At 43.0% G+C, this 1,145,342-nt stretch overlaps 11 protein-coding genes across 20 annotated transcripts in view; 4 read left to right on the top strand and 7 right to left on the bottom strand.

The window, feature by feature from the left end:
- Positions 1-63,694: 63,694 nt before the first annotated feature.
- On the top strand, positions 63,695-114,832 carry NAB1 (NGFI-A binding protein 1). Of its 4 annotated transcripts, none has more exons than XM_063116252.1 (8): positions 63,695-63,766; positions 75,313-75,597; positions 93,472-93,605; positions 94,398-94,449; positions 104,138-104,254; positions 108,095-108,236; positions 109,232-109,381; positions 111,806-114,832. In XM_063116252.1, exons 2-8 carry the CDS (start codon positions 75,328-75,330, stop codon positions 111,895-111,897), a joined length of 957 nt encoding a protein of 318 aa, XP_062972322.1. In that variant the 5' UTR covers positions 63,695-63,766; positions 75,313-75,327; the 3' UTR covers positions 111,898-114,832. The 4 variants fall into 4 exon arrangements, with proteins under 4 accessions (XP_062972322.1, XP_062972320.1, XP_062972319.1 ...); XM_063116250.1 differs by having other exon boundaries at positions 75,313-76,146; positions 111,809-114,832; XM_063116249.1 differs by having other exon boundaries at positions 75,313-76,146.
- A 65,528-nt stretch (positions 114,833-180,360) lies between these two features.
- LOC134391896 (lymphocyte-specific protein 1-like) lies at positions 180,361-188,439 on the bottom strand. The gene is given in 2 exon segments (XM_063115820.1): positions 180,361-183,002; positions 188,320-188,439. Coding segments are annotated over 2 exon segments (1,026 nt in total). The 3' UTR covers positions 180,361-182,096.
- A 48,162-nt stretch (positions 188,440-236,601) lies between these two features.
- Positions 236,602-314,900, top strand: GLS (glutaminase). Of its 2 annotated transcripts, XM_063116247.1 has the most exons (18): positions 236,608-237,028; positions 249,643-249,739; positions 250,329-250,450; positions 252,317-252,446; positions 253,120-253,199; positions 256,689-256,852; positions 262,230-262,288; positions 272,720-272,752; positions 273,362-273,420; positions 275,400-275,466; positions 276,745-276,795; positions 278,340-278,516; positions 279,418-279,549; positions 280,526-280,618; positions 304,002-304,063; positions 309,579-309,655; positions 309,744-309,807; positions 314,356-314,900. In XM_063116247.1, the coding sequence occupies exons 1-18, from the start codon at positions 236,658-236,660 to the stop codon at positions 314,510-314,512; spliced, it is 1,995 nt and encodes a 664-aa protein (XP_062972317.1). In that variant the 5' UTR covers positions 236,608-236,657; the 3' UTR covers positions 314,513-314,900. The 2 variants fall into 2 exon arrangements, with proteins under 2 accessions (XP_062972318.1, XP_062972317.1); XM_063116248.1 differs by lacking the exons at positions 304,002-304,063; positions 309,579-309,655; positions 309,744-309,807; positions 314,356-314,900 and adding an exon at positions 281,885-282,928 and having other exon boundaries at positions 236,602-237,028.
- A 2,504-nt stretch (positions 314,901-317,404) lies between these two features.
- On the bottom strand, positions 317,405-682,456 carry STAT1 (signal transducer and activator of transcription 1). 2 transcript variants are annotated; one of them, XM_063116245.1, is made up of 24 exons: positions 682,451-682,456; positions 356,456-356,584; positions 354,559-354,703; positions 352,650-352,748; positions 351,717-351,806; positions 350,637-350,715; positions 348,880-348,971; positions 345,986-346,137; positions 344,864-345,022; positions 344,111-344,203; positions 342,874-342,933; positions 341,720-341,749; positions 341,527-341,617; positions 339,402-339,440; positions 338,460-338,543; positions 336,947-337,045; positions 335,808-335,943; positions 334,536-334,585; positions 329,084-329,178; positions 326,941-327,080; positions 325,117-325,302; positions 323,443-323,515; positions 321,226-321,322; positions 317,405-320,079 (listed from the first exon to the last, which is right to left on the bottom strand). In XM_063116245.1, the coding sequence occupies exons 2-24, from the start codon at positions 356,581-356,583 to the stop codon at positions 320,056-320,058; spliced, it is 2,241 nt and encodes a 746-aa protein (XP_062972315.1). In that variant the 5' UTR covers position 356,584; positions 682,451-682,456; the 3' UTR covers positions 317,405-320,055. The 2 variants fall into 2 exon arrangements, with proteins under 2 accessions (XP_062972315.1, XP_062972314.1); XM_063116244.1 differs by lacking the exon at positions 682,451-682,456 and adding an exon at positions 363,214-363,294.
- Positions 374,181-419,530, bottom strand: STAT4 (signal transducer and activator of transcription 4). Its single transcript, XM_063116246.1, has 23 exons — positions 419,403-419,530; positions 417,202-417,346; positions 410,493-410,591; positions 407,063-407,155; positions 406,293-406,371; positions 403,916-404,001; positions 402,051-402,202; positions 399,954-400,112; positions 399,647-399,739; positions 398,559-398,618; positions 395,829-395,846; positions 395,637-395,730; positions 393,101-393,145; positions 389,730-389,813; positions 387,354-387,452; positions 385,026-385,161; positions 384,055-384,104; positions 381,126-381,220; positions 379,982-380,118; positions 379,043-379,234; positions 377,091-377,157; positions 375,648-375,756; positions 374,181-374,236 (listed from the first exon to the last, which is right to left on the bottom strand). Exons 1-23 carry the CDS (start codon positions 419,528-419,530, stop codon positions 374,210-374,212), a joined length of 2,247 nt encoding a protein of 748 aa, XP_062972316.1. The 3' UTR covers positions 374,181-374,209.
- MYO1B (myosin IB) lies at positions 454,145-589,758 on the top strand. Of its 3 annotated transcripts, XM_063116241.1 has the most exons (31): positions 454,145-454,297; positions 476,186-476,329; positions 488,642-488,757; positions 511,523-511,617; positions 515,310-515,414; positions 519,622-519,668; positions 525,831-525,894; positions 537,052-537,150; positions 537,350-537,453; positions 538,562-538,709; positions 540,133-540,251; positions 541,875-541,961; positions 542,203-542,268; positions 547,990-548,094; positions 550,400-550,462; positions 552,608-552,808; positions 553,233-553,459; positions 555,452-555,652; positions 556,503-556,596; positions 557,563-557,712; positions 559,564-559,632; positions 561,699-561,785; positions 562,101-562,187; positions 566,725-566,811; positions 570,825-570,899; positions 573,002-573,136; positions 574,769-574,875; positions 578,738-578,870; positions 580,198-580,350; positions 580,685-580,812; positions 588,025-589,758. In XM_063116241.1, the coding sequence occupies exons 2-31, from the start codon at positions 476,195-476,197 to the stop codon at positions 588,146-588,148; spliced, it is 3,411 nt and encodes a 1,136-aa protein (XP_062972311.1). In that variant the 5' UTR covers positions 454,145-454,297; positions 476,186-476,194; the 3' UTR covers positions 588,149-589,758. The 3 variants fall into 3 exon arrangements, with proteins under 3 accessions (XP_062972311.1, XP_062972312.1, XP_062972313.1); XM_063116242.1 differs by lacking the exon at positions 562,101-562,187; XM_063116243.1 differs by lacking the exons at positions 562,101-562,187; positions 566,725-566,811.
- CAVIN2 (caveolae associated protein 2) lies at positions 507,309-798,737 on the bottom strand. 2 transcript variants are annotated; one of them, XR_010025030.1, is made up of 3 exons: positions 798,243-798,737; positions 767,320-769,350; positions 507,309-507,320 (listed from the first exon to the last, which is right to left on the bottom strand). XR_010025030.1 is itself a non-coding variant. In XM_063116254.1 (2 exons), the coding sequence occupies exons 1-2, from the start codon at positions 798,735-798,737 to the stop codon at positions 768,562-768,564; spliced, it is 1,284 nt and encodes a 427-aa protein (XP_062972324.1). In that variant the 3' UTR covers positions 764,646-768,561. The 2 variants fall into 2 exon arrangements, 1 of the variants encoding a protein (XP_062972324.1); XM_063116254.1 differs by lacking the exon at positions 507,309-507,320 and having other exon boundaries at positions 764,646-769,350.
- LOC134393535 (testis-specific serine/threonine-protein kinase 6-like) lies at positions 607,912-608,769 on the bottom strand. Its single transcript, XM_063118576.1, has one exon. It carries the CDS (start codon positions 608,767-608,769, stop codon positions 607,912-607,914), a length of 858 nt encoding a protein of 285 aa, XP_062974646.1.
- LOC134393534 (testis-specific serine/threonine-protein kinase 6-like) lies at positions 671,567-672,400 on the bottom strand. The gene has a single exon (XM_063118575.1). The coding sequence runs from the start codon at positions 672,398-672,400 to the stop codon at positions 671,567-671,569; it is 834 nt and encodes a 277-aa protein (XP_062974645.1).
- On the top strand, positions 681,987-694,431 carry NABP1 (nucleic acid binding protein 1). Of its 2 annotated transcripts, none has more exons than XM_063116256.1 (6): positions 681,987-682,107; positions 682,528-682,666; positions 688,144-688,215; positions 691,058-691,133; positions 691,554-691,617; positions 693,909-694,431. In XM_063116256.1, exons 1-6 carry the CDS (start codon positions 682,017-682,019, stop codon positions 694,097-694,099), a joined length of 633 nt encoding a protein of 210 aa, XP_062972326.1. In that variant the 5' UTR covers positions 681,987-682,016; the 3' UTR covers positions 694,100-694,431. The 2 variants fall into 2 exon arrangements, with proteins under 2 accessions (XP_062972326.1, XP_062972325.1); XM_063116255.1 differs by having other exon boundaries at positions 691,548-691,617.
- A 140,510-nt stretch (positions 798,738-939,247) lies between the features above and the next one.
- Positions 939,248-1,145,342, bottom strand: part of TMEFF2 (transmembrane protein with EGF like and two follistatin like domains 2) — a 260,772-nt gene continuing 54,677 nt past the window's right edge. The window contains exons 5-10 of the mRNA XM_063118296.1: positions 1,047,477-1,047,573; positions 999,351-999,499; positions 992,437-992,496; positions 949,239-949,362; positions 945,940-946,098; positions 939,248-939,585 (exon numbers count right to left, since the gene is read on the bottom strand). Of these exons, the coding sequence (XP_062974366.1) occupies positions 939,489-939,585; positions 945,940-946,098; positions 949,239-949,362; positions 992,437-992,496; positions 999,351-999,499; positions 1,047,477-1,047,573 (686 nt within the window). The 3' untranslated portion in view covers positions 939,248-939,488. The remainder of the gene's footprint in view (positions 939,586-945,939; positions 946,099-949,238; positions 949,363-992,436; positions 992,497-999,350; positions 999,500-1,047,476; positions 1,047,574-1,145,342) is intronic.

Below are 1,145,342 nucleotides of genomic sequence, written 5' to 3'. Positions count from 1 at the left end.
GAGGGCGCCAGAGTGAGTTATGCTTTCACTTTTTGTTTGCTGTGCGAAGTACAAACCTGAATGTCTCTCCTCTTCATAACCAGGTGAGGGCGATAAAGAGCTTTTTGCTAAGTGTGCAGATAAAACACACAGAACAATTCCAATTGACATATTCCTGTGAGCGAATACATGTATAATTCCTATATTTTATTTTGAAATTTTACAACATAGAAATAAATAAACAAATGTTTAAAACACTAATACATTTAAAACTTTTTCTTTTGGGGGGGGGGTTGTATCAGAAAGCTCCGACAAGGTGAGTCATGTAGTCATGTCCATGGTATAATACATGTACAATTGAAATAAATAATATGGCCTCTCCAGAGACAGTTGGTAGCAGGAGGGAGGGGGCTCTCAGCTGGAGCTGGACCCAGGCACGGTGGAGAGGTGCCTGGCTGCTGCTTCCTCCCTCACTGGTGGCCTCTGCAGTTACAGGTGACAGCAGGAGGGAGGGAGCTCTCAGCTGGAGCTGGACCCAGGCACGGTGGAGAGGTGCCTGGCTGCTGCTTCCTCCCTCACTGGTGGCCTCTGCAGAGACAGGTGACAGCAGGAGGGAGGGGGCTCTCAGCTGGAGCTGGACCCAGGCACGGTGGAGAGGTGCCTGGCTGCTGCTTCCTCTCTCTCTGGTGTTCTCAACTTTTGAGAACAGAGGACTTACATTTTATTTTTTAGCAGTGAGAGACAGGAGTACAGTCGAAGGCTTCTTTCGAAACTCTTCCCCTATTTCTTGCTTGCTTTAAACAGAGTGACCACCCTTAAAGTACTATGTACACCTCTGGTCAAAACATCTTTTTAAAAAAACGTATTTTAAAGCTGGAGATGTAGAAAAGAGAAACCAAAATGACCAGGAAACTCAAATACGTCAGCTATGAAGAAACGTTACAAGTTTGTGGCTTTTTAGAGTAGGAAAAAAGAAAAGTAAGTGTGGGGTGTGAACGAGGCCTATAAAATTATGCATGGTGTGGAGAATGTGGGTAGAAATAAGCTTTCTCCCTCTTTCAACAATAGAACCGAAGTTATTCCATGAAGCTGAACGCTGGGAAATTCAGGATAGACAAAAGGAAGAACTTCTCCACATGGTTAAACTATGGAATTTGCTGCTACAAAACATAACTACATCCACCAAACTGGATAGCTTTAAAAGGGAATTGGCTCCTAGTCTGACCATATGAAAAGGAGGACAGGGCTCCTGTATCTTTAACAGTTGTATTGAAAAGGACATTTCAGCAGGTGTCATTTGTATATATGGGGAACCTGGTGAAATTTCCTCTTCATCACAACTGTTAAAGTTGCAGGTGCCCTGCCCTCTTTTAAATCTGGTCACTCTAGTATAGCTCTTGCAGCTTTAACTGCTGTGATGAAGAGGGAATTTCACCAGGTTCTCCATATATACAAATGACACCTGCTGAAATTCCCTTTTCTATGCAACTGTTAAAGATACAGGAGCCCTGTCCTCCTTTCCATATGGTCACACTATTCTAGTCCCCACTTGGCCATGGAAACCCACTGGGTGACTTTGGGCCAGTCACAGACTCTCAGCCCAACCCACCTCACAGGGTTGTTGTTGTGAGGATAAAATGGAGAGGAGGAGGATTATATACACTATCTTGGTTCCTTAGAGGAAAAAAGGTGGGATATAAATGCAATAATAATAATAATAATAATAATAATAATAATAAGAAGAAGAAGAAGAAGAAGAAGAAGAAGAAGAAGAAGAAGAAAAAGAAAAAGAAAAAGAAAAAGAAAAAGAAAAAGAAAAAGAAGAAGAAAAAGAAAAAGAAAAAGAAAAAGAAAAAGAAAAAGAAAAAGAAAAAGAAAAAGAAAAAGAAAAAGAAAAAGAAAAAGAAAAAGAAAAAGAAGAAGAAGAAGTCATGATAACTATAGGAGGCCTTCAGGTATGCCTCTGAATGCCAGTTTTGGTTCAAGAGTGGAAGATGGCTGTTCCATACACATCCTGCTTGTGGGCTTCCCAAGAAGCACCTGGTTAGCCACTGTGGGAACTAATAAGCCACTGCTCAACTAATAGGCCTTTAGTCTGATCTGGCTGGGCTCTTCTTATGTTCTTAATGGGAGCCATTGACCACGTGCCAAGCTATCCCACATCTCCACATTGCCCAACCTGAGTTCCGCACTCTGGAGTGTGACGTTAAAGTGAGATGAAACAAAGGGACTGACTTTTTCACAGAAAAAAAGATGGCACTTTTCCTCTCTCCCAACAGTCTATACTTGATCATTTTAAGACCCAAGCATAGGTAAACATAGGAAGCTGTCTTATGCTGAGAGCATCATTGCGGTTTCCCACCATCACTTCTCCACCCCCGCTCCTGTCCCACATTACTTCCTCTTTCTTCTCGGAGAAGAAAGAGGAAGTAAACAAAGACCACACGGCCCATTCAGGGGCCATTTTTATCGCTTTGCTTTTCCTGCACCCAGGAGGACACAGAGGCACATTCCATTTCCAAAAAAAAATTGGATTAAAAGGGCTCCATTTTGTAACGGAAAAAAGGTAACCATGAGTGGGCAGTAGGACGTGTGCGATGAAACGCTCGTCTGATGAACCCCTAAGTCAGACCATTGGGCTATCTAGCCCAGTATTGTTAACACTGTCCAATGGCTCTGCAGGAGTTCAGGCAGGGATTTTCCCAGCCCTACTTGGAGATGCTCAGAATTGAACTTGGGACCGTCTGCATGCAAAGTACATGCTCTATCACTGTGCTACAGCCCCTCACAGCTACGAGTGAAGTATTCTGGGTTAAAATGAAGTGACTCAGGCCATAGCTAGACCTAAGGTTTATCCCTGGATCATCCAGGGGTCAAACCTGTTCATTGAGGTGACACACAGGGGATCCAGTGCTCAGGCAGGGGCGAACCCTGGATGATCCCAAGATAAACCTTAGGTCTAGCAGTGGCCTTACTTTGGGGATGAACTCAACTCAGTACATTTCCCCCACCCCCACCCCCCATTTCAAATAAATGTCTTCCATGTATGATTTGCTTTTTAACCAACCCATATTGTCTATTTTTAGTTTTTGAAAGCTAGTAATAAGAGATAACAAAGCAGTTTAAAGTGCTTCGTAGCCTCCCGGTGACTAAGGACTTCCCCCCGGACTTTTCCATTCCTTTTTACGTCAGTCCTCGTTATATTTGTTTTGTGAGCTACAGGGTATTTTATCCTTGGCTAGAACGAAAGTGGATGCGGGTTTGTTAGATCTACAGCAGTTCCCTTTCTCTGGGTTGGCAGGTGGGTGTTGGATTGTGTGTGTCATTCGTAGGAGGTGAACGTCAAAGGAAGTGGGCTTGACTTTTTGAGGAGTTTCGTAATCCAGGTACTTAATGTTTAGTTCCCTGAAAAAGAAAGAGGAAAGGACAACTACAGAGACCTGTTTTTAGCTTGCCCTGTGTGATGAACATGGCATAGAAATCAGCATGCACTTAATCAGCTTCATTGTTTTGTTTTGTTTTTCTGTTTGTAATTTACCTGCAACTAAGGGCTACTATGCATCTCTTCAAACAATCTTCCAGATTTTGTGGGGAGGGTGGATTCTGTCTCAGATTGATTCTAACAATACCTCTCTCAAAATATGGGAGTCGGTGTTACATATAAACCATTCATATTTAATATAAAAGAATGCCATGGGGTATGTGTTTGTGTGTGTTGTGCACATGCATATATATAAAATGGCATCCTTTTATATGTTTTATATTGAAGATTAAACTAAAAATTAGGTAAAGTTGTTTCAGAATATGTTTTTCATTTCTCGCTGAGAAACACATTAGTGGGAAATATTTTGCTGATCAAATAATGAGAGCCTTTTCTTTTTTCCTGGAGAAAAGGGTGATTTACAAGAAAATAGGCAGCGATGCTTACTATTATAGTACTTTGATGCTATACTTTATGCTTTGCTTGACATTAATAGATAGTGGGATGTAACCTCTTCTGTTGTTAGAAAATAGAAATACTTACTATAAACTACTATAATACTTAAGATGGGCTTGTACTACACTTTCGTTGTAAAAGCTTGGAGTAGAATAATAAGAGGTTATTTGAAAGCTTAGTAAGATTATATATATTTGTAATGGTTAGGCAAATAGTCTGTGAGTGCAACCCAGGAAGCACTGTGCCAATGTTGCTTCTGTTCATGCTAGTGGAATTTATCTAGGTATGTAGCTTGGTGGATTGCAACAGCTAATTTCTTCAGATTGATTGATTGATATCCTGCCTTTGTCACTCAAGGCGGTCTTTTCTATACCTTTTATTTTGTTAGCTCTTGATGGTTTATTCCATTTGATTGCTCGAGACTTGGTCCAACACTGTATTTGAAAACTCCCACACAAAGATACATCATTTTGGCCACCTGAAAATTAGAGCTCCATCACACCAGCGGTTTAACACACTTTCGCCACGTCTGGTATCTGGTTTTGCAGCACGGGACTCACATGACATCATCCCTGTCCTGCACTCATCTCACCTCTTTTCCTCCGTTTTGTGTATTATTTTGGTGCGGGGAAAGACTGAATTATTTTCCCCAAGCGGATTTAATGCGCCCTTAAGCCTCCGTGTATTGCTGTCCTCTCACTTTTTCCTTTGTTGGGTGTGTGTGCTTTGAATGGAGTCTTGCTGACGAAAGGGGAGGGTGGGGCGGTTCTCCAGCACATCATGTTGAATGAATGATTTGTGCTTAGTCAGTTGAATGGACTTTTTACTGCTCCAACCCCACCCTCACTGCCCACAGAAATGGAGCCCAGCCAATGAAACGTTAAATCAGTAAATCGCTAGACAACAAAGCCAGAGCGAGGCAGGCGAAGGACTCCACGCCCATCAGAGTACCACAACCAACAAACTGGAAGCGAAAGGAGAAGGGGCGGGGTGGGGTGGAAGAGCAAACAAGTGAAAGGGAGGTTTCATGGTGCAGCGCAATACCACAAACCCATGTGAAAGGGATCATTACCTTGATGCGCTTATGAAACAGAGGTAAAAAACATGGAGGCAAACCACGGGAGAAAAATAGGTGTGATGGGGGCCTTAAACTCTGGGAGTTGCTTCACACAACTGCTGTGCTCACTTTGTTTTCCTCTTCAGTCTGTGACAGCTCCCTGCTAATGTGAAGTGGCCCAGTGTCCTACTTGCCAAAAGCTGCCTGTTGCGCATGACATCACTTCTGCTTCTGGTAAATGCGTCAGGGGTCCATTCACATGTGATGGTGGCCTCATGTGAACACTTCCTGGAACATGTGTGACCGCTGGATTTGCAACTGAGTTGTGCTTGCATGGTGGTGAATTGGAGCTCCTTCAGACGCGGGGAAATCCCGTTCCCTTACTGGGGCTCTGCTTCCTGCTTCTCTTCCACATTTGAAATTAGCTGTAATTACACGAGGAAGAGAACAGCAACCATGTGGCTTGTACAGCTCAATGCCGTTGAATGGGACAGCTGCCTCTAGTGGGCATTTTATAGCACAACTTTGCCTGCACACGGCAGGAAAACTCAACAAATATCGATATATCCTAGAGAGTCGGGTTTTCTGAGGTTTATTTTTTACCACTAAAACTGGAAAATGGAGTGGGAGATGCACAGGAGGCTGACAGTATCAACAAAATGACCCGTGAACATCCGTGAGTGTCCAGTCACAAGAGTGCTATAAAACGCTCTTTTAAAGAAGCCTGTGAACTATTGGCTCCATGTGGACAGGATGTAATCCAGGCACTGAGTTTTCCACAGTACTGGCAACTCTAAAAAGTGCTGCCATCATCAGTGGGCTAATATATTTGACACTCCTGCCTGCCCATCCTCCATTTAAAATGGCCGCTGATGCAATGCCAAAAAAGAGGAAATGCATCACCACGAAAGAGGGTGCCAATTTGCATAACATTTGCATATGCAAATATATCTATATCTATATTTGTACAAATTTAGAATTAATAACTATAGTTTAAATCCAAATATAATACATCTCCCCAGAGTGGACAAATCTGAATTTATTTATTTATTTATTTCATTTCATTTCATTTCTATACCACCCAATCGCCAAAGCTCTCTGGGCAGTTTGCACAAATTAAAATCATACGGTACAGTGTAAAATATAAAATATGGAAGCTTAAAACCACAATATAAAACCATATAAAAGTACAACCAGAATAAAACTGAGCAGCAATGCTAAGGTTTAAAATACAGATTTAAAACAGCAGAGCTAATAGACCAGGATGGTAAAATGCTAAAATACTGAGAGAATAAAAAGGTCTTCACCTGGTGCCGGAAGGAGTACAACATAGGTACCAGGCAAACCCCTCTAGGGAGCTCATTCCACAGCCGGGGGGCCACAGCAGAAAAGGCCCTCTTCCTAGTAGCCTCCAGCCTCACTTCCTTTCTCAGGGACTCACAGAGAAGGACCTCTGAAGATGATTTTAGGGTCCAGGCAGGTACATATGGTAGGAGGCCATCCTCCAGATAACTTAGCCCCAAGCCGTTTAGAGCTCTGAATATTAATACCAACACTTTGAATCAGGCCTGGACATGGACTGGCAGCCAATGCAGCTGGAAAAGTATTGGCATAATGTGGACTCATTGGATCACTCTTTTCTGCACCTTTTCTATCTCTACAATACAATAGCCTTTTTGAGTGCGGTGAACAGAACTATACACTGTATTCCAATTGTGGTCGCACCACAGATTTGTATGAAGGCATTATTATACTAGCAGTTTTATTTTCAGTTCATTTTCTAATTATGAATAACATGGATATTTCCTTTTTCACAATGGTCAACATTTTCATCAGGCTGTCTATCATAATCCAAAGATCTCTTTTCCAGTCAGTCACCACCTGCTCAGACCCCATCAGCATTTATGGGCATTTTTTTTTTGCTCCACGTCCATGATTTTAACTTACATTGAACCACATTTACCATTTTAATGCCCATTACTTCAGTTGGGAGCAATCCTTTTGGAGTTCTTCACTATCCCCCCTTTTTTTGTTTCTGCCATCCTAAATAATTTGGTGTCATCACCAAACTTGGCCTGCTCACTACTCACCCATAACCAGATGATTTATGAAAAAGTTAAAAAGCAAAAGTCCCAATACAATTCCTTGCGGTGTGGTGGGAACATTGCAAGAACTGTCTATTTATTCCTACTCTTCATTTTGTATTCCTTAACCGCTTAACAAACCATAAAAGAACCTCTCTTGTTAACTAATGACTGCTAGGTTTGCTCAGAAGTCTGGTGAAGGACTGTGTCAAAAGCCTTTTGATGTACAAGTAAACAATGTATACCAGAACACCCCTGACCACATGTTTAATGACACTATCAAAGAACTCTAAAAGGTTAGTGAGCCTGAATATACCTTTGCGGAATCCATGTTGATTTTTCTTCAGTAGAACAGTGACCAATCAAACTCTGTAATAATAAAAGAGGATGTTTGTCTGTCTGTTTGCGCTGTAGCTGCTAGACCATGAAACCTACGGCTTCTCTACATGAGTGATTCTTGCACACTCATGATTGGTCATTCACGGACGTTTGCAGGTCCTTTACACGGACACTTTCAACCTCCAGAACATCTCTTGCACTTTCCTCCAGTAATCGTGCTTTAAAGAAGATCAGAGATCATTCTTGTGGGATATCATGGGGAAAGTTTTCAATTACAAATCACAAGGTCGCCATTGGTCGCAGTCTAAAGCAGCCCATAGCGAATGCGGAAAGACTCAAGAAAAAAAGAAGCCTGGTAAAGATATAGGTTTTTCCTTAATGTAGAGACATCCGTAGACCTCTGAAACCTGGCATGTACACAAAGGGAGAGCCTGGGGGTTCAGACCTTGGAGTTATTTGTTTCTGAAATGCATAAATTAATTTAAATATCATCCGAAACCCATGCAGCTTTTCTGCGTACAGAATCTGGATGGCCATCAATCAGGACAAGAGTAGAGCATGCTCAGTTAAAATATTTTAAACAAATTGCCACATTGCCAAATGAATGTCTTCCAGCTATGTGCTACCAGGAAATGAACAAAAATTGTTATTGGATGGCAATACTCCAAAAGCTCCTGCATAGCAATTGCTTTCCTGAGCTGAAGCCCGTCCTTGATATGGATAAGAAGCAACTAAGGGATTGGCTATTTTGGATAGATTCTAGGAAGGATCTGCAACTAATTAAAAACTTTAAATTTTCCTGGTGGTTCCCTCTTTTGAAAACAGAACATTTCAGAGTCAGCTATTTGTCCAAACCGAGGTCACTTTCCCTAAAAAAATGCTTTTATTGAACTGAGATTCCAAGTGATGCCAACTGCAGTTTTTGATGGATGCTACCACAAGGTGCCATTTGAATACAGACTATGCATCTGTGGCCAACATCAAGCGGAAGACATTGTTCACTATGTGTTAATTTGCCCTCTGTACAGGGACCAAAAAAAGAGATTCCTGAAACCCTTAACACATAGATATAGGAATGCCCTAGCAGAAAGTTATTTTTCTTCAGAGTGATACCAACAGTTATGTGGCCACATAAAGTCAGTGGCTTTGTTTGCACTGTCAGAAAAAAAGATAAGGAAGAGAGAACTAGACAAAATTATCATAAACTGCCATGGAGATTCAGACTGCTGAGTGAAAGCTGAGTTTTAGTTATGGTAAATTTCAAGTTATCTGTGTATTTTCAAGGTATTTGTATTACTGTATATATGTATGGATGCTTTCTTTTGATGTATTTGTCATGGCCTTTGGCTAGTACAATCGATTTCTGTGCTAAACCGGTGTTTGTTGGCAGTAATGGATTGGATGAGGGCGAACAAATTGAAGCTTAATCCAGATAAGACAGAGGTGCTCCTGGTCAGTCGAAAGGCAGATCAGGGAATAGGGATTCAGCTTGTGTTGGATGGGGTTACACTCCCCCTGAAGACACAGGTCCGCAGCTTGGGTGTACTTCTGGATTCAGCCCTGAGCCTGGATGCCCAGGTTTCGGCGGTGGCCAGGAGTGCATTTGCACAGTTAAAGCTAGTGCGCCAGCTGCGCCCGTTCCGAGAGATGTCGGACCTGGCCACTGTGATACATGCCTTAGTTACATCCCGATTGGATAACTGTAACGCGCTCTACGTGGGGCTGCCTTTGAAGAGTGTTCGGAAACTCCAGCTGGTTCAAAGAGCTGCAGCCAGGTTGTTGACCGGGGCTGGTTACAGGGAGCACACAACTCCCCTGTTAAAACAGCTCCACTGGCTTCCAGTCTGTTTCCGGGCACAATTCAAAGTGCTGGTTATGACCTATAAAACTCTATATGGCTCGGGTCCAGGTTATTTGAAAGAACGTATTCTTCCTTATGACCATGCCTGTGCTTTAAGATCTTCTGGAGAAGCCCTTCTTTCAGTCCCACCATCTTCACAGGTGCGCTTGGTGGGAACATGGGAGAGGGAACATGGGAGAGGGAACTTGGAGGACAGCTGCTCCGGTGCTCTGGAACTCTCTTCCCGGGGAAGCTAGGCTGGCTCCCTCCTTGATGGGCTTTCGGAAGCAGGTTAAAACTTTTTTGTTCCAGCAGGCCTTTGGAAAATAATCTGGCCCTCCATCTATGTTAATGTCTTATAATTTTGTTGTGTATTTTAAACATTTATTGTTTTGTTCCCCCCCATGTATGTTAAACTTTGTAAGGCCGCCTTGAGGCCCAGCATTGGGCAAAAGGCGGGATACAAATAATAATAATAATAATAATAATAATAATAATAATAATAATAATAATAATAATAATATCAACTTTGGATTGAAAATTTAAATATGTCTGTGTTTGAAGCCTGCAGCACTAACTTTGGTCACTATGGGGCAGTCTTGCCTAACCAGCACATTGCTTTGCAGTTGATACAATGTGAAGCCAGGAGGGAGATGATAGTTGCTATACCACCATTTGCAGGACCAGCATCAAGGAAAGACATGGTCAGGCACGTGCTGAGGGCCCACATCTCAGCAGGGCCCCACTGTCAACCACCCCCTTCCTCACTAGTGCAGCCTACTTGTCCACCTGCCTCTTGCTTGCTTTGCTCAACAATAGTTGAGGTGAGAAGGAGGAACAGTAGATGCTATGGACTAGGGTGACCATATGAAAAGGAGGACAGGGCTCCTGTATCTTTAATAGTTGCATAGAAAAGGGAATTTCAGCAGGCGTCATTTGTATATATGGGGAACCTGGTGAAGTTCCCTCTTCATCACCACAGCAGTTAAAGCTGCAGGAGCGATACTAGAGTGACCAGGTTTAAAAGAGGGCAGGGCACCTGCAGCTTTAACTGTTGTGATGAAGAGGAAATTTCACCAGGTTCTCCATATATACAAATAACACCTGCTGAAATTCCCTTTTCTATGCAACTGTTAAAGTTACAGGAGCCCTGTCCTCCTTTTCATATGGTCACCCTACTATGGACTGTTTGCTCACTGGCTGTCCACCTATCAAGCAAGCATTGTGAACCGCCCAGAGAGCTTCGGCTATTGGGCGGTATAGAAATGAAATAAATAAATAAATAAGCAAGTGATGAGGAAGAGGATGAGGAGCAATAGCAGCTGGTGACAAAGGTGGTGAGAAGGTAGAATTGCCAAGGGAGGGGTTTCATTGTGGGTGTCTTACCCAAGGGGTGTGAAAAACCTGGAGTCGCCACTGTGTACAAGTCCAAGTGCAGTTGATGAAGTGGTGTAGAGAGAGCAGGTCAGCAACTCACCCCTACAGCAATCCAATATAATTTTGCTGGATCCTGTTGCCAGGGTCCCTGAGAGCATGTTTTTGGTGCTTTATAATGTTTCCAACTTCCTGTTGTAAATATAAAGCAGTACTACTGGAACAGGGGGTCAGGATCTTGAATCTACTTTAATTATAAGAGGGTGAGTTTCTCATTCAGCAGAAGCATTATGTAGCCTTGGGACGCCAGGCAGCTATGACAGACTGTCAGTGACTTGGTGTGAAAGCCTCCAGGGCAGCTCCAGATCTGTCAGAAACAATTCCCTGGGAACTTGTTTATCGCATCCCAAAAATAATACGCATATATATCACAGATTCACATCTGCTTCCAACAGGAGAGGAAGGTACACGGAAAGGCAAGGGTTTCTTAATTAGCAATTTGGGCAATAGAGATCAGTCCAAACAGATACTTCGAGGACAATGGCTGAAAATTGTTTAAAGGAGTATTCTATTGAATCAAATAACCTGTTGTTCTGTGGTGTTGTGGGGTCAAGGCTTGCAGTGGTGCTGGGCCAGCACTTTTTTTATTAGCAGGGACGCTGGCATCATCTGCTCCCCCCAAATCCCCCCTTGGAATTCCCCCCTCGGAATTCCCTCTGAGCTTAGCTACAATCCTTACAGCAGCTGAGGAGAAATGAATTTCCCCAGCAACTGTATGTTCTTTCCTGTTGTAATGTATTTTGGGCTGGCTTGGTCTTGAATGGGCATTACAAAAGACCTGCTCCAAGCAGATGAAGACTCCTAGGACTGGTTTGTTGATATGGATCAAGACAGCTGACTGCCATTTTGGACTCTCCTTGGGGGCGTGGCCATGAGGACTGTCATGGTGAGCACCTGCATTTCAAAATTGACCATGACACCATTGCTGTAGCTGACTCTAAATTCTGCAATGTATCATTGTTCGTGATTGTGATGGGGAATATAAAAGCTTGCCTTACCTATCAGAGAGGGAGGCGAAATTTGTCACTGGAAGAGTCTTCCTCAGAGGAAGAGTGGGAGGCCCCAGAAACACAGGGCACCCCACACCAGGGACTGCCACCAAACCCACTGGAGCCTTCTTGCATATTGAAGCAGCGATTTCCACCCGGCTGCATCAGAGGAGATTATAAACAGTAAAGCTCCCTCCACCAGGTCAGGCTCCTCCTTTCCCAGAATGAGGCCCCAAGACAATTTTTTTTGCCTGAGGTGGAGGACAAGATCGCCTTCACCCACCACCATTCCATCTACAATAGTCGAAGGGCCTGGCAGTTCAATCTTACACTGGTGATATGAGAGCATCATCCACCTCACCTGAGGGACAGCAGACTAGCTTAGAGGGTGCAGGACAGGCTGTGTGGAGCACACAACTCTGTCCTCCATCACAGACGAATAGCGAGGAGGCTGCCACTACTGCTTTCTCCGCACCACCAAGGATCTGCTGCCTGAGGCAACTGCCTCATAAGAACATAAGAAGTGCCATGGGTCCATGTAGTCCATGTAGACCAAGGGTCCATCTAGTCTAGCACTCTGTTCACACAGTGGCCAACCAGCCATCGGCCAGGGATGAACAAGCAGGACATTCTGCAACAGCACCCTCCCACCCATGTTCCCCAGCAACTGGTGCACACAGGCTTACTGCCTTGGATACTGGAGGCAGCATGTAACCATCAGGGCTAGTAGCCATGGATAGCCTTTGCCTTCAGGAATTTATCCAACCCCCTTTTAAAGCCATCCAAATTGGTGGCCATCACCACATCCTGTGGTAGTGAGTTCCATCATTTAACTATGCACTGTGTGAAGAAGTGCTTCCTTTTATTGTCCTGGACCTTCCACCAGTCAGCTTCATGGGATGACCTCGGGTTCTAGTATTTTGAGAGAGGGAGAAAAATGTCTCCCTATCCACATTCTCCACATCATGCATAATTTTGTACACCTCTATCATGTCTCCCCTTAGCCTCCTTTTTTCCAAGCTAAACAATCTCAGTTGATGTAACCTTCCCTCGTAGGGGAGTTCCAGCCCCTTAATCATTTTAGTTGCCCTTTTCTGCATTTCCCCCCAGCTCTATAATATCCTTTTTGAGGTGTGGTGACCAGAACTGTACACAGTAATCTATGTGGTTGCACCATATAAGGGCAGTATGATACTGGCAGTTTTATTCTCAATTCCTTTTCTTATAATGCCTAACATGAAGTTTGCCTTCTTTACTGCGGCCGCACACTGGGTGGACATTTTCATCAAGCTGTCCAGCACAATCCCAAGATCTCTTTCTTGTTCAGTCACCGCCAGCTCAGATCCCATTAGGTTATACTTGAAGTTGTTTTTTTTTGCCCCAACATGCATAACCTTACACTTGCTTACATTGAACCGCATCTGCCATTTGGAGGCCCAGTCTCCCAGCTTGGAGAGATCCCTTTGGAGCTCTTCACAATCCTTTTGTGTTTTAACAACCTTAAATAATTTGGTGTCGTTGGCAAACTTGGCCACTTCACTGCTCGCTCCTAATTCCAGAGCGTTTATGAACGAGTTGAAAAGAATTGGTCCCAATACCGATCCCTGTGGGACCCCACTATTTACTTCCTTCCATCTGGAGAATTGACCATTTATTCCTACTCTCTGCTTTCTGTTCTTTAACCAGTTACTGTTCCATAAGAGCACCTCTCCTCTTATTCCACGTCTACTAAGTTTATTCAGGAGTCTTTGGTGGGGGACTTTATCAGAAGCCTTTTGGAAGTCCAAGTAAACAATGTCCACCAGATCACCCCCGTCTACATGTTTGTTGACACTCTCAAAGAATTCTAGAAGATTAGTGAGACAGGACTTGCCTTTCCAGAAGCCTTGTTGATTCTACTTCTGCAGGACCTGCCCTTCTATATGCTTACCAATTTTGTCTTTAATAATGCTTGCAACCAATTTACCTGGAACAAATGCAAATGCTAGAAGCCTCTGTGCCGAAATGGGAGAATTGGAGTGCTTGGTTTCAAAGGAGAACCTGGACATAGTTGGCATTACAGAAGCCTGGTGGAATGGAGAGAACCAGTGGGATACGGTCATCCCTGGATACAAACTTTACAGGAAGGACAGGGAAGGGCCATGGACCACGACAACTGACACCACCCCAGCACTGTCTACTATGCTATCTAGATGGCACGTGATATCCGCAACTTTCGCACCAGGCAGGCAATTTACCATGCGGTCTATACACACGTCACAAACCCAGCTGTCTCTGTGTCTAATGATCAAATCTCCCACTACCACAAGCCCCCTTCCCCCCCGGAGGCACATCCTCGGTGCGAGAGGATATTTGCACGTCTCCTGAGGAATGGGTCCCTTCTAAGGGATCATTTCCCTCTTCCTCAGAGTGACGCCCTCCTTCCTCAAGACCCTCATTCTCCGTGACTGCAGAGGAGCTGTCACCAAAGGAGTGAGACATCGCTGTTAGGTCCCTGACCAAAAGCAGGGCTAGAACTGTCTCTGTAGTCGCCATTCCACCTGCCACTATATGATCAATTATGTAACTTTGTTTAACTTTGAGAACTGGTACCTGGATTTGCTTCCTTTCCTCTACCTTCCCAATTACTGTTTCCTTTTTATCATATCTATTAGATTATAAGCCTTGCCACCAAGGACTGTTTTGTTTTTTTAAATAGCTGTAGAGCACTTTAAAATGTTAGGTGCTTTAGAAATGATGATATTATTATTATTATTATTATTATTATTATTATTATTATTATTATTAGACACTTACAGCCCCTCTGCCTAACCCATTCATTTCCCACAAGCGGAGAAGTTTTCTGTTGTTGTTTTTAATTGCAAGAAGCTGTCAATCATGCAATCCTTGATTGAATTCTGTATCTACATGCTGAAATAAGGGAGATTCAGGATGGCTGTACAATGTGGATGTGGGTGTTAAACTAGACACTGTGTTAATTACCAAGTGTACAATTATCCCACTTGTTTTCATTTATTTGAAAATAAGTGAGTGGGTGTGGGAGAGCTGATATGGATCAAGACTAAAATGTCTCTCTCTGTGTGTGTGTGTGTGTAGTTTAAATATTTCCACAGAACCACTTCCTTCCCAAAATACACCCCACCTCCATGCACAAGGTTTGGAAAAAAAAGCTTTCAATGGCACCATTTTATGTGAATCACCCAGTTTACATGATCACTGCTACCCAACATGGCTTGTTTAAGCTACAGTAAGCCATGGCATGTGCTGGGCAGTTTTTGAATATTGAAGCTGGGGTTGTCATGCCTAGGGTGACCATATGAAAAGGAGGACAGGGCTCCTGTGTCTTTAACAGTTGTATTGAAAAGGGAATTTCAGCAGGTGTCATTTGTATATATGGAGAACCTGGTGAAATTCCTTTTTCATCACCACAGTTAAAGTGCAGGAGTTCTACTAGAGTGACGAGATTTAAAACAGGGCAAGGCACCTGCAGATTTAACTGTTGTGATGAAGAGGGAATTTCACCAGGTTCTCCATATATTCAAATAATACCTGCTGAAATTCCCTTTTCAATACAACTGTTAAAGATACAGGAGCCCTGTCCTCCTTTTCATATGGCCACCCTAGTCATGCCCACCATGGCTTAAATAAGCCATGGTGGGCTATTTGTGCAAACCAGCCCTGTGTGTGTTTCTTGAACTTGTAGATAAGTTAATAATTGCAGCTGGGTGTCTTTGCCAATCATCCTTTCAAGGGAGCTTTGATGAAATGAAATCCAGAATGTGCAGAAACATTCAGAGGATCCAAAAAGTATGTTTGATTTTTATCATCTGTATCACTTCTTCCTTCCCCACTTCCCTCACCTTTTAAGGAAGCATCTGACAGACAAAGCTAAATCTACATTGCCTGCTGGAGGGATTTACCTTGTTTGTGAAAAATATTTGTCTTCTTTCAACATGTCTGCTTTTATCTCTGCATCACACTTCTAGATCTGCATTTGTATAAAGCATAAATGCTTATTATTGTCATGCCAATGTCTGTGGCATCTGTTCATAATTTATGGAGGGAGAAAGCCTGCACTTGGAAATTCAGATCACTGCATTTCAAAATGTCCTATATTTATTAGAATTATAGTTTAGCCCTAACGTGTTCAGGCACCTTAACGATTAAGCTCTGTGCGATCAAAAGTTGTCAGGCTTCTTGAGATGAAAGGAGGCTGGTTTTTTGTGCTTACGAGTTGCCAATAATGACTTTCTATTATTTTGATACAATCGTTTATAATTATCGCTGGTGTTGTTGGTTCATCAAGATCCATTTTGGTGGGGAAGCCACAAGGCAGCCATGGTAACAATGTCACAAACTGTAGAAACGCATGGCAGGAATAATGAAAAGCCACGGACATGTTGGTAGGCAGCAAGGAATTCTCTTGCTACCTATATTTGCGACTATTCCAGGATGTTAAGGGCTAACATTTTTTCGGTCTCCTGTTTGACTGGACTAATGGGTAGCCATTCTCAGTTGCTTTCCATAGCCTTCAACCCAAACTCTAGAGTATTGTTTAGCTTCTCCCTTTAACTGCTTGACTTGGCCTTGCTGTTTGTGCCATCCGGGATGTTTTATTATGTGTAGAAGGGTCATAATTACCTGGCAGGGCACTTGCTTTGCAGGCAAAAATTTTCCAATTTAATCCCTGGCACATCTAAGCCAGGTTGTGAAAGACTCCTGCCTGAAACCCTGGAGAGCCCTTGCCAATTCCTGTAGATCAAGGGTGTTGAACTTCTTTCAGCCCATTGGCTAAATGTAATGTCAGATAAGCTCTGGGTGTGGGTGGGGACATTCCAATGATGGGTGGGGCTGAAGGAAAAAGGAGGCAGGGCCAAAACCACTGGCATATGTTAGCTTAAAGCTCTTACTGGCCCCATTCAGACAACACGCTAAACCATGCTGCTTAACCACAAAATGGAATTTTGCGGTTAAGCAGCATGGTTCAGCGTGTTGTCTGAAGAGGGCCACTGTCAGTAACCGAGCCTTAGGAGAGGCATTTTTGCCTTTTAGAATGGGGGAAAACTGTGTGTGTGCGTGCACACACACACACACACACACACACACACACACACATTACCACTGAATGGAAAGTGGTTGGAGGAAACAAGGTGGGGCCAAGGTGGGGCCAGGCATGGTCCACTGGGGCCCCCCAGAGGGCTGGATTGCCGCCCCACTTGGGCCAGATTCTGCACCCCTGATGTAGATAACGTGGAGCAAGATGAACCAATGGTCTGACTTGGAGCTCCACGCCCTCATCTTGACGATGTCAGTCTGCAGCGCCACCTCGCACCGCCGCATTGATGCCCCTTCTGACTGTCTATAGTGGAAGGAGCGCAGTTGCAGGCTTTCCAGGAGGCATTGTCGCCTCCATGCCTGCCCACCCAAGCATAGATGCGGCAGTTCCGAGACGCCGGGGAGCATCTGCGCCCCCTCTTCCACAGTTAGAGTTTGTTTGTTTTTAAATTGTTTAGTTCTTCCTCCCCCAAAGGGGAGGGGACAAGGGAGGGAGGAACGGGGTGCTCCCTTCCTCACAGGATAACCAATCCCCTCTTTAATTCTTTTCCTTCTTTTTTTTTTTACAAGGGTCCCCAGAGGCGCAGAGCTTTGCTGCAAGCTAGGGTGACCATATGAAAAGGAGGACTGGGCTCCTGTATCTTTAACAGTTGCATAGAAAAGGGAATTTCAGCAGGTGTCATTTGTATATATGGGGAACCTGGTGAAATTCCTTCTTCATTACCACAGTTAAAGCTGCAGGTGCCCTGCCCTCTTTTAAATCTGGTCACTCTAGTATAGCTCCTGCAGCTTTAACTGCTGTGATGAAGAGGGAATCTCACCAGGTTCTCCATATATACAAATGACACCCACTGAAATTCCCTTTTCTATGCAACTGTTAAAGATACAGGAGCCATATGGTCACCCTAGGGAAAGGATGCTTTGTATTTTGAGACAGTGGGTGGATTATTTGCTTGTCATGAATGGCAGGTCTGTCGCTTTATTATTTCAAATGCAGGGCTGGCCCTACCATTAGGTAAAGTGAGGCAGCGGACTGAAACTGCAGGTGCTAGGGGTCAGGGAGTGGCAGCAAGATGAGGGAGGACAGAACTGTGTAGCCACTGAGGCAGAAGCTAGCCTGCTGCCCTCAGGTGAAGAACATTGTTGCCAGTTGCTGAAGTAAGGCCTTAGCTAGACCCACCTGAAAGTCCAGGGCAGAGGAGGGGAGACCTCATGTAGGCATTAACGTGAGATGTCACCTCCATTTACACGTAAGGCGCGATGACCTCGGAAGAGAGGTGTCGCGCCTGCAATTTTTTAATTTTTAAACGAAGAGGATCACACAAACGCTCGTGCGCAGAGGTAGGTTTTTTTTTAAAAAAATAATGTCATTTCCCCGTTCCCCCCACCCTACCTCCGATGGGTGCAGTGCTCCTGAGGCGCGCTGCGCCCCGTGCGTGGCTCCCAACTCTGCGTGAGTAATCGCGCGGAGCCGGCTCAAGCCGCAGCAACGGGCCACACCTTCCGCGGTCCTGGGCTCAGCCTTGGACTGCGGAAAAAGCGGGCCCGAAGTGTAGGGCTGTATCCCGGGCCCTGTGCATCATCTGTATGCACAGGGACAATCCCGGGGTTCGCCCCAGGATAAAGGCTGGCCTAGCTGAGGCCTAAGATTCAACTGCTGGCTGGATTGTCTTCTGTACTGGGGGAGGGGGCAGCCATCTTGTCCTTTGCCTCAGGCAGCAGAATGTCTCCCCCCCCCCCCACCTTGCAATTATGAATCACAGAACCACAACTTGAGATAACTCATTACCACATCCAAAAAATAGAAGGGAGGCCTGGGGATGTGACAGTGACATGTCTCAATTTAGCAAGCATCTGCAAAGGGAAGAATAAATCAAACCCATCATCAAAAGTACAAAAATATTTTGCATTTCTAGCTTCCACACCAGGAACTCTATGTGGGAATCAACTTTTGATACTCTTCCCACCCTCTTCCTGTTACAAAAATAGGAAGATACAGAACTGAATCTGGAAATAAGATGCTTATTAAAATGGAAATTTATTTAAAATAAAGCACATAAGGAAGAAGAGAATAGATATTGTATGTATGATATATTTAGTTCTTAAGCATCTTACTTTTTTAAAGCCTCAGTCAAGAGACTGAGGACCGAAAGAGGTAATTGTCCATGATACCTCACTCATAAGTGACTTTATTTCTATGAAATTTTAAGTAGCAATCAAATGAGGAGACGCAGGAGAGACACACCAGACAAGAGAGCAAATCAGCAAAGAAAAGAGTTTGGTAGTAAACCAAAGTCTGTGTTGTTGATTAGACAAGCTAATTATTTCAGTTTAGTCTGTAAATGAATGCAGAATACGCCAGTTGAGAGGCAAGCTGTCAAAAACAAATTTGAATAGTTGTCAAGGCTAAGATAAACAACTAAGGCTGCATTTTAATAAATATCCACTTTTCTTCAGAACTAAGTGCAACACAACTTGTGCCCACTACCTTTTCATCATTTCTGTGGTCATTCCTCTCTCTCTCTGTGTATGTGTGTGTGTGTAAGAAAGAGAGAGAGAAAGTGAGAGTGACATCCAGGTCTGCATTGAATGGAATACTGAAAATCTGTGCTCAGAGACCATTACCTAGAAGGTGAAAATGGTGTTCTGCTAGTTAAAGTTAGATCTGCCTTTGAAGGTATGTAGTAGTGATATTGTTGCTTAAATCTACATTATCCTTCAGATTACATTTTTGTAGTGTGTGCATGTGTGTGTGTGTGTGTGTGTGCGCACATAGAGTAGTAATTTTTATTTTATATATTTTGGGTGAAAGTGATTAATATTGCCATGGCATTCTCCACAGTACTTGAAGGCAGGAAACTAACTTAGGGAGACCAGGACAGTCTACAAGCTCCATCACAACTTGGAAGAAACGCTAGCTAACGCTGGCTACCGTTGCTTCTCCATGGACACTCAAAGCTCCTTCCGATGAGTGTTTTACTGCACGCTCATTACTGGGCACTCATGGATTGCTCACATGACATTGTCTGCCTCTCGCATCGCAACCCCGCCCCCCAGAAAAAGTCCAGTTGCTGCTCTCTCCTACTGGACTGAATGGGCCTATTACTTTCTGTTTTCAGGAAACGACATTGAAGCGACGTCAAAGCGACGGGAGCTGCGCGTTTTGACCTAGAAGTGATGGGGCTTTCAGTTCCTAGTTTTAAACAGGAAGTAAACAAGGTGCACGGGGGCCATTCAGTCCCTCATTGTGAACACGCTGCTTCTCCCACACATAGCAGGAGAGAGCAGCAACTTCAGTTTAAAAAATATTTTGGAGTTTTTCTGGTTTTTCTTGTGGTACAAGGAAGACCCGAAGGGACAAAATGCATGCAGGAGGCAGACGACGTCATGTGAGCTACCTCCGAGGAATCCGTGAGTGCCCAGTAATGAGCATGCAATAAAATGCTTGTCGGATGGAGCTTTACATGACACACAGGGGGGATCCGCACGTCGTACCCAGAGCGCTTCTATGCGACCCCAGTGCACCCCGAAAACGATAGTCTAACTTGCCTGTAAAAGAAACGAGGAAGAAACGTCCTTGCGCCACCCACCTCCCTCCTCGCCAGCCGGCAAGGAGAGCTCGGTGAAAGAAGGCGGGGTGGAGAGCTTCTTCCGCTCTCCACCCCGCTTTCTTCCGCTGAGCTCTCCTCGCCGGTCAGTGAGGAGGGAGGTGGGTGGCGCCGGCAGTGCTGGCGCTGGCAAGGACGTTTCTTCCTTGTTTCTTTTACAGGCAAGTTAGACTATCGTTTTCGGGGTGCACTGGGGTCGCATAGAAGCGCTCTGGGTACGACGTGCGGATCCCCCCACAGTTCTTTCCTCCAACCCCTTGCTGCCACCTCCCACAGGCTAGTACCTTGCTTTGGCTAATGGTAGGGCTGGCCCTGGACTTACCTCATGGATTGCCACCATGACATGGTGTCTTTATATCACCATTGAAGGTCCTGTGTGGGTGCTGAGGCTGTTGTGAACATCATCATGGGATAGTCTCAGTGGTCTCTGAGGTAAGCAGATGGCAGTGTTTCCCATGTGGAGGCTTTTTCAAACAGTTTCAGTGTGGGAGTTATGTGTAGGTTAGTAATTCCTTGAAGATAAAATGGTTTCTTCATTATCAAATGAACTGAAAAGGCGGTAACCGATATATATTGTAAAATCAACCAATATTATAAGGGAAGAAATAAAACTGTGGATGCATAACATACTCTTTGGCAGAGATTCTGATTCTCTGGTTCATATATGGAACTTTCCTGTTCTCTACTAGAACGTTCCACTTTTCCAACAGCGACATCCATGAACTGTTTGCCTTCTATTCCATGGTGAGAACAAGAATCCTCTATCAATGTCGAGATCTGGCTCATGCACATGACAAATATATAGTCACATGTGAAATGTCTCCTTTTTGTAAAGAACAACCCACTCATCCCAGTAATATTTTTTACTATGTTAACTTCTAGAAAAAATGTTATAGTTCTGAATCAGGCCTGTGTATGGCCAGCAGCGCATTAGTGCTGCGAGCCTTCAAATCCCACATTTGCACTCCTTCAAGTTATCCCCACGACAAGGAGAGCAAATGCAGGTTTTCAAACCTCACCAGGAGGAGGAGGGGCCTCCACTGCCAACCCATGCACCCCATTCCTCTCCCCACCATTTCCTCCCACCTCCTCGTTCCCAGGCAGGCTCTGGGACGGAACAAGCGCTGCAGGGTGTCCCCCCAATTTTTTAAAAACCCATCCCCCTTTCCCCTCCGATATCCGGCCATGACAACCAATCAGAGGCTACCATTGGCTGGGACATGCCTCCACTGCAAATCTGGAGCAAGGCGGCAGATGGCAAATGAGTGTCGTTGCCTTGCTCACAACAAAAAGTCGTGGTAAGTTGCCAACTTTTAAAATTCAGAGCTTCGGGGGAATGCCCTGGGATGGATCCGTGTTGGTGGCTGTGTCATATAAATGACCTAGCACTACTGCAGATCCATCTTGGTGTTTTCCCCTCATCAAGACAAGCCCCAGGAATACAGAGTACTCTTTAGTTCAATAAAATCAGGACCAAGATGGCTTTAAAATAAACAAGTTCAAAAGCTCATTTATAATGTGCAAATTGCCAGTGGTTCTTACTATGGAAACGAAAACTCTAATTTCTCCCTGAGAGGCAAGATAGGGCTATCATTTATTATTTCTTTCCAATTTTGCAGTTCCGTGCTGCAGTTGTCCTTTAAAACTGTACTATATTGTGACTCTAAGGTCAAAAATGGAATGTCCTGGGAGTTTTAAAAAAAGTTCTCCTATTGGTTTCTGTATGTTTCCAATTTAATATTTTATTTGTGCCCATTCAGTCTCCTACTTAGCCATTATCCTGTTGTTGTTTTTCTAAAATCTGCCAAAGTGCATTGCTGGCAGGTGATGTAGTACCATATATATGAGTAAATATGCAAATGAATGCATTGCTGTTAATATGGTTGATGTCATGATGCCTAGTAGAGACACTGGACTTTGTTGTAAGGTATGTTACATTGTTGTAAAGCTCCATCACACAGGGGTGGGGGTGTAAACACACTCCCTACCGTGGCTTCTCCACCTGTGCTTTTGTTCCTCAGTTACTTCCTCTTTCAAAAGAGGAAATACACAAGGAACACGAGGCCCATTGAGTCCACTGTTCTAATGGCGCTGCTTCTCCTGCACACAGCAGGAGAGAGCAGCAATTCCGTGTTTAAAAATACATCGGACTTAACCAGGGTTTTTTTTGTCACAAAAGGAAGGCCAGAAGGGGCGGAAGGCACGCGGGAAGCAGATGACATCATGTGAGGGACCTAAGAAAACTCTGTGAGTGCCCAGTAACGAGTGTGCAATAAAACGCTTGTTGGATGGAACTCTTAGGCTGTTTAAGGTTATACAAAAAGCCAAAGTAGCCACATTGAGAAATATTCCAAAATACATATTAGTGCATTACCTTTATTAGGGCAACCCAAAGCTCACAAAACAGTGTGGTTGCTTTTGAGTTCTTCAGAATTCTTCATCAGGCTAGATGGTAAACTAAAGGGAGTGGGAGAAATAATCAGGGTTATGTTAAAGCCCTGGAGACTGCATGCAGTCACAGTCTTAAGATGACATTTGGGAAGAGGTTATAGACATTCAAGTTAGGGTCTGCTAGATGCAGTGATGGTTACTCCTACGACTATCCCTGGCACTGCTGGGATGGAACAAACAAAGGTTTATTACCCACCCCCCTATTTTAAAAATATAAAATCCAGGCCCCCTTCTATATGACAACAGGATTGCTCTTCATTAAATATAAAGGCGAATTTTCATAGATTTGAATCTACACGACAAGCATCACATTGCAGCATTAACAGCGAGCGAGGGAAAGGAACGAGCGACAGAAAGGAATGAGCTGGAACGAGTGGGAGAAAGGAACGAGAGGGGAAAGGAATGAGTGAGAGAAAGGAACGAGAGGGGAAAAGAAAGAGTGGGAGAAAGGAACGAACTGGGGAAAGGAACGAGTGGGAGAAAGGAACGAGGCAGCACAGGAGGATACGAGAGGAGGGGAGCAGAGCATTGAAAACAACACGTCTCCTGCCTCTGGCTGTCCGTTTCCCCTGTTTGTTTTCATATTTAATATAAGCTCCGGAGAAACATAGAATTAAAAAATGAAAGGGCACGAAGGAACAAGGGAGCCAGAGGAGGATGTGATAGGTGGGAAGGTGAGAGCTCGGCCAATCACTTTGTTCTGCCCTGGAAGATACGCACACATGTCAAAAGGTGATTTAATTCTCCCGACGACACATCAGTTTGTGGTGCATATTCAAATGTTGCTCAAAAGTCGTGTTAAATCGCAACTGTAAATATATACATTATCGGGTTAAAAACACAGTGCTGCTGCGAATGGACGGCAGTGTCATGTGTCTTAAAATGCAAATCTGCACATTTACTTTGGTGTAAAGAGCCTGTGTAGATGTGCCCCAGCTTAGTTGGAAGCAGCATACTGAATGTGGCCTCAAAGCCTTGCTATGATGCCTGATCACTACGCCAGACCCGGGCAGGATCTACACTACTGCTTATAACGGTTTATAAGGGTTATGACAACTGTTCAGGCCCAGGACACATTACATATACTGTTTTCATAACTTTTTAAAAGTGTTATATCCTGCTTGGTGTTGATCGGCCCCTGGAGAGTGATGCTGAAGCAATGCTGGATCCAGGTTTGGGAGGGCCGTTGGGCAAGACACCCTCCCTCCATGGGCCCTCTCCCTCAGTCATTCTACCTTCGCATCGCCAATGTCGCCAGCTGCTATTGCTCCTTGTCCTCCTCTTCCTCATCACTTGCTTGACAGGCAGAGAGCCTGTGAACAAGTGGGCCGTGGCATCTTCTGCTCCACCTTCTCACCATCACTGTTGTCTGGGCCAGAGCAAGGGGCAGGTGAACAAGCAGGTTGCCATGGTGAAGAGGAGGAACAACTCCAGGATTCTTATTATTTTTGCCAGTGGGCCCCTGCTGGGGTGTGGACCTTCAGCAAGTGCCTGACCATGCCTACCCTTGATGCCCACATTGAGCTGAAGAACAGCTCTGTCTCATATAACTTACTTCATTATGTATGTATTCCTTAATTTATCTTTTGTGCAAATGCTTATTAAAGAGCAAGATGCAGATTTGTGTGGTTTTGATAAAAATCACATATGTAGCACTATTTCTAGGTGTATCTCTATCCTCCTCCAAAGGGAGCTGTAATGTAGATAGGGAACAATACTTGGTGGTCCTAAATCAGCAGGATTCTTGGAAAGTAACCCTGTCCCCTGTCAAACACCTGACCAAAAAAAGGAACATAATAAAATCATGGCAACTTGTTCAACAGATGGACTGAGGGCCTAGATATTACTTTAAATATCTGACTAGCAGTTCCAATCCTCCCCCCATTTTTCATCTAGAATAAATGCAGGGGGCAATTCAGATTGGGGCCTTGCGTGGGGTGAGCGGTGGGGGGCTTTTAAGTTCCAGATTGGGGGCCCTGTTCCTACTCTAGAGTAAAAATGAACAAAAGATGTAGCTGCTAGATGCACCTTTAAGTAATGCCAATTTTGGCCCTGAGTAATGGAACAGTAGGAGCAAGTGGGGGTGGGGTTGCCCCTTAGTTTGTGGGGGCTGAGCAGAACTTAATTTGGGCAAGTGTTCACTAGGATCCATCAACTGTTAAAACCTGGTTGCCAGGGCTCAGCTATGATTTGTGCGAAATATTTGAGCATATACAGGGTGCCTTTCCCTCACCACTGAATAACCGTACAACCAGCCTATTTCCTTTATCTGAGGTTATCAGGAAGGTCTTCCAAATCAAAGGTCAGGCTTTAGCTTGGGCATATCTCTTTTCAAAATGAAAACCTGGCCCTGAGATCTGCTAACTAGATCTGTTCTTTCCTGTAAATCCAGTATGGCTGTCTTGTCTCCCTCTGGACTCCCAGTCCTTCGTATTTGTTAATATAGTTCAATAACTGTTCAAGCAGTCTTCCTTAGGGCAAGATCATTATGTGGCATATGTACAGGGGAAAGGAACGTTTTAGAGGCAAAGACCGCAATGATGTCTAATCTAATATCTGATCTTTCTCAACAGTTCAGACTGTGCATGTAGTTTGGCTTTCTAATCATGCATTACATTGTCATGTGGTTTCTGCAGCATACCAGGCCTTCACCAACATGGAGCATGTACATATTTTAAAGCTGGGCTGAAGATTTCACTGCTGCCGTGTGTGTGTGCGTGTGTGCGTGTGCGCGCGCGTGCTGGGTTTGCCCCCCACCAAAAGATAGAGCAATAGGCTAATTTACATGTATAGATGCAGATTTAGACATAATTATTATAATTTAAATAGAAATACAGTACATCTCACCATAGTGTGGAAGACCTGTGTGGCTTACCTGTTCAGTTTGCTGTCCAGGTGCTAACTACAGTATTGACGGCCCTCCATTCTTATGGTCCTTTATCTTTAAATTGTAACTGGATAGGACATGCTTTCATATAGAGAGAACACCTTAAAATAGAGAACAGTCCTCTATAAAAGAGGATAAATGGCCAATGTTTGTATACACACACACACACACACACACACACACACACTCCAAACAAATTCAAACTCAGTTTTATTTTCACGATCTTCACTTGGTTGTTTCTGTGAATTTTGTGGGGTTTCTCTCAGCATGTGCTTAGTGGCTTTCTGTAAATAGAATTGCCATATTCAAGCACTCCAACTCCGGGAAAATCATTTACACATCATGCAAATTAAATGCAAACTTTATGGAAATTGGATCCATGACATTACCATACTTCATTTGTAAAATTGCAAACAGGGTCTTCATTTCTGCTCATGCAATTTACTGGAGGCTGCAAACGAAAGGGAAATGTAATCTGACAATTTTTACCCGAAAGCAGGGGGTGGCCAACTTGGAGCCCTCCAGATGTTTTGCCTTGCAACTCCAATCAGCCCTCACCATTGCCTAGGCTGGCTAGGGGCCTTGCTAGACCTACCACATAATCTGGTCAGGAGTAGGGGCGATGGCGCACTACAGCTAGCGTGCGCCGTCGCCCTTTTCCAGACGTAACATGCAACGGGGTAAGGGAAAGCCCCGTCGCGTCCAGCATTTTTTTTTTACACTTAAAGGGCCATGTGCGCAGGAGCGCACCGCCGTAGGGTTTTTTTAAAAAAAGGGTTCCCCGCCCCCCCGCCCCTGATTTCCCCCCAATGCCTGATGCCCTCCCTGCCCACTCGCTTACCTGTCCTCCCCCTGCTCTCCATGCCCGTCCCCCCTCGTCATGTCCGTCCCCCGTCCGCCATGCCCGTCTCCGCTCACCAGGCCCTGTCCCCATCCTTCTTCCCCCCCTCGTCCCCGATGCCTGCGCTGTGCCCAGTCCGTGGCTTCTCCCAGCTACTCGTGAGTAAACAAGCAGCCGGGTAAAGCCATGGACCCTGCTAGACTTTCCGCAGCCCCGGCCTCAGCCCAGGGCTGCGTAAAAGCCAGGCCATAACCGCATCTGGTTATCCCGGGTTAAGGGAGGACTTAGCCCGGCCTGACCCCGGGATCCCCTGTGCATCATCTGGATGCACGGGAGGGAGACCGGGCCTCACACCAGGCTAACGCCTCGTCTAGCAACGGCCTAGGACTGATAGGAGTTGTAGGCCAAAACAACTGCACAGCCCCAGGCTGCTCACTCCTGCTAAAGGCTCATCTACACCATAGGCTTTAAACCAGTTTACTCACCATTCACTCTCCCCAAGGAACACTGGGAATTGCGGTTTTCTGAGGATGGGTCTAGGAATCCCTAACAGAATTTTGAACACCTCATCAAACAACACATCCTGGTATTCTTTAGGTAAATTCATGGCTTACTTCACTCAGCTGTCATCGCTTCCTCTCAAAGAACAATGGGGAACTGAAATAAAACTGCTCTTTGGGGCTTCCCACATCAGTCCTACTTTTGTCACTGAAACATAGTCCCTGTCATCCCTGAGGTACTGGCAGCCACATGCATATATTGAGCTTGCCCTGAAAAATGTGAAACATGAATCACCTCCTACCCCCAGTTTGGATGGAAACCACTGAGAGGCAGTGTGATATCTAGCCTTCTAACTATCTAAATTAAAATGTGTGATTGGCACAGTTGTGTTAAAACAAAGCTAAATGGTCCCTGACTAGCATGTCTACACAAAGGGTTTGCCCCGGAGTGGCTTTGCAGTAGCGGCACATCATGACGCAGCCGCCATTTCGAAGCGATCCGGGGGCAAACCCTGGAAACTCAGCTCCAAACAAGTCGGACAGTCAGGGCCGGGGCTACCATTAGGCCAACTAGGCAGCCGCCTAGGGCACAGACCTCAGAGGGCCACAGTACCGTCCTTTAAGGGTCACAATTTTATACAAATTAGCTGTTTTAAGGAAAAACATAATAAAAGGAAAATATAATAGTTCAGAAACTCTTCTTGAACAGCTGAATCAAAGTTGGCAATTTTGTGTTTGTGTGTGTGTGTGTGCAAGCAGCTTGCCTTGCCTAGGGTGCAAAATAGTCTGGCACTGGCCCTGCGGACACTTACCCTGACTTTTTGGGATAAAAAGCCCATGACACCCCCTGATTGGTTGCCATGGGGTGGGGGAGGAGGGGAACTGGGCTATTCCTCCCCCCTTTTAATTTTTTTTATTATCTGTACCTCTGCAGCTGCGCAGATACAGATAATTTATTTATTTATTTATTACATTTTTATACCACCCAATAGCTGAAGCTCTCTGGGCGGTTCACAAAAATTAAAACCATAATAAAACAACCATAATAAAATAAAAAGAAATGGGGAGGGGAGGAACAGGCAGCCAGAAGGAGGAGAGGAGAGGTGGTTCTCCCCGAGTCCCTGCCCACTCTCCTTACGTCCTCCCTCTTGCTGCCCATTCCTCCCCCATTTATTTTTATTTTTATTATCTGTATCTGCACAGCTGCGCAGATACAGAAAATAAAAATTTAAAAAATGGGAGGAACAGCCCCATTCCTCTCCTCCCCCCCCTTTTTTTGTTTTTTTAAACTTTTAAACACTGTGAACCTTTTCTCTTGTGTTCCTTCCCATGCAGATGTCGGGAAGGAACACAAATGCGGGCACAAGGCACCTTGTGGCGCCAAAGTGCCACCGTAAAGACTGAGGCTAGTATGTTACATTGCTTGTGAGCAGACCTTGACTGCATATGGGATTTTTCATTTTCTCATATTGGTTTCATTTATGCATCAGACAAGATTGCACATAACAACATAACAACTTAGTGTAGGCTGCCATTTACCTGGTTCGTAGGATCAAAATAAACAGTGGGCTGTTTGATCATGTTGAGTCTGGGAAACCGAGGTAGCCCTGACCAATAGATGCCATTTGGTCCTTCCTTGGATGGCGCCCTGTGGATGGCCATTTGTGTCCCACTCACACCTCCCTTTGACTCTCTGGGAAACTAGTTACACATCACGGAATGCTTTTGCAAATAAAATAAATAAATAAAATACAATCTAAAAACAAAATAAAATAATAAATATTCTGGAATGATTCTGTTCTGCATCTGTCTCTGACTCTAAGCTGAGTAGTAGTCAGAATGTGAGCCTGCTGGAACAGCATCCACCATTGTACACCCCCCCCCCAGGAGTGAGGCTGTTTGATCTTTATTCCTCCTTCATTCTGTCTGTAATTATCAGAGCATCATCTTTTATAAACGGAATAAAAGAAGATTTATTACAAAGCTACTGCAAAGCTGGATTTCTTCTCAAGCAAAGAGTAGGAGTAATGTTGGCGTTTGCAAGGTTCCCATCATCGTTTGTTTGGCTGTCTTCCAGTCGAAGCTGGAAGAAATGCTGAATTTCATTTTCCGCTATGGTACTTCTTTGGATGTCCTTTGGCATTTGATGGTTTGCAACATACGGAGTCTTCATTTACCCCTTCTGTAGTTTAGTTGCAATGTGTGCAGCTGGTACTATTGGCCAGAGGTGGGCAGAAGGTAGATCTGGAGATGTTTAGGGCTTCAATTCCCAGAAGCCCCTGCCAGCCTGGCCAATGATCAGGAATGCTGGAAGTTGAAGTCCCAAATATCTGGAAATCTACTTTCTGCCCCCCCCCCCCCCGGTACATGCTGAGATTGGAATACCACTACTTCTTTGTGTTTGTGCCAATGGTAGAGGTAGTGTCACAAAGTGGTACTATCCCACTTTCCCAATTATCCTGCATTCCCCACCACCACACTACAACACCAACACACACACACACACACACACACACACACTTGTTGGCAATACCACTGAATACCCTGCCTGCCTTCTTTAGAATCTCCTCTTCCTACAAAGTACATAATTGGTAGTCTAATCTTGGATTTAAGAACTCATGGGTCTACCATAGAAAACAAGAAATTCTCTGCAGGTGAGTGAGTTGTTGGAATATGGATATGCAGTAAGTTAGCAGGGGAAGGGCAGATCACTTTGAGCATCATCAGACAAGCATTTTATCACATGCTTGCTACTGCCCACTTACAGATATTCGTACATCTTTAAGTCGACGATGTCCACCTCCCATGTGCCTCCCACTCCTTCCACTTGCTTTTCCATCGCAAAATAGACCCCTTTGAATCCGTCTTTCTTTCTTTTTTAATGGAATGTGACTCCATTTTCCTGCTGTGTGCAGGAAAAGCGGCATGACAAAAACAGCCCCTGAATGGGTCATGTGGTCCTTGCTGCTTCCTCTTTCTCTCCCCAGGTAAAGACATTGTCACTATTGTGGGACAGCAGCAGGAGCCATAGCGACGGTAGGGAAATGCAAAAATCCACCCATCTGATGACGCTCTGAATCTCTCCTCTGGCATGCTGCTTGGTTTCTATGCTGGCCATGTGGAAAGAGACTTCTCCTCCATAGCCAGCAAGGAAACACAGGCTACTAGCCTCTTAGCCAGCTTTTTTTTTTCAGGCTAGTAACTTTTGTAGGCTTATTTACAAGGCTGGGCTATTTTTGTAAATATGCTACAGCTGCCTACTTTAATAACTATATTTTATAGTTGTTGTCTAGCCAAGATTTAATGGAATTTTCACAAGTGAGGCTTACACTGATAATTTGAATTTGAGGATTGGCTGGAAAACCTGCATTGACTAGAATATACATTTGATTTTGAAATGCCTCCAAATAAAATGAAGTCTAAGGGCACAATCCTATCCGTGTTTAGACCCCCACCCTCGCAAAAGACATACAAGTCCCAGCTTTCCCCAGCCAGCATAGCCCTAAGTAAATGTAACTGCATCAGCACAATCTTATGCTTATTCTTCCACTTCCTCTAGTAGGAATATAGGAATCTGCCATACCGAGTCAAACTATGGATCCCTCTAACTAACTGACTAACAGTGGCTTTCCAGCATTTCAGGCAATAATTTTTCCAGCCTCACCTGGAGATATTGGGGATTGAACTTGGGACCTTCTGCATGCAATAGTGGCTCCACTAATGAGCCACAGCCGCTATTGTTAAAATTTAGGTTGTGTACCCCTTGAAACAAGGGTGGTTTTTATGGGTCTGTTCAGACAACATACTAAGCCATGGTTAGGCCGCTAACCCTTTTGCAGCAAATGGTTAGTGAGCATGTTTAAACTGTGGTTATGTAACCACCATGGTTAGGAATAGTTCACACAAGATGCTAAACCATTATGTTTAGCTCATAATGCTTAACCACAGTGGCTTAGTGTGTCATCTGAACCAGGGTCAATGTTTGTTTGCTACCCTATAAATCACCATGGACGTTGATGGCTGTACAATATCTACCAATAAATCTTCTTAGTTTAAAACTTGCCACAAAGGTTATAAAGTTATGGGGCAGTATATAAATGTAAATCATCATCATCTCATATTAACATAATTTGCCAGTGGTGGCTTTGCAGTGAGAAAACTTCTTAGTGTCATTTGTGAAATGTCCATCATTAGTTACAGTAGGTCGCTTTCTGTATCCTACCTTCTGTGCTGAATGTTTCTGCTAATGTTATCAGTATGTCTATTAAGTTATCAGTATTTAGACAATGTGTTCAGTGCTATTTAAATGCTAATTGTGCAATCCAGTGCAAGTTTAATGAGGAGTTAATCTCACTGGGTTCAATAGGGCTTACTCCCAGGAAAGTGTGTTTAGAGTGGCAGTCTACTCCCATTTACCTAAGAGTATGTCTCAATGATCTCAATTGGACCTACTTCTGAGTAGGCATGTATAAGATTGCACTGTTGCTGTTCCAAGCATATAGGCCAGTATTAGTACATGGATATAACTACCGGTACATTGTTGGTTATGGGAGAGAAAGATAGCACTGAGAGATAGCAGCTTGTCTTAGACTGGCCTTTTGATGCCCTACAGATGTTTTGGACTAAAACTCCTAGCATTCCTGACCATTGGCCATGCTGCCAGGGGCTGATGGGTGTTGATGTCCACTACATTTAGAGGGTTACTGGCTGAGGAAGGCTGAGTTCATAACAGAGATCCTGTTTGAATGAGGGAATTTCCAATTTACAGTTCATTTGCTTAACCACTACATCACACTTGTACTTTCATATTCCTTGAGAAAACACAATGCTGATTGTCCACCCCTGCTTCCACCCACTCTCAGCTTCTTGGCAGTGAAATCACGTTTAGACAATTCACAATCCTGTCATGCCAATGTTTCATAAACCATTTTATTTAATACTTAGTGCTTGAATCCTGAAGAAGGGAATTGTGGAGCTTAACGACGGATGCTTTTTCCTCTTAAAAACTGTAGCATCCTGCACTGAACTTGGAGTGTTTCCACCAGGTGAGGCTGGTGCACCAACCACCAACCACAGCCCAGATAGAGAATACTTGGCTCCAGTTATCCATGGACTGGTAACCTCCAGTTTATGTGTTAAACATGGATTTGGGGAACCTCACTTCCAGGTTTACTGGTATGGAGAGGTTAACTGAGCTTGTGGACCTGACCTGGATGAAAAAGCTGAAAGTTAGAAAAGAGAAACACTCTCTCAGGATCTGGGGGGCGGGATCTGTGATTTTCATTGGGTGTAACCATTGGTTTAGGACATGGTCCATCCACAGAGTGAAATGACTATTATCAAGTAAATATTGCAAAATCCTGATGGCCTCAGCCGCTGTTCCACTGTTGGATAGGCCTGCTCAGCCGGGTATATTTACGGTTTATAAATCCACTGGAGTATTTTTGTCTTTTTTTTACTTTTTGGAACACAGTGCAGGCCAGTGACAGCTGCATCTGTCTGCAAAATAATGTCTCTTGACATGGCAATAGACTAGATAGTTATATCTGTGTTAAGGATTCCTTTGGCTACTGGACAATTTATTGTCTGTACATTTTATGATGCATACCTGTATGAACACTTGTTTTAAATTGCAATGGCCATTGGCTTGGCGCAAATAAAATTTGATTTGATTTGATGGTGGCAAAAAGCCTGAAGGTCAGGCCAGGCAAAAGTTGCTGCTGGTGGATCAACCATCTGTGGAGCTCAACCTGTTCTAGACGGGTTGCCCTCCCTTGAAAGATCAGGTTTGCAGTGGGGCGGGGATCTACACTACTGCTTTTAAAGTGCTTTGAAAACGTTTTGAAACCTGTATATGCAGTGTGTCCTGGGCCCCAACAGTTGTCAAAACTGTTATAAAGTGCTTTAAAGCAGTAGTGTAGATCCCCCCCCTGCTAGGGAGTGCTCAACAATCCAGGCTTTGTCACTGGAAGCCTAAGTGGACTCCTTGGCTTGAAGTACTTCCACCAGGTGAGGCCGGTGCACCAACCACCAACCACAGCCCAGATGGAAAATACTTAGCTAAGGTAATCCATGTGCTGAAAACCTCCAAATTAGATTAATGTATCGTATTGCCTAAGGGGCATCTGGAGTTTTGTGCAGGGGAGGAGGCATCCGTATCATCTTGGGCAATTGAGTCTTGCTTTGCTACTAGTCAGAAGTGCTGCTTGGACTGGACCTTAGGGCCCATTCCCCCCCAAATGACCACCACCCACAGGGCAGCAGATGATGGAGCAATGGCAAACAAGCTTGACCTCACCACACTGCCTACCACAGCGCGCGCGCGCACACACACCAAAGTATGGTCACAAGGGTAGGGATTCAGGCTGATTTTGCATATGCTATTTTTGTAATTTTTAAAATATGTTATCCCTGTCTGCAACAAAATGGCGCTCGTTTCTAAGTAAATGTGTTTAGCATCAGGGCAACTGAAGCAAACTCCATGTTATTCCTGTTTTCATGGTGAAGCCATGATTTCAGTGAGTTTAAAGTGCGAAACTGCACATGCTCAGAGTGGGGCCACTGTAAGACCATTGGGCAACATCCTATTGTGTGCATGTGCCAGTGGGAGCAACTGCTCTCATAATAGGGCTTTCCCAATTCTAAAAATAACCTGAAGTAAGCGGAAACACCTATTTCTGGAATGGGGCAGGTCAACAGAGCTCACAGGTCTGCTAGCCTGACCTGATCTGGAATCGAGCATTTCCACTCATTTCTTGGGTTATTTTTAGAACTGCAAAAGCCCATGAGGCAAATGGTTGTTCCCGCTGGCACAAAAGAAACAGTGGGAGACCAGTTGCATAATGGGATATTGCTCATTAAGTCCAGGGTCTAAAATTACCTAGCTGTACCCCTGCTGTGACTCCAACCTCAGCTTTGTTGCTGGGCAACAGGGACACTGCTGGATCTGTTGGCTGTGGGGTTCCTGAACCAGGCTGAGACTTTCAGCTGGCACCTTGGAGCCTGGGTCAGAGGACTCCCATTGTATCATTCCTTATTTTTCAAGGCATAAAACTGGCTTTCATGCTGCACTCTTAAACACACTTACTAGAGCTTAAGCCCCATTGAGCTCAGCAGGACTAATTTGGGGCTAAACCACCAGAGATGTGGTGAGTTGCTTAGACTGCTAGAGTCGGACCAAAAAAAGTTATTGGGGAAACTGGGGAGAAACCAATAAGGCAGCTATTTGCTGGAAGGTCTTGTATTAGATGTCATGTCATCATAATAATGTTTTCATCGGCTTTGACAAGCTGCGTTTCCAGAGTCCATCTTTTCTGAACACACAACTATTTATGAGAGTCCACCTTGGTGAGTGTAGATGGATCAGGCATGAACTATGTTGTTAAATAATGGCTGATATTTCTATGATACATTTCTAAAGTATGTCTGATTGTGTAACAGGCAGGATGAATCATCGGAAATCTATCTAAAGCTAGATGAAGAGATAAGTATGATCTTTAGCATGAGAAAGTCGAGATTTTGCAAATGGCCCAATCTGTTCAGTATAATAGGTTTGCACAAATTCTTTTATCAGCTATTTGCATGCACTGTCACATTCAGTAGTTGTTTCCAGAATGAAGCTTGCCTGAAGTGTAATTCTTCTTAGTCCAATATATATATATATATATATATATATATATATATATATATATATATTTCCAATGGGCATTCTGTGGGTGGAAGACGTGAAGATCATGAGCAAAGAGGAAGCTGTTGAATCCCTGTGTGGAGCTAGCTGTGTGGTAAATAGCAGTCATTTTAGTCACAAAAGAGATAATCATGATCAACTGGAGTTAGAACAAACACATATAGAAATATAATGTAGGTTTCATCAACCTCTATTTTTTAGATAGAATCCAAGTTTTTATTAAAATCTTTTAGAGACAGCAGCGCATCCATATTACAAAAACGACCTTCAACAGTAAAAGCAGCTGGAGTGTTCATCTTTGCCTAAGTCTTCCTGTGCACAATCTATATTGCGTATAGGAATCTATATTGCAAGTGGACAAGAATTGTCATGACCCCACTGGAGGAATCCTTCTCCTCAGAAGAGCTACAGCTCCCTGAACAGTCGTCATCAGAGCACGAGATGCCTGGGCCTTCGAGGGAGATGGCTACAGGTCCATCCCTGAGAGGTAGAGGGGACTCTGCCTCTGAGACAGGGGCTGACCAAGCTCCTGAACCCTGGGAGTGTCGTTACTCAAGCAACAGGTGAGTAGGGCTCCTGTGAGAAGGAGTGCTCACTTGCAAGGAAGGACTCCTCAGGAGAAAGTGACTCATGACAAGAGAGCTGCAACGTACTGCAGCTGAGCCCTGGGTGGGGCAGCAGGCTTTGGTGTTAAATGTTTTCAGTGTTTGACTAGGCAGTGTTGGAAACAACACCATTCTTCCAGCTCTAGTGTTTTCTACCTTGCCTCTTGGACCTTGTCCTGTGACTGATGCTCCGTGCTACTGAACCTTGGACTCCTTCTTGACTCCCTGCGTTTTGACTCCTGCCTGCTATCTTGACCACTTACGCCCAGCCTGAACCCCATTGGGCTGAAACCTTTGAGCTTGAACATTTGCTGGCTTTTGTAATCATATCTCTGAGACTGAAAGAGTCCTGCACTGGTAAAATGCTCCTCCCCTCTTTGGCTATAATCATGTGTTAATTTAGGGTGACCATATGAAAGGGAGGACAGGGCTCCTGTATCTTTAACAGTTGCATAGAAAAGGAAATTTCAGCAGGTGTCATTTGTATATATAGGGAACCTGGTGAAATTCCCTCTTCATCACAACAGTTAAAGCTGATGGTGCCCTGCCCTCTTTTAAATCTGGTCACTCTAGTATAGCTCCTGCACTTTAACTGTTGTGATGAAGAGGAAATTTCACCAGGTTCTCCATATATACAAATGACACCTGCTGAAATTCCCTTTTCTATGCAACTGTTAAAGATACAGGAGCCCTGTCCTCCTTTTCAGGTGGTCACCCTAGTTAATTAACTTCTTGGTTAGTCCTGCACTCTCAGCCTGCTGCAGTGAAGGCAGGGCAGTGTATTGCAAACTCACTTATCACTTATGAACTTTGGTTATCATCAGTCACAATGGTGGTAAAAAATGGTTTCTGTTGGCTGAGCTGATCAGGGCTGGTGGCCACACCAAGCATCCTTGGGCAGAGAAGTGGCATTGGTGATGCCTGCTTGCCAGCACCTGATGGCCAAGAAGAAAGAACGCAGTGAGTCTTGAAAAAAAACACCCTGGAGGGTTTGTTTGTGAATGCTAGCTAAAAGAGGGACGTCTGAGTGCTGAAGTTTATTGTTCCTGAAGAAGGAGATATTCATTCTCCAAAATGCATAATTTGAGCTGTATATAGCAATGAGGAGAATTGTTTCACCAGACATGTTCCTTTTTCTTCTTCTTGCCAGGTTGGTTTCCCTACAATGAACCATGTTCCTCAGGCATGGAGGAGAAAACAATATAGCAGCCAGTGGCCACTGGGAAGAATTATATTTCCACTGCGATGACAACCTATATTGCAGCAATGGAAAAATGTTTAATTGTATGTGTGTTTTTAAAACTGCCTAGAGGCCACTGAGTACAAAATTGCCAAAAAGTTGTGATTGATTTAAGGTAAGAAAGGGAAGTGTTGGGGACCCACACTGGAGGGGGAAAGGCATGGAGCCTCTGTAGGAGGCGGCCTATCATTGGAGCTCTACCAAGGTCCTTCTTAAACCTGTAGCTGGTGCTGATGTTTCCATTGACTGAGCATGGAACGTTTGTGAGCATTCCATCCATTGAGGGAAATTATTTATTTATATTTATATTTAAATTGTCAGTCATGGTTCACTTCACTGCAGCTTTGTCCATTTTTATCAATATTGTGTGTGTGTATGTATGTGTATGTATGTATGTGTATATATATATATATATATATTTCAAACCCATAACACTGAACATGAAAATAAATTAAACCAAAGTTCTATGGAGAAGACATATACATTGGTCTAAAAATTCGCAGAGTAGGCCCTAGCCAGCAGAGCCAATGGCGAGAGTTAATGGGAGTTGTAGGCCAAAACATCTGGAGGGCCACATGTTGCCCATCCCTGACCTACAGTGTAACCTTAGGCATGTCTACTCAGAAGTACATCCCACTGAGTTCAATGGGATCTATAGCCAGGTAAGTGGGTATACCAATTGCAGTCTTCAGACTAATTTCAAAAGCTTCTGTGAGTAATCAGCTTAGATCTCTTGCAACAGTGATCTGTCCCTCTCCAAGCAGCCTGCTGCAGAGAAGAGGAGGGGAGAGAAATGGTGTGTGTGTGTGTGTGTGTGTGTGTGTGTGTGTGTGTGTGTGTAAAAGAGAATTTGGCTAGCCCTTCTCACTTGTGGTTTTCTCCCCTCCTACTGAAAGCATGCAGCCCCCAGCAGATTATCCTTGAAGAAATACAACCCTCAAAAAAAGAAAAAAAGGGGGTCTCCCCGCCCCAGGTGTATAGGATTGTAGCCTCAGTCACCCACATAGTTGACTGAATGTAAGGAGTTTGCGCAAGCTGGTCACCCCCCAGATTTTATTTTATTTGGGGGGCAACATATGGATTGCTACTGTTATAAGTAAAATAGCCTATAATAGTCTAAAGCAGTGTCAAGCAACCTTTTTGGGTGCACAGGCACATTTGGCATTTTGAAAAACTGTCCTGGGCATGGCTACAAAATGGTTACACTGCAGGTGAAAGCATTGGCTGGTAACCACCTTCCATATTCATTTCCTAAGAAAGTCTCTGAGCCTCACATGTGCCCCAGAGGCATTCATGGGACATGAAATGGGAGCAGCTAAAGGCACTTATTATAGCATGCCTTAAGTCCTTTCCAATGTTAATTAAGTTTTCTGTTTGCAGACACTGACTTTTGTATATCACTCCCTGTTGATCACAGGCAAAGAACTTGTCCCTTGAAAATCCTCTCTGAAGTGTGCCAGTGTCCATTTCTGTTCCCACAAAGTAAAGGAAGCTTAAACTGCTGATTCCTTCTTATTATGTTTTTCTTTTCATTTCATTTTTTATAGCAAAATAAAGGAAGCAATAAAGCAAGAAATATGTAATTAAAGGGACAGGAGCCTAGAAAAGTCTAAACAGCACCTTTCCTGAACAGGCTGTTCTGTTTCTCTGGGATTTTTGGCTCACATGGGTAGTGACACCCATCAAACATAGTGTGTTCTGGGCAAGTTTCTTATATCAGGACCATGGACAGTTCCCAGTGAGTCTTGCTGTCTGAGTTACAGAGAGATGCTGTCTCAACAAATTGCTGAGGTCATCCGAAGCCTTATGTATGCTTCCAAGAGCTGCACTGCAGTAATTAGGCATAATTAGGGGTCATGACATGAGCTAGTACATGCAGTTGCGTGTTAACATTTTGAAAGGGCTACAAATCAAGTTGGGGAGGGGGAGGAAGCAGAGATCAACATAAAAATTATTGGACTGCAATGAATGGATTCTCCATTTTTTTAAAAAAAATGAACAAAATAAGGCAATTCTAGAAAAAAGGGCTAGTGTGGAAGCAACTAATGGGGTCCAGGAACTGTTAGGCATTAAGGCACTAATGGTTGGCATTGAGCAAGCTGCTCAGATCCTAGAGAAGGACAAAGCAGGAAGATTGATCTAGGAAGGTAAAGGATGAAAAAAGATGGGGTAAAAATCATGGAAAGCACTACATTTAGGCCAGGGCTGGAAGAGGATGTGGGTCAGAGGTATGAAAGGATGAGAAACTGCCTCAGGGAAAAGTATGAGATGGCTAGGGACACTGGGGAAAAGTCCAGGAAAAGCATAAATAGGTATAAAACCAGAAGCCACAGAGGTGAGGGAGGTTATAGTTCACCTATTTCAAATAACCAGCCACATATTTGGTTTTAGGCCTTTAGTTACCAAGTGCTATAGAGTCAAAGTGAACAAAAAATGCTCCCACACACATATATGGGGTGACTGAAAAGCTATTAACAAAATATCAGTAGGACTCCACGAATTTTCCAATGACTCAACCCTGGGCAATTTGGAGGATGGATCACAGAAATAGATCATTTTTGCCCTGACGCGTCTCTCATACATTTCTTTTGCCTATAGACAAAATGGCCACCATAAAAAGAAAGAAACAGACAATCTCATTAACTTTACATCCTGGTACCCAGGTGCAGTCATTTTGGTGCTGACGTTGATAATTATTAACTGGGAATCTGAACACCCACCCATGTTATGTGATGAAGAATCAGCTACTATATTGTAAACTGGAGTGGTGACAGAATTTGAAATGAGTTCAACTTAGGGAGCTAGATAGATTACTTAGTCACACAGATATGCGGCTTGCACTTTTCCCCCACACACTTCTCTTTTTACAGTGTTAATAGCTATATAGCATTGGATACAGTATAACAGCAGCATGCTATACCGTATGTTATTATATACTTTACTGTAGGGCCAAAGTAAGGCCTAACTCAAGGGCATCCTTAACATAATGGTTATTCTAGCCCTGCTAAAAATGCCCACCATTTAGAAATAGGGTCTATTGATTTCTAAATCCACTAGCAGCCATCCTCTTGGTTTTTTAAAATGGTCTTTGTTTATCACTGAAATGCTTTGTGTGATATTTTCCTCATGAGATTTTTAACAGTGACCATTTGGGCCTTTCTCTTCCTATCCAGTCACCAATGTAAATCTAACAATTAACTATTGGTAAATATAGTAACATGACACATAGCGTTCTCTGTAACACCCCCTCAAGGGTTAGATTGTGGTGTTTGGGCATGAGCTGAAGCTATTTGGAGACAGTCGTACAAAAGCTGGGGAAATACTGAATGTATCTGGTTGATATGCCATGTCAACAGACCCACATTCTACAGCATCACACTCTAGATCACTGGAATGCCAGGTCATGTGGAATCATTCTGATATCCGGCTAAATTGGTTGAATGTAGAATTTAACTTTAGGAATGAAAGTTAATTGGGAAAAACAAATTAATAACACTGACTCAGGTCATGCAAATCTGTTTATTTCTATGCATCATGTATACATTTGATTATATATGTAACTTATACTTCGCTCAAACAGGAATTTAAGTGAAAAGCAGTGCCAGAGCATAAATTTTCTGGGCCCTCTACAAACTTGTAACACACATCCCTTCCCCTCACACTTCATGAAAGGCCTCATGCCAGGCCCAGAGATATTGCAGCCCCACAAGACCATCTACTATCAGCTGCCCTGTGGAAAGGATTCCAGGAGGGAATCTACACGTTGTACTGAAGGCGCTTGCGTGCGCCTCCAGTGCGTCCTCAAAACGATGGTGGAGACGGAGAAAGAAGAGACGGAGGAAGAGGCAGAGGCGGAGGCGGCTGGGGAACCGGCCGCGTCCTTGCCGCCATCGCCTCCCCGTTGGCCTCCTGCTGCTGGGGTAAGAGCCACCCAGGTTGGAGAGCTCGGCGGAAGCGGAAGCGGAAGCCGAGCTCTCTGACCCAGGTGGCTCTTACCCCGGCAGCAGGAAGCCGCTGCCGCCTCCTCCACCGCCTCTTCTTTCCTCCGTCTCTTCTTTCTCCGTCTACACCATCGTTTTGAGGACGCACTGGAGGCGCACGCAAGCGCCTTCAGTACGACGTGTAGATTCCCTCCAGGAGAGAGGAAGGTAGATGAGGGTAACACTAGCCACCTTCTCCTTTTGCAGCTGGACTCTCCCAGCCTGAGGGCCATCTTCCCCCAACTTCCCTGAGGAAAGCATCCTGGATGATGATGATGTTGATGTTAATTTTCATTTTGATTTTGATTTTACTATGTTTATGATATTTGTAAGCAGCCTTGGTAAGAGTTGTATCCTGAAAGGTGGCGTATAAATCATTGGAATAAATAAATAAGTATAGCTTAGGTTCTCTCCAGAACATTCCAGTAGCATATTAAATATAAGATGTGGATGATTATGGCCCTTTCTACACCTAAAGATTATCCCAGGAAAATGGAGGGATCGTCCCTGCCTGTTCCCAGGATCCCCTGTGTGTCATTTGGATGCACAGGGATGATCCCGGGGGAAAGGCAAGTGTAGAAACGGCCTATATCAGATGCTATTTTACTCCCATTAATATTTGTTTCATTTGAACCCCGTTCTACCTTCAAAGAGCAGTGCAAATGGGATTGTCTCATTTTATCTTCACAGCTACCTTCTGAGGTTGGCTTGGCAGAGAGCTTCATGGCTGAGGGAGCATTCAGACTCAGGTCTAACTCAGGTTTATGGACCACCCTGTCTCTCTCAGCTGCTGGTGAATCTCCCAGTATTACAAAAGAATCTCTTCTATGGAAATTTTCTTTCTGGACTAAAATATGGAGATCACTGGATAATAAAGATGAACACAAAGCTCACCTACTTATCTTTTCCGAATTAGCTTCCACAAAACCACTTTTACCTCAGTGGCAAAAATCCTTCCTGCCTGCTATCTCCCCTCCAGTTGTGGCTATTTCTGATGCTTCAGGGGGTGGAAGATTCCTTTATCCAGTTTCATCCTTAAGAAATGACATTGGCTGATAGAATAATAGCCTAACTCCTCTGCAGTTTAATTATCATAACAAATATATGCCAAACGAACATAAGATAGATAACTTTTACAAACCTATTAAAACTTGCAAAAGAGAAAAACAAACAAAAGACTTCAGTTTACCTTTTTAGCCTTAGAAACAGGCAATATAAAGTGCTTTAATATTGTAATTTTAAAGTATATTAAGGAATGCAGTCTGAATAAATCCATGCATATTAGAATACCTGTCAATTTTTTATTGATTTTTTTTTTTTGGCGGGTGGGTGCGTGGGGGGCTTGGCTGAATCTAAAGGCACACATCCATTCAATACCAAAATTTGATCATTGTTGGGGGCGGGGGCGGAATCCAAAGTATTATTGATTCAAATTCCAATCTTACACAAACACAAAATATTCATCTACATAATTACAGTTGTGATTTCCACTTTTCTTCACAATGCCATGGGAAAGACACAGAAAAAATTGATGTGCAGCTAGAATAGTGTTATTCAAACCATAACCCTGCTTGAAAGTATTTGACTAGTTATTTTCATTTGGTGGGGGGGGGAGGAAAGGGGGGGGGAAACAAAACAAAAGGGCCAGCATAATTTAAAAAACAATGACACTTTGTAAGACTGAGTAAAGCACTCTGGTTTAGTCAATGCCTCTCCTTTTCTAATGCCTCTCTGCTATATCATTTCGCCCACCCGGTATAACCTCAAAGCTGTTTCTTGGGTAACCTTTGTTCTTTTTGCCATGAATTTGCTGAATAAGCCCATTTGGCCCCTGCAAGTCTTTGCTAATATGTGTGTGTGTGGGGGGGGGGGAAGGTTGCATTCCTATTATCCTCTAATTATTGGTGTATGGATTTTTAGCTTGTAGCTTCTCATCTTTTCAGTTTGGAATTCTTTAAACAATCTATGAATATGACCCTCACGAGTCTGGTGAATGTTTGAAATTCATCATTATTTTTAATTAATAATAATTCATTTATTATTGCATGATAATAATTATGGTTTTTTTGTGTGAATATAGCACTAACCAACAGGTGAATGCATGATAGAGAAGCCAGAATATAATGATAAGCTTTGTATCTGAACAGCCAGCAAAACAAAGCAAAACAACCAATTTGGCATGTCTCCTTTCTTGGATTACCAGTTTAATATTTATGGTCATTTTTCATTTGTTATAACCAGAAGTCTTCCGAAGCAAGCTTCGCTTTATTTTAATTCTTATGTAAGCACAATTTTCAGTTGACAAAGGTGAGCTCTAACGCCCACTTTTCTGCCAAGTCTCTCATTTTTATGTTGTGATTTCATCCTCGCACCTTCATTAAGGGCTTTTAGGAGGCTCTTTATATGATCAGGGATGCTACATTTGAATATAAATGTAAAACATAACATTAAAATAACCTGTAGAATGGAAGGAAAGGTATTTAATTAAATTAATTTCTGTTAGGGATTTTAGAATGTGAATAACATGCATCATCATGCTGTAAGCGAGAAAGCAAAATCCCTCACCTGTTTTACTAAAGAAAATTATTTTTTAATTTAATAAAAATAATAAAACCTTCCTGCTGGAGCATAATTACAAGCCCATGGGAAGAAAAAGAAGAAGATAATGATTAAAACCCTAAGTATTCTCATTTGAAACATGGCATAGTGGAAGTGGTATTTGCCCAGTTTAGAATGGTAACCAAAAGCAGTCATTTCTGGCACTGAGAATTCCAGCTCATTTTGTCTTTTCGTGTGTGGGGTGGTGGGTGGGGGACAAGGACTAATTCCTTTCCCATCCACTTTTAATTGCCAACACTACGAGATTTATTTATTATTACATTTCTATGCTGCCCAATAGCCGGAGCTCTCTGGGCGGTTCACAAAAATTAAAAACATTCAAAGTATAAAACAACAGTATAAAACCATAATATAAAATACAATATAAAAGCTCAACCAGATAAAAACAGCATCAATGCAAAATTACAAAATTAAAACACCAAGTTAAAAATTATTTATAGACTGTTAAAATGCTGGGAGAATAAAAAGGTCTTCACCTGGCGTCTAAAAGCATATAATGTAGGTGTCAAGCGAACCTCCTTAGGGAGCTCATTCCACAGCCGGGGTGCCACAGCAGAGAAGGCCCTCCTCCTGGTAGCCACCTGCCTCACTTCCTTTGGCAGGGGCTCGCAGAGAAGGACCCCTGAGGATGACCTTGGGGTCTGAGCAGGTACATATGGGAGGAGGTGTTCCTTCAGATAACCTGGCCCCAAGCCGTTTAGGGCTTTAAATGTTAATACCAGCACTTTGAATCGGGCCGGACCTGGACTGGCAGCCAATGAACTTGTAGGAGGACTGGCGTGATAAGATCTCGCCAGCCAGTCCCTGTTAGTAGGCGGGCTGCCCTGTTTTGTACTACTTGAAGTTTCCGGACCGTTTTCAAAGGCAGCCCCACCTATAACGCATTGCAGTAATCCAAACGAGAGGTTATCAGAGCATGGATAACTGTAGCTAAGCTATCTCTGTCCAGATAAGGGCGCAGCTGGTATATCAGCCTAAGCGATAAAAGGTACTCTTTTCCACTGAGTTCACCTGTGCCTCAAGATACAGTTCTGGATCCAAGAGCACCCCCAAACTATGGACCCGATCCTTTAAGGAGAGTGCAACCACATCCAGGACAGGGCAAACATCACCTCGCTGGACAGATGAACCACCCGCTAACAGTACCTCTGTCTTGTCTGGATTGAGTTTCAGTTTATTAGCCCTCATCCAGTCCATTACCGTGCCCAGGCATTGGTTCAGAACAGCCACTGCCTCACCTGGGTTTGATGAAAAGGAAAGGTAGAGCTGGGTATCATCTGCATATTGATGACACCTCAGTCCACATATCCGGATAACCTCCCCCAGCGGCTTCATGTATATGTTAAACAGCATAGGGGATAAGATAGAGCCCTGTGGAACCCCATGGCTTAGGTGCCACGGTACAGAGCAATAATCCCCCAGCACCACCTTCTGGAATCGGCCATCCAAGTAGGAGCGGAACCACTGCAACGCAGTACCTCCAACTCCCAGCTCAGACAACCTATCCAGAAGGATACCATGGTCGATGGTATCGAAAGCTGCTGAGAAGTCCAGGAGAACCAACAGAGACTGCAGTTCCTTTGACTCATTTTTAGAAAAGAGCTTTCCACACAATTGTGCAGCAGCATCCCTACTTTTTACACATTGTCTTTAAATAGTGGCAATCTAAGAGCGTAATCAGACAGCGCGGGTGGGGGTGGGGAAACGTGTTTCCTTACCATCGCTTTTCTTCCCACTTCTGCCCCATGATACTTCCTCTTTTTTTCACACAGGAAAGAAAGAGGAAGTAAACAATGACCATGTGGCCCATTCAGTGGGCGTTTCTATCGCGCTGCTTTTCCTGCACTCACCAGGAAATGGTGGCATGTTTCTCTTCCAAACAAACGAAATAAATAACGGATTTACCGGGGTAGTTGTTGCGGAAAGACCAGAAGGAGGTGGATGGCAGTGTCAAAAGGACCCGCAAAAAACTGAGTGGCCAGTAACAAGCATGCAATAAAACACTCATCTGATGATGCTCTAAATGTGACACAAATACTTTCCCTTCCCCCTCTTTCTCTCTCTGCACGTGCTTTGTTAATCTTGAACAAATAGACATTCTGCCTTTGATCCAAGGCTACCAGTCGGTACACAAATGTAACACCTCTTGGGATCATGGAAGGACTGTTTCCACTTTAGCAGAAGAGTGTTGTGGGGGAACAGTGAAGGGCCATCAAAAACCTGTGTGTTCTGAGCCTGGGCTGAGATGTAAATCAAAAAGTCTTTAGAACAGCTCTATTGCCCAGAAAGACTGAATTCGCATATAAACCCCAATAATAGAGAAGGTTACATACACTGATCATATCACTAGTTTAATCTGAAGATACATCTACCGTTCAGAAAGTTTTAACATTCACTCGAATATGAGCTTGCTTTTCTCCAGTCAATCTATTCGTTCATTTTACTCTGGAGTAATTTACCACAATCTTTTTATCTCTCAGTTCCTCATGGTGTATTTAGATCTTTTAAGTCTACATAAGCATTATTTATCAAGCCCATTTGGTTCAGATAGTCATCTATCACCAAAAAAACACCCAAACACTTTATATTGGTAGAAAGAAAGCCTTTTGAATTGTTACAAAAGTTCTGAAATTAACTGGTGATTTAAAAAAAAAATTAAACCAAAATGCCACTTTGAAAAAGAAAGATAAACCCAGGAGAAAATATGGAAGCACACTCCCTTCCACTCAAAAGTAAGTCCCACAGAGTTCAATGGGAGTCTGTATAGGATTGTAGCCAAAGTCGATTTCCCTTTAGCTTGGAGTTGTACTTTATATGAATTCTGCCCTTCTTCAGAAGTGGGCATACTGCGCTTGCTGTCTTGGCTGGAATCAGATAGGCACAGGTGGTGTTGCCAGCTGTAAACCGGAGGAGGCACTTCCTGATAATGACCACTGCCTACACTGAAAATGTTGCCAAGGGAGAAGACGATGGAATGTGAGATGCCTTGTCCTTACTTAGAAAAGGGGCCTAGAATATATTGAATATCTCTACAACTCCTTGAAGAAGTCTAGGTCCTTGACATGTGTTAGAGACTGGTAGAGACAAAACCACACTTAAGGGGGGGGAAGTATTGAAATGTACTTCTTATAGCATAAAATGGGAGTCCCATTTTAGATAAGTATAGATCCTTTACACTGTAATCCATATTTGCTTATCTGTGATAAGCCCCATTGAACTCTACTTACCTCTGAGTAGATACACATTGGATTGCATTATTAGGCTACAATCCTATGCATGCTTAATTGGGAGGGAAGCTCCATGGAACTCAGTATGCTTTCTCTCTGAGTGAACCTGCATAGGAGTAAGGTGCATGTTGGTGTAAAACGTACATTCTCAGGACTTCTGAAATACAACATCACTCACACTCCTGACCTTAAAATCTAAATTGGAAGTAAATGTTGCTGATATTAGTGGGATTTACTTCCAAGTCAAACAACTTGTCCAGGATCAGTTTGTATGAGAGAGCATAAATATGCAATTGAAAATGGTCACAGTATATTGAGGTACCTCTTACTAGGTATGGCACACTGGAGTTGAAAAAACAAAAAAAGCAAATGCTATTTTGAGCTGCATTAATAGAAGTATAGCTTCCAAATTGCGTGAGGTACTGGTTCCCCTCTATTCGGCCCTGGTTAGGCCTCATCTAGAGTATTACGTCCAGTTCTGGGCACCACACTTCAAGAAGGATGCAGACAAGCTAGAGCTTGTTCAGAGGAGGGCAACGAGGATGATCAGGGGTCTGGAAACAAAGCCCTATGAAGAGAGACTGAAAGAACTGGGCATGTTTAGCCTGGGTAAGAGAAGATTGAGGGGAGACATGATAGCACTCTTCAAATACTTAAAAATATTTGAAGAGTGGAGGAGGGCCAGGATCTCTTCTTGACCATTCAAGAGTGCAGGACACGGAATAACAGGCTGAAGTTACAGGAAGCCAGGTTCCGGCTCGACATCAGGAAAAAACTTCCTGACTGTTAGAGCAGTACGACCATGGAATCAGTTACCTAGGGTGGTCATGGGCTCTCCCACACTAGAGGCCTTCAAAAGGCAGCTGGACAACCATCTGTCAGGTATGCTTTAGGGTGGATTCCTGCATTGAGCAGGGGGTTGGACTTGATGGCCTTATAGGCCCCTTCCAACTCTGCTATTCTATGATTCTATGAATTCAATTTTGGAGCACGTCTTAGAGGCTGTATTCCAGTGGTGGGCAGCACCAAAGGCAAAAGGGGTAGAGCCAAAGGCAAAAGGGATGTGGCCAAAATACAAATAGTATCAGCATATTGTAACTTAAAGCTCCTACTGTCAGTAAGTCAGTCTTAGGAGAAGCTTTGCACTTTTTTAGGATGTGGGGGTGGGGGTGAGGCACAAAAGCTGGAAAACTACCAAATGATAGGAAAGAAAGGGGACAGGGGAAGGGGTTAGGTTGTTTGAGAAATCCTGGAGGGCCAACTTGGGACCCCAGAAGGGCAGATTTGGCCCCCAGGCCTGAGGTTCCCCACTCATGGTGTAATGCAGCACAGCCATTTTGTTTTTCTATACGGGGTTGTGGTAAAAAATCATTGTCAAAGTTACTGCACATTATAATCATGAAGTGTTGGAAGGATTTCTGAGGGACTGTCTCAGCATTCCATGTGGAGGCATATAGCTTGTTTTGTCTTCCCAACGGTGTTTCTTATCCAGTGGCTTTAAGGAGTTAACAGGCACTGTATGCTCAGCATGCACACACAATACAGAGGCATGCAGGGGTCTCTAATCTTTAAGCCAGTATGCGCTGCTCTCCCACACACCGAGGGAGAGAAAAATTAAAAGATTAACATTACAAACTTAAAAGTCTCCTCAGGGTACTGAAGAGATCTAAGTGACTGGATGCTAAGCCAAACTCCCACATCTTAGGGCTCAGAGCCACACTTGCTGTCGGTCAAAGCAATTTCTCTCTCCTCCTCCTCTGTTTCCACCTCCAGTACTATTTATTTATTTATTTATTTATTTATTTAACAGATCAAGGAATTCAAGAAAATAAAATATTTTCAGCACCAAGAAGGATATTCAGCAATTCAAACAAATTAGATTACTATAATGGGCTTATCAGTGGGGCTGCCCTTGAAGACAGTCTGGAAGCTTCACTTGGGCCAGATCTACACCAAGCAGGATATAGCGCTATGAAAGCGGTATGAAAGCAGTATATGGTATGTGTCATGGGCCCAGTTGTCAGTGCACTTCAATACCACTATAAAGCAGTAGTGTGGCTCCTGCCTCTTATATACTACTTTCATAATGCTATATCCTGCTTGGTGTAGATCTGGCCTTGGTCCAGAATGTGGCTATGAGGGTTCAAATAAGAGCTAGCCATGTGATCTTATTACATTGATTCTTCATCAACTTCACTGCTTACCTGTTTGCTTCCATGCTCAGTTTAAGACACTGGCTTTGGCCTTTAAAAACCTAAACAGCCAGGGGCTTGAATGCATTAGGATCCATCTCCCCAGCCTGTGCAAGCAAGATCTCCATTCTATTTTGGAGGTTCTCATTTGGGTCCTGTTGCAATGTAGGATTACAGTGGGTGACTACCTGGAAGAGGGCCTTTTCAGCTATGGTAGCTAGAATATGGAAATGCTTCCTGAGAAACACTCTGGTCTGGTTTGGATGACACAACAGCCCATAGTGGGTTAATTAACCCTTGGGGCACCCTGGCCAGGGCTTGCATATTTATAATGGCAGATTGCACATGCCGTCATTATGAATATGCAAGACCTGGTCAGTAGTTGCCATGGTTAAGGAACCCTGCATAACCCACGGTTTGTTTAGGAATGTATTTATTTATTTATTACATTTTTATATCACCTAATAGCCAAAGCTCTCTGGATGGCTGTTTAACCCTCAAATAACCCACGCAGCCCAGGTTTGGATGACACAAGCCAAGGCAACCACTGGCTGGGGCTTGCACATTTATGGCAGCCAGCACGTGCCACAGCACCGTCCGTGCAGGTAAATTAACCCACAATGGACTGTCACATCATGCAAACTGACCCACAGCTAGCTGCATTACTGCCAGCTTTCAGCAGGGCAGTGAATATGGTATTATTTAAGCAGGCTTCTCCAGAATTATTTCTAGAATTTTTGCAGCTGTTTTTATAAGATTGCTCTGCCAATCTGCTGTTTGAGCTTTGTTTTAGATAAGATGTAACATGTATTTTGTAGAACGGTGTTTTAATGATACTGTAAGCTGCTTTGTATACCTTGGTAAAAATAGGTGGGATAGAAATTAATCAGCACATAAAAAGGGGGGGGGAAGATAGTTTGTGCACAATTTTCCACTCTTGAAAACATTCCATTCCATTCCTGGCTTTTCTCATCACATGGTGGTTCATTTAGCACTCCTCTTTGCCATTTCTCATTTGTTACTCTCACAGCCTCCTTGATCTCCTATTTTCGTGCAAGAGTTGCTCAGGAGAGCTGTGAAGAGGTGGTGGTGGGTCACAGCCGCAGCACGTTGGCAGAACTGTGTGGGTGGGAAGGAGGGCTTGCCACATTCCGCTTTGTGCAAATCCATCCCTCATGCCATAAACATTAAATTAGCATCTTTGCCTCATTTAAAACCTGGTTTGGGCATCTTTCTCTGCAGGACTTTACAGAGCCCTTTCTGAAAACGGTCATTGAATCCAGATGTGACGGAGGACAGAAGAGCTCCCATACCTTGCAAGATAGTGCAAAAGAGGGGATTTTGGCAGGTGCAGCCTATTACCCGAAAGACTGTCTTCCTCTATATAGATGTGTCAGATCAGCAAAAGGTAGATGGTCAAATGTTTGAATTTCTAGGAGCCCCTATCAGCATGGCCAATGGTTGGGAATGCTGGAAGCTAAAGTCCAAAACATCTGGAATTTACTTTCTGCCCACCCCGGTGTTAGACCACTGCAATCTTCAGGAGTGTTCTTGTTATCTGTGGCATATCCTGCAGAGCACCGTCTGGTGGCAACAGGATACTGTGGTGGCACCCACTCTCTAGAATGATCTTCCCTCCACAGCAGGCACCGATGATCATGTGCTGTTGATATTGATTAAAAACTGTAGCTTGGGGCTCCTGTTGAAATTTTCTCCTTAAAGTTGCAGCAGTATTGTCCTCCTTTGCATCTGAAAGGTTGGCCAGGAAGTCAGAGGCTGTAAACCTATATACACCAGTTGCTGGGGAACATGGGTGGGAGGATGCTGTTTCACCCGTGTGCTGCTTGTGGGTTCCTGGTTGACAGCTGGCTGGTCACTGTGTGAACAGTGTGCTGGACTAGCTGGACCCTTGGTCTCATCCAGCATGGCTCTTCTTATGTTCATACCAGCACCTGACAGAGCCTGAGGGCAAGTCACATGAACTCATTCTTTGCATAATTGCATATCCTAACTGGTTAGGAAGCAAAATGGTTATACCAACCTCCACCAATGAAGTGAGTGGACCGGAATCAATTACCTCATGGTGTAGCCAGTAGTAATGTGTATATGACTTGGACTGCTGTGCAATGAAGTCCTATTATTATTATTATTATTATTATTATTATTATTATTATTTATTAAAACATTTGTATCCCGCCCTATATCACTGGGATCTCACGATGGCATACAGATAAAATCATTTTGGTCACATGTGACCACCTGTTTCAGTTATTAGGTTGTAGAATATAAGAAGAGCCTTGCTGGATCAGATCAGGGGTCCATCTAGTCCATCATTCTGTTCACACAAAAGCACCCTCTAACCATGTTCCCCAGCAACGGGAATACATAGGCATATTGTCTTTGATACTTGAGGTAGCACATAGCAATCTGGATGATGATGATGTATTAATATCACACCTTTTCCCAAGTACTGGGACTCTAGGCAGTTTACAAGATTAAAACATGTACAGTTAAAACATAGAAATATAAATGTACAGAAGTTAAAATAGACTTAAACCCACAGTAAAATTAAAAACATTTAAACAAATTTTAAAACAGTAACAAATAAAAATAAAATCCAATTCATTAACACAGGTCCAGAGTATTTCCAAAAGCCTGCCAGAACAAAACGGTTTTTGCCTGCCTCCGAAAGTGTAACACAGAGGGAGCCAGTCTAGCCTCCATGGGAAGGGCGTTCCAGAGCCTTGGAGCAGCCATCAGGCATGCCTGTGATGTTGGTGGGACTGAGAGAAAGGCCTCCCCAGAAAATCTCAGAGCATGGGGCAGGCTCATATGGGAGAATACAGTCTTTCAGATAACCTGGACCCAAGCTGTAGTAGCCAATGATAACCTTAGAAACCAGGACTGATGCTCAGGATCTCTTCATAAAACTCCACAAACAACCCCCTCCAAATTCTATAACCAGAATACCTCATGCTGGGTAAAGTAATTTTATACATACATTTGAACGAATGTTGCAATATAGTGTTGGGGCCCAGAGGCATTTGGGAATAATGAAGATGGCAGCAGGCTGCAGCTGCTTTGCTGAGCATTGGACCGATCACCATTTTTTAAAAAATTGATTTTTAAAAATAACACTTTTAGAAGGGGATGACAGCATCAGGGCCCATGAACCCCAGCATTTGCCCCATTATGCCAGGTACTGACACTGGGCCTGCAAGCCACCAGTCATATATTATGGCTTGCGAGATGCTTGCCAGAATCGCTGGTTTTGCAACTGCAGGCCCAAACCTGCACATGTTTACCAGGAAGTAAACCCCACTGAGTTAGGTTATTATCAACAGCAGCATAGCCTGGGTGCTATTATAAAAATGCTAAATTGAGAATATAACATGCATATGCAAAGAATCATCAGCCTTCACTATTCAAAACAGTTTGGAGTGTTTCCTTCACAGGCGTCAGGAGCATCTTTGGGAAATATGGTTAAACATACACTTTTGAAGTAATAACTCTGTTTGCGTTGTGACCTTAACTAGCAGTGGTAAGCCTGCAGAACTAAACAGACTGTACTGAGGGGGTGAGGCACCGTATACTTCTTTAGTGCCATATCCTCCTCCTCCTTTCTCCTCCTCCTCATCTGGTGGCTGTCAAAGACACCAAGGAGCAAGTCGTGGGAGATGTGCTTCAAAACTCTCCACAGGGAGCTACACCAGCTGTTGTGTTGGCAGCCTTGGAACTGCCTCTGGATCTTTCTTGCAGACTTTGCCTTCCTCGTAGCTACTTGCTGTTGATTTTCTTTTAATGTCAAGGATCTTGTGCGCAGTGAATCACCCGAAACTCGTCTATTTGTCTGTTTTTCATGTTTAGCTCCCCTCACTTGTCTCAAGGTAAGAATGATTTCAAACAAACGCTGTGTACAAAACAGTTGCAAAACCACACGCCAAACGCTGCATACTGCCATTCTTCTTTTTAAAAATTAAATAGTTCACTGCCATTTTCAATTTACTGCTAAACACACACACACTCACACACACACACACACACAAGCATTGTTGTAAGGTGCAGATGTGGCCTACATATTTTGTAAATTAAAAGGAAAAATAAACAAAATTCAAATGCAAACAGAATAAGAGAAGAGGCAATTCAGAATGTACTAGAATATGAATTTATAGTTCAATTCATTCGATTTTGTTTAAAAGTATGATGACTCATTCATATTCTCATAAATGGCGTAAAATCCTTAAAAAAGCATTGTGGCCTGGATTCAGGAGCTGCATTCCGCAAGAGGAGGGGTTCCGCCTGCAGAAGGTCCCTTTGCCTGATTTTTGGGGAACACCCCCACAATACACCCATTCAGCAGTCTCCTGACTCCCTGCATAGTGTTTTCAGTGTGGGGGGGGCTGCCATGGGAAGGAGGGGGCAGTGAAGTCCACTTCCTTCAGTTCAGTTGATTCAGCAGAAGTCTGAATCCAACCCTTTCTCTATTTTGCTTGTAGTTTGATAACTAACTTGGTATTATTATTATAGTTATTTTAAACTTCTATATCTAATCTTTCCTCAGTAGAACTCAATGCAGCTAGCAATGATAAATTTAGAATAATTATAATATAACAATAAAACAATAAGATGAGATTTTCCATTTACAAGTGGCCACCATTTTTGCTGTTATTTACATATTTTCTATTAAACGATAGCTTGGTTCGTGAGCTGAATGTTTATCAGTTCTGACTGCAACTGGCATTGTGTGAACCATGTTAAACGTGTTAATATCTGCCCAGTAGGCCTTGGATTTAGACAATTCCACCAAATGTGTGCAAATGAATGAGTTTCTCCAAATGTCTCCAACATTTCCAGGCAGAAACTCACCCACCCCCTAACAATGATTACAATCCTCATCCCCTCTTTTAGCAAACTCAAGTGATTGAGAGGCTCATCAGACGAGCGTTTTACAGCATGCTTGTTACTAGGCACTCATGGATTTTCGCAGGTCCTTTTCACGATGCCATCTGCCTTCTGCACGTCTCCTGCTCCTGGTCATTTTCCCGTTTAAAAAAAGGACCCCAGAAGTTCCCATGTTTCCTCCTACAGCGAAATATGCCGCCATTTCCTGCTATGTGCAGGGAAAGCAGCATGATAAAAACGGCCACTTCAATGGTCTTTCTTTACTTCCTCTTTCTTCAGAGTGTGAAGGAAGCGAAAGCTAATGGTCCCTATTGTGGGACAGTAGCACGAGACAAATAGACAGGAGGGAAATGCGTGTCCCCCCCCGCCCCCAAATGAAGCCACTGAGAAACAAGTGAGGCAACAGCTTGCTCAGAAAAATTATAAAAGTATACAAAAGTACAAACTCCTCAAAAGTAGACTACCTCCCACTGCCTCCCAAACCATCCAATGAGCACGGAGCAATGCACTATGGCCTCCAGAATCATGGAATGCTGTTGAGTGTCTGATGGAAAACAACACGGGAAACCCAGAGAGAGGTGGAGGAGAAGAGATGGGATTTGGCCTCTTCCAGTTGATATTAACCCCTTGAGTACCTTTCAGCTTCTAGGAGAAAGGCATAACTGGCTGGCACTTTTGTAATATAATTTCATTTGGTGACAGTGTAACTGCTGCAGGCCTGAATGACTTTGGAAGTACTAGGTAAGTATTGTACACCCTCTTGCATGGAAGAACCCCTCTGCCCACAATTTCGAATTTCCATATCCCTTTTTGATTCAAAGTAGATTCATTCAGGGTAGAACTGGCTCAGTCATAAAGAGGCAAACTAGACAACATCCTGGAAAGTCAAAATCCTAGGGGCAATGAACATGCAATATTGTTTTGCTGCTCAGCATAAGCCACAAGCAGGGGAGATAATATTTTAATTCACCTAGGAACTTCCTACCCCCACCCCCACAAAACCTTGGCTGGTCCTGATGGGGCCGTGCAATGTTCACCCATTAGGAAATAACTTAATATAACTGTTTGAAAATCTTATGGTTATGGTTTGGTCCAGGACTTTTTCCAGCGTAAATATCTATATCCCAGCTCTCTGTTTGGGTGCCCCTATGATCCCTGGATGGTACATATTAAATTTGCATGTACTGAGGATGAAAGGTCCATGGATTCTAATGATATTTTACAGATTTAATTACCATTGCTGTACTGCCTGAGGGTATGTGGGGAAAACTGAGTGGGAGGAAAGAAGGCAGCCCTGTGAACATTCTTGTGGCTTTGTAGGGATGCATATTACCACATTTTCTCATGGGAACCAAACGCTGTTTCAGGGAGAATGCGGCTTTCAACTCCAAGGCCACTTGTTTGGTACCCTGAAAATAACACTAATGCATATCCCAGGGATGCAGAACCTCAGGGCCGGGGGGGGGGGGGGGAATCCGGCCCACTTGCAGTCTTAATCTGGCCCTCCAGGGATCTCCAGGTGGCAACACCCCTTCCCCGACCAATGTTTATTGGGTAGTTTCCAGGCTTTTCTGCAAACCCCCCCCCTTCTAAAAGGTTTAAATGCCTCTTCTAAGGCTTAGTTACAGGTAGTTAGGGTTTCACCTAAAATATCCTTGTATTTTTTGGAATTATGCATCATATGAGAGGAGAGAATGACAGGGATGCTTTTAAAGGAACTAAAATGTCTGTGCTGGCCCATGAGGGGGAAAAAATCCAAAATCCAGAGTTTATTAGGAACAACCAAAATCCTACAAAGGTATGCAAGCTTTCTAGTTCTCCAGAACTCTTCGTCAGTCAAGGTAGTACAAAAAAGCAGTGGATAGCAAGGGGAAATAGTAACATCCAGAACTTTGGCGAGCTGTTATGGCCATAAAGTTCATGAGAGGTTTTTTTTTGTATCTGACTGGCACCTCTAGGGCCTTGGATTGGCAATGTTCAGACAAAATGGCCACAAGTGCTCTGGCAATAATGCCAATAGAATTCATGCATTTTAAAGAATTAGCTCTTGTGAGTCAAGAGTCAGGATGGAAAAGAGCAGAAAAGCACAAGTGATGGGATGGAAAGTTGCATGAGGCCTCACACAAAAGGCACTCCAGATTTTGAATATATTCTCTAAAGCCAGGTGAAGATCAGTAATAGACCAGAGAAGGGGGTGGGAGCACTACCAAGAAGGAGAACCTCAAAAGGTGCCCAAAATGGTGGGTTTTATTAAGAAAGCACTACAATTGACAGTAGCACCTAACACTTTTTTAATGTAACCACACTTTAGAAATGGCAACTGCCCCTTTTAAGTCAGTCTCTTAAATGAGAAGCTCACTTGTTTGTTGTTTATTCGTTCAGTCGTTTCCGACTCTTCGTGACTTCATGGACCAGTCCACGCCAGAGCTTTCTGTCAGCCGTTGCCACCCCTAGCTCCCCCAAGGTCAAGTCTGTCACCTCCAGAATATCATCTATCCATCTTGCCCTTGGTCGGCCCCTCTTCCTTTTGCCTTCCACTTTCCCTAGCATCAGCCTCTTCTCCAGGGTATCCTGTCTTCTCATTATGTGGCCAAAGTACTTCAGTTTTGCCTTTCATACCATTCCCTCAAGTGAGCAGTCTGGCTTTGTTTCCTGGAGTATGGACTGGTTTGATCTTCTTGCAGTCCAAGGCACTCTCAGCATTTTCCTCCAACACCACAGTTCAAAAGCATCTATCTTCCTTCGCTCAGCTTTCCTTATGGTCCAGCTCTCGCAGCCATAGGTTACTACGGGGAATACCATTGCTTTAACTATGTGGACCTTTGTTGTCAGTGTGGTGTCTCTGCTCTTAACTATTTTATCAAGATTTGTCATTGCTCTCCTCCCAAGAAGTAAACGTCTTCTGATTTCCTGGCTGCAGTCAGCGTCTGCAGTAATCTTTGCGCCCAGAAATACAAAGTCTGTCACTGCCTCCACGTTTTCTCCCTCTATTTGCCACTGGCTCTCCCCATAAACAAAGGACCTCTTTCTTCAGGAGCCAAAGAAAAAGCTATTGCCTCTAATGAAGAATAATTGCACTTTAAATTGAATTAATCACAACCATAAATTGGAGTCCTTTAAAGAATAAAATACCCCATTTTCTTCAGCAACGTTTGAAGTTCACCGCCTTGGGTTTTTTATCAGTAATTGATACCAAGAAAATTGCAAATTCATTCTAGTAAAAGGAACACCTCTACAGGGCAAGGTTGGTTCTCAATGATTCACATTAAGTTCTATGGGACAAAATACCTGGGCTAAAACTGTAAGGCAGTACTGGGAAGAGCAAAGCCTGCTTCCACCAATGAACTGAGGTCACCAAGGAAAGGGGGCACATTTAGTCATTGCATCAGCTGAATATATTACTTTATTTGAGCCTTGTGTGGCGCAGAGCGGTAAAGCAGCAGTTTCTGCAGCTGAAACTTTCCCCACGGCCTGAGTTTGATCCCAGCGGAAGCTGGTTTCAGGCAGCCGGCTTGGGTCGACTCAACCTTCCATCCTCCCGAGGTCAGTAAAATGAGTACCCAGTTAGCTGGGGGAAAGGTAATAACGGCCGGGGAAGGCAACGGCAAACCACCCCGCTATAAGGCCTGCCAAGAAAACGTCAGTGAAAGCTGGCGTCCCTCCAAGAGTCAGTAATGACTCAGTGGTTGCACGAGAGGTTCCTTTCCTTTCCTTTCTCCTATATAAATGAATGGGTACCACTCATTCATATGAAAAAAAAGCAGCTGTTGCACTTGGAAACATAGCTGCAAATAAAACAAAAGCTGCCCCTTGGTCATGTGGCCTAGTCCAAAGTAATTCTGTATGCAGAGTACTGAGACACATTGGACAGTCTTGGGTCCTTACAATATACAGTCCCCCTGCCCTCAATCATAATGATGAGCATTTCCCTAAATTTAAATAACTATTAGTATGGGAGATCATGCACCAGTTATAAGGTCAGTAAAACCCAGTACACATTGGTCTCCATTATATTTTCTCTCTTCATTTTTTATTGGAAAATATATAATTTAGAAATACAGGTGCAAAAATTAATAACAACATTCACATAAACCATCCAAAGATATCCAGTTCATGTTAATACAATCAGATCGCTATAAACAGAGAAAAGGAATGTAGCCATGGAATTTTATCATTCCAAATCATTATAAATGGCACACATTTTTTGACAAAGTTATCATGGCTCTTGCTCCTATATAATACATTGGCTTCATAATCACTGCCAGACTCCATATTCTATAAAAACCAATTGGACTGAGGTGGGAGAGAGAGCATATTTCTTTTCCAATAGTTTCATAGATGATTAATGACCATGTCCATATCATTCTTGTCCGCACAGCCTTTAAAGTAATTGAATAAAACTCTTGAAAAGGATCCATTGTACATTTATACCTCGTGATCTGTATGAGATCAAATCGTACAAAGCACTCATTTTTTATTTTCTCCCATTTCCAAAACATGGGCAGATAATGGCCAAGTAGTTAATCACGTGAGATACTGGTTCCTCTCTATTCGGCCCTGGTTAGGCCTCATCTAGAGTATTGCGTCCAGTTCTGGGCTCCACAATTCAAGAAGGACGCAGACAAGCTGGAGCGTGTTCAGAGGAGGGCAACCAGGATGATCAGGGGTCTGGAAACAAAGCCCTATAAAGAGAGACTGAAAGAACTGGGCATATTTAGCCTGGAGAAGAGAAGATTGAGGGGAGACATGATAGCACTCTTCAAATACTTGAAAGGTTGTCACACAGAGGAGGGCCAGGATCTCTTCTCGATCCTCCCAGAGTGCAGGACACGGAATAATGGACTCAAGTTAAAGGAAGCCAGATTCCAGCTGGACATCAGGAAAAACTTCCTGACTGTTAGAGCAGTGCGACAATGGAATCAGTTACCTAGGGAGGTTGTGGGCTCTCCCACACTAGAGGCCTTCAAGAGGCAGCTGGACTACCATCTGTCAGGGATGCTTTCGGGTGGATTCCTGCATTGAGCAGGGGGTTGGACTCGATGGCCTTGTAGGCCCCTTCCAACTCTGCTATTCTATGATTCTATGATTCATAACACCAGCAATAATCATGAGACAAAATCTAAATCTAAATGATAATCTAAATAATAAATGTATATAATTATAAGATATAATTATAAAATATAAATGTAAATTATACATTATTTAACTAAGGGAAGTTAAGTACCATTGATGCAATGTCTCTTCTTTTGGGTTATTAACAGTTTATTTGAAACAACCCCATTTTCCAATACAATATAAGCAAAAATTCCCCCCTTCCTTCTTCATATTGTCTGGTATTTAAAGAGTAAATATTTCATGTATATAAGTAAAATCATTAAGCCAAAAAAAAAAAAAAAGAATAAACAAATAGTTGTAATGTCTTTTAAAGATTCTTTTTTTTGCATTGATCACGATTAATTTCACCCCCACATATATTTGCCTAAGCATTGCCATACTTCTTGTAGTGATGTTCTGAAATCTCTTTCCCATCTTTTCTGATAACACCACATTTAATATTAATATCTGAGAGTGTTTTATACATTTGAACTACCAGTTCATTAGTGGTTGGTGAAAATAATAAATTCTCCACCTGTGCTCTCTAATTGGGCCATGTTTCCAATAATAACACGTCTGCTTTTAGGGTGCTGGCAGGGGGAATCTAGGTCAAGGGAATCATGGCCTGTACCACATGGCCAAATGTTGTCGTAATTTCTCCTTTGATAAAATCTTTCAAAAGGAAACATTCAAATAGTAGTTGATGCATTTTAACCTTTGTATTATTTTTATTTGTACCTCGCTTCAAGCGCTTACTGAGTGGAGGGGCGATCCAAAAATATCCTAAATAAATACATATATTTCTTTTCCCAAAATGATATATTCCTTAAAATATCTTAATTAGCCATCTGTTTATTATAGCAACAGGATATATAAGAAGTATACCCAGAGCTAATTTAAACTTGCATTTGGCTCATATAGTAGTATAAACCACTTAGACAGAGGGTGCTTTCGAGATTTTTTTTAAACTCCTTTTATCCTCTCGGGCAAAACATTTGTTATGCCATTTTATGGTCACACATTTCAGGAGAACCAACACTTGGGATTTCCTCTTCCCCTCAAAAATACTGTGCCATTTCCCTTGTTTTACACATTTGTTGGTTTAAAACTTGACTTCTGACACCATGTTACGCAGCCTTTTCCAACCTGATGCCCTCCAGGTGTGTTGGACTATAAATACCATCACCCCCAGACAGCAGGCCTATTGGCATGCAGGTTGTGGATGATGGGAGTTGTGGTCCAAGCCATCTGGAGGGTCCCAGGTTTGGGAAGGCTCTCTGTGATCAATTTGTGTCAAGCCTGTTTAACCCAACTTTAGATAACATGTCAAATCTTTCTTACTCCAGCGGGGTTCTCTAGGTACTTGAACAAGAACCTACAGAATTGGATGCTGGTTGCAATATGACTGGTTATTTTAATTTTGGATTTTTAGATTGATTTAAAACAACAACTATGTGACTTACATTCGTTTTTGTCTTTGAAAGAAAAACAGATTATAAATGTTAGACAATATTCTGGTAAATATTGCATTTATTCTTCATTGGTATAGAGAGGATTAGAACTATAGCTTGGTAGAGCACATGTTTTACATACAGTAGATCCCTGATTCAATCCCCATAGCTGTAGTTAGATATAACTAGCCTTTTAACTCTGTACTTTGGACTACTCTCTCATGGTTTCAAATCGTCCTGACTATAAAGCTATTGTTTAGGGAAGTTTGCCACCTAGTGACTGAAGACAGCACTGCAGATCTAAAACACCCAGACATAGGGGGATTCCACACGTCGTACTGAGGGCGCTTCCATGCGCCCCTAGTGCGAACCCAAAGCGATCATGTAGCTTGCCTGGAAGAGACGAGGAAGAGGCATCCTTGCCACCGCCGCCACCCACCTACCTCTTCACCGGCCGGGTCAGAGAGCTCGGCGGAAGTTCTCCACCCCGCCTTCTTTGGCCGAGCTCTCCGACCCGGCCGGCGAGGAGGTAGGTGGGTGGCGGCAGCAGCAAGGACGCCTCTTCCTCGTCTCTTCGAACAGGCAAGTTACACGATCGCTTTGGGGGCTCACTGGGGGCGCATGGAAAGCGCCCTCAGTATGACATGTGGAATCCCCCCTAGTTAAATGAATTAAAAGTAATTGATTGATTTAAAACAAACAAACAAACAAAACAAATACCCCTGATGTGCACAATCCTAGGGTGCCCTTAGTATACATGCCAAGTTTCAGGTATCTAGGGTTCATGGTCTTGGAGCTATGGTGCTGACAGACAAACATTCTCTTTTATTATTTTATAGCTCTAAATATACATATTATTGTCTTTCCTGCCCACTTCATGCATCTGATGAAGTAGATTGTTGCCTTCAAAATTTCGTTTTGAACCAGTGAACCAAAAACCAGTTAACAGGCCACAAAACCCAATTCCTGGATGTGATTTCAATTCAACTTACTACTAAGTGAGTGAATTTTGAAGTAGAGTAGAAACCATTTTATGCAAGGACAGCTTCAGTCATCCCTATGTGCCCTTATCCGGGAGTCAGTGCCACTGGGACTTAGTTCTGAATTTTGGAACTTCCTAGGCTTGAGCTCCACATTGGCAGAGCAGTGGTTTTTGAATTACTCTGTTACAGTATATGCTACACATTTACTCAGAAGTAAGCTACACAGAGTTCAGTAGGACTTACTTCTAGGTAAGTGTGTATATGATTGCAACCTTAAGTCTCAATGAGATCAGCTCAAATCATTTGATTTAAAATATTAATATATTTATTTAGCTGATCAGTAAAATACATCTGGTTCTTTTATTCCTTGAAGAGGCTGGATGTGTTTTAAAACAAACTTCTTATGAAGGCACTAATGCACAATATACACAAGAGCTCACATTGCTTATTCAGAACAACAGATACATTCCCTAACATCTTTTCTAATAGAGATCTATTAGACTATTTAATTAATCTGGATAGCATTCCCTCTCAAACAAAACAAAACAAAACAAAAAAAAAGGGAAAAAGGGGGCATTTTCCAGGTATGTTTTCTTTCTCTGTTTCCATAAAAGAATTTTAATTGGAGGGTGATGAATTTTTGGGCCACAGGAAAATAGTGGACTGTTGAAAGAGGCAAAATTAGATTGCAGAGGAAGAAGAGATGGCAAGGCAATTAAAAGAAGAAAATGGAATAGGAAAAAGAATGAATGAAAAATATTAATAAGAAAATATGCAAAATCATTGAAGCTAACAAGAAGATGAATAAAGGAAAGTCTTCAGAGATTTGCTGTCTTTGGTATGGTTTTAGTACTGTGCAACGACCCAAAGCGTGGCTAAATCCTATGTGCACTTACTTAGGAGTAAATAAAGAAGGTAAAGGGAGAATGATAGAGGTGCACAAATATGCATGGTGTGGAGAATGTTGATAGGGAGATTTTTTCTCCCTCTCTCATAATACTAGAATCTGGAGTCATTCCATAAAGCTGACTGGAGGGATGTTCAGGACAGATAAAAGGAAGTATTTCTCCAATGGAATTTGCTACAAGATGTAGTGATTCCTAGAGAAGGCTGTCAATGGCTAATAGTGCTGATGGCTATGTGCTGCCTCCAGTATCAGAGGCTGTAAGCCCATATACACCAGTTGCTGGGGAACAAGGGCAGGAGGGTGTTGCACCCATGTCCTGTTTGTGAGTTCCTGGTCAACAGCTTGTTGGCCACTGTGTGGAGTACTGGACTAGATGGACCCTTGGTCTAATCCAGCATGGTTCTACTTATGTACCGCTGAACATAGTTCAGTCAATATATTAATAGGATCAGGCTGCATATTGAATACATCCAAGCTGGTGCCGTCCAGATTTTTGGACTACAATTCCCAGCATTCGGTGCCATTGGCCTTGTTCGCTGGGGCTGATGAGAGCTGGAATCCAAAACATCTGGCAGGAACCAGCTTGGGAAAGGGCTGTTAACCATACCTCTGAAATGCCAGAAAGCGTTCAAGAGATAAACAAGTGGAGAGAAACACATAAGAAACCCTCAGGCCGCAATCCTTTGCCCACCGACCTGGGAGTAAGCCTCATTCAAATCAACGAGACTTACTTCCAAGTAGGCACTCATAGGCCTGCGCCCACTAGCAGAGGAATAACAGCAGCGCAGAGAAGCGTCAATCGACAACTCACTTCCAAAGTCCCGAATCAACCTTCAACGAAGTCCGACTGGGAGGAAGGGGACTGTGCGCGTTCGGGGCGCAGAACAGCTTTCCAAAAAGTCCCGTCCCCCCCGCTCCAAAAAAAGAAAAGACAAATCTGTCTTTTGACAAAGGGACTGGGGGGGGGGGGCATCCAATCTCGGTCGTACTATTTAGCGCAGACCCATCGAAGCGAATGGGGGCTTACGTTAGACTAACATTAGCTACCACACCTTTATTTGTAGCACGCCGTTCTGCGTCCCGGGGTGACAAGGAAGGAAAACCTTCCCAAAGCCGGGCTCCTTTGGGGACTCTTCTCAAAACAGTTGACTTCCTAGGAAGGGGGGGGGTAGTAGTAGTAGTAGTGGGGGACGGGGACGGGAACAACTGCTCCTCCTCCTCCTCCTCTGTCCAGGCCAGTCCCCGCAGTTGCAGCAGCAACCTCCGCGAGCGCTCCCTCGCTCTTTGTTCCCCCTTTCTCTTTTCCCCGGCCCCGCTGCTTCCCGAGGTAGGCTGCTGCTGTTGCCGCCGCCGGGCACTCCCTTTCATGCTGCTGCGCGCTATTCCAGGCGGCCGCGGCCGCCGAGCTGGGAGCCGCCGCCTCCGCGCTGCCCACGCCAGGATCTGCGTCACGCGGCCGCGTGTGGGAGGGAGGAGCAGGAACGCGGGGCAAGAGCGAGCAAGAGCGGAATCTCCCCATGTGACGGCGCGGGAGGGGGGCTCTGGATGTGCGGGCAGAGGAGGAGGAGGAGGAGGAGGAGGGAAGGAGGCGGCGGCGGCGGCGGCGGCAGGGAAGGAAGAGGCGGCAGAGGCTGTTACCGCCGCCGCTCCCTCCCTGCAGCCTTGCAACAGCAGCCGCCGCCAGTGCCGGGTTTGGGGGCCGCTGGGCAGAGCGGAGCCTGGGGGGCGGAATCCAGCTCGCCCACTGATGGGAAGGGAGAGGGCTGGCCGCAGGCGAGGGGGACACTGGCCATAACTTCTGGGCAACATCCGTACCCGGCGGCGACGACGGAAGGATCGGGGCAAACAGCGGCAGCGGCGGCGGCGTCCTGCGGAGAAGTAAGTAGGGATCCTCGTGGCCGGCGATCGCGCGTGGATAAGCCAAAGTTGCCGCCGCCGCCACCGCTGCTTTGCATGCTCGACTCCGAAAGCGCGTAAGCATGGCACCGTGCAAAAAAGTAAATAAACGCATCCTTGTTTTTATTTTATTCTTTTAAATGGGGGCGAGCCGGCATCCTTTTGTGGATCGCGCGCCCTCCACGCTTGCAAACATTTTCGGTTTACGCGCCTTTGTGAGGCTGTGATCCTGGACACGCTGACCTAGCTAGAAGTAAGGGCTGTTATAGGTGGGGGTGGGGTGGGGAGAAGAGATGTTTTACTTCGTAATAAACGTGCATGGGATTAGGCTTAAAAGTTCGCATCCGTGTCCTAACCTCACGAAACCGATTTGTGTGTGATCCTAAAACTGTTTAACCGGTTTTTATTTGTGCGCGCTTGATGTAAATGGGATTACTCCGGAGTAAGCAGTTTGAGAATCGTAGTTCAACTCCCTTAAAGAAAGGTTTCTCTTCCTTTAGCAAAACTCCTTGTACCACAGTAGACCTATATCGGATTAACGGAGCAATCATAGACGTCCCTACTCGGAAGTAAACTTCATTCGGTTCAATGAGGGCTTACTCCCAGGCAATGTGCATAGGATTGTAACCTGGCCTGGAATAAACTGTGTTTAGGATTTTAAACCTCCGGCAGTACCTTTTACTTATACGTCGGTAACTTGCATGCCTGATTCTAACACCATAAAACGTAAGCCTCGTGTTAAGAAAACACGTGTGAATTTGGCTAATGGGGTATTGTAAATAGAGGTGAATGATAGCCTCCAACGCAGTACACGTATAATATACACGCCACTCTTCAGCCTTGCTCGTGTTCAGACGTTTGGAAACTAATAACAATAATGGATTGAATAATTGGAAAAACTCTATATAGACTTACCTGGGAGTAAGTCCCATTGTAAGTTACTTCTGAGTAGACCTGTCTATACGATTGCACTGTAAAGGGGGAGGGGGGAAAGGAGGAGATGGAGTTTGGAAAGGGTCCCTCTTCCCTTCCCCGCAGGGTGTTTTCATAGCTGCTGCTGTGCAGTTTGTTTCTGCTGCTGTAGATTGCCGGAAGGAGAGGGCGGATTCGTATGTGTGTGGGTGGTGTGTGGACGATTCCCAGAGAAATCCAGTGCAAAAAAAGGGTGAGGGCGTAGGAGGAAAGTAATGAAACATCCTTGTATTGTCTCCGCTAAAAGTTGGAGCGGGGGCGGTGGGGGGGAGAGAGGGAGATAAGAGTACAATCCAAACACTACAATGGGTGGGAATTTTACTATGTTTTCTCTAACGTTGTTTACAGCTTGATACGTTCGTGGTTTTGAACTTTTTAAATGCTGGGAAGCTTAATTTTCTTATACATTATTTTGGCACAGATATGGTTGGCTTTGTGTTGCTCTTAGACACTCATCCTCCCAACAGCCTATCCTTTGGTAAACACTTTTTAAATTCATTTATAAAATAGCTTTTCTTAATTTGGCTCTCTGCAGCTTAACATACAAGCATATGCTCGTGTGTGTGTGCGCGCGCGTGCGTGGGTGGTGGTAATACATCATGTGTTCTTGCCCAGACACACCCTAATTGAAAACCAAAGCAGGCTTCATATTTTTGAATGGGAGGATTTGAATTCTCCCTGCCCTTCCTTGCATATGCACTCTCCCCCAAATGTTGGATGCACACTAAGATTTTAAAGTGTATATGATTTTATTTTACTGTATTTTGCAAGTGACAAAATATGTTAATATAGTGATTTATTTATTTATTTATTTATTGCATTTTTATACCGCCCAAAAGCTGAAGCTATCTGGATTCTTTACCAGCTTAGAGCCCTGTGTCTAATACTTTTGGAAGTTGGTGAAAGGCTAACACCACAGTGCTGTCCATGTCTACTCAGAAGTAAGCTCCATTGAGTTCAGTAGGACTTACTCTCAGGTATGCATGCAGCCAAACTCCCTTTTCTGTTTCCTCCCCCATCTCTGGGTTTATGTATCATCTAGCCAGATGAAGAGTTCTGAAGAACCTGAAAGCTTGCACAGTCTTTTGTGGCATTTTGGTTGGTCCTAGTAAAGGTATTGCCGAACAGTGAATTTTGAATCTCCCCCTCAGATTTTGGATTTCCCCCCTCATAGATCGTGGCTATCTTTGGTTTTTTTAAATTTCTCTTCGTATACAACGATAATTCACCCAACGTTAAAAAAAAATCTTGAAGAGTTATTACCCATATTGTGTTACCAAAATATACTGTTTAAAAAGTTGGTGGATTGTCATTGCAGACCATGATGAATGATGGAGCATCTCTAGTAAATCATCAGGAGATCTTAAATGCCATTTCTCCCAAGAATTAATTGCATAGTTTGAAAGAAGCTTTTATCATTCTGCTATATAGTTTGCCAGCCTGAAATAAACCAGTTCTAAATTGATGGTTATTTGGGGGCAAACCGAAATCTTTCTTGATAGAGAAAGTGAAATGAAATAGTATATTTTTAGCACCCTGTTTCTAAATTTGGAAATAGCTCTCATAGATTTTAGAAATTCTTCAGAAGCACACTGATGATTTATTTGATATAATTTCTGCTACAGTAGCTGGGGAATGATAACTGAGCAAAATGATTTTAGCATCCATATATATTACACCATTTGTTGGTGCTTTTATTTAGTATTTAAATAGCCATCTATTTATAATCTTCAACACTGGAATACTAGTCTGCAGCAAGAAAGAAAATATGCAATCAAGTGTTGGGGGAAATATGGTGAATGTGTTAGCTGTATAATAGTGTGATATGATGCATGTTTACTCAGAGGTAAATCCCATTGTATTCAGTGGGGCTTATTCCCAGGTAAATGTACATAGCATTGCAGCCATAGTCTTATTTAATTAGATTAAAGAAATCTTCTGTACAAACTAAAATGCTCAGGAAAGTTTTTGGGAATGCGGTCTTCGTAGAAGGTGATAGTTGGTTCTGGGCAGAAGTTTAGACAGAAGTGGCAGTGAGGAAAATATTAGACTTTGCCACCTCCACCACAGTATGTATTGTGCTCTTTCTAGGCAGCCTTCTGTACGTGTAAAATCTCACTGACACTAGATTCCCATGGGCTGCTGTAGCATAGCAGCTTTCATTATTAGAGCTGTGGATTTGCTTCTCTTTTTTGTGGTGGAACCAGGAAGCAATTACTGACATCTGAAACCTAAAGAAGCCTTGAAATCGTAATACACCAGCTCTAAATTAACTTTCTGTTACATGTATGACCTGAAGACCTGCACAAACGGAGTTCCTACTCTTTGGTCATGTTTGCTTATTTGTTTTCCTTCCATGCAACTTGACTTTCACTAAATATGTGTGCTGAGTACTTCGCTGCATGGAAAAGGAAAGAAAGAGAACTTGGCCAAAGTAAAATGGAAGTAGAGGATTAGTAAGTCAACTGACATCTGTACAAACATGGAAAAATTATATATAAAACAGTTCTCCGTCCTCCTTCCTCCATTTCTTCTCTTCTTTCCCCCTCACTAGATATTCATATTACAGATGAATTGAAGGAAAAGCTGATTCAAGTTTCATGAGAAAACACCCAAGTGATGCAAAAGTTTTGCAGCTAAAATTTGCTAAGGGCCAGTTTTTCATTTCACCTTGACTGTGGGGTCGGGGGCAGTGAGGGCTTTTAAAAGTGACAGTTTGAGTCTTTGCTATTTCCTTTCTACGCAGCATGCCCATAGATTGGTTGCAAAATCTTGAATGCTCAGAATTTCATTCGGTACCTCTTTAGGCACACATATTTGTTCATAGTTTCGTAGGCCACCATGACAGCCTTGGGAATAACTGATTAATGCATATTCATCCCACCCTTGCAGCCCACGCCAAGAGTTCTTCTGTATACTACTTCGCCCACATCAACAACATCGCATCAAAAACGCCTCCTCCCTGTAACCTTCACACAAACCTTGCAAGAATCTTCAATCCCCTTCCTCTGCAGTGGGTAGAGATGGATCCTTTTTGCATTGTTCATCTTAAGATGTTGATTTGGATAAGGTTACTGGGAAGATCTCTGGTGCACGTCTCGTTTTGTAATTAAGCCACAAGTGATTGTACCACTTATTCCTTTATAGCTTTCTTAGGGTGCAATCTTATACCCATTTACATGGGAGTAAGCCCTAGTGGACTCAATGAGGCTTATGTGCAAGTAGTCATGTCTAGGATTGCACAGTGAGGATGTTACTGGAGCACATCACATATATTATCTTGTCGTATTTTTTTACAACAGCCTTAAAGGGTAGGTTAGAACAAATGGCTTAAGTAACAACCGAATAATTACAGGCTGTTATAGTTAAGTATACAAAGCTCTGTTGGTGGTGTGATGAAAGTGATAACATTTCTGTGGCACCCCCACCCCCCAAAAATTATTTTAAATTCTTAGACATCGATTTTAAATTTTCATTTTATATAAAGCATTTATACCCACCTCAGGCTGCCACCTCCCAGACTAACTAAAGTAAAACACAATATAAATAAATTAGGGGGCAGCCCTATGCATGTTTCAACAGAAAAAAAATGTCTACAACTCCCCAACATGCCCCAGCCAGCATGGGGAGCTGTAGGCATTTTTTTCATGTCGAAATATGCATAGGATTGCACATTTAGTTATATAAAACAGCATAAAACAAAAGCATGAAAAGAAGATACATAGTCAAGAAAAATGGTCCATAAAAAGGGGGTCTAAATGGTGCCTGCTATATTTCCCTCTACCTAGAGAAATCTACGAAAATGTATGGGTATCAGTTTTCTTTCTGTCATCGGTTCTGGTTTTAAGCCCTCCAAACAGTTTTTCAGCTTGTTGGAGGAGTTTTAGATGGTTTTGAGTGTGTAGTACTTGAAAGGGGATCTCAGAATCCCCCTCCATGTTACTTGTGGGAAGGGGTGAAGTATGTTCAAAGGAGCAGCAGGATTGCACTTTTAGCCATGCCCTTGGCGGTGTGGGGCAGCCATGCATGCATTCGCCTAGACATGTGAGATGGAGAAGGTTTTGCATGTAGGCTTCTGCGTTTGGGAGGCTGCGCTAGATTATGGAAAACAGCACAATCCCAGGAAGCCTTTGCAGCTGGATGTCTACACCTAAAGGCTTTCCTGCTTCAGATGAGACTGGGAGGAGCTGCATAAAATGGGGGCCAGAGGGAAATGGCTAAAGGCCGTTCAAACTCTATTGAACTTGCTTTGCCCCTTGGGCTTGAATAGGCCCATTCACACATGCATGTAAATTTCTTGACTTTTCAAGTCCTCCCTCCTGTAGGTCCAAGGTGGCATGGTAAACAGGTCTACCTTTTGAGTGGCTGGATGTGAGTGGACCTTCATGTATAAGTTGCAGCTTAATATGGCTGCTTGATCATGTGAATCTGGCATTTTTCCATGCTGTTCCCTCTTCTACCCTCCTTACACCTCCGTTTTTTGTTGTTTCTCCTATTTTCTTCCCTCTCGGTCATCTTCTCCCAGTTTTATGGGAAATCTTCTTGGTGTTTGTTATGACTGGAAGACCAGTGGTTGACTGTGTGTGTGTGTGTGTGTGTAGGGGGAGTGTACACAAGATAAAAAGGAACAGGGTGATATAAAATGAAACCCAAAATAATCTAGGAGTGTGTGATATAGACCTGTTAATGTTCCTCGGTGTCACATTTTGTCTGGGCACATGCCGGCATATGAACATCTCAATTCTGCCCTAATCAGAAGTATGTCTTAGTGATTACAACTTGGCTTGCCTCCAAATAAGTATTCTTAAGATGGCAGACATAGTGCAATTGCATGCAGGTTTACTCTTGAGTTCAGTGAGACTTACTCCCAAGTCAGTGCACATAGGATAGTGGCTCTAAGTTGAAAAGTGAAGCACAAAGAGGAATATGATGGGCTGTAGGCTCATTCCTTGGTGCATTGAGAGTTTCATTTTCTCTGAGGATCAAGACAGACATTACTTTAAATCTAGCAGCTATGTCTTTTCATTGTAAAATAGGTGCAAGTAGCAATCCAGACTTAAACACCCCCTACACCTTGCGCTGGGGTCCTGATTTAAATCAGGCCACCTGTGCCTACTCCAGGGTAAAACCAAAAAAGACGTAGCTGCTACATACAGATTTAAAGTAATGTTTGTTTTGGCCCTGAGAGAGCCGCTGATACTGGTTTGGTTCCCATGATGACTTCAGTCCTGGCATGGCACTGCCTGAAATCTCTGGAATCCCTACTCCAGTGGCTAGCTGTGTACCTTCCTGGCGGAAGGGCCTTTTTGTCAAGTGCAGCTGGTGAATCAAGGAGGCCAGCCGGCAGCAATGGGAAATGAAGCAAATGGTTGCTTAAGGTTGTTTTGAATAAGAAAAATGGCCCTTTAGTCTTTCTGACTATTGAAAATTAAAGGGGGCATATTTTTTTTTTATTATTATTATTATTATTATTATTATTATATTTATTTATTTGTATCCCGCCTTTTGCCCAATGCTGGGCCTCAAGGCGGCCTTACAAAGTTTAAAATATACAAGGGGGGGAACAAAACCATAAACATTTAAAATACACAACAAAATTATAAGACATTAACATAGATGGAGGGCCAGATTATTTTCCAAAGGCCTGCTGGAACAAAAAAGTTTTAGCCTGCTTCCGAAAGCCCATCAAGGAGGGAGCCAGCCTAGCTTCCCCAGGAAGAGAGTTCCAGAGCACCGGAGCAGCCACCGAGAAGGCCCTCTCCCATGTTCCCACCAAGCGAGCCTGTGAAGAAGGTGGGACTGAAAGAAGGGCTTCTCCAGAAGATCTCAAAGCATGGGCAGGCTCATAAGGGAGAATACGTTCTTTCAAATAACCTGGACCCGAACCATATAGGCTTCATAGGTCATAACCAGCACTTTGAATTGTGCCCGGAAACAGACTGGAAGCCAGTGGAGCTGTTTTAACAGGGGAGTTGTGTGCTCCCTGTAACCAGCCCCAGTCAACAATCTGGCTGCAGCTCTTTGAACCAGCTGGAGTTTCTGAACACTCTTCAAAGGCAGCCCCACGTAGAGCGCGTTACAGTAATCCAATCGGGATGTAACTAAGGCATGTGTCACCGTGGCCAGGTCCGACATCTCTAGGAACGGGCGCAGCTGGCGCACTAGCTTTAACTGTGCAAATGAAGTCCTGGCCACCGCCGAAACCTGGGCATCCAGGCTCAGGGCGGAATCCAGAAGTACACCCAAGCTGCGGACCTGCATCTTCAGGGGGAGTGTAACCCCATCCAACACAAGCTGAATCCCTATATATAACTTTTGTTGTTGTTGTTGTTGTTGTTGTTTCCAACATTGAGTTGGAACCATTGTTGAGGGGAAGTCTATTTTTTTTTTAAAAAAAATTGAACATTTGTGAACCTCCATTCTGCCCAAATAGCAGCACTACAGCACAGGCTTATGAACTGGTTCAAGTTTAGCACAACAATAACTTGGGCCATGATCCTACACTGACTTACCTCTGAGCAAGCTCCTCTGAACTCACTGGGGCTTGCATATGAGTAAGCATGTATACAATTGTGCGGTTGAGGACTTTTAAAGTTCCATTGACTTCAGCAGGAACGTTGAGGACATATTTAAGTTTCTCCCACTGCAATACATTTTATTTAAAATACACATGTTCTGCCTTTTATATACTTCAGACAGCTTACAAAAATGAAAAATGTAATAAGCACATCAAGCAAAAACAATAGCATTCATTATAGTGGCAGTAGCAAAAACAAACAAGCAATATTTTGGAATATCCAAGAGCTTTCTAAACACAGCCGCCTGCCTAAGTGCCTTTCCAGATAGGATTTGCACTTTCCCCTCAAGGCTAAGTGAGAGTTATGTACGTCATTACACAACTCTAGGATTACAGATGGGAAGGCCCATAGTACTCCTGCTGTAGTTGTGTTTACCCCATATGAAGAGGATTTGGGGCTCTGAGTCAGATTCAAATGAGAAGAGAATGGGTAGGGTTCACACTGCGAAAGGCACACTATGGCCTTAGCTAGACGTAAGGTTTATCCTGGGATCTTCCCGGGGTCATCCCTCTTCATGTAAATGACACGCAGGATATCCCGGGAGCAGGCAGGGACGACCCCGGGATAAACCTTAGGTCTAGCTAAGGCCTATGAGTTAAATAGGATTTAAAAGTGCTTAATTTGAGCCACATTATGCCTTTCTACCCTGATCCATAGTTGATAGCAAATCCCATCACTAGGGCAGCCTCACGGCCTGATCCTGTCTGTGTTTTTTCAACAGTAGGTTGAGAAGTAAGGGTGCAATCCTATGCATATTTGGACAGAAAAAGTCCTACAACTCTCAGCATGCTCAGCCATCATTTTAGGACTTGTAGGACCCTAAGTGAAGGGTCCCCACCCTTTTTGGACCTGTGGGCGCATTTTGGAATTTGCAATGCTGCTGGGGGCACCACCATAAAATGCCCAATCAGTGGGTTGCTACTTTGGCATCCACCCTTTGCATCTATGGATCTTAGGCTGCATCTTATTCAGCAAAAACGTTTGCTTTGTGCCTGTTTGACACTGCAATGTCTCTTTAATAAGAGATGTCTAATTCAACTAATTGCTGGCAGTGCAATATAGCTAATGAATCTTTTAAACCTATGTTTTGGCATTGTCCGGTAGCTGCTTCTTTTTGCAGGGAGGTTATTATACAGAAAATTTGTGTACTGGAACAGTAACAGTAATATTCATTGATGTATGCACTTTTAAAAATAATTTACCTGCTTCATGGACATTAATAAATAGTCACTGTAAATGGATTCTCTGCATCTGTTTGACAGCAAAAATGCTAATGTTACAACATTGGAAGGATAAACGCTCACCTCCCATAATGCAGTGGATTGAGGACTTTACAGTACTATAAGTATTTGTAATTGTGGCATATAGACGTCACCTTCAAATGGATACTTATTTGGAAATTTGGTCCACTTAATTACTAGGAAGATGTATGCATTCCATAAATAAGTTTAAATATTTTTTTGGGGGTGCTGGCGGGCGCCATATTGGTGACCAGTAGGCACCAGTTGGGGACTCCTGCCCTTAGTTGTGTTTTAATTGAACCGAATGTCTCTACAAAGCTAAACTTTGCACTCATTTCATCGTACAGCTTAAGTGGTCTGTGTTGGATGCTTTCCTAACAAAAAGGCAGGAATAGGAGTTGAGAGGCAATGGGCTCATCTACACCAAGCAGGATATTCCACTATGAAAGCGGTGTATAAAAGGCAGGAGCCACACTACTGCTTTATAGTGATATTGAAGTGTACTGACAACTGGTGGGGCCCATGACACATCTACACCAAGCAGGATATAACACTATGAAAGTGGTATGAAAGCAGTATATGGTATGTGTCAATGGGCCCCAACAGTTGTAAGTGCACTTCAGTACCGCTATAAAGTAGCAGTGTGGCTCTTGCCTTTTATATGCCGCTTTCATACCACTTTCATAGTGGAATATCTGCTTGGTGTAGATGAGCACAATGTGCATTTTCTCCCTTGCACTGTGGAGCTTGGTTCTATTTGACTTCCTTTGTAGCCAGAGAGAGGTTGATGATATTGTTCATCGTGTTTTGCATTGTTCCTTGTATCGGAGAGCCGTGAAACAGTTTCCTTTTTGAACAACAGGCAGAAAATCTGTTAATTATTGGGTGATAAGGATAAATATATGTCATTGAAGTTTTTTGTGTTTGGCCTAGCAGACCAATGGATTAAATATACCTTTATTACCAAAAAATGGGGTTTGCTACTTCTCAACTTGATTATGACAGTATGTTTATGATGACTAGTGGTTTTTAACAAATACATTTGACTGATTGACTTTGTTTAACTAGCTTAAAGAGGCATCCTTATATTAAAAGTTTTCAGGTTTAACTGTTTAACTTATATCCCGTGCTTTTCTCGGTATATTGTTTGTTAATTTAAAAGTGTTTGTGTGTGCATGGATTAGCCACTGCCTTCATCTTGTTGTAATTTTAAATTTTGAAATGATGAGTGAAATAAAACTTTGGTATTTTAGTAAGCATGTATGCGAAGGGGTTCAAAAAGCAAGGGGCACACATGCCCCCCTCCACATGAATAAATACACTGGTGGGGTAGGGTTGTGGGCCTGCATGTGCTAATCCCACCCATTGCCTCCATGTTCGCTCGACAAATTGACGTTCAGAAGAGTTCACTATGCCTACAGATTCCATGAGTGCAGGTGAAACAGACCCTGATTATCAACTATTACAAAGGATCTCATTTACGCAGCAGTTGAAACTGCTTAATATTTATTATGCTGGGAGAAACTGGACAGAAAAAGTTGGCATTATCCTTGAACTTTTTTTAAAAACATATTTTGTAGAATTTATAAAATTTGAGTAGAGGATCCATTGAAATGTTTAATCTATAATTTTTTTCTTGGTCTCTGGAAGTCAACAATCTTTACAAAGGTCCACGAGTGGAAGAGACGTTGCAGCTTACTCTGATCTGTGTGTGAATGTGGCAGGGCATAAGACCTTATGTGTGAGATGGTACAACACAGCTGTCATTTCTGGTCAGAGAGTGCTTGAGTATTTAAATAAGGGGTTTCAAAAAGTTTTATACAGACGGTAGATCTTTAGAGAGGTGGAAGGGATATTTGTAAATCAGTGAGGACCCTCTCCCGTTCTTGTCATGACATTTCATGTGGTTATTGTTGTTAAATGCTGTTAAATGCCTGGGAGAAGAGAAAGGTCTTCACCTGGCGCTGAAAAGATAACAATGTTGGTGCCAGGCGAGCATTGTCGGGGAGATCATTCCATAATTGGGGGGCCACCACTGAAAAGGCCCTCTCCCTTGTTGCCATCCTCCGAGCTTCCGCCAAAGTAGGCATTCGGAGGAGGACCTTAGATGTTGAGCGCAGTGTATGGGTAGGTTCATGTCGGGAGAGGCGTTCGGTCAGGTATTGTGGTCCCAAGCTGTGTAAGGCTTTATAGGTTAAAACCAGCACCTTGAATTGGGCTCGGAAATGTATAGGCTGCCAATGCAAGCAGGCCAGAATCGGTGTTACATGTTCAAACCTTCTGGTTCCAGTTATCAATCTGGCCGCTGCATTTTGCACAAGCTGCAGCTTCTGAACCGTCTTCAGAGGCTGCCCTGCATAGAGGGCATTGCAGTAATCTTATTTGGATAGCCTCAACAGAATATCTGCATGCATTAATTATTGTTATCTATGACTTCAAAAGCATTCTTAATGAGCAACCTTTATCTCGTTCTTTTCACAACTGCTTTGTGAAGTGGGGCTACTATATATATAGCACTTTATAAAATGCGTAACTAAGATAGTAAATTGCCCAATACCACCTAGTGAGCAGATAGCTTAGCATGGCGTGAACCATTTGCTTCCCATAATGAACACATCTGTTCATCAGCCAGCTCTGTCCAAACCAAACGAAATTAGGACAGTGCAAAATTGGGGATGTTTGGAAACACATCTGGAATTAGTATTCATTTTGCTCTTCCTTTGTTTGTTTTTTGCAGGGTGTTCGATCCACAATGGCAACAGCATTGCCCAGAACCCTTGGAGAGCTGCAGCTTTATCGAATACTGCAGAAAGCCAACCTCTTATTCTACTTCGATGCCTTCATTCAGCAGGGAGGGGATGACGTCCAGCAGTTGTGTGAGGCAGGCGAAGAGGAGTTCCTTGAAATCATGGCCCTTGTTGGCATGGCTAGCAAACCTCTTCACGTCCGAAGACTGCAGAAGGCTTTGAGAGACTGGGTCACGAATCCAGGCCTTTTTAACCAGCCTCTTACTTCCTTACCGGTCAGTAGCATTCCAATATATAAGTTACCGGAAGGGTCTCCTGCTTGGTTGGGAATATCATGCAATAGTTACGAGAGGAATAGTAATACACGGGAGCCTCACTTGAAGATTCCAAAATGTGCCGCCACCACGTGTGTTCAAAGTGTGGGTGCCGGCAAGTCCGACGGGGTGGGAAGCTTACCGCTGCAGAGCGGCAGTGAACAGAGACTATGGCAAGGACACCACACTACAGAGAGTGAACACAGCCTTTCCCCAGCTGACGTTGGCTCTCCAGCCTCACCAAAGGAAAACACGGAAACCTTGGATGCAGCAGCTGCTCTGTCGGTTACCGAGTGCGTTGAGCGCATGGTTCCCACCCTTCCCAAAAGTGACTTGAATGAAGTGAAAGAACTGCTGAAAATCAATAAGAAACTGGCCAAGATGGTTGGCCACATCTTTGAGATGGCTGACGAGGACCCTCACAAAGAGGAGGAGATTAGGAAGTACAGCGCAATATATGGCAGGTTTGACTCCAAAAGAAAAGATGGCAAGCATCTCACCCTCCATGAGGTAAAATGATGAGAGCAAAAATGGGTTTTCTCAGCACTTTTTCAATCTCCTTCTCAGAGCTTTATCCACAGAGATCACTATTTTGTTAGGGGAAGGTTGATAGTGCCAGTCTCGTAAGAATTCCTAAGAGAGGGAGGCCTTTTGTCAGATTATTTGCACATATACATTTTTTAAATGCAGGTAGTTTAACAAGTGTTAGACTCTTAGCATGCCAGTCGTCAGGTTTTTCTTCTTCTTCTTCTGGAGAACAGGTTGCCTAAATAAAATGGCACTTGAAATGACATTGTTAAGCCACTGTTGTGCAAGGTTCTTGAGTCTGGTGTCTAACTAAAATTTCATTCTCTAGACCAATGGTCTTCAATTGGTCCAGACCCCAGACCCACCTTGGACTCTCAACCTGCAATATGGGACTCACTTTCACAATTTCACAATAGCCCAACATGGCAGCAACAGCTTTGCCATGACCCCACTAGTTGAAGACCACTGCTCTAGATGAGACTTTTTTGGACCTCTCCTTTTCTTCCTGTACCTTTCACATGATCTATTTGGTAGACCACTGCTACCATTTTGTTGTTGTTGAATGTCATCAATGTGTTGATTCTGCTTTACAATTGGCCTGTTTTGTTAATCTAGACCAGAGGAAATATTTGTACATGAACAAACACCAAAATTAATCTTGATCACCCTCCAAACAGAGAACTGTAGCATCCCAGTGGACTCTGTATTGAATGCTCAGTCTGTAATTTCTCTTAAGGAGTATTATTATTGCTGTTATTGTTTATTACCATTCAGCAGTGTCTCTTTATGAAAATGCATATATCTGTGCTTTGTATTGTAGCTTAACCTGATGGGTTGTCATATATGAGTAGCAGCACACCCGCCTCTTCTGCTTTGATTCAGCAACCCATGGTGTTTAATCCAGTGGCTAATCCATGGTTTATTGTTGGGTTAACCACTGGGCTGTTTAGTTCCTAAATAACTCAGTGGTCTGAGTTCGCATATAACGCTCCACAACCTACAAAGCAGCCAAACACGGCTTGTGGAGTAAAAGCAGAAGAGGTGGGTTGTCGTTACATCTAAACAGCCACTCAGGAAAGGCCATTTCTGGTTGGTTCCTGTTGAAGGACAGGGCTACAGTTGGATACATGTACAAGTAAAGGCTATATAGGCAAATTCTGGACCAGAATATACTTATTTGACAATAGCTGCAACATTTTATTCATCTGGAAAATGCAAGGGAAAAGATGGGGAATTGCAATCCACCCGAGTTAAGTATACTTTTAACTCTATCAAAAACAGTGGTCTTGAGCATGTTTAATCATGTGTTGGATTGTGCTCCAGGATGGCTGTAAACTGGCATACATTGGTGAATGTAAAGCTGACACTCTGATTGGGTTTGGATGACACATTAAGCTATGATGGTTTAGTTTTCTGAATTAACCATGATGGCATATTATGTCGTCTATATACTGTTTTTACCAACCACAATGGGTTATTTAGCCAAAATAAGCCACCCTGGTAAGCCACAATCTGCAGTGAGGTTTATTTAAGCCATCATAGCTTACCATGTTGTATGGCATGCCAGAGTGGTTTAAGCACATCACCTGCGGAGTCACCAGGCAAGAGCATTCAGAACTGCCACTCTGCTCCTTTCAGGCAATCTCTGTTTTCAAGATCTGCCTAGCAATAGATTGTGCTCTCTGCCGTCTTACCCTCATCCCTCCCTCAGCGGTGCAGTCTGCAAACTCCCAAAGAGTCAAACCCCTATATTTCCCCTGGATAGGCAGAGTTTTAGTTCTGCCTCTAGCGGCCTTCCCACAATGGGAACCTGTGTATGAATTTTGTCCTAGTCCTGCAAACTTTCAAGAGTTTAGAGCCGCCATCCCCTTTTGAGTGTGGAGGCATAGCAGCACAGGGTTTTCATTATGCATGGGGTGCATCCTCTTTTGAGTGCAGAGGCACAGCAGCACAGGGCCACCTGTGTATGAAATTTGGCTCCAGTCCTGTAAACTTTCAGCCGTTTAGAGCTGCCACCCCCCTCTTTTGGGTGCAAAATGCCTTAGTAGATTCAAAGCAGTTTTAAGAAAGCCCAGTTTTAAGCAAGTCAAGTAAGCCGCTTCGCATGCCAATAAACAGCTTCCTTTTGTTTCTGCGTTGCTTGTTTGCTGCTGGCGACAGGGAAAGGCTTGGACACTGGGGATGTGGGATAGGAATAAGAAGGGGAAAGGGAAGGGGAGTAAATGGTTCGTTTCAGTTCATTTTTCTGCGAAAAAGCAAAGTCAGGGTGAGGTTGACAACGATAAGGCAGAGACGGGACACAAGAAAATGCCCTCTCACACGTAGCCGACCAGTTAGAGAAAGAAATGTGACGTGGCTTCAGTGCGAAGGTCAGCGGAATATGGCATCCAGTGCAAAGCAAGCTGGGATACCATCCTAGCCGAGCAAGAGGACTCTAGAGGGAGGGTGTGTGGGGGGGGGGAATAAACCATGCTGCATAGCTCAATTGTTCAATCGTGTGAGGGATCACAGCAGCTTATTTTCTAAATAAGCTACTGTGAGTAGCTTAGAAACCACCATGGCTTAAGGTGATGTGTGAACCTGCTCTCTACCTTCTTGAGGAACAGTTTTCCAGGCAGTTTTAAAACTTCGCTTGAAAAATGCGTTTTCAGAGGCCGTTATGCTACACGACTAATATAAACTTATCACACAAATGCTTGTTGGTATGCTATATTCAAAAATAATAATAATGAGCACTGTTTTACCTTGAGATAATGGTATACTGACTATACAGTAGTCACACTATACTCTGAAATTTTGTCCCGGATCTTGCAAACCTCTAAGTGTTTATTTGCGCCACTCCCATTTTGGTTCACATGGGTTTTTCGCTCCTCTGGGTGTAGTAACACAAGGTTTTTGATGGTGCATCAGATGCATCCCGATCTGAAGAAGCTGTGTGTGAAGATTTGTCTTGATCCAGCAAACTTCCAAGGGCTTATTTGTGTCACCCTCTTTTTGGTGTTCCTGGGTTTTTCACCCATCTGTGCCATTGTGCAGGGTTTTGATAGAGCATTGGGTGCTTCCCCACTAGGGAAAGCTGTGTATGAGGTTTGTCTCAATTCTGCAAACTTGCAATGGTTTGCTGCTGCCACCTGCTGGGTGGGAGGACTGTAGAAGGAGTGGCGGTGAGGGCAAGGAAAATAAACTACACACTGTAGCTTATTTGCCTGATCTTGTGGGGGATACAGTAGCCTATAAACTACTGTGAGTAGCTTTTAAGCTATCATGGCTTAAAGTGACATGCGAACCTGGCCGTAGACTACTGTCTATTTTGTCAGATGCTGAAGTGGATTGACTGGGAGCACACAGTTTCTTGGGTTGTAAAAGGAATTGTCTTGCTGGAATCTCCATCTGGCAAAGATTAAAGAAGTAAACCAAGTTTTAAAATGAGAATGGAATCCTTTGAAATCTTGGTCCATGCTATTACATTTTTGTATCCTGTTCCATTCTTCTGCCTAAATGGACTTATTTAGAATATCCGGTTTGAGGTCCTTGATGGAATGACCGTGAGGGTTAAAGTGTTTACTTGTGGGTTTGTTGGTAATCCAGTTCTTTATGGTAGATCTAGGGTTCAACTGAATTGTCTAGTTGACTGCCTTTTATTTGGTCATAGTCATGTATTTCACGAAGCCAAGAATGTAGGTGACTGCTTACCTTTTAAAAATAAATAAATCATGATGATACAATTTGGTAGAAAGGGCAGGAGTGAAATCAGCCTTCTTCCACTGGCCACACGCCTTAACTATAGGCACCTCCAAACTGGTGCGCATACTGCTATTAGTGGAAAAGGGCACTGGCTAGCATAGCGTAGGTGAAAAACCAGTTAAAGCTGAAGTGGATTAAGCTTGAATAATAGGCTTGCTGCCTACTTAGCACAATCACCTTTAAAAACTGATTCTTAACAAAATATTTGCTGGTAGTCTGCTTCTATTTCTGTTTTATTTCTTTTTTTTTTTAAAGTGCCAATTGTAGGTTTGCCCTGATATTCCAAGATAAAAGCCAAAGAGAAAAACTGTTCAGTGTACCATTCACATGCATAAAAACCTTAACTACCGTCAATTAAATTCTAATTAATTATTGTATTAAAAAAAGTTTCACACTAATAGTTAACCAATCTATGTTTATAATTAGCATAAGTATCAAACCTGTTCATCATCTTTTGTTGGTATTCTAACAAAGTTGCTGCTGTAATCCTATATTCAGTTACCTGGGAGTTAATCTCGCTGAATTCAGTGGAACTTCTGAGTAGACCTGTATATTATTATTATTATTATTATTATTATTATTATTATTATTATTATTATTATTATCCGCTCTCTGGGCGGTTTACAAAAGGATTGCACTGTTAAAACACCTGGCTGTCTTTGGACAATATTTGACTGATCATTGGATAGGCAACCTGCTAGCCTCCAGATGTTTTAAACTGCCAACTAGCATGATCTCTTACCATTGGCCATGGTGGCTGGTACTGATGGGAGCTGTAGTTGAAAGCATCTGGAGGGTACCAGGTTGCCTATTCCTAGACTGGTCAATTGACTAGTTAAATGGCCAACCCTAGTCAAACTGGTGCTGGACAGTGATGACACCTGCACAGAGATAACATTTATAGAGTTGCATGTGTAGGAATATAAAATGTTGTAGATTTCATTGCTAGGACCTTGTAAGAGTGTTCCCAGTGTTAAGTAAAGGCCATAAATGGCTCTTTGGCTTTTAGTAGGATCTACATGTTGGTTGGCTGTCTAAAGGCTATACATGGGTCTTCCACCCAGGCGTTCTCTCAGGGCATCATCACTCCTAATGATGGGCTGTAGCTGAATTATGGTTTGCTGCAGTAAGATGGTCACTCAATATCAACTGCCTTGTATTCCTCTAACGTGTACTATTTTGGCATGAAGCTTTAAAGCTTAGTAAGTTGCACGTATTATGTGGACTTTTTCTGTCTTTCTAAAAAGCAAGATCTCCATCTCCTCCTGACCCCCGTTTCTATTCTATCTTCAAAAATTGCTAGTAGCTGCTCATTTACTTCTAAGCACCCTAGTTGCGCCCTCATGTTATCCTGGGCTGTGAACATCACAGTAGTTCTGTTTCTTCCTATGCTGCTAAGGTAAAGATGAGACCATGTGGGAGGAGCACTTGCACAATGTTGTGTCTTGGCCTCCCCTCCCTCTGTCCACTGGCAGTGTCATTCTGATGTTGGCTTAGAAGGTCCTACAGTATGGGTGGTCGTACAGTATGGGGTCTCCCATGTGGCCTGGGCCATCTCACATTACCCCAGTGGTGTGGGAGTGAGCTGTGGTTACTGTGCCACTCAGATAGCATGTATACCAAGCCTTTGATGTCCTACAACAGCCTTCTTCAGCCTGGTACCCTCCAGGGAATTTTGCAATATAACTCACATCATCCATAACCATTGGCCATGCTGGCTGGGGCTGATAGGTGCTGTTCAAAACATTTGTTGGGGACCAGGCTGCTCTTGAAGAAATTGCTCCAATTCTTTTGCTGGAGAAGTGTGGACTGAATCCAAGCTTATGGAACTAACCATATTGCCCAGTATAGAGGGGCAAACTACACGTTGGCTCAGTTCAGACAACACTTTTCTCTACACGGTGGGAAAACTCCACTCATCGGTTGAGTTTTTAGGGGATACTCTCCACACAACATGTTCTAACTCCACCATGGGCTCCCGTGGAGTTGAGTAAAAGGAAATGTGGCGTTTGATTGACAGTTCCTCCACCCGCTCTTCTCCCCCAGTCCTCCTGATGGTATCCCATTAGCCATTGCTGCAAAACTCAGCAACAATCCTCGCGTCTCTCCTAGAGCGGCACTTGCTCCTTTCACCGCTCTTGCCAGGGAACTCTGTAGCAGTGGGAAAAGTCCATTCAATGCAGCGGAAAACTCCACAGAACCCTCCACAAAACACATGACACAATGTTTGTGCAGGAACTCTCCTATGTATAGCTTGGATATTCAGCGTGTAGTGTTTTTTAAAAAACCACCCTCCACCGTGGGGTGGAGTTTTCCCTCCAAACAAGACATTTCTCTACAGTGGTATAAAAAGTCCACCATGGAGTTCGAAAACCACCGTTGAGAAAAGTGTTGAGAAATAGCTGTTGTGTTGCTTTCTTCTTCAAGAGTAAATGTGCACAGCCCTAATTCAGATCGGGACTAGTATGTACTGGGAGGGTAGGGTTAAACTTCCCTACCCCAGTCATTTGCTTCCTGAAATTTTCCTCATGAAAAAGAAAAAAAAAAGTTCCTTGATTTCCCCCCTCCCTTCTCCTGGGACAGATCACTTGGGCTTGGGAGCAATGGAGGCTGAGGGCTACTTTTGCTCCTGACCTCCTTGGTCTCTGGATCTGGCTTTGGCAATTGATGTTGACTCTTAGACTTCTATATCTTTTTCATGTATAGACCCTAACTCATTCCGTAGAGAGCTTTTTTGAAATGTTTTATTTGATGTTTTGCATTCCAAATGACATGATTTCCTAAAAATAAAATTAATTTTATCAACAGTACTCTAAACTGCCTCTGCATTTGAACCTTGTACACCTACCTACACACTTTAAACACTCTGCAATGTTATATACGCTACTGGTAAATTGTTTTTTTGTTTTTGTAGGATATTACAAAGTAATCTCCTAGGAGAAATTAAGGCAGCTCCACATACCTGGAAGACAAAAATAAGACTGTTTAAAAGCCTGTTTGGCATGGTGGCAAGCAATTACTCTCCTTGCCCCATTTCATATCTTGTGAATTTTAACAGGGAACATCTGAACATGCAAAAGCTGCCAGGTTGAGCACCCCCCCCCCCCAAACGAGTAGATCAGAGCCTTCTGAATCCATTTTGTATGTTTTAAGATTGCGATGGAAAATGTGAGAAACAAAAAGAAAAGAAATATCAATAACATAATTGTTTTTAATGGAATGTTTTCTAGTGTGTTTAAAGAGCTGAGGCAACTTGGGGGAAGAAATCTGGGTACGTGAATTCCATTAGCAACATGGGAGAAAGAATTTACATAGTTTATGGACACTATATATATAAATTATGACTCTTTGGGTTTTTGTTTTTTTTAAGCATGGTTGGTATTCTGTATTCCTAGGGCTGCATGTACCCCTCACCCGATTCTGTGTGTCCCTCAGCCTAATTCCAAATGACGTTTGGCTCCAGTCCTGCCCACTATTGGCTTTGGGATCCAGGGGTAAGGGGTGACCTGTAATTTATAGACCTTTCAATTGTTCTGGAAAACAGTTTGTGATATGTGAATGTGCAATCACTATACAGGAAAACAGCTTCCAGTCTTCCCTTATTTCTTCCAACCCCACCGTCTTCCTTGTATAAACATATTATTATTATTATTATTATTATTATTATTATTATTATTATTATTATTATATATTTATTTATTTATTTATATAGTACCATCAATGTACATGGTGCTGTACAGAGTAAAACAGTAAATAGCAAGATCCTGCCACATAGGCTTACATTCTAATAAAATCATAATAAAACAATAAGGAGAGGAAGAGAATGCAAACAGGCACAGGGTAGGGTAAACAGGCACTGGATAGGGTAAAACTAACAGTATAAAGTCAGAACAAAATCAAGTTTTAAAAGCTTTAGGAAAAAGAAAAGTTTTTAGCTGAGCTTTAAAAGCTGCGGTTGAACTTGTAGTTCTCAAATGTTCTGGAAGAGCGTTCCAGGCATAAGGGGCAGCAGAAGAAAATGGACGAAGCCAAGCAAGGGAAGTAGAGACCCTTGGGCAGGCGAGAAACATGGCATCAGAGGAGCGAAGAGCACGAGCGGGGCAATAGTGTGAGATGAGAGAGGAGAGATAGGAAGGAGCTAGACCGTGAAAAGCTTTGTAGGTCAACAGGAGAAGTTTATATTGGATTCTGAAGTGAACTGGAAGCCAATGAAGAGATTTCAGAAGTGGAGTAACATGGTCAGAGCAGCGAGCCAAGAAGATGATCTTAGCAGCAGAGTGGTGAACAGAAACCAACGGACTGATGTGAGAAGAAGGAAGGCCAGTGAGAAGAAGGTTGCAGTAGTCCAACCGAGAAATAACCAATGCATGAACAAGCGTCTTGGCAGAAGAGACAGACAAAAATGATCGAATCCTGGCAATATTATACAGGAAAAAACGACAGGATTTAGCTACTGCCTCAATATGAGGAATAAAGGAGAGCGAGGAATCAAATATAAAGCCAAGACTACGAGCTTCCTTGACTGGAGTAAGTGTAACATCATTGACAGTAAGAAAGAATGAGAGATGAGGAGAAAGTTTAGGAGGAAAAACAAGCAATTCAGTCTTTGCCATATTAAGTTTCAAACGACGATGAAGCAACCAAGCTGAGATATCTGAAAGATATGCCGAGATACGATCGTGAACATCAGGAGAAAGATCCGGAGAAGAAAGATATAATTGTGTATCATCGGCATACAGATGATATTGGAGGCCATGAGATTGAATAAGATTACCCAAGGGCAACATGTATAAAGAAAACAACAGCGGACCAAGCACCGAGCCTTGCGGAACCCCTACAGAAAGGGGAAAAGAAGAAGACGAGCTGCCATTAGCCAACACGCTGAAAGAGCGACCCGCTAGATAGGAGGCAAACCAGTTATAGACAGAGCCACAAAATCCAAGGTCATGAAGGGAATCTAAAAGAAGATCATGATCAACCGTGTCAAAGGCTGCAGTTAGATCAAGGAGAATAAGAACGGAATAATGGCCTTTAGACTTGGCAGTAAGAAGATAATTGGAAATCTTAGTAAGGGCTGTTTCAGTGGAATGCAAAGGACGGAATCCAGATTGAAAAGGATCCAGAGCAGAGTTACTAGAAAGAAAATCAAAATCCTCAGTTTATTAATCCTCAGTTTATTAAACATATGCTTATCCTCAACTGGGGTTAGCTCCCAGGTGCTAAAAACGTTAAATGTGTTTTCTTGGCTTAATTGATGAACATATAGATACCGTTGAGTTGATAGCCTTAAATTTTGGCCATTTGACTGCTGAGAAAAATCTGACTCAGTCTGAATATGGTAGTTGTGTGTGTGGGGAGTGGTTCTGAAGAAATTGGGTGCCACAAATCCTGTCAATTACTATAAAAATATATTTAGAGTAGGATATGACACACACCTTCCATATTTTATATTAATAATCTATTAAACGTTTAATAGCAAAAAATATTGCACTAAATACCTTTGAGAACAAAACAAAGTGAGATTTGAATTTCTTGTTACCTATGTAACAAGGCTATGTAAAGGGGCCTTAATAGTTTAAAGAACACAGTTCATTCTATTCTATTCTATTCTATTCTATTCTATTCTGACAAACCAATTCTTTGTTTATTTAAAGGATTTATACTTGGCTCTTAAGCTATAAAGGCTTCCAAAATAGCTTACAGTTCAATAAAAACTAGACCGTCCCTACATTCAAGCTTACAATCTAAAAAGATATGATGTAAAAGGGGAAAGGAAGGGAAAAAGAAAGAAAGAGAACTCAAGCACTACTTCTTAATGTTACAAGGTTCTTATAATGACCAGATCAAATGAAACTGTAATGTAACTGGATGGTATTGGGTCATATTAGAGATATTTTTTAAATATGTTAACTCATATATAAATCTATTATTATTATTATTATTATTATTATTATTATTATTATTATATCATAACCGACTGGGATGGAAACAGCTCAGTATGGGGAGGAGCCACTCTCAATTATGAAAACAGGTCAACTATAAATGAAAATGTGCTCATCTTTTCTCATCAAGTTAGAAAGGTTTTTTTTTTGTCATTTATGATAGCACTCAATGAAGAAATAAATCACAGTTCTTATTTTAAGTTTCATAAAAACCAAAACACCTGTTTTAATATTGGAGCATGGAATGACAGCTGGGGTGCTGGTGGGAATTTGTGTGGTTGACAGTTGGAAGAGGGATTGGGTAGAAGGAATTGGCTGGGAGGGAATGGGTTTAGGAGATTACTAGTCCATCCAAGACAGTTTATTAAACATACGTTTTCATTGTTCCTCAGATAAACACATTTTTCTGTAGTTAGCCCTGTAATTGTCAGTGAAACCCATGCTTAAAGCAATCTGAAAACCTACCCCCAATACCTCCATCGTGCTGTTTGCACAATAAGACTATGACAAGATTAGTAAGGTGTCTGTGCCAAAATCATTTTATTACGTCCACTGTTCACCTGAGATTTTTTTTTATCATGCTCCATCTCTGTAGGAGAAATTTACTTTTGCCTTCTGCTAGTATGAACAGCCATTTTATTCAGTCCTGTCAGCCATCTGATCCACTGTCGGCAATGCTCATGTATAAAACTGTTTCTTTTTGGCAGAGGTGAGGATCCCCCATAATCCTTGGGTACAGATTTCTTCCCTGCCCAGTGAACATCAGTTGCTGTTTTCTCAGAGTTCAAACAGGGATTTGACGTTGATGCTAGACGCCTATTTCTCCCTTCAGCTAGTGCCTTGATTGCCGTGGGTGTGTTATGGGTGAAATGGCTGCATCAGTGCTCTAGACATCTGATAAGAGGGTGCTGCTAACATTACAGTTTATATAGGGCATGTGCTCTCTTTTCCACCTTTTAAAAGGGTTATATTTTGTTTTCGGGTGACTGATTTTGCTCTATAGCGTAAGCACTCATATAGCCCATGTGAAGTAGAGAATGCAAAAGAAGGTAGCAATGGGCTTCCATCTACAAAGAACCCAACCCTTTTATAGGATATGTGTTTATATATACATTCTACCAGCCTGACCATCATTGCTCTCAAATGTATTTCCTAACCCTGCTATCTGAAAGTCCTTAAGCGAAGATGCAGGGGATCACATTCTGTCTTTTGTATAGGTTTGTTCGTGGATACTATCTTATTCGTGCTTGCTGGCAAGAAATGCTCTAATATGGAAATGATTTTCTGCTTGGTCCACATTTTTTATAAGTCATCCCAGCATTTCCAGTAAAAAATCATTTCTTTTATCAGCCAGCTGTGGGATAGAGGTTTGTTGGTGAAATCAGTGGAAATTTAGTTCTCATATTTTATTTGGGGGCAAATCCCCCCTGGCCGAATTATGGCATTGTTCACTGTTACTTGATCTAATTTGTTTGCCACAGTGATTAGATTATTTTTGCTTTTACAGCGTTGTATGTCTCTAAGCTGATAGCAGTGATTTCCATCTCTACTCTTGGTTTAGAGGCTCCAGTCAATGTAGCGGAGTTGTACATTCTTTGCATTTTAAAAAAATTAAGTGGATGCACTTACCTTGAATAAATGAGAAACAACCACATACATTATTCTGTAATAAGATCTAATGTCAATGATCCTTAAGTAGTCTAAGCATTTTAGCCATGTATTAGAGTTTAGTGGCTCTTAATAGATTGAATCCAATCTGTGTGATTGGTCCAACCAGGAAAGGGTATGTGGAATGGACAGTATTTGAAAACATTTACAGGTCATTCCAATTATAATGCTGCATGCTAATTTTTACAGCTGATTGTGATCAGGGCAATTATACCCTGCACTCAAGAATAAATTAAATCTGAATTCTCTGTGGTGTATATGGTTTGCATAATTCCATATTGCTAACTATGGAGGTGTGATTGCGAGCTATGGAGGGCAGAAGGCCTCCCCTTTGGAAAAAATCCCACTCAATTTGACTTATTTTCTAGTTTCTGAGAATTTTCCAGGCACTGTTCACTTACCTGTCAAGCTTTTTTCCACAGTTGTAAGGACTAGAAACTTGATTTATTTGAGGAAAACTAGCATGGTACAGTGGTTAAAGAGCTAGACATCCTGCCCGTCCATGAAGTTCATGCAGCGACTTTGAGCAAGCAGCTCTTTTGAGCTTCGTGTTTATGCTGTCTTGGGCTCCTTGGATGGGGAAGGCAGAATACCAATATGATAATTATCACATTATGCACTTGTGCAGTGGTATGATGGGACACTCAGATCCTTAGATATAGATAACTGGTAACCGTCACAGATGACTGCCTGATCCAGAACATGTTCATTTGGAAGTCAGTCCCATAGATTTAAATGGAGTTTTTTCTAAGTACATTTGCTTAAGATTGCAATGAAGCATATGTTGAAATGTGATTGAGCTGACTAGGCAGGAGTTTTGCTTTATGATTTTATATAAATTCATTCATTCTGAAGTAGAGATGTGAAGGCTCGGAAAAGACCCCAGAAAAATTCAGGAAAAAAACAGTCCCTCCCTCCCCATTTTTTCCCCAAAGCCTTTTTTGTCCCCCCCCCCCAAAAAAAAATTAGAAAAGTTGAAAAAAAATGAAGAAAAATGGATTATGGGATGTTTTATTTTAGCATGATAAATAAAATGTTTAAGACAAGGTGTTCAGATATTTACTTCTCCAAATGATTTCTATAAGCTATGTACAGTATCAGATTATTACAATTTCTGTGCACCAAGGACAAGCAAGTCCTAGGTTGAAAACTGAGACTACAACTCTCAACTGCAAGAGCAAGATGTATTTCTGCCTCCAGGGGGGCACTGCCATTGAAACAGAGACTGAAACTGATAATGATAGCTATAGTTAAGAAAATAAATCGGATTAAATTTCATGCATATTCATTGAATCTTGGTCGCTCCCTCCCTTTCTCTCAGTTCTTTTTATGGGAATGGGTGCTTTATGTCTGCTTGACACTTTGGAAGACTAGCGGAGGCATAAATAATTTTCTTTGTTACTAATGTTGATGTTTTCTTCTGTTTGTTTTTAATTATGTTTTACCTGCTTATAAACTGGCAAAACCAAAGAGGTTTCTTACAGTTCAGGTGTTACTTACAGTTCAGGAGCTTGTAGCTCCATTTTAAAAAGTAAATTCAATTTGTAATAATTGTTTGAATACACTGTACTTTTAATATTTATTTATTTATTTATTTATTACATTTATATACCACCCTATAGCCGAAGCTCTCTGGGCGGTTTACAAAAGTTAAAAACAGTGAACATTAAAAACAAACATACAAAAATTTAAAACCATTAAAGGCATAAAAACAACAATATCCATTTAAAACAACTATTCTGGGGTCAGTTAAAAACTCAGCATATGTTTTAACTGCCTGGGAGAAGAGAAAAGTCTTGACCTGGCGCCAAAAAGATAACAATGTTGACGCCAGGCAAGCCTTGTTGGGGAGATCATTCCATAATTGGGGGGGCACCACTGAAAAGGCCCTCTCCCTTGTTGCCATCCTCCAAGCTTCCCTCGGAATAAGCACTCGGATGAGGAGGACCTTAGATGTTGAGCGTAGTGTATGGGTAGGTTCATGTCGGGAGAGGCATTCTGTCAGGTATTGTGGTCCCAAGCCGTGTAAGGCTTTTTAGGTTAAAACCAGCACCTTGAATTGGGCTTCTTTTATTTATTTATTTTATTTATTACATTTATATACCACCCCACAGCTGAAGCTCTCTGGGCAGTTTACAACAGTTAAAAATGACAAACATTAAAAAGTATACAAATTTTTAAAAAAACACCAGAAACATAAAAACAACAGTATCCATTTAAAAACAACAATTCTGGGGTTAACGAACTTAACGTTGTTAAATGCTGTTAAAATGCCTGGGAGAAGAGAAAAGTCTTGACCTGGTGCCAAAAAGATAACAATGTTCTGGATTCAGAAAACACGCCAACCTATGGTTCAAAAAACAACCCATGGTTCAACAACAACCCACACTCAGTCACTGAGTGTGGGTTAGCATGTTGTGCAAACTCAATCAATTTGTCGGCATGCAAAAAGTACACATTGTGCAGCTGTAGTTGGCCATAGCTATCTGTTTACGGACGCGCAATTTCACTTCATGCAATTCAGTGTTTCAGCAATTCAAGCACAGATGAGTCGGGCTCTCCATTCTTGTTCTCTTTCCCACAGAACTAGAATACGTTTCATTAGGTTGTTTAAAGACAGGGCATTCTGTCTTTGTACAGCGCTATTAATTGCCCGTTCTTTCGGTTGGCTCCATGCCCAGAAGCTGCTTAGCACAGTGCTAACTTCAGGCTATGTGAAGCCACCCTGCCCCAAAGGCAGTAGTCTTACTGAAATTCTGCAACTCTTCTGCCTGAGAAGGTCCATTTGGTGAAATTCCGCGATAATGTAGGGATGAGCTGAAATTCCCTGAGAAACGTTGCTTGTTTTATGAGAACTCATTTGGCTTCCCTCGAAATTCCTTGGATGTTTTGCCTGGACGGAAAATCCCAAATTTGCTTTAAATTATCCTAGGTGAAATTTTGATGGCAACTCTAGCTAATCCTAATTCTCTCATGGATGAGGGTGAGTAACATCTGACAAATGTGGAACATGTTATGGATCAGAGCTGGCAGGTTCATTGTAGATCTCAGGCCACTGAAAAGGCAACAAAGATACTGTTTTTTTCAGTGCTTTAACCACAGACTAGTGTTTAGATTAGACGCAGGGGTCCCCAACCCCCAGGCCACGGACCGGAACCGGTCCATGGCCTGTTAGGAACCGGGCCGTACAAGTGAGCTGCTTTCACCCTCCACCTCCACCTCAGCATACCTGGGTGCGGGGTGCTATCTCGCCTGCCCAGCCGAAGTGAAGCCAGCATGCTGGGTTGGGTTGGGGCGGCTTCGGAACGACGCGCCTGGCCGGAAGCCGCTCTGGGAGAGCGACTTCCGGGTGCGCCATTCTGAAGCCGCCCGCTCACCCCAGTGTCCTGGCTTCGCTTCAGCTGGGTGCCCACCCGGGGGGGCGTTGAGGGGTTTTTTTTCCCCCACGGACCAGAGGGGGTGTTTGAGGGGATGGTTTTGGGCTTCCTAAAACCATCCCCTCAAACCACCACCACCCGGTCTGTGGAAAAATTGTCTTCCACGAAACTGGTCCCTGGTGCCAAAAAGGTTGGGGACCGCTGGATTAGAGAGTGGATTTTTAAACTGCTGCTCCCCCCCACCCTTCACACACTCTTTTCTCCTTATTGTGGATATTGTCATAAGGCACCCTTCTGCAAAACTGTGCCCTCTGGACGTTTTGGACTACAACTTTCAGCATTCCTGATCATCAGCCATGCTGCCTGGGACTGATGGGAGTTGTAGTCCAAAATATCTGGAAGGCATGAGCTAGGGAGAGGCTGTCTTCACATATATTTAATATTTATTATATTAGCTTAGATCTAAAAAAACAGTGGAAGAAGAAAATATATTAGCATTATTCTGTGAACTTTTGCACTAGTGCAGCGGTTCTAAACCTGTGGGTCGGGACCCCTTTGGGGGTCAAATGACCCTTTCACAGGGGTCGCCTAAGACCATCGGAAAACACATATTTCCGATGGTCTTAGGAAACTGTATTGACTGAACTATGTCATGTATCATCTTTTGTATTATTAAAGTTATTGTTATGTATTATTTTCATTAGCAAACCATCCCATGACAATGGATCGTGTAGAGAAGAACGAAAATAATTTTATGGTTGGGGGTCACCACAACATGAGGAACTGTATTAAAGGGTCGCGGCATTAGGAAGGTTGAGAACCACTGCACTAGTGGAAGACTTTTCATATCACAATGTATTGGAAGTTGGATTAAAAGTATGAAAAAAAAAAAGGTGAATAAGGAAGACCCAGGCCATAGTATATAAATCCTAGAGGCCCGTACAAAGCCTTGAGAGCTTGTGCAAACAGAAGAACTTCTCTGGGTTTGGGGCACTTTTCTCACACAACAACACTCGTCTGCTAGGTCAGAAATCACCAGTTTAAATTAGCTAAAGGAAAAGTTAAAATATCTGATTTTTGTACAACGCTGCATGACTTTATTTCATAAACAAATCAGGGACATACAAAAGTGTTTCCTCAGATTGTGAGAAAGAGACCAAAGGCGCAATCCTATGCATATTTAGACAGGAAAACATCCTATCATTCATGGCTGGCTGGGGAAAGATGGGGGTTGTAGGACTTATTTGTCTAAACATGCATACGGTTGTGCTCTAAATATAATTTGCAATTTTGAAAAACCATAAAAAATATCTCCAAGCGGGCAGTGGATTCCACCCATATTTTTGTCTGTAAAATAAAGGGGGAAATATGTAAACTGTATTACAGCTAGATTTAAATTTGGTGTAATTTTCATTTCTTTTTTCTCCTTTTTTTCGTTCTTTTTGTTTGTTTGGCAAATCAATATGATCTTGTTTATTTATTTTTTATAAAAGGATAGGCCCTTTTGTAAGTGGGAGAGGATTTCTGCTAGCAGAAGAGTATCTTTGTATCCAACCATAGTAATATGTAGACCTGTTGTAAAGACAGCTAGATGTTAGATCGGACGTATTTTCTGATTCCCAATTGCTTGACACTAGCAACAACAAATAGGCCTTTTCTAAATTATGCTACAGATTAGGAATTCCAGCTGTAGATTTGAACTTGTACATGCAGGAGAGAATTGGCTCCATCCCCCAACCATTCTTTTGCACCTAGCTCTGGTTATGGTTCTAGTAAGACACAAAGTAGGCCTCAGAAGCTTAAAGTCTGTCTACCAATGCTTTACCTCATCCATAACTCATGTTAAAGTCATTCATTCATTTCATTTATTGCATTTTTATACCGCCCAATAGCCGAAGCTCTCTGGGCGGTTTACAAAAATTAAAAACTACAACAATATTTAACAATGTACAAATCAACAATATCACAATAATATTCAAAATATACTAAATACGCATGTAGAGCAAAACAAACCAGGTAAGGGGAAAAAAAGCCTTCAGCTCCAGCCTTGCTTTAATGTCTCCAGGTGGGGGGGGGGGGAGGGGAGCAGGCGGAATAGCTCACCCTTGATGGTCCAGCTTCTAAACAAAACCATCTGCCTCTGATCCATAACTATTTTTGTTATATTTACTTGCTTCAAAGGGAATCTAGATTATTTTCAATAAAGAAAAATGAAGGCACTTAATGGTATTTTAAAACCTGATGGATTTTTGTACATTACATAAATGTAGTGAATGTATTAAAGCAGGGGTGGGCAATTTCAGGGATCCTCCAGAAATTTTGGCCGGCAACTCCCACCTTTGGCTATTCTAGCTAGGGCTGATAGGACTTTGTAGCCCAAAACATCTGGGGGCCTCAAATTGCCCACTCTTAGAAGATAGGGACAATGGCCGGCTTGAAGAAATTCCTCCAGATTTCTGTATGTGTTTCTAATGTTTTTCTACAGTCCAACACATTTTTACAGATGATGGGATATTGTTTTCCCCAGGATTGATATGACTAAGGCAGTGAAACTTTCCTTGTGTTCTGTTTTCTAGCTCACAGTTAATGAAGCAGCTGCTCAACTGTGTGTAAAGGATAATGCACTGTTGACCCGGAGGGATGAGCTCTTTGCGCTGGCACGGCAAATCTCTCGAGAAGTTACATACAAATATACTTACCGGACCACCAAGTAAGCTACATTTTTTCGCAACGTGCTAGCGTTAATGGGTTTTATTGGGAAGTATTAAAAATCTGCTTTCATTCTTGTTGCAGTGCAGTCAGGATTTGAGTCTCACAGCCCTGGTTTGTACACATGACTAACTGTAGGTGTGGTGGGGAGGTGTGAAAGTGTGCACATTCCCACTACACCTGTGATACAATCATGTGTAGGCATGTGTCACACAATCACCCACCATTTTTTGAGGGGAAAGGATTACACAATGTGTCTGTGCATACAGCTGCATCTCACATTATGTGTAAGTGTATTGAGGGAATGGGCATATTTGTGCTTCCCAACCACTGTTTAAAAATAATCTTTGCAGAAAGCTGTACTTTTCAAAGATCTGCTGATATCCATACAGTAAAATCGCAAGATAAAATCTCCCCTCTGAGGTGCTAGTTTTTTTTTTATAGGGAGTTTTTATATGGAGAAACATTGAAACATGTAAACTCTACTTCTGCTGATTCTGTAGTTTAGTTGTAACACAATTGTTTGTGAAACTATCCTAAAACCAATACTTAGACCAGTTAAATTTGCTAAGGGCACATGTTTAGGCAGAAAAATGTCCTACAACTCCCATCTTTCCCTAGCCAGTATTCTATGGTGGCTGGGGAATGCTGGGAGTTGTAGTACTTTTTTTCTGCCTAAACAAGCATAGGATTGCGCCCTAAATCTTTCTTTCATGGGGAAGGAGTATTCCAAAGATTTTTTCTGAAGATAGTGTATACTATCTAGTAAAAAAAATGTGTTTTCATCTCCTAGGTCTAAATGTGGAGAAAGGGATGAACTGTCACCAAAGAGAATTAAGATAGAGGTACTGTACTTTAACTTGTTCTGTTCAGTTGTAATTACTAGAACTGAGTTGCATAAGGGAAAATAAAACCTATGAAGTCTTCATTAGACTGGGAATGGATATGTTCTGCCCCGTTCCCCAACTAAGAAACCCTTAAAATGCAATGCATTCTGAATTAAATACGATTCAGTTTTCCTATGGCTCTGTAGATGCCAATTAGAATAGAGGTTCATTGGAACAAGGCAGGGAACCTTGTGGAGTCACCTGATGAGAGAAGAAAACTAGAACAGTAATCAAGATGAAATAGATATAATATGATTACAACAACACCCCTGCAAATCTTATGTCAAAAAATATAAGTGGCTTGAAACTTTTGTTTGACTATTTTGATAATATTCATGTGGAACTTTCCTTTCCATTCAATAACGTGTTCACACCAAGCCATTTGCACACACAGAACTCCTATCTTTATTGACATGGCTGAAAAAGATATTGCAGATGGGGGAGTGCTTCTGCCCAAAACCTTGCTAGACTGGGGTGGATACTCTCAAGATAAAGAACGGTCATATTAATTTTCTGAGTAGATCAAATCCAAGTCTTTTTTCCACACAAGACTTGGAGAGAAAATATCGATTTGAATTTAAATATTTCTCTTTGAAATATTGGGTTCTTTCTGTTGCAGAGGTGGGAAACAACTAAATCCACAGATGTTGGTGGATTACTGCTCCCATCAGCCCCAGCCAGCATAGCCAATGATGAGAGATGTTGGGAAGTAGAGTCCAATAACATCTGGAAGACTGCACATTCCCCATCCCTCTTTAATTGGAAACACTTAGTTAGGAATAAAATTGATCTGGTGGGTATAGAATCTGATATGTTTATCACAAGGATCCTCATAGAATCATAGAATAGCAGAGTTGGAAGGGGCCTACAAGCCCATCGAGTCCAACCCCTTGCTCAATGCTTCTGTCGCAGTAAAGGAAATGGAGTGTCATGTGAAGTAAACATTATTCCAATGTAGTTTCCTGATCTTTCAGCTGTTATAAGTTACCATCCTCTGCATTTTTGTTTGAGGAGTCTGACTCAGCAACATCATGTGCCAGCAGGTAATGCTAAGCCAAGAATCCTGCCTTAATAAGACAGGATCTGTATGAGCACCATGTAAGTGCATGCGGACTATTTGCTCTGGCTTTGCTCCTTCCTTCATACCAATGGGGAAAGTAATCAGAAAGCCACAATAAACCATTGCTTTTTTATTGATCCTGTTCAGAAGACACACTAGGCCATTGTGATTAAGCCTTTTGAACTAAACATTATGGCTTAGCGTGTCATGCAAACCATGACTTAGCGTGTTGTTTGAACCATTCCTATCCATTGTGGCTACATAACCATGGTTTAAACACACTCACTAACCATTTGCTGCCTAACCATGGCTTAGTCTGTTGTCTGAACAGACTCATAATGTGGGACCTGGTAACTGGTTAATTGCTTCCAAACAAGCCAGGATTTGTAAGCCATCTTTTAAGTACACTTTAATTAAATAGGATTTTATGGCTTAGCGTTACACACAACCAGTGGTGGTCTGAGCAGAGGTCTTGTCCTGTGATCAAGTGGCCTAAACATAAATGTCTTTGTTTTTTTGTGTTTCATTGTTAACAAACCTTCCTACTCGTAGGAAACAATTCTCAAAGAGTAACGCTTTCCAGGCCCTACCTCTCGGTCTAATGTACCAAGTTATTGCCATTAGGAAACAATTTCCAGATAGTCAGAAGACAGTTTTCTGTCTCAGCTACAGAGCTAATGACTACATGCAGCAAACTTGTGGAGATTTCTTCAGTATTTCATTTTAAAATAGAACAGGTTTTTATTATGTTTTAAAAAATCGGAGTGGCATACAAAGAAAGTGTTGCTTAAGATGAGTAGTAGAAATTTCCTTGGGTCTCAGAAATCTCATAGAACTTTCAGATTGGAAGGGACAGAGTGCATCAGTTAGACAAATCAGCTATCTAACAATAAGAGATCCTATACCTAAAGTATTCCTGACAGATACTGTCCTGTCTAGATGCTTTGCTTAATTTTCAAAGAAATGTATGTCACATGGTTGGAAGTGCTACTCTCCAACAACAACACCCCCAAAAAACCCAAAACCAGACTAAAGCTCTTCTTAGCTTCATGGAATGCATTGCACAATTCTTTGGCTTCAAGTTGTAGTTGGGACACTCTTTCTAATATTTAATTCAAATCTGTATCCCTGGAGTTTTCCTTCTCCATTCTTTAGACAATTACAAGCGGTCAGCATATCAGTTCTGCAAATGCATAGGAGATTCTTTTCTTCTGCTTTTCACCCAGTTGGAATCTTTTACAGTTGTAGGATATAATAAATAAAGTCTCTCCACTTCACAGGAATTTCCTCCTTATAAATATTTTAAAGTGTGCTGAAAGTTGTTTCGAACAACTGTACGCTGCACTAAAGTAAAATGATTCTTTCATGATTGATGACATAGTTTTGACTAGTAATGCAGGTTGCAGGCTTTAGCTTCACCATCACTTTTACTTGGTTAGGGAATTAGATATCCATTGCAGCTGGGTGGCGCAGAACGGTAAAGCAGCAGTTTCTGCAGCCGAAACTCTCCCCACGTCCTGAGTTCAATTCCAGCGGAAGCTGTTTCAGGCAGCCGGCTTAGGTCGACTCAGCCTTCCATCTTCCCGAGGTCGGTAAAATGAGTACCCAGTTAGCTGGGGGAAAGGTAATAACGGCTGGGGAAGGCAACGGCAAACCACCCCGCTATAAGGCCTGCCAAGAAAACGTCAGCGAAAGCTGGCATCCCTCCAAGAGTCAGTAATGACTCAGTGCTTGCACTAGAGGTTCCTTTCCTTTTCCTGCAGCTGGGCAGCAGTTAATTTTGCTTTGGTGCTGGGCTTCCTTTGCCACCTACAATTCCAGTTACAGTAGCATTTTAGGAAACTGCTTATTTTGAACACAATTTGGTTTGTTTGTTTGTTTGTTTGTTTTGTAACTCAACCTGGGAACCTTCTGATGGAAAGGATATAAATTCCTTGAATAAACAAATGGTTTTTTCCCCTTAAGGGATGGCATGTTTTTAATTTGATTAGTTTGTTGACAGTGGATATTTCCCTCCCATTGGACTAAAAACAGAAAGGCAAAGTGAAGAAAAAAAATTAAAGTGCAACTTAGATATTTCTATCAAGGCCAATGGGAATTTCCAGGGTATTTTGAAAGTTCTGTTGCTTTTTTACACTTATATTAAGGGGGATAATTGTTGTGACCCAGTCCACTAAAAGTGTTAAGTTACAAAATACCAAACACCTGTGTATTCCAAATATCTGTGTATTTAAAATAAAATATCTAGGTGTCCAAAATTGCCACTTTTCTAAAAGTCACGAATATGTTTCCAGTATTCCTTGTTTGCATTTGCTATGGTAACATATATCAAATTCTGACAGTTCCACAAGTATATTGCCCCAATTTATATTTGCTGGATGCATTTTGACTTCTTGGTGCTTTTCAGCAGCTTATAATTATTTATGTAAGTTGAAATAGATCCAAATAGATGCCCTTCTCAGTTATTCAGGCTCCTAGTGGCTGGCAGCTGGCCACATTGGATAATTCAAATGTTCTTCTCTTCCCTCTGTAGTTCCTGTACCAATCTACAAGAGGAAATTGAATGTTCTTAATACTTGGATATTTTGAATAAATGGGTGCTATATGTATATGTTAGATACTCTTATCTTGAAAATCTTTTCGGGACTACCCTTTGGGAGGGGCCATAGTTTAGTGGCCAAGCATTTGGTTCGTGCGTGGATTTAATCCTTGTCAAATCAAATTAAAACGGTCTCGAAAAAACCTTTGCCTGGCTTTCCAGAGACCCTTTGCCAGTTAATGATCTAATGCAGTATAAGGCAGGTTATTATGATCATTGATTGTAACATCAGTGGATATAACGTAGAGTATTCAGAGTGCTTCCAGAGGGGCTTAGCTGCTAGTGCTATCAATCAAATTGCCATTGGGCAGCTGTTCTGGGGGTGGGATGGGGGGATGGAAGACAGTGTCTGTCCATCCCCCGCCTAAAATTCTATAAATGAGGCAGGATGATTGTATAATAAAAACTAACCTGGGAGTACTCTCATTAAAAGGGATAAAGAATGCAGCACCATTTAGGTTGAGCTGTGCACATGCCCACTAAGGAATAAACAAGGAGGAGGAAGAAATTTCTGTTGGAGGATAGGTGGAAAGGTGATGGTTGCATCCCACCTTGCTCTGCCCACATATGTGGAACATAGATGGTGCAGTAATAAAAAAGAGAATAACTAGATGCATTCTCTGCAGTATGGAAGGTACATTGCAATGTCACTTTTTATCTTTTTAAAGGGAAAACAATGACCTGCACACACAAGAAGGCGTCTGTCCTGAAGCACCTTGAATGAGTTAGTCACACATAGGTGCCCATGTCTCTATAACTCTGTTGATAGATTTTCAAGGTTAGCTACTTCTAGAAAGAAAATGTTTTCTTTTTTAAAGATGGGTTTTCTTTTGTCTTGCCTATCTGCTAAACAGTATAATAGAACTTTTACCCATCTTTGCTTGATAGTTTATTTCTGTCCTGGGTAAATAGGGAGGGAAACACGGGGGAAGCTACATAATAGGCCAAAAGAGGTGCAGAAGCTGATAGGGTTCAGGCAACACAATAACCAGTGGTGGTCGACAGTTGGCTATTTAACCCACCATGGGTTATTGTGTTGTGTGGAGGGAGGTTTTTTTAACCAATGGTTGGTTATTTGACCAAAATAACTAATGCAAATAACCAACGCTGTGCAGAGTTGGCTATTTGAACCACTATTGGTTATTGTGTTGTGTGGAGGGTACTGTTGGTCATTTCGGCAGCCACAGATTTGTTAGATCAATGTTCTTTTCACCCAAGGACGAGATCCAAACAGCCTTAAGCACGACTCCACCCTCTGTCGCTGGAATGGCAGCCCAACAGATTCGTAAGGCAAGAGCAGTCAAAGCGGTGGCTGCCGCTCTAATCCAGCTGGCAGCGTAGATTTTCAGCAGCAGTGGCTGATGGGATAATAATGGGAGGACTGAGTGGGGAGAGAGGATGGGGGATGAGTGAGTCAACTCAGCTTGGACTAATAGTCAACTCAATGCTGATCCTAATCCCCACCATGGTTGATTATTATCATGTTGTGTTGGAAGTATCTCCTAGACAACTGTTGAGTTGATTATCACCTCACCATTGACTATTGTGTTGTCTGAACGCAGCCAGAAGAAGCTTGCAGGGTCTACATCTGCCTTTCTGATCCTGGTGGTGTCAGTGGGTAAAATAAAAATGTGTTTGTTTAGAACAAAGCATTTCAATCCGGTAACTTAGGAGACATCTGCCTGACTGGTTCTGTTTTTCCAAACAGGACTAGGAACATATATTCCATTCTCTGGCAGGTATTTCTAAAATGTTTAAATTCTGGAAGTGCCTAAAGCATGAGTAAATGACTATAGGTAAACCTTGGCTTCTTAGCCCTCATCATTTCTTACATTAACAATTCATTTATTTAAGAAAAGACTGAAGCACGGGATTGTCACTAGTTGATTTCCCTGCTCCAACACATCAGCCCTTTACTGTTCCACATCAGTGGGTGTAAAACACTACCATTTTGATCTTTTCAGGCATTTAACACCTCTTTTTCACAGATGGAAATGATTGCCTTAGGCATAATGTGAAATGATTTTTTCAGTTAAATAAGAGGGAGGGTGGTTTTTTTCTTCCATGTCAAAATTGAGGTGCCTGAGCAGAATTGTGTGGGCAAACCTACAGGCCGCCTGGTTCCAGCTAGCCTCTGTAGGAGCAGTGAGTTTTGCATCAGCGATACAAAAGGGCGGTGGTGGAGGGGATCACACATTGCGTCCAATTACCTGTGAAAAAGCTTTTTGCTTCCCTCATGTGACCTCTCCCTTTTGTTGCTGGAGTGGGTGGTTTGAACTGTGGGAGGAATGCATGCAGGGAGAGGAGGGGGTGGAAATCCCGTCAAATGACAAGCTATGGGAGTAGAGTGGGTGGGCGAAGGAATGCAGTGAACTAGCGCTGGACTTGGATTTGAGAGTAATTATTAATGCACCACTGTGAGGTCCCTGAACGCATTTCAAGCCAAAAGAACAAGAACAACCCGGCAATGTCACAGACAAAAGTGGTCACCCTCCCTCTAAGCAGCTGCTTTGTTCCGTGGTTGACTGTGCACGTGGTCCGAGTGTCTCCTCTTTCCACCCACCCCCCACCCCCCGCCTCTGAGCTGGTGGCTCCCACATCACACGAAGCTGCGAGAGCTCTTGTGGTGGAGGCTGTGAGAAAGCCGAACAAGTCATTGGTGGTTTCGTGAGGCCTCTTGCTCTCCGTCGGCGTTACGAACTTGCACAGGAGCTGCGTGTAAAGAGGTTTCCTTCCCAAATATAGTGCTGACAGCCAAGAGGAAGACGCGCGTGAGTGCGTGGGTGCGGGGAACTTTGCCGCCTTGCCCGCCTGTGGACTAGCAGTACAAAGGTATCACGGAAATGAATGGCAGCCTAACAGAGGTGGAGGGAAGTCTGAGGCAGAGCGCAGAGCTTGAAAGGCTCAGTGGGAGTAAGAGACGTTCAGGGGAAATTGAAGGGTGGGGGGAAGGGCTCGGCATTAATGTCAGCACTAGGTAGGGTGGGGGAAAGGGAGAAAAGGAAAAAGAGGGTCTGTGCTCGCCCACACCACCGCCAAGCAGGGTTGAAAAGAGAGACTGTGGGATTTCTTTCTCTCCCCGAAGATCAAAGGAACAGAAGCAGCGCAATCTGGTGTTCGTGTAGGAGCCGTGTTGGTGGAGGGGAAGAAAAGCGCCTGTGGGACTGGGAACATCTGCTCTAAGAAAGCGCTTTAAGAACAGCCAAGTTGGAGAGAAACGCAGCATGCGTGTGTTTAGAGAGCAGGCCGCGAGTAGCAATGGGGCGAAAGGGACGTTTGGTTAGCAAAAGCTCTATATCCCCTGCTATCCTGTGTGGTGTAGCGGGTAGAGTGTTGCATTGGGACTCGGGGGACCCGGGTTCCCATCTGTACTCAGCCATGAAACTCACTGGGCGACTTTGGACCAGTCATTGGGTTCGGACGATCATGCAAGGTGAAGAAGCCACTGTGGCTTCTCCCCCTGCACGTGGTGTGTGCATGGCCGTCATATGCATAATCCCCCGCAAGGCAGTGCAGGTTGGCGTGTTCTCCGTCCCCCAGCAAGGGGAGCAGTGGGGTTGGCTTTGTACCCGCCTCACAACACACAGTGTGCACTACAGATTGCGGGGTGCGTACAAAGCCAGCCCTGCTGCGCCATGTGCTGGGTTTGGACACACCTCTGCATCGCGGGGGTTTATGCAAATAGAGACAGTGGGGGCTGGAAGAGAAGCCATGATGGATTCTCCTTCCTGTGCTATCGTCTGAATAGAAATGTTGACTCTCAGCTTAACCTACCTCACAGGGTTGTTGTGAGGAGTAAATGGAGGAGGAGGAGGAGAATCATGTATGCCGCCTTGGGCTCCTCTCTCTCTCTCTCTCTCTCTCTCACACACACACACACACACACACACACACACACACAGAGACAGAGAGAGAGAGAGACAGAGAGAGAGAGAGAAGGTGAAGGCATGTCTAATAGTTGCTATTCATAGTTAGACCTGCAGCAGTTGTATTCCTGGGTGATAAACTAAGGTGTTTGGTTCATGGCTCCAAGATGGGATAGACCCAGAGGGAAGGAACATATGACCATTATGCTACATGACATCCCTCAGCTTTTCCCCCCAATCAATGTAGCAGAATCCATTTGTCTTCCAAACACTTCTACCTTTGTAGGCTTCATAAGGGCTGGAGGCCAGAGAGAGCTTTATATTGATTAGATGTAGCTTGCAGGATGCTCATACTTTTCCATAATGGTTTGTTCGACAAGAGCAGTTTTTCATATGTTTTTTATTTTGTTTTTTGCTTGCACAACTGGCTGCTGCTTGGACAGTTTAATGGAAATTTACCTGTCTTTCCCTCAGGTCCCATTTCGCCGCATTGCCTATTCTGCACCCTTTCTTGAAGCTGCTTTGCATCCCAGCTTTCCGTCCATTAGGCTCCCTAACTCTTGTGATCTCTTCCCAGTAATCCCACCCATAGGAGTTTTAATCACATCCCAACTGACTTAATTTCCTTCCCTCGCAAAAGGTGGAGTGCGCATAGCATGATAGCTTTGTTCCCAGCTGGGAACGTTCTGTATCTTAATATCATCTGTACCAATCTTGGGTACAGCTTTGCCAACAGAAGCTCAATACTACATTACTAGACTGGATGATGCAATCAGCATAGCTGCACTTGAGACTCACTTTTGATTTTAATTTGAAGGTGCAGATAAATGCAAACACATTAAGGCCCCCTTCAGAAGACACCTTAAACCATGGCTTTAACCATGGTGGTTAAGCTAGAAAGCCAGGCCGTGTTCAGAAGACACTTTAAAGCATGACTTTAACCACAGTGACTGCAAAAAGCTTTATTGACCGTTGTTAAAACCATGGTTTAAGGTGTCTTCTGAACACAGCCTGGCTTTCTGGTGTAACCACTGTGGTTAAAGCTGTGGTTTAAAGTGTCGTCTGAACAGGGCCTATAGCTGTGTGAGGGCCTTTTGTTGCAAAGGCCCTTCTTTTAAGCTTCAGGAGGTCAGATCAGTTCAGTTCGATTTTGTTTATTGTTCCTGCTTTTCATGCTTCCTTGTAGTGTTTAGCCCCCCTTTCTCCTGTGTTGTGTAGCGTATACATAGATTTGTATCCCTCCCTCCCTCCCTCCCTCCCAAGAACCATAGGGCAACATACACGGGGATCGTCCTATTTGATTTTACCTTTGCAACAATCCTCAGATACTGACTAGGAGGAGAGGTTCTATGATTCATAATCTGAGCTTCATGGCTGGGTGGGCATTTGGACTACTACTACACCACATTGGCTTTCCTGAAAATAGTTCTTATACCATTTGTATGTTGACTGGACAAATCTAAATTGAGGCTTCTTGAATTGACCTTATCCTAATCAGTATTTTCCAGACAGAGGTACTATTTTCCTGTTGCAAATATGGATGTCATAAGCCCGAGTATAATCACTTCAGTCCAGTTTGCTTTCCTTAACAGTTTGAAGCCGCTTTTTGGAGGCTTCGTTAGCCCTCAGAAATGGCTTTTTGGTGATATTTGTTTGCCATGCAGAGAATAATTTGTTGTTGTTGTTGTCCCTGTGGTATTCTGTACTGTGGCCTTTGATTTTGTTGTACTTTTTTGTGCTTCTACCACAATATCAAAACACAATATCTGTTTTTTAGAAATTGTTCAGTGATGAGGATATGTCTGTCATGTCATTCTGAATGTCTTAACTTGCAAAAGGCAAACCTTATGAATATTCAACATTGAAATTGCTACCAAAAATAGTATGGTTGAGCTAGAACCACCTGCACATGCAATTTTTTTTGTCTTAAAAACACCTACCCTTGCTCTACAACTACTTAATTTCAGAACCTGATCTCTTGAAGAACTATCTCCTTCTGCCACCCCTGAGCCCATTAGCCGTGATGATGATTTTAGGCTTGATAAAAAATATTTTCAACCTTACAGATTCAATAGTCCTGATACAGTAATAGCTTCTTTTCTTCCTCTTGCATGTTCACAGGATGGCTTTCCTGATTTCCAAGATGCAGTCCACAGTTTTTATCAGCAGGATTCAGTGAAAATACAGCAGGCATTGTCAAAAGGGAAGTGTGAAGACCTGGCTGCCCTTGGTTTACAGGTAAGTTACAACTGTAGACTTCGTCATATTAGAGCGTATTCCACTTCTTTCTTTACAGAACTTTCTGTCCCAGTTCTACAGTTTAAGAGATCTTTGTGACTTGGAAGTGATGGTATCACTTTTAATGTAGGTGTATGACTCATGAAATGATTATTACTTTAAAAAGGGGGGGATTGTAGCTTTCCCTTTACTCATACTAGACAAATGGAGACTAACCATGCAGAATAAAATATGCAGCGACTGGAGCAAGGGGAATCTTTCGATGCCAGCTGTCTCTTGTAGCATTACATTTGGAGGATAAGGAGGAAAGAGAAAAGCAGGTATTGGAGTTGTGAGTTTGGTAATGTAAAGCAAAGCAAGTTTTCCTTTTTTGTTCTTTCAATCACTGAGCCAATACAGAATTTGGCAATTTGTTGGTGTTGAGTAAATGATGACTGTGAAGTACAATTTTAAGTTGTATGTAAATAACACCGAAGCTTGAATATCAGCTTCATTAAACGTCAGACTTGGACATTTTCTTTCGCAATAGTTTGTGGCAATATTTGTTGTTTAATTGCATCCAAGCCTTCAGAAACGACTCCGTTAACATTTAGTTTCACATTTACTGCCTTTTAGCATGTCATGAAATCAACAGTGGTCCAGAATTCTGCCCACCTGCCAGCCAGCCACTTTCCATGATGAATGTTGCATTACCCTTCTCTAGCTCCAAGCTGGAGAAGGAGGCTGGGGCTTGTCATTTAGGTGCTCCGCAGACAAGGCACTGAGAGAACCTCTGCAGAACCAGCTGAAGGGAAAGGCTGGAGTTTTATTTGGCAGATACCTTGGCCACTCAGTGCCAAAAAAAAAGCCCTTGATCCTCCTGCCGCAGATCCAGATTCGCAGCCGGAGTGGGAGAAGGCGTTTGGTTTTCCATGCAGTTGCGTTAGGCTTTGGAAGCTCTCCAAAGCCCAAGTAGCAGAGGGGACCCCAACTGCCCCTACACTGGGACATGCCTGACCTTGTCAGGCAAAGGCTATCAATGGCTACTAGCCCTGACGGTTGTGTGCTATCTCCAGTATTCGAGGCAGCAAGCCTGTGTGCACTAGTTGTTGGGGAATACGGGTGGGAGGGTGCTGTTGCACCATGTCCTGCTTTGTAGGTCCCTGGTCGACAGCTGGTTGGCCACTGTGTGAGCAGAGTGCCGGACTAGATGAACCCTTTGTCTGATCTAGCATGGTGCTTCTTATGTTCTTGTCTGGAGGCACAATGTAAGGTCAGGGACCAATGCTCTAGTCCTGTGCAATGGGGTTTACTCCCAGATAAGCATACATAGGAATCCTATGTGCATTTACCTTGGAGTAAGCCCATTTAATATAGTGGGGCTTTATGTCTGAGTATACGTGCATAGAATTGCATTGAAGGGAAGGGCAAGAATTTTGGCTTGGCTACCAAAACTGCTGGAAATGGGACTGTAGCAGCTTTTCTATATTGAATCAAGGGCGGCCCTGTAAAAGACCAGATACTTTTTCTTATGTGAACATATGAAGCTGTCCTATACAGTGGAGGCTGGTGGCTCCAATGTCAGTGGGGCAGTGAATCTGCTCCGGGTTTCAGTCAAAACCCTAAAGGAACTATTCAAGGGGCAGATGGCATGTGTAAAATTGACGTCAGGGAATAATGCTGTCTTTCGGAAGTTGACACATATGCATTATGTGAATCCCAAACTAAATATGTTTGATTAGTTAGGTGCTCTGTGAAGCCCTGTAGGGGCAAAGAGTGGGATGTAAACATGTGAAATAAATTAGTAGACTACATGTGCTCAGAAAAGGTATAATTTTGGAATGCATTTTTTGTGCGGAACAAGGATGTTTCTTTCTGCCTGCAATTTGGGAGGTCATCTTGACCTAGTGTGGGTGTTCCCTCTTAGGCAATGTTGTTGCAGCTTTACCTTCATGCAGTGTAGGCGACTGGGGATCTTTACTCCGAGAGAGGGGGTGGTTGTTCACCCAGTAGAACAAATAAGCTCTGTGGAAGCTCACTTTACAGCATGTGTTTAAAACTCTTCTGTAGCTGCCCTTACTAGTGCTGTGTTCTGCCCTTTGTCACTGTCCTATATAAAGTGGACAGAATCTTGGAGAAATGAAGACAGATACACATGTTGGAATAGGATAGTAATATAACAATAGTATTTAAATAATTGTAAGTGTTCAAATATTTAAGTGTAAGGCTTTTGTAAATCCTTACAGCACCTCTGTACAGTAGAACAATAGATAGCTAGATAGATAGATATCACCTTATATATGGTACTGCTTCTGAAACATGTTGTCAAGAGAGAGAGATGAACTCAACATTTTGTCACAGGTGCAATGCTGGGGGTCATTCCACACATTGCGCAAGACAAAAGTGGGCCAATTTATAGGGTCAGCCAGTCCTGACTTCCAGACAAGTATGCCTATGGGCCTGTTCAGACAACACACTAAGTCATGGTTAGGCCACTAACCCTTTTGCAGCAAATAGTTAGTGAGCTTGTTTAAATCATGGTTATGTAGGCACCATGGTTACGAATGGTTCATACGACATGCTAAGCCATCATGTTTAGCTCAGAATGCTTAACCACCATGACTTAGCATGTCGTCTGAACAGTGTAGATATGATGTAGGTTTTTGCAAACATGTTTGTCACTTTCATAGTTTATAGTTTTAAGTGTGAATTTAATTCTATACACAGGGTTGAGCAGCAAAAGAATTCACTATTGGTGCCTAGGAATGGGAAAGGTTTTGTTTCAGTCTTGTGTAACGCAAGAGCCTAAATATTTGGTGTTTAGATGGTCCTCAGGAACTGGAAAAGTTTTCTCAGTCCCAACAGTGTATTTGTCTTCTATCAGATCTTCTATATGCCTCATTCAAACTGACAAAAATTGGACTTTTGCCCACTTTACTTTCCTGAATTATGATCTGTCACTGTAATTAAAAATACTACATTCAGAATCACATTCAGAGTTTAAAATTCTCTTGGCATTGATAATTTATACTGTCCCGTAGCAGGTTGTTATGCTGTTTTAATTATCTTTTTCTTTTGTAGTGTACAAGACCTTGTTCATTTTTCTAGGCAAATTTTGCAGGGTATTATTCCTCGCAAATATACTGTCAACCCACACTTTTCAGAATAGCAGATTGTCGACGGGATTTTTTGTTTTAATTTTTTTTTAAAATCTTGGATAGTGCTGTTTCCAAAAATAAAGCTTGAGTGAAATGTTGGCATAATTTTTCTGGGGTATTTTTGGGGGTGGGGCGAGCACATGTTATTGTTTCTCGTGAAATATTTGTGTGCATGTACTTACATTTCAAAGGGTTTTAATTCAGACAAAGCTCTGTTGCTTTAGGAATAGTATAGATGGTACTATTAATGTATAGTAAGACTGCCCCCCCTTTTTTTTAATAACTTCTCTCTTGGTGTTTGTAACTTGTTTTTTATTCAGTGAGCAGCCCTGATTATTTTTGTTCTAGGGCAAGCCATAACAATTAAAAATAAATATTTATTGCATCTAGACATGTTATCATTTTCTAATGCAGATGTCTACATTGATCAAGACAATTTGAGACTAGTTAAACATGCCCATTCTTAATTTTTGCTGACTCCTTCATTTCTTTTTCGTTTGGAGATCACCAGTAGAGTTTCATCTACACTGTTAGTTGTCAGCTTTCGCCTTCTATGATTTGGTCTTCTGTAGTTGTAACATGCCTTGCCAGGACCATGCCATTTCTGTGTTCTGTACTGTTTTTAGCATGGGGTTGGTGCAAAATAATTGCATGTAGTAGAAATAATAGCATAGGGCTAAATCTGTGTTTGGTTTAATTTCAGCCTGAAAGGATGATGGCCAAGCAGATGGAGTTCCTTTGCAACCAAGCTGGTTTGGAGAGACGCCTTTCCACAGGTCTTTACAGGCAAAACTCAGAAGAACACAGTCCCAATGGCTTGACGTCGGATCATGGTGATGGCCAAGGTACAGTAGTTTCCAGGCATGTGTTTGTCATCACACATCTATTCTGTAGATGTTACTATTTGTGAAGATGCAGTAATGGCCCTTGCTAAATCATAACAAAATGAAATTTTCAGTGGCAATGGATTTCTTAGAGGGAGAATATCACAGGGACAAAAGAGAGGTGGTTTGTAGCCCATGTAGGTATTGCACTATCAGGAATGGCTTTTGAATCAGGTGGCTGTCACAGGTGTGGCATGAAATCAATCAAGCTTACAAATCACATGAGGTACTGGTTTCCCTCTATTTGGCACTGGTTAGTCCTCATCTTGAGTACTGCGTCCAGTTCTGGGAACCACACTTCAAGGAGGATGCAGACAAGCTGAAGGGGGTTCAGAGGAGGGCAACGAGGATAATCAGGGGTCTGGAAACAAAACCCTATGAGGAGAGACAGAAAGAACTGGGCATGTTTAGCCTTGAGAAGAGAAGACTGAGGGGAGACATGATAGCATTCTTCAAGTAATTAAAAGGTTGTCACACAGAGGAGAGCCAGGATCTCTTCTTGATCACTCCAGAGTGCAGGACATGGACTAATGGGCTCAAGTGACAGGAAGCCGCAGCTGGAAATCAGGAAAAACTTCCTGACAGTTAGAGCAACATGACAATGGAACCAATGACCTAGGGAGGTCGAGGGCTCTCCCACACTATAGGCCTCCAAGATGCAGCTGGACAGCCATCTGTCGGGTATGATTTAAGGTGGATTCCTGCATTGAGCAGGGGGTTGGACTCGATGGCCTTAAAGTCCCCTTGCAACTCTATGTTTCCAAGCCACCCATGCCAGAATGGTGAAAGCCTTCTACAGTATCCTTAGAAATGTGGGAGGAAACAGAGGAGCAGTGTTTCCTGTGCTTTTGAGATACTGTCTAAATGCCTCTTTTCCACATACAAGAATTATGTCTATTTTAACACGAACGTGGGTTGTAGCACCGAATAAATATCTGTGGTAATATATCTTTTAGGTGAAAGGCCCTTAAATCTACGCATGTCAGGTCTACCAAACAGGCACATGCCACACATTTCATTGGACGGAGAGCCTCACATAGTGAAGCCCCTCTGCAGTGATTTGAGCCGACTATACGCCAGCGCCGAGGCAAAGTCGCAACCTTCGGGTAAGGCTGTTTCCTTCATGTGATAACTGTGATCTAACCTGCTGAATTTCTGTTGGAGAGACGCCCACAAAAGGAAGCTGTGCGTGTGTGTGACACTAGCATCGTCAGCCCCAGCAGAGGTGTGAGCCATGTGTGAGAAGTATCTGTGGGTTTCCCGTGGGTAGCTAGTTGGCCACTGTGCGAACACAATGCTGGATTAGATGGACCCTTAGTATGACCCAGCATGGCTTTTCTCATGTTCTTATCCGTGTCATGCAGCCTGCCAAGAGGACCCAGACTTCTATAACTACTGTGATTGTAGAGAAGCATTTCAAAGCCTTAAATCAGGGGTTGGGCAACTTGGACCCCTCCAGAAGTTTTGGTCTTACCAATTCCATCAGCCCTGGCCAGTATGGCCAAACATTTGGAGGGTGACGAATTGCCCACCTCTGCCTTAAATCTAAGGAACTTTTGTGCAACGAATTGCAAGCAAATATTTTATGTGAATGTATTAATCTGTGTGCTTTGAATACCTGGTTGGCTACTGTAACTTCAGATCTTATGAGGCAGCCTTGTTAGATTGTTCTGTATAGGTGTTTTGCTAATCTACAGAAATTGTTCAGCTTATGTGGTTACATTCCCACGTCTGCAAAAAAATAATAATGAAAATGGATCCACTTAGTGCAACAAACCAGCCGTTTTTAAAACGTTAGGTCCTTTGTTCCCCTCTAGCTTATGTGGGTATGATCAAATGACGTTTAACTGTGAAAAGCCTGATGTAGCGGAGTGAATGATTTTTAAGCCCTGTTCAGACGTAACATAGGAAAGGGTGGTTAGGCTAAACGTGGGGAAGGGTGGTTAGCATTAATCACGGCAAGTGCTCCACAGCACATGCACTAACCACTCTGCCTAACTGCCCTCCACCCTAGCCACCCTTTTTGAATGCATGTAGTTTCTCAATGCGCTGCTGCAGGGTGTGGGACTAGCTGCTCTTCTGTAATTGCTTGGAGAACTATGGGGAGGTGTATTCGTACCTTTCAGCCATCATGTGGGCAGGCAGGGATGTTTCCAGTTTATGTAGCGGCCGCAGGTGTTTTTGTGCCTGGGAGCATGGAGTGCTCAGGGTCACTGTGCTGATTAGTGGCGTGAGATCAAAAACATCTTTGTTTCCAGCTAGGGATGTCACTACTGTTCAACAGGGTGGGGATGGAATCCTATGGACTCTTCCCCGCCCCCCCCCTGCCCCCCGGTCGGCCTGCTGGACATGGATCTGCAAACCCTCGCTGCTGCCCTCACCCCTGGATGGCTTGCCAAGTGCCCAGGGAGCACTGCGCAGCTTCCTGTTTCCTTAGCTAGCCACCATTATGTGTAAAAATGGTGTTCATTATTCTGCATAAAAGTTCTTTATGCAAGATTCTTCACGCCTCTAATGGCAGCTCTATGGTAGCAGTCAGCTAACCACGGGGGCCTGACGGACAACACGTTAAACCATGGTTGGGTCCATTAATGCTTTTGTAGAGTGTGGATAGTGTTTTAAATTTGTAATTTTGCATTGCTGCTGTTTTTATCTGGTTGAGCTTCTATATTGTATTTTATATTATGGTTTTATACTGTTGTTTTATACTTTGAATGTTTTTAATTTTTGTGAACCGCCCAGAGAGCTCCGGCTATTGGGCGGTATAGAAATGTAATTAATAAATAAATAAAAATAAATAGTTAAATCATGGTTATGTAGCCACTGTGGTTGGGGAAAACATCCTACTAAGAACACTGTTAATCCATCATGGTTAGCGCAAAACACTTAACCATCATGGCTTAGCGTCTTGTCTGAACAGGCCTTTAATGGGGAAGCACAGGAGTTCTACTTCTGAGGCCTGTTTTTTTGTAATTTAGTTCAAATGGTGTCTTCAGGTTCACTGAGGGGCAGGTACAGTTGGACCTATTGCACAAGGATTAGTGCTGAGAAACTATACTACTTGTGACCTGGGTTGTGCCTTGCACAAAATGAGGCAAGCTAAAATTCCTGCAGTTCCAGGGTCTACAGTCGATACCTTAAAATTTAAATTATTCTAATCATTTTAAAGGGCTGAGTCATGCCCCTTGGTCCTTATCAGGCTGGAAGTCGGCTTGCGAAATACAATGTCCCCGTTACCAATAGTGTGCCATAGCCCTCAGGACTGCAGAGTATGTGCAAGATAAACAGTTGTTTAGCTGTGGCTCTCTGTTTTATGATACACGTCCAACTCATTAGTGATCCAGATATCTGCTCTGTCTCCTGTATAATATTCCCAACGTAGTGCCTCTACTGAGTTGATTGCTTTTCAGTACTACAATTATGTACAAATAGGTTTTCATAGGCTGTTTATCGGCTACAATTGCCGGTAAAGATGTCTGTCATTTTTGGCTCAATATGTTCCTAAAAATAACTTGTGTTTTTTGTTGCAGAAGGCCTTGGTATCTTGAAAGATTTTCCTCATTCGGCTTTCAATAGCCTCGAAAGGAAGGTTATAAAGACAGAGCCAGAAGATACAAGATAGCCATGCTGCTTTTGAAAAGGGTATTTTATTTAAGAAGAAAGCTTCGAACGAGAAACAAAACCAGCCTTAATAACCAGTGTTGCCTCATTGAAATAAGCGATTTCATAGCCAAAGCCTAAGAACTGCGACAGTCGTATTGGGGAAGTGACATACAAAAAAAACCTTGTTGAAAACCGAAACTGTAATGAGAAGTGGGTGCAAACATTATGAAAAAGTGACTTCATAATATGGGAAAGGTTCACAAACTAATACTGTGGGCCACTGTTATTTAAGAATGTATTATGTATTTGTATAATAACTTAAAAGTAAAGAAAAACCGTAGGTGTCAGAATGTGTGTTAAGTCGAGTAGATGTGGCTGCCATTATTTTTACTTGAAATTTCAACATCTACTTTAAATGTAGACAATGATAGTTATGACTCTGATTTTTTTTTTATAATCCTTGGTTTGGGGCAGGGGCACAGAAAAAAGTGTGGTGAGAACCCAAGCGTAACTCTAACAGCAGGTTTGCAATGTTTATTTTTTAGAAGCAAAAAATAAGCAATTACACAAAATGTTATAGGGATATAGCATTTGAACGAGCTGACTGTATTATAACAGGCATTTTAATGCCTTTCGATGTAACATCATTCTCAAAGATTTCATGAACATATATCTATAATGTATTTATTTACATTGTAATGTCTGCTATTTAGGGATTGGTGGGAGAGGAAGAAACATGTTTTTGTTTCGTACTATATATACAGGAAAAATAAATCTCTGCATCATAAGGAACTTGATTCACTAGACGTTCTGATTAAGACTGCCAGAGCAGTCTCTGCTCAAATGCTGGTGACGTTGTGGAACTTTCCTTAGATTCGTCTTTCATTGTTTAAGTTGGAATGCATCAGATAGCAGAAGAGGTGGAAAAGCAATTCAAGAAATTTATGCGTTCAACCAATAAGATGGCGTTGAAAAGAGAAATGGGAGGATGAAAATGGTACTGGTAGATATGTAGGGAGCAGCAGCGTTACCATCCCACTTGACTTCATTCGTATACCATATACTGCATTGAGTATACTGATACACTTCCTTTTTGTATGTATGGACAACTGTACTCATTATTTTATAGAGGATTTCTTTTGTGTGGATGATTAAGGGAGCCCCATTTTGTCTATAATATGATGCCTGGCTTGCAAGAAACATCTTGGTACATACCGTTGGGATATTTCATGGTGGTGTCTGCATGTTATGCATAATATCATTGTGACATGTGGATTTGCCTAACAGTCCCCCCTCTCCTTTGCGTTCCTTAGGATCGTGTAGTTGCACTTCTGAAGTTAAATAGGGTTTCAGCACCTTAAGCTCTGCCTTCCCCAACCTGGTGCCGTCCAAATGTATGGGACTACAATTCCCATCATCTCTAGCCAGCATTGGGGGCAGGGGATTGCTCTTCATAGCTGAAGATTTTGCTCTGTGTAATAGTGAGTACGGAGTCATTCCATACACCATATTGAAAATGTCAGTGTAGCGTGAAGTAACACGTTCAACTCGTCAGCCTGAGTTCCTTGTAAATTGTGTTGAATAAGTGTATCACTTGATTTGTGGAGCAAAGCTTTATAGTAGAAACACCAGCGCATATGTTTTTAATTAAAACATCTTTTAATTAGTGCATATGTTTTTAATTTAATACATCTTTTTTTAAAGGAAAAGAGGAAAAGTCTTGTTTGTTGAATTGCATTGATGAAGAAATTGTATTCAAAGGAGTAGAATCTGCAACTTAGTGGAGCAAAACAAAGTGATGAATGTTTAGTTTAAATGGTTCATTTTATTGTTTTGTGAACTACTGATGTAAGCGTGATTCCTTTGTTCCCAAAGGTGGCAAGCAGCACTGCTTGATATCTGAGCAGTTTCACGAAATAGGACAGTAGTTTCAGGACACATCACTATCCATAGGACGTAACGTCTTGTTTTATAAAGGCCAATGTAATGTAGTGTAAATGTTAAATCTGTAGTACAGATCTATTTTTTTATTTTCAGTTGTAATTGACCTGACTCAGCCATGTTGTAAGTACTGAGGTACTAGGTGTTTTTTTTTACAGTCCAGCAAACCATTTCAGCCCCAATAAGTAGGCTTTTTAAAATTTTATTTTTAAACTAGCCTTTTTTATTTCTGTCAAAGTAGGCCGAAGCAGCTAAAGACACTCTTACATCTCTTGCCTACTAGATGCACACCATTGTAGAAGTAAGAGTGGATTCACACTTGCAGAAGGGCAAGTAATACAGGGCTCACACCCAAGTGTACCTCCACCTCAAAAAGCACACACAGTACCCCTCCCTCAAAATCTCCCTACACGTGAAAAGTTCATCTCTCAGGTATAAGTCTTCTCTAGCCTTGTAGCCTGGAGTGCTCCCCAATGTATCTACCTTTACACAGGCAGAGAGATTTTGATGTTGAGGATACATAGAAAGCCTCTTCCCCCACTGTCCTTTGTCCTTCTGCCATGCACAACTATGTTGGACTTTATCACACACCCTCCTGTATAGGCACTAAATCAGCCTTCACCAGCCTGGCACCTTTCATATCTGCTGGACGAAAATTCCCCTTTGGGCCCTAGTCAGCATAGCCAATGCTGAGGCATCATGGGAGTTGTAGTCCAACATTATCTAGAATGCACAAGGTTGGGGAAGGGTGCATTTCAGAGAAACAGATCTTGCTTAACTTGCAGCAACTTAGATAGGCTTCTTCTAGAACGCTAATAACCGAGAGAGTTACTGATCGTTGGCCATATGTTCAAACGTCTCTTGTCTACGGCTTTTGGGGAGGCGGTATTAAGGAAGACTGGCTGTTAGCTGCAGCAGGGTTATTTTGACCAAAGTGTGATACTTTGTCTGCATTCGTATTCTTGTTTGTCTGCATTTGTGTACCTTGTTGGTTACAAAATAAAAGTCACATTGGCAAAGTTTTTTTTCCTCGTTTTACTTTAAAATGAAGAGGAAAAAGAGAATTCTTTGATAGCTGTCATAGAATGCGCAGACTTGTCACTAAGCAAGGCTAGCTTCATTTCATCTAGTAATCCTGTTTTGAATGCCACTTTATGGGGGCTGTTCAGATTGGGGGTTCACATTGAAAAATTAGCTATTCACCAGTGAGGCATGGGTTCCCATATCAAAAACCATATATTTTCCCCAATGTTCTCTGTGTTATTTCTGAAAAGGGAATAATTTTCTAATGGCCCTCACCCAGCAAAAATAGGGAGAAAACCTGATTCTGTAAAATATTAGATTCATAGATTAAACTGAGATTTCAACACATAACTGACAGAAATGCTTATATGTAATTATAGGTACTGAATATTTCCAAATATCTAAAATCCACTTTATTTTTCTATGTATATACCCCTCCCCCCTCTCCACATCTAGAAAGATAGAAAACCTTTATAGGGTTCAGAAGACTGCTCCTTCCCCTTTAAGCACCCCACTCCTAACTCCATGATTGTAGAAGCATCCCAATCCAAGACTAAACAGAAACCTAATTCAGCCCCTGTTGACTCAGAGGGGAGAAAATTAAACTGAATGGGACATAGAATCTACTTCACCACAACACTAGCACTTTGGGTAACTAACTATGAGGCCTGCATGGCAGCCTACCAACAGTTTTTTTTGGGGGGGGGGGGAGGGGAAGTGGCAAATCTCTTCAACTGCTTCCAGAGGATATGAAATACTTTTCAGGCTGAAGCTCATAGGCTTGTCAGCCAGCATATCACAGCTCACCGCATTGCTGACTGCGGTTCCAAGGCCATGGCAGCTGCCATGCCACAGCCTTCTATGCTGCCATGCCTGGCTTCTTATGGCAGGACTTCACCAGGAAGCCAGCTCAAGAATGGTGTGCCATCCGTTCAATGGCAAAAGCCTCTTCAGTGCATCTATAGATGAGACTTCGGTGGACCATGTCCATAAAAATGGAAACATTGGTCTAAAAAATGGGAATGGGATCCGAATCCTCTTTTGTGAACAGTCCACATCAAGACTGGTAACAATAATGGTCCATTCAAAACCAAAGCAATACATTCAAACTGACCCTCCATGCTGAGCTTTTCCACCTCCACCTCCTTTGGTCCAGGTGATCCTTTCAGGGTAAGTACCACCAGTGGAACCTTTCACAGGGTTCCAATCTCTCTCTCTCTCTCTCTCTCTCTCTCTCTCTCTCTCTCTCTCTCTCTCTCTCTCTCTCTCTCTCTCTCTCTCTCTCTCTCTCTCTCTCAGACCCTTTCTTTCTGCCTGGGAATCCATCACCATAACTCATGGGTACTTTCCATCATTACTTGGGGCTACTCCATTGAGTTTCAGCTGACCTCTCCCATAGGCATCTTCCAATCCACTCATCCTACTCCAGTTCTGACATAAAATTGTCATGCTTTTAAGTAAGTATGCCATAGAAAGAATCACCCCGGGTCAAAGGCTCACCAGTTTCTTGTCCAAGACTTCACAATCCCAAAAAAGAACAGAGTTCTTGAGCTTATGCTTGATCTACAGGATGTCAGTCACTACATCCACCTGAGGAACTTCCAAATGACTATCCTTTCATCCATCTTTCCTGGTTCTGGTTCACTACGATAAACCTTCGCAATGCCTACTGTCTATTCACCATGCCTCATTTTGTTTTCTCAGGTTAGACCGAGGCAACAAACTTTTCTAGTTCAAGGTCCTCCTGTTCAGGTTATCCATGGTACCGAGGGTCTTTACAAAGTGCATGGCAGTAGTGACAGCTCACCTGATAATGAAGAGGATCATTGTCTTTTCATACGTAGACTGGCTCTTTGCAGCTCCCTCATCCCACTGGCTCTGGGCCAAGTTCTCCATAGCCATGTCACTTCTGGAATCTGGTGGCTTACAAGTGAACAAGGACAAGTGGCCCATATGTGTGAGCAACAGAGACCACGAAGAAGGAGATTAGGTTGCTTACTTGTAACTGTAGTTCTTCGAGTGGACATCTGTGAACCCATCCTCCTCTCTGCTTCAGTGCCTCACCTTTTATTCCTACGTTGTGGCGGACTTGGAACTGAGAGGTTGTTGGGTTCCATGCCCAGAGCGTGCGCAGAGAGGTGGGTGGAGCTCCTGCTTAAACTCTGTTCAGCTCTAGAATGTTCTGCATGACTGTTGTGTGCAGACACATAAATCATATTACAGTGTACTCACAGATGAGTTCTTTGGAAGAACCACAGTTAGAGGTAAGCAACCTGTCCATACTTCACATTGGGACTTATTTTTCTGTAACCATGCCTAGGATTGCACTGCAATTTTGTTACATAGGCCATAATCTTTTTGAGTAACAAGGAAGTATTCTAACATTCCCATCACACACACACAGGCACACATTTCCAACAGGAATCCTAATTCTAGCCTGAGGTAATGAAAACTTTTATAAAATATTAGATTAGTATAATTGAAACTGTTGGCCCTCTGGCACAGATATAATTGTGTTTTTAATAGTAATTGCTTGGTTTAGATCACACTCTCATCTAGCATATTTATAATTACTGATAAAAGGTTCATTAAAATCCAGGAAACCAGATTCATAAAAATAGCAGTATCCTTAAGAACCTGTACAGATACTATCGGAACTAGGGGATGTAACGCTATCTCTGCAACGTCTCAAGGATCATGTTTGTAGAAAATGGAAACACACACACACCACAATCTGATTTCAATTGCATTAGAACATTCTAATTCTTTTTAAAAACAAACAATTATATAAAGAAATATAATATACATAATAAACAAATACAACATTCATGCACACACACACACACACACACACACACCTCCCCAAGTATCAACATTATCTAACAAAATTCCATTCAGGACAGCTAGTTAGTATGATAAGTCAAGTGATAAAGCAAAATAATTATATACACTATAGACAAAGGGTGACAAATTATACATCTTGATCAGATTTTAACAAGGAAAAATGTTTACATCTGACAGCGTCCAAATTGTTTCTATCCCTATTAAACTCAATAAAAGGGCACCAGACATTAGAGAAAGAGTCAGTCTTTTGAGTCTCTAAAAATCAGTGATGGGGACTATGTGTCCCTCCAGATGTTATAGAACTGCAATTCCAATCATCCTTTACAATTGTCTATGCTGGCTAGAGCTGGTGGGAGTTGCAGTCCAACAACATCTGAGGGCTGCAGGTTCCCCATCCCTGATTTAAATGAACATACTCTTGTTAATTTAGTCATCTTCACAACCTTCCAAGTTTTATGCAAGGGAAAAAAGAATTAAGAACATAAGAACAGCCCTGCTGGATCAGACCAACGTTCCATCTAGTCCAACTCTGTTCACACAGTGGCCAACCAGCTATTGACACAAACCCAAAAGCAGGACAAGAGTGGACCAGCACCCTTCCACCCATGTTCCCCAGCAACTGGTGTATTTAAGCTTACTGCCTCTGATACTGGAGGTAGCATATCCATCAGAACTAATGACCTAGCCATCAGGACTAACAGCCATTGATAGCCTTTTCCTCCAGGAATTTATCCAACCCACCTTTTTAAAGCCGTCCAAATTGGTGGCCATCTACATCTTGTGGTAGTGAGTTCATAGTTTAGCTATGCTCTGCATGAAGAAGTACTTCCTTTTATTCGTCCTGAATCTCCCACCAATCAGCTTCATGGGATGACCCTGGGTTCTAGTATTTTGAGAATGGGAGAAAAATGTCTTCCTATTTACATTCTCCATACCATGCATAATTTTGTACACCTCTGTCATGTCTCCCCTTAATCGTCTTTTTCCCAAGCTAAACAATCCCAGCTTCTGTAATCTTCCCTCATAGGGGAGATGCTCCAGCCCTTTGATAATTTCAGTTGCCCTTTTCTGATTCTTCTCAACACATTAAAAGAGGTTTTTGACGTTCACTCAGCCTTCTTGACTTCCAAATAAACTGGAATTATTCTTACACAAGCTTTCTTTACAGGTGCCTTAAATTGGGTCCTCCTTTCTCCCTCTTCTGCTCCTCTCTGAGTATGTATCTCCTCCTGAACTTACACTTCTCTTGGGTTCCTGAGTAAACTGGTTTCTCTGCTCCCTTTCTTCAGCCACCCTTCCTCAGTGGTTCCTGTTCCTTAGCTTCTTCCTCTTCAGGGATCACTACCCATTCAGCTTTCCAGCCTTTGTGACACAGGAACTGCCATGAAGGTATCGTCAGAAAACCCAGGCCATGTGGAAGAAGCTTAGTTGACACCGCAGTGTCTTCCCTAACCCAGCCTGGAAACTGGAGCCCCCTAGCCATCTGTTTCTTTCAGATGAAGTGGGCTTCTGACATTGCCTCCACACTATGGGAAGGAGCCATGCGGCAGTATCTCCCACACTTCGAAAAGTTATGTGAGAAGTGACCCTCCTGCCTCCTCAGAGTGACTTTGGGACAGAATATGGTGGTTCTTCTGCATATTTAGAATGTCTACATGCTTGAAGTAGCGTATTATTTTTTCATTCTGGGGAATGGCTTCTTGACAACTACCCGGTGGGAAAGATCCCAGTAGAGAAAGGCAGCCAGGGAGGTGAAGACCATCTCAGAGCCTGCTCCAGCTGGATCTTTTGCTGTCCCCACAGGGCCATTACCAAATGCTTTGTGAGAGGGATCCCAGGTGAGAGGGAGGGAGGCAAGCAGGCAAGTGAAGATCACCTCAGGCCCCTGCTCCAGATGGACTGTCTCCACAGGGCTTTCTAGCATCAACTTTTCTTTTTATTAGAACGTGCATGGCCCACTGTTTACGAAACAAGACTGCATAGGGATCTTTTAATGCTTATGACAAAATAATTAATCTGTAATAAATGACCCTGAGGTCAAAGTCTGAGTTCAATGTTCTTTAGAAGAATCCCAGCAACTAGCAGGAATGTCCACCATTTTGCAAATAGTTCATTAAATTGCAGAATATAGGCATTCCCCAGAGCTATGTGGACACACACACACATACACACACACACACAATGAACATTGACCTTCTGTTGTCTTACGAACCTACTAGTTCTGAAAATTATGGTGAGGAATTGTTGCACTAGCACCCATTAAGTTCTGATGTGCTCCCCACCCCCATTAAAGGTGTTTTTTTTTAAAAAAAAAATAGTGTATCAATCTACACTGGAAAAGCCCTATTTGTTTTTGGATGACTTAATTGATGTATGCTCATCTATTTCAAATTTAGCACAACAGCTATAATGTATTCTGTTTTGTTGACTAGATGCTTCCTGAAATTAGGGGAAAACCAGAGACATATTAGATCATTTTGTGCTCTGTGAAAGGGCTGCAAAACTAATTTGCTGCAGTGAATCGATGGGAAAAGTATAAATCCCCCATGAACACCTACTCACTGCACCTGAAAAACGAATATATATGGAAGGCACGGCATACCTGAGAATATGGGCATCATGACCCACAAAGCATTTAAGATTTTCATTTAATCTGGCCAGATCTGTTCTTCTGAAGGGGCAAGGGAGATACGCACACGTAACCAGCCTTCTAGGCCATTGGTAATGTGTACTTGCATGGTAATGCTCTCTATTGAACTAGTGACTAAGAACCAGAAGTCACCAGTTCAATTCATCACAGCCTTATCGTTAGGTGACCCATTGCAACCCACTGTCTCTCGTCTTCAGCCTGCAATCTGCGATATAGGAAAATCATAATAGGGGCTTAATACTTAGAGCACTTGTGTATGGATTGCTGAGGTAATTAATGTATGTGAAAAGATTCCAACACTAAAAAGCACAATAAAAGGAGTATTAGTTTGAAAATTTCCATTTCTCTGCAATCCAGATGGGCTACACATTCAAACCAATCAACTCAGCTAAACTCAAGAATCGTGTGTCTTTACTTATTCAGTCACTCCTAAGTGGTGCTAATTGAATTATGCTTGCTGTCTTAAATACCTTTATTTCTTAGCCTATTATGTCTTTAAAATGCATGTAATTTAATTTTTCCTTATTTCTGGGATACTAGAATGGCTTCATTCTCTTTTAGAAAATGAGAGATAATTGCCTAAGAGGTGGGTGGGAATGAATCCAAATAAATTCAGTTATTCATTTTCCGTCCCCACTCTTTCTCTTCCAAAGCCATCATTTTAAAAAGTAAATGGTCTGCTTTCTGAAATATAATGGGGAAAACTCTTAAACTGTTCGCATACCACATCCAGAATACAGGGAACTCTTTCTTTCTTAAGATTTTGTAGTAATTTCGAAGACCTGTTTGGAATACACATACACACACCATTTCCCCAACAAATGAGTTTTAGGCCATTTGAATCAAGCGGAATTAGGATGTGCATCACATTTAACACATTTTTTAAACCCTGCAGTGACTCATTTATGTGCCATTAAAAGTTTACACTTCATACATTTTGAGTTCAGCTGCTTCAAAAGTGCTGTGTTACACACCCACGGGGATCCGAGGCAGGCAGGCCTGTTCTTGTATTACTTTTTGTGTTCACTGACTGATAGGGTCACTCAGGAACAAGCGCGTAGGACGAGGCTGAGTGGTGCGCATGTGGGTGGAATCTCATTGCTCCCCACAGTCGTTTTGGACAGACATTCGCAAGGCACACAAATGGCTGCTAAATGCAGGGAAGGTCTGTGGATAAAGTGGTGGGTTGTTTTGTTTTTTAAGGATGGAGGAGGCACAGGACTTTTTGCTTACAAGAACAGATTTGAAAGACATCGTCTTGAGCATGAATTGATATACCCTGTTGGTTTAACTGTTTAGTACAGATGTTAGGATGTATAATAAAGCTCCTTTTTTTCTTTTTAAAAAGAAGACACAATTGGAGCTAGATCTGGGGCTAGATTCTCCCCAACAGTTCCAGGAGGCAGCTAAAACAGGAGGTGAGGGCAGCTGCTGCAATACAAGACAGGGCTAGTGGGCCGCATTTGATTGGTCAATTGCTGCTGCTCAAGCCTGGACTAGCTTGAGTTTGAATCATATTTTGAATCATATTTTATCTAGCATGCCTTGGTGCTTCTGACAGGGCAATCATCTTTGGATAGGCAGGGCTCCTGCAGATTTAACTTGTGATGAAGAGGGAATTTCACCAGGTGCTGCATGCAGAAAAAAGACATCTGCTGAAATTCCCTTTTCTATACAACTGTTAAAGATACAGGAGCCCCGTCCTCCTTTCCATAGGGTCACCCTACTTTTGGCAGCAGGGGCATTGGTAGGCCTAGGTGTTCCCGGAGTCCTGGGTGTATTCCAAGAGCACTGAGTGACCATTGATGCCAACAGAAGATGCATTTCTTAGCTTAATTGCCATACAGAGGGTGATTTTCAAGGAAGATTGCAGTGGGGGAGGAAATGGTTAACCCTACCCTCCCCACATGATGGAACACACACACACACACACACACACACAGAGAGAGAGAGAGAGAGAGAGAGAGAGAGAGAGAGAGAGAGAGCAATTAAATTTAGAAAAAAGAACTTCCATTCAGTGGCAGCACCAGAAAAAAAATTCAGGTGGGGGGCACAGAAGGGGCAAAGCATATTTCTAGGTGCGTGGGCTGTATCCCACATGTTCAGACCTCTGAAAGAAAAATAACAGTATATCTTACACTAAAACTGACATCCTAACCATATATTCTGAAATAAATCATATATTGATTATTATTATTATTTATTTATTTATTTATTTATATAGCACCATCAATGTACATGGTGCTGTACAGAGTAAAACAGTAAATAGCAAGACCCTGCCACATAGGCTTACATTCTAATAAAATCATAATAAAACAATAAGGAGGGGAAGAGAATGCAAACAGGCACAGGGTAGGGTAAACAGGCACTGTGTAGGGCAAAACTAACAGTATAAAGTCAGAACAAAATCAAGTTTTAAAAGCTTTAGGAAAAAGAAAAGTTTTTAGCTGAGCTTTAAAAGCTGTGGTTGAACTTGTAGTTCTCAAATGTTCTGGAAGAGCGTTCCAGGCATAAGGGGCAGCAGAAGAAAATGGATGAAGCCGAGCAAGGGAAGTAGAGACCGTTGGGCAGGCGAGAAACATGGCATCAGAGGAGCGAAGAGCACGAGCGGGGCAATAGTGTGAGATGAGAGAGGAGAGATAGGTTGATTAGTTTAGTGTGTTTTTAATAAAGCATATATTAGCCAAATTCAAATTAATATAAGGAAAAATGCTTCCAAACAAGGTACACAAGCATTTCCTTGACGTTCAGATGAAAAAGACAGAATACTTTGTTTAGAAAACAATTACTTTTGAACCAGTGCAGGCAGAACCAGGAAGGTAGGCTCTTAGGCCTTAGCTAGACCTAAGGTTTATCCCAGGATCGTCCCGGGGTCATCCCTGTTCATGTAAATGACACACAGGATATCCTGAGAGCAGGCAGGGACGACCCCCGGGATAAACCTTAGGTCTAGCTAAGGCCTCAATGTAAGGAAAGTAAGAGCAAACTGAGACACCTGGGCCCTGTACACCTAGGTAACCCAATGCAAGTGAACTAGTAGTCTAAAGATCCAAAAGATGAAGTTTTGGAAGATGAATATAGGTGTTTTTTATTGCAATCCATTGCCTTTGTAATATGGAATAAAAGAAAAAAGAGGAATTGAATATGATGGGATTAATTTATGAGTAAACATTCATAGACTTGCACTGTGAGTGAATTCTCCCCACCCCCCATTCCTGTCCTAATTCTCTGAGGAGAAAAAAAAGGAAGATAAGGAGAAGGTAAAGATTAATTCTTTCCTCCCCCTCTAACTCTACTGTCCTGAGGGGGGAAAAAGGAAGAGATCCATGGAATAAGCAGATTAATTCTTCCAAGGGTATTCTTGCTGCTCTGGCTGCTGGTGTTGGAGTATAGTTTTGAGGACTGCCAATAATAAGTTTAGGCATCAGGGGTTGTAAGTGTGATGCAGTTATGAGTGCCCCCCACCCCAAACCTCAGTTACCTAACCCTAATTGGTGGGGTGGAAAGTGGTCAGAGAAAAAGTGGCCTGGTTCAGACAACACGCTAAACCATGCTGCTTAACCACAAAATAGTTAAGGGAATGCATGCATTCCCTTAACCATTTTGTGGTTAAGCAGCATGGTTCAGCGTGTTAAATGAACCAGGCCAATGTGGTGACAACTAAAAAAAATCATGGTAAAACAACACCATGAAAAACTCAGTTTGGGGGGTAAAAGTCCAATGTGGCTGTGAGTTGACGGCTGAGTCATATAAACAACGCAGCCCCAATGCACAGTCATGATGGGGTAAATAGGCCGTATAAACATCCCCCAGACTTCATTTCCTCTGAGTGGTCTACATTCCATACAGCTAATCAAAAAGTAAGGAAAGCTGGTCACAAAACAAATCTTGAAAACCAGAAAGAGAGCAATATGCACAAATGTATATCCACATTAGAAATATGCAAAGGCGAATAATAAGCAACCAGCAAACAATGCAATCCGTCCTTCAAAATGTAAGCAGGCACACCATCTGAATAAATAGGAGACAGAAAGGCCAGATGCACAAAGAATTCTCATCACTGGACTCATTGCCAAATCGGAAATGGAGCAAGCTTGTTAAATGGCTCGTGTCCATTAGCTCATTCCGTTGATCTCAGTAGTCTTATGCCAGCTAGACAATAGGTGAAGATAGATGTTACATTTCTAGAGTGAGGGCAGCTGGAAACAACCTTACTGAATTTAGTTCCAACAATACCCTTTTCTCTCTAGGCTTGCGTTCTGGAAACAAACCCACACAGTTCTGCAAATTGGAAGCAATGATGTCACCAAGATCTCTCTCTCTCTCTCTCTCTCTCTCTCTCTCTCTCTCTCTCTCTCTCTCTCTCTCTCACACACACACACACACACACACACACACACACACACACACCCAAGACAGCTTTGCAAAACTTTTTTTTAAAGTTTCCTTTTTCTTTTTTTTCTTCCACTCTTTTCATTTATTACATTTCTATATCATGCAAAGCTCTGTGGGCAGTTTAGCCTTAAAAATACAATATTGTACACAATATATTCTAAAAAATATAAAACATGGGGTACATAAATACAATGCATCATGTTAAAATGTTTACAAACATATAAACAGACAGCACACACATGTTTACGTATCTAACAATTTTATCAATCAACAATAAGAAATCCAGGATCCGAATTTTTAAAAAAGTTATCATACACTGCCAAATGCCTGACAGTAGAGGAAAATGTTAACCTGGCGGCTAAAATATAACAGCACCAAGCAAGCCTTGCTGAAAGATCATTCCATAATTGGGGTGGGGGGCACCACCAAGAAGGCCCTCTCCCTTATTCCCACCTTCTGAAATTCTCTCAGAAGAGGCATCTGAAGAAGGGCATTTGATGATGAACATAGTATACAGGTAGGTTCATGCCAAGAGATGCGGCATGTCAGGTATTGTGGTCCCGAGTCTTTAATTCATAAGGTGATGAAAGGCTAAACAGATTAATGTTCATATAGTGTATTTTTTTAAAAAAAAAACACACACCCCCAAAAAAAAGTCTGTGTGAAGCATGTACAAATAGAGGGAGAGACTAGGGCCATAGCTAGACCTAAGGTTTATCCCTGGATCATCCAGGGGTCAATCCTGTTCATCTAGGTGACACACAGGGGATCCAGTGCTCAGGCAGGGGCGAACCCTGGATGATCCCAGGATAAACCTTAGGTCTAGCTGTGGCCTAGCTCTGGTGCTGGTGAGAAGATCTTTTATTTTTTATTTTTCTTGTTAAAAAAGTTTTTTTAAAAAATCACGGATAGCCCAACGTTTCAGATGGTGACAATCCTTCTTCAGGGGCTGTTTAGAAAGGCTGGCTGATAAGCGTCCACAGTGAAGTCTTCTTCCACGAAACTGTGCTGGCGGGTTCTTTCGAGGGAGTTGCCTCTCCAAGCTGGCCAGAGAAGCGAGGCTGACAGCTGACTGCGAGTATATGTATACATTATAGATAGGTTCACATGTGCACATGCACATTCATTATTTGAGGATGCAGTATGTTTTACTTCATATTAATTTCCTTAGCATATATCAGCCCACACACATTTTTGAACAAACTCTTTTTCTTTTCTTTCTTTTTTCTTTTTCTTTTTTTTTGCTTCTCGCCTGATTAGGCAGCAACTGTGAGCCATGACATGCTGCATGTTTTGACAGTTACTGACAGGCCTCTGATGCTGTCAGGAATGCCTGAGAGCCCAGAAGTGCAGAATCTCCCTGCAGTGTTCTTGTATGATCATAAAATAGTTATAAACTAAAAAAACATGTGTCAGGTATAACATATTTTTTTTCCTATTGCGGTGGCGGAGAAGATATACATCTTGCTTGAATTGTAAAATACATGAGTAAAAAGTTTCAGTTGTCACTGAAGCTGTTACCTCAACTTTTAAAAAATATGCCTAGGGAATAGGGAGCCAAAGGAAAATTATAGAAAGTTTTTAATTTGCATGTGAGTAGGGATGTATGTGTGTGTGTGTGTGTGTGTGTGTGTGTGTGTGTGTGTGTGTGTGTGTGTGTGTGTGTGTGCTTACGGGAGGGGAGGTGCTTTATCCCCTGTGCTTATGGTTGCCAACTCCCCTCTCTGACAGAGTTTCTGTGCCTTTAACAGCAGTGTGATAAGCAGAAACCCAGCAAATGAAGCTAATTCCTACACACAGAAGCAGTGGTAGAAAAAAAAATGTTGAACTGCTGGATTGGTGTCTCTCAGGCAGTTGCTAAATGCACAGGAGCCCTGTCAGAAAAAAAGTTGGTAACCCTTCCTGTGCTTAAGCAGCACCAGCTCCCTGTTAGCTGGATGATAAGTCCCAGTGTTGCATGCAGTTGACCTTTACCCTCTCAAAAAACAGTACAGGGGCTCAGGCAGTGCTGACCCTAAGCAGAAATTTTTACTGCCATCAAAAACCAGCAAATGGCTAGTTATCGATTTTTAAAATTATTTTATTTTTACAGCCAGGGTGGGGGAAAGGCTCTTGTGGGATTTTCTGCCTCAGGTGCCAAAATAACTCGGTTGGGCTTGGCTGGGAGAGGGAAGGCACTAAAGTGAAAATGGACGCGTTAAGATGGAGGAAGCAGCAGGAGGAAGGATTTGAATTGGCAATTAAAAACACCCGCTGGAGACAAGAAACACCCCTTTCTTTAGTAAGCAATTCCGCCCCTTGAAAACACACCCACAGAACACCGGATTCAAAACGAGGGATGAAAGTACATGTTGCAGTCTGAGCGATGTGCTTTCGCATGACTGGAAGAACCGTAGTTTCTGCGCACCAAAATATTGCACTTCTTTTGGCTAAGAAAGCAGGATGCATGGGAGTACTTCACAATAAAAGCATATTATAAGATGGAAAACTTCAGAGTCCTTTGCACACAATTCGCAGTGACTGCACAGTATAATGCTAGTGTGATGAAGCTCTCCGTTTGCTGCTCTGCCTGAGGCAGCAAAATGTCTTGTGCTAGCCCTGAGAGGCTACAGCCTGGTCCCCAAACTCTGAAGGAGCCAGTTCTGCAACGTGACTTCTTCTTCTTCTTCTTCTTCTTCTTCTTCTTCTTCTTCTTCTTATTATTATTATTATTATTATTATTATTAATTTATATAGCACCATCAATGTACATGGTGCTGTACAGAGTAAAACAGTAAATAGCAAGACCCTGCCGCATAGGCTCGTGGCCCCACACCCCCACTTTAAAACACAACAGACACCTTTAAACTAACCAGTATGCTGTATTAATGACATCTTAATTAATCAACCCAGCTCTGAATGCTTTGGTGCCGTGAACTGGTTCTGCTGCCTTTCCTTCAACACACAGGCAATCTCATGTTAAGAGCACTTAATTCCATATAATGGAAGACTCCAGCTCAACAGGTAGCAGAAACCTAAGTGAAGTGACAATATGCTAGAAAAAAGCTGCAAACCAAGTGCAAACCTTTTAAATTAACACCAAAGATTAGAGCAACAAAGGACTACAACAGGTGGGTCTCCCTTCTGGCTCCCTTTCCACCTCCCTCTCATTAGTGCTCAGTGTAAAGAGAGAAATTTTACACAGAAAACAAGAATCCTAAAGTTAAGGCATTACATTTTAGCACCATACCCACAGTCCTAATAAGCACTGCATAATGATGAATTCAACTGGCATTGTATTTTTTCAAATGCACGTGTGTAATTGAAACTGCCTTTGATTACAATGAAACACCCATCGGTGCATGGTTGCACTCATTCATAGGTTTTAAAGGCCCTCCCTGATCAATATTTTACACAATGCCCTGAATCAGTGCTGGATCAGGGCACTGTGGGAAATTTAAAATGGCATCAGTGCCATTTGCGGGGGTGGTTGCCCAGCTATTGGAAGAGCACCGCCACCACCAAGTAAATCTGCTATGCCAATGCATACTCTGGTGAAGTCCTCCTCAAGCCTAGAGCTAACCTGGGACCTATTATTATTATTATTATTATTATTATTATTATTATTATTATTTACATTTATATACCGCCCCATAGCTGAAGCTCTCTGGGTGGTTTACAAAAGTTAAAAACAGCAAACTTTAAAAAGAAATGTACAAAATTTTAAACCACAAAAAACATAAAATACAAACAAAACCAGACAATATCCATTTAAAAATAACTATTCTGGGGTCAGTTAAAAAACTCAGCATATGCTGTTAAATGCTGTTAAATGTCTGGGAGAAGAGAAAAGTCTTGACCTGGCACTGAAAAGAAAACAATGTTGGTGCCAGGCGAGCCTCGTCGGGGAGATTATTCCATAATTGAGGAGCCACCACTGAAAAGGCCCTCTCCCTTGTTGCAATTCTTTAAATCTAAACCTTGGCCACATAGTGAAATCCTCAAAGCACGATTCAAAGCTCTTGTACAGGACATTTTACTGCCTGAGATGAACAGCACACAGGGCATCCCCTTCCCCAAGTCAAGGTGCATAATCTGAAGTTAACCAAGTTAAAGGCCTAAACAGCTTGGGATCTGACTTAAAAGGACTGACTTAAGAACTACTTCCATCCATTCCTTCCCACACACTCTGGGCATTATCAAGAGACATCTTGACAAAAATGATGTTGATTGCTAGAAATAGGGAAAGTGGTACAGTTTTAAAATATTATATGGTGTTTTTGTTTTTTGCTAGCCACCTTGAGTTCCTTTTTTGGGGAAATAAGGCAGGATGCATGTTTTTAAAATAAAATAATAAACAAGTTCTGAGGCAGAAGTTCTTTTAGCCATCTCTCCTTATTTGTGGCAGTAAAATACAACAACAACAAATTAAATAGCAAACAATCTGCTGCCTGAGATGACCACCCTATTCTCCTAGGAGTAGGGCTGGGCCTGGATAGTAGCCAGGCCACCGTTATCTACATCATGTTAACATTCAATTTAAACTACTTGCAGTGGGGCTAGTTTTAAAGACTACTCAGAAACTACAGTTGGTTCAGAATATGTTTTTTTTTAGCAAGCCTGTCTTGGAATTTAGGACTCGGTAACAATACAGACCTAAAAGAGTTGTAGAGAACCACCACCGCCATTAGAAATGTCACTTAAAGCCCAATCACATCTAGGTCAAAACGCGCGGCTCCCGGCCTTCACTTCTCTGTCTTCGCTCCGATGTTGCTTCATGAAAACAGAAAGTAATAGGCCCATTTAGTCTGGCAGGAGAGAGCAGCAACCGGACTTTCTCTGGGGGATTTTGTGGTGCAACAAAGGCCAGAAGGGGTGGAAGACGCGCGAGAGGCAGGCGACGTCATGTGAGCAATCCGTGAGTACCCAGTAACGAGCGTGCAGTGAAACGCTCATCGGATGGAGCTTTTAGTCTAATAAAAATTACTTTCTCTTTCTTCACAACGTTGCTTAGGTGCCTACTTGGAGCAGGTCAGGAAGGAATCTCAACATTCCTTTTGAATTTCGCCTCAGACAGAATTGGGTAGCCAGCCACTGCCTGAGGACGTTTCTCTTGCCTTTACTCAAGCCACTGAAAAACAGGTCAGATATTTTTAAAACAGCAATAATTTTGAATGATGCTTGAGCTTTTGGCAAGTCCCCAAGAAAAGGAGACAGTAGAACATCCGATAACATCTGTGGCCCTATTAAATATACCTTACGTCTCATCTGGCCTTTGGCAATCTTCTGTACTGCCCTCGGCCTTGAATTTTTATTGTGGTTTCCTGCTTTAGCCTGATGTATTTCTCAGAAATAGGTTATGTAATAAATAAATATCTTTGAGCAATCATTTTTACTGTCCTAAATGACAACCAGGATTAAATTGTATAACCATAATTTCCCCTTCTAAACTGTTTACTGTCTGCACCACACCCAGCCCATCACTATCAATGCTAATTGATTTTTAATCAATGTTCTGACTTGATGAAAAGCTCTGCCCTCTTTTGTATCTGGTCACTCTCGTATAGCTCCTGCAGCTTTAATTGTTGTTATGATAAGGGAATTTCACCAGGTGCTGCAGGCATACAAATGACACCTGCTGAAATTCTCTTTTCTATGCAACTGTTAAAGATACAGGAGCCCTGTCCTCCTTTCCATATGGTCACCTTAGAATCAATACTTTGAGAAGTGTTACAGTTTTATTTGAAAACTCTTTCCCATATCTACTGCCTAGCGTTGTTGCACTTTTGGCATGACCTGAATTAAAAAGAAAACCCAATCAAAACCCAGTCAGTCCTTCCAAAACAGGCAACTACTGAAGTGTAGAACCCTCCACTCTTGAAGTTGAAGAGAAAGGGACACTGTGAATATAAGAAAGAGGCAATATTTAGAGGGAATGTTTATTAAACGGATCATTTGTATAGAAACGTGCCCCACAGTAGCTCTGTGCTGTATCACTAAATTGAAAGCAAGGTCTTGGGACTACTAGTGCTAGTTGTGGTTGTGCAACAGTCATTCTTTTGGACTGTTCCCACCAGCACTGGTTCCAGATCTGACATTTGCACTAGTGAAGTATGGAGATAGCCAGAGCCCTCCTGTGACGGGCAGGTGCCGTCCAACTGTGCAGATCTGCATTCCTGGCATCCCCAAAAAGAACACTTTCTAGCGAGCAAGCAGCACTGGACATAGTGGGATTTACTTCTGAGTAAACACGCACAAGATTGCTTTCATCTTTCACTTTCTACAGAGCATTTGCGGTGTCCCAGTCTCTTTAACTGGTGTTTTGTTTCCTGCACTCGTTGCCCTATCACGCATATTCCCCCCCATCATGTCTATTTGTATCTCAGTTTTACTTGTTCTCACATTTGACTGAATGCCTCCTCCGCTATTTGAAGTTGCTTAATGAATACTTCGATATACAGCTCTTTGAGGCATTGATGAATAACAATCCCCAGAAATGAAATACTAGCATGCCTAATGGGTGAATGCTACAAAAGTCAACAGAATAGTCATCCCTCCGCTGTGGAAGAACTTTGTCTTGCTTACACGCCTTCTCCAACATAACTGGACGTATCTTCTTAATGGTAGTAGAACCAAATGAAACTTGCAGTGGGCTGATTTGTTACGTGCATTCCTGTGGCACTAAAGTTATCGGCAGGGCTTTGTTAAGTGATAAAGATCCAGTTAGTTTATTTTTCCACCATGCACACACATAAATACACCCCCCAAATATTTCTTCGTGCTGGAGGGTGCGGTGAAGGAAAAGAAGGAGAAATCAGAGAATAAGTTAAGCCAGTATGTGCCATCATGTTTTCCCCAGTGTTTCCTCATCTTGCACTGCCTCCAACTACAAGCCTGAACACATTGGAATGCTCACAGTGGTAAATTAACAAGTATATATATGATTTAATGACTGTAAGACTTCCTGCGAAAACTGGAAATGTTAAAATAAATGGACAGAAGATTCTCACTGAAGGCCAAATCTGCTTTTCTTTTAAAAGTCAAGTAGTTCCGTTCCTGGTAGTGGTATTTCTACTAGCAGAAAACAAAGCTGGATTTAGTTCAGTGGAGAAAAGGGATGAACATGTTTTACTTTTATGATTTCTTGTTCCCTGAAAGATAAAGGGTCATCACATGGGGGGAAATTGCATTTCCTTACCATTGCTTCGCCACCCCCGCTTTTGTCCCTCATTACTTCCTCTTTCTCCCCGGAAGGGAAAGAGGAAGTAAACAAAGACCATGTGGCCCATTCAGGGGTGTTTTTATCATGCCGCTTTTCCTGCACACAGCAGGAGATTGTGGCACATTCTGATTTTTTTTTAAAAAAAATCTGATTAAAAGGGGTCTATTTTGTGATGGAAAAATGAGCAGAAGGAGCAGGAGGCATGTTGGAGGCAGACGTTGTCTAAGGGACACATCCATAAGTGGGCAGTAGCGAGTGTGTGATAAAACGCTCGTCGATGAACCTCAGTGTGGACATTTCATTATTGCTACTCTGTGCAATGACAAAATAAGCTACATTAGGACCTGAGCTAGCAAATGCAGGTTGCAATCTTATGGACACTTACCTGGGAGTAAGTACTATTGTATGTAATGAAACTCACTTCTGAGTAGATGTGTCAGAGGGCTAATCTACACCTGTAACCCTTTCACAACAAAAGAGGGATGCTTCTGAATTTTCCTGCTTCCCTGATGGGCGCTCATGCGGCACATGCAACTGATCTTTCCCGCAACTACAGGAGTGCCGTTGCGGGAACACTTGTGCCCCATTATGTGCTTGCGCATGTGTATTGGTAGAAGTGGGCGGGGCTAGGCAGATGAGTACATGGCGCTGGATTTTTTTTTAATGAGGGATGCGCACCAGCGCAGATACACAGCAACACATGGGGGGATAGGAACTCTGACAAATATGCATTCCTGCACAGAGATATGTTTGTTTTTAAAAAAACCTCGATGGTGAAACACACCGATACCCATGCATACACCCCTCACAGTTGATTGGCTGTTTGCTGAGCCCGGAATTTGTGGTGAACAGGAACGACAAATGAACACCACAGATGTTCTTTGCAATGGAAGCGAGGGAGCTGGAAAAACCATGAGAAAAAACAGTCAGGGATATTCCAGTAAAACTGAGAAGTGAAGCTGCGATCACCACAGGAGCAGGTGAACATCATGTGCCCCGTTAATGATGACTACGATACAATCTTGCATTGACTGTGTTGGACTGGGAGTCCGGAGATCTGGGTTCTAGTCCCCATTCAGCCGTGGAAACCCACTGGGTGACTTTGGGCCAGTCACAGACTCTCAGCCCAACCTACCTCACAGGGTGGTTGTTGTGAGGATAAAATGGAGAAGAGGAGAATTATGTACGCCACCTTGGGTTTCTTGGAGAAAAAAAGGTGGGATATAAATGTAATGAATAAATAAATATTTTTTTAATGTTCTGTCTACATTGAACTAGGGCGGCAAAAAGCAGGTGTGTCTAATCTTTCTTTCAAGGTTCTACAGGTTGTTTGGGTACTAACTACAAAAACGATCTTCCTTCAATTAGCTTTAAAGTATGTTTCTTTTTCAATTTAAACTTCGATGTCATTTGGGCTAGGTAAAAATCAGTAGAACACAGCTTTATTTTGAGCACTTAGCACTAAAAATACTGTAAACACAAGAAGCACTATAAAAAAATAATGATAAAATAAAGCCTTAACCTCTAAGAGGTCTGCTGGATACCTTTTTTTATTTATATCTTTTCTTTTTTCTTTTTACAGATAAAAATAATAGTTATTCTGAAATAAAGAATGCTTACCAAAAGATAGGAACTGCTACAAAACAAAACAAACATATTGTAAGTAAAACAGGCTTAGTTCTGCTGTGTACAGAACTCAGAATGTGCCTTTTTGAACTTTGGCTTGTGCAAACTGTAGCACAGTGCCTGAGAGATCAAGGTGTTGAGTAATGTCGTTCTCGACGGACATCACACCTGCACCAGGCGCCATAAATCCTCTGCGTGGCCTTGCAAAACTGACTACTGGGGCGGAAGGACACTCCTCGCCCAGGGCACAATTTATCCTACAGCCGCCCCAGCATTTTTAGTCTAGTCCTGGAAAGTGTTACCAAGGAACAAGAAGTCATGCTTTGAACCATATCTGCCACTGGTCATTCACCCCTTTTCGTTGGCTGCTCTGTAACACGTGAGTTTAAGAACATCTGCTCCTTCCTTTTACAAACCGAATTCTTAAAAGGCACTAGAACCTTGGATTTATTTATTTATTTTTTTAAAAAACAGTCTTAATCTGACCATTTTCCCCTACAGTAGCAGTTTAATAAATAGTTTTAATCTAATGCTTAAATGTATCTCTCTATATACAAACACATGATTTGACCAGGGCAGGGGAGAGAAAAGGCTATGATACTCCTCAGGTGATTCAGAGCATCATCAGAAGAGGGGAAATCATGTTTCCTTACCTTCACTTTCCTCCCTGCTTCTGTCCCACGATACTTCCTCTTTCTTCACACAGGGGAAGAAAGAGGACGTAAACAATAACCACTTGTCCCATTCAGTGGGCGTTTTTATCAGCTATTCCTGCATGCAGCAGGAAATGGCAGAGCATTTCGTTTCAAACAAAAATCAGATTTACCTGGGTCTATTTTGTGATGGAATGGAGGCCAGAAGGAGCGGGAGACGGGTGGAAGGCAGACAGCGTCATCAAAAGGACACGTGAAAAACCGTGAGAGCGATAAAACGCTTGTCTGATGACGCTTTCAGTTTGGTCCAACAGTCGCCTATCATAGTAACTCAGCCAATTGTATTCTTGCTTCTGCTTATACTTCTACAGGTTTCTGACTGCTGTCTTTGTATATCTACATATACGTTTTTACATTATACTCCCCCCCCCCCCGCACATAGTGTACATGAAGCATAATGAATAATCTACAGGGCCGACCTTAACGAGAAAACAACAGAACACCTCTTGTCACTCACTTAAAAACCACTCACGTGTATCGAGTGTCACCCTGGACAACGACACTTTCCTCTCACAATTTAAGTAGCTCTTGGATCATCTTTCCACAAAAAAAGAAGAAAACTATAAGGCATGTGTGTGTTTAAATACCAAAGGGCCCCTAGTTGACTTGAATGCTATTAACTACACTATATTCTGTTAGACGCCAGGTGAAGACCTTTTTATTCTCCCAGTATTTTAACAGTCTATAAATTAATTTTAACTTTGCTGTTTTAATTTTGTATTTTAAATTTGTATTTTTGCATTGCTGCTGTTTTTGTCTTGGTTGTGCTTTTATATTGTATTTTATGTTATGGTTTTATACTGTTGTTTTATACTTTGAATGGTCTTAATTTTGTGAACCGCCCAGAGAGCTTTGGCTATTGGGTGGTATAGAAATGAAATAAATAAACAAACAAACAAACAAACAAACAAACTAATATACTACGTATAGATAGCCTATAAACCTCCATGATGTTTACCAATATCTGCATAAAAAGGGATGTAATTCACCATATCCATAAAGGACAGGGCACAAAGCAATAGAAATAAAATAGATGGTTGGGAAGTTGTGTGTGGGTTAGGTGAAAGCCTGTAGCTCAGTGGCAGAGCTCCTGTTTTGCATGCGGAAGGTCCCAGGTTCAATCCCAGGCGTCTCCAGGTAGAGCTGGAAAAGATCTAGTGTTTGAAATACTGCCAGTCAATGCAGACGGTACTCAGACAGATGGACCAATGGCCTGACTCAGTATAAGGCAGTTTATTCAATCTGGGGAGGAGGGTAAGCCCAAGGGTGCAACAGTGGCGCAAGCAGTTCAGGGAGGTTGGGAGCACTAATTCCTCAGAGCCCGTCTAGACTGGAGAGGAGTTCCATCAGATGGGAAAGCCTGCATTGGTGAGGGAGTGCTGGTTGAACTAGATAATGTATTTATCCACCCACAGTGCAATGTTTGCAGTTCCCATATATTCCGGCTGAAGCCTGGCCTCCCTTCTTGGCTGTGAAGCAATTAATCGCAAAGAACACAAACAAAGCTGTTGTGCAAGGGCTCGAGCAGGCTTGTGGATTTCAAGGCGCATTTGTGAGGCATTCTCGCTGCAAACCTCTGCTCCCACACGCCTCTTGGCACTGTTGCAAAGCCTCCCACACGCCCACCCACCCATGCTCACAGCCATGCGGCCACCCACGCACATATGTCATGTGTTTGTTCCATCTCCTGTGGAAAGCAGCTCTGGCGATGGGAAACGGTGAATCGTAAGTACACACAAGCATGCCTCAGGAAGCAACACGTATCTACCATTGCTGAGAGAAGAAATATATTTGAACCTCTTTAATGGATGTGAGCAGTAGGAGCACTAACAATGACAGCTTCACTTCAAGTATTTAGGGCAGACTGCGAAGAAGAGGGAAATGGGAAGGCAGTGCTGTTGAGTTTGTCAATTTATAAGCAGGGTTGTTGTTGTTGTTTGTTTGTTTTTTGGTGGGGATGGTGGGGGGGGGGCGTGCATTAAAAGCTTATAAACCTGTGTAGGGCAAATAGCCTCTCCCAGTCAGATTGCTATGCTAGTTCCTTAGAATTCTGTTTAAGCTAAAGAGGGAGAAAGATGTAGAGAGAGATAAATTGAGAGGTGGAGGTGGAGCAGTGGAGGCTGGTGGCTCTGGTGTCAGTGGGGCAGTAAATCCACTCCAGGTATCTGTTGTTGTTGTTGTTATTATTATTATTGCATTTATATCCCACCTTTTTTCCTCCAAGGAACCCAAGGCGGCATACATAATCCTCCTTCTCTCCATTTTATCCTCACAACAACAACCCTGTGAGGTAGGTTGGGCTGAGAGTCTGTCACTGGCCCAAAATCACCCAGTGAGCTTCCATGGCCGAGTGGGGACTAGAACCCGGATCTCCTGACTCCCAGTCCAGTCCAACACTTTAGCCACTACACTGGCTCTCAGTTAGAACTCTAGAGGAGATATCTAAGGTGTGGAAGCACCTTGGACATCTCATTTAGAGTTCTGATTGGTTTTGACTGAAAACCAGAGTGGATTCCCCACCTCACTGACATAGGAGCCACAGGCCTGCACTGGAAGGATGAAAAATACACAATTGCTTCATCTATAAGTAATGCACAGGGCTGGATTTAAACTCGTTGTGGCCCTAACATGAGTGAGGCTCTTCCCTCTTCAACAAATAATAATAAAAAATTAAATCCAAAATATGGGATATACAATGAAATGGAATTTGATAGTAATTTAATATAGGTATTAAAAATGCAAGTTATATGTGTGCACATTCTTTATTTAGGAGTTTGTCAAATACATAACACTATTCCTCCTCCTTAAGAGGTGCTCTCCAGTACACCTCCCATAATCCCCAGAAGGGCGGCAATTGCCAAGGTTTACGGGAGTTGTTGTCCAAAATGTTTGAAGGCACCAGCTGACCTAACCCAGGTCTACATTAATAGGGACTGGCTCTCTAGGGTTTCAGACTTTTCCAACTCTACCTGGAGATGCCAGGGGTGGACCTGGTGTCTTCTGCATGCAAAGCATGAGCTGGAACACTGATTTGCAGTCCTTTTTTATAACATTTCCAGTACTTCAAAGGCAGTACGGTGGAACAAAATTAATGGGTGTGTGTACAGGATCAGTTGCAGCCAGATTTTATTGTCCAGACCATTTAAGGTGTTAAAGGTCAAAAAGTCCTCTTTGAATTTCGTGTTGCCATATTGCCTGGTTGGTTGGCTTTTGCCTGGATTCTAACCATGCCATCTAGTTCCTGTATGCACTGTAAATTAACTGGACCAGCTTTCATTTAAACAAACAAACAAAATAAGTCTCTAGCCCTTACAGAACCAGTGACATGAGGCAAGATGTACAGGCACTATTCTGCCCATTTGTGAGAAGCTGGTCTGCTACTGCCTTTAAGTGTTTTTAACCAATGAGTGGTTGACATTTGTGGAGAGTAATGATGCACATAGAAATTTATTAAAGTACAGAGTGACACACCCATTGCCTGGAGAGGAACTGACTGGTTAATTTTTAATCCATTTTATTTTTGCTTGGTAGAGAAGTGAATACAACCTATAGGAAATAATTGTGAAGATCAGAATGTTAGTGTAGCTGTGATTTAGAAGTAGTGCATATTCCCTGGGGCGGCGGCGGGGGGGCGGGGAGGGGACAGGGAGAAGAAAACTGTTTTATGAAAGTTTATGCTCTTTCTAACTTGGGTTTTTATTTCATGCAAGAAAAAATCATTATGGGTTATGTCAGCCCTGAAAAGTACCCCAGCGTTGTTACATCCATAGTTTTGGGAGTAGGGGGTTGTGTATGACAAGCCTGCAATATAGTCTAGTATTATTACCAGTGTCATGGCATGTTGTTGTTTTTCATAGGGAGAGTTGGTGGTTGTGAAACTAATTTAGCCCCATGGGGGGGATGATTCATTGCTTTCCCACTTATGGAGGTGGGGGGAATAAGAGGACACTTGTGGCTGGCTGGATTTTGTTCACAAAAATAGTCTGAAGGGAAAGTGTTAATCATACATACCCCAGTGTTGCTGCTACAATCCACTTTGCAGTCCCACCCCATCTGCATTTCACTAAAAACAACAGAAATCTGAAACAACCTCAGGTATTTTGTTTAATAGTTGTTGAACATTTCTACACCAGGGAAAATCCCGTAACTTTACCACAACTTTCTGCTTCTATTTTCATCCCATGATCACAATGTGATCTCTTTACACAGACTTCCTGACCCCCCCTCTCATTTTCCCCCTTTAACCAGGAGTTTAATATGTTTCATTTATATATCCACAAGATGGCACTATAGTCCGCCTCTTCTTATATCGCAATTTCCTCTTTACATGCTGAAACAGAAACAGGGTCTTTTTCTTACTAGTTGTTTACAGTTTCAAATTAAACCACGGAAATCCTTCTAAAGTAGGGTGACCATATGAAAAGGAGGACAGAACTCCTGTATCTTTAACAGTTGTATTGAAAAGGGAATTTCAGCAGGTGTCATTTGTATATATGGAAAACCTGGTGAAATTTCCTCTTCATCACAACAGTTAAAGCTGCAGGTGTCCTGCCCTCTTTTAAATCTGGTCACTCTAGTATAGCTCCTGCAGCTTTAACTGTTGTGAGGAAGGGGGAATTTCACCAGGTTCTCCATATATACAAATGACACCTGCTGAAATTCCCTTTTCAATACAACTGTTAAAGATACAGGAGCCCTGTCCTCCTTTTCATATGGTCACCCTATTCTAAAGTGGCACTGGAGGTTTACAGAGTCATGTAATGGACTAGGAAACTTCCATGAGTGGCCAGTCACAGGCATACTACAAATAGCTCATTTAAAGAAGCCTGTTAAATAATGCTTTAAAATGCTGCAGTAGAAGCTATTCATTAGCACTACCATCACCCTACACTATCTGGTCACTTTCTGTTGATGGCTAGTTTGTGATTTTCCAGCCAAACATACTCTCCTCACACACACCTTTTTTGTCAGTCTCCAAATTAGTCCACCCCTTCAGATGCCTATGGTAAGCCTATAGTAGTCAACCCCCCTTTTTCCAGCTCCCTGCACTTCACTCTCGATCCCAAGCACTCCAAATCTACATCCCCACTCTTTCCCTCTCCTTTCTGATCCCAGATCCAATTTCCCCTCTTCCCCAGTTGCTCCAACCTCCCAGTCCTAAAGAGCAGTAAACAGGGAAGAATAACAATTTATGTTCTCAAAGAGCTAGGGCAACATTTGCACAAAATTTAGTAATTAACAACAGAAACATACGTATGTATACTCAGAAATTCCATCATGCTTAATGGGCCATATTCCCAAGTAAATATGCATGTGATTTTCTAAATTCTTCTACCCATGTACATGGGAATAAACCCCATTGAACTCAACAGGTGTCATTTGTATATATGGAGAACCTGGTGAAATTTCCTCTTCATCTCACCAGTTAAAGCTGCAGGTGCCCTGCCCTCTTTTAAATCTGGTCACAGTATAGCTTCAGTATAGCTCCTGCAGCTTTAACTGGTGTGATGAAGAGGAAATTTCACCAGGTTCTCCATATATTCAAATGACACCTGCTGAATTTCCCTTTTCTATGTAACTGTTAAAGATACAGGAGCCCTGTCCTCCTTTTCATATGCTCACCCTAGTTAAAAGGGAAACTGAATTCTCAGGAAGCACCCGCGCTTGCAAGACTCAAGGAAAGATGTACAATTTGGCCATTCTATGGCAGGATTGCCAACTGACCATATATAAATGGCCTGGCCTGCTCTTGTGCCCTCAGCAGTAGCCCGTTGGGCACTGCAGGAAGGACAGCACACGTGGAGGTTGACAGCATTTACTTCCTAATGTATGCACAGCAAGCCACTGTTAAAGGCACACTTACGGTAACTCAAGCTACAGCGTCTGCCACTTCTGCTTTTCTCATAGTGGAGAGGCTGGGATTCATCATTGCTAAATAGTAGAACATTAACAGCCAGTGAATTAAAGGTACAATGCTGTTGTTATTTATGTGTGGCTCATATTCTATTTGCTTTTGTGGGAGTCATGCAGAAGGTCAGGGACATGTTAAGCCAAGTCTAATCCAAACCCACTTAAAAAGGACATATGTCTGTTATGCATCCCCCCCACCTGCACCTCTGAATCTAAAAAGAAGAATGGAATATGGCCACTGCTTCTATGCTTTCTTACTGCAAGAATTCATCGTTTTAATCAGCAGCGGTAGTCTCGCTAATTATACCGTGCCCAATTGATATACAGTATATGATAGAAATTCAAGCCTCATTGATTCCAATGAGGTTTTAAAATAATAACCGTCCCACTCCACTCCAGCAGAATCTTTCCTGTGACGCATCGCCCGGTTCCCTGCCTAAGCAAAAGCAGCTTGTGTTTTTATTGGCAACAGGGCCTGTGACAATGCTTCTTCTTCTTCTTCTTCTTCTTCTTCTTCTTCTTCTTCTTCTTCTTCTTCTTCTTCTTTTTCTAGTAGCATTCTTTCAAATATGCAGAGATGGAACCCATGGCCAAAGGTGGATGGAAGGGCGCGAGGGCTTTATGCTGTATCAGAGACTGCAGCCCCCAAAATACCAGACCTCCTAAGTCATGATTTCTCCTTTGGGGATTTATTTGCAGAAAGCATGCGCCCACGTGAAGGCACCCACGGGCTTGCTTCTGTCGAATTGCATCCCATCCCATCCCACTCAGCGACCGGAGGCTTCTCTTGGAGAGGATTCCACTCTGCATTCTCGCCAAGCCAATCGCATTTTCAGTTTTCCTTGGGGTGGAAACATGCCTGCTGCTTCCCCTTCTCTCTTATGTTAAGAAAATGGTGCTCTGAGTTGCAGGGAGTTTTACAACAGGGGGAACCTGGTGCCCCAATACTACAACTCCGATAATCCTGGACCACTGGCCATGTTGAATGGGGCTGATGAGAGCAGTAGTCCAAAACATCTAGGGGGTATCTATATGACACTGCTTTGCCTACTGGTTCTCCTGAAACGCTGCAGCATCACTGCTGTGAAGCAGCATCAATAAAGTTGCATGGCAGGAGCCACTGCAGGCTATCCAGCCAAGGGAAATCGCAGCGCCATCATCAGACAGCAAATACCGAGGGACCAAAAACCTTTCTGGCAACTCTGCATAACTTTGAAAGCTTGTAACAGCACCTCTGCACTGCTACAGTTAATTGAATTTATGTGTTATACATCATAACTGCCCTTACTTTCATTCCCCAGACTTTACTATCACTGTGGCGGCCATTATTAGGCTTGTCAAAACCCGCCCCTTGCCCTGCATGCCCACACCTACCTTGCACTGGGATCCCCCCCTAACTACACCCACTCCGTTAATCAGAACTGAAGCCATCACTAACAGCTGAACAAACAGCAATAGGGTCATCATTGCAATGTAAAAAGTCACGGTAAAATGACACATCGAAAAAGCATCGCTTCGTGGGGAATAGCATGATGTGGCTATGAGTTGGCGGCTTCATCATATAGACAATAGGACACAACTGCACAGCCACAATGGGGTATACAGAGTGTATAGACAAGCCCCAGGGCAGCCTTCCCTAACATGGCCCCTGTCTATACAACAATGGGATTGCTCCTCATTAAATATAACCCCAAATTTTCCTTGATTCAAATGTAGGTAAAGAGCGTCACACTGCAGCAGCAACAGCGATTTAGTTCCTGAATTTTGTTTTAGAGTGCAGTTATAAATGTGCACATGCGCAAATATGCATATACGATGGTACGATGCTACAGAGGAGAGACAATGGAAGCTATAAATTTTATATGTGGAGCTCTGCAGATTTATATAACACACAAACCAGGAGCGGGGGGCGGGGAGGAATGAGGCAGCAGAATCAGAGAATTCAAACTACAAATGGCACGCGAACAAACGAGGCAGTCAATAGGTGGGAAATCGGCCAATCATGTTGTCCTACCCTCAAAGCCCCGCCCACATGTAAAAATGTGATTTAACTCCCCCAAAGTCACATAACCATAACGTGGTGCAAACTTGGAAATGATCAAAAAGTCACAGTAAATCTCAAATGCAAATATGCGCATTATCGTGTTAAAAACCTGGCGCTATGGCAAATGGACGGCTGCGTCATGTGTATAGGCAGAATATAGGCAATTAGGTCATGGTAAACAAGCCATACAGACAAGCCCCTGGTGTCCTCCATATGTTGCTGGACTTCAATTCCCATCAGCCCTAGCAGGCATGGGCAATGGTCAGGAATGCTGTGAATAGTAGTCCAAAACATCTGGAGCGCCCCAGGCTGGGGAAGGCTAATATAGAAGACACCAGGTTGCCTACCCCCTTTTTTTTCTTTTCTTTTGTAAAGCCACTACTAGGACTATGATGGGTACACCCATCACACTGGGAAATTCACTAAGGGTGTAATTATCGGGGTAATTGCTTACCCAAAAATATATAGCAGAGTGCAAATAGCAGCAGCGTAAAGTCTGGAAATGGTTTCAGCTTGAATTTAGGAACAAAAAGAAGCACTCACGGTCTTTGGTCAGTAAGAAGCTTTACTGACACTAAATAAATTACTTACAGAATAAATGTTCATATATACAGTCCTTTCACCAACAGTACAGCAACACAACGTAGCAGTATAACCTAGCAGTAAGTTCCAGCAGTAAGTTCCAGCAGTAAGAACCAGCAGTAAGTACCAGCAGTAAGAAGCCATACAACATGGACTTCTTAAATACACTTTTCTCCTTGGCTCAATTAACCAATAGTCTCTTCATCTTGTACATCTCGTACCGCACGTAGGCCAGGGAAGAATCTGCTTCATACTGGACTTCTCCTGGCAGAGACAATCTGGCCAAGGACATCTTTTTAACTCTTTAGAGTCCTTTTCCTTCTGTGGGTAAAAACCTAACCCCAACACCCTTTCATTTTTAACTACAGAAAAAATACAATTTACATTTCATTACATTTCACCTGTAAGAAATCAACTTTACATATTTACAACAATCCCAACATTGTGTACATTTCTCTGTGTGTTACATTTCCCAGAGACTTATTTATATGTAAGCTTTTCTTTTCTTCTTCTTCCAAGCACTGTTGAAAAACTAGGTGCTTTGGGGCGTTGAACTACTTTGCAATCTTCCAACTTGCAAACTTTCAGCAATTTTAAAACTCTCTGCTTCTGGCTTTTTAGGTAATTTCCTTTGGAAACTTTTCTACCTCTACACCAAGGTAACACCTAACTTTCCCCAGAGACTTCAGTTTCAACCCTTCCTGCAGCTTTGGGCTGAGTTTTCTTGAATGTGGTCTTGGGAACTCCCTGCCACCAGTAGACGAACCACTAGCTCCACAATCATGTACCCTTTTGCTTGCCCCTTTGCATACAGACACGTGTGTTTGAAAACACCCCCTTTCAGTTTTCGCTGCCTGAAAACACTTTTCTTGCTCTTGTTCAGACAATTTCAACACACCACTGTAACACTCGGGTTCAGACTTCACACAACAAACACTGAATTCATCTGAATACTTTAAAGGTGGAATTCCTTTGTTTTTCTTTGTGAACGACGAGGTACACTGGAAATTTCTTCCTCCCTTTCATTTCCCTCCTCCCTTCCACTTTTGGGAGTGGAAACACTTTTCTCAGAGATGTGAGGGCTCTGAGAAGTTAACCCCTGAGTTACTGTTTTTTCCTGGTTGTTCACGGTTTCTAACAGAACTTGGGAACCTTGAATCCTGTCCCAACCTGCCTCCTGAAAAGTAGCAGACCTAGAAACAACCACCTTCCCATGACTTAGGGAAAAACGCCAAGATTTGGATTGCATGCCAGAATAACCCACAAAACGTAATTTCACAGACTTGGCTTCACCTTTAGACCTTTTGGACTTTGGGATATGCACGTATGCCCAAGACCCCCATGTTCTCAAGTGAGACAAATCTGGCTTTGAACCAAAAAGTAAACAGTAAGGCGAACTGCCTGTAACCCTGCTCCAGGTTCTATTACACAGATAGTTTGCGGTTAAAAATGCTTCTCCCCACAAATCTTGCTCAGCGTTTGCATCAGCCATGAGAGAATCTTTCTTCATTTGAAGTACTCCAATTCTTCTCTCAATTGACCCATTTTGAAAAGGAGTTTGAGGGTCTATTAACCTGTGTGTGATTCCTTTTTTCTTAAACCACTCACAGAACCCTCCAGAAACAAACTCACCCCCACGGTCCGACTGCACAGAAATAATGGGCTTGTTAAAGAACTTTTCCGCCCAAGTTTTCCAATCCCTAAAAGTTTCAAAAGCTTCTGATTTTCGCTTCAGTAAATAACACCAACTAAAGCGTGTGTAATCATCCAGAATTACAAGCACGTAACTGGATCCCCCTTGTGTAGGCGTGAATGGCCCTACCAAGTCAATAAACACCAGTTCAAAAGACTTTTGTGACACCCTGTCACTTTTCCTGCAGATGTTCTGCACCCGGGATTTGGTCTGATGACAGATTGAACAATCCAAGAAATTTTTACAGTTTCGCAAGCTTAACCCTGTACACACTTGAGGCATGTGACTTAACACTTTAAAACTTGCATGACCTAAACGCCTGTGCAACTCATGAACACAATTTTTATGGTCTGGCACGTTACCAGTTTGTGCCACCCTTTCTTTACCTGCACCCATGTAGAACAGTCCATTTTTAACATGTCCCAGTGCCACATTTTGTCCATCCTTAATCACTTGGCACTCATCCTTCTGAAACGTAACAACGTATCCTTCAGACGTTAGAGCGCTGACAGAAAGGAGACAAAAATCTAAATCTGGAACATACAGAACCTGTTCACACTCCTTTTGCAGACATGGAACGTAGCAACAGCCAATTCCTTCCACCCTCGACGTTCGTCCATCTGCAAGCGTGATTGACTTCACCTTGCTTGGTTCCAACTTCCGAAACGCCTCTGGATTATTAGAAATTGTTCTGGACGACGCAGAATCAATCAGCCAAACCTCTTGGGCCTCGTTACACCTCACTGTGGCTGAGACAAATGCATTCGAGCATTCCTTCTCCTCTTCAGCCTGTGTAACTCCCTTCTTCCTTTTTTTACAGAAGCGTTTGATATGACCCGGCTGTTTACAAAAATAACACTTTCTTATTGCAACTGCGGCTCTCTCCACACTGTCGCCTTGGAAACTCTTATCTTTCTGCATTCTTTCTCCGCTGCCAAGGGCTGACTGCTTAACCCTTTCCTGGCAGTTTTCCTCCTTCCTGGAAAGACGCCGTTTCTCTTTTTGGAGCAAACGACCCGTCAAATAATGAAGAGTGAGTTCATCAGTCTTCATACTTTCCAGACTGGTTGTCAGAACGTCCCAGCTTTGAGGCAACGACCCCAAAATTAGGTAGCACTTATGCTCTTCCGTAAAAACGATTCCGACCTCCTGCAACTGGACAAATAGAGATCTCACCTGTTGGAGATGATTTGCCAAACTTCCAGCCTCCTCCAACTTTAACCGATACAGCTCTCTGGTGAGGCTCAGCCGTGTGCTTGCCGACGCACGCACATAAATCTGTCTCAGCGCATTCCAGCTGTCTCTTGCCGTCTCATCTCTGGTGATATGGACAATTTGCGAGTCCTCCATACTCAAGACAATGTTTGATTTGGCCCTTTCATTCTGCTCTTCCCACACTTGTGCTTCTTGAGCAGTCTGACCAGCCGGCCTCGGGACACTCACGACGTTCCAACATTTGTCCCGCTTCAAAAACATTTCCATCTTGAATGACCACGTTAAGTAATTTCTCTCATTCAGCCATTCCACCGGAATACTGGATGCCATCTGAACCTGGGCCATCCTCACCGGCTGGGCTGGAGCGCGACTCACACTGGATACAGACCCGTCTGAGCTCGATGAACTGCCTGAGCTCGACTCCGTCTTTCCCTCCAGCGTTCCTTTGCTCTCAAGCTTTCCAGCAACCAAAAATTATGCCTTCCAGACTTTCTCTGGGCGCATAACCTATCGGGGTAATTGCTTACCCAAAAATATATAGCAGAGTGCAAATAGCAGCAGCGTAAAGTCTGGAAATGGTTTCAGCTTGAATTTAGGAACAAAAAGAAGCACTCACGGTCTTTGGTCAGTAAGAAGCTTTACTGACACTAAATAAATTACTTACAGAATAAATGTTCATATATACAGTCCTTTCACCAACAGTACAGCAACACAACGTAGCAGTATAACCTAGCAGTAAGTTCCAGCAGTAAGTTCCAGCAGTAAGAAGCCATACAACATGGACTTCTTAAATACACTTTTCTCCTTGGCTCAATTAACCAATAGTCTCTTCATCTTGTACATCTCGTACCGCACGTAGGCCAGGGAAGAATCTGCTTCATACTGGACTTCTCCTGGCAGAGACAATCTGGCCAAGGACATCTTTTTAACTCTTTAGAGTCCTTTTCCTTCTGTGGGTAAAAACCTAACCCCAACAGTAATCCTATGCATGTTTACACAGCAAAAAAAAAAAAAAGGCCAACAATTCTCAGCATTCCCCAGCCAGCATGCCCTCAATATTTATTTATTTATTTATTTATTTATTTATTTTATTACATTTATATACCGCCCCATAGCTGAAGCTGACGCTCTCTGGGCAGTTTACAAAAGTTAAAAACAATGAACATTAAAAACAGATATACAAACATTTTAAACCATCAAAAGCATAAAAACACTATCGATTTAAAAACAATATCGATTTAAAACAAATCGATTCTCTATTCTGGAGCCCACCTGGTCCACCACATGGTATTAATGACATCATTGTTGAAAGAAATATGTAATTGTGTACATGTGTGTACATGCATTTGATATTTTGTTACCCTGTTTCTCTTACAAATCAAGTGGGCTTACAATATATTCAAAACCTAACACACACTACTTTCAAAAAAGAATGTTAAAATCACTCATATTGTACAAACTCATATTGTACAAACAGTTGCCACATATTGACTCAGATCTGGTTTACGGTGGGAAAGCAACACACTGCTCTGACGAATACCATGGTGAGTGATACCTTAGTCATATCTAGATCAACTAACGTAATCTGGTCTGCTGGGGTCACCTTCGAAGTGTCCAAAATTCCAACCGGTTCAAAATGTGGCTGCTAGGGTGTTGACTTGTGCAGGGACGCATTTAACAAGAGAGCTTTGGCTATTGGGTGGTATAAAAATGCAATAAATAAATAAATAACAACAACAACAAAAAAAACACAAAAAGTGCAGCGATTTAATCTGCTTCCACTTGATTTCCAGACCCAACTTAAATACTGTTTTTGACCTTTAAAACTCTAATGGTCTGGACCCAGGATAACTTAAGGGCTGCCTGTTCCCCTATGAACCTGCCTGTGAGCTTAAGGTGAGCTTAAGATGCCACATAACAGGAGGAGATTGCATGCGCTGACAGGAGTCCACCTGATCTATGGGGGTGGGGTGCAGGGTGTTTTTTAAAGCAAATTTTCCAACTGCACAAATGCCCTGTCACACACACACTTGCCCAAGCCAAACACATTATTTCTCTTTCACGACTAGACGGATTATCACCAACACTAGTAGCACCTTAAACTTAAAGGCAGATTGACAGGGCCATACGGATACCCAGGAAGAACGACCGACCAAGAGAAATACACCACTGGTGGTCACCTACAGCCCACAATTGAAACCACTGCAACAGATCATCAGTGAACTCCAACCAATCATCAACACAGACACTTCTCTCTCACAAGCCTTGGGAGGCAGACCTGTCCTGGCCTACAGACAACCTCCTAACCTGAAGCAGATGCTAACCAGCAGTAATACACAGGACAGAGACACAGAGAGAGGGACCAGACCATGCAATAGACCCAAGTGCCAACTCTACCCCTACATCTATTTACGCAACACTGTCACCGGACCCAACAACATCAGTCACACCATCAAGGATTCTTTCACCAGCAACATTATATAGTTTGTGTTACAAGCCATCCCTGACTTTGTCTTATTATTTTCACCACTTTTTTCAACTGCACATTATCAGATTTCCAACTGTACATTTTCCCCCAACTGCACATTTTGTGTCCAACTACACACTAAAAAAACAACCCTGGTGGGGTCGAGGAATCTCCTTGCAAAGGCTCAGGTAGGTTGCCCAGCTGCTAATCCAGCCCTGCTCAGTTTCTTCAGTCATGGAGCCTCTAAGAAATGCATCCAAGTGTTCCCAATTTGGAGACCAGTGGGAGATTCACCATCCCTTCCTGCTAGAGCCAAAGGAGGCCTTTCCATCAGGAGTGTCTATTTTTGGTTGTTTTTATTGATTTGCCTAACACTTATTATTTTAAATATGATTCAGTGGCAGTGTGGATAACTCCAGCTGGTGCCTCTTATTTTTATTTCATAAATGATGTCATAAGCTACATCTATGCTGTGTAATGGTAAGGCACTTAGCAAACATAGATGTGGCGAGGGGACGGGGGAGGGTGTTTTGGGATGCATGTGAGGAACCGATTTGGACTTATCACAGACCTGACTGGTGAAAGCAAGCAAGGTGGATATTTTCCCAAATGCATCCTTAAGTGGTTAGGGTGCAGATGACTTTCAATCCATTGTGGTGTAGTGGCTAAGGTGTTGGACTGGGAGTTGGGAGATCCAGGTTCTAGTCTCCACTTGGCCATGGAAACCCACTGGGTGACTTTGGGCCAGTCACAGACTCTCAGTTCAACCTACCTCACAGGGTTGTTGTTGTGAGGATAACATGGAGAGGAGGAGGATTATGTATGCCATCTTGGGTCCCTTGGAGGAAAAAAGGCGGCATATAAATGTAATAAATAAAATAAATAAAATCCAAAGCTGTGTGACTCCTCGGAATATCAAATGTTAGTATTGATAGTCCTGCTCCCGCAGTTATTTTTCCTATCTTCAACACCCATCTGCAAAAGGATGATTATTTTTATTTGTTTATTACATTTATAACCTCCCTTTCCTCCAAGGAGTCCAAGGTTGCTTGCGTGATCTTCCTCCTCTCCATTTTATCCTTACAACAACCCTGTGAGGTAGATTAGGCTGAGAGTCAGTGAGAGTCACCCAGTGAAGTGACAGAGTGAAGACATGGCAGAGTGAAGACCTGAATCCGGGTCTCCTCAGTCCTAATCCAACGCTATAACCAACTATACCACACTGGCTCTCCATTGCAGAATAGAGAGTTTAGTCTGGAGATTCGGGAACTCTGGGATGCTCGGGGGATCGTGACCCATTATATGAGGGGTGGCCTTCCAGATGTTTTTGGATTGCACCTTCCATCAACCATAGCCAGCATAGCCATTGGTGAGGGATTCTGGGAATTGCAGTCCAACAACATCTGGAGGGCCACAAATTGCCCTCGTTATATTTTTGACAGGTGTATGCTTAACAGGCCCATGTTTTTACAGACCCTCCAGGGGAACCCATTCAAAGATCCATTTATTTCCTTAGACTTCATTACAAAAACACCACACAGGGAACAGCAGCCAATTGAATGTCCCCATAGTGTATTTCGCAGCGAACAGATGGCAAAATAAGTGCCTTTAGCGGCACACTAGAGTCTCTGAGCCTAGTCGCTTGAGTTGGCTTTCACTAGCAAGCATTGTACTTATTTTAGAGGGAAAAGGATAGGATGTAAATGTTTTCAGTCTTCTAGCAAATCTATTTCAAGTTCACCTTTATATATCTGGAGTGTGTGTGTGTTCTATTGTTGTTACCTCTTCTGAATCTTTGGGAATGGGTGGAGTGATCTTCCATAGATGTCATTGAAATATCCTAGGAAATATCAGTTAAATGTTGAGACAGTGGTACGATACTCCTCTCATTATTTCCCAAGGAGACTGCAAAAGTTCCATCTAACAAATGAGTGTTTTACTGCACGTGTTTTGCTACACGGATTGCTCACATGACGTCGTCTGCCTCTCTCGCGTCTTCCGCCCCTTCTGGCCTTCCTTGCGCCACAAAACCCCCCAGAAAAAGTCTGGTTGCTGCTCTCTCCTGCCAGACGGAATGGGCCTGATTACTTCCTGTTTTCAGGAAGCGAAGTCAGAGCGACGGGAGCCGCTCATTTCTACCTAGGATGTGATGGGGCTTTGAAGGGGAATTTTCCTGCTAAAGCAACATAGCTATAGTGCTGAGTCCTATGGCAGGTTCCTTGATAGGGTGACATCCGTGAGTAGAACAATGCGACTTGAGGAGTGTGGGGAACTCAGCATCAGCACCAGCTCCAGATTTGGGGGGTCGGGGAGGGCTCAGCAAAGTTCCCTCTGGTGGTCCGCCTCCAGTGGGGTATTGGAGCCAAGGCTTAAAAGGTCAACACACCAAACCTTTTGATGCTCCTGTCCCCCAGCTTTTACTGATCTCTCTGGGTGTAGTAGCAATCCTCACTGTAGCTTCAGGACTGCCTCACGGGGAGGTGAGTCATGTGTCCTGCTGGAGGAAACCTGCTCCTCACTCCAAGGAACCTCCCATGTCAGGTGATCTGGGGAAGCCTGGGCGTTCGGAGGTGAGGACCATGAGTCCGTCCCCACAGGAGGAAGGGAGGCTATATAAGCCTTCACTTTCAGAGTTGCCATGGTTGGAACATTGTCTTATCTTCAGCTCTGGTGTTATGCATTCTTGACCTTGTCATGTGTTTGAGCTACTGAACTCTGGAGTCCTGCCTGACTCTGTTTGATTACCCTCCCATGTTTTGACCTTGGCTGCAATAATGCTGTGCTTTGACCGTTGCCTGTACCTTGACCACTCCTGGCTTAGACTAATTCCATACTGGGCTGAAACTTTGTGCTTGACCATTGGCTTGCTTATTTGACTTGCCTATTGGATTCAGCCCTGTATTGGCCTAGCATAGAGTCTGACCCAGCTAGAGCAGGACAGTTTGTTCCAGCCCCAGTACAAAGATGGGGAGCTCCCACACGAATGTCTCCTCCTGAGAAATTGGGTGGCTCAGCTGACGACTGATGTTACTGAATCACAGGTCCAGTTGGTCCAGCTACCTGCATCTCGGTCTCCCTGCCAAAGTGTCCTGTGAGACCCCCAAGAAGTCTGATGGTACATCTGACCAGTTCCTGTCTTTCTTTGCCAAGAATGTTCCATCCATACATGTGCCCAGAGGACTTCCTTAATGACTGGGCAGTTTTCCTTATCAGCCTTCTCCTGGGATCTGATGTCAAATGGGTTGCTTCATATCTGTTACAGTTCTAGTTACATCCTGACAGACTTTGCTGAATTTACAGCTCAGATGCAGCTGTTCTATGAAGACCCCAGAAAGTTGATATTGTACTGCTCTAGATGGAGTCAGGCTCTATGCTAGGCAAATGTAGGGACAAATCCAATAGGCAAGTTAAGTAAACAGGCAAATGGTCAAGCATAAGGGTTTCAGTCCAGTAAGGGAATCCATCTAAGGCAGGCATGGTCAAGATATCAGCAGCCAGTATGACCCATTCACTTTTCAAAAGACTGCTCCTGGCGGAGAGGAAAACGTCTAGAACTGGATTGTTAATAGACACCAAGAGAAGAGCCTTCAGTGTGGTGACCCCCTCTCTATGGAATTCCCTACCTTTGGAGGCAGGTGCCAACATTGTATTGCTTTAAGCGCCTCCAGAAAATGTTGTTGTTCCAAGAAGCTTTCCCTGAATGACTGGTTGCGGTTTTATCTGAACCTTGTTCTTTTAAAAATGTAATTTTTAATGGTATTTTTATTCTGTTTTTATTCTTTTATTCTATTAGTTCACCATGTGAAACCTTCAGATAGGGAGCAGGATATAAATAGTGCAAATAAATAAATAATAAATAAAAAATTAGACCTAAGAATGGATGAACAGGACTGCAGGAACTCAGATGAGAGAGATCAAGAAATGAAGAATGTAAACACATTGTATTTGTCACTGAAAGGCAACATAGCTTTTGAAATATATCATCATGAAGGTTAGAAAGCACAAGTGTAGATGTATTGTAAACTTGATTTTCTTACTGAGAGAGCTTTGATATTTAAGAAGCTCTCCTCCAAGGAGATACAATCAATGAGAAAACATTACATGTGCTTATCACATCGTTAATCTTTAAGGAATAGTACATGATGTCAGTCTAGAAGATTGTACAGTAATGGAACGCTCAGAGCTAAGTGAATGTGTGTTGTGTTATAGGGCAGAAGGTGTAATGCAAGGGTGTGGAGCCTCTTTCAGCCTGAGGGACAAATTCAATTTTGGAGAAGGGCGGGGTGGGGTGGAGCGGGGGTGCATTCCAGTGGTGGGCACTGCCAAAGGCAAAAGGGATGGTACCCAAATACAAAAATGCCATCACAGTTTAGCTTAAAGCTCTTAGTGCCAGTAGGCATTCCACCTTTTTAAAATGAGAAAATCTGCACAAAAGCAGGGAAACTACCAACTGGTGGTTTGGGATAAGGGGGTGGAGTTAGGGTGACCATATGAAAAGGAGGAAAAGGGCTCCTGTGTCTTTAACGGTTGTATAGAAATGGGAATTTCACCAGGTGACATTTGTATGCATGCAGCACCTGGTGAAATTCCCTCTTCATCACAGCAGTTCAAGCTGCGGGAGCCCTGCCTAGTGTGACCAGATACAAAAGAGGGCAGGGCTCCCGCAGCTTGAACTGTTGTGATGAAGAGGGAATTTCACCAGGTGCTGCATGCATATAGATGACACCTTTGAAATTCCCTTTTCTATGCAACTGTTAAAGATGCAGGAGCCCTGTCCTCCTTTCCATATGGTCACCCTAGGTGGAGTAGAAGTAAAATCTACCCCACCCTCTTACACATCTTAGAGGGCTGGATTTGGTCCATGAGCCTGAGGTTCAACACCCCTGGAGTAATGGACAGACCTCCTTGCCACCATTTCTGCTTGGTCTTGTGAATGTGCCTCTACAGAAGGACTGCACAACTTGTGACCCACCAAGCTGAACGCAGCATGCCAGTCATGAATTGTGGCCTTCCAAAGGCCTGGAGCTCCTTCTCCCTTCATTTTTCTTTGCAACTGCAGGTAATCATCAAAACAGAGCTCTGTCAAGACTCTGGTGGGTTACCACCATCCTGGCTGGTTGGCCTCATTCTGTTTGGTGGGTCACATGTTGCCCAGTCAATTGTGGCTGCAATGGCCATTGGGTGTGGTGAAAACGGAATTTCAGCAGGTGTCATTTGTATGTATGCAGCACCTGGTGAAATATTCTCTTCATCACAACAGTTAAAGCTGCAGGAGCCTTGCCCTCTTTTGATCCAGTCACTGGGACAGGGCTCCTGCAGCTTTAACTGTTGTGACAAAGAAGGAATTTCACTAGGTCCTGCATACATACAAATGACACCTGCTGAAATGTCCTTTTCTATCCAACTGTTAAAGATACAGGAGCCCTGTCCTCCTTTCCATATGGTCACCCTATGGGTGAGCTTACCCGATCAACATGTAATCCACCCCTAGGCCCTGCTCTTCAAGCAACAAACTTCAAACTCAGAAACTCTCACAAAAGCATTTATTATTATTATTATTATTATTATTATTATTATTATTATTATTATTATTATTATTTAGATGAGAGTAGACTCACTCCTCAGGAGTCACGCACCAGTTTGCCTCAGCTCCCTGGCCTGCACTGAGAGGGGAAAAAGAGAGTCCAGGCCAGACCTCCAGAAAAGAAAGGTTGCAGACTACTTAAAGGTAAATACACACATACATATCATTATCACTTCAACCCTGCAGTGTTAGCAGCAGCATTGTACTCTTATTAAGTTCTGTATGGTGACAGAAAATGAGAACTGAAAACGTCTAGGTGAGTATCTACTAAACATGGTGATTCTAAGCATGTTTACTCACAAGAAGAATATTCCATAGAGTTTAATGGAGCTTAATTCCACGTATATCTGTTAGAAGGAATATGTCACCTCACACATCAAATAAGAATAATTTAGCTTCTGTTTAGTTGGCAAAACCCTAATTTTGTAAACTGCTCAAAGAGCTTCGGCTATTGGGCGGTATAGAAATGCAATAAATAAATAAATAATAAGTTCTTTAGGTTGGTATGTGTATTTCTGATTTTTCTGATATGCCTTTGGTGTTTTTTGTTTTTGCTTAATGGCACCCTTGATGATTTCTTTTTCTTTCTTTCTTTCTTTTTTGCAACATCTGGAATACAAATTGGTGCTTCCCACTGGAATGACTTGCTTTGATTTAGGTGGGGAAAAGGGTAGAGAATTTGCTGTCTGGGCTGTTTATGCTTCCAAAATGCGGTCACCAAGACCGCTTCACAATGTAAAGCAAACGAATGCAAAACATCAGACATGTATGTTCTAGCCTACTGGGTTTAGATCAGAGGCTGATCAGATGACTCACAGAAATACGTGGAAGTAGATAAAAAGAAACAGCACACTTTTGAAGACCGTGTTTGCATTAGGCAGAGAGTGGGGGATTTTTTTTTATTATTATTATTTTTGACAACCGTTCTGCACATGAGTCAGAGAGGAGGTTTGTGTGGGTGGATATATGTGGGCGGATGCATCTGTGGGTGTCAGAGTGAGACAGACGCAGATAGATGGCTGTAATTAAGTAGTTAGTGAAATGACTATAATAGTCAAATGAATTTAAAGGCACAGGTTTCAAATGGAGCACTTTTTAAAAGCTCATTTTTAAAGAAATCGCCAGGCATTTATTTAACATACTCTTGCGAGGCATCAAAAGGCAGTGATTCTACATCTACGTTTAGAACTGAATGGAAACCTCTTATAGACTTCGTGCAGGATCTAGAAAACAATTATTTGTTTACCTGTGGATTCAACGAATAAGAAGAAAAATGTAAGACTGTAACTATAGAGCAAGTGAAAATATGGTTACTTATTTTTGCAGTAGAGAAAATTGGAAGTCCATCTTAATTTTGTATGTTTACTTTGTGTGTGTGTTTTAGTCTTCTTTTGTATTGTTATGTTTGTTAGTTTGTTGTGAAAATAATATAAATTAAACAACAGTGGGGGAAAGAGGCAGTGATACTATTTGCATGAAAAGTCTGGCTGCTGATTGCACCAATCAACCTGATCTTAGGGAGACCATATTATTTATTTATTTATTTATTTATTATTTATTTATTATTTATTACATTTCTATACCGCCCAATAGGCGGAGCTATTGAAAAGGAGGACAGTGCTCCTGTATACAACTATTTGTTATTTGTATTGAAAAGGAAATTTCAGCAGGCGTTATGGAGAACCTAGTGAAATTCCCTCTTCATCAACACAGTTAAAGCTGCAGGTGCCCTGCCCTCTTTTAAAATAGACACTCTAGTAGAGCTCCTGCACCTTTAACTGTTATGAAGAAGAGGGAATTTCACCAGGTTCTCCATATACACAAAATACACCTGCTGAATTTCCCTTTTCTATGCAACTGTTAAAGATACAGGAGCCCTGTCCTCCTTTTCACATGGTCACCCTAATTTACCTGTCCCCCCCCTCCCAAAAGGCACATTGTGATCACTTTGGGCCTGGTTCTTTGGCAATGTTTTCCTTCAGCCACATGAACCTGCTAGATGCTTATGGGGGAGGGGGAAAACTCAAGGAAAAGGAGGTATATGGTTGTGGCGAGGTGATTTCTTAAAATTTTATTTTTCTTGTTTGTTTGCACAAACTAACCAAAGTTTAAATCCCACTGATTTCAGCAGGAGAGTTAGGGTGTTTCCAGATAAGGTTTTTATAATGCCATCACCCTGCCTCATCCACGGAAGTTTATGCATTGTCCAGGTGTCATCTTCTGCTCATAACCCTCTTATGTTTTCCACTACTTATTCTGTCTTTTTCCTTACGGTAGAAAATCTATTGGGTGGAGGGAAGGCAGAGTTGCTGCAGAATGCCTTCAGCCCTCCATCTGGAAGCACCCTTTAAGCAATCTCTGCTTTGTTGATCCCTGGTCAACAGCTGGTTGGCCACTGTATGAACAGAGTGCTGAACTAGATGGACCCTCGGTCTGATCCTGCAGGGAACTTCTTATGTTCTTTCTTGCTGAAAACAGTGGAACTCAAAAGGGCTTTGGCTTATGGTCACACACACACCCCTCATTCATTCATCCATCCATTCATTCATATCCCATCTCCTTATGTTCCAGGGGGTTCTTAAAAATGAAATAAGGACAAGTTAAGAAACAACCAGGAACAATAAAACATCAAAAACTGGCAACAAAGAAATAACATACAATAAATACAACTTGAAGTGCATGGATTTTTTAAGAATCAGAATTATTCCTGAGAGAGGTATGGTTTGCAGCAGACTGTTCAGACTAGAGCTAGGAGAGAGGAGAAGAAACCTCCCCATTTATAGAAATAGTTTCTTTGATAAGGATATTACATTGCATTATTAATTTGACACATACGAAACTGTGAAGGAAAACTGTGCCTTACTCTGTAACAACTAAAGGCATGGGAATAGATTTTACTTCTACCACACAGTCCAACCCCAAGGTCCTCACTGCAGAATCACAGGTAGGAGTTGCATGCATGATTTTACAAGCTTTTACAAGCTTTGCCTGGTTCACCAGCTACGGCCTCTCCTGGACAGGGACAGCTTGGCCACGGTGGTACAGGCATTAATAACCTCAAGTTTAGATGAGTGCAATGCACTTTATGTGGGGCTGCTGCCCTTACAGCTGCTCCAGAAGCTGGAGTTAGTGCAGAACACTGCAGCTCGGCTGTTGTCCGGAGCTGTCCCTTTCCAGCATGTAACTCCTTTGCTGACGGAACTGCACTGGCTGCCTATTCGTTACTGGGCCAGGTTTAAGGTTCTTGTACTAGCGTACAAATCCCTAATCAACTTGGGACCAGGATACCTGAGAGAGCGCCTTCTCCCCTATCAACCTGCGGTCATCCGAGGGCATGTTCCTGGTTGTTCCACAAAGAACCATCCTCTGATTGGAGTCCAACAGGGGAAGAGCCTTCAGTGTGGTGGCCCCCCGCCTATGGAATTCCCTGCCTCTGGAGGTCAGGCAGGCACCAACTTTGTATTCCTTTCAGCGCCTCCTGAAAACGTCATTATTCCAGGAAGCCTTTCCTTAATGACCAGCCACAGTTTATTTTGTGCTTTGTCTCCATTAAAACTGTACTTTAATGTGTTTTTATTCTGTTTTTATTCTGTTTTATTTTGTCCACCGCTCCAAAATTCTGAACGGGGAGCGGTATATAAATATTGTAAATAAAATAAAATAAATGATGCATCTTTCCCATCAATATTTCCCTGTGGTTCCTCCTGGCTGATATGTATTCCCTTCTCCCTATAAAGCTGCTCATTCAGTGACTTCAATGCGAACAACTTATTACAACTCCCTTGTTTGAACAGACCTGTCCTTTTTAGAGAATCTGGAAATAATACCTGAGATTACTCACTTTAAAAGGATGTGGTACCCGTGCCAGTTTCCGCTGCCGTGCCCAAGTGACGCAGAAAAGATCTTATTGTATTCTCTTGATTTTCTTGGGTCACAGCTAAAGATGTAAAAAGGTTGAAGGATTCTTTTTTCAGGTTACTTTGGGGGGTGGGGCATGTTTATATTCTGAGTGTTCAGCAATAATATGGACATCTCCTGCTATTCATTCTCCTCTTTCTCTCCCTCTCTCTCTCTCTCTCTCTCTCTCTCTCTCTCTCTCTCTCTCACACACACACACACACACACACACACACACATGTGTTGGTAAAGAACAGCAGGGGAACTAGTATATTTAAGAGTATATCTAGGGTGACCATTTGAAAAGGAGGACAGGGCTCCTGTATCTTTAACAGTTGTTTATAAAAGTCATCAAGAACATATAATTAACAGACTGAGCAATTTATCCATAGAATAACTAATTTCTCTGTATGGTTTAGTAGAATGCAATAATTTTTCTGTCCTTGGGAATATATTGAATGTTCAGTTTTCATTAAAAAAAAGTCTCTAGTACTCTTACTTATAGAAATATAATGGAAAATATGCTCTCTCCAAAAAGGGTATACAAATATAAAGTTATTGTGAAATATTAAAATATTTTAGATATACTAGGGTGACCATATGGAAAGTAGGACAGGGCTCCTGTATCTTTAACAGTTGTGATGAAGTTGTGATGAAGAAGGAATTTCAACAGGTATCATTTGTATGCATGCAGCACTTGGTGAAATTCCCTCTTTGTCACAACAGTTAAAGCTACAGAAGCCCTGTCCCTGTGACCGGATACAAAAGAGGTCAGGACTCCTGCAGCTTTAACTGTTGTGACGAAGAGGGAATTTCACCAAGTGTTGCATGCATACAAATGATAACTGTTGAAATTCCCTCTTCATCACAACTTCATCACAACTGTTAAAGATACAGGAGCCCTGTCCTACTAGAAGATTTTTATTTTAAAAAAATGCTGCAAAGTTGTTCAAGGGAGGGGTAGGGTGTGGTTGTGATGTCAGAGCCATGAGCCAAACAGCTCTATGCAAAGGCAGATTTTGCAGTAGACTGTCCGAACCAGTTTTCCCAGAGTTCAAGCTTGGGCAAGATAAGGTACATCTGACAATAACCTGGTAAAGTGAACTTCCTTCCACAGCACAGTAACTGCTCTTTTTAACCTACACTTGGATATACTAAAGACAGAAAGTTTGTGTAATTCCACCCTCTAATGGACAGGATCAGAACTGCTGAACTACATAGGACTATTGAGGTTTCCTATTCTACAAGTGGGAACTGCAATGAAATGTTGCAGTGTATCATCACCACATAGCAGGAATAATTATTTGGGGCTCGAGCCAGCCAGCCATGCGCTATAAGCTGAAAGGAGCTGAAACAAAACATTCTGTCACCACCCTGTCTCATTTCATTCCCCCCCCCACAACTGATATTCCATGGTTACTCAGCATGCCCTCCTAACACTGAGTTGTTGTTTTTTGTTTTTGTGGGTGAGTGGGTGAAGGTTCTTACGCAGGACTTTGTTTTTCAAGATTTTTTTGTACTTCTGCAAACACTACAGCTTTCCCCTGAGCATACTAATACTCAAGTGCCCCTTTTCAGTAGCAATCCTGTTGGCACACACCATCTGAGTTCAGAATTAGAAGAAGTGATGTTCAATGTCCCCATTAGCATGAGAAGGTGCAGTGTGTATTATTTATTTATTTATTTATTTATTTATTACATTTCTATACCGCCCAATAGCCGAAGCTCTCTGGGCGGTTCACAAAAATTAAAATCATAGTAATTTAAAAAGGATTATAAAAAGGATGAAGCTGTAGATAACCAGAACTGGTTGTGATATATAGAGCTCCATCACAACAGCGATTTAGTGCACTCTCGCCATGCCTGGAGTGTGGATTTGCAGCACATGACGCTGTGCCTGTCCTGCTGACACCCTGCCTCTTCCCCCAACCTTTTCTGTCTTTTCCTAGAACACCTAAAGTCTGGATTATTTCCCCTAAGCACGTTTAATGCGCCCTTAAGCCTCTGTGTAGTGCTGCACTCACATTTTCCTTTGTTGGGGGCATGTGCTGTGATGGAAGCCTTGCTATTGGCTTGAATGGACTGCATCAGGTCCTGGCAGGGAAAAGCGATCTCTCCTAGCAGCCAGCTCCAAGCCTCAATAGAAAAACCCCAACCTTGCATCCCAGGCTTTAAAGCATTTTTTTAAAACAAACAATGCCTGAATCTCTGCAGAGACAGGATTGTACTCTCTCAAGGCCCCCAAAGTGCCAGACTAAAGGATTGTTCCATTTTTGCTGGGCAGAAAGGCGGTCTGGTTGAAGTACTCAGCTGACAGGACCTGTTTGTATATTCTTGTTCAAAAAAGTGGGGGAAGGAGCAACCAATGAACTGGAGGGAGAAATAGAAGGGACGGGGTAGAGCGGAAGAGCAAACGAGCAGCATGGGACTGTAACAAAGCGGAGGGAAAGCAGTGGGGGGAATTATGTGTGATGGAGCTCAATATGTGTAAATAACCATTTTCATTTTGGAACTAATTGCCCAGGAGAAATCTTTCTAAAAATGCCTTCCAGAAGAAAAACACACATTCTTCATTCAGTATTACCTACCAAATTCTACTCAGAAACATGGAAACTGGCATATGTAAGGGGAGCAAGAGTCAGATATCTGCCTGTGTGCATGATGGGGGTTAGAGGATCAAATTAACATTGGGAAATTCCAGGTTCAAACTCCCATTCAACCATGAACCTCCCTGGGTGCCCTTTTGCCAATCAATTTCATAGGTTTGTTTTTGAGGGTAAAATAGGGGTGGGTACGTGGGTTATAGATCCCTTTGAGGAAGGGCAGAATATAAACAAAGTATATATGTTTCACTTCTGTGTTTGTGTCAAACCATAAGGCATGACTACAATTGAGGGAAATATAGAAGGAACAACGTTTCTGTGAAACTGAGTGTGTGGGTTTGTACGGAGAGTTTTGAGCTTTTTAATGCCTATGTGGCACACCCTACCATGGGGACGTCATACGTCTAAGTGCACCCATTTTCAATCGCAGTGCTCTGACATCATACAAAAGAAACCAGCTGCTGTTAAGAACATAAGAAGGGCAGTGCTGGATTAGACTAAAATTTAGTCCCTACTGTGCCCAACCAGTTGTCCAATGGAAAGCCCACCACATGGGCATAAGTACAGTCAGGGCCGGTCCTACCATAGAGGCCACTCAGGCAGACGCCTAGAGCGCAGCACTCACGCGCGTTGGCTGTGAGCCAGCCCCACCCAAGGATTCAGCTGGGCCTGGGCAGGCGAGATGGCGCCCCGTGCCCGCCCAGCCGAAGCAAAGCCAGGGACGCTGGGGTGGGGCGGCTCCATGTTCGGACTTCCGGAACGCGCCCAGAAGAGAGAGAGAGTGAATGTATGGGTGAATGGGGTGCATGGAGTCTTTGAGTGAATGCATGTGTTCATGTGTGTGTTTGTTTGGAGTGAGTGATGCTGAGTGTGTGTGTGTGCGCGTGGGTGTGAGTTGGGGGGGATGATTTGGAGGTGATATTCCTATTAAATAATGCAGTTTAGACCCATGGACGTTCCTTTCCAATTTGTTTGCTATAATTGACATGACGTATTTCTTGCACTTTAAAATAAGTTTAGCAGTTTCAAGTTTTGTGCCTCTTTTTTTTTCCAGGAAACATATGTTCTTAAAAATCAAAGTTGGCATTTTTTGGGGTGTGTGTGTGAAAGTAGCTCACCTTGCCTAGGGCGCAAAATAGTCTGGCACCGGCCCTGAGTACAACAGCACCCTTGCTGTTTGTGTTCCCTAGCAACTGGTACTAAGAGGCCTATTGCTTCTGATACTGGAGATAATATATACCCAAAACACATAAGAGCTGCAGTCGTGTAATCCATGTATGGAATCTGTGTGATTTTTTGAACTTTTTTTTGCAGTTGGTTTTGCCACCCTGCCAGTTTATTTACTTAAGTAATGTTTATTTATTGGCAGACTTGAAAGAATATGCATTTGAGGAAGTCTGAAATGAACTGACTAAACGGGAAAAGAGATATAACCGGAATCCTGTCACAATTAATAATATTAGTCTGTCGTTATATCTTATTGCCAAGGTTTTACAAGAAGCAATTATTGTCTTATCTTGCCTTGTTTTGCCTTGTGTTGTCATCTTTATAATTTTGCATACTTGAATTGTTCTATTTGAGAGTGTTATATAAAATAGAGGTCATTATTTTGACTCTGGATATCATCACTGTTTGATTGTATTGTTAAAGTTGTTGCGCAGTTGTGTGCCTGTTGGCATTCCTGTTATTTGATAATATATACCTGCCATGATTAGTAGTTATTAATGGCCTCGTCTTCCACAAATGTCTCTAATCACCTTTTAAAGCCGTCCATGTTGGTGGCCATCACAGTTGTTCTGCCAATACTCCTCAAAAGGAAGATGTTCTCTTTCCAAATATCCAAATCACCACAGCTGTTTAACATATACATTAAGCTGCTGGAGGAGGTTATCCGGAGATGTGGACTGAGGTGTCACCAATATGCGGATGGTACCCAGTTCTACCTTTCCTTTTCATCAAACCCAGGTGAGGCAGTGGCTGTTCTGAACCAGTGCCTGGGCACGGTAATGGACTGGATGAGGGCTAACAAACTGAGACTCAATCCAGACAAGACGGTGGTACTGTTAGCGGGTGGTTCATCTGTCCGGCGAGGTGATGTTTGCCTTGTCCTGGACGGGGTTGCACTCTCCCTAAAGGATCGGGTCCGTAGTTTGGGGGTGCTCTTGGATCCAAAACTGTCACTTGAGGCACAGGTGAACTCAGTGGCAAAGAGCACCTTTTATCAGCTCAGGCTGATTTACCAACTACGCCCTTATCAGGACAGAGATAGTCTAGCTACAGTTATCCATGCTCTGATAACCTCTCGTTTGGATTACTGCAATGCGTTATATGTGGGGCTGCCTTTGAAAATGGTCCGGAAACTTCAGCTGGTACAAAACAAGGCAGCCCGCCTACTAACAGGGACTGGCTGACGAGATCACATTACGCCAGTCCTTCTACAACTTCATTGGCTGCCAGTTCAGGTCCGGGCCGATTCAAAGTGCTGGTATTAACATTCAAAGCCCTAAACAGTTTGGGGCCAGGTTATTTGAAGGAACGCCTCCTCCATATGTGCCTGCCCGGACCTTAAGATCATCCACAGGGGTCCTTCTCTGCGAGCCCCTGCCGAAGGAAGTGAGGCAGGGGGCTACTAGGAGGAGGGCTTTCTCCGCTGTGGCACCCCGGCTGTGGAATGAGCTCCCCAGAGAGGTCCGCCTGGCGCCTACACTGTACTCCTTTCGTCGCCAGCTGAAGACCTTTTTATTCTCTCAGTATTTTAACACCTAAATTTTAACTTAAATTAAAATTTTACTGTTCTAGCTCTGTATTTTAATCTTATATCAATTTTTGCTGCATGGTTTTATTCTGGTTGTGCTTTTTCTACTGTATTTTGTATTTGTGTTTTTAGGCTGTTGGTTGTTTTATTATGGTTTTCATTTTTGTGAACCACCCAGAGAGCTTCGGCTATGGGGCGGTATAAACATGTAATAAAGAAATAAATAGAAATAAATACATTCTACCCACCCTGGCACACGGCATTGCTCCTGTGTAATATATTCTCCCTTCTCCTCAGAACTGCCATTTCTTTCACTGGCCAAAGGCACAGAAAAGCAAGATACAGGAGCTGTGTCTTAGGTCAGCAGTCCCCAACATTTTTGGTACCAGGGACCAGTTTCGTGGAAGACAATTTTTCCATGAACCGGGGGGTGGGGTGGTTTGAGGGGATGGTTTGAGGGGATGGTTTTGGGAAGCACCCACCCACCCCACTCCAGTGTCCTGGCTTCGCTTCAGCTGGGTGGGCGTGTCGTATGAGCTCGCCAGAGAGGTTTGCTTGGCGCCTACACTGTACTCCTTTCGTTGCCAGCTGAAGACCTTTTTATTTTCTCAGTATTTTAACAACTAATTTAACTTAAATTTGAACTCTGCTGTTTTAATTTCATATTTTAAGCTATATCAATTTTTGCTGTATGGTTTTATCCTGGTCGTGCTTTTTATATTGTATTTTATATTTGTGTTTTTAAATTGTTGGTTGTTTTATTATGCTCTTCGTGGTTTTAATTTTTGTGAACCGCCCAGAGAGCTTCGGCTATTGGGCGGTATAGAAATGAAATGAAATAATGTATTTATTTATTTATTTATTACATTTTTATACCGCCCAATAGCCGAAGCTCTCTGGGCGGTTCACAAAAATTAAAACCACAATAAAACAACCAACAGGTTAAAAGCACAATTACAAAATACAGTATAAAAAGCACAACCAAGATAGATAAATAAATAAATAAATAAATAAATAAATAAAAGCTTTGCCTCTTGTAATTTAATGTCACTCGATTTCTCACTAGAAAGCAATTCTAGCTAAAATGTTGTGGATGTAAATAGCCACCCCTCTCTCTCCTGCACCCCCCTCAAGTTAACTTTCATCTGAAATTCCTTCAGATTGAATTGATCAACAGCACTTATTTTAGAACTGACTTTAAAAAAAATGTGGAACAATCTGAATAATTGTAGGTGTTTATCTTTGGGTCAATATGGATGATCAGTTATTAAGTGGAAATTTACTACAGTGTTAATCTTTAGTAAGCCAGACATTAGGGTGTTTCCAGATGATAATTTTGTGACACATTTTACCACACATCATTTGGCCAGATGATACAGATAACTGAGGGTGCTTCCAGATGAGGCTTCCTTATTTACGGAATGCTATGAGGGGTCTAGATGATGTTGACTTCCACTCATAAACCTTCTATGTTTTCCCATCACTTCTTCCATCTTTTCTCTTCCTGCAGATAATTTGTTAAGAAAGAAAATATGGAATAGCTGCATAATGACTTTCCATTGGTAGCATTAGGACTAGAGTCCTCTGTCTAGAAGCACCCAAGATACCCTACAGTAATAGAACTTACTGGGCATCTGTATGGAGTCAATGTCACATTTGCATGACAACTTTAAACTAGGAATCTTGCTTTAATAAACCGTGATGTGAATGAGCAGTGTGTTAATGCACACAGCTACTTCATGTCTCCCTTTGAAAGAGCATGTAAACAAACAAACAAAGCTTCAATGTGTTTGTGTGTGTGTGTGTGTGTGTGTGTGTGTGTGTGTGTGTGTTTGTATGTGTGTGTGTATTTGCAGGCATGGACGCTAGAGATAGGGGGCTGCGTGCAGACTTGGTCATGCTTAGAGTTGGTATCTTGAAATCAACGGGACTGACATTGTTAATGACTAATGTAAATCCTATTGACTTCAATGCATCTACTCTGGGGTCTCCAACACGGTATTAACGAGCCCACAAATGCCTCTCTTGGGGCCTACCAGGCTCCTGCCCCCATCTGATTTTTATTGTTCCTAACGATTTAAAATAATAATAATTAGGAGGCTGTCATGCTGCAGAGTGACATGCTGCCCTTCAGCATAATCTTCATTTGGGTTCAAAAGAGTAATTTTGTGATTTGGATCTCGGTCCCCACCTCTGCCTTGTACTTAGATTCCTGGGCAAGTGATTCATTTTAGTCTCACCAGTCTGGCTATGCAAAAAAGGCCAAAAAAAGAAAGAAAAAAGAATGAAATATTGACAATGGTTTGGCAGTGACCAGAAAATATGCATCAGGGATAGTTGGAACATATGATTGATTGATTAATTAAATAATAATAATAATAATGACAACAACAACAACAGTCTGGATAGTGTTTTAATTTATTTCTCCCTGCACTTCAAGAAGCTATTTCCAAAGGAATCAACTGCTGCTGCAAAACACCCCATCTCTTCCCCCTTCTTTGCTCTGACACATAATTCTAATTTGCTCCTCTACGGTGATTCTCAGTCATAACCACCCACGTCCTCTTGTATGCAAACAGTCCTACTCACAGCTCTCGCCCTTTCCTGGTCACACTGAATCATCCTTCCTGAGTGCCCGTCCATGCAGCTGTTTTCTACTTTACTATAGCTTTAAAAAAAAAAAAAACGCCCCGTAGAATAGGATTGAATTAAAACAAGGAAAATGCCCCCTCTCTTCCACACAGTGATTAAAACTAAAAACACTGCCAGGTTAAAAGAAACAGAAGTGTGTGTGTGGGGGGGAGTCTTTCTCTTGGGCTTTTAACAGCAGGCTAGCATGTAGAAATGCAGAAGGTCACTTTTCCTCCGCTTGCCATAGAGATGTAGGTGGATTCGGTCCCATTTGAAACTCACTTCCTTGGAGAGTTGTTGACTTCTAGCTCACTGTGGATCTAGATGGTTGCTCTGAGAGACTCATCAAGTACGTCAGAAGGCCAACAGACTTTGTACCCTATCTCCATCAATGCTGTTAAAGAGTAAAGAGCTTGTTGGAGGAGAAATCACACCTGAAACATTGGAGAGGGTTAAGCCCCCTGCCCTTCCTAAGTAGCAATAAATAATCCAGGGGACAGGAACCTTTTTCAGTCAAGGGTGCATTGTTTTGTGACAAACCTCCTGGAGGGCACATGGCAGAGGTGGGCAGGGCCAAAGCAAAAAGTGTGTGAGGTGAATGCTAAAGGAGGGTGGGTGCATCCCACACACTCTCTCTTGTGCATATATTTTACACAAATCACGGCTGGCTCAAGACATTTTGCTGCCTGAGGTGAAGAACAAGATGGCATCCCCTTCCAGTCTGTGTACATAGACTGTACTGGTAGTTGAATCTTTCTTCAGCATTGGTGATGGGACAGTGTCCTCCACTGCACCTGATGACAGCAGGCTAGGTTAGGGGGCACAGGGTAGGCTGTATGGCGCACTACTCTCTCCTCAGCGACCTCCCAGGATATGCTGCCTGAAGCAACTGCCTCACTCTGCCTAAGCGTAGAGCCTTTGCCCTCTCTCTCTCTCTCTCTCTCTCTCTCATACACATCCACACATCACACACACACTGGTTGGAGAGGCCTCATGGCCAGAGGTTTACCGACTCTGCCATATGTGGCCATTGTAAAAAGAAGACAACTGTGGAAAAAAAGCAGAACAGCTCTATAGGGGAGCTACGGTAATGATCCCATCTGGCTCTTGTTTTCCACAACCTCTCAAACACTACATTCATCACTGGCTCTCCTCTAGGTACCTCCCACCATCTGACATTAGGCCAGAGGAGAAAGGGCCTTCTCAGCCATGGCACCCTCTTTATGGAATTACCTCTCCAGAAAGGCTTACTTGGCTCCATCTGTAATGCCTTTTGATATCTGGCCAAGTTTCTTTCAATTGTCCATACTTTCCAGCAGCAAATGTGAATGAGATGTATCGGTTTTATTCAGTCCGGTGAGTTTTTTTTTATGCTCTATTTGTTTTTTTGCCATTCTGCTTTGTGGTTATTTGAGTGTCAGTTTTTGTTGTTGTTGTTGGGCCTTTGAAAAACTATTATATTTTACTCTGCCCTGACAATTTTACTAAAGGGTGGCTTTAAAATTACTCTAAATAAATGGCACTTTTGAGCAGAGCCAGGTGCTGTTGAACAGTTCATCTGTGTTAGTCCTCTGATTGCACTCATAAGCCCCCTTTTTCAGTAAATAACCTGGCTATGGACAGAGAGGAATCTCCCCCTGTTTTCTCAAGAGGCTTCCACCTGTCTGTCTCTTTTCACTGCTTTATTTTCCCAGCAACATCTTAATAGCTGCTGAATGCATCCCTGCACTAGGATGGTGCTTTGAAAGATGATTTATTTTGAAATGATAATTAGATAATAGATCCTTTTAGAGGTTTGCTGATATGCATTGACTGACATCTTTCAGCATTGTTTCAGAAACCATTTCCAGAAGCTGATAGCTAATTATAGCTGGGCATTGCAAGAAGCAAAAGGGCCCGTGAAGATTCCTCAGGACTTAATTTTTGCATGATCCCTGCTAGCTAGAAAAGAGCAGTAAGAAATGTAGATTATGTGGATGGCATTGGGTGGGTAGGGAGGGAAAAGATGCAGATGTTTCCAGGTAATATTACTTTATAGGCTGTAAGATTCCTTGTAGGCCCAGGAAAGTGCAGGGTAGCAGTCTAAGCAGAATACTTGAGGCATGGTAGTTTGTGAGTGCTTTACATGACATCGTCATCCTCCAGGGCCTCTCTTGTTCTTTGCAGCTAGCAGTGGGGCTTTTGTCTAATGAAAAAAGTCTGGTATATCCTAGGGTGACCATAAGAAAAGGAGGACAGGGCTCCTGTATCTTTAACAGTTGTATTGAAAAGGGAATTTCAGCAGGTGTCATTTGTACATATGGGGAACCGGTGAAATTTCCTCTTCATCTCAAGAGTTAAAGCTGCAGGTGCCCTGCCCTCTTTTAAATCTGGTCACTCTAGTATAGCTCCTGCACTTTAACTGTTGTGATGAAGAGGGAATTTCACCAGTTTCTCCATATATACAAATGACACCTGCTGAAATTCCCTTTTCTATGCAACTGTTAAAGATACAGGAGCCCTGTCCTCCTTTCATATGGTCACCCTAGTATATCCTGAATGGCACGGATGTGGAAGGAAAGGCACCGTAAACTAATGGTGAAAGAGGAGGAAAACTGCACTGCTCAAACGAATAAAGAAAAATTACTGTGCTCTATGCGTTTCGGAAAAGAAGTCTCCTTCTTCAGGAGCTGTTTTTTGTTCTTTTGAAATTCCTTAACTACAAGAATGACAATATTTTCTTCTTTTTAGATGCTTGTATATGCTGTATTTTGAGCATTTATAACTTATTGAGCATTTATAGATACTCAAAAAGCAGCATATATAAGCATCTAAAAAGAAGAAGATATTGTTGTTCTTGTAGTTAAGGAATTTCAAAAGAACTAAAAACAGCTCCCGAAGAAGGAGACTTCTCCGAAAAGCTTAATAATTTTTCTCTCTTCCTTTGAGCATCAGAGTTTGCCTCCTCCTTCGTCATTATATCCTGAATGGCGGCATGAAACAGTCATGTAGTTGCACAATTCCACTATACCACAGCACTTCTCGTTGTGTAATGAAACATATAGAAAGGTAAAGAAAGAAAACCCCTGTTTAAAAAAAATATGTGTAAAGGAGTCGATCTTAATCCTGCAAAGATTCTGGAAGCAAAAGTCTTGGTAAAGTGGCAGGTTAAAAGGCTCATGTAGAAAAGTATTTATTATAACAGTACCAGGATTTTTCATGACTGTCTGACCAGGTTTAACTAGTGGAGGCAAGCGGAGGGGGAGAGATTATAGGGTGGCCATATGACTTTGTTTACAGAGGACCATTCTTTATTTGAAGAGCTGCCTGTCCAAGTCCAATTTAAAAATAAAGGAACATAAGGAGGGATAGGGCTTGAAGTTTCCTGTCAACAGCACTGGCACAAGCAAGTACACAGTTCACCTGGTCAGTCTTTCCCACTATGAAATTGTATTTCTATTTAAATTACAATAAATATTTCTAAATATGCATTTACATATATGAGTTTGACATTTTATGCAATTCTGTGACCTCTTTTTTGATTCATTTCCTCTTGTTTTGCAATGTATAAGTGGCCACCCTACCAGACCTGTTCCAGATTCTATTATTATTATTATTATTACATTTATATCCTGCCTTTTTTCCTCCAAGGAACTGAAGTCGGCATACATAATCCTCCTCCTTCTCTCCATTTTATCCTCACAACAACAATCCTGTGAGGTGGGTTGGGCTGAGAGTCTTTGACTGGCCCAAAGTCACCCAGTGGGTTTCCATGGCCGAGTAGGGACTAGAACCAAGATCTCCTGACTCCCAGTCCAACACTTTAGCCACTACACCACAATGGTTAATACAGCACTATTATGATCAAATGGCTAGGAAAACCCATGGACTCTTCCCCCTGCCCCGCCACAATGATACTTTTGTTTGATTTGAAACAAAGAAATTTGTAGCTTTGGCATGTACAGCTGGTACATATAGGCCCATTTCATTGCTGATAACACTAGTAATTTCTTGTGTAGAACCTGTGAGGCAGCCAAAGATGTTTAAAATTCATTTTTCGAATTGATATCGATATTTGCAAATACACATTTTATCAGCAGCTGCCATTGTTACAACACATTAACAATGAACCATAAACAGGCAGAAGAACACAAGAAATATTCATATTTAAATTTTTAAAAAGAACATGGAGTGGACATTTGAACACAACACAGGCCACAATTTTACCATCAGGCCACGATGCCTGGTTGTTAAACTGCTTTTGGTGTGGGAAGTCACAACTTGTTCAGAGCTCAGTTATAGAATCAAAAGATGCCAGTGTAATGAAGCTCCAAAATTATGTTTATACTTTCCCTGATCTTTCAAGGCTCAGAAGACTGCAATAGTAAAGGTAACAAACCAGTGGAGGCTGGTGGCTCTGATTTTGGTGGGGCTGTGAATCTCTTCTGGGTTTCAGGCAGAACCAGCCAGAATTCTAAAGGTGCTATCCAAGGTACTGAACCCATTTTGAGAGTGAGGTTCAGCACGGGGAAGAAAGAGGAAGCAAGCAACGACCGTGTGGCCCATTCAGTGGGTGTTTTTATCTCACACCTTCTCCTGCACACAGCAGGAAATTGCGGCAGGTCTTGTTTGTTTATTTATTTATTTATTTATTTATTTATTACATTTATATACCGCCCCACAGCCGAAGCTCTCTGGGCGGTTTACAACAATTAAAAATAGTAAACATTAAAAGTATACAAAAATTAAAAAAACATAAAAACAACAGTATAAAAACAACAGTATCCATTTTAAAACAACAATTCTGGGGTCCATTAAAAACAAACTTAACGTTGTTAAAATGCCTGGGAGAAGAGAAAAAGCCTTGTTATAGCCAAAAAACAAACAAACCAGATTTTCTGTGTCTTATTTTGTGACAGAAAAAAGAGCAAAAGGAGCAGGAGGGACCTTTTGTCAAAATGTCCTATGAAGAACCATGAGTGGCCAGTCGTGAGCGTGCGATAAAACACTCGCCTGAAGAAGGGTCATATATCAGAAAGTTTGTCAGGGCAAAGGTGTCTGCAGTACTATGCTCTCTCGAACGAGGCAAAAGTGGTGAGATTCTCAGTCCATTGAACAAGTTGAAGGGAATAACCCTGCTTTTTCACCCCTGTAGTATGAGTTTCTTAGCAAGAGCTCGGATAGTTCACTACCACTGGTCAATGGATAATTTACACACCGTGGGGCTAATTTGCATGGACATCTTTGAACTGTAATGAAGAATCCAAGATAAAATTATTGTGCCAAAATAATGTCTATCCAGAAGGGAGCCACCATAAATGTTTCATGTGCTAATTGAAACAGAGCATCGCACCACCCAGTAAGAATTATTTAAACATTCACACCTGTTGTCAAGGTCTGGCTTTAAAGGATGGTCATGTACTTTTGCCTGAAAAGTCTACAGATGTATTTATGTAGACTGGTTTGCAAACTTACTAAAGGAACCTGCCAACAATATTTTTGTTGCTTTTCAAAATCAAGGAAAACGGCAAATTACATTGGTAGAGTTTTGTATTTTTGGAAACTGTACAACTTTTATTTGTGCCACCCAGTTGCTCACCAATTGGCTGCATTGTAATATAGGTTAGCATTTAGTATATTTGGTATAGTTGATATTTCCTGGAGGTGCTTAAACACAGATGATTTCTTTAGGTGCATATTATTCTGAATTTTAGTCAGCAGAAACAAGAATGCTGATGAGGAGCCAGAATACTGAGGGTGCTGGGGTCCAAAAAAGTGTAGGCCCTAACATAGATAATAACTCTGAACCACTGAGCCAGAAACCCCTGTTAGGTGACTTCTTGAGGAACTGCTGTTCTTATTTATTTATTTATTACATTTATATCCTGCTTTTTCCACGTCTTGCAAGGAATCCAAGGTGACTTATAAGGTCCTCCTCTCCATTCTATCCTCACAACAACCCTGTGAGGTAGGTTAGGCTGAGAGTCAGTGATTAGCCCAAAGTGTCCTACTGAGCTTCATGGCCAACTGAGGGCCTTGAGTTCCCCTGCATCCCCCAAAAAACCTATCTGGAGTTAATAGAGTAGTAATGGCACATAAGGCTCCAGGCAAAAAGACTGTCACTTTAAGGATCTGGACTCCTCAAGGAAGGGGTGGAGCCTAATAACCACAGGGGCTGATGGGAGTATAAAAGTTCCAGCTGGGTTGCTCCAACTTGTTGGAGCACTTGGAATGTTGTCTGGGAATTGTTCTGGGTGCTGCAGAGATCACCGTTGGGCTTGCTTGTGATTCTTATTCCACATCTGTTTTTTTGTATCTGGTTTAAGCTTGGATGTTGCCCTGCCTATCAAGTAGATTACCCCTACCGGGGGGACGGGGACTGACCATTTGTTTGGCAAGCTCAGCCAAACACTCCTGTGGGATTAAACCTGTTAAGACAGGACCGTGCCAATTCTTAATACAGAGTTTTAATTTGGATTTCCAATTGTTGGATATAGTCATTCTTGCACTTCTGGTCACTTTTGCTTTTAGTCTGAAGAGGGTTTGTTTTGTTTCTTGCCATACACAACAACAATTGGTCACTCTAAGGGCAACGTTACCTTTTAAAACTGCTATGGAAAACACCAGCATTGCACCAGCGTTCCCTGCAGGAGATAAATAAAGCAGGGGTGCAGAACTCAAGACCAGGGACCAAACCCAGCGCTCCAGGGGCCTCAATCTGGCTCTCTGGGATTCCCCAGAAGGCTATGCACCCTTTCCCCTAGCCCTACCACCAATCATTTGGTGGTTTTCTGGCTTTTGTATCAATTCCCCCCCCCATTCCTAAGGCTTAGGGCATGTCTAGATGAGGGCTTATCCCGGGGATCGCCCCAGGATCATCCCTGTGTATCCACATGACGCACAGGGGATCCGAGGGGCAGGGAGGGATGATCCCTCACTTTCCCCAGGATAACCGGAACGGCTTTAATCCCAACTTTTCAGCGGTCTTGGGATTGTTCCGAGCACCGCAGGACGTGTGGGCAGCTGTCCTGGTTTCGTTCTGGCTCCTCGTGAGTAAACACAAGAAGCTGGGAACCAGCCAGGAGCTCCTCAGGAGCTTCGTGCCCATCGGGGGTGGGAGGGGGGAGCAGGATCTCTTTTTAAAACAACAACAACGCCCTACCTGTATTGCTGGAGCACTCGTGCGCTCATTTTCAATAATCATCATCATCATCATCATCATCATCCAAAATGGCAGACGTGGCATCCTCTTCCTCCTGCGTGTGGACTGAGGGGGAGGATCTCGCAATCACCATATTGTGAGATCCTCCCCCTTCGCTCCCTAGGTCTAGACGTGCCCCTAGTCACCAGCAGTAAGGGTGTTAAGTAAAATACACTGGTGTGTTTGTTTGTTTTTGACTCCATCCCATTTTTTACATTCTTGGAATGCAGCCCCCAAGAGTTTATCTGAAATGGAATTCAGCCCTCGGGATGAAAGAGGTTCTGCACTTCCAATGCAAAGTGATGCAAGTTATAGGAAGCCAGATTCTGGCAGGACATCAGGAAAAACTTCCTGACTGTTAGAGCAGTATGACAATGGAACCAGTGACCTAGGGAGGTTGTGGGCTCTCCGACATTAGAGGCATTCAAGAGGCAGCTGGACAACCATCTGTCAGGTATGCTTCAAGGTGGATTCCTGCACTGAGCAGGGGGTTGGACTTGATGGCCTTATAGGCCCCTTCCAACTCTACTATTCTATGATTCTATGATGTTCCTGCAGATGCATCTTTAAACACCCATCTGTTTGTGTCATGTTTCCAAGTTGCTGCACATGTATTATTTCCATGTTTTTGTGTTTGCTGCACAAAGATGTTTCCAATAGCAATCGTAATGGGTCGTTCAATGGTATCCATAACGAAACTGATCAACAAGTGCCCATAATTGGACCACTTGATAATGCAACAAATGGGGTCTGCAGCAAAATGTTAGTGTGTGTGGAGTGCCCCCCTGTTCAGGGTGCCATCCAGCCGTGCTTTTCCCAGGATACTCCATTCCGTTCCCCCTTCTGGTTTTCTATTTTATTTTCCCCAACAGTGTTTTGGGAAACCGCTGGAAATAAACACATGTAAATGAGTTAATCTTAATCCCACAGAGAATCCAGAAGCAGAAGCCTCAGTAAAATGGTAGGTTAAAAAGCCTCATGTAGAAAAACTCAGAGCATTTGTGAGCAAGTAGGCGGTGGCATCTGTTGCTCGTCCTTCTCACCACCACTGTTGTCTGGCCACAGTGAGATGAAAAAAGGGAGAAAAAAATTCTCAGGATACTGAACTTTTTATTTGTAGGTTGAAGAACCCGACGCGTTTCGGCCGACATCTTTTCAAGGCCTTCTTCGGGGTGTGTGTGTGTAGGAAGATGTCTGAAAAAAATCTTATCAACAGAATGTCTTTCTCAGATTGTTAATAGATTGTTTCTCCCTTTTTTCACCTGATTTGGGTGCCTTTCTCCCCCTGTTTTTGATTTTGGCTGCAGTGAGAGGCAGGTGACCAAGCCAGTTGCAACGGCGAAGAGGAGGAGCCACTCCAAGAGGCCCTTGCCAATGGGGCCCTGCTGGAGTGTGGGTCCTCAGCAGGTGCCCAACCGTACCTACCTTTGATGCTGGCTCTGTCTGCAACCTTGGGGGTCTCCCCAATCCTGGTGACCCTTTCCACTTGTGCAGGGATAGTGCTCTTTTGCTACATAAGGATCAGCACTTGGAGAATGAGTTTGCTGTTGGTAAAGGTTAATATTTTATCTGTCTGTGTATGCCTTTGTTTGGAGGTCTGTTAACTCCTGTAATTCATGTCCTGTAAATAGGAACGGGCTGTTCTCACATCATCCGCAATCTTGTTATCCCACCACCTACCACGATCCTTCAAACCTCTTGGGAAATCACTGGAGCGACTCCAACGATAGGCCGGTTTTTCATGTGCGGAGGCATGTTGCTGAAAAATTAAAATGAACAGGGCCCCCTCACACTCACGCCCACACCTTGTAATAATTCTCGGCAGAGTATATGAGGAGAAATCGCAGAGAAAATAACCCCAAAATTGTACATTGGTCTTCCAACCCGTTGCCATTTGAAATCTTGAAAAATCTACCGATTTTTGAATGAAGGATTCCCAGTAATACCCCAGCTGGGGTTTTTCGCTAATTGTTGAAGATTTTTTTTTTTTTTTACCTCATAAACAGTATATGAAATTCACTTTTGTCAAGTCAAATTGTTCTTCTTGAATGATTTCCTTGTCAGGTATTCATTAAAAAAGGTTTCCATCAAACTGATAGTCACTAATATAATGAAAACATCTCCTGTGGATTGCAGATATTGGGTTGCTTGACTTATCATATGATAGTAAATCTAGTAGCCTGGTTCTAACCGCTTGTAAAAGTCACGTGTGTGGCTAGAGTAAGATCACAGTGCATTGGACTTAAACAAATAGGAGAGGCCATAGCTCAGAGTGATAGAGCACATGGGGGGGATCTACACTACTGCTTTAAACCACTTTGAAAACGTTTTGAAAACTGTATATGAAGTGTGTCCTGGGCCCCAACAGTTGTCACTACTGTTATAAAGCGTTTTAAAGCACTTTAAAGCAGTAGTGTAGATCCTGCCATGCTTAGCTTGCAGAAGGTCCCAGGTTCAAAAACGCCTGCCTGCCCTGAAACCCTGGAGAGCTGCTGTCGGTCAGTGCCAGCAATACTGGGCTAGGTGGATCAAGGGTCTGACTTAGGATAATGCAGTTCCGTATGTTCTAAGTGCTTAAACAGGGAAAAAAGCACCACCGTACAATGTGCTGGTAGAAGGCCTCAGGTTTAATCCTTCACGGCTTCTCTGCAAGAAGCACAGGAGGATCTGGAGATAGGTGTTTGAGATCTTGGAGAGGTGCTACCAAATAAGAATAGACAATACTGGACTTAAGGATGAAGCTTCACATGATCCTTCTGCAAGCAAATTGCTCAGAATGTCCATGGGCCGAACATCAGACCAGCAGCTCTTTACCGCCATTTGTTTCTCAGTGGCTGGTATTCCGAGTAGCCATTCCTAGGGGCATTTGGTTTGCCACTGGGAGAAATAGGGTGCTGAACTAGACGGGCCTTTGATCTGACACAGTGGAGCATTTCTTATGTTAAGAAGTGTGCCGCAATACCACTGTACACCAGTGTGTGGCATCTGTGAACAACATACCTCATTCACATGACTAGGGTGACAGTATCTTTAACAGTTGCATAGAAAAGGGAATTTCAGCAGGTGTAATTTGTATATATGGAGAACCTGGTGAAATTCCCTCTTCATCACCACAGTTAAAGCTACAGGAGCTATACTAGAGTGACCAGATTAAAAAGAGGGCAGCTTTAACTGTGGTGATAAGGCCAGGTTCTCCATATATACAAATGAATCCTGCTGAAATTCCCTTCTTAATACAACTGTTAAAGATACAGGAGCCCTGTCCTCCTTTTCATAGGGTCACCCTGCACATGACACAATGACTGGTATTAGCGGTTAGTTGTTCGCATTTGGGGTAATACACACAAGGTTGTTGTTGCTACAACTAGTGGTGGGTGGCTAAACATGAACAATTTCTGGTTAAGGGCTCCTTTAAATTAAAAAGGTTGGAGGCTGCTTATTGGTGAACTGTTCATCACCATCCACCTTAATCCATGTTTGAGGCTATATGGTGAAAAGTTTCTTTCTTGGAATGGCAGACTACTCCAAGTAAGAACATGAGAAGAACCCTTCTGGTTCAGGCCAAAGGTATTCATGATGGCTCTGATTCTGAAAGTAGTATACAGCCATCATGATTGGTAGCCGGAAGATCACCATGCAAAGGCAGTCGCCCCACCCCCACATAGATTGATTTAAAGCAGTCACTTATGATCAGGATCTGGAGAGGGGTCTCACTAGGACAACGGTGCAGGGGAAAAGGGCTACCCCCATTTACTGTATAATGTGGTCATAATCCTGATCACCCCTATCCATAGCTGGTATTTTAAAAGTAAAAACAAAACATATTAAATCCATATATGCATTTAACGTGTTGTCTGGATTGGCCTTGATGGTACAAGAACAGGTTTTGTGTAGTGGCTGCCTTCCTGCACCCTACAGATCCACTTCCTGTGGCAGTATCCAAGCACCAGCGAGACCCACCACTTGCACAACAGAGATTTAACGCTTTACACAGGAATTGAAAATGAGCAGAAACACTTGTTTCTGGAACGGGGCAGACCAATGGAGTTTTAATAAAGGAGTTCTGCTGACCTATCCCGATCCAGAAACTAGCGTTTTCACTCATTTTCAGTCTTGCTTTATGAAGCACTATGAGCTGCTCATGACTGGCCACTCATGGACGTTTGTGTGTCCATTACACCATGATGTCAATGTCCAGGATGTCTCCCGTACTATCCTCTGGAAATCTCACTTTAAAAAACCTCCCAGAGATAATGTGGTGATATCTGAGAAATAGCAAGCTCTTCCAATGTGTAAACTTGGTGTTCCGCTATAGGTACGCCACTAGATGGCACTGTCTCATTAAAGTGAATTGAAGTGAATGGCGGAAAAAGAGAGAGGAAGTATTCAATACAAGCCACGTGGCCACCTGTGTAATGGCACTGATTGTAATCCCAGAAAGAAAACAAAAGCAGAAAGCCATGGTAAAGTAGCAGAATTTTTTTTAAAATGTAGAGAATACTTGATACTTTCTCTTTTACCAACCTGCCTGGTCACTGAAGTCATGTTCCTGGTGGTTCCACATGGATCTATGGTCTGATTGGCGTCCATCAGGAAAAGAGCCTTCAGTGTGGTGGCCCCCTTCCTATGGAATTCCCTGCCTTTGGAGGTCAGGCAGGAGTCAACTTTGTACTGCTCTCAGTGCCTCCTGAAAACGTTGTTGTTCCAGGAAGCTTTCCCTGAATGACCAGCCGCATTTTTATCTGAACCTTGTTCTTTTAAAAATGTAATTTTAATGGTGTTTTTATTCTTTTATTCTATTTGTTCATGGCTCCAAAATCTTCAGATAGGGAGCGGTATATGAATATTGTAAATAAAATAAATAAATCCCCATTACGCAAGTAATGATAAACCAACTGTTTGTGCAGTGTCCTTGGTCTTGGGTAGAACCCCCTTACTAGCATTTCTTCAACTTCATATTCATCTGGAACAACTGAAGTCCAAAGAACAGGATTTCTTCTAAAGTCATGGGGAGGAACTACACTAGAGTTCCATTCACTGTGCTGGTGTTTCCCCCCCAAAATGCAATTGTTACTTTGCGGGCACACCCAGGTAAGTGCCACACACAAATTCATGGTGTTCTCATTCTCTGCAGCTCCCAGTGGAATAACTGCTGCTAGAATCATAGAACAGTAGAGTTGGAAGGGGCCTATAAGGCCATCGAGTCCAACCCCCGCTCAATGGACTAAATGACATTTGAGAGAGAGGAGGAGCAAAATGGAGCTGTGCCATGTACATAGCCTGACTATGTATCCCACTAGGCAGCTGCCAGAGGTTTCAGGCAGAAATCTTCATCACTTTTTATTTATTTATAAATAAAATAAATAAATAATAAATAAATAAATAATCACTTTTTCTTTTTGTATCATTGTGAGCATAACCTGCCTTGAACACATGAGAATCAGAATTGGAAGGACCTTAAGGTCCTCTGTTGAAGCAGGAAATCCATGCCTAGAGCATCTCTGATAGGCAGCCATCCAGCCTTTGCTTGGGATCCTCTAATTCTCTAATGTAGGAGTTGTATTTTTTAATTGAGGCAGATATCATGTGCTCATCATTCCCTACTCATGTTTGTTTACAGATTCTTTAGACAACAGCATGCCTCTCCAGTTTCGCTTCTATGTCTAACCAGTACTTTCGGCAAGTTTTTTTAGAGCAGGGAAAATGCAGTATTTAATTGTGAAAGCAAAAGAAAGTGCAATTTCCTCTTGTGTATTTACACTATTATGCTACACCACAGTGCCACCTAGGGGTTATATAGGGGAAAAGCTGAAAAGGAAAAGCTCCTCAGATAGTGCTCGGATTTCAATTCTGCCATGAAACCAAAAGTACAAACAGCAGATTAACAGTCTCATGTAGAAAAGCTTAGAGAGTCCACCACCTTCCAAGGCAGTCTGTCTCACTACTGACTAGCTCATAACACCATGAAGTTCTTTCTAATATTTAGCTGAAATCCTTTTTCTTATAATTTGAACTCATTTGTAATTTTCTTGCAGTTTGAACTCATTTGGGTCCTAGCCTCAGGGGCAAGTCTCTAGTTGAATGATGTGCCACCCATGTGTTTGTATTTTCTGTTTATATGACAGATTATGTATCTTGTACATTATCACTTTTCCATTTTATAAATGACAAAGTACTGGTTTGGGGTTTTTGTTTTTGTTTTTAACTTATTTTTTGCTAAACATCCAGATTTTTGTTCTTGCTTTTGATCTGGGTTTGTGTTAACTTTATATAAATATGTTATATTTGTATTGATCTTTACTATGCTTTATTAAATGTTTGTGTTGATAACTGTATACAAATAAACACACATCTAATCCAAATGACATAGGAACAGAAATCACTGTGGTCTTTTTGAATGCCTGCTTGAAGAATTAAATAAATATTGTTTGCTCTTCTCATCTTCAAGTGTTTGCTCAAACACTGTTTGAATTAATCTCTGGTGATTTTCTGTAGTTCTCTACTGCCATGTAGTGGGGGGATAATGAAACTCCTGTCTACTTGGTTTTCACACAATAAACTGTTGTACTCTTTTCTTATACAGAATTTGCACTAAAGAGGCATATTAATGGAGGGGTAGGCAATCTGGAACCTCCACATAGTTTGGACTACAACTCCCATCAGCCCCAGCCAGCATGGTCAGTGGTCATGGGATTATGGGAGCTGTAGTCCAAAACATCTGGACAGTGCTGGGTTGCCTATCCCTATATTTAGGGTGACCTTATGAAAAGGAGGACAGGGCTCCTCTAACTTTAACAGTTGTATTGAAAAGGGAATTTCAGCAGGTGTCATTGGTATGCATGCAGCACCTGGTGAAATTTATTTATTTATTTATTTATTTATATATATATTTATTACACTTCTATACCACCCAATAGCCGGAGCTCTCTCTTCATCACAACTGTTCATTACAACAGTTAAAGCTGCAGGAGTCCTGCCCTCTTTTGTATCAGGTCGCTCTAATGTATCTCCTGCAGCTTTAATTGTTGTGATGAAGAGGGAATTTCACCAGGTGCTGCATGCTTACAAATGACACCTGCTGAAATTCCTTTTTCACTACTGAGTGTTGCCATCCTGAGGGAGTTTGTAGTGACTGTGGGGACATCAGCATTGTAACCTTTCTCTGTAATTTTGTGCTCTGTTGTTAGTTTTTGATTTAATAAAAATTAGCCCATTGGTATGTTCATTGTCTCTGAATCCTACAGGAACCGTTGCTTTTTGCCAACACACATCCTTGAAGTCCAGCAGAATTGGAGACACGTCGACATTTTGCAGATCACTCTGGACCTTCACACTAGGAAAGAATGCAAAATATATTGACATATGGCTGTGTTTAAAGAGCATACTGAGCTTTAATAGAAACACTCTCTTCTAATCTTAAACTGATTTATTAGTTCACCAAGATTGCACATAGAAATTGCATTTAAATTCAAACCAGTACCTACATGAAATGTCCCCATCCAGTTGTTTTTTTTTTTTTTCTGTTTCTCAGAATTTTTATTAAATGCTTACAAAACAATTCCAGGTCACACAGAAACCTAACGGATGAAAGCAAAAGAAAAGTGAAAGAAAATAGGAAAATATCTAGGCTCTCGAGATGCAAAATTCCAAACTTAGGAGAACAGAAGTAGGCTATAGTGGCCAATTTTATTTTTGTTTAGAGGAAGGCAAATAATATTTGTAGTTGGCAGGCTAAGAGGAGCATTGATATATTGCAATGCATGGGTCAAGTCACATGAGACCAACTACTCCATGCAAGTATTAGCAGCCATTTTTTGAAAGGTTTCCTTCGAGACCCAATATTGCTGGCCTCTGGGAGCTGACCTTTATCCCAACTGGTAATTTTTCCAGAAACACCACCATGCCCTCTTCAAGGTAGGAATGGTTCAAGACAGAGACCTCTTGGTCTCCCAGGTGCACCCTCAGGCTCAGGCCTGCTTCCTGTTTCCACTCTCAATCCCATACCTCAGAGGACAATTTCAAAGGAAATACCTCCAAGTCCTAGTAGAGCTCAGCTTAAACCTTTATGTTTAATGGGAAGAGAACTATACGTCTGAATACAGAAAAGAAGCTTCAGGATTTGTATTCCTGAACTAGCCATGACAGGAGAAATCAAGGAAAGCCAGAATTAGCAATACATTGCGGATCAGGCAGGCACTTTTGGATTGGCAGGAGAGATTTCCTGAAGTGCTTCTTGGCCATGTGATGATCACCCTGACTGAAACAGTGCAAGGGAAGACTCATCACATACTTCTTAAGGAGCACCTCCATGACAGCATTAGCCACAAGGTAGAAACTTTTCATACCTTGACTGGATAACCTTTTTTATCCAGATGGGAACACTGGGTGGGTTTCAAGTTGAATGGACAATGTGACGGCTATCCTGAATGTATGGTTGCATACAGTTTCCCACTTATTTAATCTTTAAAAGTTCAGAACGGTGATAGGAGATGAAGTGTGTCCCCACAATAAAAATCAAACAACAAAACCCCCACCTAATAATTGAGGCACTGGCATGCATTGCCATTTTGAGGGCTCAGATGGCAGAAGACTCTTTAGAATCAGCTATGGACAGCTAGGTTTTCCTACCACCCATCTCACCTTAATCTTTCTTTTCACATTTGTTTTGTTGTTGTTTTTGGCTCACAACTCAAAGGAAGGTAAGGAATACTAAAGGTTCCTTCCTAGTTATTGATAAAGTATAGATAGAGAAAGGCCCGACCACCACCCCCAGCCAAGCCCAGGGGCCAAGCCCAGGAAACAAAGACGCAGAACAGCAAACAAGCCAACCTCCCGAACACAACAAAAAGCCAATCCAAAGTGGCTGGTTAGTTGGTTGGTTTAAAATGTCAACTGGTGATTAACATTCTAAACCAACCACTTTAAATTGGCTCCCCGCCACGCTGGGGAAATCAACCCGCCCGCTGCTCTGCGTCTCCACCCCCCGGACCCAGCCCCCCGGCCCGGCCAGGAGAAACAGTCAAGCCCCTCTCCATCCATGTGTTGATGTTGTGTTGAAATGAATGTCAACTTGGAGAGATGCTCCCATCTGGGAAGAAAACTGTAGCTGGCTTTAAAGCAGGTTGCCGATTTGAGCAAGGAAGGGAAGACATCCGTTGAATATAGTTCTCTTTTAGCAGAGGAAACAACAGCGTTGCACAGAAGTATTATCTCGGGTGTTCCGATGAGGACCAAGTCAAGCTGTGTGTTTGATGCCTAAGCAGGCTATTTTTCCGTTGCCCCATCTTCTATCAACACCTTTTTGTATTGGCCATGTCCAGTTGCCACATACTTGTACTTCTTGCCAGGAAGCCTGACCTTAGCATTTCCATCTGTACTTGGGCTCTCTTTCTGCTCCCAAATGCTTCTCTTGTTCACAATGTCTCCAGCCACAATGTCCTTACAAGGTGTTGTCTTCACAGGGGATTGGGCCACTTCTCCGGTCTCCCAGAGGCTTTTCGTGCTGGCCACTGCTGCACTATTGGTAGGAAGGTCAATGGAAAGCTGACGCACTGGTTTGGGGCCCTTGCTGGAACTCTCAATGGCATGAGTGTACTGCTCAAGTTTGTCATCAATCTTTGAAACTGGAAGAGGCGGCTGGCTCTTTTTCACACTATTACTTTTCTGTACGGCGCGGTTGAAAGATTCAGTTCTGTCGATGATCTTTATTGTAGGACTTAAAGGCGGCTGGCCATCCTCCTCCTGGCTGGAAGTGCTTGGGGTTCTCTGCCGTTTTGCTGGTTCTCCTTCCTCCTCATTCCATCTTCTTTTTTCCTCCTGCTTTTCTTGCTCTTCTTCATGCTTATTGTCCTCTGCAAAATCCTGGGGCTCTTCTTGAACGTCTTGATTTTCCTCTCCGACATCCACAGCTTCACTAAGCTTTGGCTGCTCCTCCTCCAGCTTTGCTTCAGGCTGATCTTCTGAGACGGAGACAGAAACAAACCTGGGGAAGTTTGAAGGCACGGGTGCAAAGTGGATGAAGGTGGGAGACTCCCGCTACAGGTGGACCTGCTCCAGCTTGGCTGTGGCTTCTGTCAGATTGCTGTCTTCTTCCCCATAGGAATGCACTTCAGCTGTGGACCCCTCTTGAGCTTCCAGGTACACCGAAAGCCTAGTAGAGCTGCCATACAACTGTGTTTTCAAATGTCCCCATCCAGTTGTACTCACCACTCACTGCAATGGGAGATCAAGGCCATTCATAGAGACTTTGTTCCAGAGATTGTGGGGTCTCAATGTGTGCTCCTTTCCAATGTCCTGGGAACCTGACTGGGACTATTGCAATGCCTATTTTATATACATGTTTCCAGTTATTGATTCACCCCACAGATGCTTTCTATTATTGCCCTGCCCTTTAAGTTAGAAATGGTCTTAGTGCTGATTGTGCAAGGCCTCTGGGTGAACTGGCCACAACCTTGCTACTTCCACAGAATATTGCAACTGCCACTAGGCAGTCTGTAAGGTAGGGTGACCATATGGAAAGGAGGACAGGGCTCCTGTATCTTTCACAGTTGTACAGAAAAGATAATTTCAGCAGGTGTCATTTGTATGCATGCAGCACCTGGTGAAATTCCCTCTTCTTCGCAATAGTTAAAGCTGCAGGAGCCCTGCCCTTTTTTGTACTTGGTCAAATGACACCTGCTGAAATTCCCTTTTCTATACAACTATTAAAGATGCAGGAGCCCTCTTCATTCAGTTTCCAAAAAAGCTTATGGCAGGAAATCTGGTACCACCAATATTCCATGGCTCACAGCTTTGCTGGAACCCAGCTTTGCTGGAACCCATCAACACTGGAACTCATTCAACTAAAATGTGATGATGATGATGATGATGATGATGATGATGATGATGATATTTATATCCCGGCTTTTCCCAATATTGGGACTCAAGGCAGCTTTACAAATGAAAACATATACAGTTAAAACATGAATATACAAAAATTAAAAATATAATTAAACATGCTGCAATAGTAAAACATTTAAAATACAAACAATAATTTTAAACAAATCCAGTGCATAAAAAGCACATAAGCAGAGGTCCAAAGGCCTGCCACAACAAAAGAGTTTTCGCCTGCCTCCGGAAGCAGAGCAAGGAGGGAGCCAGTCTAGCTTCCCTGGGAAGGGGGTTCCAGAGCCCTGGGGCAGCCATTGAGAAGGCATACAAGGTGTACATAAAATGTGATGCATACAATAGATGCATAAACTGCGATACATAAAATGTGATATACAACATCTCATAGTGTGCAGCTATTTTTCACTGTGTATCTACACAACTACACAGCTTTGAACAACCACACATTTTATTTTTAATTTCCTGCACACTTGCAAAGGTGCTCATCCAGTTGCCAGTCTTAAAAAGAAGCTAAAAATGACATCATGACCGCCCTACTTTCTGGTGGAAATGCAGAATCCAATTATTATTTTGAGGAGTTTAGTGGTGTACAACGCCTTCTTGTGTCTAGACTTCCAGTTGGGCCTGTTGTATATAGTGGTTAGATATGCTTCTTCTTCCTGGGGCCAAATATCTGTTTGAGAATGTACAAACTGAAAAGCTAGCAGATAAGCCTCTGGCAAGAGCCAGAGTAGCTGGGATGGAATTATCTACACCGGCTTACCGCCAGACATTCTTGAAGTCATTGGACTATGTCCAGGATACAGGTGGGGTTACTATGGGCATAATAATATATATGAATCCCTGAGGCTCTCCTGGGCTGGTGGTGGTGGATCTCAATGCAGGCCGATCTGGAAATGTGCTGCATTTCAGGCCATCACATCAATTACCATATTTTGAGATCCTGTAAGGACGTATGTTAATAATCTTACTCTGTAGTGCTCTGCTTTCTTTTGCTTTGTTAATTTGCTCTTGTTTAAGAATATCTTTAGCCTTCACCCATTATGAGCGCCATCAGATGGAGGGAAATCACGCTTCCCCCCCGCCCCCGTCGCTTCCTTGCCCGTTTTCGTTGCCCGTTACTTCTTCTTTTGATATGCACGAGGCCCATTCAGTCGGCAGGAGATAGTGGCAACTTCCATGTTTTTAAAAATATCGGACTTTCTGAGGGGGTTTTTGTCACACAAGGGAGGCTACAAGGGGCGGGAGGCACACGGGAGGCAGATGACGTCATGCGAGGGACCTGTGAAAATCTGAAGACTGCCCAGCAACGAGTGTGCAATAAAACACCCATCTGATGGAGCTCTATGTGTTTTATCATATTCTAAAATCCTAGAAAGAGCCATTGCCTCTTGGCAACACACCTATATCCTCCTCCTTCTCCTGTTTTGCCTCCTCTTTTTGTGCATTTTTTGCTGCTTTTATCTACCTTTTTAAATGTTATTGTTTGACTCTATATTTGATTTAAGCTATATTCAATTTTTTTTTATTGAATGGCAGTGTATAAAGTCTTTAAATATATGAATATTGTTGCAGCTGGGTTTAATTTGACCTGTGGCTCATGGAGGTTCAATCCCAGAACCTGCTTTCAAAGTGAAGGCTCAATCTGGGAATATATAAAGTCATGAAAAGGCCATCCCATAGGAAGTGCACGTAGGATTTTTTATTTTATTTTTTGAATTTCTTCCCAGTCTTTGTAGGTCACTGTAGCCTTTCGCATGTCTAAGGGGGAAGTTCTTTACCCTTTTCATCAAAAATTGAATTTTAATCCCAGATTATCTATTTACTACTGTAGAATATAGAAACATGTTATGAGAGAACACTAGGCGGATTAATTAAAGGTCAAAGCAGGACACTAGTAGAAAATCTCAGCTTTCCCCTTCTCTCTGTTTCTGTCTCTCTTTGGATTAAACTAGAAGTTACACAGCAAACACGTGTAATGATTCCTATGAATCGATTGGAGAAATGATAGAGTGGGAGCAGGCCTAATCCATTACCCTCTAGCCACAAGTCAAAAAGAAGCTGAGGTGGTATTTCTAAGACGGAAAACAGTCAGAGGGGAAAGGGTAACCACCTCCTCTATGCTGTTTCAAATTTGCAGCCTTCTGAGGTTGATTTTCATTTAAAAAACAAAACAAAAACATTATCAAACAGGTTCTTATCTTGTAGGTGAGTGCATTAAATTTTCTTCATGGATCAGTATGGCAGAAGCTACAAACTTTCATTCTGTTGTTTTGGTGGTTGTCCTAATTGAGTTTTGACTGTTCTGTGAGTGTGTAAGAAGAGTTTCCTAATTCCTGCCTTGTGGAGTGTGAAGTATCTTTCCTCAATCCAATTAATGAGCTTTTCTACACAAGGCTGTTAATTGGCTGTATCTACTTTCAGTTTCGTCACAGAATTGCAATCCGAGCACTACACAAGGCGTATTTCCTTTCCTGTTTTTCCACTACATAACCTCTAGATGGCACTGTGGTATAGCAGAATAGCACAAATAAACAAGAGGAAATTGTGCTTTCTTTTGTTTTTACAATTAAGTGCCACATTTCCCCTGCTCTAAAAAACCTCGCTGAAGGTGCTAGTTAGACGCAGAAGTGAAACTGGAAGGTGACAACATCATCTAAGGAACCTGTAAACAACAGTGAGTAGGGAATAATGAGCACACAATAAATGCCTCATGTAGAAAAGCCCAATGTCTCAGGATGTATGAGCTCTGAGTTTAAATTCTCTTCTTTTGAATGAGGAACAGAGACTGTAGTCAGCTTCTTCAATTAGTTGTTACAGTCCTGGATTTCATTGTGCCAGACGCAATTTCACAAAGAGATTGGGCCATACCTTATCCCTCTCAGATTGCATTTCCTCCATCCCAGACAAAATCAAAGAGATTCCCAATTGGAACTTACTATGGGCTGGGCTAGCTCTAGGTTTGATAGCACCCTGGGCAAAGTGTCCTCTCCTCTGTGGGCTTCTCTGGCTGTGGTTGTAGCAGTCCCAATAGTCTAGTCACCTTTTAATTTCCCATGAAGCCCAGACTGATGCTAGATCAGGTAGGGTGACCATATTTGGGGAAACCAAAAAGGAGGACAACATGGCCGCCCTCAAGGAGGCGTGCCCACCCCATCATGCCCAGCCCCTGAGGGGGCGTACCCATACTGACATAACCACCCCAAGGGGGCGTGGCCTTGGTGACATGTCTGATTCTACAGTTCACAATTAAGACAAACCTGTTCTACATAATAAGTTGATGTTAAAATCACTGAAATAAAGAACACATATCTAAAGTTAACATGTATTTTTAGTTGCTGTACACATTTCTTTGTGGTAGTTCTTTTTGCTGCCTTCATACAATGTAAATTGAACACACACACACACCATATCCATCTGTCCATCCACACAGAAGCAAACATCCTGTGTACCCATTATATGTCCATGCTTGTATACACACACACACACACACACACACACACACACACAAACCTTCCTCCCTTCTCTTCAGTACAAGAACATGAAAAGCTACACTCACTCTATTTCAAGATCCATCTAAACTCCTCCTCTCTGGATCACCCACAAACCTCTCGTTTTTCTTTCTTTATTTATTTATTACATTTATATACCACCCCATAGCTGAAGCTCTCTGGGCGGTTTACAAAAGTTAAAAACAATGAACATTAAAAACAGATATACAAAATTTAAAAGCATCAAAAGTATAAAAACAACAATATCCATTTAAAAACAACTGTTCCCAGGCACAGCACATGACCCTTCCCAATACCCGCCGTTGCTCCCTGCTGGTTTCCCACTGGAACCTTTAGCCCCCTCACAGAAGCTTTACTTTAATAAAGACTGGGGTGGGTGGGCTTAAAACAGCTTACAAACCTCGTGCCGTATATTACAAATGCCAATAGAACATTACGACTAAAACATAAGACAACTTAAACATTACAAAATCCACAAGCTTCAATCCCAGTAAAAATCCCAAACCATCATACATCATTCAGGCCCAGAAAAACCCACAAGTACTAAAACAATACCATCTAAAAAGCTTCTTTACTTTACATGTTAAGATCCCACCTTTCCATAAGTGTAGCTAAGGACATTAAAACCACAATAATATTTTCAGGATGATTTTGGCTGATTGTGGCAGGCAAAGCAAAAACTACCTTTCCCTCTCCCCCCCATGTCCTCCTTTTCCTCCTCCCTTCCCCCCCCACTCCTTCCCCCCCCCCCCAAGAAGCACCCGGTTTACCCATGTAGTCAGGTGTGGGACCAGGTGCTGCACTGGGGTGCTGCAGGTGGGTGGGTGGCTGCTCCGGCTGCTGCTCCTCCTCCTTTGAGCTGCCATGGCTGGCCAACCATCCTCCTTCTTGGAGCGCACATGTGCCCCACGCTTCTCCCAATGCTCACAAGCCCTTTCAATTTGTGCGAGGCGGGGAGGGAGCATGCGTGCATCTTCTATGTCTCCAGGAAGTGCTCAGATCAGCTACGTCAATGGCGTAGCACCTGTGCCGATGGCGTAGCACGAACGCCACTTGCATAGCAGCCACGCAAACGGTGTAGCACTTACGCCAATGGCGTAGCTGATCTGAGGTTCTCCAGAAGACACAGAAGACGTGCGTATCCTCCATGCACCCCCGGTAAATTGGGGGCCAGCCTCAGTTGCCCTGGAGATCCCCGCCTGTGGCATACTTAAGCAAGAATACTGATCCTGTGAGCAGAGGTTGGCCAGGATGTCTCCGATATATCGCCGCTGCATGCCTGCTCTTAACTGAAGCCATTAAGCTTACCTACGGGCAACACATAGAAGTCACAGCCTCGCACTCCATGAAAGCTCTGTTAGAAACCCACGGACCAAAGTGGATGACCAACTCCCGACTTGTCAAATACCGAGCACTGCTGTGTGAGAACCCTAACGTGCGAGTGAATGACTGCGTAGCCCTGAATCCTGCAACTCTGATGCCCTTGCCTGAGCCAGTTATACATGATTGCCAAGAAATAATGGACACCGTCCATTCTAGCAGACCCGATCTAAAAGACAGTCCCGTACCTGGCAGCGTCGTCCTTTTCACTGATGGAAGCAGTTTTGTCCAGCACGGTGTCAGGAAGGCGGGTTTCACCGTAGTGACAGAAGATGACGTCCTAATCGCTGAAGCTCTTCCACCTGGCACGTCTGCTCAGAAAGCTGAACTCTTAGCCTTAATCGCTGCCCTCGAATGGGGGAGAGAAAAGAAAATCACGGTCTATACAGATTCAAAATATGCATTTCTCACTCTCCAAGTACATGGAGCACTGTACCGAGAACGAGGGTTCCTCACAGCCGAAGGAAGAGAAATCGCACATTCACAAGAGATCCAGAGGCTCTTACAAGCTGTATGGCTGCCAGAGAAAGTTGCGGTGATTCACTGCAGAGCACACACCGGGAAATCTAACCCAATTGCTCGAGGGAACCAGAGGGCGGATCAGGCTGCCAAAGACGCCGCCAACCAGCCAGTACAAGAAGCAAGCCACGCCCTCTTGATTTCCCTGCCACCTCTCGTCATGGCGCCTCCGTATAACCAAGAAGAAGAGAAAGAAGCTGAAAAACATAGATACAGGAAAGAAAAAGGCTTCTACATTTTGCCAGACGGCCGAGTTTGGGTGCCAGAACGTCTTGCCAGAACCGCTGTGTACCATATGCACAGACAATGTCACCTAGGCAAAGAAGCCCTCCGGCATCTGATCGAAAAGACTATGTATATAGACAAGTTAGCCACCCATTGCATGGAAGCTTCCAAAAGATGTGTCACCTGCGCACGAAATAACCCAAAGAAAGGACCTGTGCCTCTCCCAGGCCAGATACTCCGAGGCAGCCGGCCCTTCCAAGTTATGCAAATCGACTTCACCCACATGCCACCAGCTGGAGGCTTCAAGGTCGCCCTGGTAGCCGTATGCACGTTCTCGGGATGGGTAGAAGCATGGCCAGTCAGATCAGAAGGGACAAGAGAAGTAGCAAAACACCTGATCCAAGACCTCATCCCTCGCTATGGCCTGCCCCAGCAGCTGAACTCTGACAATGGGCCAGCTTTCCAAGCAGAGCTCACCGAAAAACTCAGCAAAGCGCTTCATATAGACTGGAAGTTACACTGTGCTTGGAGACCGCAGAGCAGCAGGGCAGTAGAAAGAGCTAACCAGACCCTGAAACTACACCTTCGCAAAATGTGCGCAGAAACACACTCTAAATGGACTCAGATGCTCCCTGTTGCCTTGCTCCACATGAGGTGCACCCCCCGAAGTAACGGACTGACCCCATATGAACTAGTCTATGCCAGGCCTCCACCGCTGCCAGCTACAGTCGAAACCTTGCCACTTCGTGGCGAGATCAACCTTAATCGGATCCTGAAAGAACTGAATCAGGCAGTGCTAGAAATGAGCCAGCATACTGAACAGACTCCCTTAGGAATAGTTACCCCCGTTCATGGCTTCAAGCCCGTGGATGAAGTCTGGGTAAAAAGTTACAAAGAAAGCCTGTTAGGGAAGACGTGGGACGGGCCATACACTATTATACTGACTACGCCTACTGCTTTAAAGGTCCAAGGGAATTCCAGTTGGATTCATTGAAGCCGAGCCAAATTAGCCGCACCCGAGAGATGGCAGGCCACGAAAGGCACGGGTCTAAAGCTCACCCTGAGGAAACAGTCCTCACCGCTGGACGCGATGGGAGAAGACTCCTCGGGACTGGCAACCGAGGGAGCGAAATAACTGGGGGCGCTGCATCCCCTCTCAACCTGGAAAAAAGAGGTGGACACCGCCCGAGGCATGTTCTGCCTTTTCTGCTGTTCCTGCTGACCCTGAGCATATCATCCCAGAAGTCAAAACTTGATCTCTGTTCCTCTTGTATACAAACAGTGAAGCTGCATAACCAGATCAAGCAGACTATTATATATCAAAGTAAATTGCAGTGTACAGAGACCAAAACGTCTTGCACTTTCCGTAATGTTTCCTTCTCAGTATGTTCTCAGAATAACAAAGCCACATGTTTTGATCCCAGAGAAAATCCTGTTAAATGGCATCTAGAAGTCAGAGATGCTAACAAGCAGGGCACACTATTACAGAAAATACCACTTAGAACCCCAAATGCTCCAGCCTCTGTGATCATAGATCCTTGTAAGGTCTCTCACTGACCAGATCAGTGTGGAAGTATCAGCTGGGAGAAGACATACATGCATGAAGACAAATATATATGTCCCTCCACAGACCCGATGCGGTCTACCATCCCCAAACAAGCCAATTGCGATAACAGTTGTCCTTATTGGAACTGTGTATGGTGGGCCACTTATTCAACAACACCCCCCCTTGGTAAAATCCACGTCTCTTTAACCAAAGTACCAGTCCTCAGTAACTGCAAAGCACAACAGTGCAACTTAGTGAATTTTACCGTTTTTAACCCACAACAGTTTATAACCACTTTTGGGAACCAATTCGGGCTCCGCATTCATGGAAGAGGGGCAGACCCCCTGGAGCGGATTTACCTGAAACTCACTCAGTTTGTAGAAACAGGCCACACCATACAAGAGCACTTCTTCCAAGATTTTTGGAAAGAAGTCAAACAGCCTTTTGAAGTACCAGAGATAGCGCGCAACCTTTTTGTCACCTTCGCAGAAACTATCGCTGTGTCTCTGAATGTATCTAATTGTTATGTATGTGGAGGAACAAACCTAGGAGACCAATGGCCCTGGGAAGCCCAAGAATACAATGTCAGCCAGCCCTATAATGAGACCACTGACCCCAATCCCCATAGCCAGTGGATGCTGAAAGATACCCTAATTGGAAGGTGGTGCATCCAAAGAGTATCTTCCAGGGCTCCCAAGATCGGGGAAACCCCGTGTCAGACCATTACCACGCTGAACCAAACTGCCTTGTCCTATTGGCCAAATCAAACCGTCATACCTCCTAATCGCCTATGGCCAAGCACACTTCAGGCCAGATTAAATGCCATCCAAAATAGTGCCTGGCCAGCCCCCAGAGGATTATATTGGATATGTGGGAAATATGCATATTCCGAACTACCTGAACCCTGGGAAGGCACTTGTACAATAGGGGAGATCAGACCCTTTTTCTTCTTGATCCCTTTAACTGATGGGGTCCGCCTAGGTCATACAGCTTATGATCGAAAGCACAAAGATCTGACCAACATAAAAATTGATGATTGGATGGATGAAGATTGGCCCCCTGAGCGAATAATCCAATACTACGGACCTGCCATTTGGGCACAAGATGGCATGTTCGGTTACAGGACACCAATATACATGTTAAACCGTATTATCCGTTTGCAAGCAGTATTGGAACTAATTACCAATGAGACTGCACGCGCGCTGAATGTTTTATCCAAAACCCAGACCCAGCTTAGAAACGCAGTATATCAGAACCGCTTGGCTTTAGATTATTTACTCGCCACGGAAGGAGGCGTTTGTGGGCAATTTAATCTTAGTAATTGTTGTTTGCAAATAGATGACAACAAGAAAGTCATCGAAGACATCACGAACCGAATGGTTAAGTTAGCCCATGTTCCAGTCCAGACGTGGAAAGGGTTTGAATGGGCTGAAGGCTTAGGCTCGTGGTTCAATTGGTTTGGTGGACTAAAAGGGATGATCAGTATTGTTGTTATAGGAATTTTGTTATGCTTGCTGTTACCCTGTCTTATGCCGATGATTATACAAAGTTTGAAGAACATGATAGAACAAATTGCAGATAAACGTACTGCAGTGCACCTAATGGCCTTGCAAGATTATAGGCCAGTCCCTGTCAATGATGACACTCTGTAATAATGATGACACTCTGTACCTTCGCTAAGAGTGTATCAAAGGGGGGAATGTGAGGGAACTGGCTACCATTTCCGGTTTTGACTTTACCTCGGAGCCCGCGTTCTCTGCGCATGCCTGAGTTCCGGAGCGGACATTCCTGTCGAACAGGTTTGAACAGGTTTTGCCATGCTGCCAAGATGCGCGCGCAATTCCTTTGTGTAAGGTGTGTGTGCGCGCGCGGTCCCTTTGTATGAGGGGCGTGTAGCCCCTCCTCCCAGTCCCTGGGGCAGCAGCTCACGGACCCATCCCGTGCTGTTGTCTCGCTAGTGAATAAAGCTATCTGTTTGGACCAGAACTTTGGTGTGGCCTCCAGTTTTTCCGTAACAGAAACACAAGAGCAATTACAAAGATTAGAACTTAATGGAAGTAGCAATGTAGTTTGCAATGAAACATTAATTCTGATATTCTACAAAAAACGTATACAGAGTTGGGGTAATCCTATATGTGTTTACATGAAAATGCCTCATGATTTCTTACTTAGCATATATGAAATTGAAGACTTTTAATGCAAAGGAACACAACAACATCACACTGATTAGAACATGGACCCAAAACATTTTGGACCCGTGGGCACACTTGGGAATGTGAGAAACTGCTCTGGGTGCCACCACAAAACTAGATGTGGCTAGTCACAAAATGGCTGCCATGGAGGCCTAGCTAGTCAAGAGGGAGCTAAAGAGGGAGGCGGAAGAGCAAGGCTAGAGGCCAGAAAGGCAGATAAAGAAGACGGTCCTAACATTTTTCAAGATTTTCCTTAAAAATAATAGTTTTGAAGGGGCTGGGAGGGCACAGCTTCACATAAAATTATTCAAATAGTCTTTTATCAAAAGGTTTACACCTTCACCTTCACACAGCCGTTCTTTTCTGAGGCGTCTAAAACAACCAAAAACAACTCTTTTTTCTTTTGACCAGTAAAAACCAGCATGCCTTGGGTTGCACTGCAGTTCCACTGTCAAAACAACTCTGCCTGGCCTGTGCCCCATAGGTCCCAAAGTACACTTTCCAATTCTATATCACAAAACACACACAGCTGTAGCCCTTGTGTTGGCCCTAAGAAAAATTCCAACACCCATATTCATGTTATACTTTTATTAGCGTTATGAAAATTTAATGATGGGGTCTTTGGGTTAAATAGGAATGTTGATTTCTGAAGTGGACTATTCCAAGGAAGCACATGTGCAAATCTAGCTTGAATGAAAAGCAAACGCATGTGCAAGAGTGAAAGGCTCAACATGGATGAAAGGCCAAAGCAAGAGTAGTGCCACTGAACAGCAATAGTGCCCATGGTTACGACGTTGCTAAGGTCATTGTGACATATCCTCCACTGCTTCATGAGCCAGGAGGGCAGAGTTGCTCAGTGTGAGAAGAGGCTGAATGCTTTTGGACCACAGTTGGTTGGCTAATCGGTTTTCGGTATATTAACAGAGAGAAAGAGTGTGAGACATGTAAGTGGAATTTCTTAGCAGCTTCTGCATTCTTGTCTGATCATTGTTCACCATGCTCCCTAGTGGGCTCCTTCTCTGGTGGGGTTGTCTTTGAAAGACCCAGATATTCAGAGAAAAACTCACATACCTCCCCCCCCCCATCTCATTGAGCAGGGATGGGGAAGATCAGAAATTTATTCTTTGAATATTTCTGACCACCCTCCTCCCTATGTAAAACATCTCAGGGTAGGGTACAATTTAATCAAAATAATTTGACATCAAGTCACTGGGCTCCTGTAAATGAGTGATTTATAGCACCCTCATGAATGGCCACTCACGGATGTTCGTGGCTCATGTTGACGCTGCCATGAGCCACCTGAAAGTCTCCTTTTCTCAGTCTTTACATTAAAAAATAAGCCTCAAATAACCCAACTCTTCTAAAATATGTTGGGATTTGTCAGCATTTCCTGCCATGTGCAGGTGAAGCTGCGCTACAAAAGAACCACTAGAGGGTGCTGTCCCATTCTAGGGTGGCCATATGACAGGAAAAACCCAGCTTTGTTAGGATTTTTGGTAACAAATCTGGGAAGTGGGGAGGGGGGATTATGAAATTTGAAGAAAAATCCAGATTTTTTCCATCCTCCCCACCCAAAGGGCAGCTCTACTTTAATGGGAATTAAGCCACAGCAAAATCCCACAATCCAATAGAGCATCAGCCACAGTAAGCCCCAAACTCAGTTTAGTCCTGCAGATCAGGAGACTTCAGCAAGCCCCGTTCCTCATGTTCTCCTCACTCTCTTCCAGAGAGCACTCCGAGCTCCACAATGCAGAAAAGGGCACTCAAGAGCGATTGTATCAGCGGCCTAAAGCACTTCCCCATTCTACAGCACGACAAGGGACTCAACAGAATTGCCAGCTCTAGTTACTGAAAAATGCCCCAATTCATTCAGGAATTGCTCGGATTCCATAAGTCTTCACTGGTAGACCATTTTAATAGGTCTCCAAGTCCTGAGTTGGGCCAGTGACAACCTGGGACAGCTTGATGGTTGTCATGAAAGACATGATGTCCCAATTTGGTCCTATTAAGGCATAGATGTTGAAATCTCCTGTAACCAGAATCACATCCAGCATCACATCTTAGACCACCTCAGCCAGGGAATCCACTGGGCAGCAGGGTGGGCAGTACACTCACGGTATGCCCAAGTATAGGTGTTTGCCTCGTGTTACCTTGGGGGACCTGGCCTCAGTGCCCAAGGATCTAGTCCTCCTTCCCCTTCCACCGCTGGTGGGGATTCCCTCAATCCTCATCTCTGCACCTCTTGGTGTTCAGAGTCTGAAGGTCTGTGCTTCTCCAGGCCCAAGTGGAGCCTCCATGTAGGAGATTTGCAAAGGGAAGTTTAGAGCTGGTAGCCAATCATCCTGATAGGGATAAAATCAAATATCAGCTCTCTAGCACAGCTAAGCCTATTATGTTTAACACAGTCAAATTTGCCAGGAAAACTTCCCAACTTAGGCAAGCCTATAAGGTTAATGCTTTTGTCGAAGGCCTTCACTTCTTGTGTATGATCTAGGCATTGTATATGTTTGATTTGTTTGGTGGTAAATTTCCTTATTGATCACAATTTGTAATTGGCATAAGAAACATGATTTGGAATGGGCAAATGCCAGGCAAGCCATTGGTTTGGGCATCAGTTATTTTGTGATGGATTCAATCTGGATGGCCGCCCCTCCCTCTAATACTTTCCCCTCCACCCTGCCAGCAAATTCAGGCCTCCCCTTGAGCCGGAACTGGAGTCCAGCCTCCTTCGCTTGGCTCTGCAAACCATCATATCCATGGATGTGGCCAGCAGTGATCCCAGCGACCAGGTAAGTTCATGTTGAGCTCATCAGCACTGTGGCAAATGCTCCTACTTCAGAGCCTGTGGTACTTGATTCCTTACTTGAATCTCTGAGCCAGTTTCTGCTTTTGGGGCGCAGCAGGCAAAACTTTGTGCCCAGAAAAGGCAGGAAGGGGCAGGAGGGGGGCAAAGAGTTATTGTTCGTAAGCTCCATCTTATAGTCCAGAATCCACAGGACCACTTCTAGTACAAAAGTCTCTGTTCGACAGGCAGAGCAACATAGCTTTGTGTCACCTGCATGCAAAAAGGCCTTGTTAAGGAGAGACTCCAGCAAACAGTGTGGCTTTCTCTTTACTTCCAGGCAGCATACAGGAGCTCTGCGGCAGCCCTAGAAGCAATGCTGAAATCCTTGCTAGAGGAGGACCCAACAACGCCACATCTCTTCCGAATCTTAGATGTAAGTACATTGAAGCAATGTTGGCAAAGACATTTTGGTGCTGGAGGTGAAGGACAAGATGGATTAATAAGATGAATATCTGTAGACTGAGGATCAAATTATTTGGGGGTGCACAACTGCCAGTAGCATGTCATCAAGACTGTGGAAGATGTTCGCCCAGCACAATGTTTCTGAGGTGTTGCTTCCCCTTACAGCATGTCCACTTTTGGTTCGAGTCAAAGGATGTGAAGGAGAGAGCCGGGGCCACCAGGAACAGTGCTTCCATCCTTCGCTTTGCTACCACAATGGCGGACTTTGACGTAAGTAGCCCACAGATGCTGACAACCTGCTTTGGCTCGAAAGGGCTGCAGAGTTCTGGGCTTGGAAAGCACAAAACCTAGAGAAGTGGGCCAAAATTCCCATTGCTCTTTCCCTTTGCTGTGAGGAGCGCATTGGGGTTCCTTATAGCAAAGTGCCATCGTTCTGAGCTTCCTCATTCAGCTTGTTTTGTGAGGGAGTTGCTCTTCTGGCAGTATACAAATCGATGGAGATTAAAATCCCACTTTCTCTCCTTCCCCCTAGAACACCTGTGAGCTCCCACAGCTGGGCCGCTATATAGCAGACCTCTCCATTTTCATTAATGACCCCCAAAACGTCATCGGTCGCCAGGCCAGGGAGGGCGTGTTCTGCCTGTATGAACTACTGGTCCACCAGAAAGGTAAGTTAGCGACAGCAGCTACTTGCTGGAACATAATGTGCTCTACCAAATGCCTTGGTTTCACATACCAAGAGAAACTGAAGAGCAACTTCTTATTTATTTTATTTTATTTATTTATTTATTACATTTTTATATGTAATAAATATATAAAAAAATTGTGAAACGCTCTCTGTGGCGTTACAATTCAAGTTCTCTGTCAGCTTCTCACTGTTTTAATTCTCTATCTCTTTGTTTTAATTTTTCCCTTTCTAGCTCCAAGTATTGAGGAGACATTTCTACAGGCACTTGCCTCAGAGGATTTACCTCAGTTTCAACTGCAGCATGAACTCTGTAATATTCTATAAGAGCCCATTTCATTTCATCAACTGACTTTCCTTCAATTGGCAAATTTAAACGTTTACATCCGTCTGACAGGGCATCTTTCTTCAAAGCTAAGATATACATTGTTATCAGACAGAGACTTAACCTTAATAAATAAAATGGTACTGGGAGTTTTCAATTGAGGTCAGGATGATTAAAGATCAATTAATTTTTCAAATCCCTCAAGATATAAGATTGCTGGTGAGAGATAGAGACCCAAAAACTTATCAAGATGCAGCTTCCCTGGCTGATCAATTTTCCTTAAATTGGGGCTGTCATATGACCAGCAAGCCTACTAAAGAAAATAATATTAAACCAGGGTATAAACCTAATGGGGGTAAAAAAGAAGCTGATGTAAATAAAAATCAGTTGCCAACAGAAAAGGCGGGAAACACCACCAAACCTCTGTTTGGAAAAACAGACCTCACATGCCATCATTGTGGGTTGGTGGGGCATATTAGACCACAATGTCCCAGGCTGAGAGAAGAGAAAGAGAAAAGTACCTCAGTAAGGAAAGTGGATATAAATAAAGATGCTAAACATCCCCAAAGTTGTTACACATTAGTGTGGGGAGAAATGAAAGAATCAGATCAATCTTTGTGGGAAGATGTTTTAATAAATGGAAGAAAGCATAAAGCTATTCTAGATACTGGAGCTCGTTTATCTCTGATTAGAGCAGACCTTGTGAGGAGTGAGGAGATTATTCCTCACAGAAAAATTAACATCAAACCTGTGACAGGGCCCATAATTGAAATTCCTGTAGCCGAGATGGAAGTTACATGGAGGGGAGTCACAGGGAAATGTATTTTAGGTGTTAATTCCTGTCAGGAAGAACCTCTAATCCTAGGTACTGATATCATGGGGTTAGAAGGTAGAAAAGTGTTTGTTATTACACGCTCACAAGCAGCAGTGGAGGGCTTGTCAGACAGACAGGCGAGCGAGTGCATTGGTGCACTCCTGCGCACATGGCCCCTTTAAGTTTTTTTTAAAATGGAGGACGTGACGGGGCTTTCCCTTACCCCGTTGCGTCTTACGTGTAGAAAAGGGCGACGGCCCACACTAGCTGCAGTGCGGCCTCGCTCCTTCTCCTCTCCGGATTAACAGATAGGTCTAGCAAGGCCCTGAAACTCTTACCAACCTGGAGTGTCAACACTCTTCCACAAGGCTTATGCTGTGCGGAGATTTTAACGCTAGAGTTGGGGCTGGTTTGAAACAAGTAGAGGGTACTAATTTTGGACCAGATGTCCAAGTTACACCTGCTGATCGGGTCTCCCAAGATACGAGTATAAATAAGTCAGGACTAAGGCTTCTAGAGACTCTCTCTTTGCATCCATTGCAGCGGAGCTGCAGCTTCACAGCCACCTTGGGGCTTTCCCATGTAGCTGAACATTGGAAAAGGTGGGGACTTAACCCGACTTTTTCAATGGGAGCAACATCCCCACAGCTTTTCCACCATCTGACATCATTCTAGGGCCAATCCCTGGTAGAAGGCAACCGGCGATTGGTCACCTTCCACCAGGAAGAGGGTGGGAGCATCTCCAGGACCCGGATGGCTGTCAGAAACCCTACACTCCCTCCTGGGCATTGCAATTACCCGATGCCACCCCAGGAGACGGAAACTGTGGGGTTTTGGAGGGAGGAGGCACCAACCCAGCACCGTGAACACAGCCCCTGCAACAGAGCTTGTTATCAGGTGGGGAGTACGATGGCCATGTGTCCCGCTTAACAGACAGCCCTCTATTTGAAGGTGTCCTCTGTTTGAAGGACTGAGCAGGCCAAGTCCAGCTTAAAGGTAAAGACCATAAGAAGGGAGAGTGCCATTTTCAAAGGCAGCCCATCATATAACACATTACAGTAATCCAGACAAGAGGTTATCAGAGCATGGATAACGGTAGCTACACTATCTCTGTCCAGATAAGGGCACAATTGGTATATCAGCCTAAGCTGATAAAAGGTGCTCTTTGCCACTGAGTTCACCTGTGCCTCAAGTGACAGTTCTGGATCTAAGAGCACCCCCAAACTACGAACCCGATCCTTTAGGGGGAGTGCAACCCCCTCCAGAACAGGGTGAACGTCACCTAGCCAGACAGGCGAACCACCTGCTAACAGTACCTCTGTCTTGTCTGGATTGGGTCTCAGATTGTTGGCCTTCATCCAGTCCTCATACACAACTGTAATTCTTACCCTACGAAACTCACTTCCATTCATGATTACTCAGAAGTGCAAGAGTTTTCAGGTATGCAATGTGCAGCTCAATTCTAAAATTTAAAGGTATTTAAACTTGTAATACCCAACTTGAAATACAGTAATCTGGGAATGAGTCCCATTGAACTCAGTGGGGCTTCTTTCTGAGTAGGCATATATAGGATTGCACTGCAAGGGTTGGATCCAGATCCAGATTTATGCTGGATAAGAACATATGAAGTGCCATGCTGGATTGGAACAAGGGTCTATCTAGTCCAGCACTCTGTTCACACAGTGTCCAACCAGCTGTCGACCAGAAACCCACATGCAGGACATGGTGCAATAGCACCCTCCCAACCCCGTTCCCCAGCATAGGTTTACTGCCTCAGATACTGGAGGTAGGACATAGCCATCAGGGCTACTAGCCATTGAGAGCCTTCTCCTCCAGGAATTTATCCACCCCCTTTTAAAGCCATCCAAATTGGTGGCCATCACTACATCTAGTGGTAGTGAATTCCATAGTTTAACTATGCACTGTGTGAAGAATCAACTGCACTAGTAGAAATGGATTTCCCTGTCCCCTCCTTCCCATGGTAGCCCCTCCAGCTCCCCAAAAATGCTACACAGAGAGTTAAGTCACCCTACTAAATCAGATGAATTAGGTCAGCTGTGGTGGGGGGATCCCTCAAAAACAGGTGGAGAGACTTCCTGCAAGCTGAGCCCTTCCTCTTGCGGAAGGTCCTTTGCTCTCGCAGAAGGCAGATCCTGGATCTAACCCTAACTGTCTTTAAATCGCTCTTATCACCTGTCACTGATTGGAGATAAGAAGGGGGCTTCCCTGTTTACTGCTGAAGAAGGCCTTCTTTCTTTGGTCTTCCTGAAGTCTTCTGTTCTACGATCTTTCCCCACAGCTACTGGCAAGCATTAGATGCAGCCCCACAGGCCATGGGTTGTGCACCCCTGGATTTGACGTTTGCAGCGAAATAGTGCAATCCTAGGTATGTTTACCAAGAAGTGTGTCCTGAGTGCAATGGGGCTTGCTATCAAATAATAGGCCTAAGCCTGGAATCTTGTGCATAGGAGCAAATCTCTAAACACAGCAGGACTTGCTTCCGAGTAAACATACATAGGATTGCACCGCAAAAAGACTCAATCTCAGCGTGTACTGGGGATGGACAAATCTCTCAGTTGTGCTTTCTCCTGCATTCGAATTCTTTAGACCTCGAGTTCTTTCCATCCGGAATATGAAGAAATTTGCGAATTTGGGTGAATTCTTATCAAAAACGAACTGAGATGAAATCTCACCCACCTATACCGGCCAAATTAAATAGATACAGCTTTTCCAAGCATGGAGCATACAGCAGATGATGTTATTTATTTATTTATTTATTTATTTATTGCATTTTTATACCCTCCAATAGCCGAAGCTCCCTGGGCGGTTCACAAAAGATGAGGAGCTTCTCAGGGGGGAAAAAAAGAGGTGGCAAACCTTAACTCAGTACTAACATGGTTGAATCCATGGGGATATAAACCCAGACGTTTAAAAGTATAGCACTCAAAATCCCAGGCCTGGAGGGATGAATTTGACAGTTTCAGTTTCTCCCATGTACACATTTTTCATATAAAATTCTTCCCATCCCGAATACAAAGGAATATGCAAATGTTGATAAATTCTTATCAAAAATAGTCTGAAGCAAAATTCTTACTCATCCCTAATGTGTAGACAGTCAATACACTGTACATCCTAATCAAAATCTGTAAGGGATTAAGGGCTCAATCCTATGTCGATAGTCAGCAGCCTTTGAAATCGGAGGCTTCTGAGTATCTTAGGGGCACTGTAGGAAATTAAATGGATGGCTGGATCCAGCTGTCTAGTGGTGCTGAGAGTGCCAGACCACCAAAACAAATGAACAAACGGGGGTGGAGCAGGGCAGGCACCAGCAGTGGGCCAATCCAGGGCACTGGGACCTTGTCAGCTGCCCAGGGATGCCAGGTACTGATGCCAGCCCTTGCCATTGAGTATGTTTCCTTGGTTTCAATGTGGAAAGTAATTTGCCTTCATCAGCCTTCCCCAACCCTCCAGGTGTGTTGGATCCCAGCCAGCATGGGAAATGTTGGAATTGCAGTCCACAACTGGATGTCACCAGGTTGGGGAAGGTTTGCCTAAGGAATCCTGTGTTTCCCTACCAGTCATGTGCTTGCTAGTTTTAGCATTATTTTTCCTTGTTATTATTATTATTATTTATTTATTTATTTATTTATTTATTTATATAGCACCATCAATGTACATGGTGCTGTACAGATAAGTATATTTAAATGCCATGTAAGCTCTGATTTTCTTTAAAATACATTCAAGTGTACCCTTCAATTGCCTACTGTGTTGCAGCATTTTTAATCACTGTCTAGTACATGTTTCCACTGTGGTCCACATGGACCAGACTGATATGACATCGAGGGCTTGTCTATATGGCTCGTTTATCCCGACCTAACTGCACATATTCACGTTTTAGGTTACATGACGCAGTCATCCATTTGCCGCAGCGCTGGGTTTTAACTGCGATAATGCACATCTTCGCATTCATGATTTACCGCGACTTTTTGATCACATCAGAGTTTGCACTGCATTATGGTTATGTGCCTTTGGGGAAGTTAAATCGGATTTTGACATGTGGGTGGAGCTTTCAAGGTAGGATAACGTGATTGGCTGATTTCCCACCAATCGGCTGCCTCATTTGTTCACGACAATTATAGTTTGAAGTCTCTCTGCGGAACTCTGCAGAGAAAGCTTCATATATATAATATATATTGCATTTCTGTACTACCCAATATGTGAAGCTCTCTGGGCGGTTCACAAAAAGAAAGAGGGAGAAATGGACAACCAGATGAGGGGACATGTTCTGCTGCCTCGTTCCTTTCCCTCTGTAGCCTCGTTCCTTTCCCCCCTGCTCCTGGTTTGTGTGTTATATGAACCTGCAGAACTCCGCAGATAAGGTTTATAGCTTCATTTGCTTCTACTCTTTCTCATCGTATATAGCATAATGCGATAACGTGCACATGCACATTAATAACTCACTATAAAAAAAAATTCAGGAAATAAATTGGTGTTGCTGCTGCAGTGTGACGCTCTTTGCCTACATTCAAAACAACGAAAAATCAGGTTAAAATTAAATGAGAAGCAATCTTGCTGTCTTATAAACGGGGGCCTAGATAAAATTGGGGGTTCTTTTCATGAGAGGATTTAATTTAAAAGCCTTCTAGGATCTGGAAGAACTGGACAATGGCAGCTCTTCTTCTTCTTCTTTTGGTTTAAGTTCAGTTGACTCATAAGGAAAAGAAATAAAATGTTTTCAAATTATTGGACGTAGATAGTGGTATGTCTCCTGCTAATTTGACACACACACTCTCAGAATTCCCTGTTCTCCGAGTTTAGTACTTGGGGGTGGGGGTTGGATGTTACCAGCAACAATATATTCTTTCTTATTGTAATGCAAAGTATTTGGGGCTGGCTTGTTTTCAAATAAGTAATTAAGACCCCATCAGCTTTACAAAAGACCTGTTCATGGTGATGAAAACTGCTAGAATTGGTTTGTTGATATGGATCAACACAGCTGTCTGCATTTTGGAAATCTCCTTGAGGACTCTAGCTATGGAGACTGTCATGATGAGTGCCTGCACATCAAAATCTACATAGTCCATGCTTTAATAGTTTTTTATTATTATTATTTTGTATGTAATGTTTTGGCTGGAGTGGATACAATGCATTCTCAGATCATTGGCAGTATAATCTTTCCAACAGTGCCACAGTCATGTATCGGTGTATTTTGGTAAGCAGAGTTCAAGAATGCGTTGAGGATTCTGTACCTCTGACGTCCTTTAAGTGGCCTTGTTTTCTTGTCACTGTTCTGATTTTAGACTGCAACTCTCACGGTGGAGAATGGTAGGCTGAGAGCGTACACTGAATGTTTCTATATATGGCAACTGCTGAAACATGCAGTTCTTCAATGAGATTCTATTTTTTCCCCCTGAGGGAAAATGTATGAAGCAAATACATCAGCATATATATAGATATATCTTTGACAGCCCACGAAATCTTGCAAATCCGTCTGCAGGGCTTTCATTTTATAATCTCTGTTAACATGCCCATATCCAACGTGATGGGATTCCTTCCATTATTTTGCAAATGGAAAAAAGAGTAAAACTGTGGTGCTTTGAGAACTGCAAAGGTGGCTCTAGGGAGTTTAGCAAGGTGTTCACTGAATGCTTTAAAGCACTTCTGAGGAGCATGTGGCCTTCAGGTTATTATTGTACTGGAGCGCCCATCATCCCTCACCACTAGTTATGCTGGCTGAGGCTGAAAGAAGCATCAGTTCTTACCTGGAGTGCCACACATTCTCCATCACTGCTTTAATGCAATCTCCAGCTTTTTCAGAGCAGGGATGGGCCTTTAATCCTAACTGTCAGCATGGAGTTCAGTCCTCCTTTCTCTGACCTGATTTATTATTATTATTATTATTATTATTATTATTATTATTATTATTATTTATTTATTTATATAGCACCATCTATGTACATGGTGCTGTACAGCGTAAAACAGTAAATAGCAAGACCCTGCCGCATAGGCTTACATTCTATTAAAATCATAGTAGAGCGATAAGGAGGGGAAGAGAATGCAAACAGGCACTGGGTAGGGTAAACAGGCACAGGGTAGGGTAAAACTAACAGTATAACAGTATAAAGTCCAAACAGCATCAAGTTTTAAAAGCTTTAGGAAAAAGAAAAGTTTTTAGCTGAGCTTTAAAAGCTGCAATTGAACTTGTGGATCTCAGATGTTCTGGAAGAGCGTTCCAGGCGTAAGGGGCAGCAGAAGAAAATGGACGAAGCCGAGCAAGGGAAGTAGAGACCCTTGGGCAGGCGAGAAGCATGGCATCAGAGGAGCGAAGAGCACGAGCGGGGCAATGGTGTGAGATGAGAGAGGAGAGATAGGAAGGAGCTAGACCGTGAAAAGCTTTGTAGGTCAACAGGAGAAGTTTATATTGGATTCTGAAGTGAATTGGAAGCCAATGAAGAGATTTCAGAAGTGGAGTAACATGGTCAGAGCGGCGAGCCAAGAAGATGAACTTAGCGACAGAGTGGTGGACAGAAACCAACGGACTGATGTGAGAAGAAGGAAGGCCAGAGAGAAGAAGGTTGCAGTAGTCCAACTGAGAAATAACCAGTGCATGAACAAGCATTTTGGCAGAAGAGACAGACAAAAATGATCGAATCCTGGCAATATTATACAGGAAAAAACGACAGGATTTAGCTACTGCCTCAATATGAGGAATAAAGGAGAGCGAGGAATCAAATATAAAGCCAAGACTACGAGCTTCCTTGACCGGAGTAAGCATAACATCATTGACAGTAAGAGAGAATGAGAGATGAGGAGAAGGTTTAGGAGGAAAAACAAGTAGTTCAGTCTTTGCCATATTAAGTTTCAAACGACGATGAAGCAGCCAAGCTGAGATATCTGAAAGACATGCCGAGATACAGTCGTGAACATCAGGAGAAAGTTCCGGAGATGAGAGATATAATTGAGTATCATCGGCATACAGATGATATTGGAGGCCATGAGATTGAATAAGCTTACCCAAGGGCAACATGTATAAAGAAAACAGTAACGGGCCAAGCACCGAGCCTTGCGGAACCCCTACTGAAAGGGGAAAGGAGGAAGACGAGCTGCCATTAGCCAACACGCTGAAAGAGCGACCCGCTAGATAGGAGGCAAACCAGTTATAGACAGAGCCACAAAGTCCAAGGTCATGAAGGGAATCTAAGAGAAGATCATGATCAACCGTGTCAAAGGCTGCAGTTAGATCAAGGAGAATAAGAACGGAATAAAGGCCTTTAGCCTTGGCAGTAAGGAGATCATTGGTGATCTTAGTAAGGGCTGTTTCAGTGGAATGCAAAGGATGGAATCCAGATTGAAAAGGATCCAGAGCAGAGTTACTAGAAAGAAAGTCAAGACAACGAGAGTAGACCACAAGCTCCAGGATCTTTGAAACAAAAGGCAACAAGGAGACAGGTCGATAGTTAGACAGAGATAGCCTATCAAGAGTAGGTTTCTTGAGAATGGGAGAGACTGTAGCATGTTTAAAAGCAGAAGGAAATGAACCAGAGGACAGAGAAAAATTAATAATATGAAGCAAGGAAGGGAGGATAGCGGGAATAAGATTTATAAAGACGCGAGAAGGAATCGGATCACGAGAACAAGTGGAGGGCTTCAAAGAGTACAGTACTGTAGACAGTTCATCAGCTGAGACAGAAGGAAACGTGGAGAAATTTGCAGGAGGAACTGACAGATGAGGAACAGGAACTGGAAGAGGAGCAGAGCTGGCCAGATCAGAGCGAATAGTTTGGATTTTAGCATTGAAAAAAGAGGCAAAGCTATTAGCAGACAGAGAGGCAGGGAGAGACGGTGGATTAGGCTTCAGAAGAGAATTGAAGGACGCAAAGAGCCGCTGAGGATGCCTAGCATTTGACTGGATCAACGTTGAGTAGTACTGCTGTTTGGCCAGTGAAATGGCAGAAGAGAAAGAGGAGAGTACAAATTTGTAATGGACAAAGTCCGCCCAGTCCCTAGTCTTACGCCAAAGGCGTTCAGCTGCCCGGGAACAAGAGCGAAGGTAGCGGAGGAAGGAGGTGAGCCACGGTTGGGGTTGAGAAGGGCGAACTATCCGAGTTGTAGATGGAGCAAGATTATCAAGAGTTGAAGATAAGGTGGAATTAAAGGAGGAGACAGCTAAGTCCACGGAGACAGCCGAAAAGACAGAAGGAAGAGAGGAGGCTAGAGACTGAGAAAAAGCCTCATAATTGATAGATTGCAAGTCATGACAAGAGCGAGAAGCGGGACGTGAAGGAGGAGGATTGTGAGTAATATTGAAAGAAACTAGATGATGGTCTGACAAAGGAAAGTCAGCAGTAGAAAAGTCCAAAACAGAGCAATTCCGAGTGAGAACAAGATCTAGACAGTGTCCAAGGGAATGTGTGGGTATATCAGACCAAAGCTTAAGATTATAAGAGGAAGATAAGGAGCGAAATCGTAGAGCTGCAGCATCTTGAGGGTCATCCACATGGATATTGAAGTCACCCAAGATAAGAGTAGGACAGTTATCAGAGAGGAAAAAGGACAGCCACGAATCAAAATCAGAGAGGAATTTTGAGGATGAGCCTGGGGGGCGGTACAAAACTGCAATCCGCAGTCGCAACGGAGCGAAAAGCCTCACCACATGTGCCTCAAAGGAGGAGAAACAATGTGATGGTGGAATGGAAAGAGGCTGGAACTGGCACAAACTCGATAATAAAAGACCCACACCACCACCCGACCCTCTGGGCGACTAGTGTGAGAGAAAGAGAGTCCTCCAAGAGAGAGGGCAGCCGAGATGGCGGTATCATGGGCAGGGAGCCAGGTTTCGGTAAGAGCAAGGAGGTGGAGAGACTTCGAAATAAACAAGTCCTGAATGACAGGGGCCTTAGAAGCAACAGAGCGACAGTTCCATAAGGAACACGAAAAAGGCAGCTGAGAAGAGGGGAGACACCGAATAGGAACTAAGTTGGGAGAGATGAAATTGGAACGAGCCATAAGGACAGATATGAGGAGAAAGGAATTAAGAGAAGAAATGAGGAGAGAGATAGCAAGTGGGCAGAGAAGTAAAACAAGCGCAGGACAGGATTAACCAGAACTAGCCCGGCCAAGACCAGTAGCAGGCATGCAAGCAAGAAGGCAGGCACAGAGAAAAGCAGACAGATAGGATATGTAAAAGCAGTCACATCGCCAAATAGTAACCCAACACTGCAGGAGATCATGTCCTGAAGCAAAAGTAGCGAAGACCGGTCCGCGGCTGGGGTTCTTCCTCCGAGGTAACAAATCATGATGATTCACACATCATGGAAGCAATTCCTCTATGCCCCATTCCTGGTTTGTTTCGTGAAGTGCAAACCCAGAAATGCTGGGTAAATTTATGAGTCAAACAACCCAGAGTTAACCCAACAACAAAACATGGGCAATTGTTAGGTTAACTCTGGGTTGTTTAACCCATAAACAACCCAGAGTTTCCAGGTTTACATGTCATGAAGTAACTAAGAAAAGGGGGCATTGTTAAAAGCAGAAATAATGTGTGTGGCTTGTTCACTCTGCTCATCCCCACAATTCCTGGATTAAACAACCAAAGAATTATCATTGTGATGTGCAAAATTGGCCCTCTATCTCTCCCTTACCTGACAAGTTTGCAACTGTGTTATGGGCTGCCCATCGAGACCAATGGTCCAAAGCAGCCCTGTCCAACCCTGGGTCCCCAAATGTTGTTGGACTGCAACTCTCATAATCCCTAATCATTGGCCATGGTATCTGGAGATGATGGGAGTTGTAGTCCAACAACACCTAGGGTCCCAACATTGGGAAAGGCTGCTCTAAAGATTATTCCAGCCCAGTTTGATGGATCCTTGGGGTTTAATTTTATATATGATTGTGTGTGATCTTGGGGCTATCTATACGCAGGGAAAGTCCCACAGTGGCTGCAGATCTGCACTGCATCAGTTAGACAATGCAGGCGCAGCTTTGCAGCCACCACAGGGCTTTCTTGCGAAGCTACGGATTGAAAAAGTCATCTGATGTCACTTGGGCCAATTTGGGAGCAGTGCCTGGTGGAAGACAACTGGCGATTGGTTGCCTTCCACCAGGAAGAGGGCGGGGGCATCTCCGGTACCAAGATGGCCACCCAGAAACCCCACACGCCCTCCTCAGCATCAGGGTTACACGACATCACCCTGGGTGAGGGAAACTGTGGGATTTCGGAGCCAACCTGCCACCGTGAAGACAGCCCCCTTGTTTAGTCCTTGATTTGCTAGACATGGGCTCATTTTCTTTTGGATATCTGTAAATTGTTAAATCTCCATATTGACCAAGGCCATGCTGAATATTCTCCCATTTTGATTTTTGGGTCAAAAACAGTGCTTTCAGGCAGATTGAGCAATCATCCCCCTACCAAGAAAAACCTGCACACTCTATATTATGAAAAATTTCACTTTTCAAAACTTGTTTATTGCCATTGTGTCCCGAGTCAGTTGCTGCTTCAGTGCCATTTTCTCATTCTTATTCCTGCCTCTTCTTCTATCCTGTTTATTCGTATGTGTAATCCCAGACAACTGGGATCATGTTGTGAACCGGATCACATCACAAGTAACATGCCCCATCACAAGTCTGACTACGCACTAATGTCACTCAGGGCAAACCCAACCAGTTCAGAAAGGAAGCAGTGTTTCTTGAGCATGAATACATTTGATCCTTTCTGAAGCATTCGCCCCCAAATTGCCAAAGGTGCACCTCTCAACATCACTGAAAACGCTTGTGATAAGCAATCCCCCCTATCAGCTCACTATTGATAGTATTTTAAGCTTCATAAGTAACTTTGATTTTAAAGTGTGTGTGTGTATGTGTTCAAAGTACTTCCCAGCCAATGGTCTTCATTTTGCATTTCACTTTGCTGTTTCTCTGTGATGAACAATTGGCTTGGGGTATAAACAGTCAGGTGTGGAAGGCTGTGTTGGACAAGTTCTCACAGTAGACTGGATTTTGCAGATGTAACTGTATTAGCAGCTGACTCATGCACTGTGTTCTGCCTCTCAACAAAACCAGACAGTGTTCTACAGGAATGCAGAGGAGTCAAGGGAAAGACGCAGAGCATTTACTGGCTCCTGGCAAAAGTAATCATTTGGAGTTCTGTTCTTTAGTCTAGTGACTCATGTATATTATGTGAAGCCCAGAGCTTTTTAACAATGAGAAATAACTTTTGTTTGCTGCGCCATTTATGTGGCAGGGAGTGACGTGGTTCTCTTTCTGATGCCAAATGAACAGATGTTCTGCAAAAGAAGTGCAAGGTCAGGGTAGGGAATAAAATATTACTAGATATTGATAATAGTGCACATGATATTCTCAAGCAAGGAGCCATGACAAGAAAAAGTTCTGTTCTGTTCATGTGTCTTCTAACAGTGGCAGCCTACACATGCCTACTCAGAAGTGAGACCCATGCACTTCAATGGAGCTTACTCCCAGGTAAGTTCAATAGAGCTTACTCCCAGGTATCATCTAATCTGACCCAGATAAGTGGGTATACGTTTGCTGTCTAACTATCTCTCATTGGCCCAGATTAGATGATACCTCTCCCTGATCCGGTTCATGCATTTGGAGGGGAGGGAAGTAAGAGCCCACATGACCAGTCCTGCCTCCATCACCCCCAGACCTCCATACTGGGTAGTAATATTCTAATATCACACACACACACACACACACACACACACACACACACACACAAACCAAATCCTGTCTGCCTAGGCCCAGATCACATGGGCAATTACCAGATTTTATCTAGGAAATAAATTGTGTGAAATCAACCTACATGCACTGCATTATACACCCTTAGGCTGTATTAAAATGCTACAGACATCCATGGACCTCTGGGGACATCTTTGATGTAACAGTTACAGCCGATTGAGTCCATGATCCAGGCCAGGGCAGGATCTACACTACTGCTTTAAAATGGTTTATAACAGTAAGGACAACTGTTGGGGCCCAGGACACACTACATATACAATTTTCAAACCGTTTTCAAAGTGTCATACCCTGATTGGTGTAGATCTGGCCCAGGATTTCCAAATGCTCTGGGTTAATCACAGTCGGGATTTATACTGGAGTATAAATGGTATGACAAGGAGGTTGATTGTGTCTAATGGAAGCAAGGGGCTTCAGAATAAAACTCTACAATTATTAAACTTAATCTGAATCTAGAGTCTCATTTCCAAGAATTTATTTATTTATTTATTACATTTTTATACCGCCCAATAGCCGAAGCTCTCTGGGCGGTTCACAAAAATCTCAAGCGTCTGAGCACAAAAAGTGACAAGGCAGGTGTGCTCTTGTTCCCCTCTATGGCTTTGGACTTGGTTCAAAGGAGGTGGCCCTCCATGAGGCAGGGTGAATCCCCTACATCAGGCAGCAGATTGGAGAAGCCCATGGATCATGTGTAATCACCACCACCTCAGAAAGCACCAGTGAGTGAGTCAGGGCGCTCCAGAGAGCTGTACTGGCTGCTCTCCCACTCCAGAGAGTTTACCAGGCTCAAATGCCTCACTCTGAGCGTTCCTTCCTCAGAACAAGGCATTGTGGGCAAGGTGGTCCTGGAGACAGCCTGATGGGTAATCTATATGTTGTCTCACTTTTTCCTTTCAGGATTTTATATTCAACACAGTGAAGTACTCTGAAATACAGTGACCAGAAGCAAGGGAGGACTTTGTTCCTATACCTTTAAGTGATGTGCAGGGGGAAAAAGGAATTTCAACTGAAGCAGACATTCCTACCCTCTGCATGAACAAACTGTACCTGCCAAAATTTCCTCCCGTAAGTAGGAGCTACGTCTCCTTTGCTAGCTGCTTAATATTACATAGAGCATTTCTACACGAGGCTTTTATTGTACACTCATGATGGTCACTCATGGAAGTTTGCTGGTACTTTACATGACATCATCAGACTCCAGAGTGTCTCTTGTACATTTCGAGCCATTTTCTCACTTTTAAAAAGATCAGAGATAAAGCGATAAGGAAGGTTAATGCGAGATATTGGCATTGTGAAATGATGGCATTGCACTATAATTCAGCCACTGCACTGCATTGTGTAATAAACCACAACAGTGCCAAGAAAGGAAGTTTTCAATTCAATTCAAATCATGTGTCTGTTGTGTAAATAAACCCAATCATAATTCCGGAAAGAAAACAGAAACAGAAAGCGGGATTTCAGCCTCATCTGATGAACCTCATTATGTCCTACATTCTTTCATCACACCCACTAACTCTGCCTTTTCAACTGAATTTTTTCTTCTCACTGATCTTAGCCACCAGCATTTTTTTTCCAGGTTCAGAGTTATCTCTTCATTGAGTTTTCCTGATCAGTATTACTGACAATTGCAAAATAACAAGTATAAGCTTGGAAGAACTGAGCTGTTAAATCAAAGTAGAGCTTCGCGCAAGAGCTCAGTTCCTCTGAAAGTTAATCGCTGTAATAAGATAAGCAATGCAAACTTAGTAAAAAAAAAATGCCATAAAATACTTCATTCTTAAAACATCACATGTCTGTATGTTTGTTTTTAAGTTGTTTTTCTAGCCTTGATTAATCACAGTACTTAAATTCCTGTGCTACTTATAATATTGGCTGTAATTTCAGTTTTGGTCAGAGTGTGTTAATTTCTAGGATGGAGTGAGGGGAGACCTTAACTATACCTCTTTTCAATTTTTCAAATTTTAAGTGTGGAGTAATGGTTAAAGTGTCAGAGAAGGGTTGGGAAAACCTAGACCCAGGCCTTAACTAGACCTACCTGTTAGTCCGCGACAGAGGGGTGAAGATCTCGCGATGGTTTTATCGCGAGAACCCTCTCAGTTAACACGCAGCACGCGACAACCTCAGACGGAGAGGCGGCGCGCCCGCCATTTTTTCTTTTTATCTTAAAGAGGCAGCAGCGCATGAACGCTCATGCGCAAAAGGTAAGGATTTTTTTTAAAAAAAATAATTTAATTTCCCCGCCCCCCACTACCACACCCCCAATGCGCGCAGTGCTCCTGAGGAGCTCTGTGCCCCATGCGCAGGTCCCGGCTCCTCACGAAGAAGCACAAGGAGCTGGGACAAACTGCGGCACCCAGCCACACATTCCGCGGTCTTGGGGGAGGGCGAGATCCCGGGGCAAGGGAGGGATCATCCTTCCCTGATCCTGGGATCCCCTGTGGATGCACAGGGATGATCCTGGGGATCACCCCGAGATTTTGCCCGGTCTAGCTATGACCCAATTTAACATTCCCCCTTAAGCTGGTCAGTAACTCTCAGCCTAATCTACCTCACAGGGTTGTTGTGAAAATAAAATAGTTTGTATGGAGCTTTTAGCTCCTTGGATATCAAAGCAGGAAATCAAAGTAATCAATAAAATATTTCCATCTAAGACAGAGATATTGAATTATTTCAGCCCAAGGGCTGAATTCAATTCCAGTGAAGCTCTGGGTGGGTGAGTGGGGGTCTGAGGCCAAATGCAAACTATGGCAGGAACAAAATACAAACAAATATCAGCATAAAAAATTGAGGCATTTCAAACTTTTAGAATGAGGGGGAAATTGCAAAAGCTGGGAAAACACTAAACAGTTGGCAGTTGGGGGGAAGGGTGGAGCCAGGAAAGGGGGCGTGACCATCTGGGCAACCCCCAAGGGCCGGATTTGGCCCCCGGGGGAGGGTAGATTTGGCTTTTGCACCTCTGATCTAATATTTGGTTGCATGGGAATGGCAAAATTTGTGACCATTTCTCTCCAGTGAGTACTTTAGTATAGGTAGAGGGTGTGGTTGTCTGTGCTGTGTATCTGAGAAAGAAATACATTTTGTATGTTTTCCATGTCACATATTTGCTGTATGCCACACTTGGTAGATTTCAGAGCCGCTTCACATTTTATGAGACCACCCCAGGAATATCAGTGTGGTGATAAACATACGAAGTGTGAAAGGAAACTGTGGGTCTCCAGACATTTTCCAGGGCCACACCTATCGCAGGCAGCACCCTGGTTTGTATTTCTGAGAAGGCCTCCTGCTCTTCCTCTTTGAGAATATGAAACAAGAGAAAGAGGGAGGGCACAAGATGAAAAGGTGATTTTCTTGTCTTGCTTCCCTTTCTTGACCTGGGCAAACCTGTAGATGGTCAGGAGCAATTGGCAAACAATGGAAGACAATTTCCCCTGAGGTAGTTGCCAACCTCTAGGGCATACCTTAAGAGAAATCCAGGCATGGCTTTGAGCTCTTGCTGATTTATTTTCAGACAAAGGCAAGGGTGGAACCAAGTAATCTTCAAACATAAATATTAGCAAAAGTTTTATTAAAGTGCCAAGGTGCCTACGCGTCTGGTTATACATATGGTTTTAAAGTTTTTCTAATTAGATATTATAATTTTTTAAGGTACAGATATTTGTAAAATGCCTCTAATTGTAAATATTATGACACAAAGGACTTCTTTGTTTTTTAGATAAAGCCCTGAGGAAGAACGCAACTGCGTTCGAAACACATAGGCACCTTGGCACTTTAATAAACTTTTGCTAATATTTATGTTTGAAGATTACTTGGTTCCACCCTTAAGAGCAGAGACACCACGCTGACAACAAAGGTCCGCATAGTTAAAGCAATGGTATTCCCCGTAGTAACCTATGGCTGTGATGCGAGAGCTGGACCATAAGGAAAGCTGAGCGAAGGAAGATAGATGCTTTCGAACTGTGGTGTTGGAGGAAAATTCTGAGAGTGCCTTGGACTGCAAGAAGATCAAACCAGTCCATACTCCAGGAAATAAAGCCAGACTGCTCACTTGAGGGAATGGTATTAAAGGCAAAACTGAAATACTTTGGCCACATAATGAGAAGACAGGATACCCTAGAGAAGAGGCTGATGCTAGGGAAAGTGGAAGGCAAAAGGAAGAGGGGCCGACCAAGGGCAAGATGGATGGATGATATTCTGGAGGTGACAGACTTGACCTTGGGGGAGCTAGGGGTGGCAACGGCCGACAGAAAGCTCTGGCGTGGGCTGGTCCATGAAGTCACGAAGAGTCGGAAACGACTGAACGAATAAACAACAACAAACCCTTGCCTTTGGCTATTTTTTACTCCCCCACGGGGTTTTCCTTGCTTTTGCACTCAATTAATTTTCAGCAGCAGATTTCAGCATGTGCTTAACTCCTTCCCATTGAAGTCAATGGGACTTAAATAGCTTTCTCAACCTGGATGGTGTCCTCTGAAAGTAAGCCTTTCTAATCACTTTCTTTCACCGTTAGGATGAGTCACTTATATTCCTCATTGCCAAGTAGCGCTTGATATGCTTGCTTCATTGTCCTCCTCCTCAATGAGCTGTCTTCCAAATTATTTCTATATTGACATACGTTATTTATTTATTTAAAGTATTTTTATCCCACTCCTCAGGCCAAAAGGCTTCTGGAACAGCTCACAGACAATGGGGGGGGAAATCGCATTTCCTTACCTTTCACATGGAGGGAAATCACGTTTGCTTACCATCGCTTCACCGCCCGCACGTTTGTCCCTCATTACTTCCTCTTTCAAAAGAGGAAGTAAACAACGTGTATGTGGCCCATTCAGTGGGCTGTTTTGAACCCGCTGCTTCTCCAGCACACAGCAGGGGATAGCGTCAAGTTCCATCTCAAAATTTTTTGACTTACCGGGGTGATTTTTTGTCGTGCGAAGACGGCTAGAAGGGGTGGGCGGCACACGGGAGGCAGACAACGTCATGAGAGGGACCCGTGAAAATCTCTGAGTGCCCAGCAATGAGCATGCAATAAAATGCTCGTCTGATGACTCCCAATAAGTTAAATTGCAATCTAAAATTGACATGATGACACGCAAGAAAAAAAGGATCCGGAGTAATGGGTGGGGGGGAATGAAGTAACCTTTCAGCAGGGTTGGTAGAATGGCCCTGCTTCCCCTCTGACCTCCCTCTGTTTACAGCCTGCTGGAATGGCTGTTGGTGGTGACAGCTGAGGTAAGAGGAGACTTCATGAAGGCTCTCACTTGCCTCTCCATAAATTGTTATCACATATGAGGGACTGAATGACCAGCAGTTTGTCGCTTGGTTCTCAATCTCCATCAAATAGGCAAATATAATAAAACAATGTAAAAATCTAAAACAGATTATAACAGCCACAGAATAAAACCAACAGCAGAGTCCAGGAAGGTTTTAAAAATCACACACACACACACACCACACACACACACACAAAGCTAAAATATAAGATTCTGAAGTATAATCTGTATGTGTGTGTGTTTACATTAGTCTCTGTCTTTCTGTCTCCCTCACAGACAGGCAGACACACACACAGGGTCAATTAGATCATAGATGGTGAGAGTATTAATTTTCTTCTCCTCACATGATCTTTCTGGTTCAGTTGTCAACAGCTGCTGGCTGCACTCTTGACACGACTTCCTTTCTCCCTGACGTATCTCTGTAGAGCGGATACGCTTGCTTCGGGCTTTGGCTCATGTTGGTCTTATCAAGCTACCGCTATGCCATTTATCAAGAAAACGTGTTTTGACACGTGACTGCATTGATTGTTTCAAAGTGTGAGCTTGGGTGTAGAAGGACACCAAGGGAGAGCATCTGTTTTCTACGGCTGTGCCAGCCAGAATGAGTTCTGCCGAGCGCTTGCAAATATATGCCTGGCTCAGTCGCAGAGCGATATGTGAGCTATATGACCTATGGAGCTGTCACTTGGAACCAATTTGCAAGCATCGCAGTGCATGACTTTGCTCGCGCAACGCAGCCGATGGTGCCCTTTCTATATCTCTAACATGGTGTTCCATTTATGGGTTACACCTGATGTCACCTATATATCACAAAGTGTCATTCACTTCGCTGGTAGAGGTTACATCTTCAGAAGAGAGTCTCAGCTCTTTTTTCTTTTCTTTTTTAATACTTAAGTGGCTTAGTTTTAAATAAGTAAGTAAATAAATAAACCTGCCCTGTGTAACAAAACCAAAACATATATTTTATCATATTTTATATTATTTTATGTATTTCCCACTCTTGAGGCAAATATGGTCTCCAAAAACTGCTAACATAATTTTTATTTTTATTTATTAGTGCATTTATATCTCACTTTTTTTCTTCCAAGGAACCCAAGGTGGCATACATAATCCTCCTCCTCTCCATGTTATCCTCACAACAACAACCCTGTGAGGTAGGTTGGGCTGAGAGTCTGTGACTGGCCCAAAGTCACCCAGTGGGTTTCCATGGCCAAGTGGGGACTAGAACCTGGATCTCCAGACTCCCAGTCCAACACTTTAGCCACTACACCACACCATTTAAAAATAATGAACAGGCCCTGTCCTCAAGCTTACAAGCGAAAAAGATAAGACACAGAAGGGCCGGGGGAGGAAAATAGAGGAGAGAGATCCATTTGACAACCCCAGAACAAAAGCAATGAGTTGCAAGCAGGCATTTATATTCTTTTGGGGGCCGGGGTGGTCTCCCCTCATGGCTGAGCTGCTATAGCGGCTGACCCAGAGATCTTTGGTCCAATAGGTCAGTGGCTTTCAACATTTCATATCTTAAGTCCTATCAATTACTCTTTCAGAGAAGCTGGATCTCACCATGCTAGAAACAAAATGGGCACTTTTTTTTGAGAAGGACATTTATATGTTTACAGGCATTCTATTATTATAATTATTGTTTACGATAAGTTTTAAGGACACAGACATTGCAGTAGTATTATTGGGAAAAAATGTTATGGCTGTGACTAAAACACAAACAAACTAAAGTAATAATTCCATTAGTAGATAAAAGTTGTTTTAAATCGATACTGTTTTTAAATTGATATTGTTTTTATGCTTTTGATGGTTTAAAATTTTTGTATATCTGTTTTTAATGTTCATTGTTTTTAATTTTTGTAAACCACCCAGAGAGCTTTGGCTATGGGGCGGTATATAAACGTAATAAAATAAATAAATAAATAAAAGGTTATTACTAGCAGGCCAAAAGGTCACCGATGGTAAATCCATGGCAGGTAGAATCGGCAGGAGACAACATGTCACACTTACATGAAGAAGGAGGGAGAGCAAATTCTTAGTAATTGTTATGAAAACCCAGCATCCCAACTAGACTATTTCTGCATCCCCCTCCAAAATCCACCCCCAAATGCACATTTTTGTACTGTAGCTGATGGGGAAATGCACATTTTTGGCCTGTGTTTTTTAATTTTACATATTTACGACTAAATTTGTGTAAAATTCCTAAAAGTAAAAAAGCTAGTCTGCAAGTATGCGGAATCCAGGCAACTCAGGAAAAGTCGTTCCACTGTGGAATCTGTGGGTCACTTGATTCCATTGCGGGCTTCTCTCACTCCTTAGTACAGCCTTCCTCAACCTGGGGCGCTCCAGATGTGTTGGACTGCATCTCCCAGAATGCCCCAGCCAGCTGGCTGGGGCATTCTGGGAGTTGTAGTCCAACACATCTGGAGCGCCCCAGGTTGAGGAAGGCTGCCTTAGTACATGAACCACTGGTTGAGAACCACTGCGCTAGCTGACAGCAAAAGCCAGAGTGTGCTTCCCTTTCTTTTCTGCAGTCCCAGGTTAATTGGCAATTGGATCCAAGTGATCTGTTTGGCTGGGAGAAGGGAAAGCAAGATACCTGCAGCTGCTCTTACTCAGGCTGATGGATGGGGCCAGGCTGATTTTCCTGCTTGTTGGAAAGTTTTCTCGCTGGGAGCCAGGGGACACAGTCTCCCAGTGGTCCTTGGTCCCTTGGCTGGCCAGAGTGAGCTTCCCTTCTGCTCGGCAAGAGACTGGGCAACAGGCGGTCAGAGTTGAGCAGTTAAAAACATGGAGATACCATATTTAAGTAACACATATAGCTGTGTTTGAATGGTTTCCTGAGTTCTGGATTAAGTCCAAGCCAGTCAAAGTGGGCCCACGTCAGATCAGAGAGAGAGAGAAGGGGGGACTGTCTTGTTTCATATGTTGGTCACTTTTTGAATGTCCTGTTGCTCAAAATAGTGAAGCTGTTCTTTTTTATATGAAAGAAGGTGAGTATTCCAGTTCATTGCTATGTAGAAATTCCAAACCCTGTTATCCTGCCCAACATAAAGAGCAGAGGGGTCATGTGGGAGAGGGATCATTGCAGCATACATATTGTATCACATTTTGGCTGAAGGCTTTGAATAGGTCCAGCTGTCAGCATGAGAGCACCATTTGTGTCCTCTGGCCAGTGCCAGTGCACTGGGTTTGAGACCTTTAAAGCCAGTCCTACCCACAAAGGATTGGACAGTAAACAAGATTAAAATCTGAACACTTGTATTCTTTTGTTAATTAGACTGATAGTCTTTTAATACTGATCCCTGGGCTGCAATTTTAAATTGGTTGCTAAATGATTTCTATTTTGCAGGAAAAGAAAATCTGAAGGTATTGTTTTTATGAATGTTAATAAATTGTGTAGTAGGATGAATGGGATTATACTGAATACACCATAAACATGTAGAATAAATGTGTTCCTCAATATATTAACGGTATCACACTCATCTCAATCATTTTAAAAATGACATTGTTGAGTCTTGTTCATTCAAGATATACTATTTAGTGCTTGACTCCCAAGTCTCTCTTAGATTCTGATTCGTTACATTTCCTTTCAAATAAGCCTTGTATAGGCTGTTAGTTTACCATTATTATATCCTTTGTTTATAGCTATTGCTCTTTAGTTGGAGATAAGACCTGAAGTTAAGTAGCTGCAAATCCTAACTGGAATAAGCAGGTTGACTTCATAAATGAAGCTTGCACACAATCTGTAAGTGTTCAATTACCTTGAAGGGTGAATACTGAAGAACATTGGGTAATGGAGGAACAGAGAAACCTGCTTCATCTTGCTAAATTCAAGGTTCAGGGCTCCCAAACAAGTGGTGATGGTATTATTATTATTATTATTATTATTATTATTATTATTATTGATTGTATTATTACATTTCCTTGTGTTAAAAAATCAAGATGATTGTTTGCTACTAACGATTCAGTAAACTTTAAGTTCTGTTTGTAATTGCCAGAATGACCCTCTCTCTTTCTCTTTCTCAGTCTCTCGCTCTCTGAGATTTTCTACATATGGCTTGCACTACACCCTCCCTTTAGGTAGTTTACACTTATTGACTTGGTTCGCGTGTAGTGAGAAGCTGCCATGAGTGAATAAGGTCCTGGCTTGCATAAATGAACCAAGCTGTGATAAAAATTTCTGAAACTCGTGAACTTCACTAATGCTTCTTGCTCAAAATGGCAGCAGCTGCCGTCAAATTCCTCTGCTGGTACTGCTGCCTCCATGCTAAATGGCTCCTTCCTGGGACTCATGAGAGGAGGGAAGAGCCATTTACACATGGTTGGCAGGCAGTGGCAACAGGAATCTCCATTGCCACCACCGGCCAACCCCTCGCGCTCTTCTTCCAAGGACAGCGTGAGGCGTTGGTGGACAATGGGGTTCTCCTTCTGCCCCCACCTGCCAACCCATCAGTCTCCTTGCGAGGAGAGCACGAGGGGTTGGTGGAGTGCCGTGCTGCTCGCTAACCTCTCACACAATCCTTGCAAGGGAACTTCTGTGGCCACCACCTGCCAACCCCTTGAGCTGTCCTTGCTGATCCTGGTGGTTTGCCACTGAAAGACAGAGGCCTTATATCGGACAAGCAGAGGAGTCAGGAGGCTGAAAGAGGCAGGTAAAGGGAGGATGAAAAAAAGCCTATTCTATATTATTCTCTTTAGAACAAGGGGGAGTACATGGTAAAGGATATTTATTTATTTATTTATTTATTTATTTATTTATTTATTACATTTTTATACCGCCCAATAGCCGAAGCTCTCTGGGCGGTTCACAAAAATTAAAACCACAATAAAACAACCAACAGGTTAAAAGTTGTGAGCCAACTTACCTGGGAGTAAGGGCCATTGAGTACAATGGGACTTTCTTCTTACTAAACTTGCATAGGAATATGGACCTGGTTCGCACAATATAGCCTGCTGTGGCTTACTTTACCTGTCACATCATGCCGGGTGACTATGTGTACTAGGCTTGCCAAGGCTTGTCATGTTGTGCGAACCCAGATGTCAGGGGTTGTCTAAAGGTCAGTCAAGGGTTGTCTACCACTCATCCCACCCACCCACCACCACCACTTCGGTTCATGTGTCACAATAAGCTACGGCAGCTTGTCGTGTCATGACAGCTCCCACCGATAAATTAAGCCATGGTGGGCTGTTGTGGTGCAAACAGGCCTTTGCTGTACATGAAATAGGGAGAAAGGGATCAAAATTTAACAACAAATAAATGAGAGTATTATGCTTTAAATTGTGTGCGTAGAAATTGTGTTGAATATATGTGTTCTCTGTGTGGTCCTACATCCTATACCTACATACCTGAGAGTAAACCCCATTGAACTCATAGGGACTTAACTTTTGTGTAGACATGTATAGGATTGAGCACTAAACTCGAGGGTATTAGCCCAAATCAATTTGGTTTGGCTAAGATGTATGTTTTTTAAAAAACATTCTTTCTGATTAAATTGAATTAAGTTATACTATTTTAAGTACTAACCTAAGGATGGAGTGTTAGGAAGCACATCCATGTATATACTACATCAAACCATTGACAAATGGCTTGGGACCAAGTTAACTGAAGGACTGCCTTAGTGCACCAATCCTGCCCACACTCTGTGGTCATTGGCTGAGCCCCTTCTTGTTTGCCTGCCTTTGAGAACAATCAAAATAGTACGTGCAAAGGATAGGAATTTTTCAGTGGTGGCACCACCTCTATGGATCTTTTTACCAGGTGGAGTACATCAGGCTGCGATCCTTCCAAAGAGCCCTAAAGACACTTGTATTCTCAATGGCTTTTCCTAAGAGTTTTATGGGGCTGTGTAATGGAAATTGTTTTAGTGCATCATTGATATTCAATATTAGCCTAGCTTATGCCCCATTCATTTTAGTGGGTCTGCTCTAAGTAGTATTATCACTGGATACAGCCCAATGTTTGTATTGTATTGGCCGGGTTTCATTTATTAGTTATTAAGTTGTTAATTCGATTTTAATTGTGCATTACCTATGATTGTTGCAAGCCACCTTTAGATGGTTTTCTTCTGTCCTGTCTGTCCTTTAAGTATCCTTAAATACACAATAAATCAATAAGCTTTAGACAGGGTGACCATATGAAAAGGAGGACAGGGATCTTGTATCTTTAACAGTTCCACAGAAAAGGGAATTTCAGCAGGTGTCGTTTGTATGCATGCAGCACTTGGTGAAATTCCCTCTTCATCACAACGGTTAAAGCTGCAGGATCCCTTCCCGCTTTTGTATCTGGTCAATAGGGCAGGGGTTCTGCAGCTTTAACTGTTGTGATGAAGAGGGAATTTCACCAGGCACTGCATGCATGCATACAAAAGACACCTGCCGAAATCCCCCTTTCTATGCAACTGTTAAAGATACAGGAGCCCTATCCTCCTTTTCATATGGTCACCCTACTTTAGATTTTGAAGTAAATCTCTCTCTCTCTCTCTCTCTCTCTCTCTCTCTCTCTCTCTCTCTCTCTCTCTCTCTCTCTCTGTCCCTCCCCCTCTGGCTGTGGTATGTTTACACACATTTATAGCATGTGCTCTTTTGCTGCACAGAACACTCATAGTGCCTCTGTAATGAATAATTACGTGGCATTGTCAATTATTAATCTGGACAGGCCTGACTATTTCTCCGTCCTATGACTAGGTTAATGTCATAAACATTCAGTCATCACCAGAAATTCTTATGCTTAGGAATAGTTTGAAAGATCACAATCTTGTTTAAACACTGAATGACCTTAGGAGGTAATCAAACACTGTGAGATGATGCAGGAAACATGTCGTCCAAAACTAGAAATATGAGATAAAATGTCCCCTATAGAGATGAAACAAATGTATTTCAGTGCATTTATAAGTCGTGGATTGTTGATAGTTTGTATTTTATCCTAACTTCCTAAACAAAAATAGCTGCCAGAAGAAAAACCAAGCTACATGCTCGTAGTTCAAGAATTGTTAAATGGAATTGTTGTATTGGTTTGTGTACATTTCCTTCTGTGTTGCTATATCACACATTTTATGATCCCACAATTAGAAGACCATTGCTGAATACATGGGATGATGAATTCAAGCATAAAGGGCCAGAGTTAGTCCGTGTCCTCTGTCGGCCGACCTTACCATGGGGCTCTTGCTGCTACATATTACTGCCTCAGACTGTCAGACCAATGAACCATTAAATGCAGTATTATCTGCTCTGACAAGTAGCAGTTCTGTATGGTTTCAAGCACAGGTCTTTCCCAGTACTACTTCTCTCCACTAAATCCTGGCCCTGCTTTTCCCATAAAACTGGAACATTCATATCAGGCAATCAACTACCTCCCCTCAGGGTCAAAGCACTACCTCTTGAATAACTCTGCTATGTTCTACCATATTATGTTATACACCTTGAAAGACTAGCTCCTTACCATATGTAATATTACTCACTGGCATCCAGAAGTAAATGTTAAAATCTTATGCCTACAAGACTCAACTTTCAAGCAACCTGTGTTTTAAAATACTTTTCTAAAGCATTTCTACATGAAGCATTTATTGTGCGCTAATCATCTCCTACTTTTGGTTGTTTATAAGATGTCATGACCCTCCAGTTTTACTTCCGTTTTTATACAGTACTTTTGGCAAGGGAAAATGCAGTATTATTTGTGAAAGTGAAAGAAAATGCTTTTTCCACTTATGTTATTGCTCTATTCCATAGTGCAACTTAGAGGTTATGTAGCTGAAAAGCAGGAAAGGAAATACTCTTTGTGGAGTGTTTGGATCTCGATTCTGTGATGAACCCAAAAGCAGATGCAATGAATTGGCAGCCTTGTGTAGAAAAGTCCAGAATTGTAATTAGTATATATTGAGTTGCCTCACATTCACCCTTTTCTAATGTGAGGTAATTCAATATATGCTAATTACAATTAAAAAAAAACCTTTTTGCATGCCCTGATGTTTGAAGACTTCACTTGGCTTTGGGAATAGCAACACTTTCCATTACTGGGAAGAGAGAAAAGCAGTGTAATGGCCAAACTAAGAGCAAGCTTTCCATATGGCTATGTGTGTGCACGCTGCTTCCAAGCACTGAGAAATTTCAGGGTTTCCACTTTCCAGCACATCCTCAGGGTTCAGTTTGTTACTGAAGGAGGTCACTGGAAATGTGTGGTGTTTCTGTCACATGTATACAGGCTGAGCTTAAGCGGAGGAGCCAAGCGTTAACACTCCCAGCAGATCCTGCTCCCCATCAGCTGTCTAGGGCAACCCAGTGTACCATAGGATCTCCTGCAGAGAGCAAAGTTGGCTCTCTTGGTTGATTCACAAGACATGAAGGTGCATGCTGCCAGATTTGCCCAATGACCACCATCTTGTCATCATGTCCAAACCCAGTGAGGGAGGGTGGCTGGCTGGCTGGGGTGGTTAACAAACTACCCAGCAACCCCAAAACAGGCCAGGCATTCTGGGAGGTTTGTTAACTACCCCAGCCACCCAGCTTCGTCAAGTTCATATAAAATAACAAGCCACGCTTGGCAAGGGTAATTAGGTGGTAAGCAACCAGCATATGTGGGGGTGGTTAACAAGCCATCATGGCTTATTAATCACCCTTTTGTCATGTGAACACTGTCTCCTTCTCAGTTCCAGCCCTAGCACACACAGACCTGGTTCACATAATCACTTTGGCCCACCATGACATGCCACATTGGTAATCCCAGCCCCTGCTGCCACGGCTTCTTGTTATGTCCAAACCCAGTGTGGGTGGGTTATTGGGGGAATTGTCAAGCCACCCAGAACCCATGGGCTTTTTAAGGGTTGTGTGTGGCTTGTCAACCACTCCAACAGCCCACCTGTTAAAGAATCTTGGTTTCTTCCAGACTCTGATGTCATATGTACTAAGAAGGGTATGAGCTAAGGCCTGAAAACCCGCTGGGCTGTGTTTGTGCATCTGTTTTGTTCACCCTTCTATTATTAATGTTTTAATATAAAGTTTTGTTGGAATTCATGATGCTTCTTGTGAATATAACACTCTTCGGCATTAGTGCTGTCAAATTCCCAGGATTTTCTGCTACTCGGTGTATGCTTCTAAATGTAGTGAAATTCTAGCAACCAAGCTTATGCATGCACACAAGGAAATGCACAGTTGTGTTTTAGCGGTCCATGCTACATTCACACATTACGAATTGCATACCACTGTGTAGTTCCAAATTTTCCTTTTAAAAGCCCCAGCTTTAACCTTGCATTTCTCTTAGCGGATAGGAACTGCCCCAGATCAAGCTCTGAATTATTATCATGTGGGGACAGGAAAAGCATTTTTCTTCAAGCTAGATTGGCTAGTCATTGTGTTTTGCCTGACTCCCTAGTGCTGTTTGAGAAGTTGAATCTAGTTGCTCTGTAGCATATTTCCCTCTATTTCTGATGTTTGGTGTAAGTGCTATTGCTTATGTAGCCGAAACAGGACCATACATATACAAGAAGGAGGCATCAGCATGGCTTGCAAGAAAAAGGGGTTTGCAAAGCCCAAAAATCTTTTACAGAAAAAAGCAGTAGGAGGGGGAGACACCCCCCCCAAAATGGCCCAAAAAACAGCAGACACAGAATGCTTATTGGCTATTATGAGGGGTGGTGGGGGAGAGAGAGAGAAACCCAGGGGTGGGAATGGAATAGTATATTATGAAGAACATGGCTATCTGTCTGTCTGGAACATTGAAAATAATCACTCCACTGCAACATTTTATTGCAGGTCCTACTTGTATGTATGGTTCTTCATTGTACTGAGGAGTTAGACCCAATGGCCTTTTAATTCTTTGAAACTCTGTGTTTCTCTGTTTGTAAAATTACAGATTTTCACCTGCTCACATGCATAGTAGTGTATTAGTAATTACTTGCATTTTCGGCAGAGTTCATGTCCTTCACCTTCCTCTGTGACAGTCTGCAATCAGGTGTTGTTGTTTTTTTTAATAAAAGGGGTTATTTCTTATCAGATTTGGAGGCTACACAGGAACCTTCATCATCCTGCAACTATTTTTGTTTGTTCTCTAGGCAAACTACCTAGTTCCCCCACAAGCTGAGAACTTCAGTTAACTGCGGCCAGCACAATCAGCTGGTGGAAATAGAGAGGTAATATCCCAAATCCACCACACATTTCCTTTGCAGTAAGCAAACACCCACGGGCCAGTTGTAATTAGCTGGATCACTGCCATGGGTGTGAAAACATTGATAAGAGAGGGCAGGAAAATGGGCAGAAAGAAATGAAGGTGAATGTATTTACCAACCAAATGGAAACAGGACAGAAAACTATGCCAACAGAGTGCCCATAAAAACCAGTACATCGAAGAGCAGTGTCAGATGAAGTATCAAATATAGATTACAATATAAAAACCAGACAACAAATAGATGGCAATATAGAAATCAGTATTGTGAGTGTCAATAGCTGTAGCAGAGATCCAGATTCAAATCCCTCCTTAGCTATGAAATTCACTGGATGACATTTGGTCAGGCGCACTATCTCAGCCTAACTTCCTTTACATTATGGGGAGGAACAACCATATATGCCACCTCGAGCTCCTCGGAGAAAAGGTGTGGGTATATTTATATCTATCTATATTTATAGATATACATATGCAATAAATGGACAAATAAATAATATTTTTAGCATCGAAATAGCTTGCCATTTCCCTGAGTTAGGCTATCTTTAGCTCAGCTGCACCAAAAAGAACCTTTAGGAGAGTGAAAAGGAAGTTAAGGTGAGGGTTGTTATTTTCAGTATTTATGCAGCTGCCCTCCAATACATTGAAATGCAATGTAACACAAAATTATTATTTACAATATACCTTCTGACCTCGTCATTCTATGCCTCATTCAGCTGAGGTTATTCTATATATGCCAACACACCCACGTATTCATCTCCTCTGACTAATTTTTGCACTTGATTGTAAGTAAGTAGATTATGAATCTTCTGCTAACTAAATGTTATGATGACATGGCAGCAGGAGCAAAATTAAGGCAAGGGGAGAGAGTTTTGAAAGGAGGCGGCGAAAATTTACCTGGAAGGCTTTGTCCACGTATGCAGCTTGTTCCAGTTTAGCTGCCTCTCTAAACTAATGTTAGCTGACCAGGTGCAATCTCCTTGTATATATATACTTACATCGGTCTAGGAGTACTGTATATCTGTGTAGGTCAAGCTGATAAGATAAAATTATCGACGTTAAACAAGAACTTTCCAAATGAATGGACTGTGTGACTGCCACATGCGCAAATCTTACACCATCACTGTTCTATACTTTCTCAAAGAGAACTCATTGGATAGGATGTAGTTGGGATTAACAGGGTGGGTTTTGTTTTTTGTCCATATCTGTTGCTGATGGAAGTTACTATTTTTGGAGTCTTGCAATAACTGAGTAAGCGCAATTAAGTTGCTTTCAAGAATTGCGGTTTCTTCCCATGTAGGATTAGGCTATTCTGTGCTTTTAGCAGCAACTGTGTTATATATTTTAGTACTCTCTAGTCTAGATGTTTTATTGCTTGTTTTGTTAGTTTTTATTGATTTCTGCTGTTTTATCATTGTATATTTTTGATTATATGGGACTTTATTGTGTATGCTGCCTGAAAGGTGGCCTAGAAATATTTTAAATAAATAGAAATAAATGAGATAGGCATACTGGTTTTAACATCGGGCGGGCTGACTGTGACGCCAAGGCTGCTGATAGACAGTTCCATCTGGGACATTCACACCAGTCAGATGACATCAGAGGTCCAATTAGGTTAATATAAAACTCCCAGGTATGCACCTTCCCCTAAATCTGGAGAATGATGGGAGTTGTAGGCCTTTTTTCCTGTCTCAACATGTATAAGATTGTGCCCTTAGTGTCTGAAAATAATTTTGTATGGGAAACATTGAGCTGCAGTTTTCTTCACTGAAGTATATAATATGCTCGTTTTTATCACACTAGGTCCCTTCGTCCCTCCCTTCATGTATTATATTTCCATCTGGCTATCAGATTACTGTTATCCAAATTTTTGACTTTTACATGTTTTCTGGCTTAAAATTACCATAGTTACTGTTCATACTTCTGTTCTTTCTCCTCTGAGGAATCTGTTGAATAGGAATGATTCCCATAAGAGCTGGAATGTCTCTGGTAAATAATTGTAATTGGTGCCAGAGTAAAATACGTATTATTTTCAGTGTGCAGAGTTAAAAACAACTTTTCGTGTTGAAGTTATGTGCCCAGAGGGTCTACTGTCTATATGCATATTGATAAGCTGTGTTGACGATGGCAGGTAGATTTGCTGATTTGCCTCCTAGAAATAAGGATTAATGTCACAGTTTCTTAGCTAGGAACTGTGATGCAGCCACCCAAACTGCTTAAAATAGCAAAATAAAAATTTCCATGTCACTTTCAAGATAATCCTTCATTTCTGCTGCTTATCTAATATCTTTTCTGCAGATCTGATGAGCGGATTTATAGGTTTACTCAAACTGTTATTGGTGGATGTGCCTGAACTGGAAAGACCTATACCATGTTCTTTCCAGATCGATTTTCCACCAAGCGATTAATGAAGTTTCCCTTGCACAGCCTAAATGAAAATCCAACCATGAACTAAGGATAATTCATAGTGGGATGGGTTTATTGTTTAGAAACTATAGTATAGAGAATTGTGATATGAATATAAAGATGCTTGACCCTTATTAACTCATGTGGGTTTCCACACAAACCAGGAATTTAAACCTTGTTTGGCACAACTGAAACAGTCCGATTACTAGAAGATTATGAAAATTCCAGTTTATTACAAAATGGGGGAAATTGTTTGGTCAAGCCAATCCCATACTAGGCAGAGAGCTGAAATATGGCATAGATATAGTCCAATACACCAGGGTGTGCCGAGACATTTTGCTCCCTGTGGTGAAGGAGAAGATACTTCTCCTGCCATTCCATGTACAGAAGTTGACCACACTGTCAATTGAATCTAATTTCAACACTGGTGTGTAGCAGCATCTCCACTCCACCCAAGGGCATCAGGCTGTCTAAGAGGGCTCAGAGCAGGTCATGTGGCACACAAAACTCTTGTCTTCCAAAACCTCACTGCCCCCCCCCCAACTGCATCCACCACCTGAGGCAGCTGACTCACTCTGCCTAATGGTAGAGCTGGCTCTGCAAGACACTCTGATTACTAGAAAACTTTAAAAAGGGGATATTTTTACATTCAGCAGGTATGGCTCAAGACATAAAATTTCCTCCATAACAGAGGGGATCAGCAGTCCAGTGCAGAGTAAGCAAAACCACACGTAGGACAGAATTTTGGACTGCTGGTGTTCTGTCTGCCCTTGAATCAGCTGGAGTATGTTTCCAGTAGCAACCAGGAAAGTCACATGTGTCTATGCTTGCAAATTGAGATGGCTATCTCTAAAAGATATAGAAGCTATGCTTGCTGAAATTACTATTTATTTATTTATTTATTTATTACATTTTATACTGCCCAATAGCCGAAGCTCCCTGGACGGTTCACAAAAATTAAAACCATGAGGAACATGATAAAACAACCAATAATCTAAAAACCCAAATACAAAATACAACATAAAAATAATAACATAACAAAAAAATGTGTGCAGGTAACAGGGCTGCTTGCATGGCATAGGGGCAAATCATGGGTTAATTAAAAACAAACCATGGGTTAACCAGTGGGTTGTTTAGCCTCTAAACAATCCATTGTTCTGGGTTTACGTGTCATGCTGACAACCTCCGATCGCACTAATCAGAGGTTGTTTACAGAAACCGGAAGCAGCTTGCAGGTGGCACCCATCTCTGCGAACCATGAGTTAAATAATCTATGATTTACCTCCATGGTGAACTGGGCCAACATTGGATGACGTTGTTGGATGTTCCAGTTAAATGTTGAGCAGTTACAGTTCTTATTGCTTACAATAAATAGGTCTCACCAGCTTCTTCCAATGCTCTCCTGTCTAACATATGCTTGCTTTTTGTGAGGATTGGATTATACCAGGTCACTGGATTGTTTCTAGGAAGAACAGGAATAGTTTTGTTAAGTTTTCTGTCACATAAGCAATGCAACTGCCTCTCAAAATGGGAGCCACTGTTCCCCCTGTTTTTTAAAGAACATTTCTCAGCTGCAAAAACTGGTCCCCATCACCTTCCAAGTATTTTTTCATTTGTAAAACATAAAGGTGTAAGCTAGAGCCAAAGAAAACTGGGATTAGAGAAGCCTCATACAAATTGTCCTGGTTTGCAATACATGAGGTGCAGCCGTTAAAAAATGGATGGCATGAATTTCTGCTCAATTAGTACCCAGGCTAGAACTTTGAAAAATATGTTGTGTGGTGGAAAATCTCAGCCCTCTTCCAAAATAGTTACGGACCTCAAGTGAGGCAAAGGATTGGTGTTTCCATGCTTCCTTGCTATCCCAGTGGCCTCAGAACGTGGCCTGGTGCAGTTTAGGGAACTCCACAATTCCATCCATCTCTTCTGAATTTCAGAAGAGCTGAATGGAATAATTTCACTCCGTCTAATTTTGTTTCCTAGCAGAACCATGTGATTTTGCCTAGCGCTAATTTGGAAGTGCTCTAAACTAGTAAAGGTCTGAAGAAGGCTTCAGAACTCGGGGCTTTTCCATTTAGAAAAGTTATGACAGGGGGGAACATGGTAATCGTATACTAACATAAAGATTCATTTTGCTCCACAAATGGTAGATCATTATATCAATTCCAATGTCTGTCATGTCTAGCCCTGCTCCCCCTGGGTTGGAAGAAAGTGTTTCCGGTGATCAATCAGAATCAGACTCTGAAGTATAGGAGTTGGCGTCAGAAACAGGCCAGCCTGTACCAGTGTGGGGGAGAAAGCTCTCACGGGCTCTTCACCAACTGGTGGTGAACTCTCTCCAGAGCTTATCTCGTCAAGGGCAAATATACACAGTCAGTGGGAAGCCAACATTCTTTCAAAGGAGAGAGCACGGATTGGCTGGCCAATCCTAGAGTATGTCATAAACTAAAACGAGCAGAGCTAAAGGAAGGCGAGAGAAAGTCAGCCCGGCTCGCATCACGTCAGAAGCTGCCTCAGAACTAGTCTCTCTGAGGTTAATGCGTATTGGGAAAAAGCTTTCCATTCTTCTTGAAAAGACAATTGTCTTGCTTAGTTTGAATAGTTTTGCGTAGGGGAAAGATCCTAGAGATTAGACTCACTTCAGGTGGGAAGAGATGTTTATTGCTTGAATACAGCTTTGTAGGTTACTTAGCAGGCCTCGTTATTGTTTTCCCAAGAAGGCAGGAGGTTCAGAGAAACAGGACAATGTCTCGCTATAAGTCTAGAGTTCATTCTATTGTTTAAAATTAATTTATGTTGTTATTCCGTTTCTAAGCTCATCTTCTAGCACCACTTCCTCTTTTCTCTTTCTTGTTCCCGAACACCTATTGTACTTCCAGGTTCAAGGACTTGGGTTTTTAGATTGTTGGATGTTTTATTGTGTTCTTAATGGTTTTAATTTTTGTGAACTGCCCAGAGAGCTTTGGCTATTGGGCGGTATAAAAATGTAATAAATAAATAAATAAGGACTATGAGTTTGGGCTGTTGCCTACTGCTCCCCGTTTTGTATATTATTATTATTATTATTATTATTATTATTATTATTATTATTATTATTTCTTACCCGCCTCTCCATTTGATTGAGGCAGGAACAACAGTAAATATAAAATACATAAAACTGAATTAAGAACATAATATACATTGTAAAAACATCCTAAAATTCCCCTGGATTCTAACATTTCTCCTTGATCAATCCTATTCTGCGCTGACCATGAGGGAAGCCCACCCCAAGACCAGTAGCAGTGACCACGATACCTCTCTCTGTTCTTCTGTGGGGCTGTTGACCTATTTATTCCAAAGGGCTAATCTGCTTAGCGTGTTTGAGACGGCGAGGATCACCCGGAGTGCAGAGCTAATCAGCGCCCCTGGATACGAACACTGCCTACTAGCAAGGCGGAGCCAAAGATATTTTTTGCTACTTTTACCAGGGCTTCTTTTTGTACCAAAAAGACAGGGGGGGGGGGAAGTTCCGTTCTTGTGTCAGTGTTTGTGTCAGTGTGTTTGTGTGTGCCTTTTGCAACCTGCTTTGTCAAGTAAAGTTTGCTTCATGGACTCAGTCAGCCATTCTTGCTAACAAGAAGGAGATGAGAAGAGGGAGGGACAATGAGTCTTGCCGCAGTGCTGTCTAGTAGGGCTAGCCTATCTGGCAAAATGGTGGGGGTGCCAGGGGGAGTGGGCCAAAAAAATGCTAGTTGGCCCATGCAGGCGCAGGGTTACAGGTTCATGAAGCAGAATTCCTGATCGGCTCAGGTGTGCCTGGGTGTGTGTAGCAGGCCTTCCCACCTTTCTCAGTGCTGGGTTAAACAGGATTTAATCCCGTGACTCCTTTGCACGTAAAAAGTGAATTCTTCCACCTGTCTAGGGCTCCTTCTGCAGCCCTGTACTCCAGGCATCTTTGGCCAGCGGTTGAGGCCATGGGTGAGGGGAAGACAAACGCCCCATGGAGTGACTGATGTCTGTCTACTCCTGTGGCTGAATGGTTAAGGAACTGCTATGTGGAGCTTGCTGTGAGTCCCAGGAGATCTCTCTCTCCCTCTCTCTCCCTCTCTCTCCCCCCCCCCCAACATGGCTTCGTTTTTCCAGGCATGCAAAAGGAGACTGCTGCCCTTCACTTGGCTGCTTGGCAGAAGAATAATTTCCTTCCCAGATGGGTCTTGAATTTTGTCCCAGTAGAGTGTGTGTGTTCTCTGCATGCATCCTGCCAAGGTAGTTACGTGCTTGTGAAGCAGTGGTTGTGAGGAGCATAAGAATATTCAGATGCCTTCCTTTAGGGAGTCTGGAAGTAGCAAAGCCATTGCTGCTGACCATGCCTCTAGGGTTGTATTTTGAGTGTGGGTGCTGCGGCATTGTCATGTGTATGTATGGGGGGGGGGGCAATGCAAGGGGTATACTGGGTTCCCATCATTCTAAGTTCATTGGCTTCCTCTTTGTGGGTAGTATGTAGACAATGAGCTCCATCAGACAAGCGCTTCATTGAACACTCGTTACTGGGCACTCATGGATTTTTGCAGGTCCCTCTCACGACGTCATCTGCCTCCTGCGCACCTCTTGCCCCTTCTAGCCTTCTTTGTGTGACAAAAACATCCCAGTAAGTCCATCTTATTTTTAAAGATGGAAGTTGCTGCTATCTCCTGCTGTGTACAGGAGGAGCAGTGTGATCAAAATGGCCCACTGAATGGGCCACTTGCACATTTTTTACTTCCTCTTTCAAAACAGGAAGTAATGAGCAACAAACACATGGGCAGAGACACAACGGTAAGCAATTGCGATTTCCCCCTGTCCGATAATGCTCATTGTCACACCAGCAGTTTGTTCATTGGCTCATTATATGTGGGCATAATCACTGGCACAGTTCATGATTAGTGGGCACTGGTGATCTTTCCAGGAATCCTAGGGGCAAGTTTGTCATTTCCCCCCTATTCTCCTGAGCTGAGCACACATTGGATATGATACTGTTCTGCTAGTATAGTAGTGTATCTCCATTCCTGGTGTAATATGAGTATAGGATTGCTCTGTAAAGCTCTGTAAATTAGTTAGAAAATGAGTTTATCATTAGGTATAGTTGAATCAAGTGCCCAAGAGCCAAGTATTTTCAAGAGACTAGAATCTGTGACTAGCAAAAAGGAGCAAGTTCAATAAGGACATAAATGATCATGTTAAGTTAAACATTGATGAACCTCATGCAATGTTGTGATTTGCATTAAAGTGGCATTCACGGTAGGAGTACAAAGTATACATAAATTGTGTTCAATGGACTGGGACATATGCCTCTTCCGCCATGACTGAATGTGGTTCCTGAGTGCTGTGAGTCAGTGTAGGGTTTGTACAGTGCAAATTGCTTCCTCTTACATCTCAGTAGCAGATGATGCAGAATGCCCTTTATTATACTAGGCTAATGTTTTATTTTCAAAGTATTAAATGCACAGAGCATTGTACTGACAGCACAGTATACAAAGAACATTACACCATTGATATCAGTATAGATAATAATTATTCTATGGCTTTCAACCTTTTCCTGGCAGGGCTCCTGTATCTTTAGCAGCTTCAACTGAGGAGGTAAATCTCAAGCAGTCCCCTGACATGGCGGTCCAATTGGGAAATGCTTCTCCTGTTGAATTTCTTCATGTTACCCTGATGTTTAATGGCACAGGAGTCCATCATGATCATGATACACCCTCCAAAATCTCAAAACTAGAAAGGAGTTACTGAAAAGAATAAAATATTCTGGTGTATTTGTGTGTTAGTAAATCCTGTTTTTTTTTAAAAGGCTTTAAGTTTTCAAGCTTTAAAAAAATCATTATGTACAGCCGCTAGCATTGAAGCAAGGTAGAAATAATAAATATTATTATTAATGTGCTGAGGATCTTGCCAATGGCTGAAATTCACAAAAGATTACTTCCTTGATCCTTTAAATTATGTGCTTCTGCCTGATTAGGGAAAAATGCATCCTCTTCTGCACCTACTGTTACACATCTATGCACATGTTCACAATCAGCAGACTGTGTGTGTCATATTCATCTGGAAGCAAGTGTGTGATATGCTCAGTTTTCACAGTGGGCCAGGCCATAAGAAATGTAATCATAGCCCTCTCTGGCTGTGCCTGACAGCCAAGCAACCTATTACAAAGATGTAATTGACACTGCAATCAAATATATGTCTAGTCAGAAGTAAGTTATATTGACTTCAATAGGGCTTACTCCTGGAAAAGTAGCCATGGATGCTGCCTTTGTGCAATTCAGTTAACCAGTTAGTTTTAGAGAGTTTCAGTAAACTCAGATAATGTTGCCTGATGGCTAATTCATGTGATTTTGTATAGTAGGTTAAAACTGTATTTGAAACAGAAATAAATACTAATTTGCAGACAAGTATAGGGATTTTAACAAGAGAAGCTCTTCATGGGCTCAAAGTGAAGCCTGTAGCCCTTTAGGATTGTGATTTTGTATATGTTTTAAAGTTTATGGTCTTTATGAGCATCATCACACAGTGTTTTGTCCCTCATTACTTCCTCTTTTAAAAGAGGAAGTAAACAACATGCAGTGGGCCGTTTTGATCACGCTGCTTCTCCTGCACACAGCAGGGGATAGTGGCAAGTTCCGTCTCAAAAAATAAGTCGGACTTACTGGGGTGTTTTTTGTTGTTGTGCAGAGAAGGCTAAAAGGGGCAGGAGGCAGATGACGTTATGAGAGGGACCCGTGAAAATTCGTGAGTGCCCAGTAACGAGTGTGCAATAAAACTCTCCTCTGATGGAGCTCCCAATCTATAATTGGCTTGATTATCTATAAATAACCTAACTTTTTTGCTTTATTAACCACTAATATTTTACACAAGTCTGGGCATTCCAGAGATTTCAACCCCAATATATTAACTCTTGAGTTATAAATTACTGCCAGTATGTGGTTTACTGTATCGTTTGAGGTTTCTTCTTCTTCCCAGAAGGTGGCAGCACATTTGGTATGTCATGAAAGTAAATTGTATCCATGGTAACTATAGCGTGACATTACAGCTGTTCCTTCGATTTCTAACACATTTGAAATGAATCAGGAATAGAAAGTGCTACATATGTAATATGTGCTCAAATTAACACTTCCAAGGAACACTTAACTGTTTCTGTTACCACATTTTCTTAAAAGGTGATAAGTGGTCATTTTATTGCTGCTGGGCTTATTGTTTTCATTTTTGTTTTGTTTTGCCCTTTTTACAAAGGGAACAAAAGGGTACTCATTTTACAAAGGGTACTCATTCTGCCTCCCGTTTTCGAGGCAGAAAAAAGTAATATGCATCCTCCCTGCTAATTTTAGTGATGCTCTTGTCGTCTGTTACCTCATTTCAGTAACTCAGTCAAAATTCATGGATCTTGTTCAAACTTTAGGAAAGAGAGAGGAGTCTTTGCATTGCAACCATGAGAAAGGAGAATGTAAAAAATGTCTGGGCCTGTAAGATGAAGGGAGCGGCGGGAAGCAGGCACAATGACGCTAAGCTTTCAGTGGGACGTCTGGGATAAAACCAGTGTTCATATATCTAATCCAATTCTACAGGCGAATCGTATAGCTACGTGCCCTCCTGAGCGTCCGCCTGCCCGTACCCATCTGTCCTACTGACTTGTCCTTGTTTGGGCCTCTGGGCAAGCTGTTGGTCGTTTTCTCTTAGCACTCTCCCTCCTCTTGCACTCTTTTTGAGGGGAGATGTTCTGACTTATCTAGCCTAGTCTTGAAAGTGTACACTTTTACTAGGGGTGGGTGGGGGAAAGTGATGTCTAGCGTGATGTCTTCTACTGTTACTTTCTACTGTTAGTTTTACCCTACCCTGTGCCTGCTTACCCTACCCTGTACCTGTTTGCATTCTCTTCCCCTCCTTATTGTTTTACTATGATTTTATTAGATTGTAAGCCTATGCGGCAGGGTCTTGCTATTTACTGTTTTACTCTGTACAGCACCATGTACACTGATGGTGCTATATAAATAAATAATAATAGTGTATATCCACCCCCTACCCCCACAAAGTCTTAAAAAGGTTCACATATTACTGTGGTGAAAACTTTCAGAAGCTTCTGCCGCCAGATCTTCTTTGAAGTGCCACAACACAGCTCCTCTCCACTTTTTTTTTTTTTGCGTTTGATATGTCCCGGACTAACATGGCTACCTCTCTGGGACTAGCCTCGAGGGTGTATGCATTGTTTGTGGGGCGAGGGGAATCATCAGTTTTAGGGTCCACTATTGTGTGTAGAGCTCTGTTGTAGAAAGTAAAGGATTATTGAGGCAATCCATGGCTTCAGGGACTGACTACAGGCAGCCGAGGCTGGATTAGCCCCGGTTCTTTCCTCCTAAATTCCATTCTCCCTCATCACCGTCTGTCTCTTCGTCACAAAATGCTCTTTTCTCCCAGACTGAAGTGGTCAGCTAGGAATCCTATTATATATTCACTGACCTCAGGACTCCTATTGTGTTGCAAGTTTGATAACTTATAATTGTGCATATACATTTTAATCAAGAAGTTGCATTTGAAAAGACTCTCGCGGCTGGAAGAAGCGGCGGCGGCGGCGAGTCTGGGCGACGGCTTCGCCTCCTCCCCGCCGTGCCTCCCTTTGGCTCTGCAGGCCCAGCTCCAAGTGCGCCACATCTTCTACTCTTCTGAAAGGGGGCGGGACGAGGCAGAGGAGAGTTTCAATTGACGTGCGGGATAGACCAACCACCTCCGAAAGCGCTTGACGGTTACGGCAGCCGCCGCCCAATGGGGTGGGCTCGGAGGCGGAGCCCGTTGGGTGTGAGCAAAGCGCGGTCGGTTGGTGGCGGCTGAGGCACTTTCCTCCTTTCCCCTCAGGAGCAGCGGCGAAAGAAGGCGCAGAAAGGCGAGCGTGAAGAGGTCGAGCGGCGCAGAATGATGCGGCTCCGGAGTCCCGCGTTGTTGAGGGATCTGCTGCGGCTCAGCCAGACTGGCGGGACGACCTTTAGCGGCGCCGGCTTGGGCTGTTGCCGTCGCCTGGCGCTGAGGTGGCTCCATCCCGCTTTGCCCCCTGTTGCCGGCTGCCGCCCGCCGGGATGGTTAATGGCAGGCGGCGGCGGCCGCTCCTTATGTACCCGCTCAGAGGGAAACCTGGAGGAGCCGGGCAAGGGTCCCCCACAGCAGCAAAAGAAGCAGCAGCAGGAGGCGGCGGCGGCGGCGCCATCCACGGAAGCCCCCGCCTCGGCCGCCGGCGATAACAGCCACAGCTCAGGCCCAGACGTAGAGGCAGGCGGCATAGGGGAAAAGTGAGTGGCGGCGGCAATGAGGGAATGGAATCGGGGTGTGGGTGTGGGGTGGCCGAGGAAGGCCACGCGGAGAGAGTGAGGGGGGGAAGAGGAAGGATGCTCCGGGCTGGTAGGCGCATGCCTGCCTGCCTGCCTTCGGCCTGTTCGCTTCCTTCCCTCGCACCCTCGACATGTGACAGGACGCCGTGTTGTATGCCAAGATGGGACAACTCCCGGCTTCGGCTCTTCTAGCCACCCTAAAGAGGCGTGGGAAGGACAAAGTGGAGTTGGAGTTGGGGTTGCTTCCACCTGCAGCCCGCCAAGTGGCTTGGGAGGGAGAGGCAGAAACTGGGGCTTCTCATCCGGTCACCGTCCTCCTCTTCACGTGTAAATTTCCCCTGGAGATTGGAATCTCTTGTTCTGTATGGTCAAATTAAAGGAGTTGGGGATTTCCTGGCCCTACCTCTGGATTCGGTGCTAGGGGAAGGTTTTCGGAAATCATAAAAGAAAGGGGGGGGTAATAGGATGGTGCCTCTGAGCATGTGCTTTTTTCACGACTGAGTAATTCCAGTCAGCCCTTGCACATCTGGTACTCATAAGCAGTGGGTATCCAGCTCAGAGAGTGTAGTTGGCCTCTCATTATCTTTGAGCTCTTGTATCTTTCATTTTAAAAATTGAAATTGTATCTTGTATCTTTCATTTTAAAAATTGTTCATGTAAGAAATGCCTTATTTTTGGAATATGCTGATGAAGGCTAGTTGTGGTTTCAATGCTTCTTTGCAACAGTCGTAAGATGACTGACAGTGCAATCCTGGGCATGCTTCTGCAGAAGTCCTGCTATGTTCAGTGTGGCTTACCCTGTAGTAATTGTGACTACTTAAAGAAGAGTGAGTTACCATCTTCCCTTTTAGGTATATGCGTATAGCATAAGGAGATAAACTGTTCTGTTGGGTGTCTTGATCTAGCGAATGTATAGTACGGTGGGTGATCTCTTGCATGTGGTATAGGCAAATCTCTTCAGATTTGGGCATGCAGTGATTAGCTGTATCTTTGTACAGAGTGAGAGAGAGGATGAATTCAGGAAATTTGTCCCTGAAATGCCACATTGGTTGCTGTGTCATCCTTTAGCCTTCTTGAATGAGTTTTCCTGTCTCCTGCTTGTTCCTAGCATCAAGAACTGAACATTGCATATATCATGAGCTGAAACATCTATTTTTAACAACAAAATAATGCATTGGAGTATTGGATGTAGCTTTTGAAGAATCTTCCAGTTGAGTTAGTCATTCTTTAGCTGTTGTGCTGTACTAGCAAAAGAGACAAGCAGAGAGGTATCTTAGAATGAACTGGGTTGTTGTTGTTGTTACTGTTATTGTTATTATTATATTTATTTATATCCGCCCTGAGATCCTAGTGATATAGGGCGGGATACAAATGTTTTAAATAAATAATAAATATTCCGCCTTTTGCCCAATACTGGGCCTCAAGCCAGCCTTACAGAATTTAAAACATATAAGACTTTAAAGTACCACAGAAGTTTTTGTTTTTCTCCCTAGGATAGCACCATGATAAATCACTGCTTTTTTTATAGTAAGGATAATATTGCTGCATGAAGAAATATGTATGTAAATTACTGGTCTCTTTGTATTAAACATGATGCAGATTTACTGTCTCTCATGGAGAAGTTAAGGGGGAAACTGAAACCAGTGACAACTGATGACAGTGGATAATAGTTCTATCTTGATTGTTTTCTCAAGGGTGTACAGTTTCCTGTTAAATTAAGTAAAATAGTTTAATTTTCAGTGCTAGTTTAGTTAACTGTATGATTGCTGACATGAGTAGGCATTACTAGAGGTCACCTTTAAAGCTTAGTCCAAGACAGTTTACAAATGCATCCATGAGCAATATCACCTTCCAGAAAGCAGCTATGTTCTAAGTTGCTTTACTGCAAGTAATGATAGAAATTGCATAGCATGCAGATTAATCTGCTTTGAGAATTTAATGGGGTAAAGAGTTAATGGAAAGGTGAGGCAAAAATTATTTAAATTTCATCTCCCATGTCCAGAAAATATGAATTGGTTTCTGGAGCAAATAAGGGTTAAATAATGACTTCTGTCGATAGGATGCAAAACCAGATCTCTTGGTGCTTATTTTAATTTAGTACTGCAGTGCTCTTAGTCTGTGCATTTTGCATACATTTGCATTATTGCCTAAAATGAATAGAAGCTAAGGATTCTCTTGGCTGAATAAATTTAAAGTAACAAGAACTCTTTTTTTTTGCCAGTTCTCCTAAGGAGTGTAATAAACTATATTATTGTTTATAATAGGAGCAGAACATATTAAAGTGGTCTGCTATCTTTAGAAGATGGTACTGTTGAACTTATTAAACTGTTCAGTTTAATTTGGAAAAGTTTGTGGAAAGTTCAAGTCAAAGGCTTACTCGCTCTGAGGCCCACACTTAGTTATGATACACAGTTGTATGAATCTTTCTCCCAACTTTGCTTTTAAACCAAAAGCAGCCTTGGGAAGCTGTTGAGTTTGAGCGGAGGAATGATGGGAGGGAAGCCCTTCCTTACTTTCCCCCCTCCCTTTCCCCCTTTTCTTTGTGTGGTTAGTTTGTTGTTGTTTTGGTTTTATGATTATAACCCCCCATTTGTTAGATACAAATCTAATAAATAAAATTTTGTCTTTTCTGTCACCTCACTTGTTGCTAAAACCAACAAACATTCTGCTAAGATACCTGTCTTCACAGCTAGAAAGAATTATGTGGAGTAATGTCTAGTTAATTGCATGACTTAATCTCCTATATTTTTTTATTTGATGTGAGAGAGACTAATATAAATACTTTAGTATGGGATTGTTTTCTACTTGCAGTTGTAATTAGGTAACTTGCTTTTCATTACAGTGCCTGTTGCAATTTTTAGAGTGTGTATGGCAACTCTAAGGGTTGGTCCTTGACTTTTAGGATAATGTTTTAGGCCTTACTTCTTGTTGGGCTTGAATATCTATGCCTATGTATATTGAGAGTTCTTGTGGCCAACAGCTAGATTCAGAGCTTTAAGGAATCTTGTAATAGCTCAACTTGCAGTCTTAACATAGCTGTAGATTTTACACATGAAGCACTCTTGCAAGGACCTGTCCAACTATCTGTAGTGATGTGGCTTTTCTAGAAAATTTTGGATTAGAAAACGTTGCTATGCAAATTAGGTTAATTTGCACAGGGTAACTTCCATCAGAACATTTTTACTTTGCATTGGAAATTTTTATGATGTGCTAGATCAGCCTTCCCCAACCCGTGCCCTTCACATGTTTTGGACTACGATGCCCAGTATTTCTGACTATTGGCCATGCTGACTAATGGGAGTTGGTCCAGCACATCTGGAGGGCGCCAGTTTGGGGAAAGCTGCCCAAGGGAGTGCTCTAATTTGCATGGTTATTTTACTTGTATTTAGTAAACAACAAAGCTAGAAAATAGTGCCACCTACTATTTTTTTCTACCAATAGGTTATAAGTATTTGACCTGAACTATTTGAGAAAAAAATTAAGCACACTTACATGTGATTTAAATGTTAAATTATGTTGAACTTTATATTAGAATACTTACTTATGTTTAGGTGCCAGTTACGTCCTTTTTCAAGCAGACATTTCATTTCTAGTCTGGCGCTCTGGTTATTAAGGTGACTCTTTTTTTTTAAAAAAAAAATAGAATATAAACCACCTCAAAGTATCTGTCAGTTGGGCAGTATGTAAATAAATAATTGCATTGTAAAAAATTGAAGAAAAGAGCATGTGCTTCCTTTACATAGTTTAAATTTCAGTGGGGGTGGGGGAGAACAAAAGTACTGAAAATGATTCACACTAATAAATATTAGCAACCCAAAGAACTGTGCATGATATACTGATAATTATTCATCTATAACTCTGAAACTGCCAAGTTTGCCCTATACTTTATTTGCAATTGGCATCCATTTATTACTGCTAATGAATTCAAGTAATGGGAAATTTTCTGTGGAAAAATAAAGCACCAGAACATTTTCTGCCCCAATCACAGGCTCTTAAACATTTGAGTGTAGACATTCTGCTTCCTCAAGGCAACATATTTCATAGCTATACATAAATTACAATTGGGAAATACCTCCTACTGTAACTTTGATTCCCTGCATTATTATACTTTATTTATTTATTTATTTATTACATTTCTATACCGCCCAATAGCCGGAGCTTTCTGGGCGGTTCACAAAAATACAAATGTTTCTTGTCAGCAATAGGGTGAAAAAGTACTTTCCTTGACATTTTTGAGATCCTGTTAAATCTGTTAGAATCCCTCTCCCCACAACTAAAACATCTTTGCTGTTCTCCCATTTTATACTTGTGTTACTTGGGTGTAATGTCTGCTCCCTCATCCGAGTAATTGATGAAGCTGTTGAGCACCGCAAAACCTAGCACTAATCTTAGTGGAATGCTGCTGGATACTTCTTTGAATAAGATGCTCATTCATGTATTACTGCCCTTTGCATGCAGAACTGCAAAATGGTCCATGGTCAAATGTTTCTCAAGGTAGTGTGTGTGTGTGTGTGTGTGTGTGTGTGTATGTGTGTTTAAAAAATATATGTGGATGTGGAACTAGGTCAAAGTCTTGCTGAGGACTAAGTAGCTGTAGCAACTGCATTGCTCATCTGTTAAACCTGTTGCTTCATCTAAGATGGAAACCATGTTGACTGCCACAACATTTCTTTATTCTGGCTTCTGTGACTCCATTTTTTCTGGATGTTTGAGGTTGAGCAGCTTCATAACTCTCATAGCCCTTTGAGTATTGGAAGTAGAGCTAACAGTATTGTAATTCAGACCTATTATGGTTAATCTTTAGGTGTTGCTCAAACTAGGAACACCATGTATTTAGATTGAAGTGTTTATGTGTAAGGACAAAACTTTAATATATTAAGGTAGAAACAAAATTACATCTTATACAATAAAAATGGTTCCTATGAACCTTTTGTAGCGGGAGGAGGAGAACCTTAGATGACTTTAAAGGGGGATTAAACAAATTCATGGAGGATAAGGCTATCAATGGGTACTCGTCATGATGGCTGTACACTACCTTCAGGATCAGAGGCAGCATGCCTCATAATACCAGTTCTGTGGGGAAACAGCAAGAAGCAGAAGAAACGCAGCAAGCTGTGTTTTTTCCCTGAGCCCAAGACTTCTAGAAAAAAAATGAATTTGTTTTTTTTCTTCAAAGCTTTCTGAAAAGTTTCCAGTGCTCTAAATTCATTGGGATCTGATCTGGCATACTTGTTTGCCTATATAGTAAACAACATCATAGTATACCGTGTTAATTTTGCATACTATGTATAAATATCTTAGAAGTATTTCCTATAGCTAGTATTTGAACTGAGATATTTGATTAGGAAAACATAATGCCATCCAGATGTTTTGGACTGCAACTCTTATTATATCCGACCATTGGTCAAGTTGGCTGGGGCTGATGTGAGTAGTCCAACACATTGCTAGGGCACCAGGTTGGGGGAAGGCTGGTCTAACCACTATACTTCACACCCATATCAGCATAAGGAAAAATTCTGCAAACCTGGCAACCCTCTAGAACAGTATGGGATATAGGATGGAGGGCTGTAGTAAGTAGGAAGGATCAGCAAAAAATTGGGTGCCCCACCTTCTGTTAGCACAAAACAGCCATTGGACACAACCCAATATCATTACACCTAAATAACCAAATCTATCTCTGTGTATGGTACAGTACAAAGAGTTTGCAGTTTTAAAATGTAACTTTATTTTTTTTAGTTTTAAAATGTAACTTTATTTTTTTTATTTTCTATATCGCCCAATAGCTGAAGATTGACAAAAATTAAAACCATACTTAAAAGTACAACCACAATAAAATTGAGCAACAATGCAAATATTTAAAATATAGACTTAAAACAGCAGAGCTAAAAGGCCAGGATGCTAAAATACCGGGAAAATAAAAAGCTCTTTACCTTACTCTGAAAGGAGTACAGTGTAGGTGCCTGGCAAACCTCTCTAGGGAAGTCATTACATAGGTGAGGTGCCACAGCAGAAAAGACCTTCTTCCTGGTAGCCACTTGTCTCACGTCCTTTGATAGGGACTTACGGATAAGTTATAAAATTGTTATCTGTTACCAAATAAGCTGAAAGTGTAGCTAGAAATGCTTTACATATTCAGCCTATAGGCAAAAAATGGCAGCAAATCATGGGTTAATTAACTAACCTATGATTAGTTCTAAGGTTAGCTTTGTGTTATTTAATCCATGACTAACCCTTCATGTCAGGGTTTGCATATCATGCAGCAGCCTATGAACAGAGGTTGATTATGCAAAGCAGAAGTGGTTCACATGAGGCATATAACCTGGCAAACCATAGGTTAATTAACCCAGGATTTGCTGCTATTAAGTGCATACTGGGTCATCGGCTCTTTCCAGCGGTAGGGAACCTGCCACCGGGGAGCTGGATCTTGTGCTGTGCTGAAATTCATCTGCCCCTCAGGAGAGCTTTGAAAGAGCATATTGGGCTGGCTGCATATGCCCAGATCATACCTTCAGAGCTCTCCTGGGACAGGAGGCTGCTTAATTGGAGGGATGCCTTTGAAAGTGCAAAATGGGTCATTTGTTAACCAGAGCCCAATCAATACTTTCAAAGCTTTCCTCAGGTGGAAGAGGTGCCTTTTACTTTTGTATGGCCATTTATTTATTTATTTATTCTGTGGGTCAATGGCCCCTGATAGAAAAAAGTTGCCTCATCCTGCTTTATACCATCCATTTACACTGAGGAACTTTATAATGTCCTGTTAAACTTCTGAAAAACAAGCAGTCCTTTTGATCAGATGGACGTTTTCCCATATCTTAAATGCATCTTTTCACTTAGATAATGAGAGTAACAGCATTCCTAATCCCATACTTAGAGATACAGTATAAAAAGAGAGTGAAGGTTGCCCTGGGTTATCTAGTAGTGCATATGGATTTAAAGAAATATGGAACCACTTCAATAGTTTAGTGTTGCTGAAGATTCATAACAAAGGGAGTACTATTTTTCTGTTCTAGCAATAAAACAATAGGAAGGCTTTGTAATCCTTATCTTTACCCCAGGACTGTCCTTGTGGGAGGTGATCTGGGTTGGGAAAGCTTCCAGAAAATTTCTCACTGCTATATTTTTCTGTGAGAAACATTTTTTAAAAAGATACTGCTTCATAGTAACCTCACAGAGAGTTTTGAATAATAATAACAACAACAACAACAACAACTACTACTACTTGGGAACAAATCCCATGGAACTCAATGTGGTGTATTTCTGTATAGACATGTATAGGATTCCTTTGTTAATCTTCAGTGCAATCTCCCCCTTAAAAGCTAATCTGGTATGTAAAGTGTATACTATCAAGTTGTAAGGTGTAGACAATCTCTTTTCTCTCGAGGGCTGCATGTAGTGGTGGGTTGGGTACCACATGCCAGCAGTGCGAATGGTCAGAACACGCACCCATAAACATATCCAAACACATATATCCTTCTGTTTCTTCTTGCTTGTTCTCTTAATCAGGATATTGTGGGGAGGTAAGAGTTAAACGTCCCTTCCCTAGGGAGGGAAGGCTTTCCTCTTCCTGTTTGGAGTGAAGAGGTGGCTGCTCTACCCACCTTACTTCAGCATTTCATCTTGAGAATAAGATTCTTTAGGAAGAAACCCTGGAGGGTTCAGCAGGCTAGAATAGCAGAATATTCTCCAGCACTCCATACTCTTGATTCCCCCCCCACTCAAGAATAATATTCTTGGGAGGCAAAAAAGTTGTTTTAGGCCCCCAGGGGAAGTAAGGTATAGGGAAAAATGTACAGAAAGAGGAATTTGGGGGTAGCTGGGGAACCGATGGACCTCCAGAGAAAATCCTGAGGGCCTCATGTGGCCTGCATATTGTCCACTTGTGGCTTAAAATAGTTACACATACTCTAATGAAAATAATTTCCAAGTAAAGATTTGAATTTGCTTTGATACCATTAAAACCATTTAAAGCACTTTAAACCACAATATACTTATTTTAAAGCTTCATAGGCTACTTTTTAGGATAAACCCCCTCCCAAGGTGGCTTCCAAATAAAACTGATTATTAAGGAAAACAATCAATAACACAAGCATAAAACCATCTAGCCCTATAAAAATAGTAAAATCCAATAAATAATTACAGCTAAATGCATCATAAATCCAGTAAACCAATAAATTCAGAAGAAAGCTGTGGGAAACAAATGAGTTTACAGCTCCTTTTAAAGTCCTGTAGTGATGGGGCTCGATGTAGTCCAATTTGCACAACATTCCACAGAACTTGGGCCACCCTGTAAATACTCTCTCCCTTGTGCCTACCAACCCGGCTCTTGCAGGTGGGCATGTAAGTAGGGCTATAGAGGTAGATTTAAAAGTGCATGCAGATTGATATGGGTGAAGGTGTTCTTTCAGATAGCAAGGTCCCAAAACATTTAAGGCTTTAAAAGTCAGTAGCAGTACTTTAAATTGGGTTGGGAAAGCTGCAGGAATATGCCCTGGAGCAAGGGTAGGCAATCTTTTCAAGCCCTCGGGCACTGTTGTCATGCTTTTTGGCCATGAGGGCATATTTGTCTTGTGGTCATTTGGCCCCGCACATATTTCTTTTCAGAATACTGTATTTGCTACCCCCTTCCCCTTTGCTGGGATTCTGTCTTTTCTAGCCCCCCTTTCTCCTCCAGATTTCTTTTTACCTCACTCTCCCTGAATTTACTTTCTTCTTCTTTTTCTCTACCATTTCTGCTGCATATCACTGTTTTCCTTCCTGCCACTACTTCTGCCATCTTCTCTGGATTTCCCTACCTCCTGATTTCCTCCTTCCACCTCCCTTTCTGCCACTCACTGCTTTTGCTGCTCCTCCTGCCCCCTGCTCTGCTCAGCTGCTGCTTCTGCTGTTTTCACCAACCTGCTTGCTTGCTCAGCTGCTTGCCTGTTCTCTTGACTGTTGCTTCTGTTGCAAACGCCCACCTGCTGTTGCTTGTAGGGGTAAGGAACTGGTTTTGGTGGGTGCTGTCAGGGGTCTTGGCGGGTGAATACAGTGCCCATGGGTGGTGTGTTTCTGATTCCTGCCCTGGAAACTTCAGTAAACCATCTGGATTCATCAGCCTCATGGGGTAGACCATCAAATTCAATCCAAGGTTACAGGTAGTTTGAAGATGAAACTTCATCAAATGATGGTCTGGCTGTGATAATGGAGTCGCTATTGGCTCCCCCATCCAGAGATCACCTGCCTTAGTCCAGTATACAAAGACAAACCCAAAATGAGTTCTGTCGCATGTATTTGGGCCAGATATAATTTGAGACAAGACTGTAGTTAACATATTGGCCATGAAAACTTGAGTCTTAAGGACCTCACTACCATGCTTAGTACCATCTCCATCACCCCAGGCAGCAGGTGTGGGGATAGTACAGCATTAGAATACAAATTCTGTCTCGGGTTCCAGACACCTAAAAACTGTCTTATTGTTGGACAGTGTACCTCACCAGGGAGATAGAATTGTTATATATCAGTCACTGTTGTTGAGTCTGGTGCTCAGTCAGGGAGAGGTGTATTCCTTCCCCTTCATCCAACCAGGTCTTGGTGACACAGGCTGTTAGTGTGGCTGTTCTGTAATCCAGTCAGAGGTGATAGCTCCTCTTCCATTAGCTGACCTGGCATTAATTAACAGGAAAGATTACTAAGGCTGGGGCGGGGGTGGTGGACCAGAAGGGGAAACATCACATAGATGTCTCAGTTACCTTCCCTCTAACCAGTGTCATCAACTATCTCTATTGTAACACCTCTGCCCTTCACCACACATGTAGCACCCCCTTCCTTCCTTGTAAACACACAACAGATTGTACTTAGCCCAAAGACCCCTCAATCCGAGCCCCAACCCAAGTATTTCTTAATATCCTTCCAAAAATGACTAACCCCTCACAGTGGCTTCTGGTACTAGCAGCAGCAGTTCAGGGAAGCCCTGGGAAATAATGTAATGGCGTCCGTCTGAACTCCAGGGGCAGGGAATTCCAAAGAAAAAGGGCCACCACTCTAAAGGCTCTTTTCCTGGTGGTCTTTTCAACATGAACTTCAGCTTCTCTACGTAGGCTCATGACTTCGTCTCAGTGCCAGAAGGCTCATGCCTTAATTCAACTGCATTTAGCTATTGGAAACAGTTCTGAGATATTTCTATACCATGTAAATTAACATAGCATGCTCCTGTTTTGTTACTTTGTTTACTAAACTAAGACAAATATATTAAATAGGATCTGAATGGGTTCTAGGGCAGTGGGGAAGGTCATCAACCTGTCAATTTTGCTAATGGTAAACTGAGGCTCAGAACTTGTTTCAGATTCACTTGTACCAGGTGTTTGAGAGCCAACACTGTGTTTGCTATGCCACAGTGCTGTCATGTGTTCTGCCTTAAAATTAGCGTGTCTATATATTTTTCAGATATAAACTTTGCAAGAATAAACACTCACTTCCACGTAGTAGAGATAACTGTCCGCTTTGTATCTTAGCTCTTTTTGGCATATGCTGAATATGTGTTTTTCTAAGTGTTTAATGATGCTAAAACACTGCTCTTAGGTTGAACAAACATTACATAACATTATTGACCTGGTGAATAGCGGGAGAAAAAGCTTGAACCGCAGTTTAAACTGATAAGCTTTATCCAAGAATAGTCCATTTAAAGTATTTTCTGTATATAAATTGAATGTTTGCCATGTTTGCTTCATCAGCTGGTTCAATGTCATGGCTAAATATTGGGCTAGTCTGCTTGATTTAACTGCAAGAGGTGTGGATGATACACATGTGAATGATACACAACCTATAAAGTATCACTAAATTGAACTAAAGCATAATGTTTGGAATTTTGAATACTAGATTTGTAACCTTAAAAGTATGCTTTATGCATATTTTTTCAATTGGTGCATGCTCTGTGGAATGTAAAACTTGCAATAAAGCAGATTAATGCGTTACACTTTTTTATAATGTGTCTTATCCATGAGAGAACATTTTCCCTTGAATTATACATTCTTACACCATTTCAGTGACTGAATATTTTATGTCAATTTATTGGGAAGATTGTGGAAACCAATTCGTAAAGAAATGGAATTGCCTGTAAACATCTAGCATGAATGTTAACACTCTTTTGCAGAAAGATATTTAAAGCTTTTAAAAATACCTTAATTTTTTTTTGCAGAAGATACTTAAATCATTAAAATACTTGAGAAGCTCTTTATTGAATTAAAGTATACAGAAAAATAATAAGCCTGTTCTCTGAGGTAAGGATTCAAGGGTGATCATGCACTAGCAATGCTTGCTTCATGTCAATAGCACTTGTTGGTACAAAGGGAAACTTGGTAGCAATGGCAAAATAAGTTTTTCCCCCTTTAAAACAAGGCACAAGGGGGAGTGCACACTTGTTTTCAAGCAAAACTGCATTCCTGGGAAGCTCCCAGGAGCATGATTTTGCTTGAAAACCAGGCTTGTACTCCCCTAACACCTTGTTCTAAATGGAAAAAAACCACTCTTCTGCCACGCCCAAATTTCTTGTTGCATGAGCAAGCACAGTTGATGTTGAACCAGCATTGGTTTACACTAGAGACTATTGGATCTTTCCCAGAGTCTTTAACTCTGTTCTTTCTTCACTTGGGAAATATCTCTGAAGACTGAGAACAGTTCCATACTTGGTTTTAAGGTGTGCAGTTTCATAGTAAAATATTAAGAGAAGCTGTTATCAGGCTGAGGGAGGGGAAAACTTTGCATAATACTTAGCTTTATTTTGTAATTATCTGGCAAGGTACTACAGAAGTACTGGATGCTGTTAGGTTGATGAAGAATGGAATTGAAAAAGAAACACAGCAATGGAAACTTTTGACCCTCCAGATATTAGATAACTCTCATTAGACCGAGTGAGAAGGGCCAGTTATCAGGACTGATGGGAGTTGTGGCCCAACAACATCTGAAGGGCCACAGGTTTGCTACTCCTAATGCAGCAGACGTTGCTTTTGATATCAATAAAACACTGAAATCCTAGCTTGATATGATAAATTAATACAAAATTGTCCATTTGTATTAGGGGTGTTGTACATCTTTGAGGGCTGAATTCTATTTTGGAGACCCTGTTGGGGGGCTGCATTCCAGTGGTAGATATGGATGATGGCAAAATGGGGTGGGGTGAAATACTAGAATATTTTATCTTAAAGCTCTTATTTGCTTGTATGTAAGCCTTAAGAGAGGCATTTCAACCTTTGAGAGTTGGGAAAAACTGCACAAAATCCAGGAAACCATGAAATGATCAGTGGCCTGGTGAGGGTGTGTGACCATCTGGGGAACTCCAGGTAGGATGGATTTGGCCCATGGACTTAAGGTTCTGCACTCCTGAATTCCATCTTTATAAGAGAAGAAATTCAGTTACTTAAATAGTGGTCAAATATGCTTAAGGCTTACTTTGAAACAAATCCCATTGAACTTCATTTGATTTAATTCTGACTTGGGGTGTGCAGCTTGCACTTTAATTATTTCATTGGTAAACTGTTAAGAGGATGACCTAGGACTTAATTTTAATTTCTCAATTTTTCTCATATCTTGTTTCTTCTTAGTAAGATAAAGCAAGGTCTCTTACCTAGTTTGGAGGATTTGCTGTTCTATACTATTGCAGAAGGCCAGGAAAAAATACCAGTTCATAAGTTCATCACGGTAAGCTTTTTTTGGTTTTGAATATCTTAGCTGAACATTTTTCTTTTGGTACTTTTGAAAAGGAATGAATATCATAAACGTTCTAATAATCAATTGATGGGAACGTTATTAAAGATGAACATACCAGATGTTTTAAGTTTCGATAAATGGCTGTACATAATATAATGGGGCTGTCTGCACGACATGACAGCCCACCATAGATTATTTAACTCATGGTGAGGCTGTGATGTGTGCAGCCACCCCTGCTTGGAGGTTGTCGTGTCTTGCAATCCCAGCGAAAGTTGTTTAACCCTCACAAAACCCATGCTTGTTGGGTTTGCACAACATGACAATTCCTGGGTGGGTTTGCATATGCAACCTGCCATCCATGGGTGCAGCGGGTCATCTAAACCTGGACATTCTGCTTGTTTATGTTGTAAAACCAAGAGTACATTGATGTATATTTTCTAAACATGGTTATGAATAGGCACTGAAAAACAGCTGCTCTGAAAATGAATTTAAGAGCAGATGGTGCTTGGAACTAGTTGCATGTTATCTGAATCAATGTTCAGAAGAAAAAAATATTTGTGATATTTTTTTTATTTTACAGGCTCTAAAATCTACAGGTTTACGTACATCTGATCCAAGACTGAAAGAATGCATGGATATGCTAAGATTAACGCTTCAGACAACATCAGATGGTGTCATGCTAGATAAAGATCTCTTTAAAAAGTAAACAGCTCTTTATTGAACTGAAACAATGTCTTAAAATTTGCTGCATCATCCAAATGATTGATAGAGAGTACTTTTGCTGTCAGTATAGCAGATAAGAGAGCATGCTTATGATCATTCATTGAGGAATAGATAGATTTTTAAAATATTGGTAGCACAGTGTTGTCATATATAGATAGATAAAACATTGGTAGCACAGTGTTCTCTCTCTCTCTCTCTCTCTCACACACACACACACACACACACACTCACTCTCTCTCTCACACACACACACACACACACACACACACGTGCACAGTGTTGTCTATATTACTTAGCATTATATTAGATCACTGTTGGGGTGCAACTAGATGTTAATTGCTTGATTGCAATTAAGGTATCAAGTTTTTAAAATTTAAATAGCTGCTGGAGTGGGGGACTGATCAGCAATGGGACTTCTGAACTGGTTTTACCCCCCCCCCCCGGAAAAAAGTTGCTGGTCTTCCTGGAAGAGAAGCATGATTATGAATTAATAACTATAAATATTTAGACTCTGGGCATATAATGCAGAAACACTGTTCTGCTTAGTTATTACTAGCTTTTTGGGAAAGTTCTAGGCATTTATGTCTTTAAGTGATTTTGCTTAGGGTGTTTACATTTGTGTATAGAGCCAAACAGAAATCCTTCAATTTCACAATTGTTTCTGTAAGCAGTTATAAAATACATGTCTATGAAAGGCTTATGGGCTGCATGTCTATAAGCTTTGGATTATGCTATTGAATTGTAAACATACTTGCCTTAATTATTATAGCAACCATTTATAGGCATGTTTTTTCAGGAAATAGTAAGTTGGGAACTACATTTTACAAGTCCTATTTTCTGATTACTTAAAACATAAAGCAGTATACAGATCTTATTCTGAATAGCTTTTTTTCCAGACTTTTAGAGTGTCTGGTTCTTCTGATTTATCAAATCTTGTATAAAATAATACTTTGCCATTACATAATATACTTTAATGTATAGGTGACTTTTAAATAGTTAATTGGCAGTGGCTCAGTTCAGACAACACATTGGTCAACACGGTGTGAAAACTCCACTCAATGGTTGAGTTTTAAGGACGTATTCCCCACACAACATGTTCTAACTCCACTGTTGCGTGACTGTGGCCTACCATGGAGTTGAGTAATGATTGGCTGTTCTTTCACTCTCTCACCTCCCCTGGTCCTCCTGATAGTAGCCCATCAGCCATTGCTGCAATAAATAAATAAATAAATATCCCGGTGACTCTCCTAGAGCGGTACTCACTCCTTTCGTCACTCTTGCCAGGGACCTCTGTAGCCAGTGGGAAGATCAACTCAATGCAACGGAAAACTCCACAGAGCTCTCTAAACAACACGCAACACAACGGTTGTGCAGGAACTCTCCTCTGCAAAGCGTGGATATTCAGCATGGAGTGCTTTTCCAAAAAAACTCCACCATGGTGGTGTAAAAACTCCACTGTGGAGTTCTAAAGCACTGTTGAGAAATGTGTTGTCTGAACTGAGCCAGTTAGTTACTCCTTTTCTGTTTTTCATCATGTCTGATAGTTACACTTGAGGAGTATTATGCACATTAGAATTCATCCGAGAGTTGCAGCTTCTTATAATATCACAGGAACATAACCTTGGCACTTCTCCAGACATCTTAACATGGTATTTGAACAGAATAAAAAGTAAAGTTAAGCATAGCACTAAAGATAAAACGTCATTATCTAAAGTGATCAAATCAGTACGTAATATTTATATTGTAGAACCCACTTTTAATATCTCTAATGTGATACTCAATATATTGAGTGATAATGTACATACTTTGCATGTTCACTCACGTAACAATTTTTTTCATTCACAGATGTGTTCAAAGCAATATTGTTTTACTTACTCAGGCTTTCAGGCGAAAGTTTGTCATTCCGGATTTTATGTCATTTGCCTCTCACATTGATGAGTTGTATGAAAATGCTAAAAAGCAATCTGGAGGAAACGTAAGCATTCTAATGAAAGAATTTTTATGTTTTGTATATTTGCATAGCATAAGAACCACACTTTAATTATAGTTTTCTTTTGCACTGAAATGTTGGTTCCTTTTTTACTTTTTCATGACTATGACTCATTCTGTTGCCCATGTTCAGAAAGCATAAGAGCTTTGCTGAATCAGAGTGGTGACAAAAAATGCAGCATTTTCTTTCTCTTCAGATTGGACTGTTAAAAACCAAACTACCAAAAATCATTGAAATACTTAATTTCAGAATTTTATGGGGAGAAATAAAAGGTTCCTAACTATCAGTATTGTATTAAACATTATAAATATTTGTGGTGATCCCTTTGATTAATTAAACTACTGTATTTGATAAGATGCTGAATATTTGAAATTAAAGCATAAGAGGGAAAAATTGGTGCAGCAGAATGTGATCCAGATGAATATTTATATGCAGGGTTTTTTAATTGATGGATTTGCTGTTTTGGGGCCCATGATAAACCTATTCATACAACAAGTAGCTCTCCTCAAAAGGCAGTATGATTGATCCTCTACTATGTTTAGGACTGAAGAGCCTTTTATCTATCTACACTTTTTTAAATGACTGTACTTCTCCTGTAAGTCATTTGTAGCCTGGCAGTATAATCTTAAATTGACATTATTGTTTTTGTTTTGACTAGGTTGCTGACTATATTCCACAACTGGCTAAGTTCAGTCCTGACTTGTGGGCAGTGTCTGTTTGCACAGTCGATGGACAGAGGTATTATATTGTATCTTAAATATCTGAACTGTTCAAATAATGTCAGCTATAGTGATAGAAGCAGAAAGCTAAATTTCAGGAAACAAATTTACTTCAAGTCAATTCTGTAAAATCCCTAATGTGTGTTCTTTATGGCGCTAGTTGGAAGACTTGCTTTTTTATTATATGTTTGTTTATTTATGATGTTTATATACCGCTGAATATAATAGCTCCAAAGGGATCTCCAAGCTGGGAGAGTGGGCATCCAAATGGCAGATGCGGTTCAATGTAAGCAAGTGTAAGGTGATGCATGTTGGGGCAAGAAACCACAACTTCAAGTATAACCTGATGAGATCTGAGCTGGTGGTGACCGAACAAGAAAGAGATCTTGGGGTTGTGGTGGACAGCTTGATGAAAATGTCAACCCAGCTGTAAAGAAGGCAAACTCCATGTTAGGCATTATATGAAAAGGAATTGAGAATAAAACTGCCAGTATCATACTGCCTTTATATAATTCTATGGTGAGACCACACTTACAATACTGTGTACAGTTCTGGTCACCACATCTAAAAAAAGAGACTATAGAGCTGGAAAAAGGGCAGAAAAGGGCAACTAAAATGATTAAGGGGCTGGAGCATCTTCCCTATGAGGGAAGGTTACAACAGCTGGGATTGTTTAGCTTGGAAAAATGGAGGCTATGGGGAAACATGATAGAGGTGTACAAAATTATGCATGGTATGGATAATGTGGAAAGAGAGATCTTTTTCTCCCTCTCTCAAAATACTAAACCCGGGGTCATCCCATGAAGCTGATTGGTGGGAGATTCAGGACAAATAAAAGGAAGTATTTCTTCACACAGTGCATAGTTAAATTATGGAACTCACTACCACTAGATGTAGTGCTGGCTTGGGGGAACCCTAGGGTTTGTGGGAAAGGATTCCTTCCTGCTCAGTAGAAGTGGTGTGGTAAATATAGGAGATTTCATAGGGGCTTTGGGGCTCTTCCCCCAGGAGGGGGCAGGGGAAATCACAAAAGAGCCCAATGAAGACTGAGCATTGTCAGTGGCTGCAGAGTGGCTGCACATTGCTAACTGCCGTAACCATCTGGCATTCATAGGGTATAAATAACCCTTGGAAATTACCTTAACCAAACTGCTTATGTCTAGTAGCAGATAGCCAATTTTCTTCAAAGCTAAAGTAGACATATGGCAGTATGCTAGATTTATTGTATCTTGCAGTATATTGTGCTGCTGTAATTATGTTTATTAACAGTCCAGTTGAAGATTGTATGGATTGGGAAGTGCTTGTGACTGAAGGTGCTTGCTGCTAGTAATGCAGGAAAACATGGCAATATGCCAGTTTTGCAGGTAGATATGCAGGAATGAATTATATAGTTGGGGAATAAAACATGCAATAGTTCACTAAGGTGTGATCTTTGGCTATTAAATAATGAGAGATTTGCCATTTGACTTCAGTGGGCTGTGGCTTGTGCTCCTGATGCTGCTTATGTAAATCAATCAATCTCTGTGTGTGTGTGTGTGTGTGTGTGTGTGCGCGCGCGCCATGTTGGTGTGTTTGTTTTGGTTTCTTTGCCTGTGCTCACAATGGAAACTTTTATTCAAGTACCTCACTGGAAACAAAAAGAGAAGATGTCTGTGGGTTCCCAGCCTTTTTGCTTAGATCAGATAAACAAACAATGAAAATATTTATTATCGAAAATAGAGTCTTGATGCTTTTTAAGCATAACACTTTCCTCTGAGGATGTGGAAAGAATAAATAAAATCAGAGTTTACAATAGAGTTTATCTGAACTCTATCTAGTTTTGGTTTCATTTTCATGCTTTTGGTTTACAATAGCTGCATCAAATCCCTTATTTAAAAAACAAAAAACCAAGTATGGGGCACACAGCACTGCTCAAAGGGGACTGTGCAGGAAGCCCCAAATAGCTGTTTTTCTGTTTTTAAGGCTCCATGGAATTGTTCCAGATTTGGAGCCACCCCAGAGAATCATGTTCAGGGAAGCTTCCCAGCCTTGGGAACTGTGTTCCCTGAGCTACTCTGTAAAGACACAGTGCTCTGATGTGACTGAACAAAAGCTCAGCTGGCTTCCTTTATACAACCTCATCCTATGCAGATGTTACACTTAATTGTGTTTTCCTTTATCTCATGGGTTAAGCATTTCATTGAATATCTAAACCACAATTAAGGATTGGCTGCAAACTAGAATGTGAAGCCATTGGCTGGATTGGATGTAACAGCCATATCATGCTTAAGCTCTTTGGTCCATGCCTTGGCCTTGCATGCGTCTGTCTTCAATCACTAACTTGTTCTGGCAAGCCATAGATTGCCCTTATATTTGAACCAGTAAGCTGTTTTGCACTTGCACTCCAAGCCTGAACTAGTAACTATGGACAGTAAGCGACAGTATTTTGTTGTAAGGAAGAAAGAGAATTGAAGCATACAGAGTGGGGAGAAAGTGCTTGAACCTGAGGTTGGACATCCCATGTTTTCATGTTATGTGAATCAACCACTTCTTTGAAGTGGGTTTACATAGTATGGCTGGCATTAAGTATTGTGTCGGCACTGACCAAAGCATGGTTAAGATGGTGTTTCCACCTCTCCACTTGCAAAGTGATAAGCAGGTCTCCTTTCAGTGGCAGAGTCTACATAAGCTAAACCATGTTTTCACTCTACTTTGGGATCTTAATCAGAGGTCAGGCAGATAACCATGGTTAAACATTGACCTGATTCGCACAACATGGGCTCTAATTTGTATATTCAACCCCAGGTCAGGAGTTGTCGTGTTGTGTGAACCCGGCGAGCTTGGGTTACATCAGGGTTAAACAAGTGTTCTAGGGTTATAGTCTATTCCAGGGCTATGCAAGTGTTGTTTAACACTCACATAACCCACTCTCTCTGGGTTTGCACAACATGACAACCCCTGAGTATGGGTTGGATATGCAAAATCACAGCCGGATGCACCATTGCCTCATTGTGGGTTAAATAACTCATGTTAGGCTGTTGTGTTGTGTGAACTGGTCCATTATGTCTACATTGGGCCCACATGTATAAGGCCTCCCAAGTGCTTATAGGAATACAGCTAATAAAATAATTATGCTCTTTGTGGGCTTTGCCTCTCCCTATGTGAACCTAGTGGTTCATGTTAAAATAGTTTGCTTGTAACAAATAATGTCTTAGAGATCGTATGTAACCATTGTTTGTGCTGCAATATTAGTGGAGCAGTTCTCTTTGAAAATCTGTGCTGTTGACTATTTTAACTGGGGATTTTTGCAGAGTTTTTTTTTAATAGCTAAACTTTACTGTCCACAAAACTTTGGTTACTAATAGAATAATACAAATGAAAAAACACTGTTCTGTTCTGATGGAACTGCGTAATAATAATAATAATAATGAGGAGTCCCTTTCCAAAGTCCCTGCACCAGGACTTGCCTGTCTGTTTCGCAAAACAAATGTGACAATGTGGAATGAGTAATATACTATTTGTCTTACAGGCATTCTATTGGAGATACCAAAGTCCCATTTTGTCTTCAATCCTGTGTAAAGCCTTTGAAATATGCTATTGCTGTTAATGACCTTGGCACTGAATATGTACACAGATACGTTGGTAAAGAACCTAGTGGACTAAGATTCAATAAATTGTTCCTCAATGAAGATGGTAAGTTATTTATGTAATTGCCACTTCACAATGTTTTATCTCGTGAAACAGTACAGTGAGAGGGGTGGAAGAAGATGGAGTGGGTGAGAGGGAGGAAAGAATGAACTAGAGTGCTTCTCTCCTTCTGTCTTTTCTGCCCATGAAATTTCATAGGATTTTACTTGGTTTAAAATGTTTTGCTGCTGTTATATGACTAAAACAAATATCATTTCAAGGTTTAAGAGGAAGGAGTTAAGAGGATGTAGATATTTGTATGTGCCTGCCAGAGAGCTCAGGTAGCAGGTTGATTGTATCAAAAACTGAAGGCATACCGATACTAGCTATTTTCCTGGGGAAAGTTGGTGCCATTTATATTATCCCTTGGGTGTATTCCATGTCTAGGTTTGGTAGTGGGAAAACTAGCTTCTCTCTTGAAGAACATTACTTCTTTGTGTGGTCGTAAAATACATTGTGGGAACAGTGGACTGGCTGGGAATCTGTTAGTAGCTGCATAGCTAGTGGATCAGTGAGCAAGCACCTCTGCTTGAAACAAAACATCTCCACCCAAATGGATAATCTCATGAGTGAATGTCTTAGCATGGTGCTTCTATAATTCTGCTGCTGCAATTTGTGCTTGCAAGGAATAACAGCAGAATATTTAAGGACAAGGAGAAGCAAAGGGTAATAATCCAACATATTTCTGTAGTCAGTGTGACTGCACCCTAAAGCTCGCCCAGACACCAGTGGGTTTCATTGGCACTAGTCATGCCTATGCCTGCAATCGTCTATTTCTCATGGGGATATTTGCGGAAGTTATCAGAATTTATCACAATTTTCTATGGTCCATTAAATCCATGTATTTCAAATCCATACTCAATATTAGTAGAGTGTGTATTGTAAATATTATATAAAGATAAACACACATTGACCCAGTTCATGTGATCAAAACAAACTTCTGTGGCTTGTTTAAATTGGCAGCTCATGCAGGGCACCATTAGCCTAATTACCTGTTCGCATGTGATCTGTCATATCATCTGAACACTGATGCCGTGGCTTGTTTGAGGGGGGAACAAATAACCCAAGAGGTTTATTTCCCCTTCAAACAAGCCATGCTGCCTGGATTCAGACAACATGACAATCCATGCCCAGATGGGTAATTAGGCTACTGGTGTCCAGCACACACTGCTAATTTAAATAAGCCACCATGGCTTGTTTGATTGTGCAAACCGACCGACACCCCCCCCCCCTCCAGGGAACTACTTTAAATGCTTCACATTTGTTGTAAATGTAAGACTTTCGGACGGTTCACACGATCACGGAGGGGGAAGTGAGCCACGGTGGCTTATTTCTTCCACCTCATGTGCTTGGGGGTGGGGATTTGCATAATTACCCTGGCTGCCGCAGCTTGCCATGTCATGCAAAGGTAGTGAGGGCGGCTTGTTGCCTTAGTTAACAAGACAAGCCAGAACCCTAAAACAGCCCATGGGTTCTGGGTGGCTTGTTAAGCAAGGCAACAGCCCGCCCTCCCTGGGTTTGCATGACACAGCAAGCCACACCCGTGGGAGTAATTATGCAAATCCCATACAAATGCAAATCCACACAACTGGTACACATAAGCCACCATGGTCTGTGCTTCCTGAGTTTATATAGCATCTATGGGCACTAATAAAATGAATTTAAAACTCAAGAAGCAGCTAAACCAGTTAATTTTACTATGTGAATAAATATGTTAACAGTAATTTTAAATCAAATGTATTTTAAGTCCCTAGCATTTCGTTTCAGGTAAACAGGAAATCTATTCCACAGTGGACATATCACGCGGTCTTCAAATGCCATCTCTTAATTCTCATTCTATTAAAAATTAATTCAGTATCATAGCAACTGAGAGGTGTCTTTGCTTACTAGACAAAAACTACTGGGAATATGCACATTTTCACCTACGAAACTCAGCATTTTGTTTAGATGTAGACGAGTGATCAGAACACAATTCAATTTTACTTTTCAACAAAATATTTAGTGAGAAAGAAAATGTACAAAAGTTCACAAAAATATATAAACTTTAAACTTCGAGAAGGGTAATTTATTCATAAACAAGAGCTGAACTCTGTCAAATGATGATCAAAAAGCAGCGGCCTCACCTTCCACTTTTATTATAGGAAACCTGCTCACACTTTAATGTGGCATTGCTGGCAAGAGAATTAGAAGTCAGGTTTATTACAGTTAACTTAGGCCCTTCTGGCTTGGATCCAGAACAGTGAAAGCAGAACTCCGCTAGTGCAAAGTGCCCCTGCCCAATCATCCCCCTTGCTACATCCCATGCCATCCTGGAGGTTCCCCTGTTCTCAGGAGCCCTTTTTCAGGGGGGTGCACTGAGGAGGAGGAGGAGAGTTATGTTGTGGAGTTCTACTTACCCTACTCTAGATCCAGGTCTTCGGGGATTAACACACCGCATTTTGGCACAAGTCACATAATGGATTTCACTTGTTCACAACAAATACTCTCCCAATTTTTTTCCAACAACGTATCATAAACAATCATGATACTCAAACTGGTCAGGCACAGATGTGGCTACTAGCAGTTTTCTAGTAGCCACAATCCTCGGAATTGCTATCATCCATGCCCCTAAAGGCCCAATGTATTCATTACATTTGGTGATGTGAAAAAATGAAGCTGAGTCTTGTTGGAACTACTCAAGAGTTGCATTGAATGTACCAACCCAAGGAACAGAGGAAGATCCCTACTTCATTTAATCCCCTTAAATAAAACAGTTTTGACAACAGCTACAAGTACATCAGCGGTATATTGTAACAGCTGATTCTTGTAAAGACCATATACCAAGCAATATAAGAATTATGAAAAGTGGTCAGAATACTTAAGACGCACGGGAGAGCGTATATGCTCAAATGTATCATGCATACATTGGTAGCACCATATACACAATTCGCACTAATGTTAAGTTACCAATGATATTAATTTCTATAAGTGAGTAGGTTCACAAACAGTGCTTCTCATTATCCTGTCATCATAAATTATGATAGTCTGAGATGTAATTTAAAACTACTTTTTGGTTGAGGCATTACAAGCATAAGCAACTTTGTGCATTTGTACATGTATTTAGCCTTGAGTTACAGGCCATTAACTTCTTGATGGTGGTCACTAAGTTCTTAATATATAAAATCTAGGATACTGTAACATGCATGGCAAGATTCCAAGTGTGAAAGTGTTTGCAATCTGTTCCAAAGGCAAGATGCATCCACTGTTGTGTCTAAAAAATGCTGCTACATATCAGCTCAATATTTCATTAATAGAGTGCATGTACTTTCTTAGATTGCCCTAAATGTAGTCTACTAGTATTCCTATACCACAATGTCATATCAGTATTTTGGAGGACCAGTCCTAAAATGCAGAAAATAGCTGAGGTAATTTCTTTTCATCGTAGAGACTTCTTTTAAATTAACACTTGTTCAAGGAATTTGAAACATTTTCTGTTTCCTGTTTTCCTCATTGCACAAATGTTGACAGCATCTTGTATTGGATACCTAGATAACACTAGGTTCTGTACTTGTTACGATTTTTCTAGTTCAGTGGCAACTCTTTTTCTTTATGTAGAATTCATAGCCAAAAGTATGGATGGATGTAGAATTCATAGCCAAAGCATGGATGGTGTCTGATCAATGGAACAAAATTAGTTAGGATACCTGGCAGAAGTGATGCATATTTTTAATTTAGGTCACATTTTTATTTTACATGTATTGTCTATTTTAAAAAGTACTAAAAATAGTAAATTTGTGTATTAGTTGTGCTTCCTTTTTATTGTGCAATTGCCCTGCCTCCTTCATGGCATTTTACTAGGTCGTTCAGATGACATCATCGTCCATTTGTAACTCTCCTGTGTTTTCCCTATGGTTTTTTCATATTTTTTCTTACCACAGAAAATCCACTAAGGAGGGAAAGATGGAATAGCTGCCAATGTTTTTTGATTGGTAATGCTAGGAGTTGTCTGCGTGGAAGCACCTGAGACCTTCTCAATTATGTAATACTCTCCCCAAACATATTTGTCTGGTCCTTACATTGATATCTTTTAGATGCCCAGTAGGGGTTGATTTATTTTCTTCTGCTTTTCGTGAAACCTGATTTTAGATCTATTTTATCTTTTGTAGTTAAACTGCTGTCATTCCTAGCATCTAGCTTTAACTGTTGTAACTTGTGAACTGAGTGTTTTGATCCTGTTTAAATTGTATAAGCTACACTCGGATGGGGAGGGAGCTTGTGTGGAAGATAAGGTAGAAATCTCTTAAATAAATGTTCAGTCTGCAAATACTTCCTAGCCATTGATTTGAGATGCTGTAATATCACAGAGGTCCACAGGTCAGATCTGTCAAATTCTCTAGCTTCAGCTTTTAAATTGGCATATACAAATCTTAAGCTTGCCTGCTTGCAATTCAACTGGGGAGGTCAGAGGTGATGGAGGAGCAGACTGTTAGGGAATGCTGTTACTTTGGCATTTAAGAGTCAAAACAGCTACCATGTAAAGGAGTGATTGCACTCAATGTGCGTGTTTTCCTTTTAAAACAGCAGTTGTAGAGAGGCCCAGTTAAGCTTTAGGGCTGCAGTACTTGGAGAGTGGGTTAATCCTTCTCCCTCACCCTGTGATCCCAATCAACACCCACCTGTCCTGAAACTGATATTCACCCCATGAGGAAACCTTCCCAGCTGGATTGAATATTTTCTCCATCTGAAGGGGGGAGGGCAAAGAAATGTTACCTGGGCTAGAGTATTTAAAACAAGGGAGAAAGGTAAACTCCAGCACCTCATAATCCTAATTCTGGGCAAGAGCTGCCATGGCTACTATATTTAAAGCAGGGGAGGGTAGCCCACGGGCCACATGCTGCCCCCATTCCTGCCTGTCCCCAAGTTTTGTTTAAAAATAAATTAACATTTCCCCCCACAATGACTGTGGAGTGCCCAAATGGTCAAATTTAGCTTGCAAACAAAGTTTTTTAGTACTTGATGGTAGGAGATGGCAGCACCATCCCATGCAGAGGTGTCTATGGGAAGAAAATGGTTCCCAGTCCTCACACAGTTGCCCAAACCTGATTTAATGGATAAAACACAGGTAAAATGCAGTCATACATTTAACATTGCCTGCTTTGGCTTTATGTTGGGAGGAAATTGGAGACAGTTCCCAGTCAGGAGTATAAAATGTGAAGAAAAGTGGTACTCTAGAATGCAGGAACTTGATGACAAAGGGGTGGCATGTAGTGCCCATCAGTTGTTTAAGTGAACGATGAGAAGGATAGCGGTAATGTAAAATATGAGTGGGTGACCTTTACTCCGGTTTTCTAAATTTCGTTTGGGAAGTCACTGCATGTGATTGAATACATTTCTTATTTTGCAGACAAACCTCACAATCCTATGGTAAATGCTGGAGCAATTGTGATCACTTCCTTAATCAAGGTAAAGTGTTTACCCTTAGTTTTTGTGATAATTGCACTATGAATAGTTTTTGTGGAAAGCTGTGTTGTGTATTTTTAGATTCTATACGGACATGGAAACCCCATGTCCTGAAGTTCAGCTCACAGTTCAGAGAAGCATGTGGTCAGACTGTTGCACCTGCAAAACAATTTGAATCCAAAGGGGCATGTGTGCCCCTGAAACTATTTTTAGTGTTAGTTTTTCGGAAGCTCCCCATTCCCCCCCTTCTAAAAGGAGTTTGGGGATGTAATGCAAGAGAATTTTTAAGGGGAAGTGCTGCTGGTGTTTTTCTAGTACTCTGTTCTATGTCCCTGTCCGCCTCTTTGAGTTTATTGCTTGAAAAGCACTTGTATACAGTCCTGAACTACTGTTTGAAACCACGAGGGTTAAAGAAGGGTTCTTTCTCTGATATACATGCCTCTCTAGTTTATGGCCTGAAATACTAGACAGTGAGAGGAATATTTTATAAACATAATATGTTCTACTTGAGATTTTGTGTTCTGTGAAGCATGCAACTCATTTTAAAGTTTCTATATATGAACCTGTGTATCAGTTTTAATATGCAATTAAAAGTGTTTCCTAAACCTTATTCTGAGCATTTTGTTGCAGTTAATCTCCTGTAAAGAATTTAAAACAAAAATGGTTTTAGTGTAGACCACTATAGAGAATGCTTTATACTTCAGTTTATAGTTTCATGAGGTGCAAAGCCAAATTTCTTGGTATTTCTTTAATATTAAACATTCTCACATTTTACCAATTCAAGAATGTCTTCTTCTTTAGATAAATGTATTTGTAAAATGGTTGGATTAGTAACTTAATGATTGTAGTGGTTTAAATCATTTTTTCTGCATAAACTTGTATGTACGTGTTGAATGAAATGAATTTACAACTATTTAACATACTTTTAAATTTCATCACTAATATATCTTAATTACTCATTCAGTGTAATGAAATCTCTACTATGAGAATTAAAACCTAATCTTGCAGTTACCATTCTCTAGAATTAAGTGACTTCTAATGAACGTTTCACTCTTCCATAGTTTTGAAATGGAAGGTTTTAAAAATGGACAACTTATGTAGTTGATTGCATATTAACATCCATTAATTTGTTCCCAGACTTTTTATTATGAAAGACTATTTTAGTCTTGGCTCATGATTTTCTGCTTTTCTTTATATTTAAGAAAGTATAAAAATATCCTGCTTTAAACATTTATCTTTAATAGCTATAGGTGAAGGAAAATGGCCTTAAGTATGACAGGTAAATTTATTCATGTTTAATTTTTTCTGTAGGTTTAAACAACTTAAAAATTCCTTTTGACAATGAGTTTTAAAATAAGTGGCAGACACTTCATCAAATTATTGCGTGTAATTCTTGTTATAGCACAGTCTGTTACACAGTAATCTCAGGTATGATCCAAAGATCACACTTACTTGGAAATACATTCCATTTAAATTAGTAGAATTCCAAGTAAATGTGTTTTTATTGGGGTGAAAAAATCTAAGAGGGCCAGTGTAGGTTTCAGGCCATTGTAATATACTGCAGCTTTAGTTTTTATTGCATGCAGTTATGGTATTACAACAATAAAATTATAACAAACTTTCTAGCCAATACTGGATTGCGTTGAAACTTTGCATGTAGTTATCTGCATGTCCAGCAGGCATAAATCACCATATTGCATCATTATTTGTTTAAAGTGATTGTAAGACATTTCATGTGGTACATCTACTGAAAAGCTCTTTCATGAAAATCAAGTGTGTGATTATGAAGATTCAAGGATCTGCACATTGAACTATTTATACTTTGGTAAAATCTTACTAGATTAAAACTGTCATTCCCCTGAGTTAATTGAAGATCATACTTAGTAACATTCATAAATGCAGCTTAGTCATTTGTTTACTTGAAAATAAGTCTCACTGTCATCAATGGGGGACCTAAGTAATTACGAATAGAATTGTAGCAGCCTTGCAAATAACTTCACAGAACATACTAGCCCATGTTTGTAAGAAATACTCTTGAAGATGACATACATTATTGAGAATCTAGTAGTTAAGCAACTTAAGGTGCAATCCTATTCATGTTTAGACAGAAAAAGGCCTTCAGCATCCAGTCTGGCCTACAACTCCCCAAATTGACCTACAACTCCCATCAATGCTGGCTGGGGCATGCTGGAAATTTTCTTCTAAACAGGCATAGAATTGCGCCCTTAAATGGCTATCTTACTGCATGTTAAGTGTATAGATGTAATAGAACCAGTAGTTCTAGCTTGGTTAACATACCTTCTTTTTTCTATTTTATTATGTCTTAGTTTTCTAAACCAACTGACATTTGAAACCAATAAAATGCAGCATAGTGCATGTCCGAAATTGGCCAGGACAATATGGAGATGCTGCAAAGTCTTTTTCAAGTTATATAAGCCCCTTGGGTATGAGTAGTTAAATTATATCTGTCGTTCTGACTGATTATTAAATTTATGGTCCATGGCACACTAGTTAGAAATTGAAGCCGTAATGAAAATGAGAAGGAAAGTAATTTTCTAGATGGGAGTTGAGCCCACAACTACTGGAGGGCCACAGGGTTCCCACCCTGCTTTTCTAGATCAAGTAATGGTAAATAGTTAAATAAAATTAAAGTTGCCACTTAAGGCTGAACTAGAAATTAGTTTAATAGTGGGGTTAGGGTTGTTGTTTTTAAAATAGTACTAGGCAATGCATGGGGGGGAGGTGTTCCAAATTGGGACTGCAGCATGTGGAAAGGAAGATTTAATCTTTCCCTCCCAAGACATCATCCCTATGAAAATCCCCTGTGCTGCAGTTAGTGTTTGGCGGGGTGGGTGGGTTCAAGGTTCCTTTGCATCAGTGGAATATCTTTGGCTGCATTCAGATGTCATGATAGCCCATGATGGGTTAATAAGCTACTTACTGTAGCTAATTTTTAAAATAGCCCATGATCCCCTGCCATGTGAGCAGGCTAACAAGCTGCTATGAGTAGTTTATTAAGCTACTGTGTGTAATTTATTTAGTAGTTTATTATTTAGTAGTTTATTTAGTAGTTTATTAGTAGTTTATTAAGCTACTGTGTGTACAGTAATACTATTACTGTATTATACACAGTAATAGTGTAATTTGACTCTCTCCTGCCTCTGTCTTGCTGAAGTCCTCCCACACGAGCAGTGGCACTGTTTCACCTCTGAAACAGTGGAAGTTTGCAGGATTGGGACAAAACTTCATACCCCCCACCTCCTAGAAGGCGTCTGATCCACCATCAGACCCCTACGCATTTATTCCAGAGGAGCAAAAATCCCAGAAACCCCCCAAACGGGGAGATGTCTAAAAAAAAACTTGGGGGTTTGCAGGATCAGGACTAAACATCATATTCTGCCTCCTCTACTAAGGATGCATCTGATACACTATGAAAATTCAGCACTAGTTGTGAAAGCAACGAAAATCCCAGATGTTTCAAAAAGCATTACGTGCCTATAAGACCTTGGGGGTTGTAGGATCGGGACAAAACCTCATAGATCTAGTTTGGCTTACAGATGCAGCTGTATTGAGTGTGTGGGGTAATGACATTATTGGGCGTGTTGCTGGCCACTATTGAATACAGTGCTTGCCTAGATGGATCTTCAATTTGAACTAGGAAAGGAGTTCTTACCATCTTAGTGCCTAGGGATTCTTTGTCATGTCCACATTTTCAATTGCTTATCAATCAGTGTGCTATTATATTATTTATTTATTTCTATAATGCCCCATAGCTGAAGCTCTCTGGGCAGTTTACAACAATTCATACAAATTCAAAATATAGGGATTTTGCATTGTGGCAGCCATATGGAGAGTTGCTTGAAAAGTGCTCCCGTATCATATAGTAACTGCTGCACTGATAGCCTTAATGAATGAGAGTTACTTTTAATGTGGACTTACTAGATAATAGTGTCTTGACTGACCCAGTGACACAGAACAGAGCTAGTGCACTACATTACAGAAAAATGGTTTTAATTCACAAGTGGCCTTCACATTACAGCTGTAGATAAACAAAAATTGATGGTCCAGATAGGAAAAACAAGTAAGAGTAGTGATCCTTGGTGCAACAAATCTTAAGAACTACTGCACAGTGAGAATACAAAATTGTGATAACCATGGAGACTGGAGTATCCAGTCTTAGCCAATTGTGGATGTTCTCTTTCATCTATTTTCTAGTGTACACCAACAAAATATTATGGGATGAATTGGGTATTACAGTTCTGGCTCTGAGATTTATACATATAAATTAGGAAATAGAATGTAGACTTGGAATTTCTTTTGTTATTTGTACCTACTATCTTTGTTCCTCCTTTCCTTTTAAACATTAATGCTGAGAAGCCAGCATATCACTCCATTAATTTCAAAATTACTAATAATCAAAATATTAGCTGCACAATAAACATAAAGGTTATAAAGAATCAGACAGTTTGAAAAAAATGTATAAACAAGATCGCCTATTCCTGATACCCCATGATCCAATCCATTTATTGACAAGTTTTCTTAAGTTCTAACAAATGGTTTGCCCCTTAAAGATAACCTAAAACCTATGTACTCCCAAACTATAGCCAATAGATACTTTTGTCTTAATTTCTATCTTAATATTTAGCCTATTTTCTATCTGCATGTACTTTGTAATCTCTAGATTTACAGCTTGAACTAACATTAGCTTTAAATACAGTTAATAAAAACATAGTAATTGGAGGTAAGACTAATATTTAGTCTTAATATTTAGCCTATTTTCTATCTGCATGTACTTTGTAATCTCTAGATTTACAGCTTGAACTAACATTAGCTTTAAATACAGTTAATAAAAACATAGCAATTGGAGGTAAGCAACAATTGTTAGCAATTTGCCCTTCAGAAAATACTGCTTTTCAGTATTGAAATATTTGTGTTATTGCTGGTACTGGTCATTTATTCAGTTATTGTTTGATAATTTTTGCAGTGTCCAGTGCAACCCAGAATGAGTTTCCAAAAAAGACTAGACTGGTTTTGAGTTAGTTCTAAGATATGCTGAAAGGTCCTTCTTGTTATTATTTGTATTGAGGCTGTGGAAGTCTTGATAACTGTTTTTATATATTTTATTTATTTGTGACATTTATATGCCACTGAATATAATAATCTCTCAGTGGTTCACAATAAATATGAATATTCAGTATTAATAACACAACATTAAGACACAGCATTAGAGTGCTTCTACCGACAGTAAAAAATTAAGGGAGCAGTAAAATGGAATGGCATAATTCATTTACTTACAACCCAGGGAAAGCCTGGGTGAATAAGTATGTTTTTGAAGTCACATTTTCTGCCTCCTGAAATGCATGAGGGAGGGTTTTCCAGAGGATGCCGCCAAAGAGAAGGCCCACCATCAAGATGCTTCATGGCGACATTCTGTTCACTTTGGAATGACCAGAAGGCCTCCTCTCCTGATCTTAAAGGTCACCTGGGTATGTATAAGGGAAGGCAGTCTGCTAGGTATCTGGTCCCAAGTTGTTTAGGGCTCTGTATGATATAACATTACCTTTTTTGTAGCTCGGTAGCTATTAGACAGCTAGTGCAGTTCTTTTAACACAGGCGTTAAGTGAGCATAGCTAGGTGTCCCAGTGAGCACCCTAACTTGCTGCATTCTGCACTAGCTGCAGCTTCTGAACCATACAAAAGGGCAGCCCCACATAGAGCACATTGTGGTAGTCTGATTGTGAGGTTACCAGTGCATGGATCACCGTGGCTATATAGAACAGGTAATGAAAAAATATGGTGGAAGAAAAAAGTTTCCTATGCTGTATGTGGAGCTGCTCTTTTGTGTGGCTTAGAATTTAGAGGAAAGGCTTGGAAATTCAGTTATGTTCCTGGCTTGGTCTGTATCACCATCTGTATTGGATAGTATAGTTAAGACATTGTGAAAGAACTGAAGAATTCCAATGATGTTTTGGGGTGTGGGTGAGGAACCATGCATGCATGGGTTCCTAAACATTATTGAAAGCTGTGAAAAAATGCAAAATTTTTCAATATTCTGAATACTATTGTATACAATGGTTAAATATACCATTTCCCCTTATTACCAATATTTATTAGTGAAACTTATATTAACTATAGATTATAGGCAATAAATATTGGTGTTTATACTATTGTTCATGCTGCTCTATTGTCTTCAAGTGCAGCTCTCCCCCCCCTCCCGGAAATAAGCCATTCTTTTATATAGGGGGGGGGGAATGGAGTGTTTGCATGCTCCTAGTGACCAAAGTGATTGGGGTAAGGGACTACAGGCTGTGTGCCAGATTGTAGGTAATTTGCTTGGTCCCATGGAATTTATTGCATTGACTCTCCTTGGATTTAATTTATTAGTCATACTATAATGTGCTGAAAATCAGCAGTTTTGTATGTGCATGTGTCAATATCATTATAGATGTGCGATAGAACAACTCTGCTCTTTATGCCCTAAAGGTGTGCACTCTCTTGTTCTGTGTTTTAATGGTTTACTCAATTCAGTAATCCTGCAAATAAATGGTTATATGTACAGAAACCAATGATACTTGATTTCTTTAAACACAGATCACCTTCCCCCATGTTTCTATTCACTCACGCCTGATAACTTTTCTCAGTTCTTCAACTTATGATTTCTGTCTGAAATGTTATGAGTAGACCCATAATGGAACTTGATTTAGTCATGATTTATGTGTCCCATTGATTTCATTGGGTCTACTCTAAATCTTGATCAAACTCTTAATCCAGTTATTAGATAATGCAGTCTGCTGTGTTTGAAGGTTTTTAATGTAACAATCGCAAATTGAGTTAAAATTCTAATTCTCAACTCATCAACAGGCAAAATACTGTTTTAATTGGTTCTGAAGCATCTTCATGTTTAGACACTGTTTTAAATGGTCCAATCAAGCCCTGATCATGGGTTGCCTTATGTATACTGAAATTTCTCTTTTACATCACTGTTTGGGAAAGCTCCATTCATACAGTGATGATTTTCTGGATGACTCATTTCCTGACATAAAATGATGGGTTAGTTCCTGTGCATACAGACTCCACAGGTCTCCAGTATACATATAGAGCCTGGATCAGGGTCCTAATTTAAAATACTAGTGGGTAAGGGTGCTCTATTTGATCATAATATAACTAAATTGCTAAATAATGACTCTTCAGAAATGTGTTGGTTGGTTAATATATAACTGGAAAACTGACACAAACTTGTAAAATACAATTCAAACAGCAATATTAAGAACAGAATTATGTTTTTCATACTTACATGCCTAGTGACCTATTAACGCAAACAATCTTTAAAACATATTCCATAAGTTGCTGAGATCCAATTGCATGCTGATGAAATGTTAGTATAAATAAAAGGAGATCCTGTCCTCTTATTAAATATTGATATTATATATCTCTTTCAGAAATGTGCATGAGTGATGTGCCTATCATTAGATTGTCTCTGTCTTAAAGTACTTTGTGTTCATAGACATGCATTTGTATATACACAATAGTGTGCATATACACATAAATATACATGCAAGCATGCACACTGTAAGTGTATATATGTATATATTATGTTTGTGAAGTTATGTATTGCATGGTACATCTGCCGACAGATGAACTGGTCGTAAAATTTCAAAGGTAAAACTTGAGATATTCCACAAACTGGAAAGTTAGACCCAAGCGAAAAGAAAATTTGTAGAGAACAAGGATTGCCTTGTGCTCCACCTTCAAATGGAGCAATATTGCTGTAGGGCAAACAAATCTCTACAATATTTGGTGCCTTGTTTGTTCTTGTTGCCTTAACTTTACTTTATTTTAATTTATTTTTTAAAAAGGGAAAAGCATCATACTGACAAAGATGTAGTGGCTAAGTTTATGCATTAAGACTGCCATTGGAAAGAAGGGTTCAGGCACTACAAGCTAAATCCATGTTTAGGATTTTTCTTTTAAAAGAGACTCATCAACATCTTTATCAATGTACTTAAAATGGTTTCTAAAAGTGTTGTGGGGAAAAGGGTTCTTCTTGTAGAACCTAAAGGCAAGAAAACTCTGGATTTGATAAAAGCTGAAATAAGTTTGCTTTGATTATATGCTCAGACTGTTGTTTTGTATGTTTATTCTGCTAACAGTACCAAACCTGTGAAAGCTTTTTTTCGGTGGGGAAAGGACCAAACATTTCTCTACTCTTGCATTAAGCATCTTTCTCCTTCTGCCTGAAATGTGGGGGAGAAACGCAAAACTTGTTTCAGTTTAACTGTCTTAACCATACAACAATGATCAGTACAGAATCCCATAACTAATGCTGACCCACTTTCCCAAAGCAACATTCACTGTGCATTTAAAAGGTTTTTGTGGTTTAAATGTTGTTACATATTTTACAGCATTAGGATCTATGGAATATTTTGACAACTGCAACAGTTCAATGAAGTTGGTAATTTCTTCTTTTAATTATTTTTCATTGAACAGATTTGGAGTTACACTTTTTTAAAAGCTTGTTTTTCTAATAACTTTCAACACAATGCTTAACCCTTTTAGCATATTTCTTAAATAGTCATTGACTCTTTGGGTATCAGCATTTTGATTTTATTGGTGCTTAACATTGACACAACAGTGTGGTATTCTTTCAGCTGGTGATCATACGTGTATGACTGCACATCACTAGATGAGCTGGTGCGTGTGGCTTCAACAGATTATCTGCAACACCCTAATCCACTTGTAGAATGAGAAATGAGGCTGGCTTTATGCATTTCATTGAATAGAACGCTGGTATATACAGGCTTCAATTTTTTTCTCTTCCCCCTTATTCTAAACGTAGTGCAAGTAATGTTTCTTGGATGGTTTTTGAAGCAGTCTTTTAGATGACAGCTAAATAAAACATTAACCAGATGTTTCTGTGGCGTTAACCGAAGCTTATTAATTTGGAAGAATCTGTTTTTTAAATGGTAATGGAAAGAAATGCCTCTTTGAAAATGTCTGGTAGCTAAGTCTTTGGACACAGATAAAGTTGCCAGATGATCTTATTAGAAACAAGAGTGTACCTTGTACCACGCCACTGTAACCATATAAAAAGCAGAGAATCTGCCTTATTTAAAGTACCCTACCTCCTTAGCACTTTATAGCTATGTTTCCATAGTATTATGTACTTCTGAAATTTTGATCTGGTGACCATGGTTATTCCTGCAAATAAGAGGCTACGTATGGAAAGAATTACACATCAGTTAAGATTTGGCATTTTGTTAAAGGAAATATCCTTTTCAATATCTATGTGTCCCAAATATCTGTAACAAGATTTTGATTGTGTGTCCAAAACCCAGAGTAGTGTAAAGAGAGTTCTGCAATAGGGCTCTTACCCTTTTGGTTTAAAAGCTCTTTCTCCCTGTATAGCTTAAACAGATTAACTGCTTGGTTTAGCATACCTAGTCATGCTCACATACACACACACACGTATGACTCTAGATTTTGTACATTTGCTGTAGGATATATCAGTATAACACATTGCAGTAGGAGTTTGCAGAGTTGCCTTTATACAGTCCCTTGAGATTCAAAAGCAGGGGCTGATGCTGAACTAGAGCTGTGTCAGGGGTGTGTGCGTGAGGTGGGGGGGGGAGCATAAGCATTGTGCCCAGTTCCATAAGTTCCACTGATTCCAAACTGGATATTTGTCAGTTCATAAAATCCTACATTTTAAGGAATCTGTTGAATTAGCTGTGAACAGTATCTTTGCTACCCTAGTTTTTGTTACACATTAATGGCTTAGATACAAAGATGCTCATGGGTGCATATAAGATTTCTCAGGTATATATCAGGGCTTCCCTGGTTGCTCTGTATTATGCTGTGTTGGAGTCATTTCCTGGGTTTTGAGAATAGCTTTTTCAAGTGGCAGGAAAGATGTACAATAAGTGAAAGCTCCCAGCAGGGCTCTTTGATCCTAGCCAAATCTTTTTCATTCAGTTGTCTTTTTAGTAATGGTAACACTCTTCTACCCAGTTATTTAAATGCTACCCCACAAAATAATTAGCAATACCATTGAATATAGTACTATCAAGCAAAATGTAAAATACAGCCTCAGACTGCAAGATTGGAAAGTTAAAGTACCACTGATTACAATAAATTGCAAGTGAATTTCCTAGGCACTAAATTGTAATTGAGTAGAGAGCATTTAAAATAAAGCTAGCCTTATTTAATGTTCAATTCTGTTTCCTGCACGTTGGTAACTTTTAAATTGACATATTCTGTAGCATTCCTTAAAGTTTTAATAAAACAACTTAGAAACCTATCTTTAGATATATAGACTAATAAAACAATAGTTTAATATTAAATAGTAATATTTAAGTAGCTATAGACTAAAGTGAACTAGAATTAAAGCTTTTCTTGTTATAACAAAATTTGTAAATATGTCTTGTTTCCTTTCAGCAAGGAGCAAACAACGCTGAGAAATTTGACTATGTAAGTGAGCATTACAATATTTAAAAAGTATTTCCTGTACTTTATGTTTGAAAGTACAGAGTAAGATTTTTTTTGCTGTATTCCACATTCTGTCCTTCACTTCTGATTGTCAACTGGGATTCAAAATCTGTTGGCCTAGTGTGGGCTTGAATACTTAAGCACTGCTAGGTGCATGGTGCAACTTAAAGGTTCGGTCCATACTTAATGCTAAATCATAGTTCAGCACTATGGAGTGAGCCTCAGGCAAGGAGAAAATCAGAAGCATCTTCTTTCCAGTTTAAACTAACAACAGTCTTTCACTACACCTGACCTGTCACTATGCCTGACCTGTGTTTTCTTTTTAAAACTATGTTTTTTTTTAAAAAAAAAAACAAGTCAGGATCATAAAGCACAGTTTGATCTTGCTTATTGGTTTAAAGTGACCGTAGTTCCTGGTTCAGACATAATGAACTACACACTAGAAGTGAATGCTTCCGGTCTCTTCCTCATCTGTGCTTGCTCCCATAGCCTCAAACTATGATTTAGCATCGCATCCAAACCCACACAGTGACTTGTGTTATGGGATCCTTTATTCCACATTTTGAAAACGTTGTGATGTTCCTTTAACAGGTGATGCAGTTCATGAATACTATGGCTGGAAATGAGTATGTTGGGTTCAGTAATGCAACGTAAGTATGTTTTTCAGTTTAAATGTTCATTATTTCTAACTATGTCATGATGAACTAAATAATACTGGGTTCATACCAGTGGGCTTCAGATTTTGATTAATTAGACAAACCAATAACTTATGATTGTCAACTCCTCTCTACTCTGACTACTGTGGCATGCCCAGAGAATGTAGGAAAGGGAGTTGTGTTTGCCCTTGTGCTGGGCTTTTGTAGAAGTTTCAAGCAGCATCTTCCTGGTGCTGCCCTATCCAAAACCCCAACGAGAGAGAAATCACCCCACCCCAGCTATCCTTAAGAGGAAAGAGAGGCTTGTTTCTTTCTGTATAGGGTTTGGAGGAAGCAGCAACAGCTCTTGTTTTCTGCAAAAGTCAAACTCGCAGCATAGAAGGCAACCCTTGTATTCTCCCCCTTTTCTGTGGAGGGAAAGTGAGGTGGTTTTCCTCCTATGAGGAGTTGGGCTTCTGAAGACCACACCACCACTTGATGAAGTCTCCTGCAATAACTGAACAGGCAGGGAAAGTGGCTACCGCTTCTTTCCTTTGTGGCGTAGGTTTTGCAGGCGGCAGCAATGAAGGCTGTTGGTGCTTTTTCTCATAGCTAAAAGTGCCAGAGAAGAGCAAACAACTTTACTTTTATCCCCAGGGAATAGAGAGGGGGTTTACTGCAAGAAGGTCTTGTGGTGGAAGCACAACAGATCCCACTAGATAGGGGAAGGAAACTTGCCTCTAGCAAGGAGACAAGCGGGTTTGTGGAATCCTGGGTTAACCATGCACAAAAGATTCCCCAGAAGAAACATTCTAGAATTTCATTACTTTAGCAACTTAATTGTAGTCAGCAGAAGTCAACCTAATTTAAAAGACCTCACAATCCTTTAAAAGACATTTTGGCATTGAAGCACCTCCTATGGAAAGGGAATCTTATTGCTGTGAAGCAGCCACTAAGAAAGTGAGTGCCTGGCTGCCTTTTGCAGTCAGAAATTGGCTCATGGAATTATTTGGACTGGCTCAGGGAAGAGACTCTTGGGTATGCTGTGACTGAACAGTTAGTAACTTTGTAAGTGGATGGGGACAAACAGCACCTTGGATGCTGTTCCAAAGCAATGTTAAGCCAGTACAAACTCTAGAGCACTTCTATAATTTGCTTCCAGTGATGGCTTGTCAGGAAGCAGCCTCTGCTGTGTCCTCTGCCAGTTAAAGTCTGGCCTAGTTTCAAATTCTGAGGTAATTCTAGCATATCACACCATCTGCCAGTCCACATATGCAGTCTAGAAATGATTGTTGTAACAAAATTTAGAATTGTGTGTTGCAACTGTGAAATTTTGAGCGAGAGCATGATGGAAGTATTTTTTACCCTGACCTTTATTTGCCATGGCTGGAATCCAGAGTTGTGGTCACAGACACTTTAAACTTGGGCTGCAAACCTATACCTACTTACCTGGATTAAGCCCCATTGAACTCTTGAGTACAGGATTACACTGTCAATCTTTTCTGTGGCTTTCTAGTTTCCTTATTTCAATCACAATTTTACTGGAAATGTGTTCAAATCAGACATTGAAGAAATACTCGATATTTTGAGGCCAGTAATATTCCACAATGTTATTTTGAATAATCCCCATAATGTAATATGTTGCCCACACTGAACAAAATATCATGCTTTGCCAAACATATATCTACTTAACTCTGCTACCTTCTTTAAAGAGAGGCTATGATAGTAACATAAGCTCATCATCATATAGGTATATGATAATATAATTTCTCTTATCTTGTTTTAAAAGTGGCAAGGGTGGTGTTGAATTCCATTAAATGCTGTAAAAAAAAATTCAACTTCTCAGATTAATAACCATTTTTCTAAATAAATATTATAGATTTGTTATTAAAAAGGTTCATCCTGTCTTTAAATAAGCTTCATCCACGCTAGAAGCTTTCAGTATTGTTAGTAGGTGTCAGTTCTCAATACACTTTTCTTCCTTTTTCTCCCAGGTTCCAGTCTGAGAGAGAGAGTGGAGACCGAAACTTTGCAATAGGCTACTACCTGAAAGAGAAAAAAGTATGTTTTTGGATTACATTGCCACCACAACCTTCAATTTACATATTATCTACTAAAAAATTACAGAGAACAATTCATAGTGATTTTAAAAAATGACAAAATGCTGATTCACTAAAGAATACAATACATACATAGAGTACAATGCAGTTTCAGTTCTGAAAGCTCCCTTCATTCATTTGTTAATTTTGTGTGCCACTTTTCCCATGCACCTATATCATATAATCAGCAATAACAATGAGTATAACAATTCGGTTCCACTTTCCAATGATCTGGTCAGATGTACCTAGTCCTCTCCAAGAATTAGCTCAGAGACTCTTGGTTCTACTGGGTTACATGTGCTAATTGGCTGTTGGCTTTGATCTCATGATGTCACCTTCTCCGCATCCCCAAAGCAGTTCTTAAAATGTACATTTATAATGAACGTATTTAAGGTGCCAATCCAACATTAAATTGGACAGATGCTTTTAAGAGTTCTGTTGTCAGGTTTTTTGTTTTGGCAGAAACAACAGAGTGGAGGCAGAAAAATGGAGGAGGGGCAAAATTGACCCTGTATTGATACTGGAATCACTTGTATGTCTTTTTTTCAATGCAAAGGTGGGAGGAAAGCAGGAATACCCAACCGAGGGACAAAAATCTGTGGCAACTGCTATTTTTGTGTGTGTGTATGCACATGCATGCGTACACAATGTATCTAACATCAATAAGAGTATATTCCACTAACTTCAGTGAGATAGACTTCTTTTAAAGTTAAGCCAGTTGCCCTACTTATGGTATGATTGGGAACTTCTGTGCAGCTTCGAGGACCAAGTATGATACAGAAGCAACTGCTTGGGGTAGAGGAAGGCAGCAACCCCCCTGCTCCCCCCCCCCCCCCGGGGAAGCTGGTTCAGGTGGTAGAGGGGAAGCACAGACGGAAACAGAAATGGAACACAGAACTTCAACCCTTCTCATCACACATATCCTCAAGCCTCTATCCTAAAAGGCTTCATGGCTTTTTTCTAGTGTTATGTAAAAGTAACTGCTGAGAAATGCACTTCGGTGTCTGCTTTGCAATATAAATAGCTGAAGACGCTGTCACAGAAAGATAATTAAATGTTTGGCAGATAAGTCTTGGAGTTTTTCCCCCCCTAAGGACTGTCCATTCTGCTTTTCACAATCCTCTTCAGCACTGCCAAGAGTTCAAACTATTGTTTTCTTCAATATCCCAAGAACTTTAGTTAAAATATGGTAGTTTCTGTTGTATGTCATAATATGCTAAAATCTGCTACTATTTTCCAGTGTTTTCCAGAAGGCACAGATATGGTTGGCATATTGGACTTCTACTTCCAGGTAACTAATTAGTTTTCATCACATCTGTAGTCCTCAAAGAGAAAATGTAAAAAGCTAAGAAATAATAGAGCAACTATAATGTTGACCAAAACCTCAAAACTGGAATCAACAGTTAACCATAGTATAATACTAACTTATTTATACATACATATTTTGCAGAAACAATAAAATTATACACCCATCCTTTGTGTTATCAAGATCTAGTGCAGTATTAGAGAATTATAAAATAAATCAGTGAGGCTGTTCACAGGATATGACAGCCCACCTGCGGTGTATGTGTGGGGCACTTGTGGCTGCCGTTTTGCATATGCAATTCCCACTTGGGAGTTGTGTTATGCGAGTATTGATTATGCAGGGTTAAACAACCCTCACAGAACCCATGGATGCTTTAGGGTTATATGAGGATTGTTTAACGCTATAGCAATGTGGATAAAAATCAGTGTTTTTAAAAACATGTATCAGGAAACCTGATTTAAAAAATACATTTGATTTTTTTATTAATTAAAAATGTAAATACTAAGTTTCTCTTAAATAATAACTAGGAGTCAACATTAAATCTAGATATAACCATGTTAGCTTTACAGTTAATTTGTAGACCGGATTAACACTAATCAGGTACTGATTGCTTTCAGCAATCTGCATTTCTCAATGCCTGTTCTTAATGGGAAATGTGCAGTTGACGGACACCTATGTCTAAATATTTGCACCTGCTTTCAGTGATGCTATGCTATGCTATGAAGCCAGAGTAGTTTTCTAGTACTATGCTGAAGCAGAAATGGTTCACTATATCCCTACGTGCCTGTGCACTGGCAAGATATAAGATTAAGCTGTTAAGTAGAAAATCACCAGCATACTTTCTGATCCCACAAAAAGTGGGTGATTGGAACTTGGGATATTTTTCAACAGTTCTGTTCAGAATAACATTAAACAGTTTTAGTGACGAATATGAATTGTCATGGTTCTGCCATAAATTTGGCTTCTTCTGTAGTATGGTATACCTCCATAATGATTGAATGATGTATTTTGGCTATAAAGAGCAGTCATTATTAAATCAGAGCAATTTACAGCATTGTGCTGACTAGAAAATAAGCCTGGGGAAAATCTCATCCTCCATCTGGCTAGCAACTTAATATTTGAACATTTAAATCATAACAACACTGTCTTGCTCATTAAAATACTTGCCTACCATTAGTTTGAGAACTAGGCATGTGTGATATGTTCTCTGACTCATGGCTTCCTTCCCATATCTGCTGACAGCTGACAGCTAACATTGTTCACAAGGGTGCTACACTAGTCTGTAGTTGGAACTAGTTTTTACAAGGCAGTCCTTTTATTTACATATACCAGTTTTCTCCAAACTGGTGCCCTTCACAACTCCCAGTGTTCCTGACCATTATCCATGCAGGCTGGGGCTGGTGGGAGACCAAAATATCTGGAAGGCACCAGGGTTGGGGGAGGCTGACTTAAACAATATGCGACTAGTGTGTAATAGTTTGTAAATGTTCTCCCTCTCTCTCTGTCTTCCCACCTTTCTCCCTCTTAAGCTGTGCTCCATAGAAGTGACTTGTGAATCTGCTAGTGTAATGGCAGCAACATTGGCTAATGGAGGTTTTTGCCCAATCACTGGTGAGAGGGTACTGAGTCCTGAAGCAGTACGGAACACACTAAGTTTAATGCATTCCTGTGGCATGTATGACTTTTCAGGACAGTTTGCCTTCCACGTAAGTACCTTTCTCAAACTAGCATGTGATAAAGAGGTCTCTTACAAGAAATATTCAGTCAGTTGATTTTATTGTATTTATCTGTAGGTTCTTACAAGGAAATATTCAAGGCTAAATGCTGATATTCACTTTGTAGAGCAGCAGATGCTAGTTGTTCTGTTTTTTTATTAACCTAAAAAGTAGCGATCACTACTGCGTCACAGAAGCCAGTTGAACCTCTAATGACAAACCAGGAGAACCCCAAGTTCTGTAACGGTACCAACTAAATAGTACATGGGGTGTGTATTTACCCATTTGGGATGGGTGGATCCTTGTACAAGAGTGTAATGTATAATCACCAACGCCTGTGCCTCAAGAGAGCCTTCTATGACAGTGCTTCTCAAATAGTGGAGCAATTGATGCAGCAGACAGTTGCTTTGGGTTCAGCTGCTGCTCACAGGCCTTTGGAATTGAGTCTCTAAGAGAGAGCATTAACTTCCCTTTTGTATTGTCATGCCTTCAGTCCTTACTGATGTGATTTTTCTCCTTATACTAGTAATAAGTATGTGAGCATCCACAGATGGACAGTTGTTAATCTCGCCCCTTTTTCTAAAGGACTTACTTGTTCTGTCATTGCTGAAAACCTAAATGATGTTTCACCCATCTTGGTCTTAATTTTGTGTGTAAGGGCACATTAGGAAGACACAGTTAGGACTTGTGTGAGGACAGATTGTTGTCAGCTCATTTCATAGCTTATTTCTTAACATCAGCAGCCAAGGTGGTGTAAAAATCTGGCACTGCATTAGTGCTGACATAGCAACAGGAGTCCTGCCTCCTTGAGAGTAGGACTGCTGCTGTTGTAGAGATCTACTGTATACCAGTATTTAAACTGGAACATTCTTGTTTTTTCCATTTAATATAGGTTGGTCTTCCTGCAAAATCCGGAGTTGCTGGTGGCATTCTCCTGGTTGTTCCAAATGTTATGGGCATGATGTGCTGGTCTCCACCTCTTGACAAGATGGGCAATAGCGTTAAGGGGATACACTTCTGTCATGTAAGCACGGCTCTTCTCTTCAATATTTTCTTTTTTTGAACTTCTACTTACTGGTCTGCGTCAGAATTGCCATAGTCATCCTGCTTGTACACCCTACTCAGTTGCTAATCTCAACAGTTGGTGGAGAACGTTGAACTTGAATTTCAAAATTACAGTTTTGACGGTAATTGGAAAAAGTGATTTGAAAAAAAATATTTGCAGTTGTACAGATGAGCAATTGCTCTTAAACTTCCATTATTAGGGCTGAGACAGATAATAGGAGAACATTTTCAGTGGAAAAGGCAGTGTTCAGGGCCTCAAGAAGCTTGCTCATCTCTCTTGTGCTGGCAGGCACACAGCTGTTCACTTGCCCCAATTGGCTGCAACTTCGATGCCATTTAAAAAAATTGGCTGCTTCCCTAATTGTGTTGCTAGAAAGCAAATTGACAATTTTCTATCATGATGTCACTAGGAAGAAGGCTGACTATTAAACAAAAATGGTGCTGTAGCTGCAGCCAGTCAGCACTGCAAAGAGATGGGGATGCATTTTATAGGTGGGGAAAGTGTTCACAGAGCGCACACATCTATTTTCAGCTCCGCCTTACAAGTACTGTTGGTTGCTTTAGTTGCCAAAAATGTGCATTTTTTAAATTCTCTTATGAATCTGTATATTTCAATCCAATTTTAGAATTTTCTTCCAAAATTCAGATTTAACATTGGGGCTTTTCAAATGGGTTCTGAAGTTAGCTATGTGTTATTAGGTAATGCCAGACTGTAGATCAGCGTTCCTTAACCTGGTACTCTCCAGATGTTTTGGACTTCAACTCCTATCAGCCCCAGCCAGCATAGCCAATGGTCAGGGATGATGGGAGTTATAGTCCAAAATGTCTTAAGGGCAGCAAGTTGGGGAAGGCTGCTAGAGATGAGAATATGTAGTTGTTGAGATGTGTTTATATACGTAGGTATTTAAAACAACGTTATGTTCTGACCATTGCAGGAACTGGTTTCTTTGTGCAATTTCCATAATTATGATAATTTGAGGCACTTTGCAAAGAAGCTTGATCCTCGCAGGGAAGGTGGTGATCAGCGGGTAAGTTGAAGGTATTTTATGATAATTTGTGTGTAATGTGTATATACGGTTTCTTACTTTCCATATAAGATTGCTCAATGACATGTATTGCATCAATACTTCAACTTCTGAATGTTCAAATACAATTTATGCCAAATGTCTCATAACTAGAACTTAAAGCCACATGCTGAACATGTATTTGCATATTCAGCAACCTGTGTTCCAGTCTCCTTGTATCATAACGTGTTGCTTCATAGATGTGATGTGGGGGGGAAATCACTAGGTAATTGGAGAACTTGGAATAAAAACAACAACTCCTTATGGATATATAGTGCAAATTACCAATTGTTTTTGGTAACAAGTTTGGTCCAGAAACTGGTAAAGAAAAAGAGCCCCAATACTGTTCCTGGTGGTCATTATAATAGTGGTAAACTGACTCCTGCAGTCTCTGATCATTTTGGCTACATTAATTTTTGGGATACAGGCTTCCCAGTTAGCCTATCTCTTAAATTTACTAGCCGGGATTCAGAGTTCTGTATAGATACCCAAGCATTTTGGTCCTCTTCCTCTCGTGAATATAGTTTCTCTTATATCTTGGAGGGTACTCTGGGCAGGAGTCTACACATTTTGGCTGACCTCAGTTTGCCAAGACCCTGTTCTTCTCCTTGTCACCAACCTTGTGTGCAAGGTTAGGGACAATTCCTAGTTCTCCTTTGCAGTTCCATCTTTGGAGCTCTCTCTCCAGTTCCAAATTCGGACTGGTGCTTTCTGGTTTGGCCCAGTATAGTCAAAGTGTGCCACGTGCCTTAGCAATATGGAAACCAAACAACCCCAGCTCTTCCTCCCAACCTTAAAGTTGGTGAGTTGTGAAGAATTGCCATGCAGTTGTAAAGACCGTCCCTGTCCATCTGGAGCTCCAAGGTTAGGTGGAAGGCTGGGCCTCATCACATTTCCTATAGTGAACTACGGTGTGAAAGCCTGGGTTTGGGAGATAATAACGGAAGTAGAAAGCGAGCCTCAGGAACCCTAGTATGGTGTGAAAGCTGCTATTGTGACCTAATATATCCTATTGTGAATGAAGTGGTTTGAGGAGTGGTCCTCTTTCAAAATTCCTCAAATCCCCTTACTGTGTCTCCAATCTGAATAGAGTGTTAAATAGCAACATGAAGAGGTGGTGGATGGTGATAAGTGACAACCTGAAAATGCTAATTGTTAAATGTCAGTAATGCTAGAATGTTTCTCTTCACCGGTAATCTAATAAATAACGTATGTTGCTTGAACAACTAGCATTCCTTTGGACCATTGGACTATGAGAGTCTTCAGCACGAACTTGCATTAAAAGAGACTGTGTGGAAAAAAGTGTCACCCGAGTCAAATGAGGACATCTCCACTACTGTAGTGTATAGAATGGAAGGTCGGGGAGAGCAAAACTAAAGGAGCGGGCTCTAGTTTCAGAGAGTTTGTTTTCATCTTTAAACACGTCCCAGTTTCTCTAGATTGCACAGTTCCCAAATTTTAGTTTTGTTCTTTTGTTTTCAATGTTTTGTAAATATTGCTCATGATACCAAAAATTAGTATCTACTTTTATACAAATTGCTTTAATTGGTTTTCCAGAAAGCAAATGGAAACAAAACCTGAAAATGTATGTTGTCTAAACTTATAGTATTGTGCGTAAGGAATTAATTCAAAAGGAATTTGTAGAGGTTGTGAAAAAATATAAAAATGCTGCAACGCAGCAAAATACAAATAGCATAACTATAAATAAGGAAAAATGAGAATAAATGTAGGAAATTTTTAATTCTCAAATCATATATTTTTATAACTGGGTATTTCTTACTGTTATCAAGACTGGGGTTTTAGCAGTTTATTGCATTATTCAAATTTGTTTTTTCCATGATCACTTTAGTATCTTGATCCTAATCACTTGGTGGAAGCAAGTTCTGTTGCTTTTAGTACAAGCAGGTGTATGTAAAGTTAGTCATTCAACTTATGCTACATGGGCAAGGCTGAAAATAAATCAAGCTGACAGTAGTTTTGTATAAACAATTACATACTAGTATGTAGAAGCCTAGCTTAAATTCACTTAAAATATTAATATACCACAGTGTAGAAAAGTTTGTTAGTAAGCCCATGTAAACCTTCTAAAATCAGTATATTAGAAAAGAGCTTGTATTGAGCCTTCAGCTTCTGAAACATTGGCTGTGACAATTGTTTAGGCACTGAGATTCAGATATATATTCTAGATTCTACCAGAAACATACCATAAGAGTGAGAGGTGTGAAGTTAGGAACATTGCAAAAAAAGAAAAGAAAAAGTAGCAGTGATGGTGTAACACACAGTGATGGTGTAACACACTGGCTGCATTTGGACACAGCTAGGCTTCTGGAGAATCCTGGCTTATCATTGATGAGCAGTGTGCTTGTATGCTTTGGCTTTTCCTGCAAGCAGGAACAGCTAAAGAAATCACAGACCTGGCATCCATGGTTTGTATGATGTCTGACTCAGGAACTCTGACTTGTCTCTTCTCAAACAAGCCAAAGCCATAAGCCATGCTTTGCCCATGGTTTGTTTAGCACTCCTGATTGCAAGAGAAGCCAAGTGGCAGTGATTGGGCAGTGTGCACCAGCCCACTGCTCAATCCTGATAGCCAGGGTTCCCTTGCTGCAACCCTGGCTTATTGTGATGTGCAAATGACCCAGTTGCTTCCACACTAGAGTCCTTTAGTGTTGTTGAGGCTTGGCTTTTCTGCAATTAACTAGAAATGGGGTTAAATTCTGTGTGGAATATCAGTTCTCAATTTGGTGTGAGGAGGCACAGTACCATGCCTCCTTTGAGTAGTAATTAAAAAAAAGAAAAAAGCAGGTTACATCAGGAACTGGGGCCACGTCCCCTAATGTCATCTGATACGGGGCGGGCCAAGTGAGGGTAACCTGGCCCCCACCACAAAACAGTTCTGCACCCTTGGTAATACTGAGCTGATTGAGCCAATGATCTGATCTCTGCATAAGGCTGCATCCTGTATTCCTATGTAATTAGCAGGACCACCCCCCCCTCACGGCCATCAGTCTTTTATAATATTTACTTGTAAGAAAGTTTCATTCAGCAAATGTCCTTTTAAATTCTAATTGAAAGCTTGTTTGCAAGTTCAGCATGTTTTATTGCTTCTCTGGTCAATGCAGCTGGGGGATTAGTGACTGATTGTCCCCGGTTTAGTCTACCTCTGTACAGAGGTGGGGGAGGGTGTGGCAAGCCAAAGGCCTACTATTCCTCTATCCCTAGGAAGAATCCTAGAAATGAAAATACTGTCTGAACAGTGTCTCAGCTAAACATAGACTTCATTGGTGGTGGTGGTGGTTTATTTAAACAAAAGGAAAAATACGGAGCATACTAGCCTGGGATGTCCTTTTAAAGCCTTTGAGGAGAAAAGCAACACAGGAAGCAACAGGCCCACACAGAATTATATCCTAGGAACTGCTGAACCATAAATCAATCAGTTGTATGACAGAAATGTGATTCTCATAAAGTCTTCTATATTGGGAGGATCTGGATAATTATGTAGTTGAACTGGTAGGTATATGACTGATAATCATTTAGTTGGACTCACTAAATACTGGTAGACAATATTTTCAGTTCTAGGATTTTTCCTGGGGAAAGATGAACAGTAGTAGGCCTTAGTTTGCCACTGGCTTGCACCAAACCTGCGCAGAAGCAGATTGGGAGGGCTTCTTTCAAAGACAGTCTAGAAACTTCAGCTGCTGCAAATTCAGCCATCAGAATGCTTATGAGGGCTAGACCGTTTTGCCTTCATTTCATTGGCTATATTTTTGCTTCTGGGTTTATTTTTTAATGCTAGTACTAACATTTAAAGCCCTGAATGGTTTGGGATCAGGTTATTTGAATGACTGCCTACACCCATATGATCTTTCTGGGCCCTAAGATCTGCCACTAAAGCCTTGCTTTTTCTGACCTGCCAATAATCAGGTTGGTGGGTACCAAAGATCCCGGGGCCTTTTCAGTTAATGGCCCCTTACTGGTGGAATTCGCTTTTCAATATATCGGCTTTGCCCCTTCTCTTGTGGCCTTTAAGCAGAACCTGCAGACTTTTAAAAAAATCTGTAAAGCTTTTTATTAATTTAATTGCTGGCAACCTACATCTGATTTTATCTGGTGGTGGTTTTTTATTTATTTATCCAGTGGCAAGGTAGAAATACAAGATAATAAAAATAACAATTCTGACCTCCTTATGAATTCTCCCTGGGGAGTGCATCTTGGTCTTGTCAGCTTGTGCACTCCCCCGTTCTGCATATTTCTCTTCCCAGGTTTCCTTAGGGTCATCTGCCTCACACTTTGAGAAAGGTGAGCCTACACAAGATTTATGGAAGACCATGAAACCATTAATGGGTGTGGCATTCAGTTTGATTGAAATATAGACTGGGATGAAAATGAGGCTCTCCTCCAGACCCAGCAGGGGAAGTTGGTTTCAGTTGTTAACTGCAAGATGTGCATCTCTGAAGCATTTGCTGTCTTTGGTATCCTTGGTTCGCTGCCTTTAGCAGGTCTCCTGTGACTCACTTCAGTCTGTTCAGATATATAACAGATGAAACACTTCCCTTTACTAACATAATGCCTGGGACATATTGGACATCCTAGATAATCCAAAGCTAACAATATTCATACATGATGCTTAATAATCTTTGACTTAATAGTCGTCTTGCACTATTTCTGTTGAGCATCTGTGCTGAAGAAAGGCATTTGTAATGTGAATGACCATTCTGACCAACGAGGGTTTGCATTCACATTAAAAACTAGATGAAGCAATCTGTCATTTAAACCTCATGTGAAAATGCCATATATATATATATATGACCTTAAGAAATAGGATGCGAACCTAAGCTTAATAGCCATGATGTCTTCATTCCAGTGAGAATCTGCCATATAAGCAAGACCACGAATATGGTATTAAAAGCTGACAGAATATTCTTAAATGTTTTTGCCTACATATTCTTAATAAAGCTTAGTATATATTTGTGTTCTTGGCAATACCAGTTCTTGATATTCAAGCATTTTACTTGTCGTATTTTTTTTTCTTTTTTCATTCTTGGCATCATTGGAAATGTAAAAGCTTCAAAACTTTGTTTTAGCATGTGTTGTATTTTCCCCTCAGTTTAAGTGATTTGTCATATGTTCCATTTTTCATTTGCACTGTATGTTATTTATGTATCTTTAGCTCATATATTCTTGTACTATAATAAATTTTATTTTAAGCTGATCTTTTTGTATTTTTTTTATTCTTTTTCACATGAAATTGGAGCCATGATTTGAAGCTAGGAATGAAAAGCACAACCCATAATGACATATGATTTAAATCAAAATGGTTTTCTGCACAAATTTGAAATATTTGATTTCAGTATAAGCTTAACTGCTGTTTTTTAGTTGCATCTTGAATTATAAATTTAACTTTCCTATATAAGTGAATTTATTTTATTCATGTTCTTTGCTACTTTTTCCAGTGCTTCAGTTTTCCTATACAGCCACATCAAACTTGGTGTGGTAATTTTGGGAACACATTGGCTTGCTCTACTTTCGCTTTGGCTTTCCTGCCTCGTTCCTGCTGCAGCTCAATATGCTACCTGAAAAGGCACTCCTGAGGGTTTGAGGAATCTTTTGCATGGTGTACAATGTAGCATGGGATGGGGAGGAAGGGTTATCGACAGAAATTGGTGGGGACTTTGAATCCAAGCATATATATTGCTATTAACTATAAACCTAATTAGACAAATACCTTGGTCTATGACTTCTAGAATCTATATGCTTCTAAGAGTCATAGCCCAAGGTAAGAAATAATCACATGGATGGAAGTTCTCCTTACTTTTTTTTTCAAAGCAATTCCCAAATTTGCAGTTGGGAACTGTGAGCTTCTGTGTTTTTTAAAAACTTGTCTGCCTGTGTGTGTTTGTGTGCGTGCAGATACATCTCTTTGGATCATGACGTTAGGCCCCAATCAAGAGAGTCAGTTGCAACTAACTGGAGCCACTCATTTCAGAGGGATGTAAGACTTAAGCTCCTTTGATGCATGACTAACTTCGTTTGGATGTCATGTTGTACTCTTTGTTGCATCTCTAGAATTTACTTAATATCTAAGGCCATTGTGGAAAGCCAAGGGTCTTGTATAAAATATATGGAATTGAATATTTGAAAAAGGAAATGATGGGAGGAAAAAATAACATACAAATCTCTTGTAAAAAAAGCGGGGGGGAGAAAGAATGATACATGCATGTCATTGAGACTACAATCTTATACCCATTTACCTGGTAGTAATCCCCACTGAATTCTATGGGACTTACTTCTGAGTAGACATGTACAGGATTGTGCTGTGAGTAAACATGATACTAAACATGTTTGGTTATATGTACTATGAGTTTATTTTAATAAATAACAGTTTGGGAAATTTAAGTGTTGGCTTAGCTTCAGTTTTAAACTTCAAAATGAGCAGGTACTTTGCAAAATATTTTCCAAATGTTATACATCTAAAACTGTCTTTTCCTGATATGCAGGTTCGTTGTCCAGGGGGTTAACTAATAGCATCCTACTTCTATCAGGGATCCAAAGTTAATAGGGGAAAACATATTTAATATCTGTTTCTGTACTGTGCTACATGACTCTCAAAAGATCTCTACTGAGGAATTTACAGTTGTTTGAAGTATTTCTTTATTTGGGTTATATTTGGTGATCAAAAATGAAAACAAACTTGCTGAGTAAACAAAACTGTACCTATTACTGATTGTGTGCTAGATATATATAAAGAACAAAGATATGACCAAGTGAATTGGCACCACCGAGACCCAGGGCCTTGCTAGACGACGGGGTAGCCTGGTACAAGCCCCGGGCTGGCCCCTGTGCGTCCAGATGACGCACAGGGGATCCCGAGCTCAGGCAGGGGTAACCCTCCCTTGGCCCGGGATAACTGGCACTGCTTCTCGCCCGGTATTTCCCGTGGTCTCGGGCTGAGCCTGAGACCACGGGCGTGTAGCCTGGTCCGCCGCTTTTCCCAGCTACCACATTTACTCGCGAGTAGCTGGGAAAAGTGGTGGATGGCGCGCAGCGCTCCACAGGTGTGCTGCGGCCATCGGAGCAGGGCGGGGAGATGGGGGGAAACGAGACGGGGGATTGGGGGGAACTGGGGGATGGGGGGAATTGGAGATCGTGGGGGATGTGGAGGATTGGAGATCGTGGGCGGGCGGGGGAATCGGAGATCACGGAGGGGGGAATCGGGGGCAAGGGGGAGCGGGGAACCCTTTTTTTTTAAGCCTACCTTTCTCGGTGCGCTCCTGCGCACATGGCCCCTTTAAACTAAAAAAAAAATGGCGGATGCGACAGGTCCTTCCTGCAGCCTGTCGCATCTTATGTGTAGACAGGGGCGACGGCCCGCGCTATTTTTAGCATGGGCTGGCCCCTCCTCCCGCACAGATTTGCAGGTAGGTCTACCAAGGCCCTAAGTGTAGAACTCCATGGATTTGTTGTTTACACATTGCTCCCACACAAACATGCTTCTCGGTTCATTTAAATGAGAGCACCTGTGACATGCAAAACTTTGTCCTAGGTCTGACCCACAAACCTGTATTTCAGGCTATAAAGATGTTTATCAGGTGTCTCCCCTGTTCACTTGTTACCTACTTTAAGAGTAAGCCTGTTAGACCAAAAGCTTGGTAAATTAGACCATCAAAATTGTATCTAAGACACAAACAGGAAAAACTAGTCCAAAGCAGCCTTAAATCATCTCAAATGCAAGTGCACTACTTAACTGCATACAGATTTACAGCACATTAAGCTAAGTAATCCTCAGCTTGTCCATGCAACATCTATTTTTATTTTTGGTCTCAACACCCTGGAGACAAGGTTTGTGGAACTCCGAAAGATTGCTTCGAAGTATTTTTAAAAAATAGTTCATCCTTTAAAAAGTATTGCCTCATTTGCTTTGTCTGATCTTTTGAGATCAATATGGCTATATCAACTTGGATATACAGTTCAAACAAGCAGAGAAGAAAAAGAAAGTAGATATTCCGCATAGTCCTACATGGCATCATCTTTACACTGAATTTATTCTTGAGTGAACCATGAGTATATTTTTTCAAGTCTTCTTTAATCCATTCTGACTGGCAATTTAAATCTATGTAGAAATATTTTCCAGCTATAACCAGTATTTGACTCCCTGAAGTCCAAAGATAGATTTATTAATATTTTCTCCTCATCCCTGAATAAACACAAAATTTCAAACTTAAGGTTATGTTTACCGTTATTCTAAGTATTAGAAATCAATTGCATGGATACTTGTGTGAATTGGACAACTGGTTCAAAAATCAGGCATCTTACATGTAACCTGAGACAAAGCTCTTCCCTTTTCACTTAACAAAATCCAGATCAAGCAAAATATCACTGAGGTGATAAGTAATGAATATGAATGAACAAGATTACTATACTTGAATGAATTAAAACCATGTTTTGGAGAAGCTATTATTCTCTTCACATACATTCCTCATTCTGATCAGGTTTGCTAATTTAAATAATTCTGCTATTTGGCATATTTTTAAGACAATCAACTGAAAGAGGTTCTTTTGTTTTTCTGTTTTGGGGCAATACAGATTCTTGCAACAAATAATAAATTTGTAAAAAACCTCATAGTTCAATTAGACATTTCACATAATTCAGTAGGGATACTACTAGATCCATTGGAAGTTTGCACCCAGGTAATCGCTTGCCTAATATGATCATGTTTTTTGCGTCTTTTATACTACCATAAATTATGCATGAATACATTCTCCTGGTTCTTGATTACATCTCCAACACTTAGCATCTTCTAGCTTATAATATTTTGGAATTTAATGTCAAATACTCAGTTTTGAAAGTATATTATCCCAGGTCAAAATCTATATATCTTTAAATATTAATCATGTTTTTCCCCATTTTTATTTGAAATAAATGGGATGGTGAAATATTGTTTCATTATGTAGTAATTTGAACCTTTATCAAGTAATACAGTCTTTACCCAATTTGAGCCAACTCCTACTTGTCTGTATTTCAGAGTCAGTGAGTTTTGTTTCCTATAAAGAAAATATAATTTCCTCTTTCCTTGTCTAATAAATGGGGGAATGTTCACGTTTCACTGGATTATTTAATCTTCTGACAGTTACTGAAAAACATTTAAATATCAGGTCTAAATTTCAATATTAATGAAATTGTTGTTCCTAATTTCCAATACAGTGAGAGAAGAGAAAGAAAGAACACACAAAACATAACCTTTTATTTTCTTGTTTTTAGGTACTGTATGAGATGATGAATCCTTTCAAAATTTGCAATAATTGTTGGACAACCTTTATTGCTTGTGCTCTTTGATGTACTTTAGATGCAAGCATGAAAGCATGGTTTAGCTGTCAAGGCTGGGCCTTAAGCTTGTGTATTACCTTCTCCCCCACCCTTCACTCAGATCCCACCTTACAATCATCAGTTGATCAAACCATTAAAATAGGGCAAAGGTACCGATTGTGCGAACTATAAAGTAAAATTGGAAACTGCATTTTGAAATAGTTTCTGGTTCTGGTCAGGAGAGAAAGTATGGTTTGCACAAACCATTGTTTCTGTAGCTGGGTATAACCACAAACTGGTTTGCCTGAGCTAGGAAGTGCAGGTGGGAATGTCTTAGGCTCTTTATGCGAAAAATCTCCTTTTGAGTACCTCTAGATGGATGTTGCTAAAAGCTCAAACATGTCAGTGGTGTCCCCCCCTCCCCACTTTTTGTGCTAATGATGGTTTGTTTTATTTTAACACTCTAAACTTTACAAAACTTCTCCTTAATTTTCTTCTTTATGTTTCAGCTGAATTAATTGCATAAGGCATCTCACGGTCTTCTGTAGCAAGTCCTTAAATCCATTTCCTAAATATTACATTATCTTTCCCTGGTTCTTCTGCAAGTTCTCTTACCTTGATATTTCAAACTTCACTTCTTTCATCCTTGCTGGAGGTTTTAATAACTCTTTACATGTGTTGCTCACTGCAAATTCACAGAACCATTGTTCTTTGGGCCTTCTTCTGATCTCCTGTTTTTCTCTTTCAGTGCATGGAGCTTTGTCTTTATCTCCTGCAATCTAATTTTGTAACCTTTACAAACTTTCATTATGGTTTTTCCCCCCTCTCTCCTTGCTACATTTGAGATTCATAGTTTATATTTAATAGTAAAAAAGAGAGATTTGAACCTTGTGTGCCATGTATGTAGAAGGCTTTGGAGGTGAGAGCTTACGTGATTGCTTGTTGTCTAGGCCATTTTCCTTTGCCACTGTCCATCATACAGCTTTATCCAGCTTATCTGGTGTGATGGCATGGGATGCTGCAACCTTGATGAAGCTAAGCGGGTCTAGGCCTGGTCAGTTTCTGGAAGGGTGACTACCTGGGAACCCCATGTACATTGATTCCTGCATTGGGCAAGGGTTGGACTCGATGGCCTTGTAGGCCCCTTCCAACTCTATGATTCTATGATATACTGAGCAAGGTGACTATTCCTTGTCGATCAAGTCCCAAGCCCACCTCATGCTAGAAAATGACATAGTAATGAAGATTCCTTCTTGCCTTATGGTTTCCCATGTGCTTGTTTTGACCTGTACTAAGGGCTGCTAGGATGCTTCTCTCACTTTTCTTCTAGGTCTTTCCGCATGCATTACTCCATGAGCCCCTCAACCTTTGCTAAAAAGGAGGAGTTGATGCTTCTTTGAACGAGTTGACAGGCTATCCTCAACTCATAACTGATTTAGAGCTTCTTGCCTGGCCATCACCAGCAAAGATGGCTCATATCCCAGTTACATGTAGTGATAATGGGTGAGATCCTCACACATCACACAAGTGCCAATTGCTTTGGCTTGTGCCCAGGGCAGGGCAAGTATTTCCTCTGATGATGGGCCCCTGTACCTTATGGGGGTTCTGGAGGGCCCCCCCAGCCCTGGGAAGAGGCTGCCCAAGGGTTCAGCGGGCTGCTTGAATGGGAAGCTTAAAAGCTCCAGTGCATGAGCAGAGAAGTCACTCTTCTCTGGATCCTGTCATTTGCCTGTTGTAATGTTCCTTATTTGCTGGGATACATTTGCAGAAATAATGTCTTGGTGTGACCTACCTCTGTGAAAACAGCTGCTACACGTCCGCAGTGATTTTCATGATTCCAGCAACATACATTTGTTGTCAGAGGAATTGCCTTGGAGACCTCAGTTCTTAAAATATACTTTCTGTGTCAATCTGTAGTTTTGATGCATCTTATGTACATCAAAACAACTGTGTGAAATGTCACATAGTTGCACTCTGCTCAGACAGGCAGGGGAGGGGGTTTACAGTAGAGGTGTATGTGTGTGTGTGTGTGCTTAGAAACTTTCTAATCTAATCAAGGGATAACTTGAACATATTCATATGATAATGCTGTTCGGTCTAATAGGTATTCCACAGGAAAATAGCAAGTAGTATGCATTCTAGAAACACAGAACAGATTGGTGTGAATGTAACTTTTTGGTTTTCTTGACAGCCATCCAATGCAATCCTATGCATGTCTACTTGGAAGTAAGCCCCATTGAGTTCAGTAGGGCTTTCTCCCAGGTAATTATATATAGGATTTCTGTCTGAGACATGAGGTTCACACAATTAGTTTCTCCTTTGTATAAACAACGGTGATCCCCTTGTCAGATACACATCTGTGATTGGATGGAAAGCTGTATGACACCACGTTGCGATTCCCGTGCGGGCAGAGCTGCAACTATTCCAGAGATTGCAGCTCAGAAAGTATGGCTGCGATGTTGGCAACTGCTGTTGCCTCTCTTTAAATTAGCCTAGTTAAGAACGTTTCCCCGTGTGGACATAGTTTGTGTATAAGGGGTATGACTCTGTGAACACATCTGGAAACTGACCAATAGTTTTCTGCAGTGGTAGAGAAACCACATTGGCAGTGTTTTGTAGGTCACTATTCCCTACCTGGGAGAGGAAGAATTTGGACTTCAGAAGAGATTATTTTATTTATTTATTTATTTACAATATTTATATACTGCTCCCCATTGAAAATTTCAGAGTGGTGTACAAGATAAAATAAAAACAGAATAAAACACTTTAAAATAGATTTTAAAAGAAGCAAAATATACAGTGAACCATGGCTGATCTTTAAGGAAAGGCTTCCTGGAAGTGGAATAATGACATTTTCAGGAGGTGCCCAAAGGAATACAAAGTTGGCACCTGCCTGACCTCCAGAGCAAGGGAATTCCATAGGAAGCCCCCCCCCCCCATGCTGAAGGCTTTTCCCCTGGTGGACTCCAATCGGAGGATGGGTCTATGTGGAACCACCAGTGACCAGGCAGGTTGGTAGGGGAGAAGACGCTCTCTCAGGTATCCTGGTCCCAAGTTGTTTAGGGCACATATGCATATATTTTCTGGAGCATATATGCAAGTATATGATAGTCAAGTAGTGTGTATACTCATGTTTACTTAGGCTTCATCTTTCATTTGTTTTACTTGGAAGTTGTAGGAATGAGAAATGTTGAAGCCGCAAACACTACAAGCAATTAATTCCTAATAACTTACAATTTTTTGAACTGTGTAATAGACACCAGCAGCACTGTGTGCTTCCTCCCATAAATAAAATTTGTAGTGATGTCCCTCACCAGAGAGACATCACTATACAAACCACATAGACAAGCCACCTACTTTTGATTGGCAAACCCTTGTTGTTGCATGCTGCTCTAAGAAGTACTGTGTTCATACTTCCACATATCTTAAACAGTTGTGAAGAGAAGCTTGGGATGAGCAAGCCAAATTGTTACCTTTTACTGATGTTAGTACTTAGTATAATTTATAAGATCTTTTTGGAAATGCTTATGGTGTCAACCTCCTGTCAAATATTCCTGAACTTCAGAAATTGTGCACTTCTTTAGACAGTGTAATTCCCCTATTTATATGAAACTATTTGAGTGAAGGTCAGAAAAGCTTTTTGCTTTATCTGTTTTGACTTAATTTGTTGTATTTCTTATATAGCTTAAAACTTTTAAAGTAGTTGAGAGCAAATTAGACCTTTTGGGGGTGGGGGTGGGGCCTTGGCTTTAGCTGCACAAATAAATGCTAGACGAACATCATTTCAAGTTAGTTCCGCATGTGTGCTTTCAAAATAAACTCCATGGAAGCAGCTTTGCAAGTTAATGCTGCAGCCGGCCTCTAAAAATAAAAGCAACACTAACCGCATTGTAAAGTTAATGCCGGTGCATTTGTAGGGAGGCAGAGGATTGGCTGGGAGGGGGAGGGACTTCAGGCTCTGTTTTGAAGCTTTGATTGTGCTCCACCTAGAGGGCAAAGACCAAGCTGAATCCTGAAAATGAATCCTGAGTTGAACAATTCCTAAAGTGTTGATGAAATCCCTTTATGCTTATATGCTTTGACATGATACAAATTAGCATGGTTTTGGTTAGGTTTTGGATTTTAAATCATCATGGTGGGTACCACCCCACCATGCTCAGTCTAGGTGGTCTACAAAGAGAGCAGTGAAGTCTGGTCAAATTCTAAGTATTGTACCAAAATCAACTTTATTATCACTGCCTTGAGTCCAAATGTACCGTAGCCTCTCTTGCCCCATTCTCTAAAATTGTCCTTTTCTTCCTCCATTTAGGGCACAATCCTGTTCATGTTTAGACAGAACGCATGTTTTTCTCTCTAAATGTGCGTAGGATTGCACCATTTAACAAGTCCTAGGTTTGAGATGGTGCTGGTGTTTCTTATCTGTTAGGTTACTAATTTTGCCCTTTTGTGGAGCATCCTGTATAATAATAATTTTGTTGACATCTTTCTGTGTCTGCATGTGCAATTAATCTCCATAGGAGGTGTCTCTTAAAACGCTGTTGGGTTTTGTAAATGGTTTTCACTGTGCATTGGCTGTTTCATTTTAGCATTGAAGGCTGAGCATGGGATCCTATCAACTTACATTCCGATTCAGGCTCTTTTAAAGGCTTGGTTTTAGAATATGGAAAGTTATGTTGCGGTGCACAGATTAGTTAATATACAGAAGTTAAATATAGTATTGTACTTTTTATCTGAATCCAGTTCTCATGTATTACCTGTGAATAGTTGTGAGCGTGAATGAGGCTGTTTTTAATGTCCTTTCATACATAAGCATCACACTCATTTCGGCATAGCCTTTGTCTTTATATTTAACAGGCTTCTCATGCAGCAGAGAGAAATGTTGCGTTTGTGAAAATGAAATACTCCCAGTGGGGTACTGATCCAGGTTCACCAGAAACTCATTCATGTCAGACGGCATCTATTTTTTGCATGTTGGAGTTAATCCCCCTTTGAGCTGGATTAATGAGGGCCGATCCTGTTAACAATAGGTGCAAAGGCTCTACGAGGACACCAGCTGTTGCCACATTTTGTTTTTGGATGCTTGCCCTTAATACAGCTCCCGTTGACGCACGTATGATCAAATGGCAGCCTATGAACTGGCGCATGCCAATTTGACATAGCTAATATCAAAGACTACTACTTAAATGTCATTAGAGAAGGGCCACGAGTAAACTCGAGATTTGGATCACCCACTTGGCCATGAACTCTCTGATTTCAGGTTAGTCTGTAACTCTCGGCCTAACCTACCTCACAGGGTTGTTGTGAGGATAAAATGAGAACGCCATGTAGGCTGTCTTGAATTCCTTGGAGAAAAATAGGGATATACATGAAATAAGATGCCATTTTGTAGGTAACACATTTCTTAGTGACTATAGATAAATGTAATACTTTGACAGCCTTTCCCAATCTCGAGTCCCTCTGATGTATATGTATGTATGTATTTATTTCATTTTTATACCAGCCGATAGCTGAAGCTCTCTGGGCAGTTCACAACAATTAAAATCATAAAATACAAGATGATAAAATACAATATAAAAGTTTAAAACTGCATTATAAAAATAATAACCAAGTAGAAGCTGGCAACAGTACAAAGATTTGAAATATAATGCCAGATAAACTGAAAGCGTTCCATGATCCTAAGCTACATGAGTTATAGTGAAGTTTTAATGTGTGTGTGGTGGTAGTGTGGTGGTGGTGGTGGTGGTGGAATGCACATTTAGTTCAAGATGAATGGCCTTTAATTAAGGGCTTTTGTAAATATTACAATCTTTGGCAATGGTCTAGACGTCATCAGTATTAGGACTGCCTTTGGTGAATGCTGGTCTCTTTCCCTTGGTGACTTAAGCATCATTGCTTTCCCTTGATGATATCAGCAAGAATTTCTCAATAAATTTCTCGACAAATCTAACGTTTACATGGAAGGGTTGTTCTGCTTCTCTCATCCTCAGAGTGTTTGTGTGCAAAAATTAAAAGCCACTCATCTATATTTAATCAGAAACCTGAAGGAACTCCTTTGGTGGGTTAGTGAAGCATTGCCAGGAAAGCAGGACATGTTTATATCCAAAAATCAAACCGCCATGACCTCAGGCAAGACATTCTCAGGGAATGAGAAAAATTAACTTATTCACAGAATTTGTTTTTGTATGCAGTTCAATTCAGAGTCCGGGTGAAGAAGTAATTGGCCGCCTTTTGAACTGGGAAGAGAAATGTGCATTCTAAGTGAAAACCAGCTACCACTAGCTGACAGCATTAGGAATTATTCATGTGGGGTCTCCCAAGCAGCTTGTTGGAAGAATCAAACCTAGATCATAAATTCTCTGTGACATCCTAGGAGCTGGATGTTTCTTCATACGGATAACATTCAACAACATTTGAAATTACCACTTCTTTTAACTGAACAGCAGCCCTTCCCAACACACATACAGTGCAATATGGCAATCAGAGCAATTTTGTGGATGAAAACGCCCACTGCTTTGGTTATTTGCAGTAATATGTTCACCAGCTTTTTTACTTGTTGCGGGGGCAACATCCCGTCTATGTTGGTGCACACTATGCACAGCTCTAGCATTGGTGTGCTACTGTCTCTCCCTACCCCCAGATGCTACTTTACCTTTGTAAGCTGCTTTTAAATTCTTTTGGCAATCCTCCCATATTGTTCAGCTTCACTTCGTGAAAGCTAAGATAGTATGTGCAGCTACTTGGACCTCTTTCCCAGAACACCTACAAGCTACCATCTCTCTCCAGATCCCTACACAAAACCCACTTTTGGTGTGAACCCACTCGGTCTCGTTAACTGAAACCTACCCTAAGCACATGCAACTCTTTTCTCCCGTTCATCCCTTGTTATCCTTGCTTCATTCCCTTTGTCAAAAGTGTTGAATCCCTTTCAGCCCATGGGCCAAATTCCATTCTGGAGAATATCTCGGGGGGGCACGGCTGAAGTCAAAAGGGGCAGGATGAAGAATACAGGCATACCTTAGCTTAAATCTCTTACTCCCAATAATTAAGCCTTATAAGAAACATTTCAACCTTTTAGAATGGGGAAAAACTTTACAAAAGCTGGGAAGCTACCCAACAATTGGCGTTCAGGGAAAGGCAGAAGGGCCAGGGGAACAGGGTGTGAATCCCAGAACAACCCGGGACCTAATATTAGGCATCCTTGCCATATAGTCTTACCCACTGGTGCTTTGTCCACATCATCATTGCCTGCTTATTCTTCAGTGGGAGAGATCCCGCTGTGAACTTCTAGTGGGCTTTGATTTGTCTCTGAGCTTTTGATCGTTACGCACCAATTCGCATGACACAACAGCCCATTCTGGGTAGATTTACCCTTGAGAAGCTGTAGCACATGCTGTCTGCCATTATGAATATGCAAGCCCTGACCTGTTGTGAGAATCCAATTGGTGGGAGTTATTTGAGGGTTAAACAACACTTGCATAACCCTAAAACAGATGGTGGTTTGTGCAAAGGTTATTTAACCCTCAAATAACCCCTGTTGGCTGGATTCGCACAGCACGACAAGCCAACAACCCTTGGTTGGGGCTTGTATATTCATAATGGCAGGTGGCAGGCGCCGCAGCTCCTCGAAGGTAAATTAACCCACGATGGACTGTCATGTGTGAACCACGTCACTGACACATTACTAACATGTGGATGCAAAGACAGGCTTTTCCTTCCGGAGGAATATAAACGGCTATATCCTCCTGGTGCACAATTTGTCTCGAAGATCTGCAGCCGAGCATGGTGGGTCATATCCCATTCAGTTGTTTACTGACAATCCGATGACACAGTGGAATGCTGTGGATTTAAGCCTAGGCTCACATCCCAGTTTGGATTCAGGACTGGCCTTGATCCAAGTCATCATTTTTTTTGGCTTCAGTTCTCTATAGAAAGAAAATTGACTTGCCAACAAGAGGAATTACTACCAGGGCAGGCAAGATGAACACTGATGAAAAACTTTTCATTTTAAAACCAAGGAGCTAATCAGTTGCAAAGCTTAATATGTTATATTGCTGTCTTCTGCATCTTGTTTTGTTTTGCACATCTTTCCATTGGCTTCCTCTCCTTGCTTAGCCCATTTAAGTTTGAGTAGAGGAAAGGAACGCCCCATTAGGCTTTCCTATATATATATCTTAAGCACAAATGCAAACCATTTAAAGTGACAGCAATAAAACGCTTCGGGTTAGTGAACTGATAAAAGGGCGAATAGCAACAACCCCAACTTTGTTCAAGTCAGCAGAACTTGATTGACTGGAGCTCATGTTTTTGACAACTCCTGAGCATTGGGAGCTGCCTAATCCTGAATCAGCCCATTGGTCCATTCAGCTCAGTATTGTGTACAGTGACTGGCAGCGGTTCTTCAAGAGTTTGAGACCAGAGCCTTTTCCAGCACGGACTGGAAATGTGAGGGATTAAACCTTTTGCACACACAAAAACGTGCTCTGCTGCGACTGAATAAAAAATTAAGAGTAAGCATAATATATAGATCTGTAGAGCAAACATGAGCCTGGAACACATTTTGAAGCAATCCACTTAGGGCTCTTAACAGTAGCTGGATTTCATTGTCCCTGAGGACATTATTTGATTTAAATATTTAAATTAAATATTTAAATATTTTAACCCAAGATTTATAGAGCTTTTGAATTGTTGCTGCAATACACATACTGAACAGATTGATAATACCTTGACTTTGGCACTGAGGACCAAACAGATATGATCCATGGTTTGATCTCTCAATGCTTTCTTTTTCTTTAAGCAGCCGCAGGGATCTTGATTTTGATCACAACACCAATACTGGGTGAAGAGGTGTTGAATCTTTTCCCTGTGCCATTTTCCCAGTCTAGATCTCATCCAATCTACTATTAGCCCAAGAGGAGGGAGCAGACACAATATAGAAACATGTATGCAGTGGTGTAGCTTGGGGAGGGAGGGCTCAGGGGCGTTTGCCCTGGGCGCAAAATTCTTAGGGGTGCAAAATTTTCAAAAAGAAAAAGTAGTAATAATAAATAAAAAAACTAAAATCTGTGTAGATCCAACTGTGTAGACAGGGCAAATAAACGTTGCCACGTAACATTTTACAGCACTTTTCTTGTTGCGCACAGGTCAGGAAGGCCTTGCAGGCTGCATTTCCTCCCAAACGGGCCTCTCTAGCACACGCGTTGCTGCTCTGGCTACCTTCTAAGTCATCCAGAAGGAGGACAGAGCAGTGACGCGTGTCCTAGAGAGGCCCCTTTGGGAGGAAATGCAGCCTGCAAGGTGATCGGTTATCATATCAAGGTCATCATATCAGCCATGATGCTAAATAAAAAAGAATCAGGTGCACAATGCAGGAAGAGGAGGAAGATAGAGCAGGAGCAACAAGCTAAGCTAGCTGGAAGCCTTGACAGGTTTCTTGTGAACACTGCTGACAGTACACCAGGCTCACCAGCAGCACCACAGGAGCCTGCTCCAGTGTCAGTGGACATTCCTGTTGTTGCTTTAGAAGCAGAGACAGCTTTGCCTGAGGATGCTTCTACTTCTGCTCAGCCGAATATTCTGCCAGAGAGTATTGACCTACAAGTTTTCACTGATATTGGCTATTGGCCAGAAACTGTGGATAATAATGTGAAAACTGAGCTTGTCAAGAGAGGGACAGTGGAACTGCAGAATAAGGATGCATTGTTTCCAAAAGACAGCGATGGCAGGTCATTTCCCAAGGATTGGTTCCACAAGAATTTGGGCAATGGTGAGACTATGTTAAGGACATGGTTGGTGTTTTCTCCTGTAAACTCTGCTGCATATTGCTTTCCTTGCATGCTTTTTCAGAAGGCCAAAGGGAAAAGTTCTTTTGGAAAGCCAAGTGGATTTAATGCATGGAGAAAGCTAAACCCCAGATACCCTTCAATGTAGATTTCAATACTGTTATTGAAAAAGTCGCACATATTAAAACCAGGCGATTTTAAATAAGTGTAAGTGCCGGTATACTAGTATTAAATTAATTTTACTTTAAATAGATCAGTATTTTCTTAAAATATAATACATGTGCTGGGGGGGCGGTAAGGGGTTCAATATTGGACTGGTGGAAGGGACTCAGAGAGTGCTAAAAGTCCACGGATTAGGGGCGCAATACTTGCCTTGCCCCGGGCGCCGGCTACCCATGCTACGCCACTGCATGTATGTCCCCTCTCTTAAGTAGGGCAAAAGAGCATTAAAATGCTTTTTTGCCCTGCTTAAAATGCATAAAAATGCCCCAAGAAAAAAGGGATAAAACACACCCTTCTATGTACCAAAAAGAGTGACTGACTTTCCACAAGTCCTGGTTGTTCTCCTTCTGGAGGAAGGATGAAATTTAGCCTATTCATACTACCCTCCTACAGAAAATAGCATCGTTGATCCTGCACCATATTTTCCCAGATGTTTTTTTTAAAAAACCGTGTAGAAGCTATTGCATTGTGGTTAACAGCACTGATGCGGATTGGGAAAATAAGACAATAAATTGACGGTAGCTGAATATCTAGATGTAAACACATTTCACCTGTAATGCTTTGTTCAACTCACCTCAGTTTTGCCCTTTAGCATATTGGTCCGCTTGCCTTCGCCGACTTACCCTTTTTTCTGCCCTCTTGAAGACCCACCTGCCACCTTCCCAGAATCTATAGGTGCTTTCCTCCTCCCCCCCCCCAGTGAGGTGTAAATGCAACTCCCCACCACCACCAACCATCTGTCTTAGTTGTTCTGCACGATCCGTTAACTGCATATTTGATACGTCATTGCTTTTCTGAGGCTGACATTTCAGTTCTAGATGAATTAATGAATAGAAATTTGAGGGAGGAAATTAGTTTAGGAGCGATTTTAAAACCTCACCTTTTTCTAGTTTAGAGCAACTTTTGGTGATCATGACTTGCGCTTAGTCGCTTCATTCTGGGCTTGTTGCCTTAGACCAGCCTTCCTCAACCTGGGGTGCTCCAGATGTGTTGGACTACAACTCCCAGAATGCCCCAGCCAGCTCTCCTGTCTGGGGCATTCTGGGAGATGCAGTCCAACACATCTGGAGTGCCCCAGTTTGAGGAAGGCTGCCTAGACCTTCGCTGAATGAACTCGGAGATGGAGGAGATGTTAAATGACAGGGTAGCAAGGTTTCCGACACTTCAGAAACAAAACATTTCACTGTCTGGGCTCTTAGGCCCATAAAAGCTACCACATTGCCATCCCAGAAGCTTAGGAAAGGTTGAATTATTTGGGCAAATATTATTTTAATAAACAGGATAGCTGGAAACATTTGACCCCTGTGAGTTCACTGTTATCTCGGTTCTCGTGTTACTCTGCCCATTTCTCATAGTCTTTGTATCTAAGCAAAATGGTCAAGGACTGCTTATCTCTTACCTACGCGTGCAAGGAAGCAACCCACGTTTTGCATCAGTCTTGCAAATATCTGTATCACAGCCATGTCCTGTAGCTTCCTGCATCCTTGGCTTTTGTTCATGGTTTGGAATTCTTCTGTTCACAGGGGACAGGAAGAAGAGTTGGTGCCAACATTCGTTGCTTATGAAGCATTGGGCGTGGGTTTTTTTTGTTTTTTTTTTGCTAATGGCCCAGTCCAGACCATGCTGCTAATGCTTTCACAGCTTAACAGCAATACAAATAGCTTTTTGTAGAGGGGCGAGTGAGCAGGCAGGTCTGCCCAAAGCCTACACATAGAAGCAAGGTCTGAGACTCAATCCTTGTAGCTTCCGTTCGGGGGAGACTTGCAAATGTGCTCAGTTTGCTCCAGGAGAACACTGTTCACATGTAAGCCATTGCAATTTCTTAGACAGGAGTTTCCATCCAGGCATACTGCTAAAGAGGAAATCAAGAGCCATGAACTCAATATAAGAAATACACTTTTTAAAAAACAACAACCTGCAGGACCATTTGTCCCAGTTAGAGATCTCGAAAAGTGCTGGAGCATTTGGAAGACAGGAGCATTATTGGGGCGGTGGTCCAGGGGAGCTCCCCCACCCAGTCCTCTGCCAGCTGAATGATGTCAGGGTGTGCAGCTCGGCCCATGAAAACATTTGGTTCCAACATGTTGGCTTCCTACATTGAGGAAGATGCAGGAAGCCAGGAGATGCTTCGCCTGTGTGGCACCTTCCAGACTTGGCCAGCCTCTCCATATCAGGCCGTAGTGCAATCTTCCCCAACCTGGTACCCTCCAGATGATTTGGACTTCAGCTTCCATCAGCTCCAGCCAGCCTGGTCAATGGTTATGAATGCTGGGAGTTGTAGTCAAAAACATCTGTAGGTTACCAGGTTGGAGAAATCTGCTAAATGAATGTCTGGAAGAAGAGGGCTTCCGTAGATTGTTTCCAAATGGCACCAGATGGGAGTCACAAATGATGGGGCTTCCCCATCCATATGTACATCTCACAAGAGATTTCTTTGCTGGATCGTGTCTTACTGTAAACGTACAAAACTACTTGAAGAGAACTCTGCTTGCATCAGACACCTCCCTTTCTCTTGAAGCGATGTTACCACCATTCAGAACGTCGACTGTGTTTGAAAGCACAAAATGGCCCGAGCTGAAGTTGAACGGAATGTAGACTTGTATGGTATTAGAACTGCCAAGTCCCTGGGCTTGTCCATCCCCCCCTAACCCCAGCTCAAATCTAAAATGATCTTTCATAGGATCTGAAGAAATACTCGTCTGCTGGAATGTATGTTTTTGCACAGTTGCAACTTAAAAGTGGACATACAGGAAAAGAAAGGTGAGCAGGGGATAACTGCCCCTCAGAATCAGGTAGCAACAACTGTGTGTCTCCTGTTGTGTGTATGTGTGGCCTGGAGCTGTGGCAGATCTTGATGTATGGATTGCATGTCCATATAAATGGTTGTATCCAACTGTGTTTTGCTTTGGGAAAGCGCTCTGATAAAGCGTAGGCTTCCATGAACAGAAGGGGAGGAGTGGGTTTTCAGTGGTTCACTCCGCTCCCTCTACAGCTCCTGTGCATACGCATGTGTACACACACACACACACACACACACACACACACACACACACCTGCTCCAGAGGGTTGTGGGGCCCTTTGGAAGAGTGTGCGAGGTGGTTTGGGGCTTTCAGGAGAAAGGGGGAATATGCAAAAATGGTCTCTCCCTTCTGTTCAGGGATGCTCTGCTGGATAAAATAGTTTTCTGTGAATGGAGGGACACCAATTCAAAATCCATTTGAGTTCACATTAGTTGAACTCAAAGAGAGCCAGTGTGGCGGAGTGGCTAAAGTGTCGGGAGTCGGGAGATCCGGGTTCTAGTCCCAACTCAGCCATGGAAACCCACTGGGTGACTTTGGGCCAGTCACAGACACTCAGCCCAACCCACCTCGCAGGGTTGTTGTTGTGAGGATAAGATGGAGAGGAGGAGGAGGAGGAGGATTATGTACACCGCCTTGGGTTCCTTGGAGGAAAAAAAGTGGGATATAAATATAATAAATAAATAAAAATAAACTACTGTGGGAAGAAGCTGTCGATCAATCCTGAGCTTTTCCACTCGGCATCTTGGTAAAATGAAAGACTGTTGCAAATAACTGCTAAGCCTAAAATGTGAAATAGCAAGAGCTTGAATAGTGTGCTGAACATTAATGTGCTGTATACAGGTACCTTCTGGTAAACATTGTTTTTAGCCCAGTGGGTTATTCCTTTTATTTACTCACTCTCTTTGGTATTAATGTTAAATAATAGTGTAATTGAAATAATAAACGGTAATATAAAGTTGTAAAGCAAGCTGAAATCCTTATTTTAAAGAAGTAAAGAGTTTTTAGGTTAGTTTCTATTCTTTTTGAGCACCAATTTTGGATCAGAGCTGCCACTTCGGTTGCTTTGAAATCACCCTGATCTACCTGGAGTGCTGCAAATGTATATAGATGCAAGGTCATAGTCAATAAGATTAACAGGAAATTTTCAGGTGTTCTGGGCATGTTTTCACTCCCTATCAAGCCTCCTGAGAAAGGAGGAGAAAAAACAAGAAATCTACGAATCACCTTTTCTTTTTCTTACAGGTGAAATCTGTAATAAATCTCTTGTTTGCTGCCTACACCGGCGATGTGTCTGCACTAAGAAGGTATGGTCAGTGTGGTGGTGAAACGTTTGCTTTATGCTGCAGCATTATAATTATTTTTATATAAACACACACTATTAAAATCAGCAAAAAATCAGCTAAAGAGATGTCATACCGACACTAACAGCTGTAAAGTCTGGCTTTTAATGGCTTTTTCATCTGCTGGTGGTTATGTTTGTAGCTACTGTTTTTAACTTTTGTAAACCGCTTTTCAATCCTTGATAAAAGGAGGCCTATAAATATTTTAAATAATTTTTTCCCATCCCTTCCTGCCTTAAAGCCTTAACAGTGACTGGGCGCGTTCCGAAGACACCTTAAACCATAGCTTTAACCATGGTGGTTAAGCCAGAAAGTCAGGCTGTGTTCAGAAGACAGCTTACATCATGGCTTTAACCAAGGTGGTTAAGCCAGAAAGCTGGACCGTGCTCAGAAGACACCTTAAACCATGGCTTTAACCACAGTGGCCTGTTTCAGACAACACGCTAAACCATGCTGCTTAACCACAAAATGGTTAACCTTAATGCATTCCCTTAATCATTTTGTGGTTAAGCAGCATGGTTTAGCATGTTGTCTGAAACAGGCCAGTGAATAAGGCTTTTTGTTTTATTCACCGTGGTTAAAACCATGCTTTTAGGGTGTCTTCTGAATGGGTCCACTGTTATGTCATAGAAAAGTGCAAAGTTTAGACCTTTGAATTATGGAACAAGGCTGTCCTATTTCGTCTATGCCCAGGACCCCATCTTTAGTATAGATATAGATCTGGGCAAGAATAAATAAAACCCTCAGAGTGAAGGTGCATGTCAACTGAAAACTCAGAATTCTTACGCTGCCATGTGAGCCCAGGTTTGTCCCCGCTGCTCACCTGAAACGAAACACAGGGAGCTGTCTTCTACTGATCCATCTAGCTGGCTAGCGTCTTCACTAATGGGCAGTGGCTCTCTAGGGTTTTCTGATAAGGGGTAGTTCTTAGCCCTACCTGGAGACGCACTGGATTGAACCTGGGACCTTTTGCATCATGCACAGCAGGTGCTCTCCCACTGAGCCATGGCCCTTCCACATGCTGACGCGCTTGCCGGCTAATTGAATGCTGGCTCAGTTGTCAATCTTGTCCCTCCTGTATGCTTCTGGCCGGTTTCCTCCCTACGTGTATTAATTTTTAAAAGTACTTCATCAAATTCCATTCCTTCTTTCATTGCCTTATTAACCAGAAGGACTCAAACTGCTCTTGAAATGGGGGAGTGTTTTGTTATAATGGATGGCCAACCACTCAGCAATGTCCACAGCAGGTGTCTGCTTCAAACTTCCACAACTTCCTTCCTTTCTTTCTTGAACAACATTGCATCTGTCTTCCCCCTTCTGCCTTCACTTAGGCCTAATTTACACCAAGCAGAATATTGCACTATGAAATAGGGTAAGTAAAAGGCAGGAGCCACCCTACTGCTTTTTTAGCAGTATTGAAGTGCACTAACAACTGTTGGGGCCCTTTGACACAGACCATACACTGCTTTATCCTGCTTGGTGTGGCTCCTGCCTTTTAAATACTGCTTTCGTAGTGCAATATCCTGCTTGGTGTAGATTAGGCTTTATTGTCTCTGTTACAGCAGCCAGTGTTCCCAAAGTATTCCATTTTAGAAGACTTGAATTGGCCAATTCCTTTTCTTCACTCATGGCCAATTCTTTTCCAAGCAGGATCGTAATTTCTCAAAAATTCAGTGTCCATTTCAACCTGTGCTCCCTACTCCCAATTCTGTCCCTCTCCAACTCTTTGGCTTGCTGCTTCCTGGTTTCTGGCTCCTTGGGGCTGTCTATATATTTTAAAAGCCCCACTGTGGCTGCACAGTGGTGCTGCGTCGGTTATGTGATGCAGCCACCAATCCGCTGCCACCACGGTGGCTTTCAAGCGAAGCTCCACGTTAAAAAAAAGTCAGGGACTTACCCTGACTTTTTCCGCTGGAGCAACATCACCACGGCTCTTCCACTGTCTGACCTCATTCTGGCATTAAGCCAGGACATTCTTGGGCTGAAGGTGACCTCTGATTGGTTGCCGGAAGCCAGACAGAGGGCAAGCCTGGCCAGCTGCATGGCCGCTGGAAAGCCTCCTGCCTCCGGGATTATCCACAGCCATGCAGCAGCAGCAGAAGCATGGGTTCCTCCCCCCACAAAGCGGTGGCAATGTGGCGCCATGAAGGCAACCCCCATCTGTCCAACAGTGTAGGACAGCCTTACCCAAACTGGTGCTCTCCTGATATTTTGGACCACAACTCCCAGCATTCCTGATCATTGGCCATGCTAGCTAGGGCTGATGGGAGTTGAAGTCCAGGACATCTCTAGGGCAACGAGCTGGGGAAAGGGTTGGTGTAGAATTTCCTTAACCACTTATTCACTGAACCGTTAGGGCGGCCTTTCCCAACCTGGTGCCCTCCAGATGTGTAATACTACAACTCCCACCATCCCCAGATAACACGACTTTGATCAGGAGAGCTAGGGATGCTGGGAATGTTGGCCAACGCTACTGGAGGGCACCAGGTTGGGAATGGCTGCATTAGAACAGAGATTAATTTTAGCAAGTCACCTAAATCAGCATCCAAAGGTCGTAGGAGTCGATCACTGCCTATTTCTCCCCCCCGTACCTCCAGTCTTGTCTAGTTTCCATGAGAGGCACGGTGTCATCTGAGTGCTGTGCTGCAAAACCGCAAACCAGGCATGACGAGAGTGCGATAAAACGCTGGTGTGATGGAGCCCAAAGAAAGGCCGAGGGGCACCCTGAGCCCTTTATATTTATTTATTTATTGGCTGAATAGGACCTCAGTTTGCCTGGCCCAGGTCCAACGAGTTCCCCATTCTTCCCACACGGACTTCGCTTTTAGCCAAGTAACTAGCTTGAAACCCATTTGAATTTACATACGTATATATTCATTTCCTTTTATTCCTTACATATTTCTATACTGCTCAGTAGCCGAAGCCCTTTTGGAGGTTTACAAAGATTAAAACCTTTAAAAACACAATGTTGTACATCATATAAGCCAGTTTACATACAAGCGTATAAACAGATAGCGCGCACACTCCAAATGTGAAAGAAACAAAGGCTGCAGTTGCGCCATATTTGCAGAAAAGGAAGGGGTGTCTTTTACTTTTCTCCAACAGGCAATGCTCTCATCATACATGTTGTGCGTTTCACTGGGTGATTCATGGGGTAACAGAAGCTGGCGATATTTGATTGCTCTTCACCCAGTCAGCTACTGTTCTTCATTCGCATTAATGAGCCCTCGAGCTCGTTAATGTGTTGACCTCGGCAGAGTGAAGAGATATGCCTAGATCACTCACAATAAGAACCCCTTTTTAACATATTGTGGTTAAGATACACACGTCCCTCCCCCCTACCTCTGCCCCCCCCCTTGGGCTCAATTATTTTAAGCCAGGACACTGTTAGGAACACAGGGAATCCATCCCACAATGCTAGTGCTGTTTCCAGTTGATGTGCAGGTTTTAAAAGGCATTCCCGTTAAAGCTTTCATCAATTAAGTGCACATAGTAAGTTATTAAAGCTTACAGAACCATGACAGAAACACTACAAGGGCAGGATTAAATGCTCTCTGCTAATTTTATTTATTTATTTATTTATTACATTTATATACCGCCCCCATAGCCAAAGCTCTCTGGGCAGTTTACAACAGTGAAAAACAGTGAATAATAAAAACAAATATAAAAATTTAAAACCATCGAAAGCATAAAAAACAACAATATCCATTTAAAACAAACGATTCTGGGGTCAGTTAATAGTTTTGGTTTGTTTGGAAAAGTTCCTGCTTTTCTAGTTTATGGGCACAACCAATGATACTGTCCGCTACAAAAATAAATAAATCTTGCTTTGGAAGCCAAGGTACAGAGTGACAAAAAAGAGGGAAAGAAAACTCATTCATGTTATAACTAGCGTGGAGCAGCTGAGACAACTGAAACACATTGTCCAGTCAATATGTTTGTAAAATGTGCTTCTCTTATCCGTAGCACCATATCAAGCTGTTACAAGCTTGATATGCAATCTGCCCTCGACCACAGGCATCTGTCTTTCAGACTACATTTGACTAAATTCCAAGAGAACACTTCATTCGGAGTACTCATGGGACATTGGCATCATCTCCTTTCTGAGATACCAGTTATCATTGACTCTGCACTTCTTTGAGAGTTTCTCAGAGCAAAGACACATAGAATACTATTCTGGCTGAGGGCCACTGGGTATTTCCAGATGATGCCTGCATGGTGTGATTGCTCTACCTCACTTGTTGGGTTTTATGAGATGCCGCCATTTTCTCTTTCCCATATTCCCCCCATCACGTCTTCCATATTTTTTCTTATCCCAGAAAATCCATTAAGGAAGGAAAAGAGGAAATAGCTATGCAGGAGGGCCGTTTGATAGGTCGCACTTGGAGGGCTCCATTTGGAAAGACCCAAAGCGAAAAGCGCAAGACGGCCCCAAAATCGAACGTTATGGCTATCTTTCACATCTGAGGCATTTTGTCTGCTTGGTCTGTTGCTCTCAGGGTACAGCACATTTGTGTTTCTGCACAGCCTAACCCAGAAGGCAGCTTGTTGGTTTTTGGTACATTGAGTTAGTAATGTCTAGGTAGTGTGCTGGTATGTAGCAGTGTGACATGCGAGGAGGCTGATGTTTGCATTGGAACATGACGCTGTTGTATTTAACGCATCCACCGAGACTCTATGCTGCATGGAGCAGGGAAGCATTGATTTCCCACCCTCACCTAACTCTTCTTAAATGCCTGGTAGCATTATAAATAATTAGTAGTAATCATCATCATCGATTATTGTCAATAATTGTCAATTAATTTCTATGAATCTTTGGCTAAAGAACAAGGTAAAAATGTAGGTAAGTAAACGTCCTGAGGGAATAAGAGACACATCCCCAGTTTCCCTGGTAGAGCCACTATGGGCCCATTCAAAAGACACCTTACACCACAGCTTTAACCACAGTGGTTAAGCCAGAAAGCGAGGCTGTGTTCAGAAGACACCTTAAACCATGGCTTTAACCACAGTGAATAAGGCTTTTTTTTTATTCACCGTGGTTAAAGCCGTGGTTTAAGGTCTCTTCTGACAGGCAATTCAAAATCATAGAATAGTAGAGTTGGAAGGGGCCTATAAGGCCATCAAATCCATCTTCTTGCTGAATGCAGGAATCAAGACTGTGTGCCCAACATGGCATCCAGGTTGGAAGGGATGGGGCTGTGGTGAAGGGGACAGTAGGAAGCCATCTTAAATGGGATATTTGCAGGCACAAGTAGGATGCCTGCTTTGTTGTTCAGGGACTTGATGGTTGGACAGCGAGTGGAGAGAGGAAAGACATGTATTGTGTTTTGTTTTGAGTGTAGAGGGGGGAAAGGCCTCCGATTTTAATCCAGAAAACAATTGTTCCAAATATCAACGCTTGGAAAACGTCCCATTAAGTTCTGCCTCATTTGTGATGGGATTTTCTCTCTCTCTCTCTTTCTTCCAACTTTCCTTCCAGGTTTGCCTTGTCGGGTATGGATATGGAGCAGAGAGACTACGATTCCCGGACAGCATTGCACGTAGCAGCTGCAGAAGGTTGTGGCAGTGAATCACGGTCAAAATTATTTTAGTATGGTGAATATAATGAGTATATGTAATTATCCTTTCTTTATATGTATTGTAGGTCACGTAGAAGTAGTTAAGTTTTTGCTGGAAGCCTGCAAAGTGAACCCTTTCCCCAAAGACAGGTGAGCATTTGTGCTAAAGTTATCGTGGAATATTAACATGCAATTAAATTATGCTATTGTTGGCTTCCCAAGCAATGTCCTCTGAGGAATTTGTGCACCGAAAAGTTGATACTTGATGTGTAACTTAATGAGTATCCTCGTCTATTTAAGCTAGCCATCTGTTAATTCTAGTGAGGAGGGGGGAAATTAACTCCAGGCTTATTTACAAAACAAAATGTCTACATATCCATGTTGTGGGGGTGGCAAGGGATCAAGGCAATAAAATGATGCTAGTAGATTTTAAGTTGACATTGCAGTCCAGTATATTAATAATTTGTCAGTTTGCGTTGCCTATACAAAGCCACAAACTTGCAGCCTGTTCTTAGGCTGGATTAGGTGTGGCAAAACCCATTGATTTCACTGAACTTAGGCTAGGGGTGAGGAACAGGTGGCCTTCCAGATCTTGTTGGACTGCCACTCCCATCAGCCCTAGAAAGCAGGGCCAATGGTGCGGCATCATGGGAGTCCAACATCGGGAAGGCCACCCCGTACCCCATCCCTGGCTTATGCACACCTAACTGTGCAGGGATCCGGCTGTGAGACCCTGTGAACCTAGAAGCCAGAATGTCCGACTGTTGAAGTGGCTGAGATGAGTATCTACCTTTGACGTTCTCAGTTTACCAAAAAAGAATCATTAACTCCATTTTGAATCTCACCTTCACTTTTATTACGTTGTACATATCATGGGATAGAACAGGCTCTGCTAGAACAAACCAAGTTTCTGGAATGAGCCCCTCTGTTTACGGAAAACAACCTTGAGGATCATGGGGTTGTGTCAGATGGGGCTAACATCATATGCAGATAACACCACGCTGCCTGGGAAGTGAAAGCAATACGCAACCTGCATGTGGATTATGAAACGTGATGATCACACTTATTTATTATTGTTATTATTTAGAATACTTGTATACCGCTCCCCATTGAAAAATTTCGGAGCGGTGTACAAGATAAAATGAAAATAAAAACAGAATAAAACAGTTAAAACTAAATTTTAAAGAAGCAAAAACAGATCCAAGGCTGCATATTAAGGAAAGGCTTCTTGGGATAAAGATGTTTTCAGGAGTACAAGGTTGGCGCCTGCCTGACCTCCAGAGGCAGGGAATTCCACAGGAGGGGCACCACCACGCTGAAGGCTCTTCCCCTGGTGGATTCCAGTCGGAGGATGGATTTATGTGGAACTTGCTGTTTGCATGATATTTCCTCCCATCCTGTTAGCCTAATAACTTGCCCGAATCTTGTACTTCATGCTCTTGCTGCTTAGCATAACCAAATGTTGTGCATTGCTAACATTTTTAAAATATGTACCACCTACTACTACTACTACTACTACTACTACTACTACTAATAATAATAATAATAATAATACATTTATTTATTACCCGCCTCTTCCTCTGGATCGAGGCAGGGAACAACATTAAATAAAATATAATACATAAAATTAGTTAAAAGAGTATATAAAACCAATACAATATTCAAATAACTATCACAACATCTTACAATTCTTGGGTTTAAAATTCATCTGGGTAGGCCTGCCGGAAGAGACTTGTCTTTACAGCTGTCTTAAACTCAGAGAGAGCTTTAAGCTGACGAATCTCCTCCAGCAGGCCATTCCACAGTCTGGAGGCGGCAGAAGAAAAGGTCCTCTGGGTAACAGTTACCAGCTTAGTTGTGGCTGACTGGAGTAAACCCTTCCCAGAGGACCAGAGTGTGCGGGGTTGGATTGTATGAGAAAGGTGATCCTGCAGATAGCCTGGACCCAAACCATGTAGGGCTTTAAAGGTAATAACCAACACTTTATACTTCGCCCGGAAACTAATTAGCAGCCAGTGAAGTGATTTTAAAGTTTTAATACATTGATATTAAAAAATAATTCTATTTATTTAATAATAGTTTGCTTGAGAAATAACTGCTGAGGGTTTAGTTTAGAAAGGCAGGGTATTTACAATAGTATCCCTTTCTTTCCATTTTTAATCTCTACCCTGGCTGAAAGTTTTGCTGTTCCAAAGAATGATGCAACAATTAACATTAGGTGTTCTATGGGGAACAGAATGGTTGCTGCTTTGCCACCGTGTTTAGAAAGCAAAAGTATACTTCCATATACGAATATTGCTTTGTATTTTATTTGCTTTTCAAGAAGGGGAAAAAATACAAGCTCCTTACAGCCTTTAGGTGACATCCAGCATCATGCTGGTGCAACAGAACTCCCCTCCTCTGCACCCCTTCATCTGTGCCCCAAATCTGCTCCAGAGAGTTCCCTAACCCTTTGGAGAAGATTCGGGGGGCACAGGGAGAGGGGGAATCTTTTGAATTTCACCCTTAATGCAATGATATATTAACTAGGCCTAATGGGGGTAGGCGGTGGTGCACGGTCTCAGATGTTACCATGCCTTGTACAAAGTAAGGGGTCCATCCAGACTCTGTAGTATTATCTTTTTTTTGGAATCCGAAGCCCCCGCACTATGAAACAGCAGTGGGGAACCTCCTAAACCATGTTGCCCAAAGAACAGTGAAAAGCTTGAGCTGGTGGTTGCGTGATGAAATGGACGTAATCCCAAGCAAGGGTGGTGGTGGTGGTGGGGGGAATGGGGACACCTCCCTTTGGGCCTGAGTAGGCTGGCCTGGCACATTACCATAGAGAACAGGTTGAGGTTAGATCATGCCCAAAGATGTTTATGCGGTGTTTCTTCTCGTTATCCATCTGGGGTGACTAGAGAGCCATTCGTAACCGGTGTTAGAAAAGAATAAGCAACACTCTGAACACCTAGCTGCTGTCCTCCGGTCTGTTTTGAGAGACAGAAGTGTGCTCTCTTCTAGGACAGGGGTGGACATCTTGTAGCCCTTCAGATGTTTTGGCCCACAGCTCCCATCAGCTCTGGCCACGATAGCCAGTGGAGTTGTCGTCCAAAACATCAGGACCACCACAAGTTGCCCCCCTGCTCTAGGACATGTTCTCTCCAGAACTACAAGACCCAGAGCTCCTTAGTACCTGCCAGCATTTCTCATGCAGAGGCAGGAGGAATCAACAGGACCCAGATGCAGGAGAGGAAGGGACAACATACATATTTATTTATTTATTACATTTTTATACCACCCAATAGCCAAAGCTCTCTGGGCGGTTCACAAAAATTAAAACCATAATAAAACAACATAATCATCAGGGACACTGAAAGCCAGTGTGGTTGAATAGAATGTACAGTCCTCAGAACATGTGTGAGTAAATGAGCTAGGCCTCTGGACCCCAGAGGGCATAGAAGAACTGACCCTAGATCCCAGGGTCAGAGGACCATGGCTAAAGGGCATTTGATACTCAACGTAAGAGGAGCCCTGCTGGATAAGACCGAAGGTCCATCTAGCCCAGCACTCTGTTCACATAGTGGCCAACTAGCTGTCGACCAGGGACCATCAAAACATAATTATGCATGCCATACTGGGTGCCATACTGCCATGTCTCACTGTCAATAATTGTCAGCCAGAACCAGGTGGTGCTTAAACAAATGGACTTAAGCTAAAGGACACCAAATCACCTGTCCAAGTTTTCAACGGTGTTAAAATGTTGTACCTCGGTCATGGAAAGGATGCTTGAGCATTCTTCCTAAATGTACTCGGCTCTAGTGATTTCAGTGGGCTAGGAGTTCCTGCAATGCAAGAGTCCAAAATTGACTCTGAACTATAGATGGGCAAAATAGTCTGCATCAGATCTCTCTTGCCTTTGCATGTGTTAACCCCTAAATCCCATCATTAAACTGCCATTTGTAAATTACAAAATTGAAATGTAAATTTGCATTTAATTTAAATTCTTATTTTTAAACTTTTTTCCTCCACTCAAAATACACATTTTAAAATGTATTTTGAGCCAAGAACTGTGTGGGAACATTGGTGGAGTGCAAAAGCTAGTAGATAATTAAGTTCAGATCCGTGCATTAGCCCAGGAACTGTTGGATCCAGTTTTGCATTGGATCAACTGTACTGGCAGAAATGGACTTCCTAGCCCCCTCCTTCCCACGGCAGCCCCTTAAAAATGTTGCGGTCAGGAGTCTTTCCTGAAGAGGATGAACTGTAGGGTCCTCAAAACTGGGCAGAAGGACCTTAAGCGAGCAGAACCCTTCTTCTCATGGGAGATCCCTTAGATTCAGGATCTAAGCCTAGGTCAGTCTTCGCACATCCCTATTCAGCTTCCTTCAGCTCTGATGAGGAGCTCAGCTGTAGTAGCAAGGATCTCATGAGCCAGACTGATTTACGGTTACTTTCTCACACCCTGGAAAAGACAATTCCTCCAAAACCTGACAGCCACTGTGTTAGAGCGTCTGGACTGTTGGGCTTGGATTTGGGCTAGTCAGTCCATCAGCCTAAAATCCCCACAAGGTTATCAGGCTTCCAAAATACTGTTCTGAGCTCCTTGGATGAAAGGACACAAATGTAACAAATCCATACATTGACCACAGTATTTAAGAGCTTTCTATACAGAAGTATAGAACCTCTTACTAAACTTGAAAATCCTTCCTATTACAGGTGGAACAACACGCCTATGGATGAAGCTTTGCACTTTGGACATCACGATGTATTTAAAATTCTTCAAGAATATCAGGTTCAGTACACACCTCCAGACGATTCCACCAATGGAAAAGAAAGTCAAACTGTACAGAAAAACCTGGATGGCTTACTATAACCCTCTTCCTCCGTTAGATCCCAAGAATCGAAATGACCCATCTATTTAATTGTGGGGAAATGATTATGGAGGGCGTGTGTGTTTCTATTGGATAGTGCTGTATATTTTCCAGAAGTGTCGCTTTGTTTCAGTGTTACAGGAGCTTTCTTCGTTGCGCACACAGGAGAAATCTAGTTTCCTCTTTCAGAAAATCGAATCAAAGCAAAACCTCCCCGAGAGTCTCCATTCTTAAATGTGAGCAATATTACCTCGTGCTACGTGTCACTGATAGAAAAGAAATATTAGCTGTTGTTGGCTTTTATGCACTACTTATTTATTTTTTGGTTCTCTGTGAAGCTTTACTCCGTGGTCAAGACTGTTTTCTGCCCTGCTTGCTATATATATATATATATATATATATATATATATATATATATATATATATGAAGCCGTCTGAAAGTGTGCCTCAGTGCGACGGGGCTGCTACTGTGTGCAAGTGTTAACCGTGGTCCTGCTAGATTTCAGGAGTTGCTGCTGATGTGGATTTGGTGTGTTGCGCATAAATCTGCATTCAGTTGGTTTTTTGTTTTGTTTCTTAAATTCCCATGAGGCCTGTTTACATCATGTAATTCTCAAACTATAGCCTGGTGACTGTAGTCAGTGAGCTAGGCTTAACCGTTGTTCAGTTTTAATCAGGGAATCTGTTCCAAGGTTTGTTTGACCAAAAGGTAAAAGAATGTGATTAATTAATTTTGCAATATTAGACAGAGGTTTCTTTCAAATTCACCTTATCCCTTGTCAGTCCCCCCTCCTGCCCCCTCACATTTAACTGCTAAAATAACTCTTCAGTCACTGAAACCTGCTTCCACTCCACCGTCCTGCCTGGACCATGGCTCACGGCAAAAGTGTGCTTTCCCTTGTATTTTCTTTAGCAGTGGCAATTGGATTTGTTCCAGTCACAGACCTGGATTTACATACAGAATTGGATGTTTTCAAAAAGTGCTAATTTTGGATTAAGCTCATTTGTGGATAATGAAGTCTGGGGCCTTGACTTCATACCCAGCAGAGGTCAGGGAGAGTTGTTGCGAAGTCACCAGGTACATATTGGCTAGTCATATAACCCTACACTCACAACTCCACGACACCTATTCTGTGCCTGTAACTCATGCATTGGGGCCTGATCAAAGCAGTAGCGGTGGTATTGCTATGGGCCTTCACCATGTCATAACAAATCTAGATAAACAACATATATGGTTTGTGGGTTGTTTTGAGAGGGGGTTGGGCTATGCTACTTCTGTATAAACCTTAGATAAATTATAAATGTGGTGCTGATGATGCTATCATACACATTCTGTGGAAAAACAGCTAATGTGAGGCATCGATCTTGAGTAGGCTGGGTTTTTTTTGCTGCAGATTGATAATTAAGAACGGAGTTGGGAGACACAAATTTGGCCTGTGCCCAGGTCATTCCTTAAGGAAATGCAACAGAAAAGGAAACAGAAGTTTGAAATTCAGCAAGTGAGGGAGAGCTGAGGGCTTCCATTGGACTTCAGCCAGGGGATCAAGACCAAAGATTGGGTCGCAGGCAAACCTAAGGTCGTGGGTTACCTCACAGGCATAGTGCTGGTTTTTTTTCTCTTTCTTGTTCTACTGGGTTTGAATGAGAAAGAATAACGAGATGTAGAGCAGATGAGGAGCAAGGGGGGAGGGGGAGAAAGCAGAGGTAGACACTGAAACAAATTCAAAGTAGGTCACATGCAACAACCTAATTAAAGGTGAGTTCTCAATGGAAAAGGTGGGTTCCCAAAGGAAAAGTTTGATGATTATTCGTACTAGCACCTTCATTATTATTATTTTTATAAAATCCTCTCATTATTGATTTTAAAGTCAGGTCTAACATCGCTTCACAACTCTGGGAGTTTCTTTTAAACACTCCGCAATTTTATTTATTTTTGTGCTACATCCCGCTCACTTAACACACGAGAACCTTGTTCATTCTCTTTGCCTCACTCCTCCACAGTTGTTTTAGCTGAATTGGGAATTGAATTTCCTGCGACTCCTCATGAGTACTTCGCAATTTGGCTTGAATGGTCCTGGTGGTCCTGTAAGACTAAACCTTGTAAAGTCCACGTGCAAAGGCCTAGAGGAGTGAATCCTTACAGCTGCTTTTTATCCAAAACAGATGACAGGTATACATCTTCCCATTAAACTATTCAAATGTAACCTGACAACTGAAAACATTTCAGTAGACTATATTTATCAATCATTATTTACTTTATCAAACAGTAATGCTACCCCCCAAATTAATTATGCATACAAGCAAATGAAGCCGTTTCCCCCTAATAAGAGACTATGTTAGTATATTTTCCCTCTGCCACTATATAGGAGCTACTTTAGCACCGGCTTCTTTTGCAAAGGTAGTTTTAGCTTTTCCTCATTATAAGAGGAAGTTGTATTTTGTAAAATATATGTGTCCATTGGAGGCAGTTCATTTCACTTGTGGATTTATGTTATTCCTCAGTTCTCGGTTAGTGACATTCGTTACTAAAAGCTGACATTGTTTTGTTCAAGAACACACACATGCCAATTTTGAAGTATAAGCGTTCTACTTATTTATCACAATGTCTAAAAGGGATTAAAGCGAACTTCATGCTTTGTACACTACTATTACAATGGTCTTAGAATCCGCAATCCCATCTTTTTGTAGATGTGTTGTGTTGGACTGGTGTCCTTTGTAGCTTCAGAGCAGGACTATCAATTACTGTTTTTAGTGACCCACTTGAGTAATTGTGACTGATTGGGCTTGACATTTGACATTCTTTATTGTAGGGAATAAACCATGATGAATGTATTTTGCTTTTTGACAGTTTTCCCATGACTCAATCTAAACTTAAAATACTTGAGCTGTACCAGTTCTGAAAGTAAGGTTTATTTTCAGGATTACAAATCCAATGGTGTTGCATTTTACAACATAATAAACAAGCATACCAAAAGGAGTGTGTTGTTCTTCAGCTTGCTATTTTGCTTTTTCCTCTCCTGATTTGCAACAGACTGTTCTCCACTGAAGTGTGTGTTATGCTTTGCACTTATTTTTTAGAGTACCATTAAAAGCATATATTTGTTGAGTGACTAGGGAAGGTGTGCAACTGACAGCCAATGCCTTTCTCTTCCCAATAACAAAAGATTGCACTGCAGTGCTTTGTAAAGCTAACATCCAGGTGTGTCTATTGCTAGGGTTCTAAAGACTAAGGGCCCGTTCAGAAGACACCTTAAACCGTGGCTTTAACCACAGTGAATAACGCGTTTTGCTTTATTTACCATGGTTAAAGCCGTGGTTTAAGGTGTCTTCTGAATGGGGTTATTATCTGTGTAGTATGGAAGTATGTAACGTGCACGGCAGACCTTGATTCAATGCTTTCAGGATTGTACACCAAAGCACTAAAGGCTGCAGTAAATATGCTTCATGCACAAATCATCTTTTGACTTAAGTGAGGCACACAAAGGCCTGGTTCAGACAACGTTCTGGGCTTCGTGGTTAGCTTAACCATGTTCAGCTGTGGTTAACGTTAACCACATGCAGAATGCTTGCAGACAAGACTTTAAACCCTTTTGTGGTTAAGTTTTCCTTAGTGAGCGTAACCACAATGTAGTTAACGGGGCAGACGGTTAGGGAAAACGTGTGTCAGACGACACTAAACCATGGTTAAGCATTCCGTTAACTATTTTGTGGTTAAGCAGCATGGTTTAGCGTGTTGTCTGAACGGGGTCAAAGAGTTTTACCCGCTACTGTACGTTCCATACACAAAATCAGTCTGGAAGAGCCCTCCCTTGTCACACATGATCTGGAATGTTTTGCTTTTAAAGCTGCTGGGAATCCAATTCCTCCCTCAACGAATGTATCCACTGAAATTCTTGTATGTGGGCCTCAATTGCAGGAGTACCAATAGAAATGTGTGGCATTGATTGACCTCTATAGTAAAAAGTGCTTTTAAGGGTTAGATCCATGACCTGCCTTCGATGAGGAGAAAGGCTCCTCTGGCAGAAGGTCCCTCTGCCCAATTTTTTTTTTTGGTTTTTTCCCCCCAGCCATCCCCCCAGCTCACCCATTCAGCAAGCTCTCCTGACTGTATAGCATTTCCAGGAGATGCTGCCATGGGAAGGAGGGAGTAGGGCGCTCCACTTCCATCAGGGCTCCTGATCCAGTGCAAATCTGGATCCAAACCAAAACCCCTTTTTAAAGGCAAAATTACATGGTAGGTGCAAACATGTCCTTTCCCCTCATGCTCTTGGGGAATGCGGCTTTGGGTGGGGGCATTTTGAAACAGTGGGACGGAGACATTGAACCCTCCAAAGAGGAAAAGGAACAGGGAGTGCAGAAGGCGAGAGGTGAGTACCTACACATCTGCCTGTAATGTATAATTTAGCTCTAACGTCTTAAGAGGGGAGCAAAGGAATTGAGCAGATTCCTATTCTTCACGCCCCTGCCAATGCTCTGCCATTTTAGCGATTCTTGTTTCCTTTGTTGCCCTGGTATTTACCTGTTCCACTGCTGCAAAGCCCCTGTGGCACCACACTGCCTCTGATTCCACAGCAAAACTATCCTCACCCTAACATGTGAAGGCATTAAGTGGTGCCATTAATACTAGAATGGGACTAAGTTGAACACACTTAATGGCCGTGACTTCCACACCAACGTCCTGCTTTGTTTTGACTCGATTTTTGCAATAACCCTCCATGGGTTATTGTGTTTTGGGGGGGGGAGTTTTTTAACCAATGGTTGGTTATTTGGCCAAAGTAACCAATGCAAATAACCAGCACTGTGCAGAATTGGGTCTTTGAACCCATCACTGTTTATCATGTCATGTGGAGGGCACCGTTGCTTATTTCCTCAGCCACTGTTGGTTATTTGTTCAGCCACAGAGTTGCAAGGCAAGAACGGTCAAAGCGGTGGCTGCCGCTCTAGTTCAGCTGGCAGGATAGATTTTCAGCAGCAATGGCTGATGGGATACTAGTGGGAGGGCTGAGGGGGAAAGAAGGAGGGGGATGAGTGAGTCAACTCAGCTTGGACTAATTGTTAACGCTGCTCCTAATCCACACCATGGTGGATTATTATCATGTTGTGTGGGGCGTACCCCCTAGATAAACTACTGTTAAGTTGATTATTGCCCCATCATTGACTATTGTGTTGTCTGAACATCTCGTAACCATTCTTGCTGCTAGGTTTTAAAATAACATTCTGCTTTATTGGGGAAGCTAGGCAAGCGTCCAACATCCCCCTCCAATTTGGGGGACTTTTACTAAAAAGCACGTACACATACCTTGGACCGACACAGCATAGGGTACAGGAAATACAACATATAGGACTGCTAGTGAAAGAACTATTTTGTAGAAGCGTAAGCATTTCTAGGTTTTCAAGCTGCTCCTTCAATAAAACAGAGTGCTTGGCGTGATAACATTGTGCACTACAGAGTTTTGAGCCTCCTAGGAGACCCATTGCAACTAGTTGCAGATTGAAAGGTATGAAAGTGACTCAAGTCTTGATGCAGACTGCCCCGGGGAAGCACTTACGATGCGTATTCTGAACATATCTGGAGAAGAAAAAGCACAGATTGTCAAAACGAAAAGAAGACTCCTGACTTTACTGTGTGCCATCCAGGCTTCCTCAAACCCATGCCCCCACTCAAAATGTTTTGGACTACAACTCCCATCCGCCCCAGCAAACATGGGCAAAGGGGGATGACTATTGCAGTACAAAACAACTGGAGGGCACTACGCAAGGCTGGTGCATGTTGTTGATGGATTATGTGACCCTGCCCAACTACTCTGCCCCATGCTCTGAGCACTGGTCATTGGTGATTACTGCTGCCTCAAGTAAAGGCTGAAGCAGCTCTGACTTAAAACAGCAACTAAGAGCCCCTCTTACAGTTTCTAACTGGGAAACTGGCATGCAGCAAAGTGAATACTGCACTTCAGCGCCATCTTCCTTGGTGTTCAAAAGCCAGGTTTGGTATTTTGAAGCTCAGCGCCCCCCCTCCCCTTCTGCTTTGTATTTAGATTTTGGGGCAAGTTACTTCTCTTTTAGCCTCACCAGTTTCCCTTCTGGGAAATGAGTGTTTTGCGACCAGCCATGTCCACCATGGCAGCCATTTTGTGAACGGGCAAGTCCTGCCCATGGCAGCCATTTTGTGAGAACACACACATAATAACAGAATTCCAACTGTGCCCACCCACTCAAAAACGTTGGGGACCCCTGTGTAGGCAATCTAGTTTAAGCCATCCTCAACAGATGGCTAGAAGACCTCCAGCAGCAAGGTAGATTACAATTATAATAAAAATTACAGGAAGGGAGCTATAGCTCAAGTGTGACAAAACCCATGTTTGGCATGCAGAAGGTCCCAGGTTCGATCCCCAGCTTCTCCAAGTAGGGCAAGGAAAGAACCCTACCTAAAAGCGTGGCTAGATGGACCCAGTGGTCTGACTCAGAGACGTGGCTTTGGCTTCCAGCCAAAATGTCCAATGGAAGCGAGGCCCACTTTCATTTCTGGAGGTATTGCGCAGCAGAAACGTGGAGCTTCTTAACAGCTACGCAGCCAGCACTATTGGCCTGTGTCACAAATACCACGCTAGTCGCTTAGGGACGGCTACACCGTTGCACGGTTTCTTTGCATCTGTCCCCAAAGCAGCTCAACGGGGCTGCCAGGCCTCAAAGCATCCCAGCTGTCATTTGTACTCACCATGATTTCCGCTGGGCTGATCACGCGTGTTACTTCGTCAAAATCTTCCGGAGACATTGGCAAGAGGTTCTCGGTGCTGAGCAATCTGGAAGGGTGTCTGCTATACACAAAGGGGCAAAAAAGAAGAAGAAGAACATGACTGTTTCTAATGAAATTGGCAGCAACGCTGGATCATCAGCCCTGGCAGAATTGCCTCTGCCTAAGGAAGCGTCTTAGGGTCGTGGTGCTGTAAGCCACGCACGTTGCCCAGGGACAAGAAAAGCCTGAGAGCAGACCTTCCTTGCCCCACGGAAGCCAAACTGGCTGGGCTCAAATCGCCGTATGGCCTGAAACTCAAGTGCTGTCCTTGCCAACACAGGAGGACTGCACCAAATGGGAATGGGGCCCATCGGAGTATCCCACCATTCTTCCTCAACACACGTGCATCGAAGTCCAATGTGGCAAGGAAGAACGGGGTTAACACGCGGGTATCGTTCACCTCTGATGCACTGCTCATGAATTCCATATTCACGCATCGGCCGCCAAATACAAAGAAGTCCCACCAAGAGGCAGCGCAGACCAAAGATCTACACTCCAGAGCCCTCAAGAGGCTTCATCAGTTCAGGTTGAATATATGTCGGGAGGGAACTGAGGAGGTTAATAATCTCCCAAGTGAGCGATACCCCAGGACATAACTTGATCCGTTAGAAAGCACCTCTTCCTTCCTGCTTGCACAATGGCCCTGAAGGATGGACCACAACAGGCAAAAGTATTAAAGCATGCTGCAAAGAAAAGGAGGTCACTTTAGGTCTTTAAAAGCCTGGATGTTATCGCATTCCATACAGTATAAGCGCAATGTTCCTGGGCCAGTTCCACCCACAGGCCTGTCAGAGACCATGGGGAAGGAAAGCCAGTGTCCCAGTGTGGCATCAAAACTACAACTGCAGCCTTAAAAAAAAAATCTAATCAACAAAAAGAAAAAGGCATTTCTGACTAATTGGACAACACATTTTTAAAAACAAAGCAAAACTTTTTAATGTAACGGACAAGAATCATCTTAGACAACACACACAAGTCAGACCCCCTGCCCTCAGACGTACAATCCAAGTTATTTCGAGGTAACACACATAAGAGAAAGAGAACAGAAGGAAAAATAGAGGAGGTTGTTTTTTTAAATGTCAGAATGAAATAGTTGTTTTTTAAAGATCAGACAATAAAATACACTATTGGAGCAAGGTGGAAGCCAGGCGGTCAAGAGTTGTAATGGTAAGGAGAGAAGTGGTGAGTTGAAGAACAGAGGGTGTGATTTGGGGCTCATAGGGGCAGGAGTAGCCAAGGAGTAAAGAGAACAAGGAGGAGCATGGAGAGAAAAGTAAAACGGTACATGGGAGCAAGAGATTAGAGGGAGACAATACAGAGATTTGAGAAGAGGAATGATCACCCACACTGGAGTGGCTGGTAAATGGAAAGGGGAAAGAGGGGGGGAGGCACTGTACACACCAGGCTCCCCTTCCCAGTTAGGCGAAGGATGCCTCCCTCAAGTGCTGCTTTTCATGCCAAACCACCAATGCACCACCCTCTCCAGCTTAGGTCTCAGCCCTGTCTCTGCCACTCCCCCACAGTGGTCCTGAGCCTTCCTTTGGGAGTTTCCCTTGAAGCTACTTATTCACCGATGGCAGCCTCCTCGCCAACCCCAACACAGCCAATGACCACATCACTGTAACACTGCGCCCCCTCCCACTTCCCGACACACAAATAAAATGGAATAAAAAACTCGGGGCGGGGGACATCTGCTCGTCCTTTTCAGCAAGTCTTGCATTCAAATTAAAGAAGCACATTATACCGATATCCAATATTCACAGTTTATTTCAACATCTATATAGGCATACTTTTTTTTTTCCAGTGCAAAAGTCAAGTGAGAGCAGGCAGACGTGGCGGAGTGTGCCGGCAGGCATCACTGCATGCTGGTGATGGTGAAGAGAGGTAGGTAGGCTAATCCATGTTGTAGCTTCCGGAGCCAGCACAGACACAGATCAATGAGATCATGTGCCTTCAAAATGGTCCCCGGAGGCCATTTTGCAGGCACATGTGCGCACTGCGCAAGCAGTAAGGAAGGGCTGAGGGCGGGGCTTGGCGGGACCCGCACCTTCTACCGTTATATAACATTGTGACAAGTCTAAAACAAGTGAATGCCCAGTGTTTTGAAAGTGAACTCAGGTGTCTTCTCAGCAAACTCACACTTCAGATACAGAGATTAATTCAGTTTTGATGTATCCTTTTCCTCCACCATCTACATCCATGGGCTCCGAGGCTAAAAGGAAAGGGAAGAAATATCTCGCTTTAGCGTCCACGGAACTAACAGAGCCATCAAGTCCAAGACTACGCATTCCTGACTTTTGTTTATAAAACATCTAGTGCAACCCTACTCGAAAGCAAGTCCTCTTGAGTTCAACAGGGCTCCCTCCCAAGGCAGCACAGATTTTCTCTTATGATCAACCTGCAGCCAAAGTTTATCATAAAAGAAAAGGAAAAAACCAAAGAGACAAAAAATAAATTTATTTATTTATTTATTTATTACATTTCTATACCGCCCAATAGCCGGAGCTCTCTGACCATAATCATTCTGACCATGGAAATAGAGTCTTGGAAATTACACTGGATGCAACAGGACCCATCAAAGTTTGTGTCTTTAAGCCAGACCTGTGTATTTTGCAGTCAACTTATCTTTTTTAAAAAAATAAATAAAATAAAAATCACAACTGATTCTTCTCTGCAAAACAACACTGGGAAGGGGAAGCTAAGGGGAGACATGATAGAGGTGTACAAAATTATGCATGGTGTGGAGAACGTGGACAGGAAAACGTTTTTCCCTCTCATACTAGAACCTGGGGACATCCCATAAAGCTGACTGGAGGGAGATTCAGGACAGATAAAAAGAAGGAGTACTTCATGCAGCACATAGTTAAACTATGGAATTCACTACCACAAGGTGTAGTGATGGACACCAATTTGGCTGGATAAATTCCTGGAGGAGAAGGCTATCAATGGCTACTAGCTCTGATGGCTACGTCCTACACCTCCAGTATCAGAGGCAGTAAGCCTATGTACCCCAGTTGCTGGGGAACAGGGGTGGGAGAATACTGTTGCACCATGTCGTACTTCATTGGTCCCTGGTCGACAGATGTTTAGCCACTGTATGGACCAAGTGCTGGACTAGATGGACCCTCATTCTGATCCAGCAGGGCTCCTCTACTGTTCTTATGAGGGGGGTGGTTAGCTGAAAGGCTTGGGAAGCCATGTTTAAACCTTCACATGCCTGCTGCTTCTCCTGAGGAACTTCCCCACAGCTGCTTCCCCACAGCCAGCCACTGCTCCCAGGGTTCCAGACCCATATTTTGTGCTGTGGGGGCGGGGGGAAGGTGGCACTTTTAATGTGGACTGTGATCGTAAGCTAATTTTAAAAACACACACACACACAGAGGGACTGCTAGAATTACAATTATAAACCTTACCACAGAGGTGGAGAAACTCAGGCCTTGGGTCCCAATCTAACCCTCTGGTGCTCCACAAAAGACCATTTCCCCAAATAGCCCAAACATTCAGTGGTTTCTTGGCTTTTGTGCAGTCCCCCTCCCCTGCCCCATTCTAAAATGCTGAAACGCCTCTCCCGAAGGCTTTGTTTCTTGCAGCAAGAGCTTTCAGGTAAAATAGGCTGGTCTTCTTGGTATTTTGGCCCCGCCCTTTTGCTTTCAGCCCCGCCCACCACTGGAAGGTGTCCCCTGAGAGCTTCTTCAAAATGAAATCCAGCACTTGGGCTGAGAGAAGCTCTGCACCCACGGCCTAACCAAAAGGTGGCCTTGCGAACCGCCAGGCCGATTAAAAACGTCGTAACAATTTGTCAAAGCAACTCACATTCTTTGGGCCTGGAGTAGTATTTTCCAAAGGCGTTGTCCTTGGGAATATCTGGATAAAGGAATTTCAGGGGATTTTCAGGAATATTCTCTGCTGCCATCACTTTGTAACTGCGGATGATATCAGGGAGGCTGACGGCCGTGAGCTCCTTCCGTGTGTAGGGTTCCACCGAGTGGAAGCCAGGATCTGGGAGAAAGGAAGAGAAGTGTTTCTACTATCAGCTTCGGCTAATACGCCAGCTGCACCCCTTCCAAGAGTTAGAAGACCTAATAATAATAATATTTATTACCAGCCTCTCCCTCTGGATCGAGGCAGGGAACAACACCAAATATAAAACACATATAACTGATTAAAATATATAAAACTAATACATTATTAAAAGTCATCTTAAAATTCAACTGACCACATACAATAAAATTAATTGCAGCATTTCAAAAACAAAATACCCCCCGAAGGAAAAATCCCTAGGCTCCCCCTTGGTATGCATGCCAAGTTTCAGGTGGAGAGGTTTCAGGGACCTGGTGTTACGGCGCTGATGGGCTGTCAGACATCCTCTTTCATTATTATAGATTTATGAACATTTTCCCCTCCGTCACCCAAAAAATAACATGAAAATATTGGGATAGTCACGAAAAGAATGAATGTATTTCAAAAACACACATGAAGGAAAAAATCCTGATAGCAGATGTCAGAAATTGGGGGAGCGGGTCAGGAATCCCAACACCTATTCCAGATTGGACCCAATCCCCCACCCATGAATCACCTCTGGCTATGCTGTCTGAAGCTGATGGGATTTCGAGTCTAACAACACCCGAAGCCCCACAAGTTCCCAATTCTAGTTACAAGCAGATCTTGACATCATAAGGGCTAGTCACTTGCTTTTTTAAAACAACAACAACTATTGAGATTTCCAGAGTTTGAATCTGCAGCTAGCACAACATTCTCCATTCTTAAGGGATCACAGCGTAAGCACAGTCCTAGCAAACATGGGCTTTATTGTCTTTGGAGATCAATATAAGGAAAATTAAGTCTATGGAAGGAGCACAATAAACATCCTATTCCAATTCATTACTACTGCTTCCAGCACTTCCAGGAGATTAGTCACTCTCTTGAATTGTAAATGCAGTTACTTCAATGAAAGGAATGTTTCTTGTTCAAAACAGTGATGGAAACCAACACTGGAGAGTATCAAGCAGTAGGCTTGCCAACTGACCGAAAAAACAGGCCCAACCTGATCCTCTGTCTTTAAAAGAAGCTGGATCTGAAGAAATCAGCAGGTGAAGCATGAAGATGAGCACAATCACCTATGCACAACAACAAGGGCTTATGATTTTTTAAAAAAATTATGCTGTTTGGGGAGTAACACTATTTCAACATGAGGCTTTTATTCCACACCTTTACCAGGGATTCTGCTTCTGGATTCTTTTTTTTTTCTGGGGGTTTTCTTTCTCTGCTTTTCCATGTTTCATTATACAACCACTAGATGGCGCTGTAACAGTGCCATTGTGAAATTACAATAAATAATAACAGGCTTCCTTGATCGAAAAACACCCATAATAATGGTTGCAAAGATCGGGAGAAGCCCTGGAGGAGGCTGACATCCCATAAAGGACCAGCAAACTACCATGAGTGAGCAAACACAAATGCACAATAAAAGCCTCATGTAGAAAAGCTCTAAGATTCCCACTGAGGATTGACTTTCATCTGCACTGGAGACAAATGCAAACCACTTTGCAGGCTTTTTTCTTCCATGCCTTTCTAAAGACATAAAGTATATAAAGCCCTTTAAGTGCATAACGAAAGTGCTTTTCAATTTTTACTTACCATGTGCTGGCCCTTCGACCCAGGTAAATGTGATTGCTCCTTCTCGGCTGCTTTCGCTAAATCTCAGGAGAAATGTCCCACTTGCCTTATCTTTGAGCAGGGCGCGTTCATGCTCTTTGCTGATAAAGCCCACGATGCTTCTGCAACATTGAAAGAACAGACGCAGAACTCTTTAATGCTGTTTACAATGAATTTATCTGATTATTATTTTTTAATTGTTTAGACCTTTTGTAAAACGCTGCGATTAGAAATAAATACTAGAAATACTAGAAATAAATCTGGCCCTTGTATCCTATACATACACACACACACACACACATTTTGTTTCAGCACCCTAATTTAAGAGGTGGGGAGACTTTGGGACCGTTCAGACAACACGCTAAGCCATGGTTATGTCGCTAATCCTTTTGCACCAAGTGATTAGACAGCATGTTTAAACCGTGTTTATGTAGCCACCATGGTAAGAAATGGTTCACATGACATGCTAAGTCATGGTTCACAGCATCCATACTCTTCCAGAGGGTCCCCACCAGAGCAGATTTTCATGGAAGACAGAGGGGAGGGGGAGTCAGCAAAAATACTCCCCACCCTCCTGCATGAGTAGAACTTCACTCAGCACACGTCTGGATTCAACCCTAATATTACCCCCTTTCATAATGAAAGCAATTCAAGGTGATTTTTTAAGAACATGCTTGATATGCCATGTAAAACAAGCTATAATACCTCTGCAAAGGCCTATTTATCTCCAGTTTCCCCCTATTCCTTCCCTCCAGATGTAGTTTATACTCCTCTACAAACATGCAATTTTGGGGTTTTGAGAAACGGTCACACATTCAGCACTGCCTACCATTTCGTGGTCTCCAAGTCAAGTCATACTAGCTTACCCAATTAATCAGACAACTGCAACTTGGGAGTTAATTAGCAGATCTATAAGAACACTTTTCAACTGCTGACAGTGATGGGTCATCTAGCTCCTTGGATGATGATGATGATAGCAGCCCACCCACCCCTCAAGCCATCCAAAATTAAACTGAACTCTCCTTCACTTTATTTGCTTCTCTTCTCATCCTTAGGACTGTTCCAGATATTGTCCTTCTGAGGAGTGGGCAAAATAAAGTATGCTGAAAACCTGCTAGTTTCAAAGAACTATGTTAAGAGGATGTACGTAAGTACTTCACTCTGGCTGGATTGTGTGCAGGGACATTAAATATCGCCAGACTTCCGTACAATTGATACAAGAACTTTCAGATTTCTTCCCGGAAATGGTTTGGGCTTTTTTTCATTCGGAAAGAAGGAAAGGAAAGGAACCTCTCGTGCAAGCACTTGAGTCATCGCTGACTCCTAGAAGGACTCCCGCTTTCGCTGACGTTTTCTTGGCAGACTTTGTAGCGGGGTGGTTTGCCATTGCCTTCCCCAGTCGCAGTTACCTTTCCCCCAGCTAGCTGGGTACTCATTTTACCGACCTCGGAAGGATGGAAGGCTGAGTCGACCTGAGCTGGCTGCCTGAGAACCAGCTTCCGCTGGGATCGAACTCAGGCCATGGGGAGAGTTTCAGCTGCAGTAACTGCTGTTTACCACTCTGTGCCACACGAGGCTCTTTCATTCGGAAGAATCAGTATGAATTTTGTATGTATCTTTTTGTTACCTTACTTTATATTTAAAGTTCCATTTTAAAAATAAAATCAATGGGCTCTATCCAATGGTAGTCTAACTTAATTCCTGTTCATTGCAATGGGTCAATTCCAAGTAGGACTGACATTAGATGCAACCAATTGCGGGGAAAGTGAGTATGAAAATGCAGTCCCTTTATGCTCTCCTCCAATGATAAGGCCTGTTTAAGTTTGATGTTTTATACTTGCTAGCTCGTTAAGTAAAATACAGTCCTAAAACCCTGAAACCACCGAGGTTCTTTGCAAAGAAATTATTTGCTTTTACATGCTAGATTCATTTGGCCCATGTATTTATTTCCAGGTCCATTTTAAATAAGAAGGTATCAAACTGAAAACACATACAGAATGAAAGACTTCCCCAAGAGAATTAAGATGCCCAAATGCAACTGGAATCACAGTAAATTTCTTTCAAATGTCTTTTGATTAGGGACCCCGATTAAGTCCATTCCACTAGAAAGCTCCGAAATTCTTACCCATCGTTCCAGAGGTAAAGAAGGTGTTTCTTAATGAGTTCAAGGATACCTTCAATCCACAGCCAGAAGGGAAAGTTTTTATCATTTATGTTTTCCTGAAATGGAGACACAAAAGAATATAGTCTTAAGAGTTGCCAATTTATCTAGCTACGCTGGAACTCACGTTAGAGCACCAGTTACATATCTCAAGGATGGACATACTCAGGGATGTAAGTCTTTGGTTAAATTATTTCCATCTATGTTTCCAGATTGTTAAGCATTTTTCATTCCAGCATCTGCTTGTTGACAGAATCATATTGTTTTTTAGGGATCTAGTAGAATTTCATTGCTGTTTGCAAATCCACCCCACACCCAGTTAAAAACAATCTGCAAGCCCACAGAATCCACACGACTCAGAAAAAGATGGCTTCCTATGGAATCCAGAGGATTTGGATTCTATGCGTAAAAATATGAATTCATTTGAATCCATCGCTAGGTATACTTTCAATTTCCATCTTCTTGTGGTTGTTGATCTTTCGGATCTTTTTGAGAGTGTTTTGTTTTTGACTCCCTTCCTATTCTAATATGTATTCAACTACCTGATAAGCCCAATGAATCAAGGTTAGTGTGTTTGAAAGGGTGTTAGTAGTAGGGCTGTGCACCACCTCAAGGTGGTACTGGGTCGGTCCAAAGCATCCCGAGGAAAAGCGGATCAAGTCTGAAGCGCCTCATGTTGACTGGGGCTGTGGTGCACAGGAAAGACAGCACAAGGCCGACTGTGAGTCCATTGGACTCCCCTCCCACCTCCTCTCTGAACCCAGAGCAGCCACCCACCGGGCCTTACCTTTGCCATCCATCCTCCCCCAGTAGAGCTGAGATTTAAAAGTAAAATGGGGGCTCTAAAGTTTTCATAGATCTACAGTCGCAAACTACAGCAGTTGTAAAGGACCATTTCCATAGTTTCCGACCGTAGATCTATGAAAACCGTAGAGACCCCATCGCACTTTTAAATCGTGATGCTAATGGAGGATGGACAGCAAAGGTAAGTCTTGTGGGTGGCAGCTCTGGATTTAGGGGAGGGAGGGAGAGGGGCAAGCAGGGAGTCCAATAGCTGTGTAACAACTGCCCAGGTACTCGCAAGGGCTGACCTGCTTTGGAGGGAGGGGAAGCAAACCTCACTTCAGGTGGAGTTCCAAAGCCCAGCCCTGAAGCACCTCCAGTCAAATCGGGCCATTTCAGAGGCTCCAAAATGGCCTCCAAGGTGAGTCAGGGAGGGCTGTGCCTAGTTAGTAGCTAGATTTGGTGGGCAACAGAGACCAAGTTATGACAGCCCATATGCATTGGTGCCATTCTCCTGACCATGACCAAACTGCAGAAGGCCTAAAAACACACACCGTACACTTTTCACTTGGCTGCATCAGAGGGAGAGTCAAGACAGCGTGGTCCCCTCCATTGGCTCAGCTGGGACCAACCACCACTTGGTTCCCCTCCTTCCACAACTGTCTCACATAATGGCCGCGGCTCCAGTTATACAGTTTCCCCCCATCTATTTTGTATCACATCTGTTACATACTCAGCCATCATTTCACACTGTGAAGCACCTTGAGTGCATTGGCAGAAAACCGTCAGCATAGTGGAAATATTTCAAAATGAGCAACATTCCCACAGACGTCGCACTTGGGAATGGTGCATGTAACCTCACAGGTAAGGAGGCAGCACAATGTCATTAGGCCTGGATCCGACACAGACAAGCAAGAAGACAATCAGATGTGAGCAGCATTAGGGAACCCAAGGTGAGAAAGGGGTTGTTTCACGGCATTGTAATTCAAGCTGATCTACTACTTTCACTCTCCCTCTGCCTCCTTTTCCCATTCCTTCTCCTGCTATGCGAAGAATATTTATTTATTTATTACATTTATATACCGCCCCATAGCCGAAGCTCTCTGGGCGGTTTACAAAAGTTAAAAACAGTGAACATTAAAAAGTATACAAAATTTAAAACCATCAGAAACATAAAAACAACAGTTCTGGGGTCCGTTAAAAACAAAAAAAACTTAGCATTGTTAAATGCTGTTAAATATCACGTCCTCCTCATGCAACTCTCTGGTGAGTTATTTACCGCTCTTCCTTCCAATTTGCCTCTTTCAGGCCTAATTCAACGAAGTGCTTTTTGACCCTGTGCGCCTTGTCTCCCTTGACAACCCAATTCTCCCTCCCTTATCAGCACTCCTGTTTTACCAGGAGCCGCCCTCTTTCCTCCACTCCCTACCATATCAGGCAGGGCTGAGCTACTTGTGGCCTTCCAGATGCTTCGGCCTACATCTCCCATGGTTCCTTGCCATTGGCTATGTCAGCTAAGGCTGATGGAAGTTGCTCCCCCACAAAAAATATCCTGTCTTACAAGGTGCCCTACAAACCAAGAAGGTTCTTGGCCCTACAATCTAAGAAGTGCACCCTATACAACTTTTACTGTTTGTGGGTATTTATTTATTTATTACATTTATATGCTGTCCCATAGCCGAAGCTCTCTGGGTGGTTTACAAAAGTTAAAAACAGTGAACATTAAAAACAAATATACAAAATTTAAAACCATACAAAGCATAAAATACAAAAAAACCCAGACAATATCCATTTGAAAACTATTCTGGGGTCAGTTAAAAAATCTCAGCATATGCTGTTAAATGCCTGGGAGAAGAGAAAAGTCTTGGCCTGGCGCTGAAAAGATAACAACGTTGGTGCCAGGCAAGCCTCATCAGGGAGATCATTCCATAATTGAGGGGCCACCACTGAAAAGGCACTCTCCCTTGTTGCCATCCTCCGAGCTTCCTTCTAAGTAGGCACTCGGAGGAGGACCTTAGATGTTGAGCGCAGTGTATGGGTAGGTTCATGTTGGTAACAGCACTTCATCTAGTAAATGGTTACACAATGGGAAAATGGCAGTGCAACTATCTAACTCTGACAGTGGTTGTGCACAGACAAATGGGAGACAGCCTGCTTTTCTGAAAATACAGGATTCCTCTCTTAGGTACCACCTTTCTCTTGCTTCCGCCCCGTTCTCTTCCCCCTGCAGCTCACTGCTAGGGAAATGGGTCAGTAAAACTACTGCCTAGCACCACAGACGCTGCTCAGGACAATTCTCTTGAAGAGCGGGAGCAGCTATTGCATTTTCTGTACTAGTCACGGCCCTCTGCTGGCCATCAACAAGAATGCTAGATTACAAAATCTGGTGGTCACCTTCCTGGATCAAATAAGCAGATCTTCCAGCAAGTTGAAGACAGTATGGCAGAAGCAACATTTTCCAGGAGCCGCTCACAGATTTTTCAGGTTTCTACAGTGGCTCAAAAACATGTGTTTGATCTGAGAGGATCGTGGCCAAAAAGGCATTGGCCGCTTCCAACTGAGCTAGGAAAGTGAATGGATATAATCCACAAAGAAAGACGGGTTCTTCCACCAGCAGCATCAGGCACGAGCCCTTCCTTCCTGCACGTCACAGCTCCGGATCCCCACATGGAATTATTGAATTGCTTGCACTGTCTGCCTGTACATTTCAGAGCCAAATTCAAGGTTTTAACCTAAAAAGCCTTACATGGCTCAGGACTGGAATACCTGATGGAGCACTTCTGATATGAACCTACCCATATACTATGCTCATAATCTGAGGCCTTCCACCCAGTGTCTCCCCCAAGGGAGGCTCAGAGGATGGCAACAAAGCAGAGGGCCTTCTTGGTGGTACCACCACCACCACCACCACCACCACCACCACCACCACCACCACGGGTCCACCTGGAACAACATTGACTTCTTTTCAGCACCAGGTCAAGACTTTACTCCCAGGCATTTGATGGGATATGATGGGGTTTTTATTTTCAGATGTTTTAAACGAGAAGTTTGAGGGGAGACATGATTGCACTCTTCAAATACTTAAAAGGTTGTCACATAGAGGAGGGCCAGGATCTCTTCTCGATCCTCCCAGAGTGCAGGACACGGAAAAACGGGCTTGAGTTACAGGAAGCCAGATTCCAGATGGACATCAGGAAAAACTTCCTGACTGTTAGAGCAGTACGACAATGGAACCAGTTACCTAGGGAGGTTGTGGGCTCTCCCACACTAGAGGCCTTCAAGAGGCATCTGGACAACCATCTATCAGGGATGCTTTAGGGTGGATTCCTGCATTAAGCAGGGGGCTGGACTTGATGGCCTTGTAGGCCCCTTCCAACTCTACTATTCTAGGATTCTATGAGATCCCTGTGTTTTATTTTAACGGTTTTATTGTAATTGTTTTTAAATTTATGTATTTTTGTGAACTGCCCACAGAGCTTTAGTTAGTGGGTGATATAGCAGTGAAATAAGTGAAACAAAATGAGTCGTCCTGGTCTTGCCCAGTCACCTGTCCTTCAACAGCCCAACACAATTCAATTCTACTCTGCAATTATGACATACCTTCCCACTCCTTCCAAGGGTCCCACTGTATAGGTGACAGTTACTTGGAGCAGCAGAACAGGTAGTCAGCAGGCCGGGGTGGGGGGAGCCGAGGGAGGAGGCCTGCTGGACTGCTCTGTGGTACGGAACAGCCTTGTTTTGGGCACTCTGTAGCTTTCCTGGCAGAATGACCAGAGGAGAGATCAATGATTCCCTCAGGCAATCCCATTTTCTGTCATGGGACGCATGTTGGCAGTGCTCAAACCAACAGTGGGCAGAGCCAAACCTAAAAAGAGGTCAGCCAACTCTTTTCTCTGTCTCTCCCTGCTTTTTCTTCCCAACAGGGGACTGCTTTTATATTATGGTTTTAAGTTTTACATTTAAATTGTACTTTATGGTTTCAATTTTTGTAAACCACCTGGAGAGCCTTGGCGATAGAAGTGCAATAAATAAATAATAAATTTCTTCAATGACAGATTGCTCTTGCCAGAGGCATTATTTATTATTATTTATTACATTTATATCCCGCCTTTTTAATCCTCCTGCCCTCCATGTTATCCACACAACAACAACCCTGCGAGGTAGGTTGGGCTGAAAGTCTGTGACTGGCCCAAAGTCACCCAGTGGGTTTCCATGGCCGAGAGGGGATTAGAAACCAGATCTCCCGACTCCCAGTCCAACACCTGTTCACTTGTGGGAGGCCTTTTAAAATTAGGCCAAGAGTTACATGAAATTGAGCTGAGGGATGCAGGTTGCTCTGCCCTCTGGAGATCCCCTCCTGGGCTCAGCCTTTGTACTGCCCCCTTCCTCTGTGAAGCAAACGGCTTCGTAGCATGTGCATCTTGACGGAAAAAGCTGCTTCCTGCATCACTCAAGAGAAGTGTTTTATTTCATTACCAAGAGTATGATATAGGTCAAATGGAGTAGGATTCAGGCTGCTCAGATTCTGTGGAAGAAATTTAGCGTCATTCCCCCACCGAGATCAATGGGGATGAAGTTGACGTTATGGTTGGAGTCTGCCCCATTTAACAAGCTGAAGAAGAGGAAATCCTACCTTACAAAACCTTGCCCAAGAAATCGTGCCATCTGGAGTGCAGGGTTTAGCTGAAGGGGAAAAAATTATCACTGTGTTACTGGTGGAATTACTGATATAGAATGCAACAATGAGGTTACATCTCATGGCTTGAGAACACAAAAAATTAAAATCTGTTTTTATTCCGGGAAAGAACGGGAGGAAGCACCTCCAGGAAAAAACAGTCTGATGAAAACATGCAAGAGGCCCTTCTGTATTGCCACGCCAAGCTTCTTGGAACCATCCCTCACGACATTTGAACCAGAATAAAGACTTTTGTTTCAGGCTTCTGACCTCCAGACATCTGGCTTGTTTCCAGTTTGAGGTTGTTGTTGTTGTTTTACCTCCTTCCTTGCTATTATTTTGGGTTTTATTTATCTAATGTCTTAATGGTCGCTTCCCCTGCAGATGCTAGCTTCTGATTAATATATCTTTATCGATTTGTCTTTTTTTTTAAAAAAAAGAAAACATTGTTGTGAGCCAGCTTGCATGACTCATGTTGAGGCAGAAAAGGATATCAATAGTTCCCATAAATAAATGGCCAAATTTACAAGCACCTATTCATTAAAATATTGGTGAGCTGCCTTTCTGCCCGAGAGGCCCCCCACAGCAATATACAACTAAACCATCTTCAGGCTGAGTAAGGACGGGGCTCAAGCTGACCTCGTGAGGAGGGAGTTCCCGAATGAAAAATACACCCTGCAAAAGCAGGAAGGCCAGACGAAGGATATGAAGGGAATGTTCTGAGAAGAAAGAGGAAGGTGCCAGGCGGAGGGCAGAAATAAGACATCTGCTGAGGGGACTGGGCTGTTCATGTTTAGACAACAACAAAATTCCTACAACTCCCAGCATTCCCCAGGCAGGAGTTGGGAATGCTGGGGGTTGTAGGACTTTCTTCCATCTAAACACACACAGGATGGTGCCTCAAGTTTTCCAAGTGTAAGCTTTACCTCAAGGGTGGACAACTTGTGTCTCTCCAGATATTTTGACCTGCAACTCTCATCATTCCTCCCCATTGGTGCTGATGGATCAGGCAGATATAAGTTGTGGCTGTCCAGATGTTTTGGTCTACAAGTTGCCCACTGCTGCTTTCCAGCAAAGCAGCATGAAGGAGTTGAAATACCTAAACAACCCCTTGCAGTTTTAACACAGTTTGGTGTGGGGCGGGGAGAGCAGGATGGGGTGGAGGGGGGGAACGTTCTCACTTTAAAAAGGAATTGTCAAGGCAAGAAATAATTTCGAATTGCCACGTACCAAGCAGCTTTTCCCCTAACATGTTCAGCTGATCTGCATTGAGCCCCCTTTTCGTGACGGACGAAAACTGCCAACTCAGCACTTCGGAAAGTTGAGACCACCTTGCTTGTGGTGGATTAAGAAAGAAGGACAAATTCTAGAGAGAGAGAGAGAAAAGGAAGTGGGGGGAGGGGGAGAGAAGGCTTTAGAATCTGCACATTACATTCCTCCCCCTTTCTTCAAAGAAACTCAAGATGGCATCCCCCCCCATTTCATTTATTTATTGCATTTATGTCCCACCTATTTTCCTCCAAGGAACCCAATGCGTCGTACATAATCCTCCTCCTCTCCATTTTGTCCTCACAACAACAACCCTGTGAGGTAGGTTGGGCTAAGAGTCTGTGACTGGCTCCAAAGTCACCCAGGGAGCTTCCATGGACAAGTGGGGACTAGAACCTGGAACCCCCGACTCCCAGTCCAACACTCTACACCCCACTGGCGCTCACATTTTATCCCCACAATAACCCTGTGAGGTAGGTCAGATTGAGAAATCGCGTGATCTTGACCATTTGCTTCATGACCAAGCAGAAATTTGAAACTGTATCGCTCTGGTGCAAGTTTGAAACGAATCGCTTTGTCCCCTTGGCTCTCAGACTGGCTGGGACCCACCACCATCCGCTTACCCATCCCGCTCAAGAAGGCTGCCCTGTGTAACCATGTGAGGGGTGGCTTCTGATGCCGCATGAAGCATTTGCTCATCGGAAAAAGGAAACAAAGGCAGTCCTCTGCGCAAACAGAAATGGTTCCATAGCCCAAGGGGGATCTTTGGACTCCCAGCCCATGTCACGGGGAGAGGGCCACACCCCAAACCAAAGCAGCAACGCTCCATAATCATGAAATGTTATTGCATTTGCAAAAAGGTAATGTTCCTCAGTTGGATTTGATTTTCCAAATCATCCCACCCGCCCACCCCAAAGGTTCATATAATAGCTTTGGAATTGGCAGGCAACTTAAATATCCCTTACTTTCTCTCAATTTGACAGTCTGTTGCAAGCAGCTACTTATACCACTTCCTAAATTGGGAAGTTCTGCCTACATTTTCTATTTTCAGCCATTTCAGTTGTCTGTTTTCTTCTTTTCTTGAGTGCCTGGTAAATTACCTTGGGCTCATTAGTCAGCATGTTGTACCATAAAATAGAAGCCCATCCGCTCGGCAGCTGGCTGACATTGGAAATGACCACGATAGGAAGGGAGGTGGTCTGGAAAGGAAAAGGTTGCAGGGAAAAGTTGAGCAAATGCTTATAGAATTGTCAATATCAACGAAAATTGGGGGAGGGGGAGAGAAAAGACCGAAATCCAGCCTTACCCAATCTGGAACCCTCCAGATATGTTGACTACGGGTTTATGGGAGTTGTAGTCTAACACATCTGGAAGGCGCCATGTTGGTGTATGGGTGCTAACAAAATTCCAATGTCACTTTGTCATCTTGGTACCTCTCCTAGGGACTTCAACCAAACATGGCAGGATACTCACCAAACCAAGGAGAGGCTAGAGAACATGATTTTTAATAAATGAATAAAAACAAAATTTTAGTGAACCAGACTCTGTATCATTTGTTTTAGATAGAAACAGCAGCTTGTGCTTCAGACCTAAAGCATCTTGAAGCTTTTTTTGTAAGCAAGGCAATCCAGCCTGCCATTTTAAAAACAGAAGGAGCAAGGCTGTGTTAACAGGCTCCTGAGCAGATTACGGACAAGATTTTTCTCTCTTCCCTTTGTGACATAAATAACCTTATGTCTTAAGAATGTAAGAGGAGCCCTGTTCAATCACACCAAAGGCCTATCGCATCCAATACTCAGTTTGCAGAGGCTGTAGGAAACCCACAAGCAGGACACGGGTGCAACAGCACCCTCCTGCCCATGCTCCCCAGCAACTGGTGTACATAGGCACTGGCGGTAGCGTAGAGCCATCAGGGCTAGTAGCCACTGATAGCCTTGATCCTCCATGGATGATCCTCCATAGATTTCCCTAATCGCCTTTTAAAGCCATCAAACTGGTGGCCATCAATACATATTGTGGAAGTGAAGGCAAAAAGTCTTATTCACTGTAGTTAAAGCCATGGTTTAAGGTGTCTTCTGAACGGGGCCTGTAAGTAGTTTAGAGAAGGAACACAGGAAGCCATTTTTTAGGTCAGGCTATTTGTCCACCTAGTTATTATGATTTAAGAACATCAGAGGAGACACGCTGGATCAGACCAAGGGTCCATCTAGTCCAGCATTCAATTCACTCAGTGGCCAACCAGCTGTTGACCAGGAACCCACAAGCAGGATCGAGTACAACAGCAACCTCCTGCCCATGTTCCCCAGCAACTACATAGGCTTATTACTTGTATACCACTTAATATAATAAAATATCAGAGGTAGAGAGCCCAGTAGTGTCTATTCTGACTGGTAGGAGCTCTGCAAGGTCTCAGGTAGGGGTCATCATTCCACCACCCACCAACCCATCCTTTCAACAGAAGACATCAGGGGTGGAACTGGGAACCTTCTACACAGAGGAGACAGAAACAATCAAATCAAGCAACCTGGTGCTCTACCAAGCTCTTCAGAACGCCCATGAAGACGAAGCTTCTGATTCTCCAATTCCATGCCTTTGCCTGGTGAGCACACCCACCTCAAGTTCAATTGTTAGGCCACTTTGTTCCAGCGTCGTTTCAAAACAGAGGGAATGGAGTTCTTCCGTTACTATGAGAGGACCCTTTGAAAACAAACAAACAGTAAGCAATGATGTAAAGACATTTAATCAAGGCAAGCTCAGCTATCTAAACCTTTATATAGCAACAGTGTGTCTTCCAGATGTTTTGGACTACAACTCCCATAAGTCCCAGCAAGCAGACATTATGGGAGTTTTGGTCAAAAATACCTGGAAGACATCGGATTGCACACCCTATAGCCTGAGTGCTTTCTAAGTTTTCTGCATGACCAGAAAAGCTGGAATCAAATATTCTTTTGCTATGGGCCTCTTCAGACAACACGTTAAGCCGTGGTTAGGCCACTAACCCTTTTGCAGCAAATGGTAAGCGAGTGTATTTATACCATGGTTAAGTAGCCAACCATGGTTAGGAATGTTTCACACGACACGTTAAGCTATAATTTTTAGCTCAAAGTGCTTAACCACTGTGAATGTGTCAGTTGAACAGGATCTATATTAAATGGAGAACAGGCAAAGTCCTTTGCATCTTCTCGAGTTAACCAATTAGTTATACATTTTCTAGGTTCCATCCAATGTCACACTGGGACTTGCCTATCCTCGCCTGTCCTCCCCCTCCCAAATCAACGAGGAAAGATTCCTTAGCCCCCCAGACCAGATTTAGGAGGCAGGTGGGATGGGATATCTGTTCTGTCAGCCATAGTTTGTTCTGCTGTCAGACATACAGTTGAATCCAACCCATCTGAAGCAATAGCAGTGTTGGCATTTGCAGGTTAAAAGCAAGAATAGGATAACGATCCATGTTATGAGTAGGTCGGGTCCATTAGCAACTTTTTAATGATCCGCGTTGCCTAATTAAAAGAAAACGAAGTTAAGGGAAGTGACACAGGCGTTAGTTCCTCTTACCTCATTAGTTCTTGCAACATTCTTTTGCTCCTTTAATTGCTGCAAAATAAGAAAATAGCTCGAAGCAAGTGCCATTTACATTCACATTTTTTCAGTCGCTTACAGATCAAAAACGCACATTTCACATCAACGCGTCTGTTTTCAGAGCACGGCACTCATTTCGAGTGGGAGGAAGTGGGCAACACTCCAGCAGTTCCTTCTTCGTAATCAGAAAAATCTTTCAACTCACGGAGGAATGCAGAACACTTGAGGCCATAGATGAATCCCCCCTTTCGAATAGGAAATATTTACACTAACTGGGGACAGGTAAATGTATTTATGAACCAGTAGTTTTACCTACATTGTAAAACCAAATTTCTCTCCCACCATTTGAGTGCCAAAACAAGTGGGGAAGATTCAGTATGAAAGGAACAGAACAAAACAGAACAGCGGACTTGCCATGAGCTGTCAACTTGGCCCTAAAGGCAACCTTATAGCCAGAGAAAGAAGAAGGGGTCCTAACCCTCTTTCAGCCTGAAGGCCAAACTTCATTTTGGAAAAGCTCCCAGGGGCCACATTTCAGGAGTGGGTGCCCCATTTAAGGGAGAGGGGGTATTTAATGGAAGAAGTGAGTAAGAGAAGGAGGATCCTCGCCTCCACAGGTTCTGAAATAAGTAAGCAGCCCATAAAGGAGGCCAAAGAACAACCCTGCGGGCATCTGTGAGTAGACTCGAAACTCTGAGGAGGAAAAAATAATCATCACTGGATGAAGCTGACTTCCTTTCCATCACTAGGACAGAAAGGAAATTCTGCCTCAGTTCAATTTCTTTTCAGTGAGGAATGGAAGACAGGAATCAGATGCCCAGAAGCATGAATCACCCCTGGCAGGAAGAGAAGAATTCTGGTCCGTTTTGCCAGCCCCCTTATGCTTAGAATCCTACCCAAGGAGGCTCTGGCAGAGATTCTGTACAGCAGCCTTCTGCAAGATGCGTTGGACTACAACCCCCATCATTTCCAGCCAGCCAAGAATAGCTCAAGAGGCCAACCATGAAAAGTTTAGCCAAGAAACGGTGCTTTGCCTTCGAAGACCAGACTGGCTTCCCCAACACTTCTTTGCCTACGTGGCAGTTGACGTCCCTGTTAGTGGGCAAAGGTGTCCATAAGGAAATGTGTTTATGGACAGAATTAAAAGAACTCAGAAAGACATGGGGGCTTCTCCGGAGCCCTGGACAGCTTATGCTCAGTGGTGGCCCTGCTAGTGACTGTCTCCCTGTGAGGTAACATTTTAAAGCAATGGACCAGGAGTATTTTTCGGGATCCTGAAGGACTCTAGGACAGGGATCTGCAATTTGCAGCCCCCATGTGGCCCAAAGACTTCAATGCAGCCGCCACGACCCCCCACCCCCCATGCACACAGGTGGCCAGTTTCTGCTTCTGCTACTAACAGGCCAAGTTTCCTTTGCCTTGCCAACCTCCGCCTGTGAAGATGCTCTAGCAGAGCTCTCAAAGGGATCTCTGACTCCTCCCCTCTGAGAGTGGCTACCAGAGCGGCTGTCCTATGAGCACTGGCGAGAGTGACAGGAGCAACTGGCTTAAACAGTAATTAGACATGAATGAGCATGAGCGCACACGCACGTGTGCACATAGACCCTGACCCAGCATCCTATGCTGCCCTCGAGGGCAAAAAGGTTGTGAACCCATGATCTAGGCCTGCATTTGGAGAGGACTGTCATGCCCAGGAACTAGCCCAAAAAGACTCCCAGGGCGAAATGCTCTGGAACTGGACCAGGAAAAGACAACCACCACCCACAATAATTTGAGTAGCTTTTAGCCTTATAAAGGCAACCTAAAAATCAAACTAAAATAAAAATAAAATCCAAGCAAATTAGTGTACTTCCTACAATCCTCAGGATTTTGACCTGGCGTGAACAAAGAGAGGTACCTATATTTCTCAGGTACAGGTGTGCTTCCACCATTACTATCACCATGGAGAAAATTCTTGCAGCCAAGACTAGCCCAGTTTAACACCAGCCTGAACATCCACTTGCCTGGTTGGCAGCGGTGAATAATACTAATCTTCAAGCTTTTAAGATTTCAGAAATCAGAATACCCCCCACTCCTTCCCGCCCCCCAAAATAATTCTCACCAGATGTCTAAATTCTGCCGACAAGCTTCCATTGGATTCCTCCAGGTTCATCACTTTGGTATACGTTCCCAAGATGTTAAATTTTCTAAATCTGTAACAACATACAGATTGGTTTTTTAAGTGCCTTTGAGAGAAATCCATTTATTTAACAAATCAAAATGCAGAAACATGTATGAGTGAGGAGTCGACATACCCTCTAACTGTGTTTTTCTCATTGACATCTCTGCAAAGGAAAAAAAGAGGTCAGGTGATGAGTATACCCATTATACGGGAATTTCTACATTTTATTCTAGTTTTTAGTGGCTGTTGTTCTACTAAACATTTTACCCAAATATCACTCTGAAATCTGAAAGGCACTTTTTCTCTCAGTCCCAACCGTTAACATAGGAAGACGGAGAGCTGTGCTACTGTAATAAAGGATTTATTACAGCTGCTGTGTGATTCAGGCCTATTTACTTCTGAGTAGCCTTTAAAATTCTTAAGAATCGCATGTTGGCCTCGTCCACCCTGGCTTCAGCCACGCCTACTTTGCCTTTGGCTCCGCCTACAGGCGCAACGTGCACCCGCCCAAGACCTTTGCCAGGTTAAAAAAACAGCATCTCTAAAAGTGTACATAAGGATATTCACACCAAATTCAATGCTCCTACCATTATCAACTCCAAGTCACAAGTGGCAGAAGTCCCACTGTGTAAAACCGAGGGTTTGATCCAGAGTTAGTCATCCTTAATGATGGCCCACTGAAATAAGTATGACTAAATCAGGTTCCAAGTCTGCTTTCACAGTGGTGAGTTGGTGCCACTCCACCCCCAAACCCCACAGTATCACTACTGCTGGGTGGCAGCAACTTATTTACACAAAGGGAAGTAGTGCAGGATTTCTGGCAGCCATAAGGTCATTGGGCCCACCCCCTCCCCCTCCCACGGCTTCCCGTGACCAATGGGAGGTCGCCTTCTGCCCGGGAACACCCCTGGTGCAGCACCAAAGCGAGGACAGATGGCAGAAGAGCCAGGCTCACCTTGCTCAGGCAGGAAGTCGGGGTAAGTCCCTGACTTTTCCACAGCGCATTGTCAGCTCTTTGGCCCAGGGTGGCTCTGACTCGGTGGCTGCCACCCTGGGGCAAAGATGACATTTAGACAGTCCGAGTGTTTATACAGGATAACTCTAAAAAATATCTGCAGAATTGTAATGGGAGATGAAAGCCATGAAACTGGGTTCTTTTCCTTCTTTCTGATAGCAGAGTGGAAAAGGTGTAAAACCGGGTAGAAAAAGGGCACATGTAACAAGAACACTGAGCAATATTTGAGATCTTTGAGTCTTGATGTCAACCACAGGCCAGAAACCACTCACTTGTCAAACACAACTTGCACTTTCAACTTGTAAATCAGCTCTTGAAGCTTCACCAGCAATCTGGAAAGGCAAGTCAGACGTAAGTTACTACACTTGTCAGAAGGTATTTGTGATTGATTTCTAAATAAACAAAGCTTCCTTCCAAATGTCATCTTCTGCCTCTGTGTCAATAGGAGATCCAATTCATACTTTCAAGGTGAAGGGATGGATGCCTCTTTGATCCAGAGGAAGCTTCCGTGAGGAGTGGAAAAGGAGGGGGTGCTTTGCACAAATTCCTCCTTTGTTCGGTAGCTCCGCACCACCTCCCCCAACTCCCAGGACAGTCACAAGGTTCCATCTCCTGATTCCCTGGGGAAGATTTAGAGGGAGGACGCAGGAGGCTGCTGAGGACAGAAGTTACCTGCCCCCTTCTGTTCAGGGAAGCCTCTGCTGATCCAAGAGCTGTCCACCTGGATACAAACTCAAGAACTGGATACAAACCCAAGAATGTGCACGGCCTATAGGAAGCTTGAATAACCTGTGGAGCTCCAGTTGTTTTGGCCTACCACTGCCACCAGCCTTAGCCAGAAAAGCAAATCATGAGGAATTGTAGGTCAAAAGATCTTCAGGGCCACAAGTTGTCCACCCCTGGCCTAAAACATGACATTTTCGTGTGACTCCTGGATCTGTTTTATCACATGGAATAACCATGGGTGGGGTGTAGGTGAATCCCAATTACTAACTGTGCAATCCTGTACACATCTACTCAGAAGAAAGTCCTACTGAGTTCAGTGGGGCTTACACCAAAATAAACATGCGTAGGACTGCATCCTAAATATCGTGTCTCTATTATCAAGAAACTACCAATGGCAAAAGTAAGCTGGAATTACACAGTTAGGCTGCCAGTTCCAGGTGGTTCATGGACAATACCAATAAGCTGATTTATTTATTTTTTAAATGACCTCGTTTTGTTTGGGCACGTTGTTTCTCGGTAGTTTGGGTAAGACATGGTGTATGTTTCTCTCTAATTCTGAGTTATAATAGTGAATGAGAATGTTCTGTTCTTTCAGTGCAGCCTTCCCTAACCTGGAACAGCTCCCATCATCCCTAGCCACCAGGGCCAATGACTGGGGATCATGGGAGTTGCAGTCCAACAGTTTGGAGGGCACCAGGTTGAGGAATTCTGCTACAAAGAAGTTAAGTAAAAAAGAAAAGGCAATAATTTTGGCACAAATAAATCCTGTAAGAAAAATATTACCTCAGCTTTACGGTAAATTGCACCCCAGTCTTCAAAACCAGTGGTCTCTGAGGATGTGTAGGCATGCAAGGCTGCCTTTCTACCACGAAGGAACTGGACAAGGAATAAAGAAGGGATATTTACATATGTTTGCCTCATTAGGGGAGAGTGAAAACTGTGGCAAAAAAATGCACCAAAAAGCACCATAAAAATCCATCTACGTATTTTCAGTCCATTAAACACACACACTGCATTTTATTCTGAAAGGGTTTCCCCTCCTTCAAGCCACCTCTCCTGACCAGATACTACCATGGCATGAGCTCTTACATTACGTGCAAATTGAAGCTTGTAATGACTGAAGATATAATTGAGTTTAAAAATAAATACTCTCAATGCAACTTCGTCCAACCCACATCTGTCCAACTGTGTTGGACTACAATTCCCATCATCCCATGCTGGCTATGGATGATGGGAGCTGTAATCCAAACCATCTGGAGGTCACCAGGTGGTGGGGGGAGAACATCACTACTCCTTTTGTATTCTTCCCAGCTGGTCCAGATGCCAGCAGAGAGGCTGCAGTTGCAGAATCTACAAGAAAATGACTGAAGATCGCCATGGAGATTCCCTCAGATTTTTGTAAACAGCTGAACACTTCTGCTGGTGCAAACAGCCATCACAGAACGATACTCTGGTCACCCTGCTTGCTTCAAAAGTCGTCATTTCAAGTGAAACACACGTCTGCTCTACTCGCTTAACACAAGCAAGAAGATTTACCACTGAATGAGCTGCTTGAAGAGGCCCAGCGTCCGTTCGTACAGTCCTCCCTTCTGTTGTGGGATAGGGTCTGTTTCGTAGGTAAATTTCTGCTCTAGCTCCTCCAGTTTTTTAAGCTGCTGACGAATTTGCTGAAGACTCTCTGCTACTGTAGTAAACCTGCCATTACAACAAGGGTTATGTACCGATAGTGCTACACATCTCATTAGGGTAGCAGACATGGAAGCCAGCACGCTCAGCATTATGTATTTACAACATTTAGATCCCACGTCTCTTCCATCATAGAAGTCAAACCAGCATACATGGAGTTGGTCCCCCATCCAAGCACTCTTCCAGAAGATTTGATGCATGTCTGGACAGGGTAATATTCCAGGGAGCGTCCCGGGAGCGTCTCTGTGCATCCACATGACCCACAGGGCATCCCAGGAACAGGAAAGGACGATCCCTCCCTCGGCCCGGGATATCGCCCTACCCTTTCATTCCGATTTTCCCCATGGTCTCGGGATGATCCCAAGACCACGGGACGTGTGGCCCGCTATCGTAGTGTTGTCCCAGCTCCTCGCGAGTAAACGCGAGGAGCTGGGAACCGAGCACGGAGCTCCTCAGTGTGGCCTGCAAAGTGCTGACATCCAGCACCATCATCAACACATTGGTTTTATGTTTTGGAGTTCAGACCCCACCTCTGCCTTGTATGTAGGTTCTTGAGCAAGTTACTTTTTTTTTTAGGCTCACCAATTTATCTTCTGAGTATTTTCTGGCCAGCCACACCCGCAATGGTAACCTTTTTGTGAATGCACCCACAACGCTCTCTCAACATTTCAAATGTGTCCAACAACCCAAAAAGGTTGGGGATACCTGAAGTAAAGGGTGTATCACACACATTACCATTATCCAAACATGGGAATGGGAATACAGGTTACCATAGTGATTAAGAAATATTCCCAATATGATGGAGTAGGTGGGGTTGTGGGGAAGAACTTCCTCAAGATTCACAATGAATAACTTTAGGAAAAACAACAACTCCTGAATAGAAAATTCTGAGGTAAAGTTTTTCCAGGCTGAACTTTTTCCAGGCTGCTCTCAACAATCCCCTGGTAATATGAGCCATGCTTTCAGGCCTACCAATTTTGTAGCTGATCTAGGCATGCGTTGGGTGGACCTCCAATACAAGCAGTTTGTTGCCGCTGTTTCCATTCAACCAGTTCTTCTCTAATCAAGACGTTTTGTGTGTGTTCAGTCACATTCAGTGAAGTTGCTATCTTGTGTAACACATCCTGAGGGGAATGGAAAGCCAAGCCATTTTTAATTTTTTTAAAAAGAAACGAACACAGTTTCCTGCATTCTAAAAAATCAGTTTCATTCAGATGTATTAGAAATGTAACCGAACATAATCTCTTCATTCTTTAAAAAGAAAAGAAATTTCCACAGATATTCTCATGGCCTAAAAGGGAAATCTTCTGGAATGCATGTTAGAGAATTCTTCTGGAATGCAGGCCAACAGTTTTCAGATTTTCTAGCTTCAGGGGACCCTGTTGCAAAAGGCATTCAAGCAGAAAGACTGCAGCTCAGAGGCTCAATCCCTGTCATCTCCAGGACTGGAAAAGACTAATCTGAAACCTTGGAGAATTGCTCTTAGTAGACCAGCCTTCCCCCAAGCAGGTCCCCTTCAAGCCAGCTGGGGAATGCTGGGAGTTGGAGCTAGAGATGTGAAGGCCCAGAAAAATACAGGAAAAATTCAAGGCGGGTGGAAATGGTTTTTTTTCTGAAAAAATTGGAAAAATTGAAAAAAAAGAAAAAAAAACAGATTACAGGATATTTTATTTTAGCATGATGAGTAAAATGTTTAAGACAAGGTGTTCAGATATTTACTTCTCCAAATGATTTCTAATAATTGCACAGTATCAGATTATTACAATGTCTGTGCACCAAGGACAAGCAAGTCCTGGGTTGCAAACTGAGACTACAACTCTCAAATGCAAGAGCAAGATGCATTTCTGCCTCTAGGGGGCACTGCCATTTGAAGCAGAGACTGAAACTAATAGTGATAGCTAAAGGTCAGAAAATGTGTCTGATTAAATTTCATGCATATTCATTGAATCTTGGTTCCCCCTTTGTTCTCAGTTCTTTTTGTGGGAATGGGTGCTTTATGTCTTGACACTGGAGGACTAGCAGAAACATAAATAATTTTCTTTGTTACTAATAGTGGTTTCTTCTGTTGTTGTTGTTTTAAATAGATTTTTTTCCTGCTCCTCATAAACTGGCAGAACCAAAGAGGTTCCTTACAGTTCAGGTGTTCCTAACAGTTCAGGAGCATGTAGCTCCATTCGTTACCCCAAAAAATAAAAAAGTAAATTAAATTTGTAATAATTGTTTGAATACACTGTACTTTTAATATACCAAATGTAATAATTTTATACCATTCCAACTTGGACATAATGACATTTTATAATACTAAAGTAACAAAGTGTCTTTCAATCTGTAAAAAGTGCTAATTTTGCATTATTTCAATTTTTCTGAAAATTTCTGTTTTTTTTCTGAAACCCCCCAGAAAAAATCTGTTTTGTTCCCATGGCTTCAAAATTCCTGGAAATATTACATCTCTAGAAGCACAACGCAGCTGGCGGAATGGACACCAGTTGGACAAAGTTGCACTAGACAGTACTTTGTAGACAAAGGTCTAACGCAGTATAAGATGGTTTCTTGTGTTCCTATAGGGAGATTAACAAGACATACACAGTGGATATAGAGAGCTGCTCAGCCTAAACCGTGAGGACAATTTGACCTAGAGCAGGTGTGGGCAACCTACAGCCCACTGGCCACATTCAGTCCCCCTTAGCCTCAAGTATGGGCCCTGCCACCACCACCTTTACCACTACGGTGGCTAAACAACTGGCAGTTTAACACCAAATTTCGGCAGCACACCATGACAGTGGCCTAAAAAGCCCAAATTTAGCTTTAAAGTTTGCCACCAGAATTGGGCCACTGATTTGGTTTTGATGCTGCCACCATTGAAATTCGGCATCAGGGGTGAGTTAGCCAGAGTCCCTGAAGTTGCCCACCTCTGAGCTAGATCATCTCGTGCATCTGTACCTCAAAAGTGACAATCAAGAGTGGCTGGAAAGCTATTTTAGAGGAAAACATGTCTGCTGTTTTCTATACCTTTATTGCTGAGAAAACTCAGGATTCTTTGGAATACCACTTGAAAATGGTACTCCAGAGCCAGGGGACCCCCAATACAGGGCCCGTGTGCACCTCTAACGGTGCCCACACAGCTCTTCACTCCCTGAGAAAAATGTCAGGATGCCAGGGTCTCCTTCCTATTCCTGAATCTGCCACTGATCAGCTGTTCAGCAGGCAGGAAGAGAAAGCAAGGCACAGGGGAGAGAAAGGGGATAGAGACTAGGAGGGGAGAAAAGTAGGGAGGCTAGGGACCGAGAGTTGGGAGAAACAGCAAGATAAAGGGGGAGGGTGGGAGAGAAAGAGCGGGGCTAGGAAGGGAGAGAAAGAAAGCTGAGGACAGGGAAGGGAGAGAAATAGCGAGGAAAATGGCTGGAGAGAGAAACAGTGAGGCTAGAAGCTGGGAGTGAAGAGACAAAGCAAAGCAGAACATTTGGTGGGCCAGGAAGCAACTCTTTCCTACATTGAGCAAGGGGTTGGACTCGATGGCCTTGTAGGCCCTTTCCAACTCTATGATTCTTTCCATTTCCCCCTCCTGCCCCCCACCATCTAAGCCTTGCTATTTCTCTTCTTCCCACCTTCTTTGACTAGCCAGGCCCCCACGGCAGCAAATATGTAGCCGCCCACATTCTCCATGGGAGCCATTTTGAGGTGATGCCTATAGCATTTTCTCAAATTCCCAAATGTGTCCACAGGTCCAAAAAGGTTAAGACTCCTGCACTGAGCCAATTTTTAACAAATAAAAAATAAATAAATAAAAATTTTATATTTAAAAATTGTCTAAACCAACCATTTAGACAAATGTATAATGCTTCTCTGTAACTAATCCAAAACAGTACCTGTCTCATGTTGTGAAGTTGTAGGTACATCGTGTGGAGCTGCAATTTTTCCTTCTTAATGTCATCCCGGGTGAACCCACTGGCTTCACATTCTGAAAAACAAAGCACACCAGAAATCTTGTAAGAAACATCTTGCGCGGTTAAAAGGAATGCAGAATATTAAAAAAGAAAAGCATTGCAGAACGCCTCAGCACCTGGGCGATGCTGCGGAGAACAAGGAAGTAGTGGTGTCAGAAAAATCTGTTTGAGAGGGTGGAGTTGGACGAGTTTTCCTAGGGCCCCTGACTTCATTTTGGTTCCCACTGTGGTGGCCAACTCAATATGCAGTGAGTTGGGCCACTTTGCGGATTTGAGGAAGGGGCAGATTCTGCAATTTGCACAAATTGCAGCTGAACTTGTGCACATTGTGGTCAAATTTGCGCAAATTGCACAAATCTGGCTGTAATTTGCTCAGGAATTTGCACAAGTTGCAGAACCTTCCCCCAAAAAATATGCGCAAAAAGGTTCCCTGAGTTTGGGGAACAGCCAGCAGCTCGGCTTCCAGATCCAAAGCTAGTTGTATATGCTACAGAATTCTGTCAAACCAAAGGAGAAGCAGGATTCTCAGTGACAGATATCCCTACAGGAAAGTTATTTTCTTGCCCAGAAAATTTGCCATCTTCAAATCAGAAGCGCTACCAAAACCAGGAACACACCCGCCCCAATCTGGATTATGGAGGAAGGTTTTAAGCTTGACTTCCTGGTGAATGGAATTTCCCACTGCTCTCCCCAAAACAATTATAAAGACCCACGCTACCTACTGCAGTGTTCAAAGCAAACACTCAGGATGGAATCATACTCTTATCTCAGCACACTACTCTACCCAAACTGTCATCCGCTGGGACAAGACATAGGAGCCTCATTCAGGACACCCTCCAACACTGCCATTTTAAATCATTTAAAATAGTGGTGCAGGCAAGATATTTACAAGAAAGAATCAACAGATGCAGAAAGCATTAAGAACCCCCCTCCCACACCTGCCAATTCTTCCCACTTCAAATTAACCTCCTCCAACGTTTGGCTTCTAAGGAAAACAGAGGGCTCATCTACACCAAGCAGGATATTCCACTATGAAAGCAGTATGAAAGTGGTATATAAAAGGCAGGAGCCACACTACTGCTTTATAGTGGCATTGAAGGTCACTGCAGGATCTACACTACTGCTTTATAGTGGTACTGAAGCGCACTGACAAGTGTTGGGGCCCAGGACACATCTACACCAAGCAGGATATAACACTATGAAAGCGGTATATGGTATTTGTCAATGGGCTCCAACTGTTGTCAGCGCACTTCAATACCACTATAAAGCAGTAGTGTGGCTCCTGCAGTGACCTCCCACCCTGGGGAGAAAAGGAGAGTTCTATTTTCCTGCTGCTTAGAGGAATGTGAGTGAGAACTGCAGAAGGGAGAGACAAGCACTAGGTTCTGAATTTTTCTCCAAAGGGATGGAAGTCTGCTCTATGTAGTGCAGCCTTTCCCAATCTGACAGCCTTCAGATTTGTTGGGACTACAACTCCCATAATTCCAAGCCAGATGTGCAGTCCAACATAGTTGGAGGGCACTAGGTTGAGGAAGAATGGCGTTTTACCTTCTGGACTCAACTGCATGTGACCTTCATACTCAAACCCAAGACAGAACCAAAACAAACCTCTCAAATCACAATTTCTGACAAGAGCTACAAGTATTTCATTAGAATTGCTATGCATCTGAACTCCTCACCTCTGACGTGCAAGGTTTTTTTTTTGAAATCATATTCATCTTGTGCATCCTCCAGATTTTTGATGATTTGCTCCATTTCCTGGGGGCGGGGGGGAAATTAGACATTCAAGTTTGTTTACTGGGTAATGGTATATATTACTACAGGTTCAGAAAGATGGTATTCATGTATTCGTTGCATTTCAGTGTCAGCGCAGCCATCCTCTAAGAAGCTCACATGGCACACACTGGTCTTCCTCCTGCTGCAATTTATCCTTACAACTACCCTAAGAGGCAAGTCAGGCTGAAAGATAGTGGCTGGTTCGAAGTCACCAAACAAATTTTCTGGCTAGGTGGAGATTTGAACCTAGGTCTCTTCACTCTTAACCCAAGGGTGGGCAATATGCAGCCCCAGACGTTATGGGATTGCAACTACTTCAGTGACAATTTGTGGTGGCATTTGTTCCCACAAGGTGGTAAGTCCCCAAGGGAAATAAGCAGTAGGAGACGTGAAAAAACATACCGTGCAATTTTGACAGTAGCACTGATGAAGCACAGTGTGTGTGTGGCTCATCAATGGCCGACTCCTGTCTAGGGATGTAGCGAGCATCTCACTGGGTCCAGGAGTCCAATGGACTCTCCCGCACCTGGTCGCCCAGCCTCCGTTGCATTCATACCTGTAATGTTGCATAAATGGGCCCTTTACGGCTGCCATTTGTGCAACGTTACTTTTATGGAAATCCCCAAGCCACCATTTCTGCGCAAAATGGCAGCTCACTACAGGGATGGGAGGCTGCTAGACCTGCTTGGGGAGGGGGTCTGGGAGGAGGCGTGCAACAGCAGAGATTCGGCAAGTGCCCGCAGGGACCAGACGGAGGTGAGTTCATCCATTCCTACTCTTGTCCCAATGTGGCCCCACGAAAAGGGATGTCTTCAGCTCTTACATATCTCAGCACATTTCCCAAGACATTTTCCCAAAACACTGTGAAGGACTTTTTATCCACGACAAAACAACAAGCTATTTTTTATTTATTTTTATTTATTACATTTTTATACCGCCCAATAGCCGAAGCTCTCTGGACGGTTCACAAACGTTTTACTCACCATGACGTTGTCCTTCACACTTTTGACTTTGTCATCCAGCTCCTTCACCCTACACAGCATGGCGGTATTTTGCACGCTCCCCATTTGCATCTGGAATTTGAAAGGAGAAAAAACAACACAAAACAATGATGCAGGTCAAGGTACTGCATTCCTGATAAGGAAAAAAAACCCGCTGAAGCTGAGACTGCTTGCATGAACATTTCCGGCTTCCTTTCAGCTTGCCCCTCTGCTCACATCAGGGGAAAAGAGTAACCCAAGACTGTACATATTTATTTACTTATTACATTTATATACCGCCCCAAACCAAAGCTCTCTGGGCGGTTTACAAAAGTTAAAAACAGTGAACATTAATAACAAATATACAAAATTTAAAACCATCAAAAGCATAAAAACAACAATATCCTTTTAAAACAACTATTTTGGCGTCAGTTAGAAACAAGCTCAGTACATGTTGTTAACTGCCTGGGAGAAAAATCTTGACCTGGCGCTGAAAAGATGACAATGTTGGCGCCAGGCGAGCCTCATCGGGGAGATCATTCCACAGTCAGGGGGCCACCACTGAAAAGGCCCTCTCCCTTGTTGCCATCCTCTGAGCTTCCCTTGGAGTAGGCACTCGGAGGAGGACCTTAGATGTTGCACGTAGTGTATGGGTAAATTCATGTTGGGAGAGGCGTTCCGTCAGGTATTGTGGTCCCAAGCCGTGTAAGGCTTTATAGATTAAAACCAGCACCTTGAATTGGCTCGGAAATGTATAGGCAGCCAATGCAAGTGGGCCAGAATCACTCTTATATGTTCAAACCTTCTGGTTCTGGTTAGGTTTGAAGCAGCGGCCCATAAACAGTGCCATGTGAAAGCAGCTGCAGAACTTCATGGGAAATTGCTCGACCACGCAACACCCAGTCCAGAGACAAAAGGAGAGGGAAGAAAAATTACCTGATCTGCTTTCTGGGCGACTTCAAGGATTTTTCTTTCCTCATGCAGACACTTGGAGATCATCATGGCCATATACATGGGGTCTTCCTCAAAAGTTGTCTGATTGCAACATAAAAGAACAGAACGGTATAGTCTACGAGAGGTGTGGGCAGATGTCAAGCTTCTGGGATCTACTTTGGGGTTTTTACTAGAACCTTGAGGTGCACCAAACACAGTAAAGTGCAAAATAGTGGCTCAAGGCAGCCATACATTGAGTAGAATTAAGGAACAAGGTGCCTCTGAGCATGTGGCGCACTCCTAGAATTTGTGTTCATTATTGGAACTGAGCCTGCAGTCCTTTCGTACACAAACCCATTCCTGACTCTCTCCATCTCCACTCAGTTTTCTTCATTTCAGCAGTCTAAATTAGAGGGAGGAGGCAAAAGTCTTTTTGCTCCAGTTGTTACCCAACTGGGATATAGAAACCACTGCAAAGTACCCAGAGATCTACCAGTATATTCCGATATATCTACTAATAGATGATGTCAGTGGTATTACAGGTCTACCGCTAGACTTTCCAATCCCTGGGCTAGCAGATTCTCAAGCACCAAACCTTTCAGCAACGTCATAGAGCTGCGGTGGGCAACTGGTGGCCCTCCAGCTGTTTTGCCTAACTCCCATAATCCACCACCACTGGATGTGCTGGCTAGGGCTGGTGGGAGTTGTGGTTCTCCAGCTGTTTTGCCTACATGTTGCCTACACCAGTCATAGAGGATTTTAAAAAAGCAGAAAGATGCTCAGTACTCAAGTCTTATGCCTTAGAACAGGGGTGGGCAGAAAGTAGATTTCCTAATGTTTTGGACTTCAACTCCCAACATTCCAGACCACTGGCAGGGGGTTCTAGGAGTTGAAAGACAAAACAACTGGAGATCTAACTTCTGCCCACTCCTGCCTTAGAGCAATGGGACTTAAAAGAAGCAGAGAGATAGAGCTTGTTTGCACAGCTACCTGGGCACACATAGCCCAGGGAAAAGCCTGTGTATGTGTGTGCATGCATGCTAATATCAGTTTTTTAGGAATATAAATTTTGATTATTTTAAATCACATCCAACTTACAAACACACAGTACAAAAGAGAAACAAAAAAGAGAGAGAAACATACGAAGAAATAAAAAACACAAAACACATAAAAAACATACAAAGTTAAGATAGACTTCCGATTTTCTCCACAGCAAAAATATGTAACCATATCTTCTCATGCTCTATAATTATAAAAAACAAATTTCTCCTCTTTCTTTTATCTTTTGACTGAATGGAAACCTCTTTTAGATTTTTTGCAGGGACTAGAAAAAAATGACTTGCTCATCTGTGGATTCAACGATTAAGAAGAAAATTTTAAGCTAATATCACTTTTTGAGTTTCTGCAGCCAGATCACAAGCATCCAACATCCTACAGAAGGCCAGTTTGTTGCAGGCTGAGAGCCAATATGCATAAGGTTTCCTCGCCATTTTCCCCACAGCATATCGGCTGGTATCCAAAACCACATGACTAGTCCTCACAGGAAGAGACTGTGGGCCAATAAGGATTAAGCATCAAGAAGAAATCTGCCATCAATGATCTGAAAACAGGGAACCCCTTACAGGACCATGAAACACACACAGATATCCACCCTGGAGCGACTGTTAACATTCATTCTGCATCCAGGGGTGAAGGGGGAATACATCCAACCAAAATGGAAATACAAAGAAGCACTGACTAAGGTAAGATTTTATTACGTGTGAAATTTTCAATTATGCGTAGCAAGGAATTGAAAAGGGAAGCCCTGAACAAGAGGGCAAATTTATTTAACATCAAGACATGTTTCCAAAACCAGTTTTTAGAACTTTTATTAAGATCAATTAAAAAAAAGCTCTCATTCACCAACATATACCTGTAAGTTACGTTTACTTTTCCTGATATTGTGCTGCAGTAAGAAGTTGTTCTCCTGTGTAAAGCGGCTGTATTGGTCATCCAGCTGTGACAGAAGGTTCTGGTACAGCAAGGTCGCCAGGGAAACGTCACTGGCAGCGTGATCCCTAGGATATAATAAAGCATTTGAAGATCCCTTTCTCCTCCATTTTCACTTCCACTGTGTCTCAGCCATTTTCTCTTTTACTAACCTTCTTGCAATGCTCTGAGCGTTTTCTTCCACCCTTTAGAAAATGGGCCTTTCCAGACGACACACTAACCCACCACAGATCGCTCAAAAACACGATCCATGGTGGGTTACCGTGTCATGTGCTTTTCTCCACGATGGGCGATCTAACCATGCTCACTACCCACCTGTTGGAACAGGGTTAGCGGGCATCAACAGTGGCTTCTATGTCGTCTGACAGGAACTCTGTGTGGTTTTGCCATCGTTCCAGCGAAAAAATAAAAAATGGTGGTGACCATAGAGTCTGTGGGCAAGAGCAACACCACTTCCAGTGATGCTCTTCCTAGTACAGACTTCTTCTAAGGTTGCACAGCCCACTGGATGGTGGAGGCAGCTGCCGTGACCCAATTCACACTGTGGCATCCTCTGGGATGCATGGGCACAGTGGCGGGAGATTGCGAAGTTATCCATGGAGCACAGAGGGGTAAGTCAACCATGGTGCTCCACGGGGTAGTGGTTGTGTGATGGGCGTGGGCTTCATGGTTTTCCTTCCCTGCCTCACTCTGTAGATAATTTACCCTTCTTCCCCCTGTTATCACGTGAACGGGGCCAATGTCTGCTTAGGATGGCAGCCACAATCCCAGTACCCCCTCAAGACGCAGTATATCTAGCAGAGGGAGGTCACAGTTTATAGGTACAGGTTACACAGGCTGCCTCACCAGCACTATCTGCTCAATTGGCTGGTGGCAACGTAGCAACACCAGGAATTATATTGCTGTGCAAGTGGAACTGCACTTACTTGATGATGTACAGCCCGACAAAATGAAGCTGTTCAAACAACACTCTACTCCACACTCAGCAGCTGAATGTGGGTTGTTATTTTCTTAAACAAGCCACCTTGAGAACCCATGGTTTGTTGCTGGGTTGTTCAGGGTGGTTAACAAGCCACCCTGCAGACATTCAGATGTATGCTTTTAGGATGTTTTAACAATATATGTTGTTGTTGTTTATTCGTTCAGTCGTTTCCGACTCTTCGTGACTTCATGGACCAGCCCACGCCAGAGCTTTCTGTCGGCTGTCGCCACCCCCAGCTTCCCCAAGGTCAAGTCTGTCACCTCCAGAATATCATCCATCCATCTTGCCCTTGGTCGGCCCCTCTTCCTTTTGCCTTCCACTTTCCCTAGCATCAGCCTCTTCTCCAGGGTATCCTGTCTTCTCATTATGTGGCCAAAGTACTTCAGTTTTGCCTTTAATACCATTCCCTCAAGTGAGCAGTCTGGCTTTATTTCCTGGAGTATGGACTGGTTTGATCTTCTTGCAGTCCACGGCACTCTCAGAATTTTCCTCCAACACCACAGTTCAAAAGCATCAATATATACTATGTTTTTAATCAGTATTTTATGTATTTTATACTTACTCTTGTTCCCTGCCTTGATCCAAACGGAGAGGCGGGTAAGAAATAAATTTATGATGATGAGACACTAACCCATGTCTGAACAATCCCAATGACACAAAGAATGTTGCTTTCAATTTCCTTACATCTCAGTATTTTGGCTGACTTGCGTTGCCAATCTAGACCTTACACAGCAACGTGAAATAAATGGGACTTCTTGCCCAAGCAAGCACAATCAGCAACATTCTACGCTTTTTAAAGCCCCACAAGCTTATCCCCTTACACAAGATAGCCTCTCACCAGTCTTGGCTTTCCAGCCACTGTGCCAGATACTGTCTGATCTCCATAGGAAAGCTGTCATCATAGAGCTGGTGCACTTGTTCCAGGTATCTGGACTCCAGCTGCTGTAGTCTATACCACTGACTCATCCTGTGCAATCAAAATGCGTAAGGTTATAGTAAGAACACACACCTTGTACTATCTGCCATGCACACAACAAAGTTTTTGGCCTGGTTCAAGAGTCACGTTCATTAGGAGCACCTCACTTCCCCCCCCTTTGCTATATTCTCCTTCCCACCTCCAAATTTTCCCTCCCTTTGGTTAATGATAACTATGGTTTACTATTGAGGTTTAAACAGCTCAACACTAGTGTGGGACGGAACATTTTCCAAAATGGAAAATTTAACCGAGCTTTATTTTTCTGTAGAATTTTTTTGTTTCATAAGTAGCAGTAGTAATAAAGCTTTATTGTTTCAACCAATGGTTACAACAAGCATAATAAAAACAATGCTAAAACAATTCATACCTGCAAGGTCAGAAATTTTGCTCTGTACATTTGGGCTGTAAGAGCAAAGTTGGCCAGTGCCAATATGACAGTCTTGTTATTGCATGTAAACAAAAAGTATATTCTTTCTGAATCGGACCAGCTGAACTTATTCTCAAAAAAACAGTCTAAATATTTAGAACGAATCATAGGCCAGTAGAACAAATAATGAGGCAGATCCTCCACTTTGCCACTAAGGAATTTTATTAAAACGCCCTTCTAGCACTGCTGTTTTCATTTGTTGCATCTTTAATCGTGCAAGGGCTGATCTAAGACGAGGGTTAGAAATTAGAGTCAGGTAGCATTCACATTCAAATTTAAGCGTTGTCTCTGCAAACCAAGGTACTATCTTATTACTTGAGACTGCACAGAGATCCATTTGAATAGAAACACTTCAGACCCTCTCCTTAAAGACCACTTTGCTGTGAGCTAAATTCAAAGTAGTAAAGTATTAAAAAGAAAAACCATAAGAATGAATTTCATAAGTTTGTCAGCAATAATGCATGTTAATTGCAAATACAATGTTAGAGAAGCTTGGCAGTTTCAATGTTGTAGCTGATGTTTTTCAGGTGATTAGCAAGAATGTGAGAGGATACATATATGTCATTGTTTGGATGGTTATAGTAAAGATACATGTTTTTCATAGGCGTGCGCAGCACATTTCATTAGGGGGTTCAGCCAGGGATTTTTTTTTTAAGGTAAACATTGATTAAATATACAGTAATAAAGGACTTTTTTTCATTCATCAAACAAACAAAATAAACGAAAACTGAAGTAAACTGTATTTTTTTTAATTAACAAGTAATCTGTACTTTAAAAATACACATTTTAAAATGGAGACTCTGAATACTATTTTTTTACTGTAGTGATAACCATGCATATATAAAGATACAGTCAATTTTCACCATCTTTAAATTTAATCAGATAATGACCTAATCCAAACTTACTAAAACAGATTCACATTTAAAACAGTTTCTATCACATTAACAACAATGAGTGTCATCTTAAGTTCCAGCATCATACAGAGAATACACCATACATCAAATGCCCTAATAATGATTTTAAAAGATTGCCCTGTGTGCTGCTGAGCAAAGAATTTGGAATGAGGTCCAGGAGAGAGACTTCTGGGGTGAATATAGTGAGGACGAGGGGTGGCTGCGAGCCTAGCGTAAGAGAGGGCTGGCTGGCAAGTTTTGGAAAACTTGGGGGAGTGTAGGAGATCTGGAACTAGGGGCATCTCTGGAAGGCCGCGAAGGGGCTATTGGCAGAAGACAGGAGATGAAGGAGAAAAGAGAGGATGGGAAACCGTCACAAGGGCACATCCGTCTTCTTTACTGATCAATTGTAAGCCGCTCCGGGAGACTTTTAGGATGAGGTGCGAGATAAAAATACTCTAAATAAAAATACTCTGAATAAAATAAGGGCAGAAGAAGAGGATTGGCGTAGGCGGAGCCCTGGGGAAAGAAGAGAGAGAAATGCCCCTATGTGTGGGGTAGAAGAGGGAGAAAGGGTGCAGACAGGAGAGGTATGAGTGTCCCGGAGCGGAAAGGAAACAGAGGTAATGTTTAGCCTTGAGGAAAAGCCTGAGGGGAGACATGATAACACTCCTTAAATACTTGAAAGATTGACACACACAGGAGGGCCAGGATCTCTTCTCGATCCTCCCAGAGTGCAGGACACGGAATAATGGGCTCAAGTTACAGGAAGTCAGATTCCAGCTGGACATCAGGAAAAACCTCCTGACTGTTAGAGCAGTATGACAGTAGAACCAGTTACCTAGGAAGGTTGTGGGCTCTCCCACACTAAAGGCCTTCAAGAGGCAGCTGGACAAGTATCTGTGGGGGATGCTTTAGGGTGAATTCCTGCATTGAGCAGGGGGTTCGACTCGATGGCCTTGTAGGCCCCTTCCAACTCTGCCATTCTATGATTCTATGATATATTGTTACCATCCTTGGGCTCAATTCTCTGCCTGTTCAGACAGAAAAAAAGTCCTACAACTTCCAGAACGTCCAAGCCATCTATGCTGGCTGGGACATGCTGGGAGCTGTAGGACTTTTTCTGTCTATAGGACTGCACCCTAACTCAACCTAACTTTGCAAAAGCACAAGCTCCTGGACCTAGTTCTAACCTTAACCCTGAAAAGAGCCCTGTGCAACTCCATGCATGTCTACTCAGAAGTAAACATGCTGGCTGGGACATGCTGGGAGCTGTAGGCCTTTTTCTGTCTATAGGATTGCACCCTAACTCAAGCTGACTTCTCTTGGACCTAGTTCTAACCTTAACCCTAAAAAGAGCCCTGTGCAACCCCATGTATGTCTACTTAGAAGTAAACATGCTGGCTAGGACATGCTGGGAGCTGTAGGACTTTTTCTGTCTCCAAATCATCCCAAGTCACAGAAAACTACAGCCACCCCCACTACAAACATACATTCATTCAGTCAAACAACCAGGCATCCCATTCAGACATCAATACACTCACACTGTCAGCACACACATACACACACTCAGCATCACACACTCCAAAAACACACATACATGCACATGTGCATTCACTCCAAGACCCCATGCACCCCCATGTTCTCGCTCACGCACAAACCTCAGTCTTGCCTCCTCCTCTATCTTCTCCTCCTCCTGCTTGCTTCTTCTTGCTGCTTCTTGTGCTTCTTCTTGCTGCTGCTTCTGCTTCTTCTGAGCTGGGGGGTGGGGTGCTGGAGGCTGCGTTGTTGCACGCAGCCCCCAACCCCTCACCTTGCTCTCAAGGGCCTAAATTTCTCCCGTGAGTGGCGGCGGCCATCTTGAATCTCGCCCGAACTCAAGTGAGATTTCGGCTGTTGGCTGGGTCTCACAGAGTTCCCAGCCAGCTGCCGAGATCTCGCGTGAGTTCGGGCGAGATTCAAGATGGCCACCACCACTTGCCGGGGAAATTTAGGCCCGGTAAGTTGGAGTTGTGGTTGCTGCGTTCCCAGTAACCACAACCCCGGTATTTTGGCAGGGACGGGGCAAACATGGCGGCAGCATATTAGGGGGTTCAGCTGAACCTGCTGAACCCCCTGTCTGCACGCCAATGATGTTTTTGTGTTGCTGTAGGGTTGCGAGCCAGTTTGGGCACCTTGTGCAGAAAAGCGACATACAAATTCAAAGTGATGATGATTGAAATACAGGTATATCTCAATGTGAAGCAGAACTAGTAGGTTGTGATGGTGAAACAGAAGATGCCCCAACAACCTGGTTGTCAGCATATCATGCACAGTTCTTGGGCTTGCTAAAATTTTAGTCAGCATTTCTAAACATTCCAGAAAACCCACAGCACTGGTTACTATCACTCCTCGCCATGTTCAGGAATAATGCTAAACCAAGAATAAGCCTGAAGCTTAGTCACTTCCCCTTCCTCCCCTTTTGATGTGGCTGTGCGAAGGAAAACCGGGGCAATGTTAATTACTGTTTGTTGGAACAAGCCAAATCAAACCAGTTTATGAATGGCTTGTTTCAACTAGTCACAGTTAAGGGTTAGGGCAGCATGCTAACATGCCATTATTTAAAAACGGAAGCTTCTGATCTCCTCATGGCAATACTGGATGAGGAGAGCAACAGGTGGGAGAATACAAACCCAGGGCTCAAAAGGGCTTGCTCTTGTAATGCTAAACCATGGTTTAATAAAACATCCGAATGCAGCCAATCCTGATTTTGCCTTACATCTGGATGCAGCCAATCTCTGGTCTAAAAGCAAACACTGCAAGAAGTATGGATACACTGGCTCAGAGTTCAAGGTAAGCCACAATAAATCTATTAGTCTTCAAGGTGCCACAGACTCTTTGCCATTTTGGTTTTAAAAGATAGACATGTCTAAGCCTTTGTAAGTTAAGCCACTGATATCAATACGAAAGAAAGGGAGGGGGAACCTCATTTTGGCAACTGCTGAGCAAAACAGTTGAAGCCTATAATGAATAAAGCCTATAAGTCAAACACCAGGTTAAAGATTTACTCGACTGGCTCATTATAAAGATTAATGGGGAAAGGACCTCACAGCCTTACAATGCTTTTCTCTCTCTCTCTCAAACCAGTCTCTTGAAATTTGCATTTTTTAAAATTGCCCCTTCAAAAAACAACAACAAGCAGGAACAAGGTTCAACTACCAGAGGGACTGAGAAATGGTCTCTGCTAAAGCCTTGTATTTAGCAACTCGCCTGATCACCAAAGGTTAAAAGGAATTTAAGAAGAGCCCTGCTGGATCAGACCGAGGGTCCATCTAGTCCAGCACTCTGTTCACACAGTGGACAATCAGCTGTCAGCCAGGGACCAACAAAGCAGCAGCAAATTCCATACGGGGAAGTGAGGGGACCGGCAGACAAAGGGATGGAGCAATTGCCCCTCCTCTTCTGGCTCCTTGGTAGAAAGCACTTCTTGTTTTTGTTAAAAGCAGCATTTACTGCTGCTTTTAAAGTAATACTCTTTAATGTGTTCTATTATTAACGTCTATAGTTGGTTGGATTCTTTTTGCTTCGATGGTATGTCGCCCTGAGAGCTTTGACTATAGGACGACTCATAAATTTAATAAATAAATAGCCTACAGGGAGTGACAGCCTGCTTCTAGGTCGCCGTCAAGAAGGAAGCGCCTCCAAAGAAAACATGTAAACACAGACTACTAGCATCTTCGCAGGCTAGCAAAAACCATTACTATTTGAGTTCTTATTTGCAAGGCTGCTCTGTCATAAAATGATGCATCTGTCAACTAACCAAGCCTAGCCATGCTTAAAAAAAAAGAAAGGGGGGGGGGAAGAATACGGAACAAGAATTTTATGCCAAAAAACCCACAGAATTTTTCAATCTATATAAACTACGCAAATTGATCATATTTACAATAGGGAGAAGGTGGAAGAACTGTAAGGAAGTATGGAAGATTGGGGTGATCTGGTAGTTATGATTTTTTTTTCATTTTATAAGTTCATTAACAATAGTAAATGAGTGTTGACGAATTTAACTACAGATCAAATTTATCCTATGAGTTAATCCTAAAAAAAATCCCCATCAAGATATGCCTGAACAAATTCAACAATGCTCTCACTCTTCATGCTTATGTTAATTTAGTAACGGGCAAGAAGAAGCACGACTCAACCCCCCAAGCTAGACAATTTTACATGCTACTGGTTTCAGCTGGCAAGAAATTAGGGGAACTTAATCATGCTTACCGTGGGCCAGGATCGTGCTCAGCACACGTTTTAATAGTCCTAGAGTAAACTATGAATTGGACAAATCCCAGCAATCCCCAAACAAATCTTTTTTTTAAAAAAATACTATTTTTATTGATTTTCAAGTAAGGACAAATACAATATACACACAGAGTAAAAGAAAACACTCAACAACAATATAAATGTTCCGACAGCACCACTATAAAAAAGCATGGGTGTTCATTCCTTCAATAAGCACTTGGTACAGAAAAAGATGCAGGTTAACCTAATGCCCTCCAGATGTGTTGGATACAACTCCCGGCATCCCCCAGCCAGCATGGGAGCTGTAGTCCAACACATCTGGAGGGCATCAGGTTGGAGAAGACTGCGCTTAAGTGTCTTAATAGTGACTTTCTCCTTTTGCCACGGGAGGCGCAGGGAGGTCTCATCTACCCGGTCAGTTCTACCCTCATTCATGGAACCTAAAAGCTTGCAAAACACCCAAACGGGATTAGTTCTCGCCTAAGTATAAATAGGACTACAGCCTTATTGACTTTATACTCCGTGGCCTCTCCATACAACGCACGTAAACACAGGAAGACTTATTCCGGCGTAACCATGATCCCTGCAGGGCGATCCGGTGCCAGACCCGACCATCAGTACCTAGCCAAAAAAAGAAACACCATCCCACACTCTTCCCTTTTTCCTACAGCCCTGTTCTTGCTGTACCCCGATTCGCGACGGAAGAGGAATTTACTACCGACTACAGCCCTCTTGCATAGTTAGCCATAAAAACGGGTGAGTTTTTAATTGTGCAAAGACGCAATCCTATGCGTGTTTAAACAGAAAAAGTCCTACAACTCCCAGCATACCCCAGCCAGCACAGCTAGCTGGAGCATGCTGGGAGTTGTAGGACTTTTCCCCCCTAACTACACATAGGATTTACACCTTAAAAGGCCCTTCTCATGTCACACAAATGGCGTATTGGAAACCCCCAGATCTTTGTGCAATTCGCTTCTTGGGCAAACGCCGTTGCCACTCCGCCTGCACCTACCCCCGTACACATTTACCTCGCGCTTCCTACCACGATCGCACCAGCCGGCTGAGACGTCTGGCTTTTTCTTCCCCGACTCTGTGAAACAGAAAGTACTTCTGACCGGGAAATAACAAGCCACGGCCGGCACGCTACCAATCAGCGGAAGGCTGCTTTCGGTCCACAGCCAATCAGAAGAAGAATGCGGCTGTTACCACGATCGCGCCCACCTCCCTCCTCTTGGTCCAAGTATGCCCAGCTCCTTTCCACAAAGCACAGAATGGGGATTTAGGAAAGTAGCCGTGTAATTGGGAGGCTGATCGGTTGTGGCTGCGGAAAATTAGGATCGGTTGTGGCTGCGGAAAATTAGGGAAAATAAGGAAGACAGGGCTCCTGTATCTTTAACAGTTGTATTGAAAAGGGAATTTCAGCAGGTGTCATTTGTATATATGGAAAACCTGGTGAAATTCCCTCTTCATCACAACAGTTAAAGCTGCAGGTGCCCTGCCCTCTTTTAAATCTGGTCACTCTAGTATAGCTCCTGCAGCTTTAACTGCTGTGATGAAGGGGGAATTTCATCAGGTGAAATACAAATGACATACATACAAATACATACAAATGACACCTGCTGAAATTCCCTTTTCAATGCAACTGTTAAAGATACAGGAGCCCTGTCCTCCTTTTCATATGGTCACCCTAGCAAAAATGGAAGCACATTCTGTCTCGTACAAGTCTTTAATTCTCAGATTAAGGGCATTTGGGGGAATCAATACTGTACCCTTTTATTAGCTGGGAGTAAGTCCCATTGAACACAACAGGGCTTCTATAGGATTGCACTGTCAACCCAGCCCTGGATTAACCTTTAAGCAATATAAGTAGGTGCTTAGGGCACCAAGGGAAGAGGGGGTCACCACCAAAATGGAAAAGTATGCTCTTGAGATCACATAATTTCAGATTATTATAATCTTTCGGAGGGTGATTAAAAATCATTTTCAATAATTTTTTGCATTTGCATTTTCCCCTTATAACAGTTTTTTTTTAAAAAAAATGCATAAAAGTAATGAAAATTTGTATGTTTTTTTCTGTTGCCCTAGTTATAGTTAAGTAATTAGCTTATATTGCTTGCTGCTATTTAGTGTTAAATAAATATAATAAAAAGTTTATATTTAATATAGTTGTGTGTTCTGGCATGGGGGATGGCCTTGAAGCAAACAGTTTTTAATGTCTTATTACACCTTCAGCACTTATTGTAGGGCCAAGGGGGGACTGTTATTGGGCTGTGCTTAGGGCATCAGCTGGCCTTAATCCGGCTGGTGTCAACCCCTATAACTCAGGCTTCCTCAACCTGGTTTGGACTTCAGCTCCCATCTGCCCCAGCCAGCATGGCCAATGGTCAGAAATGTGGGGGTTGTAGTCCAAAACATCGGAGGGCATCAAGCTGTGGAAAGCTGCCACAAATTATTCCTTTTGAGGGGAGTGCATGGTGAGGATTTCCTAATTTTTGTTAATGTTTGGCATATAGCAGTTGGAAACCCAATCTGAAATATCAATGACTTCAAATCTCAATGCTGCAGTCCTACGCCAGATTATTTATTTATTATTTAAATGTACAGCTCATCTTTCATTTTACAGTCTCAGGGCAAGGTGCATACATATCGATAAAGCAATATACTGTAAAACAAAATGACCACCAAAAGTTCAATTCACATCCACAACACCTATCCTTCATCCACCCCTAAAGGCCTGGGTGGCTCTTTACATGCAGACAAAATGTATACAATGAAGGCGCCAGGTGCACCTCAGAGTAAAAGGAATGGTCTGGGGCCTCTACCAAAGAGGTCCTTTCACTTGCTTCCACCCTATGAATCTACCAGGCTGGCAGTATTGGTAAAAGGGCCTCTGGCAGCTGATCTTAACACCAAGGCTGGTCTACAGGGGAGGAGGCGCTATTTCAGTTATTTGGGACACAAGTCATTCAGGGCTTTATATGCTGAGTCCAGTTCAGATCCTTGAACTGGACTCAGAAGAAAATGGGCAAATACCACTGATCCTTTAGAACTGTGGTGACGAGCCTGGCTAGTGTTACCCTGGGCTGCTGCTGCATTGTGCACCTGTTGCAGCTTCCAAACCACCTTCAATAGCCCCATGTAGGTCTATTTACCTCTTACATAAATCCGGATGTACTGTGGGACTTCCAAGTAAATGTGCATAGGACTGGATTATAAATATTGTTTTAAATGCCGCTGATTTTTTCTTTCAAAAGAAGGCTACAACTGCATGCACACAAGCCACATTGCAATCCCCGACTGCATGACTCCAACCCTATGCTATGTGCACATGCTTGGGAGTAAACTGCATTGAATTTAGTGGCAATTACTGCTCTATCAGGGATGTCGGAAGATAAAGAACAAGACAGAAAATAAGAGGGGGAAGTGAGGGGGGGGGGAGGCAGAATCAACAGACCAGTTCAGCAGCAAAATGCAAATCCAGCACGATTTCACCTCCAGACACAACCTAAAGTACAGATCTATCCTAAACACACCGCGGGATTATCAGTAATTCCACAAAAGACCAAAAAGGATTTACGGCGCAATGCTGACATGGTAAATCCCATTGTGCTCAATGGGACTTTTTCCCCAGGTACACCTTTATAAGACTGCAGCTTCCGTTTAATGAACTGAAGTCGGGTGTCCCCCCCCCCCTTTACTTTGAAGCATTCCAAAGAACAACATATCTCTTTTTTAAAACTTCATGGGGGTTGGATTTTTTTTGGGGGGGGGGGGTTATTGTTTTATATAATGTAAGCAATTAGTAAACTATGAAAGTTGGTGGTCGTGAAAACATGCAGCCCTGCGCTTTCCCCCCTTTCCCCTTCTGCATAGGATACCAAGAGCAATCGTTTCTCTACGAAGTCAAACTTTTGTTATTCAAGGATGCCAAGACGCCTAGCACCCACTCCCACCCCGAACAGAAGTCTGAAAAGGATCCAGAATGGAAATTAATAAGCTTTTCAAAAAGTGTAAATATTTGGAACCCATGAGAAGGCGCTTTGACCCTAAATCGCCCTGGCCTCTTCCAGTAAAACAAAACACACACACAAAAACCCGCAAAGAGTTAGGACAGATGCAGTGCCTTGGGAACAGGCGGGAGGGGAATGCTATTAGTGGAACAGCGTAGCCACGTGTTTTCTGAGAAATGCGGACCTGTACGGGAAAGCCATCTGGTGCGACGAAACCGAAAGTTAGCCGAGATCTGGCGGGGCGGGGGAGAGAGGAGACGATGCTCTTCCGACCTGTTTTCGTGGAAGTGGCGGGAGGGCTGTGTTTACCCTTTGTCTTTCAGTACTCTTTTTCTGAATTAGACAGACTTCTTGCTTTTCCGTGCTTGTAGTCCATGCGATCGCCTGTGCAAAACGCACTTTTGGTAGAACCCGGTTGGGCCACCATTCTGCAAAGCCGACGAAAAAACAGGGAAGTCCAGGAGGGACTTGCCAACGGGCGCTGGAACGAAATGAAAAGGCGCCGTTGTCCTTTGGTATGTCTGCTGGCCAAACATCCGGCGGCACCAGGGTTTTATTGGTGCGTACACCGGGATTGGTTTTCGCAAACTGTTTTCAATGGCAGGGCAGAAATCGTGGAATATGTGAAGTCACAATGAAGAAACGTGGACGCCTGTGCATGTGCAGACCGTCTTCCATTTGCCTCTTTGGGCTCAGCCAGGTCCAGAAAGCTTTGAGCTGTTTAAAAAAGAAAGAAACTAAGCACAGCCCTCTCTGAAATGGTGTGAGGTGGGATGCTTCTAGAATCACACTGCCTCATTCACAGAATTTATGGGGTGGTGGTGGTGTTTCCACAGGTCATCATATTCAATTTGTAACCCACCAATTTGTAACCCATCCTCTGCTTAGAAGGCCTTGTGTAGCTGTCCCTGCTTTTTCTCCTAAGGGAAAAAAAATGGAAGAAGCAATAAAAAACACCTGACCACGAGTGAAAAGGATATCTGGACCCCCACAAAATTCTGTGCTTGAGGCAGTGTGATTACATAATAATAAAAAAATAGCCTTGTCTGGAAGCTCCCTTGGTCAAGAGGACAGTAGAGGAAGCATATTTGCACAAGCTGATTTATAAGTAAAACTGCAAATTTAAAAAGAATTATTATAATTGAAGTAGAAATTCAGTACATATCGCCGTAATGTGGGAGACTCACCTGCCTCCTCATGTGCTAACTGCTGAAAGGCAACACTTCTGGTGGTTTGTTATCTATAAAGTGGAATTGGGCAGAACAGCCCTTAAGAGGACAGTCCTGTGTAAAAGAAGACACCTATGTCACCCTTAATTAATACAGTTCCATGACTGAGGCAGGGCGATGATGCAATAAAAGCCTCATCTGGAAGAACCCCAAAGAGTCCATTCAGGAAGAAAAGACATAGGCAGGATCAACACTATTGCTTTAAACTGGTTTATAACAGTAGTGACAACTGTTGGGGCCCAGGACACACTGTATATACAGTTCTCAAAATGTGATATCCTGCTTGGCGTAGATCTGGCCATAGTTGGAAGAAGAAAGGGGAATCGGCCCTTTCAGCAACAATGAAGGAAGGTCCCTGAAACCCCAGCCACCCAACCACTTTGGTTAAAGAAAAAAATGCAAAACGTAAGTTCAAATTCCAGTTTTGAGTAAGGTCAGGAAAGTGCAGCAAACTGCAGTTAAGTGTGGGGAACGATGCTGGTGGGAGTTTCTCCTCCTGCCTCCCAAGAACTGGCCCAGTCCATTGCCCGGAGGATTCTGGCTGGATATCAGGAAAAACTTCCTTACTGTTAGAGCAGTATGACAATGGAATCAATTATCTAGGGAGGTTGTGGGCTCTCCCACACTAGAGGCCTTCAAGAGGCAGCTGGACAGTCATCTGTCAGGGATGCTTTAGGGTGGATTCCTACACTGAGGCCTTATGGGCCCCTTCCAACTCTACTGTTCTGATTCCCCTTGAAGAAAGAACACTCTGCTCCAACTGCAGGTTGTTATACTCAGACTACAGAGCAGCCAGGAAGCACACTTTGGCCTCTGATGCTGGCAGCGAACCAAGGGCCACTGGGAGGTTTCACCCCGCCTCCGAGGAAGAACATCATGGCAAGTGAGAGGCCAACCTGGCCCCATTCATCAGCGAGAGGAGGAATTCCCAGCCTGAAAGAACGCTCAACTCTTACCCTGCGATTTCAGAATGGTTGTTGGCCGGGGTACTAGGGGATGCTGCACTGTATGAATTTGAGGTTGTGTGTGGGGAGCATTATTACAACCTGGTGGGGGTGTAAACCTTCTGAATAAATAAAATATAACTTGGTCGAAGAAAGGCAAGATTTGCAAGGAGTGATGGTATTATGGACTGGGAGGGAGGGATGACTTTCCCTACTGGTGGACCCCTTTTTTTATTTACAAGTGTTCCCCCCAAAAAAGAATTGCAGCTACCACTTTGGTTAAAATTCCTAACATGCCCTAGTCTGTTCCTTCTTCTTGGAGTGTTTTTGAGCCTTATTGCAAAGGACTCCTCCCTTCTAGGAAAAACTAAAAAAAAAAGCACTTTGGATTTCCTTGCCCATAAACACAGAACGTAATCAAAACTTGTGACCATATGGTCCATCACATGAGTTAGAGTTTTTGGTCAGCCAGTCCCTCTTAAAACAATACAATCAAATATTTTTAAAAAGTTTATTAAGGGAGAAAAGGAAAGAAAACAAGGGGAGGCAGTGCACACATTTCAAATGAAATTTTAAAAGACAATCTAATTTAGGTAGTTACATGTTACTTGCTTGAGTAGAGTCTTGGATGACAGAGCATATGTAGAGTTCATTGCAGAGAGGATGGACTAAGAAAGAGCATCTTGGCCTCCAATTATATTTTATGGGAATTTGAGCTCAGTAAAAGCCAGCTTCTTTTGCATAGATTTTTGTTTTGTCTAGTATTGTGATAGCCTCCATTTCAGGTCTTCAACACATCCAGGACCCACAGACTCCCAACCTGCAACATGGGACCCAATTTCACAATTGCCCATCTGAGCTTTGATGAAAGCTCAGAAACCTAAGGAGATGCAGAACGCTGCAGCTTGCTTCCTAACTGGGAAGGCAGGAACACATGTGGCCAGTGTTGTGGTAGCTAAAATGGCATCCGTTTAGGAACATCGAAAGCTGCCTGACGAGTTGTCCATGTAGCCCTCTACTTCAGCCTTCCCCATCTTGGTGCTCTCCAGATGTTTTGGACTTCAACTCCCCATCAGCCCTAGCCAGCATGACCAATGGTCAGGAATTGTAGTCCAAAGCATTTGGAGGACATTAAATTGTGGTTCCCCCAGGTGCCAGGCAGTCACTTGCTACTTGAGCTATTTAACTGGAAAAGCCAGGAATTGGTCCTGGGACCTTCTTTCAGAACGATGGTGATCACCTTTTTAAATGGGCTTTTGGGAAGTGGTGATGCCTTTACAAGTTTTAGCAGTTTTATTTGCTCCTTTTGTACACCTTATTCTGACATTTTTGGGATTCCATCCACTGTGCCCCCAACTTCTTTATGGCTTTGAAATCTGAACTATTCACCCACTACTGAAACTAGATGTTTCAACATAAATTCTTAGAACTATGCTTGTGGCTTTGAAAGAGATGTGCTCAGCAAAGAAACCGAAAGGGAAACCAACCCTACATCTTCTGATGTTAGCCTTTTAACTATTGCCTTATGTTACACTGCAATCCTATCCATGTTTACTTAGGGGTTTACTGATTGTATTGGGGCTTACTCCCATGGGAGCATGTGTACAATTGCAGTGGTCATATCTCATGACCTATTTCCCAGAATGTGCTGTGTGACAAATAGCAAGAAGCATCTTGGGCTAATAGCTGCAAGCAGCCTTCCCCAACCTGTTGCCTTCCGGATGTTTCAGACTACAACTCCTATATAATCCCTGATCCTTGTCCATGCTGGCTGGGGCTGATGGGAGTTGTAGTTCAAAATGTCTGGAGGGTGTCAGGTTAGGGAAGGCTAATTTAAGGTATTAGCCCAAGATGTTCCTTGCTATTTGTCATACAGGATGGAGAGATTGCATGGGAAATAAGTTTGCACTTTTCTCCACCACCACCCCTTATGTGAGGAGAAGCCTTTGCTGGATCAAAATATCAAAAAAACAGCTACTAATCCAAGCCATTGTAGTTACCTCTACTAAACATTCAACTTTACAAACTAGTAATTGTGAGTTTATGTTTTACGAAATTTATCCCTGATTAAAAAAAAAGAAAGTTAAGAAAATCTCTTGCCTTACGAAAGGGGCCCAATGCAGTTTTCTGATAAAACACACAAATTCAGTAAGAATGATGACATAAATATAATATACTCAATTACATTGTTAAAACAGCAGTGGCAGAAAAGACATAAAACATTGTGGGAGTTTTTTAAAAATACATCGCCGTAGGAGATTAAAACATATAAAAAGTTATGGAGGAATTTTTTAAAAGGTCTTTGTCGCTGTCCTAAAATACATTTTTCCAGTCCATAAGAGAGCCAGTTGCTTTAGAAATTATCATTACATTCCAATTTTCCTGTGCCATTTTTTCATTACTGAGTTTTTGTCACATATCCAATTCTTTGCAAGAAGCATTCTTGTTCCTGCTTGTTCTTTGGGCAGAATGGAAACTTCCCTTTGTGATTTTAGCATTCGATCACAGTAGGGGTTTACTTTTTAATCCTGTCTCCATCCACTGTTTTAAACCAGGTTTGGGAAACCTCAGGCCCATGGGCCAAACCTGTCCCTATGGGGTTTCTTAGACAGCCATGACCTGTTCCCCTGGCACTACTTCCTTTCCCAAAACCATGGATTATTTGGTGGTTTCCCAGTTTCTGCACATTTCCTCCACTTTCTAAAAGGCTGAAATGCTTCTTCTAAGGCTTAGTTACTGGCAGTAAGAGATGTCAGCTACAATATGCTTGTATTATTTGCTCCCACCTACCACTGGAATGCAGCCCCTGAGAGGTTCTCCAAAACTGAATTCAGCCTTTGGGCTTAAAGAGATTCTCTACTCTTGAACAGTTTTAAGCTGAAAGCTACATGAAGTTTAAGAGTCCAAGCTTGAAGATCTAGCTGTGAGAGATAACAGTTTTGTTTGTCTGGCCTGAGAACAACCAAGGTTCTTTTTAGAAAACAAAACGCAACTGCTTTATGTTTTCAAGAGCTATTGACGTTTTCATCTATATATGTGCTAGGGTAGTTCTATTAACTTTATTTTATAGTGATGTAGGATGTTTTAAACCAGTCTTTCCAACCTTGGGCCTCCAGATATTGTTGGACTACGACCCCCATCATCTCTGAGCATCTGTTATGCTGGCTGGGTATAATGGGAGTTGTAATCCAACAACTAGGGACCCAAGGTTGGGAAGGCTAATTTAAACAGTGATTTTTGGGCAATAATATAATAATCATCCAACCACTTCAGCAAAGCAAACTGCATAAAATCTCAATAAACTGTTGTTGCTATATTGTAGTAATGCCAAATGTTATGCATACCAATTACCTTCCCAGGAATTGCCACTTTAATGATGCTTCCCTTGCCAAGACTTTGCAAAGTATCATATTCTTTCTCCATGGTCAATTCTTTCACTGGCTGTCTAATACAAGTACTTGCATGTGGTTGGAAATATGCTAGAGGACAAACTACAACTATATAGCAATCATCTAAATAGTTTCTACAAATAAACAGGCAACATCTATGGATTCCTGCCTTGCTGAGGCTCCCTGCCATCCAGCCAAAATATTTTGCTGCCTTTTTGCCACAAAGTTCACTTGTGAGGGCAGAAACCGCTTGTTGTACTACATTTGCACAAGTCCCTGGCCTATTTGGGATACAATATAAAAGTACACAAAACAAATTCATGATTCAAGCTACAAAAATGTAAATGCATATCACTTTTATTTAAAATAAATGTTTTGAAAAACTTTTAAACAGCAATACAAAAAAAATGTCCTTATGTAATGCTATGCACATCCAAAACCCTTGGAGGAATTAGGGGGCTGTTTTAAAGGCACTAGACAGGTGCCACCTCCCTCTTCAACCCTGTGCTTTCTTTCTCGCAGTGCGGCATTGGGTAATCCCAATGCTGAAGAGGGAGTGCGGGGTTTCTGGGTGGCCATGTGTGTCCTGGATCCGCCCCCATCCTCTTCCTGGTGGAAGGTGACCAATTGCCAGTCACCTTCCACCAGGCTCTGCCCCTGCATTGATCTCAGATTGGCCCCATGATGTTACTCCATTTGAAAAAGTCAGGGTAAATCCCTGACTTCTTCAAAATGCAGTATTGCGGGGAAGTCCTGCGGTGTCTGTGAACCTGCGCCTGAATCATCTAACCAACGTAGCGCAGATCCACAGCCACCGTGAGGCTTTCTCCACACATAGAGAGTCCCGCAGTGTCTTGATTCTAAGCAAGAGGGCTTTGAGGAGCCAGAAAATCCAATTACCAATCTGAATTCCATCTATCTGTTTGTATCAATTTATACAATATTGCTGATGAAATTAAACTGGCCTTTAACTGAAGGAAAGGAAAGGAACCTCTCGTGCAAGCACTTGAGTCATTGCTCATTCCTAGAGGGACGCCTGCTTTCGCTGACGTTTTCTTGGCAGACTTTGCCATTGCCTTTCCCAGTCGTGGTTACCTTTCCCCCAGCTAGCTGGGTACTCATTTTACCAACCCCAGAAGGATGGAAGGCTGAGTCGACTTGAGGCGGCTGCCTGAGAACCAGCTTCTGCTGGGTTCGAACTCAGGCCGTGGGGAGAGTTTCGGCTGCAGTAACTGCCGCTTACCATTCTACGCCACACGAGGCTTTAACTGAAGGCTTACATATATATGTTGTGTTTTTCAGGTTCTGTAGTTTCAGGCTGCTTTAAGCAGTTATTCTCACAGGCATATTTTTCCTCAGGGCTCTTCTACATCAAGATTTCAAATATCATGAGAATGATGGTTTGTTGTAAAAAGATTAAAATATCATTAGAATAAAGATACAGCAAAAGAAAAACAATTCATGTTATTATTAACATTTATATATTGCCTTGTTTGCTAAAAATCAAGTAACATAACCTTTGTTGATGTGAATAATTTACAAGTTTAACTGAAGGTATAATAGATTAAATGTCTGCCAACATTTTAAGATCAAGGCCAGGAGTCTCAAAGTTGAAATATAGGAACCCAATTGTTTTGGGAGATGGGGTCTGGATTTTGTGAACTGCAGCAGAAATTTTACTATCATTCTCCATTAAATTATATCTGTATAGAGTTAATGAGAGTAAAGATTTTATTAAGGTTATTCACCCTGCTACAAGTAATTTGTGCCTAGTTTGTCAGTACTACATTCCTTTCCTCAATTTTCATTGCTACTACTTTCATATATAAAGATTTTACTCCTAGACCCAGTTCAGACATAGCACTAAACTATAATTCAGTTCAGCATTATAAGAGCATGCCGCACTGAGCCTCAGGTTTGTGTACTCCCCAACACAATCCATTATGCATGAGGTGAGGAAATTGAATGCTTCTACTTTCCTTTCTGAATATACAACAGTTTCCTGGTATGTCCAAACTCAGGAAACTGTGGTCTATACTAAATGTAGTTATTTCAAACAAACCCAGATCAAACCATGCAAAAAGGAGGGGGGAGTGCATAAGCACAGGGTTTGCCACAGCTTGTTCTCATAATGATAAACCAGCCTTCCCCTGACCTTTGGCCATGCTGTCCGGGGCTGATGGAAGCTGTAGTCCAAAACATCTGGAAGCATCAGGTTAGGGAAGACTATGTTAAAATATGGTTAAGCATTATGTCTGAACCAGGCTAAGTATTGAGTTAAATAATGTATGAAAACAGAGTTAGACCCAAGAAGGGTCCAAGAAACATATTTACACGGGAAGCAAGCAACATATTCTGTTAGAGATTTTCCTTTAAAAAACCCCACACACACAACCCCCACCCCCACCTCACACACAGTATATCCGTAGTATAGAATCTTCAGAAATGAACGTCAGTCAGTTGAATATGGAGAACTCAACTAGAAGAAAAGAAGAGGAGTACATCAGTTCATAGGAATGCATTGCTGGTTGTTTTTCTTAAATGCAAGATTAAACACAGCTTGCTAAAAATAATGCCAACTACACAAATGGTTTGCAAACTAAAGGCTGAAGCAAGCAATAGATCTGGCTTCCCCCAAGCCTATATTAAAAGACCAACTTAATTTTCTACATTAAGTCTATTGTGGTGTTGGACACTGAGAATGAGATATAAAGTAGGCACAACTGTTATTCTTCATTGGATCAATTTCTTTTGAAAAGGGAGGACGTATGCCTAATTCTATCTTTAAAATATCCAACTTTGTTTTGGAACGTATGGCAATATTTATCTGACAGATGAAGCAATACTAAATAGACAAAGTGATATCTTTCCCTTGGTTGATGTCAGAATATGCAAGCTTGTCTAGTACAAAGAACTGTTTGCCCTACACAAAGAGATGGTAACTTATTATGGAGTACAGAGACAATAGGTTTGGTTGTAGCTGCAGAATTTTTTATCCCTTCAGATAGCTGCCTAACTGCAAAGCCACTTGGATTTCTGTTATAATCATACTTGATCAGACTTAAGTTTCTTAACCATCAAATGAACCATTTCTAGGACAGCAAGATAGAACTTCATAGCAAACAGAACTTCATAGGCATGCATTTTATCCTGGCTGTGTCTTTATATTGTATTTTATATTATACTTTTATACTGTTTGTTTTATATTTTCAATGGTCTCATGGTTTAATTTTTGTAAACTGCCCAGAGAGCTTTGGCTATTGGGTGGTATAAAATTGCAATGAATAAATAAATAAATAATGTACAGGGTTGTTGTTCTTTTTAGAGTGCCTGCAAGGATTTTGTTTAGAAACTCAACATGCTAAGCATGTTAAGAAACAGTTATTTTAGGACACTCTTTTCTCCCCATGAACAACTACTCTGTCTTCTGTATGAAGGTATTTGAGCTTCAGTGGTACAAAACATTATATGGGTCAAGTTGAGCCTCTTTTCTTGCAAATGCCGGTTCCAGTTTCTCATGTTTGTGCATTGAATTAGGTTTGCTTGTTCACAAAGTAGTTCTTACTTCAAGACACTGGGGCTCAGTGGCAATTATGAATGAATATAAAACAGGCCTAAATATGCATGTTCAAGCTGCTGTGCAGCCCTGATAAAGACTTGCACAACAGCCAAATATTAACAGTATTTGCATATGGCCCTTTAGTTAAGATAACCTTAGCATATTATAAGTGCTAATACTAGTAGCATGGATTTATTAACAGGGATAAAAACTGAGTTTGTGTGTTGTAGGAACTGTCTAGCATCTGATAGGTTTCTGGGCCCTCCTCACACACCACTCCTTTGTTTGCTCAGCACTGGTTTAGTCGTTAAAAAGAAAACCTGCAACGTACAGCAGTTTCCATCACAGTAGGACTTAGATGTTCTCTCAAAACAGCATAGACGCTTGGAGACATAGGAAGAAGGTCCGACGGAGAATGTGTGTCTGTAGAATCATTCAGACTTTAGAGAAACAGACAGACAAAGAAAATGTTTTTCATGCGTTATACATGAGGGATAAATCTGGTATTTTTAAAGAGAATCACACACTGTTGTAAAAGCTCTATCATACATTGAATGTCTTCCAAGTAGTCTGTTTATACTAATATACTCTCACCCAATAAAATCAAGGGAACTTTACAGTGCAATCCTATACCTGTCTACTCACAAGTAAGTCCTACTGCGTTCAATGGGACTTCCTCCCAAGCAAGTCTGCAAAGGACTGCAGCTTCCTGCATGTGGACAGAGCCGAGAGTTGTAATAAGCACTATCTGGTCTAGATATTTAGACTAGGCACCAAGGTCCTAGCCACTCCTATTTATCCACGCCACTGTTCTTTGCTCTATCATTCCAACTTACTCCCCCGTTCAACACAAGCAGTTCACATGTACCTGTGGCCTTACTTTTAGGCCTGCAGCCTAGCTTTGCCAAGAACGCAGTTAATTTTCCCATCAAAGCACAATTCCCGGTGAAGTCTGAAATACCCCCAAATTGGTGTAATGCTGAACAAATGCTTTGCTCAACGAATTCCCTCAAAATTGGCTTGTGCGCTGAATCCAAGTACACCTCAATAAACGTGCCAAAATGTCTTTATCCATTTTAATCTAGCCTAAGCGTGGATCTCTTGGCACGAGAATTGCCTTCTTGGCCATAGAAGCTCCATTTCCCAACGACCCTTAAAACGGATATAAGTCTCATGAGAATGTGTGGAAGTTTCTACACCTGTCTAGATAAAAAGCACACTCTGTAAACAATTCTAAAGTATTGATTTTAAAAGAGAGGGTTTGGGCTTGTTAGTAAGGGCTCCATCCGACGAGCATTTATTGCACACTCGTTACTAGGCACTCACTGATTTTTCGCAGGTCCCTCACATGACATCGTCTGCCTTCCTCCCCTTCTGGCTTTCCTTGCACCACAAGAAAAACCGCAGAAAGTCCGAAATATTTTTAAAACCGGAAGTTGCTGCTCTCAACTGCTGTGTGCAGGAGAAGCAGCGTGATTACAGCGCCCGATTGAATGGGCCTTGTGCTCGTTGTTTACTTCCTGTTTTGAAACAGGAAGTAACTGAGCAACGAAACCGGAGCGGAGAAGGGACAGTAGGGAGCGTGTTTTCCCACATGTGATGGAGCTCTAAGTTGGGGGAGCATTCTATACGTTAGGAATGAGTACTGAGACAAAGCAGCCAAAGGAATTTCACCTCTGTTAAAGAACAGCATTCCAATGTCACTGGTTTGTCAGACCTCCCACACTAAGAAGTTGGGTAAACATTAGTTGAAACTGTTAGCACCATTACTCACATTTTGGAGACTGGAATAAATACAGAGGGGACATAACCTTTGGCTCCTCCTTCTGTCGGTCTTGACACTAAATATTAAAAATAAGACAATGGGTATGTTAAATCTGTATCTAGAACTAGGAGTGAGGTTTTGTGTATCGAGTGGGATGCCACTTTATTTTGCACTTTCAGTGGTGCAGCCCAATGAATTCATTCTTCACTGAGGACTGGAAATGGGGTAGGAGCTCTAGCTCAGTGGCAGATAAGCATATGCGTTAGAAGGTCCCCGGTTCAATCCCTGACATTCCCAGCTAAAAAGATTAAGGAGCAGGCAATGTGAAAAGACTCTATCGGAGACCCTGGAGAGCCACACCCAGTCATAACAGACAATAATAAGTCTAGGTGGGCAGATAGTCTGGCCTTATAGAGTCTGACCTTATAAAAAGTGGCTTCCTACATTCCTGTGTTTCTTTATTCTCTGTGTACCAGGACTGAACACAAAACAGTTGTGCTTTGTTTCCACAATGCCCCCACGACTATTACACCTGGAACAAGATCACTGGGTCAAAGTGGACCAATTCAATCAATAGAACAACCAAGTAAAGTTATATTAAATTAACCACCTTAATAATAATTTAAAGGCACAATCCTATGCACATTTAGACAGAAAAGAGTCCTACAACTTCCTGCATGCCAGGCCAGCCATGCTGGTTGGAGATTCCTGGGAAATGTAGGACTTTTCCAGTCTAAGTATGGGATTGCACCTTAAGTGTTCTTAACACACTGTATAAACATTATGTGTTAAAAGACTTGAAATATTCTTCTCCCTATATTAAGCATTCCAATATTCAACAATCATTTTACTCCAGAGTTATTAATTCATTGACTTTACATACTGTTTATTTAATAATTCAAAGGGGTTTTTCATACCCTCTGCAAGCATTCAATAAGCAGAGATTTCTCAACATTTCCCCACTTATGAGCCATATCAGTAACTGTTGTCCAAAAGTTGAAAAATAACGTGGGAGGCAAACTACACATAATATGCAATACATGCCTCAAAATTCCAACTCCTTTCTAAATGGAAAAAAAAACAGCCTTGTGAGGCTGTGATTTTATTTTATTATTTTTATTGAGTAGAGTTGCAAGAGGATGGTTTCTTCTCGGGGCATTTTACTACTCAAAAATGTTCCCTAGTTACTTCTCTCCCCCCGATAAGGGGAAGGTAAAACACCTTTTCTCTGCTGCCTTTATGCTCAAAATTGCTACCTCCTGAGGTTACTTTTCACTATAAAACAAATTTCAGGATTGTTATATATACTTGCATGTGTGCAGTTTGGCCTTTTTGTTTTACCCTTATGTCTTCTACACATACTATTATAAAAGGTTTGTTAACTGAGGGTGAAATCTCATACCCACTTCCCTGGAAGCAATCCCCACTGAAATCAATGGGACTTCCTTGTAGACATGTAGAGGGCTATGTTGTAAATATTTTATTCTTATACCTTTATCTGCCTTATTGTTTTAAAACATAATTCAAATGTGGTACAATAACACCCTTAAAGTCCTAAATGGATTAGGACTAAGGTACCTAAAGGACTGTCTCCTCCCTCATGAGTCTGTCCATCTACTTAGTTCATCCAGAGAGAAGATTATCTGGGATTTGCCACCATCAGTAATTTGGATGGTGGACCTTCTCCATTTTGGCACCCAGACTTTGGAACGACTTACCCCAAGAGATCCACCTGACCCCCCTCTCATGGTATTTCATTGTCCAGTGAAAACCATTTTATTTAAATTAGCTTATGGGGTTACCTGATTGATGGATGGGTTACAAAAGAGTTTTATAAAGAAAAAATATAAAGGAAGCATCCACATTTGTAGTTCACCTTTTCAACATTTTAAATGTAAAATTGTGTGTCTGTGTGTGTGTGGAAATCTTATGAAGAGAAGGTATTCAAAACAATATCCAACCTTCACTTGGCTGAGAACTGTAGTGCTTTCCAAAGGCTTTGTCTTTGGGGATATCTGGATAGAGATACTTCAGTGGGTTTTCAGGAACGTTATCTGCCATAATAACTTTGTAATCTCGTAAAATGTCAGCAAATGGCAGTGCAGTTAAACGACCCTTATTATATGGTTCAACAGAATGGAAATCCACTTCCCCTGTGAAGACAACATAGTTGTAAATAAGGAGAAAACACAGTTTGTCATTCTAAAAATGTGAATTCAAATCACAAATTAAAATGCCAAATGTATAAATGCTGCCCTACTGAGAACTGAAACAAGCAACAGATTCCCCCGTCGTCGTCGTCCCCCGCTCCCTGCCCTGCTAAGGACCAAAAATAATTTACTATATAGGGGACAATTGTTGCATAGGGCCCAAAGAAGGAGGTATACAGTAGGTACAATGGCACTGATTTTATCTTACATTCATAGCTCAGACTGCTCTGGGACTTGCAATAAAATTAATACATGGTTTTGGACCCAAAGTGACATGTGCATACATTCTGAGCATGGACTCAATTTTGATGCACAGTAATCTTTTCCCATTCTTCTTCTCTCATCGTTGTTTGCGTTTCGCTTCTCTTCCTTTGCTGTTTCGCCCATTGTCAAAATTAACACAGGGCTAGGGCTCGACCTTCATTTGCGTTACTCTGTAAAACACCATGTGCACTGATGGCACTATATAAACAATAACTACAATCAACAATAGCGTGAAGCCTGCACGCTCAGAAAGCAGCTTGGTGTCAGCAATTCGACATATAAAATGCAAGGTGTAGTAAAGCCACTACACTGCAGACATTCAGTTATTGCACCTAATTTCCATTGTGCTTCAAGAACTTGGGAGCATTTGGGGTGGGTGGGTGGGGGTGGAGTGAAGTGTTCTATGCTCCAAAATGTAGCTCTTACCATTTTCTGACTGGGATACCCAGGTAAAAGTTATCCCTCCTAAGTTGCTTTCGCTAAATCTCAATAAAAATGTTCCAGGCATCTTGTCCTTGAGCAAACCCCGCTCCTTCCCTTTGCTCACAAAACCCATAATACATCTGCAAACAAACAGGAAAAGAAATGGCAGCTTTATGTACACACAGGCCTATCGGAAATCCCCACAAAATTCACTTTGGCAAAACGTTGTGCCGCAGTTCCAGAAAATTGCCAATCTAAGGGTCAAGCCACACATTATGTGGGAACACCCCAACCATTTTTCTTCAATGCAGGAGTAGGAGTAGGCTCCAAATTTGATTAGGGAAGTGGCGTTTTTCCCCACCCCCATGTTTCTCTGGTTTAAATTGCCCTGTCACCACCAAACAGCTATAAGAGGAAGGAGAAAATACCAGTATAGTAGTCATTCCTCCTCGTCCCCCTCCCACCCAAACAGGGTTGATAGGAGTTTTGGGGAAACTGTATGTGTGTTTGTGAGGGGGGAGGGATTTAAATCCCTTCCCTGACCCTGCTTTGCTAATTGAATTCAGAGCTCCCTGATCCCATTTTAAGAAGTCAGGAAATCATGGATCTCCCACATCATATGTGGTTTGTGCCCAATTCTCACCTACTTGGATAAGCAAAACACTTAACGTTGCTCACAAACCCCATAATACATCTGCAAAAACACAGGAAAGGAAATGCCAGATTTAAGTATACACGTGCCTCGTCAGGAGTTCCTCTGGCCAATCCTTGTCCTCTAGTTCACTGCGCTCAAGGCAAAAACTCATTGGAATTGAGTGCCGTTACACCTGTGAAATCATGGTGCTGCACTGGTGTGGCAAAATACCCAGGATAAAGCCTCTTGCAATTCAAAAGTAGGCAGATGTAAGATAACACAGCAGTGGCAAAAACTAACTGTACTTTAGCAACTTTGTTAAGACCCAGAGTTTTCCACATACTACTTCCCCTTGCTCCTGCTGCACTTGCTTAATTATTCCATTGGAATCAATATATTTACAGGTGCTTATGTTCAGCTCAGCTATGCCCAGTGTCTGTAATTATACAATAAACATAAAAGGACAAATATTTTCCACAGCTAATTTATGTACCATTACCAAATGCTGCTCACCCATCAATCCAAAGAGGAAGAATGTGTTTTTTAATTAGATCCAGGATTGCTTCAAGCCAAATCCAAAATGTAAATGATTTACCAGGCAAGTGTTCCTGTTAATAAAACACAGAAATATACACAGAAATTCACTAATATGTTAAGTAAAGTGCTAATATTTTTTGTTTGTTTAGTCTTAATTTGAAACAAAATAGCCTCTTCATCTTCCAGAAGGTCACCTATGATACTATTTCTTAACAGCACTCCATATCCATGTGAGTGAGATTGCAGCAACTTTGCATACCAGCATAACGTATCAACCCTTCTGAAGCCAATCTACAAATAGCTATTTACCCTACTTCTCTGTTTTTATGATGAACTTTTTTGTTGCATTGTTCATATTAGCCATCTTCTCCCTTACACAACTTCTGGTATCATTTATAATAAGTGCTTTTAAAGTTAGAACTAAAGTAGTCACTGTGATACCTCTACCAGATTTGCATGAATCAGCTTTAACTGCTTGGTATCTTCAATATTTACTGTAATTCAATCCTTACGTTTTAAAACCCTTCTTGGAGTGGACTACCAATGTTAAACAGCCTTATACCTTTTCCCCTTGATTGCAATATTTAGGATGCAACCCTATCAGGTGGCCACCCGTTGGAAGGAACCTCTGATCTCGGAGGCTTCCAAGTATCCTATGCCCTGCTGGACTGCTAGCAGCAGGGCAGGAGGAGCAACAAAGGTGATTTTCACTTCTGACCTCCTTTGTTCATTAGATGGGCCTCTGAGTCACCACATGACTTTGCGTATCCCAGCCTCTCCTCATTTCCCTGCCCACTGGAATGACCTCCTTTTGACCTCTATGAGGTCATCTGAGGCTGCCTTGGCAATCTGAGAAAGTAGGCACCACAGTTCTTTCCACAGCAGCTGCAAGGGGGTGGAGAGGGAATCGGATCTTTAATTCTTCCTCCTGAAGACATAGCAGTGTCTATGACTTTAGAAGGGGGAATCAAAAAATCCTACGCTCCCTTGAGAGTGTTCCAGGGACCATGGGACTGCGTCTTAGTGTCTCCATAGAAATTGTTCTAGATATAAAACTCCAGTCCTTTTCTGATAAAGGAACAGAGATCAATTTTCTATTTTCTTTCAAACTTAGCATTTTCCAGTAACGTCTTTGTTAATGACTGCATAAGTCCTTGGTGGAAATATTTTAGGGAGACCATATGAAAAGGAGGACAGGGCTCCTGTATCTTTAACAGTTGCATAGAAAAGGGAATTTCAGCAGGTGTCATTTGTATATATGGAGAGCCTGGTAAAATTCCCTCTTCATCACACCAGTTAAAGCTGCAGGAGCTATACTAGAGTGACCAGATTTAAAAGAGGGAAGGGCACCTGCAGCTTTAACTGTGGTGATGAAGAGGAAATTTTACCAGGTGCTGCATGCATACATACAAATGACACCTGCTGAAATCCCCTTTTCAATACAACTGTTAAAGATACAGGAGCCCTGTCCTCCTTTTCATATGGTCACCCTAAAATATTTTATGACTTTTTAAATCAATTAGCAAACTCTGTTACTTATAATCTTATAATTCTTTTACATTTAATTCACTTTATTTCTGATCTATAAATATTGGGGGGAAAGAGACTTGACTTTGAATGTCCGCTTTTATTACATTATATAAATCCAAAGCTGGCTCCAGGTTTGAAGGGGCCCTTAGTGAAGTACTACCTGGGTGGGCTCCCTGGTCTGTCGGTGGATCGACCTCAGGGTTTACCTAGTACTGGTGGCAGCAGCAGCAGCACTAAATTAGCGATGAACCACACAAAAATGCTTCCCACGTGTCACCATACCATTTTGTTAGCATGTGTGTTTCCCCACATATAGTTCCAGCTTATTTTTTTTAAAAAAAATTAAAAATATCCCTGAAATACATTCCCTTGTATTACTAGCACATTCGGTGGAGATTGATATATATATATATATATACATAGCTACTCATCAGCCAGTAAAGCAAGGTTGCCTCACCACCCATTTTATTTGCAGGAAGGATACCGTAGTTTTGCCACTTCAAAGTTACATGTGGAAGCATCAGTCCAAGGTGTTCGGACAACATGATAGTCAACGGTGGGGTAAGAATAAACTCGACAGTTGTTTATCGAAGGGGTACTCCCCACACAACATGATAATAATCAACCATGGTGTGGATTAGGAGCAGCGTTGAGTTAACTATTAGTCCACACTGAGTTGACTCACTCATCCACCACCCTCACTCCCCACCTCAGTTCTCCTGCTAGTATCCCATCAGCCATTGCTGGACTACAGCGGCAGCTGCCACTTTGACCAGTCTTGCCTTGCGACTCTGTGGCTGACGAAATAACCAATGGTGGCTGAAGAAATAACCAACGCTGCCCTCCACATGACACAATAACCAATGGTGGTTCAACTAGCCAAATCCGCACAGTGTTGGTTATTTGCATTGGTTATTTCAGTCAAATAACCAACCGTTGGTTAAAAAACTCCCTTCACACAACACAATAACCCACGGTGTACAGACAACATGATAACCAACGCTGGTTTAAATGGTTGATGGTTGGTTATTTAACCCACTGTGGGTTATTGTGTTGTGTGAAGGGAGTTTTTTTAACCAAAAGCTGGTTATTTGGCTGAAATAATTGTTTAGGATAATCCCGGGAGGATCCCGGAATATAGGCCTGGTCTAGCCACGTACATCCCTGTACATCCAAATGACACAGAGGGAATACTGGGAGCAGGCAGTGACGACCCCTCCATTTACCTGGGATAATCCTTAGGTTTAGCTAAGGCCTAAATCTGCTTGGAGAATAGACTGGTTGTATGCATGGAAATACCTTATGATGCAGCAGAATTAGACCAGTGGGCAAACAATGTGGAATGCAACATTTCAAAATATGAATAACAACTTACCTTACAGAACTTTGACCAAGAAAGTTGATGATCACTATAAGTAATTTGTCCTAAAATTTAAGAGGAAAAATTTCTTGTTTTAAATACAGCAAGGCCACATTATTTGAAAAGACAAGCACAATTTCTCAAGTTAAACACAGTCTAAGACAGCCTTCCCCCAATCTGGGAGCTGTCTATACATTTTCTAAGTCGCTGTGAATTGGTGCTGTGTCAGTTATACAACGCAGCCACTGCGGGGATTTCTCATGAAGCTGCGTATTTAAAAGTCAGGCACTTTTACCATTGAAGTGAGGTCACCATGGCCCTTGTGCCATCTGAGTTCGCTCTGGCATCGAGGCAGGGGTGTTCCGGGACAGATGGTGACCCCTGATTGGTTGCCGTAAGCCAGGCAGAGGGAAAGCCTGGTGAGCCAAATGGCTGCTGGAAAGCCCACGCTGCCTCCAGCCATGGGATTACCCACTGCTACCCCACAGCAGCAAAACCAGAGGGTTTAGTGGGAAAGTGGTGGCAATGCTCAACTCCCATCAATCCCACACAGCATACCACTGGTGTGGAATCCTGGGAGTTGTTCAAAACAACTGGAAGACAACAGGTTGAGGAAGGCTAGCCAAAATGCTGTCTCAAACTACTACCGTCTAGGACTTCCATATCTCACTCTTTTGTTTTAAGTATTTTTGGTACTTCTTGTATTTTGCTTTTTTTATTATTGTCTATATTGTTTATTGTGAACCACCCAGTGAAATGCATTATGAGGGGTAGTATATAAGTACTCTAAATAAAGAAATATTCTTGCTACAAAAAGTGACAGGGAAATTGAAATAACTAGTATTTTACACAAGTCTGCTTTATTAGGCTGATAGAAATAATTAGGAGCAAAGTATATTTGGCTTGCAACCAGGCATAATTTGACTCACAGACATGAACACTAAATGTGAATGCTGAAAAGGGGTTTATATTGCCATAGGTCCTACCTGTAAGTTTTTCAGCCAGCATACCAAGTTGATCAGAATTGAGTCCACGGCCAACATATGACGAAAATTGCCAGCTCAGTACTTCTAAGAGCTGACTCAAGGCAACAGGTGCTGGATTATTAAAGAAAACCAAGTTCTGCAGCCAAATAAAGATTAATTCAACATTTTGTTAGCTACTCTGATTGTTTTCTTAAATAATTCTAGGGGCACAAGGGTGGAGTTAGAAATGCAATAAATAATCATTTTTTTAAAAAAAAATTCTATGGAAGTTCTAAGCCTATTAAGAAAACCAAATTGCCAGTATAATACAATCTATAAGAATAAAGGTAGACTGTAAAGATCATATAATATCTGTGCATCATTCAAATACCAGTAAGAACACACCGGTCTACACAAGAAAGCTAGAGAAGTTTTATGATGTACACGAGACAGCTACAGTCATCTGGCTTTTAGCAGCAGGGATTGTGTCCTCACAGCACAATCTTACACATATTTACTTGGAAATTAGTCCCATTGTGTTCTGGGGGCTTACTTGTTAGGAAATTGTTTAGGGTTGCAGCTCTACAATGGTTTTAGATTCGTATTTCATTTTGCAATGACTGCATTATTTTTAATTTTGGTTTACTAACCTGAGCTTTTGAGAAATGGTGAACTAAGGCTAGGATCTTACATTAGCTGTACTATACATCTGCATCTGCGGAAGTCAGGAGGTGGAGGACATGATACATTAGATACTACACTGTAAACTCTATAAAAGCCCTAGAGATAATTATCTAAAGAGACAGTACAAGCAGCCAATCTTAATGATATGGATAAAATTATTTACCTACTTACAAATTCATCAAAGTCCATTCTATCAAACATAGCTAGGTTTTCAGTTAAAGCAGCTCAGCTTAGAACTGCGATAGAGGACAATGACCTGGTTTAGGATATGGGCCGCTATAATTTATATCCTGATTAATTAATGGAACTGTAATTAATATACATTATTGTGACCGAACTACTATAATACTCTGTTTTATATTGTACCTTGAGGTGTCTATTGTTGCTGTTGATGATGTTGGCTAAAACCTATTTTGTTTGCATAATAAAGATTTGGAGTATATACGCTACATGTATCCATAATACATATCTTTTTTTGACCAATATGCACATATGCAAGCCAGAAAACACAAGGGACAATTACGACAATTATATTTAGAGAAATGTAGCATTTTCACACATTATGGAGAATGTGGCAGGACACAGAATGCATAGATGTATTTGTATGGCTGTCAATTTTGTAATACGCGCAACCCCTCTCAAATCTTAAGCGAACTACATTCCAGTCTATGGTAGGGATGGAGGAGACGTTTATTTGGGTTGCATTTTAATACAAAGTTACCTAAATTCATACTTCCCAAACTGATACACGAACCAAAATGCACTTATCCTTTAGTATTCATCCTTCTTCAAATGTTGTGATCCAGCTCTCCAATTAAAGCATAATTCCCCCCCCCCACTCCCTCCTGGACTCCTGTTCCTTGTGTGTCATGTCTTTATTAGATTGTAAGCCTGAGGGCAGGGACTGTCTTTTTTGCTAAGGGTAAGCCGCTCCGAGAGCCTTTTTTGGCTGAGGAGAGGGGTATAAATATGATAAATAAATAAATAAATAATGCATAAAAGTGTGTAAATTAGGCAAAAGTATGCAAAAAATGTGTGCATTAGCAAAAATAATATACAAAAATGCATTATATTAAAGAAAACTGCAATCAAAATGCATGTATTTGGGGAAATGTGCACTAAAATGCATACAATTTTTTGTGCTAACTTTAAAAAAAATGTGGTAATGGGACAAAATGAACTTAAGACTAGAAAAAGGAGAAATCAACATTTACAGATTCGTTCATTCTTAGCCAATGGAACTTTCCTTCCAAGTAAATGGATTTACTTGGATCACCCTTCCACAGCCTGGTGCCCTCCAAATGAATTTATTTATTTATTTATTTATTTATTTATTACATTTTTATACCGCCCAATAGCCGAAGCTCTCTGGGCGGTTCACAAAAATTAAAATCATCATAAAACAACCAACAAGTTAAAAATACAAATACAAAATACAATATAAAAAGCACAACCAGGATAAATTGGCGTGCAAGGAACCAGCAAAATTACCTCCTCCCCTTCCTCCAGTGAAGCGTCTCATGGGAGGAATTCTTCTCATGGAAAGTCTTGATCACACCCAATATGAATGGCGTCACATCAAAAGATGCATCACAGGATATAGTCCCTGTTTGCTTTCATACCCAGTTAGAGAAAAAGAAATGCAGTTTGCTATTCAAAACCTACCTGTGGTTCATTTGTTGACAAGTTGTACCAGATAATAGAAGCCCAAGCATTAGGCAGTTGGCTGACATTAGAAATCATCACGACTGGTAAAGAACTCGTCTGATGGAAAAGATACATAGATGGTGTTAGTGTTGATACGGTACAGAGCCAGAGGTACTTGCATGAGGAGTGAACTGAAGTTTTAAAGTGAGTGCAGTAGACGTACTGCTGTTGCTGTAATATCAGAAAATGCTGTCATCAAAAAGCTGTGGATGACTCTCACAGATTTTCACAGCTAACCAATATTTTTGGAGCTCAGTTTTCTCTGCTGGGCTTGACATACAGGGCTATTTGTAGCCTGTGCTAACCCACCACACAAGCAAATTCTGCATTCATATGTGTAAGTCAATGTATGCAAGTAGGCTTGTGAGGAAGATGCACAATGAGCATACTTAGTTTTCAGCTAGACATTTGAGGTTTTGCAGAATTTCATTTTACTTTTGGGATGAAAAAGTGACGTACAACTTAAATTGGAAATTGTAAGGGATCTTCCTTGGGTAGGAGAACATGACTGAAGGGACGCGTCTTTATGCAGGCCACAAAACACTTAATGGCCCCGGCAAGCTTTACAAACACGGCTTGCAAGTTTTCAGACGGGCACTCTTAACAGGAATTCCTAGAAGCATGTCTTTAACAATAGCAGCAGCACAGCAGCAACAACTGAGTTCTGTGCCAAATTTTAAAAGAGGTGTTATAGAATAACGAGACGCAAAAGTTCTGTGCATACTACTATCACAGACGAGAGTCATCTAGGAGCCAGGTTGGCTATGCCAGAAGCCCTGGTATACTAGCTCCAAACTGAAGGATATTCAGTAATTCAGTAATATATGTCAGCAATTTGGCTATAATAGCTATACTGCCTAGAATGTATACTTGATGCAAAAAAATTTTTTCCCCCCCATCTTCTGTCTTACATTAATGACATTCACTTGTGCACTCAAATATCATACTTTAAGCTCAAGGGTGATTTTTCAAAGGTGAAAAAAATGACAGCCTGTAGCAGCCATTTTAAAATTCATTTTAATTACTTATACTGTACATGTTGAAATTCCAAAGAGGCATTAGCTGTAGACTTTAGTCACAGCTCATACCCGGAAGCTTATAGTGGGCGTGGTTCCCCCCGTCAATTGCTTTATACATTGGTCAAAATGTTCACTTTAATTACAAATGCTTCTCTTCTGCATCCACTAAGATGGTTTAACTTGTTTTTAGCTGTGAGCCCCTGCCGAAGGAAGTGAGGCAGGTGGCTACCAGGAGGAGGGCCTTCTCTGCTGTGGCACCCCGGCCGTGGAAAGAGCTCCCTAAGGAGGTTTACTTGGCACCTACACTATATTCTTTCAAATGCCAGGTGAAGACCTTTTTATTCTCTCAGCATTTTAACAGTTTATAAATTTAATTTTAACTTTGCTGTTTTAAATTTGTATTTTAAAATTGTATTTCGGCACTGCTGCTGATTTTTATCCTGGCTGTGTTTTTATATTGTATCATGTTTTTATACTGTTTGTTTTATATTTTAAATGGTTTTTAATTTGTGTGAACTGCCCAGAAAGCTTTGCCTATTGGGTGGTATAAAAATTAAATAAATAAATAAAAACATGGAGCCAATACGGATGTTTAATATCATCATTGCACAATAAGGAGCCTTGCTGGATTAGGCCAAAGGATCTCATCTAGTCTAGCATTCTGTTCATGGCAATGACCAGGTATCTCCAAAGTCCCCTACTGTAAATCAGCTCTAATTGGGGAAGAAGGGGCATGCAGGGATACTTTTCTACCTGACGTAAGTATAAACGTAAGTTAGCTGTGACTAACCCTTTATGTTCCATTTATTTCATTTAGTCTACTCTGTTCCAAGTATGATTAAGTCTGGATCCAGCCCAAGATAAAGAATACACAGTTAAGGAATACACAGTTAAGTAAAAATGAATGTGAAGTTGTAAACGAAAGTATTTGAAAAGCAGGGGAATAACAGCTGTTCTGCAGAATTTCTGGGAATCTAGTCCTTATTAACAAGGACAGGATAAACAAAAGTTTGGCACATAGCCAAACTGTGAGATGGGAAACTGCATACAGGAAAAGTTTACTCAAAGTGTACTTAAATGTATTGCATTTTAGGAATATAAATTTGATATCGATATATATGTATAATTGGCTTCCAATTATTTAATAATGGAATAATATTTTGTTATGATACATTGTGATATGCAATACTCACTTTATATTTTATATATTGATAAAATAATTTCTAGCAATATGATAGTGAATAGTAAACATGGTTTCCGCTGAAAGTATTCTTCCTTTCACTTGGTCCACTCAAAAAATATTGAGAGCACTTACTTCCAAGTCTACAGTCAGCCCATATAAGCAGACCTGTGTTTCAAAGGTGATAGAATGTAGCTCTTCAGTTACCATTTGAGGGCCCTAATGAGAGAGAAAAATAGTAAAATATATTTTATTACATTTTCATTTTACACTTACAACAATAAGAAATAACGTATCAACATCAATATGAAATTACAATGAACACATCCCGAGGAGATTAAAGGAGCTTCATTGGGCTGTTCATTCAACCTAGGTTAGCAGGTAAGTGATGATCGTAAACTTTTGTTTTTACAGCAAATGATGGCCTCAGCTAGACGAGGGGGTCGGAGGGCGGTGATCTTGCGATTTTATAACCGCGAGATCGTCGCCCTCGTCTACAAGCGGTGAGCAATGTCCAGGAAGGAAAAGGACGCTGCACCCGCCATTTTGTTTGGTTTTGTAAGGGAGACAGAGTGCACGTGCGCTCATGAGCAAAACTGTAAGGTGTGTGTTGTTGTTGTTGTTTTAAAAAAAACCCGCTCCCCCTACCTCATGAGGAGCCAGGACAAACCACGACATCTGCCCACACATTCCGCGGTCTCGGGATCATCCTGAGACCGCGAAAAAAGTGGGCTAGAAGTGTAGGGCAAGATTCCGGGGAAAGGGAGGGATCATCCCTCCCTGCTCCCAGGATCCTGTGTGCGTCATGTGGATGAACAGGGGCGATCCCAGGGAGATCCCTAGGATATCACCCCATCTAGCTATGCCCGGTGTCTCTCCAAAAGAAGAGTGAGTGTCTGGCAGGGATGGTCCGGAGGATCTCATGTTGATTATAAATAAAAGGCAACCATGTGTTATATCCAAGTGTGCCTTTTTGCCTGGCAGCTCAAATTTCCCCTTCATGCTTCAGCCCCCAGCTCTGCCCACATACAGTCCAAATCTGCTCTAGATTTGTGGTCTCTCTATGCAGCAGAGTTGGAGGGCTTGCCAGGGACTGAGAAGGGGGAGGAGAAGAAATTAAATTCCAACTGTGCAGGGAGAAATTCAGTCGCATCATGTTGGCTTTAGCCCCATGTATTTTAAAATTAATCCTGCTTTATTAAACCTCTGACTAAACACATACATGACACTGCACATGAGGGGGCTAAATGACCACTCTAATGGTTCTTAAGATACAGTATTAGAAGTTTACATTTCTGTCAAATTAAGAAACAAGGCTAGGTATGTAATAAAAAAAAAAGATTTATTGATTCCAATCCCCTTATGCTTACTTCAGATTATGAGTGCCTTTCAAAAAATATAATTTAAATTAAAAATATTGTTCTGTTGCTTTCTCAAGCAAAACAGCAAAACTACTTCTGGTATTCTTTGATCATGAAGGTTGCCTTTGATATTAGCAGATATCTTTAATTTCTGCTTGTGAATTCCAGTTGAAATTTTAGGGAAGTATTCCGAATACCTCCATAGGCCCAATTATTTGAAGCGCTCTAGAAGAATACATAAGACAAGCTGACCATCTAGTGGTGTGTTCTCACACTGACAACTCAAACCCCCAAATTTGGCTGAGATTAAGTACCAGACTATGTAAAACATAAAAGAAAATCCTATTTGGTAAGAAATTATGGTAACTGTTTAAGATGTAGCTTCATTTAGATCCCAAACCAGGGATTCCAAGCTGTTTAACTTGTAGTTTCATTTAGATCCCAAAACAAGGGATCCCAAACTGTTTAAGTTCTAACTTCATTTAGATCCCAAACCAGTGTTCTGTTTTTGGCTGAAATCATTTAGTGTCCTTTGTGGCCTCTTGCTTCATTACTTGCAATTTAATCTTGCTGACACAATGTGGCTGTTCACAGAGCATGCTAACACACTCAGGCTGCCCTTTCCCCCGGGGTCATCCCTGTGCATCCAAATGACACAGGGGATCCCAGGAGCAGACAGGGACGATTCCTCCATTTGGCTGGGATAATCCTTAGGTGTAGAAAGGGCCTCAGTGGTACAATGTGGGTTGTTGTTGATCTGTGGGTATTGTTGAACTGTGAGTTTGCATGTTGTCTGAATGCAGGACACTTTCTGCAAGATGGCTGGTTAACCATGCAGTGTCAAAAACAAGGGGAGAAAAGCACCCAAACCAGGTGAAAAAAGGGAGAAGCAAATTCTCAGAATGCTGAACTTTTTATTTGTTGGTTGAAGAGCCCGACACGTTTTGGCCTATACCTTTTCAAGGCCTTAGAAGGCCTTGAAAAGATATAGGTCGAAACGTGTCGGGCTCTTCAGCCTACAAATAAAAAGTTCAGCATCCTGAGAATTTGCTTCTCCCCTTTTTTTAACCATGCAGTGTGCCATGGTGGACTTGTTTAAACTGCTTATTGTGTCATCTGACCCTGGGTGACATGGTTCGTTAGTGGGTGAAACAATCCTCAAATAACCCAGCAACATCCCATGGTTTATTTGAAGTTTGTTTCCCCTCCAACAAGCCATGCCACCTGAATTTGGATGACACATCAAGCTGTGCCCTATCAGGTAATTAGACAAGTGGCACCTGGCACATGCCACAGTGTAAACAAGCCACCGTGGCTTGTTTAAGTGGCAGTGATTCTGTAAACGAGGTCACTGGAGAAACAGGAATCTAGCTCCACATGGAGATTTAGCAATAGGATGCTATGCAGATACAAAAGACAAAGTTCCAAGACCTTTAACAATCGTGCAGGAGATGTAAATGGCAGGGTCAATTGGTCTTACGGGGATGAGAAAGGTTTCATCTGTTGAAATTTCTTGTCTTAACCTCAGACCACTTTGGGAGTGGATAGAAGTTCAGTGTCTTGACCCACCAATTGCCATCTGGCAAAGCTATTTAATTATCAGGGCATATTATGTATTAGTTTCCAACAGAGGTCTGCATGTTGCAGATATTATTGCATATGTTCATTTGGTAGGTCTCAAGTGACAGAAAATAATTTATCCAGAAGAGGGAGCCCCAAAGCCAATTTCTACTAAATGTCCAGAATGAACAAATGTAATTGTGTAAAAGTCTACTGATAAAATCCCTGTTCTACTTTGCCTACTTAAAAACAGATTACCCCCAACATTCCAGTTTTCCCCTTCAAACTTTTGCCCCCCATTAGGGGCTTACCTTTAAGGAGAACACATTTCTGTTTGGATAATAAACTTTATATTAAATTCTCGTTTCCTATCACAGCCTAGAGTTGCGTCAACAGATCTGCCTGCCACCAGTTCATTCAACTTGTGCATTTACTTACTGGTGTATTAGGTGTTGGGATAGAATAAAGCGGTTATAAACTTACTTGCAGTTAACTTCTAAGCAGAGATGCATTCATTTCAAACAACATAATAGAAGTCAGCTATGTCATGTTACAAACACAATCCAAACAATTCTTTCTTCTTACCTCATTTCCTTTGTTCCCAGCACACACTTTCATTTCTTTTGGTTGCTAAAACAATTAAACATTAAAACCAACTTTTAGGGGGGAAATTATTCACAGAAATACTTACTTAGGGCTCATCTACACCAAGCAGGATATTGCACTATGAAAGCGGTATATAAAAGGCAGGAGCCACACTACTGCTTTATAGCGGTATTGAAGAGCACTGACAACTGTTGGGGCCAGTGACACATCTACACCAAGCAGGATATAGCTCTATTAAAGTGGTATGAAAGCAGTATATACAGTAGTATGTGTCAATGGGCCCCAACAGTTGTCAGTGCACTTCAATACGGCTATAAAGCAGTAGTGTGGCTCCTGCCTTTTATATACCACTTTTATACCGCTTTCATAATGGAATATCCTGCTTGGTGTCGATGAGCCCTTAGTGATACTACTTTACGTTCAACTGCAATGATCCGAGTAGCAAGATATAGGCCCTCTGGTGGACACAAAAACCTTTCCAAAGTACCAGTATTTTCTTTAATTGTCAAATCACCCATTTAGTGGCCTAGTCTGGCACTCAGAGCAAACTTCAGCAACTCCCTGTTCTCTGTGTTTTGTCTTGTTCATTGGTTTTATTTTTTGTTTTAAAAAATCAGCATGGGGAGATCCCATGGTGGACCATTCCAAGGTGAGCTTTACAATACAGGGCTGTGCCTTTAGTGCATAAAATGAAGTGTTCCATAGAGACCTGGGACATGACCCATATGCATAGCGTGGGGGTGTGGAGCTCCTCACAGAAGCCAGTACTGCCCCCACCTTGCTCTTCTGACACCAAGCCTGCAGCACTAGGACCAGGCCATTCATTCCGAGGCAGGGCTTTTTGCATCTCCCCACCAAGCATCTATAGGAGCTGGTTTTCTACCAGGTATGCAATGCACAGGCTATTCCTAGGAAAAAAGGAATAAGTCGAGTAGCATACTTGGGATGCTTCATGCCCCAGGCAAGCTGGATTACATCCCAAGTATGCTTTTATCAAAGCTTTGGCTTAATAAATGTTTGAGTTTGGTTTTGCTAGGGGGGTATTTCCCTTAAGAAGATTGTATTTGTTCTTTTCCTATTTATTTTTATACTATTATCATATCACTTGATAGTGATTCCAGTTCTCCAAATGCCAGCTCTTAGCTAAAACAGCACCAACCATGCACAAGAGGGAGGCATAAGGGAAGGAGCCCAAAGGCTTACAGAAGTATGGAAAAATCTTTAGAAAAACCTTGGGGAAGGGAGGGGAATCCCAGAAAGAGATCACTGGATCTCAATGATGCTCAGTGGGCCCTGAGTGCTAACAGACTACTGTGCGTTGAAGAGGCTATTTGACCCTTTCCTTCTCTGCTGTGGTCCTAAGGAAAATCCCTCTTTTGAATCTGGTATTTGCCATGTATGGGAATCCCCCATTGATATCAAAGGGGATGGGGTGGGGATTTCCCTCCAAAGCGAATGCAGTTCAGAAAAGAGATTTTCCTCAGGGCTATAGCATGAGAGGAAAGGGTCAATTTCCCTCTTCATGCCTGCTATAATTCCTTAATTAATCACACACACACACACACACATTCCACCCCCTGCAGGTGATGCCATTTGCATCTTTAACCAACCCGGATGTTAGATGCAAAAAAGGCCTTTAAGTAGGGTGACCATATAAAAAAGGGGACAGGGCTCCTGTATCTTTAACAGTTGTATTGAAAAGGGAATTTCAGAAGGTGTTATTTGTATATATGGGGAACCTGGTGAAATTTCCTCTTCATCACAACAGTTAAAGCTGCAGGTGCCCTGCCCTCTTTTAAATCTGGTCACAGTATAGCTGCAGTACAGCTCCTGCAGCTTTAACTGTTGTGATGAAGAGGAAATTTCACCAGGTGCAATATGCATACAAATGACACCTGCTGAAATTCCATTTTCCATGCAACTGTTAAAGATACAGGGGCCCTGTCCTCCTTTTCATATGGACACCCTACCTTTAGGTGAAGTGTAGTTTAGCTAGGGTGACCATATGAAAAGGAGGACAGGGCTCCTGTATCTTTAACAGTTACATTGAAAAGGGAATTTCAGCAGGTGTCATTTGTATATATGGAGAACCTGGTGAAATTCCCTCTTTATTACAACAGTTAAAGCTGCAGGAGCTATACGAGAGTGGCCAGATACAAAAGAGGGCAGGGCACCTGCAGCTTTAACTGTTGGGATGAAGAGGAAATTCCACCAGATTCCCCATATATACAAATGACACCTGCTGAAATTCCCTTTTCAATACAACTGTTAAAGATACAGGAGCCCTGTCCTCCTTTTCATATGGGCACCCTAAGTTTAGCCCTATCTGGCCCTGTTGGGGAATTTCCCCTTGGATCTTTCATTGCAGTGGTGAGGATGCAGCCCCTAATTAAACTTAGCCAAGTTCAAAGGGATCTACCACTGCACAACTGATGGCAGTGCCATATACCTAGGCACTGAAATGCAGACAACTCTGTCCCATTCCTCTGCCATAATTAATGAAATATTAACTTACCAAATGTCGGAATTCCACAGAAAGACTCCCATTTGCAGATTCATCCATGTTCATTGCTTTTACATGAGTGCCACAAAGAACGAATCTGCGGTTGCTAGAAGACACATCCTAATAAGGTACACAGCAGCAGGCAAACTAATATGGAACTATATGCTGTTCATTGTTAATGTTCCATCATTTAAATTTTCTTACCTTACAGTAGAAGCATTCCTGGGTAAAAACAAAAATAAGATATCAAAAGAATTTGTTGTGAAAGTCTTCATACGCTCAGAAGGCCTAGTTAAATTATGCATTTAAAAAGCGATAAAGCTTTTATCATGCTTACAATTTCAGAACTTGTTCATACTGTACACCTGCAAATTGAAAACTAATAGGAAATCAATAACCAGTGGGATATTTGGCATTCATGTATTATCAATATAATGGATACAGCATAACTGATTAGCAAAGATTTCTGCTGTGGATAGGTACTACTGCTGTAAAGTTCACTAAGTGGATTAGATGCATCAGAATCAGCTCTTAATATGAGTGTGTAAATCCAGACATTTAGTATCATTTTGAATATGAGAGACTGGATCGGCCCCTTCCCTTTCTCCCCTCTCCCGTGTTTCTTACCACATACTTTGCACATTCAGCTTACCCCACAACGTAACTACCACAGAATTGGAAAACGACACCTACTACAGAGGCCTAAGTACCTGTCATAACAGCATCCAATGCCATCACAGTACCTTGTTTACTCATGTGAATTGTTTATTGGCTCAAAACCAGGATCAATGTTAAGCTGAAGTAGGATATTTATTCAATAACTGATTACATCTTTTAAAGTCTCTTTTGCTCTCTCTCTCTCTCTCTCTCTCTCTCTCTCTCTCACACACACACACACACACACACACACACACACACACACAAAGAGTGAGAGAGAGAGTGTTTTGGAATCATAACTGTAAATGAAAAGTTGCTATCAGCATTCTGTGCAAAATCGAAGAACTTGTGTTGGTGAAGAACTTCGAAGGCACTACTATACAGTTTCACTTCTTGACACAATGCTGACTTCTAAGTTTCAAGCTCACACAATAAAGAACTCAAAGAGAACCACAACCAAAACTACCCAGTTTTGTTGTGGAAAAACTACATCAGCTCAGAGAAGTGGAAAGTTTTTCATGCATAACACTGCTGTGGCGTTGATGATTCTGCCAACACCTACATTAATGCAATCCCATTGTAACTGTGTGAATCACTGGTTGTATTTTCCCCAGTCTTTGCAGACCTATTTGTAGTCTTACCCCTATGCAAATTGAAAAATGATGCTAAATATCTAAAAACAAAGTAAGAAAACTGCAAAAAGCTCATATTTAAAGAAAAACAGAAATTCTGGTCTTACCTGTGAATTTGAGGGAAAGAAATCAGCTAACTTGAGAAGGGCTCCCTCCTTGATAGCCAGGAGCGCAGACTTCAAATTCCACATTTGGAGAGGCCTTGTTTCCCAGATGTTAACATCTGACCTCAAAAGTTACTCAAAACTTAGAACAAACAGCAAAAGTAATAGAAAGGAGAAGCAAGGCCTAGGACAAACGTGGCTGCTTCTAGACCTAAAGTTTATCCCGGGATCGTCCCAGGGTCGTCCCTGCCTGGTTCCGGGATCCTCTGTGTGTCATTTAGATGAACAGGAATGACCCCGGGACGATCCCAGGATAAACCTTAGGTCTAGCTAAGGCCTCAGTTGGTAACATATTGAGAAGACAAATTTGTCCATGAAATAACAGCATACCCTGACAAACAATAGCTAAACATGGAGGGGGGCAAGAATGTGGATGTGTAGAAAGCATTGAGGAGGGTTGTGAGGGGCTTGTGTTAAAATATACCACTCTCCTGAATTCACAAGACAAAACATAAACGAACAGGCCATAACAGGTGAAGAGGGAGGAACCAGTACATTGTAGGCCCTTTTGCAGGTTGAGCTTAGAGCGCCTCCTTTTCTCAAAAAGAATAAAAAATCCCAAAAGACCAGAATTTCTGTTTCTCTCTAGAGCTGGACCTGAAGAACCCACAAAAACTAGTCCTGATGGGAAAGTAAAGATAGGCCTCAGTGAGGTCAAATAGTCCAGAAAATATGAGAAGACTGGAAAGCATCAAAAATAATTCCAAGCACAGAGAACTAGTCTAAAGATGCTTGGGGGGCTAGTTTTATTTTTTATTTTTTAAGAAGTCCGAATTCAAATGTACGAGATCCGCCTATCTTCAAATGAGAGTACTATCAGGACTGTATGAGACAGTCCTGACAGATTCCTTTGAAGGGTGCTTAACAATTCCGCTGAAGAAGGCCACAAATAAAATACTGGGCCGAAACGCATTGGCCTTCTTAGAGAATATAACTTTTTTAAGCATCTTGAGACTAATTCTTTTTGTTTTATGTAGTCCCCCTGCTTGAGGGAGCTGAGAAAGACTCCCTTCACAGATGAGGGGCTAAGGCTGAGAAAAAAAGCAGCTTGCCTCAACTCACCTAGAGAGTTCACAAAAGAGGTGAGATTTGAACCAAGAACTCCAGTCTTTAGCCACTATGATATACAAGCCTTCTTTCAGTGAATACTGACAGAATCTGAATTATTGGCATCCTCTAATCATACTGTTTATGCATAGATGCAACACCTTTGTAAAGAGCAACATTTAATATTGCTCAATGTTGGAAAGGTTCCAGTAATTAAGACAATTATGGGAACTGGAAATAACAGGCAAAAAAATACAAATCAGTTAAAATGAGAGAAAGAATGTGTTTTTTCTGATCATTTGAAAAACCAGTCACAACCTTTTTGTACATGAAGTGGATTTAACTATGGTACCTCAAATCCTCAAAACACTGGAAAATTGTATGAAATGTTATAATGGCCTGGAGAAATGGTAGCATTTTTTCAAGTTACCTACTTGTCAATAGCAGCTTTCACTTTGATCTGGTAATTCAGCTCTGGCAATTTAATAAGCAACCTAGGAAATAAAAAGTGTAGAATTTAGTTTCAGAAGAAACTACCATATACTGTTCACAGCTAATAACGCTGCAATGGAAAAATGTAACTGCCTAGGCAAATTAGTTATCTTATAACATTGAGAGCTATATTACCAACCAGATCCATTATGTTACTGGGGAACCTACCTCCAAATGCATGAGACTTGCAGATGTATTCCAACAGTAACGGAAAGTATAGGCAATAATAGCGACAAATGCAAATTGGTTAGACTGAGGCCATAGCTAGACGGGGCTTTATCCCAGGGTGATCCCCAGGATTGTCCTTGTGCGTCCACATGACACACAGGGGATCTTGGGATCAAGGAGGGATGATCCCTCCCTTGCCCCGGGATCTCGCCCTTCCCTTTGGCTCTGGTTTTTCCACGGTCCCGGGCTGAGCCTGAGACCGTGGAACGTGTGGCTGGGCACCGCGAGTTGACCCGGCTCCGTGCGATTCCTCGCGCTACGCCCATCGGGGGTAGGGTGGGGGGAGCGGGGAAAGTACTTAAATTTTTTAAAAAACCACTTACCTTTAGCGCATGAGTGTTCGTGTGCTGTTGCCCCTTTAATTTTTTTAAAAATGGCGGGCGCGACGCCTCTCCTTCTGAGGTCGTCGCGTGTTGCATGTAAACAGAGGAGGGATCTCACGATAAACACATCACAGGATCTTCCCTCCTCTGTTGTGGGCTAAACGGTAGGTATAGCTAAGGCCTGAGAGAATGCTGTTATTCTCCTCAGTTGAAAGATGCTGAGAGACACCCTGGCTATGAACCTGGGGACCTGAGTCTTCATACAAAGAAGAGCCATTTGTGCACTTCAAGATTGTCCATAATCTTTTTCTTTTTAACAGCTCTATTTAACAAACTGCTATTGTGGGTGAAAAGCCAAAGAGGGTCTTGATGCAAAGTTGTGTTGGTAAGGATTTGGCCTAGTGTGCATGAGAAGTTTAGAGAGACGTTCTAGAACATTAAGAAAATTGGGCAGATGGCAAACAATATCCTTTACTCACCTAAGTTTAACTGTGAACTGTATTAATGTTTTCAGAACCAAAGGCCTCTGCGGATGGGTCGGCATGCAGGGTTGTCTCTCAACTATAAATGAACTATTATGAAAGGAAGTAAATAGCTTCATTAACACCATGGCTGGTGAAATGGTGCAAGATATGCAGGGTTCCTCAACATGGCATGACAGGTATTCATCTCTATTATCTGGTGCAATTTTCAGACATTTCCCCCACAAACACATTAAGCATTACACTTAAAAATATACAATTACACTTGCCAAATTGCACTTAGAAATGTAAATGGCTTACATACCTTTGGAATAGGCTATAAAGTAAAAAGTTCACTCTTTCCAACAAGTGAGGTCTTTGCAATGCAATGGGGTCTCCCTCATATGTGAGTTTGACCAAAAGTTCATCCAGCTTCTCCAGTTGCCTTCTTATTTGAAAGAGACTCTCTGCCACCAGTGTGAAACTGAACAAATACAAAGAAACATTCTGGTTACTCACTCCTTCACTCCTTCACACTCTGTATACCCTTGAATGCAATGCTAAAGAGAATATTATTTGGAGCGTGAATTACGAAATCAATCATTTCGCTCATAAAATCTGCTTTAACTCTTATGTTTTGTGTCGGGCATAATTCTGAGAGAAAGTCAAATATGCTTAAATCCCATCCTAAAAGCTTCAGCAGCATCCTTATGTCAGTCAGAACTTTTGGCAAGGGAGCTGTCCTTAATTTAAAGACATGGGGGCTGCCTTCATGGCACCAGCTTGGTGCAGTGTCCCTCCGAAACCTTGTGGTTTTCCTCTCTCGCGGTGGTGTCAGGTAATCCTGATGCCGAAGGACCATGGGGTTTCCTGTGGCCATCCAGGTACTGGAGCCTACCTCCGCCCTCTTCCTGGTGGAAGGTGAGCAATTGCCAGTCACCTTCCACCAGGGACGCCCACAGATTGGCCCCAGACTGATGTCGGATGGCAGAAAAACCGTAATGACATCGCTCCAATTGAAAAAGCCAGGGTTAGCCCCTGACTTTTTCAATCCACAGCTTGCAGGAAAGCCCCATGGTGGCTGCAAAGCTGTGCTTGCATCGTAGAACTGTCGCGGCGCAGATCTGCAGCCACCCGGAGGCTTTCCCTGCATACAGACATCACCCTTGTAAAGTTAAGACCAACAGATATCATTATGGGTGGCTGCCAGTTTTTTGTTTAAGTGCACAGCTAAATGTTTTATGTGAGCAAACGTAAATGTAAAAAGTGAACAAAAATGGAAACAAATGGAAACATAAAAAGTGAACAACAAATGGGAGGGGGGAATTGTGTACATGAATATACATATCATGACTGTGTTTTCCAGTTGAGTGTGAACCGCCCCGAGAGCTTCGGCTATTGGGTGGTATAGAAATGCAATAAATAAATAAATAAATTCAGAGGCAAAGCCAGGGTAAAGCATGCACTGCAAAGGCACATGTTATTAGACGTTGCTGTAGGCTCTTCTAGTTGGAAGGTATCCTCCTATCACAGAAACACTCTCTATACAGCCAGCACTGGAAATGAGTACAGCTAGTAACGCAGCCTGGAAATACCTAGCTACATTGCCATGGGTAAGAGGCATGTATTCCAACATGCGAGGGCCAAACTACCCTTGACATCACATAGCTCTCCCCTTCAGTACAGTTGCTGCTGTTATTTTAGAAATGACCAGCATAATTCAGAGCGAAGGATTAAAGTCCCCCCTGCCTGCTACATTACGGTCCCGATCTGGATCGGCTGGAAACTCAGCTGAGCATGGAAACTCCCGGGGGTAAAAACTCTGCACTTAAGGGCAGAGCTACATGCCTGATGTCACATGTAGTTTGACTCACGAGTGCACAGTTTTAAAAGAGGAGGAAATACACAGAAAACTGAGGGGTGGATGAGAAATTCAATCAACTGATCTTGTGTGGGGGTGGGTGGGTGGGTGGGGGTGAACCTCTGATGTCTCATGTATGCAGAGCCATCACTAGTGATATGAGATACGAATGCAGCCATCTTCCCAAGATGAAATTATAGCAGCACTGCTTGTTGAGGCTGGGGATATACCATTTATCAGGTACTTGTGGCAGAGGTTTCACAACTGGCTACCAATATTAACAGTGGTTCCCCAGACTTGCTGGGTTGACATCCTTTGGGTGGTTCAGCCTCAGCCCTGCTTTGCAATAGCCTTATTTCAAAGCACTTTTACAGCAGATTACGCCTGCTACAGTGACTTTCATTTCAGACCCGTATCTTCATGTTAGAAGATGACTGGCAATAACCTCTGTTGAACTCTCGGCTGAAAGTTGTATTATTGTGCAACCTGGGCTGGAGAGAAGCAACCAGCCACAGTAACTTCCTGTTGTTCTTCACACAGAAACCAGAGTTAAAAGCTTACCAGTTTTGCAATTGATCAAGCCCACTGTGTAGAGGGCCTCCAATGCAAGCAATTTGTTGTCGCCTCTTCCAGTCCAATAATTCTTCCGTTAGCATGTTGTTCACCAAGGCTTCAACTTCCTTTATTATCTGTGCCATTTTACTGAGAATTTCCTATAAGAAATAGGGTAAGCATCACTATCTAGTTTGGAAAAGTAAGAGAAACTTTGGAGGTGAGGGTTTCCCAGGAGCGTTTTGGCCTTACAGAATTATTATTTTTCTTACAAACAAATCCAACATCAATTTAAAAGTTTAAAACGGCGATAGTTGGATTTGTTCTATCACCTTCTCCTTCAACATTAGTACTGATATTTAAAGCATGTACCGTTTCAAACATTTGACCATCCGTTGGCCGAAATTTAAATGCACTTCTTGGTTAAAAAGGGACTTAAATTTCCTGAGGTGAGCAGCTTTAGCACTTTCAATAAAGCAAGACGTCCTGAGCATACTGAAGATGAAATCAATAGTTTTGTTTGGGTGTTCTCAAGCCGTCACGTTTCAAGAGAAGTTAACCCACAATGATAGGCTAGGTTTAAAAATAATCTGACTTTTCTTGCTATAACCACCCCCAAAACTCACTATGCTGGAGCATGAATGACTTGAAACAGACATGAAATGATAGCTAACCTATATTGCTTTAAGATTCACTTAACAGATGATACCAATTGGAGACTCCCTTCCTATTGATACTAACCTAGCTCTCATGGAAGAATAGAATTGGCAAGCTTAACAGACACACTTATTCATATAACATGCCTTTTTGATATGATCAGCAATGTGAAGAGTAAAAACGTTAAGTTGACATGTTGCTCATAATGTTTAATTGCTTATGGTTAGAAACTTTTAAAAGATTACGAAGCGCTATATCATTAAAGATTTCAAGGGGGGAGGAAGTATACTATATGATGTGACAAACTTTCAAAGTAAGCACACTTGTAGAAGAATTGAAAAGTTGCCGAAATAAACACATTGCCAAACAAAAAACAAAACCCTGGGAAATTGGAAAGAAGTAGCACAGGCCTGTAAGAAAACCACTACTTGGTAAATCTTAAACTCATTAAGGCTGCAATCCTATGCTATTGTAAACTGCAGTAAACCCCACTGAACTTAATGGAACTTACTTCCAAGTAGACATGTATAGGGTTGCACTGTAAATATGCACTCTTGAACACACTTACTGCTGAGTAAGCCTCACTGATTCCTGTACTGAGCAGGGGGTTGGACTCGATGGACTTATAGGCCCCTTCCAACGCTGCTATTCTATCATTCTATGATTCTATGAATTCAGTAGAACTTATTTCTGAGTACATATTGACAGGATTTCACTGCATGCGACTTTGGGCCATTCACCATCTTTTGTGCCAGCCTACCTCAGAATGTTTTGATCAGGGTCTTGGGATAGCTGCTCTGAGCTCTTTGGAGGAAAGAAACAGAAGAAGCTGCCATATATTGATAGTCAAGCCATCAGTCTATCTAGGCCAATATTTTCAACACTGACTGGCAGCAGCCTACCTAGGTGGCCCAGGAACAAACCTGGGACATTCTGTATGCAAAGCAGGTACTCTACCACAGAGCTATAGGCTCTTCCCAATGTAATAAATGAAAGGACGGATATTTTCAATGTTGTGACTGTCTTCCCACTCAAGGATGTAGGCAGTACTTCTGCACAGTCATCTGACTCTTTCAGAGACTTCGGCATTTCCTGATGCTTAACGTCTAACTGGAAAAAGAACCCTGCAAGTTCCCTTCAAGTTTTTAACTCAATGCAGAAGGAAAGGAGAGCCACAAAATACACAAATGACAACAACAACAAAAGAACTAACCAACCTTTCTCCTGTAGTCTAAGGTATTGAGCATTTCCTGCAATAACAGCATCTCTTGCTTCATGGCAACACTATTTTTGTCATTCTGTTCTACAAGAAAACACAAAATTGTATGCGTACAACACAGGAGGGAGGAAACACCCTAAAGAAAATACATGCAAATAGCTGAAAAGTGACATATTTGGCAGGTCAATTTCACTAGAGAGTACTTTTCATTTTAATTAGTATTTTTTGTTTTGTTTTCAGGGGAGATTGAAGAGAAATAATTACACAAAACAATCATGAGAACACTGTTTGATAAATATATGCCTGTTTATATACATATAAGTTTAAATACATTATAATAAATTAACTAAATGTGCTATAGTTATAGAAGTATGTGCCTTGTTTTGCCAAAGCTAAAAAAAGATACAAACCCAGCTTTCATCCAGAATGCACTTTTGAACATGACTAGTATTATGAATTTCAGTAGACACATTTTAAAATGAGCCATATGGAGATTTCTGCCATTCCATCACCCAAACCCGCAGCTGCATTCTCGGTAAAAAGAAATCATTATCATCACCATCACTAAGGTCTCCCACAACATGGCCCTGGGTGCAACCACATGGATGCCCATCAGTACCTACTGGCAGGGTAGTTCAGAGCGGACAACACCCTGCTGTTTATGCTCATCACTGCATGAACATCAGTTGGGTATAAAACATCAAATGGCCAAACCAGATGTTATACACAGATGACTGTAACATTCTCCTATCGAGTGAAAGAAAGGCAGAATGGTATATGTGTGCACACGCACGTGCATGGCTTAACTTTTTCCTTGCTAGCTATTTTTCCATTCAAGGAGCATAATCAGACAGGGGAGGGAGATTGTGTTTCCTTACCATCGTTTTCCCCCAGCTTCTGTCCCATGATACTTCCTCTTTCTTCGCAGAGGGGAAGAAAAAGGAAGTAAACAATGACCACGTGGCCCATTCAGTGGCCGTTTTTATCGCTCCGCTTTTCCTGCACACAGCAGGAAATGGCGGCACATTCCATTTCAGAAACAATAATCGGATTTATAGGTGTCTATTTGGTGATGGAAAGCAGGCAACAAGGAGCAGGTGATGCATGGGAGGCAGATGGCGTCGTCATAAGGACCCACAAACATCCGTAATTAGAAAGTAATGAGCGTGTGATAAAATGCTCGTCTGATGACATTCATTATCACCCCCAAGCTGATTCTACACTCTGCGTAAGGGGGAGGGAGGGGTACTTTCCCCATCCTACAGGGGAAAAGATGTGGGTAACAGCTTTGAGTAGGGCTTTTGAATGGGGGGGGGGAGGACAGACTGTTTCCCTGCTGCTGTTTCACTTCTGACTGTAGCCTTCCAAAGTTACTTTTTAGTAACTTGATAACTGGGGCATGCTGGGAGTTGTAGGACTTTTTTCTGTCTAAACACGCCAAGGATTGCACCCTTTAGGATGAAAATGCTACAAAACCAATGGACATATAAAATAAAATCCAGCAAAATGAGTGACAATTAAGTCCCACTGAAATCAATGGAATTTGTTTGTTTGTTGTAATTAAGTGCCATAGGGTGACCATATGAAAAGGAGGACAGGGCTCTTGTATCTTTAACAGTTGTATTGAAAAGGGAATTTCAGCAGGTGTCATTTGTATATATGGAGAAACTGGTGAAATTCCCTCTTCATCACAACAGTTAAAGCTGCAGGTGCCCTGCCCTCTTTTAAATCTGGTCACTCTACTATAGCTCCTGCAGCTTTAACTGCCGTGACGAAGAGGGAATTTCACCAGGTTCCCCATATATACAAATGACACCTGCTGAAATTCCCTTCTCTATGCAACTGTTAAAGATACAGGAGCCCTGTTCTCCTTTTCATATGGTCACCCTACATTCCGTTACTTTCAACCATATGTACAGCACAATCCTATGCATGTTTACTCAGAAATAAATCCCACTATCTTTCGTGAGGATTACTGCCAGGTAAGTGTGCTCAGAATTGTTTTATTTGTGACAGCATTTTGCTGTGTTGTGTCTGAAAGTCACACTTGCTAGGGAATTCAGCGGGACTTACTTTCAAGGAAGCATACAAAGGAGTACTTTTACAGCACAATCCTGTACACACCTACTCAAAAGTAAGCCCTATGAAGTTCAGTGCACCTCCCAGGTAAAGGTGTACAAAATTGTAGTCTCTGTTACCTTAACTCTGCTCTAAACCCTTGCCCCCCCAAAAGTAAAGGCTTGACTATAATTTTCCGTAAAACATCACCCTATCAGCTGCTAAAGTTACACAGGTTTTGTAAGCCCAAATTTTACACATATGCAAGATCAAAAAGTCAGCATTCTTGCTTCACAATATTTTATGGAAAAGCTTACCTATGCTCTGTATTGTTTTAAACCTGAAGTCAAACTCCTCTTGCAAATCTTCTAAATATTTCACATCTTGTTCAGTCATCTGTTTTTGCAAATTAAAGTTATTTAATGGCAAATGGATCCAATATGATCCCTGGCATTCAGAGAGTGTCAATAATATTCCTCAGGAAGTTTTGGCAACTGGTAAATGAAATCTCTCTCTCACTACTGACTCCTTTCCACAGTCACTGGCTATGCCCTGGGTGAGTGAGGTGGACAGAACCATTTTGCAACACACCCAAATTACTAGGGGTGCAACACTGAATCGATTAATAGCTTGTATTAATTTTAAAAACCCTGGCTGGCTACTGTGGGAAAGGTCTAGATAGACCTTTGGTCTTAATCCTGCATAGCTCTTTTCACGTAATCAACTAAAGCCATAAAATTAATTGGCCAAGATTTTCCTGATTGGGTAACATTCCTACTTATTACATGCCCCAACTTGTCAAAAAAAAAATTCCAATTGTATGTTTAATATCTTATTTTTTTCAGAATTTGTAAAAGCCTGACAATTCTTTACTGAATCTAAAAAGAAAAAAACCCCATTGATAATACCATTTGTATGGCTGTCAAAGAAGAGATGTACAACCCATTTCACTATCTTTTTACCAATTCACTCTGCTGCATGAGTAGATTCAGCTTCAGTTTTACAAGCCCATAGAAGGTATAGTTAAATTTTCTCTATGTAGGATTCCAGATATTTAGGATACATGTGGCAAACTATAATAACTTGCCTGTGCACTGTTCTTAATTGCAGACACCTTGTGCTCTACATTTCTTTGCCTTTCTGAACCCAAGTTGTTCTGTAGTGACTTCTCTAGAGGTCCCTAAAACAAGGAAATTTTACAGATGAGTTCAATGATACCATTCTTCTTTACACAAAATATTCAGTGAAAAATACAGAAAAATAACCCGATCTAGGAGACCTTATTCTTTAGCTTAATATTTTTCTTTTCGAAAGATAATTTGTGATTTTAGTGTTTCATTCATGCAAGATACCTCACATATCACTTCTGTGAGAAAACTGTCACATAGAAAGAATCATATCTATATCTGCTAATGAAACAGGCAAGAGTATACAAATAATCTCTTCCCTGTTTTCTTATATAGTCATATCTGATTTGAGAAAGGATATCTATCCATCCAATGTTATGGTTTCCATTACAGAGGACTAGCATTGACAAAAGTGTAATTTGTGGAAATTCGACAAGAGCAAAAATGCTAGCCTCAGACAAAGTCTTTAAACTATCACACTAGAACCAAAAGGCCAAGGTTAATATTACAAGGCACTTCAAAACCTTATTACTAGACCCTTATTTAGACAACCAATCTATGTGTGGAGCGGAGGGGACTGAGGAATTGCACCTTCTTTCCCTGCTCCTAACTGTTTTACTGTTATCCCAGGAGATTGCTCATTCTGCGAGCAATCTTTAAAGACACCTCTCCTACAATCATGAGTATTGAGTCCCGCTTCTTCCGAGATGCCCCAAAGACATCGGGCACGGCTAGACGGGGCAATATCCCCGTTTATTTTATTTTTTAAAAAAATTAGAGTTTTCGCTGGAGTACTCCTGTGCTCATTTCCAATAAAAAAAAATAAATGGTGGGCGCAACGTCCTCTTCCTCTCAGGACGTCACGCGCCACTTGTAGACTGAGGGGGAGGATCTCACGATCAGCATATCAAGAGATCCTCCCTCTCCACCCCCCTGGTCTAGACATGCCCACAATCTCTCTTAATACAAGCCCACCTCTTCCCTCAAAAACCTTGCAGTGACTAGGAAGGCAGTAGGACTACCTCCCTTGGCAGACCAATAGGGAGTATAGTATGAAGATAGAAGCCCTTTCAACTATACTGCCATGTTGCCTTCCACTATATCTCCTTATTATCTCTCTCCCCCTCCCTCCCTTTCTACTCTTACATGCCCATTGCTGGGAGCTTATTTGCAATGACACTTTGAAGAAGGGGGATGGAGGGTGGGGGGGAGGTAGGAAGAGTTCCCTGTGGAATACTGGTATTTTATACAACATCTGATTTTACTGCCCTAAACTAGAACTTTCAGGTTCTACAGAAGCTTAGTGGGTTCACCACAGCAAAGAATTTAATTAACTTCCACAACCCCCCTCCCCATCTTTAACTTCTCCCACTTAGCTGCAGACAGCAAATTATACCAAAAGGAGATTTAGGACTATACGACGCCAGGTTCCAGGAAGTCCTAGAGGCTGCCTGCAGAGTGCCACATAGTACTGCCACAGGAACATAGGAAGCTGCCTTATATTGAGTCAGACCATTGGTCCATCTAGCCCCGTATCGCTGACAGTGCCTGGCAGCGGCTCTACACAGTTTCAGGCAGGAGTTTTACCTAAACTATCTGGAGATGCCAGAGATCGAACCTGGAGCCTTCTGGATGCAAGCTATGTAGTCTACCACTGAGCTATGGCCCAATGGTAAATAAGTTTACCATTTAAAAACAGCAACAAGCACTCAGCCATCTCACCTCATAAAGTTAATTAAGGTATCACACACCCTCCAACACCACCAATTCCTCTGAAGCGCTGCCCCTCTGAAAAGAGCTACTTTGCTTGGGGAATTCTCCCCTCCACCCCATTTCCAATCACTATAATTCTTTTCCTGTTCTTTCTTCCGTTATCCTATCCTGGTCTTATTTTCTATTCTTTATTCTATCCTGAGCAAGTCTTAGAATTCTGAAGAGGGAAGGGTGGTAGGTAAAAGATGTTTTAAATTGTATTTGATTTTATATAAACAGATAAGACGATTTATTTTTCTCCTTCTCCTCATCCAACTCTTTTGGAAAAGTGGGTTCACATGACTGGAGAGGAAGGAATCTGGGCTATTTTGTTTGTCAGTTGCCATTATCTATCAATGGAGTGACAATCTTTAATGAAAACAAGAGTTAAGATGTGGGGAGATAAATGCGGCTCATTTACACAATTCTATGTCTACTCAAAAGTAAGTCGCATTATGTTCAATGGTGCCTTCTTCCAGGAAAGTGTACATAGGACTGCAGCCTAAGTTACTTTTTGCAGCTTGATCCTCTGCATGTTTACTCAGAAGTAAGTCTTCAGTTGTGAGCATGGTACTGCAGGTTTAATGAACTGCCCATCCTATATAACTCCACTGACTTGGCTACCCTTTCAGCTCAATCCTTTGCATGTTTTGTCATGGAAGGGAAAGCATTTTGTACATGCTTAAAGATACTTTCTCCATAATATAGGTCTCGTATTGAAAACAGACTCCCTGACGGAATTGTGGTGACATCTTGGCACAAACTAAGTTATGGGGAGGAGACAAGGAGAGCTTCCACATAGTAAGGAAGAGGGAGCATCTGTTTGATGAAGCTGGAGGATGGAAAAATGAGGCATTGTTGCTGAAGGAGAACAGAATGTGTTTGGACGATACGCTAATCAACGGTTGTTTCCCATTCTGTTCCTATTACCCGACCTCCCAGTTGATTTTTGTAAACCGCCCAGAGAGCTTCGCCTATAGGGCAGAATATAAATTTAATAATAAATAAATATTAGTGTGTCGTCCAAACTCAGCCTAAATGTGCTCTGGTTGTAGTTTTCTTGCCAAAGGTGTCGCCAGGGCTTAATCTTGAAAAAGAGAATGCTGAGATTTTAATCTCTGTGGGATATATTCCATTACTACTAAGTGTATAGGGAGTGATAAGGTCCAATTGCTCAGTGTTGAGACAACAGCACTCTGCATATACTCAGAAGCACTCTTTATTTCACTGTTATTTTTTGCTAACATTGATGAAATGTAAATAAATTCTACTAATTCTAATTTTGCATACACACATATATTCACACACACACACACACCTACCCATATGCATATACCAGGGGTGAGCAGCATGCAGCCCTTGCTCCCCCTCTCCTGTGTTATATTGACAAAGTTGCATTCGGAGTGGCTATTTTGAAGCTTTTCTGGGCCAGTGCTGATCCTTTTGACTTGAGCAGAACTAAGCAAGTATTAGGATCCTGGGATTGCAGCCAATAGCCACAATCTAGCACAGGCTCATGTGGACTTAATCCCTTTACTAATAATGGTCCTACCTGCACCTAACTCAATGCCAGATGGTTTAACAAAGAAAAAAACCAAGAGGCCACAAATATATCAATCCAACCAAAAGTGATGTTACCTGTACAGGCATGCTGGCTGAAGCCAATACTCTTCTTTCTTCTCTTAAACAGTTTGAAACAACCACTGCTATGTGCATAGGATTACTCTGATATTTTCCCTGAAAACACCAAAAGTACATGTCAGCATTAGAAATAGCCCAAGCCTACTCCACACATCAACCTCTCTGTGTTACTGACAATAGCCTTGCATTCACTAGGAAAATTTTGACAGGGTTCCTGTGGAACATTGAGATTCTGGGCCTTTCTTAGCCCTAGAGCAGGGGTGGGCAAGTTGCAGCTCTCCAGATGTTTTGGTCTGCAACACCCATGAGCTTAGCCGACATAGCCAATAGCGAGGGAACATGAAAGTTGTAGGCCAAAGCATCTGAAGGGCCACATGTTACTCACCTTTGCCCTAGAAAGACCCACACTCCAAATTCGTGGCTGATTATTAGAAATCAGTACACAAATATGAAGCCAACGGTATCCAATATATGTAATAACAGACATCTGTACATACCCATAGTCTTCACTACCCATATCTTCAGTTTTTCCAATTACAGCACACCTTTTCCTTGAATTCTTTTTAATTTACTTGTCTAACCCTTTTTTCTCTACTGGAGCAGGTAGAAATTCAATATGTGAAGCTTCTCCCATCACTATAATGCTGCAATAAGCTTCGCCTGTTGAATTTTTCTTTTAGGTAACCATTAAAGGCACAGGTGCCTTGTGGGTGGGTGGGGGGAATGGCAGATCCAAAAGCCGGTAAATAGCCACCATTATTTTGTTTAAAAAGGACAGAACCACCAGTTCACACCTGCAGATATGTTTAATTAGATAACCATAGGCAATAGTGATAGGACTCATACCCCTTAATTGTTGCATTAAGTTAGGGTGACCATATGAAAAGGAGGACAGGGCTCCTGTATCTTTAACAGTTACACTGAAAAGGGAATTTCAGCAGGTGTCATTTGTATATATGGAGAACCTGGTGAAATTCCCTCTTCATCACAACAGTGAAAGCTGCAGGAGCTATATGAGAGTGGCCAGATTTAAGAGGGCAGGGCACCTGCAGCTTTAACTGTTGTGATGAAGAGGGAATTTCACCAGGTTCTCCATATATACAAATGACACCTGCTTGTCAGCCCTACAATGAGACCTGTTACAGGGGGATGCCCCAGCTTTTGAAGGGCAGCATATTTTCATTTATTTGTGTGTGTGTATGTTTATATAGGTGTGTGTGTATATATATATTTCTCCCAACTGCACTGCTAGCACCACCAACAGAAAATGACTCTTTCAAGATTGCACTTGCTGCAAAAAGTGGTGATTCCTTCCTATCTTTGTAATATGTGCCTCACATAAACTCTGCTTAAGGGGTTCAGTTCAGTCACCTACCACTGTCACTTTGTGCAGACTTGCTTCATCAGCGCTAAAAAGATGTGTGTGAGAGAGAGGGAGGCACTGATTCTTGGTTCCTCTCTTTCTCTCTTCTCATGCTTTGCTCTTCCCTAATGTTCCCCCTTTCTAATCACTTTCCCCCCCATTTCCCCCCATTTCTCATCAAAGATTTTTTTTTAATCAGGGAACAGCTCTATTGTAAGCAATAATAGTGCCTCTGAGCCTACACAGGATACCTTCCTCATCACCGGCCTGTCCCTTCACACACAGAATTAAGGAGTTAGGCTCTTGGCTTTGGCTGCTGTGAGTGAACTAGGGTGACCATATGAAAAGGAGGACAGGGCTCCTGTAACTTTAACAGTTGTATTGAAAAGGGAATTTCAGCAGGTGTCGTTTGTATATATGGAGAACCTGGAGAAATTTCCTCTTCGTCACAATGGTTAAAGCTGCAGGTGCCCTGCCCTCTTCTGTATTTGGACACTCTAGTATAGCTCCTGCACTTTAAATGTTGTGATGAAGAAAGAATTTCACCAGATTCTCCATATATACAAATGACAGCTGCTGAAATGCCCTTTTCTATGCAACTGTTAAAGATACAGGAGCCCTGTCCTCCTTTCCATATGGTCACCCTAAGTGAACAAGAAGCGAGGTGCAATGCTGAATAAGTTGCAGGCACAATAATGGAGAAGTCCCATACCCACCAGCCAGCTGCCCCCTTTCTCCCCTGCCCCAAACCTTTACAACTTCCTAGGATCATGATGACCCTCTTTGTGCAAGTGGATGGGAGGTGGGGGGGGTCTTTTGGTTGGCTAGAGAGGGCTCAGGAAGGTGCTGACAGGAACCCCCTCCCCCACCCACAAACTATTCTTCTGCCTTTGCTGTTGCTGCTCAGCAAGGTTCATTTTTGAACCACATGAGCGCCAAGTCACACATTACATTTTTCACATTTTTAAAACGGGGCCATTTTTCTTTTGAAGGAAAACCAACCAACCCATCTATACTGTTCTTCCAATCCAGTTTCCTGCAGAAAATCCCCTGCAACTGCTATTTGCTTCTGAAGGTGCCTATTGCAAATATCCTGCTCCAGTTTGCTCCCCAAGGTGTTTTACAGCTCATTCAGGACAAATACTGTATTTCTTCGATTCTAAGACGCACTTTTCCCTCCATATAAACATCTCTAAAAACGGGGTGCGTCTTAGAATTGCCGTCTTACAATGGAAGAAATACGGTAGAAGTGGAAGGCATTTTAAGCAGGAAACTGGCATGGGCCCCTGATTAGGACCAAGAAAGAGCACATTCTGGTTTAAGGCTCCATGGCTGTTTTTTTCTTTAAAAATCAAAGTGGCTAGTTAAAATATTCTTCTTCCTCTTTTTAATAAAAAGCATGAATACCGTATAGTTTGGCCCCAGTGTTATGCATAATTGTTTACTGAGGAGCATTAATTTCAATTGGCTTAAATGCACTTCATGTTCTGCATACTATTGATCATCTTCCTTTGATAAGTGCAGTACCTGTTTCCATCCACCCCTGTCTGCTGATAGGTTGTGAAGTATGCTGTTTTATGTAACACTGTTAAATGTTACACAACAGGGATCGCAGTCTTGTGGTGGCCACCAATCTGGTTGGCTTCAAAGGGGGGTTGGATAAATTCCTGGAGGCAAAGGCTAACAATGGCTACTAGCCCTGATGGTTGTGTGCTATCTCCAGTATTCGAGGCAATAAGTCTCTGTGCACCAGATGCTGGGGAACATAGGTGGGAGGGTGCTGTTGCACCATGTCCTGCTTGTTCATTTTATTTATTTATTTATTTATTTATTTATTACAGTTTTATACCGCCCAATAGCCGAAGCTCTCTGGGCGGTTCATCCCGGCCGATGGCTGGATGGTGACTGTGTGAACAGAGTGCTGGACTAGATGGACCCGTGGTCTGATCCAGCAGGGCTCTTCTCATGTTCTTATGTTAAGTAGTTCAGAAAAACTAAGTGCCCTTGGTTCTGTAGTCAATCTGCTGATGAAGCTAGGATTTCCTCTGCACTACAAATGCAAAGAGAGAGGGCAAGTGGAAGGACCCACTCCCTGTACCCACCTTGGTTGTGAATATGGTAGGGAGGCTAAAGGGTATTAAGAAATAACTACCTTACTTTTGATCTTGATCAGGTTCTCTGGAGCGGCACCTCTCATTTGGGTATCTCAACTTTTGCTAATGTGTCTCTAATTTGGTTCTAGATGGGTAGCATTTGGCATTCTGTCTCAGAAGGCAAATCATTTCAAGCTGCCCTAGATCTGTTATAATACAATGCTGGAGAATACTCTGAGATAAGGTTACAATTATTGGAATCTGCTCATCTATGTTTAGAAGTATTTTAATCTAGGTCAGCAAGAGGAAGTGAATTAAAACCTCAAATGCAGCCCTAGTATCACTTTTAAGCTACAGGTGGGGTTGTTTTACCCACACCCACGTACTCACTTCCTCAAGAGCGCTGGAACTGACATCTACTGCCATGATAGTTTCAAAAAATAAGTAACACTAAATAAATAAGGCAACCTATTTTAACTGATCAACAACTACTGATGCAGGAGTTTTTAAGTTTCAAACTTCCAACTCTTAGTGAATACTCACATCCTCTGTCTACAAGAACCCCTACACATTGCAGAAAAACCTAGGATGCAGCCTATGCTGCTCTCACAGTTGATATGGCGCACCATCAAGATCTAAAGGCCTAGATATCACCCTAAATATTTCAACCTAGATATTTGACCTAAGCAATCTAGATAATACCCGAAATATGTGCCCTATGATATTAGCCTAACTTAGATGTTACACATCATCATATGTAATTCTTCATCAACATTTTTTTAAATGAGGAGCAGCCACAGGAGGCTGGAATTCTGAGCAAAACAAGGGCTGCTTCAAAGAAGATACAGGTTCCCATACCTTTTCAACTCATGGGCAAAAAAGGTGTGTGGTTATGTGCAGTTTGTCAATTCATGTTTGTGCATTGACAGGACTCTCTTTAGCGGATATTGATGTGCAAAGAGCACTGAATGTAGGGTTGCTTTCAAACAAGTGATACACACACATACACATATGTGGTACAGTCCTTTGTGAGGACTGTGCCATACTAGGAGCAGTGCATTTAAATTGGCTCTCAGTCCTATCTTTTGCTAATGTTTCTAATTAAATAGGTGACCATATGAAAAAGAGGACAGGGCTCCTCTTTTGTATCTGGTCACTCTACTATAGCTCCTGCAGCTTTAACTGTTATGAAGAAGAGGGAATTTCACCAGGTGCCGCATGCATACAAATGACACCTGCTGAAATTCCCTTTTCTATGCAACTGTTAAAGATATAGGAGCCCTGTCCTCCTTTCCATGTGGTCACCCTAGATTAAAGGAATAATTTCTATTTCTTTTGTGATTTTGTATCACATCTGTTTTCTGAGTTTTCTTTTAGGATAAACTAGACATAATGCAAGTGATAAGTGGAGCATCTTTTTTCTTTTTTAAAGTTTTTTTTTTAGTGCACCTGATCTTAATCCATGATTTTGAATATGGCATCGTTTCTATTGTGAGTGGAAAAGCAGCTAAGCAGGGAACGTTGCATGGAAAGAGTTCCTCCGCCCAGCTGCTGCTCCATTCATTCAGAGCATCCTGTGCCTACAGTAAAAAAATGATGACACTTTGGGTGCAATTCTATGCATGTTAAGACAGAAAGCTGGTTTTTTTCTTTCTAAATATGCATAGGATTGCACTCTAATTTGTGTTTCAAAGAGAGGAGATCTATGTTTTTCAGTTCCAGTAGCCCCTGGTGCAACCTGAAATCTTTTTTTCTATCTAAGCATGTGACTCCCACATCCATCTAGCTTTGCCCATAGGAGTTCAAATTTTACAGTGAAAAGTGTTCCCCTGGACAAGTCCACAAAACAGCATCCTACGCTTCAAGTTTTGCTTTGCTTTCATCCTGAGGAGTAGAAGGTACCGGGATCATCCCACTAATAAGCAGTTTCTTTTTATCAGGCAAATCCCTGCAGTAGTACAACTACAAAGGTAATGAAAACTACAATACGAAGTGTTGGTCCTATAATTTAGGCTGACCATATAAAAAGGAGAACAGGGCTCCTGTATCTTTAACAGTCATAGAGAAAAGGGAATTTCACCAGGTGCCATTTGTATGCACGCAGCACCTGGTGAAATATAAATGTAATAAATATAAATAAATAAATTCCCTCTTCATCACAATAGTTAAAGTTGCAGGTACTCAGTTCTCTTTTGTATCTGATCAAGAGGGAAGGGCTCCTGCAGCTTTAACTGTTGTGATGAAGAGGGAATTTCACCAAGTGCTGCATACATAGCAATGACACCTGCTGAACTTCCCTTTTCAATACAACTGTTAAAGATACAGGAGCCCTGTCCTCCTTTCCATATGGTTAACTATATAATTTGGTCACAAGGATAAAAAAGGAACAATAATAGGCTGAAGCCCCTGGTTTATCGGCAATGATCAAATGCTTAAAATGAACATATCCATCCACTCCCTTAAATGCAGTCTGTATAGAGATGCCTTACAAAAAAACTAAGATAATAAAACCGAGTTCAGTTCTTCATGATTCTTCCTTAAACCCCACACGTGGTGTATAGGCAACCTTCTACTGCAACCTTCTTCTCTCTGGCCTTCCTTCTTCTCACATCAGTCTGTTGGTCTCTGTCCACCACTCTGCCGCTAAGATCATCTTCTTGGCTCGCCGCTCTGACCATGTCACTCCACTTCTGAAATCTCTTCACTGGCTTCCAATCCACTTCAGAATCCAATATAAACTTCTCCTGTTGACCTTCAAAGCTTTTCACGGTCTAGCTCCTTCCTATCTCTCCTCTCTCATCTCACACTATTGCCCCGCTCGTGCTCTTCGCTCCTCTGATGCCATGTTTCTCGCCTGCCCAAGGGTCTCTACTTCCCTTGCTCAGCTTCGTCCATTCTCTTCTGCTGCCCCTTACGCCTGGAACGCTCTTCCAGAACATTTGAGATCTACAAGCTCAATCGCAACTTTTAAAGCTCAGCTAAAAACTTTTCTTTTTCCTAAAGCTTTTAAAACTTGATGTTGCTCGGACTTTATACTGTTAGTTTTACCCTACCCTGTGCCTGTTTACCCTACCCAGTGCCTGTTTGCATTCCCTTCCCCTCCTTATTGCTTTACTATGATTTTAGTAGAATGTAAGCCTATGCGGTAGGGTCTTGCTATTTACTGTTTTACGCTGTACAGCACCATGTACATTGATGGTGCTATATAAATAAATAAATAAATAATAATAATAATAGGCAGTGGTCTCACCTGAAGAACTTTCCTGATTCTCTTTAGGTTGTGTATCAATAGGAGATTCTTCTCTTGGGAAACACGGTCTATATGTTCGTCCAGCTTTATAAGCAAGTTCTGTAAAAGGATGGCTGCCATGGGTTCATTGCTATATGCAGATTCCCTATACAATACAAGATTTATAAGAACAAAGCATATAACATGAACAACAAAATAATGATAAAAGCTTTCAATATAATTTGTTCAAGAGAAATATTAGGACCTAGGTGGGTTGGATGGATGTTCCTCTTGGTTTTTAGACATCAATCTTAAGCACATTTATCACAATCAGGTAAATATGAATAAAATTATCATTGGCCTGAAGGAGCCAACATTTCTTTAAAATAATGGTTTTATCAGCTTTTAAAGAGACTATGGCCTTAGCTAGACCTACCTTTTAGCTCGCAACAGAGGAGGGAAAATCCTGCAATGTGTTTATCGCGAGATCCCTCCTCTGTCTACACATGACATGCGACGACCTCAGCAGGAGAGGTGTCACGTCCGCCATTTTAAAAAAAATTTTAAAGAGGAAGGAGCGCACGAACGCTCATGCGCTAAAAGTAAGCTTTTTTTAAAAAAAGATTTAAATTCCCACTCCCCCCACCCTACCCCCGATGGGCGCAGCGCTCCCATGATCCCGGGATCCCCTGTGCGTCATGTGGGCGCACAGGGACGATCCCGGGGTTCACCCTGGGATAAAGCCCCATCTGGCTATGGCCTATATTCTAAGGAGGTTGTGGTACATCCAGTGGAATCGTATATATGCACCGTCACTGCAGGCCTTGAAAACATATTATGTCTTCTCTTGATATGACTGATGTTGTTGCTGTTATTGCCTTTGGTGTTGGCTTTTTTTTTTTTTTTGGTTTTATTGTTGGCTTTTATTGCCACTTTACTATGTTCATGTTTTCATCACTTTTAACATTTTGTTTTTATATATTTTATTGCTGTAAGCCACCTTGGGAGGGCTCCTGCACTGAAAAGTGTCCAAGAAATATTTTAAATAAATAAATGAAGTCAATATTTACTCTGAAATAAGCCTCAGTGAGTTCCCCGGTAAGTGTGTATAGGATTGCAGCTTTTAAAAAAATAATGGTAAAGAGGATGCACTATTTATGAAAACTACATGCAGTTAAAATTTGACTGTAATAACTGAGAAAAGTAAAATATCTGTTTTCTTGGGGGAAGTCTATAAGACATTGGGAATTAATAAATAGGAAAACTTTTAGGAGTGGTATGTAAGGCTTGGAATTTTGAACTAGAATGGAATTACGACCCACTATATTTAGCCTGTATGAGTTCCAGCTTTTCGCTAGACCATATTGGACCACATATTGTTTAGAAAAGGCTTGGTTACTTGGCCACCTTGAGGCCAAGTATTGGTCAAAAGGTGGGATACAAATAATAATAATAATAATAATAATGCAGATTGCTGCCATTGTAGTGCATCAGATGCAGGTTCAACTCATACAAATAGTGCTGAAAGTATGTAACAGTATTTTGCAAGTTGTTTATATTTTATTTAAGTAGTATGTTAGGACAATTACTACATCTTTCCTTTAAAAATATTAACTTTACTGAGCAACATATAAAGTAATTGACAAAACACATTTATTTCTAGGAAGATTTGATAGCAAAAAGAATAATATTAACAGCCCGGAACAAGACTTCTCAAACTGCTATTGAGTTTTGGCTAGCTCTAATGACAGCAGAGAATAAAGGGGCCATATTGAAAAAAAGCCAGATATCTATAAATATATGGTCCTGCTTTGGGATATATTTATGAAATTCTGTAGGGTAGATTAGGATTATTTAGTAACAAATTATGAAAGGTTATATTAGTAATTTCTATCATGGAATTTTTCATGTCTATTACACAGTAGAATTAATGTTGGTTATAACACTTACTGTTACCTGACATTAACAGTTTCATAAAATAAAAGTATTCAAAGAAAAGAAAATAGAAAATAAATAAATGGCACAAATAAGTAAAGCCTGCCTTATGTTAAAGACAACAGTTAATCTGTATAATAAAGGGTTTATTATAGTCCTAAGCATAGGTGTTTATTTAGAAGCCACATCTGTACACAGTAATAAACATAACACGTCCACCTTCTGCCTGTACATCAGGTCCATAACACTCAAAAAAAAAAGGGAGAAAGAAGGGCATTTGGGTTTACCAGTCCTGGTTTTCAATCCACTGTGCTAATAGGTGTCGGACTTCCATGGGAAATTTGTCATCATAAATCTGGTCTATCTGTTCCAAAAATGTTGATTCCAGCTGTTGGACTTGATTCCACTGAGACATACTAAAAAAAAAGTGGGAGGAGAGGCATTTTTGTGAGATAATAAATATTACTACATAGAGTTTATGAAACTCACTCTCCTTCAGCACCCAGATTGCACTTAATTGGTCAAGATGAATAAAAATATTTTGCAAAATAATCTACTCATTGGTAGCATGCAGCCCTGTACATGCTTCTTGGGATCTCTCTCTCGACCTCTTTCTGTCCCTAAAGGACCAGCTATCTCCCCAGTAACACATGTTATTTGCAAGTATCAGAGGCAGTAAGCCTATTTGTGTGAACAGAGTGCTGGACTAGATAGACCCTTTGTCTGATCAAGCATGGCTCTTCTTATGTTCTTATGTAACAGTAACAAAGAGGGAGGGAGGAACAGGACACAGGGCAGCTCCCATTCCTTGCAAATGGAAGGTGTCAAGATCTTGTCATCTGGACGCCCAGTAAAATTCCATGAATGAGGCAGAACGATTGGAAGCACCTTTAGATCCTAAAATAAGGGCACAGAGGGAAAGTCATGGAAGGAACGTTTTCTGCCCCTCACTTCCACCTCTGTGCCTTCCAAAAAGTGGAGGTCTGACAGGTTTGGGGCAATACCCCCATCCCATCCCACAGCACTCTATCCCATATTGCTTAGGGGGGAGCAGGAGACTGCAGGACAGAGGAGGGAACAGGAAACTTTCCTTCCATGAACTCCCTTTCCGCTACTTATTTTAGTATTCAAACCCATATGATTTGTTCATGTTTTATACCCATACACACTGAGAGCCAGTGTGGTGTAGTGGTCAGAGTGCTGAACTAGGACTGGGGAGATCCTAGTCTCCACTCAGTCATGAACTTCATTGGGCGATTTTGGGCCAGTTTAGCCTATCTCAAAGGGTTGATTGTGAGGATAAATGGAGAGGAGGAGGAGGATCAGGTACACCGCTCTGGGCTCCTTGGACTAAAGTCAGGATTTAAATGTAATGAATAAATACAGATTACTTGCATTTAACTTATCTTTAGGCCTGTTACCTGTGTTAACCTGGTCCCCTCCCCCAGTCAATTTATACGTATACACCCCAGATATTCTCAGAACACTTCCTGCATCTACTGTGGTATATTCTTGCCTACAAAAGTTCACAAGTATCTCATGTCTAGGCTGCCACAAGACATCCTTTAACATAGCCGCTTCCCACACTGTTGGTCGTATGATATAGTGCCTAAATGGCCGAGTCGGAAATCAGTGCTGGGGAAAACATGAGGTAGAATTGCACTGAGCAAAAGCCAGTGACAAATCCTTCATTTGGGCTGTGCAGCATTTGCTGGGCTCTCATGATGTCTCGGGCTGCTATTTGAACTGGTGGAATTAAGTATGAAGCTTAGCCCAGTCGTCTAAACCAGGTCAAAAGGATGAGACCTAAAGGGGCCTTGTGGGTTCTGAGGGTGCTGAATCATTGTATCTGAAGGCAGGAACGGTGACAAGGGTGGGCATGGCTGGGCACCTTTTAGGGGCCCATACCCCAGCAGGGCCCTCCTAACCTGAGCTCCCTGGACTTGCTTCTCCTGTTCACCATCACAATCTGCTTGTTCATCTCGCTCTGGCCCAAGCACCAGCGGTGGTGAGAAGGAGGAGCAGGAGAAGCCACTGCCTACTTGTGCACTGTCTCTCTGCCTATCAAACAAGCAAGTGTTGAGGAAGAGGATGAGGAGCAATAGCAGCTGGTGACAAAGGTGGTGAGAAGGTAGACTCCCTCAGGATGAAGGCCCATTGAGGGTGTCTTGTCCTCAGAAACCTAGCCATAGGCATTCCATAACTCATACAATTAATAGACGGGCAGCACAACCCCTTTACATGGCTACCGATTGCCTCCTAGGTAAGTGCGTATAGGACTGGAGCCAAAGAGTTCTTTAATGTAAGAACCATAAGTTCTTACACTAATTTATTTTTTATTTTATTATTATTTTCAGTTATTCAATTATTTTTATTCCATTATTTTTAATTGAAAATAACAATAAAATAAAATAAAATGGTTTTAATGCAGGAGTAAGCAACTTATGGCCCTCCAGATGTCATTGGATGGCAACTCCCATAATGCTCCACCATTGGCAATGCTGGCTAGGACTGATGAGAGATCCAATGCACCAACATCTGGAGGGCCATGAATTGCACATCCTGTTACATTTTCATCACCCCTCTAATGATACATTTGCATCATTAGAAGGAACAGTTTAAGTTTCCTAAAATAAACAAACAAGATTTTGTCATGGCTTATAAACTATCATGAACCACTTCATCCATGAAATAAACCTGTAAGAGTTCAAGCCTATACATCAGGCTTAGGCCACCTGGTACCCTCCGAATATTCTGGATTACAACTTTCATCATCCCTGACCACTGGCCATATGGGTTGGGGCTGGTGGGAGTTCTAGTCCAAAATGTCTGGAGGACACTAGTGGCCTTCCCCTGCTATACACATCTACTAGAAGCAAGCCCCACTGAGATTAATGGGGCTTCCTCCCAGATTAATAGTAAGAGGATTGCTATCTATCCCTATATGTTTGCTACCCAACTGGACATTTTCCATTGAAAAGAAGGCAACCCATGAAACAGACTAGCAGCACAATCCCGAGCATATTTATTCAGAGGTAAATCCAATGCTGACCCTGTTCAGAAAACATGCTAAGCCACGGTTGCTAAGCATTTTGAGCTAAACATTATGGCTTTGTAGAGTATCATGTGAACCCTGAGTTAGTATGTCATGTGAACCATTCCTAACCATGGTGGCTACTTAACCACAGTTTAAACACATACTCTATCCATATACAATAAAAGGGTTAGCAGCCTAACCATGGCTTAGCATCTTGTTTGAACAGGCCCATTGTGTTCGATGGAGTGGACAGCCTAATAACAGAGTAAATCCTATCAAACCCCAGTGAGACTAATTTCTGAGTAAGGGTGCAATCCTATTCCTGTGTAGGCAGAAAAAAATAGTGCTGTGCCAAAAAATTCTCCCGTGAAAATTTTAACTATTCTCATTAAATTTAATAAAAAAAGAAAATACTTTCGAAAAGAAATTCAAAGGAGAAGAAATTTCAGAAAAATTCCCATAGGTTTGGTTCATGGTTTTTGTGCTTACCCTACTTATGAGGTGGCTGAGGAGTGTGTGCGCGACTGTCCTGTCTTTCACTGTACAATCTTCTCTCTGACAGTCTGCAGCCTCCTTGGCTTCCCGCACTTCCTGCCCAGGGGAAGCCATCATGAATTTATTCCTCCCATAGGGCCTTTTCAGATCAGGAAGTGCAGGCAGCCTGAAAGACTGTAGAACAACTGTGAGATGTGTAATAGAAAGAAAAAAACAGACAGAGCCCTCTGCCACCTCACAATGATTAGGTAAGGAGAAAAACACCACCAACACACATTCAAAATAAAGTATCAAATGCCCTGAGAATGAGGCAAAAAAATGGAGGCCACTTTCATGTGGGAAGAAAACTTTCAAGAAATTGAAAGATGGAGTTTAGCACAGTGTTAGCTCCATCCAGTTATATCAGCTGGATATAACACTGCCCCTTCTCACATCTGCTAGAGACGAGATATATCCACAATCACCCCAAGAAACATTTGGAAGATCCTAGAGAAGTTGCTGAACCCTGAAAAATAACAACTAGAGCTGAGCCAAAATTCCTCAGTAGACATTTTTCTCAGAAAATTCTTGAGATTTTTCTTTTCTTACCCCTTAGAAATAAAAGGACACTTTTCAGCATTTTCTCCACATTTTCTTAAGCATTTTTTTTTTTTGCCATGGCTGCATTCTTTCCCCTCAATGCCCTGGAGTGATGCCAAGTATATCAGGCATTGTGGAGGATGCAAAATGGGGGCCAGGTTGCCAACACAGTTGATGCTAGTGCCACTTTCAATGGTAGTGCAAAACACACACACACACACACACAACATCTTGGGGGGTAAAAAGAAAGAAGCTGTTCTACAACTCTTGCCAATGGTGATGCCTACCTGTGAGAAATTGTTGGAGATTTTCCTCCCCCCTGGAAAAGTTCAGTGAAATTGTACCCCCAATTTCTCTACCCACACATAGGGTGCAGAATTTTGAGAGGCCACTTTTTCACAGCTCTAGGGAAAAAAAGTCCTGCAACTCCCAGCATCCCCACCCTGGCTAGGCCATGTTGGAAGTTGTAGGACTCCCCCCTCCCCCCTGTATAAACATGCATATGATTGTGCTTTAGGAGGCTAGCCGGCACTTTTTCTTTAACATGCGTAGGATTGCGCCTTAAACAGGTTTACGATTGCGCTGCCAGCCGACTGAATACAAAGAGAAGCAGGACCACGGAGGGAGTTGCCTTTCGTGGTAAGGCAAAAATTAAGCCTCGTTTCTGGCAAACGCTTCTTCATTTTCAGTTGAAGCCAGGCAAAGGGTGGGGAGGGGTTCTCCCCCATTGTAAGTGGCGCGCGCGGGCTCTCCTGCGCCGCGCTTGTTTCAGGTCACAGCTTTCTTCTCTGCCGCCTGGGAAGGCAGCTGAACCCAGCCAGCTACAGCGCGCCACTCGCGACGAAGGAAATAGGTCCCTTCTCCCGTGCCTCGCTTTCCTCCCCAGCCCTGCTACTCACCTGGCACGAGGCGTGAGGCGACGGGCGCCTCACCAAGAGAAGCTGAAGGGCCCCAGCTCGAGGCGCCGTCAGGAGCGCACGCGTCCTCCTCCTCTTCGCTTTGGGGAGCTTTGCTGTGCGTCACCCAACGGCTTGTGGCGGCGAGGGAAAGGCAGCCGAGGCGAGAAAACAAGCGGGGAGTTCCCTCTCAGCTTCTGCTGGGGGCGGCGTGTTCTGTAGTGTCAGCTTTTGGTGGCTGCTTCCAGTGACTGCGCGCCTGCCGCCTTTCCCCGAGCCTTCCTCCGTGCCGAAGCGCGCGATCCTGTGCATCTTTAGACAGACCAAGAGCCTACTTTTTTCATAAAAGCTGAGGATGGCTCTGGCCATGTCAAAAGGGTGACCTAGGAGGGGAAAATCAATAATAATAATAATAATAATAATAATAATAATAATAATAATAATAATAATAAAAATAAAATAAAATATTTCTTACCCGCCTCTCCATTCTGATCAAGGCGGGGAACAACAGTAAACATAAAATACATAAAACTGAATTAAAACATAATATACATTGTTAAAATATCCTAAAAGCATTTTAAAAACATCCTAAAATTACACTGGATAGGCCTGCCAGAAGAGATCAGCCTTTATAGCTTTCTTGAATGCTAGTTGACTATTAAGTTGACTAGTCTCCTCCAGCAGGTCATTCCACAGTGAAGAGAAGGTCCTCTGGGTAACAGTTGTCAGTCTAGATTTTGCTGACTGAAGTAGATTCTTCCCAGAGGACCTGAATGTGTGGGGCGGGTTGTAAGGGAGAAGATGATCCCTTAGGTAGCCTGGACCCAAACCATGTAGGGCTTTAAAGGTGATAACCAACACTTTATACTTCGCCTGGAAACTAATTGGCAGCCAGTGAAGAGATTTTAAGACTGGTGTAATGTGGTCACCCCTAGGTGCACCAGTGACCAACCTGGATGCCATGTTTTGAACTAGTTGACGTTTCCGGACTAGGCACAAAGGTAGCCCTATGTAGAGCGCATTGCAGAAGTCGAGCCTTGAAGTTACCAGCGCGTGCACTACCATCAAGGGAGTGCTGAGCCTGCAGCTGTTAAAAACACACAGGACCTTTCCAAAAGTTTAGAAATTCGCTGTCTGGTGCTGCTAGATTTGACCTAACACAGATGACCTACAGGGTATCTAGGCAAGACTGCTTTGTGCTGTCATTTCCCCTGCCTCTGCTTAGCCTTACCCAGGCATCTAAGAGTGACCACCTCCATGGTAGCCAACTATCAGGGAAGTCTACAATGCCTGCCCTATCACTGAGCGGCCTCCTCATACCACCCCATCCTATCTCTCCTCAGCCAACAGATCTGGGGTTTAGGGTTGCTCTCTTAGCCACTATACCGCACCAGCTCTGGCCAGAGATTGCTCAGGCAAATCCTTCCCACCCATATCACAAAGTGGAAGAAGTGCAGGAAGCATGCCAGACAATGGCAAATAACTTTCTTCCAAAGACACCCCCACAATAAGTACATTATGATGGACATGCAATTAAATTGAATGCTCACAAGCAAAGGTATGCAGCCAAGGAGCATGGGCTGGAGAGAAAAGTGATGCTATCTAATCAGTGCATCACCACCACACACACAACTGTGATGCACAGCTTTGCAGATTTCCAGAGGATAGGCATGTTAGAATCATAGAGTTTGAAGGGGCCTATGAGGCCATCGAGTCCAACCCCCTGCTCAATGCAAGAATCCACCTTAAAGCATCCCTGACAGATGGTTGTCCAGCTGCCTCTTGAATGCCTCTAGTGTGGGAGAGCCCCCGACCACCCTAGGTAACTGGTTCCTTTGTCAGACTGCTCTAACAGTCAGGAAGTTTTTCCTGATGTCCAGGCAGAATCTGGCTTCCTGTAACTCAAGCCCGTTATTCCGTGTCCTGCACTCTGGGATGATCGAGAAGAGATCCTGGCCCTCCTCTGTGTGACAGCCTTTTAAGTATTTGAGGAGTGCTATCATGTCTCCCCTCAATCTTCTCTTCTCCAGGCTAAACATGCCCATTATTATTATTCAGTCTCTCCTCATAGGGCTTTGTTTCCAGACTCCTGATTATCCTGGTTGCCCTCCTCTGAACATGTTGATTGCAACAAAAAACAGAGTCTTGTGGCACCTTAAAAACTAAGACATTTATTGTGGCACAAGCTTTTGTGAACTATAGCCCAGTTTGTCAAACGCATGGAGTATTGCTGAGAGTGTCAGGCTTATATACAGAGCATGTGTTGATGTTGGTGAAGAATTGTAAATAGTATGATACCAAAAGACTTTTAATGCACAATCTTATGCATGCTTAGACAGGAAAAAAATCCTACAACTCACAGCATGTCCCAGCCAGCATGGAAATGCTGGGGTAGGACATTTTTTCTGCCTAAAGATGCTCAGGGATTTCACTCTTAGCTTTCTAAATAAGCCATAAAGGTTACCAGTCAATGAAAATTGACTGGTTACCAGTCAATGAAAAATTGTTTGCTAGCTTGCCTACCCACACATACCTACATTAATCACTTGTGAAACATCAACAGCCTGGGGGGAAAAATGGCGTGGGGGTGAAAGAACCGACTTCCTTCCATTTTACAAAATATTTTCTGCCTGGTTGCTTGGAGGCAATTCTTAATAATGCTTCCAAAGCCGGTTTTGGATCTTAATAGTAAAAGTGGTGCTAGTGAAGTATGCTAGTGTGTGCAGGGGAGGGAGGAGGGGGAATTGCATTTTGCCAGTAACACTAGATTAAATTTTGAATTCCGGGTTTCCCGTAAGGAGGACTTTCATCTAAAATATCTGGTTCTGGCTATGACTCTGCACTCAGCCCCCGTCTTGACGGCGGCACTTTGGTGACACGAGGCACCTTGTTCCCGCACTTGCGTTCCTTCCCGGCATCTGCATGGGAAGGTACACAAATACGAACTTTCCCGCTCTGTAAAAGTAAAAACTAAATAAAATAAGGGGGTGGGGAGAGGAATGGGGCTGTTCCTCCCCCCTTTTATTTAATTGTCTGTATTTGCGCAGCTGCGCAGATATTTAAAAAAAATGGGGGGGGGAGGAATGAGGCAGCCAGAGGAGGACGCAAGGAGAGAGACTCCAGGTGAACCACTTCTCCCTCTGGCTGCCCATTCCTCCCCCACCCAATTTCTTCTTATTTTTATTATCTGTAGCTGCGCAGCTGCACAGATACAGATAATAACATTTTACAAAGGGGGGAGGAATGGCCCCATTTCTCTCCTACTCCCCGTTTTATTTACTTTTTACTTTTACAGAGACGCAGGGGCGCCACCTTCCCTGTCCAGCCCATGGCGACCAATTGGGGGCACCATGGGCTGTGACAAGCCTCCGCTGCCAAAAAAGTCAGGGTAAGTGCCTGACTTTTTTGGAGCAGAGTTTCCAGGGTTTGCCTCTGGATGGCTTTGCAATGGCGGCTGCGTCATGTAGATGACATACCACTACTGAAAAGGATGCATTCCCAGGGGAGGGGAAGGGAGGAGACTGCGATGGCCATACGATGTCTCTTATGACTGCCCAGCCTCATTCCTTCCCTCTCGGAAGTGCCATTGCTAGATGGGTGAAAATGTCCATCTAGCAGAAATGCAAGGCGGTTGGAGAGTGGAGTGAAGATCTCCTCTGTGTCAAAGCCGCCCTGTTTTGAATACTCGGCAGCCCCTAAGTTCAGATACTGCTGATTCTCCTCCTAGGATTGCATCCTAAATATACAATAGTGTACATTATATTTAAACTGTTTACATACAAACATATAAACTGACACAAACACAATAATTTTAACCATCAAAAATAAGAATTCCCAGGACCTGATTATATTCTTTATCATATGCTGCCAAATTGGGGGCAGGGGGCAGGCAGTTAATGCAATTCATGGCATCAAGATACTAACATTCAAAGCCCTAAACGGCTTGGGGCCAGGTTATTTGAAGTAACGCCTCCTCCCATATGTACCTGCCTGGACCTTAAGATCATCCACAGGGACCCTTCTCCGTGAGCCCCTGCCAAAGGAAGTGAGGCAGGTGGCTACCAGGAGGAGGGCCTTCTCTGCTATGGCACCCCGGCTGTGGAATGAGATGCCTAAGGAGGTTCGCCTGGCACCTTCACTGTATTCCTTCTGTCGCCAGCTGAAGACCTTTTTATTTTCTCAGCATTTTAACACCTAATTTAACTGAAATTTAAACTTTGCTGTTTAATTCTGTATTTTAATCTATACCAATTTCTGCTGCGTGGTTTTATCCTGGTTGTCCTTTTTATACTGTATTTTGTATTTGTATTTTTAGATTGTTGGTTGTTTTATTATGTTCTTCACGGTTTTAATTTTTGTGAACCACCCAGAGAGCTTTGGCTATTGGGCGGTATAAAAATGTAATAAATAAATAAATAATCATCAACACATATCCTCTGGGTGCCTACTCTGAGGGAAGCTCGGAGGGTGGCAACAAGAGAGAGGGCCTTTTCTGTGGTGGCCCCCCAAATGTGGAACAATCTCCCTGACAAGGCCCTCCTGGTGCTGACATTGTCATCTTTTCCCCGCCAGGTCAAGACTTTTCTCTTCTCCCAGGCATTTAGCAATATGTAATGAGCCTGGTTTTTTTTAGCTCATCGTTTTTAAAGTTGTTATAGTGGTTTTAAACATATGTGCATTTTGTATGTTTTTCTGGTTTTTAATTTTTGTATATTGTTTTTAAATGTTTTATCTTATGTGAACCGCCCAGAGAGCGTTGGCTATGGGGTGGTATATAAATGCAATTATTATTATTATTATTAATAATAATAATCTTTGCCCAAAGTCCCTGGGCTTTGACACAGAGGGTATCTTCACTCCACTTTCCAACCGCCTTGCATTTCTGCTAGATGGACATTTTCACCCATCTAGCAATGGCACTTCCGAGAGGGAAGGAATGATATAATAATAATAATAATAATAATAATAATAATAATAATAATAATATCATCTCCTTTTTTCTGTAAATTTCAGCCGCGTAGTTTCAGAAAGAAATAGTAAATTTGGAATGGTTCCTTGTCCTACGGTAGGAGATAAAGCATCATGGTACGAAGCCAAGGTAGATAAGAAGTTGCAAAAAAGCTCATGAGCACCTTGATGGGAAGTGGGTTACTATAGCATACTGCTGGGCACAAAAGCAGAGACCTTAGGAAGTGAGAATTGTGGGGACCTTCTTCTGGTAGCAGCCTTCTTGACAGGCCTCTGCCAAAATGAAACTGGAATTGTACACAGAAGAACACAAATGATGTAATGTTATTAACAGTGTTGCAGTGGAGCCAAGGATGCAATGGTGGCACTTTTATTAGCAGGGATGCTGATGTCATCTGCCACACACACACACACACACACACACACCGCCCTCCTCACAATTCCCTTTAAATTTAGCAGCAATCCTAACAGTAGCTCGGGGCAGGGAATGAATTTTCTCAGCAATTCCTTGTAGTAATGTGAAGTATTTTGGGGTTAGGGTTGCTCTTCAATGAGCCATTAAGACCCACTAGCTTTACAAAAGACCTGCCCCTAAGATGAGAATTGGTACAACTGTTGTTGTTGTTTTTAAATATGGATCAACACAGCTGCCTGCATTTTTTGGAGTTTCCTTGGAGGCAGGGCTATAGTGACATCGCGATGAGCGCCTGCACTTCCCTTAATGACCAGCTGTGGTTTTATTGCACTTTTCTTTTAAAAATGTATTTTTAATTTTGTTTTTGTTCTGTTTTTATTCTTTTATTTGATTTGTCCACCGCTCTGAAATTCTTGAATGGGAAGTGGTATATAGCCAGTGTGGTCTAGTGGCTAAGGTGTTGGACTGGATGTTGGGAGATCCGGGTTCTAGTCCCCACTCGGCCATGGAAACCCACTGGGTGGCTTTGGGCCAGTCACTGACTCTCGGCCCAGTCTTCCTCACAAGGTTGTTGTTGTGAAGATACCAAGGAGAGGAGGAGGATTATGTACGCCGCCTTGGGTTCCTTGGAGGAAAAAAGGTGAGATATAAATGTAATAAATAAATAAACATTGTAAATAAAATAAATAAATAAATGTGCTACTACATCACTGATTAGTAATCCTCTATAGGGTGTGACAGCATTGATTCTTTTGTCCTCTGTGTTGGTTGTCCTCCTTCAATCCAATCTTCACTTAGGCATTCAAATTTATGAGTGCTGCCCTCTGCTAGCTATCTGGTATACTTGACCAGGCCACCCATAGTTATGATAGGGAACAGCATTTTGTGTGTTTTCCCATAGGAGCAAAAAGTCAGTTTTGGGGACATAGGCCTTAGCTAGACCTAAGGTTTATCCTGGGATTGTCCCAGGGTCATCCCTGTTCATGTAAATGACACACAGGAGATCCTGGGACGATCCCGGAATAAACCTTAGGTCTAGCTAAGGCCTAAGTTAAGCTTCCCGTTGTCCAAACTGCCCCAAATTTTGCATGTGGATAGCTATGTGATTTTCTAGCAGATTACCTAGATTTTGTGCATAGTAAAGCTTATTACTTATTACTATGTAAAGGATTCATGCCTTACATAGGGCCTCATGGATGCAAGTTAGCATTGTCATTTAAGATATACTGTAGGTCAGTGGGGAGTTATTCTGCATAGGCTATTTTTTAATTTATTTTTTTAGTCTGAAAATTTCGAGAAAAAGAATGAAATATGGATGGGAAACCACCAAATTTGCCAGGCTGGGAGAGAATGCATTAACTAGCAGTGAGATTGAAATCCAGCAAGATCGGTCAAGGATTGAAGGAGACATGAGCTTCCCCCCTCAAACTGCCCCCCATTTGTTTGTACTGAGGGAAGTTCAGAATGTTTGCACAGAGCTATGCAGCAGCCAGTGTGTCGGGGAAGGATTTAAAGGGTCCCTCTGCAGAGCAGGTTGGCTCAGGTCAATCCATCAAGACAGGGAGAGAGTATTAAAGGGGCTGTGCCCAGCCCCTGCAGAAGGGTGCTTGATTCACATTTTTTGTTCCCATGGGGTTGTGACTGAATAAATAGGGGTTAGGGCAATGCATTTAAGTCTGTGCTGCCACATCGTGTAAAATGTATTTGGGCTTTGGGGGTCGGTGGGAGGGATTTGCAAACTGATAACTTCATACGTGTGTGTGTGTGTGTGTGTGTGTGTGTGTGTGTGTGTTAGTATATAGTGCCTGGTGTGGGTGGATTCTATGACACATTGTTGTCGTCGTCATCGTCATTACACATTGTCATTATTTGCTTGCATGTGCAAGGGAGTGTGACCCTGTTACTACTTCTTGATCTCTCAGCGGCTTTCAATACTTTTGACCATGGTATCCTCCTGGGCTGCCCTCGTGAGTTGGCACTGTTCTACAGTGGTTCAACTCATACTTGCAGGGTTGGTTCCAGAGAATAACGGACTGTACTTCTGCCCCGTGGCAGTTATTATTATTATTATTATTATTTATTTATTTATTTATTTATTTATTTATTTATTTATATAGCACCATCAATGTACATGGTGCTGTACAGAGTAAAACAGGGTGCCATAAGGCATCAATCCTTTCCCCAATGTTATAATAGCTATATGAAGCCATTGGGAGCGGTCATCAGGAGATTTGGGGCAAGGTGTCACCAGTATGCTAATGACACCCAGTTCTATTTTTTGTAACATTTGAATAGGGAGAGGCCATGCACATTCTGAACCAGTGTCTGGATGCAGTTTTGGCTTGGATGAGGGCCAATAAACTGAAGCTAAAAACAGAGGCCATGTGGGTTGGTGATTCCCAGGTATGGGAATTGGGGTGTTTGTATGTTCTGGTTAGGGTTGCACTCCCTCTGAAGGAGCAGGTCCATTGTTTGGGGGTGTTTCTGGATCCATCTTTGTCACTGGAGAGCTAGGTTACCTCGATGGCCCGGAGCTACTCAGCCACATACAAGGTTATGTAGTTTTCCTACAAAGCCCTAAACAACTTGGGACCAGCATACAATATAGCAGACTGGCTTCCCTTATATGCACCTGGATGACAGCTACGATCCTCAGAGGAGGTATTGCTGGCCATTCTGAAATGAACGGAATGTTGCCATGAAGAACCTCGGAGTGGGGCCTTCTCTGTAGCAGCACCCACCCTCTGGAAAACCCTCCCTCGTGCGGTTTAGGAGGCGGAAAACGTAACATCTTTTAAACACCTCCTGAAAACATACCTTTTCACAAGACTTTCTTTGGATTTTAAATTAGCTGGTTTTATATTGCCTTTTTTTCACTTTTATTGTTTTAGATTTCTTTGACACTTGTATTTTATGGTTTTAATTGTGCACTGCCCAGAGAGCCTCAGCTAATGGACAGTATAAAAATATAATAAATAAATATGTGTGGGTGTTTCTGGCTAGGCAGAGAGCAAGATGGATTTTAAAAAATGCTTGCAGATGAGCAGTTTGGTTTTTTTTTAAAAAAAAAATCTGTTCAAATTGAGTTTACTATGAATACAAACTGCCAGCAGAGGGCACATAGCACCTTTATTCTAGCAGGCCGGTAGAGATGTATGAGAATTTCAATTCTGTTCGTAAAACATGCAAAACATGTCCCACTCTCAATGCTAAACGTGTCCTGCTTGTGGGTTCTTGGTCGATAGCTGGTTGTCCACTGTTTGAACATACTGCTGGACTAGATGGACCCTTAGTCTGATCTAGCACAGCTCTTCTTATGTTCTTATGAACATGAGACCTTTTTTCGGCAAAGTATTTGCAAATTCCAAATTTGCCATTGCATTCAGAAAATGCGTATTATTATTTTTAAAAAGCCTACTTTGAAATGCACATTTTTTTTAAAAAAAATACTCATTTTCAGAGTTCATTTAATGGGGGGGGAAGTGTACATTTTTTAAAAAAATTCCCTCGTTAAGAGCTATCACCATGCCAAGTTTCATCTTTTTATGTTTAAAAATGACAGAGCTGTAAGCATTTTTGTTAATTTGGATAACCTAAATAAAGGTTATCCAAAAACGAAACAGTCCATTCTGAAAATCAGGGCAGAGGAGCTAGTCAACAGAGCTCCATTTCCAATTTTGGAGTCAAGGGGACCTGCTCGCTAGTCAAGGCACAGGCGGCAGCAGCTTTGATCACCTTCTCCTCAGGGTGTTCAGCCCTCTCTCCCTCCCCCTTCACAGTTGAGCAGAGAACTGCCCCACCCTCCTCTTTTGTCAGCCAGGCCACCCTCCGACACACACGCCCCCAACAAAAAGGGGATGGTCTGAAAAAGCACAAGGACAGCAATACATGGGACTAAGGAGCGGCTTTATTGCACAGGGAGGGGAACCCCACTCCAAAATAAGATGAAAAAGGAGGGGAAGAGGTGAGTTAGAGCAGGACAGGGATGACGTCAAGTGAGTACCGTGCTGCAAAAACACATATCAGGCATGGCTGAAATTAATTGCATACTTAATCACTTTGCTCATCTGGGGCCCTTCCACACGCCGTAGTGAAGACGCGTGCATGCGCCCCAACTACGGCCCCAAAACGATAGTGTGTACCAGCCTGAAGAGACGGAGGCGGAGGCGGCTGGGGAATCCGGGCTGCCACCCTCCTGCTGCCTGCTGCCTGGGTAAGAGCGACCCGGGTCGGAGAGCTCGGCTTCCGCCTCCGCCGAGCTCTCCGACCCGGGTCGCTCTTACCCAGGCAGCAGGAGGCCGGCGGGGGGGGGGGGCGCGGAGGCGGCTGGGGAATCCGCTGCCGCCTCCCTGCCTCAGCCGGGGCTCCGGAAGAGCCGCCAGGAGGAGACGAGGAAAGGGGAGGAGGTGGCGGTGGCGGCAGGAGGAGGCGCGCCGCTTTCCTCGCGGGCCTTCCCCCCTCCGACCCGGGTCACTCTTACCCTGGCAGCATCTTGGGGCGCGTCTGCCACCACCGCTGCCGCCGCCGCCCTCCTGCTGCCGGGGTAAGAGCGACCAGGGTTGGAGGGGGGAAAGCCCGCGAGGGTCGGAGAGCTCGGCGGAGGCGGAAACTGAGCTCTCTGACCAAGGTCTTACCCAGGTAGCAGGAGGGCGGCGGCAGCGGCAACGGCAGACGCGCCCGGATTCCCTAGCCGCCGCCGTCTCCGTCTCTTCAGGCTGGTACACACTATCGTTTTGGCGCCGTAGTTGGGGCGCATGCATGCGCCTTCACTACGGCGTGTGGAAGGGCCCCTGGGCTCACCAAGCTGACTTTGGGATATGTCTAAACACTGTGTGCTCATATGTGCCGACTGTATAATTCTTCATCATGGATTTCACAAGATTCTGGAAGAGGTTGAAGCAACAGTAGCATTTGCTCTCCCTCTCATTACATCACAGCTTTACTCATATCCAAATAGCAATGACCCAAGCTGACCCTGTTCAGATGAAGCCACAGTGGTTAAGCATTTTGAGCTAAACATTATGGCTTAGCCTGTCCTATGAACCATGGCTTAGCATGTCGTGTGAACCATTCCTAACCATGGTGTCCACATAACCACGGTTTAAACACACTCACTAACCATTTACTATAAAAGGGTTAGCAGCCTAACCATGACTTAGCATATTGTCTCAACAGGCCCGATGTTTCACTGAGGTCAGCTATCAAACTGAACGCTTTCACTTTTTCATTCATGACCTCTAATTTAGCTGCCTCCAGGTGACTATTCCAGGGGGCGGCATTCTACATGAGGAAGACCACAACTGAGAAGCAGTGAGGCAGCTAGGTAATTTTAGACCCTGGATTTAATGATCTTATTGGGGGGCCCTTTTAGACAGCCATGTATGAGTGTAGCGGCTAGAGTGCTGAACTAGGAGACTCGTATTTAATGCCCCACTTGGCCAGGAAGCTTACTGGCCAAGCTTTCAGCTTAACCTACATGTGAGCATAAAATGGAAGAGGAGGACAACGAAGTAAGCTGCCTTGGGCTCCTTGGAGGAAAAGGTAGGATATAAATGTAGCAAATAAAAATAATCAAAATAAAATCTGTATTACAGAACTAACATTTCTCTTCTCCTACCCCTCTCCAATCTTAGCACCATTCCATGCTTTACAACTGCTTCTACATTCCTGATACATTAGAATGGTCTTCCAGCTCTGGGTTGTTGTCGTTTTAAATACTCTGAGCAGGTGCAGTCCAGTACTGCATTTTAAATTGACTTAAATCATAGCCTCTGACCATTTAGTTTAGGCCAAATTATTGTTATTGTTATATTTTTATTCCACCTTTTAAATCCATTTTTTATATCCCACCTTTTAAATTACTTTCAAGATGGCCTATGAAAGTAATTCACCAATAATAACATGAGCACATAAACACATCTGTACAGCACCATGTACATTGATGGTGCTATATAAATAAATAATAATAATAACTAGAATACCAATTAAAATGCCCCTCCACCTCCATGTTTATCCCATCACCAAAGATCATTATTTATTTATTTAATTAATTTATTACATTTATATCCCACCTTTTTTCCTCCAAGGGACCCAAGGTGACGTACATAATCCTCCTCCTCTCCTTGGTATCCTCACAACAACAACCTTGTGAGGTAGGTTGGGCCGAGAGTCTGTGACCGGCCCAAAGTCACCCAGTAGGTTTCCATGGCCGAGTGGGGACTAGAACCTAGATCTCCTGACTCCCAGTCCAACACCTTAGCCACTACACCACACATTTGAATCTTCCCTTCATTGTGATATGGTACTTGTTATTAGGCATTTTTTGGCGAAGCGGTACTGGTAAAGGCAACAGGATTTATGCTATCATAAATCCTATCATTTTTAGGTGGATAATAGTAGGTAGCAGCCTTCAGATAGTAGTCTGAAGTGATAGTAGGTGTCATTTCTCTCATAGAATAGTGTGTTATAAAAGCACAGTGCTGATTCATTGCCATATCAGTTATACCATAGATGGCATTATTGGATTCACAAACACATGCCTCAGCCTGCTAATGTTTGTTCAGTTGTGATTCATGTGAGATCCAGGAAAGAAAAGGAAAATCAGATGGTATTACCAATCTGATGACATGTCTTTCCCAAGTTTGAATAATTGCTTGTTAATTTCCTCTCCTGTAGTCTTGCAAAAGTCATTTTAAACTGAGAGAACCATATTAAGGTTAATAGATTCCTCTCCCCCATCATAATACGGAGGAATGTTTAAAAGCTCAGTGACTGGGAGATGTTCTTGCTCTAGAAAATGAGCTGAAATAAGCAAGTCATTTATTCACATCAGCAGTGCTAACTCTGGGTTCATAGATGTTACAAAGGAGGGATCATAGAGGAACCTCAATATTATTTGCTGGGGAGGGTGCTATTGCATTCATGTCCTGTTGTGAGCTTTCTTGTAGACATCTAGTTGGCCAATACTGAAACAAAATACTGCCTAGAGATGCCTTTAGTCTGATCCAGCATGGCTCTTTTATGTAGTAGACCACAAGTGGTCAACTTTGGAAGTTTCAGGGCCATTTTCCCCCTTGCCCCCTAACCTAAGTGGTACAGTACTTGGGGGGTGACATAAAAATAGCATCTGTAGCAGCTACGGCACACCCAAAGGGTCATATTTAGCTAGATTTTACCATTTTGGCTTTCCGTATTCACTACGGATGTCATTTTTCCTTCCTACGATTTCCCCCACCCCTCTACTTCTTCCATTTTTTCATATGCCATTAACATTGTACAAAGGCTACAAGAGAAAATGGCAGTCTCCTCAAACATTTGTGAGAAAGTAAGGCCCCAGGCCTCTGTATTGTAGCTTGGTTCTCGCAGAGAACTGTTTGCTGAAACCCAAATGTAGTGGAGCTTATTCCTAACTAAATGAACACCACCAGCACCGCCTTTGTGCTAACTCTCAAAGTAAGGCAGAGGGGTGGTGGTGGTGGCTGTGACTAGAAGTGGGACAAGCAATGGGCCTCAGCTCAGCTCTGAGACAGGGACACACTGGATGAAACAACTGCCGCAGCAACACCATTCTAATCCCCCCCAGAATGCTCCTGAGCCCCAAAGTAGTATATATTTGGCGTGAGGGCCAGAGGGACTGGGGTAATGCAGCTGGCAGTGGCTGCACCAACCTGACCTGCACTTCTCTTCCCAGCATCAGGCCTTTAAAAAGAGTTAAAACTGTTTTTTTTAAAAGTTGGGTGAGGGAGTAGGCACAGAGATTTGTGTGTGGACTCCAGTTCTGGTACTGAAAACAAATTTCTGGACTGAGAATGTGCTCAGAGGCACCTTTTTTCACAACCCTATGTCTAATTTCTTGAGTCACCATATTGTACTTGGCTGTGGCTGGTTCTACTGAAAGCAAGGTAAATCCTTCAGAGCTCCATCACACCAGGCTGATAGTGTGCTTTCATGGCAAATTTCATGCAAAAGACTCGCATGACACTCACCTTTTAGTCTGTTATCGTGGCGAAGGACTCGAATGACGTCGACTAAGTCCTGCTGTGATTGCGGTTCTTCCCCCCTCTTGGTGACGTATTTTGCCCCTTGGAAAGTGTGATTCTTCTTGAACTCCTTCCAGGCGTGGAAGGATGACAAGGAGCAGAGCTGCCTCCCTTGGCAGCCCCCAAGTGAGCGCCACGGACCCGGAGCAGGCCCAGCCCTCCCAGGGTGTGCGCTGGAGCAGGAAGACGAGGAGCAGGGCCTCCGTTGGCAGCCCCCAAGCGAGCGCTGCAGAGCCTGGCCCAGCCCTCCCAGGGTGCGCACCAGAGCAGGGCGGAGGCGTGGAGGCTGGTGCTCAACAACAGCTTTCATATGCAATGGGATAATTCGAGGGAAAACCAGGACAAACAGGTAAGTGTGATGGAGCTTTCATACACGCCTGCCTTAAGTGATACTGGAGCAAAGGAAAGATATCTTGAACTTGATTCAGTCAATGAATCATCTGAGTGGAACCTAATCCACCCCAGAAAAGCATGCTTGCATCCAGGGACTAAGGTGGGTGTGATGTGTCTATATCCTCAAGAGTTAATATCAAGGAAATGCTGAAAACACAGAATCTCTCTCTCATGCAACTGACAACCAGACAATATCCATCTTGCCAGCACCCTTTGCAAGAGCCGAGCAAATGTTCTTGGGTCATTTTCTAACGTTAGAGCCAGCTAGTTAATCAGGTGTAACATGAAGCTTTGACATGATTTACAGCATGCTGGTAGCTCATACTGTAACTGCTTTGTACTGCTGCATGTATTGTATAATAGTGTTAAGCTGTCCTTGGACAAGACTCCATTGTAAACAAGCTCTCTTGCTCAACTGGGATATCCTGTAAAAATATTATAATAAAAACAGACTCTGACATCACTGTAAAGAGCCAGTGTTCTCGCCATGTAGGATTTTTAAAAAAAACATTCGGCTACCGTCTGTAAAGAACATTAAATGCGGCAGTTTAACTTCCATAGCGCCAAACTAATTCTTAGCTCAGATCATTAAATTTCCAATTGGTCCAGTCTTCAGCTGCTCCTGGATAGTTCTTTGGGACAAAGGTGACCTTCCACCAATTACCTCTGATGGTTCCAGTCACTTCATAAGATGATGAAAATCTCTGGAAATTCCCTCAGTTACACAATAAAAGTTCTTATACCACAGTGTCATAAAAAATATTGTCGAGGAGACTACCCTATTGTGCTAAAGGTACATTGCAGGAGCAAAGCAGGGTATTGTTTTGTGGTTATTAATTCACCAAGGAAGGTTGTTACACTTCCCCCAACTGTTTAATCTTCCATTTACTATGCAGCTCCTTTGAATTATTTTCTGGCTAAAACACATCAAAATCCATAGCCTCAATAAAGCAATATCATTAAGACCAAATAATATTCAAAGTGTGTATGCAAGCTGTTGAATCACGCAGAACTCTTTGTTGGATTTGAGGTAACAAAAATTTCCCTTCCACTCCTTGCTGTGCAAGATTATTATTATTCTTAAGAAGAAACAAAATGTTTTGCTACTTGAGATTTTAAGATTGCAATCAAGGAAGTTTATAGACGAACCTTCCCCAATATGTTACCCTCCAGATGTGTTGGAATACAACTCCCATCATCCTCTATGCTGGTTGGGGATGGAGTGAGTTGTAATCCAACTGATTTGGAGGGCACCAGGTTGGTTATAGACACTTCTAAACTATTTTAGGTTCTTAATGGGTTCTGTTGCAATGGAATGGTAATAAGAGCTAAACTAATGGTACAAGCTTGTTTTGCATCCTAAATATTATATTTGTGTGCAATTTTAGGAGTATTTTATTGTAATCAAAACATTTAAAAGCTCTTTCTATTGCTAGCACTCTTTTCTGACCCAAACCACATCTTGGTTCTCGATTATGCCACACTGAATGACTGCCTAACCAGTGTCTCTGACTGAACAGGCCAAATTGGACATAGAATTGGCTCCTGAAGAGAGAAGATAATGTTCAAAGACTTGGTAACAAAGTAAAGACATATGTTTGTTAAAGGTCAGATCTGATTTATTAAATGAGAACTTATGCAATGCTCTTGGTTCTAGCAGTGGTTCTAGCAACCCAAGCCTAAAGTTATTATTACCTGCAATGGCACAGAGTAGCACCCAATTGGAGTAGATCCATTCCACTATCCTCAATGTTAATTCTAACATAAGCTTATATTTTTTTGGTCAATGTATTCTATGATGGCTTGAACGCATGTAGAGACTGTGGTTGAATTCCTTTCATTCTAATCCCATCCCATCTTATTCTCTCCCATTTCCACCCCATCTGTGCCTCATGACAATTTGGAATGACAAGACAACGTTGTAGCTGCCATTCGTATCAGTTTCCAGCACAGTTTTATTAATCTGCTGCATTTGAATGGTGTTTGATGTATTGCAACAAATTATGTTGCAACACATCATTTGCAACATATGACAGGGGGTTGGACTCGATGGCCTTGTAGGCCCCTTCCAACTCTGCTATTCTATGATGCTATGACATTGCATCTGCGTGGTAGTTTTGTATGAAATTCTAAGTGTTTTTGTGTTGATACTCAGTTGGTAACTGAGCCTTATAGAGCTGAGCCTTTAAGACGACTTAAATTGGAGTAGTCTACTTTAACTAATATGTAAACAATGCACAAAAATGGCAGTATTAAGAGGTTTTTTCGGTGAGGAGGAAAATGATGGCATTAAAGGATGGAGTTGGTACTTCAATTGGTTAAACACCTTGGCCAATGTTTTTAATTCCTATGATGCATTATTCAACTACACATTTTCCATCTGATTCTGCAAAAATGCTCTGCTCCAGATCCCTCAATCATAGGAGGTATGCAGGGAAACTACAAAGAGCAGGGCATTTTCAGTCATGCCCCCAATCCTGTGAAATGCTTTGCCAGGTGAGATCAGGCAGGCCTGGGAAGGCATTTGGTTAATATTTCTCAGGTGATTATTTTAACGCTGTTTCGTTTGTGGCTTTTATTATATGTTGCATATTTGGCAATTGCTATGTTCTCCTGAGGTTATGTTTTGTAAGCCACCTTGTAAGTTCACTTGATGAGAAAAGGCAGGATATACATTTTTTTAGATGAATTAAAATAAATTCGTGACGAAATTAGTGTCGTCAGAGGATAGAAAGCTTTTGACACCAGCATGATCAGAGCTGGCCCTACCATGATTGGGTCAAGTTGGAACGGTCTATTGACTGCTATAAATTGTTGTTGTTGTTGTTGTTGATTGGGCCTCAGTCAGCAGAATTTGGAGTACCACTAAAGGGCTGAAAATGATCATTTTATATGGACAGACAGATAATTATGTGGCAGGGGAGAATCATTTGTTTTTTCTGATCAGACACCAAAATTTCATGGGGTATTTTTACTGTAATGATAGTATTCTGATGGAGTTCAATAATCACGATTCATAGGTATCCATCAGCAGCATCCTTCCTTCTTAATTGACAATCTTCCATGGTTAATCAAGGGGATGTCGTCTGCTTATATCCCCCAAATATATATGAAACAAGCAATTTGGTGAAGGACAAAACAACAACAACAAAACCAAATTATCTATGTTTCCACTTGATTTTTAATATAGACCCAGATTATTTTTAACGCATTGCAAAAATAAAAAAGGCTAACTAAAAGTATTCGTATGTGTGGATGCTACAGACTGAACCATAAGCCAATTTTTTTAATCCCTTAGAATACATGTATACATTTTTCTTTTCTCAAAAGCTGGCTTCCAGTGCTGAATCACATTCTATGACGTGTACATTTTTAAAACCATAATTTTACAATACAAGATGCATACAGAATTAGACTATAGTTTTTCATAGTAATATAACCATCATGGCTGAAATTCTTTTAATGAAAGCAACGTTTCTGAGGGATTCCACTAACATTTATTTATTTACTTACAATATTTATATACTGCTCTCCATTCAAAATTTCAGAGTGGCGGCCAAAATAAAATAGAATAAAACGGAATAAAAACACATTAAAAGTACATTTTAAAAGAAACAAAGAGCAAAATAAACATTAGATTTCACTCTTAATGACATGATGACACTTATGAAGTCTTCGGAACCCCTTTCAGTAAGAAGATTGATCTCTGAAAAGAAGTTCAGAAACTATACAAGATCAAATGTCCAAAAAAACAAACAAACAAACAAAAAAACTAGATCAGAAGAAGCTGGCTAACAGTTCAGTATGGAACAATCTAGTACAAGTGCTGGAATACGGGACTCCATAGGATTTCCCCCACCCTCATTAAGTTGTTCTAGGAATAATACCAGGGTTGCTGAATTTAAGAAAGAGAAAAAGTTTTGAAATTCTTCCTTAAAAGTTTAGCACTTTATTGGTTTGAAATACAATGCTCATTTACAAGGTACTAAAAACTTGACAAGATTGTCATTTCGGAATCGTACTTGAAGCTTCCAGATGGAGGAGTCCTAGTGCTAACAGCCAGAAGGCATTGTGCAGCTATTCTGTCTTTTCCCCCTTAATGGGAAGAAAAAAGACAGAAGAAGCAGCAGGACAACACAGAACAATAATGAGTGGAGGATGCCATTGTCAGGATCCCCCACAAAATTCTGTGAATAAGGCAGGGCAATTGCACTGTAAAAAGTCTCAGCTGGTAGCACTCATAATGCCTATATGAAAAATAAAAAAGAGGCAACCACTATTATTTTGTTTCTAGCACAGCTTTGCCAACAATAATTATAATGAGGACACAACTGAAGACCACTTTCTTCTTGCCTTACTCTGACTTGTTGACAACTGTGATGTAGAGAAAACAAAAATCAAGTTAACTTCAATCTGGCTTCCATTGTTATAGCTGTGGTTTAAGAAGAGGTAAGTTCGCACATCATTTTAAGGCTGCCTTATGAGAAAGGGACTTCACAGTAAAGGAAATTTTCCTTCAAGTAATAATAGATATTAACAGAAGGGCTGATGTTTATGCTGCATGTTCTTGTAATCGAATGATTCCATGGACTTGGTTCTTCCTGAAACATTTGAATAGTTGATCATTCCATGGATCCTTAAACTTCAGAGTTAGAGTGAAGACAGGCAGCATGTGGACCTGAAAGGAAGGGAACCCTATGTAGAAAGTACTGACATAAGCTTTCCAAATGACACTATGGCGTAGGAGTAACTCCATATCGGGGGGGAAATACTGCATAAATGGGATTTATTAAACACTGCCACTCAGAATCTTTGCACTTGATTTGATTGAATTACTGCCACTGTTGGGGGTCAGAAATGATTTTTTTCACCACTTCAAATGGATTTAGAAGAGCCTACCGCAGCATATGTTAATTCGGTCATCTAGACCTATTTGTTCTTCAGATTGTCTTCTACTTTGGAGTAGTTCAATCTGGGGAGTTGAATGGTTTTGTATTTAAGCAAGGGGCAAAATGATTTTTGGTATCCATGATGATTTAATTTGAAAGTCAGAACTTGAACTTAGAGTCATTTTAGTAATCTTATTCAGTTTTAAATGAATGTACCCCATTGAGGAGTAATACAAGCTTTACTTTTTATTACACGGAACAAAGCTTATTTTTCTCTAATGATGGGCAAATTCACCCCAACAGAAATCATGACTTGCTTGTCGAGATACAAATCCCTCCATCCAGTCTCAGATGAAAGTTCTCCATTATTCCAAGATCTCATGTATATGTAAATTACAGCACACACATGTCAACACAGTACACCCTGGGAATTATAGCATGGTATCATGCTATGCATATACATGCTATTTATCATGACATCATGCGCCACCATGTTATGTCCCCTCTGACCATTTTTACACACCCTGCTGTTTACTCTACAGGCTGTATGGAGCTGGTTGAGTGGCCGGGAAGTGCAAGCAGGAGTCGCAGAAGATGGACTTCCATCTGCCAAAGCCCAGATCTTCTCACCTATCAGCCAGCCCAGGCTGCACCACTCCCCTCCTGACCTCCTCAGACCCCCTTCCCAGTATCCCCCATAATGCCATCCACCACCACCCCATGCCTAAAATATGCTTGTACTTACCAAATAAGACAAACCCATTTCTGTCCAAAACAAGAGAGGAATGGTTCTGACTGTGTAGCTGAATACAGAAAAAAGAATCCATGAGGGATGAAGAAGCGTTGAACAACAGAAAGATACCAACCTATGTGGTTGTTTCTTCAGTTTTCAAATGAATGTTTTTATACTGACTGGTTTGGATAACAGTAACTAAAAGATTAAGTGACATCATGCCACAATCATGAGCATTGCAAATTGGATGTTTACATTTCCCCCAGAAAGGGTTAAACCAACCAACATAAAGACATGTGCAGAAGTGGTGGCGTTTAAATGATTTTGTCATGTAAACCATTCAGGTGTTCATAATCAACTCTCGTTTAAATAACAAATATAGTAAAATGTGTTAACTAGCCATCCACGTTCAGTACACTTATGAGCATTATGAACGTAATAGATTCTAAAAATGAATGGCCTAATTTCATGTTTTGGTAGCATTCCTAATTCTCTCTCTCCTTTTATTCCTTCTGTTGGTACACCACATTACAATACCTCAAAGCCCATCAATGTGGCCTTTAGTGGTCATGATCAAAGTGCTTAAAAGGATTTTCATGGTGGCTTCCAGTTTCAGTGAGCCAATCAAATACACCTGCTAACTCCTGAAGTGTTCTGTTTACAGCACCGTTTGGAAAACATCAGAAAAAGATACCAGTGACTGTGTGAATTGTCTCTCAATATGGTAAATACATGCTTGATACAGAGGTGGAACATGCCGAATCACTAGGCGAACCAGTCTAGTTCCATGAAGAGTCCCTTTGAAGAATGAAAAACTAAAAAAAAAAACTACATTGCAGAAAAAAGAACATTATCACTCTCCTTATACAAATCAACTTTTTAAAAAAAAGTAAATATACTTGGAGAGGCAGTCCAAAAGGATGAATAAAGATCTCTGCTACACATAGGCCAAGCAGTTGCTAGGATTGGAGCTTGTGGTTTTGAAGATTAGAATTATTCTTTCTTTCCATTTATTACAGTGTATTACAGCCTTGAAAATAACCACTCTTCATCTTGGTCAAGGCAACTTGAAAACAAGGCATAACTGGAGCCAGAGCTCACCAGGGCTTAGTCTCCAAGTTCTTCTCAGTGCCCATAGCTCAGTTTTGGAATCTACAAATTATGAAAGAGAATTCGCAGAGAATCTTTTCCTCACAGCTGAAGGAAATTAACTGAGTAACCACTGAGCCCGAGAGGTGTTATGCTTGAGCCTCGTGGCAAAACCTGGACCTCAAGAGTTGCCCAGATGGCCACACCACGTTCACCGTGCCCCATCCCATTTCCCCCCAATCACCGATCGTTTGGTGACTTCACAGCTTTTGTGCAGTTTTACCGCATTCTAAAACTACTCCACCTCCTCTCCATGTTATCCTCAAAACAACAACCCTGTGAGGTAGGTTGAGCTGAGAGTCTGTGACTGGCCCTGAGTCACCCAGTGAACTTCCATGACGTAGTAGAAACTAGAAATCGGATCTCCCGACTCCTAGTCTATCACTCTAGCTACTACACCACACTTCCTAAAAGGGTTTATTGAGTCCAGAGACTTAACCACATATTAGTACATAAAAAGTAACTAGAGCAAAGCAGTAAAACAAGGATAAGTTAAGACACATAAAACAAATAGAACAGAATAATACAACTAATCATAAAAAAATCTAAACATATTTAGTTTAACTTTCTTTTTCAAGTATTTTAAACTTTATTTCAAATTAAAAATCCCTGTAAACAAAAAACAAAACAAAACCTCAAACCAAAACAGAAACTAGGGACACAATGATTAAGAGGCTTCACCTTGTATATCTTATTACAATGTACTTACTAAGTTTCATTATTATGTCTCAATGCTCAAGGAAAATATTGCATTCCAGTGAAAAGGTGCAGGGCTTCAGTTGATGTTTGAACTTGGAATGCTGAATCAAGTTTCATCCTTCAAGGCAAATTGCTGATAAAGACTAAGACTGGGAGACCCAAGTTCAAATCCTCCCTTAGGTGTAATGCTTACTGCATGATCTTGGGCCAGTCACTCAGCCTAACATATTTTAGAGTTTCAGTGGGGAGCTTGGTTGTTTATTTATATTTATTTATTACATTTTATACCGCCCCATAGCCAAAGCTCTGTCGGCGGTTTACAAAGGTTAAAAACAGTGAGCATTAAAAACAAAATTTACAAAAATTTTAACCAACGAAAGTATAAAAGCAACAATATCCATTTAAAACAACTATTCTGGGGTTAGTTAAAAATTCAGCATATGTTGTTAACTGCCTGGGAGAAGAGAAAGGACTTGTCCTGGTGACGAAAAGATAACAATGTTGGTGCCAGGCGAGCCTCATTGGGGAGATCATTCCATAATTGGGGGGGCACCACTTAAAAGGCCCTCTCCCTTGTTGGATGAAGGGTGTGGGGGAGCACAATCATCTATCTATCTATCTATCTATCTATCTATCTATCTATCTATCTATCTATCTATCTATCTATCACACTGGGCTCTTTGGAGTAAAAGAGGAACATAAGCAAATAAATAAGACAGATATTGCACTGCATCTTTCCTTGCCTCCTTGAAAATGAGTTGAGTCTGTGTATACAAACTTGTGTATACACATGTGGACACATCTGGTAGCTGATGCAGAAAGTACAGTGTATTGTGATAACAGCCATGCATATATATGGAATGTCTGGGCTGGTCTTGTGTGAACAGGATCTAAGACATGGGTGTTGAACCTCTCAGCCCAAGGGCCAAATTCCATTTCGAAGAAGCTTTTGGGGGCCACATTCCAGCGGTGGGAGGAGCCAAAGGCAAAAGGGATGGGACCAAAATACCAGCATGTTTGTCATGTTGCCAGAGTCTGAGCCCAGCAGTTGGAGGTTCAAGGGTCCAAGAGTTCCAAGATGGTCAGCAATCAGGCAAAAGGCAAGGTCTCAACAGTCCAGGTAACAGGCAAACAGGTTCCAAGACAACTCAACAGGCAAAGAGCAAGCAGAAGGATAGTCAGTGTTCAGTCTAGCATTACTCACACCAGGAATCAATTAAGGCAGTAGTCTGAATGCAAGCGGAGCTTGATTCAAGACTATCTGGTCAATGTTGTTTCCTGCAACTCTCTCGGCCATACACTGCAGAGGCTGGCTGAGCCCTACCCAGGCCTCAGCTGTTGAGCTGTTAGTGACTGCAGCTGAGAAGATTCCCCCTTGTGAGCAAGCCCCCTATATGCAAGTAGACCTTTTCAACAAGGACGACTCTGGTTCTGTCTGGCACTCCTTCTGAGTTCATGTATTTTTAAGTGGCATCTTTCCTGACAGCTTGGGGGTTTCTCTACCTCCACAAGGGATACCCTCATGGTAGTCACCCCTGAGTGCTTGGGCTTCTCGTCTACCGGCAGTTCTTGGGCATTGCTGATGGCAGAGGGTCCCTGGTCTTCCAGCTCTTCCTGTGAGGAGGAACCTTTCAAAAGGGGCATGACAGTGTTTTAGCATAAAGCTCTTACTGCCAGTAACCAAGCCTTAGGAGAAACATTCAACTTTTTAGAATGGGGGAGATAACGGTGCAATAGCCAGGAAGCCATCACGTGATCCATGGCTGGAGGAAAGGGGTTGGAGCCAGGGGAAGGGGGCACGTCTATCTGGAATCCCCAGGGGGGCAGACTGGGGCCCCAGGGGGGGCAGATTTGGTCCCAGGACTGTGATTCTACACCCCTGACCTAAGGGTTTAATGATAAAAAAATCATCTTGATCTGCGCTTAACATAATTCAGTTAGCTCTGGACTAATTCCTGTGCACCCAAAATATCCCATTCCTTTAAGAGAAAGTGAATGTAAATAAAAATCTCGTGCTGACTTATTATCTTTTCTTTCTTTCACTTACGCATAGTTCCATGAGTCCATGAAATATATAAGCATATTTTGCTGACAACTCTTGGATTTTCCTAATCCTTATGCAGCGCAGTCCTATGCACCTTTACTGAGGAGTAAGTTCCACTGCTTTCTCCCAGGTGCATAAATACTGCAACCTTAAACTGTCTTCTCCAATAGCAAATCTTGTAAAGGGCGTATGCTCCCATCTGTCAAAATACAGCTAACCTTATTTTCCCCCACAAAAAATGTGCTCTCAGATTTCCCTGCTTTGCCTGTAAAGTTAATTCAGGGAAAACAAATGAATGTTGTTTTAAAACCTCTTTAAAAGAAACACAATTCCAAACTTTTTGTAGGTGTTAGTTGTGCAGCCTGATTGTACGCGTCTTTATTTGGAAGTCCCATTACAGTCACTGGACAAGGCCACCCATGTTGATCATGTTTGGACTAGAACTGGCAATTTAGTTGTTGCTTGCAGGTTTCAAGTACTCTTGTTAATTATGCCAGAGACAAAATCTCTGTCTGGAATCACCTTACAAAGGCTGTAATACTGAACATACATGTGGCCTGATCCGATGTATATTTATTCAGAGGAAAATCTGACTGAGGTCCAGCGATAGTGCTAGGCACTTCAGCATATCCTAATTTATATCTATATATGCAAATTTTGAAATAATTATGAGGATTTAAATTTCACAGAAGGCAAAAAACAGCCAATTAGTTTCTCATCCAAATTATCTAAATAATTTAAGAATTTATTTTAATTTGCACCCTGCCCTAGATCATCAAAAAACAATAGGAAAAGCCCCCCCCCCCCCTAAGCTTAATTACCATGCAGGGTGAGATGGGTCTGTGTATATTGCAACATCTGGGTAGGAGAGAGTTAACCCCTCCTTCCCTTGCAAACCATCCCCTGCATGGCAATTAAGCGAATCAAACAAAACAAAACTCTTCTCTTGGCATCAATGGCCACTCAAGGCTCTGATGAAATCAGGGCTGAAGATCCAAGGGCCCAGGCCTAACGACACCGCCCCCCCTCCTGGTTGAGGTCCATGAGGCTTATTCCTAAATAAGTGTGCTTAGGACTGAAGCCTAGCTTGGAAGCATGACAGAAACAGGACATTTGTGTTTTAGGGTGCAATCTTATGCATGTTTAGACATGGGTGTTGTAGGACTTTCCTCTGTCTAAACATGTATAGGATTGCACTCTTGTTTGTCTTTCAAAAACAGAAGATCTATGCTTTTCTGTTCCACTAGTTTCAGAAATCTGCTTGCAGCTAGCTTGATCAAACCTAATTAAGTTTGCAAAGCACTTCTTGTATTGAATCTCAAGGCTATCACAAACGGTTGACTTCGGGCCTACCAATCATGCCCAGAAACAAAGCATTTCCCCCTCTCCCCTCCTTTTGTTTTTACTGAATATTTGCCTACAGACTAATGGATCTATAAATGGATATTAGTCATGAACCTCCAGTTTCAGGGACAGTGTGGTTGTGAATTGCTTTTCCTGGAGAGCAGGTGAGAACTGTTGCCTTTGTGCCCTGCTGGAAGCGGACGGCCACTGTGAGATGGGGAATGGAATGCTGCAGTAGATGGACCATTGATCAGATCTAACAGGGTTCTTCTTATGTTCTGAAGAAAAGTTCTTGCCCGCACGCTAAGGTCATCTTCAGGGGTCCTTCTCCGTGAGCCCCTGCCAAAGAAAGTGAGACAGGTGGCTACCAGGAGGAGGGCCTTCTCTGCTGTGGCACCCTGGCTGTGGAATGAGCTCCCGAAGGAGGTTTGCCTGGCACACACTATATTCTTTTAGATGCCAGGTGTAGACTTTTTTTTAATTTTTTCTCAGTATTTTAACAGTCTATAAATTAATTTTAACGTTGCTGTTTTAAATCTGTATTTTAAATTTGTATTTCTGCACTGCTGCAGTTTTTATCCTGGTTGTGTTTTTATATCGTATTTTATACCATGTTTTTATACTGTTGTTTTATACTTTGGTTTTAATTTTTGTGAACCGCCCAGAGAGCTTCAGCTATTGGGAGGTATAGAAATGCAATAAATAAATAAATAAATAAATAAATAATACTGGGGAGCTAAAAGCTCGCTCATGGTTTTGTGAGTTGATGCTAATAAAGTCATTACATTATTACTATAATATTTTTGAATTCCACCCCTGGTATGGACTAGTACAGCTGTCAGTGTTATTTAAATCTAAATAATTTCCAAAGCACTTTGCTGTAGATGTGAAATCTTCCAGCTCAAAGTAATGGTTTATCCTTGAGTTAAACTGACATGACAAGGAAGGTGGGTGAAAGAAACGGTGCAGAGTGGGGACAGAGTTGAAAGAGGATTGTGTTTAGCGGTAGGATTCGGTATGTATTACATGTGGCTCTTCCAATTTAAAAACACATCAGTCACTGCTCTCTACAGATTCTTTTGATTTTGCTCAGTTTGGGGTTAATTTGCTCAAGATTAGGGGCACATGCCGCCTTATGTCCTGTTTAGAGTGCAATTCATTTGCTGGCTGGAGGTGCACATGGATGTCACTGATGGGGCAAACAGTACCTGCTTGAGAGTAACAGTACCTTATCGGCGACTCCAATAAGGAGAGTGCAAGAAAGTAAGGCAAAGGAGAGGGGGTCTTAGATGACAGTCCTGTGGAATAGGAACCACAAGGTAGGTGTGGAATTGGAGGCACAATTGGGTATACCTTGCATTTAGTTTCAGGCTTGAGCTTCCCTGACCACACACCATTTCAGTTCTCTGGAAGCATAATGAATGGACAAGAATGTGACAGGACAAGGACGCCGTCGTCGTCTCTCGACTTCTGCTTGTGACCCTGTGGTATGTGCTGTCTCCACTGCCCATGTAGGGATTCTGCATGTATTTGGAAGGGGACCTCTGGGCCTCCCAAAGGTGAGGCCTGGAGCTGCATGTGCGCAGGTGAGACCCTCCTGCATGCAGTGGGCACAGTCCATGTTAGGGTGGGCTGATCTGACCCCACATCTCCTTGATATTATTATTATTATTATTATTATTATTATTATTATTATTATTATTATTATTAATTTATTTATATAGCACCATCAATGTACATGGTGCTGTACAGACCAAAACAGTAAATAGCAAGACCCTGCCGCATAGGCTTACATTCTAATAAAATCATAGTAGAACAATAAGGAGGGGAAGAGAATGCAAACAGGCACTGGGTAGGGTAAACAGGCACTGGGTAGGGTATATGCAACATGTGGCTGGCCTGGCTACTGGGTTGGTTTCTGCTGACATGGTCCCAAATTGTAGCAGATGTAGGGAGCAAGTACACCCAGTTGGCCCTTGTAAGCAGGTCTGTGGGAGGACATAGATCCAAACCGAGTAGGTGCTACTGGCTTCCACTTAATGAAATGGATGGTCCTACTGCTGAAAGGGTTATCTTTTCTGCATGGGTTCCCTCCATCTGCTGCCCTTGACAATGAGGTTTGGTATAACTGGCAGCTGCACGTGGATGGTTGCCATTTGGCTACCTGTTTTGGCAATGGCTTCCTACTTTACTCTCAGCCAGTGTGTATATCCTACTTGCCTCTCTTGCTTGTTCTTCTGGTCTCCTCTCTATGCCTGCCTCTCAGCAGCTCCCCACTATAACCTCCTACCACATCACTGTGGTGGTTGTCCTTCTCCTCCAAAGCTGGCAGATTTTGGATGTAGCTTTGCATGGGTAACTTGAATAGATTGTGCCTTCTTGTGTTTTTTTGCACTTAGGATTGCTCTGCCCATTAAATAGCACCCTGCTAGAGAGTTAAATCACCAATGCAAATCTAAATCACAACTAAGCAGATAATTTGTATTGCAGAAGTGAAGATGGGGGGTAGAGACATGCTCTGAAATGTAACACCACATTCCTTGAGCATTCCAATCAGATGGATACTTCACCCATGCAAGACTTGCTAAGAAGTGATGGTATTTAAACGATGAGATGAACAAACCGATACGTATTTATGATTCTGCAATTACAGGTTATGGCTTCTTTAAAATCTGGGAGTGAATACAGTCACATACACCTCACTTGTTTCCTTCTCCAGCCCCATAATAGTTCCATGCTTTTGTAGGATTGCAGCACAAGTCTTTCCTAATCACATTTACTCAGAAGTTCAGGCATGTCCTGTAGAGTTCACTGAGACTTACAACTGAATCTTATGCAGAGCTAGGCACACCTAAGCCCATTGAAATAAATGCAAATAGCTGTGTCTACCGTCCTGCAGGTCCTGGTGAGGTGTGCATACGATTGCAGGAACCAGAAGTTTTGTGCCTTGAACAGCTGCATATCAGGCAGAAATAATTACTTGCTACAACTTCATATAATAATGATAATGATAATGATAATAATAATTCTTTCTTTCTTTCTTTCTTTCTTTCTTTCTTTCTTTCTTACCTGCCTCTCCCTCTGGATCGAGGTGGGGAACAACATAGAATACAAAAATATTATAAAATACATAAAACTGATTAAAACATATAAAACTAATACATTATTAAAATAACAGCCAGACATCTTAAAATTCGACTGGGTAGGCCTGCTGGAAGAGATCAGTCTTTATTACTTTTTTATATTCTGAAAGATTGTTGAGTTGGTGGATCTCTCCTGCCAGGCTATTCCACAGTCTGGGAACGGCAGAAAAGAAGGTCCTTTGGGTAACAGTTGTTAATCTAGTTTTTGCTGCCTGAAGTAAATTCTTCCCAGGGGACCTGAGTGTGCGGGGTGGATTGTATGGGAGAAGGCGATCCCGCAGGTAACCTGGACCCAAACCATGTAGGGCTTTAAAGGTAATAACCAACACTTTATACTTCACCCGGAAACTAATCGGCAGCCAGTGTAATGATTTTAAAGCTGGTGTAATATGGTCATCCCTAGATGTACCGGTAACCAACCTGGCTGCCATATTTTGCACTAATTGACGTTTCTGGACTAGGCACAAAGGTAGCCCTATGTAGAGTGCATTGCAGAAGTCGAGCCTCGAAGTAATCAGTGCGTGCAGTACCGTCTTCAGGTCTTCCAACTCTAGGAAGGGGTGCAGCTGATGTATCAGCCAAAGCTGATCCGTTGCATCTATATGAGCTGTCATTTGGAGCAAACGAAGCCATCAAATGCCCTGTGGGAAGGATTCCAAGAGATGGGGGGAGAGGTAGGTAGGTAGATAAGGTTGATACCAGACACCTGCTCCAGACAGACTCTCCCATCCCCTGGGCTATCTCCCACTAACTGCTCTGAGAGAAGGATCCTGATAATTTATCTGCAATTTATTATTTTATACGTTAATATTGTTTATTGTGATTTTATTATGTAACTTGTCAGCTGCATTGGTGGAATTTGTATCCTGAAAGGCAGCATATAAATAACGGCAGTAATAATGATGGAATAGGTCTAATTTATTTATTTATTTATTATTTATTTATTTAGAATATTTATATACCGCTACCCATTGAAAATTTTTGGAGCGGTGTACAAGATAAAATGAAAATAAAAACAGACAAACAGTTAAAACAAATTTTGAAAGAAGCAAAAACAGAGATTCAAGGCTGCATATTAAGGAAAGTCTTCTTGGAATAAAGATGTTTTCAGGAGGCACCGAAAGGAGTACAAAGTTGGCGCCTGCCTGACCTCCAGAGGCAGGGAATTCCACAGGAGGGGCGTCACCACGCTGAAGGCTCTTCCCCTGGTGGATTCCAATCGGATGATGGGTCTATGTGGAACCACCAGGAGCAGGTAAGGGAGAAGGCGCTCTCTCAGGTATCCTGGTCCCAAGTTGTTTAGGGCTTTGTACACAAGTAAAAATACTAAACAGGCACAGAAATTGACATGGAATCCACATGGCAGGCCAACAGCTAACACCATTGTAGCAATAGTAACTTCCCTCCTGGGGCAAATAGCAGCTAGGGTGGTTTAATTGGGCGGTATAGAAATGTAATAAATAAATAAATAAATAAATACATCTCACCATAGTGCTGAAGACTGACCAGGTGACTTGTGTGCTTTGCTCAGTCTGTTATTCAGGTAATGATGGGCAACATTTCTTGTGGTTCTTGATCTTTAACCCAGAATTGGACAGGACATCTCTTCAAACAGAGAATACTTTTAAATCAGAGGACACCTACCAACCCTGGGCTCTGCCCTAGAATGAATGAAGGCTGAATAAATGAGCGTGTCCCTGAGCGGGTGCAGAGTGCATTTCTCTCACTACTGAACAACTACAGACTAGCCCACAACATCGAAGATTAAAGGATCAATCCCATGCCCACTTACCTGGGAGTAAGCCCCAGGACTATACTGTATGGGAGAGAGGACTCCTAGTCATAGAGGCCGGTGTTTCCCGGGTCCGTCCAGGGTCTACCGCTCCCCCTTCCTCCATTCATGAACGTAAGACATTGCCCTTCCTCCCCTCCACCCCCGTCCTCCCGCAGACGGAGGGAAAATCAAATTGCCCTCTGCCCGCAAGTACCGCCTGTGCGAGCGAGCGAGCGAGCCGCCGCTGGGAGACGCTCGGCCCCGGCGCGCCGGGGAGGCCCTTTGCTGCAGTCGCCGAGGTGTGGGTTGAAGGCGTCGCCGCCCCTCCCCGAGCCCGGCCACGCCTTGCTGCGAGGCCCCTGCCCCCGCCCCGAGTGAGGCGCGGAGGGGAGCGGCTGCCCTTGCAGCAGCCCGAGAGCGGGTTTCGTCGCGGAGGAAGGAGCCGGACGACCTCCAGCCTGCTTCTCCTCTGAGCGTGTCTGTTGGGAGCTTGGCGCCGCCTGGAGCGGCTCCCTCGCGTTTATCAGGGTCGGGAGGCGCCTGGACCGAGGCGGGCTGCGGGGAAGACCGCCTTGGAAGAGAAAGGTATGGAGAGAGCCGCGCTGTCCCGCTTTAAGTGCGCGCCCCTCTGCGGAGGCGCATTTTGGGCGGCGGGGGGCTCCGAGGGTCTCGCGCTTTCCCGCCCACCCACCCACCGAAGGATCCCGGCGCGCGCCGAAGCTCCAGGTGCCCTGGCTGCAGGGCTGCTGCTTTCCCGCTTGCAAAAGGCGGGACTGTGCGCCTGAGAAAGAGTGTGTGAGAGAAAGGATTTGGAGCGAGGGCGCCGGGGGGTTGGTTGTTGCGGGTACGCGAGGCAGGCTGGGCTGGAGGGTTTCTGGGTGCAAACGGACGGGGAATGAAGATTTGGTGGGAAGGGGGCTCTGGAACGCTGTGCGTGTGGAGGCTAGTGTTGCTGGGTCAGGGGCATTTGAAGGGGCTGCCAAAGAAGAAGAAGAAGAAAGATGGATGGACGGACGGACGGCTTGCGATGGGAGATAGCATGGATGATGGATTTCTCGCGTAAAAGAGAACATCTTTTGAGAGAATGGAAGAGGGATACTGGGAAGGGAAGGGTTAGGGGCAGCTAAGAGGACTCCTAGTTAGGTAGGAAGGGTGGTGCTTGGCAGAGCTACTGTGAGGGTGTTTTTCGGGGTGGGGGGAGTAGGTATCGATAGGTGGCTGCAGATAGATGAAAGAGCATAAAAGGATACGTCGTGGGTCTCATAGAGAAGGTTTAGAGGTAGGGAAAGGAATGAGGGTTGGGGGGGCTAAAGGGGGATTAGGAGGCGGTGATGGGATCAATTGAATGGAAGGGGGGAGGAGGGTAGCAGAGAAGGGGTGCCGGTGTGATGTGGTGGGATCTGGGAACAGAGGTTTGAAGCATTATTGCACAAGGGGCCAGCTTAGGATAGGAAGGCTAATTGGGGCTGTGCAACAGAGATGGGTGAAGGAGCAGGGGGTTGTGAGGGGACCACACAATAGTGTGGGTTTTTTTTGTGGCGAGCTGGACTGTAATTTTGATTTATGCTTCTTTGGGGCAAGGCAGCTGGGAATGAGGCAGCAACACAATTCTACTAAGTAATTATACATCTAGATTTAACCTTTCCCTTCCTTCCTCTGTCTCTTATTGTTTTTCCTCCTGACTTCGATTTTAAAACTAACTCTTGGGAACGTGTTGCTAGGACACACACTTTTTCTGAGAGGAGAGTTGTAAATTGTTTGAAGTTGGATGTGAGGGTTTTCCTTGCGAATTTGGTTCTCTAGTGTCTTCCTTCCTCTCTCCACCCCCCTCCTCCTTCCCGGTCTTTGTTTAGTCTCAAGCACTCTGCGTTTGTGTGTGTGTGTGTGTGTGTGTGTGTGTGTGTGTTCTCCCCTTTTTGTGTGTGTGGCGCTTGGAGAGGGATTGAAACCAGATTCTAGGGCTGTAGATTTCAATCTGTTGAGCCCTGAAGCCACTAGGTTGTGCAGGCAGCTCTTTGTCTTTGGGGACCTTTTGTCCCAACTCTGGACATCTGTGCCTTGTTGGAGTCCCCCCCTTTTTTTTGTTTAAGAATCCAGAGATTCAGTTGCAACAAGTTCCCTGCTTAGTAGCAGAGCTGCAATATAGCAATGTATAGAGTCAAGCTGCTGCTACTACTGCCTGATATTGCACTCTGCCTTTCTGTATTGTTTTTACTGTGATTGTCACCTTTTTTTAATGGACAGAGGCTCTGTGCTTTAAGCAGCTGAACAAGAGACAGAATTCAAGAAGTGAAGCCTTTCCTGGTACAGTGGAGGCAAAAACTTCACCTGTTATTCTGCATCTTTTGCAGCTGTTCAAGCTTCTGTCATTAAGAAAGCAAATAAGAAAGGAGCAATTCTTATTTCTCACTGCCTCTCTCCCTCTACTCACAATGCCTTTTTTTAAGAAAAAGAGTGAAATTACCCTTGAAAGTGAACTTCCTTGCATAATCCATTGTCAAGAGTTGACTCCCATTTGTTACATGAGAGATGGGTGCCCCAGGCCCATACTTGTAATGGTGTTCCTGAGTGAGAAAATCACAAGAAGATAAGGGACTTCATCAATTATTCTCTCTTTCTCTCTGTGTGTGCATTCTGGGATTCTGGGATCACTTTCCAAGGGGTCTTTCACCTCCTCGTATACTAGAGTTGAAATGCTTATAAGTAGGCATGCAAGTAAGTCTATAGAAGTTACTGGCCCACCTGCCCACTCACCTGTAAATGTTTTAAAATGCCAGGGGTAACAACTCAGTTGCAACAAGCACACTGGTGCCTGGGCTGGGGGAGAACCCGTCAGCGCCAACTTCATGAAAGCTTCCCTATCTAGTCACCTTACTTGCTATTGAGTGAATGGTTATTTAAAAGCAAATTTGCCACATCTAAACATGAGCTATGTCAGCTTCCAGTGGGTGTTCTCTAGATTTTTTGGACTTCAGCTCCCATCAGCTCCAGCCAGCATGGTAAGGAATCCTGGGAGTTGTAGTCCAAAACTCCGGGGGGGGGGCACCAGGCTGGGCAAGGCTGCATTAGGACATCCACATTGGCGCCCTTTGGTCCCTGATGGCTGGATGAAATTTCATGGACTGAAGTCCTTTGCACAATTGACCAGAGGTAGGAAGTCACGTAGGATGCACATTTGATCCTCTAAATTAGAACTTTCTCATAATGCCTTTGTAACTGCGACATGATTTCGTTTAGTGATCAGTGATTATACATAAGCATACATCAGTTCAATTCAAAACTTAGTCTGTTAATATACACTGGGGATAGATTTTGAAGAGATTTTTTAAAATGTCTTTTTTAAAAGCAGCTAGGTTGAAAAGTTACCTTTTAAATCATTCACAGTGACAAGTGTTCGTTCATTATTAAAATGCAAGTGGAATGAAAAAATGCATTGTAGATGTATTTATAAAGAATTACTATGAATGGGAATTGTCAGGATATTTGAACAGTATAGATACTCTTGATATCTAAATCATGTGAAGGAAACTATTAAATGGAAATGGCATTCAAGAGACGAACAATTATTAGAAGCACTTAGATTAACTTGAGTGTGTCATTGTCATGTGCATTTCAGTTACATTTGTCACCTGCAAGCTCATTTTGAAGCCTGACATTTAAGGAGGTAATTTTTTAAAAAAATTAGAGGGCCATGGCCAATACTTAAAATAAGTGGATCTTATTTCTCTTTTGGGTAACATGCCTTCACCTTTCTTTTGCAAGCATTTTATATGGATAGTGGAGCTAAATTCTGTTTTATCATTGCAAAGAACAGAGCAAAGGTAACATCAGTATAAACCAAGATGTGTATGATGTTTCCTTTGCTTTCTCAAATAATTATTGTGTGGAACTTATGGGGATGTGGCTTCATGCCAAATGTTATGGATTACTTTTTGTTCTGGGATCCTGGTTTCACTTATGTCCCATGAAAGACTACCTTAGCTGGAGTCACATATTCAAACAGGATGCTACCATGCCCACAGAGGTCTCAAAGTGCATTATAGTTACTTGAAAAATGACAGTCATAAATTAATGGATGATCTGTCATAATTAAATTTGTTTCTTAAAATGTGAATAGAACAAGACACGGTTGGCCACCAATACTATTTACTAGATCTTCTATTTCCAAGCATGTTAGTGAGCTCATGAGCTTCTGAAAAAGATGTGGAAGGTGGACATTGCTTATTTTTCTTGGCATCTAAAATTGCAGAGATTTGCATCTCCCCTGCCTTCATAATTAGCAGCCATGATTACCTTGCATATCTATATTTCCAGTCTTTGTCTTGCAAGAAATGAAGTTTACATGTTACGTTTCTGCATTACCTACTAGTGAGCCATTCCAAATCTGCCATTCCTTTGAACATCCTTGAATATTGAGCCATTGGGGCATGTATGTTTATTTATTTATTTATTACATTTCTATACCACCCAATAGCCGGAGCTCTCTGGGCGGTTGATTCCTCATTGTTCAAGTGGGTCTGTCATGGCGCACCCTGATATTCCTTTTTTCTGCTTCTATAATTACAATTGAAATGAGATAATTAATGTTTCAGGAATGTTGGGATCCAGAATTTGGGCTAGATGATTCCCATCAAGTTTATTTCTAGCTTCACAATTCTAAGATCACCTCCCTCTGAAAATATGTAAAATTAAGAATGATTCCAATAAAAGTGCAAGTTCAATCAGTTTTCCTGCTGAGTCATGATTGTTTCATATGGTAGTCTATCCTGTTGCCTGTGAGTTCAATATGGCAATAGGTGGGCAGTGTTTCCCTGTGTGAATCATTGCTTTGTCAAACCTTATACCAGTCTTACCCAAACTTGTACCCTCCAGGTGTGTTTTACTAAACTCCCATGCTATACTGGCTGGGATGATGGAAGTTGTAGTCCCAACACATCTGAAGGGTGCCATATTGGGGAAGGCTGCCCTGTACCAAACAAAGGAGAGATCTTTCCCAAATCAGTCCCTGTTGGTCTGGCACATCTGTGAAGTAACACAGTTGTAGTTTCATTCTCACACAGTAAGGGCACAATCCTAGATGTGTTTAGACAGAAATAAGTCCTACAACTCCCCAGCATTCCCCAGCCAGCATGGGTAAGTTGTAGAACCTTTTTCTGTCTAAACATGCCCTTAATTTCCAAAATAGTCTGTTTTTCCCCAACTTTGGCTACCAGACTGGGAGCCGGGAAATCCCCACTTGGCCACGGAAACCCACTGGATGACTTTGGGCCAGTCACAGACTCTCAGTCCAACCTACCTCACAGGGTTGTTGTTGTGAGGATAACATGGAGAGGAGGATTATGTTCACCGCCTTGGGCTCCTTGGAGGAAAAAAGGCGGGATATAAATGCAATAATAAAATAATAATGTTCGTGTTCATGACTGGCTTCATAACATACCTCTGTTCTGTGCTACGCTTTAGTCTTTTGGCAAAAGAGACTGCTGTTGTGGTGGCAGCTAGTATCTGATAAAATGTAAGTTACTATGGCTGTTTTGTTAATCACTAATTGTTAAAACTGGGCTACTATCCCGTTGTTTCTTCATTATACCTGGAATAATTTTCCTGGAAAAAGGAGTACAGGTAGACATTTATTTTTAATGCTTTTGCTCTGCACAAAGTATGCAAAGGAGGTTCTTAAACATTTCAATGGAATTTGCAGAGCATTGTTGTTTCTTGCATTCTTTTAGTCAGAAATGTTTCTCTTCAGTTCTGTGTAGAAACGCTCCCACTCCCACTTGTGATACGGAGTGCCTGTTGGCAATTTTAGGATTCTTCGTTTTTCACCCTGAAAATAATGCAGCTGCTCATGCAGAATAATGTGGGGTAGGGATGCCCCGTTCTGATAAGTCTCGTGACTGGTCAAGCTATGCCTTCTAAATTGCACCACGATGGAAGATTGGGAAGGCACCAGGGCAAGGCAGAATGCAAGGTTTAGGAGTAAATTTTATTGCATTTAGTACAGAAGTCATTGCACCATGTTACTTTCCTCATACTTCTTGGTAACATAAGAGGTCCAAGATACACAGTGGAGCTGGTGCCACAACATAGATACTTGCTACATCAGTATCACCTCTCTTGGGAACTGGGGCAGTTTTGGTATTGAGACCTCCCATGGGATCTTCGGCTTTCAATGTAATGCAGAAGGAGCCATGTTGCAGTGGCCCCCATGTTGCTCAAGATGACTTTGGAAGGGACCTGTAGAGTACATTTGACCCCTGAACCTACAGCTGTATAGGCATGCCATTAGAACAGCCTTCTGAATCCTGGTGCTCTCCAGATTGACTACAGTTCCCATCACCTGACCACTGACCATGTTGCCTGAGGCTGATGGGAGTTGTAGTCCCTCACATCTGGAGTGGGGTAGGTTGGGGAAGGCTGCTTTAGAGGATACAGTGGTTTTGTGCTTGGCATGATGCTGAATAAAGAAATATGTCTGTACTACAGGTAGCCTGGAAGAGTGTTCCCCAGCCTGGCCATGCTGCCTGGGAATTTGTTGCCCAATACATCTGGAGGGCAACATGTTGGGGAAGGTTGGCCTAGGGGTAACTCCATATAAAAGCCATCTGTTGGAGCAGCAACACTAGAGATGGTATTTTTCGCAAGTATTGATTAGTGAGTAGACTAGTAGCTCTGCATTGGTCTTCGAATTGGAGAGTCCAGGTCCAAATCTTCCTGATGTTTGATGCTTTTTGTTGGGTTGCCCTCATCAAGACATAAGTTACCTCACGGGGGAGTTGTGTGATTAAACTGACCCAGAAGAAGGGTAAGAAACAAATGTAACTCCGAACTTTGTTTGTTTTATAAGATGAGTGCTCAAGGCAATTTACAATACAACCATAAAACCAATAACATACAATTATTCACCCAAAACTCCCACCAGGAATAAAACTGACAAAATACACACATGACAATAAAACAGAGGAACTGTCTAAAATCAAAGAGCAGCATATCTACTAAAAGCTTGGCAGAACAATATAGTTTTTACTAACCTCCTAAAGGCCATTACCAAGGGAGTCAAAACTAACCTCCTTGGGAAGGGAGTTCCACAGCTGGATGCTGCTACATAGAAGTCCTGTCACCCACTAACCTCACCTCTTTAGGAGGTGAGACACACCACATGGCCTCAGATGATGAATGCAGGCTTCAGCCAGGTTTGTACAGAAGGAAGGTGATCTTTTAGATAGCCTGGCCCTAACCATTCACTTACATAATCAGCTTCTCCTTCCATGCTAAAGTATTTATTTTATTTCTAGTCATCACCTTTCTAAACATTACCTTTGAGTATTCATAGTCCAGTGATGGCGTGACACTTTGGTGCCATTGACTTTTGTCCTGTGCCATGTGGGTCTGACTCATGAGTTTAAACATCTGAGGTTATCAGCAGCAGGGCTCATTGAGTGATTTTAGGATTAAAACTACTCCATGGACTACTGTCAGAGTTGGTAGTCTGTTTGTTAGGAACTGTTTGCTGAAACTGCAATAGCATGCATGAAGTGTATAGAGCTGTAAAAAAAGGAATGTCTCTGAATCCTAATGCAACATATTGAACAAATGGCATTGGAGGCACTGACCCGGTTCACACAATAACTGTGGTTTAAACTAGCCAAGGTGGCTTGTTTAAGATGCAGTGTGTACTGTGTATCCTTTGCCTTATTACCCATCCAGGTGTGTCTTGTTGTGTCATCCAATGGCTTGTTTGAGAAGGAAACAACCCTCAAATAAACCAACAATGGACCATGGGTTACTGTATTTCCACTGACTATTGCTTGTATCAGCTGTACTTGTGCAAATCATTTATTTATTTATTTATTTATTTTAGTATATTTATATCTTACTTTCCAACTGGAGTCCTCAAACTGGCTTACAATATTTATAAAATATAACAGATACAGCAAGAACCACATGCTGAAAAAACAGACACCCTCTCCCACTTCTCGAAATCACAACCAGTTCCCCTGGAATGGAAGTCAGCCTCTAACGTTCTTTCCCACAGGGAAGTTGATGTCAGTTAGCCCTCTGTGGGAGGGGACAGTCCAACTGGAGCAGGCCCTGATATTCTCTTTGCCTACTTCTGTCTCCCTTGCTTCTTCCTTCCCAATAATTAGCTAGCGCCTACTGGCTCATGAATTTAGCATCCATCTCAAGGCCTCATTCTCAGGTAGCAGTCTTTAGGCACCGTTGCAGTAAACAATCCATATTTTCGTTGACAGTTATTGCCAAGAGAGAGAAAGGCCAGAAGCATGAGCTTAATATTCTGCATTTGAATTGTATTAAATTCATTTAAACGAAATGCTCAGCACAAAGAAAAACAATTCTACGTAGGCAAGAAGGCACCTCCAAATTGTAGCTGTGTTTTTGTTTACTTCACATCTTGCACCTGTGCTGTGTTACATTATGATTTCCATTACACAGATTGAGTTAAATTGGATACATTTTATTTCTCTGGTACGATGGGAGTGACTTCTTACCATTATCAAGGCACAAGCCCTGATCTTTCTAGCAATGGTAGGTGGGTAACTGTGTTGTCCCTTAACCAGGGATTTAAAGGCCCGCTTCCCCAGTGCGTTAATAACCAATCAAACACACGAGGCTGGAGAATACACTTAATCTATTTATTTCCGATACTGCAGTATGGGGGTGCTCTCCGGTTCTACAAGATGGAGGCGCCCAGAACAAAGAAATCTCACAGTATATACAGGTCCTGACTACAAGAGGATGTTAGTTTCTTTCTAACCCTTCTATTGGCCAGTTCTGGATTAGCAAGTTAAGTTACATTCAATTTTTCAAGTTAAGGTGCACAATTTCAATGAGTCATAGGTTACATTCGATGCTCTATTGGTCGAAAGTTTTTCCCTTTGTCTGCTAGGACATGATGTCCACCATTAAGGAATGCAAATCTGGCATGTAGACACCCTTTGGCAGAGAAGCTATCTTTTAACCCTTGGCACATTACCTTCATCAGAGAGATGAAACCTCTCCCTGGGGCCATCAACTGTACAAATGTAATGGAGGAAGGAGGAGAGCCTAACTTCATGGTAAAAGTCTGATTGTTCCAATTTCTTCACTTCTAACTGCTTGCCCTAGTGTCTGTGCAAGTCAAAGCAATGGTGAAATTGACTAGACTAGGGGCTCATCTACACCAAGCAGGATATTCTGCTATGAAAGTGGTGTATAAAAGGCAGGAGCCACACTACTGCTTTATAGCGGCATTGAAGTGCACTGCAGGATCTACACTACTGCCTTATAGTGGTAATGAAGTGCACTGACAGCTGTTGGGGCCCATGACACAGCTACACCAAGCAGGATATAACACTATGAAAGTGGCATGAAAGTGGTATATGTCAATGGGCCCCAACAGTTATCAGGGCACTTCAATACCGCTATAAAGCAGTAGTGTGGCTCCTGCCTTTTATATACCGCTTTCAAACTAGTTTCATAATGGAATATCCTGTTTGGTGTAGATGAGCCCTAGGTTTCAAGCATCTTGTCTGGCTTTTCACTGCCTTTGGAATGAGTGAGTGTGTATGTGTTTAATGGCAAGAGAGAGAGAGGGAGAGAGATAGCCATGTACTTCTTACTACTTGAAGAACCATATGTGAATAAGCATCCATTGTTTCTGCACACAAAAAAAGAAAAAGAAAAACAGTTCCAAAACTGCTCTGGATGTTGGGATGAGGGGAAAAGTGGTGTTTGTTTTCAAGGGTGCTATCCAATAGGTGTGTGTGTAACAGTCAGATCAAAATATAAACTCGCCTGTCCTAGTATCTAGACTCGCCTGTCCTAGTATCTAGACCTAGTATCTAGACTCGCCTGTCCTAGTATCTAGACCTAGTATCTAGACTCGCCTGTCCTAGTATCTAGACCTAGTATCTAGACTCGCCTGTCCTAGTATCTAGACTCGCCTGTCCTAGTATCTAGACCTAGTATCTAGACTCGCTTGTTCTAGTATCTAGACCTAGTATCTAGACTCGCCTGTCCTAGTATCTAGACCTAGTATCTAGACTCGCCTGCCCTAGTATCTAGACCTAGTATCTAGACTCGCCTGTCCTAGTATCTAGACCTAGTATCTAGACTCGCCTGTCCTAGTATCTAGACCTAGTATCTAGACTCGCCTGTCCTAGTATCTAGACCTAGTATCTAGACTCGCCTGTCCTAGTATCTAGACTCGCCTGTCCTAGTATCTAGACCTAGTATCTAGACTCGCCTGTTCTAGTATCTAGACCTAGTATCTAGACTCGCCTGTCCTAGTATCTAGACCTAGTATCTAGACTCGCCTGTCCTAGTATCTTGACTTCACTTTTAAGCTTAAAAGCTAGCTTAAGCTTTTCAAAAATATACAGCTTGAACTGTTGTGAACGTTTGATAAGACCCCATGACAGGACAGCAAAATGGAACATCTTTGCTGTGGGCAATTAAAGTTCTGCGATACCGCTTGTAAAGATCTGAAAATACATAATTTATCCATAGTAGGAGATTTTGGTCACTTCAGACTAAGTCCAGGATTAGATGGGATCTGAATACAGATGTTTCATTTATTCAGAGATAAGAAAAACATGCAGCAGAAATAAGTAATCGGCATCTGAAATATGATCAAGCCATTACATTTTGCAGTGGAGATTTGCAAAAAGCTGGAAGAGTATGAAAGAATTTGCTTAGCCATATGAAAGTGTTGGGGTGTGCGTGTTCTCTTCATAAGGTCCTCTGAGGACATCACATTTCTGAACATTGAAGGAAAAGAATGCTCTCTAATTTCATATTTCTTCAATAGCAGGAACTAGTAGTGCCAGAGCTTTGACTCAAATGGGAATAGAAGTAAACTGTAATTTAACCTACATACAGGATGACTTCTTTAACTGGAGAACAATCCATTGGGTGTCACACTTTCTTGGGTCATTTTTATCCATCCATTTTATTATCATAACTCAAAGCTGAGAGGCGTAAAGAACTCAAGAGTTGGTAGGCTTCCAGAATTTTAGGTGGGGAAATGAAAGTTATACTTACGGATGCATAAGTATAGTTCTGCTGTTTAATTTTATACTTCAAGTCAAAGAAGTTCACTATTCTAGGTTTTTGGGTTCTTGCTGAATTTGCAGTTCCTTTGAATAGCTCCATAATCTTTGGTGTATAGTTTTGGTATGGTCAAGTCGCACAAGCATTTTTTTTTTGCTATGCATTGGCTGCATGAAAGGGTCCTCCTAAGATTGTGCACCTTCCACGTTTTGAGCCTAGATGTCTGTATAGGGAAAGTCTCTGTGCCTAGACCTCTATATGTGCTGGAACCCTGTGTGATCAGGCTTCTCAGTTGTGTGGGTCTCTTTGCACATCGGCTTCTCCAATGCCAGCCTTCCCCAACCTGGTGGCCTTCAAATGGTTGGGCCTACAAATCCCAAGTGGCTGGGAAAAGTTGGGAATAGTAGTCCACTATATCTAGAGGGCACTTGGGTGGGTAAGGCTGGCATATGCAGATGTTCAGTTTAATTTCTTGCATTGACAACTCCTCATTCGCAAAACAGTTTCCCTACCCATAAAGCTAAAACATATGTGACTAAAATACACCCACTGGTTACATCCAAGAAAACAACAGCCCCTAAAAATTCAAAACTGAAAACCATACTGTCTCAGCCTGACTTGCTTATGCAGATGTTAATGTTCACTGTGTGACCTTGGAGGTGGGCTAGCTGTTCAGTTCCCACTGGCCATTACTCAAGTACTAGCAACCAAGACTGATGCACCTCATTTTCTGCAGTGAAACTGAGTGACACCAATGCAACTGTGCAGGACGCAGCTGCTACCAAGCTCAGCAGTTTTGGGGATGTGGGACAACCCAATAGGGTTTAACTTGGACCTATAAAGCCTTAGACCTGGGCCCAATTACTTAGTCTGAAAACTTGTTGCCTGACTAAGATCCAGTGTACTCCAACTATCCTTTCCCACCTACCTACAGTATATGTCTGCATATATATATGCTTGCTCGTCTGCACTGATATTAGCCCATATAGTAGTTTTAAGCTTAACCAAGTAGACAGGAAACATTCTGACTCTTTAGCTGAAGTGTTGGGCATTTAGAATTGCCAGCCCTGCTGATGGTAGCAGCAAACTTTTAATTTGATTTGCAGTTTTGCATCAGATACAGTGCTTTTGTTTCTAAAGGAAATTGTCCAGTCTCATTTGTATGGCATGATGCCATTAATTGTGGTATTGTTGCTTGTTTTGATCCCCAAGAACAGCTTTTCCCAACCCAGGATCCCTGGATGTTGTTGGACTATAACTCCCATCATCCCTGGTCATGGACAACGTTGGCTGCAGATGGCGACAATTCTAGGGCAAATGACATCTGGGAATCCTAGTTTGGGAAAAGCTGCATATTCCTGCCTGCCTTTGCTCTAGATAGAGGAACCAGCTTTGAAGACCTTGGTTTTCTTGGTTTGGGTGAAGGGACAAAAGGTATTGCAAAGGAAGTATTCTGGAGTGGGAAAAGGTGAAGAGTGAAGGAAGGGCTTTGTTTTGTTCTAAACAGCTTCCTCCTCCCTCCATATTGGATCAGATTCAGGGAAGTAAACCTGGGGAGGAAGGGTGTTTAGTCCTTTTCTCTTATACCATTTCCCCAGTGTAAATATTCCTCTGAGGCGGGGGGACAGGACACAGGCGCTGTACAAATATCTGCATGTTTCCTCCTGTGGGGCAAATAGCAACTTTGGGGAGTTATATAGATCAGGGCCTTAGCTAGACCTAAGGTTTATCCCGGGATCGTCCCGGGGTCATCCCTGTTCATGTAAATGACACATGGGATATCCTGGGAGCAGGTAGGGACGACCCCGGGATGATCCCGGGATAAACCTTATGTCTAGCTAAGGACCAGGAAAATGGCATGAGGAAAGAGGTTAATCCTCTCAGCTTCAGTTCCGTGATCCAGTTCAAGCTCTCCCAAGTCTGCTTGGAATCAAACAGAATCCTTTGTGAAGAGGAGACACCCAAGCCAGGGGTGGGTGGGGTCATGTCATCAGCTCCAGAAAGGACTATGAGTTGCCTGAAACAGTGCTGCTGCTTCATAATGTTTATCTTTTCTTTTAGTATTTTCCATTGTAAACTACCTTGGGTACTTTGGTAGGAAGGTAGTATATAAATGCAGTAAACAAATGGACAAGCAAGTGGGAGAGTTGACAATGGACCTCTAGTTTGGCCCTAATATATTGCCCTTGACCTCCATCAGCCCAGCATTGTTCAAGGGTTTATGATAGCTCTGTGTCTAATGGCCTTTCCTCACATTATATGGCACTAAACCAAGTTTGACCACTGAGTGTGTATTTGACAGGAGCTGAAGCCAATCTTGGTTCTTTGATAAGAGTATCTATATGCTCCATGTGTTCAGCCTTGCAAATAACCCAGCAAACATTACTAGCTTGCTATAAAGGTAGTAGTCTGTGGCCTTAGCTAGACCTACCTTTTAGCTCGCAACAGAGGAGGGAAGATCCCGCGATGTGTTTATCGCGAGATCCCTCCTCTGTCTACAAGTGACACACGACGACCTCAGCAGGAGAGGCGTCATGTCCACCTTTTTTTTAATTTTTAAAGAGGAAGGAGCTCATGCGCTAAAGGTAAGTTTTTTGTTTTTTTAAAAAATTAAATTCCCGCTCCCCCCCTACCCCTGATGGGCGCAGTGCTCCTGAGGAATACTGTGCCCCCTGCACGGCTCCCGGCTCTGCATGAGGAATCGCATGGAGCCGGGTCAACCCGCGGCAACAGGCCACATGTTCGGTGGTCTCGGGCTCAGCCCGAGACCGCAGAAAAACCAAGGACAAAGTGGAGGGCGAGATCCCGGGGCAAGGGAGGGAACATCGCTCCCTGATCCCGGGTTCCCCTGTGCGTCATGTGGATGCACAGGGACGATCCTGGGGTTTGCCCCGGGATAAAGCCCCATCTAGCTGTGGCCTGTATTTCCATGTTGGCAGGTGGTGTAAAAAAAAAGAGAGTCTTCTACCAAGCTGACTGGAATGGAGCAATCCATTCATTCTCTTACAGTCCTCTCACTTGCCTGCTTGGAGTTCCTGGTTGTCTGTGGCTGCCATGTTAGTTAAATTCAAGACTGCATCTATTTTGTCTCTTTAAAAAAATTGCTCTATATCTAAAAAATGTAACTTTTGAAGCAGTCAAAAGAACTGCTATGTTGAATTTCACTTGATTTGTTTTTAACTTCTAGATTACAATCTGCAGTCTGATCGCTTCCTCCCCCTTTTTTCTTTTTTCTATCTTTTTCACCTTTCTCAGTTGCCGCTGACGCGAAGGATGGGTAGAAGTCAGACAAAGGCACTCTAGGAATAAAGAACTCATTTTGTAAATGTTCACAGCTGTTTAACATTGCAACGATAAAAAGTATCAAGCGATTTGTAGTGGACCAGTTTGAAGTGTGACCTAGTTTGTTCCTAGTAGTGCACATATTTCGTTGACCTTTCTTTTGTAAACACATGTGAGAGTTGGGCCTAGTGTTGCTTTTATTTGCTTGCTGTTCCAAAAGTTAATGACTGAGACAAGGAAGGGGAAGCTTGCAAGGCGCATTTGGGGAGGAAATGTTTGGGGGAGTAGTGGAGTGTTCTTGGAACATGTATCAGCTGATACTATCTCTTAAATGTATTCATACAGATTAATACAACTGTAAATGGAAACCACTTGTGTTGAGGAATTCGGTATGTTATGGCTGAAGCTTGCAAAGTACTTTGTTAGTTTGGGTTCTTGGCCAATTCAGAAAAGCTTGTGCTACTTCACATACTTTTAGGCTCAGTCAATATCTGTGAAGGGCTAGTTGGCAAAACCGCTGGAGCTTCTGTATAGCATGAAAAAAAGGAGAAAGGTCTCAGGATGCTATAGACAAATTTGTGGTAGAAAAGCCCAACGTGTTTCAGGCTCAGTATAGCAGTCTTCCCCAGAGAGCTTCGGCTATTGGGCGGTATAAAAATGTAATAAATAAATAAATAAATAAATAAAACCTGGACTACAGCTCCCAGCATTCCTGACCATTTACCATGCTGGCTGGGCCTGATGGGAGCTAAAGTCCAAAATGTTGGGATGGCATCAAGTTGGGGAAGGCTGTCTTGAATTTTTTTGACAAAGTGCATGTATGATGACATTTGCTAACTTTCTAAAGAGTAACCTATCCACTATTTTTACCCATGCGTGGTGCGTAGAATATTATGAGAAGGACTGAAATGGATAATTTTGGCAGTCGTTCGCTGCTGTTACAGACATAGTTATGGGTGTCTATCTCTGAAGAGGAAAACCACATGTGCACACACCCTTTTCCCATTGTAGTTGCAAGATATTTTCTGTCTTAGTGCAACGAACAATAACTATTCTTCATTGTTAGGTTGGGAGACCAGAAGGATGATGCTTCACCTCTTCCACTAGCAAGAGATTTATTTTTCAGAGTCTGGGATCTTGATAGATACTGCAACACCTGCTTAAAATGCAGCATTGAAAGGTGGTGATGAGGTGGAACTATTTCTGTTATAGTAGTATAAGGAAGCCTTAATGCATATATGATACAACTATTAAAAGTTTATTCAAGCCCTCAGTTCTGATGAGATAGTTGTGGAAATGTACATTGATGGTGCTATATAAATAATAATAATAATGGACACATATCTGGGCATGTAAGAAATAGGTATTTAGGTTAGGGAGCGATGTAGGAAGAGCCTTCTGAAATGAATGTTTTGTTTTTATCAGGTCCTAAGCAGACTGTGGATCAGATCACGTGTCATGGTGGCAAATCGTGTGTTAATTAATCCTTGATTTGTCTGAATGAGTGCCAAGAACAAGTCGTGTGGGATAAATAACCCAGAGTTAACCTAACAACAAATTGTGGGTTTAAAAGTATAATTTATTCAGACAATAGTTATAAATTTACTAACTGCTTTTAAATGTTTTTGAATTTAATGATTTTATGATCAAACCAAGTTATACAACCAGCTGAAGCTTAACCCAGACAAGACAGAGGCACTGTGCATTGGGAAACCAATTGCTATGGATGGAAGTCTTCAACTGGTCTTAGATGGGTTGCAATCACCCGAAAAGGCCAAGTCTGGCAATCCTTTTGGGCTAATGGGGGAAGCCCAGGGGGCTGTAGTGTCCAGGACTGCATTTTATGCGCTGACACTAGTACGTCTGGAGAGTTTGGACCTTGTCTCAGTTATCCATGTACAAGTGATGTCCAGGCTAGTCTACTGTATTGTGCTATACATGGGGCTGCCTTTGAAGACAGTGCAGAAAATTCAACTGGTGCAGAATGCATCTGCCTGAGCGTTGATTGGGGTGAGGTGATTTGATGATGTAATGCCTATAATGTGTCAGCTGCATTGATTGCTATTGTGTTTCTGAGCCCAGTTTAAAGTCCTGGTTTTGACCTTTAAAGTCTGTATTACTTTAAAGGGGCTGTATTACTTGAAGGACTGCCTTCATCCTTATCAGCTTGCTTGCATTTTAAAATCAGCAAGAGAGGCTCTTCTCACTTGCCTATCTGTGTGGGCAGTTTGGTGGGCGAGTACATGAGAGAAGACATTTTCTGCAGTGCCCCATCACTTCTGGAATAAGGCCCCATCATTGCAGGCCTTTAGAAGGCCCTTCAGACTTGTTGCTTTCCCCCAATTATGTTTTATCAGACTAGGTTATAGCTGTAACGATATTTTAGGCTCTGTCTTTTGCTGATGATTGTTGTTTCGTGGAACTGCTCCAGCTTTTATTACCACATTGATTTTTTAAATTATATACATTTTCTTGTTGCATGCCGCCTTGGGAGGGCTCCTGCCTTGAAAGGCGTCCTAGAAATATTTTAAATAAATAAACCATAGCTGTATCCTCCATTATCTGGGCTTCTTAGGAACTACAGAGAAGGTTGGCTGCAACGCTTTCATAAAATTGCCAGTCAGTAGCCCAATTGCATGCATTATAGCTGGGGTGGGGAGCCTCTATCAGCCCATGGTCCAAATTCAATAACAGCTCTTGGGGGCTGTGTGGCATTACCCCACAATTGATTATCTTGTATATGTCTAGATTAGTATGTCTGGTGCGTATGGAATGTTAGAACCGAGTGGGTGTGGTTTATGATGTAATAGGTGTGTGTGTGGGGGGGGGAAGGAGTATATAAGGAGAGTATTGAGAGTTTGTGAGGTATGGGGTGAGTTTGAATGTGTGTGAGGAGAGTTGTTTAGTTGTAGAGTACGAAGAGTTTGGATTTTAGGATTGGTGTGAAGAGAGTGAGGTGGTTGGTGTGTGGAGAGTTTAGATCAGGCAGGTTTGAAAGTATATTTTGATTTAAAGCTTTTTAACAACAATAAACTTATTTTTATTTTCTTAGCTACCAAATACCATGTGTCAGCTTGGAATTATTGACCTGCCTTAAACACCCACACCAAAGTATTCCCACAGTATATTTTGAGAGATCCTGAAGTAAACCTGTTTCCCTCTTAGGTAGGGGAAAAGTTTTTATTAACCCTCCCTCAGGTTTTCAAGTGGTGGTGCTTGGCCTGAGAAGGGTATATGCAACGGGCCTAGTGTAAAGGGCTGGTGACGTCGCAGGCTGCATTCCAGTGGTCGGCTGGATTGAAGGCAAAGGGGGTGGAGCCAAAGGCAAAAAGTTTTGGGCCAAAAATACAAAAAATGCCACCATATTATAGCTTAGAGCTTTTACTGCCAGTAACTAAGCCTTAGGAGAGGCACTTCAACCTTTTAGAACGAGGAGAAACTGCATGAGATCTTGGAAACCACCAAACAATCAGTGGTTGGTGCAAATTGGGTGTGGCCCTCCGGGGAACCCCGAAGGGGCAGATTGGGATGCCAGGAGGGCCAAATTGACCTCTGGGCTGAAGTTCCACAGCCCTTCATTATCTCTATGATTTCCATTTCTTTGCTCTACCTGGCAAGTCAGCTGCATAAACCGAGTTTGCCAATCAAACATATTTATTCATAGAATAAACTTAATATGGAAAGGCGCAGTGAGAGTACTCCAACAGTTAACCATTGTCGGTTACTTTCAGACCCTACCCATGATCTCCTGTCCCTCCATCACACCTGTTTGTTCTAGTGCCTTCTTCACAATTAGTTGTAACTTAGGCTTTACTGACCCAATTCCAGGCTTCAGTAACAGGTGAAATCAGTGGTGAAGAAGGCATGGGCAATGCTATTGAGTAAAATGCTGGAAAAGGCAGGCATGCACCACACAACTGTGTGTTCGGATACCTTGAGGAAGCCCCAAGCCCTCAGCTACATTGGCTCTTTGGTGTAGCCAACTAAGAAAAACACATCGTAGTATTGATTTGCTAGCAGCAAGGCAAGCTTGCATTAGCATGCAGTGGAGAGAAATCTCAAAATAATAATAATAATAATAATAATAATAATAATAATAATAATAATAATAATATAAATTTATTACATGCCTCTCCCTCTGGATCGAGGGGGGGGAACAACACTAAAAACAATATAATACGTAATAATATAAACCATTGTTTGCCTGTATATTTGTAACACAAGCCATTGCTTGGATTTTAGACTGTTGTTAGCACAAACTATGCTTTGTTGTGATGTCCGAATTGAGTCTTATTGTTGAATATTATATTTGTCTTGTGGGAAGGCGGTTTCAGTTAGAAAAAAATGCTGCAACTTTGCAGTAAAGATTGGCTAATAGTATGTGCTTACCAGCATGCTCTTGCATATCTCTGAATCATGAACTGCTTTGTCTAAATTATGACACCTAAAATAAACAAACTTTAGTTTGGTATATGAGCTTCTGTTTTGCAACAGTTATGCAAACACAACCTTTGTAACATAGGACCGAAAGATAGCATCCAACATGGATTATAGGAATTTATAAAGAGACCGCTATATTTAAAATTGAGGTCATGTGCTGCTACTTTTGATCTACCAAAGTAAAACAATACATTTTTGTTCGAAAAATTACATTTGCAGGTTTTTTCTTGCACTTACTCTAGAGGACATATCTGTTGTTGTTTTTCTAGAAATGTATGAAGCTCAGAGATCACCAAAAATTACTTTAAAAATGTAAGGATGAAGCAGATGCCTTCCATGCTACTGACCCGTTCTGAAAACTATATTTATTTATTTTATTTATTGCATTTATATACCGCCCCATAGCCGAAGCTCTCTGGGCGGTTTACAAAAATATTATGTTTTGAAATGAATTGGTATTAGATGGCTTGTTGTAATGATGATTTGATATGTTTTTGTGCTGCTGTTCTTGTGTGCTGGGCATATCTATGTGGAAATGTGGTGTATAAATTAAAGATCATCATCATCTGTTGAAATTTAGTTGGCACCGGGGCATTCCTGTGTTACAGTTAGAGTTGATATCCGGGACTCCCCACGTAACTATCTCTAAAATGCTATCTATTCCACCTGAAGGGTCAGTTAGACAGGTGGAGCTGGAGTCTCTCTGTGTGGATGAGACAGCGGCGTACGGAGAAAGGGTTTCAATGTGTTAGGCATTGGGGAACAGTTTGGGACAAACATCATACATCCAAAGCAGACAGGCTCCACTTGAACTGAAACAAAATTAGACCGTTGGCACTTTATATCAAAAAAGTTCTGGCAGCTTTAAAGCTGATTTTTTGGGGGGAAATTGATAGGAACTAGGGAGAGACTGGTTTGGGATGAATCATCCCTAGGAGTTGATGGGGGAGGATTTCTGATAATCCAAATGGGGGTGGAATATAACTCAGTGATGAGCATATAGGAGGCCATGATAGCTGACAAGTGCCATGGGAGACAAAGCTTAAACAAAGGAGATATCCCAATAGGGTCCTAAAACAGGCATTATACAAAGCTAAGAACTTGGACAGGAGGACACTATTGGAGCCAAAACCGGAACAAGTCAAGCAGGAGGGAGTGATAGTGCCCCTGACTTATGATGGTTATACAGCCAAGGGGAGAAAATATATACCAGAGACATTTGGAGAAGGACGTTATTATCATAATGTGGAGAAAGGGCATTGGACAAATTCATGGAGAACAAGGCTATCAACGGCTACTATTCATGATGGTTATATGCTACCTCCAGGATCAGAGTGACCGTGCATCTGAATGCCAGTTGCTGGGGATGGGTGGGGAAACAGGAGGGGGAAATTGCCCTCAAGGCCTGCAATGGCTTTCCTTAGGCATTTGGTTAGCCACTGTGAGAAGCAGGTTTTACTTACAAAGGACTTTGGCCTGCTCTTATGTTCCCAGAGCTCCAGGGTTGGACCTCAGGTAACTTGACCCACAAATATTGTGTTGTACACTATGTAGCTTCTGTTTTGCATGTTTCAAATATCCCCTTCTGCATTTACAACATAACTACTTCTTGGTCTAGTTGTGTTGGAATACGAGGCCTATTGGTTTGGCTACATCCACACTTCAAATTCCTTAGCAGTGATGCATTTAGTATGGTAGGTAGCTTGTAATTTAGAGTGGTAAAAACTGAGACACTGCTTCAGACTAAAACTTTAAGCCACAAATGACCTTATTAGGATCTGTATTACTTAGAAAAGCATTTTTAAAGTGTAGATCCAACATTAATGAATTCCATGGACAAGATTAACCTAAACTCAGAAGTTGTTTGGTGTTTTCTTCTTAAATGGTTTGTGTCTTCAGGGCAGGTTAAATGCATACTTAAATTCAGGATTTAAAGATGAGCTACATGAAACCTAGAAGCAGTTGTGGCAGAATGGGTGTGAGTAGTTCAAGTCTGTGCAGCCCACTGCATGTTTACTTGGAGGTAGGTCTTCTGTTGAATGCATCATACATCCAAGTGTGAATAGGATTGCAGTTTTAGCTCATAACAAACCATCCCCTTGAGCCAGATTTTGAAAATAGTTCTGTTGAATTGATTTCTTGCTCTGGTTCAGGTTCCCTAGTAAAAAAAAAAAAAGAAAACCAGATGGTGGACTGTGCAAGTAGTAGTATAGCATGCTTCTAAAGAGACATTTGCTCAGGTGACTAGGAAGGCTTGCTTGATAAAAAGTTGTTTTACTTTTTTCTTTTTGAGTCCCAAATGAAGAACATAGGCATGTGTGGACAAGGTAGGCTGGTAACATCTGTGGACTCATTTACAAGACTTGTTTGTATTATAATCTGGAACTAAGATGATAGAATAATAGAATAAACTGATTAGCTAAATTTATGAGCCAATAGCTAAGTGCAGGAATTTTATATCTGAGTTCTGTAAGATCTCTAATGTAAATGTCATCTCATTGTAATCACACAAGGTTTTAGTTTGTCAGTTTTTAATTTTTATCTTGTGCTACTTCTGTTTGCTGTAGTTTTGTGCCCAGCACACTTCTCCTATTGCATATGGCAGGTGGGGACGGACAGCGACAGGGCTGGCTAGCAACTGCCATGTCATGTGTTGCTAGGCAGATTTTGACCATGTAACTCTTATGCACAGGCTAGTGTGATGGCTCCGTTTTCAGCTGCTCTCAGTGAACCACAGGGGCCTTTCAGATGACTCACTAAATCATGGTTAGGGCCGCTAACGCTTTTGCAGTGAGTAGTTAGTGAACATGGTTAAACTGTGGTTATGTAGCCACCATGGTTAGGAAAATGGTTCTACACACAAGGTGCTAAACCATCATAGTTAGCTCAAAACCCTTAACCATCATATCTTAGTGTGACATCTGAACAGGGCCACTTGAGGACAAATGTGGTCTTAACAGCTACTTCCTGTGTTGCTATGCGATGAGATCTGGCTCCTATGGTGTAAAGGTTGGACCTTCTGAGTTTAAAGTATGTTCATAGAGTAAATATGAACTTGTTTCATATTTGTGGCTCTTCCCTTACTTGTCCATTTCCCTGGACCATTAAGGGAATTTACATGTCTCATTAGAGGACAGAGGCCCTATTGTTAAATGGCTGGCCATCCCAGTTTTTGGGCAACCTCATAACAAAAGGGAATTTGAGTGTATTTGGAGCTCTTGAAGTGACAGAAGGATGGTTATTTGGGGGTAGGGCCACTGTAATTTTTACAACGTTGAAGCCTTATTTTAGCAATCTCTTTCTAAGTTAGTTTTGCGGGGTGGGTGGGTGGTGATGGCGATGGCTTAAAAGAGTAACACAAAGCAAAAACAAAACCATTTATAGATGTAAGGAAACTTGGGTTCTTGTCTATTGGCGCCTTCTACCTTCCTGAATAACTTTTTTCAGAACTCCTATATATCAAAAGCAGACAGTGGAAACAGTTGTTTTCTGACCTTGAAGGCTACGCTCTTGAGTGCTTCTGTTCCCTATTTTTCCGTATCTATACTGCCTGCTGTGAACAAATCTTTTCCTAAATACTTCCCCTCCTCCACCCGTTTTGCAGTGTGCTAGAAATGTCACTTGAAGTCCTTATTCTTGTATTTAGGTAGCCTGAACTTTATATTAAATTTTAATCTCACTGCTTCTGTTTTCTCCTTGCAGTAGAGAAAAATGGCAAAAATGGAAGTGAAGACATCTCTTCTCGACAATATGATCGGGGTTGGAGATATGGTACTTCTAGAGCCCCTCACTGAAGAATCCTTTATCAGTAATCTCAAGCAACGTTTTGATCATAATGAGATATATGTGAGTATGATGTTAAAAATATCCATATGGGGGCTTATATAGAAATGTGTCTCACTTCTATATGGAGTCATTCCATGCAGTTAGGGGTATGGATTCAAAATTCCAAAATTATGAAGTATATAGCTGTATCCAACATGATAGCACTCTTCAAATACTTAAAAGGCTGTCACACAGAGGAAGGCCACGATCTCTTCTCGATCATCCCAGAGTGCAGGACATGGAATAACGGGCTAAAGTTAAAGGAAGCCAGATTCCGGCTGGACATCAGGAAAAACTTCCTGACTGTTAGAGCAGTACGACAATGGAACCAGTTACCTAGGGAGGTTGTGGGCTCTCCCACACTAGAGGCATTCAAGAGGCAGCTGGACAACCATCTGTCAGGTATGCTTCAAGGTGGATTCCTGCATTGAGCAAGGGGTTGGACTCGATGGCCTTATATGCCCCTTCCAACTCTACTATTCTATGATTCTATGAAAACAGTGAACAAATAAACCCATTCAGTTGATGAGGCAGTAGTTATCCTGAAACAATCTCATCATAGGGTGATGTAAAATGAATTACTATATTTTCCCTACCTCTGTTTTATAAATGTATTCATATTAATGCCGGTAACTGAATATTTTGTTGTTGATTTTGGACCTTTCATGATAACAACAGAAAACCCCAATGACATTAAGGCTTCCTTGAAAAGGTGGGTTTTGGGAGGATTTTGTGGGGGTGGGAGGAAGAGAGGTGACTCTATCTGGTTACTTTGGGAGCAGGAAAGTTGTTTCAGTGCAGGAAATCGTGGGATGGCTCAAGGTGGATAGAGTTGGAGAAGGAAAGGAAGGTCCAAGACAGGGATATATTGGAGTACAAAGGGTAGACTAGGATCATTTAAAAAAGCAAATGCATGTATATCATTATAACTTATCATTATTGTAAACATTACATGGGGGTTAAAAAGGTACCCTTCATTCCTGAAAGTGTTGTTGTAGTCTGGACTGCTCAGCCTTCTGTTCAGACACTGCTGAGAGGCAGCTCAGTTCTTGCTCTTTAGGACGCATCCAGGTGTCTTTTTAGTATGACATCTGTGCAGATGTACAACAACAACAACAACTACAAAGAGAATAGTTGTTTTAAATGGCTATTGTTGTGTTGTTTTATTATGGTTTTAATTTTTGTGAACTGCCCAGAGAGCTTCGGCTATTGGGTGGTATAAAAATGTAATAAATAAATAAATAAATAAGTAAGTATTGTGGGTTTATACATTTGGTGGTTTTAAATTTTGTATATCTGTTTTTAATGTTCATTGTTTTTAAATTTTGTAAACCGCCCAGAGAGCTTCGGCTATGGGGCAGTATATAAATGTAATTAATTAATTAATAAATAATAAATAAGCAAAGAATTAGGGATGGTGTGCCGCTCCCCACCCGTGCCCCCAGTGATTTCCCTTTATCTGTCAGCCTGGGTTTAGAATGTATGTGTGACCATTGCGAACCAGGGTTAAAATGAAACAGGATAGGCCCTTAAATTCTTAGAGTTCAGCGGTTCTGTCCTCCTCGCCTCACTTCTTTTCTGTTTTTGTGGCTTATAAGGCATTCAGGAGGGCTGTGTGATAATCTTCAGTTCATTCTTCTTCTAAAGCATTTTTCTTGTGGGTGAGAAGGACTGCTAACTAATAAAGTTAAGGAAGCGGGGATCATGCGTGCTTCTGACTGCAGAAGCATCATGAGTGTTCCTAATCAAAGGCATGAATGAACCTACTTATTTTAATTTTTTTTTAAAAAAAATCAAGTCAGCATGGTGTAATGATCCAGATTTGTGTTGGTTTTATGCTTATCTTTTGAAATTCTCAGTATCAGCGGAGAAAACTAGATCAGATTTTATCTTGCTTATGCAATTAAAGAAAAAAAAAAGCTCTAGAACAGTGGTTCTCAATCTTTTTTGCTCCATTCCCCCCTTTCACCATTGTTCAGAATATAATTTCCCCCATCTCAAGATAGTCTAACTCAAAAGGTGCATTCCAAATAATATGCATATAATATTGAAAATGTTTTATTTTTTTCTATATTAATCCCATTTAAGTGGGCAAAGCAAAGCATGGCCCCTTTTACATTCTCAGCTCCCGTGCTTTGCGTTGCCCCTTTAAATGGGAAGCTTGAAACTTCTAGGATTGCGAGGGAGGGAGGGAAAAGAGAGCAAAGGCCTGGCTTTTGCAGACGACATGATACTTTTCTGGGACGTTTTTAATAACATGTGTAGGAAGACATAATCTACAGGACATCATACTTTGCTGAATAGTGGTCCCAATTCCCCCCTGGAACCCTAAAATTCCCCCCGGGGGGAATTCCCCCCTTGTTGAGAACCCATGCTCTAGAAGTGTGTGCACACAAATGAAGTAATATGCTTCTGTTTGTGTCTGTCAGAATTAAAATGGGATCCAGGTTTGTTTGTTTTTAAAAAAAACATGCATGGGACCTTTAAATTCTGGGGAAAACCCACAGACTTAAATATTCTATCACACAGGTAATCATTGCCATTCCTGATGTAGAGATACCCTAAAATTTCATGTATTAATTGTACTATTTTAGGACCATTTCACATTTATCTTAGGTGTGCATCAATGTGCACACTAAAAATGTGAAGTGTGAATGCAATAAATGCATCATAAGGTACAGTACTCAGCGAGCCATGACTGGTTGCGACTTCCTGTTGAGTGTACACTTAATCATAAACCTGAGTTTGCCAGTGTTTGAATTGGCCCTTAGGTATGTTGGAATTTTCTTCTGCAGATAAGTTTGAGTACTTAAACGTAATGTCCTGTTCAGCTTTCAGTTTTGGAGGTAAAATGACTATTTTTTAGATGCACACTTTCCAGACCATAGGTGGTTGTCAATCTTGCTGCAGTGAAATTAGCTGTAGTGTTTGCTTTGGCAAAATAACAAGTGTAATTCCCTTCATTAGCTTAGGAACATTTGCCTTCCGGGTAGTAACGTGTGTTACTTAAATAGACATGTGCTGAAAAGTTTGGTCTGGTGCCAAATTAAAAACAACAACAATCACCGGACTTTTAAACAAGAATTAAAATTTCCATCTTCATGTTCTGGACAGAAAAGGGAAATGATGGAACAGCCAACCTCTCTGATAATTTACCCTTAAAAATCCAGTTGACTCAGGTCTGCTCTTTAGGCCAGGACAAGTTAGACTAAAGCAGAACACTTGAAGATATTTAGAAATGCCTTTCAATTGCCAGTAATAGCCAGTACAAACAGAATGACCCGGTTCACACATAGTGTGGATTAATGAACCCACGATTAAATGGGCAGGAGTGAGAGGAACGAGCACACTGCCTCCAGTGCGCTCCTCACTTCTGCTTTCATTTTACAACCTACAATCACCCTGATCAACTCAGAGTTAACCCAAGAACAAATCATAGGTTAACTCTGGGTTGTTTAATCGCTAAACAACCCAGAGTGCCTGGGTTTGGACATCAGAAGAGAAATCTACAATCAGGACGATCGTAGGTTGTAAAATCAAAGTGGAAGTGAGGCGCATGCCAGAGGCACTCTCTCCGTCCTGCTTTCCCTGGCAAATTGTGGTTTAATTAATTAATCCACAATTTGTCGTTATGTGCAAACTGGGTCAATAGATTTTTCAGTGAAGTGCCAGGTCAGGTACTTACTGGCCTCATCTACACCAAGTAGGATATTACACTATGGAAGCTGTATATAAAAGGCAGGAGCCACACTACTGGTTTATAGCGGTACTGAAGTGCACTGACAACTGTTGGGGCCCATTGACACATACTGTATACTACTTTCATACCACTATATCCTGCTTGGTGTGGCTCCTGCCTTTTATATATTATTTTCATAGTGCAATATCCTGTTTGGTGTAGATGAGGCCACTATCTTTTTGTGTTGCTCCATAAGTTTGTGAACCGCCCAGAGAGCTCCGGCTATTATTTATTAAATGTAATAAATAAATAAATAAATAAATAAGTTCAATGCTAAGAATGTTGTTTCTGCTCCAAATCAACTCTGCATCCTACTGCCATGCCTTCTTTCCCTGCTCTTCTGACCATACCCCCACCCCCGAGCATGTCATACTTATGAGTATATTGTTAAATGTGTTTTGTTTAATTGCAAACAAACCTCAGGCCTGAAATCTCAAATCCTGAAATGTCAGCCGTTCTTTGGCTTAAGATAAAGAAATACAAAGCCATCTGTTAGATTTGCAAGAATTTTCATTTGATGAATAGGTCATGATCAGAAGGATCCATGGAGGCCCTGTGAGTTCATGGTAGTCCAGTCCTGTTCTTTGAAAAGATAAATGTGGGAAATAAGATGCAAATAAGGGAAATAACATGCAAATAAGAACATAAGAAGACCCCTGATGCTGGATCAGACCAAGGGTCCATCTAGTCCAGCACTCTGTTCACACAGTGGTCAACCAGCCATCGGCCAGGGATAAACAAGCAGGACATGGTGCAACAGCACCTTCCAACCCATGTTCCCCAGCAACTGGTGCACACAGGCTTACAGCCTCGAATATGTTCCCTGCAGCATAATCCAAGGTTTCCTTATTCAGTACAGAATAATATAGAAATGTACATGTGGGGCAATAGATAATAACCATAATTCTACATGATGCAGCGAGAGAAACTACCAAACAATGAAGTGAGCGGTCTAGCTAGGCTTCTTTTCCTACCCCCACCAACCATGTACACAGTCCAACTGCTGGAGGGAGGAAGGCTGCTGAAAGAAAAAGAGACTCTAGTGTCCATGTACCGTTTTAAAGTGACTTTCCCTTTTGGCACCTCTCACTTCAAGGTCTCAGAATCTGTTGTTTTTTTAAACTTTGGGGAGGTCAAGAAGAGGTCTGGCAGTTCCAGCGCAAAGGTGTGATCAGTGAAGGGGAAGCTGTGAGTGTGCGCTTTTCGGTTGTGCTTAAAATCAGCAAAGGCACGCCACAACTGCAAGACCAATGGGCATTGCAAATACTGTACTCTTAGGCTGCAGTCCAGAGAAATGTACCCAGGAGTAAGCCCCATTGAATGCACTGGGACTTAATTTTGAGTAGATATGCAATAGGCTTGTATTATTAATCTCCCTAATACTGACGTTCTTGTCCCGTATTTGATTCTTGTTTCAAAGTGTAAATTGTAAAATTGTCTAGTTTAAGAGAATATTGTTTACAAAAGATGAAAGATAAGTATAAAGAAGCCGTGTACTTTCAAGGTTGTATTCCTAAAATAGTAAATGACAGAAATATAAATTAAATTTTAAAAGAATGGGAACATGAAAATCCAGTAGAATGAAGATCATGGGGCTTACACCACACTTAACACCACCAGCCCACGGGCCTAATCTGGCCTGTGGAAGGTTCCCCATGCAGCCCACAGTGTCTTCCTGGATTCCTTCCATGCACAGCAAAGCTGGTTTTCAGTGGACATATTGGACATTCTTCTGACATGCCTGCCAGGGATCAAGTGAGCAGCTTTGCTGCCCCATCCTCTCTCCAATAGGAGAAGGCCTGCGTGCAGTAAAGCCAGTTCCTAGCAGACGTGCCGGGAGGATCATCCTCCCCATGGGAATAAAATTGGGCACCACCTTTGATGTGGTTTGGGCTGTGGCGGGCCCGCCTCTAACTTACCCAAATAAATAGAAGTGAGTTGCATTTTTTATTTGCTTGCAGATTAAGCTTTTTAAAAAAACCTCTAGGTTACAACTCCTCTTTTCCTGGGTTGGTTCGGGAGGGCCACAATCCTGCTCTACAATCTACTGAAACGGGTTTTAGAGAGATTGTGTCAGAACATGAACACCAAGCTACCTAATAATCAGAAATTTAAATGATAATGCTTAGAAGTTATATAGAGCATTAGACTCAGAAGTGCTTCATATATGTTATGGGTCAGTTCGTACGGCAATGAGCCTTCGCCATCAGGCATAGCTTCTTTTTGTCTCTGTTTTCTGACTCTTATTCCTCTCCTTCTTCAGGTCAACTTTTTCTTTTCCAGGTCAGAGAGAGAGAAAGAGAGAGAGAGAGACCAAAGCATGCCTTTGGCAGCCCACAGGTGACCAGGTCCTCTGAGAGGCACTTCCCCCTTCTTGTTGACGATGATGCTCCTTGATAGAGTATCAAGGAGTAGCATTGTCAAGGAAGGGAGGTAAGTGGCTGTCGGTGGATGTGCCTACCTCTGGCCAAGTCTTGCTGGGACTGCCTTGGCCTGCCCCCGGGCACTTGCCCCCCAACATTGGGTCTGTTTGTGGGCATGCACAGAGTGCCTCCCCATCTTCCCTCTCTCTTAAGGGTGAAGGCCGTGCGTGCACTTCCCCTACATTCTGAGAAAACAGCAATATCAGGACAGGATGCCTTTGAGCATGTCCAGAGTTTGGCCTCTCAAAGTCACACTGTTGTATCTAGTTATGATTTTAAAACTATGCATAGCGGGTGGGAGGAGACGCTGCAAATGGATGCAGCCCATTTATGTGGGTTGTTTCCTTTTATGTGGAATTGGGTTGACTACTTGAGACTGACCTTAGGAGTCTGGGTTGTGAAAGGCATGCAGTAGCCACCTGTCCATCCAGTCACAACGGCCCCCAAAGGCTGGTAAGGCTGGCCTCCCATCCAAGGCATGATCTGCCCAGGGCATTCTGGGAGTTGTAGGCATAAGCCTAGTTTTTTTAAAAAATTAAATTCTTTAAAAATACTTAAACCCCCAAAATTCATGTTTTTAGAATTTTCTGGTACACTGTACAGTCAGGCATACCAGCTTGCCAAATTTCAAGTTTCTAACTCATCTGGAAGTGGGTAAACATTTCCGGACATACATCCCACACACATACCTTCAGCTTTATAGGTAGAGATGGATTCGTATAATGAAGTCTCAAAGTGGAAACCAGCTCTGGCTGTGATTGGTGGTAGGGTGGGTTGGAAGCTGGTACTTAACCCTTGCTCCATCAAGGGTTACTTGATCAAGGGTTACTCAGCAATTATCCTTACCTGCAATGTCTGTGCCATGAGCACAGATGTCTGAAGAGGAGTTCCTGTGTGCGAGCTCATGCATAGTGGCAGCTCCTTCAGATATCTGGATGTCAAGAGAGTGCAGACAGCCCATATGACACAAGGAGTGGAGCTATCATCATGTGGAATCCCTTAACATGTATGTAATACATGAAGGGGACTTTTTATTCTTCTTCTCAGGATCACCCCTAGCTTCTCCTCCTTCCTGTGGTGTCCTGGATGCCTGGAATCCCTTGGGTGGAGAAAGCAGCTTCTACCCCACCCTTAGCTGTTCCTCTGAGTGAAACAGCCTCCTTAGGCTGTTTTCCATTGCCAACATTTGCATATAATGTGTAGTTTGCCCCTGAGGTGATAGCTAGGTGTGGATTTAAAGCTATAGTTAAATTACTTGTAGTTCAAAAGCAAGAAGTATAAATTGAGGGTTTGTCATTTCAGTGTCTTTTTTGGAGGGTTAATTATATAACCACATTACAAATATTCTAGGGTTGGAAAGCAATATCATTTTTTAAAAATACTCTTTTTCTAGCTGGCAAACCTTTACACATTGCAGTCCACATGGCCTCTAAACATAGGTACCAAGGCACACATGTATATTAAAGTATACTGAAGAGGACAGTTAAGCGTTTTTTAAAACAATGAACTTGTTGGGCAAAGGAAGGAAATGCTTCTAAACTGCTATAGAACCACTGTTCTATAAATTCTGAAGTGAGTTGCATTTTGTTCATATGATTTTCTGAGCAACTTCACAGACCAAGGTGTCCAGTCGGATTCCAGAATTAGAGAGCTGATGAATGTGTTTATAAAAACAAGTAAAACTGTCAAATTGGTATTTAGCCAAAAGTCTACTGAAAGAACATATAATTTCCCCATTATCTCATGTAGAGTTGCATTGAAGCACCAAGCACATTTTGGGACATGTTCTGTCTGAAGTGACAGTGTGTGTGTGGGGCTTCTCTTGCTACCAGGCCTAAGGAATCTTGCATTGTTGATGGCGTTTGGAGCTATGTTTGCATATTCATTATAATATGCAATTAATGACTATCAGAGATAAAGCATACTTATTCCATATAAGCTAAGTATTTGAGTATGATCCTAGGCATTCTTTCAAAATTTAGGATGTGTGAGCTTTTTTGAGAAGGCGAATGCACCTAGTAAGGAATAACAATCTCAGGAAAACTTGGAAGTAATAAATAGAGGAGAGCAAGCACCATGTACATTGATGGTGCTATATAAATAATAATAATAATAATAATAATAATAATAATAATAATAATAATAATAGCTTCCCCCCCCTTTTTTTTTAAAGCAATTCTAGAACTTTTGGCTCCGAAGGGACTCCGTTCTCCAGGTTTTACTGGGCATGGATGTATTTGCAGTTCTGATTTTGGAAGAATATTTAGGAAGCAATTTGTCTTGTGCCTTAACTTACTCCAGCTTTTCAGGTACGGAGTTTAGATGAGGAAAAGGAATAAATAAAATCACCTTAGTTTGATAGAAAACTCAATATTTGTCAGTAAGTTGGTAACCTGAAATGTCCTCTTAGTGTGAGTCTTGCTGCACGCATTTTTAAAGCAGGTCGAGACATATTCAAATATTGATGGCTTTGCTTACATAGAGACTTCTCAATAAAAACAGAGGAGTCATAATAATTTTCCTGGTTAGTGATTGAATTTACCTGTGTTAACCTGTCTGGTACAAAGGTTGCAGATATATGAGACATCCAGATGAGCTGATGAGGAGTGCTGGGGAAGTATCAGTAGTTGTAGTATATGTGTGGACACCAGTAACATTAGAGGTGTAGAAGAAAAGTTCTTGAAAGCAAAGTTAACTGCTAAGTAGGATGCTGAATCCACAATATCAAAAATAGCATTTTTGGAAATACTAGTATTAAAAGCCTGTATTAAAGGCTCTGTTTGAACTCTAATAGAATCTTAACTGCTGGCTTATAAAATTGAAAAGCATCTAAAATAGTTTTTAGACTACTGTAAAGTAGGGCTGTGCAAGGACCCCCCGATCCACCTTGGAGGCTGGTCCGGAGCCCCTGAAGCAGCCTCTATTCACCTCGGGGCTGCCTTGGGGGTTCCTGACTCGCCTCGGTGTCAAAGCCGAGGTGAAATTCAGGCCCTCAGAGTTTTCTGGGTGGCAGCTGTGCAGCTGGGCTGGGCAGCCAGCACCCAGAAAACTGTCCCCACTTACCTGGTGCCTCCGCTGCCCGCTGCTGCCAGGTAAGCCCCCTCCCCCACTTACCTGCTCCACCATCTGCCGCCACCACGGTCTTTGCATCCGGCGGCCTACTTCCTGTCTTATCCAAATGCAAAGGTAAGCCCCCCTCCTCCCATTCCCCACTTACCTGCTCTGCTGCCGCCGTCTTTGCGTCTGGCGGCTGCCACTGCTAGGTGTGTTCAAAGATTGAATATTCGAAATGACCATGGATCGGGTTAGAGGTTGCTATGTGAGATCCTAACCTGGGCACTCTAGATTAATTGTTGGTTAAACAATCCACAGGAAACCTACAATTACACTATAGGTTAATTGTGGGTTGTTTAACGCACACTTAACCTATAGGGTATTCAAAAAAGCTGCAGAATGCACCTGGCATGCACCACGACAAATTGTGAGTTAATTGACAACATGATAGTGCCATCGTTTGTGCGAACGGGCCCATTATTTGTTGGGTCCAATGTACAATGTATGGCTTCAAAGGGCAGATAGTTTACCTACACTGTTCTTTTTATATAGAATAGAACAGCCGTTTCCAACCTGGCACCCTAAAATGTGATGGACTGCAACTCTCATAATCTGGAGGGTGCCAAGTTGGGAAATGGTGGATTAGTATGTTTAACTCTGGGCTGGATCCAAATGTTTTGTTTCATGAATAGAAATAGGTTTCCTTTCACAAAAGCAAGGGTTCTGCTCATAGAAGGATCCTGGCTTTTTCTGCTCATGGAAGACTTCGTTCAAAGATTGAGTATCTTTCCTACAAAGAAAAACTAAGCATCCGGTCTCTGTATAGTTTAGTTTTAGGTTTGATAGCTAAATGGATCTTGCATTAGCCTGTGAAATTTCTGTTGGTGGAGGAGAACGCCCTAGAGACTTCTGCTGCCTGTCTAATCTGTTTACAAATATGCACCAAGAACAAGGCTCATGGTAGTTCAGAAGCAAGCAGTGCTGTATTCCCGTCAACTTCATTCAGTCTTCCTTTTGCAGAATTCAGATCAGCCAAATCCAACGTGCAATTTTCCGTTCTCTCTTAATCTCTTGCCAGTGGGTGTGATCAAGGTGCCTTTAGACCAAAAGTGAACAGTGTGGCCATTTGTTCTCATTGCACAGCACGGCCCCCTTATAGGCCAGGTTCAGTCCCCACTTATTGCTTACCTCATGATGCAAGGACAGGGATTAGATCTACCTGCTCATTTGTATTGGCTTTGTGTATGTTAGAAGCACAGAAGTTGAATAATATGATTCTTGACTTTAAGAGGCTTGCAGTGATTTTGTGGGTGCTGGTGCATCTGTGTGTTTAAGACCATGTATAATAAGGGGACAGCCTGGAGTGAGGAAACTAATATACTTCTGGCGATTTGCTGCTCAGTGAACCTAAATACTTGTCCATGCTCCCAACTAGTCCTGTGGTAAAACAGAGAATGGAATCCAGATCATCGTCTGCTGTTTTCCTGTGCTTTAATCATGAGACCAGTCCTTTGGGGCTGCAGTTCTAAAATAGCAGCTGTATAAGAACACAGAGCAAGCGAAGGATATTCTAATCCCTTGGATGTCATGGCATTTTCTTCGCCCTACCCCAGGAGTTCTGTTTTCATCGCTGGAATGTAATTGCACTCATTCCATGCTCAAGGAATTAAGTCATTTATATCTGTACTTGTTTATATTGGAGTCTTGGTGGGAAGGAGGATGTTGTGTGGGAAAGTTCTGTTTTCCTGGTGGTCCCCCCCCTTACACACACACACACACACACACCATCTCTCATTACAGGGACTACTGTATCGAATGATGATGTAGGTGGCTGAATTATAGTAATGGGGCTCCCTTTAAAAGGCAAAAAGTCCTGAGCTATGCCCAACCCAAAGCAGTAGCTTCTTGACATGCTTCAGCTTAAACATGAGCACATGTATGTGCCCTTGCCTCGGTGTAGTCCTTTGACCTCTGAAAACATTGGTTATTTTAAGATGTCGTATACTGCTTTTGAAGTATACTGGTGAACACCTGGTTTCTTGCACTCAGAATATCAGAGAAGCTTAATTACAAATAACTTGTTCTTTATCATCTTCCTTAGATGTGACCTTTTAACCCACTTTTGCTTAATTTTTCCTTTATTTTGTTGAAAGATACTCCCCCAAATTGTCATATAATCTCTCTCTGACACTCTCTCTCTCTCTCTCTCTCTCTCTCTCTCTCTCACACACACACACACACACACACACTCTGTCACACATGCATACGCCCACACAAACACCATGCTCCCTTGCTGTAGTAGTTTTTTCCCTTTTAAAACCAGGGCCTCACCTTTAGCCCAAACATGCATTTGGGGAAACACTTCTTAATTTGCTACCGCATATTTGTATGGTTGTAGTGTTACTACTGCTGCCTAGCTTAGGTCATGCTGCAACCCAGTAGTAGATCCTGACCCCCCCTGGTTGAAGATCAATGGTTTAAAAGAAGACGATGCATAAGTTAGCACTTCATCTCTCAGATGTTTTAAAAATGAATTCATAGAACCCTGTACCTCTAGACCAGGGGTAGGTAACATGGTGCCCTCCAGATATTTAGGGTTACAAGTCCTATAAGTCCCTGCCACATGTCCAATTGTTCAGGATTATGAAAGTTGTAGTCTAAAACATCTGGATGGCACCAAATTGCCTACCCCTTCTCTAGTCAATCCAGTATCCTTTCAAGGCTTGATCACTTTGGACACCTGGCTTCTAATTCTGAGCATGGGCTGCTTGTAAAGGCATATTCATATCATCAGGAGATAGATGCATTCCACTTAATTCCACTTCAAGACACCTTAAATATGCTTTTTTGTTTTGTTTAAGTGGGAAAAAATCTTCTGGAGAACATCCGTGTCACTTTAATAGTTATAAGGAAATGATTTAAAAATCCACAGGGATCTTAAGATTTGGAATTGGACTTGTTTAAGTCTTTACTTGTGACAATTTCATGGTCCCAACTAAGACAAACACTTTCCTGTGCAAATGGTACAATAGAGCTAAATATTACTAAACATATTTTGGAGGATAAATTGCAATTTCTACTCTTAAAACTCTACTGTACATTCTTATTCTCCTGCAGACTTACATTGGTAGTGTGGTGATATCGATAAATCCATACAGATTGCTACCTATTTATTCACCAGAGAAAGTGGAAGAATACAGAAACAGAAACTTCTATGAACTCAGACCCCACATGTAAGTATGGAGCCGAAGTTTTAGGTTCTTAGTCTTCTTTAAGCAATGCAGTTTATAGATGCGAACAGCTGTTTCCTGTAAATCATAGAATGTGTTTGATCTATCATGCCTTTGATTAGCTCTTCTTGGAATACAAAGTTTATTTGCAAATAAAGGAAATCTGGATATTTTATTCAATGACAGTTTTAGAATTTGTTTTTCCAAATGAAGAAAGTTACTTTCTAGTAACATCTCAAGCCAGAATTAGATGATATGCGGCATATTCTTGGTGGTCACTGAAAATGAGAGACCTGTGTCTCGTTCTTTCTTTCTCCCTCCCCAGTATACAGAATGTATTACATTATGTTGTAATCAAGATTTTCCTGACCAGCAACCTATATCCAAATGAATGGGGCACGGTAGGAAAACTAGATGTTATAGCTATCTAAATGTTTCCAATGAGCTGTGAAAAGACACAAATCTGCTGGTTTTAATGGCAGCTACTTGTGTGTTGTAATGTTTGATATGGACTAGGTCATGGCTTGAATCTTAAGTGCTTGTCTGTTCATGTAAAGTACGGGGGAAATTCCCCCCTCTGTCTATAGCTTTCTATACTTATGTCCTATGTCCTCGCCCAGGGTACCAAAACTTCCAGGAGATGATTTTCAGTGGGCTGTTGGTGGTAAAGGGAGGTGGGAAAGCCTCATTCTATGAACTTGAACTCTGTTTCATTCACGCAAAGAAAGTTAAGATCCAAATCCACAGTGGACATGGCTAGACGAAGGGGGTGGAGGGGGATGATCTCGCGATATGATGATCGAGAGATCCTCCCCCTCAGTCTACACACGGCGCGCAACGTCCCATAAGGAAGAGGATTTTAATCAGAAAAAAGCGCAGGAGCGCTGTTGCGCAAAAATGAGGATTTAGTTTTTTTAAAAACCTCCCCCCCTCCCGATGGGCACAGAGCTCCTGAGGAGCTCCATGGCCCGTGCCTGGTTCCCAGCTCCTCTTGGTTACTTGCAAGGAGCCGGGACAAAAACGGGATGCCCGGCCACACCTCCTGCATTCTCTGGATCATCCTGAGACCGCAGGAAAAAACATGATTAAAGGGTAGGGCGATATCCTGGGGCAAGGGAGGGATGATGATGATGATGATGATGATGATGATGATGATAATAATAATAATAATAATATATTTCTTACCCGCCTCTCCATTTTGATCGAGGTGGGGAACAACAGTAAATATAATTATCCCTCCCTGCCCCCAGGATCCCCTGTGCGTCATGTGGACGCACAGGGATGATCCCAGGGTGATCCCCGTGATATCCTCAGGTCTAGACATGCCCATAGTTAAGCAAAAGTATTTGGATGCATTGTGATTCAGAGCTGTTTCACACAACCCAATATTTTCCCTCAAGAACGTTTGTTTTGTTCGTTTGAGTTAACGTATGGTGGGATCCATGTGGAACTTAATCTTGTGAAGGATCTGTGTATTTGTTTTGCTTCCTAGTATGCATACATTAAACCTCTTGGATTTTTGAACTTTGCTAAATATGTGTAGAGGAAGATTCCACATGTATCCTGATGCTTGTTGATTTCAGTTACTGAAGCATGATGGGAATATTGGCATGTGTATTAGCCCTTCATCCTACGGACCTGAATAAAATTGTCTGTTATATTTCAATTTAATTTATATATTGGGCTGATGTTTAATATTTTCCAGTATTTCAATAATTTGGTACCAGCAGCTAAAAGGAGTGCCTGTGGTTCTGTGGTAGAGCACATGCTCTACACGTAGAAAGTCCCAAGTTCAATCTCTGTCATCTGCAGGTAGGACTGGAAAATTTCCCAAAATCCTGGAGAGCCCTGGCCAGTCAATGGGCTATACTGGGCTAAATGGACCAATGGTCTGAATCAATACAAGACGGCTTCCTATGTTCCTAAAAGTGTTGCTGCATAGGAAAGATGTATTTGTCCTAAAAGATGCCCTCATTTTGTAGATATAAAATATGTTTCAAATGGGAAGGAACGTTTAAAACCTCCAAGTGCAGCTGTTTATCAAAAGGTCTAATTTGACTCATGAGGCATGGTAGCTGCCTGCTTGTTTAACTGGCTTCATATTTTGGAAAAACAACATCACTTTGATAGTAGAGCGAAGGAACACCCCAAACACAAAGAGCTGTTTTTATACTGGAAACAAACTTGGTTTTACAGGTGGTTGTTGTTTTGTAAATCTGGTCCTTTAATTCTTGAAGGTTACTTGCTTCTCACAGTCCAGAGTTCCATTGAAATAAATACAAGCAAAATATGGATTTGAGGATTTAAGCCAGCGTTCTCCAACTTGGTCCCTTCTAGATGTGTTTGACTACAACTCCCATCACAGCCAGCATGGCCAATGGTCCAATACATTTGGAGAACACCGGATTGGGGAAGGGTTTTCCCCATTTGCATTTATTTAAACATTTGTTTCTGGGAAAATTGTTTCCTGTAGCCCCTCACTTCTAGATATAGATGTAGGAAGATATAACTAAAAAAAATTAAACGTGTCAGTCTGAGATGAAAATGCACTAATTATCACTAGCTCAAGGCACCACTGGATATACATTTTAAAACACACACCCAAACACCTATCTCCCATTGTTGATGAATGGAGCTTGTAAGTGTGCTGGCAATCTTTCCTGTATATGTAGAAATTATTCTTCAGATAGAGGAGGGAGGTATACATTATGAGGAAAAAAACAACTTATAACACAAACTTATAACTAATAATGTGAGGAGTGGGTGGAGCACTTGCAAGAGAAAATTGGCCAGTGGGAAGGGATGCTTAATCTTTGCCCTGACCCAGTATTTTCTCCTGAAAACGCACCCAGGCTGTGTTTATCCCATAAGAGATAGTGGTCAAGGTGTCTAACAATACAAATACAGAATTGTATTTAAAACAAAACAAAAAACTAAAACAAATCAAAGGCACATCCATACAAGAGAAATGAACAGCATCCGCCAGATAAATCCTGCTTCAGCAAACAAGTCAGCTTAAAAACTTTTTTTTGGTCAAAATAAAAGACTAAAAGAGCTAGCCTGGCCTCCCTGAGTTTCCTCAGCAGAGAGTTCCAGAGTCTGGGGACAGCCACTGAGAAGGCTCTCTCTCCTGTTCTTGTCAAATGTGCCTCTGATGGTGGTTGGACAGAGAGGAGGGCCTCTCTTGAAGGGCTTAATACCTGTGCAGGTTCATTTGGGGGAATGTAGTATTTATTTATTTATTTAAGCACTTTTATCCCACCCTTTATCCAAAAAAGGCTCTCAAGATGGCTTACAAAAATGTTTCTTAAGACAGTTCCAGCCCACAGGCTTACAATCTAAAAAACATGACACAAAATGAAAGGGGATTGGGAGGGAGGTGGGGGAATAGTCTTTCAAATAGCCTAGTATTGGGTTGTATTTTTCCTAGCCAGGTTTCAAGACAGTAATTAAATCTGACTTGGGGAAGAAATAGCTGGAAAATGGAAGGAGGTAAGAAAGGTTAAGCATTGGCATTACAAAGCGAACTGGGTTTGGAATAACTCTTTGTTGAAGTAATTCTTTCTTCAGGAAGGAATGCGGATTTACTGTCCTGTAAGACTCCCTTCCCTTCCCTTTTCCTATCACACTTTTTAGTTAGTCCTTCTATTTATTACAGCTTCCTCCTACATGCCCTTTATCAAACCACCCCTTGCCAAAATATTTTGAATTCTCTGGAAAAACCAAAGGTTGTACTCAAAAGAAATTGTGCAAATTGCAATGGGTCTGGAGCTCTAGTTGTTTCTAAACTATCTTTAAGGGTACCACATATATATGTGCAAAGTCTTCTAGTAGTTAAAAAGTACCTTGATTAGATAAATGGTCATCTGCTGGAAATTAGGTTTTTTAAAAATGCAAAGTATTATAATTAAGGATACTGCATTAGGAAGAAAGAACTAGACACTCCAGTGATGTCATACTTAGTTGAGTGCTTTTAATTCTAATGGGCATATTCAGATTATAAATTTAGTGACATGGCACAATTTCTGGAATCCAAACTCTTAGGGCTCATCTATACCAAGCAGATATTCCACTATGCAAGCGGTATATAAAAGGCAGGAGCCACACTACTGCTTTATAGCAGTATTGAAGTGCACTGACAACTGTTGGGACCCATGACACATACCATATAATGCTTTCATACCACTTTCATAGTGTTACATCCTGCTTGGTGTAGATGTGTCATGGGCCCAAACAGTTGTCAGTGCACTTCAATATCACTATAAAGCAATAGTGTGGCTCCTATCTTTTATATACTGCTTTCATACTGCTTTCATAGTGGAATATCCTGCTTGGTGTAGATGAGCCCTTAATCTATTTATGGAGCAGTAAAATACCATGCCAGGGAACTTAAACAAAAAATTGGAAGATTTTTTAATGCAATATAAACATCCTTGTATATAATCAAAATAAACAAAAACAAAACAAAAAGTCCTAGACTCCTTACATGCATTACTAGAAAGTAAAGAATTTATTATCCAGAACTTATCCTGTGCCATTTCGATTATTCCTTGCTTGGGAAACTCTTAGGCCTCTTCTACACCAAGCAGGATATTGCAGTATGAAAGCGGTATATAAAAGGCAGGAGCCACACCAAGCAAGATATAGCGGTATGAAAGTGGTTTGTGGTCTATGTCTATGGGCCCCAACAGTCGTCAGTGCACTTCAATACCGCTATAAAGCAGTAGTGTGGCTCCTGCCTTTTATATACCGCTTTCATACTGCAATATCCTGCTTGGTGTAGATGAGGTCTTAATGTATAGTTACGGGATAACTTGTTACATTCTGAGAACAGTTATAATTGTTATAACAAGTAAAACATTTTGTTGTGATGTCAATTTCCTAATTGTATTGCTGACTTTTTGCAAAAGTGGAATTTTGAAATAGAATTCTCCTCATTGCCAAAATGCCTTTTTGGGGTTAAATTTGATGAGAAATGCTGAACATGCAATTACAAACCAAGAAATGTTTTAATAGATGGGAGGCTGATTAAGTGGAATTTACTGCTTTGTGCTGTAGATTGGATTTTTGCTTTTCATAAGAAGAGAATTAACTTTTGGTGTGAGTCAGCCAAAGTTAATCAATTTCAAGTCCTCTGGATTTTAATGGAAAACTTGAAATCATATACTTAAATTTATCCCATTGAAATAAATAGGACTTAACTTTGGCTGGGTCGTGCCGCTTGAGTATTAAATCTAGCTTTGTATGGTGAAGACTTTATATTAATCAACTTAGTGTATTGTAATATTTCTATATGGCTTAATATAATAAAATCTCCATGTGGTTCAACTGAAATGCATATACAATACAATATAGCCCTCTTCAGGCATTCTGTACCCAAATAGAGCAAACACTTGAGGAGAGGGAGCACTCTGCCCTCCTCACACGCTGTATTTGCGGAGGGTGATAGCTTGAAGAGGAGAGCCTCCTACATCAGGGGAGACTGTCCACAGGAGCCAGAATAATGGAAAATGTACAATCTGCCCCGCACACTCAGGTCCTCTGGGAAGAATCTACTTTAGTCAGCCAAAATTAGGCTGACAATTATTACCCAGAGGACCTTCTCTTCTGCTCCCAGACTGTGGAATGGCCTGCCGGAGGAGACTCGTCAACTAAAGTCTTTTAGCATGTAAGAAATATATTAAGACTGATCTCTTCCAGCAGGCCTACCCAGTGGAATTTTAGGATGTTTTAATAATGTATGTTATGTTCTTAATTCAGTTTTATGTATTTTATATTTACTGTTGTTCCCCACCTCGATCCAAGCGGAGAGGCAGGTAAGAAATAAATTGATGATGATGATGATGGTGGTGATGTTCTGGCTCGCATGGATGATGGAAGCGCTGCTTCCCCTTTTGTGTTTGCTCTGTTCAGATACAGAAGATCTAAATAGGGCTTATAAAAACTATAATATAAAAAGTGACCAAAGGTAACAATAAAACAGAGCAGTCCATTACAGACACACACGGGACCCTACAGAACTGCACTTGATCCATATACGATATAAAAATCCATGATATTTCATGGGCTTTTCAAGAGGCGTTTGAAGCTTTCCAAGGTTTTGCTTGCTTTGCATCTGCACCTGATGGACACTCCTCACTCAAAGCAGCCATTGGTCACAGAGGCAAGACCATGTGGCTCTGCCTCCCACCTCCTTGAGTTGGAGACAGGACGTGGAGGTTTTGTTATGATGCTCAGTAAGTGTAGAGTACCATCAACTCCCAGGCATCAGCGAAATTTGGGACTGGAGAGGAGTGGTGTTCATCCTCTCTCTTCAGCTTCAGGTTCAGAGTAAACCTTAAGGTCTTCTTGCTTACTAGAGCCTGGCTCCCTGGCCTTAGCTAGACCTACCTGCTAGTCCGCGATGGAGGTGCGAAGATCTTGCGATGGTTTTATTGTGAGATCCCCCTTCAGTTTACATGCGGCGCACGACGACCTCAGATGGAGAGGTATCGCGCCCGCCATTTTAAAAAATTTTCTTAAAGCGGCAGCAGCGTACGAATGCTCGTGTGCAAAAGGTAAGAATTTTTTAATTTTTTTTTAATTTCCCTGCTTCGCCCACCCCGATAAGCGCAGTGCTCCTGAGGAGCTCTGCGCCCCATGCATGGGTCCCGGCTCCTTGTGAGGAACCGCGAGGAGCTGGGACAAACTGCGGCGCCCGGCCACACATTCCATGGTCTTAGGCTCAGCCTGAGACTATGGAAAAACCGGGCCTAAAGAGAAGGGTGAGATCCCGGGGCAAGGGAAGGATCATCTCTCCCTGATCCCAGGATCCCCTGTGCGTCATATGGACGCACAGGGACGATCTCAGGGATCACCCCAGGATTTTGCCCAGTCTAGCTATGGCCCCTCTGATCGTGATGAGGAAGATGAGAGAGATTAGAGAAGCCAGCCAGTTATATCGGTGGAGAACAAATAAGCAAACATCAAGCAAGTGAGAGATGTTGAACGAGAACAAGTCCTTGTTTCTTCTAACTTAAGAATATAGCTGACTGCCTCTTTCCTGCCTTATGTGTGTGTATGTGTGTGTGTCGCTCACTACTTGTACAGTTTTGAATGCATGCTACACAGATATTGAAGGATATCTGTAGCTATATAGGAGAACATGTGCCTTAGGAGAAAGCAGAGTGCATGTAAGGGACTCGTTTCATTATCTGAGGAAAAGCAACAGCTTTTTTCTTTTCTTTTCTGCCTGGCTTCTTTATTCCACAGTAATGGTATGTATTAGGGCTGTTGACTTACATTTAAATGAGTGTGTGTACATAAGCAAAATTCGTTTGCTTTTTTCTTTGGTTGAGAGAGCGACTTTATAAGCTTCTCCTGTAGTTGATAATTAGCATACTTGGCTAGAGGCAGGTTTGTGTGGCTTCTCTCCTCTTGGATGGTTGTGCTTGTGAATTTATTAGAGTTATGGAGCAAGTTCACGTCACGTTAAGCCACCCTGAGAACAAGCCACCATTGGTTGTTTGTTTACTGAACTCTCATAAGTCAATTGGGTGTATGGCATGTTGCCATGGCCTCTTTCCCCCTCACTCACTCCCAAGACATATCGCAGCTGCCTTTGGGGCAAAACCCATCTTGGATCCTCATATTCCCGATGGCAGAGAGTCTCCCCCCACCCCCAGTCTCTACATAGCTGTCAAATCTACAAGTTGCAAAACACAAAATCTCAGAGCCTCATATTCCCTACAGAAGCAAACTTCTCCCCCCTCAAATCACTGCCCACTTCCAAAGCAGTTTTAATGTGGGCAACCCTTTTTTAATTTTTCACTTCAAATTTGCACAAATGGGATCAGTATTTTTTTGGGAAAAAATGGTCCTTCAAATGAACCCATGAGTTCATTCTTTGAAGTTTTTTCTTCAGTCCTTCGCAGGTGTGCAACTGTACGCATTCGCACATTAAGTTTACGTTCTTTAGTTGTAGCAGTATGACAGCAGATAGGACAGAACCCAAGCACATTGGTATGTCCTCACATCTAGAAATGCCACTTGTCAAATTCCTCCTCTCACAACATATTGAAATACAAGCTGTCATATTCCTCCTTCACGTCAGCTCTTGCGTAGACAGTGAATCCTGAAATGGGCAGTTGAATGGGACAGGAACTTTTGCTGCGGGTGTAATTACTGTGGGAGCATGTGGAGCTTATTTCTACTCTGCCAATTTAACAATCAATGAAGTAGGTGAATAACATAAGAAAATATACCTTGCTGTGATCCTACAAATGAGTGCACTTGCTCAGTTCAAGGGAAGAGGGACCCAAACCCATTTGTGCAATTTTTAAAGACCAAAAAAAGAAAGTCTGCAAACAGTATCAATGCAATGTCAGTGAAGGGGTGGACACTTACAGCACTAACGACAATGGAGGAGAGTAGATGGCAGTGGCACTAACTAGACCATAAGGAGCAGTCAACAAGGTTTTTCGCTGCTCTTGCCAGGTGGCTCTCTTGCCATTTTAAACAGCCCATGCTGAAGCGACTCTGCTGGGTTCAGAAATCACACTAAGCCACCATGAGAACAAGTGACCCTAAACAACCCTACTACAAGCCATGGGTTCTTAGAGTGGCTTGTTTGTGGAAAAACAACCCATGACAGAAAAGCTGTGCTTGATTCAATCATCATGCTAAGTAAGCCACTGTGTAACCACCTATGATGACAACCCACCATGGCTTAATGTCTTAATAAAGTAAGTCTTAAGCAGAAATTGATATTTTTTAAACACTAGAGAACCATTACATTAAATTCTATCCTTCAGCAATACTTTAAACACTAACCCCAATATGCATTTTTGTGGATAATGTGGTTCATGCATCAGACCGGAAATCTTGAGGGGGAAAAATCTTTGTAAAGTAGCTAGTTGCTTTTTATATAGGTTTTTCCTCCTTCCTAAATGTTTGTCACACTGGGAATTGACACATTAATCTAATCTGCCCAGCACTAATCAGATTCTCTCTATATTGAAGAAAAGATGGTTAAACACGTGAGTGTGGCTGGTTTTTATAAAACCTCCACCTATTTTGAATGCATAATTTATTTACTACTTTTATATCCTCACTGATCTTTCAGGGGGCTCATGGTGGCATACTTGGTTCTCGCTCCCCACCCCACCCCACCACCACTTTATCCTCAAAACAACTGGTGAGGTAGTGGTGTGAAAGAATACAAATATATGAAGAATTCTTCTAATCCTTTTTGAGGAAGTTACGTTTTTTGTAGATGAATGTGGAATTCATTGTGTTTTATACCTTCCCTGGGGCCATTCAAATCTATGTGGTTTTTATGATGTGGTGATGCAAATATTTTCTTTTGTCCCTCGCTTTGTGGAATTTGTTTCCCAGAAGGCCCAGTCATATCTTACAGTCACCATTGTCTTTTAGAAGGTGAAGAAAGACCTGTTGGGAAAGCTTTTCTTAACTTCTTCTGGCTGATGACTGATTTGATATGTTGCTTTTTTGCTGTGTCTTTAAGAGTTTTCTTTAGACATTGGTGGCTGTAGTCATATGTAAACCTGCCTTTAGTTCAAGAAAAGTTATTCATAAATATTACAGTAGCACTGATATAAAATTGGTGCATGTGTTGTGGTCAGGGGGGGCTGTCTGAGATTTCCTCTGTTTGGGAAAACAGTTCTGAAGGAAATCACCATCAAAATTTGAAGCGACAGGGCAAGATCTTGAAGTGTGTCAAAGTGACCAAACTTAAGCTTATAATTTAAAGTTTTTGCTTTAAAAACTGCCTGGATTATTGTCCAGCAATACATGGTAGTGTTCGACTCTGTTGGAATTGTCTTCTGCATTTTGGAGCGATTAAGAAGTCGTCGAACTGTGATCCATACATACCATAAGAATTCATATACGAGATATCTTTTCCTAAACTAAATAACCAGCCAATCAGTTTTTATGTTCGTTTTTTTTTTTAAAAAAAATCTAAATCAGAGTGGACTGCTAAATTAAATTTCTATTTATAGTCCCTTTCAGAAGACTTCTTCTAAAATACTTTGCAGCACTCACTTCTATGTAAAGTTCATAATGTTCTTGTTCCCATAGATCAGGATTATGAATCAGCAATAGTTAAACTATTGTGACGTAACAGTGTTTGCACTTCCTCTTGTATGAGAAGTCTTTTATTTCTCAATATTCATAGCAAACGTTCAATTTGCTTTGGTGATAAGGTCGTTTTGTAATATTGTAGGATTCCTATAAAATAGTGGGTGTTTGCAGATGTGTGCTAATGTTTCGTTAATTCACCAAACTGAGCTTTGTGTGTATGATTTCTTAATGAAGTTTCTTTGTGGCTGGAGTTCGTACATCACAACAACCCAGACTACTTTTAAACCATGGATTGTTGAGAATGAGTGAATGTGCTGGCTGCTACCACAGAGTCACTCTCACTGCAAGTGGGAGAGGCTAAACAATCCAGGGATAATCTCACCCTGGGAGAGAAACCCAGAGTTGGAACCCTGAGTTAAGCCCTGGGTTCCAATGGTGGGTTTTCTTTACTGCAACAACCCAGAGTTCCCTGCTTGCTGAGGCTGTCCTGCTTGCAGTGGGAGAAACTGGGCAGCAGAAGCCAGAACGCTCACTTGTTCTTGTTCAATTCACAAGAAAATTGTTTTAATTTAAAACAAAAACAAAAAACCAACAGCCCTTAAACACCTGGATTGTTGTGACATGCAAAATGGCCCAACAAAGATTATTTTTAGAAAATGGTGTGCTGTGCTCTTCATCTTTTTTTAAATTTTATTTTTAATTTGCAAATATAACAATAACAAGCACAAGGACAACAAGACAGAAGGGGAAGCCTCTAATAGAGAAGCAGGAAAATAGAAGAAAGGGTATGAACCGCCCAGAGAGCTTCGGCTATTGGGCGGTATAAAAATGTAATAAATAAATAAATAAATAAATAAAATAAATGTGGAGTAAGGACATGTCATAAAGCATATCCATACATAATAAACATTTTTACAACTCTTAATAAAGAAAAAAGAATAATGAGTATGATATAAATAATTATTGAAACAAAAACATTTCAAGCCTCTGATTCCCATACCTATTATTCCAAAACTGAACAAAACATGCCCATCTATCTATCCATATACTCTGTGCCTCTTAAAATTCTTGATGCTCCTCTTGATTCACATGTAAGTAAGATTGCTATCAATTGGTACTGCAGGCTGAGACTGAACAAACACCGACTGAACAAAAAACTGAATTTTGTTTATGGAATTGGACAAATAATTGCACTGTAAAGATGGTTTTGCAAAATATGCAAACACACTATTAGCCATTAAAAAATTGTTACTAGACTGCCTGCTTATGCTGTGGTTGCCAACTGTGTTTTTTTAAAATAAATAAATAAATTCTGGCCCTCAGGGCCTCTGGATTTGGAGGGCGGAGCTAGTAGTATTTGGTATGCGAGAACAGTGCAGTACAAAAGCTACCAGTTTACCAAAGGTGCACAGTCTAAAACAAGATGAAGGGAATGCTCCCCCCACGATCTAGTTGCTTATCTTTCTGTCTATTGGCCCCAAAGAAAAAAACCAAACCAGCAACACAGCCATTGGTTGGAAACTCTTGTTCAGTCATGTATGATCGAGGTGTGTTAAAAGAGCCAAGTTTTGTAAAGTTTTTGACCTAGTTGCCTAGATGAGATCCTGACTCTTCATATGTGGCTAGGCTAGAGGTTGAGCACATATGGCTAGGCTAGTGATTTGATACAGCCAAAATAGTGCACAAGGCACACAACTACTATAGTGTAAATATTAAAGTCAAAGACAGGGTGAACAGTTATAACAAACCAATAGTTTTATAACAAGAACAAAAATTCAACAATATTGTAACAAAAGCAATCTCTAGCAGATAACGTAAAAGTTAGGAACAATTGCAATGCTGTACAATTGTAATAATAATCAACTGTATTGAGACACTAGTAGGTCTCTTCAGTATTTCAAAACCTAATAAACCATGCAGTATAATGCAGTTACAACCGGAATCTACAGTCTAACGACACAAATTAGTCTCTTCCGTGTTTATGGACCTTTTTAACAGGCTACTGGTTTAAAAATCCTGTTTTCTCGAGTTGCTTTGTCAGAGACACTGAAAAAAAATAGATAAAAGTCTAATTATCCCCCATAAACAAATTGAAAATCCAATCATAATATTGTTGGTGCGAGAAGTATTTAGTTTGGTGTAAGAAATTTTTAATTCACCACCAGCTATAGCGCTAATGCCGTGGAAAAAAGGGGAGCGTTCAAACCTCCATTCCATGTGTAATCTCTGTAAAGAAGTATATATATATATATAGAGAGAGAGAGAGAGAGAGAGAGAAGTAAACCTTAAACAATAGTATTTTCATCAGTACAGGAATAGAGAAACTCCAACCTTGAAAACCCGGCCAAACGCCTCAAGCAGAATTTTCTTAATGAGCAGCTGGTAGCTGTTAGTTCATCCAAATGCTTTTTTATCAATGAAAAGCTGATAACTAATTGGCAACCAGCCGTGGTTAACCCAAATAAATTGAATCGTCTATATTGATATTGAGTCCATTAGGCTGTGTTGAATTTAAACAGAAAATCCATTCCGCCTCTTTTTTGAGAAGTAGATTATTATAATCACACCAATTATGTTGGTGAGTGTAAATCCTGTCCATCACCAAAAATTTGAAATCATCATATATATGTGAATAGCCAGTGAAGTGCTGAACCAATGGTGCTTCCAAAATGTTATGTTTCAGTTTGGAGCAGTGCTTGACGATCCTTGTCCGAATGCTGTAGATTTGGTGGCCTTGGAGATAGCTGGATGTGAAGGCAGGTTCACACCTCCTGGCCCTGCTTTCTATGCACCTTCAGTGTAATATATGAAAGTGTCTATGGCCACAGCTAGACCTAAGGTTTATCCTGGGATCATCCAGGGTTCGCCCCTGCCTGAGCACTGGTTCCCCTGTGTGTCACCTAGATGAATAGGTTTGACCCCTGGACGATCCAGGGATAAACCTTACGTCTAGCTATGGCCTATGTTACATACAGTTCGTCTGCACGATCATGGACTCTTGAATAGGAAGAACCCCCCCTAGTCTCATGGACAGAGCCTATACGCATGGTTTAAATATGTGTGGGCTCTTCCAGGCACTACACCGAACATGCACAGAGGGCAGTATCGGTGAACACAATCCTGCTGGCCCCTCTGCACATATAAAGACAAATGTCTGAATGGTGCTATTTCTTTCAAGCTGTATTGAATCTAATTGTAGACACTGAAATGCGCTCCCATTGTCTTAAGGTAAAAGGAGAGCTGATCCTACATTTGGCAGGGAAGAAGTGCTAAAGGCCTTAGCTAGACCTAAGGTTTATCCTGGGATTGTCCCAGGGTCGTCCCTGCCTGCTCCCGGGACCCCCTGTGTGTCATTTACATGAACAGGGATGACCCCGGGACGATCCCAGGATAAACCTTAGGTCTAGCTAAGGCCTTAGTGTAGTGCAGGTTGAGTTCTGAGCTCTGAATAACATTCTGATCAGATTTTTCTTTCCGGTAACAAAGTCTTAAGCAAACCTGGGCCCAACAGTTTCTGTTGAACAGGTTTATAGATGAATACAAGGGCTTCTAGAAAGCAAAAAAAAAAAAAAAAAAAAAAAACCACCTAAATTCAGAAGGGGTAAGAAAATCCAAGAATAAACAGTACTTCGTTCCTGTTGAGCAAGATAGCATGGTGTAGAGGAGCACTCGCTGTTTGAAACTCTCCATGAATTGGACAGATGCAAACTCAGTCTTTGGACTGAGTTCTGATGGTTCCCCCTCCCTTATACTTAATGGCCACTAATATGACCATTAGTTCTTGAGGTCCCCAACTGCAATTAAGAACAGCTGCCAGCCCCTTTCATGGAAAATGTGCCATTTATGTTTAAGGCTTTAATTCTCCCCTTCAATTTACAGCATACAAATGGCACCCATCTGCTGCCCTAAGTGCCGTGAGCCATTATTTAAAGTAAGAATAAGGGTGCCAGTAAGAAATCCTTAGTAATAGCCATTTCTCAGAAAAGCTGAGTGCCTCCCCCCCCCCCATCTTTAATAAATAACAAGCCTGTCCTGTTTGATGCTTGGGTTTATATGTTTTGGTTTGAGAAACCTTTGAATTATAAAAAGCAATACAAGTTCTAAACTTACTGTTGGGACAGGCACAATTTGTCAAAAGTACACAAGATGGAATACAGTATTTCAAATAGTTAAATTGTTAAATAGTGATGCGAATGCACCACTGGTATTGCATGCCGTGTGGCTAAATGCTTCAAATCCCAGTTAAGATGGATTCCTGTTTAGCAGTAACTATCCTTAGGACTGGCAGCCTGCAGGGAGATTTGGGGAGACTCTTGCCTGTTATTCGCAGTGCCTTCCCCATAATTGTAAGGACAGGCTGCATAACATTTATTTATTTATTTATTTATTTATTGCATTTCTATACCGCCCAAAAGCCAAAGCTCTCTGGGCGGTTCACATAAGGTCTCTGACTTCATACACATTCATACAATGTGTTTTTATATGCCATTTTCACGAACATTCACATCTTTGTGCATCCTTTTCCCTAATACATGCATTTTTGTACACATTTTCTGATTGTCGTACTACATCACAAAATTCAGTAAAGTGCAAATTTCGACACATATCTGCATTTCAGTTCATATATTGGTTCAGGAAGTACAAATTAGGTAAATTAGTATTAAAATGTGAACTGAATTAATTTTATCCTTTGTATTTACCGTGAACTAGTTAACATTTTGCTTATTAACTTGCTAGCTAAACTAGCCAATAGGAATTATCTGCTAGTACAGCCTTCTCTAACCTGCCATCCCCCATGTACTCCAAAACATGTACCCCATGTTTTGGAGTACAACTCCCATCAGCTTGATCCTGCAGTGTCAATGGTTTCGAACTATGGGAATAGTAGTCTAAAAGATCTGGAGGGCACTGGCTTGGGGAAGGCTGCACTAGATGTTGTATACTTGGACTTCAGTGACACAGGGGCTCTAATTTGCTACAAGCCAATTGATATTCACTGTGGATGAATGACAAATTTTAAACTTGGCCTTGCACCTGTACATTAAGGGCCAAAATATACATTTCTTTAAATATGTATCTAGTAGCTGTTTCTTGTCATGTCTGCTCTAGAGTTGGTGCAGTCCCTCCAATCTGGATCAGAATTCTAATGTGGAGGTTTTTGCGATTGGGACCCTTGTTCCTACTCTAGAGTAAAGATGAATGTACATAGTAGATATGGCTTTAAGGTAATATTTGTTTTGGCCCTAAGACTGGCTGTCTAAAGAACAGATTAAAGCAACAGTGAGCTGACGTCAGGTTTCCAAGTTCTAGGAGAGATTGGGGTCTTTTTTTGTACTTGAAAGCCAAACTCTGCCAACTAGAGCCAAGTGTAAAATAGTGGCTCAGGGGGTGGACACACCCTTCAAATTAAAGAACAGTGTGTCTCTGAAGAATTTAGTGCCCAGGAATTTGTTTTCAGTACAAGCAGTGATCTCACATTCTCATCAAACAAAAATAGATTCCTGGTTTTCCCTCAAGCTATCTTAATTTCAGCAGCCTAATTTATTTTTTTAATAACCCTTTTAGCTGTTGCTATTGTTAAACAATAGGGAGTCAGAAACTCTGGCTGACGTACCGCAGATCACCCAAAGAATCCTGATTTACCTTCCGCCCACCCCTGCATTAAAGTGAAGAAGCTCTGGAAGAGAAAGTGCTCAGCAGACAGCGTGATGGAGTGGGGGTGGGGGGGCGGAGCTAATGATCCTTTACGATGCTGCCCTCCTCTCACCCCTTGTCCCCCATTCCGGTGCTTCAGCAGCAGAAGCTCATGCTAAACCTGCTTTAGAAAACTGAATTTATGTAGTTTTGTAAATGATGGGTAATTACGTAGAAATACATTACGGGATGCCCAGGGGCCTGTATTTCTCTTTCTGGATGCCTGATATATTCATTTTTCAGTATTAGGAACTTATTCTTTTTCTCTCTCTCCCCTGCACCCCCAATAGTTCCAGTTTTGAATCTTGATCATAAGAATGTAAGATTTCTCATGTGAGTTCAAGGTTGTAAATCCTTTAACAAGAGTCCTGGGGAATTCTGAACAACACACACCTGTTGATTGAAGTTCTGTATAGAGAAACATCGAGTTAAAAAAGCACTCTCCCTGTCTTGAGTATGTTTTTTTTTTTTTACCTTAGCAATAAAAATGTAAGGATAAAAAGAAGGGGAGTGTAACATAATGCATGTCCCACTATGAATATGTTTAATATGATACCCTTGGGAGATGAGACGCTCTCTTAAAAAAAAAATACAATTGAATGTTTGGAGAGAGGCGTGCAATTCACACAAAATGATTTATAGGTCAAATTCCTTTTTATCTCCCTCCCTTCCCGATTCCTGGATTGCAGCTGTAACTGTATATTTTACAAAAAGAAGAAATACATATATATATTTAGAGTAATGTTTAATGATACAGTCATGCGAACTAATAAAAGCAGTTCCATTATAACATTTCCCCCTTTTAAAATATGCTTATGAACTCCATTGAGTTTCCTTAATGTTTTAAAAGCAGGTCTTATTATTTATTTATTTACATTCATATACCGCCCCATACCTGAAGCTCCCTGGGCAGTTTACAAAAGTTTTAAAAATGAACATTAAAACGGATATACAAAATTCAAAACCACTAAAAGTATAAAAACAACAATATCCATTTAAAACAACTATTCTCGGGTCAGTTATAAAATCAGCATATGCTGTTAAATGCCTGGGAAAAGAGAAAGGTCTTGACCTGGTGCCGAAAAGATAACAGTATTGGTGCCAGGTGAGCCTCGTCAGGGAGATCATTCCACAATTGGGGGGGCCACCACTGAGAAGGCCCTCTCCCTTGTTGCCATCCTCCGAGCTCCCTCGGAGTAGGCACTCTGAGGAGGACCTTCGACGTTGAGCGTAGTGTACGGGTAGGTTCATGTCGGGAGAGGCGTTCCATCAGGTATGGTGGTCCCAAGCCATTTGAGGCTTTATAGGTTAAAACCATCACCTTGAATTGGGCTCGGAAACGTATAGGCAGCCAATGCAAGCAGGCCAGAGTCATCATACTGATGAAGCTTTAGTGTTCTTAGTACTGAGTTCCACTCCCTTTTTATTTTCTCTTATGTTTACCTTCCCCTCACCTTTTAAAAAGCATCAAAGCTTTCTCTGTTTTGACTTTAATTTAAAAATGCTGAACAACTAAGGAGACGTTTCAAGCCACTGCAAATGTGGTTCACAATTACTAAATTCCTGTAGCAAATCTATGCTGCATATATGCAAAATGAGAAAAATATGCACCATCACCACTTCTGAGTCTTATTATGGGACAGGATAAAATTGAAAACAAATTACAACGGCTGGATCCCCTACCCCCCTGGAGCATTAAGAGCTGGCACTTGCAAGACAAATGGAAGCAGTGTGCCTTAATGTGGGATTTGAAAAGATCTATGAGTCAATTAGACTCGGAGGCATTGAGGGTATTCCAGATGGTGGGGGGCATTGTAGAAGAAGGATATGCCACCTGCTGTGGGTAAGCAGCAGGGACAGACTGCACTGTTGCTTGCTTAGTGAAGGGAATGTGCTTTGTCTTGGCAGGGGAGGGTGGGTGGGTTGTGGTGGGGGGAGGCCTGTATTTGGATGGAGTGTCCTGGTCCTGCTAAGAAACATTTAAATGCTAGAAAGACCATTCCCATTTTTCAAAGTCAAACACAGAAACCTTAACTATGGACTCACATCTCCTTAAAAAAGAGAAGAAATGTATCATCATGTTGAAACAAAGGATCCAATAAAGTTCAGTGCAAAAGGGAAAAGTTGAACTCACAGGATATCAAACAGAAGCGTGACATCATATTTCAACTAATAGGCTATCCCTCTCGTCCGTATTTCTTTTACAACTTTGTTATTCCTTCCCTTCCCATTGTTGAAGTGGGGGAAGGCTTCTTGTTTTTAAAATATGTTTTAAATGATTTGCTTTGATTTTTTTTTTTAAATGAGTAGTTATCGCCTTGTCTGTGACTTCATAACCAGGCGGCACCCAAAGCATCTACATCAGTTTGCGCATCAATCTGCAGAGAAGGGTGAGGAGAGGAATTTTTGATGGCTATTGATAACTGTTTCATTGGAGATTCATGAAAAGCCAGGTTTAGTATCAACTTGAAGCTTTGTGACTTGTTTCTCTTTGAGTTGCCTTTTAGTGACTAAGGCTGCAATCCTATACACATTTATTTATTTATTTATTACATTTCTATCCCACATTTTTTCCTCCAAGGAACCCAAGGCGGCGTACATAATCATCCTCCTCTCCATGTTATCCTCACAACAACAACCCTGTGAGGTAGGTTGGGCTGAGAGTCTGTGACTGGCCCAAAGTCACCCAGTGGGTTTCCATGGCCGAGTGGGGACTAGAACCCAGGATCTGCTGACTCCCAGTCCAACACCTTAGCCACTACACCACACTGACTCTACACCACATTTACCTTGGAGTAAGTCTCATTCAACTCATTAGGACTTATTTCTGAGTAAATGTGCACAGGATTGTTCTGTAAGGTAAATGAATATTAAGACAGTTGTGGTTGGGGAGAGGGCATTGTTCTATGTTACATTGTAGAGTTCATTTGCCCCAAGGTTTTGGAGTAGGACAAGAATAGAAAGTTGTCAAAAGTCTCATTCAGAAGATGGTTCTCTGCTGAAAGTGTGATGCTTGAGAAAGTGGACCAGCCTTAAGCAAGAAAGGACAATGGAAGCTGGTTGATGGGGGATTTGTTTATAGCAGTTTAAAACCTCTTAGAAGTTGGACAGTGGATTCTAGGATTTAGACAAGAGGACTGTGAGACTTGGGGTAACTTACTAATGCCTTTTATGGTGCTCAAGCTTCAGTCATAATGAATTATTCCTCTATATAGCACTGGGACTTGGAATTAAAAATCCCTCTTCGATTTACCCAAATGCTTTCTAGGTTTTAAAAACAGTGTTGCAGAGGAAGTGGCGATTAGGAACTGAAAAAGCTGTTCGAATCTTTACATCTCTAAAACGTAATTTTGCAAAGAAAATGTAGCTGTTCAACAAAGAGAAGTTTAAATAGGTACCCCATATCATCTGGAAGAAAATTTGATGGGGGAAGGTTTTGTTTTTGATGTGGTAGGAGACTAATATGGTTGCCTTTTCATGATATACTTTATGGCAAGCCCTTATTTCATTTTTTTTAAGGGGAGTGAATAGCCTTGCTGACATCCTGGCAAAATAATTTGAAACACATGTTTGAAACTCTTAAATGAAAAGAACGCAAAAGATTTACTCGGTTCAGTAATTATATGGTTGCTCAGAAGACTGGCATGTAGTTGAGGTTTATAGCTATAGATGTTAACAATATGAAGGGGACTCCGTAACGATATGGTTCAGGACTTCATGGATGTCATCAGAACATGGGGCTGTCCTGGTATATCATCAGCGCCTACATATTGTGGCACGTCACACTCTGGACTTCATTAGTGCATGTCTTCATTCACATGTATAATATTCAGTTCACATATGTAGGAGGAATACATATCAATAGGGTCTGTAGCGTACCTAATACCGGTCTCTCTAAAGTGGGAAATGAGCAATGAGACCATGACCAGAGAACAAAATAATCCTGTATATACTTTATTAGAAAAATTGAAGTAGCATAACACATAAGCAGCATTCAAATATGGCTGGTCACTATTGTATTCTATGGAAGGACTGTGGGTGGAGAAAAGTATTAAGATAGAGTGTCACATGAAGAATTTAAATGAGAGGATGGAGGAAAATAAGTAGGACTCCATAGGGGATAAATAGCTACAAGAGAGGTCTAATTGGGTTGGTGATAGGGACCTAAATTGCAGCTAAGTAGACCTGCAGAACAAGGCTAAACCTTTTTGGAGTTACAGGAGAGAAATAAAAGAAAGATTGAAAAGAGAACAGATTGATTGAAAAGAGGGAACGTTGAAGGCAAATAAGATAGGAGGTACACTTCTTTGGTGTCGGCTGCGATCTGGGAGTTAATTTTGTGGACTAGAACACAAGAGTTACAGAGACTGTTCCTTAAACTTTATGGATCACTTAAGTATCTGTCCCTCAAAACACAGGGCACAGGAAGCCAATGATGGGTGACCAAAGGCTGGTGATGCCTTGTTAGGTTCTCTTGAGCCCTAACTAATCAACTGAAAGGGGAAAGAAAGACTTGGGAAGGAAGGTGGTGGTGGGGAGCAGGTAGCTGACTATGGAAAATCCACTCTCTTGGGGGAGTGGAGCTGCCAAAGTAATGTGAACTGAACCTTTCCTGGAAGGAATTCCTTTAAGAATTGCCACTAGAAGCTCTGAATGTAAGTCTTCAGTTTTTAAACCAAACCAAACCAAAATGAATTGTTTTAGCAATTTTTGACACAACTTTATACAACTGATTCAAAACTTAAAATGGTGTGCCATTCATGGGTAGGTCAGCAGTAAGTTTGATCACTATAGTTTGTTGGCACAGAACAGATGGAAGTCTTTCTTATAATCTGGTACTGATGTCAGCAGAAATTAAGTATCACATAAATTTAAACAGGGTCAGCAAATGACCAAAGAATTAAGAGCAGCACAGAATATTGGCTTTATCAAAAGGGGGAAAGATGTTTGAATTGATAGTTCTTTTCTTCAGCCAGAGCCACATCGATGTCTTCTGATAAAACCTTGATCAGATTTACTGGTGCTCAGTAAAGCATGGTTGAGCAACTTGTGGCCCTCCAGATGTTTTGGCCTGCAATTCCCATTAGCCCTAGCCAACATGAGGGATAGTGGGAGTTATAGGGTAAAACATCTGGTAGGCTGTAAGTTGCCCATGCCTGCCTTAAAGTGCTGAACTGATTAAATATCTCGATTCATGTTAACAGAGTTAACACTGAGCAGCAGGATATGATGTAGAAAAATGATTAAAGCCGTGTAAGGGATTAATAAAAAACCCTTCAACAGAGACTGCCAACCTTGGTCAGATTGACTCTGCCTGAAACTATAAAGGCCTCCCTAAGTGTTGAATCAGCAGATTTGGTGCAAAGGCTCATGGATATGAACTAGATATTGCCTGTGGTCAGTCTAAAAATGGCTGTTGATGGGGAAAGTTAGTCTTACTTTGTATCCAAGGAGTTTTCCCAAATAAATGATGCCATTCAAAAGCACCAACTCATTGGGGTTTAGTGAGCTAGGCCAATGGTTTTTCGTTGCTGGTTTGTTCAGTGCACCATAAAAGTCTGCTGTCAGTGGAAGAAAAACGTAATTTCTTACATTCTTGTTCCAAACTCTGCTTTCTTTAAAGCAGCTGGTCTGAAATCTGGGAAATGACATTTACATTTTTACAAGCAATGCGCTTTCACTCACTTGAGAGTTTAAAATTAGCAGATTCTCTTAGACTTTTTAATTCAGTTTTCCCAGATGCTTATTATAATAAACAACAAACAAGACAAATTTGCATAACGCTTATGCTATTGAATAATTTTATTTTGTAGAAATATCTTTTTCATAGAATATATATATACTGCTTGAGATACCTCTTCAATTTTAAAGCCAAAGTGTGTGGTATAATAATCATGGGGTCACCTCTGTAAATGGGTTGCTCCAACTGCAACTGGAGCATAGTGTTGAGCATCATGTTACTCTGGCAAGTGGTCTTGTGTTTCCACATCGGTGCTATCCGTTTCTTGGAGGTGGTTGACAGTAGCATGGAAACTCCTTGTGCCAAAAATATGGGCTTGATGCCGTTTCACATCATGGATGTGATCTGTTGGCATGATGGCACTGACCTGTTGCGGATCACATATTTAAATCCATAGTTTTGTCTGTTCGAAGAGACCAGGCTAAAGACAAGTGGATGTTTGTGACGTAGTGGAAGTTATTTACTTATTTCACAACAAAATGACTAAAGTAGTGAACACAATAAGAGCACTGAAATATAAAAATACAATACAATAAAATAATCATTCTTCTGATCAGCAAGAAAACCGTAACTGTAACAGGCTTGATCATATCTTGGGGAAAGCCTGCATAAAAAGGTGAATCTTAAGGAGAAGCCTAAAAGTCAAGACAGTAGAAGCCTGTCTGATGTCAATTGGAGGGTGGGTACTGAAACCCTAAATGCTCTTTTGCTAAGATTGGCCTCAAGCGCACGTAAAAAAACCCGTTCCTTCTGAGGATTGCAAAGACTAGGTAGGGGCATAAGGGATGAGGTGATCTCTAAGGTAACTTGGTCCCTGTTAAGATTTGTCCTTCAGCTTTGGAGACTATTGTCCTAACCCATATTTCTAAACCTCTTCAAAACAGATTTGCTAGTTTGGCCAAATTCTATATTGCATAAACCAGTTACATGTATTATAGAAAAGAATATAACCTATGCAATTCTCCTTCAGATGTTACATATTGTCAGCAGATTGCAGAAGAAAACTATGCATGCAGTTGGTAGCACTGATTTGCAACATCCAGCGTTACACTCCCCCTTTGACCAGCGTTATCAGCCTACTGGGGAGAAATTTCCTGATTTCAAGTCTTGAATAGGAACTGTTTTGCTGCTTTCTGAATGTTGATGGATATGACCTAGATAAAAGTATTTTACACTTGGCTGGAGGGTGTGATGTATAGATCAAGCACGGTGGCTTCCTGTTGTCTCAGTTTATCATGTTTTATTCCACAGTTTTGCTCTGTCAGATGAAGCATATCGATCTCTGAGAGACCAGGATAAAGACCAGTGTATACTTATAACTGGAGAGAGTGGAGCTGGAAAAACAGGTAAGACATTTCATCTTGGAGCTTTTTTTTTTCATTCTGGGATGTTACTATGTCTTATTCTTGATCTAAAACATGGAATTCCAGGGCCTGGCAACCCCCTCACCCAAATGTATGTCTTATCTTGCTTTCGTTGAAACGACTTTTGTGTCCACTTCCTGTCTCTCAGATGGCATGAGCCTGCTGCCCCTGTTAAGAGTCTATACCAGAAGTGTAGAACCGCAGGCCCAGGGGCTGAATTGGGCCTTCAAGTAGCCCCAATCCATGCCCTTTTACCTCAAACCAATCATTTAGAAGTTCCCCAGCTTTTGTGCAGTGTTTTCCCCATGCTAAAAGGTTAAAATCCCTCTCCTAAGGCTTAGTTACTGGCAGTAAGAGCTTTAGGCTAAAATTTGCTGGTATGTTTGGTAACGCCCCCCTCCCCTTTATCTTTGGGCCAACCCACCACTAGAATGCAGCCCCTGAGAGCTTGTCTGAAATGGAATTAAGCCCTTAGGCTGAAACAGGTTCTGCACTTCTGGTCTATGTAGATTGCTCTGTTTGTCAGGCTTAGTTCTCACTGAGTTGGCAAGCCTTTGGCTGAGCTATATCACATGAGAATTCAACTGGTCGCTCACACCACTGAGGGGCCCTCCTTGTCTTCCTAGAGCACCAGCCCTCTGGCCTCTCTTTGCTCCTTACTGACCAGCAGAAGCTCATCTGCATATATGATGCAGTAAAGTGAAAGCATCCTCTTTGCAGTAGGAGCAAACTGCTGTATAAAAAGGGCTGTTTTAGGCCCCATTTTGAGTCAGCTAATGGTAGGTGACAAAACAAGAGGGAAGGCAGAACCAAAAAGAGAGGGCACCAATTTGCATAAAATTTACATATGCTCATTTATATGCATAGTTGCAACTTTAGAAAAGATAACTATTTTAAATGCATCTCACCATAGTGAGGAAGGCTGACCAGGTGACCTGGTGCCTGCTTAGTCTGCTGTCTGGGTGCTAACTCTTCATGGACAACTTCAAGCTTCCTTCTCTCCCTTCTGATGACTCTTTATCTTTAAACCAGCCAGGCAACTAGACTCTAGGGTGACCATATGGAAAGGAGGATAGGGCTCCAGTACCTTTAACAGTTGTATAGAAAAGAGAATTTCAGCAGGTGTCATTTGTATGCAGGCAGCACATGGTGAAATTCCCTCTTCATCACAACAGTTAAAGCTGCAGGAGCCCTGCCCTCTTTTGTATCTGGTCAAGAGGGCAGGGATCCTGCAGCTTTAACTGTTTCACCAGTTAAAGTTTAGCTGTTAAAGATACAGCAGCCCTGTCCTCTTTTTCATATGGTCACTCTAAAATAGAGGGCATCTTCAAATATAGGACGTCCCCTGTAAAGTTGGACACCTGTCCACCCTACCTAATAGTAAGGCTAGCCCATATCTGTCTTCATTTTAAAAAATATCTGTGTTCTCAGTTGGTTGCAGAGCTTGGGTTGCACGAGCAGGATTCCCTATAAAGATTTCAATGCCTGTGTCTATATTGAACTGTGAAAATGGCATTGTACATCTCCCATTACATACAGTGGTGCATAATAAACAAGGTGTATTAGTTGGCATTTGAAGGTGCCCATAAAAAGACAGCTTTCAAAGGTGTTTTTTAAAAATAAGAAATGAGAAATTTCATAATCATTCAAAGTGTATATCTTTATTGATTTTCTTCATAATTATTTTTAAAAGGAAGCATAAAAACGTCCTTGTAGGAATAGTATTATTGGCATTTTTTTAAACCACACTTAGGAAAGTATGTTGTTTTTTAACCTGTTTCCCATTCTGCATTTTTCATCCACTTAATTTAGTAGAAGATTATTCCTTCCTTGTTAATTTAATTTAATTTTTAAAAATATTTATAACTCATCTTTCCACCCATCAGGATCCCAAAGGCAGATGAGCAGTAATATAAAAACACATAAAATATACTTAAACAGCAATAAAAACATAAGCAAAAACACCAGTCCAGAGCTGAAGAAGCAATAAAACAGAACGGTGAAGGACAGGGAAAACTAGGAGTTATAATTCAACGCCTCTGAAGGGCACCAGTTGGTGAAGGCAGATGAAGGGCAATAAGTATTTATCAGATACCCAAAATGATGTCTGAAAAGGTTCAGTTTATCTGAACTTCAGCGGTGAGGTGGCCAAGAGAGCTCTTTTTCATTCCAACTTCTACTGTCTCTGGGTACTCCCATCAAGAAGGCTTTCCCCCACGAGGCCGCCCAATGCTCTTCAGATGCCTTAGGAACATGGAGTAGAGTTTATGATGATGTCTGTAATTGTTAGTTTCATGTGGGAGAAGGCAGCCTTTGAAAGATCCTGGTTCCACACCCAGGGCCAGGAAAAGCTGGTGATAGGCCTAGGCCAGATGGGAAATGTAGGCCCCATTTCAAACTGCTCATTAAGTATTTTTTAATCAGTTCTAAATACATATGAACTAGAACGATTTATAAAAAAAGGTAATGGCAAGCACTTTTATTCAAGATGTATATAAGACATCACTTCTTCACATTCAGAAGTGCTTTATGTGCTTTTCTTTGGGCAAATTCATCATCAACAACAGAAAAATCAAGCAACTTTGCCTTGTCAGTGTTAATGTTGAAAACTGCTATACATTCAAACGTTCTTGCACCATTGTGGACCGAAAGTATGACTAGATTCGTTTTAGAACACTGAAGCTCCTCTCATTAGAGGCCACAGTTGCTGGCAATGACAGAAAAATTGCTACTTTGTAACAAATCTTTACCAAAGGGTCCCCCTTTGCCTCTACCAGGGGGACTCGGAGTAGGCCCCTTCAAAATTGTAGGCCCATGCCAACTGCCCCCACTGCCCCTCCCCCTCTGCCCAGCCCTGCCCACACCATTTAAAGCTTGGAAAGACAAAAGCCGCACTTTGAATTGAATCTGAAAGTCAGCTAAAATAGGCAGTGAAGTTGATGCAAAATGGGTATACAAAATGCAGTTATGCTCCTGGATCATTCTTAAGGCATCTGATTGGCACACGGCTCTAATCTTCATTCATTACTCTCTCTGCTTCGGTGCTTCTTTAATGGAGTTCTAAAATAACACTTGTCAAAAGCTATGAAGAGGATGCGTGTTGTTCAAGGAGATCTGCCAGCAGATGGTTAGGGTTGCACTGCCAGGATGGAATTCGTCTTTGCATAACAGATACTCAGGCGTCTGATATTCAGTAACCTTTGATTCCCTATTTCTTCCTGTCTAGCAGCTGAGAAGAAATAGGATTTCATATTTCGTCTTGACTTTTATCAAATGCTTTCACCAGATACAGCAAATAACTAACAGAAAGTTTATTTCATGTTTTCAATAGGATAATACTTCCAGTCCATTATCTTCTCAGAGTGAGGAGTTTGGATAGAAAGAAATTATATAAAATGTAATTCTAAAACATGCAAGAATGTTTTCCTTGTCTTGTGTGGCTTTAGCCATGGCATTCTCTCCACCCCCTCCCGCCGCCTAGCTTTCCTTTATTCCTTGCTGTCACCACAAAAAGTGTGGTGTGTAACTAGGCATAAAAGGTGAAAACAATAAGCTTGAACCTGAAAAATGCTTTACTTTGGGATGGCTCATTTGGGGATTTGCACTATGACTGTTAATTTTGGGTGGAATAGTTCTAACGTCTTTAAAAAAACCCATTTTTTTTCAATCTGTAGAGGCCAGCAAACTTGTGATGTCTTATGTAGCAGCTGTTTGTGGCAAAGGAGCAGAAGTTAATCAAGTAAAAGAACAACTTTTACAGTCTAATCCAGTGCTTGAAGGTAAGAAACTAGTAACTAATTTTGGGCCCTTCCAGAAGACACCTTAAACCATGGCTTTAACCATGATGGTTAAGCCAGAAAGCCAGGCCATGTTCAGAAGACACCTTAAACCATGCCTTTAACCATGGCAAATAAGGCTTTTTGCTTTGTTCACCATGGTTAAAGCCGTAGTTTAAGGTGTATTCTGAACATTAATGTTGTAAACCGCCCAGAGAGCTTCGGCTGTGGGGCGGTATATAAATGTAATAAAATAAATAAATAAATAAACACAGCCCGGCTTTCTGGCTTAACCACTGTGGTTAAAGCCATGGTTTCAGGTCTCTTCTGAATGGGGCAATTGATGGATATATTGCAGTAGATTACTGTAGTAACTGTTGTTAAATACACAGTGAAAAGCTGTAGTCTGCAGTAATGAGGCATACTTTATTTATTTATTAATTTATTTATTACATTTCTATACCGCCCAATAGCCGGAGCTCTCTGGGCGGTTCACAAAAATTAAAACCATTCAAAGTATAAAACAACAGTATAAAACCATAATATAAAATACAATATAAAGCTGGCAAATGTTTATTATAAGGATGCATTTAAATATAGCTGTGTTTTTAATTCCTGCAAATTAATTCTGAACAAATGAAAGAGAGGATTTAAAGGTTTGGTCAAACTCCACTCTTACCTGACCTTGATACACAATTGAATATTCTGTCATAGCTGGAGTATTTAGTATGCATTTTCCACCCTTATCACATATACTGCTGAATGTCTAAAGAAGTCATTCTTAAAGAAAATTATGCTGCTTTTTGTAGATACGATACTGTTAGAATGTTAACAGAAATTGTGGAGCAAAAGACCCTGTAGAAATTCGGCAGATCTCAAACCCGCTTTCTCTCTCTTTCATACACTCACAGACTCTCACTCTCTCAGTCACACACATTGTCTGGGTTTGGACAACGCCATGGCTTGTTGTGGGTTATTTAACTTATAATTAGCCAAAGTACCCACAACCGTCAACTTGAATATGCATCCCCTGCTTGGGGGTTGTTGCGTCATGTGAACCCAGCAAGGGTTGGTCATGCGAGGGTTAAACAACCCTCACACAACCCATGCTCACTAGGTTCACACTGGGTTCACATGTGCAGGGGTTGTTTATTCAAAATGGCGGCCGCACGCATCCTGTACACTCTACAGTCTCACTGTGTGTTAAATAACATATGGTGGGCTGTTGTGTTGTGCAAACATCGCCACAGTTTCACTTTCTTACACTGTAAACTGTGTGTGGCTTTCAAATGTACAAATCTACACATTGTCTTAGCTAAAGTGTGAGCAGGCAATTTGACATTTCGGCCCTCTTTGGGGGTGGGACAGATGGCTGTTTGCATGGTTGATTGAATGCTCTCAAAGGTGCTAATAACTTTTTTAAAAAATTGAGGCCAACACATTTTGGAAAGAGGTCTTTTGTTAGGGGAAATCTAACAAATACTAGGAACAGGCTAGGCCAACTTCCAAAGATGGTGGGTGCCTCTCATAGACCATCAGAGCCTGATAACAATCCATTCTCTTTTTTTCATTCAATCTAGTTTTGGTGTTCCCCTTTTGAGTCTTTGCAAGGTTGAAAATCAGCTGAACGGTGAGGGAAACCTCTTCACAAACAGCTTCACAGGCAGCTATCATGCCACTAGTAGGATGAACAAACAAAGTTATTAATGCGACTGCAATATTATATATATGAGCTCTAGAGATAATAACTTCAGCACAATACAAATGAGGGTTTTATTGCTCAGACGCAAGACTGATTATTGCGAGGCAGCTTTACCTGCAAGGATTGTTGTCCTGATCCACCACAGGTTGTGCAAAGTAGCTAAGGCCATGTGCCCAGAGCCTATTTTTTAAAAGCTAAAAATCTGCCTGTTCTCTGTTCCCCCTCCCAGGCTGTCACTCTCCAGGATTTTAGCTTTTGACTCCACATGTGCAGAGAGAGGAACTGCATATGCAGCACCTAGTTGTATATAGCTGGACAGGAACTGTGGGAATGTGTGTGCAAAAGCCTGCTCCCACTCTCATAGTACCCCTAGTTGATCAGAGCATGAGTGACGATCTGGTAAAAGAGATCCAGTCCTGCTCAGGAGTCTGGTGAATAGATGGTGACGCAAAGGCTGTGGTCCTTCTACTACAATTTGGGTAGCCCAGTTCCATCTATTCTCTTTCCAAACACTTGTTATATGGAAGTTGGGGGAAGTTTTTCTTTCTTTGTTTTTTTGTAATCGCTTCAAGTGGAAGCAATTTTCTAACTGTTTAAATTGCATTTCCTTTTGCCTGTGTGTGAAACCACACTGCAAAAAAATGTCATGAGCATTTTGCCAGCCTAAGTTACCAGTGATCAAGCTCTGCATTCCAACTACTGTCGATGGATATAGGGAAACAATGAACGTATGGTGAAACAGAAGAATTTGTCTCTAAACTCTTATAATGGACCATTTGTATTTGGTTCTGCATTCATTTATAAATGATCCTAGTGTTTAGCCCTATGTTTAATGATATGCAGCCCGGGGACTGGAAAGATGATTTATTGCTTGCAAACTCTGCACTGTGTAAAGTTTTCAGAACAATTATTTCAGCAACACATTCTGCTTTTTTGGCTTCAGAGCTTTGATCCAGGGAAGTTTCAAAATGCAAATTTGCTAAAGCAGAAACAACATTTTTCCACCCACCCAAAATATCCACTTGACTTGAATGTTGATTATATATTGATGGCAAATCTGCCCAATTCACTGCTTCTGTCCACAAAGTTGATGCTTTGTCACCTGAGATAGGAAGACATAATGCAATGTAAGCCACGTAGCAGGATCTAAAGCATTAATTCCACATGGTATAGTATCGGACAAAAATAGGTCACCTTGGAATCAAAAGGAAATACTACAATGAAACATCTTCCCCCCTTTTAAAAGGATGGATTAATATTTGTCTGAGTGCGGTTCCCAATGATTAAGCAATAATGCTACACCATAGTTGAGTATTATATGAATGAGCATTCAGGGAGCTCATTCTCATACATCCTTCCCATCCGCCCCTTTGTACATTAAGATTGACTTTCTCCTTTCCTGGTTTGAGGCAAACCATCGTTTGCATCCTGCGAACCAGTACTGGAAGTGAGGATCAAATTCTGCTTTCCAACCCTGGTTTGCAGGCAAACACAACCCATAATATGCTGGTTTGGATGATATAGTGAACTGTTGTTTGTCTCAAATTAGGAAACAAAGGAGGGAGTTGCCATATTCAAGCAGAAGTGGGAGAGGAGGGAACATGTGGGCATGAGAATCATGGTTTAGCATTATGTCTGAACCCTTCCCTCTCCCACTGTCAGTTTTAGCCGTCCATTTACTTACACAGGCACAGGAATCTTTCCCAACCCCACCTGGAATTGGTGGGGTTTGAACCTGGCATGTGGTTTACTAGAGTTATGGCTCCGCCCATTAGTGTAAATCTAGTTGTACACACAGGGAGATGTCATTCATAAGTTGGCAGTTTTTCTGAAGTCACTGTTGGCATTTTCCCCCAGCATGCCACAGCCATCTCTGTAATCCTGACCCTTGGCAATGCTAGACTTGTAACCAAGAAACACTAAGGGTACGTGTGTGTATGTAGTGTTTTTCTAGTCTTCTTTTCCAGGATAGAGTTGCCTTCTCTCTATCTCTCTTCTAATACTTTGGTGAACATTGCTGGCCGTGGTCTGACCTTTAGTGCCTTAAATTGAGTGCTCCAAATCCAACCCTTTCTTTTTTTAAAATAATAATATTAATTATTTTTATTGATTTTTTAAAAAATAAGGCAGCTTGGGAATACATTGACTACCATCTGTCATCAATACCCTACATTACAATACAGAGAATCCAACCCTTTCTTAGGCAGAAACATTGTACTGATGCAAACTTGTTAATTACCTATTTGTTAATGAACAGAACAGTTACATCTTTGCTCCACATAGAAAGCCATGGCTCTAGCTTTAGAGTCCCTGCTTCTTTTGTTTACCTTTTGCAGCAAAATTATTTGAATTGTGACTGTATCATCTGTCACGTTGAATTATCCAACCTTGTTAGATTATAAAGCTGGCACGAACCCAAAGTAATATGTGTGTTTTTGCAAATCGGCTTTGCTTTCATGTTTATACGTGCATATATTTTACACTCTCTCATTCTTTTCTTCCTACCAGCTTTTGGAAATGCCAAAACCGTAAGGAATGATAACTCCTCTAGATTTGTAAGTACCTATTTAACACATACAAAATTTATGTCAGAGGACTGACTGATGCTACTGAAATTATAGAAACTACAATGGAATATAGAATTAGCGTTCCACAATCATTAATGGTCCACAATTATTAATATTAAGGAAATATTAACAGCTTCGGCTGTTGGGCCGTATAAAAGTGCAAATAATAATAATAATAATAATAATAATAATAATAATAATAATAATAATAATAATAATTGCATATATGCAATCCTTCCTTTGACCCTTCTGTGGCCCATCTGTGAGTGTAACTCTCCTTCTATTCAAGGAGCAACAATGTTGGTTCCAACCCAATATTATAAAGGCCAGATTTGTTATACTTTGATATCTGTAGCTGTGTTTTCAGGACTATTTCAGAAAACAAGGCAAAAATAGTTGCTGTGGTGTTCTAAGAAATGTCTTGAACAGGAGAAGGTGAACTGTTTATCTTCTTCATCTATCAATAACTTTAAATCCTAAATGTTTCAAGGTAAACTCATGTGAGATGGGAAGTTCCCCGTCCCCACACACCCCAATCAAGTAATACATATCACCCCTTGTAGTCAGGGTAATGTGTGTGATTGTATACTATAGGGAATAACCGCTTGTAAAGTGCTGTAGGTGTGTGTTGGGGGAAAGTGACCTAGATATTGAGATTTACAGCTACTAGGGGCAGAAGAAATTACCTGATTAGAATTTTAATGTGATTTACTAAGATAAAAATTGAAGCTGGATTTTTTATTTATTTATTTATTTATGTAGAAAACTTAATTTCAAAGATGGCATGTGAATGATCTAGTAGGTGGACAATGTTGAAAACAGAATTTTTGGGGTGAGCACTCCCTCTGGTCTGAGTTGAGAGCAGTTGTCGCCACCAGTGGTCAGGTGAAGGGGGAATGGGTGGAAACGCCAGGCAGATTTATTTCTAGTAACTGGCATTCCAGCTTTTTACCCCTCTCTGAAGAGCTGTGCTCCCCTGTTTTTTGATGTTGGAGGGAAGAAACGTGAAGAAAATTGAAATGAAATACCAATACAAGATGAAACTAAAGTACTCTGAGTCAAAATGTGTAGGCTATGAGTTTTGCATTTGAGTTAGACATAGTATTGGAGTAATGCACCAAAATTAGGATGAGATGGCTGCACTTGATCTTAGCCAATAGGCTTGAGAGGTCGTGGGGACCAGAAAGCTAAATCTGGAACTGTCTGGCTACATAAATTAATTTTAGATATTGTTCTATGCTATTCCTGGAGAGGTTGGCTGTCCAAAAACCAAGTGACAGAAACAGTAATTTTGTACGTGTTGCAAAAAATGGTCACTTTTGCAAAGTGAAGTGCTCTTGTCAAGAAACAGGCTGAGATCCAAAAAGCGCCATGTGGATACCTAGGTGGTTCTGCATATGCACTGCTCCTTTCCTTGTTTCCCTGTTCAGCAGCAGCTCCGTTCCTTGTATTAGAAGAGCCCCCTACATTTCTAGAGCAACTGGGGGAGGGGAGAGCAAGGAGTTACGTGAGCATGAGATCATCAGAGACTCAAGTATGCTGTTGGAGCAACTATCTATCTTCTTTTGTAGATGTTTTCATTGGATCCCCCCCTTCAATAGAAGTTTTCAAAATGGCAGTAGCAATTTGAGGTTGATTTAGTAGCTTAAGTATTTTGGCCTTTAGCTACCTAGAGAACTGCAGCCACCTCCTAATGTCAGATGGTCTTGATGAGATCATCTAATCCATTACTCTCTTTGAACCTGGCTCTAGATTTTGGAGGGGGACATGCAGGCTGCCCTCTATGATCTCTCCTGGTTAACCAGTGGGCTCCTGGCTAATGCCTGTCTGCCCAAGAGCTCCCACCACCCTTAATTAATGGAAGCCCAATCCCCAGTATGTGTGCATTAAGATGGCAGTCCTGGGGAGTTCAGGCACAGAGCCTGGAGTGTCAATGCCAGGCCATCCTCTCCAATCCCCGGTGCAGTCAGTCAGTCTGCCCACCCAATAGTCGTGCTGATTGGAGCTCTGGGCCATGCGCCTAAACTCTCTGGCACCACTGTTGGAATTATGCACTTGTTCTAGTATATTATGTGCTGCCTGGCTGCTCTTGAAGGCATAGTTTTCCATGCACCAGTCTACATTCATTCTCCCTATATATTAATACTTCTATGGATTAACAATGGTCTACCTTGCATTACACTTCAAGGTGAGTACAGAAGTAAGTATGGAGCTTACTGCCTGCATTTGTCTAACCATTCACTACGATTTCATCATTCCCTTTCCTTAAATCTGGGCCCTTTCTCTATTGTCACCACTTGTGTTGATATTTGTTCCTGTTTCTTATATTTAAGGCTCGTTATTTATTTTTCAAGCTCTGACTGTAGCTTGTGTGAGTTGATAGTAAGTATATGAGGGTTGAGCTTAAGCAAAGAGTTTAGATGCTGATTTGTTTGGTTTATTGTGGACCTGAGTCCCACTCCCCTTCTCCTAAATCACAAGCGGGCAACTTGTGGCCCTCCAGATGTTTTGGTCTACAACTCCCATCCTCTCTAGCCAGCATAGCCAACGGTGAGGGATCATGGGAGTTGTAGGCCAAGACATCTGAAGGGCTGCAGGTTGCCCACCCCGTCCTACCTCTATGCAGACATATCAACATGCCACTATTTCCTAGCATTATTGCCTCTTAGCGGTTCTTTTAAGGTGTCTTACAGACACAGTGGCTTTCAAAAAACTAACTATGGGTGAAGCTGTTGGATGTTTGCTTCATTGTGTGCTTAGGCTCAGCTTACATGCCATCAGCATACCATTACAGATTGTTTTAGAATTGTGGACATTGGCCTTTTGCCTGCTCCCTCTTCTCTCCTTTGCAAAGCTTCTTGATTTTTCACATAAGGTCGTTCATTATTGGCCTTTTTCACGGCTGGTGTCAGAAGTCAGCATTATCGGGCACTTGCCAAGACCTGCGTTCCAGCAGGGACCACACTGCTAATCCCCGGAGCCTCTCCAGTACCTCCCATAGGCAGTGCTATGGATCGGGCCTGGTGAGGGAAGGCAAGCAAATAGGCAGGAGTAATTGTGGCAAAAAGAGCCCCCCTCCCCCACAAAGGGTAACCTGCCCAAGATCCACCCCCTTCCCAAATTTGATGTTGAAGCTGTCACTTTTTTTCATCTTTTGGTTTTCACATATTCTATGCCTGGAACAACTAGCTGCTTTGTACCCATCAAGTTATCTCCCTGGACACTTTCAAATTCTTCCTGATTTTTCTTCTTCTTTTTAGCAGAGCTTTATCCTAAACCTACATAGCTTTGTTATCTCTGTTCACTCTTCTGCTGTGGAGTCCTTCCCCCTCCCTCCCTCTCTTTTTTTTCAGTGACCTGGCATTTGTCATATTTACCTCTCTTGGACTCTGATCTTTCTAGACGAAATTCAAATGATGTCTGTATAATACACACACACACACTGTGTGCACAAGTGGCAGGGGATTTGATCTTTCCCATTGCACAGTACACCATTCATAGGTACACATTTTCTACTTGCTTTGAATATTTGATGGGTTTGAACTTAATGAATTTAAGCCTTCATAAAATATTATGGAATTTGTAATAGAACAGTTATGGACAACCTTAAGTGGAGAATGTTGCAAGTTAGGGGAAAAACATGCCTCTGTAATTTTAAAAATCAACAGAAAGTACTTGTGAGTTGGTTTGAGTTATTAGCATTGTGGCTTGTCCATAATCTGTTCTTTGATACAGGCTTTACTGCTGTTGTCATTGTAAATAGTAATGCCTGCCACTCTTGTTTAAAGCAGTAGTTAAGTAAATAAACTGCAGTACGGCAGCCATTGAAATAATCTGCTCTGACGTGGAAAAAACTCAATCAGAAGGCAAAGAGAGAGACTGCAATTGTACTGTAGAAAGAGAAATAGCAGTCGCAGCAAGCTGTCAATATTTGCCCATAGATAATTTTGTGGAGAGAATATTATTTCATAATTTTGAGAGTCAATAGTAGTATAGGATTACAGTAATGATGCAAGTTCAAATGCCTTCGCCTCCCTGAATCTACTAGGTGACCTTGAACTTAGCGGTGCAGTTCAATTTTTAATTATTCATCTGTATTCATTTTATATTATTAATCTTACTCATTATATCTACCCACCCCACCAGTTAGATTAATGTAATAACTGTAAAACTTTTAAATTTTGGGAATCATTGAATCAACTAGGTGTGCCATTTATGTAAAAGCACAATATCAAAACATAGGTTCTTTATCCCCTTAACTGCATATATGTACTGAAGGAAGGGGGTGGCTCACTCAAGTGGTTTTGTGTAGAGGGAAAATGTAACGTTGACTAATGTGTTGTCCGAACTGAGGCATTGTGTGTCTGTTGTGTGATGGCGGCTGCATGCATAAATTGGTTTACTAACACTTTCAATTGGCTAATTCTACAGCTATCCAGACCTCAGATTTTAAAAGCTTTTCAACAGTCCATATTCCACATTCTTTTCTTTGAGGTACTTTCTTCTTTTCTCACCTACAAAGACCTTTTCTGTACTTAGCCATGTTTCCAAAAGAGTCTCACCAAGGTGTCCTCCTTGCACCAGTAATTCCATTTTTCTAGTCTGGTAGCTATGGTAGATCTTGTGCACATGTATATATGTTAGAGGTGTGAACCAAAGGCAAGATTCGGCATGGATCCCAATTTGGAAAATAGCCCAGTTCAGTTTGAACCGCTTCAGAGGCTAGTCGTATAGCCACTTCAACTTGGTTCTGAATCAGAACCTCACTTTGGAAAATCTGAAGCTTCATGGTTCCTCATTGACCATCTTTGGGAAATCAACAAACTGCTATAACATGTTTATTGTTTGACAGGTTTGGACAACATTTTCAGGCATAGTAGTCTTTTCTTAATGGGATGAAGCCTGCCACATTTCGAACAGGTGCAAGCACAGCCTTTACAGGGTTTTTTTTTAATTTCAAAAAAGGATTCTCTTACACCCCACCCCAGTGTTTTTTGTAGACAATTTGTATGGAAATTGCATAGATCACAAATATGCCTCTAGGTAGGAAACGTCCACAATTTCAGATGGATAGAAGCCAGGGTGGGGTATGTGTGTGCAACGGATTCACTTCTATCCCCCCTCTCATTATTCTATTTCGGCAATTTGTATGAAAATGGCACATATCATAGTAGTGTTTCTAGGTAAGAAACCTGCAAAAAATTTAGACTAAGGGCAGGGCACGGACTAGGGAGTTCTCATGAATGAGAGATAGTTTGAGGCTTTTTTGTTTTCTGCTCAGTTGGCACCAAATCCATAGAAAGTGCAAAATGAATAGGATTGGGATGGATGTGGGCAACTGGGCATGTGGCAGATGTGAAGGACTGCATAGTACATCAGGCATTTTCTAAGCAAGCTCCTGATATTAGACCTCCCAGGCGTCCCTGATATGAAACTTATTTATATGCGTCTTTGCCATCAGCAGGTACTCTCCAATCAAAGAAACACAATCCCTGTACCAGCACTATGTTGGAATAACCAAGTGCAAAAAAAACCCCTCCAGTTGGAATAACCAAGTGCAAAAAAAACCCCTCCAGTTCTCCACCTCAACGCTTTAAGTGCTTCTTCTCAGAACAGATAGTTCTATTAAAGAGCACAGAACAAATTAGAACCTAGTTGATATATTGCTTCCATGTTCCTCCCACAAAGCATGTGATTGAAGAGCCATGGTAAAATTATTCCCTCTGATTAGACACTAGACTTGTCAGTAACAAAACGACACCCCCAACTCTCCCTCCCCCCTCCCCCATGTTTTTCTTATATGGAAACATGGCGAGAATGTTGCCATTCTTGACATGCTGACTGTGCTTCTGTTTGTCACCAGATCACTCACAAAGCTTTAGGAGGGCCAGATTTGCTTTGCCTGGGTCATCTCTTAAACCTCTCCAGCAGCCAACTTCAGGTTGGGATTACCCAATGCACAGCCTATGTGTGTACATCAGAGAGACAATAACTGCTAGGTGTTCAGGGAATGGCGATATTTACTAGTAAATCTTTCAATAGGACCAAAGAAAAATATTGGGGAAACTTTGACTTTTTCCAATAAATTGCCAGGCTATGTAAGTCTCCAGCCCAGCCAATTCAAGTGCTTCAATTCTGTTCTCTTCACAGGGAAAGTATATGGACATCGAGTTTGATTTCAAAGGTGACCCGCTTGGAGGAGTTATAAGCAATTGTAAGTATAGGCATAGATTTCTCTGTCTACATATATTTTATGAATTCCATTATACCACTGAAAAGGAAATGTAAGTTATTGCGGGGACTGGCTGGGGTAATTCATCATTTGTAGTTTGCAGAAAGGTTTGGGAACTGGCAAAATGTTTAAACAAGCCAGGACCTTACATGTATTTCCAGAAGGGCTTCCCTCTGCCCTCCCCGTACAAAGCAGCTTTGAGTAGTTTCAGGTTGAGCAGAAGACTGTGGTAGGTGGGTGATGTTTAACCATTTCCTTGCTAGACGTTTGTCCAGCTCAATTTCCTATCCATAACGGAAAATATATGGAGACCTAAAGCTACCCATAACTGATTTACAAGAAGATTAAATGCCTATGTGTGTGTAAGAATGGATTGTATATAGAACTGAGCCCAGCCTAACAAATTTAAAGTGTCAGAACACAGCCCTTTGATGCATTATATCTTTCTAATTTAACCAGGTTCCATTCTATGGAATTCTCCTAAGCCCCTTGGTAGCTAACTTATTCAGCCATACACATTGGTTTAAATCCAACACTGAGCAAGCAAACTTCCTCTTGTGCAATGGGACTTCCATTTGCTCTCTTTCTCCCTGCATACTCCCCCCCCCCCCCTATCCCCAGATCTGCTGCAGGGGGAGGGGAAATCTATTCTGTGCTTTTATTCTGGCTAGCTTTACTTGAACAATAGAATAAATCTGCAAAATTTGCTGCTTGTTCATCAAATTACAGCCCTCCTTAACCGATTTTGTGTCTTTCCTTTAAAGGCTGTACACATGCTTCTGTTATACTGAGAAGTCTTATCAGTCCTGAATTGTTGCAGTAAAGCATGAGGTCACCATTAAAAGTTGCTGCTTGTTTCAAGACATTAATTAATAATGTTCTTGATTTTATTAAGATTCAGTCAATAACAAATCTTCCTCTCTATATACATTTCTCAGTGGAATAACCTCATGATTAAAGAAAGTACTTTCCCATCTCCTGTTACACAGGCTTCCAAGCAAATAGTTAACACTGAACACTTTGATCTAAAAATATCAATCTCATTGGTGGTTGCCCTTTAAATATATTCAACTTGAAATCAAAGAACTGGATTTCCCTTTTTAATGTGCTGCAGTCTAAAATAGCATCTTTGAAAAATAGGGTTGCTATTTTAGTCAACTAATCAGTTAGATCAATTAATTTTAATGGTATGACCAATTGAGGCAGCAGATTTTAATATGTTTATGTTTATTTTCTGATACAACCATCTTGGTCCAATACAACATGGTTTATTGGATTGAGAATTGGTGGTGTGCCTGTACATTTCCCCTCCTTCTTCTTGCATACCTTAATGCAAGACTTCTGGGATTTGTGAAACCACAGTTTTATTTTACGTTTGAACTTGTGTGTTTTTAACCTCTTGCTCTGACTACAAACCAGGCTTGCAATCCATGGTTTGATCATGGTTTGCAAACCAAGATCGTAGTCAGAGCTTAAACCACAGTTTCTTGGTTTGGATGTAATGGGAAACTGGTTTAACAAATTCTGGAAACCTTGCGAGAGGGGAGGAGGGAGTGCATAGGCACAACAGCAATTTTCTGTCCAGTTTAGCCATACCTTATTAGACAGATATTGTTATGTCTGAACCCAGCCTATGTGGTTGTAGTATTGCACATGGAGTGATGTTGTACTTATGTGTGTAAATATCCCATTTGCTATAATGAATACAAAGAATTGCACATCCATTTATGAAAATATTCTTGGAAGTTTTAGATTTAAGTAGTGTTATGTCCTGAGGGCGTACCCTGAAGGAAGGAATATGAAACACCAATGTAGCAAGTGTACTATGGCTATGCAGGTCCAGGCATAATCAGTGCCTGGATGGGATACCACCTGGGAGATCCCTGTATGTCAACTTGAGTTCTATGGGATATAAATGTATTGTCAAGGATAAAAATCCACGTTGGTTGTAAGGCAAATCTGTTTTATTGAGTGCAATACAACTGTTCGGAGAGAGTCTTGCAGACAAAGAACTCTTCCTCCGGCAGTGTGAAAAGCAGGTATATTTATATAAAGTAGTGACAGTATCAAATCTCATATTTTAGAATTACAGTTTATTTAGTACAATGAAAAGCCCGGAGGCAACTACAAATTAGGTCTCTTGTGCTCTTATCCAGCCATTCTTTTCAGATAAGTCACAGCAACGTTACAATGTTAAGCTTTGTCCTTTCCAGATTGTCAGCAGAGAGAGAGAGGAAAGGGATAATAGACGTACAAAATGCTGTCTGTTTTATCTGAGAAGGATCCCTGAATTTGTGCCCTACCTTATATTGCCATAATGATAGGCTAGAAAATAACTATGGAATGAGGTATAGTAATGGCTACTTAGAAAGCTTTTAATCAATCTGGGTGTATTTACAACCCAAATGTCAGTGAAAGGCTGTAATTAAGTACCAAATCTATAACTCTCCAGAAACATTAAGAAATAAACAAGCATTCTTGGTTGTTATGGGTTTTTATTTGGCTAGGTAAAGCAGCTTCATCCCCCCTTCTGTAATGAAGCAAGAATGTTCCCCCACTCCACAACATCTCTTGATTTGGAGGTTTTTTTTAAATAAAATAAAATTATATACTAAGAAATGTTCCATGTTGTTTTATAATTTTTGGTAAATCCGCTCTATTGAAGAAATTTTACTGGTCAATGCTTTGATATTTGAAAGATTAATTCTTGGCTGCTATTTAATAACATGATTACATTGATTTCTCTAGTTGCTTTTTGAAAGTTCAGAAGTATTTTGTTCGTCCATTTATACCAGTTTCTCTAGTTGCTTTTTGAAAGTGCAGAAGTATTTTGTTAATCCATTTATACCAATTTCCCTAGTTGCTTTTTGAAAGTGCAGAAGTATTTTGTTCGTCCATTTATACCTATGGTCTGGAATAGAGATGTTTTGCAGGAGATTCTGGTGCTATGCTCTGGGCTTATAAAACATGCCCATGTCCCCTTAGCTCACTGCCCACGCTTTTCTTTGGAGACCTACGAACACCCTTAACTCTTCCACAAGGATTGGAAGGTGGGAGTCCTCATACTTGCCAAGTGTTCTTACATTGTGAGGGATGCCAAACTGTGAATGTCTTTTTAAAGGGCACAAATTCTCATGCCATTATCATGGGTGCTGCAAGGATTTGCTGGTTCATATCTCTTAGTCCTCTTGCCTGCGCAGCATCTGGATCGCAGTGCTTTGCCTAACGCATGATGTGCTAAGAAAGATGGGAGAGATCTAGTGGCATGCTGGACCAGATGCCACCCAGATGTTCTTCTTTCAGTTTACTATTCTGGAATGGGAGAAGTCGATGCCTGGCTCCTTCTCCCTTTCCTGCGTGGTAGAACAGACAAGAAAATATTTTTCCACCTTCACTCCTCACAATATGGCAGGAAACTTCCTGGTAATATGAGAGTAAAAGGCCTATAAAGAGCTTTTCAGCTGTTTTTCTTTTCTACAGTGCCTTAACTGGGTGCATTCTGGTATGCATAGAGAGCACGTTTAGATACGTTTAGACCTTGACTGTTTCATGACTGTTTTGTATTCCCTTAGGGCTATGTAAACTCCTTTCCTAACTCCTTATTGCACCGGGTGCTGTTTACATCGGGTACGGTAACATCTTGAAAGTATACCCATCCAGCTACCCATCCACTGTGATCAGTGTAACAACCACACGTTTTTTCTCTATGGTGTGGTTTCGAAAGCTTTAAAAGCATATAAGCAACTAGTTGGGAGAGGCAAGTATAGTTATTTCAGTGGCTCTATAGGTCTCATTCGGAAGGGTTAACTAAGCTACTAAAAATAGTTCTCTGATTTCCTGCTCCGATATAACTCTGAATTTGCTGTTGCTCTGCAGAAGAGGCAGGAATCCTTGTCTGGGCAGAGTTCCTCTGTGCTAGGTTTTTTCCTCTTTTTATTCTTTCTTAGTAGCCCTTTGGGATGACACAAATGTCTTGAAAGGAAGCGTGTGGTTTGTCAGGCTTCAAGTTTATATTTAACTTGCAACTCAGTTGCCTGCCACAAAAAAGAAAGAAAAAAAGACTGGTTAGCCAGGATGGTCCCTACTGTGCAATGGAAGAAGAGGAAGTGACTAAAAATAACTGTTCTTGGATCATTCAGAATATATTATGCTAGTGGCATTTATTTCTTGCTTGTATATTCATTACTTTCCCAAATGTGAATCCAATTTGTAATTCAGCTGAAAAAATGGAAAGTTAAAGTGCTGTATGATCAAGAAACCTGGGAAGGAGGTTTGTGTTGCACAGCTCACTTCTAGCTCAGAAGATGTTACCTTTTAAAGGCCATGTTTATGTATATAACGTGGGGGTGACTATTAAGCTTTTTGGGGGGTCTAACTTGGCATATCAGTACTATGAGCCTGTATAGACAATCAAACATCCCTGGGGTGATCTTTGACCTGTTGTGGTTTGGTCACATGTATTATATAGTCCAGTAGTAAGGAGAATTTTAGGACACATCTGGCGAATATGTGTGGAAAAACGGTCTCCCGTATCTACCCTATTGAGTAGTAAAGGCTTTTTCCTTAAATTTTGGCAGTCTGGAAGGCTGCAATTATTGCCAAATGGAGACCACAAGCAAACCTAAATAACTTTCAATTACTGAGTTTTCACAAAACAATAAGCCAGAATTCCAGGCACGATCACCCCCGTTAGGCTCTTCCTGCCAGTTGGACTGGCTTCACTAAACCAGGAAATCACCAGCAGAAAACAGCTTCGCATTACTTTGCGTCTGATTTCTGAATTGTTGCTCACAAACAAGCCGAGAATCGTAACCCAATTTTAAATCTTGGCTTCAGACTGGCAACAAGCCAGGAGTCCCAGTTCGGAGATAATGGAAAGCTTTTTTTCTTCCTCCTGTTGAGATCCTGGTTACTGAAGCCACTCCTGCTGATGGGAGGAGCCCAGTGGGAGTAATTCTGCTGTGTACACTTACTTGCATGATGGCTCCTGAATAATAAGCCAGAATTCGCTGGAATTCTGGCTTAATGTTTTGCCCCACAGTGGCTATGCCTTATACTTGCTGCAGGGTTTCGGTAATTGCCTTGAGCTTATAAACTACTTCTTATAGTGACCTCTTCTGAAGCTATCAATCTTCACATCAGCACCAATAATGTAAGATCCTCCAAGTTGCTGTGCAGTCTGATAAATTTTGCCAGCATGCACAAGCTTCCAATAATCGACCTGCTTGCATTTTCTTGTGCCTCACACATTGTATTTTATGACGTGTCTGGCAGGTAATTTTGCAGTGGACATGCAAATGTCAAAATGCTGTGTGTTGGCTTGTGGGTGAAAATTTGTCTGGACTATGTGCATAAAAATGCGTTAATCTAAGCTTTGTTGCTTAACTTTGGACAGACTTGCACTTTAAGAATGTTGTTGGTATAAATCGTTCCTTGAGGATAACCTACTTACTTTTCTAGGTTCTGCTAGCTGTGCTACATCTTTGAGATCTCCAAACAGGCAAAACATAATCTCTGTTTCAAATGAAATTGGGAATGGTGGTTGCTTCTATAGTAAATATCTGGTTTCCTGCCTTTAACTACTTTCTGGAAAAATTCTTAAGGACAGTGCTGTGAATGTTCATCTTTGGAAATTGTTAATTACTTTAACTTCCCTCTGTTTTTTTTAACTGCTCTGAAGAAAATCTGAGTGAGACTGGTAGTTCTAACAGAACCAACTGTACAGTTCAGGAAATTGTTTATACTAAAGTCTCTAGAGGCATGTGAGTAATTTACAGCCAGGCTTGTGGCCACTATTTTTTACCAATTAACTCTTTTTGTCAGGAAGTACATTTGTGCTGGTTTAGCACCATGTGAGCATGACATCTATAAGAGTTTGATTAAAACAAAGAGATGCTGCAAAATCCCTTTAACAAGTAGTTATTTTGAAAGATGTACAAACAAACAATATATAGATTGGCCAAAAAGCTAGTCTTTTCAGTAATTTATTAGTTGCAGGACAGCTCATTTATGTCAGGCACATCTGTATGCAGACAACTTTTCCTCTTAGGGCACAGTCCTATCAATTGCGCCCTCGCTGATCGGAAGCCCCCAAACTTGGAGGCTTCTGATCATCCAATGCAGGATGAGAGGAATGGCGGAGGCAATCTTTACCTTCGTGTCTTCCCATCCTGTATATTTCGCTAGATGGACATCTTACCCTGTCTAGCAACAGAGGGGAAGGGAAGGAGGCTGGAAGAGGCTCAGGTAACTTGTATCGTGGCCTTTCCAGTCTCCTCCTCGGCCCACCCAGTGGAACACCCTCTTCCCCCCCCCCTCTCCAAGGTCATTCTTCCAACCTCGGAGGGCCGCCAGCACAGTTCTTTCCATGCAAGGGGGCAGAGGAGGGGGGGGGTGAATCGCCAACTCCCATTTCTGAGGTCAGAGCAGAGAATCCCCAATATCATATCCTATGGCTCCTCAGACAATGTCCAGAGGTTATAGAGTTGTTCCCTTAGTGGTGGTTGTCTAGAATGTTTGTGGCGGACTCTATTGTTCATGGAGCTGTGCATGTGAAGGAGGAAATCTGAGATTTTTTAAACTAGTGCACTTTTGTTTTGTTTTGAGGGCATAGGGTGTAATATAGCAGGGGTGGATAGAATGTTGATCTCCAAATATTTTGGACCGCAACACCCAGCATTCTTGGCCATTGGCCATTGGCCATATTGGCAGGGGCTTCTGGGAGTTGAAGTTCAAAACATCTGGAGATCTATCTTCTGCCCACCCCTGGTATACAGAAGCAAAAGCAACCATGACATCTGTTTTTTTCACATGCATGAGGTGAGGTGGGGATACACACTAAACCTATATGTATGAAACTGCCTTAGCAATACAATATAAAGACTGTATTGTTAAGAGCACAGAGAATCTCAATGGAAAAATGAAAACATAAGTCACGAAGAGTCGGAAGCGACTGAACGAATAAACAACAAAAAGTATAGGCTTATGGGATCAGATCTCTGATGCATCGAGCACACTATCCTTTCTTCATCTGTGTCCATTTCCAGATGCATTAGGTGAAAGTGTAGTATTAGAGAGCACTAATAGTTGCCAGTCCTACTCAGTGCTGTGCAGTGTAATATTTCAGGCATGCCAGGACAAGTAGATACATGCCTTTAGTTGTTTTGATTAATACCCTCTTAACCTTACATAAATCTCTTACAGAATCAGAATGGAAAGGGGGCCAAACAGGCCTCTAAATCTTAGAAGTACAAGAGTAAATTGAAATAAAACCCAGTTCTTCTGTTCTGTGTCTATGCCATGTGTCACACATAGCCAGAGCTCTGTAGGAGCCAGTTCCCCATGATGCAAGGCGACGTGACAGCAAATATGAGTGAATACTATGACTGTATGGATGGAACCAGTCACAGCAGACTTTCTCAGTTGACGCCCTCCCTGCCTTCCAGTGGACTGGCAATTAGGTAGGAAAGAACCATCCCTATGATGGCGGTAGTCACTCTCACATTGTAGCCACACGAGGGGATCATGAGGTGTGTTTGTAAGCAAGAGAGAGAGAAAGAGAAGAGGGGCTTTGTCACATGACTAGAGAACCGAACCTGGAGCTATATGTTAAAATGACAGAATTTCCAAGTGTCTCACTACCATGGCTGGTGCTAGGAACTACAATTCCCTGGGGACATGCAGGGAATTATGATACTGCAAACACACCTGTGCCAGTATTCTGAGCTGGGAAAGAACGGGCTTTTTTTGAATGCTTGCTGAGAGGACTCATAAGTACTGAGCTAATTCTGAATCAGCCTTAATGGAGTTTGCTCATCACTGTTTTAGATAGATAGATAGATAGATAGATAGATAGATACCTTATTTAAAAGCATTCAATGAGGTGGTTAAACACTTCAATGTGCCACAGCAGTTCCCCCCACCCACCCCCGTTATTCTTTATCTGTTTGATAAATATGCATCCATGCTGCGAGTTTCCTGACAGCCATTACTTGGCTTCTCAGGATGCATAAATCACAAAATGCATCGTCATTTATTATGATGGTGCTGATTGTGAAGAACACATAAATGACATTTTGCTAGGAGTAAAACACAGCCAGGGAAAGATGGAGGCCCGTGTGGGTTGTTCACCCCTCTCATAAATTCAGTGCCTCTTGAGTATCACAGATGTAGAACAAGTGTGGGTGGTTATTTTATTTATTTATTTTTGCTGCTGTGGTTAATTGATTTTAGAACTTTTCCCAGTCCTAAAGGGCAAGATGTGTAATAGCCGTCAGTGGCAAGCAATGGGAAGGAGTGAGCACCTTGCTCCAACTGAAGCAGCAGCAGGCTAAATGATGCTGAGTTCACCTGGTCTGCCTAACTGTAGTGAATCCTGCAGGGCAGTGGGGCCTCAGAATGGGCTATGTGGAGAGGCAGGATGCCAGCCACAGCATTAGCAGACTAGAATCAACCCTAACCGTCTCCTATTACTAGTTTTTGCCATGCTCCATTATTGCGCTAAGAAATATAGTTACCTTTCCATTGGCTTGCTTTATCATGCTTAGACCAATGGAAAGCAAATTTTTTTTTTTCAAAAGTTCTTGGGACCAGCTGTAAAAACAGTATGGCTGCCATGGAAATCTGCAAGGTGCGCCACTTAACATGAATAGGGTGTTTCTGTCTTACTTTTTTAAAAAATGATACAAATGGTGATGGTTCTGCAAAAATGTGTTCTGTGGCAGCACCTGGAGGCAAAGGATGCATGGCAGCATAGTTCCTCTCAGTGTAATCTCACACCATTAAGGTTCTGTGATTTATATGCTATTGTATATTTATTGGGGTTGCTCATGTTATAATGAGGTATTATACCGGTAGATTTACTACCTGTAAATCATATACGCGGATGTTTGTATAGTGCTTAATTTTGTTAGTGAATTCTATGGTTTAAAATGTTTTAAGGGAGAACTACATACTTACTCCAAACCTTAAATATTTCCTTTATTGTGTGTGCACATAAGAAAGTGTATTTAGCCATAAACTGCCACTGGTGCCTTTTTCTTTTCATGCGCCTTCTGTTGCGCGGAACAAGAGTGCTTTCATTCAGGGTGTGCTTTGTAGAAACGCCTTTGTATACTTCGTTAATTGAGGCAGGTGACATGGAGACAAACTGCTGTTGGTAACTTACTGCAATATTAATAAACCCTCATTTTTCTACTACTTGTTCTGAATGTTGATGAAGCGTAACACAAAGCAGTATTCTGACAGGGACAACTTGCGTTTGTCATGCAATACGCCTATTGAGTAAAAAGTCTTCTGGCAAATCTGCATATAAGAGACAAGGTGAAGGCCCAAGTGGTGTATATGTTTTGAGTGTGTCTTACTGCAGTCGTGAGAGTAGCACTTGCTTTGCCCCTATTCATTATATCTAATCGTATGCTTGAAGGGTTCCCCCCTCACTCCCAAAGTAATCCAGGCTAAATTCTTACTTTGAGGCAGGATGTACACAAACCATACTTTATCAGATTCATTTGTGTAGTGGAAGAATACCAGAAGTGTGCTTAGAGTAGGCTTTGAGCACTATATACCTGTTCAGAATAGTGATATGGATGGATTTGTGTATTGTTAGATTGCCTCACTGCACTACCTTCAGTATGCCTCTTTTTATATAATATCCTAAAAGACAGTAGCATGTAGACGAAAGCTTTCTCTAATGATGCTTTCAGAGGGATTTTCAGGTGTCATAGTGGTAGTGTTCTGAACCACGCTTTCTTATATAAAAAGTAAAGTTAACAATGAATGTAGCCATGTTCATCTGATACTTAAGTATTGATTGCAGATACCTTATGTTTGAATGGGATTTGCACTGATTAGTTTTGGATTTAAGCAACCTCAGTATGCAGATAAGTATTGTGGATTTTATAACTGACCGTTGATTATTTAGTTGAAGGTGTCCTTCATGTATAGATGCATCATAGACAGAGGGCTAATGTGGTGTAGTGATTAAAGTGGCTAGGAGTATGGAGACCCGGGTTCAAATTTCTGCTTGGCCATGTAGCTCACTGGGTGACCTTGGGGGCCTTGCTAGACGAGGCTTTAGCCCGGTGCGAGGCCCGGGCTCATCCCTGTGCGTCCAGATGACGCACAGGGTATCACAGGCTCAGGCAGGGGTCAACCCTCCCTGGGCCCAGGGTAACCAGCACCTCTTTTAGCCTGGTTTTTCCTGCGGTCTCGGGCTGAGCCCAAGACCGCAGGCGTGTGGCCAGGTCCACCGCTTTTCCTGGTTACCGCATTTACTCCTGAGTAGCCGGGAAAGGCGGCGGACTGGCCGCAGTGCTCCACAGGAGCGCTGCGGCCATCAGGGCTGGGGGGGTACATGGGGTGGGGGTGCAATCACGGCCTAAGGGACATGGGTGGGTGGGAATCGCGGCCTAAGGGAGATCGGGGGCGGGAAACAGAGGGCTACGGGAGATCGGGGGCGGGAAACGGACACCTTTGGGGGCGGGAAACAGAGGGCTACAGGAGATCGGGGCGGGAGAGGGCTACGGGAGATTGGGGGGTGGGAAACGGAGGCCTTCGGGGTGTGGGAAATGGAGGGCTATGGGAGATCAGGGGGAAATGGAGGCCTTTGGGGGGCAGGAAATGGAGGCCAGGGGAGATTGGGGGGATCGCGCGGGGGGAAATCGGGGGAAGGGAGCAGCAGGGAACCCTTTTTTTAAAAAAATCCCTACCCTTAGTGCTGGTGCGCTCCTGCGCACGTGGCCCCTTTAAATACAAAAGAAAATGGTGGACATGACGGAGCTCTCCTAGATCCCATTGCATCTGACATGTAGACGGGGCCTACTTCTAGCGCGGCCTGGCCCCTCTACAGGCCCGGATTCCAAGGTAGGTCTAGCAAAGCCCTGAGCCAGTCACTATCTTGCAGCCTATCCTACTTCACAGAGTTGACATGAGGGTAAAATTTTAAATAATTTTAAATAAAGGAAATATAAACGCAGTAAATAAACATGGCATTCCCAATCTCCTAACCCTGGTATTGGTTACACTTTGTGGATTTGTGTAGGGCCTCCACTGCCAGGCATTACTTCTCTTTGTGTATGGTTCGTAAAAGAAAAGCAAACTATAAGAATGGAAAATGATGATTTTGATATTTATTTTTAGATCTCTTGGAAAAGTCTCGTGTTGTTAAACAACCAAGAAACGAAAGAAATTTTCACATTTTCTATCAGATATTGTCTGGAGGATCAGAAGATCTGCTTAGTAAGTACAAATTTTGGGAGGTATTTATCCAAAATAGAATTGCATATGTAATTGCATAACTTAGTTATGTCTCCATAATTTGTTTCAGTGTTTTGTGGGCTTTAAAAAATTCATGCATGGAGCGTAGCCTTTGCTGCCAACAAGAGCAGGAATGGGGAGGGAGCTTCGCTATTAACAAGTAGTATTTTCATTTTGTTAGAAAAACTTAAGCTGGAGAGGGATTTCAGTCGATACAACTACCTGAGCCTGGGCTCTGCCAAAGTAAATGGGGTAGATGATGCTGCAAACTTCAGAACAGTTCGGGTAAGTAGTTGTGCTTTTCTGCATCTGTCCAACCTAAATTTGAAGTCTTGCATTTGCACTCTAATGGTAAAAGGTGTTTGACAGTGGAACAGGCTGCCCTGGGAGGTGGTGGGCTCTCCTTTGCTGGAGATATTTAAATGGAAGTTTGACAGCTATTTCTCAGGGATGTTGTAGTTGCATTCTGCATTGTAGTGCAGATTGTGCATTGAACAGGGGGTTGGACTAGATGATTTCTGAGGTTCCTTCTAACTCTGATTCTATTAATGTGTTTCACTTTACAGTATTTCTGAGTTTCTAGCCAGCCAGAAAGATCAAGAACCTTAAATGTTGGAACATTATGAGTCAGGCGCATAAGAATATGAGAACTGCATATGTCAGGGCATTATATATTTAGACCAGCCTTCACCAGCCTGGTGCTCTCCTGAAGTTTTGGACTTCAACTCCCATCAGCCCCAGCCAGTATGGCCAATGGTCAAGAATGCTGGGAAATCCTGAGGAAGCTTGATTTAGATTCCAACTAGTTTTGTGTGTTTTATTGGGTTGCTGAATGGAAATGATTTCTGGATTTCAATATCTGTATTAGGCTGGATATGTTTTTAATCTGTTGGTCCTAAATAATTGTTAATTTTCCCTAGGAAACTTTATGCTGTTGATGTGTGAAGCTATCTTGAGAGGGTTTTTATCCTTACATTTTTAATAAATAAATTGAAAAGCTTAATGTTCTTTTGTGAATTAAAAATATTTCTACTGTCATGAGCAGGCTAACTACATGAATAAATGTTTTCTTTTGTTAAAGCTCTTAAGATAAAGAAGTGTTATGCTCTGTTTCTGTAGCTTACTGGCTTAATGCATCGGCTGGTAAAGCAGAAGGACCAAGGTTCTAGTAATATGGTTCGTGAGAGCCGGTGTGGTGCAGTGGTTGGACTGTTAGACCGACTGGGGAGACTTGGATATCAATCTTAGGTCTTGGGGCCTGTTGTAATCTCTCAGTCTAGTCCTACCTTACATAGTTTATTGTAAGGATAAAATAAAGTGGGGCGTGGGGAAGAGAACTACCAGGAAGAAGGACAGGATAAAAATGTAATGAAACTTTATTTCCATCTTCCAGAATGCCATGCAGATTGTGGGATTTTTGGATCATGAAACGCAGTCAGTTTTTGAAGTTGTTGCAGCCGTCTTAAAGCTGGGAAACATTGAATTCAAACCTGAATCTCGAGTGAATGGTTTAGATGAAAGTAAAATCAAAGATAAAAATGGTAATTCAAACACTATGTGATTCAAACAAAAACCTACCTACACTACCTAAATTATGTTTTGCTTTTAGTTCTAAATGTAGTTTTTGTCTAGGTAGGTAAGCACAATATTTATTGAATGCTACCTTTTCTAAAACAACATTCAAATCTAAGTTATATCTAACTGTTCTTCGCATGCTAAATGAAAGATATTTGATTGTCCTAAGATCATGGCTTTTAGTTACCATGTAGTTTTTTCCCTTCACATGTTGGTGGTTTGGGTTGTCATTCTATAAATATTGATTGACTTAGGCTGCAATCCTATGCAATCTTATCTAGGACCAAACCCTATTGAACACAGCTAGATTTACTTCTCAGTAACCATGCATAGCAACAGGGCTGCAAGGTAATTGGATTCTTTGGTTCAAAAGCCACTTACAAGTATTTACTTTAATATTTATATTAAATATTAATATATTTAATATTAATATTAATATATTTAATATCGGCTTCGTCCATTTTCTTCTGCTGCCCCTTATGCCTGGAACGCTCTTCCAGAACATTTGAGAACTACAAGTTCAACCACAGCTTTTAAAGCTCAGCTAAAAACTTTTCTTTTTCCTAAAGCTTTTAAAACTTGATTTTGTTCTGACTTTATACTGTTAGTTTTACCCTACCCTGTGCCTGTTTGCATTCTCTTCCCCTCCTTATTGTTTTATTATGATTTTATTAGAATGTAAGCCTATGCGGCAGGGTCTTGCTATTTACTGTTTTACTCTGTACAGCACCATGTACATTGATGGTGCTATATAAAATAATAATAATAATAATAATAATAATAATAATAATAATAATAATAATATATGTCGAACATAATTGTACTGAAATTAGTGTTTATAGGATATGTGGGGGGAAGGAGGCTTTGGTCTTTTCACTATTTCAGAGTTGAATGATTGACCATAGCAACATAGGGCTGAAGAACACATTGCAGGCACCCTAAGAACAAAGTTGAACCAGCCTCCACGTGGCAGCTAATCTCCACCTGCCCTATATTGTTTAGAACTAATAACTGACGGAAGCTCAGCCATGGGGCTAGGTGAAGATCAGTTTCTGTGTAGAGGCTGTTTTTGGTGCTGACTTCATCCTAATTGTAGCATGTGTTTCAGCTCTGATCCTGTAGTCCTGAAGCCCCTCAGGTTGTGAGTTCATGTATACTATGTTTTTAATCAGTTTTTATGTGTTTTATATTCGCTGTTGTTCCCCGCCTCGATCCAAGTGGAGAGGTGGGTAAGAAATAAAATTATTATTATTATTATTATTATTATTATTATTATTATTCAGCTAGCTATTAGCTCACAAATTATTTCAAAGTTGTTGCAGTATTGTTAATGCAACCAGTATAAAAACAACAAAATAATTTTAAAGTTATGATTCTTTCCTTCCATAGAACTCAAAGAAATATGTGAGTTGACAGGCATTGACCAGTCAGTGCTGGAAAGAGCCTTCAGCTTCCGTACAGTTGAAGCCAAGCAGGAGAAAGTCTCTACAACCCTAAATGTGGCTCAGGTAAAATGAGTGTGTAGATGTGTTTTTCTTTCTGTAAGAAAATGTAGGATGAATTTTCTTTATCCCAATAAATTAAATGTGGCCCCCAAAAGAAACCTCTAGGGGTGCTCTTAGAAATATTTTTTGTTCATTTTTTTCACTGTGGAAATATAAATCAGGTGGTTCCTAGGTAAGCCTGTATCGTTAATAGGTGTTCTAGAGTGTTATATAAAATTGCCTTCCAGAATTTTATTCTTGTGCCTAAATTTCATGAGTTCCTGCCTCCCCCTCACCTCACTTATGCATCCAGTAGTGTCATACAATCCCGTACTGGGTGATTACACAACCACACGTTCAGGGCAAATTTTGCATGAGTCTTTCCCATCAACCACCACTCTCTTTCTTGACAGGGAATCAGTTGAATTGCTGCTGTTTTTATCTGGTTGAGCTTTTATATTGTATTTTATATTATGGTTTTATACTGTTGTTTTATAGTTTGAATGTTTTTAATTTTTGTGAACCGCCCAGAGAGCTCCGGCTATTGGGCGGTATAGAAATGTAATAAATAAATAAATAAAAGGATTCCCACCATTGCTCACATGGTTGCATTATTAAATCACAATTCTTGCAGTGTAAGTCCGTACCATGCTAAGGTGGCTCCCATGCTGCTGACTCCACATATGAAAGCAGACACAGGCTTACATTTTGCTTTTAGTGTTCAGTCTGTGTGGCTCTCCATTGTAGCTCTACAAGAGATACATTTCCGTGAGATGACACAGAATTACATGGGAAATTGGGCCAGGTTGTCTCGAAGCCGTGTGATACAGCAACCTTGCTGAAGCTATGCAGGTTTGGGTCTGGTGGTCAGTGCCTGGATGGGATCGCTTTAAAAAGGGATTAGACAAATTCAGGCAGGATATCAATGGTTATTAGTCATGATGGTGATATGCTACCTCCAGCATCAGAGGCAGTATTCTTATGTACACGAGTTGATGGCGAACATGAACGGATGGTGCTTTTGCACTCATGGCCTAATTGTGGGTTTCCCGCAGACAGCCAGTTGGCCACGGTGCAAACAGAATGCTGGGCTAAATAGCCCTTTAGTTTGATCCAGCCCTTCTCCTTATGTTCTTATGTTTTTATGAGAGATTGCCTGTATGTGTGTATTGCATGATTTTGTGGTTTTTATTTTTTGTATATTTTTAAAGTGTTTTTATCTTATGTGAACTGCCCAGAGAGCTTCGGCTATGGGGAGGTATACAAATGCAATAATAATAATAATAACAACAACAACAGCAGCAGCAGCATATATGATTATGATGTATTACATTTCTATTCAGCTCCATAGCTGAAGCTTTCTGGGCAGTTGGCAAAGAAACGTATAAACAGACAGCACACACATAGACATAGATCTAAAAACAATTTACTGTGAGTTCCATCATAGAAATATGTAACAAATAAAATAAAGAATAGATTTTCTGATTTTCTTGGAAAATTCCCTCACATTTCATGCTGTCTCCAAAGCACATCTGCTTGTCTAGATGTGTAGTCCAAAGCAGAGCACGTGTGATCATGGGTTATCTCCGCCTTTTGCTGTGTACAAAGATAGCGAGTTTCCTAATATGTTTTTTTTCCCCCTGTCAGGCTTACTATGCACGGGATGCTCTGGCAAAGAATCTTTATAGCAGATTATTTTCCTGGCTTGTTACCAGAATCAATGAGAGCATTAAGGTAATATTCACTGAAATTTGATACAATTTGAATGAATAAGCTTAGTTAAGTACAGCTGTATGCTCGTTAGTTGCTGGCATAGTAGTAAAACATCGCTAGCAGTTAAACAATAGATGTACTCATATTACTAATTTATTCTCTTTTGTTCTTTAATTCATGATAGTATTTTTTGAAATAACTGAATGGTAGTACCATGGTCTTCATTTATTAAACATATGAAAATAATAATTTTTGTTTTAAGGCACAGACAAAAGTAAGGAAGAAAGTTATGGGAGTTTTGGACATCTACGGCTTTGAGATTTTTGAGGTACTTGCCTTTAAATGTATTTTTATATGTTTTGTAGCCATAAGTGGTGTATGTATTGATTCTACTTCTTCTTCCAACAGCAGCAGACTTAAAATAAAACTAAATGGCCTTGAAAAATGAAGCTGTTTTTGCCTGAGGCAATAGTAGTATGTCTATCTATCTACTGTATCTGCACGCGCGCACACACCTGCAATAGTTCCTTATTATTTCCAGTAGTTGTTCATAAGAGCACCTTAGGAGCTATTTATTCAGTGTTGCTTGGGTTTTGGTTATAGCACAAACCAATTCATAAAGTATGTCATACACATCAAGAGGGGGAAGAGAAGAGTATAGCATAACAGTGATGAAGGAATGACACAGGAGAGCAGCAGGTGCAAAAAGCTTAAGTCTGACAAAGTATGTTCTGGACTGGACTGGAATACCCAGGTGTCACATTTGCAGTGAAAATTTTAAACTGGTAGTTGGTTAAAATGGCTTATTTAAGTTATGCTCTAAACCAGATCTTAATACTGTTCTGTCTTTACTCCATCTTTTACTGTAATTTATTATCTTTCCCGATAATAATCACGAGTGGTAAATGTGTTGCTGGTATTGCGTTTAGCAAGCGAGACTGGAATAGCAGCGACAACAGAAGTACAGTGGCCTGTGTATGTCTAAGAGTTGGGACATATTAGGTTACGTTCTAGTGTCAAGCTTGAGTCCTTGTTTCTGTGCCACTACTATTGGCAGTTGGTGTAAGATCCTCAATGGTGGGGAAAAGAGAGAAAGAGAGAGAGAGAGAGAGAGAGAGAGAGAGAGAGAGAGAGAGAGAGAGCAATGTAGGATGGCTAACCTTTGTAATGTTGGGTAGAGCTGTGCTGAAAGGCCTCTTGAAATTCTCCACCCTTTTTTGTGGGCAGACCATTTTACTGAATTTCTCCAGAGGGAGGATAAATTTGCTCCCAGTTTGTGTTCTCCACAAAATGTTCCGTATCTAGCATTATTATGGGGAGAGGGGGGAAGGCAGCCACTAAACATAAGAACATTTGGAGAAAATTTGGTAAATTCTGGTCTTTTATTTCTAGGCGGGTAAAGAACGAAAAGCCTCTGAACTGTTGTGAGAAAAATGTCTACTGAGATGTTTTAGTTCAGCTCTAGTTGTCGTTCCTCAGGGATCAGGACCTTCCCTGGGGTCTTCAACATATTAAATTTCTGAGGAGTAACTATTGATACATATTGTCTTTAATGCAGATGGTTAATACCGTTCCTTCCCTGAAAGCCCTGTAGTGTGTTTTTAAATATATATATATATATATATATATATATATATATATATATGAAAATACAACTTACTAGGAAATATAAATAGTCTTCAACAAAAGATTATCCAAATAAGTATCCATTTGAAGGTAGCATCTATATGCCACCCATTCAAGTGTTGAAAGCATTGTAAAGTCTTTAATCCATTGCATTATAGGAGGTGAATGATTATCCTTCCGATGTTGTAATATCAGTCTTTTAGCTGTCAAAAGAGCACAGGGAATCCATCTACGCTGGTAAATAATTTAAAAGAACACATGTGAAGGGGGCGGCATTGTGTCTCACTCCAGGGAAAAGGCAGGGCTAGTACTGTACCAAAATCTGCCCTCCAATTTCATGAAATTTTTCATCCCCCATGAAAGAGGCTTCTAGTAGCAGATTAAAAACTGCCTAAGATGCTTAGTTAATAAGTTCACAATGAGAAAAGTATAAATTGGTATTTTATTAAACACTAGCTGATATACCCAGCATTGCTCGCCCTCCCTAAAATATATGTCTGCGAGGTAATCGTCTTAAAAGCAGTAGGGTGGTGCTAGGCCTGTGAATTAAACTTTAAATAAATTTAATTGATTTCTTTTTCCTCTCTCACCCTCACGACAACCCTGCAAGGTAGGCCAGTCCTAGGCCTGTGAGGTAACTTTAAAACAGATTAAATTAGTTTCTTTTCTCTCTCTCACCCCCGATGCAGACCAGGGCTGCCTTAAAGCCACAGCTCTCTCTGGCCCATTCAACCACCTTCTGCTCGGGGCTCTTGGCAGGTGCCAGGAAGCCTCCGAGGGTGGCTGTTTTGAAGGCCTGTGCCTGCTTCAGCCTGCACTTCTTACCCACCAAGTGGGTACAGGAGGCTGTACTGAAGCACTGGGGCTGGCAAGTCTGGCTGAGCCAGTCTATGCTGCACTGCGCAATTGGTGCCCGTAGGTAGGCCATGAGGGAGCCAGCCAGCTGACTAACTGATGGTTAGCTCAGTTGTTGCCGTTGGTGATGGAGCCCAACCTGCATCCTCCTGCACCTGATGGTGCCTAGCGACCGAGGCAGCTGGCTTCAGGCACTCTCCCTTCAGGCCCAGGAAGGCAAGCCACTTCCAGAAGATGGCCTCCAGAGCCCGGTAAATCTTCGCTCTCACCCAAGGCATGCTGGGAGTTGTAGGCACAAGCCTAGTTCCCTGAATAACATGTTAATCTTTGAACACCATCTGAGATGTAGGAGACAACTGGAGAGTGGGCCTTCTTAGTTGTGGCACCCTGCTTATGGATTTCGTTTTCCAAGGCAGGCATTAATGGTTTTCCAATGCCAAGTGAATTTTTTAAATTATTTTTATTTTCCAAAGCCTTTTAACTTGATGAGATTTTTTATGCTGCGTTTTTCTCGTTATAACTAAACCACAACATTCCAAGACAGATGCAAGAATCACTGAATAAAGTTAATGATTTTTATGTAAAAGACTGACTATACCACTGAAACGGAAGAGTGAATGGAGGAATGACTGATAGCTGAGGCTGGAATGGAATGGTGGGCAGGGTTAGTGGCAGTTGCGGAAAGACAGTTGGAGAAAAGGAGAACAAAGGTCAGGAAAGTGGGAGCTGAGTTAGGATTGAGAGATATTGAGATATATACCTGTAGGGAAGGAGCATATCTCCAGTGAAAGAGTGCATGCTTTGCACACAGAATGTACCCGGTTTAATTCCTGGGATCTCCAGTTAGAAGGATCTGGGAGCAGGTGATGGGGCAGACCTCCAGCTGAGACCTTGGAGAGCTGTTTCCAGTCAGAGCAGACGATACTTTGCGAGATGGACAAATGGTATGACCTGGCAGATCCTTGCTATGTACCTGTAGTCATCAAATTCCTATAATGCTGTGCAACCTTTCTGTGGGGATAGGTGTGTCGTGTACAGCCTGGCTCACATATCATGGCATATGTGGGATGGAGGAAATATACAAGCCTCCTGCCCCACTCTGTGTAGGGTGATATTTCGAGAACTGAATGTGTATGAAACAGCCCATAGAATGCAGTGGAAGGAAAACTGACTATTGCTAAAAGGTCAGCATGGTTTAACTATTCCCAGCATGGGTTAAATAATTAATATTGTTTAATTGACTTTTTAAAGGTTGTGTTGTAAGCTGCCTTCAGGGATTCTGACAGGCAGCAAATAAATGCTTTAATTTATAAAGATAAGGAGCTAAATATTTCATGATGTACATTGTAAGAGGCTAAAAAGTGAAATTGCCTTGGCTGTCCCCTCCCCCGCCTTAGAGCCTAAGCACAATAAGAGAAGAAGCTGGATAAGCAAAGCCAACATTTTTTTCAGAAGTTTTTATGTAATTTAACCAATGTATTCTTAATCTCAGAATTTTGAATTAATGTAGTTATTCACATGAAGATTTATTCCAATGCCCTCTGAAGAGCATTATTTTTTTTTTAGTAATAAGGATATACCTAGCTTGAAACCAAAATGTAGTGCAGTTCTGATCAAGGAGAAATGTCAGGTTAATTTGCTTCTCCCCAAGGCCATTATGCTAGGAATATTTAGCTTTATCTAATTTCTGTCATATGAACTCTTTCTCATTCTTCTTTAAATTCACTGTAACACCTCTTATTTAGGCTCATCTGTTTATGTTTTCAGAGTTATCTGACTGTCCCATCCCAAAAACTCCAGCAAGATTTTTTTTCCTTTTGAGTCAAAGGGAAACAGTGCGCAACACCCCCCCCCCCTGTTATTTACAACACATATAATCTCTTCTTGATTTGTTGAGTAGTATGTGTTTAGAAGAGACAGAAATATATGATATCTAATACAAAAGGATCCTGCTGGGTTTTAGTAGCTCTAGCACTGATAAACTGAAATTCAGCAAGGACAAATGTGAATTGTAATGTATAAGGAGAAAAGAATATGATACTCACACACAAAATGAATGATAATTGACAAGGTGGTGGTAGTCCTCTGAGGAGGATCTAAAGGTGGCTGACAGATTCTAAAATGAACAAGGGCCAGGATTGGTAGTCCTGACCTCAAAATAATAGTGCTGTTTTAGGATGCAATCCTTTCCCTATTAAAGTCAAAAGTAAAACTGCTATTGGTTTTAAAAGATCAGGTTCGAAATTCTAATTTGGACTATCCTGGATTAGCAAAGGACTTAGGCAGTCACCAACCTTAAAAAATCAGTATGATAGGAAAACGTCATCTAGGAGGAAGAACAACGAAGACCTGTGGCACTTTAGGGCCAAAAGAAACATTACTTTAAATCCATATCTAGCAGCTACATCTCTCTCCCTTTTTTAAAAATTAAATAATACAATGTCAGATCTTATACATTTCCATTTACAATCTTTTTTAAAAATTCTTACTCTAAAGTAGGCACAGGGACCCCTGATCTGGATCAGGACCCTATCATGGGGGGTAGGGGGGCTTTTAAGATCTGGATCGGTCCCCTGTATCTACTCTAGAGTAAAAATGGGGGGAAAGACATAACTGCTAGATATGGATTTTAAGTAATGTCTGTTTTGGCCCTTAGAACAACTAAACAAGCCAAACTAAACCAGATGTTAACTGGATCTTTGCATCTGGCATGCACGTTTTAAAAAATGCAAATAACATCAACTTTGTGTATGTTTGGGTGACAATTATTGGGATTGCAGCAGGTGTGGAGGGGAAATTTAACCCTTTCCTCTGCTGTGATGGTTCCGAGGAAAATCCTGAAGCTAGTATTTGCTTTGGGGGAAATTGTGTAGAGGCTTCTCGCTGCATTCAGCTGAATATTAGCAGATTTTCCTGCTCAGTATGGGAAGGTCTTTAGAAGTGCCCACATGCCTGGGGATATTGGAATGGGGTTTGCATGTGTTCCCAGTTTTAGCCTCAGTCTGCTTGCACAAGGGAGTATATGCTATGAACCAATCTGGGGTTTTGTTTGAGCCCAGGAAGTTCCTCTTGGTGGGCAGATCTTAAGCGAAATTTTGGGTTCCTTGATATGGGCAAAAAGAACCAAGTCTTCTGCCTGCAGGACTTCCTTCTAACCCAAGCACCAAAGGTAAAGAGTCAGTGGCCCTGTTCAGAAGACGCTTTAAACCATGGCTTTAACTACAGTGGTTAAGCCAGAAAGTCGGGCCGTGTTCAGAAGACACCATAAACCATGGCTTTAACCACAGTGAGTAAGGCTTTTTGCCTTAGTCACCATGGTTAAAGCTGTGGCTTAAGGTGTCTTCTGAACACAGCCCGGCTTTCTGGCTTAACCACCATGGTTAACGCCGTGGTTTAAGGTGTCTTCTGAACCAGGCCAGTTATATTGATCATTGCTGGTATGTATGGAATATGTGCGTATATTCTAAATCAGAGAAGTAAATAATTGGACAGTCTGGTTGCAGGCAGTATGTCTCTGAATGGATTCCATGTGTGACCATTGGCACTTCTGCCTGTTTTTGTTTTGTAGGATAACAGTTTTGAACAGTTCATTATTAATTATTGCAATGAGAAACTGCAGCAGATATTCATTGAGCTTACCTTGAAGGAAGAGCAAGAGGAATACATACGAGAGGTAAGAACCATTTGTTTTCTGTCTAACTCTCTGCCTCTGATGGCTCTGTACACCCACAAGCCAGCCCTGCCATACACTGTGTGTCCTTGTTGCTACTTGCCTTAATAGCTTTTAACATGCTTTTCCTTGCCAGTTGTGATGATCTTGTCAGATACAAAACTGAGCTATCATACTGATGTTCTGTTAATGGAACATGAGCGTTCGTAGCCCTGAACCTAAATATATGGTTGAAAGGAGCCAAGATTAAAGTGAAGGAGAAAACTGTACTTCAGTTGTTAAGAACAGCCTTCAGATGCAAGTGTTTGCAGAGTGGCAGGCTTTTGTGCAGTTTTTCCCTATTCTAAAAAGTTGGACTACATCTCCGGAAGCTTAGTTACTGAGAGTAAGAGCTTTACGCAAAGATTTTTGTTGTTCGTTTGGCCCCAACTGTTTTGCCTTTAGGCCTGTGGATCACTGAAATGCAGCCCCTGAGAGGTTCTCTGAAATTGAATTCGGCTCTCAGGCTGAAAGAGGGGTTGACACCCCTGATGTATTGCTTAAGACTTGATTGATAACACACCGGCTACAAAGGCTTAGCACCACTGAACTGGTCTGTCGCTGACTTTGATGGTGCCATTTCAATTTAACATCGCTCCTCCTGAAAAAGAAGATTAAAGACAGAAAAATCTCAGGGGTTCTTGAGGTGAAATTCTCATTTCCTTAGAAACACTCCAAGATGCGCAAAGCGTTTATTGACCCAAGGGTTTGCACTAAAAGGACTTGGCTCTGTTTCAATTAAGTGCATGGGAAGTTGACACAGATTGGGGAATGGAATGGAAAGCAAATCTGGCAGTCATTCAGGGACATTCGTTTTACTCCAACATTGTTCGTTGTTGGTGCATTTTTGACAAAATGCTAAGGCCCCAGATGATTGTGATGGAGAGAGAGGGTGTAAAAACAAACAAACAAACACCCTTTCGCTTCTTTTGAACAACAGATATGCCCAAACCATATCAAAACCTTTTAAATCAGTTTCACTACCTTTTATATATTTCAGAAAGGAAGTAAAATCTGGAAATAAAATCTAGAAATAAAACCTTTCTATGGATCCCTTATATGTTGCATCCCCGCTAGCTCTTGATTCTGTGTAACCTTAAACTGAGAACAAACCCCAGAACAACGTAATGCTTGTGAGATGAAAAGTGACCTGAACACATGGACCTGTACAGTCTCAGGACATGTCTAGACCTCCCGGCTTTCCGGGAGGGACAGGGGAGGATCTTGCGGTATTATGCTCGCAAGATCCACTCCCTCAGTCTACACGCGGCGCGTGATGTCCAGGGAGGAAGATGACGTTGTGCCTGCCATTTTGGTTTCCCCACCCCCACCCTGGAAATGAGCGCAAGAGCTCTCATGCTCAAAAGGTAAGTTTTAAAAAAGAAGAAGCCTCCCACTACCCCTGCCCCATCCCTGATGGGCACAGAGCTCCTCAGGAGCTCCATGGCCCACGCCCGGTTCCAGGCTCCTCACTGTTACTCACGGGGAGCCGGGACGAAACCAGGACAGCCGGCCACACTTCCCGCGGTCTCGGGATCAGCCTGAAACCGCAGGAAAAGTCGGGATAGAAGAGTAGGGCAATATCCTGAGGAAATGGAGGGATCTTCCCTCCCTGCCCTCGGGATTCCCTGTGTGTCAGGGATGATCCCCGGGCGATCCCCGGGATATCGCCCTGTCTAGCCATGGCCTCACACTATAAGGATGACTTAATTAGGGTTGAGAAGAACTAGAGTATTAGGACAGGAATAAAATAAATCTTACTAAAGTATGCTCTGAGAGAGATAAACTTTATTTTAGCAGCATGCCTGTGAAGAGGTCACACATGGAGAGAGATGAGCGGATTTCTCCCTATGCCCAGTAAAAGGAGTTGAGAGAAGGTTAGCTGTAGGGAAGAGCTTCTTAGTAGTCCCTCCATGGATGTATGATTGATGAGTTGCCAACTGTAGGCATCTCGCTACATGTAGACCAATCCTGCTGCCTGTCATTCCACCTGGAAAGACTAATATCTCCTAAATCATTTATTTTAAAAATGAAGGGAATAACACTTAACTACGCAATTAGTTTTTCAGATGGATGCAAAAACATTTTATTGAATAGGAATTGAAAGGCCCAGTCATATATATGTACACTTGGAAGTATTTACCATTGAACACAATGGATCTTAATTTCAGAGTAAACACGCTTACAGATAGTCTTGAGGGACCATGTTGCCAGTAAATAGTATTTTGGCAGTTATTTCTCTCCTGAGTTTCTGTATTTTATTTTATAGGGTATTGAGTGGACCCACATTGAATACTTCAACAATGCTATAATTTGTGACCTAATAGAAAATGTAAGTTATTACAGACATGAAATGTATTCCCTTTTCTGGATTCTTTTTCTTTGATTCTGCTGACGTTTAAGCAGTTCTTAAGTGTGCTGCTTTACACAGTTCTGAAGAAGGCATTGTGGCATTTTGCTTTCATGTGTAAAGAATTATTGTGACAATATGTGATACGAGTTTTTTCCCCCCTTTAAAAATTGCTTTCCCTGTTCCAGCGACATTTGATAGAGTAAAATGTTACGGTGACAAATTGAGTAAAATGTCACAGTGTGGAATGACAAATAATAGAATTATTGAGCATTTGGTAATGTAGCTTTAAAAAGAATGTATCTACGCAGTTCAGTTCCCCGATAAATAACACTTCATTTGGATGGAAAACGGTCAATAATTACTGCCAAGCCACACTTGCTTATCTCCCATTAGTTCCTTGGCAACAGTGCGAAAGCTGCAACGATGCTTCATTCTGCAAGATTAGAGGTGCCTTCCTGAACCTGCCGTTCTCCACATGTGTTGGACTATGAATCCCATTGGCTGTGATGGCTGGAAGTTACAGGCATTGTAGGCCAACACATCTGGAGGTCACGTGGTTATTTCATGCACGTACTGCCAGTGCATCATTGGATGGCAACACAGAGAAGCGATTCACACATTAAGGCCAAAATATGTGACTAACTTCCAACAGTCTTATAATAAGGGAGGGGGGTGAAATAGGTGGGAGTGCTCATTGCTAAGAATTACAATAGGGAGAGCATCTACTGGCAAGGCACCGACAACATCTGAAACACCCCATTGCTCATTCATTGTTAGGGAGACTTTTTTTTTAGGGGAAATATTCTTCTTGCTGTTGGCAAAGGCTCCACTCTACTACGCTGTAGCGTGGAAGATGAAACCCCTATGGGTTCAGTGAATGAGAGGGGAGCAGGATCATGCCTGCTTGCCACATCCTGCCCACGCCCCAGCAGCAGCACGTTCACCTGTTGTATACCCAACTCATACACATCCCATTCCTTTCAGTTTTAAATTCTAGTGGCTTCTCAAAGAGACGACACAATTTCCAAAAGTTAAATGTAACATTCTAAATGTCCACAGCCTCCCCACAACTTTTCATGTGTGCCAGACCAGCTGTTCCTCCCCTCAAAACCTTCATTATTGTTTCAATTTCTAATATAAACTTCAGCTTTGAGTCTTAAAATCCCTTCACTGGCTGCAAATTAGTTTCCGGGCGAAGTATAAAGTGTTGGTTATCACCTTTAAAGCCCTACATGGTTTGGGTCCAGGCTACCTAAGGGATCGCCTTCTCCCATACAATCTGCCCCACACACTCAGGTCCTCTGGGATGAATTTACTCCAACCAATAAAAACAAGGCTGACAACTATTACCCAGAGGACCTTTTCTTCTGCCCCTCCCAGTTTGTGGAATGGCTTGCCGGGAGAGATTCATCAACTTAACAGTCTTCCAGAATTTAAGAAAGCCATAAAGACTGATCTCTTCTGGCAGGCCTACCCAGTTGAATTTTAAGATGCCTTTTTTAATGGTGTGCTGGTTTTAATAATGCACTGGTTTTAAACATTTGAATTAGTTGTATATATTTTATGGTGTTTTTATTAGTGTTGTATCCCGCCTCGATCCAGAAGGAGAGGCGGGTAACAAATTATGATGATGATGATGATGATGATGATGATGATGATGATGATGATGAGTGAATCGGGGTGTTCGGGCAATAACATCGGTAAAGAAGCCATCATAGCTTTTCATCACATGCGACTGTCATTTGTATAATTTTCTGTGATGCAGTGAGGACTGGCGTGTTGTCTGAACCTAGCATGCAGTGGGGTGAATTTGTACCCACCCTATAACGCCTACTGCAAGTTGAGGGTTGTAGATTGGGTATGAAGCTATACGCTGTGTTCAGAAGACATGCCAATCTGTGTTGCATTGCAAGGAATTATGCAAATTTATTCATTTATTTATTACAAGTATATCCCTCCAAGATAGAAGTACAAGCTAGCCTATTTTAAGACTGGAGATTTGGCTTGTTAAAATCTGGTGTTTTTTTTATAATTTTTTTTACTGTGAATCGTAGTAAATATATGCTATTTTTGCCTAAATATTGAAATAAACTTTTTTTTGTTTTTTGTTTTGTTATGTGATAGAATCAAAATGGAATCCTAGCTATGCTAGATGAAGAATGCCTGAGGCCAGGCGCTGTTACTGATGACACTTTCTTAGAAAAATTGAACCAGATCTGTGCTACTCATCAGCACTTTGAAAGCAGGATGAGCAAATGTTCACGTTTCTTGAATGATACTTCCCTGCCGCACTGTTGCTTCAGAATTCAGCATTATGCAGGCAAGGTAATGTTGCATTACTCTGTACGGTTTGTACACAATACTAACATTCCTCCAGCTTTGGACAACTGAAAACATGACTGGTTTTAACATCCCAAGAAGGGATGTATTAGCCAAGATCCCGGGAAAATATGTACACAGGGAGATAATTGTGTGCTTCCATAGTTTTTCTTCCACGAGTTTCACTGTAGCAGTTTCAGAGCTGAAAAGACAAGCTAGACTGTATGTCCCTTCCATTTTTATTTATGACGCAAAGTACTGGGCTCAAAAGAGGCTTATGGCGAGGGCAAGTTGTGATATGTGAAAATAGTTTTCTTTATGATGAGCATTTTGCAAGTGTTAGCAATTTGTTTTGAGTGGACTTCTCTTTCTCCACTCTTCCAGCTTTGGTTAACCCTTGCTTATTATGAATCTTCACCTGTCTTTTTAGGTGATGTACCAGGTAGAAGGATTTGTTGACAAAAATAATGACCTGCTTTACCGTGATCTGTCCCAAGCCATGTGGAAGGCCAACCACTCCCTCATTAAAGCATTGTTCCCAGAAGGAAATCCTGCCAAGATTAATTTAAAGAGGCCTCCGACAGCAGGTTCACAATTCAAGGCTTCTGTAGCAACCCTGATGAAGAACTTGCAAACAAAAAATCCCAATTACATCAGGTAAAGTCCAAGGAATTAATGATGCTTTTGAGAAATGGTCATCTTTGGCTCATTCAAGAAAAAGCAATTGACAGACTCAAGGGAAGCTATCACAGAGTGGTGGGATCCTCTTTACTTGGTCATTGGCTCTTAGAAATTACAGAGTGAGGAAGAGGCTGCCTTTTATTTGGACTGACTGAATTTCATTATACTGGGAGACTTCAAGACACACAGAACCCTTTGGGTACCAATATTTATGTATGGTTTATTTATCTGAATAGTTATACCCCATTTTTTAGTTCCAAGAGGGACCTCCAAGATAGAAATTCAAAGCACTCATTCATCCCAGAATCTCAGTCTAAAGAATAAAATCTTAATTTTTCTGCTTTATTTATCTGTTTCCAAAAGTGGTGGTGCTAACTGCTCTTGTAGCTGTAGAGTTAACGCCACTTTTAAATAACTCTAGAAATAATTAAATCTTTTAAGCTGCACAACTACCATCAGTGCTGCTTCCTGGCCATCATGTGGAATAAGTACTCTTTCAGTATGAAACTATTCAGACACTAGTTAACTTCTTAGCTAATGCTACTATGGCACTTGGCCAATTATATCTTCGCATCAGTTTCTAACACTGATTCGAGCCAATTCTGGTAATATCTGATGCTTTGATACAAATCTTAATCCTAGTAGTGACATTGGCAGTTCTATGGCAGTGGTGCTAAGGTTTGTTTCAAGACTTAAATATGAAATTGTGTATAATGTAGATGAGCATTAAAATAATGCCCATGTACTCCTCAAATGCTGTACTTTTCCTATTAATCCAGACAAGCTCCTGGTTATTTGAAAGATGGATTGAGGAATAGGGATTCAACTGTGCTGGATGGAGTTACACCCTTGTGAGGTCCAAGGCTTGCAGATTGGGTGTCCTCCTGGACTCAGCCTTGAACTTGAACCTAGTCTTACTGGTAGCCGGGAGTGCATTTGCACAGCTGAGGCTAGTGTCCCTATTGCACCCATTCCTAGAGATGTCTGACCTTACCATGGTCACACATGCCTTAATTACATCCTGTTTGGTCTACTGTAACACACTTTAAGTGGGTGCCTTTGAAAACAGCTGATCCAGAATGCTGTAGCCAGGCTATCGACCGGGGCTAGTTATAGGGAGCACATGACACCCTTGTTATAGCAGCTTCATTGGTTACCAGTCTTTTTCTGTGTACAAATCAAAGTGCTGGTTGTGATCTTTAAAATCCTGTACAGCTTTGGACTGGGCTATCTGAGAGATCGCTTCTCCCATATGAGCCTGCCTGGGTTTTAAGATCTTCAGGGAAGCTCTTCTCTTGATACTGCCACCTTCAGCACGTACTTTTGGTGGCAGTGCGAGAGAGGACCTTCTCAGTGGCTGCTCTCAGGTAGTTTAGGTTGGGTTCATCTCTGCTGTCTTTCCACTGGCATGCAAAGTTGTCTCTGTTCGAACAGGTCTTTGGCTTGTCACCCACGTTCAAACACCATTTTAAGTATTTAACTCCCAATTATAAATAAAAATAAATAATTGGGCTGATCAGGAGTTCCGACATAACATCGAAACCCAGAAATGGGTTAAACAACCTAGTTAACCCATGGTTTGTTCTTAGGTTAACTGTTCATTGTAAATTGTGCTGGATCCAGACAGATCCCCAGGCATTTCCTCAAAAGGCCTCTGGCCCAGCCAAGGATCCTACTGGTGGAAGGTGGGGAGGGGATGGCAAATTTCCCTCTGCACTCCTCCCCTATCCCCTGCTGTTCCCAGTTCAGAATTTTGGAGGTTGCATGGAGGAATCAGCAAAAGTCACCTTCTCAATACCCCTCTATCACCAGCGGAAGCAAAGTCTGGATCCAAGCGTTACTACTTTTTTATTTTCCTGGATTTATAAAATGTTGTTGGAAATTTGTGTGTGTGTGGGAAAATAGTTTTGTGTTGTATTAACAGAAATTACTGCAACACGTTATAAACAAAAGCTCTTTTATTTGCAGGTGCATTAAGCCCAATGACAAAAAGGCAGCACACATCTTCAATGAGGCTCTAGTTTGTCACCAGGTTCGTTATTTGGGTCTACTGGAAAATGTCCGTGTCAGAAGAGCAGGATATGCTTTCAGGCAACCTTATGAGCCTTGTCTAGAAAGATATAAAATGCTTTGTAAACAGACATGGCCACACTGGAGAGGCCCTGCCAGGTAAGATTCGTTACCAGTGTTTCCATTCTGACTAATTGTAGCAGGCAATGTTTAAACAATTGGGACCAAGCTGTGGGATTCCATGCTCTTTCCGGTTTCAAATAATGGTTTCAGATACTGGGTTTAAGTGTGGATGCGCTGGCACGCTCTAACCATGATTAATATTACTGCTGATGTCATTGAGTTTCAACCATGTTAAAATCCAGCAGAGAGCGATACATCTTTCAGCCGGGAAAGGGAAAATATGCACATTCTAATGGGGAAGCTTAACCACAGTTAAGTAACTGGCAATATTACACTTGCCACTGAGAAGGCCTTCTTTCGCATTGCCACCAAAAGTACTTGCTGAAGATGGCAGTATCAAGAGAAGAGCTTCCCTGAATATCTTAAAACCCAGGCAGGCTCATATGGAACTCTGTAAAATATATAATACAAATTAATTAAAATTGGTTCATTAGTTACTTATCTGTTGGATACCTTAAGTTCTGGTCTGTTCATTTATCTGAAAGATACAGATCAGGACACATTTCATATAAGAATTCAAAAAAATCAAATTCCTCAAGCCATTCCTAAATAAAAAATAGAATGTTCTTTCATTGCTTTCACAGTCTGGTTGGAACTGTTTAATCTTTAATCAGTTTACCAGAGCAGGCATCTGTTGATTTCCATATCATTTTCAAATTTGAAGCACAAGGTTTTTTAAACAGAATAGATAGCAATTATTTAGTGTAGTGTGTATGTGTGTTTTAAAACGGTCTTTATGGTAATAATATGTTTACTAATATGCTTATGGTGAATTCAGCATGTGCTTTTATGATAGGGTAACAGCTTGCTACTTTCTATTTTTTAGAACTGGTGTAGAGGTACTGTTCAATGAACTGGAAGTCCCTGAAGAGGAATATTCCTTGGGTAGATCAAAAATATTCATCCGCAATCCAAGAACAGTATGTGAACCAACATTTCTCAATTAAGACAATCCAACTTGAATAACAAAATGTCCTCTCTCACTAGAGATTATTTTGACCTAAGAATAAATTCAAGCTGCCAAGCAATGAAGGCAAAAGCTTTGTATTGTCACAGTGACATGCCATCTAATGACATTAGCACATACTGTAGGTGGGCCTAAACTGCAAAGAACAAAAACAAAACCTTATTAAAAATGTGTTAAAGTGATTCTATCCTTCCCTCAGAGTTGTATTTTGGCATTGGAACGACTTTTAGACCTGATCAGAATGTGCAGCAAAATGAAGTAATAGGAATGGACTATACCAGTTTGGAGTGCCGGTGGGGAGCGCCATTCTTGAATGCTTTCCCGTGAAAAAAAAATCCTTGCAAACAAAACAAAAAAGAAAGAAAGCAACTAGCATATCGGACAGGGAGGCTGCAGCCCAGCATGTCCCCTGTGGTACTAGTTTCCTATTATAAGGGAGGGGACTTTTAAAAATGTGACCCTTCCACCTGCAGTCAAAAATGGCAGAGTCCAATTCTACCAACTCATTCTACTACCGTATTTCTTCGATTGTAAGACGCCATCGATTGTAAGACACACACTAATTTCAGTACCACTAACAGAAAAAAAAAACACCTAAGACACACCCGCGATTCTAAGACGCACCCCATTTTTAGAGATGTTTATATGGGGGAAAAAAGTGTGTCTTAGAATCAAAGAAATAGGGTATATGTGTAAACCAGGCCTAAAGTAGTTCAAGCTGAGAGAGTGACTTTTCCCAGAGCTCCCTGGTGAGTTTCATAGCTGTGTCAAGGGATTTGAACCTGAATATCCTACATCCAAGCCCAATACTTCAGCTGCTAAATCGCACTAGCTTTCTTTGGCGAGCGAGGGCCCTATGTGTTAAATATTGTTTTTTAAATGTTGTTCTTCCTTCTCTTCTCCTCTCAAACCTGCACAGCTCTTCAAATTAGAAGACCTGAGGAAACAGCGCCTTGAGGATTTGGCCACGTTAATCCAGAAGATCTACAGGGGCTGGAAGTGCCGCACGCATTTCCTTCTCATGAAAAAGAGTCAGATTGTGATTGCTGCCTGGTACAGAAGATATGCAGTAAGTCATGGTTTTGTTGGCTTAGATTCTTATCCTGACCTTTCTCAAGGGTTCAGTGCAGTTATAAATACTTTTTTTAAAAAATGGTAACTTCTCTTTTTTAAATAAAATATTCAATGAAATAAAAGAAATTGCTGTAAACCATAATCTGTACACCAATTCTATATTGAGTATTCTTGGATAGTGCTTAGTCTGGACTTCAGTAAGTCTCCCATAATAGAGGGAATTTCATAATTGTAAAGCACACAGTTGTGAAGTGCTTGTGCACACTCTTTATTGGTTTTAAAAAAAGAACTTTGAATGAAGCTGAAAATGCTGTTGAACCAGCATTATAGCCCTTGGATCCAATGTAGGTGTAACATTTAAAATGGCTGTTGCCTTAACCCTGGTTATGAAAGATTCGAAATGTGCTGTAACACCATACCTCCTTGCTGAGCTAATCTCTGGCCCCAGGCAGCCTGCTGCTTCATCACTTGAGAAGAAAGGCTAGAGAGGTGGGGAAAATGACTTAACTATGGATTGCTCATTACAGCTATATTATTATTATTATTATTATTATTATTATTATTATTATTATTATTATTAATTTATATAGCACCATCAATGTACATGGTGCTGTACAGAGTAAAACAGTAAATAGCAAGACCCTGCCGCATAGGCTTACAATCTAATAAAATCATAGTAAAACAATAAGGAGGGGAAGAGAATGCAAACAGGTACAGGGTAGGGTAAGCAGGCACAGGGTAGGGTAAAACTAACAGTAGAAAGTAACAGTAGAAGTCTGCACAACATCAAGTTTTAAAAGCTTTAGGAAAAAGAAAAGTTTTTAGTTGAGCTTTAAAAGCTGCGGTTGAACTTGTAGTTCTCAAATGTTCTGGAAGAGCGTTCCAGGCGTAAGGGGCAGCAGACGAAAATGGACGAAGCCGAGCAAATAACACAAACATTGTTAATGCCAAGCAAGTCTTGCCAACCCACTTCAAACCATGGCTTCCTGTGTTAGTTTGTGAGCAGCTATTAACCATGACTAAAGCCTCAGCTAGATGAGGGGGTCAGAGAGAGGCGATCTCGTGATTTTATGATCGTGAGATCGTCACCCTTGGCACGCAACATCGTGGACACCATTTTTTTAAAAGGGGACAGAGCGCACGGGTGCAAATGGTGATTTTTTTAAAAAAGAAAACCACCAACAACCCCCCCACCCCACCCCTGATGGGCACAGAGCTCCTGAGGAGCTCTGTACCCCGTGCCCAGCTCCTGGCTCCTCGCGGTTACTCACGAGGAGCCAGGACAAACTGACGCCCACCCACACGTTCCACGGTCTTAGGATCATCACAAGACCGCGGAAAAAGTGGGCTAGAACTGTAGGGCGATATTCTGGGGAAAGGGAGGGATCATCCCTCCCTGCTCCTGGGATGTCATTTGGACGCACAGGGGCGATCCCCGGGATATCGCCCTGTCTAGCTATGGCCTTAGTTATTTAGATGTAATGACTAATCAAAGTTAGGAGCAGGGCCCTTGGAGCACTACTGTTTTGCGTTTCCATCAACCAGTCCCTAGGGCATTCTTTCTGTATAAGTCCTCAAGGACAGTCCTACATAACATGTATAACAATAGAACTGTTGTAAAGATGAGGTGTATTACAGCATTTTCTAGATCCCCCCCCCAACTTCATCAGTTTGGAGATGAATAAATGAATTTTACTTTTGAATCACATTTATGCCTAGGTTCCTGTTGCAGGTTTTTTAGCTACAATATGCAAGAAAGCATGTGTGATTGAATTAGTATTCCAATTTTGAAAAATCCCAGATTCCGTCTTTTGTACACACACTTCTTTTTGAATTTTCAATGCAGCAACAAAAGAAGTACCAGCAAATCAAGAGTTCTACCATCATAGTACAATCTTATATCAGAGGATGGAAGGTGAGTTTGGTGTATAATTTGGATTTGCCTTGATTCCCTTTCCCTGTGTGACCTTAGTGCAGACTGAGGCATCCAGTAAGTCAAAGCTGGGAATCCAAAGCCTTCTCTATTGGCACCCTAGAGTTTACTTATTGCTCGGAGTGGAGGTATCAATTCCACCACCATGCTCAGGAATGCTAACAAACTGCACCTTAACAGAAACCCAATAAAGTTTTCTGGGAATAAAGAACACTGGTGCTATTACTTTCCACAGAACATATTGCTGAGGGAGTTGCTTTTTCTTGTAGTATGGTTTTCTTCTTAGGTCATGCTGACATATAAAAAGTAAATGCAGTAGGTCAGACCTATATCAGATGTGGATAAATTCCTGGAGGAGAAGGCTATTCATGGCTACTAGTCCTGATTGTTATGTGCAGTCTTCTGTATCAGAAGCAGTAAGCCTGTATACACTCGTTGGGGAACACGGGTGGGAAGGTGCTGTTGCACCATGTCCTGCTTTGTTGATCAGCAATAAAGACTGATCTATTCCGGCAGGCCTATCCAGTGAAATTTTTAGAATGTTTTTAGGATGTTTTAAGGATGTTTCAATCATGTATACTATGTTTTTAATAAGTTTTTATGTGCTTTATATTCACTGTTGTTCCCCGCCTTGATCCAAGTGGAGAGGCGGGTAAGAAATAAATTATTATTATTATTATTATTATTATTATTATTATTATTATTATTATTATTATTATTGGTCCCTAGTCAATATCTGGTTGGCCACTGTGTGAACAGAGTGCTGGACTAGAAGGACTCTTGGGCCTAATCTACACCAAGCAGGATATTCCACTATGCAAGTGGTATATAAAAGGCAGGAGCCACACTATTGCTTTATAACGGTACTGAAGTGCACTGACAACTGTTGGGGCCCATTGACACACTTTCATACCGCTATATCCTGCTTGGTGTGGCTCCTGCCTTTTATATACCGCGTTCGTACTGCTTTCATAGTGCAATATCCTGCTAGGTGTAGATTAGGCCTTGGTCTGATCCAGCAGGGCTCTTCTTATGAGGTCACACTGGCTTTGCAAACCCCAGCTTTGATACTTCATGGCAAAGTAGAGGTAGAAGGGGTAATTTTCCCAGGAGAAGAGAGGCAGAGAGGAATAGGGATACTAAATTCTTCCACTGCCCAGCATTTTCCCTTTCAGCTCCTTCTCCCAGCCCCCTGTTCCAGGTTTCATGTTTCACTTGTAAACATATATCTGAACTCACAGGTGGAGGAAAAGCAGGCGGTGGGAGAAGAGTTAAGCATCCTTTTGTCCATCCCTTCTTACCTGTGGATCACACCCTGCCAGTGGAAAATGTTTATTTTGTTAAATATTTATAAAATGTTTATTTTATTTTCAAAAGTAGGATTTAATGAATCAATTGATTAATTGCGTTGCTGCTTTGCAATAGTGGTGACTGGGGTTTGGAAATACAACTAGGCCATGTAGTTTCAGATTTAATGTTCTTAAAATAACGAGAACAGCCCCACTACTTAAGACAGCAGCACCACTTTATGCTGTTGCCTGTGCCAAAAGAATCTAAAATACAAAAACAGTTATGTAAAATGTGGCTTACTGGATCATTATGCTTTAAAAAATTCCCTTCATTTTTTGTTTAACTTCAGCTTCCTCTAGAATCTGTATTTACATGCAGCCACTGATTATTTTAAGAACATGAGTAGTTGTAGCTTAAAATCAGCTACAAGTCAACAGCATAATTTAATGAGTCTGGGAAAGATCATTTAAGAACCAGTTGCTTCCATGTATAAATAACAGCTTATAGGAAATAAATGCTCTCCCCCAACCATTAATTTTGCAACACTATTTTTTAATAAAGCCTGCACTCAGGAACAGTAGACAGAATTGCATAACGTCAAGGGAATTAAATGAAAGAGCGCTAAAATATTTGTTCCTCCTTGGAGGAGTAGAGTAGGTAGTTGGACAGCCCATCCCTCCCTATCTTTTATTAAGCTGCATTTTCCCCCAAGGGTTAACTCTTTTTTGGCACGGTGTGGGGGGGTGTCCTCCTTATAGGCCCGAAAGCTGCTTCGCGAACTGAAGCACCAGAAGCGGTGTCAGGAAGCAGTGACAACTATTGCAGCCTATTGGCACGGTGCTCAGGTAAGAAAATACAAGTCCTTTGTCTGTTTGTTTCGTAGCCATTGCATGGTGTAAAGGTGATCTAGACAAGCCGAAGAAATGGTTTCAGCTGCTTTGTTTACTTCACTTGCATTTCTCCTTTTTTTGCAGCTGTACTTTTAACGAGTTTCAGTCTAGCCAGCACCACACTTTCATTTATACTGTATGAAATGACTTGGTTTCTTTCTTTCTTTCTTTCTTTCTTTCTTTCTTTCTTTCTTTCTTTCTCCATTGGGAAGTTGAAGCAACCTTTCTCTCTCTCAATTTTTCTGTAATTCATTTTCAAATGCACCACAGGCGCGAAGGGAACTGAGGCGGCTGAAGGAGGAGGCTAGGAATAAACTTGCTATTGCTGTTATTTGGGCTTACTGGCTTGGATTTAAGGTACTGCCTGCAAGTATCATGCGCCCCCCCCCCCCTTTCCTTATCCAACTTCATTAGTAAAAAGCAAGAATTAAGCATTTTTACTGGCTTACTAAACCTGAGCATGTGATTGCTGATAACCATCCATTTTCATCTTTGCCACACTTAACCTGAATAATTTCCATACTAAAAAGTTCTAGACATACCCAGTTGAATAATACTAATTGCTTCTTAACAAGTCGTTAAGGATCTAGATTAAAAATGAGTAAAGTCAACGATCTAAAATGCATTTAACTAAATGTGCACGTCTCAAAGCAAAAGATCTTCATTAGCATGTACTTGCAGTAATATTTTTCCAGGTTCCCACACTAAGGCTGTTTGAGGGGGTGGGGTGGGGTAACCAGTTTGATTAATTAAATTCACAGCCGTGCACTTTCATTCTAACCATGCCTTAATACAACCTTCCCCAACCTGGTGCCCTCCAAATTTCCAGGGCCCATCAGGGTGAATGATGGGACTTGTAGTCTAGTCCACCTGGGATGCATTAGGTTGGGCAAGGCTGTCTTAATACTTCACATGTTATTACACAGTCTTGTTTTGTTCATTTTAGCTAGATTTTTTTTAAAAATCATGAACAGCATAACTTTGTCAGGCATGACATTTGGGGGACCCTTTCCAGGCCCTTTAGGGGCCACATCTTACCACATGAGCTGTTGGGCCATTTTTAGGGTTAGGAAGCAATGCCATAACAACTCAAAGGGACAAGCCTTTTGGTGGCTACTACTGTATGCTACACCAATAAGGTCTCCATAAATTTCAGTTAAATTAGCAACTCAGACATCAAGGAACATGGAGTATCTGTGATGGGAGATTTAACAACATTTACAGCCAAAGTACAGGATTGGGAAAGGGGGGTGTCTGCAGGGAAGTGTTCAGGCTCTCAGAACAGCAGGCTCCTCTTCTCCTAGTTGAGAAGTCAAGCAGCTATTAGAAGTTGAACATTGGGCACATGGGACAGGAGCTTAGATGGTGGGAAGTTGCAAGCTGGTGCTCAGATCTGGGGGAAGGATCTGGCAATTGAGGGCAGTGCTGGTACAGGTCAAAGGCTTTTAGCAGAAAAGGTTTGGAAGGGTTGCACATTGGTTTTGGATGGTAAGGGGCATCTTTAGAAGCCAAACCTTGGACTTAAGTGCTAAGAGACTCCCCTCCACCACCATTAAAACGTGCTAGAGTTTTCAGTGCAAAGTTATGGATATAACAGCAGCACCTGGGTATTTGCTATGTGAAGAATTTGGTCCTCCAACCAAATTCACTTCCAACCGGTTAGATTTGATGCCTATGGTATACCTAGCTGCCTTAGAAACAGTAATCTATGGCAAGCTCTGATCAGTTATTTTCCCTTGGAGGTATCTGTAGTTAATACATGGGTTAGAGTTGTTTCGGTAGTGTAGAGTTGTAGTTCTACAAAGTTTATCTCACAAAAATGCATTTTGCTTTTTGGCTTTTCTTTAATGATTAGTTAACTTTAAAGAAGGGTGTCAGCATCAGAAGTCTAGTATATCAGTAAGTTCAGATTTTTCAAGAGAAAGTGATTAACATGCAAGTCTAAACTATGGCCCTGAAAAAAATTCCAGGAATTCCAGTGTCAGCTGTTCTTAGAAATGAAGTTGCACGAAAAAGGTCCTTGACAAATCAGGGCTGGCTCTGATTTGGCATGGTGGGTGGGGTGGAGGGAAGGCAAGTGACCTCCCATAGTGGGGGGCCCTACACACACACACACACACACACACACACACACACACACACTTAAATGTGCAATAGCTGCTGCTCTTTCTCCCCACCTGTATGCACTGCTATAGGCGCTGGCCCACCGGCATTCACCTCTTTAGCAATCTGCTCACTTGCCGTGTCTGGATAGGCTCTGCGATGAAGCCCAAGGTCGGAGAGTGACCTGCGACAGCCAAAAGGGCAGCAGCAGCCCTTTCTCAAGCGTCTGCTCACTAACCCCGCCTGCTTGCCATTCCGGCCTACGTTAAAACCTCAGTGATTTGTGTTTCGGAGGGGGCCTTGCTCAGTGGTAAAGCGGCTAGAAGATCCCAGGCATCTCCAGTTAAAGGCTATCTGCTATTAGGGATAGGAAAGAGCCCTGCCCAAGAGCTTGGAAAGCAGCTGCGAGTCAGAGTAGATGGTTCTGGGATGGAAGAGCCTAATGGGCTATTCAGTATAAGAGAACTTCATATATTGTCAAACCCAGAGTTAGCAGTTGCTTTCAGGGGCCCTGGTAGTCAGCAAATGCGCAATGATGCCAAGCCCGTGAGCATAGGCCTGTTGCGGATACCCAAAAAGCAGAAGAGGACTATGTAAATGCTTCTTTGAGATGCACTAGCATAACCTTTCCCAAACTGGTGCCCCACAGATGTTCTGAGCCATTGGCCAGGCTGCCTGGGCTGATGGGAGTTGAACTCTGAAACATCTGAATGGGCACCAGGTTGGGGCAGGCTGCAGAGAATGTTTTTTTTAAAAAAAATTAAGGGTTTTTAACAGAATGCTACAGATATGATAGTTAACAATAATTATATCTAAAAATGACAGGAAAAATGAAAATAAGGTTACAACAGCTGTACTAGAGGATGGCTTATGAAATTACTGCTTCTTGTATTGATCCATGTAGCTAGTGTGTATTTATGTATATGGTAAAATGGTGAAGCGGTTCAACTTAACTCTGGGCTTCAGTGGTGATGTTCAGAAATAAGTGGTTTGAGGACAGTGAGAGAACTGGATAGTAGCTTTGTGAGCTGCAGTGATGGCCGATGTACTGCTAATTTAAACTTGCACAGGATCAGGCCTAGAAGGTTTTTCGTTGGACTGGACTAGAGTGTTAAGTAATAATTGGAAATTCTTCCGCAAGATGGGTTTGACTGGCTTGTTTGAGGTTCAGGTATTTGAACTAAGGGGTGATTAACATGACCAACCTCTTGTGTTATCTGTACAGCACCATGTACATCGATGGTGCTATATAAATAAATAATAATAATAATAATTTGATAATCAAACAGTGCATGGCTGCCCCACCATTATGGCAATCAGCAAGGCTGCTTTTATTTGTGTTTTTAAAAACAAAAGCCAACCTTTGTCAGGTATGAAAAGAAGGGTCATAAGCTGAACCTGTTTATGAACTATTGACCAGTTGCTCCCCTTTATTATAAGCTGGGTGTTTTTTTAAAAAAAGGTAATCTCATTGAGAAGAAAGTGACTGCAAGACTTTAAAAGTAGCCATTATTGTTTGTGACATTTTCAGAATGCAGATGGAGGTGGGAGGGGCTCCACATCTTTCTGGTCAAATCTTATTAAAACGGTTACACTACAATCCCTCCAAGCCAGCCTTTCCCTACCTGGTAGCACCTACTAGATGTGTGGGAGTCCAGCCCCCATCATCCCCAGCCAGTATGCCAAGTGGGTGTACTGGGTGGGGATGATGGGAGTGTAGTTCAACACAACTGGCAGGCGCCAGATTAGGGAAGGCTGTCCTACGCTATAAACATGTTAGCACAAATCCTATAAATATGTACTCGGAAGGAAAACCTATTGAGTTCACTGGGGCTTACTCCTGGGGTAAGTGGGTAGAGAATTGCAGCCTAAGTGTGCTTTCTTGTATTTAAACACGAGCTTAAATAACAGGCCAGACTGTGTAACGAGGGTCTTTCAAATAGCAAAATTTGCATGATAAATCTTCTGTAAGATGAACCGAGGTACCACTGCTGCAGGTGCATAGCTATAGCCGCTACTGCTGTTATGCTGTATCCAACAGTACAGACACAGTAGATGTCTGTCCTCTACTAATACTAGAATAGTAAAAAGGAATTAACAGAAACCCATGCCCACACAGAATGCATACATTTCTTTTTCTTTCTTTAGTTCTTTTTTTAAAAAAAGCCCCCCCCCATTCCCTTCTGTTTTACACGTAATGAAGTCATGTTTCTGTGATTTGATATTCATGTATGTCTTTATGTGACGACAAAGAAAAAGCTCATTTACAAGATTTTGGAAGAAAGTGCGTTGACATCAAAGTGCAAAGGATAGTAGAAAGTTAAAGAGGGATGGAAGAAGTGCCCTAAGCTGGGATCCCAAATACTTACTTTCATTCCTTGGTTTAGTCTGCCTGTACTTCAGGTACCTGCCATTGCTCAACAGAATAACTGGGCTGGTGGCTAATATTTGGTCTGAGTCAATGTCCCTTGGGGCTGCATCTGCGCAGAATGCTTTCCGTCAAAATGAAGAACCAACCAGCCTCTGCCAAACTTAACTCATGCCCTAGGAGAGCGCTAGCACGAGGGAAGGCCTGCAGCTCATAATCCTTCTATCTGCCTTGGTGAAGTCATGTTGATGGCCAGTTCCACTTCTCACCCTATCTCCACCCTGACTTGCTGGGGTTCTGAAGGTTGCATACTGTTCTTCCATCTTCCTGTACCAGCTACTCTCTCGACGGGAGCGTTCTCTTTCTGATCGTTGTGCTACCTGCATCGGGCTGTCTCTATGATTCACTATCTAAACATTTTAGGCTCGAAGGGAGTTGAAACGCTTGAAGGAGGAGGCTAGGCGCAAGCATGCTGTTGCAGTCATTTGGGCTTACTGGCTTGGACTAAAGGTACTTTCTCAAACAACTCCCTTTTGTCGATAATGAACTCAATAAAGCGTGGCCTCTACTAACGCATAATAAACTTCTGGTGCTCTGGGATTGCTATAGCAGCAAGCATGATCTTTAAGGAATTATTCCCCCCACCGGCTTCTAGAAATTAAATAAAAGCAATTGCGTGTTGTTTCAGGCCTTTTTAAGAACTGTTGTTTTTAAATGGATACTGTTGTTTTGATGCTTTCAATGGTTTTAAAATTTGTATACTTTGTAATGTACACCTTTTTTAACTTTTGTAAACCGCCCAGAGAGCTTTAGCTATGGGGCAGTATATAAATGTAATAAATAAAAATAATTAAATAAATAAATATATGCAGCTGTTTGAAGGCACTGCTAATCTTATCGGGTGTGGATTATCAGAGAAACAGTATATAGTTTTTATTAAAGGGATGCCATCACGGTTGGCCTATATTGGTAACAATTCATGTTAAAGCTATTAGACATTTCTCTTCTTAATGTCCTACTTTTGCAATAGGAACTAATTGTGACTGTAGCTTTCTTTGCTTTTGTTGGTGCATAATTGCTCAGAATGTCTAAATGTTTATTATTTATTTATTAAGACATTTGTATCCCGCCCTATCTCACAAGGATCTCAGGGCGGCGTACAGGTAAAATCATACAACCAAATATAAAACAATGAATATACACAGCTAAAAATAAATCAAAGCATTAATAAGCTAAAACCAGTACAAAATTTAAAAACAGTAAAAACAATTAAAACAATTAAAACTACGTATAGGCTTGGTGAATATTAGCCACCAAAGGCTTTGTTTAAAAGCCATGTCTTAACTTGGCACCGGAATAAAATTTATTTATTTATTTATTTATTACATTTCTATACCGCCCAATAGCCGAAGCTCAGCGTTGGCGCCAGTCGGGCCTCCAAGGGGAGGGCATTCCACAGAGTGCGACAACAGAGAAAGCCCTCTCCCACATCCCACCATAGTGTATGTCTTGTGTTGGTGGGACGCAGAGGAGGGCTCCTCCGACAGACCTCAAATTTTGGGCAGGCATATATAGGGAGAAGCGCTCTCTCAAGTATTGAGGTCCCAAGCCGTTAGGGCTTTAAACGCCATTACCAACACCTTGAATTCCGACCAGAAACGTATTGGCAGCCAGTGCAATTCCTTTAAGAAGTGCAGTCAACTTTTCTTCACCATGTTCTGGTGAAGGTGGATCCCTACTGGATATTGCCTCTAGGCAAGAACCTCTGGAGCATGGCAGGGTGGTAGCAAGATCGCAAGTAGTTTGTGCTCCAGTGGAGGGGAAGGGGAAGGATGTGGCCCCCACTTGTTTGGCATTTGCATCTTCACATCTGTATAGGGAACAAGAAGCAGGAGTGAAGCGTACTCATCTGGCGCTCACAGGAGTTCCTGCAAGCACTGGATGAGTGCATAGCAGCTGCTCTCTTTTGTTATCTCCAACCACAGATTAGAGATAATAGGCATATTTTCTTTTGTGACACCTGCCCACCTATTTGTAGGGTGGTGGCAATGTGCAGGAGAATCCTCTTATCTCTGGTCAGATATCAGAGATAGCAAGAGGATTCCTCTCCACTTCTTCCCAAAGCCCCTGTTAGCCTCCAGGCCAGGTGGCAGGGCTTTGAGAGGGAGGGGGTAAAGCCCACAGAGGAAGCCCAAGCCTCCATGCACCAGTAGGGAAATCACCACAGGCCAAATTAGGCCTGGGGATGGGAGCTTGGCCACTCATGATTTATGTGAACAGATTCTTCCATATCAGGGGCTATATATGTGGCCATTGCAATTTCTGAGCTTGCATCTGAACTTCTGAATATGCCGCAATCACACAAATCACAGTAGTTGCACATATGCACTCTGAAATGGAGGTGACATTTCACAGAAACAACACTTTTGGGTGGGCACAGCCTGGCCGTGAGCCTCCCAGGGGCCACCAGCAAGTGTTAAATGGCACCATGTTTCAGTCAGATATATGTGAAGATACTTTAACCTTAAGGCACTTACTATTCCCTCTACTTTTGATCTACTTATTGCACCCAAGTTTGACTGTCCCCCATAATGTTTTTATGTATTTTATTGTTGTAAGCGGCCTTGCGAAGGCTTCTGTCCTGAAAGGTGGTTAAGAAATGTTTTAAATTACAAATAAATAATTAGCTAAACCTACTTTGGACTAAAGTAGAGCAGTGGTAATAGTAATTTAATAGTAATAGTTATTTAATAGTAATTTTATAATTACTATATAATAGTAATTTATAGTATATAATAGTAATTACTATTATATAGTATACTATTATAGTATATACTATACTATTATATAGTATATACTATTGTATATACTAGTAGTATATACTATTATATAGTATATAATAGTAATTTAATAGTAATTTGAGGTAGTTTCCTCCAGGCATTTGTGCTATTATGCATTTATTTATTTATTTATTTATTACATTTTTATACTGCCCAATAGCTGAAGCTCTCTGGGCCATTCATTATACTCTATTAGAATAATAATAATAATAATAATAATAATAATAATAATTATTATTATTATTATTATTATTATTATTATTATTTATTACCCGCCTCGCCCTCTGGATTGAGGTGGGGAGCAACACTAAATAAAATATAATACATAAAATTAGTTAAAAGAGCATATAAAACCAATACAAGATTAAAATAACAATCACAACATCTTAAAATTCTTAGGTTTAAAATCCGTTATTTGAGGTTGAGTCCCAAGTCACATGCGATGGAGACACCTATGTCTGCCCCAAATATGTTTAAAGTGAGGTGGGTGGGTTTCTGAATCTTGCACCAAGAACTTTCCCCCCAGCCAGACTCTCAACTAGGGGAAACCATACTTGGGGGTAAGAGCAACGGTCAGGACTAGGAGCTGAGAAGTGTCAAAATAAATGGCAGATTGGTAGTGTCAAAATAAATGATTTAGGGGGGTTAAAAGCAATGAGGGGCATCCTGGAATACTGTTCACTGAAGTGGAAAAGCCTAATGATGGGTGATTGGGGGTTCCTTGTGAATTCTAACAGTAATTGCTTTCTAGAGAAGTCCAACTTATCGGTGTGGCAGGAGGCAGTTTATGGGTAAGCAGCATAAAGAGGAGAGGTGCCAGTCTGCTGATGGTGCAGTTCCATTCCATCAAAACCGATGAGGGTGTTGTCACTGGATATATGGAATTGTGGCACATATAAAATATATAGAGATGCTTTAGACTCTTACTTCCATTCATTAACTAGATATTCGAAGACCACATCCAGTCACTGTTGGATGTGGAACAGCCTGATCCAAGTGAATGTTATAGCTACTACACTTAACACTGTTTCTAAGAGCTTCTTTTTCCTAAATATCGGAATATAGAATTCAAACTTGTGTATAATCTAGAATGTAAATGATTTTTTTAAAAAAGGAATTAACTAAGTAACTCAAGATCAAGTACTGTGGGGTGAAATCATATGAAAATGTCTCCACTGTGTTATAAATCTGAAAATGTCAGGCAGCCTTAAGGATAATGAGGTTTCATCCTCACTGAAGTGGTAAACTGGTGTCTGGGTTGTATCACTTTAGAGTGCAGGTTAATGCACGCTTGATTGAATGTTCCTCTGTAGAAAATAATTGTCTGCACACAGAGAATTAGCATATGAGCAAGGCTTTTTGTTGCTTTTTTGTACAGAGGAATATTCAAGTGAGCCCCTGTCTGCAGTCTGAAGCTGTACAGCCAAGAGCCAGGTTTACAAGCAGTAAGAAATAAAAATGAGAACGCTGAAATTCTCTTGTGTAATTAAGGAGCTTTTCTACTTTGCCTGTGTTTACCCTAACTTTCTATATCCAGTATGAACCTGCATTGTGCAATTATTTTTATGGATCACCGCTATGAATTCGTCTGCCTGCACTTCAGTGCATTATTTATGCTTGTGGGAAAAACAAAACAAAGTGAAATGAAAGCCAAATGTTTACTCTGAGATTTTGATTTCTCAGGTCCGTCGAGAGTACAGGAAATTCTTCCGAGCCAACGCTGGAAGGAAAATTTATGAATTTATACTTCAGAAAATTGTACGTATTCTCATCCTTATACATTCACCTGTGTCTATTCATAGAAAGGAATAGTAAAATGAATCTGTGGAGATAGATTTGATTTTGCAGTTTACATGAAATGGGATGTACTATTTTTATGGTACATAGAGCGGTATCCAACGCTGGCACTCTGCCAGTGCCAATTGCGTTGTGCTCGTAGTTATTCCTGCTAGCCCAAGAGGAAACTAGTGTTTCATAGCGCAACCCCGGAAACTAACAGGCTAGTATTTCCAGAACAGGACCAATAAGTGGAGCTTGCAGAAGGGAGTTCTGCAGACATGTCTTGCTCTGAAAGTGCTACTGTCCTGTTTTGCTATCAACCACTGGCTTTCCATTGCTCTAGCAGTCATTCCCCAAGAGCAGCGTTGGATACTGCCAATAGAGGATAACACTGCTTCTCCCTAGTTATCTGAATTATCTATGCTACAGACAAATAGTATATGTGATGCTGTTTTGGATGTATCTGGAATGGAACAACAGTGATCATGACTTCCAGTTTTGACTACCTAGCTTGAAGTAGCCTCCTTCAATCTGTAATGGAATCAAGGCCATTGAAGCCTTGTAACTGAAGCCCCATGCGTTGTCTAAGATTTGACTATGTATAATTTCTCAGAAAAATGGCAAGTAGAAAGGAAGGCCTTGTTAGAGCCCCAAAGAGTCCTTTCTTCTAGGCTATAAATACAGAAAACAAGTCCTTTGAGCTCTATGGGTATTTGTGTTACTTGGTTTGCACATAATGACAACCCATACTATGGGTTGTTGGATCGTGAGTTATGTGTGAACCAGGAACAATCCATGGTTTATTGTTGGGTTGTGAATTCTGGGTTGTTTAAACTTTGAGTTGTCATTATGTGTGAGCCCAGAACTGTGGGTTGTTCATGGGTAGTTTTGCAAGGCTACAGAGGTAGCAGGCAAGAGTGGTTAAAAAAAACAGCCGCTTTACATGCCAGTACTGCAGTGCCATAAATGCATTTGGGATACAGGGAGGGAGTGGCGAAGGTGCAGGGAACCAACTAGCCCAGGAATTGATCAAACAACCAGTGATTTGCTCAATGATCTGGCAGCCAAATTAAGGGTTAACTTTGAGTAATATAACAATCCATGGGTTATTTTTTATTTTATTTATTGCATTTTTATAAAATTAACCCATAGGATGTTATTGTGAACCAGGTCAGTGGTTGTATTCCCATGTACCAATAACTCAGGAATCCTGGCTTAATAAATGACAATATGAATGACTTGTGAACTGGTACTCTCCTCCTTCACATGAAGGGGCTAGCTTTGCGTGGCATCCAAACTTGGTTAAGTGTGCCTCAACAAGCCAGGATCGTAAGCCAGCTTTAAACCAGTGTTTGTTGTTAGTTTATGAATCCTAACTTGTTTAAGTACACTCAACCATAATCCCAAATTTTAATGTCATATGAAGCTGTCCCCTTCCTGGTTTGTTTACCCACTCGCACAAAAGGAAGAGTGGAGCAAGAGTGAACAGGCCACACACACAAGCATGTAGCTCATTCAGATTGTGTTTTATTAAGTCTGGCTTATTACTGACTTCCTAACTTGTCACTGATCTTGTTTACATGATCACGGGGTAGTTAATAAGCCACAGTGACTTATTAACCATCCTACATGTACTGGTTATACGTGCTGCCAAATTTACATAATTACCCTTGCTGGGTACAGCATGTCGTGTCATCTGAATCTGGCAAGGGTGGATGGTTAACAAACCACGCAGAACCCATGGGCTGTTGTAAGCTTCTGGGGTGGTTTGTTCATACATCATGACAAACTGTACCCAGCAAGGGTAATTATGTAAATCAAGCCAGCATGCGATTGGCATGCACAGGGTGATTAACAAGCCACCATGTGATCATGCAAACCGCCCCAATGGGTGCAAGCACTTCCATTGGTTCAGTAACAGGCCATATGATTTCTCAATCACTTATTGCCAGAAGTATCCTAGCTTTTAGATTAAATGCAGCTGGGTGTTGTGAATAGGGAATGTGGTCACATGAAGCCTCCTTGAACAATCCAGTGTTAAATGTGAACTAAAATTCTTTCCTCAATTTTTCTTAACATAGGTGCAAAAGTATTTTTTGGAAATGAAAAATAAGATGCCTTCTTTATCACCAGTAGATAAAAACTGGCCAGCAAGGCCTTATCTTTTCTTGGATTCAACTCATAAGGAACTGAAGAGGATATTCCACTTGTGGAGGGTAACAATGATCATACAAGAGTTAATCTTACTTTATTTTATTTGTTGATATTTTTATTTATAGGCTTTTTTTTCCAATCTCAAGCCTTCAAAGCAGCTTGCAGAATAATAATAAAAAACCTTAGATCCAAAACCAACAAAAAATGCCATTGTAAAATAAGCAGATAAAAATAAAAGCTTAAAGCAGCAGAACATCTCAACAAACAAAATTCAATAAAAGTCAATAATGAAAGAAATTGGGTAACAAAGCATCCTGTGGTGTTCGTTTTCTCTATTATTTATTCAAAGTGGTGTTTTAGCAAAAATATCTGTATTTCAGTGAAGTATATATTGTTTTAAACTGCCTTAGTCTGAAGAATGTGAAATGCTCTTAGGTTCTATCTGTTGAGAGCAATGTTAACATTATTTTCCCCTGTGAAAAGGTAGTACCTTTATCTGTCTTAGCAGTCCCTGTATACTGGGTAAATAGGCCATTAAATCCTATTTACCTTAAGCCCAACCTGGGAAGTGTGCCCCGCATTGGCTCAGTTCAGACAACACGTTTCTCAACAGTGGTTTTAGAACTCCACAGTGGAGTTTTTACACCACCATTGAGAAATGTGTGTCTGGTGGGAAAACTCTATGCAATGGTGGAGTTTTTTTGGGAAACACTGCACGCAGAATATCCACGCTGTGCAGAGGAGAATTCCTGCACAAATGTTGTGTTGCATGTTATGCAGGCTCTGTGGAGTTTTCCGTTGAGTTGACTTTTCCCATTGGCTACAGAGTTCCCTGGCAAGAGCGGCGAAAGGAGCGAGTGCGCTCTAGGAGAGCCACCAGGATTATTTTTTTGTAGCAATGGCTGATGGGATACCATTGGGAGGACTGGGGGAGGAGAGAGGGTGGAGGAACTGTCAATCAAACATTGCGATGGATTTTATTCAATTCCACGCTAGCCCACAGTCACACAATGGTGGAATTGGAACATGTTGTGCAAGGAGTACTCCCTAAAAACTCAATCACTGAGTGGAGTTTTCACATTGCATTGATTAATGTGTCGTCTGAACTGAGCCATTATCTGGTATTCTGCTGACGAATAGGTTGAAGTTAGAATTTCTATCTGTGATAAATTTACATCCTGTTCAGTTTCGTTATTGAAAGTGGTTGAATCAAAATGAGAAAGGTAACCTGTGAAGCTTTAATCAGCTCTTTGGGCAATTCCCATACTTTCCAGTTAAAGTATACTTTCCCCAGGCACTGGAATTTCCTTAAACCACAGTTTTGAAACAGCAAATGAGGCAGTTTAAAAATTCATAAAGATAATTGTCAGGATATCTGTATATCCAGTGAGCTTTAAGCAGAGTAGCAAAAGGTAGTCAGGCAGAAGAAGAATATTTACATCACGATACACACGCTGTTTTGGGATAAATATGTCTTCACAGGGAAACAGGTAGAGTCAGTAGAAAATGAGCTGCTGCTGCTGCTGATTTCTTTGTTTATAATTGCATGTGGGATGTGACTGATCCAATCCAGAAATGAATGCATTAGAATGTGCATCTTGATCACTTAAGGGGATAGCAAGCTGTGACAGCTCCTCTTCTGATGCCAATTTCAAAGAATGGCTTTGTGATTCATCTGTAATACATTTTTGTAGTGTAAAAAGTACAGAGACCAGTTCACAGACCAAAAGAAGCTTGTTTATGAAGAAAAACTGGAAGCTAGCGAACTTTTCAAGGACAAGAAAGCTTTATATCCTGCCAGGTAATAAGCCATTCTGCTGCCTTTTGTGACTCTGCGGGATAAAACGGCCTTACTTTTTAAATTGGGGTGAAATTCGCTAAAAACGCCTACTTATCTTTACTAGCAGATGCTGCCAGTTCTAGACCTCTACCAGTTTGCCTATCCTCAATGTCCTTCCTTGAGAATTTATATTACATGGATTATTGGCTTAATAAGCTATTTCTTCCATGCGTTTAAAACTGGAAAATTGAATATTAGCTTGGTTAAGCATGCTGAAAAGCCCACATACACGACTGTTAAATGTAGGTACTATGTAGGTTAAAAATGGATGTTACTTACATTTGCACAGACCTGCCTAGTGTCAGCCAGCAATTCACACAAACATTATTCTAGGGAAAGGATTAAAACCCCAAAAACAAACCTAGTTTCTGAAAGGAAACTACATTGGGGCATATAATCTGAACTTCATATGGTGGCCTGGTTCGCACAATCACTGCAGTTTAAACAAGCCACAGCACGTTTCAGGCACCATTTGCCTAATTTCCTGCCCCGACGAAGCTTCTCGTGTCACCTGAACCTGGGTGGCATGGCTTGCTTGATGGGGAAACAACCCTCAAATAACCCATCAACAGGCCATGGATTATGTGTCCCCCTCGAACAAGCTTCGCCCCCTGGGTTCAGATGACACAAGCTGCACCCAGGCAGGTGATTAGGTAGATAGCACCTGGCATGTGCTATGGCTTAAACTGGCTGTGGCTTTTTTAAGTCGCAGTGGTCGTATAGATCAGGTCATACATCGATTTGGTCTGAAGTGATGGTGACCCAGCAGGTCTGCTCTTAGTTTTTGCCTTGACTGCTTCATTCAACAGAGGCTTACATTTACAACAATTAAGAACAACTAATTGATTTTTTAAAAATTAAATTTGTTTATTAAAAGAGAGAGCAGGAAACTCTGGGGGAAATGGTAATGTGACTTGGTAGATATCTCTCTAAGCGAGTTCTATTTGATCTAGAACTCGCTTATATTTCAGTAGAAAATTCACCGAGTTGGATCAAGATTTAAATCTAAACCAGTGTGGAATGAACTAATTCCACTGGAATTTGGAGGCCACTGGAATGTGCAATAGGCCTGAGGAGAAAAGGTTGCTCTAAAAGCCAGCTCTCACAGGAGCCTATGAATGGGGGCTTCTATGTGATTAGAAGCCTCTGGGTGACTGCATGTTCTATTATTATTATTATTATTATTATTATTATTATTATTATTATTATTATTATTTACAATATTTATATACCACTCTATCTAACACACATTCCAGAGCGGTAAACATAGGTATAAACAGTAAACCAAGATTTAAAATCAGTTGAGGAAGGCTTCTCGAAACAGAGTTGTTTTCAGGAGGTGACGGAAGCAGCCTAGTGTTGGCGCCTGCCTGATCTCCAGGGGCAGGGAGTTCCACAGAAAAGGGGATAAGCTGTCTAAATTGTTTTAAATGTTGTATGTTTACATTTTTATGCTGTTTTCTGTGCTGTATTATATTATTATATGAATTGTTGTAAACGACCAAGGGAGCTTCGGCTATTGGACATTATAGAAATAATAATAATAACAACAACAACAACAATCCTAACAGCTGCTATAGCCACTATATTGAGAGCTCCCTCAGCACTGCCACCCACTTGCTCACCTACTCTCAGCCTCCTTTAGCAGTCGAGAGGAAGAAGGAAAAGGTGATAGTAAAGTGTGTTTTTCTTTGCATTCGCTTTTGAATTTTTTCCCCAAAACATTTTCATACCAGAGGCTGTTTCGTGGAAAGTAGAGCAACATCTGTTTGGAGATAAATGGACAATATGGTGACATGATAAGTGCATATAGAAACCAATTTTGTAGCGTGATGATTATCTGTAAAGCACCTAAACTCACAGTCCTTCTAATAGTTTTTAAAAAGCAAGGTTCTTATTCAGATACAGACCTTTCTCCCATCTCGCTCTCTCTTTTCAGGTCTCTGCTATTTTAGTATTAAAGCACCTAACTTTGGTTACAGGGACTGCAGGTTTTATCTTATCAGTTTCTCAGGCAGGTAGACGCCTGTCTCCATAGGTTCAGATGAATCTTACACCAGCACGACTTGTTCCAGACAGGGGGAATACACAGTTCAAATTGCTTAAGGGGCTGTAACTCTCTCTACATTCTTTCTTTTACCCCCTTTGTAGGCAGGCAAATGTCTCTAATGCAATAAAAATGACCAAAAAAGAGTTGTGAAACTTTTTGAGTTGTTAGAAATTTAGGCCATGGCTAGACCTCGCAATATCCCGGGGATCGCCCTGGGATCATCCCTGTGTGTCCACATGACGCACAGGGGATCTCGGGGGCAGGGAGGGATGATCCCTCCCTTTCCCCGGGATAGCTGGGACGGCTTTAATCCCAGCTTTTCCTGCGGTCTTGGGATCGTTCCAAGACCGCAGGACGTGTGGGCAGCCATCCTGGATTGTTCCCGGTTCCTCACAAGTAAACGTGAGGAGCCGGGAACATGGGGGGGGGGGGGGAAGTGAGTGCAAGTTTTTTTTTTGTTGTTGTTGTTTTTAAATTACCTTTTCAAAGGAGCATTCCTGCACTCTTCAATATATTTTTTTTAAAAAAGGTGGCCACAACATCCTACATCTTCCCGGGACGTCGTGCGCCGCATGTAGAGTGAGGGGGAGGATCTTGCGATCACCATATTGTGAGATCCTCCACCCCCTGGTGTAGACATGCCCCTAGTGTCTTTCCACTTTAGACTTATGTGGTGGTGGTGGTGGTGGTAGTCTGGCCCCTTGGACTGAATGACTAAAGGACCACATGTTCAACACACTGAGCCACAGGAACTGGGCTGCCTGCTAAGGCAGTGCAAAGTAGAACATATTTTTCCCTTCCCATAGCTGTCAGCAGGGAAGCTGTTCTTGCATTTACAGTACAAGAATTGGCCTGTGTTTTTTCTTTCTTTCTTTCAGACTAATCTAAAGCAGCTTTGAAAATAAATCCACAAAAGTTACTAGCCTGCGAAGATTTTTTAAAAAAATATATTTTACCAGCTCAACTACCCACACGTGCCTAAGTAAATCGCTTCTGGTATATCCACCTTCTGATAAAGGGGGTGGAGGAAAGAACATACCTTTTGCCAATATAAAAAAATCTTCCCTGCTCGATCATATGAAGGCAGTTCTTATTTATTTTATTTATTTATTTATTTATTTATTACATTTTTATACCGCCCAATAGCCGAAGCTAAATTAAACAAAATTAACAAAAATTAAAACCATCATAAAACAACCAACAAGTTAAAAATACAAATACAAAATACAATATAAAAAGCACAACCAGCACAACCAAGCATCTTACTGGAGATGCTTGAGCTTTCCAAAGCTCCTCTTGGATTAACTTGGAAATTACCAATGAATAAATGGGGAGAACTCGGATATTTCCCCCAGAATCAATCTGAGGGCTCAGAACAATTGCTTCCCCCATCTTAGAGGAAGTAGGAACCTCTTTCTACTCACCTCTATATAACTAATATGGGGAAGCTGCTCCATTACATTGTATGGGTGCAGGGGGGCAATGCTGTGAGCCAAAAATCAGGGTCGGGGAATGTCAGGCCTCTGAAACCGGAAATTTTAATGCCCAGATTTTAATCCAACTGGAAGAAGAATCCTGGTGATACTACAGCTCATATCTCCTTTGTGATGGACTCGAGTGAGCCTCTGAAATTCTTTTCTTGGCTGTCCTGGCTCAAGCAGCCAATCGTGGAACTGTCTATTTACAAGCCTGATTAGCGGTATGTCAGAGCAGCCTTTATTTTTCTCCCTAATGAACTTCTTTTGTCCTTTTATTTCCTTTGTCTCCCTAAAGTGTTGGACAACCTTTCCAAGGAGCTTACCTCGAAATCACGAAGAACCCCAAGTACAAGAAACTGAAAGATGCCGTGGAGGAAAAAATTATTATTGCTGAAGTAGTAAATAAAATCAATAGAGCAAATGGAAAGGTAAAGACATTTTATGCATAATGGATGAAAGATACTGATGTGTAATAGGATTCCCTTGAACTAATTCTCCCCCCCCCCCCCATTAATTTGGGCTCTTTTTCTTTGTGTTGCATAAACTTTTTTACTGGACTTCTCTCTGAAGGAATATCAAGAATTGTTGCATTTAACAATCCTATGTTTTTATGTTATCTGTAATTAATTATTGCTAGCCTTATTGTTATGTGTAGAATAGCTGTTCTTGTGGGTGATGGAATATTTACATGCATGAGCATTCATCAGACTTGCAAGGCAGTATCCAATGGAGTGCTGCACTCACGCCAATTCCGTTCCAGAAGGGAGACGCACTGTGACGTAACAGACCCTTTACACTAGGCCCATCGCATAAACCCTTCTCAGGCCAAGCACCACCACTTGAAAACCTGAGGGAGGGTTAATTAAAACCTTTCCCCTAGCTATGAGGGAAACAGGTTTAATACAGGATCTGCTCTAAATATACTGTGGGTATAATATGGGGTGGGTGTTTAATAACTGTAAGGCAGGTAAATAATGCCAAGCTGACATGCGGTATTTGGTAGCTAACAAAATAATAATAAGTGTATTGTTATTTAAAAGCTTTAAATAAAAAAATATAATACTTTCAATCCTGCCTAATCTAAACTCTCCACACACCAACCACCTCACTCTCTTCACACCAATCCTAAGTCCCTAGAATCCAAACTCTTCTTACCCTACAACTAAACAACTCTCCCACACACATTCATACTACCTCACAAACTCCCAACACACTCCTTATATACTCCTCTTCCCCCCCACCTATTACATCATAAACCACACCCACTCAGTTCTAACATTCTGTACTTACCAGACATACTATCCAGACATATACAAGATATTCAATTGTGGGGTAATGCCACACCCACCACTAGCGAGACAGAGGTTTAGTGCAAATGAGTGGAAACACTCATTTCTGGAGTGAGGTAGGTTAGTGGAGCTCACATAAGGGAGCTCTGTCCTGATCCAGAAACAAGTGTTTCTGCTTGTTTCAGGGCTTCCTATAGGAAGTGTTAAATCTCCATTACACAAGCGTTGGGTCCCACTTGCACAATGGAATTGGTGGGAAGGGCCAGGTGTGCAACAGTAGGCAATTTATTTCCATTCTACATATACGGAATCCAGCCTGAGAGATCCAACTGCTACCCTTTATTCATTGAACCACATCGACTGCCTCTTTAGTCACCTAGACTGAAAGTGTCTCCGCAAGCCTGAAGACCTGTTAATGCTTATGAGATGCTTCCAGGAATAATTTCTATTATTCTTCCTCCCTCAGTGCAGTGCTAGGATTTTCTTGCTCACAAAGAATAATGTCCTCCTTGCCGATCAGAAGTCAGGCCATATCAAGTCAGAGGTTCCTCTGGGGGACGTCACTAAAGTATCCATGAGCTCCCAGAATGATGGCTTCTTTGCTGTACATCTCAAAGAGGTAGGTGTAAAAGCTTGTATAATAGAAATTTCATTATTCAGAACCAGTATTGCTAATACCTTAATTGCAACCTCTATAGCAAGGATAAGCAACTGGTGGCCTCCAGATGTTTTGGCCTGCAACTCCCATGACCCCTCACCGTTGACTATGCTGGCTAGGGCTGATGGCAATTGTAGTCCAGAACCCCTGGAGAGCCGCAAGTCACCTACCTCTGCTCTACAGAAAAAACGGGGAAGGATTCTGATATTTGTCCATATATCTACGTACATACAAACATGTGTGTCTGCACCTTGCTTCCCTTGATTCAACTACTAGTTTTATTTTTCTGTACCAGGGATCTGGAGCAGCTGGGAAGGGCGATTTCCTGTTCAGCAGTGATCACCTTATTGAAATGGCCACCAAGCTCTACCGCACCACGCTTAGCCAAACAAAGCAGAAGCTCAGCATTGAAATATCTGATGAGTATGTTTTGGCATCTGTTTTAAATAGCTCCCTTTAAAAGTATCGAAAATAGTTTAAAATCAAAGTGTTTAAACTGGTAACAATAACATCCAATTGGAAAAATAAATTAAGCAAAGTGCAAATTGCAACCGCTATCGAGAAAGAAACCACCATAAAGGATCTGGGAAAGCAGGGGGGGCGGAAAGTTTTCCATTTTAAGTGGAATCTGTGTAAGGAGGTAGAGTGTGGGTGCCACCACAGAGAAGGCCCTGCTCTACTATTTTCCTACCTAGCTTGAATGAAGTTGCATGTCCAGCGGCCATTATTGGGACTCCTCCTTGGCCCAGAGGAACTTCCTGTATTTTTTTATTCCATTATCCAGCACCAACCCCTAATTATATCCAAAGCCTCCTGCAGGTCAGTTGCCCACCTGGTTGCATTGCAATATGGACTATTACATCTTCAACTATTATCTGAACATGGATACACATCTATGATTTCAAACACAGTCTTTAGAGATTCATTTTTCCATAAATGCAGCTTCATCTTGACAACTTTGCTGGCATAAAGTAATGTGTGGAACGTAACTGACTCCACTGCATGAACTATTTTCTTGAATAAAAGATGATAAAATCAGATTCTCCTAATAATCTTAGTGTGTGTTCTTTTAAAATAGACCCTTACACATTCCATTACTTTCTCACCAATTTATTGCTATAGAATTACTTGCTTGCAGGAAGGTCTGGAAGAAATGGAGAGTTACGGATTTTTTTGATGACTTATTTTTGGCATTAGGAGAAATGCCAGTGCTAGCAGTATTTGGGGGAGAGCCTGGTTTTTCATGTAGTTAAAAAAAACTGCATTTCATTTACGAAACCATATCCAAAGACATGGAACGTACATTTCAAAATGCTTTCAAAAAATGAAATCTGGGTGTGCTTGGATATATTTTGGGTGTGTAAAGCTATCTTTGATTTTGCTTTACACAAAGAGCGTTTGCATGTAGGAAATACCATATTCCCCATATATATGTTGACACATGTGACAAGTGTACATGTGTCTGTTTAACAGTCTTGGGAATCCACTGCCAATTGGTGCCTCCCTTGTGTATGTAAATGTGGCAAAACAGACGTATGAGCACTTCCCTTTCATTTAGGAAATTTGATCTTGAGTGAAGCAACTTTAAAAATGCTTATGTGGGTTTACCTTGTAGGCCTGTTGCTTATTGACACAAGCAATACTAGATTATGATGATCTTCAGCCTAGAATACTTTAGCTTTAGGGAAAAGGCTGTTGCACAAAGGAGAAAGTGTTACGACTGGGAGGTGTGTGTGAGCTATTGGAGTGACAGCTGAGCTTGTTCACTCTGCCTTTGGTCCAACAATGACACGTGTGCATTTGAGTCTGCCCTTATGCACCATCAGATTTCCTTTTTTGGCAGAGGGATCTAAAAGAAACTTGAGGCATAGCATATATACCTTTTAGTCAAGGTGCATAGAAGTTGGCGGTGAAATGGAACTCAGAAACTGGACTTGGGAGAAGCGCTGCAGCTCAGTAGTAGAGCACCTGCTTTGCATGCAGATGGTCTCATGTTTAATCCTTGACATCTCCAGTTAAGGCTTGGGAAGTCTCCTGCCCGAAACCATGGAGAGCTACTGCCAGTCAGTGTAGAAAATACTGAGCTAGATGGACCAACGGTCTGACTCAATATAAGGCAACATCTTGCTTTCCTAGAAAGAGCTGTAGTAATGGTTGCTATCAAAGGCATTATACGATGGTGGGGCTTTAGGTTTCTCTCCAGCGGCAAATGACAGTTTCCATTGTTATGTTTATCATTATTGTAATGATAATCTTTTCTGAGCAATTTAGATGATGGAGCGTGATGAAATATGAATAAATGTTGCCCACTCCAGCTTTAGGTAGTTCACTTTATAGTTGGTATTTGGAAGAGGATTGGTATAATCCTGCAGGTGATTAGCCACAGTTTTTAGACTGATTTAACTCAGGGGTTGGGGGCGGTAATTTTGATACCATGCATCACAAATAACAATGCTTGTGGAGTGTTGAAACATTGTGCTCTAAAGGACTTGTCAGTATTATTTGGGGGGGGCAGGAACACTGGACACTCTCTATGCACTTGATGAGTGCTGTGTTGGGGAAAGGAAGGGCCATTGTTGCTGAGAGCTCTGGGCTAATGACTCATCAGGGACTCCAACTGAATAGTTGGAAAGATGTACTCTAGACATTCTGAAAAGTGCAAACTCCTTCTTCCCAAGAGCTCTGCAGTTAATTTGATTTGTGGCTTCTGGTTTAAGGCAGAACTCCTTCTGAAGTGAGTTTAAATGTGTGCTGGAAGCTTCACTTAAGGTTTAAAATGCTGAAAGCAGAGGCTGCCTCTTCTAAAAGGTGGTGTATTTTCCCACTTCTTTACCAGTGGGACCTGTCAGAGCTAAATTGTGCTGTGATGGTATCTTGATTCTTTCCAGTGTTCCTATACACAACGATTAGGAGGTGGGGTGGGGAGAAATAATCAGGAATGCTTACATGAATGATTTGCAAGCGACTGGGAATTCTGCCTACCCATAAGGAAATCAAGAACCATAGAGCCAAGGAAAGATGGGAACTGACTTCAAGAAGCAGTTATAAAACTAAAATTCGGCTGGATAGGAAATGAACTTGACATAATCCAAGTAATTGCTGTGAAAATAATATGAAAATGAGGGGGTGTAGACACTAAATGGATTCTGATAAACCCTAAATTATTATAGGTCAGATAAGTAGATACCGTTGCCCAGCTGTGTTGGGGTCAGTTGAAAAGTTTTACCTAGTAAGCAGGATGCTTCCTACATGCTATTTTTTTTAAGCAAGTATAACTTTTTCTCCATGACTAATAAAACCCTGAAATTGTAATTGATCTGTGCACCCTAAAGAACATTACCCAAATGCAACTACAGTAGACTAGCATGCAGTTCCAAACCTAGGACACCATCCATCTAAAGTGAAGCCTCCTAAGATCCATTGATTCAAATGAGGAAGGAGTTGGGCACATGTTTAAGTTGCCCATTGCAATAAAAGGGGTTTTAAAAAGTTGGCTGAATCTTGTTACGGGATGGGTAAAAAAGCAATGTTCAAGATTGCCAGGATTCTCTGAATATCAGTTCGCATCTTGTCTTGTGCCCAATTCCCATTTGTCACTGCTCACTCTGCATGTGTGGGGAAATTGAACAAATTGAGCAGCAATCGAATGTGAAATTTGCATAAATTTCCCATTTCATTTGCACAAATTTTCCTGTCCTAGATAGTTTTTGAAGTTCTGTTTGGGGGTGGATAGACATGTGACTAGGCACAAGAAGAAACACTGATTAAAGAATCCATTAAGGTTCAGAGGAAGGGGTTTATTCTGGGCTGGAGTGTGTGTCAGTGGAAGTAATTCATGCATAGGACTGGATTAGGATATACCCAGTAGGAAAAATGAACAATTCGTGGGAAATGTGGGCTACTAGACACTATTAGCCTTGTCCCGACACAACAACTGTTTCTTCCTGTTGGTGAGAATTGTTAGCAGTTGTCTTTAGGAGATTAAATTGCCCAATCACATAATACATTAGCTAGCAGTTGGTTCATGAATGAAAACACAGATCTGTCAATGGGAAGTTCTTCTTTCTTCTATTTCAGCCTTCCCCAACCTGGGGCCGATCTACACCAAGCAGGATATAACACTTTAAAAACAGTATGAAAACGGTATATGTAATGTGTCCTGGGCCTGAACAGTTGTCATAACCATTATAAACTGTTATAAACAGTAGTGTAGATCCTGCCCTTCGGATGATTTAGACTACATCATCCACCATTCCTGACCATTGGCTATGCTGGCTGGAGCTGATGGGAGTTGAGGTCCAACTCCCACCAGGAGGGCACCAGGTTGGGGAAGGCTGTCCTAAAAAATGCAGGAGGAAGATGAACGTCAGATTTCTTTTCTTCCATGAGACCTACCGGACAGGACTGGTGGAATTCTGACACCAAGAAGCTAAAATGTATCATGATGCCACTGAGAAGAAAGTTTAGGTGCTTTGATGAAAAAAAATATACACTTCGAAGACAGGATTAAACAGTCTCAAAGTAGCTGGTCATTAAAAATAGACTATTGGGAACTGAGGGATTTTTTTAAAAAATAGTTATTTCTGTGCATCAAATGAGAAAAAATCTTTGTATGAATTGTTCTGGGAGCTCCAAAAGAGCTGAAATGCATTTTCTGATTGTTTCAACAAGTCGTAGAATTCCTGCAACCATGTTGAGCCCATCATGAAAGTGAAGTCTGAGTTTGACATCTGTATTTATTCCATTGTCTGCTTTTTATTTTTGTTTTTGTAAAAGCATGCTAAGTTCTATAGGGCAACGCAATAAGTGTGTCCGCCAGAGTTTTTGTCACATTCTTCCCTATATGATGCTCCCCATATGCACAGTGACATGCATGTGCAATGGATTACTCTAATGTCAGTCATGTGTGGCTGCCACCACACACAAGCAATTCAGTTTTTGGCATGTTAGAGCAAATGTTGCTTTTTGAGCCCCTGCAATGAGATGCCAAAAGCAAATAAGAGAGGTTTGGGGTTGGTTTGTTTTTGCTCCTTCTCACATAACAATAGAACTTGTGGGCATCAAATGAAAGTCATTATTAGTACATTCAGAACAGACAAAATAAAGTATACCTTCACACAGTGCAAAATGTAGTTCATTGTAACAAGATGGCCCAATGGCATTAAAAGGGGCTTAGGCAAATTCATGGAGGAGAAGGCTATCAATGGCTACAGGTCATGATGGCTGTATGTTACCTCCAGTATCATAGAATCATAGAATAGCAGAGTTGGAAGGGGCCTACAAGGCCATCGAGTCCAATCTCCTGCTCAATGCAGGAATCCACCCTAAAGCATCCCTGACAGATGGTTGTCCAGCTGCCTCTTGAAGGCCTCTAGTGTGGGAGGGCCCACAACCTCCCTAGGTAACTGATTCCATTGTCGTACTGCTCTAACAATCAGTCAGTGGCAGTATGCATCTTAATACTCATTGCTGGGAGACATAACAGCAAAAGAGGAGTGGTATTATCTTCAGGTCCTACTTATGAGCTTCCATGAGGCATTTAGTTGGCCACTGTGGGATACAGGATCCTCGACTAGATAGACCTTTGGTCTAATCCACCATAGCCCTTCTCACATTTTGAATTCCATTTATGGAAGCAGATCCACAAAGGCTAGTTGCTCTTCCTATAGCTGCAAGTGCTCAACTGTGTGAATATGCCTCAAACCTTAGCTGAAGTGGGAATCTAGGAACTTAGGGCATTTGTAATATTTAGTTTTGGCCGCAAACTCCTTTGCTATTACACTTGACTGTTAAGACTGAGATAGGAAGCTTTTGCCCTTCCAGATTAGTTATTTTACTAATACAACTTATGCAAGTGCAATGTATTGATGGATCCCAGGGCACCTGGGGCTGTTTTGCTCATCAGAAAAGCCCTGATTCCTGGTGTGGGTGTGCATTTGGCAGCATGATTTCCTTTATATGGTCAAAGGGATGCTGAAGATAGGGTAGGGAAGAAACAGCAGAATAGGGAGGTGTATAACTGTTACTGTAATAATAACATTGGGTTCCAGTGCTGGTGTGGACACCTCTGCACCTCAGCTGTCTAGGTTTCCATGCTTTTACAGCTTTTACAACCCAGCTCTCTAGCTTGTTGCCAGATCTACAGCTTTTACAGCCAAATCCTCTCAATTCTCTTTTCTGTGCCTAATCAGTGGGGCAGGGAAAAGCAAAGTATTGACTCAGAAGGTAACCCTGATCAGGCACCTCTTTTTTTTTTTAAGTAAATTCATTTTAAGGTAAGTACTTATCAAAACCGCACAGAGCAGGCACCCTCCTAGAATAGCCATTACCCCCTCACTCTGAGATGGGAGGCAGTGACGCTCATACAATGGTGCATGTGGTAACTCATGCATCCACCATCTAAGACACACAGGAAGGATGTTTTTTCTCGAAAATGATTGTAGACTTGTTTGCATAAATATGCATATATAAGTGATTAAAATTCAGTTGACTAATCAACTAAGATTTCTTTAATGGGGTAACAATCCTAATAGTTGCATTTTGGCCTTTTCATTAAAAAATTAACAACAAAAACTTGATATTTGGTATTAAGAACGACCTTTGTACTACATAAGACAGAATCAAACGCAAACGTGTTGATGCCTGAGTTAAACAGTCTGAACACTGCTCCCCCCCCTCTACCAGCAGTAGTAAGTCTTTAATTTTTAAAAAAACTAAATAACTTTGGACTTGCAGCTCTTAATAGTCTCTAAAACCTTCAGCCTGTCTGATAGTAGGGCCAACCCTGGTACAAGCAAATTTTGGACATGCTCCAAATACTTAGAACTATGGAAGATAACTAGAAAACATGAAAGTATACAAATAGAAAACATTGAAATAATACAGTTGCATTCTGAAGCCATACTTTATTACTAATTTAAAGAGGATATGTGAAGGAATGTATTTACATATGTGGTGGGATTGTAAATTTGTGCAAAAGTTGTGGAAGATGGTGTTTACTGAGATTGAGCAGATTGTTGGATTGAAAATAGAGGACACACCAAGGATTGCATTACTCTCACTGCAAGAAGATCTTAAATGTACTAAAGAAACTAAGGAACTGATAACGAATTTGCTGACGGCTGCAAGGTTAATCGTAGCTAGGAACTGGAAGACACAAGGAGATTATTGTATTGAAGAATGGTATAAAGAAGTGTGGGATATTGCTATTAATGATAAATTGACATGTAATATTAAAATGAAAAGAGGTTTAGCAAAAAAGAATGATTTTGAGGGAATATGGGAAAAGTTCTTAGTATTTGTGTTTTTTAAGGGAAGCGGGAAACCACCAACAGAAGAAACTATGAGTTTTTGGAAACAGAAATGAGATCCCGAGGTGGGGGGGTGCACTTTTATGTTTAGCATGAATATGTTTAATAGATTAATTTGAATATATGATATAAATGCTATTTTATGTTTATGTATTAGGTTTTTTTTAAATTTGTTAACTGATGTAAAAGTCGATAAAAAGATTTTTTTTTAAAAAAAAAAGTGGATATGTGAAGTGTTAATGCTACTTGCTTTCCCCCCATGATTGCAGTAGTAGCTGTGATAGCTGTAATCCGTAATTAAAACCTGTGTCTTTGCATCTCCTAGGTTCCTCGTTCAGTTCAGACAAGACAAAGTGTGCGTGAAGTTTGTGCGTGGCAACCAGAAAAACGGCATTGTTCCCACTTGCAAGCGAAAAAACAACAGACTTCTCGAAGTTGCTGTACCTTAATTATAGATACACAGATGCTCTTACCTTGCATGGACAAATTTCTTTGTAATGGTGCAATTTTATCCATCGGGGATTTTGTGGGAGCGGGAGGGGCATTCTGCCAGCGGCCAATAGCTTTGGGAATTCCTTTCAAAAAGATGCAACTAACTTATCAACACACACACTTCTGGTGTTTGTAGGATAACTTTTGGTTGAGATATACAGGCTTTGTCTGCTGAAAGCATATTAACAGGCAAATTTTTGTCACACTTGTAATTTCTTTGTTTATTCCTCACTTTTTAGTGCTGCATATTTGTTAAATCCAAATGCTTTCCTGACCCCATTCTTCACATTTGTTTGATTAGAATCTTGCACCTCAGGCTATATAGACTGCCAGAAAGGTTTGAAGATGTCCGCTGCGCCTGTTTCCTCCTGCTCCTGTTCTGTGGCAAAGCTCAGTCCAAAGGGTTAATCGTAGACCAAGATTGGAGAGTCTGGCAAAATTCTGGGATTGAAGCAGTTACCTTGTTAATTGCAAACAGCATCAACTACTATGTAATTTGATCTTTAATGGAATATAGGGCAGGAAACCCTAAATTCTGCAAAGCAGAAGGAATGTATGACTGCATATGCAGCAGCTGCATAGGCTTTTTTAAAAAATTGAGTGAAAAATGCTGGTGTTTTGCATCAGACTTTTTAATTGTCGCATTTAATGACTTTACAGGAGTAGGAAGCTAATGAGTCAATTAAGGAGGCAATAAGTATATTAAGCGGATACAATAGCCATACAGCCCAGGGCATGTTTTCTGTTCTGTGTGGGGTTCCCCCACCCCACCCCGCATGCTCTCTTTTAAAATTACCCTTAAACGGTTAAAACTTTATAACATGCAGTTGTTTGCATGGGGGAACAAAGGACAAGGTATTTTAAAATGTTTGTCAAATGAAGAGATAGAATCTTTTTGTCTCACACATTGGTATATGTGCTGTACAATGTGCAATAAAGCATTCACACAACTTGTGAAAAGTATTTATAATAACGTCTGTGGATACTAAAGACGTTTGGGGCATCCTGCGTATTTGTTGTTATAAGGACTGAAGTTAGACTAGAACTATGTTAATTCTGAAGGGTTTTTTTCTGGATGTACACTACAGTTACCACTTTGGGGGCGAAATCCATTTGGGGGGATGATGTACATAAATTTGATATTAATGATAAATAACTGTCCTAATTCCGTGCTGTTTGGTACTCTTGTGATAACCATATTTTTGTATTTCAACCAGTTTTATATAAGTTTGTGTGCCTGATATGTAATGTGTGCACAGAAACACTTTACAATCAAGAATTGCATTCTAAACTTCCTGCGTACAGATTGCAACTTAAAGCCTTGTATAAACCAGAAGAATTAGCCGAAAGCATTGATTTATGGAGTGTCGTTTTCAAGTGTTTAGACAGAAGTTAGCTAAAGGAGAATGTTGAATGTGACTGTTTGATTTTGTTGATGTAAGGATGGTTTTAGAACTATTGTATTCTCAGTTTGATGCAAGAACTGGCCTTCAAGGAGAGGTTACTGCACATGATGTGCAATGCTAAAAAGCCCAAGTATAAATAAAGAGAAGCTTTGAAGCATTTACTATTTGTTTTTAGGCTTCGGTTATTTATCAGACATGGGTATGAAGAGTTTGGGGTTTTTTTAATACTGCAGAGTAGAAAAATTAACTGCAGAAGATGCTTTAATAGAAATCCACCACTTTTGCATCTGCAATTCAAATTCCATCCCATTTGATCTTGGATGAAGTGGCTTCAGAAGAGCTTTGCAGATAATGAATTTTGACAATTTGGTATTTACTTACACTACTTGATTCAGATTGAATGCAGAAAACTCAAATTTACAGAGCTTGTGGTACATAGTAGTTCACTATCTGAACCAGGCGGTATCTCCCAAATACGAAACTCCTAATGGATGGTGTGCACAGATGCTGATGCTGCAATAATTAAAAGAAGCAATAGTTCCCCACCTTCCAGCACACTTGTGTGAGCATGAAACAGAACTCAGGATAAGGTTGTACAGATCAAGAGGCAGGGACATGGAGACAGCACAGGTTGGTTTCTCAATGGCTAGAGTCAGCAGACTTCACCCCCCCACACACACACACCGTAGTATGGCCTCAAGTGTACCCATTTATCCCATATAAAGGGAAAGTAAACCACTCCTGATATTTATGGAACAACGTTATGATGAGAGTGAAATGTCCTGGGGGAAGTGGTGATCCTTAAGGAGCCAAAACGGCAGTGTCCAAGGAAGCTATCAGCTGGTTTGCCGGAATCTTGGAGTTCACAAAAGCACAAAAAATCTTGAGATAGTTTTGTTTAAAAAAGTAAAGGGGGGGGGGGACCCAACCAGCCCAATGAGGGCTGAACATGCTGAGGGCTGCAGTATGCTGAATGTCATTTGGGGAAAGGGGATAGAAAAGTTTTTCTCACAATTCTAGAACCAGTAGTCGTCCAATGAAACTGAGTGATAAGAGATTCAGGACAGACAAAAGGAAGAACTCGTTAAGCTGGGGCATAGTTAAACTATAGAATCCACTGTCATAAGATGCGACAGTCACCAGCTTAAATGGCTTAAAAAGAGGATTGGACAGATTCATGGAAGAGAAGGTTATCCATGGCTACTAGTCCTAACTGCTATCTGCTACCTCCAGGATCAGAGGCCATTGTATACTAGTTGCTGGGGAACATTAAGTGGGAGGGGGTGGGCTTCTCATTGGCATCTGGTTTGACCACTGGGAAAAACAGGATGCTGGACTAAATAGGCATTTGGTCTGATGCAGCAGGGCTGTCTTATTGGGGGGGGGGAATCCAGAAAATATGTTCTCTAATAGCATACCCGGGTAGTTGAGTGCAGACAAGATTGAAGCTAAAACGAAGCCATCGAGAAATGAAATGAGCAGTATCCACATGTTCAGGTGAGCCCTAAGGTATGTAAATGTTCAGAGCATTAAAAAACCAAAAAACGCCAAGAAATAGCCCAATGAAGACTGAGCATGCCCAGTGGCATCTAGGAATCACCAAATATCGAGAATGAGTAGGAAAAGAAAAATGGAAAACCGGAGGGGTGTGGGCAGAGAGTGAATAAGCATCCTGGAGCTTTTTACAAGTTATAGTACCCTGGAGGAGGGCATCCCACATACTTCACACCCAACACATTTACATTATACGCTTTAGATGGAATTTTCCACACAAAGGGCAAAAGCGCTGCTTAATACACAAGAAACATTACTGGCAAAGAGGTGTATGGTTCTTAGGTGTGATTCATCAGTTTTGTTTAATGAAGTAGAGGGTTGATCTGATGATATATACACAGAACCTTCTGTAGAATAATAGTATTAACGTTCTGTGTTCATATGGCTATTCCTCAGTGGCTAGAGTATGGCAAGGGAAGCTTTCATTGAGTATTTCTGGACAAAATAAATTTTATGAGATAAGTGATGAGAACTGCCTCATCTCACATTCAACCTTCTTGTGACCATGATTTTCTCCATGGAGAAAGCCACCGACTACAGGGGTGGGTGATGGGAAAGCAGCCTCCCTTCTTGTTCTATACCCCCTTGCTTATGCTTTCAACCATCCTGCTCCTGTCATTGTCGGGAATGACTAAGCGTCCCCCAGGGACTGGCCCACGTAATTTATGTTGCCACTTAAGTGGCATTGTGCTGCATCTTGACTCGATGCTTCCTGTACAGAACTCATGGAGCAAGCCGATAATTCAAGGAGTTTGCACACTTGATCTCTCTGTTCTCTCACCGCTTTAGCTTGTGAGCATGGAATGCAAAGGGCTGGGAAAGAGAATGGATCACTGGGGAACGTTGCAGCCCACTCTCATCCCCTCCTTCCCAGTTAATGCACAGAGAGAGACTTGAGCTACCCTGCTTTTTGCTTGTTGACCTCAACTAGCCTCTGACTCCATAGAGAAAAGTCTAAGCCTAAGTGAGGATGTTTCTGGAAGTGTTCAGAGGCGAATCTTGCAGGTCAGCGACAGCACCCCAGCAAGTGCCCTTGTTTTTTCTTTCAGTGTGTGGCTATTCTGTAGCACATTCTACCATTTAATGGGCGTCGTGACACTTGAAAGAAGGAAAAGATGGCTTCAGAGAAAGAGATGAGACTTAAATGTATTTCTGCTTTACAGGAAAAGGCGATAGCTCTTCTCTCTCCCTGCAGCTGCTCATCTCCGCCCAAATTGATGGGTAAACTGCCCTGTATCTGGTTCTGTATTGATCATGAACTCAAGGGCAGGCAGTCTAGATGTTTATACACTGCTAAAGATTCTTCAAGTGTTGCTTTGTTCTTCCCCCATCTGAATCTCATTAAGCACATAATTTTGCTCTGTTTTTAATTTTCCATTTCTAAGTGCTGGCCTTCGAGTATGCACATTAAGATCCAGATTACTGACCTTATTGACATTCCAACTGCTTGTGATGAGGCGTGCAAAATCTTCAGATTTAGTGCAGATCTTCCAGTATCCACGTTGTGTTGCTATTCATAAAGGAGAATGCTACAGCAATGACCAAAGTGTGCTCTCTTGCCACAGAGAAACACTCGATTTGTATCATTCTCCCTGGTGGTAGTTGTTATACATCAGATGCAGGTATAAGGTAAAATGGACTAGGCTCAGAGGCAGAGCGAGGAGAAAGTCACCATTGTGGAGAAGTGTCACAAGTCTTTACAAATGCAGCTTAAGTCGGGAGATCTGGGTTCTAGTCCCCACTCGGCCATGGAAACCCACTGGGTGACTTCGGGCCAGTCACAGACTCTCAGCCCAACCCACCTCACAGGTGTTTGTTATTGTGAGGATAAAGTGAGAGGAGGATTATGTACGCCGCCTTGGATTCCTTGCAGGAAAGAAGGCGGGATTTAAATGCAATAATAAATGAATAAAATTAAGTTGCACTGCAGAGTAGATGCAATTAAAGTTGCACTGCAGATTCTCTAAACCAGAGTTTTCCAAACTTTTCATGTTGGTGACACGCTTTTTAGACATGCATCATTTCACAACACAGTAATTCAGTTTTACTAGCAAACCGAAGGTTAAACTAACCCCTTATAAGAGAGACGGACACATACATAAATTGTAATAATGAAAAGTATTAAACTCAGAGGTTTCTCATTACGTTCGCGTGACACACCTACACACTGCAGCTGACACACTAACGTGTCGCGACACACAGTTTGGAAAGCTCTGCTCTAAACTGACTCAGCTGATCTGTTTGCTGCAGGTACCAATGTTGCTGCTGTTCTGCCAGGAAGCATATTAAGTTGTTTGCATTCCCGGGATATAGCTGGGATATTATCACATGCGAGGCAGATCTCCCCTGGAGTCAGCGGGTCTCCTCAAATGTAACAGGAGAAAAGCACCAGAGCAGGGAGACAAATGACGGTCCCTCACCCTGCTGCCATTACTGTTGATGGAGCCTCTGACTTCACAGCCCCTTGTCTTTACAGCCAAGTTCAGGGCAGGCTGCTCACAAGGTTCCTTCCTATGACACTCTTCCAGCCTGGGTCTCTGCCATTCATTGGGCTTGATGTTCCAGACAGGCGTACCACGATCTGTTGTTTTGTACCAAGAATGAAAAGTGAGATTCTGGATGTTAATCTGGCACAATAGAATAGACTGGAGCCCCTACACCACAAGCAGTCACCATCCCAAAAAGAATAACTGAAATGTGGAATAAAACACTTATACAGAACAGGAATGCAGTGAAGGGTGGATAAAAACTGCAGCATATTAGAGAATTATTTTCTTCAGGCTTATTTGAAGGAGTGTCTCCTGCCATACTGACCTATCCAGACCCATGGGTCATCATCTGGCCCTCCTCCAAGTGCCCTGCAAAATGAGGCAAGGCGGATGTTTCCAGGAGAGGCGGCTTTTTCAGTAGCAGCCCCCACCCCCAGGAATGCCCTTCCCAGAGAGGCTCTCCTTGCGCCTAGACTGTATCTTTTTGGTGCCACGTGAAGATCTTTTTATTCTCTCTGGCATTTTAACACCCTTTTTTAAGTGCTTTCACATCACTGCATTTTTATTGCTGCTGGTTTCCTTTGGTTTCATGCACTGGAGTGTTTTTACTCTTTACTGCTGATTTGATCTTGGTTTTAATATGTGCCATTTTTATTCATTGTTTTATTCATTGTTCATATATTATACTTTGACTATATTGTACACTGCCCAGAAAACTCAGGCTACCGGGTGCTTGAAAATGCATGCATACCTATTTGGAGATACCTTCCTGTATTTTTGGCACTTCTCCAAAGCAAACTTTTTTCGTGAGGAACAGACTGTAGTACTATGTAGCGAATAACTACTGTAGGGCACAGTGGAGCAGCACATGTGCTTCTTTCTAGGGTTTTACAGATTTCATGTTTATGTGAACATTCTGGCATGCTGGTTCATGCTGGCTTCTTTCCAGCCCAAACATTTTATATCCTGTCTTTGGGAAAATGATGTGCAAATGGTTGAGATTCAGCAAGATATAGAATGGACCAGAACTCCATTCGGTGGCAGAGGGTTGGCCTCCCTCCTTCTCCCTAAAGAAAGCAATTTTAGCCAATTTAAGGTGTATTTCAACAGGTTTTCTAGTTGCTCAGCTTTACGTATACAAAGCGAATGCGAAAGGCGGAACCAAGAAATGAACAGACACCCCCATTCCTCGACATCTCTTGGAAGCAAGCTTGCTCCTTCGCTCCAGATGTTCTACATCGCAAGTGGAGAAATGTTTGGGGTTGGTTTTTTTGTTTGAAACTGATTGTTGATAGTCTCCCGAGACAGCTTGTGACAAATTGTATAATAAAAACGTTAAAAATAGCACGCCTCTTCCCTGGTAAAGCAAGAGTTCCCACAATTCAGTGAGCTGGGAAAGTTGTTGAACTCTCTTTTGACAGAATGTGCTGGTACTCTGCTCTTGCAGCCTTCCACTGATCCTCAGCTCCTTGTTTACATACACTTCACCCCCCCCCCCGACCCTCTCCAAAGTAACGTTGTTCTCGGCTCCTACTAAGACAATGGGGCACTATCCTGTGTTCCTAAGAGATACTCATCATAGTTGCACATGCACTAAGAGATATTCGTTGAACAACGCTTGACTGAAGCCAGACTTTGTTGCTCTGGATAGCGAAAGCTTTTCAGATGTAGTTTTTACACAGGAGTAGAAGCCCAGGGCACTGAAGCTGCTGTCAACTAACTGCACAAAAATAGCCTCGTCCAATTTCCTTCCACCACACAGCTTCCAGTAAGCGGAAGAGCCTTCATTTACCTGGGAATAACCACCACCCTAGTTGTAGGAAATAATAGCTTTTTAAAGTAAAAATAATAACATGAGCATCTGTAACCATGTACGTGCCCGATTGGCCAGCCCTGGCTATAAAATGCTTTTTAAAGGGGAAAATGGTGCTGCAGTGACCTCTAGAATCAGTCCTGTCAGTCCCTTGCTGGCCCAGGAAATGAGGCCAGGCCTTTTAGATCCTGCCCACATCACCTGCTGTTCTCTGGGTGTTCATTTGGGCCCAGGACTTCAGTCCCAGGGTCCAGCATTAGCTGCATCACTGGTTGAAATGAATGGGTGTTTGTAAGGCCTTTTACAAACTAGAGCTGTTACAGTTGACAGAATTAAGTTAGGCATGTGGTTTAAGTCTGCAATCCTATGCACCTTTACTTGGGAGTAAGCAACACTGAATGCAGTGGGATGTAATTCTGAGTAAACATGCTTAGGATTGGGCTGCATGAGTACCTGCATTTCTTCGGGGTGGGGGAAAATACCACATATAGCCCTAAAAGCCAGTGATTCTTGTCTTCCCACCCCACCCCTCATATTTTGGGGGAAATTGAACTAATTAAAGATGATGCTGTCACAGCTGTTTTGAGCTGTCTGCATTGCTAAGCTATTTTTGCTAGATGGAAATAGCAGGCATCAGGAATGTATAAATTTTGGCTCAGAGCCAAGTCTCAACTTTTCAGTGAATTTTGACTGTTGTTGTCGTTGATTTTGAGTAACTGCTGCAGAATGTGTATTCATAACGCTGCTCAAAACTCCATTCTCATCATTTATGGTTTTCTCCTCTACAGCCTTTTGTTTGCGTGGAATTTTCCTGCAACCTCCTAGAACGACGTTTTATGGCACAATTTTACATGTTGTCGTTTGCAGCCGACACCAGCCTTGTCTACAGATCACTTTGCCCTGAAAAATGTACTAAAATGGCACATTGTTTTAACTGTTTTAACTGCTTTTACGGCTTTTAAATTATATATTGTTTTAACTTGTTCATGGTTTAATTTGTTTTTAGCTGTGCATATTTATTGTTTTATACTGTATGCTTTTATCTGTATGCTGCTCTGAGACCTTAATGATATAGGGTGGGATATAAATATTTTAAATAAATAAATAAATAAATAAATAAAATGCTGGCAGTATTGAAAGCCATGTAATCCAAAGGCTGTGGAGCAAAATACACCATGGTAAATCAAATCCTGTGTGAAGATAGGCGGAATTCTGCAATCTGCATACATTATGCAAATTAAGCATCGCATGTATATATTTGCTTTTACTGCATTTTTTTTTACAGCCCATTCCAAGGCATGTTCACTTGAAAGTAAATCCCGCTTCTTCTCTGAAGAGGTTGGTGGGTTTATTCTGCTACTTGGGGAGGGGATAAAGGGCCCCCCCTCTGTACCAGAGTTCCCCTACGGCTTTTGAGTTGCATTACAACACACTGACCTGGTTCGCATGACACAACAGCACACCATGATTTCATTTACCTGCACAGGCTGTTGTGTCATGCTGGGCACGTCCAGGTGCCCATCTTGCTGTGTTGTACAAATGCAGACAGCAAGGGTTGTTTGAGGGTTAAACGAATAACCCATGGCTTGTCTAAGGGTTATTTCAGGGTTGTCTAACCCTCAAATCACCCCTGCTTCCTGGGTTCACATAATCTGACAAGCCATAGCAAACTGGGCACCTGAGATGCCTTGCAAAAATGGCACCTCGTGGATGCCAGGTCCAATGTGACAGCCCCCATGGGTAAATTAAACTATGCTGGGCTGTTGTGTTGTGCAGAACAGGTCACTATCAAGTTTATCCCCTCCTAAATTCCCCATAACATTGTTTCATGGTGCCTGTAAAAAATCCACAGTAAGGCCCCTTGAGAGCTAATGTGGTGTAGTGGCTAGAGTAGGGAGACAACAACCTGTTTAGTTCCAAGGGCCACACTCTCTCAGAGGGCAGGAGGCACAGGGCCAGAATACGCATTACTTTAAATCCATATCTAGCGGCTACAATGCTTTTCATTTGTATTCTAGAGTAGGCTCAGCACCCCTGATCTGGATCAGGACCCCAGCATGGGTGTGTGTGTGGCTTTTAAGATCTGGATCGGGCTCCTTGCACCTACTCTAGAGTAAAAAAAAAGCTTCTAAATACAAATTTGGCCTTCTTCTAGAACGTCTTCTCAGATGGAAGTCTGCAAGGCAAAGGCAACAAGGCCTGATCGCGTTGCGACAGATGTAGTAGCCACAGAAATGGTAAATTGGCTGAGGAAGGATTCAGTGGCAGCAAGAGGGGGTGGGGGCACAGTTCAGGGTTAGAAGATCAAATGACTGGGGAGACTCAGGTTCGAATCCCTACGTAGCCATGACATCAACTGGGGGACCTTGGGACAGTCACTCTCTTAGCTCAACCTACTTCATAGGGTTGTTATGTGGATAAATTGGAGGGGCCCTATAAGGTTCCTTGATCTCTTTGGAGAAAAGGCAGGATATAAATGTAAATAAATATATGAGCGACCTTTTAACTACAAAGCCATGCTGGACTATCAAGCCAGTGTTGTAGATGTTAGCTAGACACGGTTGAAAAGCCTAAAAGGCCTATTCTCCTAGGGTGTCTCCATTAATCCAGGTGGCTAGCTGTGCTTTACTTTGGAACCCAAACATTCACTATTCCAAATTCAGCTGTTTTTTCGTTGCTGGCTTCAACCTTTCTAACTCTACAAATGAAAAGATGCTTAAAAAAAACAACTCTGAAAAATAATGAAATGTTTTCTAGCACCGTACATCTGGGTTACAAGGTTTTCAATCACGACTGATAAGCGTTGGGTTTCTTTCCTTAAGTCTCCTAGCTGCTGAAAAGAATACACATGAATTGTGGGAAAACCGCTGTTCAGTAATCAGATACGTCCATATTCTTGTACATTAGAATTCCAAGTTTAACTCTTTCTCAGGCTAGTTTGAAAGTGTATTGACTGGAAAGATAGAACAACAGTGAACAGTCAGCTTCTATTGTCAAGTTCCAGATAGCAGGAGTTTCTAGGTAACCTTGCCTCCTTTGGCAGCGATAGTTCTGCGCAGTTGATTTAAACAAATAAGCAACTATATACCTCATTCCACTTGAATTCATTAACCTTTTCATAATTACAGCTTTCAGCATTAGCCACCTTTTGTCCTGTTACCTAGCGCCCAGTAACTGCTGTTCTTAGCACTTCCCACCTTTAACCCTGCTGTTCCTAGGGTATTTCACAGCTGAGTTCTACAATGCTGTAGCCTAGGTAATGTTGTAGCCTTTCACCTTCCCTTCTGCATGAGCAGCAATTAAAAAAAAAACTAAACATAAGGCATTTGAGTGATGGTTGTGGGCAAATTTAAGTCTGATGTGTGAAAATGTCTTGGCCATTTTAAGAACATAAGAACCTTTTTTTATGTTTAGTGCCAGCAGTCTGGTTCCATTTTGGTCCCTCTTGTACAGGCCTGGCTTGTCCCAAAATGTTCCCCAGTGCCTATCTGAACCCCTCCTCTCCGCACCACCATCTCATCCACCCATTGAGACTTTTCAGCTGTGCCTGTCTAGCTGGCCCTGCGTGTGGAATGGGTAGCATTTCAGGAAAGCCACCTTGGCGGTCCTGGATTTCAACCTCCTGCCTAGCAACCTAAATTTGGCTTCCAGAACCTCACAACTACATTTCCCCACATCGCTGGTACCAACATGGACCACAACAACTGACTCCACCCCAGCACTGTCTACTATGCTACCTAGACGGTGAGTGATATCTGCAATCTTCATACCAGGCAGGCAACTCACCATGCAGACTATATGCCTGTCACAAACCCAGCCGTCCATGTGCCTAATGATTGAATCTCCCACTACCACAAGCCCCCCTCCTCCCGGAGGCACATCCTCAGTGCGAGAAGATATTTGCACGTCTCCTGAGGAATGGGTCCCTTCTAAGGGATCATTTCCCTCTTCCTCAGAGTGACACCCTCCTTCTTCAAGACCTGCATTGTCTGTGACTGCAAAGGAGCTATCACCAATGGAGTGGGATACCGCTGCTAGGTCCCTGAAGGTCTCTTCTATCAACCTCTCTGACTCTCTTAGCTTCTCCAGGTCAGCAACGTTGGCCTCAAAGGAATGAATGTATGTTCTTATGTTCTCATTGGGCTGTTCTCCCCACCCCTTATGAGTTCCCCCTTTTTCTTTGGTACTAAGTGTGCCTTCTATCTCCCATTGGCCAGTGCTTTATTTCTTGAGAGTGGCTGATGCAGTCAAAACCTTGCCTCGAAGTTGCACACTCTGCCTTGGGGACTGTCTATACACCCTATTTACCCTGAGGTGGCTATGCAGTGGGGCTGTCCTTGTTATACAACGCAGCAGACAATGCGCAGCCAATATGAGGCTTTTCCTCAAAACTGTGCCTTAGAAAGTCATGGACTTACCGCGACTTTTTCCTTTCCTCCATGATAACCACCTTATTTCCACCATCAGTCAGTGGCAACCTTGCTTCACGTTGATGCTGGGCGCGTTCTGGAGCAGACCGAGGCCCGTGGTAGGTTGCCTGGAGTGCGTGAAGGCAGGGTGGAGGGCAGGAGGCATGCATGAGCCCAATGGCTGCTGGAAAGCCCATCTTCCCTCCTGCCATGGAGATTGATTGTTCCTGGCCTGCAGCTGCGATGCCTTGGGGCTTTTAAGGAATGCACGGCCAAAGACACCCCCTTGGAAGCTCTTTCCTCTAACTGCCTGTCTGAGGACATGGATTTGTGGTTAACCAGTGGCAAAAAGAGGCACTCTGCATATGCTTGAATGCTATCACCAGCAGGAGAATAATGTGTCTGATGAGGATCACAGGGTAGAGGAAGAGATACTTTGCCCTCTCCCCAAAGATACTGATGAAGATCACGATTTCCCTGCTGCTAATTGTAGCAGGGAAACAGCGATCTTGAGGATCACTGGCACGGGGAGGAAGTTTAGAACCTCTTCCTCCTCCCAGCGTCCTGTACCAAGTACGCTATTTCTCTGCTGCAATTAGAGAAGAAACCATGACCTTCATTGGGATTGTTGGTGGGAGGAGGAAGAGCCTTTCTACACAAGGCTTTTACTGTATGCTCATGATTCTTCACACATGGGAGTTTGCAGGTCCTTTACACATCCACATCCTCCTCCTCCTCCTCCTCCTCCTCCTGGGCCACTCCCAAGCTTTGCAACCATTATCGCAGGATACTTTTTTCCTAATGAGGGAAGTCTAGTATTTTTTGTGAATGGCATTATAGAAACCTAGTGTAATTGTGCAATTCTGCTATACCACAGCAGAACCTAGTGGTTGAGTAATGGAGCATATAGAAAAGAAGAGTGCGGGGAAGCCCTGGGGGAAAAAATATGTGTAATGGAGCTGTTCTTATTCCTACAAAGAATCCAGAAGCGGAAGCCTCGATAAAGATCCAAGGGCCTGCTCCTGGTGGTTCCACACAGACCTATCATCTGATTGGAGTCCACCAGGGGAAGAGCCTTCAGTGTGGTAACCCCGTCTTATGGAATTCCCTGCCTCTGGAGGTCAGGCAGGCGCCAACTTTGTATTCCTTCCGGCGCCTCCTGTAAAGGTCATTGTTCCAAGAAGCCTTCTTTTAATGACCAGCCACGGTTTTATTTGCACTTTGTTTCTTTTAAAAATGTGCTTTTCATGTGTTTTTATTCCTTTTATTCTATTTGTCCACCACTCTGAAATTCTTGAATGGGGAGTGATATATAAATATTGTAAACAAACAAATAAAATGCCCTCTAATCTGTCCCCATCTCGGTATTCCCTACTAGCAGCAGGGAAACAATGATCTTGATAAGGATCCCTGTAGTGAGTGGGAGGTTAAAACTGCTTCCTTTCCCCCAGTGATATAGATGAAGATCACCAGGGCAGGGGAGGGTTATTTTTGTGTGTGTGCCTGAGAGACTGAATGCATGTGTATTATTTATTATTTATTTATTACATTTATATCCCGCCTTTTTCCTCCAAGGAACGCAAGGCAGCGTACATAATCCTCCTCTTCTCCATTTTATCCTCACAACAACAACCCTGTGAAGTAGGTTGGGCTGAGAGGCTGTGACTGGCCCAAAGTCACCCAGTGGGTTTCTGTGGCCGAGTGGGGAGTAGAACCCGGATCTCCCGACTCCCCGTCCAACATTTTAGCCATTACACCACACTGGCTCTGTGTATAACAGAGTACGCCACAAGTGGCCCTCAGGGGCAAAATGTTTGCCCATCTTTGCACTAAAAATTTGCCTTGCCCCTTCTAACCTAGCATTTAAGCCTTGAACATCTTCCTCTTTGAGGCTGCCGTTGATTGATACCACAGCCTTATGTCAGCACAACAGCTTCACAAAATAATTCTGGACATCTGTGACGACGTGATCACCTTGAAATTGCACCTTGCATCTCACTTCTTCTTGTAGGTTGCTTTGGGAGGGCATCACCGCAAGAAGCAGCTTAAAAATAACCAAACAAGGAAATAACGCGTTGGGTGGTTTTATGAAGCACGTATTGGATGGCGGCCATTTGGTGCATCCGACCCTCTGTGCATCTCTTAAAAAGAAGAAGTCGTGACTGGATTCTCTTTAAAGGAGTGGGGCCTAACTGAAAGGATTGTGCCTTAGGTGTGCGAAAGAGGTGAACGGGGAAGGAAGGGAGTGATGAAAAGCTGACCAGCATGGGATAACCAAGAACCATTTTAAACAAGAACATTAATACACGTTTTCAAAATCTGAAGGTTTGTAAGGAAGAAGAGGTTTTGTTTGTTTGGTTTTCTTCCTGCTTTCTGAACCCACTCCAGCACTCTCATACCATTAGCAAGTGACCTCTGGAGATTACCATCTGCTTAAAAGAGAGTGCTGTGGGGGTATCAAGCCTCATGTGTCTCCTTGTCCTTTTAACCCCAGCTGCTTTCCCAAGCTTCTCGAGGGGGAACATCCTCTTGAAACATTAGACACATGTCCCATCTTTCCCGCTACTCTCAACAGATGCAACCACTTTGGCCAATTCGTTGCTGAAAGCAGATGAACCGCCCTGGCTTTTTGAGCATTTAGTTTATTAGTATTTCTTTCTCTCTTTTTGTTTTAGGCTAAGACAAACGATATGTCAATGGAATGTGCAAAATCTGGGGGGGGGGGCCTTTTTGGATTTAGTATATGTCTGCTTTACCACCACAGTCATCATCATCAACAACAACATCTCTTCTAATTATTAATAAATAAATAAACAAACACTAATGCAGGTCAAAATGGGCTTGGGGTGTGTGACATCTGAGTCACCAATAAAATGGCCACCCCCAAAGCCCATTTTGACCTGCATTAGTCTGCTTTACCACCACCAATAATAATAATAATAATAATAATAATAATAATAATAATAAAACACTATTGCAAGTCAAAGTGTTTTTCGGGGTCATCTGAGTGACCTTATGTGAATGATGATGGGCATCTAATGCACATCGACCTCGACACATGGGCAACTTTAATAATCACTAAATTCTGCTGGCCATCCGCACTTGTAGACATCATCAACTGAATGTGCGACATAGGATATTTAGCTGTACAGCAAGAGAGATGCCTTCAGTATAGAGGAAAGTACTTCCTTTTTTTTAGGCGCCTGTACTGTCTACTTCATACACATCTCCAAAATATCCCAAAGAGATTCTCTGGAAAGCTACTCTGCAGATGCATCCAAACCAAATTTGTTTTGATTGTCTTGCGCCTTTGCAGTTCTCTGAATTACAAAGTCCCTGATTTCTCCTGATTGCATGATTGGCTAACTAGATCGAATTACTGCATATGCATTTTTTCCAATAGCGATTAGAAACAATGCTATAATTGCAGGTTATTTTCAGAACTTTTTTTTTAAAAAAATGTTGCATGACTTTGGCGGGTTCATATCCCTGCTGAGTTCCTTGTAGTTGGGAGTATCCCCAGAAACTCTCTCCGTCTTCCCCCCACTTCCATAGGCCTAAACATTCAAACAGGTCCAAAAACAGCAAGTTTTGTCCACATGCCATATATAATCTCTGCTAAACAGAGAAGGTGTTAATGAATAAGAAAGTCCCAAATGTACATCTTTTAAAAAATTCTGCTTGGCTCCACGCCACATCTGTCAACCACGTCTGGGCTGTCTGAACCAAGCAAAATCCAGTGGTCTCCACTACTTCACTCTGGGCTTCCGACAACCACTAATTCAGTGCTCACCATCTCCAGACTCCACCCAGCTAGTAGATTTTTAAAAAATTACAGATTATGTGCCAGATTTGAAATCCAAGAACAGTCACATGCCCTTAAATCTCCTGACGAGGCATGAGATAAGGCAGCCCATTCCCTCCCTGTTACTCAAGTCCACTACTGTGTGCCTTACCTAGAACCCTGATCAATTATAGCAGGTTGAGGGAAGAGGTGGACAACAGGGTTAAAGAGGGAATGGGCAGGAGTCCTACCACATATTATTATTATTATTATTATTATTATTATTATTATTATTATTTACATTTGTATACTACCCCAGAGCCGAGGCTCTCTGGGCGGTTTACATAGGTTCACATGGGGAAATCAAAGGAGTAGGAGAGTTTCCTGGCTTTGAATTTTGCAGAATTTCTCCAGTTCATCTTGCTCCAGAATGGGGGTTTGGGGTTCTGTGGGCCTGGCTGTGATTGCTTGAGCTTCTGAGGGTGGGAAAGGCTGCCTGCTTAAACACCACCCCTCCCCACTGGCAGATACTTCTCCTTTCCTGCCTAGACCTGTTTACTCAGATTTAAGTCACACTGTGATTTAGAATTAAGTCACTGCATAAACAATGTAAGCCTATGCGGCAGGGTCTTGCTATTTACTGTTTTACGCTGTACAGCACCATGTACATAGATGGTGCTATATAAATAAATAATAATAATAATTATAGTCCATGAAAGCTTCTGCCAGGTTAAATTTGTTCGTCTCTATTTTAGAAAGTTTTTAGGATGTTTTAAGGATGTTTTAATCACGTATACTATGTTTTTAATCAGTTTTTGTGTGTTTTATATTCGCTGTGGTTCCTCGCCTCGATCCAAGTGGAGAGGCGGGTGAGAAATAAATCATCATCATCATCATTTACAGTGCCACAACTTGTTTTTGCTGCAATAGACTGACAGGACTACCCTCTGGAAATTGGAAAGTGGATGTAGCTTTACAAATGTTAGGTAGTAAATCACGAGCTTACACAGCTTTCAGTCCTTCTCTTGGGGAGCACAAAGCTATTAAACTGGGCTGGTCTATTTGCACAGGGAGGAGGAGGGGGAAATATTTATTTACTTATTTATTTGCAATATTTATATACCGCTTCTCATTTGAAACAAACCCCGAAGTGGTTTACAAAAGGAAACAAAACAAAAGCAAAACAAAATAAACCAGGCCAGACACTGTGGTATCATGATACAAACACAGCTCAGCTCAGGGCTGTGAGAAAAAGCAAAGCAAACAGGCAGGTTTTTAAAATAAAATCTCAAAACATGCCAGTGTTGAGGTCTGATGTACCTCAGAGGGGAGACCGTTCCATTAATATTTATAGGCCACTTTCCCACCTGTGGATCCTCAAAGTGGCTCACAAAGTTAAAAACAGATGGTAAAAAAACCGGGGCTAAATTATTATTATTATTATTATTATTATTATTATTATTATTATTATTATTTACCTGCCTCTCAGATTGGATCGAGGCGGGGAACAACAGCAAGCATAAAATACATAAAATACTGATTAAAAACATAGTATACACTGTTAAAAACAGTGTGTGTTCATTTCTCCCCCTCCATTTATGGGCCTGTACACTACTCCTTGGCTGAAACTGAGGGTAAGAAAAAAAGAGCGGCAAAATTACCAGTATGGTGGCTCGAAGCATCCTCGGCCTGCTGCTCCTGCAGCGGCCCCCATCAACCTTGAGGGCCTGTCACCTTCCAGAAGCAACTCTTTTGATTGGGTGTCTAGTCATAATTTTCATGGTGGCAGCCAATCAGAAGGTAAAGGAGGGTTCTTTTAGGATGAGGGGGAAATCTTCATCATCTAAGTTTGGGTGATGTGGAGATGGAATGGAAGGGGGGGGGTGAGAGAGAGGCCAGCATTGATAATACACACACACACCTGTGTAGTGTAGTGTGACCATATGAAAAGGAGGACAGGGCACCTGTATCTTTAACAGTTGCACAGAAAAGAGAATTTCAGCAGGTGTCGTTTGTATATATGGAGAACCTGGTGAAATTTCCTCCTTATCACCACAGTTAAAGCTGCAGGAGCTATACTGCAGTTATACTGTGACCAGGTACAAAAGAGGGCAGGGCACCTGCAGCTTTAACTGTGGTGATGAAGAGGGAATTTCACCAAGTTCTCTGTCCTCCACAAATGACAACTGCTGAAATCCCCTTTTCAATACAACTGTTAAAGATACAGGAGCCCTGTCCTCCTTTTCACATGGTCACCCTAGTAGTGGAAGCGGGTGGAGGGAAACTGGTTCACCCAAATCTACGCCATGACTTTAATCTCCAAGAAACGTGACGGACTCGATAATAAATTAGTTGTTATTATTTATTTATTATATTAATATCCCGCCTTTTTTCCTTCAAGGAACCCAAGGCGGCGTACATAAACCTCCTCTCCATTTTATCCTCACAACAACAACCCTGTTATGTGGGTTGGGCTGAGAGTTTGTGACTGGCCCTAAGTCACCCAGTGGGTTTCCATGGCTAAGTGGGGACTGGAACCCAGATCTCCCGACTCCCAGTCCGACACTTTAGCCACCAGAGTGGTTGCTTCAGTACTCAGACAGGTTGTGAATCAGAACAACCCAAAATGTCAGGATGTGAGGGTGGCCAGGTGTTCTACTTTATAGAGGACAGTCCTCTCTTTGTAGGTGTCCCCTATTTGAAGGGCTGTCCAGACCCAAGTCTTGCTTAAAGAGAACCTAGAAACAGAAGCCCTAGTTGCGGGATAAAAAGCCTAGTGTGGAGAAGCCCTATATATCCCTCTTGCACATTTATACCTCATAGCACACAAAATGACATCTGTTGCTGCATTTTGGATAATAGGGCAAATAGGGCAGAATCCAACAAGCTCATGTCAACAACTCTATATATACATAATTAAAATGACTACCTAGACCATTAGGCAGAAAATGAGGGTGGATGATTTCACAGGGAGTTTGGATTCAGACATTTTGTCAAAAGTTGGTGGAACTTACTCCTGAGTAATATAAAACTGTAGCCTTAGCCTCTTCTCCCAGCAGATTTTCAGCCTTAGCTTTCATATGTCTTGTTCTGAATCCAGTTCTCTATTCTTTCGCTGTGCAAAGCTCAGATCAAGAGCGTTTACTTTATTTAGTTAGCTATCTCTCCCTCCCTTCCTCTAAAGAGCTCAGAGCAACATCATGATCTTACAGTAACTGTTTGAGGTAGATGGGGCTTAAAGGGAATTAACCATGGATACGCAGGATGCTTTCTTTGTAGCTGCATGAGAATTCCACCATCCAAGCCCACTACTCTGCAACCCACGGGTGCAGAACATCAGGACCAGGGGCCAAATCTGACCACCTGGGATTCCACAGGTGGCCCCTCCTGCTACTCTGTCCCTTCCCCAATCACTGATGATTGGGTGGTTTCCTAGCTATGCAGGTCCCTCCCCTCTTCTAAAAGTTTTGAAAGGCCTGTCCTAAATCTTAGTTTATAGCAGTGAGCTTTAACCTACAATATGCTGGTATTTTGCCCGCCCCACTTTTGCCTTTGGCTCTGCCCCCTTTGCCCCCACCCACCACTGGAATGTGGTCCTTGAAAGCTTCTCTGAGGTGGAATTTGGCCCTTGGGCTTCACCCCTGCTGTGTAGCCCTTCCATCACGTAGTTGCCAAATCAGGACGACAACGTCTCCTTTGAGAATAAAGGAACGTGGGGATGTATGTCACTGTGAGTCTAGGTTTGAGAAGTGTTCTCAGCTCTGTCTAATAGGTAAGGAAACCAGTTTAGAAAGGAGTAAATGCACAGAGAGGTTGCCAGAGGGGAGCTTCTGGGTTTATTTGTGCATTAGACTTCAGACAACACTTTGCAGCTCACTGTCTCACCTGCATACTAGCAACGATAGGGTCTGCAATGATGCCCGAGTCCTTTTGTTGAGGGTTACAGCTCTTCTTCCACAGGTTTGCACTACTGTCCAGTTGTGCATGATTTCGGGTACTGGGCGTCCCATTCCCTGTCTAACTGCCCCACTCCTCTGTCGTGAAAGTCTTTGAATCCAGTCTCCTTCAGCTTCATAGTGTTGCTTCAAAGTCTTTCTTCCACAGCACGCCACGGTCCTGTCTCCGAACGTCGCTGCCCTTCCTCAAGACCCTAGATTGCTTCGTAGCTCCACCCTTGTCAATATTGCTTTGGCCTCTACTCTTTCCCCCACCACAGCTCCATCAGGTTGAAGCTCCGGCTGTGCTGATTGGATCCCGGAGCTGAGCTATCTGGAAGAGGTGTCTTTGTTTAAGATTCCCCCTTTCAGCCAGCTGTTTTTGGCCACCTGCCCCACTCCAGGACGGGAGGCGGGACTGAACTGAAGCAGCTGGGCAATAAGGGATTTGCAGGGATCAGGTAATGGTGGGAGGCCCTCTGGATAGAAGACCCCCTTCTTTTGCCGGCGGGGCATACTGTGGATGTGAGTGTCATCAAAGGGCATGCAGCCAGTAACCATCACGTAAAGCACTACGCCCAAGCTCCACACATCGTACTTCTTGGGGTCATAGGGAATGCCCAGCAGCACCTCGGGGGAAGCATAGGCAGCTGATCCACAGTAAGTGGTGCTCAAATCCGGGTAGCCACGGGACTCCCTGCCAAAGCCAAAGTCAGTCAACTTGGCTCGGCGGCCATCCGCTGTGAGCAGCACATTCTCACACTTGAGGTCCCGGTGCACCAGATTCCGGTCATGCAAGTAGCGCACGGCAGCCACCACCTGGGCAAAGATGTCCCGGGCTTCTGGGACGCAGGGGAGCTTTCCTAGCTGTTGCACCAGTTGGAGCAGGTCGGTGGAAGCGGCTTCCATCACAATGTACAGTTTCCCGTTGCAGACTTCAATGAACTCAAAGACGCGTACAATGTTGGGATGACGAATAGCCCGTAAGATGGAGAGCTCTCGCGGGAGGAACTTGTGTACAAAGTCAGGTGGCGCCCGGCGTCGGTCTACCACCTTGATGGCTAGCGGCCCTTTGTACTTGGCGGAGGTAGCTACCCTCACCTTGGAATAGCTCCCCTCACCCAGGGTTTGACCCAGCTTGTAGCCGAGCTCACTTAGCCATCGGTCCCCTCCAGAACTCTTCGACATGGTGCAGGATGCCTTGGGGAGCTCTGCTGGGTTTGATTGGGCCTTAGGTTTTAAAGCTAGGAATGAAGGCTTTAACCCATTGTGTGTGGTAGATGTTAATCTTCACCCCTTCCCATGTTCCTACTGAGTGCTTAAGACAGGAGCATTATACAGCCTGCCCGGGTATTGTGATGTGCTAGAGGTGTCATGGGTCACTCCTCATTTAGGTTGCCAAGGCTGCTTGTTATATCTACTTCCTTCATCTCATCCACCATTGGGACAGGTTCAAAACTAAGGGATACCTAGAAATAACTTTCCTACATGGACTAGTAGATCTTTTTCTTTTATTATTATTATTATTATTATTATTATTATTATTATTATTATTATTATTATTATTTACATTTATATACCACCCCAAAACCAAAGCTCTCTGGGCAGTTTACAAATTAGGTCTCAAAGCATTCTGAGGCGGAGTTTTATCTTCTACTTATCTTTCACAAGAAATCTGATTGATGGAGGAATCCCTGGTGACTTCACCTATAATTTAAAGCTTAAAGTTAAGGCATAAAAGATCTCAGGTAGCAGTTTGGGTAAGACCCCCTTGGAGTCCCCAGAGAACAGCTGCTGGAATGGGCTACGCTGGGAGATGTGTAAGTCACGTTACATGTGTATGCATATGTGTACAGTTTTACATGTGGCGGACACCCATTAAAAACATCCCCAGCCCTGTTTAGCTGCAACATAGAATGCTGTGTTACCAAATGTGCTCCTCTTAGATACAAATTTGAGCATATACTACAAAATACACATTTGTTACAAGGACCTTTTTGACATTAGCAATAGTGTGTCTTTGGCAAAGAGGAGACCGCAGAACAGTCCACACGCACACAAGCTTCTGATGGGGAATTATATATATTAACTATTAAGTACCAATTAAATATACACTTATTGATTTCTAGGAAGAGCAAAAGATGGTAAAGCAATTGCATATACATATGTAGATTAGTAAACCATTTAAAGCCTGCAAGAACTTTTATTTTGGGGGGGGGTATTAGCTGCATTCTCATGGAGACTGTCTCTGGAGGCTAGGCGGGTTCTACACTACTGCTTTAAAGCACTTTAAAACAGTTTTGACAACTGTATATGGAGTTGAACAAGGCCCCAACAGTTGTCAAAACTGTTATAAAGCGCTTTAAAGCAGTAAGGTAGATCCTGCATAGCCACTGACTGATCAGGTTTGCAGTAGGAAGGGTTTGTCGGGGTGAAATGATAGAGGGGATTAGGTAAATTGGAGTCCCAAACATTTTTGGGAAGGAGTTAAATAAATCAATACGTAAATTTGGGGCTTCAGTTCAAAAACCTATGACATGACTCCTCCTGCCCAGGTAGCTCATCGGTTTTCCTTGCTCAGGTAGAGCTGTAACCTTCCAGGTTTTAGCCATGACTCTCAGACTGCTGACCTCCCCCATTCTCAATTTCCCTCAAGCCCAGGGAATTGGGCCTCCTGCTTGCACACTGCCACCTCTCTTGGCTGCCTGTGACCCCTCATCATCCCGGCAATGGGCAATCTCTAAGGCAGCAGAAGGATTTCATAGAGCTTTCTTGCTAACTGTGTAGGAAGAGAACGCAGAAGATTTTGAGTGTGTCCTGTCCGACCTCCATCACTAGGCAGGGCCAGACCCGCAGAGTCTTTCCATTCCATTAACTCCTAGAGTTTCCTATTGAAGTGGTTTAGTCATAAACGTCTTTCTGCGGAGGCAGGCCATCCAACTTCCTGGCTTGACTGAACGATGGGAAGTGAGGGGGAGGGGTCAGTAGGGAGGGAGTGAAGACGTGGAAGAAGCAGGAAGCTAAATTTACTAAAGCCGATAATTAAAACCAAAGCAGAGGAAAAAGAGCAAGGGAGAAGAAAGGATTCGCTTCCAAAATGTCAAGTGAGGAAACCGAGTCTAGTCAGAAGCGGCGTGCCGTGAAAGCTTATTACTTTAGCCCAGCAGAAAATCTAGAGCTCTGACCTGGAGGCAGCCATTTACTTCTGAGGGCAGTTTAATAATCCCATGAGTCATAACCACAGAAACTTCAGACGCTCCAAGGTGTACTTTTTGGCTTGAGCAACTACTGTACTAAGAAGACAGATCTGAATAGTACTGAGGGAGTTAACTTGTTTCCATTTGTTAGGTCAGGATCCCCCCGTTCCTTAACCTCACTTGGTTCCCCTTGACAAATACAGAAATATTTCCCTTCCGCAATGGACCAGAGATGCTGTTAGCGGCATCTGTGTCCAAGGAGGCTGGCTCTGGTAGTACCTGAGGTCCTAAGAAGCAGAACTGGAGGCCACGGAATAAAATACTGTCAAACACAGGAATGGCAACCAAATGCAGAGCGTTGTATGGGAAGAGAATTGTTTGCAAGCTCGCAGATTCAGGAGCCAGACATGTAATCTTGTTGTGTGAATCAATCCTGCATTTTCCCCATTATCTGCAGCTGCTTGTCTAAAGCCTGGGGCCTGATTAGCAAATACTTGATACATCATTGTTGCTCTTCAGTTATGCATCAAGATGGAATGGAACATCTTCACCCATGAGAGAATGACGCCAATTTGACACTTCTTGGCTTTTTAGCTACAGCTGGTATGTGTATTTAAACGCTGTCTGCTGCTTTTAATAAAGAAACCAGCTTTGGGGAGGACAATTTTTGGTGGACAAGTGATGGAGGAGAGGGGTGTGTGCGTGTGCTTGACCCTTTCTCAGCCCGCCATTTTTCTGCTGCAAATTCTTCCTCTCAAAGCGGCTTTCTAGCAGCAGCACCGGCATAACTGTGGGGTTCCAGATACACAATTGTGAGAATAAACAAAACAGCTGGAGCCCCACAGGTGGGAAAGCAGCAGGAAGGGAGTTGTGTGGAGTTGCACCAAAAAGGAAAAAGCTATACACACCTGTATGCTACAAATTTCTCCCTCCTGAAAGTGTGCTTCCTTATAATTATGGAGTTTAAACACACACACAAGTTGTCTCACACTCCTTGCTTTAGCTGGTGTAACCAGAATGCTATGGGTGGGACAGGGGCAACCGTGCTTTAGTCTTACTCAGCCTCTGAACATGGAGCTTCAATTTAGTAACTGTCTTCCTGCCTCTTACTACAGCATTTACAAAAGCTAGAGATGAATTGACACAATTACTGAGAGAGAATTGTCCCTTCCAACAATGTGGTGGTATAGTTTGATGCTCACACTATATAAGCTGGAACCACACATTGTGAAGAAAGCAGTACACGTTGTTCCTAATCTTGTAGTTTACTCATAAAGTAAATGAAGGGCATGGATGCCTATAGAGAACTGACGGGGACGGGAGGAATACTTAATTAGTCCTTTAGTCCTACGAAGACATCCCTACAAACACACCCACACACCCTGGCTTATTAAGGATTTGCTTGCTTTTCTGACCAGACTTCAAACCTGGAAAGAAGCCTGGGGGGTCAATCTATACTAGCATTTTATGGTACTGTAACCTCTGACTCATTTTGCAGGATGCCTGCCACACTCCCTAACCCAGTGTCCTGTCACTGTTTTTTCCTCAATCATCTGCTTTTCCCCCAAACGACTTTTATGGCAGGGTTTTTCCAGTGCTTCTGGTTTCTGTGCACTACAAAGACATCTGCGTTCTAATTAGGGCTGTGCACCCCCTAACCGAACCGCTTCAGATCTTGATCTGGACCTTCCGGATCGGGCCCGAACCGCTTCGGGTCAATCTGGACCTCCCCCGATCTGCTCCGGAACCAGATCCGGAGTGAGATCCGGAGGTCCGGATCGATATTCAGCCCCCATTTTGCTGGGGACAAAATGGGGGCTGAATAAGCCCCTCCCCCTTTCCTGGCTCTGCTGTCTGCCACTGCATAGACTGCGGCAGTGGCGGATGGCGAAGCCAGGTAAGCCCCCCTCCCCACTTACCTGGCTCCGAAGCTTCGGAACGGTCTAAATCACTTCGCTTTTAGGCCAATCCGGACCTCCCCCGATCTGCTCCAGAACCAGGCTTTGGAGGTCCAGAACGGCCCGCTCCACTTCGGATCCGTAGATCCATAACGGATCCTATTTTTCATGGCACCCTTATGCAGTTGTGCAGCACTGCAATAACTCCGCCCAATATTTTTAAACCTCCATTTCTGCACAGCCGCAAAGGTGTGCATGCAGTTACAGAGGTTTTTTTTTAAAAAACAGGACCCTGAAATGGAAGCATATCATGTCCGTCCCCCGCATTTCTCCTGTAATTGCAGCAGTACAGAGTAACTTGTGGCATGTGCTGCTCATGCTATAAACACAAAACAATAAAATGCACGTGAACATTCAAACTCCTATTTCTCCTGCAATTACAACATTATGCAAGTGTACGGCACTCGGTTGTATTATAAACACAATTGATACTGCACTGCATTCAGTTCCAGGTGTCCCCAGAGCACCAATTGCATTTTGAAAAAGATACCAGTGCAAACGTGCATCACAAACAAAATGGGCTGTAGTGTAGATTAACCACTAGCTGAAGGAAAAACAACCAGGGATGTTTGCAGAGGGAAACCGGCAAGCCCAGAAGGGGTTAAGTATTCTCTCCTACGGACACCCTCTTTAACACATTGTTCATATTACAAGAGCATGATACGAGAATGTGCATTGGCCAAAGTAACAAAAAAAATATCTCCCTAGCCAACCACTCAAAGGATTAACCCCTTATAAACACAATCATTTAATAGTTTCCTTGTTTCTTGAATGCAGTTCTGCAGCTCGTATTATTAGCCCACTTTCTAATTTATGTTTTGCATGATGGGCATGTGTCCTTCGTCGGGGTGGGGGGAAACACACCGTCTGAATTAGAGACCACTGGCCTGAGGAATGAATGAGAGATTTTTTTAAAAAAAATTTTTTTTAGGAGAGCCGTAGACAGCAGAGGATGAAAGAGTTGTTGTGAACTCATCTTTCTCTGCTAGGCTTTGACAGCCCAGAAATCGGAAACTTGTTGTTTCCTTATCATCTGTTCCTAACTTTGTTAGCAAAAAAATGTACCAATGAATACATCTGTTTTGCTTCCACCCTTTTGCTCACATTGTGCAAGTCACGGTATAAATGTTTTGCCTCAATTTAGTGGAGCTTCACAAATGAAGCACTTGGTGCTGATTTAGCCCAGGAATTAAGCACTGAATCTTTCAGCGCTGTTGCAGCATTCTTGCTTCAACCACTTAATTGCCAAGGTGTCTAATTAGTTTATTCTCAGGCCTCTGATACCAGTTGCTAAGGTCTCTACTGGGCACAATTCATGCAGAGTTAAGCATTTAGATTGCTTTCAGTGACAGAGTTAAACGTGTGTCAGCCTTTTCCATTGAAATTCATGGGACCTATGGGTTTGTTTTTTTAGTGGGGAGAAGGGGCCTGGATCATTCACTTGATACTTTAAAAATAGCTCAAATAAGTCTATGGCCTGTCTTTCTCTTTTTCAATAGTAAACAAAACTGCTTTGCAACAGGTGTGGACAGGAGATAGATCATGGTCCCCAAGTGAGCCAGTGGCCAATTTCTAGTAGATCACCTACAACATGCTGGGATTCTTGCGAGATTAGTTGTACCTGGGTCTGATCCAGCACGATGTGTTTTTAAGCAATAGAGCAACTGAGGGTCAGTCAACACAGATCTGACATCCCTTCTTAATTGTTCAGAGACAGTTCAAACCATGGTAAGTCATCCCTGCTGCGTTTGGGGGGGACCTCCTGCAGGTTCTGCTGAGAGGGGCTCTGGACATTTGCCCCCAAAGAGTCTGATTGTGGGGAGTTTGATTGTCCAACTCCTTTCCTCTGTTACTTCTAGTATGGCAGGTGGCCCAGCCTGAAAATGAGTACCTGGAACAGTCCTCTATTTTGGAGAACTGATAGAGAGCAGTTGTCAACATTAAAGGCTGTTGAGACCCAGTCCACTTTAAAATCCAGTTTAAAGATAATGAACCCTAAGGAGGGAAAGCTTCAAGATAGGGCTGCCTACCGCCACAAGCTGAATCCGAGGCCAGGCGGACTGATTCGGCCCACCTCGGCCCAGATCCGAGTTGGTACCAGGTCAGTCTGAGGCAAAAGCAGATTGGTACCGAGGTCTCAGGGTGCCTCAGGCCGATTCAGAGCGGTGCTGGGCCCGCCTGACCAAGAAAGCAGGCACAAGGCCGGTCGTGAGTCTAGATGAGTCCATTGGACACACTGGACTCCCCTTCCTCACCGGTCACCTCCCTCTGTTGCCGATTCCTCTTTATGGTCGCTATAGTTTGCAGCCATAGATATAATAAAAACAGAAAGTCGCTGTGATCTCTACTTCAAATCGCGGCTTGGCTCTCTGGAAGGAAGACATGATTTACAGGTAAGTCCCGGATGCGGCTCTGGGTTGAGGAAGGGGGCAAGGGGGCTGTGAAGGGGGGCGAGGGGTCTGTGAGCGGGGAATGGGGAGTCGGGAGTCCCCTGGACTCTCGGTCAACCACACAGCTGGCACCCAGGAACCTGCAAGGCCGAGTCCCTTCGGGGTGGTGGTGCAAATCTTGCTTTGGCGCCGAGACAAAGCGGGCACCCCCACAAAGCACTGAGGCGAAATGGGGGATCTGTGCACAGCCCTACTTCAAGGGACCTTGAAGTCATCCATCAACAGTGGGCAGTGGGACAGGAGATTGAGCAGGCACACAGATCAGTCTTCCCCTTATGGGGAGATGTCTTGTGTTTCTATTTAAATTATAGATATTAGTTCAACATGTGCATCTATCTATATAAATTAGCTTATGTAAATGTGATGCAAATCAGTGTCCTCTTTCCCCCTCCCTCTTCTTGGGTGATGCGTTCCCTCTTTTGGCAATGTGTAAATGGCCACCCTACCCCAGTTTGGGGAAAGCTGCTGGGATTTAGCCTCGTTTCCTAGGTTTTTTTTCATGGGTAGAATACCAGCACCCTAGTTCTACAAATGCGTTTTGAGGTCCACATGTGACAGTGTCTCTGCTGTACTTCTGTATACATGCGTTAACATTGGATGGAAGTACAGTTCGAAGAAAATTGCCTTTGATTCAGACATTGCTAAAAAAAAAAAATGTTATTTGAAGCTCACTGTCCTTTAAGCTCTTTTGACCCCGAAAGTAGGCCGTGGATATATATGTGATGAAATATAATTTGGTGGCTCCTGTTGTGTGGCTGAGCAGGATGTTTAAACTGTCCACAATGGGTCATTGTCACAACCCTACTCCAGGGATGAAGCTTAGAGTCATGCTGCTTTTAGAGCAGGAGTTGGTAAGGCTCCACTTAGTAATAAGATCACCCCTGTGGATGGAGTTAATAGCAGGAAATTCTACAGAGAGCTTTAGACTCACCATTCAAATGAACCAAACATTGCTGGATACTATGTTTTGTTGTGGCTTCCTTTTTATTGAGCTTTTAGACAGGAGAGCCAATGTCAGTTGACTAATTGGTCTCTGAAGTACTAGGTGTTATGCAGCAGAGCAAACAGAACTAAAAAAGAAAGAAAAGAAAAGGTTAGAAGTGTTTTGTATATGAAGAATTTCTTGAACAGGGAATATGTCTTGTTAGCACATTTAGGGAGCAATACTCGTGTGTGTGTGTGTGTGTGTGTGTGTGTGTGTGTGTGTAATAGGATACTTTGGGTCCCTGGATACTTCGGACAGTGTTCTGACCTCGGAACCAGGAATTTGCACTCTGCCCCTCCCCTTTCCCCTTGCAGCTGGCATGGAAAGCATCGCGCCAGCTGCCTCTCTGAAGTTGGGAACTTGACCTTGAAGAGAGGGTAAAGGGGGTATTCTGGTGGGTGGGGAGGGGACTGGAGAGGCTGGGATACTAGCTATCCTGAGAGACCTTTCCAACCTCCTTCCATCCCCCTCTGAAACATCCCAGCTAAATGGGCAAAAAAAAAAAAAGCCCATCTAGCGAAAATGCAGAGCAGGAGGAGTGGGAACATGACGATCGCCTCTACTGTTCCTCCTGCCTCTGCACTGGATTCTCAGGTTTCCCAGATGGCCATGACTCTTTGACCTAGCCCCACCCCTTTCCCCTCACCATTGATTGTCCATTGGTTTCTTAGGTTTTGTGTCTTTTCCCCCCATTCTAAAGAGTCGAAATGTCTCTACCGAAGGTATAGAGGGAGGGAGCGGGGGGATCACGGACTTACCTGCTTCCGGGATCTTCCCCCCATGTCTTGACGGCTGTGCAACGTCCCGGAAGGACTTCACAGCCACCATTTTTTCCAAAGAGGAGGAGTGCAACTGCACTCCTCTGCAAAAGAAGGTAAAAAACAAAAACAAAAAAACTCGCACACGCTCCCCACCCCTGTGCAGCTCCATGCCCATTTTAAGTGCCCCACAAGAAGGGACAACCCGGGAGCAGCGGCCACACGGCCTGTGCTCCACGGAATGGTTTCCGGACAGTGGAAAACTCAGGTTTTCCACGGTTCCCTATATCCTGGGGAAAGTCCCTGCCCCAGGGATCCCCTGTGCATCATTTGGATGTACAGGGACAACCCCGGGATTTAGGGCTGGTGTAGACATGCCCTTAGTAACTCGCACTAAGAGGTTTAATATGCTGGTATTTTTGGCCTTGCCCCTCTTGCCTTTGCCCCGCCCACATTTGTCTTTGGCCACACCCACCACTAGAATGCTGCCCCCTGACAGCTTCTCTGAAATGAAATTCAGCCCTTCGGCTGGGAAAAGGTTCAACACCCCTGCGTTCAATAGAGGACTGAGGTATCAAACTCCACAACTGTTGATTTTTGAAGCATGCTTCCTAGGAAGTAAGTCCCATTAAAAGCCATTGGAATCACTTTGGGATAAACAGGGTGAGAATTAAACTGAAAAATCTCAGTGGTCTGTCAAGAGACACTTCTCCTGGCCATGGCTTTGGGATTCTTGGGGGGATCTATACTACTGCTTTAAAGCGCTTTATAACAGTTTTGATAACTGTTGGGGCCCAGGACACACTGCATATACAGGTTTCAAAATGTTTTCAAAGCGCTTTAAAGCGCTTTAAAAGCAGTAGTGTAGATCTCCCCCTTATCCAGCGTTCTCAGCCATCCAGCTTCGTAGATGTTATGCAAGGTTGCTAGAAAAGAAACACCCTGGTCCTTGCTTGGCTGTGTCTCATCGAACGGAGCTGAGCTTCAGAGTAGGATTTGGCATTATTGACTGAAGGGCAGGACAGAAATGCTTTGAAATCATTGGAAGGAGTCACACAAAGAAATGTGGAGTGGAGTGGAAATAGGGTTGCCATATTCTGAATCCACAAAACTGGGACAATTTTTTTTGCGGGGGGGGGGTAGGATTTTTTTTTTAAAAAACAGAGCAATATATAAAGGTCTAGGGAAAGCCCAATTTTTGCAAAGCCCAATTTTTCAATTAAAACATCTACAACTGTGAAACCAGACATCTTAAATTCACTGCAACTTACTTCCAAGAAACAGATTTATTTATTATTTATTTATTTAGAATATTTATATATCGCTCCCCACTGAAAAATTTCAGAGCGGTGTACAAGGTAAAATGAAAATAAAAACAGAATAAAACAGTTAAAACAAAATTTAAAAGAAGCAAAAACAGAAATCCAAGGCTGCATGTTAAAGAAAGGCTTCTTGGAATAAAGATGTTTTCAGGAGGCGCCGAAAGGAGTACAAGGTTGGCGCCTGCCTGATCTCCAGAGGCAGGGAATTCCACAGGAATTTGAGGCTTGCAACCCAAATCCAAGGAGATGGAATTTTGAAGGGCACTTTTTGGGGGATTGACTTTTCTTTCCTTTCTCCCCGCTCTCCTTTCCTCTCCTTCACCCCCTCGTCCCCCACTCGCTCCCTCCCTCCTGTCCCACACAAAACTCTCTTTCTTCCCCCACAAATAACCCAGCAGCTCCACCCCACGCTTACCCTAAAGGTCTGACCACAACCAGCCAAGCTCACCAAACTCCTTTGCATTGCATGGGACTCAGGTAGCCTGAGGAGAGCACGTGCGCCTTTCCTCGCTGTTGTTGTTCTTCTACGCAGCCGCAATAAGGTGAGTGACTCAGATGAGCCTGTGGAGGAGCGGTGATGCTCTGGAAAAGGCGCCAGATTGATACGTCTTTTCCTCTGCTGCTGCCGCTCCACTGAGCAGGCTCAAGGCACCATTTTGGAGGTCAGAATTTCTCCAGCCAGCTGGACCAGGAAATGCCCAGCTGGTTGGGACATTTCAGAATCTCCTGGAAATCGGGACATTCCCGGTTTTCCGGGACGTATGGCAACCCTAAGTGGGAAGACTTTATGCAGCTAACTGCTGGTGGACATAAACTGAAAATAAAACGGAACCTATTGAGGAGCAATACCATGATGGTGATGATTATGATAAAGATCCATCACATCTCCATACACAGAACTTCAGTTTGTATCAAACAAAAGGATAGGTCTCTGCCTCCGCGGAGCTTATAATCTAAATGTCAAAAGCATGGGATACATATAGTACAGGTAAGGGGAATATTTATTCATTTATCATTTCATTTCTATACCACCCAGTATCTGAACGTGACTGTAACAAAAACAGTTAAAGAAAGATGAGACTGTCTATACATTTAAAAAACACACGTGGTGACTGCATGGTGGCACTGTGTTGGATATACGACGCAGCAGACACCTCGCAGCCATCACGGGGTGTTCCCGCAATGCTCTGCATTTAAAAAATTGGGGACTTACCCCAACTTTTTACCCTGTAGGGAGGCGAACTCAGCCCTTCTACGGTCTAACCTCGCTCCGGTACAGAGGCATTCCTGGGCGGATGGTGACCCCTGATTGGTTGCCGGAAGCCCAGGCAGAGTGCAGGGGTGGGCTGGCGACCTGAATGACCGCCAGAAAGCCCGCAGCACCTTCTGCGTGGGGATTAGCCACCGCCACCCTGCAGGAGTGAAAGCGCTGGGTTTTCGCAAAAGCAGCAGCAACCCAGCACTATCAAGACAGGGTAAATGTGAGTGAATGGATTCCTGTCGTACTTAATTTGGAGATGCAGACTTAAGGGGTCAAGCCAATGGCTTCAGGGTATGCTTTGAAGAATGAACTACTCCCAAACGTCCATAATCAGAGCTTAAGGCTGCAATTCACAGATTGCACAGATAATGAACTGTGGCAAAGGTCCATTGGCTGAAATATGCTGTTTGGAATGGGTGGAGGTTATAACATTGTACTGACTGATGCATCCTAGTTTTTAGTATTCACACTATCTTCCCAGTCAGGTCCTATATTATTCTTATTCCTAGGATCCAGGAACATCAACTGAGCTTGTCGTGATGAGCAGGCATTTTAACCAGCATTTTATTTAATGATTTCATTTAAAAATATGTGCTTGAAGTGCTTTTTAAAGATGCCTTTCCTTTTCTCATTCATTTACTGCCCTCTGATGTTGAAAGATATGTATTTCAACACACTCATTTTTTTAATGGAATGAAGTGCAGCAGCTAATAATAATACAAGAAAGAGTGACTAGGATAGTGAGCTGTGATTTCCCCCCACAAATTTGCAATGTCATTTTCATCCGTTTTGCCCAATAAAGAAATCCATAGTTATAGGCTGTTCTAAGAATAGATTGCTCCTGTTTTATTCCTGCCTGGGCTGTGGAATTAAGCTTGCTTATTCCCTTTGATATGTCTAGATTTTCATCACACAGCTGAAGACATATGAACTGAAGACATATGAGAGCTCACAACCTAGGGAGGTTGTGGGCTTTCCCACACTAGAGGCCTTCAAGAGGCAGCTGGACAACCATCTGTCAGGGATGCTTTAGAGTGGATTCCTGCATTGAGCAGGGGGTTGGACTTGATGGCCTTTTAGACCCCTTCCAACTCTGCTATTCTATGATTCTATGAAGAGAGAGATGGGGGGAAATTGACGTTATCTAAAGTTGATACTGAGAAGCAAACAAAACCTGTTTGGGCCCAGGACATATTTAGGAGCTGTTGAAACAGGAGATTGAGGAGGCTTGGTGCCTGGGCTGTATAATTGGTGGGTGGTCACTGGTCACACAAGGTGATTAGGAGTACAATAGCTGAAAGAAATAGTACAAACAATTCTAGCTTCATCCCACGTACCTGTTTCCCTTGAATTATCCCCTACAGCGTTAAGATGGTGTTGTTGTTGTTGCTAAATCACACCCCGGGCGGTAGCGCTCCTAAGATCCTTTGCAAAGGGTTTAAGAGAGGAAAAGTTAAAACAAATAATAAAAAATCAACAGATGACCCAATCTGATTCAAATTTGGTATACTTAAAGCTCTCCTTAATATCTATTACTGTGCAAATGTTGATGTCTTTATCTTTATTTATTTATTTATTTATTACATTTATAGACCGCCCCACAGCCGAAGCTCTCTGGGCGGTTTACAACTTCTTTAAAGCTTACACAGATGTAACCATTTGTTTAATTTTTCTTTAAATGTATCAAATCCTGCTGCTGCGCCCCAGTGGCCGCTCAGAAAACAACAAATGATTCGCTCGAAAACTAGTAGCAAAATAGCTCAATTCTTTTCCCGTTATAGCACAAATAAAGCAGGATGCATGGGAGTACTTCACAATAAAAGCAGATTATAAGATGGAAAACTTCGGAGTCCTTAGCACGCAATTCACTGTGATTGCACAGATTGCTGGTATGATAAAGCTCTCTATCATCTTCACTTGTGAAGTTGACAACAGTGACCTGCATGGCCAACATGGTTGTTGTTATTTTGCTTTTTAATTCATGAGAAAAATTTACAATGTTGTTGTCCATTCAACAACGGTATGCATATGAGTAGTTGTGATCAAATACATTTGTGCGCATTTTAAGTTCAAGCTCAAAGTTTATTGTACTAGCCAAAGGCCATGACAAGTGTGCACATTTCTCATCTTATATGACAGGAATAAAGCATGCCTGCAGATTGTGCTTCAATGGCATAAAATAGGCTACAAATAGGTTACAAGCAAAATAAAAATGCTGAACAAATGGGGGGGAGAAAATGCTTCCCTGGGTAGCCCTAATTTGATCTACTCTTTTCTATCTCTTTTCTATAAAATTATTTAATACTTGACTTTTGACCCAAAAAAGAAATTCAAGATGACACACAAATTAAAACAATATTATAATAACTTGACATGCTAAACAAATTAAAAGGGGAGGAAAAACAAAACATTTTTAAAAACAGGGCGCTGAATTAAGTTTAGGGTAGCAATGCTACATCTTGAGGCTTTAAAATTTAACCAGCTTTTTTCTTTTTCTTTCTTTTTTTCTTTTTGAGGTTTTTCTTTTAAATATAGATACATGAATTTGTACATATCCATAACAAGTAATACATAGGAAACTCACATCTTTAAAAATACAACTTTCTAGCAATTATATAGGCTTCAACAAAAGTGTACCAGATAATCTGAATAGGTATCAGTTTGAAGGTGGATTCTCTGTGCCTCCCATTCAAATGTTGAAAGGCTGTAAAGTATTCAGTCCAATGCATTATAGGAGGTGAGTCCATCCAATGTTGTAATATCAGTCTTTTAGCTGTCAAAAAGGAGACAGCGGATCCATTTACGCTGACCATTTCTTCATTTTCATGAAGCAGGTAAATAATTTAAAAGAGCACATAGGAAAGTTTGTTCAAGTACAAATTTATCCATTTAATAACCTCCCAAATGGATGGTTTCTAGCACTGCCAGTCAAAAAACAGTGGACAGCCCTTCCATCTTTTCCTCCTTAACCTTTTTGGATATGTGTGTGATTAGAAAAGCAGTGGTGGAAAAATTGGGGTGGGGGAGGTTTACAAATAGAAGACAACATCATCTGATGAACCAATCTACCCTCTAAAATTCCATGAGCGAGATAAGGCAATTGCACAATAAAAGCCTTGTCTGCTAGCTCTCTTGAGTTGTATCCAATGTTTGTCTAACCGAAGTCCCATTCATTTGAATGGGTCTACTCTAAGTAGGACTAACATTGGATACAACCCATTGGACCCAATTCTGCCCTCATGCACCATTCCAGTACTTGCTTTTTATCCATGGTGTGATTTGACATCTGAAAAGAGAATCTTTTCTTTAGTATGGTAATTCTGGATTGCCTCCAACATGTAATGGGAGTATTTTTCTAGGAACTCTTACCAGCTGATCCTTTTTGGACAGTGTGAGCTGCCTCATGTCCAAAATTTCCCTTTGCTTCAGTTGCCAGACCCAAAGGAGATTCAGGCAGCACTGATATTCCAGAGACACAGAAGAAGCAGAATTGTTTGTTTTTAAACCAACAACTTGTGAATAATTATTGATGAAATGAATGCTGAATGTAATTATTGATGAAATGAATGCTGAACTGAGATTGTCTTGTTATTGTTACTGGGTTTTTAAAATTTTACTTTGTTATTTTGTAGTACACCACCTTGGGGGCTTTGACAAAAATGCAGCGCGTAAATTTCAGAAATAAATAAGTAAAAAACCCAGCCAGCCAACTGGCTATATCACATGCTGGTAATAACTCATAACCTAGCTGGTAAGTGTTGTCAGAATTGCAGCCAAAAACGGCCACTTCAAAACAAGAGGGATGAATCAGCATCCTCTGATGAATCCGAAGTCGTGCAGGAATACCAAAAATGCTTAAGGAGAAACCCACCCACCCCGCAACCAAATAGCCCAATGAGGTCTGTGTGTGCTTAGTGAGCAAAGAATACAGATCAGAAAGAAAGGCAGATCAGGGAATAGGGATTCAGCTTGTGTTGGATGGGGTTACACTCCCCCTGAAGACACAGGTCCGCAGCTTGGGTGTACTTCTGGATTCAGCCCTGAGCCTGGATGCCCAGGTTTCGGCGGTGGCCAGGAGTTCATTTGCACAGTTAAAGCTAGTGCGCCAGCTGCGCCTGTTCCTAGAGATGTCGGACCTGGCCACGGTGACACATGCCTTAGTTACATCCCGATTGGATTACTGTAACGCGCTCTACGTGGGGCTGCCTTTGAAGAGTGTTCGGAAACTCCAGCTGGTTCAAAGAGCTGCAGCCAGGTTGTTGACCGGGGCTGGTTACAGGGAGCATACAACTCCCCTGTTAAAACAGCTCCACTGGCTTCCAGTCTGTTTCCGGGCACAATTTAAAGTGCTGGTTATGACCTATAAAGACCTATATGGCTCGGGTCCAGGATATTTGAAAGAACGTAGAGGGGATCTACACAGAGTCGTCGGGGCGCCCTGAAGGCGCTTGCATGCGCCTCCAGGGCGCCCCGAAACTCCTAGTGTAGATACCTGTAGATACCTGTCCAGAAGAGGCGGAGGAGGAGGCGGCGGCAGCGGTGAAAAGTTCCCAGGGCTCCTTTCAGATGCAAGGGTGCCTAGAGTGTCCTTGCCGCCACCGCTCACCTCCCCGCCGGCCCCCTGCTGCCGGCGAAAGAGCCACCCGGGTTGGAGAGCTCGGCGGAAGAATCCGCTCGTATTCTCCCTTATGAGCCTACCCCTGCTTTGAGATCTTCTGGAGAAGCCCTTCTTTCAGTCCCACCGTCTTCACAGGCGTGCTTGGTGGGAACATGGGAGAGGGCCTTCTCGGAGGCTTCTCCGGTGCTCTGGAACTCTCTTCCCAGGGAAGCTAGGCTGGCTCCCTCTTTGATGGGCTTTCGGAAGCAGGATAAAACTTTTTTGTTCCAGCAGGCCTTTGGAGAATAATCTGGCCCTCCATCTATGTTAATGTCTTATAATTTTGTTGTGTATTTTAAACGTTTGTGGTTTTGTCGTCATCCCCCCCGCAATGTATGTTTTAAACTTTGTAAGGCTGCCTTGAGGCCCAGCATTGGGCAAAAGGCGAGATACAAATGAAAATAATAATAATAATAATAATAATAATAATAATAATAATAATAATAATACGAAGTGTGTGTTAGGGAGAGAAAAATCGATAGAAAATAGGAAAGTGGGCAATGAAATGGAGTACATTGTAAGAGGGGGTGGCTGGCTGGAATACAGAACTGGCGTACTCTACATTGTGACATGTTGCTGCAGGTTCCAATTGTTCTTAGAACACAAAGTAATAGCCTTGGTTGGGGATCTCCGGTTTACACAGATACTACCTGCTTTAGTGGGTGACACCTAGTTTGTAAACCAAGTTAATATGTTCTTAATATGATCTTAATTCATGGTAATTCTTTACTCAAGAATGAGCAACAACAAAAGGCAGCTTTTAAGCTCATTTTTAAATGGTTACTGATTGCTGTTAAATTGTTCATACCAACGCAGAATTGTGGTGAGAGAAAAGGAGGGAACACAACAGAGCAGAAACGAGAAGAGAGAACCTCAAAGGCATACTATATTACCATATATTCAGCCCAATATATTTTTATTACAATCTTCGTTAGAGCATCATAAAACAAAACAACGCTCCAAATTTCTCGGTTCAGCCACTGAAGATTTTAAGTGAAATGTATGGGGTTGAATAAATTGTAATTCAGTGGACCTTTTCATATGAGCCCACATATTTAATTATTAAGAAGTATTGACCAGAGGGGGAAAAGAGAGGAAACACTGGTGGGGATCCAGATATTCATGCAATTGGTTGCCTGTACTCAAGCCACTGTGACCCTACATATGGTGCTATTGGTGTCATGGCGCCCAGGGAGCCTTTCTGTGGTGAGATCTCTTGTTCCCTTCTGCTTCTTCTCCCCATAGTTTTGGATAGGGAAGCAGCTGCTGGGAGATCCCTTGAAATTTCATGCCAGTCATAACATCTTGAAGTGTTTGCCCCGTGGGGAGGTGCTGCAAGGTGTCACTGTGGTTTTCAGACGATCCCACTGTGGGAACTGGAGAAACTGTAAGTGAAGCTGAGGGAGAGGGGGAGAGGGAGGTGGAAGAAGAAGAAGAAGAAGAAGAAGAAGAAGAAGAAGAAGAAGAAGAAGAAGAAGACATATTCACATGTGTGCATGTACACACAGAAAGGGGGGTGCTCCCAACATTTTTTGACCCCTTCATCTGACAGAAGCAATTTTTGGCTGTCACCCAGGACATTCTTTCAAAATTCCAAATGGGCCCATGGGCCCAAAAAGGATGGAGACCCCTGGTTTTTTTTGGGGGGGGGCTTTCTGTTTTTTGAAAAGTAACCCCTCCCCTATGGCACATAGCAAACTGTTTTTACAGGGGCTTTCAATAGTTGTTTGCACGATGGCGGATCAGCCTTCCACTCAAAAGAGGGGGGAAAGTCCAAAATCACACCTAACATTATCTAAGCCTTCAGGTGTACCTGAAGTAACTCTTTAGCGGGCAGCTGTTCATAATACATCCCAGTGTCTGTTCCTGTTCCTTGAGAAATGTAATAAATGTCCATTTCTACCTATCAGGGGATTCTCCTGCTTGTGTTGGCTTTGAGAGTAAGCGTTTTGAATAACAATTTGAAAAAATAAATTATGTTCGTTGGGTGAAGCCAGAAGAGAGCAAGTACATTTGCGAGATGAAGATGGCAGTGTGCTCCCAGTCGAGGAATATCTTTGGCAAATCGCCTCAGCTGACATCGCCTCAGCAAGGAACAAATTGTTTTAACAGTCGACTTAATTAGCTGATGCTTTTGTGTTTCCCACGCAGCTTCTTGAGGTGCCCCCGTGCACTCGCTGGACTTGAGCACTTCCCCTGGTCCCTCCATGACACACTATTTTCGGATTAAGTGTGTAGAGAATGGCTGAAGTGTTGAATAAATAAGGCTGTCAAGTGAATGTCGCAGCTCCCTATTGACTGTTGGAAACAACTCAGAAGGAGGCAAGAAGAAGCTGGGTTTGATTCCTTCTGTATTATCACCAGGAAATCTTTTCTTAAGCATTAGAAAAGAAGTGATTGAAAATGGAACTTCGATAAGATCGAGGCTGGCAGCGCGCTGGAGGTTTTGGTGAACTCAACTCTATGAAAAGAAATAAAGTCTTGGGTTTTTTTATCCCCCTCTCAGGTTGGATTTCATTTATTTATTTTCTGCTGTTCAGCTTGCCTTTCTTTGTTAACGCTTCTAAATAATTCCCATGTTCACTCTCCATCCCAGCCCCACCCGTTTACATTTACTGTGAAAATCCCATGAAGTTCCCCACTCCCTGCCCCTTAAAAATAATTTTAAAAATAAAAACTTTGGGAAAAAGTTAATCTTCTTTCTCTCTCTTTTTAGACTCTAGCCTTGCTCTTTCTCTCGCCTTTCCCCCTTTGCTGTTTCTCTCTATCTCATCTAGCCTTTAGCCTCAGTATCCCCACCACCTCTTTATATTATAGAATCGTAGAATTGCAAGGGGCCTATAAGGCCATTGAGTCCAACCCCCTGCTCAATGCAGGAATCCACCTTAAAGCATCCCTGACAGATGGCTGTCCAGCTGCATCTTGGAGGCCTCTAGTGTGGGAGAGCCCACAACCTCCCTAGGTCATTGGTTCCATTCTCATACTGCTCTTAACAGTCAGGAAGTTTTTCCTGATGTCCAGCCGGAATGTGGCTCCCTCTAACTTGAGCCCATTAGTCCGTGTCCTGCACTCTGGGGTGGTCGAGAAGAGATCCTGGCCCTCCTGTGTGACAACCTTTCAAGTACTCCCCCCTCCTAGTCTCTAACCTTGCTCCTTCTCTACCCCTTTGCCTTGCTATTTTCCCCTCCTTCCCAGCCTCTAGCTTCCCTGTTTCAGTCCCCACCTCTTTGTCTTGCTATTTCTCCTCTCCACCTCTAGTCTCCCTCTTTCCCCTCAAGTTTTTTGCCTGGCCATGTCCACCACCTTCCCTCCTTTCCACCCACCCAAACCCTAACCTCACTATTCCCCACTCCTCTTAGCTCACTTTTGACTAGCTAGGCCCCCGTGGCAGCCATTTTGTGACTAGCCACTTCATCCATGGATGCCATTTTGTGGTGGTACCCACTGCAGTTTCTCAAAATCCCAAATATGCCCACAGATCCAAAAACTTTGTATTAATAGTGAAGTTATTATTTCAATATGGATCCTCATGTGGCCAAAAAGCGCCATCCACATACAAAGAACTAACAGCAGGTTGGGGGAACCGTTAGGGAAACAAATGCTAATGGGGGGAGGCCTGCACCCCCAAAACCAGCCCAATGAAGAGTGAGCGTGCTCAGCAGTCATGGAATGTTGAATGCCTGTTGGGCGGAGCAGGAAACTGTAAACCAGGGGAGAAGGGGAATGGAATGGAGTATCCTTGAAGAGGACATGGTAGGCTAGCTGCCTGCAATCCTGAACAGGAGGACTCCACACTGCAACATTTTGTTGCAGTTCCCACTTGTGAAATTCCTGGTATTTAACCAGGGAAGGCTGGTGGCTCCAATTTTGGTGGGGCTGTGATTCCATTCTGAGTTTCAGTCAGAACCAGCCAGAACTCCTAAAGGACCTATCCAAGGTGCTGAACCTGGGTTTTGGGGTGGGGTGCAGCACCTTGGATAGCTCCTTTAGAGTTTTGGCTGGCTCTGAGTAAAGCCCAGAATAGAACCACAGCCCCACCGAAATCAGAGCCACCAGCCTCCATTATACTTAACACACCCAGTCTGCCCAGCAGCATACTCTAATCCTAGTTTGTCTTGAGGTTTTTCCCCCTTCCCAGCCTCTAGCCTCACTATTTCCCCCTCCTCTTTAGCTTACTTTCGACTAGCCAGGCTCCCATGGCAGCCATTATGTTTAGGCTGCATTCAGAGATATTGTCCCTCAAACACCAATCTATTTCACTGCCCATTGCTGTTTCTGCTGAAATTATCATTTGCCTATAAGAAGGTGATCTGTATTGGCTGTTTCCCCCTACTATATTATGTCCTTGGAAATAAGGATGTAAGAAGGGTCGTGCCTCACTCGTCCAGCATTCGCTTCTGGGAAGCCCACAGACTTTGAATGCCATAGCACCCTCCCGCTCATGATCCCCAGGCAGCACTGCTTCCAATATTGGAAGTAATATGCCGCCATCCTGGGAAAAGCTGGCAGAGTCTGTACCTTTTCCCAAGCGGTGACCCAATTAGGACTTCACTGTGGGCTTTTGTTGTGGGGAAACTAGGGCCTCATTAAAGGTGCCCCTAAAATTCCTGTGATGTTCGCTAGTTTCTGGAGCACCTCCCTTGCCGGCAGATCTGTTTGTGAGCTGGACATAGCAGCTATGTGGTTTGTTGCATGGGTGGAGTGCAAATGCAGAAAGACAAGTTCAGGAGCACGGGGACAAAGGGGGCAGGAATCGTTTGTCCCTTCAGTTATTGCACAATGGAGCACAAGGGGAGATGCAGCCTGCATTGGCTGATCTAGTTTACAATCTCCATTAAGTGACAGTGGCTTTCCAGAGTCCTAGACAGCAGTCTGTTCTATCCCTACTTGGAGACACCAAGGATCGGGTAACGGGGACATTTTGCATGCAAATTGTGCCCTCTCCCACAAAGCAATGGCCTTCCCCTACATGTCAAAGGATGTGGCCTCTCTTTCTTCTGGTGCAAGGCTGTATCCAGGGAATCCAGGGTCGGTGCTACCATAGAGGCCACTCAGGTGGCTGCCTAGACTGCCAAGCTAAGAGGGGCACCGGGTGCTGTGCAGCACTCATGCGCGTTGTTGGCTGTGAGCCAGGCTGGCCCAGCCTGAGGATTCAGCTGGACCTGGGCGGGTGGGGCTCCATGTTCGGACTTCCCCCTGGAAGCTGCCCTCTCAGAACTGCTCTAGCTGCCCAGAAGCCGCCCTCCCAGTGCCGGGAGGCCACCACCGCCGCCAGAAGAAGAAAAAGCATATGGCAAATTCGACTCTGGCCCAAGCCAGCCTCTGCCTTACTCCCAAGGAAAGGGCACCAGGTCACCTTGCCTCTCTCCTCAAACAGGCTACAATGTCTAGGCAGGCGGGCAAGCGGGACTCCTTCTCCCTTCCCCCAGGAAAACTAGGGACTTGTGGACTCCTCGCAAGGCAAACTCTCCTGCTTCCCAATCCTGTGCGCATGGATCAATGGGATTTGCATCCGAGAAAGCGTTGCACCGGGAGGCACCAGTGCGGCCTGATCAGCCTATGCCTCCTTACTCGGAAGCCTTATTCCCCCGAGTAAACGTGCGGAGGGGATCAGGATGTCAGGCTGCATAGCGGGTTGCGTTCGCACCGAAGTAAGTCCCGGTGAATTCCAGATGGCTCGGTCCCAAATCGAAGTGAGCCTGTCCCAGCTCTCCACTCGGCGCACACGTTCGGACTTATGAGCAATTTGGGGGTGGGGGTGCAAGTAGCTCACCTTGCCTAGGTGCAAAATAGCCTGGCACCGGCCCTGGGGGAATGGAGCCCAGTATCTCCCACCACGGAGAACTATGCCACTAATTAGGCTCGTTGTTCCCTCCAGGTGTTTTGGACCACAACTCTCAGCAATCCTCACTATTGGCCATGTTAGCTAGGGCTGATGGAAGTTGAGGTCAACATCTGGAAGGCTGGAATAGGCCAACAAGCCAAAGTAAAACGAACACAATAAAATCAACTTTAAGGTTATTTATCTTTTCCATTGAAAAAGCAACCAACCCACCATTTATTATGTCCCACCCCACCCCAGTTTGTATTCTGATATAAACGGAGGCAAAAAGTCAAAAACTTTCTCAGGCACCACTGACTGGGACAGGTTACACAGTTCTGGATTTTCCCAAAAGATGTAACATTGCATTCTTTCGGCAAAAGGCAGGAAAGAGAATACATTTTTATGCTTAGTTCTTTTTAAAAGACGCCAACCATAAAAGGTTACTCTCAGCTCCCACAGTCCAGATCCTTTCTCTTTTTTTTCCTAGGACATAAGAAAAGGGTTTCAGAGTCATAAACTGCCAGGCCTCAGGGCCCGGCATCGTAAATAGGAGCCCTTCCCTGCCCTCCGCCATGGGACCCCTGCTGCTGTTCAAAAAGGAAAGGAGTAAACTGTGCCTGGGGGATCAACCGCTGCAGGCTGGATTAAGCCCATGGACTGAAGGTTATCCACCAGTGTCTTAACCAGCTGTGATCCAGTGGGCATCAACTGATGAACAATTTCTACCCTCTTTAGCAGAGCCCAAAGAAGGGGGAAGCAAAAGATGTGTATGTGTGAGCCTAGGGCAACCTTCCCCACCTGATGTCTTCCAGATGTTTTAGACTACAACCCCCAGCATTCCTTACTGCAGGCCATGCTGGCTGGGGCAAATGGGAGTAGAAGTCCAAAGCACATCTGGAAGGCATCAGGTTGGTGAAAGCTGGTCTGGGGTGTGTGAGGGCAGCTTGCATCTCAATGGATCATAATTGAGCTCAAGAAACCTGATTGGCGTGGGGGTGGGCAGCTTGCATCTTATCGCCCCAGAATTTATGTGTAGAAAACTGATTCTGCTACCCCCAGCTACTGAAGGATGAGAATGCTGCCCCATCTCGCACATCTCTCCCAGCCTCATTTCTTATTGGGCACTTACGGATCGTACATCAGTCCACCATCCCTTTTTATGGCCTTTCCTTGACAATGATGTGCATGCATGCGTAACATTTTCAAGTGCAGTTTCATAAAGAGCTTCGGCTATTGGGTGGTATAGAAATGCAGGAAAGAAAGAAAGAAAGAAAGAAAGAAAGAAAGAAAGAAAGACAGACAGACCAAGGCTGAGATGTCCCAGGAGGTGAGCAATACAGGAAGCTCATCTGCGCTAAAGAGTTAGGCTGGTGTTACAAATGCAAATATTTGGAAAAAAGAATATATCATAGCTTTGCCCATCAGCCTGGTTTGCTTTTATGCAAAACCTACAGTAGATGCTGGTTGGTTGCCAAGGCTGCAGTCTGTAAATAACTGAAACATTCCTTCCCTTCATTCTATTCAAGGTCAAGTAAAAGATCGCAAGTAATCTGCAATACCATTCAGCCTAGGGCATCGGAAAGAATTTTAAAAAACAAACAAGCCAAAGTGATCTACTTATTTTGGAAAATGTAAGTGGGAAACGTGTTTTAGCTTAACATCTAAGCATGGAGTTTGTCGAGAAGAGCTTACGAAACCAAATAGGGAAATTGGGATTTCAAAATCTTCCTAGGAATTTGTGTAACGGAGAAGGCATCTCCATCACATGACAGATGAGGTTCACCTTTTCCTAGGAACCCTCAAAATTGAAATACGAGGAGGAGGAATACACAGACTAGTCATCTCTAATAGGGAGGATTCTCAGCAGCTCGGAAGGACAATTAAAGTGATCCCAAACTGATTTCAGTTTGTAGTGTAGAAACATTTATTGTTATTTGTTCATTTAAAGGGATTTTCCCTGCCTTTTCTGTTCATAGAATCTGTAAGTCGGCTTACAGTAAACTGATAAAACAATATATAATAACAAAACAATGCAAATATTAAACAGGAGATAAGACGGAGCCAAAATAGAAAACCGATGACTCAAAAAGCGCCTAAAAGTGAAATGTCAGTTAAAAGATAATATAAAAAGTTCAGTGAAAAGCCCCGTAAAAACAGGATGGTTTTAGCTTAGGTATCAACTTGCAGCTGGCCCTTGTAAGAAGCCATGCTTGAACAGAGTGGGAAATTGGAGACAGTCCAGTTTGGCACAACGTGGCCTAGTGATTACTGCAACATAACCACCTTGATGCAATCCCTGGGGACGTCTACACGGGCGCTTTACCCCGGGGTAGCTTCGGAGTGGCGGCAGGTGAGTTACATGATGCAGCCGCCACTCCGAAGGGATCCAGGGGCAAAGCCCCAAAGCTCCGTGCTAAAATGGTCGGGGACTTACCTGGCAGAGGCAGCTGACTCCATGCTGCCCTATTCCTCTCTCCCCAGCTGCCACTGCAGGAGCGCCGGGGAGGGGGAAGGAACAGGGCAGCCGGCTCTCCTACCTCTGAGCTCGCTCTGGTTGCCCGGTTCCTCTCCCCCCACCCCCCACCATCCCCATTTTTAATTTTTTTTTTAATCTTTAGATGCGAAGAATCGCATCTCCCGCCTCCCCCAGTTAGCTGTAAATGCGATCCTTCACATTTACAGCTAAACAAACAAACAAAAAGCTTTTCCCATTAAAAAAAAATGCCACTTACCAGAGAGGAGGGGGCGCAGATGCTCCGAGGTGCCTCAGGTGGGCGGGCCCGGTGGCAGCTGTAAACCCACAACTGCGCTTCTTCCCATAGAGACGCTGCCCCGGTTTGCTCCACTGGGCGCAGCAATACCGCTGTCATATAGACGAGAGCCGTGTCTACCTTCCCACCCACCCCCTTTTTTATTTTTGCAAAGGCAGAGGGTGACTTTTCTTTCTGTGGGGAAGAATTATAAACCCATCTCCTTATTGGTAAAGATACCTTTTTTTTTCTCCTCCACATTCTAAAAATCAGAACTTTTCCCACCTGCTTAAGCCAGTTAAACCTGTACCTCCTTTCCCTTTAGCAAGCCGGCCTTGTCAATGATGCTCTGTCCATTGAAACAGGCGCTTTTTCAAATCGTTTTATTAGTACAAACTCAGATGTTATTGAGCTATGGGTCAATGTTGATGGATTGGTACCGATGCACTTTGGGTGACATCACAATGATTTTATTTGTGACAGGGCTAAGCAAGCTGAATGTAGATTTTGTACACCCGATACAATTAAAAGAGATTTACAATTTGGGGCTCCTGGCTTTCTGCTGCTTCCAGACTCCCCATAAAACTTGGAAGTATTTCAAAGCTTGCCAGTATTATTACATTAAAAAGTAAGTTATTTTGCATGTCCAGCTCTAGCAATATTAGTATGTTCACCTATATATATATATGCAGAGCATATATAAGAACAGTATATCATGAAGCTTTAAATATGGTAGCTCTGATTCAAACAGTCTATTGCAACTGAGTGCTGTGCATGTACAGGGGTGGGGAACCCCAGGTTTGGGGCCAAATCTGGCCCGCCTGTGGTCCCAAGCTGGCCCTCTGGGTTTCCCAACGCCCCACCCGCCAATCATTTGGTGGCCTCCTGGCTTTCGTGCAGTTTTTCCCCCAGTCCAAAAGGCTGAAATGCTTCTCCTAAGGTACTAGCAGTCAGAGCTTTATGATGCAATATGGCCCCACCCCCTCTGCCTTTGGCTCCACCCACCACTGGAATGTGGGTTGTCCCCCCACCTCAAAGAGCTTCTCTGAGATGGATCCCGGCCTTCAGGCTGAATTAGGTTCCCTGCCTCAAGTCTAGCAACATAGACATGGTGTCTGTGTGCTGCAGCCCCAGAAGGATGTATGGACAGGCTTATGTACAGTGAAAGCACTATATAAGGAACAAGTAACTGGGGTGTGCACGGACGCCCTGCTCCATGCACACCGATCCGAAAATTTTGGATCGGCCCACTCCGCGCCGCTCCGCCCATACTCTGCTCCTCTTCGCCGCGGAGCTCCGGCTCCGAATCGGAGCTCCGCAGTGGAGGGGAGTGGCGCCAGGTAAGGCCGGGAGAGGAGGGCGGGAGGCTTACCGGGCCCTGCCGCCATCGCCGCCCATGCGGCGACGGCGGCAGAGCCCGGTAAGGGACCAAGGGGGAGGGGGCCCTTACCTGCCTCTGTCCGTGGTCCGTTGGCGTCTTCAATTGAGCCCGCGGTTCAACCAGGAAGCAAGCGGCCCAGACTTCCTGGTTGAACTGCGGGCTCAATTGAAGACGCCGACGGACCACGGATGGAGGCAGGTAAGGGAGAGGAGGGTGGGGGTTTTTACCGGACCCTGCCGCCGTCGCCGCCCATACGGCGACGGCGGCAGAGCCCGGTAAGGGACCAAGGGAGAGGGGGGCCTTACCTGCCTCCGTCTGCGGTCCGTTGGCGTCTTCAATTGAGCCCGCAAGCGGCCCAGACTTCCTGGTTGAACCGCAGGCTCAATTGAAGACGCCGACAGACCGTGGACGGAGGCAGGTAAGGGAGAGGAGGGCGGGGGGGGTGTTACCAGGCCCTGCCGCTGTCGCCGCATGGGCGACAGCGACAGTGGCAGGGCCCGGTAAACCCCACTTACCTTTCCGGCGGAGCTCCGGATCGAGGCGAAGGATCCGCCTTCACCTTGATCCTCTTCGCCACGCTCCACCGGCCCCCCAATCCTCTTCGCCTCCGCCTTAAGGGCAGGTGAAGCCCCCCGCTCCACTTCTAATTCGCCGGTCCGATTAGAAGCGGATCACATCCCTACAAGTAACCATAATAAAGTAGAAGCACATTCCCATTCATTGCAAGAGAGGGAAAAGTGCCATTGTGGTGTAGTGGCTAAGGTGTTGGGCTGGGAGTCGGGAGATCCGGGTTCTAGTCTCCACTCAGCCATGGAAATGCTTGGGGTGATTTTTGGCCAGTCACAGACTCTCAACCCACCTACCTCACAGGGTTGTTGTTGTGTGGATAACATGGAGAGGAGGAGGAGAATTATGTATGCCGTCTTGGGTTCCTTGGAGGAAAAACGGTGGGATATAAATGTAATAAATAAATAAATAAATAAATAAGAGAGGAAAAAGTGCATTCTCCCGCTTGCTGTCTAACGGTGATGGGAATCGCACATAGCAGATGTGCATTGTGATGTGTGGATGCAGATCTGATCTGCACTGACCGTGTGGTGTCATGCAATGCAAACATGGGTCATAATCTAGCACTGGGAACTGCAGGGTGCAAAATATTGCATGCGAGTATTGACGCCTATTTCTAGGTAAGGTTGTTACGTTGCAGGAACTGCTAGGCAATGTTGTGGCGAACTGTCGCTAATTTTCCATTCCGTTGAAGCACGACTTCGTACAAAGGCCAGTTGCATGTTCTCAGTGCATCAGGAGCAACAACGAGCAGGATTGCTGGATTAGGGCAGTTGTAGTTATGCAAAAGCAATGTTTCATGTAACGAAACGCGGTGGGGGAAGAATCCTAATTCCAGTTCATAGCACCAAATTAATATATTCTGATGAGGCAGCGCAAAGAAGACCCTTGACTCATCCAGCAGATCATGCAGGGAGGTAAAATTTTATCGGAAGTATTGTACTTTTCAGACCTCTTTCAACAGCATCAAATCTAAAAATAGAGAAGAGACAACGCTGAGGTTATCTAAATTGGCCACTGTACCGGTTCCAGATGCCACGAGCCGAGATTCAGGGCTTAAAATGAAAGAAAACAATTTGCTTGTCTACGGGTCTCTGCAAAGTCCGGATTCCTGCCTCTGAAGGTCAGTCTCTTTTCAGAGCTAAACTCCTTTTGCTCTTGCATTCCAAAACAACAACATAGGAAATTCTTCCCCGCAGACTTGGAAAGACTCAAAGGAGCTTGATTGGCTGGAATCCGCCTATTCCAGTTTACTAGAGGACTTCTTGTCCTCAAATGCTCTTTGGGAGGTGGCACAATGGAAGCTGCATCTCCCCATGCAATGCCAAAAAAAGAAGCAGCAGAAATAAAAGCAGATAAAAATGAAATTGTTTCGTGTTCTCTCTATTTTCTAGATCAGAAACAAGTTCCAGGATTAGTGCTGCAAGCTTTATTTTACTTTGGATGTGGTGACACAGGGGATGTATGGCTTCCTTTATCCTATTTGCTTTCTTCACAAATAGATACAGGAAGTCAGATTCCGGCTGGACATCAGGAAAAACTTCCTGACTGTTAGAGCAGTACGACAATGGAACCAGTTACTTAGGGAGGTTGTGGGCTCTCCCACACTAGAGGCCTTCAAGAGGCAGCTGGACAGCCATTTGTCAAGTATGCTGTAGGGTGGATTCCTGCATTGAGCAGGGGGTTGGACTCAATGGCCTTGTAGGCCTTTTCCAACTCTACTATTCTATGATTCTGTGATAAGTACAGCATAGGATAGTGGAAGAATATACATGTCTTCAGCCGGCAGCATAGTTGCCAGTCCTGCATCAGGTGCCTAGAGAATAGCTGTGGCAGCTACACCCCCCACCCCAGCTGCACGCCTATTTACGTTAACTCCAGCTAGCCTCTCAGTTCTCTCCTGTCATGTTTCAAACTGGAAACTCAGTTCAAGCTGTTTCTCTGTTTTCCCGCCTCCTTGGCTGTGTGTGGTGTCACCTCCAGAAGCCTGGATTTATGTGGTTAGGAGAACATGACGATGCTTTTGCCATATCCCTGACCCCTATTAGACGATCCACTCAACCTGGGGCTGCCTTTGAAGACAGTTCAGAAGCTGCAGCTTGTGAAAAATATGGCAGTCAGATAGATAATGGGGACCAGGAGGTTCGAACATATATGACCAACTCTGGCCCGCTTGCATTGGCTGCCTGTATTTTTCTGAGCTGAATTCAAGGTGCTGGTTTTAGCCTATAAAGCCTTACATGGCTCAGGACCACAATACCTGACGCAACGTCTTTCCAGACACAAACCTACCCATACACTATGCTTAACATCTAAGGTCCTCCTCTGGTTGCCTACTCCAAGAGAGGCTCAGAAGACAGCAACAAAGGAGAGGGCCTTCTCTGTGGTGGCCCTCCAATTATGGAATGATCTTCCCGACGAGGCCCGCTTGATACCAACATTGCTATCTTTTCAGCACCAGGTCAAGACTTTTCTCTATTCCCAGGCAATTGGCAGCAGGTGATGAGTTTTAATCGATCCTGGATGTATTTTTCAGGTTTGACTGATTGCTCAAAGTTGTTTTTAGATGCATGTTGTCTTTGTGTATACTGTCTGTTGTGTGATTTTACGTTTTTAATTTTGTATATCATTTCCAATGTTTCAATCTTTTGTAAACCTCTCCCCCCGAGAGTTTTGGCTATGGGGAGCTATAGGAGGAGGAGGAGGAGAAGGATGATGATACCGTATTTCTTTGATTCTAAGATGCCATCGATTGTAAAACGCACACTAATTTCAGTACCACCGACAGAAAAAAAGCTTTGATTCTAAGAAATAATAAACGCACCCGCGATTCTAAGACGCACCCCGTTTTTAGAGATGTTTACATGGGGAAAAAGTGCATCTTAGAATTGAAGAAATACGGTAATAATGATAATTTAAGTGAAAACTTAGGGAAGTAACTGCTTTTAATGCTTTTAAATTATATATTGTTTTAACCCAGTTCATGGTTTAATTTGTTTTAACTGTGCATATTTATTGTTTTATACCATATGCTTTTATCTGTATGCCGCTCTGAGATCTTAATGATATTATTTATTTATTTAAAACATTTATATCCCACCCTATATCATTAAGATCTCAGATATAGGGTGGGATATAAATGTTTTAAATAAATAAACAATAAATAAGTCTATAACAGTAGCCATCTGCTAGCACTTGTGCTCACAGAAACCAATGCTTATGCGGTGTCAACAATTTCCTGGGAAATCCATCACACTGTTAATCAACAGCACTAGCATACAGGCAGCCTTGGGGCCTTCCTATCGTGATGACAGGGCAACTCAAAGGAACCAAGACAGCCCATCTGCCCAACAATGGCCCTGTTCAGACAACACGCTAAACCATGCTGGTTTAGTGTGTTGTCTGAACGGGGCTGTCAAGTATTAACCTCCTCATAAAGTTTGTTGACATTGTACTGACACTTATCCGTAAGCCTTAGATGGTAGATCATCATAGTAAGAAATAACGTCGGAAGACATTTCCTTTCAACATTACCATGTGAAAATGCAGTGTATTTTTAGGCTGGTGTGGTTAACTCTTTGTTGTAGGTAACATCCGAGTGACTACAGTAACATGCTGTTCTCAACAGAGTCACACCTTCTGAAATCAACAGAAACCGTGAAATTCAGCTTAACTGATACCTATGTGGAAAACTGCCCCCAGCGTTTTCGTCTGAAGTCAACAGATATGTTAATATCCTTTGTTTGTTTGCTTTTGGACTGTTAGAAAACATTTCTAGGAATATGTACTCGTCACAACAGGTAACAGACACAGCAGTGTCATTTGGTGGATTTGTTGGCAGCTGAAGTGTGACAAGTCCAGCTCTGCTTTTATTTCATAATACTAACTTACTCACAGTAGGCCGGCGTTTTTCCTGAAAAGCGTTGTAAAGAGAGAGCTAAAATTAGATTCCTTCATGGTTCTCCAGAAGGTTGGGTAGGTGGGAGGTGGTTGCCTTTAAAGCAGTTAAGAACACCGGTTTGAACATGAGCTTATGAACCGCCATTTATACATTTTAAAAACTCTGCTTTCAACTAACAGATGGCATTTCAAAGGTGCTGACAAGTTTGAATTACCCCAAGGTGCTGATGGTGATATGAGAATTTATCCAGTCTCCGGGAAAGGGCATTTTATCATACTTCGTTACGTATTTCATAGAAACATTTGACTTAGAAGGAGAGGGCTGTTACTATCTTTACCAAGGTTATTTGCAAATAATTAACATTTCTTTGCTATTTGCAGCATTAGCTCTGAGCTTTGGATATGCTTGTATAAAACTGGTAAGATTAACTTTTGATGCTATGTTTATGGAGTCTAAAACTGGTGGCCATGGGTTCCAGTGTGCCTGCAGGCACCCCTCTATAGGGAGGCTGGCTTGCTGCAAAGTAAAAGTCTGTCTTCCAACAACATCTGTATTTGTGTTTTGGAACTGAGCCCCTGCCATGCGGCCAAAATAACCAACGCAAATGATGCTGCATAGAGTTGCCTATTTGAACCACCGTTGGTTATTGCGTCATGTGAAGGGCACCATTGGTTGTTTCCTCGGCCATGTTGGTTATTTCGTCAGCAACAGAGCTGCAAGGCAAGAGTGTTCAAAGTGGTGGTTGCCGCTCTAGTCCACCTGGCAGGATAGATTTTTGGCAGCAATGGCTGATGGGCTACTAGCAGGAGGACTGAGGGGAGAGAGAGGGAGGGGAGATGAGTGGGTCAACTCAGCATGAGTGAGTCAACTCAACGCTGATCCTAATCTACACCACAGTTGATTATTATCATGTCGGGTGGGGATTACCCCCTCGATAAACAGCAGTCGAGTTGATTATTACCCCACCATTGACTATCATGTTGTCCAAACACAGCCAGTCTCTCCTTTGGAACTCTTTATTCTCCACCTGTGCGGTTGGCAGACAAGACAAAGAAAACAATGAAGAGTCTTGTGGCACCTTAAAGACTAAACCATTTATTCTCACGTAGGGCCTGTTCAGAAGACACCTTAAACCATGGCTTTAATCATGGCGAATAAGGCTTTTTGCTTTATTCACTGTAGTTAAAGCCATGGTTTAAGGTGTCTCCTGAACATGGAGAAGCTTTTTGCTTTATTCATGATGGTTAAAGCCATGGTTTAAGGTGTCTTCTGAACACAGCCCGGCTTTCTGGCTTAACCACCATGGTTAAAGTCATGGTTTATTGTGTCTTTTGAATGGGTCCATAAGCTTTTGTGATCAGAGGCAGAGGGAGAAGAGTGATCCAGAGACAGCCCCATTAGTTTCTTAAGGCAGACTGGACATTCTGCAGCTGGGGGAGCAGCCTGCTTGAGTGAAAATGAAGAACCGTAAGTGCGTCCAGGACACCCCCGCTTCTTAGCACTTTTCATTCCCCAACTGTGCCCAACAACAGAGTGCCACAAGTGGGCAGCTTCAGGTCAAGTGCTTTCCCAATGAGAAGGAATAAGTTTATGCAATGTTCCTAATAAAGCCACTTAGGCCTAATTCAGCTTCTGTCCAGGTCTCCCGCAGAATTTCCAGTCATATTTTAAGAGGGCCAGATTTGACAAAACTTTGGAGCTGGAGAATGAGAAGGATCTTTGTGTTACCTTCAGCTGTTCCAATGTTATTTATTAAAACATTTATATCCTGACCTATATCACTAGGATCTCAGGGTGGCATACAGATAATGGTTACTTACAGTGTGAAGCATTTCAGCATTTCACAGCCAACTTCGTTTAATTGCATAGCTGAAATTAAAACCAAACATTCCAACAAGTTGTACACTCATTCTAATGAGGAAAGTGCCTCTCTACTTTGAACCCATCATTTGTTACCCTCTACTGTCTACATCTGCCCTGGCAATGATCTTCCACCATGTGCTTAACAATAATCTCTCTCTCCCCCTCCCCTCCAAATTAACTCATCAAAGGCTATATGGGATATGGCTGCTAGACTGTCAGCAAACTTAGGGACAGAAACCTGTGCCTCTTTTAAAAAAATAAAAAATAAAAATAAAAGTTAGATTTCTTGAAATCACAATTCTAGGTGACACATGCCAGCAGCTATGTGTTGCCCTGTTCATGAAAAAGACTGGTCTAGAATGAGTCCATCATATAGGACCAAACTCATCTAATTGTGTTGGAGCACAGCCATAGTGCATGAAAAGAAATGAGACACGCCCAGTTTCGTTGTCAGTAACAGAACTTGGGGAAATATTCTTCATTTTGTGCATTGCCTCTGTGTCCCAGACTATTTCTACACTAGGCTAAAAACCCTGCAACTTGATGGGGCTTCTAGGTCTGGATTCTTTTCAGGATTATGATTGGCTCCTTTCTATGTGGTTGGTTTTTTTGTTTTTTGTTTGGAAAAGTTCTATATGATTCATTATAAAGCCACTAGGTGTCGCCGTGCCATTATTTGCAAACACACACACACACACCCCATATTCTTTGCCAGTAGGAGGGGTGAGTGGGCTTTTGTTATTTTTCTTTTTTGTATAACACCATCAATGTATACTACCATCCGTCGTAGAAGGGAAAACACCATTTCCCCCATCTGTTTATCTCCCCCGCCTCTCCTTACACTTCCCATGTAAAGCTTATTTATCCTTTAAGAGAGTAACAGTTAAGGTCAGGCGTGTACTAAGCAGAAATCTAGGTCTGCTCAAAGGTAGTTCTGGCAGGCCACTGTAGTAAAACGAGGCAGGGTTCCCCTTCGTCAGGCTGTTCCTTGGGCAGGATCTACACGGCTGCTTTAAAACGGTTTATAACAGCAGTGACAACTGTTGGGGCCCAGGACACATTACATTTACAGTTTTCAAACCATTTTCAAAGTGTCACATCCTGCTTGGTGTAGAGCTGGCCTAGCAAAACTACTAAACGAGTCTCTCTTCTGTCACATTCAAGCCCTAAGAGGGTCCTATCACTTTGGATTTTACTACTTTAAAGAATGCAAAACAGTTATTGGACTTGATGCTATTTTTTTTTAATTTTTTTTAGAGAGTTTGGGGGCTGTGCTGTGTCGGCACCACTCCACACCACCGCCAAACCCCGCAGTATTGCTGGTGCGGGGTGCCAGTAAATAATCCTCACTGGGAGAGGTAGAGCAGGCTTTTGGCAGACATTAGGCTTGCTGCCCCCCGTGCGGGAGGGCGGGCTTCCAATGCACTGACCTTGCTCAGGCAGGAAAAGTCGGGTACGTCCTCGACTTTTCTGCTGTAGATCTTTCCGCTTTGCCCTGGGGTGGCTCTGAATCGGTGCCTGCATCATATAACGGACACATCACAGATTTGGAGCCATGCCGCGGCTTCCAGAATGTATAGATAGCCCCTTGGAAGATTGGTCTCTGGTTAAACTTGATTTTTAAAAAAGCCTTTTTCAGAGTGTTCCAAGTTGCTCACTAGGAAAGCTGAAACAAGCCTCCCAAACATGGCCATCCCTGCTGCAACTGATGCGGACAGGCCTCTCATGGACACCTATCGGAAAGCAACTGTGACAAGTAATATCCCCCTGTCAACCCCTTGCACAAAGCTTTTTGGAACTATTCTAAATGGTTGTTATTGATGGTGACACAAATGGCGATGATGATGATGATGATGATGATGATGATGATGATGATGATTAGACAAAGAGTGTCTGTGTCCATACATTTTATCTCTGTCATCCCTTTGAAGAAAAGAAAAAGTACACTTTTCTTTCCAACTGAAATTGACTAAAAGCTGGGAGCTCCCCTAACCTAGTCAGTTTCACATCTCTTTAGAATTCTTTGGGACTAGGTTGGCCTGCTTGTGACTGTGGCCTTAGCTAGACCTAAGGATTATCCCAGGCAAATGGAGGGGTCATCCCTGCCTGCTCCTGGTATCTCCTGTGTGTCATTTGGATGCACAGGGATGATCCTGGGATATAGGCCTGGTCTAGCTATGGCCTTAGATGCCACAAGTAGCACAGCCCTCTGGAATCAGTGGCACAGAGTTGGCGGCCGGAATAGGGTGCTGCCGTATCAGGCTCTCCCATCTCAGTAGAAAAATGCACCCAAGGCACAGGAGACAGCATATGTGCTGTAATGCAGATTAGAGTGCGGTCTTGTACTTCATTTGTGGCACACTTTGCCCAAAACATTGGCCACAGCTAAGACTGGGAGCAGCTACAGATGGAGACTTTCTACATGAGGCGTGATTCATGATTTCTCACTCACAGTAGTTTGTGGCTGCTTTACACAATGTCCTCCTCCTTCAAGGCCTCTCCTGTTCTTTGAAATCGTTACAGCATGTGTGTTTTTCTAATGTGGAAAATCTGGTACTTCTGAGAATGGCAATAAGAACCCCTGGTCTATTTGTGCAATTCTGCTATTCCACAGCACTAGCTAGTGGTTGTGTAATAGAACACATAGAAAGGCAGAGAAAGACCCACCCCCATCCCCCCAGGGGAAAAAACACGTGTAAAGGATCCGGTCTTAATCACACAAAGAATCTAGAAGCAGAAGCCTTGGAAATTGGTGGATCAAAAGCCCCTTGTGACAAGGAAAGCAGAGCAAACACATTTTGTTTGTAGAGAGTCTCATCCTTCTATTCTGCTTGTACAGGTACTAAGTTTACTGATCCTGGATCAGGGGCAGTCTTATGGTTGCAGTATCATAAGGGTGAAGTCTCTCCTTGTGCTCCAGAGATGTTGTTCTCTGGTATACACAGCCTCAGTGACCATCAGCACTTGCAGCAAATCTGCCAAACCTAAAAATTTGGGATATTAACTCGGTGTTCCTGGACTTGTGGTTGCTGAGCTACTTTTAATTACATGGATGCTTTATAACTTAAGTTTCCAGGGCCAGATTCCCAGAACTCCTTTTGAATATGAGTGCAAAACTGAATAAGTAATATGGAAAGTCGTGAATATGTGCATGAAGATTATGGCAGGAGGATGGGCTTTAGAGAATAGTTTGCTTTTCTGCAGGGGCCTTTGAAAATCCAGAAAGATGTGTTTCCTACTTCTCTCATTTAGGCAAGAAAGAGGCAGCAATGTGCAAATCTACTTAGCAATAAATGTTATTAATACTAAGCCATTCTTCCCAATGCTTCTTGATGGCAAAAAATAATTAGCGCACAGGACAAACAAACGGAAGATCAGAGCTGATTAAAATTATAATTAAAGTTCAGGAATGACATACTGCTATTGCAGACATCTCTGTAGACTATTTGAAGAGGGCATTAAACAAAATCAATCATTTCTACATAATAACAGTATTTACAAGAACGCAATGGGAATGAAAGATATTTAACTGGAGACAAGCTAGAGCTTGAAGTATGTTTTCATATTAAAACATAGAGAGTATAAGTGTGTGTGTGTGTGTGTGTGCGTGTGTGTGTGTGTGCGCGTGTGTAAAATTGTTAAAGTTAAGTGCTTTTTTCACCGATACTAGGGTTTATAATAACGAGACAGGCAAAGATAATGAAAATTGAGGAGTAGGTATGCGGAATAGGAGTTCTGAAGAAGAGGATTTGCTAGCGTTGATTTTGATTACATTATAATGCAAGATGAAGTAGGGGTGGGATGTGGGGGTGAGCAGAAACCTAATTTATACTTCTATAATCCATTGAGGAAATACATATTAAAGATAAGATTGATAGGTTGCTGTTAGAAAGGAACTTCAGCCAATGTCTACCTTCCGTTTATAGTCTTTGGGCATTATGAAAAAGCTCTTGCTGTATTAATCCGAAAAATGGCCTCTCGAAGGAACTTTATGCACTTTACTGATGTTGCACTATTCTGGTGCAGGCTGTGAAGACAATATCTTCTCAGGAAGTAGGAGGCATGTACAGAACTGTAATTGCCCATGATGCATGCATTCATTTTTTTTTAATTTTTTTTTTTGCAGTCCTTGCCAAACTGGTTCTTTATGTAGACTTCTGCAGCAAAAGCCCAAATCAGCTCGCAGCACCATGGATGGGGAAAAAATACATTTATCACATACGTTTATTGATATTCCCCTGCCATGAAGTGAAAGAGAGCTGGTGGGAGAATCGTGCCGCTTCTGATTTCCAGAAATGTGTACAACGTGAGAAGTGATGCTGAATATACCTGGCACAAAGTGAGAGACCCCCCCCTTCCCGCGGAGTTCTCTGGGACACGCAAACTCCGGGAAGCAGCAGGGTGTTTCATTTAAGTACATAGGAAGAGTCCTGCTGGGTCAGGCCAAGGGTCCATCTAGCCCAACATTCTGTTCACATTGTGGCCAACCAGCTGTTAACCAGGAACCCACAAGCAGGACATGAGGGCAGCAGCACCCTCCCATCCATGTTCCCCAGCAACTGGCATCTATAGGCTTACTGCCTCTGATACTGCAGGTAGCCTAGAGCCATCAGGACTAGTAGCCATTGACAGCCTCTTCCAGGAATTTGTCTAACCCCCCCCCTTTTAAAGCCATCCAAATTGGTGGCCACTTCGCTCCAGGCAGCTCCGAGGCAGCATGGATTTCTTTTGTGCTGCTTCCAGGACTGCCCAGAGCCAAGCAAGAACGGTTGTGCTGTAGGCCAAGTAGGGCCTTTGGTTGGTTTCTTGTGCTTGGGAAATCTCCAACTTCTGACGACGCACACTGGACATCATACGTTTTTCATGCTAAGACTGAATGTGAAAAGAGTCCTGCCATAAAATGGCTTCCATAACTTTAGGTGCCGTAGTTGCTTTGAATGAATGGAATGTCAGGGGAATGGAAAGCCTGTTGGTGTCTATGATGGAAAAGACTTCCATTGCAACCTTCCTTGTATCATATGATTTCATGGACTAGAGTCCACCAACCCCCAAAAAACAAAAACTGCTGGTCTTTAATCTGCCACAAGACTGTGTGCACCAGTTGCTGGGGAACATACCATGTCCTGCTTGTTCATCCCTGGCCGATGGCTGGTTGGCCACTGCGTGAGCAGAGTGCTGGACTACATGGACCCTTGGTCTGATCCAGCAGGGCTCTTCTTATGTTCTTATGCTGCTTATGCTCTTACAGACTAACACGACTACCCATCAAAGAGTTGTAAGTGTTAGAAAAAATGTAGGGTGCTTTGAAATGAGGCTTTTAGGGTGCAATCACCTTGCATTGTTCCCTGAACTTTACATCCAGATGAAGTCATCCTCAGTTTGTAACCTTCCCATGTCTCCTGACTTTTTTCTTACTGGGAAAAAAGATCCAATAATGAGGAAAAGTTGGAATGGCACAATGCCGTTGGGTTGGGTAACACTAGGAGCTCTCCATACGGAAGCACCCAGAGTATCAGCATAAAGATTAAGCAAGAACCTATTGTTTACACATATAATGTGTATCTATTTTATATTATGTAATAGAGGCAATGAATCAGTTGTGCTAAAAACATTTCAAATCTGCAGTCTGTGTTTGTCAGCAAGAAAGAAATTGCCAGACCAAACAACAGCAGAAAAGCTGTGGGGTAAAGCCAGGTTTTCCTTTCATTGTCAAGCACCCTTGTTTTCAATCCAAAAAGCTTGGTTGGCATAGGTGGAAACTGAAAGGACATGGAGAATGTCAACAGGCAGTGGCAAGCCGTACTTTTTGCTGCAATGCTCATCTTTGACTTTGGACTTCTTTACATGAGGCATTTATCATGTGCTCTTCATGGTTGTTTATGGGTTCTTTAGATGATGTTGTGGCCCTCTAATTTAGCTTCTGTGACTAACGAGCATTTTCAGCCAGTTTTTCTAGCGCAGGGAAAACGTGGCATTTCATTGTGAAAGTGAAAAATGTGTGATTTCCTCTTGTGTATTTGCACCATTCTGCTATACTGCAGTGCCACCTAGAGGATATGTAATGGAAACACAGGAGCAGAAACAGGGCTCATGTAGAGCTCTGATCGCAATTCTGTGATGAAACTGAACGTAGATACAGCCGATTAACAGCCAATTAACAGCCTTCTATAGAAAGCTCTTTGTTACCTTTTATGTAACAATGGTTTAGGAAGTTAGTGGGAGAGAGATTGCAAGTATACCACCCTCAGGGTGTTGAGAAGGCTTGATTTCATTACCTAATTCCTGGGTTTGATTTGTCCTGAGGACGTGTTCCCAGAAGTACAGCTAGATAATTTTAGACTCTGGACTTGATGCTCTTCTGTGCACCTCCTTTAGATGGCCATGGATTGAATCCAGATGGTGGATCAACTATGCTGATGGAAGTGGACTTCTCCACCCTGTTCTTCTTAGGGCAGCCCCTCCGGCCCCCCTGAAAATGCTACACTGAGAGTCAGGAGACCCTGGCCATAGCTAGACCTAAGGTTTATCCCTGGATCGTCCAGGGGTCAAATCTGTTCATCTAGGTGACACACAGGGGATCCAGTGCTCAGGCAGGGGCGAACCCTGGATGATCCCAGGATAAACCTTAGGTCTAGCTGTGGCCCCTGTTGAATGGGATGAGCTGTGATATGTTTGTGGGAGGGGGATCCTTAGAAATTGGGTGCTGGGACCTTACGCAAGCAGAGCCCTTCCTCTTAAGGAAGTCAGATTCTGGCTCCAACCCCAACTGTATTCTTTCAATTGAAGCACACTATTAACATTTCTCTTCCCAAGCCCTGTTTCATACTTTACAACTACTTCTATATTTCTGATATGTTACAGCAAAAACAAGCAAAAGACAGTTTGCCAACCCCCACTTAAAACAAAATATGAGCATGTGAAGTTTCAGATTTTAAATTCATTTAAATTATTTCCAGAGGGAAGCTATGGTAATCTATTGTTGCAGCAAAAAGAAGAAAAAGTCTTGTGGTGCCTTAAAGACTAAGGGTGCAATCCTATGCATGTTTGGACAGAAAAAAAGTATTAAAACTCTTAGTATTTCCCAGCCAGCAAGGGAGTTGTCGGAATTTTCTCTGTCTAAACATGCATAGGATTGTGCCCTAAAACATTTATCTTGGCATAAACTTTGATAGATTATAGTCCAAATGTCATTAGATGTATGGAATGTTATGGAGGGCTTCAAGTTGATATACTGTACATATAGGGGTGGGGGTAGAATTGCCAACAGGGAGCTCAGAAGAAAATTCAATATAGAAAGTTCTGACAGTGTCAATCACATTATTAACAGTAGCCATTCATAAAACAGCTGGTAACACTGACATCCTGGCATTAGGTAAGACAACGAACTTGTAGTACGATAAGAATCTCATTTCATGCCTCTTGAACCTGTTGATGAATTCTATCTCTGCAGTCTCTAATCTCTCCCTGAAGTGTCTTTGCCCCACAATAGCTACTTTAAGTTTAGTGAGAGAGGGGAAGAATGGGTTTAATGGTTTGCCCCAGGAAACTGGTGCATCTGGGTGGTTTTCTGTGGTCTCTTGGGGATTTTCCTGCAACTTTACCTGGGCAGTGTTCAGACAACACAATAGTCAACGGTAGGGTAATAATCAACTTGACAGTTGTTTATTTAGGGGGTACTCCCCACACAACATGATAATAATCAACCGTGGTGTGGATTAGGATCAGCGTTGAGTTGACTATTAGTCCACACTGAGTTGACTCACTCATCCCCTGCCCTCTGTTCCCTTCTCAGTGCTCCCGCTAGTATCCCATCAGCCATTGCTGCCAAAAATCTATCCTGCTGACTGGACTAGAGCCGCAGCCACCGCTTTGACCACTGGTGCCTTGCAACTCTGTGGCTGTCGAAATAACCAATGGTGGCTGAGGGAATAACCAACGGTGCCCTCCACACAACACGATAACCCATGGTGGGTTAAATAACCAACTGTTGACTATTTAAACCACCATTGGTTATCATGTTGTCTGAACCCAGTCCTGGTGGTCCTGATCTCTATTTGGAACTAGGGGATAATCAGAGCGATTGATACAATAGCTTCTAATCATCCTCAATCCAGTCTTGGTATTCTGGAGAGTTAAAGGGGATGAAAGTACAACTTGGGCTCACATGGCAGAAGACTTGCAGTTAATTCAGCTGGACACAGGTGAGAACCCATTTGCAGACTTGTAATGAAGGCAGTGAATAATTTTAATTATTGTTGATTCCCGCTGTTTTCTGGTATGGTAGTTTATGGTGTTTTGCAATGAAAAAAATGTGGTTATTATTTCATTATTATCATTTGGTTGATTATGCATTTAGTGTTTTGTATATTGGAAGCACCTTGTGAACATTTCATCCCTAAAAGGTGACCTATACATATTTTAAATAAATAAATAAATAAATAAATAAATAAATAAATGAAACCGGAAATGCTAATCAAATTGTATTAGGATTGTACTAGGACAAAGGTTCCCTGAATTTTAGCACTATTTTTAGTGGGGAGGCTGTCGTCTGCCACTGTCGTCATTATTACTTTTCTGTCTGATCCGTATTGTCCATGTCAGAGGAAGGACTTACATAGGGTGACCAAATGAAAAGGAGGACAGGGCTCCTGTATCTTTAACAGTTGTATTGAAAAGGGAATTTCTGCAGGTGTCATTTGTATATATGGAGAACCTGGCGAAACTCCCTCTTCATCACAACAGTTAAAGCTGCAGGTGCCCTGCCCTCTTTTAAATCTGGTCACTCTAGTATAGCTCCTGCACTTTAACTGTTGTGATGAAGAGGGAATTTCACCAGGTTCTCCATATATACAAATGACACCTGCTAAAATTCCCTTTTCTATGCAACTGTTAAAGATACAGGAGCCCTGTCCTCCTTTTCATATAGTCACCCTACAGCCATAGGAATGTAGCGTAGCACTGACTCCCTTAATCAATTCTTGTGCTACTGTAAAACACACCTTTTCAATTAAAGAAACTAAACAAGCACTTAACCTTGAACTACTTGTGTTCTTTATTATCATTAAAGGCAGCCTTTTAGTAAATGAACAACTGGGGGGAAAACAGAACTCAGAGATACAATGCATTTGTTTTCAACTGCAGCTGTGGGTAGAAAAAGCAGGTTCTCTCTTTTATAACTGAACAGGAAAGGAAATACAGACATGGGAAATTTTCCATTAAAGTTATATAAGAAGACAAATATTTGAGTGATTGGTAAATCAAATAGATAAGGACAGAATAAATGCGATTCACAGCCTTATTCCGTTTTGTAATAGGTTAGAGAGGCACAGGAGAAAAATACTACCCTACTATATTTGATGATGAACTGTACAATCCAGATTAAGAAGGAACAGCTTAGTGAAAAAGAAAAAAAGAGCTAGAGATAAATAGCAAAGGTTGTTGGTTCACTTATCAATATATAGCAATTGTTTTGCATATTCACAAAATCGAAATCATTGTCTCTCTCCCCCCCCCCCTCCCCCAAAGGCAGTTATTTTCTCAATGCACACAGTCTTGCATTGAGATATGAGGAGATAAGTATAAAGGCGACAGTCAATTTAGCAGGAACGAGAGGACGGGAAGGAAGAGAAGAAAAATGACTGATGCTATTTCACAAAACAAAGGTTTGTTACATGGAAGGACGGATCAAGGACAAAATGATAGTTGTAGACCTATAGTTGCCAAATGATCCAAAAAAGTGTCCTGGCCTGCTCATGTGCCTTGACCTGCAGCAATCAGCAGCTAAAGATTTTGCAGGTCTGGAGAAAAGCTTAATCATTTTCTAATACCTGCAGATCAAGACGATGTTAAAGGCACGGGTACACCAATAAAGTTGGAATGCACTGTATTTTTTTTTTAAAAAAAGGATTGGCTATATAAATCAATTCAAATACTGAAGATAGCATTGAAGGGTATCTACAAGTAGGGTTAATTTTAATAATAGTAGGGTGACCATATGAAAAGGAGGACAGGGCTTCTGTATATTTAACCGTTGTATTGAAAAGGAAATTTCAGCAGGTGTCATTCATATATATGGGGAACCTGGTGAAATCTCCTCTTCATGACCACAGTTAAAGCTGCAGGTGCCCTGCCCTCTTTTAATTCTGGTCACTCTAGTATAGCTCCTGCAGCTTTAACTGTTGTGATGGAGAGGAAATTTCACCAGGTTCTCCATATATACAAATGACACCTGCTGAAATTCCCTTTCCTATGCAATTGTTAAAGATACAGGAGGCCTGTCCTCCTTTCCATATGTTCACCCTACTTATAGAGCTTGATGTGCTGTAAGATAGACCAGAATTTGGTTGGCTAGAGTGACCATATGAAAAGGAGGACAGGACTCCTGTATCTTTAACAGTTTGATAGAAAAGGAAATTTCAGCAGGTGTTCATTTGTATGCACGCAGCACCTGGGGAAATTCCCTCTTCATCACAATATTTAAAGTTGCAGGAACCCCGCCCTCTTTTGGATCTGTTGACAGGTGCTGCATGAATACAAATGACCCCTGTAGCAATTCCCCTTTCAATACAACTGTTAAAGATACAGGAGCCCTGTCCTCCTTTTCATATGGTCACCCTACTGAGTTGGCAAAATGTATCCCATTGCTCTTCTCTATGCCATGGAAAATTTTGCTTGCTAGATTTAAGCTTGTTATGCAGCAGCTAAAGGAAAAGGTGAGTAGAATTGGACATTTAACCACATCCAGTCCACCATTTATATTTATTTTAAATTATACACTGATTTTCTCCCACTACTGTTGGCTAATAAGGTATTTATAAAAGAATTGATCCAAGGGGAAATGGTTCTGTTAAAGAAACTAATGGAAAAGTTGCACACACATAGAGGGAGGGAGTGAGGGAGAAAATGCACAATTTGGTATGAGATTCAGGGGGTACTAAAAGGTAATATTTATCATAAAAATAAATATACAGAGTTGAACACTCTCTGCCAGGGATACTTAAACCCCTTCACAGAACTATAGTTCTCAGGGTTCTGTGGGACCAGGGAATGACTAGATTGTGTCTCACAAAAACAAAGATATGTTGGCCCATAACTGCCAAAATCCATACTAGGGCAATACCTTTACTAGGCCAACCAAAACGTAGATTTACAATTGCTAACTGAACAGAAAAACTGGCCTGGCCTGCTTATGCACTTTAACAACAGCCACAATGTTAAACTAAGGCCATTCCTACACCTGCCTTTTTTCCTGGGGTCGTCCCGGGATCATCCCTGTGCATGCAAATGACACACAGGGGATCCTGGGAGCAGGCAGGGGCGATCCCTCCATTTTCCTGGGATAATCCTTAGGTGTAGAAAGGGCCCATGTGTAGAGGAGAAGGGGAAAATGATGGCTGATCTTGATGCCACGGTGTCATGCATTTTATCACAGTCTTACAATGGAATGTGGGAGAAGGTACCCCTAACAAAGATACTGGATTTTGGAATTTTTCTTACCGGCCAACTAGGTTATCTTTTGCATTTTGTGAGACTTGAAGAATATTAAATTTAATCATTCAAGAGCGGGATCCTATCTTGGAGGGAAAAGATGTTATACCCCCTGAAGAGGGGCTTTATTTTCTGAGGGTACATTTCTTCCAGCTACTAGGAAAAACTTCCCAGTTTGGCTTCTGTTCCCCTCCCCCCCCCCGCTTTTTAACCAAAAAATTAATCTCCAGTATTGTTAGAAAAATTGTGGATTACAACCCAATTAAATCAAATAAAAAGGCATCCGGATGCAGTTTCAAAAGGAAAGTTTATTTCCACCTCAGGTACCAAAAATCTCTTTGTACAAAGGTCCCTCTCCCTTGTCAATGTAAGGGAAAAGGCCCGGAACAGAAGTTTACGTTTCATTTTATACAGGGGGGGAAACATTGTATGCAAATAATTGGTTGCTTGCTCAGATCGTCACAGCTGATCCTCCTCCTTGTTTTCTTGACAAGTCCAGATGGGTGAGAGACCCTATTGACTTTGCAAACTCCGTTTCACATGATTCCCTTAGTAATGAATCCTGGGACCTTCCTGTCACGTATTCCATTGTCTTTAACTAATCCCTGTCCACCACTCCCTCCCTGGTTCCCCCCCCTCGCAATGTCCCCTGGGACATTCCTGTCCCACCTTGCCTATGTGGCAGAAGCCTTCCTGCTTCACCCTCCCTTGGCGCCTGACATTTTTTTCGATGGGCGAGCCTCCCACCTCTTATTTCTCTCCCTGGTTTCCCACTGAGCTGTGGGGAAAGGAAATAAGAGGTGTGTGTGTGTCAAGCGCCTGGTGATTTAACCAGCAGCTAGGGCTCCTCCTTACCCCTGAGTAAGCGACCTTACCCAAATAGGTAAATGGGACTTTTCTCTCCTACCTGGGAGTAGGGGGTCTATTCTACTCATCTAAATCACTTAGAAATCACCCAAGGGTGGCATTTTGGGAAAGGGAAATGAGGGATCTTGTAAGAAGGACGTGAGAGAAAAGATGGGAGAAGGGAGTAGTGGGAAATCAGTTATTTTTCCATAACAGTATTACTAATGTAAGAACTGCCTAGTTTCTCTTTACTCCTGTTTCCCACCTACAGCGAGGGTTAAACAACCCTTGCATAACCACCAATGGCCAGATTCTCATGATAGATTGCACTGCAATTGGGGGTTGCATATTCAAAATGGCACCCGGTATACACTGCAGCTCATTGTGGGTTAAATAACCCATGGTGAGCCCAGTGTGTTTCTTCGTCCTATCAGTCCTAGGGGCACAACATCTAGTAGAGCCAATTCATCCGCTACCTCCTCCCTTTTTAAGACTGTGACTAAATGCGGACTCCACAGCTTCAACATCAGCCAGATTTTTTTCTTCCCCAGCCACTTTGTTTAAGATCTAGCCTGATGAAGAATTCTGTAGAACTTGAAAGCTTGCTCACTACTCTGTGACATTTTGCTTGGCCTAATAAAGGCATTTTAGATTATATCTGTAGGATGCCTTTATATAGTATCCCAGCAGACCTAAGATGTGTACAAGCCAAGTGCCGTCTAAATGAGAACTGTAGATGGCACTGTTCCTCTCTTCTTCAGCACATACCATCTCTATTTAGAAAGCAAGCTCAACAGATCAGGATGTTTGTTTATAATATGGTGCTGCAGTTTCTCATGCTGCAGAATCCAATGCACGTTTATTTAGAAGTTAATCCTATTATGTTCAATGGAGATTACTCACTGGTAAATGTGCATAGGATTGCCCAGTTTGCCATCCTTATGACCCAGGCATGATTACTCAGACGTATGTCACATTTCACTTGGGTTCATTCCCGAGTGAACAGGATCAAAGCCTCAGTGTCTCTAGATTTCTAGTAAAAAATATTATCTTTAGTTCGCCATTGTGGCAGCCTTGTAAGGGAGCTTCTCCTGGTCAGATCTGACCAATTTCGTTAGTGAGGTGTTTCTATTCTATCTTTTTCTATCTATTGTTATTTCTGTTTCTTAGTGAGTTGTTTTATTTGGTTTGTTTATTTGGCAATCTAGCGATCAGCCGAAAGGGTCCCCTTTAGAATGTGTGCATGCTGCAGCAGCAAAGTACAGCTGTCCGATGGCCCCTCCTTTTGCCATTTTTGTTTTGTTTGAGTATATTAGTACTTATCCTTGTTAGGATTAACCACAAACACATGTTTTGGTCAAAGGTAGCCTTCTTAGTCACTGGATTGCTATCAAACCACCTGGTCCTAGTTCAGCACTCAGACAAGTTTGCCTTGTTACATTGAATCATGTGAGCTGTATTCCCATGTTCACTCACAAGCTTGTGAATCGTATGGAGAGTGTTAGCGCTGTCATGCTCCCCCATCGATGTGAGGGGCAGAAATGTCTATAAAGGGTAACCTCCTATACACACGGAACCTCCACAATCACAGTTCCAAATCTGCGGACACCCTATGGAGACATGTCCTCCCCCACTCCCCACAAAGCATGGATGGCGGGCAGTGGGGTGATGCCATTAACTGTTGCTCCACTATCCCTCGTCTTAGAACCTTTTATTGTACCTTGTGATTGCTCACTCATGGGAGTTTGCGGGTCCTTTCCATTATGTCATCCTCCTCCAGAGCCTCTCCCATACTTTCTGACCATTATCACATTTCCCCCTTTCTAACATGGCAAGTCTGGTATTTTTTCTGAATGGTCCCCATAGTGCCATAGAAATGTCATGTAATTATGGAATTTCCACTCTACTACAGCACACCCTAGTGGTTATATAATGAAACATATAGAAAGACAGAGGCCTTAGCTAGACTTAAGGTTTATCCCGGGATCATCTAGGGATCATCCCTAACTGGGATCCCCTGTGTGTCATTTAGATGCACAGGGATGATCCCAGGATAAACCTTAGGTCTAGCTAAGGCCAGAGAAAGAGAAACTTTGGGGGCAGAAGAATATGTAAGGAGCTCAAAGCATCCGGAAACAAAGCCTCAGTAAAGGTTCACTCCTTTGTCATATGGAGTGAACATCCAAATATCATATTTCTTCAATTCTAGGACACACTTTTTCCCCCATATAAACATCTCTAAAAATGGGCTGCGTCTTAGAATCGCGAGTGCGATTATTATTCTTAGAATCAAAGTTTTTTTTTCTGTTGGTGGTACTGAAATTAGTGTGCGTCTTACAGTCGATGGCATCTTACAATCGAAGAAATACGGTAGGTCTAGTCTAATGAAATTCTCAATCATTGTTTGAGGGTGAAATTAGGAATTATTGGAGTGTGTGTGTGTGTGTGTGTGTATGGCCATTGTGATTAGCCTTGACAGAATATGTCATTTATCAATTCATCTGTGCTAGTTTAGATTAGCAAATGGAATTTGAGCGTTGCAGAAAGCAGTGATTTCAAGAAAGGAATGCTATCAAGCATATCCTATCTGTCTGTTAGGAGGAGGACAGTGTCTTGGTTTTGGTCTTTCTTATAGTATCTTGGCTGTTTCCTAAAGTTGATTTAAACTGCTGTTTTATCTTGTCCTTATAAATGTACCAATGTAAGCGAAGCGATTTGTCAGTTTCAAATAGGCAAAAGTCCCCACAAATAAAGTTTCAGCTCTTTGACTAAAGAATTGTACAGCAAGGTCCCATGCCGTGTTACTCAGAAATATGTCTCATTGAGCTTAATGGGATTTATTCCAATGTTGAGAATGCAGCCTTCAGAATCACGTTAGGTAAAACTGATGCATTTTTCAGATAGTAAATAACGCCTAAAAGAGGACATTTCAAACCAAATGCAGTGTGGGCAAATGCTTGTTTGTCCTTGTCATCGCAAAGCAGTAGATTTAGAGGCATGCCAAACCACAATTTGGTATAATGTCTGAACCAAGCCTATTGTCTCTGGTCCAACAGAGTGTTTTTAGGCTTCATAATCCTTCAAAAATATGCCAAACTTGTTTGGACAGAGTTGAGAGTGAGACAAAAGGAGTGAGTGCATACACTGTGGATAACCACCCCCTTTTAAATACTGTTTCCTGTATTTGAGGACAGCTGATCCCTGGATTCCACCCTCTCCTGCCACAGCACCACCACACATGAGTCCTGTCATTCTACATATGAATCTCTCTGATCCTGTGATAAAGTTAAACCGCTTTGACAGTTAAGAAATCTTTTCCGAAGTTGAGGCTGAATCTATGGTGCTGCCAGTTTAACCAAGATTCATGCCAGATAAATCAAAACCAGTGTATTAAAAAGAGTATATTTTTCATTTCTCTGGCAGATTGAACTTCTTTTCCTCTCTAAGCCCATGTCTATCAAACTGAAAAGAGCTGCTGAGCCATGTAAAAATGATCAGCCAAAACATGCAGGTGTATTGGCCCAGTATTGGGCAAAAGGCTACAAATAAATATAATGATAATATAAATAATAATGATGATGATGATGATGATAATGATAATAATAATAATAATACAGCTTCAAAAGTACTGGCGTGTCCACGAACACAGTGTTTTTCCTAGAGTGGTCTGCACAGTGATCACCCATAACTTGCTCTTCTGCACAGATGACTGCCTAAGTACTTTCATTAAGGACATAGGAAGAGCTGTGCTAAATCAGACCAAAGGTTTAACTTGGCTAGCATTCTATTCCCAAAGTGGCCACCTAGATGCTTTCTTGGGAAGCCCACAAGTAGGACATGAGTGCTATAACACTCTCCTGCTCATGTTTTCCAGCAAGTGACCTACAAAAACATACTGATACTTGAGATAATATATAGCCATTATGACTAGTAGCCTTATCCTCCACAATTTTTCTGATCTTCTTTTCAAATCATCTTAACTTTTGGCCGTAATAACTTCTTCAAATCCCATAGTTTACGATGCGCTGTGTGAAGAAGTGCTTCCTTTTATATGACCAGGATCTCGCACCATTTTAACCAAGGTGCTGAACCTGCTTTGGGAATGTGGTTCTTTAGAGTTCTGGCTGGTTCTGACTGAAACCCTGAATGGATTCAGGGCCTCATCAAAATTGGAGCCTTCAGCCTCCACTGCTAAGAACATAATAATAATAATAATAATAATAATAATAATAATAATAATAATAATAATAAAAATATTTCTTACCCGCCTCTCCCTTTGGATCGAGGCGGGGAACAACATTAGAACAGCAATCAATACATCTTAAAAAATCATGATTTAACATTGATCTGGATAGGCCTGCCGGAAAAGGCTAGTCTTTAAAGCTGCCTTAAAATCACACATAGTGTTAATTTTACGAATCTCCTCCTGCAGGCCATTCCACAATCTGGGGGCGACAGAAGAAAAGGTCCTCTGGGAAACTGATGTCAGCCTAGTTTTAGCTGACTGAAGTAAGTTCACCCCAGAGGACCTGAGTGTGCGGGGCGGACTGTCGTTTGTATATATGGGGAACCTGGTGTAATTCCCTCTTCATCACAACACTTAAAGCTGCAGGTGCCCTGCCCTCTTTTAAATCTGGTCACTCTAGTATAGCTCCTGCAGCTTTAACTGCTGTGATGAAGAGGGGATTTCACCAGGTTCTCCATATATACAAATGACACCTGCTGAAATTCCCTTTTCTATGCAACTGTTAAAGATACAGAAGCCCTGTCCTCCTTTTCATATGGTCACCCTACATAAGAGGAATCATGTTGGAACAGACCAAAGGCCTATCTAGGCCAGCATTCTGTTTCCACATAAGCCAACCAGGTGCCTCTAGGAAGTCCACAAACAGTACTTACTGTATGCACAACAGCATGCTCCCACTCATGTTCTCCCAGCAACTGGTATAAAGAGGGATTCTGCCTCTGGTGAATGCCAGCACTTGAGCAATGAAAGATGTGTTAAACCACATTATTTTGAAAGAACCAGCTTGGCACTGTAGTATAGACGTTTCTTCTTTGAATAGACTACAGAGCTGTCTCTACCATTAGGTAGAGAGAGGCAGCCAGCCACCTCCAGCACCAGGTGTTGAGGGAGCAGGAGCTGAGCAAAAAAAGCCAAAAGCAAAGGGTGGAACCAGGAGTTGTGTGTCTGAAAGAATTTATTATTTATTATTTCAGACTAAATCCAGTCCTTCATCAAGGCAATCTAAAGGAAATTTTAAAAAGATACAGTTTTACAAAAGTAGGGAATTGTACAATCATAAACACTCAATATACCTTAAAATAGAGTGACCATATGAAAAGGAGGACAGGGCTCCTGTATCTTTAACAGTTGTATTGAAAAGGGAATTTCAGCAGGTGTCATTTGTATATATGGAGAACCTGGTGAAATTCCCTCTTCATCACACCAGTGAGGGTAGACTACTGGATATGATAAAATTACAGATCGCTATGGTGAAGGGTTGCTGAGTTACCTGGCTGAAATAGTCAAAACAACATGCTTCTCTCTGCTTAACTGACATCGTGTTGTCCTCATGGAGAATTTGCTACTTGAAGAAAAGACATTCAGCTTCCACATAATTAAAAGACTGAACTGCCTCTAAACATTTTTGCTTCAGAGTAGTGCAGTGCACCCTGTAAACATAATTTAAAAACTAAAAAAATGAGGGATTACGCAATAGAAAATGAAATCTCTATGGGGAAAAAAAATCTTCCCTTATTGCTTACGTGGTTGCTTGGGTGACATTTGCCAACTTCCATTGCTTAATTTGAATTAAGTAATTAAATTAAATTAAATTAATTTAAATTAAATTAAATTAATGTAGAATTACAACATAATGGATCATTCCATGGGTTCTTGTTTTCTCTCTTGTTTTGAGATTTTCCTCCCTACAACCCCCCCACCCCAACAACTTTGTAAAAATGGTTCTCAGACTTTCTCAGAGTGAGCCACTCTAAATTGAGACAATATAATGCTGTGCCCAGTGTTAGCCTGTAAACATTTTGGGGGTCAAAATGGTCCCTGAGAAATCCTTTTTTTCTCAGCACTGTTCATAGCTAATTTCAGTGCAGTTCACAGCCACAGTTTGCAGCCATTTTTTTCCATGGGCTGCTGCTGCTTGCTTGGGCATATTTTCTTTAAAGCACTTCGTCTTTTCCCCAGAGTGATCCCAGCCATTCAGTGTTTGTATCGTGATGCCATCTAGTCGATCGAATTAAGCTGTGTGATGATGCCATTGAGGACAAACAAAGCTCATTCAAAGTGAGGGCAACGCTTCCTGTGTCACATTGCCCTCACTCTGAATGGTTTTTTGGAGGGCAGGGAAATGCAGCTGCCTGTCAGAAAATGCTGGTGCTCCATTTCTGGCCAATCACTGCCCTTGCACATTTGTCATTTTGTAGCCCCTTATGCAAAACTCTCCAATAAACACTCAGAAGCTGCTGAAGGGGGAGTGTTTTTCACAGTAAGAATTTGCAAAACAGATACTCTCTGCTTTGACTAGGGAAAGATTCATGCCTTCTTTACTGTAATGGGTCTTAATCGCCCATTCAAAACCAAACCACCCCAAAATACTGTGCATTACAAGAGGGAACAACTTATTGTTGCTGGGAAAATTAATCCCCCCTCCAGCTACTGTGAAAATTGCAGCTAAGCTCAGAGGGAATTCTGAGAGGTGGGGTGACAGCTCATGTCAGCATCCCTGTCAATCAAAAGGTGCCAGCACTACATCCCTGTCCTAATCCAGCCCTCTAGGGTTTCCCAGAAGGCCATGCCCCCTTCCCCTCCTCTCCCCCTTACTTCCTTGTGTTTGTAGGTTTCCTGGTGTTTGTGCATCTCCCCCCCTCCATTCTAAAAGGTTGAAGTGCCTATCTTAAAGTGTAGTTACTGGTAGTATAGCCTTTTAAGCTAAACTATTCTAGTATTTTTTTGGTCCTGAACAAATGGCACTTTTGCCCTTGGTGCCACACCCTTTGGTCTTTGGCCCTGCCCAATACTTAAAAGCAGCTCCCAAAAGCTTCTCCAAAATGGAATTTAGCTGTTGGGCTACAAGAGGTTCAACACCCCTGCTGTAACAGTTTGTAGCAACCTTCCTGGCTGTCTCCAGAGGCATTGAACTACAACTCGCCACATCCAGTTGGCCAACATAGGTGGCTTATAGTACCCTAGAAGACAGCATGGCTGCCTGCTTGACAGGAACCCTGAACAGGAGCACTTGTGGTGGAAGGTGTTTATATACTGTCACCTGTTGTTGTAGGTCCCACTTGCAGTGATCCCATCAAATAAAATAGCAGATTTGGACAGACAAAGGGCTTTGCTAGACCTACCTGATAATCCGGTGGGGAGTCAGGGTGAGGCCGCACGGCAGCTAGCGCGGGCCGTCGCCCCTAGCTAGACATAACATGTGACGGGGTAAGGGAAAGCCCCATCGCGTCGGCCATTTTTTAAATCTTAAAGGGGCCATGTGCGCAGGAGCGCACCAATGGAAAAGTAAGTCTTTTTTTTAAAAAAATAAAGGGTTCCACGCTCCCCCTGCCCCCGATTTCCCCCCCACAATGTCTGATGCCCCCCGCCCACTTGCTCGCCCATCTGTCCTCCCCCCACTCGCCATGTCCGCCCCCCCGCTCGCTCGCCCGTCCCCGATCTCCTTGCCCTGGCCCCATTCTTCTTCCACCCGCCTGTCCGCCATGTCTTATGCCCCCCCGCCTGCTCGCCATGCCTGCCTGATCACCCGCCCACCATGTCCGATGCCCCCTCCACGCCCCCCCCCGTGATCTGCCCACCCTGGCTCTGCTCTTCCCCCCCCATCTCTCCTGCCGGGTCCACTCTTTCCCCCCCCGGCCCCCACCTCCCCCCAGTGATTTTACCTCCCCTGGCCCGATGGGCACAGCACGGCTTCTCCTGGCTACTCGCGAGTAAGCGAGCAGCCGGGAAAAGCTACAGAAGTAGCTAGACATGGAAGTAGCTAGCCCGGGGCTGCTGAAAAGCCGGGCCACAAGCGGATCCGGTTATCCTGGGTCAAGGGAGGATTTAGCCCGGCCTGACCACGGGATCCCCTGTGCATCATCTGCATGCACAGCAGTGAGCCCGGGCCTCGCACCGGGCTAAGTCCTCGTCTAGCAATGGCCAAAGTAATTCTTCACATAATGCATTGTGAATGTATGGAATTCATTGCTAGATGATGCAGTGATGGCCACTAGTTCAGATGACTTTAAAAGGGGTTAGGGCAGCAAATGAAGCCTATGTCTATCAATGGTTATCAGTCTTGATGGTCATGACTGTGAAAGTTTTATTTATTTATTTATTTATTTATGATATTTATATATCGCTCCCCATTCAAGAATTTTGGAGCAGTGGACAAATAGAATAAAGGAATAAAGACAGCATAAAAACATTTGAAATATATTTTAAAAGAAACAGTGTGCAAATAAAATAAAACTGCAGCTGATCATTGAAGGAAGGCTTGCTGGAACAATGTTTTCAGGAGGCACGGGAAGGAATACAAAGTTGGCAGCTGCCTGACCTCCAGAAGCAGGGAATTCCATAGGATGGGGGCAACTGCACTTCCCCTGGTGGACTCCAATCAGACGACAGGTCTATGTGGAACCACCACCAGCATGCCTTCAGGTGACCTCAGTGACTGAGCAGGTTGATAGAAGTGAAGGCGCTCTCTCAGGTTTAGAGGCACTAGGACACCACTGCCAGATGTTGGGAGGGGTATACCTTTCATGCCCTGCTTGGGGTCTTCCCAGAAGCCAGGTACTGTGGGATCCAAAATTTGGTGGAACTTGGTCTGATCCATTAGGGCTCTTTGAACATGAGAAGATCATTGGATGATGAAACTTATCACCCAAGTCATTCATACTTGTTCTGTTCATGCCCAATTTTGGGAAATATATAAGATATGAAATGAGAATTGGATTGGCATCGCATTGCACTGATTTAGGGCTAAAGCTTCATCTTTATAAATGATGGTCCTTTCTAAAAAAGAACCTTCAAAAAAAATTCCAATATTACATATTGTTTGCAGTGCAATCTCCTGAACTACTTTGCCTTGCTGTATCTTCCATTTTTCTGTAGAGTGTCTTCACTTTTGGTATTCCTGCACTCTGTGTCTATGAAGGTTTTTGTTTTGGTTTTGGTCTCTTGAAGTTTCTGGTGAATACATGGCTAAAAAGTAGTAAAAGAATAGCTTGAATATAGGGCAGGAATAAATATAGGCTGGAAATAAAAAGAAGTGAAGAACAATCTTTTGTTGACATGAAATTAAACAATATTTAGATTTCAATGTACCTGATAAATCCACATGCCCTCCACTGCTTTTATAAGTAGAGACCTTGATTGAAACATAAAAAACGAAAAATGTAATCTAGTCCTAAAGTGCTCTTTTAGCTCTTTGTGCCCCGCGTTGTATAATTGTCACAATGTCTTGCTAAATTTTTTTCCCTACAACGATGGCGTAGCAATTCCTGCCTATAATTGTGCAATCTGACTCAAATGGGAAATGGCTCGCCCCAGCCTAATAAGCACTTAGGTGTAGGTCCTCTAAATGTGCTTGCTGCCATGGCAACCCCTGTTTATATAATACACAAGAAGGTAAGCCTGTTAAGTCGCTCTCTGTAGTTCTACTTGCCTCCTTTTTATCAAAGCGAACAGGCCTTGCTGTGCTGGAACTGGTTTAATTACCAGTCCTGGAAATTATCAGGCTGCCTATTTAGATGAGTATCTGAAGAGATTAACCTTGAGAAGGCCACATTTGGGTTCAGTGAATTCTATAATTTCCCCATATTTTTGACTGGCCAAAAATAGGCCAAACGTATGTCAACTGCTTATGAAGAAATGGGCTGAAAAACATTCATAATGTCTTTCTTTAGTACACTTGCCACCTTTCCCCCCCTGACAGTGGCAGGGTTACAGTGCCTTTAAAGGGTGGAATGATAGGATCCAGTTCAACAGGTGCTTCTTTTATCTGCATAAAGACAGAGCGCTGAGGAAATCTTCAACTGCTGGATTTCTGCCTGTCAAGCAGCTATTATGGGCATAGAAGCCTGGCCAGAAAAATAAAATGAGGTAACCCTACAGACTAGCTGCCATCTGTTCAAGGCAGGTTGGCAAAATATATACAACACAAAATTGATCCATTGTATCCATGATCCAATATATACTTGTTGGTAGCCGTGTGAAAAGAAACTTTAGAGTCAGGGGTGTTGAACCTCTTTCACATCCTCCTGTTGGGATATGTGGCATCGTGTATTTCCTACTTTTGCTTCCTGCTGTGTCAAAGCAGTAGCCGCAAGTGGCAACCCTACTCAACCACATACACACCTAAGGTTTGTAGTATCCAAAGCCAGCAAGGTTATTTTGGTACACGAGGCAGAACATCTAAGCACTTTTCCCCATTCCTGGCTGTAGAAATACAATAAAAATAATGTAAATAACTAGCAATTGGCTGTCCTTCTATATTACCTAAAATCTGCTGCCTGAGGTGACTGCCTCATTCTGTCTCATGGTAGGGCTGGTCCTTGTCATGCAGCTATTATGGGCATAGAAGCCTGACTAGAAAAATAATATGAGATAAAATGAACAGCAGAGACACTTCCTTAGTGGACGTTTGGGGAAAGGCACTGAGGCCCATCTCTGGGAAGAGATGGGACTTCGTGAACTTGTCATGGAGCTTCACTCTTCCTTTGATTCAGGTCTTACTGCAGGTAAGGAGATAATGGGGAAGAAGCCTAGAAGATCCATCTCTCCACCTCAGACTCACCGAACATGTTAGCATTTGGGCCCATCAGCTGAGGCATCCCTTCAGTCTGGAATTTGACCAAACCCAGACAATTGAGATCAAATGTGTCTAATGTGGGAACATTTTCTTGTAACTCTCTGACCTTCTGGAGTGGTGCCCAGGTAGTCAAGAAAGATTGAAAAACAGGTTAAGTGGATGTCAGTGATGACATGAGGCAGAGTTGTACAGTCTATGAGGAAAACATTGGTTTCTATTTTTCCAGAGTTAGTCAACTTTTTCTGGTTCCTTTGTCTTTAAATTGAACAATTTTAATTTGCTTTTAAAATCTTCTTTCTTTTACTGTTTATACCTATGTTCACCACTCTGGAATCTGTGTTAGATAATTGAGTGGTATATAAATATTGTAAATAAATAAATAAACATTGTATTTTGTTGATATCTAATTAAGGAATTCAGCCTAAATACAAAAGGCACTGTGATTGATTTTGGCATGAGCAACAGGTTTATTATAGTGAGAAGCAAAAGGGCTGATGTGAGGATTTTGTGTTGTTTTTTGGAATTGTCTGATAAATTCAAAATGGCTGACAACCCTGCTTAAGTATTCCAAAGGTTTGTCTCCATGTAGCATTCATGATGTGAGAGTTGCTACACTGTGGCTCCTTCCTGTTCACCTCTGCTAAGATAACATAGGAGGTCGTCGCGCCTTACGTGTAAATGGGGGCAAGATCTCGCGTTAATCCCAACGCGAGGTCTCCCCTCCTCTCCCCTGGAACAAAACGTGGGTCTAGCTAAGGCCTAAGTCTTCTGGTTGAATCCCATTTCCCTGATCTGCCTTTTCTCGATCTAGGAGCACCTCTGTCTTGTCTGGATTAAGCTTCAATTTGTTTGCCCTCATCCAGTCCATTACCATCAACAGACACCAGTTTAGAACTAGAACAGCTTCCTTGGATTTAGATGGAAGGAAGAGATAGAGTTGGGTATCATCCGCATACTGGTGGCACCAAACCCCCAAACGCCAGACAATTTCTTCCAGCGATTTCATGTATACATCTAATAGCATGGGGGATACAACTCTTAGGAACACCACAGGTCAACATCAAACAGGAACTCCCCAGCGCCACCTTCTGAGATTGCCGCTTCATAAAGGAATGGAGCTACTGAATAACAGTGCCTCCCAGTCCCATCTCAGACAGATGCCCAGAAGGATACTAAAATCGATGGCATTGAAAACCACAGAGAAGTCCAGCAAAACCAAGAGGGATACACTCCACCTGTTCAGTTCCTGGTGTAGATCGTCCCCCAAGGTGACCAAAGCAATCTCTGTCCCATAATCAGGCCTGAAGCCAGATTGAAATGGATCTAGATAATATGCATCAATGAGAAATCCCTGGAGCTGAGAAGCCACCACATGCCATGCCATAGAAGATCTAGGTTGTTGTAGCATCATTCACACTGACCATTCCAGAGGTACCATAATTGGGGCAGGGAAAGCACTCTCATCTCAATTAGTATATTGTCATAGCTTTTCCATCCAACCACAACAATTGAAATCCTGAGGGCATTGATGAACCAGTAATTAAAGTACATTATGTATTTGAGTAGATTGACAATATTTCTCTAAAGTTAATGTCGGGTGAAATTCAGTGTGGTGTAGTGGTTAGAGTGCTGAATGTAGGCCTTTATGGGGAGATATGTGACATCACTGAATGGTTTGTCCTTACCCCTATATTGGCCCAATAATATATAGTTGAAAAAATCGTGCGACAAGGCACCATGACATTAATATTTCCTAGTCTTCCGTTCTAGTGTTTTGCCAGTTGCAAGGAGGTGGGGAAATGCTAGTACAATTCAACCAAGTCACACATTTCCCCAACCCCACCCCAACTACACAGTACCAGGGAAGATGGTGGGTGGAGGTGGAGAAGAGATATGGAGTGGTGGCAGGTATCCGTAGGACTGCAGGCAAATTGTTTTTTCTTTTCTTTTTGGATTTAGCTGCTGGTGTACTTAATGCTGGACACTTTCTGTTTGGAGCTAGGCCCTATTTTGGAGTGTCATTTATTGCCCATTCATCCATATTTTTCAGGCATAGTAATATATTATAAAGGCCACAATCCTCAAAGTATTCATTTAAAGAACAGCCCGACTGAAGCCTATGGGATTCCTTTGGGGAAAATGGGTTGATGATAGGTCCTAAATAGCTTTGTAACAATGACCAATACCTATTATGAATGACACCCTCCTTTTGCCAGCTCTTCATTTAGGAATCCTGGGTTAAAGCCAGGACACATGGTTTTAAAGCAGGATGTGTTGCAATGAAGTGCAAGGCGTTCTTTCTCTCCCTCTAAATAAGAAACTACACTTGGATAAGCAAAATCACTGTTGCAAAGCTATCTGCAGGACGTTTGGCTTGACACAGAGCTTTGCATATAGAGAGATTTAATGGAATTCAGGGCCACCATGAAGGTCAATCTGCAATGTTGGAATTTTAGAGTGAAAAGAAGTGTCGAGGTTCCATGAAAACCTCAGCAGCAGCTGTGGCCTGGTCTTCTGGTTTGAGTCCTCGGGCTCAGTTGAAGCCGCTGCCAGACCGCGGATGGATGCAGGTAAGACCTGCCTCCCACTTGCCCCCTTACCTGGCTCTGCCGCCATCGTCGCACGGGCGGCGGTGGCAGGGCCAGGTAACCCCCCCCATGCACACCACTTACTTGGTCTGTCACGGCCCATTGCCAGCTTCACTAGAGCCCGCGGCTCAACCCGGAACTGTAGGCTGGGAGCCACCAACTTTCGCCTTCCCCGCCCAAGCCTGACACAGCCAATTTGAAACAATAGGCCATAGATCATACATAGGGACAGATTTTACAACCCCATAGCAACAACAGGTTTAGAGGCACAAGTCTGCACCCGTCCTTCACAAATCCATACAAATTAGCATATGCAAATTTTATGCAAATTTATTTCCTTTTCCTCTTTTGGGGTGATTCATAAGCGGGCCATCCTGGAACTAATTCCTTAATATTATGCTGCATATATGTGAGTTATCCTTAAGACCATAAGAAGAGCCTTGATGGATCAGACGAAGGGCCCATCTAGTCCAGTGTTCTGTTCACACAATGGCCAACCAGCTGTCCAGGGGAAACCCACAAGCAGGACATGAGTGCAACAGCACCCTCCCACCCATGTTCCCCAGCAATTGTTGTACATAGGCATACTGCCTCTGATACTGGAGGTAGCGTATAGCCATCAGGACTGGTCGCCAGCAGTAGCCTTCTCCTCCAAGAATTTGTGTAACCCCCTTTTAAAGCCATATCAATTGGTGGCCATCACTACGTCTGGCGGTACTTGCAACTAGACGTGCAGGCGGGCTCAGCTGCTGGAGTTATACTCTTCCAGTTCTTGCTTTGTGCTGGTGACATATGTGTAAAGAAGAATACTCTTCATTAGACAATGTGGGTTATAACACTAACTGCCATGGCTTCCCCCAAAGAATCCTTAGAAACTAGGGTTCTCTGGGAAGAGGTAACAGCAGTTCATATTTAATGAGCTTGTGGATAATACTTGTACAGTGACATGCAGCCCAACTGTATGCATGTTTACGTGAAAGTACGTCCCTCTGTGTTCAATGGGTAATTACTGCCAAGGAAGTGTGCACAGGATTTCAGCTTTAGATGTATTGATTTATGTATTTAATTGAATGTATAGCCTACCTCTCCGCAGGATGCACACAAAGTGGTTGAACAATAATAACATACAAATACAAATTGGTAGCTTGTCTCACCAAGACCAGGTTTAATGCCATTTATCGCAATAGTGGGCCGACTGCCACCATTGGATGACTCCTTGCTAGAGCTACTTTTTAAACGGATCCCCTCAACACACATGAAAACTGCCCGTGAACCTTATTCTGTAGTCCCATTCCAATAGGTAAAAGTTAGGTTTAGGTGCTGAAGAGGAAGAGGAATAAAGCAGATTCTCTTCCACTGTATTTAGACCCAACTCCATGACCTACTGAGTTTTGCTACTAATCAAGTGCCCAAATTTCCTTTGTTCCTCTTCCCTCCCAATCCCCTTTCCTTTTGTCATGTGTCTTTTAGATGATATGCTTGTGGGGAGGGGCAGTCTCATTTCTTAACTTCAAAAACTGCTCTGGGCGCCCTTTTTGCTGATGGGTGCAGTAACAATGGTTGTGGCACCCACAATGCCACGCCGGTACTGTCTCCACGTCGTGGGTGGAAGGAGTGGAAGTCTCCTGGCAATGGAAAAAAGCATAGACTTGCTGTGGGATTTGGAGGAAGAATCATATTGCTGTTCATTTTGTAAATGGGGCTCATCATCTCAACAAATTTGAAAACAATTTCCTCCAGCAGTGAATTAGACATTATCCTTTAAAATAAACAAGTGGTGCTTAAAATGCAGGAAATGGAATGGGAAGGGGATATTGGGGCTCAGATTGCAGAAACACAGGGGAACACAATTTGGAGAAAGAAGCCTCTCAAATCTATTTCTGTTACAATTAGAGAAATCGACTTAAAACTCATACACAGGAACCATTTAACACCAGTGAAATTACATCAGATCAACAATGATCTTCCACCACGCTGTTGGAGGGCAAGCCAATAAGAGGGACTTTATTCTATGTTCAAGTAATTCCAGCTTCAACTATATACCACAGGTAATCCAATGAACAACACAACCCACAAACGTTGGCCCTTTTATCTATTTCTGATGATGCGTAATATTATGAAGTATGCTACATTTTACATGGATGTGCATATCACATACATGTAAACCAAACACAGATATGTAAACCAAAGGGATCTTTTGGCATTGAACACTGGGCATTTAGGAAAACCTGGTATTGCCCAAAGCTGAGAGAGGGTTCATCTACACCAAGCAGGATATTCCACTATGAAAGCTGTATATAAAAGGCAGGAGCCACACTACTGCTTTATAGCGGTATTGAAGTGCACTGACAACTATTGGGTTCCATTGACACATACTATATACCGCTTTCATACTGCTATATCCTGCTTGGTGTGGCTCCTGCTTTTTATATACCGCTTTCATAGTGGAATATCCTGCTTGGTGTAGATAAGCCCAGAGTCAGAGACAACACCAAGGTCTTTGAAAGCAAATCTTTGTTTTATTAAAGAAGAATTTAAAATGAATTAAAATCGCACATCAAGGGAATTAGAACTACAACATACATCTGGGGAATCATCATGTATTAACACTGAGAAGGTTAAAGATAATCAAGCATTTAAAGTCAATACTAAAGATAGATGCACTGAAATGCATAGAAAATTATGAATGTGTTTAAAGGAAGTTTGAAAGAAGTGCAACAGTTCAAAGAGAAGTTTCAACGCTTAGAAAGGTGTGTGTGTGCGCATGTGTGCAGCTGATCTTGGAAGAAGGGGGTGAAAGAACTTCCAGCTTGGGAAAATCTGAATGGGGAAGAAACAGACTTTTTTTGGGGGGGAGGAATTATGAGTTTGGAGAACAGAGAGCAAAGGCAAGGGTTTTCGAGTTTGGAATGTGGTAGAATATTAGGAAAAAGCGAGGGAAAACAATAGTTTGAGTATGGAGCACTTAGAAGGAAAACAGAAGATAATACAAAGATCTATCTCTCCTTATCCGTTGACTTGTGAGGTGATGGAAAGGTCTGTTGAGCGCTTTCTCTGGAAAAGAAGGGGAGACAGGAGGAAAGGAGGTTTTTGCTCTTCTGAACAGAAAGGATAGGAGTCCTCTTTCTTTCCTTCTCTCCCTCTCTGTGTGATCTATGATTTTGGGTTGCTGTTTTTATCCCAGGTCTCTCAGGATTTAGTAATCAAGGTAAAACAAGTCTGGCTTCTAAGATTGCTCATGGATGTTGAAAAATGATTTTTAGGTTGCAGACATTAAAGGAAGAAAGAAGGCAATAGGCTCCTCTTTCCTTCCAGATGTGAGGAAAGGGTGGGAGATAATGGGTAGCATTTTTTGCTTATCTCTAGCTATCATAGGTCCAGTTGAGCAAGATACCCAGGGGGATGTTGGTGATTGTCTTAAACAAAGGTGACAAAAAGAGTCATGTAGGCATGCCTGCCTTACACAATATTAAGTTTTCAGGGTCTCACAGCTTTAAAATACATTGAAATCTTTATTTTCCCTTCTATTTGTCTTAAACAAGGAAATCAGTGTAAAATATTTCATGGTAGGGGCATTGTGGCTGCTATCCTGAGGGAAGTTCTGAAATTTGCAAGTGTTAACACGGAGAGAACTAGGCAATCACAGCACAATGGCTGGCCAGAAACTTGCATGCAAGAAGTCTGTAGCTCCACTTGGGTTGTGCAAGGTCGAAGTACCTATAGAACCTGCTTTTCTGCTTTTTTCCAAGACCAAAAAATCCTAGCCCCCTTCCAGATAGAAGGCCCTATCTTCCCAGAACAGCAGAATTTGGGAGAGCTTCGTAACAATAAGGACCCAGTTTTCTTGCTGTTAGTGGCAGCAACAATGAAAATAGCTCAATGTTGGAAAACAAGCCACAGATATGCAGTGGATGGATGGTTTTCCAAAATGTGGATAGTAGCTTCAAATGAAAAGTTAACAGAGTATAATAGATTAATCAGAGGAACAATTTAAAAAGACAGTTTCGTGGAAATGTGGCTTCCCTTTATAACTTTTGTTAATACAGTCTCCACAGACCATTACCCACTAAATACTCAGTCATATTTCTGGAAAGGAATAATAGCCAAGAAGAATGGAAATTGGGGGAAAATAACATTACACAGGTAGCAATAGAAAGTGTTATTATTATAACACTTATTATAACATTATATATCTCATCTCATAGTTTCCTGTATCTGACAAACCATGCAAGACAAACTGCAATTATTTTTGTACTGTTGTTATGGGTATATGTTAAAACCATTTTGCACCTTTGAAGAAAATTATATATATAAAGAAATTGCAGGAAAATAATCTCTCCTTGTCCCTTTTGCACATAAAACACACATATACACTTTACTTTGACCAGTGTGAATGAATGAAATGCAGAAAGGTAAATCTTTGCAATGTTGTAAGGTTGGGGGAAGCTCAGTTTGGAAGGTTGATTGAATTCTACTCCGATCACTCAGACATTTCTCAAGGTAGAAATAATGAGCCCGGCTCACAGACCTTGCCTAAGGCCTTTTAGGATTAACCTTTGTCTCACACTAGACTGTATGTTGGGAAAGCGAAGGAAATTCATGTCACTGCTTTTTCTTACACAATGTACATATTCCAAATAAGCCAATTTGTTCTAAGAATGTTTGAGTCCTAAGATTCTCGCAGGTGTAGAAAGGTTTTGTTTTGAATCTAATGTTGTATTTTAAATAGGATCAAACCAGAAAGTTGTCCTTTTAAGCATTTTGCTTCCATGAGCAAAGCCTGACCATAGGGGCACACTAGGGTTAAACTAATGAAGGAGCACCAGAGCAGAAGCCGTGTTCAAGTCCGATTCCTCATGCTGCTTCCAAGATAATCCTGCATAAGCCAAGATTGCACAACAGATCCCTCGAAATGTTGCAGGGTTTTTTGGGCCACATTGTTCTTTGATGTAAGACATTCTGCTTGCATTAGCAACAGTCCTTTCCACCAAAAAACCAACACCAAACCAAAACCCACCACCCCACATACACATTTGAGTTGTCCATAGCAGCGCACCTTTCCCTTGAAGCAAATGAGAAACATAGCTAAAAACAAAATAACAGCTGACACATGAAAGAGGGTTTAAAAGATCTCATTGGCACCCCAAACCTAAATACATTTGTTTGGAAGCAAGTCCCTTAACTGCAGCGGAACTCACATCGGAATTTTTCCCCCTAAAGCGATTTGCCCACTAACTCCCCATGGTCAACATCCCAGAAACCTCTTTTCAGCAATTATATGTCCCCATTGTTCTCTTAACACAATTCCACCCCATCTCTCTGCAACAGCAGCACCTGGTAGCGACACCAAGATAGGGAAGGACACTCCAATTATGTTTCCTTCTTCAACCAGCTATTTTTGGAGACCATTCCCACACAGGGTCGGGATTCTGGATTGAACTGGAGCAGCTGGGTGATAAGAGTTTTACAGGGCTCAGACAAAGAGGGCAGATCTTCGGGGAACAGGACCCCTTTCTTCTGGCGGCAGGGCATGTTTTGGATGTGGCTGTCATCAAAAGGCATGCAGCCGGTGATCATCACATAGAGCATGACACCCAAGCTCCATACATCATACTTTTTGGGATCGTAGGGGATACCCATCAGTACCTCTGGGGAGGCATAGGCAGCTGACCCACAGTAGGTGGTACTTAGTTCCGGGTATCCACGTGATTCCCTGCCAAAGCCAAAGTCAGTCAGTTTTGCACGACGGCCATCTGACGTGAGCAACACATTCTCACACTTGAGGTCCCGGTGCACCAAGTGCCTGTCGTGGAGGTAGCGCACAGCACCCACGACCTGGGCAAAGATGTCCCGGGCTTCAGGAGCACAGGGTAGTTTCCCCACTTGCTGGACCATCTGTAGCAGGTCTGTAGAGGCCGCTTCCATCACAATGTAGAGCGTCCCATTGCAGACTTCAATGAACTCATACACTCTTACGATGTGCGGATGCCGAATCCCTCGCAAGATGGAGAGCTCCCGAGGCAGAAATTTCTCGACAAAATCCCGGGGGGCTCGACGTCTGTCCACCATTTTGATCGCTAGTGGTCCCTTGTACTTGGCAGAGGTGGCCACTCGCACCTTGGAATAGCTGCCTTCCCCCAGGGTTTGGCCCAGCTTGTAACCCAGGTCACTCAGAAGCTTGTCTCCTCTGGAAGCCCTTGACATGATGACCTGGTATGGCTGACAAAGGCCTTTAGGTTTCTTCCCAGGACTCAGTGCTTTAACCCATTGTGATTGACATCTCTAGACCTTTACTCCCCATGTGCCCACTGAGGACTTGCCTTCGAAGTCATCACTACTCATACAGGTATTGTGAAGTGCTAGGAGTGTCATGTGTTATGTCTCCCTGTGCATAATCAGGAGTGACAGACAGAGCTAACCCTTTTGGGACCAGAGCTAGGAAGCTGAACTTACATATCTCATGGAGTAGCTGGATGAGCTTTGGTTCCTCTTTTGAACCTGGCCGAGTTTTTCTACGTGAAGGAATGGGGTGCATGTGTTCCATCTTGTGAACCCTCATCTGCTGCCTGAAGTGGTACAGTCCAGGCACAGTGTGACCACTTCAGTGAAGACAAGTCTTTGTGTTTTTTGAAGCTTTACTGTTGATTTTCTGACCTCACAGGAGTTTCAGAAGTTCCTTCAGAATTTTGTTTTTACTTTGAAACACTTTAAAAACAAACTTTGAAAATATGTCAAAAGTACAGAACCAATCTGTGCCAAGAACGCAATGTTCTAGGGGGTATAAAATTGTCTAGATTATATAAATAGGCTGTAAATTTGAAAGGAAGGATTTGAAATCTTTTATGTTAATATATATTTATGAGCATCACAGTTTATTCTAATGTATATTATAAAGGCAGCTGGTTTCCTCTCAGCAAAATAATTGCCCTGACAAGGAAAAACCTGAAAGAGAACTCCAAAGGGCCTCAAGCTCAAACTTCAGACAGGTAAAAGCAAATTCTTAAATCCTCCTATTTGGAAATGTCACAAATAGGAAATTGTTTGACTCTTCTGATGAAGGAAACTTTGTTTCTTTTAGGCTGCAGTCCTTAGTCACTTCCTGTGAGTAAACCCCATTGAACTCAATGGGACTTACTCCTGATCTGCATATGTAGAGGACTGCACTGTTAATCTCTTAAGGTTCAACAATCAAATCCTGCCCAGTAATGATTATCTACCCTAAATATTGAGGTAATGCACTTGGCTCATCATAGCTGATCTAGGCTTTAGATGCTATATAAAATTTGAAATTTTTATCATAATAAAAAATGGATTTTTAAAAATCTTAAGCGTTTTCTAAGAAAAAAAATGTAGACTTTCCTCAACGACGGGTTTGTTCTAAATCCATTTCAATTCCTCATAAAGAATATGAAGTAGATTCTGAGAACCCATGAAATTATATCATTGAATAAATAATATTTGAGGAGGTTTTAAGATTCTGAGTTTTGGGGCAAAATTATCATTAAATGAGAATAACAGTGGGTAAAACTTCAAAATTATTTTATTTATTTATTACATTTCTATACCGCCCAATATTTATTTATTTATTTATTTATTTATTACATTTTTATACCGCCCAATAGCCGAAGCTCTCTGGGCGGTTCACAAAAATTAAAACCACAATAAAACACCCAACAGGTTAAAACACAACTACGAAATACAGTATAAAAAGTGCAACCAGGATAAAACCACACAGCAAAGTTGATATAAGATTAAAATACAGAGTTAAAACAGTAAAATTTAAATTTAAGTTAAAATTAAGTGTTAAAATACTGAGTGAATAAAAAGGTCTTCAGCTGGTGACGAAAGCAGTACAGTGTAGGCGCCAGGCGGACCTCTCTGGGGAGCTCGTTCCACAACCGGGGTGCCAGAGCGGAGAAAGCCCTCCTTCTAGTAGCCACCTGCCTCACTTCCTTTGGCAGGGGCTCACGGAGAAGGGCCCCTGTAGATGATCTTAAGGTCCGGGTAGGTACATATGGGAAGAGGCGTTCCTTCAAATAACCTGGCCCCAAACCGTTTAGGGCTTTAAATGTCAATACCAGCACTTTGAATTGGGCCCGGACCTGGACTGGCAGCCAATGAAGCTGGAAAAGGACTGGCATAATGTGATCTCGCCGGCCAGTCCCTGTTAATAACCTTGCTGCCCTATTTTGTACCAGCTGAAGCTTCCGGACCGTTTTCAAAGGCAGCCCCACGTATAACGCATTGCAGTAATCCAAGCGAGAGGTTATAACCAAAAAAAAGCTCTAAAAATGTATTAAACGCACCCATAAAAAGACTTCATTCCAGCCAGGGATTTAAACACAGACTGTTCAGTACTGAGGTAGGCACATTGCAAATATATCCTAACCATGAAAGACACGAGTTATCTTTGATACATTAGATATATAGCCTGTGTATTGTTTTTATGAACATAGTACCCTTAGAGCGAACTGTTAGGTCATCTTCAGAGGCCCTTTTCTGGATGCTTCCCACCAAAGGATGGCTACAAGGCTTTCTCAGTGGTGGCACCCCACCTGCTGAATAAACTCTCCAAAGACATTCGCCTGGCACCTACATTGTTATCTTTTTGGCACCAGGCAAAGACCCTTTTCCCCCCTCCCAGGCTTTTAGAGACCTAGTTCTAGGTTATCATGGCTGCTTTATCGATTCCTGTGCTGTTTATAGTTTTTTATTATATTATATTTGTTTAAATATTTGTATTGTATTTTATATTTTGATTACATGGCATTTTAGTTTTTTAACTGTTTGTAATCCACACAGAGAGCATTAGTTATTGGGCAGATTAGAAATACAATAAAATAATAATAACTAAACTAAACTAAACACAAGACTATACAGTTAAGGGGCAGGTGGGGCCGTGCTGCCCCTCTCGCCCCTCCCCATGCACTGAGTGCGGAAATCCACAGCTGGAAAGCCTACATGGGTCAACTCCTATGCATATAAAGCCAGCATTGCACAATCTGGCACCCTCCAGGTGTTTTGGATTACAACTCCTATCAGTCCCAGCCAGCATGACAAAATGGTCAAGGATGATAGGAGTTGCCGTCCAAAACATCTAGAGGGCCCCAGGTGGGGAAAGGCTGCTGGAGGCTTTTGAACCCTTGATCAATCAGGTTCGGTCCTTTGTAACATATCTGAATTCAGAAACAGTTACAGAGGTCTGAGGGTGTATCTACATGATATATTTATAAACTGGTTTAGGAGTCATTCCCTCATCTCAGGAATGACAGTTGAGAGAAGGAACTCAAACTGAATTTTCAACACCCTTCTCAAACAACAGTCAAGATCCTTTGGAGGACAATTACACTGAAATAAAACCAAGATAACTTTGTAAGGGAAGAACCTCAGAAGAGCCCTGCTGGATGAGACCAAAGTGGGTCCATCTAGTCCAGCGTCCTGCTTCCTGCAACAGCCAACAAGAGGTGTCCTACTGCCTCTGGGTAAATAGATAGGCCCTGAGTCAGCCCTGGAGACAGGATCTATGGATTCACCCTCCAGTCTAAATTACATTTAATGGAAGTAGGTTCCACTGGTCTCCAGGGAATTTACGGCCACCTATTGATTGACATGCAGCTCAGCAAAGCAGCTGTGCAAGTTCATGCAAAAGCTCTCCTGTTGTTGACTAGGAAAGAGAAAAATGCATCACGTGCTCCGGGAGAAGCTTCTGTCCATATCCAGCAGCAGGAGCCCCCATGCCTATGTGTTCTCCTGGATTCCGTACAAGATATTTACAATTGGGAGTTGTTAGAAATCATAAGAAAGACAGAACAAATGTGGCCTTTTATGTATACATAAGACAGAACAAATGTGGCCCCATTATATAGTTGTTGCCTTGTTTCCAATCAGTATAGGTCTTCGCCGTCCTGTTTATCTCTGGGTAGCAGCTGAATAAGCTAAAGGCATGGGGATCTGGATTCATCATAATTATGAGAAATCAGATCGCATGATAGTGGATTCCAAAGAAAAAGCTTTCAGCTGTCTCAGCTTGCTCATATTGCTGGGAATGGACAACCAGGCAGGCAGATTTGAGAAGAAGAAAATGCATGAGAGCAGAACTGGGAGGTGACCCACAGGAAAGCAGCCTTGCATAAGGTTATTGCAGCAACCACCCACAGATTCACCCAAAGCAACCAGAACAAAAAAGGCGCTGGTGTCGTGCAGTAACTCAAGAGTTCAAATTTCACTTCAGGAATGGACTGGTTGGTGGCCTTAGGCAAGTCATTATCACTCAGCTCCATGTCCCTCGCTGGTGCATGGGGAACATAGTATTGGCTTACCATGCAGGGCTGGCATAAGGATTACCAAATGTGAAGTGGTTTCAAAACTTCCCTAAAGAATAACATAAATGCATATGTAGATGGATGGCACTCAGAGGGCTGTTCACATGACACATTAACTCACACTTGGTGGATGAGTGTCAGTTGTTTGTTGAATTGTGGTTTAGTATGTTGTCTGAACCCAGGACATTTTCTGCAGTAGGGGCTTGTTAACCACCCTGAAAAAACAGCAACAAACCATGGGTTCTCAAGATAGCTTGTTTGAGAAAAATAAGCCACATTGCATGGTTAACAAGCCCGCTGTGGAAAATGTTCTGGGTTCAGACAACATTCTGAACCCATGGTTAGAATGTAGGTTAGTGTGTCGTGCGATCCCAGTCAGAGGCTCTGTAATGTCTTTTCCACCCTCTCCACCTATGGTGGTTTTAACTGGAGATGCCAGGGATTGAACTGACCTTGACCCTTTCCAAATGTGCACGTGTGTTTTTCTTAAAGGGATCTAGGAGAATTCATGATCCATAGGCACAGGACACAAACACCAACTACAGCATCCTGGACAGCAGAAGAGGCCCGTCAGGCTTATGGAAAAGACCAGGAGATGGTGTGTGTGTATGCTCAGATCAAAGTAACAATACGAGTCCTAGAAGTGAAAGAAGAGCTTTGAAATTAGCATGACAAATCATTGCAGTAAAAAAACAACAACCCTTTTCAGCTTTAACTCTTGTGATGAAGAGGAAATTTCACCAAGTTCTCCATATATACAAATGACACCTGCTGAAATTCCCTTTTCTATGCAACTGTTAAAGATACAGGAGCCCTGTCCTCCTTTTCATATGGTCACCCTAATTATCTTCTGATGCAAAGACCACACTTCTGACAGCCCAGATGAAGGGGCTGCCCTAGTCTATGTGGTCGCTTGGAAAATTAACACCTGGCAGGTGGCTTAAGAGGCCAGGAGGAAGGATGGCACACATGAAAAAGCACAGAGATGGAGGGGGCGGAGCAATGTGCAAAGTGATCTGGGATGCAATGGAACCAAGAGGTTCCATGCAATGGAATTGGGGATAAATAGAAATGAGTTCAGTGTGGGAGGCAGTGGGTGTTCAGTCATCTGCCTTCTCCATTAATGAGTGCAATTTGCTTGAGTGCTTGAATTACAAGGGACAGCCCTCTTCTCTTTTGCAATGGAAATGAATGTGTAAACTATTGAGGCTTTTGCTCTTTAAAAATGTTTGTGTGTGTGTGTAACAATAAAAGGCAGGAGCAGCTGTGGGAAAACATAGGAAGGTTACAAGCAGAAGACAGTGTTGTCTAGTTCTCCCATAACATTCTGTGAATGGGGCAGGAGGATTGCATGAAGGCAGTAGTTCAGTGGTAGAGCATTTTCTGTGTATGCAAAAGAGGTTTGAACTCCTGCCTGAAACCCTAGAAAGCTGCTGCCGCCAGTCAGTGTCCTTTATACTGGGCTAGATGACCCCATTCTAATTCAGTATAAGGCAGCTTCCTATATTATTCTGGGGGAGGGCCCATAGCTCAGTAGTAGAGCACCTGCTTTCCATGCAAAAGGTCCCAGGTTCAATCCCTGGTTCCTCCAGGTAGAGCTAGGCAAGGATCCTGCCAAGAATCCCTGGAGAGCCGCCGCCAGTCATTGTAGACAGTACTGGGCTGGATGAACCAAGGCTCTGACTCAGCATTATAAGGCTAGGATTCTATATCGAGGCTGGAAGCCCCCTTGACTTTCTAAATTGTACTTCGTTCTATGTTCTAAATGCCCTGAGATTAATATATAATAATAATGTGTAAACTATTATTGTTTTAATTTTTGTGAACCGCCCAGAAAGCTTCGGCTATTGGGCGGTATAAAAATGTAATAAATAAATAAATAATAAATAAATAATAATATATTTATTTCTTACCCGCCTCTCCCTTTGGATCGAGGTGGGAAACAACATTAGAACAGGAATCAATACATCTTAAAAAATTTTGATTTTACATTGATCTGGATAGGCCTGCTCCGGAAAAGGCTAGTCTTTAAAGCTGCCTTAAAATCACACAGAGAGTTAATTTTACGAATCTCCTCCGGCAGGCCATTCCACAATCTGGGGGCGACAGAAGAAAAGGTCCTCTGGGAGACTGATGTCAGCCTAGTTTTAGCTGACTGAAGTAAGTTCACCCCACAGGACCTGAGTGTGCGGGGCGGACTGTATGGGAGAAGGCGATCCTGCAGGTAACCTGGACCCAAACCATTTAGGGCTTTAAAGGTAATGACCAACACTTTGTATTTTGCCCGGAAACTAATTGGCAGCCAGTGGAGTGATTTTAATGTTGGGGTAATATGCTCACCCCTAGATGTACTGGTGACCAACCTGGCTGCCATATTTTGAACTAGTTGAAGTTTCCGAACTAGATACAATGGTAGCCCTATGTAGAGCGCATTGCAGAAGACAAGCCTTGAGGTTACCAGTGCGTGCGCTACTGTCTTTAGGTCTTCTGACTATAAGAAGGGGCGCAACTGGCGTATCAGCCGAAGCTGATAGTAGGCACTCCTGGCCGTCGCATCTATCTGGGCTGTCTTTTGGAGCGACGGATCCAGGAGCACCCCCAAACTGTGAATGCAGTCTTTCAGGGAGAGTGTAGCCCCATCCAGAACTGGCTGACACACCTCCAAACCTAGGTCAGAGCCCTTGACAGCAAGCACCTCTGTTTTGTCTGGATTCAGCTTGTTTGTTTTTCCTCATCCAGCCCATTACCGCCTCCAAGCATTCATTCAGAGGAGACACACTATCCTTAGCTGACGCTGTTATTGAAGGCATAGAGAAATATATTTGGGTGTCATCAGCATACTGATAGCACCCCACCCCATGTCTCCGGATGATCTCTCCCAGCGGTTTCATGTAGATGTTAAACAGCATTGGGGATAGGATGGCACCTTGTGGTATGCCATACAGCAGCTCCTTTTTTGAGGAGCAACTATCCCCAAGCATCACCATCTGGAATCTACCTGAGAGGTAGGACCGGAACCACTGGAGCACAGTGCCCCCGATTCCCAAACCCCTCAGGCGTACCAGAAGGATACCATGGTCGATGGTATTGAAAGCCGCTGAAAGGTCCAAAAGTACCAGCAGGGACACACTCCCCCGGTCAATACTCATGCGGAGATCGTCCACTAAGGCGACCATAGCTGTCTCAACTCCGTATCCTGCCCTAAAGCCGGTTTGAAAACTGCTTGGAGTTGGAAGGCAACTGCCCTCTCAATCACCTTGCCCAAAAATGGAAGATTTGATAATGGTCTGTAATTATTAAGGTCCAGGGAGGGCTTTTTTAGAAGCGGCCGTACCACTGCTTCTTTTAAACATGGTGGAAAACTCCCCTCCCTAAGAGATGCATTAATAATATGTTGTAGTTGTAGTCTAACTGTATCTCCTCCCTGGGCGACCAGCCAAGGACAGGGATCGAGAGGACAAGTTGTCTTCCTTCCTCGTCCAAGCAGCTTGTCCACATCATCAGTACTCACCAACTGAAACTGATCCAGTGTAATACTACTCACGGAGTTGCTGGACACTTCAGCTTCTGTAATAACGACGGCATCTAAATTGGCTCTTATCCCAGAGATTTTATCTGTGAAATGATCATTAAATGCATCACAGCAAACTACCGAAGGCTCTAAAACTGGGTTCAGGTAAGGAGGTGCCTGAGTTAGACCCCTCACCACCCTGAACAGTTCTGCTGGACGTGAATTCGCAGACGCAATGCGGTCAAAGAAGAAAACTTTCTTCGCTGCACGTACTGCCACCCCATAGGAACGAAGACGTTCTCTATATATGATCAAGTTCAAAGCATTTTTGCCTGTGCGATGTTTGTTTGTTGAGCAGCGATTTACTCATCTAAAACTGCAAGCCTATGGACACGTACTTGGGAGTAAGCCTCATTGGCCGTAGTGGCACTTACAACCGAGTAAACAAGCCCAGGACCGGGCTGGGCGACGTCGCGTAATGTGTGCCGGTTGGCTTTCGCAAATGAGAAAACAGAAAAGCGGTGTTTATATGTGCCAAGACTCTCTTTAATAAATCGACTGAGGCCACCATGATTTTTTTACGGTTACCCGTTAACTCAAGCGCTCAGGATTACAGGACACGATTTGATTCCCTGCGTGCTCTGCTTCCCAACATATCCATATATAGATAGATAAAATAAATAAATATATAGGTCGGAGAAACAAGGCGCGATCGCTTAAGCCCGCTGCGTACGTATTTGATGGTTGTTGTTTTTTTCCGAGGTACCCCCGTTTTTTGCTTCTTAAATCGAAGCCGCCCCTTCCTCAAGTTGGGGGTGGCTGGGTGGGGTAAGGGGGGTGGGGAAACCACTCGCAAGATCAGACACACAGACCGCCATTCTGTGGCTCTGCTTCCGCGAGGCTCATGAAAGATGATGATGATGAGTTTCCAGTATTGTCCTCTGGCGAGACAGGCTCCAACCTGCCCCCACCCGATCGCCGGCCAGGGAAAAAGAGGGACAGGGCGGGCGCGAGGGAGACGAAATATTCTAGGTCAGAGGACAAAAGAATCTCTGCCAACCAATCGGCTTCTCTCGCCGGGAACTTGGTCACATTCAGTTCCATTCCGGTGTCTCCGCGTTCCATGGGCGATTCTATTTCGCTCCTCGTTCACCCCCGTTTCATAGGCAAGGGCGGGATCGGGCTAGAGAGCACCAGAATCGAAACGGCGCGGCTGCAGCCCACCTGAGCCGCTGCGCTCGTCAACAGTCTCCCCTCGCCTTTCGAGGTGATTTCTTTTACCCTCCGCCCCCCCCTCGGGCGGAGCAAATGGATTAGTCCGCCTGACTATAAAGGGACGGCGCAGCACATGCTTGCTTCAGACAGAGGGCAGCGTGTTGGAGAGGGAGTTTGTACGAAAGTCGTGCGCTTAGGTGTTTGGGGGGGGGGTCTCGCTTATTGAGGAGGAGGAGGAGGGGGGAGGGGGAAAAAAGCAGCAAGCAGCACCGTTCTCGTTGTAAAATAATAAGAGAGCGTGTGCTCTGAAAAAAAAAATTTTTTTTAGGAGCCCAGTGTAGGGAGGAGAAGGGAAACGAGAAGGTGCTTTTTCCCTTCCACCAGTAGGGGCGGCAGCCGCCGAAACCAGCTAAACTCCGTGCCTGTTTTAATCACAGCGCCCAGGCTTCCCCCTTCGCCCCTCCAGCCTTAGAAAGACCTGTGATTAGCTTTCCTCCTCGACGGGGTTGGAGAACTGGGGAAGGAAGCAAGCTTGAGTGATAGGGAAAGGGAATCGCCGTGTGTGTGCCGCCCTGTCGCTTAAAAACGCGGTCCACCCCCGCCCCAATCTTCCAAGACTTTACACATTATTACTTTATTGAAGAGTTGTTCAAACTCCATCTCGCCAACCCCCCTCCCCAACGCTTCACCAAGTGTCCCTCTGGGCGAAGGGATGCTTTGTCCTGCTCAGTCTGCCCCAGCAATACCCGTGTCTTCCTCCTGAGCCAGCAGCATGAGCATGGCAAACGAAACATACCTCTTCATAAAAGACATAAAGCCCGGACTGAAAAATTTAAATGTCGTCTTTATTGTACTGGAGATCGGTAAGTGGGGTCCCTTGGAGCTGCTGCATTTCATTCTTTACCCTCTTTTGAGTTCTCCCCCATCCCTGCCTGGTCTTATCCTCCCCCCCACCCCACCCTCGCCTCCTTGGCTCAAGAGCTATGTGTGTGTGTGTTTCAGTTTCTGACACGTGGTCACTTTTCAGGGGAAGGCTTCTGAGTCCTTTCCCTGCTGTGCTCCACCTTTTGCGTATCTCCTTCCCTTAAATACCCCCTCCCTTTTAGGTACCCTGGAGTGGATGCTCCCCTGTACGTAAATGTATATTCCTCCTTAAGTTTTGCAGGTGGCGTTTCCTTCCTGCCACTGATAAATGTGTATAAAAGCCTCGCTCTTCCTCCTTATGTTTAAGCGGACCATTCTCTCTCTCCCCCCCTTCTTTCTTCCCCAATGTTTCCCTGTAGGGCGAGTCACCAAAACCAAAGATGGGCACGAGGTGAGGTCCTGCAAAGTGGCCGACAAGACGGGCAGCATCACCATCTCCGTCTGGGATGAACTTGGCAGCCTCATCCAGCCGGGCGACATTATTCGCTTGACCAAAGGGTATGTGGTGTGGGGCTGGGGTGACATAAGGCTGAGCGCAGCCCAGCCTCTTTGTTGGCTGTTGAAGCAACTTGTGGGCTGGCGGAGGAGTGTTCCTGTTAACTCTTTCCCTTCCGCCACCGGTTCCATCTGAATCAGACTGTCTCTGCCCTAGCGTAGGAGGGGGAGGAGGGCGGCAGCGGAAGCAGGAACTCCTCGTTTGTGAGACCTCGCAGGCCTAAATTAGATGTGGTGGGAGCTGACTTGTGTGGGTCTTTTTAAAAGAGCTTCGGCTATTGGGCGGTATAAAAATGTAATAAATAAAATAAAATAAAAATAAAATAAAACTTGGCTCTGGCCCGATTGCATATCCAGGAAGAGGGTCTATGGTAAATCAGACAACTTGTCCTACCAGTATTTCTGATGGGCAGAAATACTGGTAAAAACTCCACAGGGTTTCTCCCCACCCTCCCTCATCTCCTCCCTGAACGGGGGGATTGAACCCAGGCTCAGTGTGATAGAGCATGTGCTTTGCGTGCAAATGGGCCCAAGTTCAAGGCCCCCCCGACTTCACCAGGTAAGGTGAGGAAAAGAATCCTGCTTGAAATCCTAGAGCGCCGCTGCTGCCAGTTAGTGTTGACAATATAGGGCTAGATGGATGTTCTGATTTCCTACGCTCTTATCTTCTGCGTACAGAGCGAGCGCCTGACCGCTGAGCTAGAATCCCTTCCAGCTTCTAATAGCACTTTCAGCTATTTCTGTTTCCTCTTTTGATGAGCAACCTCAGCCTCCCCCAACCTGGTGCCCACCATATGTGATGGACCGCAACTCCCACAATCCTCAGCCAGCATAGCCATGCTGGCTGAGGATTGTGGGAGTTGTGGTCCATCACATGGTGGGCACCAGGTCACGGGAGGCTGATCTATCTTCGATCCCTCCTTGCTATCCTGTCTACCCTGCTGAGGGCTCCTCTGAACTACATTGGCAGAACGGCACTTGAGAGAGGGTAAATTGCAGGCACAGTAAAAACTTGGCTCCTCTCACTGTCTCTTCCATTATCTCTAAACCTCTCTCACATACTGACACACATCCTGTGTGTGTGAGTCATATGCTTACACACACACACACACACACACACACACGCAGAGCAGTGAAGCCCAACTCAACAACAACAGTGGTCAATGACTCGCTTCTTTAATGCTGGTGGCTTTTTCTTAAATGAAGTATGAACTGTCCTCCCCTCTTTCCTGGGATGGTCTGTTTTTGTTTTTGTTTTGGGATTTAACCCCCCCCCCCAAAAAAAAACCCATGGTGTAGGCCAGCCTTCCCAACCTAGTGCCCTCTAGATGTTTTTGGACTTTGACTCCCACCTGCCCCAGCCAGCATGGCTAATGGTTAGGAATGTTGGGAGTTGTAGGCCAAAGCATCTGCAGGGCTGGAGAAGGCTGAGTTGTGCTGTTGAAGAGTCAAAGCTGTTCCCTTCTCTCCCTTCCCCCTGCCCTACATCCCCAGGCCAAACTGGACATTACGGTGGTGTGACTCACGCTTGGGTCATGTCGAATTCATATGAAGAAAACAGAACTTAAAGCACCATTTGAGCAGGAGGAAGGGTTGGGAATCCTTCCCCACCGCCATACTTTTAAAGCACCATTTGAGCAGGAGGAAGGGTTGGGAATCCTTCCCCACCGCCATACTTTTAAAGCACCATTTGAGCAGGAGGAAGGGTTGGGAATCCTTCCCCACCGCCATACTTTTCTCCCCAGTTTGTTTTGGCAGAGGTTATTTTGGATCCCCACCAGGAGATAAAGAACTTGAGCAAAGCTGATTTTTTTTTTGTTTTTTGCAGGGTTGGGGAGGGTTCAAACCCCAGCCTGCAGATGCTTCGTAAATGCTGTCTCCTCTCTCTGTGTTTTAATTTGGACTTGGTGGCAATCCAACTTATTCACACGGTCTGCTATTATAACATCTAGCTTGGCCTTGAGCATGGTGCCTCTGAACATGGTGCCCTGCTTGACACACACATTTGCAAACCAGCGTTCTGTCATGCTTCACATTTTTTAGGCACACGCATTGGGCAGTGTCTAAAGCTGCTCTTAGGCTAACAGGAATGACAGCTAGAGCAGCCGTACTCTAGTTGAAACAAGCATTTCCACGGTGGAAGAAGTCAGCGGCGCTCACAGAGAGGCACTCTGCTGACCTGTACTATTCAGCGAATTTGGAATCATTTCTGGGCTTGTTTGAGGAAGCGCTACCTTTCCATTGCGCTAATTGTCATTCCTGCTTGTGCAACCTCATGAGGACTGGTAAACTGCCAGCTTTGGATGCTGCCCTTAATGTTTTTAGTGTGTGAGGCGGCCTAATATGTGGTTTCTTAATGGAACTAAAAAGGGCCAGCATCCCCAAGCTCTTTTGCGCTTGCAAAAGGGTAGAACAGGATCTGCAGAGCTGAATACAGAGGGACATGGCCCTTCTGGATTATAAGAGCAGTACCTGGGCCTTTCTTACACAAGTTGTAAAAATCCAACTGCTCCTGTATTTTGTATGCTTTTTTTTTTTTTAAAAAAAATGTGACATTAGGGGATTGAGTGTGTTTTGCAATGTGTTTTGTTTTTTAACATAATGTTTTTCCTGCAGCAGTTAGCTATTCTTGTTTTTTCTGTCTATGGGCAAACTTCAAGAGCAGTCGAGAGGCTTGCTTGCTTTAGAACAGCCTTCCTCAACCTGGGGCGCTTCAGATGTGTTGGACTGCATCTCCCAGAATGCCCCAGCGAGCTGGCTGGGGCATTCTGGGAGTTGTAGTCCAACACATCTGGAGCGCCCCAGGTTGAGGAAGGCTGCTTTAGAATGAAGAGAAGCAGAACTAGCAATTAGCAACAAAAGCATCGTATTATATTACAAGGGCACTGTATGTCCATGTAGCAAATGCAGTCCAGAGCAACATGTGGCAGTCAAGGGGATTGCCATAGTTAGATTGTTTTCTAAATGTTATTAAAAACAACACCCTAAACTACCTTTGCTTGCAGTCACATTAAATAGCCCATCAGTTATTTTAGATGATTAATAGAGGTGTCTTTCTGCTTTATTTTATTTATTTATTTTTTTTTGGGGGGGGGGAAGGAACGGCCTGTCTTTTGTGTGTTGAAAAGCAGAATAAATATCTTGTCTCCGATTCAAATCTTGTGCCCCCATGAACTGTCTGGTTGACTTGAAGCAAGCCACCATCTCAACCTCAGTTTCCCCATTATCTGCTGTATGGACCAATAAAATGGCCCTACCTTATTGGGTGTTTGTAAGGACTGCAGAGAATAATAGGTGTGAAGTGTTTTTGAGTACTGCAAAATGCCAGCTATTTAATTGTTAATGATCTTGAAATGGTGAGCACTTAACCACGCTTTCCTTGACAGAAAAACTCCCTTCCAAATCCTATGGTCCATTTTGTTCCTGAAGAAAACCTTTTTTTTTCTGTTCCAAGTGAAATTTGGTCATGTTCTTTATTTGCTGAATGTGCATTTGCAAATAAACACTATTTTCTTTTTCTTTTTTTAAAGGCAAGGTAAGAGGGGGGCGGGATGAGCTTTCCCTATGCAAACCCCCCTCCACCTGGGCTTCCACCCACTTAATTTTTTTTTTGCGCATTTGTTGTGCTGCTTCTGTACATTGCTCCATCAGTGGGGTACCGTTATAGCTATTTTACAAATGGGGAGTGAAAAATGGCATGCCCAAGGTCATAGGCTCCACACATGAGCTGCCATTGAACCTGTGCTAAGCTCTCCTATGGTTCCCATAGGACAGCCTTCCTCAACCTGGGGCACTCCAGATGTGTTGGATTACAACTCCCAGAATGCCCCAGCCAGGTTGAGGAAGGCTGCCATAGGAGATAACCATTGATATGGTTATGGCAAATTCCCTAAGTTACCTGGAAGCCTGCCAAAAGAAGTTGAAATACCCTTTAATTGTTCCTTTTCCTTTGGAACCGTGACTCTTAATTAGTCCAATATATGACAGTACAGTGAAAGTGTTCAGGGCGAGAACCATATGTAAGGTCATTCATATAGCTAGTATGGTGTAGTGCAGCTTTTCCCAACCTGGCACCCTCCAGATATGTTTGGACTACAGCTCCCATCACCCCTGGCCAGCATGGCCTTTTGTCATGCAGGCTGGGCACGATGGGGGTTGTAGTCCCAACACATCTGGAGGGTGCCAGGTTGGGAAAGGCTGGTGGAGTTCCAGTGTTGGAACTCAACTGGTTTACCTGCCTTGAAACCTCTGTTGAATTAACTAGTGGCCGTAACTCAGTGGTAGAGCACCTACTTTGCATGCTGAAAGTCCCAGGTTCAATCCCTGGACTCTCCAGGTAGGACTACGAAGGACTTCTGCCTGAAACCTTGGAGAGCCATTGTTGTCAGTCACTATCAACAATACCGGGCTAGATGGACCAGTGGTCTGACTAAGTATAAAGGAGATTCCTATGTAGTCAGTTGGGTGACCTTGGCCAAATCATGTCCCCTCTTCAACCAAGCAGACCTCACAGAACTGAGGTGGAGACAAAATGGGAAAGCATCACTGAGAGCAATTTTGGAAAATGTCTCCGATACAAATGTGGCAGACGCAAAGAAAAAGCCCAGAGTGTGGTCAGGACGTAATACTTCGCTTCAGTGTAAAAACCATCTCAGAGTTTCTTGGATAGCCTCCCTATTTGTATATGCATAAGTAACAGGATTTCACCCTTGGATAACTTGTAAGCACTTGGGTTACAGCTTGGCACAAAGTACCACGTTAAGGTCACTTTCCATTTGCGTCATCTGTGTGACTGACGGTGGTGATACAGACTTCGTTGGCGTGACTTGTTTGGACACTGATGAAACTTGGAACACTTGTGCCATCTCTCTCTGCAAAAGCCCTAGAAGCATCAGTAACATAGTGGTAACACTGTCTTGGGTGCCTATTGGGGCTATTTTTTCTCAGGCTCTGGTATCCGTCCCTGGTTTAATAAGTAAAGATTTAAGGGACAAATTGACCAGTGAGCTGGAAATGGAAGACTGGTGCAAATGCAACCTCCCAGCCTGCTCTGGAAAAAGCAGTTACAATAAAAAGTAAAAAATAAAAATCACCTTGTGCATCTTTCAGTTATTGCTTTAATTCTTCTTTTTGCACTTGACAAAATAAACCTGCCCAGTCATTTAGTGGTCAACATGGAAGCATAAAGAATGCTTCTTTGTATCAAACGCAAAATAAGCTTTAATTCTTGGCAGGCAAAAATATATATCAGAAGTCTTATTTACTGGCCAAACCAGGCATGATCCATCCACAATTAAGCTCTTTAAAGTCCTGTTGATTTCAATAAATCAAATATTGAACTCCCCAGTTGAAAGCAGTGCGATCAAGATGCTCTTAATTATTTGCTGGGCCATAATAACCAAAGTTTTCTCCTGTCAAACTAGTACTGTCATTCCAGTCTCTTCCAGTGCTTCTAATGTTGCTGGTGCTCTTTTGGTTAGGTATGCGTCTCTGTGGAAAGGATGTCTTACGCTTTACACTGGAAGGGGAGGCGAGCTTCAAAAAATCGGGGAGTGAGTATCTTGTTTTGCACCTACGTGGTAGATTTGCCTGGCGCCTAATACTTTGCAGGCTGGGCTGGTAGGTATGAAATGTTGCCGTTGGCCAGCTGTATGCACTTCCTTTTGGTGCTTTATGAGGTTTAGTAAGGCAAGGGTTAGCAGACGATAGACATCCAGATGTTTTAGACTTCAGCGCCCAGAAGCCCCTGCCAGCATGGCCAATATTTATTTATTTATTTGTATCCTGCCCAATATCATTGGGATCTCAGGGTGGCGTACATATAAAATCAAACAGTATAAAACAATAAATGTACACATCTAAAAATGTATTAAATCATTGATGAGCTAAAACCAGTAGAAAATTTCAAAGCAATAAAAAGAATTAAAACTATGTGCCACTTTAGTGCTCAAAGGTTTTGATAAAAAGCCATGTTTTAACTTGGCAGTGAAACGAAGCCAGCATTGGCGCCTGTCGGGCCTCCAAGGGGAGGGTGTTCCACAACCAGGGTGCCACAACAGAGAAAGCCCTCTGGAATTTTGGGAGTTGACGTCCAAAACACCTGGCGATCCACTTTCAGCCCATCCCTATAACAAGGTAGTCTCCCAAAGAGTCCTGTTCCTGATATTTGGCTTTCCTCTGAGTCAATTTTTTTTTTAAAAAAAATGTTCAGGAATCCCACTTGTGATGGCTTAGAAAAGACGACTTGATCGGTCATGCGCCTCAAAATGGGTTCCATCTGGGCTTGAATTCCATGTATAATTTCAGCCATGTAAGCTGTCCCTGTTTATTGGGTTAATGCCTTGTCGCTTTGAAGGACTTGCAACGCAGAAAACTGAAGTCTATTTAGCCACAGGTCAGGTATGGTAGAGACAGCTGCAATGCGAGCTTCCATGTTCTATTGTCTGGTAGTGAGCTCCAGCCTGTGGAAGAGCCAACCTCTCCAGGGGTGTAAAGGTAAATTTCCCTCTCCGTCTAACAGAATCTCTTGGATGAAGATGATCTAAGCCAGTGGTTCCCAAAGTGGGTGGTACCACCCCCTTGGGGACAGTGGGATTGCATAGGGGGGCATTAAGAGGCGGGGGCGGCAGGGGGGCGCTAAGAGGCAAAGGGGTGGCAGGGGGGCGCTCAAGGTGGTCTTTTCCGAGAAGCACCTGTCCAGAAGGTCTTAAAACCCAGGGACATTTTTATGGCAGAAGGTAGTTTGGTCCCAAGCCATACAGGGGAAGAATCCACACATGTATCAATACTGTTTAAGAAGAGTCCTTTTAACAGTGAATTGAAATGTTTCAAAAGCACCAAAACGCTAATGAAGAGACATACCTTGCTTGGTGTGCCCCGCCACGCTGGCTGCAAAACAGAGGCGTTCACTCTCTTTTCCCTTCCTCCCTTGGCAAGCCTGCGGCGGGTGCTTCGGATTTTGAATAAATATTCAATTAATTGTTACTGTTTTGAATTTTATTTTTATTATCTTCCTTAGTGGGTCGTTGAAAACTGCTATTCTGAATAATGATTTTTATAGTGTAGGTAGGGCGCACTGGGCACGAGTTTGTGGAACCAAGGGGGCGGTTACCTGAAAAAGTTTGGGAATCACTGATCTAAGCTAAGATTACTACATCACGTGCAGCCCAGTTTGCATAGACAGATGCAAATCTCCCTTGAGTTCAGTGAGGCTTATTCACAGGTACACGCATAATTTAAACATTAAATATATCCTAGTATGCCTGCAGTCCTGTGCAGCACTAGCAAGTTTGGGTGTGTTGCTCCATGGTCTGATTTGCAGAGACATGTAGACCGGATGACTGCAGGATCAAAGCAGATGTAAATGGGCCATCACTGAGAGGGAATCTACATGTCGTACTGAAGGCGCTTGCATGGGCCCCCAGTACGCCCCCAAAACGATGGTGTAGATTCTGCCTACCTGCAGCCCAGAAGAGACGGAGGAGGAGGCGGCTGGGGAATCAAGCTGTGTCCTTGCTGCCGCCGCCTCCCCGCCGGCCTCCTGCTGCCGGGGTAAGAGCGACCCGGGTCGGAGAGCTCGGCTTCCGCTTCCGCCAAGCTCTCCGACCCAGGTCGCTCTTACCCCGGCAGCAGGAGGCCGGTGGGGAGGCCGGTGGCGGCGGCAAGGACTCAGCCGGATTCCCCAGCCGCTGCCTCCTCTGTCTCTTCTGGGCTGCAGGTAGGCAGAATCTACACCATTGTTTTGGGGGCGTACTGGGGATGCATGCAAGCGCCTTCAGTACGACGTGTAGATTCCCTCTGAAAGAATGTTGCACGTAGATTTGTATTTCTTTGCTTCGCACTAAGTGCAATGTTTTTCAATAGAAGGGTTCATAATTCAGCTGCTGGTTGTTAGGTGTACGGTAATCAAGTGATGTTCATACAGGTGTGAACCAGGCCAAAATGTGGACCAACCTTGCGAACACTTCACAGCTGTAGAAGGACATGTAACATTACAAGATGGCCATCAAGGCAGTATCTGTGACCTAACTTAAAATACGGCCTTTGGTTATTCATAATCTAATTGCTTCTGCTCTATCTGCAGTATTGCTGCTTTCATTCAAATAAAAATAAAAGAGCAAGTTCCTAAGCCTCATGAGAAGAAAAATGTGAAACATCCCAGCATGCTGTCTTCGGAAATTAAAGTGTCTCAGTGGGAATAATTGACCACCCCTGCCTTCTTGAAATCAGTGGGACGTAGCTTCTGAGTAAACATGCTTAGGATTGGGCTGTGCATATCTGGGGGCCTCCATCCTGGAATAGGGTCAAATATACAACGTGAACACCCTTATTGAGAGTCAAGAGAGAGTTGTTGCGAAGTTCTTCACTCTGACCTGAGCTTGCTTTTCATTACAGGTTCTGCATGGTGTACTCAGAAGTGCCCAACTTCAGTGAGCCCAACTCGGATCATCTTGGGCAGCCCCATAAAGTGGTATGTGAGTCACGTGCTGCTTCAGAAAGGTGTCTGTGATCTAGCAGCTTCAAGCTAGGCTTAGCCTTAGGCCCGGGGTGGGCAACATGTGACTTTCCTGACGTTTTGTCCTACAATTCCCATCATCTCACACCACTGGCTATGATGGCTAATGCTCATGGGAGTTGTAGGCCAAAACATTGGGAGGGCCACAAGCTGCCCACTCATGCTTCAGGTAATTCTTCAGGTGTGGCCTTTACTTAGCAGTGGGTTTTTTACCCTTGTGGAGAGGAATGAGTATTTAAAGAAACGGGACAAGAGTTATTCTTCTGAAGGTAACGTGAGTGTCTATTGTTGAGTTTGCGCCATCCTTTCTTTTCCAGAGAACAGGTTGGTTGTCTTAATGCATTTCTCTCTCTCTCCTTTCTTTTAAAGGCACAGGGTGAGCAGAGTAATAATTCCCTTCCATCAAGTAATTTGGGTACTTGTACATTTGGGCCAACTGGTAAGTGTGTGTGTGTGTGTGATTCGTATTTTGGAAATGACCACTGTGGTGGTTAGTTTAAACTGTGGTTTATTGAAACAAGCAAAGATCACAAATCATGCCCCGATCTTGGTTTGTTTCAACAAACTATAGATTGGATGCAAAGACAAATGGTGGTTGGTTTAAACCAATCTCTTCTGGCATTGCTATAGGATGGGGTACAGAATCTTTTCAGCCCGAGGGCCAAATCCGAGCTCAGAGAAGCTTTTGGTGGCAGGTGGGTGTGGTCAAAAGCTAAAGGGGCATGCCGAAAATACAAAAACCATGCGCGTATTTTAGCTTTAGGAGAGGCATTTCAACCATCTGGAATGGGGTACAAACTGCACCAAAGCTGAGAACCCCCCAAATGTTTGATGCTTGGGGGAAGGGGGTGTGGCCAGGGGAAGGGGGTGTGGCCACCTGGAATGCCAGATTTAGCCCCTGGGCCTGGAGTTCTCCAGCCCTGCGCCTGAGGGTTAAGCAAGCCCGTTCTCAGAATGGTAAGCGATGAAACTCCCCCCTCTCTGCCTCCCCATCCTAGCACAGCTGGGTGTGCAACTTATCCTCTTGCTCCGCTTGTGTGTTGAGGGCATGCAATGAGTAGGAGGGGGTGGTCCATGCAGATGTGCTGGGGCAAGGCTGCGGCACGGTCTCCTGCTTCCCTTTCTGTTCGGCTTGCGCCTTTGAGGCGACACTCAGAAGCAGGAAGGAGGAAAGAACGGCTGTGATGCGATTGAGCCAAGAGGCTGCTGCTGGGGTGAGGATGTGAGGCAGTCTGGAACTGCCTTCCTCATGGCCAGATAGTTGCTCCAAAGGAAGGAGGCTGCCGTCCCCATCTTAGAACCACATGGTCTTTCCTGGAAGAGAGAGAGAATTCCCCATGCACCCTTGCTGCAGCCCGGCTTTTAAGAGCCTTAACGAGCACGTCACTTTTTCCGTTTAGGAGGGAAAATGTCACAGATGCTGTCTCCGTAACACAAGGCCTGTCTACGTACAGCCGAGCTCTGGGGTCTCCCACGTGGTGCCTGTGGGCTGGCCACAAGCATCTCTTGGAATATACCATGCTCCTTCCCCCTCCTGTCTTTTATGAATTAAAAACTAAACAAAAACATCCCCCCGCTCCCCCCCAAAAAATAACCCTGGGAGGCTGGCTTACAGCAAAGCCAAGAGCTGCCATCTTGATTTGGGTTCAAAAGAGGGCCTTTTTGTTTTGGAGCTCAGACCCCACCTCTGCCTTGTACTTGGCTCCTTGGGCAAGTTCCTTTTCTCTTCATCTCACCAGCCTCTGGGGAATGAGTATTTTGTGACCAGCCATGCCCATCATGGCATCCATTTTGTGAGAGCACATACAACGCTCTCTCTCAAAATCCCAAATGTGCCAGCCGATCCAAAAAGGTTGGGGACTCCTGGTTGGGATAATGGTAGCTGTGCCCATTCACCTGGCTACCAAGAAGCTGTTTTAACTTGCCAGGGCTAACTGCAATCCTATACGGTCCATCTTCTCTCCTTTCCCCCCCCTCTATTTAATTGTGTTGGGCTAATAAAATACACGTGCAGCCTCTGCAGCCGGCTGATAAGACCATCCACAACTGTGTCTCCATGGCACGGTCCAGCTTTCCCACCCAAGGTGGGCGCCTCACCATGTTTTGGGACCTAGCCATCATTGTTCCATTCAGTATGGTTCTCCTGGGCGTCCCACGGCTGCAAAGTGATGGTCACAACAGCCGGCCCTTTGACAAGTCTGTTGTTTTGGTTGCGATAAGCTCCTTGCAACCAGGGAGAGCAAGGCCCTGGTAAAATTCTCCTCTTGGGAGCAGGTGCTAAAGGACACCTGCTCCTCATGTGGCTGTACGCCCATTGTGTAAGCTAACGCTGAATAAAATGACCTTACATTGCCACCTGGTATTGCAGCAAGGGTGGGTGAAGAGGCCCATGCAGTCTTCTCCTTTGTGTATCTGTGCCAATGGATAAAACCGCCAGCAGCACCTGAATATATTTTCTTACCTGGGCTTGAGTGGAGCCTGGAGAAGCCTCTGCTTAGTCACTGAAGCATGTAATGACTTGTTTTCTCCATGTGTTGGTTACAGTCGCCTGTGTTTGAAAAAGCAAGCTGGTCCTCTGAGGCTTCATGGTCTCCACAGATGCCTTCCAAGCTCTCATCAAGTTGAGAACAGGCACCTTAAAGTATAAGCAGTCTTCAACGCTGAGGACCTGAGAATGTCTGATGCGGTCTTGTTTTTGTTTTGTCCTCGTTCTTTTCTTTCTTTCTTTAGGAAACGGTTTGCCAACAGGACCTGAGCTGAGTGGATTGTCGATGGCTTATAATCATGCCCCCTCCTACGCGGGTACTGGGAGGGCCAGTGGACGGGGCGCGGCCCCCCATTCGGGGCCATCTAGTAATGCTCGTCCCCTTCAAAGCACAATGAGTAATGGGAGGGACCCTCGCCGAGCCTCGAAAAGATGACCAAGCCAAATGCCGCACTGTCCGCCTAAACTCTCTGCCCTACTTGAACACTTTCTGCACTTTTGTTGTTTATGGCTAACTGTGAAAAAGGTTTGTTCTTCCTTCTCGTCCTCGGCCTTCTGCGGTGTGGAGAGAAGGACCCTTCCTTCCCCCACCCCACCCCCAGCTGAAAAATCAGTGAATCTGTCAACATTGCAGTACTCCAGGAAGATAGTCTTAAAATAGGGTGTTGGGGGGTGGGATCATAGTTGGAAATTGGGATTCCTTGTTGAATATTAGATGTTGATTTCCAAAACGAAACTGGAGTTTGGTTGGATGCTTTTTCCCCTCTTTTTTTAAAAATTTTTTTTGGGTTCAGTTTGAACAATGCAGCCTTAAAATGTTTGATGTCTCCTGTGCCCAATTCCCATCACGGTTAGTGGGAGCTTGCGAATGCAACATGGTGAGAAAGAGCCATCTAAGAAGTCGGGCCTCTGTTAAAGTTACGTAGCAATAAGTGTGGACAAATTGTCATACGGAAGAGCTGTCTGTTGTAGTTTGGGTGTGTGTGTGTGTGTGTGTGTGTTTGGGGCAGTGGCAGCTTCGTTTGACCAACGAGGGCCAAACATCTCATTAAAACGTGTATGCTGCTTATCCCAGGATCCATTTTATTTTATTGAAGTCCCCACGATATGCCGAATATCCTTGTTTCTAGACATCTGAAGCAAAGTTTTAAAAAATAACCTCTACTTATGTGGACAGTACAAACAATGGTGCAGGGTTTCACCTTCCAACCCTTGAAGTAGAAGCCAAACGCTGTAATTCTGCTACTGCAAGTGACATTGTACAAATGGAAACCGACGTGGGCGAAGCAGAAACTAGCGCTTGGAAGTATTGGTGTCACCAGAGGTCTGGCCAGCAAGAGCTACTTTCCTTGAGTCCTGGCTAAACGGGGAATGGCACCAAACACAGCGCCAGAGAGCCAAGGCCAGGAAATGGGAGCTTCTTGTCTCACATAGGACTTGCCTGCTCCGTCACCCTTCCAATGGTGGGCAAAGCTCTGCTCCCGCACCCTCCCGGGGAAAGTAGATCTGGCAGGGCAGGCCTCTGGCGGCCCCTGCAAGTGCAAGTTTCTGCTTGATTAGCGGTGGTTTCTGCTAGCACAGCATTGGTGGAATTGCATCATTGGCTACTCCCCTGAATGTACGTCCTGGATCTCTGGTGATCCTTCATGGAAGCTGCAGGCTTCCAGTACGATACCCCATTCTTTGAAGCGCTCCTGGTGGCAGGAGCCCAGTTGAAGAGGTACAATCCAGAGAGAGCTTTACAACTTGCTTCTGCATATACTGTATAAACTGGCCATTATGTGAGCCACACTAGTTTTTTCAAGGGCAGGTGTGGGTTTCAGGTTTGTTTTATTGGGCCGCGTGGGGGACTCCCTACACACATGGAAATATCACGCCAGGCAGAAATCTCGATTGAAACAATGTTCCTGGCATAGACATTTCCTATTTGCATAGAGGGTCCCCCTCTCCCTCCATGGGGGGTGGGCAGCATTCTGCCTCTCATCCGTAACCCAGGGAGTGCTTTGCTGCTTAATCCCACTGATAGTATAAGAGTAAAGAGTGACAAATGAAAGTGTGAGTGTGTGTGTGTGTGTGTGAGTGAGAGAGAGAGAGAGAGAGAGAGAGAGAGAGAGAGAGAGAGAGAGAGAGAGAGAGAGAGAGAGAGAGGTCAGTGCTAACACACCTTTTTCTTGAGAGTCTCCAGCTGAAGTGCCTGTTGAGCACCTGTATGATTTGGCTACTAGAGCGAACATCTTGAAAAGCAACGTTCTGCCTTTTCATACACCCGGTTTTCAAACTTTTGAGTTTGAAAAAAAGGGAGAACCACTTTGGCGGTCTTATCCCCCATGTAAAATGAATGCAGTTCTTTTTATGTTTATAGAAATATTCTTGGTGTCTGTTTATACCAGGTAACCTTAGAACTAATTCTGTCCATACCATTTTGGGGGATCACATTTAGAATCTATTCAAATGCTGTTAAATATGACTCGTTCCCCCTTTTTTGTTTGTTTGTTATGTTCTTGAAGCGGACCTCATAAATAAAAGTTGCACTAACCATTTTTTTTTTTAAAAAACACACCACTTAACTTTTTTCTAGGTTGAGGCTATTATCTAAAGATACCTAGTTTGAGATACATTTGTTTAGCTTCAGCTCTAACCTTCCTTAGTTGGAAGCAAATCCCATCAGTTTATTTCCAGGCATATAGGAGTTGGGAGGTGCTCATTGCTTGTCTTAATCGACAAACTTTAGAAGAGTGTTTTTGACATTTCCTCTTGTCTGACTTGATGCTTTCTCCAAATTTCTCCAAAACGCCAGCTCTGGTTAGTGAAGGTTTCCTGTGCTTGCAGAAAGCTGTAATACAGCAGTGTACTGGTCCCGGAGCCAAATCTGGCTTGCCTGGGGCCCCAGTCCAGCCCTCCAGTACTCCCCAGACGCCCATGACCCCTTTCCCCTAATCGTTTGCTGGTTTCCAGGAGTTTGTGCCGTTTCCCCCCTCCATTCTGAAAAGTTGAAATACCTCTTCTGTGTGCAGCCTTTTTGGCCCTGGCTCAGGGCTGCATGCACACGCCTATACGCGCCTGCACATACATCTCCGTGATCTTTATATAGACCGCTTTTTCCTTACTGTCAGCAGCAGCCGGGAAAGAGCAGCCTGTATGAAAATCACTGTGTGGTGGTGGTGGAGAGAAGCCTGTGTATTTAAGCTGCAATTAAGACTGGGGCCGGTGGGGGGGGGGATTTGCGGGTTGTGCACCCAGCCTTAAGTTTGTTCTATATATAATCTAGGCTTTAAGATGTGCACATGGTCTCTCTCCTCACCCCCACCCCCCCACTGGCCCCTTTTTGCAGCATGTTAGGAATCTTCTTGGAAGTCATACTGTGCTTGGTATGTTCCTATAATAAGACTATACGGAAAAGAGTTTGCTGCCTTCGCATACAGATGGTCATTAAATAGTAGTTGACGTTTCTCCAGCAGCTACTACTGAAACAATCACGCAGCGGTTGAGCCTGGAGTGCTGCATCAAGCATGATTTGTCTCTTTGGGTGCCAGAAGAGCAGGGTGTTTTCCATGGGAGTGCTGCATCAAGCATGATTTGTCTCTTTGGGTGCCAGAAGAACAGGGTGTTTTCAGGCAATGCTCTCAAGTAGTGAGGTTGCACAAAGATCGGAAATGAGTCAAGAAGAGCCCAGCTAGTTACTTCCTGTTGCTGGGGTTTTTAAAGGCTGTTTTGGCAGAATGGTTAGCTCTGCCTCCTATGATGATCCTGCTAGTCCTGTATGACTAGGAATGAATGGCAAAGGGATTGCCTAAGCCTCTCGAATCTGGCTGGCGAGAGCTGTGATCGGATCCAGCATGCCGGCCCCCCACGAGCCATGATATGGAGAAATACTGCAACTGTTAACGTTCTCATTGGTTAGGAAAGACATTGAAACTGTTCCTTGCAGACATGATTGGCTTAAGTGGCAAGGGTTATGATCTGTTTGGTTTGTGATTGAATACCGTGAGGATCACTTCCGACCCTACCTGGATTTTCAAACGAGACGTTTTAATAAAATAAAGGCAGTGCTGCTTTTTGGAGAACGCAGTTTCACAGATGAATCAAGAAGAGCTGTATAACCTTCAGGGTCAGTAGCACACTTTCATTTGTCAATTCTTAATGAAATAGTCTTACTGTCAATTGATTAATCACTTTTTTATTTTCTTAAGGGGCAAATCTTTGTATCAAGCCAAGAGAACTTGGAATAAGACTGCACAGGAGGAAGTTCTACTCAGTTTGCCCCTCTGTTCATGGATCCCTCCCTCTGCGTTGGGTTCAGTCCCTTTATATGTATGTCCCAGGAGTCTGCTTGGCTTTGGAGCATGGTCTATAGTTTCAGACTCCCATGGGCAAAGAACTACCTGGTGTAAGTGCAGAGAAAAATTAACCATGGCAGCTTCTCCCTTGTGCTTGGAGAACTCATAGTTCAGTAAGCATATATGCCTTCAACGTTCACTCAAAGTGCTCTTGCTCTTAAAGTAATCCCATCTTAAAAAAAGAAGGTTAAACATCACCAACCCTATTGTGACGCTTTTGTCATTCACTCAAACATGGAAGTACTATGTTCATTAGAGATGCTTGCAAAACTACAAAATACCAAATCATGGAATAGATTATCCTAGTGTTGATAAGCATGCACGTTTAGGGATGTGTGTGACACACACACACACACACAGAGTAGAGAGGTTATGATTCTATAAACACGGCGCCTCCTGTGAACTTTCTGCCCATGTAGGAGTCCAGCCACATCTTTGTAAATATAGATCAATATAGATTGTCCTTTACAAAATGCTTTTGAAGTGAAGAGCCTATCTCGTGCTACTCCATAGGGAGCAGTTCTGGTACACCACCTGTGCCTTCTGCTACCCACGAGACATGCATGATCAGCGTCATAGCTATGTTAACACAACAGAGAATGCCTCCCTTGCTAAAAGGTGAAAGGTGCAACGACTCAAGTGCAACAGTCTTTTTGTCAAGCCACCATCCAATCCAGTACCTTTAAAAGAGTGGTCTTCAACTGGTCCAGACCCAAGACCCACCTCGGACTCCCAAGCTGTAACATGGGGCCCAATGTCGCGCACCATAGCAACGACTTTGCTGTGACCCATCTGAGCTGATCTTGTTGAAGACCACTGCTTTAAACAACAGAATAGGCAGAGCTAGTGCCAGGTTTTGGAGAGCCCTTGGGGCAACCTTCCTACATGGGCTCCTTTCCGTTGGCAAGTCTTCCAGCTCACTAGCACTGGCACCTATTGCTGCCCCTAGACTTTGTTATTGCTACTGCGCTCGCTTGCCTGGTAGCCAATGAGCATGCAGCCTGTGGCATCCACTGTTTGGACCAGAGTGAAGAGGCAGGTGAACAAGTAGGGTGCTGTGCTGAGGAGGTCTGGGGATCCCTCCAGTCTTGTCAGTGGGCCCTCTGTTGAGGTGTGGGCTCTTGGCAATTGCTAATCTTTGATGCCCTTTGAATTAAAAAAAAAAAGCAAAGAAATATGGGTGCTTTCCACAAGGGTCAACCGTCCTCCTTGGACATCTCTGACACACTAGATCTCAAGAAGCTTATAGCAAGTTGCATAGTTGACACTCTACCTCCTGTTGGCCAAAATACTAAAATTTAGGCAGGGTTTGGAGTAAAAAAAACCCTTTCTGAAGTACAAACAAGCATGATTTTCATGAGGTATGGAGGGGACCCCCACCTTTAAAAAAGGGGGGGGATGCATTAACTAAGGCCAGTACCATCTCAACATTTAAATTGACTCAAGTATCTAAATTTTGCTAAGGTCTTTGGCCATAAAAAGTTTGACCTGACCTGAGGATGTACATTAGGACTGAGTACCTGGTAAATCTCCACACTGTCCCCAGGCCTCTGCCAAATCCAGCTGACTTCCTCTGTGCCGTTGGAGCCAAAATGAGGTGGGTACCATGATCTCCTTTCCAAGGGCCATGCTACACATTACGTAATCTAGGGAAAGGTCACTTGAAAGAGCCTCATTGTCGCAACTAATCTTTCCAGTTGTGATGGTTGTAGTAACTCAATGAACAAAGCCACCTATCATGATTTTCAATAGCTATTGCGACTGTGTAATGGGACTCTTAAGACTTACAACATGGAGTTCATTCACACCGTGAACCTGTCCTAACCCGAAAACATTAAAGAGAACTGGAGAAATTCCCTACAAGAGGCATTGACAGCATCAAAATAAAGCCCACTGCTTACAATGTTGCCAAATGTTAGTCTGGATGTGCCCTCTAGTGTTCATCTGCATGTAGGTGCCGGTATTATCAATAGGGTTCTGCAACCGGCTCGCTTTTGCCCAATAAGTCAGAATTTCATCTCCAGAGCTTCCTGGGTCATTCCCTCTCCGTACTGTGGGAAACTGTACCCATTTCCCATGCTAGAATGATCTTTTTAACCTGCCGCAGGAGTTCAGCCTGAAGAAAGATGGCAGCCTGAGTTGAGGTGGTGGAAGAAATGAGTTATGGTTGAGTTGGGAACTGAAAGGTGAATGGAGCATGATGGGAAATAAAATATGAAAGGAAACGGTAACAAAAAGGGAGACGTGGCAGTGCAAGAACTAAGAAGTCTAGGTCTGTGCAGAGAAGCCTGCATACGTTATACAGGCATGCATGTAAACGTATTGCTAGGAACTGCAGTTATCTGAGCTTTTCCTTGGCTATCCCAGTTCACATAACTAGTTGCACCACTTCTTGGAGGGGCCCCATCTCCTGGTTTGATGCCTTGGGAAAAAGCCTTGGAAAGGGCAGGTTAACCCACTGTTCCTAGGTGAGGCCTGCAGAGTATGGCATGGGCCTAACTCCTGCAAAGTTCCTTAATGAGGGCAACACTGGCGGACCTCTCAGTCTTCTCCAGGCCTTGAAAGCCGCCTCTCCTTTCTCTCTGCCCTGGGCTTTGGCTTGCTCCTTATAAGGACTGAGCCTGCACTGTCTTCTCTACAGGACTCTTGAGCAATTGGCAACTCTCCACATCCGAGGCCTCTGCCTCTGCCTCCGCCTCCTCCTCTTCCGTGCTTCTTCAGCTGTCTCCCCTTTCTTGCTCAGGCTTTCCATGCCTTTTCACTGATGTCAAATATGGGCAATTTGTGGGGCCCCAGATGTTTTGCCCTGGCCAGTATAGCTAATAGGGAGGTTGGGAGATGTATGTCAAACTATCTGGAGGACCACCAGTTCTCCACCCTTGCTTTAAAAGGAACGTAGCACTTCTAACACGTAATGGTAAAAGAACCCCAATTTTGCCTCTCAATGAAAAAAAATTTGTTGGCTTTTGCACTGACTGGCCCACCCTGATATGATCCATCTCCATGTTCCAAAAGAGGGATGTTAGCCCTCCTACCTGTTACCCTCCAGATGTGTTGGACTATAATTCCCATCATGCCTATGCAACATGACCAATGGGCAAAGGCGGGGAACTTGTTCGCATCCTGATGTTGACATGCAATGCCCATCATCCCACACCATTGGCTATGTGACTGGGGTTGATGGGACTTGTAGTCTGACAACATCTGGAAGGCTGCCCTACACTCATAGCAATGTGTCAAAGCAGAGCAGCTTTCAAGATTGGAAAGTGGGAAGGAGGAACCAGGATGCAGGGAAGTTCATGGCAGCTATTTTTATTTTCCTTCATTTATCGAAACAGCCCTTGTGCATTGGGGAATTGTTTGCCCTTCCTTTTTTCCTGCTTGATTGGCATGAGGTTTAATTTGAGCTAATCAGCCTGAGCACGCAAAGTGGGAGATCTTGCCTGATTGCAGTCGAAAGAATGCGATTTGATGAAGGGCTGTAATAACTACCTTGTATTTTTATGCACCTCTCAGGAGGATTTGCAGAAAGAAAACTACTGATGGAAACCTTCCACAGCCTGGCATCGTCCAGATGTGTTGGATTGCAACTCCCATCTTCCCCAGGCAGCACAGAATTCTGGGAGCTGTAGTCCAAAACATCTGGAAAGCACCCGGTGGGAATGGCTTAGATCGCCACACTAGCTGCCCTATTTGAAGTAACACTGATTTTATCTCCTATTCAGGAGCCAATTTCGTATCATTTGTAATAGAAGTCCTTGAACAGTCCAAAATGCTGATGGTAAAGAGCAGAAATATTTTTTTTATTTATTTCATTTCTATACTTCCCAATAGCCGAAGCTCTGTGGGCGGTTCCCTGCTCCCCAGCTTGTACAAAAGGGTGGGGGAAGCTTTCTTCTTTAAACTTAAATTTCCAGAAAGGAAGAGAAAGCTCAAATTACATATGAGAGGATAGCATATTTGATACGTATTTTGAACATTGGGGGTGGGGTGGGAATCCTATCTCATACCATTAGAAAAAGCTAGCCTTTTAAGAACATAAGAAGAGCCCTGCTGAATCAGGCCAAGTGTCCATCTAGTCCAGCACTTTGTTCACACAGTGGCCAACCAGCTCTCGACCAGGTATCCCCAAGCAGGACATGGGTGCAACAGTACCCTCCCACCCATGTTCCCTAGCAATTGGTGTGTATATAGGCTTACTGCCTCTGATACTGGAGGCAGCACATAGCCCTCAGCACTAGTAGCCATTGATAGCCTTCTCCTCCAGGAATTTATCCAAAACCCTTTTAAAGCCATCCAAATTAATGGCTTTACTATATCTTGTGGTAGTAGATACCATAGTTTGAATATGCTCTGTGTGAAGAAGTACTTCCTTTTATTTATTTAGATTTATGTTTTGAAAGCTTCGCTGTAACTTTTTAGTAGGAAGGAACATCTCCATTGCAGAAGAGTTTTCAATAGCTCAGAAGGGTAATGACAGAATGGAGAGTTCTGAAGGCACTCATTATAGTTCTCTTCATATAACATAGTAGATGACTTGGTAAATATTTGACAGTTTTGTACTTGCTAGCTTAGCCTTGTTCTACTTAACCCATGGCACTGCACAGCAACTGCATAAAGATTCCCCCTGCACCAATTTCAGGATACAGTTTGAATAATGTTTATTGCATTTACATACAAGAGATTTCAGTGGTAGGCCTTCTTTATGGGCTGATTCGTGCATTTTTCCTTTCGTTTGTTTGTTGCACAGAAGAAAGAATGTTACAGGGAAATAAAAATGAGCCCTAAAATACAAGCCACAGGGCAAAGCTAATATTTAAAGGCTGTAAAATCTTAATAATGTTAGTCATAAGATATCAAGGATACATATACATATGAAAAATAAAGAGAGCCGAAGACTTGCACAACTTGAAAGTATTAACTATAAAATACAATGTTTGTTAGGGACATTATAAGTAGTAAACATATTTACCCATTTCAAACCAGTATAAAAATACGTTAAGAGAATTATTAGCAAGAATACAGCACAGAGGTATAGAAAGCACATGAACCAGTTCTAATCAAATGCAAAAATATGTTAAGAGAATGATTAATAAGAATATAGTAAGTTTGCCAGAAACATTACGAAGATATAGTAGCTAGTCCCAATCAAATGGAACTATAGAGCCAGTGTGGTGTAGTGGCTAAAGCGTCAGACTGGGAGTTGGGAGATCTGAGTTCTAGTCCCCACTCGGCCATGGAAACCCACTGGGTGACTTTGGGTCAGTCACATACTCTCAGCCCAACCCACCTCACAGGGTTGTTGTTGTGAGGATAAAATGGAGAGGAGGAGGGCCATAGCTAGACCTAAGGTTTATCCCTGGATCATCCAGGGGTCAAACCTGTTCATCTAGGTGACACACAGGGGATCCAGTGCTCAGGCAGGGGCGAACCCTGGATGATCCCAGGATAAACCTTAGGTCTAGCTGTGGCCGAGGAGGAGGATTATGTACGCCGCCTTGGGTTCCTTGGAGGAAAAAAGGCGGGAATGCAAAAATAAATAAATAAATGCAAAATATGCTAGGAGAATTATTAAAAATGTCACCAGAATAGTAAGGGTGACATCCAATGAAGGCTGTCAGCCAGTGGAAAAGATATCATTGGCACAATGGTTTCCCCTGGCACCCTGTATTCTCCCAAATTCTGCTCTGGCACATTGGGGGCTAGATTGCTTCTGAGAAAGCAAGGCTGCTGCTTTAGATTAATGCCTGTAATGCATTTTGATTTTTTGTTTTGTTTTCATATCCACCGTTCATCCAAGGCTCTTAAGGTTTCTTCCCATATTATCCTCAGGGCTGATCTATGACGTTTTGCTACCTGAAGTGAAGGAAAAGATGGCACCTTCTCCTACTCACACTCACACATACAAGCTGACTGGACTGGCAACTTTAAGGCTAACCAAGGAGAGCATCTTCAATTGCACTTGAGGGCAGTGGGCTAGCGTGGGAACAAAGCAGGCTGTGTGGCACACACCGCTCTATCATCCAACCTCTTGCCAATACGCCCTGCCTGCTCCTAGCATCTGCTGCCTGACGCAACTGCCTCACAGTGCGTAATGGTAGAGCCGGCTCTGACAATTCTCACAACAATTCCTTGAAAAAGTGAGTGAGGGATTGGTCCGATCAAGATCACCCAGTGACTTTCATGGCTAAGCAGGGGTGTGTATTCTGCCCTACAAATAACTAATGCAGGGTTCCCTACTGAAGATGTGTTATGTACTCAAGGACACGTAGCAGTTGCTCTGGCTGCTTCTAAAACACACAAGCTACCGGCTGAAAAACATGCAAAGTAATTCTGTACATGTCTACTCAGAAGTAAACCCCACTGAGTTTGATGGGATTTACTCACAGTCAAGTATGTATAGGATAGTAGCCTTGGACTTCTTCCACAGGGTTATTTTAAAGGAAAGCTCTCATATCAGACACCCTGGCCCAAGTAGGATATTGCACTATGAAAGAGGTATATAGTATGTGTCAATGGGCCCCAACAGTTGTCAGTGCACTTCCATACCACTATAAAGCAGTAGTGTGGCTCCTGCCTTTTATACCGCTTTCATGCCACGTTTATAGTGCAATATCCTGCTTGGTGTAGATGAGGCCCCTGTATGTGCCTTTTGTACATGGCTACAGAAATGGTATTGCCGTGGAAGGCGAGTCTGTCAAATCAATGTTATCTTGTATTATGGGCAACTTGGATAATGCATTTTGGTAACTACTGGTTGTCTATATGTAATACAGCAGTGAAGTGGTCATGTTGATGCATAATTGGAAAACATAATGAGACGAGACATGGACAAAACTTTAAATCCCAATTTCATCTAGAGAGCTGGTTAGTGATGAGATCAAGGAATCCGAATGAATATGTGAGAAAATTGTTTTCTGTTCCAATATTTAACGTAATCATGGTCTTGCCTGCCTGTGGAAATGCTTCTTAGCAGTGCACTAAAATGCAATGAGAAAAATCCCTATTTTGCAATATGAAATTCTCATATAGGGAAGATTTAAAAAATTCAGTTATATTTTGAACCCTACCCCCACCCCCGGAAAAAAGTATAAGTTGGACTTATTTATGGCTTGCCAGATTTAGGGAAAGGGTTACTAACTGCAGCTTCTTGCATTATAGTGACTAGCTGCCCAAATTCTCCCATACCACTAAAGCATATAACAACAAATCTAGCCATTATACACACTTAACACACATTTATTCTTAGTGTAGCTGTGCTGGTGGAAGATCACATGAATTCCTTCTTTAGGGAGACACACATGAAATGCACTACCCTCTGAGCATTGCTCTCCCTACAAAATTTAACCACCAGTTGTATTGTGGACCCATTTCCTAGTATAGCTTTCAGCAGTTAAAGGTTCTGGATGTTTTAATGGCGATGTGTTTCACTCGCAGTCACACTGCATTGCAGGATCTGTAGTCTTAAGGCTGTAAAAAAAGGTTAGGTCATGTTCTCTTTGTGTGTGGGGCACAGCAGGATGTTGAGTAGGGCTGGGGAACCTGGGGCCTTCAGGATCTTCTTGGACTTCAGCTCCAATCAGCCCTACTCAGCATGGCCAATACAAGGATTGTGGGTGTTATGGTGCAATAAACATCTGGAGGGCCACAGGTTCCCTGTCCTGGAGTAGAGACTCCATGTATGAAGGAAAGCAGCAAGTGAGAGAAGACTGACAAATAAGGGGGAAAGAACATAAGAAGAGTCCTGCTAGATCAGACCAAGGGTCCCTCTAGTCCAGCATTCTGTTCACAGTGGCAGTATCAATAGGTGGAACTAAGTCAGAGAGTCAGGAAATCAGATAGGAGGAGAAAGCCAGTGACACACAGGAAAGACCTTGATTGAAGGAATACTCTCTCAACCATGGAGTTGAGAAGGCAGGAGGATATATGTTTCTCTGTAGTAATAAAGATTTCAGTTTTATACAATGCTGTACTCTTCATTGACTACAAACTCATCACAAAACAGTGGCCAACCAGCTGTCGACCAGGGATCCACAAGCAGGACACGTGTGCAACAGCACTCTCCTGCCCATGTTCCCTAACAACTGGTGTATGTAGGCTTACTGCCTCTTCCCTGAGTCGGAAGAAGATAGCAGGCCAACCTTGCTGGTTCTTCCTCCTTCCTACCTCTTTGCCTTTTCCCTTGAGAACAGGTAACTTGCGTTGGTGACTCCATGCCAGGAGAAGGGGTAGCTCTACTGTGGCCAGGAGAAGAACAGGGTTGAACCTCATCCAGCCCACATAGTGTCCTATACTGGTCTTCCAGGATGTCCCAGAAGTAGGGTGACCCTATGGAAAGGAGGACAGGGCTCCTTTATCTTTAACAGTTGTATGGAAAAGGGGATTTCAGCAGGTGTCATTTGTATATATGGAGATCCTGGTGAAACTCCCTCTTCATCACAGCAGTTAAAGCTGCAGGAGCTATACTAGAGTGACCAGATTTAAAAGAGGGCAGGGCACCTGCAGCTTTAACTGTGGTGATGAAGAGGAAATTACACCAGGTTCCCCATATATACCATTGACACTTGCTGAAATTTCCTTTTCAATACAACAGTTAAAGATACAGGTGCCCTGTCCTCCTTTTTGTATGCATGCAGCACCCGGTGAAATTCCCTCTTCATCCCTGCCCTCTTTTGTATCTGGTTTCTCTAGTATAGCTCCTCCAGCTGTTGTGGTGAAGAGGGAATTTCACCAGGTGCTGCATGCATGCAAATGACACCTGCTGAAATTCCCTTCTCTATACAACTGTTAAAGATACAGGAGCCCTGTTCTCCTTTCCATAGGGTCACCCTACCCAGAAGGCCGTGCCCCCTTCCCCTGACATCACTGATCGTTTAGTGGTTTCCTGGAGTTTGTACATTTCCCCCCCCCCCCCCATTCTAAAGGGTTGAAGTGTCTCTTCGAAGGCTTTAGTTACCGGCAGTAAGAGCTTTAAGGTAAAATATCCTGGTATTTTGGCTCCACCCATTTTGCCTTCAGCCACAACCACCACTAGAATGCACACCCCTGAAAGCCTCGCCAAAACGGAATCCAACCTTTAAGCTGAAAGAGGTTCAACACACATGCACACACACAAGAATATAAGAAGAGCCCTGCTGGATCAGACCAAGGGTCCATTTAGTCCAGCACTCTGTTCACACAGTGGCCAACCAGCCATCGGCCAAAGTTGAACAAGCAGGACATGGTGCAACAGCATCCTCCCACCCATGTTCCCCAGCAACTGGTGCATACAGGCTTACTGCCTCGAATACTGGAGATAGCACACAACCATCAGGGCTAGTAGCCAGTGATAGCCTTTGCCTCTAGGACTTTATCCAACCCTCTTTTGAAGCCATTCAAATTGGCGGACATCACTACATCTTGTGGTAGTGAGTTCCATAATTTAACTATGCGCTGTGTGAAGAAGTACTTTCTTTTATTTGTCCCGGATCTCCCAACAAATTCATTTCATGGGATGACCTCGGGTTCTAGTATTTTGAGAGAGGGAGAAAAATGTCTCCTTATCCACATTCTCCATACCATGCATAATTTTGTACGCCTCTATCATGCCTCCCCTTAGCCTCCAAGGGTGTACACGTACATTTTCATTGCACTCACTGCAATTAAGGCAGCTTGTGAGGCGTCTGCCGAAAATGCCATGCATCTTTGCTTTTGTATCTTCCCCTACAGACCTTTTGAACCGAAAGAAGGATGGGGCAATCGGAAGGCAATGCAATTTGACATGATTGCCCCAACACTAATGTAACTGCAACATTGATTAACATCGAAGAGCAAACAGATCTCTCAGCACGAAAGAGTCAGGCTTCTAATATGCAAAATTGAAACTGTACCTTTAAATAACTTAATAAGCTTTTTTTTTTTTTTTGCAGCAATAGTAGTTTGCTCTCTCTCCCAGCACGGGGTCTGTGGTGTGGTGCCTCGGTTAAAGAAAGGGGTCAGTTTTAATTGAAGTGTTAATTAAAACTAGCATGCTTTTCTCCCGTACTAAGCATTTGAAAGCAGCCACCAGAGAATCTCAGTTAAAAGCATAACCATTTTGTAACAAATGCAAAAGCTGGTTTCCCTTGCAGCAAGCAGTATTTGCTAGGGGTATGCACGGACCCCCCCTCTCCGCTTCACTTTAAGATCCGCCATTTTCGGATCGGCCCGCCCCCACTCCGCCTGTGCCCACTCCGCTCCACTCGGAGCTCCGGATCCGGATCGGAGCTCCGGTCCCCCCCCATAGGGGGGGTTACCGGGCCCTGCCGCCTTCGCCGCCCATGCGGCGACGGCGGCAGAGCCCGGTAAGGAGAAGGGGGGCCTTACCTGCCTCTGTCCGTGGTCCGTCGCCGTCTTCAATTGAGCCCGTGGTTCCACCAGGAAGTCTGGGCCGCAAGTGCGGCCCAGACTTCCTGCTGGAGCCACGGGCTCAATTGGAGATGCTGACGGAGGCAGGTAAGGGAGAGGAGGGCGGGGGGCGTTACCGGGCCCTGCTGCCGTCGCCCGGTAAACTGCAGGGCCCGGTAAACCCCACTTACCTTTCCGGCGGAGCTCCGGATCAAGGCGAAGGATCCACCTTCACCTCGATCCTCTTCGCCACGCTCCACCGGCCCCCCAATCCTCTTCGCCTCCGCCTTAAGGGCAGGCGAAGCCCCCCGCTCCGCTACTGCTTCTCCGGTCCGATTAGAAGCGGAGCACATCCCTACAAGTAACCATAATAAAGTAGAAGAACATTCTCATTCATTGCAAGAGAGGGAAAAGTGCCATTGTGGTGTAGTGGCTAAGGTGTTGGGCTGGGAGTCGGGAGATCCGGGTTCTAGTCTCCACTCAGCCATGGAAACGCTTGGGGTGATTTTTGGCCAGTCACAGGCTCTCAACCCACCTACCTCACAGGGTTGTTGTTGTGTGGATAACATGGAGAGGAGGAGGCAATGTACCTCACTGGCCCCGTTCAGACAATACGCTAAACCATGCTGCTTAACCACAAAATGGTTAATGGAATGCATTCCCTTAATCATTTTGTGGTTAAGCAGCATGGTTTAGCGTGTTGTCTGAACGGGGCCATAGTGTGAGATGTAGGGTAGAATGTAGAATGGTAGAATGTAGGGTGACCATATGAAAAGGAGGACAGGGCTGCTGTATCTTTAACAGTTGCATAGAAAAGGCAATTTCAGTAGGTATATTTGTATACATGGAGAACCTGGTGAAATTCCCTCTTCATCACAGCAGTTAAAGCTGCAGGAGCTATACTAGAGTGACCAGTTTTAAAAGAGGGCAGCTTTAACTGTTGTGATGAAGAGGAAATTTCACCAGGCTCCCCATATATACAAATGACACCTGCTGAAATTTCCTTATGAAAAGGAAGACAGGATTCCTGTATCTTTAACAGTTGTATAGAGAAGGGAATTTCAGCAGGTGTCATTTGTATATATGGAGATCCTGGTGAAATTCCCTCTTCATCACAGCAGTTAAAGCTGCAGGAGCTATACTAGAGTGACCAGAATTAAAAGAGGGCAGGGCACCTGCAGCTTTAACTGTGGTGATGAAGAGGAAATTACACCAGGTTCCCCATATATACAAATGACACCTGCTGAAATTTCCTTTTCAATACAACAGTTAAAGATACAGGAGCCCTGTCCTCCTTTTCACATGGTCACCTTATGTGAGCAGTTTTAAAATAGGTTAATTAAAATAAAACACAATTTCAAACATTTAACAGCAGCAAATACCATAATTCCTTTCCTATTACAATCCAGAGTGAACAGATACATTCTTTTTTTAATGAAAAAAATATACAGCGTATTGTCAAACAACGCAATCATTATACATAGTCAATTATTTTAGTGTACATTTACTTAGAAGTCAGTCCCTCTGTGTTTAATGGGGCTTACTCCCAGGTAAGTATGCATAGGATTGCCTGGGCTTCACAACTGTGTGATCCCCCCTCATCCCCACCGTTGTATGAAACTGCAGTTTGCCAAAGGTCTCTTTCTTAATTCTATTTTCAAAACAAGCTGCCAAACACAACTGGATTACTTTCCCTGAATACTAAATTACTTCTGTGAGCTCTAATTTGCAAAAATGCCACAAAAAATCACCGCTCATGTTGGCAAGTGAGGCTGGATTTGGGTTAGGGCAAATATATGTTATAGGAAATATGCCATAGATAGCAATTATAAAGGCTACTGCTTATACCGTCCACTGTGGTGGGCCGGGTTTGTAGTGGTCAATTCTGAATTGCAGTTACTCCTCACGATATTCCGCCTAGCCATAGTGCCCCATGGAGAGTAAAAAATTGCTGGCAGCTGTGTTGATTCATACCAACAAACCAGTTCATGTAGTTTTTGAGTGTCATCACATGGAGGAAAATCATGATTTCTTACCTTTGCGTCTCCACCTGCGCATTTGTCCCGCATTACTTCCTCTTTTGAAAGAGGAAGTAAACAACGTGCACGTGGCCCATTCAGTGGGCTGCTTTGATCCTGCTGCTTCTTTTACACACAGCAGGAGATAGCGGCAACTTCCGTCTCAAAAAATAAATTGGACTTACTGGGGTGTTTTTTTTGTGGTGCAAAGAAGGCTAGAAGAGGCACATGACATCATGAGAGGGACCTGCGAAAATCCGTGAGTACCCAGTAACGATTGTGCAATAAAACGCTCATCTGATGGAGCTCTTCATCTCCACCAGGACCAGGTCTTTGGTAAATACTTTGCATTACAACAGGGAACAATCTATTGTTACTGGGAAAAGTCGTATCTCCCCAGTACTGTGAGGGCTGCAGCTAAGCTCAGAGGGAACAGGGAATTTTGACCGGGATGGGTGGGTGGGTGGATATGAAGTCAGTGTCCTTGTTAATCAAAAAGTGCTGGCACTGCATCCCTATAAGCCTGGCTCTACTACAACACTGTGCATAGTGGGTAAAATGGGATTGCACCCGTGTGTCTAATGTTAGAAGTACTTAGAATGTAGTACTTAGTACTAATGTTAGAAGTTAAGGAACAGTAGCCCTGGGCATCACTAGTTAAAATGGGAAACAAATCCACAGGACTATTTCGAATCACACTAATCAACGGTTGTTTCCTGTTCTATTCCTATTACCCCCTAGTTGATTAGCGTATCGTCCGAACTCAGCCATTGTGCGTTGTGTGTCTGTTGTGTCCCCCCCTACAACACAATAATCAACTCAATGGATAGTTGCCTCTCCACCTCCCACCCACCCCCGTTGATTATCGTGTCGTCTGAAACAGGCCATTGTTTCATCTGGCGGGGAAAAAACACCTCACAATTGACTATTTCTCTGAAATAACCAACGGAGAAACACAACAGGCTGCACAGTTGACTATCTGCACAACTGTTGGTTAGCATGTTGTCTGCTGGGCTCAGTGGACTTTTTTGCAGTGTTGAGTTGACTTATCTCGGCTGGCTACAGAATTCCCGGGCAAGAGTGGCCAAAACAGCGCCGTCTGCTCTCAACTCGCAGAGGCTGCTGGGATAGCACGGGGAGGGCTGAGGAAGGGCGTGGAGAGGGGCAGGGGCTGTGTCAGTCAAATGCCATGTTGACTGTTAGTCCACTCAAAGCCAACCCCAACCACTCCACAGTTGTGAAGGTACATGTTGGCCGGGTTCGCACGACACAATAAGCAATGGTTGATTTCAACATCCCTCCTGTTACCCTCCCCCAGTTGATTATCGTGTTGTACGAACTTGGCCATTGTATGGGGAGTACCCCTCAATAATCAACCATGGAGTTGACTGTTAACCCACCATTGACTATTGTGTTGTCTGAACGCAGCTGCTCAATCAGTCAGTCCCCAGTATTAGCAGACAGTGCTCATTCTTTGATACACTCCTCTTCTCCTTCTTCATAGAGATGCCTGTTCCTTCCCCTTGATTCCTTTTGTCCTTCTTTGTCACTCCCTGTTCTTCTGATTTGGGCAGTTCCTACTCTCTAGCCTTCCCATCCAAAGGCAAGGTTCTCCTCCTTCACTATAGGGAGATTTGAACTTGTACTATGCAAAGTACTGAATCTTGTTCCCCACAAAAAAAGAAAAGGAACCCCAAACACCCCTGCAAGTGTGTTCAGAATTAAGCTTGCTCTTAACAGCCCTTTCATTAAGTTCCTGAATGTAACACCAGGTAATCATTGGATTAGTGCTAATTAATGTAACTCTGAGTAATCACTGGATTAGAATTCATTAATGTAGCTACAGGTAAGCTTGGGCTTATTTTAATGAGAGTTTTAGAGTGATAGATGAGAATTTAGCTCTCTACACAGAGAGTGCTAACATAAGGTATCTTTTCAGAGCAGGTAATTAGGTCCTTTTACAGATGTGTCAAATTCTGTATAAAAGGATACAAGAGGATCAGGTCTGCCAGGCAAAAGGTTTTCAAATTCTGTCATCTGTGAACTTATTGTTTAGTTGACAGAAGCATTTTCATAACTTTGCTTTTTAGTCTTTAGCTTGCTCTCTCTCTCTCTATCGGCTTAGATGCAAAAGTAGATCCATTACCATTCCTTTTTAAGGAACCCTTTTAAGGCAATGATTGCCATTTTTATTTTTATTTTTATTGCTGTTGCTTCTGTCCCATTACTGGCAGCTGAATGATGGGCGGCGGCAGGGGGGGAATCCACTGTTTAATTGCTGTGTGGTTGCTGTCATGGTCCAGGAGCAAGAGCAGTTGAAAACATAAGTGGCAGGCTTCGTTAGACTCTGCGTAATGTTTCCCATTTAGAGAAGATCTCCACGAAAGGGTTGTGGGTGTTCTGGCAACCCTTATCTGCCTACTCACAATCATGGCTAAATTAACTCTTTTAACCTGGCCACAGAAACCAGTGAGGCAACTATGCATTAGCACCAGCAGTCGGCATGATCAGGCACCTACTGAGGTCCACATTGCAGCATAGATCATGGAATCATAGAATAGCAGAGTAGGAAGGGGCCTATAGGGCCATTGAGTCCAACCCCCTGCTCAATGTAGGAATCCACCTTAAAGCATCCCTGACAGATGGTTGCCCAGCTGTGTCTTGAATGCCTCTAGTGTAGGAGAGCCCATGACCTCCCTAGGTAACTGGTTCCATTGTTGTACTGCTTTAACAATCAGGAAGTTTTTCCTGATGTCTGGACAAACTTCTTGTAACTTGAGCCCGTTAGTCCCTGTTCTGCAGTCTGGGAGGATCGAGAAGAGATCCTGGCCCTCCTCCGTGTGGCAACCTTTCAAGTATTTGAAGAGTGCTATCATGTCTCCCCACTGCCACAGCCGGGCACCTCCTGGCTGTGCTGCTCCTCCATTGCCCTGTTTTTGTTTCCTATTCACCTGCCCTCTTTGAGCTAGGAAGCAATGACAAATATGCCTTGTCTTCACTGTCTGGGAGGTAACATGCTGCAACACGGCTGCAGTACTGGTCACAGTGTGGGGGTGGGAGGAAGTTAGGCAAGATGTGCCCTCTCTTAGTGCATGCGCCCACTTCCTCCTCCTCACTGCTGCTGCAGCTCCTTGGCTTACCTCTCCCTCTGGGCCCGGCCGGCTTTTGTGTACTTCTCCCTCATTCTAAAAGCTTGAAATGTCTCTCCTGAGGCTTGGCAGTAAGAGCTTTAAGGTACAAAATGCTGGTACTTTTGATATTTTGGCCCTGCCCCCTTTGCCTTTAACTCCGCCTACCACTGGGATGTGCCACCCCCCCAGCTTCTCCAAAACGGAATTCGACCCTTGGGTTGCAAGAAGTTCTGGTGGTAGAGAGCCACCTCGGGGCTTCATTTCTGTGTTGTATTGGAAATGTACTCCCCCCCCACCCCAACACACTTTAAGGGGTGATTTAAAATGCCCTCCCAGAGATATACTAAGAGAAAGTGCAGTCAGTACTTCACTATGACATCTGTTCTCCAACATTACATACATGTATATTTCCCCCAGAAACTACCTAATATAGCATATGTGTGGGAAGCGATTTTTCTTTCAGTATCTTAAACAAAAGTGTATTATTTCTACCAGGACTTTACATCCAAAGTGTGTCAGTTCCCGGCTAAATTAATTCTGATCTATGCTTAGGGTGGGGGAGAAACTAGGCTAGAGTCATAATTTTCTTCTTTGGCTTAGTGGAATAAGTGCTGTATATATACTTTGAGTAAACAGTTCAATTTAGCCAAGAGAAGAAGTGCTGCAAACCCACCATTTCGATGTCTTAAAGCACTCAAGGAATACTGCCATCTAATAGTTTCGCTGTATCATCTAGGTTATAAACTGAAGTGAAGGATGCCTCCTTCCCAAACAATTTATTAACTTCGCCAGTTTTTTTTTTTTTAAAGGTTGTGTTTTCTTCCCCGCTTGAGAATGGAAGTAAAATATATTCCTTGAAGCCTGTTATTGCATGCTCTACATATTTGTCAAGGTATAAATAACCAAACACCTTTTGACTTTCAATAAAACATGACTGATTCATTCTGAGACATTTTTATTAGACAGGCGTCTGCCGGTTTAAAGTATTTAGGAGTCACAATTCCAATTTCAGGGCCAGCATTCAAGAATTCTGATTTGTGTTACTTGCCTTTATCTCTGAAGCTTCCTTAGTGCCTCCAGGCATCCCACATTTTAGAAGGGGCTCGTCTTAGTTTGTTCGTGTTTTTTTTCCAGTTCTCAAGGACAGTGGAAATCCAAGGCGTAACTGGTAATTCCTTAAAGTTGAATTATCTTTTTACCTTTGCAAGTATTTTCACTCCCAAGCCTAATGTATTAATTAAAAATGAAACCCAAGACAATGCTGCAGGACAGCCACTTATGAATCAAGAAAACAAGCAGAAATGCATCAACAAAAAAGAGAACAAAAGAGGACACTGATTTGCATAAAATCTGCATATGCCAATATATGCAAATTTAGAAAAAAAATATTATAATTCAAATAAAGAACACAAGAAGAGCCCTGCTGGATCAGACCAAGGGTCCATCTAGTCCAGCACTCTATCCACACAGTGGCCAACCAGCTGTCAACCAGGAACCCAGAAGTAGGACATGGGTGCAACAGCACACCCCCATCCATGTTCCCCAGCAAGTGATGTATCAAGGCTTACGGCCTTTGATACTGGAGGGAGCACATAACCATCATACAATACATCTCCCCATATTGCAGAAGACTATGACCAGGTGATCTGTGTGCTTTCCTTCTGATGGTCCTTTATCTTTAAACCAGAGTTGGACTGGGCAGCCCCTCATGTGTGGTGTAGTGGCTAAGGTGCTGGACTGGGAGTCCAGTGTGTTTAAACCGTGGTTATGTAGCCACCCTAGTTAGGAATGGTTCACACACTAAGCCATAATGTTTACCTCAAAATGCCTAACCACCATGGCTTAGTGTGTCTTCTGAACAGGGTCAATGGCATGTCCTCCTCCTCCTCCTCCTCCTCCTCCTCACTACCGTTGCCTGGACCAGAGCAGGAGGCAGGTGAACAAGCAGTTTGCATTGGTGAAGAAAAGGAGCGAGTCTAAGGGGATCTTTCAGTGGATCCCTGTTGGGGTGTTGGCTCTTAGCAAGTGCCGGATCATGCCCACCCTTGATGCTGGCTTTTGTTTAACAACATCAACAGCAAATAGACACCTCCCCGCTAAATTGGGATGCTGAAATGAAGACAGTTTTGGGGCGGGGTGGATTCTTGTGAAAGGACTGTGAGCTCAGTTCTGGTACCAAAAATAAATTCCTGGTTTAAGCAGGTACTCAAATGCCCACATCTACATTGGAAGGAGCACAGTCGTGGGCTTTTCCGCCACTGCTGCGCCCGTCCATGCAAGCACTAATGCCACCAGTCCAGGGGTGCCTGGGAGCATTGACACCCCCTCTTCGAAGGGTACATTTGTTTTTTTAAAAAGTGGGACTGGGTGTTTTTGTGTGTGTTTTAAAAAGCTGTAAATGAAAAGGATAGAATTTATAGCTAAGGGGGGGGAACAAGAGGGTAGGAATGGGGTGCTCCCTCCCTTCAGGAATTTCCACTCCCCTTTATTCCTTTCCTTTCCTTTCCTTTCCTTTCCTTTCCTTTCCTTTCCTTTCCTTTCCTTTCCTTTCCTTTCCTTTCCTTTCCTTTCCTTTCCTTTCCTTTCCTTTCCAAGGCTCTGCAGAGGTGCGGAGCCTCGCTCCAAGCTAAAAAAGTCTGGGCAAGTCCCCGACTTTTTTAGAGCGGAGCTTTGGGGCTTTGCCCCTGGATTGCATCGGAGTGGCGGCTGCGTCATGTAGATCACCTCCCGCCACTCTGAAGCAATCCAGGGGCAAAGCGCCCGTGTGGATGAGCCCACTGTCTGCTGAGCCGCTATTCTGCAGTGCTGCCACTGACTCCAGATGGTGGGCTTCAAGGTCCTAGTCGAAAGGCAAAGTATACCCCCCCACACACACACCTGAAGTCTGCCACTGTATCCTTCATTCTCTTGAACAGTGTTTATAACAAAGTAGTCGAGACTGAGTCATCCCCCTCGCCTCCCATGGACACCCATTTATCACACAGACTGTAGCCTGCAACTGTGTGATTGTTTGAACAAAGGATTCCGTTGCTGTTCATTTTGGATGTGAGGTAGCTTAGCACCTATTTGTTTACAAGAATATTAAGCCTTTGAGTTAACTCCTCTCACGAACACTCATGTAACTGTCTGAAATTATTATGTACACGCATATAAAGAGAGGTTGGTGCCCACAGGGGGGAAAAAGCCCGTTCATAAACTGAGAGTGAGCAAGCGCAATAGCAGCAGCAGCAATTGGAGACACAGACAACAGCCCTTGTTAACAACAAAGAAAATGAAATCAATGTGCATACACAAACACACCGCTCGAGGGACATGCATTCTTCTTTGAGCTAACTTTGGTACCTGGTCTCTTTGAATAACAGGAAGGCTACCCCATAGGTCCTATTTTCATGATGTACATAGGTACGTCTGGGCACAGAAGTGAACAAATCATGTGATGCAAGGGAAACAGAGTGAGAATATTAGATCAATCCTTACTTAAGCTGTTTTCTGAGAGCGTGGGTTGAGGGCCTATCCTAGCCATAGTCATTCCTTGGGTCCGGTGCTATCATTATGCAGAGTGAGGCAGTTGCCTGAGGTGGCAGATGATTCCACAACTCAGGACCACAATACCTGACAGAGCACCTCTCCCGACATGAACCTACCTGGACACTACAATCAATATCTCAGGACTTTCTACAAGTGACCCTCTGAAGGAGGCTTAGAAGGTGGCAACAGTGGTGACTGACCAGAGAGATTAGGCTATCTGACAGTATAGAAATGATGATGACGATGATGATGATGATGATAGGCACAGGCTGGATTTTGGAGGAGATAGCTGTGGGCCATGCAGCCTAGCCTGAACACCCTAAGCTAGCCTGCTCCTTTCAGGTTCGGTGAAGAATGCTGTCCATTGCCAGAGTTGAAAAACGATTCAAATTCAAGTCCAGTTGGCTTTTGTACATGGAGTGGGAGGAAGTGCCATCTTGTTCTTTCCTTCAGGCAGTAAAATGGCTTGGGCCAGCCTTGCCATTTATGCCCCAGTAATAGGGTGACCATATAGAAAGGAGGACAGGGCTCCTGTATCTTTCTTTAACAGTTGTGTAGGAAAGGGAATTTCAGCAGGCGTCATTGGTATGCATGCAGCACCTGGTGAATTGCCCTCTTCATCACAACAGTTAAAGCTGCAGGAGCCCTGCCCTCTTTTGTATCTGGTTACTCTAGTATAGCTTCTGCAGCTTTAACTGTTGTGATGAAGAGGGAATTTCACCAGGTTCTCCATACATACGAATGACACCTGCTGATATTCCCCTTTCAATACAACTGTTAAATATATATGAGTCCTGTCCTCCTTTGCAAAGGGTCAGCCTATGCAGTAACAGCCATCTTGGACTACTGTAATGTGTGCTGCATGGGTTTCTTTTGGAGAGAACTCAGAAATGTTTTCAGAATACTATTTATTGTTCCAATTATTATGGTCATTTTTCAGCAACTCCAGCTGGGTGTTGGCTAGCAATTTGTTTTTTTTGGCCTAGTTCAAAATGCTGGTTTGAACCTAAAGAGGGTAGTACTAAGATATCTTAAAAAGTGCATCTTCCCATCATAATACTCAGATCAACCTCTAAGGCCTGACTTCATTCCCACCTGCCACCTGAAGTATGGCAGAGGAGCACATGGGTGGGACCCACCTGGCTTCATCACTGCTCACCTTTCGGTGGTCTGCACAAAAAAATGGTTCTTTCAGAGAAATCTTTGGGCAGACAAGTGGGACCTGCAACAAAAGGTTGCAGTGAGGAGTGTTCCCTGTTCACTCCATTCCATTCCCTCTCCCCACCTGGTTTTCCACTCTTTCCCCAACAGTTAGTTAGCATTCCATGCCACTGAGCATGCTCAGTCCTCACAAGGCTGTTTTGGGAGATTCCTCCTCACACTTCAGGATTTCCCACCTAAAGATTTGTTAGACTTTTGCAAGCTTTAGGAATCTCCCAACCTCTGCTGACACCTTCCTTTTGTGCATGGGTGCTGCTGTTTTGGCTGCATAAGCAATAACACTCATAGCCTTAACATTGGAAATAGACACTTTTGGCACTTGTGAATTGCCAAAGAAGAAGAAATACATCATCAAAAAGAGAGAGGACAAACAGGATGCAGATGTGCATAAAAACATATAGAAATAATTACTAAATGGAAATAGAAGACAGAGTTCACTACACCAGGCTAAAATCCTACATGCTTACCGGGGCTTCTGCTTCTGGATTACTTGCAGGATAAAGATAGACTCCTTTATATGAGCAGAACCAAGGACGCCCTTTCTCGATATTATATAGCCACTAGAAGGTGCTGCTAATATTTTGGATTACCCTTGCTTATCGGGTTATCTCTAATTTTTTTGAAAGCGGGATAAAGGGGGGAAAGTGCAGGAGATGTCCTGAAAGTTGACAATGTCATGTAAAGGACTCACAAACTTCCATGAGTGACTAATCACAAGCATGTACAAAAAAACAAAACCCACTCGTGTAGAAATGCTCTATATCTCACCATAGTGGGGAAGACTGACCAGGTGGCCTGTGTGACTTCCTCAGTCTGCTGTCAACATACTCACTGATGACAGGCAACTTCAAAGCATCTTCAAGCACTCCCTTCTGATGGACCTTTATCTTTAAACTGCACTAGGACTGGGCAGCCCTTTGGACACCTTCAGAATAAAGGACTCTCCTCTGACTATCCCATTAGAGGACCGTCCTATGTAGAGTAGTACTCATGGCCACCCTAGAAATAGAGTGACTGATGCTGGCTAGTTTTACTTCTGCTATGTTTTCGTGTGTGTGTATGATTATGTTGCTGTTTCATTCTTTCTTGCTTACTGTGTTCTATTCAATATGCTTTGTCATATTTTTATACTGTGTATAGTTTTTATTACTGTTATTGGCTGATGTTGGTGTCTTTCTGGTGGAAAGATGGGGTAAAAATAAGGTTAATTAATATGTATGTGGAGGCTGGCTGACTTAAATGTGCTGATCTCTTTAGCTAGATCAGGGCCCTTGTCTCTAAAGGAATATGGATTCAAACAAAACGTTTCTTTATGAACACCATCTTCTACAGCCAAGCCAAGTGCTATAACAGCCTTCTCCAACCTGGTGCCCTCCAGATGTGTTAGATTACAACTCCAAGAATGCTGAAGGCATTCAGTTGCATAGGCTCTATTGGCTGGTTCACACGATTGCCACTGCCCACCGTGGCTATGGTTGCGATGTGGATCAGCGGCCATTTTGAATGTTCAAGCTACAGCAGGCGGTCACCATGGCTTATCATGCCATGCAAACCAAATGAGAGTGGCTTATGTGAGGGTTAATAACCCTTGTGTATCCCTAAAACAGTCCATGGGTTATGTGGTGATCGTGTGAACACGGCCCATGTGTGTTTTCCAGCAAATGGACAAAGCTAGGACTTATATCCACCACTCTGGCATGGTCACCCATCCAGCTCCAAGGTAGTGGTGATGCTGGAACTAACCACAGCATAGGATTCCATACCATATGCATCTTGCCTAAATAACATGCCTGTGAAATGACATGCCTGGATCTTAACAGCCATAATTGCCCTGCATTTTGGAGCTTGCGTGAACATGGAAAGCCCTTAACACAATACATTGAACTGAAAGGTTTTTGTATAACCGACACAGAGGAAAAGTTGAAAGATTTAGCTTCGTTTTTCCTCAGCACTGAGTTAGCAAAAGGGGTGGGTGGGGAACCTACTGAAAAGTAAGCACAAAGTCTCTCCACATGCTTCTGCAAAGGTGCATTGATTCATAACAATGAACAGTGTGGTGGTGCACTTGATTTGCGCAATCATTTCTTCAAATGATTCCAGTGCATAAGAACATAAGAAGTGGCATGCTGGATCAGACCGAGGGTCCATCTAGTCCAGCACTCTGTTCACACAGGGGCCAACCAGCCATCGGCCAGGGATGAACAAGCAGGACATGGTGCAACAGCACCCTCCCGCCCATGTTCCCCAGCAACTGGTGCACATGTGCCTGGAAACATGATAATGAGACGGAATTATAAGAACTATCAGTGGATGCTGCCTGAATGGCTGCCAAGGTGTTTGCTGATTGCTGGTGCACCGCCAGGCCTCTTTAGAAATTAAAGGATTCTTTTAAATCATAAAATTGCTTTGTATTGAGAGGTAATTAAGAATGACTGTGAAGCGTTTTATATTGAGCAAATAAGCCTATTTTCACTCTGTGTACTGATTGGCAAAGGGTTTTGCATCTTTCCTGTAGCAATTACCACCAGCCCTTTCTGTTAAGTTCATTTGTCTTTGTTTCTATGTGTGGAGAATTTCATGGGGTGTCTATATGCTGCCGCTTTGCAGCTGCTACCCCCCCAAGCCCTGCAGCATTGCTGCTATGGGGGGAGAATGCTAAATCTAGAAGGCAGGAGGGAGCGCGGGTTATCCGGCGGCCATCCCACTTGCCAAGTCCACCCCCTGCCCAATGCCCTGCATTCCTGGGCTTACCTTGCACTGGGAACTGCCCCTAGAGTTGACCCCAAACCATGCCACCATTGACAGACAGGAGAAACAACATGGTGGCATCAGAGCAAATGGAAAAACCACCGTGAGAAAGTGCAATTTTGAGGGTAAAACCCAGATGTGACTGCAAGTTGGCAGCTGCGTCATATAAACAATGCAGCACCACTGCACAGCCACTATGGGGTATATAGACCATATAGATGAAACCCTGGTTATCTGGCACTAACTTCTGAGAACTTTCCGCTGTGACAGGGGTGGGCAAATGTTTTGGCCTACAACTCCCATCGGCCCTAGCCAACGTAGCCAATGCTGAAGGATCATGGGAATTATAAACCAAAACATCTGGAAGGCCACACGTTGCCTGTCCCTCATAGATAGAGAAGTAACCTTCTCTTTCTTATGGTTGTGAAGACTTGTACGAAAACATACTTGGTGACCAGCAAGATCCTTAGCTTTCTATAGTTGTTCTAAACATGTGCAACTTTGAAGTGAGATGGGGGACTTTTATTTTCTACGAAGAGCTGATCACCCACAGGAAAAGTCAATAGGTACCTTGAGCAAATAGTGGGTGGAGCCAAAGCCAAAAGTGAGAGTATGCATGGGAAGAATGAGTGGCCGCTATGGCACCATGGTATCATGCAAGAAGCACTGCCCTACTGGACTTCAGACATGTGAGTGGGTGAGAAGGCAAAGTGTCCTCTTTTAGAGAGAACCGTCCTCTATTTGAAGGAGTCTCCAGTCCAAGTTCAGTTTAAAGATAACAAATCAGAAAAAGACAGAAAGAGGGTCTTGATGTTGCCCACCAATAGCAACTGGATAGCACCTAAGATATGTGTTTATAGCTGCAGGCAGACTTCAGAAATGACCACCACAGTGATGTGAATGGAAAATATCCTAGAATTTTTTCAAGTGCTTTATTTTTCCACAGATTTTTTGTTGTTTCATAAATCCATTCATTATAAATGCAATATTAGGCAAGCTTGGTAGTTTCAAAGGTGTAACTAATGTTATTTAGGTGATTATCTCTAATATAATTGAAATATGTATATGCCTCAGAGTGAAAATGAACTAATAAATAGTGACAGCAAAACCAAAGCTGTCCCAACAACCTTAGTGGAAGAGAATTTCTCTCTCTCTCTTTTGTTTCATAAATCCATTCGTTCTTTAAAAATACAATATTAGGCCAGCTTTAGCAGTTTCAAAGGTGTAATTAATGTTTTTCAGGTGATTTCATATATATGTATATATTCTAAGGATAAAGATATATGTCCTGGTCCCCATCTATACGACAGAGGGATTGCTTCTCATTTAATTTTAACCCGAATTTTAGCTGATTCGAATCTAGCCAATGAGCGTCACACTGCAGCAGCAACAGCGATTTATCTCCTGAATTAATTTTTTTGTAGTGCAGTTATTAATGCGCATATGCACACATCTGCACATTCACACATACAAGGCTATGCTTTATAGACGAGGCAAGCTATAAATTTTATCTGCGGAGCTCCGCAGATTCATAGAAGAAGAAATGCAAGTGGGGAAAGGAACGAGGCAGCAGAGGAGGATGCGAGCGGGGGACTGACAGGTCTCCTCTCTCTCACTGCCCATTCCCCCCTCTTTGTTTTCATTTGAAAAGCTCCATCTTAATTCAACATGAAAACACTGGGACATCCAGAGGACGCGATAGGTGGGAAGGCGGGAAAACAGCCAATCACTTTGTCCTGCCCTCAAAGTTACGCCCACATGTCAAAATGCGATTTAACTCCCCCAAGGACACATAACTATGATGCGGTGCAAACTCAAACGTTGATCAAAAGTCACGGTAAATCGCAAATGTGAATATGCGCATTATCACGTAAAAAACCCGGCGGTACGGCGAATGGATGGCTGCGTCATGTGTCTTGAAACACGAATATGTGCATTTAGGTCAGAGTAAACTAGCCGTAAAGACAAGCCCTTAGAGTGAAAAGAAACTAATAAATAGTGGCAGCAAAACCAAAGGTGACATAACAGCCTTAGTGGAAGCAGGTTAAACTCTGTTGAAATACATCAGTGTTTGTCATGTACTTTTTGTGGTGTTTTTTGTTCGTTAAAACTGTGTCACCAGTTTTCAGTAACTTTGTTTTTTTTAAAATCTAAACAATTTAAGAGAAGTACATGCTATTTTCATTTTTTTTTACATGTATTCCAATAAAAGCTTCTATATAGTTTACCATTTCAATCACATGACAAAAAATAATAATAGCATGGGGTACTTTTTCAAAAAAGCTTTGTTGATTATGAAGTACAATTGGTGGCCCCCCAATTATGGAATGATCTCCCCAATGAGGCTCGCCTGGCACCAACATCGTTACCTTTTTGGCGCCAGGTCAAGACTTTTCTTTTCTCCCAGGCATTTAAGAACACATGCTGAGTTTTTTCTTATCTGACCCCAGAATAGTTGTTTTAAATGGATATTGTCTGTTTTCATGCATTTTATGGTTTAAAATTTTGTATATTTGTTTTTAATGTTCACTGTTTTTACTCTTTGTAAACTGCCCAGAGAGCTTCGGTTATGGGGCAGTATATAAATGTAATAAATAATAATAAAAAATTAATATTATTATTATTACATTTTTAGCCCACCTTTTTTCCCTCTCACCAGAATATCTGTGCCTGTAAATATTCGATAAAATATTTGGGTCAGATTGTGACTTTCTCTGAGATTTCTTCCCCCAGCAGAAGACATAATATCCTTGTTTGAATCCGCAGCAAGAGATTATCTGGATTACAACCATGAAAGGTGATCCCTCTGTTAGAAAGTGTTCACCTGCCTCTGTGTCTTTCTGGTGGCTCAAGTAGGGAGCCTAATAATCTTGCTCTCTCAGACTTAGATACTTCAAAAGATCCAAGGAATTAATGTACTGACTGCAGTATAACACACACTGTGATGCCTTATAAATCTTGCCGGCTTGTACAAGGGCAGGTCACACCGGGACCTCGCAGTTCCTCATTACGCTCATAGGTTTAGCCACTTCCAGACAGAATTACGCATGCAGCCACTGAAGCAGCAGCCCAAGGCAGCTGCCAACTCCCCTGGGGCAGTGTTGAAAGGGAGACAGAAGTAACAACGGAGCAGCTTCTGTCAAGAGAGCCACAGGTTAAGAAGCAGTCTTTGTCATCCGGGCTTCCTGTGATGGAGGTGACACCTTCTGGTGGGTCATGTGACTTAGTGGGGTGGGTCAGCTGACGTACTGGAATCTCGGTGCACTGTTTTGTGTAGGAGGTTTTGAATGTCTTTAGAGGACAAAGCAACTCTAGCTAAAGGATATACGAAGGAGAAATTGGCATGGGTAAAATCTCCTGGGTCAGGAAGGAGATCCAGTGCTACCTACAAGGCTGCCGCCAGGTTAGGAGAGAGAAAAGCATTCAGGGCTAAACTACAGTCTACAATTGAATGTGTAGCATGTAGTTGATCCTAACTTCTTTCTTTAATTTAATGTAGGCATGTGGGGCCCTGATCTAGATAGGGAACACAGCACATAGGGCAGGGCTTCCCCCACTAAATTTACCTGTGTGTGGGCTAAAAATAGTAAAAAAGAAGAAGCCTCGACTATCTCCAATGAAGGTTTTTTTCTCTTTCTTTAGCCCCCATGAATATGGAGGGGTGAAAGTGTCTGGGTGAGAATGTTTAGTTGTCCCAATCCTGATTGAGGCCCAGCATGCTTAAAGGAAAAGAAAAAGAAGAAAAAGAGAGTTAGGCTCAGCTACATGTTACACATTTCAGTTAACATGCAGTTTAGGCCTCGGTTGTATAATTAAAACTGCATGGAGAGGAAGAGCAGAGCCATGTGTTGTGAGCTTGGGGGATGTCTGTGTGACATGGGTTGTCATGGTAATGGAAGGAGGGGAAATAGAAGGGGATGGCAGTTGGAAGGGGGAGGAGGGGAGAGTGAAGGAGAAAAGAGAGGAGGAAGAAAAAGGAAAGGAGGAAGGTTTTCGAGGGATATGGGGAAGAGAAGAAAGAGATGGCAACATTGGACAGAATGGGTGTAATATAAGGAGCAGGGAGTTGGGCAGCCTGCCATGGTGAGCAGCATTTAAGGAGTGGCATAAGAAGTTTACCTGGACAACGCGCAGGGCCCTGCAGGAACAACTGGACAGTTATTTAGGATTTGAGATAACTCAGGGACTCACAGTATGTTGATGGTTAAGTTGTTACTAATAAATTCTTAAGCTTTGTAAGAGGAAGGGCTTCTGTGTTTTACTAAGTCCTGGCACCCAGATTCCTTACTTATGGTCACATCTGCCGAAGAGAGCCTGCTGGATCTACTTTGCCTGCCCTAGTGTACTGGAACCCTGATTGTGCAAAATTCTGAATCACCGGTGGGTAGGGGAGGACCCTAAGTTTGTACAGTGGCCTCCCCAAAGTGTGGGTGGCAGGTTGATGGTAGGCGGACAAGTTGGTGCACCCCTACCTTCCAGTTCTCCTCCTTTCAGTTGTTAATTCTGTGAATGAATTCCCAAATTGGACTAGTCATGGGATAATAAGCAAGCTCACCTTTTGAGCCACATTGCTTTATATAGATGCTTGGAAAAGAGATTTCCAGTGCAAGCTTCAGCACACAACATGTGGTATGATTGGACCTGTAGCTCTGCAGATATTGTTGGACCACAATGCTCATCGTTGAGCATGCTGGCTGGGGCTGATGGAACTTGCAGTCCAACAACATCTGGAGGGCCACAGGTTCTCCACTCCTCAGCCATCTGCTTTAAGACCTGGTATTAAAGAAGTGTGGGTCTGAGCCTTGATTACAGTTACTGGGCTCTTCCAGAAGTGATGCAATTCATATCTGGAATTAGAAATTTGATAAAAGAATTCACTGACCAACATTCAGGGGTGGAAAATAGTGAGTCAGAGAGAGCTGTTTATAAAACCTAGATTTAAGCACTGGATTGGGGGATTGAAAACAAAATTCTTTGGGATTTGTTAGCATTTACTATGCTTGTCTTTTCAAGCATTATTCCAAAATCCCCCAAATCAGAAAGACCATTTAATCTAATTTAGTTTAATGGATTTAATAGTGTCCCACCAGGCTGTCAAGGCAGCATCAATGAAGTTCTTTCCATCTAGATTCACAGTAATCCTATCTGGTAGTAAAAAGAGCCAAGAGCCTTGTGGTACCTTAAAGGCCAGTATATATATTATGGTACAAATATAGGTGGACAAAATATTTGTGGGACAGATTAGGCAAAAGTTGTGACTGGCACAAAGCCAACCAGTGAACTTCTGAGCGAGTGGGGATTTGAGTCCAAAACTGGGTTCACAAAACACCATAACCCACAGTTACTGGTTGAGTGTGGGTTATTGCTGAGCTATGGGTTATTGTTTTGTCTGAACCCAGTGCATTTTCTGCAGGGTTGCTTATTTTTCTCAAACAAGCCACTCTGAGAACCTATGGTTTGTTGTTACAGTGTAAAGTCTGGGTTGTTCATGGTTCACAAACCTTGGTTATCATGTTGTCTATATTCAGCTGTGCTAACCAAGTTTGGCTAACCAAAGAACAAACCATGGCTATCCAAGCTATGTAGGAAAAACTTCATTTGTAAAAGATTTTGGAGGCTCTTGTGAATCTTGCAATGTCAAGCTTAAAGAAGCTATCAAAATACTGGATTTAACTGTGAATAATTTCTGAACTTCCCTGGGTTAGGTGACGGGCAATAACTTGACAATGCAAATGTTTTCCATTTGTGGAAAGCATTCATTCCAAATCAGAACCAGTGGTGGAATTATGAAAACTCCTAATAGTAATATTAAAGACATAATCAGTGTTGCAACAGCAGAAGAAGTGGCATATCCCACCTAGTGCCTGAAATTCACAAATCAGGTATCCCCAGATGTCCAATTGCCTGTGGGATTGCAGCATTGATAGCTGAGCATGCTGACATGATGCTCAAATGTTGGGTTATATCCAATCTTAGGCTTCCTTAAGCCCATTCATTTCAATGGGTCTACTCTAAGTAAGCCTAGTGTTGAATTTACTGTTTCCCAGATAATGCTTCATAAAGGCAACCATAGACTTCTTCCACAAACTTAACCCTGCTAAAGATTTTCCACAGGAAACCAACTATAGCTGTAGAATCATTGAACACACAACATCCCCTATGATGATGGACTTCAGGCTATTGTGAAATAAAATACATTAGTAATTCAGGTGCTACACAGACAAACTCTTTTCTTTTTAAATAAACAGTCACAGATTAGCCCAGCTCTGAACTTGGGAGGGGTAATAATAATAAGAATAAGAATAAATTTATTTTTTACCCGCCTCTCCATTCTGATTGAGGTGGGGAACAACAGTAAATATAAAATACATAAAACTGAATTACAACATAATATACATTGTTAAAACATCCTAAAATCATTTTAAAAACATCCTAAAATCATTTTAAAACATCCTAAAATTACACTGGATAGGCCTGCTGGAAGAGATCAGTCTTAATAGCTTTCTTAAATGCTGATAGACTGTTAAGTTGACGAGTCTCCTCCGGCAGGCCATTCCACAGTCTGGGAGCAGCAGAAGAGAAGGTCCTCTGGGTAACTGTTGTCAATCTAGTTTTTGCTGAATGAAGTAGATTCTTCCTAGAGGACCTGACTGTGCGGGGCAGATTGTACAGGAGAAGGCGATCCCACAGGTAGCCTGGACCCAAATCATGTAGGGCTTTAAAGGTGATTACCAACACTTGCTTTGCATATGAAAGGTCTCAGGATCAATCCCAGGCCTCTGTAAAGTACAGCTAGGAAAGATTCCTTCCTGAAACCGTGGAGAGCAATTGTTGCTGGTCAGTGGGCCTGTTCAGACAACACACTAAGCCATGGTTAGGCTACTAACCCCTTTGCAGCAAATGTTTAGTGAGTGTGTTTAAAACCATGGTTATGTAGCCACCATGGTGAGGAATGTTTCAAATGATTCGCTAAGTCATGGTTCATATGACACTCTAAGCCATAATGTTTAGCTCAAAATATTTAACCACCGTGTCTTCGCGCGTCATCTGAACAGGGTCAGTGTTGACAATATTGGGCTAGATGGACCAATGGTCTGATCTAGTGTAAAGAAACTTTCTATGTTCTTCTGGGGAAGAGAAGCCATAGTTCAGTAGCATTGCCCCTGCTTTGGATGTAGAAAGGCTTCTTAATATGTTATCCTAAATTTTGATATACTTGGATGTTCCAGTGCTGTTATTAGAAGCATTCAAGTCTACCCACACCCAGCAGATGGCAGTATTGTCCTTCAGGAGAAACCCCTGAGAGCATTTGGTTTGTCTACTTAAACAACCAGTGTCAACGACCGTATGTATATACATCCGGTGGGTTTCACGAGCCTGAGTGGAATCTGATTTTTAGAGCAGTTTTTATGATGATATCATTATTTCTTTACAGCTACAAATTAACTGTCTGCTTCAATCTGCGCTGCGTTCTTCATGCCTTCGGGGATCTCTTTGTCAGTTATGCAAGCTTCCAGTTTTATGAGTCTGACACGGCACCAATGAGAATCAAGACCAATTCCTTAAAGACATACCATTAGAGACGACAAGCCAACGTAATACCTTTGGGCAGTGAAGCCATCGCGGGCGGCTTTTGCCATTGATTTCCGGCAATTATATTAAAGTTGTCTGTATCAACAAACATCTAGCCACGCTTGGCGAGATCTCTTTTGTTATCATGACAGCATCACACATCTTTGTCTCTGGTATGGTTTTGCTTTAGCAGTTACCCACCTGATGTGGAATGAAACCAAAGGGAGAAAGAATGCATCTGCTAGAAATAGAAAGATCATCTCATCACGAAGGCGAAATGATTCTAATTTTTGGGACTGCATATGAGCGTGATGCTCCAGTCTACTGTGTGGTCCACGCAGATGACAGAGGGCTGGTTCATACACACATGTTCCTCATTTGATGGCTGCAGCATTAAATGATGGATTGTATTTGTGAATGGACAACCACACCCCAGACAGAATTCTGATAGTATCCTCACTTCACCTCACCTCATGGCACAACGTTTTCCAGTCTAGTAAGTTCACCAGTTATCAGGAGACGTCCAGCATGGGTTGGTTTCATGCATTCATGCACCTCACTTGGGGGGCATTTATTGTGCGTTTGTGATTGTTCACTCACAGAATTTTGTGGGTCCTTTCCATGACGTCATCAACTTCAGATCCTTCTCTCATTTTTTAGGTTTATTCTGCCATTTAAAAAAATTCTGAAAATGCAGTAACAAATAAAAAATGCCCAAAAATGCCACGAAAGAGGTGGTATAATTCAAGAATCATGTTTAGAAATGTGGCAGCACTGCCTACTGCCTGGATAAATGAAATATGTGGAATGTGCCCACAAATGAACCAGGAAAAAGAAGGATGGAGGGGGAGCACATGTATTGTGCCCATTGTAAACACTCAAAGACTCCGGAAGACAAAGCCCTGGTTAGGCTGTGGGATTTTCTCTTAATATAGAGAAGCCCTTGATGACAGCAATATCAAGGGATGAGCTGCATGTGTGAATGGGACCACCTCACACCGCAGGCAGATCATTCTGATCACACAATATCATCCTATTGCAGAGTTCTTTTTCCTGGAAGCAGTTTGCTCTTCCATACATGTGTGCACCAGCCTAAGGAGCCCTGCGGGAGCAAGTGTGGGCTGTGCAGTCCATATGCCTGGCCTCCTGGTGTGGACTGCTTGCACCAACAAGAAGGGACATCGGTATAAAATCGCCCAAGTGCTTTCTGATTCTTCAAAGGAAGCTGTTCAGAGCAATGTGTAGTTTGCACTAAAAACCTCCTCTTGTGTGCCAGTGCAATTCAAATTCTGTGCGAAGAACAGCTAGATTCTGCTCGTTATCTGATGTTAAAAACTCCTTGGCAATAGAAAGAAACCACAGCAAGCAAACAGCTGGACCCCTGCCAATATCATACTTTTCTATTTTCAGGATGCTTGATACACGGGAGAGCAATAATAAAAAAAATGGAATCCTTTGGCTGCATTTGAATTGATATTTAATCCCTTCTCTCAGGATTCTACTCCTATTCTGCTGCATGTGTGGATCAGAGATGTGGTATATTCAGACCAGGCTGTAATTCACAAGACAATTCTCTTTATGTATCATCTTCCTCTTCTCATTGTCTCAAGTACACGACTGCCTTTTAAACCCATGCACGGATAATGCTCACAGCATGAAACTGCCCCACGCTGGGCCAGTCCAACTGAACTCTGTTGAAAGAGGCTGTGTAATGATCTAGTGAGCCAGGTGGCCAGGTATCCTACTTTGCAGAAGGCAATCGTTTTTGAAGGTGTCCTCTGTTTGAAAGGCTGTCCAGTTTAAAGATAAAGACCCACTAGACGGGGAAGCAGGGACCTTGACATTGCCCACCCACAGTTTGGACCTAGAGCATCTCTACATTAATGGGAAATTGCTTTGCTTACTCAGGGATTTGTACTTCCTGGTTTTTTGGCACGATTGCTATAGGTTGCATTACATGGGGGGAGAGGGGTGGCCACGTGGTTTGAACTGAATACTTCCCCTCTATTCACTTCAATTGAGATAGCACCATCTAGTGATGAAAGATCTGCCTTTTCAGGATATTACCATATTACAATTCATTCTTTTCATTGCAGGATTTCCAGGGGAGATGTCCTGGTCATTGAGGGCATCCTGTAATGGACCACAAACTTCCATGAGTGGCCAATCATGAGCATACAATAAACCACTCATTTAGAGGAGCCCCTAGACAGCAGACTGAGCAGGCACCCAGGTCACATGCTCACGGTCTTTCCCCACTGTGTTGAGAAGTATTGTATACCTGGTAGTTAAATTCTTGTAGTCGGCATATGTAGTTCTAAATGTGCACCTAAATGCATATAAGTGGGCATATACACATTGCATGCAAAGATGTGTCCTCTTTCATCCTCTTTTGTGAGTTTTATGCATTGCCACAGATGGAGCTGTGAACTAGGAAGCACCTGATAAAAATGTCTCTTTAACTACAAACTCACTGGGCAGCCACTGGTAGGCCTCTCTGTGGCGTGCCTGTGGAGGACATATCAATAAACAGCTATTCATCATGGTCCAGGCTGGCGTCCAGGCTAGGTGTGGTTGGGCACCTGCCCAGAGTCCATAACGTAGCAGGGGCCCACTGGATAGAGCCGCCAGGGCTTGCTCCTCCCCTTCACTATGGCAACCTACTTGTTCACCTGCCTCTTGCTCTGGACCAGACAACAATGGTGATGAGAAGCAGGAGCAGAAGATGCCACTGTCTGCTTGCTCACTGGCTCTCTGTATGTCAATCAAGCAAGTGGTGTCATCGATGAGAGAGAGGAGTAGTAGCAATGGCTGCCTTTGACAATAGTGGTGAGAAGGTAGGCTTTTTAAGAGAGGGCCCCCGTTGAGGCTTGCCCAAGGACCCTCCAAAACCTGAAACTGGCACTGATCTTGGTAGCTAAATGGAACGTCTATGGTTCAAAGCCAGTAGATTTTGGAGTGCCACATGTGATGGTCACACAATGGGGAAAACTGTTGCCTTTACAACAGGGGATGGGAAATCTGCCACCCTCCAAATGTTGTTGGACTACAGCTCCTATCATCCATGACCGTTGGCCATGCTGGCTGGGGATGATGGGAGCTGAAGTCCAACGACCTCTGGAGGGCTGCAGCTTCTCCACCTCTGTTTCATACCCTGCTCCTAGGCTTCCCATAGGCACTGGGCTAATCACTGTTTGAAACTGGGCAGGAGCTGGGCTGGGCTGGGCCTTGGGATGATACCGGTTGGGTTCCTCCTCCTTTCTTTTCTTCCAACCTCAGCCCCCAATATGGGGGATAATAATACAGTCCTACCAGTATTGGGCAGAAGGCGGGATACAAATAAATAAATAAATAAATAAATAAATAAAATAACAATAATCAGCAACATTTATGGTCAAATGTTTTGAATCCTCCATACCTCTGTGTACATGCTAGACACTGTTTTTAACCATGATAGTCTGCCACTGGAATGGAAATTTCTAGCAGAATGGTTCCCCTCTTTCCCCCACACACAATCTGCTCTGTAGGGTTGGGGAACTCTCTGGAGAAGATCTGAAAGCCACGCAGGGGCTGCAAGGGAGAAGGAGACCACAGAGAAGTCCTGTTGCATGGTGTTGTATTTCGCCCTATGTCAGGGGTGGGCAACCTGTGGCCCTCCAGACGTTTTGGTCTACAACTCCCATGATCCCTCACCATTGGCTATGTTGGCTAGGGAGTTGTAGACGAAAACACCTGGAAGCCCACAAATCCCCCAGCCATGCCCTCACAGCCAAATGTCCCAGTTGGAAACTGACCAAGTAGCAACTCTAGAAAACTCGCATTTGTTTAGCGATGCAACATTTGTCGTTATCCTTCAAGCTCCCTATTCTGAAAAAAGCAGCTACCGTCGACCACTCTGTGTTCATCTCTTCTCAGCTCTATGATTAAAGGTGCAGAGGGGCAAGTTCCACACCATGAAAATGATGCATCTGAAATGGGACCCACTGAGTGCAGAGAACATTCCCATTATATCCCCATGTTTTCCTCCCGTGGGCATCTCCTCGCAACACGTCTGTAACCTGCCTCTGTATGACATTTACCGAGAAAGATGCAGAGTCTGTTTATAGCACCTGGAGTGGGAAGTTAGTGTTCTGCAGGCAGGCTCATAGCGTAACCGCTATTCTTGAAGCTGTTTGCCTTTGCTCCATTGCGGGGTGGGGAGAAGGTACAGCTACATGTTTAAAGCCTCAACATATTGTTTGCTAAGCGCTTCCTTTAACCAAAAACAATATAGAATATTAAAACCAGCTAGTTTTAACGCTGATCGCTTCTCCTCTTCGCCAGTTTCCAATTCACCCTTCACAATTTCTTGTCAGAAGGATTTCCTTTCAGCTCTATTTGCAGCATGATAGAAACTCACAGATTTTATTTTTGGCATTCGATGGCATTGAAGATGCTATTTGCTAAGGAATCCTTTTTTTTTTTTTTTGGTCATTCCCCTCTCCCCCACATTCTTGTTTTGCTGGACTGGAACATTTCAGAGATCTGGTTATTCATCCAGCTCTGGTACAAAAATATTTGATGGAATGACCTTGTTTCCCACCTCCCTCTGCTACAGTTCTGTGGAATGGCTACCACCAGGTAAGAGCTGAGGGAGGAGCTCACTGGAGGCAGTCTTTCAGCAGGTCTGATGGAGTGGCCCTGCTTCTCACCTCCCTCTGCTACAGTCTGATGGGGCTCTTGTCAGCAGGCTCCTGCTGAGGCGTGGGCGCTTGGCAGGTACCCAACCATGCCTACCCATAATGCTGACTGCATGCGTCCTCCCACACAGTCGTTTTTACACAGGGGCTTCTATGCAGTTGAAAACCCTGTGCAGTTGGGGTTCTTGATCACATGGAAGCAGCTATGCATGTACAAAATGTACCCGCGTATGAGCCTTTTAACAATGAACATCCAGATGTGGGGCGGTGTGGCTAGCTGGCACTGTCTCACTCCCCTCCCCTGCACAGGGCCAATGAATATGTGAAAGGGGCTTGGGAGCAGGGCTGACGCAGGATTCCAGTGGCCCCTCTGCAGTTGTTGATGGGCACCTGTTGCCGTTAAAACCCCCCTGCCTGCTTGCCCCAACCCCCTGCCCACTTGCAGAAGATATCCACCTGCTTCTGCCAAAGCACCGTCTGCCTGCCCACCTGTCCACAGAAGCCCATGCAGAGCCATCTGTTTGAAGCCACCACCTGAAGCTCCCTCCCTTCTCTTGTTTATTTATTTATTTATTTATTTATTTTTGCATTTCTATACCACCCAATAGCCGAAGCTCTCTGGGCGGTTCATAAAAATTAAAACCATGAAGGCAGCGCAAAGTATAAAACAAAGCACAGTGTTAAAACACCAAGTACAATATAAAAGCACAACCAGGATAAAACCGATTCATCTCTGCAGCGATGCAGAGATTAATACAGATTTAAAATACAGTTTTAAAAAAACAGGTGTGTGTGTGGAGAGGTGTCAATTCCTTCTTCTATTTCTTCTTACCCGGCCATCCTGGCCTTGATGGCAAAGCATCGCAACACCTGGGTGGCTGGGTGGCTGAGTCTGGAGGCCCTGTGCGTACTTTTAAAAGAAAAATATATCTGAAAAGATGCTTCCTTTTGGGAGTTCTCAGCCAATGAGGGCACAGAGTGGTCTTTACCTCACTCCTGTGCCCTCATTGGCCAAGTCTCCTCAAAGGCAGTGTCTGGTTGGTTCAAAGCGCTGCTACTCAAAATATAGGTAGTTTTGTCTTTTAAAATTGCCCATTTGGCCATGGCGCTTCCTGCCACCAGTGGGCCTCGCTGGGAGGACAGTGGTGGCTGCTGTGGCAGGGATGGGCCCTTCTGGCCTGAGGGGCCCTCGGCAGCTGCCCAAAACTCATTTGCAATTTTATTGATGGTTCAATCACTGACTTTCGCCAGATCCTTTTGGAGCTATCACATATTGCCTGAGCTTTTACCATCCTGAACAACTTGCTGTCATCCCCAGACTGGGCTACTTCACTGCTCACCCTCAATTCCAGATCATTTATGAATATATTAAATAACCTGATTCCCAAAACAGATCCTTGGTGACCCTGCTGTTTGCTTCCTCCACTGTGAAAACTGTCTGCTTACTCCTGCCTTCTGCTTACTGATCTTTGACAGTTCAGAAGAGGACTCCACTTCTTATTTCATGACTTACGTTTACTCAGTCACCTCTGGTGGAGGATTCTGGCAAAAGTTTTGAAAACAGAATAATATCTACCGGATCACCTACCTGCCTGGTTGTTGATACTCTCAAGCATGCCTGGCATCAGCCGTCGGCATGAGAAAATCCTAACTGCACATATGTACTGGTGAGGACTGAGCAGGCTGTGTTGGTCCAGAAAAGAGATTTTGTAGTCATGGTGGATTGCTCAACGTTAATTTCAACTCAGTGTGCTGTGACAGTGAAAAAAAAGGCAAATTCCGTGCTAGAGGTTATGAGAAAAGGGATGCAAAATAATATGAATTTTATTGTTTTACATAAAGGGATGGCGTGGCCATACTTGGAATGTTTGTTTGTTTGTTTGTTTCTTATATTTATATGCCACCTTTTCCTCCAAGGACCCCAAGGTGATGTGCATGATTTTTCTCCTCTTCATTTTATCCTCACAACAGCCCCGTGAGGCAGGTTAGGCTGAGAGTCAGTGATTGGCCCAAAGTCTCCCAGTGAGCTTCATCGCTGAGTGGGGACTTGAACCCGGATCTCCCTAGTCTCAGTCCAACACACCTAACTATTACACCACAATGGCTCTCAGGCTCCGCTACTGGTCCCCTCCAGTTACATTGTACTATAACTCCCAGCACCCCCAGCCAGCATGATTAGGGTTGTAGTCCACTATATCTGGAGAGCACAAACTCAGGGAGGACTGTTATATGCTGTCCTGGTTGCTGCTCCTCAAAAGGTATATTGTGGAACTGGAAAAGGTGCCGAAAAGGGGAATTAAAATGGAGTATCTTCCATATGAGGAGTGGCCAAAGCATTTGTAGCTCTTTAGTTTAGTGGGGGAAAGGTGATAATAGAAATAATAGAAATGCAAGAACTAGTGGAGGCTGGTGCAACAGGACATGGTGCAACAGCACCCTCCCACCCATGTTCCCTAGCAACTGGTGCACACAGGCTTACTGCCTCGAATACTGGAGATTAGGGCTGTGCACCAGCCCCCTAAACTGGTTCGAGGCCCGATCCGAAACTTTCGGATCGGGCCCGAACTGGTTCACGCTGATCCGACCCACCCCCGACCCACTCCGGATTGGAACCTGGAACAAGATCCAAAGGGTCGGGTGGTGATTCACCTGCCATTTTGCCCCTTCCCCACTTACTTGCCTCCACAGCGGACGGCTGGTAAATGGGAAAGGGGGGCCTGGGCCTCAGTTGAAACCACTGCTGGACCGCAATGAAGGCAGGTAAGCCCCCTCCCCCCTGTCCCCTTACCTCGCTCTGCCGCTGTCGCCACACGGACTGCGCTGCCGCCAGGTAAGCTCCCCTCCCCCACACTTACCTTTTTTTCGGAGCTCCGGATCAAGGTGAAGGATCTGCTTTGTCTTGATCTGCTTCATCTCGATCCACAGCTCCCCCGGCCCGATCCGTCTCCGCCTTTGTTGGAGGTGAATCAGGCCGCTCCATTCTTGCTTCTACGAACTGAAGTGAAGCGGAGCACAGCCCTACTGGAGATAGCACACAACCATCAGGGCTAGTAGCCATCGATATCCTTTGCCTCCAGGAATTTATCCAACTCTCTTTTAAAGCTATCCAAATTGGTGGCCATCACTACATCTTATGGTAGTGAGTTCCATAATTTAACTAAGTGCTGTGTGAAGAAGTACTTCCTTTTATTCGTCCTGGATCTCCCACCAATCAGTTTCATGGGATGACCCCGGGTTCTAGTATGCTTCCTCCCACCATGTGCCACCTGAGGCAGTCACCTCGCTCTGCCTAATGGTAGGGTCAGCCCTGAGACTGACAAACTCTCTACCATGCTCTGTACATGCTGACATGAAGTAGTTTTTCTAAATGATTGCTTTCACACGTGCTACTCCGGATCTTGACTATCACATGGTGAAACCAGGCTGCCTGCCAGGTTGAAGGCCTGCAGAGCACCGAAAACTCTCCTTAGCCCAGAGGTGTTCAGGCGCTGACATGTTTTCAGCAGGGATGACTTTCCCATCTGATAGGCTTTGCTTACTGCTGTCAAAGTGTCTGGCCACTGGCTGATCCCTTAATGAGAGCTGACTTGTGGTTTCCCGAAACTATAGAAATTCCTGCAGCTGTTGCCCATGTATTGTTTCTTGCATTCTTGACATTGGCAGCGAATGACAGAAGCCTCGTGTGCAGCGGCTTTGCCCGGACCTGCTGCAGTGAACAAACAAACGAACGGGGGTTGTGATTGCTTGCAAAAAAGTCTCTATAATCTCTGTGCTGTTTTTCATGGCTGGACAAGCCCGTGTGCATGGACTTGGAATGCAATGCATTTCTGTACAAACACTGCTTCTGAAGTTATATTTTGGAGTGTGTGTGAATGGAAACTGCTCTGGCAGCTGATATAGCTAAAGATGCTGAATTTGTATTCCTGGTTGCGAGCATCCAATTGAGCAGCAGCAACGTCCATGGGTGGTACCACAGAACCCAATACGTAGAAGCAGAGAAGTGTGTGTGTGTGTACGAGTGTTATCAAATCATCCATGTAATATCCTGTTTATTTGCGTATTGCAATTAATGACTGTTCCAGTTTGAAATGTATATGTGTCGATTTTGGTTTTTTCTCAGTTTCTCATTTGTCCAATCTTAAGTTCGGTTCATCACAGACTTTGAGAATTTTCCCAGTCATAAATTCGGAACATTGAGATTTTTTTTAAAAGGTTTGCATGACAATTTGTGTGCATTTTTGTATGACTTTCTCTTAATACATATAATTTGGCCCAGTACATACAAATGTTCCAAATACTTTTCCTAATAATTCATTTTTCAAAGTTATGTACACTGATATATGCATTTTTTGTCTGCACATTCCCTAATATACACCTTTTTATATGCATTTTTTATTTGAGAACTCCATTGCAAAATTTGTAGAAGTGCGAATTTTGAAAGATAATTGAGTTAAAGTTTGCATATTGTTTGAAAGTGCAAAATTAGGCAAATTCGCATTAAGATATGAAAGGAGCAAATTTCTCCCTATCCCTCCCTCTCTTCTCAGCCCTTTATTGCTGATATATAAAACTACTTTTATTTATTTAATTTATATCCTGCCTTTTCCCCCTCCTTAAAGCACACATAATCATCCACTCCATTTTATCCTTACAACAACAACCCTGTGAGGTAGGTGAGCTTTCATAGCCGAGTGGGGACTAGAACCTGGATCTCCCAGTCCAACACTCTAGCCACTACATTGTACTGTCTTTGAGCCTGACCAAGTCTGTTGGGGCCACCACTAGCTTAAGGGGAGGGAAAGGGATTCTCGATGGTCCACCCTGTCTTCTGGATTGCCATCAGCATAGAGATGCAACATTTCTGGAAACTTTTAAGCCATTAAAATCTGCTAATCCTCTCTGCAAGATTTCCATCAGCGTTATTTCTTCTATTCCTTATTAAAATTTTTGATATAGTGTATCTTCCACTGATGGACATTTAGGGATGCTCCAAGTTATCAATTTCCCAACATGTGACTATTATTTTAATTTATTTATTTATTTATTTATTACATTTTTATACTGTCCCATCAGCTGAAGCTCTCTGGGCAGTGCACACTTAAAAACCATAAAATACAAGTATAAATTTAAAACATTAAAAGTTTAAAAGGCAATATAAAACCAGCTACATTGCTAGAGTCACTTTTTCATAATACATGAAGAATATGTTCAGTCTTCACAGTTTGGGCTTTGGTCTATGGAGTCTGGTGTTTCAGGGCTTGATGCTGTCTCTGACAGCGAATATAGTTCTCAAACCTACATGTGTGAGGATCTCAGTAGATTATCTTGCCACTGTCATCCTGATGCAAAAGAACGTGTGTGTGGGTTACCTCACTTACATTTCTATATTTAAAAAAATCCTTGAAGTTTGGCTCTATGAAACTGACTGCCACAGTTTTTAATAGAATTCCCAGTTAGACCTCACCATTAGGGAATGCTTCCTCAGCCATACAACCTTTAATCACTGCCACCAAGATAATCCTTCTCTACCTTAAAAGAAACTCAGTAGCCTAGTTCCCATGGGGGATGCATGAGATTGACCTGACAAATGCAGGCAATCTTTCAAAAAGAACAAAATTTAAGTTGTCTGTTAAAGGGTATTATTTACAAAAGGGAATAAGAGTGTCATCACACAGGGGAAAATCGCATTTGCTTACCGTCACTTCTTGGCCTGCGTGTTTGTCCCTCATTACTTCCTCGTTCTCAAGGGAGAGGAAAGAGGAAGTAAACAACGTGCACGGGGCCCATTCAGTGGGCCATTTTGATCACGCTGCGTCTCCTGCACACATCACGAGATAGCGGCAAGTTCTGTCTTTAAAAGTAAGTTGGACTTACTGGGGTGTTTTTTGTGGTGCAAAGAAATCTGGAAGGGGCAGGAGGGGCGTGAGAGGCAGACAACATTGTGAGAGGGACCCATGAAAATCTGTGAGTCTCCAGTAACGAGCGTGCAATAAAACACTCATCTAATGGAGCTCTAAAAGGTGGTTGCCAGTGGCACATAGGAAGCTGCTTTACAGAGCAGCAGACCATTGGTTCCTCTGGGCCAGTACTGTCAACACTGACTGGCAGCAATGGCTCTCCAGGATTTCTCACAGCAATTTTTCCAGTCCTACCTTGAGATGCTTCTGATTGAAGCTGGGATCTTCTGTATGCTAAGCACGTGCTCTACCACTGAGTTACAGTCCTCCCTGGTGTCCCAGTGCTAACGGTATCAACATCACGCTAGCGCAAGCCGATGCTTTTGCAACATAACTAGTGCAGCACGAAAAAGTGACAATTTGCTGCTGAAATGTGGAGGTAAGTCACCACTTTTCCCTGGTTTGCTAGTTACGTTGAGAACCCTTTGGTTTACGCTAGCACAATGTCAGTAGCACTGGTGCACCATTGGATCCTTCCCAAAATGTTATTGTTTAAATGATTGGTTGAGATTGCTGAAAAGTTCTTAAAATTAAATGCACTAACTTGCCATTCCTAATAGATAAAGAAGTCGAAATAAGCTCCAATAGCTTTTCCTTCAGATCAGATTTCCTGAAACTCTACCCCAAGCAATTCCTCACAAAGAGTAACAGATGCTGTACACAAGCCTTCCTCTTCCTCCAGCTCTTCCTCCTCCTTCTGGCTTTTGGGTTAGTTCAGATGTTTCAGGAACTACTTGAAGTTATATCTGGTTATCAGATATAAAACAGGAACCTAAAATCTATTGTGTATAACTTTGTTTGCTCATAAAATTATAGTATTCAGACAATTACAAATTTACTGAATTTACTTTGAAATGTTTTTTTTTTAATTTTGATGATAATTTGATGAGCAAAGCAAGGCAGGGTCTACACTACTGCTTTATAATGGTATTGAAGTGCACTGACAACTCTTGGGGCCCAAGACACATTATGCAAAATGCTTTCAAAGTGTTATATCCTGCTTGGTGTAGATCTGGCCTAATACACACACACACACACACACACACACACACACACACACACACACACACACACACACTTTAAGCACAATCCTATGCATGTTAGGCAGAAATAAGCCCTACAACTCTCAGCATTATCTAGTCAGCATGTGTAACAGTCAGTAACAAAATGATCTGAGATTAGCAAATAGTGCTAAAAAACTGAAATATTGCTTGTTTTTCACCCCACCAAATTTCCAGTTTCCCCCTGAAACTGCCTAGAAAACGACATTTCCCCCCACCCATGACTTCAAATTTCCAGAAATTTAATGTTTTTTGTTATCAAGAAGTGTTCATTTAACATTCGGTGTTGTTTTCGTCTATTAATGAACAAGAATGTGTGAAATAATAATAATAATAATAATAATAATAATAATAATAATAATAATAATAATTTACATTTATATACCGCCCCATAGCAGAAGCTCTCTGGGCAGTTTACCAAGATTAAAACATTGAACTTTAAAAACAAGTATACAAAATTTAAAAAGCATAAAAACAATTTCCAGTTAAAACAGCTATTCTGGGGTCAGTTAGAAAACTCAGCAAATGCTGTTAAATTTGCTTCATTATCTACTGCATTCATAGCCCAAGTGTGCAACCAAAGCAGCCTTGTTAAATGTCTCTGGATTCCAAAGGGGCAACATTTATTTTATTGTAGCTGCACGTGATATAGATTGTTCTTAGTTTAAAACGTAGAAAGTTCCACAGAACAGACATTTGAGTTTTGCGGTACTGTGCTCTCTCGCTCTCTCTTGTTTGCAAAGCTGTTTTCCTCTCAGAAATGATAATGCAGCAAATGCTACACCTACTCATCATCATCATCTTACCAGCGGGAGATTTCTCTGAGTAAGGATGGAAAACCTGAACCTGTTCAGCATTCCGGGGGAAGTGGGAGTTGTTCTGTTTTTGGCTCAAGCAATCGCTCTGAGGGTGCACAACAGCTTCGTCTGTTTGTGCAGGAATATCAACATGAAGAAAAGCAGAGACTCCAGGCTGGTATCAGAGGATAGCACGGTTACTTGGGATCCAGTTCTCAGTTTACACACCCCATCATTTTTGGAGGAGGGGCACTCAAGAGAGGACGCTGCCTTACCCGGGTCAGACTATTCATCAATTTAGCTCAGCTTTGCCTACCTACTCTGACAGACAGCCTCTCCAACATTAGGGTGACCATATTTGGGAAACCAAAAAAGAGGACACCTAGTGTGTGTGGGGGGAAGCAGCTTTCGGAGTCCTGCAGAAAGTACGTTATTCCCCCGCCACCTTAAAGAACCCGATTGGAGTGGAGGAGGGGAAAGGATTTCATTCTGCACCACCACCATCCACTCCAATTGGGGCCTTTTCTATAATGTCCACGAATGACCCACTTTCCCCTTTAAGACCTCAATTGGAGCTCGGGGTGGGGGAATGATGTGCCTCAAGAACGCATGTCATTCCCTCCTGCCATGCTAATGGCAGCCTTAAAGAGGAAGGTGTGTCATTCCAGGACATTATTGAAAATTATAGAAAATCCCCCCTGACACCATGGAAAGAACAAAAACCAGGACAAATCCGGGGAAATCCTGACAGTTGGTCACTCTATCCAACATCCTTCCTGTAACTTCTTACCTGATCTCTGTTTAACTGGAGATGTCAGAGGGTTTCTTCACATGAGCAAAATAAGGCATGCTTATGACTGGCCACTCACAGAAGTTCGCAGGTCCTTTTGATGATGTTGTGAACCTCCTGCACGTCTCCTGTTCCTTCCCCTGGTTATTCCATTTTTAAAAAAACAAAACAAAAACTAACCTTGGACATCCTGATTCTTCTGAAATATCTTGGGATTTCCTACTATGTGCAGGGAAAGTTGTGTTATTAAACACCCACTAGAGGGCAAAGTCCCATTCAATACTATGGGCACAAGTTTTCAATTACAGACCACTTGGTCGCCCCTCTCCTCTCATATAATTCAGCTCATTACAACTGTGGAAGAGAAGCAAGAAGCAAAACACTAGTAAGCATACATGATTTCTCTTTAATCTAAAGAAGCCCAGAGACTGGATCAGGGATCTTCTGCATGCAAAGGATGCACTGGAGTCCTGAGCTATGGTCTCTCCCCAATGAGGGTACTTTGAGAATGTGGGAATAAGCTACAGCCATTAGTTTAACCCACTGTGTGGACAGGGAAAGAACTGGTTGAAAAGCCATTAAATGGTTAATGTATGTAGAGTGGTAGTGCTGGTTTTGGTTTCACTTTTGCCTAGTTTGCCTGCTTTTGCTGTAAGACGAAGATGCCTGTTGATATGAAGTAATGGTTCTGTTCAAAGCTGGCTGTTGTCTCCTGTCCCAATGGTGGTCAGACAAACCTTACACTGCAACAGAGAAGCTCTCCAAAACTTGGAGCTAACATTGCGAAGTTCTGTGGAATTCAGGCTCCTCCTTCCCGAGAGCAGGCTGTGCAGACCTCAAGCGTTTAATGTACGACACACCTGTGTCAACATTTTATGATGCAGATGAATGGACCACACACCTGTTGCATCCTATCCATGCACTGTAGGAGTAGACAACCTCTTCTGTAGCCTGCATGGAGTGAGATCCAGGCATGTAATCTTCAGTGACTTATGTCTTTTCAACTAGAGCGTTGCTGAGGCAAGTCTTTTCTCATAGCCACTTGTGGGGGGAGTGTTGCAAGGGAAGCAACTATCCTAAACACACCCTGTTTTGTGGGATGGAGAAGCTTGTAAGTTAGGAAGCCACACCTTCTGCTTTCCACCTCTCTATGAACTTGGACCACCCATGGAATAGAACTGCCTATGCTATACGGATTCACAGAAACAGATGGGTGAGCATAAATGCTGTGTATAAGCAAGGTAGAAAAGTGCTCTGTGAACGACATTCCTTCTTGATCCAATTATATGCTTATGCAGAAAGGATGTGGTCTGGGGTGTTTATTGTGTGGGTCTTGGAATATCTGTGTGCTTCTTCTGCATAGCCATGAACTTGTTGCGTGCCCAAATCTCTCTCTCTCAGTCTCTCTCTCTCTCAGCCTCTGTTCACTCTCTGTAAAGCAGAAATATTAGTGGCGTAGTATGAGGCATAATTGTTTGAGGAAGAATGGGATCAGGTTTGTATAAAAACAAAACAACTCTCCCAATCCTTTGAAAGCTGGAAGTGCTAAAAAATAACAAATAATACAATGGCCTAGGCTTTTGAAATTAAATCTTTCACATGCTGTTGAATTGTAAGTATCCCCATGTGTTTGTGAATGTTTTGACCCTTCACTAGTGCTTTCATGAGAAACTATTTATTATAGATGTTTTTATGGGTGAGAAATATATTCTGTTGAGTTTTTAATGCGATTTTCCCAAATTCGCAACTCCCGAGCCAATAAGTGAGATGCAACACAGTTGTATACTGAAATCCACACTTTCCCCTAGCTTGGTGATGCAGGTTGTTGGCGGGGGGTGGGGGTGGGGAGGGGATGCAAAAAATGCACATATTAGTGGATCATGTGCCTCAAATGCATACATTAGAGAAAAGTGTGCACAAACTGGCACTATGTCAATGGAAAGTACTTGGAAAAAAATGTGTGTATTTGAAAAATGTGCACATAAATGCTTATATTTGGGGAATTTACTGCTTTTTTTAAAAAAGGACACGTCTTCGTGCTTTAATCAATGGAGGCATGGGGGTGGGTCGGGAATGTGCATTTGGGTTCTTACTTGGGAAATGCGCATTTTTCCTGTTTGGGGGGAAATGCCTATGTTCGGAAGCCAAAACAAGATGAAATGAGTGAGCATTCAGGTAGAAAATGAAGAACATCGATGAGTTCAAACATTGCTCCTTCGCCCATCCCTACATGGTAGTGCACACACTTTGCATGTATAAGCTTCCTAAGCTCAGTCATTGGCATCTGTATTTAAATGTTTTTAGAATACAACTCCCAGCATTCCTGACCATTGATGATGCTGGCTTGGGCTGATGGGAGTTGCAGTCCAAAATATCTAGAGGGTACCATGTTGGGGACTGATGATTTAAAGGTTTTTGAGTATTATGGTTGGGAAAGGTCTTTGCCCAAAATTCCCGGAGAGCTCCCACAGTACACAGTACTGGCCTCGATATACTTGTGCTCTTATTCAGTATAAAGCAGCTCCTTTGATATGAATGACTACATCTCCTGGTCCACCCCAGGCTTCCAATGGCTTCATCTTACAAAGCGACCAATTGTGTAACAATCCCACGAGGCCATGGAAGCCAGCTAAAAACAGAAAAGTGAAGGCAGCCAGAACACAAAATGTTTCTGAATAAATATGTGAAAGTGCAGTAATTCCAGAGGGAGCAGGGGAAGAAATTGCTCTAGCAGGCATTGTCTTTTCAGTTAAATGCACCAGATTTCTCAAGTAAGGTTGCAGGAAAGCTACAAGAGGAGCTCTGCTTTCTGTGTTTTAAATGGCCCTTTCCAAAACCAAACCAAACCACAAGCATATCAAAACCTCGCAGAAGGCTAGGGTGGGCCCTTACGCATTGCCCAAAAACCGGACGAAAGAAGATGGAATTGCGTAACATTCGCATATGGTGATTCATATGTATAGATGGAAATTTAGAGGTAATTCCTAAAAATTAATTAGAAATAAAAGGCAGCAGACAGTGGCCAGGTGTCCTGTGTGCCTGCTCAGTCTGCTCTCCAGGTGCTTACTGTTTGATGGGCAACTTCAAGGCCCCTTCAAGGTCTGCTTCTGATGGCTCTTCATCATTACACCAGACTTGGGCTCAAACAGAGGATGCCTTCAAATGGAGAGCTGCCCTTTGTATTGCCAGGAGCTGAGCCAACTCCAGACCTTGGGGAAACGTCAGGCAAAGATTCATCCTGTGAACCAGCTCTAGGCAAAGCAAGGATTTGCCTGGAGGTCAAGCCTGATCAGCATAGAAGCCTCCTACAGCCAATCAGGCCATCTGATAAGGCTTGGCCCCTGTGAAGCTCCCAGGTCAGACTTGCTCTCAGGATGACGTAATAAGGGGTTCCTGCCTCAGCTTCCCCCACTACTCCACACTGCTTTGGTTCTGCCTTGCCCCTGCCATCATGACTAGTAGGTACAGTTGACCATATATTCCATGAATTTCTCGAATCCACCTTTAAAGTTGTCCAAGTTGGTGACCATCACGTTTTGCAATAGTGATTTCTATAGTTTAACTATATACTGAATGAAGAAGTAGTTCCTTTTATCTGCCTTGAATGTCTCACTGTTCAGTTCATGGGATGACCCCAGATTCTAGTATTTTGAGATAGATCAAAAAACTTCTCATCTACTTTCTCCACACCTAATTTTATGCACCTCTATCATGTCTTCCATTACTTGCCTTTTTTCTAAGTTAAAAATCCCCAGATGTTGTAACCTTTCCTTGCTGGGAAGTTGCTTCAGGCCCTTGATTATTTTAGTTACCCTTTTCTGCACCGTTCCCAGTTCTGTCATTACCTTTTTGAGATGCATTGACCAGAACTGTATGCAGTATTCCAAGTGTGGTCGCTCCATAGATTTCTATAAGGGCATTATGATACTGGCAGTTTTATTTTCAGTTTCTTTCCTAATGATGCCCAACTGGGAATTTGCTTTTTTTCACAGCCAGCTGTACACTGGGTTAACGTTTTAATCAAGTTATCCTTGTGATTCCATCCTATTAGAAAGATGTGTCAATTAATCCCATACCGGGGTGGCCTATTTAGGTCTTTTCCCACATGATCCACAATCTGCTGGGAAAAATGGAGACAATTGGGTGGGGAAAACTCACATGATAGGCTCTGCCCATACAGTCACTTAATTCAGACATAGTGCCCAGACTGTGGCCCCGTTCAGACAACACACTAAACCATGCTGCTTAACTACAAAATGGCTAATGGAATGCATTCCGTTAACCATTTTGTGGTTAAGCAGCATGGTTTAGCGTGTTGTCTGAATGGGGCCATTGTGGGCTTGCACCAATGGTAAGAGACCCCGTGTGTATGTGTGTATGTATTGTGAGCCTGTTTCTCAGCCTCATCTAATTCACAGAATGGGTTGTGGCAATAAATGAGAAAAGAAATGTAAAGTACTCCTTACACTGGAAAGTGCTATATTAGACTTCTAGCAGCTCAATGCTAGATACAAAGGTTTACTTCTCAAGTCACTGGAGCTGCTCTTGTGTTCATTTGAAGTCTGTTACTTGAAATGTGGATAGCTTATCTGTACCTCTTCTTCCTGAACCCATCGCTAAGAATTGGTCAACAGGGCTTTCCCTCATTTTCCCCACCTTTGGATTCTGTTGATATTTTTTCATATACAATGTTTTATATTAACAGTCAACCTGAGAGAGATTTTTCATTCGAAATAGTGATATTCACAAGTAGGTGCTTTTAAAAATATTTTTGAATTTATCTGTGAATGAATTTTCTATTTGTAATTATAAGGAACAAATGAGTCCAGATGCATTTTTAATGGGTTGGAACCCCTTTATTTATTTCACAAGTAAGTCAGAGAACAGGTATAAACCACCTGCACTTTAGACACAGATCTGGTAAACCTGATTAACGGTATAACTTGTATTGACAAGTTGTATAAACTGACAGTGCTGTGCATCCATTATTTGGTTTTATTATTTCTTGGTGTTGAAATTGGTAATGGAGGAATGAGAAATGCAGTGTTATACAAGATGTAAAATATCCTCTATACATTTAAACAAATCACAATAAAATTAGAAAAAGAAAAGACTATATTTCCCTGACTTCTAATAGCACTGCTCTGTTTTACTGTTTTGTAACTTTTTTTTAGGTCGCAGTCCTATCATGATTCCCATCAGCCTCTGAGCTGCATTTATTTATTAAAACATTTCTATCCCACCCTTTTATCACTGGGATCTCAGGGCAGCGTACTGATAAAATCAGAACAATATAAACATAAATAATTTGCATAGCTAAATATATATTAAATTGTTAACTAATTAAAATTGGTAGAATTTTTTAAAAAGCAATAAAACAAAATCAACTAAAACTATGTGTAACCATGGAGAATTTAGCCCTTGAAGGCTTTGATAAAAACCCATGTTTTAACTTGGCACTGAAACGAAGCCAGCGTCGGTGCCAGTTGGGCCTCCAAGGGGAGGGTAGTCCACAGCTGAGGTGCCACAGCAGAGAAGGCCCTCTCTCATGTTCTTCCATAATGTATGTCTCACGTTGGCGGGACTCAGAGAAGGGCTCCTCCAACAGATCTTAAATCTCAGGCAGGCATATAGAGAGGCTCTCCCTCAAGTACTAAGGTCCCAAGCTGTTTAGGGCTTTGAATGTCATTGCCAGCACCTTGTCTGTTACGCTTTGTAAGAAGCCTGTCTATTTTCGTGTGTGTGTGTGTGTGTGTGCGTGTGTGTGTGTGTGCTAAACTAGAACTCTGCAGAATGACAGCCTCCTAAATCTTCTAAGAAATCAAAGCACTTCTGCCAGCTGGCAAAGTCATTGCTATTATGCAGACATTGTGCGTACCTGATCCTCTTGCTCATGGACAGAGAAGGAGTGAGGTTTAGGGAAGGGAGTGGGCAGGGCCTGCAAAGGGGCCCCAATCCTCCATGTGCCCTGATTAGGCCTACAGGCCTATGATGCCCCATCCCTACACTTTCCTGTGCAGGGCTGGATTTACGTACAAACTAAACAAGTACAGCTCAGGGCATCACACTACGAGGGGCCTCGCTTTAGAAAGAAAGAAAGAAAGAAAGAAAGAAAGAAAGAAAGAAAGAGTTTCCAACACTGCCACCGGGAAACCAAAAACATCATACAAATAAAATGAAGACCTCTTCAGAAGGGGGAATAGTGTTATGTGTTTGACAAACTCCTACATAAAGAATGTGCACAGATATAACTTGTATTTTTAATACCTCTATTACACAAATATCAAATTCCGTTTAATTGTACAGCCCATATTTTGCATTTAATTTTTTTTATTATTTGTTGAAGAGGGAAGGGCCTCACTCATGTTAGAGCTTAGGGCCACAAGAAGTTTAAATCTGACCCTGATCCTATGTGTAATCGCTAGAGGTAACAATGGTATGATTTGGGCCTTTAAATCATAGTAGTGTTTAGTGCTAGCAGCTTGGCAGTTTTTGCTTATATCATGTAAATATGAGGGTTGACTGACAGGCTTGTAGACTGCTTCACACATTACATTTTATACAAGGACACCTAAAAAGCTCATGTCTGGATGAGACAAACACATATTGGGAAACACTGGTACCTTGCAAGCACACGCATCAGAATCCCAGATCAGTTGGTAGTTCTCTGTTGGGTCCATACACGGGGTTGCAAACCTGGGCTGCAGCCCATACAATGTACGGAATGTTTCAGATGATTAATTTAAAGTGTACAGTGATTTGAGCATTTTCAAAATCAACTTGCCAGGCCTAATTAAAAAGGCCATCATGCAATATCTGGACTGATTAGGAAGGGTAGGCTTGTTTAGGGGAGGAACAGTTGAACTGTTGGTTGTTGGGGCCTTTAAAAATAGAAAGCTAGATAATGAGCTCTATCAGACGAGCGTTTTATGCACACTCGTTACTGGACACTCACAGATTTTCACAGGCCCCTCTCATGACATCATCTGACTCCCATACGCCCTTCTAGCCTTCATGCCACAAAAACACACCCTAGTAAGTCCGACTTATTTTTAAAGATGGAAGTTGCCGTTTTCTCCTGCTGTGTGCAGGAAAAGCAGCGTGATCAAAACGGCCCACTGAATGGGCCACGTGAATGTTGTCTACATCTTTCAAAAGAGGAAGGAATGCGGGACAAATGCGTGGGTGGAGAAAATGCGATCCCCCCCCCCCCGTGTGATGACGCTCAATGTGTGCTCTAAACCAAAGGACTTTCGGAGCACAAACTCTCAGCTTTTAAAAGAAGTTTCTTTTTAGACCAAGAACTTGCTGTTCCTTAAGAGTACACATTATCTGTCCCAGCCTTCTCCAGCCTGTTATTCTCCAGATGTCGTGGACTTCAATTCTCATGAGCCAAAGCCAGCATGGTCAGGAATTCTGGGTGTTGTAGTCCAACTCTAAAACATCTGGAGGGCATAAGATTACGGAAGGCTAATTTAGCCTTTTTTTAAAAAAAGGCTCTGCGGACAGCAGCTCAACAATTCTTCTCTGCCAGGTGGGATACAAAACTGACTAGCCTCCCACAAAGTCTGGAAATGCCCCTTGTCGGTTTCACCTCAGTAGCTGGCTCATTTGAAGTCTGGAGGCAGTCTGAAGATCTGGCTGCTGCTGTGGATGATGAAAACGACAATACACCAGGTGACAAACTCCCTTCTCAAGTTTCACTGAGGGATGCAAGACTTCAGACTTTGCCTTGAGATCAGACACCTTCAGCTGCATCTTTAATCCCCGGTAACATCAAAGGCACAGTTCAACAGATGCCTGTGACACTTATGCAGCAACATTCAGAACACCACTCCAAATCACAATGGCCCCACTAGCTGAGGAGGGAAAAATGGCATTTTCACAACTCAGTTTATTTACTTATATCAATTTCTTCAAGGATCTCAGAGTGGTATGGTAGCCTCTGTGAATTTTCGATAGGCAACCCGGTACCATTCAGATGGTTTAGATTACAACTCCTCTATTATTTATTTATTTATTTATTTATTACATTTCTATACCGCCCAATAGCCGAAGCTCTCTGGGCGGTTCACAAAAATTAAAACCACAGTAAAACACCCAACAGTTTAAAACACAATTACGAAATACAGTATAAAAAGCACAACCAGGATAAAACCACACAGCAAAGTTGATATAGGATTAAAATACAGAGTTAAAACAGTAAAATTTAAATTTAAGTTAAAATTAAGTGTTAAAATACTGAGTGAATAATCCCTGATAATGGCCCATGCTGGTTGGGGCTTATGAATGTTGTAGTCCAAAACATCTGGAGGGCAAGAGGTTGCCTACTCATGACATAGGCTGAGAGAGTAGGAATGTAGGAAGCTTTGGTCAGACTTTTTTTTCTATCTCAACCAGTATTTTCTGTCCTATTTTCTGTCCTAGTAGTTGTCAGGGTTGGCTAACTTGTGGCCCAGCAGATATTGCAACTCCCATCATCCCTCAACACTGGCTATGCTGGCTAGGGCTGATGGGAACTGTAATCCAACAACACCTGGAAGACCACATGTTCCCCACCCTTTTTTAAAATGGAGATGCCAGATTTTGAACAAAACATAAGAACATAACATGCAGAACTTAAGAACATAAGAAAAGCCCTGCTGGATCAGACCAAGAGTCTATCTAGTCCAGCACTCTGTTCACACAGTGGGCAACCAGCTGTTGACCAGGAACCCACAACCAGGACATAGGTGCAACAGCACCCTCCCACCCATGTTTCCCAGCATCTGGTGTATATAAGCTTACTGCTTATATAGCACATAGCCAACAGGACTAGTAACCAGCCTTCTCCTCCAAGAATTTATCCAAGCCCCTTTTAAAGCCATCCAAATTGGTGGCCATCACTACATCTTGTGGTTTTGAATTCCATAATTTAATTAAGTGCTGTGTGAAGAAGTCCTTCCTTTTACCTGTCCTGAATATCCCACCAATCAACTTCATGGGATGATCCCAGGTTCTGGTATTATGGGAAAGGAAGAAAACACTCTCCTTATCCACATTCTCCACACCATACATAATTTTGTACACCTCTATTAGGTCTCCTCTTGCCCGCCTTCCCCCCCCCCCACAAGCTAAACAATCCCAGTTGATGTGACCTTCCCTCATAGAAGAGATGATCCAGTCCCTTGATCATTTTGGTTGCCCTTTTCTGCACTTTTGCCAGCTCTACAATATCCTTTTTAGGTGTAGTAAACAAAAACTACACAGTATTCGAAGTGTGGTGGCACTACAGTCCACCACTGGGTATGGTTTTCCCCAAGAGCAGCCCATAAGCCTCACACCTGAGGGGTTTGAAACTGGGCTCCACATGTTTAAGAGCAGCATTCCCAATGGTGCACCTCACTGGCTTTCAGCCTAATCAATTGTAAGAACGCTGGGGGAAAAACAATATCCCCACAACAAAAATGCTTCTTTGATGGAAGGCCCCTGGATGAACTAGTATGTCAACCATTTGTTGTGCTGTCAACTGTCATCTAGAGAGAGACTATCCCACACACAACAACTTTACTCTTGATGTTGCATGTGTAGACCATAAAGTTGGCTAGGAGGAGTGAGAGGTGTCCAGTGCAATACCAGAGAGGGCTCCTGGCATCTTCCATGCATCATCATTAATACCATGCCTGGGGATGCTCTATGTGCCTTAAACAGAGGCTGCTTTAAAAAGAGGCTGCGTCCCTCACACAAGGGGCGTTGCTAGACGTACCGGGTGTTCCGTCGTTGAGGAGCGGTGAAAGCGGCTTTTCCCGTTCAGCCGTGACGCCTCATCATCCACACCTGCCTTCGATTTGTGGCGGAAGTTTGCGCCGGTTGTGCTGCTGCCGCCGCGAGAACGGTTGCGCAGCCACACCGGCCTGATTGCCGCGGCTTTTTTTTTCGCTCGCTGCACGGTTTGCGCACGTCCGAAAGACCGCAAACTTGCGCAGCCGTCAGCGATGCCGCCGCCGGCCCTGGCGGCGGCAGCGGCGGCAGTGCCAGTGCCAGCCGAAGTGCTGCTGGTGCTGTTGAGGGTCAACATTGATGCGCTCACTTCCTGATGGGGGTCGTGGCGGGTGTCATATGACCCGAGGTCAATCGTCTGCATGGCCACTCTGTGCCTACATCTCCCATCATGCCTCTGAGGTGTCGGCGGCGATGATCGCCTCTGTGCCCTCTGCCCCATCCCAAGGAGCCAACCCACATCTGGCCGTAGCCATGGCAGCAGCCCACAAACAGCTCTGCCCTCTGCCAGCCTGGTACCCACACTAACAGGCAGCGTACAGCACCGCCATTATGCGGCCACGGTAGCTGCCCACCGCAAGGAGTCACCAGCCACTTTTCCGGTCCTCCGTTCCTGCGCAAACTGTCACTGGGGAAATAAAAAAAAAAGCCGCTCCGCCGCGCTGCCCCAGCTGGCGGACTGCGCGCAAATGGCGGAGGCGGCTTGACCGAAGCCGCTGACCACTCCCCCTTAGCACGCCTTTTCCTGCCCAGTGCGGACCGCAGTGACCTCACATCCTCCCACACGTACTCCGAATTACCGCGGGACAGCAGGAAAAGGCGTCCTAAAACTCACTTTTTTAAAGTCGGGAGAAAGAGGCTTCACCGCGGGATAACGGCGGATCCTCGTGAACGTCATCTGGAAGCCTCGACGTGACTGCGGAAGGTAACGCGCGCTAGAGCCTCGTCTAGTAACGCCCAAGGTTTGCTTACCTTTTTAAGCCTAAAGAGACTTTGTATCCTGGCTGAGGTCATCAATCTGGCTGAAGACTGAACTCAGTGAAGAAATACAGCGGTACAGCTTGATTCTGATCTCTGTCTGGTGCTCACAACCAATAAACCAGGATGTGGGGTCAATAAATCTCTATCAGCAAAATACCAATTGATCCATAGGGACACGGAGGAGTAATCTTTCTTAAAAGGTGAAAAAACCCTTTGTCTTTTACGGCAAGGTTATTTCCTTATCCTTGTCTTGTTCTCACAACAGGCTCTCTTTATTCCTCTTGCTGTTGCTTCCCAGATGTAAGACCTCACAATATTGGCACCATCTCCCTCCTTTCCAGAGAAATAATATTCCTAAGTTCCGTTTACCAAATAATCATTGCAGCTATTATTTGAATGCGCAAAAACCCCGCTCTCGGGGATAATTTGATCATCTTAAGAATATAACAATGGGAGGCAAGTTGAGAGTGGAGAGCTGTCACCGCAACGCACTCTGCGAATTAATTCACATTTTTGAAATGCTGCAAGTCCATTCTGTCGCCTCAGCATGGGACTGCCTCATTCTGTTTCAGGTGTAAACTGGGCCTCACTAATCCTCACAGCAGACTGTAAGGTGGGGGGGAATATTATAGTATCCGCACATTGCAGATTACAAGGCCGAGGCTGAGAGAAACGGTGGCATGCCAAAGGCCCTCTAGTGAATTTGTGGCTGAGAGGAGATTTAAACCAGTGATGGAAAGGTCCTTCATGTAAAAAAAGATTCCTCCACACAGAAAATGAATGTGTTAAGGGAAGGGCTAGGCTGTTAGAACAATTTATTTATTTATTTATTTATTTTATTTATTTATTTATTAAATTTATATACCGCCCAGGGCCGGTGCCAGACTATTTTGCGCCCTAGGCAAGGTGAGCTACTTTGACCACCACCCTGCCCCCTAAAAAATGCCAACTTTGATTTTTAAGAACATATGTTTCTTGGAAAAAAAGAAGCACAAAACTTGAAACGGCTAAATTTATTTTAAAGTGCAAGAAATACATCATGCCAATTATAGCAAACAAATTGGAAAGGAACGTCTATGGGTCTAAAATGCATTATTTAATAGGAATATCACCTCGCACGTGCACACACACACTCAGCATCCTTCACTCCAAACAAACACACGCATGAACACATGCATTCACTCAAAGACCCCATGCACCGCATTCACCCATACATTCTCTCTCTCTCTCTCTCTCTCTCTCTTCCGGGCACGTTCCGGAAGTCCGAACGTGGAGCCGCCCCACCCCAGCGTCCCTGGCTTCGCTTTGGCTGGGCAGGCGTGGGGCGCCATCTCGCCCGCCCAGGCCCAGCTGAATCCTCGGGCTGGGCCGGCTCACAGCCAACGCACATGAGTGCTGTGCTGTGCCCAGCACCCCTCTTAGCTTGGCGCTCTAGGCGGCCGCCTGAATGGCCTCTATGGTAGCACTGGCCCTGATACCGCCCCATAGCCAAAGCTTTCTGGGTGGTTTACAAAAGTTAAAAACAGTGAACATTAAAATGTATACAACATTTTAAACCATCAAAAATATAAAAACAACAGTATAAAACAACAGGATCCATTTAAACAACAACAGTTCTGGGGTCCATTAAAAAACCCACAAACTTAGCATATGTTGTTAAATGCTGTTAAATGCCTGGGAGAAGAGAAAGGTCTTGACCTGGCGCCGAAAAGATAACAATGTTGGCGCCAGGCGAGCCTCATTGGGGAGAACATTCCATAATTGGGGAGGCCACCACTGAAAAGGCCCTCTCCCTTGTTGCCATCCTCTGAGCTTCCCTGGTATCTAGTTTTTCATATGAAGAGGTGTGTGTGTGTGTGTGTGTGTGTGTGTGTGTGTGTGTGTGTGTGTGTTTGTATGTAGGTGTTTTTCTGTCATACAAGCTCTTTCTTGAAATGGGACAGCCCAGGCTTCCCAGTTCATCTGCTCTACCCTTTGACCTGCCTGTCATTGAACTAAGCCTAAACTTCATTTTACAAGCTAAGCACTGTCCACAAGACCAACAGAACAGCATGAAGGTCTTGTCCGCAACTGGCCCTCTGGCCGCCTTCTGAGGCTGTTCCAACACAGTACAGACATCACATGGTGGTTTTGAAGGGGTCCGTGTCTCATAGGTCTCAAATGGTGAGAAAAGCTGCCCCTGCCAATATCCTCTCTTCTACAGAACAGTGGAAAAGTACTAGAAGAAGAAGAACGGGCAGCTGAAGAATGGGCAAGTCATCTCAGATTAATACGTGAAATTCTGTCACCATTTCCTAGTCCTCAGCATCCCTCACAAAGCTACCCCTGTCTCTAGAGCAGATGTCAGCAATTTGCAGCCCTTGGCCTACTATAGCCACCCCTAACCTGGTGCCCTTCTGATGTGTTGGACTACTGGCTGAGGGTTGCTGGGAGGTGTAGTCCAACAGATCCAGAGGGCTCCAGAGTGGAGAAGGTTGGCCAAATATATGTGCTTTATGGTGCCCCCGCCGTGCCTCCTAGCTACTGCCACAAAAAGAAAGAGAGAGTCCAGCTGGCAGTGATTGCGCAAGCTTGGAGGCCCAACCAAAGAGTGTGGTGGCTAGAGTGTAGCATTATTATTTTTAAAAAAACCACTCTAGCCTCTGCCCTCCATGGTTGGAACTCTGAGCTTGGACACTGCCTACCTTCTGGTCTGCTGTACTTCCAGCCCACAGGATTGCTGTGGGCTGGAAGTACCTGATGAGGTGGTGAGAGATGGGAGAGGCAAAAGTCGGGTGGCTGAGAGAGAGAGAAAACAGAAAGACGGGGAAAGAGAGAAAGGAAAAGGGCAATGGGGGGAGGAAGAAAGAAAATAAATCACATTTGTAGGAATTTAAGGCATTTTACAGAAGGCCAGTATGATGAAGAAAGTCTGTGCGTGCTTGCGTGTGAGTGGGAATGGATGGATAGGGTGTGTATGAATATGAGAAATGTAAGGTCATCATCACCACCCACACTCTTCCTCTCTCAAGTTCATCTCCACACTGTTCCTCATCAGCATCCCACACTGTTTTTCTCTCATTTGAGATCTGTAAGAGAGAAAAACAGTCCGCGTGTGTGTGGGGTGGCGGTTGCGATGATTTTACGATGAGAAAGAGAGAGAGAGAGAGAGAGAGGTGGTGGTGGTGATGATGATGTCTAGAGTCTGTACAAGGTCTTAATCCCAACCAAACTGATCATTTCCCCTCCCCTAACAGAACTGGACTGGAAACACTGACTTATTCTGACAGCTTTGTTAACTGAGTGGTTGGTTGTGAACATTCTCAATTCACGACGTCTTGGCCTGTGAGCTCCAGAGGCTTTATGGCCAGCATACAATATAGATGGGCATCATGTCTTCTGTTGCATCTGCTCACTGTCAATATTAGCCACAACGCAGGCTCATCAGTAGCAGAAGCCTAGAAGCTTTCTGTGTACAAGCCCTCTGGCCCCTGAAACTTGCCTTGACCCCCTAGGAATTGAGCTACGTAGCTGAAGTCCGAATAAATACTGTTTCTAATGAGGGTATCATTGGATTAATTCATATCGGTTCTGAAGGGAACCTCCTACAGCTGTGTGCAAGAGACCTATAACCTAATGAGGTTTCCTTGCAGGGCTGGTATGAATTAGCCCCTTGGGGTAGCCATGTTAGGTAGCACACGTCTGGGATCTGTCTCAGCCTGCACTTCCCAGCCACTGTGCCTGGCAGGTGGAATCAGTTGCCTAAATTAAGCCCCCCCCCCAACAGCAAGGCAGTATTTAAGAAAGGCCTCCCTCCCTTCCTCTTTCCCTTGGTATGTAGAGGCAGAATCAAAAGTTACTAAAGTCAAAGCTACGTCTCAGGGAATATATTTTGAGATCTCCGGGCCGATCATAATTAGAAAAAAATGTCTTCTGGAGAGAAATAGTGACTCATAGTTTATGTTCCCTGGAGCGTTGCTATGGAGAAGGGAGACGGTGCCAACCCTCACACAGATATTAATCCCTGATTTGAAAGGAAGATAAATAGCCAAACTTTACTTTAGCCAAAAACCAAACTAACTTTGTATCAACAGTGGAATGCATCTTTCGTTCGACTGGGCAACCCAACCGTGCAGGAGGAACTAAGAGCTTTGAATCAACAAAGCTAAAAGTACACAGTGCTTTTAAAGGAGAGCCAATGCCTTTATCTGAAGTAGGTGCACACCCAGTGAAGTGGCGGTTGTTGGGGGAAGGGAGGTGAGGGCGGGAGTGATCGGATCAAGACATGGAGAAAGTGTCAGGGCTTTTTACACATCCATTAAGGGTTTTTTTTCTGCATGAGGCGTAAGTCACTTCTGAATCTCTCTTTTACCCTGTTTAGGCCAATGGCTGATCTTTCCTTGTTTGTCTGAGAAAGCAGCGAGCGAGGAGGCACCATGAGGAAACGGGGGTGAGCATTGAAGGATAGCACTGTGTGTTCTGCAAGGCCTGCCCTGCTCTCTCTCAGCTAGCCTGTAGCCCTCAGTTGCTGTGCAGCGGGCCACTGTCATAGGATGGCCACTTATGAATCGCCAAAAAGGAAAGAAAGAAGATACTGATTTGCATAACATTTGCATATGCTAATAGACATGTACAAATTTTGAAATAATTATTAGAATTCAGGCAGAAATGGAGTGCATCTCACCATAGTGTGGAAATCTGTGAATAGGTGACTTGAGTGCCTTGCTGGGTCTGCTACCCAGGGGCTGTTGGTGGACAACTTCAAGGCCATTGTGCTCGCTTCTTCTGGTACTTTATCTTTACACCAAATCTGGACTGGGAAGCTCTTCAAATAGAGGACGTCTTCAAAATAGAGGACTGTGCTCTGGCAGCCCTTCAAAATAGAGGATTGCCCTCCATAAAAGAGGAAACATGGCCACCCTTGCGCTGTTTCAGTGTTGAAGTGAGCTTCAACCACCAGTCTGGTTGCAGGGATGACACACCCTCCTGACCTTTGGCTCATGCAGCAGTGAGTCTTGGACTAGCCCTGGTGAGGTGTGTGTGTTTGTGTGTGTGGGGCTATGTATGCCACCTTGAGATCCTTGGAGGGAACGTGGAATATAAATGTCCTAAATGAATGGAGAGATGTAGGTATATTCTAGTCTGATCTAGTCCCATTAAGAAAGCCTTAATTGGCCCTGGGAACTGGGTGTCATGGAAGAATGAAGAAAGCCATTGGTCACAGGAGCAGAGGCTTCCAATGTCAGTGCAGCTGTGAATCCACTCTTAAGAACTTATCCAAGGTGCTAAACCAAACCCCCAAAATAGGTCCACCACCTTGAATAGCTTCTTAAGAGTTCTAAATGGTTAGGACTGAAACCCAGAGTGGATTCACAGCCCCACTAATGTAGGAGCCACCAGCCTCCACTGCTGGATCTTTGCAAGATCAAGCCAAGTTCTATCAAGTCCAGCATCCTGTTTCGCACTGTGGCCATCCAATTGTCCTCAGAAACCCCCTGAGCAGGGCAGGAAGGCAAGCGTTTGATCCCAGTGCCTGCTATTTGGAGAGATGCCTCTTTTGAACAGCTTTCCTTCCGTTTTTAAGTCAGGGAATTGGGAAGTGGAGAGGTGAAATGTATGCAGCCTTTGTGCTGGCATTAGTGAATATAGCCAATGCAATTTTCCATGCCCTTAAAGATGCATTGTGATCCGAAAATTGGTTTTAAACTATGACACCTTTCCCATTTCATGCACCCCTTTCATCCAGGTCACAGGACTAAAATGAGGTTTCCGTAGGTGCCAGAAACTGGAATCCGCAGATGTATTAAGAAAATATGAATCAACCAGTGCCCGCCCTTCTTTGTATTTCAATTACCATTAGGAAAAGCTCTGTGAATGAGAATTTAGTTGGAAATGCTGCCAGTGATGCAAGAAACGGGACAGAGGAATAAAGTGCGCGTTTCCGCAGTAGTGTCAGCTGTGCTTTGCTGACAAAACTAAACCTTTTTATTCTGCCGGTGGACTAAGCATAAAGGATTAGGGAGGCATAGTGCCGCATTGATTGTTCAGTGTATTTGCCCAGATCTCATTGATACAGGCCGGTGTGGCCTATGCATGACTTCATAGCACCCCAATCAAAGGAAAATCGTATGTCATTACTGGAAGGTCTGCCACTGACGCCAATGGGTTTACTGGTCACATTGTGAGGGCACGTGGAGGTTAAATAGGATTTGTTCTATAGGTGTGTTTTCCTTACATTAAACTCATGCTATCTTGTTTTTTGTTTGTTTGTGTGACTTATAGCATCTGTATCCTGCAACTACTAAATGCCGACATAATTTGCCTTCGCTTGCACAAGCCAACATAAAAAAAGTAATTTACAATACAGGCACAGGTGTTTTTTTTTTAATCATCGTGCCTTTTAGCAAACCGTTAGCAATGTCTCTCTTCCTGGCTTTTGTCCTGTTCCCTCTTCCTCCACCTTTTTTTCATAATGTTAAATTTCTATTTTAAAAAAATGGTGTTATGGTGTACACAAATCTTCATAGATATTCGAACCTTTCCTCCTGATTCCCCCCTTCCCCCCAGGGCCAGGGCTACCATTAGGCCAACGAGGCAGCTGCCTAAGGTTCAGACCTCAGAGGGGCGCAGTACTGCCCTTTAAGGGTCACAGTTTTATACAAATTAACTGTTTTAAGAAAAACATAATAAAAGGAAAATATAATAGTTCAGAAACTCTTCTTGAACAGCTGAATCAAAGTTGGTAAAAAAATTTTTTGGGGGGTGCAAGTAGCTCGCCTTGCCTAGGGCACAAAATAGTCTGGCACCGGCCCTGTCCCCCACTCCCTGTCTGTCATATATTTATCAGTGAATAATTCTGGCAAAGCATTGATTTGATGCAGGTGCAATTACACATATAGTTTCTGTTACCTCGGACACATGGAACGAGCTCCCTGGCACCTAAGACCTTTTTTTAATTTCCCCAATATTTTAGCATTTTAGCATCTTATGCTAAATTAAAACAAACAGCTCTGTTGTTTTAAATCTGCACTTCAAATCTCTGCATTGCTGCTTGGTTATATCCTGGCTGTACTTTTATATTGTGGTTTTAAACTTCCATATTTTGTATTTAACGCTGTACCTTGTGGTTTTAATTATTGTGACTTGCCCAGAGAGCTTTGGCTATTGGGTGGTATAGAAATGAAATAAATGCATAAATAAATAAATAAATACAGAGTGGCAACGTGTCCTCTTTGCAGAGGGCAGTTCTTTATTTGACGGGCTGAACTGTTCAAGTCAGGTTTAAAGATAAAGTAACATAGGAAAGGAGAACTTAAAGCGACCCAGAAGATGCCCATCAGCTGTGAGCACCTGGGCAGGAAACTGAACGGGGACATTGGTCACCTGGTTATAGCCTCCTCTACCATGGTGAGACGTATTCTATTTCTATGTAAATGTTAGTTTTATTTCTAAATGTACATCTATACATACATATTAGCATATTACCATTTTTATGCAAACGTGTGTTTTCTTTTGTCTGTTTTTTGGTGGTGTATTTCCTTCTCTTTTTTTGCTGATGTATAAGTGGGCATCCTAAGCACATGACATTGTTCTGGGCTTGATATTGCTCCTTCCCCCAGGACTGCAGGTCATTTTACTGCCCAAGGGCAGAGAGAAAAACCAGACACTGAGACACCTATGGGAAGGAGCAAACGCATTAAGAAATAAAATGGTGAGATGCACGAGCCTTATCACACCAGGGATACAAGTCTTGTTTATACCACAAGCAGAAATAAGCGTTGAAGCCTTTCCTGGCCTGCACAACTTGGTTGCAGGCAGGGGCTGCATGTTTGAATGGTCCCAATTTTTTTAAAAAAGGCTAGTTAGGAAGAAGGCTAGGAGAGAACCAGTGCTGTGGTTAAGCTTAGTTGAAACCAGTGGGCTCAAACAAACGTTACACGGTGGTGTAGTTCTCATAAACAGCAATTGCGGAGATAAACCTGTGTCTCACTCAGTGGTGGTTAGTGGCTTTGATTTTGGTGGGGGCTGTAAATCCATTATGGGTTTTAGTCAGAACCAACCAGAAATCTAAAGGAGGTGTTCAAGGAGCTGAACCTTTCAGAGATTCACAGACACACTGAAATCGGAGCCACCAGCCTCCACTGCTTGTATCACTTTAGACTGCAGGTGAGGGCTGATCTGATGAAATGAACTCTCGGAATACTTCTTTCTGTTTCCAGGGAGATTTAGGGTGCTTCCAGATGGAGGGATCCAAGTGGCGTTGTGTAGCTATTCCATCTTTTTTTTCTTAACTGATTTTCTGGAGTAAGTAAAAAGACAGAAAAAGCGGCAGGAAAACATAGGAGGGCTACGAATGGAAGATGATGACTTTATGCTTTAAGGCGAATTCCAGCATTGAGCAGGCAATGAGGATGATCAGGGGTCTGGAAACAAAGCCCTAGGAGGAGAGACTGAAAGAACTGGGCATGTTTAGCCTGGAGAAGAAAAGATTGAGGGGAGACATGACAGCACTCTTCAAATACTTGAAAGGCTGTCACACAGAGGAGGGCCAGGATCTCTTCTCGATCACTCCAGAGTGCAGGACACGGACTAATGGGCTCAAGTTACAGGCAGCCAGATTCCGTCTAGACATCAGGAAAAACTTCCTGACTGTTAGAGCAGCACAACAATGGAACCGATTACCTAGGGTGGTCATGGGCTGTCCCACAACAGATGCAGCTGGACAGCCATCTGTCAGGGATGCTTTAAGGTGGATTCCTGCATTGAGCAGGGGGTTGGACTCGATGGCCTTATAGCCCCCTTGTAACTCTATGATTCTATGATGCCTGGACTACCTGTAAAATTCTGTGGATGAATCAGGGCGATGGCACAATAAAAGCCTCACCTGGCAGCACCTTATTACTGTTTTAAATGGAGAAGCAATCAACAATGTAAAGTGCTATTGTTCAAACACTTCAACGAGGCCTCAATATCAGATTGTGACCCTCATGGACAGTGTGATAAAGCAACCTACCTTGCATTTGACCTCATAGTTTTCTTAAATATATTATTTAGATATATTATTATTATATTATTATTTTAAAAATTGCTAGTTATTACGCTAAAAAAAAAGGTAGTAGCTGAGATAAACTATTTTAATATTTGTATATGCAGGATGGGAATGGCTTTTTAGATGTATAGTGTCGTATAGCAAGGTTGATATGTTTGTATGCATGTAAAAGAGTAATACAGTGGTACAGGCACTAGTAATCTCAAGACTACATGACTGCAATGCGCTCTATGTGGGGCTGCTGCCCTTACAGCTGCTCCAGAAGCTGGAGCTAGTGCAGAACGCTGCAGCACGGCTGTCGTCCGGAGCTGTCCCTTTCCAGCATGTAACTCCTTTGCTGAGGGAACTGCACTGGCTGCCTACCTGATACCGGTTTTGCAATTGGTATATAAAGTAATAAACAGCTTGGGACCAGGATATTTGAGAATGTATTTGCTCACTTACCAGGTCATCAGATGAGGTGCTCCTGGTGGTTCCACATGGACCTGTGGTCCATTTGGAGTCCACTCGGGAGCAGAGCCTTTAGTGTACTGGCCCCTCTTCATAGAATTCCCTGTGTGTTCATGTCAGGAAGAGCCTCGTGTGGCGCAGAGTGGTAAGTGGCAGTTACTGCAGCTGAAACTCTCCACACAGCCTTTCGATCCCAGCGGAAGCTGGTTTCAGGCAGCCGGCTCAGGTCGACTCAGCCTTCGATCCTTCCGAGGTCGGTAAAATGAGTACCCAGCTAGCTGGGGGAAAGGTAATAATGGCTGGGAAAGGCAATGGCAAACCACCCCGCTACAAAGTCTGCCAAGAAAACGTCAGCGAAAGCAGTCAGTAATGACCCAAGTGCTTGCACGAGAGGTTCCTTTCCTTTCCTTTCCCTTCATGTCAGGCAGGTGCCACCATTGTTTTGTTCTCGGCAGCTGAAGACATTTTTATTTAAACTGGCCTTCCCTGTCTGACCACCCACGGTTTTAGATAATATAATCTGATTATAATTTGAATTCTGTATTTTGATTCTCTTCCTTTCTTTTTATTCACTGCTCGGGAAGCTGGTCTGATGTAGCGCGATCTATAAATCCTATATAGAAATAAATAAATACAAAATAACAATGTCAGCATGAGAAGGCATGAGCTAGGTAAGGAAGAATTGCTGACTGCTTGTCATAACAGTTCCTCCATTTTTAAACCTTGGAATAAAACCTCCTAAAAGAAAAAGAAAAAAAAGGCACTGCTCTCCACCCTTTGAAACCAGCTTGGCTCTAATTCCAAATTTATTGCTCTAATTCCAAATTTATTTATTTATTTATTCATTTTAAATTCGTAAAGCACTGGGTAGCTCTTGTTGTTTTTATTTCAATGGCTAGGATTTTTCTTTTCTTTTAATAGTCTCCAAACGCAGAGCATACATTTTATTCAAGCTTGTAAGAAAAGCCAGATAAAATGGGCCTGTTGATGTCGAGTTCTCCAACGCTAGTGTGGTTTGACTTAGAGCTTGCAGGAATATAAACAATACAAGAGTAGCTGAGAGTGAAATACAAACATGATGTTCAATTCCCTGGTGAGTGTTAAAGGGCTGCTGGAAGTTGACAGCTGTCCCATGAAGGTTAAACATACATGCTTGGGCCTGTCAGTAAAATTAAGTCTTCTAAAGACTATGTGGCACTCTGCACAAACAAGTGTTATCAGGGTGAATAAACAGAACATCCACATCAATACATTTCTGCTTGTACATCTCTTTAAGGTACCGTATTAAGAGTCTAGTGTAACACAATAAAAAAAATGCAGATGGATATATCAAAGGCATTGGAACTGGCAAAGTGCTCTCGAGAGTGAAGTTGGGGAAAAAGTCCTTAAACAAAGTTGGTTTTTTTTCTCCCTTCCCTTTAATCAGACAAGATGGAATAGTGAAAAATGGGCCATAAACACAAGTGTCCCAATTCATCTCTAGATTGGGATCCTATTATTGCTCACCACAGCGATGGCCAAATGTCTAATGGAACCCCAGGCTTTTCCTTTCTTCCAAGGAGCTCAAGATGGCATTTGAAGTTCTCCTTCCTAATTTTATCCACACAACAGTCCTGTGAAATAGGTTACACTGAGAGGTGGTGTTTGGTCCCATGTCACCCAGTGAGCTTTTTGGCTGAGTGGGGATTTGAACCTGAGGCTCAAAAGCCCAAGTCACAATCCACTATACCCCACTGGCTCTCAAGGGTCTTGGTTTTGTTTACCCTTCAAAGGAAAAGAGCTGGAGGAAGATTTTTTTGAGCAGAAGAGCAGCTGAGGGGAGGGGGAGGAGAGGGGAGGGTATTTAACCCCTTTCTCACATGCCATTCATAGAATCATAGAATAGCAGAGTTGGAAGGGGCCTATAAGGCCATCGAGTCCAACCCTCTGCTCAATGCAGGAATCCACCCTAAAGCATCCCTGACAGATGGTAGTCCAGCTTCCTCTTGAATGCCTCTTCCCCCCCATGCGGTTCAACACATGGCGAAACATGAATTTTTAACTTTATGATGGAAAAAGCCACTTGAGGGGCAATTTTGGGCAGAGAAACAGTGCGTGGATAAGAGTCAATGATCTCTTCCCTGCTGCCACTTCTCTGCTCAAAATACGCCCTAGCAGACAGTGGCCTGGTTCAGACGACACTCTGGGCTTGTGGTTAGCTTAACCATGTTCAGCTGTGGTTAATGCTAACCACATGTGGAATGCTTGCAGACAACACTTTTAACCCTTTTGTGTTTAAGTTTTCCTTAGTGAGCCTAGTGAGTGGTTAACGGGGCAGATGGTTAGGGAAAACGTGTGTCAGATGAGACCGTAAACCATGGTTAAGCATTCCGTTAACCATTTTGTGGTTAAGCAGCATGGTTTAGCGTGTTGTCTGAACGGGGTCAGTATTTGCATTGTTTAAACCAGCACATTAAATGCCAACATATATTTAAGGTAACGTCTAGTTTGGCCCTGTGTATTACATTCTGAATGGATCCTTTGCCAAATTCTACAATAAGTTTGTCCAGACAAATGTAACTTAATTTGATTTGATTTTTATTTGATCACATCTGTAGTTAGTAACAGGCATGGTTGTTAATTCAAAATAAGATGAATGTGTGGATTACATCACAGTTATTTCTACTGATTGCAGCTCTCTTATAATATTGTATTTTTAAAAAAGAGTTTAACCGTCAATAGTTCTGCTTAGAAATCAACTCTGATCAAACATCCAGTGACATATAAAAGATTGTACAATGGAATAGCTCACATAGAATAGCTCATTGTCATAGATATATTCTCTTAGAAGACTTCCTTAATTTGCGGTTCTAAATATATCTGGCGGGGGCGGGGGAGGGGAAAGCGAAGCTTTAGTGCAATATTAAGTAAAAGCAAATTTATCAATATTAAAAGGGGGGAAAAGACATTGCATACAAATAATAAAATAAGATTGTCAGGCACTTGTAAGTTTGATGCTACTTTACATTTGTGATTAAGTGGAATGGAGGATTCAAAGAGCATTAATATGTGGAAGGAATGCAATTTCCTTTCTGAAAATGTCCAGATTTTGGTTGAAAAGTATAACACTTGCAGAAAATTCAGGTGCTGTATCACTGTGAAGTCCACTACATATTTGCAAGACACAAGAGACTGCAGGTGCAACCCCCAAGTTGTCTGATAGGAACTCTTCATTGTCCACAAAGCCCTACTGAAATGTATCAGAACTGTGCACAAGCAGATTTTACATTGGGCCTACACTGAAGAAATTCCTGGTGGGTTGCTGTTTATAACTCGTTGCCATTTGTAACTCAAACCACAAAATAATAATAAAAAAGCACACATAATACAAAATCTTCTGACATCACTAGCTGAAAAAGTAAACATTCTGCTCATTTTCAAAATGACTCTTCTATTTCCATCTGAACAAAAATCTTATATATTACAGTGAATGTTCAAAATGTGTCACTTGTAAAAAATGACAAGGAAATGTTAACAATCCCTCATGCATCTGGTGAATGTCCAAAAATATGGAAACTGTCTGAATTCAACAGCCTATCACCTGATGGCCACTGTCGGCATTCACTTAGGGTTGCTTCATACTGTTGGACATTACCCATGTGCGTGAAGAGTCGCCAACATTCCCCCATGTTTCTCAACACTTTCCACATTTAAACATTGGCCAGTACAGTTAGGCACACTCAAGTCCCATGGAAATCAAGAGGGTTAAGGTGCATTTCACTTTGTGATGGAATGTGGCCATTTTCTGTAACATATACACAAAAATAATATACGGATATACTTTTCAAAACACCCTTCTTTGTAACGTTGTGCAGGTGCAGAATGAAAATGTATCTTTCTGGAATAGTTCGCTTTTGCTATTTGTATGTGTATTTATTAGTTTGGTAGAATCTTAGTATCTGACTCCCTTCTCTGTTTTATCATATATTCTCTTTACTTTTATTAGATTATATTGCAATATACCAAGCTGTCTCTCACATTGCACTCTAAAATACAGTAGTTGGGTGCATATACGAAACTCTTTGATAATCTATTTCCACGAGCTGCTTAGATTACAATATATCTCCCTTTTGCCATTTAAACATATATTTTTTTAAAAATGAGTGAATAGCATTTTATTTTAAAAACCTGTTCTCTTTTAAAATAGACCAAAATAAAATATATGTGTGTATATACATTAATCATTGAATCAGCATAGTTGGAACAAAACAAGGCAAACAGCATATTTGGAATCAAAAGAAAAAAGAAGGCAAACTAAACTAGAGAGCATATGTAGACTGTGATAAGTTTACACATACAACCAGCTTGCTTTCTTGATCAAATGCCTCACCCACTTATTACCAGTTCCAGCTTTGCTCTCCAAAATATTTCTCCTGGGGAAAATGGCGACAAGAGCAGAATACGATGGAGGAGAATACAACTTTGCCAAGAAATATATATTCCCTGGATAGTATACCCCCATTCAACCTGAATATTTGTAAAATTGCAATCCTATGCATGTTCAGACAGTAAAAAGTCCTACAACTCCCGGTATTCCTAGCATGGCTGGCTGGGGAACGCCAGGAGTTATAGGACTTTTTTCTGTCTAAACATGCATAGGTTTGCGCCCTAAAGAACCTAGATATTCATTGGTGGGGGACCTGTGGCCCTGCAGATGCTTATCATTGGTCATGCTGCCTGGGGCTGATGGGAGTTGGCGTCCAACAAAATCTGGAGGGCCACAAGTTGTCCACCATTGTCCTAGATCAACCTAAGATATATCTCAAGGACTTGCATTTGGGCATGTCTTATCATCCCATTTACCATGGGCAATCACGCCAATTTTCCATTTAGTAGGGTGGGAGGGGGCATGGAAAACATCTTTATCCAAACTGGTCTTCAGTATACTACCTTCAATTAATCCCACTAAAATAATACATGAATTCTGGTAAGGTCAGAGGAAAAACAAAAAGCAAGAACTCTTTCTGAGAAGAATGGAGGTGGATAAAATAATATTGTCTGGAGTAACGCCCAAATATGATTAATATGGTCCCTACTTAGCTGACAACTCAATAACCTAATTACTCTGTCTCAGTAGTTACCACCTAAGGGTAAAACAGCTACGCTCCAAATCTCAGACTACTTTTTGATGTGGTAAAGCCACCACACAGCGATCTTCTTTACCATGTCAATTTTCCCTGGTAAAAAAATATGACCTTCCAGTGCGCCTTCCTGTAGTGAGAGCTAGTGGAATCATATCAGGGCAAGCTCTAGCTTATAACACTCACTGACAGGGCCAATGTCAGCTCTCGTCATGTGAGGTTGTTGACATTTAAGAAGAAAAAGATCACATTTTGGTGGCTTCACCACATCAACAATTAATATGACGAACTGAGATTAAGTATTTTGTAGAGAGGGACACAGACAAAGCTGGTAAATCATCCTACATGGAGGAAAAAGCACATAGCTTATATCTCACAGTCTGGCTGAAAAAGCTGTGAGGAGAACAGTTAATTAACTTTCAACAAGGGTAGGGCAAGCATTCTTCCCCTCAGTTCTCTCCAAATCGGGGGATTTCTCAGGGCCAGCGAGCAAAGCAGACTACAGTTGACAGTGTAATCCTATGTTCTCGGAAGTCCCATTGAGTTCAACTCCCAGGATAAGTATGTATAGGATTGCAGCCTAAGTGTCCCTTTCAAGGTTGGCTCGCCATTTCCTGCAAATTAATTCCTCCCGAGCAGCATGGCTGGGAAAAATAATGGGGAATTTATTTGAATGAGCACAGTATTTGGAGAGCTTTTCATTGATGAAATGTAAGATCATATCTGCACCACAAACTTAAAATGGTTTAACAGCCATTCCTTCCCCCCACAGAATCTTGGGGATGGAAGTTCTCTGAGGGGGCCTAAGGTTCATTGAATCTACAATTCCCAAGATTCTTCTGGTGAAAGTTAAGGGCTGTACCCATTGTTGCACTTAGAGCAGATGCGCTAAAATGAATGGGACTTAAGTTAGACTAACACTGGATACAACCTATTGGATGCCACCCTAAATGAACATAAAACAGATTAAATTTGTAGTGTAGCTTTGCCCTTTGTCAACTGGTCTAAGTGCCCCCAGCAGTTATTTTAAACACAACCCCAGTTACAATTAACTGCAGCAACACTCAATTAATAACAGAAAATAGCAAGGGGATGGTGGAGATTGGAGTTGCCTAAAAAATGCCAAGAGACTTGCATTTAAATTACCTGGGTTATCACACCTCTTTTTTCACTGTTGATTTCAATTCTAATTTCATGAAGTTAGCCTTGTGTGGAAACGTACATTAGAAAACAACATCTCCACCTTAAGTTACTATTATCCCATGTTTATTAGGTAACAGACATAAACCCTGGTAACTGATGTAACTAAAAAAAAAATCATATGTATTTAAAAACATAAATGAAGGCTCAGACGATTTATGCAGTTTGGTCTACGTGAAGGACAGCAACTTGGCTCGGTTCTTCATCAGACTGTTCCATTTCCCCATGGCTCGTTCTTTTCATTTCATCATAATATTCCTGTCTGATTTCTAGTGTAGCCCCATAGTGGTCATCTTCTTCAACGATGGCAAGCTCAATGTTGTCGTTGACCACCGGTTCGCCTTCACTTCCTGTTTCTTTTTCCAGGGAGTCAGCCAGAGCGTTTCCTTCTTCAGCTGGAGAGGTGGGAGAGGCCAGGTCTGAGTGAATCTCCGTGAAGGAGGTCTCCTCATCATTTGCCGTGTGCTCGCTGCTGGCCGCTTCGGCCGACTTGTCTTCCGTTTCCATGGAAGTGTCTCCATCGCGAACCTTCTTCACATTGAATGTAAGGGGAGAGACCTTGAAAGATGAACTTTTTGAGGCAGACGACTTCTGGTGGTTAGGGGTGAGAGACTTCTTGATCTTTTCCCTCCGTTCAACAGAGACAATCTTCGTGCCTAACTTGTTCATCTTCTTCTCGATATTTTGGCGGGAAAATGCTTTCTTCAGGCTGTCCACCTTCTTGAGGCTTGATCTCTTGATTTTCTCAGCTCTGGTCTCCTCGATTTTCTCATCCATACTGTCATCGGCACCTTCATCATGGGGTGTTTCATCATCTGAGGACAGCTCCACAGTATGCAAGGTTTCTTCCAAAGTCTTGTTCTCATCAACAGGCTCTTCCTTCCCATCAGTAATGCTGGGAACGGGCTCCTTCACAAACACGCTGGCAGGGATTTCATTTTCTTCCTATAAAGAGTTGACATGTGTTTATTCAGAGTTCACATGACAGATACGTGATAAACAAGGCACAGCCTGAACAACATCAATATTTTTCTTTCAAGTAATGAGGTAAAGGAAGTTAAATTTTTTTGGGTTGCCACAGTATGTTTAAGCAGTAACAATCACTTACTTCCTGTGGAATTGTTCTGTTCTATGCAGTTTAAGAGTAATGAGTTGATGAGCTGTCAACTACAATTATAAGAGCATTCATTTTAGTTCACATTTCTACTAGGGGCTAGCACAGCTGTAGCGGTGCCAATTTCATAACGTAATTAGGAGCAGGATGCAGGATCACTTCCCATTTCCCCTTCACCAGATGCCCTTTGGGAGTGCAAATTCCCCCTGCACGCTTAACTACAGTTAACATGTACGTCAGTAACAATGTCAAAGGTGGTTATGGCAGGGTGTCTTCCAGTACTGTTTAGTGCACCTATGATTCCCAACCTTGGTTCCCCAGATGCTGGACTGCAACTCCCATCATCCCTGATCATTGGCCATGTTGGCTGTGGAATGATGGGAATCCAACATCTGGAGACCCACGGTTGGTAAAAGCTGATCTACACTGACTGGCAGTGGCTCCCCAGGATTCCAGGAAGGGATCTTTCCCAAATCAGCCTGGAGATGCCAGGGATTGAAATCAAGTATAAAACCATAAGAACCTAATTAGAGCCCTGCTGGATCAGACCAAGGGTCCATCATCCAGCACTCTCTTCACACAGTGGCCAACCAGTTGCCAACCAGGAACCCACAAGCAGGGTATGGGTGCAACAGCACCCTCCCACCCATGTTCCCCAGCATGTTCCGGAGACTCTGATACTAGAGGTAGCCCATAGCCATTAGGACTAGTAGCTATTGATAGCCTTCTCCTCCAAGAAATTACCAAGCCCCTTTTAAAGCCACACATTGTTATCTTTTCGGCACCAGGTCAAGACTTTTCTCTTCTCCCAGGCATTTAACAGCATTTAACAACATATGCTGAGTTTGTTTTAATAGACCCCAGAACTGTTGTTTTTAAATGGATACTGTTGTTTTTATGCTTTTGTGGTTTTAAATTTTGTATACTTTTTAATGTTCACTGTTTTAAACTTTTGTAAAGCGCTCAGAGAGCTTCGGCTATGGGGCGGTATATAAATTAAATAAATAAATAAATAAATAAATAAATAATACAAATTGGTGGCCATCACCCTTTCCTAACTGGAGCGTACACACACACACACACACACACTCCATATAGCTTTACTTGTTGCAGAAAAGAACATGGAATGGCAACAACATTTTTGTACGTGTACTAGGCCCTAGGGGGAACTGGGTGGTGGGGAAACTGCAGCTGAACTGGACTTAAGGAGTTGAGCATAAGTCAAGCAGTTACCACTAAAATGAATATGCAACAGGAGTTTAATAAAATGGCAGCTGAACGGACCTTTTGGACAGGTCTACATGCAGCAGCCTTTCCCAGCCTGGTGTCCTCTTAATTGTTTTAGACTTCAGTTTCCATCAGCCCCAGCCAAGGTGGTTCCCATGGATCAGAAAAGTTGCAAAGACACCAGGTTGGGGAAGGATGATTTACAGCATTCCAATAATTTAAACATGACTTGTGAAGACTGAACTTAGAAGATAGTTATTTAGAGCAAGAATAGAAAGCAGGGCATGAGATTTGGCCTTGGGAGATTTGCATTCTTTTGTTACTTTTGTCACATTTGAAGCAATAAATGTATCAAATGCTGATTTATTTATTTTTATCTTTGTGCCTTTTTTTGCCTTTGTACTTTCAAGAGGAAAAGAGAAATGGGGATGAAAACGCTCTGTAGCCATCGGCTCCTGTGAAAAATGGGAGCTACTGAAATCACCTTCTAAAACTTACTTATACCAGAAACAAGGGGGCCACTTTTGAGTTCTAACAACAATGGAACCTTGATGGAAAGGCTTCATGGAGGATGTAAAACACATCTGATCAATATCAGAGGGGATGTAAGAACTCAGGTGCCACAATGGATGTTGGGGTGCAAGTCCAGCCCTCCTGGAGTCCCATTTCAACCATCCAGGGTTCCATAGATTGCCACTCCCCCTTCCTTTGGCCCCACCCCCTTTCCCTCAACCTCCACTTGTTTGGTGGGTTTCTGGCTTTTGTGAACTTTCCTCCCATTCTAAAAGGTGCTAATGCACATGTCCTACATGTGGGCTTCCACAGGCAGCTGGCTGGCCACTGTGAAAACAGAATGCTGGACTAGATGGATCTTGGTCTGATCCATCATGGCTCTTATTATATTCTTATGAAATGCATCTCCTAAGGATTAGTTACTGTCAGTAAAGCATCAAGCTTAAACATGCCCGTGTTTTGGCCCCACCCCTTTTACCTTCAGTCCCGCCCACCACTGGAATCCAGCCTATGAAAGCTTCTTTGAAATGGAATCATCAACCCTGAATCTATCCTAGGCTTTGTCCAATATTTTCCACCGTAACCTCTTGTATAAGGACTTGATTCTAGAAGGACACATAGGTCAGCCTTCCCCAAAATGATGCCCTCCAGGTGTGTTGGACTACAACTCCCATGCTGGCAGGGGATTCTGGGAATTGCAGTCCAACATATCTGGAGGGCACCAGGTTGGAGAGGACTCACATAGATTTGCATTGGAAAGTTCAACATGGTATTTTTCACTTTGGTATTATGAGAGGGGGAAAAAGATGTATCAAATAAAGCTGTCTAGAGGGTTAAAAAAAAAGCCAAAGTGCCAGAAATGGTTTGTGTATAGCACATGTGTGGAACAAGGATCTTGGCAACGAAATATTCTAACTTCCAGGCTGATTAATTCTATCAATGTTGTTGACAAAGATTAGTATGTTTTTGATGAGTTGTGAAAGCTTATGGCAATAGCAAATTATGTGTGTGTTTTAAATCCTTGTATTTCTTGTGGCTTTAAAATAGCATAATATAAAGAAGAAAGTTAAAAAAGAAAGGAAAGACGGAAGTGCCTTTTAAGTAGATAATTATAGCTGATTACCCACTTACATTGGGTTTAAACAGGTTTTGCTTTAAACTGGCTTCCTAGGCAAATATAAAACCGTCAGTGGCTACAAAGGGCACTTTGTACACAATATTTTGATTCATTCATATCTATTCTCTGGGCAAAGGACAATTGCTGATACTGCTCAATGTTCTTCCAGTAAGAACAAAACTCAGTGTAGAAGAGTGCTTGCAGGTGAGGCTTTTATTGCACTCTAATCCTGCCTCATTCATGAAATTTTAGCAGGGGCTCCAAATGATGTAATCTTCCAATTGTAGCCCTCCCGCGTTTCCGCACTGGTTGTTCCATCTTTTTTCTTACCATAGGAAATCCGCTAAGTAAGAAAAGATGGAATAGCTGCACATAGGACCCCTCTGTTTGGAAGCATCCTAAATCAAAGACTACTTTGATCTTTCTACTACTATTAAAACGTTTATGTTCGGGTCAAAAGGGTGCTGTGTGCTATAGACAATGCAGACACGATACACACTTCATGCCTCAGAAGCCTAATAATTCATAATTCAATTATCTCAATAACATGGGAGCAGGGAGGATGGGAATAAGGGACAGACAATGAATCGTGGGGACATCAAATAGCAATGGATGCAGTAAGTGAGAATAAGTTAGCTCATAAAGTGGGTCTTCAGAAGTCAACGGCTTAAATGTGCGGGGAGGGGAACAGCCTAATAAATTGAGGGCATATGTACACAATAACCATTTAGGCCATTTCAACTACTGCTGTGATGTTAGTCTAACTTAAGTCCCATTCATTTCAATGGGTCTAACTCTACATAGGACTAGCATTGGATACAACCTATTGCTTCTTCCATTAGGGTGACCATCTAAAAAGGAGGACCGGGCTCCTGTATCTTTAACAGTTGTATTGAAAAGGAAATTTCACCAGGTGTCATTTGTATATATGGGGAACCTGGTGAAATTTCTTCTTCATCACAACAATTAAAGCTGCAGGTGCCCTGCCCTCTTTTAAATCTGGTCACTCTAGTATAGCTCCTGCAGCTTTAACTGTTGTGATGAAGAGGGAATTTAACCAGGTTCTCCATATATACAAATGACACCTGCTGAAATTCCCTTTTCTATGCAACTGTTAAAGGTACAGGAGCCTTGTCCTCCTTTTCATATGGTCACCTTAGCCTCCATAGAATTCTGGGAATGGTAGTGTGGTCAGAACACTGAGAAGATTCTGTTAAAGATCCATTGTATTCTCACCCCTGCAGGGATTACAGAACCAATGTCCTATGAAGAGAAAGAATAATTATTAAACCTGTTCTATTGTACAGGTAGGCCCCAGAAGAGACTGTTTGGCCATAGGAAACAGAATGAAAGATTCACAGAGAAAGATTCAAAGAAGAAGAGATACAGGGCAGCTGATAGACTTGAGAAGAGATGCGAGAAAACTTAGTAGAGCAAATACTGAATTACAAATCCACTGTGCAGTGACGTATTATTGGAGTTAGGACTCAACCAATTCAGAATTCAGATAGGGAAATCACATGATTGAGTACTGCCCAGTGCAAAAATAAATAAATAAATCTCATGTCAAGGAGGATGGGTTTAGCTCAGGGGTGGGTCACTGTCGAAATCTGCTTTGGTGGCAGCAAAACAAAAATTAAAAAAAGCCACTGGTTTGTGACTGAATTTTAACAGCAAACTGCTACCGAGGGATAAAAAGGGGAAACCTAGCTTGTTTTCAAGAACCATTGGGTTGTTTTTGCTGCTGCTGCTGCTGAATTTGACACTATGGCAATGGCAGAGAATTCAGATATGTGATTCCCCTACCTGCAGTCTGAATGGGCACACTGCTGGGCAGCCTGAATGAGAGGCTTGGCTTTTAGCCTGGGCTAGAAATGTTGAAAGGATTAAAAACCTTGAAACGGATTCAAAGATCCAAGGAAGGAATAACGCTGGTTGAAGCCACCACAAGGATAAATGAAACTGTAGATGGACATCTATACAAATATTAAGAGGAAAGACAGTTATACAGCAACGTATGAAGGAGTAATAATTCTTCAAAAGTACGGAATGGAATGCAATAGATGATATTTGCAGCCCACAAACTTCAGGAAAGGCAAATATTTCTAGAAGGAATCTCTGCTAAACAAAAGAGAGAACTGTAGAGGACCAATTAAAGTTTTCCCTTCACAGGTTTGTGCTTATACCCCCCACACACACAATTTATCGGGTACAACCTAGAATTCAGAAATGAACAGGGCAATAAGCTTGCCCAGGTTTGAGGTTGGTTGGCCCCTTATACTTGACCAAAAAAGAGAAACAAAAGAAGACACTGATCGGCATACAATTTGCATGTGCCAATTTATATGTACAGTTGCAAATTCAGAAATGATTGCTATAACTTAAGTAGAAATAGTGGGGAGACTTTGCGCAGGTAACATGCTAACAGGTCACAGGCTACTACAAGCCCTCTCCTCTACCTTCTTATGGCTCTTTGGGTAGGATCCAGCGGCGCCCTACTGCTGTCGGCCAGTATTGGCTGTCCCAGTAAGTGCATGGCCAGCCCCACCAGTGGCTCCTGCCTGGCCCCCGCCACTGGCAGCAGTGATGTAGTGCTTCCGTGGGCAAGTCCCCAAATGGCTAGAAACTCTAGTTTCTGGAAGATGTGATCTGCCCCTTCCAGAAATGTGCGTTTCCAGTCATTTGGGGGGGGGGGGTTGCCCACAGAAGCACTACAATGGTAGCGGCTCTGAACGTGCTGCCACCGGTTAAGACCATGGCACTGGGATTGGTGGTGCTCACTGCAAGTGTTATGGCACCTTTGGATTTTACCCTTTAACTTTAAACGAGACATGAATTGAACGACCCTTCAAATAACCTCAGACCCAGGAACCAAATTTGGCCCTGCAGGATTCCCCTGGAGGCCACGCCCCTTCCCCAACTCTATCCCCTTTCCCCCAAGCCCTGATCTTTTGGTGGCTTCCCAGCTCTTATGAAGTTTTCCGCCATTATAAAAGGATGAAAGGCCTCTTCTAAGGCTTAGTTAGTGGTAATAAGAGCTTGAAGCTAAAATATGCTGATACTTTTTGTATTTTGATCCAGCCCCTTTTACCTTGGGCCCTGCCCACCATGGGAATGTGCCCTCTGGGAGCTTCTCCTGAATGGAACTTGGCCCAAGAGTTGAAAGAGGTTCAACACCACTGCTATAAATGTAACTTCCATGGTGGATCTTCGAAACAGCCTTAAGAATGGGTTAATCTAATGTCCTGAAACAGCTGATGCCTTCAAACAAAGGTCTTCCTCTGATGGCTCTTCACATGGCGGACTGTCCTCTGTGAAGTAGGACACATGGCCATCCTTGGAGGACTAGAAAAATCTAGCACTTGCAACAATATCTCTGAATTTATTTCTCTTCCCACTCTCCTTTGTTGTCATCTGCAGTATCTGTATATTCTCGTACGCTTATGTCACTGCATAATGTACTTAGTTTTATCATTTGGAACCAGATAATGCTCATGAGATAAACTTGCCTTCACCCCATTAGGGGAGGGGATGAGGAAGTATCTTTAGACGTAGAACGGGATGGCCATGCCAACTGAAATGTTGCAATTGTTTCAACCCTGGTGAGAAACTGATTGCAAAATACTGCAGATATACCGTAGCAATTACCCGTTAGTTCTTTGTGATCCCTTTGCTAAAATGGTGTCTTGGAGGAAAGGTGATTGGCAAGGCTATCCCTGGGTGAATCTCAGGATATACTGCAGTTGCCACCTCACATTTGGTTAAGCAGTTTTGACTTTTTAGATAAATCTTGTTAACCTTCCTGAAAATGCCAGATCAGAATTTCAAAAATAAAAAGATACACTATAAGATTGAGGTTTGTTTCATGATGTTCAAGGGGAGAACATTCTGAAATCAAGAGATACACGTTGTGTTCTGTGGAGCTCAAGACCAGTCTGCCATCCTTTGTTCCATTCAGGGCCAAAACAGACATTGAGTGGGTTTGCACGACACAACAACCCATCATGGGTAACTAGCCATGATGGGTTGTCATGTCGTCCGAAACTAGACCACTTTCAGCAGGGTGGCTTAGTTTTTTGGAACAAGCGACCCTGACAACACACAGCTTGTTCTAGGGGTTGTTCATTCTCTGATGGGTTGGCATGTTGTCTGAACCCGGAAGAGGAATTTCATTGTGGGTCAGCTAGTGAGCTGCTATGCATTTTAAAGGGGAAAGCTGCAATTGATACATCAGTGCACCCTAGCTCACACCAAAAGTGAGATGTGGGTCTTTTGTACACAGGTATTCATACCAAAGTTCAAAATATATCATTAGAAGCAGTCCTGAAACAACAATTCAACCCCAAAGACAGCATTTTATGCAGTTCTTTTCAGATTCATATTTGAGCTTGGTATGATTATTGATAGGTATCCAGGGCATCTTTTGGGAGGGACACTTTGGGATACTTAAAGCTTAAATCCTGAAGCTTATTGCCCTTCTAGGTGTGCTCATGAAGTCGAGGCAATGAAATATTTTATGTCTCATTTTATTACATTCTAAAGTTTATCTCAGTGCCTTGTAGAGTTATGTATCTTACATATGACTCTTCAGAAGGGGTACTGAGTTCCATGAAACCTGCTCCTAGCTAAATATGTGCATGACTGCAATCTTAAACTAGGTTATGGCTAGTTAAGCTTCGTTTCTAATACTCAAATTAGCTTTCTTTACTTGGACAAAACTCCCTCTTGACATGTATGAATCAGAAGGGCAGTCAACTATAGACCTTCACATCTGGCAAGATGGTTTAAATGAATTAATTAACCACATTACACACAACTTGATCAAATAACTGAATGCTGAGAATACCTGCTCATTTTTTTTTCATTTAAAAAGGTTATGGAACCAGCAAAAGTGTCTTAGGAAAAGCCCTGCTGGATTGGGCCTAAGCCCATCTTGTCTGGCACCTTGTGGTCAGCTAGGTGCTTCCAAGCAACTTCCAAGCAGGGATCTAAGACAATAGCTCACTAAATATTAGTTGCCCCTATGGTCTGTTATTCAGAAGTACACTGCCTTTAACCAAGGAGGTTCGACTTGGCTATAATTGCTCATAGCGGCTAACTGAAAAATCGTACGATCCCTGGGAGAGTGTCCTTGGAACCATAGAATATGGTGGATCCCCCCCTCCTGCCATGGACCTTTCCCCTATGAATTTAATACCCCATTTAAAAGAATCTAAACTAATGACCATCACGTCTTGAGCCATGGAATGCCGTAAGTCAACCGTGCAACTGACAAAGCAATGCTAGAGCCAGGAGTCCATGGCCTCAGCTAGATCTGCGAGTCTAGCGCGACGGAGGGGTGAGGATGTCGGAGAAACAGGACGTCGCACCCGCCATTTTGTTTTTTATTTTCTTAAAGGAGAAGAGCGCAGGAGCGCTCATGAGCAAAAGGTTAGTTTTTTTTTAATTTAAAACAAATTTCCCCGTTCACACCACTCCACCCCCATGGGCGCAGAGCTCCTGAGGAGGTCTGCGCCCTGTGCGCGGTTCCTGGCTCTTCGCAAGTTACTGCAAGGAGCCGGGACAACCCGCAATGCCCGCCCACACGTTCCGCAGTCTCGGGGTCAGCCCGAGACCGTGGAAAAAGTGGGCTACAACTGTAGGGCCATATCCCGGGGCAAGGGAGGGATCATTCCTCCCTGCTCCTGGGATCCCCTGTGCATCATGTGGATGCACAGGGATGATCCTGGGGTGATCCCCGGGATATCGCCCCGTCTAGCTATGGCCCAAAATTCCACCTGCAAGCTCTCTGGAGGCAAATGCCCCAGTCTCTGGTGGGAAGGACTCTGAGCAACTTCTAACAGGATCTCACTTACTTAGAGGTTTGGGGAAGGTGGAGGGACCCAAGATTTACTCCTGCTGTTTCACTCCTTATCCAAACCTCCATGCAAGTCGGAGAAGACGTTGCTTCTCCCTCAACCTGCCTGTGCTTCTTAGAGGGCTTGAGATTGGGGCAGAGCTCTGCGGCACAGATTTGGAGGAGCGAAATATCAGCAGGATTTTCTCATGCTGTTTCTTTCCTTATCCATACCTCTGCACAAGTAAGGCAAGACTCTCCCTCGCTTCTAAGCCCTCTGCGCTTGCCAAAGGGATACAGTTTCCTCTCGCTTGTTTAGCAGTTTGAGAAGGTAGGAAGCACTGCAAGAAACTCAGTGTTGTTGCTGTTTTATTTTTCTCCTTATCACAACATTAAAAAACAAACAAAAACTAAAGTAAATCTTGCTTCTTTTAGGGGTGTGCTAAGCTGACGAGGTCCATTTCACAGCTGTTTTACCCACCCCAAAACTGGCTGTTTTGTTTTGGCTATATTTGGGGACTAAGGTGAAATTCTGTTGTGGGGCGTGGAGGGAAGAAGAATTGAATTGGAAGGACTGGCATTTTGGTTTTCCCCAAAAGCCATGTTCTGATGTGGGTTTTGGAAAATGCAAAATGGCTGCTGCCATAAACAACAATCTGCCTCCTTTGTCACTCACCAGGAGCCACCATGATAGTGAACAGCTGTTGAATATCTATAGAAAAACACAAACTTTGACAGAATGGGCAGCTGCTTGAGAGGACCAGTGTTAAAACCCCTTCAAGAAAAGGCAGGTTAAAGGCAAGTTAAAGGCTCGGAGGACGGCAACAAGTTAAAGGCTCGGAGGATGGCAACAAGAGCGAGGGCCTTTTCTGTGCCCCCCCATCCCCAATTGTGGAACAATCTTCCTGATGAGACCCAATTGGCACCGACATTGTTATCTTTTCAGCACCAGGTCAAGACTTATAAGGCCACAACAGGACCAGAACGGACAGAATACAAGGACCAAGAAGACATTTCCCATTTGCATAAGATGGTGCTTTCAGATCTGTCACTGTGAACCCCTTCATGACCTGTCATGTGTCTGAAAGTTTGGAATGCAAATAGATACGTACAAATAGAATGCAGCAACAAAAGTGAGAAGTGCAGAAAATATATTTTCGCTTTCAAGGTTTAGTAAAGTGTGCTTTTACAATAGAAAACTATTCTAATTTTGTATTAGAAGTATATTTGAATTAGCGTATTGGTTCTGAAAGGAAAAGAAGAGTCCTGACAGCACCTTAAAGATCGAAATGTACAGTGTCCCCTGCATATGGTTCAGTCCTCTCCCATTACATAATGCACTTGTGGATCAACTTCTTTGATACCACCTCCCATATCTCCTCCCCATATGTGAAAACTGAACACATAAACAAGAAGGCTAATTTCCATTCCAAGCATACAGAGCTATGACAGGGCTGTGATTGTAGGTCTGAATTGGTTTACCCAGACACAAGTGCTAATGGTCTCATAAACTGGTTCATTGGTTTCTTTAAGAAGCCATTATAATTTTCTGCACCTTTAACTTTCTAACTCATTTTGTTTTGATTTTTGAGCATGCAGGTGTTTTGTCAATCTCTTTTTATTCTGGTCCAAGCAGCACAAAATGCAATCAAACAATCAAATTTCTTGTATTTTTCTCCCCTCCCTGCTCTTTTCATTTTAAGATCAAATATTTACTAACAGTCATGTCTGCAATGGTATTGAATACCAATTCACTGACCCTTAGCTCTAATTTAATGGGATTTTTCTCTTCCTCACATGCTATTAAGCTGCACATTGCTGTTTTTTTTAAATATATATATATATATATATATATATATATCAAAAACCTGACAATACCTCCCCTTTGGAGGGCAACATGAATTTCTTCGTTTGGTGAGCCCCAGTGATGCATGACTGGCAGAATGACGTGTAGCCTGAGCCCAAGTAGGCAAAAATCATGCAGGTCATGTGGTTCCAACAAAGCAGAAAGGAACAATGCCAACGCTTAATAAGGCTTTGCAAACAGTCATTTCTGTGTTTTGTTAGGTTTTTCAGTGCCGCTTGCATTTATAACAACTCCTGCAGCCATATTAGAAAGAAACAAAAGCCAAGCAGAAATAGCACAGTAAATCTAAAGGAGAGAAAAATGAAAAGCTTCCAGAGGTTACGGTTATTATCATTATTTTTTAAAAAAGCAAACGTTATACATTTTCAAAACCTATCTTGACTGTGCCTTGTGGATGAATCGAGCTTAATGAGGCAGGAGCAGGATTGGTATATACAATATAAGTATCAAGTATTTATTGTTTTGCCCTGTAGTGGGGAGTTCAGGGAGGGTTGTGGCTTAGACTAACAAGATCCAGAATAATTATTCCACCAACAGAAGGCTATCACTTGCAGAATGGGACTTCCCCATCCTCTTCTCCCTGCTACAGCACCCCCATGCATCTGCTCCTCCAGAGAAGATTTGAAGGGCGCAGGGGGCTCTAGTGGGGAGGACAAGAAGGGGAAGTCCCTTTCCATAAGTGGTATCTTTCTGTTGGTGCAATGAGGCTTCTGGATCCAACCCAGGAACTTCATAGAATCATAGAATAGCAGAGTTGGAAGGGGCCTACAAGGCCATCGAGTCCAACCCCCTGCTCAATGCAGGAATCCACCCTAAAGCATTATTATTATTATTATTATTTATTTATATAGCACCATCGATGTACATGGTGCTGTACAGATAACACAGTAAATAGCAAGACCCTGCCGCATCCCTGATAGATGGTTGTCCAGCTTGTATGTCTTGTATGACTTGTATGTCTTGGAGACCATGCAATATGACTATTCTCACCACCCCTAAACTAATATTCATAAAAATGTCCCAACCCATACCAACTCCTGCATGTCTATTATGTAGGGTTGTCACATGTCCTACTCTACAGAGGACAGGCTTCTACTTGAAGGTGTTGTCTATTTGAAGAGCTGTCCAGCCCAATCTTGGTTTAAAGATAAAGAACCGTTAGAAAGGAAGAGGAGGGGCCTTGAACCTATCAATATTTAGCACCTAGAGGTCATTCATGACCTCAGCCCAGAACAGGACGTTTCCTCCCCTGATGAAGTTTCCAAGGCTGACTACCCTATGAGACACCTCCTACCCTAATCCAGTACTCCTTCAGGCACACCTCCAAAAAGGCTACATCAGGCCCATAGGCAATGGTGGTCTTTGAGGCACCCACAAACGGGGCTCCTGATGAACCTACCTTGCCTGTGGAGTCAGAGAAGGTTGAGGGATTGCTCAGTCCTAGAGAGTGTCAGCGCCAAAAGTTGCAGGCGCAGGCTGCCAGCTATCAGTGAAGCGCACAACTGAAGGCCCAAAGAAACTGGACTCCTTAAGGAGTAAGAGGGCTCCTCAGATGTAGTAGTGTTCTTCACAAGTAGGGCATTCCTCAGGAGCAGGAAGCCTGAAGGACTAGATCAATTGTATGCAGCTGGGTCTAGGGGGTTCTGAAGACCAGGCTACATTAGCCTTCAGTTCTGGTCTACCCGCTGCTGAACAACAAAGGTCATAAGCTCAGTGTAATATAGGTACCCAAATATATACACATATATTTAATGCCTAGCTATATCTTCTTCCTGAGACAATGCTCGTCTTTTGGCTTTCTCCTCTATGTTTGACCTTAGCTTGGCTCAGTGACCCTACCAATGGACCAAGCCCAGGGTGCTGGACAACAGACCGAGCAGACACATAGGACACTTAGTGCCATTTTCCCCCCACTATGGTGAGATGTATTGCATTTCTATTTATTGATCACACTTGTTTCTAAATTGGCATTTATATAGGGAAAGAAGATATGCAAATTTTATACAAATCTGTGTCCTCTTCACCCCTGTCGTTTTGGTGAAGAATTTCTTCATTTTTTTAACGGTATAAGTAGCCATTCCAGTCCTATCCCATCTAAGTCCACTCCCACCACCACACGCAGTGACTACTCTGCAAAAGACAACTCATTTGTCTACACATGGTCATCCACCACTTGGTGAGATCCCTATTATTTTGGCACTGGCTACAAACAAAGGCCGTTGCTAGACCACGGGTTAGCACGGTGCGAGGCCCGTGCTTGTCCCTGTGCGTCCAGATGACGCACAGGGTAGGGTAACCATCTGAAAAGGAGGACAGGGCTCCTGTAGCTTAGTTGCATAGAAAAAGGAATTTCAGCAGGTGTCATTTGCATATATGGAGAACCTGGTGAAATTCCCTCTTCATCACCACAGTTAAAGCTGCAGGAGCTATACTAGAGTGACCAGATTTAAAAGAGGGCAGGGCACCTGCAGCTCTATCTGTTGTGATGAAGCAGAAATTTCACCAGGTTCCCCATATATACAAATGACACCTGGTGAAATTTCCTTTTCAATACAACTGTTAAAGATACAGGAGCCCTGTCCTCCTTTTCAGATGGTCACCCTAGCACAGGGGATCCCGGCCTCGGCCAGGACTCGAGCCGCCCTGGCACCGCGCTAACAGGAACTGCTTGTAGAGTGGTTCTTCCTGCGGTCCTGGCCTCAGGTCGGGCTGAGGCCAGGACCGCGGGCATGTGGACCGGTCCACTGCTTTTCCTGGCTACCGCACTTACGTGCGAGTAGCTGGGAAAAGTTGCAGACGGGCCGCAGCGCTCCCGCCACTGCTGAGTCCCCGGCATCCATTCCCCCCCCCCCATGTCCCTGGCCTGTGATGGCCTGTACTGCTGAGTCCCCGGCCTGTGATGGCCTCTGCCGTCGAGTCCCCGGACTTTGATGGCCTCTGCCGCCGAGTCCCCGGCCGGGGGACATGGCAGTGCTGGCCATCACAGGCCGGGGACTCGGCGGCAGAGGCCATCACAGGCCGGGGACATGGGGGGGGGCAGGAAACAGAGGCCGGGGACATGGGGGGGAAATTGCGGGTGGGGGACTGGACATCGCGGGGGGTGGGGGGGAAGGAGAACGGGCTGGGGGACTGGACATCGCGGGGGGAAGGAGAACGGGCCAGGGAACTGGACATCGCGGGGGCGGGCAGGGGGGAAGGAGAACGGGCCGGGGGACTGGACATCGCAGGGCGGCGGGGGGGGAAGGAGAACGGGCTGGGGGACTGGACATCGCGGGGGGGAAGGAGAACGGGCTGGGGGACTGGACATCGTGGGGGGGTGGGGGAAGGAGAACGGGCCGGGGGACTGGACATCGGGGGTGGGCAGGGGGGAAGGAGAATGGGCCGGGGACTAGACATCGCAGGGGGGCGGGGGGAAGGAGAACGGGCCGGGGACTGGACATCGTGGGGGGTGGGCAGGGGGGAAGGAGAACGGGCCGGGGGACTGGACATCGCGGGGCGGCGGGGGTGGAAGGAGAACGGGCCGGGGGACTGGACATCGCGGGGGGCGGGCAGGGGGGAAGGAGAACAGGCTGGGGGACTGGACATCGCGGGGGGGAAGGAGAACGGGCCGGGAGTTGAACTACTCTCAAACCGCTCTGTTTCCAATTCTTGGCAGAGGCAGGCAGACATTCGCCCATAGATTTTACCACATGCCTGTAGCTCACAAATGGTTCTTCTTACCAGTAGGTGGGATGAAGTTGATCGACTTCCATAACCAGTAAAATCCAGCTGAGAAGCCGCTTAACTGTCAGAAACAAGCACCCAAAGGGTGGGAAATAACCCCTCACCCTCTCTTCTATGCACCTCCCATGACTTTGCAATCACTGATTGTCTGAACTAATTCTAACCCAACCTGACGCCTGAAATGCATGCATTTATTTTCACATCCACTTGTATTCTGTAAGGGGTAGGCAAGGTCTTTATGAGGAACACAGAGTATCATATTTAATCTGTTTTTTGTTGTTTTGTAAACCGAGAGCTAAACTGAAACTTCGCACTAGAGCACACACATGTTCTTTGTCTCCTAAGTAAACCAGAGGGTTAATATTGTTCAGGGAGGGGAAAACATGCTTGCTTGTTTCTCAGGGGCTTTATGAGACTACACCGCAATCGTGGTTTTTTTTTTGGCTTTTCATTCTCTGCACAATGCTTTCCTCCCCTTCTTATTTAAACTAGGGGGGCGGGGAGCGGCTAAAACAATTTAATAGGTCTTTCCTTTATCAAGTCATATAAGAGATCACTGAAAGGGCTTTTGTTTGGAAAGGTCTTTAGTGGATGAAAAGAAAAAAGGAAAGGAAAAAAAAGAGCCCAGAACATCATGGCAATGTTTATGATCTGTTCTAGGGTGTGGCGAGATTGTTCCCTAGACGTGGCCGTTCTTGGCAGAGGAAGCCATGCAGCCTCCAGGATTGAATATCCCAGCCGCTCCCATAATCTCTACAGTGTCTCTGAGCTGATATATATATGTGAGACGTGAGGTGCAGTGTTCACATGCCAGGCCTCTTCTGCTGTGGGAAAGTTGCACCCAAGGGAATGAAACATGGGCTAAAGAAGAAGCCCTTATAAACAAGATGCCTTACTCTGCATGGGTAAGTTCTCTTTGGCCTGGTTCAGACAACACCCTAAACCATGCTGCTTAACCACAAAATGGTTAATGGAATGCCTTAACCATTTTGTGGTTAAGCAGCATGGTTTAGGGTGTTGTCTGAAGCAGGCCTTTGTGACCCTGCATCTCGCATAAAATACACTCTAAGTGCCAAGATTTTAAATCTTGTCTGTCTTTCGAAGAAATAAAATGGTGAGGGAAAGGAGGATCATGTATGCCACCTTGGGCTCCTTGCAAGAAAAAGCAGCATATAAATGTAAGAAATAAATAAAACTTTTGTTTCAATTTAAGATCTGGATGGGGGCCCCTGCACCTACTTTAGGGTAAAAATGAAAAACGAAGACAGCTGCTATACACAGATTTACAGTAATGTCCGTTCTAGTGGCAAGATGCTGGTGAGTGAAAGATCAATTCCAAATGGCTAGAATTCTTTGTTCCAAGTTTTGGATCATCTCTCCCCAACCAGGTCCCTTTCAGATGTTTTGGACCAACTCCCATCAGCCCCAGCCAGCATGGCCAATGGTCAGGAATGCTGGGAGTTGTAGTCTAAAACATCTGGAGGGCACTAGTTTGGAGAAGGTGGTTTAGGATGTTGTCCAGAATATGGAAGTCATTTGGCTATTCAACTCTGGAAGCAGCCTGGCCTTCTTCACACCTTCTCTCATATCAATCAGCCGTTTGGGAACGATATTACTGTTCAGAAGCGTTTTCCTGGGACTTCAGGCTCCCATTCACTGAACACCTAAAGACTTCTTCAGGAATGGGTTTGTGATTCTACATTTCCCAGTGACATGAGTACTTCTTCACACAGTGCACTGTTAAACTATAGAATTCACTACCTCACGTTGTAGTAATGGCCGCCAATTTGGATGGCTTTAAAAGGGGGTTGAATAAATTCCTGGAGGAAAAGGCTATCAATGGCTACTAGCCCTGATGAACATAAGAACATATGAAGAGCCACATGCTGAATCAGACCAAGGGTCCATCTAGTCCAGCACTCTGTTCACACAGTGGCCAACCAGCCATCGGCCAGGGACCAACAAGGCAGGACATAGTGCAACAGCACTCTCCCACCCATGTTCCCCAGCAACTGGTGCACACAGGTTTACTGCCTCGCATACTGGAGATAGCACACAACCATCAGGGCTAGTAGCCATTGATAGCCTTCTCCTCCAGGAATGTATCCAACCCCCTTTTAAAGCCATCCAAATTGGTGGCCATCACTACATCTTGTGGTAGTGAGTTCCATAATTTAAATGCTTCTGTGCTAACTCCAGTATCCAAGGAAGTAACCCTGTGTGCACCAGTTGCTGGGGAACATGGGTGGGAAGGTGCTGTTGCACCATGTCCTGCTTTGTTGTTCCCTGGTCGACAACTGGTTGGCCACTGTGTGAACAGAGTCCTGGAGTAGATGGACCCTCGGTCTGATCCAGCACAGCTCTTCTTATGTTCTTATGAGCTCAGTGCAGATGCTCATTTATCCAGTGGTGACTTACTTTGCACAAGAGGGTATCTAACCACTCAGTAAGCCTCTACTGTCCTGCCAAGTGACAAGGAAATGTTTAATCCTCCCCATTCATGATAGACTTCTGATAAGATTCAAACTATGGTCAGGATCTCATTCCCACATGCCCAGGAAGATCGGGAGCAGGGAGATACACACCCTAAAACAAAACAAAGAAATCTGAGTCAAGGTATTTTTATTCTTAATTTTCCTCCTGTCATCAAAATGAGTCTATACTATCTGGATTATTTTTTTTGAGACCAGTAAGAAATCTTGCCAACTGCTTGATATGGCCTAGAATCAGAGGAGTTCCTGATTGAAATGTTGATAAAAATTGTCTATAAACTACTTTCTTATATCCCTGCAACTTTTGTCATTCGTCTCCTGTTTCTTGAAGATCCCAGCACCTTGCCAATTCTTTTGCATACTACTTTATCCCTTATTTTTCATTTCTTCAGTTGCTTCCCCTCATCTGTGGACTTTCAGCCTTAAAATAAAATAAAAAATAAAATCTGAATGGCAGCCTTCTGCCACATTTCTAAGCATTCCAGAACAGAATGGTGATAAAATCCCAATAGAGAAATGTGTCTGCTCTGCTATTTCAGTTGTCTCAGCTACTGTATACTTTGCTGAGTGGGACATGGAATCTGAACCAAAATATTCTCAAAATACTTCAGTTTATGTTGTTTCTAGGCTTCAAGAACAAAGACATCCTGGAGTGGGGTCTTCTAATAGCTAAAGAGGGCCTGGGCAGATGATTTGCTGGTAAGCGAAAAATAACTTATACAACCCTTAGGGAGCCTTGTTCATTCCCACAGCCTGTGGTCCCTGTCTTATCCATCCCACGCTTTTTCTCCCAACTTGTCCTTTATAACCTAATGTTGCAAAAACATCCAAATTCAGCAGGAACACCATCTTGAAGTGAGAATAATACAGATCAAGCACCACTACCTATATGCAACGTGCATGAATCAGCGCATAGGACTTGGGGATTTCTGTGAATACACCGGGGAAAAACATAATTATCTCAGCCCTTTCCAATCCAATAAAACTTTGGCTGCAATCCTATGCGAGCTTAAAGGGATATTTAACTCTCACTGAACTTAATGCGGCTTGCTTCCAAGCAAAGGTGCATTAGATTGGGCTACTTTTCCTAGCTTTCTTTCATTTTCAAAAGTCTGTGCCAACCTTTCACAACCTGGTACCTTCCAGACGATTTGGACTACATCACTCCCAGCCAGTATGGCCAATGGCGAGACGTGGTGGGAGTGAGTCCAAAGGCTGGGGAAGATGGGTCTATGCAGAGTACCTATTTTAATATAGCAGAGACATGGAGAGCTTTTTAATTTGCTCTTAAGACAAAACACAACAATGTGGACTCCTGGAAGTCCTGATTGTGCCAGGAACTTTTCCTGCTGGTTTTCTAATACTGAAATGGCAGGCTGGGGAGAACAATGAGAAAGTCAGGGTGGAGCCTTTTCCTCCCGGAGGGAAAGGACAGGAGGTTAGCGAGTGAGCTCTGCCAAATGTTTTCCATCCGGTCCCACTTGATTTATTTAAACTATTATCATCGAATGGTGCAAGAGATATTTAACACGCCAACAAATTCGCACACGCACACCTGCGTCGAGCTCGGTGAAACCTAGCCGCTTCCCTCTCCAAGTTGCAGCCTGTTTAGAACTGAGCGGCATGGCGTGTACGCTCGATTCCAATTTAGATTTTGTAGAATCCAGATCATTGCTAAAAAAGGGGATGGAATGCAAACGGTCGATCCTATTAAAAACAAAACAACCAAAAAAAAAAGTGTCGGGTTTTGCCAGCATTTTCCCTCTCTCAACAGAGCTGCGCTTCGGGATGGGCCTGATTGGTCCTCAAAAGTTTGGGCAGGCATTCCCTCGAGAGCAAACAGTATTTATAAATAAACAGCAGCCCAGCTTTAACCGGCAAATGGCTGTGCTGCAAGCTGTAGCACTGAGCCAGGGGGGTTCGCAGACGTTCTTTACAGAAATGTTTATAGTGGAGGAGTGTGATGGAGGGGTGGGCAATCAGTATTTTTTTGGTCAGGGGGTCATATGCTGGCATTGAGTGGGGCCACCCCCTTTTCTCTCTCCTCCCCTTCTCCCTGCCACACACCTCACCCCCTCTCCCTTCCCACCCTGGGGAAGGGACAGATTGCTCTTGCCAGAGGACTGAACAGATTGCTTGCCGGGGGGGGGGGGGCGCTTTTAAAATTTGACCGAGGGCTGCTGGTTGTCCATCCTGCTCTAGAATATAGCCAGGAAAAGCCCTGCCATTAATCTAGAACACATGTTTGAAGCCTGTCTCATCAATACTCTTTAGAAAGCAGAAGGGGGCAACTTGTGTTTGGCCTTCAATTCCCATCAGCCCAAGTCAGCATATCCAACGGTGAGGGATGATGGGAGTTGTAGGCCAAAACATCTGGAGGGCCACAGGTTGCTCACCCCTGACTTACGGTTAAATCCAACGTTATGCGACGGGGTTCCCCCCTTGCTCTCCTTCCCCCTAGAGCCCCTCTCCGCACACTGTCCAAATCTCTTACCCCTGCTTTCAAGGATCAAAATGGACAGGCTTGCAAATAAGCAGTTAAGAGTTACTAGCCTGCTGCCTGCTTGCCCACACATGCTACACAAGTCATTTGGGATGCATTAGCATCCTGAAAGAAATAAGGAACCAACTCTTTCCCAACGCTTTGCTGCTGCGTTACCTGGAGATTAAACTCACAGGTGACCAGGTAAGTGGCTATCAACAAACCTATATTTATGGTGCACAGAGCCGGTGAAGGGATGCTGGGAGGAGCTGTCAAATATGCTCTAGCTTTGGATACTTTGCATCGAACAAGGGGTTGTTGTTGTTGTTGTTGTTATTATTATTATTATTAATATCCCGCCTTCTTCCCAGTACTGGGACTCAAGGCGGTTTACAAGATTAAAACATGTACTATTAAAACATATACAGATAAATTTACGAAAAGAATTAAACTTACAGTAAAATTAAAAACATGTTAAAAATTAAAAAAACAGTAACAGATTAAAAAAAGGGGGGGGGGAATCCAATACATTAACACAGGTCCAGAGTAGTTCCAAAAGCCTGCTGAAACAAAAAAGTTTTTGCCTGCCTCCGAAAGTGTAACACAGAGGGAGCCAGCCTAGCCTCCCTGGGAAGGGAGTTCCAGAGCCTTGGAGCAGCCACCGAGAAGGCCCTCTCCCACGTACCTATCAGTCATGCCTGGGATGTTGGTGGGACTGAGAGAAAGGCCTCCCCAGAAGATCTCAGAGTATGGGCAGGCTCATATGGGAGAATACGATCTTTCAGATAACTTGGACCTGAGCCGTAAAGGGCTTTATAAGTGATAACTAGCACTTTGAATTGAATTAGACTCGCTAACCTAATTAAGGTGTCCTCCAACTTCTGATTCACTCCTCCACTCAGACATGAAGCAGATCTGGTCCTACCTTTCTGCCTAAACCACCTCCCCCAATCTGGTGTCCTCCAGATATTTTGAACTATAACTGCCAGGATTCCTGACTGTTGGCCATGCTGGTTGGGGCTGATAGAGTTGAAGTACAAACCATCTGGAAGGCACCACGTTGGTTAAGGCTGGTCTAACCTATCTCCCAGGGTGGTGGACACACACATATACCATGTGTGCTGCCCTGTGCTCTTTGTGGAGAAAAGCGAGCTAAAATGTAAAAATGTAAGAAATAAACTTATGTGTAAGAAATCAAGATATTGTCCACGTACATAATAACGGCATTCAAGAATTAACAAGCGTTCCATAGATGGCATGTAATGAACATAAACTAGGATCAAGGGATCATCTGACATATTTTCACTTTTCTATGCAATTAAAGCAAACATTGGTTATTTGGTGGAGCAATTGGATCTGCATGTTCTGTGAAGGAAATTTTTTACATGTGCATACTCTGCAAACTATCCATACTAGAAGAAAACGATCCCTGGATGCATAGAAATATACTTGTTTATGTCACTCTTGTGATTTGGAAAATGTGTATCCATGTGATTATATTCTAGTATAAAGCTACAATGAATGGGTCTTGTGTGTGAGCATTGATGTAGAAAATGGAACATCATCCACTGGGCAGGAGGAGGCTGCACACAATACAAACATTTCTTTCAATGCTCATGCTTTTGATAACTTTGGACTACTTCGTAGCCTGCATGTCTGCAAATGGTGGACGGTGAAATCGTACATAAAAGATTCTTGATATAGGTGGAAAAAAATTCAATTTGAATGTTTTACTCATTTCCTTCATACACACCACTGCATTTTCACTCTCTTCAATTATATGGCGAAAGAGCTCTCTCTCCCCCCCACCTCTCTCTCTCTCTCTCTCTCTCTCTCTCTCTCTCTCTTTTAAAGAGAAAAGCAAACACAAAAGATTCAAGCCTTGGTTCTTCCATGAACTCATTAGTCGACTTCAGCCAAAGCCATCATTTCCCAGCTTGAGTCCTATTCCCCTGATCTGTAATACAGAGATGACAATACTGACCTAACATAGAGTTGTTATAAGGATTACAGAGATAATATATGGGAAATGTTTCAAATACTCAACAACAACAACAACAACAATCTGGCAAACTGCCTGGCTGGCTCTGAGTTATACAAGAAAAGAGTGCTACCTGGTGACTGCAAAAAACGTGATATAAGATTCATATTGTAAATACGATTAATGTACATCTAGAAAAGTTTGAAAGTTTCAGTGCATTCCGTCAGGCTGAAGCAGAGGGAGATGGGAAGCAGGATCGCATGTATCAGCTCTGCTGAGAAACTAGCTACATCAGGCACCGTCTCACCCTAAACTGTTTGCATTTCTGCCTGTCATTATATAACAACTACTGTTGCACTTCCAAGAACTGGTGTTGGAGTCTGCTTTTTTCCTCTTCCCTCTCCATCCCTCTTCCCTTTTGTGTCGTGTCAATCCAACTGTACGCCTGTGGCAGGGAGTGATTATATGTAAGCCACTCTGGGAGTGCTTTTGGCAGAAAAGTAGGATAAAAAGGCGTTAAATAATTAAATAAATAAATAATTGACCAGTACCATTGTAAGAAATGGGTGCTCATGACATTGTTCAATGGTACTGAATAAACAGATATCTAATGAGATTCATAGTTACAGCATACAAGAACATTAAACAGAGAATGCTCTGTGTAATCCTTTAATTCAGAGGTGGACAACTTTTTGCCCTTGAAATGTTTTGGCCTACAAATCCCATGATCCCTCACCACTGGCTATGCTGGCTAGAGCTGATGGGAGTTGTGACTCTCCAGATATTTTTGCTTACAAATTGCCCACCCCTGCTTTCATCCAAGGGAAATCCAGATTTATCCAGCATTAATTCCAGGATCCATAGTTTGAGACCTCAGGTGTATCACTAGATAGACAGAAATAGACCCAGTGGTCAAACATGAGAAAACATTAAAGTGCAAAGGAGTGTGAATTATAATGTTTAAAGGGCTTCTATCCTGCCTTATTATGGCTCCCTAAGATGAGAGCTGCCTCACATATTACCCTAGAAAGAGCTGGGAGAATCCTTATAATCAGAAGAGTTTACAGTTCACCAGTCTGCCTTGGCAGTGTGTGTGTGTGTGTGTGTGTGTGTGCATGACTCATTGAGGCAAGATGGCTGCCATACTCTTCAAACATGGGAGCGGCTTGTGTTAGTCACCCGGTGTCTTCAAAATGCATTGCTAGAGGCAGTTCGAAATATGGTCAACTGATAGCTAAATCTTAGGCACATTTGTTTTGGAGGTAAGTCCCACTGAGTTCAGTGGACTTTCTCCTAAGTGAGTACACGCAGGATTGCAACCCTGGTGGGAGAATGTCAAGAATCCTGTGCATGTTTCTCTAACACAAAGGGAGGAAGTTTTTCATTACAATCTCTCCGGCAATCTGCCCGGGGTGTTCCTTCTGGGTGGTGGAAAAAGGACAGGAAGAAACCTTTCCCCTTCTCCCGGGGTTCAGATGAGCAACAGTGCCATTGCATTCACTGGAGCACAGTTACTTATTGCTTGAAGCGTTATGCAGGGAGCTTGGCATTGATCCCCACAGTTTATTCTTGAGACTACGCATAAAAGAACAGCTCTTTCTAGAACCGGTTTCTTCCCCGCCCCTCTCCATTAATTGTGTGTGAATTTATTACTCAATCACTTTGTTTTAAGTGTTTTGCCATTTTCCAAAACTGTTTTGGTCGAGAGATTTTCCAAGGCAAGAAAATCAACTGTTGGGGTGTGGCTGAAAGTTCCCTCCCTCTCCGTACTTTGAGCAGCTCCAGCTGATTTTAAGAGACAACCCAGCCCTGGACAGTATATCCTTGTCAGGGACGGCAGTTGGTGGTGTACAGAAGTAAGAATGGCTTCTTATACTACCTTGGCAGTATGGGAGCCGTTAAAGCAGCTATGCTCCTTCCTAAACCACAGGAGTGGTCTCATAAGCTACAGAGGCCTACCGTTAGGCCGAGTGAGATGGCCAACCTGGGTGGTGGATGTTGGAGCATAGCAGTGGTCAGTTCCCAGCCATTCGCCCTGAGCGCGCCACACCCCTGGACGTTCCCATCTTGCTAAGCTGCCGTCCAGGAGGTACAATGTTTGCTTGTTGTGGCCTGGCTAGCTTTCTTACCTAGTTGCTTTCTTTCAATGGGCCCGTTCAGACAACACGCTAAACCATGCTGCTTAACCACAAAATCGTTAACGGAATGCATTAACCTTAACCATTTTGTGGTTAAGCAGCATGGTTTAGCGTGTTGTCTGAACGGGGCCACTGTGTCACTGACAGCAGCACTGAGAAAGGCCTCACACCAAGCCAAGCTGGCGCACCGGCAGATAGCTCAGCAGGCATATCTTGCCACGCGTGTGCGCTGTTCTGCTGCTGTGGGATGTGGTGGATTTGTCAGAGCAGCAGGTAATGAACATATGCCAGGCTGAGCAGTGAGTGAGTGGCAGCAGGGGGTCTGGAGGACAGGGTCGTGTGTGCTCTGCAGTCTGCCCCAGCACCTGCTGAGACAGCCTTGTGCCCTCAAATGAGGTGGAGGATGCTGTCCTGACACCAGTGTTGAAGTAACATTCAACTGCCAGTCTGGTTGGCTTCTGTACAGGGAATGGAGGAGAAGGCCACTTTGTCCTTCATCTCAGCCAGTGAAATGTTTTAGGCCAGCTCTGGAAGGGGTCACAGCTGCTGGGCTAGAGAGGAGCCATAATGTGACAGTGTGGTATAATGGTTAGTGCAGCCTCCCACAACTGGTGCCCTCCAGCTGTCTTGGGTGACAACTCCAAGGATTCTGGCTGGGGCTGATGGGAGTTGCAGTCAAAAACATCTGGAGGGTGCTAGGTTGGGAAAGGATAGGTTAGAGTTGGACTAGGACTGGGGAGGCCAAGTTCAAATCTCTACTGAGTCATGAAGCTTACTGGGCAGCCCTGGGGCCAGTCACCCTCCCTCAGCCCAACCTACCTTGCAGGGTTGTTATGAGGATAAAATACACCACCTTGAACTCCTTGGAGAATAGGAAGAAGGGAGGAGGCTCCTCCCGCATGATCCCAGGCTACCATTTGAATCTCTTGATGTGTGTTAAGTTTAATAAAGTTTTTAAAAATGATCTCAGGCTACTCTCATGCGGAGTGCTAATGCATGATTCTCATACCATAGAGGAAATGTAAGAACACAGTCTGTTTTGTGTAAATTTACCACAAACTTCCAACGTTGCCATTAATATAATCTCTCTCCCCCACCCTAAAGCTTTGTTTATAATAATATTTTCTTCCAGGGGCACCTGGATTTAAAAACAAAACAAAAATACCAGGGTTGGATCCAATGATGTTATTTGGGAAGAGAAACTGCTGGCAAAACTGCATGGCCCCGCATGGTCCCCAGATATGCTCCAGAGGGTTGGTTGACCCGGAAGGAACAGATTTGGGGGGTGCACGGGGAGGGGGCGGCTGCAGTAGGAGGAGAGGACAGGGAAGTCCCATTGATCGAGCAGAATTTTGTCCGCATTATGGCAAATCAAAGCCATATTATCTTACCCTACTTTCTCCAAATGCTAAATTTAGCAAGGCTTTGTAAGCAATTATTCTGAGGAGTATATATGACAAAATACCAGATCATCACAGTAGTAGGTTTGGCAAAAAAATAGGATGCAGTGCCCCAAATTGTAAGACTAATAACCTTATTGAAATAATTTCTGAAGAAACTACAGGGAAGTCTGAAGTCTTTCTAGCAAGTACTCTGCTATTGAATAAATACTTAAAGTAGGAAATTTGCATAAGGGCCTCCCTGAGCGATCTTCATCAAGAAGCTTTTGCCACACAACCCAGGCTAGGAAAACATGTGTGTATAGGAATGCTGCACTGATTCCCAGTGGCCCTCTGGCTATAGGAACATGATGAAAACACTCTGTGGGTGTCCTCAGATCACACACAGGCAATTTTTGATTTAAAGATGCCATTTGGCCAATACACAAGGATGAGTGGAGGAGTAAGGAAGGGCGTGAATTTACTTCTCATGTATGTATTTATTATTGCATTTATATCCTGCCTTTTTTCCTCCAAGAAACCCAAGGCGGAGTACATAATCCTCCTCCTCTCCATTTTATCCTCACAACAACCCTGTGAGGTGGGTTGGGCTGAGAGTCTGTGACTGGCCCAAAGTCACCCGATGGGTTTCCACGGCCAAGTGGGGACTAGAACCCAGATCTCCCGACTCCCAATCCAACACTTTAGCCACCACACCGCACTGGTTTGGGAGATGGTAGGCTGGCGGAGAGAGGTTTAACCTTGCCACTTGCCTTCATGAAGCTCTGTCCATGAAGTTAGATGATGGAAGGTTGGGAAACGAGATGGTGGAATTGCAGAAGGCACCTTTTACAGCTGAAATCCAAAACTCACAGTGCAAGCCTATGCCTGTTTACTGGGCAGTAAGTCTGATCATCTCCCATGAAGCTTAGTCCTGGCTGAGTGTCCATAGAATTGCAGTAGGACTTCGTTCTGAGTGAACATGCTTCGTATCCCATGGCACAGGTGCGATGTTTACTCTGGATCGTGGGGTAGCTGCTTGGATTAAATGGCTAGACTTTCCACTTCAGTTTTTTTGTGGGGTTGATTTATTCCAGAGGTGGGGAACTTCAGCCTGTGGGACAAACCTGGCCCTCCCAGGGTTCCCACAGGGCCACGTCACTTTTCCTGACCACAGACGCTTTCCCCTGACCGCTGATCATTTGGTGGTTTTCCAGATTTTGCATGGTTCTCCTCCCCTGCCCCCCAACCTCCTAAAAGGCAGAAATGCCACTCCTAAGACTTAGCCTAAGAGCCTTAGACTAAAATATTCTTGGTATTTTGGCCCCACCCTTTTTACCTTTGGCTCCACCCACCACTGGCATGCAACACCCCCCCTCCACCACCAAGAGCTCCTCCGAAATTGAATTCGCCCCTCTGGTTGAAAGAGGTTCCCTGCCCCTGATGTATGGCAGCCCTTTGGTGACTGGTTCTCTTTAGCCCTATGAAGCTAAAGCTGCAACGCAATAGACAATTATTTTGGGTGGGGGTAAGCCTCATTGCGTTAGTGGAACTTACTTCTAAGTAAGCATGCACGGGATCAAATTGCTCTTTAAAAACAACAACAACACAAACAAGATGCTACTGCAGAGGTAACTGCTTTGGCTCAGGGAGGGGAACAGTGCATTAACTTTACTGGTCTGCTAATCAAATTTTCCTGTATTGCCCAGACCACAAGGTAAGGTATTTAACAACATTAAATCACAGACAGATATATCCAGGAAACCAGAGCTCAGAACTTGTGCAAGTACACAGCAGCGAATGAGGTTTTATCAGCAGACATGGATAGCTGCAGATGAAGGAGAAAGCTGACACATTCATGCTGTAAAGCCATCTTAAAACAATAGTCAAAAGGATAGGAGAGAGGCTAGAATAATTTGTTCAGGATGATAAAGACCATTAAGCATGAGTTCTATTTTCAAGACTACTTTTTACAAGAGCCATGAGCAAAACAGAATTGTGTGTTAAGCCAAACAACAAAAAGCATTAATGCCAGCTCTAAAGCAGAAAGTGGAAGAGTTTAAGCCGATGATATGACCTAAACAGAGAAATCCAAACCAACAGGGAAGAAAACTGCATTGATTTTTAATGTGGTTTTCTTTCCAAGCAAAAGCAAAATGCTTGAAAGTTTGGCATGGTCTTATTATTCTGTTTCTCTGAATGGTGAAGCAGCAGCAGATACTTTTAGGAAGTTTATTTGCTGTCCTTTTGTGTTATTCCTACATGAAGAGAAACCATACAAAACTGCATTCCCGGATGGAATACCACACAAAGTGAGTTTAAAAACAAAACACAAAACTAACTCGCCACATAATGGATGCCCTGCAAGTTATTAAAAATGTGATTCATTTACTAATGCAACTCACAAGATGATCACTGAATATTTATGGCTGCAACACTAAGCAAGCTTACTTGGGAGTAAACTCCACTGAACTCAGTAGGACTTACTTTTGAGTAAGCATGCCCTGGAGCATAAGGTAGTGCTGCTTCCTTAGCTGTATATCACATCTAGCTAAAACAAATTGCTTCTCTCCTGGCAGTCATTTGTGGCAAAGGAACTTGTTGTGAAGAAACTAATCCTAACTAGGTAGGATTCAGTAGGAGGTGCGTTCCAACCTCTGGGTGGGGTTGCAACGCCAGCAGCCAACTGATCATTTTTTTCCAGAGAACATAAATGCAGCCTCTGTTTACTTAGTGGAATTTTGTAGCACAGATTTATGATGATTCATACCTATTTCAATTTGGTGAATATGGCATGAGGTAGACCTAGTATAGAGGTGCCAAGAATTGACAGGGCTTTGCCTGAGCTTATCAGAGTTCAGCTCAGAATTCTGTTTTCATCATGGGGTTCCATACTGGAACTGGCGAGGCAATGATAAGGACTGTGCTTCTGAGCATGTGCTGAGTAACCACAGGTCACATCTGGTGAAATCTTTGAGGAGGTGACTCTGTCAGTCTTGAACCCAGCCACCTCACTTCTTTTTGCTAAATTAGGGGAGGGAGTGCATTAGGGGCTTAAAGGTGGAAGGGGGGGAAAGAGTGAAATGTATTTATTTAGTGAGTAAATTATATCCCATCTCTCTGCCAAAAATGGCACTCGAGGCAGCCAATGAAATACAGATAAAAATAAACTCATAATAATAATAATAATAATAATAATAATAATAATAATAATAATAATAATAATAATAATAGAGTAGTGAATGTATGATCAGAAATAAATGGGGCACATCCAAAGCAGGAAATGCGAGACCTACCTGTATAATTTATTATAACATCAGGTTTATTATAGTATCAAAAAACCAAAGGTGGCTGTGTTAACTCTAAGTAAAATCCCCAAAACTTTATAAGTGCAATACGTTTATTAGGTCAACGAAAAGACTGCAAAAATGTGAAAGCTTTTGAGATCTCTATATCTCTTCATCCGGCAAGTGTTACAAAAAGCAGGTGGTGGTGGTATGGGGGGTGGGATATGGAGGAAATACCCACCCCTGATGAAGTCACAGTGTTTGCTTTCTGGGCACCATAACTTTACCTGAAGACAGGTGTTTTTCTCTCTCCATCCTCCACCCCTCAGGCCAAGCCTGCTTTCCCCCCCCCCTTTTTTTTTAACCTCTCGCCTGTTGTAGAGATCTAGAGATCTCAAAGGCTCGTGCATTTTTTGAGATCTTTTGGTTGGTCTGACACCAATATGTTGTTTGGAATGATAACATCAGGAGAGCAGGGGGTGGGCGTGGGCGTGCTCTCTCTTCACCCCCTCCACCCTTTTCTTTGTACAACAACTCTGCGAAGTAGGTCACGATGCCTATTTTTGGAGGCTGGTGCGAAAGCGGCAGGGTGGCTGTCCTTGGGGGGGAGAAGTTCCCTGGCCGCACATTCTCCCCTCGCTCCCAAACCCACCCACTCCGGATCAAGCCCCCCTGACTGACCTGGAAGATGAGCACCTTGAAGTGGTTGCGGCGCAGCAGCTGCGCGTGGTTGTGCTCCAAGCGCTTCACCTGGGCGCACTGGCGGTCCATGCGGTCGCGCACGTCGCGCGTGTTGGCGCTGACCTTGCGCGACTTCTCCAGCAGCTTGGCCACCGTGTTGCTGGTGGACGTGTGGCTCTTGCACAGCTTGCTCAGGTCGCCCTGGATGCCCTTGACCGAGCCCTCCAGCTCGATCTGCCGCTGCTCCATCTTCTGCTGCTTCTCCTGCACCGAGTCCAGCATGTTCACCAGCTTGTCCAGCAGCGTCAGCACCGTGATGGCGTTCACCTGCGAGCCGTCGCGGATCGGCTCGCCCGGCGCCGCCGGCTGCAGGCTGGGGCTGCGGCTGCCCGACGGCACCGGGCTGGGGCTGCCGTGATCCAGAGGGCCGGCGGCGTCCGAGCTGGGCGAGACGTAGCCGCTGCTCTTCTCCGCTTGCACCCCGTCCTCCCCCATGGCTGCCTGCCGAGTCTAGCAAGGGCTCGCTCGGGTCCTTGGGCTGGGGGCAGCCGCGGGAGTCTGCCCGAGGAGCGGCGGCGCTGCTTAAAAGGCGGCCCTTTCTCCCACCCTTGCGGCGGCCAAAAACTCTGGCGGGACGCCGCTTCGCCCCTCCCGCCGGCCTTCCCAGTCCCCCCCTCCCTAGAAGGAGGAAACCGGCCCTGGAAAACTGAGGCGAGGCTGCGGCCTCAGAGCTGGTCGCCTGCAGGCTTCACCTTTTCCCTCTTTCCCCCTCTTCCCCGCTCGCCCTCTTTCTTTATGCGTGGAATGTCATATTTCCCTCATGACTTCATGGGCGAAAGGCGGGGAAACCTCGCTCACACACATACAGGCCCGCAGGCAAGGCCTGGCCGAGCTCCACAGGCCCGCCATTGGCTAGAAAGCCTGTAAACTTTTGAAGCGCTGCTATGCAGCGGATGCAACGCCAGGGCCTCCCCTCCCCATGTTTCTTTCCTCTCTGTGTTTGAAAAATAAATAAATATCAATAAATAAAAAACACACACGAAATGACTTCAATGGAAAGAACGGCTTGCGTTTGTCCTGTATCTGGCGGAAAGCAAGGAAATGGAAGGGGGAAAGAAAGAACAGCTTGAGAACATCTTATTTGTGTTGAACAAAGCAGCCTTCCCCAACGTGATTCCCTCCAGATGTGCTGGACTACAACTCCCGTGCTGCCTGGGGGGATGCTGGGAGTTGTAGTTCAAAGCATCTGGAGGGCAGCAGGTTGGCAGAAGGCTGGTGATAGAAGGATTTTGTTCTCCTTTTAAAAGCAGTGCCCCAGATCTACACTGTGCCACAGCGATAAGATCCCATCGTGGCGACGCTTTATCCCTCTTGTGCGTGTATACATCGTAGCACACGCAATGACATCTACAGTATTTTGGATAATATGGAATGAAAAGTGGGAAATAACACTGGAAAAGTGGGATACAGAATGCCTAATGCACCCCAGCAGTTATCAGTGCACTTCAATACCGATAAAAAGCATTAGTGTAGATCTAGCCTTGGACTCTCTGCATGAATTAATCTAGCGTAATTGGCATCGTATCCCTGTGTACCAGCCCTCCGCAAACGTTTAGGTGAGTTGGACTACGACTCCTATCATTCCCAGTTGTCCTGTTGGGATGATGGCAGCTGAAGTCCCAACGAATCTGGAAGGCACCAGGATTAGGAAAGGCTGCTCTTACTCACTAATACGCATCCTTCCAGACAATGTTTTTACAGCACTATCACCCTGCCTCATTTATGGAATTTTACTCCTTCCTCTCTTAACCATCCCATGTTTCCCCACCATTTCTTCTATCTCTTTTTCTTACTGCAGAAAATCCATTAAGGAGGGAAAGATGGAGTGACCACCACAATGCCTTTCAATTGGTAGTGTTAGGAGACCTTTTCCTGGAAGCACCCAAAATGGCAACTAGAGCAGAGATTAATGAAATCCACGAGTCCCCCCTGATTTCCACCTCACACTTTTAACCAAATCTTGCTCCCTACTTGCAGCGTTCTAAAATCAGTGGGGCTGTCTGGGTAGGACTTTGGGGCAGAGCTCCAGGGCCCCACTCAGCAGAATGAGCAGGAGGGCTCCCAAACACAGCAGGGCTGCCTTATCACATGTTGAAGTAAGTGAAGTTAGTCATGTCTGACTAACTAAAAACAAGCCTAGAGTCTAAATCAGGGGTGAGGAACCCCAGGCCTAGGGTCCAGTCTAGCCCTCCTGGGGTCCCAATCTGGCTCTCCTGTCCCTGACTTGTCCCTCTTCCGTGCAACCAGCAATTCTTTAGTGGTTTCTCAACTTTTGTGCATTCCCCCCCCCCCCAAATTCTAAAAGGCTGAAAAGCCTCTCCTAAGGCTGCGTTACTGGCATAAAGAACTTTAAGCTAAAACATGCTGTGTGGGGGAGATATTTTTCACCTCACCTCTTTGCCTTTGGCCCCACCCACTACAGGAATGTGGCCCCTGAGAGCTTCCCCAAAACTGAATTTGGCCCTTGGGCTGAAAGAGGTTCAACACCTCTGCTCTAAACTTAGCTAAGGCTGTTTCTATACTGACCTTTTTCCCCCTGGGTTGTCCCTGGGTGTTCGCTGTGCGTCCAAATGCGGCACAGGGACTCCTGGGGGCCTGAGAGGGGGACGGGCACGGATTTTCCCAGGGAAAAAGAAACCCCGAGGACTGGAGGTGGTGTGGGTGCCCATCCTGTCTTCTTTCCTCCTCCCCACAAGTAGCGGGGGTCAGCAGAGGGAAGGAGCTGGGCCGGGGGCAGTCCAGGGACCTCAGGGGTGGGGTGAGGAGCAGGGTTGGGGCGGGTTTTTTTAAACTTACGTTTCACTGGAATGCAAGTGAGCTCTGGCTCCTTTTACTTTTTTAAAAATGGCAGCCGTGATGGGCGCAATGTCCCTCTTCACTTCCAGGACGTCACACGGCCATCTGGACGCAGGGCAACAATCCCAGATGCTAGACATCCCGGGATCATCTCCCCTGTGTCCCTCTATACCCTTAGGTGAAGAAAGGCCATACGTATCAATGCCTAGAAAGAGTTGCTAAGAGGGATGTCACAAAAGATATGGGAGGTGGGCCATCTCTGCCCCCTCTGTAATTCAAGCATTGTATCACAATCCTCACTTAACCCATAATTAAGTTTTTTTTTAAATTGTATTCACCAGCAACAGGCATGCGCATTTATATATTTAAAAGCTTCAGGGGTGGGGCAGGAAATGGATCCAGCTTTCTATACTTTTTTAAACCACCCAGTTTTTGAATCTGAAAGAGTGGTTAAAGGAAGTAAGTGGGGTCACTAATTTGTGTAAAATGAAATTTAGAGTGCATCCATTGAGTGGAAATTTTAAAAACAATGTTTTGCCACACTCTCTATGAATCTCTGATGTGTGTTGAGTTTCTTTTCCTTGTACATTGAATTAAAGTGGCTTGCACTTGATGAGGGCAATGTGGGTTAGGGGTGCAATGTGGATTAACGAAATACCAAATGGCTCTAAATCCCTGTTCTATCCCCAGAATAGCTTTGGGCATGTTAGAACACAGTGAAACCAGTTAGTTATGACTTACTGGGTTCCTCTCCCTAATGGACTATGGAACATATTGAGCTAGGAGTTAGCATGACCAAATGCCATCTCTGAATATGCATTGCAAGGCCACATGACTGCCAAACAGCCATAGCAATTCATTGGACTATATAGATCCAAGATCCAGAGGAAGTCTCCCAGTCACCATGGCAAACAATATGGAATTGGCATTAGGAATGTTTTTTATTCCTGCTTCCTCATCAGCCTTTCACCTTGCTTGACAAGTACATTATTAAGTCAACTGGATGATCTCTGGGAATATAATGAATTATGCTGTGAATGCCCCTAGGGATGTACTCTGCACAATTGGCTTTTGGATATATAATAGGGGTGTGCACGGACCCCCCGCTTCGCTTCACTTCCAGATCTGCGATTTTCGGATCAGGCCACTTCACCCCGCCCCCGCTCCGCCCATGTCCACTCCGCTCCGCTTGGAGCTCCGGATCCGGATCGGAGCTCCGTTTCCCCCCCCTTAGGCTTGCATTGAAAGCTAAAAAAGTAAACAACTTTTTTTCGGTTCAAGTTAGAAACCTCACGTTTGGCACCATGACACCTCATGGGGGTATACACATGCACGCCAAGTTTCAAGGGAATCCCATCATCCCCTGATTTTTGGGGAATTTTTGAAAATCGGGCACCCCATTCACACCCCTTTCCATAGCTCCGTCAATTTGCACGCTAAAAATCTCAAACTCGCCACCATGAGAGCTTATCCAGGGACACACACGCACGCCCAGACTCAAGGCAGTCCCATCATCCCCTGATTTTTGCCACGGCTCTAACCTCTAACGCACCACCCATAACCCTAATTCACACCCCTTTCGATAGCTCCGTCAATTTGCATGTTAGAAACCTCAAACTCAGCACCATGATAGCTTATCCACGTGTCCACATGGACGCCAAGTTTCAAGGCAATCCCATCATCCCCTGATTTTTGGGGAATTTTTGAAAATCGGGCACCCCATTCAGACCCCTTGGGATAGCTCCGTCAATTTGCATGTTAGAAACCTCAAACTCGGCACCATGAGAGCTTATCCATGTGTCCACATGGATGCCCAGACTCAAGGCAATCCCATCATCCCCCGATTTTTGGTGCGGCTTAACTCACCATAAATTGTCCCATTCTACAACTACGTCAATTTGCATGTTAGAAACCTCAAACTCGGCACCATGATAGCTTATCCACGTGTCCACATGGACGCCAAGTTTCAAGGCAATCCCATCATCCCCTGATTTGGGGGGAATTTATGAAAATCGGGCACCCCATTCACACCCCTTTCCATAGCTCTGTCATTTTGCATGTTAGAAACCTCAAACTTGGCACCATGAAAGCTAATCCACGTGTCTAATCCTACTATATGTAGGGAAATGGGACAAGAAGTGTGTGTATGCTTTGCCCAAACAGGATTTGAAATGCTCAATCAGTGGCTGTTGCACTTCACAAACAGTGCACTGCACACACAGCACGCTCACACAATCACACAGTCACACACAGAGTCCAAGTAACAGAGAGAAGAAATAGAGAATAATTTTTTTTGGTTTTTTTTGTATTTTTTGGTATATAGAAGGAAGGAAGATGAAACACAGTCAGGCTTTAAGAGAGGGGAGGGGGGGACAACCAACCAACCAACCAACCAAACACACACTCCAAAGTTTAAAAATAAAGTTTATATTAAATCAAAGTAAGGGAAAAACACAGAGCAAACTAAGCTAAAAGTCAGAAAGAAGCAAACAAACACACACACACGCGCCAAGCTAAATCCTAATCTATCTCCAAAGTCCAAACACAGCAGCAGCACCTATAACTAACTCCTCTCTCCACGAACGCCAACCCACAAAGAGACACAAAGCAGAAAGCTCTGAGGGTGCCTCTGCCTTAGTCCCCCCCTCCAATGCTGGGATTGGAGGATAATTCATGAGGTGATCAATTCTCATCAGGATTGGGAGTTGAATGTGCCTGTCATTGCTTCAAATAAACCCCGCCGCGCCGCAGCCGGGTTTACCCTACCGTTTGTATTGTAAATGTACCCGATTTTTTAAAAAAACATAGCACGCGAACCAAAGGACACAGAAAATTGAGAGTAGTTTCAAAACGACCCCCATCCACGACTGTCTAAGCACAAGAATTTTCAGAACGATAACTTAAAAAACAACCCAGTTATCCCCGATTCTTTTCCGCAATGCAATCCTATGGGTGAAAACCGCCGTTTGACCCGCGCTGTCCCTGTTTGTTGACCCAATTTTTTAAAAAATATAGCACGCGACCCGCACGACGCAGAGAGGTGAGAGTAGTTTCAAAATGACCCCCATCCACGACTGTCTAAGCACAAGAATTTTCAGAACGATAGCTTCAAAAACAACCCAGTTATCTATGGGCGAAATGTTTCAAGATGGCGATCGGAGCGCTCTGCGGAAAGAGAAGCGCTCCGAAAATGGTCGCTTCTCTTCGCCTTGCTTCTAGGGGTCCGCGGTCCGCTTCTACTCCGCCTCTGGGCAAGGCGGAGCAGGCCAATTCGCTCCTGCTTCTGCGCTTCTAATAGGAGCGGAGCACATGCCTACTTATTATTGGCTTAGTATATGATTTCACAGGTTGTGTTTGTGCATTTGGTGGGGCTACTGTTTTAAAAAACACTGGGAAAAGTCCGTTCAGACTAAGAAAGAGAAGTTCCCAGAATCCCAAGTTACCCGTTTTGCCTATCCCCTCCTCCAACTTTGGGATCATGTGATCATGACCGGGAGTTGACTCTGCCCCTCAGCAATCGAAAAGGTAATCTTTTCCCTGCCTTTACCCTACTTTTTAAAAAATTCTAGCGCGCGACCCGCACCATGCAGAGAGGTGAGAGTAGTCTCAAAATGACCCCCATCCACGACTGTCTAAGCACAAGAATTTTCAGAACGATAGCTTAAAAAACAACCCAGTTATCCCCGATTCTTTTCCGCAATGCAGTCCTACGGGCGAAAACCGCCGTTTGACCTGCGCTGTCCCTGTTTGTAATGTTCGTTTACCCGATTTAAAAAAATATATAGCACGCGACCCGCACGACGCAGAGAGGTGAGAGTAGTCTCAAAATGACCCCCATCCACGACTGTCTAAGCACAAGAATTTTCAGAACGATAGCTTCAAAAACAACCCAGTTATCTATGGGCGAAATGTTTCAAGATGGCGATCGGAGCACTCCGCGGAAAGAGAAGCACTCCGAAAATGGGCGCTTCTCTTCGCCTTGCTTCTAGGGGTCCGTGGTCCGCTTCTACTCCGCCTCTGGGCAAGGCGGAGCAGGCCAATTCGCTCCTGCTTCTGCACTTCTAATAGTTGCGGAGCACATGCCTAGTTAAAGCCATAGTTTAAGGTGTCTTCTGAATGGGCCCAGTATCTTTTGAGGTTCCACAGGGAAGCTTATCTCATTTCTTTGAAGGGGAACAAAACAATGCATGAGATTTATCCAAATGGCCAATTAGAAACATAGGAATGGCTATGTTGCTTCTGTGCGATGGTTTCTTTAGCTTTTTGTAAGCTGCACTGGGACCCTGTAGAAGGCGGGTATGAAACAAATAAATAAATGAATATATTTAGCTCATTATTCTTTCCCTCTCTGACAGAGGGCAATGAAAGCTGCCTAGAATATTCACAAGATAGTGAAAGAAGTGAAAGTGTGCTTCTATTATCCCATGTTTGGGAGTCCATTGATATACCTGTTCTCCATGAATAAGCCATAGTCTTTAAAAAATGCACTTATGTTCGCACAGTAGAGATTTACTTTGGCTAATGATGTGCCATGTGGCAGATTTCCTGTTGATGGTCTTAGGTCTGCTTCTTATATTCTGAGAGGGAATGAAAAGTCTTTTAAAACATTGTTTATTATTTATTTCTAAAATTGATAAACCATCTTTCCTCCACGAGGGATCGTAGGGTGGTGTATACAACATCAAAACCAAACATTTTTAATGAGGACCTCATTAAAAATAATATCCCTTTTAATTTCAAGAAAGCTGCTTGATTCATTGTAGGGCCACCTTTTGAAATCGGTGGAAAGGCTTTTAATTGATTCATCTCCTTGATTAATCTACTAAACATTGCAACCCCAGTAGTTAGGCATCTAATTTGTGGAAGCAAAGTTTGAAGGCCGTGCTGTAAATCTTCACAGTCTCAAGTACATTCTCTGCAAGAAATGAGGGCTGGATGGCATATACTGTATCGAAAGAGCTGTTCTGCTTGTTTTGCGAGATTTCTGCATAGGAATCTGGAACTCCCATGTGAGATTTTAACGTCTTGTTTCTCACTTGCCCCAGGGGTGAGGTGCTGGGATGGGAAAGAGCAATTGTTATGGGGATTCCCCCTGTATGGACTCGATGGGTGAGTTTTGCTACACCCATCATATTTCTAGCAGGGAAAAAGTACCGCTCCATTCCCAGGCCAGATTAGATAGTGACCAAAGGCTTTCACTTCCATATAGGAAATTGCACCTTGTTTGCTTCTATCTCCTGATGGTGGCATACTGTAATCATGATGATGCCGGTGAATCTTTTGCAAAGGGTTGTGTTGACATCTGGCTGGATGCAGGTTAATTGCAGAGGATTCTACCTTTGAGCAAGGGATTGGCCAGAGAGCTGCTACTTTGTCATATATAGGCTACTAAGCCTATATATACCAGTTGCTGGGAACATGGGTGGTAGGGTGCTATTGAACTGTGTCCTGCTTGTGGGTTCCTGGTTGCTGGTTACTGGTAGCTGGTTGCTCTGAAGTAGGCAGATACATAAGAACATAAGAGGAGCCCTGCTGGATCAGACCATGGGTCCATCGAGTCCAGCACTCTGTTCACACAGTGGCCAACCAGCTGTTGACCAGGTATCCCCAAGCAGGGCATGGCTGCAAGAGCACCCTACCACCCATATTTCCCAGAAACTGGTGTACATAGGCTTACAGGCTCTGATACCTGGAGGGAGCATATAGCCAACATGACTAGTAGCCGTTGCTATCATTCCCCTCCAGGGATTTATCTCCTTTTAAAGCCATCCAAATTGGTGGCCATCACTCCATCTTGTGGTAGCGAATTCCATAAGTTAATTATGCGCTGTGTGAATACTTTTCAAACACATTGGGGGTGGGTGGGTGGGTGGATGTGTGTTTGCAATTTACTCTTGAATAAAAGCAGATCTCCCTATTAACCTCCCCATAAAATCACTTTGCTGTTCTCCACTGAAATCTCAAATGGCACTTCTGCCCCCAGTGCTGTCATTTCCTCCTCCTCTGTACCCAGTGGAAGCTGGTGTCTACGATTTCGGTGGGGATATGAATTCATTCTGGGATTCAGCCGGAACTCTAAAGGAGCTATCCAAGGTCATGAACCCATGGGAGGGGAGAGATACGGTTCAGCACCTTGGATAGCTCCTTCAGCTGGTTCTGACTGAAACCCGGAGTGGATTCACATCCCCACCGAAATTTTGAGGCACCAGCCTCCACTGTCTGTACCTTCCCTTGTATGTGTACTCCTAAGCCTATGGTCCCAGGCTCTACAGGAGTGTTGATATGAACCCTATCTTGTGTTCATGGATTGGTGGAGGAGTCTTTTCACCCTCACACTGTATATTGACCAGTTGGGGGAAGAGGGGTGGCCTGCAGGCCTAATTCTGCTCCCCTCTCAAATGTTGACTGTATATTGAACTGGTCCCATAAAACTTCCCCTCATACCAATTTGTCATCCTCTATTGCAGGAGTGAGAAGCCTGTGGCCCTCGACCTAATTTCAAAAGCAATCCTAATTCAGCACGAATGTGGTTAAATACCCAGGGATTCTCACATCCAGACTTTTAAGAGCAAAGCGCTCACAGCCCTGGGCCTGGATGGACGAATCAGTTTAAATTGTTCCTTCCTACATTTCAAGTTTTAAAAATCTCACGTTCTTGTTGTCCCGACTATGGAGAACTTCACAAATTTGGTTAAATTCTCATCAAAACGGAACTGAAACGACATTTTTTACTCACCTCTGGTGTGGTCTACGCATTGGTTCCTCTCTAAGATAGAGACATGGAGGCCAGAGACTGCAGCAGTAGGCACAGGGGCACCATTGCAAGAGAAGTGGCCAGTATGGTTGAAGGACCAGGGGGGCAACAACCCCCCTCCCCCATCCTGCCTGCTCTTATACCATTAAGAGAAGCCGGATCTGCAGGAACCAGCATGGGGAGCTTTTTGCAGCATGAAGAGAAGCATCGGCGGTGGATTGCGCCCTTGCTGAAGACACAGGAGCAAAGGTGGGTATAAAAAGGTGGAAGAAAGAGAGACAAGCTCTGGAGCTGTGTGCAAACAAACAATGAACGTTTTATTTTTGTAATGATGTAAAAACGCTCAACGTTTCGGATTCAGAAGAATCCTTCCTCAGGAACTGTAATAAGAAAAAAGGATAGACAAGCTGCAAAACTGCAAACACAGTTCGCTCGATTAAGAAGCCTCAGCGTTTGTTGCGGGTCCTGCTATCAGAACTAACAAATTTGTTAGTTTTGCAGCTTGTCTGCCTTTTTTTTTCTTATTACAGCTCCTGAGGAAGGATTCTTCTGAATCTGAAACGTCGAGCGTTTTTACATCGTTACAAAAATAAAACGTTCATTGTTTATTTACACACAGCACCAGAGCTCGGCCATTTTTCTTCCACCTCCTTACTGGTGCCAATTCCCTTCGCCTCCCAGGGTATAAAAAGGTGGCAGCCCCCACAACAACCGGATTTGAGAGGGAACCTTCTCCTTGAGTCAGGGGAAGTTCTCTACCTGCCATCCCATTCTCCTTGCTGTTACCCTTCCGGATGTTTCCTTGAGCAGTTCTGTGTGTTTCCCTGACATTCTGTGAGCCTGACCACAAACACATAATTAAAAAACAATCACGATGTTGCTGAAGCAAACTTCAGCATTTGCCCTTTTAAAAGGTGAGCTCTCTCTATTTTTCCTTTAAAAAACAAGCAAACGCCAAACTTTGTCATTCCTAGCAGAATCAGAAAACAGAGGCCTTGGCTTTTTGATCGTTTCTCCCCTCCCCCCTGCACCCAGCCACTGTCATCCCGCTTTCCTAAAAACAAAATTGCTTTAGTTTTTAGCCTTCTTGTTATTTTCATGTGCTCATTAGAGAAGAGCCATTAGAGAGTGTGAGAACAGAATGTTTCCGAGCCGTTGGGAAACGAAGGCCAAATATTGGATGTGTTTCAAAGCACTGAAACAATACCGCTATCCGATCTGAGAACTGTATATGTGGGTTTGGGGGAGAAAAAAAAAGGCAGGGGAGGGCAGGTCAGAAAAACGTTGCTCTGGAAGATTCCAGTCCTTAGGCCAAATCATGCAGTCCTTGGCAGAACTCCTGTTGATCTCATGCCATCTCCCTCGATGACCCAAGAAAGAGCAGAGGACCACGGTACGGCATGTGATCCTTCGTGTAAGTGACACAATGGCCATCGTTAGCACACCAGGCCGAGAAGCTTTGAGGGCACACGGGGAATTTCTGGGCAGCCTTTATAGTAGGCGTGTAGAACCTTAGGCCTGGTAGCCAAATCCAGCCTTCTGGGTGTCCCAATCCAGCCATTACCCAGAAGGCCACATCCCTTGTCTCCCAATCACTGATCATTGAGTGGTTTTCTGGCTTTGGGAGCTTCCCCCCCCCGTATGCTTCTCCTAAGGCTTAGTCACTGGCAGTAAGAGCTTTAATCTAAAATATGTTGGTATTTCTTTGGGACCCACCACTGGAATTCAGCCCTCAACAGCTTCTCCGAAATGGAATTTGGCCCTTGGGCTGAAAGAGGTTCTGTATTCCTGCTATGTAGCAAGACTGCACAACAAGTAGCCTTGTCCATGAAGTCCTGAGAGTCCTGTGTCGTGGTCTCCTAACGCTTTGTATTCTCTGTCTCAGAGACAGGCAGCCCAAATAGGTTTATCAAGTTCTTGGTGGGCCACCCTGTATGGCAGGTCAGCTGGAATAGGCTTAGTGCAGGAGTGCGCAACTTCAGGAGACACCTCTACAGAATGCATCTTCTCCCTAAAACATATATTATTCTGTGTTTTTTTAAAAGTTGTCTGGAGTGGCTATGGAGCACCAAGAAAGTCAATGTTACTTGTTTTCAAGCTAATTTTGACCCTTTTGAAGCATCAAAAGGGTCAAAAAGCCTTCAAAATGGCCACTCCAGACACCATTTTGCTTTCGTTTTTTAAAAAAATTGTACAATTTGGGAGGGGGCAGTAGTGAGGACCACATGCTGCCTGCGGGCCACATGTCACCCACCTGGCTTGGTGGGTCACCCACTACGTAGGGTAAGATTAATTTGGAAGAAAGAATATTGGAGACGTTGGCAGTGTTTGACTCACTTTATTGATTTATTCATATGGCACGATCGGTAGACACGGTTCTGTACAAAGTAACCTGAAAAAAATATCTGGGCTCCTGTCCCAATATTTAGATTGCAAAGCACCTTGGGTTAAGAGCTTGGATATTTTTCTGCCCAAATTACTTTGTAACGGGGGACACAACAAAGGGAGAATAACTGGTTTATTTTAAAATAGACACATTGAGCAGGCATTATAAAGCTGCAGAAGCAAGGGCACAGATGGGCTGTTCTCCAGATTGGCACACTGCCAGCTAAATCCACAATAGCCATGTCCAGTTCTTCTTGAGCATTCACTGGCAAGCTGGATTCCAATTTCCAATTTGTTAACTGCGTGTGGTTTGCATTTGTGGTTGCTTGAATAATAGACCAACCATCACTATTCTCTGCCCCATCATTGATAAGAGCATACAAAAGCCTAAATAGGGAACCATTCCTCTCCCATTCCAACTGCATAACACAACTGCAACAGTGGTCCAGAAAAACTTGAAGATGAATCTATCTCTTGCCTTGCTGCACCTTTCTTATTTTATTTTATTATTGCACTTATATCCCACCTTTTTTCCTCTAAGGAACCCAAGGCGGCATACATAATCCTCCTCCTCTCGATTTTATCCTCACAACAACAACCCTGTGTGGTAGGTTGGGCTGAGAGTCTGTGACTGGCTCAAAGTCACCCAGTGGGTTTCCATGGCTGAGTGGGGACTAGAACCTGGATCTCCTGACTCCTAGGCTGACACTTTAGCCACTACACCACACTGGCTCTTGTTCCAGTTCCTTGCCCTACACCCATTCATTCCTCCTGTATATCTTTTCCTGTCAGAGAGTACGATAAATATCCTTTTCCTCTCTGAAGCAAGAGTGTTTTGCTTAAGAATAATGGTAAAGCCATCAAGGGTCTGCATAATGGGAATTAAATTGTTTAGGCCTCTCTCCAAGGCAGGGGCGTCACGTCTCCAAGAAGACCAGCCCTGGAAAGTGTTAATCGTTATGGAATATGTTGTAACTTCCTCTGCTTTCTAAATAGTAATACACGGAAGGGGTGTCTTTGTCAAACACAAGCACCGAACGTGTTTTATTACTCGTTGCAAGGGAGTATGGGTCAGGGACAATGTGATCCCAGCTGTAGAATCAGGTGATTTAAGGACAGCACATGCAGGGCTAGCATTAGGGGTGGGCGAGCTGGGCAGTCACCCAGGGTGCTGACCTGAGGAGGGCGCCAAGCTGAGCTGAGGGTTATGCCAAGCTGAGCTCAGCAGCTGTTTTTATTTTTTAATGTACTGGCTATTGTGAGCAAAAAAGGAAGTGGGTGTAACCTTTCTTTCAAGGTCCTACAGGTTGAGCTTCATCACAGGGGGGAAATTGCATTTCCTTACCATCACTTCTTTGCCCACGCGTTTGTCCCTCATTACTTCCTCTTTCAAAAGAGGAAGTAAACAACATGCACATGGCCCATTCAGTGGGCCGTTTTGATCTCATTGCTCCTCCTGCACACAGCAGGAGATAGCGACGAATTCCGTCTCAAAAATAATTTGGATATACCAGGGTCTTTTTTTGTTGCACGAAGATTAGAAGGGGCAGGAGATGCACGGGACACAGCCGACATCATGAATAGGACCCGTGAAAATCCGTGAGTGCCCAGTAATGAGTGTGCAATAAATGCTCGTCTGATGGCTCCCGTTGTTTGGGTAATAATTGCAAAATTGATCTTCCTACAATTAGCTCGAAAGTATATTTCTTTTTCAATTTCCACTTTCATGTCATTTGCACTAGGCAAAAATCAGTGGAACACAGCTTTACTTTGAGGCAATGTTACTGAACGCTTAGCACTTCAAATACTGTAAACACTATGAGCGCTATATAAATATGTACATTGATGGTGCTATATAAATAAATTAATAATAATAATAATAATAATAATAATAAAATAAGACTGCAAGCTGTGCAAGGTCAGTTGGATACCTTTTTATTCATAATTTTTCTTTATTCTTTTTAAAGAGAAAAATAATGGATATTCTAAAATAAAGAATGCTTACCAAAAGACAGGAACAAAACAATTTTAAAGTAAAACCTGTGATAGTTCTGTAGCATTGCATAGTGTACTACGGTGACCAATTATCAGGATTTCCCCCAGATGTGTCCAGGGTTTTGTTCTATTCTAGGTGTCAGGGGGGATTTTCTGTAATTTTCTATAATGTCTGGGAATGACATGCCTTCCCCTTTAAGGCTGTCATTAACATGCCCCCCCCTGAAAATGATGCACTTTCCAGAGGTGCATCATCCCCCTCCCCCACACTGTTCCAATCAGGGCCGTAAAGAGGAAAGCGTGTCATTCCTTAAAGGCCACAACTGTAGCAGTAGGTGCGGGGGCAGGAATGACCAATTGGAGCGAAGGAGGGGAAAGCGTGCTTTTGGGGGCCTCCAGAAAGTGTGGCATTCCTCCTCGGCACACTAATGGTGGCTGCCGTTAGCATGGTGGGGAGTGACATGCTTTCCAGAGGCTCCAGAAAGCACACTTTCCCGCTCCCCCTCTGGGTGTCTACATTTTTGGCTTCCCAGATATGGTCACCCAGCACTACCATTACTCAGAATGCGACTTTTTGAACTTTGGCTTGTGAAAACTGTAGCACAGTGGGTGAGAGATCAAGGTTTTAGCAATGTCAATCTCGATGGACTTCATACCTACACCAGGCCCCATAAATCCTCTGGGTGGCCTTGCAGAACTGACTATGGGGCACTCCTTGCCCAGGGTGCTATTTATCCTAGGGCTGGCCTTGAGCACGTGTAACAATTCCAAGCGCACCTATCAGTGTTTCAGGCTGCAACCCTGAACACACTTGCTATGGAGTAACTCCATGGAACGCAGTGGGATTGAACTCTGAGTAAACTTGCACAGTAAATTCTGCACCTCCTCTGTGTAATAAGTTCAGGTACTCAAACCTGACAGCAAGGTGAGAAGGAACATGCAGGGAAAGTGAGCAGCAGATTTCATGGTTGTGAGGGGGAGCCAGGAGATGTCCCTTTGGCTCGGAAAATTTTCATGGGGCAGGCTGACACAGTGGTTTGTAGGGTGTCCGCTTATGCATCACAGAAATAGCATACACAGATTTGCATAAAATGGTCATGTGCCAATTTATATGTATAGATGCAAATTTAGAAATAATTGCTGTAATATAAATAGATATGCAATGCACCTCACCATGGTGGAGAAGACCATCCAGGCGACGTGTGCTTGCTCCATCTGCTCACCAGGGGCTAAGACTTGATGGACCATTTCAAGACCCCTTCTTATGGCTCTAGATCTTTCAGCCAGACTTCCAGGCCTGGACTTAATGCTCCCCAGGCCATGCCCCATTTCCATAAGCCCCACCCCACAAAAGCCCCACTCCGGGATGCTGATATTATTTATTCTATCCTGCTTTGTTCTCCAATTACAAAACAGGTGAAGGGAAGAACCTTATTCAAGTTGGGGAAGGAGAATGGCTGGGTGCAATTGCCTCCCCCCCTTGCATATTAAACACAGGTAGGAGTCACATCTTTAACTCCACCCATATTTGATTCTGATCCCACCCACAACTGGAATATGGACCCTGGCAGGTTTTGACAGAGCTAATGTGGATCTCAACAGACAAAGGTTTCCCCACTCCTGGATTAAAGTGAGCTAGCCGAAGCCACTGACACCAGACCCTGATAAGCAGTTGCTGCCCATCTACATCTGGAGGGGATCTATACTAGTATATGAAACGTTGTTTTTACAGTCATTGAACATTTTGTTTTTGAACGATTTAAAACGTAGCAGTTTTTAAAACGTTTACTTACTTTTCTCTTTCCATGGGAATGCATTCCTTTAGGCCACACTAAGAAATCCATTTGTTCTTTTTTCCCGTCTGCCAATTTCCCCTCCCACTTCCTCTTCTCTCCGAGAATCCTCCACTTACAAACGATCCAGCCAGCAGCCTCCCAAAAGTGAAACTAAAAGTGTCTGCGAAAAAGAGGCTTGAAAGAAAAAAAAAAGTCTCCAATTTTGAGCACGGAAATTACATAAACATGCCCCAAAGAATGTGATTGGCTAATTAAGAACTACAGGAAACCCATTTAATATGATGAAATCGGCCACATCATACCAAATAGAACGACTTATTTCAGAGAAGTTCAAAATAAAAACCGGAGAACAGACAACAATAAAACGTCACAAACTGAATGTCATGTGGCGAAATACTACCAAACGCACACTTAAAAACGGTAAGACACGTTCTAACTTGACTAGTGTAGATCCCCTCCTGGATCCAAGCTGAGTGGACTCCTTGCCCATCTCTGGAGTTGCCAATGGATGCTGAGCCTGTCACTCATGCCATGCTTTGCATCCACCCACCCATCCTTCTCTTCTAGCTTTTCCAGAGCATTCGAATGGGGGTATTAAAACACTTTCAGCCCAAGGTCTGAATTCTATTTTGGAGAAAGTCTCAGAGGCTGCATCATTCCAGTGGTGGGTAGGGCTGAAGGCAAAGGGGTGGGGCCAAAATCCCAGCCTATTATAGCTGAAAGCTCTTACTGCCAGTGACTAAGCCTTAGGGGAAGCATTTTCAACCTTTTAGCATGGGGGGGGGATACTGCACAAAAGCTGGGAAATCAAAACATGATCAGTGGGCAGAGAAAAGGGGATGGGGCCAGGGGAACAGGGCATGACCTTCTGGGAAATCCTCGAAGTCCAGATTGAGACCAAAGGAGGGCCAGATCTGCCCCTCAGACTTGAAGTTCTACACCCCTCCATCAGCAGCCTGTGTCTCATAACAGTATTTGCTTTCTAGCTGCTTTTGCTGCAAGTCAGAATTGCGCTCCTGTCTTAGGCTGCCATCTGCAGTTGCCAGTTCATCAACATTTATTTATTTATTTAAAGCTGTTCTTGGCCACCTTTCTGGGCAGATGCCCTCACAAGGTGGCTTACAACAATGAAATACATAAAAACAGTTAAAAAAATTAAAAGCCGTAAAAACAGAAACATAATAAAATAGCGATTAAAAACAATAAAATACATAAAAACAGTTAAAACATTAAAAGCCATAAAAAGAGAAACATAATAAAACAGCGATTAAAATCAATAAAAGGCAACAATAAAACCAGCAAGACCAGCAATGGCAATAGCAGTAGCAACATCAACCATGGTAAAATAATGTTTTCGAGGCTTTCTTAAAAGCCTGCAAGGATGGTGCATGGTGGCCCTCTGATGGGAGTTGTTCCAAAGGTGTGGGGTCACTGAAGAGAAGGCCCTCTCCCGTGTGATCACCCACCTAATTGCTCTCACAGATGGGCAAATGAGAAGAGCCTCTTTTTCAGATCTTAAAGTGCAGGTAGGCTGATATGGGTGAAGGCGGTCCTTCAAGTAACTTGGTCCCAAACTGTTTAGAGCTTTAAAGGTCAAAACCAGCACTTTGAGCAAGGCCCTGAGTGCTGGGATGTGAGAGAAAACAACTGAATCAAGAAGCCCCTGCTCAGCTCCTGGTGCAAGACTGCTACATGCTTCTCCTCAGAAAGGGCCGAGCACGAGATGTATCAGTGGATAAAAGGCTGCCTGCTTATGTAAGAATTTTCAGAGGTCTAACTCAGGCTGATAAGGTTTGACCTGATTTGTGTTTGATTGTTTTGAGATACGTTAAGGTAGCCAAGCATAATAGAAATCTGCCTTTTAAGCAAATAAGAGAGCAAGATTGAATATTGGGCAGGGCTGCCTTGAATGTTCACCTATTAACATTTTTGGTGCAGCGTGTTGCTTCACTCGACCTGTCAAAATGTTCATGTCCCCCCACTGCTCTTGTTCACATCTGTTGCTTCAGATCCATTTCCCCCTACTATTAGGGTTTGTATTCCATTCACAATGGGATCTCCACCAATCACGGTGCATATTGTGAACAAGGTGACATTGTGGCATGATCTAGCCGATCAAATTTGGCCACATGACAACATCGCTGAGGGCAAACAAAGCCAGTTGAGAGTGAGGGCAATGATTCCTGCCCTGGTCACATCCCAGCCAAAATTGCCCTTACTCTGAAGCAGCTTCATGGGTGAACTCTTTCACCCCAGTTTCATGGTGATCCCAATAAATCACCAAGAGTAGGAATGTTTTTTCTAGCTGTGAAACGTGGCCACAAAAGGACTGCGTTTTCGCCTCAGCCCAACTGTTGTCTTGTTTTCCAGCATGAAATATCAGGATGCATGGGATGTGAGTCATAGCTTACTACTGATAGTTCTTTGACCCTAAAAGAATAGGTCAAATTCCTCCCAAGGTGGAGCTGCAGTAGACATTCATAAGTATGCTGTGCTCCAACTCTTATCACCAAATGGAATGGTGTTGCGTATGGGCTATCCAAGACCCCCCCTCCTTTTCGCCATTATGCAAAATTGGGAGGCATCTTTCACAAGAAGAAATTGACTGGGAACAGACATCTAAATAGAGAGCAAAATCAATTAGTAGCAAAAGGTTGATTAAGGACAGATGATTACATACAGTAAATAAAAGACAGATCAGGTTGTAGTTTATTTAGAAATGTCCTTCTTCTTAGGGCCATGTCTGCGTATTTACATGACTTGCTATTTCTATGAGGTTTGTGTAAGCATTAGTATGTGACATTCAGGTAAATTGTCACATGTGAGGACAGCACAGTAGGTTTTTCACTGCATGCATGCCTGGTGTACGCACATGGAGAATGGTCATATGCATGGGATTGTGCCTTAAGGAGTTCCCAGGACTAAAAGTCTGCGTACCCCATCCTGCTTGGATTCTTCAGTTTTTAAATTCTCAGCGATCCCTGGAGAGCACATGATGGCAGCTGTTATTTTAGCATGACACTGAAAGCATGTATGCAGGAAATGGTTTTCAGGACCTTCACAAACTATGCAGTATGTATACACCGATTCCTCCAAAGCCTTCACGGAATGCTGGGGGTATCTCAGTGAAATGCAGACCACATGGGAGAAGGATTCAAAAAGTAAATAAAATGTACCATGAGTAGAGTGACCCTATTGAAAGGAGGACAGGGCTCCTGTATCTTTAACAGCAGCATAGAAAAGGGGATTTCAGCAGGTGCCATTTGTATGCATGCAGCACCTGGTGAAATCCCCTCTTCATCACAACAGTTAAAGCTGCAGGAGCCCTATCCCAGTGACCGGATACAAAAGAGGCTTTAACTGTTGTGAAATTCCCTCTTCAATACAACTGTGAAAGATACAGGAGCCCTGTCCTGCTTTTCATATGGTCACCCTAACCACGAGCCTTTATTTTCTGAGAGTATCCTTATTCTACTTCTTGCTTCCCCTGAAAGAAACAAATAGCTTTGAAAGAAGTTCCCTGGGAGCCTCTGATGGATACAAGGGCAGGATGTGCATTTAAAAATAAATGAATGCAATCAGTCGATCAAAGACAGAACTCTGAAAAATGTTACACAGTTCAGAATAATAATAATAATAATAATAATAATAATAATAATAATAATACATTTTAAGGGTCGTCATATTTGAGTATATACAAAGTAATGCCCTGGGGAACAAATTTTCTTCTTATGCCTTAAAAAAAAAAAAAAAGAGAGGACGTAAGGATGAACTACTCCTGGGCATATATAGATTGCCAGCATAGAGGCCTGCTAATCTGTGCAGTTGATCTAAAGTCCATGGGTCTGTCTTATTTTGGCATAGTGTTTTTTTAAGATGAGGGGGGCATCTGTACAAGCCTTCAAGGGAAACTCTCCTGAATGAAGGTCTAAGCCCTTAACAGCATGTGTGCTAACATCAAAACCACAAACATTCATTTTTGTTCTTGGCTGTATGTTCTCCTGATCTGCTCATAGGCCCAGTGGATGAAATTCTATCTGAGCTAATGAAATTTCAGTGGTTCCCCTGTGAGCTCATTGGCAGGGCAAACTGTCATGACTGCAGGTGGTCTGGGTCAAGCTAAACTGCTTTGAAGTTCATTTCCTTTTTAAAAAGATGTTTAGATTACGTCATTATTGTTCCTTGGAGGCTTTCAGATTAAGGCTGGACAGTCGTCTTTTGTGGTAATGACGAGTGTCAGAGTGGTTAATTTTGTAATATAGGCATTCATCATAGCAATCTCCATATCCACAAGGAAAGATAAAAAATGCAGGCAGTGGTGTTGATCCATATCAACAAACCAGGTCTAGGAGTTTCGTCTCCATCAGGAGCATGACTTTGGTAATAAAATACGCTTAAAATTGCAGTTCAAGCTGCAATCAAGTACACATTTATATGGCGGCAGGGACAGGGGCGTCCCCGAATCTATGAAGATCATCAGACGGGGGGAAATCAAGGTTCCCTACTGTCACTTCTTACCTCCCAGCTTCTGTCTCACAATACTTCCTCTTTCTCACGGAGAAGAAAGAGGAAGTAAGCAACGACCACACGGCCCATTCAGTGGGCACTTTTATCGCGCTGCTTTTCCTGCACACAGCAGGAGATTGCGGCAAGTTTCGCTTCTAAAAATAAATCGGACTAACTGGGATCTTATTTTGTGACAGGAAGAAGGCCAGAAGGAGCGGGAGATGCATGGGAGGCGGATGTCATTGTCAAAAGGACCCGTGAAAAATTGTGAGTGGGCAGTAACGAGTGTGTGATAAAATGCTCGTCCGATGACGCTCTATTTCCCAAGTCACCAGTTCTGCTCCCCAGAACTCCAGGTGCCCATTGGTACCAATGCAAGATTTCTTTCTTAGCTTAACTGCAATACAAGGGCTGATTTTCAAGGTGGATTGCAGCTGGAAAGGGAAGGGTTAACCCCACTCCCCACATGCTGACCCCACCCCCTCTACATGGCATTTCAGAGCACAATCCTATCTAAACTCAGAGGCTGATAGGCATCCGATGCAGAGTAGGAGGAGCACAGGGGGTAGCTTTTCCTCCACATTCCTCCCGCAATGCATTTTCGCTAGATGGGCTTTTTTTGCCTGCCTAGTTGGGACTCTGTGGAGTGGGAGAGAAGGAGGCTGGGGAGGGCTGGAGGATTCCTCACAAGTCGGCCTCCACAGTCCCCTCCCCTCCCCACCCACAGAACTCCCCCCTTTCCTTCCTCTCCAAGGTCGTCTTTGCAGCTCAGGCTCCTGGGTCCTAGGCCAGAGTGCTCTCTTGGATCCAGGAATCTGGACTATTCAATGGCCCTTCCAGATGCTGTCTGGGGCCATAGGACTGCTTTCTTTGATCACCGTTGTTTTTATACTGTTGTTTTTATGTTTTCGGTTTTAAATTTTGTATACTTTTTAATGTTCACTGTTTTTAACTTTTGTAAACCGCCCAGAGAGCTTTGGCTATGGGGCGGTATATAAATGAAATAAATAAATAAATAAATAAATAAATAAATAAATAAATAAATAAATAAATGTCTTTACTTATTAGAAAACCTTCCATCGGTGCCAAATGGGGGGATCCCCCACCCCACTGAGCTTATTGGAATGTGGCGGGGGAGGGGAGGCAGGCTTTTTTTAAAAGCAAATTTTCCAACTGCACAAATGCCTTGTCACACACACACACACACACACACACACACACACACGCCCCTGCCCAAGCCAAACACGTTATTTCTCTTTCACGACTGGACAGATGATCACCAATGCTAGTAGCACCTTAAACTTAAAGGCAGATTGACAGGGCCATACGGATACCCAGGAAGGATGACATACCAAGAGAAGTACACCACTGGTGGTCACCTACAGCCCCCAATTGAAACCACTGCAACGGATCATCAGTGAACTCCAACCCATCATCAGCACAGACACTTCTCTCTCACAAGCCTTGGGAGGCAGACCAGTCCCGGCCTACAGACCACCTCCCAACCTGAAGCAGATGCTAACCAGCAATAGTACACGGGACAGAGACAGAGGGACCAGACCATGCAATAGACCCAAGTGCCAACTCTGCCCCCACATCTTTTCAAGCAACACTGTCACATGACCCAACGACACCAGTCACACCATCAAGGACTCTTTCACCTGCATCCTTATATAATTTGTGTTACATGCCATCCCTGACTTTGTCTATTGTTAAGTTCTTAATAAACACTTAAGCATAACACGTGTCTTACTTTTTTCAACTGCACATTATCAGATTTCCAACTGCACATTTTTTCCTCAACTGCACATTTTGTGTCCAACTGCACACTAAAAACAAACCCGGGGGGGGGGGGATTTCCAGGGAGATCCTAGTTGGGAAGGATTGACCTTCCCATCCCTGCATGACGTGCTTCCCCCAAATCCCCCTATATGGCAATTAAGCTGAGGGGGAAAAATTCCACATTCTATTAACGGAAACTTTTTTTCCCTAGGTGTAATTGCATGGCGTGGGGGCAGATTTCCTCCATGAGGGAAACAGACAGAAGTGGTAGGTATAGCAACAGAGGGAGAGAGAAGTGGGGGAAAGGACAGCAAGAGACTGCAAATTAATTGTAATGGAAGAGGAATTACTGAATTGGGATGACCAAGGCAGGATCTACACTATTGTTTTATAACAGTACTGAAGTGCACCGACAATTGTTGGGGCCCAGAGCCAGATCTACACCAAGCTGGATATCACACTTTGAAAACGCTTTGAAAACTGTACATGTAGTGTGTCCGGGGCTCCAACAGTTGTCACTACTGTTATAAACCGTTTTAAAGCAGTGGTTCCTGCCCAGGACACATTCCATAGACTGTTTTCCAACTGCTTTCATCGTGTTACATCCTGCTTGGTGTAGATCTGGCCCTAGTTTGGAGTGGAAATTGATTTAAGAATTTATTTTATTTGAGGTGATTTGGATGAGAAATTAATAGGCTGTCTCTTGTGTTCTGTTGGATTTGAATAAATCCTAGCAATTAATTCTAAATTTGCATAAGTAGGCATAAATTTCCATATGTAAGTTTTATACAAGTTTGTGTCCCAGGGGCCTCAGCCCTAAATCTTTTGCCTAGCAATGCCCCCTGCTTGGGAGTAAGTCCCATTAAAATGTGCACAAGTTCTTTTCCCGAAAACCTGCCTAGGATTGGGCTGCATGTGATAATGCTGGCAATTCCTCTTTCCCCCGCGCACCTGTACATGAAGTATATTTGATAAACAGTCAATACTGCCATTGATTTGAATGGAGTTTACTTCCATGCAAATATGCTGATGGTCTGGGTTTTAGGTTATGCGCCATACTGAAGCAGTAGATAATGCTGTGTGTGATTCTCAAGATGTTGTGGGGTGGGTGGAATAACATTATATACAAAGATACAGAAATTACTGAGCTCTTGAACTAAAGTGACCTATGAAAAGTAAAATAGATGCCAGCTCTAGCAGAAGAAACACATGGATTTCTGCTCGATTGGATTGTTTATGATGTTTTACCAGAATCTAATGACAATTGAACCGATCCTGCAGCAAAAATAATTAAAATAAATAAATATAAGTTTCTGTTAAGTTACTCCCGCATTTTCAGTAGATGGCAGGAGATACCACTGAATCTAGCTAGAGAGGAAAGTATGATTCACCGAGTGCCACATATTCTTGTTGATGCCTAGGGAAAATTATTTATGAGTATGGATCTGTGTTAAACTCTTCCGCTGTGTACTCCCCTGCCTAATCTGGAGAGGTTAAGGTAGGTATTAAAACAATATTGGAATGCCTCATTGTTCTGGGTAAGTGTACCCGGCCACCATGTGATTAATTGTCCATGTCGTGAAAATTAATTCGGTATCATAAATTGTATTAAATGGATTCTCAGCACTTGTGAAGACGTAACAGTGCCTTTTTTATTTTCATAGCATAATCAGGGGAAACAGTTGTAATGTTATGCAACCTTTCAGGGCTGGAGATCAGCCAATTTTCCTCCCAAGACTGGCCAAATAAGATAACCACATTTTTAAGGTATTACTTGGAACTTTTAAAAAAAAAAAGCCATTTACTACTCTACAGTTGAATAGTAGTCCATGGGAATGGTTTATTTGGGCAATGTGTTTTTGAGATCAGGGCCATCTGTACAAACCTTAAATAGGAACTTTCCTTAAATAGACGCTTTCTTTTGTACAGCGCCAGTAGGCCAAAAAGTCAGTTGTTATCATGAGATAACCCCCCATCCACCCCTCGCACGTGACTGATAACAAACTGGGTAGGTGGTGAAAAGAGGAGCAAGGACCATGCCTACTCACAAGTAAGCATGGCAAGCTTCTGCATGTCTACTCAGAAGTAAGCGGGACACACCTCTGCAGGACAAGGCTCAGAAGTAAGCAGGACTGAATGCCTCAGCAGCTTCCTGTACAGTCCCAACTCCCCTCTCCCCAGCCTTCTCCTATTGAGCTCTGAGAAAGGGAGCCTTTTCAGCACTCAGCAGGGAGAAGCTCTTCTCTGAGATCAGCAACAGATCAGAGATAAGGGGAGTGGGAAGAAGCTGGTGGGCTGAATGGGGAACCCCGTAGTCCACCATAGATTTCCCATGCCTGCATTAGGCAAAACCCTGCAGTCTTCTCCCTTACCAACCTCCCAGTCACTGAGATCATCTGAGGGCATGTTCCTGAGAGTTCCACATGGACCTATGGTCTAACTAGGGTCCACCAGAAGAGTCTTCATTGTGGTGGCCCTCTTCCTATGGAATTCCTGTTACATTGCTTCCAGTGCCTTCTGAAACGTTGTTGTTTCAGGAAGCTTTCCTGGAATGACAGGCTGCGGTTTTTTTACCAGGACTAGGATTTATCAGAACTTTGTTCTTTTAAAAATTGTATTTTAAAATAGTTTTTTAAAATTCTATTTGGTGTTCACCGCTCCGAGATCTTTGGATGGGGAACAGTATTTAAATATTATAAATTAATAAATAAATACACTGGTGCTATGCATACATGTCTGCAGCAGTATAGTGTCCAACTCCTCTATCTCTTCATGTCCAACGTCAGTCTTACAATCAGTGATACTCTGATTTTGTCATAACTACAACTTATTCCAATGAGACTATAATTGCAACGGCAACCTATAAGAATGCGCCATTGTTACATATAGTGTAAGTATATAACAAACTTGAAGATGGAAGGGAATTGCATTTGGAAGCATTTTTAGTTTAATAATAATAATAATAATAATAATAATAATAATAATAATGATAAATATACCCCAAAGTTTAACGAATGTGTTTTTGTTTTTGCTTTTAATTAACAGACCTGTTTATTGGACAGGGCTGCCAAATAAAGACAAGTGTAAAAAAGAAAGATTGAGAACTTGTGAAATGGGCTTGTCAAGGAATTCCTTGTGTTTGCCAAGATTGACAAACGTATGGAAAATATGCCGAGATTTTCAAATATGCAAACTCAGGAAGGAGTGGGCCTATTTTAAATAAAGAGAGAAACCTGAGTGATTCCAGCATGTCTTTTTTCCTGGATCGTTGAAGAATGTTCCCAAACATCAAGTTCATGAACAGAAAATATAAATGTTTTAAATACTGAACATTCTTTACCTTTCCTCCTCCTACCATGGGACTGCAGCATGACTCTCGTTCTGGCCGGGCACCTCCAGCATATCTTTTATCTCTTATACTATGCTTACCATACCTTGTTTTGGGGCAATCCCACCCCATTAGTGCCAGCAAAGAATTCCCCCTGTAATTTACTGCACAGCCAGTGCCAGTGTTAGGTCTCCGAGGGCCCTTGACCAAGATACCCTCAATGGGCTGAATGAGACCTTCATCCCATGTACCTGTTTCCCTTGAATTATCCCCTATAGCATTAAGCTGTCGCCATTGTTGTTGTTGCTACCGGGCAGCTAGATCCTTTGCATACCAGGAAATGAGTTTAAGGGGGGAAATGTAAAAAAATCATTAAAAAATCAATGGATGACCCAATCCGATTCAAATTTGGTGTGCTTAAAGCTCTCCTTAATATCTATTGCTGTGCCAATTTTGATGCCTTTATCTTTAAAGCTTATGCAGATGTAAGCATTGGTTAATTTTTTCTTCAAATCCTGCTCCTGCACCCCAATGGCTGCTCGGAAAACAACAAATGATACGCTCGAAAACTAGTAGCAAAATATTGCACTTCTTTTGGTTAAGAAGCACAATTAAAGCAGGATGCATGGGAGTACTTCACAATAAAAGCAGATTATAAGCTGGAAAACTTCGGAGTCCTTTGCATGCAATTGCAGTGAGCAATTGGCAGTAGCATCTACTGCTTCTCCTTGTCATCACCACTGTTGTCTGGGCTGGAGGAAGAGGAAGGTGAATCAACAGGTTGAAATGGTGAAGGGAGGAGCTCTTGGCAGTGGGCCCCTGCTAGGATGTGGGCCATTGGCAAGTGCCCGACCATGCTAGCCCTTGATGGTGGTCCTGTGCGCAGGAATATGCAGGAGGGCTCAAGGAGAGCATGACCATATCCAGATGAGTGAATGCTCTAATGCTATCAGCCTGCCTGGTGGGACCACTGATCTTAGAACTGTGTGTTTTAGGGTGGGGAAAATTGCTATGTGGCTTGGAGGATGGCAACAAGAAAGAGGGCCTTCTCTGTGGTGGACCCCCAATTATGGAACAATCTCCCTGATGAAGTCCGCCTGGAGCCAACATTGTTATCTTTTTGGCACCAGGTCAAGACTTTTCTCCCAGGCATTTAACAGCATATGTTGAGATTTAACTGACTTCAGAACTATCTTTGGCCTGGCTGAGAGTTTAAAATTGATCCAGAGCGAGAGGCGGCTAAGAAATAAATGTATTATTATTATTATTATTATTATTGTTGTTGTTGTTGTTGTTGTTGTTGTTGTTTTAAATGTTAGCTGTTTTTATGTTTTTAAATATTGTATATTGATTTTTTAATGTTCAGTCTTTTAATCTTTGTAAACCGCCCAGAGAGCTTTGGCTATGGGGAGGTATAGAAATGTAATAAATAATAATAACAATAAATAATGCATTGAGGCAATGTGATCTCTTCTCAGGGAGAAGAGGAAATGGGTAGAAGGCGAGGCCCAAACATGGATCACGATGGAGCATTAACATGGAAGACTGCTAAATAATACTCTTGGGAGGAATAGCTCTCTGTATGTGTTTGTGTGAGAGCATGAGCACGACTCTGGAGACAGGCAAATGTATCTTTTGGCAAAAATAAATAAAATAATTGAGCTTATATATATGTATAGTTACAAACAAGTCAAGAATACGCACAAAATGCCAAGAACAGTACAAGAGAAATATCAAGAACATTTAAATTCCAAGACATTCAACCATTTTTAAGGGAGTAAAAGGTGGTATGATATAACTGCTGTCACCTGAGATGTACACATTCCTTTTTTTTGCCCCATAGGGTTGAACTGCGACCTTCAAAGCCCATTTGATCAGAGGCAATCATGGGATAGAGACGAAAGAGTGTTCACACCAAGGACGGCTCCAGCTTACCCACCAATTCTCTGAAAAACAACCACCACCATCATCTATTATCTACATGAGACCTTGACAGTGTAGTTTATTTATTGCATTTTATTCCCATTTTCAGACAGTTATTGTCTCCCAAAGTGGCTCACATCAATAGCCAGTAGGGTAGCTAGAGTGTTGGACTAGGAGTCCAGAGATCTGGGTTCTAGTCTCATGCGGCCATGAAGCTCACTGGGTGACTTTGGGCTAGTCACTGACTCTCAGCCCAACCGACCTCACAGGATGGTTGTTGTGAGGGTAAAAGGAGAGGATGAGGATTATATATGCCACTGTGGGGGGGAGGAGGAGGAGGAGGAGGAGGAGGAGGAGGAGGAGAGGCTTACAAACTAAAATGACAAGACACACAAGGAGAGGGGAATAGAGGAGAAAGGGAGAAGAGGCAGATGAGTTTTTCAAGGCCAGAACAAGGTGGGGAGCTGACTGGTGAAATGCACTTTGGGCTAGATTGATCTTCCCTTGCTGTTCTTGCTTGAATGAGTCTCTTGTTCCTTTGGCTGATGGATGGTTCTGGGGCCAGGGCATTTCTTTCTCCTTTCGTCTTCAGTCCCAGGGGGCAACTCTCAGTTGGAGCTGAGTGTTTTTCTGGAATGGAAGGGGATGTGAGCCCCCTGCAGCTGTTCCTCCTCTGACCGATGGATGGGCCAGGCTGGTCTCCCCTTTGGCTTGATGTCATTCCTACTAGGGCCAGTGGGTGCAGCTTCCCACCGGCCCTAGGGCCCCTGGTTGATGGCCAAAGTTCTGCTCTTGAGTTCAGGTCTCCCCCACCCCAATTGCCAGTGCAGGGGCTCAATTGAGATTATGGCTCAAGTATTAGGGGGTAGGAGGCTTTAACCCTTTGTCACTCACTGCACTCCCAATACAAATCACACCCTCCCATACTTGCAAGTTGCATTGAAAAAACCAAACAAAAACCAAAAAGAGGGAAAGAGAGAGAGGCCTTAGCTAGACCTAAGATTTATCCCAGGATCATCCTGGGGTCATTCCTGCCTGCTCCTGGGACCCCCTGTGTGTCATTTACATGAACAGGGATGACCCCGGGACGATCCTGGGATAAACCTTAGGTCTAGCTAAGGAGAGAGAGAGAGAGAGAGAGAGAGAGAGAGAGAGAGAGAGAGAGAGAGAGAGAGAGAGGTCCCATTCCTTTCAGTGGCAGAACAAGGCATTTAAGTCCACAACAATCAGTTTAGTCCATGTCTCTGGCCTTTATGCAACTATCTCACACCAACGAAACAAGAATGCAGCAACATATGCTTTCTGACAGTCCGTGACTCTTCCCAACGGCTTGATTGGATCTATGTCTCCTTAGATATAGTCTAACTTTCACTTTGCCTATTCACCTTATAGCCCTTTGGTGCTAATGGTTTCCACATTCTGTCAGCTGCCGCTCTCATGTCTTTCTGCTCTGTCTCCGTTACTGTTTGAATGCTTTTGCGCCTTTAACTTCTGTAACCCCCTAACCTCCAAGCCAGGTGCTCAAGAACCAGGCTTGCTTTGCCCATTTTGTTCCTATTTCCCATTCTTTTTCTTTTCTTTTGCAAATCAGTGGGTACAATCTTGCCAAAGTCAAGCATTTTTAAGGCCTTTTTATGTCAGTGGGAGAGATTTAATCATGGGCTTGATTCTCTTGTTGAAAGCAACGGGACTTAAAAATTGCCTAACTTTTAATCATACCCTATGTGTTGGATCCATAAGAACATAAGAAGAGCCATGCTGGATCAGACCGAAGGCCCGTCTAGTCCAGTACACTGTTCACACAGCGGCCAACCAGCTGTCAACCAGGAACCCACAAGCAGGACATGGACGCAACAGCACCCTACCACCCCTATTCCCCAGAAACTGGTGTACATAGGCTAACTGCCTCTGATACTGGAGGTAGCATAGAGGTATGAGCACTAGTAGCCATTGATAGCCATCATCTCCAGGAAGTTATCCAACCCCATTTTAAAGCTAGGATCTGCCTTCCATGAGAGGGAGGGATCCACTTGCAGAAGGTTCCTCTGCCTAATTTTGGGGGATCCACACCTCAGTTCACCTTCAATCAGCAGAGTCTCCACAGTTCACCCCATTCAGCAGAGTGTCCTGACTCTCTGTGCAGCATTTTCAGGGGTCTGGAAGAGATGCCATGTGAAGAAGTGGATGGGGAAATCTACTTTATCATGTGCTTGTGATTTGTCACTCATGGAAATTCGCTGGTCCTTTACATGAGATTGTCAGTCTCCAGGGCCTCTCCCATCCTTTATGACCAGTATCACAGCTTTTCTCTTAATGGGGAAAATGTGGGATTAACTCTGGGAAGTGCACTATTGATACTGCATGCAGGTGCGCAATACCACAGTGTCATCTGGTGGTTGTTTAATGAAACATGTAGAACTTGCAGATAAAGGAAATTGCTGAAAATAGCAAGAGGAAGTATGTGAAAAGAAGCCGATCTCAATCCTGCATAGAAAGCAGAAGCAGAAGCCCCAGTAAAGTTGCGGGATAAAGGCATGATGTGAGTCTTTATGTAGGAAGTAGGCATGTGAAGTGAGGTGTATAAAACTATGCACGGAGTGGATAAGGAGACATTTTTCTCCCTGTTTCATTATACTAGAACCTGAGGTTACACACTGAAGCCGATTAGTGGGAGATTCAGGACAGATTAACAAAAGTCTTTCTTCAAACCACACATAATTGAATTGTGGATTTCACAATCACAAGACCAAGGGCCTTACTAGACGAGGCCTTAGCGCGCCTTCTGACCCGGTTTCCCTGCTGTGCGTCCAGATGACGCACAGGGGAATCCGGCGGCAGGCCGCAGTGAGGCCTGGTCTAGCGTGCCATAAGCTAAGTCGCTTTAGGCGCGCTTTTCCCCCAGCTCCGGCCTCAGGCCGGGGCTGGGGGAAGTGTGGAGACTTCCGCGGCTTTTCGCGGCTCCTCGCTTACCCGCGAGGAGCCGCGAAAAGCCGCGGACCTGGCACAGCGCTCATAGGAGCGCTGTGCCCATCGGCGGGGGGGGGGGGAAGAGAGGGGAGGGTGAAGGATGGGAGGGTGGGTGGCACGGGGGGAGGGCGGGTGCAATTGCGCCGCTCGCCGCCCGAGCAAGCAGCCGAGCGGCGCTTGCTTGGGCAATGCTGCCCCATCCCGGGCAAGCGCTGCTCGGCTGCTTGCTCGGGCGGCGGCGGCGTGGTCACACCCGCCCTCCCCCCGTGCCACCCACCCTCCCATCCTTCGCCCCCCCCTTTAAAAACAAACAAACAAAAAAAACCACTTACCTTCACGGAGTCTTCGGGCCACCCGCGGCCCCTTTAAACAAACAAACAAACAAAAAATGGCGGACGCCGCAGGGCTTGCGTCCTCCCTGCAGCTCCGCCGTCTGGAAGCGTGGGGGAGTAGGGTGACCATATGAAAAGGAGGACAGGGCTCCTGTATCTTTAACAGTTGCATAGAAAAGGGAATTCCAGCAAGTGTAATTTGTATATATGGGGAACCTGGTGAAATTCTGTCTTCATCACAGCACTTAAAGCTGCAGGAGCTATACTAGAGTGACCAGATTTAAAAGAGGGCAGGGCACCTACAACTTTAACTGTTGTGATGAAGAGGGAATTTCATCAGGTTCTCCATATATACAAATGACACCTGCTGAAATTCCCTGTTCTATGCAACTGTTAAAGATACAGGAGCCCTGTCCTCCTTTTCATATGGTCACCCTATGGGGGAGGCGCGCTAATGTTAGCGCGCCTCGGCCCCGCCTCCCTGCCGGCGTAAGCCGGCAGGTCTAGGAAGGCCCTTAGGCCAGATCTACACCAAGTAGGACATAACACTTTGAAAGTGCTTTGAAAACGGTATATGGAATGTGTCCTGGGCCCCTACAGTTGTCAATACTGTTCTAAACCATTATAAAGCAGTAGTGTAGATCCTGCTGTAGTCATGGCCATCAATTTGGATGGCTTTAAAAGGGGAGATTAGACATGGAGGAGAAGGCTACAAGGATGCCTCCATTATTGGTTGCAGTATGCTTCTCAGTACCAGTGGCCGGCAGAGGCGTTGTTAGGTCTGGGCCATTGGAGCCTCAGTCTCAGTCTTGAATCTATTTCCCAGGGCCCTGCATCTATTCCAAAGAGCCATGGGGGGAAGGCTTTGTTTTTCAGTTCCAGTGCCATGCAGGGAGCAATTTTCAAGGGGGATTGCAGCTGGGGAGGGAAATCTTAAACGTCCTTTTCTCACATGATGCAACCCCCCAAATCTCCCTCTGCATGGCAACTAAGCTTAGAATAAATCTCCCCCCCCCCCCATCATGATTTGGAATGATCTTGAAATTGATTGACAAAAGTATTGACAAATGTATTTTATTTGAGATGATTTGGATGAGAAAGGAATTGGCTGGCTTTGAAACAGTTTATAACAGTAGTGACAACTGTTGGGGCCCAGGACACACTCCATACACAGTTTTCAAACTGTTTTCAGAGTGTCATATCCTGTTTGGTGTAGGTCTGGCCCTAATGACAGAAGACCATATATGCGAGAAGCACAGGGTGGAGGATCTGCATTATTTTTTTTCAATAAAAAGTCAAACCAAAAAGAAAAAAGGACCATCCTAATCGTGGGCCTGGAATACAAATCTGAGGCTGTTTTCACGAGAAATCAATATGCATAGATGTGTATTGACAGAAATTTGCAGCTACTCCTAATCACAGGATGCTTGGATTCATAAATGTTTTATCTGAGAGGATTAGTGATAATTTATTGGGCACTGAGGAAGAGGCAAAACAATGGGCCGAAGGTCTGATGAATTGCAAGTGAGGGCAGAAAAGGGTGTTTAGGTTCATTTACCAGCCGTCCGTTGATTTCCGAAGGCTGTCAGCAAGGATAACTTTGAACAGGTTGGCAATCCTGTGCTGGTTTGTCAATGAGAACATTTGCTTCCATGCGTGAGGTGCTGGCTGATAGGCCAGCATGCATTCTTCCCAAGTTTATAGAGAAGGAGGCATCTAAAGGGACAATGTTCTGGATGGGGTTGCACTCCCCCTGAAGGAGCAGGTTCGTAGCTTGGGGGTTCTCCTAGCACCATCTTTGTCACTTGAGGCACAGGTAGCCTCGGTGGCACGGAGTGCCTTCTACCAACTTCGGTTGGTGGCCCAGCTACGCCCCTATCTGGACAGGGATAACCTAGCTTCAGTTGTCCATACTTTGGTAACTTCCAAATTAGATTACTGCAACGCCCTCTACATGGGGCAGCCTTTGAAGACGGTCCGGAAACTGCAGCTTGTGCAAAATGCGGCAGCCAGATTGGTAGCTGGAACAGGAAGATTTGAGCATATAACACCGATTCTGGCCCGCTTGCATTGGCTGCCTATATGTTTCCGAGCCCAATTCAAGGTGCTGGTTTTAACTATAAAGCCCTACATGGCTTGGGACTGCAATACCTGATGGAACACCTCTCCCGACATGAACCTACCCGTACACTGCGCTCAACATCTAAGGTCCTCCTCCGAGTGCCTACTCCGAGGAAAGCTCGGAGGATGGCAACAAGGGAGAGGGCCTTCTCAGTGGTGGCCCCCTGACTGTGGAATGATCTTCCCGATAAGGCTCGCCTGGCGCCAATGTTGTTATCTTTTCGGCGCCAGGTCAAGACCTTTCTTTTCTCCCAGGCATTTTAAGCAGCATTTAATAAAGTTAAGTTTGTTTTTAATGGACCCCAGAATTGTTGTTTTAAATGGATACTGTTGTTGTTTTTATACTGTTTTTATGTTTTTTAAAATTTTTGTGTACTTTTAATGTTTACTATTTTTAATTGTTGTAAACCACCCAGAGAGCTTCGGCTGGGGGGCGGTATATAAATGTAATAAAATAAATAAATAAATAAATAAATGTAATGTATGTAGCCTGTGTATTTCTCTGCAACTGCATGGAGGAATGAAATTGGGAATAAAGTTAGCTGGGCTACGATCCAGCCCCAAATAAGGACACCATTAGTCCCATCAGTGCCAACTCCAGGTTTTTGAGGGTCCCTGGGCAAGACACCCTCAACGGACCTCCTTCCTCAGTGACTCCACTTTCTAACTGCCATTTTCATCGGTTGCTATGGCTCCGTTGTCTGGGAAGGTGACGAAGCAGGTTGCAATGAGTCCCTGGACTAAGGTGGCGAATTCTAGGCTCTGGCCATTTCCCCGTCTCGCCCCTCCTCTACACCTTCTGGTATGGAACCAGAATTGGACAGGTTTAGATGAGGGCTGAAAAAAACCTATTTGTTCAAGTTGGAGCCATAGCTGTTGGTGTATGGAGTGAGGAACAATTGGTTTGTTTTTCGGTTTTAAGTTATTTGGTCGTTTTAATTGATTGGTTGTGAATTAGTGTAATTTCTGGTTAGTAGTTTATTTAATATGTATTTTTTTGGTTTATATTGTGTTTTGGTTAATTGGAATGTGCTCTGGTATGGAGTGCAATATAAATTATTATTATTATTATTATTATTATTATTATTATTATTATTATTATTATGGAAGAAGGGGAGGAACAGCTCCACAGGGCTCTTGCCAGTGGGCCCCTGCTGGGGTGTGAGCCTTCAGCAAATGCCCAACAATGCCTACCCATGACACTGTCCTTAGCTCCCATCAATTTTGAGGGGAGGAGACTCAGTGCAGCATCACATGCAGAAATTCCTCGCCTTGAAATCAACGGAACTTCAAAGAGCTTAGTTCTGGATGGCTCATGTTGGGATATGTGATGATGGTGGTTGTGGCAGGAAGAAGAAAGATGGCATCGTTGCATGTGAATAACATGTCCAATGGTAGCAAAAGATGCAGCAATATTAACAGGCTCCACCTGGCTTCTAACTTCTGAGGTGGCCAACTTGGCAGTCTGAGAACCTCCTGGCTTCTCCTGAGAGTAAGAAGATATTGTCCTCCATTTGGACTCTCTCAAGAGTCCGGAAGAATAGATCTTGGACATTGCAAGTTGATGATGTGAAGAGCTTTTTGTGGGTAAACTGGCATCACAGCAATTGTCTCCGTCACGCTGAGGATTTATGAGATTTGATTTCTATTATATCCTGCCTTTCGATCCAGAAGGATCCCCAAGGCAGCTCTGAAATTAGCTGCAATCTGCACAGTAGCTGGGAGCGGTAGGGGGTTGGGGTGGGGAGAGGAGGATTGATTATTCTAGCAACTATATTTTCCTTGTTACAATGCGAAGTATTTGGGGGCGTTTTGGTCTTGAAAGGGCCACTGAGACTCATTAGCCATGCAATGAGTATCCAAGGCCATAGCTAGACAGGGCGATCCCCGGGATCGTCCCTGTGGGTCCACATGATGCACAGGGGATCCAGGGATCAGGGAGGGATGATCCCTCCCTTGCCCTGGGATCTCGCCCTACCCTTTAGGCTGGGCCCCATGGTTTGTCCCGGCTCCTCGCGGTTCCTCGCAAGTAGCTGGGACCCATGCACAGGGCACAGACCTCCTCAGGAGCACTGCGCCCATCAAGGGTGGGGTGGGGGGAGCAGGGAAATATATATAAAACTTACCTTTTGCACACGAGCACTCGTGCACATCTTCCCCTTTAAGAAATTAAAAAAATGGTGGGCACAACGCCTCTTCCTTTGAGGTCATCGCGTACTGCATGTGAACAGAGGGGGAGATCACGATAAAAATGTCATGAGATCTTCATGCCTCCATCTCACTAGACCAGTAGGTCTAGTTAAGGCCCAAGTATCCAAGCCATGCCTCCAGTATCCGAGGGAGTAAGCCTGCGTGCACCAGTTGCTGGGGAACATGGGTGGGAGAGTACTGTTGCACCATGTCTTGCTTTGTTGGTCCCTGATTGACAGCTGGTTGGCCACTATGTGAACAGAGTGCCGGACTAGATGGACCCTCGGTCTGATGCAGCATCAGGGCACTTCTTAGGTTCTTAATGGATGGAGATGGAAATGAAATCTACTAGAACTAGCTGGTTGATATGGATCAACACAGCTGCTTGGTTTTGGGCTTTTTACTTCCCTTTCAGGGCCTGGCTAGGGGGACCATCTTGCTGAGTACCTGATCTTCAAAATGTACCACTACATTGTTGTCCACACTGCTGTCTTAACAGGACATGAATAATAAGTGCAGTTGTACCTAGAATCATAGAATAGTAGAGTAGGAAAGGTCCTAGAAGGTCATCAAGTCCAACCCCTTGCTCATTGCAGGAACCCACCTTGACTCATCCCTGACAGATGGTTGTCCAGCTGCCTCTTGAATGCTTCTATTGTGGGAGAGCCCACAACCTCCCTAAGTAACTGGTTCTGTCGTCGTACTGCTCTAACAGTCAGGAAGTTTTTCCTGATGTCCAGCCAGAACCTGTTGCTTATAGAAATAGACTAGGTTTAAAAAACACACAGAAAAAAGACTGTTTTCTCTTGTACGTTCCATGTACGCAGGGGTGCAGGCATAAAAAGCACCACAGCTGAGGCTACTGCCTGACCCTGTAAGTGTTTGTGATCCATTTGCTCATCTGGGTCAGCTTTAAGCCATAGGAGGCAATGGAAATGTGACTGGGGAATGATACATTAAACCACTCATCCAAAGTTTATAGTGCTGGAATGTGTCCCAGGTCATGTTGGCCTGGGATGACTCAGTTTTTTACACGATTGTGTGATAAAGCACCTTGGATGGTGTAATCTTGCCTTTGATTTCTTCTTTAGTAGGAGGAATTAAACAGAAGACAGAAATATACATGGCTTGCCACCAATCTGTCATTCAGTTTTGAACACTGCCTCTGCTTTTGTGTGCGTGTGCGTGTGTGTGTTTTAAAATTAACTTGAATCCATCATGCACACGTTCTTAGTCTCCTTATGCTGTAATAATAATTTTAAAAAATTAATTGGGTCAGTTTGTGTATGCAACTGGCTTGCCTTGTGTTTCTGGATTGGAACGAAGCAGCCAGGTTGCTCCTGGTAAAAGGTCAAAACAAAATAGCAAAAAAACTACTGGAACGTCTACTGGTCCACCCTTTGTATCCTCTGCGAGGTTGGAGACACTCTGATCACTAAGAATTTCCTTATGAATTTTGCTTATCTCGGGGCTGCTTGCTAAACTGCCTAGAGAGCTTCAACGGGTGGTATGGAAATGTGATAAATGAATAAGTAAAGCATTGAATTATATTGCGTGATGATACATCTGATGAAGTGGACAGTGGTCATGAAAGCTGATGTTAGAATAAATTTATTACTCTTTAAGAAGCCACAAGACCCTTTGTTGGCTTTGCTGCATGGCCACCCCTCTGGGAATAATAATAATAATAATAATAATAATAATAATAATAATAATAATAATAATAATAATATTGTTGTTGTTGCTGGTATAGCAAGATTTTTCTCTTTAATTTCATTGAGCCATTCAGGGCCGCTGGAAAAAACTGCCTGCCAGTAGACACATTACAAATGTATTTCTTTACTACCCCTTGGATCCGTCTTTTATTTAGATTTCTCTTTGGAAATTTAGAAATCATTGCTGCAATTTAAATAGCAATACAATGAATGTCACCATAATGGTGACCTCTGTGCTTGCTTGGTCTGCTGTCTGGGACCTAACTGCTCGTGGGCGACTTCAAGAACTCTGCACTCCCTCCTTAGGTTTAAAACAAAACAAAATTTTAAATTGAACTTGGACTGGGCAGCCTTTCAGATAGAGGACTATCCTCTGTGTAGTAGGTCACATGGCCACCCTAGTACCTGTACTGCAGCTGCAGTGAACTAATAGGTTCAACCTCATAAAGCTCTATTTTATTTATTTATGTATACATTTTTGATATGGCTTTCAGCCCAAATAAGTCGCCGTAGGTAATGTACAATGATTTGTGTCTTTTGTTGCTGCTGCGTTGGCATGAGGATTCACCACAGTACAAGCTCCATCACACTGGGGGTTAACACACTCCCTACCTTCGCTTCTCCACCCTTGTAGTCGTTCCTCAGTTACTTCCTCTTTCCAAAAGAGGAATGAGCATGAGGCCCATTGAGTCTGCTGTTCTAATGGTGCTTCTTCTCCTGCACACAGCAGGAGAGAGCAACAATTCACAGTTTTTAAAAAATCGGACTTAATGAGGTTCTTTTTTTTTGTCTCGCAAGGAAGGCCAGAAGGGTCGGAAGGCACGCGGGAGGCAGACGACGTCATGTGAGGGACCTGAGCAAACTCCGTGAGTGCCCAATAAGGAGCGTGCAATAAAGCGCTCATTGGATGAAGCTTATAGTCACTTGTATCTCAAAAAGGAGGAATGATGTAGTGCAGGACGACCCCACATGGAGACCGTTGATCCTCTGGACTTTGTCAGAGAACACAGATGATCACCTCCCTCACTACTTCTACATTTAGGGCTGTCTATACGCTATATATACTCTGTCATATTTGCACAGTTGCACTTTGTTGTTTATATGACGCAGTCACCAATTCGCAGCCATATCATATTACGCCTCGAGAAGCTGCACATTTTTGGTGTCACATTTTACCAAAGTTTTTACACTGCTCTGACGTCACCACAGTTGTTTCTGTGTGTGTGTGTGTCAGTGTTGGCTTCAGTTCAGATTAAGAGAGTGGGCGTAGTTAGGGGGCGGATCCCAGTGTAGGAAAGGCATGAGAATGCAGGGAAGGGGGCCGGCTCCGGGTGAGTGTTTAGTCATGGCTGCCAGAGCGACATCAAAGTCTCATTCTGCAACGAAACTTAGGACAGTTATTATGTATAACACATAAATTCAATGAACGGTAGCAGCGCATATGCGCAGCTGCTGGTTTTCAAAGCTACAATGTTGCGCAGTTACCAGGGGAAAAAAAACGCTTTTAGAGGTTTTCGGTCACTTGTTATTTGCTGCCCAGAGCTTCGGCTATTGGGTGGTATAAAAATGTAATAAATAAATAAATAAATAAATAAATGACTGCCATGTGACAACAGTAATGCGAATTTTCCAGGCTGAATAGCCTGCAATCATTCCTGCCATGTGACTCTATCATTGCTGTTCACAGCAGCGATGCTGTGGGTTTTGGGGGAACCAGTAGCAAAAGCAGCGTTGTATAGATGACCCCACCCTGGTTGGGGCTCAGACATAAAGTCCAAAAAGGCTGGGTCATGTCAACTGGCTCTTAGGGAGAGGAGACATTTGTACACCCGCTGCTATGAAGTTTAAAATGAGCGTTTCAACCATTTACAATCAGCAGTAACAGCAGCAGCAGCTGAGGAAAAAAATAATTCTTTGCATTTATTTGATAGCTTTCACAGATCATTTACCTTCTGACCCTTGTCAGGGCAGCTGGAGGGAAAGGAAGGGCTTTGGTGTTCTGCTGAACGACAGGTGTGCATGAGATAATGGGGTCGTACACAGAGCCCGTATGCAGACATCCTATCCTGCTTGCCTGAAGCCTCAACCCTGCTCCAATTCTGAACCTTTGCTCTATGATATCTGCATACTTTGCAAATTTCCCTCTGTGTTACACATCCATTTTCGTGAAGAGCACGGAAAGTTTTAGCCTACATTTCCGAAATGTCATTGGTAGTTATAGGGAGTCATTAGCTTTGATTTGTCTATTTTGGGTGGCCTCAACTTCACATTCAGGTGACTTATCCAGTGTATAGTTGTTAATAACTGGGTTTTGGAGGTGTTTCCCCCCTTTTTTCTTTTCATAACTGGTGTTTATTTTCTTTCTAAGCAGAGAATATTTAGTTCAGAGTACTGAAGCAAAGACAAAGAGAAATAAAAATATACACATGTAGCGATGAAAGTGAAGAGGAAGTTCCATCATTCATGAACAGGTAAGTAATACCAGAGCCCACAAAGAGAATAAAATAAAATAAATTGGCACCATTGGTACCATGTTGATTTGTCTCTGCAATGGAAGCACAGACAATTTTATGTATTTATTTTTATTTATTTATTGCATTTTTATACCGCCCAATAGCCGAAGCTCTCTGGGCGGTTCACAAAAACTAAAACAATTCAGAGTATGGTTTGGACTTGCAAAGTATGCCTTGCAGAGAAGGTTTCACTGGAAGGACTAAAGTGGCCAACGTCCACGTGGATCCACAAGGGAACCACAAATGTTTCAGTATACCACCCCAGTTCTCAAATTGTCAGAAGCAGTATCACAATTCAGGGTCCTGATGGGAAGGAAAGCGCCTTGATAAAAAGAATGGCAAAGGTGATGGAAGAAATCTTGAAATCAATTGCAAGCATTCTTTTGATTTACTTCCTTGGTTGAAATTGCTAGAGTGCAGTTGTAGTCTGTTATCTATTCTTCTTGTACACTTGTGGGTTGAGGAGGCATTCATTCATACGCATGATCCAGCTTCAAAGATTGTTCTCACAGTCAGGTATCAAGACAGTGACATGAGGTCTCCTGGCTGGAACACAACTAACGCTATTGTGTTCGCAACATGATTATCTGCAACATGGCTGACTGGAAAGGGAAGCAAAAGAAAGCCGAGTGAGATTTAGGTGAGGTCAGGAACTGGGCGGTTACAATAGCTCTTAACACTCTAGATACATATTATCAGTGAGTAAACACAAAATGAACAATGTGGATAGTATTTTAGCTGTGAAACCTGATGCATCTAACAACTTAATGCCATAATTTAAGTGATGGAGTGGAGAGACAGGGACTCTATCTATAGCAGAGATGAGGAACCTCTGCTCTGCAGGCCAAGGTTGGTGGTTTCCAGCTAGGTCCTACTCTTCTCTCTGATCAGGGATTAGAGAAAAGGGATTACCGCTCCTTCCTCCCATGCTGCAAGTGAGTTTTTTTATTAAAAACGGAAGCTTTTAAAATCCTGATTACAGTGTGGTTGGGTATTTTGGGGTATGTGTGTCACTGATGGGGAGGGATAGAGTAACCCTCTCTTCCTCAACTCTGTGACTCCCACTAAAAATCACCTCCTGCTCCATTTGGGCTTCAATAGAACCTTCACTGATGCTTAAGCACAGCATGGGGGCATTTTAGGGTAAGGTCCCTGTATGTATGTACATTACTTGATTTCCCTTCACTTGGTTGCAGTACACTCTAGACCTCTTCATGCGAAATATCTGTGGTCAGTGAAATGTGGTGGAGAGACGCGAGGTCATGCCTGATGCTCCCACCCCTGAATTCCATGCCTTCATCTGACCCTGCACAGAGCCTGCACACATGTGCACATGTGGGCTTTGAGTGTGCACAAGCTCCAGTGAATACGTAGAGGTTGATTCCCCCTTCCACATATTCACTGACAGTACATGAGTAAAAATTAGGAGCTGGGAGCAATCTTATTTATTTATTTATTTATTTATTTATTTATTTATTTATTTATTACATTTTTATACCACTCAAAAGCCAAAGCTCTCTGGGAGGTTCACAAAAATTAAAACCATAATAAAACAACCAACAGGTTAAAAGCACAAATACAAAATACAGTATAAAAAGCACAACTGGGATAAAACCACGCAGCAAAATTGATATAAGATTCAAATACAGAGTTAGAACAGTAAAATTTAAATTTAAGTTAAAATTAAGTGTTAAAATATTGAGAGAATAAAAAGGTCTTCAGCTGGCGATGAAAATAGAACAGTGTAGGCACCTGGCAGACCTCTCTGGGGAGCTCATTCCACAACCAGGGTGCCACAGTGGAGAAAGCCCTCCTCCTAGTAGCCACCTGCCTCACTTCCTTTGGCAGGGGCTCACGGAGAAGGGCCCCTGTAGATGATCTTAAGGTCCAGGCAGGTACATATGGGAGGAGGCGTTCCTTCAAATAACCAAATTTTGTTATTTGAAGGCGTTCCTTCAAATAACCAAATCTTGGAGAGACATCATATTTTGCTGGTTTAGGATAGTGCTAAGTGAGATCCCGTCAACTAAGTCAGAATCAGCTTAGTATTTGTGAACTTTCTTGGCAAGCCTTCAGAAGTTGCTTATCTATTTTCCAACAGCTTCCTCCCATCTCCTAAACTGGCTTCATATACACTAATGGTGACCCTTGCTTATGTGCAATCACCTTGCCCTTGGAGAGTATCTTGATTTCAGATGTCCTGAATGTACCTCTCACATGTCAAATTCAGGGCTGATTCTCACATACACATTCCATCCCTTGATCATACCCAGATGAATTTTAAACCTAAGAATTTAAGATGTTCTGATTGTTATTTTAATATTGTATTGATTTTATATACTCTTTTAATCCATTTTATACATTTGATTTATATTGTATTATTGTATTTAATGTTGTTCCCCGCCTCAATCCAGAGGGAGAGGTGGGTAAGAAATAAATTATTATTATTATTATTATTATTATTATTATTATTATTATTATTATTATTATGCATTGATCTAACACCACAGATAGAATTTCCCCAGGTAGCAATCATATAATGAGACTTCAGATCTCAACCAAAGCCATTTGTACAGTGCACAAAGTATACCCCTGCTAAGACAACATTGCCCTATGGCCATTTTAGTTTGACTTTCATTCTGCCCTGTCCCAATATTGCTCAATAACTCTATGTATTTATTCACCCATTCGTTTCACCTTTTCTTCTTTCAAAGACCAGCATATATTTTATCCTTACAAGGATGAGGCTCGCCTGGCACCAACATTGTTATCTTTTCGGTGCCAGGTCAAGACTTTTCTCTTCTCCCAGGCATTTTAACAGCATTTAACAACATTAAGTTTGGTTTTAATGGACCCCAGAATTGTTGTTCTAAATGGATACTGTTGTTTTTATACTGTTGTTTTTATGTTTCTGATGGTTTTTTTAATTTTGTATACTTTTTAATGTTTACCATTTTTAACTGTTGTAAACTGCCCAGAGAGCTTCGGCTGTGGGGCAGTATATAAATGTAATAAAATAAAAGAAAGAAAGAAAGAAAGAAAGAAAGAAAGAAAGAAAGAAAGAAAGAACCCTGTGAGATAGGTTAAGCTTTAGAGATGATGACAGGCCCAAAATTATCCAGTGAGCTTCATGACCATGTGGGGATTTGAACCTGGGTCTACCCAATCCTAGTCTGACACTCATAGGGCAGAATCCAATGGGGCGCTATCGCCCCCTCCAATTCCTTTATGCCCTCCCAATTCCCTTCTGCAATCAGTGCATCCCACCGATTCTCACCACTTATGCAAGGGAGATTTAGCACCACCCAGGGGAAGACTCGGAATGAGCCGCTGACCTGCCTCCTTCCAGAAATGAGCGTTTCTGCTTGTTTGGGGTTGCCCCAGAAGCACTAAATCACTGTTGCACAAGCAGTGGGGGCTGCTTGTGCAACAGATTTGGAAGGCCATTAAGAGTAGTGTAACCTTTTTGCAGTGTAATCTTACCCTGTAGCAGAAGTGTTTCTGTTTGAGATTCCAGGCAGGTCTTCCTCTCGGATAAATTGTTAGGGGGCTCTAGTAAGCCAATTCGCTCTCTATTAGGGTGACCATATGGAAAGGAGGACAGGGCTCCTGTAATTTTAACAGTTTTATAGAAAAGGGAATTTCAGCAGGTGTTCTTTTTATGCATGCAGCACCTGGTGAAATTCCCTCTTCATCACAATAGTTAAAGCTGCAGGAACCCTGCCCTCTTGACCAGATACAAAAGAGGGCAGGGCTCCTGCAGCTTTAACTGTTGTGATGAAGAGGGAATTTCACCGAGTGCTGCATGCATAAAAAGAACACCTGCTGAAATTCCCTTCTCTATACAACTGTTAAAGATACAGGAGCCCTGTCCTCCTTTCCATATGGTTATCCTATTCTCTGTGCTACCCTTCTATTTCTCATTATCCTTTTTCAACTGACTCACAACGTTCTGTCTTTCCTGGTGATTACTAATATCCTCACCAGGATATTTTGGGGTTTTCTTCCCTTTTAGAAACGTTTCATACTACTGCACATCTTTGGACGTGTTGACATCTCCCAGCATTCCGGGAGGGAGGGGGGGCAGGATCTCACAATATGCTGATTGCGAGATCCTCCCCCTGCGTTCACACAGAGCTCCATCCCAGACAGGACCTGGAGCACACCTGCGCAAACGTATGTGTTTTTTTTTTTTAAAAAAGCCCCAACCTCGCTCCCCTCCCCACCCCTGATGACCATGGAGCACTTGAAAAGCTCCGTACCCTGTGCCTGGTTCCTGGCTCCTTGCATTTACTCACGAGGAGTTGGAACGAAACTGGGATGGCCGCCCACACCTCCTGCGGTCTCGGGACAATCCTGAGACTGCAGGAAAAAATGAGAAAAAAGGGTATGGCATTATCCCGGGGAAATGGAGGGATCATCCCTTTCTGCTCCCAGGATCCCCTGTGCGTCATGTGGATGCACGGGGACAATCTTGGGATGATCCCAGGGATATTGCCTGGTGTTGACATGCCCTTAGATTCCCCCAAAGATGCCCATATCACCCTCTTGTTTCTGAGCGACTCCATTTCTGTCAGCATGAGGGCACTGAATTCACTATTCGAGGGACCAATGATGATGATTTTTCCTATTACACCTAAAGTTTTCTAGGCACTGTACAAAAATTTAAAAATAATACAGTCACTGCCTGCAGGCTTACTATCCCTTAGACAGAATACAAAAGGGAAAGAGATGTGGGGCGCTAATGTGCAAGCCAACTTTGTGCGCCTGCCTTGGGCTCTGGAAATACCTCAGAACTGCAGTAGGTATAGATTCTGAAATCAAGGCTGCCTTCATGTTGCAATATGCGAAAGATATATCTTGAAAACAGAACAAACAAAACTAATACTGCAGGGTTCCCCACTGAGAGGAAATTGAAAACTTTAAAACAAAAGAGATAGGCCTTGTATGACATAAAATATATGATATTCAAAGGATGGGAAAGTACAGTTTCATTCTGTAGTAAGCCTGATATCTAGAAGTTAATATGCAAAGAAGAAATACAATTCCACTTTATCAGCCAGACTAAATCATGCAGTCCACAGGAGAATTTCCCTTTTCCTTCATACCAAATAACAATAATTCAGAGTAGCGTAGGAGACAAATAAAAACCCACTGCCCCCATTTGTTTTGCTGTTGCTTTAAAACTCCACACATATCAGATATTTCTGGTGCATTTTCTCACACATGTGAAGGATACAGCAATAAAGCCTATTTTTAATTTAGAAACAAATTAAGTAAGATGAAATTTCCGTAATGGGGTGGGTAGACACATTGAATCCTAATAACGCTGCTGGGCTAATTGTAATAACAATAACAACAAAAATAACAGTATAAAAGAGGAAGGTGATCTTGTCTTTCTGGGTAGAATTTTTAACAGCTGGGTAGAATAATAATAATAATAATAATAATAATAATAATAATACCGTATTTCTTCGATTCTAAGACGCCATCGATTGTAAGATGCACACTAATCTCAGTACCACCAACAGAAAAAAAAGCTTTGATTCTAAGAAATAATAAATGCACCCACGATTCTAAGATGCACCCCATTTTTAGAGATGTTTATATGGGGGAAAAAGTGCATCTTAGAATTGAAGAAATAAGGTAATAATAATAATTTTATTTCTTACCCGCCTCTCCATCCCGATCGAGGTGGGGAACAACAGTAAGTATAAAATACATAAAATATTGATTAAAAACATTGTTAAAACTTCCTAAAAAGCATCCTAAAAACATACTAAAAGCATCTTAAAATTCCACTGGATAGAAGTATGAGCAAGGTCCTGTTTGGAGTAAATTGACCAATATAGAGCCAGATCGTACAAACAAAGCCCGTTCATGGGAATAATCAATAGTGTATCAGAACTGCTATCTGGCAGAATAAACAAATCTATTAAATATTAAGTTGAACGTTTTGGCTAGCCCACTACAAGGTAGCAGTAGCACACTCTTCCCTCCTTGACCATGCTTTTGGAGTTGGGCTGCGGCCTAGTTTGTACTTAGCTAGCAAATTACGCTAACTATATTTTAATAAAAAGTCAAAAAAATAATAATAATGTGACATTTTACAAGGGACAGGTCCCAGAAAATAGGGACTGTTCCTGGTAAAACAAGAGCATAGTAAAGAGCTTACTTTGGGGTCATTTGGGCATCTGTATGGGCTTTCTGCATCATCTACTACTGTCACCAGCCATCAGCCATTCCATCAGGCTGGAGCTGAGGGAGATGGGGAGTCATTTCATCAGCCATGCTGAAAGACCACCTCCACTGGGCTCCTTACTTGTTATCTGACAGCATCCTTCACATCAAGCTGTTGCAGAGGGAGATGGGAAACAGGGCTATTCCATCAACTCTGTTGAAAAACCAGTTCCATCAGTGATTTTCTGTCTTGGAACTGTTTCCATTCTAGCTGGTCATTGTAAGAATTGCTATTGAACTTTAAGAATATAAGAAGAGCTTATGCTGGATCAGACCAAGGGTCTATCTAGTCCAGCATTCTGTTTACACAGTGGCTGACCACCTGGTGCAGCACCCTCCCATCCATGATCCCCAGCAACTGGTGTACATAGGCACACTGCCTCTGATAATAGAGCTAGTATAGGGTCATCAGGACTAGTAGTTCTTGACAGCCTTCTCCTCCAGGAATTTGTCTAACCTCCTTTCAAAGACATACCAAATTGGTGACCATCACCACATCTTGTGGTAGCAAATTCCACAGTTTAACTATGTGCTGTGTGAAGAAGTACTTCCTTTTATTTGTCCTGAATCTCCCACCAATCAGTTTGATGGGATGTCTCTGAGTTCTAGTATTACAAGAGAGGGAGAAAAATGTCTCCCTATTCACATTCTCCACACCATGAATCATTTTGTACACCTCTACCATGTCTTTTCAGAGGCCGTGTCTACACCAGCCCGGTAGTCTGGGCTGGTCACAGCCGAGTCCCTTTGCGTCCATATGATGCACAGGGACTCCCTTGGTCGGGGGTGGGGATGGGCATGGGTTTTCTCAGGGATAAAGAAACCCTGGAAAAACCCAATACTTCATGTGGTCTCAGGACTTTCCCAAGACTGCGGGAGGTGTGTGTATCCATCCCACCTGGTGCTGCGCTTACCTACAAGTAAGTGTGGCACCAGAAACGGGCACGGAGCTGCACCGCGCAGCTCTGTGCCAATCAGGAGAGGGGATGGCAGCAATTTTTCCACCCCTGGGATGGCAGGGAGGGAGTTTGGGGGTGGTTTCAGTTTTTTTTTTTTAAATAAAAAAATACTCCTTTTTTTTTTAAAAAAAAAACACTCCTTTTTTAAAAACAACAACAACACTCCATTTTCGATGGAGCAGGGCCTCACTCTTGAGTGACTGGCCCACTGCTTCAAAAAATAAATAAAAATGGTGCCCGCACCGTCCCTGGATGAGGCGTGGGCATGTGGACCCAGGGTGAGGATCTTGGAACCGAAATCCTCCCCCCTCCCTCCTGGAATGCTGGGAGGTGTAGAAAGGGCCTTAGTCACCTTTTTTCCCCAAGCTAAACAATCCTAACTTTTGTAACATTTCCTCATAGGAAAGTTGCAACAGCCCCTTGATCATTTTAATTACCCCTTTCTGCATTTTAAGAGTGTCGCTTTAAGAATTCGTACCTGAGTTTGCATCCCCCCCTCTACCCTCCCCATCCCTTTTCCTTTTGTGTTGTGTGTTTTAGATGGTAACACTGCAGGCAGGGACTGACTTCTTTCGTTGATTGCATGTAAGCCTTTCTGTGAGCTTTTTCAACTGAGAAGTGTGATAAAATTGCTTTAAATAACAGCACAAAGCTTGCCGAGTCCTGCGGTGATTTTTTTTTTTAAACCGCACAACAGTTCCTGATGCACGTAAAACATATAGTAAAATCATCTGTATCCATCCAAAAATGTATGATTATTTGGAGGCATGAATTTTTACAACAAAGCAAGAAACCTGTCTCGATTCAAGATATTCTTTTGAGCTGTCACTGCTATCAGTAGCCAAATATATATATATATATATATGGTGGGATTCTTATCTAGCAACTATAGAAACAAACAGGAAGGGAGGATTTAATCTAAACAAATATGATACTGAGCAATTGTGATTAAGCAGAGCATGTTTCTTGATAACCAGCGAAAATGCTGGCAGATTTCACCTTGCACTTTCTGCAGGCATCTTAATGTTTTTTCTTTGTTATTGGTCTTTATACTGGAAATGATCCTAGTAGATACTGGGCACAGGTTGCGACTTTGCCTTCATTCCAAGGCCTCTGTCACATTGTGTAATGCTGCTTTGCAACATCAAAAACGACATTGAACGACCCAACCCAATGTAGTGGAAACCGAAGCGTTTGAAATGTGACGTGGTGGCGTCCACCCAATACTTGCTTTTAGTGGATCAGTTATTCCTTAAAAGCTGGTATTTAGGATTATCCTTAGATAATTCAATAACAGTGCATCTCTGGTAGGAACAATGTCAGCCTGAGTTACTATTTGCTGATGAAAAGCGATGAAAAGAGCAGCATGAAAAGGGATGAGCAAAGCCGAGGTTCTAAATATGTACCAAGAGCCCATTTGTATTCAAATACATGTCAAGGGAATGCTTGTTGAATTCTAACACCAATCTAAACCATGTATGATGAAATAGTTAAATAGGATTCACCAACCATATTTTGGCTCTAATACATAAGTTGTGCACAATCTAGTCTTTTGTTCTTTCTTACTATTTGCTATTATGGTGACATGAGTTTTTATACACTGCAGCTTACTTCATCAGTGGTGTCTGGCACTTTGTCAGGATCTATGCCAGATTATGTAGTCCTTCCTTCCTTCCTTCCTTCCTTCCTTCCTTCCTTCCTTCCTTCCTTCCTTCCTTGCTTCCTTGCTTCCTTCCTTCCTTCCTTCCTTCCTTCCTTCCTTCCTTCCTTCTGTCCTTCTGTCCTTCCTTCCTCCCTCCCTCCCTTCTGCACCTGGTGGATGACAACCCCTAGCATTCCTTCCCATTGGCCATGCTGGCTCGGTCTGGCTGGAATGGTGTTGCTCTGATGTCCTGCTTTTGAGTTTCTGGTTGACAGCTGTTTGGCCACTGTGTGAACAGAAGGCTGGACTGGATGGACCCTTGGTCTGATCCAGCAGGGCTCTTCTTATGTTCTGATGGGAACTGAAGTCCAAAACAACTGGAGGGCACCAAATTGGGAAGGCTGCTGTCAGAGCAGTACAACAATGGAACCAATGACCTAGGGCTCTCCCATACTAGAGGCCTTCAAGAGCCAGTTGGACAACCATCTGTCAGGGATGCTTTAAGATGGATTCCTGCACTCAGCAGGAGGTTGGACTTGATGGCCTTATAGGTCCCTTCCAACTCTGCTATTCAATAGTTCTATGATTTGTTGACATTAATTTGGTAGATAAATATGGGCCTTCTGTTCTGATTTTTTTTAATACTTATTGTAGGCCTCCACCAGGCTCAATTCACCTTAACCACCATGTATTTTGGTTCACCAGGTGCTTGACAACTCTCCTGCTTTGCAACCTCGCAAGAAGGTACCAGTGACAGGCAGTTTCTTGAATCTCTGATGGATTGCTGTCATCTTGGTGGATTGCAAGTTGCTCGTGCCTGAATTATTGCCTTCCCTGGTGTCCACATCTCACTCTCAGAGGGTTGGAGCTCATAACAATGTAACAATAAGCCATGCTCCTCTCTCTGTTTTTGTGTTCCTTGGAATCATATTGTCTGAAAGTGCATTTCTCCATATGCTCTTTTGCTGCAAAAGTTTCACAAGGAAAAAGAAAAGAAAAGCCTAGATACTTCAAGAAAGCCAGTTCCCTGTCAGAAAATATATCTGAGGAAACGGTGCCTGAAGAGAATCTTCAGAAGTGCCAGCACCTGAGACAATGTCTGTTCTCTCTTCGTTTGCAGGTGCCCTGTGTGCGACGTGTCACAATTGGAAGGAAAAATTGTATTTCTTTTTTTGTTACAGAGAGCCCCACGCTCAATATAACCCTAGTGCATTTTCAGTTATTTAAAACACTTCTCAATGTACGGTTATAAAAGATAATATTGTCTACTTCTCAGGGGCTGAAGAGATGTAACATTTCAAGTGTGCAAGTGTGTGTGTGTGTGGTGGGTATGTGAGTCTTCTTGATAATGCCAGCATTGTCTACATTACACACACATAATTACCCACAGTATACACACAGTGAAAGATGTAGTGAAGGCAGAGCTTACAGGGACAGAGCTTTCACATTTTTTTAATTATTAGCAGGGATGCTGATATCATTTGCCACTCAACTCAGACTTCTCTGTTCCCTCTGAGCTTAGCTGCGGTCCTCACAGTAGCTGGCTGGCAGGGCCGTGGGGTGGGTGGGTGGATTTTCCCATAACAGCTTATTGTTCCCTGTTGTGATGTAAAGTATTTGAGGATGACTTGGTTTAGAATGGCCCCTTAAGACCCATTAACTTTACAAAAGACCTTCTCAGGAGAAGAAAATGCTAGAACGGGTTCCTTGATGGATCCACACAGTGTCTTGAATTTTTGGATTCTCCTCGGGGACATGGCTATGAGAAATGTCATGATGAATGCCTGCATTTCCAAATTGTTCACAGTACATACACACACATTAGTACCCACATTATACACACACACACACACACACACACACACACACACACACACACACACACTTCTTCTGCGCCACTGCAGGCTCTTTGCAAACCAGTTTGGTTGGTTGTTGGTGTTGTATGAAGAAAAGCCTAATCCCTCCTACCAAGAAAAGGGACAAAGTCCTGGTTTACACATAACAACAAGCCACTGTGGATGACTTTCCCTCTGGGGCTTATTGTTGTGTTGGCCATCACCATTTTGATTATTTAGGCGTGGCAGGGGTGTGCCGCAGTTTCTTGTTATGTGCAAATCCGGAGATGGGTGGGTGCCAAGCCATGCAGAATTCATGGTCTGTTTTAGGGTTGTAGATGGCTTGTCAACTATCCCCAAAAGCCACCCTTGCCAGGTTTGCATGTGACAAGGAGCTGTGGCATCCCCCCCCCCCCCCGTAACCTGAATATTCAAAATGGCAGCTGACACAATGACCCTGTTCAGATGACATGCTAAGGCACGGTGGTTAAGCATTTTGAGCTAAACATTATGGCTTAGTGTGTTGTGTGAACTATTCCTAACCATGCTGGCTACATAACCACAGTTTAAACGTGCCCACTAACCATTTGCTGCAAAAGAGTTAGCAGCCTAAGCATGGCTTAGTGTATTGTTTTAGGGTTGTAGATGGCTTGTCAACTATCCCCAAAAGCCACCCTTGCCAGGTTTGCATGTGACAAGGAGCTGTGGCATCCCCCCCCCCCCCCGTAACCTGAATATTCAAAATGGCAGCTGACACAATGACCCTGTTCAGATGACAAGCTAAGGCACGGTGGTTAAGCATTTTGAGCTAAACATTATGGCTTAGTGTGTTGTGTGAACTATTCCTAACCATGCTGGCTACATAACCACAGTTTAAACGTGCCCACTAACCATTTGCTGCAAAAGAGTTAGCAGCCTAAGCATGGCTTAGTGTATTGTTTTAGGGTTGTAGATGGCTTGTCAACTATCCCCAAAAGCCACCCTTGCCAGGTTTGCATGTGACAAGGAGCTGTGGCATCCCCCCCCCCGTAACCTGAATATTCAAAATGGCAGCTGACACAATGACCCTGTTCAGATGACAAGCTAAGGCACGGTGGTTAAGCATTTTGAGCTAAACATTATGGCTTAGTGTGTTGTGTGAACTATTCCTAACCATGCTGGCTACATAACCACAGTTTAAACGTGCCCACTAACCATTTGCTGCAAAAGAGTTAGCAGCCTAAGCATGGCTTAGTGTATTGTTTTAGGGTTGTAGATGGCTTGTCAACTATCCCCAAAAGCCACCCTTGCCAGGTTTGCATGTGACAAGGAGCTGTGGCATCCCCCCCCCCCCGTAACCTGAATATTCAAAATGGCAGCTGACACAATGACCCTGTTCAGATGACATGCTAAGGCACGGTGGTTAAGCATTTTGAGCTAAACATTATGGCTTAGTGTGTTGTGTGAACTGTTCCTAACCATGCTGGCTACATAACCACAGTTTAAACGTGCCCACTAACCATTTGCTGCAAAAGAGTTAGCAGCCTAAGCATGGCTTAGTGTATTGTTTTAGGGTTGTAGATGGCTTGTCAACTATCCCCAAAACTCACCTTTGCCAGGTTTGCATGTGACAAGGAGCTGTGGCATGCCCCCCCCCCCCAGTAGCCTGAATATTCAAAATGCTGGCTTTTCGTTATGTGTGAATCGGGCCAAAGGCTGATTCACCTGTTGTTTGTAGGGCTGTTGTTTCTGCTTTCTGGAAGATTTTTGCAACTGTTGTTAACAGTTTGTTTAAAAAAAGTAAAGTAAAGTAAAGTGAAGGATTTTAATCATTTATTTCTTTTCTATTCTCACCCTGGCTTTCTACCCAAAGGAATCTGAAGGAAGGAAGGAAGGATAAATGCTTCTCTCTTTTTGCCTAATTACATTTTCATGACTTTCTCTCTGTAATCAATTGTTACAAAGAATCACAAGTCACAGCAAAAATTAACAGCACAAAATTTAAAATAACTCATTACAATTTTTTAAACAGAAATATGCTTAATCTTAAAACCCCCCAGCACCATAGCTTTGTGCAACCAATTGTAGGTTAGCTCTTAGGATGTGCAGAGTGCAATACTCTCCACTGGCCCCATAGCTTACTCTATCATTTAATTATTTTCACATAGCATGATTCATTGGGCATATATGGTAGGGGGCTAAGGAGAGAGAATTCTCCACCCAGAAGGAGTGCGGCCATGCTGGCTTGGGATAATGGGAGCTGTAGTCCAACACATCCAATGGGCACCAGGTTGAGGAAGGTTGCTTTGCTTGAGAATTTATCTCAGACTCACAAGCATACATAAAATGAGTCAAAGGGCTTTTCTACATGAGGCTTTTAACCCAGCTCTTTATAGAGGTGTCTGCTTCTGGAATCTTTGTGGGATTAAGATTGGATCCTTTACACATGTTTTTCTCATTTTTCTTTTTCTGCCTTTCTATATGTTTCATTGCACAACCACTGGGTGGCACTGTATTACAGCAGAATTGCACAAATGCACAAGTGTTTCATGCCGCAATTCACAGAAATACCAGACTTTCCTTTTTGAAAAACCAACCCTATAATGCTTGCTAAGAACAGGAGAGGCGCTGGAGGATGCCGACATTGTATAAACCACCTGTAAATTACTGTGAGGAACCACAAATGCACAATAAATGCCTTGTGTAGAAAGGTTCACTGTGAATGTAGAACCAATTAAGTGAGAAGCGCTGCTAATGTACTAATGAATGATGAAGTGGAGCCAACACTGTTCTGTTTTTCTAATTTTTTAAATTTATTATTGCATTTATATCCCACCTTTTTCCTCCAAGGTGGCATACGTAATCATTCTCCTTTTCATTTTTATCCTCACAACAACCACCCTGTGAGGTAGGTTGGGCTGAGAATCTGTGACTGGCCCAAAGTCACCCAGTGGGTTTCCATGGCTGAGTGGGGATTAGAACCCGGATCTCCCAACTCCCAGTCCAACACTGTAACCATTACACCATACTGGCTCTCTACATTCTACTTATTTACTCTCCTCAGCTGTCATGAAGTGTTTCCTGTGTGTGTGTGTGTGTGGTGTGGTGTGTGTGTGTGTGTGGTGTGGTGTGTGTGTGTGTGTGTGTGTGAGAGAGAGAGAGAGAGAGAGAGAGACTATGGCAGCCTTCTTACTGTTCATTTTCACCCCAAGCAGTTCAAAGTTTGCCCCAATCCTTGGCTACAACTACTCATTTTGGCTCAGAAGTACATGTCCTCAAGGATAGCCTTGGGCCACCTCTCATTGCTGGAAATGAAAAGGTGCAGCTCATTAGCACCTCATCTCAGGCATATGCACCCAGTTGGCCACTGGCAGCAGTGGTAGTAGCAAGAAGTGCCTTGAAGATAGCCTGTGCATCATCCTAGAGCAGGAGTGCAGAACCTCAGGCCTAGGAGCCAAACCAGAAGCCACGCCCCTTTGCCCTGCCCCCACCCCCTTTATCCCAACCATCAATCATTTAATTCTGCTTTTTATACTGTATTTTGTATTTGTGTTTTCAGATTGTTGGTTGTTTTATTATGTTCTTTGTGGTTTTAATTTTTGTGAACCACCCAGAGAGCGTCGGCGGTATAAAAATGTAATAAAATAAATAAATAAATAAATAAATAATGGTTTCCTGGCTTTTGTGCAGTGTGTCCCCCCGCCATTTCCATGGAATGCTTCTGTCCAGGCTTAGTCACTGGCAGTAAGAGCTTTAAGCTAATGTATGCTAGTATTTTGGTGTTTTGGCTCCACCCATTTTGCATTTGGCCTTGTCCACCCCAGGAATGTGCCCCCCCCCGAGAGCTTCTCTGTAATGGAATTCGGCCCTTGGGCTGAAAGGGATTTTGCACCCCTGTTCGAGAGTGAGGCCACCTTAATCCAGGTGGCACAACCCTGGAGAAACTGTTTCCTGAAGTCTAGGCACACTGTCTACTGAGCTCAGTGGCATCACTAGGTGCTGCAAGACCCATTAGATTTCCATTGGCCCCTCTGTGTATCTGGATGCAGACCGTGGATAAAGAAAGGTCCTAGAACATAGCACACGGTACAGTCCTGGGTGCAGTCCACTGCTGCAGGCATGTGGACAATGTTAGGCTTCAATACTACACTAGGTTAAAAAAATAATAATTCCCCATGCGTATGGAAAGCTAACATGTGAGTTAAAGCGTTTAACTTAAATGTAGTTGAAACACACACACACACAAGCAATGAAACATGTGATTCTACTCAGTCTGAAGTGTTACAGGCCAGGAAGGACAAGTCAAAGAATCCTAAGGCTGTAAATGACTAAGAGTGCAATTCTATGCATGTTTAGATGAAGAAAAGTAGCACAACTCCCAGTATTAATCAGCCAACATGGCCGGTTGGAGAATGTTGGGAGTTGTTGCACTTTTTCATGCATAGGATTGCAATCTAAAACATCTTCTAGGCCAAAGTACAACCATCCCAAAGATAAAGCTATATTGTACAATGCAGACCACTTCTTCTTTAAGCCACATCTGCTTTAGGAATTTCACCAGATGGCAACATAAAAACTTAAGTAGAGCCATGCTGAATCAGACCAAGGGTCCTCCTAGTCTAGCATTCTGTTCATACTGTGGCCAACCAGCTGCCCACAAGAAACCCACAAGCAGGAGATGCATCCTCCCACCCATATTCCCCAGCATACTCCCTCTGATACTGGAGGTAACACACAGCCTTCAGGTCTAGAAGGCAACAAGGAGAGAGTCTTCTCAATGGCGGCCCCCTGATTGTGGAATGCTCTTTCATCATGCTCAACATTGTCATCTTTTTAATGCCATTTTAAGAGTTTCCTCTACTCCTAGGCACTTGACAGCGTATGATAAGATTATTGATGGGATTTTTATTGTTTTGTATTTTTGTAAGCAGATGGTTTTACATGATGTTATTATATTGTATTTTTAGGATTTGAGTCTTTGTAACTGGCCCAGAGAACTTTGGCTCTTTGGTGGTGTAGAAATGCAGTAGACGAAGAAAATGAATGACAATGTGTCATTTGCTCGATGTCTCCATCCTCTATGGAGTTGTCTCAAGGTAATGTTCACATCAACCTGTCTCTCTGGTTGTTTGCTGGCACATGAACAGAGAGTGAGGAGCTCGTTGGCACGGGAGCTGTTCTACTACTTACAGAAACTGTGCACGGCACAATGGCGGATTGGGGATTCGGTGCTCTCTTTATGGAGGAGCCTGCGGCATTGAGTCAGTACAAGCAACACAATAGGCAGCTTGTGTTCCTGCAGAGAGGATCAGTCTGTGCAGCATCAATGCATGCTGTTTGAGGGTGGGGGGAAGCAGTTGGTGTGTGTGTGTGTGTGTGTGTGTGTGTGTGTGTGTGTGTGTGAGAGAGAGAGAGAGAGAGAGAGAGAGAGAGAGAGAGAGAGAGAGAGAGAGTGGGAGGAGTGTTATATTGATTGTTCTTAAGACTGATGTTAACCTGTCGTTGGGTGCCCTGTTAACTATATGTCTAAGTAGGGGGATAGTGAAAATATCTAAGAATGCATCCCCTCTAGGCTGACAAAGCTACAATTTTCAGAGTTTGATGTACTTTTTGGGTGGGTGGGTGGGCAATTAAACAACTTTCAACCTGGTTTAAATTTACAGTGTAGCAGTGTCCACGTAGCAGAACTTGGCAGAGCGATTATTTTCTGGGCCCTACTTGACAATACTTGCTACGAAACAGGATCCTCTGTATTCTTCTCTTTGTTGCCTGTTCTCCTTCTGTCTCCCAAAGGCACAGATGAAAGCAAGCCATACGCAGTGCCGTTGTCGCATTTGTGTGCCGTTTTGTGATAAATGTTTAAATTAAGACAGCGATTCCTTTGGACTCACGATCAAAGCACAGATCTAATCTTGATTTCCGTGACAGGAGAATTCAAATGTGGAGATTCGGGGAGTTCTTTCAAATAGTCTGCTATGTAACTAGGACCTGGCTTCCAGAAAACGATAAAGGCCCAAGAAGACTTAAGTACAATGTGTGCCGTGGGTTACTGGGTAGTTAATGCCCAGTATGTTCCTACCTCTTGCCTGTAACATGGGACTAAACAGTAAGAGGGTGGTTCTGAGGGCAAATACAAGACTGATTGTAAGGTAATTATGCTTAATCTGAATACCTAATATAATGCGAAACAGCAGTAGTAGAGGTCCTGTGAAGAGGTCCTTGCTTTAGTAACTGCAACAAGGTTTTTGATTTGTTTCTATCTGTTGTTACGGTCTTGGGAACATATCATATACTTCTGAATATTGATCTTGAGAGACGACCTGAATATTTCTTGAGACACATTGTTGGCACAACAATGTTGTAAGAATGGGAGAAGCCTAACTGTACAATCTCTGCACTGTACATACAAACACCTCTAAGGGATAACACCCTTCTCACCCTCAAAGGCCCCTCTTCACATATGCACTGAGCCATGGCACATTATTATACACAGCACCACATGAAAACAAATTACTGAGTTGGGATTCGTTTTCAGATTTGACACAACCAGCATAATACAGCTGGGATGGGAACCTCCAGCCCCAGGTCTCATCTGGCCTCTGAATCTGGGCCTCCAAGCCTCTCCTGAAGCCACGCCCCCTCCACCTGTGCCACATGTCCTCCTTAGGAACATAGGAAGCTGCCTTAAACTGAGTGAAACCATTGGCCCATCTAGCTCAGTATTGTTGACACTGATTGGCAGCAGCTCTCCAGGGTTTCAGGCAGGAGTCCTTTCCTCACCCTACCTGGAGAAGCCAAAGATAGAACTTGGGGTCTTCCGCATACAATGCAGGGGCTCTACCACACTGAACTATGGCTGGGCTCCACCCCCGGTGCAATCAATAACGATGACACTGGGGCATGGCTAGACGAGGGGGGTTGAGGGTGATGATCTCGCGATTTTATGATTGCAAGATCGCCCCCCTCATCTACACGTGGTGCGCGACATCCCAGGAGGAAGAGGACATTGCCTTTTTAATTTTTTTTAAAAATCCTATGCAAAATGTGAGGTGCTCCCCCCCCCACCCCTGATGGGCACAGAGCTCCTGAGAAGCTCCGTGCCCGGGTCCTGGGTCTTCGCGGTTACTCGCAAGGAGCTGGGACGAAAACTGGAAGCCCGGCCACACGTCCTGCGGTCTTGGGATCAGCCTGGGACCAAGGGGAAAAAATGTGATTAAAGTGTAGAGCGATATCTCGGCGCAAGGGAGGGATCATCCCTCCCTGCCCCTGGGATCCCCTGTGCATCATGTGGATGCACAGGTATGATCCTGGGACAATCTCCATGGCCCTGGAAGCAGTCTTTGCTGTGGCATTTAATAGTACTGTTTCTGCATTTCCAGGATCCTTGGCAGCTCTCAGAAATAATCTGAGGACAACTGAGGGCTCAAAATTGCTCACGAGTACTTCCTAGGAGGACGAGGTGCTTCAAACAGCAGAGCATTAACAGGCACTCATTTGTCTTTGGCAGTTGCCCTCAATTGTCCGTGGTGCTTTCACCACACAGTCAGGCTCAGAAGCAACCCATTAGATCTCTGAAGCGCATTCCGGTGTTGTGGTGGTAAATGTTGAAGTGCAGGTGCTCATCATGACACGCCCTCAAGGAGAACCCCAAATGGCAGGCAGCTGTCTTGATCCATATCACCAAACCAATCCTAGGAGTCTTCTTCTCCTCTAGGAGCAGGTCTTTTGTAAAGCTACTGGGTCTTAGAGGGAATCTACACGTCGTACTGAAGGGCGCCTCCAGTGCGTCCTCAAAACGATGGTGTAGGCGGAGAAAGAAGAGACGGAGGAAGAGGCGGTGGAGGAGGTGGCTGGGGAACCAGCCGCGTCCTTGCTGCCGCCACCACCTCCCCGCTGGCCTCCTGCTGCCGGGGTAAGAGCCACCCAGCTCTCCGACCCGGGTGGCTCTTACCCCGGCAGCAGGAGGCCGGCAGGGAGCCGGCGGCGGTGGCAAGGACGCGGCTGGTTCCCCAGCCGCCTCCTCCACCGCCTCTTCCTCCGTCTCTTCTTTCTCTGTCTACACCATCGTTTTGGGGACGCACTGGAGGCGCACACAAGCGCCTTCAGTACGACGTGTAGATTCCCTCTTAAAGTCCCATTCAAGGCCAAGCCAAAACACTTTACAACAGGGAACAATAAATTCTTCCAAATGGTAGAATGCTGTTTTTAGAGAGGTCTACTCGGAGCTTACTATGGCAACTTTCTGGCATCAGGTGAAGACCTTGTTATTCTCTTAGGACTTTTAATATTATTTTTAGCTGCTGTTTATTTTACTTTTAATGACCTTTCTAAGGGCACATTTTTAAATTGCCCTTATCCGTATTTTTAGCTGTTCAGATTATTTAGCTGTTTTGGTATTTATGTTTTGCTTGTTGCTGCTCCTGCTGCTGCTTTTAAATTCTTTTTAATTATGTTTTAATTGATTTTATTATGGTATAGGGTGTATTATTGTTGTTGTTGTTGTTGTTGTTGTTGTTATTATTATTATGTCATCCTGAGAGCTATAGCATGACATAAATTTTAATAATAATAATAATAATAATAATAATAATAATAGCAGCACAGATAAAATGTAGAAATTAAATGTGATGCAATGTATGTGTTTGGTGGTGATGGTGAAACGTGCAGGGAAAGTTCAGAAAATAATGTGTGTGACTGTATCTGTGTGTGTCTGTGTGTGTGATTGTAGAAGGGGTTGGTGTGCTGGAAAAATAATAAAGTCACTCATCTTACTATGGGTAGAATGTGTTTTTGGACTGTGATAACTGAGTGAGGGGGAACTGTCCGGGAGGTAGTGCTCCTCCCACTTCTGTATCTGGCCCACCCACTTTTGAGTCTGGCCCCACCCGGTGCTGAGATGCAGCCCCTGAAAGCTTTTCAACAAGACAATATGGCCCGTGGGCTGCAGAAGGTCCCCCACCTCTGCTAGTTCAGTATGGAAAGTAATTGTCCCTCTTAAGTGCTGATGTACCCTATTTATCTTGCTTTGCTAACTGGGAATAAGCCACACTCAATCTGACTGGATCTTTTCCTCTTTTATTTGTACCTGGGTGTCATTAAGATGCTCTACACAGTAATGGGATACATCTCATGCAGCACTGGGCCTTCTGCTCCCACTTTGCAATATATGTCCTCTGCTGCCTTTCTTCCATATGCATCTATGCATATATATATGCATGTATGAGTTAGATCCAGTGTTGGTCATCTGCCAGTGGAACAGAAAACGTTGCTGGAACTGATTCCCCCCTTCTGCTGCCCCCCAAATCTGCTCCAGAGTTTAGGAGCAAATTTAGAGTTTAGGGGCTGTGTGGGGGAGGAGAGCAAGAGAAAGCCTTGCTGAGCACGTGGAAGTCCACTCGTGCGACGTTGCATTTCATCCTGTATATGTATCTCTCTCTGCCAACTGAGAAGAATACTTCCTGCATCTGATGAAGCAGAGCAACCTGGGATCTTTCAGATGATTTGGACTACAATTCCCAGAATTCCTGACAATTGGCCATATGGTCTGGGGCTGATGGGAGGTGAAACCCAAACATCTGGAGGACAACAGAATGAGGAAGGCTGATAGCTGTGGCTGTGGCTGATGGAAGCTTATTTAACAATGAATTTGTTAGTCTTTAAGGTGCCACCACACACTTAATTGTTTGTTTGTGGTTGGCAACATTTTCCCTGGCCTTGGTTAGGTTTTGTGAAAATCTGCAAAAGAAAATGCAGACCGTTCAAGCACTGAACGTCTGAATCCCTTGTGTCCATTAGAAATAAGCTGTGTTGATTTCCTGAGATGATATTTAAAATCTACATGCATCTAACTCTGGTTCTAATAGTTCCTCCAATTCTACACTTAAAAAAATATGCGTGAGCTATGGATAACAAAGCTTCTAATATTGCCTTTGTATTTTGTTACAAGTGGGTAGAAAACACTTCAGTGTTGTTTCTTGCTTTCAGGTACTTTGTACAAAGTAGAAGTGTTCATATCATTTCTAGCTAAAAATAGGAATGTCTCCTAAGTACAACAACAACAACAATGAACCAAAAACATAATAATAAAAAACCAACCTCCCTCCCCAAAAGGCACCATAAAACCATACTTCTATTTTCTACATTCAATTTCATCCTGACTTGCTTCTAAATTTCATTGTCCAAATGGTGAAATTAACTGAGTATATAAGAATAAGAGATAAGAAAAATGGGACTGGTTGTTTTTAGGAGAATTGGAGCTGATGTATCATTTTCATGAAAGTTAGATATATTGATGTTACTATAAATCATTTAACTTAGAAGTCTGATTTGTGAAATATTATTTGTGAAACAATATAGTGAAAGTAAGGAGGTAGAGGCTGGTCTAGTAGGCATCTATGTAAAAGACCTTCTTTTAAATTTTCAACTCATCCTGAAGGGTTTTTTTTTTGTACAAGAGCAGTATGATACAAATTACAATACATATTATACACATCAATCAAAAAACAATTCTTCTCTGAATCACTTAAATAAAGTATGTGCATTTTCACATTCACCTATACATATATTACATGTGGTTTTGGGAGAATCCAAAGTTACCAATAACCAATCTTCTCTTCTTTATAGATCCATAGATTGTATGAATAACTACAGGTAGAATCCTATGTGTCGAAAGAAAGAAAGAGTCCTTCAATTCATAGCATTTCCCATGCAGCATGGGGAATAAAGCATGGCCAATTTTGGGCAAATTTGTCCCCTTGTTTTTTTCTGCTGTTTTGATGTAGTATGTTGATTTTACCATAACAGCAAAACCCTTTTAAGTTTTCTATATTTTCATAGTGTTGTCCTGGATTCTTTTGTACATTTCATTCCTGGAGGAGTTTTTACTCTGAAGCACATAGAGCTACAATACATGAAAGGTTCCCACCATTGCTCAGCAGTAGAGTCATCTTTCTGGTTTATATTTATGTGACCATGTTTCAATGGATTTAATCATGTGTTAGAGCTTCCAGAGGAAGCTTTTATCATGCAACTGCCCTGCCTCAATCACAGAATTTTTGGGAAATTCCACACCATGGCAAGTGGAAATTCCACTTGTAACCCTACCAACAGCGTCTTCCATCTTTTCTCCTGCTGCAGATAATCTGTCAAGAACAAAAATGTGGAATTGCTGCACGATGCCTTCTCACTGATAGCTCTAGGAGGGGTTAAGCATCCCTTCACTCTTATGAGACTCTGTTTCATGGTATCAGAGGGGCTTCTGATTCTGGATCCTCATAAGAAAAGTCTTGTAAACACAACAAAACTGGGTAGAATCAAAATGTGTGTGTATGGGAGCACACTAGCTTGCCCCCCTCCCTCCCTGTCTCGATCAGGTCATGAGCATAGGGCATATGTGCAGAGGCAAGGTCAAAGGTAGGCATAGTTGGGCACAGCCTGAGGGCCCACATAGCAGGGGCCCACTGGCAAGAGCCCTCTGAGTTTCCCCTCTTCATCATTGCAACCTGTTTGTTCCCGTGCCTCTTGCTCTGTGAGGTGGAGCACCGGTAGATGCTACTGCCAACTTCCTCTCTGACCTGGTTTACGTGTAATGCTAAGCCATGGTAGGTTCTTGCCATTGGTGTTGCAAGGTGGCTTAGCATGACATCCGAATCAGGTGTGGCTTTTCCATCAGGGGTTGTTTTTCACAAACAAGCCATCCTGAGACCCCATGGCCTTCCTTTTTTCACCTTCATGAAGATTTGCACATATTTTTACATTATTTTGGGGGAGATGTATGCAAATTTAACTCTCTCTCTCTCTCTCTGTGTGTGTGTGTGTGTGTGTGTGTGTGTGTGTTAATTTTGGGGGAGATATTCACAAATCTGCTAAAGCTCAGTAACTAAATCTGGTTTAAAGATAAAAAACCTCAAGGTGGGAGAACAGGGGCCTAGAAAAGATACCAATCAACAATTAGTCCCTGGACAGCAGACTGAGTAGGCACACAGGATCTATTTAAATTACAGCAATTATTTCTAAATTTGCATCTATACATGCAATTTAGACACACAACATTTTTTGTTCTCTTTTTTGGTGATGCGTTTCCTCTTTTGTGATGATGTGTAAGTAGCCAGCTTAGTAGGAAATGTGTAGCCTTCAAATGTTGTTGGATTGCAACTCCCACCAGCCCTAGTTAGCCTAACCAACCGTGGGGGATGATGGGAGTTGTAGTCCAACATCTGGAAGGCTGATCGTCCCCATCCCCCGCCAATTCAGTACAGCTTTCCTTCCTTATTGGAATCAAACAAAACACATAGATCACTCTCTGCTCTTGACAGAACTCTTCCAGTCTCCAAATCAAATGAAACCAGAGTGATTTATAAGCAGCAAAGCACGTCTGGTAGACACTTTGTGACTTTCTGAAAATCAGGATAGCCATATGAAGGCCTTGAAATCTCAGAGCGAGAGGAGTTTAAAGGGCCATCGCCTCCGGAGCTGATTCTGTTACCAAAGAAATCAATAGAAGATCAGCCCATTGACTTCAAAGGGAACGGATGTCTGGGGAGAGAGAGAGGAGATTCTGCATGGAGAAAATGAACGGAGGGCTGTGCTGGAGGAAGCACATCAATTCTACCAAGAGTATTACTGATACTGAAAAAGCAATGAGCAAAGAATCTTAGTGAAAAGATTGCCCTCCTGATTCGAAACATTTCGGGTAAGCCAGGAAACTATTTCCTGAAGCTGATTCCCTCCTATACATTTTGAGGAGCTTACAAAGGCACCAAATGCATGTTTAAAACATCCGTGGCCTATTGTTGACCTTTGAAAATCCCTGGAACAGGCATTTTCTTTTTGCTGATGCAGATGTAGAAAATTCTGACTAAATCCTAAGTGAAACCCAGAAAAATAGATAAGCAGACTTAATCCTCCAGCCTATCAGCCCTGTTGCTCTTGTGGGCCATAGTTCGGGGCCTTGAATTGCAGCCTAGGTCAGCAGTTTTACCCTCCTTTATCTTGGCACTATTGGCTTCTGGTGCTCTAGGGATGGAGGGGAGGAGGGGGGATGCGCCCCCCCCAAAAAAGAGGAAAAAAAATCCATGGCTGTCTGGCTGACATTGGCAACATAGGGAGAAGATGGACTTCCTCCTCCTCCTCTTCCTCTTCCTCTTCCTCCTCCTCCGCCACCGCTGCTGCTGCTGCTGCTGCTGCCGCTGCCTCTGCTTCTTCTTCTTCTTCTTCTTCTTCTTCTTCTTCTTCTTCTTCTTCTTCTTCTTCTTCTTCTTCTTCTTCCTCTTCTTCTTCTTCTTCTAAACGGCCTTTCCAAAGTCCATTGCCAAGACTCGAAAAGAAGCATGGCAAAGCTTACAGTTTTGCAGACAAAAAGCAAAGCAAAACAAAACAAACATCCAAACACCCATAATCCCCGTAGCCTTCACAATCCTAATTCTCTCTGGCACTTAGTGATGCTTTTCAGCCAGGAACAGTTAGGGAAATGTCTGACAGTGTTAGCTAATAAGGGCAAACAAGCTTCCAATGCACCCGCGTAGCGCATGCAAATTGGACTGACAAGAGTTGCCTTCGGAGACGCAGGTTGGGTTAAAAATAAATTAAAAGGGGGAGGGGGAGAAACATGCTAGTAATTTTGAGCTGAGTGTGATATCGATGTTGAGATATCACAACTCTTTTTCTCCGGAACGACTCTATGAAGAAAGGAGTACGATTGGTTTGTTTGAAGACAATAAAAGAAAACAATAATGACAACAGCAAATGATGTTCAGGATCCATGCCTGGGAACCTACATCTTTGCTTCGAAACATTGAGAGAGAGAGGGGAACAAGATTAGAAGGGAGAAGGGTGAGTGTGTGTGGGGGGGTGAGGAGGAGGAGGGAGTGTACGGGAGAACGGGAGAAGTGGCAGGTAGGAGGAGGATTAAGCACCACTTTCCTTACTGCCTCTTCTTTCCTCCCAATCACTCCCTGCTCCTGCCTCTCTTTTTATATGGCCCCGTTCAGAAGACACCTTAAACCATGGCTTTAACCATGGTGAATAAAGCAAAAAGCCATATTCACCATGGTTAAAGCCATGGTTTAAGGTGTCTTCTGAACATGGCCTGGCTTTCTGGCTTAACCACTGTAGTTAAAGCCATGGTTTAAGGTGTCTTCTGAATGGGCCCTATGTTTGTTTGTTTAAAGCATTTCTATTTCTATCAGGAGAACCTGCTGGCTCCAATTTCGGTGGAGCAGCGATTCCATTCTGTGTTTTAGTTTCAACCAGCCAGAGGTCAAAAGGAGCTATCCATGGTGCTAGACCTAGTTGGGGACTAGCATTCAGCACCTTGGAGAGCTCCTTTAGACTTTTGGTCTGCTGTAACTAAAACCTAGAATAGAATCTTTGCCCTACAGAAATAGGTGCCTCCCCTGGTTTCTACACTGCCCTTTAGTTCAAAATGTCCTGGATGGTTTACAACATGTAATCAAAACACATAGTAAAAACAGTAAAAGGTAGTGCTAAGAACAATCACATTGCGGTATATATATTTGGCAGAGATCCCTATTCCCCACTGAGGGGTAGATGGCGAATATTGACTTTCAGTTCAAAGTACAGCCGTGGGGTGGGGGATGCAAACCATAGTGTTCATTTAACCCTGTTCACACAACCACAGTGTGCATAACCACTCCATGGAGAAGGGAATGAGATTGTGTTTGCTTCCACCACCAAAATGAGACTTGTTGGGACTTGGAAGGGCAGTCCAGATTTGAACTGAACTGCCTTTCAAATAGAGGACACTTTCAAATGGAGAACTGTCCTGACAGATCTTCAAATATCCACTATAAAGGAAGATACCTGGGGTAGTATCCAATGTTAGTCCTGAATAGAATAGACCTATTGAAATGAATGGGACAAGTCTTGACTAACTTAAGTCTCATTCATTTCAATTGGTTTACTCTATGGCCTAATCTACACCAAGCAGGATATTGCACTATGAAAGCGGTATGAAAGTGGTATATGGTATGTGTCAATGGGCCCCAACAGTTGTCAGTGCACTTCAATACCGCTATAAAGCAGTACTGTGGTTCCTGCTTTCATAGTGGAATACCCTGCTTGGTGTAAATTAAGCTTTTGTAGGACTAACATTGTAGTCTTCCACTGGCCACCTTATGCCATTGAACTGTACAGAGGGAGCTGCCTTACCCTGAGGCAGATGATTGGTCCATCCAGTTGATTATTGTGTTCGTCAGCTGGAAGCAGCTCTCCAGTGTTTCAAACAGGTGTTTTGACCAACCCTACCTGGAGATGCTGGGGATTCAATCTGGTGTCATAGATGCCCCCAATAGGCAGATTTACACCCCCTCCCCCTGCACAGACACCTGTTTGAAACACTGGCGAGCTGCTTCCAGCTGACGAACACAATTATCAACTGGATGGACCAATCATCTGCCTCAGGGTAAGGCAACTTCCGCTGTACAGTTCAATGGGTGGCCAGTGGAAGACTCCAATGTTATAGTGGACATCTGAAGATCTGTCAGGACAGTTCTCCATTTGAAAGTGTCATCTATTTGAAAGGCAGTCCAGTTCAAATCTGGACTGCCCTTCCAAGTCCCAACAAGTCTCATTTTGGTGGTGGAAGCAAACACAATCTCATTCCCTTCTCCATGGAGTGGTTATGCACACTGTGGTTGTGTGAACAGGGTTAAATGAACAGTATGGTTTGCATCCCCCACCCCACGGCTGTACTTTGAACTGAAAGTCAATATTCGCCATCTACCCCTCAGTGGGGAATAGGGATCTCTGCCAAATATGTATACCGCAATGTGATTGTTCTTAGCACTACCTTTTACTGTTTTTACTACATGTTTTGATTACATGATGTAAACCATCCAGGACATTTTGAACTAAAGGGCAGTGTAGAAACCAGGGGAGGCTCCTATATGTCATCTACCCCTCAGTGGGGAATAGGGATCTCTGCCAAATATATATACCAACCTTACCTGGAGATGCTGGGGATTCAATCTGGTGTCATAAATGCCCCCAATAGGCAGATTTATACACCCTCCCCCCTGTGCAGAGAGTTTCGGCTATTGGGTGGTATAGAAATGCAAGAAATAAATATTATTTCAGTTAACTGTGGGTTGCTCAGCTAAAATAAGTTGTGTGTTATCTTTCCATGAGGTCTCATATTGACATTTAATTTATCAAGAGACAAATTTCTTAACTACTATTTTATTTTTGCTTTCTCTCAGAGCTGTTGAACCTTTCTCAGCCCGAGGCTGAATTCCATTTTGGAGAAGACCTTGGGGTGGAGGTGGAGTGGGTGGGCTCATTCCAGTGGTGGGTGAGGCCAAAAGCAAAAGTAGGTAAGGGTAAAAGTTTAGCTATAAAGCAAATAGAGAAAGACAGTGGGCTTGTTCAGATGTCATGCTAAGCCAGTGAGTGTGTTTAAACCGTGGTTACGTAGCCACCATGGTTAGGAATGGTTCACATGACATGTTAAGCCATACTGTTTAGCTCAAAATGCTTAACCACTAGGGGTGTGCACGGACCCCCCGCTCCGCTTCACTTGCAGATCCGCCATTTTTCGGAGCGGGTCGCTCCGCCCCGCCCCCGCTCCGCCCACTTCCGCTCCGCTCCGCTCGGAGCTCCGGATCGGATCCGGAGCTCCGTTTTTGCCCCCCCATAGGCTTGCATTGAAAGCTAAAAAAGTAAACAACTTTTTTTCCGTTGAAGTTAGAAACCTCACGTTTGGCACCATGACACCTCATGGGCGTATACACACACACGCCAAGTTTCAAGGCAATCCCATCATCCCCTGATTTTTGGCGAATTTTTGAAAATCGGGCACCCCATTCACACCCCTTGGGATAGCTCCGTCAATTTGCATGTTAGAAACCTCAAACTCGGCACCAGGGCAGCTTATCCATGTGTCCACATGCACGCCAAGTTGCAAGCAAATCCCATCATCCCCTGATTTTTGGCGCGGCTCTACCCTCTAACGCACCTCCCATAACCCTAATTCACACCCCTTTAGATAGCTCCGTCAATTTGCACGTTAGAAACCTCAAACTCAGCACCATGATAGCTTATCCACGTGTCCACATGCACGCCAAGTTTCAAGGCAATCCCATCATCCCCTGATTTTTGGGGAATTTATGAAAATCGGGCACCCCATTCACACCCCTTGGGATAGCTCCGTCAATTTGCATGTTAGAAACCTCAAACTCGGCACCAGGGCAGCTTATCCATGTGTCCACATGCACGCCAAGTTGCAAGCAAATCCCATCATCCCCTGATTTTTGGCATGGCTTAACTCACCCCAAATTGTCCCATTCTACAACTACGTCAATTTGCACGTTAGAAACCTCAAACTCAGCACCATGATAGCTTATCCACGTGTCCACATGCACGCCAAGTTTCAAGGCAATCCCATCATCCCCTGATTTTTGGGGAATTTATGAAAATCGGGCACCCCATTCACACCCCTTGGGATAGCTCCGTCAATTTGCATGTTAGAAACCTCAAACTCGGCACCAGGGCAGCTTATCCATGTGTCCACATGCACGCCAAGTTGCAAGCAAATCCCATCATCCCCTGATTTTTGGCGCGGCTTAAACTTTTTAACTCACCCCAAATCAAGTCCCATTCTACAACTACGTCAATTTGCACGTTAGAAACCTATCCTTTGGTCCCATGACAGCTTACCCATGTGTCCCCATGGACACCAAGTTTCAAGGCAATCCCATCATCCCCTGATGTTAGGGGAACTTTTGAAATTTGAACACTCCAGTATGTCAGGGATTTAAAGTTGCAATTGCAGACAGCTCAATGGGGCCAGTTCCAAGGCAATCCCAACATGCCACGAGATAACCCTAAATCTTCTGGCACATTTGAAAAAGGGATTATTGAATTTGATAAAGTCTAAGTGAGCGCAGGAAGGACTTCTCCCCTTAGTCAAAGCAAGACACATACACCATCGCTGCAAGGCGGGAAGGGGAGAAGGGAGGGAAAGCAGGCAGGCAGCATGCATTGTAGTGCCGCAAGGATGGCTTGAGCACTAACGCATAGCAAACCAACCCATAAGTGGGCGCAAAGTGAGGCAAAGATGGCTGGTTGTTTCTTTCTAAGCCAGCAGTTACGCCTTGAGGGGCACAGAGGAGGACGACTGGGAGCAAGCGTGCCGGAGGGTGCTGGCCACGAACCGCAAAGCCCATCTCCCAGGCACCAGGCGGGCAGAGCAGGCGAGGAGTCAGTCCTGGCAGATGCCCCACCACAGCAGCACCCCGGGGGAGGCGGGCAGACAGGCAGGCAGGCATGGGTTGGCGGGCCCAGAAAAGCTGGTACCTTGCACAAGTAAGCCATAGATCTGTGGGGGAGTCAGTCCCAGCAGATCCAGCTACCTCACAAGGATGGCTCCCAGGCAGGCGGGCAGGCGCCTCCACTGTAGTGGCTGTGCTCAACTCGGCGGGCGCACTACAAGACGAGTTGAAGTGAGAGCTCACTTCTCAGGAAATGTAGTGGCTGTGCTACGGGAGATCGGTGGACTGCTGGAGCTTAGCTTTTTCTCTGAGGGGAAGTCCATGAGTTGAAGTGACAGCTTGCTTCTCAAAGACAGGGTTACAGCGGAAGAGGGGTGGGACGAGACCGGGGAGACAAGCTCGACCAGTGACTACTACTAATCCCCACATCCTGGAGGACCACAGCATCCCACACAAAGTGGCTGTGGTGAAGTCAATGGCTGTCATGAGTCGAAGTGAGTGCTGACTTCTCAGGAGGAAACTTAAACTGTCCCTAGTATGCACTAAGTGGCTGTGCTATGGGAGTTCGGTGGACTGTTGGAGTACCAGCCACAATTGGGGAAGTGAATGAGTTTCAGTGAAAGGTTGCTTCTCAAAATCAGCACACAGATCAAGGACTCCATTTGATCCCCGAGCTATCTAAAGGGTGACCCGTGGACTGCTGGAGTTTTCCTCCGGTTCCCGGTGGCTGGGATGGGTCTCGGCTTCTCAAAGCCATGGCACTGCTGCATATGCAGTGCAGCTTCTCGAAAGAGAGCTGTCCCACGGAAAAACGGTGCATTACTGGAGCTTAGCTTTTTCTCAAAGGGGAAGTCAATGAGTTGAAGTGAAAGGTTGCTTCGGAAGTCTATGGCTTTCATGAGTTTCAGTGACAGCTTGCTTCTCAAAGAGGGCGTTACAGCGGAAGAGGGGTGGGACGAGACCAGGGAGAGGAGCTCGACCAGCTGCTGCGACTAATCCTCACCCACATCCTGGAGGACCACAGCATCCGCAGTAGTGGCTGTGGTGAAGTCAATGGCTGTCATGAGTTGAAGTGAGTGCTCACTTCTCAGGAAAATTAAACTGTCCGTACACACTAAGTGGCTGTTCTATGGGCGATCGGTGGACACCTGGAGTACCACCCGCACATAGGGGAAGTCCATGAGTTGAAGTGACAGCTTGCTTCTCAAAGATAGGGTTACAGCGGAAGAGGGGTGGGACGAGACCGGGGAGAGAAGCTCGACCAGTGGCTACTACTAATCCCCACATCCTGGAGGACCACAGCATCCCACACAAAGTGGCTGTGGTGAAGTCAACGGCTGTCATGAGTCGAAGTGAGTGCTCACTTCTCAGGAGGAAACTTAAACTGTCCCTGTGCAGTCAGTGGTTGGGGAGAGAGGCACGGCCAGCTGTGCCTCCACCGTAGGGGCTGTGCTCAAGTGTCTGAACTTGGAGTCGAAGTGAGAGCTCAAAATTGCTCCATATGAGACTGGGGAGAGAAGCTCGACCAGCTTCTGCTACTAATCCTCACCCACATCCTGGTGGAACAAAGCATCCACCGAGAAGTGGCTGTGGTGAAGTCAATGGCTGTCATGAGTTGAAGTGAGTGCTGACTTCTCAGGAGGAAACTTAAACTGTCCCTACGCACTAAGTGGCTGTGCTATGGGCGATCGGTCGACTACTGGAGTACCACCCGCACATAGGGGAAGTCCATGAGTTGAAGTGACAGCTTGCTTCTCAAAGATAGGGTTACAGCGGAAGAGGGGTGGGACGAGACCGGGGAGAGAAGCTCGACCAGTGGCTACTACTAATCCCCACATCCTGGAGGACCACAGCATCCCACACAAAGTGGCTGTGGTGAAGTCAACGGCTGTCATGAGTCGAAGTGAGTGCTCACTTCTCAGGAGGAAACTTAAACTGTCCCTGTGCAGTCAGTGGTTGGGGAGAGAGGCACGGCCAGCTGTGCCTCCACCGTAGGGGCTGTGCTCAAGTGTCTGAACTTGGAGTCGAAGTGAGAGCTCAAAATTGCTCCATATGAGACCAGGGAGAGGAGCTCGACCAGCTGCTGCGACTAATCCTCACCCACATCCTGGAGGACCACAGCATCCGCAGTAGTGGCTGTGGTGAAGTCAATGGCTGTCATGAGTTGAAGTGAGTGCTCACTTCTCAGGAGGAAACTTAAACTGTCCCTATGCACTAAGTGGCTGTGCTATGGGAGTTCGGTGGACTACTGGAGTACCAGCCGCAATTGGGGAAGTGAATGAGTTTCAGTGAAAGGTTGCTTCTCAAAATCAGCACACTGATCGGGTCACCCAGAGGTCCACAGCCTCTACGTAGTGGCTGTGCTGAAGTCAATGACTTCCATGAGTTTAAGTGAAAGGTTGCTTCTCAAAGGCGAGGACTTGCCTGTTTCATTTTCGCAGCGAGACAGGCAGCTGCAGTAACACTCACAACCACACACACAAGGACAGCTTTTGCACAGAGGCTCATGAGTTCAAGTGACAGCTTACTTCTCAAAACCATACTTCGGGATCAGGGAGTACGTCTTCCACTCCCAGGGCACTCCAAAGGGCGACCCGTGGACTGCTGGACTTTACCTCCCTCAGTTGGGGAAGTGAATGATGAGTTTAAGTGAAAGCTTGCTTCTCAAAGACGGGTTACAGCAGAAGGGGAAGAGGAAGAGGATGAGACTGAGGAGAGAGAGGTTGCATCGGAAGTCTATGGCTTTCATGAGTTTCATGAGTTGAAGTGAGTGCTCACTTCTCAGGAAAATTAAACTGTCCGTACACACTAAGTGGCTGTTCTATGGGCGATCGGTCGACTGCTGGAGTACCTCCCACACATAGGGGAAGTCCATGAGTCGAAGTGAAAGCTCACTTCTCAGATAACTTGAATTGCGAGACTGGGGAGAGACGCTCGGCCAGCTGCTGCAACTAATCCTCCTCACCCACATCCTGGTGGAACAAAGCATCCACCGAGAAGTGGCTGTGGTGAAGTCAATGGCTGTCATGAGTCGAAGTGAAAGCTCACTTCTCAGGAGGAAACTTAAACTGTCCCTATGCACTAAGTGGCTGTGATATGGGCGTTCGGTGGACTGTTGGAGTACCAGCCGCAATTGGGGAAGTCCATGAGTTGAAGTGAGTGCTCACTTCTCAGGAAAATTAAACTGTCCGTACACACAAAGTGGCTGTGGTATGGGCGATCGGTGGACACCTGGAGTACCACCCGCACATAGGGGAAGTCCATGAGTTGAAGTGACAGCTTGCTTCTCAGGAGGAAACTTAAACTGTCCCTACGCACTAAGTGGCTGTGCTATGGGCGATCGGTCGACTACTGGAGTACCACCCGCACATAGGGGAAGTCCATGAGTTGAAGTGACAGCTTGCTTCTCAAAGACAGGGTTACAGCGGAAGAGGGGTGGGACGAGACCGGGGAGAGAAGCTCGACCAGCGACTGCTACTTATCCCCACATCCTGGAGGACCACAGCATCCACAGTAGTGGCTGTGGTGAAGTCAATGGCTGTCATGAGTTGAAGTGAGTGCTCACTTCTCAGGAGGAAACTTAAACTGTCCCTGTGCAGTCAGTGGTTGGGGAGAGAGGCACGGCCAGCTGTGCCTCCACCGTAGGGGCTGTGCTCAAGTGTCTGAACTTGAAGTCGAAGTGAGAGCTCAAAATTGCTCCATATGAGACTGGGGAGAGAAGCTCGACCAGCGACTGCTACTTATCCCCACATCCTGGAGGACCACAGCATCCGCAGTAGTGGCTGTGGTGAAGTCAATGGCTGTCATGAGTTGAAGTGAGTGCTCACTTCTCAGGAGGAAACTTAAACTGTCCCTGTGCAGTCAGTGGTTGGGGAGAGAGGCACGGCCAGCTGTGCCTCCACCGTAGGGGCTGTGCTCAAGTGTCTGAACTTGAAGTCGAAGTGAGAGCTCAAAATTGCTCCATATGAGACTGGGGAGAGAAGCTCGACCAGCGACTGCTACTTATCCCCACATCCTGGAGGACCACAGCATCCGCAGTAGTGGCTGTGGTGAAGTCAATGGCTGTCATGAGTTGAAGTGAGTGCTCACTTCTCAGGAGGAAACTTAAACTGTCCCTATGCACTAAGTGGCTGTGCTATGGGCGTTCGGTGGACTGTTGGAGTACCAGCCGCAATTGGGGAAGTGAATGAGTTTCAGTGAAAGGTTGCTTCTCAAAATCAGCACACAGATCAAGGACTCCATTTGATCCCCGAGCTATCTAAAGGGCGACCCGTGGACTGCTGGAGTGTAACCTCCCTCACCCTCAATTGGGGAAGTGAATGAGTTTCAGTGAAAGGTTGCTTCTCAAAATCAGCACACTGATGGAGTCACCCAGAGGTCCACAGCCTCTATGTAGTGGCTGTGCTGAAGTCAATGACTTCCATGAGTTCAAGTGAAAGGTTGCTTCTCAAAGGCGAGGACTCGCCTGTTTGCTTCTCAAAAAACCATACTTCTGGATCAGGGAGTACGTCTTCCACTCCCAGGGCACTCCAAAGGGCGACCCGTGGACTGCTGGAGAGAGGCAGCCTGGCTAGTGGTGGTGGTGGTGCCAGGCATTGCCTTGCCCCCTGCTTGCACCTCACCTAAACGTGCAGTCAATCATGGACAAACGGTTGTAAACCGCCCAGAGAGCTTTGGCTGTGGGGCGGTATATAAATGTAATTAATTAAATAAATAAATAAATAAATAAATAAATAAATGGAGTCTTTTGGAACTGGGTGGAAAACTATCCGGATGAGTTGACTAAGCTGTACCGGACGCCACAGAAATGAAATGAACTCAAGTGCGGTGCTTTGCCCTCACAGTCAGTCACACACACGCACGGTGACAAACTCTGCCTAGTGCCTACAGAGAAAAAACCAGCCTGCCTGAACTGTAGTGTGCCTGCCAACCCAAGGAGGGGTGGAATTAAAGGGAGCCTGCCTGTCACTCCCACGAGGGCTTGAGGGTGGGGTATCCCAGCAGGGGGAGATTGCCCTTCAGAAAGACCAGCTGCTCCACCAAGTCCGGCTCCAAGCGAGAGCGGTGAGGGGTCACTATGTCGCCCGCCATAGAGAACACCCTCTCGCTTGGAACACTGGTGGGTGGGCAGCTGAGTCGATCCATGGCCACCCGCGCCAGGTCCGGCCAAATCTGAAAACGGGATGACCAGTAGGCCAGGGGGTCCATGGAGGAGTCCTCGATGGGCTCTGACAGGTAACGCTGCACGGTGGTTGCAGCGTCATCCTGGCTGGTGGCTGGGGAGGGTCTCTGCCCAAACACGGTGTGCAGAGCCTCTTCCCAATACCCCTCGCCTGTGCTGCTGCTGGGAGGGATGCAGGTGAGGCTGCTGCTGGTGCTGCTGGTGCTGCTGCGGGGAGGGGTGGCCTGCTCCTCTGCCTCACTCTGCCCCACCCTCTTGGCCCATGCCGCCCGCACTTCGCCCACCAGCGTTTCCACCCAGTGCTGCCTGCTATTTGGCCCACAAAGCCCATCCTTCACACGAGGGTCGCACATGGCTGCCAACATGTGGACCCTGTCGGTTTGGATGGGCTCCAGCCTCCGCGTCACGCCGTCCCTCAGCCTAGTCACCGCTTCGCGGACCTCGGGCTCGAAGCGCCTGCCGGTGACGGGATCCCTGTACTCCAGAAAGTCGCCCATCTGTTTCTGGAGATGCCTGCATACAGGGATCACCTGGCTGAGGAGGGCAGAGCTTTTGCTCAGGGTCTCGGTGGCGTTCAGGAACGGCTTGAGGACCGCCACCAGCTGGGACATGGCGTCCCACTGCTGCTTGCCCAGGTGGTGGACGCCCATGTCCCTGACCCTGAACAAGTCGTGGATGGCACGCTGTTGCTCCACCATCCGCTCCAGCATCAGGTAGGTGGAGTTCCAGCGTGTCACCACATCCTGCACTAGCCTGTGCTGCGGGAGATTCAACTCCTCCTGCTTCTCCCGCAGCAAGCGACTGCCCTTGACGCTGTGGTGGAAATGGCCTGCCACCTTTCTGCAGCTCTCCAGGAGGTTACGGATCCCGGACAGGGGACCGAGGTTGGGCTTGCTGCTGCCCATCCCAAGGCCATCCCTCACCACCAGGTTCAAGACGTGCGCGATGCAGCGGACGCCCTCGAATCCGCCGTCGCGCACCGCCTTCACCATGTTGGCTCCCCCGTCCGTGACCATGTAACCGCGGGTGACCTTCTGCCCAGCTAGCCACCCATCCACCATGCGGTTCATGGCCTCCGTAATCTCCCCTGCCGTGTGGGACTGGTCCATCACTTGCGTGTGGAGGAGGGCCCAGCAGTAGCCCTCCTTGCCAGTCCCTGTAGTGCTGGATCCTTCCTGCCCCACGGCTGCCCACCAGTGTGCCGTCAGGGACAGGTAAGCGTGCACTCCGCCCTCGCTGGACCAAATGTCCGAGGTGAAGTGCACCATCCGTGCCTCTGCCTGGCACAGACGACCCAGCACTAACTCCCTGCAGGAACGGTACAGGGAAGGCACCACCCGCCTGCTCAGGGTGGTGCGACACGGCAGCTTGTAGTATGGCACCACAAGCGCCATCAGCCTCTTGAAGCCTGCGTTGTCGACGAGGCTGAATGGCTGGTCGTCCAACGCCACCATCTCACCGATTGACGTGGTGATCTGGGAGGGCGTTGGAAAACGCCATCTTGTGGTTCCATACTTCCCCCACCCCATTTCCGGCAGGGTTGCCTGCCTAACCCTTGTGGGGATGGGAGATGGAGAGCTGAGACTGGAAGTGCCAGCAGCAGCAGCAGCAGCAGCAGCAGCAGCAGCCGCCGCCTTCGGCTTTCCCCTGGAACCAGTCGCCTTGCCCGCCTCTTTCCCCAGCAAGACCGACTGGTGCTGCCTCTTAAGATGCATCTTCATGCTGCTGGTTCCATAATGCCCTGTCGATGAACCCCTGCTTAGGCTGAGTTTGCAGTGGCGACAGACAGCAAAGCGGGGATCCGCTCCCAACTCAAAGTGGTCCCACACGATGCTTGTCTTTCGTTTCCGTGGTGACACCACCAATTGCCCGCCTGAGCTCTCTGGTGTTGCCACAGAAACAGGGGTGTGGGATGAGACTGGGGAGAGAGCCTCGGCCTGCTGCTGCTCCTCCTCAGCCCCCACATCCTGGAGGCCCACCGCCTCCTCCTCCTCCTCCCCCCCCTCCACTGTGCTGAGGACCTCGTCTAGGTCCATCATCGGGCTCGTGGGCTGAAAGGAGAATGAAGGAGTTGGGGATACTCCTCCTCCTCTAATGGCACTGCTGCCACGTGCCTCTTGCAAACGGGCACTTTTCCCATTCCCACCCTCAAAAAGAGAACGCCGGGCACAAGTTGCAGAAGAGAGTGGCTCTGCCTGCTGCTTGTCCTGCTTCTGTTTTGGAGCAGTCAGCCAAGGAGTTGCCCGTTTGAGTTTCACAGGAGGAGAGGAAGCCTGCTTACTGCTGGCAGACTGAGCCTTGCTGCTTTCAGCACGCCTGCTTCCTCTTTTCATGATGACTAACAAAATATTAATACTACTAATACTATGTATAAGGTACTACTAAGAATATGTATAAGAAGATATAATATGTTTAAATGTAGGGAAATGGGACAAGAACAATAAAATATACTACTACTAATATGTATGAGAATATACTAATATATATATATATATCTACTACTAAGAATATCTACAAGAATATAATAATATGTTTAAGAATATTACTAATAAATGTAGGGAAATGGGACAAGAAATGGGACAACCACTACTATAACAAGAACAAAATATGAATACTACTACTACTAATATGTATGAGAATGTATACTAATAGACTACTAAGACTATGTCAAAGAATATAATATAATATGTTTAAGAATAGGGAAATGGTGTGCGTATGCTTTCCCCAAAATGCTCAATCTGTGGCTGCCTGTTGAACTTGACAAAAGCAGCCCACTCCGTCGAAGTTACACAGAGAAGAAAAAGAGAATCCAATTTTTTTGGTATATTTGGTATATAGAAGATAGAAGGAAACACAATCAGGATTTAAGAGAGGGGAGGGGGGAAAAGAACCAACCACTACTATAATATGTATGAGAATGTATACTAATAGACTACTAAGACTATGTCAAAGAATATAATAATAATATGTTTAAGAATAGGGAAATGGTGTGCGTATGCTTTCCCCAAAATGCTCAATCTGTGGCTGCCTGTTGAACTTGACAAAAGCAGCCCACTCCGTCGAAGTTACACAGAGAAGAAAAAGAGAATCCAATTTTTTTGGTATATTTGGTATATAGAAGATAGAAGGAAACACAATCAGGATTTAAGAGAGGGGAGGGGGGAAAAGAACCAACCACTACTATAAGAAGAACAAAATATGAATACTAATATAATATGTATGAGAATATATACTAATGGACTATGTGAAAGAATATAATAAAATATGTTTAAGAATATAAATGTAGGGAAATGGGACAAAAACTGTGTGTATGCTTTCAAAAGAAAGCTTTCACAAAAGCAGAACAGTCAGGCTTTAATACAGGGAAGGGGGGGGGGGCAACCAACCCAACCAACCCAAACACACACTCCAAAATTCAAAAATAAAGTTTATATTAAATCAAAGTAAGGGGAAAACACAGGGCAAACTAAGCTACAAGTCAGAAAGAAGCAAACAAACACACACACACGCCAAACTAAACCTATCCTAATCTATCTCCAAAGTCCAAAGCAGGAGCACTAACTAACTAAGTGTTCCCTCCACGAACGCCAACCCACAAAGAGACACAAAACAGAAAGTTCTCAGGGTGGGTCTGCCTTAGTCCCCCCTCCAACGCTGGGATTGGAGGAGGATGCTTTCTGAGGAGATCAATTCTCATCAGGATTGGGAGTTGAATGTGCCTGTCATCGCTTCCAAAAAAATAAAAATAAAAAAATAAAAAAAACCCAAACCCCGATTTTTAAAAAAATATTGCACGTGAACCACAGCACGCAGAAAGTTGAGAGTGGTCTCAAAATGACCCCCATCCACGACTCTCTGTGCACAAGAATTTTCAGAACGATAGCTTAAACCCCCCCCCAGTTATCCCCGATTCTTTCCCTCAATGCAATCCTATGGGCGAAAAGCCGAAACGGAGCCCCGCGGTTGACCCTATTTTTAAAAAACTTCTAGCCCGCGACCCGTACGATGCAGAAAGTTGAGAGTGGTCTCAAAATGACCCCCATCCACGACTCTCTGTGCACAAGAATTTTCAGAACGATAGCTTAAACCCCCCCCCAGTTATCCCCGATTCTTTCCCTCAATGCAATCCTATGGGCGAAAAGCCGAAACGCAGTTTGAGCCCCGCGGTTGACCCGATTTTTAAAAAAATATTGCACGTGAACCACAGCACGCAGAGAGGTGAGAGTGGTCTCAAAATGACCCCCATCCACGACTCTCTGTGCACAAGAATTTCCAGAACGATAGCTTCAAAAACAACGTAGTTATGCGCGATTATTTGCCGCAATGCAATCCTATGGCGAAATGTTTTCAAGATGGCGACCGGAGCGCTCCGCCTGAACTCGGAGCTCCGAAAAATGGTCGCTTCTCTTCGCCTTGCTTCTAGGGGGTCCGCGGTCCGCTCCTACTCCGCCTCTGGGTAAGGCGGAGCAGGCCAATCCGCTACTGCTTCTACGCTCCTAATCGGAGCGGAGCACATCCCTATTAACCACCATGGCTTAGCGTGTCTTCTGAACAGGGTCAGTATGAGAATCAAAACGCAACATGGTTGTTCTTGCTGGTTTTATTGTTGCTTTTATTGCTTTTAATTGCTATTTTATAGTTATTATGCTTTTATTGATTTCAATATCTTAACTGCTTTTATGTATTTTATTGTTGACAGACACTTCGTGAGGGCTCCTGCTCTGAACGGTGGCCAAGAAATGTTTTAAATAAATAAAAATAAATAAACGTAGAATAAATAGTGTTAAAGAGTGTAGTGATAATCTCAGAACCTTCCCACAGCTGCTAAAAGCTGTCCAAAGTCTGGTCAGGTGATGTGCACATCCTCTCCCATCTCTGGGCTCACAGTCTTATATACTATATTTTCTGAAGACTTAACAATAGTTATTAAACTAAAGAGATGCCTCTACAGGATTTTTAACAACAGATCTTGCAAAGTTATTTTCTAAGTTTCAATAATTCATGTCCTAAGGTAACGTTTGCAGTTTATTCCTTGATCTATAGTTTCTTGAGGTAGATTTATAATTAACCTTTTTCAACCCTTTTCATTCCAACACTATTATCTTCAAACAAATTCTTCTTACAAGAAGATCACTAACTGTCTCCATTTTATCTACAACATTGTTCTTCCTTTTAATTTCAGTGAGATAACAGGTGGACGGTCGACCCTGTGGTGCAGACAATAGGAGAATACAGAAAAAGGAGCCCATCTTCATTAGCATTTTATCCTAGTACTATAATGTCTGGCTTATGAACAGGATACAAGATATACCCCTCAACTCATTGACTTGATGCTATGGTTTCATCAATATTCCATTTCCCCCCCATATATATGTATGATGACTTTTTTTGCTGCTTTCGGTTTCCAGTGTGCTATAAAGTCACTTCCAATCTAGTTCTAGTATAACTTTTAAGGGTGGGAGCACAGAACCTGTTTCGCTATTTTTTCTTTCACCTTCATTTCCACCCCCATATCTTTATCTTCCTGCACCTCCTGCATCTCCTCCTCCTCCTCCTCCTCTTCCCTCACAAGGATTTCGATGGGATATATGGGCTAGGGTGACTATATTTTGGAAAACAAAAAGGAGGACAACATGGTCGCCCCCAAGGGGGTGTGTCCAGCAACAAGGGGGTGTGCCCACCCGAACATAGCCTTGGTCACATGTCTGATTTTACAGCACACATTTAAGACAAATCTCTTCTACATAACATCTTAATGTTAAAATCACTGAAATAAAGAACAAGTGAGAGATTCAATATATCTGAAATTAACTTCACTCACTCCTACTTTTGTAGGTTTTGCTGTACTTTGAAGCTTTTGCTATACTCTTTGTGTTATTTTATTTATTTATTTATTTATTTATTTATTTATTTATTTATTTTATTACATTTATATACCGCCCCACAGCCGAAGCTCTCTGGGTGGTTTACAACAATTAAAAATAGTAAACATTAAAAGTATACAAAAATTTAAAAAACATAAAAACAGTATAAAAACAACAGTATAAAAAGTGTTACATTCTCCCCTTCCCTCAAATATTTTTTCTGACTGTATCTTCACTCATTGCAAGCTGCTGTTGTTGTTAACAGGGTTTGCAACTGGCCCCAGATCTGTTTCAAATTTGGTACGGCTAAAGCTCTACCTAAAAGCTATCATGGTGCCAACTTTCAGCTCTTTATCTTTAAAAATGACAGTTTTAAAAATAATAATTTTAAAACCTCATTTTTAAAAAAATTCCTAAAAAAATCAATGGATGAACGGATCTCTTTCAAATTTGGTGTGGCTAAAGCTGTACCTAAATCCTATCATGGCACAAAGTTTCATTACTTTATCTTTAAAAATGACGATTTTAAAAATAATAATTTTAAAACCTCAATTTTTAAAAAATTCCTAAAAAATCAATGGATGAACGGATCTGTTTCAAATTTGGTGTAGCTAAAGCTCTACCTAAGTCCTTTCATAGTGCAAAGTTTCATCTCTTTATCTTTAAAAATGACAATTTAAAAATAATAATTTTAAAACCTTAATTTTAAAAAAATTCCTAAAAAATCAGTGGATGAACAGATCTGTTTCAAATTTGGTATGACTAAAGCCCTTCCTAAGAGCTACCATTGTACCAAGTTTCATGTCTTCATCTTAAAAAATGACAGTTATAAGCATTTTTGTTAATTCCCATTAGAGCTGCTCTTTGAAAAAATATCCGGATTTCCCCTCCCCCTCCCGGATTTGCCGGTTTACAATAAAAGCCCGGACAAATCCGGGCAAATCCAGTCATATGGTCACCCTAATATGGGCAGGAAATCTGTGACTGTGTATGTGTGTGTGTGTGGCTTTTCTTCACTGTGCCTACATAGCTGTGCAGCTGGGAACAACCACACCATTAGACTGGGAGTCAGGAGATCCAGGTTCTAGTCCCCACTTGGCCATGGAAACCCACTGGGTGACTTTGGGCCAGTCACAGGCTCTCAGCCCAACCTACCTCACAGGGTTGTTGTTGTGAGGATAAAATGCAGAGGATGATGATTATGTATGCCGCCTTGGGTTCCTTGGAAGAAAAAAGGGGGGATATAAATGCAATAATAAATAAATTTATTTTAAGCCATTCGTGCACAGCTGCAAATGTGCTTATGCTGTTAGTAGACTTAAAAAGAAGCCAGAAATGGCCTCTCCATCCCTCACCATGTCTTTCTCCTCCTCCTCCTCCTCCTCCTCCTCTACCCCTTCCATTCCCTGCCGTTATCACAAGAATTTCAACGGGATTGGCAAGCATGAAATCTGTGCCCCCCCACTTTTAAAAGTCCATTTTTCACTGCACACTTCCATAGGGACACATCTGTGAATAACCACACAACTCATTTTAAAATCTGATTCCCGCACATCTGCAAAAGTGCATACAAACTTAATGAATTTGAGGGGGGGGGGATCAAACTGAAATGACAGCCTGCCCTCTCATTTCCTCCACTGTTGCAACACTATACTGTGGCTTGTGGCATGTGGTTACACCATTAACATAAATCATACCACACGTATCAGCTTTCAAAGTCCTCCTACTTCTTTGGCAATTACAATACTATGCATTGGTGTGTGACACTTGACCACGTTGCATATTCATTAACATGGGCCTCCAAAACAGCAATTGTGTTTCACAAAACTAGAGGCACAGCGGTGCCTGGTGAACTAAAAGGGCTCTAGTGAAGAGCTTAGCCAGGATAGGGCAAAAGTTAACAAGGCAAAAAGTGAATTGAACTCAGATTATTCATCAGTAGCTGTGACACTGGGCTCCTTTGCATGGAAAGCATGTTCCCTATCTTTGAGCTGCAGCCCTCAGGACATTGCATTTTAAGAACAGTTACAGTTTTCACCCAGGGTGTGAGCCTGACTTTGCAACTTGCATTGCAGACATAATTACTGAAAACTGAGGTCTAGATCAGCCCCCCCCCCTTATTCATTATCAGTGCAGTCCTATATATATTCAACATAGAAGTCCTATTGAGTTGAATGGGACTTCCGCCCAGAAAAAGTGCATATAGGACAACAGTCTATGTAGGTTATATCCATCTTTTGTTCGTTGTTCATCTAAGCAAAATCCAAAATAAAATATTACAAACATAAAAAGTAGAGGCAGATTGTGTGACTGTGATGTAATGGGTGTTAGCCAATAGATTCCTTCCCCACCCAGCTTTTCCCTCATGCAAGCTAAACTGCTTTGAAAACATGTGCAACAAATTTCTCCAAACTGTGTCATTTAGGAGCAGTTGTGGTGCTAGGAAGCTGCCTCTGCCACTCTTATAACACCTGGATTCATCCCTAGGCCAGCAACCTGTAGGTCTTTGTCCTGTGCTATGAAGTGTATTCACCAACTTTAGCATTTTTGGCCATGCTCTTAACTGTGCCTCTTTTATAACTTAGGGAAATTTCTTCTTGATCTTAGTAGATGATTTCCATTCATCCTGATCTGTTAGAACTGAGAGTTACGTTGGCTTGTTACATGTGTGTATGACCCTGTTCAGATGACATGCTAAGCCATGGTGATTAAACATTTTGAGCTAAACATCATGGCTTAGTGTGTCATGTGAACCATGATTTAGGGTGGCATGTGAACCAATCCTAATCATGGTGGCTACATTCGTTCAGTTGTTATTCATTCAGTCGTTTCCGACTCTTCGTGACTTAATGGACCAGCCCTCGCCAGAGCTTTCTGTCGGCTGTCACCACCCCTAGCTCCCCCAAGGTCAAGTCTGTCACCTCCAGAATATCATCCATCCATCTTGCCCTTGGTCGGCCCCTCTTCCTTTTGCCTTCCACTTTCCCTAGCATCAGCCTCTTCTCCAGGGTATCCTGTCTTCTCATTATGTGGCCAAAGTACTTCAGTTTTGCCTTTAATACCATTCCCTCAAGTGAGCAGTCTGGCTTTATCTCCTGGAGTATGGACTGGTTTGATCTTCTTGCAGTCCAAGGCACTCTCAGAATTTTCCTCCAACACCACAGTTCAAAAGCATCTCTCTTCCTTCGCTCAGCTTTCCTTATGGTCCAGCTCTCGCAGCCATAGGTTACTACGGGGAATACCATTGCTTTAACTATGCGGACCTTTGTTGTCAGTGTGGTGTCTCTGCTCTTAACTATTTTATCAAGATTTGTCATTGCTCTCCTCCCAAGAAGTAAACGTCTTCTGATTTCCTGGCTGCAGTCGGTGTCTGCAGTAATCTTTGCGCCCAGAAATACAAAGTCTGTCACTGCCTCCACGTTTTCTCCCTCTATTTGCCAGTTATCAATCAAGCTGGTTGCCATAATCTTGGTTTTTTTGAGGTTTAGCTGCAACCCAGCTTTTGCACTTTCTTCTTTCACCTTCGTCATAAGGCTCCTCAGCTCCTCCTCGCTTTCAGCCATCAATGTGGTGTCATCTGCATATCTGAGATTGTTAATGTTTCTTCCTGCGATTTTAACTCCAGCCTTGGATTCGTCAAGCCCAGCACGTCGCATGATGTGTTCTGCATACAAGTTGAATAGGTAAGGTAAGAGTATACAACCCTGCCGTACTCCTTTCCCAATCTTAAACCAGTCCGTTGTTCCGTGGTCTGTTCTTACCATTGCTACTTGTTCGTTATACAGATTCCTCAGGAGGCAGACAAGATGACTTGGTATCCCCATACCACCAAGAACTTTTGTTATGATCCACACAGTCAAAGGCTTTAGAATAGTCAATAAAACAGAAATAGATGTTTTTCTGGAACTCCCTGGCTTTCTCCATTATCCAGCGGATATTGGCAATTTGGTCTCTAGTTCCTCTGCCTTTTCTAAACCCAGCTTGTACTTCTGGCAATTCTCGCTCCATGAATTGCTGGAGTCTACCTTGCAGGATCTTGAGCATTACCTTGCTGGCATGTGAAATAAGTGCCACTGTCCGATAGTTGGAACATTCTTTAGTGTTTCCCTTTTTTGCTATGGGGATATAAGTTGATTTTTTCCAGTCTGATGGCCATTCTTGTGTTTTCCAAATTTGCTGGCATATGGCATGCATCACCTTGACAGCATCATCTTGCAATATTTTAAACAGTTCAGCTGGGATACCGTCGTCTCCTGCTGCCTTGTTATTAGCAATGCTTCTTAATGCCCATTCAACCTCACTCTTCAGGATGTCTGGCTCTAACTCACTGACCACACCGTCTGAGCTATCCCCGATATTATTATCCTTCCTATACAGATCTTCCGTATATTCTTGCCACCTTTTCTTGATCTCTTCTGTTTCTGTTAGGTCCTTGCCATCTTTGTTTTTGATCATACCCATTTTTGCCTGGAATTTACCTCTGATGTTTCTAATTTTCTGGAAGAGGTCTCTTGTCCTTCCTATTTTATTGTCTTCTTCCACTTCCGCACATTGCTTGTTTAAAAATAATTCCTTATCTCTTCTGGCTAACCTCTGGAATTTTGCATTTAATTGGGCATATCTCCCCCTATCACTGTTGCCTTTTGCTTTCCTTCTTTCTTGGGCTACTTCCAGTGTCTCAGCAGACAGCCATCTTGCCTTCTTGGTTTTCTTTTTCTTTGGGACGTTTTTTGTTGCCACCTCTTGGACAATGTTGTGAACTTCTGTCCATAGTTCTTCTGGGACCCTATCTACTAAATCTAGTCCCTTAAATCTATTCTTCACTTCCACTGCATATTCATAAGGAATATTAGTGAGCTCATATCTAACTGATCTGTGGGTCTTCCCTATTCTCTTTAGTTTGATTCCACGGTTTAAAGATGCTCACTGACCATTTGCTGCAAAAGCATTAGCGGCCTTACCATGGCTTAGCATGTCATCTGAATAGGCCCTATATGTGTGTGTGTGTGCACATGCATGTTTAATCTTATCATTTTAGCTACTGCATCAACAGATGCATTCTGGATTCTGCCTACCAGAAAAATTCTGATAGGTGTGATTTGAAATGTTATTCCTCCAGCAGGCAGAGAGAACCTCTTCAGATTAATAGTCTGTCTAAAAGCTGAAAAGAGAAATCATTTAAGACATCACATTAAAATGCCATTCCAAGTTGGAAGACTCCATTAAAACTTTTATAGAGTTTTTTACACTGCCCCCCCTCCCCCATTATACATTTTGTTCCAGGTATAGGAGCCTCCTGCCTTAGCATACTCTTGGGGGAGAAGGTTTTTTGGCAATAAATGCTTTATTCTGACTTTAAAAAAGCTTTATCTCATCTTTACAGAATCAACAACAATTTAAAAAGAAAACACACAAATTGCTCTTCCTTTCGCTAAGGAAAAAGAATGAACTTTTTGCTTCTTTTTGCAACATCAATTTCTTCCTAAATCATATTTTATTTATTTACATCTTCATGGCATTTGGGACTTGTTCACACATGGACATTCTTAATGTGACAGAATGTGATGTACAGTTTTGCATGCCTGGACCATCAGGGACCTTCAATTGGCCTGCTGCGTTCAGGTGCATTGGAGGAAACTGTCCCATCATCAGTGTTGACAACAGATTCATCTGCCAGCCCAGTTGAATATGGAATTGGAGGAAGTGACATCTTGGCCTTTGCCTCAGGCAGCAAAATGTCTTGAGCCAGCCCTGGGCCTTTGAGCTGCCTACGGCTTCCCTGGCCTTAAGTGCATCTCCTGCTAACCCCAAATCTGCTGTTGTGGAGGTAGCAGCGGCAAAACAGATGGCGGTTTACCACCAAAATTCAGCAGCAAACTGCGACGGTGGCCTAAAGAGGCCAAATTTAGCTTTTAAACAAGGTGTAAACAGGGTGGGTAGCAGTGCTCTCTTATTATTGGCTTAGTATATGATTTCAGGTTGTGTTTGTGCATTGTGTTTTTACTTGTTGGTTGTTTTATGATGGTTTTAATTTTTGTGAACCGCCCAGAGAGCTTCGGCTATTGGGTGGTATAAAAATGTAATAAATAAATAAATAAATAAATAAATAAAATTGGTCTTTTGAGGCCATGGTTGTGGTTTGCTGCCAGTGGCCTTGCTGGTGAGGCTGCCAGAATTCAGAGGTGTGTGGTGGCGGTGCAGCCACAAGGGTGTTCTGGGGGCACTGAAATTGGCCCCTGGAGCCCACCCCTGGTCTATACTGATTGGCTACAACTCTCTAGTTCTCAGTCCTACTTGGAGAAGCCAAAGGATGGTCCTGGGACCTTCTGCTTTCAAAGCAGATGCTCTACCACTGATCCATGGCCCTTCCCTTTTTCTTACCATAATACTTCATGGTATTATCATACTTGGCCATGTTCTCTTTTTGCTTAAAAAAGTAAAAACCAGAAGATGAAGAACACAAAACATTCCTCCGCTTCTTACCCACAAAGAGCAACACTGCTGCAGGTAGCAGCAGGAATTTTCCCTACATGCTGACCAGCTGTGGACTTCCAATGCGCTTCGGCAGAAGTACGCAGTGACGGCTCCCACCGAGAGGGAGCTTTAGCCTCCAGCTTTGCCTAAATGGAGACTGCCAGTCACACCAGATTAAGCGCTGAGGTTTTGCGACGTGAACTGTTAGGTTATTACTTTGAAAACAATTTCGCTTAAGACTTCAAATTTAGACTAGAGTCAAGAATCCCCAAGAGTGAAATGCCAGGAGCTTATCTGTTTAGTAGGTTGCTAGGGACTCTGAAGAATGGCTTGTGAAACATATATTAACACTTTCCTTCATTTCATTTTTCTTTCCCTTTTTTCTTTTCGGCGTCTGTAGAATTGCAAAGTGTAGCAGACGGACTGCTGCTGAGGTTCTGTGCTCCTGCTAGGGCTGAGCTGAAAATAGCTCCCCACTTTTGCAGACCCGTTCTCAGGCAGTAAGAATATGTATACCAGTTGCTGGGGAACAGGGGTGGGAGGGTGCTGTTGCACCATGTCCTGCTTGTGGGTCCCTGGATGACAGCTAGTTGGCCACTCTATGTAGAGCATGCTTGTCTGATCCAGCATGGCTCTTATCTTCTAGGCTACTAACCTGCTTGGTTTTTGTTTTGTTTTTTTAAAGTTAACCAGCCAATACTTTCACAGTCTGCCCTCTTTGAAATGTTGTTGTTTTCTTCCCACCATCCAGAAAATGTTTTAGCTTTCTTCTCATCTTTCTCTAAGGGCTCATCTACACCAGCAGGATATGCCACTATGAAAGCAGTATATGTGGCAGGAGCCACACTACTGCTTTATAGCAGTATTAAAGTGCACTGACAAGTGTTGGGGCCCAGGACACATCTACACCAAGCAGGATATAGCACTATGAAAGCGATATGAAAGCGGTATATGGTATGTGTCCATGGGCCCCAACAGTTGTCAGTGCACTTCAATGCCGCTATAAAGCAGTAGTGTGGCTCCTGCCTTTTATATACCGCTTTCATACTACTTTCATAGTGCAATATCCTGCTTGGTGTAGATGAGCCCCAAGAAACCTCTCTAAGAAAGTTTCTTCTTAGCTCTAGCTCCTACATGCTCCTTTTCCATGTTTGCCTGCTTCTGTGTTTCAATGCAAGCGCACGTGCGCGATGATGCTTGCGTACTCTTTGAAAGTTAACAAACGCTCAAAAATAGCCTCCGGGATTTGCAAATGCACCAAGGTGAACTTCCTATTCTGCATTATTCTTCCTTCTTTTCAAGGAATCCCAGCTTGCAAGTATCTTTCCTTTCATGTACTCCATCTCTTTCCCATTGCCTGCTGGTCCTCATCTATGGCAGTGGTGCACCTGAGCCTAGGGATCCCAATTCAATTTGCTTCAGGGATGCTAATTGAATCCCATGCTCATTCACCACATCATGTCCCCTGGAAGTCTTTTCATCGTGTTTCTCGTTGCCTTGGTGGATAATTACTTCAAAGAGCAACCCTATTGCCTGGTGTTCCAGTTTAAGTCATCGCAATTGTGTTTGCCAAGCCAACCATCAGAGCCAGAATCTGAATCAAGGTTTGCTGGCAGTCATATTGCATGTTCAGACTCTCCGCGGCTGGCAGAAGAATCCAATTTCTACTGATTGCGAGCGCTTGTCATCGTCCTTTTGTGAATTAGCTGTGCCTTCAGATGAGGCATAATGGACCGAAAGTCCACAGGTCTCCTCGCTGAGCTGCCTGTCAAACAGAGGGCTCAACGCATTTTGTGAACATATTTGCCTGCCATTTTGTTGGACGCAGAAAGCAGCTGGCTGGTGACAACTCGCAGTGGCCAGACAGGAATATCGCTCCAACTACCTTCTTGGCAATCTGAGAGTTGGGGTGGGTGGGGGAGAGAGAGAATGTAATATTAATGTACAGACACAAGAAGGTGTGTGCAACTAGAAAGGCTATTTGTTCCGGCACAGTCTAGTAATAGGGAATTAGATGAAAGATGACAATTTTTTGGCTGTGGGGCTTACCTCAGGCTTTAAAAAGAATAGAACAGCCTCTGGAAAGCCTCGGGCTATTCCTCATGTAACATTTTTCTTTTCTCTTTCTAATCTAAAGCTTAGCGTGGTGAAGTATGTATGGTTGTATGTTTGTATGTAACTATGTGCTTTTAAAAAAAACACCCTCAGTGTGAATTGCTGAGTCAAGAGTAAAAGTAATCCCAACTTGCACATACTATATTCATCGTGAGTGGGCCTGATTCCTTTAAGAGCTTGTGGAATTTAGACATTAGTTTAATGAGAAAGCTTTTAAAAAAATAATAATATTTAAGCGCTCTTAAAAGTGGACCACCACTCCCGTAAGTAGCAAATGATAAAGCCATTAATTAAAGGCAGTGGCGGAGTTGGAGGGCACAAAGTGAATAGATTCATCACAAATAATACATCTCTGCTTAGACTAAACTCACTAAGTGATGGTATGGCTGTTGCTAGGTAACAAGGGGGGATTGTTATATCCAGGCCTAAACTCTTAAAGGTACATTTATGAAGTGTAATCTTCACTTTTTGCTTGAGATTAATTTGCAAATGCATGGTTTTAAATTATTTAAGGTCAATAAACCTTTAAAGGCTTCTGTGTAGCATCACGCAGCCATTGTCTATCAGGAAACGCTCTAAAACGTTCCAAATTAACTTGTATTAAAAGCTAAAATATCTTTGTGACTAAAGTAGTGGCTCTGAATAAATTAGCAAACTGAACTGTGTCACTTTGATTTTTTTGGGTTTGGTCTTTTTCGGCTAAAAGAACACTTTGCAGCCATATGCATTGCAAATGTAATTATGAGGTACAAAACTCAAATGAATGAATTCAGGCTTAAAAACAAACAAAGCCAGTTCCTGTTGGTTCAATGCGATCGCTGTGTGATCTTCTTTGGCCATTTCTACACCTGCTTTTCCCCCTGGGATCATCCCAGGATCATCCCTGTGCATCCAAATGACACACAGGAGAACCCGGGAGCAGGCAGGGACGGTCTCTCCATTTTCCTGGGATAATCCTTAGTTGTAGAAAGGGTGAGGTTAAATTTTGCTGCTTTCTGAGCCCCAAAATACGGGTGGTGGGAAAGTTGCCTCTTATTGCATGCTCACCCTTCCCATCTCACATGGTGGTGCAGGACGATCAGGTATCAATATCCAAAAGATGCAGCATGAATTTCTATCCCGATGGTATCCCGCCCCAACCAAGTCACTCCAAATTAGGGGTGTGCACGGACCCCCCGCTCCGCTTCTCTTCCAGATCCATGATTTGTGGTTCGGGCCGCTTCGCTCCGCCCCCGCTCCACCTATGTCCGCTCCGCTCCACTGCGGAGCTCTGGATCCGGATCGGAGCTCCGTTTCCCCCCCCCATAGGCTTGCATAAAGCTAAAAAAGTATACAACTTTTTTCCTGTTAAAGTTAGAAACCTCAAGTTTGGCACAATGACACCTCATGGATGTATACACACACACGCCAAGACTCAAGGCAGTCCCATCATCCCCTGATTTTTGGGGAATTTATGAAAATTCAACACCCCATTCACACCCCTTTTGATAGCTCTGTCAATTTGCACGTTAGAAACCTCAAACTTGCCACCATGACAGCTTATCCAGGGATACACATGCACGCCAAGACTCAAGGCAGTCTCATCATCCCCTGATTTTTGGGGAATTTATGAAAATCCAACACCCCATTCACACCCGTTTTGATAGCTCCGTCAATTTGCACGTTAGAAATCTCAAACTCACCACCATGACAGCTTATCCAGGGATACACAAGCACGCCAAGACTCAAGGCAGTCGCATCATCTCCTGATTTTTTGGGAATTTATGAAAATCCAACACCCCATTCACACCCCTTTCGATAGCTCCGTCAATTTGCACGTTAGAAAGTTACCTCAAACTTGCCACCATGACAGCTTATCCAGGGATACACATGCACACCAAGACTCAAGGCAGTCGCATCATCCCTGATTTTTGGGGAATTTATGAAAATCGGGTACCCCATTCACACCCCTTTCGATAGCTCTGTCAATTTGCATGTTAGAAACCTCAAACTCGCCATCATGACAGCTTATCCAGGGATACACATGCATGCCAAGACTCAAGGCAGTCGCATCATCCCCTGATTTTTTGGGAATTTATGAAAATCCAACACCCCATTCACACCCCTTTCGATAGCTCCGTCAATTTGCACGTTAGAAAGTTACCTCAAACTCAGCACCATGACAGCTTATCCAGGGATACACATGCACGCCAAGACTCAAGGCAGTCGCATCATCTCCTGATTTTTTGGGAATTTATGAAAATCCAACACCCCATTCACACCCCTTTCGATAGCTCCGTCAATTTGCACGTTAGAAAGTTACCTCAAACTTGCCACCATGACAGCTTATCCAGGGATACACATGCACGCCAAGACTCAAGGCAGTCGCATCATCCCTGATTTTTGGGGAATTTATGAAAATCGGGTACCCCATTCACACCCCTTTCGATAGCTCTGTCAATTTGCATGTTAGAAACCTCAAACTCGCCATCATGACAGCTTATCCAGGGATACACATGCATGCCAAGACTCAAGGCAGTCGCATCATCCCCTGATTTTTTGGGAATTTATGAAAATCCAACACCCCATTCACACCCCTTTCGATAGCTCCGTCAATTTGCACGTTAGAAAGTTACCTCAAACTCAGCACCATGACAGCTTATCCAGGGATACACATGCACGCCAAGACTCAAGGCAGTCGCATCATCAAATCGGGCACCCCATTTGCAGACGTCGACTGTTCTCTGACATTTGGACAGATAAAAAAAAGGGAAGTGGGCACACTCACAGATGCCATCTAGACCCACAATCATGCCAAGGTACAAGGCAATCCCATCATCCCCTGATTTTTGGCGGGGCTTAAACCTGCAGACAGCTCAATGGGGCCATTTCAAAAGAAATCCCAACATGCCATGAATTGGGGAGTAGAGATCAACCTATATGAATCTTCTTCCACACTTGAAAAATGGATTTGGAGCTTCCAAAACTCCAAGTGAGCGCAGGAAGGACTTCTCCCCTGAGTCAAAGCCAGACACACACAACATCCCTGCAAGGCGGGCAGGGGAGGAGAGAGGGAAGGCAGGCAGGCAGGCAGCAGACATTTCTGGGGGCATAAGGAAGTGAGCCAAGGATAAGCCAGTAATGCATATAAAATGGAAATAAATAAATAAACGAAGGAGGGGTGGAATTAAAAGCAGCAGTGTTGCTGAATAAACAACAAGAAGAACTTTTTAAAAAAGGCTATATCTGTCTTTTACCAGTAAGAGGGGGATGTGCACAGGGGAGGGGGAAGCATCTGCCAATTTGACTGGTCCTAGTAGTGACCAGTCTTTTAAGAAGCAACGCTTTCAGTTCAACTCACGAAAGGCATTGCTTCACCACGCTACTCTCTTTGGAGGGCTCTGAGACCCAGTCTTAAGAAGTAACGCTCTCACTTCAACTCATGAAAGGCATTGCTCCACCGGGTTACTCTCTTTGGAGGGCTCTGATGGCCCTCCAAGAACAGGAGAGAGTGAGGGCACGTCCACATGGCATGCCCTAGGGGAGCTCATCCCCTTGCACCACATCTTTTCAGTTGTTCCCCAAAGTTAGGGTGGGTAGCAGTGCTCTCTTATTATTGGCTTAGTATATGATTTCAGGTTGTGTTTGTGCATTTGGTGGGGCTACTGTTTTAAAAAAACACTGGGAAAAGTCCGTTCAGAATAAGAAAGAGAAGTTCCCAGAATCCCAAGTTACCCATTTTGCCTATCCCCTCCTCCAACTTTGGGATCATGTGATCATGACCGGGAGTTGACTCTGCCCCTCAGCCCTTCGAAAAAGGTATTTTTCCCGCCGTTTTTTAAAAAAATTCTAGCAAGCGAACCGCACCACGCAGAGAGCTGAGAGTATGCTCAAAATGACCCCCATCCATGACTCTGTAAGCACAAGAATTTTCAGAAAGATAGCTTCAAAAACAACACAGTTATCCCCTTTTCTTTTCCGCAATGCAGTCCTATGGGCGAAATGTTTCAAAATGGTGATCGGATCGGTCCGCGGAAAGAGAAGCACTCCGAAAATGGGCGCTTCTCTTCGCCTTGCTTCTAGGGGTCCATGGTCCGCTTCTACTCCGCCTCTGGGCAAGGCGGAGCAGGCCAATTTGCTCCTGCTTCTACGCTTCTAATTGGAGCGGAGCACATGCCTACTCCAAATCTACATCCAGTGTAATCTTAAATGCTGGAAACAGTGTCCTTTTCCCCACACAAGGTGGGAGTGTCCAATTATAGGAGGCCAGATGCTAATTTAGTGTAGTGATAATTTGCAGCGCCCCATTGAAATAGATCCTAGATGTAGAGAGCAATCCTATAGCTCCTAGACAGTGTCTGGGGTGGGGTGGGGGCATAAGATTGTTCGGTTTATTGGCTCCAAGGTCAGAGCCATTAAACAGAGCTCCCCACCCCCTCCCATTCCCCCTCTAACCAGCACAGAGAAAACTGCACTGCCTACCTATCCACTTTCGGAAACCTGAGCGTGAAGATAGAGAAAAGGGGTGGAGAGGGGTCACCAGGAGGGAATCTACACGTCGTTGTGAGGGCGCTTGCATGCGCCCCCAGTGCGCCCTCACAACGATTGTGTAGACGGAGAAAGAAGAGACGGAGGAAGAGGCGGAGGAGGCGGCAGCTGGGGAACCGGCCGCGTCCTTGCTGTCTCCACCGCCTCCCCGCCAGCCTCCTGCTGCCAGGGTAAGAGCCACCCGGGTCGGAGAGCTCGGCTTCCGCAGCAGGAGGCCGGCGGGGAGGCGGTGGCAAGGACGCAGCCGGTTCCCCAGCCGCCCCTCCTCCGCCTCTTCCTCCGTCTCTTCTTTCTCCGTCTACACAGTCGTTGTGAGGGCGCACTGGGGGCGCATGCAAGCGCCCTCACAACGACGTGTAGATTCCCTCCAGGTCTGTCTCTTATTGGCAGTCAAAATAACATGGGCTTCTAAATGGAAGCAGTTTTAGACACTGGTTAAACAAAGTCTGGGGAATTCTATGATTATGCCCAAAGAGGCCTGTCAGTTATGTGCAATAAAAACCAAGGACGTTTGGGTGGGAATCAGTACATAATACTGTGCTGGCTAGAGAGACGTAAGAATGATATAATGTTACTGTATTTAGGAAACTAACTTGTAAGAACAGATAGTCCATATGTCTGACATGAAGAATGCCTTAAATGTAATATGGCCTTGTATGTTGTGTATGTGTGTTTTGTAAGTGGTATTGTCTTGTTTGTTAAGTTTTGTCTTTTAGTGTAGAAAATAATAAAAATTGTTGAAAAAGGATAAAACCAAGGACGTTTTGGTACATGTCTTAAGAGCACACTTCTTCTATCTCCTTTTTCCTGAGTCTCGCCATTATGATATAAGTGCTTGTGTCTACTGAGTTATGTAAGGAGTGATATAATTCTTTTTCCTTCACCTGGTTTTGGGGACTGGTATGATTTGTTGTCTTTTGAAATTTAAATTTCCAATAAAAACAGAGGAAGGAAGGAAGGAAGGAAGGAAGGAAGAAGAGCCAGAGCCAGGGGCCTTTAGAAGTTGGCAAGATCCCCCCAAAGAGAGGAAATCCATAATAAAAAACAATCCAACAGAGGACATAGATTTACAGAAAAATTTGCATATGCAAATTTATATCTATAGATGTAAGCTTGGAATTAATTACTATAATTTAAATAGAGATTCAGTACATTTCACCCTAGTTGGGGAAGACTGCACCAGGGGACCTGTGTGCCTGCCTGGTCTGATATCCCAGTACTAAATGTTGATGAGCAATGCTTTATATGTAGGGCTGCCTTTGAAAACGGTCCGGAAACTTCAACTGGTACAAAACAGGGCAGCATGTTTATTAACAGGGACTGGCCAATGAGAACGCATCACGCCAGTCCTTTTCCAACTTCACTGGCTGCCAGTCCAGGTCCAGGGCTGATTCAAAGTGCTGGTATGAACATTTAAAGCCCTAAACGGCTTGGGGCCAGGCTATCTGAAGGAACGCCTCTTCTCATATGTACCTGCCCAGACCCTAAGGTCATTATCAGGGGTCCTTCTCCATGAGTCCCTGCCAGAGGAAGTAAAGCAGGTGGCTACCAGGAGGAGGGCCTTCTCTGCTGTGGCACCCCAGCTGTGGAATGAGCTCCCTAAGGAGGTTCGCCTGGCATCTACACTATATTTTTCACATGCCAGGTGAAAACCTTTTTATTCTCTCAGCATTTTAACAGTCTATCAATTTAATTTTAAATTTGCTGCTTTAAATTTGCATTTCTGCACTGCTGCTGATTTTATCCTGGTTGTGCTTTTATATTGTATTGTATATCTCGTTTTTATACTGTTTGTTTTATACTTTGAATGGTTTTAACTTTTGTGAACCGCCCCAGGGAGCTTTGGCCATTGGGTGGTATAAAAATGCAATGAACAAACAGTCAAACAAACTTCAAGGCTCCTGTTCACTCTCCCTTCTTATGGTCTTTTCCTTTAAGCTGGACTTGGCCTGCACAGTCCTTCAAACAGAGGACACCTTCAAATAGAGGGCTGTCTGTTAAGCGGGACACATGGCCATCGTACTCCCCACCTGATAACAAGCTCTGTTGCGGGGGCTGTGTTCACGGTGCTGGGTTGGTGCCTCCTCCCTCCCAAACCCCACAGTTTCCGTCTCCTGCGGTGGCATCGGGTAATTGCAATGCCGAGGAGGGAGTGTAGGGTTTCTGGCAGCCATCCGGGTACTGGAGATGCTCCCACCCTCTTCCTGGTGGAAGGTGACCAATCGCCGGTTGCCTTCTACCAGGGATTGGCCCTGGAGTGATGTCAGATGGTGGAAAAGCTGTGGGGATGTTGCTCCCATTGAAAAAGTCTGGTTAAGTCCCCACCTTTTCCAATGTGCAGCTACATGGGAAAGCCCCAAGGTGGCTGTGAAGCTGCAGCTCCGCTGCAATGGATGCAAAGAGAGAGTCTCTAGAAGCCTTAGTCCTGACTTATTTATACTAGTATCTTGGGAGACCCGATCAGCAGGTGTAACTTGGACATCTTGTCCAAAATTAGTACCCTCTACTTGTTTCAAACCAGCCCCAACTCTAGCGTTAAAATCTCCGCACAGCATAAGCCTTGTGGAAGGGTGTTGACACTCCAGGTTGGTAAGAGTTTCAGGGCCTTGCTAGACCTACCTGTTAATCCGGAGAGGAGAAGGAGCGAGGCCGCACTGCAGCTAGCACGGTCCGTCGCCCTTTTCTACACGTAAGACGCAACGCCCTGTCACGTCCTCCATTTTTAAAAAAACTTAAAGGGGCCATGTGTGCAGGAGCGCACCAACGATAAGGTAAGTTTTTTTTTTTAAAAAAGGGTTCTCCGCTCCCCCTGCCCCCGATTCCCCCAATGTATGATGCCCCGCTGCTCACCCCTCGCTCCCCCGTCCGTCCGCTCGCCCCCCCACTCACCCCCTTGCTCCCTCGTCCACCCCAGCTCGCCATGTCCACACACACACTGCTTGCCATGTCCACCCCCCCGCTCACCTGTCCACCCCCCGATCGCTCGCCCACTCACCATGTCCGATGCCACCTCCGCCCCCCCGTCCGTGATCTCCCCCCCCCAGCCTGATGGGCACAATGCAGAGTGCTGTGCCCAGTGTGCAGCTTCTCCTGGCTACTCGTGAGTAAGCGAGCAGCCGGGAAAAGCCACGGAACTAACAGCAGAAAAGCCAGGCCACAAGCGAATCCAGTTATCCCGGGTCAAGGGAGGGTTTAGCCCGGCCTCAGGTAGGCTGTTCCAAATGCTATTGGGACCTACATTTTTTGACAGGCTGGGTGGAAAATAAACATTTATACAGATGAGAGCCAAAATGCTTACTTTTAATGAGTAGGGCCTGCATATATTGTGGAAAACAAGTAGTCAGTGTGAGACATCAAATTTTCTAGGAACTGCTACAGGGCACCTCCACCTGGGAGGTGCAGGCAGTTGCACAGGCAGTGGCTGACAGGGAAGGACTGGAGCTGTCTCCCCTGATGGTCCAGGGTCCTCCTGGTCTGGTGCCAGGGAATGTGGTGGTGTCCCCCTGGTTTCTGGAGGCTCTACTCCTTCCTTTGAGGAGGATTCCTCTAGTGAGGGCATGGCCACAGGTGATTTACAGCTCTTCAACATCAAGATCCTCCACCAGCACATCACCTGGGTGGGAGAGAAGAGAAAGGGCATGTAATTCTATGAGATTCAGGACATGGTAAGGAAGGAAAGGTCAGCACAGCAATAGTAATAGCAGTAACGGATAATATCCTTTTTATCCCGCCCTTCCTCCAAGAAGCTCAGAGCGGTGTACATGGTTCTGTCCACACCTATTTTATCTTCCCAACAATCCTGTTAGGTTAGGCCGAGAAATAGTAACTGGTCCAAGGCTAACCAGTGAGAATTTGAACCTGGGCCTTTGGGAGTTGAACCACTTAACAGTCCACCTCTCTGACCAGTACACTAGATAGAATGTATTAAAAGTGGCAACATGGTTCATGGCTTGGTGCTAGCATTAAAGCTCCCAAAGTAGGTGGGAACTACTGCTTCCAAACCTGGGGCTTGGGTGTCGGGACTTTCTCGGCAAGAATGGTGTTTGCCAGCTGGCATGGCCAGTGGTTCATCTAGTGTAGCCTTGGGAGAGTAATGAGCTACAGAATACAAAAACTGCAGCTAGAGGAGAGTACCTGGGCCAGAAGCTCATCAGGGGTGGGTATCCACCCAAACTCTTCTGGATGCATTTTCCAGATAGACACCCAGGGCCTTGCTAGACCTGCCGGGATAAGCCGGCAGGGAGGCGGGGCGACAGCGTGCAAACTTTAACGCGCGCCGCCCAGCCTCCTAGACGCACAACGCGCAGGGACGACGGAAGCCCTGCAGCGCCGGCCATTTTTTAAAAAGTTTAAAGGGGCCACGTGCGCCCGAAGACTGCGGAGAAGGTAAGGGTTTTTTATTAGTTAACCCCCCCCCATCCGCTCCTGATCCCTTCCTGATCTTTCTCTCCCTCCATGTCCCGTGTGTCGTCTCCCCTCCTTTTCCCTCCGTGTGTGTGTGTGTGTGTCCTGTGTCATCTCCCCTCCTTTTCCCTCCGTGCGTGTGTCCTGTGTCATCTCCCCTCCTTTTCCCTCCGTGTGTGTGTGTGTGTGTCCTGTGTCATCTCCCCTCCTTTTCCCTCCGTGCGTGTGTCCTGTGTCATCTCCCCTCCTTTTCCCTCCGTGTGTGTGTGTGTGTGTCCTGTGTCATCTCCCCTCCTTTTCCCTCCGTGTGTGTGTGTGTGTGTCCTGTGTCATCTCCCCTCCTTTTCCCTCCGTGTGTGTGTGTGTGTGTCCTGTGTCGTCTCCCCTCCTTTTCCCTCCGTGCGTGTGTGTGTGTCCTGTGTCATCTCCCCTCCTTTTCCCTCCGTGCGTGCGTGTGTGTGTGTGTGTCCTGTGTCGTCTCCCCTCCTTTTCCCTCCGTGCGTGTGTGTGTGTGTGTGTGTGTGTGTGTGTCCTGTGTCGTCTCCCCTCCTTTTCCCTCCCGGGATCTCCCCGGCCGATGGGCACAGCGCTCAGCGCTGTGGCCAGTCCGCGGCTTTTTGTGGCTACTCGTGAGTAAGCGATTAGCCGCAAAAAGCCACGGAAGTCCCTAGACCTTCCCCAGCTCCGGCCTCAGGCCGGAGCTGGGGAAAAGGCGCGCCATAAGCGAATTCGCTTATGGCGCGTTGGAGAAGGCCTCAGCGCGGCCTGTCTCCGGATTCCCCTGTGCGTCATCTGGACGCACAGCAGGGAAGCCGGGACAGAAGGCGCGCTAAGGCCTCGTCTAGGAAGGCCCCCAGAAAGTTCATTCAAACTGGATTATCCAGCTTGGATGTCTAGGCCCTTAAAGGAGGAGGAGGAGGAGGAGGAGGAGGAGGAGGAGGAGGAGAGGGCTGGGATGGATACAGCAGGGTCCAAGGCCCCTGGATTCTGGCACATGTCCATGGCATATCTGCAATGGCTTGGAACCACGGGAGTTGATCTGTCATGGTTCCCAGTGCTCTTGATGTGGTGCACATGTGCATGGGGTCATGAAAGGCACAAACATGCTTCTGACCAATCTAGACATGACCACTAGGATATTTGGGTGCACACACACTGCAGCAGGGATGGGCAGAAGGTACCCTATTTCTTCGATTCTAAGACACATTTCCCCCCCCCCCATATAAACGTCTCTAAAAATGGGGTGCGTCTTAGAATCGTGGGTGTGTCTTAGGTTTTTTTTTTCTGGTGGTGGTACTGAAATTAGTGTGCGTCTTACAATCAATGGCGTCTTACAATCGAAGAAATATGGTAGGTTTGTATCTATTAGTAGATCTCTGGGCAATCTGCAAGGTAGACTGGTAAGGACATCTTTCAACAATAAAATATCTCCCCTTGACCCTAAATTCATCCTTCTGAAATGAAGAAGAGTTTGGTTAGCCTGGACAAGACTGTGAGCTCTGTTCATTTGATTCCTGGCCTCAGATTGCTTTAATTCTAAGGATGTGACTTCTGTATCAGTGTGTAATTGGTAGATTTCAAGGTTAATCGTTTTTTAAAAAGTAGATACCTTTGCACGTAGAGAGGCTCTGGATGGCAACGGGCAACTCTTTAAGGACCCGGATTTTCAGGAGCTGGTGATGGATCTTATCCTTCACTTCCCATGCCTGGAGAGGTGGGGAGGGGGAATCCCCCAACGTCAGAAACCATTTTTAATCCCAGAAAAGGGCTGGTACTTTAAAGTTTGGGTCTCCAACATGGAGCCCACGGGCACTGATTTGTTCACGGACACCTGTCTCTCTTTGGGCCCTCCAGGCTCCCTTCTGATTTTTGTTTTATTTTTTAAGATCTTTATTCCCCCCCCCCCAAGTGGGACACTGGCAACTGCAAAGCCAGGTACTTCCCTCCAGCACCTCCTTTATTTGGTTTCAAAGTGTTTTGGTGTTTTAAACTTCAGACCCCACCTCTGACCTGTACTGAGGTTCTGGGGCACTTTTCTTTGAGTCTCACCACTTTGCCTTCTGGGCAATGAGTATTTCGTAACCATCCCCACCCACCATTTTAGCCATTTGATGATCAGTAAACAACACCAGGGTGGCCATGTTGTGAGAGCACCCACAACACTTTCAAACTCCCAGCTGTGCCCAGTGACCCAAAGGGGTTGGGGAGCCCTGCGTTGAGGCCTGCCCCCTCCCTGCCCAAGCAAGCCAGACCCTGCAGCTCACCTCGTTCCCCAGCAGCTGTTCTCCACTGCCCAGGAGGGCATAGACCAGGAGGAGCCCAGCTTCACACACCCTTAGCAGGGGATGGTACATGGCGAGCAAAGCTGCATTTAGAAAAGACCTTCGCTGCTGTTCTGTGAAGATCTCTCCAAACACCTAAAAACAGACAATGAACATCTCTTTGGCCCTGTTCAGAAGACTTATTTGTTGTGGTTAAAGCCATGATTTAAGACGTCTTCTGAACAGGGCCACAGTCTTCTTCTCCCACCAAAACGAAGTCAAAAGTTGTCTAATTGGACTTGCATATATAGTCACCTTTCTTCCTCTCTTTCAATAATTTCTTGCACACTCACAATTTAAATTGTACGTCCCAACCTGTCTCTTCTGCTCACGTTACTCTGTAAAGGCCCATGTACTTTGGTTGTACTAGGTAAAAAAATAACAAGTAATATCCTCATCACGGGGGCGGGGGAGCCTTCTCAGAGGGACATTCTTACCTCTCCAACTTGCACAATGTTTATATAAGAGAGCAGCTTCAGTTCATTCTGGTTTTCTCTGCTCCAGAGCTCCTTTGCATTGTCCATGCTCATCCCTGATAGAGACACCGAGAGATAAAGCTTTATTGCTCTGAGCATTATGATCTATGGCAGGGGAGGAGAACATGTGGCCCTCCAGATGTTTTGGGACTGCAAATCCATCTTCCCCAGCTAGCCTAGCCAGTGGTGAGGGATGATGGGAGTTGAAATCCAGCATCCCCTGGAGGCCCCCAGGTTGCCCACTCATGATGATTCTGGATCTTTCTCACATAGAGGCTCTTGGGTTTGTGAGGGCTGCCTCCAGACTTACCTCTAAGAGGATTTCTCTGATGCTTCTCCTGACTAATTGTCGCAGTGGTCTGAGGCAAGACTGCAGTAAAGAAGGTTCAAGTCTGCCTCACAAGAGGGAATCTCACTCACATGCTCTTGCATGCCTATTTCCCACCACTGGACTTACTTCTGGGGTGGGGCCTATTAATCAGATACGTATTGTACATTTCAAAGGCCTGGGCAAAGGGAATACCACACCAAAGAAACAAAACACTAGAAAATAAACAAAATAAAGAAGAGAAACATACATGAAGTACTCAGTGTGGACCCTAGGCCTCAGGATCCTCCAACATACCAGCAAAGTTTGCTCTGGTTTTCTTTCCTGATGGTGTAAACATTGGTACTCTATCTATAGGTAGCTGCTGTGTTCAGGTCTGACAGAAAATAACAGATTGTTTCTGCATCTGAAGTAAACTTATGGGATTCTAGGATGTCAGCTATGAATGTAACTTGAATGCCAAGGAACAGGGGACAGTTCACAAGGCTATGGTAGTGTGGGCCTTCCCATCAGGCAGAGTAAAGGTGGATTCCTCAGGCAGCAGACTTTGAGGGCAGCAAATCTTTAGTTATTCAGTTTGTTATCATTGTATTTTTTCTACTGGGCGTGGGTGGGGGGGTGTAACGTTTTCTGCCTCAACTGCCTAAATAAATTGGCTGGCTCTGGGTTGTGGCTTTGGATGGTGGAGTGGGGTGTGATGGGATGGGGAAGGGAGGGGAGGGGACTCCTGGTTGTGCCTCAGACAGCCAAAGCACTTTGAAAACGTTTTGAAAACTGTATATGCAGTGTGTCCTGGGCCCCAACAGTTGTCAAAACTGTTATGAAGCGCTTTAAAGCAGTAGTGTAGATCCCCCCCTGGTGAAATTCCCTCTTCATCACTACAGTTAAAGCTGCAGGAGCCCTGCCCTCTTTTGTATCTGGTCACTCTAGCTATACTAGAGATCACTATACGATTGCTTTCTGGTAGGTCCTTTGTCAACCATATTACAGTAGTCCTATATCAGCTGCAGTGGTTGCCCATCTGTTTCCAGGCACAACTGAAGGCGCTGGTGCTAACTGTAATGCACTAAATGGCGTGGGATTGGGATAGCTGAAGGACCACCTCCTCCCATATGAATCTGCTAGGTTGGTGGGCACAGAGTTCTCTCTGCGTGGAGAGAAGCAAAATCGTCCAGATGATGCCAGGGGTGGGGCTTAGGGGTGGGGCGGGGCTTCAGCTGTTCCACCCCCCCCCCCCCCGATATCATCCAGCTGTACAGATTGTCACTGGTGGACAAGCTGATCACCAGGACCGATCCTGCTCCCCACCACTGCTTTAGACATGATCTCCCGCCCCTCTCTTTCAGCCCCACTGCCATCAGCATTCTTTAAGCTCATAGACTTTTGTCAAGTACTTTCCCAGGATGTGGAGTTCTTCCGGTTCATGATGGCGGCCTATCGATTCCCTTCCAGCTCCCTCTTTGTTTCCATTTAAACCCAACAGTGATTTGTGTGGGTGGGTGGGTGTGTCCGTGTCCCCTCCCACTTTTCAGGTTTTCCGTCAATACTTTTTACTTCTTCAACCCTTGCAATTTCCCCCAAGCCCACGTAATGTCATTTTATTTATTTATTATTTATTTATTTCATGTTTATTCCGCTGAATAGCTGACGCTGACTATCTTGGCTAGATAAGCAGCGGTGCTGCACTTTCCTGATGAACTTCCCCTTCCCCTCCCAAGTCCAGGGCTTCTCCTCACCTGCACTCAGGCATCTCTGTGAGTTGTGGCCTGGAGATGCATCTCCCTGGGCCACGATGTTGGGGGCTCCAGGGCATTGTCCTCCGTTGTCCACCAAGATGGATTTTTTCCAAGGACAAATGGGGAACCATCTGGCCTTTGGGCTCAGCCCATCATCCTTCGGCAGGGCCCTGGTCTTGTTCCTCTTCAGGAAAGCGGTGAACTGCCAGCCCCTGCGATTTCCGCCGGATGCGGCTGCAGCGGCTCCCTGTTCTTTGCCGCTTCCTCCTTGACTAGGGTTCACCTTAGATCGGTGGAGGTGAAACAAGTGCTGCAGCTTGGACAGCCTGGAAGAGAGTGAGGAGAACATGAGGAACGGGGCTTGCAGAGGCCTCCGAATCTGCAGGACTAAACTGAGTTTGGGGCTTGCTGTGGCTGATGCTATATTAGATTGTGGGATTTTGCTGTGGCTTAATTCTCATTAAAGCAGAGCTGCCCTTTGGGTGGGGAGGATGGAAAAAATCTGGATTTTTCTTCAAATTTCATAATCCCCCCTCCCCACTTCCCAGATTTGTTACCAAAAAGCCTAACAAAGCTGGGGTTTTCCTGTCATATGGTCACCCTAGAATGGGACAGCACCTTCTAGTGGTTCTTTTGTAGCGCAGCTTCACCTGCACTTGGCAGGAAATGCTGATAAATCCCAACATATTTTAGAAGAGTTGGGTTATTTGAGGCTTATTTTTTAATGTAAAGACTGGGAAATGGAGCAGGAGACTTACAGGTCTCAGCATGGCAACGTCAGCATGAGCCATGAACATCCATTAGCAACCATTCATGAGGGTGCTATAAATCGCTCATTCACAGGAGCCCAGTGACTTGATGTCAAATTATTTTGATTGACTTGTACCCTGCCCAGAGATGTTTTACATAGGGAGGAGGGTGGTCAGAAATATTCAAAGAATAAATTGCTGGTCTTCCCCATCCCTGCTCAATGAGATGGGGGGGGATAAGGGGGAGTATGTGAATTTTTCTCTGAATATCTGAGGCCTTTGCTAGACCAGAGGTTATCCTGGGCTGATACCCGGGATCGCCCCTGTGTGTCCAGATGATGCACAGGGGATCCTGGGCTCAGGCAGGGATCAAACCTTGCTGGCCCCGGGAGAAAATCTACCCCTTTAGGCCCGCTTTTTCTTGCAGTCTCAGGCTGAGCCCAAGACCACGAGTGTGTAGCCCATTCCACGGCTTTTCACAGCTACACGCAATTACTCGGGTGTAGCTGGGAGAAGCTGCGCCCATTGGGGCAGGGTGGGGGGAGCGGGGAATTTTTTTTTTTAAAAAAAAAACCTTACCTGACCACACGAGCTTTAAGAAACAAAATGGCAGACGCGACGGGTCCTTCCTTGACCTTGTTGCTTCTGATGTCTAGACTATCGCGATAGTTCCATCTAGCAAAGGCCTGAGTCTTTTAAAGACAACCCCACCAGAGGTAGGAGCCCACTAGGGAGCATGGCGTACAATGATCAGACAAGAATGCAGAAGCTGCTAAGAAATTCTACTTACATGTCTCACTCTCTTTCTCTCTGCTAATAAATTGAAAACCAATTAACTAACAACTGTGGTCCGAAAGCATTCAGCCTCTTCTCACACTGAGCAACTCTGCCCTCCTGGCTCATGAAACAGTGCAGGGCATGTCACAATGCCTTAGCAACGTAGTAACCATGGGCACTATTGCTGTTCAGTGGCACTACTCTTGCTTTGGCCTTTCATCCATGTTGAGCCTTTCACTCTTGCACATGCGTTTGCTTTTCATTCAAGCTAGATTTGCCCATGTGCTTCCTTGGAATAGTCCACTTCAGAAATCCAAGTTCTTATTTAACCCAAAGACCCCTATCATTAATTTATCATAATGCTAATAAAGGTATTACATGAATCTGGGTGTTGGAATTTTTTTCACGGCCAACACACAGCTATATTTGTGCGTGGAGGGGTTGCAATATAGAATTGGCAGCTGTACTTTGGGACCTACGGGGTGCAGGCCAGGCCAGGCAGAGTTCTTTTGACAGTAAAACTGCAGTGCAGCCCAAGGCATGCTGATTTCTACGGGTCAAAAGAAAAATAGGATTGTTTTTGGTTGTTTTAGACGCCTCAGAAAACAACGGTTGTGTGACGGTGAAGGTGTAAACCTTTTGATGAAAGACTGAATAATTTTGTGTGAAGCTGTGCCCTCCCAGCCCCATTCAAACTATTATTTTTAAGGAAAATCTTGAAAAATGTAAGGACCGTCTTCATATCTCCCTTTCTAGTCTCTAGCCTTGTTCTTTTGCCTCCCTCTTGACTAGCTAGGCCTCCATGGCAGCCATTTTGTGACTAACCACATCTAGTTTTGTGGTGGCGCCCAGAGCAGTTTCTCACATTCCCAAATGTGCCCACAGGTCCAAAACATTTCGGGTCCATGTTCTAATCAATGTGATGTTATTGTGGTCCTTTACATTAAAAGTCTTCAATTTCATATCTGCTAAGTAAGAAATCATGAGACATTTTCATGTAAACGCATATAGGATTACTCCAAGTCTGTATACGTTTTGTGTAGAATATCAGAATTAATGTTTCATTGCAAACTACATTGCTACTTCCATTAAGTTCTAATCTCTGTAATTGCTCTTGTGTTTCTATAAATTAAGTCTTCTGCTTCATATATGTTAATTAAGAAATAAGGTTTTTTGATAATACAAATAAAGCTTTTTGCAAGAAGTTATGTTTTATTTCGTTGGTTTTCATTGTATCTTTGCCTATGTAGATATGCAAATGTAATGGTTTGCCGTTTACTTTTTCATTACCCTTTCTATTATAATGTAAGACACTTTTCTCTCTCCATTTTTTATGGCATGAAAAAAGCCCTCTGAATCCTGTTGTAGGGCCTCAGCATGTCTTAATCTGCCCCAGTGTGTGAACCAGCTTTGTGTGTGTAGAGAGAGTGAGTGAGCTAGAGAGGGGATACTGCACCACAGATGCGCAAGCTTTTGAGCAGTGAACACAAGGCCCCTGAGATTTATTTATTTATTTATTTATTACATTTCTATACTGCCCAATAGCCGGAGCTCTCTGGGCGGTTCACAAAATTAAAAACATTCAAAGTATAAAACAACAGTACAAAACCATAATATAAAATACAATATAAAAGCTCAACCAGATAAAAACAGCAGCAATGCAAAATTACAAATTTAAAACACCAAGTTAAAATTTATTTATAGACTGTTAAAATGCTGGGAGAATAAAAAGATCTTCACCTGGCATCTAAAAGCATATAATGTAGGTGCCAAGCGAACCTCCTTAGGTATACAAACTGAACAACAAGAAAAGGCACTAACAGCTGCCGCCTTTTCCTTCTCCACCCCCCATCCTCTCCTTCCCATTCATGAAGACAGAGCTACTGTGCTGGATGGGGGACAGAGCAGCAGCTGACCCTCTTCCTGGATGGGCGACACGGCAGCTGCTGCACTTCAATTGCAAGAGGGGAGAAGCTCACTCCTGCTCTAGCCGGGAATGTGGGCCACGGAATGGCAGCCGGACAACGGTTCTGGATTAAAGCTGCTGGTGGTGGGTGAGTGGGTGGGTGGGGGCTGATATCCACAATCTGCTGTCCCTCCCATCCAGCTGCCTGAACACGTTACTTTAGTCTGGCTAATAGGTGGGGTGGCCCTGCATACATATTTTTTTATGTTTGTAGAGCTTCTCTAAATGAGTGATGAAACCCGCTCCCTTGCTGGGCTTTCTTCTTGCAGAGCCATTCTGGAATTACAACGGGCATAATAAACATGCCTCCCACGTTCCTTTTCCCCACCACCTTTTTTTGACAGTTCCCATGGTAGGGATAGGGTGACCAGAGGACCAGGAAAACCCCGGAGACCTCCAGAAAAGTGGGGATCTCCAGGGCAACCGGGGCTGGCCCCCAATTTACCAGGGGTGCAGTGAGGATACGCACGTCTTCTGGAGGACCTCAGATCAGCTAAGTGCTACACCATTTGCGTGGCTGCTATGCAAGTGGCGTATGTGCTACGCCATTGGCGTATGTGCTACGCCATCAACGCAGGTGCTATGCCATTGGTGCAGGTGCTACACCATTGGCGTAGCTGATCTGCACACTTCCTGGAGACATAGAAGATGCGCGCATGCTCCCTCGCCGCCTCGCACAAATTGAAAGGGCTTGTGAGCATTGGGAGAAACGTGGGGCACATGTGCGCTCCAAGAAGGAGGATGGCTGGCCAGCCATGGCAGCTCAAAGGAGGAGCAGCAGCAGCCGGAGCAGCCACCCACCCACCTGCAGCACCCCAGTGCAGCAGCTGGTCCCACACCTGACTGCATGAGTAAACCGGGTGCTTCTTGGGGGGGGGAGGAAAAGGAGTGGGGGGGAAGGGAGGAGGAAAAGGAGGACATGGGGGGGGGGAGAGGGAAAGGTAGTTTTTGCTTTGCCTGCCACAATCAGCAAAAATCATCCTGAAAATATTATTGTGGTTTTAATGTCCTTAGCTACACTTATGGAAAGGTGGGATCTTAATATGTAAAGTAAAGAAGCTTTTTAGATGTTATTGTTTTAGTACTTGTGGATTTTTCTGGGGCTGAATGATGTATGATGGTTTGGGATTTTTACTGGGATTGAAGCTTGTGGATTTTGTAATGTTTAAGTTGTCTTATGTTTTAGTCGTAATGTTCTATTGGCATTTGTAATATACGGCACGAGGTTTGTAAGCTGTTTTAAGCCCACCCACCCAGTCTTTATTAAAGTAAAGCTTCTGTGAGGGGGCTAAAGGTTCCAATGGGAAACCAGCAGGGAGCAATAGTGGGTATTGGGAAGGGTCGTGTGCTGTGCCTGGGAACAGTTGTTTTTAAATGGATATTGTTGTTTTTATACTTTTGATGCTTTGAAATTTTGTATATCTGTTTTTAATGTTCATTGTTTTTAACTTTTGTAAACCGCCTAGAGAGCTTCGGCTATGGGGGTGGTATATAAATGTAATAAATAAATAAATAAATAAATAAATAAATAAATAAATAAAAGCTAGAGGTTTGTGGGTGATCCAGAGAGGAGGAGTTTAGATGGATCTTGAAACATAGTGAGTGTAGCTTTTCATGTTCTTGTACTGAGGAGAAGGGAGGGAGGTGTGTGTGTGTGTGTGTGTGTGTGTTGGTATACAAGCATGGACATATAATGGGTACACAGGATGTTTGCTTATGTGTGGATGGACAGATGGATCTGGTGTGTGTGTGTGTTCTATTGATATTGTATGAGGGCAGCAAAAATAACTACCACAAAGAAATGTGTACAGCAACTAAAAATACATGTTAACTTTAGATATGTGTTCTTTATTTCAGTGATTTTAACATCAACATATTATGTAGAACAGGTTTGTCTTAATTGTGAACTGTAGAATCAGACATGTCACCAAGGCCACACACCCCTGGGGGCGGTTATGTCAGTATGAGTACACCCCCTCAGGGGCTGGGCATGATGGGGTGGGCACGCCTCCTTGAGGGCGGCCATATTGTCCTCCTTTTTGGTTTCCCAAAGATGGTCACCCTAAGCCTTTATATCAAATGAATGGGCGTGGAATTGCAGCTGTAATCCCCTAACCCTATGCTTGCCTATTTGCAATGTAAAATCCAATGAAATGCACTATCTAGGTTCAGTAACAATTGAATTATTAACTCACTCTTGGATAACTGATTCCACGCAGGGCTGCCTGCTGAGAGAACCAATCACTGCTGTCCGTGCTGAAACAGAAACTAGCTGGCCAATGAAAGTGACCTTTTTTTCTTCGGCAACTGCTTCCTGACCTGAATCAACTTGAAAAGGATGCTGCCTTTTCAGCTCTGCAAGTTGAACCCTGGGACTGAGGTTCTGGGTCAACATCATCATCAGCTTAATCACCATTGTACTGAATGATTCTGGAACTGAGAGGAACCCCAGGGAATCGTTGGGCCTGTTCAGACGACACTTCAGGCTCTGTGGTTCTCTGCGATTAGCACTAACCACAAGCCGTGCTACCACACACAACACTTTAAGCCACGGTTAGAACAGCTAACCCTTCTTCAGAAGGTCTGACTATGGTTAGTGAATGAGCAGGTTTTAGCAAGACGCATTGCACAAGTCCCCTTAAACCTTGCTGCTTAACCAAAAGCCTTAACCAGCAGGGTTTAAGGTGTCTTCTTAAAAGGCCCATTGACTTCTCAGGGAATTAGTTGATGTTTCATCACTGAGAACTAATGACCAGAGATGTTCTCCTGTTCAGATAGCTGGGAATCTTTCTTGAGAGAAAGGGTCTTCTGGATGCCCTTTGGAGAAAGTGAGCTGGACATGATAGCACTCCTCAAATACTTGAAAGGTTGTTGCACAGAGGAGGGCCAGGATCTCTTCTCAATCATCCTAGAGTGCAGGACACGGAATAATGGGCTCAAGTTACAGGAAGCCAGATTCTGGTTGGACACTAGGAAAAACTTCCTGACTGTTAGAGCAGTACAACAATGGAACCAATTACCTAGGGAGGTTGTGGGCTCTTCCACACTAGAGGTATTCAAGAGGCAGCTGGACAACCACCTGTCAGGGATGCTTTAAGGTAGATTCTTGCAATAAGCAGGGGTTGGACTCGATGGCCTTAAAGGGCCCTTCCAACTCTACGATTCTGTGATTCTATGATTCTATGGCTCTTATTCCCTCTCATTGAACTTTGGAGACATTTCTACTTTTCCATGGTTTCTAAACACAAAGCGAAAGCATTGAACTGAAGTGATATAAGTCTGAATGACAAATTATCTGAAGAAGAATGAACAAATAAACCAACATTTTAATCTGGGATTACTTAATTCGGATTAGTTTTCATTCCAATTTCTCATATATAAACCAAATCTGAATGGTATTTATTTTTTTCTTTTGGCGCAACCAAATGCACGTCCTTATGATAGCCTCACTTTTGCCTGGCGGGGGGAATATTGTTTTTGTGCATCGCTTCAGGATTTATTCAAATGAGAAGGGGTATATGGATATTGCATTTTAATTCCTATGCAGAAGTACCTTCATTGTAGAAACATTGAAGTACATGGAGCAGGTGGGATAGCAGCTAAGGAGGTCTCTCTTTCAGGTCGTGAGGGCTTGAAGGAAAAATGACTATCCGGAATTTGGCGATATTACTTCCAGCCTATTCAGACATCTCTTCTAATTAAAATAAAATCATCACAGGACTTCTGCAGCGACGATTCCGTGTTCTAGATCCTGAAGGTGATGAAAATGTTTTCATTAAAGAGAGAGAAAGGGGTGGTGGTGGTGGGGAGAGACCCTTCAGGCATGGCATTTCATCTCAAGTCTCTAATAACATTAATAAACTCTTTAATCTCTGCCATGTTTATGACTTAATAGGAATCCTCAAAGAGATGACAGGCCAGCCAGAACTGCCAGGGCTCTTCAGCCTCCACAGCTCGCTGCTTTCCTATTCATTTGAAGCAGAACAGTCCTCCGCAGCCGTCCTTGTTTCCCTGTGGTCAGAGAAGAGGAGGCCACTGAAGTTATAGAAAACATATAAGCATAGAAAACTGCCTCATACTGAGACAGACTACTGGTCCATCTAGTCTTGGCTGTTGGCAGGAATTTTTGCAGGGGGCAAAGTTGCAGTGCACAGCAGTGTGTGGTTGTAATTTGCACGCTTAGATCATGAACACCTGTCTTTGCTGTTACTCCCAAGTGTGTGTGTGTGTGTGTGTGTGTGTGTGTGTGTGTGTATAGGATTGCAGTGAGGTTTCTATACCTGCAGTGGCTTATATCAGGACTGGCTTGTTTTGTTTTCTTTTTTTGCTGCCTTTAGCAACTTTCAAAAACCGTCCACCTCCTAATTTGTGTCTTATCAGTTGATTAATATAGCCAGGATGGGACTCACCACATGGCTAAGGGAAATGATCAGTGTCTCCCTGGAAGCAGTAATAAGACCACCATTAAAGAAACCTTCCCTAGAGCCTGCAAAAGATGGGAAGTTACAGGCCAGTCTCAAATATTCCATTCTTGGCCAAGATAATCGAGAAGGTGATGGCTTCACAACTCTAGACGCATTTGGATGTTACTGATTATGTGGACTTATTTCAACTGTGTGTTGCTGTTGGTTCTTCTTGACCTTTCAGCAACCATCGATACCATTGACCATGGTATCCTTCTGTGCCACCTGGCAGGGCTGGGGCCTTGGGGGCCCTGTATTGCAGCAGTTCCAGTTCTTCCTTTCAGGTTGTGTCTAGAAGGTGTTGTTGGGGGGGACTGCTCTTTGGTTCTGCAGCCTTTGCTCTACAGTGTCCAACATGGTTCTCTTTTGTCCCCTATGATACTTAGCATCTACATGAAACCATTGGATGAGGTCGTCTGGAGCTCTGGAGATGACACTCAATTCTATTGGTGATGACACTGAACTCTATATGCTGATGATGCTCAACTCTATTGTTCTTTGTCACCTGACTCCGAGGAAGCAGTCGACACCCTTGAATGTTGCCTAAATTGGATAATGGGCTGGTTGAGGATGAGATTAAAACAGAAAAGACAGTGCTGCTGCTGGTCAGTAGAAAGTCTAGTTCAAGGACTGGGATTCAACCAGTTCTGAAAGGGGTTGCCTTCCACCTGAAAGATCAGGTTTACAGCTTGGGAGTGCGCCTGCATGCTATACTTTTTGGATTCCCAAGTGACAGTGGTGGTGAGGAGTGGGTTTTCACCATTATGCTTGGTTGCACCAGCTGCGACCCTTCCTGCAGCAATCTGGTCAGGCAACAGTTACCCTTAGTTGCATCACACTTAGACTATTGCAATGTACTCTACATGGCGCCACCCTTGAGGAGTGTCTGGAGGCTTCAGTTGGTGCAAAATGCGGCAGCTTGGCTGCTAACCGCTGCACAGTATCATGACCATATCACCCCAGTAGCAAAAGATCTGCATTGGTTGCCAATTGTTTTCCAGGATCAATTCAAGGTGTTGGTGGTAACCTTTCAAGCTCTAAACAGCTTAGGACTTGGCTATCTGAGGGACCACCAATCTCAGTATGAACCTTCCCAATTACTAAGATCAGCAGGAAAAGCCCTTGTGAAGACACCCTCGCTTGCAGAGGCCCACTTGTCAGGCATGCAGGAAAGGGAGTCCTCCTGTGTTTCTCCCAAATCCTGAAACATGTTCCCTGTGGAGTTGCAGCTTGTTCTCACTCTCTCTGCGTTCAAGTCACATCTTTAAACTTGTTTTTTTATTGTTGTCATGGTTTTTAATGTTTTCAATGTTTTACTGTGTTTTTATTTTATCTGATTATGGTTTTTATGCTTTGGACCTTCAATAGGGAGAGCTGGGGCCTTGAAGAACCTTCAGAAGGGAGAGCTTGGGCCTTGAAGAACCTTCAGAAGGGAGAGCTGGGGCCTCGAAGAACCTTCAGTAGGGAGAGCTTGGGCCTTGAAGAACCTTCAGAAGGGAGAGCTGGGGCCTTGAAGAACCTTCAGAAGGGAGAGCTCGGGCCTTGAAGAACCTTCAGAAGGGAGAGCTGGGGCCTTGAAGAACCTTCAGTAGGGAGAGCTGGGGCCTCGAAGAACCTTCAGTAGGGAGACCTGGGGCTTCGAAGAACCTTCAGTAGGGAGACCTGGGGCTTCGAAGAACCTTCAGTAGGGAGACCTGGGGCCTCGAAGAACCTTCAGTAGGGAGACCTGGGGCTTCGAAGAACCTTCAGTAGGGAGACCTGGGGCTTCGAAGAACCTTCAGTAGGGAGACCTGGGGCCTTGAAGAACCTTCAGAAGGGAGAGCTGAGGCCTCGAAGAACCATAAGAAGGGAGAGCTGGGGCCTCAAAGAACCTTCAGTAGGGAGACCTGGGGCTTCGAAGAACCTTCAGTAGGGAGACCTGGGGCCTTGAAGAACCTTCAGTAGGGAGACCTGGGGCCTCGAAGAACCTTCAGTAGGGAGACCTGGGGCTTCGAAGAACCTTCAGTAGGGAGACCTGGGGCCTTGAAGAACCTTCAGAAGGGAGAGCTGAGGCCTCGAAGAACCATAAGAAGGGAGAGCTGGGGCCTCAAAGAACCTTCAGTAGGGAGACCTGGGGCTTCGAAGAACCTTCAGTAGGGAGACCTGGGGCCTTGAAGAACCTTCAGTAGGGAGACCTGGGGCCTCGAAGAACCTTCAGTAGGGAGACCTGGGGCTTCGAAGAACCTTCAGTAGGGAGACCTGGGGCTTCGAAGAACCTTCAGTAGGGAGACCTGGGGCTTCGAAGAACCTTCAGTAGGGAGACCTGGGGCTTCGAAGAACCTTCAGTAGGGAGACCTGGGGCCTCGAAGAACCTTCAGTAGGGAGACCTGGGGCTTCGAAGAACCTTCAGTAGGGAGACCTGGGGCTTCGAAGAACCTTCAGTAGGGAGACCTGGGGCCTTGAAGAACCTTCAGAAGGGAGAGCTGAGGCCTCGAAGAACCATAAGAAGGGAGAGCTGGGGCCTCAAAGAACCTTCAGTAGGGAGACCTGGGGCTTCGAAGAACCTTCAGTAGGGAGACCTGGGGCCTTGAAGAACCTTCAGTAGGGAGACCTGGGGCCTCGAAGAACCTTCAGTAGGGAGACCTGGGGCTTCGAAGAACCTTCAGTAGGGAGACCTGGGGCTTCGAAGAACCTTCAGTAGGGAGACCTGGGGCCTTGAAGAACCTTCAGTAAGGAGACCTGGGGCTTCGAAGAACCTTCAGTAGGGAGACCTGGGGCTTCGAAGAACCTTCAGTAGGGAGACCTGGGGCCTTGAAGAACCTTCAGTAGGGAGACCTGGGGCCTTGAAGAACCTTCAGAAGGGAGAGCTGAGGCCTCGAAGAACCATAAGAAGGGAGAGCTGGGGCCTCAAAGAACCTTCAGTAGGGAGACCTGGGGCTTCGAAGAACCTTCAGTAGGGAGACCTGGGGCCTTGAAGAACCTTCAGTAGGGAGACCTGGGGCCTCGAAGAACCTTCAGTAGGGAGACCTGGGGCTTCGAAGAACCTTCAGTAGGGAGACCTGGGGCTTCGAAGAACCTTCAGTAGGGAGACCTGGGGCCTTGAAGAACCTTCAGTAAGGAGACCTGGGGCTTCGAAGAACCTTCAGTAGGGAGACCTGGGGCTTCGAAGAACCTTCAGTAGGGAGACCTGGGGCCTTGAAGAACCTTCAGTAGGGAGACCTGGGGCCTTGAAGAACCTTCAGAAGGGAGAGCTGAGGCCTCGAAGAACCATAAGAAGGGAGAGCTGGGGCCTCAAAGAACCTTCAGTAGGGAGACCTGGGGCTTCGAAGAACCTTCAGTAGGGAGACCTGGGGCCTTGAAGAACCTTCAGTAGGGAGACCTGGGGCCTCGAAGAACCTTCAGTAGGGAGACCTGGGGCTTCGAAGAACCTTCAGTAGGGAGACCTGGGGCTTCGAAGAACCTTCAGTAGGGAGACCTGGGGCCTTGAAGAACCTTCAGTAAGGAGACCTGGGGCTTCGAAGAACCTTTAGTAGGGAGACCTGGGGCTTCGAAGAACCTTCAGTAGGGAGACCTGGGGCCTTGAAGAACCTTCAGTAGGGAGACCTGGGGCCTTGAAGAACCTTCAGAAGGGAGAGCTGAGGCCTCGAAGAACCATAAGAAGGGAGAGCTGGGGCCTCAAAGAACCTTCAGTAGGGAGAGCTGGAGCCATGAAGAACCATCAGAAGGGAGAACTGGAGCCTTGAAAAACCTTTAGTAGGGAGACCTGGGGCCTTGAAGAACCTTCAGAAGGGGGAGCTGAGTCCTCGAAGAACCATAAGAAGGGAGAGCTGGGGCCTCAAAGAACCTTCAGTAGGGAGACTTGAGGCTTCGAAGAACCTTCAGTAGGGAGAACTGGGGCCTTGAAGAACATTCAGTAGGAAGACCTGGAGCCTTGAAATTGCCCATGAACAGCAACAGCTGTCTGAACAAGGCACACCTGGTCACTGTCCTCTCCACTATGGTGATGAGATGTACTGTATTTCTAATGCCTATTACTGTTGTCATTTGTAAATGTCTGCCACATTATGGTGAGATGTACTGTAGTTTTATTTAAACAATGGTTATTATATCTAAGTCTGCATCTGTGCATATAAATTAGCATGCAATCTTTTATGCAAATACATGTACTCTTTTGCTTTTTTTTTGGTTTGTTTTGGTGATACATTTCTTCTTTTTTGGTGATTCGTAAATGGACACCCTAGGCCTAGTCAAACACTTTCTTTAAGGTGTGGATGGTATTTCTTGCTGCCCATAGTTCGTTAAAATACAATGGAGATAGTTTCATTGCTTAGCTGAATTTTATATCCACAAGGTACCAAACTGGGAAGTGCCCTGCCTTGCTTATGAAAATGGCAACTGTTGGTTTGTGGATGTGTGTGAGTGCATGGGGTTGTTTGTAGCCCCCAGTCAGTTTACTTTCATAAATGAGTGTTTTTGGGGGAGATATATTGTAGCCATTGAAAAGGGAGAGTAAACGAACATAGTATACAGATGGCATTATTTCTGTGTCATCTGCTCCAAAGATAAATATCAATTCAATAACTTCACTGTTTGTACAGTTTGTACGTGATAAGCTGAAGCAAACTCTTCCTCCCGAGACTATAACGACAGTAACAAAATGAAAAATCGCCATTAAACCCCCTAGTTTATTTATGTCTTTTGATGCTGTCAGAGTCGACGGTGTTAATGTAGCATAAGGAGAATTTTAAATAGAAACATTAGGTTTTAAAACTCTCATAAATATCAAAGCAAAAATAAACACAGGGAATTGATTTCAAAAGTGGAGAAAGCAAGACTCTGGTGATGGGGGAGTAATAAAGGTTCTACCTTCTGAATTACTTCGGAATTCTGTTGGCCATCACATCATCTTCATAACATTTGATGTTATGAGTACCCATCTGGTTGGTATGCTCACAAATGGATATTAAAAGAATGGGGAATGGTGGAATAAAACTGAAATCTTTTTGTCATGAATCCTGTTGACTTCCAAGATTTGACTGCCAGCACCTGAAATTTTCCAAGATTTGACTGCCATGGTTTTATTGACATGATTTGATTTTAAATAGGCTAATTCTGTATTTTAATTATTTTTCTTTCTTTTATTGTTCACTGCTTTGAATCTTGTTAGATATAGAGTGGTATATAAATCCTGTAAACACATAAACAAACAAACCTAACGTTTGGGTAGGTAGGGTAGATACACTGGCTACTATCAAGCATGAGTTATTCTGTCCATTGAAATCAATAGGTTTACACACTGCAATATTTTTCTGCTTTCCCCAGACGTAAGTCCCACTGGTTTCAATAAGGCTACCCCCACATAAGCATGCAAGCACACCTAATTTTGTGACAAATTGTGGCATCTGTGACTTGCTAGCTGCATGAAGATCTCTGGCTATATTTTCACTCCAGGAGCCCTACTCATCTGGCTAGCTATCCCATGGCACCATGATGTCATGTATCATCTGATCTAGACGGTTTCTTCTGAATCAGGGCATAGCGCATAGACTCAGGCCCACAGTCATCCTTGTCTTTTAGACCACATCTGTACTTCACTTCCATGTCTGGTGTGGCTCCCTTTGCTTGCAGCCAGTGGTGTAGTGATGCATCTTGATGTATAGGCACTCATCATGACAGTCCCCACAACAACGCCCTCAAGGAGAGGTAAAAATAAATAAATGCAGGCAGTGGTGTTGATCCAGATCAACAAACCAGTTCTAGCAGTTTTAATCTCCACCAGGAGGAGGTCTTTTGCAAAGCGAATGGGTCTTACTGGCCTATTCAAGATTGAAACCGCCCCAAATAGTTTGCATTACAACAAGGAACAACATATTGTTGCAGGTAAACTTCATTCAAGTGCCCTGGGAGGTTGCAGCCAAACTTAGAGGGAACAGGGAAGTCTGACGGGGTGGCAGATGACATCAACATCCCTGCTAATAAAAAAGTGCCAAAATGGCCCTGAGATTCTGTTTTTGTTTATATGCAGAGATGGGGTCTCCTTGACAGGCAGGTATATCATTCAGGAAGTTCCAATATCTATTTACGATGTCTCGGATCTTGCCGGCGTATCCATCATAACTTAAAGGGATGGCCATTTGTTTGCTGTTTCCTAGTTCCTTTCTGTCTCTGTTCTGAGCTCTATACATATCACCCTTCAATAGTTTCAATGGACACCCTCTCCTGTTTAACTGAATGACGAGTATGTTTGCCTGCTTGTAAAAATCTTGTATGCTACTACAATTCCTTCGTATCCTCAGCATTTGGGAATAAGGCAGATTATGTTTCATGCGGCCAGGGTGGTAGCTCTCATACTGAAGGGTGCTATGTATAGAGCTCTGAACATTCATTTCAATGGGTCTACTCTAAGCAGGACTAACATTGGCTACAATCCTGATATGTATACATATGTGGGCTGGATATACCCTATTTCTTCGATTCTAAGACACACTTCCCCCCCCATATAAACACCTCTAAAAATGGGGCGAGTCTTAGAATCGCGGGTGTGTATTAGGGTTTTATTTTCTGTTGGTGGTACTGAAATTAGTGTGCGTCTTAAAATCGATGGTGTCTTACAATCGAAGAAATACGGTACTGTGCTGATGGAAGTGGCCTTCCTTGGCCTTCCTTCCCACAGCATCCTCTCCATCCCCCTGTCAATGCTGTGCAGAGAGTTAGGAAACCCTGCTGAGCTATTGGGCTTCTCTAAATCAGTAATTTATAGCACGCTTGTAACTGGCCACTCACGGAAATTTGCAGGTCGATTCCATGACATCGTCAACAGCCAGGATGTCTCCGTCAGAAAACACAGAGAGGAATTATTCAGTCCTGTGGATGCCTGTGTAATTGAGCTGATTGCAATCCCAGAATGAAAACGGAAACAGAAAGCCCTGGTTAAGGCAGTGTTTTGTTTATATATATAGTATATATAGGGAGAGAGAGAGAGAGAGAGAAGCTAATTATGTGGGGAGCATCCCCCCAAATTGGGTTGCGGGACCTTTCACAAGCACAGTACTTCTTGTGGAAGATCCCCTCCTCTTTTAGCAGGCAGGTCCTGGATCCAACCAAATATATGTAGATTTATGGGGTTGGATCCTGGATATATGGCAAGGGAAGCAAAAAGAACATCACAAGCTCTGTTGACTGACAGCCATGACCTCTGATTGGCTTCTTTTCTGTCCAACACACATATTTTTATTACCTGATCTGCTGCAACATGATCATCTTCACAGCAGAGCCATGTGTGGGTGAGTGTGGAGGGGCCTCTGCCTCGTTGCCAGATAGCCTTGCTGTCAAACATCTTCACTTAATATAGCATTCCTGGATTTCGCATTTGCATTTTGAACAATGTCTTCGTGCTTCTAATTTGTTACAGAGAAGTTCAAAGATTTAATATTTTACAGAGTTGCATAGTTACAGACAATGATTCATTACAGTCCCCTTAATTAAAGCTTTGTTGTCTTTCTGTGGAATATTTTACTCTTTTTAATTGAACTGTGAGTCGTTCTTTCCTCTCTCTCTCTCTCTCTCTCTCTCTCTCTCTCTCTCTCTCTCTCTCAGTAAAATATTTCAACCTACATATGGGATAAAGCAATAGCCCAAATAATGTGTTTCCATAATAGATCAGTGTTGGCATACCAGAAAATGACTGAGGGCAAACCATCTGGATACTAAAAGTATGGCTATGAAAATGGCTTAATAGTAATGATAATTGTAATAATTATCACTTTTATTTGAGAGTGACACATGCCATAGACCTCCAGCTGCCATAAATAGTTTTTAATAAACCAAATGGAGGAATATACAATGAAGGGAATATGGCTGACCTCTCTCCGTGAGATCCCACATGCAAAGGGCAAAATGGCCAAAACCAGAAGACCAAAGTCCCCCTCCCCAAACCCAACTCCAATAACTATCGACAGATCATGATGTATTATTTCATTTCACTTCCACCTTTTGGCTTCCAAATGACCCCACCCCCCTGGTGACATTTTTGTGTTGCAACTCTTTCACATGACCACTTTCCTATTGCAGGATATGCTGGAGATGCACCATGAAGCTCAGAGATTGGCAAATGTCTCTTTGAAAAATGACGAGACTACACGATAAAACACAGGAGGCAATGAGCTGGTTTTAATGGAGTAATCACAGTGAAAACTTGTTCAGTGGACTTGTTCAGTCAGTACCACGGGACTGTGGTCAACTCGGAGGTCATCTTCAGAGCAAAATGGGATTTAAATCCATATCTACACCTTTTTAAAAGTTTTACTCTAGAGTAGGTGATTCAGCTGGAGCACAGAAAAGTGCAGAATCTGTGACTGAGCACAGAATTCTGCTTTATGAGAAGCTGTTGTAATGGCTGCTTGACATAAGTGACACCCTTTTAGATCAATTTGATTAATCCAGATAGAAAAGTCAGACGTTGGGCATTGATAATAGCTGAGCAACAGTTTAAATTGTCCGTGTTTCAAAAAGCCCTTCGCTTATGCAAACAGAGATTGAGTCTGCGGTGACGGAGATCTCCTCTTTCCTCCCCAGTTGCCTTGGTAACAAGACTACGGCAGGAAAGTTGTGGTTAGCTAGAGATTTCCGCTTTTGTAAACAGCTTTCTGCGCATGCTCTAGTTACTTCTGCCGAACTGACTAAATAAAAAGCTGGCACACCCAGAAATCCTCAGAGAAGTGCACTACTTGGCAGAAGTATGTATTCTCTCCATTACAATATAAAGTCCTTCCTTTCTATCAATAAACATGTGTTGGATTGTAAGACGTGTCTTCGTAATGTTTTGGGCCACAGCACTGTCCAAGCATAATCCCTCCCAGTGAGGACAGTTCTGTATGGGTGAGTGTGAAGGAGCCCCACCACTCTTGGGCCAGTGCATTGTAATATGAGGACTGTTGTGTGGAATGGAGGCTAGTGCTTCCTGTCAGGAGCAGCTCTAGTCTGAGGGGGGCCCAGGCAACGTGTCCTCTGGTGGGCCTGTTCTCTCTCAGTAGGCCCTGGTGGGCTTCTCCGGCTGCAGCGGCAGCACTCAACACAGAGTTGGTCAGCTACGTCCAGCCATTTTTTTCATTTGTCACAAAGCCCCAGAACAACACTGGGTCAGGGATATTATGGGAAATCCAAAGGACGGCTAGATCCAGCTGCCAGAAGCTCCTCAGGGTGCTAGGCCCCTCCCAGGCCCAAGGAGGGAAAAATTAAAGGGAGTCACAGCGTAAGCAGTAACAATGAGCCCTACCAGGAGGTTGGGGTCCTAGCAGCTACTCAAGGATGCCAGGCACTGACACCAGCCCTACTTCGTATTTCCACATTTGGCCCTTCTTCTCAAAGCAGAGCTCTGCCTGGAGAGTCACATGAACTTGCAGTAATCCTGGACTGGGCTCAGAGTTGGAGAGGGAGCATTGGGAGGGGAAACCAGAAGTGCACCAGTTTCCTGTTCAAGTTAATGAGTAGTTCTTTGTGACACCCACATGTTGAGTAGAGGGAGGGAAGAGGGTCCAGGGGTGAACCTACACATGACTAACTGTACTCATACTGGAAGCAGCTCATACTGTGCCATCATTTTTCATTCTTTCAAAAAGGCAGCTTTCTAGTCTTTGTGGCTGAGAAGATATGCTTCGAATTGTGTGGCCAGGGGGCTCTCTATATGTGGGGAAGGTCCTGTGGTGGCTGTGGATCCGTGCTGCATCAGTTATATCAGTTGTCAGGGCTTTCCTGCGAAACTGCAGATTGTAAAAGTTGGTCACTTAAACTGACTTTTCAATTGGAGCGATGTCAGTACAGCTTTTCTGCCAACTGATGTCAATCTGGGGCCAATACGGGGGTGGTCCCTGGTGGAAGATGACCAGGAGAGGGTGGGGGAAAGGATGGCCCATACTCCCTCCTTGGCAATTGGATTACTTGGCGCCACCCCGGGATATGAAAACTGCCACGTCTAGCTTAGCGTTCATTACTTCATTGGAATGGCTTCTGGATGTGCATTGGATTCAGACAAAGCCCAAACGGAACTGGACTGATACTTCCTGAGGTGAAGTGGGCTCCACTCCAAAGGCAACGGAAGTAAAGCCAGGCTTTTGTTACTGACTCATATTTTGTTAATGACTCATAAGCCTCGTGTGGCGCATAGTGGTAAAGCAGCAGTTTCTGCAGCTGAAATTCTCCCCACAGCCTGAGTTCAATCCCAGCGGAAGTTGGTTTCAGGCAGCCCACTCAGGTCGACTCAGCCTTCCATCCTCCCAAGGTTGGTAAAATGAGTATTCAGTTAGCTGGGTGAAAGGTAATCACGGCCGGGGAAGGCAACGGCAAACCACCCCGCTATAAGGCCTGCCAAGAAAATGTCAGCAAAAGCGGGCGTCCCTCCAAGAGTCAGTAATGACTTAGTGCTTGCACGAGAGGTTCCGTTCCTTCCATATTTTGGAGGTGTGGAGGCTTTATGGAGTAGGATGGGGCTGCTTGGCTTCAAGTTCTGTTTGTTCATGATTTCATTCTTTCTGCTTTCTCTCAAACTTTTTCCTAGACTTTTCCTGCCAAACCTTGCTCGGAGATATCCTTTGGTTTCTCGGTCGTTCTGTGTGGCTATTGCTGTGGGGCTTTGCACAGGGTTAGGTAGTGAATCTATTTTCCCTTCCCCTAGCTAGGGAAAAGAAATTAAATAATTTGAATTTAGTTCCTGTTGTCCTGCAGTTGTGTGTGTGTGAGAAGGAGATTATCCCCCTATTTTTGCCTGTGTCTCTTATTTTCTTTTCATAAAACCATAGAATAGTAGAAGTGGGAGAGCCCACAACCTCCCTAGGTCATTGGTTCCATTGTCGTACTTCTCTAACTGTTCGGAAGTTTTTCCTGATGTCCAAGCAATTCACCATGCCTTAATTGGTCTTTCCCCTTATGAATTTAGAAGGGCTTTTTGGGTGGGGTGGGGTGGCTGGGGGGGGGGGGGTTTGCATTCCCATCATTTTGGTGCCATTGTCCTTTTGTTTCTGGTTTCATTCAATACATTACATCTGCATGTGTATTAATTATAATTTATAATATTTAATATATTTATTCATTAGCTTTTCTCCTGGAATTCCTTCTGTTTTGTGTATCTAAGGCAGGCAGTTCATTCCAACCAGTTTCTTTCCCAGTTATGAATCTGAAACATACATTTTTGATTCCCAACCCATTTTGGTTCTGCTCTCCTTTTGTACCTGGTTTCATTCAGTACATTTTGCGTTATTATGACACTATTCAAAGTATAGCCCTAGGGCCTTCTCTGTGGTGTCCCCCCGCCTCCATAGCTTGTGAAATGCTCTCTTTATGAAGTCTCACTTTAGCCTAAGTAATTGGTTTGTACAGGTATAAAACATTTTATATTCCACAGGGCATTCGGAATGTTTTCTTGGAGCCTTTTTATTGCTGTTTGTTTTGAATAATATTAGATTTATTGGGTGCAGTCGGGCAGATGCTACTTATGACTAAGTGAAATAAATAAAATCTAATGTATGATTGCTTGGAAGGATGTCCTACTGTGTTCAGTGGGGCCATATCCACAGTTAGGATTGCAGCCTTAAGCAGTAAATGATGTTGCAATGATCTGGGTCAGCCACTCCCAAATGCAAGCAATCCAGACAAAATGTAACCAGGAGGGGATCTACACTATATTCTCCTTCCTATCTTTCCTCTAGCTCCTTCCTATCTTTCCTCTCTCATCTCACACTATTGCCCCGCTCGTGCTCTTCGCTCCTCTGACGCCATGTTTCTCAACTGCCCAAGGGTCTCTACTTCCCTTGCTCGGCTTCGTCCATTTTCTTCTGCTGCCCCTTACGCCTGGAACGCTCTTCCAGAATATTTGAGAACTACAAGTTCAATTGCAGCTTTTAAAGCTCAGCTAAAAACTTTTCTTTTTCCTAAAGCTTTTAAAACTTGATTTTGTTCTGACTTTTATACTGTTAGTTTTACTCTACCCTGTGCCTGTTTGGTGCATTCTCTTCCCCTCCTTATTGTTTTATTATGATTTTATTAGAATGTAAGCCTATGCGGCAGGGTTTTGCTATTTTATTGTTTTACTCTGTACAGCACCATGTACATTGATGGCGCTATAAATAATAATAATAATAATAATAATAATGAAACGTTATTTTTACAGTCATTGAACGCTTTGTTTTTGAACGATTTAAAACGTAGTGGTTTTTAAAACGTTTACTTATGTTTTCTCTTTCCGTGGGAATGCATTCTTTTTGGCCACACTAAGAAAATAAATACATTTGTTCTATTTCCTTGTCTGCCCATTTCCCCTCCCACTTCCTCTTCTCTCTGCTTCAATTGCCCCTCCACCTACAAACAATCCACCAAGAAGCCTCCCAAAAGTGAAACTGGAAGTGGCTGCAAAAAAGAGGCTTGAAAGAAAAAAACGGCTCCAACTTTGGGCATGGAAATTACATAAACGTCCCCCCCCCCCCCGGAATGCGATTGGCTAAAGAACTACAGGAAACCCATTTAATACGATGAAACCGGCCACATCATACCAAATAGAACGACTTATTTCAGAGAAGTTCAAAATAAAAACCAGAGAACAGACAAAATAAAACATCACAAACTAAACGTCATGTGGTGTAACACTACGAAACGCACACTTAAAAACGATAAGACACGTTCTAACCTGACTAATGTAGACCTCCTCCTGGAATTTGATTTCAAGTAGGAGTCCATAGAAAAAAGGAAAAACATACCATTCTGCAAATCATCCATACAATGTATTTATATCTATTCAATCATCAAAAAAACTGCTGGTTTAAAAGAGGCTGGTCCAAACTCCACAAAGCCAGGAAGCTGGAAGCTAAGGCTCATGCCTTATCTGAAGTGCCCCATGATCAGTCTTGGCGTTGTGCAATGTCACAAATTGTGCTTGTTTACAACTTACCCTCCATGCACCCACACTTTTCCTGAGTCTTTTGGTCCCAAATCCAGATTGGGAGGATGGAGTGCCTGGGATCAGCAAAGATGCTTTACCTTGTCCCAGTCCTATATTGCCTTAGATGCTCATATGCTTCATAAAGCAATACAGGACCAGGACAATACCGGGATTGATGATGGGGCACGCCAAAGAAGGCATCACCCTTAGCTTCCAATTTCCTAGCTTTGTGGAGTTTGGACCAATGTGAGATAGTCTTAGCTTCTGGGGTTTTAAACGGATTGGTTACCTTTTTTTTTTATATGATTCAATAGATATAAATATATGGTATGGATGATTTGCAGATGGTATGTTTTTTCCCTTTTTTGTATGGACTCTAACTTGAAATCAAATTCTTGGTTACATTTTGTCAGGGCTGGATGTTGTGGTTTCCCGGGGGCCCACTGAGCAGCTGCTTAGTGAGCACCCAGAAATGTGGGCGTAAGGTCGACCAGGAGTCCATTGATCTCCCCCCGCTTGTCTCCTGAACCTAGCAAGCCACTGCCCTCCCCCATAAGCCACCGGTACTTACCTGACCCATCCGCTCACGCCCAGCAGCTGTGCAGCTTGCATAACAGCTGCCATTTTTAAGGAAGATGGGAGCTCTCTGTTGTCGTAGTTCTACTGTTGCAAACAATGGTGGCAATAAAGGGCCACTTCCAGGCCCAAAATTTGTTGTCCCTTTCCCCCAGTATTGCAATATCCTCTCAGTTCATGCAAAAGGCTGCTCTGCCTTAAACCCTCACTCTGACCAAATCAGCTTGCCCAAATGGCAAGCCCGTGGGCTGTGGCCCTACAGAGCGACGAGGCCAGGAGAATTGTGGACTGGAGCTAGCTGAGATCTTTAGGCTATGTGTCAAGAACTGGAATGCTCCTGAAGGCACCTGCTCACAAAAGGCATGCTCACTCCACCTGGGTTCTGGAAGAGCGGCTGCCCAACCATGAAGACTGAAGAGAAGAGATGTGTTCTTCTGGGGAAGTGGGCACTGGCGTAGTGATGGGACAGGAATTTGTTCAGTTCGCAATTTAATGCAAACTTGCCTAATTTCACACGTCTGAATCTCCATACAAATCAAAACTTCTAACCTTCAGGATTTGAGCTTCTCTGAATTATGCAATGGAGTTCTCCAATAAAAAAATGTGTATATTGGGGAAGATAACATTAGAAATTGCATGATATTTGAATATATGCTTTTTTTTTTAAAAAAAGAAAACTCCTATGTATATTAGGCAAAGGTGCGTACATTCTTGTCTGCGCTGAGAACTGGTCCATGCTTGTAGATGTCTAGAGAAAAATGTTCAAGACATCTTCCCTGGTTCTAGAGCGCCTGGGTTCTAGAACAGTGGCTGTTCAAGCACAGAGGTTGGATGAGAGAGTTTTCTTCTCCTGGGGCTAATGTTGGAGACCTTTCTTACCAACCGTTGACTTTTCCCCTATCCCAAATAGATGCCTCTTGAACTGTGAGCTCTTCGAAGATCAAACCAGGCATTTTAAAAATGATGAGGTTGATTGTCCTGAGTGTGTTTAATTTAGAACCCTTAATTAAGAGCTTTGTCATAGCTGGAGAGCTCTTGAAAGGAACAGTCTTTTAAAAATCTGCCTACACATGAGCGTGCATGCACACACACGCATAGAAATATATCCATATATTTGTCTGTGTATTTTTTCCAGTATTATTGAAAGGAGCCACAAAGCCATAAAATTTGCTGCAGTTTAGTGCAGAAGCAGCCAAGAGCGTGCAATAAAGAGAAGCCTGCTCCTGTTGGGTTTTATCGTCCTAAGTAGATGACATTAACCAGGGCTTATAAATAAAAAGTAAGTACTGTTGAACTTGATTTAGGAAGCCTGTGCTTGGATGATCAAAACCTGGATAAGGCCGTGGAGTTGACCTTTGCTTGCTGTTATTTTTCTCCCGGTGGAGCTTATGAGTGACCTTTTCTGGTGCTAGGTGAAGTCATTAAGTGCTTATGCAAATGAGAGAAACACTGGCAGAAGGGTGGGGAAAGGACATGGCATTTCCTGCAGTCAAAACGTAAACTAAACATAAATAACTTACCAAACCCAAAAGAAGCAGAAAGCATCAGATTCCCTTATGACTGATTGGCTCCGTTCCACCATCTTTATTTTTTGACCACCTGGATATGAAACGAAAACAAACAAATACAAAGAAAAACACCGTTTACGAATGACAACAGAATGTTCTGCCCACAACCAGCAGAAGTCTTCAAAATGGCTTGCCTTCACATCTGAGCGGTCATAAAAGAAGCGTAATTGTGCTGGCTTTTAAAATGCAAATGAGTGTGATGGCACACTGCCCTGTGGTGAGTGGGTGGGGGAGAAAGGACTGGGTTTTTGGGGTGGTTTTTTTTTACCGCAATGGATGGAAGACTTGGACGGTGAGGAGCTCCAGACGTTTAATGTGACCTGAATTAGATGCTACCGATAGCGCTTTCCGCATGTTTTACATTTTAAAATAATAATAAAAAAGGACCTTTGTGTTCATTGGCTAATAAAAATGATTAGTGCTCACAGGGCACTGATACTGGCAGCAGCAAAATATGCAGAATGGAGGACCTGCAAGCCACTACAGGAAATTAAATGTCTTAAAAAAAATTTTTTTTTAATGCATCCCTTATTAAATGTTCTGTTTTCAATATTACCTACTTGCTATAGGCTATTTGTTAAGTTCTCTGGATGGATACATAAACCATGCAAAAGCTTTGTGGTTATATGGGTCCTGTTACTCTATAAACAACCATAGGCTTTTAAATATTTATTTATTTATTACTGCATTTATATCCCGCCTTTTTTCCTCCAAGGAACTCAAGGCGGCGTACATAATGCTAAACTTGGGACCAGGATACCTGAGAGAGCGCCTTCTCCCTTACCAACCTACCCGGTCACTGAGGTCATCTGAGGGCCTGATCCTGGTGGTTCCACATAAATCCATCCTCCGATTGGAATCCACCAGGGGAAGAGCCTTCAGCGTGGTGGCTCCCCTCCTGCCTCTGGAGGTCAGGCAGGCTCCAACCTTGTACTACTTTCGGCACCTCCTGAAAACATCTTTATTCCAGGAAGCCTTTCCTTAATATGCAGCCTTGAATCTCTGTATTTGCTTCTTTTAAAATTTGTTTTAACTGTTTTATTCTGTTTTTATTTTCACTTTATCTTGTACACCGCTCCGAATTTTTTCAATGGGGAGCGGTATATAAATATTCTAAATAAATAAATAAATAAATAATCCTCCTCCTCTCCATTTTATCCTCACAACAACAATCCTGTGAGGTAGGTTGGGCTGAGAGTCGGTGATTGGCCCAAAGTCACCTAGTGGGTTTCCATGGCCGAGTGGGGACTAGAACCCGGATCTCCCAACTTCCAGACCAACACTTTAGCCACTATGCTACACTGGCTTGCCTTTGGCAACCCTCCCCAACCTGGAGCTCTCCATATGTTTTTGACTTCAACTCCCATCAGCCCTAGCCATCATGACCTATGGATGGGGATGCTGAGAGCTGTAATCCAAAACATTTGGAAGGCTCCAGGTTGAAGAAAGCACCATAAAGTTAAATGGAAATCAGGTGAACTGGTTGTGCTAACATCAATAAAATTGAAAATTTCAGCAATCATTCTGAAATTTACATGTGCCAGAAAGAAATGTCATTTTTATACAACCTGAAAATTCCAGGAAAATTGGCTAAAGATTGAGGGAGAAAGAGGAGTTAAATGAAAAACAAAACACTTTCTAAAAAGTGTTTCAAAAAACAGGGCTGGTGACCCAAATTTGCCCACAATTTCTGAAGAAATCACTTACTTTACATATGGATGGCTTCCTATTCGCTTTAGCTTGTAGATGGTGGGATGGAATTTCTTTTTCTTTTAAACTCAATTTACTTCATTTTCAAATAATTTTTATCTGTAAAATGAGAGCCTATGGGGCTCCCATAACTCTGCACATGCTCAGTAGAGTGTGTCTTTCTCTCTTCCACCTAACAGCTGATTGGAACATTGAGGAGGGAAAGGAATACCTGCAGCATGGAGGGAAAGCATTTACTTTGCAGCACATCAACCCTACAGGTTAGAACAGAACTACGGGGCGTGTCTGTTTTGTGCCTGTGTGTTGGTGGTGAGGGGGTGAGCACGCTTCCTCTTCATACTTTCTATTTAAATATGGATTTTAAATGAAAAGCATTTTTTCACAGTTTAATCATTGCCGTTGCTTGACCTGGGAGGAGTCCACCCCAGCCAACTGGTCCATGCTGGAAGATGTCTAGAGCAAAATGTTCAAGACCTCTTCCTGGGTTCTAGAGCACCTGGGTTCTAGAACAGTGGCTGTTCAACCACAGAGGTTGGAAGAGAGAGTTTTCTTCTTCTGGGGCTAATGCCGGAGACCTTTCTTACCAATCGTTGACTTCTCCCTCATCCTAATTAGATGCCTCTTGAACTGATATGCCGCCCTGAGATCTTAATGAGATAGAGCGGGACGCAAATGTTTAAAATAAATAAATAAATAATTGCAGGATTGTATTGCAGTCATCACTAATGGGCCACATGACATTCACCTGCTGCCGTGGTGATCTTGGTACCGCCGCTCAGTTTTCCTGGAATATCCCTGACTGCTTTTGTCACAGTTTTTCTGGCTCTCTCGCTTCCATTCCAGAGAACGTTTGCAGTGTGCCCCCCCCCCCTTTGCAAGGTCATTGCTGCTCACTGCGAGTTTGGGCTCAGTGAACGGCCAATCAGCCATGAGGGGCATGTGCATGGGTATCAGAGCTGTGCAGGAGTGGACCTGTCTGCCATTTCCACCACATGTTTTGGATGGGTATCGGCGTGTTTTACCGCTGATTGTTTCTTGTATGACCCCGTTCAGACAACACGCTAAACCATGCTGCTTAACCACAAAATGGTTAACGGAATGCTTAACCATGGTTTACGGTGTTGACTGACACACATTTTCCTAACCACCTGCCCCGTTAAGCACATTGGCCTGGTTCAGAGGACACTGGGCTTTGTGGTTAGCGTAACCATGTTCAGCTGTGGTTAACGCTAACCACATGCGGAATGCTTGCAGACAACACTTTTAACCCTTTTGTGGTTAAGTTTTCCTTAGTGAGCCTAACCACAATGTGGTTAACAGGGCAGACGGTTAGGGAAAATGTGTGTCAGACAACACCGTAAACTATGGTTAAGCATTCCGTTAACCATTTTGTGGTTAAGCAGCATGGTTTAGCATGTTGTCTGAACGGCGTCATTGTGGTTAGGCTCATTAAGGAAAACAACCACAAAAAGGTTAAAAGTGTTGTCTGCAAGCATTCCGCATGTGGTTAGTGTTAACCACAGCAGAACATGTTTAAGCTAACCACAAAACCCAGAGTGTTCTCTGAACCAGGCCTTTGTTTATTTAATACAAACATATCTCTGTGCAGGAGCGCATATTCCACGAAGTTCGTATCTTCCATGTGTTGCTACACATCTGTGCTTGTGCACATCCCTCACAAGTCTTAAAAAAATATCTCTGCCCTGTAGCCTCGCCATCTGCCCAGCACCGCTCACTTCTGCTGATCCACATGCTCCCACAACGGCACTCCTGAAATCGCGGTACACATCAGTGCCGTGTGCCCCATGCGTGCCGATCGCGGAAGTGGGGAACATTCGGAAGCATCCCCCTTCTGTGCCGAAATACCTGCAGGTATAAATTAGCCCTTACAGTGCAACCCTATACATGTCTTCTCAGAAGTAAGTTTCATTGAGTGCAGTGAGCGAGTCTTACTCCTAGGTAAAACTGCAGCCTTAGGGCTCATCTACACCAACAGGATATTCCACTATGAAAGTGGTATGAAATCAGTATATAAAAGGCAGGATCTACACTACTGCTTTATAGTGGTACTGAAGTGCACTAACAACTGTTGGGGCCCATTGACACATCTACACCAAGCAGGATATAACACTATGAAACTGGTAAAAAGCGGTGTATGGTATGTGTCAATGGGACCCAACAGTTGTTAGTGCACTTCAATACTGCTATAAAGCAGTAGTGTAGATCCAGCCTCCATATACCGCTTTCATAGTGGAATATCCTGCTTGGTGTAGATGAGCCCTTAGTCTTAAAAACCATTCCCTTGCTTGATTTTACATTGCATTTTACCATTCCATTATATGATTTTTCTCTGGCTGATGATTGCTCTTGTTTTACTTAATTTTTTAAAACAATTGTCTCTGCTGCTGGTGTGGAATTAATTTCATTTCAATCTCGCTATGTCCATGATCCATCATGGGCAGGGGTGTTGTGGTTTGGCTGTAGGGGGACTAGGAGAGGGGGACTGAGAAATAAATGCAATTCATTCTCTACGGCTGCATTAATTTAAAGGCTTGGCTGCTGCAAAATGAAGCTTCCCCCTTCTCCTATGCGCACGCAGGGGATTGAGCTGTAAATAATTATTATTTCCAACCTCTGATTATCCCTGTCTAGGTGTTTTTGTTGAATTAGTAATTTCTGTGTTCATTGAGATTTACTGCCAAATAAATCTGCATAGAATAGCAGCGGTGTAAAGCTATCTTGCGTGCATATGTGTGTGTGCCACCTATATCTTCACAACAATCGTGTAAGGTAGGTTAGAGTGAAAGTTTATTTCTGACCAGTGAGCTTGATGCTGGAGTCGGACCACTGGGTGCTAAGGCTACAATCCTATTCACACCTGGGAGTAAGCTGCATTGAACTCAATGAAGCTTACTTTTGAGGAGCCATGTATAGGATTGCAGTTTTAATGAATTTATTGAATGAGAGACACTGGGGCCTAACCTACACCAAACAGGATATTGCACTATGAAAGCAGTATGAAATGAACATTATATATTATTAGATGTTCTTATTAAAGTTTGTGATTAATGAAAATGTTTTCAATGAAATGACTTCTGTACACATATGATCTGAATCTGCTGAAATGAATGCTCTAATTTGATTGGATTTGGATGAGATTCGATTTGATATTGAACAAGAATCTGTTCCAAATTGTGGGTTACATATTTGGATTAGATCCTTTTTGGTTTCGTTCAGTGTGATTGAATTTAGTGATTGCTGAAAATCAATCATGTTGGCTACGTACTGGAAAGCTTCTAAGCATTCTTCTGTTAGGGAATGGGTGTTTTCAATGCTTGGAACTGGCTAAAGACTATGGGATATATATATGAACAGGTGTGCATTGGACAATCAATTTAGCAGATAAACAGATCATTCTTTATTGTTTATTATTCAATAAATGATAAAATAAATGTTATGGGAATAGGGATTATCAACTAATCTGGGGGGATTCCACACGTCGTACTGAGGGCGCTTCCATGCGCCTCCATTGTGCCCCCAAAGCGATCGTGTAGCTTGCCTGGAGAAGAGACGAGGAAGAGGCATCCTTACTGCCACCGCCACCCACCTACCTCCTCGCCGGCCGGGTCGGAGAGCTCTCCACCCCGCCTTCTTTAGCCGAGCTCTCTGACCCGGCCGGCAAGGAGGTAGGTGGGTGGCGGGTGGCGGTAAGGATGCCTCTTCCTCGTCTCTTCTCCAGGCAAGCTACACAATCGCTTTGGGGGCGCACTGGGGGCGCAAGGAAAGCGCCCTCAGTACGACGTGTGGAATCCCCCCTGGTTAGATAGAAATTTATTTATATGACCGTTTGGTGTGAAATGAATCTGAGCTATCAGATGTAATAGCCAATATATTATAATTAGAAGTTTGCACACATTGCAGCCAAAAATTGTACAGTTGTTTCAAATCAATATGTGACATTCCAGCCTATCATGACTGCCACCTAATGTTTCTTAGCCCCCGTAGTTCTCTTAGAGTTACAAGGTCCTTATGCTTCAATGACGGAAGAAGCCCCCATTGAGGACATGCTCTTCTGGATGGCCTGACCACCCTATTTTACACAGAAGTCTGACTCAGATCTCCTTCTCTGGCTGAATTTGCAACCACCACAAAGAGCAACATTCATCTTGTATGCCTTGTGGGGGACAGAGATAATTTGTGCTGCTCTGCTCTTTACCTTCCAAGCTGCTGTCTCCCACCCCACCCACCCCCTACACTGCTATCTGATTGTACGCTTGCATAGAGAGAGCAATGTGAATTGGGCTGTCCGGGTGTAGACATCTACGCCAACATGGAGACCTATGAGCAAAAACCAAGTGAGCGTAGGGCTACTATGGGAGGCAGGCCAGGCCTGGGCATTGGCAATCCACATGTAGAATTTGAATGTCCACTTAGTGCTAATGGCACCACGGAAAACAAAGCCAGCCAGCCCTGCAGAGGAAGTAAGTGAGCAGCGAATTTAGCGACCGAGATCTGAAATGGCAAATGCACTTATAACCACATACATAGATTCAGTACATTCAGAATAGAATTATTAATGTTTAACCTGGCAAATGGCACTTGCATTTGTAGGACAAATTAAGTAGGAGATGGAGGGGCGTATTAGAATTGTGATATTATTATGGCTATCTGGACGACACGCCGACCCTGTTCAGATGACACTTTGGGCAATGTGGTTATGCTAACCACAGTTAATGTGGTGACCACTAACCACGTCTAATGCTGCTGCCACATAATCACAGAACCACACCTCACTGCTGGGTATGCCTAACCACACCCTAACCATGTACCTCTCCGCTGATCCCAGTAGTCCTTTGACTAGTCCATTCTGCATTCGCTATTGACAGGCATAGCCCTGGGGGGCCATTTCCTGGCTGTTGCTGGCAGCCATATTTATTTATTTATTTATTTATTTATTTATTTATTTATTTCATTTATTATTGCATTTATATCCCACCTTTTTCCCTCCAAGGAACCCAAGGGGGCGTACATAATCCTCCTTCTCTCCATTTTATCCTCACAACAACAGCCCTGTGAGGTGGGTTAGGCTGAGAGTGTGTGACTGGCCCAAAGTCACCAGTGGGTTTCCATGGCTGAGTGGGGACTAGAACCCGGATCTCCCGTGGTTCCCGGTGGCCATTATGAGAACTGTGTTTCTGTCCCCAACTCATGATACATCCATCCTGCTGGCCCCAGAATAGGCATAACATGTGTGTGGATTTCAGACAAGAACATGACATGGCGGCTGGCGCATTCAGAGCTGCTATGCAAATCTCGGCAGCAGAGACCCCACTAGCCCTGACAGAGCAGCCTGGCTGATTTTGGCTGTTCTTGATGCGAAGCTCTATGAACCTGTTCAGATGACACACTAAGCCACGATGCTTATGTTTTTTTGAGCTGAACATTATGGCTTAGCATGTCGTGTGAACCATTCCTAACTATGGTGACTACATAACCACAGTTTAACCAATTGCTGCAAAGAATTAGCGGCCTAACCGTAGCTTAGCATGGCATTTGAACAGGCCCTATGGTAGCATTGATTTAACCACCAGGCCTTACAGATGACACACTAAGTCCAGGAGGGGATCTACACTAGTATATGAAACGTTGTTTTCACAGGCATTGAACGTTTTATTCTTGACCGATTTAAAACATAGCTGGTTTTAAAACATTTACTTGCGTTTTCTCTTTCCATGGGAATGCGTTCCTTTTGGCCACACTAAGAAAATACTTCTGTTTTATTTTGCGCGTGAGGTGCTTCCTCCTCCTATGTCCTGCCTCTGTCCTGCTCTTCCCGCTCCATGGCTGCCTCAACAGGGTGTAGTGGGCATTCTTTTTCTCTCCTCCCCCCCCCCATTCCCTGCTCCTTTTACTGTTTGGGTTCTGAGGATGTTGGTGGCTGAGGCAGGCAAAGGTAGCACGAGTTGCTCACCTTCAACCGAAGCCATGAGCTCCTGAGTTCTCTCTCTCTCTCTCTCTGTGTGTGTGTGTGTGTGTGTGGGAGAGAGAGAGAGAGAGAGAGAGAGAGAGAGTACGATAGTGAGTGAGGGAGAGAGAGCGTGAGAGAGAGCGGGATGGAGGGAGGGAAGGAAGGAGGAGAGCGAGGTGGGGGGGAGGAGAGGGAGGGAGAGAGGAGAAGTGGCTAAGCGAGCAACTCCCAGCAGCACGCCACAGACACTGACTCGTAAACGGGGAGAGAATGAGAGCGTGCGAAAGCAGCACCAGCCTTCCTCAGCTCAGGCACCAGCCTTCCCCAACCTGGTGCCTTCCTGATCTTTTGGACCACAAATCCCAGCATTCCTCACCATTGGCTCTGCTAGGTAGGGCTGATGGGAGTTGAAGTCCAAGGCTTCACAGAAAAAAACGGCTCCAACTTTGGGCGCAAAAATGAAATAAACACGCCCCCACCCCAGGAATGCGATTGGCTAATTAAGAAGGAAAGGAAAGCTAATTAATACGGCGAAATCGGCCACATCATAACAAATACAACGAGCTATTTCAGAAAAGTTGAAAATAAAAACCGGAGAAAAGTCCTCAATAAAACGTCAAAACCTGAACGTCATGTGGCGTATACTACAAAAGGCACAGTTAAAACCGGTAAGACACATTCTAACTAGACTAGTGTAGATTTCTTCATTGTTTGGGTCGCTAACCCTGTTGCAGCATGTGGATAGTGAAGGTGGTTAAACCATGGTTATATAGCAACCATAGTTAGAGAAAATGTCCTCCACAAGACACTCGAAGCTTTCATGGTTAGCTCAAAATGCTTAACCACCATGGCTTAGCATGTTGTCTGAACAGGGTCACTATTTTATCAAAGAAATACAGAGTTAAGGAACTTATCTCTATAGCTCCATATTTTGCAACTTCCATCTTTAGAGCTGGGGTGACACAATGCATTAGAGCAGGGATGTCGAACCTCTTTCAGCTCGAGGGCTGAATTCCATTGAGAAGAAGCTCTTGGGGGCCACATTCCAATCGCAGGCAACATAGCCGACCTAGATCAGACTACTGTATAGAAAGTTATCTCCTGTGATTCTACAGCTGTGATCCACACACCTCATTTTCTTCCCTTTTTCAATGCAGTGTCCCCCACTAACCACAGTATATTATGGAAGCATCACTAAAAGGTAGAAACCAGGGCTGCTCCTACTGTTAGGCAGGGCAAAAGTACTGCATTACAGGCCATGGGTGCTGGTTTGGTGGTGAGCGGTGACAAGGAGTGGGAGGACAGAGATGGGTGCACCACAAAATCTACCCTGCAACTACTAAGTTAGGCTGCTATTCTCTGGTCCAGTGGAGGACCCTTTCCTATTGCCAGGGTGGAAATAAGGTTAAACTACCAGTCTGATCAGCTTCTGTAGATGGGATTGGAGGAGGGGTGTGCCTGTGTTCTTGTCCTTTGCCTCAGGATCTACGAATTGTGTAAAATCAGTTTGTGTCAGGTGCCTTTCATTCCGTTGTCTGCCCACCTCTGGAGGAAGATTTTTTTTTAGTTTGTGAATTTGTGCACGTGCAAATTTACACCCATGTGAATTTCCGCAAATTCGTACGTGTACAAATCCCCCCCCCAAATGTGCATTTTCATGCTTTAGCATATGGTGGAAATGCACTTTTTGGGCTGTTTTTTAAAAAATCTTTGTGTATTTTTCTACAATGAAATTTGTGCAAAATTCCAGAAGGTTAGAAGAAGCAGCCTACAAGTCTGCAGAATTTACCAGGTAGGAAGAAAGCCAGTCCACTGCAGAATCCGCAGTTCGGATTAAGAAGAACCCAAACTCATATGGTCCTCTTGCAGATTTCTCTGACAGCCCTAGCCTTTGGTACCAAAACATTTTTGGGCGGCGTTGGCAGAAACCAACACTCAAGTCAAATATTGACTTAGTAAACACATTTGACAAGTGACAGGATAAAATCTTTTTTGTTGCACACACACACACACACACACACACACACACACACACACACACACACTTCTTCCACAGTTAGTTCTGCACACACATGGATCTTATCGTAATCAAGAGCCACATAACACTACTTCCAATGTGAATTTAGCAGCAGGGAATCATAACCCCCCATTGAGTCTTTCATCCGTAATCTCACCCTGGTAAGTAATGCCTGAATCAGTTCTTAATGGTCGTGTCTGTTCCCAAATAAAACCAGAGTGGATTGCCTTGTTGTTTTGCTCCATGTTTTCTTCTCCTTTCTCTCTCTGATGATGTTTACTACTTTCATGGCAGAAGGCTCTGTCTGTATTGCTGCCGTAAAAGCAATGTTCCAGGCAAATGACGAGGCTTGCAAAATAATCCACAAAGCTTTTATTAAGCAACAAACATCTCTTCTACCTGAAGAGAGTTTAACCTCTTGGAAACGTCCCCCTAGGCAAAACTATGCAAACTAAGCAAGACAATTGTCCATTCAAGAAGAATAGGAAGCCACTTCCCAAACACCCGTAACTTCAGAGAGCCTGGTGCGGAGGCAGGTTCTGGTGTAATCAAACTGACTTTCTCATGCCTTCCTTTCGCCCAGTGCATTTGAGCTTCCGGCGGACCCTAGCATCAGCTAGCTTGTCGGGACCCTCACCTTTGGAAGAAGGCTCACTTCCCATTGAGTGTGTAGGATTTGGCCTTGAGGAGATAAGTTCTGGAGAGGGCTGTCTCCCAGCTGGGGAATCACCAGTGAGAGCTTCCTCCCTGACTGGTACAGGCTGGCTGGTGTCTGGTGCTGCGTCTTCTAGTTCTGAATCTGATTCTGATTGATTACCTGAAACATCTTCTCCCAAAACAGGGGCAGTAGGGTTAGACACAACATCCTGAAGTGGAGGGCCATTTCCAGCAACAACACTGGCCAGTGTTGTGCCACATGGAATGAGCAGCCCAAGCACCTGGCAGGGGTGTGTGTGTGTATGCATAAGCACAGGGATATACATCTCCATCCACAGCTTTGAATACAGTTGCAGTGGTTGATTCCCAACCATTGATTGAAATGGTTGCTTTGCAAGTGGATGTGATAAAGTGGATGCGCAATCTTTAGGTTGGATCCAGATTTAGGTGCATGCAACTCGGGTGGCCATATGTCAATGGCTACTAGTCCTGATGGCTATATGCTATCTCCAGTATGAGAAGCAGTATGCCCATGTGCACCAGTAGCTGGGGAACATGGATGGGTGGGTGCTGTTGCACTGTGTCCTGTTTGTGGGCTTCCCATCAACAACTAGTTGGCCACTGTGTGGTGAACTAGATGGACCCTTGGTCCGGTCCAGCTTGGCTCTTCTTATGCCCTACTTTAAGAAGGGCAGTCCTCCATTTGAAGGGTTATCAGAAGTTAGTCCTTTGTTTGAAGAGCTACCAGAAGTTAGATTTCTATGTGAAGTCTAGTTTAAAGATAAAGGACCTGAAGAGAGAAATGGGTTCTAATTAGGCAAGCAGGTCACCTGGTCACAGTGTTTGACACTATGCTAAGATATGCTGTATCACTATTTACGTTATATAATTATTTCTAATTTTGTACCTTTGTAATTAGCGTATGCAGATTTTATGCAAATGTATGTCCCCTTTTATCCCCCCTTGTCGGTGATGCATGAGAGGCCACTGTGACGTAACAGACTCTTATGCTAGGCCTGCCACATAAACCCTTCTCAGGCCAAGCAGCACCACTTGAAAACCCAAGGAAGGGTGCAATAAAACCTTTCGCCTAGCTATGAGGGAAACAGGTTTAATACAGGATCTGCTCTAAATATACTGTGGGAATACTCTGGGGTGGGTGTTTAATAACTGTAAGGCAGGTAAACAATGCCAAGCTGACGTGTGGTATTTGGTAGCTAACAAAATAAAAATAAGTTTATTGTTGTTTAAAAGCTTCAAATCAAAATATAATACTTTCAATCCTGCCTGATCTAAACTCTCCACAAACCAACCACCTCACTCTCTTCACACCAACCTTAAGTCCCTAGAATCCAAACTCTTCTTACTCTCCTCACTCACTCACACACCCCACAAACTCCCAACATTCTCCTTATATACTCCTTTCCCCCCACCTATTACATCATAAAACACACCCACTCAGTTCTAACATTCTGTACTTACCAGACATACTATCCAGACATATACAAGATATTCAATTGTGGGGTAACGCCACAGACACCCTACCATGCAACTGGGCTAGCAGAAACAAATCCCCTGCTCCCCATGGCAGCCCATCAAGCTCCTTGAAAATGTGACACAGAGGGTCAGGGGACCCTGCTGAATGGGGTGAGGTGGGATGTGTGTGTGTCAGTGGGAGGGATCCCTCAAAATCTGGTGAAAGCCCCTTCCATGAATGGAGCCTGTTTGTCAATGGAAGGCAGAGACCAAATCCAACTTGTTACATGTATCCATATATCCTGACTGCAATGGAACCTGTGCATTCAAGCCTATCTCTAAGTCTTTGCCTAGTTTACCCTAGAGATCAAGGGTTGGATGAAAGGTGAATGGGAAACCTCTCAACCTCTTATAATGTTCAGATAAAGCTCGGGGGGGGGGGGAAACCCATCTTCAAAAGATCTCTAAAGCTTCTTTGAAAACAAAATGATTAAAGGCTGTCTCTCTTCTCATCCCACATCAGACACGTTGTTAACCACCTTGCTCCCCCACCCTGACTATAAATGCGCTCTTCTTTCTGTCATAGCTGCAAGTTTTGTTTTAGAGTGAGAGTTAACCTGCTGTTCCAAGCGAGGTTCATTATAGCACATCAAAACAAGCTCTACCATCCTGGCCACGTGCGGCCTTTTAATTGTACTTAAACATGGGTTCAGGGTACAGAGATGAGCGGTGGACAATTTGAAATTATTGATTTGCGGGTGGTTTGACAGAGAGAACAACACACAGGCACCCGTCAGAAGGCTACAATCCTCACCGTGCTTACTTGGAAGTACATTGCCTTGAAATCAACAGGTCTCATTGCCAAGTAAATGTGGTTCGCAGTGGGATGCAAGGGGGCAGATTTGTTCATGCTTAATTGAGAATAACTCCCCTTGAAGTCAGTGGGGTGTACTTCTAAGGAAATATGTGCAAGAGCAAGCTGCAAGCATCAACTGCTTAATGGACTTAGATCGCTACAAGTAGGACCTGCAACAAAATGTTGCAGTGTGGAGTTTTCCTGTTCATGGCTGGCTGGGTGCTTGGAACACTGCCCTACTCCCAGGGCTGGTGCCAGACTATTTTGCGCCCTAGGCAAGGTGAGCTACTTTCACCCCCTCCCCCACCAAAATGCCAACTTTGATTTTTAAGAACATATGTTTCCTGGAAAAAAATAAGAAGCACAAAACTTGAAACTGCTAAATTTATTTTAAAGTGCAAGAAATATGTCATGCCAATTATAGCAAACAAATTGGAAAGGAACGTCTATGGGTCTAAAATGCATTATTTAATAGGAATATCACCTCCAAATCATCCCCCCAACTCGCACACACATGCACACACACACTCAGCATCACTCACTCCAAACAAACACACGCATGAACACATGCATTCACTCAAAGACCCCATGCACCCCATTCATCCATACATTCTCTCTCTCTCTCTCTCTCTTCCGGGTGTGTTCCGGAAGTCCAAACCTGGAGCCACCCCACCCCCACCCCAGCATCCCTGGTTTCGCTTCGGCTGGGTGGGCACAGGGCACCATCTCGCCCACCCAGGCCCAGCTGAATCCTCAGGCCAGCCCAGCTCACAGCCAACACGCGTGAGTGCTGCGCTGTACCCAGTGCCCCTCTTAGGTTGGCGCTCTAGGCGGCCGCCTGAGTGGCCTCTATGGTAGCACCGGCCCTGCCTACTCCATTCCGTTCTCCTCCTCACCTGGGTTTCCATTTCCCCCAAAACAGTCAGCCAGCATTCAGTGGCCACTGCACTCGCTCATTACTCACTGGGCTTTTTTCAGGGGATGGGGGAGGTCCTTCATTTTTGTTGTGATTCTGCAAACTTCGGGGTTTCCTTCCTCTTATGCATGGGTGATGCTGTTTTGGCTGCACACGATGGCACTCACAGTCTGAGCATTAGGAGTAAAGGAAATGATTGTGCATTGATCTATGTGCCGTTTTGTTTGTGTCTTTCCAGTTTTGAGAGACAACGAAGGTACAGCACTGTGTTTATGAGAAAGCGGCAGCCCTAGCATTTTAGCAATAGTTTTGCTATTAACTTTCTTTAGCTAGTAATTTTAACACGGCAAACAGGAAGCAATTTTCAGTCCTCTTCCCACTCTTAGAAAGAGATGGAGGATTCTTCATGCAACATCAGGGCTGTGCGTGAGGTTTTCTTGATAGCTTCTTTCCAAATATTCTCCCCTCCTGCTTATATAATCAGTAATTCAATTTGGAATGCAAGCATCCCATTTACAGAGGATATTAAGCCAGAGAACTGAAGGCTGAAAGAAAGTCAATGACAAGGCCTCACATAAGCGGTCAGTGCTGGCCTCAGACATTTTTCTCCCAAAAGCAGACCTGACATCCTCTCCCCCACCTCCAAAATAGTGCAAATGCTTTAAAAGGTCCAGCTGTATTATTCAGATGCTGGTGCTTACATTCTATCCCCTGCCATGGTGCCATTTGAACCTGCTCACTTCACCAAACCCTATGGCAGGGCCAGACCTACATGTGGCACCTATACAGCAGGGATGGGGAACCTCCAGGCCAAGGGCCATTTGTAGCCCCAGGGATTCTACATCCGGCCCGCAAACTTCTGCTTTTATCTCTGATCAGTGATTGGAGATAAGAAGGTATATAAAGGCAATTAAACTTTAAATATCCTGCATAGAATTGAGATGTGCTTTTGTAGGCCTGAGAGCTGACACACTGGAGCTTACTCCTGCTTAGACATGCATAAAATTGAATTGTGTTTTGCATGATTGGTAGGAAAATGTCCAAATTGGTAAGAATGGCATCTGTCCTTGGCCTTTTTAGTCCCACTCACTGCTGGAATGTGGCCCCTGAGACCCTTCCCAAATTGGAAATCAGGCCCTAGGCTAGGGTGACCATATGGAAAGGAGGACAGGGCTCCTGTATCTTTAACAGTTGCATAGAAAGGGAATTTCAGCAGGTGTCTTTTGTATGCGTGCAGCACCTGATGAAATTTCCTTTTCATCACAATAGTAGATTTTGATTTGGCCAAGGAGTTAAAAGTGCTTAATGGAGTTGGGTCTCTAATATATTTTAAAACCAAATGCTCAGTTCATGCCCTAAAGCATCTACTAGTTTAAAACAAAAATTAAAATACACATTTTATTTAATCGAAGGTGACCATATGGAAAGGAGGACAGGGCTCCTGTATCGTCAACAGTAGTATAGAAAAGGGAATTTCACCAGGTGTCATTTCTATGCATGCAGCACCTGGTAAAATTCACTCTTCATCACAACAGTTAAAGCTGCAGGAGCCCTGTCCTCTTTTGTATCTGGCCACTCTAGTATAGCTCCTGCAGCTTTAACTGTTGTGATGAAGAGGGAAAGTCACCAGGTACTGCATGCCTACAAATGACCGCTCCTGAAATTCCCTTTTCTCTACACTGTTAAAGTCACAGGAGCCCTGTCCTCCTTTTCATATGGTCACGCTACTTAATCACATTTGCTATAATATATTTTGACAGCTCACAGCCATGCCAGTCTCATGTCACAGGAGAGTTTGCCTATATGGCCCACTTTTAAGGAATAGATAGGCGCTCATGTGGTTTGGACTGATTATATATCTGGGATAGATACTAAGCTGCCTCCATGGGCAGGCAACTATAATGTATACCTGGCCTTCAGCCACTGTTACTTCACTGCAAGCATTTCGTTGGTGTAGCATATTCCCCAAACTGTGCCTGCCCATTGTTCTGTTGCTGCTGCCTTATACCAGGGCAGACTAGTGGTCCATCTTGCTCAGGACAGCCTTGGGTGCTCTCCAGATGTTTGGGCCTACAACTTATAGCATTCCTGGTCTTTGGCCATTTGGCTGGGGCTGAAGTCCAAAACATCTGGAGGGCACCAGGCTGGGGAAGGCTGGTTTATGCTGACTGCGAGTGCATTTCCAGAGTCTCAAGCACTTGCACTCTGATCCTTTCAATTGGAGATGCCAGGATTGAAACTGGGACCTTCTGCATGCAATGGATATGCTCTGTCACTCAGCTACAGGCTGGCTGAGATAGGGTGACCTTATGAAAAGGAGGACAGGGCTCCTGTATCTTTATCAGTTGTATTGAAAAGGGAATTTCAGCAGCTTTAACTGTGGTGATGAAGAGGGAATTTCACCAGGTTCCCCATATATACAAATGACACCTGCTGAAATTCCCTTTTCTATGCAACTGTTAAAGATACAGGAGCCCTGTCCTCCGTTTCATATGGTCACCCTAGCTAAGAAGGTTTTTGGGGCATATTATGGAAGGAACCAAAGCAATCCCATTAGTGCTTCCAGTTAAGGAGAATCGAATGAAACCTATTGGATCAGGATAATGAAGGAAACAGATGTACAAGGAGGCCATGGCTGTGGCTGAGTTTTCTAGTATTAGCTACAATCCTGCACAGTCAGGTTGCTTAAATCCCATTGCCATCAATCCACTTTAAGCAGCCTAACGCTGTCCAGGAAAGCAGCCATTGTGTCAACAGGAAATAGACACTTGCATGGCTGTGACAGACACAACTTGAGTATTGTCACATCAAAAGAAAACACGCTTGTAAGGTACAGCAGATTTAAGAAAGCAAAAAAATATTTTTTTCTCATCACTGAGTATTTATTATATATAACAAATACATGAAAAAGAAAAAACTATATTGTGTGATATAAATAGTTTATTTACATTACAGAAAAAACATCAAGACAATGTATACTATTTCAAATATATCCATACATAATCAAATATAGCTGTAGTACATGTTTTTTCTTCTTCTCATTGGTGTAGATTACCACAAATGCAAGGCAACATGTGTAGATCTTTTGTCTATAATACTGTATTTATTTATTTTTGTCAGTCCCAAGCTTCTCTGCAGTTTACTTTTGCCATTGTGGGAACATGCGCTCTTTTAAATTAACCTGGTTGATGCTCTTGTTGTGTTGTCTGAACTGTAGTGCCCTGTGTTTTGCTTCTGCCTGTGAATTCTGTTGCTCCTGGGACATTTCCTAAAAGCAACAGGGGAAAGAGAAGAGGGGAAAATGGCATGAAATTTGCTTTGCTAAACGACAGTGCCGCTAGCGTATGGATTAGAGGCCACTGAAGGGCAGCTGTCAACCAAGGCTGCCTGTGCGACTCATCGTTCACTGGCTGCACAACTCCAGAGCTTAGTAAAGAGAGGCAAACCCTCATGCACTCTTGGGATCTGATTTTCATCCAGGAGCCTGAAAACGTCCAAACTGTTTCCCCTAGGGCACAGCTTGCATGCAGCGAAGGTTATTTCCAGGTCTTGGTTTAAATATCCCACCACAAGCAATATGACTGCTGGAAAGGAATGTGCAGAAAGCCATGGGGGACCTTCAAAATATTCCCCCAAATCTCCTTCCAGCTGGGAAAGCATGAATAAAGGAAAAGATAATCACTGCCTTTTTCCCTTCATCGACCAACTTCGAAATATGCGATGGGTGTTTATGGAAGCGTAAAGGCAACACAGATATAAAAGCACACAAATGTTTGTCAACTCTGCAGATGGATTCTCCTTGTTTACTCTTGCTCTGCCTTGAAACACGAGGCACAGTAAAACTGTATTCTTTTAACTGAAAAAGCACATGAGGGTATTTAAGCACAACATGTGCTGGTTCTAACATTCAAAGCCCTAAATGGTTTGGGGCCAGGTTATTTGAAGGAACGCCTCCTTCCATATGTGCCTGCCCGGACCTTAAGATCATCCATAGGGGTCCTTCTCTGTGAGCCCCTGCCAAAGGAAGTGAGGCAGGTGGCTACTAGGAGGAGGGCCTTCTCTGTGTGGCACCCCGGCTGTGGAATGAGCTCCCTAGAGAGGTCCGCCTGGAGCCTACACTGTACTCCTTCCGTCGCCTTCTGAAGACCTTTTTATTTTCTCAGTATTTTAACACCTAATTTAACTTAAATTTAAACTGTGCTGTTTTAATTCCATATTTTAACCTATATCAATTTTTGCTGTGTGGTTTTATCCTGGTTGTGCTTTTTATATTGCATTTTGTATTTGTGTTTTTAGATTGTTGGTTGTTTTTATGCTCGTCATGGTTTTAATTTTTGTGAGCTGCCCAGAGAGCTTCGGCTATTGGGCGGTATAAAAATGTAGTAAATAAATAAATAACATGGTGGTGTAAGTCTAAGTATTCTATTTAAATAAAAATATATGTGCCACATTTAAAATTGCTACATTGGCTTGGATTATTAACTCTGCAGGGAGATTTCTGCTGATGGAATGGGGCTTTCCCCTCTCCTCCTTCCTTCTGCAGCTCCCTGGATGAGACCTCCGTAATGGGATGGGACGTGGCACAGGAGGTTGCAGCAAGAAGAGGGAATTGACAAAACTCAGGCCTTAGCTAGACGTAAGGTTTATCCTGGGATCATCCCTGCCTGCTCCCGGGATCCCCTGTGTGTCATTTACATGAACAGGGATGACCCCGGGACGATCCCGGGATAAACCTTAGGTCTAGCTAAGGCCTCAGTGAATTAGAAGTAGTGGCACAGTGCTGGAAATCTCCAGGTTGCCCCACCCATTTCATAGCATATCTTTAAAGTATGTAATACAGTGGTCATGCAGACATCGAGTGACTGACCCCGTTCAGAAGACACCTTAAACCACGGCTTTAACTATGGTGAATAAAGCAAAAAAGCCATATTTACTGTGGTTAAAGCCATGGTTTAAGGTGTCTTCTGAACGGGCCCATTGAGAGTAAACAACGAAAGGCCTGTAAAAGGATAACAATTTATAGACCACAGCCAGATTTACACCAAGCAGGAGATCACTTTGAAAACAGTTTGAAAAGTGACTATGGAGTGTGTCCAGGGCCTGAACAGTTGTCACTACTGTTATAAACCGTTTTAAAGCAGTAGTGTAGATCCTGCCCTAGTGTAATGAAGCGAGCATTCAGGAGGTAGACCAGAACCATGTAGATGCATCCAAAGAAAATTTAACTTGGGGCTCATCTACACCAAGCAGGATATTCCACTATGAAAGCGGTGTATAAAAGGCAGGAGCCACACTACTGCTTTATAGTGATATTGAAGTGTACTGACAACTGGTGGGGCCCATGACACATCTACACCAAGCAGGATATAACACTATGAAAGTGGTATGAAAGCAGTATATGGTATGTGTCAATGGGCCCCAACAGTTGTGCACTTCAGTACCGCTATAAAGCAGTAGTGTGGCCCCTGCCTTTTATACACTGCTTTAATACCACTTTCATAGTGGAGTATCCTGCTTGGTGTAGATGAGCCCTTGGTTAGGGGTTGATTCCTCCCAGCATACATGAAGGGCTCACCAGAGGACCCTCTTTCGTCCATGGGGCATTCCACACCCGTACAGCTGTGCTTGAGCTGGAAGATATCGTGTCCTTGAGGTTTTGCTAAGTTTAAAAGGCTGGGGCAGAAGAGCAGGAAAAATCCAGCTCAGAGCATTACATCCATTTGCAAAAAGAAAGCAGGGGATGAATTTATACAGAGCAGGGGTAGACAGCATGGTCCCTGCAGGCAATAATGTGCCTGGACGCCCTCCTTTGTGCCCGTGAAGGTGCCCTACTTTTCCTACTTTAATTTTTTAAAAAACACATTTTCCTGCTAGCAGTTGGGATTGCTGTTGGTGATGAAACCTGTGTCGGGGTTCCAGACACTCCACCTCTGCTTTGTAGTCAGTCTTTTGGGGAGGCCTCTGGTCCTTTGCCACATCTCCAATGGAAGCCATTTTGTGGTGGTGCCCAGGCGAGTTTCTTAAATTGTCTAATGTGCCCATGGCCCCAAAAGGTTGCCTACATGCTACATATAGTATAACAAGATGCAACATCAATGTGCTGAAGGTGATATTATATGCTGTCCATTGTATAAGATTCCCAGGGAAAGATTTCTTAGGAGTTTGATTAGTAGCAATGTTTGGTTGTCTGACTCTGATGATATAATGCTCTTTGCTGGCTGACTCAGACAAATATGTATTTTATGTGATTGCAACGTTTGCACCAGTTGCAGAAAAAAAATATCTGCAAGAGATATGTCCTGTCTATTGCTTTATTGTGTTGAGTGATCCTTAAAGAAGTAGATGCTGACTTGGCCAAACACATGCATGTAACCATAGCACAGGCCAAATACCCCACCTTGCTTTTCACGTTTCTTCTTCCCCTCTGCAGGATGCTTCCTGAGCACCCTGAATTTTCCCTAACACCCTCCCTTTTTCCCTCCTAGGTGCCTGGGACACCACCTGCCATTTTTATTTTCTAAGAAATGCCTCTGGAGCCCATAGGGGGCCCAGGGCCATTCTTGGAAATAAAGATTGTGCTGGAGGCCAGTGCTTCGCTTTGCATCATGCCAGCCTCCCAGTTTAATTTTTTTAAAATTGAAAATAAATAAATAAAAATATCAGGAGGCGTACGGGGCCTGCCGGGTGCCATGGGCGGTGATTGTGGGTGCATGGGTGCTCACAGGCACTGTGTGTGTGTGTGTGTGTGTGTGTGTGTGTGAGAGAGAGAGAGAGAGAGAGAGAGAGAGAGAGAGACCCACCAGGCTTAAAAAAGATGAAAACAATTAAAAGTATTCACCGTTTGGTACACTTCTATCTACTAGAGCTCCCCTGAATAGATAGGGTCCATGTAAAACAATACCATTTCCTTTACACACAAACTACACATAAACTGTGTGTTTATGGCCTGAAGCTGACAAACCCAGAGTCACTTGGAAGATTGCATGAACAACATGATGCAGTGCCATTTTTCTGTTGAGCAATTACTTTCCCACCTCTGTCCTTTTATGTACACTGTATTTTTGGCGGTTTGAATTATCTTCATGTTCCCTGAAACCCACTTTAATATAATATATTGCTTTTTTTGCTTTTTTTTTTGCAGGGGAGGATCTACTCTTGAGGGTAGAGTTGATGAACTCAACTTGGTTGGAAAGCATCTTCAAGCTTCAGCAGACATTTTTCTATTATCCCTTTAGGCTGGGAAAGGATTTATGAATTATTTTGTACCTTTTTCTGGCCCGAATGTCATGCTTGTCTTCTAAGCAGAGCGAGATGCAGATGCTTAGATATATTGGCGCTTTTTTAAACTTTCTATAGGAATGCGATACTGTTCCCCCCCCCCTTTTTTTGGAAAGGGATTTATTTTTAAGGCACATGATTTATCGGAAGGCTGAATCTCCTTGTGGTGTCTGTGGGGAAAAAAAGCCTGGAGAAGCTGTGACGCTGGAGAAAATGATGGAACTTTTCCACCAGGTAGTGAAGGGTCTGTATTGCTAGATACAAACATACGAAGCTGCCTTATATGGTGACTAACCACTGGACCATTTAATCCAGCTCAACCTAGTTTGAGGGCCTTGCTAGACCTATCGGATAATCTGTCTGGGAGGAGGGGCGACGGCGTGCTACAGCTAGCACGCGCCGTTGCCCTTTTCCAGACGTCAACACGCGACGGGGCAAGGGAAAGCCCTGTCGCGTGCTCCGCGTTTCCCCTCCTTAAAGGGCCATGTGCGCAGGAGCGCACTGCCGAAACAGGTAAATCTTTTTTTAAAAAAAATAAAGGGTTCCCCGCTCCCCCTGCCCCTGAATCCCCCCCACAATGTCTGATGCCCCCCTGCCCGCCCGCTTGCTCGCCCGTCCTCCCCCCGTCCGCCATGCCTTGTCCCCCGTCCCCATTCTTCTCGCTCGTGCCCGCTTGCCATGCCTTGTCCTCCGTCCCCGTTCTTCTCCCCACCCCCCTCTGCCATGCCTTGTCCCCCGTCCCCGTTCTTCTCCCCATCCCCCTCCACCATGCCTTGTCCCCCATCCCCGTTCTTCTCCCCACCCCCCTCTGCCATGCCTTGTCCCCCGTCCCCGTTCTTCTCGCCCATGCCTGCTTGCCATGCCTTGTCCCCTGCCCGCTCGCCCGTGCCTGCTCGCCATGCCCTGGCTCTGCTCTCCCCCTGCATCTCTCCTGCCGGGTCGGCTCTTTCCCCCGGCCCCCAACTCACCCCCGTGATCTCCCCCCGGCCCGATGGGCACAGCGCTCCTATGGAATGCTGTGCCCAGTCCGTGGCTTCTCCCGGCTACTCGGCTTTTCCTCAAGCCGGGGCTGCGGAAAAGCCGGGCCATAAGCGAATCCACTTATCCCGGCTTAAGGGAAGTCTTAGCCCAGCCTGACCCCAGAATCCCCTGTGCATCATCTGGATGCACAGGAGGGAGACCGGGCCTCACGCCGCGCTAACGCCTCGTCTAGCAACGACCTGACTATTGATAGTTTTGAGAGTTGACCTTCAATCCTTTTCAATGGAGATGCCGGGGTTTGCACCTGATCAGCCTTCCCTATGGGACTGAGAATGTAAAACAGCATGCCACTTCTTAAATTCTGGAGTAAAAGATACGTAAGAGCACCATTCAAATGCTAACAAGCTCCATGCTAGCATTTGCAAAGCACATTAAGGCATGATAATCGTCTATCTCTTCAAGCAGGAGAACAAAGTGAGCCTGAGAATACAAATATGGATAACCCCTGAGATATCTAAAACAGGTGGGGTTTTTTTCAAACTTTCTACCATTAGGGGGCATACTTTCCATATCTCCAGTGTATTGTGGAAGATTCTGGACCATCTAGAGTGCAGTTATGGAGTGCTGGCCAGGTTTGTGGGCTTCGTGGTTCACCCACACGATCTGAGAGTTCACCCTAGAAGAGGAACTCCTATGAACACTGCTATGACTGCACGTTGCAGGGAAAGATTGGTAATGGTTGTGACAAGTTGTCTTTCAGGGAAGCTTGTTTGCCGTTACTGATCTTTTCATTTAGAACCTCCAATAAGCTTCCAAAAAACCCTGGAGTGCCCCAGAAAGTCTGAAAATCACTGGTCTAATGAAAGGATAGTCATTGTTCCTTGGCAAAGGAGGAGAAGGCTATCAATGACGATTAGTCCTGATGGCTATGTTCTACCTCCAGTAACTGAGGCAGTAAGCCTATATACACCAGTTGCTGGGGAACAGAGGTGGGAGGGTGCTATTGCACCTGTGTCCTGCTTGTGGGTTCCTGCTCAACAGATGGTTGTCCACTGTGTGAAGAGAATGCTGGACTAGATGGACCCTTGGTCTGATCCAGCAGGGCTCTTCTTAGGTTCTTATGAAGCCAGGAGTAAAGCATGAACATGAACAAGCCCCATAGTGTTGAGGTAGGCAAGAATGGTCCCAGCTGTAGTGGATTGTATCTCTAGGTAGCTTATGTTTAGATTGCTGATTGGCTGAGAGGATGGAAATGAAGTTTGCAAACGCATGCACTGTCAGGCTGTGTCGAATCTAAGTAACCCTAAACTAGGTAAGAGCACCTTTCCTCTACCCCAAAAAGAAGACAGACCCTGCTACTAACCTTGTAATACAGAGGACTACAACGCAGATAATAGCGATCTGGATAGTTCCAATCACTGCTGCTATTAAGACATACTGAAATCGTACAGGGCCTGGAACCACGTATAACACACTGTAGTCCTTCTTTTCACAGTGTTGTCCAGTGTAGCCTGCATCACACCTAGAATGGGAAACAATAGTGTATTTACTCCTTTCATCACAATGGTAATTCTTGCTTTGCACAAGGTACAAAGCAGACCCTGCAAGAGAGAAGGTGTGTCACAGCTGAACAGGAATACTGTGACCATAGCTAGACCTAAGGCTTATCTCTGGATCATCCAGGGGTCTCAAACCTGTTCATCTAGGTGACACACAGGGGATCTAGTGCTCAGGCAGGGGCGAACCCTGGATGATCCCAGGATAAACCTTAGGTCTAGCTGTGGCCTGTGTTGAAGCTACCGTATATCACTTGTGTGATATCTGAGATGTCTTGGTTGTACCTCAATAAGGGGATTGGCTTTCTGCCATTTTACGATGGTTGCCAGTAAACCAAAAGCGAAATTCTAATGTGTGCTAAGCTGAATGTTTATGGGAAATGGCTTCTTGAAGCGCTTTAGTTCATTCTAGACAACTGTTATCATTTTGAAGTTGATATCAAATGTTTCATATTTGTTTATTTGTTGTGGGGTTTCATACCCCGCCCTTCAAGCAAATTCCCAGGGCGGGCTTTCAAAATGCAACAAAATAAGCTGAAACACACTAGATAAAGATAAAACAGATCAAATTAAATTAAAAGGACTGAGGGGAGAAAGAAAGCCTTTGCCTGGTGCTGAAACGACATAAAAGAAGGTCCCACCTTGGGGTGAGCTTTTCCCACAAATAAGTCAGGTGGCAACTTTATGTTGGACTAACTTCTTTGTGTGTGATGCGCACAGGCATTTCAATGATAAGGAATTCTTCTTCTGGAAATTCTCAGTTGTATAGAAAACAATGAACAAACAATGAACAAAGATGTTTATTCGCTCCAGGTAGATAGTGGTCTAATCATAAAACACAACAAAGTATTTTGACCATTAGGAGGTTATAGGCCCTTGCAATGCCTTACTCATGTTTGCATTCTCCCCTTTTCAGCTGCAGTTCAAGTTGACACAGTAATACTATAGTGAGGATGGTTACCTAGGGAGGTTGTGGTCTCTCCCACACTAGAGGCATTTAAGAGGCAGCTGGACAACAATCTGTCAGGTATGCTTTAGGGTGGATTCCTGCATTGAGCAGGGGGTTGGATTCAATGGCCTTGTAGGCCCCTTCCAACTCTACTATTCTATGATTCTGTGGTCATGTGTCTTACTTTGTTGGCTATTTGAAGCGCTCTCAGAGGATAATCCTCTCTTTTAAAGTGTCCTCTATTCGAAGGATTGTCCAGACTAGGTCCAGGTTAAAGATAAAGGCCTTGTTCAGAATACACCTTAAACCACAGCTTTAACCACGGTGGTTAAGCCAGAAAGCCAGGCCATGTTCAGAAGACACCTTAAACCATGGCTTTAATCATGGTGAATAAGGCTTTCTGGCTTAACCACCATGATTAAAGCCATGGTTTAAGGTGTCTTCTGAACACAGCCCGGCTTTCTGGCTTAACCACCGTGGTTTAAGCTGTGGTTTAAGGTGTCTTCTGAATGGTGCCAAAGACAAATTAAAAGGCCTTGAAGTTGCCCACCAACAGTTAACACCTGGATGGCAGACTGAGCAGGCACAGTCCTTCCCACTACACTGAGATATTGTACTTAAATTCGAATCATTATTTCTAACTGAGAATCTAGACTTATAAATTAGCACATGCAGTTATGCCGGCCCACAATGGCTTGTCTTTCTTGGGGCTAAACGAGACACAACAGTGTCAGATTCATGTGTTTTAATACACATTGAAAGAGTGGCGAAGTGTGCATTTAAGCAAGAAAAAAAGCAGAGAAAAGAAAGAAGCAGAAAAAGAGAGAGGGCCTTCTCAGTGGTGACCCCCCCAGTTATGTAATGATCTCCCTGATGAGGCTCCCCTGGTGCCAACATTGCTATCTTTTTGGTGCCAGGTTAAAACTGCCCTCTTGGCCATTTGTCAGCATACAATGACCGTAAATTAATTCTTGAATTGTCTTTCTTGGCTAACGGTCTAACACATTGTTTTAGATATATGTTGTCTGTAATTTTATGTAAATGCTTTTATAACATTTTGTGTAATGCGTTTTTAATTTTTGTAAACCGCTCAGAGAGCTTCAGCTATGGGGAGGTATAAAAACTTAATAAGTGGAGAAATGAACTGAGTGAAAAATGAGGTCTGTGGGCCAGTCTTTCCTGGATATGTGCTACCCAAGAGGTACCACATTTATTTTATTTATTGCATTTTTATCCTGCCTTTTTTCCTCCAAGGAACCCAAGATGGCAAACATAATCCTCCTCCTCCTATCCATTTTATCCGCACAACAACAACCCTGTGAGGTAGGTTGAGTCTGTGACTGACCCAAAGTCACCCAGTGGCAGAGTGGGGACTAGAACCTGGATCTCCCGACTCCCAGTCCGAATCCTCTGAGGGACTCAACATGTTTCCAAATAATTTTGTCACAGCTTAGAGCCACAGTGGGCAGAACGTAGATCTACAGATGTTTCTGGCTTTAATTCCCAGAAGCCCCTGCCAGCATGTTCAATGGTTAGGAATGCTGGGAGCTGAAGCCCAAAACAGTTGGAGATTTTACATTCTGCCAACTCCTGGCTTAGAGGACTAGACTTGCTTCCTTTCAACAATACAACTAATCCTCTACCCTCAAATCTTGCCAGGATGTAGAAATATGAAATCCGGAGATGAAACTCCACTAGTTGTAATGCAGTGCTCCTTTCTGGAACTTAACCTTATTTCAACCCTCACCTTTTTTCCTCACTTAATGCAAACCATCTGTCTTTAGCCATTTTGCCACATTGAGAAATTGATGTTGACATAGTTCTTGACTTCTGTTCACTGTGGGATTTCCTGGACAGTAGCTGCTATTTGTGTGCCAGAGATCAACAGATAATACCCACCAGGCCAGCCTGGGCTCTGTAGTGCCTTTTTAGGAATATATCGACAGGCACTGCAGGAATGCTTTTATAAACAGATTAATGCTGCTGCATAATTCAGTGCAGCTCTACTACATACATTAGGTGCCTCTGTACATAATTTAGATCCAGAGTGGATGGGGCCTCAACAATTATTATTTTCCTTACTGCATCAAGATAACACATATTAGCAAGTCTGCCTGTTTGGTTTACCATCACCTGCTCGTTTTGGGAAAGTGTTACCTGCAAGATGGTTCCAGCATATTAGCAGACTGTTCGCATTTTCCATGCATGCACAAGCCATTAAAATGTTCCGGACAAGGAATGTAGATTCCCCTGGCGCTTTCTTCCAATTTGTTTGCATTCTCTGTAAATACAGGTGAAACAAAACAAAACAAAAACTGTAAATGCATTGCAAAGTGAAAACAATACCAACAATAACACCACCAGCAACAGCAAAGTCTTAGCACCAGGGTACAACATATAAGAAATGCCTGAAAATCTTATTTAAGTGCAGAAGAAACTGCTTGAATAAGTGTAATTTCGGGATGACAGAATATGCATGGGGAGTTTGGCAAACTTATCTGCAACTCTTGCAAACAGTTATCCACTTTTGCATCCTGTTGATTCAATGGGAGAGTGAAAAAACATCTTCCCTTCAACTTGCTGAAATCTAGGAGCAGGAGCTATAGCTATGATGTCATCAGCTGGAGCACCAGGGCAATTGACAGATCTCTCTGCAAGGCTTTCAAGTTTTACTATTGTTTTTTGACAGATTAGCATAGAGGGTGACAGAGAATGAGGGAAACGATTAAACAGACGCTGGACACTTCATAGCCTTTATTTGATAGGTTTCCTGCCTCACACTAGCAGCTTAAATGGTAACATTTCTTGGCAAGATTGCATTTCTAATCAAAAGCTGAAGGTTGCATTTCCACTAGCTGAAGATTCTTTGTTAAAACTCAGTGGGGCTGTTCACAGGACATAACAGCCCACTGTGGGTTATTTAACCCACTGTGAGGCTGTGGCATGTATGGCCACCATTTTGAATGTGCAACCCCTGCTCTGGGGTTGTTGTGTCATGTAAACCTGGCAAGGGTGGGTTATATGGGGGTTGGATATGTAACCTGGTGCCATAGACACCATGGCTTATCATAGGTTAAATAACCCGTGATAAGCCATAGTACGTTACCTGAAACCAGTCAGTGTGTTTTACAAGTTGAACCTCTGCAGTTAGAAGTGAGCATCATTGAATTCAAAGGAGCTTGCTCCCAGGTAATTATGGCTCGGATTGCAATCATGCTTGAATGCTACGTACTGCTGCTCTTTGCATGCCCACAGTGTTGTGATGAGCTCCTGCCCTTGAAAATTTACCACTGCTGCAAACAATGGGGCTTAAAAGTACTTCACTTTGAATGGACTGAACTGTTTTTTTTCAATACGACTTTCCCATACAGACCCTGCTTATTGCAAAATAACAGTAACAACAAAAACTGTGTTTTTTTCCATTTAAAAATTCTCATAACCTAACCCATGACAGTGTTTACATTTTCATAGAAGCTGCAGCCTGCATTACTCTGTGGCTGTTTCTATACCAGCCCAAAAATGTGGGCTGGTCGTGGCCAAGTCCCTGTGCATCCAAATGATGCACAGGGACTCCCAGGGGTGGAGGGATGACGAGTGTGGGTTTCCCCAGGGATAAATAACTCCTGGGAAAAAAACTATTCTTCCCATGGTCTCGGGATCGTCCCAAGACTGCGGGAGGTGTGGCCGCCCATCCTGGCTTCTTGGCTCCTTCCCACGAGTAGCAGGGAGCAGTAGAGGGAAGGAGCTGGGCCAGGAGGAATTGGGGGTGGGGTGGGAGAGGGGTTGGAGCTTTCCTCCCCACTTACCTCCTGTGACTTAAAAAAAAAGGCCACCTCCACTCACGCAATGTCCCACCTCCCATCCCAGACGTCGTGCTGGCTATTTGGACACGGGGAATGATCCCGGAAGGAGGTAAGTCTGGGATCGCCCCCTCCCTCCCGGGTGTAGAAGTGGTGTCAGCAGGGATGGCAGTGGCCCAAAAGCATTGGAGGGGAAGCACCATAGCCTGCACTACCCTGGGCTCCCTGGTCCCTTTAATCCACCCCCCTTTCCCAATGCCCAATGGATTGCTAAAAAAGAAACAAAGAAAGATTAAATTGCTGCAGGACCCGGAATAGTAGAGGCAGCAGAACTCTTCCTCCTCTGCTGCTACCTGACTTCCCACAGCAAGTCCATGGGATGAATCCTCCTGTATAACCCAGTTCCCTGCACAGAGGGGACACGAGCCTGTCTCTGTATGTGTAACCCTACGGAGTAGGAAGGAAATGTATGGAATCCCATGGAGGGCATCTCTCAAACTGGGAGCTGGTCCTGATTGGCCTACGCAGGAAGATGAAAGGAGGCATAAAGGCAGGGGTGGGGCATCCCCTTCCAGTAGATCTAGGGGTGGAGAAACTGTGGCTCTCCAGATGTTGCTGGTCTCTACTGCCGCAGCCCGTGGGGCCCCACAACATTTGCAGTGCCACAGATGTTCCTCACCCCTGCATTACATGCTGCTCTGTTACCAGAAAAAGTGACTATGAGTGAAAGCACATAGTTATGTGCCTTGTTATCAGGGCAGATTATTTGTCCATCTAAATTATCTGTCCAGTTTGAACTACTTTGGCGGGCAGCAGCTCTCCAGGTTTTCCGGGAGGAGTAGTTCTCAGCTCTACCTGGAGATGTCAAGGGCCAGAGCTGCACCAAGCAGGATATGGCACTTGAAAACTGTCTAGGGAGGGTGTCCTGAGCCCCAACAGTTGTCACTATGGTTATAAACCGTCTTAAAGCAGTAGTGTAGATCCTGCCAAAGATGACATGTAAAGCACGTGCTTTAAACTGAGCTAAGACCCTTCCCCAAGCCCTCAGCAAGGTCTCTTCTTGCTTTAAAATTCAAGCTCCTAAAGCAACGTGAGACCCGAAGTCCAAGGAGGAGGCATTCATGCAATTTCCACATGCATTAAACACGTACTGAGTAAGTAGGCAATATAAAATATTTACTGTGCTCTGGCTGTGATATTTACATTTATGTAATATGTTGAGATGCCTAAAGAAACATCTGCAGCATTCTTATGACTGTTTCCAAAAGCACACAGAATTGATAATTATACTTCATAAACACATTCAAAAGCCTCTCGTCTGCATTAAAAATGTCTAGGACAGACTTTTTCTTTTTTTAAAAAAAACGTGGAACAACCAATAAGCCTACTTATTTGTAAACACATATATGAAGCAATATTATCTCATTATGCCTTTTTCCTGAACACTGGAATTCCAATTCCCACTCCAGACTACAAAGTAAGTTAATTATGGAAATACTGTAAGGTCTTGTTTATCTAATTGCACACAAATATTGTTCACCCAAGAGATGCTATGGACCTGGATAGCAAGTTGCTTGATAGTGAATCAGAACATCTGAATTTCACCCCTCCCCAAGAGGCATCCTCACTAGCCTTGATAGTTATATGCTACCTGCAGTATCTGAGGCAATGAGCCTGTGTGCACCAGTTGCTGGGGAACATGGGTGGGAGGGTGCTGTTGCACAGTGTCCTGCTCTGTTGGTCCCTGGTTGACCGCTGGTTGGCCACTGTGTGAACAGAGTGCTGGACTAGTCTGATCCTCGGTCTGATCCACCATGGCACTTCTTAGGTTCTTATGAACTAGAGGGTGTATAGCCAACCTGGGATTCCTAAACCCAACGTTGACTCAGACACGTTGTAAAGCTGAGTTGGGTGGGTGGGAGAAATGGAAGATCAGGATGCTTAATCCTTCCCATATCGGTCAATTATTTATTTGTATTTATAACCTACTTTTCCATCTGGATGCTATTAAAAGTGGCTAACAAATGTTATAAGAATTTATATATATGGTTTTATTCTATAACCTCTCCCCTCTATCCATTTCATTCTAATGGGGCTTTGTGATCAAAAATCGTGAACCTGGCCTGGACTGGTCAGTTCTGAACTGATTTCTGAACAAAGAGGATGTGTGTGTGTGAGGGAGAGGGAGAGAGATGTTAGCAGATCGCCTGGAATGCTACATAAAGACAGAGGTGAACACATAACTATCAATGAAACTGAGGGCTCATCTACACCAAGCAGATATTCCACTATGAAAGTGGTATAAAAAAGACAGGCGCCACACTACTGCTTTAGAGTGGAACTGAAGTCCACTGATGACTGTTGGGGCCCATTGACACATACCATATACAGCTTTCATACCACTTTCATAGTGCTATATCCTGCTTGGTGTAGATGTGTCAATGGGCCCCAACAGTTGTCAGTGCACTTCCGTACCACTATAAAGCAGTAGTGTAGATCCTGCCTTTTATATACCACTTTCATACCGTTTTCATAGTGGAATAGCCAGCTTGTTGTAGATGAGCCCTGAGATACTTCTTTCTGGTGTTACAAAGGCTCCAACTTGCAGGTTACATCATCAGACTTAAACCAGGAAACTGCCACTATATAATATCTTACCATTGTTGGATTACCATTGTTGCAGCACTGGCCATCACATCAAAGCACACCCCATCTAGCACTACCTGTGCTGGTTCTAAGCTTTTCAGGGTCCTTGGACAAGATACCTTCCATGAGTCCCCTCCCTTAGTACATCTACCTTTTAACGGCCATTGCCTCCTCTTCTTCTTCATCATTTCTATCAATTGCTTGCTTGCCAGGCAGAGAACCAGGGAGCAAGCAGGCAGTGGCATCTCCTGCTTCTCCTTTTCACACCACCACTGTTGTCTGGGCCAGAGCAAGAAGCAGGTGAACAAGCAGGTTGCCATGGTGACGAGGAGGAGTAACTCCAGGGGGCTCTTGTCAGTGGGTCCCTGCTGGATGTGGGCCCTCAACATGTGACCGATGATGACGACCCTTGACACAGGCACTGAGCACGGCTACTTGCAGGGAAGAAGGAGAAATTCACTGGGTTCGTTTTTTAATGCGAAGCTACCTAATTTACACTTTCCAAACGAATACGCCAACCAAAACGCAGATATTTGGTATCCGCACTGCTCTGCATTTTGTGGTGCAGTTCTCTGATCAATGAATGCCTAGAAAACGTGCATATTAATTAGGGGGACGTCTACACAAAACTGCATATATTGGTAAAAATAGCATATAAACATGCAATATTTTAGGGGAATTGTTTGCAAAAATGCAGCTGTTGGAAGAAACGCACGTGAAAATGCATACCAATTTGCATGTGGACTTTTTTTTTTTAAAAAAAAATCACAAACTTACACAGTAACAGGATGGAGTGAATGTAAAGTTGGACAAATGACAAACTGAAAGAAACCAAAATATCTTTTTAACTTGACCTTTTAAATTGCTTTTAGTGGTTTTATTGTTAATTTCTAATGTTTTAATGATGGTTGAATATTGGTGTTAATGGTTTTTTAAAAAACTGTTTTGAACTGCTGTACACTGTGTGGTTGTTTTACTGAAAAGCAGTATAAAATAGTTAAAACAAAAATAAAACCAAAAATAAATGCCTTCTGTAAGTATATTCTACTGTGGATATTTGACAGGCTTAGGAACTAGGCAGGCCATGATTTATGAATGCTCTTTATGATGGTTTTATCTTATAATCTGGATAGGAAGAAAAACCATGAAATTTAAAAATGAAATATCTACTGTCCCTTTCGCTGATTAGAGCCTCTTCTATAGCAGTTAACTACTGAGCACTAAGATTTTCTTTCTTTATCTTATCAAGCACAGAGCTGGACCGCCACTGAACGCCTCATTTCTAAGTGCGATCTGCAATTTAACTCATCCCTGAAGCTAGAAGCTGATGTTGAGCATGATGAAACCTCAAATTCATGCAGTTTTAGTAAATTCCAGTGAAGTTATGAGATACAGGAACCCTTTGATAAACTTTGACCTCAATCCAGATATAATTGCATGCAACTAGGCATGACTAATAACACACAGGGGAAAAAATTCTACATAATACCTCCTGATAGTCTCCTGTATTGAAAATCAGATAGGAATGTGAACTTCCTTGTGCACTAAGATGGAGATACATAGGCCATGTATTCAAGCTTTTGTCTGATTATCATTATCATCATCATCATCATCATCATCATCATCATCAACAACAACGTATTAATAATATTAATATTAAGAGGATAGAACACACAGCCACTTTCATGAAGACCAAGATGGACAAGAAAGCTAACAAAGGTCAGAGAAGACGACACAAAATGTGGTCATCTTAAAATGGAAGAAAATTCCTTCCCGGATGTCCATCAAAGTGGATTTCCTCTTTTCACAATCTCAAAGCATAATCCTATTATGTTTACTCAGGACTAAGTCCCACTGAGTTCAAGGATGTTTACTCCCACCTAAGTGTGTATAGGATTCTAGCCTTGGTCACTCAATTTTATTATTTCAGCCAGAACCTATGACAAATCTCCCTGCCCTTTTACATAATCTGGTTATTCACAAAACCATATTCTGTAGGCAATATATTCTAGGCATTAGACCAAGGGTTTGGTTTCCACTATTGCTATCACATCTGTAAAGGGCACAACTAAAAAATGAACGTCACTCTTACATATTTTTTCCCTGGCATAATTTTGCAATTATCCATACAGCAATGCTACAGATTATGATTTCAACATTAATCAAATTGCAGTTACAGTGTGCTTGACAGCTCATCTTCAAATAACAGGATTTCCAATGTCCTTATTAAACAGGAAGGAATTATTTTAGTTTTATTGAAGTGAGTCTTTTTTTTTTGCTGGGGTGGCACAGGGGGAGGGCAGTCCTTTGCCCAAACTCACTTTATATGGAACTAACACAGATGATTCAAAGCCTAACAACTAAATGTCGCTTGCTGTGAAAACAGCTTTATCTAAGTTGTGTCATTTTTGACACATTAGTAATTATCTTCTGTTTGGATTTTGAAGAAAAAAAACACACCTCCCTCTCGTCACGCTCGGCTTATTAACCTTCCACAATGAACAGGTGAGAGGAAAAGTTACAATAGCAGTGCCTCTGCAACGGAGGTTGCCAAAGATATAGCAACAGTGGTTGCTCAACAGTGACAACAAGTGTGAGTTCACACATGCACATTTTCATCAGTCGATGGCAGCAACATCAAGTAATGACCTGCATGTGTGAAGCAGGTATCAAGCATCAGCACCATATGACTTTGTGCCAGTGGTGCAGAGTAGAGGCAGGGTATGTTTGCAATAAAACGTGGGTTGTGAATGCCCATACTTTTTATTGGCTAGAGTTCTTAGGGTTTAGCTTGGCGAGGATCCAGTCAGTGGGCAGCCCTACTGCTGGTTGATATCACCATTCCAGCCCATGTGCTGGGATAACATTGACAGGAGCATGCATGTATTATGGGCCAATTAAATAGCATAAGATAACAGCAGTTCAAAACTAGGAATGTATGAGAATCATAGAATCATAGAATAGTAGATTTGGAAGGGGCCTACAAGGCCATTAAGTCGAACCCCCTGCTCATTGCAGGAATCCACCTTAAAGCATACCTGACGGGTGGTTGTCCAGCTGCCTCTTGAATGCCTCTAATGTGGGAGAGCCCACAACCACCCTAGGTGACTGGTTCCATTGTCATACTGCTCTAACAGTCAGGAAGTTTTTCCTGATGTCCAGCTGGAATCTGGCTTCCTGTAACTTGAGCCCATTATTCCATGTCCTGCACTCTGGGAGGATCGAGAAGAGATCCTGGCCCTTCTCTGTGTGACAACCTTTTAAGTATTTGAAGAGTGCTATCATATCTCCCCTCAGTCTTCTCTTCTCCAGGTTAAACATGCCCAGTTGTTGCAGTCTCTCTTCATAAGGCTTTGTTTCCAGACCCCTGATCATCCTGGTTGCCCTCCTCTGAACACGCTCCAGCTTGTCTGTATCCTTCTTGAAGTGTGGTGTCCAGAACTGGATGCAATATTCAAGATGAGGCCTAACCAGGGCTGAATAGAGAGGAACCAGTACCTCATGTGATTTGGAAGCTAATTCATTTCAGTTTCTTTTTCATCTGGATTTGCCCAACTGCAATCCTGGAGCTGCATGGGAGGTCTGCCTTTGGGAGTCTCAAGTTGAACTGGAGGCAGAACAAAGGAGAGATCTCACTCTGCTGGGGCCGCCTCTTTGGCCGCACCCATCAAAGCACTGGTTGGCTCAGCAGTCCCCTCCTGGGAAGGAGGTGAAACTGCTGAAGCTGTGGAACTGCCCTTCACCAGCCTTTCTCCCTTTGCTGTCGGCTGGTGTGCCTCCACAATTCACTGCTCCCTGTTAAGAGGGGAACTCGGCTTCCAAGCTTGCAATATGATTTGCAGAAAACAAAACAGCGTGTGTACATTTGAAAAATCCCTACAAACATGTCTTAATTAATGGGAGAAGAATGTGTACATTTCAAAGATGCCACAACTGATGTGTATATGTGGAAATATACGCACACATTTTCGAGCAAAACAACAACAACAACAAAGCTCACAATCTGATGTGAACACGAGACGGAATGAGCTACAAGGTGGAATTTGACAATCTAAAAATTTGCTTATGGAGACATCTCTATTCAGAACATAAATGCTCTCATGATATATGACTGATTAATCAAAGGTTAATTTCTTTCAGGCTGCTGCTATATCTAAACTCAGAGGGGAGGCATCTTCACACACTACACAGGGTAAAACCAGGTTTACCCTGATTCAACCAATTCTGCCTCTTTGACAAATGTATCTATATGAACATAACATAAGAACATAAGAAGAGAGCCATGCTGGATCAGACCAAAGGTCCATCTAGTCCAGTATTCTGTTCACACAGTGGCCAACCAGCTTCTGACCAGGATGGCAACAAGGGAGAGGGCCTTTTCAGTGGTTGCCCCCCAACTGTGGAATGATCTCCCCGATGAGGCTCGCCTGGCGCCAACATTATCTTTTCGGAGCCAGGTCAAGACTTTTCTCTTCTCCCAGGCATTTTAACAGCATTTAACAATGTTAAGTTTGTTTTTAATGGACCCCAGAATTGTTGTTTTTAAATTGATACTGTTGTTTTTATAATGTTTTTTATGTTTTTAATGGTTTTTAAATTTTGTATACGTTTAATGTTTACCATTTTTAATTGTTGTAAACTGCCCAGAGAGCTTCGGCTGTGGGGCGGTATATAAATGTAATAAAATAAATAAAATAAATTCACAAGCAGGACATGAGTGTAACAGCACCTTCCCACTCATGTTCCCCAGCAACTGGTGTACATAGGCTTACTGCCTCTGTGACTGGAGCTAGCACATAGCCATCAGGACTGGTAGCCATTGATAGCCTTCTCCAGGAATTTATGTAATTCTCTTTTAAAACCATCCAAATTGGTGGCCATCCCTACTTCTTGTGGTTGCGAATTCCATAGATACACGTGTTCGTTGCATCTGCATTTACAATTTTAAGAGGACTCTTAGAATATCTTTGTTGCTTACCTAACATGTAACGTATGAAAAGGTCATGAATGAGGAATTTGCAGCACATGTTGGAACTCTGAGAAGGTGGCTGGAGGCAACATTTCCAATATCATATGGAGGCTCCTTTAGAGTAGTGCAGATGGCATATCAGCGAGTAATGAGTCACCTCTCTGCACACCATGCAAACTGGGTGATTTTTTTCTCTCATGTCACTGCAAACATTTGGGGAGGGGGGAGCATTAGTGATGATGTGGAGAAATTACTCGATTCATGGTGACAACATGCTGAAAGTAGGGAGAACATTTTGAAATATCCTCAGCGTGATGGCTGATAACATGTAAATGGAAAGTAAGCTAGCAGAAGCTAATAGGAAGCTAATTAGCATTAATTAAGGGGTATATATTAACCCATCTATCAATTGCTAAGGCTTGCTAGCATTTCTAAAATCAATTCACCAAGTCGATCATTGTCTATTAAAACATGAGGCATCTATTAGAATTTTTTTTTTTTTACAGAAGAACAAAATTACTGGGTGAAATCAATATCCTTTTCCAGCAGTGGCCAGTTTTTCATACAAGAGATAAAATGTCCAGAATCAGGGCCTGCATTAAGGAGTGGCAGGGTAAGGGCACCAGCTGAGGGCCCACACACCAGCATATGCCCTGTGAGAAGAGCCTTCAGACCTTTAAGGTGTATTCCTGCATTGAGCAGGGGGTTGGACTCGATGGCCCTGTAGGCCCCTTCCAACTCTACTATTCTATGATTCTACATTCCTCCTCACCACCATTGCAACCTCTTGCTCTGGCCCTTACAACAGTGGTGGTATGAAGGAGGAGCAGAAGATGCCATGGCCTACTTGCTCTCTGGCTCTATGTTTGGCATGTAAGTAGTGGTAACAATGGGGTCAATTGAGGGTGCCAGCTCCAGGTTTTGGCTCTTGCCCAAGGGCCCTCTAAAACCTGGAGCTGGCACTATCAAGAACTTAGGATATTAACAGAATACCCCATTCAATGTTGATCTTTCCCGGGTTATGGAAACCCAAGGGGCATTTTCACCAAAAGAACATATGTCATGACCATCTGAGGCAATATATTTATTTGGAAATAAGTGTCATTAAAGCTGCTATGAAAAGTCAAGGGGATAATTATGAAGAGTCAAGGGGACAATTATACTGAGCCTGTTCAGAAGACACCTCAAATCCTGCTGGTTAAGGCTTTTGGTTAAGCAGCAGGGTTTAAAGTGTCTTGTGCAATGTCTTTTGCTAAACCCTGGTCACTCACTAACCCCAGTTGGACCACCTGCAGTACGGTTAGTGTCTCTAACCATGGCTTAAAGTGTTGTGCGTGACAGCACAGCTTGTGGTTAGTTCTAACCCCGGAGAACCACAGTTCTGCTAACCACAGAGCCTGAAGTGTTGTCTGAACAGGCCCAGTATCAACCTTGGAATGTTTCATATCATATGTCATGTTGCCCTGGGATTAGAGCAGAAGGGAAGCACATGCTAGTTTCTGCTATCAGCCAGGGGCCCTAGGGCCAGTGGGAGGCTGCAACCCCTCTTTCCCAGGAATGACATCAAGCCAAGGGGGAGACTAACCTGGCCCCTCCATCAGTCAGAGGAGGAAGAGCTGCAGGGGGCTCACGTCCCCCTCCCTGCCACAAAGAACACTCGGCCCCAACTAAGACTGCAGAAGGAAGAGGAAAGCATGCCTCATTGCAGCAAGAACAACAGCAAGGGAAGATCAGCCTCGGCCAAGGAGCATTTGAAATGCCTGCTTTTAGCTCATCACGTTGTTTCGGACATTGAATAACTGGTCTCCCTCCTCTTCCTTTCTCCTCTGCTCCCTTTTCCTTGTGTGCCTTGTCGTTTGAGTTCGTAAGCTTGACAGGGTCTGTTCCTCCCTCCCTCCCTCCCTCCCTTCCTCCCTCCCTCCCTCTCTTTTAATGATGTGAGCTAGTTTGTCTGAATAATTGTCTGAAGAGCAAGATAAAAATGAAGTAAATAAATAAAATAATGTAAAAGATCATGAAAAATAATGCTTCCACTCTGTTCTGTATCTATCAGGCTGTGTCTAGAGTACTGCATCCAGTTTTGGATGCCACATACCTTAAGAAGGATATTGACAAATTGGAACAAATCCAAAACAGGGTGACAAGGATGGTGAGAGATCTGGAAACCAAGTCCTATGAGGAGCAGTTGGAAGAACTGGGTATGTTTAGTACGAAGAAGACAAGGTTATGGGGAGACATGATAGCGGTCTTCAAACATCTGAACGGCTGTCATGCAAAAGATGGAACAGAGTTATTCTCTGTTGCTTCAGAGGACAGGACTACAACCAATGGATAGAAATTGCAGGAAAGCAGCTTTTGGTTGAACATTAGGACAAGTGTCCCAATAGGAAGAATGGTTTGACAGTAGAGCAGACTGGTTAGGAAGTTGGTGGGCTCTCTTTCACTGGAGATATTTAAGCAGACGCTGGATGGATTTCTGTCAGGAGGGATGCTGAATCTGCATCACAGATGCTGCACTGAACAAGTGGTTGGACAAGATTACCTCTATGACACCTTCTAACTATGGTTTTATGGGGGAACCCCCCCCTCCACCTCAGTTATCTTATCCTCCATGTTAATATCTAATTCCAAAAGGTGCTGGTGTGTTGCGTGAAAACTTCTCGTTTGTTCATTTAAATCTTGGACTGGCTAAATTTAATCTATTATGTGGTATATTAGGAAAACGTTTCCTGCCCATATTTTTCATACAAATCAAGATTGCACAGATTCATATTAGACACATCTATTGCCCAAACAGGCACCTGTTTTATAGGAAAGTTCTATATTTTTAAATTCCCTTTCCTCTCCTGGTCCATTTTTCAAGTATGAGAACTGACCTTTGATGACCATCTTCCCCAACCTGGCCACCCTCGCAGATGTGCTGGATTACATCATGGGAGATGCAGTCCAACTCATCTGCAGGGTATAGGTCAGGGAAGGCAACTTTAGGATCACACCCCCATTTTCTGTCTTTTAATCACTTTCAAAGCCATGAATGGCCATTTTAATGTCCGAACAACTTCCTGTGCTCTTTTAAAGAGAATTCTTTTATGGTGACTTTTAAGCACTTTCTTGAAGAGGAGGGCAAGGTGTCTCTTCTAATCAGAAGGGTGATTTCTTCCCCTGCTATCCAAAAGTCAAAACAAAGGAAATGGAAAGGGCTACGTAATGTGTTCAATGGCCTTAAGCCAGAACACCATCAAACAGCATTAGTGCACTGATTATAAATGAAAGTGTTTTTTTTCCTGTTTCAGGCTGGAGCAGGTTCACATTACTTGGTGAAATTCATTTTAGTTAAGAAATGCAGTACTAGTAAGTGTTAAAATGTAGTGATGGAACATGAGAAGAAAAGGACTGTGTGTTTCTCCTTATTTTGGTCACAGAGTTTCATTAGGTTGGTTAGGAACTTTTTAATGTTGTGGCTCGCTGATCTACAGTTAGGGATGTTTCCGATAAGCTGATGTTCAGGGTTGGCATCAGGTCTGAAGGGTACCTGGGCAGATGCCACCCAGGGGTGCCCCCCTGTGAGCTTACAAAGAGCCACAATGGGAATGGGCGGGGGTGGGCAGCCGGGCACTTTGAAGACAGTTGTAACCACCACCACCATCTTGTCAGGGGCAGAAATAGCATCCTGGTATTTCTCTTTAAGAGTGCCAGGCTGTAAAACAAAACAAAGGCTACAGCATTTGTCTCATCAAACCTGGCCAGTTTCATACACAGTATTCATGGCATTGTAGGAAATGTATGGATTCTGCCGTGTAGCCTGTCATGTGAGAAGCCACAGTTGCCAGTGGTTTCCCACCATTTGTGTATGCTGCAAAACAGGTACCAATAATCATGACAAGTTGGACCTGCAACAAAATGCTGCAGTGTCTCCTCCCTCCTAATAGGAGTGCTCCTGTTTAGGGTTCAAGCCAGCCATTCCCTTCAAGCAGGGCATACCTCCTCCTCCCCCCAGGCCATTTTCCTGCTATTGCTCTATATTCAGTGGCTACTGAGCATGCTCTGTCCATGCTGAGCTGGGGTGTTTTGCTGCCTTAATTCCCCCTTGCCCAAAGAGACTTTTGGACTTCTGCAGTTCTCATGGTTCCCCCAAGCACGCTGATGCCAAAATGCAGAGGTTAGAAATAAGTATTCATCAAGTAAGGATTGGTCGCGTAAATCTTTCTGAAGAAGAGGGTCAAATGCTAGGATAAAAGAAGAGGGAACAATCTGGAACTTTAAACTCATCAACCATTTCCCAGCTTTGGAATACTGAAGTTCCCTTGTACACTGAGATAATATCCTTTGGGTTGATTCACACAGCTGTTCGGCTGTGTAACATTTTGTATAGCATGGCAGCACTGTACCTTTACAGCTTGCAAAAGGCAAAGTGCCACTGTGCTGCAATTTGATGCAACAACACGTTGTGCTGGCACTCTTAAGCACAGAGTCCCATTTTATAGCTGGACAACACTGAGGCTCAGAGGTATACAATTTGCCCATGGATCAGTCAAGTAAGTTAGCATAGGACTCCTTTTGCTATTGCTATTGTTAAACAACTGGAACACAGAAAACCTTGCTGATCTACTGTATATCACCCAGAGAACTACCAGTAGGTCCTGATTTACTGGGACGGTCCCATCCTTAAAGATGGCCTATAAATAAATACATAAAGAAATAAATTTACATTCTACCTGCCCCTGCACTATGCTATACTAGCTATCATTTTCTTAGGCTGTGATCCAATGCCTGGATTAAGTAGCACTGAATTCAAAGGGGCTTACATCTGAGTAGACACTTCTAGGATTGCACTTTTAGGTACAATACTGCAAGTGCTCCTCATTAGATCTTTGCATTGCAAAACTCTCTGGATAGGGTGACCACATAGAAAGGAGGACCGAGGCACTGTATTTTAACAGTTGCATACGGTAGAAAAGGGAATTTTAGCAGGTGTCATTTGTATGCATGCAGCACCTGGTGAAATTCCCTCTTCACCACAATAGTTCAAGCTGCGGGAGCCCTGCCCTCTTTTGCATCTGGTCAAGAAGGCAGGGCTCCTGCCGCTTTAACTGTTGTGATGAAGTGGGAATTTCACCAGGTGCTGCATGCGTACAAATGACACCTGCTGAAATTCCCTTTTCCATTCAACTGTTAAAGATACAGGAGCCCTGCCCTCCTTTCCATATGGTCACCCTATCTCTGGAGTCTAGCCTGTAGTATACAAAGTTTGCTGAGAACAAATTACACTTGTGACACATTCAGGCAAACAGGCTTTACGTATATTTTAATGCTGGAGTCACTTGCAAGAATTATCTCAGGTCTGGAAAATGTTAATGCGAGAATTGATCCAAACACTGTGTTTGCAACCTTTGATTGAGTCCTATGGTGCTGACATAAGAAGGGATAATCCCCAAAGATCACATTTCGACAGTGCTGCTACACATGTAAAAATATAAATGGAACACAAGTTAGGCTTCAAGGTCTACATTCTAAAATTCCCTGGCTATCTCTATAAGCACACAGTAGTTGTAGCTAACCCAGTTAGGTCACTTTCAGTTAAGGGAATAAAGTTCCATGATTCAGCACAACACTATCCTGCTGGTTTTATTTTTTTATATTATGTTATCTAATTTTTGTATCAAAATAGCCTGGCTGCAGCAGAATTTGGAAAACAGCTTATTTATATGTAGATGTAGCTATATGACATTTTCAAATGCCATATATTTGCATATGAAAGTTTCTCCCCCCCCCACTTTTCTTGAGTAAACAGATTCATTCTGCTGCAACTTCCATGAGAATCATGCCAAGAACAATACTTTCATAATAATAATGATAATAATGATAATGTTTAAATTTAAACACTGAAGCCATGGCTATCAGTGGTGGCTTCTGGCCTGTCATTTTGATTGATGATCGTACCTCTGATGGCATACAGAGGCCCAAACTGCATGACCTGAGGATTTCATAGAAAATGGACAGAGGTAATCTGTTACATAAATCAATATTTACAAATCAACTTTGAAGCATATTATAGAAACTTTGTGGATGACCTAACAAAGGCCAGGGGTCAGATTCATTTTAATAACTATGAGAGTGAGATTGATTTTTTTTTTGAACAGACTTTCAATTTAAAGGCAGGGCTTTGCCTTCAAAAAAGGCAAGAAGTTGCTGAAGGAGTCATTCTTCAATTCCTACTTCTCTCATATTGACAATTGTTTTCCAGCATTCCTGCAGGGGAAGAAGAACAGTGCATCCCAGTTTGAACATAATGGGTAGTAATTTAAGTCCCATTCATTTCAATGGGTCTATTCAATGGGTCTAGTATTAGCATTGGATACTACTTACTACCCAATATTGCTAGCAAGTCAAGAATAAGCACTGGACTTGTGGTTTCCCCCTTCCACACTTCTGTCTATAGCCATATACACACGGACACACTGCTAAGGAGCAAAGTACCAAATTCCAGCCAAGTTATTTTCGCACTTGAAACAGAATGTCTCAGAAGCACCTTTTCCCCTCCCTTGCATTAGAAATACAACAATAGTAAAATAAATAAATAACAATTTGCTGCCCTTTCATGACACCCAATATCAACTGCCTGAGATGACTTATCTCATTCTGCCTAATGGTAGGGCTATTTATTTTCTTTCCCCCCCACACACTGACTTAAACCACAGTTCCCCATTTTACCAGAAACAGGAAAAAGTGGCTTAATTTTGGTTTACTAACTAGGATCTTAAACATCAAACCACAGTTCCCTATTCTGGACATGAGTGAATTGTAGGTTAATTTATGCAGGATTAGTGGGCCAAAGGATATTAATGAGGAAATGAGAGGGGAGTGTGTGGGACTAATATTTGTTTCTGGACTGCTAAACCATCATTTAGCAAGATGGGAAAGTTTGACCTGAATAGATTTTCATCTACTATCAACTTAATTTAACTCTGGACAGAGTTCACAACTGTAGCTTCAGTACATTGTGATGGCTATATTTAAAATTTAAGACTGTGATTTAACCAAAGTTATGTATGGTGAAATCCCACTGATATCAATGTTAAGGAAATGCTTAAATCTCCCTAACTGAAATCAATGAGACCTATGAATTTTTAACTGTGTTGTGTCTTAGCTTATCTGTTTAGAATTCCCTTCTTTGTTGTTACACAGGCTTCAAAATGGAATTAGCACAGGGTGTTTTTTTTTTATGCATGATGGATTTATTTTTATATATTTAATTTAATATATCTAAAAGCTTCATATTCTTCAACTTATTATATGCCATTCACATTCTAACTATATTATATATTGATTGAATGAGACAGAGTAAAATTCCCCATGTTTTAAATATAGAAAACTGGTAGCACTAAACATGAGACTAGAATACTGCAGTTATTAGAAATCTATGAACATTCATCCCACTCCTTACAATTCTTACAGGTATAGCAGCTCCAAGAAATACAATGGGATCTCCCATGTGGAAAGAAAAATATCCCTATTCATTCAATGAATGAAACATATTCCTGTGCACTTGCCAATCTGTTCCCTTAACAGAACAGTCAGTGTTAGGGTTTCACATGCTGATATGAACTCACTAAATGTACACTTCCCCAAATCAATATGCAAATCTGAATGCAGTTATCATTCGGTATTCACACTTCTCTGAATTTTGTGATACAGTACTCCGAACAAAAGATATGTACAAAAATGTGGTATATTTGTGTATGTGTGTGTGTATATGTGAGAAGCATTATATAAGGAAAACCAAAGGCAGAAAATGTGCATATTAGGCAAAACCACACACAAAATAAAGAGAAATGCATAACAAAAACTGAGCACACTTTTCCATGTGCACCTGACGAATCCACCCCCGCCCCCCACCCAAAGGTCACAAACTGATGCAGAACTGGGACAGAACATAAGAACTATTGGAAAAATGAGAAACTGAATGAAACTAAAATGGTGAGATAGTCCATTCCTAGCCTGTGTCCACAAGAAATGTGTGTAGCAGTGTGCACACAGATTTCTGGATCAGGACAGACGTCTACAGCTGATATGAAGGAACAGAAAACAAACAAACAAACAAACAACAAAACCTCTTGAAATCCCCAAAGAGACTTTTATTTAAGCTATCCTGTTTTCCAGAATTCTACATTTACAGATATGGAAATCAGAGAAGCAAAATGGGCATCTAATAAAGAAAGCCTGTTGAACCTCTTAATCTAATAATAATAAAAAAATCAAATATCTTCCATTTCTCATACAAAGGAGGCTTGGTTTACAAAGGAAGAATGGGGCAAGGAAGGGGGAGCCAGAAAGAATAGGATGACCAGGGTGGATGCTGGTAGATAGCATCAAATGTGACAAATTGGCTGAGCTGACAGAAAGTTGATGAACTCTTTTGATATGACCCTAAAAATAGCAAGGGGATGCTTGCTCACTGACACTTCTTTAATGGCAGATGGATATGCATGACCTAACTTTTAAGACTAGTGTCAAGAATATTGATGTGTGGAGTATGGAAGATCATTTTGCTGGCTCTGCTGCAGGAGACGGTTTGCATGATTAATGATGTTTCTTGGGTTTCTTTCTCCCGGGGGAAGATATGGGATGAACCTCTGCCACCCCGAAGGTACAAAGGAGTTCTGGATGGGGGTGGGGGAGAGATGGCTTTGCCCACAAAGAAAATGCCCTCTCCCACACTGGGGAAAAAGAAGCCAAAAGGTTCCGACGATGCTTACGGCTAAAAGGATGCTGCCTGTCTGACTCTGATGTGTTTCTATCACTGCCACAAAAAAATTGCCCTGAGAATTCTAAGTCTAGGTTCGTGATGCCCAAAAACGGAATGGGAAGGTTTTGTGCCTGCTCAAATAGTATTTATGCCTGTTAGGAGGAAACAGCAAGATTGGATTTGTTTACAGATCATCAATTGTAGTGGGATGTGGCAGAGATCTGGCAGCAATGCCTCATGATAGCCTACCTCAGGGCCAAATTAAATGTTCTCCTAATCACCGGGTTTGCATGATCAACACAGCACATGATGGCTTATTTAAGCCAGGGTAGGTTGTGGCACATGCCAATGCATGTCGGGTGACTTTGAATATTCAAGCCACAATTGTGTTGTGTTGTGTCACTCAAACCTGGTGAGGGTGCATTGTTGCGCTGGTTAACAAATCACCTAGAACCCATGGGCTGTTTTAGAGTTGTAGGTGGTTTGTTAACCACACCAACATCCCACCCTTGCCAAGTTTAGATAACATGACAAACCACGGTATTATTATTATTATTATTATTATTATTATTATTATTATTATTATTATTATTTATATCACGCCTTTTGCCCAATACTGGGCCTCAAGGCGGCCTTACAAAATTTGAAACATGTACATTTTAAAACCTAGGAAAAGAAATGATTTTTTTTTAAAAGTACAATATTAAAAATGATATTCAACATTCTGTTTGAATATCCCACAGCCCACCTTGGCTTAAATATGCTACAATGGGCTGCAGTGATCATGCGAACCCAGTCCATGTGTGATTAGGAGAATGTTTAATTTGGCCCTAAGGTAGGCTACCATGAGCCATTGCTTACTTCTGTGTAAGCCCATTTGGACTGGGGTCATGGAACTTGGGTGGTGGTGGTGGTGGTGCTAAACCTCCCCCTGCCCCACTTCCCCCCTCGCTGGAGTACTGTGGTCCCAATCTGAATCAGGGCAGCAAGTAAGTAAAACTATAATGCATAGCTACACTATATGCATCCATACATTTTGTGTGTGTGTGTGTGTGTGTGTGTGTGTGTGTGTGTGTGAGAGAGAGAGAGAGAGAGAGAGAGAGAGATTAGTATAATGTTTAGTTTGGCCCTCAGGTGTGTGAGAGTGGCTCTTTGGGTGCAGTATGGAGAGTAATAAGAACTTGAAAAGGACAACAATTGGAAGATAAGAGCCTCCTGTATGCGTGAAGATTCTCCATGTGAGTGAGGATGTGGTTTTTTTAGTGGGGAGGGGTGAAGGTTGCCTCCCTTTGAAGGTTACCTTTGCTTCCATGCTGTACGGCAGACTTCCCCAATGGGGTGCCCATTGTTTTGGATGGGAACTCCATCATCCGTGACAATTGGCCATGGTGACTGGGACTGATGGGTCTTGCAAGGCAAAATCCAAAGTGAATTTGGGGTTCTTCCTTAAATGCAGCATCTGGGGGATTCTGAGGGAGCCAAAGGGATTTTGATCAGGCTAGTGGGATTTCTCAGAGGAATTCTGCACATCTGCAGGTTGTCACTTCAATTTCATTTAAACTGAGCTTTGAAGCTAATCTGGTGTTTCCTCCTGAAGAGAAAACACCAGAGGCAGCAATTGAGTTATTTAAGTATGGCACCAGAAAAGAGAACAGTCATTTTTTAAAAGGAATGAATGTGCAGGATTTGTTATGAATAATTGTAGCATGAAGAAACTGTCTTGAGCTGCTTTGTAAAGTGTAAGGTGGAAAAGTGGCATATGTTTCCCAGGCTTCACCCATCCTCTGGCTCTGAAGATGACTTGGGCCGGATCTACACTACTGCTTTAAAGCGCTTTATAACAGTTATAAAGTGCTTTAAAAAGTGCTTTAAAACTGTTTTAAAGCACTTTAAAGCAGTAGTGTAGATCCGGCCCTGGAGGCAGAGGAGACTCCTTCTGTTAATCCAACCCCTGCTATGACAGGGCCTCCCAGACCAGAGGATGTGCACCTGACTCCTCAGATGCAGAGGACACTTCCCCATTATGGCCTTCACCACCCCCATCCCATAGGAGCCAGTGGCTACAAATCTTTGAGAAACAGACTGAGGGGGTGGAGTTGACTGCAAGTCTTCAGTTGCTGGCCTTTATAAGGCTTCAGAAAGCCTTTCACGGTTGCTGCATCAACAGCTCCACTTGCTTAAGTCCCAGATATCTTGGAGCTGGCCATGGTCCTGGAAGACCCTGCCTGGTCTAACGTATATAACTATTCAGCACACCAAAACTGGGCTTGCCTTAACTGGACTTGCCTTGACTGCATTGGACTGGACTGGATTTGATTTGATCTGACCTGCCAACTGTTTGCCTGCATGTGCTTTACGGCTTTAAAACTTTTTATAACAGTAGTGACAACTGTGGGGGCCTAGGACACACTCCATATACAGTTTTCAAACTGTTTTCAAAGTGTCATAATCTGCTTGGTGTAGATCTGGCTTGGCTTAAGCATGTTTGGGTGCCTTGAACCAAGTTGGACAGGACAGAATGTATCTTAATGCAATTAAACAATTCAGTTTTCACCCTGATACACAGGTTGTGTTTCAGTCTGATGGTTGTGGTTTGGTTTGTTCCATCTTTCTGTGTGTAGATTTGAACCTGGAGAAGTCTGCATCAGCTGCTTTGCTTTTTTATATTTCCACGTGCTGGTTGTCCTTAATAAAAAGGAAGCTGTTTATCATCTTGCCTGCGTCTGACCTGAAAGCTGAACCTATTGGGGCATGGAAGCCTGAGCAGGTAATTTAGCCTGGCAACCAAAGGCAAGGGGGGAAATTACAATAAATAAATGAAATTCTGAGAGAAGTTAAAAAGTAATTCAATAAGACTAATGAAATAGGGTAGATGTGCACATACCTATTAGGTTAGGTGTTCAACTGCAATAGTTGTGATTAATTAGAAAAAATCTGCATGAATTGGTTGACAATACTTCAGCCCACCAAAACAGACGGGTGCTGAGGTTGCTTAAAACCAAAGCTTTTATCATGCCATTGTCCTCCCTCATTCACATAATTGTAAAGGGTTCCCCCCTGCACTGTCCCCCCACAACTAGTGGCTTTTCTATATGAGGCTTTGAACCCACACTTTTTGTCAAGGTTTCTGCTTCTGGATTCTTTGCATGATTAAGATTGGCTCCTTTTAAACATATTATTTTCTGGCTGTTTTCTTTCTCTGCCTTTCAATGTTCCATTACTCAACCACTAGGTGGTGATGCGGTATAGCAGAATTGCGCAAACACACGAGAGCTCTCTAACATGATTCAGAGAAAATACAAGACCTGCCTCAATAAGAAAAAACCTGCAATGATGGATACAAAGCATGGGAGAGGCCCTGGAAGATGATGATGCCATGTAAATGACTCACAAACTACCATGAGTGAGGAATCACAAGCGCACAATAATAGCCTCGTGTAGAAAAGCTCTAAGTGATGTCATCTTCCAATGGTAAACCATCCTGTTTTCACCCTCACACACCCCTCACACCATTTCTTCTATCTTTTTCCTTCCTGCAGAAAATCTGCAAAGGAGAGAAAGATGGAATAACTGCACAATGTTTTTCTCCCTCTCTCGTAATACTAGAACCTGGGATCATCCCATGAAGCTGATCGGTGGGAGGTTCATGTCAGATAAAAGGAAGGACTTCTTCACACAGAGCATAGTTAAACTATAGAATTCACTACTATATGGATTTAATTTCTGCGAACCTCCTGGAGAGCTTTGGATATTGGGCAGTATAGAAATGCAGTAAATACATACATACATACATACATACATACAATAAGATGTAGTGATGGCCACCAATTTGTATGGCTTTAAAAGGGGCTTGGAGGAGAAGGCTATCAATGGCTACTAAGTCCTGATGGCTGTGTGCTACCTCCAGTAAGCCTATACACACCGTTGCCTGGGAATATGGGCGGGAGGATGCTGTTGCACACATGTCCTGTTTGTGGGTCCCTGGCCAGTGTGTGAACAGAGTGCTGGTTTAGATGGATCCTTGGTCTGATCCAGCATGGATCTTCTTAGGTTTTTAATGTTTTTTGAGTGCAAGAGCTAGGAGCCCTCATCTGGAAGCACTCTGGGACAAGCTTGTGAACGAGCCACAAGAACTGATACCGAAAGGAGACAAGATAATGACAGCAAAAAAGAAAGGGTGGTCAGAGAAGTACACCATGATCATGGAAGTCACATGAGTCTAGGGTAGGCGTGTGTCTTGGTTCAGTGGCTAAGATGACTCCCTGCTGAGGGGACAGGTGTTGGGAAAGGAGTAGGGATGGTGAAATAGAATAGAGTCAGGAAGGGGTGAGATGAAATTAACACTCAAAGAGCAACTGAGGATAAAAAAGCAGTACAAGAATAGCAGGACTCTCATAATGGTGTGGCTGAGACAATGGGCAGCACGGAATCTGTGGCATGAAATGATGAGAAGAATGAAAAACGAAAAGATGATGATGATGATGAAGAAAATATATTTCTCTGCTCAGATGTTGGCAGTAAAGCTGACACTACAATGTCCAGTCATTACAGCCTCTCAATCATTCTCCATGGCAACCCTGCATGGTTTACGACTCAATGTTTCTTCAATGTGTTCTGAGTTAGGATTAGAAACTCAACTGATGCTGTTTCTATCTCAGACATCCTGCAGCTGAACAATACATTGGAATGACAAATCATGCCTCCAGAAACTCCAACTAGTGCAAAATATGGCAGCCAGGCTGGTCACCGGTACACCTAGGGGTGACCATATTACACCAGTTTTAAAAACTCTTCACTGGCTGCCAATTAGTTTCCGGGCGAAATATAAAATGTTGGTTATCACCTTTAAAGCCCTACATGGTTTGGGTCCAGGTTACCCGCAGGATTGCCTTCTCCTGTACAATCCGCCCCACACACTCGGGTCCTCTGGGAAGAATCTACTTCAGTCAGTCAAAGGCCATAGCTAGACCTAAGGTTTATCCCTGGATCGTCCAGGGGGTCAAACCTGTTCATCTAGGTGACACACAGGGGATCCAGTGCTCAGGCAGGGGCGAACCCTGGATGATCCCAGGATAAACCTTAGGTCTAGCTGTGGCCAAAGTTAGGCTGACAAGTATTACCCAGAGGACCTTCTCTTCTGCTGCTCCCAGACTGTGGAATGGCCTGCTGGAGGAGACTTGTCAACTGAACAGTCTATTAGCATTCAAGAAAGACTGATCTTTTCCAGCAGGCCTATCCAGTGGAATTTTAGGATGTTTTTAGAATGTTTTTAGGATGTTTTAACAATGTATATTATGTTTTAATTCAGTTTTATGTATTTTATATTTACTGTTGTTCCCTGCTTCGATCAGAATGGAGAGGCGGGTAAGAAATAAATTTATTACTATTATTATTATTAAATAGTTTTACACTTCGTATAATGTATTTTAATGGTTTTTAATCTTTGTGAACTGCCAAGAGAGCTTCAGCTATGGGCCGGATTAGAAATACAAGACTGAATTGAACTGAGCTGAAATGCACACATTCATATCCATATACACTTGATGGAGCTCAGTGCTATGTGTGTAGGGAAGTGAAGTTCTGTACTTGTATTCCTAGCTGGAAAAGATGATATTCAAACAAATGGGATCTACCCAGAATGGCTGTTCCTCTCCATGATCCAGCAGCTGGGGCAGCGTGGACAAAGTGTTCTTCCAAAAGCTGCAATGGCACCTATTAGCTGTTTGAGGATGAAATGGAAAGGGGCTGGATTTATAACCCACCCACCCCCATCACCACGAAGAACTGTACAATGCAAATAAAACATTTAAAGAGGCAAGTGCAATTGCTGCTTTTTTAAAAAGCGGCTTTTTAAAAGACGGCTTTGCAATACGGTCTGGGCCATATTGCTTCCACACTGCTTTATCTACAGTAACCCAGATCGTTCTCACGTTTCAGACAGATTGCCCACACATCCTTGGCATTTTAAACATTGTATCATGCCCATTTACCACATATAACAATAAACTTTTCCCCCAATGTGTGCATTCTTGGGTGGTGGGTGGGAATGTAGTGGCAACTCTACCATGGCAGCTACTTTTTCCTTTACATGACCTACCTTCTGGTGCCTATACGCTTGCTCTCTGTCCATTTCTGATCAATATTGGCAGTATCGCCTAGGAAAACGTGAGCTACTGCTGCTAACAAGATGAGTAAGCACGGATCAATACAGCAAACTCAAGCTTCAGGTTGAGAAACGGCTGAACAAAGGGAGGTTACAGGAAGGCTCCTTAAGCCAGCTACAGTGCAGTTTCTCTCATTACAACACAGATACCAAGCCTCGTGGAAGGTTAGAAAGCAACATTTGATGAAGCCCAAGGCGATGGGGTGTGTGTGTGTGTGTGTGTGTGTGTGTGTGTCTTCAAGCCTTTACCACTTTTGTGAAGCATCACATACAAGCCCCTTTCTACTGGTAGCAAAGACAAGGGGAGGTGGGTGGAATATCACAATTTGACTGGCACACATGAAGGAATGCTGGAGAGATAATTTTGGCCCTGAGCAAGAGCTTTGCTTCAATTCCTTTGACAGCCTGAAAGCTACACAACTCCAGAGCTGCACCTAAGATTGTGTGTCAAGATTTATTTATTTTTTAAAGAAGGGCCTTCGTGATGGGCAGCTAACACACTTCTATTTATAAAAATACATTTCCTCATATGTCAAAGGAAGAAAATGGGGGAAATAACTGGAAAACTGAGAAGGAACAAAACTTCGTATATATTTTTTATTATATATATATATGCCCACCTTTATAGAAACTAAAGTTTAGGAATCTGGGTTAATACCCCGTATCTACAGTTTTTGAAATATTCACTCTTAAAATCCACCCAAAAATAATACTCCAACATTTAATGGCTGAGAGGAACTTTCACTTTCATCTCTTTCTGCAATTCAAAACTGCCCTTCTCTGAATACAGACATCTCTGACATCCTAATTACAAAAAGGGAATGAAAAGGAGAACCCAATTTTACACTGTACAAAGAGCCGGTTGACTTACCCAAGACCTGCGATGCCATGCTGCCTCTTTGCACAATGGCGATGGCTGAAGCTGTCTATCTCCTCTCCTTATGGAGGTGCCGTAAGCCCAGCTAGTCACCTGCTGAAACTCCACCTTAGGAAACCACTATTCTCTCAGCAGCCCCAGACCTCTCCCCACCTGCAATTCTAATTCCAGTTCAATTCTTTGAGTGCCCTTGCTTAGGTAGCCAAAATGGCAACAGACACGCACAATAGCGAGGTATGAGCAGACTGGGGTGGATGTCAAGGTTTTCAAAAGTCTAACAAGACTTTGGGGGGGGGGGAACCCCAGATGGCGACGACTCCCCTTCCAAAACAGCCATGAAGGGTAATTCCTAGAAAGGCATTCTGGGTGAGTTGGCACTGGAGATGGCTTGTACTAGACACCTCTCAGAGTGAGGCATTTGGGCTGTGGCTGCTGGGCAGCTCTAGGGAAATGCATTTGCTGCAGCAGTGAAGCTTCTCTGAGGGTTCCTCAGAGTTAGGCAGAGGGCGAGTGGTGCTCCAGAGAGCTGTGCTGGGCATTCTCCAGCAAAAGAGCACCCGGCTCAGCTCTCTGGAATGCCAGGCTGGCATATGCCTTGCTCTGAGAACCCCTCTGAGAACCCCTCAGAGCAAGGCATTGGTTTGCTGCTCCATGCACAGTCCTCCTGGCAACAAAGGGATGTGCTGGCTAGGAGGACCCAGAGGGCTGCACTGTCACACGTCCACCGTCACTAGGAAGGAGAAGGGGAAGGAAAAGAGGGCACTTTCCAGTGTTTTTGAACCTTTGTGAACAGGGCTTTCTCTGCGGTGGCACCCCGACTGTGGAATGCCCTCCCCTTGGAGGCCCGATTGGCGCCAACATTGATTGCATTTCGACGCCAAGTAAAAACATGGCTTTTTAACAAAGCCTTTGATGGTTAAACTCACTGGCACATTGTTTTAACTGTTTTAACTGCATCTATAGCTTTCAAATTATATATTGTTTTAACTTGGATTATGGTTTAATTTGTTTTTAACTGTGTATATTTATTGTTTTATACTGTATGTTTTTATCTGTACGCCGCCCTGAGATCTTAGTGATATAGGGCGGGATATAAATATTTTGAATAAATAAATAAATAAATAAATTGCATCCCTTCCTGTTTTTCCACCAATCCTCTTGCCACACCCACCTGCCACCATCACCAGCTGTGATATTAGAAGCATGCCCTGCCAGGTATTAGATACAGCCTGGAGCATAAAGCAGCAGCAACAACAACAACAACAACAACAAACGTCCTTTTGGCATGACCAGTGCTCCTCTTTGAACATTTGTAAGAGTTGCTGTGTGTTTTACAGCTTTTAATTATCCTTTTAAAATGACCCTTTAGGATGGGTTGCATGACGTGAGATCTGTTAAAGATTTTAAATGGAATATAGCATCTGAAGATATGGGCTGCAGTCCACAGCAGCTTACTGTATAATTAAGGTGCTGCAAGAGCCTTCCATATTTTTAAAGGAGTGGGTGAACAATGTTCTTCTTCATTCTTCATCATTCATCATCATACAATCCCCTCTGCACACTCAGGTCCTCTGGGAAGGGTTTACTCCCGTCAGCCACAACTAGGCTGGCAACTGTTACCCAGAGGACCTTGTCTTCTGCCGCCCCCAGACTGTGGAATGCCCTGCCGGAGGAGATTCGTCAGCTTAAAGCTCTTTCTGAGTTTAAGACAGCTGTAAAGACTAGTCTCTTCCAGTAGGCCTACCCAAATGAATTTTAAACCTAAGAATTTTAAGATGCTGTGATTGTATTGGTTTTATATGCTTTTTTAACTAATTTTATGTATTATATTGTGTTTGGTGTTGTTCCCCGCCTCAATCCAGAGGGAGAGGCGGGTAATAAATATATCATCATCATCATCATCATCATCATCATGATGCCCATGAGATCAGCTAACTTCAGTATCTGAGGCAGTAAGCCTGTGTGCACCAGTTGCTGGGGAACATGGGTGGGAGGGTGCTGTTGCACCGCGTCCTGCTTTGTTGGTCCCTGGTTGAGAGCTGGTTGGCCACTGTGTGAACAGAGTGCTGAACTAGGTAGACCCTTGGTCTGAACCAGCACGGCACTTCTTACGTTCTGAAGGGCTACAGCAGTAATGATACTTTGTATTGTTAACCAAGATGTATTTCAATTGCCCCAAACCTTTGGAAGGTAGTATGGTTATTAGAGCTATGTGCAAATGGCCTCTCAAAATTCTCCACTTTATTTGTGGGCAGAGAAATTGAATGTCATTGAATTTCTTCAGAGAGAGGAGACATTTTCCAGCAGTTTATCAAGGGTGGGGCGAATACATTCCCCTGTCTCCTGCCTCAGCATGTGATTGCTTTAGATTCTGTTCTCAGAAACTTCCTCTGTTTCAAAAGGTGATAAGCCTACAATGTTATTGTGACTATTCTCCACTTTTATTGTTCTAGATGTTTCTAAGCAAATTGGACAGTGCTTAGAAACTCTAGTAATTATGGAGAGAACAATATATTTTATAATCTATGCCTGCAACACAGAAGATAAAGATTTCCAAGGGTTTCTGTTTTCAAGCTGTCACCATATCTGAGAAAGTTAAAAATTCACTGGAGCAAAAAAAAAAAAAAAAGTGACTATATTTTATATAAAACATCTCCCAAAGTCATTCTCTTATCTACGGTGATGAACATTGGTATAGATGGAAAGGAATACCTTTTCATAACTTTTGCCCATATCAATCAGATTGTCATCTTATTGATGACATTGCTTCTATAATTTGTTCAAGAGTAAATTAAAGGAAAACAAAGTGGTTTTTTTTTAAAATATCACTCCAAGGACAAAAGGAAGATGAAACCAGCAAACCAGGTCATATCAGGCAAACCGATGCACATACAGTTAGAGATGCAAGGAACGTTTAATATTGCAGCAAGTACAATACTAAGCATTGCCATTAATCAGAAGCACAGTAGACATCTAGACCTCAGGGACAGTGAGTTTGCTTCACCAAATGCAGGTCATTGTGTGCTTTCCTATGCAGATCTATTAGCAGCTTGCAGCCTAAGAATTGGCTGCTTGTCTCAGTATGGGGAATTCAGCCCCCCACCCCCATCCACTACTTCTCGGCCTTTATTGTCTCCTTAGGGTTGCTGTTTCATCATGCTGCAGCGATTCTTGCCTGTCATGTGGCTGTTCAAGGCACAAAGCCTCTATCCACAATCTTACCTAGAACTGTATTTGCCAGCAGACACTATTAGCATTATTGCCGGGAAATTGTTACCCATCTCTATAGAAAATAGTTTCGAAATACTGCCGAGAACTATGAAAAAGACTACAGCAGCACACAGGGGTGAGGGCTTCAGTGTATTAATATTAGCAAAACGTGCTGTGAATTGCAAATAGAAACAGCTCTAGGTAGGAGCTCCGTGTTGGAGCTGTAGAAATGGGTAGCTACAGTTCCATCTCTGCAACTTCCAGAGAAGGAAATTTATTTATTTATTTATTTATTACATTTTTATACCGCCCAATAGCCGAAGCTCTCTGGACGGTACAATCACACTTGCAGAGAGCTCTTTTAATTGTTCAATTAAAGAGACGCTTGCTGCTATATCTTATCAGCCGTTCATATCGGCACGTCACTGGACCACACTGAAGGGGAAGAAAGAAAACTGTTTGTGTAAGTGAAGAATCAAGAGCAACAAAGAACGCAAGCATCTTGTTGAGACTCGTATTAAGAATACATTAAACTAAATAGCTGATATATTTTGTTACATGACCAAGGCTGTTTATATCACTGAGATGAACACGAGGAAACTTATTAAATGCTAGTTGTGAACAACCATCACTAGAACTGTTTGTACAGAAGCAATCTAGTAGGGAAATGAGCGCTCCATCTCCCTGATTCCCCCAGTCAAAACGCAACAAAGTTGATCAGTTTAAATACTACAAACTAATAATATGGTTTCCCCCAGCGACTTCATGCAGCCCTCAGATGCAGACTTGTCTTATTTTCCTTGATTCTTGTTTAATCTGTTCTCATCTTCGCTAGATAGAGCCACATTTTTATTATTAAATGAAATTGTAAATGAAATACTCTTGGGAAGGGGTGTTTTTGACATACAACACACATAGCTTTAAATCTCAGATAATGTAAAAGAGAGAGAGAGAGAGATTAAAAGCCATGAGGGAATTTCCCCCTCTTTTTTTTTTATCTCATCAGAAATATATTTCCCTATTATGTAATGCTGTCAAGAATTGATAAAGCTTGTCATAACAGGTCTACGTTCTAATTCAGTGTGCTGATATCTTTTGGAAATGTACTGTCACTGATTACGAAACACTCAGTTTGCACCTATTATATTTAGAGCAAAAGTTATTTATGACATTTTTATCCCACCCTTTCTCCAAGGAGCTAAGAGTGGAGTTTCTCCTCACAACTGTGAAGTATTTTAGTGACTGACTTACCTAGAGCTACTGAATGAATGGCAGAGTTGACTGGGGATTTGAATCTGGTCTTCCACATCCAACTCCCACTCTCTGTCCCTGATTCTAATGATATTTGCAACACACAATTGAGAGCCACAGTAGCCTAGTGGTTAAGAGTGTTGGACTAGGGCTGTGGAGACCCAGGTTTTAGTTCCCACTCTACCATGACGCTCTCTGGGTGGCTTTGGGCCCTTCACTGACTCTCAGCCTAACCTATCTCACAGGGTTTTTGTGAGCATAAAACGGGGAAAAGGAGGATCACGCACACCACCTTGGAATCCTTGGAGGAAAGGCAGGATGTAAATATAACAAACAAACAAACAAATAAATAACATCAGGGGGAGCACTGCTAATAGGCAAAGTGAGGTACCTGCCTCAGGAATGGATGTGTTCAGACCTGGGCCTAACTGGGGTGATCCCAACCAACAAACATTCCCTGCAGAGGTTACATGATGTGAACAGGGCTACAGGTGATGTATAGCAGGGTAAGCAACTTGGTGCCCATGGGCATCAGTGCAATCCTAGGTACTTTTCTTGGCGCTTTTCCTTACAAGGTGTTCTACTCCCTCCCACTTTCAATTAACCCCACCCCACACACACACAGTTTCTTATCAGTAGCTGGGATCACTTCAAAGCAAAGTGAGGACCTCCAGCTGTTCCCACCTTCATTTCCAGTGAATGACCCTGGCCCACAGGTGGAACTCAGAGACATTATTAGGAAATAAAGATGGCAGTGGGCTGCAGGTCTCTGTAGCACTGACAGCCACCATGAAAAAGAAGGGGGGAAGGGATTCCTAACACTTCCATCTGGAAACCGGTGTGGGGGTGGGGTGGGGGGAAGGGCAGGACAATTTCTCAAATTGCCAAGTGTGCCCATAGGCCTACCTCTGATGCATAGCAATGTGAACAATCTTTAAATTGGGCATTATGAACCATTAAGCTCTTCTTTCCCATTTTAATTTTCTACATTTTCTACATGTACTAAAAGGAATGTTAATCTGATTGTGTCCACCAGCTCATGATGAAATAAAATGCCTGTATCTTAATGTGCCAGATCACTCATGTGCACGGCTTACCGTGTGTGTGGGGGTGGGGGGGATATTGGTGGATTCTCATAAATGGAAGGAACAGAGAAATGAGGCAAGAGCAAACATCACATGTAAATTAATTCTAGAATTTTTCCTTGTAAAATCCAAAGTCAGGTGGAGTGGAATACAGGGCTCAAGCCATGGAGAAATCATGATGTGAGAAATCCATCCACTCCAAATTGGAAATGGTGTTTCTTGTATTATTTTGGTTTACCTACAGCGACCCCATGGTGCAAAGGTGTTTACTTCGTTCCAAAGCTTGGTTAAAAATCCAGCAGAAATGCAGGAGACATAATTAAACCCTATGAGATTAAGTGGTATGTGCAAGAAGAGAAACTGTATTTAAACATTGTGGGTTTTTTTTTTAATAATGAGGACTGCACCTTATTTAAGCTCATTTATCCTGTTCAGCGTGGCAGAGACACTGATTCTGAGCATGTGTAGAGGGACTAACAGAGGGATTAGCGAGCATTAAAAAGCCTCTAATTTGCTTTGAAACAGGGATTTCTGAACTTCGAATAAGCAGAAACAAATATAAATGATGCATGATGTATTTATGAACTGGGGCATAAATGTGCAGGATTGGTTCATGTCAGCTCAGGGTTCCTGTACGCAAAGCCCTTCATTTGCACCGCAAATACAATTTCCGTGTTTATCCATAACGGTTGCTAACATAACATAATGTTACAGATGACTGGCTACATGATATTATGGGAAAACAAGTAAGGCACAGCAGTACGAGAGGAATGGATACATATATAATAGAAACCCCGTGAGCCACAGTTTGTCACAAGTTGTTTTAACAAAGTCTGCAGACCCTAATGTAAATCCCAGAAGGGGAAATACATGTATTGCTGAATTTCTCTTCTCCCCAACTGCCGCCGCCCTAAACCCTGAAGAGGTTTGACACCTTAATTTATTTCCAAGAGTTAAATTTTTCAGGAAGGCTGGCGACATTCTAATAGCTCAATCCCGCCTTTTATTTATTATGCTGCTCATGCCAATAACAGTCCTACAAGCTGCAGCTTGCATTTCCCCACTCTTTATTTATTTCCTCCAGATCAAAGTATTAGTGGAGGTATAGTGCATTTTCAAGCGATCTGCTTGTGGACAAACCAAATGGCTTTCATTTCAGTGTTCAGTCACCACATAACCTCTTTTTTCCATTAGTGAAAATGAGGCACAAACCAATTCCATGTAAAACACGCCATCAATTCATTAATAAGGAAATTAAACATGAGGCCTGAAAGGAACTGTTGCAAATTCAGGAACTATCACAAAACCTAAGTTGTTGCTTTGGAATTGGTTGATCAAATAACATTCTTCTTCTCTTTCCTTTGAACAGCAGACCCTCTCCTCAATACTATATCATAAACTGTTCTAGAAAGTACCAGTAGTTTCAAAAGTGGTTTGCTATGTGACATAACTTAGCAAACCACTTACCTTTAAAGCCCTACATGGTCTAGGTCCAAGGTACTGTAGAGAGCGCTTCCACACCTGTCTTCCAGCCCATCGCTTAAAGTCCTCAGAGGGACATCTGCTGTGGCTGCCTAATGTCAGATTGGCTAGGGTGACCATATGACAAGGAGGACAGGGCTCCTGTATCTTTAATAGTTGCCTAGAAAAGGGAATTTCAGCAGGTGTCATTTGTATATATGGAGAACCTGGTGAAATTCCCTCTTCATGACAACAGTTAAAGTGCAGGAACTATACTAGAGTGACCAGATTTAAAAGAGGGCAGGGCACCTGCAGCTTTAACTGTGGTGATGAAGAGGAAATTTCACCAGGTTCTCCATATATACAAATGACACCTGCTGAAATTCCCTTTTCAATACAACTGTTAAAGATACAGGAGCCTTGTCCTTCTTTTCATATGGTCACTCTACCAACCACCAATCATTTGTTGGTTTCTTAGCTTTTGTGCAGTCTCTGCCTCCCCATTCTAAGGCTTAAGAGAAGCTTTAAAATTACAATATGTTGGTATTTTTTTGTATTTCCCGCCTAGCCCTTCTGTCTTTGACCCTGTCCCCTTTACCTTTCAGCCCTACGCACCAGTGAAATGTAGCCCACAAGCTTCTCTGAACATGAATTCAGCCTCTGGGCTGCAAGTGGTTCCACACTCACAGAAGTTTGTGGTCTTTTACACGATGACATCAATGACCAAGACATCTCCAGTGGCAACCGTTGCAAATTCTGCCGTGAAAAGAACCACCTTTAAAGTGGTAACATCCTAAAAAAAAGTGGGACCTTCTGCCACAAGATGGTGCTGTCTCAATTGAAATGAACGAAGGGAAGTATTCAATTCAAACCATGTGGTCACCTCTCTCTGTCCATGTAATTAAGCCCATAGCAATCATGCCAAAAAGCAGGAAGCAGAAATGCCCCGGGTAAGCAACATGATTTCCCCTTAATATAGAGACGCCCACACAAGAGAGAGAGAAAAGAGAGAGCCTGACTCATTACAAGACATAAGTGAAAAAAAATATATCCCAGAGCAAAGTTACAGGGCTTTATTCTTTTTCAGTATCTAGGAAAAGATTGACACAGTAATATATATTTTAAAAAACCGTAATTTAAAGGGACACTGTCAGGTAGTTTAAGCTCAAAATCTGACCTACTTTTAAATGTTACAAATTACAAGCTAGGACAGGCTCTTTTTTCATATTCTTGTCATTTATTACTAAAATGTTAAGAAGAAACTCTGCAGTCAGTAAAAAAAAAAGGCTTTAACTAGTCTTGTGACTTTGGATAAAGCTTCTCCTAGTTTGATCCAGTGGGGAGGAGGCAACAGGGTAGATACATGGATAGGTAACCTAGTGTCCTCTGGATGTTTTGGAAGGCAAATCCCATAAGCCCCACCCAGTGTGGCCAATGGTAATTGATTATGGAAATTGAAGTCCAAAACATCTTGAAGGAAGCCAAACATTTGGAAGATGCCCTGTGGTAGTGCATTCCCTTGCAATTCCCTGTCAGATGGGACCACCTAGGATCCCTTCATGAGCTACACTAGTGGAAAGTCTTCCTTTTCAATGAGGTCTCACATGTAACTTCTTTCCTCTGAAGCCCATCTTTGGGTTCTGTCCATTGGGGAGCCATGTGCCACTAGAGGAACACTGAGAGTGGAGGAAGAGAGGGTAAGAGCTATTCAAACAAAGCTTTCCTTGATAGGAAAAGTGACTGTACAATGCTGGCGGTGGAGCCCTTTCAAGATCTCGAACTAGAACCCCTTTCCTGTGCCCTCCTGCCCAGATCATACTTCAACTGAATTTGTGTAAGAGGAAAACATAATTTTAGGTATTATTTAAAGGAGCAAAATTGATGTGAAACGTCAGTCACCACAGATTATCCCAGGAAACAATTATCTTACTAGAGGAAATTCTGCAGACACTATTTTCTAACAACCCCCTGAGGAAGGCCTTTGAATAAAGTACAGGCCAAAATATGTTGGGCTTCGTGGAAATAAATTATTTGCATCCTGAGAACCCGTTTCTCCTTTTTTCCCCCTGATATAGAAGGCCAAGGCTTCAATTTTCACATTCCCTAAAGAAGCCTACTGACTCAGGGCTGGACCCACCATTAGGCAGAGCAAGACGGCTGCCTCAGGCAGCTGACTTTGGGTGTTACGAAAGGGCAGCAAATCTTTAGTTGTTTATGGTGCAATCCTATGCATGTTTATTCAGAAGACCTCAGTAGGATCCACACTGGAGGCTCTTTTATTTGTGAGGCATCATTGTGCCAAGATCTTCTTCAAACACAATTGCTACTCTGCCGGTACACGCTAATGAATACATTGCAGTATACACGTTGTTGTTGTTGTTGTTGTTGTTGTTGTTGTTGTTGTTGTTATTCAATTTATATCCCACCTTTTTTCTTCCAAGGAACCCAAGGCATCTTACTTTATCCTCCTCCTCTCCATTTTATCCTTGGAACAACAACCCCGTGAGGTGACTGGTTTAAAATCACCCAGTGAGCTTCATGGCCAAGTGGGGAACAGAACCTGGAGGTCCTGAGTACGAGTCCAACACTCTACCACACACCAATGCATAGTGTTGTAACTGTGGGAAAGGCAGGTATGGTATTTGTAGCATGAGCACAGCCCGCAAGCCACAGTATAGTGATGGAATTGCGGGAATAATGGAAAGTCATATGTTGTTTCAGGCTGCTTTTTTAAAAAACAACAACAACTGATTTTAAATAAATGCTGTGGTTAGTCACAGCTGTGCAGCTCTGTAGCTGTGCAGTGAAAAATAGACTCAAAAATATCACACACACACATACACATCTATCTATCTATCTATCTATCTATCTATCTATCTATCTATCTAATCTATCACTAAATCCCATAAAAATCCATGTGAGAAAAGAGGATGAGAAAGATGTGAGTAAGAGGAGATGGTTGTGCTACCGTGTCAGATGGCTTTACAGCTGTGCAGGCATGCAGGCTTAAAAATTCTTTGTGTGGTTATTCACAGCTGTGCAGCTCCATAGGTGTGCAGTGAAAAACAGCCCCGTGCCGCTATGGGTTCCCTGCCCACAAATCCCATCCAAATCCATCCAAGGAAAGAGCAGGGAAGGAAAGCAGCAGCAGAAATATGTGGGAGGGGTAAAGGTAAGGGGAAATAATGTGCAACAAGTTGTACAGCTTTAAAGTTACTCCCACTCTAAGAGTAACAATACTGCTAGATTGGAACATATATGATTTGGTATTGCATGTAAGCTGCAATCACCGCAAACAATTGTCATAAAAGAAGTTTCTGGGGGGAAAAACAGAATATTGTGGTAGACATAGCGTCAGGATAATGTGTTGAGGAGTGTGTCATGTGCTGCATGAGTGAACCAGATTTTACAGTTTTAGTATAAAACACTAGTGTTGATTGGTCCCCACTGTACTCAGTGGGTCTTATTCCCAGGCAAGTCTGCACAGGATTGCAGCAGTAAAGTTTTATATTATAATTTTATTGTCAATGACAGGGACAGATGCTTGTGAGATTTTCTGCATCAGGAACCAAAATAACTTCGCTTTCCTTGGGTACTATGAACCTTTACTAGGAAGATGGGCCTGGTGGGTTCCATTTGGTGCTCCACCTCAGGCAGTAAAATGTCCAGCTCAAGGTGTCTTAGCAGGCAACTCAGAAGGCAGGTGGTATTTATGAGGAGGCCAGATTTGGGCCAAGGACTTCCAGTTGCCGACACCTCTTGCAGAGAGTCCATTCTCCAGTAATAAAATCCTTTCTTGGGAGTCTAACTTATTCCTGACTAGCTGATATGCCCGGCGTTCCTCAGGTCCGTGAATAGTGTTTATAACATGCCACTGCTATGGAGTCACATAGAGGATAAGGCAATTTTCAATATCACCTGCTGAAGAAATTTTATTTATGGAATGTCCTGAAGGAATAATAGCAATTTGTACTGGTCATGACCATGAGTCATAGTTTGGTGGCAAGAGAAGAAACTTTTGAGAAACAAATTGCCAGTGTTTCAAAGAAGGCTGATGGAGTAGTGATGGGGGACTTTAATTACCCCAATATCTGTTGGGAGACAAATACTGCCAAAAGCGGCCCTTACAAGAAATTCCTGACATGTGTAGGTGATAATAGAAAGTGGAGGAAGGAACTAGAGGACTGGCAATCCTTGACTTGATATTGACCAATAGGGATGACTTAGTGGATAAAGTGGCAGTTATGGGAACTCTGGGGGAAAGTGATCACATCATACTTGAATTCTTGATTTTAAAGGAAGCAAAAGCTGAGTGTAGCCCTACACTTCCTCTTGATTTTTGGAAAGCTGATTTTAATAAACTCAGAACTATGATAAGTAAGGTCCCATGGCAAGTGACCTTAATGAGAAAAGGAGTCCAAAACGGGTGGGAGTATTTTAAAAAGGAAATCTTAAAGGCACAATTACAAACAATTCCAACAAGGAAAAAAGATAGAAGACAACAGAAGAAACCAATGTGGCTCCACAAAAAGCTTAGAGATGACCTGAAAACAAAAAAAAGATACATATAGGAAGTGGAAGGAAGGCCAGGTTACAAAAGAAGAGTACAGATAGGTAGTACAGAAATGCCGAAATGGCATCAGGATGGCTAAAGCTGAGAATGAGCTGAGATTAGCAATGAGGTTTTAAAATTATTATTTTTTAAACTGTCATTTTTAAAGATAAAGAGCTGAAATTTGGCACCATGATAGCTTTTAGGTAGAGCTTTAGCCATACCAAATTTGAAACTGATCTGGGGCCAGTAGCAAACCCTGTTAACAACAACAGCAGCTTGCAATGAGTGAAGATACAGTCAGAAAAGATATTTGAGGGAAGGGGAGAATGTAACACACAGAGTATAGCAAAAGCTTCAAAGTACATCAAAACCTACAAAAGTAGGAGTGAGTGAAGTTAATTTCAGATACACTGAATCTCTCACTTGTTCTTTATTTCAGTGATTTTAACATTAAGATGTTATATAGAACAGATTTGTCTTAAATGTGTGCTGTAAAATCAGACATGTGACCAAGGCTATGTTCAGGTGGGTACGCCCCCTTGGTACTGGACACGCCCATGTTGTCCTCCTTTTTGGTTTCCAAAATATGGTCACCCTATCTATGACTCCCCTGGAAAAAGTGAAGTTGTGGGGACAGGATTGCAGTTTGTGATTGATTAACAAATGGTCAAAGAACCCCTGGGAGTTCCACCCAAGGCATGCTGGGAATTATGGGCATAAATCTAGGTTTTTATTAAATTCTTTAAAAATACTTAACCCCCCCAAAATTCATGGTTTTATATTTTTTTTCTGATCGTTGTACACGAAGACCTGTCTGGGTGAACAGCATTAAGGCTGTACCATATGTGGAAGTGAGTAAACATTTCAGGACATACGTGACACACACATACTTTTCGCTTTATAGGTAGAGACTACAAGGATTGCTGTTTTGGAGCTGAATCATGCTCCTATGTCCCCTAAATCACATGACCGGATGTTTGACATGATGACCCAGATTTCTCAATGCTCTTTTGAAGAAGGATACTTATCAATGACATGTTCCGCATTTCTAAGAGTACAAATTATTATGATGTGCTTTTTCTTTTGGTAAATGTAACTCGTATTATTCAAAGTTTGAAAATCTGACATAAACTGGTAAGAGAATCCTCAGCTTGCAAAAGCAAAACAAACTAAGGACCCTCTTTTACAGATCCAGGGCATGTAATCTGAAGACATCATTTCAGGGATGTTATCAAAGAGAAAATGTTATTTCTTCATACGGTAATCAGCAATATGAGAGGCATTAAATTCCACACAGCTAAGGAACTCTGGCAGCATCCATAAAATAATCTCTAAATACAATCAAGGCAGCACTGCAGATAAGATGAAAGCTGAGAATTGTAAAGAGCATAGAGTTTTCTAAATGTTTCCAAAGCCAAGGTGTGAACTTCTCATGAACCTTGGTTTTATTGCTACCCAATTAGTAATTTGTAAAGTATTTTTAGCTGTTTCAAAAGATATTCCATTAACTCAAGCTTCCCACAGAGGGAAGCTGGAAATAGGATGGGTCGAGGATGCCTTTCCCAAAGTTTGTCTTAATGTTCTTCCAAATGAAGTGTGTGTGTGTGTGTGTGTGCATGCGGCCTCAACCCCTTTCAAAAGATAAAGCCTGTATAGGGTGACCATATGAAAAGGAGGACAGGGCTCCTGTATCTTTAACAGTTGCATAGAAAAGGGAATTTCAGCAGGTGTCATTTGTATATACGTATGGAGAACCTGGTGAAATTCCCTCTTCATCACAGTAGTTAAAGCTGCAGAAGCTATACTACAGTGACCAGATTTAAAAGAGGGCAGGGCACCTGCAGCTTTAACTGTTGTGATGAAGAGGGAATTTCACCAGGTTCCCCATATATACAAATGACACCTGCTGAAATTTCCTTTTCAATACAACTGTTAAAGATACAGGAGCCCTGTCCTCCTTTTCATATGGTCAGCCTAAGCCTGTAGCATGTGTAGTTCTGGTGAGTGCTCAGCTGAGCTGTGGATACCTTTTAAAGTGATCCAAGGGGATGCGGTGGAGAAGCCCTTGGGCTACCTCAGAATGCTACAACTACTGTCTCCCCCAAACTTCTCCCCTTCTGAAGATCACCCCACATTTATTTATTGGTTTACAGCATTTATACCCCACCCATTAGCCAAAAAGGCCCCCAGAGTTGCTTACAAAGATAAGTAGTGTGACAGTAGCATGAACATATGAAAATATTTTGGTGTGTGTGTGTGTGTGGACGTTTCGAACAGCCCTAACTATAGAGACATCTAGTGTTTAGGTAAACCTCTTCTGGATTTCAAGCCACATATTCAGAAGAATACAATAACCAGATAAAAGTGAGATACTAAGTATTGACAATAGCATACAGAACAATATACCAAGGCCCACTTAAACAGATGGACAGACATTCTTATGAAGCATATATGACCTTTTGGCTTTATTCCTCAGCAAATGAAGCCACTGGGCTTTGGGCAAACACACAGTGCTCACACTCCAATTTCTGAATCTATGGCCTTAGCTAGATCTAAAGTTTATCCCGGGATTGTCCTGGGGTCGTCCCTGCCTGCTCCGGGGATACACTGTGTGTCATTTACATGAACAGGGATGACCCTGGGACGATCCCGGGATAAACCTTAGTTCTAGCTAGGATTTCTCTTCTTTTCCCTGCCACCCTGAGGAAACTTTGTAGAAACTGTTGGAAACTGTGGTTTATTGAAAGAAGCCAGAATAAAATAGTGGTTTATGATCCTAGCTTGTTAAAACAACAACAACAAGAACAACAACACCACTTTAAACTAACTAGAGTTTCCTCAATCAGAATGAAACAATAATTTTTGGTTAGTTTAAAACAGGGAGGGGATCCCTCCAATTTCCTCCTTGGGTCCGTGATAGAGGTGGGGGATGAACAGTGAGGCTCATTTCTGCTCATTCCTGTAGTGCTAAACTATGGTTTATCTTTACCTTCAAAATGGGCCAATGCCTCTCTTTCGAGAGGATTAACGGGTTAAATACAGTGCCACTTTCAAAAGGGTCAGTTTGGGAATGCCCTATATAGACAATGTTTCAGACCTACGCTTGATACTACAATGTTTCCACCCTCAGATCTCACTCACTGGATCAAGGCAATTGTTCTTGAACTTAGTGCCTTAACGCATGGAACCCTAATTACACTTTTTAAATATCAAGGACAAAGATATCTTAAACTAAGGAAAGAGTTTCTAAAATGTGTGTTGTGCCTGTACAATTATACCCTATTGTTTATTCACACTGTGCACTGGAGACAGGCGACGAGTACCTTGCTGTCTAACAGGGCCAGCAACATCTTAATAAGTGAACCTCAGCGCATGCCAAAACATAAGATACACTTCGTCTTTTGTTGTTTGACACATCAAGGGCGTAAGCCAAGTGTTTAGCTTCAAAGTCTACTCTGCAACTAAAGGATTTTTCTTCTTCTTCGCAGAGCTCCACATCTTCAGCACAAAGGAAATCACAATCGGAAGCAATTAATACACCCCTCGCCATGTTTTAAAATGATAGCATTCTAAATATTCCCTTTCTCAGCTCTGAAGTCATGCTGTGAAAATTTGCGCAAGCAGTTAAGACTCCTTGCAATTTAATCCTTCTAGTAAAGCAGATAGGAAAATAAATAAATAAAAATAAACTAAAATAAAGATACTGTCCCCCACCCCACCAAACAATATCCGATAAAACCTTAAATAACATTTACATACATATTATATTTCAAAATGCTATATTAAGCCTGAGCTCGGCTTATGTTTTATTGGAGTTTCCAAATAAATTAAAGCCATTTATCATTAAAAAAAATCTGTTCTAAAATATCTCATTAACTTTGCATCCAAATACAGGCACGTTATAATGCCTATTCCTGAAGACACAAACAGCTAGAAACAAGCTATAAGAAATTATTGGTTTCAACTTCATGACATGCTGATCTTTTTTCTCTCTTAAATGTTCTGAAACACTGTGGATGCTGCATTGATTAATGAGAATGCATACGAAGCTGGCACTAGGAAAATCAGGGTGGGTGGGGAAAGTTAAAATGAAAGGAGATGTCAGATATAAAAGTAGTGCTGTCAACTGATTAATGAATTTTTAAACTTTGATTATTCTGGCTTTTAACTGATTAGCTGAGGTATTTAAATTGAATTAAATTAATTCAAATATTACAAGCTCAATCAAAGCACATTTTGGGGGATCCTGAAAGAAAGGAACATTATTCTGAAGCCTGGAACTTACACTCTAGGAAACAAAAAGCTAATCTACAGCTACGGCCCTTTCGCAACAGAAGAGGCATGTTCCTTGTGACTGATCTGCAAGAGGAGTGCTCTTGCAGGAGCCCGTGTGCCCTGTTTGGTGCTCCCGCACGTATAACCGTAGAAGCGGGTGGGCTAGGCAGATAGCTACGGGCCACAGGATTTTTTTAAATTACTCACGAGGAATGCACAGGAGCGCAGACATGCAGCAACACAAGGGGGATAGGAACTCTGTTGAATATGCGCTCCTGCGCAGAGATATGTTTGCATTTAAAAAAACACACCACACACTCGGTGGTAAAACACACCAAATACCCACGCACACAGCCCTCAAAGCTAATTGGCTGTTCGCTGAGAACAGCGAACAGCAACGACCTCACAAAGGAGGATGGCACACCGCAAATGTTCTTCGCAATGGAAGCGAGAGACCCGGAAAAACCATGACAAAAACATTCAGGGATATTCCGGGAAAACTGAGAGGTGGAGCCAAGATCACTGCAGGAGCAGGTGAATGTCATGTGCCCCGTTAGTGATGACCGTGATACAATCCTGCAATAAATGGCTGGTGTAGACTCCCCCAAAACCTACCATTCATTGCTGGCCAAGCCACTTTTAACATTTAAGTTTCCCACACATGTGTGAATAAGAAATATATTCTGGTAAAATAACACACCACAGCCAAAATGCTGCATAAGATAAACCAATGGAAATCCCATCAATACCATGAAAAATCAAGGTGTAAAAGCCGTTGAGACTGGTTTCAACCGAGCTCTCTCAACTTCAGTTACCTGCGGTTGTTGATGTTACAAGAAATCTAAAGCAAGGGACAGGGTTGGGTGTTCTGTCCACTAAAGAAAAATTAAAATCCTGTGCCAAGCTAATGCAAATTCATTCCATCTTTCAAACGAAAGAAGCCATTCTCAGAGTTCTGAATTCTGCGTATGCATCAACTTCTATTCTTTAGCAGTGCAATAGAAGAATTGTTTAATACATCTAACACTGGCCAGAAGAACAGTAACACCCAGTAAAGGGAACTGCCTGCTAGCTTTAGGTAAAGAACTGGAAGGGGAAAAAAAAGAAGCTTTATATGTCCTTCCACACCCATGTATTCATATCAATAACATTTGTTGCAGAGAAAAGACGTGCTGTATTGAAGTGCACTGATAAATGTTGGGGAACGTTACGCATCCCCTATATTGCTTTTATAGTGATATTTCCTGCTTTTTATTCCACATTATCCAAAATACCGCAACAAATGTCACGGTGTGTCCTGTGAGGTATAGATGTACAAGAGGGATGTAGTGTCATCACGATGGGATCGTAATGATTTGACTCAAGGTGTAGATCTGACCTTGGTGTGGGGTGCGCAAAGCAGCAGGCCCTTTAGGAGGAGCGTTGGCTTTCTCAGGGCATGGCTAGTCGTACCTGGTGTAGAAGGATGGAGGGGAGAGGTTCTCGTGGTATGGTGATTGTGAGATTTCCCCCTCTGTCTACATGCGACGTCCAGGAAGAAAGAGGATGTTGTGCCCGCCATTTTGTTTAATCGAGAAAGAGCGAAGGAGCGCTGCTATGAAAATGTAAGTGTAAAAAAACACAACCCCCTGCTCCCGCTCCCCCCACCCCACGCCTGGTGGGCATGTCCGCGCCCCATGCCTGGGTCCTGGTTCCTTGCAAGGAGCTGGGACAAACTGTGATGCCCGGCCACAGTCCCATGGTCTTGGGACTAGCCCGGGACCACGGGAAAAAACAGCATTAAACTGTAGGGCCATATCCTTGGGAAATGGAGGGATCATCCCTCCCTGCCCCTGGGATCCCCTGTGTGTCATCTGGACATACAGGGATGAACCTGGGGCGATCCCAGGAATAAACCATCATCTAGCTATGCCCTCAGTCCAACCATTTATGTAGGTGTGTGTGTGTGTGTATGTGTCAAGGACAATTTTAATCCACAAGTCTAAGATGTAGTTTATTTCCCCAACCTTGTGACCATCAACTCCCATCTGCCCTAAATATCATGGCCAATGGTTAGGAATCCTGGGAGTTGTAGTCCAAAACATCTGGAGGGCACCAAGTTGGGGTAGGTTGCTGTAGTTCACTGCACCAATTCACTGACCGAAGCTTGAACTTCAACTTAAGATAGTATTATTTAACCGCCGTATAGAGAATTGTAGATGCACCAACCTATGGTTTCAATTTTTGCAAATGTAGCCAAGTTAAACATGTATACCTTCCCTGGCCCCCAAAACGCCATTTCTTCCTATGCTGGTAGTACTGTTAATTGGAGATTTACCTGCATAATCTGTCCTTGCATAATGTCCATCTTCTGATTTTGTAGTGGTTGTTGTGTTATCTGAAAGAGATCAATACATTTTATTTTGTTATATTCCGATATGGTATTCCTGCTCAGGTAAATCATGACATTGCTCCCACAAGTCAGCTGGGCTCTAGCAGTGAAACAGAAGAAGGGTTAATATACCTATACCGATTTCTCTGTAAAAGGCAACCCTAGCATTATAGCACAGCTTGTGATACAGTCCTCACAAGACTGTACCAACTCAGGTATGTTAGAAGTGTCTGCAGTTTTGGATGCACCCCAGGTTAAATTCTCCCTGAATATGCAAAGCTGGCAAGCATATCGAAGATTTTTACACAGGGGCTTTAATACATAATCTGCCTTTTGCATATATGTGGTGGAACAGCCTCATGAGGGCTGTGTGCCACATACCCCACTGAATACTGGGGTTGGCTGAAAGACTTGAGTATTCTCAGTGGAAATGCTCCCCTTAGTTATAAGGGAACTGGTTGTCCCATCGTCTGCACAGGTACATCTGATGGCAACCAGGCTGAAAGCCTTTTCTGTTGTGGTGGCCCACATTTGGAATGATCTCCCCACGGAAGTGTAACAAGCACCATCCTTGACAGTGTTTTGCTGCCATTTGAAAATGCGTTAGCTTTCTTAGGCATTTGCTGATTTTAAGACCTGAGTCATTTTTTTTATTTTGTTAGTTTTTATCTTTGTATTTTAATTTAATTGGTGTTTTAATGAATTTTGTAGACTGCCCTGTGATTTGCTAATGAACAGTGGTATAGAAATATTTAAATTATTATTGTTATTAAATAATAATAATAATAATAATAATAATAATAATAATAATAATATGGCTCTTACATTTCACTTGAATGCTCATTTCCATGGATACAGCTGTCTGTCTGTTTGAATGTTTAATAAAAGGCAAAATAATTGGTGACAGCAAATATTTAATGACTACATGTTTTTATAAGCAATGCACTGAAAAAAAGAGTGAAATTATATATTTTAGACAGCTATTTTTTTTTTAAAAAAAGAAATAAGTGTAGTTATGGACCTTTCAACAATCATAGCTATTACATAAGAAGGGTTTAAAGTTTATATAGAGCACTTAATAAAATGCAAAGCATTCAATATGTAGGTGTAGAAGATATGGATGGGGGGATCTATCATGACTTTCAGCTTCTTCTACTTCAGTGGAAATGTTACAGAAAAGAGAATAGAAACTAGTTAAAAACCAGTTTTGTGGACCCATTATGCTTGTATTCGTCTCTCCCCCAGTGCTGAATGAATTCCATCTATAAATGATGAATACCCTACATTTTAATAAGGGGAGTATGCCAGAAGTTCACTGGGACAAAAGCACTTTCCAAAAACCTTGACCAAACCCCAAGTGGATATTTTCTTGAATTAAGAGGGCATCTGGCAAATTGTCATACTTTCAAAGATCGACCATCTGCCTCTGGGATTATGAATGCAGAGTAGATGACATAAGGGGGAAAAAATCAGTGGTCCTATCGGCTCCAGTATAGGCAGCATGTATAGATGGCTAAGCCTGCAATCCTATACACCAGGTGCGTTGAACCTCTTCCAGCCCGAGGGCCAAATTCAACTATGGAAAACCTCTTAGGGGTTGTGTTCCAGTGTCGGGCAGGGCTGAAAGCAAAGGCAGTGAAGCCAAAGGAAAATGAGGTGGAATCAAAACGATATCCCTACCCCAGCATATTATAGTTTACTGCGAGTAACTAAGCATTAGGAGATGCATAGAATGGGGGAGGGGGAACTGCGCCGAAGCCGGGAAATCACCCAGTGGTTGGAGAAAAGGAGTGGGGTATGGCTATGTGGGGCACCCTGGAGGGCCCAAGTGGGCCCCTGGGTGGGCTGAATTTGGCCCCTGGGCCTAAGGTTCCTCACCCCTGCTATTCACAACAACCCAGGTGTTAAGCTCTATCCCTCCAAGAGTCAGTAATGACTCAGTGATTGCACGAGAGGTTCCTTTCCTTTCTTATTTCTGATTAGACCTGGAGCCAGTGTGGAGTAGTGGCTAAGGTGTTGGATTGGGAGTCGGGAGATCTGGGTTCTAGTCCCCACTCGGCCATGGAAACCCACTGGGTGACTTTGGGCCAGTCACAGACTCTCAACCCAACCTATCTCACAGGGTTGTTGTTGTGAGGATAACATGGAGAGGAGGAGGATTATGTACACTGCCTTGGGTTCCTTGGAGGAAAAAAGGCAGGATATAAATGTAATAAATAAATAAATAAAATATCGGATTGTACTGTAGGTAGAGAAGTTCCTGCCTGGAAAATAAGAGGGTCTTCTTTTCATTTCTAGCAGCTTCACTTCATGCACCATTCAAGATATGTACTGAAAATATCCAAATCCTGTACCCAGGATATGAAGGGGTAAACGAAGGATGGGAGAACTTGCCAAGATTCTCCAAATATCAGCTCTCTGCTCATCTCTCCTTGAACTGCGCTCATGTTTGTGACCACTGCTCCTTTCCCGCGAACGGGAAAACAGCGCAAAATGAACGCTATCAAAAGTGAAAGTAGTAGCCCTAAAAAACCCCAACCCAAGTTTGTGCAAATTTTCCCCATAGACTAATGCATGGGTGATTTTATATTTTTGCATTTTGAAAAGGTTATGCATTTTGCAAGCGTGCATTTTTCAAGTACACATTTTGTGAACAAAATGGAAGTTCAGAAATTTGTGGACATTTCTGTGCTTCCGTTCATACTTGGGATTGCAAAAGGACCCCCCCCTTTTTTTTTTAGTGATTTATGAACTGAAACAAAATTCTCATACTTTATACTCATACTCATAATAAATAGCTTACCCTCTATCTCAGGGTAAGTTATTTATTAAAACCCTCTGCTGTTTTCTTCCTATTTTGGCGATTCTGCATTCCCGCCCACTTTAAAAACTGTATTAACTTTAGGGAAAGAGGTCAGGAAATGGAGTGAAGGGCATGAGGACTTGGTGAGCACTAGTGACTAGAAGAGCAAGAACAGTAGTCAGGATGGAAATGGAGTTCAAGGTAGTGTATGCAAGCTGTCTAATACAGTTTTCCACTTGAATGAAGAAGACCTCCATACAAAATGACACTTCTGTACACAAATCTGCTAGGGTGTGGCCATGTGTTCACAAAGAGGGCCGTTCTCTATTTGAAGGGTTGCCAGAGGACTGTCCTCCATTTTGAAGCCATCTTGTATACTGGGCTGTCCAGTCCAAGTCTGGTTTCAAGATGGAGAACTATCAGAAGGAAGAACTGGGCTTGAAGTTGCCCACCAACAGCACCTGGACAGCAGACTGAAAGCTCTATCACACCAGCATTATTCACTGCGAATTGCATGCAAAGGACTCTGTTTTCTACTTTATCATCTGCTTTTACTGTGAAGTACTCCGATGCGTCCTGCTTTGATTGCGCTTCTTAGCCAAAAGAAGCGACGTATTTTGGACCCCTTTAAGAGCGAATCTTTTGTTGTTCTCTGAGTGGCCACTGGGGGCGCAGGAGGAGGATGAGAGCAGAGTCGCCCAGCTGAAGCGTTCTGGCACTCAGGAAGGCGCTTACTTTCAAATAAAGACACTAACAGCTCAATCCTATCCATGTCAATCACAGAAATAGTAAGCTCTTTTGAAGTTGCTTTTGCTAGTGTGTGTGATGTGTGTGCTTACTTTGAGTAAAAAAACACACAGAAAAAGTGGAGGGCCCCCGAGGGAGTGTCTCTCCCTTGTCACCCCCCCTCCCCGTAAAGAGATCCTCTCGCCCATGCAAAGTTTCCTTCCTCTCCCTCCCCCTCCGCTGCTGCCTGGGGAAATGGCTGCTCCCGGGACATGCGCATGAGCAGGGCGGAGGTGGTGTGATGGGGCTAACAACAACAATGACAGCTTTCATGCGCCTATGGGATATTTTGAGGGAAATGGGTAGGTGTGATGACACTCTGAGCAAGGCACACAGGTGATCTAGTCACAGTCTCCCACACTATGGTGAGATGTATTTCTAATTAAATTACAACAATTCCTTCTGAATTTGCATCTATACATATATTTTAGGATGCACAGATTTTATTTTATGAAAATCGGTGCCCTCTTTTTTGGCAATGTGTTTCCTCTTTGGGGCGATGCATTAGCGGCTACCCTATCTCCCGCTGTATCAGACTACACACAGAGACCCTGCACATGGCTGGGCCTCCAGAATCAATCCCCTGGGCTGTGCATGGGGGCGTGGGGGATGGCCAACAGTGTCAGCTTTTACACAGCCAAACATCTGTTCGGATTAAGTGTGAGAACTGAATCACGGTCTGGTCCTTGTTGTCTACAAATTAATGACTGCCACCGTCAAAGCTGACCAGGTCTTATTGGAATCTAGGGGCATATACAGCCATTACCAGGGCCCTTGGTCCAAAATTTCTTCACTTCTTGCATATCACAGATTGAAACACAGAGCTGACAATTCTAAATAGAACTTTTTCTTTGAAAATGGGGAGGGCAAAATCCAGAGGGTTTTTTTTGGGGGGGGGGAGGTTGATGATGATAACAACAACAACAACAACAACAAAACAAATGTATTTATTACCCGCCTCTCCCTCTGGATCAAGGCGGGGGACAACATGAAATACAAAATATTATAAAATACATAAAATTGATCAAAACATATAAAAAAAATACATTCTTAAAATAACAGCCAGGCATCTTAAAATTCGATTGGGTAGGCCTGCCGGAAGAGATCAGTCTTTATTGCTTTTTCATATTCAGAAAGACTATTGAGTTGGCGGATCTCTCCTGGCAGGCCATTCCACAGTCTGGGAGTGGCAGCGGAGAAGGTCCTCTGGGTAACAGTTGTTAATCTAGCTTTCGTTGGCTGAAGTAAATTCTTCCCAGGGGACCTGAGTGTGTGGGGCGGATTGTACGAGAGAAGGCGATCCCGCAAGTAACCTGGACCCAAACCATGTAGGGCTTTAAAGGTAATAACCAACACTTTATACTATGGCCCGTTCTACTCCTAAGGGTGTAGAAAGATGCCGGGGAGACGATCCCAGGATTTCTGGCTTCCGGGATCTTTGCTCTGAGTCCAGACAGCTGCACGACATCCCGGAATGAAGAGGGATGTTGCGCCTATTGCAGCCGCAATACTTTTTTACTTTTTTTAAAGTAACAGGAACCGTAGCGCATTTGTCCTCCAGCGAAACATAAGGTGTTTTTTTATATAAAAAGCCCTGGCATGGCTCCCCACCCTACCACCGATGGCCCTGGACTGCCCCCAGCCCGGTTCCTTCCCTCTGCTGACCCCCGCTACTCGGAGGGTAGACGGAATAAGCTGGGACAGACACCCACACCATCCGTGATCCTTGGGATCATCCACGGACCGCTGGAAGAATCGGGTTTTCCCAGGGTTTCTTTATCCCTGGAAAAACCTGTGCCCATCCCCCCTGCCCCTGGGACTCCCTGTGGAAGCACAGGGAGCACCCAGGGACAACCCCTGGGGAAAAGGCTGGTGTAGAAACAGCCTAAATCTAAAATTTGAGGAGGTGGTGGGACAGAAAAAGTAGCAGTGGCTTTTAAACTAATTCTTGCTTAAACATAATTTTGGTCACCATGTTTTCACACAATGCCTCACTGAGAACAACACAGTGTCACACCCTAGCAGCATTCCGGAGGCTTTTTTGGGGAAAAGAAACAACATCTCCCACCGATGCTATGGTTAAGATGGGGGTGGGGGGCTGCTACCAGTGCTGTTTTCCCAGTAAGATCTCTCCTTTTCCCAACCCATTTCTAGCTTCCCCTCCCTGGTCAAAATAATCCCCCTTTTTGCAGCTTGTGAATGAGGCAGTGAAAGTGTGAGGGGCATTTTCTGGTTGGCACGAGGTATGCAGAATCAGATGTCTTAGCACTGCCATCTCCATCCCTTCACTTACAAGATGGGTAATGGAAGTTTGTAAAACTGCAGAACTGACAAAACTAACAGAATTTATAAGACCGAGGGACAGGAAATACAAAAAATTGGAAAATGCAATATGAACTGGTCTCCTTTCATTTCTTTTATGAAATCAAGGTACAGTTTTGATATTGATAAGTATAAGAGTTTTCCCGTGTCGTAATATTGTAATATTTTATGTGATAGTTATAGAGATTTATTTAATTTTCTAGTATGAGTTATATATAAATGCTTCTCTCTCTCTTTTTTTCTTACCGGTTCATGTTATGTTCAATATTAGATAATGTATAATTTATAGAAATAATAAAGAAAAAAAGGATTGCAGTGTGCAATACATTTTTTAAAGTAAGAGTGGTCTTATTCATTCTCAGGCTGCACTGATTAGGCATATCATACCCAGAGTGCAGGACTTAAGGCCAGTGTACTAAAACACAGTGGCCAAAAACCAGTAGAAAGATTAGTACAGTTGATTTCAATTGGGTTTAAGTATGCAGAATAATTTATTTATTTTATTTATTACATTTAAATCCCACCTTTTTCCCTCCAAGGAACCCAAGGCGGCGTACATAATCCTCCTCCTCTGCATGTTATCCTCACAACAACAACCCTGTGAGGTAGGGTGGGCTGAAAGTCTGTAACTAGCCCAAAAGTCACCCAGTGGGTTTCTATGGCCAAGTGGGGACCAGAACCCGGATCTCCCGACTCCCAGTCCGACACCTTAGCCACTACTCCACACTGGCGTAGCCACTACACCACACTAATAAACAAAAATACCCCCTCCCCCCACCCCTACATCTGAATAATCTCTGCCGCAAATCTATCGGAAATGTAAGAAGTGTCTAATAATAAAGCAGTCAAATTTCTTTTCCCTCCCCTCCCTTTTTTCTTACACACACACGTGCAAATTTTTAGAAAAATGGAGAGCACACTTTGAAATGAATTGTGCTAGCAGCGTTACCTTGACATCGACCCAAAGACATGACTTCAATTTTCTCTTGTTTCTGGCATGATGCTTCTTTGATCTGACATGCATTATCATAAGATTTCCCATCGGAAGCACAGAGAGGATTGAAGTTGGTTTGAGAACAGTCAATGTTGCACACACACCTGAAAAGATAAAAAAAATGGCTAATGTAAAAATAAAATAAACGAATGAATAATAAAAGAAAGCCCCACCACCCTGTCGCAGTAAAAAATAAACGGTAAAAATAAGAAGTTAAAAGAAAATGCTTGACATTTTGCTATGGGTTTGCAATTATAGTGGGATCGAATGAAAGTGAAGGCTCTTGGTATGTTGTTATTATTATTTATTTATTTATTTATTTATTTATTTATATAGCACCATCAATGTACATGGTGCTATAGATAACACAGTAAATAGCAAGACCCTGCCGCATAGGCTTACAATCTAATAAGTTGTAGTAAACAATAAAGAGGGAAAGGAGAATGCAAACAGGCACAGGGAAGTGTAAACAGGCACCAGGTAGGGTGAAGCTAACAGTATAGAGTCAGAACAATCTCAATATTTGAAGGCTATAGGGAAAAGAAAAGTTTTTAGCTGAGTTTTAAAAGCAGTGATTGAGTTTGTAGTTCTCAAGTGTTCTGGAAGAGCGTTCCAGGCGTAAGGGGCAGCAGAAGAAAAAGGATGGAGCCGAGTAAGGGAAGTGGAGGTCCTTGGGCAGGCGAGAAGCATGGCATCAGAGGAGCGGAGAGCACGAGCGGGGCGATAGTGTGATATGAGAGAGGAGAGATAGGCAGGAGCTTGACCGTGAAGAGCTTTGAAGGTCAGCAGGAGAAGTTTATATTGGATTCTGGAGTGAATTGGAAGCCAATGAAGAGATTTCAGAAGTGGAGTGACCTGGTCAGAGTGGCGGGCCAAGAAGATGATCTTAGCGGCAGAGTGGTGGACAAATACCAGCGGACTGATGTGAGACGAAGGAAGGCCAGAGAGAAGAAGGTTGCAGTAGTCCAACCGAGAGATAACCAGTGCGTGAACGAGAGTCTTGGCAGAAGAGACAGACAAAAATGGTCGAATCCTGGCAATATTATACAGGAAGAAACAACAGGATTTAGCTACTGCCTCGATGTGAGGAGTAAAGGAGAGCGAGGAGTCAAATATAAAGCCAAAACTACGGGCACTGCTTGCATCTCTGTACAGGACTGACATCTTGGGGAGTGTCTTCGTGGTGCTGGAATGAGGCAATGACATGCAAATTGGCATCAAGACAGCCCCAAACCTCGCTCCGGAGTCGCAGTGGACGCATGGCTGGGTGGTGCCTAGTGGAAGGAAGGAAGAGGGCAGATGGTCCCCAGATGTCTGCCCAGAAACCTTGTGTTTTCCCTCCTCCTAGGTGGAATTGAGTAATTCTGATGCCAAGGAGGGAGTGCTGGGTTTCTGGATGGCCACCTGGGAACTGGAGTCACCCTTGCCCTCTTCCTGGTATAAGGCGGCCAATCGCAGGTCACCTTCTACCAGGCACTGCCCAGCCACACCTCTGCTGCAACCCCAGAGCGAGATTTTAGGGTTGTCTTGTTTTGTTCCAGAGAAAAAAGTCAGGGTTAAGTCCCCAACTCTTTTTTTGCCGCAGCTTGCGAAAAATCACATAACCAGGTGGTTACGTGATTGCAGCGGCGTTTTATAATCGATGCAGTGCTACCACATACCCACCCTGGGGCTTTCTGTGCATTTAAACACACACACCTTGGAAATGGTAAAAGAGAAAGAACTAGAGGAAGCTAAATGTAGTGTACCAGTAGAAAATCAAAAAGTCTCCAGGTCAACGCCCACTGAGGGGAGAACCTTTTTGGTGTTAGTACCCTGCTCATGAAACTCTTTTGTGTTGACTGATATCCTGACAGCCCTTTTGGTAACAGGAAAGTGCTTTTTCGTTCTTCCAGGCTTTTTAAGTTCTATGTTTAACCCATCTTTACTGGTGCTTGATTGCTGGTTTCATTATGATTGATTTGTTCTGCTGTATTATATTTATGGCACTGCTTTCATCATGTGGTTTTGATTACAGTCTGTCTTTTATGGCATGGATTTGATTGCTGTTTGTATCTTATTGTGAACTGCCTTGAGAGCATTAGGCTGAAGGGCAACATGCAAATATACTAAGTAAATAAATAAAGATCTTCCCTCAGCCACGAATTTACTAGGTGGCTTTAGACAAGCCACTATTCTCTGAGTCCCATCCCACCCATCCCACCACTGCAATATAATACTGACCTATGCTCTTGTAAGGATTACTGAGCTCAAACTACACATTGTGGTGTTGTCTGCCCTGTTCATATACAAAATGGAGGGCGGGAGAGTCTTAATTCAACAGTAGACGGAGCACAGGGGAGAGAGGTAGTGACCCCTTGTCCCTCCGGCATCAAATCTCCCTCATGTTAGTCGCCTGAGGAATGTTTCTCCCTCCCCAGCTCAGGTACTGGAAGCAATCCACGCAGGGAGAATGTGGCCTTTTCCATTGGTCCAGAATGCTGCAGTGGCAAAGGTGCTAGTAGGCATATTACACCCATTTTATAACAGTTGGACTGGTTGCCAATTCCTTTCTGGGCATAATTCAATGTGCTGATTATTATCTTTAAAGCCGTAAATTGTATGGGCCCAGAATACCTAAAGGGCTATCTGCTCTCACACCAGCTTGCTCCTTCCTTTAGATCTGCTGAGGCAGGGGCAGTGTCAAGGGTAGGCATGGGTGGACACCTGCTAAGGTCCACATCCCAGTAGGGGCCCTACCCGTACACTACGCTCAACATCTACTGTCCTCATCCAAGTTCCTACTCCAAGGGAAGCTCAGAGGATGGCAACAAGGGAGTAGGGTGACCATATTTTGGAAACCAAAAAGGAGGACAACATGGTCGCCCCCAAGGGGGCGTGTCCAGTACCAAGGGGGCGTGCCCACCCAAACATACCTTGGTCACATGTCTGATTTTACAGCACACATTTAAGACAAATCTGTTCTACATAACATCTTAATGTTAAAATCACTGAAATAAAGAACAAGTGAGAGATTCAATGTATCTGAAATTAACTTCACTCACTCCTACTTTTGTAGGTTTTGATGTACTTTGAAGCTTTTGCTATACTCTGTGTGTTACATTCTCCCCTTCCCTCAAATATCTTTTCTGACTGTATCTTCACTCATTGCAAGCTGCTGTTGTTGTTAACAGGGTTTGCTACTGGCCCCAGATCAGTTTCAAATTTGGCATGGCTAAAGCTCTACCTAAAAGCTATCATGGTGCCAACTTTCAGCTCTTTATCTTTAAAAATGACAGTTTAAAAAATAATAATTTTAAAACCTCATTTAAAAAAAAAATCCTAAAAAATCAATGGATAAACGGATCTGTTTCAAATTTGGTGTGGCTAAAGCTCTACCTAAATCCTATCAAGGTACAAAGTTTCATCTCTTTATCTTTAAAAATGACAATTCTAAAAATAATAATTTTAAAACCTCAATTTTTTAAAAAATCCTAAAAAATCAATGGCTATACAGAACTGTTTTAAATTGGTGTGGCTAAAGCTCTACCTAAATCCTATCATGGATCAAAGTTTCATCTCTTTAACTTTAAAAATGACAATTTTAAAAATAATAATTTTAAAACCTCAATTTTTAAAAAATTCCTAAAAAAATCAATGAATGAACGGATCTGTTTCAAATTTGGTGCGGCTAAAGCTCTACCTAAATCCTTTCATGGTGCAAAGTTTCATCTCTTTATCTTTAAAAATGACAATTTTAAAAATAATAATTTTAAAACCTTAATTTTTTAAAAAAATCCTGAAAAATCAATGGATGAACAGATCTGTTTCAAATTTGGTATAACTAAAGCCCTTCCTAAGAGCTACCATTGTGCCAAGTTTCATGTCTTTATCTCAAAAAAATGACAGAGTTATAAGCATTTTTGTTAATTCCTATTAGAGCTGCTCTTTGAAAAAAAATCCGGATTTCCCCTCCCCCTCCCGGATTTGCCATCAAAAACCTGGACAAATCCGGGCAAATCCAGTCATATGGTCACCCTACAAGGGAGGGCCTTTTCGGTGGTGCTCCCTCCCCTCAGTTATGGAACGATCTCCTTTACAAGGCTTGCCTGGTGCCAACATTGTTATCTTTTCGGCACCAGGTCAAGACTTTTCTCTTCTCCCAGGCATTTTAACAGCATTTAACAATGTTAACTTTGTTTTTAATGGACCCCAGAATAGTTGTTTTAAAAGGATATTGTTGTTTTAATGCTTTGGATGGTTTTAAATTTTGTATACTTGTTTTTAATCTTCACTGTTTTTAACTTTTGTAAACCGCCCAGAGAGCTTCGGCTATGGGGTGGTATATAAATGTAATAAATAACGAAATAAATGGGGGCCCACTGGAAAGAGCTGCCTGGGCTTGCTCCTCCTCTTCACCATGGCAACCTGCTTGTTCACCTATCTCTTGCTCTGGCCCAGACAGTGGTGGTGGTAGTGAGAAGGAGAAACAGGAGATGCCGCGGCCTACTTGCTCACTGGCTCCCTGCCTGTCGAGAAAAGAAAGTGGTAGCAATGATGGGAGTGAGGAAGAGGAGCCATAGCAGCAGGCGACAATGCTGGTGAGAAGGGAGACTCACTGAGGGAGGGAGGCCATTGAAGGCGTCTTGCCCAAGGGTCCCCCAAAACCTGGAGCTGGCACTGTGCTGAGGATCCGTGGGATACCTTGCTTGATGGTGGCTGAGGCACGGCTGGTTGGGATGCAGGTCTTCTCTGTGGCTGTACACAGATTGTGGATCTCCCTGCCTTGGGAAGCCTGCTTAGCCCCTTCTCGCTTTACTTTCACTGCCTTGCCAAGCCTTTTCATCCCTGCAGGCATCTGGCCACGTGGGTTTCAGGCTTATTCTGTGGCTGCCCCCCCCCACCCCACACACGTTATTTGTCTTTAGACTATTTCATATGCTTCACCCACTTCTGTTTTTACTCTGCTGCCTGTTGATGACGGTTTAATTTCTCTTGGATTTTGAAAAAAAGCACAATTATAAACTGTAGTAAGCTGCCTGGAATGCTGCAAACGCAGTCAAAGGGCAGAAAATAGACACTTTTAACGAAAATTATATTCATAACTGCTTGGAAGAACCAACTGCAGAGGGGTACAATATTGGGGGTACCCAATATTGCCTTCTGCTTCATGTAGGGCAGATATGTGAATGACAGCCCCCCCCATCGTGTCCAGTTCTACCCCAAGAAGGAGGCAAAGAGAACAGCGATCACAGAAATTATGAAATATTGAAATCTTGTAATTCAAACGCTCATTGGGGACTAAGATTATACACATGTTCTTCAATGGAATTTAATGACATCATAATGTATGCAACACAGTACCTATTTGCATGCTTAATTTGGCCACGATGTCAGCTTTTGTAAAAAAATAAATAAAAATTAGGTGTTTTTATTTAAAGAATTTTGTCACAATGGGAAGCACCAACTGGATGCCCGCTGTGACTTAAATGCTATGCATGGTTAAGCATGAATAAAATTTGCATTGATTATAATAGGACACTGCTTCAACCCAGAGTTTTGCATGTGCTCTGTTACACTGTTACATGTGCAAAATTCCCCACCACCACCTTGAAAAATTATGTATGCGTATCAGAGCTCCCACGACCTATAAACAACCACTGGATGGAAGCAAATGAGCACAACAAAACGAAGAAATGGACAATTCCCTTGTATTGTTGTCCACTTTTTTATTGTGATGTACTTTGAGAATATATATCTCAGACTTATTACAGTGTGTGTGTGTGTGTGTGATTATGTTAAATCTCTGCAAGGCTGCAATTTTTTTTTAAACTCAAGGAATGCTAAATCAGCAGCAATATTAATGTCACCATGTTGCATAGCCTGTATAATTTATGGAGTTCATTTTGAGGTATAAATGGTAACAAATTAAAGAACAGAAAGAGGCAGCAGCAATAATATCAATTTGCACATTTAGGAGCAAAATACAAGGAAGGAGGATGGTAAAAGTACAGATAGAGGACTAGATTTGAGAAGGAAAACTGGCCCTTATGAAACACATTTTCATGGGTTTTCAGTAGGAATGTATAAGAATTCCATTTGGAGGAATGAAAACTTGATGGATTTTTCCAGTTTGGCCCTGGCGGGTTTCGTTGCATTGCTGCCTACCCCCTCCCCCGCTGTTGTCGACTCGATCTGTTGTGAGTTGATCCAATAGGCGGATTCTGGTTTGTTTTTAATGGCAGAAATTTGTGCAAATGGGGGTTGTTGTTGTTTTTTAAAAAATCCTGGGTTTTCACAAGTGTGCAACTGTCTGATATGTGTCCTTGTCAAATTTCTTGTATGGGAGTGCCAAAGTGGGATAAATACAGTCTGTTGTTGCTTACTGCGATGGAAAGACTGTGGAATCCCATCGGACTCAAATGGAACAGAATTCCTAGCATCACATATCCCTAGTTTTCAGTGAAAATAACGTTCAGATACCCACTGTAATTTAGGTTCTCCACAGAGACAAATGAAAATGGGAAGGGAATTACTATGCATAGGATTTTCAAGCAGTTTTCCAGTATGTGCCACATGCCCATGTAAATTGGCCTTAACTTGCCAATTCCTAAACTGCTGTGTCAGCTTAAATTCCACTGAAATCAATTAAACTTTACGCATTTATGACTTATATCAGGATAGCTAGGGTGACCAACTGTCAGGATTTCCCCGGATTTGTCCTGGTTTTTGTTCTTTCCATGGTGTCAGGGGGGATTTTCTATAATTTTCAATGTCCTGGAATGACACACCTTCCTCTTTAAAGCTGCCATTAGCATGGCAGGAGGGAATGACATGCTTCTTGAGGCACATCATTTCCCACCCCAAGCTCCAATTGAGGTCTTAAAGGGGAAAGTGGGTCATTCATGGACATTATAGAAAAGGCCCCAATTGGAGTGGATGGTGGTGGTGCAGAATGAAATCCTTTCCCCTCCTCCACTCCAATCGGGTTCTTTAAGGTGGTGGGGGAATAACGTACTTTCTGCAGGACTCAGAAAGCTGCTTCCCCCACACACACACTAGGTGTCCTCTTTTTTGGTTTCCCAAATATGGTCACCCTAGGATAGCTCCATACCTCTACATGGTAAACATGTTTGCTGCAGGCAGACCTGCATTGGCAACCAATCAGAGCTCTTAGAAACAGGTACCGCCCAGAGAGCTTCGGCTATTGGGCGGTATAAAAATGCAATAAATAAATAAATAAATAAATAAATATACATATATCATCCTTAAAGATGCATAATGTTCCCCACAAGTATAACGTTGCCCACAATTTACACATTTGTGGTGGGAAACACTAGTACAACACTGAGGATTCAGGATTGTGGCCCAAGTCACTATGCCTAAGTATGATTATGTGAAAGAATACATCAGTGATTTCTTTGAGACTTACTGTCATGTAATTGCACTCCGGATTACAGCCCACATGCCATTTTTTGGCATTTGGAAATCTGTATTGAAGTACTTTAAACTTCCATGTTCGATGCTGGGAATTCTGACCAGTTCAACCAAGGGCTCACCTACACCAAGCAGGATATTCCACTATGAAAGCAGTAAGAAAGTGGTACATAAAAGGCAGGAACCACACTACTGCTTTATAGCGGTATTGAAGTGCACTGACAACTGTTGGGGCCCATTGACACATACCATATATCGCTTTCATACCACTTTCATAGTGTTATATCCTGCTTGGTGTAGATGTGCCCTGGGCCCCAACACTTGTCAGTGCACTTCAGTACCACTATAAAGCAGTAGCGTAGATCCTGTAGTGCACTTTAATACCGCTATCAAGCAGTAGTGTGGCTCCTGCCTTTTATATGCCGCTTTCATATCGCTTCCATAGTGGAATATCCTGCTGGTGTAGATGAGCCCTGAGTCTCTCATTTACAAAAATAAAATAAAAATCTCATTCATTTTGTTGTAAAGCCTATTTCCAAAAAGGGACAACAACTCCCAGCCAACCCCTAGCTTAACGAAGGATATTCAGGCCTGCAATTAAAGGTTCCACTCAGACACGAGTTTATGCCCGTCTCAGAACATAAAACCCAAACTCTCTCCATGGAGAAGAATTTGCAAAATGTTCAAAATGGGAGGTCTTGGTAACATCTGGAATTTGATGGTAGAAGTCAGCAAGTTGAACATACTAATAGCGGCCAGAAGCAAGCACATGTTTTCAAGGACTCTAACTACGCCCTAATCTACATCAAGCAGGATATTGCACTATGAAAGCGGTATGAAATCAGTATATAAGAGGCAAGGAGCCACACGACTGCTTTATAGCAGTATTGAAGTGCACTGACAACTGTTGGGGCCCATGGACACATAGCATATACCTCTTTCATACCGCTATATCCTGCTTGGTGTGGCTCCTGCCTTTTATATACTGCTTTCATACCGCTTTCATAGTGCAATATCCTGCTTGGTATAGATTAGAACTACATCTCTTCAGAGTCTGAAACCATCCCTCAACAATGGCAGTGAAAGGGATATAGATACATTTTAAGCCTAGCTACAGTTATCCATGCTCTGATAACCTCTTGTTTGGGTTACTGCAATGCTTTATACGTGGGGCTGCCTTTGAAAACGGTCCGGAAACTACAGCTGGTAGAAAATAGGGCAGCCCACCTACTAACAGGGACTGGCCGGTGAGACCACATCACGCCAGTTCTTCTACAACTTCATTGGCTGCCAGTCCAGGTCCGGGCCTGATTCAAAGTGCTGCTACTAACATTCAAAGCCCTAAACGGTTTGGGGCCAGGCAATGGCCTCCTTCTATTGTTGGAACCTTCCTCTTAAGTGCGAAAGCATGTGGCCTAACTCACCATCTGTTGATGCTCCTTACCCCCCCACTTCATAAATCATATCTTATTATGTATTGAGAGTGTTTTTGCTTGTGTAACACAGGAAGAATGAGAGAGGGATGTATTATACGGCATGAATGGCTATAGAAGATTGCCCCTGCAAGGCATTGTCGAGAAAGGGTGCTTAAAAAGAAAAATGAAATGAATTGTATATAAAAAGTTGAATGTTTGGTGATAAAGAATGGGAGATTGTCCTATTTATATTTCATAGATAATTGCATAGGAGCACAGAATAATCACTAGCATAGCATAAGATGATAAAATGGAATTCTTTACAATTTTAAATGGAGCGGCACTGTAGAACTTAATGTTTGGTCCTTCCTTTCAGCAATATAATAATCGAGGCTTAATCAGAAATGACTGGATGGTTTCTGTGTGTAAGACAAACTTATCCCACAGCTGTGATGAGGCAAAGGAAAATCAGTGAGAGAACAGCAAATGAAGTATTATAGAAACTAGTACACCCATTGATTCTTCTTATCTCTTCATGATAATTTGTAGATCACAAATATACACCCAATTATATCTGTCTAGACCTGTGGAAACATCCTCAGAGTAATCCAGACATCTATCCACATGGCCCACAATATGCACACACACTTCTCTAATGCTTCATGTGATCTTTTCAGGATTATTTATTTACCTGAAACATTTCTATTTCACCTTTGCAAAATCTGAGGCAGTTTACAACAAAGAAAAAAACATCTAAAATTATACAGTCAACATTAAAACAGCAAACTCCCTGTAAACCAACTGCAGCAAGCTTAAAAACCAGTACCTACACTTGTTTAGGGTGACCATATGGAAAAGAGGACAGGGCTCCTCTATCTTTAACAGGTGTACAGAAAAGGGAATTGCAGCAAGTGTCTTTTGTCTGCATGTAGCACCTGGTGAAATTCCCTCTTCATCAAAACAGTTCACGCTGCAGAAGCCCCGCCCTCTTGACCAGACACAAAAGAGGGCAGAGAGCCTTCAGCTTTAACTGTTGCAATGAAGAGGGAATTTCACCAGGTGCTGCATGCAGACAAATGTCACCTGCTGAAATTCACTTTTCAATACACCTGTTAAAGATACAGGAGCCCTATGGTCACCCTACACTTGTTAGCCAAATGCCTTCCAGAATAAATATTTTATATCCCCATTTTTGAGGTCAGGAAGAAGATACGAAATTACACCTTATCTAGGACTTTGAGCCACAGCAGTGAAGGTCCTGATCCTTGCTAACGAAGTCCAAACCTCCCATGGTGAATGGTTCCCAAGCAAGGCCTTTATTAGGGTGGCCACTTAGACAGTACCAAAAGAGAAGACGTGCATCACCCCCAAAAAGACGGCAAAAGAGGATGCAGATTTGCATAACATTTGCATATGCTGATTTGTATGTATAGATCATATTCACCCCCCAGACCTTCCCCAGGCACTTTGTTTCTCCCTAAATAAAATCTAGTTACACCCTAACTAGATTCTGTATTTACTGCTAACAGTTCTACTCTATTGTAATGGTAATGAGCTGTCTTTTTAGGAATTTTGTTTCAGACATCCCTCCTCCAAAGCATTTCATGAACTGACCACTGTCAGAAGCTCAGTGCCTGCTCAATGACAGAGTTCAAAAGCGACAGTAAATCCACAACAGAGAAAATCTGTCAACAAGGTCTGTCAGCATAAGGAAGCTGCAGGTTTTTTGTTTTTGTTTAGTTAATTGATAGTAATACGGGCAATTGTGATTTGTGACAGTTCACTTTCTAAATAGAAGTTAAAAGCAAGCTATGGGCAGTACCCAACTGAGTTATTCCATTAGCACAAATATAGAGTGACCATATGAAAAGGAGGACAGGTGCTCCTGTATCTTTAACAGTTGTATTGAAAACGGAAGTTCAGCAGATGTCATCTGTATATATGGAGAACCTGGTGAAATGTCCTCTTCATCACAACAGTTAAAGCTGCAGGTGCCCTGCCCTCTTTTAAATCTGGTCACTCTAATATAGCTCCTGCAGCTTTAACTGTGGTGATGAATAGGGAATTTCACCAGGTTCTCCATATATACAAATGACACCTGCTGAAATTCCCTTTTCTATGCAACTGTTAAAGGTACAGGAGCCCTGTCCTCCTTTTCATATGGTCACCCTAAAAGTAGCCTTAAGGGACAGGCACACAAGTCACCTGCTCATAGGCTCCCACACTAAGGTGAGATGTGCTCTATTTCTGTTTAAATTATAATAATTATTTTAAAATTTGCATCTGTTCATAAAAAAATGAGCAAATGCCCTTTCAATACAAATATAGCCATGGCCCAAGTACGATATTACACTATGACAGCGGCTCGAAAGTGGTATATAAAAGGCAGGAGTCACACTACTGCTTTATAGCGGTATTGAAATGCACTGACAACTGTTGGGGCCCATTGAGACATACCATATACCGCTTTCATACCACTTTCATAGTGTTATATCCTGCTTGGTAAAGATGTGTCATGGGCCCCAACAGTTGTCAGTGCACTTCAGTACCACTATAAAGCAGTAGTGTGGCTCCTGCCTTTTATATACCACTTTCAAGCCGCTGTCATAGTGCAATATCGTACTTGGGCCATGGCTAGACCAGGCCTATGTCCCGGAATTGTCCCGGGATCATCCCTGTGCATCCAAATGACACACAGGGGATCCTGGGAGCAGGCAGGGATGACCCCTCCGTTTTCCTGGGATAATCCTTAGGTCTAGCTAAGGCCTAAGTGTAGATGAGCCTTTGGACTGCAGTTTTAGTAATGGAAAATAAAAACAACTGGAAATGATTCTTTATGAAGAGATCGGATATATCTTGTTAAAATGTGTATTTTATTTACTTTGCATTTTGTCCCCATTGAGCTCTTCTGTGTTAAGTAGCTTGGCAAGTCTAATTTTTGCAGTGGTTCCCTGTGATGTTTTACCTATTTCCCCTGTTCAAATGTTTGCCTTTGCTAAGAGCAAGAGGAGAAAAGCCTTATTCCCGGAGGGTGCAGCTGTGCTTATGCATGGCATTTCAATCGCATGCTGTTATTCAAACAATTAGAAATCACATAGACCATGCAAGGAATTATCTGGGCCCTGCACAGAGCATTTTATTATTACGTAGTGCACAATGAAAATGATTTGAAGGACCCCAAAGTCTCATAACACAAAGAAGCTTTGAATAATCAGGTGGTGGGTTTTTGTGTTTTTTTTTTTTTAAAAAAAGACCACGAGAGATGAAATTGCTGTTTACTGGACATATGTCAAGCTAAAACGCACTAAAGTGGAGAATGTATTTAGTGCTGCCCTGCCTTGCATACCAAATGCGACATAACAGAGAGTGAAGCTGTGGTTGTGAGCCAAGGGCAGGGCTCAGAACCATGCAGCTGCTGTGCCTTTGGGATGTGACAATGCACCTTGTACTTAACTGAAGGAACACATTTACCTGGGAATCCCTTTGAATTCAGTGCATCAAACTCCCAAGGAACTGTGGGCATGGCTAAACGAGGGGGTAGAGGGGGATGATATCGGGATTTTATGATTGCAAGATTGTCCCCCTTAGTCCACACGCAGCGTGAGATGTCCCAGGAGGAAGAGGACATTGCGCCCGCCATTTTTTTTTAAAGAAACAGGAGCTAGAGCACACCAGTGCTCTAGTGCAAAGGTTAGTGTTTGTTTGTTTTTTAAACTGAAAATTTGATGGGCCAGAACTGGAATGATCCACCCACCCCATAGCTGCGGCCAATACTGTTACTATGTGGACTAGGAATAGCACAGGCTCCCTTGTCTATCAGTGGAGAACAGAGCCAAGCTGATTTCCATGGCTCTGGAGGAGGCCCTATTAAGTGGCTGGTGACGCAGGTTGAACAAAGCCAGCAGCAATACCTCCTCCTGTTTGTCACTTCTTTCCTCATCTCTTATTAAAATTCCTTGCAATCCATTCCCACTCCGCACCCAACTCTAACCCTTTCACTCTTCCAGTTCAATTATAATATAACCTTCATCGAGCCTGCACCTATCTCTGGAGACCTCAACACTGTATTATCTTGCATGCTTTAGCATCTTATGGGCAAAATAAATGTCTCGTTCTTCTTTTAAAAATGGCTGCAATTTAGAGAGAGCCGGAAAAGTGGAATAACCATGAGCAGCACTAAGTAGATGCAACAATACGTTTTTTTGAGAAACTAGAAGTGTCAAAAAAGCTCAAGCTCTGTGTGTGTGCGTATATGTATATATCTATATATATCTATATATATCTCCCACATAACTGATGTTGTATTGACAAATATATGAAGTCAAGTTTCTAACCTTACAAGTAAAGTAGCTCCCATCATGAGTCCCATGTGACCTTCATTGCATATGCAGCCTCTGGGAGGGAGAGGGACTCAGAACTGCTTTGCATCTATTTCAGACATCCTTTAGGTTGCTACTGTATAGTCTAAAGCCAAATCACTAGATGCAGATTTTCTTATGAGATGCACTGCCATTTCTCCGCTCACTATGCCTTACAATGATTCTAGGGCCTTACCTAGACCTACCTGAAAGTCCGGGGCAGAGGAGGGGAGATCTCACATTGTGATTAACATGAGATCTCTGCTCCATTCACACGTAAGGTGCGACGATCTCAGGAAGAGAGGCGTCACACCTGCCATTTTTTAAAGAGGACGCAGCGCATTAACGCTTGTGCGCTAAAGGTAAGTCTTTTAAATTTTTTTAATTTGGTTTCCCCACTCCTCCCACCCTAACTGATGGGCGCAGCTCCTGGCTCTGCACGAGTAATCGTGCGAAGCGAGGTCAAGCCGTGGAAACGGGTCAGCCGTTTCGCGGTCTCGGGCTCAGCCCAAGACTGCAGAAAAAATGGTCCCAAAGGGGAGGGCTATATCCTGGGGATGCACAGGGATGATCCTGGGGTTCGCCACGGGATATAGCGTGGTCTAGCTAAGGCCTTGGTCTGCATCATTGCAGGGGATGCAAAACTGCACCCAAGCTACCATCACAGCGACTGGTGCGGTTGTTAGCAGAAACAGTGTGTGTGTGTGTGTGTGTGTAGTATCTGGAGAAAAGGAATGGCATGTCTACACCAGCCTTATATCCCGGGATCATCCCAGGATCGTTCCTGTGCATCCAAATGCCACACAGGGGATCCTGGGAGCAGGCAGGGATGATCCCTCCATTTTCCTGGGATAATTCTTAGGTGAAGAAAGGGTCAAAGAAGCCATGGCAGTACCACTGCTGATGAACAGCCCTACTGCAAAGCAGTGGTTTAAGAATTTCTCCTCTCCCTGGAAAATATTCGGTAAAACAGTAGCCCCAGTTTTTCTGCCTGCAAAAGGGCTGGAGAATTTCAGGACGCCATCGCTAAAAGATTCATGAAGGAAATATATGTCTGCTGCCACACCCACCCACTTTCATTCACACACATAGCAGAAAATATTCTGCAAAAATAGCTCTTTTTCAGTAGGGAGAGAGCAAAACAATAAAAAAGAGTCAGAAAAGACTCAAACATTTTCTCAGAAAAGCCTTTCCCAGAAATTTCAACTGAGCTCTTTATGGTGACTTGGGTTCGGACGATCGCAGTGAGGAAAGCAACCATTGTGGCTTGCCATATATGCCCGATCACCATGTGCATTATTCCATGCGCTGCAGCCTGGGTTGGCAGGTCACCCGAACCCGGCATGCGAAGTAGCGGGGGTGGAATCATGCCCACCCTACAACCTACGACATGCAGTACACGAGGAACCACCACCAGGTTTACATGTAGACTAGCAATGAACCCAGAAAGACTGGAGGAGGCTGAGGAAGGCAGGGGAAGGCTTGTCTTTATGCACAATCCTCTGTCACATAGTATTTATCTATTGTAATTTATTTATTTAAAACATTTCCAGAACTGACAGCATCTCAGATAAAAGAATACATTTAGTGATAATAAATCACAATAAAAAACACCTCTATCCTTCCCTACAAATGCAGTTGTAGGTCTGGGCTGCTCAGCTGCAAGCCATGGGATGCCAGCTCATTATTGTCTGCCATTCTGCCCTGACTTACAAGTTCCAGTGCATACAAGAACTATGAGACGGATCTATTAGATGATAGAAAAAGATATTAGCTGGAAGTACTTGGCCACATATCAGGGATACTCAATTTCTTTTTTCCAACTGCATCCCCCCACTTCAAAATTCACCCCACTTTCTGCTTCGTTTGTAAAATTTAAGAAAGATAGTTTGTCACCAACTAATCACAAACAATTGTTTATTTGTTGTGGTGTGGTAAAGGAATGTGACTCTGAGCATGCGTGGAGTGCCTTTTCTTCAGCACAGAACTACAGCGAATCCTCACACATACAGTAGTGAAAATTTCAAGGGGCCGCTAGCAAGGCTCCCACGGGGGTCTAAATTTCTCCCACCAAAGCACGGTGCTTACCATCATTCTGTACAGCTAGGAAGCCCATTCTCTGCCATAAAACTCATTGCTCAAGCTTCCATCCACAACAATTGTTATTCTAGGCAGTCTTTAAGAAACAACAATTGTTTTCCACAACTTTCTTCCCCCTCTGTAATCATAGACACAAACTGCACAGAACACAGATCTGCAGGGAGAAACCGCTTGAGAGAAAATACATTCACAAATGCATATTTGGAGAGGAAATTCATTCGCAACAATGTATTTAAATGTACATTTTCATGTGGCTTTTCAAAAATCGCAGATTAATGTGGAAATGGGATAAAATAGACCTGTGAAAGTGACAAAGACCAGAAACAGACTGATGCATCCAACCATATTTTAGGTACACCACTACTGTTGACTTTGGTGCTTATACGTATTTGTTCTGAATGAGAAAGTTTGTCCACATCCACGGTCATATTCCCATGAAAATAAATTATTTTAGTCAAAAATGTAACTTCTTTAAAGGGTAAAGAGTATGAAGCTCTTGCTGAGCAGAATAATAAAAGTGAATAGAAGCCAGGCATTTACAATAATACTAAAGTATTATTTTTTCTGTTTGGTTTTTGTGTTGCTATACACAAAAACAGGGGGTCTGTAAACTGAAAATAAATACGTTTCAGGGATTCTGCTCTAATGAACAAAACTTAGAGCCACTATACAAGTCAAATCTATAATCTATTCATATGGTCATAACCCCATCACATATAAGATTTCCATCTGCCAAAGTCTACTGCCCACCTATGATGGCATAAATATTGTTTCAGAGATGTAGAGTGTCATCAGACAAGCGTTTTATAGCACACTCATTACTGGGCACTCACAGATTTCTGCAGGTCCCTCTCACGATGCTGTCTGCCTCCTGCATGCCTCCCGCTGGTTTCCTGCTCCTTCTGCCATTTTTTCATAGTAAAATAGTCCAAACAAAATGTGACTCTTCCAAAAATTGGCCACCATTTCCTGCCATATAGAACCGTAAGGAAACACAATTTCCCCCTGTGTAATAAACTCCATAGCCTAAATCTTTCCCTGTATAGTAAACCTTGAGAAGAGCTATCTAATTCACATGTACTCATTGTACTGAGGCTGAATCTAATTCTTGACTTGTGCTTAGGAAGCCTGTTTCAAAGAAAGAATATTGTATCCCATTTGCTAACGTGGGGCAGATCTACATCAAGCAGGATACAACACTTTGAAAACGTTTTGAAAACAGTATATGGAATGTGTCCTGGGCCCAAACAGTTGTCAAAACCATTATAAAGCAGCAGTGTCGTTCTCTTGGCTTCTTCTGCTTTTTTGACCCATGTGCTTTTGCTAGTCAATGAATGTGAACAAGTGTCTCTCCGTGAGAAAAAAAAAATCAAATCATAATCAATGGGCCACTATCTGATAAAGCCTTTCTTCACAATCTCACTTGTTTTTATGTGCAAGCTTTATTTATAATGGAAACGAAGATACCCAGCATAGTTGATGATATCCAGCTACTGTTGTAAAGCAAGTTAAATAGGTTAATCGAGAAATCATGCATGAATATGAGAACAGCAGGGATCATAAGCAAGCAATGTCACTGGGAAGGACAGCAATAGAAAAATGCTATCACATAGTTATTAGCCTTTCTTAGTAGATGTATGCTAAGGATCATACTGATTTGATCTGGTCCCTCAAGAGTCATAAATAAGATCTTTTCTGGGTTTCGTTCTTAAGAACTGCATGTACAGTTGTTTCTTCAAAGTTTTGATCCCTTGGAGCCATTGTGTATTTTGTGGTTTATGACTATGAGATGTGTTTGTGATGGGCAGTGTAGTTATTATAGTTTCAGGACCAGGTAAAACCAACTTCGTTTCTCTACTCAGCAATGGACTTCACTAGGGCCATAGCTAGATGGGGTTTATCCCGGGATGATCCCCTTGATCGTCTATGTGCATCCACATGATGCACTGGGGATCCCAGGATCAGGGAGGGATGATCCCAGCCCTTGCCCCGGGATCTTGCCCTCCACTTTGGCCCGGGTTTTTCCACAGTCCTGGGCTGAGCCTAAGACCATGGAACATGTGGCTGGGCGCTGCAGGTTGACCCGGCTCCATGTGATTCCTCACGAGGAGCTGTGAGCTCCTCAGGAGCGCTACGCCCATCGGGGGTAGGGTGGGGGGGGGAGCATGGAAAGTAATTAAAATTTAAAAAATTAAATTTAAAATTAAAAATTAAAAAAAATTCCTTAGTGTTTGCGCACGAGCGTTCGTGCGCTGCTGCCCCTTTAAGTTAAAAAATAATGGCGGGCACGACGCCTCTCCTTCTGAGGTCGTCACGCATCACATGTAAACAGAGGAGGGATCTCATGATAAACACATCACAAGATCTTCCCTCCTCCATCGTGGGCTAACTGGTAGGTCTAGCTAAAGCCTCAGTGAATTTGGGTTCTCAGCTTAACCTACAAAAGTGGTTGTGGGGATAAAAGAGAACATGGGGCTCTCTTGACATCGTCTTTGCCCCAGGGTGGCTTTGAACCAACGTTGCATCAGTTAGATGACACAGCCGTAGATTCGAACCCACCCCAGGGCAAAGAGGCGAAGATACGCAGCTGAAAAGTCAGGGACTTACCCTGACTTTTCCAGCCAGAGCAAGAGCAGCCCAGCTCTTCCGCTGCTCTGTCCTTGCTTGGAGCCACTCTGGGGGCGTTCTTGGGTGGAAGGTGACCTCCTATTGATCACCACAAGCCATTGGCAGGCGTGGGTGTGGCAAGCCTAATGATGCCGGAAAGCCCATGCTACCTGCCCTTGTTAGGACAAGTTGGCACCATTGCACACCAATGAGAGCGTGGGATTTGGTGGCGGAGTGGTGCTGTGAAGACAACCCCCATGTCTCTATGGAGAAAGAGTAGGATAAATATACATAATATCTACTAAATATAGATCTATCTATATACAGAGGTGGGTTGGGAGAGGAAGGGAGAGGGAGAAGTGTGCAATTCTCAAATGTAGACCTTCACTTTCCCATGAATTGTACTGCAATAAATTTTTAAACCCCCTCCATCCTCCTACAGTTTGGTGAACATATCTATGGTTTAAGATCGACAGTCAAGATCTCCAATGCTTTTCTGCAAGCCCATTTTCATTGTAAAAGATTCTCCTTTGAGACAAATCTGTATTCCCCCCCCCCTTTTCTTTTTTTATAGAAGGCCTCTTATGGGAAATGTCGACATTGTTTGTCAAGAAAAAATGCACTGACACGTCTGAATGGAACTGTAGCTTTTATCTATTTTTATATCAGGAGAGCAGAAGTAAGCAACAGGCAGTATCTGAACTCTGAAGCAATTCTATCTGGCCCGTGGCATCCCCATCAATTTTCATTTGCCCATAGGAAAGGAAAAAAAGTACTAATATTCCACATTTATTACATGTAACATGTTTTTAATCTGTAAATGCATTAATTAAACTATATTACACCTGGGCCCATATATGCCATAACTGATAATAATAATAATAATAATAATAATAATAATAATAATAATAATAATATATTTACTTATTACCCGCCTCTGGCTCTGGACTGAGGCAGGGAACAACACTAAATAAAATATAATACATAAAAATTAGTTAAAAGAGCATATAAAACCAATACTATATTAAAATAACAATCACAACATCTTAAAATTCTTAGGTTTAAAATTAATCTGGGTAGGCCTACCGGAAGAGACTAGGGCTATAGCTAGACCTAAGGTTTATCCCTGGATCGTCCAGGGGTCAAACCTGTTCATCTAGGTGACACACAGGGGATCCAGTGCTCAGGCAGGGGCGAAACCTGGATGATCCCAGGATAAACCTTAGGTCTAGCTGTGGCCTAGTCTTTATGAATGTCTTAAACTCAGAAAGAGTGTTAAGCTGACGAATCTCCTCCGGCAGGCCATTCCACAGTCTGGGGGCGGCAGAAGAAAAGGTCCTCTGGGTATATGAAGCCATCATTTAGGAGGGGATGTGTCAGTTTGTGAGATAACAATTGTCTCGCCCCTGGATCACTTTCTAGAGCAGGGGCAATTCAGGCACAGAGCCCAAATTTGGCCTTCCTGGGGTCTCAATTTGCCCCTTCTGGGGTCCCAGTCTGGCCCTCCAGGGTAACCCAGATACCAAGCCCCTTGCTTTGGCCCCACCCCTTCCCCTTCCAACCACCAATCATTTCTCTGGCTTTTCTGCAGTCCTCCCCTCCATTCTAAAAGGATAGAATGCCTCTCCTAAAGCTTAGTTACTGGCAGTAAGAGCTTTAAACTACACTGGCCCCACTCAGAAGACACCTTAAACCACAACTTTAACCATGGTGGTTAAGCCAGAAAGCCAGGCTGTGTTCAGAAGACACCTTAAACCATGGCTTTAACCATGGTGAATAAGACTTTTTGCCATAATCACCATAGTTAAAGGCATGGTTTAAGGTGTCTTCTGAACATGGCCAATATGTTGGTTTTTTGTATTTTTTGGTGTTGCTCCATTTGTCTTCAGCCCTGCCCACCACTGGAATGTGCCCCCTGAGAGCTGCTTTAAAATTGAATTTGGCCCTTGGGCTGAATGAAGCCCACCAATTCTGTCCTAGGGGCTGTCTTCACAGCGCCAGGTTGGTGCCCTCTCCTTTAGAAACCCCACGCTTTTCCTCTCCTGGGGCAGGGTTAGGTAATTCTGACACCATGGAGGGAGCATGGGGTGTCTGGGTGGCCATCCATGTACTGGAGCTGCCACCACCCTATTCCTGGTGGAAGGCGACCAATTGCCAGTCACCTTCCCTGGACTGGCCCTGGAGCGATGTCAGATGGTGGAAGCACCATATTGAAAAAAGTCAGAGTCAATCCCTGACTTTTTCAAGCTGCAGCTTCGTGGGAAACTCCGGCAGTGGCTGCAAACCTGTGCTTGTGTTGACTAACCAACGCAACACAGATCTGCAGCCACCGCGGCGGGGCTTTCCTCATGTATAGACAGTCCCCTAGTGTGTAGAAAGCCCCCAAAGAGCACAGGAGTCGGCTACCTTTGATACATTCAAAAGTCTTGGCATCCCTTGAGCGTGCTGTAGCAGTGACAGAGAGACAAGGCAAAGTTAGGCATATCATATCTTGGAGGGAGTGACGCAATGAAGTATAAGCCATCCCTGTTCTTTGGTTCATTGTTTACTGGGCATTGCTTGTTTGCTGAGCACCACCAGCAGCTTGGATGATGGATGGTGAGGTAGACAGTCTCTTCCCTTTTCCTTATTGCTACCATAGGTGTGTGAGGAGGAAGGCCTCGCCACAGTCATTAAGCAGAGTGAGACGGCTGTTCCAAGCAACAGATTCTGAGTGTCGTGAAAGAGCAGCAAATTGTAGTTTAATTTGTTATTATAAATTTTTTAAATGCCGAGTGTCATCAGAGAAGCGTTTTATCGCACGCTCGTTACTGCCCACTATTTTGCGATGGAACGAAGGCCAGATGGAGCAGGAGACGTTGTGCAGGAAGTGGACGTCATCGATGACGTCCGCCTCCTGCATGTCTCCTGCTCCATCTGGCCTTCATTCCATCACAAAATAGACCCCAGTAAATCCGATTTTTGTTTTGAAACGAAATGTGCCGCCATTTCCTGCTGTGTGAAGGAAAAGTGTTATGATAAAAATGGCCCCTGGATGGGCCACGTGGTCTTTGTTTACTTCCTCTTTTTTCCCGTGTGAAGAAAGAGGAAGTATTGTGGGACAGAAGTGTGTGTGTGTAGCGACGGTTAGGAAATGTGATTTCTCCCCTTTCTGGTGATGCGCAAGAAGGGAGACATGTTTGTGGGATTTTCTGCATTAGGTGCCAAAATAACTTGCTTGACCATGGGTATCATACATTTTTATGGTGTGTGTTTGTGTGTGTGTTGTGTGTGTGTGTGGGGGGGGGAATGGGACAATGTCATTCACAAATATCTAAGAGTTAGTAGATGTATGTGTCTCTATATGGTGTCAAAGCAGGAAGCAGGGGAAGGCAGCCTGCTGTGACTAGACTAGATCTAAGACATTTTGCTGGCTGAAAAAGAGCAGCAAGTTTTTAGCCACATCTCTGCATAGCACTAAATTAACGTTAGTGAAAGGCACAAAGGGATACGGAGGGATGCTAATTGGCTCCTTGCACTAACCTAGAACTGGAGTGGGGGAAGGGCCTGCTCATTTCTTAATATGGAGTTAGCATCTCTGCCAATCTATTTAACGAACACACAGATTTCTGACCTACAAAGTCCCATTCTTGCTCTCTTAAACATACTTACATAAAACTCAATACCAACACGATCTATTTATTGCTAAAATGCTAGTAGGAAATTGGAAAAAAGTATAAATAAGATGCATTGCCTGTGATCCCGTGCCCCCTGAAGGCACTGTAAGGCTCAAAAGCTCGCTCAGTTCACAGCATCATAAAACTGAAGCAATAAATGTCACTCCTTTCTTGATTGCACATTAAGCCAATCGGCTTTTTATTGTAACTAAATAGGCCGTCATCAAGGCACCAGTCATTTTACTACTAGGGCATGACTCCAGCTAAATGTATAAGCTGATGGGGTGACCATGTGTGGGAGGATTTCTTCATATATATGACAAAAGAGGGGAAAAGATAAAAGGTTGCAACCTCACTCTCCCCCTCCCCCAGTACCCCACCCCAACGTCTTTATGCACGTTCTTTCATGCTGTAATGCCCTGATGTACATAGAAGATTAGGTGTCAATGCGCATTAATATTTGATGTGCATTATCATATTATCGTTTATGCGCACTTCCCCAAGCATGCAAGAAGAGGTTCTTTTAAACAGGGAATTCTATAATCAAGTCGTGGGTTTTTTGCTGAGTTCACTCGGCGTACAAATTCTGCCCTTTTGTTTTATGTTTGCCCCAAACAAAAGGGGGAAAAAAGCAAGTACCAGGCAAAGTACCAGTTTCTTAATATCCAGAACTGATGGAATCTATTTTGTTTCCCCCAAAAAATCTATTTTGTTTTCTAGAAAGAAGACGTAAACATACATTTGAAATGAACTGTTAAAAAAACACACAGATTCTGCCACCTATAATTCAAGAATATTAATTTCTTCTGATTTATAACTGTACAGAGAAGCATGGAAACAGAAGTGTTGTTCAGCATGCATTCTGTTTTTCTTGGACACGGAGAGGGTGTTTTGCTGCCAAAAAGACTTGCTTCTCCATTTGTCCATGAAAATTGTGTATGGAGAAGCATCCTTGTTTCTTCACACAATGCCTGACTGCATGTACAGTATATACCCATGCAATGGTCACAGCTTGGCTGCCATTTTGGGTTGGCTCCAAACCCCAAAATCTAAATGTCAGCAATCAGTACAAGTATTGTCTTAGCAGCAGGTGGCTTGTCTATTGACACACTGTGGACAACATCTTACTGGAGTCTCTGTGCTATGGATATATTCCACAATATATCCATTGTTTATGGCTATATTCAGTTCCTAAGAGGAAAGTCCCAGAGAGAGATTCCTTCTGACCAAGTGAAATTGTTTTAGATCCTTGATTTTCTTCCACCAAAGCCAACCTAGTATTTTCTCTTGATGGTGATTTCGTGAAGAAACAGCTGGGTGGGTTTACAAGAAGGGTGTCACAATGTTTCCACCACCTTAGGATCTTGTTCTCCAGGGTCAAGCTCCTCTTTGTCCAGATGAGATCACGTTGTTGTCCTCTGACTCTGAAGCCATGCAGGTTTTTGCTCACTGCAGCTACTTCTGTGTCATCTCAGCCTGAGGTTGAGCTAAAAGAGCTCAGGCCCCTTTAGGGCTAAAAGCCTCAGTCAATAAGGAGGCAGGTCTAACTAGACAAAATGAAGCCAAAACCATACTTAAAGCTCAGCTGCAAACTGCTGCTTGTGGGAGCAACATATAGGCAAGCTTCCAGCCTCAACATCACTCAGTGCTCTCTCTGATGCTGTTCTACTCTTGTTCCTGCCTCTTTGGGAGACCTGACTCCTAGCTGGTTGGAATCCAATTTGGAATTGCCCCAAGTCCTCAATATGAAGCAGATCCATAGTGGACATGCCACAATCTGATGCTATCATGGGGGTCACTAGTTGAAACAGAACAGGTACCAACATCAATCTTTCAAACTGGGTGGGTGTGCGTGGGATGACATTGAAGAAAGAATGGTTTCTACAACCATTTTGAATCTCTTTATCACACTCTCTGAATCTCTGTATCACACTCACAATATCCTAAAGTACATACCAATATTCCCATTTTACAAAGACAGTACTGTGGTTAAAAGGAAGGGAATTGCCCAGGCAATTCTATGACGCCATGATAGTGCAAGTAATTGACACCAGTTTCTCAGTTCTATGAGCAACTATGCAGTTACTGTCCCAACTAACTCTCCTGCATGAAAGACCATAGTAAACCTCCATTGGTCCTTCAATGGCGCTTCACTAGCTATTTATTATTATTCAATTAACAAAAAACTTTCAGTTTAACACACAAAGTCAAAGGCTTTCCACATTCACTCAAGCTCCCATATGTCAGGAAATTACAGCTGTTAAGGGCCATACCCTTAGCAGACACATTATTTATGATACGGTATTCTACTCTGTGGTTAGTTCCAGTTTCACCATGACCTTGGAGCTAGATTACTCTCAGTGATACAGTGGTGGACCTAAATCCCAGATATGTCTGTTCGCTGAAATAGACACATGTAGTTCGTGCAACTGAAGTTAACATTCCACGTTACAAGAACCCAACTGGCAGCCAGTACCACCCACATAGAACGATAGGATTGGAAGGGATCCTTGAAGGTCATCTAGTCCAAACCCCTACTCAGTGCAGGATAAAGCATTTCTCCTTACTCCACTTGTACGTCTTCCCACACTGGGTTAGCTTTGTAAATCTTGGTGTGATTAAGTTTAGTCATGGTCACTGTTCATTGCCCTGGTATCTATGAGGATGAGAAGCAGCCCTCCCCAAAATACTTAAAAATAAAAATAAATGAATCCATATAAGTTTGGTTCCCAAACTTTTTCAGGTAACCACCCCCTTGGTTCCACAAACTCATGCCCAGCGCCCCCTACCCTATCCTATAAAAATCATTATTCAGAGTAGCAGTTTTCAACGACCCACTAAGGAAGATAATAACCATAAAATTCAAAACAGTAACAATTAATTGAATTGAATATTTATTCAAAATCTGAAGCACCTGCCTCAGGCTTGTCGACGGAGGGAGGGAAAAGAGAGTGAACGCCTCTGTTTTGCTGCTGGCGTGGGGGGGCACACCAAGCAGGGTATGTCTCTTCATTAGTATTTTGGTGCTTTTGAAACATTTCAATTCATTGTTAAAAGGACTCTTCTTAAACGGTATTAATACATGTGTGGATTCTTCCCCTATATGGCTTGGGAACAAACTACCTTCTCCCATAAAAATGTCCCTGGGTTTTAAGACCTTCTGGAGAGGCACTTCTCGGAAAAGACCACCTCGAGCGCCCCCCTGCCGCCCCTTTGCCTCTTAGCACCCCCTGCTGCCCCCTTGCTTCTTAACACCCCCCTATGCAATCCCACCTCCCCCAAGAGTTCCTTCATCAGGGGCAATCTTACAAAACCCAAATTCTGAAAAAGCCTAAGCTGGATTTCAACGATGCTGGCAATTTTTCTTTCAGCATGAACTTTCTTGCACTATTATGCTCGGATGGTATATTCAAATGTTAAGACATTACATCTCTCCATTCCTAGTTGACTGAATGCACCACATGCTTGTCTGGAGTCAGCATCTTTCTCTCTCATCCACAAACCATATGTATGAACCCGGATCTCAGCGTTGCCTCCCAATGTAAGGCATTGCCTTTCCCTTATCAACAGCCCTGTTCTCTGAAAGCAGATGGGGAAAAGCAGTAAGCAAATTATAAATAACTACCATTTATTTAACAGGAAAGGGAAAAGGAAAGAAACAAAACAAACAACACCCAAATAAATAAACCATTTAAATAAGTCCCCAAACAATCAAATGGAATGAAGGCAGTCCAATATTGATTTGTTCCATAAAGTTAGGTTATTTCTTAAAACCTGCCTGTATCTTTGCAGTCCAGGACTCAGCAGTAACTGTAGGCCTCAGTTATTGAGCGCCGGTTATGGAGCTGTGCTTTCTGCTAACTGCGGGAAGGGCAGTGGCTGCTGCTGCTCTCTTTCATCTATTTCTTTATTGCATTTTTATACCGCCCAATAGCTGAAGCTCCTTGGGCAGTTCACAAAAATTAAAACCATTCAAAGTATAAAACTAACAGTATAAAAACATGATATACAATACAATATAAAAGCACAACCAGGATCATCTTTATCCAGCCTCCTCAGGACATCTTTTTTCCATCTCTGACTCATCACAGTTTCTTCAGAAACTTTATTTTTATTTTTATTTATTACATTTATATCCCGTCTTTTTTCCTCCAAGGCACCCAAAGAGGCATACATAATCCTCATCCTCCTCTCCATGTTATCCTCACAACAACAACCCTGTGAGGTAGGTTGGGCTGGGAGTATGTGACTGGCCCAAAGTCACCCAGTGGGTTTCCATGGCCAAGTGGAGACTAGAACCTGGATCTCCCGACTCTTAGTCCAACACCTTAGCCACTACACCACTCTGGCTAAAGTATCTTCCTTTACAATCGCTGTCTCCTATTCTCAGTCTCTTTAGATTCTTCCTCTCCTCTCTTACACAGTCCCATCAGAACCTAGCTACAGTGGGTCTTCAGGATTAAAAAGTGCCGAGATGCTCACATTCTACCAGAAGGCTTCAGTCACACTCCATTTTATTCCACATCCCATCCTGCAGATTTGACCTTATGACTCTCATAGGTCAAATGAGGTGAAAAAAATCACACTTCCCTCGCCCCCGAAACCTACAAATGCCTTATATTTCTGGGGCACAGCACATACTACACATTCTCCCTTACCAAAGATGACAAAGTGTTTTCCAGAAGATGCTGTACAAATGGAGACATTTTACTAGAAAGTAAAAAACACACACATGTAAGTCTACAAAGAAAAAATAACCACAGACAATATCTGTCAAGCTGTTGATGGTCACACACCAAACTTTAAACTCCTATAAAAAGTAATGTCTTGCTGTTTCTGCTTCAGTATCAGAATGGACCATCCTGAAACCCACTTCTTCTACTCTGCCAAGTTTCAGATCAGTCTGTGGAGCCATTTTCTCAGTAACAGCCATACAGCCTGCTATCCGCCCCCTCTACCCTTGGTTTTTTGGTTATAAGTTCAAAATATGGTAGCCAGGCTGGTCACTGGTACGCCTAGGGGTGACCACATTACACCAGTTTTAAAATCTCTTCACTGGCTGCTAATTAGTTTCCAGGCAAAGTATAAAGTGTTGGTTATCATCTTTAAAGCCCTGCGTGGTTTGGGTCCTGGCTACCTGTGGGATCGCCTTCTTCCGTACAATCCGCCCCGCACTCTCAGGTCCTCTGGGAAGAATTTACTCCAGTCAACAAAAACAAGGCTGACAACTATTACTCAGAGGACCTTTTCCTCTGCTGCTCCCAGATTATGGAATGACCTGCCGGGAGAGATTTGTCAATTTAACAGTCTTCCGGATTTTAAGAAAGCCATAAAGACTGATCTCTTCCAGCAGGCCTACCCAGTTGAATTTTAAGATGCCTTTTAATAATGTGCTGCTTTTAATAATGTATTAGTTTTAAATGTTTTAATTATATGTATTTTATGACATTTACATTTATGTTGTACCCCACCTTGATCCGGAGGGAGAGGCGGGTAACAAATAAATAAATAAATAAATAAATAAATAAATAAATATTATTATTATTATTGTTATTATTACTACTACTATTGTTATTATTAGGGTGGAATGTGATTCAGCCAACTCACCCTTAACATAGGGCCACTACAGTGGTGTACTGATGATGATGATAAATAACCAGAACAACAACAATAATTTGCCACCAAAGGTCACCTTTGCCCAAACAGAACCTGCTTTATTTTGTCATTAGGAAGTCCTTTGTTAACACATAAATCTATGACTCATTTGCCATTAACCTTTTCTTCCTGGTGCATCCCCATCAATAGATGCAATTTCAGATATGACTACAGTTACAGGAGGTTTCTCTTATAATACCGGTCTCTTTTCATCCTGGAAAGACATTCAGATTCCTCTGTTTGGTCTTGCATAAATACAAGGTCATTTAAGTGGCTCCTTTTGACTTTGCCCAATTTAGCAAACTATTTTTCTGCCTGTGCCTGTATGTGTGTGTGAGTGTGTGTGTGTGTGTGTGTGTGTGAGAGAGAGAGAGAGAGAGAGAGAGAGAGATTCAGCAAGATTCAAAAACCTGATTTTAGAATTCAAGGCCAAATTGAATTTAAAGAATATTTTAATGTATGTTTTTTTCTTAAATACAACAACTTCCTTATAATAACTGTAGCAGTGTTGTCAGCACAGTGTAAATGGGCATCCCTTCAAAAGCAAAGCACTTTGACGTTTCTCTATGTAAACCAAGTACATAAGTTTTGTTACTATTTATTTATACACTGTTTTTTGACCAAGATACTCTAAGTAGCATACAGAAGTGCTAAAAATACAAATAAAAATGATATAATAGAATTACAAACAAGCAAATTAAGAGACAGCAAGTATCATCATCAACATGATCATCATATATACTAATACCAATTTGAGTCTTCCCATGCTCATGGGAACCCCTTTCAAGACTCCTTAGTAGTGTGACCCTACCCATGAGTAAGTCACATGGTATTTAATGGAAATTACTCCCATGTAAATGCATTTGGGGCTGCTACCTTTCTTTCCTCCATCCTAATATTCCATTGTGATCTCTATGGTCATTAGTGTGGCTTAAAGAATGGGACGAACTGAATCTGCGCCTCCCTCGAATCCACTCCCAATCTACAACACCTTGAGTTCTATAATGAAAGAAAGGTGGAATATGAATGTACTAAATGAAAGCAAATCCAATCCCAGGCATGCACTCAGGCTTATATCCAAAGATGCCCTTCTACTAGTAGAAAGGCTCTTTCCCGCTTAGTGGTTGTGTGCTGTGAGAAAAAAGAGATCCCAAATCCAGAGATGTTCTTCTGCTTGCCTAAGCTCATATACAAGACTTTGCATGAGCTGTTTCTCCATCCCTTTTATGGCTCCTTTATATGCTTCATCTTGTATTTCTCTTATCCACCATGTTTCTCATACTGTCTTGCTACCCCTGACCCATATCTGTGTTGGACCGTGTGAAGCCTTCTTCTAGCTTGCCAAAGAATTCATGAAACAGCATTAATATATTTTCTCCTTCTGCTCCCAGATTTTTGGATCCTAGTCTCAGGTCATGCAAGAAGTTGGCTCATGAGGCCATCCAGCATGATCTCAAAGACATCCCATAGCCATTGCAGGCAAAGATTGTAAGTGATGGGCAGAGATGGCCCTATCAGGCAGAACGAAAAAACTGCCTCAGGTGGCAGATGTTGGGGACAGTGGTAGCAGCAGCCCTCTGGCTATTCCCCCTGAGACCAGCAGTCATCTCCCTCTCTTGGAGGACAGAATTGTTTGTGCCACGTGGACTGCCCTGTACACATAAGCTAGCCTGCTGCCCTGAAATGCGGTGGTGGACACCATGCTGTTGCCAATGTTGAAGTAAGATTCAACAGCCAATCAGTTGGCTTCTAAACTCCTCAGTGAGGAACTCCTAATAAGTTTGAAAGAAATTCCAGGGTTTCTTAGAACACACTTTGAAAACACATAATCATCATCATCAGGAAGTGAGGCAGGTGGCTAATAGCAGGAGGACCTTCTCTGCTGTGGCACCCCGGCTGTGGAATGAGCTCCCCAGAGAGGTTCGCCTGGCACCTGCACTGTACTCCTTTCATTGCCAGCTGAAGACCTTTTTATTTTCTCAGCATTTTAACACCTAATTTAACTTAAATTTAAATTTTGCTGTTTTAATTCCATATTTTAATCCTATATCAATTTCTGCTGTGTGGTTTTATCCTGGTTGTGCTTTTTATATTGCATTTTGTATTTGTGTTTTTAGACTGTTGGTTGTTTTATTATGCTTTTCATGGTTTTAATTTTTGTGAACTGCCCAGAGAGCTTCGGCTATTGGGCAATATAAAAACATAATAAATTAATAAATAAATTTATTTCTTACCCACCTCTCCATTTTGATCGAGGCGGGGAACAGCAGTAAGAATAAAATACATAAAATACTGATTTTAAAACATAGGGCCTTCCTAGATGAGGGTTTAGCCCGGTGCGAGGCCTGGGCTCCCTGCTGTGCGTGCAGATGATGCACAGGGGATCCCAGGGTCAGGCCGGGCTAAACCCTCCCTTGACCCGAGATAACCGGATGCACTTGTGGCCCAGTTTTTCCGCAGCCCCGGAAAGCTGGTTTCATGGCTACTCGCAAGTAGCCGGGAGAAGCCGTGCACTGGGCTTCAGGCCGGGGGGGGGGAAGAAGAATGGGGGCAGGGCAAGGAGATTGGGGATGGGGGGAAAGAAGTACAGGGCCAGGGCAAGGAGATTGGGGTTGGGGGGGGAAGAAGAACAGGGCCAGGGCAAGGAGATCGGGTACCAGGGGGTGGGGAAAGAAGAACGGGGCCAGGGCAAGGAGATCGGGGACCGGGGGAGGAAGAAGAATGGGGTCAGGGTGGGGAGATCGCGGCGGAGGGGGCATCGGACATGGTGAGTGGGGGGCGGACGGGTGAGTGACCAGGGGATTGGTGGGCGAGTGAGCGGGGGCGGACGAGCGAGTGAGCGGGGGATGGGCGGGTGAGTGAGCAGGAGGCGGACATGGTGAGCGGGGGACAGACGGGCGAGCAAGCGGGTGGCGGGCATCAGGCATTGTGTGGGGGAAATCGGGGGCAGGGGGGAGCAGGGAACCCTTTATTATTATTTTTTAAAAAAGACCTACTTTTTCGTTGGTGCGCTCCTGCACACATGGCCCCTTTAACTTATTAAAAAAAATGGAGGACGCGACGGGGCTTTCCTTTCCCGTCTGATGTCTAGATAGGCACAACGGCCCGTGCTAATTGTAGCACGGGCTCGCCATGCCTGAAGGCCAGATTCAAAGGTAGGTCTAGCAAGGCCCATAGTATACATTGTTAAAACATCCTAAAAAACATCCTAAAAGCATCTTCCCCAATAGACTAGCAAAAGCACTTTCTATCATTTTTATCTGCTTCCTAGTTGTTCATCTTATTGGAACTCCATCCTATGATCCAGGAAACCAAGCCCAACTCTTTATATTGTCTGTGTAATAATCTACCCACAGTTAGAACACATCTGGTCCTTTTTGTCCCCCCACCCTCTCTACCAGAACAAACAGTGAGATTTACCACCTCTTCAGATTTCATTAGTGCCTTTACTCCTCTTCCCCTCAAGTATCACGGGCACAGCAAATGATAAGAGCAAATTCAAATGAACAGTAGAACTAACGGGATCACTTTTCATCCCGATCTGTGTCAGTTTTGCATGTGATCATTTATCAGCCCATTCCAACCTGTTTCCATATTAATCTGCATTTTTTTTAAAAAAAATGTGCACAAAATTATGAATTTAAATAGTATTTTAGAAGCATTTACACACAAAATGTGCAATTCTGAACGTATTTTATCTCAAAGTACACATTTCTAAAAGTCTTTTCTCCTAAAATACACATTTCTATACACATTTTAGTATGACTTTTGAACCCAGAACTGCCTTGCAAAATTCGTACAAGTGCAAAATCCAAGGGATAATTACATTCCAATCTGCACATTAGCCCAGGAAGTATTGATCAGGTGAGGTCGCTTCCAAATCATGACCGAAAAAACCCTCTCCAGACTCCCTATGTAAGGCGTGCACACACAGTACAGTCACTACAAGCCATCAGAGATCACCCGTGCTTCAAACAGTCCCCCCTCCCCAAAACATCATGAGGTACTCAAGTTGCATGGAGGGCTGTATGCTGAAACTGGCTCTGAGACTCAGATCCTTGGGCTCAGGTTCCTTTCTTGCTATGTCTCTGTTCTGAGCAATCAAGCCTGGTATTCCATTCAGAGTGCCCCAAGGAAATCTCCATATGACCTTGTTATTGTTACTATTTAATATCATGAAAATCATACAAAACCGGATCCCACTCACAAAAACATAAGAAGAGCCAAGAGCCCATCTAGTCCAGCATTCTGTTCACACAGTGGTCAACCAGCTGCCCACAGAAAACCCACAAGCAAGACATGAACGCAACAGCACCCTCCCACCCATGTTCCCCAGCTGTTATATATCGGCATAGTAACTCTGGTACTCAAGGTAGCAAATAGCCATCAGGGGTAGTAGCCAGCCTTAGGTATATTCTCCATAAATGTGTCTAGCCCCCTCTTTCAATGACCTTATGCCATTTGTACTCTGCTCACCAGGGGCGTTACTAGACGAGGCTCTAGCGCGCGTTACCTTCCGCAGCCACGTCGAGGCTTCCAGATGACGTTCACGAGGATCCGCCGTTATCCTGCGGTGAAGCCTCTTTCTCCCGACTTTAAAAAAGTGAGTTGTAGTGCGCCTTTTCCTGCTGTCCCGCGGTAATTTGGAGTACGTGTGGGAGGATGTGAGGTCACTGCGGTCGGCACTGGTCAGGAAAAGGCGTGCTAAGGGGGAGTGGTCAGCGGCTTCGGTCAAGCCGCCTCCGCCATTTGCGCGCAGTCCGGCAGCTGGGGCAGCGCGGCTGAGCGGCTTTTTTTTTTTATTTCCCCAGTGACAGTTTGCGCAGGACCGGAGGACCGGAAAAGTGGCTGGTGACTCCTTGCGGTGGGCAGCTACCGTGGCCGCATAATGGCGGTGCTGTACGCTGCCTGTTAGTGTGGGTACCAGGCTGGCAGAGGGCAGAGCTGTTTGTGGGCTGCTGCCATGGCTACGGCCAGATGTGGGTTGGCTCCTTGGGATGGGGCAGAGGGCACAGAGGCGGTCATCGCCGCCGACACCTCAGAGGCATGATGGGAGATGTAGGCACAGTGGCCATGCAGACGATTGACCTCGGGTCATATGACACCCGCCACGACCCCCATCAGGAAGTGAGCGCATCAATGTTGACCCTCAACAGCACCAGCAGCACTTCAGCTGGCACTGGCACTGCCGCCGCTGCCGCCGCCAGGGCCGGCGGCGGCATCGCTGACGGCTGCGCAAGTTTGCGGTCTTTCGGACGTGCGCAAACCGTGCAGCGAGCGAAAAAAAAAACCGCGGCAATCAGGCCGGTGTGGCTGCGCAACCGTGCTCGCGGCGGCAGCAGCACAACCGGCGCAAACTTCCGCCATAAATCGAAGGCAGGTGTGGATCATGAGGCGTCACGGCTGAACGGGAAAAGCCGCTTTCACCGCTCCTCAACGACGGAACACCCGGTACGTCTAGCAAAGCCCCTCATTCCATCTAATCCTAATGATCACAAGCCCTGTGTGGAAAAGGGTCGAAAAGGAAATTGGGTCTATCAGGGTGCCACCTGGTGAAGGTGGAAAGAAACCAGTGCGTGCCAACAAAAGTCCACGTAACGCAACACTTAGACCTCATCTACACCAAGCAGGATATTGCAGTATGAAAGCGGTATATAAAAGGCAGGAGCCACACTACTGCTTTATAGCAGTACTGAAGTGCACTGACAACTGTTGGGGCCCGTTGACACATACCATATACCGTTTCCATAGTGCTACATCCTGCTTGGTGTGGCTCCTGCCTTTTATATACCGTTTTCATTCTGCAATATCCTGCTTGGTGTAGAAGAGGCCTTAGTAAATGATCTGGGTTGTGATACATTCAAAACTATTTGGAGGAGAGAAAACAATGAATGACCAGAAAATATTACATTAGAGGTATCCAATTCTATTATGGGCCCATTCAGAAGACACCTTAAGCCATGGCTTTAACCTGGCTTTCTGGCTTAACCACCGTGGTTAAAGCCATGGTTTAAGGTGTCTTCTGAATGGGGCCAGTGAGTCTGTAATATTGGAAGAAGGGAGGGATTATAAACCTGCATTTAAAGCTATACCAATTGCAGGACACCGTTGATTGCTACCATAGCTGGGTTGTTTTCCCCCCTGAATCTAATGCAAGTAGTTCACCTTGCACACACTGTTGAACATCAAACAGCTAAGACCTCTGTAAAGAGCCTTTCAAGCTACCTCTTAGTGCTCTTATACCAATACCAATCTTGCATCATCATTTTAAAATGCACTGGCTAAAAGGGGCAGATATATGACCGCTATACTGAACTAATTGCCACATGGTCTGAGAAGCTGGCAAAATCAGATATCAGTTTGCTTTGTATGTTTCCCTTGCTTTATTTTGGATATATTTGGCCATAATAAAAATAAATATCGATTGCTCGAGCAGTATTGATTTTGGGGGTAGTTGCTGCTGACAGCTGCATGATTTGTACAAATTTCTATCCTCTTATAATGGAGTTTATTTGCATGAGAATTCAGTTTGAGTGTATTGATGTAGGGTTTTACTCGCTGAATTGGCATAGAGCATAATTTACATATAACATATACCTACAATTAGAGAAGAAATATGGGGTTCAGGGATGTCCTTTCAGTTGCATTTCCCCCCAGACATCCCAGCGATGGATATTTTTCTTTTAGTAGGAGTGACTCTAAGCGAACAAATGTTTGTATCTTTAACAGCCATGTAAGGAACCATTAACACAAAGCGACTTGCATGATAATGGAATAAAGGACTTCATATTCAACTGTGTTCCTAGGTCTTTACTCATAGAATCATAGGCCACAGCTAGACCTAAGGTTTATCCTGGGATCATCCAGGGTTCACCCCTGCCTGAGCACTGGATCCCCTGTGTGTCACCTAGATGAACAGTTTTGACCCCTGGATGATCCAGGGATAAGCCTTAGGTCTAGCTATTAGGGATGTGCTCCGCTCCGATTAGGAGCGTAGAAGCAGTAGCGGATTGGCCTGCTCCGCCTTACCCAGAGGCGGAGTAGGAGCGGACCGCGGACCCCCTAGAAGCAAGGCGAAGAGAAGCGACCATTTTTCGGAGCTCCGAGTTCAGTCGGAGCGCTCCGGTCGCCATCTTGAAAACATTTCGCCATAGGATTGCATTGCGGCAAATAATCGCGCATAACTACGTTGTTTTTGAAGCTATCGTTCTGGAAATTCTTGTGCACAGAGAGTCGTGGATGGGGGTCATTTTGAGACCACTCTCACCTCTCTGCGTGCTGTGGTTCACGTGCAATATTTTTTTAAAAATCGGGTCAACCGCGGGGCTCAAACTGCGTTTCGGCTTTTCGCCCATAGGATTGCATTGAGGGAAAGAATCGGGGATAACTGGGGGGGGGTTTAAGCTATCGTTCTGAAAATTCTTGTGCACAGAGAGTCGTGGATGGGGGTCATTTTGAGACCACTCTCAACTTTCTGCATCGTACGGGTCGCGGGCTAGAAGTTTTTTAAAAATAGGGTCAACCGCGGGGCTCCGTTTCGGCTTTTCGCCCATAGGATTGCATTGAGGGAAAGAATCGGGGATAACTGGGGGGGGGTTTAAGCTATCGTTCTGAAAATTCTTGTGCACAGAGAGTCGTGGATGGGGGTCATTTTGAGACCACTCTCAACTTTCTGCGTGCTGTGGTTCACGTGCAATATTTTTTTAAAAATCGGGGTTTGGGTTTTTTTTTTTTATTATTATTATTTTTTTGGAAGCGATGACAGGCACATTCAACTCCCAATCCTGATGAGAATTCATCTCCTCAGAAAGCATCCTCCTCCAATCCCAGCGTTGGAGGGGGGACTAAGGCAGACCCACCCTGAGAACTTTCTGTTTTGTGTCTCTTTGTGGGTTGGCGTTCGTGGAGGGAACACTTACTTAGCTAGTGCTCCTGCTTTGGAGATAGATTAATTTAATATAGGTTTAGTTTGGCGCGTGTGTGTGTTTGTTTGCTTCTTTCTGACTTGTAGCTTAGTTTGCCCTGTGTTTTCCCCTTACTTTGATTTAATATAAACTTTATTTTTGAATTTTGGAGTGTGTGGTTGGGTTGGTTGCCCCCCCCCTTCCCTGTATTAAAGCCTGACTGTTCTGCTTTTGTGAAAGCTTTCTTTTGAAAGCATACACACACTTTTTGTCCCATTTCCCTACATTTATATTCTTAAACATATTTTATTATATTCTTTCACATAGTCCATTAGTATATATTCTCATACATATTATATTAGTATTCATATTTTGTTCTTCTTATAGTAGTGGTTGGTTCTTTTTCCCCCTCCCCTCTCTTAAATCCTGATTGTGTTTCCTTCTATCTTCTATATACCAAATATACCAAAAAAATTGGATTCTCTTTTTCTTCTCTGTGTAACTTCGACGGAGTGGGCTGCTTTTGTCAAGTTCAACAGGCAGCCACAGATTGAGCATTTTGGGGAAAGCATACGCACACCATTTCCCTATTCTTAAACATATTATTATTATATTCTTTGACATAGTCTTAGTAGTCTATTAGTATACATTCTCATACATATTAGTAGTAGTATTCATATTTTGTTCTTCTTATAGTAGTGGTTGTCCCATTTCTTGTCCCATTTCCCTACATTTATTAGTAATATTCTAAAACATATTATTATATTCTTGTAGATATTCTTAGTAGTATATTCTCATACATATTAGTAGTAGTATATTTTATTGTTCTTGTCCCATTTCCCTACATTTAAACATATTATATTCTTCTTATACATATTCTTAGTAGTACCTTATACATAGTATTAGTAGTATTAATATTTTGTTAGTCATCATGAAAAGAGAAAGCAGGCGTGCTGAAAGCAGCAAGGCTCAGTCTGCCAGCAGGGCTTCCTCTCCTCCTGTGAAACTCAAACGGGCAACTCCTTGGCTGACTGCTCCAAAACAGAAGCAGGACAAGCAGCAGGCAGAGCCACTCTCTTCTGCAACTTGTGCCCGGCGTTCTCTTTTTGAGGGTGGGAATGGGAAAAGTGCCCGTTTGCAAGAGGCACGTGGCAGCAGTGCCATTAGAGGAGGAGGAGTATCCCCAACTCCTTCATTCTCCTTTCAGCCCACGAGCCCGCTGATGGACCTAGACGAGGTCCTCAGCACAGTGGAGGGGGGGGAGGAGGAGGAGGCGGTGGGCCTCCAGGATGTGGGGGCTGAGGAGGAGCAGCAGCAGGCCGAGGCTCTCTCCCCAGTCTCATCCCACACCCCTGTTTCTGTGGCAACACCAGAGAGCTCAGGCGGGCAATTGGTGGTGTCACCACAGAAACGAAAGACAAGCATCGTGTGGGACCACTTTGAGTTGGGAGCGGATCCCCGCTTTGCTGTCTGTCGCCACTGCAAACTCAGCCTAAGCAGGGGTTCATCGACAGGGCATTATGGAACCAGCAGCATGAAGATGCATCTTCATAGGCAGCACCAGGCGATCTTGCTGGGGAAAGAGGCGGGCAAGGCGACTGGTTCCAGGGGAAAGCCGAAGGCTGCTGCTGGCACTGCCACTCTAAGCTCTCCATCTCCCATCCCCACAAGGGTTAGGCAGGCAACCCTGCAGGACATGGGGTGGGGGAAGTATTGACCCACAAGATGGCGTTTTCCAATGCCCACCCAGGGTGCTACTGTGTTGGGGCATCTGCCGGGACTGACTCCTCCCCAATACTAGATCTATGACATGTCACTCTGCCTGCCCCTCTGCTAGCCTGTCCTCCTCGGTGACCGACTCGCTGGGATGGTTTGCGTTTGCAATGCGTGACTAACTGCAATGCTGGCTTAGAAACCAGCCATCACTTCCTTGTGCCCCCAGAAATGCCCGCAGCCTGCCTGCCTGCCTGCCCGCCTCCCCCGGGGTGCTGCTGTGGTGGGGCATCTGCCAGGACTGACTCCTCGCCTACTCTGCCTGCCTCTCTGCCCGCCTGGTGCCTGGTTTGCTCCCAATCGTCCTCCTCTGTGCCCCTCAAGGCGTAACTGCTGGCTTAGAAAGAAACAACCAGCCATCTTTGCCTCACTTTGCGCCCACTTATGGGTTGGTTTGCTATGCGTTAGTGCTCAAGCCATCCTTGCGGCACTACAATGCATGCTGCCTGCCTGCTTTCCATTGATGGTGCTATATAAATAAATAATAATAATAATAATAATTCTCCCCTTCCCGCCTTGCAGCGATGGTGTATGTGTCTTGCTTTGACTAAGGGGAGAAGTCCTTCCTGCGCTCACTTAGACTTTATCAAATTCAATAATCCCTTTTTCAAATGTGCCAGAAGATTTAGGGTTATCTCGTGGCATGTTGGGATTGCCTTGGAACTGGCCCCATTGAGCTGTCTGCAATTGCAACTTTAAATCCCTGACATACTGGAGTGTTCAAATTTCAAAAGTTCCCCTAACATCAGGGGATGATGGGATTGCCTTGAAACTTGGTGTCCATGGGGACACATGGGTAAGCTGTCATGGGACCAAAGGATAGGTTTCTAACGTGCAAATTGACGTAGTTGTAGAATGGGACTTGATTTGGGGTGAGTTAAAAAGTTTAAGCCGCGCCAAAAATCAGGGGATGATGGGATTTGCTTGCAACTTGGCGTGCATGTGGACACATGGATAAGCTCTCCTGGTGCCGAGTTTGAGGTTTCTAACATGCAAATTGACGGAGCTATCCCAAGGGGTGTGAATGGGGTGCCCGATTTTCATAAATTCCCCAAAAATCAGGGGATGATGGGATTGCCTTGAAACTTGGCGTGCATGTGGACACGTGGATAAGCTATCATGGTGCTGAGTTTGAGGTTTCTAACGTGCAAATTGACGTAGTTGTAGAATGGGACAATTTGGGGTGAGTTAAGCCATGCCAAAAATCAGGGGATGATGGGATTTGCTTGCAACTTGGCGTGCATGTGGACACATGGATAAGCTCTCCTGGTGCCGAGTTTGAGGTTTCTAACATGCAAATTGACGGAGCTATCCCAAGGGGTGTGAATGGGGTGCCCGATTTTCATAAATTCCCCAAAAATCAGGGGATGATGGGATTGCCTTGAAACTTGGCGTGCATGTGGACACGTGGATAAGCTATCATGGTGCTGAGTTTGAGGTTTCTAACGTGCAAATTGACGGAGCTATCTAAAGGGGTGTGAATTAGGGTTATGGGAGGTGCGTTAGAGGGTAGAGCCGCGCCAAAAATCAGGGGATGATGGGATTTGCTTGCAACTTGGCGTGCATGTGGACACATGGATAAGCTGCCCTGGTGCCGAGTTTGAGGTTTGTAACATGCAAATTGACGGAGCTATCCCAAGGGGTGTGAATGGGGTGCCCGATTTTCAAAAATTCGCCAAAAATCAGGGGATGATGGGATTGCCTTGAAACTTGGCGTGTGTGTGTATACGCCCATGAGGTGTCATGGTGCCAAACGTGAGGTTTCTAACTTCAACGGAAAAAAAGTTGTTTACTTTTTTAGCTTTCAATGCAAGCCTATGGGGGGGCAAAAACGGAGCTCCGGATCCGATCCGGAGCTCCGGGCGGAGCGGAGCGGAAGTGGGCGGAGCGGGGGCGGGGCGGAGCGACCCGCTCCGAAAAATGGCGGATCTGCAAGTGAAGCGGAGCGGGGGGTCCGTGCACACCCCTACTAGCTATGGCCACAAAATCATAGAATCATAGAGTTGGAAGGGACCTATAAGGCCATCGAGTCCAACCTCCCTGCTCAGTCATTCATTTAGCCACATCTCAGGTGATGGGGAGGTGGCAATCAATCTTTGCCTTACAAATGTGTTGGACTGCAGCTCCCATCATACACAGCCAACTTAATGGCCATGCTGGATAGATTCTGGAATAATTCCTGGTGGTTGTGAAGGGGGCAGGGGGCAACAGTAGGTAGCCACTCCCCCATCAGAGGGTTTCAGAGACATAGGGCTCATCTATACCAGCAGGATATCCCACTATGAAAGCGGTATGAAAGCGGTATATAAAAGGCAGGAGCCACACTACTGCTTTATAGTAGTATTGAAGTGCATTGCAGGATCTACGCTACTGCTTTATAGTGGTACTGAAGTGCACTGACAAGTGTTGGGGCCCAGGACACCACTACACCAAGCAGGATATAACACTATGAAAGCGGTATGAAAGCGGTATATAGAATGTGTCAATGGGCCCCAACAGTTGTCACTATAAAGCAGTAGCGTGGCTCCTGCCTTTTATATACTGCTTTCATAGTGCAATATCCTGCTTGGTGTAGATGAGCCCATAGAAAATTGCATGTCTGGGTCATTCTTCTTTGGCTATAACTGACGTTGCCAGTTGCATTTGCAGAACTAAATACAGTTTTAGAATACAGGATTACAGTAGTGCAGTAGTGAATCTGGGTGTTCTAGCAAGTGTGGTTCATTTTACTTATTAGCAGATCAACAAGCCTACTCAGAAGTAAACCCCATTAAATTCAATGGGGCTTATTTCTAGATAAGTGGGTTTCGATTTGCAGCCTAAGTAACTCTTTGTTAACAGCATGAAGTGGATGCTGAATCATATGGCAATTATTTGGAAACAGTTTATTGAACCAACTGCTGCCCTGGTGCTGGTTTATGAAGGCCGAGTGGATACATTATTGGAGCAGTGTGGTCCAGTTTCATGCCATTCCAATAATGTTCTAGACAGAGGAACAATGTGGGTGCAGTGAATGACATGGCTTCTTCCTCTACAAGCGTAACTCTCACTCGGCGCTGGATGATATTCAGATGGGAAAGAACCAGATCATTATTTTCCACCCACGTGGTTCCTCCATCCACATTGCCATGCCGGAGTGGGACCAGACAATGTGAAAACAAATCCTATGATGACGCAAGATAATGTATGAATTGAATTTTAGTCTTTTTTTGTATGACCTTACATTTTGCTCTTTGCACCATCTGCGTGTATTTCATGGGTATTCTTTACAGGGTTTTTTCTTCTTCTTTTGCACTACTCAAAGTATTTTTAAGAGAATTATACAATAATTAAAGAATTATACAATAATTATGACTGGTAGATATTTAAGTGGGATGCAAGTTTTTGTTCCTGATAGCTGTTACAAATGGGAGATTTCCCCCGAAAAGGTTAGCCTTCATCTGAGATATATCAGTCTGTACTCTTACATTTCCTTTAAATCAAGGAGCATTTAATTTGTTATATTTAACTACTTCAACTCTGAGGAACCTCTGCCACCTTTCTAGATTACATGTAGTTCAGAGGACAAGGAGCTCCTGGTCTTGTTGACCTGTAACACAACAATTTAGGACTTTGGACGTGGCTTTTTGACACGGCCGTAAACTGACATTGAGCCACTTTATACATTGAAAGGGCACTTCCTTTGATATGTTCTATTTATACACACCCTGACAGCTCTTAGATGCTTTTAAAATATTTGAGGGGTGGGAGAAGGGAATGATCTCTGAAATACTTTCCCCAGCTCAAAACCTTAATGCTTCTCTTTCCCCTTTTTGTCAGGGTGTTACAATGAATCATTCCATCACCCGGAGTCAATTGTTTTCTTAGCAAGCCCAAAAGCAAGCAACAGCGAATGCCCGATTTACCAATAGATTGCAATCTAGTGCTTAATAAAAGGACACAACCACTGCCCAGCTTCAAATATTCATGAAGCCTACGCTGGTGCAAAATGCATTAAATGTGGGAATAATGCCAGTAATGTATGATCCTCTTACAGACAAGGAGCTTTCACAGATTAAAAGAAGCAAGACATTAAAGATTTTAAACTGAATAATCTTTGTTTTTAATAGAGTGAAGGGTGCTCAGTAATGGAATGTCAAATCGTGTGTGTGTGTGTGTGTGTGTATATATATATATATATATATATATATATGTGTGCGTGTGCGTGCGTATTTGCATTTCTCAAAAAGAAAATTTGCTAGCATTGTGCTGCATGGGTGGCTTGAAAACAGTATGGCTAAGGAGCGTTGTACACATTTCATAGCAGCATACTTGGTTTGGCACCAAGTGTACCTTTAGTAAAAAAGACAACACACCAGTCCTTCATACGTTAGTCTAATAGGGATGGGTGAGATTCCCTCTATCCCCGGTTTGCATTTTAATGCAAACGTGCCAAATTCACACTTTCCAAACAGACCTAAGGACCAGAATGCAGATATTCACACTTTGCAGAATTTTCCAGTGCAATTCACAAATAAAAAAAAATGCATACAATAGGGGAAAGTGCCCACAAACATGCATATATTAGAGGGAAAGTGTGCACAAAAATGTGCACATTAGGAAAACTGCATGAAAACCTGTATAGATTTTCACGAGAACTTTGAAAATATTGCAAACTGATGTGGGAATGGGATGAGCAAATATAATGTTGGAAACGTGAGAAACTGAACAGAATGAAACTTGACCGATTCATCCATCCCTACAGTCTACATCCATTCATCTCCGTGGAAATTATCTTAATGATGGAGAGATCAAAACAACCTAATCTTGCAGATTTTTATTTATTCCAGGCCAGATCTACACCAAGCAGGATATAACACTTTGAAAATGGTTAGAAAACAGTATATGGAATGTGTTGTGGGCTCCAACAGTCGTCACTGCTGTGATAAACCATTATAAAGCAGTAGTGCAGATCCTGTAGACCATCCTTTCATCCCAAAAGATACTCAAAGCCCCCATTCATAGGATAACAGAGCTCCCATTCAGCTGGGGGAAAGGAGTCGTGAGCCCCTCCTCTCCCCTGTTGAAATAACCTCCAGCGAGGTCGGTGTCCTCCCCATGAAGACAAGTTATGCAGAAGGCTGGTTCACACAATTACAGGGGTGGGTGGTGGTGGTGTGAGAATTACATGGGCCTCCATACCATCTTGAGCTCCTGCAAAGGGCTCCTGGGTGCTGAATGGTGGAGGGTTCATTCAACTCCTCTACCACGTTATTTCGGTACTGCTCCCAATTAAAAGTACAAACCACAGCAGAGATGGACCCACAATTCACTTTTTGTTGTTGCTATAATTCCTTCACTTCTCCAACTGAGTATGCTCCTATTTCGTTCACAGCCTCAACTTGAATATCAGAGCACCGCACGCCGAATAACGGCCGCAGCAAACTGTATCTAAATAAGGCAATTATAATTAATAGTGACAACAGCGAGCATTATTTTCGCCAAGTGGGATTTGGCAGAAACGGCAATGAATATTTTGAACAGGGGCAAGAGACTGCAAAAAACACAGGCTGCAGCCATGCACAATAATGTTAATTGTTGCTCAACAACATTAGCAACCCAACCACATCTGCTGGCACACCTGTGTCCTCTTTCTTCCCCGGCATGCTAGAAATGGGAGGTGAGCGGCTGCCACATTCGCTCCTGCGCTCTCCCAGTGATCTGTCACTATGGTCATTACAGCAAGCAATTGACAGTTACAGCTTGTCCCCAACCCCAAGGCTCACTTTCATCCTGTCATCCCACCAGCAGGAAGAGTGCCATTGTGTGGGTAGGATCCACACGATCTGCCCCACCCACATGGCTGAGTCAATTTACAGCTGCATGGGAACACATCACAGAACAGTGACTCCCGTGTGGCTAGAGCTGAAGGATACGGGACAGATGGGAGAAATGAATATAAGAAGAGAAGAAGTCCAGCACTCTGTTCACACAGTGGCCAACCAGCTATCGACCAGAGACCCACAAGCAGGACTTAGTGCAACCGCACTCTCCAGCCCATTTCCCCCAGCAACTTGTGTATACAGGCTTACTGCCTCTGATATGGAAATGATATGAAATGTCTGTGCTCGTTTTATTTTTATTTCATTTATTTATTGCATTTTTGTACCGCCCAATAGCCGAAGCTCCCTGGGCGGTTCACAAAAACTAAAACCATTCAAAGCATAAAACAAACAGTATAAAAAGGTGATATAAAATACACGTTAAAAAGTGATTAAAAACATACCACACATGATTAAAACATCCTTAAAACATCCTAAAATTCCCCTGGATAGGCCTGCTGGAATAGATCAGTCTTTATTGCTTTTTTAAACTCTAAAAGACTGTCAAGTTGACGAATCTCCTCCGGCAGGCCATTCCACAATGTGGGGGCAGCAGAAGAAAAGGTCCTCTGGGTAACAGTTGTTAATCTAGTTTTTGCTAGCTGAAGAAGATTCTTCCCAGAGGACCTGAGTGTGTGGGGCGGGTTGTACGTTGCCTCAAAAGGCTTGTTCTATACTTGTCCTCAAGGAATAGAGGAAGCTGCCTTATGCCAAGTCAGGCCATTAGTCTCTCTGGGCTCATCGACACCAAGCAGTCTATTGCTCTATGAAAATGGTATATAAAAGGCAGGAGCCACTCTACTGCTTTATAGTGGTATTGAAATGCACTGACAACTCTTGGGACCCATTGACACATAACATATACTGCTTTCATACCGCTTTCATAGTGTTATATCCTGATTGGTGTAGATGTGTCCTGGACCCCAACACTTGTTAGTGCACTTCAGTACGGCTATAAAGCAGTGGTGTGGCTCCTGCCTTTTATATACTGCTTTCATACCACTTTCATAGTGGAATATCCTGCTGGTGTAGATGAGCCCTCTGTCTCATTATGGTTCGCACTGCCCCAGAGAGTCACTCCCAGCCGCACTTAGAAATCTTTGGGAATCTTTGGGACCTTCTGCATGCAATGCATATGCTTTATCACTCAACCACACCCTTCTAACTGTGGTCCTGTTTTGCAGTCACTCACTTGGTACACTTTGGTCCCCAAACTGTGAACACATGAGCTACTCAAGCTCATGGAAAAACAGTGGTTCTGTCAAAATATGCAGAGTCATATGCAGAGTCATAAACTTATATCCCATTCTTCATGATGGCACATACAGGGTTCCCAGGTAATTTTCCATGCAGGCACTGGTTTAGCTTCAGCAAGGTGGCTGCATTATATGCCTTCAGATTATAGCCTTTTGAAGCATACATACTTGCAATACTATGGCAATCTCTTTGCAACAGTTTCCCATGTTGGGTTGGGCCTGGCATACGTGGGGGATGTCAGAGGCAGGGCCATCATGGCCAGTTCCCTCCTTGTCCCCACTTTTAACCCTTACATGTTCTTCTGAATGCCCAAAGAGGGTTGTTATAAGTAGTGCTGTGCTGAATCCTTCACCCTATTTTTAGGAACTTTTTTTCTCTCTGCAAAAGAGGCATTGTTTTTTCTGCCTCTATCAGAGAGGGGAAGAATTTCAGACATTTTTTTCTGCTTGGGGACGGGGGCAGCATTTCCACATACCTTTTAAAAGTGTAGCTGGTTGTTTAGGGGGGGTCTTCATTCTATATTTTAGTATTTAAAAAACAAAAACAAAACACCTCTGGAATTTGGAGGAGCCCAGCAGTTCTTCATGAATGCCTACTGGAGACCATGTGACCTCGTCCTCTCCAATAGGCATTCAGGAAGAACTCCTAGGCTCCTGCAAGTGCCGGGGGCGTTTCTTAAATAATAATAATAATAATAATAATAATAATAATAATAATAATAATAATATAAAGAAGACCCCTTCAAAACTTCCTACACTTAAAAAAGTTATGCAGAAACCCTGTCCCCTTCTTGAGGAGAATATTCTCCAAAAATCTCACCTCTCCCAGCCTCTTTCCCCACAGTTTTTGTTTCTCCCTGCCCCACTCCACAAAATGTTGAAAATGGAATAACTGAAAATTTTGGCACAGCACTAATTATAAGTGTGAGAACATGGTGCGTACATTTTTTCAGAGCAGAATGGCTCCTATTTTTATGCATCTGGGATTGGAATCAGAACATGAGAGGGTTCCACACAGACTTGAACCCTAGCATTTATTTTTATTTTAGAGAAATCAACCATTGCTTTGGCTTAACAGAACAGGTTACATATCTTTACTTCTGGGGAAGTTATCATGATCCTCTTGTAATAACTTCAAACTCTGAAACGTATTTAAAGCAGAGTTGGCAAACATGTCTTATCTGTATAGACAGAAGTTCTTCCTGCTTCCAAAGATAGTGAGAAGAGATAATACTATAGAATACAAAAGGATACCCATTTCCAAGGGCAAAAACTGTTTTAAAAGAATCAAGGTAAACAGTCAAGAAAACAAATCACACAAACTTGTTGACTTCAAAGTGGGGGTTTAGCAGGCATTGTCCTGATTTGCTTGTTGTTGGGTTATTTGAGGGTTGCTTCCTCCTCAAACAAGGCAGGGTCCCCAAGTTTGTATGACACGGTAAGCTGCATCTGGGCAGATAATTAGGTAAATGGCATCCAGCACTGTGGTTAGTTGTAAACTGCAGTGATTATGCGAACCCGTCATTTTTTCTGCTTCAGAATATGATTTGCTGCCTTTTAATATGATGTCACTTCCCTAGAAATTTCCCTTCCCCTATATCCCTCTCCTCTTGAAAGGATCTTAGGCTGCCATCCTATACCCACTCTCTGGGAATAAGCACCATTGTATAGGATTGCGTTGTTAGAGCTTTCCCTGAAGAAAGGCTGACTTGTTGATCAAGATGGAGCACTTCACCTCCCACAGGTTTCATGTGACTCTTAAGTGCCTAAGTTGCTTCAAAGCATCAGAAATCAGCACAAGTGTCCCTACTGTAAGGGGATTAGTGTTGCCACACAGAATGTCAGAATGTTTCTTTAAATTTGAACTTTATCAATAATTTTCAATGGAACCTGTAGCCATTGATATGTTCCCACCATTTTATTTAAAAAGTCACCCGTTTTATTTTATTTTGCAGCCAAACATTTATGTTTCTGCTAGTAGGGAAACAAAGATGTTCACCTGGTTTCCATCTTATTGAATATGGATCTTAATATATTTGGTTTTAACAAGAGATTCCCCCTCTCCTCACCTGAACGAAGATGCTTACAGAAAGTAGCCTCTGCTTTTGTTTCTGAGTATCAATATTTTTAGGAAGAGTTTGCTTTAATTAAACAGTGTCCTGGAATAGTCAGCTGCTGATTCTCAGAATGGATATATGCAATCACAATTGGCACTTTTTTTTTTGACCTACAAGACTTTTGATTTGAGCTTGTGGCTGCTGATTTATAAGAACAGTTAATCACCCTGCGCACTTCCGCCCTAGGCTGACAGAGGCTACAGATGGGTAGGCTGGCAGGCAGGGGGGGATGTCAGTAAATTCACAGCTGAGCAGAAATGAAGCATTCCTGCACAATGTGTGACTCACCAAGCCAAGCAACCCACCCGTCATGGAAGGTGGCTCCCTTGGGGCTTGATAAAGTTCTTGCTTTTGCTCTCTGCCCAAGACCAATAAAACACGAGGATCGTCAGGCTTCCGGCAAATCATGCAACAAATAGTTGGTAGGCTGCATTTGACTGTGCTGGGTCACAAGTTGCACAGCCCCTGTGTCTGGAATAAGCCTAATAAGTCCTCAGAGGCATAATAACATCTGATAGGTAGATTGAGAGCCAGGCTCCATTTAAAAACAACCAAACATACGATTATAAGAATTTGGAGGAGGAAACTGGCAAAAACTCTTTTTGCTGAGGGCTAACTGACACCTGCATTTACATTACTTCTCGTCTTAGCACTCAACAGATGATTACATCACAAAGAAATGAAGAATGGTTTTGGAACCACCATACATTGAAAGTCCCATTTGCACCCAGGGCCTATATGCAACCCAGAACCTCTGTTTTTGTTGGGTACAGCTTGTTGGGTACAGCTTGTTGGGTACAGTGTACACACACACTCACACACACACACACACACACACACACACACACGTCTTTGCAGGAACTGGACCTTGTAGAGATTGGGGCAGGAAGAGTGGGCTTGATTTTCTCCCCCCTCGATATGTTCATTTCTGCACTGGATGTCCGTCTTCAGACTGGATCCAGTAAAAACGATGAGATGAGATGAAAATTCTGTCTGTGGTGTGTGATCTTTGATGACACCTATAAGTCATCACTTGGGTCATAGCTAGATGGGGCTTTATCCTGGGGTGATCCCCGGGATCGTCCCTGTGCATCCACATGACGCATAGAGGATCCCGGGATCAGGGAGAGATGATCCCTCTCTTGCCCCGGGATCTCGCCCTCCACTTTGGCCCCGGTTTTTCCGTGGTCCCGGGCTGAGCTCGAGACTGTGGAACGTGTGGCAGGGCGCTGTGGGTTGACCTGGCCTTGCGCGATTCCTCGTGAGGAGCCAGGAGCCACGCACAGGGCGCAGGAGTGCTGCGCCCATTGGGGGTAGGGTGGGGGGAGTGGGGAAAGTAATTTAAATTAAAAAAAACTTACCGTTTGTGCACGAGTGTTCGTGCACTGCTGCCCCTTTAAGTTTTTTTTTAAATGGTGGGCATGACGCCTCTCCTTCTGAGGTCATCGCGCATCACATGTAAACAGAGGAGGGATCTCGTGATAATCACAACACGAGATCTTCCCTCCTCCATCACGGGCTAACCGGTAGGTCTAGCTAAGGCCTTGATGTTGCAGAGATGGAGTCAATAATGTACAAGCTTAAACTCACCTAACTTCATCCCTAAAATCATATAAACATTGACGAGCAATATTGATGAACTTCATGGCTGCCTAGTCACAGTATACCCTCAGACTTTAAGAGGCTATCAACGAATCTTAGTACCTGTTCTTTTTCTTTGTAAAGGGGAATTCACATGACCATATTCCTCCCATATGTGATCTTTTCAGTCTTCCCATCATGACACCCAAATGAACTTTACATGTGAAAAGTCCAACACTTGCTGTGCCCTGAATACCACCGAAATAGCAAAGTTTTCCCCACCCCACCCCAGAATTTTCATTTCAGTGGGGTCAGGAAGAACACATTATGGACAAAGTCAAGATTTTCAAGACAAATAAAACATATAAATGTGTTTCTGTACCAAACATCCTCCGCATCTTCATCACACTCTGCCCCAAACTGACAAATGTCACAGGTGGATGTTTCCTTTTGGATGGTTTCTCCAGAACCTTCACTGCCTGTGAAAGACAGAAATCAAGGGAAAAAAGATGTCAATGTATTGATCAGAAATGAATACAGAAAATTACCCACACTTGTGCATGGCAAAGTTTACATGTGTGAGTGACAATAGCCACTTCTTGAGTGTTGAATACACAGCATTATCCTTACTCTACCTGCACCTCCTACTCTACCTGCACTCCAGGGCACACCTGCAATGCATGTGTGCATGTTTGGTGGTACAAGCACCTCTCCCTGTGATTGGGAACTTTGGCTCTGCAATATTCTCATTCTCACAGAGACGTGTGTAGATGTAAACCCTATGGAGTAGATGGTTTAGTCCCTTGGGCGGGGCTCTCACTCAGAAGGAGGGCTAGAGAAGAAACAGCTAAAAGAAAGAGAACCAGTTCTGCTGAAAGCTGAATATTAGAAGAATTTCTGTTTAATTATAGGCTCTTATCACCTTGTATAAGGTAAATTGAACTGTTAATTGTGTACAGTAGCATTTCAAGGGGGTGGAGCATCTATTTTTTCCCCATTTTTGATATTTGTACTAATTATATTATTGCAGGGTTAATACTCTGAACTGTTGTGTTACTGGTTGGGGATTGCCCTGTGAAATAAAAGTTGAGAAAAAAAATCTACGAAAGGGACTTCCGAAATACTCGGCACCTGGAGATACAGAACCACGCAGGACTGGGCTACAAGCAAGAGATCCATATTTTTGTTGTTGTTTGCACATAGAAGGACAAATTGTTGCATATTTCTGTATTTGGATGTTTACTAAAGACATATTTTGTCATATATATATATATATATATATATATTTCTTTTAGGGGTGTGCATGGACCCCCCTAAACTAGGTTCAACCTAGACTTCCTGGTTGAACCGCGGGCTCAATTGAAGAAGCCAACGGACCACGGATGGATGCAGGTAAGGGAGAGGAGGGGGGGTTTACTGGGCCCTGCCGCTGTCGCCGCATGGGCGACAGCGACAGCGGCAGGGCCCGGTAAACCCCACTTACCTTTCCGGCGGAGCTCTGGATCGAGGTGAAGGATCCGCCTTCACCTCGATCCTCTTCGCCACGCTCCACCGGCCCCCCAATCCTCTTCACCTCTGCCTTAAGGGCAGGCAAAGCCCCCCGCTCTGCTTCTAATTCGCCGGTCCGATTAGAAGCGGAGCACATCCCTAATTTCTTTGCAAGTTTATTATAATTAGGCCCCATAGGACTCACACGAGTAGAAGTTAAATAGACACATCTAGGCACACTGGCGGTATTAGGAGGTGCACATAGTGAGTTGTGAGTTGTGAGATAGTGAGTTGTGATGGCAGCTGCCAACCTCCCACTGTACACATGTTCCATCAAAGTGCTAGTGTGTCTGAGTCAAAACAAACACTACTTTAAATCCATACCTAGCATCTATGTCTGCTTTGATCTTTAGATTAGGTGCAGTTTCCCCATCTTGTTATGAAAAGTTCCCTTAACCCGCCCCCCCATGCTAGGCTCTGATCCAGTTTGGAGGGAGGCTGTACCTTCTCTAGAGTAAAAATAAAAAGAAGATGTCGCTGCTAGCTATGGATTAAAAACCATGTCTGTTTTGGCCCTCAGTTTTGAGAGATGTAGCCATATTAGGCTGTTGCAGCAAAAAAGATCCTTGGAATACATATGTTAGTTCTTAAGGTACCACAAGGCTCTTTGGCCGAGTTTGGATGATTGCATATGCTGCGTGAGAGAACACTATTTGTATAATCTCCCATGATGCAGTGGGGTTTGGCATGTTGTGCAAACCCAGTGCGGAGCACAGCGGCAGTCACTTCAGACCCACCCACCCTAAAACCCTATTTGCAGTAGAGGTGTGGGTATAAAGTGGTCACCACTGCACCCTGCACCAGGTTTGCACGACATACCGACCCCCGCTGCGCTGTGGAAGATTATGCAAATAGTGGTTGCACACACAGCACGTGCGAGGGAATGAATTGTTAACTATCTAATGAAAGTATGAAAATTCAATGATAAAAATCCTATCAGTTCAAGACCAGAGTTAAGGCTATCTCATGTTGGCTCAAGCTTCATAGAGTCAGGAAATTGAAAGCTAAGGCTGATGCCTTCACTGATGTGCCCCGTGATCAGTGATGATGTGCAGTGCTTGCTTACAACTTCGCCTCCATGCACCCACACTTTCCCTTGATCTTTCAAGCCCAAATCCAGAATGGGAGGATGGTGCCCAGGACCAGCATGCCTGATATAGCTTTGCCAACAGTCGCTGCCCTAGATTTTCATAGGGCAGAAAGACCTTAACAACTTTTGAGCAGCTCTTCAGAACTTCACCAAACCAATGAAAGGCACACCTTTTTGACAAATTTGAATAAAATACATCAGTAGCTTCCACCAAAACATATATGCTGAGCTGCAGCTTGGAGTAAAAAGTACAAATGTGTCAGTTTTCAGCACTTTTGAACTTGCTGTACCTGTGGCAATTTCTATTGGATCGTTTTGAAATTTTCCACAACAGTAGATGCCATTGGTTACATCACGGATGGCATTTGAGGTTGTTAACTCAACATATTTATAAGGCGTAGAATTTTGAGGCTTATAATGACAGAACTTTTCTTTTTTTTTTGCAGGTCACCTTAACTAAAGGGACACTCATGTGCCCCTTAAATACAAACTACACAACATATATAAGGAGTGCGTGTGAGTATGTGCAATTCTCTGTGTGTGCATATGTATGTGTGTATTGGTCACAAAAAGTATAGGTGAATATACTTGGTTGGAATTTGATCACATCTTTGAAGGGCTTCAACACAGGAAATAAATGGAAATTATGGTGCCATATTATTATCCTTAGAATTTGGATTACTTGCTAGCTGACCTTGCTAAGTTTATACATAGTCACCGTCTCCCAATTTTTATCAACCCACTGCTGTTTGGTTGCTTGCTTTGGAGACTTCCAATTTTATTTATTTTTAACATTTTTATACTCCCTCTTCATTCTGCTTAGAATTTCAGGGCAGTGCACAATCCATTAAATTATGACATAAAATATAACAATAAAATAACAACTAAAGCCCTTCTTAAATACATGAACAAGCTAAAATGTCTGGGAGAACAAAAATTCTTTCACCTGGGGTCAGAAAGGTTGCAAGTCTAGAGATGTGAAAGCCCAGGAAAAAAATGGGAGGAATACAGAAAACAAACAAAAAGGGAACCCTGCCCCCAATATATATATATATATATATATATATATATATATATATATGTGACATTTTTGCTCTTGGAAAACAACAGGAAAAATGGTTTTTCTCCGATATTTGTCAGGGCTTCTCCCATTTTCTCCTTTTATCTGGGCCTTCACATCTCAAATTGCAACATGGGTGCCAGACGAGCCTCTTTTGGGAAGGAACCACTAATGAGCAAGTCCCAAACATCAGTTGACACATACCTCTGATACAGAAAACTGAAGTAGGACTTCAGTAAAAGATCTTAAGGCATGGAAATGCTGTGATATATTAGGATAACTGTTCCTTCAAGGACAAGTTGTGAGATACAATTAGCAATTATCTATAAAGCAGTTTTACAATTTCCAAGTAGAAAGCTTCATACCAGTGCCAAGCATTACAGAGCTCAATAATTATGACTTTGTAAACCTGCCAGATTGTCCAGGTCCTGGAAAACAAACTCTGGCATTTTTCATTTTACAAAATTACTCTCTCTCTCTCTCTCTCTCTCTCTCTTAGCCTTCCAGTCCCTCTGAAAACCACTTTCCAACATATTTAAATTTAATTTTAAAAGATTGCCCCCTTTTTAAATTTTTTCTTTGCTTTAAAGTATCCACTGATAATGGTAGCAGGTATTTTGCCACAGACTGAGCATGTTCTCAAAAACAAGAACATCATTTAGAATTCAAAACATTCAATATCCATGGAAAGTTTATAAAGGGCCTTTTTAGACAACGTGCAAAGCCACGGTTAGGCCGCTAACCCCTTTGCAGCAAATGGTTAGTGAGCATATTTAAACTGTGGTTATGTAGCCACCATGATTAGGAATGGTTTGCATGACCCACTAAGTCATGTTTCACATGACAAACTAAGCCACAATGTTAGTTCAAAGTGCTTTATGCTTAGTGCATTGTCTGACCAGGGCTGTTTTGAATGCTAAGTAGACATTTTGAAAAACACATATTTAACACATAAGTATAGTAGTTCTTTCATTTCAGTAGCCATTGGTGAGTAAAGACAGTAATAGGACTGAGCAAACTGAACTACTCAGCTTTACACTCGGACATTAAATTAAAACAGCAATCTCCTTCCTTTTATTTTCTCTCTCTCCTGCCATCGGTATCCACAATGTGCCTGGTGATAAAACTTTGTTTAAGGTAAATTCTTCCTCTCTCTTTCTCCCCCTCCCCTCTCTTTCCCCTACTGTGCCGATGAGTGCCTTGATAAAACCGGACAACCTAGAAAGAGTTATTTTCTCCTTATCTCCCAATGCTATTTAAGCTTCAGGAAGGTAAGGAGTTCATTTTCTATGGCGAATGAGGGCTGTTCTTTCTCACCACTTTTTTTTTGCACCACGTTTTAATTTGCACTTGCCTCCATAGCTTGACTGAAGAAATCCTGACGTAGGAAAGTGAATTAGCCTTCGGAGAAGCAAAACGGGTGTGAAGTGTTCCCTTCCACATCCAGGAAATTCTGTGTTTTTAGAAGTCATTTCTTCTTAAATTTTACAGGTCGTCTGTTGTCAACTGTGGCTAAAAAGAGGAGTCTCCAGACCTGTGCTTTACTGCCTCTTGGGGTAAGGCAGTCAAAGCTGCAGCCTGAAAGATCCCCAGGGCCATGATAGCCTTCCATGTTCCAGGGTCCATCACTGACAGTCCATTGATTTCCCCTGACCCAACCAGGCCATAAAAGCGATGGTTTGGATTTGGGTGGAATAAGAGTCCGCCTTGACCTCAATTGCATGGCTGTGATACCCACTGCGTGCCTGATGGATTCCACTCAGATCCCAGTCCCAGGGACCCTTGCCTCCTGATTCTCATTCCTTCCGGTTCCTTTGGCTGCCTGTAGCTCAGTGCCACGACACCCATTACATAAACATCCCTTTTCCTGAGGCCCCTTTCACCTCCCACCTCACACGTTTCTCATGAGAGAACCTTTCCTACTTTGGCTTAGCCCCAATGTCTTCCATGATGAAAAAGAAGCAGCAGGCACAATTGCTACCCAGGGCACACTGTTCTGACCTGACTAGCATGTTCTTATTAGAATGCCAAATTCATATAATAAGAACAGAAGCCCTGTTCTCACCTTCCCTCTATGCTAGAGAGGCCATGTGTCCTCTTTTACAAACAGCAGTCCTCTATTTGAAGTGCTTCCAGAAGATGCTGAAGGGCTGTCCAGACCAGGTTCGGTTTAAGATAAACAGGGAAGAGCTGGGGCCTTGAAGCTGCACATGAACAGCACCTGGATAGCAGACTGAGCAAGGCACATGGGTCATCACACTGTGGTGAGATGTACTGCATTTCTATTTAAATCATAATAATTATTTCTAAATGTGCATCTATATACATATATTAGCATGTGTATATTTTATCCTATCCAGTTGATTTTTAGAATACTTTTAGTATGCTTTTAGGATGCTTTTAGGATGTTTTTAACAGTGTATACTATGTTTTTAAGCGGTATTTTATGTATTTTATGCTTGCTGTTGTTCCCCGCCTCGATCCAATTGGAGAGGCGGGTAAAAAATAAATGATAATGATGTAAATCTGTGTTCTCTTTTGGGTAATGAATTTCCTCTTTTTTGGCAATTTGTTAGTGGCCACCCTATATCCCACATATTCAGTTAGCGTATGATAAGCATGTGAACCTCTCTATATGTTTAGCAGAAAAGGGTTGCACACATAAGGACTTTAATTGTACATGGTTCCTGGTTGCTTGGAAGAGCCTACACTCATACGATAATATGTGGGTAGAGCCCCCTTTACATTTTACACCTTCTGCTGAATGCACAGAAGCTGGAGCAGGGCCAGTAGGTACGATTCCACTCTCCAATCATGTGGAAAGAAGATGTGAATGGGTCAAGCATAGCGCTGCTTGGGACAAACCGTTCTTTGGATCCTTTCTACAACTCTGACATGGGGACCAGGCTCACTGGGGGAAAAAAGATGCTGACTTTCTAAAGGCAAATAGAGGATCCTGGGTGATTTGCAAGAATCACTGAAATTAATGGGGTTTAAGATAACCGTGACTATTGTTTTCAATGGGTCTACTCTAATTATGACTAAGACTGGATCCAACCCAGTTATGTGATAGTGTCAAAAATCACAAGAAAAAAATGGGCTAGGGTGGGTGGGTTGGATGTTAGAAACAAAGAAACCCTCCCCCCACTGGGAACTAAACACACCATGGTTTGAACATCACGCAGAAAGATCTTACAGAGCGATCATAGCAGAAGTAAGTAAGTCAAAAGGACAGGAGAGAAAGCGAGAGGCCGCTAAAGAATACATGGAGGGAGCCTAGTGGTGTTTGCGAAGTGCACGAGACGAAACATCACAAATGCCTCCTTATAAAGCGAATAAAAACCACCCCCAGCACAAACTGGCCAGAGGGAGACTCAGATGCTGAAAGGGACTTCACACTATAATCGATAAACCTCCCCCGCCGAAAGGCATTCACTCGACCGAAGCCTGCAAAGTGAGAAAAATGAATGGGTGTGAAACAAGGGGTCGGCTCAGGAGCAACTATCCCCTCACATCTCTGGCAAAGGCTCAAAATAACATCACAGGAAAGAAGAAAAGAAAATTCACAACTGCATCTGCCATAAATACCAAGTGAATGACACTTCCGGCTGCACACAGTCTTCTTGTTCGGCAAAAGCAACATTACCTATCCCACGCAAGCTTACACACAAAAAAGGGAAATTAACCACAATTTCCATTGCCGACTTGAGGCCTGATCAAAAGACATCGATGGGAGCAGAAACATTATCTGTGGCATCAATGAGCTTTTTCAGTCAAGGCCTCAGCATGGATTGCAGGGATATAAGTGAATATTACAACATCAAGAGTTTCTTAGATGCTGGCAACACATGGGGTCCAACTAAGCAACGTGAAAGCAGAGGGATCTACACAAGAGCCCTGATTTTATGCCGCCAGCTTCCTTTTCATGCTGACGGATTGCTGGGAGATGATTCATATGTTACAGGAGAGGACTTGTTGCCATTCCCCTGTGATTACATGCTTCTGGCACTGTTGTAGGAACCCTCCCACATGGTTGGCCTGTCCCACGGGATGCTGTCATTCAAACATCAGCGGAACAGCATGTGACGGAGCCACAGGGAATTGGCAGCTATTCTCCTCCGATAGTCGGGTCTTAGGCAGCTTGTGGGGCAGCACACAACGTATGCAAATTCACTTTTTTCCCCTTTTAAAAATACTTCATTTGTTTTTTTTTATTCCAGCTACCACAGATTGTCATGTAAGGTAAAAAGACAAAGATCTCCTATGATGGGATGGGTTGGTCACTGAAGAATTTTCATTTTGGATGCATCCAGCTGGTGTTTTTTTTTGGGGGGGGGGTAGGGAGGCAATTGATCATATCCCTGAAGAAAAGGCCAATGGAAGTCTAAAATGACAGTGGCTGTGCTCCTGTAACACCTGAAGCTGCTATCTGCATTGGAAGGGGAGCCTTTGTTGGCACCAACAGAGGCTTCCCTCCTAATGAAAATAGCAGAGTGGGGGAGAATGAGTTTGGGGGGGATTAAGATGGAGGGGGAAGAATTTAATTCCCCCACCCCACCCACTGCAGTGTGTTCAGGACCCCTTATGGCTGGCATGTAATTTTTTTTAATGTGCACATTAATTCTATTCACACAATTAATGTCATCTTTAGTTTGGCCCTCAATCAAAGCATGAGTGTATGGGCTACTGATTTTACAGGTACAACTAAACAGCAAACCAGGATTGGCTGAAATTCCCTGCAGCTGAAAGTTTGGTCAGCAGCAAACCTGAGTAGGCAGCTACGTTTTGTGATGCGCTGATGTAAGAACTCTCATTTTGACAAATGCTATGGGGCGCCGGCCATCTAATGCCAACAATGTCAGTATTGTAGTAGCACCACACTTTTCTTTGCCTGCAGTGCGGATGGAGGCAATCTAGTGTGAAGCATGTGCAAGCCTCAGAGGTCAGATACATACAGGAGCATGTTTGTTTGAAGCAGCTCTGACCCATTTGACCTCTGGAAGCGGCGGAGATGAATGAGATGGACGAGATCATGCTTTCCTTCTTGGAATGTTCAAGATCTAAAAAGGTTCAAGTGCTGTGCTTTTTTCATTTTTTACCCAAAACGCCTATTTAAGCATCACAAGTCAGGCTAATGATCCCTATCGTCCAGTGCTGTCTTCTCTGAAGGGCAGTAGGCCTCCAGGATGTCAGGCAGAGGGCTTTCCAAACCTTTCTTCTTTAACTGGAGGATTTGAGCCATTGAGCTTCATCACACCTACCCATTTCCCTTGAATTATCCCATAGTGTATGAAAGCTGTCATTGGTATTGTTGTTAGTTCCATCACCGCAACATTATACATCCACCTCTGCCCTTTTCTGGTGCGTGCCCCGGGAGGGCTGGGCTCCACGGTGCTGGTTTGGGGGCTGCCGAGGCGGCCAGGTGGCCCTGCTCCTCATCTTCCTGCTCTGGCGCGCACCTTGGGAGGGCTGGGCCTGCTCCGGGCTCCACGGCACTCGCTTAAGGTTTGCTGGGGGAGGAGGCCGGGTGACTCTGCTCCTCATTTACCTTCCGCACCCCCAATGGCCGTTTGGAGAACAATAAAAGGATCGCACTTTCCATGGTCCACAATACGTTGCTTTTTGGGGGGAAAGCACAATCAAAGCAGGAAACATCGGAGTACTTTGCCGTAACAACGGATTATAAGGTAGAAAACATCGGAGTCCTTTGCATGCAATTTGCAGTGATTGCACAGTATAACACTGGTGTGATAGAGCTCGTTGTACATACACTGAGCTATTATGCAAATCTCCCTGGCATGCGACCAGCATGTGTGATAGGGGGAAAAGCCACTGTGGCTTAGTTCCCCCTCCGTGGTTGTGTGAACTTGGTCCCTGTGTCTCAACTAGGGTACAAAGTAAGAAGAGATGCTGCAATTGGTGGCTACAGAATCTGCCAAATTGCTTCCATCCTTGCAGCTCCATGGTTTCTTGCATCTACTTCAGGAACCAATATTATTGACAAGACATCTCCAGGCTACAGATTTGTTTCTGGGCTAACTTTAAGTGGCTGATTCTTCCTACCTTAAAAGCCCCATACGGCATAGGGCCAGAATACCGGAGGGATCACCTACTACTATAGGAATTCCCCTGATCACTGAGGGCCTATACTAAATCTCTGCTGTGGAAACTGCTTCCTTGAGGCTAGATTGTCTTTGAAAACAAACATATTTTTTTTCCACCATCATGGTCCCACATTTATGGAACTCTTTATTGCTTCAAATTCTCTAGTTCTAGGCCTTCTTAGATGGGTTGCTAGGACTTCTCCAAAAAATTTTTTCTGGTCAAGCTCTTAATTTCAAAGTGTGATGTAGTATACTAGGGCTCATTTTATTCTTTTTGCTAAAATGATGATGCTGGTATGGTTTTTATTAGGTTTTTTTTTTTAATATTGTTCTCTGCTTTGAGAACCTGTGTGAATTGACAATTGGGGTGTGAATCTTCAAATAAATACTCATTCCCTCATTATAAAAGCTGATCTTTTAGCAATATAATTTTCCTTTATTTGTGAGAAAAAATATATTTTCTAAAGGTCAGCTTGTATAATGTGTGTGTGTGTGTTGGATTAGCCACTTACACAACACCAAAAAACAAGAAATGTATCACCAAAAAAGAGGACGAAAGAGACACCAATTTGCATAAAAAGAAAATACAATACATCTTACCATGACTTAGGTGCCTGCTCGTTCTGTCGTCCAGATGTGAACAGTTGACAGGCAATTTTAAGGCATGCTCTCTCTTTTTTTTATGGACAAAACAGTCCTTCAAATAAAGAATGCCTTAAAATTGAGGACTGTTCTCTGATGGTCCTTCAAACAGAAGACTGTTCTGTTTGAAGGCACACCCATGCGCGCACACACACACTTACCCCAGTCTTCTCTCTACCCAGCATGCAAGGAAGTGACATTGGGAAAACACAACTTTCACAATTCAAAACTCTGTTCTACAGGTTTCAGAACCAGCAGGAATCAGCCATACAAGTGCTCCTCCCAGAAGCTATTGGCTCGTACCACTGAGAACCATTTATTCACAACACACTGTGATTAATTTTGCATTTAACAGCATGGAGATGTTCTAAATGTAGCAAAAACTACACTTAGAACAAAGTGTGGCAAAAACTACACTTACACTATAAGGTAATCTATGAAGCAATCCTGGGTGGTGCCAACTTTTCACATTTACATGTAAAGAGTGCCTGTACTTGACAGTATTATGCAGTTGCCAGCCTAAAAAAGAAGTTCCTTTAAATTTGCCAAGAGCTACATCTCGTAAAATGCACAAGAGAAAATAGCCAAGTAGTGCACTGGGAACTCTTATGTCTCCACTCTTGCTTTAATTTTATTTTAAAGGGAAATAGCTTCCTTACAGAGGGACTTTCAAAGAGCATATGCAGCAGCTGTAAACATTAATGTGGTTTCATTATACTACAAATTAGGAGACTGGCCATTTTCACAAGTGACACTTAAATCAGTTTTTTTTTTGAATTTCCCATGTCTGTCATTTGAATGAATAACTTACATTGGCCAGAACGTGCATTTGATTCCAAAACTGGCTCTCTTCTGGTTGTTGTTTTCCCTTACCACATTGGAAATGATTCACACAGTTGAAATGAAAAAGCAGTCTAGAAATTTGGGCTACGATTCAATCCACCTTCAGGGGACTAACAGTGCAGTCTGACAGGGGGCTGAGGCAGACCCCAACACTAGTACAGGTTGTGATGAAGATGCCGGTTTTGAAAGGGTGCCCGAAGGATCAGGTGAAACCTGAGCCATAGGTTTCTTCGATATTTCCTCCACTTCAGGTGGTCTTTTTCCACAACATTACTGGAAGTCTGGCAGAACGATTGTGTCAGAAGCCCCCATCTTGAGTCCGTCACCAAGACAAAAAAGACAGAAGGAATAGCTATCTGTGGGTGGTAGCTTACTTCCACAACAGGCATACTTGCAGAAAGGGGCCTGTAGGGCCAAATGCCCTGGGGCAATAAGGCAACTGTGAAGTTTGCAAAAAAGAGAGGAAAACAAAGAATAAAAGCTAATAGACAGAAAGATGATAGAAAAGAACAAAACATCAGCACTTCATAGAAGTAGCTCACTGAATGAAGAGAAGTTGCCCATGAGGCTACCACAATGGCAGTTGAGAAAGAACTGAGGGGAAAGGCATGAACCCATTAGGGGCATATGCACTGGGATGGTGGGAAAGGGTTCCTGCTAAAATTCCTCAGCTATAGAAGTTTTCTAGATGGGGCTCTGTGAAGGCACAGAGCCCATATGTATGATGCACACACAGAGACCATGAAGAAGAAACTCTTGTTACCTATGGCTGAGCTTGAGCTGTCAGCTCAAATTAATTTTGGAGATCTTGTGTGCCTCAGCCAGCAGGAGCCATTGGCTCCCATTAGGAACTTTCTGCAAGACACCTGCTCTCTTTTGTGGCACACACTGCAAGATCTGACTGGCCTAGGGAAAGCTGACTGGGGCCTTAGCTAGACCTAAGGTTTATCCTGGGATCGTCCCCAGGTCATCCCTGTTCATGTAAATGACACACAAGGGATCCCGGGAGCAGGCAGGGATGACCCCGGGATGATCCCGGGATAAACCTTAGGTCTAGCTAAGGCCTGAGTCGATAATTCTGCCTTTGGGGAGGGGCTGGACTAGATGTGTCTTGACCAATTCCCTTCTCTATATGTCTAGTTTTTGAATTTTGGGAAATCTCCAATTAGCGTAAGTTTAAAAATAGTACTAAAAGAAAATTTAAAATGACATTTTGTTTAGAATGGTTTAAACTCATAATATAAGTACAACAGCACTGCATTTGTTCAAGTTCATCTGTTGTTATCCTTGCCTCTCCGACTCCTGCCTCTCACTTTTGGGGCCTTCTTTCCTGTCCCAAATGTTTTTTAGATTTTGGAGGTCCCTTGAGGCAGGGACCTATCTTTTGCTGATATTAGAATATGTATTTCTTTTATTACACGAAAACAGCTTCCCAGGCGGTGCTGGTGCCTTGCACAGCAGAGTTTGGAGTTGACACATTTTTGTCCCTTCTAACTCTATGCTGTTTTTTTTTTTTTTTAGCAGTCATTGCACATGAATCCTTATAATTTATAAATGGGACACCTTCTGGAAGACCAGACATCCCTGGGCAGAGAGGATGAGCCAAGCAAGAGCCAAAGAGAGACAGGAACACAGGAAGCTGCCTTATTCTGAGTCAGACACTGTGTCCATCTAGCTCAGTATTGTCAACACTGACAGGCAGCAATGGCTCTCTAGGATTTCAGGTCGGATTCTTCCCTAGCTCTACCTGGAGATGCTGGAGACTGAGGCCTAATCTACACCTACAGCCCTTCCGCAACGGAGCAAGGTTTCCTGCTTCCACAATCGTTGCTCATGGGGCACACGCGAGGGAAGTTTCCCACAAGTAAAGGAGAGAAGTTACGGGAGAATGTGTGCCCTGTGACAGTGGTCCCGAAAGTGTATCAGGAGAAGTGGGCAGAACTGGACAGATGGGTATGGATTTTTTTAAATACCTCCTCTGAGATGCGCAGCAGTGCAGACACACAGCGCCAAAACATGCCAATAACCAATTAAAAAATGTGCCCAAAATGGCGGACGTCCACTCCCGCACACCTCCAAACCTGCAGGACACGCCCCTGACAGCGGGTTGGCTGTTTGCCGAGCTGGGAGCTCACACCAAACAGCCAAAGGGGGGCACACCGGCTGCGGACTTCAGGATTGTAGTGAGGGAGCCAGAAAAACCACTGCAAATCCAGGCCAAATCTACACTAAGCAGGATATAACACTATGAAACCAGTATGAAAGCGGTATATAAGAGGCAGGAGCCACACCAAGCAGGATATTGGGTTATGAAAGCGGTATATGGTATGTGTCAATGGGCCCCAACAGTTGTCAGTGCACTTCAATACCATTAAAAAGCAGTAGTGTGGCTCCTGACTCCAAAGGAAGTTAGGCAGGTGGCTACTAGGAGGAGGGCTTTCTCTGTTGTGGCACCCTGGCTGTGGAATGAGCACCCCAGAGAGGTCCGCCTGGCGCCTACACTGTATTCCTTTCATCGCCAGCTGAAGACCTTTTTATTCTCTCAGTATTTTAACAACTAATTTTAACTTGCATTTAAATTTTACTGTTTTAATTCTGTATTTTAATCTTATATCAACTTCTGCTGCGTGGTTTTATCCTGGTTGTGCTTTTTATACTGTATTTTGTATTTGTGTTTTTAGATTGTTGGTTGTTTTATTATGTTCTTCATGGTTTTAATTTTTGTGAACTGCCCAGAGAGCTTTGGCTATTGGGCGGTATAAAAATGTAATAAATAAATAAATATACTGCTTTCATACCGCTTTCACAGTGCAATATCGTGCTCGGTATAGATCTGGCCCCAGTCAGAGATATTGTGGGAAAACTGAGTCGACCCGAGATCACTGAGGGAATAGATGAACATCATGTGGCCCGGGAGAGACGATTTCGATATAATCCCTGAATAAATGGCTGGTGTAGACATGGCCTAAATCTGGGATCTTCTGTATCCAAACATCTGCTCTGCCACTGAGCTACAGATTTCAAGAGCTACAGTCTGCAGTGAATTCATTTTGTGGTACCACTGTGAGAATGCATATTCATCACTCCTCACACACGCACCCCTGAATTGTAGCCATAATGCTATACGTTGAATGTTGTCCTTCAGTACAATACTTGACTGAACAATAAAACTTGCCATTATGTACTAACAAAACAACAACAAAAAGCAGGAATATGCCTCTAGCAGCTCTGCATAACTCCAGCTCCAATCCTACGCCCACTTACTCACTCAATGGGGCTTACTTCTGAGGGGAAAAATGCATACGATTGCTCTGCATTGGCCAGATAACTAGATAACAAAATGTGAAGAAAGCAGAACCAAGTGCTACATGTTGCAGAATATATTTGCAGCCACGGTGGCCACATGTTCTGGGTTTCAGGTCTCCATTTAAAGGGCTGACCGAGAGTCCTCTGTCTGAAGCCATACTCTATTTGAAGAACTGTCCAGTCTCGTTTAAAGATAAAGATCCATAAGGAGGGAGAGCTTAATGGGGTCTTGTAGTTGCCCATCGACAGTGAAAACCAGGGCAGCAGACTGAACAGGCATGCAGGTCACCTGGTTGTAGTCCTCCCCACCATGGTGGCATGTATTGTATTTCTATTTAAATCAGAGCCATTATTTCTAAATTTGCATCTGTACGTGTAAATTAGGCCGTGCACATTTTAAATGCAAATCGGTGTCTTCTTTTGTCCTTACTCTGTTGATGTGTTCCCTCTCTTCCGGTGATGTGGCCACCCCAGACAAGTCTTCTCTCTGCCTCCTGTAGCTGTATTATTATTCAGGCCAGGAGACAGAAAGTGCCCTTATTATCCCCCTATCTGGTCAAAGAATTAAACATCCAAACCCTTGAATTTGTACTAATGCTGCAGAGTCATTCAGCCTTGAGAACACTTAACAAGTGAAAACACCCAATAAAAGGCCAATTTGACTTGGGATTGGAGAAAGTGTCTGGTTTTAAAGCCTTTGTCAGTGTGTGACTGATTTATGCCTGTTTATCTTTCCGAATATTACTATGGCTAGCAAGATAGCAATATCATACATTAAAATGTACTTTTTTCCAGAGCCGAAGAAACTCCCCATGGTTAAAAAAAAAAAGTCAAAGAAAGAAGGAGGAGAAGAAGAAGAAGAAAAGGAGAGAGATTTAGGTATCTCCGAAGATTTCTTATCACTGCACAACATAACTCTCTAATGGTTCGGTGCCTTGGAGGGTCATCGGAGATCACTTATCATATAAATCAAATAGGTGGCAGGCTATAAGAGCGCACGCCTATAGCAATTTCATGTCTTTGCTCACAGACATCAAATCTATCTTTTAGGCAGACTATAGAAAAAGATAATGTGCTGAGCCCATTTATACCATCCAAGAAACTCAAATCGAGAGATCAGCTAATCTGAAGATGCCATGATGACTCCTGATTAAATGGCAATTCACTGCAGAAATGCCTGGTTTTAAACCTTTTAAGTTTAGATTGGCCTAAACTCTCATTGCGGGGGTTTTCCACTTTGCAGAAAGGACTCCTGTACATACCCAAATACGACTACTTATACTGGAAACGCCCCTAGTCCAATTTTTGTGTGCAGATTTTATATTTAAAAACATTGGCACATCTTTGGGTATATCTAGTGATGCAGAATTTAATGCTTGTGGAAGGGATGCTGCAGAGCAGGATTCTAGGCAAGTGCTAAGGTTATAATGGTTAATCGGTGGGATGGCATCACGGACACCATTCACACCATGCTAGTTAGTGGCTTGGGTACTGCATCCCTAGGGCAAAATTCCATCTCACTGATGTAGCTGCCTGAATACAGTGATTGTATTTTGGTGAGTCCTTTACACCTAATAATTGTCCTGCTTCCTAGCAGGACAAGAGTTCAGGCAATTGGCTCTGCCCATGTAGTTCCTCCAGATGGTTACTACAGTGCTGTGTAGTCTTGACACCCTAGCAGAAATTATAAATCGAGTCACAGGCCCTGTTCAGAAGACACCTTAAACCATGATTAAGGCTTTAACCACAGTGGTTAAGGCCTTTTTGTTAACAAAAAGGCCTTAACCACCATGGTTTAAGGTGTCTTCTGAACAGGGTCACTGTAATATACTCTAGTGTGGGGCTGCCCTTGAAGACTGTTCAGAAGCTTTAGCTACTGCCAAATCGAGTGCACAGTGTAGCTCTTCACAGTTGAAGGGATGAAGAAGATGAGACACGGAAAATGTGTGCTCGCTCTCCTGACGATTTTGTTTGACTGAAATGCAGCTATGGGAGGGTGTGTGAATTTGATTGAAAAAGCAGTGGGTGGGAGGAAGTGATTAACCTTTTCCCATGTGCTCCATTTTTCTAATCAAAATTATCTATCCTGCTCCTTTTTCCACCACATGGAGAAAGCTAAAAAGACTTTGGCAGGTTAAAACAGCTTGGATGTTCATGATTTTTATCGGAGAAATGTAGTGCAGGTAAAGTTTTAACAGGAAACAGGCCTGCTGCCCCTCTATCCCCTCCCACTATCCTCTCCCTCAAACACACACATCCAAGATGTGGGCACCATGCCTTGTCTCACCCCCCCCCCCGACCCTGCCTCCCCGCTGTCTCATTCAACTGTCTGATTCCCAGTGGGAAATACTAGGCTGTACCTTTTACATTCCTTAATGAAAACAATGAGACTTGCACCACCAATTTTGCTCCAAGGTAGGATGTACCATCTGTCCTCATGTTCAGCTAGGCCGTAAGATTTTTACTCATAGCATTGAAAAGTAAGCTTCTATGTAATATGAGATATACGTAGCAGATACAAATTTATATAGATATAAAAAAGAGGCAATGTGATGTAAACATTATTCCTGCTGACGTTTTCATGCAGACACTACTGGTACTCTTTGGTTGGTTGAAGTTAATGGGGATGTAAAATGCATAGGCACTTATTATTTCTAGATGACTTGTTATTTCTTTAAGCTACTAAGTGGTTTATAATACTTACATTTCCCAACTGTTCCTAGTCTTAATATAATAAGATAAAGACAAAAGGAATAGAGAAATAAAGGGAATAGAAAGATGTGATGTCAAGGCTAGGCAAAAAAAGTAAAAAAACCCACCCAAACCTCTGAATTTCAGTTCTAGCATAGAGACGAGGTGGCATAAGTTCATCTATTATTATTATTATTATTATTATTATTATTATTATTATTATTATTATTATTTATATAGCACCATCAATGTACATGGTGCTGTACAGATAACACAGTAAATAGCAGGACCCTGCCGCGTAGGCTTACAATCTAATAAGTTGTAGTAAACAATAAAGAGGGAAGGAGAATGCGAACAGGCACAGGGAAGTGTAAACAGGCACCGGGTAGGGTGAAGCTAATCTAGAGATTTACAGAGGAGAAGAACATTCTTAAAACTTTATACAATATAAATAAATAATTTTTGTGAACCGCCCAGAGAGCTTCGGCTATTGGGCGGTATAAAAATGTAATAAATAAATAAATAAATAAAATAAATATCTAATAATAGAAGCCAGGAAAGAGAATAATAAAGGGGGTATCAGGGCGAAAAACTGTTAAAAAAATAGAAAGAATCCTTTTTGGTAAACATTTCTAGTTTAAAGCAAACAAAAAGAAATAAGAAAAGAAAACCCTCCAGGTGCATACAACCTTAATTTAAGAAGGAGCTTTTAAATTGTGCTCCTCTTGACCTTACACTTACAAGATGGGGGATAGTAGGCTCAGCAATACTACAAGTGAGAAGGATCTTGGAATGGTTGTAGATCGTAAGCTGAATATGAGCCAACAGCTGGACAGCCATCTGTCAGGGATGCTTTAAGGTGGATTCCTGCATTGAGCAGGGGGTTGGACTCGATGGCCTCATAGGCCCCTTCCAGCTCTACTGTTCTATGATTCTATGAAAAATAAGTGTGCTTTGATTTCTAGTCCTTTTCCAGCCGTTCATGTCCTATTTTCAATTTGTACTTTTTTCAGACACATAATAATAATAATAATAATAATAATAATAATAATAATAATAATAATAAAATAAATTTCCCTGGGGGCACACCCTAATGAAATGTTCTGTGCACACCTATGTCTTCCTGGTGTAGATCTGACCTAAGTTGAGCATTATTATTTACAGATGTGAAAAACACAATATAGATTTATTTAAAGCAGTTGTTATACATTAGTCATATCACAACTTATGTAGGGGACAAATATAGGCTGATCTTTTGTTGTAGGGTTTTATGTGTGTGTTTAGTTAATCAAATCCAATGAGCAACCTCTGGATTCAGGTCAGTAGGAAGTGTTTACACTGGAGGATTTCTACTGCCTTCCAGAAATGATTAGAAGTGCTGATTTTGACCTATAAAACTAAATGGTTAGGGCCGCTGCTTCTTTTACAGACAGTTTCCCTTTATCACACTGTGATCTCTGCAGTCTGTTGGGGACCAGCACTTAATATTGCCTTCTGCACCTCAGAAACGGTAAGTAAAGGTATGCTCTTAATTAGCTAATTACCAGCAAGATTTTTTGTTCTACAGATCCTCTCAAAGCTCAAACTTCCTAGTTATGATGCACGAGGCCAGGTTGCATCCAATGGTGGGTAAGTGCTTTTGGAAAGCACTTTCACTTACAAAGTTCACCTAGTTTTCAGCCCAGCCTACCTCACAGGGCTGTTGTTTTGAGGGTAAAATGGAGAGGTGGAGGATTATGTATGTCACCTTGGGTTCCTTGGAGGTAAAAAAGTGGGATATAAATTTAATAAATGAACTCTCACTGATCCCCACCCACTCTCAGCTTTTCATGCCATATCCCATACTGTTCAAGAGGTTCCTCCAATTCTCAGGAGCAGCTTTTGGGGAACATTGGGACTCCAGTCTGTAAAGAATATATGTGAAAGCTGAATGCCCCACCTTGCACAAGCAGAGATGCTTTTGAAAGTTACCACCGAATACAACACTGAGTAGCTGGAGATAAGGGACGTGCATTAGTTTAATATGATCTGCGCACCCACTATACATCCAATCTTAGGACTGAACACAGCATGGAAGTGTTATTGAAACAAAAGAATTCTGGGTGGTCTTCAAAGAGGTACTTTAAGAAAACAAGAAGAGCGAAGCTACATCATACCAAGGGTCCATCTACTCCAGCTTTCTGTTCACACAGTGGCCAGAAACCCACTGTGTTTTAGATACATTTCAGCTTTACCCAAATATCTGTGTGTGCCCAGCGGGTGTTTTGATTCTCACTCCTAAATTTCACACATCATGTTAAATCACAAACACCTTTTGCCTGAGTTTAATATGACGAATGGGTGGCTGCTAGTTGCAAAATACCACCTAAAATCTTCCTTAGATGTATGGAACTATTAACATGGCTCTCTGGATCATGTTCAGAAATAAGAACTATGGTGACATTCCATTGGTAATTAGAACATCAAAAAGTTAACAGCCATATTTCTAGTTCTTATGGCTCTTCTTCTGTCCTTATGAGAAATGTAAGCCAACCAATGACAGTGTGAAGGAATGAGAGTGTTTGAAGTTTTCTTACACTTTTTATTATTTGTAGCAGGATGGATACAGAGCACAGCTACCATTCTGGAGCACAGATGGAGCCCGGTTACCATACTGTTCTGTGGAAATGACCTGAAGGGAATCTAAACATCTTCAATCATTGCCTCTTCCTGCTTGTCATTATTTGCTTTTGGCAAGTAAACTTGGCCTCCCTCAGTCAGCTTGTGTCTGGTGAAATTGTCAAGCATCTCACACTGAAATAATATTAACTCTTGCATTAGTAAGCAATGGGTTGAGAATGCTTGCGATGCTGATTCAACTTCACATGGCAAAGTGCATCTTGGCCCCTCCGCCAACTGCAAGCCAGTTAGCACATGTTCACATAAGAACATAAGAAGAGCCCTGCTGGATCAGACCAAGGGTCCATCTAGTCCAGCACTCTGTTCACATAGTGGCCAACCAGCTGTCGACCAGGGACCAACAAAGCAGGATGCAGTGTAACAGCACCCTCCTACCCATGTTCCCCAGCAAGTGGTGCATACAGGCTTACTGCCTCGGATACCGGCGGTAGCACATAGCCATCAGGACCAGTAGCCATTGCTAGCCTTCTCCTCCGGAAATTTATCCAACACTCTTTTATCCAACTGCTCCTTTTCATCCTCATCAGGTGTGGCTGTGGATGTGCTGAACCGGTGCTTGGCTACGACAATGGACTGGATGAGGGCTAATAAACTGAAACTCAATCCAGACAAGACTGAGATGCTGCTGGTGGTTGGTTCCTCTGATCGGATGGGGGGTGTTCAACCGGTTCTGGATGGGGTTGCACTCCCCCTGAAGGAGCAGGTTCGTAGCTTGGGGGTTCTCCTAGAACCATCTTTGTCACTTGAGGCTCAGGTGGCCTCGGTGGCACGGAGTGCTTTCTACCAACTCCAGTTGCTGGCCCAGCTACGCCCCTATCTGGACAGGGATAACCTAGCTTCAGTTGGCCATACTTTGGTAACTTCCAAATTAGATTACTGCAATGCCCTCCACATAGGGCAGCCTTTGAAGACGGTCCGGAAGCTGCAGCTTGTGCAAAATGTGGTGGCCAGATTGATAGCTGGAACAGGGAGGTTTGAGCATATAACACCGATTCTGGCCTGCTTGCATTGGCTGCCTATATGTTTCCGAGCCCAATTCAAGGTGCTGGTTTTAACCTATAAAGCCCTACATGGCTTGGGACCGCAATACCTGATGGAACGCCTCTACCGACATGAACCTACCCATACACTGTGCTCAACATCTAAGGTCCTCCTCCGAGTGCCTACTCCAAGGGAAGCTCGGAGGATGGCAACAAGGGAGAGGGCCTTCTCAGTGGTTGCCCCCTGACTGTGGAATGATCTTCCTGATGAGGCTCGCCTGGCGCCAACATTGTTATCTTTTCGGCGCCAGGTCAAGACTTTTCTCTTCTCCCAGGCATTTTAACAGCATTTAAAAATGTTAAGTTTGTTTTTAATGGCTCCCAGAATTGTTGTTTTTAAATGGATACTGTTGTTTTTATACTGTTTTTTATGTTTTTGATGGTTTTTAAATTTTGTATACTTTTAATGTTTACTATTTTTAATTGTTGTAAACCACCCAGAGAGCTTCGGTTGTGGGGCAGTATATAAATGTAATAAAATAAAATAAATAAATAAATAAATAAAGCCATCCAAGTTGGTGGCCATCCCTCCATCGTGTGGTAATGAGTTCCATAACTCAACTATGCACTGTGTGAAGAAGTCCTCCCTTTTATTTGTCTACCAATCAGCTTCATGGAATGACCCCCAGGTTCTAGTATTATGGGAGAGGAAGAAAAATGTCTCCCTATCCACATTCTCCACAGCATGCATAATTTTGTACACCTCTATCAAGTCTCTCCTTAGCCTCGTGTCCCCCCCCCCCCATTTTGTGTAATTCTTTGCTGTGTTAGAAAGATTTGATTGAAATGTTTGGGCATCTGCCCCCCCCCCCCCACACAATGGGGATCCCTATTTAAAGCACCAGAAGATACTCAAAAAATACATTTCCCTTTTTCTAACAAAAGAATCTTATTTTCATCCATCTCTGGCTGTTTCATCATTGATGTTAGTACACAACCCCCACCCACCCCCGGGATGGTAGAGCTGGCAGACTTGAGCAATCTAGTTTGATTTTACTGGAACCCTGAGGTCCATCAAGCACAGCCAGGCGCAAAATAGGGTAGGAGGGGAGAAGTTATCGCCAGATGCAAAATAGTGGCTCAGATCACAGATCCAATTGCCTGCTGCACCCCATAAACCAAAATCCAAAACAGGGGGAGAAAAGCACCCAAGTCAGGTGGAAAAAAAACCCATGGAGAAGCAAATTCTCAGGATGCTGAACTTTTTATTTGTAGGTTGAAGTGCCCAATGTGTTTCGTCCTGTATCATTTCAAGGCCTTCTTCAGGGGGTTATAGGAAGACGTCTGCAAAAATCTTCTTATCAACAGAATGTCTTTCTCACATTGTTAACAGAGACTGAGATGCTTCCCTATGTGTTTTTTTAAGGGGCCTGATAGTTTTGCCTACATAGATTTTGGGGCATTTACACTGATAGTCGCTATTAACAATCTGAGAGAACGACATTCTGTTGATAAGATCTTTGCAGACATCTTCATACAACCCCCTGAAGAAGGCATTGAAAAGATACAGGCCGAAACGCGTCAGGCTCTTCAACCTACAAATAAAAAGTTCAGCATCCTGAGACATTGTTTCTCCCTTTTTTATTTGCACACCATGAGCCATCTATTGGGATGACCTGAATATACAAGTACAAATCCAAATCTGAGTTATTGCACATAAGTGATTGCGGCAGATTTATTTAGAGGGAGGAGGCTTTTTGTTGCTATTGGTCAGAAACCCAGGATGATCCACCACAGAACACCAAATGACCTATCAGTAGACTGTGTGATCTACTACTCTCTTCCCATCATAGTGCTATAAGACATGTTGGGTGGCTCCTGAACAAAGAACCTTGTGGCAGATAGTTTAGTCAAGCTATCTGAGAACCAAAGAATTAATGCATAGAGTCTGCTGACTTAGGAGTTCATAATACATATTTACTGTGTGCAGCGATGTGCAGACATACAACTATCTCCACCTCTGGAGAGGAACCCTCCAATCACATTATGATTCCAGACAAGTAATTAACTAATTCATATTACAGAGTAGTGATATGGCAAAACACAGGGTAAATGCTGCCAACTGAAATAAACAGTAGTTAGGCTCCAATCCTTTCAGTAGGCCACTCATCCAGTTTGCTACTGACATATGCATGTTTTAAGCCAAGTGCTTTAATCAAAATCAACATGTCCTGGTTACACTGTGGCACTGGAATGTAAGGGCACATAACAGACCAAAAGCGACAGACGTTGAAATGGATAATAGATTGCAACTGGAGGCATAGCCTGCCTAGAAGACTAAAGAGGGACATGCCAGTTGGAGGCTTTAGCCAATCCACTTAAGAAACTAAATGAGCCTTTCAGCTATTTAATTCATACCGATTCTCATCTGCTTGCTTATGAATAGCTAACCACTGAATAGCATCCTGTTATTAACCAGCAGGCATGCACCAGCAGAACAAATGCCAGCACATCAATGATAGAACGGTGTGCATTCTGCTGGGCATGTGTCCTACACAAACCCCATGACTAAATGAATGAAAGATAGTATGCAACCCCCCATTCCCCTCAATGGGGGCATGCATAGGGTACATCCCTGGACCTACCTGGACCAACAGATAGCTCTTTGCAAGAAATACCTTTCTCTTTGAATACTGGATGCAATGTCCTGCTATAAAACCATCCAATGAAAACTGGAAGGCTAATTTATCTGATGAAATCCATTTCTTTCCTCTGTTCCCTTCCAAGAAACACCTTTTCAGGTAATCTAATATTACGCAAAATTGTAATCATTCAGGACTGATCATGTTAATATCATTTTCTGGATGGCTTATTAACCTCCTAAGACATGTATTTCTCTATTTCCCTTCATTAGCATTGATAATAATTAGGTCTGGCCAGAACACTAAAATTGATCATATGATATGGCCCAAGGGGATGGAAAATGCATCAGGGGCATTTAGTATCATGCCTTCAAAGTACTGGATACATGAGGTATATTTAGTAACAGCCATTTTCTGCCTTTGATGAAAGAAGCCCACTATTGTGGATGTTTTATAACTAGAGGTTTCATTTTTGAAAAAAAAATCAAAAATCCAACATTTCCTTTTAACATTCATTAGAAAAGAAACAAATAATAATAAAAAACCAATCCAGGATTTTTTCAAGTTCCTACTGATAGAACATCCTTTCTTTATCTTTGTGCTGACTACAGTCTCTTTGGGGAAAGCAACATTGACAAAAATAGAACCCATACCGAACGTTGATGCTCAAACTGAAAAGAGATTGTTGTTATACAGTAACACAGTTCTCGGGAGAGCTGTTTGCTACCATGAAATAAAAATATAACAAGCATAATCAATTAGGCAGGCATCTGGGTGAAATTTTAAACAGCCTTTCCCCCTACCTCTATCAGAACAACAAAAAAAAGGCACTATATTTGCAGAGCAATATATTAACATGTTTTATGATTGAATAAAAATGATGGAATAGTAGCTGTGGTAAAAACAAAGAAACAAAAAACAAACACTACTTTAAGGATCAACCTTGTCTTCACTGGATATATTGGAACAAGACTATGAAGGTAGAGCTGTGTTGGGCAGAGAAGAGACAGGGCCTGTCTTGATGACAATAGATTGGCTCCACGAACCCCCCAAAACCTTGTGGTTTTGCTCCTGTAGGGTTGCACCAGGTAATCTCCATGCTAAGGAGCAAGAGAGGGGTTTACATTGATCATTTTCACCACCGCCCGTCCCTCTCTGGCATTTCCCCTCTTACCTCGTGGGGCTTTCCCTGTTTATTGACAGCCAGCTCATGAAGGGAACAGACAACTTCGCAGCAAAATGGACTCTTCTCCAGTGTGTTCCAGTGGCCATTCAGTTCACCAGTCCGCCCCCTACCTAGGTGGATGGTGGCCAACCAGGGGTCACTATCCGCCTGGCCACACAACTCTGGAGTGGCGATAGATGGCAGATGCACCACCCTTGCCTCACTCCAGAGAAAAAAGTCAGTGTAAGTCCCTGACTTTACTTCGGAGCTTCAGGGAAAGCCCCGGGATGGCTCTGCAGCAGCTGCTGTGTCGTATAAGCAACTCAGCACCACCGCAGAGCCACCCCGGGGCTTTCCCCATGTATAGCCAGCCCCTCAAACTCCTGAATGTCAGTGATTCTCCATTGTGATCTTTTGGGCCTCCTAAGACCTTTCTCTATTTAATTAATTCCTTTCTTTAGGGTGAAACCCTATGCATTTCTAGACAGAAGTAAATGCTACAACTCCCTGCGTGCCCCAGAGTTGTAGGTCTTGTTTTGGTCTAAATAGGCATAAGATTGTGCCCTTAGTGCCTCATACAATGGTGTCCATCTGCTAGCAGAATGCATTCCCTTTCCTTCTGCTCCAGAGGGTTGGGTAGGGTGACCATATGGAAAGGAGGACAGGGCTCCTCTATCTTTAACAGTTGTATTGAAAAGGGAAGTTCAGCAGCTGTCATTTGTATATACGGAGAACCTGGTAAAATTTCCTCTTCCTCACAACAGTTAAAGCTGCCCTCTTTAAAATCTGGTCACTCTAGTATAGCTCCTGCAGCTTTAACTTTTGCGATGAAGAGGGCATTTCACCAGGTTCCCCATATATACAAATGACACCTGCTGAAATTCCTTTGTCTATACAACTGTTAAAGATACAGGAGCCCTGGCCTCCTTTTCATATGGTCACCCTAGGGTTGGGCGACACCCTAAGGCAGTTGTGGAAGGTGTGCAGTGGTGGGGGGGGGGGAGGAAAGAAAGGGAAGTCCTGTTGAGCAGGCAAAAGTCTACACATGTGACACTGGATGCAGCCCTGATTATTTAGTACAGACACTTACTTATTTACACTCCTCCCTTCCTCTAAGGAGCTCAAGGCTCTTGGTTCTTCCCCTCCCATAGCCCCATGTCATCCTCACAATAGTTCTGTGAGGTAGGTTGAGCTGAGAGAGAGTTACTGGCCCAAGGTCATGTTTGAGTGGAGATATGAACCTGCATCTTCCCAGTCCCACTCCAACACTTTAACCACTACACCATGTTGGCCTCTCAAGTTACCCAGCTGGTCTCTCTCCTTCACTCTGCACATAACATATGATCCATGAATCCGCCATGCAAAGTTTTGCAAGCGCAACAGCCCAGTTCACTCAATGCTTCATTTTCAAATAGGAGGAAAGACTACACTAATAAGGCCTCATGGATTTGGGTCTCTGCTTGGAAAGTCCACATCACATGTTATTTTAGGCCAGTCTTCCCCAATCTGGTGCCCCCAGGTTGCTTTGTACTACAACTACCAGCATACTTGACCATGGACTATGCTCGCTGGGGAGTTGGAGGAGGTGTTTTCGATAAGTAGTGGAGTTCAACTGGGCATGTTTAGCCTGGAGAAGAGAAGATTGATGGGAGACATGATAGCACTCTTCAAATACTTAAAAGGTTGTCACACAGAGGAGGGCCAGGAACTCTTCTCGATCCTCCCAGAGTGCAGGACACGGAATAACGGGCTCAAGTGACAGGAAGCCAGATTCCGGCTGGACATCAGGAAAAACTTCCTGACTGTTAGTGCAGTACGACAATGGAACCAGTTACCTAGGGAGTTTGTGGGCCCTCCTACATTGGAGGCCTTCAAGAGGCAGCTGGACAACCATCTGTCAGGTATGCTTTAGGGTGGATGACAGATTGGTGGCAAGCCATGTATATTTCTGTCTTCTGTTTAATTCCTCCTACTAAAGAAGAAATCAAAGGCAAGATTACACTATCCAAGGTGCTTTATCACACAATTGTGTAAAAAAACTGAGTCATCCCAGGCCAACATGACCTGGGACACATTCCAGCACTATAAACTTTGTGGTTTAATGTATCATTCCCCAGTCACATTTCCATTGCCTCCTATGGCTTATAGCTGACCCAGATGAGCAAATGGATCACAAACACTTACAGGGTCAGGCAGTAGCCTCAGCTGTAGTGCTTTTTATGCATACACCCCAGTGTACATGGAATGTACAAGAGAAAACAGTCTTTTTTCTGCTTTTTTTTAACCTAATCTATTTATATAAGCAACAGGTTCTGGCTGGACAGCAGGAAAAACTTCCTGACTGTTAGAGCAGTACGACAACGGAACCAGTTACCTAGGGAGGTTGTGGGCTCTCCCACACTAGAGGTATTCAAGAGGCAGCTGGACAACCATCTGTCAAGTATGCTTTAGGGTGGATTTCTGTATTGAGCAGAGGGTTGGACTCAATGGCCTTTTAGGCCCCTTCCAACTCTATTATGCTATGATTCTATGATTCTATGATTCAGGGGAGTGCTTCTGCTTCTCCATCATGTGAGGACTGGCCAGCCTGGTAAGTGTCTGAATTGGGGAATAAGTCTTCAAATTTTAAATTAGAAAGAAACTAAGGGCACTATCCAAAGGCAGCCTCTTGGGAAGATTACTGCTTCATATTATTCCATGCGACAGATACAAGAGCTGCCAAATATCCCTTGGTTTTCCAATTTTGTGATCTGGAAACACCAATTATATCCTAGATGTGTTTACAAGGATGAAACCTCACTACTTCGCAGGGATTTTCTCTGCCTGCATCCCTCAATCTCTTTACCTCTCTTCCCTTTGTAATGCAAACTTGTGTACATGGTATCTTAGGAGACAAAGAGCATTAGTTACTGTTCTTTTTTTATTGTAATAAGTCAGAACCCTGCTCAAAACAAGGGAAGGCAGAAGATTGACAAAGAAACTGTAGTGATGTTTGAGGAGGAAAAAAAAAGGGTATAAATCACAGGCTGATTTTGCGTGAGCTCTCTTCCTATTCAAGCGGCAAGCAGCTCTCTGTAGATAAAAGCATTAGAAAGCTGAAAGGAGTTGACATTACAAACTTGGCACTGCTGTGTCATGTGGCACAAACAGGGGAAAGGAGGTTGTGCCAAAATGAAAGCCAAAGATAATATGGGAAGCATAAAGGCAACATACTGACCTTATTTAAAGCCTCAAAAGCTTAACATTAGTATTTTGTTAGCAACAACAGCAGCCGCAAAGGCAGTCTTACTGAAACACTCTTTATTCATCACATTCCTGGAGATCCCCTTTAAATATTCAGTTTCCTTTATCTACTAGTCTCCAGATCAAGTTGCCAGATTAAAGTAATGATTTACATCAGTCATTGCTTAATACATTCAGCTATGTCCTTCCTTTCCATACATGGTAGTTATTTGCATTTCATTACCCAAGATGCCAGGTACTGGCATTTGGGTTTCAGAAATTAAAGTATAGTCATAAATATTGTGGACTTTCACTGAAAGCCAAAACACCTTTTTGATGGGACCCCCCCCCACTTTCTGTCGATACTCTGTTCAATCTATACCTCTCACCACTAATAGACTGAAATATTAACCGGAAAAGAACCTTGGTGCTCATGGCAACTGGTAGAGTTAGCAAGCTCCTACAACAAAGGCAATTATAAAGGGATTTTCTGAATGCTGCAGATGCAGAAAGATGTCAGGATAAAGCACTCAAGGAGATATAAAACCTCATTTCTCATTGTATATTTCATTTCTGGAAGTAAAAAAAAGAGAGATAAAAAAGCCTTGTTTTCCAATTGTAGGGATGGAGTACTTTAATTTTAATATTGAATAATTATTTATTTTGAATGTATCCAGAGTTAACCTGAGGGACTGGGATCACTCATTCAAAACAACAACTAAGAGTACCCAGTGAAGTATTGATTCAGTATACAATGTCCATAAGGTACAACCATGCTTCAGCACCTTAACCCACAACCTAATGCCAATCCAAATAAGTGTAGTTTAAGGCATAGGGGTGCAGAACCTCTTTAAGCCTGAGGGCCGAATTCCACTTCAGAGAAGCACTTGGGGGCTGCATTCCATTGGGCAGAGTCAAAGGCAATGGGCAGGGTCAAATTAGACCCCCCAAGCATATTTTAGTTTAAACCTCTTACTGCCCTAGGACAGGCACTTTAATCATTTAGAATGAGGTGGGTGGGGGGAACTGCACAAAATCTGGGAAATCTCCAAAAGACTGGTGATCAAGAGAAAGGAGTGTGGTCTTCCAAAGCTGCAGTTTCAGAGAGTCCCTTGGAGAAGTGAAAAGAGATGAGAGAAATCACTGTGGAGTGGAGAGAAAACAGTGGGGTCGATTCACACAGAAAGGGATTCACACAGAGAGCTATCTTTAGGAAATAAGAGTTGACTGAATGAAACTGATGGTCCATCCAGACAAACAATCTTGAGCTCAATGGTGGCCAGACAGATGTCCCCAGGAAGCCCTAAAGTAAGGCACGAACAGCCCCCCCTCCGGCAACTGGAATATAGGGGTATACTGTCCTTGAACATGGAGGTCTCACTTTAGCTAACATGCCGAGACAAAAAATGGGTAAAAAAAAAAAACCCATTGAAAGGTATAAATGCTTTCCCACAATTCAAATATTGATGTCTCCTGCTTGATTTATTAACAACTCGCTAGTGGTCCTTGGAGTGGTTTAAGTTGGGTTAAGTTAACATTTTTTTAAAAATCGAATATAACATTTATTGAGAGGGCAACATGCATGGATTCTCACCCAAAAGGAATCCCCTTCTCAATACCTTTAAAAAGTAGAAGTCAAAGAAAATTTTCCTACAGAAGGATAATGCGATGGGAGATTAAGCCTCTTTTCTTTTCCACATATTGTGTCACTACATTAAAGTGAACGGCTTCACACTCACTTAGAAAATAATCAACCACGGGGTTCTTTTTTCCTTTTCCTTTTCTTTTTTAGTAATCTATGGTCTTAGCTCTTGTATTGTAGTTCTAGGCATGAGGGAACCGACAACAGATTGCAGCTTCGTTCAGCACCCTCACACTGGAGGGAAATAATGATAAGTGATTGCCTTATGTGAGAGCTCATTCCGCTCATTGGGAACGTTCACTTTCACAGTTAATGGCACTGAGCAATCAGATGAATAGGGACGTGGATAAAATTTCAAAGCACTTCCCCTCTGTTTGATCATTAATAATTGTTTCGCTACCTGCTATTGGTATCTTAACTCAATTACACGCTTTATGATGTCACATGTGTGAGTACTTTAAGGTAATGATTGTGTTCTTAATCAGAAAGCAATCTGGTATAATTTTTATAATGTATGACCGAAATGGAATCAACTAAATTTGCTTTTAAAGTACAATTAATAAAAAAACCCAGACGATTACACCCTCAGGGTAATCCACCAGTTTCATGAAGGATGTGCTATGGAATAAATAATGAACAAATCTCAGGTTCATCTATCTTTGTTTTGCAAAGGCAAAAGATTGCAAAGAAATGCTAAAAACACACACATGAGAAAAACTGAAAATTAAGGGATAGCATGGACCGCAGTTCACACATTTTTGTACATAATTTGTGGACTGACTCTACTGAGAACAACTGTAAGTGAGGTCACATGGAAGTCAAATCCATTGTGTGTGGTTGGCCCTACCATTAGGCAGAGTGAGGCAGCTGCCTCAGTTTGAAAATCCTGGGGGTGGGATGATGAGGTGTTGGACAACACAGTTGTGTGACACACAGTTTGTCTTGGGGCCTATAAGCTAGCCTGATGCTCATGGGTGTGATGGAGATGCTGCCTTGTTGGTAGTGTTTGAAGTAAGGTTCAACAGCTAGTATACTCAGCTTCCAAACATCGATTGTGTCCAGCTTGTCCTCTGCTTCAGGCAGCAAAATATAGAATCATAGAATAGTGGAGTTGGAAGGGATCTACAAGGCCATTAAGTCAAACCCCCTGCTCAATGCAGGAAACCACCTTAAAGCATACCTGACAGATGGCTGTCCAGCTGCCTCTTGAATGCCTCTAGTGTGGGAGAGCCCAAGACCTCCCTAGGTAACTGGTTCCATTGTCATGCTGCTCTGTCAGGAAATTTTTTCCTGATGTCCAGCTGGAATCTGTCTTCCTGTAACTTGAGCCCATTTTTCTGTGTCCTGCACTCTGGGAGGATCCAGAAGAGATCCTGGCCCTCCTCTGTGTGACAACCTTTCAAGTATTTGAAGAGTGCTATCATATCTCCTCTCAATCTTCTCTTCTCCAGGCTAAACTTGGACCAGTCTTGGTTGTGTGTGATCTATGATAGCAACCCTTGAATTCTGCAGTCAGTGACTGAGGAATATACATGTGAGAACTGACTGTATGACTTTCATATTTCCATCTTCAAAGGCTGAGGGAAGAGATAATGAGAAAATCACTTCTCTTTCTATGAGGTAACTGCCCCAATTCCATGAAATTAAGCCAATTTTCCATGCCCCCGCTCACATCACACAGTTCCCAATCTTACTGTTGATTTGCAACTATTGCCCACACTTCCTTGCTGAGTATGTTGAACCATTATTTTTTTTTACACTTTGTGACCTGTTATACCCAGAGCAGAGTTATAGTTAGTTGCCCAGTGATTACGTAGGCTCATCAGAAAGGAAACTCAAAATTATGAATCAGAGGTCCAGGCACAGCCATCTGTCATATCCAATAAGTGTGAGTGAGCCATGTGAATGTTTGGTCACTGTTGTAATAATCAGCTCAAACTGAAAAGCGGAATTCCTACAAAAAAATTTGGAAGTGATTCATGGAGGCTCTAATGATGCGAAGGGTCAGTTTAAAAGGTTGTGGTGTTGTGATATGTGCCACAAAGATTTTATTTATTTAGCTGAAAATTGATCCTTCAAGGATGACTCAACATGTTTAACTCTGTTACAGCAATGCATTTCAGCTGTGCTTTGAAAATAGCCAGTTTAATTAAACTCAGAAATTCGATCTGGACTCAAGATACTACTTTCCCCTTAAAAACAAAAGGCCTTATGAATTTCAATAGGAAAAAATGGTGTTACAGATAAAGATTGCAACTCAACAGCCCCAAACAACACCCCCTATAATTCTGGAATGATTTCTGTTAATTAGGTCTGTATAAATAGGCAAGGACAGCATACACTGGATGGTCCATCTAGTAAAGCGATCCCTACCCTACAGTGATGCCTTTGGAAAGCTCACAAGTACAGCATGATGGACACCAACAGTATAACTGCAACTCTGAATAAAAAAGGTGTGTCCTTAACTGGAGAAGAGGACCAGACTGTGTGGTGAGTCGTGAGTGAATGATTAGGGATCAAGACACAGATGCAAATAGATGGTGGTAGTAGATATTTGGAGGGAGAAACACTGGCGGCAGCCAAATACTATGGGTAGTATCCAATTGTGCCTTCTGTTCATGGAATGGACAAGGTGATTCCTCTTCGGCCCTGCAGCTCCAAAAAATACTCTGAAGGTTCTGCTCTAGAACGGAACTGGAATTGATGCAGCTGGCTGCAGGGGGAAAGAGTGAAAATTAAAATGGCCTTCTCCCTTCCATTAGTGGAAGCCTCCACTAGATCAAACAGCCTTCTGCAAACTGAAGGTCTTCTGTTCACAGAAGGCCACCACTGGATACAACCCTATGGCTTTATATTTAACTTATTCTTAAATTACATGGAATCAGGTTTGATGTTTGGGATAGCCAAGTCTGAAAATGACACCAATCAGCCATATAGTATGGTTCATGCTGATTTCCCCCCCTTGCTTCCTGCTTGCCTTTGCTGTTTGAAATATTAATTGTAAGTAAGAGTCATTCTTACTCCAACTTTTCAATACTGGCTATTGTTTTGCCTTATATGAAGGCAATACTATTGAATTTTTTTCTCTTGCTTCTATAACTGAGCATTAGATTGTTCAATTTACTTTTCAGTGTTTGGCTGCTTAAATCATATGAGAAAGTGGTTTAACTGAAACAATTGACTGAGGCCTTAGCTAGACCTAAGGTTTATCCCGGGATCGTCCCAGGGTCATCCCTGCCTGGTTCCGGTATCCCCTGTGTGTCATTTACATGAACAGGGATGACCCCGGGACAATCCTGGGATAAACCTTAGGTCTAGCTAAGGCCTAAGTAATTGATATATATTCATCCAGTGTTTGTAGAAAATTAATCAATCAATTGATTGATTTATATGTGTGTGTGTGTGCATGTATGTTTGTGGAAAAGGTCCAGTAAATATTGTATCACTTATCATGACTTTGGTGTGGCTCTGAGATATATATATATATATATATATATATATATATATATATATTCGTCTTCTGTCTAAATTCCATAGGGTATTTAATAAAACCCTCTTTTTGTTTTTACTTAAATGAGAAAACAAAAATTAATAGGTAAGGATGGACACGATTCTATTTAGATCAAATGGCAACTGTCTAGATCCCACAGTAGCTCTGACTCTAAAGCAGCTTTCCTTAACCTGGGGTGCTCCAGATGTGTTGGACTGCATCTCCCAGAATGCCCCAGAGCTGGCTGGGGCATTCTGGGAGTTGTAGTCCAACACATCTGGAGTGCCCCAGGTTGAGGAAGGCTGCTCTAAAGGAAGCTGAATCCATTTCTTCCAGCTGTTGAAGGATTTTTAGTTTGTTTGAGAGCAAGACACTAAAAACAGCTTCAGCATACTGATGAAAAAATGTGACCACCTGGTCAAAAAAGCAGAATAAACAGATATCAAATTTAGAATAAAAGATATTAATTGGAGACCAAAATTAGTAATCATGACAAATTACAGAAATAAATGCAGAACAAAAAGCTATGAATAAGGAAGTGTAGAATTGTCCCGTAATACATTTCTAGACAGAGTGGAGGAGTTGGATCATAGAATCAGGAAGAACAATTCAACTTTCTGGATATCACCCCAAAGCGCTAAAGATAAACAACTGCTCAACTTTTATAGAGAGATCAGTGTCTTCTTTTTTTTAGTATTGAACATAGAAAATCGAAGGCTTATGGGTGCTTTTTGACTGAAAATTAGGTCCCCTGATTAAAAAAAATAAACCCATGTGAAATAGCAGGCCAACTATGTAATCATGCTTTTAAAAATAAAATAAATAAGCAAATGTTTGAGGGGAGGAACCTGATACACAACTCGCCTATGTGATTACTAACAGATATTTCTCCAAACACATTCTATAAGAGGAGGCAGTTAAGCACTATTGTTTCAATCTTATAACAAAAATCAATTTGTTATACATTACAGTTGATTTTGTCCTCAGGAATTGAACCATTCATGTAAAGTCTTTTGTATGAGGGAAAACATATATTTACTTTAATGATGGGGTGGGAAGGAGAGCCCAAGACTGGAAAATAAGAGGAGAGTTTGGGGAATGGGCATTTTGGGAGGTATTATTGCTATGCATTTGTAGCATAGAGCTGCTGACTTGTCAACTGTGCATTATATAGATATTTAGGCCTCTATATGAAATTTCAGTTATGCTCAAGCTGGCTGACAGAGCAATACAATTAAATTCTGATTACCTAAAAAAAGAGATCCTGGTCATAGAGAACCAGGAGACTGAATCGAACAGTCATTAGAAATTAGCTTGGTGAGGAAGTGGAAAAAGAAATCACCCCTTCCCCCAATTTCTATCTCGCTTCTTTTCTGAAATCTCAAGGTAAGGTCACCTAGGTCTCGGTCTACCGGAAATCAGATTGAAAATAATGCAGCGTGTCACAAAAAGTACGATTATAATGAGCAATGTATTGATTTTTTTTTTTAATGGGAAGGAAATCTAAAGAGGAAGGGGTTTTTTGGTTAGGTAAAAAACCAACCAACCAACCAACCAACCAACCAATAAGCAGCAATAGAGAGCTCAAGCATTCTACAAGCATACATTCCTAGCTGGCCCAGGAAATCCCGCGTCCTACAATGCAAGAGGCACTAAAAGGTGTGAAAGGGGAACTCTCAGACTGGTCCATTGTGTTGCTTCGGTGGCTAACTGTGTTGGATTATATTCAAATAATGTCTGTTATGTCCTGTACTGAACCATGTTTGGGATTTGGGATTGGAGGGCAGGAGGAAGAGGTCCCTTGGAGCAGGAATGGAAAACCTTATTTTCTGTCAAGGGCTTAATTTCTGTCAAGAGCTTAATTCCTTTGGGGGAAATCTGTATGCCGATCTTGGTGGGGACAAAGCTAGGTATGGATAGGGCACACTTTCTCTCTCTCCCTGCCTAATGGGGTGCTGCAGGAAAAAAAAAAAAGAGAGATCCATTATGCCAGAGGTATGAACTGATCACTTACAGACAGCTTTCAAAATTAGGCTGACGGCCCACCCCTGGCTTGGGAGTATAGAATGCAAGGAATGGACAAATCGGTCAATTACGGTTCCTCTTAGTTTCCCATTTTTCCAATCTTAACTTTGGCATGTCCTGTTTGAGAGTTATTTAAAAGTTGGCATGAACATTTGTACACTTTTGTGTGTGCGTGCACATTTCTCCTAATATACGCATTGAAGGAAGCATGGGATGACAATTAGAGTGGTGGTGGGAATTCTGTCAATTGGAGAAGGTATAGGGAAGACGCTGTACCTGGAGGAGACGCTGGAGGAGAGAGATGGATGGGAATGTGAAATGTTCACTTACATGGTATGGAACCCACTACACCAATACCTAAACTTATACAGTGCTGTTATAGCGCAGTAAGATTGTGAATGAGCATTTGAAGAATGATGATAGCAAATACAAACTGTGCCAAAAGATCTTTTTATGAAGGCATTTTTAAACAACTACAGGATGAATTCCAGACTTCTGTCATATTCTAACTATTGCTTTCACAGAAGAGTAATGCAGGTCATTTTCACCATAGTTTTCTGAAATAGCCCCGTGACGGTTGCGGTTAATATTACAGCCAACAGTAATTATATCCAATTGCGCAATATTGCCATCCTGGTGCATCCGGGTACACAGCTAGTGTCAACTCTTGTATCCAGTATAGTGAATGGAAGAATACAGAGTTTCAAAAGCCACACATGAATCACCTCCCTGGTAAGCTAGCTTCAGAAGCTTGGGGGCTGCTGTAATTTACTGTTCTAATTCCTACTTTGAATTCCTTTCACAGTGGCTCGAGGATGCAGAACACACACTTTCCTTTTGCCGAAGTTCATTTATGTGCTTGGGGAGGAAGGTACCTCTGAAGTTTGTAAAACAAGGTTAAAAAACAGACTATTTGTATACAAAGAGAAAGGAGGATTGATGAACTGAAGTTGAGAACATTGCCCCAGAAGAACACAGCGGAATGCTGCACTTAATAGCACAGGAATAATCCAGAGGGGGGAATACTTTGGCAGGCAGGTCCCCAGGCCCATTATGCGCTTGAAAAGCACTCTGGGATGATGGCTCGATATTATTACTTTTGGGCAGCGGCATCAAATGTTCTTTCGTGGAGGCGGTACTGGATATCCTCATTTTTAAGTTCACAGGGCTTCCTTTTACACTGAAGGGTTTTCGCTCTTCACAGAGACTTTTATGCTCCATTTAAATCCCAAACAGAGCAAGACTGTCCCACGGGAGCAAACTTTACTCTCCAGCTGTCAAAATAATTTCATATCTGAATTAAGATGCGAGTGAATTTCATTAAAGCTGAAATGCCTCCCTTTGTACTGCATCATTCTCCTTTCTTTCGACTTGTAGTTTTTAATTGCCAGTCTTTGCTTTAGCTATTAAAAGGGATAGCATATTAATAGGATGTTTGGGGGTAGGGAGGCACAAATAAAGGTGAATTTTGTTTACCATGAGTGGATGATGGCTTTTATACAAATCCAAGTAGGCATTGTTGATGTTACTTATTTAGCAGGAGTCACAGAAGGCAACTAGATATATTGAAGTGTTCCAAATTTAATCTCCCTTGTGTGTAATGGAGATGCATAAGATTCCGATGGAAGCTTGCATTTATTAACTAGTGTGCACAATTCTTTATATGGATAACCTGTCGCCTTATTTTGTTAACAAAATCACATGGAGAGCCATTCAGAACATCTTCAGTAGGAGGTCTGATTATAAAGTATAACCATAGAATACACTGAGTGGTTTGCTAAATTACAACCACTCATCCTTAACATGTCTAACAAATATTAAAAGAGCTGCCTTGCAATGAGTCTGGCCAATGCTCTATCTAGCCCAGTGGCATTTATCTGACTAGCGACAGCTTTCTGAAGGCTTAGAGCTTGTGAAGGTTTGAGGCCTACAGAGGCAAACTAATAGGCTTAGAGGCCTGGAGTTTTTCTATTGGGAGGGTTTATCCCTAAGAGGAGTAATTTCATTTCTCCAGTTAAGCTTCATTTCTTCAATGCTGGAATAGTACTTTCTGTGTTGGGAGAAGAGGGTAGAAAAGAGTGAGAGAACGAGCCTGATCAGAGCCAGAAAAAGACCAGAGCATAAGGAAGGAGTAGAAAGACGTAGCTTGAAAAGTCTAGGTGAAGCTTAGGGTAAAAGAACTTTGCTTTTGCGACTTTTATTTTCTGTTAAAGTCTTTGTATCATTCAGTGTGACTAAATACCTTTAGTTGCAAGTTGCTTGTTTTACTTTACTAGTAAACTGTTGGGTTTAACCTAAAGTGTCTGGAGTGTCACTCACCCCACATCTATAGCCCCTCACGTAACAGGGAAGGGAAAGGTAAGAAAAAGGAAGGTGGGACTCTTAAGGAGGCAGAGATCTTTAAGGGGTTTCTCAGGGGGTCCAGGTCAGAGAAGGAACCCTGACAGAGGTGATCTGCATGATCATCCAGAATGCCACAGCCACTGCTTGAGGCTGGTCATCTGAACTTTTGACCATGACTACGAGATGCTATCATGGATGAAATCAGAAGCCTTTTAACTGTTGACTGATCAGTGGCATATACAATTGAAATTTCTGCTTGTTAGGGTATGAATTGAAGTTGCCACTAACTGAGCAGTTGCTGAGTGTAGTATGGTAACCATTAAAAACCTGTTTCCCTCTTACCATGTTCTATGTGGGCTGGCTGGATCACATGATTATAGCACTGCATCTCTGTTTATTATTACACGTACCATTAACCTACAGAACCAAAATGAGTACAGGAGCACTATTTTCATCACACTGTTATTGGATTGGTTATTGTTGGGTTTTTTTAATGGAAGAATTACAGTGTAATCCAAACCACATCTACCAAGAAGCAGGTCCAACTGAATTCAGTGCAACGTCCTCCCAGATAAGAATGTACAGTATTATAGCCCCCTTTTAATATTTCACAGATGCAACAGGGAGCTGGGCCATGAATTTTTCAGCATCTGCCATACCAGACTAGTCACATGTGAAGTGGACCATGTAAATTAGAGACCCTGTGGAGCTTCACAATTCCTTGGCTTGGAATAATTCCTTTGCAATTGTTTATAATGTGTACCTTGAAAACAAGGTGAACAAGCATGATGACCCCAAAGTTGGCTCAGATTTTAAATCAAAAGTAGAGAAGACCCACCTCTGTTCTCCCCACCCTCATGCATATCCTGGGGGCTGATCCAATGGTGGATGCTGCAGTGGCAGAGCCAGAGATGGGGTACGGAGGGCAGGGTCTCTCTTTATCTTTGCCTTTCCCTGTAACTTCCCACTAACACCTCCAGTCCCTGGAATACCCCAGTGTAACTTTCCCAGGCACCCGATGAGATCCCCTGCCCCTGAGAAATCTAGACTGCAAAGAGTTTCAGGCTCCAAAGGCACAGGCAAGATAAAAAGAACTTGGCTTTCTCTGAAGGATTTGTCAGGCAGTTACCAGGGAATTGGAGGATTGGCGTAGGGTAAGGACATATTTCTCCTGAGCCTTAACTAATCTTAACTGAGCCTAAAGAAGCTCATCCTTTGCTAGTCAAAAGCGTGCACGTATCAGCCTGGACTGGCTCACACAACTCTCTTTTTTACGCCATTCATGGGAAGCAGAGAAAGGGAACAGAGTTAGAAAGAGAATTTTAACGAATCAGACCCTCCTCCTTTCCATGTCCTCCTCTCTTTTAAAAGGTCCTTGCATGACACTTTCGAGAACCACACATTTGCTCTGGGGTCACAAGCCTAGGCAGCACACAAAATCTCTGTTGTTTAAAACTGGGCTTTCTGCCCAGTGGCGAGATAACCATAGCTGTAAAATGTTTGCATAGGAGTTTCATCTTTACTACAGTAGAGAGAACTCTTTCAGCCCTCTAATATAGTCATTAGGAAAGCACAAAGGAGCAAGTGAAGTTAGATTTCTATGCATGTAGTTTAGCAAAAACAGCGGGGTAAAGTTGTAAGAGGCAAATCTCAGAGCAAATTCTGACAGTAATGAGCAATGTCTATCTATGAAATCAAAGCAGTTTTGGAATAATATTGCAGGGTGCTTACTATAGTTACAAAGAGATGAATTTGGTGTCAAAAGAAAGCATAGAATACATTCCATTTTAGAAAAATAATGATTTGGACAATGTACGCCCTCCAAAAAAATATCTTGAAGAAAACATAGGCTGCAGTCTCTGAAGTCTACAGAGCTGCTGGCTGTGAAATCTAAAATGAATCCACAGAAACCATTGGCTTTGCTGCTGGGATGTTACTGAATGTTTTATGAGCATTCTAGCTGCTCAAATGTTGTTGTTTTAAACAATTGTGAGCATACAGGGGCTATGAATAGATGGGACTGTTATGGAAAGCAATTGTTGTGTGTATTGAGAGGATATTTGTACATGAGAACTGCATGTGACTGAGCATGCACATGAATGGAGGAGTGTGTTCTGCAGTGAAAGGAGAATGGACACATATCATAGGCAAACAATCACTTCCTCATTTGCAAGGGTCTTTCCTTGTAATGAATCTAAATACTAAAGATTCTTTAGGCTGATGTGAAATTCAATATCTATGGCTCACTAGGTGTGATCCTTAATCACCACCTCCACACAAGATCCATGATGATACAAGCGAGGCTCACCTTAATTTAGCTGTTTGAGGACTGAGCAGAAGGCTCATCCCACATGTTATGGGATACACTGACTGGGCTCAGAAAACATGATAATCCACACTCAAGAGTTGAATATGGGTTGAGTTTGGGTTGTGGTTGAACCATGGGGTGTTGTTGAAATGTGGGTTATTGTGTTGTCTGAATCCAGCCGCACTAACAAACCATGGTATGTTAACAATGAATAACCCATTAGGAGAACCCCTGGTTTGTTGTTGGGTTGTGAACTGTGAGTTTCTCATGGTTAACAAAACATGGTTTGTTACTAGGGATGTGCTCCGCTCCGATTAGGAGCGTAGAAGCAGTAGCGGATTGGCCTGCTCCGCCTTACCCAGAGGCGGAGTAGGAGCGGACCGCGGACCCCCTAGAAGCAAGGCGAAGAGAAGCGCCCATTTTTCGGAGCTCCTAGTTCAGGCGGAGCGCTCCGGTCGCCATCTTGAAAACATTTCGCCATAGGATTGCATTGCGGCAAATAATCGCGCATAACTACGTTGTTTTTGAAGCTATCATTCTGAAAATTCTTGTGCACAGAGAGTCGTGGATGGGGGTCATTTTGAGACCACTCTCACCTCTCTGCGTTGTCTGGGTCGCGTGCTATATTTTTGTGAAAATCGGGTCAACCGCGCGGCTCAAACGGCGTTTTCGGCTTTTCGCCCATAGGATTGCATTGAGGGAAAGAATCGGGGATAACTGGGGGGGGTTTAAGCTATCATTCTGAAAATTCTTGTGCACAGAGAGTCGTGGATGGGGGTCATTTTGAGACCACTCTCAACTTTCTGCATCGTACGGGTCGCGGGCTAGAAGTTTTTAAAAAATCGGCGGGAAAAATACCTTTTTCAAAGGGCTGAGGGGCAGAGTCAGCTCCCGGTCATGATGATCCCAAAGTTGGAGGAGGGCATAGGCAAAACAGGTAACTTGGGATTCTGGGAAACTTCTCTTTCTTCATCTGAACGGGCTTTCCCCCGTGTTTTTTAACACAGTAGCCCCACCAAATGCACAAACACAACCTGAAATCATATACTAAGCCAAGAATAAGAGATAGAAACACAGCACTGCTCCCCACCCTAACCTTGGTGAACAACTGAATAGATGTGGTGCAAGGGGATGAGCTCCCCTAGGGCATCTCATCGTGGACGTGCCCCCACTCTCTCCTGCACTGGAAGGCCATTAGAGCCTTCCAAAGAGAGTAAAACGGTGGAGCAATGCCTATCATGAGTTGAAGTGAATGGTCACTTTTCAGTGGTGGAGCAATGCCTGTTATGAGTCGAAGTGAGCGTTTTACTTCTTCTCAGAGCTGTTGGTGGCTGTCAGTGTCTTGAACTGGCAGCTACTTCCCCCTCCCCCGGGCACGTCCCCCTATTGCTGGTAAAAGACAGATATAGCCTTTTTTAAAAAATTCTTCTTGCTGTTTATTGAGCAACACTGCTGCTTTTAATTCCACCCCTCCTTTGTTTATTGATTGATTTATTCCATTTTATATGCATTACTGGCTTATCCTTGGCTCACTTCCTTATGCCCCCAGAAATGCCAGCTGCATGCCTGCCTGCCTTCCCTCCCTCCTCCCCTGCCCACCTCGCAGGGATGTTGTGTGTGGGGTGCCCGATTTTCAAAAATTCGCCAAAAATCAGGGGATGATGGGATTGCTTTGAAACTTGGCATGCGTGTGTATATCCCCATGAGGTGTCATGGTGCCAAACATGAGGTTTCTAACTTGAACAGAAAAAAAGTTGTATAATTTTTTAGCTTTCAATGCAAGCCTATGGGGGGGAAACGGAGCTCCGGATCCGGATCCGGAGCTCCGGGCGGAGCGGAGCGGAAATGGGCGGAGCGGGGGCGGGGCGGAGCGGCCCGATCCGGAAAATGGCAGATCTGCAAGTGAAGCGGAGCGGGGGGTCCGTGCACACCCCTATTTGTTACTGTGGTTGGGTTCAGACAACACAATAACCCACGTTTCAACAACAACCTACACTCAAACCATACTCATTCCTTGAGTGTGGATTATCATGTTGTCTGAACCCAGCCATTAAGAGTTACAAAGTTTTACTATTGATATAATACTTTTGATATAATCAAAATGTAACTCTATAATCTACAAAGATATCATTTTACAAACAATAACACCCATTTCTTTACAATGTTGTTTGTACAGGCAGTTCTTAAAACTGTTTATTCGCTTCCTTGGAATACAAAAGGCAACTCAAAAAGAGAAAGATAAGAACCAAAAGTTAATTACAATGCTTAAAAATGAACCCTATTTATGACCCGTGACTTTTATAGCTCAAGAAAATTAGTGATCTAATAGTGTAAATAATTAATTTGGGTTACATTTTAGCACGTTGCAAATGTGAAAGAACTGTTTTCATATTTTTTCCTAAGAATAGTGGAGTCATCAGATTATGTTAATAAAACATTGAATACATTCTGGCCAGCAATACATATTATTCTATATGAACTAAACCCACATTGAAAATATTTCTTGTAAAGGATTTTGATGCATATTTAAGTTAAATATCTCCCCCTTACATTTTTAATTCTTGTGAATAAATGGGTCATAGGTTGTTCAGCAAACATCAAGAGACAAGAATACAAGATGGAGTAGGGAAAAGGTGTATATTGCAGTGCCTTGGGTGGGGCTTGACCCTGTGCAATGGATTGGTTGCCAATGAACTACACAACAGAGCTTTACATTGGGCCAAATGAATACTGTAAAGAGCTGGTCGACACCTCTGCCATCAGAACTCACATTTTTTTTGAAAACAATGAACTTCTCCCTGAAGATTTGTGCAAATTGCAAAAGGATGATCAAAGGCTGCCCGTTTCCCCATCTGCATCATCTACTCTATCTCTGCAGAGGAAAAAAAGAACCTGACTAGCAAGCAATGAAATCCTATGTAATAAACTTTTCAACAAGCACTATTCACCCAGCAACACTTCTGTGCAATTTCTAATCATTTCAATGGGACTTCACATGAGAGGTGACTCATGCAGCAATGCTTAGCCAAGTGAAGGAAAAGTCTTCTGCCAAGTTTATTACGGCACTGAACTTTCAGTCACTTAAAAGAGGGTATTGCTCCATTTAGCGCACTTCATAATAACAGCAAACAACAGCAACAACCGAAGAATGTAAAATGATCTCGAACCACAGGGATACTACATCTACATTCCATCCTCTTAAGATGAACTTCTCCTTCACCGACATTTTACTTTTGCATTATCCACACTACGGGTTATATAATCCATATACACTTAAAATATGATCAGTTTTCAACTATTCACACTTACTAAAAGTGCGCAGAACAGCTGAGTGAAAATGTATAGGTACTGCGCTGTTAGTTTACCAGATAAAACAAGAGACTTGGGGGCCAACTTGATGACGGCACACTGGCGCCCGAGCCTGCAAAACCCCGCACTTGCGCTCCTGTGGGTTGTTCCGACGCTAAGGAGCAAGCACAGGGTTTGCCTCTGAAGGAGCCGCCGCCACGCCCATGCAATATTTGCACAACTGTGTGTCACTGTGGGGGCCCCATGGCGCTTTCCACGTGTCCCCCACATTTTTAAAAACCTTTTTTAACCTTAAAAAAAAAAAAAAATTTCAGACTTCTCTGGCATGGATGTCCTTCTGCCCACGCTGGAAAAGTGTGGAGGCATTCCAGCAGCCAATTGGCTCGCTGGCCCACCTCCTTCTCCCTGTTTGTCCAATGGTGACCAATCAGGGGTTGCCATTGGCCGGGACATGCCTCCACTGCAAGTCTGGAGCAAGGCAATGGATGGAGATGCACCGTTGTTGCCTTGTTCCACAGAAAAAGGTAAGTCCTCAACTTTAATTTGGAGCTTCAGGGGAAGCCCTGGGATGGCTCCACAATGACCTTGCACCACTGCGGACCCACTATGGGGCTTTCCCCTCATATAGACAACCCCTTGGAGAAACTATTGCTGAAGTTTCTTTCCAATTGCCCAAAACTTTTCCCCCCTTAATATTTTATTACAAGCACATCCAGCAGGCTTGTGGTGTGCATGGTATGACTTGAAAAGAAGTGCAGGTCGAGCCATCTCACAGCAGAATATTACTGTGGATTTAGTACTAATTCCAGCTTTATTCCTTCCTTAATTCCTGTATCACATAGCCTCATCTACACTGATAAACCCCCTTGAAGTATACATTCTTTGATGTGTGGCTTGAGCTGGTCTGTCAAAAATAAATAAATAAATGCAGGATTTGTTCGGAAAACAATCCCCATTGTATTGGAGGCTACAATCCACTCAAACCTCCCATAATAGATTTTAATTAAGAAAACAAAACAAAGCCTCTCCTGATTGACTACAAAGTTTTATTTCGAATGAAAATTAATTCATCTCTGAGTCCCTATTTTAAACTTCATGCTGTGAGCTGTGCATGCCCAGTGGTAACGCTCTGCTGTTACCACTGGAAGTCAGTGCTGCAGAATTAATTGTATGTGTGACCTGCAGCACCAACGTCCCTGAAAGTCTTACTATTGATCCAGAGTTAAATTATGCACACAGCTTTGTTTCTGAAGCAGGCATTCTCTGGGGACTTTCTTTTTTAGGAATGAGACAGCCATAAAATGAAAATCCAGGTTCTGTTTTTTTCCCCCCTAAAAAAACCCCAGAACCTGGATTTTGTTCTGATATGTTTTGATATTCTGATGAATTGCATAGTGGCACAGAAGTTGTGGTTGTAGATTCTACAACGACAACCAGCCATTTGAACCAATGGGTGTTATAGCCCCTGGCCTCTATATCTTCTAGTGTGCAACAGAAAATTCTGATGAGGATGAGGCACTGGCTGCATCCTTGGGGTTAGGACATTCAGGGGCGCTACCAGCCAGAGGACACCACCCTGCCATCCTCCTCCGACATAAAACATGAGTCCCCAGCAGACCTCCCCAGCATCACAGAAGTCTAAGATTTCAAAATCAGGTGAAGACCTTGTAACAGTCCAGTCGGCAATTCCAGAAAGGTGAAATGGATTATGCTACATATCTTGTCAGCCTCCATAAGTCTTTAGTTGGCTTTACCTCCCAGCTGAGACAACGTTCTCCTATTATTTATTTATTTATTGCATTTCCATACCGCCCAATAGCTGAAGCTCTCTGGGTGGTTCACAAAATTAAGCTATCAGCTTATTAGGAGAGCACTCCAGCCAGCAGGACCCACTTGGAGCTATCCAAGGTCCTGTATTCATCAGCCTTGTGCTTCAAGAGGCCTCTGCTTTGATGTTGCCTGTCGTGCCTTGACTGATCTACCTTGACTGGACTATCTCTACTTAACCTGACCTTGCCTGCTGTTACTTGATCTGACACCATCACATGTTATTGGCTTCCCCTTCAAGTGACCACAGAATAGAGGACCACTTTGCTTGTTATGCAGAGTTTGTCCCTGACAGTACATTCAATAGGAAGCTGCTGTCACTCATAGCTCCCTCACAAGGGGTACCAGTATCACACAGGTGCATTCCACATACAGTTAAAATAGTAATGTTTTAATTAAACTGGAAACCCTGAGATGAAATCTCTATTCATCAATGAACTCATTGAGTGATGGAAGGGCTGTTTAACAGCCATTGCCAATTTTTTTAAATAGAAGGCCTTTCCATGCAGGAATTAACATGCAATCTGCTTTAATATATGACAACCCTACATGCAGGTTTTCTGCTGAGTGTGCACATGCTTTCAGCTCCACATATTACAAAATGAGAACTGAATCCCACATATGCAAAATGAGAATTAGGGTGGCTCATCACACTGGGCAGTTAAAACAATCGAATCACTTAATACGTTATTTTGTCTTTTTTTAAACAATTACGCATTTAGCAGCTTTCCTCTGGGTGGAATGGTAATATGTTGCTGGAAACCAGCTGTGTTCACTGGTTGTCTTGGACAAGCCACTCAGTATAAATAGCTCTCAGCCTCAGGCTCCTCCCCCATATCTGCAACGTGGAGATAATAATATTAACCTACCATCCAGGACTGTCTAACGGATGATTGAGATAATGTTTATGAAGCACTCGAAGCATTTTCTGTTTCTTGCTCCCCTTAACAAAGAGAGCAATTTAACCAAATATTATCTGCATATTCTACACTGTGGTTTTTCCCCCATGGTGGCCCCATTTTCTGCCCAAAGTCCTCAAGAATGACACTTGCTCTAGGCAGTGTTCTTCAGCTGAAGGGTCACAACCCAAAACTGGGTCATAAGCTTAGTTCAGATGGGATGCAGCAAAGCTTTTGCCGCCATGTTGTACAATTGTGCAAGTGGGTGCAATGTCGCAGACTAGAAATCTGAGAAGGGTTTTGGGTCTGGACCAGTTGAAGACCAGTGTGAAGGTGCTATATAAATAAATAAATAATAATAATAATAATAATAGAGCATTGTGCAGAATAGGGGCCAGGCTGCCCTTTGCAGTTGCAGGAAAAAGGGAAACGCTGTGCTCCTTCCACCGCTAATGTTGAGCTCCCCAAGAAACTGTTGGAGAATTCCTCCTTGCCCTGAGAATATTAAGCAAAATGTCCCTCCCCCCAAATATATTGGTATAACACTTAGGCTAGGCTTAGTATCAGGCATCAAGGGCCCTAGTTCATATCCATTTGCTACTTCAAATTACTGAGAGTATGGAGAACCATTTCCCACTTCCTCCAAGATTTATTACGGCAATGCTGCTTTGTAGTTACTTGCACAGAACTCCCACTGATTTCCACAGGACGTGCACATTTAGCAGCCACGTTTACATACTGCTAATTGAAAACTACATTAACCATCCAATGAACTTCTCTAGTGTAACAACATGCAACATGCAAGGGAAGACGTTCTATTCCTTTCACTGCTAAATGGAAGGGGGAGTTTCAGCAGCTTGACAAAATGACAAACATTACCCACAAAAATTCCACCTACCTTTATTGATGTTCACAAAATAGTCTCCTGAATTTCAGGAGGCTATTTTCTAGGGGTGTGCACGGACCCCCCGCTCCGCTCCGCGCCGCTCCGCCCATACTCCGCTCCTCTTCGCCGCGGAGCTCCGGCTCCGAATCGGAGCTCCACAGTGGAGGGGAGTGGTGCCAGGTAAGGCCGGGAGAGGAGGGTGGGTTTTTTTTTACCAGGCCCTGCCGCCGTCGCCGCACGTGCGGCGACGGCGGCAGACCCCGGTAAGGGACCAAGGGGGAGGGGGGCCTTACCTGCCTCCATCCGTGGTCCATCAGCTTCTTCAATTGAGCCCACGGTTCAACCAGGAAGTCTGGGCCGCAAGTGTGGCCCAGACTTCCTGGTTGAACCGCGGGCTCAATAGAAGAAGCCGATGGACCACGGGCGGAGGCAGGTAAGGGAGAGGAGGGGGGGTTACTGGGCCCTGCCACCATGGCAGAGCCCGGTAAGGGACCAAGGGGGAGGGGGGCCTTACCTGCCTCCGTCCGCGGTCCGTCGGCTTCTTCAATTGAGCCCGCGGTTCAACCAGGAAGTCTGGGCCGCAAGTCTCGGCCGCATGGGCGACAGCGACAGGGCCCGGTAAACCCCACTTACCTTTCCGGCGGAGCTCCGGATCGAGGCAAAGGATCCGCCTTCACCTCAATCCTCTTCACCACGCTCCGCCGGCCCCCCAATCCTCTTCGCCTCCGCCTTAAGGGGAGGCGAAGCACCCCGCTCCGCTTCTAATTCGCCGGTCCGATTAGAAGCGGAGCACATCCCTACTATTTTCATTCAGTTCTACAAAACAGGTTGGATCTGGACACAGTCATGCTTGAAATAAACCCATTTAAATCAGTGGAGATTAAGTTAGTCATGACTAACTTGTTCCATTGATTTCAATGGGTCTAATATAAGCATAGCTAAGTGCGGATCTAACTGTATATATTTTCTTGATGGACAGTAAGCCAGAGTCTATTACATCTAGAGTCCTTTGTAATGGTTCATATATTTGGTTCCTAATGTCCCAGCAGACGTTTGTGAAGGAGAAGTGGTAGAAAAATTGCCCATGGTTTAGGAACTGACCATGGTTTAGGAATCCTTGATTTTACAGAACTTTTCCTCGTTTCTCCAAACCACGACTTCTGCAGCTCAGCACTTTAGAACCAGTTGTAGAAATGATAGTGGGAATTTCGTTAGGCCAAATGTAATTACGCAAACTGGAGCTTGGCCAAATCTCCAAGGTTAACAGCCCTGCTTTTGCAAAAAGTATCATGGGATTTTTAATAGGCATATGTTAATGGTGTTCCTGCTAGAAGTCAGCACCCTGTGCAGTGCAGTAACCCTTAACACGAGACTGTGCCTTGAGTTTATCCCTAGGTCACAGAAACAAATCCTGCGGCTTGGATGAAGCAATGCATCTTGACCTGATTTCATTTATTACTCCCCCTCTATAATAATCAATTATTGCCGTTTTACAGTAAAAAAAGAAAAGAAACAACGCACAAGCCTCTGTAAGCGTTGCAGCTTTGAAACCCTAAACTTGCCCTTTTCTCTCTTGCCAAATGCGCATAAATACGCGTCTGTCATGAGATTTTGATCAAGGAACTCATTTCACCAAACCGGAAGAGCTATCTTTAGGACTCAGTACTCTAATCATTATTAGATTAGAAGGATTCATTCAGCTACTTATTCATGCAATATCACCCATTTCATGCGATTTCTTCAGAGGTCACTTTCTCAGTCTGTTTAAAAAAAAAAGTTGGTTTTCCTCCCCCTCCTTCTTCCTCTGAGAGATTACTGATTTGCTTGCAGTCCTAAAATAGGTGGAGGTGTTTAAGTATGCAGACAATGCAGTGAAGATATATTAAAAGGTCTCTTCTGTAATCTGAACTGAGAATCTAAAACATGCTATCTATATTAATCAAAAGTACTTCAAGTAGTTAAGAAGCTCTGTTTTTTAATAAAAAGAAAAGGAACCAATATTTTAGAGGTTGCAACAGGAAATGTGCTACCATATGCAAAAGAAGTCAAATTAAAAAAAAGGGGGTGGGGTAGTACCAATGGGGAAAATACTCTTACATATTTAGAAACCTTGGGCAGCCATCTTATGCTCCCTGAGAAGGTATTCCAAGAGTCATGAGATGATTTGGGACCCCACCTCTGAGAGTGGTCTGAACTTGGAGGGGGAGATACTGATCATGCAAGCCCCTCCCATTAGGGTGACCATATGAAAAGGAGGACAGGGCTCCTGTATCTTTAAACAGTTGCATAGAAAAGGAAGTTTCAGCAGATGTCATTTGTACATATGGAGAACCTGGTGAAATTCCCTCTTCATCACAGCAGTTAAAGCTGCAGGAGCTATACTAGAGTGACCAGATTTAAAAGAGGGCAGGGCACCTGCAGCTTTAACTGTTGTGATGAAGAGGAAATTCCACAAGGTTCTCCATATATACAAAGGACACCTGCTGAAATTCCCTTTTCAATACAATAGTTAAAGATACAGGAGCACCTGTCCTCCTTTTCATACGGTCACCCTACCTTCCATACACCACGGAAGCTTCCTTGCCTCTCTGACATCAGAGCTTCAATGTTGATAGGGGCAAAAGGGCAGCATTTCATGGGCATATTAGAATTCATAGCCTTCCTGGTCCTGCAACACAGACACACAGAGCCCAGAATTGGGAGAAGTGTACATCTGTCCTATGTACATAATTTCCCTCCCTTTGCAAACAACAGGAAGGATGTCAGAAAAGTCAAGAAAAGTAAAGGGGAGTGAGGGAGAAATAAAAACACCATCCCTTTCTCTCATCTTCCCTGCAGCACGAGCCTTTGGATTAGATGGTTCCTCCACTTTTGGATATCCTCCCAACCCACCAGTGGGACTGCTCAGCCCAAAATATAACAGTAAACATCTTGACTCCAGTCTTAGCACCATATCCATTGGACTGAACTGCAACGGTCTAATTGTGTCCAGCTACTTCGAATGAACAGAAGACATCAATATTGCTGGAGTAAAGGTTACAGCAGCTAAGGCTTGTGGGACCCACAATCTTTTTAAACAAGAGTAAGATAAGAATAATAATGATTGTATTTTGAATTCATATGTATTTATTATTGGACAAATTCATATTCTACCTTTCTTAACAATTATTATTATTACATTTATATCCCGCCTTTTTTCCTCCAAGGAACCCAAGGCGGCATACATAATCCTCCTCCTCTCCATTTTATCCTCACAACAACAACCCTGTGAGGTAGGTTAAGCTGAGAGTCTGTGACTGGCCCAAAGTCACCCAGTGGGTTTACATGGCTGAGTGGGGACTAGAACCCTGATCTCCTGACTCCCAGTCCAACAATTTAGCCACTACACCACACTGGCTCTACTACTACTACTACTACTACTACAAACCCACAACTGCAAGAGCAATTAATAAAAGCAAATAAAAAGACACAAAAAATACCCTCTTTAAAGCATTAGAAATGTTTAAATTGTTATGCCTATAGTAAATGCATCAATGCATTTTTTTATATTGTATTGTGTATTTGTGCTTTTAACCTGTTGATTGTCTTACTATGATTTTAATTTTTGTGAACCGCCCAGAGAGCTTCAGCTATTGGGCGGTATAGAAATGTAATAAATAAATAAATAAATAACATACAAATCAACAACAAAAAATGCCGAGGTCATTTCAGTTGCAAAACTGGACTCACCCCATGGCTGTGAGAAGCACTGTTGAGCTTTCTTTTTAAATTACACTTGTCTCCACCCAATACCACTGCATTCATTTAACTACCGGTAGAACCATTGTTGGCCCGATTCTGACAGGACTGCCAAACCACGCTTTGGCCACTGAGAATAGGCTTTGTGTTTGCGTGGTCTCCCCTCCCATACTCCAACACCCTTTCTTACTTTTGGGTTTGTGATAGCTACTAATCATGAGGTAACATTCCTCTGAATATCAGTTGCTGGGACACAACAACAGCTGTCATCCTCATATCCTACTTGCAGACATCCTGTTGCCAACTGGTTGGCTGCTGTGGAAAACAAGGTGCTGAACTTAGATGAGCCTTTGGATTGATCCAGCAGGGCTATTCTTGTGTACTTATCTAGTTCACCATGGACAAAATATAGTTACCGCAAATCATTGTTTACCATCATATCAAAATGGGAAACCCTGTCCAACCATGGTGGTCAATTCTGGCTTTGAGGCAAACAGTGGTTTGCTGGAAAATATAGCTTGGCCAATTCAAGTTTCACAGGAAACTGTAGTTACTGCAAAGCAGGAACTAAGAGAGGGAATCAGTGCACACAAGGGGAAGAGAGTGGGTGGGGTGGACAGCATAAAACAACTGTTTGGCCATTACAACTGGATCACTCCATTTTCCATTCTGGCCAAAATGTCTCCACAGATCAGAACAATGATTCCTGCATTGAGCAGGGGGTTGGACTCGATGGCCTTCTAGGCCCCTTCCAACTCTGCTATTCTATGATTCTATGATTCTAAGGACTGTTGCTCCCCCTCTTCTGGTCCTGTTCTGGCCAAGTCCTTTCAGACACAGTTCACCTAGACGATTCATACTTTGGGGTGTGTGAAAGTGCCGCCTTTTAAAACTAGTGAAGCTGGTTTTTAATTTGCTTTTAGTATTCAGGAATCAGCTTGTTCTGTGCAAAATCCAAACTTCCCATTTGCAAATTCAAATCTTTCATCTTCTTTCGCATGCACCAGTACTCCCCTCCAAATTGCAAACTGTTTCTCAAGATATCTCTGCACAACATCTCCAAGTTAATATAACAGTTTGGGGGGGTGGGGGTGGGGGGAGAAGAATTGTACTCTAGTGGAATGCTTTCTGACTTAGCAATCAACAAAATACAGCAAGAGAAAGCAATATGGAAATAACTTCCTGCAATATCAATACAACACAAGGACTATACTTTGCATCAAGGAAAGTCCCCCTCCCCCACCTCCCCTGGCCTTCATTTTTGAATAATGTCTTGTTCCTGTTTTTGGCAACGTTCCTTTCTGAGCTTTCAAGGAATCCCAAGTCGTCTAGTTTACAATCTCATCTCAGAAGATGACAATTTTATATGAGTTTATTTTTGGCCCAGTAGCAATCAATCTGTACGCGGTAGTAGTTCTGGCAGTTACGGTTTTAATCCTCAGAGTACACAGAGCATTTTAATCAACCAACATATGCTATAGATATTGTCCGCACTGTAAGTTACATAGTAACACCCACGCACCCACACATCCACTCCCCCCAGTATGAATAAAGTTGCAAGGAGGGGAAGACGTGTAGGACAAAGTATTAGAGTGTGCCAGTTGATACCCGTAGGCCTTTAACTTTTAAGAACCGGAATTCATCTTTAACCACAACCTGCAAGATAGGCCCCACTTTTGATTCCTGTAGATATATTTCTCTTTTTCCAGGGGAATTTGCATCAATCATCAGGGATGAACAGGGAGGTTTGAGCATATAACACCAATTCTGGCCCACTTGCATTGGCTGCCTATATGTTTCCGAGCCCAATTCAAGGTGCTGGTTTTAACCTATAAAGCCCAACATGGGTTGGGACTGCAATACCTGATGGAACGCCTCTCCCGACATGAACCTACCCATACACTGTGCTCAACATCTACGGTCCTCCTCCGAATGCCTACTCCGAAGGAAGCTCGGAGGATAGCAAAAAGGGAGAGGGCCTTCTCGGTATGGCCCCCTGACTGTGGAATGATCTCCCTGATGAGGCTCGCCTGGTGCCAACACTGTTATCTTTCAGGTGCCAGGTCAAAACTTTTCTCTTCTCCCAGGCATTTAACAGCATTTAACAACACTAAATTTGTTTTTTAAACGGACTCCAGAACTGTTGTTTTATAAATGGATACTATTGTTTTTATAGTATCCATTTTTTATGTTTCTGATGGTTTTTAAATTTTGTATACTTTTTAATGTTTACTGTTTTAACTTTTGTGAACCGCCCAGAGAGCTTCGGCTGTGGGGCGGTATATAAATGCAATAAATAAATAAATTAATAAATAAATCACTGGTTTTCTTTTTCTTTCTCCCTTTCTCTCTCCCCCCGCCCCGTCTTTCAAATTCGCTTTAAAATGTCTATGAAAGCAAAGTGGTGCCATTACTAAAACTCACCTGAGGTTCAGGCCTGGCCTGGTTCGGGGTTCCATTCCACCAGCTCAAGACCAATGCGCTACACAAGTTTCTATCACCGGATGGAATAAGTGAGGAAGCTCGTGCAGCTCAGTGTTCATACAGTTTATATCTCAAATTTAAGCCCCAGCTACTCAAATATAAAAAAGGTTGTTAAATGAGGGCAAACAAGCTGAAAAAAGTACTATGGGTAATTAAATTGACTAATCTGGATAGTGAATTATATCTGGATGCAGCCATGAAATACCAAGAACAGGGTTTGGATGCGCTAATTGGGGAAACTCAGGTGGCAGCAGTGGCCTGGAGCAGTGGAGGCTGGTGGCTCCAATTTTGGTAGGGCTATGGATCCATTCTGGGTTTCAATGACAGCCATCCCAAACACTAAAGGAGCTATACAAGGTGCTGAACCCTGTCCCTAAAATAGGTTCAGCACCTTGGACATCTCCTTTAGAGTTCTGGCTGGTTCTGACTGAAACCTAGCATGGATTCACATCTCCACTGAAATCGAAGCTGCCGGCCTCCACTAGCCAGCAGCACTTTTTAGTTTTCACCAGTTTAGGTTTGTATGCCAACTGCAACCCTATCCAGACAGGGAGAATCTTGCCTCAGTTATTTATGCTCTGATGCAATCCAGGTTGGACTTCTGTAGTGTCCTGTTTGTGGGGCTGCCTTTGAAGATGGTTCAGAAGTTTCAATAGCTGCAGAATACGGCCACTTGGATATTGCTGGGGGCCAGATAGTCAGCTCATGTGATGCCAGTACTATGCCAGCTGCACTTATTGCCACTGTGCTTCCAAGTCCAATTTAAAGGGATGGTTTTAGCTTTGAAAAACTTGGATGGTTTGGGCCATTTAAGTGGGTCATCTGGCCCCTTCTTTGCAAGTCTTCAGGAAAGCTATAAAGACCAACCTGTTCTCACTGGCCTTCCCTTTAGTCTGAGCTGGCGGTTTATTTTATTTTACTTATTTATTTATATATTTTATTTATTACATTTTTATACTGCCCAGTAGCTGAAGCTCTCTGGGCAGTTCACAAAAATTAAAACCATAATAAAACAACCAACAGTTTAAAAACACAAATACAAAATACAATATAAAAAGCACAACCAGGATAAAACCACGCAGCAAAAATTGATATAAGATTCAAATACAGAGTTAGAACAGTAAAATTTAAATTTAAGTTAAAATTAAGTGTTAAATTACTGAGAGAATAAAAAGGTCTTCAGCTGGCGACGAAAGGAGTAGAGTGTAGGCGCCAGGCGGACCTCTCTGGGGAGCTCATTCCACAGCCGGGGTGCCACAGCGGAGAAAGCCCTCCTCCTAGTAGCCACCTGCCTCACTTCCTTCAGCAGGGGCTCACATTGTTTTTTAATTATTTTAATTGGCAATCTTAGTTTTTATGTATTTTATTAAAACATGTTTTTATGGATTTTTAAAAACAATTTTTTAAACTTTGTGTGGTATTTATCTTGTACACCACTTTGAGAAGGTTCTGCCCTTAAGGGCAGCCTAGAAATAAGATGAAAGGAAGGAAGGAAGGAAGGAAGGAAGGAAGGAAGGAAGGGAAAGACCTTTGTCACAGACCCGATATTTTTGCTGCCACTAGGAGTTGGCAGTATTGAGCTAAATGGACCAATGCTTTGACTCAGTGACTTGGTTTGAACTTAACAGCAACCCAGAGGTTGCTGCCTTAAGCAGAATTTACCCATGATTTGTCTGCCAGAGGATCATGCAAAACACGGGTTGTTACTTTCAATTCCTGGGTTGTTTTTATTTATGTATTACATTTCTATATTGCCCAGTAGAAAAGTCTCTGTTAGATTCCCTCCTCCTTTGCCTGCTCTGTCCCTGTACCCCAAATGCCTCTGTAGTACTGGCATGTCAAGCAGCCAGGTTTTTAGCATTCTTGTCTGCTGCTTCTTTAGCCTGGCAAAACAAACCATGAACAACCAGTGGTTCTGGGTCCACACATAACAACCACGCTAGTTAAAACAACCCAGCGTTCACAACCCAACCATGGGTTCCCTTCGTTGATTGTTGAGAGGTCACAACCCATAGTTAAGCAATAGTTCCAGGTTTGCACGTAACAACAACCTGAGATTCAACAGCCCATACTCAACCAATACTTGGAGTTGTCATTACATGCAAACAAGGTGAGAATAAGGCTGTTTCATCTCTTCACGTATGCAGTCAAGTTTCTCGTTTCCTTATTATCTTCCAGAAAAGAAAAGGCCCTTTCCTTTTACACAGTATACATGGGAGTGCCTCCAGCACTCACCTTATCCCTCATCTTCCCACACAATCCATGCCCCTGGGGTATATACTTGCAATTCACTTAGTTCCAAAAATGAAAATAACTTGACTTTCTATCCCAAGAGGAGATAAAGGCTGTTCATATTTAAGGATTAATGGTTGCCACATTACTCCTCTTTAATGAGGGAAGGTTCCTTGAGAACCCTTTAGGATGGAAAATGGATAATTACTTTTAATGGATAAAAATAATGGTACATGCTGTAGCAATGCCAACAATAGATTTAAATCAGTTGCTTTGCCTGCGTGAAACACACTAATAACAATGGGGGGGGGGCATTTAAAACCATAATACACAAATGACTTTGTTTAGCTTATCAGGATCACTAGGGAAAAAAAACAGAGGTCAACAGCAATACACATTTCACAAAGCTTTAAAAGGGACAGGAGCTCTATTATTGTCGTGTGCCTTTAATCTGCTTTCATCACTTTTGAAGGATTGCACAGAAGCACTCTGAAATTAAATGTAACTCTTTAATAAAGATATTGACCAGCTGCAAAGGGCAGAGCCTGCTTCCCCTGGTGAAGACATTAATGGTTCTAACCTAGCGATATGTGTCATTATAGGACTTTCATTTGAACAACACAAGGGTCATGAGATGAACATTCATTCTCTGCTTGTAACAAAAGGTGAAAAGGAAGCTTGATCTTTCTATTCATCTACTTAACTGAGGTTGTTAGTTACAATTCAGAGTTACACACACAAGTCAGCATAGAAAAGTGTCTGGGAAAATGAACAAATACAAGGCTACTGACCAATAATACAACTACTATTAGCAACAATATCTTGGAAGCTTGATAGTGCAGATGATTTTAGTTGGGCTTTAAAAATAGCAACAACAATAACGGGGAAATACAATTTTATCAGGTTTAAGTTAAAGCTGTTACAAACCACTGTGAAGGGTTTTAATATGATGGATGCTGAGCTATTAAAATTATTAACACAAGTACAAACTGATGCACATTGTTTACAGACCGCTGTTGGTATCAGAATAAGGCACTGGCACACAATGCTATTTTGGTGCATGTAAAAATTAAAAGGGTAAAGAAAGGCCTGAGTGAAGGAACATCTTGAAGTGCCCACACAGCTCTGCTTACCCAACGGTGCACCTTTCATGAAAGAGAAGCCTGAGTGCAACAGTATTAGAGGTTATTCCTTTCACTATGAATCACACATGTGGCTCACAAGAGAGCACTATTTATCAATTGCCTTGTTCGTCAGCACAGTGGAACCAGGGGCCAACCTAGTTGAGCCAACATGCTTCTCATACTTGGGACTAGTCCTAGGCCAAAGCACCCATTACTTTACTTTTCTAACTTTTTTTACTCTAGAGTAACCACATAAGTACCAATATGGAATCAGACCCTAGCATAGGGGTGTGTGTGTGTGTGTGTGTGTGTGTAAAGAGGGACTTTCCCCTCTGCAGTCTTGATCCAGATTGAGGTCCCTTATGCCTGCAATATATATTGCTAAATCGCAATCTATTTACTTTAATGGATAGCTAGTTCACAATATAAATCGCAGATGTAGGGTGAGGGTCTGGATCAGGACCATAGTGGGGTGGGGGAAGGTTTAAACACCCCTAGCCCCATGCTAGTGTCCCAATCTAGATTTGGGCACACTTGAGTCAAAAGAAAAAAATATTGCCAAATAAAGTGAATCCCTGAGATTACGTTGAACGCTTAATTGTTCAGCATTCCGGAGGGGCAGCTATGTAAGCTAATGTCTTCAACAGGCAAGAAACTCCAAACAACTAAGAAAAATGACTCAAAAGGGTAAGCCTCAATGAACTGAATGGGACTTATTTCTATGGAGACCTGGATAAGATTGAGCTGTTCATGTCACATCCAATTTAGTCATATTTAATGTATTTTTTTTTCTTACGCATGTAAGGTATTTGTACACTGCCCTTCAAAGAAACTTTTCCAGGGCGGTTTGGAAAAACCAGCACTAAATCTCCAGTTCATGGTCTGATTCTGTTTGACCACTACAACCTGCTTCTCTGATATGCATAGAATTTTGCTTTAAACCACTGTGAAGCTCAGGCTGCTGGCGTGATCAATTCCGAATCCACATTCAAATCCTAAGCCACTGCACTTCACAATAATTCAAAAATCATTGGCTCTCTTCCTCCACCTCTGAAATGCTGCTTGCACAAGCTTACTTCAGTAAAATAGCACTTATTAAATAGTCTAAGCATAAAGATTACTACCAGAAGTAAAATCATGTTTAATTCATTAGTAGCACACACACTCCTGTTAATAAGGTGTTGGCAATTTCACTTCATCTCTAGTCCAAGAGAAATACATTAACCAAAGAAAGGGTCTCATCTTTTAAACTAAGTGCTCAGTAGATTTTATATGCTGACAAATAATAATGATCAGGAGACAAAGCCAACAAACAAAAAACACCATTCAGCACATGCTTTGGTGGTGGTGGTGGTGGTGGTGGCAGCCTCCCAATTTTTATGGCAAGGGTTGGTGGTTGGGGTCAGGATCTACTGTTCAGAAATATTACTGGGTTAGTACAAGTTCTCACTGTAGCCTAGCCCTGCTAGCTGCGTACTGGATCCTGGCCAATAATACCATTTCTAGTGTATGAAAATTCAGGGATCTGCCACCGGGTATTTTGTGGATATACCATATGCATAACTAACTATGGAAACCCATGTATGAATGCATGCCTCCCCCATGCCTTGTATTCCAGAATGAAAGGGAGCTATTTTAACATAGGGCTTTGCTAGACGGAGGTTTCAGCCCAGGCTGACCCCGGGCTCACCTCTGTGCATCCAGATGACAAACAGGGGATCCCGGGGTCAGCCAGGGCTGAAACCTCCTTCAGCCCGGGCTAACCGGAACCCCTTTTGGCCCAGTATTACCAGGGTCGCGTGCTGAGCCCGAGACTGCAGGCGTCTAGCTCGTTCCGCCGCTTTTCTCGGCTACCGCGCTTACTTGCGAGTAGCCGGGACAAGCGGCAGAGCCCGGGGGAGGTGTGTGGGGTAAACAAAGCCCGTGGGAGAGGGGGGGGAAGATCGGAGCCCGAGGGAGGTGGGAGGGGGAAGATTGGAGGCGGGGGGGAAGGGGGCTGGATGGAGGGCGATGGCGGGCGGGTGACGGAGCTGGTGGGGATAGGTGGGGTAAACGAAGCCTGCGGGAGAGGGGGGAAGATCGGAGCCCGAGGGAGGTGTGTGTGGGGAGATCGGAGGCAGGGGGGGAAAGGGCTGGTGGCCGGGCGATGGAGCTTGCGGGGCTGGCGGTTGGGGAATGGAGCTGGCGGGGATAGGTGGGGTAAACTAAGCCAGCGGGAGAGGGGGGGAAGTTCGGAGGCAGGGGGAAGGGGGGAAATGAAGCTGGTGGGAGAGGGGGGACTCATGGCTTGGGGGGGAGCGGGGAGAAGGGTGTTTTTTTTTTTTAAAAAAAAGGGGCTTACCTAAGCCGGAGCGTTCCTTCGTCCGGCCCCTTTTAAAAATATTTTAAAAATGGCGGACACGACGGGGCTTTGCTTTCCCCCATCGCATCCACGTTTAGCAAGGCACGACAGCCCGTGCTACTTGTAGCACGGGCTTGCCGCTCCTCCTGCATGGATTAGGCAGTAGGTCTAGCAAAGCCCACATTCTCACAGAAGTGGGTTTCAACATTTGTTCTGAAGACGTCTCCCCTTTTATCAAAAGTGGGAGACTAACAAATGTGTTTCGTCCACAGCACAATGATGAGCTCAGATCTAAGGGAATTTTACTTGGTGGTTTGCATTGGAACTTTGGAAGGCCAGCCTTCCTGATGTCGTCTAGAGAGCTCCAATGTTCATAGCCTCTGGCTGCTCCTAGTACTGTGGCATTTCATACAAAAAAGCAATGCAAGCGGCACATTTTAGCAAATGGAATAGATAAATGATAAACCAAAAGCAAGGTGTCCCTTGCAAATTGCAGGTTGTGATGTTACTTAAACGTTTGCAGAAGTTCAGAAAAAAAGGAAAAGGAATTAAACACACAACCATCACAAATCATGATATGACTTAATGGTTTCATTGATCTACTAGCATTTTGCCATTTCAACTTCATTTCCCAAGTGATTCGGCGCCAATCCACCCTCCACCCTCCATATTCGATTGGCTCCTTCACACGCTTTTAAGGCATACCAAAAATGGGTGAAAATGTAATATGTGTAAGTGACAACTATATATATTTTCAAGGTATCAGAAGAGATGTCGCGTACAGCAGCTCTTGCTTTCTCGCTTTCTCCTCTCCTCTCCCCAAAGAATGGCCTTCTTCAACCTGACACCCTCCAGATGTGTCAGGGTACAACTTCTGCACACCCCAGCCAGCATTCCTGGCTGAGGGATTATGGGAGTTGCAGTCGAACTCAACTGGATGGTACCAGGTCCACAGCTACACCTTGTGTGAACTCAGCATGAGATGACACTTTTATCAATCACTGCCTTTTATCAAGTCATACCATTATTGGTGACATGACAGCTCAAAGATCAATTGGATGTGTGTGTGTGTGTGTGTGTGTGTGTGTGTGTGTGTGAGAGAGAGAGAGAGAGAGAGAGAGAGAGAGAGAGAGAGAGAGAGAAATCCCCTTTAGTTTGCCATCTCTCAAAGACTGGCACTGGTCGTTGCATAAGCATCCACATTTGAAATGGTGTTTTGTCTCACACTTAAGGGAAAGCCCTCCTAGGCCGCAAACAGACATTACTTGAACTCTTTAGTTAGCAGCTCATATTTTTCTTTCATTTGGCACAGGGCCACAATCCAGACTGGGGACATAGCATAGGTGGGGTTGGGTTAGGGATCTGGATTGAGCCACTACACCTACTCTAGGATAAAAATGAAAATAAAAAGATACAGCTGATAGGTAAAGATTTAAAGTACTATCTGTTTTCGTCCTCAAACTAGAGTAGGCAGTTTTAAGGAGGTGGCAAGTGAAGACCGTTGGGTTCACTTCAAGGCATTCAATAGAAGTGCTTTCCTTAGCTTCAGCACGCAGCCAAGTTGACTCTTGAGAAATGACAGAAATAATTAATAGCTGGGGCATGCAGGAGAAAGTCACTTCTGTCCCCGACAACTGTTTATCTATTGTCCCAAAGGGAACATGACTGATGGTGGCTTAGAAGGATGGCTTCCTTGACATGGTGGAACCTAGGTGTCAGCCTGGAGTCAGACTAGGGAGACTGATCAGGCCCCTGCCGAAGAAAGCAAGATCTGACTTGATCCGGGATATAAATCAAGAAGAGACATTTGCAACCCTTAAGGGAGATCAGGAGCTGAAGGATCCCAATGAGCACAATTTATCATTGCATGCAAACAGCAGAAACTTCCAGGCTGCTGCTTATCTGGACACAATCCGAACAAATGATCCATCTCAGCCAAATAAATCCTTAACTCATCAAGTAAAGATTTCTAATGTGAGCTTGAGATTTACAAATAATCATTAGGAGCTGATTGCACAATGGGCCGATACATTTAGCCACTGATGCTCAAAAACATATTTCTAGCTAGTTATATTGACGCTTATCATTGGCCTACATCATACACTATCTTGTTTTTACTTTGGTTTTATCCTGTAGATGTGTGCGTGGCTGTTGTTTTTTATTTGTAAGGATTTTACACTGTGTTTTATTATGTCCTTATATTTTATGGTTGGCCTTCTTTCATTTTTTATTACCTCATATTTTATGGTTTTAAGTTCTATTTTCTGAACTGCCCAGAGAATATTGGCTATTGGAGAGTATAGAAATGTAATAAATAATAATAAAAATAAATGATTCTGTATTTACCACAGAGGAGATGGCTAAGAATTTATGCAGAAGAGACACACACGAATACCTGCTTACTTGCTTATTTTCTCTAATTCTAGAGATTTTTGTTTTGTCTGCCATTCATCCCTTTAAGTTTCCTTTCATGTAGTGGCCCCAAGACATTTTGCCACCTGAGGCAAAGGACGAGATGGTGCCCCCTCCCATTTCATGTACAAAAGCTGACTGGACAATCAGCTGAACCTGTCTTCAACACTAATGGTGTCCTCCACTGAACCTGAAGGCAGCAGGCTAACTTAAGAGGTGCAGAGAAGCCTGCAAGGCACACAGTTCACTCCTTGTACACCTTGCTGCTGCCTCCCACCATCCGCTGCCTGCTTAATCCCAACTCTTTGGCCTCCAAGGTATTGTCAGATTCCTTTGAATCTCCTTGGACAAAAGTTGTGGTGCAAAAAGTCACCACAGTAGGGCTTTCTCCCTCCTACTTGCGATCCATGGATTTAGAAAGTGCCAAATCAACTGTTAAACAGAGATTATTGGACATAGACTACCAGGAGCTCCAAGGAGCTGCATGGGGACCATGTTCTCCTCAGCTATTGGGTCTACTGGGTCTCTCCTGCAAAAATGGAAAGCCATACTTGGGATGGCTAATGATCCCTAAATATAGGAAGGCATTCTCCTTAGCAAGGTTCCATGTTCTTCCCTCCAAGCTATTAGAAGTCAGATTCAAGAAAATCCCAATGAATAATAGATGCTGCCCCTGTAATGATGCCAAGGTGGAGTCCATCTTGCACGTTCTATTCTACTGCAGCTATTACTAAGAGGCTAGGAAAGGCCTAATATGTCCTATTATAGAGTGTTTCCCTGGTCACACTTCTGGGTATCTTATAATTATTTTACTCCAGAGCACCAATAAGTCTATTACTGAGCAAATTTCTGAATCTGGCTATTCTCATTAGACCACTCATGGATGTTTGATAATTTCTTTAAATTTATTGATAAGCATTTTTACAGAGTTTGTATCCTTCCTTTTTACCATCATGTATTTTTATTAATGCGTGTGTACTTGCGTGTTATAATAATTGTCTGTTGACTGCAAATAAAGATCGATACATGCCCCCCACCAGCTAATGGTAGGGCTGGCCCTCTGTACTTCATTAAAGTTGCATTTGGATAGTTAATGCATTAGGTGTGCTTTGCTAAAATGAAAGAAGTTTTATTGTTAAGAAGAAATGGCTGGGAGATGCAGTAACACACCGGATTGTATAGAAAAGCTTCAGTTAGATTACGTATGCAGATGGTTCCAGCCATTAAAGCTGTGGAAAGAACATGATCATTTTATTCATGTCCTCCATATATGTGGCAATTTTTTCACCCGTGGAATATGTGCACATGTATGCAAACATATACACAGGAGTGAACTATCAGAATGGTTGCTAAGCCGTCTGCCAAGCAATCCATATCTGATGATTTGACCTATACTGGTATTAGACTTTGTGGTTGTTTTAATAGCTCTCTTCTAAACTTAACAAGCCTGTGCAAATGTCACAGTCATTCCTCCCTCTCCCCCATCACAGCTCATGATCACAACACACAAATAAAATAAAGACCCAGTCCTCTTAAAGGACATGAAACTCTTACGATCTCCAATGAAAAATGCCAGAAGTGGCTGTGGTTAAATCAAGCATTTCCCAACATGGCTGCACTCCCAGGAACACTTGCTAGGAAGCTAAGTAGCATCAGATGCATACTGGACTTACTTCTAAGGCCACAGCTAGACCTAAGGTTTATCCTGGGATCATCCAGGGTTCGCCCCTGCCTGAGCACTGGATCCCCTGTGTGTTACCTAGATGAACAGTTTTGACCCTTGGACGATCCAGGGATAAACCTTAGGTCTAGCTATGGCCTAAGTTTCTACTACTAAGTTAACATGCATAAGATGGGAGGGGGGTGTCACAAGAATTCTAACAATATTTTATGGGCAAGCTTCTAACATCCTTTTCTCCTGATACCTGACATAATCAAGTTAACTATATGGTACTCAAAGTATGGTTATGATTTCCCATTTAATTGGAGTGGGGGAGCAGCGATGGTGGTGGTGTATAGATAAGAAGGGTGTTTACTATTCATGTAGGTTAGATGTACTATTCATTTTAGTGGTGCTTGACTGAGCACCAAGGATGCCTGTTCTACAGTGACATCTACTGGCACAGTTTTCATAAACCAACTCAACAGAACATTGCTGCAGGCCATTCCTGTTACAACCTCACCATTCCAGTAAAAAAAGGGAAAGAAAGAAAGCCTAGTACAAAACTGGATGAGTATCACAGGTCCAGGGAAGAAGTGAGGAGAGCATTATATTTCTCCTTCATCTGCCGTGCAGCTCTTCTTCAAAGGGAATGGTAAGCACTGACATTTTGCCCACAGCTTCCAACAGAAGTTCACTTACCGCTTTAACCACCATTTCCATTTTGTGAAGTGCCCAAAAACTAGTATAAAATTTTGCCCCCAAAATCTATAAATTCAAACAAACAGGCCATTTTCACCTGTGTAAAACACTGTTTCAGGACCGGCCCTACCATTAGGCAGAGTAAGAAGGCCACCTCATGGAGCAAATTTTGAGTGTCGTGAAAGAGCAACAAATTTTTATCTAGAGAGCAATCGTATGACCCCTAGACAGTATCTGGGGTACCATAGGATGCTGTAGATCTCTTCCTCCATGCCCATACACAGAGGGCATGTCTACACCAGCCCTATATCCCAGGATCATCCTGGGATCGTTCCTGTGCATCCAAATGCCACACAGGGGATCCCGGGAGCAGGCAGGGACGATCCCTCCATTTCCCCGGGATAACCCTTAGGTGTAGAAAGGGCCAGGGTCACAAGCGTGGCAGAGGAGATCCAGTCATGGATCTTCCTTCACTCACCACCTCTCAGCTGCTATTGAAAGCTTCTCTTATGAGGCAAGCTGAAAAAGAGCATGAACTAGCAAAATCACACTGTTCTCAGTCTTGCTGCATTTCTCAGTGTGTGTGGCAACAGGGTGGAGGTGCTATAGTTTGGGGCTAGAACTACATCACCGCCAATATATTGTGGGAGGCATTAAAAGCTAATGAAAACAGAAAAAACCTAAACAGAATTGGCCTAAAAATGGTCTCTGCAACATGGTGCCCATGGAAACCAATGTGCCTGTAGGGACTTCTATTGGTATCTGCCATGGCCCCACCTTCCTGATTTTTATTTTATTTCTTAAGCTTTCTTTATAAAAAAATATTATTATTATTATTGGGAGACTGACATGCTGCAAAGGAAAAAGCATTCCTGCAGCACTATCTTTATTTGAGTGTAATAGAGTGGTTTTGTGTTTTAGAGTTCAGAACCCACCTCTGCTTTATACCTAGTTTCTTAGACAAAGTATACTTTTCTCTTAACCTCACAAGTTTGCCTTCTGGGAAATGAGTGTTTTGGGACCACTTATGCCCACTAAGAGCCTCATGTGGCGCAGAGTGGTAAGCGGCAGTTACTGCAGCCAAAACTCTCCCCACGGCCTGAGTTCGATCCCAGCGGAAGCTGGTTCTCAGGCAGCCGGCTCAGGTCGACTCAGCCTTCCATCCTTCCGAGGTTGGTAAAATGAGTACCCAGCTAGCTGGGGGAAAGGTAACCGCGACTGGGGAAGGCAATGGCAAACCACCCCGCTACAAAGTCTGCCAAGAAAAGCAGGCGTCCCTCTAGGAATCAGTAATGACTCAAGTGCTTTGCACGAGAGGTTCCTTTCCTTTCCATGCCCACTATGGCAGCTATTTTATGAATGGGCAACCCCTCCACACACAATGGTAGCCATTTTCTGAGAGCATCCACAACATTCTCAGTATTCCAAATGTCTGCCCAAAATGTTGGGGGCCCTGGTCTAAAAACATTGAACAATTACTATTTTTTGAAAAATGGAGAATGTGGCTTGAAGTTTTATATCTAATTTAAAAATCACCCCCTTTGGACTCTTTTAAGAGAAAACTGGATGCAAAGAGCACCGTGTTATTTATTAAGTAATGAGATAGGCAATTGTCTATATTTCCCTTATATTTCTATATATGAATAATCAAGAGATGTACGACTTCTTTTCTTTTTTAAAGAAAGCTGAAAATTCAAGTTTGGGGGGGGGTAAACGCTGCCCCCACAAGTTCTCCCATGTCTACAGCCGGAGTTACAGTAATTTCTTACTTTGTAAAGATATGACTCAGAGAATTCGTACCGATTTGAAAACCAGCCTCTCACCTACCGCTGTTTGTCTCTCGCTCGGAACATTCTGGTGTTTTCAGCAGTTCCTTTTTGCTCTCGGTCTCCAATTTTTCTGTCTCTTTGTCTCTTCCCCCCACCTCCTCCTTCTCCTCAGATATCACCTCTGCTGATCAAGGGAGCAATGTGTAACAACACTTCCAGGAAAGCAGGCAGCACCACGACCGGTGTACTATCCTGGAGAGAATTGCCTTGGGCAGGATTTTATTGCCCCAGTGCGGCACACGGCAACATTCTGCCTATGACTGTGTACAAGTGTTTAAAAACCAGGAAGTCTCAACCTGGTCTGTGAGGAGAAGGAAACAACAGCAGCAGCAGCAGCAGCAAAACAAAAGCAAACATGATCCCTCAGAGCGCTGCAGATGCATTAAAGAAACCCATTAACCTCTTACACAAGGACAATTTCTGAACTTGAGCAGGACTGAAGTGTGCTACCATGGTGCTTTAAGTGCCACAAGAGCAGGTCTTCTACTCGCCACTATGTGTAGATCAAAGTAGCTCGGCTCCGGCTGCAAGCTTTCAGTTCTGCATATCACCTCCACTGCAATTTTTTTATTATCATGATTAAAAGGAGCATTATTTCTTTGATGCAGCACAGATTGCTGTGTTTTGGTGAAGGGAATAAAAAGAACCCCCTACTCAGTAACAACAATTACAAATCAGCTTTAAGATGTGGATATACTCAGGAGGAAAAAAGGGGAGAAGCAAATTCTTAGGATGCTGAACTTTTTATTTCAACCTACAAATAAAAAGTTCAGGGGCTCTTCAACCTAAAAATAAAAAGTTCAACATTCTGAGAATTTGCTTCTCCCCTTTTTTTCACTTGATTTGGGTGTTTTTCTCCCCGTTTTTGATTCTTATATACTCAGGAGAGCCAATCCATGTCATTGCCATCATAATCCCATTCCCTCCTTTTATTCTCAGCTTTTTATTGTTTCTCTCCATCAGTCCATTGGGCTCCCAAGTACGGATGACAGAAAGGCATTTCGTGGTTTACATTTTTTTGAACCGCCTGGAGAGCTTCGGCTACTGGGGGTGGTATAGAAATATAATAAATAAATAACAACTACAGCCCATTACCTCCCATTTCCACAAAGATGAGACCAGAAACTTGTTTTATTTCCCCCACTTCCTTTTCATCTTTTCTTACTAAGATAGGATACTACATTGGTTCTCCACAGTTAGAATTCAGAAGACATTGGGCCGATTGATCTACACATGCAGATAAATGTTGTGCAGTTTTCTTGGGATTGTGCCACTTTCACTACCTAACACATTTTACAGGAAGGGAATCTCTGCATGTGGATGGTGCTGAATTTCACAGTTTGAGAACTGACGTTCTGAAGGATCATCTACACCAAGCAGGATATTCCACTAAGGCAGGATCTACACTACTGCTTATAATGGTTTATAATGGTTATGACAACTGTTCAGGCCCAGGACACATTACATACACTGTTTTCATAACATTTGTAAAGTGTTATATCCTGCTTGGTGTAGATTGGGCCTAAGAAAGCAGTATGAAAGTGGTATATAAGAGGCAGGAGCCACACTACTGCTTTATAGTGGTACTGAAGTGCACTGACAACTGTTGGGACCCATGACACATCTACACCAAGCAGGATATAACACTATGAAAGTGGTATGAAAGTGGTATATGGTATGTGTCAATGGGCCCCAACAGTTGTCAGTGCACTTTAATACTGCTATAAAGCAGTAGCGTGGCTCCTGCCTTTTATATACCGCTTTCATAGTGGAATATCCTGCTTGGTGTAGATGAGCTCTGAGATTCTTAGTTTACCGAATTTTAAAATTGTGATTCTAGCTCACATGGATCCAAAGTATACCTGAAAAATATGTTAGGTAGTGTCCGGTGAGGTCTCAGGAAGCAGGAGGTAGCTGAGCAAAGCTCTGGTGTCAAGCAATGGGACACCAGCGCCTGGTAATATGGGTCCTGTTATCTGTCCTTGGCCCCTACACACGTTCTAACCTTTGTCTCCCAGCCTCCTCCATTTTATACACAACTTTCCCTGATATATACATTTTATATGCTAATTTTGAGGCAAGAACTGGATTGCAAAATTTGGAGAAGTGCACAATGTGAAGCATAACTGATCTGCATACTAAAAATGTAGAGCAAGTGAAATTATTTCCCCCTCCCTACACCAAACTGTAGGAGCCTGCCTACAGAGGAATACTCATAGGACTCAAGAAAGCAAACTGAGCTTCATGGGGAATTTTTAAAAAAAAGAAACAAGGAGCAATTGCAATATACACAGCCACACTAGGAAAATGTACATTCCTCCGTCCCCCTCCCCCATTTGTATCCTCAGCTGAACTGCTTTAGCCGTGCCCTTCTTCTTCTTCTTCTCCTCCCAGCACCGTTCCTGGCTCAGCACTTACTAAATGCACCTTCTGCCCTTTACCTGAGAATGCAGTCAAGCTTCCTTTGGCAGGAATCATATTAATGCTGTTTTATATATCAGTTGACCCTAGGTGCTATTGAAATAGGGAAGTGCACAATGGCCTACACTTTCTTCAACTTCAAAGGCGGTGTGCTGAGAGCTCCATCCGATGAGCATTTTACTGCACGCTCGTTACTGGGCACTCGCGAATTACTCACATTTATTATTTTATTTATTTATTTATTTAAGTATTTTTATGCCGCCATTCAGCCAAAAAAGGCTCTCATGGCGGCTTACAAAAGTATTTCTTGACAGTCCCTGCCCACAGGCTTACAATCTAAAAGACATGACACAAAAGGAAAGGGGATTGGGAGGGAGGAGGAGGAGGGGGAAAAGGAAAGCAAATTCAGGCACTACAATCTTAGTTGGAAAGTTCAGCAGTTACAGGGGACAGCAGGAGGGAGGGGGCTCTCAGCTGGAGCTGGACCCAGGCACGGTGGAGAGATGCCTGGCTGCTGCTTCCTCCCTCACTGGTGGCCTCTGCAAAGACAGTTGGTATCAGCAGGGAGGGGGCTCTCAGCTGGAGCTGGACCCAGGCACGGTGGAGAGATGCCTGGCTGCTGCTTCCTCCCTCATGGTGGCCTCTGCAGTGACAGTTGGTAGCAGGAGGGAGGGGGCTCTCAGCTGGAGCTGGACCCAGGCACGGTGGAGAGGTGCCTGGCTGCTGCTTCCTCCCTCATGGTGGCCTCTGCAAAGACAGTTGGTAGCAGGAGGGAGGGGGCTCTCAGCTGGAGCTGGACCCAGGCACGGTGGAGAAATGCCTGGCTGCTGCTTCCTCCCTCACTGGTGGCCTCTGCAAAGACAGTTGGTAGCAGGAGGGAGGGGGCTCTCAGCTGGAGCTGGACCCAGGCACGGTGGAGAGGTGCCTGGCTGCTGCTTCCTCCCTCATGGTGGCCTCTGCAGTGACAGTTGGTAGCAGGAGGAACGGGGCTCTCAGCTGGAGCTGGACCCAGGCACGGTGGAGAGATGCCTGGCTGCTGCTTCCTCCCTCATGGTGGCCTCTGCAAAGACAGTTGGTAGCAAGAGGGAGGGGGCTCTCAGCTGGAGCTGGACCCAGGCACGGTGGAGAGATGCCTGGCTGCTGCTTCCTCCCTCACTGGTGGCCTCTGCAAAGACAGTTGGTAGCAAGAGGGAGGGGGCTCTCAGCTGGAGCTGGACCCAGGCACGGTGGAGAAATGCCTGGCTGCTGCTTCCTCCCTCATGGTGGCCTCTGCAAAGACAGTTGGTAGCAAGAGGGAGGGGGCTCTCAGCTGGAGCTGGACCCAGGCACGGTGGAGAAATGCCTGGCTGCTGCTTCCTCCCTCATGGTGGCCTCTGCAAAGACATCATAGAATCATAGAATAGTAATTTTTAATTTAATTTAATTTATTGCTCTCCCTGGGTGGTAGAGTTGGAAGGGGCCCATAAGGCCATCGAGTCCAACCCCTACTCAATGCAGGAATCCACCCTAAAGCATACCTGACAGATGGTTGTCCAGCTGCCTCTCGCCCGTCTTCTGCCCCTTCTGGCCATTATTGCGCCGCAAATAATGTAACCCTCTCCTGACTGGCCTTCCTTCTTCTCACATCAGTTCGTTGGTTTCTATTCACCACTCTGCTGCTAAGATCATCTTCTTGGCTCATTGCTCTGATCATGTTACTCCACTTCTGAAATCACTTCATTGGCTTCCAATTCACCTCAGAATCCAGTATAAGCTTCTCCTGTTGACTTTGAAAGCTTGTCACAGTCTAGCTCCTTCCTATCTTTCTTCTCTCCTTTCACATTATTGCCCCACTCATGCACTTCGCTCATCGAATGCCATGTTTCTTATCCACTCAAGGGTCTCTATTTCTCTTGCTCGGCTTCGTCCATTTTCTCTCGCTTCCCCTTATGCCTGGAATTCTCTTCCAGAGCATTTGTGGAACATGAGTCCAATTACTGCTTTTAAAGCTCAATTGAAAACTTTTCTTTTTTCTACAGCTTTTAGAACTTGACTTTGTTCTTACTTTTACACTGTTAGTTTTATTATATTGCATACAAACAATATACACACAAAACATACAGACTTTTGCAGACACAGGCACACATGATTACTATGGGTGGGAGGCAGCTGCTTCAGAGTTCACTGAGGGAAGGACGAGACCTGAAGCAGCTGCACGCATGCACACATACACACAAACACACACCCCAAGCCCAACGGGCATCACTGCTTTCGCACTGCCATTAGACCCACTGTGCTGTGCCAGCCTGTACGTGGACAATGGTCTCACCACAGCAGCACATGGGATGGGAACTGTATTTCGTTGGGGTGATGCTGAAAAAGTGCTCTACACTCTCGCCTGAAAAGAAGCCCCACTGAATGTAAGGGGGCTGACTTTAAGCATACACAGGCTTGCTCTAAAATCGACTAGGTGACGTATAAAAAAGGAATCATCAAAGACAAAGCCAGCTTGTGGGCATAATGGCCAAAAAAGAAGCATGCAAAATAGAACAAGGGAGGGATGTGTGTGAACTTGGAAATGAATCCGACCTCTACAAGAGAAGCGATACCCTATGGATGTTCTGCAAGAAGGGCATTGAAGCCACAAGTGTTATTTATTTTTAATTGTGTGTGTGCGCGTGTGAAATCCTTAGAAAGCTCCTTACTAAACTGCCATAGTAAGGTGTGTGGGGATTAAGAGAGACAGACTTTGATTGAAAGTCACTGAGGTAATTCTAGAAGTAATTAGATCTTTGGGCAGCGGAGTGATGAAACAGGACAAATGACCTTTTTCCTTTCTCTAATACTAGTTGCCTTGTTCTGCTAATTAGTTTCAGGTGGTAGGCATGCAGCATTTATTCCCAATATTCTTTCTATAAGAGGTAAAGGTTGCCTTTTGGTCAGAGAAATGGGTATATTTCAAGAAAGCTGGGTTCAAGGAATCCCACACTGATAGAAAACTGTTTAAGGCCACAATCCTATACACATTCACTTGGGAGGAAGCCCCATTGAACTCAATGATACTTACTTCTGAGTAAACACGCATAGGTTTTCCCAACTCTAGTAAAATTATCTAGTTATTATAATTCCTTTGTTCACATTAGTTTTAAACCTAATGCTAACCCTAATCCTAACCACCGTGGCTTAAGCCGTGGTTTAAGGTGACTTCCGAATAGGCCATTGTGTGGAAAGTGGGAGGGCCAGAAGGCTCTGCTCTGCTCACATGTCTGTTAAATACCTGAAAGATAGTACTCAAGGAGAGGCAGTGACCTGGTTTGCACAACACGGTGCAACTTGTGAGTCATTTAACCCATAACAAGCAGCAAGCCCTGCTTCGACTATTCAAACCCACTCAGGGGTTATTGTGTGGTGCTAACTCAGCAAACGTTAGTTATGTGAGGGTTAAACAATCCTCACATAAGCCACGCTTGCCAGGTTTGCATGACATGGCAACCTGTGAGTGGAGGGTGGATATGCAAAATGTCAGCCACACATACTTTGCCTCACCATGGATTAAAGAAATGAATGAATGAATGAATGAATGGATAAATAAATAAATAACCCACAGTGGGCTGTTGTGTCATGTGAGCCGATCCATAGTGTCCAAGGTGATATGGACGTCTTCTATGTAGACTTATACCTATGTAGAGTATCACTTGTAGTCTACATTGGAGACCCTTTTGTTTTTCAAGGCACCACTGTGCTGGTATCTATTTTTTCTGCTCTGTGGTCACATGTTAATGGATACAGCCCAGTATCCATTATGATTATATTGCAGTCAAGCGCCACATACCAATCCATGGTGATGTAATTGTGAGAGAACTAGGAAGAGTTTGAAAAGCCATAACATATGCCACAAGCCACAGTACAATGCTGCAACTGCAGGAGAAGTGGGAAGCCATGCTGCCATTTCAGGTCCTTTAAACAAATATAGTCTAGTAAATGCATGCACACCTGCACAACTTGCAGGGATGAAAGCTTTAAAATATAACGATTGCATGGTTATTCACAGCTGTGCAGGTTTGCATGGAAAAATGCCGCCTCCAAAACGGCTGACCAACTTCCCAAGTTAGAGGACAAACATGGATTTCCTGCCTCCGAATCCGCCCCCTGCCCAGGGTCAAAGAAGAAGGGGTGTGTGTGTGTGTGTGTGTAAAACCACAACCCCCCCCCCACAAAACCTCTCATAAAATTGGTCTCGAAGAAACCCAAATATTAAGAGAAAAATGTCATCAAGTCAACAGCTTGGGAGAAAGTGAGTGAACCAGACATTACAGTACCAAGATAAAATTGTAGTATAGAGAGGCCCATAGCTGCTGTCACCAAACAATGGTTATGCATGCGGGAATCAGCCCAAATTACATTTCCATTCTGTTTTATGAGTTGCAGAGGATCACAGCACAGGCTCTGTTGAACTCAAGAGCTTGCATGCTCTTGTATACACACTGAGAATCAGATCCTAAATATATTTACTTTAATGTAAATCAATAGAACCTGGTTTCTTTTAATATTGTTTAGGATTAGACTCTCTCTCTCTCTCTCTCCTATACACCTCCTTATTTTTTTTGCAAAGGATTAGTCTGTACTTTGTGCAGCGAGGGGGAAAAAAAAGAACACCTCCATCTCAATAGATACATTCTTCACAAGATGTCCAGGAATAGGGTGTAATTGCAGTTTTTGATATTGAGTTTTGCAAGCCTCCCAGAGGCTTCCATGCCCTCGAATCGACTGCCTTCCCCCCTCACAGCAGTGTCCTTGCAATGACAGTCCTGATACAAACGGTGCGTATCTGCTGATTAGTACTAAGGCAACCCTTCAAACCCACTAGACTTCTGAATTGTAGACTGATAAATGAGAGCTACTATATTCAGCTTGACCAATACATCAAGGAACTAAGCCCACATAATGGCATTTAGATTACCTCTGACCACTTCTAAGGCACTTCCTATTAGCGGAGGAAGAAAACAACCCTGCCCCGAACATGCCCATCTTCTACCGAGATACGCATTTCTAAAAATACTTATTTATTGACTACCAGCAAACCAGTCCATACTCCAGGAAATAAAGCCAGACTGCTCACGTGAGGGAATGATACTAAAGGCAAAACTGAAGTACTTTGGCCACATAATGAGAAGACAGGATACCCTGGAGAAGATGCTGATGCTAGGGAAAGTGGAAGGCAAAAGGAAGAGGGGCCGACCAAGGGCAAGATGGATGGATGATATTCTGGAGGTGACAGACTTGACCTTGGGGGAGCTAGGGGTGGCAACGGCTGACAGAAAGCTCTGGCGTGGGCTGGTCCATGAAGTCACGGAGAGTCGGAAGCGACTGAACGAATAAACAACAAAGTGCATTGTGGAGTTATATGACATAAACGCAAAGATCATGCTCATCTCTATGGGACCTGTATACATATTTCAGGTGGGAGAAATGTTAAGCTATTTGCTTCAACCCTTTGTTCTCACCTAACTGGAAAGATTAAGTTGGTGTAAGTGAATCTGCTCATATTTATCACCCTTCCTTTCTTCTGTTGGTCTCCAAGTTATCAACATTCAGATTGTAATCACCTTGGCAAGTGGACCTGATTTTGGGTTCTTGTTGCTTATTTTTCTTTGTAGAGGTCTGTGTATATTTGTGGCACCATATAATATAAATAATAATGGCAAAAATAGGAGGAATTTGGGGCAATCCTGGAGGAGCCATAGTTCTGTAGAAGAGCACATGCTTTGTGTGCAAAAGATCCCAGTTTTAGTCCTTGCTATCTCCACCTGAAGAAGCAGGGCTGACTGCTGACTTTGTCCTTGATGAATAATAACTCTCATATTCTGAAATAAGGTATCTCGAGATTAAAAACACTTTTCACATGCAAAAACACAACTTTTCAATTTTTGTGAACCGCCCAGAGAGCTCCGGCTATTGGGCGGTATAGAAATGTAATAAATAAATAAATAAATAAATACTATGAGAACTAAGACCTTGGCCTTAGCTAGACCTAAGGTTTATCCCGGGATTGTCCCGGGGTCGTCCCTGCCTGCTCCCAGGATATCCTGTGTGTCATTTACATGAACAGGGATGACCCTGGGGCGATCCCGGGATAAACCTTAGGACTAGCTAAGGCCTGTGTCTTGATGCCTTTGCCGCTCGTTCCCCCGAAATCTCACGGCATCGCAACTGAGGACTGGGAACGTTAATTTTCACTGCTGGAGGGAGTGTGGGCATTACAGCCGACAAAGCCGCAGTGCTGGTAGCCATTTGAATTGCCGAGCCTGTCCTCTGCCCTAACTCCCTGGCTTACCACGTCATATCCTGGGCCTCGATCTGACCCGGGAATGACCCCAGCTTGAATTCGAAGCATTGTCACCACCAACAGATGGCAGAAAGAAGGTGGTGACCTCGTAGCGAAGGGGAAAGCCGTGGAAAGTTGGCTACTTTTTAAGCACACAGCTTCGTTGAAAAAGCCCCTGGTGACTGCGAGTTGGCAGCTGCGTCGTATAAACGGGGTATGCGCCACAAGGTATGCAGGGTGTATAGTCAGCCCCTGAGACTGCAATGTTCCACATTGAAATCATGGTGGCTCCCTTCAGACTGAACTTGCATTGGATATGCAGCCTGTGCAGGTAACCTGAGTCTAGATCCAACCAAATATTTCTGAATCAGAAAGCATACTTTACTCATTTGAAAAAATCTGCTGCCTGATTAATTAGGGACATCTTTTTAGCTGATTAGAAGGTGTTTTCTTTAAATCTATGACTTCAGCACATTAATCAATCAAACATTGCCACCCTAGTACAAAAAGCTGAAATGTGGTCAAAGGATAAACAACCCAAACAACATGATTATCTTGAGCTTGCACTCATTTATTTTAAACCCTCAAACTGTAACAGTAATTAAGGGGCAATCATTCTCTTTCAAACACTTACACAAGTGTTTTCGCTGGATGTGTTATTTTATTATATGTGTTAGTTTGGGATACTTCAAAATGCCACTTCTTCACTTACTAGGATTTTTTTTTTTTTGCACATCTGACCCAATTACTTTCACCAAAATAACTTGAAAAGAGTTAGGGGTGGAAGAGGGAGGGGGAGAGACAATAAGAGGCTCTGTGAAGTGGACATGTCATTTTCTTTTTTAAAAAATTGATTTGGTCTGCTGTTGACAATCAAAAGAGAAGCTTTACATTTAGCAGTTCAGTTTGGCATTGCTAACATTTTTGCTTCCCTGAAAGCAAAGTTCTGTTGCCACTCTAATGAGCATTCTCTGGGCTAAAGCAGACATTATGTTGAAGGCATAACTAGCAGTTTTACTCTGGTATGCAAAAGGCCCAATCCAGATGATGATGCTAGCATGGGTCATCATCTGGATATCTTGTATGGCCCCCTTGGATATCTTGTATGGCCTGCTTGTATAGATAGCAAATCCAAAGGCAGAGGTTTGACCAAAATAGAGCTTTGTCAAAATGAGCGCCCCCTCTTTTCTTGAAGCACCCCCGTTCAGTGATTTTTGAAGTTTCCTTCAGAAGTGAGTGAAAGTGTTTGTCTGTGAGGCCAATTCAGATCCAAGAACAACTCCCATTGCCATGTCAACTCTCATGATGTGATTGATCCCTGACTGGCTGGGATTGTGTCATGATTCTAAGTCCTCCCACCAAGACGTGAGACAATAAAGAGGTCTGCTGTGCGTTATTCAGTAAACAGACCCCTCTTCACACCTGAAGGAAGCGTGAATGCTAGGAGCTAACCTCTAAATTAATTAGCCTAACAAAGCAAGGCAGTGCCTATCAACTAAATGGACTGTTTCCCGCTGTGCCTGACAGGCTTTTACCGGATTCCTCCTTCAGGGAAAGCCTTCAAGCTATAACCTCTGCCATGTGGCTTCCCACCTCCTCTTAACTCCAGGCAGACTCTGGGATCTGTCAATTCTGATGCTCCCTCCCACTCTGACAGGGACTGAGTTTCCAGGGAGAAGGAGAAGGGGAAGATGATCGCTGAGCCTGGTTCTCCTGTTTGATAAGCTCCTGGGAAGATTCTTCTTTGACCTCCTGGAGAGTCTTGGAGAATTTCCTCCCCTACTTCCTGTCTTGGCTAGTCTTCTTCTTCAGCCTCTAAGTTGGATTCAGAATCTACACCAGGGAGACCAGGCCTGATCCTGATGGATTGTGACTTTTCTCTAGAAAGACAACCCTCCCAAAGTGGCTTGGAAGCACCAGCATTGGAAGCACCAGGGCACCCAGCAGCAAACAGTCAGTGAACAAGGTGAGCTAGGGAAGGGAAGAAAATATTTCACACATATACACCCTACATTACTTTCATCTTGAAAAATGAAACTGACAAACATCCAGTAGAGCTCTAGTGCAACATCACCACACCCTGAACATCCAAACTCCTGTAAATAGTACAAAACTGCATACTTTTCTTGAACATAAGATATTATATACTGCACCATCATATAACATTGTACCTCAAGACTGTATTTGGGACTATGGCAATCACGTTGGCTCCAGAGACTTGGGAGTCAGAGCAGATAACAAATGATCTGTGAAGCTTGAAAGCTCATGCTCTCGCTAAGCAGAAAGTGGATCAATATGAAGTGCCAGCTTATCTGCTCCATCTCCCTTAAAAACGACAAGCGGTTTCTTTGAAATCTCTTGTTTTCGTGGTATCTAGTTTGAGTTGCCAGAAAGATATCTGGTTGTCCAGAAAGCGCTACTCAATTTTAGCATCTAAAATTACACACATCAAATCATCGTCATCATCATCATCATCATCATCTTGTATAATGCTGCTTTGAACAAAGTGCCATTGAGTTGCCATTTCTTGCAACTGTAGTACGGATGAAACCACACCTGGCTAGGAAGTACGATCAAGACCCCCAACTCCCCCGTAGATCTGTTCTAATTCATATCTAACATTAACAATGTTTACAGATGACATATTCCAGGCAGCACCTGTGAAAAGGCTCAAAAGCTTCTTTCCTCCATTAAGACATTAAAAAAAGACATTTTGATTTTACATGATACAAAAATACCTCCTCCCTGCCCTGTTCTTCCATAACCATTTCAAACTCTTCCTTTTCTCTCTCCCCCCACCCCCAATTTGGAAATCAGCCTCTCTTCTGTATCACTCTGTTAGGATGTGTACAAATGTTCCCATCTCCCAGTTCATGAACACTACTTTACCTAACTTGAATGAGCACTGATGTCACTTCACAGACTTCTCCTTACTACTTATAGGTCATTGACCATAACTGGAATGCTTTGAAATCAAGGACTAGAGCCTAGAGCCCTATTCAGGCACGTAAACGTCTAAAGGGGGTGTCTTCATGGCATTGGGTTGGCACCGCTTCCCTTCAAAACCCCGCCCTTTTTCCTCCAGGGTGGTTGCGGATAATCCTGACGCTGAGGAGGGGAGCATGGGGCTTCTGGGCAGCCATCCTGGGACTGGAGCCCCCCTCCTCCTAGTGGAAGGCGACCAATCACAGGTTGCCTTCTACCAGGCACCACCCAGCCAGGCCTCTGCTTGTCAGCCAACCAGAAAACTAACAACGAAAGCAGCCTGGCTAGGATTTTGGATAATACTGATACTGTTGATTTGGCTTTCAGACTTCTTGCTAGAAAACCAAGGGGCGAGAGACTTGTTCCCCAAAGTGTTTTTTAAAAAAGCTGTACATCTTAGATGAACAGACGGTTTGGCATTGGGCTCCACACCTAGGCCAGGCCCGGCCCGGCCCAAACACCCTGGGCTCCTTTTCTCCATCATTAGGCCTGCTTTGGGTTCTGTCTCCAGGCCCCCACCCAGGCATGAGATGTTTTTACTGCAATAGTTAGCAACCCCACAAATTTGGAAAGGACCATAACTGAATGGCATAAGACATGATTGCATGCAGAAGGTCCCAGGTTTTATAGTCAACATCTTCACTTGCCAGGATCAAATAGCAGGCGATAGGAAAGAGGCATTGGGGCTCAGAACAGACAGTACTAGGCTAGATAGACAAATAGTTTGACCTGGTATAAGCAGGCCCAAAAGTCTTTTGGAGGGAAACCATGACAGTTAGACTGACACAAAACTAATTTAAGTTCGTAGTGTAGATAGGCCCTCTCAATTCTAGCTTATGGTTTATCCACACCTCTCTCTCCCATGCCCACACAAAGGCCATGGCTGGACCAGGCCTATATCCCGGGATCACCCCTGTGCATCCAAATGACACACAGGGAATCCTGGGAGCAGGCAGGGATGACCCCTCCATTTGCCTGGGATAATCCTTAGGTCTAGCTAAGGCCTAAGAAAAAAGTGCTCTAATGTCTAAGGAGTACTTCTGAAGTAAGTCCCACTGAGTTTAATGGAGCTTAGTGCTAATTAAGCTGGTACGGTAAAACACTGTTTTGAGAAGTAATGGGCAGATCTGTCAGTCTTGGTCTTGCTGAACATAGTTACAGAAATTGATAGTTTTTTTGAACGCAAGCTCATTCTGTCCCATTTCTGCATGAGTTTGCAATTTTAAAAAATCCATACGAAAATTCACACACATTTTTCATAATGTATTCATTAATGAAGGCATATGTGTTTAAACATATTTGTTTTTGGATGCATGCATCTGTTGATGTGTTTGTGTGCATTTTGGAAATGTACACATTATTCAAAAGTGTGCATGTCGTTGGGCACATTTTTTGTTTTGCGGGATACATCGCACGTTTGGAAATGCATGGACGTCCAATCGCAAACTGCATTTGGATCCCGGAAGTCAAATTGGATAAATCCATAAAAACAAAACAAAACCCCAAAACAACCTTGATGGAGCAAATTTCTCACACATACCCTGTTTTGAGTTTATTTGTCACCTTGTTTCACAACAAACTGTAGCTAAAACACTCCTGGAGTGTGTGTTTTGACGTTGTTATTTAGAACTGAATAAAATCAATACAAGGGCTCAAATATAAGCTACAGCTTGTACAACTTATGATCTTACAAAACTAACTCCTCCTCACTTTTGCTAATAAAAATCTGAAAGAACGTTGTAACAGTGATAATGTATATTTAATGTCAACTTCACCATAGTGAGGACAAGTTAATGTGGCACTTTAATTATGGTTTCTCTCTTTATACATTTCCTCTATGGTGCAAGTCACCTCTAATGGGAGAACACAAGGCTCGGAGAACATTCAACATAGGCGTTACTGCAGGAATTTTTTTTAATCTCTCTCTCTTTCCATCCCATCCCCACCCTGAAATTTGCTGCACGTGCCAGAAGCTTATCAGCTGAAATATGTTAATTTTTTCTAATGGGGTAATGATGTCTGAAGGCTTTCTAGAAGACATTACTATGATAATGGGTTTGTTTAAAACAGCAGCCAGAGTACCTTGATTATGGACTTCTCTGCTCAAAGCTTCTGACTCCCAAAGAAACCAAAGTTTGTTCCGCAGCTAATTTGTGGCAAGAGTTCATCGGGAGCTTGTTTCTGTACATTAAGAGGAAAATCACCTTGCGTAACAAAGATGAAAGGCCTCTTTCTAATTGCGAAAACCCATTAGTCAGCTGACATGAACTGGGCCAGCGTGGGCGCTTCAGTTCAAAGGGGCATTCAGGTTGTACAGCTCAGTCATCCAACTAAGAATATTATGCAAAATTGTTAGCCATGCACATGAAAATTTGCATGTATTTGCTGATCTGGCACAATTTATTCCACTTCTGTTAATTAAGAGGAAAAATAAGGAGCGATGCAAGGAAATGAAGCTCCACCCAGTGATCACTGGAAAAGCCAACTCATAGAAGTGTGCAGCACATTTCATTAGGGTGTGCGCCCATAGGTGTTTTTTTTTAAAGCAAACATTTATTGAATACTCGATCATGAAGGACATTATTTGTATTCATTCATTTATTTAACACGGTAGGCACTGATGCCCTGCTCTGCGTTCAGCTTGCCTGACCACGGGAGGGCTGTTGCAGGTGGGGAGGGGGAATGAGATGTTCCTCAATCCCCAGCATTGGTGGGGCTTTGTGGTGACACTGGCCAGAGGAGGGGCTTACGGGGCAATTTTAGCTTTTGGGAGCCCTCCTCTTGGCTGTCGTGTACTGTAGCTTCTCCAGCTTTCTCTGGGAGACGAATGAGGCTAAGTGCTAGGCAATTTACAAAGCTTTATTGCAAGCAATAAACACTTCTGTAACACAAACTAGACGCCGTCTGTGAAACTCCCCCTTAAGCAAAAACTATGCAAACTAAGTAAGACAATTGTCCCTTCAACGAAAAGGCTTTTCAAATGTTCATAACTTCAAAGTGGTTGATGAGTGGACGATTTCTCATGCAATCTGTCTGACTGTCTCTTTGCCGCTAACCTCGCTGAACGTTTTAGTTTCCGGCGATTCCTAGGATCAAATAAGGTTTCTGAATGCTCACCCCGGAAGTTGACTCCCAGTCCCGTGAAAGCATAGAATTTGGCCTTGAGGAGATAGACTCGGGAGGAGGCAGATTCCCAGCTGGAGTGTCTCCCGTGTGAACGTCCTCCCCCACTGTCTCTAACTGCCTGGTGTCTGGCTCGGCATCTTCTGAGTCTGAATCTGTTTCTGATTGATTACCTGCCTCACCTACTCCCAATACAGGAGCAGTAGGGTTATACATGACATTGGCCTCTTTGAAGCACAGCTCCTGACAGAGAGGTTCCTAGCAGAGTGATTCCTTTTCGCTCCTGATGCTGAGAGCAGTCTGAAGGGCATCAGGTTGGCTTTGCACTTGGCTTTTCCGGGCGCCCGTAGAAAAGCCAGAAAAGTATGATACTGAGCAATAAAGTACTAGGTGCAGATGATCTGTGCGAGTCAAGCTAGTTCATACAGAATTCAGGTGCTTGATTCCAAAGATCTCACTACTTGAGCGGAAGGCATTTCCACATACGCAGAGGAGGGCTGCCAACTCCCCTCCCCAGAACTGCAGTTCCCCCCTTCCCCTCCGCCCAGCCCAAGTTCCATCAAAACTGGCTCCACCAGGTCAGGGATGTTCCACAGCAGGGTGTTGTAGATGGAGAGGAGGAGGAATCAGCAATCTCACCTGCACTCTCACAGCAGGATCTCTGGATCCAAGCCAGTGTGCTTACAATCTAAATATACAGTTGGCAGGAAAATGATAATATAGGAAAAGCAGAGCTAAAGGGAATCAGCTGGCTTTGCATGGATGCAGCGTACACAAGAAAGTAAGAAAGAAATGGGTAACCATGCGAGCTTTATTCAATTTTCAAAAACAAAACAAAAACCCTGCTGGTTTAAGATCAGAGTTAAGGCTATCCAACGTTGGGGCAAGGCTCCACAAAGCCAGGAAGATGGCAGCTAAGGCGGATTCCTTAACACAGGAGTGAGCAGAAAATAGATCTCCAGATGTTTTGGATTTCAGCTCCCAGCATTCCTAATCATTGGCCATGCTGGCAGGGGCTTCTAGAAGTTGAAGTCCAAACATCTGGAGATGTACCTTCTGCCTTAACAGATGTGCTCCATAATCAATCATGACGCTGTGCAATGTCACAAATTGAGCTTGTTTACAACTTACCCTGCATGCCCCCCCCTTTTCCTAAGTCTTTCAGGAACAAATCTAGATGAGGAGGATGGAAGGCCTGCTGGGACAAGCAAAATGTCCCACGTTGTCCTGGTCCTGTCTTGCCTTATGAGGCAACTGAGCCTTACTGTGTTGCTAGAGAAATCCTCCCATGAGCTGACCTATGCCATTTTGTTGATTACATCAATTGCTGGCAGGATGGGTTAAACAGTGGGAGATGGGTGGGGGGCACCTCTGATGCAGCAGCGCCAAAAGTGGCCTTGCTTCTAATGACTTGGAGTATAATGCTTGTCGTCATTTTCCCCTGGCAGCACTCAATTGGTGTCAGCAATGAAAAAATGTCAAAGCAAGTTTCAAAAACAACCTGTCCATTTCATAAATCTTTTATCTTTAAGAGGTATCAACAAATGGTGCATCTTGGCATCGTAGGGGGTGGGTTATGTACTGATTCTGAGCAGGAGTGGGTTGCTTAATGATGTATATATTTCAAGTGCATTTCGTAGGTCAGTGCCTCTTCTTCTCTAAAAGGGACTTACACAGAATACCAAGTTAGACAATTGAGCTCACACGTCTGAGCCCATACATATTTTCCATTTTCAAGTGGTGTTGGGAGGATGCAATCTGAAGCCAAGTAGTGATGTGCTAGAAAAGGATGCTTCACCCTTCAACTTATCAGATCTTTTCAAATGCAACACCATATACCCCAACCTGTTTTATCCCCATCAGAGATCACAGGTTCGAAAAGCAACCTCAGGCGTCTTGTCTACTGGCAGAAATCTTAACGTAGCAGTGAATGGATATTTTTCTCTCATTCATTATGTTGCAGTTCCAAATCTTCCTATTATGTAATTGTTTTAGAAATCATTTTGGCTGGGTTGCAATATTAAACAGCTTGTCTTAAACATTTTATTCATCATGCTAAAGGAAATACTTCATAATCCAAAATTATTCCATTTTTCCAATGTGGGGAGGGGGAAAAGAAACTCACCAAAAGGTCCTTGGCGAAAAAATGGAAAAATTCCATTCCTTCCACCTTGACTTGGTTTTCCAGGCCTTTACATCTCTACACATTACTTTAAAGATGTAGCTGATAGCTATTTCTTTTTTTTTCTTTTTAACTCAAAAGTAAGAGCATAACCCTCCTCCCCCAATGTGATTCCTATGGAGATCAGGGACAGGTAGACTGCATTTATACAGGTAGATTACATTTTGGCAATGTAGATTACATTTTGGCAATGTAAATTGCATGTGCGCCCTCTCTGCCCCAAATCTGGATCAAGACTACGGCAGAGGGCAATGGGTTTAATCCCCCACTCAATGCTAGTTTCCCAATCCATCTAGTAACATGTAGTTTGACCCTGAAAGGTCACACACCATAACGAAAGGACTAGGCATTGCACAAAGAATCCAGTAGATTTCCTCAGCAACATACAATCCCTCTGCAACGTAAGCCCTTTTCAGGCATTCAGGATCTGTATACAATCAACCCAATCTGTGTCCTGAAGCTAGAATGAAATTGAGCATGCACAAAATAATTTTGCTATAAGTTGCTGCCATAAGCTTTAATATGGCAAGGAACCTTAACAATATTTGAAACGCTGTTCAGAACTTCACTAAAGCAATCAAGGATTGTGTTCCTCAACAAGCTTGAATAATGTACGTTAGTAGTTTTCATCAAAGTATAAAAGAAATATATGATCTGCCTATTTAAAAATTGGAGTAAAATGGGCAATTCTGCCAATTCGCATCACATTTTAACTTTCCTTATGTGTGGGAAGTCTTATCAGATCAGTTTAAAATCGTAGATCTCATAGTTCATGGGCACCAAGTGTCACTATTAGCTCAACAGATGTCATTTTATAAGCAATAGAATTTTGAGACTTATAATGGCAGAACCTGTGTGTATATGTGTGTGTGATTTGCAAAAATCCCTGTGCCACTTTAATTGGATTTAGTTTTAATGATGTAAAATTTCACAATCTTTCAAGTTACAAATATTACTTCATCAAAGAGAATGAAAAGTTGATGAGTTCTCAGTGAAAGAGAATGGCAGGGGGAAGAGGAGAGAGAGAGAGAGAGAGATCCTATAACTTTAATCTAAAATTTTAAGCATTTCAGGAAAATTGTAGTCTAATCAGGAAAATGTTTAGTCTAATCAGGAAAACCATCAAACCTGTATAATGCAAGACAGCCAGAAGCTTGTTAGAAAATCCTGTGACGACCCAGGAAGACATAATACCTATTCAACTCTTTGTATTTCGCATCCAAGCAAAGGCGTTAATTGCAATTTCCAGGCACAGTCTTTCACTTTGTCTCCATTCAAGACAAAAGACTGAAAGGTCCAAGAAGGTGCAATATCATTCCCACAAGCTTAATCAAGCTTTGTCAGTCAGCAGTTTTCTCTGCGTCTGTTTGAGATCTGAAGGCGGCAATCCTATGAACGAACACTCACTTAGAAGTAGGAGCCATTTGAAGTCAGTGAGACTTGCTTCTGAACAAGCAAGCAAGCCACAGCAAGGATTAGAACAGCTGGTCGGGATAAAGCCAGAAATGAGGTGGGTGTGGAAAAGACGGCATGGGGATGCAGTGCAAGGTTCGACCTCAAAAAAGTGAGAAGAAGGGTGTGTGTATGAGTATGTGTGTGTGTGGGGAAAGGTAACTATTCTTTGAAAGGAGTCACACACAGACATCTTAGTGGTCTTCCAAACCAGGGCTAGATTGGACCACACCCAGAAAAAGGATTAAGCCTTTCCAATATTAAGATCTTTTTAACCTTTCACAGATTGGCATTGCTTGCTACAGAGACTGTTCCACTGTGGCCTAGTCCTACTTGCAGAACAAACGTTGGACATTCCAGCTATTAATCAGCTCCTACGAGAGCCCGAAACAGTCCTCATCATTAATGGACAGACATCAGATGTGCCGTGCTGGTTATCAATGAATTATAGATTTATCTTTAACCAGAGAATCATAACCACGCAGAGTGCAGCCTTCTTCTTGAGACTAGGAGTTGATCTGTACATCATAGGGCTAAAAATGGTGCATTCACTGAGTCAAAGCACAATTTCCCTTTAGCATTGACAATAAGTACTGCGATATGTTTACTTAAGAAAACAAACGCCATATTCCATGGGCAGCGCCTTTGATTTTTTATATATATATCACAGTTGGTATCAAGAACTCAGTACTGCAGATTTAATTTTCAGTCTATACCTCTAGGTCACAAGGGAGAACAATGAGCATTAGTGCATCTAACACTGTTTACAGCCACAAAATCTACATTCATTAAAAGGTGACTGGTGAGGATGGGATGTGTGTGTGCCCTGAGCTGCAGACAGCACATGGGAGTCCACAGTGCCTGTCAATTTGGGCTGATCTTAGACCTGGGGTGGTCAACACATGGCCCATGGGTCACAAACTGCCCCTGTTGTCCCCCATCACATTGTCAAAATAAATGGAAAAATCAGTAGTTTACCAGAAAAAAATAATGCCATGGAGGCTTCCTAAGGGATAATTTAATTTGAAAACAAGCTAAATTTGTCCTTAGGAAGCTTCCGTAGTGGTTTGCCACTGATTTTTTGCCTCCACTAGCAATGCAGAAAATATTGGCAGTGTGGTGGCAGCAAGAGTGCAGCACATAGGGGCGGGGTCTGGGGAAAAATTGCCCCTGGAGTGCCCAAAGCTGCCCACCTGTCTTGGACCATAGAAATTAACCTCCCTCTTAAACTTCTTGTAGAGTAGCAGCTTCTCACATACAAGTAAAAAGGGGAGATAGTTTTCTGAACATTTCTGCAGCAGTGACACCCCCCCCCCCCAAATTCCAGAAGTGGGTGAAAATATTCAGCCATTTGGAGTGAGGGCAATACTCACTGAGAAAGTGTTACCATCACTCATAATTGGCTTTGCACGCCCTCAATGATGTCTTTATATAAGGTATAGACAACAGAGTCTTGTGGCACCTTAAACACATTAGTTTTGGCATAAACTTCCATAGACTATCGCCCACTTCATCAAATGTGTAATGAAGTGGGCTAGAGTATAACAGAATAAATTCATTAATCTTTAAGGAGCCCCAAGGTTCTTTGTTGGTTTTGCTGTAATAGCATATGCTCTGAGCATTCATATAGGCTTACATCCAGTAGTGTCGTTCTGCCAGCAGAATGGATTTTTCTCTTCCCTCCTGCAGCCCCCAGTGTGCCTCCAAATCTGATCCAGAGCAGGTTTGGAGCATCTGTGGCAGTGCAGGAGGAGGAGAGGACAAGGAAGTTCTGTTGCACAAATGGAGTTTTACTCATGTGAGGGTTGGATTCGCCTCATGGTGTAGACTTTTGATGACATGACAACGTTCACTATGTCATCCCTGATTGGCTAGGGTCACATACTGAAGGAAAAAGAAGCCCCAGCTCATTGAGGGTCGGGGAGAAAATGGTACCGAAGCAGCAGGAGATCAAGTAAACTGTCACAATTAGCAGGTAAAATTAATGTTAACCAAACGCTTGCCCTTCCCCCCACCCCTGAAAACATTACTTTTGCCCAGAGGCCTGAAATGGTTGAACGTTTAGTACAGTCCTACCTGCATGGTTGGGGTGGTGTGTTCCTTTCCAAATGCCAGTGTCCCACATTCTAGGGAGGACTTATACAGACCCAAATTGGCCCAAGCCTCACTTTGGGGCATCCCTTCCCATAAGACCATGGAATACTGCAATGCAGCTATCATAAATGATCCTAAACTGGTGCTGAGAAAAAACCTCTACACAGGGCAAAAATGTCCTGCAGGAGACCAAAACATACCCAACCTCCCAGCAGTAGAAACTGTGCAATGATAAGAATGTGTTTTAGAATTTTAAATTTTGTATACTCGTTTTTATCTCAATTTTAGAATTTCTGTAAACCACCCAGAAAGCCCTGGCTATGGGGGCGGTATAGAAGTGTAATAAATAAATAAATAAAGTATAGGAGTCCCGTCCCCCCAAAAGCAACACAAGGCATAACTGGGCAACCCAACATGATTTACCTTTTTGATAGGATACCACTTAGTGTCTCTTTTGGTCGTACGCATTAAAAACAAACAATTTTAGCTACAGTGACACAACGGTGAACTTAAAGGACAGGACTCTGTTTAGGTTGTGGACAGACCCAGAATCTATCTTTTATTTTATTTTATCTCCTCCTCACTTTCTCCCTGACTATACATATACACCAAAGTCTTATTTTAGCATTTTAGCTGTTTAACTGTCATGGCTTCCCCCAAAGAATCCTGGGAATGGTAACTTGGTCAGATGCTGAGTAGTTAGAGTTCCCAGTTCACACAACAAGACTATGGCCATGGCTAGACCAGGCCTATATCCCGGGATTGTCCCGGGATCATCCCTGTGCATCCAAAGGACACACAGGGGATCCCGGGACCAGGCAGGGACAACCCCTCCATTTGCCTGGGATAATCCTTAGGTCTAGCTAAGGCATTTAATTCCCTGAGGAGAGGAATGACAGTTAAAACAGGTCAAGTCTGTAAAATTTCCCTTCTCCTTTCTTCTACTGAGATAGTTAAATAAACAATGAGAGTGGTGCACTAATGTAAAATCACCCCCTTTCTAGATTAAGGTGTGATCCAACTGTGCGTAAGGATGCTGGCCAATTTCATTTTGTTCTCATGTCTAAGCAAACCAACCTAATTCACATTTCCTGGAGTAATACGTGGATTGGCACACAGTTATCCTTCAGAATGCACAATTCCCTGAATTTTGCAATATTCTCCACTCAATAAAATGTGTACAGAATCCATATTTTAGGAAAAAATGTACCTTAGAGGACAATACATACAATTTAAATGTGAATTTTCGTGTGTGCATGTGTGTGTGGTTTTTTGAATTTACATAGAATGCGACAGAATGGAGTTACGACTGAAACTGAGAGGAACATCACATGGTAAGCAGGCGGAATTGCATTTCCCTACCATCGCTTTGCCTCCTGCTTCTGTCCCACAACGGGGAGGAACAGCCTCCTCTTTCTTCACACGGGGAAGAAAGAGGAAGCAAGCAACGACCAGGTGGCCCATTCAGTGGATGTTTTTATCACACTGTTTCTCCTGCACACAGCAGGAAATGGCGGCAAGTTTCACTATAGCCAAAAAACCCCCACGGAGTTTCTGGGTCTTAGTTTTCGACGGAAAAAAGAGCAGAAGGAGTGGGAGATGCACGGGAGGATCGCTGTGTTGTGAAAATGTCCCGTGAAGAACCATGAGTGACCAGTCACATGCGTGCGATAAAACACTTGTCTGAAGAAGCTCTGACAAAGACCAGAAACTGACATAGATCAGAAATGGACTAATCTGTCCATTTCTATTTTGAGTTCATAATCTACCAGTTGAAGACCATTACTTTAAATCGCCCAAAAATGCAACCCTACAGGGGAACACTGCCTTGTTGAAAATTTGGGAGCTGACTGGCATCTGTCGACAAGAAGAAGACAATGAAGCACAAGCCTCTTCCTATTTTTGGATACAAAATATGACACCATTATTACTCCTCCCCTTCTCTTGTTCCCTCAGTGAAATGGGCAGAAAGGGGGTTCCCAAGTTTCCACACTGATTCTGCACACGGAAGAAAAAGTCTTCCTCCATGTTGCAGACTGAAGTTTGAATATTCATTTCAATATGTTAAGGCTAGACTACATTTCTCCCAGCATTGAAAACAAATGGCAATTGTATCCAGCTTGGCAGAGACTAAATGAATCAAGTACTCTTTGCATTTCCCTCTGATTCAAATGAGTTGCAATTCACTAATGAAACGCAGTGAACTATTAATTCGGCAGTGATTAAAATCCACCTTTAAACTAAATTAGCTATAATTATAAGAAGACAGATCCCAAATAATAAGTTCGAAATAGCTTTCTTCTGATACTGTAACTTTGACATATGGTTCTTAAGAGGGGAAACATTCCAGAGGTTAACTTTCAACACCCATCTCTTTTCCCCACCCCCTCCTATTAAACTACTGGTGCTTCCTACATTGTGTGTGTGTGTTTTAAAGAATCCAACCAGTCATACTCTTTTGTAGAGTACTTGGAGATCTTTCAGACCTGATTAACTGTGAAGGGAAAGTCACACTGGAAGCGGATATAGCCAGTGTTAATCAAGCTGTGAAAATCATGGGACCCATTTTCAAAGGAAATAGCAGTCTTTTTTCACCAAAGAATTTGGACTTCAGAAGTTGATTGCAACATCATTCTTAATATCTGTAAGGCTTCTCGTAGTACAATAGAAAAAAGAGACCCATAACTACAAATAACTCCCATAAAACTATACTATTTCCCCTGCGTTAGGACATGGGGAAAGACAAATTCTAATATATATATATATATATATATATATATATATATATACACACACACACACACACACACACACACACACACACAGTTGCATATGCATGCAAAAGAACTGCTAAAAACATTTGCATATGTAATATTAATAAGAACCATGACATAATATTTCAGTGCAATTGCAAACATCTAATATTATGGCATATTTTGCGTATAGCTTTTCTTTAGTGGTCAGTGAACTTCTTGTGGACCTTGTTTTGGAATATCATTTTGGTACTCTTGTAAAGCACACAACAATATTCTCAACTGGAAGGGCAAGCCTAGTGGCCTAGCCCGCAACATTGTTGGGAGCGGGTGAAGATGCTTGTGGAGTGTAGGTGGAGAAATAACGAGACAGACAACAAAGCTGGGATTAAACAGGGCCACATATTTATTTAGCGATCTGCAAAAGGGGGTTGAAACGTATCGGGCATCCATTCTGGCCTGTTTACAGGCTGCTCAGATTGAGTGAGCCATTCATGGCCTGTGGACAGGCGCTACACCAGTCATCTTGCCACAGGCCTCCCCTCGTGGGGTAGGGGAGCCTTCCTTTGTCACCCCAAGCTGAGACTGCCCGGTTCAGAGTGGGTGAGTAGGGTTGGCCCCAAAGGTAAGTCTCATCTCCCTAGCTAGGCCGCTGGGCTCAAAGCTGGGAGCCTCGGACTTACCAGTCACCTTGAACAGCGCCCGTGAATGCTCACCCGTTCAGAATCCCTATGGATGCCTGTACCTAGCACCAAATAAATGTGACCAAATTAAGCAAATTAACCTATTTATACTCCCAAACTGTCTCACAGCGTGAAGTAGGTGAAAAAAACTAATGTACAATTCAGTATATGAGGAAAAAATTCCTACTTGGCCCCCAAAAAGGCAACCAGCAAGCCCACACTGTTTACAGGGTGGGAGGGAGGGAGGGAGGTGCACAGCAAAAGAGGTGGTGGGAGGGGGTGAGCTATAATTTATAGCTACAGCACCCCCTCTACCCTGGAGGGCCGGATGTGCCCTACCAATAGGAGGTGGGCACATCTCGCTCATCCCCCACACCCACAAATGCTTCCCTATGCCCAGGCTTTGCCGGGCATGGCAGAGTTGCCATTCTCCACTGCGTCAGCTCTCTGCTGCACATGGGTTGCTGTTGGCAGTTCTCCTGACAGTGCAAGTAAGCAAAAAGCTCAGACATGGGCCATGCAAGGGGCAGGGCAAGGTTGGGGAGCAGCCAGCTTCGATCCACTGGATATGGCTCCATCAACTACACCAGCCTTACAGCAGGCATTGCTAATTGCACCCCCCATCCAACCCAACCCAATTGATGTCAATCAATCAATTTATTGAAGGCAACCAAATACAGGTTTTAGCCAATTACATAGACAAAAGTTATACACAGAGTATAAAAGCGTGCTGTATAAAAAATAACAGATAAAATGTTATAAAATGTTAAAACATACATGCACATACAATTAAAACCTTACATCGCAAGGCAGGCCACATGAGTTTGTCTAAGCTGAGCAGCCTTCTCGGCAAATTTGGCTGTGCTAAACATTACAAACCTGTCTGTACTGGACAGTAGATATTTGACTTTGTCCATATCAGTGAGGGTAACCCAACTGATGTCACTGGAAAGAGGAAATTGTAAATGCACGGCTCTCCACCAGCCCCACTCAAGAATGCTCTGTAGGCCATCTCCCCAGTAGAGCTTCCTAGCTCAGATTACAATCCAAGATAGAAAAGAACTCCTCCTAGCTCCAACTCATCTACCCGGCAGTAGCTGTGGTGTCAACCCTTCCTGTCTAATGCTTGGAATACTGGGTTCTCGGATATCAGGGAAGCTGGGAAATGTTCTGTAACAGGGAAAATGACATTCCCCAGCTGACAGCTCCCTCAGCCTCAAAACTAATGGGGATGGATGCATTGCGGAGGAATACCATAGACAGTCTGGGTATGGTATTTCTCCACAATGTGTCCATCCCCATTAGTGTCAGCTCTCCCCTCCCTCAGCCTCAAAACTAATGAGGAAGGAGGCGGCGGCATGGTGCGAATGACATCGCTCCGCACTGCCTTCTCCTTCACCAGCGGGACCAGAGAAACAAAGACGAGGATGCTCTAGCAAATACCCAGTACAAAGATATCAGTATTTTGCAGCCAATATTTATTAGTTCTTCAGTGCCGACTTTGTGCATGACCTAAACACAGAGTGTCATGGATATTGGGGGGGGGGGATAGATTGATTGTGATCCCAGAAGTCTCTGCACTATTGCATCATGCATCATTTCACTTCGTTTAAAATATGCCTTCCTGAACCTTGTAAATTTCTTTCTTCCTGTGTTGCAACCCTTACTCGTAACTAGATTACTGTTGCCTATGATCTCAGAAGAAGGAAATATGAAATATGAGTTAGATTGGTTCATTCTTAGTTGAGCTTGATTCAGTATAGATGACCTTTTGTCTCTGCCTGTTCTTAGCTAGCTGTCTTCCAGTTAGCTCAAATGTTTATAATCAAATTAGACTTTGTCCAGTTTGTAACACCTCCTGTTTCTAGGAAGCTAAGAAAACAGCTGTGATTGTAGTTAGTGTTTCTGCTCATGTTGTTGAAATGAATGGGAAAGGGAGGGAATATGTTGCATGGGATTCAGAACAATGACTAGTCAAGCTAACCAAAGACACTGGGGTCAAAGAAAGGAGACCCAGATCTGACCTGAACCCCAAAGTCTTGTTTATTGCAATGAATTGGGTTAAATCTATTGTTTGGAAATAAAGGTTGTTTGAAGTCATAACTTGAAACTCAAAATAATAAATTATTAAGGGATTATTTTCAAAGACTCTTTTAAAATGTTTGCATTTGTGTTGTGCCCCGCCTCGATCCAGAGGGAGATTTATTATTATTATTATTGTTGTTGTTGTTGTTGTTGTTGTTGTTGTTGTTGTTAGTTATTACATGCAGGTTTATCAGAAAATACATACAAAATAGAAGGAATTCAAACAGCAGGGACGTACTTTTACCATAACCTCCCTGGTTTGTTGAACAGGCAGCTACCAAACAGCTCCTTGCTTGATTTATTCTCTTCTCCTTTGGGATAGTTCAGAAAGATTATGTGGGGAAGGGAGATACTTTGAATTTTTTTCCCCAGTCATGCTCCTTAGAATACTCCTTAGAATTTTTAGAAAGCGTTTGAATTTTTTGGGGGGTTGTTAACTCTAACATTATTTGTATTTTTCTGGTATGTATTCTATGCTCTCATACCATCTCTTATTATTCTGTCAATATTGTTTTATCTTTGAAGAAGTAATGTCGGTTTTTATAAAGACCTTCTCTCAAAGTAGTTTGATTCATATTCATTGTCAGTACAATATCTCCCGGACCCACAGAGCAGGTGTATTCTTTTATGGGACCTTTTGCATGGCCTACCTAGCCAATCAGCTTAGTGATGATCAATATGGGGCTGTGAAACTTCCACCTAAAAAGGGCAGAAATGCACCAAGATGCACTACTTAACATGTCCAGTGAGCAGAAGTGACAATGACCCTGCTCAGAAGACACCTTAAACCATGGCTTTAACCACAGTGGTTAAGCCAGAAAGCCAGGCTGTGTTCAGAAGACACCTTAAACCACGGCTTTAACCATGGTGAACAAAGCAAAAAGCCTTATTTGCTGTGGTTAAAGCTATGGTTTTAGGTGTCTTCTGAACACAGCCTAGCTTTTTGGCTTAACCGCCATGGTTAAAGCCATGGTTTAAGGTGTCTTCTGAACTGGCCGAATGTGATCCTTTCTGGTAAAGTCTGTGCAAAGATGAAAAATCTTGCATTGTCTTCATTTTCTATTGGCTTTAATATTATGCATTTTCTTTCCATTAAATTGTTTATTTTAGCATGATACTGAAACAGGATGAAGATGTCTACTATCAAGTTGATAGTGTCTACATTAGCTGTAGTGTCAATCAGAGTTTGATCTTTACCCTAAAAGTAGTTTCCAAGCATGTCTATGAAGTGTTGTCAGCAGAGAAGAAGTACACTGCTGACAAGGAGAGTTCTCGTTAAACATTACTGTAAGAGATTACTGGTTTTTGCGCCACTGGATGTTCCAAATCCAACAGATACCTCTGTTCTTTAATGCTTCGCAATATGCCATTCATATTCCCTTATGACATCTGCAATTGTGCTTGATTTTGGCCACTGCAATCTGAAAAGTAGTATACCACCATCAAGAACATAGCAACTTCATTGTTCATCATGCCAACTACCACAGAATCTAGACATCTTCCCAAAAGATGGTTTGATTACAATAATCTAAAAGGATGTCAACAATTGTTTTGCCAGAAGCCACTAATTTGGTTTTCCTTCCAGTACCAGTAATCACTTTGTTGCTATTTGTGTGCACAGGATAGCAAACTGCAATGAGGTGCAATTCACAGGATTTCATTCAACTTTGCATGGTTTAATTTTTTCTTAATCAAGATTTAAAATATGATACATTTCTTGAGGTGCATGGGAGCATGGCCATTGGACACCCTGGAGACAGGGCCAACAGCACAATTACATTTCTACTTCCAGCATTCCTCCAGGCCTTTGCCTCCAGCAAAGTTACCCTGTAGGCCTACATCTCTTGAGCCTCTAGTTTTTAAACCATTTCTCATTATTTGCTGCATTATAAGTTATGCTCTACAATATATTATGAAAGTGACTGGGAATAGGAACAGGGAGAGAAGTTCCCTGTAGCTGGACCATGGCAAAACATCTATCCCACTATTTATCATACTTCACGGGAGATAGATTACTGATTAAAATTGGCAGTAAATATCCATGATTTTCCATTGCCAAATTAAAACAAAAACAAATAATTGCTGTTATGGAGATGCATCTTAAACAGGCGGCAGATTAGAAGTATTGTCTGATACATATGCAAACACACGTGTGCACACACACAATGTGCAGTTAAACCAATTGAGCATACAATGAGAAAAAATAATTCAAATCTACACCATACTGGAGAGAGAGAGAGAGAGAGAGAGAGAGAAAGATTGAGAGAGAGAGATGGGGAGAGGTGGAGGGCTGTGCCTTTGGGGACTATGATTCACAAATGGACTGTGAAAAAAGTAGATTCCGTTTTACAGGTAATATGTGATATTAGCAGGAGGGAAGATGGACAGACAGATATGTGGATATAAACAGAACAATTATACATGCTCCTAGAATGAAGAGAAGACTGAACCTATTTACTATGGAAGCAGCCCCTACTAGAGACAACAGTACAACTGGAGATTAAAGGAGCTATGGATTGAAATGGCAGGGGGTTGCCCTAATGATAGTAAGTAAAATGAAATGTAAGTAATAATTATTTATTATTTATTTATTTATTACATTTTTATACCGCCCAATAGCCGAAGCTCTCTGGGTGGTTCACAAAAATTAAAACCATGAAAAGCATAATAAAACAACCAACAGTCTAAAAACACAAATACAAAATACAATATAAAAAGCACAACCAGGATAAAACCACACCGCAGAAATTGATATAGATTAAAATATGGAATTAAAACAGCAAAGTTTAAATTTACGTTAAAATGGGTGTTAAAATACTGAGAAAATAAAAAGATCTTCAGCGGGCAATGGTCTTCCTCAACCTTGTGTCCTCAGAAATATTGGACTACAACTGCCAACATTCCTGACCATTGGCCATGCTGGTTATGGCTGCTGGGAATTGAAATCCAAAACATCTGAGGGCACAAAGTTGGGGAAGGCTACATTAAGCCATTCTGCTCCTGAAATACATCATTCCCTAATTATTTCTTCTTGAGTAGGTCTGATCCTTACCTAGTTTTGCTGGGAATATCGCAAACTCATCTCGAAGTTACAGGAAGGGGGCAGTGATGCAGTTAGTTAATTAATGCCTGCTGATTTGGGCATGGTTAGTTAATTAATGCCTGCTGATTTGGGCATGGTTTCTTGCTCCTCCTCTTCCTTCTCCCTTTCTCTCTTTGACTTTCCTCCATTGCTGGAAGCACACATGCCCTCTCTCTCTCTCTCTCTCCTGCCTGTGTAATGGAACACAAAATGAACCAAACAAACTTCTTTTAAAATTCTACCCTGTACTTACATTTATATGCAAGAATATTTAAAACTGTTTTTCCCCCTTCACTAAAGAAAGGTGTGGTCTCTTTTTATCCTAAGATAGCCTAGTGTGCAGGTGGGACTGGTGAAAGTTCATTTTGCTTTGCCTGTTTTGTTTTTTCTCTGCTAGCAGATTTTGTAAGAACAGGCAGCAATACCAAACAATCTCATAAAGTTTAACTTGAGCAACTCCCTTGGCCATGACAGATATTGCCTGAAAACGTGGCCTGTTAACATTTCTGGGTGGAAAAGAAAGGCCCCCCACAAACTGTTCCATTCTGCAAATGGTTCTGCAGCTTCAAGAGTCATGTAGGTCCTCTGCTCACATTCTATGATGAAATGAAATGTTATGTAAGTAAAACATCAAACGAAAAGGGGCAGTGATCCAGAGACATGTCTCACCCCTAGACAAATGGGATACGCGTGCTGGAAATCCAGGGCTTGTATCCAGGAGCTCGCCTTCTTAAAATAAAATTACATGACACATTTGCAAGAGATCTGACACTCCTATTGCTAATGCTATCATAACTAGTTAACCCATTTAATGAGGTCTGTGGATGAAATTCTCTCCCTCTGAATATCTCTCCAGATTTTATATTTTTTTGAGTTCCACATGACCTGTTTCTGGTCATGGCGCTGCACCAATGTCCTAGTTATGTGTCATTCTTTCTGATTGTATTTCCAAACTTCGTAAAGATCGCTATGCTTTTAGCTCTTTTTTTTCTCCCCTCCACTTTTTATTTTTTGGCACAGCTTTCAGTTCCTTTAATTTTTTCTCTTCTCTTTACATCATGCCCATGACTAAATGAACGCATTGAAATGCTGTCTGCAATTTTGGGGTATGGGCAGAGGATGCGTTTGCGGGCAGGAGTGCGTCGCTGTGTTCATTTCCATTTTGCATCGTTCTGAACGTATGTGCTCTATGCCCTCTACTTCTTCTGTTACAATCCTTTAGAAATTCAAGACAGGAATCTCTGAACATAAGGAATGCTTGTTATGAAAAATAACACTGAATGGGGGTAGTTGAGATCTCAATATCTTGACTCCAAATGACATAAAAATCCACACATTTTGCCACAGGAAGTGGTTCTGCTGCAACCATCACCCAAACGAAGAGCAGGAGTAGCCTTTGAACTACAGCTCTTCTGACCCTCATTCCATAGATCTATACTCTGATTTAGTCACGTAAAAAAAGCCAAGTATTTATTAACCTGAAGTATTTTTACTTTCTTTTTGGTTGACACCAACAAATTTTGTGGGTCTGTACATGAATGAACATCTCCATCTGTGTTCTAATGCACTGATGGGTGGGGGTTTCTTTGTGTTCTTTTCGGTGCCAGGTGAAGACCTTTTTATTTTCCAGGGCTTTTTAGGCTTTTAGTTTTAATAACTGTGGGCTTTGCTAGACCTGCCGGGATAAGCCGGCAGGGAGGCGGGGCTACGGCGCGCTAAGTTTAATGCGCACTGCCCAGCCTCCTAGACGGCCGACCCGCAGGGACGACGGAAGCCCTGCAGCGTTGGCCATGTTTCTTTTTTTTAAAGGGGCCATGTGGGGCCCGAAGCCGCCGGAGAAGGTAAGTTTTTTTTATTTAATCCCCCCATCCGCCCCCCCTCGCCGTCTCCTTCGTCGCCCTCCGCCCCCCTCACCATCTCCTTCATCGCCCTCCGCCATCTCCCCCCCCGGATCACCCACCCCCTGGCACGATGGGCACAGTGCTCGTATGAGCGCTGTGCCAGGTCCGTGGCTTTTTGCGGCTACTCGCGAGCTAGTAGCCGCAAAAAGCCGCGGACCTTCCCACACATTTCGCAGCTCCGGCCTGAGGCCGGGGCTGCGAAAAAGGCACACCATAAACGACTTTGCTTATGGCGCGTTGGAGGAGGCCTCACTGTGGCCTGGGCCCGGATTCCCCTGTGCGTCATCTGGACGCACAGCAGGGAAACCGGGTCTCAAGGCGCGCTAAGGCCTCGTCTAGGAAGGCCCTGTGTTACTGCATTTTTAGATCTTAGTATTGCTGCTGGCTTTTACCCTGGTTTTTACTTTGGTTTTATTCTGGTTTATATTATGCCTTACTCTATTGCTGTATTTTTTTGGTTTTAATTTTTGTTTTCATGAACTGACCAGAGAGCTTTTGCTATTGGCCTGAACAGAAATGCAGTATATATAAAAATCAAATACACATGAAAATGTCCATCCTTTCCCCATGGAATGAGCTCTAAAGTGTGGCAAAGTTGGGGATTTGCCAGGGTCCAAATACCAGCACAGGACCTACCATCCTAACAGTGCTACTACCTTAAAAAGAGTGTCCAAAGATTTAGCACCTCAGTTTGCATGTCCTTCCCCTTCCAGAATTGTGGGGAGGGCATTCAGGGATTCAAAACCCTGGAGCCAGAACAGCCTCCCTATCTGTGCCCAACTGTTTTGTTCACTCCAACATTCAACACACACTGTTGTTGTGTTGTGTGTTCACTGTGAAGTAAGGTGGGGTGGGGGGTGACACTCTTGAATCATAACTGTACGTTAGAAGTCATACTTTTATGACCCTCTGTGCGAATAGCTTATCACCTTTCTCCCCACACTCCTTGATAAAAGCATTTCACCAGAGGTTATCCAGGGTGAACAATTTGCAAATTGATTCTGAAATAAAAGGGAAGTCATTAATCACAAAGGAAGCTTAAAAGGGTTAGCTGGAATAAGCTCACAAAATTGTGTTTTTCATGTGAATTCTGCTCAATAAACTTTTTTTTTACCCTGCATATGTTGTATATGCACCACTTGTTTCCCTAAGTTCGGTAGCAACCATTAAACCCACCTACTACATCTCCTGCTTACACAATTAATTTCAGTAGGAATAGGCTACACATGTAGTAGCACAGCACATTAGAGTTGCCAGATATGTTTGCTGATTGGGCCTTAATAACTACATAGGAGGACAAAGACTGGCATACATAACTTCTCCTCTTATACAAGTGGAATGCAGTAGTAGTAAAGCTTTATTGTTTCAACCAATGGTTACAACAAGCATAATAAAAACAATGCTAAAACAAATCATACATGAAAGGTCAAAAATTTTGCTCTGTACATCTGGGCTGTAAGAGCGAAGTTGGTCAATATGACAGTCTTGTTATTGCATGTAAACAAAAAGTATATTCTTTCTGAATCAGACCAGCTGGACTTATTCACACACAAAAATCTAAATACTTAGAACAAATTTGAGAATCGATAGAGCAGTAGAACAAATAATGAGGCAGAACGGAGAAGGTTCAATTACCAAAATTCTCTCTCTGATCCAGTGGTTCAGGGGGCAGCCTTGGTGATCTCAATGCATGCCCATCACAGTTAAAAGTGAGAGGGAGAGTCTGGAAACTGTAACTGTTGAGCTACAGGGATGTTTTTCTACGGCATTAGTATCCAAATATTTAAACAATAAATACATATGTATAATCTTCTGTCTTACCCTCCTAGTCTACATCGAAAAATAATATTGAAATGCCATTTTTTCCTTTCTAACATGTCACCTTTCCTCTGCTTAAGCTGGAATTCCCTTCTGAATGTTTGTCTCACCACAGCTGCTGACAATTTACTTGGCTTTTGAA

Source organism: Elgaria multicarinata, chromosome 2 (genome assembly GCF_023053635.1).
Source record: "Elgaria multicarinata webbii isolate HBS135686 ecotype San Diego chromosome 2, rElgMul1.1.pri, whole genome shotgun sequence".
Taxonomy (NCBI): domain Eukaryota; kingdom Metazoa; phylum Chordata; class Lepidosauria; order Squamata; family Anguidae; genus Elgaria; species Elgaria multicarinata.
This window is presented reverse-complemented; position numbering and strand designations above follow the sequence as displayed.

Excerpts from the sequence above, each read along its gene's own strand:
- LOC134393534 (XM_063118575.1), bottom strand. The coding sequence starts at position 672,400 with ATGTCAAGGGCTTCCAGAGGAGACAAGCTTCTGAGTGACCTGGGTTAC.
- STAT1 (XM_063116245.1), bottom strand. The coding sequence starts at position 356,583 with ATGAGTCAGTGGTATAGACTACAGCAGCTGGAGTCCAGATACCTGGAA. Across the intron at positions 354,704-356,455 it reads TGGCTGGAAAGCCAAGACTG|GGATCACGCTGCCAGTGACG; the intron begins GTGAGAGGCTAT and ends ATTATATCCTAG. Across the intron at positions 335,944-336,946 it reads TGCTGACTAATGAGCCCAAG|AATTTGTCCTTCTTTCTTAA; the intron begins GTAATTTACCAG and ends CTCTCTCTCTAG.
- NABP1 (XM_063116255.1), top strand. The coding sequence starts at position 682,017 with ATGAGCATGGCAAACGAAACATACCTCTTCATAAAAGACATAAAGCCC. Across the intron at positions 682,667-688,143 it reads ATTATTCGCTTGACCAAAGG|GTATGCGTCTCTGTGGAAAG; the intron begins GTATGTGGTGTG and ends TCTTTTGGTTAG. Across the intron at positions 691,134-691,547 it reads TTGGGCAGCCCCATAAAGTG|GCACAGGGTGAGCAGAGTAA; the intron begins GTATGTGAGTCA and ends TTTCTTTTAAAG.
- STAT4 (XM_063116246.1), bottom strand. The coding sequence starts at position 419,530 with ATGTCTCAGTGGAATCAAGTCCAACAGCTGGAATCAACATTTTTGGAA. Across the intron at positions 398,619-399,646 it reads CAGTTCACAGTTAAACTTAG|GTTGCTTATTAAATTGCCAG; the intron begins GTGAGTAAAGGA and ends TTTATTTCCTAG. Across the intron at positions 379,235-379,981 it reads GGTATCCCAGTCAGAAAATG|GGGAAGTGGATTTCCATTCT; the intron begins GTAAGAGCTACA and ends TTGTCTTCACAG.
- MYO1B (XM_063116241.1), top strand. The coding sequence starts at position 476,195 with ATGGCAAAAATGGAAGTGAAGACATCTCTTCTCGACAATATGATCGGG. Across the intron at positions 538,710-540,132 it reads TAAAATCAAAGATAAAAATG|AACTCAAAGAAATATGTGAG; the intron begins GTAATTCAAACA and ends TTCCTTCCATAG. Across the intron at positions 574,876-578,737 it reads AAAGCTTTATATCCTGCCAG|TGTTGGACAACCTTTCCAAG; the intron begins GTAATAAGCCAT and ends GTCTCCCTAAAG.
- CAVIN2 (XM_063116254.1), bottom strand. The coding sequence starts at position 798,737 with ATGGGGGAGGACGGGGTGCAAGCGGAGAAGAGCAGCGGCTACGTCTCG. Across the intron at positions 769,351-798,242 it reads TCAAGGTGCTCATCTTCCAG|GAAGAAAATGAAATCCCTGC; the intron begins GTCAGTCAGGGG and ends AACTCTTTATAG.
- LOC134393535 (XM_063118576.1), bottom strand. The coding sequence starts at position 608,769 with ATGTCGAAGAGTTCTGGAGGGGACCGATGGCTAAGTGAGCTCGGCTAC.
- NAB1 (XM_063116249.1), top strand. The coding sequence starts at position 75,328 with ATGGCAACAGCATTGCCCAGAACCCTTGGAGAGCTGCAGCTTTATCGA. Across the intron at positions 76,147-93,471 it reads AGCATCTCACCCTCCATGAG|CTCACAGTTAATGAAGCAGC; the intron begins GTAAAATGATGA and ends TCTGTTTTCTAG. Across the intron at positions 104,255-108,094 it reads TGGCTGCCCTTGGTTTACAG|CCTGAAAGGATGATGGCCAA; the intron begins GTAAGTTACAAC and ends GTTTAATTTCAG.
- GLS (XM_063116247.1), top strand. The coding sequence starts at position 236,658 with ATGATGCGGCTCCGGAGTCCCGCGTTGTTGAGGGATCTGCTGCGGCTC. Across the intron at positions 272,753-273,361 it reads ACGCTGAGAAATTTGACTAT|GTGATGCAGTTCATGAATAC; the intron begins GTAAGTGAGCAT and ends TTCCTTTAACAG. Across the intron at positions 304,064-309,578 it reads GATGTGTCTGCACTAAGAAG|GTTTGCCTTGTCGGGTATGG; the intron begins GTATGGTCAGTG and ends CTTTCCTTCCAG.